Here is a 1,043,691-nt window from a genome sequence, read left to right as displayed (position 1 = left end):
TGCCAGAACTTTCCACGGGTGGGAAGTTTCTTTCAGCAGAGGCACAGGTGCAGTGCTCGGTTCGGTGGGGAAAGTCTGTTGCTCTACCCAAGTAGTCAGGCAGCCCTGGTACTTGTGAATGGTCTTGGAGAAGGGGACTTCTTCCATCCCTTGACCACCACTGCAGAGGTTGCGGGGGCTTCTCCCATAGGAGCTTGGTGTGGGTGCATTAGTAGGCACCCTTTCTGGAACACTCTAGGGTGACTGCATCCCCACAGCATTCCCTTCCAGGTTCAGGCTTGCATGAGACAGAGAGAGAGAGAGAGAGATTCACAAACCCTCTCTACATGGAACATCAGTATTCCTGATGAATAAGAGCTGCCTGTCTGATCTAACAGCTGGAATACCAGGTCAGGAGTGGGCTGGGAGTTGGATTACTTTCCTTCTGGCCTGGAAGGAGAACTGTGGTGGATCCCTCACCTCCCCCTGAAAAGAACTCAGTGCATTTTACTGACAGCTTCCTCAGTCACCTCTGTCAAAGCTGGGACCTCCTGGAAGGAGAACTGTGGTGGATCCCTCACCTCCCCCTGAAAAGAACTCAGTGCATTTTACTGACAGCTTCCTCAGTCACCTCTGTCAAAGCTGGAACCTCCACCCACCACTGGGATATCGCATTTACCCACCTGCTTTAGCTGCAGCCATTTTCTTTTTAACCCATTGGCACGTCCTGCTGGCCCGAAGCCTGAACTGTTCAACCTAGTGAATAAAATACTGGGGAAGTTTTTTTTTAAGTGCACACCACTGGGAAATGAGATATTCATGAGACCACTGCCATTCCAGCCCCACATGAGACAGTGAATCTGCTTACACACACAACACATTTTTAGTACAACCAGCATCTGAGAAATCCATCACACAAAGATTCTCCATAACCAAGGAACTCAGAGTCTTTGCCACTGAAAGTATGCAGAGCTGAAGCTAAGTGACAATAAACTATAAACATTAAAGTCACATCCTCAAGGGGAAATGTTTTAAATCCAGTCAAATAAAAATTAATTTAAAAATCATAAGAAGAAATAGTCTACTCAAATGAGAGTAAATCAGAAAGATAATTCTGGTGTTATGAAAACACAGGCTTCTAAAAACACCCACAAAAGATCACACTAACTCTCCAGCAGTGAGTCTAAGTCAAGATGAAATCTTTGAGATACCAGATAAAGAATTTAAAAGGTAAATTATTAAGTTACTAAAGGAGAGACAAGAGAAAGGTGAAAACCAACATAAAGAAATGTTAAAAACAATTCAGGACATGAATGAAAAACTTCCTAAAGAGAGGCATATTTTAAAGAAAAAACAATCAGAACTTCTGGAAATGAAAGACACATTTGGGGAACTACAAATACTGTGGAAAGTTTTAGCAATAAACTAGACCAAGTAGAAGAAAGAATTTCAGAGCTCAAAGACAAGGCTTTCAAATTAACCTAATCAGACAAAAATAAAGGAAAAAAAGAATTAAAAAAAAACGAAGTTTCCAAGAAATATGGGAAAACAGCTAAACCTAAGAATTATAGGCATCCCTGAGGGAGAAGAAAAAGCAAAAATAGGGAAAACCTATTTGAGTAAGTAATTGAGGAAAACTTCCCTAGCCTTTCTAGAGATTTAGACATGCAAATACAAGAAGCTCAAAGAACTCCTGGGAGACTCATTGCAAAAAGGACATCACCAAGGCATATAATCATCAGGCTATCTAAAGTCAATGTAAAGGAAAAAATTCTAAGAGCAGTCAGACAAAAGCACCAGGTAACCTACAAAGGAAAACCTATCAGACTAACAGCAGACTTCTCAGCAGAAACATTACATGACGGAATGGAATGGAGTCCCATCTTTAGTCTCCTCCAAACAGAATAATTGTCAGTCAAGAATTTTGTATCCAGCAAAACTAAGTTTCATAAATAAAGGAGAAATAAAATCTTTCTCAGACAAGCAAATGCTGAGGGAATTTGTTAATATTAAACCAGTCCTAAAAGAAATGTGAAAAGGAGTTCTAAATCTTGAAACTAAAGGTTGATACACACAGAACAGAAACTCCTGAGAGCATAGAATTTACAGGGCTTATAAAACAATAACACAATGGAGAAAACAAAGTTACTAGGTAACAATCAACACGATGACTGAAACAGTAACCTACATCGCAATATTAATGTTGAATATAAATGGCCTAGATGCTCCACTTAAAAGATACAGATGGGCAGAATGGATAAAAAATTACAAACCAAATATCTGCTGTCTTCAAGAGACACACCTAACATGTGAAGGTTCATATAGACTCAAGGTAAAGGGGTGGGAAAGGATATTTTGTGCAAGTGGAAAACAAAATGAGCAGGAATAGCTATTATTATATCAGATAAAACAGGCTTTAAAGCAACAACAGTAAAAACAGACAAGGAATGACATTATATAATGATAAAAGGACCAATTCAATCAGAAGATATAACAATCCTAAATATATATGCATTTTTATATATAACAAAATCTGAGCTCTCAGATTCATAAAAATATTACCATTAGACCTAAGAAAAGAGATAGACAGTAACACAATAATAGTGGGGGACTTCAACACTCCAGAGATAGCACTAGACAAATCATCCACACTCCTCCAAGTATGGGGTGGTGATGTCCCCAGTGACAAGTTGTGCAGTTTGATGCCAATGCCTTGATACTGTGGTAAGCTCAACCCATCTCACCCACCATTGCTTTTCCACCATCTGCTCAAGTATCCCCAAAGAAAAGAGGAAATAACATCTAAGTATTGTGATGAAAATAGTTTTGATCTTGCAAACCTCACAGTGTAGTCTCAGGAGCCTCCAGGAGTCTGGGACCACTCTTTAAGACCTGAGGCTATAGATGCCTCCCACCCAAACTCTGCCATTCTGGAATAAATCAGGCAAATCTAGTTTATTAACTAAATGTCACACACCTGCTTTTGGTCTTCCCATCAGTTAGGTTTTGATATAGAATTTCCAGGAATCCAAAAAGTTCTGAATCTTGAAGACAATCTTCTATTTCTTTAGTGATTATTTACCTTCCTGTGGGTAGATTCTTAGACTTGGGAAAAGGTCCTTTCTTCAAAAGGTGATCAATGGAGAACAGCCAAAAATTCAGATTAAATTGTTAACTTGGAGTTTGTATCACTATTAAAAAGCATTTGAATAGTTATTCACTGATTTAGAGAAAATAATCTCATCATCTCGTGGGTCCTCAACACTAAAGCTTATAGTGTCAACACTTCCAAATGGCTTGCATCTAATCTTTGGAAGACTCACTCTGCCATCAGCAATTCACCTTTGTGCACAGCCAGTCTCTGTGTTAACCAGTCCAAGGCCCTGCTCCACCTGGTCTGTAAATATACTCCCTGAAGCTGGCCTTCTTAGAGTGAGTGAGGTTGCTGAATATATGTCTGTTGGCCATAACTGTTCTGGACTCTTTTCTTTTCAACAGAGTCTCACTCTGTCACCCAGGCTGGAATGCAGTGGTGCAATCATGGCTCACTGCAGCTTCAACCTCTTGGCCTCAAGCTATCCTTCTTCACTGCCCTTTCAAAGTGCTAAGATTACAGGCATAAGCCACCATGCCCAGCCCTGGACTCTTTCTTTGAATTGGAATTAATTTTTCTTGTCTTTTTTTTTTTTTTTTTTTTTTTTGTGAGATGGAGTCTCGCTCTGTTGCCCAGGGTGGAGTGCAGTGGCATGATTTTGGCTCACTGCAATCTCTGCCTCCTGGGTTCAAGTGATTCTCCTGCCTCAGCCCCCTGAGTGGCTGGGATTACAGGTGCACAACATCATGCCTGGCTAAGTTTTTTTTGTATTTTTTAGTAGAGGTGGTGTTTCTCCATGTTGGCTAGGCTGGTCTTGAACTTCTGACCTCAGGTGATCGTCCTCCTTAGCCTCCCGAAGTGCTGGGATTACAGGCATGAGCCACCATGCCTGGCAAACTTTTCGTTTTGTGAGGGCTCCATTATGTCTTTATAAAAATTCAAAGTTATACAATAGTTTGTAATCACATGTATTTTTTTTTAAATCTTCAAGAGCTTTCCCTGCATCATCTGGAAGTGTGTTCAGTAGTGTTGGAAGCAAGCTGTGCGGCAAATGTAAATCCTCCTGCTTTTAGGTTTTAAATGCACAAGCCAGGTTCTGTTGTAGCAGAAGCTCCCAGTGGGAGGGCCACCCAAAAACCCTGTAGCATGAAATACTTCATTTTATCTTGAAGGAAATCTGCTTGTTGCATGCTCTCCAAAGGATCTGGCTCCTGCCTGTAGGTTTAGTTTTAGACTGATGTATTCCATAATTTTCTTTGTTTCTATCTTTAAATGCTGGAGAACAGGCTAGGAAAGAGGGAGGAATAATTGTATTGACTCCTCAAACTACAGAAGACTTAAAAAAAAACTAGGTTGTGTTTAAATTGCATCTTCATCTTGATCCAAGGTGATCATTTATCTTTGTCACCAGCAACACTCATGTCTACCCTCTGCCAGGACAGTGGCTTCCAGATGACTAGTGTGCCCACTGGACTATTGGACTCTACACACAATGGTCTCAGATCTCTGTCTTTGTTTAGTTTCTGGATTTTTCCTTTCTAGATAAACGCTCTCTTTTCTTGCTGCTTGTTTTTTCTTTCAGTTTGCTTCTCTGCTGTCTAGACACTCATTTGTAGAAGGCCATGACCCACTTCTAATTTGCTGACTCTAGTTTTACGTGAACGTAACAGCACCTAGCTGAGCTTCCTGGCCCCATCCCTTCTTTCAACAATGCATGGGCATCCTTCTTGGGTGAGCTGCTATGCGGACTGCTGGAAATACGGAAATACATGAAGACAGTAGCGGAATAAGGATGGTGTACCACAAGCGCCCAGTGGAGGGAGCAATTATCTGGATGAGTCAGTAGTAAAGTCGTCCTAGAGGAAGAGATCCTTTTACTGAGGCTTGAAGGACGACTAGGCGATTGTCCTGGAAGTGGGAGGCGGAGGATATTCTGGCCCCTGTCCTGGGGAATTCTCTTTGAGAACTGCTGTTTGAACCAGTTTCCAGGCCACACAGGAAAACAGCCCCCTTCCCTGAGAGCCTTGTCCCCAAGTAGCATTCCACAACTCAGTCACAGTCTTGGTTCTGAATCGGCTGATTCCAAAGGCTAAATAAATCTACCTGCAAGAAGGTTTTCTTCCATTCAGGCTGCTACCTTGGGCTTCCGAGGCAATTCCTAAACCTGTTTTGAGAATGGTCACATGATTGAAATAGATAAACAGTCTTCTATAGTAAGTAGGAACTGTTTCTAACCTGCAGTTAGGTTTCTAAATTAGTTTTTGTTATGCTGTAACATAGAACTCAATTGGAACAATATTATCAAAGGAAGGTTAAGATCCCAAGATGGTCTCCATTTTGCAACTAAGAATCTATATATTAATAAAGCCTTTGAAACTAATTTCCATGTTTTACTCTGTTTCTATGGAGAATACAGTTATGGAGGTTGGAGATGTGGAGAACGTGGTTACATCCATGCATGGGATGTGACGAAGCAACTGAAAATCACTCTTGAGGAGATGATACGTACAATATGATGTTGTATGAAAAAGGCAGGAGTGAGATTGTTAACACAGGTGCCTCTGGGTGGTGAGGCGTACTGGGTTTAATTTTTCCTAACACTGTCCTGTTAAAACAAAAGTCCTCCATATTCACACAATGCTTCTAATACCAAATGTGTAGTTATCGACACCAAATTCCCCAATTCTGTGGGGACACCAGCTGGGTGTCCTACAATTTAATCCAATTCTGACACTATCTACCTGGAGTCTGGGCAGACTCCCCAAATTAAAGAGCTTACCCTTCCAAGACTGCCCCACTTCAGACACCAATCACAAGTAGTGGGTCCCCAGGTTACCCACACTTCTCTCCATCTTGGCTGCAAATCAGAGGTTCCCCCATTCCCCCCCTCTAGTTTGATAATTTGCTGTAATGACTCACAGATTAAGGGAAACACATTACTCCCTATTACCAGTTTATTACCAAGATACAACTTAGGAACAAATGGCAGAGACACATAGGACAAGGTACTAGGGGGTAGGGTAAAGAGAAGCTTCCATGCTGTCTCCAGGCACAGCACCCTCCCAGCTCCTCGGTGAGCTCACCAACCTGAAAGCTTTTTGAACTCCATCATGTGATGGTTTTCTGGGGGCCTCATTGATGAAGGCGTGATCACTAAATCGTTGGCCATTGATGATTAAGACAATCTCCAGCCCTTTTCCCCTCTCTGGAGGCTGAGGGTGAGGTTGAAAGTCCTAATTCACTCATCAGGTCTTGGTCTTTCTGGTGACCCACCCCCATCCCGAAGTGACCCTATGGGCTCCCAGCCAGCAGTCATCTCATTAGCAGAGAAAAGACACTTATCACTCTGCAGATTCCAAGGGTCTTAGAAGTTCGTGTGTTAGGAATGAAGGACGGAGACCAAATATTATAACAAAAGATGCACCTATCACCCCTATCACACAGGAAAGTATAAATAACCAACAGAAATTTATTTCTTGCAGTTCAGGAGCTTGTGTCAGGAACCAGGGACAGAGACCAAGTATGCATTTCTTATGATGTCATAATTAGCATGCATTACTTTTATATTTAGAAACAATATTCAACATTTTCCTTTTTTAAAAGGAAGAGAACAGAAAATGGGGAAAATTAATTCACTTTTCATAAGGTCTGGAGGTTTTAGAGCATTAGCCAGAATCATAGGAAAGGGGTAAACTTGGAATTGCAAAGCTTGCTGGGGGTTTGATTTCAACTGCAAAACTGAGAGCATGTGACTAAAATGCTGGTCCAGTTGCTCACCACTTGTAGAATCCAGTTAACAAGAGTGAGGTCTGGTATAAAGAAAGCAGCTTTTTCACTCTAAAGCTGGCTTAATGGAATAAGTATAAGTTTCCTGCCTAAGGGTACCATTTAGCTTTTGGAGAAGAAAGTGAACACTTGTAAGGGGGGCCTAACATGAACGGCATGTGGTAGGTGGGCTATCGGGGAGTCCAAGGAGGCAGGAGTGGGGGAAGTGAGCAGTTTTGGGGCCCATGTGTTAGCTTGGTAGATGCAGTCAAGCTAGTGATGGCTGGTGTCTTCGTGGGCACGCATACGTTGAGTTGTAAATCTACTGTTATCTCTTGAGGCAACTTCTTGGTGGGTGAGTTCCCTTCTGAAGCTCCCAAGCACATAGTTAGATGAACTTGCCCTGTAGGGAGTGTCTAATAAAAGGAGGTAAAAGGCTATATATGCATTTCTAAAGGGCTAAGTAGAAAGTAGGAAGTGTGGAAAAGGAGAAAAGAGAAAAAGAAAGAGGAAAGAATAATTAAACTATCTCTTAGAAAAAATGGGGGTACTTGGTTACAAGAACAATAACACAAACCACCTCTTACCATATTGGTTATCACCAGGATAAAATGAGACCATTGAAATCACTAATTTTGGGGCAAATGTTGGCTGAAACTGTGATCCATACAGCATGGCCTCCCCCTTGTTAATTCACCACAATTTCTAGTGTCAAGTGGTGTCTTCCAAGATGGTCCCGGAAGTTTTCTGCATTTTGGGGGTTAAGGCTCTTTTCACCTAAGGAGAGCATAGGGAACTTGAACAGAAAGAAGACACCAAGGAAACTGTTAGAAACAAGAGCTCGGAGTCACAAGGAAAATGAGCACTCAAACAAAGGATTTCTCAGGAAGGCAAATTTACTTCTGCAGAAGTATGCCGCTCACAATTCTGGCCACTGCAAGAGCACACCAAACAAAGGAGGGAAGGGGTTTTTATCCCTAATGCAGTTAGTTCCTGGTTCTGTGTCTGGTCCCCATTGGCTGGAGTTGGATCACACAATCTAAGCTGACCCCAGCTGGCTAAGACTTAAACTTTTCCAAACAGGGTAAACATGTGATTCGTAAGGGAGGGAGGGGGCAGGAGTGGTCCCTCTGCTGCAGCACAAGGCATGTTCAGACATGTCTGGGCAAGTCAGGGCACAACAAGAGCAGGAGGGCTGCTTAAAGGCTAGAAACAAGAAAGTACAAGGAGATGGGGCCTCCGAACCAAGGACAAGGACATTACACAATTAAACCCTTTGAAGAGGAATTCACCATCTCTGGCAAAACTATGTGGACTACGCAGGAAAGTTTTTAGGGACTCTGAGAATTAGTCAGTGGTTCTTGAGTGGGGTGGGAGGAAGAGGCAGCAGGACTTCCAACTAACTGGCCATGCATCCTTGAGCTTTGACTCTTCCTCTTTGGGCCTCCATTTTCTTCCTCACATGACAGAATGTTATGATCCCTGAGCTCACTTCAGATCTAAACATTGGATCTTTCACAAGGATCTGCAAAGGGCAACGCTAGTGAATTTTCTTGTTCTTAACTATCACTTTGCACTGCAGCCAGTCTTTGGGAGTAAAAAGCATGAGCTTACTGTGGTGGGGCATGAGGAAAATAAACGGACCACACTTGGAAGCATTTATCCTTTAGATGACGACAGATTCTAGCAGTGAATGAAGAGGAGAAGCCCCAGTAGGCAGACAGTCAACAGCATATGCCCTCGGTCTGCAGGCCAGCCCAGACCCACATGGTCCCTCAGAAATCACCCACTGCTGTTTATCATTTTTTGACAATTTAATGCAGGTTCAGGAGGGATGATCTCTGCCCAAGTCAGAAGGAAGATTGATAAAGCTTTTCAAAGGCCACTTGTTTGAGCCATTGGCACTAAGAGCTTGCATAGCACAGGCCTTGCCCCTACCTGAGACCCAATCTCTGCAGAAAGGAAATCTAACAGCCACCTTCAAAGGAGACTCAATAAAATGGAAAAACACAGCCATGAATTTTTAAGGCACCCTAATGCCAAAAGAGTGATGAGAGAGGGAGGAATTTTCTGCATGGAAGAGGCTTGTTAGCCCCATGGATCTGAATGAGAGCATTCACTGTGGCTTCTGCCTCCATTTGAGGAATATACAGACCAGAGACTCAGGAAAAGCCAATTGATAAACGGGCTTCTTATCGCCTCAGACACCTGCTCCCAGGAACAATCCCGCTTTCTCACCCAAGACCTTCTGCTGGGTGGAATGTTGCCAACTGTAGTACAGAGTGCTCGTAATTTGCCTGATTCCAGCCACACAATGATGTTTTGTTGCCCTTCAACCAAAGTAAATAAAAAGCCAGTGTTTGGGGGCAAGATTTAGCATTGCCATCAGTGGCAACAGCCTGGTGTCCAGGCTGCCCCAAAGGAGGTGGCTGTGATGAGCAGCTGCCGTGGGCCCATCCTATGTGGGTGACTTGGGAGAAGGCAGAAAAGCTGGAGAACACTCTCCCCATTGGAGTTGATGAGTGTACAGTCTGCTGCAAAAGTAAAATATCACCTCCTACCTGATTGGAAAAGTGCTGGGTAAAGCTCCTCACTCTGCCTTCTGGAAGTCTGCAGATGGACTCCCAGGCCTTAGGTGTCTTCCCCATGAGGCTAGCTCAGAAGGGAAATGGAGCAGGCATCTTGTGGGCCTCTGGTGTACCTGCCAGCTCTTTTGTACCTTCTCCTTCAGGCATCTTAGGTGAGGACATGGCAGATGTTATATCAAGCTTCGCCTGCTGAGGTTGAGTAGTGGGTTGAAGGGCGTTCTTTATATTCTTTGAAATAAAGATTGTGAAGAGGAACAAGAAACATTTTAAAAAGTTCATTGTCAGGCACTGATATTGCCCTACAGAAAGTAGCAGAGTGGTGTTTAACCACCTGGGACTTGGGGTCACACATCCTCAAGTACAACCCTGGTTCTGCCCCTAGTAGCAACAGCTTCTCTTCTTTGACCCCAGGGCATCCCAGGATGTCCCAGAGGATGCAGAGGGATGCTCTTGGCTTTCCCTAAGCCTGGTTCAATTTCCTCATCTGTAAAATGGAGTGGGAACAGAAGTGTGTTTTTGGGATGTGGTTAGGAGGTTACACAATGTCCTAACCTTGTCACGTGTACTCATGGTACACGTGACATGGAAGACATGCGGGCTGCTATAACAAAGCACCATAGACAGAAATTTTAAAAAACCGAAATTTATTTCTCACACTTCTGGAGGCTTGGAAGTTCAATGTCAATGTGCAGGTGGATTTGGTGTCTGGTAAGGGCTAGATTCCTGGCTCGTGCATGGTGTCTTCTCCCTGTCCTTGCATGGTGGGGTGGGGTCGGGGGGAAGGGTGGGGGAGCACTCTTTTAGAAGGGCACTGATCCCATTCATGAGGGCTCTGACTTTATTGCCTAATCACCGCCCAAAATCTCCACTTCCTCATACCATCACCTTGAGGGTCAGGATTTCACATGAATTTAAGGGACCATGAGCATTCAGTCTATTGCAGAAGGCACCGTAGATGATCATGAATGACCAGAGCAACCCCTTAGCAGACTCACTTCCAGATGAATCTTTGTGGAGAAGGGAAGGGCAAAGAACCAGGTGCAGAGTCGGGCTGGACCAGGCTCTGAGGGACAGGGGTGGCAAGACAGTGCTGGGAGCTCAGGAGGTCTGGTCAGGAGGACAGGACTTGCCGAAGACCATCTTGCTGGCCCCCTCCTGGTGCTGACCTTTTCAAAGGGTACTCTTTCCTCACTTGCCTGTGGCACTGCACAGGTTGTGGGGACCCATGGGTGGCAATGGAGTGCACTCGGAGGGCATTTTAAAATCCTTGCTAATCGTAATTATGCAGGAGAGGGCTCTAGGGGACTTCTGGGGCATTGCTACAAGGACGGCGAGTGAATGACACTCTGTCTTGGGAGGGTGGGTGCTCAGGGGACCATCAGAGCTGGGGGCCCTGAGTTGAGAATTGCCCTGGCTGTCCCGGCAGGGAGTAAGGGGCAGGCCCCGGGGCATGGACAAGGCTGCTCAGACCCAACTCTGCTGTCCCAACTGCATCATGATCATTTGTTGAGGCCTCACTCTGTGATAGACGCTTGGGTAAGCCTCCCTTCATTAAGCCTCCTTACTATTTATTAAGCAAAATAGTAAGCAAAACATTTTTCAGCAAGGTGTAAGCATACAGAAAATAATATGCCAAACACCCATATTTCCATCACTCAGAATTTAAAATATTAAAAGTCTGTGCTCATTGACATTAGTTACCAGGGAGCTGCAAATCAGAACCACAGTGATACTGCGTCACACTCATGAGTCTGGCTAGAATCAAGGCATCAGATAATAGCAAGTGTGGTTGAGGATGTGGAGAAATCAGAACCTTATTCATTGCTGGTGGGAATGTAGAATGGTACGACCTCTTTGGAAAACAGTCTGGCAGCCCCTCAAATCATTAAACAATTACTCTGTCACCCCACAATTCCACCCCCAGGTGTATCCCCAAGAGAACTGAAAACATTTCCACACAAAAGCTTATACACAAATGTTTACAGCATTATTCATAATAATCAAAAGACAGAAACAACCTAAATGTTCGTCAACTGACAAATGGATAAACAAAATGTGATCTATCTATACAATGGAATATTATTCAGCGATGAACAAGGAGTGTAGTGCTGATACATGCCACAACAGGGATGAACCTTGAGAATATCCTGCTGGGTGAAAGAAGCCAGACACTAAAGGCCACAAAGTGCATGGTTCCGTTCATATGCACACATTCCCATGATTCCATCCATATGAAAGTGTGGAACAGGGAAATCAGGAAAAATAGAAGGTAGATTTGTGGTCTCTTGGGGGAGAAGGAAAGATGGGGGAGAGATGGCTAAGGTTACAGAGTTTCTTTTTGAGATGATGAAAGTGTTCTGAAGTTGTAATAACAGCTTCACATATCTATGAATATATTCAGTTGATGCAAAAGTAATTGCATTTTTTGGCATTATTATTATTTGAGACAGAGTCTCGCTCTGTCGCCTAGGCTGGAGTGCAATGTTGCAATCTCGGCTCACTGCAACCACTGCCTCCTGGGTTCAAGCAATTCTCCTGTCTCAGCCTCCCAAGTAGTTGGGATTACAGGTGTCCACCACCACATCCAGCTAATTTTTTGTATTTTTGGTAGAGATGAGATTTCACCATGTTGGCCAGGCTGGTTTCAAACTCCTGACCTCAAGTGATCTGCCCTCCTCAGCCTCCCAAAGTGCTAGGATTACAGGTGTGAGCCACCACACCTGGCCGCCATTACTTTTAATGGCAAAAACTGTAATTGCTTTTGTACCAACCTCTAAAAACCATTGAATTGTACATATTATGTATGTTTGTGAATTATATCTCAATAAAACCATTCCTAAGAGTCTGTTATATTCTTTTCCTGTATGTTTTTAATTGCCAAATAAAAATTGTATATATTTATGGTGTGGAGCATGATGTTTTGATATATATTGTGGAATGGCTAAATTAAGCTAATTAACATATGCATTACCTTACATGCTGGTTATTTTTGTGGTGAGAACATTTAAAATGTACTCTCTCAGCAGTTTTTAAGAATATAATACATTGTTACTAACTAGTCACCATGTAGCACAGTAGAGCTCCTGAACTTAGCTTCCGGTCTAACTGAAATTTGTTTTGTTGTTGTTGTTGTTGTCCAGGCTGAAGTGCAGTGGTGCAATCTTGACTTACTGCAGCCTCAACCTCCTGGGCTAAAGTGATCCTCCTACCTCATCCTCCTGAGTAGCTGAGACTACAGGCGTGTGCCACCATACCCAGAGAATTTTTCTATTTTTTGTAGAGATGGGGTTTCACCATGTTGCCCAGGCCAGTCTTCAGCTCCTGGGCTCAGGTGATCTGCCCACCTCAGCCTCCCAAAGTGCTGGGATTACAGATGTAATTTTGCATTTTTACCATCTCCTCTTATTTATTTGTATTTGTATTTTTAACCATCTCCTCTTATTTATTTTATTTTTTTACATAAAAGAAGTCTGGCCAGGTGCAGTGGCTCATGCCTGTAATCCCAGCACTTTGGGAGGCTGAGGTGGGTCGATCACCCAAGGTCAGGAGTTTGAGACCAGCCTGGCCAACATGGCAAAACCCCGCCTCTACTAAAAATACAAAAATTGGCCGAGCATGGTGGTGCACGCCTGTAGTCCCAGCTCCTTGGGAGGCTGAGGCAGGAGAATCACTTGAACCCAGGAGCAGAGGTTGCAGTGAGCCAAGATCATGCCATTGCACTCCAGCCTGGTCAGTAGAGTGAGACTCCATTTCAAAAAAAAAAAGAGAGAGGGAGAAAAAGGAAATCAAGATCACTGAATACGTGGAAGTTGAGTTCCTACCCCTCCTTGGTTCCATCCCCTTCCACCCTTGCCAAGGCCTTCACTATCCTGGGTTTTGACCTTGAAGTCTGTGGTTAGAATGCTGTTCCATACACCATTAAGTGTCTTTCTTGTGTTTCTCATTTAACCACCATATGAGCCCTGTAAGGCTGTACTGCTGCTATGCCCATTTGACAGATGAGCAAACCAAGGTCCAGAAAAATAAAAAATTGAGCCACCCAAGGTCTAAAAGCCAGACTGACTCCAGCCAACTGTGGCTGGATGCTGTTGTCTCACCTTTGTGTTATGAAGCCCTTTTTTCATCCTCTGTCTAGTTTTCCAACAAGGTTCTGTGGCTAAACCTCACAAATAATCGCATTAATCTGAGAATACTGTGCCAAAAAGAACATGTGAATAACATTAATGGTGAATGTATTACACACAGAAATCTAAAAACACCTCTGGTGTTTTCTCAGAAACATTTTTACCATTCTAAGGTAATTTTATAAATCTTGCTTAAAAGGTAAAGAATTACTATTCTGAAGAGCTTGAGCAGAAATCTAGATTGCTTAAGAACTCAACTAATTCTCACCTCCTTCATCTGCAAATGGCACAAGTTTTCCAACAAGTCTTGAAAATTTTACCTCTTTTGTCGACAAAGGATGAAAACCAGAGGTATGAAGAGGCTTTGCATTTTAGACAGTCCATCATGGTAGAAAAAGAACCTTCGTTGATGGAGAAACATTTGCTTCAGAAACAGGGATGAGTAAACAGATAGATTACTCTAGAAGCCCATCCATGGGGAGTCTCAGACTACTCCCACCCTGGGCACTACTCCTTTAAAAAGCACCTGCAGGGCCTCTGGGGTGAGCCACTGGACCACCAGCATCTGCAAGGCACCATGGGAGACACAAAGGTGAATGAGAGATGGCCTTTGCCTTCAGTGCCATGTTACCTATGAACAGATGTTGACTTGCTTCTTTTTGGAAGCCTGCCCATAACAGTGAGAATTAGCAGGTTTTAGAGAACTCTTGTAGACAGGGCCTTGCTCTGTCACTCAGGCTGAAATGCAATGGCACCATGTCAGCTCACTGCAGCCTCAACCTCTTGGGCTCAAGTCATCCTCCTGCCTCAGCCCCTCAAGTGGCTGGGTCTACAGGCGAGCACCACCATGCCTGGCTAACTTTTGTATTTTTTGTAGAGATGGGGTTTTGCTGTGTTGCCCCGGCTGGTCTCGAACTCCTGAGTTCAGGCAATCTGCCCGCCTCAGCCTCCCAAAGTGCTGGGATTACAGGTATGAGCCACCATGCCCGGCCTACCCTTGTGTATTTGTCCAGGAAGAGACTCTTGAGTTAGGTGGTGTGTCCCAGGGCCTGTGTTCCACAGATGAGCCTGAGGCCGGGGAACGCCTGCCCCACTCAGGGGAACCTGGGGAGTGCTGCGCTGGTGTGGGCTGAATGACATCCCCTAGAAGGGAATGGTGAAGCCCCAATCCCTGGCACCTGTCACTGTGACCCTATTTGGAAACAGGGTCATTGCAGATATAATTAGTCGAGTTAAGATGGGATCATACTGGAGTAGGGTGGACCCCCAATTCAATGTGATGGTGTCTGCATAAGAGGAAGGAGATTTGGACATGAAGACGCATATAGAGGAGAGTGCCGAGTGAAGACAGACATTGGGAGGAGGAGGTGTGTGAAGACGAGGCAGAGTGCAGCAATGCCCCTCCAGCCAAGCAGCACCGGGGCTTGGCCCGAGGGGGAAGGAAGACTTCACCCCCAGAGGCTTCGGAGGGAGCATGGCCCTGCGGATGCCTTGGATTGGGACTTCTGGTCTTCGTGACTGTGACAAAGTAAACTTTTGTTGCTTGGAGCCTCCCAGGTTGTGACCTTTGCTAAGGCAGCCCAAGCAGACAAACACACTGACGCTTCCTGAAATTCTGGAGGCCTCTCCCCTAGGGGGCAGTGTTGCTTCCTTCTGTCAAATGTGGAGCCTGGACCTGGGCTTGCTGGGCCCCCTCCTGTTCTAGGCCACTCCTCCTGCTCCAGAATCCCAGATCCTCCCTGCCTGTCCCGGCTGATTCATGATCCCAGCCTGGCTTCACCACAGGGCCCCTCAAAGAGCCCCGAGACCTGCTCCTGGGTTTCTGGAGCGCGGCCATCACAGATCCCTGCTGTGTCTGTCTGACAGGCTCCATCAGCAATAGGATACAGAAGTGAATCCTCAGCCTCCCCAACTTATCATGGGGCTAAATCCAGGGGGCCAGACAAGTGCCCAGGTCTGTGGGCCCTGGTCTGCTATTTCCAGGTCCCCAAGAGGCTAGTAGAAGGTGCTTGTTCCCTGGCCCCGAGGGAACCCTTGACCTCAGCCAGCTCCAGCCCCTGCAGGAGCCATCTCCATGCCTCTAGACCCCCAGTAGACACGCTCCTTCCAGGATCTGACTCCGGTTGTTAGCCTGGGCCCCCAGGATGAGGACAGTGTAAGGAGCCAGGAGGTTGGGACCAGACTGGCCTCCTAGCCTAGCTGAAGAGATGGGTCCTGGCCTCATGAGCTCCCATATGACTGGAAGCTTCCCCAACCCTGGAACCACAGACAGTTCCTGGGCTCTGGTCCTCTCAGCCCAGTGGTGCAGGGGCAGCCCATCCTGAGAGCTCCTGCAGGGAAGAGGGGCCTGTGGGGACAAGGGGATGCTACAGTGAGTGACTTTGAGGACAAGGACACACACAAGGACAGCCCTTTCGGCCACCCCATGGGGCCTGGGTTGCCAGGAGCCTTACCAAGCCCCAGCTTTCCTGGTCCCCACCTCCATGAGGCCACAAGCCAGCCTGGCTGCCCTGGAGCTAGTGCTGGAGCCCATCACGGGATCTGCTATCCCACCATGCAGCAAGAAGAGGAACTGAGAGCCAAGACACTTTTAGAGCCATTTGACCGAGTGTCTGCCTGTTGAATCTAATGATGTAATTTGCATATCTTTATTTTCGTTTTCTAGGGATTGGGAGCTGTGATCAGCACAGGCTGCTTGGCCAGGAGGAACGACCGCAGGGTGGGCAGACACAGGTTGGTACTCAGTGGAGACCTGAGTGAATGAATGAATCAGAGCTGGGGAGGACGGGGGGGCATGGGAGGGAACTGCTGTTGTCAGAGAAAGCCCAACACAGACCTTCCTTTCCCTGGGATCATCCCTGGGGTCGCCAAACCTCCCCTGTCACCAAACGTCCCCCGTACACCTGAGGAGAGACCACCTGAGTCACAGCCTGCAGAGCTCAGGCCAAAGAGCTGGGATGGATGGGCTGGAGCCAGGGGACTTGGCTCAGGGTCTAATTTCCTAGTCTTGACCATTATCCCCTCCCCTACGCTGAGCCTCAGTTTCCCAATCTGTAAACCGAAGGGGATGCTCTAGACCAGGGATCCACAAACCATTAACCTCTGGGCCAAATCTAGCTAACTGCCTCTTTTCGCAAATCATGTTTTGTTGGAATGTGGCCATGCCCATTCACTTGCTGCTGTCTGCAGCTGCCTTTGCGTCACAATGACAGGGCTGCGTAGGTGTGGCTGGGAGCTTATGGCCCACAAAGCCATGCGTATGCACCACCTGGCTCTTTACAGCAAGGCTGGCCAGCCCGACCTTCCACGAGTGTTTCTCAGCGGAAGCAGTGTCAGCTCTGAGTGGGTATTTAAGAAATTGCTTCTGGTGAGTGTAGGTCAAGCTCATTGCAAGACAAGTTCCATGCTATAAAAGCTACTTTTCTTTAAGTTCTTATACTTCCACTTTATATTAAAGTTAAGACATTATGTTTATCTTTTGAGATTTGGAGTATAGATAGGTGATCATCTGTATGGGTTTCATTACAGGGCATTAGAGAGCGTCTGTTAGAAGAGCAGGGCATTGATTTTGATGCAATGAGGCAGTTTCTTTAGAGGGCCCACGAGGCCCTAGATTCCGCATCAGCCTTAAGTGGCAAAGCCACGCGGCTATTTCAAGAGCACAGCACTAGAGGGCAGCATAAGCCCATGTGTGCAATGCCAGAGCCCTGCGCCCTGGGCACCGCCGCTTCCCGAAGGCTGCAGGACTGGGGAAGGCTTGTGCCACCAGGACCTGAGCACTCAGCAGGAGCGTCAGGCCTCTGGACCTGGGTCAGAGCTGGTGGAGAGACCGTTCCAGCATGTGAGACGCTGGAGGGAACTGAAACCCACTTGCTGCACGTGCATGCTTCCCCGGTGGTTTTGGAAATGCTCTTGTTGTCAAAGATGTCCCTTCACATGGGGCTCTGCCTTCCCCACTGCCCTCCTGCACAGGCACAGCACATGTGTGCACACTAAGACTTCCAGGAATCTGTCCATCTAGCTGAACTGATTTTTCCCCCCAATTTATTCGACATTAGGATATTTTGTGCGAGCCTGCGTGTGTGTCTAAACTTAGCCATGTCAGGAAGCTGACACTGGTAAGTGATGACTTAACATTGTGGGAGATGTCCTTCTACACACCTGTGGGTTCCATGGATTCAGCCAACTTTGGATTAAAAAACAGTTTTATGTTTCTTTGTTTTTTTGTTTTTTGTTTTTTTTGACAGGTTTTGTTCTGTCACCCAGGCTGGAGTGCAGTGGTGCGATCATGGCTTACTGCATCCTAGACCTCTGGGTCATGCAATCCTCCTGACTCAGCCTGCCGTGTAGCTGAGGTCACTGGTGCCCGACCCCACATCCAGCTTTTTTTTTTTTTTTTTGTAGAGATGGGGTCTTACTTTGTTTCCCAGGCTAGTCTCCAACTCCTAGGGTCTAGTGACCCAGCCTCCCGAAATGCTGGGATTATAGGCGTAAGCCACTGCACCCTGCCAGGATAAAAAAATACTTTAAAAAACAATAAAAATCACAATACAACAATGAAAAATAATACCAATTCTAAAAAGACAGTATAACAACCATTTACTTGGCATTTGCATTGTATTAGATATATATAAGTAATCTAGAGATGATCTAAAGTACACAAGAGGATTGTGTAAGTTCTATGCAAATGTGACACTATTTTATATCAGGGACTTGAGCATCTGCAGATTTTGTTACCATGGGGGTCTTGGAACCAATCCCCCTCGGATACCAAGGAATGACTGCATATATATATTTTTTAAGTTGGGATTCTTGTTCATTTTCAAACCATCTTTGCTAATATGGCAGTTGGCTTCCCTGGGCAGGAGGGAGCATGACATGTGCATACAGCATGCCCCTCCCCTACACAGGAAAGAGGGCCTGTGTGCACGGAACTGCCTCCGTCTCTAAGGGGAGAGCGGGGCTCCTGGATCCTGAACACTCTGACACAGCATCCATCACACTTGTGGGCCGGTTTGCTTCTCCTGATCTCTAAGTCTCTCTCAGGCTCCCTCTTGTCCGGGGACACTGTGACAAAAGCAGCTGGAATGTTCATGATTAACAAGACAGTCTTATTTAAGAAATGGATGCAGAGCACCCTGAAACCCCTGGCAGTGCCCGCGTTGCCATGGCTTTTCCACTCAGCGTGGAAGACCATGAGTCGTGCATCTCCCTGCTGGACCATGGCTTCTGGAGATGGAGGATGGCAGGGCCAGGTGTGATGTTGTCCTCCTGTCCAGCTCCTCCTGCATTGTAGGATGTCTGTCATAACCTGGTCTTAGAAGCCAAGAAGAAATGCAAACCTGTCCCAATAGGCCTCGCTTTGGCAACAGCCACTGAACAGGTAGATTAACGTCACCACTCAGGCCATTTGGTCACCTGCTCACCAAGGTGCCACCACCACTGACACCAAGCTGATGAGGGTTTCCATCCCCATTTATGCTGCTACCAGGAAGCTGATTTTAGCCACAACCATTTAAAAAAACAAAACCTGTTGTGTCCTTGTAGATCCAACGTGTTGGAAATCTTCCCTTTTCCCCCCAGCCTCGCCCACCTACCATTTCAATGTAACCTCCCAAAGTCTTCCGCAGAGCATTGTTGAAGGCTCTGAGAATCTTTCAACCTCCTCCACAAAGCCCTCCAGGGCCCCTGTCACAGCATCCCCTTAGCATTTTATTTGTGGCTCTTGGACACCGTTGTCCCCACCCTTCATGACAGGCCAGGGACTCCTGGCACTGGATCCTTTTTGCATAAAGTAAGCTGATTGAATTAAGCATGCATCACTGAAATGCTTTGCTTTCCATGGAACCACACTGCCTCTGAATGAGAATCTGCTGCTCTTTAAACGCTCACAGACCCGCCGTCAACGAGCTGTTGTGAGGTTCTACCAGGAATTGGAGGCGTTATGCACAGACCTCCTTTCCAGCCTCTCCTCCCTGCCCCTTGTGGTCAATGCTGCCTTGGATGCTCCCATTTCCTGGGGGCCCGGAGATCCCGCTCACCTAGAGGGGATGGGCCCTGCTGGCTCTTCTCTGTGTCCTGCCTGGCCCTGCCATCCTCCTTCTAGCTGCAGAAGAGGGGAGTCTGGGGACTAGGGCCTGCCTCCTTCCCGTGGGGCACAGCTTCTGCCAGGCACAGCGCCATCCGCTGGGTCACGCCAGTTCTTGGATGTCCCCATCAAAGCCTCTTGTTCCTCCTCTGGAAAAACTCTAAGTGGAAATTATAAAAAGTTCTCCAGAAGGTCTAGTCAGAAAAGTCTTGAAAAGACGAGCGGCCCCTAGAACTCCAGGCCAACCCCAATCTCTCTGACCTCCCTCCTCTTGTCCTCTTCCCTAAAACCACAGCCTCTCCCCTCTACTGGCACCTCTTGTCCCCATGAAGCATCCTCTGGGCCCCTCCTCAAGGCAAACACATCAAGGAGTTGCCTGGGGCACCTGCCTTCTTCTCTGCTGTTCCACCCACTGGGCGGCACCCGCTGTGCTCCTGCTTTCAGCTGCCCTCCCCGCAGACGCTGCTCCTGCACAAGGCTCCAGGGGCCTCCCAGTCACAGCCTCTCCCCAGGCAGTGCCAGCTCCACCTCACCTGACCTCTCAGGCCCAGACCCATCCCTCTGCCTTGGCCTCCTCTGGCCCGAGCCGCCCAGCACTTTGCCCAGGTGGCCTTCCTGGCACCCTGCCTCTCCCTCCTTCTCCACGGTTGGACCCGAGCTTCACTGCTAGTCGCAGCCCATGGGGTGCTGACTGGGGTGGCCGCTCTGGAGGCTCTGGCTGTCCCTCTTGGTCTTTCACTATGGGCCCCCCACCCTGAGACAAGTGACCTCCCGCCCAGGGGAGGCTGGTCCCTCCTCCTAGCCAAGTCCCACTGTTGTCTTGTGGCCAGAAAAGGAAAGGAAGTGGCCCCCCAGTCAGCAGTGGGGGTTTATGGACCACATTTGTAATTAACTTGAAAAACAACGCATGAGCTGAACGCTTGGTCTGGGGCTTGTCCTGGGTTTTGAATGTTCTCTTCACCTGTCTCAGAGAGTGACATTTATACAAACTTCTTTCTTCTGTGTCCTTATGAACAGCAGCCAAAATGGGACCTTAGGTCTGCCTCATTGGAAGCATTCACAGGCCAACAAAGCCATCTGTGCGCAGGCCCGGGTGTCTCTTGCAAGGCGGCAGCAGCCCTGCCTCTGGCTGTCAGCTTTGCCCTGGTGGGAGGGTTTCATTTCTCTCTCCATCTAGTGAGTTCCCACTCAGTTCATCGCCTTTGAAAAACAAGCTCCCTGGCAGTGGGGCTTTTAGATTGAGATGTAAAAGTTAATTGTTTTATTGAACTTTAAAGAAAAGAACAACCACCACCAGCTAACAGGAAGCGCTTAGGAATTGCTTGCTAATTTATTTTTATAACAAGTTTTGATTAGATATTGATTGTCACGGGCTCCAGGGGGAACCTCCGTTCGGCCCCTCTGGAGGGTGGATGGAGTCAAGGCTACATGCACTTCTCATTTTGTAATTAATTCATTTTTTAAAAGAAAGCAATCAGGAAGAATCTCATGAAGTTGGAAATCTCCCCAAACAAAATATTCCCAAAGGCTTTGCCAGGCTTTCTGGTACTGAGCCGGGCAGCTGCTGGTGCTCAGCGCAGGCATTAGGTTAATAGAGTCATGCTTAATCCTTCTTACACTGGAAACTTGTTTGTATTCTGAGAAAGGACTTCCTTCCCTAACCTCTAAGGGGAAGGATTCGCCTCGTTCCTTCCCACCTTCTTCCCCTTTGATGGGATTACCGCAGCTTGGGAAGGATTCATTTCACCTAGCAGGCTCTGACCGATGGCCTTTTTGCAGGGCCAATTCAGAAACATCCATGGCCGGAGGGAAAAGCTCACATTTCTTCTTGAACAATTAATCCTCACAGGTTCCATTTCAGTCCTTTTTCAATAGAGATTTTCCATACATTTCCAGCTCTCAGATTCTCTCAGTAAGATGATCCAAACAGAACTCTAAGAAAGAAGGCAGATTCTTTTTTTCTTTTTTTTTTTTTGGTGTCCTTCATTTTGTTAAATGTGCATTTTTGATCTATCTGAATTAACACAAGGGGGTTAATCCCATACCAACTACCAGAAAGGAGCCAATATTGTGGCATGGCAGAAGCTTTTACTGTCAAGTTGCCCGTGGGAATGGGAATGGGAATGGGAAGAGTTGATGTATTTTTCACCATCTTCTGCATAGGGTGTAACCTGAAGGTCCCTGTGCTGGCCCTGGGAAGGGGCGCGAGGGCTTGTCCCTTCAGGGACTTTGCTCCCCCCTCGCTCTCCCCCAGGGCCTTCCTCCTTGCCTGCCAGGGACCCTCCTCATGCCCCTTGTCCGCGCCTCCCCAGCTGCTCTCTATCCCATGGCCCCCTTTTCAATGTATGCCAGGCACTTTATGTTTTGGTTTGTCCAGTCTCTGTCCGCACCCTCTTTCTCTAAAATCTAAGTGCCCTGAGGGCAGGCCCAGAGCTGAATATACCCCCAAACAGCCCCCGGCCCATTGGCAGCCACAAATGTCTGTTGAGCAAGGGAGTGGTGGGTGAGAGCAGATTGCCGGTGCGCTGGCTGTGGACCCTGGAGAGTTCTTCAGCATCTATAAGCCCCGGTCCATTCCCCAGGTAACAGGGGACTGCTTTTTTTATTTTTTATTTATTTATTATTATAATTTTTTTTTTTTGAGACGGAGTCTCGCTCTGTCGCCCAGGCTGGAGTGCAGTGGTGCGATCTCGGCTCACTGCAAGCTCCGCCTCCCGGGTTCAGGCCATTCTCCTGCCTCAGCCTCCAGAGTAGCTGGGACTACAGGCGCCCGCCACCACGCCCGGCTGATTTTTTGTATTTTTAGTAGAGACGGGGTTTCACCATGGTCTTGATCTGCTGACCTCGTGATCCGCCAACCTCGGCCTCCCAAAGTCCTGGGATTACAGGCGTGAGCCACTCGCGCCCGGCCCAGGGGACTGCTTTTAAGGTGGCTCCAGAGCCCACCACAAGACCCTGCTGATTGAAGGAAGGATGAGGGATCGCTTGCTCCCCTCCTGGTCTGCGTTATGGTGGCGGAGGAGGCTGGCCAAGGGGAGCAGCCCTGAGGGTGGTGCCAGGGAAGGGGTCCCTGAGTGCAGGAGATGCCAGAGCACAGAGTCCCCTCTGTGAGGATGTCATTCACAGAGGAGGGCCCCAGAGAGCTGGGATCAGCAGGAGCGAGGGTGTTTCTCAAGCACACTGTGAAGGCCCAGCCTCAGGAAGTTCTCTTGAGGAGCCTCGTCATGGAGGCCACGTGCGTCTAGATGCAGCTGAAGTCTCATCTCCAGGGGAAGACTCCTCCGTGGACCCAGGCACCCAGCACACCCTTGCGGGCCCCACCCTGCAGCACTGTCACTCCATGGCCTGGAGTCCTCCATGCCCTACAATTGCAAGCCTAAGTGTGCAGGTGCTGCTCACTTTCTCTCTCTCTCTCTCTCTCTCTCCCCACTTCCTTCCTCTGTCCCTCCCTCCCTCCCTCTCTCTCTGTCAGCCCACTTCCTTCCTCCCTCCCTCCCTCCCCCTCTCTCTCTCCCCACTTCCTTCCTCCGTCCCTCCCTCCCTCCCTTGCTCTCTCTCTTTCTTTTGTCTTTCTTTCTTTCTTTCTTTCTTTCTTTCTTTCTTTCTTTCTTTCTTTCTTTCTTTCTTTCTTTTTCTTTCTCTTTCCTTCCTTCTTTTTTCTTTCTTCTTTCTCTCTGTTTCTATTTCTTTCTTCTTTCTTTCTTCTTTCTCTCTCTCTCTTTCTTTCTCTTTTTTCTTTTTTGACAGAGTCTCACTGTGTCACCCAGGATAGAGTGCAGTGGCGTGATCTCAGCTCACTGCAACCTCTGCCTCCTGGGTTCAAGTGATACTCCTGGTCATTTTCTCTCTGTGTCCCTGGAGTCCAGCAGAGGAGTGGTGCCCAGGAGGGTTCTTTTGATGCTTGTCGACTCAGCACTTGATGGGGCGTTGGGACTCTGCAGCAGCAGCGCAGGGTGCCTGTGTCCCTGTGCACCATGTCTGCGCTCACGGGCAGGAAAGGTGGCCGGAGACAGGGGTTGTGCATCCTTTCAAACACTGCTTTTACTTTTACCCACATCAAAATAGCATGGAGCCATGCAGCAGGCTGTTCATAGGTGGAATGTGTCTGCTCCACAGCACACCAATCACAGACAGTTCTCAGGCCACAGGTAGCCCATCTGGTGTGGCTCGGCTGGGACGGTACACCCCAGTTTCCTGTTTTAGATTTTAAATAAAAATGGTTTTTTTTAAAAGATTTTTTTAAAAAAAGTGGTAGATTTTAAATAAAAATGGTTAGAGAAGAGAAAGGCAGACAAAGTACCTATGTTATGTGAACTCTAATTCAACAATTGCTGGATGCATGCTGTCTCCATACCGGGCACTGTTGGGTTTGAGAAGAGTAACTGGAAACTCAAAAAAGATGCATTTACACAGCAGACACTGCCTTCCGGTCATTAGGAGAAGCTCTGCAAAGGAGCAAACATTCTAGGGTAAGTGAAACAAAGCCACAGGGCTGTGTTTCTCAAAGCGAGAGCCTCTAGTAGCCCACGCTTCTTACATATCCCCTCTCTACTACATCCACACAACACATTTCTGTTTCATATAAATATAAAAGACTGTATGTTATACATAACGTACAAATATATGTAAAAATGGAATATTAAATTACATATGTGTGTCAATATATCATCATATAAATTAGGTAAAACACACAAACACATGCATTCCATACCAGGGTCATACCTATGTGCTTAAATACATGCTTTAAGACGTTTACTTGTAAAAATGCTATTGTGTAGGCTGCAGTAATATTAACCCTGCTGAACTTTACTTTTGAGATATGATGATGGACCCGTATATCCCAAAATTAGGAGCCAACAGATCTGTGGTCCAGTGCATAGACCCCCAGTGTAGACTATTTTAGTGTTGGGTGAGCTTGTCTGTTATCCTCGGGAAGCAAAAAGCAAAAGTGCAGCATCACTGGGAGAAGGGAGGTGGGATGGGATAAAGTTGCATATCAGAGAAGGCTTCCTGGAGGAGGTGATATGAAAGGCCAGGAGGAACTAGTCAGGCAGTGAAGGAAGGAAAAGGCATCCTGGGTAGAGGGAACAGCAGGGGCAAAGAGCCGAGGAGAGGGTGTTTGCTGGGTTCTGGGGACTCCACGTGGAGGAGGGTAGTTGGGACTTGGCAAGAAGGAGGAAAACAGCGAGAAAGGAGGGTGCAGAAGTCGAGAGTCTGGATTCCTCTGTCATCTTCCCTGAAGGCAGTAGATGCTGTGAAGGGGTCTGAGCTGGCAGCAGTGGCCATGAGATGTGGTTTAGATGGGCTATCTGTGGCGGTGTGGCCACTGTCCTGGCAAGGTCACAGCAGCTGTGGCAGCAGAGCTAAGGAAGAAGACCAGGGACTGAGCTTTGGGAGTCTCATGGGAGTGGAGGGAAAATACTTATTTCCCAAAGATTAAGAATATGGAACTGATGGGTTCAGAGAACAGATTGGAGAGAGGAGCAAGACAAGGATGACCTGCAGGTTTCTGACGGGGCAGATAGTGGGGTGGACCCTTCCCTTAGAGTGGGGGCCACTGAGGGAAGACCAGGTCTGGGCCAGTGGGGAAGAGCTCAGTTTGGGACACATGCGTTTGGGTATATTGGGGACATGGCAGGGAGGCTGCCGAGCAGGCTGTGGGCTGTGCCATCTGGAGCTTCAAGAATGGTCTGGCTGAAGCTTCGGGAGTCACTAGCCTGGGGACTGATGGCAGAGGAAGACGTGGGAGGCCCTGGTGCGCCAGGAAGAGCATGGGGCATGGGAAGGGGCCAGGCTGAGGGTTGAGCCCAGAAACCATGCGACCTTCCCCCAGAGAACGTGCTTTCCCCTGCAAAAGCCCCACTTCAGGTTGTGGGGTGAAGCTGCCACAGCAACCAGTTCCCTGCAACACTGCAGCCCTGAGTGGCTCAGCCTCTCCCCCAAGCCCCTGGGTTTCTCTAGCCCACCCTCCAGCCCCCAAGGAGCCTCCCAGTGCTGGGTCTCTTCTCCTGCCCCCAATAAACTACGGTGAGAATATTAAGCCTGAAGATCTCCCCAGATCTGTTTCCATACCTGGTGCACTGAGAGCAGAATCAAGGAGTTACAGGTCACGATAGAGATCTCTCCTTGTTTATCCTGTAAACAGAAACCCACAGGGACCCAAATACCCCACTGATCTCTTCCTCTAACACCCCCTTCATTTAAGCAAATAGATAACAGTGATTCCAAGTCTCCAAGAGAGTGGAGGGGAGTACTGGGGCTTTGCCCTTTTCTAAGATAGCTTTGGGTGCCTGGAACACCCCCACCCACTGGGACTTGATTCCTCTTCTTCCCTGGCATCCTGCTTTGCCAGGCTAGGCTGAGCCCTGCACCCTGGCTGTGAACTAAGGAAACCCACAAACCTGTAATATTTTTCAGAGAACAATAAAGACATTTCTCAGTCCCTGAGCAATTACAGGACTCTATTTGTGCATGAGAAATAATCAAATCCTCCTGCAAACTAATGAATTTGGAGATAAAACTGATGGGGAAAATCGGGAAGGAAATGCTGGTGGCCTAGGAAGTCAGCTGAATGCCCTGGAGGACACTCATAGGGCGGGTAGGGTCTCGGGCTCCAGGCGGTCTCCCCAGGTTGTCCTCTCTCCTCTCCATCCCACAGTGGCCTGGGACTCAAGTTCTCTTTTACCATCAGGAAAGAGAGAGCGGCAAATCCAGCGTTTGCCATATCAGGGGGTCTCTGGGCTGCACTCCCCAGGACATGGCCACACCCTTGGTCTGGCTTCATCATGTCGCCCCAGCCCTAGCCCTGTTGAGATGCACTGGAGACCACCTCACACAGTGCAGTTTGACTTGTGCTTAACTTTCTTTTTTTTTTTTTTTTTTTCCCACAGTTGAGTCCCCTTGGTGAAAGGCCAGTGTGGTTGGCCAAGCCTTCCCGCTGATGGACCAGGTCATCCACGAAGCTGCCTCAGGACTAAGACAGCTCCCAGCGGAACAGCACCTTGCCAGAGAAGCTCTGGTTGGGGGACAGCATTACTGGGCATCAGCACCCGCTGCCATTACCCTTGTGTGTGTGTGTGTGTGTGTGTACCATGCACATGTGTGGCTCACTCGGAGGTGAGAACCCAGCATGGGCATGCTGCTGTGTCTGCACTTGTGAGACAGTATTTTTCCTTCAAAAGTCAGCCAGGGGGAGAAGATTCATCTGCCTATAGACTCACAGTTCTCATTGGTGTCTTGGGCCTGGGAAAATGCTTTACATGTTCAAAGGAGACAGAAATCACCACTCTGCAGAGCTTCAGGCCCTGTGTCCACCAAAGAGACTTGCAGAGCTACCCATCCTGGCCCCAACGGCAGGAGGGGTATCCTCCCTCCAGACCATCAGCATTCTGCATCATCTAACAGTGCTGGCATAGCAGGCCTCCCTACTCTCCTGCAAAAGAAGCTAACACCTGCCCAGGGTGGCTACCAAGGGAGGATCTGACATTCGAGGTGTGGATGAGGCACCTGCCACAGAGGTGGTGCCCATTCAATGCCGGGTTCTTCCCTTGGAGTTCCTTTGTTGTGTTGACAGCCACCCCACCATGGTCTGGCCTGCTCATACCTTCCCATCTCCCTTCTCATGACTTGTCTTGTAAGATGTCCAGTGCTTATTATATGGTGGGTGGATAGGATGAGCTTCATTTATTAATTTTGTATTACACACATTAACAACAAACAGAAATCAACCAGAAATATTTCATAGTCCTTGGTCAACCATTTGGATGGCTACAGAAGTCCAGTGGAAAAGTCAAGGTCAGTATTAGTTCTACCTTACAGAGAAGGTAACTGACCTGCCCATGACCACAGGGATAGGAAGGAGCTGAGCCAGGTACAGGCTTTGGTCTGGGTGCTGATGGGTCCTGGGCTCTTCCCAGCACAGAGATTAGAAGGGAGGGACTGTGAGGCCCTTAGCCATGCACACAGTGGACTCTCCTCTCATCTTTGGCCATCTGGACTGGACAGAGAAGCTGTGATGAACTTCAGAGGGAATGTTGTGATCACATCACTCATTTATTACATGAATCATTCATGTATTCACTCCTTCATGTATTCGCCACCTGTTGAGTGATGTCTTCTGGGCAACCAGTACTGTGGAAGATGCAAAAGATGGAAGATAAGACCCCTATTCCTAGGGACCTTGCTGGCATTGCACAACTTGTCTTAAAACCTCTGTATGCTCACCTGCTTTCCAAGTTCATAGAGGAGAGCACCCCCTTTGAACCTGTAGGATAAACCCTTAAACTGAAAAGCACCCTAAAGAATTAGAACTTTCAAAATTAAATGGACACACACATTCACACACATTTTGTTTTGCAAGTTGCTTCAGGGTCCTGCAGCAAATCTTAATAATAAAGGCCGCACCTGTGTGATAGAAGCTTTCTAAACCCCACATTTATTTTAATCTTGGGACGCCAGTCTGGTTTTCTCCTTCTTCCAAAGCACATTGTATTAGTCTGTTCTCATACTGCTAATAAAGATATACCTGAGACTGGGTAATTTATAAAGGAAAGAGGTTTAATTGACTCACAGTTCCACATGGCTGGGTAGGCCTCAGGAAACTTACAATCATGGCAGAAGACACCTCTTCACAGGGTGGCAGGAGGGAGAATGAGAGCTGAGCAAAGGAGAAAGCCCCCTATAAAACCATCAGATCTCGTGGGAGCTCACTGACCATCACAAGAACTGTATGGCGGAAACTTCCCCTATGATTCAGTTATCTCTGCCTGATCCCACCCTTGACAAATGGAGATTATTACAATTCAAGGTGAGATTTGGGTGAGGACACCAACCAAAACCATATCACACATATTAAAAAAAAACGGAAAGAGATAATCGATATTTCAGAGTGAGAAGCATTATTCAATCTCTAAGTCTTAGCAGACCAGAATTGAAACAAGAGAACACCAGATATGAAATTCATGCTGCTGAATCTCAGTTTAGGAAGCCTCAGTGTTTCCTAAGGCTGTCCAAATCCCACTCAAACACCAAGCCATTACAGGGTGATATGCTTTGTTGTACCAAGTCTTGTTCTCTGCTAAACCACTGAGTGCATACTGAGCTCCTCAATGGCACCTGCAGTTGCCATCCTCGCCATCCTCTCCTGCTTCAAAGCTGGCCTCCCTATGTCAGGTTACTGAGAGGTAAATTACTACCCAAAGGAAGATTACTGACACTCTTGACAGTTCCCCGACTCCTTAAAGTGGGCTCATTTTTATCTCATAGGAGACACCTCTATGTGAGATGATATTGATAATCAGGCTGAAGGGCTAAAGCTTTGATGTTGGCTTCAAGTACAATCAGCAGATGGAAACAGGTCAGTTTGTGGAATGCCAGAAAGTTGTGGGTCATCTCAGCTTAGTCCAAATTTAATGCCTAACTTTGAATTCTACCTAGAAAAAAAAGTAGTTTATGAAGTGAGACTTAATAGGTGGGGAAACACCATTCTAGATTCTCTGTGCTGTTTAGCGCAAAGATGTTACCAGCTCTCCTTGGAGGCTTCCTATCGTCAGCAAGGCCAGGACAGAGTTGCTGAGCATGGATAAGGAAGCCCATGCTGGGAACATCCCCAGACTGTGCATGAGGTTTCAGCCTGCGCGTGGCTCTGTTGCTTAACAGCCCTGGAACCTTGAGCACGTCAGTTCCCAATTCCTCTCTTTCTCCACATATATAATTAAATTCCAACAATGGTATTTTCTTGTTTGAGTAATGCCAACACAAAAATAATGATGATCAATTTTTACTAGGTGCTGGCATTGTTCTAAGCATTTTGCATATAATATCAGTCCTTACAATATAACGGTCTGAAGTTGCATGATTACTTCCATTTCCCTGCTGGGTCAACTGAGGCCTGGAGAGGTTACATAACTTGCACAGGGTCACACAGCTAGTAAGTAGTGGAGTGGGGAAGCATCCAGGTGGTTTGGAGGGGTCTGTAAGAGCAGTGATGTGTGAAGGAGTTGCAGGTGAGGTGAAGGGCATTTTTGAATTTGCATCTTATGTGTCTATCTGCACCCCTCCGCTTCTCCTCACTGCTCACTCAGCTGCCCGGATTCAGTGTGTCCTCACTGCATAGACACCTGCGGGCTCTGCTACCTTCCCAAATCACCTCCCGCTTGGGTAGAAAGCCATTGATCTAAGTCGGCTTCACTGCAGAATCCAGTCCCAACTATGCCTTTGGCAAAAGACACCTGAGCAAATTCTGTCCTTTTTTTCTTCTCTCGTCTGAGGACAGTGGGCTTGAACCCAGCCAACCTACAGGGGTCAGCTTGCCCTCAGATCCAGGTGCACTGCCCTTGTAGGCAGGACTCAAGGCTGTTTGTGACTAGCAGTATGCGTAGGCCACATGAGACCTTTCGAAAGGCAGGAACAGAACATTTTTACTTACAGTGAGCGTTCTGATCAGCTGGAGCTAAGTGTTTTCCTGAAATGTCATTCCAGCGTGGTTAGAAGCTGCCTTGAGAAAGCTCCACTCATTCCCAGATGTGATCGTGGGCTCGGCGAAAGTCAATATTGCTCACTTGGAGACTCAGAAAACCAGCCCAGAAATGAAGAGCCCTTGACGCCAAGGCAGGCCTGCCCTTGACGGCATGGGCCCTGATCCTGGCTATGTAATTGGAAGATACTTCATTTTCTGTGGCTATCAGATGCTTTTGTGAAGCCTCTTCCCCGTCTGCCTCTCAGAACTCTGCTTTTCACTGCACTATATGTGGCGACAAATACTGATGGACAGAGATTGTGGAAGCCTCAGGATTCTTCTTGGCAGAATGTTTAGGAGCCCCCACCTTCCTCCCGCTCATCCTGTGGTTGAGTTGAACATGCCTGACGCTAAAGACCTGGAGCGGGCTGTGCCCTGAGGCTAACTTCCTGATCATTTAAAGGTGCTCACTTGGCAACGCACATGCTATCAGCCCTCGAAAACTGTCAATACCTGATCTGCGGCAATGCCGTTCTCAGCTCTTAAAAGGCTTAGGTAAGGAAATTCCTTCTTCAGCTGAGGCCTCCAGGGAATACAATTTTATTTGTATAATAAGGCTCAGAAAATAAGCTTAACTTGAAGCTGTGCTACCCAGTGGCTCCCACCTTGGCCTTGATGGACAACTGCAGTTACGAGAGAAATAGCTTCAGGATGCAGGACCAAATGGTCCCTCCACCATCCTTACTGACCTAGGCTTTCTGATTTACCTGGCTGCCTGGCGAAAGCCTTCATCATCAGGCCTTAAATCAACCTAACAGGGGCAGCCTGCCGACCCTACCTCATCCATCTTCATTTGTCTTTTGCAAATAGAGGAAGGCAGCAGAGTTGCCACCTTCTTCTTCCATCTTCAGCAAGTGACTTCAGAAACCCCAAAACAAAACTTTGTGACGGAAATTCCTCATGTAGTTTCTGGGCTTGCGTTGCTAACAAGAAATGTGTTTATCTGTGGTGTCTGGATTGTAGACTCAGGGAAACAAAAATAATTCTTGCCTCTATAATTTTTTGTCATTCCTCATTTCTAATCTTTTGGAAGTGAACTGCTATTCCCATTACAAATTGAGAGACTAGGGGCTGGGCGCAGTGGCTCATGGCTGTAATCCCAGTACTTTGGGAGGCTGAGGCAGGCAGATCATTTGAGCCCAGGAGGTGGAGACCAGCTTGGGCAAAATGGCAAAACCCTGTCTCTACAAAAAAAAAAAAAAAAAAAAATAGAAAAATTAGCAAGATGTGGCACACACCTATGGTCCCAGCTACTCGGAGACTGAGGAGGGAGGATCACCTGAGAACAGGAGATAGGGTTGCAGTGAGCCATGATAGTGCCTCTGCACTCCAGCCGCCTGGGTGACAAAGTGAGACCTAAACAAAACAAAACAGAACCTACCGACAACAACAACAAAAAGAAAGATTAAGGGTATTTTTATTTTTTATTTTTATTTATTTTTAATTTAATTTAATTTTATTTTAAGTTCTGGGATACATGTGCAGGATGTGCATGTTTGTTACACAGATAAACGTACGCCACCGTGGTGTGCTGCACCTACCAACCCATCACCAAGGTATTAAGCCCCACAGACATCAGCTATTTATCCTGATGCTCTCCCTCCCCTCACCCCTGCCCCATGACAGGCCCCAGTGTGTGTAGTTCCCCTCCATGTGTCCATGTGTTTTCATTGTTCAGCTCCCACTTATGAGTGAGAACATGTGGTGTTTGGTTTTCTGTTTCTGTATTAGCTTGCTGAGGATAATGGCTTCCAGCTCCATTCATGTCCTTGCAAAGGACATGATCTCATTCCTTTTTATGGCTGTATAGTATTCCATGGTATACATGTACCATATTTTCTTTATCCACCTATTTTTAATGGGCATTTGGGTTGATTCCATGTCTTTGCTATTGTGAATAGCGCTACAATAAACATACATGTGAATGCATATTTATAACAGAATTATTTACATTCCTTTAGGTATATACCCAGTAACGGGATTGCTGGGTTAAATGGTATTTCTCTTTCTACATCCTTGAGGAACTGCCACACTGTCTTCCACAATAGTTGAAGACAGTGTACATTCCCACCAACAGTGTAAAAGCGTTCCTATTTCTCCACAGCCTCACCAGCATCTGTTGTTTCTTGACTTTTTAATTATTGCCATTCTGACTGGCATGAGATGGTATCTCATTTTGGTTTTGATTTGCATTTCTCTAATGATCAGTGATGTTGAGTTTTTTTTTTCATATGTTTGGCAGCCACATGAATGCCTTCTTTTGAGAAGTGTCTGTTTATATCCGTTGCCCACTTTTTGATGGGGTTGTTCGTTTTTTTTCTTGTAAATTTGTTTAAGTTCCTTGTAGATTCTGGATATTAAACCTTTGTCAGATGGATATATTGCAAAAGCTTTCTCCTATTCTGTAGGTTGTTTGTTCACTCTGATGACAATTTCTTTTGCTGTGCAAAAGCTCTTTAGTTTAATGAGGTCCCATTTGTCAATTTTTGCTTTTGTTGCAATTGCTTTTGATGTTTTTGTCATGAAATTTTTTCCTGTGCCCATGCCCTGAATGGTATTGCTTAATCAATATGCAAAAATCACAAGCATTCCTATACACCAACAATCGACAAGCAGAGAGCCAAATCGTGAATGAACTCCCATTCACAATTGCTACAAAGAGAATAAAATACTTAGGAATACAGATAACAAGGCATGTGAAGGACCTTTTCAAGGAGAACTACAAACTACTGCTCAAGGGAATAAGAGAGGAAACAAACAAATGGAAAAACAGTCTATGCTTGTGGATAGGAAGAATCAATATCGTGAAAATGGCCATACTGCCCAAAGTAATTTATAGATTCAATGCTATTCCCAGTAAACTACCATTGACATTCTTCACAGAATTAGAAAAAATTACTTTAAAATTCATATGGAACCAAAAATGAGCCTGTATAGCCAAGACAATCCTAAGCAAAAAGAACAAAGCTGGAGGCATCACACTACCCAATTTCAAACTATACTACAAGGCTACAGTAACCAAAACAGCATGGTACTGGTACCAAAACAGACACATAGACCAACAGAACAGAATAGAGATCTCAGAAATAAGACCACACTTCTACAACCATCTGATCTTTGACAAACCTGACAAAAACAAGCAATGCGGAAAGGATTCCCTATTTAGTGAATGGTGTTGGGAGAACTGGCTATCCATATGCAGAAAATTGAAACTGGACCCCTTCCTTATAATGTATAGGGATATTTTTAAATCCTTCTAATTTGTGGTTAAGGATATCACAGCTAATAAAGCATAATAAAAAGGCATAAAAAGCAAACATTTAGAATCACATGCCTTCCAGAACAAAGATCTTCATTTTACAGAGATGTTTTGTTAATAAAGCCATTTAGTCGATAAAAAGTAGGACACAGAGACATCTGTCTTTTAACAGAACAAGACAAGGTTTTTGTCATTATGAAATTAATATGCATACCTCAGAGCTAAGAACTCGGGACTGACTGATGCTTTAAAATAAAACCAAAAAAATGTCCTGCCTACAAATGCTGTTTTCAAAGAAGGGCTGTTGTGATTGGTGGAGAGGAAGAGGGGTGCACTGGGGTTTAACAGGAGACGCTGAGGGGGTGCAGTCTGCTTGCCGTGTCCCCAGGTTGCCTGCCTCTATTCCTATTAAAAGTCAAGTGTGGGCAACCCCAGTGGATTCCTTGATCCCTGTATTTTCCCAAATTGAGACCTAGATGATTCACTCACAGGAGGCTGTCACCTCTAGGGACTCATGTCCAGTTTTCCCTTGGAAGCGAAGTTCCTTCACCCTGCATCTGGACCCCAACCCTCCTGCTCGCCCGCCGGCTGCTGATGGAGACTTCACCTCTTGCTGTCACAGACACTACACAAAAGACTTCTCTGTGCCCGCTTTGCAGTGCTCCTTCTCCAAAGAAAATGTCTAGTGATGAAGCTGGTTTCTTTTCCTCCAAGTGCAATTTCTGGCAAGTGTCCAAGGATCTATCTGCTGTATAATTTCAGCATGACAACTTAATCAGCATTTCTCCACTGCTGGTTTGTTTTTTATTTATTTATTCTTTTTTTTTTCCAGAATTTGAAAAGCTTGTTAGCAAAGAGAGAGAAGAAAAATAAGAATGTCTGGAGCTTCCTTTCTGTTACATCTCTTTGAACAGAAAAACAACCATCACCAACCCAAGTCAGCTCACTGAGCTTCTGTCACCGCGACTCCGCAGAAATGAGGAAGAATGGAATTTCTCCTCCAAACTTTTCCAAATTAAATAATGAGTTTTTGTAGTTTCAAAAATATGACTCACTTCAATGAAGAAAATTATAAGTCCCTTCCTATTTGCTTTTCTTAGAGCTTTCTGATGTATGTGAGTGAGAAACACCCACCTCCGCCAAACCAATAACAAGGCTGAGTATTTTTCTTTGCACAAAATTTCTTGGTGTCTTTCATTTGTACTAATAATTAGGAGACCACCCTAGTGAGAATCCCCCCATGACAATGGGGAGTAATTGCAGTGAGAAATTAGTCTAAATTAGTGAAAAGACAAATTTTGCCATTTGTCAAATGACACATCAATTGTTCTTACATCATCATCCGTCTTTTAAAGTTCAAGTCTGTCAACCAGAAGAAAAGGCATTAAACACCAAACAAAAGGAAAATAGACTTCTGATTCCCATTTCCATTCTGCATATGAGTTCTGAAGGAATCCTGCCATCACACATGGGCCTCGGGGGCATCCTCTAGCGTCCTTAATTAAGGGGTCCGAATGTGTCTCCACAGTCATTCTTGGCATTGCCCAAAGTGACTGTAGCTCAGGAGAGAAAATGAAGAGAAAAATGAACATGCATTATCAAGAGATGTGTGTGTGTGTGTGTGTGTGTGTCCCTACAACAGCTTCACTTACAAAGTAGTTGAAAAAGAGGGGCTGCTTCATCACAAGCAGACAGCTTTCTGCAGGTGTCTATGTAAACTGATGCCAACGACAGACATCTGGTTTATAGAGCCCCAGGGAAGCCAACTGGAAATTCCAAGATCTCTTTTTGCAAAAGTTTGGAGGCAGCTTCACAATGTTACAGCGGAGTTTCTAACCCTGGGCACTGGTGAGATCTTAAGCTGAATCATTCTGTGTTGCAGGGACTGTCCTGGGCATTTTAGGATATTGAGCGGCATCCCTAGCCCTGCCTGCTAGATTCCGGAAGCACCTTCCCTGCCCCCAGCTGTGACAAGCAGAGATGTCTCCAGACTTTACCAAATGCTCCCCAGGGAGCAAAATCACCCTGAGTGAGATCCACTGGAGTAGAGACCTGTGTGGGGACAGGGTGGTGGCATTTGTGTGTGTGTGTACACACGTGAGCTGTGCATGTTACTGGTAATGGAAAGTTGAGCTTAAGTGGCCAACATATTTAGAGAGTCCTCGGTGGAGCTGACCCCAGCCATGTGGTACTTTTCTAAGGGATGCTGGTTTCATAGTAGAGCAGGTTCTTTGTTTACCTTCTGGAAGAGACGGCAGCCAGTGTCTTTAGGAAAATGAGTCTGATGTGTTGTGGAAAAGCTGTCCTCACCTGGCTTTCAGGGTTTTGCCTTCGGCCTCATCTGCCCAGCTGTTCTCCTGGACCCCCTCTTGGTCCTTAAGGTTCTTTGGGACAATATCCTAAAATGCACAGGACAGTCCCCATAACACAGCATTGTCCAGGTGACAGGGAGTGTGGATTTGAGAAGATGCCTGTGGGCCACTCTCAAGGCCCTGTGTCTGCGCCCGTTGCCATGTCCGCAGCCTGCCTGGCCACTCTCCTGATCACTGAGGGAGAGTTTCCCCGGAACGGAGTCTGTGCCTTGCTCAGGGTCCTTCAGTGGCCTGTTCCCACTCTCCCCGTGGCCTCTTTAAAGCTAGGAAAGGCACCATTTGCAGGGAAAGGAAAGCCACACTGAGCAGCTCCCTGTGCCTCCCCTCACTGTGATGCCTTCTTGTTTTGGGGACCAGTTGCAGGGACTCAAAGGGAATCATCAGTTCTAGCCTTAAAGAGCAAACTTTATGGAGTACAGGTTGGGTGGGAGAGGCTGTGAGTAGGCGGGCACAGGGGTGTCTCTGCCCTTCTCATTGATCCGCCCACCACCCAGCCACAGAGCACAGACAGCCTGCTCTGCCAGGCATCCAGCCAGGTGCTGGGACTCGATGGATGAAAGAGATGGTGCCTTCTCTCCAGCGGCTTGAGGTTGAGTGTGTGGGTGGGGGTAGACCATCAGCAGCACTGTGGTCAGACACAGGCCTATGGTGGAATTGGAGAGGCAGATGGCACTGGCCTCTTTTCTCTCAGGAACCCTCCTGGAGATGGACACACTGGGCAAGCCTGTTCAAGTCTTAAGGCCAGGTTGAAGAACAAGCCAGCAAGGGTTTCAGGGACCACTCAGGCAGCAGGGAATGAATGGCAAAAGGAGGAGGAACTGTGAGCCGGGGGTTCCACCCTATCCCTGGAAGGTGACGTGGAGCCGAGGCCCCAGGTGGGGTCAGCCCACTGTCCTTGACAGGACCAGCTTGGCAGAGCCTGGAGCTTGTGGAATAGAGAAACTGCAGTGGGCTGTATGCTTCCCATGGGGAAGGTCCTGCAGAGCCCCACAGCGCTGCTGTGGAGTCCCCGTGGCGGTTGAAGGAATAGCTCGGCTCATGGCCAGAGGGTGTGGAGAGGATGTGAGCATGGGTGAGGACGGATGTGACCAACTTTACATACTTTTGTAAAGATGACTTCCTTACCCCTGCTCCCCAGAGTGGACGTCTGGGTCTTCCTGGCGTCAGAGGCATTGTTCAGGGGTAGAAGGCAGTGGGAACTGACATCCCAAGCAGCTTCAGCAGGCCCTGTGTCCCTGGGCAGGAGGAAGCCGGAGGGCAGATAGATGCTGGTCCAGGGCTCAGGCACTGGTTGCCAGATTAAGCACATAAAAATGCAGACAGCTCCATTAAATATGAATTTTAGATAAGTAACAAATGGGACATATTAATACTAAAAGTTATTTATTGTTTATCTGAAACTCAAATTTCACTGAGTGTCCTTTATTTCCTCTGGCACTGCTCCCGGACACCCTGGCTCAGCTGAGCCCAGGGGAGGCCTCCCACTGACACCTGCGGGTGGGGACAGGGAGGTGCTGGTGGACGGGAAGGTAGAGCCCATCCCAGCCCCACTCCACCTTCCTGGCACAGTCATCTCACCGCTCAGCTTCTGCCGTTGAACAAGGAAGGCTTTCCCCAGGCCCTTTCCGGAACTATTGATCTATAATTTAATTACCTTTTGCTTTTTACCTGTGCCATCTGTTACAATAAAACCCATACAACATGACTGACGTCGAAACCTTCAGTGAAGCTGCCAAGTTTTAAAATCTCATACCATTTTCCCCGAATTGTGTTTTTAAGGACAACAACAGAGGAACAAAATGAAATATGTTTTTTCCCTGTAAAACTACCCAGGAACAATCTGTATCATGAGTTGCCAAGAAGAAAATGAAAATATTCTACAACCCTTTTTTGCGAAGAAAAAACTATCAGCATTATGTAACATGTGACAATTACTAAGCCCAATACCCAACCTGAAGTAAACAATAAATGTCAGCCATAATAGTTGCTATTATGATTTTGTAAGATGTTAATGTTTTCTAGAATACAGTTTGGTAAACTCTGGCCTATCCTTTTTCCACTAAAACAATATTACTATTATAAAGAAAAAAATTTTTTGAATTAGTCAGTTGTTTGGTCAAGATGGCCTAGTGAAATAAATCAACAAGTTTAGACATGAATGCTTTTAATCCTTAAAATTTCAGTCAAATAAAATGTGGAAGCCATGGCCACCCTTACTTACAGAATGGAACGAGAAGAGAATGTAAATGGACAAGAAGCTGGACTTCCCCTGAGTTGAATAATCCCTCACACCTAGCACTTCCTCAGAGTCCTCAGGCCCATTCACTGAGGTCAGGAGCAGTTGTGCTGAAAGCAGCAGGCATTTGACTACATTTCTCAGGCTATCTCCATTATACCAAGATGAGCACTAACATTAGTTTATAGCTTAGGTGCACAACTTCAGAACCAAAAGAGAACTCCCCTCCCAGTCTAATGGGGTCAAACGATGAAGTAAATCACAAATGGCAATTGTTGAGAGATTGTACTGTGCACAATACTGCCCTCGTTTCACAGGTGGAGACCAACCTGCCCTCCTGCCTGCAGCTGGGACCCTCTATGTGCCTCCGTGCTCCCCCTCACTGGCCTCATTGCCTTTGCCTGACCCCCTTCCACACAGCAGATATGTTACCAGTGGAGGGTGTCCAAGTTCTTGGTGTTTTGAACCAAAAAATTGGACAAAACGCACAAACAAAGCAAGGAAAGCATGAAGCAACGAAAGCAGAGATTTATTGAAAACGAAAGCACATTCCACAGGGTGGGGGCGGCCTGAGCAAGGGGCTCAAGAGCCAGGTTACAGAATTTTCTGGGGTTTAAATATCCTCTAGAGGCTTCCCATTTGTTACTTGGTGTATTCTCTGTGCAAATGAAGAGGCTGAGGGAGGTTACAAAGTGATTTACTTGGTGTACACCCTATGCGAGTGAAGGAGATGTTTCCTGTCATAGCTGAAGCAGAATTACAAAGTTCTGTACTCGGTTGTAGAAAGTTGGGGTTCTACTGTTTCAGTTCTAGGAAGCCCTTAGGCTCCCTGTCCACAGACCCTATTCTCCTGCTTCAGCTATCGGGGTGTTTCTGGAATGCCGAGCTGGTCAGCCAGTCTTCCTCCCTCCCCACACATAATGCCCTTGCATTTCTCTTACGAGAAGATTTGTTAGTAAGCCCCTGAGCTGGGAGTCTGCCTGGGCCCTCTCCCTACCCTCCTGTGTCTCACTTTCCCTCCCTTTCTATGCCCCAGTTGCAGTGCCCTCTGAGCCTCTGCATCCTCCACTCTCTGTTCTACCCCAGGGCCTTAGCATATGCTGTTCCCTTGGCCAGGATGCTTTTCCCTTCTTGTAGCTGATAATCTGATAGGGCTGCCATAGCAAAGTATCACAGGCTGGGGGCTGCAACAAACAGGAATGTGCCTTTTCACTCTTTTGGAGGCTGGAAGTTTGAGATCAAGGTGTGTGCAGGGCTGGTTTCTTGAGTCTTCCCTCCTTGCCTTGCAGATGGCCACCTTTACTCTGTGTCACCACGTGGTCTCTCCTCTGTGTGAAGCCTGTGTCCTAATTTCTTCTTCTTATAAAGACACCAGTCAGATTGGATTAGGGCCACCCTAATGACCTCATTTAGTTCTAATTCCCTTGTTAAAGGCTCTCTCCAAATTCAGCCACTTTCTGAGGTCTCAAAAGTATGAGTTTTGGAGGGAATGCATTTGAGCCTTTAATGCTGCGCTGAAGCCACTCTGTCTCCAGCCCTGTAACCCTGAGCGGGCTCTGGCTTCTGGGAGGCATTCAGAGCACCACGCCTCTCTCCTTCCAAGCATTTGGCAGGTTGGGTTTTTGTGAAGTGAGTGGGATTGCATGTCCCCCTTAGACTGTAGTCTTCGTGGGGACAGGTCCCGGATTAGTCTTCCTGTCTGATCCATTCCTCGTTTGTCACAATTGCCAGCACATAGTAGGCACTTAATAGGAATGTGTTGATCCAATTTGATAGTGCAACAGGGTGACTATAGTCAATGATAACTTAATTGTACATTTTTAAATAACTAAAAGAATGTAATTGGATTGTTTGCAACACAAAGGATAAATGCTTGAGGGGATGGAGACCCTATTCCTCATGATGAGGTCATTTCACATTGCATGCATATATCAAAACATCTCATGAATCCTATAAATATATGCACTTAGTATGTACCCACAAAATTTCTTTTAAAATTTATGAAACAGAATCTGTTGAATGAATGATTTCCTGAAAGTCTCTCCTCCAGCAAAGGGCAGACCAGCATTCCACTCCAGGTTTCCTTTCAGGACATGCAGCCTGCTCCCTGGCATCGCCCCACCACTGGGAATGACTGGGCCCATCTTGCTTTCCAGGGCGTAAACCCTGAGCAGGGTGCCAACTTGCCGGGCAGTGCAGCGTGAGCCATGTCAGTGCAGGGATGCTGTTGCTCACCCTTTCATTCATTCAAGCATTTACTAGAGCCACTTTTCTTCCAGGGATTTTCCCACTAGATCAGCAGTTTTGAGACAGTCAGGGACATAACCATGTCCTTGGGAGGCAGCAACCACGGAGACCTCACCGTCCACACACAATATGCGCTGTAGTCAAGCTCATTCCAGCAAAGCTGCCTCCGGTAAGGACTTTCTCCTGTAGAGGGTACATGCATTTTGATTTTACCTGTCCTCAAACTGACCCTTTTTTATAATAGTAAAAAACACAGCCCTGGGTGGAGATTTAAGATGCTAATGAGACATGCGACATATGAGCAAGCATGTACAGCTACAGTGCATGGGCACCCAGAGGAGCACCCAGAACATGCTAACGAGCAACACCTCTCCCACCCCCTTATGAATAATCACAGAAGACTCCCATAAGGGATCTTCCCATTAATGGTCAATGTTGTCTCATCTTTACAGACATTCACCCTGCGTGCTCTCAGGGTGTTGTCTACTCTGCATTTCACTTATAAAATACTCTTTCTCCTGTGCAGTAAATTGCTCTATGCTGCATCTCCTTTGCTGTGTGTCTTTTGTTTAAATTCTTTTAAACTAAGAAGACAAGAACCGAGGTCTCACAACAGTTGCCAACAGTTTTACAAACTTTAAGGAAGCAGAATCATTGAAGCCTTGCCTGACTTCCCACTACAGAAAATGAAAAAAATGAAAAAGGATGTGTACTGAGTTGAATCGTGTCTCCCACTTCGGGAAAAAAAAAAGAAAAAGAAAAAGAAAAAAGAAAGATATGCTGAAATCCCAGGTCTTAGCACCTTAGAATATGAGCTTACTTAGAAACAAAGTCATTGTGGATGTAACCAATCAAAATGAGGTCTTGCTGGGGTGGAGTGGACCCTACCCCAATATGACTGGTGTCCTCTAAGGAGGCCACATGAAGATACTTCTTGGAGAGAGGAGTAACAAATTTGTGGATGTAGTTTAAAATCACAGCAAGGATAGTACATTTTTAAAGCATAGACTAGTGGAATTTCAGTTTTCTGCCAGAGGGAGGGATACATGTGGAATCAGGATTCTAGAAATTACCAGTGCTCTACCTTTCTGTGAAGATGCCTCTGACTTGGGAGGCTGAGAGACAGGTGCCTCTTGAGGATTCTGCAGGGCATCTCTGGAAACCCTGGGCTGGCAGGAGTCTCCTTTATTTGTGGCTTGGGGGCCTGGAATGTAAACTGAACTCCCAGCCTAAGAGACTCACTGGGTAACCAAATAATGAAGACAAAGATACCGATGGGGAAGAGCCGGTCGTCTGGGCTCCTGGCATCCTGAGCTCATTGAAAGTCACTGAAAAGACATCAGTGGAAGAAGCTGGAGTCAGAGCCAGGCTTGGCTCTCCCAGGCCTGTGGTTCAAGCTCTTACTAATGTGAAAGTTGATCATACAAATTGGGTCGTTCTTGCCATACCCAACTAAAACAGAGTCCAGAGGCCAGGAGGATAAAGCCCTCAGGGCACATGACATTGCTCCGAGGATTGAATTCTCTGCAAGCCTGGCTGCTGAAACTGCTTGCTGCCACCTGAAACCAGTCTTATCTAACAGCTACTGAAACAACCTACTGCAACTTTAAGACTAGTTGTATCCACCACCATCACTCACCAATCGGAGCTTGCCAGCTCCCCAAAACTTTACTAGTGCTAATCTAATGAACTTTCTTGCAGAATAATACATAAAATTTCTCTAAATTCTTTAACCTTCTTTTTGTTCTTTGGACATAACAAAGACCACCTGGTCTGTATGCCCTGAATTGCAATTCTTGCCTCCTGAAGAAAAGTTTTTAAATTTAGAGATTCTGTCTCTATCTTTTATTCAACACTGAGGAATATAGGTAGAGCCCAGTCCCTGAAGCCAGTGTGCTCGGGTCTTGCTGAAGGGGGATGGTGGGTAAATGCATTTTAAAAGGCCTTGACCAAGAGTGGTGTGAGGTCCTGGCCCAGCATTCTTTCCTGGGCCTTTGTAATTCTACTTTCAGAGGATGTCTGCAAAGACCCTTACCATCACCTCCCATGAGAGGCTCCTGAGAGCAGCCCTTGGAGGAGACACAATGGGGATTTCCATTATTCCCATTTTACAGACAAGAAAACAGAGGCATTAGGAGGCCACCTAACTCAGCTCAAAGTTGACCTCCTCAAGGAAGTCCAGCTTGACCATTCTTAATTAGAATAGGTTTCCTCATTGCAGGCTGTTTCGAAAGCTGGGTCACTGTAGAATTCATGGCAGAGGCAGTTCCCTGGATGAGGCTGCTTTCTGTCAGTGCTGTGAGATGAGCCCTCATGTTGCTGTGCACAGCTGTGCCCCCGCACCTAGCTCAGGTGGGCTGATAGAATTAAGTGTGGCAGGGCACAGTAGTTCACACCTGTAATCCCAGCACTTTGAGAGGCCGAGGCAGGCAGATCACCTGAGGTCAGGAGTTCGAGAGCAGCCTAGCCAACATGGTGAAACCCATCTCTACTAAAAATATGAAAATTAGCCAGGTATGGTGGCCGGCACCCGTAATCCCAGCTACTCGGGAGGCTGAGGCAGGAACCCAGGAGACGGAGGTTGCAGTGAGCAGAGATTGAACCATTGCACTCCAGCGTGAGTAACAAGAGTGAAACTCCGTCTCAAAAAAATAAAGAACAAAAGAAAGACTAAAGAAAGAGAAAGAAAGAAAGAAAGAAGAGAAGAGAAGAGAAACGAAGAGAAAAGAAAAGAAATTAAGTGAATGAATGAATGATCCATCCCAAACAGGGTCAGACATCAGACTTCTGTGTGGAAGAGTGGGAACAAAGCAGCTGGGAGGCTGGCCTAGCTTGCTTTGAGTCCTGGCTCTACTACTTTTTAAGCACTGTGGCTTGGACTATGTTACTTCTCTGAGCTTTGGTATCCACCTGTGTAAGGTGAGGGTTCCAACAGCAACCTCTGGGACATTTTGAGGATGAATAAGAGAGAGCAAGGACACAGTGACCGGGCTGCTTCCCACACTCCAGCAGGGGAGCCCCCACACTGGGCCCTATCCCCTCTGGATTCCTGGGTGCTGTTCTTTCAGGACTTTTCTCTCAAACACCTGGGCACACAAGTCAAGTCAATGTATGTGTGGGTGAGTAAAGCAGGCCTTGGGTCTGTCCAGCAGGTGTGAGGATTTTTTCAGCTGCCACCCAGGCATGACAAGCCAAGGAGAGACTGCAGCCAGCCCCGTCTGGCCCCTGCATCCCAGAGCCTGTGCATGCATCCTCACTTTGGACAGGCTCCACGGCTGAGCCTGGCCAAGCTCTTCAAGAAAGGTGGCCACCAATGGGGGGCTCAAGCACTTCCTCTAGACCCACAGAGCCTTGGACCTCTCTGACTGGCACCTAGGATGTCAGTCTGTTGTACTGACAGACGCTGGGCAGAGTTTTCAGTGGCCGGCAACAATTGTGATAAAGGCCTGCCACATGCAGACACCCGTCTCTCAGGATAGGGCCTTGGGTCTGGGAGCACCACTCCTTCCATCCCTCCTGAATCTGCGGAAAACTCCCTCCTTCCTCCATGGGGCCAGCGAGCAACAGTCTCCCCTGGTTCCCTCTACCCTCAGCCTCTCTGAGTCTGTTTCCTCACCTCAGGCTAGTACTCTCTGGGCCAATGAAACATCCTCTTCCAGGTCACTTGAGGACTTTTGTTCCTGGAATGTGCCTTAAAGGGTCCCTGAGAACACTCAAAATAGTAACAAGGCCAAGGTTTCCTGACGCTTACTCTGAACCATGAGCACTAAAGGACACACCCATGCCTGGACACCCACAGCAACCAGAGGGGAGGCAGACCGGGGCTCACCCACCTCCGCTTGGATTGCCAGCCCTGGAAGGGCCTTAGGAATCTTGGGATCAGCACAGTCCCACGGGACTTCCAGCCTTGATGGAAATGTTCTGTTACCTGAACCAGCCAGTATGGGAGTTGCTGGTGACACGTGGCTATTGAGCCCTTGAAAAGTGGCTAGTTGACCAAAGAATGGAAATTTCACTTTTACTTAATTTTAATTAATTCAAACACAATTTAAATAGCTACCTGTGGCTAGTGGCTATCATATTGGACTCTGTAGGCCTTGGGGATCCTAGCTTTTGGTTGTACACCTGCAGAAACTGAGACACGGTGGGGGAAATAAATTCCTTAAGACCTCCCAGGAGTCAATAAGAATTGGGTTTCCTCTGTCTGGCAGCTGTGTGCTTCTCATGACATAGCAAATGGCTGACAAAAGGCAGATATCTGCCTTGCTGAGCCACAAAGACAGGTTCCAAATAAGGGAATGTCTTGGTTGTTTCAGGGGGGGCTTTTAGCTGTGGCTGGAGAACACAGACTCAAGGCCTCTGGTCTTTTTGAGAAGCAGAGGCCAGTGGAAGGCTGAGGTCTGGTAGTGTGGAGCCCCCACTGCAGCCTGCTCATGAGGGCCAGGCCTCCCTCTGGGACCTGCAGCACTGTGACAAATACTTCTTTCCGGCTGACTTTGCTCAGACACACGAATGAATACTCAGCATGGCAATCGCCCTCTCTAACATGAAGTGAGAGCCTTGGAAAGCCCTGTAAGCAACGTGGCTGCAGGCTCTTGTTCCTTCACATATGCACACAAGCAATACTTCGAGACGGCACGGTGCTTCGCGGAGCACGCAGCCAGCAGGAGGCTAGGACAGCAGAGGCAAACCTATTTTCTCCAGGCAGTCTGGAAACCAGAGTTGCATGTTAAGTATTATGTGTAAATGAAATAGGAATCAGGGAGAGGAAAATACCAATTTGGGCTGAATTGGCAAAATGTATATAATTTACAGAATTATGCAAAAATGAAAGGCTTCCATTTCCCTTCCATCAAGGCACTTCCTGTGAGAAAAATCAAATCCCTTCACCCTGCTTTGCATGTGTGGTGTTATGTGCTGGGGAAACTGTGTGGGTTTTTTTGCAGAGCTCTAAGCAGTTTTTCCAAGAAAGTCCATGAACCCTCTAAGGGCCAACCTGAGTGCCACAGAAGTAATGAGCCTCTATTGCCAGGAAGTCGCCTTCCTCCCTGGCTCTTCTCGGGGGCTCGCCCGGCTGGCAGCCCTCTCAGCCTGCCCCCTCCCAGAAGGCCTAAGAGTAAAGCACTCTCTTCTGGGCTGGCTCCCGCTAAGGTGCTAGATCAGGGTGGAGGAAGATTTGTTTTACCTAGCTTTGAATCAAAACTCCTGCTCACACTCTCCAAAATTGAGAAAATACAAACTTGTGAAAGCCAGAGGCCTCCCTAAGGCCAAGAATGAGCACCATGTGATCACTGCTTCGTTTGTCGTGATGGCACAAACACCAAACTCTGCCAAAATAGCTAAAGAGGTTTATTCTGAGCCATGTGAATGACCGTGGCCCAGGAAAACAGAGTCTCAAGAGGCCCTGAGAAGGTGCTCCCGAAGCCGTCAGGTTCTACTTTGGTTTTATACATTTCAGGGAGACAGCAATTGTGGGTAAAATCAATACATGGAATGTATACATTGGTTTGCCCAGAAAAGATGGGACATCTCAAAATGGGGACTTAAAGGTCATAGGTGGGTTTAGGGATTCTTTATTTTATTTTAAAATATTTATTGTTTATTATTTTTTTTTTGAGACAGGGTCTCACTCTGTCACCTGAGCTAGAGTACAGTGGCATGATCATAGCTCACTGCAGCTTCAATCTCCTGGGCTCAAGCAATCCTCCTGTCTCAGCCCCCCAGTACCTGGGACTATAGGTGTACACCACCACACGTGGCTACTTAAAAAAAATTTTTTATAATCGAATAGAAAATATCTCACTATGTTGCCCAGGTTGGTCTCAAACTCTTGAGCTCAAGCAATCCTCCCACCTCAGCCTCCCAAATTGCTGGGATTACAGGTTTGAGCCACCACACCCTGCTGGGTTTAGGAATTCTTTAGTTGGCAATTGGTTGAAAGAGCTAAGCTTTGTCTAAAGACTTCAAGTCAGTAGAAAGGAATGTTTGAGTTAAGATAAGCGGGTCTGGTATCTCTCAGGTGATGCCATACCAGAGTCAAGTTAGAAACAGGCCACATTATGAAGGGTCAATAAAAATCTTGGGCTGTGATATGGTTTGGCTTTGTGTCCCCGCCCAAATCTCATCTTGAATTGTAATCCCATAATCCCCATGGTTTGTGGCAGGGACCTGGTAGGAGGTAATTGAATCATGGGGACAGTTGTCCTCATGCTATTCTCATGATTTCATAGTTTTATAAGAGTTCCCTGCTGGCATTCATTCTCTCTCCTGTTGCCCTGTGAAGAGGTGCCTTCCACCATGGTTGTAAATTTCCTAAGGCTTCCACAGCCATGTGGAACTGGGAGTCAATTAAATCTCTTTCCTTTATAAATTACTCAGTCTTGGGTATTTCTTCATAGCAGCATGAGAACAGACTAATACAGGCCAGGTGCAGTGGCTCATGCCTGTAATCCCAGCACTTTGGGAGGCCAAGGTGGGGAGAATCACTTGAGGTCAGGGGTTCAAGACCAGCCTGAGCAACATGGCTGTCTCTACAAAAAAATACAAAAATTGGCTGGGCATAGTGGCGTGCACCTGTAGTCCCAGCTACTCAGGAGGTTGAGGCTCGAGAATCCTTGAACCCAGGAGGCAGAGCCTGCAGCGATCGGAGATCACGCCACTGCACTCCAGCCTGGGTAACAGAGTGAGACTCTATCTCAAAAAAAAAAAATCTTGCTTAAGGAAATTTTATGGTTTGTAAGGTGAGACTTCCTAAGCCCCTTAGAAAGAAATGTGAGCAAGAAAAGGTCAGAGTACGGTCTTCAATCACCACCCCCCATGCCTTCCAGCCCCTCTGCCCCACTCTGTGCCCCAGAATCCCACCTCCCCATGCTGCTTCTCCCTCTGCTTTCTCAGCCTGGTGGAAGATGGCAGGGTGGGCAATGAGAAGACAAGCATCTCTCTCCTCTTCTTGCCCACACTGTTCTGTAAGTGCTGGCTTCCCTCAGTGACAATCACTTCTGTACCAAACACAAACCCAGGCAGGTGGAAACCCTGCTCTGATCCCCTATGCCTCAGCAGGTTCCTCATGTCACAAACACACACAAATGCATTAAGGAACACATGGTGCCTCTCTTGCTTACACAGGGTATCAGAATATGTCATCCCAAAATCTGTCTCTTTGGCATGCACATTATTTTGAGCTGAAGGCAACTGAGAACCAGCAGACACTGGAAAAGCTCCTTACCTCCCCCTAACTGCCTAAAAGTGTAGTATACATTTTCCCTCTTGTGAAAGAAGTTTACATTTATAAAGTAAAGCTGTTTCCGTAGCAGGGAGGGAGCTGCTCCTGGAGACAACTCCCATGCCCTGACAGACTCTTAGCTGCGTAACAAGATGACCCCAACTTGCCTTCCCAGAACTGGCTTCTCCTGCTCCCAGAAGCCCCAGACCCCTTTTCTCTTGTTTGGCCTATGATGGTGCATAAGCCTCAGTCACCTGGCCACCTCCTGGAGCTACATTTTTCTTTGTGAACTCCCATGCATACCACATACAGAATTAAAACTGCTTTTACTTTTGTTAATCTGTTTTTCACCAGCCTGATTCTTGAGCCCCAGCCACAGATCCCAGAAGGACAGGGAGGAAAGACTTTCCTCACCTACACTGGCACACCCACAAGCATGTGCTCTCAGGACTAAGGTCCTTCAGGTCCCAGAGGATACATCCCCATGTCTCTTTCTTGTGTTCTGACAGCAAAAGGCAACTTCATCCCAAGGCCATCAGGTTTCGGGGGCAGTGCCACTGCCAAGGCAGAGGTGGATGTTGCATTACAGAGCGGGGAGGACTTGAGTGGCTGAAGCTCTCAGGCAAGAGAAAAGACAGGTCAACAACCTTGTCAGATCCCTCCCATCATGCTAAGAGATGTAGGAGATTCATGCATAATGAGGCGTCAATCACCTGTAGGGCCCAGTACCCATTTGCTTACTTCTCCTACGGCTGATTCTGGTTCCAATGGGTCTTGCATGCCAGGCACTGACACGTTTATTACTAGGAGACATGGCCCCAGCTTTTCCAAGCCATGCCATTCTTTTGTACTAAGGTGTAATCCCTTGATGGGTTCTTCCTGCCTGCTGCACAGACAAAACCAATTCACCAAGATCATGCCATTGCAGTAAAGGGTTTAACTGATACAAATCTGGCCACCCCAGGTGGCAGATGGAGTTATTACTCAAATCCATCTCCCTGAAGGCTAAGAGGTAGGGTTTTCAAGTATAGCTTGGTGGGCAGAGGGGACTAGAGAATGGGTGCTGCTGATTGGTTGGGGATGCCATCTAGGGGAGTGGAAAATGGTCCTCATGTGCTGAGTCTGCCTCTGGGTAGGGTCCACAGGACTGAGTCATGAGTCCAGGTGGAGACAGCTGGTCATCAGAAATGCAAAAGTCTGAAAGACATCTCAAAAGTCCAGTCTTAGGTGTTATAACAGTGATGTTATCTGTGGGAGTACTTGGGGAAGTTACAAATCTTGTGACCTCTGGAAAAATGACTGGTTATTGTTTAACTAAGCCTACATCTTAACAGAATTCAGGACCTTCTTGTAATCCTAATCTTGTGGGCTTTCATTAGTTTTACAAAGGCAGCTGAGTTTTGGGAAAGGCTACTATCATTCTTGCTTTAAAGTTAAACTATAAACCAAATTTCTCCCAAGGCCAGCTTGGTCTATACCCAGGAATGATCAAGGACAGCTTGGAGGTTTGAAGCAAAATGGAGTAAACTATGTCAGGTTTCTTTTACTGTCATAATTTTGCAAAAGTGGCTTCAAAGGTCAAAATGGTATTTTCTGCATCTGCCCACCATGGAACGTTGTGATGAAACACATGTCAAATTTGACTTTGCAACTGCTTTAGACACACAATAGAATGCCAAATGGATGACTTCAAAGCACTTAGGTTTAATTTAGTCAAGATAAGAGATGCACTGGACGGTTAAGCAATGACAACAAGAGGTCCTCAAATGAAGAATACGTCTTGGTCTTTTATGAAAAATCAGTGTTGAATTCGTGATAGTGTCAGTTATAATTCTTATAAATTATTGCTTGCTGTTAATAATGTTAGCAAAATCAAACCAAAAAAAAAAAAGTCAAGTAGATCATAGTTTCTCTATTTTTACTTTTTAAAGAATTTTAAATGTTTTTAAATTTTCAAGAGAAAAAATCCACATGGAAAGGATATCAGGAAAAGTAAACTTACATTCCAAAAAGCATATCAGAAAATTAGAATCCAAAAGTAAAAATTTTGCATGACTATGAAGGACAGAATTCTATAAAATAATTCTGAAACCAGTTTCTGTAATTAAAGAGAAAATTGAATAAATTGAATATTCTCGTACTATTATCAGTTTTCTTTATAAAAGTCTAGCATTGAAAAATTTGAAAGAGAAAAGAAAAACTAATACTCTCTATATACACACACACACATTGCTTTAAGAGATAGGTAAATTGCTTAATACGTGAGAATGATTTACGTAATAAACTGAAAATGTTCTGAATCTTTTAAGGAATAATAATTTATCGTGTGAGAACTCATAATTTTTGAACATGATATGTCAAATTTATGATTTATTTCTGAATTTAAGTATTGCTTAGAATTTTTTTGGCAATTCCAATTGCTACTGCCTCAGCAGAACTCACTTTCTCCCAACTGAGTTTAATAAATGAACTTAAGAACCAAAGAACTACAGTAACTCAAGAAATGTCTAATTTGGCATTATCATCAATACAATATAAACTATGTCAAAAGGCTTGATTTAAAACATAATTTGTAAGTTTGAAGAAATTCAGGCATGGAAAATACATTGTATGGATTAAATATATAGAAATTTATGGATCATGTAGGGTTTTTCTACTCATTCAAATATTGTTTGCCTATCAACAGAATACTCCAAGATGTGTAATAATAATGAATTCAGTTGTGTAGGGGCAAGAGAACCTTCTCTGTCCCTTCTGGTGTTTCGATACTTACATCTGAGAAATAAATTTGACAGTAGCCAGATTAGCAGGAGAAACCACATACAAATTGATTAAATGTGTATGCATGGGAGTCCCACAAGCATGAGCCTCAAAAAGGTCCAGGTGGTTGAAGCTTAAATAGCATTTTGAGCTACAGAAATAAACAGGAGCTTAAAGGCTGCTGGAGAGTGGTGGTGACAAGCTATGGGAGGGTGAGGGGAGGAACTGCACTGGGAACTAAGGCTGTCTTCTGCAGAAATAAAAGTCCCTCAGGTAGGAGCCTTCAGAAGAAGAGGTGAAAAGTCTGTCTGGGTGTGGTGACCTGGGCATGGAGACCTTTAATCATCTCCAATTCACGTAGATCCCAGGGAGAACACTCACAACTGTCCCGTCCCATTCCTTTTAAGGGAGGAACTTCCCTTAGATAAGAAACCTTCAGGAAAAGCCCCTCCCTGCGCTTCAGGAGAGGTGAGAGAAGGTCAGAGGGGCTGTGACTATGAGGCTGTGGCTCTAGTTTAAAGGACTTGGCATGTCCAAGCGCCATCCACTGGGGTATTGTAGATAACTATAATTTTACGTGTATTTTTCTGTTTTGTCATTATAGAGATATACTTACCAAGGCAGGAGAATAGAACTAATTTTATTTAATAATTTGTTAGCTTGAAATATCACTTGGAAATGTTTACAGTGGTGGTGGGTGGGCCTTCACTGGTGCTTTGGCCCTTGCCTCAGAGTTTGGTCTCAACCTTCTCTCTTCTACTGAGCAGGCTGTCACGTGGCCTGTTAATTCCTTTCTCTCCCAAGCTTTTTCAGGTCCAGGGAAGTAATGGCTTCTCACTGTAGCTCATTGCTTGATATTTCAGCATTTTTGGGAGTCTCTTAATTCATATAACCGTCTTCAGCTAAATCTGTTTCAAGTGTTCTGCCTGCTCTATCCAGAATCCTGCAGATGCTCCTGATGTATGACAATGTTGAAGAACACACTTCCTCTTCATACCTTCTGTCCTTCCAGTATGCTTCATTTTCTTCATAGCATTAGTCTGCTCCTGACATAATAGGATCAGCCTGTTTGGGGCTTGTTGTCTGTCTTCTGCCCTAGATTGTGAGCTCCCTGAGGGCAGGGCCTTAATCTCTGCTATAGCCTCAGGGCTGAGTATAGTGCCTGTCCCATAGTAGGTGCTCCACAAATATTTATTAAATTAATGAATGAACTTAGGTGGGAGAAGAGAACGTGTAAGTACAGTCTACAGGAACATCTCCACTCCAAGCATTGGCCCAGGATGTATTTCATATGATATTCAGTGAAATATGACTCCAAGTGGGAAAATTTTATTTCTAAAGGACCTTGATGTCCACCTACCATTTTGTGGTGGAGAGAGCTGAGATGGAAGACCTATCATACCAGCCTTGTTCATGGGCATGCAATGTCCATGAGCTCCCTCTACTTCTTACTTAAAAAACAGGTGGAATATCTAAAGGCCAATGGACTGAGTGGAGAATTATAAGCCTAAATTGAGAAAAATAGAATTTGTGGCTCAGGAGTTCTCAGTGTCTCAATTAAGATAAAACTGAGTTGTCTGATGTTAGACTCACTCGGATCCTAAGGTTTTTTCCCCCTCCCATAATGAGCTGCCAAGAACTGTGATATACAATCACACAGCAATTATTTGGAACCTCTGGCCCAAGGAACACAGTGTTCATTAGTTGAAGGGATTCCTACAAAAAACTGGAGTGGGTTGTGCAAGGGTCAGGCTGCCTGAAGTGAGAAACGGCCTGATCTCTGTCACTCAAATGGGAGTGGGGTCAATGGCCTCAACCCAGAGAAACTGCTCCTTGGTAAGTCAGGGTGACAGGTACACACTTTACGGTTGTCAGGACCTGCGTGGGAGATGAATGAATGTCGCCGTAGCGTGTCAGGAGGTAATTAGCAGCCTGTCGACTGTCTGTAAACAAACACTTTTGATGCATGCCATGAAGAGATGAAGCTATTTTGGTGACCAATTTTGCACTCACAGGAAGCAGAATTTAATTGCTTGTCTGATCTACAGAGCCCTACATCATGCCAGCATGAACTGTGGGCAAAACATGGCCCTACCTGCAGAGGTGGCAGCTCTTTGATGTGAGGGTCTTTATTTTGTTGATCACTCATCTACAACAAACCATCCATTTCCACTCATTTTTATGTAAGGGCTATTTTATTTTTGTCTCTAGAGTGAGTCAAGAAAGCCCCAAACATCATTGAAAAGCAGCTACAGATAAACATAACCGAGTTCTATAAACCTTTATTGAGTGCCTACTGTCTACTGTATCCCTGGCCCTATGTTAGAGCCTTCAAAGACAAAGCTAAATGAAGACAGTGTCTACCCCCAAGGAATGGGGAATGTGGATGTATCAAGCACATAACATTAAGACATTATGTTATGCCATTATGCCATTATGCCTTTATGCCATTATGCACGGCATAACATGGGAGCGCAGAGGGCACCTTAAGCAGCTCAGGCACGAAGGTGAAATTAGGGAAGTTTTCATGGGGTGACCCCTGAATTAGTCAGTTCTCACACTGCTAAAAGGAACTTCCTGAAAGTGGGTAATTTATAAAGAAAAGAGGTTTAATTGACTCACAGTTCCACATGGCTGGGGAGGCCTCAGGAAAATTACTGTCATGGTGGAAGGGGAGGCAGGCATGTCTTACATGGTGGCAGGTGAGAGAGAGAGTGTTTATAAATCTATCAGATTTCATGAGAACTCACTCACTATCATGAGAACAGCATGGGGGAAACAGCCTCCATGATCCAATCACCTCCCACCAGGTTCTTCCTTTGACTCATGGGGATTATGGGGATTACAATTTGAGATGAGATTTGGGTGCTGACAAAGAGTCAAAACATATCAACCCCTGAGCTGGGTCTTAAGGGGTGAGTAGAATTAGCTGAGAAGCCCTGCTATAGTCCCTTCACATATGACTGTCATTAGCTACCTTAGATAACTGGAGTGAAGATGTCATTTTAGAATTCAGCTTAATGAGCTTTGTTCTAGGTGTGTATAAAAACAGAACAGGAATAAGAGGTCATAACTTCTAGTTTTAGCTGTAAATAACAGCAAATGCAAGATAATGCGGGCTTCAAAATTTTAAGGTTTTTTTCTCTCATGTAAAGGAAGTTCAGAGTTAGGTAGCCCATGTCTGGAAATGTAGATCTAAGGTACAAGGACCTAAGGTTCCTCTGTTGTTTCACTCCATCATCCTTAGCACATGACAACCATTCTTAAGATCACCTTGAGGTCCAAGATGGCTGTCCAATCTCCAAAAGTCATATCAGTATTCTAGGCAGTAGAAATGAAGAAGTGTAGAAACACTAAGATCCCATTAAGGAGTATGCCAAAAGCTTGACATCTGCTTTCATCTTACGGGTCAGCACTTAGTTGCATGGTTGTATCTAGCAGTCAGAGAAGCTTGGTTATATCATCTTTCAGCTGGGCAAATGGAGAATAGTGGATAACGGGTAGAAAATTACCACCTTCAGCCATATTGGTCAACTCATGGAAGTATAGTTTCCCACTCTGACCCCCCAGCCCATTTTCTACCCTCTCCAAGATTAGGATAGGGACCTTTCTTGACACACCCCAAATGAGAGAGTCAAGTGCTGACTTTACGGTGGCAGAACAATTTTTATTAAATTGATTGACTAATACATAGGTACCACCATCTCTTGAACAGTCAATGACAAAGCAGCAGCACTATCTTAGTCTGATTGCTTGTCACTTTTAGAATTTGTCACTGTGAGGCCTGGTGCCACAAAGATGATATACTGAACCCAACACATGGAGAAATGCTTGTGGACTGGCTGATGAAGGAATCCTACCATGAAATAGGGTCAATATCAGGAACTACCAGCTCTCTGAGTTCCCCATCCTCCTCCTCTTGGGGACATTTGAGTGTAGTTTCTTCTGTGATTAGCCTCATCTCTAACAAGAATGTACAAGGTTCTCAGATTGAGACTAAGATGGTTAAGGACTCAAGACCCCTTGGTCCTCAGAATGGGCGGCCACTCTTCTGTTCATTCTCAGCTTGCTCCTGTGCAGCCCTTGGTCTCAGTGTCAATTTTATCTTATACCTATTCTTATCTCAAAATTCTTAAGGCAGTGAAACAAATAAAAGGCTTAACATTTGTTTTAATGTTAAGAAGATGGTTATATTTGTTTGGGTTTTCTGTTTGGGCTTTTGCAGTTTCATACTGAATTTTATTGTGAGCCTAAATTTACCTATAATTTATTTCCAATCTGGTTTAAGAATAGGGAAGCCATTCACATTTTCCTTGTTTAATTTGTGTCTTTCTAGAAACAAATAGCTTTAAATGTACTGTCAATAATATATTTGCTGTCCCTTATCTGAGATAACCACATTGTATTTTTATAGGCCTACCAGGCTTCTGGTGACTCAGAGATATTTAGGAATTCAGGAACTCTAGGTTGGGATTTTTGTGTTCTTTCTTTCCTTTTTTTACTTATATTTTTTATTTTTTAGAGACAGAGTCTCAGGGTCTCACTCTGTGTCACCCACGCTGGAGTGCAGTAGCACGACCAGAGCTCACTGCATCCCTGAATTCCTGGGCTCAAGTCATCCTCTTACCTCAGCCTCCCAAGTAGCTGCAACTACAGGTGCATGCCACCATGCCCAGCTAATTAAAAAAATGTTTTTTTGTAGAGGTGGGGTCTCCTTATGTTGCCCAGGCTGGTCTCGAAATCCTAGCCTCAAGAGATCCTCCCACCTCAGACTCCTGAATCACTAGGATTTCAGGCATGAGCTACTGCACCTGGCCCTAGGTCCAGTTTTAACAGGAATTTTCCCTAAGGCCTAAAGCAACTCGTTAGACAGTCTGTAAAGCACTTTTGGTTTTTGCATAAAATTAAACAAATATGACCATGTTTGATTCTCCTCTTTTTAGAGGGGCATTGTATATTCAATGGCAAAAAGTGTATTTCCCATCTCCAGTATTTTACCCCCGTCCTAACTTAAATGTTCATTTACTGGTATTCTTAACACTAATTAAACAGTCATGGGGTAGACTCTGCAAAAGACACAAAAGGTTAATAAAAGCAAAATGAAAATGGCTTACATTTTTAGTGCCAGGAACTGGGCTTGACAAGTGACAAGTATTTAATAATAGTAATTGTTGTCTTATTAATACCATAACCCTTTAAAGTAGATATTACAATTGTCCCCATTTCACAGAAGTGGAAATTGAGGCTGGGAGATGCTAGGAAATTTGCCCAGTGTTATTCTTGGACCTCTTGCACCACAGGTTTTGATTCCAAGTAAAGTTTTTGCTGTACCATAGCATATGAGGATGTATTAAAAAGAAAAATGCAAAATATGGTTTTGCTTTTGCTTGTGGTGACATTCCCCTCACAAAATTGTAATTAAGCAAAATGTTATTGACTTCCTGTATGAAAATCTACCAAAGCCAATGTTTTACATAATGCTTTTCTCATGTGAGTTTTGGGTTAGTGTCAATATTTTTTGTCACCGTGTTAACTTTCGGAAATCCTAATCTCAGGACCTCTTCATTTATGACCTCTATTCAAATTGTGATTTTTAATGGTTCACAGCGACAACTTTTCTGTTTCTTCTTTGTCCACTAGGGGATCATCTAGTTACATGGAACAGAAATTCACTCAAATTAGCTTAATCCAGAAGAGATCACTTTGCTCATAGTGTGACAGTATGGATGTTGCTATAGAGATTGGTGATGGTGGCTACGGTGGTGGTAATGATGGTCATGATGGGCATGGTTTATGGTGATCGTGGTCATGGTTCTGGTGTCATGGTGATAGTGCTGATGGCTTTGGTGATGATACTGATTGGTGATGGTGATGACGGTGGAAATGGTGATGGTGATGATAGTGCTGAAAGTAGTGCTGGTGTGAAGGTGGTGAAGATCATGCTGATGATGGTAAAGATGATGTGGCTATGACACTGATGGGGGAGGGGATGGTATCTTTGGGATTCCATGGTGGAAAGGAGAATCAGGTCGTACAAGGGGCTAGACCTGGGACATGGGAAGTCAACCAGTGAGGCTACTTTTTTTGTCTCTCTGGCGGCTCATGGTTTCTCATCTTTGCTTCTTTCTGCTCTGTTGCTGCACTGTCTTGTGTCAAGTGCTGAAAACTAACCACCGTGGCCCTGGGTGCACATCACCATCCAGTTAAGAGCTGGGTATCTTCAAGTTTTCCAGAGTGAACAAATTGGACTGGGGCAGTCCAGCTGATAACTTGCCTGGAGTCTGCTGTGGATATATGGGGAGGAGAAGCCCAGTCCTTGCTATAACCTGAGCACCCGGGACTGAGAGAAGCAGATTTTCCCTAAGTCTGTAGGACAGAGAAGAAGCTGAAGAGGAAATGACCAGCATTTCTCGCACCTGAGTATCTGGAATAGGAGGAGTAAGGGTGAAGATCTGATAAGAAGAGTCACATGAGCAAATTGTTGAAATTTAAGAGGAGACAGGTTTAACAGTAAATACCTTCTCATTTTTAAACCATTCTTTCCAACTCTTGAGAAGTTCCACTAGGGGAGAAATTATGTTTTCAACAGTATAGGTTCAACCTTTTCAGTTTATACCTGTTCTGAAATTTTGGGAAGCATTTAGTCTTTCAGTTGCTGTTCCTTCCTTCATCTTAACGATTAAATATTTGCTAATAGCATCTATCTTCCAATATGGAGAAAATCTTTCACTTGTAAACAGATTTATGATAAAGAAACTTCCACAATTAAATACTAGTCTCCATTCAATTTTTTTTTTTTTGATGGAGTTTCACTCTTTGTTGCCCAGGCTGGAGTGCAGTGGCATGATCTCGGCTCACTGCAACCTCCGCCTCTTGGGTTCAAGCGATTCTCCTGCCTCAGCCTTCCAAGTAGCTGGGATTACAGGCGCCTGTCACCATGCCCAGCCAATTTTTAGTGGAAACGGGGTTTCACCATGCTGGCCAGGCTGGTCTTGAACTCCTGACCACAGATGATCTGCCTGCTTCAGCTTCCCAAAGTGCTGGGATTACAGGTGTGAGCCACCACACCCAGCCCAAATTGTGATTTTTAAATGGTCGTCATGACAATTTTTCCATTTCTTCTGTACCCACTTCCTCTGTCAAAATAAAACAAGCCAAAATTGAATATAAAAATACAGTAATAGAATATTTTTCTCCAAAATCTTGTTTGAAAAAAGTCATTCAAATGATAAGTAGAGGATGGTTAAGATCAGATTATAGTAGCTCTGCTTCCTGGGGGTGATAGAAGGCTGGTTTCACCCTTGTGAGGCATGCCAGGGGGCATCAGGAAAGAAAAATCAAAGGCAATGAAACTAGGCAGTCAAGCAGATAGTTCTATCAGCCTGGCATTTCACAGAGGAGAGGGCTCTGAGTTGCCATCAAGGGCTTTCCTCCTTCCTCCCTCTTTTTCCTTCCTTCCTTTCTGGTAATGGTCAGTCCCATGATTCTTCCAGCAGAGGTCATACTTTTCCTTTGAAATGATGCAAGGTATTTTTTACTTGAGAGAATGACACACCTGATTGTTCTGGGCTACAAATTTCCACAATATTTGGAGAGATTCCACAGTGACATGAGACCACTGGAGAGGTGTGGGAGATAGTCACGGAGATATAAGGATGCCAATCAGCTATGCATCCCACACCATGATGAGGATAACAACACCAACACCGCCAAGATCCAGATGCCCAGTGCTGGCCTGTCGTGCTGCCATTTGTATTTATTACCCCTCTGATGTGTTAGCTTAATTAATGATAAGGGCAACACTGGACACTAGCCTCTCTTTGAGATCCAGGTATTATTAGCTCTTCCTTATCAAAACCTGACTTGCAACAGACTAAAGGGGTTTCATAAATACCCTGGGACTACTGCTGTATGAATTTGGCAGGATTCTGAGAATGGTCTGAAGTTATCAACGGCTGTCCAGGGGCCTCCGGTTTGCTGGGTTGTGAGTCCACCACTCAGGAGGTTAGAGAAAGCTTCATGGAGGAGTGGGGAGAACTAGGCAGGACTTCAGGAGATGTGTATGTAGAAACTGGACTGGCAGAGTCAGGAAGCAGAAAGATGTTATAACCCCGGAAGAGTCTGAGCAGTTTGCCTGGGGCGTCATGTGGCACATTTCTCTGGATGACAGTCCATTTGGTTTCTAGCCCTAAGTACATCACAAAGAGCTTAGATTTACTGAGTACTTCCTAAATCCACTTCTCCAAGCTAAGTACTTCCCATGCATTATCTCCTTTTGATACTATAGTTGGGAAAATCAAGGTTAAGCAGTCTGTGCAAGATGTGCAGCTTCTAAGCCATACAGCTTACAGTCCGACTGTAGTTGCCTATCTAAAGGGCCCAGGTTTTTAACAGCTACTCTAAGCTGCCTCTTGTGATACAACTCAGCTCACAACACACTCACTCAACCTCACTTTGGTGTGTAAGTTTGGCTGAGGAACTTGCATTTAATATGTTTAAAGTATGACACTCAGGACACAGGCAACTCCCCATTGCTACTGAGTTTGTTCCAATCCCTTTACACTCAGTTGAACTACACATGCATGCTAAACCAGTTACCAATGACAACAACTTAAAAGGAGCTGGAGAGAGGCTTCCTGGAGTTTGGTCCTTGGGTAGTTGGCCAAGAAGGATTTGATGTCATGCACCCGAAAACAGAAGATGCCAGGGCCTCTAAGAGAGATACTGGCTATGCTCTGGTGCTCTTCCCTTGATCTTCATTTCTTACAAGCTAGAGTAACTCCTGACAGGATTTATGAGCCCATTGCACTGAAGGCACAGGGGGGTAATGAGGTAGGAATGTTTGTTAGCTGCTGCTCTTGGCAGGTAGGGGGTGAGTTTAATGGTGTTAGGCAGAAAGTGACATGGACTGAGCAACAGCATACAAGAGGGTTCATTTTTCACTACGACTTCATATAGATTTCCAAGGAGATTTCAAAATATCTCTAACATCACCATAGCCCATGGAACCCTGAACATGGCAGAAGATCCAAGATAAAGTTTATGCTAGAGAGTGCATGGAGAAGAAGCAAGGTTTACTACATGAAGCAATAAATAAAGGCATAGTGCCTCAAGACTCATCTGGACAATGTGTAAGCAAAGGCTAAGATGTATGCATGGAGCACAAAGAAGAAAACTCAGCCAGAACTGTGCCCTCAGTCTCTGAGTAGGGTATCACCAGCTCCTCAGTGAGAAGAAACTGGAAATTCAACCTCAGAACTACCACACACACTTCACACAACCTTGCATATAGGAACGCTGAATAAAACACACACAGTTCTCATTAAAAACTGCCTAGAGTCTCATCACTGGCTACAAATCCTTTCGTCATCATTGTGGAATCCTTAAATCCTACAAAGTATTTTTATTTTTATTTATTTATTTTCTATTATTATTATACTTTAAGTTCTAGAGTACATGTGCACAACGTTCACGTTTGTTACATATGTATACATGTGCCATGTTGGTGTGCTGCACTTATTAATTCATCATTTACATTAGGTATATCTCCTAATACTATCCCTCCCCCCTCCCCCCACCTCACAACAGGCCCCGGTATGTGATGTTCCCCACCCTGTGTCCAAGTGTTCTCATTGTTCAATTCCCACCTATGAGTGACAACATGTGGTGTTTGGTTTTCTGTCCTTGCGATAGTTTGCTCAGAATGATGGTTTCCAGCTTCATCCATGTCCCTACAAAGGACATGAACTCATCCTTTTTTATGGCTGCATAGTATTCCATGGTGTATATGTGCCACATTTTCTTAATCCAGTCTATGATTGGTGGACATTTGGGTTGGTTCCAAGTCTTTGCTATTGTGAATAGTGCCGCAATAAACATACGTGTGCATGTGTCTTTATAGCAGCATGATTTATAATCCTTTGGGTATATACCCAGTAATGGGATGGCTGGGTCAAATGGTATTTCTAGTTCTAGATCCTTGAGGAATCGCCACACTGTCTTCCACAATGGTTGAACTAGTTTACAGTCCCACCAACAGTGTAAAAGTGTTCCTGTTTCTCCACATCCTCTCCAGGACCTGTTGTTTCCTGACTTTTTAGTGATCACCATTCTAACTGGTGTGAGCTGGTATCTCATTGTGGTTTTGATTTGCATTTCTCTGATGACCAGTGATGATGAGCATTTTTTCATGTGTCTATTGGCTGCATAAATGTCTTCTTTTGAGAAGTGTCTGTTCATATCCTTTGCCCACTTTTTGATAAGATTGTTTGATTTTTTCTTGTAAATTTGTCTAAGTTCTTTGTAGATTCTGGATATTAGCCCTTTGTCAGATGGGTAGATTGTAACAATTTTCTCCCATTCTGTAGGTTGCCTGTTCACTCTGATGGTGGTTTCTTTTGCTGTGCAGAAGCTCTTTAGTTTAATTAGATCCCATTTGTCAGTTTTGGCTTTTGTTGCCATTGCTTTTGGTGTTTTAGACATGAAGTCCTTGCCCATGCCTATTGCCTGAATGGTATTGCCTAGGTTTTCTTCTAGGGTTTTTATGGTTTTAGGTCTAACATTTAAGTCTTTAATCCATCTTGAATTAATTTTTGTATAAGGTGTAAGGAAGGGATCCAATTTCAGCTTTCTACATATGGCTAGCCAGTTCTCCCAGCAGCATTTATTAAATAGGGAATCCTTTCCCCATTTCTTGTTTTTGTCAGGTTTGTCAAAGATCAGATGGTTGTAGGTGTGTGGTAATATTTGTGAGGGCTCTGTTCTGTTCCATTGGTCTATATCTCTGTTTTGGTACCAGTACCATGCTGTTTTGGTTACTGTAGCCTTGTAGTATAGTTTGAAGTCAGGTAGTGTGATGCCTCCAGCTTTGTTCTTTTTGGTTAGGATTGTCTTGGCAATGTGAGCTCTTTTTTGGTTCCATATGAGCTTTAAAGTAGTTTTTTCCAATTCTGTGAAGAAAGTCATTGGTAGCTTGATGGGGATGGCATTGAATCTGTAGATTACCTTGGGCAGTATGGCCATTTTCATGATATTGATTCTTCCTGTCCATGAGCATGGACTGTTCTTCCATTTGTTTGTGTTCTCTTTTATTTCGTTGAGCAGTGGTTTGTAGTTCTCCTTGAAGAGGTCCTTCACATCCCTTGTAAGTTGGATTCCTAGGTATTTTATTCTCTTTGAAGCAATTGTGAATGGGAGTTCACTCATGATTTGGCTCTCTGTTTGTCTGTTATTGGTGTATAGGAATGCTTGTGATTTTTGCACACTGATTTTGTATTTTTACATAAGGGATTCTCAAAGACTGTTAAAGTCAAAATTCTGGTACCCAGAGTGGGCAAACCAGGAAAAACCTCTTCTAACATGAGTTGGTCCTGATGGGGCTTATGCGTATCTGGGACAGCACATATGCTTTATGAACACAATTGAACAATGACTTAAGTCATTTTTTGTTGCTACTACAGAACACCACAGACCGGGTAGTTTGTAATAAACAGAAAAATTTATATGGCTCACAGTTCTGGAGGCTGGGAAGTCCGAGGGCATGGCACCAGTATCTGGTGAGGGCCTCTGTGCTGTTTCATTCCATGGCAGAAGGCAGAATGGTGAGAGGGCATGTAAGAGACCAAACAGAAGTGGGCTAGACTTATCCTTTTATCAGGACCCACTCCCAAAAATGTACACCCACTATTGCAATCATGGCATTAATCTAGTCATTAGTGCAGAGCCCTCATGACCTAATCACCTCTCAAAGGTCTACCTCTCAATGCTGTTGCATTGGGAATTTAGTTTCCAACTCATGACCTTTGGGGGACACATTCTAACCATAGCCATTTGTATTTCTAATCTATATTTTTAGCCTGGAGGACACCTATAAATCAAAGAAAATGAGCAAGGCAAGTCTTAATCATTTTAGGAGGTTTATTTGGCAAAGTCAAGGATATGTGCCCAGGAGACAGATCTGTGTTTTTCTCCAGAGATAATCTTGAGGGCTTCAATATTTAAAGGGGAAAAGGCAGGATATTGGGGAAACACACAATTTTCATATGAGGGAAGGTAGGGAAATAGTTATTTACGCCTTTGTCTGGCTTAGTGAATCTGTATCTTTACATAAGATAACATAGACAATAGGGCAGAGGAAGCAATAAGATATGCATTTGTCTCAGGTGAGCAGAGGGTTGACTTTGAGTCCTGTCCTTTGTCCCACACCTGTAAAGGTAAGCTATCAATTTACATCATCATGGTGAACTTCAACAGAACTGCTTTAGGGTAAAGATCTTGGGGCCCACAAGGAATTTCCTTGTGGGCAAAATGTGAGGGAGGTATGTAGATTTTCATCTGCATAGCCATCTTGTTTAGGAACCAAAATGGGAGGCAGGTTTGCAAGACCCAGTTCCCAGCTTGACTTTTCCCTTTGTTTTAGTGAGTTTGGGGTCCCAAGATTTATTTATTTTTTTGCATGCTGTATGGCTCAATTCACTGTTTGGCTTAGGGAAAGAAGCATAGATGGTTACCCAGCTGTTGCAGGGAATGAATGAATGAACAAAAACTAAACTTTTATCCCACCCTGGACGATGCTATAGTTTTAGAGTTCATATAGAAACCCAGAGCAAAGTCTGAAATGTGAGTTAGAAGGAATGCCTAGAACGTCAAATAACCTAAATGTGGAGACTCTAAACAACCCCTACACATGGAAACCATCTGGCAAGCCACGCATCAGATTCAAAGTGCCCAGACTCGGGAATTATTTGTTTAAATCCCCGTGAAGTTGACAGTCATTCTTCCAGAGCAATTGAGTATCCCCAGTTTGCTTTGAACAGCTTAAGGAAGCTAAATTCTTTCTGTTGTTTATCTGCTTGGGATGCCAGGCCACTTTTCAGAGGTGTTTACCCTGGAGTCCCTGACCAAACTTGTGAGTTCCCACTAAAAATTCAAAGCCGTCTAAAACCTAGCTATTTTTTTCAAATCATGTGGTCAGCATTCTGACAGGATGATTTTTCATCTCTTCTAGAGTTTTCCACTTTATTGTGATAAACCCACTCTACATTTTTGGGCTAAATAATAGTTTGTTGATTTCCTGTTTTCCCATTATCAGTTTCTCATATTGTGAGCTCTAAGGAATGTTGAGACCCAGGGAGTTTAAGCAGAAACCCTGCTCCGGTTCAATCACCACTGCCTTTAGGGCTCAGATCCCATGCTTCTGGGGCCCTGCTAAGACATTTGAGAGCCAAGTCCTGAGACAGGGGAAGCCTGGGGTTTAAACTTACATTTTATATCATGCTATTAGCAGGAGGTCATGGCTGCATCTTCCAAAGACTTCTGGTTCCCAAAGCGGGGGTACATATCATGTTAGAAAACCTTAAAGTAATTATGCTGTGGCCTTACAGACTCATTGCTTAGGTCTCAGGAAAGTCAAGAATTTAACTTTATCTACTTTCTATCCTTCTCTCATCTGTGCAAACCTGAGATTAAAGGACAGGCAGGTTGACAAAGTCCCAGGAAGAGTGAAAACCCCAGGAAATAGAGATTCGGGTGTGCTGTGAAAGGTTAAAATCAGCTCTATCCGTTGACTCTTCTATGATAGACTAAAGCATAAAATGACACATTTTTCAATTATTTGTAATAGCCCAATTACCTACTACTTATTGCATACTTTTTTTCTCTTTTGTATGTATGTTTCCAGATTTTTCCAGACTGTTTAGTAAATAGCTGCCTTATAGTGTCACTCACTCCATAATTTAACCTCTGAAGCTTTGTTCTCAGTAACAGATATTATTTAGGGTAAAAAAGATATTTTTTTCCTGATCATTTGCTCCTAAGATAACACAGAAGGTTTTCAAAGCAGAGGGCAATTCAATTCGTTACTTCAAGAAATATTTATTAATAACCTACTATGTATCAGGAAACAGTCTAGGTGCAGAGAACAATCTCTGTGGCCATCAGCCCTGCATTATAGCGTAAGCAAACAAATAACATACTTGAGAAAACACAAGGTGCATTGGGTGGCGGTAAGTGCTCTGGAGAAAACTAAGCAGGGAAGGGGGTCAGGAAAACTGGGGTACTGGTTGAAAAGGTCCCATGTGAGCTTCAGTGGTAGTTATTCCCATTGCATGCCAAAGTTTCTCCCAGTGGGACCTAGGCCACTTGTATTTCACACTGGACCAGATGTGGGTATGGGGTACAAAGTCAATAAGTGCTAGGGCTGGTAGTGACCTTGCAGAAGCTACTTTTATATTAATTTTACTGGTGGGGAAACTGAACCCTGAGATGTTAACTGCCCTGCTTTTGTCTCAGCCTAGTCATAGGACCAGGACACTGTGCGTCTCACATGGCACTTGTGTCTAATGACCTCTCCCTGAGAACTCACAAAGTCCACCTGTCTCCACTCCATAGTTACGTAGATTGCTTATGGAGCAACCTCTAATCATTGTCAGGAACCAAAAGACAAGCAAGCTGGCACAACTGTGCCCATTGTCCCAGACTCAGAAGTGGCTGGAATTTGGCATTAGGACACAAATGATCTTCTCTGAGGATGAGAGGGTGATCTTCCCTGTGAATTCCAGAGGCTGCTGGGCAGCCTAATTTACCTTTCAGAGAAGGTATAGTGTGTTCTCCCTCGCACACTTGTAATATAAACTCCTACTGGCATTGATCTTTGGGTGGGAGGGGATTTACAAGTAGAGTATTCTGCACATGTCTGTTATCTCTATATACCAGCAGAAGTGTCAGCAACCAACATGAGTTATGATGTTGAATGGGTTGGCTCTTCTCTTTGTAGTTTTATAATGTGTGCCAAGTATTAAAGCCTTCTTTCCATCTGCTTTGAAAAGAGCAGATGCCAAGTTTGACGTGTATAAGTAATTGGGATTCTTCTGCTGAAAATATTATGTTCTGCAGAGTGGCGAGTCATCAACATTCTATCAGGCAAGCCCATGGAGCCTGGGTGGGCTGCCATGGTATATTTGAATAAACTAAGAGCTATGTGTTTTCTGTTCAACCATCAGAGAAATTACACTGAGCTCATAAGGTGATAGTATTAAACCCTAAATACTATTAAACTTAACACATCATATTGGTCCAAACCTCTATTAATTCAACACACATCTATATGCCAGCACAGATGGTACAAAGAGGAACAAGATAAAACATGATCCTTACCCTCCATGGGGCTTGCAGTACAGTGTAGGGAATCAGACCCATGAATAAATAGCTGTAGTTCTGTTTGATGAGTGTTATAACTGTGATAAGAAACAAACTCCTGTATGGGTACAGGGTAAAGAGATAAGAGCCCAACTTGGGCTTGGGGTCAGGGAACACTTTTTGGAGGGGGTGATACTTAAGCTGGGTCTTGAGGGGTGAGTGAAAACTCATCAGACAGAAGACAAGAAAGCATTCCAGGTGGTGTGGACACTAAGCATAAGGCATGGAGCTCTGCAAGACCAGATGTGGGGTCCAGGAACCCGAAATCAATCCATGTGTCTAAAGTGTGAAGGGCAAATGGGAAAGTTTGGTGCATACGACCATGGGCTGCAGGCCTATCAGGAAGGGCCTTGGATACCCCATGAGTCTTAGGGAAGGTGAAGTCATTACCTGCACAGATCCCCATCCACAAAGGTGAAGATTGTCTCACCTGGCATTGCAGTTAGAAGCATGAACCTAGAGCTCTGCACTGGGCCCATAAAGTCAGCCAGACATGCCTGCAAGTTCCTACAGTCATGATCTCTTCTCATTTTCCCACATCAGAGCAGGTGATTCACAGCTGTTCTGGAATTTGGTGATTTTTAGCTCTCTTTTCCTAAGACTATCTCTGCACATCAGCTTTTCCAAGCACCAGCCAGGCAGCCAGCACACTGTTAATTGCAGTGGTTGTTATGTTATAATAAAGGGATGGGCTCCATCTGAGAATCACATTCAGTTATGCAGCTGGACAAGTCTGCTCGGTGTAACACCCGGGTCTCCATGTCACCATCGGATGCATCAGTGGCAGACAGAGCTAATTGGGAAGCTGGCAGTCATCTCAGCTTTGTTGGTCTGAGACAGCACTGGGTCACGGCAGTAATTTCACATGAGTGCAAAAGGGCAGCTTGAGGTGGTTTTCATTTTTCTTGTGAAACAATGAAGCTGTTTGAATTTGTCTAGGGGCAGGAGCGGAGGGTGGGCGACTCTCCAGTAAACATGAGAGATAGAACTGGATACGGCATCCATCATGTGTTCTGGGCTGGGGATAGGTAGAGATGAAAATGCACCTTCCCCTTCCCTCTCCTTCTGTCTTCTTCCCCCATGATGGCAACATTGTGTGATGGGGAGGTCAACCCAACCACAGTGGAAAAGCTCCTGTGTCCTTTCTTCAGGGAACCACACATACACTTAGAATCCCTTAGAGTACACCTGACTGTAAGAAATAAACCTTGTGCCTTTTAAAATGCTTGTTCACATGGTTCCTAGAGCATAGGTTTCATGGCTGTTAACAATAACAACAAAAAGTACATCTGATTAAAAATCTAGGGTTCCGTGAAAAAGCACATGCAGGAGGAACAGACCCACAAACACTGGCTGAAGAATGGAGGGCTGCTTAGCAGAAAGCATGTGTGGATGACGGAGGTGGCGTTTTAAAAATGCAGATGGAGAAGACCCAGTGGGAGCAGTAGTGGAAATGTCCCAAATCAATCAATCAACTCCAGGACATTGACCAAGGATAGAATACGGCATTATTGCTTAGGATTAAAATGAAAAGAGAAGACAGTGCTCTTGTCCAGAAGGAGAAGAAACTTTTATAGTGTAACGTTTTCAACAAGTTCAAACAATATTACCCAGATAATGCAGTACAGTGTGGGGCACGGAGTGGGTGGTGTTTGGAAGGCAGTTCTGATGGTGCACCAGCCCCTCCAGACAGGACAGTTGGGGAGAAGTAGCTTTCTGTGGTTGCCAGGAGACAAGCCAATGACTGAGCAGAAGGCATGACAGAGGGAGCTGGTCGGGAGTCTGCCTAGAGCCTTTGGAGGGAGCCTCTGAAGGCCCCACCTGGGCCAGGGCTCTGGCGGGTCTATTGGTTTTTGCATATTTTTCTGGTTTGCTGGAATCTAGAATAAATGGATTCCTGGATTCTCTTTTCTCCCAGAAAGGCCTGTGAACATTCAGAGCCACAGGGCATCAACCCCTATGACACCATTTCATGGACTGCATTGCCCTCCCTCCCCACCACCCCAGCCCACCTCTGGCTTTGGTCTCCCACATCTGCAAGAAGGAATGCCGCAGGAGTTTCTAGAATAAAAAAACATCTTTTTGACTTTTTAACAAATGCAGTGATCTGAGTGCCCTTTGGAAGCTGAGGCCCTACAGACACCCACTCAAGGTGACCTTGGGAAGCACCCTCTTGTTGTTTTCACTCTATTGACAGTCAACAGTGAAGGGAGTTGTCTCAGCTGTTGAGAATGTCAGAGAAGGCAGGTGTCGTGGTGCTATTCTTATCTGTGTAAAAATAATATTTACTGTAAATCATTCTGGGTCACTTCATATCTTTCAAACACGTTCAAATCATTCTGGGTCACTTCATATCTTTCAAACACGTTCAAAAAGGAAATCGAGCACTCTGTTCCATTATGAAAGTGTGTTCTGAGTAAGCCACTGTGTGGCTCAAGCTTCTCTTCCTCCCAGGAGCTCTTGGCATTGGGTGAAAGGGGAAATTTACAGAAACTCCAATTCCAGTGTCATTAAAGAAATCTCAGTTGTTGCATAGCTTAATACTTCCCATTCCAGAGAAACACTCTGATGAAGAAATGAAACCCTGCTGACCTGCCTCTTTGTCATATCACAGTTCTGCACCCTGAGGGAGTGGGATGGGTTTAGGAAGCTGTTTTTTTTTTTTTCACTGGAAGTGAGACAACATATTGGCATTTACCAGGGCTGCAGGCTGTGCCGGAAGCTCAGCTGCTGTTACCATGGCAACAAGATGCTCTTGTCCCTCTCTGTGATGCCACTTTTGCTTTGCTGGAACCATTTTCCGCAAGTGTCTGGAGAGTTATTTCGCAGTGGACATTTTGACCCAACGTAACACTTACAGAATATCTGCCAGAAAGCTCATGCAGAGTTTGCACCTCAGATTCAGAAACGCTTCACCTTGGAAATCTTGCCAAAAAGTAAAAATTTTAAAAGCAATGGTTTGTCCAAAGCCTGTGAGAAGGCTAGATTGGCAGACAGGCAGGGTCACAAGGTCAAGACATTCTCCACTGGAGAGGCATGAACTGGGTACAAGCAAACAAGAAGGCATTTGTCATACATCCTAGGTGAAGTCACTTTTAAGAAAAAGCCAGGACCTGACACAAGTCCCAGAGACTCTGCCAGAGGATGCAGAGACTCCAGCGCAAAAGCAGGAGTGAGAGCCAGCTAGTAAGAAGAAACTAGGAGAAAGTTTTCGGTGAGGAGATGAGTAGTCGTGGTCTGGAAAGGTCACTCAATTATCCATAAGAGGCTGTGGTCTTCAGCACGACATGGCCCTGACTGGAATGTAGGTCCTGCCAAGTATTAATTCTGTAGCTCTGAGAAGGTTTTCTGACTTCTCTGAATGTCAGTCTCCTTATTGGAAAAGAGTGTTCATAATTCTAACTCCTGTAGGTTTATGTGAGACTTAACTATTGTGTGTGAGCACTACATCATTGCGTGTGACACACAGTGGATGCTCAGAGACTTCCTTGCTTTCTCATTCTTTGTTTATAGGGTATTTGTAGGGTGATGTGGGCACTCAAATGGGCAAGTTTCAATCCCTACTTTTAAGGATCTGAAAGCCTAATGCGGGGCGAACATGTAATTCATCCAATGATGATGCAGTGCAAGCCATCTGAAAGTGGGGGAATGGACAAGGCGGCTTCCCTACAGGAAGAATTGGGCAAGGCTCATCAGGAGGGGCCCCCAAACCATGCCTTACAAGAAGCGCTAGAGTTTACTAGATGGAGAAGTAGCTGAATGGTCATTCCTGGCCAGAAGGGCACCAGTGCAGAGGGGGAACTTCTTGGTGCATCGAGAAGCTTCCATGATTGGGGTGAGCTACCTCATTGGGTGTGATGTGGACTCTCTGGCTCAGGTGTTACTCACTCAACACCCTTCAGCACTGATACTTCCAGGACAGTTCCCTGACATTCAGTGGGAGAGGACGCATAAAGGGTGTGCCCAGGGACCTCAGACCACTTTAAAACTGGAGTCCAGCTTGTCAAAGTAACAACAACAACAACTACACAAACTACTTGCTTATTTATTTAAAAAATAATAGTTTTGTTGAAATATAATTCACATGACATCATAACATCACTTATTTGGTGTGTAGTTCATTGGTTGTCATGTGTTCACAGTGTGAACCATCACCACAGTCAATTTTGGAACATTTTTTTATCACCCCAAAAGGGGTCCCCCTGTATTCATTAGCAGTCACTCACCATCTTCCCCCATCCTCCCAGCCCCAGGAAACCATTGAGCTACTTTCCACAGATTTGCCCATTTTGGACATTTCACATAAATGAAATCACATAAGATGTGGCCTTTTGTGACTGACTTCTTTCCCTTAGCATAATGTTTTCAAGGTTCATCCATATTGCCAACATGCTTCAGCACTTTATTCCTTTTTATGGCCAAATAATATTCCATTGTATGGTTAGACCACATTTGTTTCTCCATTCCTTGGCTGATGGACATTTGGGTTGTTTCCACCTTTTGGCTACTGTAATTAGTGCTTCTGTAAACATTCAGGCATAAGTTTTTGTGTGGTTATGTTTTCAATTCACTGGAGAATATATATCTAGGAGTAAAATTGTTGGGTCATAGGTTTTTCTAAAATAATCCGAGGAATGCCACACTCATTTCCAAAGAAGCTACCCTATTTTACATCCCACCAGCAGTGTATAAGGGTTCTGATTTCGCTAAATCCTTGCCAACACTTTTTGTTATCTTTCTTTTTGATCATAGCCTTCCTATTGGGTGTTGATTGGTATCTCATTGTAGTTTTGATTTACATGTCCCTGAGAGATAATAACATTGAGTATCTTTTCATGTGTTAATTGATCATTTGTATATCTTTTTTGGAGAAATGTCTATTCAGATCATTTGCCCATTTTTCATTGGATTATTTGCCTTTTTACTAATGAATTATAAATATTCTTTATATATTCTAGATACAAGTCCTTTATCAGTGTATTAGTCAGGGTTTTCTAGAGGGACAGAACTAGTAGGATAGATATATATGTATATATAAAGGGGAGTTTATTAAGTATTAACTCAAAGGTCCCACAATAGGCCATCTGCAAGATGAGGAAAAAGGAGAGCCAGCCCAAGTCCCAAAACTGAAGAACTTGTAATCCGATGTTTGAGGAAAGGAAGTATCCAGCACGAGTGAAAGATGTAGGCTGGAAGGCTAGGCCAGGCTCACCTCTTCATGTTTTTCTGCCTGCTTTATATTTGCTGGCAGCTGATTAGATGGAGCCCAACCAGATTAAGGGTAGGTCTGCCTTTCCCAGCCCACTGACTTAAATGTAAATCTCCTTTGTCAACACCCTCACAGACACACCCAGGATGGATATTTTGCATCCTTCAATCCAATCAAGTTGACATTCAGTATTAATCATCACAATCAGATATATGGTTTTCAAAAATTTTCTCCCATTGTGGGGGTTGTCTTTTTACCCTTTGGAGGTGTTTTTTGAAGCACAAAGGTCTTTAATTTTGATGATATCCAATTTATCTATTTGTTGCTTTTCTGCTCACTTATGTTTTGAAACCTAATTATAAATGATTTTGAAATTTTGGATAGTTCCCTCTGTATACTCCTTCTGGTATGCATAGATAAGAACTGACCATAATGTCTGGGAGAAAAAAAAAGTGCTCCAAGAACATTAGTTATAAAAATAATAATTAATAAACAACAATAATGGTTATTATATAATATCAGACAAAATATTTAACTTTCAGGACTGTTGTTTACTTATCTAGAAATGAATAAGGAAAGAGAAGGAAATTTCCCATTTTGATTTGCATTTTGTGCCAGACACTGTGTTAGGCACTTAAATAGGTAGATGAGAATCTTCAAGCCTAGTAAGGTTAAGTAAGTTGCCCAAGGTCACACAGTAAATGGTGGAACTGAGATGGACTTGAGCCCAGAAAAGACTGGCTCCAATATCTGTTTTTTTTCCTGCTACCAGTGTAATACATCATCATAATGGGAAACAAAAATCTTGAGAACAATTTTATTAAAATCCTTACACTCAGAACACTTACAGAGTGTAAGTGCTTTGGTAGAAACTCAGAATAAAATGATCAAAGATATCCCCTGAAAGTGTGAGGTCATCAGATTTTGTTTTTGCCATTTGTAAGCTGAGGCTTGACTGGATGCCATTTGATTAATGACACAAAATTCACTCATACATTTGAATTATAGAACTGAGCAGTCTAGAGCAAGATGGGAGGTAAGCCAAGGTGGTATATGTTGGTGGGGGAGGGTGCAGAAAGGTTGAGATGAGAATTGCATAATATCGGAGGTGGAAATACCCCTCAAAGCGCACATCTTTTCTGCTACCCCATTTCACAGAAGATCTTGCTGGGGAGGGGTGCCCTTGGAGGAAGCTCCTGCACAGAATCCTTCCTTTCTAGCATTGACCTTGGTAATGTTTCTGCAAGAAATGTATTCTGAGAAACCATTTTAGTAGACCCAGGAATCAGAAATAAATGATTTTGAAGTGCTGGTTTAAATTGTACGTTGGCAGGAATTGAATGCTGGAGGACCGTAAGTGTAATTGATTATAAGAGATTGCCTCTTTTTGAGGTGATGCAATCATCAGGATAATTAATTTGGCTGCTTGAGGGGACTGGCAGGGAGGATTTGAAGGTGTGAAGCATTTGCATTGGGTGTGCAGGAGGAGCATTCATATAAGGTGACTGATTCCTTGTCTAGTCCTGGGGCTGTTTCTGTCTTGAGTGATAAGGAAGTATTTAAGGCCCTGACACCTCTTGAAATGAACTATTTTACCTGAGAAAAACAGGCAGTCCCTCTACAGTGCCTTGCATTCCAGCGACAGTCCCAGTGTCGTGTCACTGAAGTCATTCAATGTGACTGTGTCCTGCAGAAGTGCAGACCCAAGTGCGGGCCTGGGAGTGCTAGGACAGGTCTTCCCCATCGCCCCTGTATCCAAGGTGAAGGTGCACTGGGCTGAGACACTCCATCCCGGGGACCTCGCTGGGCTGGTGACCATGGCAAAAAGCACTTTGCTGGACTATTTCCCTCCCTCTCACTCCATGCCCCTGGCTCACCAGGGCAGGAGGCAGCAGCAGAATTTGTTTTTCAAGTCTGGTTTCCTGTTGTGCTCAGAAACTTTCCTACGTTTCTGGGGAAGCTGCCAACTCCTCTGGTAGAAATAATCTCTCTCAACCATTTCGAGTGTGATATTGGCCTTCAGGCAAAACCCCCAAGATGAAGTTTCCCGAGGCCACCTTTTTCTTCTAAAAAAAAAATATATAGCACCAGTTTCTCTGCAAAAATCAAATTCAGGTAAAGCAAAACAATAACAACAACACAAATCCAAAAATGGTTGTTTGGAACTACAAATGCCTGCCCCAAGCCTCCAGCTTCCCAACAGCCACAGCCAGGGTATTATAGAAGGGCCCTGGGCTCTTCCCTGACCTGGTCAAGCACCCTTGCAAAAGGAGGCAGTAGGATGGATGGAGGGTGTGGGATGGATGGAGGGTAGGGGATGGAGGGAGGCTTCGGAATGAAGTGGGGCTGTGGGATGGACAGAGGCTGCGGGATGGTGGGAGGGTGGGGGATGGATGGAAGATGCGGGATAGATGGAGTGTTTGGGATGGATGGAGGGTGTGGGATGAATGAAAAGTATGAGATGGAGGGAGACTGTGGGATGGATAGAGGGTGAGGGATGGATGGAGGGTGTGGGATGGATGGAGGGTGTGGGATGGATGGAGGGTGAGGGATGGATGGAGGGTGAGGGATGGAGGGAGGATGTGGGATGAATGGAGTGTTTGGGATCAACGGAGGGCGGGGGATGGATGGAGGGTGTGGGATGAATGGAAAGTATGAGATGGAGGGAGGCTGTGGGATGGATGGAGGGTTTGGGGTGGATGGAGGGTGTGGGATGGATGGAGGGTAAGGGATGAATGGAGGGTGAGGGATGGAGGGAGAGTGTGGGATGGAGGGAGAGTGTGGGATGGAGGTAGGCTATGGGATGGATGGAGGGTGTGGGATGGTGGGAGGCTTCTGGGTGGAGGGAGGATGCTGGATGGATGGAGTGTTTGGGATGGATGGAGGATGCGGGATGGATGGAGGGTGTGGGCTCTCGCGGGCTGATAGGAAGGAAGCTAATTTGCCTGAGCCTTTCTACCACAGGACAGAGGGTGCAACAGGGCATGTGGCCTCCCTGGGCACAACTCGCAGTGAGAAACCTCTGTTCCAATCCTGAAAAATATGGTCCCCCTCCTCCCTTAGGGGTATCTTTCCTCCTTATGTTTTTCCTAGCTTGGCTTCTAAAGCAGACTCATCTGGTCCCATAATTCGGAGACATGTTTTAATCATTGGTAATTTATCAACCAGCTGACATACTTCATAGATAAAAGAATTTTACAGACAACCTTGCCTAGATCTCTCTGTTTTCTAAATAAAGATTCAGAGATGTCAACTTTTAGTTCTAGTCACAAAGCTAGTGGATGGTAGAGTCAGAACACAGCCCCATGTCACAAGCCTCTTCCAGGACTTGCTTAACCATGCCATGTGCTCTCCATCTAACACTTTAAACACTGTGTGTGGTGGGACGAGGTTGGAGGGTAGACAGATATATGGTTTTGACCAAGCGGAGTAACTGTCAAAACATGGAAACTTGAGTACCAGATGGGAAAACACACTTTTAGACTAACTGGTCTACTTGTATCTTCTCTCCCAGACCCACACGCTGAGTGTCTACAGCCTCAGTTATAGTTAAAGGGAAATGCACAATGGCCAGGTCTGTATTACTTTTGGGCTGACAAGAGTGTGAGCGATTTTTCTCCAGTTATCACCAGCACAAGGAAGGACTTAGCTTATGTTAAGGAGATGGCTTAGCTGGCCTTGTTCACACGTGTGTTTCACCTTCCTCAGCATATTGATTCAGAAGATCACCAAAAAATGACTAAAGCCTCTTTCCCGGTGGCATTCGTGAATTTTTTAAAATCATAAAATGAGCCTGGGTCTTTAGGGCCTTAGAGGAAATGGACATATTTCCTCTAAGAATTGGCCATTTCTTTGGTCATTTTTATTCTGGTTGGACACAAGAGTTGTTTGGGTCTAATTTTCCTGACGTTCTATTTTCTAGATCAATAATAAAATTATGAGTGTTTTTTACCTTCTGTCATCTTTTCATACTATTGATTTGGTGTGAAATTTTAAGGAAAAGCAAATATCCACCATTACAATGACGTAGGAATTCTCAGGAAGAAGGATGTCTAATATCTTTGACTTATGAAGACACTAGCGAACTTTCTCCACGATAGCAAAGGATTTCTCCTAGTTTCCCAGAACCCCTGAAAATTAAAAGGCTGCGCTAGAAGAGAAAGCCAATAAACAGCCTCGAAAAAAGTAAATCTGGAGTTTTTCAAAGACAAGAGTAACTAAGCTCCACTCTTGGCATAAGTGCCTATGGGCATCAAATTTCAGTTGAAAAGTATCAATAAATAACATGTGCTTTGTAGGTAAATACCAGTTTAGGAGCCTGAGGAGCAACAACTAGTTTGCCCTGGTTGCATGCAAATTGTTAGTCAAAGTCAAGCCCATTGCTCTGAGGGGTCAAACCCTGCCAGCATCACAGAGCTGAACTTCCTCTGAGGCTGTATGCCTGTGTGTATATGTGTTCGTACGCATGCACGCATGTGTAGTTGGTGGGGTGGACAGAGTTTCAAAGTTATTGTTTACCTGGTTGATGAGGAGGATATTCCCCCACCCCCCCAACCCCACCCCACTCTCCTTGAGGTCTCTCCTTTCTTTCTTCTCACATTTCTTCATCAGGGACCCACGGAGTATCTCTCCAGGCCACGCATAAAATAATGACTTCACTCTCTTTGCTGCCAAGCTTGGATCCAAGCCGGAGTGACATGCTAGCAGGACCTGCATGTCACTGCTCATCACCGAGTCTCTAGACACAAAGCACAGTGCTTCATGTGTGAGATACTTAGCAAACACCTGCTGAAAGAAGCCGTGAATTTCATGATGGTAGAATGGAGGTCCAGCCTGGCTCTTTTCATTGGATCCAGGATTGCCAAATGAGTGAGGCAGAGCTTGGGTACCAGCTGATGGTGTACCTTCATCACCCCTTCCCTGCTCCCCACTTTACAGAGTAGGAGAACTTTCTTTCTTTTTTTCTTTTCCTTTTTTTTTTGAGATGGAGTCTCGCTCTGTCGCCCAGGCTGGAGTGCAGTGGTGCAATCTCAGCTCATTGCAAGCTCTGTCTCCCAGGTTCTCGCCATTCTCCTGCTTCAGCCTCCCGAGTAGCTGGGATTACAGGCACCCTCCACCATGCTAATTTTTTGTATTTTTAGTAGAGACGGGGTTTCACCGTGTTAGCCAGGATGGTCTCGATCTCCTGACCTTGTGATCTGCCTGCCTCGGCCTCCCAAAGTGCTGGGATTACAGGCGTGAGCCACCGCGCCCAGCTGAGAACTTTCTATCTCACATAGTTATATTAATTTTGGCTAATTATTTTCTAATGGTCATGTTTAAGATGAGCCAAGAGCTTGAACACTCTAGTAGACTAAATTTTTCTGATGTAAAAACCATCTGGAAGCGGCCAATCAAGCCTGGTACTGAAATGGGAGAGTTCTCTGACCCATTTGTGGGACGTGTGGGACTGAAAACCCACAAGGTGTGTGTGGCTCGTTTGCTCAGCTGCTGCACACTCAAATCCCTTACAGGAAGGGGAGCATGCAGATGGGCAAGTGCAGGATCCAGGTGAGCACTTTTGGGTTTCAGCCCCATGGTAGCATCTAGGGCTGTGTTACAATTAATGCTCTTTTAGCAGTTGCCATCCATGGACAGCTAAGTGTTAAACCAGCTCAGTGGAGAGTCAGGGCGACAGCCTTTTACACCACGCCCTCTTGGTACCCAGGTCCTTGTCCAGTGTCCAGAAAGAATCAGGTCACATGGACTTGAAGGATGATGGATGTGGGGATTTTATTAAGTGATGGAGGTAGCTCTCAGTGGGATGGGTGGGGAGCTGGAAAGGGGATGGAGTGGGAAGATGATCTTCCCTTGGAATTTGGTCATCCTGTGGCCAATCTCTCCTCTGACTGTCCCCAGCCGAATTCCTCTCAAAGTTGTGATTTTCCTTCTCTTCGCTCCTTCTCTGCTGCACCACTCTGCTGCTTTTCTGCTCGTGGAGCCTGGGGTTTGGGGTTTTTATGTGTAAAGGATGGGGGTGTGGCAGGCCAGGATGGTCTTGGAAAAGGCAACATTTGGGTGTGAAAACAAGAATTTCTGTTTCCATTTAGGGCCGTGGGTTTGCAGACTTGAGGGTGGGGCCTTTGCTGGGGAACTGCCCTCTTCTACCCAGTAGTTCCCTGTCTCCTATCTGTATCAGTACAGGGGTTCCATAAACTCATCTGAGTCCCAGGTTCTTTCTACCTTTCTGCTCTGCTGTTCTCAGGGGTCCTCCCCATCCTGAGGCTTTCAGAACAGTTCCTAGAATTCCAGCCGTGTCTGCTTTCAAGCAGGAGGAAGACAAAGAGCAAAGGGCACAAAGCCAGTATGCAACCCAAATATGCACCTCCTTATCATGATTTTAAGATTTGCCAAATCCTCACCAAACAGCTTCTCATTATATTTCATTGGCCAGAACTTAGTCACTGGGCTGCCATATTTGCACAGGATGATGAGAAATGTAGGTTTATTTTTTACAAAAGAAACCAGGTACATTGCCTCCACCCACAGTAATAGTGAGATCTTGTAGATACAGTAAAAAAGAAGGGAGACTAAAGTTTCAAAACTTGTTACCTGTTTCTCTACTTGTTTAGAGACAGAGTCTTGCTCTGTTCCCCAGGCTGTAGTGCAGTGGTGTGATCATAGCTCTCCGCAGACTCGAACTCCTGGGCTCAAAAGATCCTCTCACTTCAATCTCCTGAGTAGCTGGGACTACAGACATGTGACACCACAACTGGATATTTTTTAAATTTTTGTGTAGAGATGGGGGTCTTGCTGTGTTGGCCAGGCTGGTCTCAAGCTCTTGGGTTCAAGTGATTCTCTCGCCTCAGCCTGCCAAAGTGCTTCAATTACAGGTGTAAGCCACCATGCCTGGCCAAGACTAGATATTATCAAAGCAACTAAGTGTCTTTATTTTCAGTTGAAGCTTTTCACTGATGAACATTAAAAATGAAGGTTTAGGCCTGGCATGGTGGCTGATGCCTGTAATCCCAGCACTTTGGGAAGCTGAGGCAGGTGGATCATTTGAGGCCAGGAGTTTGAGACCAGCCTGGGAAACATAGTAAAACCTGATCTCTACTAAAAATACAAAAAAAAAAAAAAAATTAGCCAGGCATGGTGGTGTTTGCCTATAATCCCAGCTACTGGGCGGCTGAGGCATGAAAATTGCTTGAACCCAGGAGGTGGAGGTTGCAGTGAGCCAGGATTGCACCACTACACTCCAGCCTGGGTGACAAAGCGAGACTCTGTCTCAAAAAAAAAATGAATATAAATCAATATACATGAAATATATAACCCACTACATTTTAAAAAAATAATATGAAAATAAGAGAGCTATCTACTCTAGGCACAGTTCCATCTCCTACCACATGGCTCTGGGGTCTTGAACTTGAAAGGAGAAACACTGAGCAGGATGGTGCCTAGCAGTAGCTGATTCTACTGGGGTTCTGATAGTGAAGCAAAGCCTGTTACCATGGTCTAGACCCCCTTCTTTTCTGAGATGGGCCTGCAAAGAAGTAGTTTTGGTTTGGCACCATTATACCTCTTGCTTGATAGGAAAGACCAAAAATATTTCCAGGATAGACCAACAGCTGCCTCCAGTCTCCTATGTTTGCCCCATGTCCAGCTGGCCCATGAGCTTCTGACTACCTCTGACAACCACTGATAGCACTTTCTGGGTGTTCACCATGTCCAGGGAGCTACAGATACTTTATATCTTTTAAGTCTTATAAACAATACTCTAAGATAAAGGTCCTTATTTCGTGGATAAAGCTCTTTGAGCCCTGTGAGAATACCTCCACTGCCCCTGGACAGAATCTTTCTTCACTCTCCGGGCCTGGGGCAGAACGTTGATCTTGCACCTTTGTGGCTGTTGGTTTGAATTCCTCCTATTGGTGTCCCCATCATCTAAGGACCTTGTTTTTTCCTTTTTCCTTTCTTCTACAGGCGGTAGCTGGAGCACTGGACTCAGGGTCAATGAGGAGCAAAGGGGAAACAAAATATAAACATGTACAATTATACAGCTTGACCTAGCTCCCCCTGTTAAGTTCTCAAGGAGAAGAGAGTACTGCACAGCATGGTGACTGTGCTTGATGAAATAAAATATGAGTTTGGGTTTTCTTTATTAGAAAAATCCCTTGTTCCTTCAACCTCGGCATGGAAGCCTCTTGATGCAATCGTCAAGGCTGCAGTGCATGGCTCCAAGCAGATCTTTTTGCCCCAGATGCTATAACAACAGGTGCTGCACATAGATGTGCAGATGTAATTGTATCCCAGTTCATTAAAATGAGCTGTCATAAAGTCAGAATAAAATGAGAAGAAATTAATTGGAAAAGGATGACATGTTTTAAAACCAATCAGGTGATATTGTTGAGTATTTTTAAAAAGAAAATATTGATTTAAAAAACAAAGAAGCTGGTGAGGTCAGGAGTTCAAGACCAGCCTGGCCAACATGGTGAAACCTCATCTCTACTAAAAATACAAAAACTTAGCCTAACGTGGTGGCGGGCACCTGTAATCCCAGCTACTTGGGAGGCTGAGGCAGGAAAAATTGCTTGAACCCAGGAGGCAGAGGTTACAGTGAGCCAAGGTCACGCCATTGCACTCCAGCCTGGGCAACAAGAGTGAAACTCTGTCTTAAAAAAACAAAACAAGGCCGGGCACGGTGGCTCACGCCTGTAATTCCAGCACTTTGGGAGGCCGAGGCGGGCGGATCACGAGGTCAGGAGATCGAGACCTTCCTGGCTAATGTGGTGAAACCCCGTCTCTACTAAAAATACAAAAAATTAGCTGGGCGCAGTGGCGGGCACCTGTAGTCCCAGCTACTCAGGAGCCTGAGGCAGGAGAATGGCATGAACCTGGGAGGTGGAGCTTGCAGTGAGCTGAGATCACACCATTGCACTCCAGCCTGGGCGACAGAGCCAGACTCCATCTCAAAAACAAACAAGCAAACAAAAACAAACAGAAAGAAAAAGAAGTTAGAATTGTAAGTTCTTAAAATACATGATGCCTGCCCTTTGTTTTTAAGGTTTAGTACATTCTATGTGATCTTTCATTAAGAGAGGTATTAGAGAAAGGAAATCTGTAACAGATGCAATTGGCTAAAATAGTCAGTAAAACTTTATCAGTTCAGAACTTCAGCCCAAAGATGAAATGACTTTGGAGATCAGAAAGTATATTTAACTCTTTGAAGAGGAGAGATCTTCATGTATAAGTGTGTCAACAACACCATTTTTATTTTAAAAGTTGTGCTAATTGACCTTTATCTGTATGTATCATTTTAAAAGCCCTGGGAGGCATTCTCCATTTAGCCATTCACTATTGTTTAGATTTATAATTTACAAAACAGCATAGAAGCTATAATACCAAGTTTTTTAAAAATTCACACTTGCTTTTCTTTCAGCTAATCTGAGCAATGATGTTTTCTTGAACAGAGAATGCATTCTCATGACACACAGTGTTTAAAACTCCACAAACATGCACCGAGTGCCTGGCCACACACTGTGCTGAGCTCTGGGAATACAACAGTAACCAAAGAGGGGTCCTTGCTCTGCAGGAGCTGGTTGCAGGGAAGACAGATAAGCAATGGACTGAAGGGCTCTGGAAATGAGTAACCTGTTACAGAAAAGCTCCGTACAACAATGCAGAAGCCTCCAGATGAAGGCCAGTGCCCAGATTCCTTGCAAAGAAAATGGTCCCAAGTGATTCTTTGTGGCCCATGCTCTGTGTGGCGAATGGCTTATTCACCATGCACGAGTGCTTTCATGGCACCTCACTCAAAGCTGATGGAACCAGAGTTGGTGCTTGAGCAGGAAGCAGCCCGACATGGAGGTTTCCTGCCAGAACGCTGCAGCAAGCCAAGTCTCTTTTTGGGAAGTTGTATGAGAGGGAGGAGGGTAGATATGGTAGGTTGGGGAGTATGTTTGAAGTCAAGAGTTTTGTCTGACTCTGGCTCTCACCCTTACTAGTTACAATGCATGGTCTAACTGGCATGTAACATCCATAAAATGCCTTGAAAGAACCTGTGTCCTTGGGCAAATTAATGTTCAAGTCCTCATTTTCTCATCTGTACAACTGCTGATCATAATACTTTCCTCATATAATTGTTGACAGTTTCAATATTATATGATTACAGTGTGTTTTATTGTGCCTAGCTTATAGAAACGGCTAAGCAAAGGATATTTTGCCTTAAATATGAATGTTCATGGAATTAAGAGAAGGGCGCCTGCGTGAACCTAGACGGTGTACAGTAATGCTGAACTCCTTGTGCTCTGGGTCTGGGTTGAGCCTGATTCAGCCTTGGAAGTGAGAAAATTCAGAATGATTAAGTAGCTGATGAGGACATAAGAATATTTTCCATCTTGCCACACATTTCTATAAAATCTTGCAGCAAAACTCTAGTACTTAATGATACTTTTGTATTAGAAAAGAAACACACAGATTAGTTTTAAACAACTAAAATCAAGTCAAATGGCCAAAAAATAATAATAATAAATATATCATTGAAAAGCATGACTGAGACTTATTTTACAATGAAGATACATTGTAAAATAAACCTATAACTGTCATAAGTTTTTATGTACCAAATAATATAAAATATTGTTAGCACCACCACTGTGCGGATACAATAGCATCAATATGCATGAAATGTAAACTGCAAGCAATGTAAGAACAAAGTGGATAGAAACATAATAGTAGCAAGAGGCTTTAAGTAACCTCTAATAGATTATCAAAGACCTAAAAGAGAAAAAATAACATGTGACATGGTCGTTCTTAAAAACATAATTGATAAAATTACCTAATAGATATATCAAACTTTCTCCCATTCTACCTGTGAATACATCTATTTTTTCATGGTTTATGATGCACCATTAACAAATATTGATGTAGGTTAGACTACAAATAGCTCAATAAATTCCTTCCAAATGTAGAACAGATGCAGACCCTCTGGCATAATGCAATATACTTGTAATTTTTAACAAGTATATTGTATTTTTAACAAATACAAAACTGAAAAACTCAAGGAAATTTTAAGTACTTTAAAATATTTCAAATTTCAGAAAAATCTCTCAACTATTTGTACTGGCAGTGCCTTAGTCAGTTCGGGCTTTCATAGCAGAATACCATAGACAGGGTGGCTTAAATAACTGAAATTAATTGCTTGCAGTTCTCGTAGCTGGAATTCTGAGATCAAGATGCCAGCACGGTTGGGTTCTGGTGAAGGCTCTCTTTCTGGTTCACAGATAGTTGTCTTCTTGCTGTGTCCTCTCATCGGGGAGAGTAGAAAGTGGGAAAGCAGAGGCTCTCCTGTCTTTTTATAAGGGCACTGCTTGACCTAGTTACATTCCAAAAGTTCCAGCTCCTAATACCATCACATTGGGGGCTAGGATTTCAACATATAAATTTTGGGCAAACATCCACTTCATAGGAGGCAGAGAAGGGGAGCAGTCACTTGAGCCCCTGAAGATAATAATCTTTAAAAAATGGGTTAAAATAGAAAAACCAACTCTTTAAAGACACTAGGAAGCATCCAAAAACAAATAGAAGCCAAGGGAGTTTAATTTCAAAAGATTGCAAAGGGAAGTGGCAGCAATTTTGAGTTTGTGGCTCATGAGCACGAGAAGGCTGATCAACCCCGATTATGGCTCTTAGGAATGGTGGCTGGACAAAACATGGCCTTCCTGCCAGAAGTCAGAGTTCAGAGCTGAAAAAACAGCTGAAAATTGAAAGTGGAAATTATGGCAATACCAACACCTCAGAAAAGGTAAGACCCAAATTCAGGAATAAGCTCCAAAACTCTGGCTGATGCTAAATATGCCATTGTAGGTGAGACCACAAGGGACCCCATAAAAAGCAACAAGAGGATGGAGAGAACTAGATTCTTGAAAGAAATTCCACACATCTATGTAGAAACAGATAAGTGAGTTTGATACTTTTAAAAAACTGTCTGTATTCTCCAATTTTGAGGAGACTGAGTGACAGCTGAAGTTGAGTGGGCTTGAAATGTTACAATGCACAGCCCAAATCCAGCAGAGTAACTGAAAATGAGAATCTCTACAAGCAAGAAAAACAGAGAGGTGAAGCCTCATCTCTGCTTAAATTGTTGTCTGACCACCAAATTTCACAAGCACAGGGGAGACATAAAGGTGGTAACCTACGAACGGAGCAGAGGAAGCCCTATGAATACATAGCAGCAGCTGCTTATTGGGGGGAGATGGAATTTGCAGTATGAATCCAGAAAAAAACCAATAATCCTCAGAAAAATTATGATAGACTTATTACCACATGTAATTTACATTTTCTAGTTTTAAACCAAAAATCACTAGACATGTAAAGAAACAGGAAAGTATGACACATACTTAGGAAGAAAAGAAGCCAATAGAAATTGACTTCTTTCCTTATTGTTAGAGCTGTTTGTTGAATTTAGCAGACAAATACTTCATAGATGCTACGATATATATATATTCAGAAAATTAAAATAAAATACATTTAAATAATTGGAGAAAATATGCTAGTAATGAATGGATAGACAAACTCAATAGAGGAAAGCAAACAATAAAAAGTCTTGGAGCAAAGAGTTCAATACTGAAATCAAAATTTGCTAGTTGGGTGCAACAGCACTTTTGCAGAAGAATAAATAAACTTGACGATGGATTAATAAAAATTACTAATAAAAAATAAAAATGTGACAAAAAGAGAGAACAAGTATTGAAGATTAATGAACGAAACTTCAGAGACCTATGGACAATATGAGGCGGCCCAACATATGTGTATGGGAATCTCAGGACAGAAAAGAGAGAAAACAGAAAAAAGTATCTATTTGATAAAATAAATTTGGTGGAAATCATTATTTTATAGATTCAAGGATCTCAACAAACCTCTTGCAGTATAAACACCAAAAAATTGTTTCTAAACATACCATAGTCAAATGCTGAAAGCCAAAAAGACAGAGGAACAATATTGAAAGCATTAAGAAACAAAGAAGCATATCACAGATAGAGGGGCAGTGACAAGATTAAGGGCTGACTTCTTTTCAAAACCGTGGGAACTAGAAGACATTGGAAAAAAATATTCAAAGTGCTGAATAAAACCAAACCAAACCAAACAAACAAATAAAACTCTCTCAATTAAAAATTTGATGTCCAGTGGAATCATCTGTCAAAAATAAAGATAAAAACATGTTCAGATAAACAAAAAACTGAGAGAAGTTGGTAGAAGCAGACATGTACAACAACAACAAATTGGTAAGGCAAATTCTTCAGGCTGAAGGAAAGCAGCACAAATAACTCTGATTTACCAGAGGCATGAAGAGTACCAGAAATGTTGAGTATGTGGCTACATGAAAGACATTATTAATATATACATTGTCTCTTAATTTTCTTGAAAGATCTGTGACTTTGTAAAGCAAATATGATGGCACTGTATTGATGGATTTGTAACACCTATAGATGAAATCTAAAAGGCAATAATATCACAAAGAAGGTGTGTGGGGATACACAGAAATATATAGTTTTGAGTTTCCTGTATTTTACTTGCAATAATTCAATATTAACTTTAAGTAGTTTGATGAAAATTTAAGATGTATATTGTAACTCTTAGAGCAACCACTAAAAAGTAATGCAAAGAGGTAGCTACAAAGCCACTAAAGGAATTAAAATGAAATATTGAAATATTTATCTCTATATATTTCTCTCTCTCTCTCACAGACACACACACACACACACACACACACACACACACACACTATCTCTCTCTCTCTCTCAAGGCAGGGCATGAAGAAGAGATGGAAAATAAACAAATAAGACAAACTCTAAAAATAGTAAAATAGCAATCTTAAATACAATAATATTAATAATTAAAAGGAAATGAACTAGATACTTTTCAAAAGACAGTATAGAAATTCAAGAACTAACTATTAATATATACTATTACAAGATATTTACTATGAATATAAAAACAAATCGACTGAAAGTTACAGCCTGGTTAAGGATACCCTATGAAGACTTTGAACGGGAGTTGCTACATTGATATCATACAAAATAGATTTAAAGGCTGGACATATTACTACAAAGAGGAACATTTTGTACATCAAGACAATATAACTCCATTTTGCTATGAAAAGAAATTGTGTGTATGTGAGATCAAATCTATCAATCCTTTTTCTTTTCTTCTTTTTTTTGTTTTTGAGACAGAGTCTCACTCTGTCGCCCAGATTGGAGTGCAATATCCTGGTCTCAGCTCACTGTAACCTCCGCCTCCCAGGTTCAAACGATTCTCCTGCCTCAGCCTCCTGTCTCAGCCTCCTGTCTCAGCTGGGACTATAGACGTGTGCCACCACACCCAGCTAATTTTTTGTATTTTTACTAGAGGCTGAAGTACAGTGGTGCAATCACAGCTCACCTCAGCCTTGCCAGGGCTCAGGTGATCCTCCCACCTCAGCCTCCCAAGTAGCGGGGACTACAGGCACAGACCACCATGCTGAGCTATTTTTTGTAGAGACAGGGTTTCACTATATTGCTCAGGCTGGTCTTGAACTTCTGGGTTCAAGAGATCCAACCACCTTGGCACTCCCAAAGTGCTGGGATTACAGGCGTGAGCCACTGCACCCGGCCTGTCAATCCTTTCTCTTACTGTTTTTGGGTTTTGACTTTTCTCCACTCCCATATTAAAGACAGAATCACTCACAGTTTCTTCTAGTACTTAAAAGGTTTCATTTTTTTTTACATTTACATTTCTGATCCTGTTTCACCAACATAAAAAAATATACAATAATCATTAGAAATTTTTGCCTCGGCCAGGTGCAGTGGCTCACACCTGTAATCGCAGCACTTTGGGAGAGCCGAGCTGGGTGGATCTCTTGAGCCCAGGAGTTGAAGACCAGCCTGAGCAACATAGTGAAACCCTGTCTCTACAAAAAATAGTTCAGCCTGGTGGCCTGCGCCTGTAGTCCCAGCTACTTGGGAGGCTGGGGTGGGAGGATCACCTGAGCCCTGGCAAGGCTGCAGTGAGCTGTGATTGCACCACTGTACTCCAGCCTGGGTGACGGAGTGAAACTCTCTCTCAAAGAAAAAAAATTATGGCTCTACTGTATTTTATTTTCTTTTTACCTTTTATTTTAAGTTCAGGGGTATATGTACAGGTTTGTAACGTAGGTAAGCTTGTATCATGGGGCTTTCTTGTACAAGTTATTTTATTACCCAGGTATTAAGCTTAGTACCCACTATTTATTATTCCTAATTCTCTCCTCCCAACCTCCTCCCACCCTCCACCTTCTGAAGATCCCCAGTGTGTGTTGTTTACCTTTATGTGTCCATGTGTTTTCATCATTCAGCTCCCGCTTGTAAGTGAGAACACATGATACTTGGTTTTCCGTTCCTGTGTTAGTTTGCTAAGGACAATAGCCCCCAGCTACCTCCATGTCCCTGCAAAGAACATGATCTCACCTCTTTTTTATGGCTGCATAGTATTCCATGGTGTATATGTACCACATTTTAAAAATCCAGCCTATCACTGCTGGACTTTAAGGTTGATTCCATGCCTTTGCTAATATGAAAAGAGATGCAATGAACACACGCATGCATGTGTCTTTATAACATAATGATTTATATTCCTCTGAGTATATACCCAGTAGTGGGATTGCTGGGTTGAATGATATTTTTGTCTTTAGATCTTTGAGGAATTGCCACACTGTCTTCCACAATGGCTGAACTAATTTACACTCCCACCAACAGTGTATGAGTGTTCCTTTTTCTCTACAACCTTGCCAGCATCTGTTATTTTTTTGACTTTTTAGTATTAGCCATTCTGACTGGTGTTAGATGGTATCTCATTGTGGTTTTGATTTGCATTTCACTAATGATCAGTGATGTTGAGCTTTTTTTCATGTGAGTGTTGGCCACATGTATGTCTTCTTTTGAAAAGTGTCTGTTCATGTCCTTTGCCCACTTTTAATTGGGTTGTGTTTATTTTCTTATAAATTTGTTTAAGTTTCTTATAGCTACTGGATATTAAACCTAGTTGGATGCATAGTTTGCAAAAATTTTCTCCCAATCAGTAGGCTGTTTACTTTGTTGATAATTTCTTTTCTTTAGCTTCTTTTTACTTTAATTAGATCCCATTTGCCAATTTTTGCTTTTGTTGAAATTGCTTTTGGCATCTTTGTCATGAAATATTTGCCTGTGCCTACGTACTGAATAGTATTGCCTAGGTTGTCTCCCAGGGTTTTTATAGCTTTGGGTTTTACATTTAAGTCTTTAATCCATCTTGAGTTGATTCTTGTATATGGTGTAAGGAGGGGGTCCAGTTTCAATCTTCTGCATATGGCTAGCCATTTATCCCAGCACCATTTATTGAATAGGGAATCCATTTCCCATTGCTTGTTTTTGTCAGGTTTATCTAAGATCAGATAGTTGTAGGTGTGAAGTCTTATTCCTGGGTTCTCTATTCTGTTCCATTGGTCTATGCATCTGTTCTTGTACCAGTACCATACTGTTTTGGCTACTGTAGCTCTGTAGTAGAGTTTGCAGTCGGGTAGCATGATGTCTCCAGCTTTGTTCTTTTTGCTTAGGATTGTCTTGGCTATTTGGGCTTATTTTTGGTTCCATATGAATTTTAAAATAGTTTTCTCAAATTCTGTGAAGAATGTCAATAGTAGTTTAATAGGAATAGCATTGAATCTACAAGTTGCTTTGGGCAGTATGGACATTTTCGCAATATTGATTTTTCCTATCCATGAGCATGGAATGTTTTTCCATTTGTTTGTCTCATCTCTTATTTCTTTGAGCAGTGGTTTGTAGTTCTACTTGTAGAGATCTTTCACCTTGCTGGTGAGCTGTATTCCTAAGGATTTTATTGTTTCTGTGGCAATTGTGAACGGGAGTTCATTCCTGATAATGTTCTCGGCTTGATCGTTGTTGTTGTATAGGAATGCTAGTGACGTTTGCACATTGATTTTGTATTCTGAAACTTGGCTGAAGTTGTTTATCAGCTTAAGAAGCTTTTGGGCTGAGACTACGGGGTTTTGTAGATATAGGATTCTGTCATCTGCAAACAGGGATAGTTTAACTCATTCTATAAGGCCAGCACCATCCTGATACCAAAACATGACAGAGATACAACAAAAAAAGAAAACTTCAGGCCATATCCTTGATGAATATTGATGCAAAAATCCTCAACAAAACACTGGCAAACCAAATCCAGCAGTACATTGAAGAGCTTACCCACCACAATTAAGTAAGCTTCATCCCCAGGATGCAAGCTTGGTTCAACATACACAAATCAATAAATGTCATTCATCACATAAACAGAACAAAAGACTAAAACCACATGATGATCTCAATAGATGCAGAAAGGTTTTCGATAAAATTCAACATCCATTCATGTTAAAAACTCTCAATAAACTATGCATCAAAGGAACATGCCTCAAAATAATAAGAGCCATCTATGACAAACCCACAGCCAACATCATACTGAATGGGCAAAGGCTGGAAGCATTCCCCTTGAAAACTAACATAAGACAAGGATGCCCTCTCTCACCGCTCCTAGTCAACATAATATTGGAAGTTATGGTCAGGGCAATCAAGCAAGAGAAAGAAATAGAGGGCATCCAAATAGGAAAAAAAGAAATTTTTGTCTCAGAATATGTAAAAGGTCCTGACTCCGCATAACTGAATCAAAATGACATTTGGTAGTTAAGAATGATTGTATTTTCAGTTGCATTTACATGGTAAATAATCAGCAAAAAATTTCAAGGTATGAAAACAAAACTTCCCAAATATGTTCTGTTTTCAGCATCAAAGGGGTGGGAAATTTGGCAAGTATGAAATAGCTCAGGCTCCTCACAGTTTTCGTGTGGGTTACTTTAAAATGAGCAGGAAGCTGCAAGGATGAGGTTTGAGAATGAATCATTTCTGGAAAGTGATTTTGGCTTCCCAGCATGGTTAAGGTCATCATATTCCTCTTTGTTATTAGTGACTTTCAGAGGGTCTTTCATACCTGTCCAGCCAGGGTGATGTGTGGCTCCATGCTGTGGAGCCCAGCCCACCAGCATGAAGAAGGGTAAGGTTACATGACAGCAATGAGACAGGCAGACAGCAGTAGGGCCTGAGGAATCTCCACACGCTCCACTCCAAGGGGGTTCCATGTCTGACTTTTCATAACTATAACTTATATAGCACTATTGAGATCCTGGTTAAGTTTCTCACTTTATAGAAGCTATTATAGTACAGTTAATATTTTGCTCTTTGCAGAGAACACACTTTCTAGGTTTAGAAAACACATATACACATATACACACACACATACTTTATCTATCTTCTATCTTTTCTGGCTTTTACACAAGATTTACTGCTATGTTGTTTCTTTTGAAAACAAAATTGATTTGGATAACCATTGTTATTATCAAATAACATGTGTCAAAATTAGGTGTAACCATATATGTATAAATGAGACATGTGGAAGTAATTTGTATAAATCACAACTCCTATGGTTTGCAAGTGTTGGATTATGTGAGGATCTTGCAGTCAGAGGCCCTAATTCAAATTGTCTTAGTATGTTACAAGCACTAAGGTTAGGGGAGAGTGATGCTCTTGGAATATCCTCCAATTACACAATGATTTACGAGGCCTGTGAACAGCTGTGTCCTTTAGTAATTAAACTGGAACTTGCTTTTAGTTCATTTTTGGAGGGTGGGACTCCCATGAGGTATGGTGGGAAGGACCCACCATTTGAAATCTTCAGGCTTAGGTCAGAGCCCTTGTTTCATTTCTTTGTGGCTAATTGATCAGGGACAATCCACTTGGACTCTCAGCCTCAATTTCTGTATGTGGAAAATCATGATGAAAATAATGTATGCACTTCAGCAGTTGTTTGTGGGGCTCTGACGGATAATTTTTGTGTAATAGGCAAAACTGCTTTGTGGTTGTGAGAGAACTTGAGCCAGACTATTTGGGTTCACATCCCATATCTTTACTTAGTTGCTGTGTCATTTTGGGCACTTTAATCAATCCTCTTTGTGCCTCAGTTTCCCCCTCTATAAAGCAAGGATAACAATAAGTCCTAGTTTATAGGGTGTGAGGGTTACATGAAATAATTCATATAGACCAGTGGGAATAAAGTCTGGGATGTAGGATATTAGCTATGATCACCAAAAATGAAAGAATGTTTAGAGAGAGATGCTGCAGAATAAAAAATTAAATAAATAAAAAATGTCCTACCAACTGCAGGACATTTTCCAGGAACTTTCTATGTCGTTTCTCATTCAGTCCTCACAGAAACCCTATGAAGTTGTGTGCCTTTTACCATGGCAGAAAGAGAAACCCAGGAATCTCACAAATTAAATAATTTTCCCAAAGTCATCCTGATGGTAAATACAGAGCCAGTGTATGAAGCCAATGCTCATATCTCTTCACTCCACCATGATTGTTTTCAAAAGCAAGTGGTCACAACCATTTCCAAGTAATCCCCTCCCCACTGGGCCAGCCCCTCTTGGCACCAGAAGCATCTGCTCTGTGGATTTGTCCTGAGAAGCAAGTCCTAACTCCCTACAGGACTTGGACCTGCTTAGCCTCCCAGCCACATCTGGTGCCCCTTTCCATGCTGGACACCAGCCATACTGATCTGCTGTCCTTTCCCTGAAACATGCCAACTTCTCCATTGCCTTTAAGGCTTTGTAGGTCCCCACTACCTGGAATACTCTTACATTCTTGTTCAGTTTTTTTTATTTGAACAAAACTATAGGTCATAAAGACAGGCAAAAGGTTTGGAAAACAATCTCAAGGACCTACATTTATTTTGTTTATTAGTGAGCTTTGCTGAGAATTATCTTTCTGTGTAAGAGAAAGTAGACAAGGAGACAGAATATTTATTGCTCTGTGGGCTGAACTCGAAGTCTGTTTATCTGACTAATCAGGTTGAAGCAATGGGCTTAAGCAAGAATAAATTTGTTCTGTTCTGTGTTCTTTATCATTAGAGATCCTCTTCTGCCTTCCTGGACACTCAATATACAGAAGAAATGACGCCCTGAAATGACAAATTATTTCATTATGGAGACTTTTTTATTTTTAAAGAATATAATCTTTCAAGAAAAGGCTCATATTAACTCTAAAGTTGGCCACACATGTATTAGAAAAACAGCATTGTATTAGTCTGCTTTCATGCTGCTGATAAAGATGTACGCAAGACTGGGTAATTTATACAGGAAAAAGGGTTTAATGGGCTTACAGTTCCACATGGCTGGGGACCTCACAATCATGGCAGAAGGCAAGGAAGAGCAAGTCAAGTCTTACATGGATGACGGCAGGCAAAGAGAGTGCTTGTGCCGAGAAACTCCTGTTTTTAAAACCATCGGATCTCATGAGACTCATTCACTATCATGAGAACAGTGTAGGAAAGATCTGCCCCCATTATTCAATCACCTCCCACTGGGTTCCTCCCATGACATGTGGGAATTGTGGGACTTACAATTCAAGAAAAGATTTGGGTGGGGACACAGCCAAACCATATCAAGCATGAAATCATAAAAATGTTTATTACAGGATAGCAGGATATGTAGTGGTAGTTCATAAAAGATGCCTGTTATTACTGGGTTTAATTATACCCTAGACATTCCCCCCTTTATTCTCTTCATTCCTCTAAAAATATGGCCGTATACTGGGAGCTTGCTGGAGAGGAGAAAATGCAATGCTCCATCACAACTTGTACAGTCATGCACTGCACAATAATGTCTCTGTTCATGACAGATTGCATACATGACAGTGGTCCCATAAGATCGTAATGAACAATTCCTATGGCCTAGTGATATAGCTGTAATAATGTTGTAGCTCAGTGCTACTCACATGTTTGTGGCGATGCTGGTGTAAACAAACCTACTGCACTGCCGGTTCTGTAAAAGCATAGCACGTACAATTACGTACAATTCATAATACTTGATAATGATACATGATTATGTTACTGGTTTGTTATTTACTATACCATACTTTCTATAGTTATTTTAGAGCATACTCCTACTTATTACAAATTAAGTTAAGCCGGGTGTGACGGCTCACACCTGTAATCCCAGCACTTTGGGAGGGTGAGGTAGGTGGATTGCTTGAAGTCAGGAGTTCAAGACCAGCCTGACCAACATGGTGAAACCCCATCTCTACTAAAAACACAAAATTCACCAGGCGTGGTGGTGCACACCTGTAATCCCATGCCTGTAATCCCTCCTGTAATCTCAGCAGGCTGGAGCAGGAGAATTGCTTGAACCTGGGAGGCAGAGGTTGAAGGGAGCTGAGATCACACCATTGCACTCCAGCCTGGGTGACAGAGCAAGACTCTGTTTCAAAAATAATAATAATACTAATAAATAAAAGTTAACTGTAAAACAGGCTTAGGTACGACTTGAAGGAGGGCTTCCAGAAAAAGGCATTGTTATCATAGGAAGTGACAGCTCCAAGCATTGTATTGTCCTTGAGGACTTTCTAGTAGGACAAGGTGGAGTGGAAGACAGTGATACTGATGATGCTGACCCTGTGTAGGCCTTGGCTACCATTTGTGTTTGTGTTTTTGCTTTCTCCAAAACTTCTAAAAAGTTATTATAAAATTTTTTTGATAGATAAAAGCTGATAGAATAAGAATATAATGAAATAAAATATTTTTGTATAGTTATATAATGTGTGTTTAAGCTGTTATTACAAAAGAGTCAAAAAGTTAAAAAATTTGAAAGTGTATAAAGCCAAAGAGTTACAGTAAGTTAAGGTTACTTTATTATTGAAGAAAGAAAAATATTTTTACACAAATTCAGTGTAGCCTAAGAGTACAGTGTTTATAAAGTCTTTGGTAGTGTACAGCAATGTTCTAGGTTTTCACATTCACTTGCCACTCACTGACTTACCCAGAGCAACTTCCAGTTCTGCAAACTCCATTCATTCATTGTAAGTGTCCTATCAGAGGGATTAATCCGTTTTCATACTACTGTAAAGAACTGCCTGAAACTGGATAATTTATAAAGGAAAGAGGTTTAGTTGACTCACAGTTCAGCCTGGCTGGGGAGGCCTCAGGAAACTTACAATCATGGCGGAAGGTGAAGGAGAAGCAAGGCACATTCTTCACAAGGCAGCAGGAAGGAGAAGTGCTGAGTGAAGGGGGAAGATCCCCTTATAAAACCATCAGATCTTGTGAGAACTCATTCACTATCTTGAGAACAGCATGGGGGAAAGCACCCCATGATTCTATTACCTCCACCTGGTCTCTCCCTTGACACATGGGGATTATGGAGATTATGGGGATCACAATTCAAGATGAGATTTGGATGGGGACACAGAGCCTAACCATATCAACAGATGACTTTAAAAAAAATCTTTTCCATGCCTGTAGTCCCAGCACTTTGGGAGGCCAAGGTGGGTGGGTCACCTGAGGTCAGGAGTTTGAGACCAGCCTGGCCAACATGTTGAAACCACATCTCTATTAAAAATACAAAAAATTAGCTAGGCGTGGTGGCAGGTGCTTGTAATCCCAGTTTCTTGGGAGGCAGAGGCAGGACAGTTGCTTGAACCCAGGCAGTGGTGGTTGCAGTGAGCTGAGATCACACCACTCCACTCCAGCCTGGGCAACAAAAGTGAAACTCCATCCCCAAAACAAACAAACAAAACGAAGCAAAAAATCTCTTCTACTGTATTTTTACTGTACATTTTCTATGCCTAGATATGTTTAGATACACGAATACTTACCATTGTGTTACAACTGTCTTCGGTATTCAGTAGAGTAGTGAAACCATCTTTGCAAAATTATGACTGAGACAGTGAAAGAAGTCTAACTTAACTGACTCCTTCTTGCTTCTAACCTCCAAGCTGTCCTTGTTCATTCCTGGGCGTAGACTGAACTAACTTTGGGAAAAAGTTTACAGTTTAAACAAAGACGATAACAGCCCTTTTCCAAAGCAGACCTCCTTCTTGCCTGGGGACTAGATTGCCTTTGTAGGATGAACTTTAGCCACAAGATTAGACATTATGGTTTAGGAGTCATGCAGTTGGAGGCTACAAGATTCTGAACCTCCCTAAACTGCTCCTAAGATCAGTGCTTGAGATGTTTTGCAGACCCTGTACTTGATGGATCAGCTGGCATCACCCAGATGGATAAACTGGCTCATCTGATCTTGTGGTCCCCACCCAGGAACTGACTCAGAACAAGAAGACAGCTTCGACTCCCTATGATTTCACCTCTGACCAATCAGTACCCCTGGCTCACTAGCTTCCCCCAACCTACCAAGATATTCTTAAAAACTCTGCTCCTCACATACTTAGGGAGACTGATTTGAGTAATAATAAAACTCCAGTCTTCTGCACAGCCAGCTCTGCATGAATTACTCTTTCTCTAATGCAATTCCCCTGTCTTGAATCAGCTCTGTCTTGCCAGCAGGCAAGGTGAACCGCTTGGGTGGTTACAATAACATGCCATAAAGGTTTGTAGCCTAGGAGCAATAGGTTACACCATATGGCCTGGCTGTGTAGTAGGCTATGCCCTCTAGGTTAGTGTAAATACACTCTATGATGTTCACCTAATAAGGAAATTGTCTAATGACACGGCTCTCAGAATGTGTTTCAATCATTAAGGTACACATGACTGTACTTAAAAATGTCTCTGGCAGTTTCTGATGCAAATACAGGGAGGTTCAACTTTTCTCTCTGAAGCTTCAAGTCTAAGTCTGGTGAAATGAATTGACAATAGACAGATTGGCAGAAAAAAGGCAAACAATTTGATTACTGTGTTGATAACCCAACAACTCAACCAGGTAGAGGTGTGAATATGCCTTCTCTATAGGGTAGGGAGGAGATAGGGAATGCAGGCAATTCTTTGGAGGGGTAGTAAATAATTATTAGGTGAATGAATGGACCTAGGAGACAGAAATCATCTTGTAAATAATTCTTTTTGGAATTTGAATGAGCTCAGGAGGCAGACATTATCTTGTGAAAAAGTCCATCAAGGTGTGGTTATATTCCTTCCTTCTCACTCTTCTTTTCTTCAATACATGATGGGATTTCAGGGAGGGGATGGAAGGTGATTGTGTTCTATTTTCTGAAGGTAGAAAAGCGCATATCTGAGTAGACCAATTTCAGCATCTGCTGACCTTCAGGGGCCTTTAATTTAAAATAATCAGCATACCAGGATGCCATATGTTGGGGTGAAATTCCCTGGGTTCCTTCACAAATATACCAGAAAGATATCTTTCTTCCACCCCCCCCCCCACATAAATACACTCAACCTGTGTCAAGAACAATTTTCTGATGCTTCCAACTGTCACTCCCAGAATCTAAAGTTTAGTCTGTGCCAGTTTGCTAATGAGGCCCAAAGAGCATGTCCTTACAGACAGCACAGCCTCCAGCATGCCTTCAGCTACAGATAATCACTTGTTTATTAAATACTAGTTGAGCACTTACTATGTGCCAAGGCATCGTTCTAGGTCAGGGGTCAGCGAACTTTCTCTAAAAGGCCAGAGAGTAAATATTTTAGGCTTTTCAAACCACACATTATCTCTCCCACATATTCTTCTTTGTTTTTGTTTTGTGTGTGTGTGAGTGTGTGTGTGTGTGTATTGTTTTGTTACAACTGTCAGCTTAAAAATCACAAGATCTATAAATTTCACAAGGAGCACTTTATTTCTCAGAAGTGTGGTGACCTGCAGGTTGGGAATCAGGGCCTCCAGCTGAGACAGAAAGGCACTTCGAGGGAGGAAGGGTGGAACAGGAGTTTCATGCTACACGGATTGCCTAAACATAGATATTTAACAGGTTATAGGGTAACCAAACCCAGGTTTGGCTGCTCATTGCTCAAAAACCAAACAGGAGAGAGGAGAGTTGGTGGGGGGAAAAGCAGGTTTATTCAGAGAGCCAGCGAAACTGAGAACTGGCATTCTAAAGTATCATCTTAAGTCAGCACAGATTTTAGACTCTTTTATGTTAAGGGAATGGGGGCAGGGGGGAAGATGACAGTTCAACAGTTCTTTTGCTACTCGATTCTTACAATAGGATGAACTAGAACTAGAATATTTTGTGGGGGGATCATGTGCACGTGTGGTAAGCAAACATACATGTTACATATGTCCAGTGTTTACTTTGGGGTGGAGACTTAACATTAAAATGCTGTAAACCTAGGCTGTACACCTCCAAAGGTGAAACTTTAGACGTAGGGGCGCTTAGTGCACACCCTCTGTAAACCGGCAGAAGCTTCCTGTGGTCAGGGTCATTTAACAGGAAGGAAACTGGTCAGCTGTCAATATCAAACCCACAAAAAGTGCAAGGAGTCTGGCTGCAGTGTCAGGCATTGGTCAGTGGAGGAGTCTTCTGTTCTTTGTTTTCCAGGGCGGGTTTCTGTTTAACTCTTAGGGGGGAAAAAAGGTCTGGCAATGGTTAGCTGGGAAAGGGTGTGTAATGAGGCACAACCAATCTCCCTCCTTTGATGGCCCTGAAATTTAGTTTTTAAAGTTTTCTGGAGTCTACTTGGCTAAGACTGGTCTGTTCAGTCAGTCAGGGGGCTTAGGATTTTATTTTAATTTCATAAAACAATTTACAAATATAAAAGCCACTCTTACCTCAGAGCAATACAAAAGCAGGCACCAGGCTGGATTTGCCCCTGGTGCTATTTCAAGGGGACACTATGAGGAAAAATCTCAACATGTTCCCTATCGCGAAGAGTAACTAGGAGTGTGCTGACCATTATCCCAGGATGTAGGGGTTGTGAAAATGAAGATCAGGCCAAACTCAGAGAGGGCTTCCTGGAGGAGCTATGCTGCTGTGTGAGCTGAGTGGGGCTGGGAGGAAGCTTCAATGGGGAGGATGCAGGCAAAATAAGCAGGACGAGGAAGGCTCTGCATGGCTCAAATTTGTGGGCTGAGGGGTGAGTGTGGCCTGAGAGGAGGCAGAGGCCTGAAGTCTCAGAGCCCTGTGGGATGTGCCGGTGATTTGGGGTTAGAAGGCAATAGGGAGCAGCTGAAAGAGTTAAGCAGGGATGAGGATTCTCCAACCTTGGCTGCAGAGGGGCATGAACGGAGGCAGCGACAGGGCAGAAGCTTGTCCAGAGACAGGCTGTGCAGGGACGCAAGAGGGAGAGGACAGGGCTGAGACTTCTCCACTGATCTTGAAGTCTGTCTGGGAGATACCAAGCCTCCTCTTTACAGAGGAATTGCTTGGGGAGGGGAACGGGGACTTTGAGATTATCCTGGGCTGTTCCACCTTTCCCACAGCCCCTGGACCTTCCAAAGATGAACCAAGTCCCCATCTAGTGTGTCAGGGGCCATCAGCCTGGTTATGCTAACTCTTACGCAGGGAGTGCCCTTCTCCCAGCAGAGCTTCCGTTGGCTGCCGCCTGATGGAAAAGAGGCCCGAGTTCTCATGGGCAGAGCTTCTGCAAGCATCTCACCAGGGTCAGTTCCTTTGCTATTTTTATGGCCTCTGCAGGAGTGTCCATGACCATGACCTCAGTCTCCTGTTGGCTTCACTTTCTAGTCAGGTCTTGGGGGTGCCTGGCCACAGCAGGTGTCATCTAATCGCCACAGTCCAACATACACATGCTTCTCATTCTGAGGGGTCAGCAACTTCACTGCGAAATGAGTCACTGGTTATAAGTGACCCCATTTTGGAAGATTTAGGATTACAAAACATTATTATACATCACCATCTACCCTACTGACACGCGAATGGAAAGCCAAGTTCAGCTAACTTGTGCACTTGTCTTACAAGTCCTAAGAGTCCACTGGCGAGCTCCACACCTGTGCCCTGGGATTCTGAAGACTAGTTAGCCTGCTTTGTCCAAAGAGAGCCAACAATCCACTCAGGGAGATAGACAGGCAATGCAGTAAAAATACAAGAAATAATTTTAAAATCTTGGTAATTAGCAATAGGAAGAAAGCATTGTGGAAGGAGGTAGAATGCTGGATAGATGGTAAGGCAGCTTCCCACAAGCTATGGTGCTCTGAGCTGGACAGAACTTGCATTCTAGGACTCAAGTTCCTGTTATTTGGAGACTCTGGATATTTCCAGAGGTGAATGAAGGGATCTTTGTTTTGGGAAACCATCTTGGCCACACTATGGGAAATGGGTTCAAAAATGGAGTGATTTATGGCACAGAGAACCCATCTCTATGATTTCTGCTTTTATTTTACTCATCTTGATGAACTTAACTGCCTGTCCATCAGGCAATGCCTGCAATGTGGGCAACTGTGGAAATGGACCTTCCCTCTCATCCTCGTCTATCCCAACACAGCCCTCATCCCAAATGCTGGAGCGACTCATTAACCAAGCCCAGCTAGAGAGACAAGAGCTACTGGATGATAATGACTCTCACTCATTATTGAGTGATAGTAATGATTCAAGGGAAACTAATGACAATTTTTTCCCTCAAACAGAAACTTTGTGCCAAACTTCTTGTTGATGATGCTTGAAAGATAGTAAGAGGTCATTAAGGAGCTTCTCCCAATTTTGTGTTCCTATTGTATAACACTTTTAAAGAAACAGTTAGGTTTGTAGTCAATAAAACCCCATAAACTTCTAGGTCTTACTTAAGTCAGTTATTTATTTATGCAGAAATGTTCAAAATGATGCATATGGTTCAGCTGAGCCTTCCTTGATTATGCTTTTCACAAATGTGTTCTCTCCAAAGTTACAGGATTGTCAGTCTGATACTAAACTGGGGCCTGGGTGGAGGATAAGCTCAATGCGACTTCCTACTTGACTTTCACATTCAGGGTGGAGGAAGATGAGGACCAATGTTCGTGACTTTCCTGGAAAAATCAAGATCCTAAATGCAGAGGCAAATTCTCTGGCCGACTGGGACAACCAGAGAGGTGGGTCCTGTTGTAATTTTACCCTGTGGCCTCCATGGGTGGTGGGCCTGGGTACTTACAGAAACCTCTGTTTTCAGTTACCCTGCTAGGATGAAATATTTCTATTTACAAACCACAGTGAATTTGAAACAGTGAGACCACGGTCCACAAGCCTCCAGCTGGGGAGAGAAATGAAAAAGATACGCTTCAAAGCAAGCTTTCCAGAGGCTTGCTTGATGGAGGGAAGTTGGGTTGGAAGGAAGAGAGAAGCAAACTTTAACCTGAGCCCCTTCCCCCAGCAACAATTCTGCTTCATCATCAGCACATAGCATCACCATCAGACTGGTCGCCTGGGTACATAGGACCACTGTTTGGACAAACAAATGGTTAGGAATATTGGTTTTCAGCCAGTAGGGCTGAATAGAGCTATCCTAAGTATTTAATATAAATTCAGTTTAAAAGAGGTTTTTGTAGGTGTAGACTTTTTATTTCCACTGTTTATCAACCTATCTGTAAGTAACAGTTAAGGATATTCTGTAGAGAAATGACATCAGGGAAACTAATATTAAAATATATTTTCATTTTTATTACATATTTATTGCTTCCAACTTTAAGAGAACAATAAAACTTGAGCATATATGTAATCTGATCAGATTTTTCACTGTGAACTTGTAGAAGCTTTAAGTTCAATATTATGATTATTTGCGGTAAAATATCTGAAGCCAGTAGGGTGCATTTAGGAAAGGAATTCTGCCTATCAAATATCACCTGCAGAAGCTGTGTTGCACTGCCAGCTCTGAACACTATACTTTGGCTGATATTGAATGCTTATGGTGGCTGAAGCTGGCAATACCACCTATGGCCTGACCAGTGAGATATATCACTAGCAAAAAGAAACAGAGACAAATTTATCTAGTGTCTGACTATTGGATTATTACTCGCATAAAAATTTAAGTGTCTAAGCCTATGGACAGAATAAACACACCTGTGAGAACTGCCCAGACCCAGGTGAAATTGGAGAAAAATGAGAATATGAATGACAGTGATTAAAGACTCTTTTCTCCCGTTGCTGGTCACAGGCTTCTTCCATGGAAGTGCTTAGCAGTGGGCCTGGGATGAAGGTGCTGCCCAATACCATGTGCAGAGAGGACACAGTGAGGACTCAGACACACCTTGATTAAAAGAAAATGGAAGTGTCAGGTAAGATAAGTACAAAGTAAACCCTTATAGAATGTATTTTGGACATCAGGAATGGTGTGACATGCTGGGGTTGCAGAGAAGTGGAAATTCCAGACTCCACAAAAAGTAAACATGCAAACAAATAATGAAATCCCAATATGGGACATACACACCAGAGGCATGTGTGTACAGTGCAAAGGGAGTCATGGAGAAGCGGCTACTGGGTCTGATAGGTGGGGAAAATGTCTATCCCAAGGGGAGGCCCAGAGGAGGTGACCCGACGTGATATGTGATATTTTAGAGATGAGACCAGAACACAAGGACGTTGCCTCAGTGTGGCTATGGGAACAACCACTGTCTTTTGTGCATTTTATATATCACAGGTGTGCTTTTCACTGGGACTCACATCTCTCGAACTTGAGGTTCTCTTTGCAGAGACAATGACATACATACTAAGGCCCTTCCAATCAGTGGCTATTTTAATAGAATATTATTTTGGAAGCCAAAGAAAATGTCTATTTTAAAGTGCAGAAGAACAAAATTGCTGATTGAAAAGTGAACTGTAAGTGACCACTTCACCAACAGAGCTAGGAAGAATAAATAGAATGTTTGTAATCTCAGCTAAAAGTCCAGGCAGTGAATATTCCCAGAGACTGAGGCAGAACTTGGAACATGTATTTTCAGGTTGCAGTGGAGACCCATGAAGCAAGTTTCACGTAGAATACAATTTTAGTTCCACAGGCACATTAGTCAGGGTTCTCCAGAGAAACAGAACCAACAGGATGCCTATAGATGGAAAGGGATTTATCATAAGGAATTGGCTCCCATGATTATGGAGGCTGACAGTCTAAGATCTGCAGTGTGAGTCAGCAAGCTGGATAACCAGGAGAGCCAATGGTGCAGGTCCAGTCCAAGTCCAAGGCCTGAGAACTGGGAAAGCCAATGGCAGAATTCTAGTCTGAATGCTGGCAGGCTTGAGACATCAGAAGAGTCAACCCTTTAGTTTGAGTCTGAAGGCAGGAAATGACTGATGTCCCAGCCTGAAGGTAGTCAAGGAGAAGAAAGTCCCTGTCACTCATGGCAGGGTCAGCCTTTTGTTGTAGCCAGGACTTCAAAGGCTTAGATGAAGCCCACCCACAATGGGGAGGGCAAGCTGCCTTACTCAGTCTACTAATTCAAATGTTAATGTCATCCAGAAACACCCAGAAGAATGTTTGACCAAATATCTGGGCACCCCATGGCCCAGTCAAGTTGACATATAGAATTAACCATCAAAAAACATGTACAAAGCGAGAAGTTTGGGAAAATGGAGTACCAGAACATTTTTTGTTTTGTTTTGCTTTTTTGCAATTTAAAAAAATTTTTTCAGTAGATTTTTGGGGATCAGGGGGTATTTGGTTGCATGAATAAGTTCTTTAGTGGTGATTTCTGAGATTTTCGTGCACCCATCACCTGAGCAGTGTACACTGTACCAAATGTGTAGTCTTTGATCCCTCATCCCCCTCCCACTCTTTCCCTCGAGTCTCCAAAGTCCATTGTATCATTCTTATGCCTTTGCATCCTCATAGCTTAGATTCCACTTCTGAGTGAGAACATATGATGTTTAGTTTTCCATTCCTGAGTTACTTCACTTAGAATAATGGTCTCCAGTTACATCCAGGTTGCTTCAAATGCTATTAATTCATCCTTTTTATGGCTGAGTATTATTCCATGGTGTATATGTGTATACCACAATTTCTTTATCCACTCATAGTTTGATGGACATTTGGGCTGGTTCCATATTTTTGCATTTGCAAATTGTGCTGCTATAAACATGCCTGTGCAAGTATCTTTTTCATATAATGACTTCTTTTCCTCTTGGTAGATACCCAGTAGTGGGATTGCTGGATCAAATGGTAGTTCTACTTTTAGTTCTTTAAGGAATCTCCACACTGTTTTCCATAGTGGTTGTACTAGTTCACATTCCCACCAGGAGTGTAAAAGTGTTCTCTTTTTACCACATCCACGCCAACTTCTATTAGTTTTTGATCTTTTGATTATGGCCATTCTTGCAGGAATAAGGTGGTATTGCATTATGGTTTTGATTTGCATTCCCTGATCATTAGTGATGTTGAGCACTTTTCATATGTTTGTTGGCCATTTGTATATCTTATTTTGAGAATTGTCTATTCATGTCCTTAGCCCACTTTTTGATAGAATTGTTTTTTTTTTCTTGCTGATTTGTTTGAGTTCCTTGTAAATTCCAGGTATTAGTCCTTTGTTGAATGTATAGATTGTGAAGATTTTCTCCCACTCTGTGGGTTGTCTGTTTACTCTGCTGGTTGTTTCTTATGCTGTGCAGAAGCTTTTCAGTTTAATTAAGTCCCATCTATTTATCTTTATTTTTGTTGCATTTGCTTTTGGGTTCTTGATAAAGTCTTTGCCTAAGCCAATGTCTAGAAGGGTTTTTCTCATGTTATCTTCTAGAATCTTTATGGTTTCAGGTCTTATATTTAAGTCTTTGATCCATCTTGAGTTGATTTTTGTATAAAGTGAGAGGTGAAGATCCAGTTTCATTCTTCTACATGCGGCTTGCCAATTATCTCAGCACCATTTGTTGAACAGGGTGTCCTTTCTCCACTGTTTTTGTTTGCATTGTCAAAGATCAGTTGGCTGTAAGTATGTGGCTTTAGTTATGGGTTCTCTATTCTGTTCCATTTGTCTATGTGCCTATTTTTATACAAGTACCATCCTGTTTTGGTGACTATGGTCTTACAGTATATTTTGAAATCAGGTAATGTGATGCATCCAGATTTGTTCTTTTTGCTTAGTCTTGCTTTGGCTATGTGGGTTCATTTTTTGTACTATATGAATTTTTGGATTTTTTTTCTAGTTCTGTAAAGAATAATGGTAGTATTTTGATGGAAATTGCACTGAATTTGTAGGTTGCTTTTGGCAGTATAATTATTTTCACAATATTGATTCTACTCATTTGTGAGTATGGAATGTGTTTCCATTTGTTTGTGTCGTCTATGATTTCTTTCAGCAGTGTTTTGTAGTTTTCCTTGTAGATGTTTTTCACCTCCTTGGTTAGTTATATTCCTAACTATTTTATTTTGTTGCAGCTATTGTAAAAGGGGTTGAATTTTTTATTTGATTCTCAGCTTGGTCACTGTTGGTGTACACCAGAGCTACTGATTTGTATACATTAATTTTGTATCTTGAAACTTTGCTAAAGTCATCTACCAGATCTAGGAGCTTTAGGGTTTTCTAGGTATACAATCATATCATCAGCAAACAGCAACAGTTTGACTTCCTCTTTATGGATTTGGATGCCCTTTATTTATTTCTCTTGTCTGATTGCTCTGGCTAGGACTTCCAGTACTACGTTGAATAGAAGTGATACCAGGAAATCTTAAGAGAATTTTCAGTCATGTTGCAAATGGGTTGATTGCTTATATGTTCAGTTCTGCTTTGTGTTATATGACCATCATTTTCAAATGCCTAACTGCAAATAAAGCTTGGGGGGTATACAACTAAGTTATATTCCAGTTAGAGCTGCCAGATTTAGCAAATAAAAATAGAGGAGGATGCCCCCCAAAATTTGAATTTCAGATACACACTTTTTTTAGTATGTCCCAAATAGTGAATAAATATTCAAATTTAATTGGAGTCCTAAATTTTAACTGGCAATTCCAACTTCAATACAAGGTTAAGTTAAAAAAACTACCCTTAAGTTTCTCTGTCCTAATTTTTGTGTATATTTACAAAATAAATTTACTCTTTAAAATTTGAATTTCTATTCCATTTCAATCTATCAAAATTTGAATTAAAAAAATGAATTTTCTATAAAAAGTGAAACTGGAAAATGACAATATCTTTGATGATCATAATAAAAAGTTGAAAAATCTTAAAAAAAACTAATGACTGCAGTAGGAATTTCCACGGGAAGATTTCCTGAGTGGTCAAGCAAGACTTTTCTGCCAGCATTAATGTTATTTTGACTTGATTTTAAGTTGTTTTTGATATCAATGCTTGTGACTAAAGTCACTTCATATTTCAGTGCCATACTACAAAGCTGACAGAACCTTGGCAACACGAACCCTCGTATTCACTCCCTACACCCCACTACATCTGTTTGTTGTTTCAAGCCACTAAGTTTGTGCTCATCCAGTCCCTGCTACCAGGAGTGCCTTCCACCCAGCCCAGGTGGGGAAGCACAATTTGCCCTTCAGGACTTAGGAGTAGGGGTTGAAACCGCCATTGCTGACATAATCCTTTCCATCTTGCTTCCAACCTCCAAGTTGTCCTTGTTCATTCCTGTCATAGGCCAAACTAACTTTGGGAGGAACTTAGTTTATAGTTTAACTTTAAAACAAAGATAGTAACAGCCTTTTCCCCAAACAAACCCGCTTCCTGCCTGGGGACTAGACTGCCTTTGTAGGACTAACAAATTAGCAACAGGATTCAAAATTATGGTTTAGGAGTTAGGCAGCGAGGGGCTACAAGGTTCTGACCCTCCCCAAATTGCTCCTGGGGATAACATCACTATTACAAAACCTAAGATCAGTGCTTGAGATATTTTTGCAGACCCTGCACTTGATGGATCAGCTAGCACCACCCAGAATGATAAACTGACTCATCTGATCTTGTGGTCTCCACTCAGGAACTGACTCAGTGTAGGAGGACAGCTTCAACTCCCTATAATTTTATCTCTGACCCAGCCAATCAGCACTCCCGATTCACTGGCCCCTACCCACCAAATTATCCTTAAAAACCCCAATCCCCGAGTCTTTGGAGAGACTGAGTTGAGTAATAATAAAACTCTGGTGTCTCGTACAGTCAGCTCTGCATGAATTATTCTCTTTCTCTATTGCAATTCCCCTGTCTTGATAAATGGACTCTGTCTAGGCAGTGGACAAGGTGAACCTGTTGGGCAGTTACATTGTCTCATAATGAAGTCTTCTGTGGGCTACATGCTACTGTGTAGATGGGCATAGCCCCCCTTCTCCAATTTTATTGTCCTCCCTGATTTACTCACTGACATTTCCCAACTCACTTGCAAGCTGTTCAGCTGTTTTCATAGAGCCTCAAGTATATACTAGACAGAGTTTGCTGAAAGAATGAAGACATAGGCCTGTTCATAGTTTGGTAAGCTTTATTCAAGCCCCCCAAATATAACATCAATTCAGTAAAACAGTAATTAATCTGCCTGCTTTTTGCCCCGTCTCAACTCTTTAAAAAATAATGTAACTCCAGCTTAATTAACCAGAAGCTGCTGTCTATTATTTTATGAAGCATACCTGGTTTAGTTTTAAAACACATTAGTGGAGAGTTTGTTTTTCCTTCTGTTCTCCTCCTTGGTGAATAGTGAGGTTTCCTTCATGGTGGGACTTCTACATTTAAATCATATAATTTACTAAACAGAGGAAGGCATGCAAAATGAGACAAATGTTTGAAGATGCATGGGGTTTTGTTTATTTTTCCTGTTATATTATTAGTTAATAAAATATTTGATTGCTTGCTTAGTGTATTTCTAATGAGGGTATGATAAGGGTGTCAGGTGGGCAAGAGTAAACCTAGAAATCAGCCAGGTAATCTCAAGGCCAGGATAAAGATAAAAGTCAGCAAAAAGCCCAGATCCTTCCATTTTATAATAGCAAGCATTGTTTTCTTGAAACAAATATTGACGAAATATTTCAATTTTGTTGCAACAAATATTAATCAAATATTTCAATTTTCATATGGTTTCTTGGTGTGAGAACTAATACTTATTGCTTGCTGTATACCTCTGGCTTGTCAAGCCACAAGAAGTAACTGAGGGTGAGCTGTGTCTCCTAAAAAGCCACATATTTTTTAGCAGAAGAGAAAAAATATATATTTATAATCACCTTAGAGAGTTAAACGTCACAGAAAACATGCATGTGTGTAAACATGGAAAAGGAACGAATTCATTTTGCCTAGGAATTAAGGAAAGATGAACGAGCTGCTTAAGGATTATTAGGGGGTCCATGGGACATGGGGAGAGAGCAAGGACAATGTGGGCAAAGGGACTTGCCCCGGCACAGTTGGCAAGGGGTAGGAGGAGTTATGGAGATGAGAATGGAAAGATGAGTAGGCAGCTGGTGACCAGAAGGTAAAGGATCTTGTATGCATGGTGAGAAACTTGGACTTTGTCTTATATTCATGATATTTTAAGAATAATAAGGGAACATTAAAAATATAAGTAGGGTAGTAATGTAGGCAAAGGACTGGAGGGCATTGAAGTCAGGAGACCACCGGAGCATCCCAGACAGAGGTGACTGCGACCCAAACTAAGGTTATGGCTATGGGGATGAAGAGCACAGGTCTCAGTTAAGAGCTAAGAAGAAGCAAGTGACAGGTTTATTGATAAAATAGAGGAATTTGGGGGAGGAAGTGATCAGTGTCTAAAAGGACCAGAGTGAATGCAGAACTAGCAGCTGGTTTGGTGGAGAAGAAACCGAGCTCCAGATTGGAAATATTGGGTTCGAGGGGCCAATGGGACACCCTTCTAACAGCTAGAGGCATGTATCTTTGATTTAGGAGGAAAGGCAAGGCTGGAAATGAAGCATTAGAAGTTCCCAGATATCTATGTCAGCTCAGCAAAGGCAGGGATTTTGTGTCTTGTGTTCACTGCCATGTGGCGTGATATGGAGTAGGCTTCTAATAAATATCGGGGAAAAATGCATGGGACTTCTAGTTTCAGCTTTGACACACAAAAAGCTTAGAGGTCATCACTCCCCTCCTTGCAACAAGAAAAAAACTGAACAAGCTGAAGACCAATGACTTTTCTCAGACTCATCAGAGAACTGAGGCCTCAGGACAAACTGCTACCCTAAAATCTGGAGAGACAGGCAAATCTAGAGTCACAGCTTGAAGCAGATCTAGAGATCGGCTTGCCAGGAGCAGAAGTTGCTGGGGCCATAAACCGGTAGGAACAATTTAAATGGGAATTTTAACAAATTGCTTAAGGCTGAGTGTGAACTACTGTGAGAGTGAGAAAATACTGGGGATCCCCAGACTTTCCTGGGTTTGACTTCCAGGAATCCCACCAGGCTGTTGTTAAATTAAGCCTAAATCTGCCTCCTTACATATTTTGAGTTTGGCCTAAAGGTTTCTCTGTACATAGTGAACTATAATCTAAATAGATGTGTAAACAGACTGTAACCTACTCTCATGCCAATCATTGAGTTCTGGTTAATCCAAGGGGGCCAACTGTTCAGACCATGTTTAAATAAGGCAAATACCAAGCTGTAACCAATCTGGCTGTTTCTGCACCTCACTTCTGTTTTCTGCATACCACTTTCCTTTTTCTGTCCATAAATCTTCTTCCACCAAGTGGCTGTACTGGAGCCTCTTTGAGCCTACTTTGGCTCGGGAGGTTGCCTGATTTGTGAATTGTTCTTTGCTCAATTAAACTCTATTAAATTTAATTTGGCTAAGAATTTTATTTTAATATTACCATGGTGAGGAGATGAAAATATCCCCTCATGGTTCTGGCAAAGGAAGGGGAAGAGTATTCTTTCTGAAGTACAAGCAGTGTTCTTCATAGGACAAGCTTATTCTCCAGGGCAAAAGACCACCACAGCCTTAGTCAGATGGGAGAAGAGCATTTCTCTGACTCTAGCCCCCTCGGATATTCTTGTCTAAGAAAGGGCATAAAGATTATTAAGAAATACTTGTGAAGATCACAACCCAGGGACACAGGCCAATTAAGATGCTGAGATGTAATCATAAGATTGTAGAATGCTTCCCTTCCTGCATACCTCACCACCACACCAACAGGGAGTCAGTAAAATCACAATGGATTCCAGCTGAAAGAACTGCAAGACACAGGCTCTCTTTCAGGAGGAAGATTTAGGGAAGCCCAAAGTCAGCAGGGGAGCCAAAAACAAGGACACTAGGGGAATTTGAAGCCTCTGGCACCTACAGCTGTAGCAAATATTAAACACAGCCAAATCCCCAGCCAAATAAATATACAACCTCACACTAAGGGTCTATTTATTTGAATTCCCAAGACATTATAGTTGGCTTTTTACAAAAAACTACAATGCATACTAAAAGGCAAAAACAAACAAACAGAAAAACACAGTTTGAGGATACAAAGTAAGCATCAAAACAAGACTCAGATATGACACAGATGTTGGCATTATCAGATAGGTAATTTAAAATACTATGATTAATAGTTTAAAGACTCTAATGGAAAATATAGATGATATGTAAGAACAGACAGGTAAGTTAAGCAGAGAGATGGAAGCTCTAAGAAAGAATCAAAAGGAAATGCTAGAGATAAAAAACATAATATAAATTAAGAATGCCTTTGATTAACTCATCAGTAGACTAGTCATGGAAAGAATAAGTGAACTTAAAAATGGGTCACTAGAAATTTTCCAAACTCAAATGTAAAAATTTTATAAAACCGACAAAGCAGAATAGAACATGCAAGAACTGTGGGACCATTGCAGAAGATATTTTATATACAAATAATGTAATACAATTAATTACACACAAACAACTGAAATACCTGAGAAGAGGGAAATGAGCCAAGTAAATATTTGAAGCAATAATGGTTGAAGAACTTTCAAAATTAATGACAGACACCAAATCAGAGATTTAGAAAGTTCTGTGAACACCATGCCAGATAATTATTTAAAAACTGGCATCTAAGTGTATCATATGCAAAAGGCAAAAAACCAAAGACAAAAAGAAAATATTGAGAGATAGCAGAGGAAAAAAATAACCAAGATAGACCACATTATGGGCCATAAAACACACCTTAACAAATTTAAGAGAATAGAAATCATACAAAGTATGTTTTCAGATCAAAATGTAATTAAGCTAGAAATCGGTAACAGAAGATAGCTAGAAAATAACAAAATGTTTGGAGATTAAATGATGCCATTTTAAGAAATGTTATAGAGTTGCTAGATTCATAGACTACTGTGTTCAACAGATTAGTACACTGAGACAGTGGGCTTGCAGCAGAGAAGGAGTTTAATAATCTCAAGGACACTGAACAAGGAAACAGGAGTAGGAGGAATCCTCAAGCCTAAAATCTTTCTCTATGAGGGGTCCTGGGCAAGGGTTATTAAGGGGATTATGGAGGATGAGGGACTGGAAAATTGGGGTCATTAATTGGTTGAGGTAAGGGGGGAGGAGATAATTAGGATATAGAAACTACATTCTTTCATGAGTTAGGTTTTTGCTGGGCCCTTTGAACCAGCTGGTGTTGGTGGTATGCAGAACCTAAAGGAGAAGCTCAGAATGGAAAGCTTATATAGATCTTATATGTAGAACAGAAAAGGAACAAAGAGTCTCATGACAAGGGCTACGTTATCCTGGGGTAGTAAAGTGGCAACTAACTACAAAGAAGGGGCCGAAGGGTGAGCTGGCTTATTGATTGCTGCCAATTGTTCTTCAAGCCTACTTAATCTTTTTTTCCTTTAATCAATTTATAAAAATTTTTGAGGGATAGTTTCAGTAACACATGGTTAAATAAGAAGTCTCCAAGAGAAATTTTAAAATATTTTGAACTAAATAAAAATTAAACATACAATTTATTAAAATCTATGAGATGCAGCTAAAGCAGTGCTTAGAAGGAAATTTATAACACTAAATGCAAAATGAATACATTAGAAAAGAAAAAAGATCTAAAATCAACAATTTAAGCTTCCACCTTAGGAAGCTAAAGAAAGATTAGTAATTAAATCCTAAAACAAACAGAAAAAAAGAAATAACACAAATTAGAGTGAAAAATCAGTGAAATTAAAAACAGGAAAGCAATAGAGAAAATCAAATGCAAATCTGATTCTTTGAAATGTTCAATAAAATTGATAAGCCTGTAGTCAGGCTACCCAAGCAAACAGAGAAGACTCAAATTACCAATATCAGAAACAAAATAGAGGTCATAACTACTGATCCCATGGACATTAAAATTATAATGCAGGAACACTATGAACAACTTTCTGCCCATAAATTTGATAACTGAGATGAAATGGATCAATTACTTGAAAAACACAGACTATCAAAACTCATCAGGAGCAAGAAATAACTTGATTTTGCCTGTATCCATTAAATAAATTTTAAAAATAATTAATGACCTTCCAAAAAAGAAAGCACTACACACACATGGTTTCACTGTTGAATTCCACCAAATATTTAAGAAAAAATGATGCCAATTATCCACAATCCCCCCTAGAAAATAGAAAATGAGGAAATATTTCATGGCTCATTCTATGCAGCCAACATTACCCTAATACCAAAATCAGACAAAGACGTTACAAAAAAGGAAAACTAGAGACCAATGTCTTTCATGACCATAGATGCAAAAATCCTCAACGTCAGTCAGATCAGCTAATTGAATCCAAGAATGTAAAGAAGTAATTATATATCACAGCCAAAGGGATTTATTCCAGGTATGCAAAATTAGTCAACAGTTGAAAATTAATGCAGTCTTTAAATGTAAAGACTCAACCATTTTAACAGACTAAATAAGAAAAATTATAAATCATAAATTATAAAAATTATAAATCATAAATCATATTAAAAATCATATAAGTTATAAATCACATCACTAGGACTAACAGGCAATTTCCTCAACTTGATAAAGAACGTCTGAAAACACCTACAGCTAACATCATACTTAACAGTGGGAAACTAGACCCTCTCCCTCTATGACAAGGAACAACACAAGAATGTTCTCTCTCATAACTCCTATTTGACATTGTACTAGAAGACATAGCTAGTGTAATAAGATAAGTAAAAAAATGTATATATGCTGATTGGGAAGAAAGGAATAAAACTGCCTTTATTTGCAGATGACATGATTGTGTAGAAAATCCTGAAGAATCAAAAAAATAACTCCTGGAATTACAAAGTGCGTATAGAAAGGTTGCAGGATACAAGTTTAATATACAAAGGCCAATTACTTTCCCATATACCAAAAATGAACAATTGGATTTGAAATAAAAAATATTATTTGTAATAGCATGGAAAAAATAAATATTTGTATATGAATCCTACAAAATATATATAGGATCTATATGTAGAAAATTAAAAATCTCTAATTTTAAAAAATCAAGAAAGATTTAAATAAAATGGAAAGAGATTCCATATACATGAACTGAAAAACACAATATTAAGATATCAATTTTATCTTCTCTACAGGCTCAGTGCAATCCCAAAATTCAGCAAGTAAGGCCAGGTGCAGTGGTTCATGCCAGTAATCCCAGCACTTTGGGAGGCTGAGACAGGCAGATCTTTTGAGCCCAGGAGTTTGAGACCAGCCTGAGCAATATGGCAAAACCCTATTTCTACAAATAATACAAAAAATTAGCCAGGCTTGGTGGTGTGTACCTGTAGTCCCAGCTACTTGGGAGGCCGAGGTAGGAGGATCACCTAAACCCAGGAAGCTGAGGATGCAGTAAGCCAAGATTGCACCACTGCATTCCAGCCTGGGTGACAGAGTGAGACCCTGTCTTAAAAAACAAAAACAAAACAAAACAAAAAAACAAAATCTAGCAAGCTATTTTTGTATATATTGACAAATTTATTCTAAAGTTTATATGTCAACACAAGAATAGCCAACACAATGCTGAGAAAAAGGACAATGTTGAAGGACTCATGCTACCCAATTTCAAGACTTACATAAAATCAAGTAATCAAGGCAGCATAATATTAGAGAAAGAATAGGGACATAGATCAATGAAATATGATAGAGAGCCCAGAAATAGACCTCTACAAGTATAATCAACTGATCTTTTGGCAATTCAAATGGATGAAGTACAGTCTTTTCAATAAATAGTGGTGGAATGATTAGACAGACATATGTAAAAAATAGCTTCCAAAGAGGACAGTGTGGGAGAGAAGAAGGATAACTTTACGATGAAGAAACCTGACAAACATGACCTCAGGCAGGTGATTAAGGTTACAGGTCAACATGATGATAAATCATTGTGATAAATCTTAATATGATGTGATGAAAATGGCACTTTATCTCTGCTGTCTTCCTCTAAATAACTCAATCTGAGCCTAATTGTGAGGAAAATATCCGAAAACCCAAACTGAGGAGTATTCTGCAAAATACCTGACCAGTGCTCCTCAAACTGCCAAGGTCATAAAAAAAAGTCTGAGAAATTGTCACAGCAAGAAAAAGCTAAGAAAACATGATCACTAAGTGTAATGTGGGTTTTTTTTGGATGGGATCCTGGAACTGAAAAAGGACGTTAGGTAAAACTATAAAATAATAAAGTATTAATAATTTTTATTAATAATAAAGTTTATTAATTGTAGCAAATGTACCATACCAGTGTAAGATGTTAGTAACAGGAGAAACTGGTTACAGGCTAGATGGGAACTCTCTGTTCTATCTTCATGCTTTTATGTAAATCTAAAACTGCTCTAAAAGAAAAAGAAGTGGATAGAGGGATGAGCAGATCTCACTCTTTATGGAGACCTCATAGAGGGCAGAAAAGGGAATTTTTTTGGAACGTCAGCAAAATGTAGGAGAAGAAGGGCCAATCAAGAGGTGCAGAAGCTGAGGAATTAGAACACAAGAGAAAGCAAACTCCCCAGAGACATGGAAGGAAGAGGCAAGGGGGGAAGGGGTTGGAGTGTGGAATGCCTCAGAAGGTCGGCACTTAGGAGGGAACCTGGGAGGGGAGAGCTTTTCAAACTTTCAGGAGCTTTCCCAGGAGGTGGATCTTCTAAAGGAGCAAGAAAAATTCTAAAAATAGCTAAATGTGATTGTAAGGGAAGTGTTAACTAGGGAGGGGGACGCTGAGAAGGTAACTTACCATGAAATATTGGAGAGCTCAGAACAGCTTGCTATCTGGACACGCATTGCACAAGCCCATGGGTTCCTCATCATCTCAGCAACCTTGATAGGCTTTGGATGTCCTAATGGGAGCTAGGAGCAGTGTTGAGGAATAAGGTCTAAGAGAGATGAAACCTTCTGCGCAACAGAGGGAGGCGAATTGGGATGGCTGGAGGCAATCTTCAAGGATAGGAACATAATGAGAAAAGACACGGGATTGGGAAATGAGATGCTGAGGCCAGCTAAGCCCGCATCCATGGGGGCAGGCATGGTCTTCCGCAGCCAGGGGCAGAGGGATATTTGAGGAACAGATGCCCAGTCCTAGAGTCTCAGATTTCTGCTCTGAGGTATGAAGCACTGTCCCGTCTGTGGCCTGCAGATGCCCAGAAACAGCTAAGGGGACAGAATTCTGAAGATGCAAGGATGCAAATCACCCGGAAGTCTCTGAGTGGGTACTGGACTTTCCATCCTCCTTAACTTTCATTTTCATCAAGCTTATATATGCTTATATTTTAGAAAGCTAAATATTGCCACGGAGCTTTTATAAAAGTTTTTACCCTAATTTCCTCCCATTTTCAAGTCCAAATCCTTGGTGGTAACTACAGTTGACGCCAGAGGGGATCAGGGTCGCCAAGTTCCTGCACAGTTAAAAACGCATGTATAACTTGTGACTCCCCCAAAACTTAACTACTAATAGCCTGCTGGTGACTGGAAGCCTTACTGATAAACAGTCGATTGACACATATTTTGTATGTTATATGTACTATATACTGTGTTCTTAAAATAAGCTAGAAATGAAAATAATTATTAAGGAAATCATAAGGAATAGAAAATATATGTACTATTCACTAAGTGGCAGTGGAAAATGTATTTATTATTCACTGAGTGTCAGTGGATCATCATGAAGGTCTTCTTCCTCATCATCTCCACATTGAGTAGGCTGAGGAGGAGGAGGAAGAGGAGGGGCTGGTCCTGCTGTCTCAAGGGTGGCAGAGGTAGAAGAAAATCCATGTATAAATGGACCCTGAAGTTCAAACCCAGGTTGTTCAAGGTTCAGCTGTATTTATAGTTCTTCTAGCTGGGATTTTTTTTTTTTGTATTTTGTTTCATATTTCCAAATAATATGTCCTCACTGCCATTTCTTTCTTTCTTTTTTTAAAAAATTTTTAGACATTTTCCTTTGACCTCCTGCAACATAGGCGTATATCTGGTCCCACCCCTACCTCACCTCCACTTCTTGACCCCATTCTTCCATTCAAATTATGATTTTTGGTTAAATTAATGTGCATTGTTCATATTACTTTAACAAGTTAATTATTATTTATAGCTGAACTTTGTAAAATTCTAAGATTATATTTTCTGCCTTGTACAACTTGTATTCTTTTGAATCAATTGCTAATTGCACGGTTCCTCGTTCCTCCTTTATGGAGTTTCTGACGTAACAGGCAATGTCATGTACCCATGTAGCTAGCTAAAATAATGTAATAGCTATTACATTATAATACAGTATAAAATAATGTAATAATAATGTAACTAACTAAAATAATGATCTGGAACATAAAATGCAGAACAAACATATCTGAGCTAAATACAGATTTCCTTAGATTTTGCCTTTTACTTGAAAAGAGCTTATCATTTAGGTGATAGGTATTGAGAAGTAAATATTATTATACTTAATTAGCAATTAAAAATGACAAAGTAGGAAAACCTTGAACTTGGCTAATGAAGCATTGTTCGATTAGTCATATATGATTTAAAATGGATTAAATCAACACTTGGCTCTCCTATGGCCTCATTCTTTATTTTCTACTCTTAGCCCTTTTGCCAATAGGTCCGTGTGTGTTAAAGACAATGACTTTCCATACCTATGTTGGTTATCCCAATTCTGTCTCTACTGAGCACAGGTGACTTCACATCCATGTGCCCTTCTCAAATGATACTCTCTAGAGAGGGGAAGTCAGCTTTGTGTAACTCTTCTTACACTGCATTTGGCAAACTGCCAGGGGTATTAAGTTTCCCAATAGGTATATGTGTTTTCACACACACACACACAAAAACAACAACCAGGATTCTTATGCTCTCTGGAATAGCTAGAGAATCACAAGCAAATGAAGACGATAGAACTTGGTGGACTAATTATGGCTAAGTTCAAAAGTTGAGGCTAAGATGTATGACATTTCTGTTGTGATCCTCAAATACCATCTCAGATGTCATTTGGTGAACTGGTGAATTAAGGAAGTGATTAAAAAGATGCACTTATCAAACAACTTCCATAAAAGATTCATTTTTTCTTCAGCAGCATGCAAGTATGTTTCTGCCTTTAGTTCCAATAAGTCATGATCTTTCGCTACTCCTTGTCCTCAGAGAGAAGTGCCTTTTCTATTCTAGAGGCTTTGCCAAGACCTGGCTGTTAAAAGAGAGCTGGTGAAATGAGGATCCAGGTTTGGGTGAGAGAGCGCTTGAACTCGGTATGTGGGCTTCCTCTTTCTTGCCGTGCTGTGAAGTGCAGAGTCCCTTCTCCTAGCGGCAGTGCTGAACTCCGCTGTTAGAGGGAAACATTGAACTGCCTCCAGGATCACCCAAGCTTGGTTTTTAGCAGAGTTGTGTAAGAGAACAGGGAAGTTTCACACTGGCCCAGGCATGGAGTTCCATTTGTTCAACCTCTCTCTAGACTGAAAATGGCAGGAAAAAGAGAAGTTGGAAGACAATAAAGAACTGTGTGGAATGTGCACAATCAAAGAAAACAGAAGGATTGCTCTTCTCTCCCAGTCTTTGTTGGAATTGGATGAAAATGACCAAGAGTGCAGCATGGCCCCCTTATCCATAAGGGTCCCACACTGGAAAGTCATCAGATGGTATTATCGTACCATCAAGTTTCAGTCAGATTAATGTTCACATCTTTATAACTCAGAGATTTTTGAGGGAACTATTTGTTACGAAGTGTGTAGCTCCTACCAAGCATATTAAAAAATACATGGTTCTTGAAGGCCCGGGTGACTAAAATGCTTACAGACTCACTGTCTTGAAATTTGTCTTTTTTTTAAAAAGGAAGGAACATCAGTAGCTTCTAATCCTGTATTTGATAGTTTCTTTCTTTAAGGTAAAGAAAAAATTTTAACCTACCCAGGATGACCTTTAAAACAGAAGATACTTGCTGAAATATGTTATTGGTCATGGCTTATGAACTCTGCTGAGAGGATGTGTTAAGGATTATTCAGGGTCCAGCTCTGAATCAGGTGGCCTGAACTTGAATTCTGGTTCTGTCACCTTCCAGCTGTGTGACCTCTCTGCAAGTCCCTTGACAAGCCCCTTGTGCCTCAGTTTCCTTATCTTCTCAATAAATAATAGCTACTTGGATATGTTATTATGAGATAATTAAATAATATATCTCTTTATAAGATTATTGGTAGGATGATATAAATTTATATAATAAATTTAAAGTATTCAAAGTAGAGTGTTGCTCATTTGTGACATGTAAATATCAGCTCTTGGGAATTGCACTTAGGAGAGAGCTTTCAGAGACACTCATATGAAGCAGCAACTGAGATTTCCAACACAAAGGGTATGCCTGGGTGGCCATTTAAAACCAAGCCTGACTGGGCCAACAGCACTTCTGTTTTGGAAGTTTTCTTTTTTTTCTTTTTTTGAAACAGGGTGTCACTCCTGCTCCCCAGGCTGGAGTGCAGTGGCATGATCACAGTTCACTGCAGCCTCAACTTCCCAGGCTCAGATGATCTTCCCACCTCAGCCTCCCAAGTAGCTGGGACCACAAGCACACACCACCACACCTGGTTAGTTTTTGTATTGTATTTTTAGAAGAGATAAGATTTCACCATGTTGTCCAGGCTAGTTTTGAACTCCCAGGCTCAAGTGATCCTCCTGCTTCAGCCCCCTGAAGTGCTAGGATTACAGGCCTGAGCCACCATGCTCATCCTTTGGAGGTTTTCTTAATGCTTCTCTGACTTTTTCAAAGTTGTCTGTCCAATTTGCACAAAATGCTGGAACCAGGATATTCAAGGAGATTTGGGTCTATTATACAGTTATTGCTGAAATACAGAGATGTCTGCCACCTTTTCCACAGCACATCAGAATGACAGATGGCAGACTGAATGGAGAGACCTAGAGTCTTTATATGGCTGAGCCACTAAGCAGTAGCGCTACTTTGAACAAATTACTTGACCTCTTTCAGTTTTCATTTATATTATCATGGCTGGAAACAGGTTTAATTACACATATGAACTCTGATGGACAGGCAATGACTTCCTGAACAACAATGATGAGAAAGGCTCTGAAGACAGAGCAGGTAACCATCCAGTGACAGATTACCGATGTCTTCTCTGGGAGAAACGCCTGCAACGGATTTGCCATTTCTGGAATAATGGTGTCAAAGGGTCCTTCTTGCTCTAAAATGCTTGAATTTTAAGATCACTTTAAACCAATACAACTTCATAGTTTGTAGTTGGAAATAATTGTTTGAAGATAACATAGCTTTTAATTTTTAGATACAGCCTTGATAATTCTGCCCCTCTCTGCTTGACACCAGGATTTAGACCCAAATAAGGGACCTATTCTTGCCCTTGCCTGGACCCTTGGTGATAGTCCCCAGAACTTTTAGGGCTATTTAGTCACCTCCTTTGATCATTCACCTCTATATTCCTCTATGCCGTCCCTTCTAAAGACTGCCTTCCTTCTTAACCAATCCTTCCTTCACTCCCTCTCATACTTAACTTCTATTACCTGCAATTACTTTTATGCCAACCTAATACCTCTCAATAAGTAACTTCACCCTATGCTTCTCAGAGAAAGGCAGAGCCTCAGATGGGAGCTCATCCACCATTGCTGGAGGTGGTGACTGCATCCTTCTAGCCCCTTCCCTCCAGTGAAAAAGGAGGAGGTGGCCTTCTCCTCTTCCAGCTCAGCCCCTTCCCTGGGTTCTAAGCTGCCTCCTGCTCTCCCAGGTCTTTCTCTATCTAGGATTCCCCATCTTGTCTCTATTTTTTACTTTTCCTTCCCGTTGGTCCTTTATCCTCTAAATTTAAACATGCTCACTCTACACAGCAAGCAAAATTCAAACCAACTTTGAACTCCTTTTCCTCCATCTTCTTTGGGATCAGCACTTAAAGTACTTGTCCACATCCTCTGACCCCACCCCTCTGCCTCACCTCCTAGTCCCTTAAAACTATCTGGTTCCCACCTTTGTATTGAAACTCTTGCCTCTGAGATGATGAGTTCTGCTTCAGATATGGTGAGGTGGAGGTTCTAGGAGGACGTACATGCGGAGATGTCCACTAGACAGTTGGATATCCATGTGTGATGTTTAGGAGCGATGGAAAGGATGAAGAAACAGGAGATGAGCTGAAGCAGTAGTAGACGCCAGTGTGACCCTTGGAGACAGATGTGGAGCAAGAGAGAAAATGTATGGCACTGGGCTTCTGAGGACAACCAGCCTGTCAGGGACAGCATGGTGGGAGGGACTCATCTTTCCAAGAGTGTTCATTGATTTCCTTCTTTCCTCTCCGTCTTTCTGACCTTTTGCCTGCTTTCTTTATTTTTCAAAGTACCAACACTTGGCTCTGTTGATCATCTCTATTGTTTCCTTTTCTTTTCTTTCCTTTCTTTTTTTTTTTTTTTTTTTTTTTGGTGGAGTTTTGCTCTGTCACCCAGGCTGGAGTACAGTGGTGTGATCTTGGCTCACCACAATCTCTGCCTCCGGGATTCAAGCGATTCTCCTGCCTCAGCCTCCTGAGTAGCTGGGATTACAGGTGCGAGCCACTGCGCCTGGCTAATTTTTGTATTTTTTTTGTTTTGTTTTGTTTTTACTAAAGACGGGGTTTCACCATGTTGGTGAAGCTGGTCTCGAATTCCTGACCTCAGGTGATCTGCCTGCCTCAGCTTCCCAAAGTGCTGGGATTACAGGCGTGAGCCACCGCACCAGGCCTGTTTTCTATTTTATTAGTTTATTCTTACTGTTATGATCTCCACTATTGTTTTTTGAAATAATTTTTCTTTTATTTAAAATGTAACTGAATTATTTTGATATTCTTTTCTCTAAATAACTCATTAAACGTAATGCTAAATATCTACTTCTATCAATCATCTCACAAGTAGTTTTTCTTTTTTGCTTGAGACAGGTTCTCACTGTGTTGCTCAGTCTGGAGTGTGGTGATTTGATCACTGCAGCCTCAATCTTCTGGCCTCAAGCTATTCTCCTGTCTCAGCCTCTTAAGTAGCTGGGACTACGTTTATGCACCACCATGCCAGAGTAATTTCTTTTTTATTTTTAGTAGAGATGAGGTCTCACTATGTTGCCCAAGCTGGTCTCAAACTCTGGAGCTCAAGTGATCCTCCTGCCCTGGCCTCCCAAAGTGCTGGTATTACAGGCGTGAGCCACCATGCCCCACTACCAGCACTTTCACCATTGCTTTTTTCTATTCTGTCTTTAACTCATGCAATTTTTAAAAATTTTAATTTCAAAATGTTAAGAATTTATGTTAGTGTCCAAACATTTTTAATGATCTTTTATTGTTGATTTCTAATTTAATTGCATTGTGATCAGAGAACATTATCTATATGATAAAAGGTTTTTTTTTTAAATCATTATTGAGATGTCCACTTGGGACCTAGACTGTGGTTAACCTATAAAATAAACCACTATATTTTACTTGTAAAGACTGTATGTTATTATCATATTTGGTACATGCCTCTGTAGCTATGATATCACGTTTGGTAATTTTGGTGTTCAAATCTATAACCTTACTAATCTTTCATTTTTTTGTCTGCTTGATCTACTAGGTGAACATGAGTTCAAACTGACTATTTTGTGGATTTCTTAAATGGATCTGTTTCTGTCAGTTTTTCTTTATTCCTTGTTGTTTGCGATATTCCCATATCTTCCTTATGGTCAATTATTTTTATTATCATGTTGGTTTCTTCATTATCCATATTAGCATTTTTGACTTAAATTATATTTTTAAAACTTAACATCAATATAGCTTTGTTTTGGTTAGAATGTGCCTGCCATGTCTTCTTCTATTTCTTTACTTTCAATTTTTTTTGAGGTCTTATTCTACATCTATTTCTTGTCAGCAATGTATAGCTAGATTAAAAAATACATATCCAATCCTCTGTCTTTATTAGAAGAGTTCAACAATTTATATTTGTTATGATTAATTACATGTTTGGACTTAACTGCTGTCATCTTATTTTGTTTGCTGTTAAATATTTTTTCCCAATGTCCTTTTCTATTATCTGATAGGTCAGGAGTAAGCAGTTATTTTGTATAAAGGGCAGATGGCAAACATTTTGGGCTTTGTGTACCAAGGGGCAGAGGCAAAGATGCACTGTGATACTTATACAACAACAGAGAAAACAAGTTTCCACAAAATTTGTATTGATGGTGTTCAAATGGTAATATATAATTATAATAGAACAAAGTTGAGGACAAAAGCTAATACTTCTAAACAAGTTTATTTTTCCTGGACCACTTCTGGGCACATTTCTTCAACTGCTGCAATCAAACATGACTTAATTAACTTCTCATGGGTAAATGTATTCCCTGCTTGGCCAACAAAGGAGACACTTGGAAACTTACTGTGGCCATAGCCTTTTTTCATTTTCTTTCTTTCTTTTTCTTTTCTTTTTTTTTTTTTAGAGATGTTTTTGCCATATTGCCCTGGCTGGTTTCAAACACCTGGACTCAGGCCATCTGTCTGCCTTGGCCTCCCAAAGTGCTGGGATTACAGGTGTGAGCTACTGCACCCAGTCCATTTTCTTAACTCTGTAAAGAAATTTTGCTGTGGTAAGGGAGAGGCTGTTCTAATGTCCTTGTTTCCCTCACCACAGCTTCCATGAGAAGCAGTGTTGTGAAGGGTGCCTTGTCTGGCCATGCTGGCAGATAGTGGGTTCTTGGAGCTGCAGCTTGACATCATTGCCTAAGAAACACAAGGCTTAGCTTAGCCAGCTGATTCAGTAACAAAATAATCCATACTCCACCTTGCCTTAAAATTGCAACATGTGAAGTCCACTTTTTTCTTCTTTTCTTGTTTTGATATGATGGGTAGGCACCAGTAAAAGAAAAGTCATGGCCTGTCAACACATGTGGCTGTTGACATGCTGTGCTATATGCCATAGGCTATAGCCACGGCTATATCATATATAGCTATATGCTACATGTCATATGCTATAGCGTAGCGTCTCAAGAGTCACGTGTGTTGACAGGCCATGACTTTTGGTGACCTGTCCAGTATGGTGACAAGTCCTATTCCATTCAAAACTTTCAGTGTATGGCCAGGAGAAAACCACGAGTCTCCTGATGGGGCTGCCCAATTCTGCGCATGTAGCACTAAAGCCACCATGGATTGTCTATAAATGAATGGGATTGCCATGTTCCAGCAAAACTATATTTATGGGCACTCGGATTTTAATTTCATACAATTTTCACATGTAATGATGAAATATTCTTCTTTTCAGTTTTTTTTTGTTTTTTGTTTCTGTTTTTTTGTTGTTGTTGTTTGTTTTTTGTTTTTGTTTTTGTTTTTGAGGTAGAGTCTCACTCTGTCACCCAGGCTGGAGTGCAGTGGTGTGATATTGGCTCACTGCAACTTCTGCCTCCTAAGTTCAAGCAATTCTCCTGCCTCAGCCTCCCAAGTAGCTGAGATTACAGGCACACACCACCACGCCTGGCTAATTTTTTGTATTTTTAGTAGAGATGGGGTTTCCTCATGTTGGCCAGGCTGGTCTCGAACTCCCAACGTCAAGTTATCCACCTGTCTCAGCCTCCCAAAGTGTTGGGATTACAGGCATGAGCCATAGCGCCTGGACTTGGAGGTTTTTCAACCATAAAGAAATGTAATAACCACTCTTAGCTCATAGGCCATACAAAAATAGGTGGTGGGCCAGATATGATAAATAGTTTAGAATTTCCTGCTGCAAATTTTGTTCCATCTCTCCTGCTTGGAAGCTATAGATTGTATTCCTTTAGTAGTCTCTCTTAATTTTTAAAATCATGCCTACTATTTTTATAATAAAGCACAAAGTCATATTTCTATTTTTAAAACTAAATTATACTTGTTTATAGTAAATCCAAAGTTAATCATGTTTCTATCCTGTATTTGATCTTTCATAAGAGGACACAACAAATTAAGGTCTCCAGATCAAAGCTTTAGGACCAGGAACACAGCATTTCTCAGTCATCTCCATTTATTACATAGAAAGGCCATGCAGACAGCGGTGGGGAAAACATGAACTTTGGGGTCAGACAAGTTGGGCTTTAAATGTTAAATGTTGGTCCTCCCCATCCTCCCTAACTCATTTAATGAAGCCAGCATCATCCTGATACCAAAACCTGGCAGAGACACAATAAAGAAAACATTTTAGATCAATATCCCTGATGAACATCGATGCAAAAATCCTCAGTAAAATACCGGCAAACAGAATCCAGCAGCACATCAAAAAGCTTATCCACCACCATCAAGTTGGCTTCATCCCTGGAATGCAAGGCTGGTTCAACATATGCAAATCAATAAACGTAATCCATTACATAAAGAGAACCAAAGACAAAAATCACATGATTATCTCAATAGATGCAGAAAAGGCCTTCGACAAAATTCAACAGCCCTTCATGTTAAAAACGCTTAATAAACAAGGTATTGATGGAATGTATCTCACAATGATAAGAGCTATTTATGACAAACCCACAGCCAATATCATACTGAATGGGCAAAAACTGGAAGCATTTCCTTTGAAAACCAGCACAAGACAGGGATGCCCTCTCTCACCACTCCTATTCAACATAGTGTTGGAAGTTCTGGTCAGGGCAATCTTCTGGCCAGGGCAATCAGACAAGAGAAAGAAATAAAGGGTATTCAATTAGGAAAAGAGGAAGTCAAATTGTCCGTCTTTGCAGATGACATGATTGTATATTTAGAAAACCCCATCGTCTCAGCCCCAAATCTCCTTAAGCTGATAAGCAACTTCAGCAAAGTCTCAGGATACAAAATCAATGTGCAAAAATCACAAGCATTCCTATACACCAATAACAGACAAACAGAGAGCCAAATCATGAGTGAACTCCCATTCACAATTGCTTCAAAGAGAATAAAATACCTAGGAATCCAACTTACAAGGTATGCGAAGGACCTCTTCAAGGAGAACTACAAACCGCTGCTCAATGAAATAAAAGAGGACACAAAAAAATGGAAGAACATTCCATGATCATGGATAGGAAGAATCAATATCATGAAAATGGCCATACTGCCCAAGGTAATTTATAGATTCAATACCATCCCCATCAAGCTACCAATGACTTTCTTCACAGAATTGGAGAAAACTACTGTAAAGTTCATATGGAACCAAAAAAGAGCCTGCATTGCCAAGACAATCCTAAGCCAAAAGAAAAAAGCTGGAGGCATCACGCTACCTGACTTCAAACTATACTACAAGGCTACAGTAACCAAAACAGCATGATACCAGTACCAAAACAGAGATATAGACCAATGGAACAGAACAGAGATCTCAGAAATAATACCACACATCTACAACCACCTGATCTTTGACAAACCTGACAAAAACAAGAAATGGGGAAAGGATTCCCTATTTAATAAATGGTGCTGGGAAAACTAGCTAGCCATATGTAGAAAGCTGAAACTGGATCCTTTCCTTACACCTTATACAAAAATCAATTCAAGATGGATTAAAGACTTAAATGTTAGACCTAAAACCATAAAAACCCTAGAAGAAATCCTAGGCAATACCATTCAGGACATAGGCATGCGTAAGGACTTCGTGACTAAAACACCAAAAGCAATGGCAACAAAGCCAAAACTGACAAATGGGATCTAATTAAACTAAAGAGCTTCTGCAGAGCAAAAGAAACTACCATCAGAGTGAACAGGCAACCTACAGAATGGGAGAAAATTTTTGCAATCTACCCATATGACAAACTGCTAATATCCAAAATCTACAAAGAACTTAAACAAATTTATAGGAAAAAACAAAAAACCCCATCAAAAACTGGGTGAAGGATATGAACAGACACTTCTCAAAAGAAGACATGTATGCAGCCAACGGACACATGAAAAAATGCTCATCATCACTGGTCATCAGAGAAATGCAAATCAAAACCACAATCAGATGCCATCTTACACCAGTTAGAATGGTGATCATTAAAAAGTCAGGAAATAACAGATGCTGGAGAGGATGTGAAGAGATAGGAACGCTTTTACACTGTTGGTGGGACTGTAAACTAGTTCAACCATTGTGGAAGACAGTGTGGCGATTCCTCAAGGATGTAGAACCAGAAATACCATTTGACCCAGCAATCCCATTACTGGGTATATACCCAAAGGATTATAAATCATGCTACTATAAAGACACATGCACACATATGTTTATTGCAGCACTATTCACAATAGCAAAGACTTGGAACCAACCCAAATGTCCATCAATCATAGACTGGATTAAGAAAATGTGGCACATATACACCATGGAATACTATGCCGCCATAAAAAAGGATGAGTTCATGTCCTTTGCGGGGACATGGATGAAGCTGGAAACCATCATTCTGAGCAAACTATCACAAGGACAGAAAACCAAACACCTCATGTTCTCACTCATAGGTGGGAATTGAACAATGAGAACACTTGGACACAGGGCAGGAACATCACACATCAGGGCCTGTGGGGGGGTGGGGTGCAGGGGGAGGGATAGCGTTAGGAGAAATACCTAATGTAAATGACAAGTTAATGGGTGCAGCAAATCAGCATGGCACATGTATACCTATGTAACAAACCTGCACATTGTGCACACGTACCCTAGAACTTAAAGTATATATTTTAAAAAACTATATATATCCAACAAATTTTTAAAAACATGTTTGTGAGAAAAAATTAAAAGTAGAGTTGTTACAAAAAAAAAAAAAAATGTTGATCCTCCCCAATCCCTCCCCTTCGGGCAATTCACCTTACCATTCTGAGTCATAGTTTTTTATTCATTTGTAAAGCTAAGCTAGTAATACTTACAATGACTATGAGTTTTTATTAGAAATCATATCTATAAATCTCTGTTCTTATTAGGCACTCACTGAAATGTCCTCATCACCCTAACTTTACTCAAGCCAGTGTGCTGTATCTTAGAAACATTAGTTGCAGTTGTAGGTGTCTGCATTCCTCAATACAACAATCCAGCTCTAAACTTTTGCTCTGTCTTGGAGATTTCACTCAGTCTGTTGTGCAAGAACATTTATAAAGCACGCAACACATCACCTCTAAATGGAACATCTCCATTTCTCAAAGGCCACAACACCACGTCTGGTTTCGTGAAAGACTGCTCTGGTGGATGGTAAACTGGACATCTCAGCAAAGACTCATCATTCTACACTCAGCTGTGCTAAAAGTCTGTTTTACTGTGGGCGCCCCATTAGGCCATCAAGGGAGCTTTGATGTGCTGTATGAATGAGCCTGTGTGAAATCTGAGCTCAAGAGTGGGTCTCTCCTGCCAGGTCAGAATGTGCGAGCATCCATCTTACCAGTTACTTGAAAATGCATGGCTTTTTCCTGTTATAAATCTCATTTTAATTTTGTTCCTGCAGTGAATGCGAAGATATGGTTATGTGTACTAACAGCCTTACACATTCTAAACCTGAAAATGAAGAAAATATTCTCACCAATGATAACAAAAATAAACTTGCCGATAAAAGAGTATTATTATTATGGATTCTTAAATTTTTACGTCTCAAATTTTCTTTCGTGTATTATGTATATTAACTAGGGCATTGTAGAGAAATTAAAGCAACAGTGAATGACAGAAAAAAAAAAGACTAGGAGCAAAGTATCTCTTAAGAACTGCATAGCAAAAGATTATTTAAGTTTTCCCTCTTCCTCCCCTTGCAATTCCTTTCTTAGATGTTGCATTATTTAAACAGTAAACCAAACTGTCTTTAATTTCCTCCAATTGTAATATACACCATAGTCTATTCTTTTTAGCAAAAAGGAAAAAATTTTTTAAAAATCAAAGTAGTCAATATAAACAGAGCAAGGAGGCAGTCCTATACCATTCAGGATTACAAAAAGAACATAGAGAATTAAGCTCTACACTTTTCAAGAATGCTGAAACAGAAACCTTCCATTAAAGTATTAATTCTACTCACTCCAGAAGTCCATCTTTTCCCATAACCTAACCTGCCTTTAGGCTTCTCACAGTAAAGTGGTCTCAGCCCAGCAAAGGGAGGTTCAGTCAAAGCAGGTGGAGTTGTTTGGTTCAGGTGTCGAAGGGAACGAGTGCCTTAGGCAGATCGGAACCACCCGTGCATGCAGGTCTGGGGGCCTCTGTGCAGGTGATGGATTGCCAGACCGGATTAGGGGCCTGGGGACAGGCGACTCCTCAACACCTCTAGAAGGCAGTAAAAATGATCCCTCGCAAGCATCTTCAATGCCTCTCTCATCTTTCAGTCTGATTGCACCCTGGCCCTGTGAAAGGAGCACACTAGTCTGACTCCATTCCTGATCTCAAATTCTTCCTGCATCCTTGGGAGCTAAGCCCTGCTCTGGATGAGGAGGTTTAGATCCAGGGAGTGCAGCAGGAAAGGGGAAGGGTGATCTGGAAAATGCTTGGACATCATTGGCAAATAACAAATCATCCCTCAGATAAAAATATACATGTCTGACCACTGATCAACACTTGAAAGTGGGGGTGTCAGCCTAGATTCTCAAGGACATAATTTACATGATCATGATTTCTTTCACGTTCAAAGTGAAACTTATATGGACTAACCAAACCCTACTGGCCTCACTGTCAACACTATCTCTGAATATTCCTATCCCCCAGCTCTGCGCCCACTCCAAATTCCCCCAGCATGGCACACAGCCCTCCAGCATGGGTATTCAACAGCAATGGCCTTCTGGGCTTGGCCCACTCAGTGTTGTACCTACAGGGTCCAGCAGCAGGCCTGGCCCTGGGTAAGGAAGAATCACTCCCATCATAGGAGTCTGGGGGCTGGGTGGTGGGTAGAAAGGTTTATGAAAAGCTGAGGGTGTAACTGTATTCACTCACACATGTACTCATTCAGTCATTCAGTCAGTCAGTCAGTCCGTCGTTCAACTGCTACCACCTGTCCACAGTCTTCCTGGCTCTAGGGATGTTACTCTGGAAGAAAGCAAGCTGGTCCCTTCCCACATAAGCCGTAGGAGAAAAGGCAGGAAGGAACTTGGTCTTCTGTTGGTGTGATGCAATACATCCAAGGCCCCAAGAACACACCAAAGGGCACTTAACTTGGACCTGGATTGTCAGAAGGAGTCTGGAAAAGTGAGGTCTCTCTAGGACCTGAGGGATGAAGGGGGAAGCAGAAAAGTCAGGAACAGAGAGTAGGAAGGCTGCTACTGACGTAGCTCAGTATTATCTGTGGCCTCTGAGAAACAAGTCACTTAACTGGTCTGAGCCTCAGTTTCCCCATAAGTAAAATGGGGATAATAATAGGGGCATCATTGGGTTGTTGTGAAGGCTTAATGAAAAATGCACAGGAAGCCTCTCACAGAGTCCCTGACGCTTTCCTTAACCTTTAATCTGTCTGATGGACGAATGGGTGACTCTTAGGGTTAGAGAAAGACTCAATGACTTATAAGTTTAATTTGCTCTAGATTACAGCAGGGACGCAACTCCAATTTTCTTTTCTTTCTTTCTTTTCTTGGTGAAGGTCCAATTCAATATACTATTTATTGCCCTCCATGAAATGGGTGAAACTAAAGATATTTTTAATTCTTTGTGTTCAGCCACTGATGAAATCTGACCAAAGAAAGTAGTTTATTGCAGGTACCCAGCAGTTAGCCCTGAATAACGTTGATCCGCAAATTTAAATTAGATTAAAAGAAAAGAGCTCTAAAAACTTTAACCTATAGATGGACTGCACACTCAGAAGCCCTGGGGAAGGGCCAACTCTGGTGACATTAATTGCCTCCCCTGTCACTGCCAAATGACAGATCTTCTAATATGAGGACAGGTTTTAAGTTTCCTAAATGACACTGTGGAAAAGTGAGCAGATGGGACCTACACCAGCCCGGGGCAGTGCTTAACTCCCTGCCTAAAATCACAAAGAAGTTATGAAACTGAGAAATCAAACACTTCCTGAGTTAGCAGGGTGTGGAACACACTGGGGTCTATATATAAGACACAATATGTTACTTGTGTTGACAAGTGAGATGGTTGATGACTTGATCATCTATAAGTAATCCTTATAGAGCCAAAAAGCCACGTCCAGCCTGTAATTGCTCACTCATCTTTGTTCTGACCACTGGAAGGAGGCTCTGTGAGGGTAGCAACAGGCTCAGCTTATTCACTGCATGACTTAATACCACATAGTTAACACTCAAAAGAGATAGATTGAACAAGTCACATTTTATTAGGATACAAGTGACTCAACCTCTATTGCATTCTATGGCGGTTCCACATGTTTCTCTCCTACCTGGAGTCAAATCCTGAACTCAATGGGTTATTTGAAAATACTATGCCTTTAGGTATGGAGGGTAGGGGGTGTAATCTGTGGCTTTTCCCTTGAAGATCCTACCCAAGATGGGGCTTGGTGGTGTGTGTGGGGTGTGTGTGTGTGTGTATGTGTGTGCGCATGTGTGCATGTCCATCAGTAGGTGAATTTCTGAATATGAGCCACGTAAAAGTTGCAGGTGCATCTGAAGTCCCTTTTAGCTCTCATCAGTTTAGCTTCTGGAGATCATTTAGCCCCTTGACTCAGCTTTTCTATCTGCAAAATGGGGATGAACTTCAGTGTTCTGTTTCACTGAAGAGAGAGTTCTAATGATTACTATAATGGTATTTCTTTGAATTAAAAATGTCACTTGACCAGCGGATACATTTTAGGAGACTAAAGATTGAAGGTTGATTAATATCCCAAGGCAGCATTGCTAAAATGCAAAACTTTTTCATCAGAAAAAAACATACTCAATGTTTAATCAATATGTGAAATATCTTGAAATCCAATGTTCACTTTTTAAAACACTATATATGACACTTTACAAAACATTTCTAACAAATGTTGAGTCTTCTTCATGAACGGTTCTTCTTTGTATGGGGATAATTGACCCAGTGACCAAAGGTTTCTAGGACAGATTACAGTTTCCTGTATTATTATTCTCTTTCATTTTCAGTCACTAGGAAATTACCACTGCTGCTTGGCAATGCAAAGAATTCCCAATCACCCAATATTTTGGCATGTTTTAATTGTCTTTCACCTCTGAAATTTGAAGCTTGCTTCTATATTTGAAACTATTCAGTGCCACCAAGTTGTTTATTCAGACTAAGAATTGGATATTCCTATGGCACACTGCCACATGCCTATGCCACGATGCAGAGGTTTTCCTTTCATTGAAGTTTCACAGTTACTTTTGGAATTGTCTGCAGGATTCACGATTTCAAACACACACACACACACACACACACACACACACACACACACACAAAAGACAGGGCAGGGGAACAGATGGGATCTGAGTGCCACAGTGGGCTCAGAACCCCGGGGTTAGAGCACCCTCCTAGCCACCTGGCAGCAATGCCCTGGCCTGACCAACAGGACCACGTCCTTCTGCTGCCTGCATTCAGTGAGCTCTAGGGACTGCGGTCAAGTTCACCAAGTCCTGGCCAGAAGAAAGTATTTAACCATAAAGTGACCTCAAGCTGCATTTTTTTGTTTTGATTTCAACAGTTTCTTTGCTATGGGAAAATGTTTCTTTGGGATAATGAGTCTGAAGCTGACTGTGCCATGCCTGGGCCTATGAAATGCATTTTGGCCTGGCTTCCCCTCTCCTAAACACATCCAGGCATGTGGGCTGTTTTGGAGGAGAGAATGGGTTTGCCATCTAACCCCACCCATGTCCAAATACCTTGCACTGCTGGAAGTATTTTTAACCAAGCTTTTCTCATGAAGATTTCACCTATTTCTTTATACTATTACCTACTAATGGTATAAAGCTTTGAATAAATGAGCAACTTTCAAACGGTAAAAAACGATCTTTGGGCAACAAACCAAAAGTTGAAAAATCTTAAATATTTTTTTCTCAATTTTAACATAAATACCATTGTTAGAGAAAAAAAAAAAGCAGCTTCCCAACATCTAGCAGTCATGCAGCCATGACATTCCATGTTTACATCCATACGTGTCAGCCAATTTTCTCAAAGCTCCACTGATTGTCCAATTGTCCATTGCATTTTCCAACTGTTGTCAAATTTAATTAGGAAAAGTTCTTTCCAAGTTTCCTGCAAGTTCAGACTCTAAAATGGGGATGTTGGTCATAGCAGTGGAATTCTTATACGAAATAGCATACACATGCCAGCTATGTATGTTATATTGGACTTTATTTTTAGCATTTCATTCTATTAAAATAGGTTCAAGAGATAATTTTTAAATGTATAAGCTAAGGAATTTATTTTCCTTTCCTGGTCTTCTTTAATTGTATTGCTTATGGGGAGTGTCCCCCCAAGAGAGATTGCGGGTTGGTTGTGAGTTTGGTTAGGCGACATCATCACCTTCAACACAACTGGCACTCTGCTCACCTGCTTGTGGAGGGCAGCAGCAGAGATGGCACGCGGAGTTAGGAGCCACTGCTGATGAAACATATGACGAGGGGCCAGGTTTATCCCAACTCCTGGCTCCTTCTCTCCATGTTCCCCCGCCTCCTTACTTCTCCCTCCCTCTCTGTCTTACACACACACTCACTCACACACACACACCCCTCACTCTTCAGCAGGGCCATGATGAGTCAGCTCTAGGGACAGTCAGGAGCCCTGCTCTCATTTCCAGCACTGGTGGCAGCTGCAGTGAGGGGCCCTGCAGGCAGATTAGGAATACCTGCGTGGCTGGGGCTTAGGATTGCTAAACCAGCCTGTCCCACTCCAAAGTAACAGTAACCTGTCTCCACTCTCTTCCTGGGAAGGCCCCCTCCCACCCTCCCCCAAAATGCAGGGAAGATAGGTACCCCCATCAACAACAAGATGGGTACCCCCCACCAACGTCTCCATCTCCAGGGAGTCCCAGATGCCACAAAGACTCAGGGCATCTGACTGGGGCACTTAGGTCCTCTAAGGAGTACAGAGGCCAAAAAATTCCTCTTCCCAGTTACTGGGGGCTCCTTGTCCTTCACAAAGATACCATCTCTAAGAACGAACTAGGTGGGGCAGGGTTCAATTTACACAAGAGGCTGCTGTTCAGGAGCTCTGAACACACGCACAGCTTTGGCTCAAACTGTGGGTTTGGAGGGGAAAGAGACCAAAACAAGTGTGGCCTTCCATGAGCCTGTGTGAGTGTGGGTGTGAGTGTGGGTGTGAGTGTGGGTGTGAGTGTGGGTGTGAGGGTGAGTGTGAGTGTGGGTGTGGGTGTGAGTGTGAGTGTGGGTGTGAGTGTGAGTATGAGTGTGAGTGTGGATGTGGGTGTGGGTGGCACAAACCTGGACCCGTGGGGAACTCCTGGGTGCTGGGCACCGCTCCTGTGGTCAGTGGTGGCGGGGCCCTGGGGAGTTGCCTTGTCCTAGAGGGGGGTCATCAAGGACCAGAGCTGAGTGACAGGGAAGGGAGCTGGTATCCCAAGGGCGCTTTCTGCCCACGCAGTGCTTCTCCCTCCCACCACAGCAGTTCCAACCATTAGCAAGACCTTCCTTACACAGGACCCAATGCCAACTGTCTCAGATCCCCTCACTGGAGCCCACTGCAGCTGCTCCTGAGCTCTGTCCCCCAGCCCCTGCGGCAGCTTCCCTGAAGCAGAAGGGAAGGCCCTGAGCCAGGTGGGCCAAGCTGGGTGGAGGTGGAAAGGGCCCCCACCACCCGGGCCGCTCTGGCAGCCCACCTTCTTCCCACCTGCTCTAAGGCTCTTTGGAGTCAGCCAGCCTCCTTGGAAAACGCTGGAGCTGAGGGCCGACCCGCCGCCCCTTCAAGGCAAATCCCTCGAGAGCACAGGTTCTAGACGCCCAGGACGGCTGGACTTAGAGGCAGAGCAGGGAGGCTCCGAAGGTCGCCTGGGTGAGGGGTGCACAGCAGAAGGGCCACCCACCCCAAAGCCCAAGAGCCGCTCGGCCCAGCTCCCTGCTGGCCGAGCCGCCCCCGGCTCTGCGCTTCCTCCCAGGGCACCAAGGCCTTCAAAGCCAACACGTGGGGCTGTCACCAGGGGAAACCGGAGGCCTGAGCTCAGCACCTCTGGACCCGCACCCGGCTAGCCTCCAGCCTCCCTTCAAACTTCGGTCCCTTCCCGGCTGTAGAGGAGGTGACTGAGGCGGAAGCCGGTGGCCGCGGTCTGGTGGCCAGGGGCGAAGCCAGGCGAGGGGCTAAGGGTCTGGGGAGCGTGGGTGGCGACCGTCGGTGGCCGCCTCCCGAAAGAAAAGTCGCCCGCCAGGCCTCCGGGGAAGGTGCCAAGGCCGCCAGCCAGAGCGCTCATAGCCGAGGCGAAACCAGAGAAGCAGGTGGCGGCCTCGGGTGCGGATGGAGAGGGCGAGGCCTGCAGGTCCAGGCAAGCCGCGCTCGGGGGCTCCAGCGCTGGCGCCTCGGCCCCTCCCCCGCTCCTGGCTCCCGAGCGCACGGCCGCGCTGGCTTCAGCTCTCCTCTTCCTCTTCCTTCGGAAGTTCCCGTTGTCAAACATCTTCTCGCAGTTGGGGTCCAGGGTCCAGTAATTGCCTTTACCTGCAGAAGAAGAAACAGCCCAGTTCAGAAAGTTCGAGCTTTGACGGGCCGTGGTGTGAGCCAGCGAGGAGGTCAGCTTCAGAAAGACCCCCTGCTGGCCCTTACAGAGGGTCTGAGTCCTCGCCCCCATTCCACCCTTGACAGGCACTCTGTACCCGATGGGCCTCCACAGCAGGACTGGGAAGAAAGTGACAATCCAGAAAGGAGGAGGAAGGGAGCCCTGGGAAAGGCCGAGCCCCGTTAAGGTGAAGGAAAGCCTGCGAGATGCTAATGCTGGGACTCCGCCAGCCGCTCTGCCAAGGACAGCGCAGACCACGCCAGGCCCCAGGTAGGCTCCAGAGCTTTCCAAACGGGCATCCTATTTGTTTTGCCCATCCTTAGGGTAGGCGCTGTCTTCCCCATTTTACCAGATAGGGCACTGAGGCCCAGGGAAGTTGAGTCACTCCCAAGGTCACCCAGCTTGCTGGCTGTCCCGCTTCTTCCTCCGAAGGAGCGCACAGAGATTGAGAGCCCCGGGACGGCCGCACTGTAAACGCGGGCCTGTGGTGGGCTCAGCCGCTGTCTGAGAACCTGTCCATGCCCAAGCACGTCTTCCCCTTCTCCCTCCTCCCCGGGTATCCCCAACCGCGCAGGGAGAAATTAGGTTGTCTAAGGTGCTCCCACCCCCGGAGTGCCCGCGGCCCGGCGGGAAGATGGGGAGTCCTGGACGGAGCGAGCCGGCGCGCCGCTGTTACCTGGGTCGTCCTCGTCGCGGGGCACCTTCTTGAAGCAGTCGTTGAGCGACAGGTTGTGGCGGATGGAGTTCTGCCAGCCCGCCTTGCTGCGCTTGTAGAAAGGGAAGTTGCCAGCCACGTACTGGTAGATCTGGCTGAGCGTCAGCCTCCGCAGCGGCGCGCTCTGGATGGCCATGGCGATGAGAGCCGAGTAGGAGTAGGGCGGCCGCACCAGCCTCAGCAGCTCCTGCTGGCCGGAGAGGCTCAGCCAGGCGAGGTCGGCGCCCGCCAGGCCGCCCGGGGCGCCGAGGAGCGGGCCGGGAGCCCCGTAGCCCGGGGCCGCGTAGGGAGGCGCAGGCCCGGGACCCGAAGCGTAGGACTTGGGGCTGAGCGCTGGCGCGTTCACCCACAGGAGGGGGCCCCCGCCCACTGCGCCCAGATCCCCTGGCTCATAGCCCGGGTGGTGCGCGGTGGCCCGGGCCTGGCCGGGCGGGGCCGAGGAGGGGCCCAGGTCGTCGCAGTAGGTGGCCATGTCCAGCCGCGCCCGGGCCTGGGCCAGCGGTGCCGCACCGAAACTCACTGGCGACCCATCCAGCTTGGCCGCCAGCAGCGCCCGGGTGCGACCAGCCCGGCCCAGCCCTCCGCCCTTTAAACACCGTCGGGGCCAGAGCCCATGGAGAGTGACGGTGGCGAGCCCCTCCCCTGGCAGCCCTGGAGGAGCGAAATCCTTGTCCTCGCCCTGGTGTCAGTTTTCCGCCCCGCCCAGGCCTGACACGTCCTGGACCGGACACCCCTCTGATTCCCCCTTCCTCCTTTGTGCGATCCGTCCCGAGTCCACAGTCGCTCGCGGTCTTGGTTGCAGGGACCCTAAGTCCGTAGCCTCGTCTGGCTTCACGGGCCCCGCAGCCCCGAGTGCCCTGGACCGTACCACGACTCCTCAAGGCCCCCAGGGCTGTGGCTTGGGAGCCCCGTCCAATGCGCGGCCCCTTTGCTCGGCTGGGGACATCTCGCCCCAAAGAAACTCGCCTCGCCGGGGCCCCTGGGTTACCCGGGACTCGGGGCTAGGGATAGAGCGCGACTACACTGCGCAAGAGATCGCAATGAAGTCCGTAGATCTCCAGGCTGGAGCCGCAGAGGGAGGTGGCGAGGTGGAGAACGCGGGGCTGGGCCTGGACAGCGGCCCTGGGGTCGTCTGGAGTCCTCGCGCCCTCAACCTGGAAGGCAGCGGACTGACATCTGCGCCGAAGTTGCGCGTAGCCCATGGAGGGTCGGGACCCTGGAAATTTCGAACGCCCCAGCAGTTCAGGGCAGTCATCGCTTTTCCCAAGCCGGGGACTCCGGGGCCCCGCCAGGTTTCTCCGCGCTGTGACCTCGGGCGCGCAGAGCGGAGGGCGCCAAGCTCTCTGCTGGGTGTCGGAGGACGCGCCGAAAACAGGGACGTCTCTGCAGTGCGTCCGACACCAGCCGTCCAGTCCTGCTGCCTCCCGGGGTTGCTGCAGCCCGGGTTATCCCGGCCCCCCAAGCTGCCCGGCTTTCGGCCTCCCCTGCTCCCCGCGCTGTGGGGTGGCGGAGGATGGACCCAGGCTGACGCGCCGCGCTGGGCTGGGTACCTGGGAAGAGGGCCCGCCTCCCGGACTCCGAGTCGGGCACCTGTGCGAAAGAGGCGAAAATTCAGGCCCGGTGCTCAAGGCTCAGAGATGAGGAGACCTCCCCATCCCCCCAAATTCCTGCCGGCGGTGTTGGCGCTGACCTCCTGGAAGCTGGCCTCGCCCTGGATATTCCCCAGCGTTACGCGGGGCTGTGGATCTAATTTTAATTCATTTGTAAAACAAAAGGACCAACCCTTCCCGACTTTTGGCGGTGGAGGAGGCTTGTAGGTTGAGGCCAGCGGTTCGATCGAGGAAAGAGTTTGGGTTTGGGGATTAAAGGGCCCGGTTTGAGTCAGCGACTTACTGGTGGTGCAGCCCCTAGGCCTCCCAGATCGTAGTTCCAAATTTTATGTAAAACAACTAATTTATGGAACAATTTAACAAATGGCAGAAAAAAGTGAGAAACCCTCTGTTGGGACGTTGGCCTCTGGCCTTAGAAGTGAAGCCCCTTCAGAAGTGGTGGGTGAACCGAAGGCAGTTCCCAAGCAGTCGAGAGAAAAGAAATACCCCAAAATGGTTCTTTGAGGTCGGCTTTTCGGCTGGACTCTGCCCCCTTTTCCTTCCCCCTTTCCCAAAGATTTCTGATTTTTGTCAAAGGAATGCTAGTTGTGGGGGTCCCAGGTGCCTTTTACGAAGCCGCCCTCCCCTTCCATCCCCATCGTTGCAGGGGCGGTTGCGGGGTCAACGGGAAGTACTCGGGGTGGGACACGCCTCTTCTTGCTGAGTCTCAGGTGAACACAGTCTATTGCTTCCACCCAAAAGAGCAGCCAGTGCCACCTGCCACTCAGCTTAGCGATTTCCAGTGCCCCCCTCAGGGGAAACCGTGCTGCTGTCCGTAGGTGTGACCAGCTTTTTGGTGACTACCTCTTGAAGAAAGTGTCTTTCCCTCAGCACATGTGTAGCAAACACGACTTGGATCCTCTCCTTATGGTGCAAACCCATATCACCGCCTATAGACACCCACTTTCCTCCCATAACACCCTTCCGGGGCTTGCCAGAGGGTCTGGGATGACTCCACACCTTCAGGAATTTTGAAACGGCTGCTGATTAGGACGCAGTTTTTGAGTCCGTGCTTGATGAGGATGTACAGAGGCTGCACAGCTCTACCTTGACCCAAATCATCCCAGAGAGAGTGCGAAGGTGGGAGCTGCAACCGGACCCGCAGGGCCACCGGCATGGCAGGTTCTGCAAGAGCCCGCCGGGCCGTCCCTGCTTTCTAGCGGCTGACGTGAAGTACTGGACAAAAGCAGCTGCTCCTTGTCAAGGATTTCCATTGTCCAAGGCTGTGTACGTAGAAGACACCTATTTTGGTGGAATAACACAATGATTTGACAGGAAGAACTAATTTTATCTGCAGTTAACTGCACTACTGTGAGAATAATATCAGAGATGTTGAATTTTAAAGAATAGCTTGGGTCATCTTTTGCAATGTAAAGGAATTTTTTCAAAAAAGACGGCAGCTCCTTCGACATTCTCTTGAATTTTAATAGCCTTTCTTTCTGTAAATACTATAACTCTGTAACACTCGTGAGTTTCAGGACCTCTAAGAAAATCAAATGAAGCTTCCTGTAATTTCCTTTAATTATACTTTACAGAAATCATTAAAATTTGTGCCATGGATATATGTGTCCATATCTTTTTCACCCTTCTTTGCTCTCTGAGCCCAATTTCCATCTTCCATCTCCACTGTGATAGTTTTCTTATCTTTCAACAGACTGGACTCATAAAATGAATTTCAGTAGAGGGACTGCAGTCATTTTGGGGGAAAATGTGTTAACCCTTAAATGGTCTTGCATGGAACTTTGATGAGAATTTTTCTAAGAGAAAAAAAAAAAATCTCGGGAGAGAAATCACAAGGACAAAGACTGTGCCCTGTCTGGGAGTCCTGCTGGGGTTCTCTAAACAGAGCAGCCCTCCACACCCCGCTCAGGCCTCTGATCCATTTTCTTCTCCTTTATTCTCAAAAGTGACCCCCGCTGCCTACATGGAGGATAAGTCTCCCCAGCCTCCCACCTTTCAAATTGCCAAGCCCACCTCCAGCTGCACCTATACCTGTTGCTGGGGGCACCTCTTCTGCTTCTCCATCATCAGGCCAGTCTCTCCTGGGCAGGACTGGGACTCAGGTGCACACCTGGGATGCAGCACTTAGGGGACACTCGCTGGCAGGGCCTGGAAGAGACGTTGTGCCCTTAGTTCTCTTCTCACACTTTTCTCAGGGGCCTCACTCTGTGATCTCCTCCTCTCTCTTCTTCCCATCAGCATTTGCAGATCTCAATTCTCTCCGTGGCAACAAATCCCTTCAGCCCACATCCCTTTTGAGGTGTCTCCAGGTCTTCAGAAGCCTGGTCTCTGGTGGCTATTGCCCCAACCTCCTCTCTCAAGAGCACACTCTTCACTCAGCACAGACAGCCGTCCACCCCCACGACTCAACTGAAACTGCTCAGGCACAGCCTCTGGTGGCCTTGGTCACCCTAAATCCAATGATGGTTTTTACTCCTCATTTTGCTTGACTCGCAGCAGCCCTTGACACCCGCCAGAATCAACACCTCTTTCTCTGCCTGCTTTTCAACACTGTCCATCTGGTTGACCTCCCCTTTGGCTTCTTCTCGGGCTCTGGGCTGGCTTGCCTTGCTCTGAGGCTGGGGTTCTGCAGGGCTCCATTCTGGGTCCTCTTCTTCACTCCTGTGGCTTTAATTTCTGGCCTCTGGTTCAGGGTTTGTCAACCTCAGCACTATTGACATTTGGGGCTAGGTAAACCTTTGTTGTCCTGTGTGTTGTGGGATTTTTAGCAGTACTCCTGCTTTCTACCTGCTCAATGTGGACAACGCCTCCACTATTATGGCAACCAAAAATGTCTTCAGACATGGCCAACTGTCCTCTGTGGAGCCAAATCACTCCCATGGAGAACTCCTGCGTTAACCAATGATTCCCCCATTTTTATCATCCATTTGATTGTCTTCCTTTCAAACTCAACATGAAGAGGAATAATTTGTTATCTTCTGCTCCAAAACCTGTTTATCCATAGTATCTCTGTGGATGGCAACATCACTTACTCAGTTGTTTGAGGCAAAACCTGGGAGTCCTCCTTGACTCTCCCTTCCCTCCCTCCCACAACTAATCAGTCAGCAAGAAGTCGTTATGCTGTGTGTAAATCATTTCTCACTAATCCGAAGCCCATCCCTCTGTCTTTCAGGATGATTGCAACAGCTTTTAGTACATCCCCTTTGCTGTCTGTCTTGTCCCTCCCAATATGTTATCCACACTATGGCCAGACTGACCTTTCTAAAACCATGGTGGGAAGGATTCCAAAGATGATTCCCAAGATTCTCAGATTACTCAACCAAACACTAACCTAGTTACTGCTGTGAGGGGATTTTGCAGATGTAAAGTCCTAAGTCAGTTGACCTTAAGATATAGAAGTTATTCCAGTGGGCCTGACCCAGCCAGGTGAACCCTTTAAAAGCAGAGTTTACTTTGGCTGCCAGTAGCAGCATAAGTCAGAGAAGGAATTTTTTTTTTTTTTTTTTTTTTGAGACAGAGTCTTGCTCCATTGCCCAGACTGGAGTGCAGTGACACAGTCTCAGCTCGCTGCAACCTCTGTCTCCTGGGTTCATATGATTCTCCTGCCTCAGCCTCCCAAATAGCTGGGATTACAGGTGCTTGCCACCATGCCTGCCCAACTTTTGTATTTTTAAGTAGAAATGGGATTTCACCATGTAGACCAGCCTGGTCTTGAACTCCTGACCACAGGTGATCATCCCACCTTGGCCTCCCAAAGTGCTGGGATTACAGGCGTGAGTCACCGCACCTGTCCAGAAGTCAGAGAAGTATTTGATGCACCATTGCTGGCTTAAATATGGAGGCCACAGGAGGCATGTGGGCAGCCTTCAGAAGCTGAGAGTGGTCCCAGCTAACAGCCAGCGAGGAAACAGGGACTTCAATCCCACAACCAAAAGAAAATGAATTCTGCCAATCACAAGAATAACCTTGGAAGAAGACCCCAAGCTCCAGATGAGAACACAGTGGCTGACACTTTGACTTCAGTCTGAGCAGAGAACTCAGACATATCCTGCTAGACTTCTGACCTACAGAACTGTGAACTAATAAGTGAGTATTGCTTTAAGCCACTGAATGTGTAGTAATTTGTCACAAAGCAATCAAAAACTAAAAAAGAAATAGGGTCATGCACCCTCCAGGCCAGACACTCCCCTTGTCTCAGAAGATTCCCACTTCTCAGTGTGACTGAGCCTCCCCAGGACACGGCTCTGTCCCTATAGCCTGTGTTCTCATCATCCCCAGTGTGGGATCCCAAGCAAGGTGTGTTTGCTGAAATTTACAGCTGTTGTGCAGGAATCAACTTGGCTGGAGGAGTCTACTTAGTATTTTCAAACTTTCAAAATCTAGAGAGAGCTCAAGAGGCTTTTGTCTTAGAAGGGATAATTTGCAACATCCTCAGATACTCTCCTTGACTTTTGCAGTTTTTTTCTTTCAAATTATGTTGCAGGTTTTGGAATTTTATGTAGACTTCTGGTTTCTCACATTAGAAAGGATCAGGTCAGGGGCTACTGTGGCCAAGAGCTTAGTCTGGGGATACAACCAGATCTTGGTTTGAAACTGGGCTCCAGCAATGAGATCTTAGGTCAACCATTGCATCCCTGAGCCTCATTTTTTTCCCTGCCTGTGAAGTGCTTTGACATAGTAAGTTTCTCAGTTAGCACAGGCATACTTTGTTTTATTATTTTTCACAGATACTGTGTTTTTTACAAATTGAATAATTGTAGCAATCCTAACTCAGGAAGTCTATCAGCATCATTTTTCCAACAGTGTGTGCTCACTTCATGCCTCTTTGCCACGTTTTCGCAATTTTTGAAATATTTCAAACTTTTTCATTATTATTAATCTGTTGTAGTAATCTGTGTTCAGTGGTCTTTGATGTTACTATTGTAATCATTTTGGGGAGCCATGAACCGTGCCCATATAAGATGATGAACTTAATAAATGTGTGTGTTCTGACTGCTCCACCAACCAGTCATTCCCATCTCTGTCCCTCTCCTTGGGCCTCCCTATTCCCTGAGACAAAATAATATTGAAATTAAGCCAATTAATAACCCTACAATGGCTTCTAAGTTCAAGTGAAAGGAAGAGTTGAAAATCTCTTACTTTAAATCAAAAGCCAGAAATGATTAAGTTTAGTGAGGAAGGCATGTTGAAAGTTGAGACAGACCAAAACATAGGCCTATTGTGCCAAATAGTTAACCAAATTGTGAATGCAAAGGAAAAATTCTTAAAGAAAATGAAAAGCGCTACTTCAGTGAACACATGAATACTAATGTGAAACAGCCTTATTGCTGATATGGAAAAAGTTTTAGTGGTCTAGACAGAAGATTAAACCAGCCCAGAACATTCCCATAAACCAGACCAATTCAGAAGAAGGCCCCAACTCAATTCCATTCTATGAAGGCTGAGAGAGAGGTGAGGAAGCTGCAGAAGAAAAGTTTGGAACTAGCAGAAGGCTCATGAGATTTAAGGAAAGAACCTGTCTTTATAACATCAAAGTACAACGTGAAGCAGCAAGTGCTGATGTAGAAGATGGAGCAATATATCCAGAAGATCTAGCTAAGACCATTTGTGAAGGTGGCTACACTAAACAACAGATTTCCAATGTAGACAAAGAAGATTCCATCTAGGACTTTCATAGCTACAGAGGAGAAGTTGATGCCTGGCTTCAAAACTTTAAAGGACAGGCTGACTGTCTTGTTAGGGGATAATGCAGCCGGGAACTTTAAGTTGAAGCCAATGCTCACTTACCATTCTGAAAATCCTAGGGCCCTTAAGAATTATGCTAAATCTTCTCTGCCTGAGCTCTATAAATAGAACAACAAAGCCTAGATAACAGCACATCTATTTACAGCATTGTTTGCTGAATATTTTAAGCCCACTATTGAGATCTACTGTTTAGAAAAGAAGATTTCTTTCAAAATATTACTGCTCATTGACAAACCATCTGGTCACTGGAGAACGCTGATGGAGATGTACAAGGAGATTAATGTTTTTATACCTGCTAGCACGATGTTAATTCTGTAGTCTGGATCAAGGAACATTTTCAGCTTTCAAGTGTTATTAAAGAAATACATTTCATAAGGCTATAGCTGCCATAGACAGTGATTCCCCTGATGGAGCTGGGAAAAGTAAATTGAAAGCCTTCTGGAAAGGATTCGCCATTCTAGATGCCATTGGGAACATTCATAATCCATGAGAGGAAGTCAAAATAGCACATTAACAGGAGTTTGGAAGAAGTGAATTTCAGTGCTCATAGATGGCTTTGAGGAGTTCAAGACTTCAATGGAGGAAGTCACTGCAGATGTGGTAGAAATGACAAGTGAACTGTAGATAGAAATGAAGCCTGAAGATGTGACTGAATTGCTGCAATCTCATGATAAAACTTAGACAGATGAGCAGTTGCTTCTTACAAATGAGCCAAGAAAGTGGATTATTGACAACCCAAATGCCCATCAATGATAGACTGGATAAATAAAATGTGGTACATATACACCATGGAATACTATGCAGCCATAAAAAGAAATGAGATAGTGTCCTTTGCAGGGACATGGATAGAGCTAGAAGCCATTATCCTCAGCAAACTAACAGAGGAACAGAAAACCAAACACCGCATGTTCTCACTTATAAGTGGGAGCTGAACAATGAGATCAAATGGACACAGGGAAGCAAACAACACACACTGGGGCCTGTTGTGCAGTGGGGTCAATGGAGGGAGAACATTAGGAAAAATAGCCAGTGCATGCTGGGCTTAATACCTAGATGATGGGTTGATCTGTGCAGCAAACCACCATGGCACATGTTTACCTATGTAACAACCTGCACATCCTGCACATGTACCCCAGAACTTAAACTTAAAATTAAAATTAAAAAAAAGCAGATTATTGAGATGGAATCTATTCCTGATAAAGATTCTGTGAACATTGTTGAAATAACAACAAAGGATTTAGAATAATCCATAAATTAATCAATGAAGCAGCAGCAGAGTTTGAGAGGATTGGCTCCAATTTTGAAAGTGGTTCTGCTGTGGGCAAATACTATCAAACAGCATTGCATGCTACAGAGAAACCTCTTGTGAAAGTAACAGTCCATCTATTTGGCAAACTTTATTGTTGTCTCATTTTAAGAAATTTCCACAGCCACCCTAACCTTCAGCAACCACCACCCTGATCAGTCAGCGGCCATCAACATTGAGGCAAGACCCTCCCCTAGCAAAATGATTAATGACTCACTGAAGGATCAGATGATTGTTAGCATTTTTGAAAGTATTTTAAAATTAAGGAATGTATATATTTTTTTAAAGACATAATGATATTGCCCACTTAATAGACTACAGTAAAGTGTAGACACAACTTTTATACATACTGGGAAACCAAAAAATTAATTTGACTCACTTTATTGTAATATTACCTTTATTACAATGGTCTGGAACCAAACCCCCAACGTCTCTGAGGTATGCCTGTCCGTATCCTGTTTCCTTACCACTCCCTGGTAATCATAACTAAAATTTGCTTCAAACTCTCCTCATTGAGAAAAACTATATTAAAGCGACATTAGGCCTATGTAGACTCTCAGGAACTTTTCTCAGCTGGTGAATTTCTCAGTTTTAATTACAGGTAGACCTGTAGTCAAATCTTGGCTCTAGTTTCAAGCAGCTACATGGGTAAACTGCTAGTCCCTACAAGTCTCAGTTTCTTCCTCTGTAAAGTAGAACTAATAGTTCCCACCTCATAGGACATTGTGAGGATGAATATGAGATAATGCATGCAAAACACTTAAGCACAAGAATTAAGTACTTTATGTATAGTATTTATTGGTATTCTCTCTCTCTCTCTCTCTCTGTCATTCATTCATTGACCTAGAGAATGAATCTTATGTTTAAAGTTTGGCTCTCTATATGTTAAATACACTCTTCTATTCAAATATGTTATCTATATTCTTGATACCAAACTGAGAAAAGACTTTATTTACAATATCTTTTCTCCAAATATATGCTAGTGTCCATTTACTAGGAAAAACCTGACTGTACCAAAATACAATGTTTAAGAGTATCCCATGTAATTGATTTCAAAACTATTTTAAATTATATATATTTGAACTTATATTCTAAAAAGTCTAGACATTAAATTTAAATTCGTAAATAATTGCTGTATTTACTTCATCTCTGTTTATGTATGTATTTTGTTGTTGGAACCTTTAAAAATATAAACTTTTAAATTTTTACCCTTAAACACTTTGGCATCCATCTAAAAAAAGGGAAGACATTCTCATACATCATCACAACTAACACATTAGCAGCAGTCCCTAATATTATCTTATACACATTTCATATTTCAATTTTTTCAATTTTCTCTAAATAACTTCTTGCCTTTTTTCCAAATCAGAATCCAGTGTATTTATGAGACTGCTCATGTATTTGTCATGTTCATTATGTTTCTTTTATTCTAGAAAAGCTCTTCCCCCCACCTCAAATTTTTTGTTTAAAAAAATGTTGTGGGTACATAGCAGATGTATGTATTTATGGGGTACATGAGATATTTTGATACAGGCATGCAATGTGAAATCAGCACTTGGGTAATGGGGTATCAAATGGGGTATCCATCCCCTCGAGCATTTATCCTTTGAATTGCAAACAATCCAATTACATTTTTTATTTTTAAATGTACAATTAAGTTATTATTAACTATAGTCACTCTGTTGTGCTATCAAATAGTAGGTCTAATTCATTCTTTTTTTTTTTAATCTGTTTACTATCCCTACCTCCACTCAGCCCTCCATTACCCTTCTCAGCCTCTGGTAACCGTCCTTCTACAATGTCCATGAGTTCAATTGTTTTGATTTTTAGATCCAACAAATAAGAGAGAACATGCAATGTTTGTCTTTCTGTGCCTGGCTTATTTCATGTAACATAATAATCTCCAACTTTATCCATGTTGTTGAAAATGACTGGATCTCATTCTTTGTTATAGCCAAATAGTATTCCATTGGGTATAAGTACCACATTTTCTTCATCCATTCAGCTATTGGACACTTAGGTTGCTTCTAAATCTTAGCTATTGCAAACAGTGCTGCAACAAACATAGAAGCACAGATATCTCTTTGATATACTGATTTCCTTTCTTTTGAGTATGTACCCAGTAGTGGGATTGCTAGATCACATGGGAGCTTAATTTTTAGTTTTTTGTGGAGTCTGCAAACTGTTCTCCATAGTTGTTGTACTAATTTACATTCCTACCAGCAGTGTACACGGGTTCTCTTTTCTCCACATCCTCACCAGCATTTGTTATTGCCTGTCTTTTGGATATAAGTCATTTTAGCTGGGGCAAGATGATATCTCACTGTAGTTTTTATTTGCATTTCCCTGATGATTAATGATACTGAGTTCCTTAGTTTTTATTTGCATTTCCCTGATGATTAATGATATTGAGCTCCTTTTAATAAGCCTGCTTGCCATTTGTGTGTCTTCTTTTGAGAAATGTCTATTCAAATCTTTTGTCCATTTAAAAAATTAGATTATTAGACTTTTTTCCTATAGAGTTGGTTGAGCTCTTTATATATTTTGGTTATTAATTCCTTGTCAGATGAATAGTTGGCAAATATTTTCTCCCATTCTGTGAGTTGTCTCTTCACTTTTTTTATTGTATCCTTTGCTATTCAGAAGCTTTTTAACTTGATGTGATCCCATTTGTTCATATTTGCTTTGGTTGTCTGTGCGTGTGGGGTATTGCTCAAAAGATCCTTGCCCAGACCAATGTCCTGGAGATTTTCTCCAATGTTTTCTTGTAGTTGTTTCACAGTTTGAGGTCTTAGATTTAATCTTTAATCCATTTTGATTTGATTTTTTTATATGGTGATAGATAGGGTTCTAGTTTCATTCTTCTGCAAATGGATATTTAGTTTTCCCAGCACCATTATTGAAGAGACTGTCTTTTCCCCAGTGTATGCTCTTGGCACCTTTGTCAAAAATGAGTACACTGTAGGTTGTGGATTTGTTTCTGGGTTCTCTATTCTGCTCCGTTGATCTATGTGTCTGTTTTTGTGCCAACACCATGCTATTTTGACTACTATAGCTCTGTAGTATAATTTGAAGTCAGGTAATGTGATTCCTCTAGTTTTGTTCTTTTTCGTTAGGATAGCTTTGGTTATTCTGGATCTTTTGTGGTTCCATATAAATTTTGGGGTTTTTTTTTCTATTTCTGTGAAGACTGTCATTGGTATTTCCATAGAGATTGCAGTTAATCTGTAGATTGCTTTGGGTATCATGAACATTTTAACAATATTGATTCTTCCAATTCATTAACATGGAAAGTTTTCCCCATTGTTTGGTGCCCTATTCAGTTTCTTTCATCAGTGTTTTATAGTTTCTATTATAGAGAACTTTCACTCCTTTGGTTAAGTTAATTCCTAGGTATTTAATTTTATGTGTGGCTACTGTAAACGGGATTACTTTTAAATTTCTTTTTCAGACTGTTCACTGTTAGCACATAGAAATGCTACTGATTTTTGTATGTTGATTTTGTATCCTGCAACTTTACTGAATTTGTTTGTCAGTTCTAATAGTTTTCCTGTGGAGTCTTTAGGTTTTTCCAAAAATAAGACCATATCTTCTGCAAACAAGGATAATTTGACTTCTTCATTTCCAGTTTGGATACTTTTTGTATCTTTCTCTTGCCTGGTTGCTCTAGAGAGGACTTCCAGTACTATGTTGAATAACAGTCGTGACAGTGGACATCCTTGTTGTGTTCCAGATCTTAGAGGAAAGGCTTTCAGTCTTTCCCCGTTCAGTAAGATACCGTCTGTGGGTCTGTCATATATTGCTTTTATTATATTGAGCTATGTGCCTTCTATCCCCAGTTTTTGAAGATTTTTATTATGAAGGGATGTTGAATTTTATCGAATGCTTTTTCAGCACCAATTGAAATGATCATATGGCTTTTATCCTTCATTTTGTTGATATAATGTATCACATTGATTGATTTGTGTATGTTGAACCATCCTTGCATCCCAGGGATAAATCCCTCTTGGTCATGATAAATGATCTTTCTAATGTATTGTTGAATTCAGTTTCCTAGTATTTTGTTGAGGATTTTTGCTTCAGTATTCATCAGAGATATTTACTTGTAGATTTTTTTTATGTGTCTTTGTCTGGTTTTGGTATCAGGGTAATACTGGCCTCGTAGAATGAATTTGGAAGTATTCCGTTCTCATCTATTGTTTTGAATAGTTAGAGTAGGATTAGTATTAATTCTTCTTTAAATGTTTGGTAGAATTCAGCAGTGAAGCCATCAGGTCCTGGGCTTCTCTTTAGTAGGAGACTTTTTATTATGTCTTTGATCTTGTTACTTGTTATTGGTCTATTCAGGTTTTGCATTTATTCTTAGTTCAATCTCAGTAGGTATGTGACTAGGAATTTTTCCAGTTCTACTAAATTTTCCAATTCGTTGGCATATAAATGCTCATAGTAGCCAATAATAATCATTTTAATTTCTGCAGTACCAGTTTTAATGTCTCCTTTTTCATTTCTGATTTTATTTATTTGGATCTTCTCTCTTTTTTCTTAGTCTGATTAAAGGTTTGTCAATTTTGTTTAACTTTAAAAAGAAAACAACTTTTTGATTGATCTTTTGTATTGTTTTCTTTCATTACAATTTCATTTCTTTCTGCTCTGATTTTTCTTATTTATTTTCTTCTACTAATTTTGGGTTTGATTTGCTCTTGCTTTTCTAGTTCTTTAAGATGCATCATTTGAAGTTTTTCCTCTTTTTTGATGTAGGCACTTAGAGCTATAAATGTCCCTTTTAGTACTACTTTTGCTGTATCCAATAGATTTTGGTATGTTGAGTTTCCATTATCTTTGTTTCAAGAAATTTTTCAATTTCCTTCTTAATTTCTTCTTTGATCCACTGGTCATTTAGGAGCATATTACTTAATTTCCATGTATTTGTATAGTTTCAAAAGTTCTTTTGTTATTAATTTCTAGTTTTATTCCATTGTGGTCAGAGAAGATGCTTGATATTATTTCAATTTGTTTGAATATTTTAAGACTTGTTTTGTAACCTAACGTATGGTCTGTCCTTGAGAATAATCCATATACTGAGGAAAAGAATGTGTATTCTATAGCTCTTGAATGAAATGTTCTGTAAATACCTATTAGATCCATTTGGTCTATAGTGCAGATTAAGTCTGATGTTTCTTTGTTGATTTTGTGTCTGGAAGATCTGTCCAATACTGAAAGTGGGGTGTTGAAGTCTCCAGCTATTGTTGTACTGGGGCTTCTCTCTCTTTAATATATCCTTTATATAACGTATAATAACATATCCTTTATATATCTGGGTGCTCCAGTGTTAAGTGCATATATATTTAAAATTATTATATCCTCTTGCTGAATTGACCCCTTTATCATTATAGAATGACCTGTTTTGTCTCTTCTTATAGTTTTTGTCTTGAAATCTATTTTCTATAATATAAGTATAGTGACTTCTGCTCTTTTTTGGTTTTCATTGGCATGAAATATCTTTTTCCATCCTTTTATTTTCAGACTATGTGTGTCTTTATAGGTGAAGTATGTTTCTTGTAGGCAACAGGTCAATGGGTCTTGTTTTTTCATCCATTCAGCCAGTCTATGTCTTTTGACTGAAGAGTTTTGTGCATTTACGTTCCATGTTATTATTGATAAATAAGGACTTTTTTCTGCCATTTTGTTATTTGTTTTCTGGTCTTCTCTTCCTTCTCTCTTTTCTTCCTTTTCCTGTCTTCTTCTAGTGAAGGTGATTTTCTCTAGTGATGTGATTTAGTTTTTTGCTTTTTATGTTTTGTGTATCCATTGTATTTTTTGGTTTGAGATTATCATGAGGCTTGCAAATACTATCTTATAACCCATTACCTTAACCTGACAACACCTTAACATTATGTGCATAAACAAACAAGCAAAAAGAAGTCTAATGAAAACTCTACATCTTAACTTCTTTTTAACTTTTTGTTGTTTCTATTTATATCTTATTGTACTGACTATGTCTTGAAAAGTTTTTGTAGTTATTATGTTTGATTGGTTCATAATTTAGTCTTTCTACTTAGGATAAGAGTAGTTTCTACACCACAGTTTCAGTGTGATAATATTCTGTGTTTTTCTGTGTACTTATTATTACCAGTGAGTTTTGTACTTTCAGGTGATTATTTATTGCTCATCAATGTCCTTTTCTTGCAGATTGAAATACTTCCTTTAGCATTTCCTATAGGACAGGCCTGGCACTGATGCAGTCTCTCAGCTTTTGTCTGTCTGGGAAAGTCTTCATTTCTTTTTCATGCTTGAAGGATATTTTTGCTGGATATACTATTCTAGGGTAAAAGTTATTTTCCTTCAGCACTTTGAATGTGTCAAAACACTCTCTTCTGGCCTGTAAGTTTTCCATTGAAAGGTCTGCTGCCCAACATATTGGAACTCCATTTGTATGATATTTGTTTCTTTTCCCTTGCTGCATTTAGGATCCTTGTTTTAATCCTTTACATATGGATGCTTGATTATTAAATGCCTTGAGGTAGTTCTTGGGTTAAATCTGTTTGGTTTTCTTGGTTAAATCTGCTTGGTGCTCTTGTACTTGGATATTGATACCTTTCTCTCAGTTTGGGAAGTTCTATGTTATTATCCCTTTAAATAAATTTTCTACTCCTATCTCTTTCTCTACGTCTTCTTTAAGGACAATAACTCTCAGATTTGCCATTTTGAGGCTACTTTCTAGATCCAGTAAGCATGCTTCATTGTTTTTTTATTCTTTTGTCCCCTCTGACTGTGTATTTTCAAATAGTCTGTCTTTGAGCTTACTAATTCTTTCTTCTGCTTGATCAGTTCTGCTACTAAAAGATGTTGATGCATTCTTCAGTATGTCAATTGCATTTTTCAGCTCCAGAGTTTCTGCTTGATTTTTAAAAATTTTTTCAATCTCCTTGTTGAATTTATCTAATAGAATTCTGAATTTCTTCTTTATGTTATCTTGATTTTCTTTGAGTTTCCTCAACACAGCTATTTTGAATTCTGTGTCTGAAAGGTCACATATCTCTATTTCTCCAGGATTAATTCCTAGTGCTTTATTTCCTTCATTTGGTGAGGTCATGTTTCCCTGGGTGGCATTGATGCTAGCAGATGTTCTTTGGTGTCTGGGGATTGAGGAGTTAGGCATTTATTGCAGTCTTCACTGTCTGGGCTTATTGGTAGTCATCCATCTTGGAAAGGCTTTCAATATATTTGAAAGGACTTAGATGTTGTGAAATAAGCTGCATCTGCTTTAGGGGAATCCCAGGCCAAGTTATGCTGTAGTTCTTGCAGACTCGTAGAGGTACCACCTTGGTGATCTTGGACCAGGCCTGGGAGCTTTCTCCGGATTACCACAGAGACTTGTTCTCTTCCCTTAATTTTTCCCACACTTACAGAGTCTCTCTCTCTCTCTCTCTCTCTTTCCTTTTCTCTCTGTTCTGAGCCACCTAAAGCTGGGGGTGGAGTGACGCAAGAACCCCTGTGGCCACCACCACTACTATGAATGCACTGGGTCTGGTCCAAGACCTGCTGTAACCACTCCCTGGCTACTGCCTATGTTCAGTTGAGGCCATGGGGCTCTACAATCAGCAGGTGGCAAAGCTAGCCAGGCCTGTCTCCTTCCCTTCAGGAAGGTGAGGTCCCCCATGCCCTGGGTGGGATCAAAAGTGCCAATGGGGAGTCAGGTGCCATTGTGGAGTCAGGAACTAGAGTCAAAAACTGTGGATGTCTACCTGGTGTTCTACTGTATTTCAGCTGAGCTCACACTCAAACCACCAGACACAGTCCTTCTGACTCCTTCCTCCCTTTTCCAAAGCAGAGGAGCCTCACCCTGTAGCCTCTGCCACTCCAGTCCACAAGGAGTACTGCCAGACTACTGCCCATGTTCCCTTAAGGCCCAAGGTCTCTTAAGTCAGTTTGTCACAGACGCTCCCTGGCCCAGGACTCCCCCTTCAGGGCAGTGGACTCCCCTCTTGCCTAGGGCAGGTCCAGAAATGCCATCCAAGAGTCAAGCCCTGGCATCTGGCCCGCTTGGTGCTTTAACCCCTTGCTGTGCAGGTACCTAAGGTATAAGACAAAGTCCCCTTTACTTTTCCCTTTGCCTTTTTGAAGCAGAAGAAATTTGCCCCATAGCCGCCACAGCTGGGAATGTGCTGAGTCTCACTCAAAGCCTGCAAGCCTGAGAGGCACAAGACCCTGATGTAGTACCTAAGTATCACTGTTGATTATTCTGGGCCCAAAGGCTCTTCAGTTAGTAGGTGATGAATGCTGGCAGGACTAGGTCCTTCCTTTCAAGGCAGCAGGTTCCCTTCTGGCACAGGGTGTGTCTAGAAATGCCATCTGGGAGGTAGAGCCTGGAATGGAGGCCTCATGACTGCCCAGTGCCCTCCTGCTGTGGCTGAGCTGGTATCCCAGATGCAAGACAAAGTCCTCCTCACTCTTCCCTCTCCTCTCCTCAGATGGAAGGAAGGGGTCTCTTGGAGCCTCCAGCTGTGCAGGCTGGGGTTAGGAGAGGGGTGATGTCAGTACTCCCTTGGCTGCCCCAGCTGGTGTCTCAGTGTGCCACGTGCCCCCTCAGTCCACTGTCTCTGGGCCTAATTCAGCACTAGGACTCGACTAAGAGTTGCAGTTCTTATGGCCTAGACTCCTTTTCAAGTTTACTTGGAGACATAGAGTGCTGTAGCCCTCAATGGAGGGGTTTTCAGGCACTCAAATTTGGTCCCCTGGGGTTGGTGATTCCCCTCTGGCTAGAGCTGGTTTAAATGCTCCCTCTGTGGGTGGGCATCAGCTGAGTTTTGTCCGGGTTTCCTTTCTGCTCTAACAGGACAGCACTGAGTTCAATTCCTCTCAATTGCTGTGCTCTCCACCCCCAGCACCCAGAGAAGCTCTCAGCACCATGCTGCCACTACCAGGGGTGGGAGGGGTGGCATCGACAATTCCAGACTGTTTATTCTATCTCTTCAGTGCCTCTTTCGGTGATATGAAGTTAAATCTACGGACTGATTTTTGGTTCTTATGAAGGTGTTTCTTTCTATGTAGACAGTTAACTTGATATCCTTGCTGGGCCCAGGCTGGTGAGGGTGGGGAAGGCGGAGACAATCAGTGGAGCTTTCTATTCCACCATCTTGCTCCACCTCTCTCTCAAATTTTTTATTTAAATGTGTTATTTTATTCTTTTTTTTTTTTGAGACAGAGTTTCCCTCTTGTTGGTCAGGCAAAACGAGTTAATTTTTTGAAAAGAGCTGTCCACTCAACTCATAGAAGGTCCCACAATCTGGGTTGGGCATGGTTGCTCACACCTGTAATCTCAGCACTTTGGCGAGGCGGGTGGATCACTTGAGGTCTGGAGTTCGAGACCAGCCTGGCCAACATGGTGAAATCCTGTCTCTACTAAACATACAAAAATTAGCCAGGCGTGGTGGTGCACGCCTATAATTTCAGCTACTCAGGATGCTGAGGCAGGAGAATCGCTTGAATCTGGGAGGCAGAGGCTGCAGTCAGCAGAGATCATGCCACTGTACTCTAGCCTGGGCAACAGAGTGAGTGATATTCTGTCTCAAAAATAAGAGTCCCACAATCTGAAATTGTCTGATTGTTTCCTTCTGGGGATGTTTCACTTATTACTCTATCCTTTGGATTTTCTATACACTGAAAGTTTAGTCTATGAAAAATAAAATCAGATCAAGTAGGACAAATTTAAAATTTTATTGTCATTTAAAACTACAGATCACAATCCAGGAGACTTCAAACCAAGTGGTCGGAAGTGCACTGTTTAATTAGCAGTTTCCACAGAGTTTAAGGAGAAAGTATTTTGATATTTTTTGTGATTGGCTATTATATTTTCTTTTTTTGGAAGGCAAATAGAGTTGTTTTAGCCAATCTGTTCATAGCTGTTTGATTTAATTTCACTGAATCATGCTGACAAGACCATAAGACTTACATCTTGTATTTCATTTTTGATGAGAACTAGCATTTAGGGGAAATCAGGATGACTTAAAGTTTTGATTACATGGTTATGGGCAGTTGGCTTTAGGTTATCTCTAACCTGTGGTCTCCATTTTTCTTTTTCTTTTTTTTTTTTTTTAAATGGAGTCTTGCTCTGTAGCCCAGGCTGGAGTGCAGTGGCGCAATCTTGGCTCACTGCAACCTCCGCCTCCCGGGTCCCAGTTCAAGCAATTCTCCTGCTTCAGCCTCCTGAGTAGCTGGGACTACAGGCACGTGCCACCATGACCAGCTAATTTTTGTATTTTTAGTAGAGTCAGGGTTTCACTATGTTGGCCAGGCTGGTCTTGAACCTCTGATCTCGTGATTCAACTACCTTGGCTTCCCAAAGTGCTGGGATTACAGGCATGAGTGAGCCACCTTGCCCGGCCCATTTTTCTTTTTCTTTTCCTTTTCTTTTTCTTTTCTTTCTTTCTTTTTTTTTAGACAGAGTTTCACTCTTGTTGCTCAGGCTGGAGTGCAATGGTGCGATCTCGGCTCACTGCAACCTTGACCTCCTGGGTTCAAGCGATTCTCCTGCCTCAGTCCCTCGAGTAGCTGGGATTACAGGTGCCTGCCACCACGACCGGCTAATTTTTTGTATTTTTAGTAGAGACTGGGTTTCATCATGTTAAACAGGCGGGTTTCATCATGTTGGACAGGCTGCTCTTGAACTCCTGACCTCAGGTGATCCACCTGCCTCGGCCTCCCGAAGTGCTGGGATTACAGTCGTGAGCCACGGCACCTGGCCTCCATTTTTATTTTTCTTTAACAGGTCTAAAGCTGTGTCTAGATTCAGGTTAAATTATTTACCTCATCACAATAGAAGGCACATAATGTCAGGCGCGTCTACTATTCCTGACATGGGGTTTGATCGTTGGGTTAGGGAATGACAGCTGATCTCTTCATTGCAAAGGTCTTCAGCCACTAATCCATGGGGTGATGCCTGGATACATTGTGAAAATCCAGTTCCATAGGTAAAGATATTTCCCGATAAGAATTGCTATTGCTTTTGTTTTCCATTAATGACCTCTACCTGAATCAATTGTTCAGGTAGGAACTGGGAGCTGCAAAATTGAAATTTTCTAGTTCTTTCATTAGTTTAACATTCACTAACTGGCATTTTTCTGTAAAAACGAGCTTTCTATCATCTCAACTGAACTTATTTGGTTTCACTGAAATACAATTCCTATTAAAAAGGCAAAATAATTGCTTAATTCTTTTCTTCTATTGACCGGTTTTTAGAGTAATGTATTTGGTGAAACAGTCATCTTCATTGGTCACAACTTTTTGTTTTGCTGTATGGGATTTCTCTTCTTTTGAGTATCAGCATAGACTTAAACATTTTAATATGTTTAATGTTTCAATAAATTATTATTATTTTTGTGATGCTTATATCATCAAAAATTGGGTCATGTGGAGTCCCCGGGGACTGGCTCTCGTGTCCTTTGGACGTGGCTCTACTAGTCTCTAGATGTTTCCTTCTTTTCTGACACTAGCTGGCCCAGTCTCGCTTTGTACAGTCCCTGACCCTGATATTAAATAGGCTACTTCTCCAGTGGTCCTGGATTCCTTTTCAGAAAGAACAGTAAGAGAAGCCAAATGATGGGACTGGGGGTCTAGGTTTCCTGGGGAAGGGGTAACATTGCTTCTAGACCTTTCAATGGACAGAACTAGGAAACATATTTCTAAAAATCATATGCTTCTTGTTTAAATTAAATACTTACAGGCCTTTAAAAAACCTACATTTACCCTCTACTTGTATCTCATTTCTCTTATACTGAAAATCTTGGTTTCTAATAATATCAACACAATTATCTCTTGTGTTATCTTACAGTATACCTGTATAGTTTCAAATTACCTTATAAGTGTTAGTATTAACAAACTACTAAATGAGATTTAAGAGATTTAAGATTCCTTGGTAGTTTTTTGTTTTTGTTTGTTTTTGTTTTTTGTGATGGAGTCTCACTCTATTGCCCAGGCTGGAGTGCAGTGGTGCCATCTCGCCTCACTGCAACCTCCGCCTCCTGAGTTAAAGCGATTCTCCTGCCTCAGCCTCCTGAGTAGCTGAGCCAGGCATGCGCCACCACACCTGGCTAATTTTTGTATTTTTAGTAGAGATGAGGTTTCACCATGTTGGTCAGACTTGTCTCAAACTCCTGACCTCAAACGCTCTGCCTGCCTTGGCCTCCCAAAGTGCTGGGATTATAGGCATGAGCCACTGCGCCCGACCTGTCTTTAAAAAATAGATCCCAGTAATGACGTACAGTCAAAGGACTATGTTACAGAGTCACTTGAAATATTTTTCTCAGTGGTTTCTTGTTTTGGCATATAGTTAGGGTCATTTCATTTCATGCCACTTAAGTTTAAAGCTTTAAATTTGCTAAGAAATAAGAAGTTGGAAAACACAGTTGGTCATTTACCTACACAATATTTCTATTCTTCCCCGTATGTGTTAAATAATTAGGTGTGATGGAATTTATATAGGTTGATCGAGTGTTAAAATTTATGGCAAGCATTGGGATCATCTAAGGACTTTTAGGTTCGTGGTAACCTTTGTTGTGTTGTGTCTCCACAGACAAGCAGACCCTTTCAGAGACTGAGAGGGAAGATGCTGAGGGTGCTTGACTTTGGCGATGAGAAAAAGTGTTTGAGATGTCAGCCTGCAGGGTCAGATTGACTCAGGCAAGAATCCTAGTCCTGTCAGTTATTACCTGTGTAATCCTGGATGAGTTAACCTGGACCCTCAATTTTCTTATCTGTAACACAGTAATAATAATCATCTCACAGGGCTTCATTTCCCATCCGGGTTAAATGAAACCATGCATATAAAGCACTTTGCACGTTTCCCGGCACCATACATGTAGCTAATGTTATTAGGGTGGTAAATAAGACTGCACTTTTTCTCTAATTATTCTATTGGTTTTTCAAAAAAGTGTTTTTATAATGAGCATGGTTTGTCCTCATAATAGCAAACAAACAGCAAACTCCAATAATCTGGGGGTGAGGGTGAGAAGGAGAATGAATTCCCTATGGTAGTTTTGTGTATTGATCATTCCTCTGTGAATTTTTCTGTCCTTAATTATGTGACTTTAATGCCATCTAGTGGAAGGTGACAGAGTCTATTTCCTCAAGTAGCTTCATTTGATAAGGAAAAAATCCCATGTTTATTTTATGTAATAGATGGCTCAAGTTCCATTCCTTCCTTATTAAAGAAATGTTCAGAATCCATAGTCATCAATAAAGATATTTTTGGTGAAATTTATTTTAAGGGCATAGCCTTTAGTATTTTATGAGTGAAAAATTTCCTACAGAGAGGGTAGGTTTGTTTTATTCTCAAACTTTTCTCTTGTATTTTTTATTTGTATTTAAGATTTTACATGTCAATTTTTATGATAAATCTACTGAATTTGTTGTAACATAATGCTAGCAAATACACAGGAGCTTGCAGTAAGACTATTCTTTTTAAGAGAAAGACCTGTTGTCGTTAAACACTTTTTTTATTTTGCCTTGATTTTTTTTTTAAATAATGAATGTGGAATGAATATAAAGTCTCACTGATCATGAACCTAAGCTCATCCAGTTTCGTGGTGGCAGCAGGGAGCGCCAGGGAGCCAGGGGTCAGGTTGGGCTCCTGCCTTTCCATCCAGTGTGACCTCGAGTAGAGCCCCACACCCACTTCATGTGCACATGATCAGACTGGGTGAGAAGCTCTCTCACATTTCATCTTGTGGCATCCTTTAATTCTTAGCTTCGGATTTGTAAAGGAGAGTGAGACCTGCTCTTTACCACTGTAGCTTACCAGTTATAGGGGAGTCTAAGTCCTGATTTTTACTTTGAAATAGTTATGGTAATCGATCCATCCTGTTAGGATGCTCTTGGCTGCTGGGGCATTTCTACCCCTTCCTTGCTGCTACCCAGATGTAACCCTGGCCACACCTTGTATTGACTAGACTTCAGAAATTGTTTTATTTTTGAATTACTTTAATTTTATTGCTTTAGTTGAATCAGTGTCTCCTGACTCCAGCCACCTTGCTTTGGGTTTGCTGCTGAATTGGGCCAGCATATGCAGGAGGGCCCAAGGGGCCCGGCTCCCAACTTCCTGCCAGAGATGCAGATGGAGATCATGAGACACACCTTAATGAGGGTACCATTGCTCCAGCATTGGCACTTGCTGTGTTTAGGTACCACAAAGAGAAAGTACAGCTGTCATGTCTAAAGGTTACTGACTCTCCAGAAATGAGGAAGGCCTACGTGGTCTTCTTGATCTTGCTGCTGCACAAATTGTTGACACCTGTCCCCTGTCCTAGCTCAGAGATGATCCCTTGTGGCAGGGATCAAAAGGACATGAGAACCCGAATGTTGTCCTAAGTGGCGGTGAAATTCGTGTTTAAGTGTGGGCTCTGGATAGTTGGGGGGATCCTGGCTCTGAATCTATTTCTTTGCTCTGTGCCCTTTCCTTGGTTACAAGTGATGAACCTCATTAGCCTGGTGTGTAACGCACGTGTAATAACAGCACCTGCTTCCTCCAGCCACAGGAGGAAGCTCATATGTGCTAAACGGTTAGCATATTGCTTGACATCTGGTTAGTGCTTAATACATTGTTATTAAGTTAACTGTTATATGTTATGTATATTAAATGAATCATATATTAATATATTAGTTTTCATATTAGTTACGTGTTATATAATATTATTGCATATAACTTACAGAATGTAATTGGATTGTTTATAACTCAAAGGATAAATGCTTGAGGAGTCAGATACCCCATTCTCCATGAAGTGCTTATTTCACATTGCATGTCTGTATCAAAACATATTATGTATTATTTATTATATACTGTATTATTTAATATGTTCCATTAGATTAAAATTTTAATTATGTATTATAGTGTGACACTAATAGATTGAGATTTGTTTATTTATTTGGTTTTCTGGTATTCCTGGCTGAAGGAAATCATGCTTCCATTTCCACATAATGATTGCCTGTAATTCAGTTTTTCAGCTTTCCCCATTTCCCCATGTCAGTTAAATAGGTCTGGTTCTTCTTCCTCTTGTTGCATTTTCCAGACCTGGAGGATTTTTATGGGTTACCTCCCTGGAATTTGATAGCCCATGGCGTTTTTGAAAACTTTGGATTTCTGCAATTTTGCCAATTTTGTATATAAAAGGTGGAGATGCTTTCGGAACAGATCAGCACCCCCAGCGGAACCCCTCCCACCTCCATGGATTTCATCTGAAGAGCCTCCATACCCACGTCAGCTCAAGCTGATCATCATTATCCACGATGACGCAGAACTGAAATAAAATGTACTGGGTCCAAAGGAGTTCCACTCTGAGGCTCTTTTTTATTTGCTTAAGTTTTGTGGGTACATAGAAGATGTATATATTTATGAGGTACATGAGCTATATTGATACAAGCATGCAATGTGAATAAGCTCGTCATAGAGAATAGGGTATCCATCCCCTCAAGCATTTATCCTTTGAGCTACAAATAAGTCAATTACACTTTAAGTTATTTCAAAATGTACAATTAGGTTATTATTGACTATAGTCACCCGGTTGTGCTATCAAACAGTAGGTCTTACTCATTCTTTCTAACTATGTTTTTGGTCCGCATTAACTGTCTCCTCCTCCCCCACCTCCGGTTCCCCACTACCCCTTGCAGCCTCTGGTAACCGTCCTTCTACTCTCTATGTCCATGAGTTTAATGAGGCTCTTTCCCACACCAAGCGCTGCTTTCTTCCCTGCCAATGGCTTGGAATTTTCTCTGTGTTTCCATCAGACTCTTGCAGGGAAGGTGGAAAAGAAGTCATTTTCCATAATGTTTTACATATATCCCTTTCATCTTTAATTACCTTTAGGTAGCTACTAACAGAATGTCAGCTCTGGGGACATAAAGCCAAATGCCCAACATCTGTCTAGGTTTGTTATACATTTCTAGAGAATTGCATTAAGAAAATAAAACTAGGCCGGGCATGGTGGCTCACGCCTGTAATCCCAGCACCTTGGGAGGCTGAGGTGGGTGGATCACCTGAGGTCAGGTGTTCGAGACCAGCCTGGCCAACATGGCGAAACCCCCGTCTCTACTAAAAATACAAAAATTAGCCAGGCGTGGTGATGCATGTCTGTAATCTTAGCTACTCAGGAGCCTGAGGTGGAAGAATCGCTTGAACCCAGGAGGCAGAGGTTGCAGTGAGCCAAGATTGCACCACTGCACTTCAGCCTGGGTGACAGAGCAAGACTCCCTCCCAAAAAAAGAAAAAGAAAAAGAAAAAAAGAAAAGAAAAGAAAACCAATCTAATTACAATATGGCAATGATCTGTGTATCTCCACGGCACATGGAGTGGGTGGGGCATTGGGTACAAGGTTGACCAGTTCACTCCGAGGCACCACACTGGGCTGGTGGGTCTCACTCACCCTTCTTAGTCTATGAGGACCAGGTCTAGTAGCCATGGCCAGAGTCCCTTACACAGTGCAGCTTCTGTGTCCTGAGACCTCTACCACCCTGGAGACCCTAGAGAAGCAATGGGAAGAGCTCTGACCAGGGAGCAGGTGGGCGGCCTTCAGGTTCCCGCTTTACCAATTACCATCCAGGTGCCCTGGGGCACGACCCTTAAACTTGCTTGAGCCTCCGTTTCTCTGAATGGTGAAACATGTCATATCTCAGAACAGCTTTATAAAGAATAAAAAGAGATGCATCAAAGTACTTTGTGATCTGCTACACAAGGATATTGTTTTTTTTTCTTCCACAGGAGACACTGAAGGAATATGTACATCTCTTAAAAAGAAATGATGTTCAATTAGCCTTTTACCAAAACAGAAAAATTTTAAAAATTTACTCTTCTTACACTTATTTTTTTGAAGTCCCCTTAAAATGAACTGCAGCCTACTCAGTCTCACTTTCTCCTTAGATATCGGTGTGGTTACAATGACCAGGGCTGCATACATTTTAGAATAACAAGTATTTAAAACTGTGCCAGATATCATCTGCAGCACACATTTCTCCATCTGCTCTTCCAGGCCTTTGTATCTGCTCTTTTGTTCTGCGGGGATACAAACCTACAGGAGCAGCTGGGGTTCCATTAGCTTCTGCCAATTTGAGACTCTTGCATTAGGCAGGAGAAGGTGGGAGCCATTCTTTTTCTGGCGGCACCTCTGGTGAGGCAGGGCCATAGATCCCTGCTAGGGGCAGTAGCAGGGGACTGTGGAAAGCTGCAGGTCTGGCAGGAGCACCTGTCTCAGTGGCAGGTGCGTGGGGTTCTTCCTGCAAAGGTGGCAGCCGGCAGAAGACAGCTCCTGGAGCCCTGCACAGGATGGCAATGGGCACGGGATCTGGTGAGTTCCAGCTCTAGCGAGAGGTGGCAGCTCTGCAATCCTTGATATCACTGTAAAATGATGACAATCTTTAATATGTACTATTTTGTATCTAGATCTTTCATTCAACAATGTTTGTTAAGTTCTTCCATGTTGTTGCAAGTATTGATAGGGTTTTTGTTTGTTTGTTTGCTTGTTTGCTGTCGTCTATTCCATTGTGTGACTCTGCCATAATTTAACTATCCGTCTCTCCCGTTGGTGGATATTTGCATTGTTTCCAGTGTTTTGACTATTAAATATAGCACTGCCAGGAACATCCTGTACAATGCTTTCGAGGAATATATGTATGGCTTTCAAGGCGTAGAATTACCTCATCATAGAGTAAGTTTATGTTCAGATTTCTTAGATATTGACAGTTTTCTAAAATGGTTGTACTAATTGACATACATATCATGTGTAAGATTTCTATTATAATAGTTGCTCTGATCCTTTCCAACTCTTGATATTGTCTAACTTTTCATCTTACTGGTTCCATCCACTTTGGGTGGGTGGTAAACATAGGATTCTATCTTCAGGATTTATAATTGTCAGGGTCCATAAACTGTATCTTGCCCTGAACCCTATAGTCTGATTGGTAGTGGGCTTCGTTCTGCAGGATTGTATCACTGAATTTTAAAATTGTTGACATTTTCTTCACTCAGAGCTCCTGTTTCTTTTTTTTTTTTTCAGGAACTTTTTTTTAATGCATTCCAATACAAGTTTAATAAGAAAATAGTTGATTTATTTATTTCTATTATTATACTTTAAGTTCTAGGGTACGTGTGCACAACGTGCAGGTTTGTTACATATGTATACCTGTGCCATGTTGATGTGCTGCACCCGTTAGCTCGTCATTTACATTAGGTATTTCTCCTAATGCTATCCCTCCTCCCTCCTCCCACCCCACGACAGGCCCCGATGTGTGATGTTCCCCACCCTGTGTCCAAGTGTTCTCATTGTTCAGTTCCCACGAGAACATGAGGTGCTTGGTTTTCTGTCCTTGTGATACTTTGCTCAGAATGATGGTTTCCAGCTTCATCTATGCCCCTACAAAGGGACATGAGCTCATCCTTTTTTATGGCTGCATAGTATTCCGTGGTGTACATGTGACACATTTTCTTAATCCAGTCTATCATTGATGGACATTTGGGTTGATTCCAAGTCTATGCTATTGTGAATACTGCCACAATAACCATATGTGTGCATGTGTCTTGATAGCAGCATGATTTATAATCCTTTGGGTATATACCCAGTAATGGGATGGCTGGGTCAAATGGTATTTCTAGTGCTAGATCCTTGAGGAATCACCACACTGACTTCCACAATGGTTGAACTAGTTTACAGTCCCACCAACAGTGTAAAAGTGTTCCTATTTCTGCACATCTTCTCCAGCACCTGTTGTTTCCTGCCTTTTTAATGGTCACTATTCTAACTGGTGTGAGCTGGTATCTCATTGTGCTTTTGATTTGCATTTCTCTGATGACCAGTGATGATGAGCATTTTTTCATGTGTCTATTGGCTGCATAAATGTCTTCTTTTGAGAAGTGTCTGTTCATATCCTTTGCCCACTTTTTGATGGGATTGATTTTTTCTTGTAAATTTGTTTGAGTTCTTTGTATATTTTGGATATTAGCCCTTTGTCAGATGAGTAGATTGTAAAAATTTTCTCCCATTCTGTAGGTTGCCTGTTCACTCTGATGGTAGTTTCTTTTGCTGTGCAGAAGCTCATTAGTTTAATTAGATCCCATTTGTCAATTTTGGCTTTTGTTGCCATTGCTTTTGGTGTTTTAGTCATGAAGTCTTTGCCCATGCCTATGTCCTGAATGGTATTGCCTAGGATTTCTTCTAGAGTTTTTACGGTTTTAGGTCTAACATTTAAGTCTTTAATCCATCTTGAATTAATTTTTGTATAAGGTGTAAGGAAGGGATCCAGTTTCAGCTTTCTACATATGGCTAGCCAGTTTTCCCAGCACCATTTATTAAATAGGGAATCCTTTCCCCATTTCTTGTTTTTGTCAGGTTTGTCAAAAATCAGATGGTTGTAGATGTGTGGTATTATTTCTGAGGGCTCTGTTCTGTTCCATTGGTCTGTATCTCTGTTTTGGTACGAGTACCATGCTGTTTTGGTTGCTGTAGCCTTGTAATATAGTTTGAAGTCAGGCGGCATGATGCCTCCAGCTTTCTTCTTTTGGCTTAGGATTGTCTTGGCAATGCAAGCTCTTTTTTGGTTCCATATGAACTTTACAGTAGTTTTCTCCAATTCTGTGAAGAAAGTCATTGGTACTTTGATAGGGATGCAATTGAATCTATAAATTACCTTGGGCAGTATGGCCATTTTTACAATATTGATTCTTCCTATCCATGATCATGGAATGTTCTTCCATTTGTTTGTGTCCTCTTTTATTTCGTTGAGCAGTGGTTTGTAGTTCTCCTTGAAGAGGTCCTTCACATCTCTTGTAAGTTGGATTTCTAGGTATTTTATTCTCTTTGAAGCAATTGTGAATGGGAGTTCACTCATGATTTGGCTGTCTGTTTGTCTGTTATTGGTGTATAGGGATCCTTGTGATTTTTGCACATTGATTTTGTATTCTGAGACTTTGCTGAAGTTGCTTATCAGCTTAAGGATATTTGGGGCTGAGACGACAGGGTTTTCTAAATATACAATCATGTCATCTGCAAAGAGGGACAATTTGACTTCCTCTTTTCCTAATTGAATACACTTTATTTCTTTCTCTTGCCTGATTGCCCTGACCAGAACTTCCAACACTATGTTGAATAGGAGTGGTGAGAGAGGGCCTCCCTGTCTTGTGCCAGTTTTGAAAGGGAATGCTTCCAGTTTTTGTCCATTCAGTATGATATTGGCTGTGGGTCTGTCATAAATAGCTCTTATTATTTTGATATAGGTCCCATCAATACCTAGTTTATTGAGAGTTTTTAGCATGAAGGGTTGTTGAATTTTGTCAAAGGCCTTTCTGCATCTATTGAGATAATCATGTGGTTTTTGTGTTTGGTTCTGTTTATATGAAGGATTACATTTATTCATTTGTGTATGTTGAACCAGCCTTGCATTCCAGGGATGAAGCCAACTTGATGGTGGTGGATAAGCTTTTTGATGTGCTGCTGGATTTGGTTTGCCAGTATTTTATTGAGGATTTTTGCATCGATGTTCATCAGGAATATTGGTCTAAAATTCTCTTTTTTTATTGTGTCTCTGCCAGGCTTTGGTATCAGGATGATGCTGGCCTCATAAGATGAGTTAGGGAGGATTCCCTCTTTTTCTATTGATTGGAATAGTTTCAGAAGGAATGGTACCAACTCCTCTTTGAACCTCTGGTAGAATTCAGCTGTGAATCCGTCTGGTCCTGGACTTTTTCTGGTTGGTAGGCTATTAATTATTGCCTCAATTTCAGAGCCTGTTATTGCTCTATTCTGGGATACAATTTCTTCCTGGTTTGGTCTTGGGAGGGTGTATGTGTCCAGGAATTTATTCATTTCTTCTAGATTTTCTAGTTTATTTGCATAGAGGTATTTATAGTATTCTCTGATGGTAGTTTGTATTTCTGTGGGATTGGTGATGATATCCCCTTTATCATTTTTTATTGCATCTATTTGATTCTTCTCTCCTTTCTTCTTTATTAGTCTTGCTAGCAGTCTATCAAGTTTGTTGAACTTTTCAAAAACCAGCCCCTGGATTCATCAATTTTTTGAAGGGTTTTTTGTATCTCTATCTCCTTCAGTTCTGCTCTGATCTTAGTTATTTCTTGCCTTCTGCTAGCTTTTGAATGTGTTTGCTCTTACTTCTCTAGTTCTTTTCATTGTGATGTTAGGGTGTCAATTTTAGATCTTTCCTGCTTTCTCTTGTGGGCATTTAGTGCTATAACTTTCCCTCTACACATTGCTTTAAATGTGTCCTAGAGATTTTGGTATGTTGTGTCTTTGTTCTCATTGGTTTCAAAGAACATCTTTATTTCTGCCTTCATTTCATTATGTACCCAGTAGTCATTCAGGAGCAGGTTGTTCAGTTTCCATGTAGTTGAGCGGTTTTGAATGAGTTTCTTAATCCTAAGTTCTAGTTTGATTGCACTGTGGTCTGAGAGACAGTTTGTTATAATTTCTGTTCTTTTACATCTGCTGAGGAGTGCTTTACTTCCAACTACGTGGTCAATTTTGGAATAAGTGCAATGTGGTGCTGAGAAGAATGTATATTCTGTTGACTTGGGGTGAAAGGTTCTGTAGATGTCTATTAGGTCCTCTTGGTGCAGAGCTGAGTTTAATTCCTGGATATCCTTGTTAACTTTCTGTCTCGTGGATCTGTCTAATGTTGACAGTGGGGTGTTAAAGTCTCCCATTATTATTGTGTGGGAGTCTAAGTCTCTTTGTAGGTCTCTAAGGACTTGCTTTATGAATCTGGGTGCTCCTGTATTGGGTTCATATATATTTAGGATAGTTAGCTTTTCTTGTTGAATTGATCCCTTTACTATTATGTAATGGCCTTCTTTGTCTCTTTTGATCTTTGTTGGTTTGAAGTCTGTTTTATCAGAGACTAGGATTGCAACCCCTGCCTTTTTTTTTGTTTTCCATTTGCTTGGTAGATCTTCCTCCATCCCTTTATTTTGATCCTATGAGTGTCTCTGCATGTGAGATGGGTCTTTTGAATACAGCACACTGATGGGTCTTGACTCTTTATCCAGTTTGCCACGGTGTGAATTTTAATTGGAGCATTTAGCCCATTTACATTTAAGGTTAATATTGTTATGTGTAAATTTGATCCTGCCATTATGATGTTAGCTGGTTATTTTGCTCGTTAGTTGATGCAGTTTTTTCCTAGCCTCGATGGTCTTTACAATTTGGCATGTTTTTGCAGTGGCTGATACTGGTTGTTACTTTCCATGTTTAGTGCTTCCTTCAGGAGCTTTTGTAAGGCAGGCCTGATGGTGACAAAATCTCTCATCATTTGCTTGTCTGTAAAGGATTTTATTTCTCCTTCACTTGTGAAGCTTAGTTTGGCTGGATATGAAATTCTGGGTTGAAAATTCTTTTTTTTAAGAATGTTGAATATTGGCCCCCACTCTCTTCTGGCTTGTAGAGTTTCTGCTGAGAGATCAGCTGTTAGTCTGATGGGCTTCCTGTTGTGGTAACCCGACTTTTCTCTCTGGCTGCCCTTAACATTTTTTCCTTTATTTCAACTTTGGTGAATCTGACAATTATGTGTCTTGGAGTTGCTCTTCTCGAGGAGTATCTTTGTGGTGTTCTCTGTATGTCCTGAATTTGAATGTTGGCCTGCCTTGCTAGGTTGGGGATGTTCTCCTGGATAATATCCTGAAAAGCATTTCCAACTTGGTTCCTTTCTCCCCCTCACTTTCAGGTACACCAATCAGATGTAGATTTGGTCTTTTCACATAGTACCATATTTCTTCGAGGCTTTGTTTATTTCTTTTTACTCTTTTTTCCCTAAACTTCTCTTCTTGCTTCATTTCATTCATTTGATTTTCAATCACTGATACCCTTTCTTCCATTTGATCAAATCGGCTACTCAAGCTTGTGCATGTGTCATATAGTTCTTGTGCCATGGTTTTCTGCTCCATCAGGTCATTTAAGGTCTTTTCTACGCTGTTTATTCTAGTTAGCCATTTATCTAATCTTTTTTTCAAGGTTTTTAGCTTCTTTGCGATGTATTCGAACATCCTCCTTTAGCTTGGAGAAGTTTGTTATTACCAGTCGTCTGAAGCCTTCTTCTCTCAGCTCGTCAAAGTCATTCTCTGTCCAGCTTTGTTCCATTGCTGGTGAGGAGCTGTGTTCCTTTTGGGGAAGAGAGGCACTCAGAGCTCCTGTTTCTGAAAGGAGAGCTTTATATAGCCTAACACAGCTATATACAGTACTTTAACACAGACCCAAAATCCAGGTTCTAGGGGAACATTTTTTCAGCATAAATCAAAGATGTGAACAAGGACTTGAGCAAAAGTGAAATACAAGACTTGAAAATGTAGCCACAAATGTTCTCCATAACATTACTCACAGCTGCTTCCATTTTGACACAGAGAACAGAAAGTCATTGAGCACAGTTTTGCAGACTGCTGCCTGCAGTGAGGGTAACCTGGCAGAGTGGCTGAAAGTGTAGGGTTTGTGCTTGGGATGATCTAGTCTTCAATTCTGCTCCACCATGACTTGTTACTAATCAAGTTACTTCGCCTTGCTAAGCTTTAACTTCCTTATGCGTTAAATTGGGGATTAGTCGACAGTCACTACCACAGAGCATTATAAACACCAAATGTGATAATTCATGGAAAAGCATTTAGCTCAGTAACTGGCACTCAGGAAGCCCTCAATATTTGTTAGCTATCACATTTTTCTTTGGGCGGTTATTAGATATTGTGACATCTTTTTAAATTGCTATAATAACCTTAAATATGTTAATTTTTAATTCTATATTTTTTTTGTTTTTCTTCGTTGTTAAAGCAATATGTACATGATGCTAAACAGTTTAAAGTGAAACATCAAAATCTCCTTCTTCCCTGTAACCCAACCTATTCCCTAGAGGTAACTCCCTTTAATTCTTTCTGTGATAGAACTTCTGAAGTTTCCTCTCAACTCTAAATGATATACTTATACCATTTTTCTTTTTTTGATTAGTTTCTATTTTTATCAAAGCAGTACCAAGAGCTTAGAACACGAACTTGTTGCCTTTCCTGCGCACCTGCCCTGTTCTGTTGTACAGAGTTGATTACTTTCAAACTCTTTCACCTGATTTTAAAAATATTTATCTCCACATGTTATGACTTGATTCAAAGACTTTAGCTTTGTCTTATTGGCTTCATTTAAGAGAGATGAGATTCTGGCTCATTTATCCTAACTCCCAACCCATTTTTCTGGTATAGCATCTTTATTTTTATTTAAATCTACCTTCAGGGTTTTTAACTATTTTAATAGTGTAAATATTATTCACTGCTGATGATGCAGAGTGGTATGATTACATTTTCTTTTCTGTAAACATTTACTTTTCCAAGTTTCCAAGTGCCTCATCTTTTCAATTTACGTAGTTTTTCTTCTCATTTGCCTAAGACACTCCTTATTCCTGTACTCTCTGAAGATGTATCAATACAATTCTTCACACAATCTACCTGTCAGATAAGAAGTTAACTAGCTGTGCGTGTGTGTGTGTGTGTGTGTGTGTCTGAGAAACTGTCTTTCTGGACTCCTTTTAACTTTCTTTAAGCCAGGCTGGCTGCTCTGAAGGTATCTGGGGATTTTCCTTTCCCATAATCCAGGTAATTTCTTTCTCCTCTTTGCTTATTGAATCTCCTCCTTTGTGGGTCTCTTATCTGTCTTGTTCCTGGGTTATTCGCTTCTTTTAAAGTAGAGCACCTGTTGCTTCCCAAGAAAGGGAGGTATGTGGTTTTGAGAATTTCATAAATTGAAAATTCTACCCTTACTTCGATTAGTAGTCTGTTTGGGTATAGGCTTATAGATTTGAATTATTTTTACTCAGAATTTTGAAGATTTTTTTTTTTCATTGCACTCCTGTTTCAAAACCAGCTGAGAAGTCCAATGCTATTTTTAATTGTTGAATCTTGGGTTAGGATGTATTTTTTTTTCTACTTGAAAGTTTTTGAGGTCTTCTTTGTGTTCTTGGTGTTCTAAAGATTCATGATTATAAAGCTTCTGTTTCATTATTTTGAACATACAGAGGGCCTTTCCTTTCCAGAGACTCAGATCCTTTGAATATGGGAAGCAATCGTATTGTCTTTTTTTAAAAAAAAAAATCTTATGTCATTCTTCTTTGCTTGCTCTTTCTATAATGCCTTCTGGTCACATATTGGACATCCTGGATTGATCCACCATTTCCTTACCTTTTCTGTCCCATTCTCTCTTTTTCTTAATGTTATACCTTATGGAAGAATTCCTTGACTTTGCGTTTCAGTCCTTCTATTGATTTTTTTGTTTGTTTTCCCAGATACTTTTAACACTTAAAAAAAATCAGCGTAAGCCTGAGCTAAATGGTGAAACTCCGTCTCTACAAAACGCAAAAACAGCAAAATTAGTCGGGCATGGTAGCATGTGACTGTGGTCTCAGCTATTGGGGAAGCTGAGTTGGGAGGATCGCTTGAGCTCGGGCTGTTGAGGCTACAGTGAGCTGAGAGCGTGCCACTGCACTCCAGCCTGGGTGACGGAGTGAAACCCTGTCTCTCTCTCTCTCTCTCTCTCTCTATATATATATATATATATATATATATAAATGTACTTTCATATTTTCTGTTTGTTCCTTTAAAATATATATATTTAAAGACAAGATCTCACTATGCTAGCCAGGCTGGCCTCAAGCTCTCCTGGGTGCAAGGAATTCTCCTGCCTCGGCCTCCTAAGTACCTAGGAACCTGGGAATACAGGTATAAGCCCCCATGCCTGGCTTCCTGGTTTTTCCTTTTTGTAGCTTCCTGTTCTTGTTTCATGGTTGTAAAGTTCTCTCTTACCTTTTTAAGGATATTAACTATAATTGTTTTGAAATAATATTTCACACCCTATGTTGCCTCTGTTTCCTTTAAGTTCCTTTCTTATTTTTTACATTTTAATCATTTTGATATTTATCTTTCATGGTGGAGCCTGTCATTAAAGGTGAGCCTTGGCTGATCATATTTAGGAGTGAGACAATAAAGAGTTGGTTGAAAGCTGCATCAGTATGTGTGTGTTTATGTGCTTGTGTGTGTGTACACACATGTGGAAAGCAGGTCATCTTTTGAGGTGACCCTCAAATGTCAATTCAGAAAAAAATATGAAGGCAAGTTCCTTTTCTGTCTTTCTTTTTTTTCTTTCTTTTTTTTTTTTTTTTTGAGACAGAATCTTTCTCTGTTGCCCAGGCTGGAGTGCAGTGGCACAATCTCAGCTGCTCATTGCAACCTCAGCCTCCCAGTTTCAAGTGATTCTCCTGCCTCAGCCTCCCAAGTAGCTGGGGATTACAGCAGCTCACCACCATGCCCAGCTAATTTTTGTATTTTTAGTAGAGATGGGGTTTCACCACGTTAGCCAGGCTGCTCTTGAACTCCTGACCTCAAGTGATCCGCCCACCTTAGCCTCCCACTGTGCTGGGATTACAAGCATGAGCAATTTTCAAAGAGCGATCTCTCGTTTTTCTGCCTGGGTGCAGGGACTGCTAGTAATGCTATGGAGCTGGGGAGAAGAAGAGGACTTGTACCTCACCATTCACTTTGTGACTTTTACTCAATCCCCCTGGCTTGAGTCAGGCATTTGTTCCAACTTCCTCTGTCCCTCACACTCTTGAGTCTGAGACTCTCTGGTAATGTTTTATCTTTTACGGGTATGAGGTACTGATTTGAAAACATTGGTTGGCAATGGAAATATGGGGACCTGACTGCTCTTTTGCATGGATTTTAAAGCCATCCCTTTGTCTTTAGACCCCTACCTCATCCCCACCTAACTTGACAGTTGGTGCTTTCAATTCTTAAAGATGTTATTAGTGTGTTCCCAATGGCATGTTAAGCATAAAATTCTCTAAAGATCAGCAAATTGTATTAATTCTATAAAATGACAAGTCCTTTAAGCATCTGGGGAGCCTATTCTCAGCATTTCCTGTAACCTCTACCCACACCTTAATCATCAGCTCCTCTATCCCTGAGCATCTAAGCTTCAAACCCCAGGAGAAGGTACAGTATTTATAAAGCAATCGCTAAAACCAGATCTCCTGACCTAGTCTTGTGGAATGTGGGTCTAAGCATTAGACCCAGACATCCCTGAGGTAAGACTCAAAGACTCTTTTACCAGATAACAGGAAAAATCATTTTGTGTGGAAACCAAAATGTGTATGGAGTTGAATGCATGTTTGTAACCTTCTGTGAGAAGGCAGGGTAATCCTCAGACACTTGAGTGTCACAGACAAGGAAATGAGTAGAAAAGAATTCCTCTTGTTCTTTGGGGGAAGGATTCTTGATCTGGTTCTACTGCAGGCACAGCAGTGGTGTGGGTAGTGGACACGCTGCCTCCAGAAAGCCCCTGACAGCACCTCCCGAGCACTCAGTAGCCCAGTTGAAGACTTTTGGGGAATCCTTACAGCATTTTTCCCTAATGGGGAGCCCCCTCGGTCGAGCTGGGCCAGCCACAGGTAACTTAATCATCAAGACACCTTAACTGCTGCTCCACAAGCCCTGCAAATGGAAAGCTTGAAGACAGACACAGGCAATTTGCTCACACAGAGAATCACACTTTTCCAATGAACTGCCGTTCCACATGGCAGGACTTTTAAACAATCACTCATTTTGAGCAAAATCAAATCTCACATCAAGTCAAAGCAAGATGAATACAAAAATTCTTTCAAAAAGTTACCTGGGGTCCAGAACCTGCCTTGAAGGAGTTGGGGTTTTACCTTCCAAGTACATTCCTTTAAGACCAGGGGTTATCAAATTACTAATTACAAAGGACATTTGAGCAGATTAGAGCTAACAACGCCAGCCACTTTGAACTATGGCGGTATTAGGTTCCTGTCATGTGCATGACTGTAATGTTGCCCATGGCTACAGCAGTCTGAACCTCTCAAAACCCTGTAGCTCCTGCAGGCTGGACCTCCAGCCTCTGAAATAAACATCAGTGATGCTTGAGTCAGTAACAGCGTTCTTCCTAAAAAAGAAGGTCAGGAGCTCAACCTTTGCTTAAGTAAGGTGGATGTACCCCGTTTTACTCTACAAAACTGCTGCTTTCTGGAAAAAGTCAATAGCCATATCAGGTTTCCTGTATGGTAACTGATTAAATGCTGTCAAAAACCAGATGGATCCTTTTGGTTCTGATGTTATCTGAGGCGTCATTGAAAAACACATACATTGCCAGGTTTAGGGTAGCAGTGCAGAAGTGGGCAGGGCAGCGCACCTCTGGCTCAGGGCAGTGTCCTGAGACAGTTTCCTGTGGACACTGCCCTGAGCCTACAAGACTGGGTGGGGAAAGGGACTGATTCTCTGTGCTCCCTTGGCAATCTTATAGAAGTGTGCCAAAACAAAGGGTTTTATCTTTATTTAGTATCATTATTTTTTTTTTTTGAGATGGAGTCACACTTTGTTGCCCAGGCTGGAGTGCAGTAGGGGGATCTCGGCTCACTGCAGCCTCCGCTTTCTTGGTTCAAGCGATTCTCCTACCTCAGCCACCCAAGTAGCTGGGATTTCAGTTGTGTGCCACCTTGCCTGGCTAATTTTTGTATTTTTAGTAGAGACAGGGTTTCACTATGTTGACCAGGCTTGTCTTGAACTCTTGACATCAAGTGATCTGCCCACCTTGGCCTCTCAAAGTGCTGGGATTACAGGCATAAGTCACCACACCTGGCCCAAACAAAGTGATTTTTAAAGAGCTTTTTATTTATTGAAGCAGTATTATTTCCACACATGGCATTTCAAAGAGGGAGCCATAAATATTGTATAATTCCTCTAAATACCAAATTACCTTTTTTCAAACAGGAAGAAAAAAGATTTAAAAAAGTGTATCTCATAGTAATTTTTCTGGTGGATAAATGTATATGAAATTGCTGTGAAGGATGAGGTAATCAGAAGGCATTTTATAGTTTTAAAGACATAGGTTAAAATATATTTTTTATAGGTTAGTCATATTGAATAAAAGGATTTTTAAAAACCATCTATAACACTTCTTAGGCAAGAGATTGTTGATTTTTTCTTTTGGACTGAAGCCATTGGAGGGCAATTTAAATCAAGTTGGTAGAAATTTGCTTTTCTTTAAAATTGTGTTTTTAAAAATGTCCTATCCACTTTGCTAAAGTGGAGTGGCACTTTATTGCGGATTTATTTACATGTTGTTAATGTCTCCTTTTGAAATTTTTTTTAAGAAATAAAGTGTCCCAATCTGTTGATGCATTTCAGTCTCCTTTCCCTGAAGGTTCAGAGAAAAATAGGAAGTAGACACATCTAATATTAATGTGTACATTCAAAATGAACAGTCAGCTCTAATTTTAGGCCTATCAACCTTGACAGCTCCTTTTTAATCACTTGGATTTGAACAGATATGCAAATACAGGAATAAGAAGTAAATAACTCACAATTTAGAAGTCACATCAGTGCTAAAATTGCTTGAGAAGTGCATAGATTTGTAATTTGTTCATTACGCTCTGATTCCAGAAATCTATGGTTTTATTTAAAACGGAAAGCAGAAACCATCTAGAATGTGCCATTCCATATAAATGGTGTGCTTATTTGTAAATGCCCCATCTGAGAAGACACAGATGTCTCCTACACAGAGATTTCTAAACCTGCCTGTGAATGGAGTGTTCACTCACCCTCTGGCACTGAGACTGTGAAGGCTGGTAAGTAAATGAAGCCTTCTAGCATCTTTCTCCGTAATTCCTTGTTGGCCGAGATAGGCCTTTTGGAAGCTCCATAAAGAGTCTTTAATATGTGAACTTCACCGTTTCTTCACTCCCAGATCAAAGTTAGTCAAGTACTGTGTACTAGTTGAGTAATAATATAGTTTGACCTTGACACAAATGGAGGATGGGATGTAAGAGTCCAAAATGTATACCTCCTGGGAGTCAAATGAAACTCAGTATTCTACAGTCATGTGTGACGTTAACACAGAAATGACAGAACGTTTAGCCCGGTGAGCCCTATATCTTATTTTCTAGAGGAAGCAGGACAGTGGGTGGCTGGGCGCAGTCTCACGGCGCTTCATGAAAAGCCTCTCCTTGAGCTCCTGATGCCAGATTGGGTGCCGCTGCGAGTCATCCATCTTCCAGGCTAGTAAACCCCGTATGATCAATTCCTCTGCAGAGCATGGTCATAAAATTTTTCAGCGGTAACTGCAGAATTCTCATGTCACGAAACATCAGGAACTCATGCATTATGATCAATGTTTAATCAAAGACAAGAATTAAAATATACAGCAAAGGCATTCCATGGAGGGAGAGACACTGCTGAAATGCCTGTGCTCACCAGACACAAAGCAGGTCCAGCTGGGTGGCTAATGGTCCTGGCCATGTTCTTTGTGCGGCTTCTATGCAATGACTTCAGGCTTCGCTGGACACATCCTCCGCCCCGCTCCCACCCCACTCCACCCAGCTGGCCCTCATCCTATGAAAACTCCACATTAGCACTAATTTCTCTCTGCTGGAATTCTCTGACAATCGTGCTTGAACACACCAGGCAGGGAGACCTAAGCCACCTACTCGAGAGCCAGTGCTAGGTGCTAGGTGTCTCAGATGCTAGGTGCTAGGTGTCTCAGATGCTAGGTGTCTCAGAGACAGTGGCCCATGGAGGGTGCTCTGCGTTGGCCCCAAATTCCGGGGCAGAGAAGTGGCAGTATTCCCTCTGCAACCTTTGAAGCTAGAAGTTTAGGATTGGGATGGCAGCCACCCACTCTGGAAGGAGTTCCAGGGCAGTTGACGCCTCATTAGTGCTCAGCTTAGTCATAGAAGAACCCTGGAGAGAACTGGAATGCATCATTATTTATATGGCCCATAGAAGGGAGACACATGTCACTTGTTTGGTGCCAGTTCTTCTTCATATTTTATGAATAATGCTATAATAAGGGGAAAATTAAAACAATAGTGTGTCGCGAAGCACTCTGACTTAGGAGGGAATTCAGGAAGAAGGGAAGTCTTGCTTTAAAGGCCAAAACCTGAAAATATCCAGGGCACTGATGAATGCTGCCTATTTCAGAATTTCTCCCCATCTCCCCTGTGCTATATTTTCTAAGCCCTGGATTCGGGCCCCTCCTGCACATTCCGCGCGGCTGTGATGGGTGTGCTCCTGTGATTTGAATTGGCTGTCTTCACTCCCATTTTCCAACATGAGCCAATGGTAGTTGTAAGTTCTTGATGGAGTTATTTTGGCAGTCGAGAGGCTGACAAGTCATTTTTTTCCACTGTCATCTAACACTTGCTTTCTCTTTTCTTTTTTTCTGCTTTCCCCTTCCCGAGGACTCCTGCACACACACAGGTGTACTCGTGACAGGGTCCTCTGGTGTGGCATGTTCTTTTTAGCACACAATTCGATGGCTTTATCTAGTTCTTACTCAACAGGTAACTCCCTGCATCGTTGGCATTATATTTTATATGGGCGAAAGACTGCCATTGTTCCCTGATACCTTTCAGAGATGTTGTATCCTTTTTGTAAAGAACGAAAACACTTTTACAGAGAATTGCCTGAATCAGTATTTTTGGAAGACTTGTGGGCTATCATTATAAAAAATGGTCAGACGTACTCTCTCTATATATTAGTATTTCAAAGTTAATGAGCCAATCATTTAAATTCCATTCTTGAGGTAAGTGTTTTTTTCTTTTTTTAAGAAAGAAATGTATATTTAAGCATTATCTACCACTACCAAATGTTCTCTGGGCCTTTAAGTTGCATCTCAGGGGCACGGGCATGTTGACAAGATTATGGTAAACAGTATTTTTAAATGCCAGGTAATGTACTTTTGATATTAATGTTTACATTAATATCAAAATTGAAAAAATATATAAAGTACCATTTAAAAATGCCATATTTGGTAAAACTTAAATATATACATACACATCAGTTTATAAGAATATATGTATAAACACATACCTATATACAGGCATACATTTGCACATACACAAATATATATGTACGCATAGTTTTTTTTAAAAGAGTTGTGTCTTTTGCTTGGCATTTCCATTTTTTTGTTTCACAAGATCTCAGTCATCTGTCACTTTGCTGGAGTGGATTGGTTTCTTAGTGGGCTCCTAGGGGGTTATTACATTTTATTTGCTGGTATTGAAACCCTGACTTATTATTTCTTGAGGATGGGTTTGAATGTAAATTAAAAATATTAAATAGCCATAGGAAAAATGACTCACATCCTCTGCAGATTTCAGTATGTGCTTTTAGTTATTTTGTTTGATCTCTAATTCCTTTAACTTACATGTTTTAACTCATCCTACCAAGAATTAGATTTCATCTAAAAATAAAATTTCTGTGAATGTTTATAGCTGATTGAGCTGTGTCTTTCCCTGCCTCCAAGTTATACTCTCCAGTGTGAATGTTTTTGCTTCTGAGTAAATGTCAGCAAACAAACATCTTGTGTTGAAATGAAATAAAGCCTCCTAAAAGCATACACTATTCAGTATTGTGTTTAAGTCTGTAATCTTTCTTAACGTTTTTTACTCTGTGCATCTAATTTCTAGCATATTTTAGTTTGATTTAGGGGTTTGTGGAATCTTTGTGATATTTATTTACTTAGCAAATAAACTTTTTATTATAAACTAAATTAATATTGTATTGATTACAATCTTTTAAAATTAATATTGTTAAATTATTTTCAATTGAACTTTGATCATGATCACTTACTATGATAACCAAAATATAGCCCATAGGTCTTTTTATTTTATAATATTAGAGCTATTTTTGCTTAAAATATGGACTGGGAAAATGTCATTGAGCTTATGTGTTGGGGAGGGCCATTGCCTGGATACTCCACAACAAGGTTCTTCTATCCAAAAATGGCATCACCTCTTACTGGGCAGGTAGCTCTGAGGAATATCTTTAGCTTGTGACGTGAGAAGCATGGGGACAGCTGGGGCTGACAGATGCACATCTTCAGCACCAAGCTGCACGTGCTGCAGCCCAGCCACTTTCATGTCTATGATTAAAATTTAAGAAATGGAGAAAAATACTCATGGAAGTGAACTGTTCAAGTACAATGCATTTAAAGCAATTACTCCTTGAGACTAGTGCGAATAGATATTAATGTGTAGATGAAGCCCCAATAATGAAAATAGGCCGGGTGCAGTGGCTCACGCCTGTAATCCCAGCACTTTGGGAGGCCAAGGTGGGTGGATTGCCTGAGTTCAGGAGTTCGAGACCAGACTGACCAAAATGGTGAAATCCTGTCTCTACTAAAAATACAAAAAGTGGCTGGGTGTGGTGACACATGCCTATAATCCCAGCTACTCGGGAGGCTGAGGCAGGAGAATCACTTGAACCAAGGAGGCGGAGGTTGCAGTCAGCCGAGATCGCGCCACTGTACTCCAGCCGGGGCAACAGAGTGAGACTCTGTCTCAAAAAATAATAATAATAATCAAAATAATTTAGTTCTGAAAAAGCAATGAACAGCCAGTGGAACAGAACAACAAGTTACTAAAAGAATCAACTAAAAAGATAATTTACAATATAATACAGATAAGCTCTTCCAATAAACAGGTGAAAGAAGGATAATTTATGAAAATGCACAACAAAATTATAGACTGGCCTTTCTTTCTTTCTAAAGGCCAGTCTAAGTAAGGGAGCATGAGTGGGGGTGGGAAGAGAGATCTGTTTACTTCTTACATCGTAAGCAATTCCAGGCCAGTTGAGGAGTAAAGCAAAATAAAATGAAATCAAGCCCTAAGAAACCAAAAGGAAAAAATATTACACATGAATTTATTTAAAATCTGGCAATATGGAAAGGCTTTTAAGCAAAACACTAAATGCAAAAGCCATAAAAGAAAATTGAAACATGTTATTACTTATAAAATTAACATTTTCACATGGAAAAAAAAATCTTAACTAAAGTCAAACGACAAGTGACAAACTGAGAAGCAGTATTTGTGACCTATATGGCAAATAAAGAGCTAATTTTCTTAATCTACAAAAAGCTCATAAAATAAAGACAGACAAACAGCCCACTAGGAAATCAAGCAAAGTAATTAAACATGAGTTTCATGGCAAAGAAAGTTTCATTTTCTTTCTTTGCCTAAGAAAATCTTATGCATAGTTAAAGAAATGCAAATAAATATAATGGCATACCTTTTTTTTTTCATCTAACTGGCTGAGAGTTTGACAGCATCCACTGCTAGCCTAAATGTGAAATTTAAAACCGCAGCTACTGTTGGTCAGAATATAACTTAGGACAACAATTTTTATAGGGCTATATTCTAATATTTTAAAATAAAAAAATTACAAACCAAGAGATCTGCTTTCAGCAATGAGAAAGTCCCTTGTTTCAGACTTAAGAGTTACAGTTAGATATAGTCACATAACAGCTACAAGCATAGCAGTTACAGTATACATACATAACTGTTACAAAACATTTCTTAAACAACTATTTGAATACACTAGAAAGTGACCAAAAGAAGGCAGAAAGTGGAAAGGGTTGATCTTTGAAATAAAGGAAATACATTGGGTGAGATTTGCCTTTATACAGCCTTTTCCTTGAAGTTTTGTGCTGTGGGGTAGCTGGCGATGAAGCAGGAATCCACAGACTTAATTGGTGTGAGTATTCAAATGATAGAATTCAGGCTTGCCCCTGCGGCTGGAATGTAAGGGTGGGAGGGAAGAGGATATCCTGAAAAAGAGGGAGCTGCAGAGGGAGGAAACCCAAAATCTGAATATGAACCCCACTCAAATTCTTGGCGAACATCTGAAATACCCATGCATAAGAAGGAGACCTGAGAGAAAGCAACAGATGGGAGATGGAAAAAAGACGAGTGGAGATTTTAGCTTCAGCCCACCCCAGGGAAGTCTACAGTTTAATTCAGCCAAGTTTATTGCATGCTAGGAAAAATATCAAAAATCTTCAAAGCAACAAAACAGAATCCAGAGTCTCTACTATTATCATCCACTTATTTGTTCAGCATATAATGAAAAGTTGCTAGACATGGGAAGAAACAGGCAAACATGACCCATAGTGAAGAGGAAGGAAAGACAATAGAAACTGATGCTCTCAAGTGACCCAGATGTTGGGTAACTCCAACATAATAATCATAATAAACCAGAGTCCCAAACAATCATTTAATCATTTAGAAAAATGTAACCACCAACTTCAAAATTTTAAAAATTTTCTATTCTTTTGTAAAGATGTACATGTGTACAATGCTACATATATTTTCAGATAGATGGAAAATATAAAGTATTACTTTTCCTTATTACCTAGTTGAGATGTCTTTCTCTAGGAGGACATTAAGTATGTAAAAATATATAAAGAACTCTGACAACTCAATATGTAGGCAAATAACCCAGTTTAAAAATTAAGCTCTTGTCTTCCAGCCATACCCACTCTGCTTTCTCTGCTTCGTGATGCTGGGGCTGGGACCCAACAAACCCCATGTTTGTTTCGCCAGCTGCTCCCTGTGGGGAACTGCCAATAGAGGGCGCTAGCGGGAGGCTGCAAGGCTGAGAGATGGAGGCGGGACTCTGCTTTCTGTTCCTATCAGCATCAGTTTGTTCCAGGAGAAGCAGTTGATTCGTTTTCAGTTCTTCCACCAACGTCCCCAGAATCAGCCCCACAGTGTCACCTCTAGGTTTACCTGCCCCACCAGCCAAGCAGCCCCTCCTGCTTAAAAATCTGGGTCCCAGTCTCACAGAGACCTTCCTCCAAGCTTCTAAGCTTTGATAATTCTGCTTCTTTCTGTTCTCCACACTCTATACCTTCATGTTTACTTTTCGTCTTTTCAGTTCTATAATACCTGGTTAATAATTCTTTATGTTAATTTCACTTGTTAAAATAACTGCAGTGCCGTCTGCAGGTCCAGCTCCTGACTGGACCCTGACTGCCAGGCCATCTGGATCACAGGTCAAATTCTTCCATTTTCATTTCCGCCCTCAGTCTACTTGCCATTTTAATAAGCACCAAGGAGCAAGGTGTCTTTTGACTTCTCTTGGTTTAGTCTCCAGTTGGCAAAGGAGTAAAACAACGTGGTTTTGGGGGTGAGGAATTGAACGCTCATCCCCGAGGTGAGCGATTCTGTGGCTGTCTCTGCCTTCACCAGGGTTTCAAATATGAGAATTCTCTCAATCCAGAGGGCAGTTTTAAGGGGCTATTCTGAACCTGGTTAGAATTAAATCTCAGACTCACCAGGGCATTATCATGCTACCTCTTCAATAGTTCCAGTAGTCTGGACTGAAGTTGGACTAAATAACAAAAATGATAACTAATTATTTCCGATTCTGCCTGGCCTCCTCTGTTACTCCCTCACCCCATCCCACCATTTGCTGTCCTGCCTCTTTGAATTAGCTTTCATAAAGCACTGGGGATTTTTTTTTTTTTTTTTTTGAGACAAGTTCTTACTCCCATGCCCAGGCTGGAGTGCAGTGTTGCCAACATGGCTCACTGTAACCTTGACTTCCCGGGTTCAGGTGAACCTCCCACCTCAGCCTCCCAAGGAGCTTGGGCTACAGGTGTGCACCACCATGCCTGGCTAATTTTTTTTTTTTTTTTGAAAGATGGGGTTTCACCACATTGCCCAGGAAGGTCTCAAACTCCTGGGCTCAAGCGACTCAGCCTGACTCGGCCTCCCAAAGTGCTAGGTTTACAAGCATGAGCCACCGTGCCTGGCCCACTGGGTATCTTTTCAAACTGCAATTCTGATCACTTTGTTCTCCTCCTTCAGACTTTAGGTTGTTTCTATTTACACTTAAGACAAAACTACAGATCTATGCCATATACAAAAGGCCCTGCCTGGTTGGCTCCTGGCCCCGCTACTGCCATGTCACCTGCCAGCCACTATTGCTCCCTTCCCCAGCCCCAGACATGCTGCTGACCTTCCAGCTCCTTAAACTACACCAGGTCCTCCACTCATGAAACCCAACAGCCTTGAATGTTCTGCTCCCAGGATTTACCCGCCCACTCCTACTCATTCTTCAGGTCTCAACTTAAAAGTCACTCCTCAGAGCAGCATTCACGACCCCCACCTTCTGGAAACAGTCCCTCTGTGACCCCCATAGCAACTTGTCTTTCCCTTTGATAACCTGTATTGCAATTTGCAATAATGTATTTATTTGTGTGGTTATTATTTGTGGAAGGTATCTGTCTTCTTCAGGTGACTGTAAGCATCCCACCAGGACAGGGACCAGGTAAGTTCTGTTCTTCACTATATTCCCAATACTCAGTGTGGGCCCTGGTGTGTGTTCAGAGGCCTGGTAAGTATTGAGTGAATGAATGAATGAATGAATGAATGAAGGCATGCATGAGGCAGATGTAGCCCCCCTAGAATAATCTACAAATGGCCCCTCTGCCCAGGACTTCCAGGTTTTAAGAACTGACCAAGATTCAATGTCACAACAGGGTATTCCGAGTGGAGACAGAAGTGGGCGTCAGGGCCTCGCTCTCCCCATGGACTCTACTCAGCCCCGTCCTTGAGGCTCTCGTCAGTTCAGTGGTTTCTGGTGTTGATTTCCCTGAGCAAGACGACATCGTGGTTCATGCCATGGCCTTGATGTATCCTTCCCGATGTCGCTAGCAATCAGTTTGTTTCCTGATTACCTTTATCCACCATGAATAATTATTAATGTTATTATTAGACCTAAAATGTGACGAATAAACAGTCCTCTTAAAAGGCCTCTTACGTGGTGTATAAAGATCCTCAAGGTGCTGTTGACATTAGGTTGACAAGGCTTGGAGCTTTCCATGGACTGACTTTCAGGATCGGAGAGGGAGGAGGCTCTTTAAATGTATTTTCTAAGACCTTGTCTCTGCAAGGTGAATAGTGAAAAGTTCTGTCATCTAATTTTATACGAGTGCTCATCATGTGCTGATCAAGGGGTCAAGCACTTTCCACATTAATACCTCATTTAATCTTTGTTATAACCCAGCTGCATGTACGTGATGATGTTCTTGGCATTTCATAGGTGAGGAAGCGAGCTGAATGCAGCGAGATGACTTGCTCCAGGACTCTCAGAAAGTAAGTGGCAGAGCCAGCCAGGGAAAGCATAGTCCAGAACCCCCCTCCCCAAAACAATTTTATGTGTTGAAGTTAAGAAAGAATTTTCTATTCCCTGAAACTATGGAAACCCATTACAACAAGATCCAGGCATGATTAGGAAGCCTCAGCAAGGTCCTGGCTATGACTCTGTTAAGCACATTTCGGAATGGGGGCTGTTGGAAGCATCAAGACCACACCTGCATCTCCGGTAGCAAAGACCTCCCCACTTTCCCACAGCGGGGAATTCCGCAAACAGGACCCTTACTTGGCCCAGTAGGCAAAGCAATCATTTTCATCTATTTTACTCCTCAGAAGTGGTTAAATTACATAACATTAAAAATGCAATTCTTCATTTAGAGCTCAGATTTTATGATCTATCCCTATAGGAGACCGGAAAACCTCAATTAAAAATAGGTCATTGCCTAGAAGGGGGGAAATGCGCAAAGCAAGTAATTATAAATTTCTCCTAAAAGGTAAAATTTATTTACTTAAAAGAGCATGAATATCGATGATGGTACAATTAGTGAAATGCTCCAGGAGCTAATTTTAATATCAGGGAAGGTAGATTAATTATTTTCAAATTGTGAGGATATTAGGGAAAAGGCGAGAGTAAGGAATCACAGGGCTCAACATGACGTTAAAGAAACCCCAGCCCAATGCACTTGTGTTCACTGGGCACACACCTATGCACTCTTTACCTATGCACTCTTTACCTATGCACTCTTTACCACAGAGCTCTGCTGCCAAGAGGTGATTCTAATGTTTATCAAGTAACAATGGGTTAAAAATGGCAGAACTGGGGGACTGCCTGGGATTCAATTTCACTTAGCTCATGGCCTGTGTTCAATTCCACTTTCCCTTAAAGGGGAAGGATCCTGGAATCGTTGTTCTTTTACGATGTGACGAAAGTGTCAAGCTAGGTTTTTGTATTGTTTTGTGAAGCATTTTTCTAGAAGCAACCATGTACTCCTCATCCTGAAAAATCCAGCAATTTGTTGAAGGCAGATATAAAACAGAGAAGTTGAAGCCAGAAGATCCAAAGAGGCCAAAGAAAAATAAATCATTTTTAGCCCAAATGTTACTGACAGCCTTAGTAGATAAAATGTATTCTATGAGCATTTTTATTTGCAAGAAAGCCACAAAGTATTTTATATATTTTAGTTGAAAAACAAAGGTTGATCTAATATATTACATAAATAAAAGCCAATATTTTTAAACTTTCTACTTTCTGTACTTAAAAACAATGGTCTCACCTACCATTATTCAGAGTGATTCTTGGGTACGGATAAACAAATTAAGTGGGTTTTGTTTATTTGTTTGCTTTTAGTGTATATTATAATGATCAGTAGTCTGAGTCCAAAACCAAATACATAAAAACTCCAAACTAGATATCCACTCTTCTCATTAGATTTTTTAGTGTGGAAAATAAATATGTTCTCATTTGAATCACATTTCATGTGATGCATTTTTTCCCTTCATTTTCAATTCTTTGTCAGAACTATGTATTACAGAGTCATTTAAAACAGACTTGAGCTGGGCAATGACCAAATAAATTCATTTTGAAGAGAGAAGATGTATTCTGCTGTGCATTTTGGAATTCTACCTTTTAGTCATATTTTCCCCACATGCTGCATAACTAGTAACAAGCCACAAGATGGATTGTACTCTTGGGCATTTTTGAAGGGAAAAAAGTCAAGGACATTATTTGCTAGAAAAAATGTATTTACATGAGGCAGAATCTATTTGTGTTGTTCCATGGAAACTTCTTTCTCACTAGAGTCTCTCCCCCAAAATCACTTTGCAGGAGCTGTGCCTTCCACCTTCTTCCCACCTTCCCCCATGCCTGGAATGAGCCCCAGGGCCATGGTGGTGCTTAATAGCTCTCAGTGGCAACTCCTTTAGCAAAGGACTGAAACACTGGATACAGGAACTCACACAAGTTCCTGTATCCGGTTCCATCTCTCCTGGATTAAGCTGCCTCAGACCTGAGTGCAGGAAGTGAATTCCAAGAGAGAGAAGGAAGCTTAGTTTTCAGGCCCTCTGAATCTCTGGCCTCTTTATAAGACCCACCAGCCCTCAGTAGAGCTTTCTGACAGGTTAGGAGAATTTTTTTGCACATATGGCGGCCTCCTGTCTAGTGGATCATGATAAGGTTTTGAGGGGGATTCTGGTCGTCTACATGGGCAGTGTTCTGTCACTGACAACTTGGGCTAACTTTCAAGTAATTAAGATTTCAACAAATGCCAAACATAGGAGAAAGGGGAAAAATTCCAATTTTCAGGTATATGAATTTTAACAGGGTTGGTGTACAGGAACAAGGGGAGCAGTGAGGTGGATTAACCCCTAGAAGGTTGAAACTAGAAGGGCTTCAGAGAGTATCTACAGCTTCTGCCCCATTTTATGGGCAAGGAAATCCAGTTGCTGTGGGGAAGTAACTTGATGGTTATGTATCATACCATAACGTGTTGTTCTTTTGGACTGAATAACAGTCTTATTCAACACTGAATATAAAGGCTTGAACCTCCTACAAGTTATAGAGACTAGATGTGGCAAGGGGATCTGGAGGCATGGCAACAGCGATTGCAAGCTTCACTGCCGAACAAAATCTGGTGTATTAAGGAGTAAATTGAGCCAGGCATAAGGTGACTCTTCATCTCAATGTTGGGGAGACAATAGGGAGTGGTGAGGATTTGGTAAGCTGGAGCGCTCATGTCCTATCCAAAGGGGACAGCTGCCACCCAGCACCAGCCATCATTACCCTATAGGAGGGCAGGCCCAGGGTGGCAGTTCTTCCCACTTTTCAAAAGAAGCCAGAAGGCATATATTTGTGTGAAATTATAGTTGACTCATTTTTTTGTATATACCGAGTCTCACTACGTCGCCCAGGCTGGAGTACAGTGGTGCAATCATGGCTCACTGCAACCTCCGCCTCCCAGCTCAAGCAATTCTCCTGCCTCAGCCTCCCAAGTAGCTACCACATCCGGCTAATTTTTGTATTTTTAGTAGAGATGGGGTTGCGTCATGTTGGCCAGGCTGGTCTCAAACTCCTGACCTCAAGTGATCCGCCTGCCTTGGCCTCCCAAATTGTTGGGATTACAGGCGTGAGCCACTGCGCCCAGCCTATAATTGACTCTTAAAGAGCGTGAGTCCACTCACACTTGGATTTCCTTCTGCCGCTGCCACCCCTGAGGCAGCGAGACCAACCCCTCCTCTTCCTCCTCTTCTTCAGCCTATGCAACGTGAAGACCACAAGGATGAAGAGTTTTATGATGATCCACTTCCACTGAATGAATAGTAGATATATTTTCTCTTCCTTATGATTTTCTGAACATTTCTTTTCTCCAGCTTATTTTATTGTAAGAATACAGTATATAATACATATAATAACAAAATATGTGTTAACTGACTATGTTATTGATAAGGCTTCCAGTCAATAGTAAGCTATTAGCAGTTAAGCTTTTGGGGAGTCAAAAGTAGTATGCAAAGTTTTGACTGCGTGAGTAGGGGTAGGATGCAGTGTCCCTAATCCCTCTGTTGTTCAAGGATCAATTGTGTTTTGAATTTAAAATGTGGTCCCTATTGTGAGGGTCAAACAAAACACCTCTGCAGGCTAAGTTAGCTTGTGAACTATAGTTGGAGACTTCTGGTTTAGAGAATGAACTGGACTTGCATTCCAGAAACCCTGTCTCCTCCAGGCCTGCCAGGCTGTGGACTGACCAACTCTTCAAGCACAGAGATCTTCATCTTAGCCCGCTGGCTACCATGAGTCGCATCTTGAGAGAGGAGTCATAGCCTTTTGACACTGAGAAGAAGCTTGCTCTGCTGTTCTTTCTTTAAGCCAAGGCTGTCCAAGCTATGCCACAGGCTCTAAGAAAGCCTCCCTATCATCTTGGCATGGCTTAGCCCAGAGAGGTTTCCATCCATTTGTGCTGTTGGACAGGGCAGAATTAGAGCCCCAGTCCTGGACACAGAGCAGGGGTGCAAGAGCAGCTATTGCTAGGTGACTACATGTTTTCTGTGTCCCTGGTATCCTTATACTTTTGGATAAAAATGTTTGCATATTATGTTAAGAAAAAATGTAGAATGCTGCCCTGCTTCCAGGGAAAGAAGGAACATTTTAGTCCTTTTTTTAATGACTCTCAAATAATGAAATGCCATAGGGTTTCTTAAATTATAAAATATGTTTACACATTGCACAGATTTACAATTATTTTTCTACCCTCCAGATAAAAACACACAAAACGATAAATACTAAAATAGTCACATCCAGTTGTTATCAATGCATGAAACTCAATTTTTTACATTCTTGACTCTTCCCTTGTTTTCTTCTTTTCCCTGTGTGTTTTTTTCCCTCTTCAGCTACTCCATATTCTAGCAATTCCACCCTGAGAACTTGAACTGATGCTCAATGGACCTTGCAATGGGACGTTTTCCTTATCCCTAACCCAAGAGCCTTCTTTAATGGGTTAAGCCTTTGTTTACTTTTTCAAAGAAACTGAAAATATGTTGAGAGCCCTGGGCTTTAATTCCACTTGTGCCATCATCCACCAACTGTGAGACTAGGAGATTCCCTACCCTTTCTGGGATCCATTTTCTCTGTGTAAAATGGATCGGTAGAAATATGCTGCAATGCAAGCTAATATGAAAATGTAGGCCGGGAGCACAACTGTGCAGGCAAAGAATTTGCTGCTGCAGACTCAGTGGGAATAGTGTCTGGAACATGTATTTGCTGATTATATGAATAAATTGGAAAAACAGTTCAACAGGTGCATATTGAACAGATCATCTGGAAGCACATTTATATAGGAAAGGTAAAATATTACATTTAGGATTTTATCACCATAACTTTTAAACTAAATTACAGCCTAGTTCCTCTGGTTTATTCTCCAGGCCATTTTATCCTCTTCATGACTTTCTTATGGAGCCTGCTACAAATTATCTATATTTTCCCAATTTTTTTTCTAAAACAATTTTACTTCATCTTCAACTGAAACTTCAAATAGACAAGAATTGTACTTACATCCTACAATTTACAAGCAATTATTTTTTGTCTCTGTTACCAATATTTATTCATGTATAAAATGACTTATGTAATCATGATAAGTATTTTGTGTTTTTACATATGAAGTCAATGTTTAGCAACAAAATGCCTTTTAAGCTTTCTTTTCTCTTTCAGAAATTTTAATGTCAGCAGAGTATCTCTCGTAGGTGATCTCTTTAGGGTTAATACACCATAACCAAAACAGTCTCCTGTTAGTGGATATTTAGATGTTTCTCATATTTTAACCCCTTGGACCTGACTACAAATGCCAAGAGGGCAAAATAATCTTACTTACCATGTATAACTGTTAAGTTTCAATGCGAACCAAAAGCAAGTCAGGTGCGGTGGCTCACACCTGTAATCCCAGCACTTTGGGAGGCAGAGGTGGGTGGATCACTTGAGGTCAGGAGTTTGAGACCAGCCTGCTCAACATGGTGAAACCTTGTTTCTACTAAAAATATAAAAATTAGCCATGTGTGGTGGCAGGCTCCTGCAATCCCAGCTACTCAGGAGGCTGAGGCAGGAGAATCGCTTGAACCTGAGAGGCGAAGTTCGCAGTGAGCCAAGGTCATGCCACTGCACTCCAGCCTGGGCGATAGAATGAGACTGTGTCTCAAAAAAATAAAAATAAAATAATAATAATAATTTAAAAAGCAAGCCGAAAGCACTGTAGGTATTTTAAACAGAAAGGAGCTTAATACAGGAATTTGGTGCTCACAAAGTTGTCATAAAGGCTAAAGGCTAAAGACAGGGGAATCAGAAGACTATCAGGAACTACCGTTTTCAAGAAGAGAACACTCCAGGAAGCTGGGTTAGAAAGCTGCTGCTACCACTGCTACCCCACCTCTTAAGACCTGCGACCCTATAGCCTGGCCTAACAATGGAATGGCCCAAAAGCGGAACTAAGAATGGCCTCCACCCACCTTCTGCTTTCCAAGTTTCACATGTGTGCATCTAACTTTTGGGACCTAATTTGCACCAAGATTCCTAGCTGCTGGGGACTTTTAAAAATGTTAGTTCTTACTTTTCCAGCCTCTGTAGTAAAGAAAGGCACACTGGAAGGAGGTAGGCATGGATGCTGAAAGTCCACTCACTGCATCCATCAACGATTCCATCTCTGGCACCAAGAACAGTGCTTGGCATATGTAACATGAGTATATTAGCAGCTAGGTCTCTGCTGGGAAGGTGCATAGAGTCTATCTAGGAAATGGGTGCGAAACAGTCTAAATGCCATAAGACCAACAAAACAATTTCTTGAGCAGTACAGCAGACGTGACAATTATTTGATTAGGAAGACAGAAACACATTTTGTTGAGGGCTACTATTAATCATTTATAACACCAAAACATAATTAGAGGTGAATGCAGACACATTTTTGGCTTATCTGTCTGCCTGCCTTATGTGGCATTAAGGCAGAAAGCTATCAAAAGGCCAACCATTTGTTGATGGATTTTTGTTATCCCTGTTGTCCCAACTAATGTTTTTGGAAGATAACCTCACATACCAACTTCCTCTAATAGGACTCAGTCCCAATTATGTGTACAATTTATATAGCTTGGGATCATCAAAACATTGTGTAGAATTTAGTGCTGCTGTTACACACACTGGACTCTCAAAGACCAAGATAAGACCACTAGATAATCTCCTGTCAGAAAAGTTTTTTTCTCTCTCTTTGTTACATGGGCACTGTGTTACATGGGCACAAGGTGAAGGAGAGGAGAGTACTGAATATGGAGGAAGCTGGAGGAAATGTTTTAACAGCCTAGTTTATGGAACCTTTGTGAACAGTTACCTAACGTTGGCCTTGGGCAGGACTTGACTGAGCCGCGTGATTGGTAAATTGTAACATTCTTCATGAAATGGTCCTGTGTGTTACCCTAGCTGTTCGTCAACACAGGAAGGAACATTTGACACATGGTGGGATTTTAGCAGCTGGAAAAAGATGAGCAAGTATCAAGGCAAGAAAGTTCATGGTCTATTCATGAATGGTGCTAAGTTCACTGGGGTTTTAAAATAAAGGTTGTTTGAGAAGGTGCTATAAATTGAATTGCATTTCCCCCTAGAAGTCCTAACCCTCAGTACCTCAGAATGCCACCTTATTTGGAAATAGGATCATTACAGATGTAATTAGAATGATATCACACCTCAGGAGGGAGGACCCCTAATCCAATATGACTGGTGTCCATGTGAAATGGGGGATATTTAGACACAGACACACACACAGGGAGAACATCATGTCAACGTGAAGCTGGCCCCCTACAAGCCAAGGAGAGAGGCCTGGAACAGATCCTTCCCTCTGAAGGATCAACCCTACTGACCCTCTGATCTTGCACTCCTAGTATCCAGAACTGTGAGACAACAAATGACTATGATTTAAGGCATCAAGTTTGTGGCAGCCTTGGCAAAAAAAAATACAGGAGGGGTGTAACAGGATAGGTGGTTGAGAAAGGCAATTTGGGGCCATATCAAGAAATTTGGATATTTTGTATAGAAATGACATGTAGAGAGGAGAAAAGACAAGACTGGTAGCTTCGGGGTAGAAAAGAGAAGGGTACGCCTTGTGTTCCAGGAAGATGGCAGGGGGAGACCCGATTGGCATGGGCAGGATGGAAGGCTGGGAGCCCTGTGGGCTTTCCTGTGGTCCAGGCAGGAGATGCAAGACCCGGGCAGAGGAGGGTCGGTGGGACAGGAGACTTGGTTGCTGATGAACTTGAGTGTGCTGGCGGGGAGGTGGTGAACCAGGCTCAGAGGTCCCAGCCTGGCCAGAGCAAGGAGGAGAGGTTGTTGGGGCTTCATTTGGAATTCAGAATTTTTTGAAAAAGAAAAAAAAAAACTCTCCATATGGGAAGTTCTCAGATGGTTGTAAGTTTGCAACAGACCCTCAAGGCAACGCTGGAGGTGTCTGTTCCAGAGTTGGCAGCTTTGGGGTGAAGCTGAAGCTGCCACTGTGGACAAAAGCACCAAGTGGGAAATGCAGTGAGGGAGGAGAGTGCAGAGTCTGCCTTTAAACAGGTCCCTCAGGAGAGATGCTCAGAGGTGATATGAGTGGGCCAATCCCATGCATATTTTTATGCTCTTACTACGTGTTGCCAAATGGCTTTCCCAAAGGATGGTACCAATTTACAATGCCACAAACTAGCACTGGACAAGTAGATCTTTTCCTATTGGATTTTAAAATCAGTTTGTGTTCACTACTTCAAGCCATCCTGATTTGCTGGGATAAAACTTGCTTCATCGAGATAAATAAGTCTTTGAATACATGACTTAATTTCCTTTATCAGAACGGTGCTGTGGCTCAGTTTTTGTTGTTGTTGTTGTTGTGTACACCGTCAGCATCACCATCACTATCACCAACGACACCACTGTCGTGTTTGCTGGAGAGCTGGGGCTCACCCAGTGTTCTGTGGCAGGTTGCCAGGGAAGCTGTCAGCCCATGGGAGTGGTGAAAGTTTCTGTATCTGTTCCCTATCCTTCCCAGCCTCTGGTTTATTCAGGGACCCTCTGTGATGAGGAATCTGGAGCCAGGCTGGTTGCACAAGAAACTGGAGTGAGGTTGGCTGGGGCTTCAAAAAAAAGGGGGCAGAAGCTGAGGCAGCCAAGGAAAAGAAGTCCAGGCGGTAAGGACCCTGAGGTAGTGATAGTACCCAGAGCATAGCTTCCCTGACACCACACTTCTGTACCACTAGAGTGCCCCTCGCAGACAACCAAGCATGAAAGGATAATTCCATGGTTTCACACTGTCTTAGAATATTACCTGTGATTACCAGCCTAAAGCACTATCCATCAGGTCAGTGGTCCTGGATTGTTTTCCTAAGAATACAGCACACAGCACACAGCCCAAGCATGGTCCAGAGGCCCTGTTACAGGTGCACTTGGAGGAAGAGGCTGAGGCTTGAGTGGGAAGGGACAGCACAGCCCAGCCTCACCGAGGGAGACATTCTGAGAATGATGGGACTGGCATGCTGCTTGTTCTCTGATGCTGTGCCTCCTTCACAGCAGTTATAGGCCTAATTCATTGCCAGGCACAGACAAATGCCCCCACTGTCGTAAACACTGCCTAATGCACTCACCTCTACCACGACAGCAATTATGTCCACAGAGAACAATTTGTAGGGTGAACTTTTTCACTTGCTGTGAGGCTTCTATTAGTCTTCACCAAGTGCAGTTACTATGATGTAAATGCTATGTTTTAATTAGTTTTTGTGTATCTGTTTACCCAATTAGCAGCATTTTTCCAGGAGCATGACTGGTGGAGTTCAGCTAATGATGTGCATATGCGCACACGGAGCGAGGAAGAGGATTGATGGTCCCACACATGTGGCCAATAAAACATTTGACAAGCAACCTTCTGTTTTTAATAACATGAAACATTTTAAGGGAAGAGAAATGGGGAGGAAAATAGATCTATTTTTATAGAGCAGGAGATGCAAAGAAACACCATATGAGAAGGCCAAGTATGTGTTCAATAAAATTATCACTATAGGTGATTTCGATTATTCCAAACTAATTGGCACTCTCTAAGGAATTCTGCACCATAGCCTCCCTAAGAAAGAGACACACAGAGAGCATGACTCTCTTCTGATTCAGAAACTCCTCAGAGCAAAATTCCATATTTCTCTCTGCCAACCAAGATGGTGCCTGCAAATTAGAATTAGCCAAGACACCAAGGTCAAATAGGGCTGCAGATTTATTACAAAGATGACAGGAGATGTAATTTAAAACCAGTATTCCTCTCTGCTGCTGAGGAAGTGGCTTCCATTGAATGGTGCTTGCTGGCTGACTTTAGATTTGATGGAAGCCTTCCAATCGCCTCCAAAGGTACCCAGGCACTTCCTGGAACCTCGCCTCCTTAAGTAAGGCCATCTTTTGAGTAATACATCATTGGTGTGTCCTGTGCAGATTATTACACGAATATATCATTAGAGCAACAACTTGCTCTGGTGATGGATGGCTAATAGAGTCTGAGAGGTGCCATTCTGTCCATGATGGACTGCTCCCTTATTCTGATATATACTCACCGTACTGCCCATGGGTCTTTTGTGAAGGGGAAGGGACAGGCTGCTGAGTGGGTTTTGTTTACAGAAGCACAAATGAAGCTCTTTCCAGTGGAGATTCCTTGTAGATCATCCCAGATGAAATCATATAAATCCTGCACCCAGCAAGAGTCTGAAAAGCCAGGATCTTGGGTAAGCAATACTGAATGTTTGAAAGACAGTCACCTCTGTAGGAGATAGATGCCTCGGCTATTGGAGCAACAATGGATTCCCTTTGATTTTCAATGAATGTGTTACTCTTGGTATCCCATATACCCATATACCCATTTTCAAATAGAGTTCTAGTAGCCCTATTTTCTAACAGATGAGCACTACTCTTAGGTAAGCAGGACATTCTGCAAAGTCCAACGCCATCAGTCATAAGCAGGGCTTGAATTTCTGCCTTGCTTAGCTGTAGATTACAGGCAGATCCTGGGGTTTAGAAAGAGGGGTGCCATATTCATTTGTGGGTGCCATTTATACCCCACCAAGTCTCTCGCTTTCAATAATCATCCAGCATGTCATTTAATAAATCAACCAATGTTTCCCCAAATCCATGCAATTCTTTTAAAAGGGGCTGGTAGTGCAAGATCAAGCTTGGGGCATCTTTCTCCCCACTTTGGATGTTGCTCTATAGCTGTAGTTTAAGAGTATTTCAAGGGGTATTTTAATACACTGGCCTGCACATTTTGAATCACCTCTAAAATGCTTAAGAGCAACAGTAGCCTCCTGGTATAGAGTGTTTTAAATTCTAAAAGGACAGTCACATCATTATGCAATGTGGATGGCTCTCCTGCACATCCACCTATCACATAGATTGGGTCAGTATTACAACCTCCATTACAGGGAAGGAGCTGACACCACGCCCCTTTGGGCAAAGCCAGCACTGGACATATGCCTCCATGGCACCAAGCCCCGCCTCTGCCCATCGTACCACCTGCCTGCCCCTTTCACCAATGAATCATTTCAGTATCCCTGAAACCTTTAACAATCCTTCAAAGCAAAATCCCTGGGAGAATCAGCCACAGCTTTGTGAAATAAAATAATGTGTAGGGCATGTGCTGGAGTTAGTGGAGTTATTTTAGCTGAAGCTAAAATGTCTAAAGTGAAGTAACCAGGGACCTCAAAGCACCTGAAGGAACTCAAAGCTGCTGAAACCACAATTGGAGTGAAATACATGCGGATTTAAAATCCCTATTGTATCCAGCTAAAAATATATTCTTTTTTCACTTAGAAATATTCTTGAAACTTGACAGGCTGACATCATCCTGCTCTGCCCCTTATGGATAAATAATGCCCAAGTCTTGGACACCGCAGGCTCTGTTTCTGTTTAATTAAGGTGTGTTAAGGGTTGACTGATCCTTCCTCCAGCTGGCTTCCCTGGATCAGATCCTGCCTGGGGCCATTCTCCCCTGCTAAGCATCACCGCCCAGGTATAGCTCATGGTACTCCAGGCTTACCACTAAACTGTCCTAGTTACCCACGGGAAGTGAGGGCGCTTCCACCCTCATACATGACTGTTCAGTGTCACTCCGGCTACCATCTGGTCCTCACCTAACTGGAAGAAAGCAGACTCACTGGGCTCAGCATCCATGTTTCTCTCCTTTCTCTCCTGGCCTCAGGCACAGTGGTTGCTTATGTAGAGGAGGCAAAAATAATTGTTCCTTTACCCTTCATAGTTCTTAGCTGGGACCCCCATAACAATACCAGATTAATAAGAGAAAAACAAGCAGACATTTATTAGTGTGTATACCTCATGTATGCATGGCAGATACCCAAGGAATAAACAGTAAATCTCAAAGAGATAGCCTAGATCTCTGGCTTATACAGCATCTTCAACTAAAACAAAAAAAGAAGGGTGTAAGGGAGGCAAGTGATGGGAAACTCAAGGTAGATAAATGCCACTTAGTAAACTTTGTTACTGAGAGTCCTTGGATGCTGCCCTCAGACTGATAAGGGTGTCAGGTTTCTGGTGAGTGATCAGTCTTTGTCCTTCTATGATAAGAGGGGAGAAGGGAAATCTTTAAAGTTATGTCCCACCTTTAAGCAAATAGTGGGGAGGACAAACAGCTTTTTTTGTGTCTGCTTCGCAGGTGCCTGCAGCTCAAAGCAATCCTGCCAAAGTGGCGTATTCTGGGGGGTCATATTCTGCTGCCTTCACTTAATCTAGGAGGACCCAGTATCAGTGCCCACAAAGGTAAGCCCACTGTCCTGGAATGATTGTGGAATCACAGTGGGTTCAGGCAGTCATTTAAATTTATCCAACAATTCAACTTCAATCCTTGGAACAAAGTTAATTTTACGCCTTTTTTTTCTGAGACAGGGTCTCCCTCTGTTGGCCAGAGGTGAAATCACACCTCACTTCAGCCTCAAACTCCTGGGCTCAAGTGATCCTCCTGCCTCAGCCTCCTGAGTAGCTGGAACTACAGATGCGTGCCACTATGCCCAGCTAATTTTTTTAAACTTTTTTTTTTTTTTTTTTTTTTTACAAATGGAGTCTCACTATGTTGCCCAGGCTGGTTTTGAACTCCTGGGCTCAAAAGATCCTCCTGACTAGGCCCACCCAAAGTGCTGGGATTACAGGTGTAAGCCATGCCATCTGGCCTAATTTTACACTTTTTAAAAAGTATTACAAATACATAGTTGAAAGTTACAGTGTAATAATGAACTTTTAAAAACGCAGCAATGTCCCCATCTCCTCCCAGAGGTGAGCTCTTAGAACCGGTTCTGTTTTAGTTATTTCTAAGGTTACCGTCATAGCCCTCGGTAATATGCATATACCTTCATTTCTTGGCATATCAACGTTAAATATCTTCTCCACTGTTAGGGTTTTAGTCTGAAATTCTTTTGTCATTTATAACGATTACAACAGAGATCAAAATATGCACCATTCACTTATTACAATCCACCCTTGATATGGCTTAGTTGTGTCCCTACCCAAACTTCATCTTGAATTGAACTCCCATAATTCCCCGGTGTTGTGGAAGGGACCTGGTGGGAGATAATTTGAATCATGGGGGCGGTTCCCCCATACTGTTCTCGTGATAGTGAGTAAGTCTCACAGGATCTGATAGTTTTATCAAGGGACTCCGCTTTTGCATCTTCCTTATTTTCTCTTGCCACTGCCATGTGAGAAAGCCTTTCACCTCCCACCGTGATTCTGAGGCCTCCCCAGCAATATGGAACTGTTAAGTCCAATTAAGAGGGCTTCTTCCCAGCCCTGGGTATGTCTTCATCAGCAGCGTGAAGGCGGACTAATACAACTTGTATTTGGAACTTTAAACACTTTCTGGATACTGCAGGGACTGTACTGCTCCATCTCTCCCGTCCCATCCCTTGTGCGTTTGTCATCGATTTTTCTTCTCCATATGCTCTAAATGCCAGGAGACATTGTTTTGAATGTTGCCTTAAACAGGCCATATTAATTTATATTTACTCACATGTTCCTTTCTGAAGCTCTCCCTCCTTTCCTGCAGTTCTTCTCTTCCATCCAATGTGACTTTCCTTCAGCCTGGAGAAATTCCTTTGGTATGTTTTTAGTATGGTTCTGTTGGTAATAAAATTCCCTCCATTTTCATTTGTCTGAAAATGTCCATACTTTGCCCTCATTTTTTCTTTAATCCTTAAAGCTTCTCTTTTGATTTTTTTTAAATTGAGTATTTCTTAGGTATAGTTATGTGCACAAATCTTAAGTGTATAGCTCGATACATTTCTAATATGTCACCAAGATCCAGAATAAAACATAGAACGTTTGTAGTGCCCCAAAACGCTCCCTCAAGCCTCTTACAGTTGCTAGTCCTTCAAAGGAAACTACCATTCGATTATCACCCTAGGCTACTTTTGTCTGGTTTTGAAATTCATAGAAAAGGAATCCAGAATATGTAGTCTTTTCTGTCTGGCGTCTCTCCCTCCACGTTATGTCTGTGGCATCCATCCATGCTGTGGCCTGAAGCCATGAGCCATTCCTTTTTATGGCTGTGCAGTATTCCGTAGAGTAGCTTCTATGCCACAATTTATGTATCTATTTTACTCCGGATGGACACTTGGGTTCTTTCCAGTTTTAACTATTATGAATAATGTGGCTATAAACATATTCATACATGTCGTTTGTTGAACATCTGCACTAATTTCTCCAGCAGTGAGATTGCTGGGTTACAGGGTTGACGTATCTTTAGCTTTGATGAATACTGCCAAAGAATTTATTTATTTATTTATTTATTTATTTATTTATTTATGCATTATTTTTTGAGACGGAGTCTTGCTCGGTTGCCCAGGCTGGAGTGCAGTGTTTTATTATAATTCAATAAGACTAGAAATAATAACAGAACTTAAAAAGATCTTACCACCTGGAAAGTAAGAAGCCTTCTCTTAAATGATTCCCGAGTAAAACTGTAAATACAGAAATTACAAAATTTTTGAAAAATAATGTTAATGAAAACACTGCATATCTGTTTGTATGAAACACATTTAAAATAGTTATTAAAGGGAAATGTACAGGCTTAAATACTTACATTTTAAAATAAAAGGATAAAAATAATTTAATTTCTAACCCCAAAAAACTAAAACATGAGAATAAAGCAATCCATAGAAAGAATACGGAAGAAAACAATAGGATAAAAGTAGAAATTGATGAGGTAGAAAAGAAAAAAAATATATCTAATTAATAAATCAAAATACTGTTTTTTATTAACAAAACCTTCTGCCACATGAGGAAGCAGCAACAGGGCACCATCTTGGAAGCTGAGAACAGCCCTCACCAGACACCAATGCCAGCGCCTTAACTGGGACTCCCCAGTCTCCAGAATTGTGAGGAATTTCTATCTTTGTAAATAACCAGTCTCAGGGATTTTGTTACAACAACACACACTAAGACAATGGCTATCCAGTTGACATAACATTGTTTATTGAAAAGACTCCTTTTCTCCTGCTGAATTGCTGGGGGACCTTCGTGGTAATGGATTTAAATGTACATGCATGTGGATCTGTTTCTGGACTCTGTTCCATTTCATTGCACTGTCTGTCTGTCCTTGCACCAATATTACTCTGGTATAGCTTTGTTAGGTTTTAAATCTATACTATGCTGTCCTTTTCTTACATCGTCTACTTCTTAGGTTTTGAATCTATACTATGTTAAAAGAGTTTGTGTAAAATTAATACTTTTTCCTTCATAAGTGTTTGGAAGAATTCAACAGTAAATCCATCTAGACCAAGTGTTTTCTTTGTGGAAAGTTTTAAATTATAAATCCAATTCCTTTATTAAATATAAGGGTGTTTGAATTTTATATTTCTTCTTTTGTCAGTTTTGATAAGTCTTATTTTTCAAGAAATTTGTGTATATGTTCAAAGTTGTCAAATTTGTTGGCATAAATTTATTTATAACATTATCTTATCTTTTAAAGACCTATAGTAACCCTAGTGACTATTTTATTTTTTATTTTTATTTGTTATTCTTAACTCTTTTTTTGAGGCAGGCTCTTACTCTGTCACCCAGGCTGGAGTGCAATAGTGTAATCTTGGCTCACTGCAGCCTCTGCCTCCTGGGCTCAAGCCATCCTCCCATCTCAGCTTACTGAGTAGCTGGAACTACAGGCACGTGCCACCACACCCAGCTAATTTTTGTATTTTTTGTAGAGATAGGGTTTTGGCATGTTGCCCAGGCTAGTCTCGAACTCCTGGGCTCAAGCAATCTGCCTGCCTCAGCCTCCAAAGTGCTGGGATTACAGGCGTGAGCCACTATGCCTGGCCAACACTTTTTTAATTCCTGCTATTGAAAACAGGTCTTTCTTTTTTCACCCTGACCAAACTTTCTAGAGGTTTATAAATTTTATTAATTTTTTTCAAAGAATCAACTTTTAGCTTTGTTGATGCTCTCTTTTATGTATTTGATTTCAATTTTATTGATAAAAAACTTTATTATTTCTTCTCCTCTAATTTATGTGGGCTTAATTTGCTATACATTTTCTAGCTTCTTGAAAGCAAAGTTTATATTCTTGATTTTTAGTCTTTTTTTCTTTTTTATCATGTGCATTTAGAGCTAGAATTTTTTCACGCAACAGTTTGAAGTATATTGTACAAATTTTGGTATGTTGTCATTTCATTATAATTTAGATCAAAATATTTTCTAATTTCCATTGCAACTTCCTCTTCAACAATGGCTAATGTGGAAGTGGGGTTGCTTAATTTCCATCTCTCTAGAGATTTTCATAGGTATATTTCATTATCAGTTTTTATTTTAATAATTCTGCTGTGGTCATAGAACACACTTTGTATGATTTCAATCTATTGAAATTTATGCAGACCTGCCTTCTTTCCCAGCATATGCTTCATTTTGGTAAACATTCTCTGTGCACATGAAAATGATGCCTATTTTGTAGTTGTATTCTATACACATCAATTAGGTCAAGCTGTTTAGTTAAGTTATTCAAATATTCTATATCTTTATTGGTTCGTTTGCTTTTACCTACTGAGGGGGGAGGCATGCTAAAGTCTTTACCTACAATTGTTTATGTGCCTAATGCTCTTCTTTAGTTCTGTTACATTTTGCTTTATCTCTTTTGAAGATGTCTTATTTGGTGCATACAAATGTAAGATTTTTGTAACATCCTGTTAAATTGGTAATTTTATCATAGACGATGTCCCTTTTTATTTCCAGAAATATTTTTTGCCTTAAAATTTTACTTTGCCTGATATTAGTATAGCGACATTAGATCTCCTTAAGATAATATTTTCATGGCATATCATTGTTTATAATTTAACTTTCAAACTTTTTGTGTCTTTACATTTAAAGTGTGTCTCTTATAAAAATATATTATTTGCTTTTTAAATTAAAAATCCAGTCTGATTGTTTTTGTCCTTTAATTTAAAATTTTAGCTGATTCATATGTAATGTAATCATTAATATAGTTGGGCTTAAATGGACCGTGATGCTTGCTTACTCTGTATTTTTTTTTGTTGTTTAGTACTTTGTTCCTCTTTTCTTTGCTTCTTTTAGATTAATTAAATATTTTTTCCTATTCCATTGCCTCCTCTTTTGGTTTATTAGTTATATGTATATATGTATATACATATATATATTAGTTTTACATATATATTAGTTATATATATATTAGTTATATATATATGTGGTTACCCTAGAAAATACAAGAAGCATCTTTGATCTATTTACATCATCTCTTAAATTAGTGCTTTTACTACATCCCTAACAATGAAAAGCCTTATAAAAATTTAACTCTTTTTTTCTTTCTCATTTTTTGTGAAACTTTTATAATACATTTTACTTCTACATAAGTTTTAAACCCTGCAGACATTACTATTGTTGTTGTTTTGAAGAAACACCTTTTAAACTTTGTGATAATTTTATATCTTCTAGCACATCCGTGCTTTCCTGTTGAATCATTTTTCTTCAGCTGAAGGCTTTAGTATATTTCTTAAGGGTAGTTCTGGTAATTGCTCTCAGCTTTTATTTGTGTGAAAACACTTTTACTTGGTCTTTATTTTTAAAAATCAATTTTTATTCAAATGTCATGTATATACCACAAAATAAACAGATTTTTTAGTATAGAGGCTGATAAACATATATACCCATTTAAATATCACACCAAAGAAGATATAAAATATCTTCAATACTCTAGAAAGTTCTCTCCTGCCATTTTGCTCACCTCTAGGCAAGGAATGATCTGAATTCTCTCACAATCTTTTAATTTTGCCTCTTCTAGAACTTTATGTGCCTGTATTTGCCTGGCTTCTTTCACCCACACTATTGCATTTATCAGTAATGTGTTCCTTTTTTGCTGAATCATATTCCATTGTATAAATAAACACAACTTGTTTAATCATTGGATGTTTGGGTTATTTTTAACTTTTGCTCTTATGAATAAAGCTCCTCTGAATATTTTTGTACAGGTCTTTTGTGGACATGCCTTAATTTCCCCTGAGTAGTTTGGAAAGTGTATGTTAACTTTTTAAGAAACAGCTGGACTGTTTTCCAAAGTGTTTGTACAATTTTACATGACCATGATCAGTTTATGAGAGTTCTAGTTGTTCCACATCCTCACTAAAAATGGTATTGTTAGTAATATTCATTTTAATCATTCTAGGGAATGTATAGTAAATCATACTGTAGTTTTCATTTGAATTTCCCTGGTGGGTAAAATAATGTTGAGCATCTTTTTATGTGCTTATTGACCCTTCATATATTTTCTTTTTTTCTTTTTTTTTTTTTTTTTTTTGAGACAGTGTCTCGCTTGTCGCCCAGGCTGGAGTGCAAAGGCACAGTCTCAGTTCACTGCGACTTCCACCTCCTGGTTCAAGCGATTCTCCTGCCTCAGCCTCTCAAGTAGCTGGGATTACAGGCACCCACTACCACGCCTGGCTAATTTTTGTGTTTTTAATAGAGATGGGGTTTCACCACGTGGGCCAGGCTGGTCTCAAATTCCTGATCTCATGATTCACGTGTCTTGACCTCGCAAAGTGCTGGGATTACAGGCGTGAGCCACAGCGCCCGGCTCACATATTTTCTGTGTGATATGTTGTTTTAAATATTTTGCCCATGTTAATGAAGTGGTTTTGTAATTACTGAATTATAAGAGTTCTTTTTATATTCTGGCTACAGAAACATTATCAGATATGTGTTTCACAAATATTTGCTCTAATTCTGTGGCTTTTCTTTTTATTTTCTGAAGTGTGTGTGTGTGTGTGTGTGTGTGTGTGTGTGTGTATAAATATATTTTTAGACAGTCTCACTCTATCACCCAGGCTGGAGTGCAGTGGTGCAATCTCGGCTCACTGCAACCACCACCTCCCAGGTTTGAGTGATTCTCATGCCTCAGCCACCCAAGTAGCTGGGATTACAGGTGTGTGCCACCACACCTGGCTAATTTTTGTATTTTTAGTAGAGATGGGGTTTCACCATGTTGGCCAGGCTGGTCTCAAACTCCTGACCTCAGGTAGTCCGCACCCCTCGGCCTCTCAAAGTGCTGGGATTACAGGCGTAAGCCACCGAACCTGCCTGAATAATATATTTTAAAGAAAAGCATCTCAATTTTTGATGAAGTCCAGTTTATCAGGTTTTTGATAATTTGTGCATTTTCATCTATTTGACCCATGGTCATAATGAGATTCTATTCGGTGGTGTTCTTCTACAGGTTTTACAGCTTCAACCCTTATGTTAGGTCTATGGTAAAATTTGAGGTACTATTTGTGAATGAGGTAAGGGTAGGGGTTCATGTCTTTGCATATGGCTATCCCTTTGTTTCAGCACCATTTTTGAAAAAAATTATCCTTTTCCTATATTGAATTTCCTTGGAATTTTTATCAAAAAATCAACTGAACATGCCTTTGGGTCTGTTTCTGGATTATTTATTTCATTGATCCATATGTCTATATTCATAGCAATTTCACTTTGTCATGATTATTGTAGCTTTACAGTAATTCTTGATATCAAGTTTTTCACTTTTGTTCTTTTTCAAAATTTTTTTAGTTATTCTAGGTTATCTATATGTTGATTTAAAATATAAAATCAGTTTGTCATGTGGAATTTTTTTCTATATACTGTTGGATTCAAATTGTTAATATCTTATCATTTTCCAATCTACATTGATGAGTTACATCGATCAATTGTTTTTCTTGTAAAGTCCTTGTCAGCTTTGAGTGTCAGAGTTATGCTAGCTCTGTAAACTGAATTAGGGTATTTTCCTCCCTCTTGTATTTTCTCATAGAATTTATGTAATATTAGCATTATATATAATTCTATATATAATATATATGCAACTTTTATTATATAAGCACTATAATATATATACATATATTTGTGACAGGATCTCAGTCTGTCACCCAGATTGGAGTACAGTGGCACTGTAATGGTTCACTGTATCCTTGATCTCCTGGGCTTAAGCAGTATTCCCATCTCAGTCTCCCAAATTGTTGGGATTACAGGTGTGAGCCACCACACCTGGCCCCCTTAATACTTTATTAAGTGTTTAACATAATTCACCAATGAAGCCATTTTAGCCTGGAGTTTTCTTTGTAGAAAGATTTTTGGTTATAAATTCAATTTATTCAATGGACGTAGAACTATTTATGTATTAAAATATTTTTCTTGTTTCAATTTTGGTAATTTGTTTTCGAAGAATGTGCCCATTTCATCTAATTGTAAAATTTATTGCTATAAAATTGTTTGTAATATAACCTTAATGTATGTAATTATTTTTGTCTATAGTAATGGCCTCTTTTATATTTCTATATTTCACTTTTTTTTCTCTCTTTAAATGTCTTTAAAGGTTTGGTAATAGTCCCCTATGAAACCATCTGATCTTGGTGTTTCTTTGTGAAATAGTTCCTTGTTAACTTTATATTGCTTCCACAAATATTAATCTGATTAAGTATTTTTCTTTAATAGGATCAATTTTGGCAAACTATGTTTTTCAAGTAAGTTAGGGATTTCATCTGGGTTTCCAGCTCATTAATTTAGAGTCTGATGAATATGTGAATTTAAATGTTTTCCAGTTCCAGTGGTTGTCTCCATTAGTTATTTCTTATTTTATGAAGTCATTTCTCCTTTTTTGATTATATTAGCTAGTGGCTTTGCAGTTTGTTAATAAAAAACAGTATTTTGATTTATTAATTAGATTTTTTTTTCTTTTCTACCTCATCAATTTCTACTTTTATCCTTATTGTTTTCTTCCATATTCCTTCTATGGATTGCTTTATTCTCATTTTTTAGTTTTTTGGGGTTAGAAATTTAATTATTTTTATCCTTTTATTTTAAAATATAAGTATTTAAGGCTGTACATTTCCCTTTAATAACTATTTTAAATGTGTTTCATACAAACAGATATGCACTGTTTTCATTAACATTATTTTTCAAAAATTTTGTAATTTCTGTATTTACAGTTTTACTCAGGAATTATTTAAGAGAAGGCTTCTTACTTTCCAGGTGGTAAGGCCTTTTTAAGTTCCATTCTTATTTCTAGTCTTGTTGAATTATAATAAAACAGTATTGCTTATAATATTACTATTTTTTAGAAAATTTACTGAATCTGTCTTTGTAAGTTAACATATGATTACTCTTTGTGAATTGCATCAGTGTGCTCAGGCTGCCATAACTAAATATCACAAACTGAGGGGCTTAAACACAATTCTGGAGGCTGGAAGTCCAAGATCATTGTGCCAGCATGGTGGGTTTCTGGTAAGGGCTCTCTTCCTGGCTTGTAGATGGCAGCCTTCTGCCTGCGTCCTCACATGGCTTTTCCGCCGTGCATGCACACTGAGTTGGTGTCTCTTCTTATAAGGACACTGATTGTATGCATCAGAGCTCCACCCTTATGGCCTTATTTCATGTAACTTTATTTCCATCATGGTCCTGTCTTCAAATACAGCCACACTGGGGGTTAGGGCTTCAACACATGAGTTGGAGTGTGGGAGAAGAAGGCACACACATTCAATCCATAACACAAGTATCCCCTTGGCACTTGAGAAATACCATACACCACCCCCTGCATCCTCAGGAGTTACGGTCCAAGACCCCCAATGGATGCTTGAAACCACAGATAGTACCGAATCCTGTATATGGTTTGCTGTGTAGTATCAGAGACAATCTGTCCTTCCATATGCCATGCCCTGGTGCCTCTTTTGCACTTTTAAAAATGTTATTTCTATTGGGCATCTTCTTCCAGTAGAGCTCACTTCAATGCTTTAGATGGTATCCTTTCTCCTTAATCAACTTCAGCTCTGCTGGAAGCATGGCAGCAGCTTCTTCATTAGCAGATGCAGCCTTTCCAGTAATTTTTATATTTTTCAGTCCACACCTGAATCTGTGTAATTATTCCTTACTTGCAATAAATGGCTTGGTGTCACTCTTTCCAAGGGATCTCTTGCTGAAATCTTGATATAGGCTCAGTACTTTCTGGCGCAACACATGGTCATCATCAGTTGGAATTTTCATGTTTTCCACCCGCAAATGTAATGCCTTTTCCGTCTTAATTAACCTATCACACACTGCAACTTTTGTGATTTGAGGTGTGACAGCAAAACTGGGATAATTTTTTTCCTTACAATTTAACCAATAGAAGATTCATTCTTACTGGAGATCTTAGCAACTTCAGCATAGGATTTTTTTTTTCTTTTCTTACTAAGTTGAGAACTTTCACCTTTTGGCTTAAAGGAAGCACATTATGGCTTCTCTTTGGCAAGTCTGAATTGCCATCATCACTACTTTTGCATTTGAGGCCGGTATTAAGGACAATAAGAGTTAGTTGAACACAAACACTACCATCCCATCACAGCTGATCTGATAGTCCAGATGGCTATGAAGTGACCAATGGGCAGGTGGCATAGACATCAAGGGTACGCTGGACAAAAGGATGATTCACGTCCCGGGTGGGATGCAGCGGGACAGCGTGAGATTTCATCTCACTACCCAGAACAGCATTCAATTTTAAACTTACATATTGTTAATTTCTGGAATTTTCCATTTCATAAGTTCAGACCTCCATTGACCTTGGATAACTGAAATTGCAATGAATCCAAAGATGAGAGGGGCCTACCGAATTCTCTGTTTTATTGTATAAAATTTGATATAGTGAGAGAGAAAAAGAGAGGATACACCTCACCATATTGTGTTTAAGTATTATACATCCTTACTAAATTTATTTTGTCCCCTTGATCTAACTTGCACTAAGAGTGATATTGTAAAGACTCCACTTATTGGTGTGTTTGTTTCTGTCCCCTAATACCACCTGTAGGATACACTTTACAAAAGTGGAAATTCTGGATATTAGCCCTTTGTCAGATGGGTATATTGCAAAAATTTTCTCTCATTCTGTAGGTTGCCTGTTCACTGTGATGGTGGTTTCTTTTGCTGTGCAGAAGCTCTTTAGTTTAATTAGGTCCCATTTGTCTATTTTGGCTTTTGTTGCCGTTGATTTTGGTGTTTTAGTCATGAAGAATCTACAAAGAACTTAAGTTTACAAGAAGAAAACAAACAACCCCATTAAAAACTAGACAAAGGATATGAACAGACACTTCTTAAAAGAAGATATTTACGCAACCAACGGACACATGAAAAAATGCTCATCATCACTGGTTATCAGAGAAATGCAAATCAAAACCACAATGAGATACCATCTCACACCAGTTAGAATGGCGATCATTAAAAAGTCAGGAAACGACAGATGCTGGAGAGGATGTGGAGAAATAGGAACGCTTTTACACTGTTGGTGGGAGTGTAAATTAGTTCAACCATTGTGGAAGACAGTGTGGCAATTCCTCAAGGATCTAGAACTAGAAATACCATTTGACCCAGCCATCCCATTACTGGGTATATACCCAAAGGATTATAAATCATGCTACTATAAAGACACATGCACACATATGTTTATTGCGGCACTATTCACAATAGCAAAGACTTGGAGCCAACCCAAATGTCCATCAATGATAGACTGGATTAAGAAAATGTGGCACATATACACCATGGAATACTATGCAGCCATAAAAAAGACTGAGTTCGTGTCCTTTGCGGGGACATGGATGAAGCTGGAAACCATCATTCTCAGCAAACTATCACAAGGGCAGAAAACCAAACACCTCATGTTCTCACTCATAGGTGGGAATTGAACAATGAGAACACTTGGACACAGGGCGGGAACATCACACCCTGGGGCCTGTCAGGGGGTGGGGGGCTGGGGGAGGGATAGCATTAGGAGAAATACCTAATGTAAATGACAAGTTGGTGGGTGCAGGAAACCAACATGGGACATGTATACCTATGTAACAAACCTGCATGTTGTGCACATGTACCCTAGAACTTAAAGTATAATAATAAAAAATAAATAAATAAAAATAATAAAAATAGATACACTCTAAAAAAAGTGGAAGTGCTTGCTCTACCTTTTTCATCCACAGGCATTCGTGTTTTTTGTCTTTATTATTAATTACAGTATTTTTTAACACTCAGAAGTATCCTTTGTCATATTTCACTTTCTTTTTAGCTTGAATTCTACTTTTTTCTAAGATCAGAAATACAAGCCCTGATTTCTTATTTCTTCCATTTGACTAGTATTCTTTTGACTGTCCCTTCATTTCAGCCTTCTTAAATAACAGGGTTCTACATGTGCTTTGAGAGGTATCCTTTATATACATTATAATGTTGGGTCTTTCTTTGTGAGAAAAGTATCTTTTGCTTTAACAGGTGGGTTAAATCCATTCACATTTACTAATATTACTGATATGTTTGGTCTCACTTTTGTCATACTCTGTTATAATTGCTATATGTATTATGTAATATTTGCTGTATTTTTGTCTCCACAGGCTGTGTTTTAATTGCTTTTTTCTTTTGGTATATAGAAGAGTCTCTTTTTGTTTGAATGCTTGCTTTAATGTACTTAGTTCCCTGGATTTTTACAATTTAACTGTTTGCTGTCTGGTTATTCTTTTTTAATGGTATCCTTGACTCCCACTTAGTACCTACACAATTAAAAATGAGCTTGTTCTACTTTCTCTTGCCCTGTTCCTTGTGTCCTTATTTTTAACTGCATTATTTCTGTCTCCTCCTATCGTATAACATCTGGATATTACTTTTCCACCTAGTTTTAGTGTTACATCTATAATTAAATGCACACAGTCAATTCTTTACTGCTGTTTTCCCCAGCATTCTCTGAGTTGTTGCATGTTTAAAATTTTTCCTGTGGCTTTGATATTTGAAGGACAGCATGACTGAAAATCACAAATTGAGCTCATAATTTATTTCCTTAAGTTTCTTGACAATGCTATTCAATTTTGCTTCCCTTTGCATATTACTATTTAGAAGCCTGTTGCTAGTTAAATTCTCTTGCCCTTGTAAGCAATTTGATATTTTTTTGAACAGCCTTTGAATATTTTTCTTTATCTTTAAAATCCAACAATTTTATTTAAATAGGTAGGTATCAGAATTCATCATTTTGGGTCAATTATCCCAGGTAGCCTGGGAGCTCTTTCCTATACAAGGTAGGGTCTTTTCTTTCCAGAAAGTTTAACTGGAGTATAGTTTTAAATATTAGTTCTCTTTCAATATTTGGTTTCCAAATTCAGGGACCCCAACAGTATGTATGTTGGACTTCCTTTGCCTGTCTTCCATTTCAGTCACTTTCCCTCTAAACATTTCTCTTCCTCCCCTTTTTTCTCTTTTTTAATCTCAATTTTTTTCCTCTCAGCTTTCAAATTTTCTTTTCCTATATACTCTTTATTAAATTTTCATTCATATACGTTCTCTCTTAGGCACCATGAACCTGAGATATTATTTTTGATGTGATGTTTGTCTTTTTTAATATTTATTTTCTAAGTTTAGCCAACCCTTGTTTTACATCTTCCTGTTTTAAATCTTAGAAAATTTATTTTTCATTATGTTTTTTACATCCCCCAATACTGGTTTAATGATACTTAATTTAGTTTAGAATTTTTTCTTACATTTTTTCCTCTGCTTTATGGCTATTTGGGGCAGAGAGGAAGAAAATTCCTATCAGGTGACATACTTTGATTTTTTGTTGTTGTTTGCTTCTTAGAGGAACTTTAGAGATGAAGATTCCTTATGTTCCCATCATACATGTACATGGTTGGTGGCTTGGGATAATTTACAAGACCGTTCTCTTCTTATGTGTAGTGCAGTTTTTTCAATGAATGGCTTCTTTTTGGGGAGAGGGTGTGCATACTCTGATTTTATTTTTATTTCATTTAGTCTTGCAGAGCCCTAAATTTTCTTTCTTGTTTATTTTTCCTTCCTCATCCAGTCTCCAAAGTCTCTTTATATTCTTTTTCCTTCAGAAACATTATTATTTTTTTCAAACTGCCCATAGAAGTCCCATGCCCACTTTTAGTGTGTTTCCTCTGGTCAGCACTCTTATCTACAAGGATTCTTTTTCAGTATTATCACACTTACAGTGAACTCTTTATTTCTGAGGGATTTATCTCACTTCACCTTGTTCAATCTCATGCAGATTTTCCAGAACCTCTACCAGTTCTCTTAGCAAAGGTTTGTGGTAGAAATTCAAGAAATAATCTGCTGTTTATTTTTTGAATTTTGATGTTTATTTTTCATGTAATTAGAAGTATTCAGTATTCTCTATTTTTTTAATTTTGCAGAAAGCATAAGATTTATGTGATTTTATTTGCTCTTTTTGTAATTTGGTAATGTTTCTGGGGTATGTGTGGAGAGATTCTTATTTAGGTAGTCTCTATTACCTTGGCTACCGGGCAATGTCCTCAGTGAAATTTTAATTCCCATGTATTTCCTCTTTAGCTTGTTTGTTCATGCAAGACTGCTGCAGAAGGGGAAAAGTTTATATATATATATATATATATATATATATATATATATATAAAATAAGTGAAGATATATTTTTCAAAATTTGATTCTGTAACATAGTAAAAACATTTGATTGTAAGACACAAAATTTGTATAAACAAAAGTCACTTAACATATAACATAAATTCAATGTTTAATACAATTAAGATAGCAGACAATATTGTGTATCTTTCTCTTGAAGAAAACTCATAATCAGATGCTTCATTCATATTTCTGTGTTTTGTGACATTTTAAATTCTAGACTGCATGTGAATTCTCTCTAAAGTAGTTAAACTAGGTCTCAATACAAGCTTTGTTAATATAATATTTATCATGCTGTCTAGAGAGAGGTAACAGCAGTGGAAACAAAAAGGAATAAATAGGATTAAACTATACAATCTGTAGGGTTTAACCTTGCTGATATTTTTTTTTCAGTGTTACATGCTCATAAATAATTTTTTAACAGTGACTAGAATTTGGTTTATATAATATAATTACATTGCATAATGAGTCTTTCCCATTATGCAGTAATAAAGGCAACTGGGAATGTACTTTGGAGAAAGTGCTGAAGTTTAATAAATATTTAAATTATGGATTCAACAAATACAAAATAAGTTTGAACCATATTGTTTATGTACTCAAGTAATTATTCTCCTATTTTCTTCTAATATCCCATTGTTACTATAAATTTTATGCCTTATTAATCTTCCTTGACATCTTCCTACAGTGTAACATTACTAATAAACACACACAAGTTTCCATGTACTCATAGACATTCACACACAAACAGGCACCTCATGGGAATCACTACAAGCACTGATAGTGAGTAGTAATAAAATTAATGTACAATAGAGATAACAGACATGTTTCTAACCATATAATGGACTATTTTCTAGCTTTATTCTAAATACATGAATTAGGAAAATTAAACATGGAGGAAATCCTTGTACATGTAAAATATATGAATAAAAGCTGAAGTGGTACGTTTTGCATGAATCTTTGAGTTTGGCAGTAATTCAGATTAAAATGATTTTGAAAAACACCTGGCAGCCTGAAGGTTTCTGTGGCGTTTCTTTCTAGCCACAGAGAAGTCTTGATTAAATGCATCTTCCCTATGGACCCTCATAATTCCTTGTGAGATGTGTGATTAGTATAATGTCACCCGAGGAAGGAGGTTAACCTTACTGACTGAAAGGCACTATCTATATGTGACATTTATTCTCTAACCATGAATAACCAAGTGTTGACTAAAGGATCAATTCACCTGATATTAAATCATACCTTTTCCTGCAATATTCAGAAAATGTATAGGCACAGGGAGGCAGAAAGGAAATGTTTAGCTGCACATCCTTTCTGTGATACTTTGGATTTTTTAAAGTGCTTTTATGTACACTTTCAAATGCTCTGCCTGGACTTATGTAAAATAGGTATTTTCATCCCCTGTTTGATAGATGGGGAATCTGAAACTGAGTGACTTGCTAGGATCACTTGGCAGCCTAAGATAACTGGGCTTGGGGAATTCATCTTCTGTCCCCTCAACCAGCATTCTCTCAACTATCACCCTCAGCTTCATTGCTTGCAAATTGATGCAGCACTCTCTACTTAGCATGTATTTAGGAAGTTAGGACTAAAGTATTACAACCAAGGCATCTTTGTTCACTTAGCTTCTAAATTGTTTATACTTCATAGAGAGGTTGTGAAATGAAGAGCAGAAAACAGTGAGTGAAGGAATGGAAGTAATTATTGATCATCCAACTATGGAAGAGACATTTAATCCTCACGTAAACCCAGAATGTCAGATTGGAGTTACCCTCATTTTGTGATGGAGCTGCAATTTGGATGCTCCATTAAAGAACCAAAAGTCCTTGAAATTCTGGGCTTCTAAAACCATGCCTAACCATTTTTCAGTCAATAGAGGAAGAGCAATTTTCAACGAAGTTTTCAATGTCTAAAATCATTCAGTGCATTTCCTTCCAAACTGCTTTCTGGACCAAATTTCACCTCTGCTCGTAAGTCTTGATCAGATCAATATGAACCCAATGCTCACACTTTCTGACACATTCATCTAAATCATTTTTATTTTTTTCCACTATGGAAAATCTATCTTTAAAACAGGGGAAAAGTATATTTCCCAAGTCAAACTAGTGCACACCGAAAGTCATATTTTTTTGTCATGTGTAATAGACACTTATTATTTTCACCCAAGGAAGAGTCAGACTTGATTTCTGCAAAAGAAGGGTCAGTAATAAGAAGTTGATGAGTTTCAAATCTGTAGTCAGACTTCTTTAAGCAACGTCAGTGCTGAAAGATCTGGTCTGTGGTCTGAAACCCAGTGTACAGGAGAATGCTTGCGTGTGCGTGCACACACACACACACACATGAATACACACACATGCACTCACACAAGTGAATGAGGATAAAGAGACTCATGGCAAAAAAAAAAAGACTCAGTGTTACAGCATTTTTACACTGACTTACACTATAATTTAGGCTTTAATGTCAGTATTTCAGAGAAAATATTCAGGGAAGTAAAGATATTTATTGTTATTTCTTTTACACTATACCAGGAAATGTGCACTGGAAGTTAAGGCCCAATTTCTGGATTCATAGCTTACTCATAGGAATATGTTTTAGACAGATATTTGACACAGAGTATAACCCTTGATTTATCAGAATAGAATTTATGCATTTTTCAGAGACAGCAATTTGGTATTTGAAAATTCAGGGCCAAGTACGTTAGACAAGTCACATTATTGCTGGCTGTGTTATAGTGGCAGCTATAATTAATATTTTTAAGTGGATCTCTCCAGAATGTTTTGGAGTAATATTTTGATCTAAGTTTACAAATATAAAAATCCTGTTTTCTCTACTGGTCTAAAAGCAAAGATAATTCAGGGGCAGAGACATATTTTCTTTGTGTATGCAGCATACTCATCTCACAAAAGATATATATGCTTCTTGATATCCATTAAGTTTACCTTTTTGGAATAGTAGGGCTTTCAATTTATACATAGGCCATAAAATAGCTTTGCCAGCATTCTATGTACTTAGGTTAAAACTGAATCACTAAAGTTTTGGAGTTGTGGCTGAAATTCTTTTAATCAAGAAAATTGTCTGTGGAAAACTCTAATAAATGGTGCTGGGAAAACTGGCTAGCCATATGTACAAAGCTGAAACTGCATCCCTTCCTTACACCTTATACAAAAATCAATTCAAGATGGATTAAAGACTTAAACGTTAGACCTAAAACCATAAAAACCCTAGAAGAAAACCTAGGCATTACCATTCAGGACATAGGCGTGGGCAAGGACTTTGTGTCTAAAACACCAAAAGCAATGGCAACAAAAGCCAAAATTGACAAATGGGATCTAATTAAACTAAAGAGCTTCTGCACAGCAAAAGAAACTACCATCAGAGTGAACAGGCAACCTACAAAATGGGAGAAAATTTTCGCAACCTACTCATCTGACGAAGGGCTGATATCCAGAATCTACAATGAACTCAAACAAATTTACAAGAAAAAAACAAACAACCCCATCAAAAAGTGGGCAAAGGACATGAACAGACACTTCTCAAAAGAAGACATTTATGCAGCCAAAAAACACATGAAAAAATGCTCACCATCACTGGCCATCAGAGAAATGCAAATCAAAACCACAATGAGATACCATCTCACACCAGTTAGAATGGCAATCATTAAAAAGTCAGGAAACAACAGGTGCTGGAGAGGATGTGGAGAAATAGGAACACTTTTACACTGTTGGTGGGACTCTAAACTAGTTCAACCATTGTGGAAGTCAGTGTGGTGATTCCTCAGGGATCTAGAACTAGAAATACCATTTGACCCAGCCATCCCATTACTGGGTATATACCCAAAGGATTATAAATCATGCTGCTATAAAGACACATGCACACATATGTTTATTGTGGCACTATTCACAATAGCAAAGACTTGGAACCAACCCAACAATGATAGAATGGATTAAGAAAATGTGGCACATATACACCATGGAATACTATGCAGCCATAAAAAAGGATGAGTTCGTGTCCTTTGTAGGGACATGGATGAAATTGGAAATCATCATTCTCAGTAAACTATTGCAAGGACAAAAAACCAACCATCACATATTCTCACTCATAGGTGGGAATTGAACAATGAGAACACATGGATACAGGAAGGGGAACATCACACTCTGGGGACTGTTGTGGGGTTGGGGGAGGGGGGAGGGATAGCTTTAGGAGATATATCTAATGCTAAATGACGAGTTAATGGATGCAGCACACCAGCATGGCACATGTATACATATGTAACTAACCTGCACATTGTGCACATGTACCCTAAAACTTAAAGTATAATAATAATAAAATAAAATTAAAAAATGTTAATAGGAAAAAATAAATAAATTAAAAAAAAAAAGAAAAAGAAAAGAATTCATTTCCTGGAGGTTGGACTTCAGCATTCTCATATATGTGATAAGCTGAAAATGATAGGAAAAAAGTAAGTGGGTAGAAATAGGCCCTTGTGTTATAGCAGGTTGGATAATTTAGACAGTTGATCTTGGTTTTTGTCTTCTACAACTTGATGAAAATTGTGTGTGTGTGCGTTTAATTTTGATGAAATATAATACTTCGATATTTTAAATCTTCCTTAAATGTAGGGTATAAATATGTCTTTCTAAAACCTCCTTTGAATACTATTAGAATTCTGTTGGAATATTTCTACCTTTAAAATTTTATGTTTGATATAACTCAATTTATATCACTGGTCTCTCTAAGTTAGAAACTTTCATTTCTCTGGGATCATTTTTCATCTTTCCTGAATTAATCTTCCAACTGCATTTAGAGACCTGGACTCTGGCATAAATATTGTCTTCTCTAGTCTCAAAAACCTGCCTTTGGGTCTGAGTATGTTTTAAATCTCCCTCCCTTATTCCCCAGTCGGCCATCCCTACGGCTTCATTATTATTTTAGCAATGTGAGTTCCACAGGCTGTGAACATTTGAGACTCTAAGCCAGTTGTCTCCAACTGATTTGGCTCATTTACCCACTCCCCCAAAAATTGAAAAACAACCTATCCTCTGAAATAGTTTTAATTCAACACCCAAATGCATTCATCGTATATATAAAAGATGCAAATAGGCATAACTTCCAGAAGATTATAAGTATTCACATTTTAAAATAAAATAATTTTATCATTCTTTTTAATGAACCTAATGGAATCTGATACCATAGTGATTTGATATCCACCATGATACATTTAAGAGGTGTATAAGCTATCTTTTAACATATAGAAATTTTACATTTTTTTTTTGTCTAAACTTGCGTTATCATTCCACTTCTGCTTAGAATATTCTCTAATTTAGTATGACTGAAAATCTGTTATTGATCAATCTATAATTCTTTTTTGCAAAAAAAGCAGGTATATTTAAATTTAAATTTTTAAAAATTTTATTATGACCGTAAGTCTTCATTAAAATATTGTGGCTAAAGCTACTATTAAAAGTATTATTAATATGAAATTGATCAACACAGCATATATACCTTTTTTATTTTTTTGAGACAGGGCCTCACTTTGTCACCCAGGCTGGACTGTAGTGACACAAACATGGCTCCTGGGCTCAAGCGTTCTCTCACCTCAGCCTCCTGTGTAGCTGGGACCACAGGTGTGTGCCACCATGCCCAGGTAGTTTTTTTATTTTTTGTTCAGATGGGGGTCTCATCATGTTGCCCAGGCTGGTCTTGAACTCCTGGTCTCAAGCAATCCTCTGCCTCAGCCTCGCAAAGTGCTGGGATTACAGGTGCGAGCCACTGCGCCTGGCCCATATGTAACTTTTAAGTAATTATTAATTATTTACAAAATTTTATTGGAAATATAACTCTTACTAAAATGGATGGGGATTTTCCCATTTGGTTTATATATGCATGAGCGAATAGGGATGAGAATGACATCGTTAAAGTGTGGCAGAGTTAATCTTACACTTTCAAGTAGATGTAAGTGCTGAGAGCACCTGTTAACATAAATACATAGATAAAAGGAGTTTTGTGATAGCAATTCTTTGAAATGCTCCTGGGTTATATGCCAAAAACTAAGCCAATTTAAAAATTTTTTTTAAATGAATGATCTCTCAGCTGACAGCTCTATTAGTTTCTCCTTCAGTTCTGTTAAAAGCAAAGGTTTGGAGCCAGGCGCGGTGGCTCATGCCTGTAATCTCAGCACTTTGGGAGGCCAAGGCGGGTGGATCACTTGAGGTCAGGAGTTCGAGACCAGCCTGGCCAATATAGTGAAACCCCGTCTCTACTAAAAATACAAAAATTAGCCGGGCATGGTGGCATGCACCTGTAATCCCAGCTACTCAGGAGGCTGAGGCAGGAGAATTGCTTGAAGCCGGGAGGTGGAGGTTGCAGTGAGTGGAGATTTTACCACTGCACTCCAGCCTGGAAGGCAGAGCAAGACTGTCTCAAAAAAAAAAAAAAGCAAAGATTTGGAAAACATCTGAATTGAAAAAGAAATTGGAACCCAATCACCCAATCATTAAAGTCATTCACTTTCTCAACAGCAATATGGACTTTTCCAGTCATTCCTCATGTGGGGCTGGCTTCACACCCCAGAGCAATATACCAAAGTAAGAGATGCATCTTTTTTTTCTGTTAGATAAAGAAGGGGGAAAGAAAGGAGAACCTCCATTTTCAAGACCAATTTTAGGAAAGGGTAAATGTGGGATTGACGTTTTCTTAAGACCGTAATTGGTTGTATATTCCTTGAGAACCCCGGGGGTCTAATAACCCCGTCTGAAGATGGCCACGCCAAGGGAAGGTGGGGATGCTCTGAGGTTCAAAAGCTTCAGTGTGTAAGCAAAAGGACTGGATTTGGGCCAGGAAGAGCTGGTTAGATAAGTCTGTGGCCAAGTCCCCTCTTCCCCTTATCTTGTATTCCTCATTAATATTCAGATTTGGTAAGTCTGGGAGGCAGCCCAGGAATCTGCAGTTGACAGCACCCCCGGGTGATTTAGATGCAGGGAGGTCACGGATAAGTCACCCTTTGAGGAACTCTGGACAGCGGGAAAACAGATGGACTTTGGAATCACCTGGTCCCAGCCCGGAATCTTCACTCTCTGTCTAGTAGCTATGTGGATCTTAGGCCCACAGCTGGACCTCTCTAAGCCTCATTGTCTTCATGATTTATCATTTTGAGAATTTAGTGAAATAATGTAAGTAAGGCTGTTACAGTGTCTGGGCATTTAGCAAATCCTTGATAAGTGTTATTTTACTTCTCCTTTTCTTCCCTAGTCTTCCAATCTCTTTTATTTCTTTACTTGAGGCAGAGAATATGTGACTTATATTTATCCTCTAGTTCTTAGCATTCAGTGACTTAAGAGAAATTTCTGAATAAAAGTTGATAAAAATGAGAATGATAAATAAAATAGAGTTAAAAATCAGCTTAGAAAGTTCCTTCTATATTGATAGAGGTCTTTCCATCAATATTGAGGGGAACAGCATTAAATGCATCCAGTTGTTCACACAATTTACCTAATAAAACTAGTATCCATACTCTATTTCTCCACCTTGTCCCCAAGGATAGAAGGATATAAAGGTTTGATATACCACATCTTTCAGGTTCTCAACTTTTCCAGTCTTAAGGAAGCAGTAAGTGCCTTTCAATAGGCTGTTATGAACTCTCAGTGAATACCCATCATATTACACACCATGGTCCAGGCACATGAGCTACCAAGGAGTACCAGGTGCTCTTCCTGTCTTGGGAACAATATGGCTTACCCTCCTCTAAGTCACTATACTCTGCCCCTCCTGGGTGATTCAAGTTGTCTTTAAGTAGCTGACTGTAGCATCTCATCCAAGAATAACGTCGAGGTCACCTTTCTTCCACCATCTGAAGATCTGAAATTCGCCATGCTTGCTCGGAGATGAAGCAGTGGTGTCACAGTGGGGGACAGCACAGGCTGTACAGTTGAGCTACCTATATTCAAATCCAACTGCTACTTCTTTCCAGTCGAGTTCCTGCCTGAGTCTGAATTCTCCCAAAAGCAGGGCCTGAGACAAAGTCTTGCATCAAGGAGCTTGTTTGGGAAGTGATCCCAGGAAGCAGGAGTAAGAGAACAAGGGAGCGAAGAGTACAGCTGCTTTATGGAGTTGGCCACTGGTGGGATAGCCAATGTTCTGTCTTGCAGGGACTTCCAGAGGCACCCTACAAATGATGTTTCCTAGTCACTCACCTGTGCTCAAAACTCAGGAGCATCTCCGGGAATGCTAATTCCTCACACCTGTGGTGTGTGCAGCTGAGGGCACCAGTAGGTTATGGACTGCAATCCACACCGTGGGGCTGGAGGAGTCCTGCAGGCAGCAAGAGGTAATATGAGCACTCAGAAACCACACCTCCACCAAGATCCTGGTACCTAAATGACCTCAGTCCAAGACTTGATGTCTTTTAGAACCCCTTAGTGTTCTCTTTTAAAAAGTCTGTTTCCATCTTGACTTTCAGTTCCTCTGACCAGTCTTCATTCTACTCATTTCCATCAGAAGATTTTGACAAAGAGAGGAGGAGTGTGGGACCTTCATGGCCGCAGTTGCAAAGTCAGCACTGAGGGGCTGGTCATTTTGCTTCCTGCTTGTCTCTTTGCTTTCTTTGTAACTCTAGAAGCTCTTTGTTGACCTTAACATTGAGTAGGAGCCAGTGTTTCCTTCCATTCTTTATTGTTCCTTTCAGTCTTAGCTCAAGAGTCACCTTCTTATTGAGAATAAGTCTGTCACAATTAAAACTGCAATCCACACCTCTCACCACCCCTTCCTCTCTTCTACTTAAAAAAATAGTACTTAGCATCTTCTAATATACTTCAATTTACTTATTATATTTATAGTTCATTTTAAGCTCCACAACATCAGGGACTTTGACTTTTGGGCTCACTAAGGTATTCCAAACAGCAAAACAGTTTCTGCCACTTAGTAGATGCTCAATAAATATTTGTTGATTGAATGAATACATTGTGAATGGTTCAGGCATATTCCTTGGTAAATAAAAGCAGGGTTTGACGTTCAAGAAGAATGTTGGAATTTTTGACAGACTGCAGCTCAATCAATGTATTCACTCTAATCAATGAAGAAGGCTTTACTTGAATTAATAGCTTATCTTGAGAATAAAACCTTGAAGAGAGTCTTAGCTAATATTATTTTATGACCATTCACCATTAGAAAAACATAAGAGAGTTAGTGTGGATTACTAGCTCCCTTCCCCATCCAGAATTAAAGAGGCTAAGAAAGGAGGACTAATCTCTATGGCTTTGGAGAAGGGAAAAAAAGCTCATGAGGACCCCCAGAGACCAGATGGAGTTGTGGCCTGTTGTGGGGAGAAAACAGCAATGAGGCTGAGGAGGAGCAGGTAGTGGGCTGGGAGGAAGGGGGGAGCTAAATGGGGCAAGAGCTGGTTAGCTGTGCTATTTTCTCTTTGCTGCACTGCCCTAGGTTGGTCATTGTCTTCCCCATCACCAGTGTGAGACAGAAAAACAGCAGTGACAACCTAGCACTACAGGGTCAAGGGTGAGAGACTGATATTGGAATAGCAGAAGCCCTCCTGCCGGAGGCAGGGGCATTCCGGATGGCCCTTCACCCTTTGCACACTGGGTGATTAAAATGAAGAAGGAATGTCTCTCTAAAGAGAGTAGAAATGGGCTGGAGGCAAAGAGAGGCCATGAGTGTTAGAGTCCCCTATAAAGGAACAGCAAATAGGGCATCAAGTTCGGGTTGTGTCTTCATGGGCTCTAGTCCCTGGGTAGACTAGGGACTAGTTTCCTCCCTTCTTTAACTCACCAGCAGCAGGGCAAGCTATAATCTTGGCCTCATACTCCAGGATAAATATTACCTCTTTTAAAAGCTGATATTCCCAAGGGGGAAATGATTCCAAAGGCAAAGTTAACCAAATGCCTGAGGATACCATCAAATTAAAGAGAAAAGAAAAACTGAACAACATGTACTGGACGAACAAGAACAAATGGGGCAGAGCGATCAAGACTTTAAAATAAATGCAACAAGAGTTGAAGAGGATATTGGTAACATGAAGCAGGAGCAAGAAGAACTAAATGGAAATACTCTTTGTAGAAAATGTAATAGTTGAAATGAATAAGAAAACACAAGAATAAATGAAAGAGTGGGTGCAGTCAAATAATATATCAGTGATCCAGAAATTCAAATTGAGAAAATTCCCCAAGGCATCAGGAAATAATAAAAAGATGAAAAAATACAATAGAAAAATTGAGATGCAAAGAATAGTGTAAATATATATGTAAAAAGAGCATATATATGATGAAAAGAGGGCATATATATATATATGATGTCCCAGAAAAAAAAGAGAAAAACAGAAAGAAAATATGTATTTTGAAATGAGTAAAAATTTTGCAGAAGCAAAAACTTAAAGATCTCAGATTGCAAAGGCTGATAGAATCTAGACTTTATGAATAAGAACAAATCCCACACACATGCAATTTAAGACCATCAAAGACAAATTTAAAAACCTAAGAGCTTCTGTGTAGAAAGAGCTCATGGCCCTCAGGCTAACAAGGATCAGATTGACACTCAATTTCCCATCAGCAGCCTTGGAAATAAGAACTTACTTCATAGGCAGCTAAGTTATAAGTTATATAACTGCGAGGACACCGTAAATATATTCTAAGACATAGAAAGCTGAGAAAGCTTATTTCTCAAAGATTTTCTTTAAAAACACTCTTGATGGATGTCATCCAGTAAGAAGATAAATAAATTCAGGAGCATGTCATGAACCTTGTGGGAAATATGGGTGAATAAATAACAAGGTAAAATAAATAACCGGATAAATATTATTGAGATCTAAATGTGAAGAAACAAAAAAAAGAAGGAAAAGAAGAAAGGAAGGAACAGATGAAGGGAGGGAGGAAGAAAAAGAGAAAAGAAATCATATTCAATTCCTTCAGAAATAAAAATCTAGAAGACACTAAATTTCAAAAATTCTTTCGTTGAGTTGAACTTGGATTTAGAAATGATTAAGTTAATTAAATTTTCTGATTTCTTTAAAAGTGTCTACAAAACACTCTTTCTTAGTGCTTTTGATCAAAGTTTAGCTTTTTAACCAGAACATTCAAGAAGAGCTTCTGGGAAGTTGGCCAAGTGTATTGATACTTGCTTTTACCTTTCAGTATGTGAATTATCTTCACGTTTGTCCAGGCTGCAGTGCTGAGGAGAGGAGTGGTAGAGGGAAGCAGGTGAGGTGATAAGTCTATCAGACTTTAGAGGAATCTACATAGTAATATGATTACAAGGCTGGCCCTGCAGAGACTAGACTGATTGTCCATTTTCCCTTGGCTCATTTGATTTCTGGCCACACTGTGTTGACTGGGAAGCTGTGTATGGGCTCAGTCCCAGCACCTCCATGCAGAGTGCGGCTCTTGGAGGTGCTGAGCAGGGGGTGGCTTCTGGGACTAATTAACAGCCTCTCTGTCAGAGTTAATGAAGGCACTCCAGCCACAGAGAATATGACTGGCAGATCAGCCTAACACAAAACGAGGCCTTTGACGTCATCAGTATGCAATGCACAGTGCACTAGGCTACGAGTCAGCCATCCAGGTCTTAGTCTTGCCTGGCCTGGTGTGAATGTTGGGTAAACTGTTGTAACCAGCCCAGGCCTTAATGTAGACATTTGCTAAACGAAGGCATTGGACAGATCGAGCTCCAGAATCCCTTCTAGCTTTAATATTCTTGGGCTCCACTAACTGAAGAAGAGATCTGGGTTTAGACTACATTGGACTACATTAGACTACAAAAGAACTACACTAACTTTGGGATGAGATAAATATGATCTCCCATCTTTGATGTGTCCTATGAACTCAAATAATAAAAGCTACCATTTGCTGAGCTCCTACTATGCACTCTGTACTTGACATTCACCATTCTGTTTAATGTTAACATCAACTTTACAAAATAAATGGCAAGGTGCAGTGGCTCATGCCTGTAATCCCAGCACTTTGGGTGGCCAAGGTGGGAGAATCTCTTAAGGCCAGGAGTTCAAGACAAAAATAGATGGCAATCGGCTCATTTTTCAAAGGGGAATTGTAAAGTTTGAAATGGGAATGAGGATGGCAGGTGTCAGAAAAAGGACTTGAACTCTAGGCCCAGTCAATGACAATGGCCCTGATTTTCCCCTGCAAGCAACTTGCACTTTCCCCTGCCTGATGTAGATTATGTGCTGCTGCGTAAAAAGCCACCTCAAAACTCAATGGCTTATGACTTCTATGAGTAAGGGATCCAGGAGTGAATCTGTGGACTCTTCTGACTTGGGATCTTCCATGTGATTCAGTTAGAGGTTGGTTGGGACCACAGTCATCTGACGGCCTGACCAGGGCTGGAGGAGGTGTGCTCCCATGGGCAGCAAGCTGGTGCTCACTGTTGGTGGGAGGCCTCAGTCCTTTCCCCATGGGCCTCTCCACAGGGCTGCTGAGTGCCTTCACAGCATGGCCTCTGTCTTGCCTCAGAACAAGGGATCTAAGAGCAAGAAAGCCAGGCAGAAGGCATATTCACAATGACCTATCCTTGAAAATTACATAGTATCACTTCCACCACATTCTACTCAGTAAATGTGAGGCATGAAGTTTGGTCCACATTCAAGGAGAGAAAAATTAGACTCCAGCATTTAAATTAGGGGGGGTGTCAAAAGAATAAATATATATTTTTAATTCAATATTTTTCTAGTATTTTTTAAATTGTGGTTAAAAAAACCCCACATAACATAAAACTGACCATCTTAACTATTTTTGAGTGTATAATTCAATAGTGTTAAGTATATTCCCATTGTTGTATAATAGATTTCCAGAGTTTTTTCATCTTACAAAACTGAAACTCTGCAAGTGAGCACAGGTAGACTCAATTAACAAAAGCTAAGAAACAGAGGGTGGCATTGTTGTTTCACTCACTTTTATGACTCCAATGTGACAACAGGGTGTGATCCATGCAAGAGCTCAGAAAACATGTGCTAAGTGAATACTAAGAGTCAGACAGAAAGGAGATGAGAGGCGCTGAATCCAGAAAGCTGAAACTGTGTCTCACATCTCACTCACACTGCATCCCTTCCTCACCCCAGCATGCAGCAAAGGGGCCCACGTGGTCCTTTGTAAATATTGGAAGCAATAAACCAGATGATGTTAGCCATGGCCACTTGAATCCTTTGGTCTTAAAATCTTTGATATGGTTTGACTGTGTCCCCACCCAAATTTCATCTTGAATTGGAGCTCCCATAATTCCCACGTGTTGTGGGAGGAACCCCGCAGGAGATAATTGAATCATGGGGGCGGTTCCCCCATACTGTTCTCCTGGTAGTGAATAAGTCTCACGAGATCTGATGGTTTTATAAGGGGTTTCCCTTCACTTGGCTCTCATTCTCTCTTGCCTCCCACTACGTAAGAATCCCTTGCTCTTCAGCCATGATTGTGAGGCCTCCCCAGCCATGTGGAACTGTGAGTCCATTAAACCTCTTTCCTTTATAAATTACCCAGTTTATAAAAAACCAAAGTATGTGTCTATTAGCAGCCTGAGAACCGACTAATACAATATTTTTTTAAAAACTGTATGTAAACAACAACCAAAAAATGTATGAGAAAAGGGCAGATTTAGCTTCAAATATAAGATGCCAGAGTTTATGACTTGATGTGCAAACTTAGTATCCATTATAATATATTTTGCCATGTTCTATGTACTTGCCCCTAAACAAAATTGAGATTCAAAGCTGCAGTTTTAAACAATAGCCATATTTTCAGGTTACCAAAAGAAGAATCAGAGATCAGTGTTTACAACTGGTGTAAAATGGATATTCCCTCATATGTGCATATTTCATGTAAAGGTTTTGTAAGTATTCTGTCTCTGTGATTCAGAGTTACTTATTTCCAGGGTTTACATTTGAAAGTAACCTTTCTATCTACTGTAAGGTAGATTTATATCTAGAGAAGTATATTTTTCACAGGGTTCATTTATTAGGCTGTAATGTATTATATAATGCACACAGAGACAGAGAAAGAGAGAGACTGATTTTTGGTAAAAGCTTAAAAACAACCAAAAATATCCTTTAAATGTCTCCATTTTTCTCTAATATTCTTGAGTTTATCATCTAGTTTTTAAAAATTCAGATAAACAGTAGACAGTTCATGGTACTTTAAACCTGGCAGTTGACCATAAAATAAATTGTATTTAGTAAATTTCAAATTGCTTATTTTGTATGTTTGTAAATGATGCATTGTTTCAGTGAAAACAATTATTCTTAACAAAACGAGCAGACCAAACATTCCGTATGAGCACATTGGATTAGATTGTTAGAACCAGCTCCACAACAGTCATACCCAGTCATGTAACATGGGACATTCCCATCATGAAGATAAAGCACATCCTCCAGGTCCTAAAGCCTCAATGGGATGTGCATTGGAGAGCATCCCACACCAGTAATTCCCAGTGTGCTAACATCCCAAGGAAGAAAACGACAGGTTCTGAACTTAGGTATCTCAGGAGCCTGCTAAGGGCTACTTTTGCTTCTAGAATAAGAGCTTCTAAGTGTTATTATAATTATTTTTATGCTTAAACTCCCCAATCTCACATTTCAAACACTTTTTTATAAAGGCATTCAGTAAGGAAAGGAAATAAATATGAGGATTATTTAACACTCTTTAAGTGGTACTAAAATATAGTCCCTTAAGCATTTAATACAGCAAGAAATTTAGCATGGAATGAATAGAACAGCCTGAAAAAAAAAAGTGGGACATTTTTTGACAAGGTGAGCATTCCCATGCCCCAAAGAAAGGTTATATAAAACAAAAGCTTCTAAAAATGTGAAGTGCAGTCAATCCACTTGGGTCGTACTTGTCTCACTTGACGCTGTGTCCTATAAATTTCTAAAATATCAGAGAAAATGATGGGTTTTCTATTCTCTCTCTCCCTCTCTCCTTTCCTAAACATACTACATATTTTTCAACATAAAAGTAATATAAGCATATTTAATTAAAAATTGAAAATACTGAAAACCACCCAAAGTCATATGACCCTAACAAAAGACCTAACCCAACTTTGGAATATTTCTCTCACTTCTTTCCCTTGTTGCCTAGATTAAAACAAACAAACAAACAAACACACACACACACTCTTAACTATAAGTTTTCAGGATTGCATAAGAGTTTATTCAGGCCGGCTGCGGTGGCTCACACCTGTAATCCCAGTACTTTGGGAGGCCGAGGTGGGCGGATCACTTAAGACCAGGAGTTCAAGACCAGCCTGGCCAACATGGTGAAACCCTGTCTCTCCTAAAAACACAAAAATTAGCCAGGTGGGGTGGTGCACGCCTGTAGTCCCAGCTACTTAGGAGGCTGAGATGGGAGAATCACTTGAAGCCGGGAGGCAGAGGTTACAGTGAGCCGAGATCGTGCCACCACACTCCTGGGCGACAGAGTGAGCCTAGGCGACAGAGTGAGACCCTGTCTCAAAAAAAAAATTATTCAATTCTCCCCACACTGCTCAGCCTATAAATTATTTTTAGTTTTTCTAAATTATGAATAATGCTGTATTGTATATCTTTATGGACACAGGTTCTCTTCTTCTCTCCCCCTCATCCATATTTAGAATTGTTACTTTGGGCTAAATTTCAAGTAGAATTATAGAGTCAAGGAGTATGAACATTTAAAATTAAAACAATGCATGAGTCTGCTCATGGCACCTCACCCTCACCAGCAGAAGAAAATATAAGTCTCCCCTTATTTTAATGGTGCTAAATGGAGCCCATTCATTTAGTATACTTTTATTAATTATCTGCTAGCAACCATGGTTGCTGTCCTTGAGGGACTTACTATCTAATATGCTGGAGACAGGAAGCTTCCAGAAGGGTATTGGGGTGACCTCCTGGTAATTCAGGTGTGAGCCTCCCTTCTCCCCTCCAAGGGAACCCTTCCCAAACCCGCAGGGCTGAGTAGGGAGCTCTGGCTTGTTTTCTGTCTCAAGGCTGCCCCCTTGAATGGTCAAGCTTGTGGATTTTCTCACTGTTCCCAGATCTATTGAGGAAGAGGAAGGGGAACGGAGCACCAACTCCTGTAGTCAGAAGAGGACATAGATTCTCCCGGCTGTATTCCTTTGCAGTGTTGCAGCAGTCCAGCTGCCTGCACAGCACACAAACTCACCTATGAGCGGGTGCATCCCTCTCCAAACCAGTTCCTCATTTTTTAGAATAATCCAGTGCAGATGCAGTTTGAGAAGGAGTTGGCTTCCTTTCCTTGGCCCCACTGTTCTATAGAGCGGTGTTTGCTTCTTTCCTGACTCTCCCACCTGCTGCCTAAGCAAAGAAGGTAAGGGACAGTGCTGCACAGATGTGGAAGGAGGATGTAGTTGATCCAAATTTATTGATATGAGGTTACTGAACACAGATTCTGCATTTCATGTTGCAGTTCAGGGAAGTAGAAGAGGCTCTAAAAGTTTGTTTGCTTGGTTGGCTGAAGTGTGGACCAGAACTGGCCCACAGTGAGTGAGTTAGAAGTGCAGGAGCTGTCTTGAGTTAGTGTGGAGGAAGGAATTCAAAGGCTTAGAGAGACTGGAATACTAGCATGGACTTGTCACTTAAGTTCTATTCACACACACCGGGAGGGTCCAGAAAACACACCTCTCACCACAAGTATAAGAAATAAATTTGTGAGGGGAGCTCTGGCATCTTTGCAGAGCTCTGTGATCGCTCTTCTCTGCAGGCCAGACCTCACAACAGAAACTGCAGTCACTGAGCTGGGAAACTCACACAAGGGAGTAATTGGATCCTGGGTGGCAGGAGCACTCAACCCCAAAAGGCAGGTGGGTGTAGTGACTGTAGGGGATAGCAGCATTCCAGCAGCAGTCAGAATACAGCAGTCTGACTAGAGCAGACCTTTGGCGTTGGCAAATTGATCCACCATGGTGATCCTAAATGAAATAGATATAGGAAGCCTACTAAATTCCTACTTGATCTGTATAAACAGAAAAGTTCTAGGTCAAGTGAATAAAAGTCTAATTCGAATCATAAAAAACAGAGTCATGGCCCCTCAATTAATCCCCAGACTTGAGCCAGTTTACAGACCCAAAACCCCTTGAATAAAAAGGAGGCTGTGTCCCTTGGAGGAAGGACCCAGGTACACTGCCAAAAACTGATACTGTTCAACTTTGGCCTTTTACCAGGGTAGCTGTGCATTGGGGAAGAGGAAATAGACAGGTTTATCAGAGGCTGCCGGACACGGGTTCTGAACTGACATTAATTCCAGGAGACCCAAAAAGTCACTGTGGCCCACCAGTCAGAGTAGGGGCTCATGGAGGGCAGGTGATTGATGGAGTTTTAGCTCAGATTTGTCTCAAAGGGGACCCATTGGGTCCTCAAACCCATCCTGTGCTCGTGTCTCCAGTTCAAGAATACATAATTGAGACTGAGACACCCAACAGCTGGCAGAATTCCCACAGCATGGGCTTGGAAATCACTGTGGGCTTTGGGTGACCTTGGGCAAGTTCCCTAACTTCTCTTAGCTTGTCATCTGTAAGATGAGTACACCCATCAGGTCCACCTCACCAGTGTGTTGTGAGGAGCAGGTGCATTAAGATATGGATAGCTTTCAGCCAAGACTTGTTTCAACCACCCACGTCCCCCATGGAGCCTTCTGAAACGAATCCTAAACATATCTTTGTATCCATAAAAATGCCAGCATGTGTCACTAAAAACTAAACTCTCCTTAAAATATATGACCACAGTACCATTATCATCTTTTAAAAATTAATAATAATTCCTTAATATCAAATATCCAAAGTTTGAATTTATTCATTGGTTCATAATTATTTTAAAGTTTTTTGTTTGAATCAAGATTTGTGGAGGGACCATAGATAGCAGTTCATTGATAAATCTCTTAATTCATAAGTCTCTCTCTCTCTTCTATGCAACTTATTTGTTGAAGAAACAGAATCATTTGCCCTGCAGACCTTCCCTCAGTCTAGATTGTGATGACTGCATCCCCATTTCATAGTTTAATATTTCCTGTGTCCATTGTATTCCCTGAAAAGGTATGGTTAGGGCTAGAGGCCTAGTCAGATTATGGTTCAGTTTAAAATATGTATATATAGTCCATGTTTTACCACCAACTGAATCATTTTTTATGCTTATATTATCCCAAATTTGGCCAGTGGGAGTTCCTTGAAGCTGATTCTTGTGCCATTATTTTCTGTCAGTTTTATTGAGGTGTAATACATGTATGATAAAATGCATCCATTGTAAGTGCACAATGTGATGAGATTTAGCAGATGTATCTACCTATAAAGCCACTGCCATAATCAAGATATAGAATATTTCCATCAGGAGCAAACTTTTCCTTGTGTTCCTTTGAAATCCATTTCTCCTCCCTCCTCTGCCCCCAGGCAACCACTGATCTAGTTTCTGTAGTATGGATTTGTTTGATTTTTCTTGAACTTTTTATACATTGAGCAATATAGTAATATTCTTTTGTGTCTGGTTTCTTTCGCTGAGTGTAATGCTTTTGAGATTCACCATATTGTTCCATGTAGCAATGGTTTATTCCTTTTTATTGCTCTGTGGTATTACATTGTATAGATATGTCACAGTTGGTTCATCCGTTTATCCATGGATGGGTACTTGGGTGTTTTCCACTTTTTGCCTATTAACGAATAAATCTTCTAGGAACACTTGTGTACAAGTTTTATGTGGATATATGTTTTCACTTCTCTTGGGTAAATACCTACGTTCAAAATGGTTGTGTTATAGAGTTTGTTTAACTTTTTAGGAAACAGCCCAACAGTTTTCCAAAGTGGCTATACAAATATATATTCCCACCAGCAATATATGACATTCCAGTTGCTACACATCCTTTCCAGCACTTGGTTTTCAGTGTTTTGAATTTTAGCGATGCTACAGGTGTGTACTGGCATCTCATTTCCCTGATGACTATTGCTACCAAGCTTCTTTTCAAGTCCTTATCTTCTTCAGTAAAACATGTGCTCAAAGCTTTTGCTCATTTTATTTAGGATTTATTTATGTCTTTATTATTAAATTTTAAGAGTTCTGAATATATTTTAAATACAAGTCCTTTAACAGATATATATATGTATATATGTAATATGTGTAACATTATATATAATGTATATTTTATAATGTGTATATATATGTCTATCTGTCAAAAGAGTTCTATTCTCTTTTTCTTTAGAATTGCGTGCGCTCTCTCTCTCTATATATATATAGTATTCAGTAAGTAATATTTTCTCCCATTATATGATTTGACTTGTTGTTTTCTTAGAAATGTCTTAGATACTAAAAAATTTTAAATTTGATAATGGTCAATTTGTAACATTTTTCTTTACAGTCTAAATTTTTGTGACCTAGCTAAGAAATATTTTCCTAAACCAAGGCCACAAAACTCCCCCTGTGTTTTCTTCTCGAAGTTTTAGATTTTATATTTAAATCTCTGACTCATTTCGAGTTCAGTTTCATAAGCGGTCTGAGTAGAGTTGATGCTCATTTTTTTTCTATACGGATATCCCATAGTTACAGCACCATTTGCTGAAAAGATTTTCCTTTCCCCCCAAAATTGCCTTGGTAACTGTCAGAAATCTACAGCCCACACAGGTAAGGGTTTGCGTCTGGCCCTATTGGTTTCCATTGATCTGTGTGTCTATCCCTTTGCCAATGTCAAACTGTTCTTACAACTGTAACTTTATAGTAAGTACCCTATCATGTACTTTAACTTTCCAACTTTGTTATTCTTTTAAAAATTGCTCTGGTAATTCTAGCTCATTTCCATATAAATTTTATAAACAGCTTTTTCTCAAAAAAATTTTAAAAAAAACAGGTCTGCTGGAATTTCGATAGGGATGACACTGACTCTATAAACTATGTCCTAGAGAAGTAACATCTTAATAATAGTAAATCTCCCTAGCTGAACTAGGTATATCTCTCTGTTTCTTTAGGTCTTCTTTAATTTCTCCCAGCAATGTTTTGTAGTTTTCAATGAAAAGGTTTTGCATGTATTTTCTTAAATTTATTCCTAAGTATATTTTCCTTTTGATTCCTTCATAAATAGAATGATGCTTCAAATTTTCTTTTTAGTCCTTTTCTGCATCCTTTTACCATTCTCCCTTACTTTAAATGTTTGATTGATAGTTTTTCTGACAGAGTGAGATGTACTTTTCCTGTCCCAGGCTGGAATGAAATTATCTTTTTCTGAGAGTAACTCTGGTTTCTCTTTAGTGGAGAATGGCATTTTGTCTGTAGAATATGTCCCACTAATGTGTACAGCACATGTGTTGAGTTCAAAAGTCAATTGAAGTCATATCTGTGTGGTTATTTTACTCTTTTAATACAATGTCGGGTTTATTTGATTCCATTTATTTCCAATTTTAAGGTTTGATTTTGTCTATTGATTTAATTTCAGTTTTTTAATATTGACAGCTCAAAAGCCCAATTATATGCTCTTAAAGAAGTCTTGCTTCCCCATGACTTCCACTATTTCTCATACAGGGATTATTTTTATTAGCCTGTGCATTTTCCTTCTGAAAGTGTTTCTTTTTGCAGTTATGGCTTCCTATTTCCCCACCTTTCTTTTACAACTTTAGCACCATACATACACTGTTCTGCATCTTGCTTTTATCACTTAAAAATATTTCCTGGTGATTATTAGATATAAGTATATAGTCATCCCTCAATATCTATGGAGAATTAGTTCCAGGACCTCACATGGACACCAAAGTCTGTGGGTGCTCAAGTCTGTGATATAAAACAGCTTAGTATTTGCATATAACCTATACACTTTCTTCCGTGATTACTTACAATACCTAATGTAAGTGCTATGTAAATAGTTGTTATGCTGTATTGTTTAGAGAATAATTATAAGAAAAGGTCTGTATGTGTTCAGTATGGATGCAATTTAAAATTATATATATATATAGTTTTTTTTAATCCATGGTTGGTTTTATCTATGGATACAGATCCAGATCTAGAAGGCCAACTGTATAGGTGACTTTCTCATTCATTTCTACAGCTATATAATACTTCTTTGGATGGGTATACTGGGAGGTTTTCAACCAGCATCTTGCTGAGGAACCTCTGTGTTGTCTTACATCTGTAGCTATTACAAAGAATGCCATGATGAATAACTTTAGGTATAGGATGTTTTGCATTTGTGGACATATCTCTTCAAGGTAGATTCCTACAAGAGGGATTGTTGAGACACAGGTAAATGCGTATGTAATTTTGTTAGATATTGCCTAATGTACTTAATAGGTTTTCCACAATTTTGTACCTCCATTAGCAATATGTAAAAATGTCTATTTCCCAATAGCCTCACCAAGAAAAACAATGATTCCTTTAGATATACCTAGAATATTTCCTGGGACCACCACATTTTTCAAGGTACACAGAGTAAAGGCTGAAGACACAAGTTGTGGTTAAAATAAATTGATGTGGATTATTCAATGAGAGAGTGTCGTGTCTGGTCTGTTTGTGCCGCTATAACAAAATACCCAAGGCTGAGTAATTTATAAACAATAGAAATGTATTTCTCACAGTTCTGGAGGATGGGAAGTCCAAGATCAAGGTGCTAATAGGATTGGTGTCTGGTGAGGGCTGCTCCCCATTTCCAAGAAAGCACATTTTGGCTGCAACACTCTGAGAGGAGGAACACTGTGTCTTCACATGGTGGGAGGAGCAGAAGGGCAAGAGGATGCTCCTCTCAACTTCAAGCCCTATTACAAGGGTGCTAATCCCATTCATGAGAGCTTCACGCTCATGACTTAATCACCTCCCAAAAGCCATACCTCTTAATACAGTTGCACTGGGGATTAAGTTTCAATGTAATTTTTGGAGGGGTCACCATCCTTCGAACCATAACTGGTGGTTAAAACCTATCCTATTTAAATCATATAATTAAGTACTTGTTATTTTCACATAAATGATCACTATAACTCAAAAAATATTTCATAATTTCAACCTCCTCATAATAAAAAATAAAATAAGCTAGCTGTTGGGTAGATTAGGTTTGGGTAATATATCATTTTCACTTTAATTAAATGTGTAGAAAAGTTTAATCACGAAGTATATTGAAGTTAGTGGCATTATTGCTACTTTTATATCTGATATTTATTTAATTACGCCCAAAAGCCAAATACCAGACTTTGACACATGAGCATATAAATGCATTTACCAAAGTATGCCATGCCTTTTTCTCTTCCTGCTGTAACTGACTTGTAATTTTAGTTACACGTTAGTTAATTATTATATATAATTTCTTATAATTTTAGTTATATATATTGTATTAATATAAATTAAGTAATGAGATGTGGCATGTTGACTTATCTTTTTTAAAAAATTAATACACAGATTATTCCTTTTAGATGTATTTTAGGTATAGGATGTTTTGCGTTTGTGGACATATCTCTTCAAGGTAGATTCCTACAAGAGGGATTGTTGAGACACAGGTAAATGCATATGTAATTTTGTTAGATAGTGCCTAATATACTTAATAGGCTTTCCACAATTTTGTACTTCCATTAGCAAAATGTAAAAATGTCTATTTCCCAATAGCTTCACCAAGAAAAACAATGATTTCTTTAGATATACCTAGAATATTTCCTGGGACCTGGAATATACCTAGAATATACCTGTAATATACCTAGAATATTTCCTGGCAAGGTTAATGCCATTTTAACCTTAACAGATTTTAATTGTCTACTTTGTACAATGCATTCTGTAATTTATTTCTTGGTGATTTAAAAAATATTCTTAGTATGCTATTATGAGTTGAGTTTTATCAACCCCACCCCCTTCAAAAGGAAGAAATGTTGAAGTCCTAACCCCTAGTACTTCAGAATATCACTTTATTTGAAAATAGGGTCATTGCAGAAATAATTAGTTAAGATGAAGTTGTACTGGAGTAGGATGGACTCCTAATTAAACATAATGGCTGTCCTTGTAAGAAACAGGCCTGCAAAGACAGAGAGGCCCAGGGAAAATACTACGTGATGATGGAGACAGAGTTCGGAGTTATGCAGCTATAAGCCAAAGAAGTTCAAAGATCTCCAGCAAGCTACCAGTAGCTAGGAAAAGGTAGGTATTCTCGACAGGTTTCAGAGGGAGCCTGGCCTACCAACACCTTGACCTTGAGGTGGCGTTCCAGCCTCCAGAACGGTGAGACAATAAACTTTTGTTGCTTTAAGCAACCCAGTTTGTGGTGCTTTATTTCAGCAGCCCAAGGAAGCTCGCACATGTGTGAAATAACGTATTTTTAATTACAAACTGAAATGTAAAATTAGGTATTTGTGATAGAAAGCAAATCTCATTTAGCCAATGTATTTGACAGTGAACATTGACTTCACTATTTAGGATGTAGAAAGGGCTTTGTCCATAAAATTTAATGAGTTCAGTCAGCAGCTCAATTTGATTAAGGATATTTAAAGCACGTAGTAAAAAGTATTTTTATCAGTAATGTTATCTTATCAAAAGCATATTGATATATTTTAATTTTCCCATCCCTTCTAAATGTATCTTGTTAAACAAATTGCCTCTAAATGAAAGAGTAGGAGTATACTTAATAGTGATTTCATAATTTTTATTATACATTTTTGCTGTGTTTCCCAAAATTTGAGAAAGTTGTAAATCCTTTGCAGATCAAATGGTACCAATGATTTTGCTTACAACAAAACCGACAGAAGATTGGAAGTAGTTGATAGCCAATTAATCATTAAAATTCTATTTTATGAGAATTCACTGTGATTTATGACATGTAACTAGTATTATTCGCTTATGAGTATCGGCTCATTATTAGTATCTACTCTTTTATGTGAAGATTTCTCAGTGCCTGTGACCATGAAAATAAGACTCAGGAATAGACTCGGTGTGATTTCTGTCTCATTCTAGCAATAAGTCATATTCATGAACAGCCACGTGAAGTAATTTGATAAAGCTGCATTCATCTCATTAAGACATATATTTCCAATAAAGTTGTCTTTATCTTCAATAATTATATATTCCATTAAAAGTTAATTAGTAACATATTTGCTTGTTTTTATTTTTATTTACAGAGACAGAGTCTTGCTCTGTTACCTAGGCTGGAGGGCAGTGGTACAATCATAGCTCACTGCAGCCTTCAATCCCCGGGTTCAGGCAATTCTCCCGCCTCGGATTCTTGAGTAGCTGGAACTACAGGTGTGCACCACCATGCCCTGACAATTATTTTTAATTTTTTTTGTTGAGATGGGGGTCTCACTATGTTGCCAAGGCTGGTCTTGAACTCCTGGGTTCAAGCTACTCTCCCACATAGGTCTCCCAAATTGTTGGGTTTACAGGCATGAGACATGGTGCCTGGCCAACATGGGCTTTTTTTTTGTAAAATATACACAAACACTTGAAATTATACCTTAAGCTAGCAAAAATGTTAGAGCCCGTGATTTCAGAAAATTTCAAAGATTTAAACAATTCAATTTACATACATCTTTGTTATATGAACTAATGATGAGGTGAACAATAAAGTCTTTAATTCATAAAAGAATATTTGGATAAAAGTAAAAAGACAGTAATTCAAGGAGTAAAAAAAGTTATGACTGTTCTAATTTTAGAGGAAGGCTTACTCTTGGATCTTCTGAGTGAGTGACGGTGGGCAGTTGCTGTGGGATTTTGATTCCTTTGGAGACATTTAAATGCAGACACTTTTAATGTTAATATTTGAAGTATGCTGGAAGTTATTTTCTTTTCAAGTATTTAAATATAATTTAAAATGTTAGAAAGTAGCTTAAAATGTACAAAGAGGGTACCTGGTCTCTGAAAATCATTTTAGGAGATAGGCCCTATCACTTTAAGCCACTTTTGCTGAGCTCTTCAGGCAGCCTAAGTGATACCACAATCCAATGATCATCTCTTTATGATTGATTAATTGATTTTTACCCTTAGCACAGGGTCATTGATTTATGAAATGTATTGATTTTCCCCAAATCTTTCTTAGTTGACTAATTAGAGGGTTTCCATTGTTGTTGTTGTTGTTGTTGTTGTTGTTTAACTTTCTCTTAAATTGTCTCAGTTTCCTCTGGAGTAGATTTTCTATTTATTTTCAAATTCCTCTTTCATGATGCTGATCTTCCTTCTACTCATGGAGCCCCCTCCTTTCTCATTGTTATTTAGGATAATAGACTGGAGATGATGTGGGGGTTGCGGTGGGTTTCTTCCACAGAATTGGCAGAGGGCCAGGGTCACAGAGCTTGGGCACCTAACTAGCCATTCTATGAGCAGCAGGAGAATAACTCTAGGAATAAGAGGGTTAAATGAAGAAACCTGAATGCTTGGATGAGAATTGCAATTAAAGGTAAGCATTATTGAAGAACAGTTCCTTAGCTTAAAAAAACAAAAAGAAAGAAAGAGGCTGGTTATATGACAGTTGAAAATGCCCATGATGTCCCAGACAAAATGAGTGAAAAAATGATCACAGTTTTGAATGAAATAAGTAAAGGAAAAACTCTAAAAGCACCTAGATTGATGTATTAGTCTGTTCTCATGCTGCTAATAAAGATATACTCGAGACTGGGTAATTTATAAAGGGAAGAGGTTTAATGTACTCACAGTTCCACCTGGCTGGGGAGGCCTCACAATCATGGCAGAAGGTGAAAGTCATTTCTCACATGGCAGCAGTCAAGACAGAATAAGAGCCAAGGGAAAGGGGTTTCCCCTTATAAAACCATCAGATCTCGAGACACTTATTCACTACCACGAGAACAGTATGGGGGAAACTGCCCCCATGATTCAATTATCTCTCACTAGGTCCCTCCCACAACACCTGAGAATTACGGCAGCTACAATTCGAGATGAGATTTGGGTGAGGACACAGCCAAACCATATCAATCAATAAGACCGTAAAGACAGAAAACTCAATTGGTCTCAGACTTCTTTGAAAAACTACGATCCAGGAAACAGAAGATTATTGTCCTCAGATTCTCAGGGGAGAAAAATTGTAAGGCCAAATTTTATACCCAGCCAAATTCTGATCACGTGTAGAAATAATGCAATGATGTCCTCAGCTGTGCACAGTCTGAGAAAAGGTCTTTACAAATCCACCTTGCTGTATGCTCTCCTGTTAACAGAGAGACATTGTTTCACTAAATGTTCCAGATTGGGGAAGTGATTAAAGGACATTCTGTAGGAAATAAGCCAATAGAGAGCTAACTGTGAATACTGGTAAGCAAACGGTTCGAGACAGACTGTAAATGTAGGTAAGCATTTTGGAAACCAGAAAGCTACATCATAAAATATGCACACGATAATAATAATTAATGGTCTCAAACCAAGAATATGGTAAATTCTTCCTTTTACCTGGGGCAAGGAGGAAAAAGAAGAAATAAATTCATTCTTGACTTTATAATGAGAGAAATGCAGGTTTTAAAAGTTCTGCAAATGCTTAAAGATACACTCCAGTAGTATTTTTAAAAAATGATGGAAATCACAGAGGAAAACTAACCAAATACAAAGTTAGCCCATGGAAAAGGAAAGAAACTAAACAAGCCAAAAAAAAAAAAAAACTGGAGTGGAAGTTATTAGCTGTGGCAAAAAGTGAAATCTTTAGTTAATGATAACTCACAGTATTCTGTGGGTTGTTGGATGTTTCAGAAAACTGGTTTTCACAATGGAAATGAAAGCCCTGGGCCCCACACTGCTTTGCTGAGGTAGGATCTACAAAAGTGGGAACACAAATTTTTGATTGAACTAATACTCTTAGAAGTTCTGTTTGAGAGTCTGGGCGTGGTGGCTCACGCCTGTAATCCCAGCACTTTGGGAGGCTGAGGCAGGCGGATCACGAGGTCAGGGGATCAAGACCATCCTGACTAACACAGGGAAACCCTGTCTCTACTAAAAGTACAAAAAACTAGCCAGGTGTGGTGGCAGGTGCCTGTAGTCCCAGCTACTTGGGAGGCTGAGGCAGGAGAATGGTGTGAACCCGGGAGGCAGAGCTTGCAGTGAGTCGAGATCATACCACTGCACTCCAGCCTGGGCGACAGAGCGAGACTCCATCTCAAAAAAAAAAAGAAAGAAAGAAAGAAAGAAAAAGTTCTGTTTGAGAACCTTGCCTTATATATTCCTAAGAGTTTGGATTGGATATAAGAAAATCCAGCTGCATGCTGCCTGAAGACACAAACTGAAAATAAAACTACAATGAAATGTTAAAAATCAAAGGATGAGTAAGAAATTTATTGGGCAAATATAATTGTGAAAGGAAGAAATGGTCGTATTGATCTTAAACAGCAGAATTTAAGGCCCAAACTATTAAATATGACACAGAGTAATTTGATATCTAAAAAAGGTGTCATTCACAAGGGGAAAAAATTAATAAACCATGTTAATGCAAATGAAAATATATTAAACAAAATATTGACAAATTATTACAAGGGCCCTTAATTTTTCTTTCTCTTTCTCTCCCTCTTTCCAGCACTTTTAGATCCTAAAACCAGAAAACATTTACAGAAGTTAAAAGCATATAATATATAATAAAAATGAATAAATGAACAAGTCAATGAATTCTAAAAAGCAAAAATTACAGTTCATACTAGCATTTGTCATTAAAAGATAAATTATTAGAATGTTTTTAGCTAATACCTACTGAATTCTTAAAATGTAGCCAAGGATTAGGTTATCTGTGTATATATATTATTTCCCTCCTTGCCCTCAATTTGCCAGGGAAAAGTATTGTATTTAATTAATAGATTAAGAAACTGTGGGAGGGATTTCACGATGGCTGACTAGAGGCATCTGGTGCTTGCCTCCTCCACAAAGAAGAGCCAAAATAGTGAGCAGATAATCACACTTCAAAGAGACCATCTGAGACAGGATGGTCTATTCCTACCTAAAGGACGGAAAGAGAGAAAAGTGAGGCAGACTGCTTAGCTAGGATCTCCTGGGAGCCTACAGAAGACTCCCTAGTGCAGGGAAAGGGTAAGTGAGAAACCCTACAGTTGTCCAAAGTCCCACCACAGACTCCTGCAATCCTAGCCACGGAGAGGCCCTTGAACCTCGTCAACACTGAGACTAACATAGGGAGCTGTGTGTAGACCATGTGACAGCACTGCTCCAGCAAGGGAGCTCAAGCTAAGTCCCACACTTCACCCCAAGTCCTAAGCAGCTGCAGAACAGCACCATTTTGAAAGCCTAGGCCCCACCAGACTGCACCCTGCCCTGGGGCCCAACAGCCCCTGCATCTCTACATCCCTGGAGCCCCATCTCATTGATATCCCCTGCCCATGGCTGCCACCAGATCTGGCTGCTGCCATCAGGGCCGAAGCGTAAGCCACTGGCTGTGACCCAGCCACCCTCAGTAGCAGGGCTGCAGCACATTTTCAGGGACTCCAAGGACAGTCTTCCCTGCTTACAGCTGCCATCACTAGGACCAAATCTCAATCCACCAGCAGTGGAGGCACCATGCATTTACAAGCACCCTAATGATAGGGTACCCCACATGCAGCCACCACCTGGGGCTGAAGTGTGTGCTCCCCAGCCACCTGCCTATGGCTGCTGCCACTGAAAGCAACCTCACCCTCTCCAGTAGCAGGGACGCAGTGCAGCCACTGCTGCCCCCACCTGAGCATTCTGCTGGGGACCTGGGGATCACCCTTCTCCTGCCTACCACGGCCAGCAACTGGATGTGCCAATGCAGGGCCTGAAGTCAGGTCTGTTCAGCCTGGCTCTGTCCTTCCAGTGATGGAGCTTGATGTCTGGGGGCCTGGGGATTGCCCAGCCCTTTTCGTCACCATTGGTACCTGAGCAATCCTCTTGGGGGGCCTGAGATTGAACCCACCCAACCTGTTGCTATCACTACAGTTAGCACCCACGAGAACCTGCCACTTATGGGCCTGGTCACTGGCCTAGCCAGCTTATTGCAGCTACTGCCAACAGCAGTGTGGATCACTTGGGAGCCAGAGCGGTGTTCCATCACAGCTACTACCATTGCCCACACCACACCCACTGCCCAGGGGCCAAAGGACCTGTCCAACTACATGAACCACCACTGCCACTGCTGGCACCTGAACAAGCCATTTGGAGGCCCAAGAATTGGCTTGCCTGGTTCCACTAACACCAGTGCCAGCATACATAACCCTAGGGCCCAAGGACAGGCATACTCAGTCCACCACTGCCACCACAGCTGCCTGAAGCCTGGCTTACCTAGCATTCTCATCCCCAGGAAAACTTTAGCAACCACAGCCTCCAGTAGCTACCACACCCTAAGCCACTGATGAAATTACAAAAGCACTGATGCTGTTTACCACAGAAGAAATCATATGAAGACTACAATACTGCATGTACCCAGAATCAAATCCAAAGTGTCCCATCCAACTAACATCATAGACACATCATCAGGAAGAACTCTGACCCTATGAAAGCAAATTCAAAAAGTTGGAGAAGCAACTATTTATACCAGATGTGCAGATACCCAACATAAGGACACAAGAAACATCAAAAATTAAGGAAATATGACATCTCCAAAGAAACACAACAATTTTCTAGCAACAGATTCCAGTCAAAAAGAAATTTATGAAATCCCAAAGCATTCAAAATAATAATATTAAAGAAGCTCAATGAGATACAAGAGAACACAGATGAAGAATACAAAGAAATCAGAAAAACAATTCAGGATATGACGGAGAAATTTACCGACAAGATAGACATGATCAAAAAAGAACCAAACAGAAATTCTGGAACTGAAGAATTTATTGAATGAAACACAAAATACCATTGAAAGCTTTAACAATAGACTAGATCAAGCATTAAAAAAACAGTTTAGAACTTGAAAATAAGTCTTTTGAAATAACCCAGTCAGACAAAAAAATAAAGAAAAATAATTAAAAAGAATGAACAAAGCCTATGTGACACATGGGACACCATAAAGCAACCAAATATTCAAGTTTTAGGTTTCCCAGACGGCAAAGAGAAAAATGAAAGGGATAGAAAACCTATTTAACATAATAATAGCTAAGAGCTTCCTAAGTCTAGCAAGAGATTTAGATATCCAGATACAGGAAGTTCAGGGATCCCCAAATAGATACAATTTAAAAATGTCATCTCCATGGTACATGATACAGTTTGGCTCTGTGTCCCCAACTGAATCCCACATTGAATTATGATCTTCAGTGTTGGAGGAGGGGCCTGGTAGGAGGTAATTAGATAGTGTGGGCAGATTTCCCCCTTGCTGTTCTCTTGATAGTGATTGAGTTCTCATGAGATCTGGTTGTTTAAAAGTGTGTAGCACTTCCTGCTTTGCTCTCTGTCTCCCCTGCTGCCATGTGAAGATGTGCTGGCTCCCCCTTTCATCCTTCTGCCATGATTGTAAGTTTCCTGAGGCCTCCCAGCCATGCTTCCTGTACAGCCTGTGGAACTGTGAGCCAATGAAACCTCTTTTCTTCATAAATCACCCAGTCTTAGGCAGTTCTTTATAGCAGTGTAAGAACAGATTAATACAGAATATTGGCACCAGAGAAGTGGGACATTGCTAAAAAGATACTGGAAAATATGGAAGTGACACTGGAACTGGGTAATGGGCAGAGGTTGGAACAGTTTGCAGGGCTCAAAAGAAGACAGGAAGATAAGGGAAAGTGTGGAACTTCCTAGAGACTTGTTGAGTGGATCAAAATGTTGATTGTGATATGGACAGTATAGTTCAAGCTGAGGTGGAGATGAGGAACTTATTAGGAACTGGAGCAAAGGTCATTTTTGCTGTGCTTTAGCAAAGAGACTGGAGGCATTGTCCTCCTGCTCTAGAGATCTGTGAAACTGAACTTGAGAGAGATAATTTAGGGTATCTGGCAGAAGAAATTTCTAAGCAGTAAAGCATTCAACATGTGACCTGGCTGCTTCTATTAATAAAAGCCTATGCTCATTTGCATAAATAAATGACTGAAACTAGAACTTATACTTTAAAGGGAAGCAGAGCATTAAAGTTTGGAAAATTTGCAGCCCAACCATGTGGTAGGAAAGTAAAACCCATTTTCTGGGAAGGAATTCAAGGTTGCAGAAATTTGTGAAGAGGAGCTGAATGTTAATAACCAAGACAATGAGGAAAATGCTTCCAGGGCATTTCAGAGACCTTTATAGCAGCCCCTCCCATCACAAGCCCAGAAGCCTAGGAGGGAGAAATGGTTTCGTGGTCTGGGCCTAAGGCCCTGCTGCTCCGTCCAGCCTTGGGACATGGCACCTTGCATTCCAGCTGCTCCAACTCCAGCCGTGGCTGTAAGGGGCCAAGGCACAGCTTGGGCCATTGCTCCAGAGGGTGCAAGCCCCAAGCCTTGGTGGCTTCCATGTGGTGTTGGGCCTAAGACAAGAGTTGAGGTTTGGGAGCTTCCACCTAGGTTTCAAAGGATGTATGGAAATGCCTGGATGTCCAGGCAGAAGTCTGCTGCAGGGGTAGAGTGCTTATGGAGAACTTCTATGAAGGCAGTGCAGAGGAAAAATGTGGGGTTGATCCCCCACACAGAGTTCCCTGTGGGGCACTGCCTAGTGAAGCTGTGAGAGGAGGGTCCCCCAGAGGGTCCCCCAGACCTCAGAATGGTAGATCCACTGATGGCTTGCACTGTGCATCTGGAAAAGCCACAGGCACCCAATGCCAGCCCAGAAAAGCAGCTGCAGGGGCTGTACCCTGCAGAGCCACGAGGGCAGACCTGTCCACCTCTTGCATCAGTGAGCCCTGGATGTGAAACATGAAGTGAAAGGAGATTATTTTGGAATTTTAAGATTTTCATAACTGCCCTTCTGGGTTTTGGACTTGTATGGGGCCTATAGCCTCTTTGTTTTGGCTTATTTCTCCCTTTTGGAACAGGAGCATTTACTCAATGCCTGTACCCCCATTGTATTTTGGAAATAACTAACTTGTTTTTTATTTTATCAGCTCATAGGCAGAGGGACTTGTCTTGTTTCAGATGAGACATTAAACTTGGACTTCTTAGTTAATGCTGGAATGAGTTAAGACTGTGGAACTGTTGGGAAGACATGATTCATTTTGAAATGTGAGAAAGACATGAGATTTGGGAGGGGATAGGGGTGGAATGATATGGTTTGTCTCTGTGTCCCCACCCACATCTCATGTTGAATTGTAATCCCCAGGGGAGGGACCTGGTGGGGAGTGATTGGATCATGGGGGTGGATTTCCCACTTGCTGTTCTTGTGATAGTGAGTTCTCATGATATCTGGTTTTTTAAAAGTGTGTAGCACTTCCCCCCCTCACTCCCTCTCTCTTGCCACCATGTGAAGGTGTGCTTGCTTCCCTTTCATCCTTCCACCATGACTGTAAGTCTCCTGAGGCTTCCCAGCCATGCTTCCTGTACAGCCTGCAGAACTGTGAGTCAATTAAACCTCTTTTATTCATAGATTACCCAGTCTTAGGTAGTCCTTTATAGCAGTGTGAGAATGGACTAATACAGTATATTATAGTCAAACTGTCAAAAGTCAAAGACAGAGATAAAATGCCTAGTTACTTATAGGGGAACTCCCATCAGAATAACAGCAGATTTCTCAGCAGAAATCATACAAGCCAGGAGAGAATGGGATCATATATTCATAGTACTGAAAGAAAAAAATCCTGTAAGCCAAGGATACTATAACTAGAAAATTATCTTTCATCACTGAAGGAGAAATAAAGGCTATCCCAGACAAGCAAAAGCTAAGGGAATTCATCATCACTAAACTGACCCTACGAGAAATTCTTAAGGGATCCCCATGCCTGGAAGTGAAAAAATGATATCCAAAATCACTAAAACACATGAAAGTATGAAATCCACTGATTGAAAAAACACACAAATGAGGACACTAATGTTACCACTACCACCAAACCACAGTGATAAACAATAAGAAAGAAAGGAGCAAGGCATATAGAAAACAATCAGAAATCAATTAATAAAATGACAGGAATAAGCCTTCATGTATCAATGATGACCTTGGATATATACAGATTAAACTTTCCACTTAAAAGATATGGCTGAGGCTGGGCATGGTGGCTCACACCTGTAATCCCAGCACTTTGGGAGGCTGAGGCAGGCAGATCATGAGGTCAGGAGTTTGAGACCAGCCTGGCCAACATAGTGAAACCCCATCTCTACTAAAAATACAAAAAATTAACTGGATGTGGTGACAGGCACCTGTAATTCCAACTACTCAGGAGGCTGAGGCAGGAGAATTGCTTGAACCCAGGAAGAGGTGTCAATAAGCCAAGATCGCTCCATTGGACTCCAGCCTGGGTGACAAGAGTGAAACTCCATCTCAAAAAAAGGATACAGCTAAATTGGTCTTTAAAATCATCCAACAAAATGCTGCCTATAAGAAACTCATCTCACTTGTAAAAACACATATAGACTGAAAGTGAAAGGATAGAAAAATATATCCCCAGCAAACAGAAAGAAAACACAAAAAGTAGCTTTCCTAATATCAGATAAAGCAGACTTTAAGTAAAAACAGTAAAAAGAAAAAAGAAGATCATTCCATAATCATAAAGTTAAATTCAGTCAGATGATATAATAATTTTAAACATATATGCACCCAATACCAGAGCACCTAGATCTATAAAGCAAATATTATTAGATCCAAAGGGAGAAAATGACTCCAATACAATAATAGCTGGGGACTTCAACACCACAATCTCATCATTAGACGGATTATCTAGACAGAAAATTAACAAGGAAACACTGACTTTAAACTGCACTTTAGACGGAATGGATCTAATAGATATTTACAGAACATTTTATGCAATAGCTACAGAATATACATTGTTCTCATCAGTACATGAAACATTTTTCAGAATAGACCATGTGATAGGACACAAAACAAATTGCAACAAATTTTTAAGAATCAAAATCCTATCAAGTATCTTCACAGACCACACTGGAATAAAACTGGTAATCAATAACAAGAGGGACTTTGGAAATGTACAAATACATGAAAATTAAACAACAAGCTCCTGGATGACCACCAGGTCAAGGAAGAAATCAAGAAGGAAATAAAAAAAAATTTCTTAAAACAAATGAAAATTGAAACACAACATACCCAAACTTAAAGGATACAGCAAAAGCAGTGCTAAGAGGGAATTCTATAGCAATAAACACCCGCATTGAAATAGTAGAAAGATTTCAAATAAACAATCTAATGAGATACCTCAGGGAACTAGAAAAGCAAGAACAAACCAAGCCTGAAATTAGTTGAAGGAAAGAAAGAATAAAGATCAGAGCAGACCTAAAGAAAATAAAGACTTTAAAAAAACACAAAGGATCAACAAATCAAAAGAGTTGGTATTTTGAAATGATAAAATAAATCAATAAAATGTTAGTTAGAGTTATCAAGAAAAAAAGAGAAGACCCTAATAACAAAACCAGAAATACAAAGGAGACATTAAAACTGATGACACAAAAATATAAAAGATCATCAGAGACCATTATGAACAACTCTAAACTAACAAAATGGAAAACCTAGAGGAAATAAATAAATTTCTGGATACATACAACCTACCAAGACTGAATCAGGAAGGAATAAAAAACGTGAACAGACCAATAATTGAAAAATGAGATTGAATTAGGAATAAAATGTCTCCCTACAAAGAAAAATCTTCACAGCTGAATCCTATAAAACTTACAAATAAAAACTAACATCAATTATTCTCAAACTATTGCAAAAAAAAATTGAAGAGGAGGGAATTTCCCCTAACTCATTCTATGAGACAACACTATCCTGATACCAAAACCAGACAAGGACACAACAAAAGAACACTACAGGTCAATATTCCTAGTGAATATTAATGCTAAAATCCCTAACAAAATACTAGCAAAGTAAATCTAACAAACAGCACATCAAAAAGATAATATGCCATTATAAAGTGGGATTTACCCCAGGGATGCAAAGATGGCTCAACATACACAAATCGATAAACATGATATATCACATCAACAAAATGAAGGACAAGAACAATTTGATCATCTCAATAGATGCAGAAAAAGTGCTTGGTAAAATTTAGCATGCCTTCTTGATAAAAGCTCTTAACAAACTAAGCATAGAAGAAACATACCTCAACATAATAAAGGCTATATATGAAAAAGCCACAGCTAACATTATACTGAATGTGGAAAAGTCTAAAGCTTTTCCTCTAAGAACTAGAACAAGACAAGGATGCCCAATTTCATCACCCCTTATTAATATAGTACTGAAGGTTCTAGCCAGAACAATCAGGCATGAGAAAGAAATAAAAGGCATCTAATTTGGAAATGAGGAAGCCAAATTGTCCATATTTGCAGATGACATAATCATATATCTAGAAAAAATAAAAGACTCCACCAAAAAACTTTTAGATCACATAAATAAAGTTGCAGAATACAAAATTAACATACAAAAATTAATAGCTTCTCAATATGCCAAGAATAAACTAGCTGGGAAAAAAATCAAGAAGGCAATTCATTTCCAATAGCTACAAAAAATAACGTAAAATACCCAGCAATAAATATAACCAAAGAGGTGAAAGACCTATGAAAAGAAAACTACAAAACACTGATGAAGGAAACTGAAGAGGACACAAACAAATAGAAAGATATCCCATGCTTGTGTATCAGAAGAATTAATACTGTTAAAATGACCATACTGCCCAAAGCAGTCTACAGATTCAATGCAATCCCTATCAAAATACCAATGTCATTTTTCACAAAAATAGAAAAAACAATTCTAAAATTTGTATGGAACCAAAAAGAGCCCAAATAGCCAAAGCAATACTCGGTGAAAAGAATAAAGCTGGGTGTTGCAGGAAGTCAGGGACCCCGAACAGAGGGACCGGCTGGAGCTGTGGCAGAGGAACATAAACTGTGAAGATTTCACCTTAATATGGACATTTATCAGTTCCCAAATAATACTTTTATAATTTCTTATGCCTGTCTTTACTTTAATCTCTTAATCCTGTTATCTTCATAAGCTGAGGATGTATGTCACTTCAGAACCACTGTGATAATTGTGTTAACTGTACAAATCGATTGTAAAACATGTGTGTTTGAACAATATGAAATCAGTGCGCCTTGAAAAAGAACAGAATAACAGAGATTTTTATGGAACAAGGGAAGACAACCATAAGGTCTGACTGCCTGTGGGGTCGGGCAAAAAGAGTCATATTTTTCTTCTTTCAGAGAGCCTATGAACTTTGGAAGTGCAAGTAGGAAAGATATCACTAAATTCTTTTCCTAGCAAGGAATATTAATATTAATGCCCTGGGAAAGGAATGCGTTCCTGTGGGGAGGTCTATAAACAGCCGCTCTGGGAATGTCTGTCTTATGCAGTTGAGATAAGGACTGAGATACGCCCTGGTCTCCTGCAGAACCCTCAGGCTTACTAGGGTTGGGGAAACTCCACCCTCGTAAATTTGTGGTCGCACTGGTTCTCTGCTGTCAAACCCTGTTTTCTGTTGTTTAAGATGTTTATCAAGACAATATGTGCACCACTGAACATAGACCCTTATCAGTGGTTCTGCTTTTGCCCTTTGCCCTGTGATCTTTGTTGGACCCTTATCAGTGGTACTGCTTTTGCCCTTTGTCCTGTTCCCTCAGAAGCATGTGATCTTTGTTAGACCCTTATTAGTGGTTCTGCTTTTTGCCCTTTGAAGCATGTGATCTTTGTACCTACTCCCTGTTCTTACACCCCCTCCCCTTTTGAAACCCTTAATAAAAACTTGCTGGTCTGAGACTCAGGCGGGCATCATGGTCCTACTGATATGTGATGTCACCCCCGGTGGCCCAGCTGTAAAACTCCTCTCTTTGTACTGTCTCTCTTTATTGCTCAGCCAGCCAACACTTATGGAAAATAGAAAGAACCTACGTTGAAATATTGGGGGTGGGTTCTGCCAATAGCTGAGGGCAGAAAACCATGTGAATTCAAATATATTACAAAGCTATAATACTAAAAGCAGCATGGTATTGGTATGAAAACAGACCAAAGGAATCCAGAATAAATCCGTATATTTATAGTCAACAGATCTTCTTCAAAGACACTGAGAGCACCCAGTAGGGAAAGTACACACTCTTCAATAAATGGTGCTGGGAAACTTATTCCATATGCAGAAGAATGAAACTGGACTCCTATCTCTCAACATATGCAAAATGCAACTCAAAATGAACTAAAGACTTAAACATATGACCCAAACATATAAAACTGCTAGGATAAAATATAAAAAACTTTAGGGCATTGGTCTAGGCAAAGATTTTATGGCTAAGATCTTAAAAACACAGGCAACAAAAACGAAAATGAGAAATGGGACTGCATTAAACTAAAAAGCTTTTGCTCAGCAAAGAAAACAATTAACAAAGTGAAGAGACAACTGGTTGGATGGGAGAAAATATTTGCAAATTATTTATCTGACAAGGGTCTAATACTCAGAATACACAAGGAACTCAATTCAATAGTAAACAAAACAAAACAAAGCCAAAAATGAATAATCCCACTAAAAAGTGGGCAAAGAACTTTTTATGTATGTCCCAAAATAGGACATACAAAATATCAACACATATATGAAAAAATGCTCAACATCGCTAATCATCAGGGAAATGCAACTCAAAACCACAGTGAGATACCATCTCACCCCAGTTAGAGTGGCAATTATTAAAAAGACAAGAAATAACAGATTCTGGTGAGGATGCAGTAAATGATATTGATTATACTTTTGGTGGGAATGTAAATTTGTATAGCTACTATGGAAAACAGTATAGAGATTTCTCAAAAAAACTAAATATAGAACTACCATATAATCCAGAAATGCCACTTCTAAGTATTTATCCAAAGGAAAATAAATCAATATATTAAAGGGATAACTGCACTCCCATGTTTATTGCAGCACTATTTACAATAGCAAAGACATGGGATCAACCTGTGTCCATCAATGGATAAATGGATAAAGAAAATGTGGTATATACACACAATGAAATACTATTCAGCATAAAAAGAATGAAATCATGTAATTTACAGCAACGTGGTTGGAACTGGAGGTCATTATGTTAAGTGAAATAAATCAGGCACAGAAAGACAAATATCTCATATCCTCACTTATATGTGGGAGCTAAGAAGTTGTGATCTCATGGAAGTAGAAAGTGGAATAACAGATACCAGAGGCTGGGAAGGTTGTATGGCAGGGAGGATGATGAAAGGTTGGTAAATGGGTAAAAACATACAGTTATATAAAAGGAATAAGTTCGAATGTTCAATAACAGTGTGGGGTGACTATAGTAAACAACAATGTATTGTGTATTTCAGAATAGTTAGAAGAGAGGACTTGAAATGTTCCCAACACATAGAAATGATAAATGCCTGAGTTGACTGATACCCCAAATACTCTGACTTGATCATTACACATTCTATGCATGTAGCAAAATATCACATGTATCCCATAAATATACACAGATATTAAATTTTAATTTTAAAAACAGAAACTGTGAGTCAGAGATGTTACATAATTTACCCAAGGTCACTGAGAATAAGAGCAAGAACTCAGAGCCAGATTGGCCCGAGCTTTTCCTTTCGTCACTACAACTCATCCATCCATTCATTCTGTACATGTTTCTTGAGCACATCAATGTGCCAGCTACAGTTCTAGATTCTGGGGTACTGTGGTAAACAAAAATCACATAGTCTTGCCTTAATAGCTCTTACAAGACCCTGAGAGGGACAAACAAAAAATGTGTATAATTAAAATTTGTAATAGGCATAAAAGCAAAGATAACTAGACGAATGTATCTTCAGATCTGCTGAATGAGGAAGACTCCCCTGCGGTGGTAACTAGAAAATGGAAACTTGAAAGATGAGGAGTTAGCCATACAAACAGCTAGGGAAAGAGTATTCTTACAAGGGGAATTGTATGTGGAAGGACTCTGATGTGAGAAGGAGCTTGCTTTAGGAGCTGAAAGATCAGGACAGCAGGACCTAGTAATCAAGAGGAAAAGATATGGCAGCTGAGCTACAGGTGTGGCTAGGATCTCCATCTTGAGACAGCCCAAAACTACACTGGATTTTCTGAATTTTATTCCAAGCCATTAGAAAGACTTGGGAGAATCTTAGGCAAGGGTATGATGTCAACCAATTTATGTCACTGACTGCTGCTTGAAGCACTAATTAGAGGGAAAGACGAAAGAATGGTTAGAAATCTATTAAGGCAGCATAGCTGAGATATGTTTAATTGGATGGGATGCTGGGAGTACCAATGGAGGAAAATAAATGCATCCAGGATATAAGTTGGGGGTCTCCACAGGAATAAGTGATGAATTGACTGTGAGGAAGGATGAAGAATATGCTGGGATGGCTCTCAGTTTTCTGGCCGGGGCAATTAGATGGATAGAACTGACAGGTTTTTTTTTTTTTTTTTAAAGAAAAGAAGATATTCTTTGTTGTTTTCCAGACAAATATACATTTCTCTGTTCCAGTCACCAGAAAATAATGAATACCTTTTAAAAACACTACAGATGAATAAAAAGAAATGAGTTAACAAGCCACAAAAAGACTTGGATAAATCTTTAAATACATTTTGCTTAGTGAAAGAAGTCAGTCTGGAAAGGCTATGTACTGTATGGTGCCAATTACATGGCATTCTGGAAAAGACAAAACTGCAGCAATAATAGAAAGATCAGTGATTGCCAGGGGCTTAGTGGGTAGTGGGGGAAGGATTAAATGGATGAAGCAAAAGAGATTTTTCTAGGGCAATGAAACAATTCTGTATGATACTGTGAGGCATTTGTCATGACTGTGCTTTTGTCAAAATCCATAGAACTTTACAGCACAACAAGTGAGCAGCGATGCAAAGAATTTTAAAAATATAACTTAGGCAGTCAAGGGATCCCAGGATATAATGCAGAATATGACAAGAGAATCTAACTCTTTTAAAATATGTGACACAAACTCATTGAAGAGATTGGAGAGAAAATGTGCTGACCTAAATAACTTTGGACATGAACGGATTCTGTAAGACAAAAGACAAAAACAATTGTGCATAATCATTGTACTCCAGTTGATAAAGTGTCTACCCATGGAGGCACAGGTAAACAAGAGGTATGGTGATACCACAATACGTGTATACTAAAACCGAACAATTAAATAGATGAAGCACAAGATTATGGATGTGGAAGCTAAGTTTCTCACTTTATCTTCAAGTTTACTTACTAATGTTTTCTTCAGTACCAAATTTGCTGACAATCTTGTTCAGTGTACTTTTTACTTTATAAATTGTTTTTTATCTCTTAAGTTTGATTTGAGTTTTTACATGTTTTCCATTTTTCTCATTATGTGCATGGTTTCCTCTACCTTCTTGAATGAATGGAGGATGTTTATAATAGATGTCTTAACATCTATGTTCAGTAATTCTATCATCTCTGTAATTTCAGTGTCTTTTACTATTCATTGATTATTTTTCTGGTTATGAATTGCATTTTCTTGCTTGTTTGCATGCATAGCAATTTTTGCTTGGATGTCAGACTTTATGAATTTTACATTGTAGGGTGCTGAATTTTATTATATTCCTCTTATTTTTGGATTTGATTTGGGGATGCAGTTAAGTTACATGAAATCAATTTGACCCTTTTCAGGCTTGTTTTAAATAGTGACATCTCATTATGTTAAAGGACTTAATTCATCAAGGAAACATAATAATTCTAAATGTGTATAAGCCTAATAACAAAGATTGAAAATACTAGAAATAAAAATAGTAGAACCAAAAGAAGAAATAGGAAAACACACATTTATAACTGGAGAACACAATGGCTTTCTTTCAATAATTGATAGAATAAGTAGATTAAAAAATAGTAGAAAATGGAAAACTTGAAAAACGCTATCAAGCAACTTGTTCTAAGTGACAATTATAAGGCACACCACCCAAAATATTAGAAAAGAGAAAAGACTTCAGAGCAATTACCTAATATTCCAACTTAAAACACTAGAAAAAAATGAAATTAACTCAAAGTAAATAGCAGGAAAGAAACAATAAAGATAAGAGCAGAAATCAATAATATAGAAAAAGAAAAGAGATACAATAAGCGAGTTGTTGAAAAAGATCAATAAAATTGATAATCCTCTAGTGAGAGTGAGCATGGGGAAAAAAAATCCAGAAGACATAAATTACCAATATCAGGAATGGAAGACAGAACATCACTACAGATCTTACAGACATTAAAAACATAATATGGGAATACTACGAACAACTTTAAGTCAATAAACTTAACAACTTAGATGGAATAGAAAAATTCCTTGAGAAACATAAATCACTAAAACTCCCATAAGAAAAATTAGATTATCTGAATAGCCCTATATTTATTAAAGAGATCAAATTTGTGCTTAAAAGAATGCACACACACACACACACACACACACACATCTCCAGACCAAGATGACATCACTGGTGAATTTTACAAAGCATTTAAGGAAGAAGTAATATAAGTTCTCCACAAACTGTTCCAGAAAATAATATAAGTAAAAAGACTTTCTAACTAACTTTATGAGGCTAGCATTCTTCTCACATCAAAATGAGACTAATATTCCAAGGAAAACAAAACTACAAACCATAGTTCCTCATAAAAATAAATACACACATACACGCACACACACACACACACACCCTTAAAATATTGTCAAACACAACCCACCAACATATTAAAAGAATAATATATCATGGCCAAGTTGAGCTTATCTTAAGATTGCAAAATTAGCCTAACATTTAAATATTATTGAAATTTTCACATTAACAGACTAAAAAGAAAAACCATATGATAATTTCAATAGATGCAGAAAAAATTTGACGAAATTTAACATCAACTTATGATTTTAAAAAATTATTATTAAACCAGAAATAAAAGAAAACTTTCTCAATCTGATAAAGGACATCTATGAAAACCCCATAGCTAACATCGAACTTCAAACTGATTTTTTCCCCTAAGAGCAGCAATAAAGCAAGGATGTCTACTCTCATCATATCTATTTACTCTTGTGTTAGCCAGTTCAATAAGGCAACAAATAAACAACAAATGAGCAAGCAAATAATTGTCTTACAGGCTGAAGAGGAAAAAATAAAACTGTCTTCACAGAAATGTGATTTTCTTTGTAGAACATCCTAAGAAGTCTACAAAAAACTATCAGAATTAATGAGATATCAAATTGCAGGTCAATATACAAAATCAACTATATTTCTTTATGTTAGCATTGAACAGTTAGAAATTTAAAATTAAAATAAAACATCATTTACAACAGTATAACTGTATAAAATGCTCAGGAATATATATAGCTAAATATATAAAGAATCCATGCACTGAAAACTATAACACAGGGCTGACAGAAATTAAAGGAGTTCTAATAAATTGAGAGATATACCATGCTCATGGACCAAGAGACTCAATATTGCTAAGATGTCAATTGTCCTGTAATTGATCTGCAGATACAATGCAATACCAACTAAAATTCAAGCAGGCTTTTTTTTTTTAAGAAATGAACACGTGAATTCTTAAAATATATAAAACAATGTTTATAAAGAAGAACAAAGTTGGAGGGCTTACGATAACTGATATCGAAACTTATTATAAAGCTATAGTAATTTAGACTGTGTGGTATTGTCAGAAGACAGACAGACACATAGATCAGTGAAACAGAATAGAGTTCAGAAAGGGACACATAACATTTGGCAAGGCAATTCAACTGGGGGAAAGATAATCTTTTCAATATATTGTGCTAAAATACTGGATAGCAATATGTAAAAAAAAAGCTCTTATACCAGATAACAAAAGTGAACAAAAAATAGATGTGAATGTACCTTAAATTATAAAACATTTTAAAGAATTCTTAATGACCTTTGGTTAGGCAAAAATTTCTTTAATAGAACACAGAAAGTGTAAACTATTAAAAAATGATATTTATTGAAATTTAAAATCTTTGCTCTTCAAATAATACTTTTAAGAAAATGAAAAGGCAAGATACATATTGGAAAAAAATTCCAAAATATATATCAGAATATATAAATAATTTTTACAATACAATGATAAGAGGATAGACAATCCAAATTTTAAAATGGACAAAAGATCTGAACACTTCACCACAAAAAATAGTTGCATCACAAATTAGTACATAAAAAGATGATCAACATCGTTAGTTATTATGGAACTTCAAATTAAAACTATTATGAAATATGACTACATATCTACAGAAATAACTAAAATTTTAAAAACCTGAAATTACAAAATGTTTGTGAGGACGTGGGGTAAATGGAACTCTTGTGCATTGCTGGTAGGAATGCAAAATGGCACACTTTGGAAAAGAGTTTGATAGCTTTTTACAAGTTAAACCTACATCTACCATATGACCCAATCATTCATTGTTAAGTATTCATTTACCAAGAGAAATGAAATTACATGCCCATGCAAAATTTTTTATTTGAATATTCAGACCTACTTTGTTCATAATAGCCAAAAGCTGTGAATAATCCAAGTGTCTATTAACTGATCAATAAAACTGAACTAAAAACAAAAACAAAAGCACCCTGATACAAAATGGTTCAAAAAATAATAAAAACATTAAAGAGGAAATATCAGGGGGATTTGAAAATTCATCCTAAATACTGAATAATGAGAATAACTTTACCAATTAACACCAGAGTCACTATCTCAAGAAAAATCAAATTTACTTATTTTCAACTAAATTTATTTTATCAGGCAATAAATAAATATGTGCAATAAGTGGCTCTAATGAGAAGATATTTTAATTCGCCTATCCATTTTTTTATGTAAATGAATGCATGAAAACACTTTGTTCTCTTGAGTAGCTTAAACATTCCCTCTCTAATCTTATTTACATTTTTAATTTGCTTTGCAAATTTTTCTTTACCCAGATAAAATTCAAGTGGCTACAAATTAAGAATAGAAATATCTAAATTAATGAGGTTTTCCCATATATCATTTTTAGATTATGTTTTTCATGGGTTTTTAGAGAGAGAGATTTGGTTCCAAAATTCCTCTGGAGCCTGGCAGATTTCGTTGGTCTTAGGTCTGGATGTATCTGCCTTTGTCATATTTATGCCAGTGGCTTCATCCATCAATTTGACTGTTTTCCCTGCAGAGCTAAAATTATATGTTATAAAGAAAGGCATAAAATAATATTTTGGTGAGCTCTTCATCAATGTTTTCCAAATAAGGACCTTTCAGATTATATTGTTTAAATATTTATTAATTTCAATAAAATGTTAATTTCTCTTCAAATATATCCCATTCCATTATTCCAGTAATCTTGGATTCTTTTCCAACCTCTCTGTTTCCCCCTCCACTCCTTGCACACATTACAAGTGCAGTTGTCTCATTGATTGAAGACATTTGAGCCCCTCGGGCTTGAAGTGCCAACCACTAACCCTGCCCTCCACCAAGAGTCCCCTAAAATCCCTTGTCCTCCACTCCTAAGAGATTGCATTCCTCTGCTCTTCCTTAATTCTGTCTTCATTCATTTTGCAATTTATTCACTTACTGGAGGCTACTTGAAAGCAGAGTCTGTGCTTAATAAAAGTTTAATGGTTGCTTCAATGAATGAAAGTTGTACCTTGTGATTAACATGTTCATTCAACAACTTTTTATGGAGCTAATGGAATAAGCCTTGAAAAACAAAGTCCCAGCTTCATGGAATATAGGCTGTAGTTGAAGGGCGCAAATAAAAAATAAACAGCTGGGCATGGTGGCTCGCACCTATAATCCTAGCACTTCGGGAAGCTGAGGCAGGAGGATCACTTAAGCCTAGGAGTTGGGTGAGCTGTGATAAGCTCCAGGGTGGGCAATGGAGCAAGTCCGTGTCTCAAAAAAATAAAAGAATGAAATGTCTGGGAATTGAGAAAAACAAGAAAAATAATGACAAAGTCCCTGATTGCCTGGAGCTCATATCCTAGTAGGGGACACAAAATATGAAGCAAATCTTTAAACAAGGTGAGTTCAGCGGCAGGCACAGAAGCCCACTTCAATCTCACAGAAGCTAAAAGAGAATTTATTGGATCCTGTAATTGGAAAGTTCAAGGGCAAAATCCGCTTTGGGATTCAGGGTATAAAATGCCATGGGACCTTTACCTTTCCCTCTTTGACTTGACTATGCCCTGCTTGGCTCATTTCAAATTCTCCCTTCACACCAGTAGCAAGATGTCTCTGAACAAGCCTACGTGTCCCTTTCAGATTCCCTTTCAGAGCAAGAGAAATGGCCCTTCCAAGTGGTCCCAGCAGACATCTCCAGGAAAGCTCGCATTGACCAGATCTAGTCATTGGGACCTGACTCCCAACTAATCACTGTGGCTCAGGGGACACGGATTTTCCAGTTTGAGTTATATGCCCACTACTGGGACTAAGGGAGTGAGTCCAGCTTTGCCTCAAGCAAAAGCATTGGATGAGATTACAATGAAATGGGGGCGGGGAGGGTGGGAGCTGGGCTCTCCAGGATGGGGAAGCTGGTCAAGCAAAACCGTCTAGCACATGGCTTTATTTCCATAGCACTTGCCTGCACCTTAATACTGATAATAGACTCTCTCATGTCCTCCCATCACCCACTACAAGAGGAAAACAAGGAACAGAGGAAAGAGGACAATTAAGCAGGTGGGATCTAAGTGCTCAATGAGTTTTTAATTGTTGCTTTGGGGAGTGTAATGTGTCTGTATGCTGGGACCTCATCCATTGCTAAGTCTTGTAAATGTCCTATTCAGAGGAAAGATAGGGCTCCAGGGGGTCTCCCCCAGGGTGTTTTTGCCCAGGATCAGTGGATGAATGCCAAGGACATGTTCCAACATTGAGTTGCTAGTTCTTCAGGTTGCATGTATTATTGACTGAAGGTCCTTCCTTACTAAGCCCTGTTAAAGAAGGAGCAGATTGTTTATATCTTTCAAAAGCAAAGCCACGGCTTCCCAGCTGTACAGAATGGGGTCATGTCAGAGGGTTTTGCCAGGGAAAACCAGCAGGCTGGTACAGCCTGACATTAACTTCCCCCACAGTTAGCCACCAAAAAGGCTGTGTTCCCATGCACGCTGACCCAAAATCCACATGATGCAGCTGCTCATCAAACAGCTGCCCCATCACCATGCTGGGAATAACATCCTTGATGCGTCTACTAACAGCCTGTGCCAGGGCTCACAAGAGCAGATTAGATGCTGCAAGGGGGGGCTGGATCCAAAGCTATAATTTGAGCCAGGATCTTGTTACACTTACATGCAGCTGTTGCATTCAGAAATACAATATATTTCTTCCTCTTCTAAATAGGCTCTGTTCATCTCAACTGCTTCATTTGCTGGCTTTTTTCTACAACTTTGGCAGTTGGGTATAATAACGTAACTGTTGAACTATCTGCTGTTAACAACCTTCTTTTTGTGGCAGTCTTTTCATGTTACAGGCACTTGTGAAGAAAGAAATGTTTCCCCTTCCCGTCGTTTTGTCAATCATGATATCCTTTTTAGTGGCATTTCATTTTTCTTCGCATGGCTTAAAATTCCCAACAAAGAGAATGGAACTACCTGCGATGCTAAAAGTCCTCCATGACTTTATAACATGACCCACTCTTTTCATTATGATGGTGTTTAAGGGAAATGAAAGTACTTCAGTCTTTAAGTGCTATGACTGTCTGATGTACTGATACCATTCCCAGTGCTGTAGATATTTTGCCTTTGTAACAGTGAATTAATTCGAATGATTATTTTTTTCTTGTAATAAAAACTATTTTCAGGATCTGAACTCAGGAGTAATTACAATGTGTCACTTATTTTCAGCAGGGAGAGCCATACAATTCAATGAGTGTTTATTAAGCACCTGCTATGTGCAAGCCTCTATGTCTCATGCTGGGGAGGATTCAACGATGACTTGCTCCGCCTCTGACCTTAAGGAGAGTGCTACCCAATAAGAGAGTCAGACAGGAACAGAGCCACTCCTAAAGCAAAGCAGAACATTCTGTGAGTGATTGATCATAGAGATTTAGCTGCACCCATGGAGTTGGACATCTGGGGAGGCTCAACAGAGGAGCAGCATCAAGTAAGCCTTAGAGAATGAGCAGATTTAGGCCAGGAGTGGTGGCTTATGCCTGTAATCCCAGAACTTTGGGAGGCCAAGGAGTGGGGATCACCTGAGGTCAGGAGTTCGAGACCAGCCTGGCCAACATGGCGATACCTCATCTCTGCTAAAAATACAAAAGTCATCCAGGTGTGGTGGCGGGCGCCTGTAAGCCCAGCTACTCAGGAAGCTGAGGTGGGAGATTCGCTTGAACCCAGGAGGCAGAGGTTGCAGTGAGTCAAGATCGTGCCACTGCACTCCAGCCTGGGTGACAGAGCAAGACTCTGTCTCAGAAAAAAAAAGAATGAGCACATTTAGATTGGCTTTATTTTGTTGAAGAACAGAATGGATGAGCAGAGGCTTCACAGCATCGAGTTGCCTGTGTTTTTAAGGACTGCTGAGTTGGGTAGGTGCAGCAAATAGGGATAGGGCCAGCTCGTGGGAGAACCTGAAGTGCCAGGTCAAGAGATTGAAATTTTTTCCAAAAGCAGTGGGATTCCGCATGCTTATCTTAGGTTCCATTTCTCCCTCAAAAAATTGGAATCAGAATACCCTTGATTCAATGTCCTCATTCTTAGGAGGTGCATGTTGAGGAGTTTAGGAGTAAAAATCACACTAAGAATCAAGACATTAACAAATGTCAAGGTTGGGGGAAGAACATATAGATGCTCATTGTGTTTTTTTAACTTTTTGAAAGTTAAGAGTTCTCACAATAAAAATTGTGACTGAAAAAGAATACCTCATTCTACCACAGAGTACAGACAAGTTGGTAAATCTGCCTAGCATTTTAAGGATTCTGGGTCTACGGATTTCGCTCAACCAGCAAACAGTCTGTTCTAACTAAGAGTCCCAGCTCCGTCACCCCAGAGCTATGGGGCCTCAGACAGGATACTCAAGCCACCTGAGCACTGGTTTCCACATCTGTCTGATGGATGCAGTAATAAGACCTGCCAGCCTCCCGGGGCTCTTGGGAAGATGAAATGACAGAATTCACATTTAAAGCCCTTGATGCGTGGCCTGACACACACTAGGGCTTAGGTAGTGGTACTACTATCCTTAAGCTTTAAGCTGAAATATTATATTTCTGATTCCCATTCTCCACCTTTCTGCCCAGCCTCCGTGATCCATGTCACAGACTCAGGGCAGCATCCCGACGGCTTTGCTGGTGCCTCACCCTTCAGTGAGGGCTGAGTTATGAGGTTCAGCAGCAGCCTGCTTTGGCAAATAAACTCTGTCTGTCCAATCTGATAGATCGCAAAGACCACTCAGATGATACCGGTGAGCAGATTTTGAATATTTAGATGAGGTGTCGATGTCTTCAGTGGTGTAATCATTTGATTTAAATTTTAAAAAATGCAAATAAGGTGTGAAAATGACACTGTTCTTTTGATTGCATCAGCAGAACCACTATCCTTTTTATAATTTGTTTCTAAACAAGTGAAACTTATTTCGATGTGACAACAAGTCATCATAAATGTGACATGATTGATTTGAAGATGGCCCGAAAAGCTCAAAAGTCATCTTTTTCCTGGCACATTCTGGTTTTCTCGTGGACCCACTGCGCCTATAAAATGACATTACACCGAATCGGGAGGCATCTGCATGTAAAACAGAACATTTAAGACCACGCGCTCAACTAACAAAAAATAAACTTAAACGTTCTAGGTTGAAGCCACGTGTCTTTGTTTCATGTTTGAGAATGGGAATGCACATACATGTGTACATACAGCTAAAGTACTAAGCAAAGTGAAGTGAGTGATTTAGTACATATATATTTTCTTGCTCACAAAATTATCAATTTACTATTAATATCAAATATTAGCAAGTCGCTGGAAAAATAAGCATTCCAATAATCTTTTGGTTGGGGCATTAATAATCAAATTTTGATAGGCAATTTAAGAATGTGAATCAAAAAACACAAAAGGCTTTCGCACCTGCAACATTGATTCTATGGCTAAAACATTAATAAGCATAAATCTACAGTGACTTTCATCAAATCATTCTTTATAATAAGGAAAAATATGAAACTTTGAGAAAGCCCAAAACATTGAATTACAATACATCACAAGGTGGAATATTACTTAACCATGGACATGAAATTGTAGAAGATTCATGTATACATATATCCTAAGTAAAAATGCACTGAAATTACACACAGCAAAACCATGAATATTCAATGCAAATATATATGTACACAACAGTATAACCAAATATATGTGTAAATATTGCTTCATTTAGTTGAAATATACCACAGGTACACGTATTACAATGATAACAGTGCACATACTAATACTTGTATGAATGAGATTCTCCAAAGAAAACACAATTCAAGCAACAAAGGTAACTAAATAATAAAACTGGCAAACTAAAACTACTTTGATGCAGCTATACATGGCTTCCAGGCTTCCAGTAGTTTTGTAAATCTCTTTTTTAAAATAGATTTTTAAGAAATAACAGTTTCAGATTTACAGAAAAATTGGGAGAATTGGACAGAATTCCCATATAGCTCACACCCAGTTTCCCCTGTTGTTAACATTTCACACTTTATGATACATTCGTTCCAGTTAATAAATCAATATTGATATATTATTATTATCTGGAGTCCATACTTTATTCAGACTGCTTTAGTCGTTACCTAATGTCCTTTTTCTCTTCTGGGACCCCATCAAAGACCCCATATCACATTTAGTCCTCACATCTCCTCAGGCTCCTCTTGGCTGCGGCAATTTCTCAGACTTCCCATGTTTTTGATGACCTTGATAGTTTCGAGGCCTTCACACTTGTTAATGGCCTCATTTGCCAGCCTTCCTATTTCTAACCACTTAATACTGGAAGCTTCCAACACTGTTGAAATGCTTTGAATAGTCTTTGCAAGAGACTTGTATGGTAATGTCAGAGCAATTGTGATTGACTAGTAGTTATACTTTAAAATTGTGTTTGTGTTGAATAATAGATTAGAGCATTTGTATACAAAATTGCTTTCTGGTAATTAGATATTTTGAAATGTGTTGTATAACCCTAAATTTCATTTTACTTAAAATTACAGTTCACTACAATTATAAACATAACCCATTTACATTGGATCAGTCTGATAGCTATTATGCATTATGGGCATAATTATATCTACCCCATATTCATGCCTTTTTCACTCTGTAAAAAAAAAATATTGCCAGAAAACTAGGGTGGAGGGAAATTTTTAGAGGGGAGAGCTGATGGTATGGCGTCACATCCTTTTGTCTCCTTGCTTCCAAGTCACAAAATCCCAAAATCCAAAAGCCTGTGTCATGGGTCTTTTTCCCTAAACCAAGCTCTCAGGGCTTTGAGAGTCCATGGACCTGCTTCTTTCATTATTTAAAAATATGTCCTAAGCCGGGCACAGTCACTCACGCCTGTAATCCCAGCACTTTGGGAGGCCAAGGCGGATGGATCACCTGAGGCCAAGAATTTGAGACCAGCCTGGCCAACATGGTGAAACTCTGTCTCTACTAAAAATACAAAAATTAGCTGGTCATGGTGGCACTCACTTGTGGTCCCAGCTACTCGGGATGCTGAGACAAGAGAATCACTTGAACGCAGGAGGCAGAAGTTGCAGTGAGCCAAGATCACGCCACTGCACGCCAGCCTGGGCAACAGAGTGAGACTCAGTCTCAAAAAAATAAAAAGTAAAAATTAATAAAAATATATCCTGAGCAGCTTCTCTGTACCAAGTACTTGGCATGAACAGAACAAACTTTTGTTCCTGCCCTCGTGGATCAATCTAGACAGGGAGATAGACTTCGAGTGAATAACCTGCTAAAGACTTGGCCAGCACGATACAGGAGTCCCATAGGTTGGGAGAGTCCCAAGCCTCGCTGTGATCTCACTTTTCGTCCCTTCTCCCTAACCTGACTGTCATCTGTGTACCAGTCTATGTGCTTGCTGCACCTCTCGGCACTCTGCATGTGACACATCTCAGCCTGCCAGACCGATCCAATGTAAATGGATCATCTCAGCCTGCCCAGCCACGGCTCAGCCCCTCCACGTTCCTGTTGCTGCGAGCTCTGACTTGTCTGAGACTCCTCATCTCTGACAGTTTCCCATTTTGTTGACGGAGCCATGCTGTCTGGCTTGTGATGAGAACTGCATGGCATTAATGGCAGATCAGACATCACAGAAGAAAAGCAGTTGCAGACACAGCTATCAAAACCATCCAAACTAAAACACTGAGGGAAAGACTGAAAAAAATTAATGGAGGATCAGTGAACTGTAGGGAAATATCAAATGGCCTAATATGTGAATAATGGGAGTCCCTGAGGAAGCACAGAAAGTGGAGGAGATAGAAAAAATATTTGAAGAAACAATGGCCCCAATTTTCCTTAACTTCAGACAAAGTAGATTCCAGAGCAAAGAGTATTACCAGAGATAAAGAGGGTCATTTCATAACAAAAAAGAGGTCAATTCAACAAGAATACATAACAATGCTAAACGCTTGGTGCACCTAATAAGAGAGCTTCAAAATATATGAAGCAAAACCTGATAGAACTGCATGGAGAAATAGACAAATCCATAGTTTTTGTCAGAAATTTCAGCACTCCTGTTCAATAATTGCTGGAACAAGTAGACAGGAAATCCAAAACGTATTTTTGTGTTAATATAGTCAATTCAGCTTTCTTTTGATCAGTGTAAATATATCTTTCACCATCCTATTACTTTCAACCTACTTGTATATTTATATTTAAAATGGATTTCTTGTAGGCAGCATGTGATTGAGTCTACAGTTAATCAAACTGGCACAATTTACAATTTTAGAACATTCCACCCAACATTAGCAAAATATGCATTCTTATCAAGTACACACAGACTACTTACCAAAATTAACCAAATTCTGAGCTATAAAATATGTCTTAATACATTTAAAGGGATTCAATATATATAAAGTATGTTATCTGACAGTAATGGAATTAAATTAGAAATCTATAAAAGAAAGACATCAAGTATATCTTCAAATATTTGAAACTAAATAACATACTTTAAAATAACCCATGGGTTAAAGAAGAAACCAAAAGAGAAATTAGAAAGTATTTTTAACACACTAAAACCATGCTAATATGTCTGAAAATATAGCATAATAAAACTTGTGGGATGCAACTAATGCAATACTTAAAGGGAAATTTATAGTAATAAATTTATATCTTAGAAAATAAAAATAATTACAAATCTATGACTTCAGCTTCCACTCTGAGAAAATTTTAGAAGTAGAGCAGCACAAACTCAAAGTATGCAGAAGAAAAGAAATAATAAAGATCATAATGGAAACCAGTGAAATACAAAACAGAAACTCTAAAGAGAAAATCAATGAACCCAAAAGCTGGTTCTTTGAGAAAATGAATAAAATTGATAAACCTTTAGCCAGGCTGATGAGAAAAAAAGAGAGCAGATACAAATAACCAATATCAGAATTAAAATAGATGACACCACAACAGATTTTAGATTTTACACATGTTAAAAAACATAAAAACCTTATGCCAGTAAATGCAACAGAGCAGGTGAAATCGACAAATTTCTTGAAAGACACAAAAACTACCAAAGCTCATCCCAAAAGAAATCAAATTTGCCATCTTGTTGGTTTCGTGAGTATATATACAATGTCGAGACATATCAAATTGTGTACTTTAAATATGTGCAGTTTATTGCATCTCCATTATGCGTCAATAAAGCCATTAAAAATATATCACCTACATTTATACTCAGTAATCCCTTTCCTGGGAAGCTATGCTTTAAAAATTACACCACCTGTACATAAGGATCATGTAAAGGGATATTACCGCAATGTTTATCCTAATGCTAACAAATGAGTGGTTGAATATGTTCTGGCACATACCTACCTTGGAACATTATTCAGCTCTTTAAAAAGATTGAGCTCTTGTCCAGCAGCTGACAGGAAGGGATCCACTGGATGTACTGTGAAGGGAGGAAGCTAAGACGCAGAGCAATGCGTGTGTGAGATGAAGCTAATGCAATGGCCACAGTGAGTGAGAGGAGGGCGGTCACACCTCCTTTGTTACCAGAGAGGGCAGCTTCAGAGGAACCCTGTTTGAGCCTCTGAGCTAAGATGGTTCCTGTAACCAGAACTGAGACTTGGTGTCCAGAAATGTTCTCCCATCAGCCTCCAAAAAGGGGCATCCAGCAGAGACTACTGGTCTTGCAGTTGAGAACTACCCAATCTGGACTCAGTTGTTTTCAACCATCTGGGACTGAACAAGTTTAAATTCTTCATTTACATGAACAGATTTGGTTGAGGCTGGCGTGGAAACTTTTCCTACTTAAACCAGACCCACACCTTGTTCTCCAGAGTCCTTTCCATTTACACTGGAAGCTGTGTCTCCCAATCTTCAGATTCTTTTTTTTTTTTTAAGAAAATAAAGCTCTCCTTTGTTTTTCCTTTGCAGAACCCACGTCTTTTTTAAATACATGTGTATTTGTCCACTTTCATGTGGCTATCAAGTTACTACCTGAGACTAGGTAATTTATAAAGAAAGGGGGTTTAACTGACTCACAGTTCCACATGGCTTGGGAGGCCTCAGGAAACTTACAATCATGGTGAAAGGCAAAGGGGAAACAGGCACCTTCTTCACAATGCAGCAGGAGAGAGAGCACAAAAGGGGAACTGCCAAACACTTTTAAAACCAATAGCTCTCATGAGAACTCCCCCATGATCCAATCACCTCCCACCAGGTCCCTCCCTCACGCATGTGGATTTCAATTTGAGATGAGATTTGGGTGGTGACACAGAGCAAAACCATATAAACATATAGTCTATTTCCACTTTTGTAAACTGATGACCAAATTTCTGTCACATGAATATACTGTCTATGCATACACATGTATATATACATATATGCTATACAGATATATATATATACACATACGTATATGGTATTGTTAATATTGGTTTAAAGTCAGGGAAATACGGAAAGAAGGAGAATAGAGGTAAGCAAAAATAAAGGTTACAGTTTTAAAAAGAGGCTTAACCTAGTTTGGATACTAATTCAAATAAACCAAAAAATATGTGAGGTAAGAAGGGGAATTTAAATGACTGCCTATTTTGTAATATTAGGGAGCTAGTGGTGTTTTTTAAACTATGAAAAAATGGTATTACAGTTTTGTTTTTCAATGTTATATTTTAGAGAGGGATACTGAAATACACATTTATGAGATGATATAATTCTGGAATACAGCCTTGGGATTTGGAAAGAGTGGGAAGAAGTATAGAGGAAGCGAGCTTGAGAATAAGTCAATAATCACTGGGTAATGGGTTTAGGGGGCATGTCTAATTATATATGTTGAATTGTTTTTCAGTAAAATTATTGAAAACTATGGTTTCTGGTCTCACGTAAGGAGACTGGAAGTTGTCACTCCTGGCTTCACAACAAGAAAAAAGATGAACAAATTCTTGTTAAATCCATCAGAGAACTGATTCCCAGGGCAAACTGCTGTCCCCTAAATTGGAGGGACAGATGAGTGGATACAGAGAATCACAGCTTACGGGAGCAGAAGCCACCATGGGAACCCACCCTGGAGTAAGAAAACCTAAACTGTAACTGAGGAATTGCTGGACAAGCTCAGAAACTCCAGGGAGACCCAGTTGTAGGGGGAACCCCACACTTGCATGAGTTTTACTCCCAGGAGCTCTACTAGATTCTTATAGTGTAGATCAGAGAAAAATCACACTTCTGGCAGAGGTAAGAGGGAACTAACCATTTGGAAATATGCCCAGAGTGTTCTGTTCTCCTTAGCAAAAGACTGCCCCCAAGCAAAACTATTTTACTAACCACTTCGGATTTTGCCACAGTGTAACCTGCCTGGGCAAGAGAAATGCCCAACTCCAGCCCCCTCTACCCTTCCTGCCTAAGGGGGAAAAAAACAAAACAAAACAAAACAAAATGAGAAGCTGTGTGAAGGTCTCAGCCCAGGGATACAGACCCACTAGAGGAAGGAGACCAAATCAGAGGACCAGAGAATGCTTCCCTTCCCCATACCTGACCATCTCCCCAACAGACTCCTGGGTCATAACAGGAATGCAGTGGAAAGAATGGCACCTCTCAACCTGCTTTAAGAAGAAATCCCAAGTCCCAAAGACGACGGGGAACCAGGAGCTGGGACACCCAAAGAGAGTAGCTCCTGACACCTTCCAGTGACAGCAGACACAGCCCAGCTCCTAGCCTGATAAACATATAACCTTTCCTGGAAGGCCCCTGCACCTCTGTCCCTTTTACCCATCACCTCACATCACATATAGCTTCCAATCAAAACATTGAAAACTAACTAAACAAAAGCAGAAAGGAGTGCAAGAAAAAGCCACGCATGCACATACAATCAGACCCTTCCCTTGGCTTATTGTTTCCTCTGCTCCTACTCTGGTCCCAGACATTGTCATCTCAGCTTGGTCATTTGCCAATTCTAATTTCAGCCCTCTTCTATGGGAGTATCCTCTCCTCTTTTCCATCCTGGCCCTGCAGGTTAGGAAATACAAACATGACTCTCCCCTTAACCTTGTACTCATTGGCTCCAAAGGTTTAGCTCATGCTATTCCGTCTTCTGGGGGTACCCTTTGAATCTACTTTACCAAATCTAACCAACCCTTGAGAACTCAGCTGCTTTAGCACAGACCTGCACATCCTCTACTGGTGTGTCCATTGGGAGCCAGTGCTGAGGAAGCCAGGACAGAGATTATCCTTCCCTCCATAAGTGGGATTCAGCATGAAGGCAAGGCTGTCATGGGAAGAGGAGTGGGGATGCATATCCAGGCTCCTGGCTCTTCCACACACTCACCTGACGTGACTTGGGCAAGCCACTTGTTCCTTTTGAGTCTTACTTACTTCAAAATGAAAGGAATATCTCCCCTGCATCACAACTTTAGGTTTCTGGGCAAGATCTTCTGTGAGGAAGTTATAAACTTGCAGGTAGCTTTATTCACATAGAGAGTGGTTATTAAGAAATCTTGTATTATTTCATTTTCCTTGTATTAGTCTTTTCTGTCAACTAGTTTGCAAGTTCTTTTTGGGCAGGATCTCTGCTGTAACCCTCTTTGTATGTGCTGATTGTCCAGTAACATGCATGTAATAAGCACACTGTGAATAATTTTCTGAGCCAATCACTGCTTTTGTGGCTCATAAGGGTATATTTCCACAGGCTAAGACCATTGCATATCATCCCTTCCCCATCTTCAGCAGAGATATCTGTTATTGAGCATTACAGATTAAAATCTCTGCAAACAAAATACAAATCTATAATTGAGTTAATGTTTCATTATTTTACATTGTTTCATTTTAAAAGCAAAGCAATATGAAGTGGCTTTTTAAATTTTATAAAGCAAAATGTGAAGTGAATAGTCTTTTCTCATCGATAATGGCATCACATTCTCTTTATTTATCATTTGATATCAGGCATATTACTGCTAAAATGGTGGTGATCATATAATGAATTCTGACAGCATGAGTTCAGCAGATTTCACAGAGGCCCATAGCTAGCAACTAATCCCAATTTCAAAAGGTACAGATAGCCATAGGAGATGAGAGCCTAATCAGATTTTCCTAAAATGACTGTTTGAAGAAGGTAGACTGTACATTTCATATTAACCTGTCTCAAAGTATTAAAAACAGCCATGATTTTTATTTCCAACCTTTACCTTTATGACCCATGTGTCATTGGCCTTACCAATCCAAATCTCAGCTCCAACTCCTCAGCTTACTGGCATAAAATTCCCCTTTAAGATTCATATCTTGAAGAGGACAAACTAATTGTGGTATATTTACATAATGAAGTGCTACTCAGCAGTAAAAAGTAATGATCTTTTAATACATGGAATAACGTGGGTGAATCTCAAAAATATGTTGCCGAAAAGAAGCAAGGCACAAAACGGTGCTTACTATATGATTCTATTTATACGAATTTCAAAAACAGGCAAACCTAAGCTATGGTGGGAAAAGCCAGAATTGTGGTCTCCTGAAAGGTGGGGAGGAAGGCGATGACTTGATAAGAAAGAGCACAGGGAAATTTTCTAGAGGATGGATCAGAGATGTCTGATATATTGAGCTGGGTGGAGGGCATAATGGGCGCATATATGTAAAACTGTAACCAGTGCACACTTAAAAAGTAGACATGTTTCTATATGTAAATTATACCCCATAAAGTCCTATTTAAAAAGAAGTAGTTCTGCTTCTGAAAAGATGAAGTAGACATACTTTCTCCTATTCTTTTCATAATGTACAACTAAATACCCAGAACATTACACATACATAACAAAAATTTTAAAACTCTAAAATGTGAAGAAAAGAAGGTGGAACAGTGGGAACCCTGAGACCAAGTGAGGCAGGAGATCAGTGGGACTTGTTTTTCAAGCACTGGCCATGACCCGGGTTGTGACCCTGTTAATGGGAGCAGGATCTGGTGGAAACAGGGTACAGGGAGAAAGTTGGCAGAAACCAGCCAATGACTACAAAAGTCACCTCTAGCTGCCCTCACTGCTCGTTAACATAAAGACACTCCCACCAGCACCATGACAGTTTACAAATGCCATGGCAATGCACCTTGGCAATGACCTGAAAGTTACCTTATATGGTTCTAGAAACTCCCTTATCCAGAAAGATTTAAATAACCCTCCACTTAATTAGCATGTAATTAAAAATGGATATAAATATGGCTTCCAACAGCCCATAGACTCTGGGTAATCTGGGTACAGAATGCCTATGGGTTAGCCCTGCTCTGCAAGGAGCAGCACCTCTGCCAGGCACTGCCCCTTCAATAAACTTGCTTTCTCTCACCACTGGCTCACCCTTAAATTCTTTTTAATTCTTTCTTGTGCAAAGCCAAGAACCCTCCCAGGCTAAGCCCCAATTTGTGGGCTAACCTGCCTTGCATCACGAGCAACAACACAGTGGAGGGTTCTTGGGGTTTTCTTTTTGCCTCATATATCCCAAGCTTGGAGCTGAAGAAGCTGGCAACCTGGATGCCACACATTGCTGGTAGGAATACCAAATGGCACAGGCACTCTAGAACACACTTTGGTGGCTTCTTAAAATATAAACATGCAAATCCCACATGACCCAGCAGTGCACTTCTGGGCAATTATCTCAGAGAGATGAAGATTTATGTTCACACAAACACCTGTACACGCATGTTTCATAGCCGCTCCATTTGCAGTAACCAAAATGGGAAACAACTTAGATGTCCTTCCACGGTGAATGGTTAAACACACTGGAGTGCATTTGTATCATGGACTACTACTTGGCGAAATAAGAACTATCTGTGCAGCAACCTGCGTTAATCTCCAGAGAATTAGGCTGAGTGAAAAAAAAAAAAAAAGCCGTCCCAAAAAGTTTACATGCTGCATAAATCCCTTTCTAGAACATTCTTGAAATAACACAATTATAGAAATGGAGAACAGCTTAGTGGTTGCCAGGGGTTAAGGATAAAGCAAGGGCAGGAGGGGGCTGGGTGTGGCTATGAGAGGCAGCAGGAGAGATCCTAGTAGAGACAGAGCCTTCGAATCATCACTGTGTTGATGTCAGTATCCTGGCTGTAATTGTTGTATTAATTAATTGTTAACAGTTTTAAAAGATGCTGCCATTGAAGGGATATAAAAGGCACATAGGTTCCTTCTGAATTATTTCTTATAACTGCATATGAAGCTACAATGATCTCAAAACAAAAAGTTTAGTTAAGATAGCTTTAAAATTATAGCAGAGGAGGATTTGACTGGAAAGGGGCCTGAAGGAGCTTTCTGGGGTGATGGTAACCTTTTATACTTTGATAGGGACTTGGGTTACACAGGTGTCTGCAGTTGTCAAAAATCAGCAAATGGCCACTTAGCCTTTGTGCACATTGTCTGTAAATTTTACACTAAAAACTAAGTAAAGGCCAGGCGCGGTGGCTCACACCTTGTAATCCCAACACTTTGGGAGGCCGAGACAGGCGAATCACCTGAGGTCAGGAGTTCGAGACCAGTCTGGTCAACATGCTGAAACCCTGTCTCTACTAAAAATACAAAAATTAGCTGGGCGTGGTGGCACACATCTGTAATCCCAGCCACTTGGGAGGCTGAGGCAGGAGAATTGCTGGAACCCAGGAGGTGGAGGTTGCAGTGAGCCACGATTGCAGCACTGCACTCCAACCTGGGTAACAGGGCAAAACTCCTCTGTCTCAAAAAAAAAAAAAAATTAAGTAAAAGACCTCTCACCACCAACCTAGGTATAGTGGAAAAAACATCATTCATCTTGATCCTCTAGGGAGCTTGTGGAGGGGCAGCAGCTTTGCTTTCCCAGTTCCTCCAGTTCTAAACTGAACCCTTGCTGAATTTCTCACATGGTGAACCCTGGGTGGTTCCTTTTCTCCACTGCTCAGCTGGACTCTGTCCTTCCACATGGCTGTGTGTGACTGACCTACCACCCACCAACTTAAAACTGGACACTGGGTATCCCTGTCCTTAAACGTCCCTCAGCCATTGTTGACCCCTGGGAACCTCCACTAGTGGCTTCTACTTGGGCTCTGGTCTTGCATTAAATTTCTGAGCCACTTTAATTCCAACCCCTCCCTGCCTCATCTTTTAACATCCTCCCTGGCTCCCTGACCCTCCACCCCAACACAATTCTTTTTTTTTTTTGAGACAGAGTCTCACTCTGTCGCCCAGGCTGGAATGCAGTGGCACAATCTTGGCTCACTGCAAGCTCCACCTCCCAGGTTCACGCCATTCTCCTGCCTCAGCCTCCCACGTAGCTGGGACTACAGGTGCCCGCCACCACGCCTGGCTAATTTTTTTGTATTTTTAGTAGAGACAGGGTTTCACTGTGTTAGCCAGGATGGTCTCGATCTCCTGACCTCATGATCTGCCCTCTTCGGCCTCCCAAAGTGCTGGGATTACAGGCATGAGCCACCGCACCCGGCCCACAATTCTTACAACAATCTTTCTCTGTGTCTCTTCCCCAGCCTAGCCTGACTCTTTATCAGAACAGCAAGAGAATACGGAAGCTTGCTAAGAGGGCTCCTTTCTGAGTGGCCCAGACATCACCCTCCTTGCTCATAGAAGTCATCCAGGAAACACTGGAATGGTCTCTCCTACTCATCCCCAACACCCCCAGCACATCAGGCCAGCCTTGAACTAGGGTGTCTCTGTGCTAAGTGTTGCCCTAAGGACCACCTTGACATTCTCTTCCCAGGATCTCAGGCCTGCTGCTTTTGATAGAAGAAGCCTTCAGCAGGCTGGGGTGGAGTGGAAGTTATCTTTAAAAACAACAAAGGTCACTCTCTGAAAAATTGAGTGTGGTGATAGGTAGAATAATGGCCTGTAAAAATGTTCATGCCCTAACCACCAGATCCGGTGAATGTGTCATGCTACCTGGCAAGAAAGACTTAAGTTTGCAGAAGGAATTAAGCTTACAAATTGGTTGACCCCAAGGTGGAGAGAGTACCTTGAATTATCCAGGTGCACCCAGTGTAATCAGAAGCATTCTTAAAAGTGAAAGAGGGAGCCAGAAAAAGATAGTAAGGTGGAGAGGTGATATGGAATGAGAGAGGGGCAGAGAGAGATGATGTTGCTAGCTTTGAAGGTAGAGGAAGGGGCCATGAGCCAAGCAATGTGGGCAGCCCCCAGAAACAGAAAGGGCAGGTGAAAGAATTCTCCAGCAGAGCCTCCAGAACTGAACCCAGACCTGCTTGCACCTTGATTTTAGCCCAGGAGACCAATGTCAAGCTTCTTTTTTTCAGTTCTATTGAATTATAATTAACAAATAAAATTGTATGTACTTAAAGTGTACAATGTGATGATTTGACATACGTGTACATTGTGAAATGACTACCACCATCAAGTTCATTAACACAGCCATTGCCTCACATAGTTACATTTTGCTGAGAGGAGCGAACCCTTGAGGTTTACTCTCTTAGTAAATTTCAAGTACACAATACAGCGTTGTTAACTACAGTCTCTGGACTGTGTGAGAACTCCAGAACTTGCTGATCTTATACCTGAAACTCTGCACCTTGAACCAACATTTCCCACTTCCTCCATCCCACAACCACCCTTCTAGGCTGTTTTTCTATAAGTTTACCTCATTTATTTTAGATTCCACATATACATGATAACATAAAGTATCTGTCTTTCTGTGTCTGGCTTATTTCACATAGCATAACGCATTCCAGGTCCATCCATGTTGCCACAAATGGCAGGATTTCCCAATGTTGAACTTCTATCTTATGGAACTGTAAAATAATAAATTTGTTTGTTTAAGCCACTAAGTTGTGTTAATTCATTACAGCAGCAAGGGGAAAGGAATACATTTTGAATACAGGTACTGTGATAAGTAAGTGGGAGGACCAAGGAGAATAAATTATGCCCAAAGGCTTTGCAATAGATTGGTTTACCCTAATGCTGTTGTAATAAAACTTACTAGTCATAGCTGTCTCTGATGCAGATCAACCTTGCCAGGGTTTTAATGAATTTTTTTGAAGAAAGTCAGTACATTCCAGTGAAGTCCATTTTACCCTGACCAGCCATTTCTATATTGAAAGAAAAATAATAAGTATGAAGACAGGAAAAAAAGAAAATCATTATTAGGGTGGTTGTTTTGTAGGCAGTTTTGATTTGGACTATTGACTTCTGAAATTTCTAAGCTGAGAGGGATAGTAGCTGGAAGAAACTTTGCAATTAAAATTCTACAAGTTTATGTTTTTTCTTAAACTTTTACAGTGTTCTCCTGTACACTTCTTTTTTAACAGCAAGTTTTTGAATGACTTGTCTTTTCCAACTTGGTTTTAATAAAACCCACAACTAATTCTGCATTTACATTTCAACAGTTTCCAACACGATAATAAAAACTTTAAGGAACTGGCATAAACCAACTTGGGAGCAGACATAACTGATCCTTGGTGAGCTGACAGTTCAGCTGGTGGAGGAAGAATGTTCTGGAACCTGTCATCTGTGGGGAGAAGGATTCAGGAAGCATGGCTGTCTGCATGTTGCTATGAACTTACGTTGCCTGCAAGGGCCCCCTCAGGCCATGGGAAGAGTCTACAAATGTGTTCACCACGTGAAACTTGCCTGAGTCGAATATGTTCCAATCAGCTTAGACCACTGCTGATTTCTACTCCAGTTTCTCCTCACTCTGGGTGATGTGGAGTGGCTGATAGCAATTTTGGGGTTGGCTCAAGGAAGCTGAGCTGGGGATACATTTAGCTTGGGTTTGCTGGGACATGTGATTTGCAATGGCTTTCATGTGTAAAAATATTATTATAGCCACAGTTTTAAGCCAGCAACACACACTGTTAGATCCGTAACCAGGTTTGAAGTTATCGTATGCTAAAGATAACACTACTACACTATAAGGCCTTTCCTATGCTGCTAGTGTGCCGGGAACTGTGAGGGGTCTGAGGCTTTACTTTACTTGTAAGATCACAAATGAGCCTCCCAGTTTCATGGATGTTGGTAGAAGACATGAGACTCCTGGGCCAGAGACAAAGGACTTCAGTATTCATGGCAGAGCAGGCAGCATGAACTCATGTTCCTATCAGTTCCTTTTGTTCCCCAGGGTTCATAGGGGTGACACAGAGTGGCCCTAGTGGATGCCGTGCAAAGAGCGAGTCTGCATCACAGCTGAGGATCACCAAGTTTAGGAGATGCACCCCTTTTAAGAGACTACTAGCAAACTTTCCCAACCTTTACCTAGAAGAAACATTATCTTTACTATCCTGGTCAGGAAACAAATCTGCCCTCTGACCTGAAGGGAGATATGATTGCTGTCTTCCAAGGTCACTTGTTATGCTAACATTCTTGGAAAGATAGTCCAGGGGGTAAAAAAGTCATCAGTTTCTTTGCTGAAAAGGTGTGCAGAAATATTAGAGATCCATGGAGAAATATCTCCAGTACAGTGCTATATCCACAGGCATTGATTCCTTAACCTAAAGGCGGGAAAATCTCTCCTTAGCCTCTCACTAGCAGCTGACAGCCTTTCTCACCTCCCTAGCTGAGTCCAGCACACTTTTCTTTTCTTTTCTTTTTTTTTTTTTTTTGAGACAGAGTCTCGCTCTGTCACCCAGGCTGGAGTGCAGTGGCGCGATCTCGGCTCACTGCAAGCTCTGCCTCCTGGGTTCACGCCATTCTCCTGCCTCAGCCTCCTGAGTAGCTGGGACTACAGGCCAGCACACTTTTCTAATCTTATCCTGTCTCCTTCTACCTCCCTACACATCATTCATGTAAATTCACCTGTCCAAGCACATCTATATAGGTTCTTTTCAAATTTCCTGCAGATTTGTCATGGAATATTGACATCAGAGATAAGACAAAAAAAAAGCCACTACAATGTGAATATTGACAACAAACTGGTTAATGAAGGTCTTCAATTTTAAAAGAATTTAAGATTAATCCCTGCAGAAGATAACCTCAAGTGCCCTGAAATTTTACAACTCATACGTGAAAGACTTCATAGAAGTTTTTCCAAATACGGCTATAATCCTAGACATTTCATGAGTTTGAGGAGCTAAAAGGAACTTTCCTAAGTTACCAGTAATAAAAAATAAATTTTGGTCCACCATGGCAGAAGGAAGACCGGATTATCTGCCTAGTCTAGATAGAGCTGCTCAATCCAATATGGTGGCCACTAGCCACTTGTGACTACTGGGCATTCAAAATGTGGCCAGTGCACATTGAGAAGTGATGTGAGTATAAAACGCACACCAGATTTCAAAGACTTACTAAGAAAAAAAGAATGTAACATTCCATATTAGCATATTTTATACTAATTATATGTTCATATTACAATATTTGGCTATATAGGGTTAATAAAGTATATAACTACAATTACTTTCATGTATTTCTGTTTTACTTTTTTAAATGTGTTCACTAGAAAATTTGAAATAATAAACGTGGCTCACATTACATTAATCCAGGCAGACAGTTCCTGCAAATTGATTATGAGATTATTTAGTGTATTGCTTCCAGCCTGCTTCTCATGAGGTTCCAAATGGCTGTAGGATGAGAGGAGAGTTGGGTGAAGAGAGGGGCAGGGGACAGAGAGGGTGGGGACAATAAGAAAAGAGGAGGCAGAGGACCGAGGAGGTCAGACAACTCTTGAGAGAGATGCCTGCTCTTTATTTTATGATCCCATTCCACACAGTATAAAGGCCTTCGTCTTCAGCAGCACTGATGTTTAAGAAGAGGGAAGAATGAGTTAACAGAATTCGGTCTGTGCAAATGAGGCAAAAACAGATCACCTCTTGAAGGAAAAAAATGATATTATAAAGGAGGCTGAGCAAATTTGTGGGCAGGAGTAGTAATGAGGAAAGTCAGATACAGCCCATCTATGAGTTTAAGTTTATGCCGCAGAAGGACACAATTGGAAATTTTTGAGTAATTGAATTTAAGGGCAACACAGAAAGCAGCAATGAAAAGAAAGCCAGGTGACACTGAATCAGAGACGTCCTCGGATGAGAGGTTGCACACCCTGGCACGGGGGCTGCGCTCTGGTCCGTGGCAGTAGTAAGAAGCAAGCAAATAGCAAAAATAGAGGTAAAGGATGAGGTCAGGCATTCCTACCACGTGAGTTAATCTGGTGCTAGAGTGTACAGTGGTATATGTCTAGTGTAGTGTATAGCACGCTTTTAAAAGACTGAATGCAAGGAAGGAGGAATGATGGATAACTCTGTGACAGGTAAATAAGTTCTCCAATTTGTAGAGGAGAGGGCTCAGATGGTCAAAGCTGATAATCAATTTCGTTATGCCGTTCAGTCACACAGAACACCTCAGCGGCACATCACTCAATTTCCCCGAGTGCAGTCATCATTCCTGACCCTCGTAATAATTCCTGAGGCACCGAGTGCTCTTCTGGCTCCAAATGTGGGTTCTCCCCTGACTCCTTCTTTTCCTTTATCCCCAACACAGTCAGCCGTCGACTTCTAACTGTCCTTCCGTCTAAGTGTCCTCCAATCCACTTCCTCTCCACTGCCTTTTTCAGCACCCTGGACAGGGCCTCGTCCCCGGTTCAAGGGAGGATTGCAGTGAGGATTGTAGATGACCTGTCCCGCCCGCAGGCTGTAAGTGTGAAGTGCGGCCCACACGTGTGCAAGGCAGTCTGCAGATCTCAGATACAGAGCAACCCGGCTGCTCTTCTTGGTGCGACGGTTCTCCCCAAGGTGATGATACCCTGAGCCCTTGCTCAGGCTCCCATGGCCAGGGTAGGGGAGATCTGCTCTTCCTTGCATGCTACCTTCACTTGGTGTGTGCTATGGCAAGGATGCTCAGGGCTTTATATGGTGCAGAGTTTGGGAGCAGCCCCTTTCAGTGTTGACCTACAGTCCCCTTTCTTCCTATATCTGGACCTGCATCAAGGTGCTGGGGCAGAGTAGAGAATAACCACTACCTTGCTGAAGATCCCCTGCACCTGTGACTGTGGCTTTGTAGCTAAGACCTGTTGATCATATCTTTGTCCTTCTTCACCCAGAATGGGGTCTCTCAGAAGAGCCTCTTCAGTCTCTGCAGAGTCTCTCAATTGCCCTTGTTTTTCCACCCACACTGAGACAGCCCTAGACCCTGACAGACGGTGACGTGGACATAACATTGGGATGAGCAATCGTCATCAGGACTGTTTTACTTCCTGGCTCAGAAACAACCAGGTACCTTCGATTCCCACTGTCTGTTTACAGGATAATGCCCAAATTCCTGCCCTCCCCATTCTCTGTGTTCTCTGCAGCCTTAACTTTCAGTTTTTTCCTAGCACTAGAATCCACTTGAGCCATCATTCCTCCCTGGGGGGAGGACATCACTGGTTCATGTTTGAGTCCAGATGCTTTGTTTCCTGCTACTCCCTCCACCTCCATGAGGATGCTTCTCCTTCCAGTCCATCTGTCCATCAGTCCATCAATGATGACTGATAGGCAGAGGCTCAGCTCTTCAGGCACCAGCTCCTGTCGTCTTCCTCCAATCAGCCACCACCAGTCCTTGTGCCCAGGCTGGCTCCTGACTCTGAACACTCCTTTATGTAGCTGTTGCTGTTGGAACCATTCACGTCAGAGCCATGTGACCTTCCTCACTACTTCCCATCAGCATCTCACTTTCCCAGCTTGATGGTGATGACCTTGGCTTACTCTTCCTTTGCCTTTCTGGCTGAGTGAGATGCACCCTTGGCCTCCTTTAAAAACACAAATGAAATAGGTGCTGGTGTGCTTTCTAAATCACAAAAGAGGAATTCCAAAACATATTAAATTGCTTAATATTTTTTAATGTTTGTGTTTTCAGAAGTAGAGATCCCTGAGAGATATTTCATGTCATGAATATATTCAGTTTTAGTGTTGAAAGGCAGTCCTGGAGGAGCCCTCTCTGCAGCCATCGTTCCAATGGCTGCTCTTGCAGGTAAATGAAGGCCTTGGTTATTAATGTGTAGAACAAGTGGCGAGACCTGACAGAATTGAATAATTGAAAGGAGCAGAAATAGGCTGTACATGTAAAAATATAACTATTAAAATGGCAATTTATGATGATGAGGAGTCCCAACTCAAATTAGCTTAAGCAAAAAGCAGGATTTATTGGCCAATATAATTGGGAAGGATGGGCTGGAGAAGGTCTCAGGCACCATTGACCCAGAGGTTCAAATTGAGCCATCAGGTTCTGCTTTCTCTGTTCATCTCTCTTCATCTCCATGGGGCCTCTATCCCTGTGTTGTTCTCACCTCTCAGGCTCCTCCAGGTGGTGGGGACATGGACACCAGCAGCTTTGGTCACATAGCCAGCCAGCTTCTCCCTGCCAATTTCCTATGGCACACCTTAGAGTGGGCTGCCTTGGCCATGTACCCAAACCTGGGCAGTCGCTTTGCTGGCATTTGGAAACTAGGATTTAACAGACCTGCGTCTAACATCCACTCCATGGCAAGGCAGAGAGTAATCAGGCTGAGTGGGTGAGGGGCAGTTAGCGTTGTTACAAGAAGAAGGAGCATGCACAACCCACGCCAAGCAAATAAAAACAACACATGTTACCCCAGCATTTAAACATGCAATTGGCTCAATATCTTTGTCTGTCCAGTCATAAGCAAAGAAATGCCATATGGGGCAACATTAAAAGCTGCGCAATTAAGATGTGTCTGTTACATCCTCTTGCATGTTCTCCAGATGCCACCTATTATCATTTTATGTGACTTTGGTTTCCCCCATTCTGACCTACAGAAAAATCTTCAATTTCTTCCTTGTATACATCAGGTAGCCAAAAGCCCAGCAGTGAAGTTGGGAACCACAGCTGTGGGAATTGCTCCTTCTCCATTGCAGCAAGTTTGCTTCCTGTTTGTCAAAACTACTTTTTGTGTGGAGCACCCTTCCCTGGGGCTGTCTCCCTAAAACATGCAAAGATCTCAGGTCCTACAACTTTCCTTCTTTTCAGCTCAAACACAGAAAAGGATGAAGAAATAGTGTAAGGGGCCCCATCTAAAGAAGGCCATGGAAGGATCCCTGACCCATTCCTTCCAAATGGGTCAGTTACTGGATCAACACCTTCCAAGGTGAGAATCCCACCAGATCTTCCTCTTTACTCAGCATTGGGATGCCCACTTTGCTAAGATCTCTTCCAGATTTATCAGCTAATCTTCTTAAAAGGAAACAGGGTATCTCTCTCTCCCACCCATAACACACCCTCCTGAATTGCTTGAAATGCACTTTGCATCCGGTGGTTGTTTTGAAGCCTGTTCACATAGTAGATTTTTTTCAATCATACAATTGAATAATTGACAAAACCCAATTTCCCAGCTCCCATTCTAACTGAACAACACAGTGTTGTATCCAGACTCTATCTCCCTTCTCTTATGCCTTTTTCTTGTATAAAAATGTATCTGAAACACAGAATTTTGTCCTTTTGTAAAGAGGGAAACTTCTGCCCAGCAGATTAGGGAAATACATGGGCTGGTGTGAATCACTTAAATTCATACCTAAGTCCATCCAAAGTTTATCTGTGGAAAACACATAACTTAGTATCCCCAAAGCCCACTTCTGGTCTTGGGATAGAAGTATGGCTCAGGAATTCTCTTTACAACTTTGCTTCCTGTAACATGGACACGCTTTGATTGCTTGAGCAGTCTTATCAATAGAATTAACTATCATTATCACGGCCAGATGCGGTGGCTCACGCCTGTAATCTCAGCACTTTGGGAGGCCGAGGCAGGAGGATCACTTGAGGCCAGGAGTTCAAGAATTAACTATCATTATTGAGAACTTACTGTGGAACTGACTCTGTGCTAAGCAATTTTGTTTAAACATCATGACAACCCCTAGGTTAGGTATTAGCATCTTCATCTTATATATGAAGGCAGCGTGGGATGCAATCATGGAGAACTGTGCCCTGGATGGGCCAGCTGGAGATGGAGCCCCAGTACCAGAACTCACGTGCCCTGAGTACTGCTCCATCCAGGGAATTGTGACTTGGATACAGACAAAGCCTTGTTTAGTGATGTTTTGTTTTAAATTATCTTCTGTTCATTTAACAGTCTTCAAAATGTCACTCAGTCTTCATTTTATTTTACTGATAATGCAGGCACTTCATCTAGAGGCAAAATAGAATATGGTATCTAATACCATCTCATGCCAGTTAGAATGACAATCATTAAAAAGTTAGGAAACAACAGATGTTGGCGAGGCTGTGGAGAAATAGGAATGCTTTTACACTGTTGGTGGGAATGTAAATTAGTTCAACCATTGTGGAAGACAGTGTGGGGATTCCTCAAGGATCTAGAACCAGAAATACCATTTGACCCAGCAATCCCATTACTGGGTATATACCCAAAGGATTATAAATCATTCTACTATAAAGACCCATGCACATGTATGTTTATTGCAGCACTATTTACAATAGCAAAGACTTGGAACCAACTCAAATAACCATCAATGATAGACTGAATAAATAAAATGTGGCACATATACATCATGGAATACTATGCAGCCATAAAAAAGAATGAGTTCATGTCCTTTGCAGAGACATGGACGAAGCTGGAAACCATCCTTCTCAGCAAACTAACACAGGAAGAGAAAACCAAACACCTCATGTTCTCACTCATAAGTGGGAGTTAAACAATGAGAACGCATGGACACAGGGAGGGGAACATCACACACTGGGGCCTGTTAGGGGGTTGGGGGCAAGAGGAGGGAGAGCATTAGGACAAATACCGAATGCATATCAGGCTTAAAACCTAGATGATGGGTTGATAGGTGCAGCAAACCACCATGGCACATGTATACCTATATAACAAACCTGTATATTCTGCACATGTATCCCAGAACTTAAAATAAAATAAAAAAAGAAACAAAAATGGTGTCTAAAAAGAACACATAAAGATCTAACTCTGAAATAAAAATTGAGATGAAAGCTTAATTTTCTAATTCTCTTGCTCAGCTTGGTCTTCGGGAATGCAAGCCAGCTTTCCTGCTGTTCTAGAAGTTAACACAGATGCAGATTTTCCACAAGGGCGTGGTGGAGAAAGCACCATGTTATGGAGCCTTGCACCAAATAATCTCAGTGTTTCTAGTCTTGTGGCTAAAAACACACACACTTGCACACACACAGACAATAGATATGTTTTAACTGTTTGTTTATACTTATAACCAACAGTGTGATCCATTTTCATTTAGAAAATTCACTTTCCGTATGGCAGTGAGACAAAGGAAAACCTTTGGTGTTTTAAGAATTGTCAATGATGTGCAATAAACAGATGCAGGGATGAAGTGATTCCACATGTCTGGCATGAAAGCAGCTTTACTGACTTTGAGAGAAAGAAAAATACATGAATGGATGTGGAAATCATTCGTCACTCTTAAGGAGGTCTTACATTTTAAGCGATTATTAATTTTAGAAAATTTCCCCTCCTACAATTTGAAGTGCCACACAATTAGTGGTGGGTGCTTTTACTGAAGAGCTGTCCTGAAACAGTAGCTACCATTTTTTCTCTGATATAAAAGAGAAAATTTAGTACAAAAGGGGCTTATGACAAAGAACCTAAAGTGGGTTCACTCCTTAAGTAACTAAAGAGACTGATAACCAATATGTATTTTTTAGCCTACACTGAATAGCAAATATTTTATTTTTCCAAAAGTCATGTTTTTAAACTGCATCTATGTTAGGAATGTCCTTGCTTATAATGTTTACAATTAATTAATAAATAGTGAATCTGCTTTTTGATGAGCCAACCCCAGACTCTGCCCTCTGAAGACCCCAGGGGATGAGGCAGACTGAGACAGGAATGGGGTGTGGTGCAGAGAGAAAGGGGTGATGTGGAATTGAGGCTTGGCCCAGATCAGACACAAGAAATTCCTCTCCTTGCCAATTCTCTCTGGAATAAGATTTCCTGACAATCTTCACTCACTGAAGTTATTCTCAAAAATACATAGTCATAAGAAACCGCTTAAGGATATAATCATTTAATGTTTTTTATAAATATATTACCTTAAACGTATTTTAAATTGTGAATTTTGGCTTTGATTAGTATATTATTATTTGATAATTAAACTATCAAATTAATTTTAATATAATCTTGAATGTTATTTATAATCTGTCTGGCTTCTTTCCATTTAGCAAAAGATGCATACATTTTTGTTTACTTTCAATTGATTTTATAAGAAAAGGCATGATTTGTCAAAGATAAATTTTTTATTTCAATACCTTTAGGGGTTCTGGGGGGTTTGGTTACATGGATGAATTGTATCATGGTGAAGTCTGAGCTCTTAGTGTCTGGGTCATGCAAATAGTGTACACTGTACCCAATCAGTAATTTCTCATCCTTCACCCCCTGCCCACCCTTCCCTTCTGAGTCTCCAGTGTTCATTATACCACTCTGTATGCCTTTGCATACCATAGCTTAGCTCCCACTTATGAGATATGTGACACTTGGTTTTCCATTACTGAGTTACTTCACTTAGGATAATGGCCTCCAATTCCATTTAAGTTGCTGCAAAAGACCTTATTGTGCTCATTTTTGTGGTTCAGTAGTATTCCATGAGACATATATATATATATCACATTTTCTTTATCCACTCATCAATTGATGGGCACTTAGGTGATTCCGTATCTTTGCAATTGTGAACTGTGCTGTGATGAACCTGCACAAGGAGATTTCTCTTTGATATAGTGATTTTTTAAAATTTATTTTGAGTAGATACCCAGTAGGGGATTGATGAATGGAATGGTAGATCTACTTTCAGTTCTTGTCAAAGGTAAATGTTAAAGTTACATGTGGTAGAATGTTTCGACTGGGGACCAAAAACTGTACATTGAAACATAGGGTGATTGTTACATACATGTTATGCTGCACTCCTTTGAGGTGACCAGGTGTTCTGAACTTCCACCTGGAATGGGAGTGGAAGCGCCCACACACACCTCCTCCCATACTCCATAGTCTTTGTCAGCTGAGGCTCTACTTTCTATCCCAAGCTTTCAACTCCAGTGAAAATCTTTGTACCAGGCATTCTCCACTTTCTACCAGGTATTCTCCACTTTGCATGCTTCACACATTAGCCTGAATATTCCCCTAATTTGGAGAAGAGAAAATTTAATTTCCATAACTTTGATAAAAACAAAGATGCTAAAATTTAGTTTTAAAAATGCTTTGTTTAAAAGGGGTCCAAAAAATATTTTTAGGTCTAACAAACATATGCTTACTTAACACCCACCTTTTGCAAAGCATTCACCCTGTCCATTTCCTCTCTCCACGCTCTTTTATCAAACAAACAATTTCCAAGGCCAGAGACAGCCTATGAGAAGAATATCTTATTTTGGCTTTAATACTTCGAGTTTTCCTTTGCAAGACCATTTATTTTGAAAAAGGAGGGAAGAAACCGAAGCTGCCTATTTATTTTCACTTGAGTTTCTTTTTATTTACACTAACATTGTAAAAATTTGATATTGCAAAGTTTGGGTAGACTTTGCTCCACAAATTTCTACTGAAGGTTCAGAGCTGTAAATCTCAGAGAAGTGCAACATGTCTAGGAATTGCTCACATATCCTTCATTTGTGCCCTGCAAGTATCACCACAGGCAGTGAGAAAGGGCATGTGGTTAACGACGCAGGAAGCATTTTCAATCAGCCTTTACATTGAATTTGCCTCACACACGGGACAGTAGATGCATCATCGAACTAATAAGGCCAGGAAAGAAATGTCATTTGCTTCAAGATAACCTCCAAATTTCAGCTTGCTTTCCTCTGTAAAATAATAAGAATTAAAATAGCCGTTGCCAGCATTTTTCTTAAAACAAGTTAGGAGTCTGAGAAGTCAAAATAAAATCTTTTTGTTTTATCTGATTATTTAAAAATAAGAAATGCCTTTATAATGAAATCTGCAGAATACGGGAAATACTGGTTCACAGACACATTTTCAATGCAAAAACACGTTTAAGCTTGAGCTTTTTCAAGTATCAAAATTGATCATTGAAGGGTCCTCTTTTAATTGATTACTTACCTGGGTCTTTTGTTGTTGTTGTTGTTGGGGTTTTTTTGTTGTTTGTTGTTCGTGTGTTTGTTTTTCCTAAGCATAGGTCCTTCAACACTTCTTTGGAACCAGTTTTCTCCTTGGGCTATTTAAAACCAATTTTGCTATGCAGTGAGAGATTCATTCTGTCTTTTGATGGTATCATCTGTCCATCCATCCATCCATCCACCCACCCATCCATTTATTTATTAGAAATTAGTTTAGTGGCTTCTTTATGCCTCTGTGATTTCTACGCCAGACACTGTAATAAGTCTAGAAATCCAGGGATGATACAGAACTTAGAGTCTCACTGGGGGAACTCTGTCTGCACACCCTGGGCTTTATAAGACCGCCAGGGCCACGTGCCCACTAGGAGAATTAGACATCTATCTAATGAAAATGGCTTGTGGAGAACAGGGCAATTTAGACTCTTTCCTGGTGCCGCACGGGGAAGGGCTGTCTCCACTTCACAATGATTAGACACCTACCTCCTCTAGACCTGTCAGCAGCAGGAGCAGCAGCAGCAACAGACAGTGATTGCTTCCAGACTTAACCCCAAACCTCACTTGCTTCTGTGCCCGCTTGCAAAGCCCTCTTGACCAACGGTGGGAGGTTCGAGAATGTGCCATTTCTGGATTGTAATGGACAATATTACAATCCCCTCCAGCCACTGAGTTTCTCTGATGTCCCAATGGCTTGTTCAATAGAATTGAATCTGGCAAAGTAAAGAAAAGATTCACATTTATTTTTAGAATTTAACTTAGTGTTTTATCTGCAGGCAGGCTCTATCTGACTAACAGAGCAACTAATTGAAAGGAAATCTTCCTTCTCACAAAGTTACCTCACAGGAGTTCAAGAAAGCATGAAGATCAAAATTACTGTGAAGACGTTTTATCCCAAGTGATTTAGTAACACAAACTAGCTTCCAAAACATATCCTGGATCTCTATCAATTAATATTTCCTTAAATAATCTGTGAAATTGCCCAGTTACCACATCCTCACCAGCACTTGATATTCTCTCTCCCTCCCCTTTTTAATTTGGTCAATCAAATAGGGACAGAAATGTGTGCCCATTAATGTCTTATATAGAATTTCCTAATTATGAAGATCCAATTTTTCATCGGTTTATTTCCCCTTTACCTTTTCTAAATAAATGAATTGTCTGTTAAATATTTATACGTATTTTTATATTGAGGTATTTGGCTTTCTTTTTTAATGTGGATAATTTTTTGTGATATATTTGCTAAATTTAAAAAAATTGAATTTAGTAAATAATTGACTGCATATTTCTCTTTCCTTTCTTTCTTTCCTTTTTCTTTTTGTAGTAGACTTTATTTTTTTAGAGCAGTTCTAGGTTCGCAAAAAAATTGAACAGAAGGAAGAGTTACCACTAATATGGTTAGGCTTTGTGTCCCCACCCAAATCTCATCTTGAATTGTAATCCCCATAGTCCCCACAATCCCACATGTCAAGGGAGAAACCAGGTGGAGGTAATTGAATTATGGCAGCGGTTCCCCTCATGCTGTTCTCGTGATAGCAAGTGAGTTCTCACGAGATCTGATGGTTTTATAGGGGGATTCCCCCCTTCACTTGGCACTTCTCCCTCCTGCCACCATGTGAAGAAGGTGTCTTGCTTCCCTTTTGTCTTCTGCCATGATTGTAAGTTTCCTGAGGTCTCCCCAGCCATGCTGAACTGTGAGCCAATTAAACCTCTTTCCTTTATAAATCACCCTGTCTCACGCAGTTCTTTACAGCAGTATGAAAATGAACTAATACAACTACATACTTCCATCCCCTGACAAATGCACAGCCCTCCCCATTATCAACATCCTCCACCAGGATTTTATATTTGTTACAATGTATCAAGCTACATGGACACATCATTATGTGTCCACAGTTTACATTAGGGTTCACTCTTGGTGATATACATTCTACTGGTTTTGACAGATATATAATGCCATGGATCCACCATTGTAGAATCATATAGATTGGTTTCACTGTCCTAAAAGTCCCCTGGGCTCCACCTATTCATCCTCCACTCCCCCTGGTCCCTGGCAACCATGAATCATTTTACTGTCTCCATAGTTTTGCCATTTCTAGAATGTAATATAGTTAGAATCATGTGGTATGTAGCTTTTTCAGGTTGCCTTCTTACTAAATTTTTCCACAAGCAAAATTCCTGGTCTCCTCCTCCTCCTTTCTTGCTTTGTCCATGGTCTTCCCCACCTTGAGAATGGCAATTCCATCCTCCCAATTGTTTATTGGAAAACATCCATATTTTAGCCATGAATAATATTTCTCGTAGCTTCTGTAAATTTACTCTGAAGAAAACATTTACTCATTATAAATAAAAACCAAAAACCCACACAAGCTGGGCTCATGTTGCAAGGTCACCACCATTTCTACATCACCAAATCAGATACAGGGGAGTCCTTGTATCTCCCGAGAAAACTCAAGGCAGAAATCAGAATCACAACCAAACACTGCAGTTGGAGATCAGGAGGAAATGTAGCTTCCTCCATGCCCAGGCAAGACACAACCTTTGTGCTGTTGTTTAATTTCCACAGTTGCACACACCTTATCAGGAAGACCATTCACGTCTCCACGGATGAACCACCTGTGCCTCATCTGAAGCCAGCACCACCGCCTGGTGCACTGCAGGCCTCCCTCACCACTCAGGAGGGGGTGCTCCACACCACACTCTCTCCCAGTTACCAGATCTCCTCATCCACTGGGTTGTTCCATAAACACACAATCACCAAACACACTCTACTTTCTCTCACTAAGCAAACAAACAAGACAAGGTAAACAAACAAGAAATCCTTATTTTCTAATACCATCTGACAGCACTCCTTAAGTGACTTGGAGCCCCACTCCAGGAAACTAAGTGCCATAAAGGATCAAAGTGAGACCAGCCTCAGGCCATCTTCAAACCAACCCCAGTGAGGAGGGTTAAGACACAGCACATTTCTTTAGGAATTGAGCCAAGGGGAATATGTGCAACACAGTTTTGTGTTGGTTTCATAGTTTTAACAACAGAAATTTTAAGTCTCTTTCGCATACAAAGATGCTGTGGGAAGGTAGAACTTCTTTTTCCCTCTGGATTTGTCCTGAGGTGCCCAAATTATCTCAGAGGCTGTCTGAAAACCAAGTGGATTGGGAGCTGAGTCTCAGTGAGGAGGGAAACACGTTGCCGGCTTTCCACGGAGCTTTCAGTGAGGACTGAGAGCTCACTGAAGACTGTGGGACAGACCAGAGCGCTGCAGTGTGATAAATTCAAACACAGGAAAATCAAAGTGGATTCTGACAGTGTAATCATAATTACTGATAAGTTCCTGGTTAATCATTATTCATGTCATGGGATGTTTTAAGTTCCCCCAAAACAGATGGGCAGAGCACAAACTTCTTTTATAAGAGTCCTTCAATTTTCTAAAGCGAGTCAAGTTTTCTGAGCTCTTTGCTGATTGGCATGGCCCAGTAACCCTTGACGCATATAAATTTGGAGAGAGAGTTTCTTGGCTGGTTGGCAGTGGTTAAAAAGGTACCCAACAGATGGCTCAATTGGTTCATTAGAAATAGATCGTGTTTGGAGAAGCTCTTGCTGTATTTCAGTGGTTTACTGCTCTGAAATCGAGGGTGGGCGGTGGCTCCTAGTTGCTAAATCCGCTGTGCCTGCTCAGAGCTCTAGAGGGGGCCCACAGAGAGCTGCACAGGATGAAGCCAGTGTGATCAGAATCAGCTTTTCTTTCTTTTTTATTTTTTATTTATTATTTATTATTATTATACTTTAAGTTTTAGGGTACATGTGCACAATGTGCAGGTTAGTTACATATGTATACATGTGCCATGCTGGTGTGCTGCACCCACTAACTCGTCATCTAGCATTAGGTATATCTCCCAATGCTATCCCTCCCCCCTCCCCCCAACCCACAACAGTCTCCAGAGTGTGATGTTCCCCTTCCTGTGTCCATGTGTTCTCATTGTTCAGTTCCCACCTATGAGTGAGAATATGCGGTGTTTGGTTTTTTGTTCTTGTGATAGTTTACTGAGAACGATGATTTCCAGTTTCATCCATGTTCCTACAAAGGACATGAACTCATCATTTTTTATGGCTGCATAGAATTCCATGGTGTATGTGTTAATCAGCTTTTCTTAACCCCTGCTCTTAGCATGTGCCTGACTCTAGTAGGTGCTCAGTTAGAGTTTAAAGCCAAGCTCCTCCCCTGCTGATGATTCTTTTTTGTTAGGGTAGGGAGTCTCAGTTTTGTGATTTGGAAGGTGGGGTGCAGCAGGGCTCATGGAGAAAGTGGGATCAACCCCATGCACAGATGGTCCTGCCCTAAGACCCATGCCTTTGAACCTCTGCCCCTGCCTCCAGCTCCTAACTGAGCTTGGAGCTATCTGCTGTGAAAAGCACATTGCCCCTTGGTTCTAGCTCCCTAAGTGTGATCTGAAGTAGGAGCCCTCTGGCTTAGATCATCCAGAGGTTCATCAAAGTCTTTGGCCCACTGAATTGTCCCCATGAGTGTGTGACCTTTTTCTCTCAGTTAAGTGTGATCACTATTGGAGGGAGGCAAATGCGTGGATCAGTGTCCCATGTTGAACTGAAAGTGGAGGTTTAAGAAGCCATGAGATCGTCATTTATGGGCTGCTGTTGAATCAGAAAATGCTATTGGCTCTTGCCAATCAGTTCACCTTCTAGAAGAAGTTGTGTTCCATCAATGATTTGTTCATCAAGAAACATGACTTAGTTAAGGGTCAGCCACAAGGAGCCCCCTGACAACCTTAAAAAACTAAAAGGTGATGGGTTTAGGAGTTCCTTGTTCTTCACTTGCCGTTTTATACTTGGTCTTAGCCAAAAGGCCAATAAATGATATTATTTGCCATTTTAAGGTGTAAATTTTTAAGAATTTATTCCTTTTTCTGCTTTTAAAAAAAACTGTCATTGGAAGTTTATTTTGAGGAAGTAAAAATATGTTCTCAGTGCAAAATCCTGAACTAGAAGCCATTTTTAAAGTGAATGTGTCACTTCCTGAGCCAGTGTTTGATTATAGAAAATAAAACTGACCCACACAAGTCAGTTTAGCTTCCTGCCATTGTGCGTTGGCTCAAGATTTTGTTTATCAAAATGCAACTTTGCCTGGTTCCAGCTGCAATTAATTCTCATGACAAAAAGGACTGCAAATCAGGCTTTTGCTGAGTTAGTACCGTTCTTCATTTTCCCAATTAAACCATTATAATTTTTAAAATTATGTTTTCAGTTGAGAACTTGAAACAGATTACTTTTAAAAGGGAAGTTAGAAGCCTAAGCTTGAAATGAGTGAAAATACGCCAGGTAATGAAGACATTTGGAGCTTCCTGGAGTTGCTGAGGATTAAGACAGACATGCCTTTGTCTGTGCAGTTCTGACTCTGAAGCTGACGTTGCAGAAGGCACTTCAAACACAGCCAAAAGCAGCAGCAGCCACCGATCCAGAATGCATAGGTGTTCTTAGAATGTTATTTCAGAGATGAATTTTATCACCGTGTCAATGCAAATAAGCTCAAATATTATTGTCATCTGTTCAAAAAAACTGAGCAATAAATTATACAAAACCAAGATCATGATGTAGTGTTTGAAAAACAAACCTGCTGGCTTTAAAGAAAATCTAAGAATTTTTTTTGAGGTCAGAAAAAAATTCTTTATTTTATTTTTAATTTTTGTGGGTACATAGTAGGTCTATGTATTTATGAGTAAGAATGTTTTTTTTGAATCCAGAAAAAGTGGTGTTTTGACTAGAAACAATAAATGAAAAGACAAGTAAATAAAACCTAAAATAAGAAGTTGCTTGACTCTTCCGTCAAGCTCAGTTTCAGAAAGGTCTTATGGTGAAATTCACATTATGAGAGAGAAGTTGATGACAACCTACCATGTCAGTATGATTGATTCTAGTTTGGAACAAATATAAGTAGTCCCACTGGAAAACATAGCCTTCTCAAATGGCATGGTAAAAATGCATTTTATTCAGATTGAGTTGCCTTTTGCTTAAATAAATGGTTAAGATATTGAGTTTAATTCAATGCTTTAACCTTGCAGTTGGTTGATGACAAACATGTTAATGATAAGACCATCATATTGATCTGTGTTTACAATGTTTATAATGATGATGTCTGTAAACACTAATTACAATGCAAAGCACCTGATGGTTAGATAATAACACAGAAATTTTAAATGTGTGAGTGTTTTTAGTTATGGCAGGATTGACTAGGGAAGACACATGCATTCAGAGGCACTGATGTGCTTAAAATTATGACAGTTTTTGTTCCTGAGAAACATCCCCTGAGATGATGTTTGTGGAAGTTGTTTATCAGGAAGTGATCCCAGGAAAAACTGGTAGAGGAATGGGGAAGTGGTACCAGGAAGGAAAGGAAGCCAAGCAAAGGCAATGCCAGGCTGAGGCTTGAGCAGTGAAACTTTGATTTAAACCCACACCCCCACCTCCATCCCAGGACACTGTAGAGATATGTAACTCACATGTCAGAAATATTCCAGTTAGTGTAAAGAGAACAGAGGCATTTACACTATTGGTTAAGGGCTGATCCTGAGGGCATGTAAATTCCCAGACACTTGTCTTCTCTCCTGTATATAAACAAGGTGCTACAGCAGCCTGAGGCAATCTTTCAACAAAGAGACATAGGTGCTTCCTTGGAGTGAAAGCAGGTATGCATGAAAATTGTTAGGAGCAGTGGCTGTGGGTGATGCTGATGCAGCTGCTCCAACCCATTGCACACTCTAAGCATATTAAGCACACCTCACCTGCAAGACCTTTGTCTGTTGATTTCTGTGTGTTTATGGCAGAGTCTGCTATTTGCATAGCCAACATCTCTTCTGCCCATTTTCCTCACTAATAGAATCCTGATGGCACCTTAGGCACAGACAGCCCAGATAAAATATCCACATTGCCAGACTCCCTTGCAGCTAGAAATGGCTGATGTGATGCACCTTCACCTCTCTGCTCTCCCTTTTTTTCCCCTCCTTTTCCCTCCTGCTTGGTATGCAGGTCATGTTGTGACAAGAGATGGCAAGCATGACAATGAGGTCTACCATGAGCACAGTGGAAAGCAAAGACAGAAGAATGGAGAGAGCCTGGTTCCTGGAGTCCCCTGCATCAGCCCTAGAAGGCCAACTCCTTGTGCTGTGGGTTAAATACAACCCAAGCTAAGCTACATTAGTCAGTTTCTTTTATTTCAGGCTGAAAGTACTCCTAACCAATGCTGCATTAAATGGAGGTGCTAAAAAAAAATACACTTAATAAAATAGGTGGTGGGTTTTATTTATTTTTGGTCAATTTTTAATAAAATGGGAAGTGGCCTTGAATGTTTGTCCTGCTCTGTAGATACTAGCTGACTTGGACTGGTCAGTGTTTTCCAATTCATGGTTGGATTATGTTTTTTTTCAAGGAGGAAAAATAATAGGCACCACTTGGATAAGGGAAATGAATTCATTGTTCATCCTAACAATAAAGAATGGCTCACAGATTTGGTTTATTTTAACAGATGTTTAATGTTCTTAATCAACAATTGCAAGGTGAAATGGAATATGTTTATTGCAGATGACAAGATTGCTGAAATGAAGATGAGCTTGGGAACTGGATGAAGACAATTTGTCATGGGGACGACTAATCATTGGGGACTCTCACTCATTTACATGTGATGAGATTTACTGCATTGGCAGCAAAATAAAGTAAATCATCAATCGTCTTTCCTCACCAAGAAATAGTCTTGCTGGCAGTGTGAAGGACTGACCAGGAGTTCTCTCCCATGTCTCTTGAGGTCTGCAGATTCCCCTATTATGTGGCTTGTAGCAGGTGTGGTTGCCAGTCTTCCCCACCCCAGGCCCTGAGCTCCAGGAGAATGAGGTGTGGCTCTCTTATTTCCTGTTTTATCCCTTTCCTTAGCCATATCATGGGCTTGTAAATATTATGGAATGGATGAACACAGAGAGGGTGACAGACCTCTTCAGTCTGCCATACATACAAACATTTGGCCCCCACTCAGAAGGTACAGTCATTGAGAGCTGCACTTGTGGAAGCCCGGACACTTTGCACTGTGCAGCATCTTGGGCAGCATTGCAGTTCCCTCTCATGGGCAATCACACTCACATGGGTGGTAGAAAAGTAAAAAATACTGATGCCAGCCTGGATTTCTGAAATACTGAGCTAAGAAGTCAGGGAAGAGAAGGGGCCAGGTTACAGAATCTCATAGATAGCTTCTTCCACTTCAGCCTAGGCTGGGTGGAGCGGCTCACACCTGTAATCCCAACACTTTGGGAGGCCAAGGTGGGCATAGCTTGAGCCCAGGAGTTCAAGACCAGCCTGGGCAACATGGCAAAACCCCGTCTCTACAAAAAAAAAATCCAATTGATCCTAGGTTTTTGAAATTGGTAGACTCACTGCTACAGCATTTCATCTGCTAAGAAATGAAGCATAAAGGAAACCTTTGGTTCCTATTTTTCTTTATGGTATATTTAAAGTATTATTTTTCATGTTAAAGGAAGCCTAAACACCAAATTAGAATATAGGATTCACTGCTATTGGGTGGCAATAGGAAATTGGTGGGAGAAAACAAAACCAAAACTGGAAAACACATTTTAAAAACTGGAAAAAAATCAAAAGGAGTTAAAAATGTTTCCATCCAATTATCCCTTGTGGTGGAGGGAATGAACTGGTATTTCCTAGGCTGTGTGGTGAAATGCAAAGAGGCCCTGTGGATATAAAATTTTCCTTAAAGTCTAACAGTTCTTCTGGAAAATGAGTACTTTCTATACATTAACTTTCTTTTCATCTATAAAAACCAGAAGAGTAGCATAAATATTTTGGAAGGGTCAAGAAATATATAAAGGCTTATTAATTTTTGTTATATAACATTAAATTCTAGGTACTGAAGGACTGGCAATTAAATGCCCTTTTAATCCAAACTCTCATCAAGCAAATGGACAGCTAAGAATAGTGGATTATCTAGCTTTTAGTCTTGCATCTGTAGTCTTCATGAATTAGAATTCTCCATTTTCAGTGGTTTCACATGTAAGGTACCATGAAATCAAATAATTTGGATTCTACATCACTCCTTCTACAATCTTTGTTTTTGTATTCTTTTGTTTATAAAGCAGAGTAGTTCCATGGAGAGAGAATATTCTTTTCAAAAAACAGTTCTGGAATCATTTGACATATACATGCAAAGCAATAAACATTGACTCATACCTCACACCATATACAAAAAGAAGTCAAAGTGGCTAGTCTTAAATGTAAAAACTAAAATTATAAAACTTCCAGTAGAGAACATAGGAGATTGGTGATTTGGAATTAGGCAAAGATTTCTTGGATACAACCGAAAGTATGACCAATAAAGAAAAAACTGGGAATCAGAATTGGAGTTCATCAAAATGAAAACCTTCTGCTCTTTGAAAGACACCATTAAGGAAATGAAAAGACAAGTCACAGACAGGGAAGACATATTTGCAAAACATATAATGGGTAAAGAACTGATAACCAGAAAATATAAAGTACTCTCAAAGTTCAGTAATAAGAAAACAAACGTCTCCCCTGCCCTGAACAAATGTTTTGACCATGCAAAACATTTTACCAAAGAAATACACGGATGGCAAATTAGAATGTGGAAAGATGGTCAGCATCAACTGCCAATTAGAATTACAACAAGTTCCATGACACCCTCTTAGAATAGCTTTAGAAAACCCAAACAATTTCAAATACTGGCTAGAATTCACAGCAAGTGGATTACTGGAGGAATGCAAAATGATGCAGCCACTTTGAAAAGCAGTTTGATAGTCTTTCATGAAACTAGACATATCTTTAGCATTATACCCAGAAATCCCAATCTTATGTATTTACCTAAAAGAAATGTAGTGCATAAAAACCTGCACACAAATGTTTATAGCAGCTTTATTCATCATCACCAAAAACTGAAAGCAATTCCACTGTCTATCAGCTGGCAAATGGATGGACAAATTTTGTTAGAGCATGAAATGTTACTCAGAAATTAAAAGGAATGAACCGCTGAAACATGCAGCAATGTAGATAACTCTTAAAAGCATTATGCAAATTGAAAGAAGTCAAACTCAACAGTTAGACTCATCATCATACTGTACAATTCCATTTATATGACATTCTGGAAAAAGGGAAACATTACAAATAGAAACCAGACCCATGTTTCCCAGGGGTGAGAAGGGGAAAGCAACATTATTGATTATGAAAGGGCTAGAGTGAACATTTTGGTGTGATGGAAAAATTCTATACCTTGAAACTACCACCAAAGTAGTTGTATCACTATATAACCTTGTCAAAATTCATAGAATTAAACATCTAAAGAGACGGAATTTTATTCAGTGCAAATTCTACCTCAACAAATTTGTGGGGGTGGGGGTAACCAAGTGCAATGTGGAAGCAAAACAATCGGATCCCAAGCCAAACAAATGAATAAACAAAACAACATTTCAAAACCCAACAGCTATAAAGGACATTATTGGAACAGGTAGGAAAAAAATCAAAGTGACCTATATATGGGTTAATATTAGGGAACACATGTTAAATTTCTTCAGGATGATATAGGTAGCATGAACATCTAAGAGAATGTCCTTTCTTTGGAGATGGAGTTGAAAGCTGAAGAGTTTAGGAATGAGTGAAATATTGTGGTGTTTGCAAGTTATTTTCTAAAGGTTCAAGTCATTCAGGGAAGTGTGTGTCTGTGTGTGTGTGTGTGTGGAGAGAGAGAGAGAGAGAGAGACAGAGAGAGAGAGAAGAGAAGGAGTGAGAAAAATGTTCCCATTTGGTGAATCTAAATGAAATTTTCATTATACTCTTCTTTCTACTTTTCTGTAGGTTTGAAACTTTTCAAATAAAAAGTTGGCAGAAAAATGTGTTAATTCTTTTTCATCGAACAGTGAGCTTTGAAGAAGTTTGTCCTAGTAAATAAAATAATTGAAGGTATACACAAAGATGTGGGGAAAATATGCTCAACACTATAAAATTTATAAAGCTAACAGATTAGAAAGTACCAAAATGCCCAACAACATATGGCACCTAACTCAATCAATTTCTATTGAACAAATGAGCATTTGCATTAAAGGATAATGGGTAAATAAATTATAGCATAGTAATATAATGGAGTATTATGCAGACATTAACTATGGTATAGTAATAGAATATTATGCAGATATTAAACATGTTTTGCTAAATATTTAATGACATGGGGAATGCTTATGCTATGTTAAGTGAAAAAAAATCAAAATGAAAAACCTGTACATATGAAGTTACTTTCTAAAAACTTTTATTTTATTTTATTTTATTTTTGAGACGGAGTCTGGCTCTGTCGCCCAGGCTGGAGTGCAGTGGCGCAATCTCAGCTCACTGCAAGCTCCGCCTCCTGGGTTCACGCCATTCTCCTGCCTCAGCCTCCCGAGTAGCTGGGACTACAGGCGCCCACCACCATGCCCGGCTAATTTTTTGTGTTTTTAGTAGAGACGGGGTTTCACCATGTTAGCCAGGATGGTCTCGATCTCCTGACTTCCGGATCCACCCGCCTCGGCCTCCCAAAGTGCTGGGATTACAGGCGTGAGCCACCGTGCCAGCCCTCTAAAAACGTATTTTTTAATACAGGGAGAGAAAATCTAGGAGAAAATCCACTAAAAAGTTAAAAGAGGTTGTCTCTGGTGATGGGATTTATTTTTTGTTTATACTTTGCTCTATTTCCCAATTTTCTATGCTGAGTATATATTTTTTATTTTACTTTTGCCACATCAACATCTGAAAATGCTTTTGAGTTTAGCGATGCAGTGCATTAGAAAGGAAACAGTGTATATAGAAGAATTTCTGAAAACAAGTCTCTGTAAGACGACAACATGGGTGAGACCATAGGGACATTCTATGAGTTCAACAAATCCTTGATGGATTCATTGATTCACAGTTATTTACCTTATTATGTCAAAACCGCTGGCTTACACTGAGTTGTTCTCTTCCTCTTCATTAAGAAGACATTTTCAAATATGCTTTAATAAAATGATAGCATTTTCTAATTGGGTATTACCCTTAGAATTTAAAAACATAGTAAAATTAAATCTTCAAAGCAGATGAAATAGAAAAAAAAAAAATCGTTGCCCCGTTTTCCAGCGTTTTCTTGGCGGCCCCTTGCGTCTCCAGACAGGCTCTGCTGCAGGGTGTGTTGGGGTGGGGAACCCTGGGCGCCTGGTTGTCGGTCTCTGCAGATCAAGGCTGGGTCATCCAGTGGAGCCCCGTGGGTCTCAGATTTCAGAAAAGTCCTTTTGCACGGCTGAGGTCATTTCACCGCCCGGAAGGGAGGGCCGTGCAGGGGCCCCGGCCACAGGACGCACAGTGAGAGGATGCTTCGGCTTTTCTCAGGCTTGGAGCCCGAAAGCCGAGGTCATGGGATGCTGCAGCGAGGCCAGGAGCATCCAATTTGGGGAAACTGCTCTTCAGGGAAGTGTTTGGGTGTGTTTGCTTTGGGAGATTCCTCTTAATGGAGGATTTGATGACTCGAGTAGAGAAGCTGCAGTAGTCAGGCTGATGCTGAGCAGCGTTAAGGAGGTCAATGTCACACGTCTGGGAGAATCCACAGGGAGAGCCAGGGGCCCGTGGCCGGGGAAGACCTGGGATGCCAGCGGGGTAGCTGGGAGGGTCGAGTAACTGAGGGCGTCTCTTGCTAAAACCAGTACCATGAATCCTATGAGGTCTGGATATTATTAAAGTGTCAGGCTGACATGGTGTTAAGAGAAAAGGGTGGCAAAAATCCCAGGAGGCAAGCAAGAATATTTCAAGCAAATTGTCCTTTAAAAAACTTACCAAGCCATATTTTATTTTTTAACGACAATTTTTTTTCTTTATTATGTCTTCTTGAACATTGATTGTTATTGTGTACAGACAGGTCTTTCACATATTTCACAGAGTAATTTCATATTGAATGGTATTGAGTTTTTTCTTTTTTTAATTTTTAATTTTTGTGGGTACCTTGTGGTGCATATATTTATGGGGTACATGAGATGTCTGGATGCAGGCATGCAATGTGAAATAAGCACGTCATGGAGAATGGGGTATCCGTCCCCTCGGGCATTTATCCTTTGAGTTACAAACAACCCAATTACACTCTTTCAGCTATTTTAAAATATACAATTATTATTGACTACACTCACCCCACTGTGCCATCAAAATGCATATTTTTGAATGGACTTTTTTTAATACAAATATTTCTCTATGCTTTATTTCTCAGGATCATCTGAAAGCCTGTGGGAAACTCTTACCAGTCCACACGTTTGCTTTGCAACTTATTTGAACATTAACTGCTGCAGAATTCCAGTGGTGCCAGGCATTTCGAATATCCTAAAATGGACACTTGCCCTTAAATAATGTAATTGTGCTGCATAAATACTTTTATGCCTGTGAACTCAACTGAGTTAAATATTAACTGTAAAGAGTCCTACGAAATCTTGTAGTTAATAAATGATGTTACAGCTTAATGTTGGTGCTTAGGAACCTTTGAGAGCTTTTTATCTTCATATTTTAAATTCTTAATGATCCCTCCCCCTTTCTTATTAATGCCATTTTGAGAAATGAATCTTTTTATTCAGGGAGTCCGTACCATTTTCCTCATTCGTTGGAAGAAAAGGGACTCTAGTGAAAGTGAATGCCGCCTCTCTTTCTCTTTCTCTCCACTCTGCCACTGCCTCTATCTGACTGTGTTCCATTGAAACAACTGGAATCAAATTTTAGCAGGAAAATTCACTTGATATGACCACGCAGCTACATGCTTCCCCGTACCAAGCTCTTACTGTAGTGAGCACCCTGTGTGTGGATGAGTGTGTACCACACAGCCACACACAGTCATGGTTGGGGGAACCTCAGAATGTGAGAACAGCTAAGGTCCTCAAGAGATCATTCTAGCCCAAAGCCCTCATTTTCCATGTGAGATAACTGAGGTTCAGAGAAGACAAGTGAGATGGCCAAGGTCTCCAGCAGGCCTGGGGTCACTGTTCAGACTCCGTGCCCTTCTGTTGCACTGTGTGGTGTGGAAGGAGCAGGAACACGTCAGTTTGAATATCAGCCCGTTTCCCAACCCCACAGTGGGGCTGGGGTCACCTACCCCCAGGCTGGAGGTGAGTGAGGTAGTCTTCCTCACAAGGCTTTCGATGTGCCTCGGTGAAAGCAGATTCCTGGAACTTCGGTGCGGTTACCCGGCCCTGGCCTTCAGGGCCCATCCCGCTGGTACTGGGGTGAGGTGGAGGGGACCCAGTGGGTGGGAGGCAGTAGGCGCTGCCAGTCTTTTGGTGCCTGTTCCTCGGCACAAGTACCACCCCATGCTCTGTTAAAAGGAACTTCATAGTGGAATAAGTGTGCGGGCCACAACACATTGTTCAGCTTTGTGTAATTCGGCAGATCTTGGAATGATTGGACCCCACCCACCAACATCCTGCTGAACGAGCATAGTCAGTAACAGCTCAGGAATTGCTACTCCAGGCATGGGTGACTAAAAATAAAACCAAACTTCAAGGAAACAAAGCCAAGACTATTCCGTGGCTAGATTCTCGAATGTGGGTCACCTCTCCCTATTCCACTGTCTTCATGGCTGAGAGGGGCTGCTGGCCCAGTTCATGCTCCTTTGACCCCAAGCCCATAGTGATCTCCACCCCGAGATCTGTTCTTGGTTCTTCTTTGAACCTGACTTCACCTGGGGCACCACATTCAGTGGGTACTTTCTGGGACGTTTCCCACGCCCAGCCCTGGAGACCTCACCTGCTGACCTTGAAGGTACAGCTCAGACCTCTTGAGGCAGCGCCTGGAACTGAGCCTGGCGTAAACATCATGATTGTGCTCCCCATGAACAAGAGCTCCTCTCACAGCTCCCTCCCTCTTCAGTGAGGGATGCTTCCCAGCAAAGTGACAGGCACACCAGCTTGGCTCCTGGTGCCACACTTGACCTGGATGAATGCATGTCAGTGTCCAGACAATGGTTCAGATTTTACAAAATCTGATCAGATAGAAGCCCTGAGTTCATTTTATGTTCGTCCGATGTAGCTGTTTTGATTCTTCCCTTTTCTTTTTCTGTTTTATTTTTTTTTTCTTCGTGCCTTAACACTTCAAGACAGCTTAGGTCACTTAAAGTTCTAAAGTCAACATAAGTCCTCTGGAGCATATCCAGTACAAAAGCAGAGAGAGAGCTGGACTCCTTTTCAATAAGGACCAAAGGACTTACCCACCCAGTATGCGGGTATCTTCAGGTTGCTAAAAGGTATTTTCTGTGGTCATCGACTCTGTAAGCTGGGCTCTTCCTACTTTTATAAAAACAAGGACAACTGTCCCATTAGCTTAATGAACTGGGCTGTGTGATTCACTAGACTGAAATTGTGAAATTCAACAAATCCCCCTGGAAACCATCGGTGTGTCCTCTAAAGCGCTGCCCACTGTTGCTTAGGGAGTGGCAAGCATATGCTTTTTTCAGGTCATCTTTACTCTGCAAACGACTGAAGAATGACAAACAGTTATGAGGTGCTATTAATTTTTATGAAAAGAGAAAACAATTACCTTTAATAGAAATTGGGATCCCTTTTTAAATGAAGAAAAAAAGACTTTGCTTATTCCAGTCAATAAAAAAGTAGACGAAACCATTTATTAACCAGTTGGTGGCAGTGTTTTCATTAAGAAAAGATACAGTGATATTATGCACACTTTACTTCTGATTCATTTTATCAAATGTTTAAGAGGATGGACTTTAGGTATTTCTCACTAATATGCTTAAAATTCCAGCAATATTTGCAACTTCCAACAGGATTTGGAATTCCAATGGGAAACAGAGTTTTTAAGAGTTCCTGAGTAAGTTTCTACCTCCAGGAAATTACATAAAGTACATGATGCGAAATTTCAATCTTTGTTATACTTTCTATTGCTAGCCTCTTTGCTAAGGTTTATACAAATGGTAAACAGCACTGCTTGGCTGGGAACACGCTTCTGTTGATTGGTTTACAAGTTGACTTGAGCTATACGGATAAGATGCGCTTTTAACAGGTTAACAGTTCCTCTTTCCTGTGTTCTATCAAAGAGGAGAAAGGAAGTCATATTCAGCTCTCTTCTCTAAAATTATCCAACGAGTGCTTTTCTCACTCACTCCCTGCAGACAAGGAAGTCTGCCTGCAGGGAAGGGAGTCGTACGTCACAGACAAGCAGAGCACCCCGAGGTTTATTTCTGTAACATAGTCACGTGACAACATCCTTGCCAACATGTAAATTCCATTACGCCAAAAGAGATTGCCAATCAGGTGTGGGAATAACGTTGTCCTCCTACTGAAAGGCACCAAAAATATCCACAGCCTTGACCTCTCCATCTGGGAATATGATTTTACTCCTTCTCCAAGGGACTGAACCCTCCCACTCATGTGCTGCTGGCACCATCTGGATTGTCTCCATCTGGGAATTGGATCCTAAGCCCACACAGATGTACTCAAAGCCAGTGTCTCTATCCAGTAGATACTCTGACCTCTTGGCCCAGGGGGAGACACAGAGCAGCACAAAGTAATTTGTCAGAGTCTGTATTTTTCCCTCCTCATCCAGAACCTGTGCCTTCTTACTCTCCCTGGGATTTGAATTGTGTTATTTTGTGTTCAGAGTTTTATTTCCAAGGGTATGTTGTTCTAACTGGCATTGCATTTGGGATGATCTTTACCAATTAGTATGGCAAAACTCCCTTGCCCTTCCCTGCTGCCTCCAAGATGCACAGCCCTCCAAGCCCATACAGATGAAGGATTGGGGTCACCTAACTGAGGGCTGCACAGCAAATTTACAGGAAAATGAAACTGGCAGCCTTGGATGTAGTTTTCAGTTCATGAAAACTATTGTATGTGAATGAAATGCACATTGTTGATTTAATCAAGTGGGAATGCATGGCCTGCCCTAAGAACAGGAGCAGTCTGGCCAAGGGAAATGGGCCTTGAACACTTTTTTATCAGGTGATTACTCCAATCGTCACATTGGCCAGCCTCCTAGAAGCTTGCAAAGATGACTAACTAAGCCTAATGTGTATAGAAAAGCTGTCACAAAGGGCTTTGTGGCAAGGCCTTCTGAGGGATCTAAGCATCCAGTATCCTCCACCATCCACACAAGGCCACCCGAAGCTTCCAATGCCCTTGGCTGGGACTTTTGCCAATGACCTGGGACATTCATGTCTTTACGGATGCTGGTGCCTGGAAGACACTTAGCATTTGACCTGCAAGTGGGGTAATTGAGTCTTAGCTTCAAACCATTGAGCAGCAGGTCAGGGGGGCATTGCAGGGCAGAGTAGCTGTTTTTTCAAAAGCTTGAAAGACTGTCAAGCTTCAAAAAAGGGGTTAATGTCAATGAATGGCCAATTCCCACTCAGTATAAGGAACAATTCAAACTGCTCCTGATAGTACACAAGTGAGAACATTCATAAATGTGGTACCAGAATGATTCAGGTTCAAATCTTCACTTTCGTACTTCCCAGCTGGATGACCTTGAGGTTATTTAACCCCTCTGGTCATCTCTTTCACCTGCTCATTCTGTTCCTCAGAATTGTTATGGTGGTCAAGTTCAAATGCATGTGATGGGTCCCAATTTGAACTGTAAATATTGTCACCTGAAGTGGGCATCATTTTTAAGAAGCAGAGCCAGTGGTTACCAAGGTTATTAGCATGGGAATTCATAGGGTAATAATAATTTCATTCATTATTCATTGAACTGTATTGTTCATTTACATGATTTCAGATAACCCTCTCAAGAACCTCTGAAAGAATGTTGGAATTCTCATAGGTAAGGAAAGTGGGGCTTAGAGATGTGAAGTAAATTGCCCAGATGACTGGCATCCCTGAAACTGGAACCCACATCTATGGGGGCTCTTATCTTCTCTGGGTCCCCCATACACCCCGCTTAGTCAAGGGAAAAGGTTATTCCCAGTGATTCCAACAGGGTTCACTGCAATGCAGAATAGAAAGAAAACGGAAGAGAAGTGTGCACATCTTCCTATAAGTCTCCACCCACTGAAATCTGGTCACACCAGGAGATCAGCAGTAGTTTAAAGGTTGTTTGCCTCTTACTCTTTGACAGAGCTGCCCTGCTCCTTTCTGTACATAGCAGCTAAACCTGTAAGTGTATAATGCTTGAGAAGATCAAAGGGTTGTCTTCTAAAATATGCTCCAAATAGCTATTAAATTCTACTTTAATCTGAAGTATAAATTCTACAAACACAGCTGTGATCTCCCAAGTGTATCATGAATGTCTGAACAGCTGGGCAAAAGCTGCACTGGTGTAAATGGACTTGTCTCAGACATGTCTGTCACAGCCCAGCATGAATTGGAAAAATTTTCCTGTGATATTCCTTTGGTTTGTTAATAAATGATTACAGGCAGACTGAGAGTGATCTAAACCCTACAATTAGTGTTGTGAAGACAGGAGAAAATGTGCCTATGTACACATTGCAGATCAAATTGTGCACTCTGAAAACCCTGCTGCCTAAAGTTCAGAGTCCTATACATGATCAAGACCAGGTATCAATCAGCCAAAACATCATCTGCTCAGAAAAAAGAATCTGTGCACCCTCTTTTTCCTTCTCTTGTGTTTCATTCTTTCCATTTCTCCCACTTCTCCCTTCCTGTCTTCCACCCTTCATCCCCTCGTCCTTTTCCTCTGCTTGTCAGTTAGTTTTTAGTTTTATCAAACTTACACATGTATATAAGTTAAAGAGCCAATTAATCATACACATTTCCTTACTCCTCCTTCCCCTTCCCAGAAGCAATCACTTTCAACACCTTCAGCTGATTATTTTATCACCTCCATATCTCCAAAAATATGCCTGTATTCCTTCTTTATTTTTCTGTTTCAGACATTATAGAGTTAAGTCATCATTTTCGTGAGATCAACAGTTGTTTACATATTGTGACTTTGTAACATGAGACACAGGGACACCATATAGTAAGCTAAGAGTACTCGTCTTTTCCTGCACAACTTTTGCTTTCTCTGGAGTTAATACATTTATCTCTTTAATTTGATGAATTGTCTATGTACTCATCCTTAATCCAACAACAAAAGCTTCATTAGTGGAATAATCTCCTCTTAAGACATGCAGACACATCTGGATCTTTGTCTGTTTAGTCTTCCTGAAGAAACCTCTCTCAGAGCTTTCCAAGCCACTCCAGTCTGAATCAGTCAACCTGTAAGCTTGGGGCACAGCTGTCCCCTAGAATCACCCTTCAGAATTATTTGCAGGGTTCCTCCATTTATCTTTTGTCTTCATCACACGCTCTTTTATTCCTATGTCACTTTCTTGGTCTATACTCCATTTTGGTGTGAAGCACATCCATCTACAGACTCCTGAGAAAAGGTGCATGAGAAGTGCATCTTTGAGACAGTGCTTGCCTGAAAATATCTTTATTTCACTCCCACAATTTCCTTCACAATTACAAAGATCTCATGCAATTGGCTCTCAGCTATACATGAGTGTTATTGAGAAGACAGAAGCCTTTCTGATTCTGGATCTGCTTGTGACTTTTTTTTTTAACTTACAGAAGCTTATAGATAGGGTCTTCTTTTTCTTCCTGAATGTTCTGAAATTTTATGATACATGAATAGATTTGGTGAGGCCTATTTTCAACTATTATGTTACATGTTTGGCAAGCTCTTTTAAACTAGAGACTGATGTTCTTCCATTATTGGAAATTTTCTTGCATTATTTCATTGATTATTTCTTTCCATGTGCTCTCTCTTTCTGGAACCACTATTTCCATATTATTTAAATGTTGAACCTCCTAGACTTGTCCACTAATTATTTTCTTCTATTTTATATTTTTTAAATCTTTTGTTCTGCTCTCTGGAAGACTCCCTTGACTTATGTTTCAAACTTTCTAATGACTTGCGATCTCTATTGTGATGTTTTTTATTCCCAATAATGTTTTGTTGTTGTTGCTGTTCTTTGAATATTCCTTTTCTATAGTGTCCAGTTCTTATTTCATGGTTTCATTATATCCTCTTATCCGTGTAAGGATATTACTGATAGTTTTTTGATGTTGCTTTGGTCCAGTTTGGTTTTGATGTTGTCGTATTCCTCTTCCTGTATAGTTCTATTTCCTAAAAGTTGCTTTTTTTAAATGTGTAACTGTTCTATCTTCCATGCTAGAGGCTTTCCTCAGATGTCCCTTAATATTTGGTTGTCTTCTCCTATTAAGTAGAATGCACTGCAGAGTTGGCCATGAGCTCTAAACACATTAGCTGGAGGTTTTCTTCTATGTGCCTCATTGCTAAGTGGGATGGATGACTGATCAGCTGGGGAACCTCCAGTGTTAGCATCTTTGTGTCTTTCCTTCGGGTGGCCAAATAACCAAGGGAAGAATCTCCAAATCTTATGACTGGAGGGTGAAGTGCCAGCCTTGTGGGAACTGAGTGAAGGTAGAGGGTTGAAAGAGATTCTCAGCACCCAGGATGTCCATATTCACCTGACCTCTAAGTTCTCAGTAGAGTATCTCTGCATTCAATTATACCTAGTTCCTCCAGTCCAGAAACCCTCTTTTTTATTATTGACAAAGAATAAACTTCCAGTCTTGTATCATGCAATGGGCACAGGGGAGAGGTAGTCACCTAGAATGAAGGAGGGAATCTGGGGTCTGATTGCTTCTTAAACCAACTTCTGAAAATACTCCTTATTTTAGTCATCCACTTTAACCCTACTTCCAGAGGTATACAATGCCACTAAATATTAAGTCTTTTGAGGTATAAATCATCTTTTTTTTTTTTTTTTGAAATGGAGTCTCTCTCTGTCACCCAAGCTGGAGTGCAGTGGTGCAATCTTGGTTCACTGCAACATCTGCCTCCTGGGTTCAAGAAATTCTTGTGCCTCAGCCTCCCGAGTAACTAGGATTACAGGCAGGTGCCACAACTCCCAGCTAATTTTTGTATTTTTGGAAGAGACGGGTTTTGCCATGTTGGCCAGGCTGGTCTTGAACTCCCGGCCTCAAGTGATCCACCTACCTTGGCCTCCCAAAATACTGGGATTACAGGCATGAACCACCATGTCTGGCCAAATCATCTTAATTCTCAGTTTTTTCCATTGCCAGTTTAGGATTAAGTTTTCCAGGATCTGATAGGTAATTTACCCCCTTTTCTATCTTTTTTGTCCCTTTCAAAATTTTATTGCTGTTGTTTCCTGCCTCATTCTCCTTATCCTTTGGGTTTATGCTTGTTTTAAACATCCTTTTATTATGATTTTAGTGGAGCTTCTGGAGGCTATAAACATAGATGTATATGTTCTATCTTCCACCTTTAGTGGAAAGTCAGCCAAGATTTCCCTTTAACAGTTGAAGTCAAGAGAAATCATTTGTTTATATCTACCTCTAATATGTATTAATGTTTAAACTCATTTTCTCTTGTCCCATTTTCCATGATGATGAAAGACAGCTAATCAATGATTTCCTTATGCACATTTTCAAGTACTCCATTAAGGCACCATTAAACATAAATGGAAGTGACTCCTCTTTTTCATTAAGAATCATCTTAACTTTTAATTTGTGCTTAAGTGCAGTTTACAATCCATTGTGATTCCTTAGATATTTTTTAGTTCTACTTATTCCTAGTTAGTCACTTCTTAAAAATAAAGCAAGGTTTAAGTAAGTAAATAATTTATTCGTTTAATCAGTAAGTATTTATTATTTTCCAGTCACTGTGTTAAGTACAGAAATAGCAACAGGGAATTAGACAAATATGTCTTGTGCACAGGGACCTTATTTCCTGTTCTAGTGGAGCTTAAATTCTAGTAGTCATTCTCTAAACTGATTATTAAAATTTGGCATAGCATATGTTTTTCTGACTGGCTATTTCTTTAGTGTTTGCTGTCACTTTGAACTCTTTTTTGAAGTTCTCTTATGCAGTGTAAGGATCCCATTAACATGTCAAAAAATTCTCACAGAGAAAAGTAATTGTTTTGGATGTCATTATTTGGGGGGAAGATTAGATTTTGGTTTCCATCAGTTTGGTATGAAAACTTCACTGGTCCTCTTGGCACATTAGTTATATTTACATTAATATGGAAATTCCACTTCACAAAGCTTATTTCCCAAGTTCTAATGGTTACGTAATAGAAGAAGCATCTCCTTATATTATTTTATCATCTTTAATTACAGTTTTCAAAAAACATTTTATGTAATGTATTTATATTGGCTTGCCACTAAAAACTATGTTAAGATATTTATGTATTTATAGGAACCATGTTTGGGACATGGTTATTATAAGGACATATAATAAAAATTGAGAATACAGTGTATGAAAAAATCCATTGCAAGTGATATATTTTGCATTTTGCTATATTTTTGCAGGCTAGAAAACTGGCATAAAACTTGCACCTAGCAAGAAATATGTGAACCATATTGAAATTTAGAAATAAATGTGTCCTTATGAGGTTTTGGTGGATATATTTAGCTGTAACATTGCCCCAGGATTTCCTAATCGCCCCATGGAAGTGACTACCCATGCCTAATGTGCCTACTGTTCTGCATGGCCTGGAATCCAGGTACAGCCATATTCCCTGAAGCAAGCAATGCTGGTTGCTGCCTCCTCTCCCTGAAAATATGCTTTCTTTAAGGAAAGATGTCCCACCCAGGGGTCATTGTGAAGGTGATACCCACCATCTCCTGTCACTCAGGCCACCTGTCCTATTCCAAAAAGCTAAGGGAAGGTGGTTAGACATCAAGAATGATCAATCCTGAAGACCCAGTCCAGTCCACATGACATTCTAGCAACAGGCAGACTTATTTATCTTTCCTACCAATTCTTCCTGGTGTTTAAATGTTTTATAGACTCTCTGGAAGACACAGAGAAAGCCTGTCTTTGAAGAGAAGTCCAGTGGACACTTCACCCTCAGTGGACTTCCATGGGATTGTCTTCCATGAATGGCTCCCTCCTGAGGCTGATCCTCCACATCATGGTTCTGTGGTTGTGATTCATAAATGAGATTCATATGTAATGAGACTTAGCATGCCATACACTGTGTTCACACAGAGGGGTCTTTCCTGGCCACAGTTGATTGAGCCAGGAGAGAGTGCCCGCCTGGATCCTGGCCAGTCAGAATCCTTCCACCAGAGTTTCCCAAATACCAGGGACTCAGAGCACAGGTTTCCTTCTCAGGGAGTTTCCTTCTCCCTGAGCCGCTGAAGCTGTTAGATGAGCACAAGGTATCCCCAGGTCCAACTACACGAAGGAAGCTGTTCTGTTGAGTAGGAGAAGAGAGAAGCCAACAGAGAGAGAATGGAGGAGAACTTTCCAGACAGAGTCCGGCTGAAGCTGGGCCTGAGATCAGTGGCTTCTGAGGCCCGACCACACTCCTTCCTCCATGTCTGAGAACATGCTCTGTGTTTCAGAAACTCCATTGAACTTGGCTCTGGCCACCTGCCATCGAAGGAGTCTTGACCGATAGCCCACCCCAGCCCAACACATGCTGTTTGGTCTTCCTTAGAACCAGATGTTGCTTATTTCCTGTGGTTCTTCCTCAAGCACACTGAGCCAAAAGCTTCTCAAAAATTGTTCTGTTTCCAGAGCTCACATCAAGTGATATTTCAAATTAGAATAAAGAAGGGGAGACAAAAGAAAAAGAGTCTACTGGGATCAAAGTTGCTTTGAAATACATAGGAAACATCTCTCTGAGCCAGCAACAATGAGAGTCCAACTGGCATGTGTGGTCAAGCCACCCTCGGAGGGGATGCTTCTCCCTCTGCTTGTAAGAGAGTCCCTTTTTGGAGCATGGAGCCAAATGAGGGTGAGTTGTCACATTTCTTTCTTTATTGGTTCACTTACTCAGCTCACGCACTATTTTAATATGCCTCCTACTCAGCGCCAACTGCTGACGGACAGGGATTCATCTTCTTCTCCTCCCCCATCTCCTCCTTCTTCTTTGAATCCTGTGATATAGAGTAGAGGAGGCGCACAACAGATCCTTGTACATGAGTAGATCAACTGTTTTCCTTCATCAAGGAACTGGTTACCATGCAACAAGCCAAATGTATCTCTTGATGCTCCCTAATGAAAAACCTTTATGCCTATATCTGAGGAACCAGAATTATGATGTCTTGATGTTTCTCCTGCACCAAATCCCCAAACCTACCCCAAACCAGCTTGAGAGGGCTGTGGCTACAATTTCACAAAGGTTGGAATTACGGATTGTGCGCTCACAAAGAAGTGTTATGAGTGTCAACAAGACTTGGGGTTAATAATAGTGCAATATGCTTACTTTTTTATGTGTAAATATTTTCTGCAAACTTGAGCACCATTCTAAAATTAAACGTGGAAAAAGAAACTTGTGCACATAACTTAAGCAAAGAAAATTTAGCTGAAAGTAAACAGACATCCCACACAACCACTCTACTATAAGAAATCTAAAACCTTATGATTTTTAAAAATATGTAGTTTAAATCTTACAATTGCTTTCCTTCTTTCCAGCAACTGAATATCTTACTATAGATGAGAGGAGGAAAGTGGGAATGGAATAGATTTTTCTAATCTATTAAAAAAAAATTTAGCATACCTTGTTCCAACATCTGTCTCAGACCATTTCACCAAGTAGAAAGACTTTCTTTTCTCTCATTAAGCCAAATTATATTTTGAAAATTTAAAGGCTTTTAACAGTGTTTTCTTCATGAAAATACACAGATGGAGGGGTCTCATAATGGCAAGTGATTTTCCAAGCCAGGGCTATTTAAAATATATAATCATCAAATAAAGTCATCAGATTTGCACCTGGGAGTAGCTGCTTCAAGTAAAATATACTCCTTGACTGTCTGGGGTCCTAATGAAAAGTCCTGGATTTTCTCTTGGGCTATGCAGTATTAGAGCCCGGTGCGAAGCAGAATGAGAGAAAAATACAGAGGTGACTACAGTCAGCAAGTAAGGCCAATTTCCAATTTCCATCATTTAGGATTATAACTACAAAATGGTAAATATCCAAATGAGCCCCTAATTTGTTAGTGGAGTGTTTATAGAGCTACTGAGTCATTCAACTGGAATTACATAAGACACCATTTGAGAATTATATTTCTTGTCATATTTTATGTTGACTCCTGTGTGTGATGCTGGGAGTGTGAAACACAGAGCACAAGCCAAGCATGGTGGCTCATGCCTGTAATCCTAGCACTTTGGGAGGCTGAAGTGGGCGGATCACTTGAGGCCAGGAGTTCAAGACCAGCCTGGCCAACATAGGAAAACCCTGTCCCCACTAAAAATACAAAAAAAAAAAAAAAAATTAGCGGGGTGCAGTGGTGTACACCTGTAATTCCAGCTACTCGGGAGGCTGAGGCACGAGAATTGCTTGAACCCAGGAGGCGGGGGTTACAGTGAGCTGAGATTGCACCACTGCACTCCAATCCGGCCAACAGAGCAAGACCCTGTCTCAAGAAAAAGAAAAAGAAAGTAAGAAACACAAAGCATACCTCTATATCACAAGCAGACAGGCAAGGTCATGGCCATGGAGTCAAGACATTAAACTGTTGGATCTCAGGAAGGTCGATAACTAGAGTCCCCAAAAGAGAGACCTAACATGGTTTCCAGGACTGTGATGCTGCTGCTGCTGCTGCTGCTGATGGTGATTCAGGGGATGGGGGGAGTGCTATGCCAAGAATAATGCTAAAAGAAGCAATTTTTTCAGTACTTACTGAGTATCAGGCTCTGTACTGAGTACTGTATGTGTATTACCTCGTTTAATCTTTACAAAACCCTGTAAAACCGTTATTGTTATTCAGGACATTTTACAGAGTAAGGACATAATTCCTAGATAAGTAAGTAACTTGCCTAAGGCAACCAGCTAGTGAATGGTGAGCTGGGAGTACTCCTAGGTCTATAATGCCAGTGCCCATGACCCTGATGGGGATTGGATAGCATCCAATGCATTCCAGTCCCACCTGATTTTGCTCATTGATCTGAGGCCAGGAGCCCAGGGAGATCTGCCTACCCACCCTTGATTTGCAATGTGGCTGTGTCTGTTTCTTAAGTAAAGTGCAGTTGTACTTTAACTGGAATCTTGCAAATATCTGTTCTTCCGACCTGATACAATTTGCTGCTTCTGAAATGGTAAACTTAAGGAGAGCTTGGAAATAGGATAATGAGTTAAACCTTCCAAAAGTTCTTATAAAAAAATTGAATGTAGCGTTTAAAATTAATTATTTTGAAGAGTTACTAGTGAAAGCATAATATCAATGGTAACACTGGTCCTTTGCAAAATTCTTTCATAATTTGGAACTTCTGGGATCGTGGACAAGACAGTTCATATTCTCAGTGGTAAGTTTATGCATGATCTTTTTGAAATATAACATATCATCTGTAAGTCAGAAAACAGAGAAGTTCTTATCCTAAGAACCCACAGAGCATGGATTAATAATTAAGAGTATGTCCCTGGTTTATTTCTATGGAGCTCAGTTTTATCAACTGTAAAAACTGAAATTACAGCATCTTCTTTCCCTATATCACAGAATTATAAGAATCAATTCAGATATAGATGTGAAAGCTTTTTGAGATATAAAAAGAAAAAAGGCTTATCCAAATGGAAGCGATTTTTTTCATGGTTATCACCACAAAATAAAACAAAATAATTTTTAAAACCTCATTCAACTCCTCCTTCTCCTGTCCTCTGGTATATCATCTTTTTTCGTGTTTATTGGCATGATTTTATAACCAAAGGTGCCACTGCCTTTATTCTCCCTCCCTGCTCCCAATTTATGTGAGAGAGCTAGTCAGTACACATTTTGGATGGAGAGTAATTCAGAACCTTCTCATACCCACATGCCCTGGAAGCTAAGGAAAGGAAGTCTCCCACGTAAGAAGAGGACAAATTTATACTAATTGTGCTTGTTGAAAGTTTTATGTAATACTTCCAGTAAAATAACACTCTAAGGCAGGTGCGTTGGGCAACTGAACTGCTGTGGCCAAATTATTAGAGAACATCAAAGTTGTTTAGTAGAAACCAAGACATTGGAGAAAGCACTGACATCTGACTTCAATGGAAAGAAAGAACAATAAGGCTCCTGCTTAAGCATCCAAGCAGCCAAGGTGAACAGTGTACTGTAGAAGCATTCGTTAGCAAACTGCAGAAAACTCCACTCAAAGCTGTTTAAATAAGAAGAGAATTTATTGGATCACATCAAGTGAAGGGCTAGGGTGGATATGGCTTCTGGCATGATGGACTCCAGAGCCCCAGACCTTGTCTCCAGGGACTTGGGTCTCCCCAAATTCCTGTATCCCTCAATACTATTGAACGTTTTCCCTTGCTGTGGAAAAATGGCTACCAACAGCCACAAGACCATGGAAGGAAGGAATTTTCCTTCTAGGTGGATTCAGCAAAAGTCTGGGCTCCACGTGATCATCCCTGCACCCATCCCTGTAGAAGGGAGCTTAGTAGGCTGACCAGCTGCACCTTGGTCACATGGCCACCCCTGGAATTGAGGCCAAGCCCAGAGAAACCACAGGGCCAAGAGTACAGGAATGTGGGTCCTTGACGTGCAATCTTTTATTACCAGAAGGGGGAATGGATACTAGATGGTGACAAAGAGCTAGCATCTACTGTGCAAACCTGGAGAAAGCATAAGGACATCACGACCAGCTCACTTCATGACACCTCCTTAACTTCCACAAATGAAGTCCAAATCCTGGACTTTGTGATTAAATATCAGGCCTGTTCCTGTCCTTAATGGAGAACCCATCTCATCAGCTGTGTCCCCACCCATATCCCCAGCATCGTCCAGTGTCTTCTCTTGAAAACCAGAGGAAACCTGCAATTAAAATAATTTTTAAAACCTTTAAAAAATCCACAGAGATGCACCCTCTCCCTTTGGACAGTATTTTATATTATTAAAAGAGATGCTCCACTCACTATCCTGGCCTGAGGTGCTTGCCTTTGAATTTGTGTTCACTCAATATCTGCAGCAATGCAGAGGACACAGAGTGACTGCTTGGCCTACACTGGTGGTCAGAAGGGCTTGGTTCTTCCGGGAACCAAGAAAGAGTCCACACCAAAGCTTTGTTCCTCTCTTGAGTGCTGAGAAGCAAAATTCTAGCAGTTCTTTTCTGTGTCTGGTAATCAGCAATGCACTGCACCCTGCTACCCAATCGAGATGAATGCTGGGGACAGGGAGGAAAGTCGGGCATTTTTATCTCGTTTTTAAACCTTCCTTTTGGCAGATGAAGAGCTGAGATTGCAGCCCCATTGTTTCAATCCTTGACAACCAGCAGCCCATAGTGAAAGTACAGTTTGTGTCTCCAAAACGATACAATATGGGGTAGGGAGAAAATAGAGCCAAGAAACTCAAAGCTAGAGGAAAATTAATTTAAGCTCGGTGTTTCACAGATGAGGAAATTGAGCATAAATTGTGCAATGACTTGGTCAAAGTTCTGCAGCTAATCAGATGAATAAACAAGGCTAAAAGGTCTATTTGGGAAGGCATAATAAGCGCTTATACATAGAAAGCCCTCAATATGTGAAAACAGGATTTGGAGCAAGTACAGCTGGGTTTAAGTCTCCTCTGTGTTTTAGCTGTGTGGCTTGGGCAATTTAATGGACTTCTCTATGCTTAAATGAGATAACACTACCTGTGTCATACTATTGTCGTAAGGATTCAGAATGCTTACCAAAATACTTGCCGTTAGTAAGCACTCAAAAGTGCATGATTATTCTGGAATTTTACTTTTAGAAAGGAGGAAAAGAAGGAAAGAAGGGAGAAAGGAAGACACAAAGTGGTCACTTTAGAAAATCAAATAAATCAGAGAATTTCTTCACATACTTAGAAAGTAAAAAGAAAAAAAGATAAAAGCCTAAAGAAGATAATAGAATGAGATTAAAATAGACCTGGCAGGCCTAAGTAAAGATAACCAAGAGAAAAACAGCGCCGTTGCAGAAATCCCAAATGTTTTAGAAGCTGCAGTTACCAGAAGCGACACTGCAGAAACCAATTGAATAACATTCAGGACAAGACTGAAAAGTCACAGATAACATAGAGGCAGAAGACAAAGAAACAAAAAAATGACAGAGAAAATTACTGTTCGGGGGCCGGACATTTAAGCCTCCCAAACTGTCTGGGCTGCACACCTCTGGGCCCCCTGGGGAGCCTCAGCAGGGAGGCTGCGCTGCCCCCTAGTGAAGACAGCCTGCATCAGGGGCTGCACTCACACACACGGTACAACCAACACACACACCTGGCACCAGGTCAGGGCCTCAGGCATTTCTCCTAATACCACAAGCTTAGGTTTACATCTGCATCCAACCGCCTTCTCCTCCCATGACCTCCAGACTCACATGAAGAATCATGCGCTGGGGCTAGGACTATGACTGCCCAGCAGCTGCCGGAGGGCCCAGGTAACACATCCCAGTATGAAGGAGTAGGTGGTGAACCCTGTGGCAAACTTGGATGGAAAGGAGCAAGCAGACAAATGTGACCAAAGACTTGGTGACAGATGATTTGTATCTCCACCCGCTGCCTGGTGAACTGTTCCAGGACACAGTGGTTCCTGAAGCCGCGGAACACCAGCTGTCTTCTATGGATGTGAGACCAGCTCAGGAATGCACCTTGCTTTTGCTTTGCCTCTTCCTTTGCTTCTCTCACTGTCGTTGTTCTTTCATCCTTGCTGTCCTGGGATTGGATTCCAAAGGGTCACCATGAAGTTTTGCTCATATTCTGTTTTGGGGTTAATTCAGACTTAGATAATGATCAAAATGTGATGACAATGGAGATGATATTGGGTTCTATGAATTAGAGAATACAATAGAATGGAGAATGGGCCAATGGAACTAATAATAAAAATGCAAGAGAAAAGGACTTTCAAGAAATGTACCATGGCCTAGAATAGTATTAGGGAACAATAAATACTGGGATTAATCCTGGTAAGATTACTAAACTTCAAAACAACTAAAAGAAACATATAAATATTCAATAAGAAGAAACAGGTGGCTCATAAGCAAAAATAAAAAAAAAGATTGGGTAGAATGTCTTCTCAACAACATAGGATTGCAGGATAAAATGGAGCAATAAAATGTCTATAATATTTTGACAGAAAAAATGCAAGTCTGAAGATTGTATACTCAAGAAACTTATTTACATGAGAAGTCTGCAGAAGGACACTCAAAATATGCAAAAGGGATTAATATTTGAAATGCACTTGATATAATCTCACCCAATAAGTGATACTGTCCTGGAACAGAGATTTAAATAAAACCTTAAAACCTTTTATTATCTTGAAATAGGAACATATTTTCTTTCCCATGACCCAATAGCCAGAAACTGTAAAGGAGAAAAAAGAAAGATATTTGCAAGGCAAACACAAACAATGCAAAATATAATTACAAATGTGACAAAAATGCTAATATCCAATTACATAAGGAAGTTTTAACATCAGTAAGAAAAGAAGCCCGACTGAAAAATGGACCAAATACATGAAAAAGCAATTTATAAAATAATTCCAAGTGTGCGTGTGTGTGTGTACAAATATTTGTTCTTACTCATAATGAAAAAGTACATATTCAAACAAGAATGTGATATTGCTTTTTACTTAACATATTGGCAAAATTGAAAAGGATAGACAATGTTCAGTGTTCCTATAGTGATATGACTGTTCTGGGGGTAAGTTATAGTAAGTGTTGAGATTGTAAATGTGTATATTTGTTGACCGGCTTTCCCACTTCTAGCATTCTATCATTATAAAAGAAGAAGATAGATGTGTAGTAGTATACATTGTAGCAATCTTCCCATTAGCATAGTGCTGTGAATGATCTAAATGTCCATTAATAGATGATAGCTTAATTAAGTATGATATATCCATTCAACTGAATATCATACAGATGTTCAGCACAATGCTGTATTTCAGCATTCTTCGACCTGGAAAGATATCCATCAATATTTTGGATTTCAGAATGAGAATTTTATAATCACTTTTATATATAAAAAAAAGTATGTGTGTGTGCACACAAGCATAGTCCCACCCATATCACACAGGTATCTGAACGCATGAGGATCGTTCTCTATGGGAAGAGAGATAGGGGTTACATTTTTACTTCTTTGTCCTTTCTTAGTGTAAATTTTCTAACTGTACAACTTTTAAATTTACAGTAAGAGTCATTAATACAACTGCCTTTATTTAAGAAAAAAACTACGTAATCTTTTTATGAGAAAAGATTGTGACTTTCACTGGGGAGTTCCTGTGACGTTGGTCTCGCTGTGTGCCACTTTTACCATATTAGTGTTCCAGAAATAAAGAGCACCCAAATTAGGACAAACAGAGGCTATACATTTAGAACTTCCATGGCAAGGGTCGGGCATCATCACTTGCATTTGGCAGAGGCCTGAAGGCAAGCGAGGAGCTGGAAAGTTTCATAGTGAAAAAAGGAATGGCTTCCAGTATGATATGCTGGCAGGGTGTTGGTGTGGGGAAACTGGAGGTGGAGTCATGTAAAGTAAGACGTCGTATGTGATTCGTTGGAGAACATATTTGGCTTTTTATGCTGGTTCTGAGTTGGAAGTTGGGGGCTGGGGGTGGGAATTAGGAATGCTGGCAGTCATTGACCATGTCCTGGCTGTTCTGAGCCCATTACTGCAGCGATTGGCTCCCTGAACTGGCTGCTGCAGCCTTGTGGGTGTGCATCGTTGTACATGGTCTGACCATTGCCCGTTTGTATATTCATCTCTCAATGCACTGCAATTAATTTACATTATTGGCCACATCATTTCTAAAAAATATAGAATTCTTCCCTTGGGACTCAGCCACACCAGCATCTATATTAGCTTAGCAATATACTCAGAATAATATCTAATCTATATTTCCATTATCGGCAAGTATTATCTACCTCTATTCTTTACTGATTTAGTTTATAAATATGAGTTATATAGCCAACTTTCGATTCAGCATTAAACTGGAATGTTCATAACACCCCTGCTGTGGCTGGCTGCCATTTGTGGAGCACTCACGTGGGATCAAGCACTGGGTTGAGTGCATAGCGTGTACTATTTATCTTATCTCTCACTACAGCCCCACTGGGATGTCACTGAGTTCCATTTTACAGATGAGGAAACTGAGGCTTGGAGAGGTCCAGGAACATGGCCACAGTCATGGACCTTGTTAAGTGGAATGCCATTTTAGCTCGGCTATGTCTGACTGTAAAGCCGGAGCTTATAAATCCCAGGAAATGTGAGACCGCGTAAAATGATTTGACCACACATCCGACATCCGGCCTGGGTTACCAAATCCCAGAGAAGCCTGGGAGAGAATGCAATGCACCAGCTCTGAGCTGCAGATCTTTCTTCTTAAAGACTGTAAAGGAGTCTTAACCCATAATTCTTTTATATACCTGGAGAGTTTCCATCATGGTTGCAGGAAGCAGGATTCTAGCTAGTGTCATCCTTTGGCAGTGACCGTAATTCATTTTGATAATTACTAACCTGCTTGCCCAAGGATGCACGGAGTCCCATCGTGGACAGGGGAACAAGAGTTACAAACCCCCCGCAGGCTGTCTTCTTCAGTAAAACTTTTAGTGCATTTACTGTTGTAGATGGCAAGACACCACAGATCCATTCTTTACAGAAGAGTTACCTTACCACTTTATATCAGTGTTTACCAAGTGCGTGGGCAGCTTCTTTATAATTTCATAATTTTCTATTTGAACTGGATCCAGTCATTTTCTAATTGCTCCTTTGTTCTTTCCCATGGGAATACATTTCACCATGTGAAATATATCTTGAAAATTTCTAAGACATCTTCGTTTCCCCTCACTGTGTCCTTTTTGCCATTTCTATTTACTTACTCTCCACCCTGTCTCTCCTACAATCAAATGCAGCCAACTTTTCTTCACCAGCCTGTGCCATTCAAAAATGTTGGGACACTCAAGTAAGATAAAGGCTTCAGACACTGGGCTGGGGACATGTTCATATACTGGAGTCAGACTGCCTGGGTTCCCAACTTGGCTTTACTGCTCACAAGCTACATGACCCTGGGCAGAGAACTTAATCTCTTTGCACCTAATGGCTTATCTGTGAAATGGGGCTAACAAGAGTATCTACCTAACAGGTATTTTGTTGTATTTTTAGAGTTGTTATGGAAATTGAATGAAACCTTATGTAAACTCTTCAGCCAGTGACTGGCACATAGTAGGACTCCAATAACTGAATTATTTATATGTGTTTAGGCCCTAAAAGAATCTAAGTCTGAGCCTCAAGGTTGTTCTACAGCACACAGAGACACAGACAAACCCTATGAAGGAGAAGCTTGCTTTCATGTGTGATATGGCTTGGCCGTGTCCCCACCCAAATCTCATCTTGAATTGTAGTTCCCATAATCCCCATGTGTTGTGGGAGGGACCTGGTGGAGAAAATTGAATCATGGGGACGGTTTTTCCCATCCTGTTCTCACGATAGTGAGTTAGTTCTCACGAGATCTGACGGTTTTATAAGGGTCTTCCCCCTTCACTGTGCATTCATTCTCCTTCCTGCTGCCCTGTGAAGAAGGACATGTTTGCTTCCCCTTCTGCCATAATTGTAAGTTTCCTAAGGCCCCCCCAGCCATGCTGAACTGTGAGTCAATTAACACTCTTACCTTTATGAATTACTCAAACTCTGGTATGTCTTTATTAGCAGTGTAATAACAGGCTAATATAATGCATATACTTGTGGTTTAACACTTCACAGGTTCTTTTTTGCAGATGTTGCTCACATACTACTCAAATTTGGTATGGATCTCACTTCTTAGGGCTCTGTTCCAGCATGGGATGGTCCTCTCCCATAGCTGAGGTGGCCACTCATAATGTCAGTGCTGGACAGACTCCACAGTGCCCCCTCCATGGTCCCTATGTCCTTGCGTTCATTCTCTTGTATAAGCCCCTCCTCTTGAGTGTGGGCAGGACTAGTGACTTGATTTTAGCCATTAGAATACAGCAAAGGTGATGAGACGTCACATTCATGATGATGTTACCTAAGATTGCAGCACCCCTTTTGCTAGAAGATTCTCCCCCATGGTGGTATTGATGGAGCTGGCAGCCACGGTGGGTACCTATGTGGCAAAGAACTGATGGCAGCCTCTAGGAACCAAGGTGACCTTCTGCCAACAGCCAGCAAAAAAACTGAGGCACTCAGGCTTTAAGCCACAGAGAAATGAGTGCTGCCAACGATCACATGAGTTTGGAAGCAAAATTTCCCCCCAACTGAGCCTTGAGATTATACTGTGGGTAGTTGGACATCACAGATCACAGGGCACCAGCTTTGAAGCCAGGCAGACCTGCCACTTACCAGATATGTGACCACGAGAAAATCACTGCATCTCTGTAAGCTTTGGTTTCCTTGTCTGCACACAGGACTAAAAACATGCTAGTGCCCCTCACATGGCTGTGGAGGGGCAAATGAGACACTATGTGGAAAGCACTTGGTAGAAACTTCAGACCTGTCAAGTAGAAGCTAGGTGAACATTGAATAGCAGCCTGTTTGTACCCACATGTTGAGTCTCACTTATCTCCTTGGGTTAGATTCCTTGGCAAAGTTTCTCCATAGAGGGCATTAGCTGGATTTAAAACTTGATAGGCAGATGTCAGCCAGGTAGGTGCCAACCAGAGGCTCAGACACACTCTAAACAATGCACAGTGCAAGACGGAACTCACAGGCGCAAGGCCCAGCAGGTGGAACGATCCTGCAGGACTTGGTCTTGGTCTTTGTTATTCTGGAGAGAGATATTTATGCTGCATGGGCTGCATCTGTGGCTCCATCATGGTTTGCGCTCCAGGAGAGGCATCTTGCCTTTCATCTCCCTTTGTGTAAGGCAAGCATGAGAATGACCTTGCAAGCTGGGGACAAACACTGAGCTGGTGGAGTCAACTGCTCAGAAAAGTTGCACACTTGGCTTGGGGGAAGGTGGCACTGGGGGAAGCTGACAGTGTGCACAGCCCACATGAAGAGGAGAAGCACAGGTGAGAGTCCATCCCAGACAGCCCCGAGAGAGCCATCACGGTCAACCAAAAGACCATCTTTACCCCATAAAGGAGAAGTCAAGACAAAATCTTCCACCAACAGAGAAGCCTGCCTATTTCCTCACCATGTGAGTGTGTCTGAATATTAACAACGAGGAGTTCAGGAGGGAAAGAGTGGAGAGGAGGCTCCTGGATGCTCACTGTTATTTTCAGATGGGACAAAAGGAGAGATGAGAATATTGAGTGTAGGAACAGGCCTTTAATATCAAATTGCCATATTCTCAGCCTTACTGCATGTGGTAGATGAAATCTAATTGTTTTCAGATTTTCCTTCCCTAAAATGTTGATCTTTTACTGCAAGTACTCAAAGATGAATGGGAATGAATGTTTGGGGTAGAAATTTTATAGTAGACCTCTTTGTTTGTTTTTTAAGGATTTAGCATTAGAAATAAATAGCCAACAGAAAAAAATGAGAGGAGCACCCTAAAAAGTCAGGTACAAGAGTAGAAATCTTAATTATTTTATTTTTTTGCTTGAGCTTTAACCCACAGACTTTCCATCCATACTCATGTGTATTAGTCAGAGTTCTCTAGAGGAACAGAACTAATATATATATATATATATATACGTGTATATATATACGTATATATATATACGTATATATACGTATATATACACGTATATATACATATATACGTGTATATATACGTATATATACACGTATATATATACATATATATACGTATATATATACATATATATACGTATATATATACATATATATACACGTATATATATACATATATATATATATACACACATGAATTTATTAAGTATTAACTCACAGGATAACAAGGTCCCACAACAGGCTGTCTGCAAGCTAAGGAGCAAACAGAGCCAGTCCAAGTCCCAAAACTGAAAAGTCTGATGTTCAAGGGCAGGAAGCATCCAGCACAGGGGAAAGATGCAGGCTGGGAGGCCAGGCCACTCTGTCCTTCACATTTTTCTTCCTGTTTTATATTCTAGTCACGCTGGCATCTGACTAGATGGTGCCCACCCAGGTTAAGGGTGGGTCTGCCTTTCCCAGCCCACCGACTAAAATGTTAATCTCCTTTGGCAGCACCCTCACAGACACACCCAGGGTCAATACTTTGTATCCTTCAATCCAATCAAGTTGACACTCAGTATTAACCATCACAACATGCATCCCTCCAAAAAATAATGGGGGATATTTCTATGATAATCTCAGTAGATATTTGTGAGAACAAAACGTTCCTCATTCGCACATGAAAAATAATCCAGGGGCATGACATTCTAGCCTCAAAACCATTTTCAGACGATGGGCCAGGAATCTGCTCTACTGTCTCAAATCCCCTCAGCACCTTGGAGAGCAGCCGCGTTCCTGTCCCAGGGTCCTGATCCAATCCAGGGCTTCACTTCACATCGCCGCTTAATTACTTCTCAGGGCAGAATCGCAAAGCAGGCAAGCAAGGAGAGAATTCGTGTTGCTGGATGTCATTCACACCACGAATCACTCCTACTTTTATTGAAACCTGCTAGGTGTGTGTTTTCGTTTTCACTCTTAGGAATTTATGAAAACCAAAAATACATTTGATGATGTCATTTCTTTGCTTAAAAACCCTCCAGTGGTTTCCTCTTTCACTCAGAGGAAAAACAAAAGTCCTGCAAGGCCACACAGAAGCCCTCCTACCTGTAAGGTGCCATCTCTCTCCACCCTCACCCTGCTCACTCCAAGCCAGGAAACTGGGATTCTCGCAGTTCTCAGCGATCCCTTACCTGAGCGCTGAATGAGAAATCGCATCCCCATCTCCACCTCACAATACTGCAGCTCCCCCTTCCTTGCTGTTTCTCCTTATCACCATCTGAAATACTATGTACACCCACACATATATATACACACAGATATAGGATTATATATTAAATATATATTCTTATTTTCTCTAACTCCATCATGCCATCCCACCCCAATAATTGGGCTCTATTTTCTTCACTGCTGTATTCCCAGTACCGAGAACACAGAAGGTGCTCAATATTTGTCAAACAAATAAATTAATTAGTAAATGAACAATCTTCAGATGTAAGTAATACAGGCCCCATTTTAAGGGTGATTAAGCTTGGGGCTCAAAAGGATTCTAGAAGCTAGAGCAAGGTGGCACCACTGAGTGAACAAGGACCCCAGGATTCAAGTACAGTTCATGTGGCCCAGTGCCTTTGGTATCTGGCCTCCTAAGCTTCCCTTTGCACTCCTCTCCTCCACACCAGCATTCTCTCTCTCCAGGTATCCATGGCCCTCATGAGTTCTTTTCTTTCCTTTCCAATAAAATCTCTCCAGACAGAACATGAAGATCAATCACATTCAGATAGAGTTGGCCAAAATTGACTAAAAGATTATTCATCCCTTGGGATGCTTGCAGTCCAAGGGCTTCCAAAGCTTTGCCCGATGCATCCAAATCTCAAGGTGAAATTCAGGCCCCCAGCAGCACCCCTGGAGTTGGATGGTAGAGGGTCACCAGGGCCCTCTCTCATCACTGCCCCCGTCACCCCAAGCCACTTTCCTCCTTGCCAATGCAGCCTTGAGAGCAGGCCTTGCTTTTAAACGCTTTATTCCTAAAACTTTAGCAAGAGGCGCAATTTTTCTTCGGAAAGAAAATACTCCTTCCTACCAGCTTTTCATCTGCTATGATTTTTGGAGTGCAAATAGTTTTTCATAGGCCTTTTTCCCCCTGACGTTAAAATGATATTTTAGCTCTAGAAGAGGGAAGTGAATTTTTCCAATTATGTTTTTGGTGTTTTATTGTTCCAGCCAATCCATATAAATGCAAATAATAGAAAATTAGGAAGATTCTCCTGAAATAGCAATCTTTTCTGTACACAAGATGCCCCATTTACACCACACTTACCATGAGCTTATTAATGAAGTAACTTGTTTTCTACTCCGCAGGAGTAAATAACGCCTATCAGCCTATCTAATTAGCTTCCCTGCCAATAACGTTAGGCAGATAAGAAATGCCAATTTCCCTGACAAGCTTCTGTCAGATTTTGCACATTTTATTGGAAGTACTTTGCATGTTACCCTTGAAACCTCACGGTGCTGCAGAGCCCTTTGCCGCATTTGCAGATGCTCCAAGAGAACTCCAGTTTCAGGGCCAAGGGTAAGGAGAGTGGTGCTGCCACTGGCTGATGGCTTAGATTCTTAAAGTCACCTCATAGGAACAAAGGCAGAGGCCATAGCGGCAGAAAACCGAGAGACACAGGATTGCCTGAGTACTTCACTGCATCTCTGTCCACATACATATAGAGAAGTGGGAAACGGAATGATTGTTTGGGGTTAAAAAAGAATTAAAGGTACATCCACTTCAAAGGGTTTTGCTTGTTTCTGATTTCAAATATTTCTTTAAAATCTCAATGACTTCAGCCACTTGTGTGGCCACCAAGCAGGAAGTAACTGGATATCATTAATGGATAAGGGAAATGTCTTCAGATCCTACTCCAACACCTGGAGCACTGCTGGGCTGATCTCTCATTTCAACACCTGCACAGAAGTCTCCCACCTGCCCCACTCCACACACCCTGGGAACAGAGACAGGGGCCACGGTGCTGCTGAAGGGATGGCAGTGGCCTGGTATGACCTGTTATGCGGCCGCTGGTGGGGGAAGATGCCAGGGCCACTGCTAATGTGACCATGACCGAGAAAGGACCAGGCCCATGAGCAGATGAGGGAGCAGCAAAGGAGCAGGTGGAGGACACCCATCCTGAGCTACCTCTTCCTCTCCCAGTGATGCCCGCGCCCTGCATCCCCACCTGCTTGCCCTCGCAGATGCCCAAAGGCCATGTTTGCATCAAGACTCAAGCCCATGACTTTGAATCTAGAAAATCAGCCCATAGCTGCCCCTTCTGGTGTGTGTTCCTGTGAGTGTGTGTGTCTTTAGGGGAACACTGATGTGAAGGAGGTGATCTGAGAAAGAAAATATGAATTTGTTTAAGCAGACTTTCTAAAAAGTATGGAAGGGTATATCTGGCTTTCCTATACATGGAATATCTGCTGAAAGAAGGACCAGACCGGAAGGCCACATGTGTCCTTTTGGATCCAGGGAACAGTGAGGGTGCAGTGGGTGATGCAGCAGAATGAGCAATGTCCTCCTCTTCTTGCTCTCTCATACCCCTTCTTAGGGGTCTGCCCTGCCACAGCTCATGCTGGAGTCACACACACATGACCCTGTCTGCATCTCTGGCTTCTGCAGAGAGAACCAGGAGTGGATTCCTGACCCCAAAGGGAAATCAAAGATGCTGGCCCAGGGGAGGTGCTGGGCCTGATGTTGTGAGGCCCTACAGAGCAACAAAAAGCCCCAGGTGGATGGAAGTTATTGGAGAGCAGAAACAAAGGTCTTGCAGACTATCCGGTTTGCAGGGAAGAAAACGTAGCTAGAAGGGCGCAAAGGACCCTGGAGGGCAGGGATGCTGCCTGATGGCTTCTACTTCTACCAACTCCTCTGTGCTTCCCAAAATGTGTTTCCCTGAAGTTCCCTGGTCCTTAAAATAAATGCTGCTTCCCATAACTTGTATTTGCATGATCTATGTTACTTCATCCCCCAATACTTAGGATGAATCTGTGTAACAAGAGCAAAATAAGCATACACCACAACCATGAAACCACTTGTTTTCGTAGAAGTCAGCAACAAATCACAGAAGACCTTTAGGGGCCTCTGTTTCTTTTGGTGGGCACTTGGCACATCACCAACAATATGGCATGTGTAAAGACTGCTTTGTGTAGAAACCGATTTGTTTGTGTGAACCTAGCTGATTACTGTGAGATGAGACCAGCTCACCATGAGTACTGTTTTCTGAAGACTGTGTTTCTATCTGAAGCTGATGATTAAGGACAGGTCATCCTAAGGCTTCCACTGCCCCCAGTCTAGGAGCTGTGTGTGGCTTACAGCGAACACCCTTAGTGTGCTGCAGAATCCAATATGTGTGAACAGATTTATTAACATTATGCATTTGAAATAACACATCAACCAATGTCGCATTATCCTTTTAAAAAAGCAGTGTCAGGAGTTTCAATGCAAAGAGTGGGCAGTCTTTCCTGGAAGGACGGGGGAAAGGAGAGGGCATTAATCAGCATAGTTTGGGGAACAGGTTTCCAAATGGCTGCCCTGACAACACAGGGCACTCTCAGTCTCTCTGTTGTTGTTTTTACTGGCAGCATTTCTGTGCTTAAAGATTTTAAAAGGCAACAAATTTCCAAGACAAGACAACAAAACAACACCCTATAGCTAATATATTTGGAATAGGAAAAGGGAGACAAGAATTACATCTAGAGTGCTCCAGGGATGTTTGTTGTTGGTATCAATTAATTAATCAATTGATACAGCTGTACCATTCACCTTAATTTTGGTTAACTTCACAAGCCCCTTAGAAACAGAAATAGCACATCCCCCCACCCCAAGAATTGGGCCTGTTAAGTCATTTGAGAAAACGGTATTAAAAAGAAAAACAAATATCACAGTATTCGTGTTATGATATTATAGGCAGGAAAAAAAAATCATACTATCGTGATGACTGTCAACATGCTCATGCTTTCCGGCCAAGTTAAAACCAAAGCAAAAGTGTCCATCCCATTCAGGAAAAAGTTACTAATGGGCCACATAAATTGTTTTTTCTCTCACAAGTGGAAGTTTGAGACAGGTTTGAGACAGGTTTATATATTTTTTTCTTTTTTTACTCAATTTACTCTGTACCAGTCAGGAGAGGAAAGATATTTGAGAATAGAGAGCATGCCAACACTCAATGATAAAGAGACGATGGACTTTGAGTACGTCAGTCACACTGTACAGTTAGATTAATTCCCCGAGTCCTTTGCACACTTAGTCATGATTTTGCTCTTCGAAAGGAAGTTTTTTTCATCCCTGTGCCAACTCCATTGCGAAAGGACCTTTTCACAAACATCTTCTCCAAAATTGGCTTTAGAAAAGCTAGTTCTTTGCTCCTGTCCAATCTGGTTGGGCAGCTGTTCAGCAGAATGAGAAAGTAATCAGATTTTCCAGACACCTGGCAATTCAGATGGGTGAGGAGAAAGAGAATACAGCCTTAGGGTTAAAAGTGTATTTCAACCGTAACAATTTTCAGAATCTTATGGCGATAAATCCAATATATCAATCATCTTAAAGGCAGAAGTTTTGCTAAAACACAATATCTACTTTATCTAGATACAAAATATTATTTGGGGTGATCTACCCACTTGTCTAATTTTTACACTACTTATATACTTGCTGCTATTCCATATTTACATCATGCACTACACATAAGTTATCTTGTTGCTGTTATTTTAAAAAGAATTAATATTTCAAGCAGCACTAATTAGCCCTGGGAATTGTTTTTGAAATTCACTTAGAAAAACAACCCATGAGGATCAGAGTCTAGGTGTCAATCAGAACCACTTTTCTCCTGGGGCCTGTCCTGGGCCATTTGCCAAGTTTCCCCATAAGGATGTCTTGATACTTGAACAATAGCATCTTCAACTTCTGACTTTAGTTCAGGTCCTCATCACTGGCTCGAGGCCTGGATAGTGTAGGAGAGTGTAGGGCACTTAGTGGTGGAAGAAATAGATCTGCAATCTTAGAGTTCAAACTGGCCTTCAGGAACCTGAAGTTCAACCCCATATTTTGCAGATAAAAAACTAAGTACAAGACCAAAGGTGCATGCCCCGTGTGACAGGGCTGGAGATTCCAAGAGGCAGCTCTGACCCAGGGCTTGGGTACAAATCATCAACACTTGTCGTGTTTTCCCTCTTGCATGGTTTCAGAGGAATTATAACACACTGATAAGATGCTAATACAAATTTCACCAATAATGCAAAGCACAGATTTATCCATGATCTGTGTGCTGCTTGCATTATGGGCATCATCTTGTCCTACTCCTGAACAAAGCTCTGTGAAGTAGATACTATTATTTTCAAGGCATCTGACTCTAAGTTTAGGTTTCTCAACTATACTAGAACTACAAGAGGAAAAGGAAACTGAGTGCTTTTATTATCAATAAAGAGACATACTACAAGGTAAAACTCATACTTTTTTTTCTATCTTGGTGCCGGAAAACAAGTGTGGTCTCAGGTTACTGTTTGAAAGTTGAAACGGGGCCAGAGTGCATAAAGCGTTCCCTGTATTTCTTCACCCACGTGTGGGTGGTTTACTGAAGATTCAGTGCATCCCAGACAAATCATTCCCACTGGCCTCTGGGGAAAAAAAATGGGCTTCCCCCCCCTCCCTTTTTCATCTCAGAGAGTTTGGTCAGAGAATTTCAGAAATATTGGTCATGAGAAAACCAATCAAACACTCTTAGTCGGACATCCACTATGTGTTTTTCCGTGTGCTAACAGAGGAAATCTAAACATGATAGAGAGAATGCCTTCTATTTAAAATCCCCAGCAGGGAAGGGCCTCTGAGTCATTGCAGGAAGGGAAGCAAGCCAGTTCTTTCCAGAAATACTCATGATGCCACCTTTCTACTGCAAAAGGAATGTATCAGTTCTAGTTATGAGATTCCTGAAACATCCCTAAAAAGATACTGATGCACTTTGCTGATCGTCGGAGGCAGCCCTTGCCAGGGCAGACTCATTAACATAATAAGATTGTATATTTGCCTGGTTAATGGACTCAGTGATGTTCGCAACAAATATTATAAAAGCCTATGTGTCGTCTGCCTGCATAATCATTCACCCTCAGCAATCAAATTGGCATGAATAGCATCCACGCTCTTACTACGGAACTAGGTAATAACAAGAACAAAACTGTCACGTGCAAAAATAGAAATAAGGAAAACGCAGTGAAAGGAGAAACATTTCATTTATGGACAAGGAAGTCTCATAAGTATTTTAGAACAAAGTACATTCTTAATTTCTTTTAAAAAAGCTACAGAGAAGAGCCTGTTATTCAACAGAAATGTCATGAGTAAACCTTTGGGGAAAGAACAGAAAGTAATTAGGAAGGCACTTGAGAAAATATACCAGTATATGGATTGTGACTCATCAGCTTGATCAATGTGGTGTCTTATAGAATTGATGACTAAATTAGTGTTGAATGCTCACAGGAGGAAACCAAAAAAAAGAAGCTATATTAAATAAACAAGAAATAGAAAAATGACAGATGCAAAGATTAGTGAAAAGGCCAATAATATAAATAACTAGATCATTATGTTCAGACATATATTTATCATTTAGGATTTATGCGACATCCGTTTATCCTAAAAGTAGTTTCATAAATCACATTGATTTCAGTAATTATAATGAGACAGGTTACGTTTTAGTGAAAAAAGTTCAAGTTCAAAATGCCGTCAATGACAAAAGATATTTTAAAATTATAAACAAAATATTGACATAAAGACAACTGAAATATTATGTAGAAATAGTATTAAATATTCCAAAGAAAGTTATTTATTTTCTGAATGTCTTGAGCAGTTCAATGAACATAGGAGTTCAATCAATATTCTCTAATAAATATATGAATTAATATTTTATGTGATATTTTATTTAGATCTAACGTTTTATCTATATTCTGCATCTGAAAAAATTAAACTGTTTTTGAAAAATGACCACTTTATTTTTAATATAATTTCCATGGTTAAGTGTTCACTTTGATTATGAATGAATGCATGTGGAATAAATAAATTGCCATTGGCAAAAAAATTACTTCAGATTGAGATGAATATTTCCCTTTGCAGGAGCCAACCCTAAATAATTCAAAACAAATTTGAATATAGTCCAGTGTTACTTGTCACACAAATATTTTCTTTTACTAATGTCATCAATCTGCTGACTTTTTCCCATTGAGAACTCTAAAATAAAGGAAATTACTTTTCTGTCACATATTCCTTGAAAGTATTTGGAATTTACATAATTTACCATTCTAGTCATCTATTTAAGTATCTACAATGGAGGCAAATCCTTACCTTAGAAGACGGAACTGGAAAACACCAAAACACATGCATTGTGGACAGCGACAGAACTAGGATGAGATTGAGTTTTAATGAGCTGCAAAGTAGAAAAAAAGCACAATCAAGATTTAGTCTCAAGTAGGCAAGAATAAGTAAAACAGCATATGAAAATGCAACATTTTTCTTTGCAGAAAAACGTAGCCTTTTACCTAATCATTTTGGACTTCCCAAAATCTGTAAAGATAGGTGGTTTTATTGCCAAATTTCTCACAGTTACTGTCAGACCCTCATTGGGTGGCCCTTTTATACCAGAAAAGTTCAGGAGTAAAAATGTCATCTCATCCCTCCTATATGACTAATTGTTCTGGCTGTGGCCTTTTGTTCTTGTTAAGTAAGAAAAGGACATAACATATGGGCATTGTCATTGAGCTGCCAATGATCGACTTCATTTAAAGTTTGCCATTAAGAATGTCCTTCAAAACCACTGTCTTCAAGACTGCATCATTGTGGCATGGGTGGCCAGAGGTCTCAAAAGGAAACAAAAGGTTTTTTTAGCTTAGAATTTAAACCTTTAAGAAGGATGACATTCTTTCCTTGAATGTCCCAGACATTATGTTTCAGAAACTAACACAAAAGAAATACTTACAGGAATAAAGAACATCTACCCAGCTGGGCGCGGTGGCTCACACCTGTAATCCTAGCACTTTGGGAGGCCGAGGCGGGTGGATCACCTGAGGTCAGGAGTTTGAGACCAGCCTGGCCAACATGGTGAAACCCTATCTCCACTCAACATACAAAAATTAGCCAGGCATGGTAGTGCACACCTGTAATCCCAGCTACTTGGGAGGCTGAGGCAGGAGGCAGGAGAATTGCTTGAACCCGGGAGGCAGAGGTGGCAATGAGCCGAGATTGCGCCACTGCACTCCAGCCTGGGTGACAGAGCCAGACTCTGACTCAAAACAAAACAAAACAAACAAAAACAAACAAAAAAACACATTTACCCAAACAACTCATGCAGATTCTTTACATTTTCTACCTTAGATTCCTTTCCTTTAGGACTTCAGCAGTTAAAGCAGGAAAATAAATGTCACACCTTTTCTGCTAGTCATCCAAATAAAGGAAGGACACTGTGTATCCCCTGTCCATGCCATGTGCTCCCAAAAGTCCCACGGGCTCCCAAAGTCCCAGGCCTACAGTTCTGGGAGATCCTGCTTTTCATGGCTTCCTTTTTCTCCCCAGGGTATGGAATTTCTCCAGGAAGCCTTTGCTGTCCTTGCACTTCAATGGGCATCTGCATTAATAAATGGATTCATGAGCTCTAAGTATGAACAGATGTTGCTAAGGCTTACAATGGAGAAAAACACCAAGGGAGGTGCTTTCTGCTTGGATAACTAGTGTTTCTGAGATGATGCCAACAGTTTTTGAATACAAAGCAACCAAGGATAATCCGTGCCTCCTCGAGATCAGCACCTTTTGGAGGACAAAGCTGCCCTGTGTCTGGGACAGTTGCTGCCAATTTGTTGGCACTGCATTTCTTTCTTTGGGGAACTGCCATTTGCATGATTTTTATGTAGCTATCAATCATGGGATTGAATTAGTGATAAATCTATAGAAAACTAAGCAAAAGAAAAGAAAAAAGAGGAACATATATTCACTCCAATGAAACAGTATTGTATACAAAAAAGAAGTATGTATTTCACAGTTAACCACTTGACTCAGCTTGTAGTAGTATTTACATGGTTATAATAATGTCATTACCAAATAATAATCTAACAATAGAATAATTTAACTATAGTGGGAGCTGGGTTTAGGGAAGGGTATATTTCTGTGGTGAGGTGAATTGCCTAACTTCTATAGAAGGAATTCAAGACATGATGAAAAATTAAAAATCAAAATGTACTATACAATTTAGAAAGAATAGTAAGATAATCAGCTTAAAAGTTTGAAAGTGATGACTCCGGGGGAGGAAATTGAACAAGAAGCAGAGACTGCTGTTTTTGTAAAAATGCCCCTTAGAAAGATTTGATTCCTTAAATATGGTGCACCATTAATTTCAATGAAACTAAAGCTTTAAAAAATTACATCATTATGGACTAGGTATGCCTGGAGATGCCAGAAAGCACCTGTACAACTGCACTGAGAAAGCCTGCCTGATAAGGAAGCACACACCAGAAGCCAGAACTGAGAGATGGAGAGGAGAGGGAAAAGGAGGGAGGGGAGCAAGAGGGAGAGAGAGAGAGATAGATGAAGAGGGGGAGAGAGAGAGGGAGAGATGGAGAGGAAGAGAAAGAGAGAGAGGGAGAGGAGGCAAGAGAGATATGGAGGGGGAGAGAGACAAATGGAGAGGTGGGGAGAGAGAAGGAAATGGAGAGGTGGAGAGAAAGAGGTAGAGAGAGAAGTAGAGAGAGTTGGAAAGATGGAGGAGGAAAGGGAAAGATGAAGACTTAGAGAGAGAGAGAGACAGAGAAGGAGAGAGAAAGAGAGACACAGAGAGAGAGAAACAGAGATAGAGACAGAAATTGAGAGGTGATGATATTGTTTAAACTCTTGGCTCCAACCATGCTTGAAACTGATTTCTCTCCTTCGATTCCCCATTTAAATACACCAGCTCCCACACTCCCTTTATACAAACTAGTGATTGTAACTGAAAAAGTTTGACTAACATACCCCAGGCTGAATACAAAATAATAATAATGGGCCTCCCTCCAAGATAACAACTTCTGGTTTAGACATACACCTATAACCAATCCAAATCATCTCACCCCCAGGCAGATGGAAGCTGGACAGATGACAGCTCTTCTCACCTCCGCCATCGTCCTCACAGCATCCACACATTCACTCATTCATAGGACAAGGTTCATAAAGGGAGCAAAGAGTACAAAGTCTTATCGTGAATGAGGCTAATGGGATATTTCTGGCATGTATTTGGACTGATAGATGAGATCCTTGTTCAGACATATTCACTCCTTCCTGTCTCCCCTCTCCATGCAGAGTGTACTTTCCCACCCTTCCACTTTGAGGATGGCCATGTAACTTGTTTTGGTGTATAGATCTCAGCCAGACATAATGCTACAAAAGGTATGAAAGGCACTTGCTCTCTTGCATGCCTGTTACTGCCCTGAGAAGAACATGCCCATGTCAGGCTGCTGATCCCAGGAAGACAAGAAACTCGTGGAGAAGAGCTGCCCAGACAGGCCAACCTAGATCAGCCACCCCAGCCTGCAGATTCAGGAGCCATGATAAATGGCTGTTGTTAAGTCACTGAGTTTTGGGGACTATTGGTAGCAGAAGACTGGTACAGTAGGTGTTCAGTAAACAATCACTGAAAGTCTTGAATGCAGCTCCTTCTCAAATGTAATCCCACTGGCCTTCCTTCCCCAAATACAAACACCTCCTGGCATCATGAGTAGGGTTAGGAACCTCTCTCCTAACACTGACCACTGACCAAAGAATGATCACCCCTCATACATAGTAATAAAGATTACGGAGTAGAAATGACTTAAAATTAAGTTTTCACTGGTGTAATTGGCAACGCACACGTAGAGAAAGGAAACTAGATTCTTATCTCTCACCATACACAAAAATCAACTCAAGATGGATCAAAGACGTAAATCTAAGACCTGAAACCATAAAAATTCTAGAAGATAACATTAGAAAAACCCTTCTAGACATTAGCTTAAGCAAAGACTTCATGACCAAGAACCCAAAAGCAAATGCCACAAAAACAAAGATAAATAGATTGGACTTAATTAAACTAAAACGCTTCTGCACAGCAAAAGAAATTATCAGTAGAGTAAACAGACAACCCACAGCATGGGAGAAAATCTTTGCAATCTGTATTTCTGACAAAGGAATAATATCCAAAATCTACAAGAAACTCAAACAAATAAGCAAGAAAAAAAAAAAACAAACAATCCCATCAAAAAGTGGGCTAAGGGCATGAATAGACAATTCTCAAAAGAAGACACACAAATGGCCAAGAAGCATGTGAAAAAATACTCAACATCACTAATAATCAGGGAAATGCAAATCAAAACTACAATGCGATTCCACTGTACTCCTGCAAGAATGGCCAAAATCAAAACATAATAGATGTTGGCATGGGTGTGGTGAAAAGGGAACACTTTTACATTGTTGGTGGGAATGTAAACTAGTACAACCACAGTGAAAACACTGTGGAGATTCCTTAAAGAACTAAAAGTAGAACTACCGTTTGATCCAGCAATCCCACTCCTGGGTATCTACCCAGAGGAAAGGAAGTCAATATATGAAAAAGATATTTACACACGTATACTTATAGCAGCACAATTTGTAATTGCAAGAATATGAAACCAGCCCAAAAGCCCATCAATAAACACATGGATAAAGAAAATGTGAGATATATATATATATATCCCAACCATAAAAAGGAAAGAAATAATGGCATTTGCAGCCACCTGGATGGAATTGGAGACCATTATTCTAAGTGAAGTAACTCAGGAATGGAAAACCAAACATCGTATTTTCTCACTTATAAATGGGAGCTAAGCTATGAGGACGCAAAGGCATAAGAATGATACAATGGACTTTGAGGACTTGAGGGAAAGTTTGGGACAAAGTGAGGGGTACAAGACTACACACTGAGTGCACAGGAAGCAGCTGTACACTGCTTAAGTGATGGGTGCACCAAAATCTCAGAAATCACCACTGAAGAACTTATTCATGTAACCAAACACCACCTGTTCCCCAAAGACCTACCAAAATACAAATAAATAAATAAATAAATAAATAAATAAATAATAAAATTAAGTTTTCAAGGCCTGGGCCTGCCCACAGGAACACCTCCTGCCTTTGAAAGTAACCTCTGCCCTGTGAATCAATCACAATGTTTAGCTCAAGAGGCGTTCAGTCTACCATTTACTCATTGGATCCATATTGTTTGGTCATCACCCACATACTAGGACCTGTGCCAGATGCAGGGGACTTGGAGTGAACAAGATGCCCTCGACCCCTATCTCTTGTCTTCCTGGAGCACTCAGTGAAGGCTCAAATAGCAGGATTTGCTTTTTAATTCTGAGCTTATTAAAAGCAGCAGCCAGGAAGCAGCTGTGCATACCTTTGGGAGAGAGCAGGGATGGGGCTCAGGTTACGTAAATGGCCCTGACTTCTGAGGCAGGGCCAAGACCTCAGCATCTCAGCTTCCTTCCCAAATCATTAATAGAGGCTTGACTTCCTCAATGAGAAGCAGAGACTTTCACCACTCTAATTAGTGTCTAGGATCAGAACGTCCTAACCAGCAGCAGCGTCACCCTCCGCTGCAAATGACTAATGCAAGATATTTCATTCAACCAGGTTTTAATTGTGGGGAGGAGAGAAAGAAAACTGTGCTCTGGATGTTTAAAATCATAGGTGACTACCTGTCACACATGATGGAGGGCGGAAATGGGAACGGAGTGTCAGGAACCTCAAAAGGATTCTGTCTGGTACAAGATCATGAGGGTTTGCCTGGCACTGGACCATCTCTTGGTGCTGCTTCTGATGTGTGATGTCTACAATGAGTATTTAGGGTGCAATTAGAATGTGCAAAGACCAACTGTCCACACCAAAAGCGAAGGTCAGCACCCAGCTCCATCCTGGAATTTGCCAGAATTCTCATGGAACGTTGACCCTCTTCTTTGTCATGAGGTAACTGTCTTAGAGTCACCCAAGCCCTCTTCACACGTTTCCTCCTAACATCAGTGTGAGAGCAAGAGTGAGCAATTTCTTTCTTTCTTTCTTTCTTTCTTTCTTTTCTTTTGACCTTTGCTTCTCATTTGTCAATGCTAAAGTGTTTGAGACACTTTCTGAATCACCCCTCAGAAGTTCAGTACGTCAAATCAGACATATTTTGGACTGAAAATATCAAAGGAGGCCTTTTCTTATTCCCAGAATTTCCTGTTGTCATACCAAAAAACTTCTTACAAGGGCCAGCTTTATTGCTACTGGGTTTAGCAGCTTGCCAAAAGCAGGACTTAAACAGGTGTTAGACTGATTTTAAGGAAACAGGTGACAAGCTGGAAGAGGTTGGCAGTTCAATATAATTTAGGGTTTTAGTGACTTTGAAACAAATTCTACAATTGATTTCATTGTCCCTAATTATAATGCACATTAAGTCCTGCATCTTTCTGCATGTATGGAAAAATCGATTTAATTTTACTGCTTCTTAATTCATACAACTGTTATATCCTCTGAAAGTAGAATTAAAATGCAGAATGTGTCTAAGTGCATTTTCTGGTTTTATACTAGAGTGGGAGAAATAAAGGCTTGTGCAGAGCTTAGTTTAATTTATTGAAATAAATCATGGCTCCAACTCACGGAGGCTCCTAAAATGCTTTGTTAGAGTTTTCATATATGCATTCTGAATGGGCCCAGTGCTTAAGATCAATGCTCTACAGAAAAAAAAGCAAAGAAAATCCAGAAGATGATAGTACTCATGGTGGCAGAATACAAAAAGTGCAAGCAATTCTTGTTTGTTCTAGAGCACCGTTTCTCAACACTGGTGCTACTGACATTTTGGGCTGATGATTCTCGGTTGTTGAAAGTTGCCCTGTGCATTGGAGGAGAGTTAGCAGCAACCCTGAGCTCTACCCACTAGACACCAGTACCACCAGCACCCCACTTGTGACAAGTGAAAATGTCTCTAGACGTTGCCCACATCCCCTCGGGCAAGGGGGAAGCAAAAGCACCCCCAGTTGAGAACCACTATTCTAGAGATAAACTCTATGTTCAGACTCTCCTGGTGGAGGTGAACAGGCAGGGCAGTCATAACGCTTTCCAATCAGGGGTCACAGTTAATTGGCAGCATATTTTTCTTTATTGATAGTGCATAAAATAAGGAAAGGGGCGCATGGCGATCTGAGGACCTGCAGATGGCTCGGTCTCACTGCCACAAGGGCCGAGTGGGAGGACACAGAGGATTCCCACAGTGCAGGGCATGGGTGCCAGGCCACAGCATCTGGACTTAATTCTGAGGACCCCAGAGGCCACCAAAGGGCCACAAGCAGGGATTGGGCCTAATCAGATCTGTGTTTTGGAAGAATGATCTGGCTGCCGGAAGCAGGCAGAAAAGAATAGGAGGGTGAATGAGCGGGGTAGTGCTGTACATAAAATAACAGCTCATCTTATGATTGATGGAGTCTTAGATTCAATGAAAGATGGCACTTATTTTTAGATACTATGGAAGGCAACAGCATTTGGGACAAAAGGCTTATGTATTACATATTGATTTAAACAATTAGTAATAAAATATGCTATTAGGTTTTCTTTTCACTGACATATGTTCTTAGTTACAAACTTCTACATATGGTCTTATTTTTCTTGTACTTTTTTTTTTAAATGATACTCTGAATTTGTTTTTAAGAAGGCAGATGTTACACTAGGCATGATTTCATCGTATCCTAAATGGCATTCTGTTTAGTAAATTCCCATCAATCATTGATGTGGTATCTATGGTTTACTATGTATATGCCTGGATCTTGCAATAGCCTTTTTTTTTTTTTTTTTTTTTTTTTTTTTTGACCAAGTCTTGCTCTGTCGCCCAGGCTGAAGGCAGTGGCATGATCTTGGCTCATTGCAACCTCTGCCTCCCTGGTTCCAGCGATTCTTCTGCCTCAGCCTCCCGAGTAGCTGGGACTACAGGCCCATGCCACCATGCCTGGCTTTTTTTTTTCTTTTTTTTTTTTTTTGTATTTTTAGTAGAGATGGGGTTTCACCATGTTAGCCAGGATGGTATCTATCTCCTGACCTCGTGATTCACCGGCCTCAGCCTCCCAAAGCGCTGAGATTACAGGCATAGCCATGTAATGGCCTTTCTAAAGAACCACCATAAGAGGGGAAAATCCTGCTACAAAGCACCTTGCCCTGCCGGGGACAGCACAGCCTCCTGAAAGCATTTTCAAGGAAGACTCTTTGCAGGAACCAGCACTGAATTTATGCATTTCTCAAAGAACCAGTGAGGGTCCTCTACATGCCAGGGACTGGATGAGGCTCTGGGGTACAGTGATAAGCAAACACCAAAGAGGGGTCAAAGCAGGAGATATGGGAATGTCAGGGTGAGACTGGGGTGGAGCAGAACACAGGAGGGGGCAGGAGCAGCATGTGCTACAGCCAGGGCAGAGACGGAGCCCACAGTGATCTGAGGACCTGCATGTGGCTCAGTCTCACTGCTGCAAGGGCCCATTTGGGTGGCCCCAGCAGGTCCCCATCTTGCATATGCGCCAGGGCAGAGCATCTGGACTTGATTCTGAGGGCCACAGAGGCCAAAAAAGGGCTGTAAGCAAGGGCGGGGGGCTGAACAGATCTGTGTTTTGGAAGCGTGCTCTGCCAGAAGCAAGTGGGATGGGAGGGTCAGTGACTGAGGCAGAGGGCCCACCCTGCAGGCTGTGGTAGGAACCCAGGTGAGAATATGGGGCCGTGGACTAGGGCGGTGGCAATGAGATGGGCACAGGAGCAAACTGACACTGTTACTAATTGGATGTGTGGGTGTGATGAGGAGATCTTTATCACCAGCTCACTGCAGCCACTCAAAAACGTGCCCCCTCCAAATGTCAACTCAGTCCCTTTCCACCTGAAGTGCTCCCAGTCACCCACCCCTCATGCTCTCCTGCCCCACAACACTTCACCCTCATCATTGATGTCTTCATTTCTTCTGTTTGTTTATTTTTGGTATCCTGCCCTATTCCAACCAGAAACAGGTAGTTTACCATCTTGTTCACTGCTTTATTCTGCAGACCAGAACAGAAATATCTCAATAGTCATTTGTCAAATGAATTCATTAATGAAATAAAGAGACGAGAATGAGTGCATCGTAAACAGCAAAAGGATTATGGCAAAGTTTTGTTTCACAAGGGAGATCATATGTTCAGTTTTACTCTAGAGAAAGTGTGTGTTTATTTATGCAACAAGTACTTTTAGAGCTTCTCTCGGGGCCGTGCCCTGTTCTCACCAGCCACAGGGTGGACGAAGAGGAAGCCTAAACGATGAGAGCAACAGGGATTGTCTTCTTCTTCCTCCCTTCCCTTCCCTGCCTGATGCGCCACCCATCACCCACCCCCACTCTCTTCCAGCCGTGGTGGGGGCCAGGCTCGACATGGGTGAGGAGGCCAAACTGCCGTGAAAGTCTGGGGAGACCAGAGTCACCTTTGTGGGATACATCCCATAAGTGTGTTACACATTTTCTCCAGCAAAGACAGCAGCACTGGAAACAGCCCCTGGGAGTTTGCAATGGGTGTCCAAAAGTCTTCAGAGGTAACCTAGGGTAGCCATGAGGACATGCCCAGGATGCTTGACCAGATGTTCAGGTGAGTGTCATGGCTGAGTAGAGCCGGAGTTAGGGGACAAGGTAGATTGATTAAGGGTGGCAATGGGGTTGAGGGAGAAAAGGGTGCCACAGACGTAAGGGGCAGAAATGAGGAGGAAGAATGGGAGACATGGCCACAGGAGGAAACTGCAGCCCCTCGCCTGGTGGGCATCACAACGCTGGAGAAGCCAAGGGGATGTAATGGTCCCACCGCGGAGAAGGGGAAGCCAGGATAATGAATGGCCTCTCAAGACATCTGTGGGCCAGGCAGAGGGGCAGAACTGAGCCAGGTGCGGCGTCCCGCTGGAAGGTACAGAACCTTCCTCTTCCTTCTGTGACTCTCAGAGATTAGACTAAGATGACTGGGGAAGACAGCCGTGTGTGCCGGGCGCCGTGTGGTTGCTTCACACTCACGTCTGTACTGCATCCTCCCCATGGTGATGGGAAGCAGGGGCTGTTCTCATCCCTGCTCACAGATGTGGACACCCAGGCATCATCTGGAGTCCAGCTTAGACATCCAGGTCACTCTCACGATGCCCCAGCCAGAGCGTGACCCCACACAGCTGTGCCAGAGGAAGAACGGGAGCCTGCGGAGCCACCAGCTCCAGGGGCCCAGCGCTGCCTCCCCTTCCTGCTTCCCTCCTTCCTGCTCCAGAGACAGCTTCCAGAATGATCTCCCTAAGCATGGCAATGCAGATAGCAGGTGACGGGGCAGGGAGCAACGCTGGCCTGGACAGGGAGGCCCAGCCAGCCCCCATCAGCCCTCACCTTCTCGCATCCCAGACAGAATTTTGTCTGGCCTCCAGAGCCAAAAGGCTCAGAAACAACATAACAACAATCTTCAGGCCCCTCAGGGGCTGCTAGCTTCAAAGCCCCTTCCCTGGAGGCAGTGCTCCAGGCCTCAGTGTTGCCAGTGAATCCCATCTCTCAGGACAAACCTGCTGGCTATGTTCTGTTTTCCACCTCTGTCATCATCTCTCGCTCTCTCTTTTTTTGTTTTTGCAAGGTTTCAGACCTCTCATCCATAGATTCTACTACCGAGTTTTTATGAGTAGTTATCTTCCAACTACATACCCCTTTAAATTTTACAGTCTTTTATTAGGGTTGTATTCATGGACACATAAATACCAGGCACTTGAAACTTTATCTACTGGAAGCTTCTGCTTTGGCCTACAGAATGATCCTGATCTCCCAGCTAAAATAATTTTGTGTCATTATCAATCTCCTCTGAAAGACAGAGCTTTCTGAATCTCAGACCCCTAAACAAGATAACGATAAATTTATCTCTTCACTCAAACTCCCTCTTGTTATTTTGTGAATTTTTTTTACCATTTTTGAATTTTTTATTTAGAATTCTGCAGCTATCTGCGACTATTAAGTATAATTAATTTCCCTGTGAAATGAACACTAAAGCCTGATTATAAACATGACGTTTACACTACATGTGGTTTGGGTTTCGAGCGGACTTCCGGTGGTTGCCACCTTGCATTTTTAGACAGATTATGAATACAGTTGCTTGTGAAAATTGCAAGGGCATCCAACTAATATTTTAACCACACAATTAGTAACAGATACCACAATTCACTCCTGCACAAATGAGAGGCTGCTGAGCCCAATAAAAGCAGCTTGTTTCCTCTAAATATCTATGTCCTTTATTCTGACCTTGTCAGATGCTTAAGTGGGAAAAATTTGAAATACACATCTGAAATTGGCCAGAAGGAAAAGTTAAATGCCTAATAAGAGTGGGTGTGGCTGGAGGCAAAGATGAGCAAACAGGAAGGCTCAGGCATGGGGTTGCTTTGGCAGAAAATCTTACCAAGCTGGGAGCAGAGCCAGAGCACAGGAATCCCTCCACCAGGACGGGGGCAGTGTCTGGCTTCCTGGGAGGGAGAAGGTTTGTGATGGCTGGTGTTGGGGCTGCTGTGTTTATTCCCTGGCCCTTCCTTCCTCTAGCCGAGGATGTGTCACTGTGATCTACAGATTCTACCCAGTGGCCCCCTTCCCTGAAAGAAGGAGGGAGAGATCAGCCATGGCTGTCACCTGCTTTCTTCTTTGTGCTGCAAGAAAGGCAAAAAGATATGTGGAGGATTCGCCTGCGGGGATCCAACCTGAAAACCACTAACAATAGAGTGTTTCGAGTCTTGCATTTGGATAACACACTCATTTTTTTTCTCAAGCTCTTTCAGGTATTTGGTCCTTAAAACAACTTGTAAATTTGGTCATATGGTTTGGCTGTGTCCCCATCCAAATCTCATCTTGAATTCCCACATGTTGTGGGAGGGACCCGGTGGGAGGTAATTGAACCATGGGGGCAGGTCTTTCTCATGCTGTCCTACTGATAGTGAATAGGTCTCCCCAGATCCGATGGTTTTGAAAAACAGGAGTCTCCCTGCACAAGCTCTCTGTCTTTGCCTGCTGCCATCCATGTAAGAAGTGACTTGCTCCTCTTTGCCTTCCATCATGATTGTGAGGCTTCCCCAGCCACGTGGAACTGTAAGTCCAATTAAACCTCTTTCCTTCGTAAATTGCCCAGTCGCAGGTATGTCTTTATCAGCAGCATAAAAACAGACAAATATATTTGGGAATGTTTATTTTTATTTTACACATGGGGCGCCTGAGACACAGAGAGGTAAATGAGAAATAACTATTGTCTCTCTATTTTCTCTATCTGTTTCCTCATCATGCTCACACCAGGATTCTTCAAGGGATGAGGCATCTGGAAATGTTTTAAACTTAGCATTGAAAGCTAATTCAGTTGCCAATAAGGGTCTCCTTGTATTTAAACAGTAGCCTGTAGGTCAGCCACGTGTTGGTGGGTTTTTTCCTGCCATCTCCTGCTCCTCTCCCAGAGGCACCTGGGTAAGGTAGGAACAGCTCTGTGGTAGCTGCAGGTAAGGGATTCCTGTTTCTTGGCTGCTCCTTCCTGGAGCAGGGCCGTCCCACAGGCATCTGAGACTGGTGTGTTCTCCTGCCCCCACCCTGTCCTGACAGCTCCATCTGCCCCTAGCTTGTTCACCTGCAGCCTCACCAAGGGGCCTGGCCTATCTTGCTCTGGTCCTCTCAGGCGGGGACAATGGCTTTTTGACTTTTAGTTGCCTTCCACTGAGAGCAATAGAACTTCTCCATTCCTCCCTGTCCACCTGATGGTGCATGGAGCCCTGGGGAGTTATCTTTGGTCCTCTTTCTGGCTTAGAAAACCCTAAGTTGTGGTTTCTGTTCTCCTGTGGTCACCCATTCTGGTTCCGGAATCAACAATGAAGCCCTTCCAGAGACTGAGAAGAGAGGTTAAACCCCTCTGCTTCTGCACCATTTCTATTTATATGAGTCTTTTCTACTGATCCCCTCTGCCACCAAGTTTCCACTGTGGACAGAGCTGTGGATGGGAAGGGGAGACGGGAGAGTGCTGACCTCTCACCACTGGCCTCCTTCCTTCCTTCAGAACTGGAAAGGATTTGTGTGACTTTCACTTTCTGAATTACAAGGAATCCCCTAAGTCATAGCTTCTGCCTTTGTAAGGTGGCATTCATGCTTGCCCTCCCCAGTGAAATTGCAAAAGACAAACATGGCTGATAAGTTATGTAAGCTTCCTTACTTAACTGTCTCTGAAAACATACTCATCACACTAGGTCAGCCAACTAGAAAACGTCTTCTAACTGGTGACATTTCAGAGTTTCCTGTGCCTGTGAAAGCAACGATGACCACTGCAGCGCATTGAAATTAGGCGGAATTGGCAAAGTTCTTTAAAACTTGCTTGCATGTGTGCAATATGTAGCTTAGGTGGGGAAAAAATGTTAGGGTTTCTTGATGACAATGGTAAGTTCTAGATTGTAGCCTTGATCAAGTTGGCCCAAAAGACTGGAATACAAGGGGAAGGCCCCTGAGGGTCAGAGCAGATATGGTTTAGGATTCTGGAGGGTAAACTTGCAGGTCTTTTGCTGATGACATGTTCTGTCCCAAATGTTCCTCACACCCCTTTCCACAGCTCTGGCTGAGTTCTCTTGATTTCCCAGTGGGAGCTAGTGGGGATTTGCCTGCAGGTCAGTCCTCAGGACTACATTTGATTTTCAACTTCCCTGAAAGTTGAGGATGCCCACTCCTCCTGCCAGAACATACCCCCAGGCTTAGTGCTAGACTCTGCACTTACTCAGGAGTGCATGGGGGCAGGGGCCCCTTCCCGCTGGAGTGCACTGCCCATCAGCCTTGCCAACCACCTCATCTCAGCAGCCAGAGCTCTGCCAGCCTATCTGAGTGCTGCTGGCCTGAGAAATAGGCAGCAAAAACAGCCATGGTGGGCACTGCAAAGGAAAGAGGCAAGATTCCAGCCTGGGGAGGAATCGCATTAGGATGGCACTCACTGGCTGCCTGATGCCAGGCCCACCCCCAGGAACCGACCACACTTCCTCTGTGCTATGGCCATTCCTGAAGGGACTTGCCTTCAGTTTTAGGAGGTGTTTACGGCTTCTTAGCACTGCTTCATCCTTCCCTGATAGTCTGTGATTCCTAAGCAGGGCTGTCCAATCTTTTGGCTTCCCCGGGCCACATTGGATGAAGAATTGTCTTGGGCCACATATAAAATACACAAAATATCATTAGGACACTAATGATAGCTGATGAGATTTTTTTTAATTGCAAAAAAATTTCATAATGTTTTAAGAAAGTGTATGAATTTGTGTTGGGCCGCATTCAAAGCCATCCTGGGCCGCATGTGGCCCCCAGGCTGTGGATTGGACAAGCTTGCCTAAGAGATTTATCAGCCTCAAAGTCCGTCTGGTAGTTGCATATTTTTTCTTCTTGTAAATACAGATTTCTGGCGAATCTTCAAGAATGAACAAGGTGGAGGAAGGGTGTACCATATTTTAGAGATTGCTAACTACAAGATTGAGGCAGTTCTAGAGGAAGAGGAGCACAGAGGCACGCAGGCCTCATGCTGGCATGGGAGAAGTGAAACCGCCAGTGTCTGCCCTCCTCTCTTCCCCGGGCTGCTCTGTGCCAAGCCTGCCCTTGCTGGTAGTCAAGAGCTGGCGGGGCCTCCAACAGCCAACTTCAACTTCATGTCTGAATAGCACCAATAACCTGGTTTTGAAAGATTTGTGAGGACTTTTGAATTTCACTCCTTTTGGAATTATTTTATTTATTTTCCATGAAAGCCCATTAAAGACTTGGCCAATTCAGTCTAAAGAATCAACACATCTACATGGCAGATTATTCATTTCCTTTACATTCATATTTGAAGCTCTGGGAGGAAGGCAGGGGGCTACAGGCAGAAAGTGGGACGTTCTTTCTGTTTGGAATATGGCTTAGGAGGCCCAGAATGTGCCTCCTCCACTTGGCAGCAGCTGGAGAACCTGGGAAGCTGGGTCCACCAACCCGGATGACGATTTCGCAGGCAGCTCAGAGAGATTCTACGGGAAGTTGCTGCTTGAGAAAGACGTCAGCGCTATGGAAAAGACACCCGTCAAAGATGAAGCCTCATCACGCTTTAGAGTAAAGAGCTCCTTTGGCTTCTCAGCTGAACATGTGATAAACACGGAATTTCTCTGAGCAGCCACAAGAATAAATTGCCAGTAAAGTTGCAGGAATGTGAAGAGCAGAGTCCTTGACTTTCAGCACAAATGGCCACGGCCATCTTTTTCTGAGCACCTACTGTGTGCGGGGTCTGAGCCAAGCACATGGCGGGCATTGTTCTGTCGCCACAATCCAGCATGGTAATTATTATCACCATGCTCCACAGACAAGCACCCCAGGCCCTGTACAGGGTGGGGTTTTCCACTGTATGACACAGAGATGGGCTCATTCAACCAGACCAGGGAAGTCTGTGGGAGGCTCACAGGAAGAAAGGAGTTGAGCAACGGGGCCTGGCACTGGCAGATCCAGGCAGACCCAGGGATCTTGGTGGCAGAAACGCATGGATGCAGCAAGGTGATAGACCACTTAGCAACTCTGCCCCCGAGGAAAATTCCAGAGAGGAAAAGGTTAGAATGGCCTATCTGGCTCATAAGACTTTGCTAGGGTGGGCTCAGGGCAAGCATGAACTACTCCACTAGAGCATCTGGGAAGGTAGCCAGGCCTTTCCAAAGAGTTCACGCAGAGGGCTGCTACCTCAGAATCCCAGGAATGCCAGATGGGCAAAGGCACAGAGAGAGCTCAGGGAGATCGGATACTTGCCTCAGAAGCAGCAGTGTGTGAGGCTGTGAGTATTAGACTCTGGAGCCTTGAACTCCCACCTTCTAGCTTTGTGACCTTAGACAAGTGGCTTAACCTCTTTGTGCCTCAGTTTCCTCATCTGTAAAGTGGAGCTAATAATAAATACCAATAACTACCTGATAGACTTGCAGTGAGATGCATGCAGACACAAGTGCCTAGAACAGTGCCTGGCACAGCTCAACGGGGTCGCTATTATTGTCACCATCTTGGCTGAGATCTAGGACCTGCGGCATATTCACAGAGCCACCCAGGGAACAATAAAAATATGGGGCTCCTTGTTCAAACATTACTAAGAATTTCCAGACAAGGACAGCAGAGCATTACACAAACGAGGAGCCTATGTGAGCATGGGCCCATCGGACTGCGTGGCTCACACACCCACGGAGCCACCCAAGGTTGGAAATAAAATGCTGGCCCATCTCGGCTCCCCCATATCACCTCTCTATGGGGTTCCTCTTCTCATTCTAAAGAACTACAAACAGGAACTAGCAGGGTTCTCTGATGAGCTCAGGGACACACAAACCCGGAAAGAGAAGCCGAGATGAAGCTGCTGCTTTCTCCGGATGACCGCAGAGTGACTGTGGCGCGGCTTAGTTACCAAAATCAGCCACTCCAGAAGCTCTCCAGCTTGGGGTTCTGGGGAGAAAAGGCTGTGGGTACAGAGCTAGGTTTCAAGTGATAGAAAGAAGGTCATGAGGGAGCAAGAAAGGCCAGAAGCATCTTGGCACCTCACCATCTCAAGGTGACAGGCTTTATTAAGAAGTGACTGGTAGGAGAAAGAGCCACGTGACGGAAAATGTCAGCGGGAGCCCAGGATTTGATGCCTATCGTCTTCTGCAAAAAGGTCCCCTTAAGAGAAAGCAGCCAGCATCACGGCAGCATAATCCCAGCCCAAGTGACACCTTGTCTGGGTCTGAGCTCCTGGCCTGGTTTCCACTCAGGAGCAGACACTTGTCCAAGAATATCATACACCTTGGGCCAGGGAGTGCTTCCCATCTCAGTCCCCTTTTCACCAAATCTCAGACTTCTATTTCTCAGGTGTCTTTCTGGATGGCTGGGTCCCATTTTGTCTGCGTTAGTGATTTGAGACCATCTCTTGGAAGTCAGAGGAGAACCAATGCATGTCCTTCCCTCTGGTGCAGTCTCCCATGTCCCCAGTGTTTTTCAAAAGAGAACAATGAAGCGGCTTTCCTGCTGAGCTTCAGCGCTGCTGCTCATCAGCTTGGGTCCCTGGTGACCATAACAGCCCCATCCTTGCCCTGGTCCCAGCTTCCCCCTGTAACTTCTCAGCACTTCTCTCTCTCTCTCTTTTTTTCTTTTTTTTTTAAGACAGAGACTCCCTCTGTTGCCCAGGCTAGAGTGCAGCAGTGCGATCTCAGCTCACTGCAACCTCCGTCTCCTGGGTTCAAGCGATTCTCATGCCTCAGCCTCCCAAGTAGTTGGGATTACAGGCGTGCACCACCATGCCCTGCTAATTTTCATATTTTTGGTAGAGACGGGGTTTCACCATGTTGCTCAGGCTGGTCTTGAACTCGTGACCTCAGGTGACCCACCCACCTTGGCCTCCCAAAGTGCTGGGATTACAGGTGTGAGCTCGGCCCTCAGCACTTCTCTTGCAATGCAAACAAGGGGGTCCACTGTCGGCCCTGGCAGCCCTCAGACCCCTGTTTGCTGATTCTGTGCCCCAGCTCCTCCTCCGGGCTCCCAGGGCCAGCACCTGCTGCTCTCCTTCAGAGGCTGCCCTTGGGAGATCCTGGAGTAGAGAGCCAAGTGCAAAGAGTTCACACTGCCTGGACAATTGCTAATCAGAGACAGTCCTTGCACGAGGGCAAAAACCCAACTTTCTTGACTCCATTAGGGACAACTCTGAGATGTCTCTTTGATGGTCAGCCTGAAGCAAGGCCACGCTGTGATTTTCATGGGTCAAAGCCATTATTGTCCTCATAGGCCCCTTTCTTCAAAAAAAAAGTTTTAAAGGAATATTAAAATTTATATATTATGACTATGGTGGCATAAAGACAAATATAATCAAGCTGGTTTATAGTCTTCTGATTCTAAAAACAATTAAAGCATCTTCACAGGTTCTAAAATGCCATAGGCCCCAGGCAGAGGTCCCACTGTGCCTCCTGGATGAGCTGATCCTGGGCAGAAGTTGCCTCTGGTGCTGTCACCGGCGCTCCCTCCCTTGCAGGTCCCTGCGCTGCTTCCTCACCTGCTGCTGCTATTTCCCAGGAGAGCTTTCTGCTTGCATCCCCCTTCGCCAGCCTAGATGCCCCGGTGTCTGTAGAACCCACGTTCACCCATGTTTCCCCACAGTCTTATCCATGTGTGAGCCTGTCCCCAGCTGTCTAAGAACCCCGTAAGACCAAGACACGCCTTGTCCAAGTGTGTGTCCCAACGACCAAGCATGTGTTGGACCCATAATAAAGGACACATATAAACACTGAAACAAATGCTTGTTAAATTCATTCATTCATCCATGAATACTTCTTTGTGATAAATTAAAGTCTACAGACAATATTTTAACCAAAAAACAATTATCTGAAAAAAACCTAGAGCTTAATTCCAAGTTTGGGAAAATGAGAAACACGATACCTTTGAATTTTCCTTGTGGCTTTCAACCATCTCGCCTAGGATGGTGCTGACTTTCAGAAAGAGGAAAAGTCATTCTGAATCAGGGCTGTGAATTCAGTGGGGGATCAAACCGACCAATACAGTATGATTAGGCTAAAAATAGAGGCACGGCTGGGAAGAGATGAGAATGATTTTCTGGAGTTTCCAGAGTTTCAAATAATGTAGCTCTGAACACCAGATCAAACGGCTGTTTGAGTGATCATAGAAGCCCTGGAAAACATGAGTAGACTCAAAAAAGGATGATTTTGAAAGGGGATGGCACTTCCAAAAATGCATCACTTGAGGGTTATATTAAAAATCACATTCTCATCCCATTGTAATAAAATCTTGTTAAATCTCTGAGCTCTGTCATGTGATGACAATCTGACAGTTCTTTGAAAATGTGATGTACTTTTCAAAGTCAACTAAATCCGCAAAATTGCAGTTTATCCAAACATTCTGGCAATCTCTAATAAGGACCTAGGACCTCTCTAACTCCCTATTTCCATAGCAAAGTGGAAATTTGATCACACACACACACACACTTCATAATGCTTCACTGTCATAAGCATCAGAAACTAGGAGGAGGAAATTTTTCTGCTGATGTGGGAAGCAGGCCACATTTGGTTCAGCAAGACCAAATCTTTATTCCAATTTGGCAAATGAGTACAACCGAGAATTTCCAGTCTTTTATCTATTGTAGCTATTTGACATTCTCAAGTCCTATTTTCACATCGGAGTGCTAATTCGTGATTTCAGACAACTGCTGTATTATTTTCTTCTTTTAGTAACACTTCACAGCTCACAGTCAGGGCCACATTTTCAGACGAACTTCAGGAGGTTTCAATGCAGTCTGGTTTTCTGAACTGTTTCTAGCGTGGCAGTCCCGCCCACAGCTGGCTCTTCTCTCGATAGAGCTTGGCTGGCTGTGAACATCCTGGCTCCACACCACAGCCCCATGCTGATCACTTCCTCTCATGAAAACAATGACGGCTTGAAACAGGAAGCGGCTTTTCCAAAATATGCCAAAAAGATGCAAAGATACCTTCTCATACATTTTATTTGGCTTTCTATTGTGAATGTGGATTCTCTTACAACCATTTCATCCGACACAGATGAACAAGGAGTAAATCGTAGGGTCGGTTCATCATCTCAATGGGACCCTTAGCCAGATTAGGAAGCCGGTTGTCCCGCTGCCTCTGAAAACTTCCTTCTATCTTGTGTAAGGAAAAGGTGCTCTCTTCTACCCAGAAGAAACTTTGGCATCAGAAGTTCTGTTGCTCATTTGCTGGGACAGCTTTTCTTACTCTTAAAAGATTCTGGTTTTATGAGTTAGGTTTCTTTCCTCTCCTTGAGGAATTGCCAAAAAGCTCTTGTAGGGTTTTGCATTGTGTTGCAGAGCTGGAAAAAGGTGGCATAGGTACATGCAGAAGTCATGGGAGAGTCGTGTAGGGAAGGGATGTTGGGGAACTGGAGCCTGGGAGAAAGGCAGACAGAGGAAGAGGAAGGCTTGGGAGAAATACCGCCCTGCACGACTCATGCCATTCAACAAGAGTGCAAAAGACAAGAAAGGAATTGGGTTAATTTGAAATCACTTTCTGGTGGCTGAGCTGTTATTAGAACTTTGATAGTGGCTTTCATAACGTTCCACTCCAAACTTGATCATCTCAAAAGTGCATCTAAAATGAAAGCTTCCCCTTTGAATTCCAGACTCATATTTCAAACTGTTTGGCATGTCTACAAGAATGTTCCTGGGAGATCTGAATTCATATGTGTGAAACTGAACTTTGGCTTTCTTGCCACTCCCCTGTCTCTCTCTCCTTCCTGGGGAAGGGGAGGAAATGGGGTTTGATGAAGAATGGCATCTCTGCTGAGATATGAATTATGTGGCTCCGTGGGCTAGGAGAAGAATCTGAAGGCACCTCTGGTCAGTCACTGCCCATCTGAAAGACCCAGAGCACTGTGCCTTGAGGGCCTTAGATCATCAGTCACATGCGAGGGCTCAGGGAGGCCATGCTTATGTGAGAAGAAATCACGGTTGATGTTTGTTGCACTACAGAAACATCCAGAAGGGTTTGGGGCACCGCTTCATTAAATTAGGCCTTTCGAATATGTTGTCATAAGAGCCTTGTATCTACATGTCCCATTTTTTAAAATCTGTGATTGAAATGGTTATGCATAGTGTTAATTTTCAAGTTCTTCTTTGCTCCTAAATATTTAATCTCTCACTTGATATTGCCTCCCCTTATTGTGTACCAATATAACCATTCCCAGTTGGAATTTTAAATAGAAGTAATTGAAACTGTATCTTGTAGCTGGGTAATAAGTCGAGAATCTGTCCATCTGTTGGCAAAGAAGGTAAGTACTGTTTACCTCTTCATTGTACCTGCCTCCTGTAATTTGGGTTGCAGACAGCACCATCTGTTTCCAAAATCCACTTATCTGCAGTCAGGCAAGAGGGTAATAACCTTCCTGGCCTGGATTCAATCTGCCCCTCATTCTGACCATCCGCAATACTCCCCCTCCCTTCCGCCCGAAAGTTTGGCCATGGGAGGCTGGGAGCCCAGGTCAGCTAGGCCAGGAGAGCCCCACATTCCTCCTAACAAATAGGATGTGTCCTACGCCCAACAAAACCCACAAGTCTAGGAAACAAAGAGTCTGAGAAAGGACCCTGAACCCAATGAATATGAAGACATTTCTGTTGCCTGGGAGATGACTCCCTTTGTGTCCTGGGATCAGCATAGACATATTCTATAAATTTCCTCTCAATGATACTCTCATCTTGCTGATGTGCAGAATATTGAGAAAAGCCTGACATTTGATAAAACTTGGATAGCAAGCCACTAAATCTGATTAACCCTTTTTAGCGTGAACTGTCAATTCCTGACATTCAAAGCAGTGCTGAAAGCTTTAAGCCTGCATACAACGCATTTCCAACAGTTAATAAAATATCTTGGTTACAGGCCCGTCTCCCCAACTGGTATGGGGGGAAAGATGGGGCTTAAGCCATCTGGTGTATACTTAGCAAGCCAGAAAGAACTCTGTGAGGTAAGACAGCTGGTTAGTAGTCAGGCTAAAGAAAGGTTTTAGGAGAATTAAACTCCATCTATTCATTGAGCTGAGTCATCTATGAATGACAGTTAAATATGGGAGGATGATTTAGGAGGAGAATGTCTCCATTGACATTTGTATGATAGTTGATTCATTCTTAACCACAACATGGTTAACAATTTGGGATCATTATTTCTGCTCAATCCAGCATCACAATTGCTACTTTATCGGCATCCTATTCCGCATGCTCAATTCAAAAATATGTAATAAAGAACCCTATTAGTGTGTACATGGATTTTCAGTGGTTGTTTCTTCAAGTTGCTAACTACCAATGTCGCTACCCAGTTTAGAGACGTTGTCCTAGAGAATTAATCTGTCCACAACCACTTGAATGCCAGAATTAGAGCTCTGCTATTTGTGCATATCTCAAACTCTAATAGGAAAGGCTTCTAACTCATGGAGGGCAGAATAAAAGGAATGTAAGTGGAACTGGGGGAAATCAGCAGGACATTGTCAGCAGTGCTCAAAGCACGCCCATTTGTGCCTGGGCTTCTCGGCAGTGAACAGGGAGGACAGAAACCAGACAAGGCTGCTCTCCAAGGGGTTTAATAACACACAGTAAGAAACTCTGGTTCTAAGTCCATATTTTGATACTCAGAGAGTGATGAAACAGTCATCTATAAAAACCCTACTGTGTGCCAGTCACTGTGTCATGGACTGGGGACTCAAAGAAGCCTACGCCCTGGTTTCTGAACTCAAAAGTTTATAACACAGCTGGAGAGAGGAATGCACAAAGAAAATGGGTGACTCATAGCAGCATAAATGTGCCAACAGGGTGGCACGGAAATGGGAAATTCATTCCCCACCCCTCCTGCCCACAGCAGGAATCACTCATTGTAGCACTCTCTGTGTCTGAACTGAGATGTCGCTTCAGAATTTTCCCCAGCGTGGTCCTCCAGGCAGCCACTATGAATCAGTTACAGCTGTGTACAAAGACACCTGTGTGCCATCCCTGGGGTAGACTGTCAGTGCTGGGAAGAAGAAGGAGACTCCTCCACAGATCTGTGTCTGCTGATATTCTTTTTTCTTTTTTTCTCATTAAACTTTTTTAATGGGTCTCAAAATTCTGTGACAAATTTTTGGTCAAGTTTTTTCCATTAAAAAGTACTGATCCTAAAAACTAATAACTTAAAACTGCCACATGCAAAAAAGAAAACCAAAGTGGTCCACAAAACATTCTCCTTTCCTTCTGAAAGTTTCACGATGCATTGTTATCATTAACCAGTCTTTTACTACTAAACTGAAATGGCCAATTGAAACAAACAGTTCTGAGATAGTTCTTCCACCACTGATTAATACGGGGGTGGCAGGTATCAGGGATAATATTCATTTAGCCTTCTGAGCTTTCTGGGCAGACTTGGTGCATATCTGCTGATATTCTAAAGGCCAGTCAGCACACCTCTTCTGAGCTAAGTCGGAAGAAACAGAAGGGTTTTAACCCTTGTAGCAAAATGCCTGAGCATGGAAGGATTTCCCCTAGTGGACTGTCATGATTGCTGCAGGCAACCTTAGATTCCCTGATGTTATGTGAAGTCTAGGGTATGGTTCCATCCCAGTGAGAGGTAAAGCCACTTGGACCAGGCCACTGAAGAGGGGATAGGATGAGAGGGTCTTAACTGAGTCCTCACAAATAATTCTAAAGATTGGCAGAGAGTGTAGTCTTGCCGGGAAGGGGCATTTTCACTGTCGTGGCAAGCATCCCAGTGCTACCATTTGGCTGAGATAAAGCATGTCGCCTTGGGACAGAAACTGGCCCTGTGGGGAGGCATGAGATGGGGGTGTTTTGACTTTGGAAAACAGATAACAACATAGCGGGGAGTAAGATGCTCACATCTTGCAGAGACTACAGGCCAGACACCACGAGAGTGAAAAGGAAATAGGTCCTTGAGATTGGCAGATGGTTATCATCAGAGCAAAAGTTATCTTTGAGAAAGGGAACAATTCACTCATGCCTTTCGTAAATACCTTCTGTGTGCCTACCCCAGGTAGACTACAAGAGCAGGCAAAATTAACCCGGATTCTACCCTGTGATGCTGACAGTCCACTAGGGGAAAGGCAGCATTCTTCACCCAACCCCACCAATAGTGACGTGTCACCACATAAAATTTTGACGTATTACTACACGTGTTTCCTATTGCTGCTGTAACAAATTCCCATAAACTTCGTGGCTTAAAACAGCTCAAATTTATTATCTTACAATTCTGCAGGGCAGAAGTCCAAAATGAGTCTCATGAGGCTAACATCAGGGTGTCAGCAGGCTGTATTCCTTCCAGAAACTCCAGTAAAAAAATCTGTTTCCTTGCCTTTTCTAGTTTCCAGAGGCTGCCTGAATTCCTGGATTCGTTCCTCCCTCCATCTCCGAAGCTTATCCCTCCAACCATTGCTTCTGCTGTCTCATCTCCTTTTTTCTGATTCGGACCCTCCTGCCTCCCTCTTATAAGGCCCCATTGATTACGTTTGGCCCACCCTGATAATCCAGGATAATCTCCCATCTCAATGTCCTTAATCACATCTGCAAAGTCCCTTTTGCCATGTAGGGTAAATTCACTGGTTCCAGGGAATAGAATGTGGTCGTCTTTTGGGGGCTATTATTTAGCCTACGATAATTACCATCTGTTTTTCCTTTGAGTTCCTTTTATTTCTTCCCTCCCCTCCACCACTCATGCAGCATGAAGGGCTTTTTTACGAACGCCTCCCTCGCCCTGGAGGAGCTCTAAGAAGATGAGAGGAAGCTGGGGCAAAGGATGGTCTTGAAAGCCACAGCACTGAATGGTGAGAGCTACGCCCTTGAGAGAGAAAAGGCTGATTTGAATTCCAAAAACCTTCGTTGGGAAAATCAAAAGCTGAAGTCTGAAGGATGAAGGCATAAAGTTAATCCATATTTAATAGATTAGAAAGAGAATTTGTTTGTTTCTGTCCAAAAGGGGATAAGGCTTTGCCCAGCTGGTTATAGGAGAAAGACCAGAGGGGACTGGCATGAATTTAGAACTTGTAGGACCTTGAGAAGTCTGAAGCCCTGACCCACTGCTTAGGTCAAAACTCCAAAAGAAGGTTGGGCAATGGGAACCACTAGGTCACCATGGGACTGTGAAGCTGCCCTTGCGTTTCTCCAAGGACAGCCAGGTGTGGGTGCCTCCCCGGCCTCTCATCCTGAGGGCTTTGGAATTCCATGCACCCCACAGTGGGGCAGAAATGCACCTGAGATGTTCTCATTTCCCTCAAGATGGGAACAGAAGGGCTGAAAAGGAATGAGAGGGCCCAAAGTCTAAGGAAAAGAGAGAAGTCAGCCTTCAGGAGCCATAACTGATGGACACGCACAGCAGTTGGGTGGATGAGCTACATCCAGAGGAGGCCATCAATCAGGGGGGAAGCAGCCTGGCCCAGGCTGTGCCCCCAGGGCCAGGTGACACAGAGCCCCTCACCACCCCACCCACCCCAGCGTGGTGTCTGGACTGCAACCCAAAGAAGTGGGAGACAAAGAGGGAAGAGGACCCTGAGTTGCTTCAGCTTAAGCCTCGTTTTGACCGCATTTAAAGCAAGAAGCCACAAGGTCATTTTTACAGAGACTGACGTAAAATGGGAGCAGGTGATTTCTGTTTGAGAAAACACCTAAACTATGGACAGTGATGCAGAATTCTTTTCAAAGGATGTTCAGGGAAGATCCTGGTCTAGGCAGGTACAGTGAGGGTCACTCATGGGAGGTAATGTTTGGCCTGAGAGCTGCAGTCTTTTCTGTCATTTGGTAATCACCAGTTCTGTAAGGCCCCTTAATGCTTTTTGAAAGTGTCAGCCCAGCGTTTCGTGTGGGTGTAGGGGAGAGCGAGAATGAGGATGGCGAGCATTGATGGAGGAGCTGCCATGGGATCGTCACTCGGCCAACCACTTCACATGCGTCATCTCAGCGACTCGCCACCTCAGGCCTATGAAGTGGGTTCTGTCATTGAGTCTGCTTTACAGATGAGGAAGCTGAGGCTCAAAGGAGCTGTCACTGCCCCAGGTCACACAGTGAAGAATTCTCCATCTTACCAGTTTGTGTCTGGAGTTATTTTTTTTTAAAGGGTCTGTCTTCACACAGTCCTGAAGAGGGAAGCTGGCCTTGGGCATCTGAGGGGGAGGCCACAGGACGAGGGGAGACCCTGAGCCAGGGATTCAAGGTTAACCTTCCTGAGCCCTGGTAATATAGTGTCCAAGATATCTGAGCCTCAACAGTTTGCCATTCTGTTCCCCACTTCTGACATTACTGTGCCCGCTTTGGGGTAGGGGCAGCTCTTAAAGTTTCCAAAACACACACATTGTACATCTTCCCACGCACCAATTTTCTTTTTAAGATTTGGAAAAAAAACAACTAAGTATTTAATTAGAAAATGATTTCCATGTTTTCTTAAGAATGTAAACAAGTATACCCAAAGTGTTTTTGTGGTTATGAATGCATTTTATTTATTTATTTTTTAACTTTTATTTTAGGTTCAGGGGTACATGTGCAGACTTGTTAAATAGGTAAACTACACGGCATGTAAGTTTGGTGTACAGATTATTTTGTCACTCAGGTAATAAGCATAGAACCTGATAGATGTTTTTTTTCTGATCCTCTCCCTCTTCCTGACCTCCACCCTCAGGTAGGCCCAGGTGTCTGTTGTTCCCCTCTTTACATCTATGCTTTCTCCTTGTTTGTTTGTTTGTTTGTTTGGTTTTTGTGTGGGTTTTTTTGTTTGTTTGTTTATTTTTATTTTTTTGAGATGGAGTCTTGCTCTGCCCAGGCTGGAGTTCAGTGGAGTGATCTTGGCTCACTGTCACCTCACCTCCTGGATTCAAGCCATTCTCCTGCCTCAGCCTCCCAAGTAGCTGGGACTAAAGGCACTTGCCACCACCCCCAGCTAATTTTTTTGTAGTTTTAATAGAGACGGGGTTTCACCATGTTGGCCAGGCTGGTCTTGAACTCCTGACCTCAAGTGATCCACCCGCCTCTACCTCCCAAAGTGCTGGGATTATAGGCGTGAGCCACTGCGCCTGAAGCATCCTCCTTGGTTAGCTCTCACTTATAAGTGAGAACATGCAGTATTTGGTTTTCTGTTCCAGAGTTACTTGCTAAGGATAATGGCCTCCAGCTCCATCCATGTTGCTGCAAAGAACTTGATCTTGCTTTTTATGGCTGCATAGTATTCCATGGTGTATATGCACCACATTTTCTTTATCCAGTCTACCACTGATGGGCATTTAGGTTGATTCCACATCTTTGCTATTGTGCATAGTGCTGCAAGGAACATACTCGTGTATGTGTCTTTATGGTAGAACGATTTATATTCCTTTGGGTATATACCCAATAATGGGATTGCTGCATGAAATAGTAGTTCCATTTTAAGTTATTTGAGGAATCACCACACTGCTTTCCATAATAGCTGAATTAATTTACATTCCCACCAGCAGCGTATAAGTGCTCCCTTTTCTCTGCAACCTAGCCAGCATCTCTTATTTTTGACTTTTTATTAGTAGCCATTTGACTGATGTGAGATGGTATCTCATTGTGGTTTTGATTTGCATTTCTCTAATAATCAGTGATGCTGGGTTTTTTTAATATGCTTGTTGGCATATTAAACTTTTCTTTTGAAAAGTGTTTGTTCATGTCTTTTGCCTACTTTTTAATGGGGTTATTTGTTTTTTGCTTGTAAATTTGTTTAAGTTCCATATAGATTCTGGATATTAGACCTTTTTCAGATGCATAGCTTGCAAATATTTTCTCCCATTCTGTAAGTTGTCTGTTTACTCTGTTGATAGTTTCTTTTGTTGTGCAGAAGCTCTTTAGTTTAATTAGGTCTCATTTGTCAATTTTTGTTTTTGTTGCAATTGCTTTAGGTGTTTTTGTTATGAAATCTTTTCCCGTCCCTATGTCCAGAATGGTATTTCCCAGGTTATCTTCCAGGGCTTTTATAGTTTTAGGTTTTACATTTAAGTCTTTAATCCACCTTGAGTTTATTTTCTTATATAGTGTAAGGAAGGGGTCCAGTTTCAATCTTCTGCATATGGCTAGCCAGTTATCCCATCTCCATTTATTGGATGGGGAGTCCTTTCCCCATTGCATGTTTTTGTCAGCTTTGTCGAAGATCAGATGTTTGTAGGTGTCTGGGTTTATATCTGGACTCTCTATTCTGTTCCATCGGTCTATATGTCTGTTTTGGTACCAGTATCATGCTGTTTTGGTTTCTGTAGCCTTGTAGTATAGTTTGAAGTCAGGTAATGTGATGCCTCCAGCTTTGTTCTTTTTGCTTAGGATTGCCTTGACTATTCGGGCTCTTTTTTGGTTCTATATGAATTTTAAAATAGTTTTTCTAATTCTGTGAAGAATGTCATTGGCAGTTTGTTAGAAATAGCACTGAATCTGTAAATTGTTTGGGGCAGTGTGGCCATTGTAATGATATTGACTCTTCTATCTATGAGCATGAAATATTTTTCCATTTGTTTGTGTCATCTCTGATTTCTTTGAGCAGTGTTTCATAATTCTCACTGAAGATATCTTTCACCTCCCAGGTTAGCTGTATTCCTAAGTATTTTATTATTTTTGTGGCAGTTCTGAATGGAGCTGCACACCTGATTTGGCTGTCAGCTTGGATGTTGTTGGTGTACAGGAATGCTACTGATTTTTGTACATTTTTGTACATTTTGTTTTATCAGATCAAGGAACTTTTGGCACAGACTATGGGGTTTTGTAGATATAGAATCATGTTGTCTGCAAACAGGGATAGTTTGACTTCCACTCTTTTTATTTGGATGCCTTTATTTATTTCTCTTGCCTGATTGCTCTGGCTAAGACTTCCAGTACTACGTTGAATAGGAATGGTGAGAGAAGGCATCCTTGTCTGGTTCTGGTTTTCAAGGGAAATGCTTCCAGCTTTTGGCCATTCAGTATGATGTTGGCTGTGGACCTGTCATACATGGCTCTTGTTATTTTGAAGTAACATACAAAGAGTTTAAGCATAATCAACATACAGAGACCTTGAAGGAAGAATGCCATGTCCAACTGAATACCTACCACCCAAATCAACCTACCAGCTCAGACAGATGTTGTTGTTGTTGTTGTTGTTGAACTATTGAAAAGTAAGTTGCACATATCCTGATGCCTTACTGTTAAATATTTCAACTGGATCTCTTGAAAATATGAACATTGGCTGGGCGTGGTGGCTCATGCCTTTAATCCCAGCACTTTGGGAGGCCAAGGCAAACAAATCATGAGGTCAGGAGATCGAGACCATCCTGGCTAACATGGTGAAACCCCGTCTCTACTAAAAATACAAAAAAATAGCCTGGTGTGGTGGTGGGCGCTTGTAGTCCCAGCTACTCAGGAGGCTGAGGCAGGAGAATGGCGTGAACCTGGGAGGCGGAGCTTGTAGCGAGCCAGGATCGTGCCAATGCCCTCCAGCCTGGACGACAGAGCGAGACTCCATCTCAAAAAAAAAAAAAGAAAGAAAGAAAGAAAGAAAAAAGAAAATATGAACATTGAAAGTATGGATCACTATCACAGCTAACAGTATGATGTAATTTCTTGTCTAATGTCCAGGTCATGTTCATATTTAATCTATGGCAAATGTCTTTTATAGCTCATTTGTTTTCTAACCAGGATCCCAACAAGTTTCACGGACTGCATTTCTTTGTTATATCTTTAAATTGAAATTGCCCCTTTACTTGGTTTTAATGACACTGACTCTTTGAAAAGATAATTCCAGTTGTCTTGAAAAATATTCCATGTTCTAGGTCTGATTATTTCTTTGAGGTTTTGCTTAATTTTTTCTTTATCCACGGACTACCAAGCTTTTATAAGTCATGTTTTCATATGTACATATTTTTATAATCTGTGTAATTTATTTATAATTATAATAAAAAGGATAAAAATTTACTCTGATCCAGGTAATTGTGCAAAGTGTGTTGCATGCATTACCTGATAGAATCTTCACAGAAACTTACAAGGAACACATCCTGACACTTTTAATATATCAATTTTGGAAATGAGGACACTAGTCTTTCAAGTGTTCAGTCATTTTCTTAAAGCCACAGGGTAAATGGTTGGACCAGGATTTTGACCTCTTTATGTCTCTCAAGCCCAAGCACACTGTAAGCCTCACACTTGTGTTGCTCTTAAAGTCATGTCTTAACCTTGCTAGCCTCCTAGCACAGGGCCCAGTGCCTCTGCCTCAGTACAGATTCAGAAACAGGACTGCTGAGTGAATATAGCCTTCTGCTAAATTCTATAAGGTTCTGGATTTCTTTTATTATTTCCTGTGATGTTGTCTATGTTCTGTCATCCACTAAATTTGCTGTAAACTGACAGTTAGGTCAAAGGGCTTCGTTAGATTCTGGTTAAACATTTTTGGCAAGAATGCTTCAAAGGCGATACCGTGTGGGTCACGTTGCATCACATCAAGAGATCTAGGATGTCAGCCTATGTCCCTGTTAGTGATGCTAAATCCGACCGCTGGTTAAAGGGTGGCCCTGGGATCTCCCCCTGTAAAGGCTGGATTCCCCACTGTGAGTAGTCAGCAATCCACATGGGATACTTTGGCACTATGCAAATATTCTGTTCCCCAACATTTCCGAATGGTTTTAGCATCGTTTAAGTCTCCTTGCTTATATCAGTCATTTCCTCGAGGACTGTAAAATGGTGATTTGCAACTTTCATCATAATTTCTACATTTATTAGCCAGCATTCTTCTGAAAGGAGAGCTTGCTAGCATAAACTGGAGATAAAGATCATTTCTCAAAAAATGCACAGTTCATGCTTTTTCCCCTTCAATTACCAATTTTCAGAGCAAAGAGTTAATGTAAAGCCACTAGAAAACTTATCCCCCTCCACCAGCCCCCCTCTCAGGGTGTACCACTTGGGGGACTCATATATTTTTACGTATCCTATGAATTAGTCTTTTTTTTTTGAAGTTCAGCTTGTCTCCCCCATCTCATTTAACCAGTAGAGCCCCAGTCATTTTAGTAAGACCCCTTTAGCCTTTGAGTATTTCCATGTTTTTTGGATCAAAATGATGTCCCAGGCTTACCATCCATCTTTCTTATCTGAAATCATTATTATCTGCCCCAAGAATCCTTATTTCCTTTTAGGGGAAAATGGTATTTAGAAACCAAGGTCTGGGTGTTAGATAGTTTTGTTGCTACTGAAGAGTCAGTCTCTAGGCTCTCTCAGAAGGCGAAGGTAGGATTTTATTTTTAAAAAGCCTGAGTTCATATTGCTATTCCAATTCAAATTAAACATTATAGGGTTTTGTTTTTAACCTTTTAGACTTTATAGTTGTACTTCTTTTCCCATATCATGAATATCTTAGTTTCTAATAACATTAATGTATTTACTATTTACTTTATCCCACAATATAGATTAAACTGTTTCAAAATTACAATACCAATATAATTTCTACTCATGAAATCACTAAGGAACATTCAAACTTTCTTTGCTGTTCTTTTTGTTGAGGTGATAACTCTCACCATGTGCTGGCCATCTGGAGAGAGTCACATCCAAATGTGACCAGTGATAGCTCACTTCTGCAGATTTTTTTTTAACCAACTTGAAGTCTAGTTAGTTTCGTTGATTCTATTTGAATTTTCTTTTTAGATTTTCTTTTTTTTTTTTGCCTTTTAGGATTAAATTTTACTTTTTGTATATATAAATCGTTTTCAGGATTCAAAGACTTGACTGTATAAAAGGTATTATTTGAGAATTCACGTTGCCTTTCTACCAGCCCCACCGTTAGTCCACTTTCCTGCCTCTGTGGGCAGCCACTTCCATTCATTTCTAGAAATTCTTGGGGGGTTTCTTTTAATTTTTCAAAAGTAGGCAAACACACGTATCATTTTTATTTCCTCTTACTTTTTATCCCCAAAGTAGTATTTTAGATATCCTGTTCTGTGCCTTACTTTTTTTCATGGAACGACATATGCTTGACATCATTTCAAATCAATCCAGAGAGGTCTTCCTACTACGTTTTTTCATGGCTGCAGGCTCTGTCGTCATTTATTCAGCTAATCTCTTGTTCGTGGCATTGGGATTGATTCTAATTACCTGCTATTGCAAAAGGCGGCACAATTAATAAGCTTGACCACATGTGCTTTTGTATTTGTGGAAGTTTATTTTCAAGGTAGCTTTTTAGAAAGGAGATAGTCTGGTCAAGGACAGATACAGTAGGTTTGCTGGCTAACGCCACATTCCGCTGCACAGCATTCATATAATTGTGTGTTCCTACTGGAAATATATAAAAGCTTATCTGTCCACAGACTTTCCAACAGACTGTGTTTTACAATGTCTGCATTTTTTAAATGATGGGTAAAAAGTGACATTTCAGGGTAGTTTTAGTTATCTTTTTTTTTTTTTTTTTTTTTTTTTGAGTTGGAATCTCGCTCTGTCGCCCAGGGTGGAGTGCAGTGGCGCAATCCTGGCTCACTGCAAGCTCCGCCTCCCAGGTTCACGCCATTCTCCTGCCTCAGCCTCCCGAGTAGCTGGGACTACAGGCGCCCGCCACCATGCCCAGCTAATTTTTTGTATCTTTAGTAGAGACAGGGTTTCACCATGTTAGCCAGGATGGTCTCGATCTCCTGACCTTGTGATCCACCCACCTCAGCCTCCCAAAGTGCTGGGATTACAGGCATGAGCCACCGCACCCAGCCAGTTATCTTTCTCTTATCAGGACTGAGGCAGAGCCTATTTTTATATATCAAGTGGCCATTTACCTTTCTTTTAATCTAAACTCTGTGTTTGGCATCTATTTTCAAAATCAGGTTTATGAATCTTTTATTCTTGTTATTTTAGATAACTTTTTATATGCTAAGATATTAACCATTTGCCTTGGGTTTAAGATGGAAATGCTTTCTCCCAGAAAAAACAGAAGTAGAATGTAAAAATCACATGAATTTTGAACATAAAATATGAAATGTAAAGAGCTTTCTTTCTTAGGATCCTTGGAGCCGTGGCTTTTGAGAGCATTGGAGAGGTAGGGCAGATTGTGCTTTCTAATTTGGACCTCGTTGTAATAAATGATAATAATAGCTACCATTTATTGAACACTTCTTATGAGCCTTGTGCTAAGCTAAGCACTTTATGTTAAATTCTCCCACCAACTCTATGAAGTAGGCAGTATGATTCCCTTTTTACCAGTGAGGGAACTGAGGCACACAGACAATTTAGGGCACATGTCCAAGGCCGCCCAGCTAGCAGAGGATGGCGATGGGATTTGAACCCCAGTTAATTTAACCCCTAACCTGAAGCCCTTAACCTCTGAGCTATTTGCCTCCTACTTCTAAAGGGAAGCCTTAGATCAGAATGACCATTTTCCAATAAAAGCACTTGCCAGAGTCCATCTGTGTTCACATAGCAGCAGCTTGCCCAAGCGTCATGGTGGAGAAGAGAAAAGGAACCACCCTTTGGGGAGCCAGAAACGTGGCCCTGGAGTTCAGAGGACAGCAAGCTGTCTTGAGAACTCAGACAAGGCCACGGTTCCCAGGTGATCTGGTGCTAAGGAGGATAAGGAGCTGTGGGGTCCGCAGGTCCAGCTGCGGCTGTGATTCCCTGAGCAAGGTCTTCCCCACAGAAGCATGTTCAGAGGTGGGGCACTGGAGGATCTGGAAGAGGATGAGATTTTGGGGGCTTTCCTTTTTCCTCTGTACATCCTTTATTGGGCCTCTTAGGGATGAAAAGCCAGGCCATGGGGCTAACCAGCCTGGTCTGAATCCTGCTTCCCCATTCTCTGTCTCTGGTCTTGTGCCTCTGACTTAATCCTGGGTATCTCAGTCTCCCCATTCATAACCGGTGGAAATAACACTGTCGCTTATGCTTCAATCGGTATAAATTATATCGATATAAATAGCCTCACACTGCTACCTGAATCATAGCAATTGGCCAATAAAGGCTTCTCATTATGTTTTTTTTAAATGTTGTTTTAATAAGTGAACTTTAAAATGTTGCATAGACTAGAGCAGCCACTGAAACACAGCTACCCTTCCCACCTGCCATTAGGCACAGTCCCCCTCCCCTGGAGGGTAAGAACGATGGCTCTTTCTCTTGACCACTGACGGGGTGTCCACACCTGTTCTTGCCCTCAGTTGTCACAGTCACCCAGGGCTGTGTGTGGGTATTGTTATTTTTATTCCTATTTTAAAAGTGATTTTCCCACATCACAAAGGGTATGACTGGCAGACCCAGTTCTCCTGTTTCCAAAGCAAAGCTGACTCTAGATAGTTAAGATCCATATTCATATCCCAAGATCATTTCCCAGGGTCTTATTTAGTGCTAGTCAGCGAGGCTCCGGGAAATGTACTTACGTTATCACATTTTATTCCATGTTGACAAAAATATGGAGGCAGGAAGCATTTTTGCCACTACACTGCAAGTTGGACTCCATTTTTATGAGAAAAACGAAGTCAGCAAAGCTGAGTGACTTGCCCAAGTGAAATAGCTAACAAGGGCAGGAGGTGGGATTTTAATCCTAGGTGGGCTAATCCCAAGTCTACTATTCGTTCTTCCTTTTTGCCATTTATTCATTTGTTGATTGAATAGTTTAGTGAATAATTTTAAGGCAAATAATGTTGCAGCCATCACTGCGATCATGAACTTGGCCAGTCACCCCCTTTCAACCCTAGACCCTTGCTTGCTCTAAAAGTCACCACTCTCTAATGTTTAAAGTAATCACATCCTTGGGAGCCCTTATGTTTTTGTCACCTGCATTATCTTCAGATATTACCGTTTAATCTTGCCCATATTTTGAAACTTGATTTTTTTTAAGTTTTGAGTAATCCATATTCTTTTTTCTTTCCCTACAATTTATATGGAGAAGAACCCAGGCTGTTTGACTTAGAGTTTCCCATAGATTGGGCTTTGCTGATTGCAAGATCCTGGTGTGGTTCATCATGTTCCTGGGCCTCTATATTTCCTGGAACTTGTCAGCTGGATCTCAAAGCTGGGTCAGACTCAGGTTGGAACATTTTGGCAAGTCTACAGGTTGTGTTCTTTTATCAGGAGAAGAGAGGCTCTGATTTATGGTCTTTTTAAATGTTAGCAGCCATGTTGCTTAATGCCTGTATCCATTAATTCCCTGGGCGTTACAGAACACTGATGTTCTCATTCCATCATTTCATTTCATTCTATCATTTCATTTCACTAGAATAATTTTATTTAGTTAGTTAGTTATATATATATATATTTTGAGATGGAGTCTCTCTCTCTCGCCCAGGCTGGAGTGCAGTGGCACATTCTCGGCTCACTGCAACCTCCGCCTCCCAGGTTCAAGCAATTCTCCTGCCTCAGCCTCCCTCATAGCTGGGATTACAGGGGCCACCGTGCCTGGCTAAATTTTTGTATTTTTAGTAGAGACGGAATTTCACTGTGTTGGCCAGGATGGTCTCGATCTACTGACCTCGTGATTCGCCTGCCTCAGCCTCCCAAAGTGCTGGAATTACAGGCATGAGCCACCACACCCAGCCTCACTGGAATAATTTTATAAGAAAATGCTTTCTTCTCCCACTGTTTGGTTATCAGTGGCATAGTTCTTAAAGAAAAGGCAAAATAAATGCTTGATTCTTTTCTCTATTTTTTCCCAGCTTCCAAGATAATGAATTGGTTCCTGTCATTTTCCAAAGGTGACAAGTTAATTGTTTAAAAAGTCATTGCAAATTCATAGATATAAACATATTTGTTGGAGTTCAATGCATTGCAATTCTCATTCATAACAAAGCCCTCTTTACTTGTTCCACGTTTGGCCAGAGGAATTAGTCTTACAAGCTTCCGTACTACATTACTCTGTTTTCACAGTGCTGATAAAGACATACCTGAGACTTGGCAATTTACAAAAGAAAGAGGTTTAATTGAACTTACAGTTCCATGTGGCTGGGGAAGCCTCACAATCATGGCCAAACGCAAAGAGAAGAAAGTCACGTCTTACATGAATAGCAGCAGGCAAAGAGAGAGAACTTGTGCAGGGGAATTCCTCTTTTTAAAACCATCAGATCTTGTGAGACTTATTCACTGTCATGAGAAGAGCACAGGAAAGACCTACCTCCATGATTCAATTACCTCCCAGTAGGTCCCTCCCACAACACATGGGAATTCAAGATGAGATTTGGGTGGGGACACAGCAAACCATATCCCTTACTATCTAGTATTATGTGATGTTCCAGATTCATCTTATACATCTCTTGCTCCAGACCTGGAATCAATTATTTCTCTAAGCTCTTGTTTCTTTTATTGGAAAGTGATATTTCAAGACCACAATCTGGGTTCTTACAATTTTCATTGCTACTGGATGTTCATAGTTACAATGGACAGAGTTGGGCCATATCAATAGATGATAGATAGACAGATAGATAGATAGATAGATTTCTCACTCCCCACTGCAAGTAAAAATAAAATAACTTGTAAGTTCATACTGATATTTTAAAATTACATTCAAAGTTACAGGGTTTTGAACTCTGTTACATTGAAATTCCCCCCGGCCTTTTTTTTACACTAAGAGTGTTGGTTCTAAAGGACAAAGGAGATGGTAAAATTAGAATACCTATAGTTACTCACTTGTTTCATCTTATTTACACATACTAGAGTCAGATGGTAATTATTCTGCAGTCAAATGATCTACCCCTCAGCTATACACCCTTGTTAGATGGTAAGTATTCTAATACTATCATCACCAGTCATCATCATTGAAAACATTTTAATTTTTTTATTTTGCTTATATTCTACCTATAGCCATTACACATTATGATATTTCCCTTTCAGCTTTTATTGAGTCTTCATTTACAAGGAAATATATATGTAACGCACACTGCCAGTCCTTAGGCTGAGACTCTCAGGTCATTTTGACTCTCCGAAGTATGTTCTTTACTAGTTCCTTAGGAAGATCTCACTTAAACAAGATTCCTTGAGTTTTTTACATTGGTAACCATTTACCTGTGCTCTTTGTACTTGAAGATAAACTTTGTCAGATGTAAAATCCTGACTTATATTTTCATTTCTTAAATATCTTAAATGTGCTACTTCATTTTCTTCTGGCACAAAATGTTCTGAAAAAAGAATCATCTGCTAATAATCTATGTTTATTTTCCTTTTAAATTGTATTTTCTTTTTTGGCTGTATATCCAGAGGATTTTTCCTTTTTTAAAAAAAATAAGTGTAGTGATTTCACTGGAATGTATCTTCTTATTGGTTGTTCTGTGTTGATATTCTCAGGCAAATAGTGTGCTGCTTTGGCAAGTGGTTTTATATATCTTTATTTCAAGAAACTTTCCTTGCATTAGAGTTTGTATTATTTATTCTATATCTTTCCTTCAGTTTTCTTCTTTAGGGACTACTCTTATCTGTTGGATCTTCTTTGTCTATCTTTAATCCTTTGTGCATTATCTTCAATTTAAAAAATATATATTTTTTATGCATTTCTTTTTTTTTAATTTTAAGACTGTATTTTTCACCTACTTTTTTTTTTTTTTTTTGAGATGGAATCTCGCTCTGTTGCCCAGGCTGGAGTGCAGTAGCACAATCCTGGCTCACTGCAACCTCTGCCTCCAGGGTTCAAGTGATTCTCCTGCCTCAGCCTCCTGAGTAGCTGGGACTACAGGCATGCACCACCACATCCAGCTAATTTTTTTTGTATTTTTAGTAGAGACGGGGTTTCACCATGTTGGTCAGGCTGGTCTCGAACTCCTGACCTCAAATCATCCACCCACCTTGGCCTCCCAAAGTGCTGGGATTACAGGCATGAGCCACTGTGCCTGGCCTTCACCTACTATTTTTAATAAGACATTATTTGTTTGGTTATTTACTCTTGCATTCCTTCTAGTTTAATGCTAATTTCTAATTACGTTTTAAAGTTTGTATTTCTAATTGTTTTTTGAGTTCTGTTACCTCATTCCGAGTTTTTCTAGTTCTGATTTATATTGTTCTTTTGTGCCATGTGTTGTTTTCTTAATGTCTTAGCACATTTTGAAATGGTTTTCTTTTTTCTTAGTATGGCTTTTTGGAGTGCTTTCATGGTGGGGAGGTTACTCTGCTCCGTAATATATTTTTCCTTACTGTACCTTGGCATGGGATTTGATCTTGATAGTAATCTGTTGTCATTCTTTACATGAAGTTAGTTTTTCTGAACTTCTAGAAGGTGGCTTGTTCCAATACAGCTTTTCTAACTTCTGCTGTTTTCATATGGTGTTCAAATACAACTGCTTACTTTTTGATATTTCCTGGCTCTGTGTCCTCCACGTCTACAATTTTATCTCACTTTCTATTTCTATTATCCCTGGCTCCCTTTCCTGCTCAATTTTGATTGCACTTCTAACAGCATATTCTCTATTTGAAGCTCTGTCCTAGAGGTTCCTAAGAGTCAGTTTCAAGATTCATCAGAGCTAGATAGCCTCAGATTCTTCTTAATCCCTGTCTCTTGCCATTGCTCATTATTGGAACAAGCCAAATCTCTCCACATTTCAACCACTGTTCTCAGATTTTCACACTGTGCTTACCCATGAATACCTGCTGACCATGTTGGGGTCCCCCTGTTCTCAAGTCTTCCTTCCACTTTCTCCCATACTGACTCCAAAAGTCTGGCAACCACTGGAGATTTTTCTCCATTCGCTTGCATTTTTGAAATTGCAGGAATACCTTGTTATCTAGTTTTCCTGTAAATTTTGTCCATGGGTTTTGATTTGCTATGTAGTTGCTCTATGTGTTTTTATGTGGAGATTCTGGAAAATTCAAAAGCTATGTCCCCGACAGCTTCTCTGAATTGCATTCTTTCTTTCGGAAAAAAAAAGAAATTATACATTACTTAAAATGCATAAAAATGTAGAGAATAAGATAAATATTGTACAATCACCATCCTGCTTAAGAAGTAAAGCATCACAAATATAGTAGAAACCTGCCGGGGATCCCTCTTCAATCACTTTCCATAGCTCACCATACCAATCCTCACCACTCCCCAGAGGCAGCCAGTCATTGATAAACAAGTCGTGGTATATTCACGGAATGGAATATACAGCTTTTTTTGAAAAGGAATTGCTTAAACCACAGGTATCCACCTAGATAGATTTCAAGAACTCCCGTGCTCTTTCCACAATCAAATGCACATTTCTATATATATAGATAGATAGATATACATTAAATATATATATATTATATGGGTATATATATATATATATTTTTTTTTTTTTTTGAGACGGAGTCTCGCCCTATCGCCCAGGCTGGAGTGCAGTGGCGCGATCTCGGCTCACCGCAAGCTCCGCCTCCCGGGTTCACGCCATTCTCCTGCCTCAGCCTCCCGAGTAGCCGGGACTACAGGCGCCCACCACCTCGCCCGGATAACTTTTTGTATTTTTAGTAGAGACGGGGTTTCACCGTGTTAGCCAGGATGTTCCCAATCTCCTGACCTCGTGATCCGCCCGCCTCGGCCTCCCAAAGTGCTGAGATTACAGGCGTGAGCCACCACACCTGGCCACACATTTCTATCTTAACTGGGCAGAATGTAGCTGCTTTTATATCTCATTCACTGAAAGTTCTGTCTGTCTGTGTGGGAAGCTGATGACCTTACCAGTGACCAGAAATTTCCACCAGGAAGTCCTTCCAGTGCCAGCTAATTCTTCTGTAGGCATTTTTCCCATTTGAAACACAGACTTCTCTTACACTTCATGGCTTGTAATTTTCACAGGTTAATATGCTTTGCACCAAGAAGAAACATAATTACTTTGCACTAAGCTGTAAGGAGCTGTACCAACTCAAGAACATAATTATTGCTGTGTTGTGAGCACAGTGGAGTTGATTCTTATTTGTAATCCTGAGTTATTATGCTGCAAGTCTGCAAAATTATTTAGACAGAAATAATTATACCCAATGTAGTCAGATTCAGAGAATCACAGATTGCAGTAAATTAGGAAGCCTGATCCTAAATATATATATTATGTTATCTTGTTTTCGCTCTCTCTTTCCCTGAGTCATTTATCCCTTTCCTTGCAAGTTTTTGATTCACTTAACTGCTTGTCTTTGAAGGTTTTTTTCTCTTTTCCTAGCATCTTTTAATAAGATGCAAATGATGAGCATCACAGGAAGCCAGTCCATCCTCGGCTGCCTGTCTTTTATGAGCGTATGTGATTGTGTAGTTCCTCACCCACACCCTGGACATCTACCCCCTACTCAGTCAAGCTTAGAGACTCACATAAAAAGCAATTATCAAACAACTTCTAACGTGGGCAAGCTCAACTCAGCAGTAAACCTTTAAGAGTTTGCAGGCCACGTGGTGCAATAGCAAGACCACTGGGCTTGGGCTGTTCCAAAAACCTGCATGTTTGTTCCATCACTTGCAGCCGGGCTAATTTGTGCAAATGCTTTTACTTTTCTGAACACCACTTTCTTTATCTGTAAAATGTAGTTGGCAAGATCAGCCCTACCTAATTCAGAGTGCACACTGTGTACTTTGTAAGGTATTGAATATGATTAAGGAAATCGACAAGCAAGACTTTTTTCTGGGATGACCTCAAAAGTCAGCAAAAGGCAACCAAATCGACATGCATTTGAACAGGGTTTTATTTAACTCAGTTTTTCTCAATGCTGGCTGTTCTAGAATCTTCTAAGAAAGCTCTAAATGATGAGGAATGCCTTGGCTTCACCACAGGGATTCTGACTTAAGTGGTTTGGAAAGAGGGCAAAGCGCTGTTTTTAAAAAGCTGCTGCAGGTGGTTGTAATGTGCACTCAAGACCGAGATGCTTTGACTGCTTGGCTCAGCTCTAAGGTGATCTAACTTTTACCTTGCCGTGATTTAATCCTCTTTAAAAGTATTGCTGACCCTGCTGCTGGTTTTGAATAATTATAAATTTGTGCTCCCCAAATACAGTTCTGCTAAGAATCATCCCAAAAGGTATTTAAAAGTGGAGATTTCTACACAAGCCTAGGTCTACTGAATCAGAATCTCTAGGAGCAAAGACCAGAAATCTGAGTCTTTTTAATAAGCACCACAGCTATAAATGATTATCTAAATGCCAGCAGGGCCTGTTTCGCTATTTGTGGAGGGATTGTTTATCAAGAAGAAAAATGAGCTCAGATCTAGGTTTCTCCTTTGAAAACCAAACAATGTAGATGAAATTGAGCGGGCTAACTGAGTCCATGCTAAGTCATTTTATATCTCATTTTCTTCCAAGAATCTTTCCTTATTTAATGTGGCTTTATTGAACACCTGAGTACCTACACTGTGCAGACACCTTGCAGGTCCTTGCCAGAAAACATCAGTAAATCAGGTATGACCTTTTCCTCATAGGAGCCTGATGGAGAATTAGTGATCAAAGAACATTGGAAATATTCTTACATTTTTTTTTCGTTTGGGGGATTTTCAGAATAAATAAACACATAAAACATTTTTAATTTCTTGAAAATGCATATTGTTTGATGCTTCCATATATCTCTAGTTCTGAGCAGTGTGGAGTCACTTTTCTAGCCATGATGAGCTTAAAGCATCCACCTCACTGAATCCCAAAGAACGCCGCTTCCTGTCATCTAATCTGCACATCCAAAGGCGGAAGTGCATGATTACTGTGTGGGCGCCGTCTACCTCTGCTCTCCTGAGAGTTATGGAGGAAATGCTCTCGTCAACACTCCTTTTGCAAATGCTCCAGCTGCACGAAGGGTTGACTTACGTCCATCCTTTCAAGTCATCTTCTAAAGAGCCAAGATCGCAAGGAAAAAGAGAAGGAAAATTTTACTTTACAGAAAATGTTTTAGTAAATGAGAATCTGTAACAACGTTTTAAATATCAAATCTGATCTTCCCTTGCAATATAACACTGGAAAAACTTGTGGTATTTGCAAAGGGGTTACAAGATTACAGCAAGGCCATCGCTGTCATTCATGAGATGCCCAAGTCCTTTTTAAGAACAAGCTTATGTGACCAGGTGTTAAAAGCAGTCCAGTTCACTGCTCTCTCCCAAATTTTGGATTTTAATGAATCTCAGCTATCTAAGACTGAGCTAATGGCCCAAAAGATAATCATTCATTCATTCATTCATTCAACAAATATGTGTCCTGTATGCCAGCCCTCATTACAGGGTATAGCAGAGGGTTGCCTTCACTCAGCATTCCTGCTTCTGAATGTGTACTGAGGCAGAAGCATTGGGCCCTGTGCTAGGAGTCTCCGTAAGTCAACCCTTGAGTTCACCCTCCAAGGGAGATACAGGTGTGAGGTTTATAGTGTGCTTGGGTATGGCAGACAGAAAAAGGTTAAAATCCTGGTCTAGCCATTTACTCTGTAGTCTTAAAAAAGTGACTGATCACTTTAAAGGTCAGTGCCCTCATTTGCAAAATGGATATAATAAAAGTGTCAGGATGTCTTCCTCATAAGGTGCTGTGAGGATTCCATAAGGCTGTGCATGTAATGTGTGTAGCACAGCATCAGGCTCAAGGTGAATGTTCCATAAATATAGCTTCGTCGTTCTGATCTTTTTACAGGAGCCTGAAAGCCACAGAGTCTCTGGAGAATGGTCAGTATCCCCAGGTGATCACAGTTCAGGTGACAAATAGGTTTCATCACTCCTGCCAACTCCAGCTGATTGACAGGACATTCCAGGAGAACTATTCAAAGAAGAAATAATTTTTGAATATTGTATTGAGGTTGACATTTGATGTCTCAGAAAAGGAATTGCTTAAAACCTGAGTCTAGTGGACCACAGAAGTTGTTTCCTGTGGTTTCTTCAGACTTTTTTATTTTCTGAGTAGATTTGGGACAGAAGTGTATGGCAAGCTCTAGAAACTTCAGCCATCTAGGAAAGCATCCTACCTCTTTTTCCTCCCAATTATCATTCTCCCTTTGTAGGTGCTTGATTTATTGGAGATAATGATAGGTGAATGAAATCAATTACAAGTTTTTCGTGTTGAGATTCCCGTGTGAACAATGAGTACGGGAACCACAAGGTAGCAACAGACCCTGTCCCCACTGCCATCTTCTCTGGGAGTGTTTCTTGGTACATCTGTCAGGCAGGTGATGGGAGCAGGTAGGGAGAGGAGATCAGCCTTCCAAGGTTTGCCCGTGGTTCTGTCTCTAAAGTTGCCGTTAACTGAAACCCATGAGGGAGGGCTCAGGGGATGTACCTCTGAGTATCAAGCAGCCCCTCCCAAGTATCCTCATATGCCATTAGTACTCAGTCCCCCTGCTCCCTCGACTTCCCCTTCCCATCCCTAAGCAATTGTTAATCTACTTTCTGTATTTCTAGATTTGCCTATCCTAAAAACTTTATATAAATGGAATCAGACAATATATGGCCTTTTGTGACTGGTTTCTTCCTCTTAGGATGTTTTTAAGGGTCATCCATGTTGTAGCATGTACCAGCACTTCATTCCTTTTTATGGTTGGTTAATAGTTTATTGTATGGATAACCCACATTTTGTCTATCCATTCATCAAATGAGAAACCTTTGGTCCAGCCAATTACTAGTCAAACAAAGCTGCAGGGAACATAGCAGTCTGTGCACATGTGCCATTTTATCTTAATAATAATATAGCATTGGAATGTCAAACTCAAAGGTTACATGCATTCTGACTTTTAATAATGTGGCCAGATTACCATCTACTACTTTCCAGAGGAACGTAATATCATGGCAATAATAGTGAGTAAACAGGCTGAACTGTGTCCCTCCAAATTCATTTGTTGAAGTCCTAACCCCCCGTAGCTCAGAATGGGACTGGATTTAGAGCCAATGTCTTTAAAGAGGTAATTAAAGTACAATGAGGTCATATGGACGGGCCCTAATCCAATATGGCGGATGCCTTTATAAGAAGAGGAGATTGAGAGGCAGACAACACAGACTGAGGTATGACTGTGTGAGGACATGGCAAGAAAGCAGCCATCTGTAAATCAAGGGAAGTGGCCTCAGAAGAAAACAAAGCTGCTAGCACCTTGAACTTGGACTTCCAGCCTCCAGAACTGCAAGAAAACAGATTTCTGCTGTTTAAGCTACTCGGTCTGTGGCACTATGTTATGGCAGCCCCAGCAAACTAATACAGAGGGCATCTTTATCATAACTTAACTGGATTGCTTCTTGTATTTTCCTCACTCGCCGGGTGCTAGCTTTTGGTTGTACAATGTAGAAAGATTTCCATGCTGTCTTAGTTTATTAAGAAGTATTTGTATTGTAAAAATTGGATATGAACCTTTTCGTGCATGTACTTTGCCATCCATGGAGAAGGTCATTTGATCATTCTTTGACTAATTAATATCTTGCATTATATGAGTGGATTTGCTATGTCATGTTATTCATAAATTCTTGGGGGAAAAACACACTTGATAGTAGTAGATTTCAGTTTTTGTAACAAGTTACTGGAATCTATTGCTAATATTTAATTTCAAATTACTGTATCAATATTTATAAGTGAAATTGCCCTAGTCTTCTGTCATATCTTTGATACGTCATGTTATCCATACATCCTTGGGAAAAACACATTTTATAGTAGTAGATTTCATTTGTGTAATAAGTTGCTGGAATCTGTTGCTAATATTTAATTTCGAATTACTGTATCAATATTTTTAAGTGAAATTGCCCTAGTCATCTGTATTGTTTTGTTTTGCTGTGTTTGACAAGTTTTGTTTTCCATGTTACTCTGGCTTTAATAAAGAAGTTTGATCATGTGTATTTTGAAGTTTTGACAAAATTTGCCTCTGAGACTTCCTGATAATTCTGTTTCTTTCCTGGAAATTTATCGACTTTGATGTTCTGTATCTTTGTTTTCTATTGCTGCTGTAACAAATTATCACAATTTCACAGCTTAAAACAGAGTCCATTCATGATCACACAGTTCTGTAGACCACATTTCAGGTAGACTCAACTGGGTCGTCTTCTTAGGGTTATGCCAAGCAGAAATCCAGGTGTCAGCCAGCTGGGCACTTACCTGAAGGCTCTGGGAAATAATCTACTTAAAACCTCACTCAAGTTGTTGGCAGAGCTCAGTCCCTTGTGGCTGTAGGACTGACAGCCCCATGTCCTTGCTGCCTGTCAGGGCTCTCTACTCTGTGCTCCTAGAGGCCACCTGCATCCCTTCTTGTGTGGCCCCTTCCATCTCCACACCCATAATGGTGCACTGAGTTCTTGCACTTCAAATCTTTCTGACTTTCTTCTACCACCAGCTGGAGAAGGCGCTCTGCTTTTAAGGGTTAATGTGATTAGATGACCCAAAAGCTCTGTATTTTAAGGTCAACTGTGTCATGCAAGAGGACATCATGATGGGAATAATATTTCATCATATTTACAAATATTTACATCATATTTACAAATATTTAATCATAATTTAAGATCAACTGTGCCATACAAGAGAGCATCATGATGGGAATAATATTTCATATTTACAAATATTTACATCATATTTACAAATATTTACATCATATTTACAAATTCCAGGGATTAGAGTGGAGTATCTTTGGTAGGGGTGGGGGAGTGTTTTAGATATGCGACCACAGTCTTCTAGGGCTAATGTTGGTAATTTTATGCTTTCCAATTGGAAATCCATTCCATCCAGGTATTTAAGATTTATGCATAGTGTTGATGAAGTGTACTTCCATAACAATTATTTTTATCACATTGCATTTGCTTTTAATTTTTCACTCCCATTTCTGATTTTTTATATTTAAGCTTTGTCCTTTTTTCTTAACTATGCTAGCTGGGGTTTCTCTCCCCCGCTGCAAAGAATCATCTCTTAAAGTTAATTGATTAGTTTTCGCCGGGTGCAGTGGCTCACACCTGTAACCCCAGCAGTTTGGGAGGCTGAGGCGGGCAGATCACGAGGTCAGTAGATCGAGACCATCCTGGCCAACATGGTGAAACCCCGTCTCTACTAAAAATACAAAAATTAGCTGGACGTGGTGGCGCCTGCCTGTAATCCCAGCTACTTGGGAGGCTGAGGCCAGAGAATAGCTTGAACCAGGGAGGCCGAGCTTGCAGTGAGCCGAGATCACACCACCACACTCCAGCCTGGCAACAGAGCGAGACTCCATCTCAAAAAAAAAAAAAAAAAAAAGTTAATTGATTAGTTTTCTGATTCTATATTTCCAATACATTCATTCTTCCTTTTGAGTTTTTATAGCTCAGTTATGTGTGCCTGTTTCCATGTGACCACACTGTCTTTTATTTTTTTGCTATCACAGAGAAGTGCCTGTTTACTAGTATGTGCTGTTTCAGGGCATAACTCTTTCATTTGTGTATTTTGGTCCTACATTTGATTTTTATCAATTTGATAAATTTGGTCCTACATCTGATTTTTATCAAATGTTCTTTTTATCCTTTTGTTTTGCAGTTTTACTTCTGAGACCCATACAGATTCCTTTTTGGTGCTTCTCATCTTTGAATGAGTGTTTTCAAGCCAGGCATTTGCCCAGCTACAGCACAGAGGTTGTGCCAGGAGAGTGAGTTTGGATGGGGACTGAAGAATATCGATTGTCCTATTGCTGGGCAATCTGCCCTAGAGAGCCATCTCTGCTTTGAGCAAGCAGGGGGCTTGCCTGGCTCACAGAGGAGCCCAGTATGTAAAGGCCCTCCTGGCACAAACTTAATGTTTCTATCGTTTCGACTGCCTGAGATCAAGAGTTGCAGACCTGATCATCACCAACTGTCTTTCTTCTACTCTGACACTCATACAAGAAGCACCTTGCAAAGACACTGTGTCTGCTTGGGTCCTCATTCAGCACTGCATCAACTGACACTCTGCAGTGTCACCACATGATCAAGGATGTTCCACCAGAACCCATCACTCCAAGCAAGGTATTTCTGGCTTGGTCACTTGATATCACAGAGCTCAGCTTACTGCTTAATATCTGCAGAGTCCACGCCCTTTCTTGGCCTCTACACTGCATTCTCCTGCTGCTGAATTCGGGAGCACACAGGTGTGTATCCCCCCACAAGCAATGTTTGCATCCTGGCAAAGGGAAAGGTCTCTCTCTGGAAAGCTATTCATTTTACAATAAACCAAGACAACATGTCCCAAAATGTTGTTTTGAAGCCCAGAATTAACAGGTGAAGCTCTAAGTGCAGACACATAAAGTGGCACCTGGATGTTCGCCAATGTTTGCCATTGATGAGAAATTGAGTAGAAGAATTAGCATTTTATGTTCTTCCTGAGTTGCTACCTCTTTTACTTTCTGTGAGCCAGGAAAATTGGGCCATACCATCTAATAAAAATTCTGCCATCTGCATGTCTGCCCATGCAGTTTCTTTGAAACAGGAGAGCCCTGATAGGAAAGCTCAGCTGTGATGAGAATATGTCTGATTTCAATCTCCCCAATGTTAATTGGGGAACTTTCCTGACACAGAGCATAATGAAGGTGGAAATGACGAATATGGTAAATGATTACATGTCAGAGGCATTTTCAGGAATGCTTAATGTCTAGATTTGTTTCCAACTAATGACCAAGATGGTATTAGGAAATTAACGAGAGCTAGACACTGGGGTCAGGCTACTCACTGTGATGAAGTTGATGTACTGTGGAAATCACAAAATAGCTATTGGCAAGAATTTAAAAGTGTAACTCCAGTAGGCAGGAAGGATGCAGGCGGAGCACACGTAAGTCAGGGAGTTCAGATTCTGTGAGCCCCTTTCACAGACAGAAATAGAACAAACAGAGAAGCAGTGGCTTCTCCAGGAGGCCGTGATCTGTTTACCCAAATAGCAAAATGAACGCTGTCATATGAAAATTTTTTTTTTTTTTTTTTTTTTTTGAGACGGAGTCTCGCTGTCGCCCAGGCTGGAGTGCAGTGGCGCGATCTCGGCTCACTGCAGGCTCCACCCCCTGGGGTTCATGCCATTCTCTTGCCTCAGCCTGCGGAGTAGCTGGGACTACAGGCGCCCGCCACCCCGCCTGGCTAATTTTTTGTATTTTTAGTAGAGACAGGGTTTCACCGTGTTAGCCAGGATGGTCTCGATCTCCTGACCTCGTGATCCATCCGCCTCGGCCTCCCAAAGTGCTGGGATTACAGGCGTGAGCCACCGCGCCCGGCCTGTCATATGAAAATTAAGGGCTGGTTATGGAAAAGATTGTCCAAGAAATCAAATAAATTGGAGCAATAAAAAATGGCCATCTTCACTGTGAAATAGTATTGGGTTTCTGAAGTCAGAGGAAAATCACTTCCATTTTGGAGTGTGATGGAGATAGATTGGACCACTGATTCTGCTCCTTCGCCGTCTGTGATGGGATTCTATGCCTCTCCACCCCTGCCAGGTTACTCTGCAGCCCCTACCCTGCCAGCAGACTCTTCTTCTCCAGTTAGGTTGGCCTTGGCCATGTGACTTGCCTTGCTCAATGGAATGTTAGTGAATCGGACCTGAGCGGATGCCTTACCAGCACAGTACACTTGGATCGGCCCCTTGTATTCTTGACTCTTGCTATGAGAAAGCTATGCCCCAGGTAGCAGGAGTCAAAGAAGCAACATGTGAAGAGGACAGGTGCCAAACCCTCAGCCTGGAGCCACAGTGCTGATCTGCCACTGACAGAGCTGCCCACCCAACCCTCAGATCAAACCAAACTAAATAAACTAAATAAAACTCAAGTCTCTGACACCAAGTCTAAGGTGCTTTGCCTTTTTCAATGGTTTCATTTTCATAAAAATTCAAAATCCCAATTTTACAAAAATTTAGGAATCATGAGTTCTATCTGTATTCTCAGCACTTTTTAAAAATTTTAGATTCAGGGGCTACATGCGCTGGTGTGTTACCTGGATGTATTTCATAACGGTGAGGTTCGGGCTTCTAGTGTACTTGCCACACGAAGGGTGAATATTGTACTCAACAGGTAATTTTCCTAACCCGCAGGACCCGCCCATCCTCCGGCCTTTTGGAGTCCCAAGTGTCACTTTTTAAAATTGAGATAAAATACATATAACTTAAAATTTACCATCTTAATCCTTTTTAAATGTCCGGTTCAGCGGCATTGAGTACATTTACATTGTGGCGAAGCCGTCACCACCGTCCACCCAGAACTCTTTGATCCTGCCAAACGAAAACTCCGTACCCGTTTAGCAACAAGTCCCCTCTCTTCACCTCCCCCAGCCCCTGCTGACCACCATTCTATTTTCTATGTCTGTGAATTTGACTATGCTAGGTTCCTCTTAGAAGTGGAATAATACACTATCTGTTTTTGTGACCATTTTATTTCACTTAGCATAATGTCCTTAAAGTTCATCCGTGGTGCAGCATGTGTCAGAAATACTTTTTTAAAGGCTTCCTAGTATTCTCCTGCATGAATATTCCATGTTGTGCTTATCCATTCCCTCGTTGATGGACACCTGGGTGACTTCCACCTTTTGGCTGTTGGTTGCCTTTCAGCTACTATGAATCATGCTGCTATGAACACGAATGTACAGATACCTGTTCGAGTCCCTGTTTAATTCTTTTGGGAATATACCCGAATGAAATTGTTGGATCATATAATAATTCTATTTTTAATTTTTTCAGGAACATCCATAATGTTTTGCATATTTCAAGGTTTTTTTTTTTTTTAAACTCTTCACTTCTGGAGGAAAAAACACTCATACAGAACACAGGCCTGGCCCTGCATATTTTTAAATAAGGAAACTCAGTCTTTAGAGAGGATGGGAATGCACACAAGCTTACACAGCAAAGATCTATGTTATGGTAGATAGCTTTGTTTATTCCAGTTTTGCTAGAAAGCTTTCAAAATTCAGCTCAGAAGACGCTCTCTCTGAGAAGCCTCTCTTCATGCTCCAAAAAGGAACGGCCTGCCTTGGGCCCGTGGCCCCATCGACGCTGTGCACTCGTCTATTTTGTTCAGAAGTCTGTCTCCCCTCCTAATTGAAAGCCCTTGGGAGGCATAATCCCTCAGTGCTTAATTGACATTTATGGGAGAACCCATGCAACGTGTCTCCTCTGAATCGCTGCGCCCCCTCAGCCCTCAGTCTATTAGTATTTGGACACATTCCAGCACATCCTGGAGCAGCCCTCTGCAGCCACCCCGAGCTGGTTTTCCAGACCTCCCCGAAGCGCAGGACATGGTTGGTCACTCCCTCCGTGGAAGCCTCCGCTAGCTCTTGTCCTACATCTCTGTCATTGTTTCTCAGGGTGGGCCACCGTCCCCTTCACCAGGGCCTTCAAGATTTTGTGTTCCTAGCCATCAAGTTTTCCTGCAAGCCTGCAGCCATTGAAGAAATCATGTCCCCGCCCCACGATTTCCACCATGAATCCCTCTGCTCCTGCTCTGTCTACCTATCCTGTCCCTCCCTGGCTCTGAGCTCCACGGCCACTTTTTCCAGTGGCCTAACAGCAGCTCCCACTTAGCGAGCCCACCCACGCTTTACCCTCTCTTGCCTGTGTCCTCACCCCACCACCCATCCTGAGCTGCTTAGCTTTGATAATGGCCTTGCTGTCTTCCTCGTCACACCCAGAGGTCACTGACAGTGCTCTTTATAATATCTAACAGTTTGCTAGAAATGTCAGCCTGTCCCTCGGGAGCTCTCCAGGCTGCCTGTTTCTTCCTGTGGATGCTGCCACCACCTTTGTGTAGGCCTTTGCCATCCATCTCACCACCTCCCATGTATCCTGCACATGATTACCCAATGCAGATGACGCCAACCCTGCCCAAACACCCCCAGTGGCTTTTTACTCTTACACGGGGCAGGCAGACACCTGCGCAGCCCAGAGCCTGGCTCCATGACTCTTTGCCTTGTCAACCTTAGCGAGGCAACAGAAGGAATATGAAGAACATGAACCCACATTTCAGCCTTCACTGGGTCGCTGGGGAGAGCATGTCCACACATCCAATCACTTCCTCATCTTTACAATGTGGCAACTGTTTCTGGTTTTTAAAAAGAGATCTCAGAATGTCTCCATCTCTGTCCAGACTTCTGTCCTCATTCCTTCACCTGCAAAGTCCTTCACCTCCCAAATCTTTCAGACAGCCCAAATCTTTCTGACAAGTTTTGGCACAAAATTTCACCCCAGGCATGATGAGATGGCGAAGCCCTTGCCCTCTGTGTTCTTTTCATCGCTGCAGATGTTTCCACTTGTATTCTTGCACTTGGGATGCAAACAGCAGCCAGGTCAGGGGTCTTCATTGTGGGCGCCTGTGCCCTTGACTGCTGCACCAGCTGCCAAATGTCATGCAGCGGCTGCTCCAGCCCCACAGGGTATGAGAGCAGGATCCTAGGAAGAGGCGGCTGCCTGAGGGCCATGTGCGTTCGCGAGCAGACAGATGGTCTCCGCCTCTGGAAACCTTCACAATATGCTCAGGCTCAGCAAGCATGGAGAGGTGAAGTCCTGGGCTTGGGCGGAATGGGGGTCTACCTGGGCCCAGCTGCATGGGGTGCTACTAGCCAGGGCCCGCGGGAGATGCAAGGAGTGCTTGTTAAGCAGTTGTGATTACCGCAGTCCACACGGGGAAACTGAGTGGCCCGCTGGACCTCGCCAATCTGTGGCTGTTGCTGGGGTCTGGAGGCTAACAAGCCTCTTCAATCAGACAAGATTAATTTTTGAGAGGCAAAGGCCACTAGGGAGGAAAAAGGGACTGTGAATCTCAAAAGAGCTGATTTCTCATGGAGCGCAAATCCTAACAAGTGCTGGGACCACTGCCAGGGTCTCAGATCTCGGTTCAGGACTCTCAGGCCCAGAGCCAGAGGCAGGGTGGATTTAAACTCTGACAGTTGAGGATTGTCTGGCTAAGAGGGGAACCACATCTGGGTCCTGGCCTGAATGTGCACTTCAAGTATAAATGCAGGCCCAGCCACTTACTTCCCAGCATCATGAAAAAACAATTAAACCCCCTCTGCAGGAAAGTGCAGGCGAGGGTACCACGGTCAGCATGGGAGCTGAACTAATGTCCTTGAATCTAGGCGGGCTTCAAGCATGGCCAGTGACGGTGCATACAGAATCAGCTATTTTGATTCTTCAGAAGAGATACTGATAGACAGCTCCTTGTGGCAGGTTCCTGCACAGGAAATGAGCCCTGGGGATACAACCAGGGACATGAGAATGGAGAAAGTGCCGGATCATTACATAAAACAGATGTTACTTATCCATGGAGGAGCCGAACTGATGCTTTGCCAGGGCCACTGATGGAAAGACTGGCAAGGTGCAAAATATGAATCAAATTCCATCCAATAGGCTGTAGGATGCGCTGTCTAGAGCATCTAGAGCAAGTCAGTCTCCCACCCAAGACTGACAGGGAGCATGGAAGTGCGGGTGGAGGGCAAAAGTAATCAAGGCAGTGCCAGAGAAGGAAAGCCAGGCTGCGAGGACTTTGGGAGCAGTATAGCCTTGCACGATATGCAAGAGCCAGGAGAGGGACTGGGACTAAAGCACAGACATAAGGCTCTCCCAGGAACAAAGATCCTGAGACGGACGATCGTTAGGAGACTAAGACAAAACAAATATGCATGCTTGCCACAGGGCTCCAACAAAGGGAAGCCCACACAGGGCATTTTTAGGGCAGTGATATGATCCTGTGTTGATACTGTAATCATGCATATGTGACATTATGCATTTGTCAAAACCTATAGAACTAGAAGACACAAGGAATAACCCTGATGTAAACCAACACCTTCAGTTAATAATCAGATAGCAACGCCAGCTCATCAGCTGTAACAAATGCACCAGACCAATGCAAGAGGTGAATACCAGAGGAAACTAGGGAGTGGGAATGCAGGAACTCTGTTCTTTCTGCTCAACTTTTCTCTAAATTGAGAGCTGCTCTAAGAAAAAAAGTCTGTTAATTTTTTTAAAGGCAGCCATATGGGAATGAAGAGGACTCAACTGAGAGCCTGCATCAAGCTCTTAATCCTGACAAGGCCATGTGAAATATAAGTGACACTGTCCTTATTTAGCGACCCCTGAATCACCACATAGCTCATGGTATGGCTTATTTTGCTCTAATCTTATAGTAAAACAATTCCATATTTGAATAAATGTACTTAATTTGGTTTTATCTTTTCCAGATTCCAGAACACTTGCATCAAGATTTGGCATTTATATTTGTTTCCCTGCTTGATGAAGGACTTCATTTACTTAATGTTTTCATCTTGTTGTTGGACACATAATACACAAACAGGAGGAGATTTTGCAAAATAATGCCATCATTTTTCATCTGCCAGAAGAGTATAGAACTTGTCCCCAAACTCAGATGGAATTTCTCCTGCCAAATAGCTTGTTAAAACTATACCTTATCATTGAACTTTTCATTTGGAATCATAAGCCAGACTAAATAGAAATTTAGCAAAATTTCTAAAACTTTCACAATGTCAATTCTGTATTCAACTCACAAATGCACGCACAAAAGACCTAGCACAACCCTAAATTGCAGAAAACAATTAAACAAACATCCTTCTATGACACTGACAATGTTCTTCTAGTGTGTATCTCACAGTGGTTTTATTTCTGCTAAAGTACGGTTATGTTTAAATTCCCAGTTTTATTTTTCTGCTCCTGAACTTAGATTATGCCGAGCAATTTGCCCCTCTCATTCCCTTCTGATCTATTGGGGTTTGCAGTGCCTGTGAGACCACTCTATAGCAGAGGGAGCATCATAGAAGTTTGACAATAAGATCCCCCTCATATCTCAAAGCTGGTGAAGAGATGAAACCCTTCAGTGAGATGCTAAAAATGAGTCTGCAGCTGCCTGGGCTCCCTGGGTAGCCTTACTGAAGCAATCCCACTCAACCGTGACATCTGAACACCGACGTGCCTTTGCACAGGGTCTTTCATCTAATGAACAAAGCTACAGCAAGAGCCTGTCTGCACCCACTTGCCAACTATCAATGGATGGCATTAGTGGTCACACTGTCTTTGAGACCTCCATTGGGCTGCTCCCTGGCTGGATAAACTCATGCTCAAGTTTGGGGGAGGCTATAATAGTTTTAACTTCATTATGTCTGATAAGCACCAAGCCAATCAGAATGTAAACAAATGCTGAGACTATGAATGAGAAGGTGCTGTGGTCTAAATATTTGTGCCCCATTTCCCCCCAAATTCCTATGTTGAAATCCTACCCCTCATTGTGATGGTATTACGAGCTAGGACCTTTGGGAGGTAATCAGGTCATGAGGGTAGAGACCCCATGAATCGGATTAGTGCCCTTATAAAAGAGATCTTTGAGAGCACTTGCCCCTCTTTCAGCCACAAGAGGATACAATGAGAATAAGTCAGTCTGCAACCCGCAAGAGTACCTCAGCAGAATGCAACCATGCTGGCATCCTGACCTTGGACTTTCAGCCTCCAGAACTATGAGAAGTCAATACCTATTGTTTATAAGCCACCCAGCCTATGGTATTTTAATACAGCAGCAGATGAAGACAGAGGGAGGTATGGTCATGCAAATAATAATAAAGATGATCTTTTTAATTGAAAAAGGATGACAAGAGAGTATGTTTATATGTGTATATGTGCATGTGTGCACAGCCTTTGTATATGTGGATGTGTACATGTGGCCTTAGGAACAGTCTTTAGAACCCAACCTGTCAGGAAGGATACAGGTGTCTGTGTCTATGAATTCACTTCTGTTGATGTCTTAGGCAATTTTCTGTTGCTTATAACAGAATACCTGAACCTGGGTAATTTATAAAGAAAAGGAATTTATTTCTTACAGTTATGGAGGCTAAGAAGTCCAAGGTCAAGGGGCCACATCTGGTGAGGGCCTTCGTGTTGGCGAGGACTCTCTGCAGAGCCCGAGGTGGCACAGGGCATCCCATGGTGAAGGGGTTCATCGTGCTAGCTCAGGTCTCCCTCACTCTCTTATAAAGCCAGCAGTCCCACTCCCGTGATAACTCATTCATTCATTAATCCATTAGTGGATTCATCCATTCATGAGGACAGAGCCCCCATGACCCAATCACCTCTCAAAGGCCCTGCCACTCAATATTGCCACATTGGGGATTAAGTTTCAGCATGAGTTTTGGAGGGGGCAGATATTCAAACCATAGCAGTCAGCTTTGGGAACTGCAAGGATTTGGATTCAAATATGGGAGAATCAGGAGACCCTCCTGAGAGGCTCTTTGGGAATAGAGGGTGTTGGAAATAGGGGCAAAGCAAAGTGAAACACCAAGAAGAAACATCTGTGCAGTGAATGCTTGGTGCAGGCACAGCAGGGACATGGGCTCGGAGCTGCCCTCTGACGGCCAGGGTGAGTGTGGCCTTGAGCCCCACACAAGAGGGCAGAGCTGAGGGAGCTTTATTCAGTTAACAACTAACAACTAGTCCTTAAAAAGTACTTAGCAAGTGCTGGGCTCCAGCATCCTGGGAGGGTTTTTCGTGTAGTCTGTATAAGGGAGGAACGGTGATTGTCATTCCACTTTAAACATTGGACAATGGAGGCACAAAGAGAGTAAGTAACTTGCTCAAACTGTACAGTGGGTAAACACAGGAGCTGCCATCGCAACCCAGGCTGTCTGGCCCGAGTCTTCATTCTCAGTTATCACACTGTGAATCCAGCCACTTGTCAAGAGTGAGTGCAATGTAGTTCTTACCATATCTATTGTGCTAATTTTATTATTTTGTTTTAGCAATTATAAAAATAGTTATGAGAAGTGGTAGGAAGAAGAATGCTTACTCTCCTCCCCACCCCCCCGCCAAAAAAAAATGTCCGTGTGCTAATCCCTGGAGCCTATGGTATATTAGGTTATAAGCAAGGGGAACTAAGGTTGCTGATGGAATTACAGTTGCTAATCAGCTGAATTTAAGATAGAGAAATTATCCTGATTATTTGTGTAGACCCAATGTAATCACAAGGGTCCTTAAATGTGGAAGAGGGAGGCTGGAGAGGAGATCAGAGATATTCTTTATGCAAACTTGACCTGCTGTTGCTGGCTTTGAAGGTGGAGGAAGGGGCCATACACAAAGAAATGTGAGAAGCCTGGAGAAGTCGAGAAAGCGAGGAAACGAATTCTCCTCTACAGCCTCCAGAAGGGAAGGCAGCCCTGCCAATGCCCTGATTTTAACCCGGTAAGACCTGTATCAGGCTTCTAACCTACACAAGTATGAGATAACTTTGCATTGTTTCAAGCCACTGTGTTTGTGACAATTTGTTATAGCAGCAATAAAAAACTAATATATAAGGAATATATATTAGTTGAGACAGTGAGTACTCAACAAATACTTTTGAATACTCACTGTCTATCAGGCATTCATGTGTCTCCTCATTCTATCCTTACGACAATCCTAGAAGAGCACCATTATTCACCCCATTTTAGAGGTGAAGAAACTGAGTTATAGAGAGGTTATTGCTGACTGTGGGTTTGTGGAGCACACCTGCTTCCAATGAGGGTTTGCAGTTAGAGAGAGGGGAGGAGAAGGGGGGCTTACAGACCATCTCAGAGGCTCTGACTCTTCTAGGCTGAGTTAGGAGACTCATGAAAGAGAAGAAGCTGGGCCATGCAGAGCATGGCTGGGTGCCTCGAGCCGTCCTGGCTCCTGGTCCCAAGGGATCTCTCCTGGACCGTTTCTTCCTTTGCCTGATTCTCTCACAGGCCCATGAGCTCACAGCTGATCCTCCTCCAAAGCAATGCTGACTCTCTACTGCCTGGCTCAGCAGCTGTTCTCTGCATTGAATCCAGCAGTGTGAAAATGTAAAATCAGGATGCTGGGGTTCCAGTCCCCACTCTGCCACTCGAGCGCAATCTGCATGCATTTTCCTGGGCCTCCATCGTTACTCCTGGTCGAGGGCGTGTCTGTGCAGGCAGCTGAAGTGCACGAAGCCCGATGCCTGCAAACCTCCAGACAGCTTTGCTTTGGCCCTTGCAGTGACTCACGGTAATTAAATCGTATTCTTTTCTCCTAATGACGGTACAACAGTGATTAAACTGCTAAAAAATTATTTTTTTAAAAAAAGAGAGTTGGAAATTGCCTTACTTTGCCCCCATTTTTTTTCCAGTGAAATTTTGAAAACAGTAAAATCATAAGAGAAAAATAAAAACTTTGGAACCAAAATTCCCATTAAAATCTCCCAGAGGCTACTTCTTTGTGAATTTCAGACTACTCCGGAGAATTATTTATTCCCCAAAACCAGTTTTTTTAAAAAGGCAAATTCATCTTCAGGTGAGAAAGAGGGGCCATTATAAATACAAATAATGCACTTTGCCCTTAGCTTTTTTTAATAGACACCTCTCATTGTTGAATAATGAAGAAGAGAAGACATAGCTGTGTTTGCAGAACAGGAAGGTACTCGGTAGAGAAAGGGGACTGGGGAGGGAGAGGGAAGAAGGAAAAACTTGTGGCTGCACAGGTGGGCTGCTCAAGGGATGTCTAGGAATAAGCTGTGCTGAAAACTAGAAAAAAAAGTCACCTCCAGTGGTCCATCTGATTTAAGTTGAAGAAGATGGCCTTGAATTTAAATGATAATTGATATAATGCATTTCAGCAGACATTAATTGTGAGTCTGCTTGTGCCAGCCCCTGCACCAGGCACGGAGGATACAGGGACGGCTACACCCTCAATGAACTCACCTAAGGGGAGAGAAGATAAACTGTACTACGGGCAGAATCAGAACATCAGGGAAGCCATCGCTGCAATTCATTATGTTAAGAGGTTAAATGAGAAAACCATATGGTCATCTATATGGGTGCCAAAAAAACATTTAGTATGGTCACAATCCACTTCTGATACGAATTCTAAGTATTCCAAGAGTAGAATTAAATTTTCTAAAATTGAGTATCTATTAGAAACATCCCACAAGCATCATACTTAATAACAGATCATTAGACTGTTCTATGCCACTATGTTTTAGGGTGATTTGTTAAATGTACTAGTCTGCTAGGGCTGCAGTATTAAAGTACCAGAAACTGGTGGCTTAAACAACAGGTATTATGGGGAGCCACAGTTCTGGATGCCAGAGTCTGAGATCAAGGTGTTGGCAGGACTGGTTTCTCCTGAGGGCTAGAAGAGATCCTTCTAGGGCTCCCTCCCCAGCTCGTGGGTGGCCGTCTTCAGGCTCACACGGCGTTCTCCCTGCGTGTGTGTCTATGTCTCCTTTTCAGAGCTACTAGTCATATTGGATTACAGCCTACCTTAATGACCTCGTCTTAATTTGCTTATCTTTTTGAAGACCTTATTTCCAAATTAGATCACATTCTGAGTTGTTGGGGTTGGGATGTCAACATATGAATTTTAAGAGACACAATTCAACCATAACATCACACAACAATAGATGACTCATACAGTTGGGAACAAGAATAATTGCTACTCTTCAACTTTGCTCTGAAGGCTGTAACTAATATAATAAGGCAAAAACATGAAGCAAAATGTTTATTGCAAAGGAAAAGACAAGATGATCATCATTAGAAGATTACCTCAATGTCTACCCAGAAAAATCTAAGAGCATTTCTAAGAAACATGATTAAAACTCCTTAACAAGAGCATTTCTTAAAATTCCCACATATAACGTTAAAATCATTTTCAAAGCAACTTTCCTTTATATCAGTAACAACCAATTTGAATATATAATCTTTAAAACTGTATTCACAAAAAGACTTGTATATAAATGTTCCTATCAGCTTTATTAACAATATAACAAAACATTATTTCTAATCCAAAACAGAAGCAACTCAATTATGCTTCAATAGTTGAATGTCTAAATAGTGGTATACAGTGATGTTTACATTTGACAGTGTGTACATGCATGGTATATAGATTTTAATATATTAAGTGGAAATATAAAACACATCAAATCTACACTTAGTATGGGTGCATTCATTTTAGCGTATGCTGATTAACTTCAAAAAATAACTTTTTAAAATTCCAATTGTGTTAAAGGGATAAATCTAAAAAAAAGAAGACATTAAAATTCCAAAGAAAATTTAGAAGAACATTTTTATAACCTTATGGTAAAAAAATAATTTAGTCAACATGAAAGAGCAAAGCAAAAGCTATAAATTAAATGATTACTATGCAAAATAATTAACTGGGCATGTTGGTGGGAGGCTGAGGCAGGACAATCACTTGAACCCAGGAGACAGAGGTTGCATCAGTGAGCTAATATTGCACCACTGCACTCCAGCCTGGGTGACAAAGTGAGACTCCGTCTCCAAAAAAAAAATAAAATTTACATTATATAAAACATCGACATGATTTGTATGTCAAAAGACACCAGCAAAAAAGTTTAAAAACAAACAACAAACTTGGAAAAACTGCAACATATTTGGAAAACAATGGGACTCCATGAAAAACAGTAGTCTAGGGTATGAAGTGAGAAGAGAAAAAAACTACTGGGACTCCTGGGACCTCGGAGATCCAAGAACGGGAACGACAAGGATGCCGGACCCATGTGATGTCGAAGCTGCCAGGAAGAGAGGCAAGAGGACAGGCAGGCAGCCAGCACCAGGCGCTCGTGCCCCATCCACACTGGGTAGGAAGCAGTGGGGGCATCCTGTGCTTCTGTGTTTAGTGCAATGCACGCTGATCCCCAGGCTTAGTGGCAGGTGCGATGCAGTCACTGTCCTATCAGCCTACTGTCTTCTCCTCCCTAGGTGAGAGCGGGATTAGGACAAGGATTAACTGGGCCAGTAATTCTTAAACCTTTGGGTCTCAGAAGCACTTTACCCTCTCAAAAATGTTTGAAGACCCCCAAATAACTTTTGTTAATGTGGGTTATATCTATTAATGTTATCATATTAGAAAATAAAACTAAAAATGCTTCTAAATTCTTGATAGAGTTTAAAATAATACTAATAAAGCCATGATGTATTAACATACGCTATTTTATTTTAAAAAATAGCTATTTTTCCCAAAACAAAATATAATGCAAAGAGTGGCGTTGCCACATATCTCTTTAATGTCTGGCTTAGTAGAAGATGGCTGGATCTTCAGAATTAACCTGTTGTGATCTGTGGTTTTGGTTGAAGTATAATAAGAAATTCAGGCCTCATTCAGATATGCTGTTGGAAAAGGAAGTATTTTAATAGCCTTTTCCAATCATTGTGGATATTCCTCTTACAGACTACATAAAAACTCAGCAAGTTATAGGTTCTTAAAGTATATTGCAATGTAGAATCAGAAACCCCACCAGGGAACATTTTTTACTCTGCTACATTAAACTCTTGGTCCATCTTGTGCTTTGAAAGGATCATTTCTCCACATAACACCAGGCATTGGTCATTGGAAAATGGCAGGTCACTGTTATGCAGATCTTCCAAATGTTGGCACGTTTCATTGTACAGGATTAAAAAATCATCTTTGTTAAAATCACCTCCTGTGTCATCAGTAAAGTGTTTAAGTCAAGGGAGACTGTCAAGCTTATGGTGGCTGAAGGAATGTTCCAAAATTCCAATTTTCACTTGAAAGCTTGAATTTTATCACGGGCAAAAAATAATGTCAGTTGCTTTCCTTGAAGTGACAGGCTCGCTTTGTTCATTTTAAAGAAAATGTCTAGCAAATACCCAAGTCTGAATAGCCGTGGTATGTCTGTCAGTCTTTCTTTGAAGCGAAAATGACGGTCCAAGGAAGACGCAGTTCATTCAGCTCAGAACAGAAACAATCGCACAGGTGCCTTTCCTTGAGATAACGTTCACACCGGGTATGCACACTTCGCATTTTAACACGGAGAATATAAAGGACATGTACACAAGGGCCAAGGTTTAATAAAATTAATAGTTCATGCTGCTTCATCAAAAACATTCTTAAGTGAAACTGGTGCTTTTTTTATTTCTTTTGAGATAGATTCTCACTCTGTCACCCAGGCTAAAGTGGAGTGGCACGATCTTGGCTCGCTGCATCCTCTGCCTTCTGGGTTCAAGTAATTCTCAGGCTTCAGCCTCCTGAGTAGCTGGGACTACTGGTGTGTGCCACCATGCCTAGCTAATTTTTTGCATTTTTAGTAGAGATGGGGTTTCACTATGTTGGCCAGCCTGGTCTCGATCTCCTGGCCTCAAGTGATCTGCCCGCTTCGGCCTCCCAAAGTGCTGGGATTACAGGCATGAATCACTGTGTATGGCTGGTGCTTTAAAAAAAATTGTGAGTACACAAAATGACCTGGAGTGTAGTTGGCTACCACTGCTTTGATTCCTGCTAAAGATCACTGTTTTACTCACCACTGCTTTTGTACCATAAGTACAAATGTCTGCACAGTGAAAGAGAAAAGGCATCTTATATTATTGTGGAAAGAATCTTGACCTCACAGACCTCCTGAAAGGGTCTTAGGGACTTTCAGAGTCCACACTTTCAGACGCACCTTGTTATGCTATTCCGAGGAAGTCATCAGAAGTTTGTTCAAAGATGTGTGGTCAAGATGTTACTTTCAACAACGTTTAAAATAGTCAAAGGCTGAAAATAAGCTGAATGCGCCTAAGGAGGGCACCGTTTAATGACATGTGGTGCAGCCATGCGGTGAAATATTACACAGCAGTTCAGGCCTCAGGGGAATCGGATGAGAGACTGAGATTTGCTCGGGAGGTTTACTGGGGAGAACACTCAGGACCAACACCTGGAAGGATGTGGAAGAAGGAGAATTGAGTAGCTGCGGTTGCAAAAGAGGCCTCAGCTCATCATACTGAGAGCTGGCGGGCCTTTCAGAGGTACCTGCAGGGCAAGGAGACAAGACCTTTTTACCCCTGCGTCGGCCAGCCACTGGAGCATGTGTGCCTGGGCCGGGGCTCAGGTGTGAGCTGTCCCAGCAGCAGCTCGGGGAATGAGTGCCTCATTGCTGAAGAGGGTAGTAGAGGTCTGGAGGCAACAAAACAGAGAGAAGTTTCTGGAAAGAAGCAGCTGTGCAGAGGAGGAAGGAACAGTGTGAGAAGGGCTAGAGAGGCAGCCTGGGAGAAACTGAGGTGCCTCAAAGACCTGCCCCAGAGTTTGTGACAAGCATCTAGGCAGTGGGGCTTTAGAAGTTTTTGAGTGAGCGATTTGATAATTCTGGGATGGAAGTTGCACTCCTGAAAAATTAATCTGGCAGCTCAATTGTTCAAGGAGACACCAGAGAAGCAGAAATATCAGTAGAAAAAATAAATGGGAAATATAGTGAATGGATTTCAAGGAAAAAAATGGAGCCCTTAGAAAGAATGTGGAAATTGTTGAAACGACGCTGACGCGCTGCGCTTAGAGCTGCTCAACTCTGTGTCCGGTTATGACTATCGAAGGAAAGGTCACCAGGAGAAAGTATTCATTCGATCATCGACTAATTTACTCACTCACTCAGCCTGCCTCTATTGAGCCCTCCCACATGCCAAGCAGGTGTTTGATTGTGTACAAGTTTGTCAAAGCTTCACATTCCAGGCATAGCTAACCTGCCCATGGAGGCGATTTGGGAAAATTCAAGCCACATGCTGAGAGACTGAAAAGCAGGGAGAACCTTGAGAAGCTTCCGTGATTGTGTTATTTAATGCTGGGAACACAGAGCAGTCACCTCTGCAAAATTATTTTGCTAAGAGCTTCATGCCAGGAGGTTTAAGACCTATGTCTTATGACTCAGCGTGAGCAAGAGCAGCAGGGATGACGAGGTCCTGCAGAGGCCACTACTCAGTGACGTGCACGGGAGACTCAGCACCAAGGTCAGCAGCGCAGCTCCAGAGGGGAGGCTGAGCCAGGCTGGGGCCCAGGGGCAGAGGCAGGAGGGCTGGGACAGCAGGTGTGCTGAGCTGCTCCCAGGGAAGCAGAGCACAGAGGGGGCAGGCTGCTGCCGCTGGTCCCAACCACAAGCTCTCTACCTGTGGCAGCGTCCCATCACTCACCGGAGCCCACGCAAGTCCACAACCATGTGCAAGGCTGCGACCCTGGGCTGGGACAAGTCCCATTCTTGAAGAACTCAGAGTGACCCACAGGTCCAAAAGCCACACATCTAATAAGCTCTAGCCCAAATCAGGTGCTGGCGGGTGTGTGACAGGAGGCTGAAAAGGTATTAGGGGAGACAGGGAATGACAATGGAGTCTCGTGGTGACGGAGGCTTCATGGAAGCTTTGGCATTTTGGCAGAGCCCTTGACTGATGAGGGTGATTTTAAATGGAGCCCCTCTCACGTTGCAATAAGAATTTCTGAAATATGAGATGGTTTTCCATATTTTCAAGCATGAAATCATCTCAACACCACTCTGTAAGAAAGTGTGATCTTGCATTTAGATCTCCCCTCTGCCTCCGTTTCTCCCCTAAACAATCCATCCTGGAATCCAGGGCTGAATGAATTTTCCTAACAGTGTTTTCATCACATTGCCCCAAGAGGAAAATCCTGCCATGATTCTGCATGTAGAATTTTAAAAAAAAATCAATGGAACTAAGAAACATCTCAGAAAAATGGGGTGGTGGGGAAAGCCCTGCTTTCAAAGCAGCAGCTCTGCTAAGAAAGGCCTGGGAATTGCCAAGACACTGCTCCTGGTAGAGCCCACAAGTGACCCCATTAGAGCCCAGGCAGTGACTTCTTAGAGCCTTGGAGTGCCTGGACTGCATAGAAGGTTGGACAGAGTTTAGACCATGGCATCCCAGGAGTCTGGAGAGCTCTGTTGCCCTCTGGGAGAGTGTCCTTTAAAGGGGAAATTGCCAGTAGGGAGCCTGCAGAGGAGGGAGAGAGGATGAGGACAGTCTGGACACCGTGGGGATGGGGACTGATGGGAGAGGCTTAATCTGAGAAGGGCCTGCAGGAGCCAGAACCCCAAAGAAGGAATCCCTGCAGGAGATGAATCATACCTTCTGTCTGCAGCTCCCAAAAGCAGAGGAAGGACCAGGGCTAAGAGCCACATGGAGCAAACTTGGGCTCAGCAAAAGGGAGACTTTCTTAGGGACATGATGGCATATTGAGCAGAGAAGTCAACTTGCTCAGCAATTGCCAACACCTAGATTCTTCCTCATATTCATCCCACCCCAAATCCGTCCTTGGAGGCAGTGGGAGGAGAAATGGTATTGAAGCACCATGGTGTGCCGGTCCCCATACTGGAGACGTAGCGTCCCTAACTTCATGAGTCTTGTAGTCTAGTCTAGAGCAGGGCTCAGCGACAGCCCCCAGCTCAAATTGGGCCTGCCACCTCGTTGAGTAATAACTTTCTTGGCACACAGCCAGGCTCATTTATTTACATATGGTCCCGGGCAGCCTCCAGGCTGCACTGGCAGAGTTGAATCATTGCAAGAGAAACCCTGAGACCCAAAAAGCTGAAAATACATTCAGGAAAAGTTTGCCAATCCATGCTCTAGATGAGAAAATGGGCTGCATCTAGTGTACAGCTGCCACACCAGCTCTTAGAGATGTTGTGATGATTAAAGGGTAATTCATGCCGAGTACTTAGTGCAACTCTTGCCACATAGTGTCTGGGAAGTCACAGCTGTTAATGATGAGGACGGGGAGGGTGTGTGGAACGCCATAGGAGCATGAGAATAGCAGCTATGGGGGCAGGAGGGAAGGCGTCCTGGAAGAAGTGATGTCTGCGATGACTATCTGAAGGATCAGTGTTAGCCAGGTGGATTACAGTTCCACACAATTACAATTACATGGAAATAGCTCATGTAGGAGTCAGAGTGAGGAGGCATGGTGCGTTGGAGGCCATTTCAGCATGGCTGGAGTGAGCACAGGGGAGACAGTGCTGGCAGGGATGTCAGGGCTGTAGAAGGCCCATGAGGGGTTTCTCCAGTGGGAATTCAACACAGGTTTACTGGGCACTGACACAATCAGGCTTGAATTCTAGAAAGACTTGTCCTGACTGCAGTGTGGCGAGTCATTGAAGGGCACAGAGGCAGGGGAGGGAGGGAGACCAGGTGATGTCCTGCTGGAAGATAACAGTGGTCTAGACAAGGATTGTGGCCATGAGGATGGAGAGCCCAAGAACAGAGGTTGGAAGCTTGAATGGGGTGAATCCTGGTGGTGAGGGAGAGAGAAACGTCAAGGAAGGGTCACAGTGCCCTGGCTGGGGCAACTGGGTGGTGAGGGGCCAGTCACTAAACTCAGAAACAGGGATGAACAGGGAGTGGACAAGGGGGAAGGTGGGCAAGAGCAGGCAGAGAGACAGGGGGATCATCACACTGGCCACAGAAGCAGAGGGCACACCTGTCAGGGAACCCAGGGAAGGGTAGCGAAGGCACCAATGGCACTGTCCTGGGCAGGGATGAAGGGGCAACCAGGGACAATGAAGCTGCTGGAAAATGGGGGCAGGAGGCCAGCACATCCTCCAGGCCTGAAGGTGAAGGGAGCATCCGTTACTGAGTCAGAGGGAGCAGCTGTGCAGAAGGGGACACAAAGTCAATCCCCAGCCCCACAGGGAGGGAGAGACCCCAACTCTGCCTGGGCTCTCCAAGTCTCCTGTGGAAGCCCGAGGGTGAGGGGCCTGTGGTGCAGTCCACAAGCGTCACCGCCCGGGCACGGAGCAGGGTGGAGATGGGGGAGAGCCAGGCAGAGAGCAGCCAGCACAGACACGGGGACACTGAGGGCCCAGGGGACATCCTCGTGTCACCTTACCTGGGTGGTTGAATATACGCGCCTGAAACTCAGGAGAAATGTCTGGGTCAGACACGGAGTAAGAGGAGCCATCAGCCGAGATGTGGGACAAGCACAGGCAAATTCCGCGAAGGTACTAGGAGAAGCCATCGGTGAGGTGCAAGGGAAATCAGGAGAGTGTGGCTTCCCGGAGGCAGGGAAGATGAGGTCCCTCAAAGGGAAGGTGAACCGCATGGAGTGCTGGGCAGAGGTGAAACCAAGGACCAAATATTGCCCATGGATATAATTAAAGATGTGTCGTCAGTGAGCTCAGCATAGGGATCCTACTGGATGAGGGAGGGAAAAGCCCATCTGCACTCAGCTGAAACGAAGGCATCAGGTGTGGTTGGTTGTGAAGGGGCAGATGTGGCAGAACTGAGGGACAATGGCGGTTCTCCCTGCGTGCTGGAGGGTGTGGCCCCAGTGGTGAATACAGAGTCAAGAACAAGGCTCCTGCCTCCCTGGAGGGCTGAGCAGAGCAGAGACGTAGCCCCGTAGAAGTTCTTGCTTCCCTGGTCTAATGAGCTCCACACTCTATGGGTTTAGATCTGGATAAACCACCAAAACCTTCAGTAAAGGAGAGTGGAACGTCTCATCTGTCCAATCCCTTGTTTCCATGCTGTGGGTACTGGGGGTAACAAGCAAGGTCCCTTCATGGGGTACAGAGAGTGGAAGGGAAGGAGGATGTAGTGGGCACAGCTTTGCAGAAAATGGGAGAACACTGACTATGTAAACACGCAAGATTTTCCAGGCTACATAGAAAACCCAGAGATGCCTTCCACTTATAGGTGTTATGACCTTGAGAAAATTCCTCAGCCCCTTCAGGTCTTGCTCTAACTCTGTTCATTAACTGAAGGTCGTACCTCCAGCTCCAAGTGTGAGGGTGACAATCAGGTGGGGTGATGATTATCAAGTGCCGGGAAGGAACTGATGTCTAGTAGTGGCACAATACATGTTCATTGCTTCTCCAAACTCCATGTGTGTTTCTGAAAATACTTGTCTTGCCTCTTCCATCAACAAAGAAGCCTTAAAAGCTGTAAACCCAAAAGAAATAACTTGGTCACCAAGATAGAGAAAGAGGTTGAGAATAGTTCACCCTTCTTCTAAGACAATACATAACCAAATGTCTCTTTTGGAGAGACAGTTTAATCTATAATCACACAGCCTTTCAGCTGGCATTTAAAATACAAATGGAATACATCTTTTTGTCAGGCTATTCAATCCTTGTTTCCATGTTTGTTTTAATTAGTTCAAGCTCAAGCTACCTAAATTATCAGAAGAAAGAATTAAAACAAACTTGCTAAAAAAAAAAATACTTAGCTACCAGGAAACAGTTGAAGAGGGCATACTATTTTTTCATTATCTCTTAACTGTTCTGGTCTGACAAGAATTATTTTATTGTCAACAGATTTGTTACAAATTTATGAACCATTTTAACCTCTTTCTGTTGCACTGGGAACATTTTCTGGTGAAGGAGTTTGAAGAAATTGTTCAAAGCAGCCTCTTATGGGGAAGTTCCTCCATTTTCCCTGGAGAGCTTCTGGGAGAATGATGCACTCCACCGAACTTATCAAGAACAGCCGCTCATGTCTGTGGATGGGAGCATAATATTTAGGACATTTAGAAGTCATCTTCGTAATATAATAAATAGGACAGAGCACTGTGAGATTGTTCGTGCCTATTGACCTATGAAAGTGAAAGAAATGATAAAACCACATTTAAAAAAGATAGGAAATAAAGTTCCTTTTAGGGAAACATTTTTAAAACACTTAACTTTCCATCATTGATCAAAACACTCCAAAATTATTGTTAGTTGATCTACTTTTCTTAATCAAAACTCACCTCTGACATTCTGTAGAGGGCATAGCTGCGTCCATTATAAACTGCTAGAAGAAAAAATACGAGTGTCCAGCCAGTTGATTACATTGTATTCTTTGGACAGTAATCTTTGTCAGAGAGACAGGATTATATGTCTCAACATCACTTTAATTGCACAAGGAAGTAAACTGAAACATTCTCTTTCACCTATAAATGTCATTATCTCACACGTGAGCCTGGGATAGGAACGTGAGAATATGATCATTCCGCCAAAGTGTTAGCCACTTCTCTTTTGCAGAAAGAAAGCTCTCAGGTCAGGGTTCAAGCAATAATTAGACACTTTCTGTGTGCATTACCTCCAATTGTGCCTTTCCGTCCATGACAGAGATGACCCAATGAGCATTCAGGGAAGTGGCAGGATGACAACAGCCTTGCTTTGATCCATGGACCATTTGTAAATTAAAACAAACGAAAAGAAACTGCATGTTAAAAGTCCTTGAAAATGCCTGAGTAGCGTCAAGAAGAAAATGTTACAACCTAAGCCCCTGAATATAAATGTATAAAAAGAATTGTCCTCTTACAACATTGAAGAAAATGGTAAATATTCTTTCTTAGAAAATATCTTGCCTATGGGAACTGGGGGTATGTGGAAACCCTCTGTACCTTTTGCCCAATTTTTCTGTGAATCTAAAATTGCTTTAAAAATAAAAGCTATTTTAAAAAATGAAAATAACTTGCATATACCATATGGAACAGCATTAATGCCACTAGGCAAGCATTGGGTAAATAGTTCTGAACATTCTGAGGACTTTAAAGTCACTGTCCACAGGACCTTCAAAGTCAGCAGCAATTCGCCTGGTCTGCTACCTGATAACCAGGTAATTAGGGACAGGCAGGGGATGTCTTTCTAATCTCCAAATATCAGACTGGATTGTCAGACTGGAATAATGAAGCTTGCCGAGACTAAAGTTGAAAAAGGGTTGATAACAATGAATCTGCTACAAGCTCTGAATTTTAACACAAGGGTAATATTATGCTTTAAATGAAAAGTTAGCTAATCTGCATGTTTTTAATATAATATAACATTTCACAAAGAAAATGTGTGCCCAACGGACACTAGAGTCATTGACCTTGGAAATATATTACTCAACAAACATTTACCAAGTTCCTACTTGATGCCCAGTGCAGTGCTAATCCCTGAAAATGCAGAACGGAGGGAGACATAGCCTGCCCTCGAGGAGAAAGACGGACACTGACTAGCATAGGATGGGATCACTCCAATCACAGCAAAATAACTAAGTATTCTGACGACCCAGAGATGATTTGAGAAAATGGTCTCCTGTGGCTCAGAGTCAGAAAAAGCTTTGCAGAAGAGATGATGTTTGATTGTGTTTCTGAAGGAAAACTAGAAGTATGCCAAGTAGAGAGGGGATGTTTGGGGCAGAAGGGACAGGGTGACTATATATATAATATCTATAGCTTTATATATTTATATTTATTCACATGCTTATGTATATCTAAACACATACAAATATATATAAATATATAAAACTTTGCACTCTAGATAATACATATTATCTTGAAATATCCCTGGGCCATGTACAAAAATTTAAAATATTTTTAAAAGTTAAGAGTGTTTAGATCACTTTCTCAGACCACATGAAAATGGATGATGAAAATTCAACCATTGAGAAGTAAAACATTTCAATCTTATAGCTAACACTTGACACAAGAAAAAATCAAAATTGCAGTTACAAAAACACACAGTGGGGAAATGACAGTCTTTTCAAGGAATGCTGTTGGGGCAACTGGATAGCCACATGCAGAAAAATGAAATTGGATCCTTATCTCACACCGTATACAAAAATCAACTGAAAATGGATTAAAGAATTAAACATAAGACCTGAAACTGCAAAACAACTAGAAAACATAACGGGGAAGCTCCATGATGTTAATCTGTGCAGTGACTTTTTTGGATATGACCCCAAAAGCACAGGCAACAAAAGTGAAAATGCAGTCGTCCTCCCTCATCCATGGTTTTGCGTTCTGCAGTTTTAGTTACAGCTTCAGTGCAGTGCAATAAGATATTTTGAGTGAGACATATAGAGAGGGAGAGAGAGAGCGACTACATTCACATAACTTTTATTATAACATATTGTTATGATTGTTCTATTTTATTAGTTACTGTTGTTAAGCTCTTACTGTGCACAATGCATAAATTAAACTTCACCATAGGAATGTATGTGTAGGAAAAAATGTAGTATTTATAGGGTTTGGTATTCTCTGAGATTTCAGGCATCCACCTGGGGTCTTAAAACGTATCCTCATCAATAAGCACGGACTATTGTAGACGAGTGGGATTACATCAAACTAGAAAGTTTCTACACAGGCAAGGAAACAATCAACAGAGTGAAGAGACAACCTATGGAATGGAAGATAATATTTGCAAATCCTATGTCTAATGGGGGGCTAATATCCAAAATACATAAGGAACTCAAACAACTCAATAGCAAGAAAACACACAACTTGATTTCAAAAAAAGGCAGAGGGCCAGGTAGACATTTCTCCAAAGAAGACATACAAATGGCCAGCCAGTATATGAAAACATGCCCAGTATCACTCATCATTACAGAAATGCAAATGAAAAGCACAATCAGATAGCATCTCACATCTGTTTGAATGGCTAATATCAAACAGATGCAAGATAACAGGTGCTAGTGAGGATGTGGAGGAAAGAGAACTCATACACTGTACGTGGGAAAGTAAATTAGTACAGTCATGCAGAAATCAGTGTGCAGATTCCTCAAAAATTAAAAATAGGACACTATATGGTCCATCAATCCTACTACTGGTTATATATCTAAAGAGAATTAAATCAGTATGTCAAAGAGATATCTGCACTCCCATGTGAATTCCAGCATGATTCACAATAGCCAAGAAATGGAATTAAACTAAGTGCCCATCAACAAATGAATATATTGTGTGGCGATTCCTCAAGGATCTAGAACCAGAAATACCATTTGACCCAGCAATCCCCTACTGGGTATATACCCAAAGGATTATAAATCATTCTACTATAAAGACACATGCACATGTATGTTTATTGTAGCACTATTTACAATAGCAAAGACTTGGAACCAACCCAAATGCCCATCAATAATAGGCTGGATAAAGAAAATACGGCACATGTACACCATGGAATACTATGCAACCATAAAAAAGAATGAGTTAATGTCCTTCACAGGGACATGGATGAAGCTGGAAAACATCATCCTTAGCAAACTAACACAAGAACAGAAAACCAAGCACCACACATTCTCACTCATAAGTGGGAGTTAAACAATGAGAACACATGGACACAGGGAGGGAAACCACACAATGGGGCCTGTTGAGGGGTGGGGCGCGATGGGAGGGAGAGCATTACGACAAATACCTAATGCATTTGGGGCTAAAACCTAGATGAAGGGTTGATAGGTGCAGCAAACCACCATGGCACATGTATACCTATGTAACAAACCTGCACATTCAGCACTTGTATCCCAGAACTTAAAGTAAAATTTTTTAAAAAGATGGTAAATTTCATGTTATATGTATTTTAATGCAATAAAAAATGTTGGAAGGAAAAAAAAACCAAAGGAATATATAAAGGAAATGGAGTATATGTACACAATGGAATACTATTCAGCCTCAAAAAGAAGGAAATCCTGTCATTTGTGACAACCTGGATGAACCAGGAGGACATTTTGTTAGATGAAATAGCCAAGCACAGAAAGGCAAATACCACATGATCTCACTTAAAAGTGGAATCTAAAAAAGTGAAGTCATGAGAGTGGCGGGCAGAATGGTGATCAGTAGGGGCTGGAGGTGGGGGCATTGGGAGGTGTTGGTCAAAGGGTACAAAATTTCAGTGAGGGGAAATAAGTTCCACAGATCTATTGTAGAGAATGGTGACTATGCTTAATAATATATTCTTGACAATTGCTAAAAGAGTAGATTTTGTGTTCTCACCCCCAAGAAACAGTATGTGAGGTAATGCATATGTTAATTAGCTCAATTTAGCCATTCCACAATGTATACATATTTCAAAACATCACATTGTACATGATAAATGGATATAGCTTTTATCAATTTAAAAAATAATAAATTGCCATTGCAGAGTATTTATACAATAATGATACTGGAAACTTCAAATGTAAAAACCTTATTTAGATGAGGTCACACTCTTATTTGCTTTTTAATTATTAAATCAAAAAAATTAAAAATAGGCTTATCTTTCAACCAAAGACTTAAGAAAGAGAGAGAGAAACCTGAGGAAGCTGTGATAACACAATTAATCAAAATAAAAGAGAAAATAATGGAACTGGAATATACAAAGAAGATGCAAACATTGATGAGTCCAACCAATATTTCTATTAAAAAGAGAATAAAAAGATAATCTCTGGAAAATCTAATCAAGAACAATTATTTCCAACAAAAGCACATCATTATGAATGACAAAAGGATATAGACACAAATATAATAATTTTAAAGGTAGGGTATAAACAACTCTCTGAAAAGACATTTTAAAGTTTGAATGAAATGCATGCTTTTCCCAGGAAAGCATAAATAAACCAAGATCAATTTAAAATGAGGTTGAAAGTCAAATAAGCCAAAGTCATTTTAAATATATCAAGGAGCTCTTACAGTGAAAACTCAAACCAGCCAAAGAGAAAATTTTATGTCTATCAAGGATCTACTTTCAAAATAAAATTTAAAAAACTTCCTGTTCCAAATGGATTTGTGAGTGAGTCCTATCAAACTCCCAAGAAATTGAGCATTTCTATGTGATTTTAGCCATTCCATGTCATAAAAAATATGGAAACTGTCCCAATTTATTTTTCTGATATAACAGAGCTACATTAGTTATCCATTGCTTTATGATGAATTACCCCAAAACTTAGTGGCTTTGAACAAGAAGCATTTACTGGCTCACAGCTTTTGTGGGTCTGGGATTCAGAAGCAACACAGGTGGGTAGTTCGACCTCCGAGTTTCTTACAAGGCTGCAGTCAAGGTGTTGGCTGGGGAAGCACTGATCTGCAGGCTTCTCTGGGGCTGCAGTTTGCAATTCCAAGATGGTTCATTTTCATGGCTGTTGGCTGAGGACTCATTCTTTTCTGGCTGTCAAAAAGCAGCCTCAGTTCCTCACCATGTAAGGCTCTCCATAGGATTGCTTAGATATTCTCATGACATGGCAGCCAGCTTCTCCAGGAATGAGTGATCTGAGAGAGAGAACAAGAGTGAAGTTGCAATGGTTTTTATGACTTAGGCTTAAAAGTCACACACTGTCATTTCTGCCTTATTCTATTCATTAAAATGAAACCACTAAGTCCAGTCCATATTCAAAGGGAGGGGAATGAAGCTGCACATCTTGAAGGAAGTGTGTCAAAGAATTTGTGGATATATTTTAAATCCAGCATAGCCTGCCTTCTGGCCACAAATGATTTACATTTCTTCCACAGGCAAAATATACTCACCCCTCCCCAAGACCCCCTCAAAGATCCATTCCCTTATATCATTAGCTATGTCCAGAACGTTTTCCCCTAAGTCAAGTCTAGATTGAATGGGGCTCATTGGATGCAATTCCTGAAATACAGCTTCTCAAATGCACTCCCTTCTGATTCTTTTGATTGGAGACCTATGCACCAAAGAGAAAAGTTACTCGACCCTCACACATCCAATGTACAATGGTGGGGTGGGCATAAAATAATTGCTATTGATACTTGCTCAAAAAGGGAAATTGGAAGGCATGGAGGATTTGCCATACTAATTTTAAAATCCAGCCAGGCAAGCTGTAGATTTTTTTAAAATTAGGACTCAGTCCCATTCCTGCCTTGGCTCTTGGCTCTAACCTCTGAACTCTAGTTCTGCCTTCTGAATCATACTTTCATTTTCATAAATGGTAACCATGTTTGCAGCTGCAAAAATTTCTCAGCCTGCTTCCAGTCAGCATTTGTGGGTCCAATGTTTACTTTTTGTTTTCTATTTTCTCTCTCCCTTGCAGTCCAAACTGGTGGTATTTATGCTAATATAGTTCTTTTTAAAAATGTGGGGGTCTCCTGCAAATCTAATTGAACATTCATTCCATTATACAAAAGCCATAGCCACAGATATCTTCAGGATAAATCCTTTTCTACCTTGAGCTTCTGCTAAGGGACAATTCCCCTAAGCTTCTTGGAAGCTCTACTATTGGATTGAACAATTCTCCGAGGCACCACGTTATATCTTTCTGGGGTCTAAACAGAGGACTTTACAGTAATACTCCTAAATTTATCTGGAGGCAATTCTTGCCCATGAGCATCCTGAATGGGATTTTTACCTGGAAGCCATTTCTTTATCTTAGCATTGTTTGCCTTCAGGAGAGGCTAAGTTCCAAAAACACGAGTCCTAGCTCCTTTAATGTTTAATGGCCGTTCCTTTAGATTCTCTCTCTCCTCTCACATTTTACTGTAAACAGCAATAAGAATCCTTATTTATCACTAGCTGCATCTGTATCACTTTGCCTGGAAATATCCTCAGCTAGATTATCTAGTCCTTTATTCTACCTCCCACATTATCACAGGTGACAGTGTTGCTAAACTTTCTGCCAACATATAACCAAAGATGGCCTTTCCTCCAGTTTTTAATAAGATTTTTCCACTTTTGGAAAGCTCCAATTCATTTTATGCATTTTGTTGTTGTTAATGTGACTTCATGAAAGTGCATTACCACGACATTGACTTTGTGTGTAGGCGTTTTGTGTGTGTGTGTGTAAACATGTTGAAGCGGCCTCAATAAATGAAGAGATGTCCCTTTTGAAAAAAAGAAATGTTTTCCTCACTTTCCTTTAACACCTATGTCAAAAGCCATCATGCTTCTAAAACTGGGTTATTCAAGGCCTTTCAACCTTTCTTCACTAACTAACTTCAGAGTCCTTCTAGCTTCTGCCTACTGCCCAATTCCAAAGCTGCTTCCATATTTTAAGCTTTAGTTATGACAGCACCCTACTCTTGGTATCAAATGTTGTATCCATTAGGGTTCAATTAAAGAAGCAGATTAGAGCCACTGGAACATATCTAAAAGGATCTGACTTTATCGGGTGTCTGTGAGAGCTGGCTGAATTGTGTCTGTATTATGGTTGTGTCTGGTGGTGGAGCTTCAAGTCCACAGGGCAGGCAGTTGGGAAGGGAGCACAGATATCAAGTGGAGTAAAGCAAACATGAGCTGGAGTTTCTGGGCACAAGCTGGATCAAACCCATGAGGACAGACGAGAGCCTGTGACAGTCCCACTGCCTTTTCTCTTGGTAAAATGCATCGAGAGACTAAGCACACAACTGGCCCTGGAGTCAGAGAACCCAAGGAAGGTTCAAGGGAGGGTGGAGCAGTTGCTGGTCCAGCTGCTGCCCTGTGCCAATGAGGTGAATCAACAGACAAGTGACAGCATGTGAACTCCAAAAGCACCTGCCCTGACCATCCAGGTGGACAAATAAAAATGGCTGTGGCCTCATTACATCTCATACAAAAATGTCTGTGGTCCAGCCTAGCTCAAAACTACAGAATAGGAAATTTGAGGAATTGGTTCAGCCTAACCTTAGTTCAGCCAGGCCAAATTAACATATTATAAAGTCATACAATGGTCCTAATACCAAAATGTGAAACCAACAGCCCACATTTCACCCAGAATAAAACTACAAACAAATCTCCTTTATGAAGGTGAAATAAAAAATTCTAGTGATAATATTAGCAAGTGGAATCTGTAACTTTATTAAATGAATACGAATACTACTTCATGACCAAGGAAGGCATTTGTAGAAATAAAATTACAGTTCAATGTTAGGAAATTAGTGAATACCTTTTCCTTTCCAATACATTGACCAAATTATCCTCAAAGTCACTTGGAAAAATAAATTGGTGAAAATATATTTGGGAGGCTAAGCTGGTAATATTAGCCAAGAAAAGAGGCTAAAAGAAGAATCACCATGGAGAGAACTGCTGTCTCTAGAAGCTACCTCTGTCTTCCAGAGATCTCTACAAAAAAGAAATTAGATTTTTTACTGCAAACATTCTGCAGCCATCAGGCATGTCTTGAGCAACCCTGAGACTGCACTGTGAGCCATAATTCTAGAACCAACATGGAGGGAGCAGCACATTTGTTGTTTTTTTTTTTTTTTTTTGGAAGCTGAAGAAGTCTTTGAAGCCAACAAGAAGTAATACTATAAAGTAACCTCTTCATCATGTTTAATGTCGTCACCGTCTACCACAAATGGTGGCCCCCACTTACCTGGTCTCACCTGCCCCTACACACCTGAAGGGAAGAGATCATCAGAACTCCTACACCTTGCCCTCCCTTCTCTCTCCCCTACACCATCCTGTCCTCATCTCTCTCCTTTGTCCACCTTCCCTCCCTCTATACTCCCTCATCCTCTGCCATAATCTGCTCCCTCCTGTATACTCTTCACAACTCTCCTGACACAGCCCCACACACTTGTACAAATGGGTGGTGCCGTCATATGTGCATCTTCTTTTCTTATTTTGTAGAAATTTGTCTACATTCCTCTTTTCTAGGTTCTAATTCTTGGTTTACTCTGCAATGAATTATTCATTATATTGAAATAAGCCAGGAAAATACATGCAGGCATGTCCGCGAGTTTGAGGGATGTCCCTATAACGCTCCATTTACCATTATTTCTCATGACAAGATTTGGTTTGATTCACCCAGATTTGCTTTACATGTGGATTTCCAGAAATATATTTGTAGCCAAAAGATGCTTTTATTTAAAGCCAATGGTTCACGCGGACTCACTATCCCCAAATCAAACTTTCTGTGCTCTGATGATCTCATCCCTTCAGGTGGTTGGGCAGGTGAGACTGGAAAAGAACAGCTTTGCCATGCACCTGGGAATGGAGTCCCTGAGGAAGTAGCTCCCTGGGTCATTTACCTGTTGGGGAAAGTTTTAAGTCCTGGTTGGATTAACTCCTAGCACAAAAAAGAGCAGCAGGAAGTGCTTTCAAAGCAGCCCTGCCGTTTAGTTCTTTGAATCAAGCTTGCATTTCTATTCTGTTCATTATTTCTATTTCCCAAGGTAGATTTCCTCCCTTTTCAACATAGCCCACTTTGGAAGATGCTGCTCAGAGCCACTTATCATCCATCCGTCCATCTACTCATCATTTTGATCAAGCACCCCTATGAACAAAGATCTAGGTGCTGAGGGCTGTAGGATAGACTAGCCCCTGGCCTGCCCTGATAGGGAGACCCTTCCCTCCTGAGGCTAAAATCTCACACACTTCATCCTTTAAGTACTCAAGTGATACACACTCTGGAGTAACCAAACAGTTTTCTCACTGACAAATACTATCCAGCCTTAGCACCATGTATAGCTTCCCTGGAAATTAGGTCTATTAAGACCATCTGAGGACACAGCTTGCCATCTTCCTAAGAGCACTGCTTTCATGCTGGGCAGAGAGTGCACTTAATGATCAGGCAGGTCTCAGGAGGCTGCGAGGGAAGGAACGGTGCTTGAGATCAGAGACCAGGGAATGCGAGGGAATCCCGTCTGCCTGCGGTGGGGCTCAGCTGGTGAATCAGTGCCAGCACATCTGAACTGCAGGGTGAGTTCTTTCTCTGTGCTGAGCCTATGTGGGGGCAGCTTTCCCTGCAGGATTCTGAACCACCCCCGAAGAGCCTCCTGAAGGCCTGACCAGGATGATCTCGATCTCTTGACCTCGTGATCCACTGCAGGGACCACTGGGGTCCCTGCAGAAGACCCTCAAAAGAAATCAGGAGTCAGAGGATGACGGTGGTGTGCGTGGACCCTAGCTAGTGCTGACCAGAACAGCTGCCCTCACCATGGCCAGGGATGGATCCGTTCATGGGTCTATCCAGCCTGCTCTTTGGTACCAAGCTGTCATCTTCTCAGGTCTTGAAGAAAGAGTCCTTCACACAAGCAAATTCTAGGATGGGCAGAGGGAAGGAACTGGAGTTTGGACCATGACTTAGTTTGTAAGACAAAAGGCTCTGAACCATGAATTTCAGAGACTTTCCCTGGACACATGGATTCGTGTAAGATCTGAAACAAAAGACGTTGTGTAATGTATATCCCTTGATAAGACTCACTTTATCTGTCAAGGTAGGGCAGGGCTCAACACAGACATATTTTAGATTCTGAAATTCATTACCAAGGAGCCTAAAGTTTTATTATAAGGAGTTCAGCAAGATAGGTATGGGATGTTTCCAAAGTTGATATTCTCAGCAGAGAGCCGAATATTAAAGATGATGTTTTAGAGGGTCTTTTTCTTATTGTTGTTGCTGACGACATTGGCTTCTGCTGACTTTCTTTTTCCTTCATAATTTAGTGTGATGGGTTGGTCACGCAGCAATTATGTGTTGAGTGCTTAACGTGTAAAGAGCCAGGGGCGAGGAGCTAAGGGGAGCCCTGACTAGTTTCCAAAGGCAATCTGACTCCATCCTTAAAAACTGAAGCCTGGCCAGGGGCGGTGGTGCACGCCTGTAATCCCAGCACTTTCGGAGGCCGAGGCAGGTGGATCACGAGGTCGAGAGATCGAGATCATCCTGGTCAACATGGTGAAACCCGTCTCTACTAAAAATACAAAAATTAGCTGGGCGTGGTGGCGCACGCCTGTAATCCCAGCACTTTGGGAGGCCGAGGCAGGTGGATCACGAGGTCGAGAGATCGAGATCATCCTGGTCAACATGGTGAAACCCCGTCTCTACTAAAAAATACAAAAATTAGCTGGGCGTGGTGGCGCACACCTGTAGTCCCAGCACTTTCGGAGGCCGAGGCGGGCGGATCACGAGGTCGAGAGATCGAGATCATCCTGGTCAACATGGTGAAACCCCGTCTCTACTAAAAATACAAAAATTAGCTGGGCGTGGTGGCGCACACCTGTAGTCCCAGCTACTCGGGAGGCTGAGGCAGGAAAATCACTTGAACCCGGAAGGCAGAGTTTGCAGTGAGCCAAGATCGTGCCCCTGCACTCCAGCCTGGGCAATAGAGTGAGAGTCCATCTCAAAAAAAAAAAAAAAAAAAGGAAAAAATGAAGCCTTACTGCTGGCTGCTCCTTGTTCAGGTGGAGGAGCTCTGAAGTGTTTGCTGCAGGTGGCCAAGTGGCACGTGGCTCTGTCCTGGTCACTGGTCCCGCCTGTGTCTAAGCTGGCATGGCTGGCCTTAGCTCCTAATACTGTGCTTATCCTCATGTAGCTGCCCCCACTGGGTAGGTGGGGGACCCCACTCCTGTGGCCTCTGCCCACACTGACCCATAATTCATTGGGGCCACAGCTCTGTTTTAGCACAGGTCCTCTCAATAAAGGGATGCTTAAGACTGGTTGGTTGTTTTTGGAAGGATCTATGTACCTGTGGAAGGAGGTGATGGAACCAGCTCTCGTCTGCCCAGCCTCGTGGGCAAGCATCTATGAGCCCACTGGATCATGCACGGTGCTGAGATGGATCACCAATTCATGCCCTTCCTGGGCACTGTCACTCTGCCTTCTCTCTATTTTGAGCTGCTAAGGGCAAAAGGGCTTCTGCTATGCCCCTGCGTGTGGGATCCAGGCCTTGCAGGATGGAGAGGGAGGCTGAAATTGCCACTGGGTCCCAGCTGGGTTTAGCATGGACTGTATCACCTCCTGGAAACAGCTGGAGGGCAGGGTGGAATGGAGGGCTGAACTTGAAGCCCCTCTAATCTGGGTTGAAGGGCCGGCTCTATGCTCACTTCTTCTCCTGTCAAGGGGATATAATCTTGCCTAATAATGTGGAGAAAATGTCTAGTGCACCGAGGAACATAAAGCAGGAAGTCAAGAAATGGCCTTTCCATTGGAACAGCTATTTGTTAACAGCTATTTCTAAAGCACCCTGCATGCATGAACACACACACAACACACAGAGACACAGACACATGTGTGCACACAACACGTGCCCACACACAGGTACAAAGTACACACTCAGATGCCCAAGGTCACAGTAGATAAGCTGCCCTGTCATTTCCCGGGAACTAAGCAAGGAGGGCCGTGAGTCTCCTGAGTCGTCAGCTGTTGCTCAGAGCACCTGCCTCTCCCCTGTGATCTTCACTTACAAAAGAAGAAGAGGAGAACCACTCTCCTTATTCTGTGCAGGGGTAGGGACATCCCTTGCTGTTCCCCAGGTTGGCTGGAAGCAGGGGCACATCAGAAAGATGGGCAGGGACAAGGGGCATTCTGGAGCTCAGAAACGTTAACTCCTGCTCAGAAAGACTTGTGATCGCTCTGAGGCATCACGGGAGCACGTGTGTCCCGAGGAAAACATTACCCAGCACAAGGGTGTGTTGATGGGGACCTTGCGTCGATGAGGCAGCCTGGGCCACTTTCTAAGTGACAAAGATGACTGAGCACTAGGAAAGCCCCCAGTAGGTCCCCAGTATTTTGTTAGTGTGAAAACACCCATAATATGGAGGTTACTTCTCAGGATAATTGGGGAAACTCAGCAGCAAACTCAGAACTTTCAGGATGAATGGGGCTGGGCTCCATCAGACCCCTGAGGAGGACTTTGTTCACCAGCCTGGGCTAAGCACAGGTGGCAGTGGCCCTATAAGGGTCTTGTCCCATCTCAGCCAATCCCCCAACATCCTCAAAGGCAGGAGAGTTCTTTGTATCCAAGTGTCTTCCTTCATCAAGAAGCACCACCCCCACATGATTCCATGGTGAGAGTCACTTCCAATTACGCTGTCCCATCGCTAATGCTCTTTGTCAGGCAGAAATAAGAGCAGTAGCGGCAAGGCAGTTCTAAGAGGAAAATTGTCTTTGGTGTAACTGTGACCTGAAGAACAAGCAACCGTTCCCAGGGAAGACACATAATGATGGGTTAGCAAGCACTGTCGGGAACTCCACAGCGGTGGGCATTGACCATTAGAGATGCTGCCCTCCCGTCAGCCTCCCATCAGCTTCTATCTGCAGGGGAAGCTGTCCTCCCGCTCAGGGACACGCCTCCCCAGACAAAGGCAAGGGAGGCGGAGGACATGGTGCTATGGCAAGCTGTGGGCCTGGATAGTCTAGCTTAGGGAATCAATCCTGGTTTAAATCTCAGCTTTTCCCCCAGAGAGCTCTTTGAGCTTGGGGAACAGTCTTCTCAGACACAGTGAAATGGCAGTGCCTGCCTCCGTAGGTTGTGGATGATGAGTTGGATGTCAGTCATGACAGCTGCCATTCACCGTGCCCTGCACAGAGCTGAGTGCTCCATGCATGTTGTATCACTTAGGCCTCTTGACTGCCACCACAAGGTAGGTGACCAGTTAGGATGCTCACAGCTGTAAACAACAAATGGCTCAAAGAAGCGCAGACTAAACTCAAAGGAAGCAGAAGGAAGGAAAGTATGAAGATGAGAGCAGAAATAAATGAAATAGAGAGGAGAAAATCAATAGAGAAAATCAACAAAACCAAGAGTTGGTTCTTTGAAGAGATCAACAAAATTGACAAACCTTTTGCTAGACAGACCAAGAACAAAAGAGAGAGGACTCAAAGTATTAAAGTCGGGCAGGAAAGAGGGGGCATGGCTATGCTGACCTCACAGAAAGAAATACCCAGCTCAAAGAATAAGCAAAATCACCATTTCACATACAGTAACTGGAAATCGAGGACGACAGCTCAGCAGTGCCATCAGGGACACGGGCTCTCTTTGCCTTGCGACTCCATGCTCACCCAATATTTCTACACTCTCTGCTAGCATTACACCACCCTCCTGCTTGCCAGTTGAGTTAGCCGGTGAAGTGTGAGCAGAATGGCATGGGTCACTTCTGGGAGGCTGCTTTACGAGTGAGGGTATGTTCACAGGATGTTCTTTTCCCCTCTCTGGGATGATTGTGGAAGCCCCTTGTTGGAGGAAGCTTCTGTCTGCCTGGGCCACTGAGTTTCTGCAGTGAGTAGCTCCCCTTTCTCCTCCAGGAGGGCTGAACACAGCGGATCAGGTAGCAAGAGTGAGTGATGTGTGTTGTTTTCAGCCACTTAGATTTCAGGGTAGTGTATAACTGCATGTGACTGAGAGACTATACACAGGGCCAGCCTGGTGCTAAGGATGGTTCTCCTGATTACAAGAGAGCTATACAACAGGGTCCATGCATAGTCATGACTGGGAACAAAAGCTGTCATTCTCACAACCATCAAGAGCAGGAGAACCTCCTCCCCAAGCATTAAAAAAAAAAATCTCCCTTCAGTCTGACTGGGTCCATGTAGGTTTCATGTCCATCTCTGGACCAATAAAAATTGCCAGGGGATGCTCATGTTGATTGGCTGGGATAATGACCAGCTGACACATCAATCCCATTCTTCAGGACATAGATTCATATTATTATTCAAATGCCTTATATCATGACTTGATAATGACGATGAGACTTAGGTTCATTAACTTGCTTAAGGTGAATAATTTGCACAAGTGGTAAGTGGCAGAACTAGGATTGACACTGAGCTGTCAGGTTCCAGAGACGGAGTCCTCACCACTCCGTAAGCCCTAAGGTGAAGGGCTTTTTGGATGGGCATTTTCCCATCGCCTTATCCTAGCACCTAGAAAAATGGACTTACGTGGAATAAATGAATATGTCAGGCTGCAGCCACCTGATGGGGTGTTGAGAAGATTAAATGAGACATTACCTGTTCTAAGCCTCATGGAGGCCTGGCTGGAAAGTCTGGGGGCTTGGTTTTGCTACAGCCACAGGGACCCGAACTTTTCAAGTTTTAGTACCTCCTCCATGAAATGGGAAGGAAATATGTTACTCTTCTTATCTATTTGCAAGATATTTATAAAAATTCAATTAGACAGCCGGGCATGGTGGCTCATGCCTGTAATCCCAGCACTTTGGGAGGCCAAGGCAGGTGGATCACAAGGTCAGGAGTTTGAGACCAGCCTGGGCAATATGGTGAAACCCTGTCCCTACTAACAATACAAAAATTAGCTGGGTGTGGTGGCGCGTGCCTGTAGTCCCAGCTACTCAGAAGGCTGAGGCAGAAGAATCGCTTGAACCCGGGAGGTAGAAGTTGCACTGAGCCAAGATCGTGCCACTGCACTCCAGCCTAGGTGACAGAGTGAGACTCTGTCTCAAAAAAAAAAAAAAAAATTCAATGAGATAATACAGGTGAAGGTATTTTAAAAAGTAGAACGATTACTGCTATAACAATAATGCAGATTATTATATTTTATGTACAATAATAATTCACCAACATATTATAATTTTCTTGGCTCATGACTAAGGGGCTCTAGGAAGCTGATGGTAGTGATTAAAGTTTTAAGATTTTTCTGTTTTTCATTTCCTCAGACTCAAGATGGCATTTCCTGTCCCCACCAAAGAAATCTATCAGGAAGGGAACAAGTGACAGAGACGGGTGCGAATTAGCCTTGTCAGAAAGAGGCAAGCCTGGGCATTCGGTGGGCACTGGCTGGGATTTCCTTTCTTTTTCTTTCTTTGGCTGTGCATCCTGTGAGTCGGTGAAATCGATGACAGGTCCCCAGAGTGTGTGAATTAGGTAGAGCTGCCGTTGCACAGCTGGGCCAGGTGTTCTTTTTTTCTTGTCCTTTCTCCTCTCCTCTCCTCTTCTGTCTTCTTTCCTCCCTCCTCCTTTTCCTTTCTCCTCTTCTCTCCTTTTTCCTCTACCTCTCTTCTTCCTTCTTTCTCTTCTTCAATTATTGTCAATCCCACTCTCTCCCTCTGTGTGCTGGCCTGTGGTAACAGGAGTTCTCAAAGACACACATCGCCCTGCCGCTGCTGCTCTGGACTTGGAAGCCCAGTGCTCTCTCGGGGTCGGCACCTGCACCCACCTTCTGGAAGCCCCTCCCCACCGCCTCCACAGCTCCCTTAATCTGAACCTGGATTGCTTTGCCGCCTGACTCCTGCAGACCCTGATTCCCTGCAACCGTCTTTAACAAACCCCGTTTCCTCTCACATCCTCTATACCTCAGGGCTAGGGGTGGTGGTGCTGAACAGGTACTCGTCCTCTGCTTCTGGTCAGGGCTAGGGGTGGTGGTGCTGAACAGGTACTCGTCCTGTTTGCTTCTGGTCAGGGCTAGGGGTGCTGAACATGTACTTGTCCTCTTTGCTCCTGGTTGCCACCTCCCGATCACTCCTCCCCCATCCTCCTCCTGCTCCTATGAAGAAATGATGTCCACCACCACCAGTACTTGGCCCTGAGCTATATCTGGGACCAGATGCCTCATCCCAGCCGGTTCCCCCATCTGCAATCCCTTACTTTTTTGTCTTCTGCTGACCTCCTGATCTTCTCCCTCAGTTGCTAGCAACTCCAGACCCTGGGGTCTGGTCTTTCTCACCACCTCAATGCCTGTTCTTCTTTTCAGGTGCTTTACAACCCCTGCTGACCCTCCCCTTCTTCACCTTCCATGCTTACGGCTGATGACGTTGCCTCCTGTGTCTTTGTCAAGTACAGTGGACACTCTCAGGATGCCGTGCCATGCTCTCTGGCTCAGCTATGACCTCAGCACAGTTGAAGAAGTGACAGGACCCATGCCGACTGCCCCTTTGCTCTCAGCTTTGTGCCTCAAGGCTTCTCTGAAGCTGCTCAGGCTTTCTCTCAGCCTGGAGGGTTGGGGCACTTAACAGCCCCACAGGCAACTCTCAATCAATGGGAACCGGAGCCCGTATGCCCTGCAAACTCACTCTCCAACTGAGGGTGTTGCTAGGGCTGGAGGATAAGAATAAGGCAAATTGCTGGTAACAGGAGGGGAGGAGCACTGGTGGCTGCTGGTCTCACCCAGGGCAGGACAAGGACAAGGAGGGTTTCCTGGTCATCCATCTGGTGACGCTCTCCATCCATTGGCGTCATCCATTGGGTGACCCAAGCTCCAGTGTATATGGGTGGAGGCTCCCTGCATCCCATCTTCCCCTTCACCCGCGGAAGGACCACACGGCTTCTGAGGATATGGTACTAGGGGCAAAGGCACACAATGAAATCGGGCTGGGTGGCCACTCAGCTTCCCCAGCTCCAGTAAGAATGTGAGGATTTGCGGAGGGTCCTGTGAGTGCCGCTCCAGTGAAGGAGACGGATGCTCAGGGGGAGAAGGGGGCGCTTAGCTGAAGGGAGGGCACAGAGACAGCAGGGACCCCTGATGCAGGAAGGGAGAAAAGGACATGGAGTCCTTCCTCCAACAGCATCGTCTCTTCTTCCCTGTCGCCACACGTGGCATGATCTATGTGGCAGGAACCACGGTGCTGGAGGCACAGCCCTCTGGGGTCTCCATACTCACCTAGGAAGGGGCTCTGGTCACCTGATCCCTCTATGGGCTTCAGGCAGGCTGGGAGGACCCTGGGAACAAAGAGCTGAGTCCTGGAAGGAGGAGGAGAGCTACCTTCAAAAGCAGGGAGAATGGCAGGTAGAAACAAATGAAACGTCTGGAATAGGAAGGGTGAGTGTTCCCAGAGGGCTTTGGAGGGAACTGGGAGTGGGGCAGAGTGTGAGAGGCCCAGCTGCGACGTGCATTGATGAATAGCGACCACAAAGGAGAAAGCCTGTTTTTAAGCTGACTAGTAGGGCTTTTAAGAACTGTACCTGCTTCTCCTTCCCGGCCCTTAAGTTCAGTGGATTTCTGCAAGACCCTTGGTTTTAATTATTTTTTTCTATTCAAATGTTGTTCATTTGAGTCCGCTTTTCTCAAAGACTGGCTCCTCTGGGGCCCTGGGTTACATTTAGATTACTTGGAAGCAGCCTGTTTGGGTTAAGAACTCTATTTGTCTTCCCCTGGACCCTGGCCAACTGGGCGTTCCCCTTTCCCTCACAAAGGTGAGGAAGGAAAGAACTAGTTCTCTCTCTCTTTCAACATGGTTATCCGTGGAGGATGATGTGAAAGGATGGCTACTCCAATCACTGGCAGGATGATAGCTTTGAGTAATTAATATGTACACAATTTGGTAAGGCACTGTAGCATGAACAATCATCTTCGGTAACTGTGGCTTTGGCTCATAATTACACCATTGTTAGAAAAGGAACTGCAGCCTGGCCAGCTACTTTGTTACACTTGTAGAGAGAAAAACAACGTGGCAGCCTAGTAGTCCAATCTGCTGCTGATTTTTAATTATGAGTGTGCTTCACACCAGTGAAGGAGGCTTGGAGCCTTAAGAAAAATAAAAGACCCACCTTTCAACTGTCCATTTCTTTTTATTATTATTATTATTATTATTATTATTATTATTATACTTTAAGTTTTAGGGTACATGTGCACATTGTGCAGGTTAGTTACATATGTATACATGTGCCATGATGGTGTGCTGCACCCATTAACTCGTCATTTAGCATTAGGTATATCTCCTAATGCTATCCCTCCCCGCTCCCACCACCCCACAACAGTCCCCGGTGTGTGATGTTCCCCTTCCTGTGTCCACGTGTTCTCATTGTTCAATTCCCACCTATGAGTGAGAACATGCGGTGTTTGGTTTTTTGTCCTTGTGATAGTTTGCTGAGAATGATGGTTTCCAGCTTCATCCATGTCCCTACAAAGGACATGAACTCATCATTTTTTATGGCTGCATAGTATTCCATGGTGTATATGTGCCACATTTTCTTAATCCAGTCTATCATTGTTGGACATTTGGCTTGGTTCCAAGTCTTTGCTATTGTGAATAGTGCCACAATAAACATACGTATGCATGTGTCTTTATAGCAGCATGATTTATAATCCTTTGGGTATATACCCAGTAATGGGATGGCTGGGTCAAATGGTATTTCTAGTTCTAGATCCTTGAGGAATCACCACACCGACTTCCACAATGGTTGAACTAGTTTACAGTTCCACCAACAGTGTAAAAGTGTTCCTATTTCTCCACATCCTCTCCAGTACCTGTTGTTTCCTGACTTTTTAATGATTGCCATTCTAACTGGTATGAGATGGTATCTCATTGTGGTTTTGATTTGCATTTCTCTCATGGCCAGTGATGATGAGCATTTTTTCATGTGTTTTTTGGCTGCATAAATGTCTTGTTTTGAGAAGTGTCTGTTCATATCCTTTGCCCACTTTTTGATGGGGTTGTTTGTTTTCTTTCTTGTAAATTTGTTTGAGTTCATTGTAGATTCTGGATATTAGCCCTTTGTCAGATGAGTAGTTTGCAAAAATTTTCTCCCATTCTGTAGGTTGCCTGTTCACTCTGATGGTGGTTTCTTTTGCTGTGCAGAAGCTCTTTAGTTTAATTAGATCCCATTTGTCAATTTTGACTTTTGTTGCCATTGCTTTTGGTGTTTTAGACATGAAGTCCTTGCCCATGCCTATGTCCTGAATGGTATTGCCTAGGTTTTCTTCTAGGGTTTTTATGGTTTTAGGTCTAACATGTAAGTCTTTAATCCATCTTGAATTAATTTTTGTATAAGGTGTAAGGAAGGGATCCAGTTTCAGCTTTCTACATATGGCTAGCCAGTTTTCCCAGCACCATTTATTAAATAGGGAATTCTTTCCCCATTTCTTGTTTTTGTCAGGTTTGTCAAAGATCAGATAGTTGTAGATATGTGGCATTATTTCTGAGGGCTCTGTTCTGTTCCATTGGTCTATATCTCTGTTTTGGTACCAGTACCATGCTGTTTTGGTTACTGTAGCCTTGTAGTATAGTTTGAAGTCTCAACTGTCCATTTCTAATCCAAAGTGAGCTCTAAAAATGTCATCAAATAGCAAACCAGCTATGTGACTTGGCGTACTGTGTGGCCATTCTGTATCTTGTCCCTCCCGGGCTCACATGGAGTGTTATGATGAATAAAGACTCTAAACATTGAGGGCATTGAGCACTGTGAGTTCTCAGGGTCCTTCCTGAGACAAATACTGGAATTCATTTTTGGCTTTTCTAAAATATGAGCCTGTTCCAGCTGTGGATCCCTCCTTTCCTTTTACTTCTGATGACAAATTCAGCTGGAAGGACTAAGGTGGCTAATGCATTTGAGTCTTCACTGCATGACAGATTTTGAAAATTCCAGGTTGCTTTGCCAGGAAGCAGGGCTCTGGAGGTCACATTTGCTCTCTGCTGGGTCATCCCTTGCTAGGATGACTTCACAGTCTCCACAATTCCTTGCAAATCTCTTTTCTCAGCCAGGAGGACTGAGGTACTTGGGAAGTGCACCGTTTTTAGCTGTCAGTTTTTGGTTCTAATCCCTGGCAGTCCCCCCTTTGGGAGGGGGGGCATTTATCCAAGGAGCATTAAAAAAATAGCTGTGACCCACAGGCCCTTTCTGTCCATTTCACCTCCAGGCTGCCAACTGAGCCTCCTCGGGAGGCATAGGACCAAAAGCAGCAGCACCTCCTCGCTCCAGCGCTGAAATAATATGGTCTTCCTGTCAAAGAACACTCATTTCACTAACATTTCTGAAAAATGAAACATTTCTGAGGAATGATTCTGATGTTGCTTTTCCATGATAATTGCTTTGCCTTCCAAAGTTTGCTTTTCATGTGAAAAAGCTTTAGCAAGGCAGTGAAACCCCACGATGTCATCTGTGTTCCCTGCAAAAAACCCAAAAATATGTAGGGGCTTAAAAATAACCCTGCATTTTGCAGGAAGCTCCTTATTTGATATTAAGTGCCCTCCTCTCCAACGCAAGTGTACATAATGCTAAATTAACTGTTAACATTTATTTTAAAATAGTCTAATTTACGCTAATTCAAAAAGATTCCCGTTCCCAAACTGCATGTTTTTACCTCCCAAATTGCCACACTTTTTCATTGAAGGCTGACGAGTCAGGGTGCTGTGATCAAGCCTCTGTGTGGCTTCTGGGCTCCTGGTCACTTCCATGGGAGGTGTGCAGGGGAGGTGTCCACGGGTGCTCATGCACAGCTTGCCTCAGAACCCCGTGGACAACAAATTTGTGTGTTTAGTTTTACACTATGCATATGATCTGTCGTGACTATTGGGAGGATGGGGGACATCACCAGCACCATGGGGCTTCCAACTCCGAGGACACATGGGCCTCCTTGTCTCTCAGGGTAGGGCAGCCATGGGAGAAACCACTGGCTCCCACTGAGGGCGCTCCTTTCTCCCCTCTCACCCGCAGCAAGAACATCAGGAACTCTCAGGGTGGGGACAAAAATCCCAACACCAAATGCTGCTTTGGGGGCTTTTCGTTTCCACTGATGTGTGGACCCCTGCTTTGTCCAGTTGAGAGGTGAAGCCAGCTGGACTTTCTGGGTCAAGTGGGGACTTGGAGAACTTTTCTGTCTAGCTAGAGGATTGTAAATGCACCAATCAGCACTCTGTAAAAACACACCAATCAGCACTCTGTGCCTAGCTAAAGGTTTGTAAATGCACCAATCAGCACTCTGTAAAAACGCACCAATCAGCGCTCTATGTCTAGCTAAAGGATTGTAAACGCACCAATTAGCATTCTGTAAAAACGCAACAATCAGTGCTCTGTAAAATGGACCAATCAGCACTCTGTAAAATAGACCAATCAGCAGGATGTGGGTGGGGCCAAATAAGGGAATAAAAGCTGGCCACCCGAACCAGCAGTGGCAGCTGGGGGTCAGCTTCCACCCTGTAGAAGCCTGTTGTTTAGCTCTTTGCAATAAATTTTGCTGCTGCGCACTCTTTGGGTCTGCACTACCTTTATGAACTGTAACACTCACTGTGAGGGTTTGTGGCTTCACTCCTGAAGTCAGCGAGACCACAAACCCATGGGGAGGAACAAATAACTCTGGATGCACCACATTTAAGAGCTGTAACACTCACTGAGAAGGTCTGCAGCTTCACTCCTGAAGTGAGCAAGACCAAGAAGCCACCAGAAGGAACCAATTCCAGACACACAGTGGGGGGGTAAGGAGATCCTATGGCCGCACCTTCTACTTTCTGCAGCCCACTGAGGAAGGCTGGTCATCTCTTCCTCCTCCTGCCTTTGTCATGAAACTCAAGCTCTTCTAGAGGACAAGGCCATGGCATGCCCTGGCCAAGCTCCCTGCCCTCAGTGCCATCCACTGGCTCTTCCCCCGACCCTCCTTCACCTCCTGCTTCTGTTTTGCAGATATTCCCAGGTCAGTCCAAGCCCAGGCAAGGCCTGTGTGCCTGCTCTTTCTCCACCCTGTACCCTGGATTCTCACTGAGCTCACGGGTCTCTGCTGAAGACTCCCAGCCTCAGGGAGGACCCCTGGAAGGGGAGGTGAGCCCTGCCCTTCAGATGACTACCCTGTCTCACCCCTTCTAGTTCTAATGGTCATGTGGAATGGCCTTACCTGGTTCCTTGAATATTGCCTGTCGTCTCCCGGAGGAACTTTGGAGACGTTTGTCCTGCCCACCTCGGTACCAAGTCTGAACCGGGCTGGGCTTGGCAGGGACTCTGTAAACATTTAGTATAGACAAGAAAACACTGCCCTTACTGTGGCCTGCCCAATGCTCCTGAGATAGGGACTCACTTTTCCCTCCTTTGGGTTCCATGTGGAGCCTTGATTGTTCTAGAAGCACAGAGGTGGCTGCTGGCTAGAGTCTCCGCCTCCTGTTAGGGTGGCACTGTGCCTGTAAACTGTTTTTGCAAAATCCAGCATGTAGGCATGGCCTGAAGGCTTTGTCAGAGAAGCAAGTGAAATGATATCATTATTCCCTGGGGAAAAAAAGCATTTCTAGCGTGGAAAAGGAATGGCATTCTGCACAAGTACAATATGGGTCATTCTCCCCCACCCCGCTCAGAGTAAGTTGGAACTAAGTTGCCTGCCTGGTACCACACTATCCCCGATGGCTCAGTGTTCCTTCTCTTTAAATGATAACATCCTTCTACATAGCCAGAGTACAACCAGCACAGTAAACAAATGAACACTGAGATATCTCCATCGTCCAATCCTCAGACTCCATTCAAGGTTTGCCAGTTGTCCCAATATGTCCAATGTAGAGAACATCCAGCTCCAAATTACAAGTTGTGTTTACTTGTTGTGTCTCTTTAGTCACCTGTAGTGAGGACTAGGTCATTCATGGCCTTGACTCTTTCCAAGATTATAGGCCATTACAAAAAATAACAGCTTTATTAAGATATAATTAATTCAATAATCATAAACTTCACCCCTTTAAAGGGTGCAATTCAATGGTGTTTAGTTTTGTCATATAGTTGGGCACTATCACCATAATCTGATTTTAGACCATTTTGATCATCCGAAGGAAAAAACCTGTACCCGTTAGCAGTTATTCGTCCCAGCACCTGAGCAACACTAATCTACTTCCCAGCTCTGTGGGGTTGCCTCTTCTGGACATTTCATGTAAATGGAATCATATATGAAGGGTCAGTTTCATAGAATGCCTCCCAATTTAAGTCTGGCTGATGTTTTCTTGTGATTTCATTCTGATTATGCATCTTTGGTAGGAATATTGCAGAGCTGATGTGTTCTCAGAGCATCAGTACTGTGGTGGTGGGGGGAGCATGTAATTTTAATTTGTCCCAATACTGATGATGTTCTCTTTTATTTCTTGATTAAGGTGGTATCTGCCAGTCTTTTCCACTATGAAATTGTTTTTCCCTTTGTAATTAGTGTTTTGTGGGAAGACACTTTGAAACTATGTAGATATCCTGTTCTTCATTAAACATTCAATTTATTCATTTATTGATTTATATCAGCATGGACTTACAGAAAAGGCCTACTTCATTCAACTGCTTTAAAATTTGTTACTGTCATCATTGATTTTGATGCTCAAATTGTCCCAGATGTGGGCCATCACATAGAAGCCACTTCATATGGGCCCCAATGTCTTTTTGAAGTGTGGCCCTTATTTCTTGAACACTTCCTTGTATTCTGGTACAAAATGTTCTAGGCTGTCTTGTATTCCCAGACCAGAATCAGCCATATTTCTTTTCTTTCTTTCTTTTTTTTTGAGACGGAGTCTTGCTCTTTCGCCCAGGCTGGAGTGCAGTGGCACGATCTCAGCTCACTGCAAGCTCCACCTCCCGGGTTCACGCCATTCTCCTGCCTCGGCCTCCCAAGTAGCTGGGACTACAGGCGCTCACCAGCACGCCCAGCTAATTTTTTGTATTTTTAATAGAGACGGGGTTTCACCGTGTTAGCCAGGATGATCTTTCTTAAAGAAGCCTTGGTTTGTTTGATTGGAGAATGGTATTTAGAAGCCAAAGAAGAGATGGAATTAAGCACTTCCCCAAAGTGAAAAGAAACATTAGTTAGTAGCAACAGCTTAAACCCGGGTGCCAACAGTTGAACAAAGTGACAGGACAGGAAGGAGATAAGGAGATAGTGCTCTGGGGCTAGACAAAGGCATGGAGCCCTTCCTAGTGGCGGGAGGGCAGCATGGCCACTGGAGTCTGCATGGCAAATTCCGGAGTCTCATGTTGCAGATGAAGCACGTCAAAAAAGGAAAGGCCAGCAGAGCTGCGTGGGCGGCCTGGAGAAGCTGGTTCAGGACCAGCTCCCAAGCCACCCGCCAAGGGCCAGGGGAACGAGGACAGGCTCACCCAAGAGCTCAGCATGAGAGGCTGCAACACGGGGAAGCCACAGAGCCGTGACCAAGGCAAACTGAGATGAAGGGTAGGTCACGGTGGCAACCTCACAATGGTTTACCAGGAAAATGAAATTGTTTGGAATTTAAACAGGGAAACCCTGAGCATGCAAGTAGCTTCCTACAGATGAAACAGCCCTGGAAAATGAAGGACAACCCAAGGGGGATGGAAGGAGGAAGGGGGAGAGGGAGGGAGAGAGAGAGAGAGAGAGGAGAGAATGCCCAGCCAGCTGCAGTGAAGCAGTGTGCCAGGCACGTGAAGGACGCCATCTTGGATGTTCCAGCCTCAAGACACCATGACAAGGTGGCAGCAGATATTATGACGTGACCCATAGAGACACTCATGACTGGAGAGGCTAAGTGGCTTGCTTGGGGGTCTCTAGATTCTTGGATTCTACTCCAGGTATCCCTAAAGTCACCTGTTTCTGCCAAATACCACTTTATGAGAGGAGGTTTGCTATGGTCTGTCCTTTGTCAGAGCGTGTGTGTGTGTGTGTGTACAGAGAGATTTAAGGAATTGGCTCAGCCATTGTAGGGGCTGGCAAGTCCAAAATTTGTAGGGCAAGCCAGCAGGCTAGGAAGTCAGGCAGGAGCTGATGCTGCGGTCTTGAGGCAGAATTCCTTCCTTTCCAGGAAACTCTAGTTTTTGCTCTTAAGGCCTCTTCAACGCATGGGATGAGGCTGACCCACATTATCAAGGGTCACCTCCTTTATGTAAGGTCAACTGATGATAGATGTTAACCACATCTACAAAATACGTTCACAGCAACACTTACAGTTGCTTTGATTAACTGGCTACTGCCGTCCAGCCAGGTGGACACTTAAGACCACATCAGAACTCTTTTGTCCGGGGCTGAAACTAACCCAGGAGGTTTGCCACACATCAGACATCCAGGGAGTCCTCACTCCCCTCTCCAGCTAGTGACACTGCACTCAGGCCACTGTACAACCTGGAGGAGCAGAGGTTTCCTCGTGTGTGGGAGACAAATAGGGCAGGACAACTCTAGCTTGTTTGGGTACAAAGGCTTATTGGCCTACAGGTTCCCTATTTTTTTGAGCCATCATCAATGAAACAGTAGATGTTTAAATAATTCTGAAAAGGCAGATTGCCAAAAAGTGTGGTGGCAGAAGTTCCCAAACAGACTTTAAAAAGTTAAGTAAAATATTAAAAAGTAATTAGAGATGGAACTAAAAAGCAAAAATGAAAATCCATTAAACCAACAAAGAGTTCTGTGGACATGAAACAAAGTCCAATAACATAAAAGAATCCAGAGCAGAAGATAATGAAATCTGTAAGGAATTTAAATGATCAAATCTTTGCATGAAAGAATAATCTTAAAATTGATTAAAAAATAATTTCTTTAAATACTAGGAAGCAATCTTCAAGCACCAAGGGTGGTTTTCAAGTAAGAAAAAGACTTTTCTATTTATAAAATACAGTTTATATACTAACTACTTTGAATAAAGATTTGATGAAAGCACATATGAAACTAGGTAGTTAAAGTAAAGATGGATTTTTAATAGTCCAGAAAGCTTTGGAAGGCAGGAGAATAAAACGAAAATTTAACTGAATGTGTGAGGGCAAAATTTGGCTTTGAGCATCCTGGAAACCAGAGCAAAAGTAGAGCCTAAGAAGCTCACCATTCCTGCTTTGGAGCATGCGTCTGCAAAAAGGCAGTATCACCCCCTGAAAACTGGTACTTGGGAAACAAACAAACAAAAAATCTTATTTTTTAATGTAAAAAAGCATAGGTATACATAAAGTACGTAATAGATATGCAGTATATAGTCTAAGTGATACACAGTATGGCTGTACTATTAAAATTTCATCATGAGAGTGATGGAGGGAAAAAAATGTCTAAAAAGGCTCCTTGAAAGGTAATTGTGAAAAAAAAAAAAAAGGTTAAGAAATAGTGTTTCTGTGTAGAAGGGATATGTCCCCGCATGGACAGAGGCAAAGCTTCCCCTGGATCCACGTTCCAGAAGGAATGCATGTAGCAGGCACTGTGCGCAGAGGCCGGTTTGTCTCTGATTATTGTGTTGCAGCCCATCCACGGATTTACAAGCTGAGGAAATGTTGCATCTGCATGAAACGTTTGAGAAGTTTACTCACTGGTGAATATATTAGCATATTTGTAATTCATATTAATACATAGGAAATGTCTGCAACCTTTTGGCTGTCTTCACTTTTCTTTAACTCTGTTCTGTGTTCTCTGCAAACCTCCCAGCTCTAGTGATCCCTGAGGGATATAAGGTCCTTGGGGGGTTGTGCGGTGGGGATTCCAGCCAGGGTTGTGCGGCGCGAGGATTAACCCGGTAGATGGGGGAAGAGCAGGACACGTCATTCCACAAGAAAACCATCATTTATCATAGGGCCAGGCACTATTCTTTCTGTGTTTTTATTTTTTTATAAATACAATTATATTTTATATCATTTTATAAATTTTATAATTTTTATTTTTTATAAATACAATTATATTTATAAAAATAAATACTTTTATTTTATTTTTATAGATGGAGATAGAGACGGAGACGGATTCTCGCTCTTGTCGCCCAGGCTGGGGTGCAGTGGTGCAATCTCAGCTACTGCAACCTCTGCCTCCCAGGTTCAAACAATTCTCCTGCCTCAGCCTACTGGATTGCAGGCACTTGCCACCATGCCCGGCCAATTTTTGTATTTTTAGTAGAGATGGGGTTTCACCATGTTGGCCAGGCTGGTCTTGAACTCCAGACCTCAGGTGATCCGCCTGCCTCAGCCTCCCAAAGTGCTGGGATTACAGGTGTGAGCCACTGCACCCGGCCTATTCTTTCCGTTTCTGGTGGCCGCTTATACAATGTGGGGCACAGACTGCCCAAAAACAACCTGTCCCCAGGCTGGGCTCTCCGTGGTTGCCTACATGGGTGTGCCCATTCGACGATTTCTAGGGTTGAGGATAATATTCAGTTTCTCACACACTCGACAGAAGATGAATATTTATCTTGGTGCAACAGTTGAAACAGTAAAGATTCTTGAAGAAAAAAATCCCACATTCACACAGGCCTACAGTTTCTCGGGGGTGGTCTGGATATTTAGAAGCATGAATACGCTGGGGACAGCACCTGAGTAGGAGGAAGAGCCTCCCAGCTTCCTGGGCTCCACAGCAGCCTCCTTCTAGGCCGGGTTAGATGGGCAGAGGGCACATCCTTATGGCTTCCACACGTCTGGCAGGAGCAGAGGTGAGAGCCCCGTCCATTGAGAAGAGAACCCACTGCCTTCCTTGTTTCTTGCCACCCCAGATCCAGCCAGATAGGCCCTGGAGAAAGCTCTCTATGTCCAGACCTCTACAGCTAAATCACACACCCATTAACCAAAGCCCTCTCTTAAATTAGCAGCTGAAAAGAGGCCCACATGATCTGCAGCCCCACAGCCCTCTGGCTTTGGTGATGGGGAAGCACTCAGCTGGGCTCTGCTTAGCTCCTGTCTATCAGGACGTGCAGCCATGCACGGGACACGGGCACTTCCCATCTGGGCTCCAGATCAGACACAATTAACAGAGAGGATTAAAAACAATGTTGGAGGAAGAGGTGCATATATAAATGTGTGTCACCAAGCACTTTAACAAAGCAGAATAGAAACAGCAGCGTCTGTATTTTACAATCAAGGATGAAAACATAATTCGTCAGACACTGTGAGTCTTTTAAAATAACATTTTATTTTTCGTTGTCAATGATTAACTTTTGAGTCTATTAGAAGAGTATCATGATTATAGTGAATAAAAAAATATAGATGAGAGAATACAAATATTAGGTTATACAAAGTTAGTTTTTTAAAAATCATTGTCCACCAAAATTTTCAGGACTTTGGAGTTCTGAAAAAAAAAATGTGTGTGTGTGTGTGTGTTTTAACACTTCCAGCAGTTAAAAATTAAGAACACATATGGATAATCATTGGTGGACGCCTATTATAATAAACAGAAGGACCACAAAAATTAAAACAAGTTCTAAGAACCATCATATATACAAATTTCTGTACAGAATGAGGACAAAAACAATTCACCCAATTAAAACCAGCTCTTGTGGTACATATACTCTTTTTCAGAAAAGAACGAACACTTATCTTCCTGTATTCATTTGTTTTTCCATTTGATTCAGTATTCTTAATGCTGTTTCCACCCCATAAATTAGTAACTGTTCAGTAGCTGAGAAATATCCTATTTTCAATTATGCAGGGGAAATCAGGAGCTTCCCTGGAGGGGTTGAACTTCATTGTCTGATGTAGGTTGGAGACACACCTCAACCAACGAAGTCACACCACCAGCTGGAACAAGGAGGGGTTGGATACAACATCCCATGACAGTGAGGAGGATTCTTATACATCATCACTACACAGCTTCCCAAGAGTGATGGCCTAGCCTCTCCTACTTGGCTGAGCTCAGAGCAATTGAGCTCTTTGCAAATACAAGTCATTTGGCACAAAAGAAAGAATGTTTGGGCAAGACTCAGACTCTCTCAGAGCCAGACACACTCAGAGGCCCCCAACTCTGATAACTACGATGGCACATCCCGGACCCATATCTACCTCCCAGACCCACCTTGCTCCATGACGCTAAAGGCCACTCACTCCATGGTGAGAACTGAACTCCTCTGAAGGAAAAGCAATCGCACGAAATGTTAACATCACAGGCCCAATGAGGTAAACAGCAGACTCAGGGGACACAGAAGGAGAGGGCATGGAGATGGGGAGGGGCAGCACACTCTTTCCAGACAGCCTTGCGACGTCACTGCACGATCCCGGAGTCCACCGATGTCTGCTTGCGAGTTGTCTTTGGAGGGGGAGGAGGCGGAGTTTTGCTGGGCAGTGGAGGTGGCAGATGCTAAAAAACATGAGGATGGGGAAGATGTCACATAACTGATGTCCTGACAGAAAAGACACCGTCTCCAGGTGGGGTCTGACCTGGCACAGCCACTCAGCTGGAACCATCCTCTCCACATGAGTTGGGCTCCATCCTGTCCGACTTGGGGCTGGCAGGTCTACTAGGCTCAAGACTGGGCTGCTATGGGCCTGGGCCTTTCTGACGCCTCTGAGCACTCTCCCACCGTCTGCATAGCCCCTGAGAGGTACCATTGCCCTTTGCGTGGCCTTTTTAAATCTAGATGCTATCGACCAAGTTATCCATCTATTGTCTAAGGGATAAATAAGTCCTTAGAGGCACTCTCCAGGGGTGAGATGAGAGACCTTCTTTTGCTTTCTGAGCTTCGGGCAAAGGTTAGCAAGCTTCTCCCGGAAAGGGCTAGACAGTACATATTTCCAGCTTTTTGGCAGGCCACACGGTCTCTGTTGCAGCCACTCAATGCCACTGGTGTGGCCGAAAAGCGGTCATTGACAGTGTGTACAGAAAGGGGTGTGGCTGTGTTCCAAGAAAACTATTCACAGAAACAGGTGGCTGGCTGGCTGGCTTCAGCTCATGGGCATATATTACTTTAGATTCCAACAAAAAACATTAATTTCCAATGTGAAGATAATAGCAAACCCCTTGCTGATGGACCTGGCTGGAGTGTTATGACTGAGGGCAGCTGCACCCTATTGCTTTTGGGACCCTCATGCCCATCACACACACCTGATGTGCAGGAGACTCTCTAGAAATATGGTTCGATCGAATAGAAAACTGGATGAATGAGTGAATAAATGAATGAGTGAATAAACGAGTCAGTGGATAAATGAAGAAATGAACAGGTAAGTAAACAAATGAATGAAGAAGTGAACAGACCAGGGTAAGTGGGAGCATGCCACAGGCAGAAGAACCAGAATGAAATCACAGAACACTATCGTCTAACTTAAGGGTAAGAGTGGATTTTTATCAGCCTCTCAGTGTGGGTTTGCATTTAGCTGAATGTGAGAAAAGAGGTTTTCAAGGATAGACAGTGACGCAGTAGTCTCTCACTCATCGCCCAGATTTCCTCCTGATTCACAGACTAGTAAATACAAAAATGACCTAATGCTTAACACAGAGAGGAGAATAAATGTGGAAAAGTAAAGCTGATATAAAGATGTCCTATGAGTATATGACCTTATATTAAGGAAGGTAAAACAACAATTAAGTCTTTTTAAGGTTGGTTAGAACCGTTAAAAGACACATCTATTTTGAGGTCTGATGAAACTGTTTGTTTACATGTGAAAGCCACACTCACTGATAGGCCAATGAGGAGCAGGTAAGCACCACATTAACACAGCCTGATACCAACACAGCGCTGCAAATGACCTCTATGCCAAATATGAGCATGTCAAAAGTTTATCACCATTAAGCAAAATGATAGCTCAGATTACTGACAGGAAGAGCCATTTGGAAAGAAATGACAGCTTAGTGGCAACAACTGAAGACAGAGTTGCCTACAAGCCTGAGGCTGATCAATGAGAGTGACAGGAGGATATTGATCACACCCCCATCATGGCAGATGGATGATCATTATCCTAGAACAGCTCTCAGGGCCTGTGCAAAGGGAGGCACCCCAGGAAATGCAACCGCTTCTGCCTAATGATGACATACTAACCACCAGCGTGTCACCTGAGCATGCACTCAGGCTGCAAGTAAATTAAACAAGAAACAAAGACCAAAGACACCTGGGTCATTAATCTAATTGAATTCACACCCCCTTTATCAATTGAGAGAGAGCTAATCCATGTTATCCCTTACTTAATCAACTGTATGTGGCATCAGTAACCCACAATGGTGTACCCAAGAAATTGAGACAATAAAATGTTATCCCGGAGTTGATTTGTAACAAGAAGAGGAATTGGCTGTAATTCTAAGTTTAGAATTTTCAGTTTACTAGTGTAGGGAGACTAGGGGGAACATTCCTGCCTTTGCAATAAAATAGAGAGATGAAAATGTGACCAATTAACGAAGCTGTTAGGGAAACAATACTCCAAGCAACCCAATATTCTTGTTAGACCCCCTGAATCTCCTTTTGCTCTCACAAGTAGTTAGAAATGGCTGGGGAAGGTCAGGCTTCCATTTCTGTGGTGGAACAAACCATTCCAGCCTGCCGGAAAGCCCTCTTCACAGGGGAACCTGGTGCCTCCTCCAGGACCGGTTCCCCATCGAGGCATCTCTAGGGAGAGGGAGCCTGTTTAAATGGCACCTGGGTCTCAGAAGAGCAATCTGCCTCTTTGATATTAAAGATGACTGCTTGTTTAGTTTTCTGATACAAAGGGAATGATGAAATACGTATGCTGTACACAAACACCCTCTCTCTTCCACTCCTCTCATAAGGGATGACCTTGTGGAACACTCCGTCAACGAGTCTCCATAAAAAAAAAGAAAAAGAAATGGCACGTGGGATGTATATTGTTTATTAAAGAAAAATAAAAAAAAAACACACCATGTCTCACCATTATGAAAAAAAACAGAGCCACCCAACAATCTCATGTTTTCAATGTTCTACAGGAGTTTTGCGGCCATATAATTACTTCACTGAGGCTGGATAGCAAAAAAAATATGGCCAGCTGTCCACATATGAAGAGGGATATTTTACCCTTCAGACACCACTGATTTAATTGTCAAAGGCTGTGAATAACATGGCGTGGGGAGGGCTGAGCCTAGAAGCAGAAGTTCCCGCCGCGGCTGAGTCAATCACTCGCCCGCCTCCATCCCACTCATGCTGCCCTCCACACATGCCCGGGCCCGACATGAGGATGGGGCTGGGACCCGCAAGGATGAGTGACGCCCAACAGCATCCTTGAGAACCAGGAGAGGAACGGGGTGGATCTCAAAAGAATGTTTCTAGAACTGTCAACTGGTAACTGAGGTGCTTGTTTAAATGGCTTTTCATGACTTTGACTAATATTTGTACGGGCAGGCAGGCCCAGGAGCTGTTCGGCAAAAGGCACTTTAGGTGGGATGAATGACTAAAACAGCTGCTGGGGGGTACCAGCTTCAGGGACTCACACTGAAGAGGGGTTCCAGCAGGTTGCTTAGGCTTACAAAGGCCAGTGCTGCTGGAGGAAGCCAGGTCAGCACCCCTGAACTAGCACTGGGGAAGGTGCCCAGGGGTGGGGGCACATTGAGGATGACTGTGCCCAGGAGCCAAACCTGGCTGTCCTCTGCAGTCTCCGTAAGGTGAGTGCCTGTCACCACCCAGGAGCTCCCAGCACCAGGTGAGGCTGCCTGCAGGGATGTTTGGAGACAAGCTTCTCCAGGGCCAAGCAGGTGTACAACAGGTGCCTGCCATACAGGGCGATATTGGCCAACCTCTTTAAAAAGTCAGACCTCTTGATAGAAAAGCTACTTCTCAAAAATCAAAATTTCATTAGAATTGCATCTCCAGTGGAATGATCTCCATGGTGATGATAACCGATGACAACCTTGGAATGTCTATCCTCTTCCTCGTTCTGAGGCATGGTATCAAAATGTGCTTTTTGATGCAGTTATTGATAATGACGCAGAGCCACAGATCTTACCCACTGGAGTCCTTACTGCTTTGATATCTTTTTGCAAAATCAAACCCGGGCCCATCATACATGGTTTTCCTCATGTGCTCACTAGCCCGAAGTAAACCTGCTAGTATCTGGAATGAGGGACTCGTCCTACTTTGTGGAGGCGAAGCAATGAAAGCCCGTGTTTCAGATTGCCGACTTACCCTCTGGTGTGGAGGGGGAGGTGGAGGTGTTGGCGAGCCCAGCAAGTCCTGGTTTTCCATCAAATTCCCGTAATCTGCCACGCTGCCTTTGAGAGGCAGAGGGGGTGGGACATCGGCCACGTCCGCCCCCGTCATGCCGTTCAGCTCCAAGCCTGGAAAACCGGGATCTATTTAAAATCAGCCCAACTTCCCCACGGAGCCTGACTGCTCAGGGAGCTGCTCCACGTTCCCTCCCAGAGAGGCAGGCACAGCAGAAACATTTCATCTGGCAGAAAACGTTTGTCAACAGAGCAGATGAGGGCAGGGAGGGAGCGAACACAAAGGGTGGGACCCTCTCCTAACGGCAATGTTCTAGAAAGAGAATAGCAAGTATCACATGAACACTAAAACTGGAGTGTGAAGCAAGGCATCGAGCCACTGTAGAAAGGGTGATGTTCACCCCGGCCTCTTCTGTCCCTGCTCGGGCCCCCTGCCTCGGTGGAAGTTAAACAGCTGGGTGCCACAGGACCGTCTCCGCTGTTGCTGCTACTGCTTTCGAAGCCCAGCCAGGCCCCTGCAGTCACCCCTGCAGTTATCACCTGGAGAGATTCACTAAGCAAAGTCTAACACGCCGACCAGCCACCCAGCTTCCCATCTCTTTCCACAGGAAAATCCACAGTCATATGACATGAAGTCATTAGCCATAGCAGTCACTGTGGCTGTTGCTTTAAATAAGCCAAGGGGAAGTACAATTGATTTTTAAAGTAAACTGGATAAAATAGCCGTTTTCAAACGGAGGAATAATCATTAAGGCAGGATATTTTCTCAAACCTTGTTGAGACTCTTAAAAATAATTTGTTTTCTTTTATATTAAAGAGAGAAAAATTGACATTTTTACTGATGAGTCTCTTTTGGAGTTTTCCCCTAGGATTCATCTGATGAAAAATCCTTTATTAGGAAAATGCATGCTAGGAAGGCCACACTGTCAGCTTATAAGGAAGCTCTGCCATGGGGCTGAGGGAAATACGAAGGCTTCGGTGAGTGACTGTCCTCATGATTGCTGCCTACTTCTTTGCTATTATTGTGGTAAGATATACATGACATAAAATTTGCCATTTTAGCCATCCTTTAGGGGACAATTTGGTGGCATTAATCACATCGACCGTGGGGGATAACCATCACCATGATGTATTTCTGAAACATTTCCATCACCCCAAACGGAATTCTGTACCCATTAAACAGTAACTCTCCACTCCTCTCTCCCGCCCCTAGTATCCTCTATTCTACTTTCTTTTTTTTTTCTTTTCTTTTTGTTTGGGATGGAGTCTCGCTGTGTCGCCCAGGCTGGAGTGCAGTGGTGCGATCTCAGCTCACTGCAACCTCCGCCTCCCAGGTTCAAGTGATTCTCCTGCCTCAGCCTTCTGAGTAGCTGAGATTATAGGCACGCACCACCACACCCAGCTAATTATTGTATTTTTAGTAGAGACGGGGTTTTACCATGTTGACTGGCTGGTCTCGAACTCCTGACCTCAGCTGATCCACCCACCTCGGACTCCCAAAGTGCTGGGATGACAGGCGTGAGCCATGCCTTTCTGTCTCTATGAACTTGCCTTAGATATTTGATTTAGGTGGAGTCATATAATATTTGTCCCTTTGTGACTGATCTATTTCACTCAGCATCATGGTTCTGAGGTTCGTCCGTGCTGTAGCATGTGTCAGAACTTCACTCCTTTCTACGGCTGGGTAATGTTCCATTGCACGGACATTTCTTTGGATGTACATTTTGTTAATCTGGCCATCAGTTGATGGACATTTGGCCTGTGTTTGCTTACTGGCTCTTGAAAAATACTGCTATGAATATGAAGTATCTGTTGGAGTCCCTGTCTTCAATTCTTTGGAGTACAGGCCTAGAAGCAGGACTGCCAGTTGATATTATAGGTTTATTCTACGTTGAACTTTGGAGGAACCACTAAATTGTTTTCCGCAGCAGCAGTGATGGTGTCTGTTTTCAATATTAAAATAGATTTCAAACACATTTTTAGAAAGATCATGTAGTAATAGTGCAAGGATGTGAAGATGCACCCTCCAAAGACATATCCAGTGCCCAGAAAGCTCTTTGCCCACTCAATTAGACTCACGCATCCCCTCCTGCAGCCAGCCTCCCCACCGACAGTCTCCAGAATCATGACTGCTCCCCTTTCAGCAAGAGGAAAATCAGGAGCAGAGGACAATCACTCACTGCCTTGCACAGCCCTCGCCACAGGGCACAGAGCTCTCCTGCCTGGGACCCCTCTCTGTGCCACAGGAAGGAGAGTGGGCTCCCCGGTTCTGCTGCCATCCCCATCCTCAGCACCTTCTCCCTGCCAAGATTTCTCCTCTCTGCTGGCTCTGAATCTAGTGGTGAAAAGCTGTCTGCCACTTAGAGTAAGTTGAGTAGAGTCTCTCCAAAATGTAGACCTCTTAGGGCCACCCAGAACCTCAGAATGTACCTTATTTGGATGTAGGGTCTTTGCGGATGTAATTAGTGAAGGATCTCAAGGTGAGATCATCCTGGATTTGCAAGAAGAGAGGACACCGAGAAGGAGGCCACGTGGAGACAGGGGCAGAGAGGGGAGTGATGTGGCCACAAGCCAAGGAGGGCTAGGGACTGCTGGGAGCCACCAGAAGCTGGAGGGAGGCCCGGGACAGGCTCTCCCTTGGAGCCACCAGAGGGAACCAACTTGCCACCTCCTTGATTTCAGAGTTTTGGCCTCCAAAACCTTCAGAGAACAAATTTCTGCTGTTTGGAGCCACCAGTTTTGTGGGAACTTCTAGGGTAATTTAAACATTGGTCAAAACTAGAAAAATAAGCTGTGCCCCTTAGCTGTTGCCAACTGCCTGAAGGTGCTTCTCCAGCGCACAGTCCTAGACACAAGCAGGCCCACGGCCTCCTGCAGCTCTGCGTCCTGGGATAGAAAGTGTGGTGGTTCCACGTGCCTCACAGGTCCCCTCCACATGGACCCTGGGACAGACCCTGCACTTTCTGCCCCTCCAGTGCTGGAGACCTGGGCTCTGGATTTTGGCCTGATTTGCGGAAGTCCAGACTCTACAGCCTGTCCCAGGGGACACTCCCAGGAAGCCAGGTGTTTATCTAAACTCCCACCCTCTGCTGCAAGGGGAGGGAGGAAGCGCTTCTAACCTCAGAGCCTTCAGTGAGGGGAAGTCACGGAGCTATAGCACGATTTGTATGTGGGGAGTGTTCCACTTACTCGACTGCATGCTGAAGCTGAGCTTGGCCCTTGGTGTAACCGGAGGGGGTGTTTGCTGGGAGGATGGTGACGAGGGGGACACCGAGAAGCGCCTTTCGCTTCCAATGACGTTCATCACCTGGCTCTTCGGTCTCTGGGGCCGCAGGGGACTTATCTACATCGAAAGGACAGAAAGAGCACAGTTACGGGCTGTTATGGGCTGAGTTGCATTTTCACCTAAATTCCTATGTTGAAGTCCTGACCCCCATTACCTTAGAATATGACCTTAACTGGAAATAGGGTCTTTGCAAATGATCAAGCTAAGGTGTGGCTCTTAGGGTGGGCCTGTTAGAGTGGGCAGATAGTAAGACATGAAAAGGAAAGGGGGACTGGGGGAGGAAACTCTGGAAACTCTGGAAAACCCCAGAGACCCCCCAAAACACACATGCTAGGTGTGAGCAGAGGGGAGGAGAATACCTAGGCAGGAGGCAGCATCCTGAAACACCCCATAAGACACCCAGTAATTGCTCCCTCTGTAGCTAACCTGTGACAATGTAACTAGCTACATGCTGATCAGGAGGGAAACAGGGCAAGGGATGAATGCCTAAGAGATACACACGCACAGTATGTACAGATTTGACCGCTGTACGACCTTCTTGGGGTGGCGGTAATGAGCAATGCCACCATTAGGTAGGTTCCTATTGATCACTGAGCCCCACGTGTGCACATCAACTAGCAGCAAGGGAGAGCCCCACAAACCTGGGCAGGAACTAGGCAGGGAAAAGGTGGAGACTTAAGACAGAGCAGGGAAAACAGACAAAGACAAAGGGAGAGGCTTAAGACAGAGGTGGGAGCTTAAAACAGTCCAATATAAAAACCACAACACAGAACTCCTGGGGGCTGCTCTCCACAGGGTCAGCCTGCTCCTCTCCCAGAGTCCATGCTACTTTTATTTCCTTAATAAGCCTACTTTACCTACTTTACTAATTTCCCTACTTTACTAATTGGTCTCTTGGCTGAATTCTTTCCTCTAAGAAGACTAAGAACCAAGGACCTGCACACTTCCCAGTAACAGGTCGAATTCCAACAGGACAGGTGACCTTATGAAAAAGGGAAATCTGGACATGGATGTGTCCAAATTTGGGAGGGCACAACGTGAAGATGAAAGCAGAGGTCAGGGTGATGCTTTTATCAGCCAAGAAACGCCAGAGATGGCAGCAAACCCCCAGACAGGAGGAGAGAGGCATGTGCAGACTCTCCCTCACAGCCTCTGAAGGAATCAGCCCTGCCGACGCCTCTAGAACTGGGAGATGATGAATTTCTGGGGTTGGAGCCGCCCAGCATGTGGTTACAGCAGACCTCCCCCACACGAGGGGCTGGCACTGCTGTCCTCACACAGCCTGGGCTGGACAGCACATCGCAGGTGACCTGAATATAGATGCAAAAGTGGCTGAGTATTGTTGCAAGCCACGCAGATACCCAGCAAGGACATACGGGGCAACATCCGTGCGGTCAAGAACAGAATCAATGGCCTGTTCCATGGCAGAATTATTCCCAGGTGTGCTCAGCATGCTTTGGTCTCCTTGGCGTGTACCTGAACGTCTAGGAATTGGCTGAAGGATTTTTGCTATTCCTTTCCTTTGCTTCTTCTCTCATCCTAGGTCATTACTGGGCAGGGATTCTTTTTCTCTCCTTTTCAATGCATTTTTTCCTGCTCATCTCTGGCTTTTGGAGGCACTTGACTTTCCCCCACCTAAGCCCTTTCCCTGTTTGTTCCATCAGTAAGTTGTATTTACATATTTCTTACAGGTTGGTCTCAGATCATCAGGCTTTGGGGAACAGGAGCAGTTACAAAATACTCTGACGCAGGAGTAATTAGAAAACGTATTAACCCAGCCAAAAAGGAGGGGTCAAGGTTCTCCCCCAAGGAAGGGCAGGCAGGTGAGTGGGCCGCTCTGGGCTTGGTGCTGCGGCTGGGTCTGGGGGCCTGGTGGATGCGCTGTGCTGGTTTGGGTGAGCAACAGAGCACACAGGCTTCAATGTCTGCCCCAGGAGGAGTCAGCCGTGCCAGGGCCAGTCTGGAGGTTACTGAGGCTGGAAGGAGGAAATGGGAACTAGGCTTGGGAGGAAGATTCAGGCCCTCTGGTAAATGAGTGACAGAGCCAGGCCAACAGGTCTATTTCCAGAACTATCCTGTGCTGTCGGGGTAGCCAAGCACCCAGGAGCTGCACCTCCTCTGAAGAAATGGCCTTGTTCCAGGCAGCAAAACTGCTGTGGGAAGTCAGGAAAGGCCGGGTGAGGCGCTGGGCTCTCTGAAGGTGAATGTGCTGGCAAGAGAGATTTGGGGTCTGCTAAGGTGCTTCTCCTGGCTTCCCTGCATCCCAGGGCGGGCACATTCTGATTCAGAGAGCTGAGGAGGCTGGACTGCTGAGATGCAAATCACAGCCTGGAGGCTCTGGCTGGAGAGGCTCAGCTAAAGGTCAGGAAATTGTTGATGATGCAAATCGAGTAGGAAACCGAACCCAGCCACAGGGGTGAGGAGGGAAAACCTTTGCAGAAGCTGGGGTGCAGGGGAGGCCAGCAGGGGGGAAGGGCAAGGAGGACACTACAGTGGGGGTGGGGGGGGGTGGCTGGTGTTGTCCCCGGGGAATGGGTTGCTGCTTCGGTTCCTGTGAACCTCCTCCCCCGCACCTCCCCTCCTGCGCATGGCTGGTCACAGGCACGCAGCCGCCTGCTAGGAAACTTCAGGTGTCTGACTGTCCTCACAGACCTTGCCGGCACCCGTCCCCTGGAGGAGGTGGCCTCTGCGTAGACAGACAGGTTGCTGGGCTGGACCAAGAATAGTAAGCCTGTCCCCAGTGGGAGGTTCGGATTCTCCGCCTCCTGGTGCTGGAAGGTTCAAGCTGACACTGGGCCAGATGCTGAGAAGCACCGCCAAGGTTCTGTGCTCTGACCTTGGTGAGTTCCTGTGGATTTGCTGAGGGTGCTAGGGCCAGCCGTGGGGAGGCAGCCCTCGTGGGGCTGCCCCTAGCCCTGCTGCTTGCAAGGACCCTAGAAGGATGCCTGGGCCACCAAGGGCAGGGACAGAAAATGCACTGTGCTGGCTCTGTGCCTGTCACGTGTGTGCTTGTGTCCTTGGACTTCTTTTCACACAAGTCAGCTGTGATCAATTCTGCCACTTGGCACAACTGCTCCGAGGCCCTCCAATTTAGCATCTTAAAACGGAGCTTAAATTAAAATGTATGAAAGACTTGCACAGTGTCTGGCACTAAGTAATATTCAAAAATGCTTCTGTTCATTCCCCTACCCAGCTACAATGTTTTGAGACTTGAGAAATCTACCTGGGGCTTGAGAGATGGAGACTTCAGCCAGCCTCCGGGGTGGTGGGCATCTCAACTTCCCAGAATAGCAGACAGAGCATGCTGTGTGGTCAGGAACCCCTCAATCTGCTGGACGCTGAGCGTCTGGGTACTTCAGGCCAGCCTCCAGCCAGTGCCCCCCGGTCTGACATCCTCGGCCACCCTCATGGGAATTCTCCAGCCCAGCTGCAGCCACAGCACCTACCCACAGGCCGCAGAGCAGTGCTGGCCTGTTGGACATCAAGTCATGGCCGGGGCGTTTGCCTTCCACCTCTAGATAGCCAGGTAGCATGTGACTGCTTTCTGAGTGGCATGAAGTATAGATAAAACCTACCTTCTGGGTTTTAAGTTATAAACAAGCAGTGCAGTATGTCTAACCCTCTAATCACAGCCCGCCGACGCCCAGGGCTGAGACAAGCAGACACCCACCCATTTCCAGGGAGGGCGGCTCCAATCCTGACTTCGCCTTTGATGCTGACAGCCCATGAGAACTCCTTCATTTTTGTTTCCAACTACAGCTAGCACTTTCGGAATCAAGTTCGCCCGGGAAGTGGGCTGTGCCTCATCTTCGCACTCAGACTCTGATACAGCTCGGATATCTGTCCCCTCCAACTCTCATGTTGAAATGTTGGGGGTGCGGCCAGTGGGAGGCATCTGGGTCCTGGGAGGAGATCTCTCGTGAAGGGCTTGGTGCTGTCCTTGCAGTAATGGGGGTAATGAGTGGGTCCTCATTCTATCAGTTCACGTGAGACCTAGTTATTTAAAGGAGCCTGGAACACACCCCTCACCCCCCACCCATACTCTTTCTCACCATGTGACATGCCTGCTCCCCTCCCCTGCCTTCAGCCAAGAATAAAAGCCTCCTGAGGCCTCACCAGAAGCCAAGCAGATGCTACTGCCATGCTTGTACAGCCTGCAGAACCATGAGCCAAATCAACCTCTTCATAAATGACGCAGGCTCAGTTATTCCTTCGCAGTAACACAAAACAGACAAACACAGACTCCCAATGCGGTGCACTTCTGGGAGGATCAGCCCTCAGGCCCAGCCCCAGGATGAGAGCCGGCTCCTCGGTTTCACCGCCCTCACACGCCCACGACTGTGGAATGAACGAGACTCACTGGGACCCGTCTTCAAGGTCAGCTCAGCAGTACGGGTCATGTGAAGTCCCTGTTAAGTCCTTGTGAAAGACGGCCAGGAGATTTAAAGGTGGAGCAGATGAGACACAGCAGGATACCCCAGGACCAGGTCCAGCTGCTGGGGCCCGGTGGGAAGAGGTCTTTGGATTCTAGTTCCGCTGATCTTAACACTTGGGCCGTAACTAGCTTAGAAGAGTTCCAGTCAGCAAGGGGCAAGGGGAAGGCATTAGCGGACACTGAGGACTGTTTCCTGACAACAAAAGGACTCCTGCTCATCTTCTGGGATATTAGGACATGTGTAGGAAACAAGTCCAACAGAGCGGCAGAGCCTAGCAGCAGAGCGGCCTCGCCCCAGGCCCTGCGGAAGGGGGACAAATGCTAAGCCCACCTTCCTCCAGGTCTCTCTGCGGCTCTGGCTGTCCTACTGCCTTGGGACATTTGAGGTTAGGGGAGGAGGACCCCAGGTTTCTGAGTTGCTAATTTATAACAAGTTCAATAAGAGCCCACTGTCAGCCCTGTTGGCTACAGGTAGGGCAAAGGTAGGTCCCTAAAGCTACCGCAGAGCGAGGAAAGATACCCTGTCAGGTTACCGTTTCCGAAAGGATCACAGCCTCAGACTGCTGCAGGGAAATGTCAGTGGGTTTAAATTCTTTCTCAAATATCTCTTGATGTTTGCTGTTCCTTTTTTCCTTCTTCTTGTCCTTCTTCTCCTTCTCCAGGTCATCCTTGTCCAGCTTGTCCTGGGACCTGGAGTGCATTTTCTTTGGCAGGAGAGGCTCCAGGGCAAACCTAAAGGAAAGGTCAATGACGTCTTAATAGGAGAGCAATTGCTTTCCAGCCCACAGACACGTGTAAAGTCACTCACAATCCATCGAAGACATTTACAATGAAAGCAGTGATTTAAAAGGGAGGCCAAGGGTGACTTCAGATACACAGTCACCAGATGCAAGGACTGTGTTTCAATCCCAACATAGATAAACTGGAAAAAGATAGAACACTTAGCACGACAGGGCAAATGTGAAGTCTGACCGGATATTTGATGATGATATTAAGGAATTGTTCATTTACGATGGGAGGATGGTATTTAGGGCATATTTCAAAAGGGGAACCCTCGTCTTTTAGAGATTTATATAGAAATATTTTGTCTACTTTTTAATGGGGAAAAATAGACGTCAATGCAAAGAAATGTCTGCTACCTTAATCCTGACCAAGGCTCTATGATTACAGATAGACGGTTGTTTTCAGGTGAAAGCACTTTGCATGGCTCAGTCAGAAGCAAGCCAGGGCCAGCTCACAGGTGCTTGGAGATGCCCTGAGGTTTCCAGCCGGCAACTAAGCTGGAGACAGAAGACTTGCATTCTAGGTCTGCCACTGTGGGTGACTCTTGATGTCCTCGTAACCTCTGGCAGCTGTCTCACTTATAAAAGGGTATAAAGACACCACCACCCTTCTGCCTACCCCACAGTTGCTGTAAAGACACATTCCTGGTTACACCATGGAGTAAATGAATCTTAGGCTAGTGTCTAAGGCATGTACCAAAAGGTTAGTGTGCAAGCATATCCACACATGATTGTGATTTGTCACTCCAACACAAGATTGGCATGCCCATCCTGTTTCTGGTCCTAGAAGTCCTATCAGCAGGTGGAAGAAATGGATCCATCTCTAAGACTGGAGTCTCATCCCTAGCAGCTCCTGCTGTGAGGAGGAGTCAGGAGAGATGGTTGAATGGATGAAGGCATGGGCCCGCCTGAAAAACCATATAGCATAACTCACGTGGAAGGCAGTGCTGTTACTAGGATCTTACATTTTCAAAATACAGCCTGCTCTTTGGAGCTCTGAGCCTCACAGCAACTTCCAAACCTGACTTCCTTGACCGCCTGGAGAAGCAATTGGCTTCTTCAAGGGGAGCATGATTTCAAGAGAAGATAATTTAGCCAGCCAGTCATATTTTCATCCTAGCTCTAGTTTCTCTTACATGTATTTCTGAATGGGACACTTGGAAGAAAGCCACTGTTCTCATTAAGAAGGCCATTGCAGGGCCGGGCATGGTGGCTCATGCCTATAATCCCAGCACTTGGGGAGGCTGAGGTGGGTGGATCATTTGAGCTCAGGAGTTCGAGACCAGCCTGGCCAACATGGCAAGATCCAGTCTCGATAAAACATACAAAAATTAGCTGGGCATGGTGGTGTGCACCTATAGTCCCAGCTACTCAGGAGGCTGAGGTGGCAGGATGGCTTGAGCCCGGGAGGCAGAAATTGCAGTGAGCCAAGATTGTGCCATTGCACAGCCTGGGTGACAGAGCCAGATCCTGTCTCAAAAAAAAAAAAAAAAAAGACAGTCATTGCAGCAATCTTGCTCCCCATTGATTTGATCACTGTTGATTATTTCCATGTTGCGTGTCCCATAATGGGGAGTAAGATGAACCAGGAAGGGAAGGATCATTTGCAAAACTGCGCTTAAATCTGCTGAAGATGCAGACTACCCAGAGCAAGGACCACTACCTATTCTTTGCTTCTCTCATCTAATATGGCTGTGCAGTAGGATCTGCTGCAGGTCACTATGTAAACAATAGTGGTATTGAATCTAAGCACTGATTATCAATAGCTGTTAACATCTCCATAAGAGAGAGAACAGGTTATGATATGCCTCTGAATGAAAGAACACACAAGTACCTACGAAGTCATCTTGTCCCTAAATCAAATCTGAATCTGATCAAATCGCTAGATTCAACCACCAATATGCAGGGAATATGGAGAATCGAGACGCGAATTAAACAATGCGATAGGGCACGCTATCAGCAGAGTCCTGATGGTGGGGACCATGACAGGATACGCAACCTAGGATTTCCCACAAATAAATTACAAGGGAGAAAAGGGGACTAAAAGAGACTTAAAGAGATAATATCAACCAAGTGCAAGGTACAAGGTGGGAACCTTATTTGGATTTTGCCTCAAACTAAAAAAAAAGACACGACAATGGGAAATTAACACTCATGTATTATTATAATATGGAATTCCTGTCCATATTTTTGGTGTGAAATAAACTATATTACTATAGTTTATATAATATAACCTAGTTATGGTTTTAAAAAAGAGTTTAAATTAGAAATTCATAGTGAAATAGCTATAGATAAAATATGGTATTTGAGCTTTGCTGGAAAATATGATTGATACAGATTGAAAAAAAAAGATTAGTTAAAAGCTGATAATTGTCAAGACTGCATGATGGGGCATGGGGGCCTCATTATACTGTTTGGCCCACTTTGTATATATCTGAAATTTTTCTTTTTTTCTGAAACAGAGTCTCACTCTGTTGTCCAGGCTGGAGTGCAGTGGTTCAATCATGGCTCACTACAGCCGCAACCTCTCCAGGTTCAGGTGATCCTCTCACCTCAGCCTCCCAGGTAGCTGAGACTACAGGCATGCACCACCACACCCAGCTAATTTTTATATTTTTTTGTAGAGATGGGGTTTTGTTATGTTGCCTAGGCTGGTCTTGAACTCCAGAGCTCAAGCAATCCACCTGCCTCAGCCTCCCAAAGTGCTGGGATTTTAGGCATGAGCCACTGTACTCAGCTTTGACATTTTTCTATACTAAAATGTTTAAAAAATTTAAACTGATTGATAAAATATACCAATATTGACTTAGATCATTAAGGCATTTTGGGACATCTGGACTTTTCGCACTGGATATACAATACATCCATATCCATTAGGTGAGAAATATTTTATCTATTATAAGCAACAACCAAACATTTCATGATTTTATTCTAGGTTTAGCAGAACTTGAGATAATGTAGGTAAGAAAAGGATTAGTAGATGCTGTTTAGCTCAGGGAGAAGACCCAGGTTGTGAAATCCTGATGCGTATACAAAGAACCCAGAGAAAGGCAGGTGGAGTTTTAAATTTTCATATTACGAGAAGCAACTGCCTACAGGATGAACTTTATTCTGCATGTAACCTGTGCCATTTGAGACCAAAGCCTCATTTTCTCCACATTAGTTAGCTAGCAAAGGGTGGTAACCCCAAGAATGAACATAAATCTGGACTGTAATAAAGATGCCTTCCAGTTAAAGGTTAAACAAATGCCTTCTGGGGAAGAGCCAGCAGCCCGAGCTCACATGTGCAATTCACCACTCTTCTACCTAAAACCTCTCCATCAATTTCCACCCTAACTCCTATGTTCCTAGAAATATAAAAACCTTTCCATAACCAGCCTGGGGATTTTCTCGGGGGGAAGTTGAATTAAATTTCTTTAGCAATCTTGCTGTGACAAGCACACATGATTTAAATACCTCTAAATTGAGAATTTCCATATGGACTTGGCCTTATAAATATCAGACGCTGATAAAAATTACTGTTAAGAAAAAATGTGGGGATAGTTTGCAATTATCCATTGGGCACATCAGTCGTTGGCAACAAAGGGCAATCCGAGTTGAGCCGTCCCTTGGGGCTCTCTGGAAGTTTGTGTCTGTGTGTTGAAGGGGCCAGATGCCTGTGGGTTTGATAGGGTGATGGATTGTAAACAAAATGGGATTGGACACACAAACAACTGTACAAATCGGCAGTAAAACAATTAGAGGTTCTTCTGTGTTGTTTAAATTGCATGCAACATTTTTTTCTTTTTATAGAAGAACAAACTTTACATGCTTGCCCCTCAAAAATACAAAAAAATACCAATGTTGCAGTTCTCTTTGCAATAACCTGAGCTAATGCCAGAGCCACAGTGTGTGCTCAATAAATGTTAACTATTGGGTACTCAAGAGCAAAAATGCATCTCCAAAGTGGCCTTGTAGAAAGAAGGTGGCCCATGAGTATTTAGAATAGTCAAAATCATAGTGATAGAAAGTGGACGTTGGCCAGGCGCGGTGGCTCACACCTGTAATCCCAGCACTTTGGGAGGCCGAGGCGGGCGGATCATGAGGTCAGGAGATCGAGACCATCCTGACTAATACGGTGAAACCCCGTCTCTACTAAATATACAAAGAATTGGCCAGGCATGGTGGCATGTGCCTGTAGGCCCAGCTACTTGGGAGGCTGAGGCAAAAGAATTGTTTGAACCTGGGAGGCGGAGGTTGCAGTGAGCCGAGATCGTGCCACTGCACTCAGCCTGGGCGACAGAGGGAGACTCTGTCTCAAAAAAAAAAAAAAAGAAAGTAGACATTGTCAGGGTGTCAGGGGTGGGGGGAAAGAATGCAAAGTTAGTGTTTAATCGATATGGGAGGTAAAGAGTGGGGAATTGTTGTTAAATGGGTACAGAGTTTCAGTTTGGCAAGATTAAAGAGTTCTGGAGGTGGATGGTGGTCATGGCTGCAGAGCGATGTGAACGTACTCAATGCCACCGAACTGTTCACTTACAAATGGTTATGATTGCTTGAGCTTGGGAAGTGGAGGCTGCAGTGAGCTGTGATCGCACCACTGCACTCCAGCCCGGGTGGCAGAGTGAGAGTCTGCCTCAAAAACAAAATTTTTTAAAAAGGATAATATGCCTTTTATTTTCCAGAGTTGTCCTAAAAAGTAGGGACAGATGGTCACTCTCAGAAGCATTCCCTTAAACACCATTTCCCTTTAAAAGGCAATAAACCTCAGCAGAAACAAAAATAAACAAAACATTTGCTCTCCAAAAAAATGAGGAAGGGAGGAAAAGAAAAAAAAAAAAAGAAGGCCCGGCCATCCATCATGAAAGCCTGACTCTGTGACAGTTGGCTTGGCAGAATGGTGTCACAGGGGGACAGTGGAGGTTGTGTCATGCTCAGACCACACCAGCTTCTGTCCGGGCACAACACCCTGGAGGTGAACAGGAGATGAAAAGTACAAAGCGCTTGGCCAGCCCGGACTGCACCTTGCTTCTTCCCAGGGGTGTCCAATCTTTTGGCTTCCCTGAGCCACATTAGAAGAAGAAGAAGTGTCTTGGGCCACACATGAAATACACTAACACTAACAATAGCTGATGAGCTATAAAAAAAAAAAAAAAAGAAATCTCAAAAACAATCTCATACTGTTTTAAGGGAGTTTATGGATTGGTGTTGGGCCACATTCAAAGCCATCCTGGGCTGCATGTGGCCCGTGGGCCGTGGGTGGACAAGCTTGTTCTAAGCCATGCTGAAGAGGACTGAACACTCACTGGAGGTTCTAAATTGGATGAAAACCTTACCCAAAGTGGTACCCAAAGAGAGGATGTTTTTCTCAACGACTCACGCGACCTCAAAGTAATATTGGGCACTACGGTCAGAAAGTCTCGGAGGGTCTCAGTTTCAAAGATAATTTTGATGAACACAAAATCCTCAGTTGTAAGAAAATCCAGGGCCCTGGGTGGCTCCTTCCAGATCCCCCAAGCCCTCCCTGCTCAGCTTAGCCCTGCTGTGAGCCTGACTCACCCATCGGAGCCTGGTCTGGAAGGGGTGCTGTCCGATGAGAGGGAAGAGACAGAGGCCACAGACAGAGGGCGGGATGAGGAAGGCATCGTGAAGGACCGCACCATGGACCGGGGGCGGCTGCCTCTTCTATCGTCCAGACTTGAGGGCTGAGAGCGAGAAAGAGAGAGAAGGAGACTTGTTTGATGCCTGTGCCTGCCATGGTCAGACTCCTGAGATAAAGTGGCCTTAGCTGTGTGGAATCGAGACCATCATCGTTCAGACTTCTGTAAACAGTACGTGTTCTTGTTCTGAGTGGAAGACAAAAACAATGATTATTTTCGAGTCTTTTAAAACCTAACCCAATACTGTGAAAGTATCGGAAGGAACCTTCTTAGCCTTTTAATACTCAGTGCAAGTTTTCTTCAAAGACCACAATGTGTCAACACATTCCAAAGCCACAGGAGAATGTGCTGACCAGAAAGTTTAATGTAGAGTAACACCTAGAGAGTGATTAAAGAGTCTTTCGATCTTTAGATGCATTTTGTATACCTCTGCAGGTTGATAGACTACACAGGCCATCAAAATGCATGAATCCATAATGACTGACCTCCTCCAGACAAAAATAAGATGCTCCTGCTGCTTAATGAAAAGTATGTTTCCTTTCTGCAAGTAACTGATGCCACAGAGTAGATGAAACCACTGCTGAAGTTGCTAAAGCTTCTCCCACTTGCTAGGTAGTGAACGAGTGATGCATTGTGCCAAAAAAAAAAAAAAAAAAGATCTCTAGATGGACTTTTCCATCTTCTTCTTGACATATTACTGAAGCAAGTGTCCTTGAAATACTGCATGTGTCAACATCTAATTAGCTAGAAAATTCCAGTGTACCTGCACCCCGAGCCAGATGTTGGCACATCTGGGACTGCAGCTGCTGCACAAGGACCTTCCTTTAACCTGAGGACGTGGAAACTAAATTCCTGTAGGGCACTTCCTCTCTGTGTGGCGTTGACTTCCCCACCCTGCAACCCCACCCCACCCATCTCATTCAGCCAATCAACTACGGAAGACCTGCTGTGGACCATGGTTCCAGCCCTCCGAGGCCAGAAGCGGTAGATTACAGGTAATATTAATATAACGCCACTTCCCCTTCTGAAAAGTGGGCCTTTTTCTTAAATATGTGATCCCAAATAAAACAGCATTTGATGTGTAAACTATCTCTTTAATAATAAAAACCTCAAAATTGTAAAAGGGCAGGAATTGGCCCACATTTTCTGTAAAGCAGTGGTCCCCAACCTTTTTGGCACCAGGAACCGGTTTCACGGAATACAATTTTTCCACAGACCAGCAGGGGATGGTTTCAGGATGAAACTGTTGCACCTCAGATCATCAGGCATTAGATTCTCATAAGGAGTGTGCAACCCAGATCCCTCACATGCACAGTTCACAATCGAGTTCATGCTCCCATGAGAATCTAATGTTGCCACTGATCTGATAGGAGGCAGAGCTCAGACAGTAATGCTCCCTCACCCGCTGCTCACCTCCAGCTGTGGGCCCAGTTCCTAACAGGCCACAGACTGGTACCAGTCCACTGCCTGAGGGCTGGGGCCCCCTGCTGCAAAGGACCAGGTAAGTATTTTAGGCTTGCAGGACATATGGTCTCTGTGGAAACTAGCACATGCTGCCACGACAGCACAAAAGCAGCCACGGATAATACAGAAATGAATGAGCATGGCCCGCCTGCCAACAAAACTTTATTTACACAACCAGGCCAGGGGCCACAGTTTGCTGACCACTGGCTCTGAGTGACGTGCAGCTGGGATTTGCCAGCAGAGAGGGGCTGGTCAGTCTTGGACCTGCACCAATGATGGTGCCAGGGGATAGCTTCATGGAGATGTTCATTGTAATTACTCTGCCTTTAGAAGAAACTAAAAGGGAAATGGTTGCTTGGGGATTATCCCCAACTGTGAAAACCTTACCCCATACATAATCTCAGAAGGTGACCTCAGATCTTGATTGAGATGTGTGAGTATGGATTTCAAGGAATAAAGGAAGGGGGTTGGCAGGAAGATGACTCCCGTCAAGGAGGGACAGAGGGCACTCCCTGGGTGCGACCATGGGTTTATTGGGCAGTCTGCCGCATAATTCCTTCTTGATTGAGCCTCTAGAAATCAAGACATCAGGGCTTTGCTTTTGTTTCATCTGATGCAATTAGGGTCTCACCCAGTCCTGGGAGGTGGGACTCCACGGCCAGACACTGTGACTGAAAGCAGGGCTGGTGGGTAGGAGTTGGGAACATTGGAACTAGGCTGGAATTGTGGCCCTGGCACTGACGGTGTGACCCTCCATAAAACCCCGAGCCACTCGGAGCCCCAGCTTCCTCCTGAGCACACAGGGAGCAGTCCTCCCTGCCCAGAGGGCCAGCATTAGAACTAAATGAAATGATGCCGGGGAAGCCCACAGGGCTCGCTACCCTGATGGCTGCTGCTGTCTTCACCGCCTGAGCAAACACTCATTCCAGTTCTCTGACCAGGAGCGACCCTCTGGCCCTGCCTAATGACCCTGAGTTTTACGTTGCTGTCTCCCGGCTGAGCTGTAACGTCCCACCCTGAGCCAGCCACAGGTGTTTACTGCCCAGAGTCTTGGATGGGAATGGGCTGGGTTGAAGGGGTTGGCTGAACTTAATCACAGGGACCAGTGCTGTACAAGGAAGGGTGAGAAGCAGGCACACTTCATCGTGATCTGGAATGTCCCTTTCCAGAAGCTATACAAATGCCAGCTACAGCCTGGAAATCCACAGAGGGTGACACATTTTCCTTTGGAGAGAGCAGGTGGGGGAGGAGGGGCTGGGGGGTGGGGCAGAAGATGGGCAGACCCAGCAGGGAGGGTGCGAGTGTGGTTAGAACCTTGGCCGGCCCTCACAGGCCACAAGACACAACTGCACCATAAGCTCTGCATCTGAAACAGAACCCTGGTCCCTGGCTGTTCTTGTAGGCCATGCCACACTGCTTCTCCTCCCCATGGAACTCCAGCACAAGGAATAGGTGAAGCTAAATGTTCCTGCTGAGGCAGGGGCTATCAGCTCCACCTCCCAGTCAACACCCCTCCCAGCAGCCTCTGAGGAACCCCAGGGTCTCATGGATCCCAGTTAAGAGAACTACTGGGATGGGTCCCCCCGGCAGCTGTGGAGGGAGGGCGAGAGAGGAGAAATCCTGGAAGCTGGGGGCCAGGTCAGGGGCCAACTGTGATGGCAAAGATGGTGGGGTGAACCCCAGCACCACCAGGGGATACCACGGCTAGAACTAACTTGAGGGAGGAAGGGTGACTCCTGGTTCTCTCCCGGGTCTGGGTGGCCAGCGGGTGTTGTGACAGTAGGTGGGGAGGGGAGAGGGGGACGATGGCATGTTGGGGTTATGGCTCTCCATGGTGTTTGGAGTGATGAGGTGGATGGGAGTCGAGAGAATGCAGAACCAGGATCAATTTCCCTGCTCCTAATCGGACTTGAAGAGGTAGATGAAGATTGGGTGAGAAACCTAAAGCTCTTTTTCACAAGCCTGAAGGCAACACACATGCCTCCTGCACGCTGTGGGCCGGTGAGGGCATGGGGGCCAATGCCGAACGTGGCGCTGTGGGCCGGTGAGGGCACGGGGGCCAATGCCGAACGTGGCGCTGTGGGCCGGTGAGGGCACGGGGGCCAATGCCGAACGTGGCGCTGTGGGCCGGTGAGGGCACGGGGGCCAATGCCGAACGTGGCAGGTGCTCACGGGCTCATCCCTGGGGCCCTGCACACCTCGCTCCCTAAAGGTCAGCAGAAGCTGGGCTGCAGAGCTCCCATCCAGGGAATGGCAGCTCCTTGGAGCCCCAGGACTGGGAAGATGAAAGCCAAGGCAGAGTGGCAGAGGGGCCTGGGTATCGAGAAGTCAGAGGGCATCCACATCTTCTCTTTCTATGGCTTAAGCTGGCTCAGAAACATTGACACAATGGTTTATGTCCTTTCTATGGGTTTATTTTTAAATTTTAAAATCCATCTTTTTTGCAAACAGGGTGATATTAGATTGCTTTTCAAAGTGCTCTGAGATGATTGCAAGTTTCCAAAGTAGGTAAGACAGGAAAGGCACATCCCAGACTGCGTTTTATTGCCACATTTCTCAGGGAAGGACAGGGGGACCTGCCAGTCCCCTTGACTGCTCAAAGGATGCTTGCAGAGCCTGCTGTTGGGGTCGAAGGATGGAGCAGGACTCTGCAAGGTGGGTCCGGGGAACAAAGTATTCCAGGGTGGAAAATGCAACCTTCATTCTGTAAAAGCCTCCCACCCCCTAGACGGGGTGCCCCAGCTGGCGCTACAGAGAAGGGTGGGGAGGTTGATGGAGATGGTGCTGCCTCACGATGTGCTGGAAATAAGCTCCAGCCAAGGACACACGGCACCCCAATCCACACAGCACCCCAATCCACACGGCATCCCAATCCACACGGCACCCCAATCCACATGACACCACAATCCACACGGTACCCCAATCCACACGGCACCCCAATCCACACGGCACCCCAATCCACATGACACCACAATCCACACGGCACAATCCACATGGCACCCCAATCCACACAACACCACAATCCACATGGCACAATCAACATGGCACCCCAATTCACACGGCACCCCAATCCACACGGCACCCCAATCCACATGGTACCCCAATCCACACAGCACCCCAATCCACACAGTACCCCAATCCACATGGCACAATCCACACGGTACCCCAATCCACATGACACCCCAATCCACACGGCACAATCCACATGGTACCCCAATCCACACGGCACCCCAATCCACATGACACAGTCCACACAGCACCACAGTCCACACGGTACCCCAATCCACACAGCACCCCAATCCACAGGACACCACAATCCACATGACACAGTCCACACAGCACCACAATCCACACGGTACCCCAATCCACACGGCACCCCAATCCACACGGCACCCCAATCCACACGACACCACAATCCACACGGCACAATCCACATGGCACCCCAATCCACACACCACCACAATCCACATGGCACCCCAATCCACACAACACCACAATCCACATGGCACAATCGACATGGCACCCCAATCCACACGACACCCCAATCCACATGGCACCCCAATCCACAAGGCACTCCAATTCACACGGCACCCCAATTCACAAGGCACCCCAATCCACACAGCACCCCAATCCACAGGACACCACAATCCACATGACACAGTCCACACAGCACCACAATCCACATGGTACCCCAATCCACACGGCACCCCAATCCACATGACACAGTCCACACAGCACCACAGTCCACATGGTACCCCAATCCACACAGCACCCCAATCCACAGGACACCACAATCCACATGACACAGTCCACACAGCACCACAATCCACACGGTACCCCAATCCACACGGCACCCCAATCCACACGACACCACAATCCACACGGCACAATCCACATGGCATCCCAATCCACACACCACCACAATCCACATGGCACCCCAATCCACACAACACCACAATCCACATGGCACAATCGACATGGCACCCCAATCCACATGACACCCCAATCCACATGACACCCCCAATTCACACGGCACCCCAATCCACAAGGCACTCCAATTCACACGGCACCCCAATTCACACGGCACCCCAATCCACACAGCACACCAATCCACAGCACCCTACCTTCCTGCCCTTGCTTTCTCCACCTGTGCCCAAAGCAAGCATACTCAGAACTCATGAATGTGGCAGAGAAGGGGATACGCAGGATGTCTGGTGAGCCAGACAGCTTTCTGTGATTTTGAAATATACATTAAATGACTGAGAAAAGAGGAAGCTTTTCACTTAGGAAGAAAATGTCAAGATTTCACAAGTGTTTGTTTCTTAGAATGAATTAATACAGGCATCAACTTTGAAAGAGATGTGATGTGACGCACTCCGAAACGCTTCTTGCCACTCAGCTCTGATTGTAATGAGTTGCAGGCTCTGAAGCTATCAAGCGCTACTCTAGCATTCTGACTTGCACAAAGGATCCTCCAGCCCAGCCTTGAAGGACAGCGCCCTGATTTCCAAGCCTGTTCACCTGCAGCAGCTCCCGCTGGGCTGGCAGTTCCAGACTCCCACCTGCTGAGTTTTCAACCTCAGAGCAGCAGTTGTGTTATGTTGGATTTGTTGGGTTCAAGCCCTGCTGGGCCTAGGACCCTCTCATCTGATGGACACCAGGTCCTAGGCTTGGAGGCACCAAGGTTCGGTCGTGCCCGGCAGAGGCGGGGAGACTGGGAGAGCATGCAGTGTGATCATAACCAAATTACCTTCTCTCAGGGGTTGCCCAGGTCTCATATGCATTTCCTACCATGTGGGAAAGAGGCGGAGAAGCTCTGTGGTGCCAAATGTTAGCCCCTGGAGTAGGGGCTAAAAGCACAGACCCTGGAGGTACATGGATAGGGCTTGAACCATGGGTCTGCCACGTGCTAGGGTGTGACCTACTTACCTTCCCATGTCCCCGTTTCCTTGACTGTAAAATGCAGATGACTGCAGTGCCTGCTTCACAGAATGTGAGGCAGATTAAGCAACTGAGTATCTATACAGCAGTTAGGAAGGTCCCTGGCACGTGGGGAGCACTAAATTAGTGTTTGCTTATTGAGATCAATGTGTGAAAGAAAATAGGGCTCAACAGAGAATAGCTGAGAACTTCAGGGACTGGTGGACAGGCGGCCCTGGGCCCAGAAAAAAACCAAAATAGCACACCCCACTCGACACCTGGTCTTCAAGGAGCAGAGGAGAGTGCCGTATGTTACCTGGGAGAAGCAGCGCGACTTCCCACAGCTCGCCTTCCTTTTGCCGGGGAGTTGAAGCCCTGTGCACACCCCCTCAGTGCGGGCAGGCATGGAATTCCAGTAGACAGAAGAGAGCTCCCTGCTTCTCTGTGCCACATTGCCCCTCATCCCTGAACAATGGGGAGTGGGGACCCTTTGCTGTGTCTGGTGTCTCCACAGTTCCCGAGCAGGCAGGGTAGGCTCAGCAAAGCTCCCAGAGACTGAGTAAAGATGGGAGCACCACTCTGAGCTGCAAAGCAGGGCAGCACTGTGACTCACGGCGCCTGGCTTTGCTCCCACATCTGCTAAGGCATGGCTCCTGGGGACAGTCTCAAGTGGGCTGTAAGATTTGAACGGCAAGGTTTTTGCATCATTAAAACTCAAGCTGCTCTCCACCCTGCTCCTGATGCCAGCCTCTGCTCAGAAACCTTCCATAAACTCGTTGCAAAAGCTCAGTTCTACCCTTCATCCCGAGCAGAGCCTCCTGCCCCAGCCTAGCATCCCTTGTTCTTGGAGGTTGGCTGCCTTTCCATCTCCGCTCTGAATTTTCTCTTCTGCCCAAAGCATGCCTGTGTCTGCACTGGCCCCTGGCCTGCCATTCAAACTCCTGCCTCTCAGCCTCTGTTGAGGGAGTCCTTTCCCCAGGCAGTGTCTTCTTGATCTCCTCCCCTGACCACATCTGGCTTATCGTCCTTGGTCTAGATCAATTACCCCTTCCTACAATAGGTAAATCTTCACTAATAATTTCACACTCCAGATGTTGGTCACTTCTCCCTTGATGGCCATGATCCTCTGATGTCAACCTTGGGCTGGGCCACCTCTGCCATGGGCCGTCGTGAGTGCTGTTGCCCTGTGGATGACCGAACCCTTTGTGTGTATTGTATGACTGTAGGTGTGCACTGTCAACCAGCTGAGTTGCCTGGGTGCTGTGAGATTTCTCCATTGCTCTGCAACAATAAGGTTGGACTGTGTTCACAGCAGGTGAGGGGGCATTTGGCAATCAAGGAAATTCATGAATGTTTATTCGCCCTGGCATTTCCAGTTATTGAAAGGAGGTTGCTGAGTTGCCGGTAGACAAGACTGCCCAAGGGGGCTGAGCTCCCTCACATCCCACTTCCTAAGCAGGCACCATGTGTACATGTGAGTTCCTCTGCTCTGGAAGCTTGTCCCAGTTCAACAGTGGGATGCCCAGACACCCACTCTTCTGCAACACTACGCATACTACCCTCTTACCATGATTCGGACGCCGTACTCTTTCTCCACCTTTTCCTTCAGCTGTTTGAAACAGGCCTCCATCCTCTCGTGGAATGGCCTCAGCGCCTCCGTGACTTTGTCTCCATGGATTCTGATCCCTTCGGCCAGAAAAGGAATCTGGAAAACACAGAGGTTGACATTCCTTATTTCTTGGATAATGGTCTAGGAAGAGCAATGCACACTTGGGGAAAGGGGAACTGGCAAAATGATCTGCTTTGGTTTCCAAATCAAACCAGCTGATTCAATTTACCAGAAGGCATATTACCATCAAAGACCAAAATGTTTACATGAAAACCATTTGTGTTCTGAATTGACTATGTCCAGTGTGGTGCGCCCGACACCACGGCTACTCAGTTAATTTCCCAGAATAGACTTATCTGTGCTTTTCACTTGAGTTTGGGAAGAGCTACACCTTGAATTTGTTTAGATGTAACTTGTTCTATTAGCAAAGGGTCATGTCAGAGTGTGAACATTTTTTAGCTAAGAATATTGCCTTTACGAGAACCCTATTCCAAAAGGTAATTACATGTGATCTATAGTCCTGAAAAATCTTCCTTTTTTGGAAGGGAAAACCAAATTTATTCTTCTTTAAAACTAAAAATAATCGCTTCTCTGCCGACACTGCTGTCACAAAATATCCATGCCAACACTTCACTTCCGAGAGTGGAGATGAAGCTGACCTTTAAAAACGTTCTAAGAGAGACATTTTCATTCTCCCAGCTGCAGAGACCCACCAGAGTTGCTGCTGTTGTGGGGTGGGAGAAGGAAAAGTCTCCCTTTCTGTCCCTGGTCTCTGCTTCCCCCCAGGGCTTGGACTCAGTTAGACATTCTTCCATGTAATCAAGCTAAGAGGCTTCCTCTCAATAATTTATAATTAAATCAAAATACTGATTAAAAACAGATTTTCCTAATAGGACAGAACACCAATCTAAATGAGCAGATTTATTAGTATGAACGATAATAAGTACACAATTGAATTTCATGTGAGCAAATTCAAGAAATCTTATCAAGATGAATCAACGCATCAAATGTATTTGGTTACCATTTATAGCACGCAGCTGTTGCCTCTCTTGGTGCTCCAGGAAAGGAGGGAGTAGCAGCGCTCTCCTCGCTCATAGCCCTCCTAGCCTGCTTGGAGGCTGCACCGACACAAAAGTTTGTTTTGCTGACAGTTGGCCCCAAACCCTAGGCACACGTCAGGCCTTTCTGGCCAGTTATCACCGAAAAGGACAGCATACAGAGAGATTTCAAAATACTTGGGATGTTTTAATATTCCCTATGAATTACTCGTGCAGATGGCAGCTTCCCCGGGGCTAGCTGCGGTTTACTCAGGGCCAGCAGTAGAAAATGCTCACTGTCAGCCTTCTGCCTCCTGAGTCCCGCCTTGGGGGATGACGCAGACAGACCGGGACAACTTTTGGCGGGATGTCGAATGTGTTGTGTCTCTCTCTGGATGCAAAGGCAGGGAGGTGTGGAGGTGCTGTTGCAAGGTGAAAGCACAGCCACCCTAGATACTAAAAGCATTTCTGATTTAGGGTGGGCCTTTCTCAAACTACAAAATGTAATCTAGTTCCTGAGTTTTGCTGTTGTTGGTGTTGACGGTGGTGTGATAAAACTCTTAATGGTCAGATTCTTTCTGTCAAAGAAGGTACTTGCCAGATGAGAGTTAAGACCATTTGGTTTAGGACGCTCCTGCTGCTCGAACTGCAATCTGATAGGTGAAATTTACCAGGTGTGAGAATTCACCACTCTCAGCAGTTCCTGACATTGATGGGAAATAACCTTCTGATGGGACAGGAACTGGTTCCCTGTTACATGTCTACTTGGGGCTGAACTGCAGGTGTGATCCTAGATGAAAGAAGATAAGAGGATGCCCTGAGTAAACATATTCCAACGCACAAAGCACTTGACATAGACCGAGGGTCTGAAATGGTCTCTGGAGACCCTGTAGTTCAGTGGGTTCCACTCTGGCTAAGCATCAGAATCTCAGGTGGATTCCTGAACCCCACCTCCAGAGCCCTGATTTGCTGTAGGCAGATCCCAGGAATCTGCATTCCTAAAGAGTTTCTCAGAGCCCAGAGATGGGAGAGGACTTTCCCTAAGTCACACCTCTAATGAATCAAAGCGAGCCTGCAGCCTGCTCTACAAAGACGCCCTCCTGATGGGCCGTATTTGAAGTTTGCTCCTGTCTGTCCCCTGCACAGATTCATGCCCTGAAAGCAGCACAGAACATTTGGAAGCCTTGCTTAATGCTCCAGGAGCACCACCCCTGGACACAACAGTCATGCTCGTCATCAGCTGGGGATGATGGCTGAGTTCAGCCTTTCATCTTTGTACATTTCAAAAGAGAAATATGTATACATCACAGTAGTTTAATATGAGACTGTATGGATTTATCTCTGGATACTCGGCAGGGATGCTCCACAATGACAGCTGTGTATGGAGAAAGATGGAATTGTGCCTTTGAGAAAGTGACTCATGACCTGGTGCCAGCCGCAAACCTACAAGAGGCACCACACGGTGTGCACCCTGACTGCCACCTCCCACCCAGCGAGGAGCAGGTCAGCCCATCCTCTGTTTCTGAGGCAGCAAGCAGGGCTGAGGAGGAGCTGCCTGGGACTTATTAACCAATCTTCACAAACCATTTTATGCATCGGAGCTGAGCTTATTATATATCGGTGATGAAAACTCTGCACATGAGTCCTGGGGCTCCCAGGAGAAAAACCTCACTCTGCCCTGACAGTTTCAGGAAAAAACCAAACCAAATGAACTAATAAACAAAAAGAGAATAAAGCATTCTGATAAATTCAAACTTCTTATTTTTAATGAACATAGGACTCAGTTGCCAATACCAAGATACGGGTTTTCCAAACATTTGCAAATGAAAGCAAAATCACAGGTAATGTTTGGAATATGCATTTTTCATCACTCTTTGATTTAATGAAGTTACTAGAAAACTGATTCTTTCTTTTAACTTTCCTGTGACCTGCTTTAAAATTCATCCTTTAATATAGTTATTAGGAATGATGACATAGTGCTGACATAAAGCCGCTCTCTGGGGAACAAATTATTTTCCTCTGTAGGACTTGAAACTCTTAAAATCCAATTTGCTGTAAAAGCTTATAGGAAAAAAAAAAATCAATAGAACTTTTGCAGACCAAACTAGTTTTTGTATAGCAATAGTTTTATAGCCTGCAGAGGAATTTTGAATTTCATACCCTTTAGTAAAAAATCTACAACATCTAAAATGGAATCATTCACAATTTTAAACTCTCTCCCACTTTTTTAGTTACAGAGGGAGACTGTCTACATGAGGCTTACAATCCATGCAAAGAAGCCACAGTTGGCCAACAATGTCCCTTTCAGTCAAACTCTGAGGACGTTCAAAACCATAACTCCAAAGCAAACAGATTTCAAATGCAGATTTGTGACAAAGTCTGATTTCTTCCCTTTTAATATAATTTTTGTTTATATATACATATAAATAAAACTTCTCACTCATTAAAATGGCTATTACTTAAAAGATAAACAGGCCAGGCGCGGTGGCTCACACCTGTAATCCCAGCACTTTGGGAGGCTGAGGTGGGCGGATCACGAGGTCAAGAAATCGAGACCATCCTGGCCAACATGGTGAAACCCCATCTCTACCAAAAATACAAAAATCAGCCAGGTGTGGTGGCACACACCTGTAGTCCCAGCTACTCGGGAGGCCGAGGCAGGAGAATCGCTTGAACCCGGGAGGTGGAGGTTGCAGTGAGCCAAGATCATGCCACTGCACTCCAGGCTGGTGACAGAGCGAGACTCTACCTCAAAAAAAAAAAAAAAGACAAACAAAATAACAAGTCTTGTTGGGGGTGCAGAGAAGTTGGAATCACGCATTACTGCTGGTGGTAATGTCAAATGGTGCTGCGACCGTAGAAGAGTTTGGCAGTTTCGCAGAAAAGTAAACGCAGAATACCACATGAGCCAGCAATTCTAAATTTGGGTGTATACCCCAAACTATGGGAGTGTTGAAAGCAGGGACTTGAGCACGTATTTGTACACCCACGTTCACAGCAGCATTGTTCACACCAGCCAAAAGGTAGAAACAACCCACATGTTGTTCCTCGACAGATCCGTGGAGAAACACATTGCGGTCTAGCCCTATAATGGAGTATTACTCAGCCTTAAAAAGGAATGAAGTTCTGACACACGCTACAACATGGATGAATCTGGAAGACATTCTGCTAAGAGAAACAAGCCAGACACAGAAGGACAAGTATTACATGATTCCACTCATATAAGGTATCTAGAGTAGGCAAATTCATAGAGACACAAAGTAGAATGGTGGTGACCAGGAGGTGGGTGGAGGGAGGAATGGGGAAGTCGTTCAATGGGTAGAGAGTTGGAGCTTTGCAAGATGACAAGGCTCTGGAGATGGATGGTGGCGGTGCTGGTTGTACAACAATGTGAATGTACTTACTGCCTCTGAACTGGACACTTAAAAATGTTTAAGATGGGAAATTTTATGTTATGTATATTTTATCACAATTATTTATAATATATACATAATGTATATTACGTTTATATAATAATATAAGCACTTAGAATTATAAAAATCCAACCCATCCTATATATCTAAACACAAATTTAAGAGGACTCGTACCTTGGCTCACAACCAAGGCTCAGCCTTGCTCCACTCTAAGACGTCTCATTGGCCAATGTGCTGACGACAGAGAGGCCACTAAGAAGAGGCCCTGCTGGGATGTCAGAATAAAAATGCTCACAGTGGCCTGGTGCAGTGGCTCATGCCTGTAATCCCAGCACTTAGGCCCAGGTGGGCAGATCACCTGAGGTCAGGAGTTCAAGACCAGCCTTGCCAACATGGCAAAACCCCATCTCCACTACAAGTACAAAAAAATTAGCCGGGCATGGTGGTGCACACCTGCAGTCCCAGCTACTCGGAAGGCTAAGGCAGGAGAATCACTTGAACCCCGGAGGAGGAGGCTGCAGTAAGCTGAGGTCACGCTACTGCACTCCAGTCTGGGCAACAGAGCGAGACTTCATCTCCAAAACAAACAAACAAACAAACAAACAAACAAACAAACAAACAAACTGCTCACAGTGATGTCTCATAAGAGGAACAGCCTTGCCCTGTTCTCTTTTTTGTTTTTTAGACAGAGTTTTGCTCTTGTTACCCAGGCTGGAGTGCAGTGGCGTGATCTCAGCTCACTGCAACCTCCGCCTCCCGGGTTCAAGCGATTCTCCTGCCTCAGCCTCCCGAGTACCTGGGATTATAGGTGTGCACCACCACGCCCAGCTAATTTTGTATCTTGCCCTGTTCTGGACTGGGTGCAGATCAACTGCACAGCATCTCTGGGCCTTGACTGGGAGCCTGGGACCCCAGCTTAGCAAAGTGGCCTGGGCTACGACACCCGGTCCAAACCCATGCAGGCCTTTGCCCCCACCTCCCTCAACTCTCTTTACACAGTGTGGCAAGATCTCGGGGACAGCACCCTCCTTGCCTCCCACATGTGAAAAGGAAGCCTAAAGAGGCAGTGGCCTAAAGCAGCAGAGCAGGCAGGTGCTGGCCAAGCTCTTGTGAGGACTGGCTCTTGACCCCTACACTTCCAGGCTCAGGAAGGCTCTGAGAAGCACAGACGCATCCGCCCGGTTCTGACACTTAAACCCAAGGCACCCAGGGTCTGCCCTTTCAAGATGCTGGCCCTCTGGGAAAGGCTCCCGAGGCCCCAGGAGCATGAGTAGAACAGTGAAATAACTTGCACAACTTCAGCTGGGAAAACACAGATGAGGACGCACACCGCCGCCAGAGGTGCACGGAGAACAGGGAGAGGGTGCACTGCAGCTTCTGACCTACATGCGTTTCACAGGGACTGCACTGGCCCGAGCGCCTTTCCTGGCACAGGCTAGAGCTCCAGGCTTCATGGCTCTGAGCTCACCTCAATGTTCTATCAATACAGACAGAGAAAAAGTTTTCCAGCAGCCGGCAGAATTGACCAACGGGAGGAAAGAGACCTTGTTCATTTGCAAGAGATAATTTTCTGGGTGTTCAAATTCCTGACTGCAGCCCAGGAGCTGAGTTGATCACGACAGCAGTGGGTGGGTTCACCCAGGGACAATCACAGCCACGTGCATCAGGACTGCAGCCCAGGGACCTCCATGCTGGCTGGTGTGTGTGCTGAGCCTAGACCCTCCTAGCTTTCCTTCCCTCCAGCCATGCAGGGCTCTCGCTGGACACTTTACCTGCCAAGCGATCAGGTCCTTGAGCTTCTCGATCTTTTCATGGGCCTCAGGGTGCTCCTGCAGGTACCGGTCTGTAAAGAAGGCCTGGTGGAGACAAGGAGAGTCGCTCAGTGCACCTGCTCAGCAAACACAGGTTTTTGCACACTTACTGTGTGCCAGGCCCTGAGAATAGAGCTTGCCAGTTACAGTATCAGGAAAACAGCCTCAGGCGTAAGTAAGTGCACAGGCGTGGCCTTCTTCCAAAAGAACTGCATTTACAAACACAGGCAGGGGTGATCTAGGATACACCCTATGTCCTTCAACTTCTGCCCATTCCTACAGAGCTAGGATCCAGGGAGACCAGCTGGTCAGGCCCCCTCCACCATCAAAGCGCTACCTCCCTAGTCCTGATATTCTGGTGTTTTTGTCTAACTTTATCTTTTGGCCTTTAAGATCCCAGACCTTGTAAAAGCCACTGGAGGCCTGGGTGCAGATAAGCCCAGCCTGGGTGGGTCAGTGGGGGCTTCCTGGCTGTCTGGGGATGCCCAGGGGAGCCTGGCCGGGACTCAGGCCTTGACTTTGCTGCAGGCTTCAGCGGCCGCCACTGGCTGCTGCTGCCTGGCCTTGGCTGGGCCACTGCTGAGATTGCTCAATGAGACCAGGGGCGTTTCTGGGCTTTGGGGACTCTTGGGAATTTTCAGTCTGTCCCAGGGCAGGACTGCTTGCCCAGGGCAAGCTGGTGGGTCCCGTGCCTTTTCGTAGTTTGTGAAGCCCCCCATGACAGCTGGGTCCACAATGCCGTTCAGGAGCATGGAGAGCGGGTTGATGGGCAGGCTGGGGTCATCCAGGTGCTGCTGCACCATGCTGTTGATCTTGTCGTTCGTCAGCTGCATGGTCTCGATGGCATTCTCCAGGGGGCTGATTTCCACCTGCAAAGAGAGAGGAGAGCCCGATGTCAGCCCCACAGCTGCCTCCACTCCTGGGGTCTCACCAGAGGAGCCACGTGCTCTGGGGCAGGCTTCCTGCTCCTCCATGGACCTTTCTTCCAAACAGAATTTTTGGGCGGCTGGGCATTTTATTATTATTGTTTGTTCCCAGAGATGAAAATTCCAAAGGAACAAAGCGAAGCTGCTGCTCAGCTCTGGGGGCGGGGGCTGTGTGTGTGCATGTGGCTATGCACATATGTGGTCATCCCAGGAAAACACGCAGCCTTGAGTGCTTGAATACACCTGCTTCAGAACAGACACTTCCAATCCTGTTCTTGTTCTCTGCTTGTTGTGCTGAGGGAGAAGATGTTCGGGAATTTTGAGGAATCTAGGCCCGGGCAGCCTGCACTACCTGTCCGGTTAGGGAGGGCAAAGGAGGTCAAGGCAGGGCCCCGCCATGGCACCACACACCATCATGTGAAGGAAGAATGATGGGCAGGCGTGGTGGCTCCTGCCTGCAATCCTAGCACTTTGGGAGGGTGAGGTGGGCGGATCACCTGAGGTCAGGAGTTCAAGACCAGCCTGGCCAACATAGCAAAACCTTGTCTCTACTAAAAACACAAAAATTAGCCAGGTGTGGTGGTGCATGCCTGTAATCCCAGCTACTCGGGAGGCTAAGGCAGGAGAATTACTTGAACCCAGGAGGCAGGGGTTGCAGTGAGCCGAGATTGCACCACTGTACTCAGGTTGGGCAACAGAGTGAGACTCCAAAAAACAAACAAACAACAACAAAGAGAGCTCATGGCCCCTGGGGATGGGAGGAAAAGGCTGCTTGAAGCACTCCAGGCCACCCTCACAGGCTTCATTTGCACACTTGCCATAGTTAACGACACCTTCAGTGCAGGAGATAGGGGACTGACCACTGTCCTCCTGGCTCCGGTGCGTGTCTCTCAGGGACCTCCACCCTCTTTCTCTGAGGGCCCCACAGGGCCTGGCCTGGCCGAGTCCCAGCCCAGTGCCCTCCAGCTCAGCCCTAAGGTGCCAGGGCAACGTGACTGGGTCTAAGGCAGGGACCACAGCTGCCCTGAGGTCTTGCTCGAGCAGACCAAACCTCCTCCTCACACTGGGCCACGGGGACCATGTCCCAGGGTGACCTCAGCAATAACTTTGCTCCTTCCAAAGGAGGTGTGATGGGCCCCCACCCGTGCCCAAGAGCCCTTGGTATCTTCATGTCCAGCTTTCTTCCTGCTACAGCCTCTAGGGGACTGCCTGGGAGCTGGGGGTGGGGCAGGGCAGAGATGAACAGAGAATGGGCGATTCTGTCCGTCAGCAACCCTAGACTGGCACTCCTAGGTGGCTGTGGACATAACAGAGGCTGTCTGCCCACCGATGTCACTGTCCTTGCACTGATGGACAGCCTCGGGGAGATTGTGATGCACTGGGTGTGGCCAGCCACGTGCATGCTGCTGAGAGGGCCCCTTGTCCGGTGTCCTGGACAGCAGGCATAGCCATGCTGTCCTGACCCCACAACTTACTTTGCCAGGCCCTACGACATTTCATCCCGGGCACATAGCTTCAACAAATGCACACTCCAGGGCAGTATTCCACCTGGACTGACTGTTACCTCCCTGTTACTAATCTCATTTGCACTAAGAAAGAATCCTTTCCTATTTTTATTGAAGAAGGTTAGCTGCTGCTCCCACAGATATCCCACGGGGGTTGGTCCCAGGTGGCACGAGGAGGGCATCAGGGTTTGGTAGCAGGACGTGAGTCCTGCCATTCTGGGATTATTTGCCTTCCTGCCCTCTTAGTCTGTTCAAAATGGTCAACGCAGCCCGAGGAGAAGCTGCATCCTCACGAAAGGTCAGGGCTCCCCTCTCCACCTCCCTAAGCTCCTGCATCCGGCAGCTGTTGGCTGGCAGGCCCCAATTACAAAGGGCTCATGGGCAGAGGGTGATGAAGAGGATCACGGCCTGTTTAGGTGGAGGGCCTGCTCTTCTGTTGTCTCTCACACGTACAATGCCTCACTAGCTACAAAGGGACCCAGCAAAGGGAGTGCATTTTTACCACCTGACACGTAACTCCCACAGCCTTCTATCTGTCAGGCACTGCCTGGCTGCTAGGGGCACAGAAAGGGAACTCCAGAGCAGAAAGTGACCCCAGGAGGGGTAGGCGAAGAGCCCTGGGTGCTTCGAGTATAAAGAAGTGGCTCTGACTGCGGGCAACGTCTCAGACAGTGGCCCATAGCTGCCCGTAGCTCATGCTGGTGTGGGCAAAGGAGAAGGCTCGGCGCTGGACACGCAGCTGGGCAGAAAGATGCCGGCCCCTAGAGACAAATAATCAGGTGTTTCGGGGGGACTCATTGAAAACTAAATGGCAAGTGCCACCCCCTCAGTGAGTTCTTGCCAGGTGAAAACAAAAGGCACTGAGACACATGAACAAAAACGTACAGATTTCAATCAGATGTTTTTATATTGCCAGTTGCCTTGGCCCTGACATTTCAATACTGTCAATAAATCTGCTGCCCAACTCTGGTTCATGTAAATGAAACTGTCCAATAACTCACTGCAAATGTGAGTTTCATGTAAATGAAACTGTCCCATCGCAAAGCAAAGTTTAGCTTTGCTGAGAGCTGGAAATCGTTATTTCTTAAAAAAAGCGTCAGGGAGGGGTATGTTCTCAGGCTATTTTTACTTGAAATGGGCAAGGACTATTAATTAATAGTTGTTTGTCATGTAAATGGCAATAAAACCATCAGGAAAAAAATCTTTAAAAAAGTTTATGTAGATTGGAATTTGTCTTCAACTTTTCACTTGGTTAACACAAAGCATTGTCAAAACAGCACAGCTATGACTGAATTTAAATACATTGTAAGAAGAAATGAAATCTTCATTCTGGTTTTTTGATAAGCTAGAGTTGGTCGTGATTACACAGCATTTCCACTAAAATATGGCTAGGCGAGGAGATATCGATGCTCTCAAAAACAGGTGGGGTGGTTACAGGAACTGTAGAGTCTGCTGTGTGCACGCTGCCACAGTGACCACAGGGCATGAGCAGGTGAAGAAGCCGTGGCAGACTGTATTGAGGAAAGGAACGGACAATTCCTTCTGGGGTGGGGCCATCCTTACCATGAAAACAGACTTGACCTCAAACCACCTTAAAATTCCAGGTAATTTATATGCAGTTGTGTATATGGTTCTCTCGATCCACATATTCTGCAAAGGAAACACACACACACAACACGGGTTAGAAGGATGTCAGCAGGTGGACACCTCTGCCCTAAGGGGGATTTATAGAATAACTCCACAAGAGTCAGGTCCTTCAGCAGGACAGGGTCTGTGGTGCTCAGCACAGGGCATGTGTGCCTTCAGGTAGCACCTCACAAGCCACGCTCTACCTAACGGTCGCTCAGGATACATCAAAGTATCCTCTGTCCCCTAGCCAACATTGCCCACCACTCTGGTATTTGACAATGAAAGTACACTAGGTGAGTGAGAAAGATGTGTATATTCCAAAATGAGGCATGGGGAGCCCCTCTTGAGCAAACAGATTTTGAGGAAGGCTCCAAAGAAGTCTTACGTTAGCTACAGTGTTCATAAGAAACTAAAGGGGGCAAATACATCTTTGGGAGACTGGATTTAATCAAAGTGACCTCTGATGTTCTGATAAAACCAGTCGGTATTTTAAACTTTAAAATGTTTTGACGTAACTAATATATGTTTATATGAGAACATAAAGATATGGAAAGAGCAGGAGGAAAAACCATCCCCTACCTGAAACTGATAACCTATATGCTTTAGTATCTATTGTTCAAGACTTCTTACTAAGTATTAAAAAGTGTGTCTATGCATATTTTAAATAAAAACATCATTTGACAATGTGTTCTTTGTAAAACAGTGTATTACCTATTGCAGGAAACTGTTCTAACCCAATAAATACAATTCTACTACTCTTTAGGGATTGCACAAAAACTCCAATGCAGGGGTCAACTGGAAATCCTTTATCCTACTGCCTCTTTCGTACTGTCTAGCTTGCAATAATCTTCTGCCATTCCAACCTGCCTGCACTGCAGGGTCCCTGAGCAGTCTGAGTGTCAACAGGAATCTAGACTTAAGCAGATGGGATAATGGAATGCCAGTCATTCCAGAAAACTGGGACAAGCGTTGGGGGCTCACGTCTGTAATCCCAGCACTTTGGGAGGCCAGGGCGGGCAGATTGCCTGAGCTCAGGACTTCGAGACCAGGCTGGGCAACGTGGCAAAATCCCGTCTCTACTAAAAATACAAAAATTAGCCAGATGTGGTGGCATGTGCCTGTAGTCTCAGCTACTCAGGAGGCTGAGGCATGAGAATCACTTGAACTCGGGAGGCGGAGGTTGCAGGGAGCTGACATTACACCACTGCACTTCAGCCTGGGCAACAGAGCAAGACTCTCTCAAAAAAAAAAAAAAAATTCAGAAAACTGACTTGGATCTTGGAAAGCATTTATCCCAAACTTCTTACGTTCCATAGCAGGAAAGGGAAGGAGCTGGCTGAAGCCATAAGGACACAGGCAAGGCCTCTGTGTCCCACGCCAGTCCTCTTTGCCCCATGGGGACGGCTCCCTCAGGTTTTTGTCCTGGCAATGGAAGCAGGTCTGGCCCTCTCACCTCCACCTCTAGACCAGATTCCAGTGCTTTCTCTCATGTCAACATGCCCTGAGACGGACCTCTGGGTTCCATCCTGGGCTTTATGGCTAGCTCCTCCTCACGCAGGCCCTGTCTCATCTTCCTCCTTGTCAGTGCCCTCACTCCCCAGCACATCAGTCACCCCTTGCCAGGTCTGCAGGGGTGAGCCACCTCGCACTGCTCTCGGCCTGGTGGGCAGCTTCCCCAGCCCCCTGCACTTGGAGCTGGGCTCCCCGGTGGAGGGGCTGGAGCCGGGCTCCCCGCTGGAGGGGCCGAGCCTGGCTTCCCAGTAGAGCAAAAGACGTTGCACTTATCTAAGGCTTTGTGGGGCATGTGAAGGACCAAATCCTGCAGCTTCCGAACACTTTGTCCCAGTGCCCGGACCTCAACGGGGCCATTAGGGGATTTCAGGGCCATTTAGAAGAAGCATAGCCTCTGAGGCTCAGCATAGCTCAAAATGTCAAGAGCCTTCGTTATTCTTAGCTCTGCACCCAACTGGCCGCGCACCCTCCAGCGGCTCACTTGACCTCCTTGTGTCTATTTCTTTATAGTCTAAGAATATATCTACTTGCCAGATGGGAGAGGTGTGAGGGAAATTCAAGAACTGCCTATAAATCCCACAGTTGAGGGACTCCATATAAACACTAGCGTTAGTGCTTATGATGACAGTAACAGGTGCAGTCTGCTCTGAAAGCCACAGCCCTTAGCGAGGGTGTCCAGGTTGGACGTGCCTAGGTTCTGTCCGCACTGTTGCAGACAATGGACACTGTAGTGACCAATCCCGGAGGAGGTCGAGGGTGCTGGGTTCACCAACAAATAGGATGAACATAATCTTCAAACAACCAGCCTGCTGGGACTGCACAATACTGCAGATTTCACCAACTCCAAGCTCCTTTGTGCTCCTTGGTGACACACAAGGAATCTGGCCTCAGGGCTGGAAGGAACTTTCCCATGGCTCTTAAGAGCTGAGATAGAAGACTCACAGGTACTGCCCTGAGGATCCCATGACTGGCAGACCCCTGAGGGATTGGGAGGGAGAGTGGGTAGCCGCCACTCTTTACTTGAGGCAACCCTGCTGGAAGGGTTCCGAGCTTTGCTCTGGTCAGGAGTAGGGTGCTAATTCACCTTTGACCTTTGCAGCCTAGATGCCTTCAGACGGCACACAAGAGAAGCCATTCTCAGCAGAGCCAGTCCTCCTTGGGGGTCCCCGGGCTAATGCCTCCTTGCAATACAGGAGTACATAAGGATTTCCGGAGGTTTCCCAGGCAAGATGGATAAACATTAACATTTTTTAAAAATTATGGCTTATTTGATGTCTTTTCAACATGGATCCACTCACTTGAGCCCAGGAGTTCAAGACCAGCCTGGGCAACATAGACCCCACCTCTATATAAAAAAATAAATAAAATAAAAATACAAATGAATCCATGAAAGCATTTTGTATGTAGAATTTTTAAAAGGCTCTAGGACCGGGTGCGGTGGCTCACGCCTGTAATCCCAGCACTTTGGGAGGCTGAGGCGGGGGGATCACGAGGTCAGGAGATCGAGACCATTCTGGCTAACACCGTGAAACCCCGTCTCTACTAAAAATACAAAAAATTAGCCGGGCGTGGTGGCGGGCACCTGTAGTCCTAGCTAATTGGGAGGGTGAGGCAGGAGAATGGCGTGAACCTGGGAGGTGGAGCTTGCAGTGAGCTGAGATCATGGCACTGCATTCCAGCTTGGGCGACAGAGAGAGGCTCTGTCTCAAAAAAATAATAAAAATAAAGAAATAAAGAAAAAAGGCTCTAAAGATGTTTGCTGTTATTTCTACAACTCGAATGCCGTGGTTTGCAACAAGGGGCAGATGTTTTATTTTGCAATGTCTGGAAACTTTATTTTTTTGATGGAGTTTCACTCTTGTTCCCCAGGCTGGAGTGCAATGGAGCGATCTTGGCTCACTGCAACCTCTGCCTCCTGGGTTCAAGCGATTCTCCCGCCTCAGCCTCCCAAGTAGCTGGGATTACAGGCATGTGCCACCACGCCCGGCTAATGTTGTACTTTTAGTAGAGACAGTGTTTTACCATGTTGGTCAGGCTGGTCTCGAACTCCTGAACTAATTTGATCTACCTGCCTCAGCCTCCCAAAGTGTTGGGATTAAAGGTGTGAGCCACCATGCCCGGCCTGGAAATCTTTTTGATTGGTTGTCCCAACTGGGGCGGTGGCACTGGCACCTAGTAGGCAGTGTTCAGGGATGCTGCCAAACATCCCTGGACGCACTGGATGGTCCCCACCACAGAGAATAACCCGGTCCGTATTGCTAGTAGTGCTGGGGTCAACCCTGCAGTTGTGTGTTGTGCTCCACTGAAGTTCAGGTGCTGGATACTGAATGAGGAATGAGTACCCGGGTCCAGATCCAGTTCATGTGCTGACTGCTGTGTCACCTGCAGAAAGCCACGTCAGCACCCAGCACCCAGCACCTCAGCACTCGGTGGGTCCATTTTTAACTAGAGATGACAGGCACCTGCTCTCTCACCTGGGGCTCGCAGGGAAGGCAGTGCGCTACTCATACGGGAGCTCCGTCATTTGGACGGCAGTCTCCTTATTAAATATCTCAGTGACCTTAGTCATATTGTTAGTGAAATGGCAATTAGTTTTTCTAACTTTGGAGGGGATAATAGATTAAGATTTCTGCACATAATACACAAAGACATTTAATATGGCTCCGTGGCTGCCTCTGAGGCCACGCTTCTCCAATGGCAGTTCTACTGGTGGTGGAATGATATTTTTTGTTGTTTTGTTTTGGTGGTTTGTTTGTTTTTTACCGCAAATTCATTGTCTGGGTTTTTCTCTCCCTTCCGGATTGGCCGAGAATATTCAAATCGCTGGACCTCGTTCACCCTGTAAAAACTGTACAGAGACAGACAGATCATTAGATATTTAACCCGGCAAATAGCCAATTTGCTTTTGGACACGGGGTCTGGCCTTAGAATATGTCACTGCCTCCTGTAAAATGTCCCTAACCTTGACCTGAAGCCATCGCCTTGGCGTCCTCTCCCAGCCAGGGAAATGTTGGCAGGTGGAAAAATTAACTTGAGTTTTTGCCTCTTCCCTGTCCCCGCCAACCCTCGAGGGAAAACAGAAGCTGAGTAAGAGTGAAATGAGCAAAAACAGAGGAAAGGTGAAGCGAAGGAGAGAGAAAAAAGCTTTTGTGTTCAACGTATGTGTTTATTATTATTTTAAAAAAGTATTACATACTTTAGTTTCAGATCTACAAAGCACAGATTTTGCAACCACCCCAAGAGTGACACACAGGAAACATAAGTAACCTGCCTCCGTGGTCGGGGTACGAGGCAGGCTTTCCGCATGCACAGGGCAGGGCGTGGAGAGACTGAGACTGATTTCTCCCCTGCACTGAAATGCAGGCAGGCTTCCACAGCAAAAGAAACTACTGCATCTGAGAAGGCTCTAAGCGTCACTATTTGCTTAAGGCCTCTGAAAAAAAATGTTGCAACCCTTAAAATGTATGCCTTGCGAGAGCAATCATTTGTAAATAAACAGGGTCCCAGTTTATTTCCCATTATTGCTGATGAAAAGTCAAAGAAACGATGAAAGGTTAAAGAAAACACCAAATTTCAGGAAGCAAAATGAAGCCGATCCTAAGGAATATGAGGTCATCAAAGAGATTAATATTTTCACCAGAACATGGATCAAACAGAACAGAAAAGTCTTAATATCAAACACATCTGCTAAAGCAGGTCTTTCTACGCCATTGCTAGGTCAGGTGCGATAAAACTGACAGGCAGAAAATCTCACTCAAATATGGACAGTTGACTCAGGAGTTTAAAAGCCCCCTCAAAACCCTACATTATGGAATTGCTGTGCTGTAAGGCTGAAGGGTTCTCCTGTGTGTCACCAGGAGCAAATGTGCAAATCCCATTTCCCGCCTTCTAAAATGCAAACATTCAGGCCACACTCACATGTATGAACTCGGCTTTGCTGGGAACGGGCAGGACTTGTGCACTGCTGTGAAGCTCCCTAGGGGATTGTACCCCACAGGGCAGGTCTATAAAGGAGACCAGACGGCCTCCACTGCCCTCTTAGGTTTTTGCTGTCAGCTGACTTTGGGAAAGGAATAGGCTTTGCACACTCCCAGCACATGGATTAACATCTCCTCTCACTTTTTTTGGATGCTGAAAATAATTAGCTTCCCTTGCTCTTCAAAGAGGACAGAAAGAGCATTTGGAAAGCGAATCCACGGCCAAAGTCCGTCCTTTAAAAGGTGGAATTATTAGCAAGAGATCTGTACACAGCCTCTTACAACCCTCACGTTGGGTAAGAAAAATGGGATTATTACCTCACAATCTGCTCTGACACTGGCCTGTGAAACTTAGGAGGCAGATCGAGTTTGGGCTTCACTGTGAAGCACTGAATATCTGAGGTGAGGGGGTTAAGGATCACTAAGGCAGCATAGACATCAACCATGAGAGAGGCCCCCCACCACACCCAACCACCCAAATGAATGGCATCACCATGGTTTCAGAGTTGATGAGGTTGTCTTAAAGGATACACTGGCCAGGAGAGTTTTTAATATCGTCGCCTGGTGGAGATGTTGTCTTCATTTTCTCGGCGTTTGGAAACTGAGTTAAGAGCCGAGCCTCAAAATCTTCCCGGCGCTCATACTCTTTCCCTCGGTAAATGAAAACTTTTCCCTGAAAAGGGTGACATTCATTTCATAACACCACAGAGAAAGGGCCAAGAAGAGTTCACATGCAATATGCTGGCCTTAAAATATGCCTTAACGGGTTCTTACAAAATGTCATTAAATTTAAGAACAACTTGTAATTTTTATTTTTTTTGTACTTGCGTTGGCTTTGTTAATCAAGAACACATGGTCATCAAGCATGTAAGTTAATACTGTTTAAGAAGCACTCAACACTGCGCTACTAACATCTGTGATATGTTTTCATCTTGACAGTAACAACTGATTTAAAAACTATATGAAAAACCAAATGAGCACTCAGAAGCCCACACTAGAATGGGCATGAAATGGTTAGAAGGGGACAAGGCAGCCAGGACAAGTGGATAATGATGTCCATACTTTTTCTTGTTTTTGTTTTCTTCTCAGGTAAGCCCTAATGAAGTCGTTTTCATTCTGCCATAAGGAATTTAAGAGAGCTTGAGCTAAGGTGGGGCCCCAGCACCTGAACACGGCCGCCGGGCGCTGACTCCTGTGAGACACAGCCAAGGCGAGCAGAACCCGAGGGGAAGGGATGCAGACCAGAGACGAGAGCTACTAAGTTCCTGGCCTCCCCCAAGTGAGTGACTGGAGATGGACGGAGAGCAGGACTTCCCTTCCTGCATTCAGAATGTGTGTGCAGGTCATTATTCATCAACACATGTCAAAATATACAGAGCTCTTCTTGGAAGGGCTGGGTTTGGTCCATCTCAAATGACACTTTTGTCACCTCCATAAATTCCAAGATGGAATGTCAGTCCACTGGGGTTGTTATAGACGGCTAGGCTAGACTAGGCAGCCCGGGGTGGGGAGGGGGTTAAGTAGGTAAGTGTTCTTCCTTCCACAAGGCTGTCTTGTTGAGGTCATTTCTGCCTGAGTGTGACACAGTCTTCTGTAAATATACCTGTAAGGAACATTTTTCTTGCAAGATATAACAGGTCTCCGTTTTTTTCCCGATTTCAACACGTGTGTTCTGAGTGTCAACTCGGTCACAGAAAGGGGCCAATGAGTACCTAGTGTAATGCTGCTGCTGGTTTTGGAAGCCTTCTGCCTCCCCCCACCCACCCTGTCCCATCTGCGGCTGTCTCAACCGAAATGAAAACTGCCACAAGGAGAAGACAGCGAGCAGAAGCCACAGGGGTACAAGAAACAGAAGTCTGGGGTGGGGGGGTAACACTTTCCAGGATGGGACGTGGTTGCTTAGGTGCTTCTGTTCTTTGATCAGGGGACACGGGGGAAGAACCTCCAGGTTGGCTGCTCCCAAGTCAGCTGCAGCCTTGCCCCATCTGCAGTCATTCCTGGACAGGTGCCAGAGAGGGAGACGAACAGAGACAGAGACAGACAGAGAGGACAGCATTTTGCTGCATATTTTTACACTTACCCCCTAAAGACTAAGATTGAAGTCAAATTAAAATTTGTCTAACAAAAGGATTAAGAGAGATTCTATGACACTGAATCAATTGATCCCTGCTGTGGTCAGAACGTTTGTAGTCCCCAAAATTCAGATGTTGAAACCTAATCACCAAGGTGATAGTATTAGAAGGTGGGGCCTTTGGAAGGGAATTAGGTCCTGAGGGCTCCACCCTTAGGAAAGTCATCAGTGCCTTAGAAAAGAGGACCCAGAGAGCTGCCTGCCCTTTCCACCCCATGAGAACAGGTGGAAGTCGCCATCTATGAGGAATGGCCCTCCCCAGACTCCAAATCTGCTGGCACCTTGATCTTGGACTTCCCAGCCTCCGGAACTGTGAACAATACATTCCTGTTGTTTATAAAGTACCCAGTCTAAGGTATTTTGTTATAGCAGCCCCAGTGGACTAAGACAGTCCCTTTGCCTTGCCCCAGCTTATTCTGAGTTCTCCTAAATCGCTAATAAAAGAACCAGTTTAAGAATTGAATTCTTTTTCACTTTGTGCTTAGATATGTCTTAGAAGTACCATTATGGAAGAAAAATGTTCTATTTCTCCCCACCGCCCCCCCGAAAAAAAAAAGTCAAGCAGAAACCAGATAATATGGAGTCTTAAATACAGTTTGAGCATATTCTAAGGCTTCTATATAAAGCCACGCACTTCCAAAATTCAGTAGGATTGAATGGATAACAGACTACTATCAAACTAGCAAGCATTTTTCTTACGCTTTACATGAGAAAACATAATAATAAAAATGTATATAAAGACTTTAATAGAAAAAAGCTAGTGAGTTATAGATAAAAACACGAATAACATTTTCTGAAAATGTCAGTTACTTTGCATTCTGAAGTGATCCTTTTGAACATGAAAACAAGGGGGAAATGTACATATAGTCAAAGATATTTATTCCTTGTAAGGTCTATAAATATCAACATGAGCACAAAAAACAGTGAGGCTAATTTTTGGAGAAAAACAAAGCAAAAGGGACAGCTAGTCAGTTCTTGGAGGCTCCTCTCCAGCAGGGCATGAAGCACCCAAACATTCTGCCCACGTTTTGGTAACTGCCAGTGTCATTGGCAGATTGACCCCTGCCAGGTCATCTGTGAAGTGTGATAAATATATTGCTGCAGCCCCACAGAATGATCCAGGTGTGGCAGGAAAGTCAGTTCAATATTAATCGAGCCTGTTAACCGCCATTTGGACTTTTCATTTTGTCCTTTTGGTGGTGGAGATGACCCAGCACCGCCCCTGGAGCCTGCCGTGTGTGAGCTCCTGGCACAACCTGGCATCTATTGGCTCGGGAGCTGCGACGTGTCCTCCGCACCCGGCACTGCCCTCACATAATATTCCACGCAGGCTGCTCCCTTGCTCTGGATTCTGGGATAACCATCCTGCACGGATCCAGAGTTGATGCCTACATACCAGAGGCAGATCTCCATCCACAGGGGCCACACGCACCATCTAACACCAAGCACTGCAGAAGGCTGCCATGGCTTAGGGTCCACCTGCCTCCCTTTCCTAAAGATGTGTGTTCCGGAGCACACACACACTCGAATTAAAGCCTTTAGCAACACTAAGTGGCTTTAACTCCTAGCTCATTCCACCCTTCAGCTTTGTTTTTTATTGAGAATGAAGCTAATTTCAAATTTGTCTCTAATTTAGAGCTTGTAACTAAGCCTCCTTTATTCATTCTTTGGAAGGGAAGACTTTGTTCAGAATCTGTGCTTCTGATCAACCACTGCCTTTGCTGCACGATGAAGGCAAGAGGAGAAGCTGACCAGCAGTGACCAGGAGTGACCAGGACAGGGCCAGACGCCTCCGTCACCAGGCAGGACACTGAGGAGTGGGCAGCCAGCCTCACCTCCTAGAGCAGGCCAGAACTGTGGGGCTCCCCTGTCAACAGTGACATGCCCTTCCTAAGGGGAGGTCTGTATCCTCTGGGTGCCGTGATGAAGAGATGTCACATTATTAGTGACTCCTGTGGAGTCGGAAACACAGGACCCCAAATGAGCAACGTCTGGAACCAGGGGAATCTCCCAACTGGTTTCAACTGCCCCAGACGGCTGTGCTCAAGACACAGAGCTTCTGCTTCCTAAAGCCAGAGCAATCACACATGGTCTCCTAGGATAAGAGAAAACCAAGTGTCCAAAAAAAAAAAAAAAAAAGTCATAAGAAATATCAGGAAATCATGACCCACTGGTCAATGGCATCCAAAGAATGTGTTCTTGAGAAAATGTATAAACAATTCTATGGTAGGCCAGGGAGCACTATTAATATTTATGTAACTTCTCCTTTGGCCTCATGTGAATACTGGGAAATGGGCACCTGGCAGGTGATCACGGTTACTGCTTCAATTACGTGTCTGAAAGCACATGCCTGTCTCAGGGATGGAGCCTGATGTGGAGTTTCTAGCACCGTGGCCATACAGATCCATTTCCAATTTCCCATGTAATTAAAAACATACATCTTCATAGCAGCACATTGGGCGGGGACAACCCAAACGTTCATCAATGGATCAGTGAATAAATAAAATGTGGCCTCTCCATGCAATGAAATACCATTCAGCCTTAAAAAGGATAAAGTTCTGACACGTGCTACAACCTGGATGAAACTGGAAGACATTCGGCCGAGTGAAACAAGCCAAACACAGAAGGGCGAACACTGTACAATTCCACTAATACAAGGTCCCTACAACAGTCAGATTCATAGAGACACAAAGTAGAACGGTGGCTGCTGGGGCTGGCAGGAGGGAGAATGGGGAGTTAGTGTTTAATGGATGCAGAATCTCAGTTTTGCAAGATGAAAAAGTTCTGAAGGTAGATGGTGGTGCTGGCCGCACAACAATGTGACTGTATTAATGCCACCGAACTACACACCTAAAAATGGTTAAGATGGCAAATAGTATCACTTATCATATATCACAACTCAATTAAAATAATACATGTAAATCTCTGAAGGAGGGTCCTTTTAAGGAAAAATCAGATAGAAAGGTTATATGCAACCAAATAAAATCCTGTCAACCCCTCTCTGCCCCCCGGGCTAACCACCGAGCTATGGCAGTGTAGAGAGTTGCAGGATCCCATGCGGATGCAAACTCCCCACCCTTCCTCAGAACGGGAAGGGGATTTTCTGCTGGGGGAACAATCATGGCTCAGATTAGGCAGAATCAAACTTTACCCGCAGGAATGTGGGGAACCCTTGTCCGTAGTAGCCAACAGCAAAATAGTCAGGCTTGGGCCTGATCACTTTGACGATGTTTTCATAAAACTGAGCCTGTTTTTTCTGGAAGGAAAAAAGAAAATGCATTTCAGGTTTGAGTATTCAAGCATGTGTGCCTCTGGATTCTTCTTGCGGGCTCTTTAAAAGCTCTGGCAACTTCTATAGGGTGGGAAGGGGAGATGGTGGGAGAGGGTACTGAGGCTTGCACCTGAATTTCATCTCACTCCATCGTTTTGACATTATTTTTCACTCATTCTCCATCATTCCGCAAGGGAATCTGAACCAACTAGCCCAAATTCAGCAAAAAGTTGTGACTTATGGGTGTTTTCAATAACCAAAGAAGTGCCATAGAAATGGCTGGCCCTTAGTATTTTTTAAAAGGTATAGGTCAGATAGTGGGATACGTTCAAAGAGAATTTAAAGGAACAGAATCGTTCTGTTCTAAATTCATGACAGACATTCCCACGTCATTAAGGTGATCTGCTGAATACAAAAATGACAAGGTGGAGGAGGTAGCAATTAGAAACTAACAGCATTCCCATGGCAGAAGAAAGGTCTGGTCATTATCTATCCATCCCCCTCTCATAGAAGGGGTCAGGTTTTTTTGTTTTTTGAGACGGACTCTCATTCTGTTGCCCAGGCTGGAGTGCATTGGTGCGATCTCAGCTCACTGCAACTTCCACCTCCTGGGTTCAAGCGATTCTCCAGCCTCAGCCTCCCAAGTAGCCAGGACTACAGGCGTGTGCTACCACGCCCGGCTACTTTGTTGTATTTTTAGTAGAGATGGGGTTTCACCGTGTTAGCCAGGATGGTCTTGATCTCCTGACCTCGTGATCCGCCTGCCTCAGCCTCCCGAAGTGCTGGGATTACAGGCGTGAGCCAGTGCGCCTGGCCCGGGGTCAGTTTTAAACTAGTACAAATGCTCACAGACTCCTGGGCTGTCAAGACCGCTATACACAAGGTCAGCAGTTGTTTACGTACAATTTGTTCATAGAAGCCTTAAGAGTTTGGTTATAAGAGCTGACTTGGGACTAAAAAGTAAATATTTATGGGCCAAATATCAACCAGCAAATTAACTAAAACCATCTTCCTAGGCAAAACGGAGGGACATGGCCAAGGTCCCAGAGTGCCTGGGGTGAACCCTAACATTGACATGGAAAGAGAGATTCCTGAAAAACCAGCTGAGATTGCCTGTGTTCATTTAAATAAAAAGAAATAAAGACTCACCAGCAATTCGCTGAGTTGCTCATAATCAAACATTTCGTTCTCATACTGCTCGGCTAGCTCCTTGCCCAAGGCAATGGCCTCCTCCCACATCTGTGAGTTAAAATAAAGAAAAGAAAGAGAAGCCGAGGCCTGAATTGTGCAAAGAGTCAAACAGGAATGCAATCATTCAAAATAAAGCAGTGTAGAAGTACATTTGAATGAAACATTATGGGAATAACACCGAAAAAATACAAATATTTTCTTGAATCTCATGTCTTTTGGCTCGTGACCTGCGGCATCAGCTGGCCAAAGAGGTCAATCACTGGCATGTCAATCACGCAGGCCTCTGGCCATGGTAACAGCAGTCTGTCGGCCAGTCCTCACTGCTCCTGTCTTTGCTCTCCTGCTGCCAGCTGTGGCCCGAAGCCCGTCTGTCGGAGCAGCCTTGGAGCCAGGGAAAAGGAACCGTAGGGTGAAGAGAGGCTGTGGGGTGCCATTTATGTAGAAACTGGGCGCCTGACTTGGCTCTTTTCCCAAGCTGTCCACCTAAAAAATGCTGTCGAATATCACCAATGATCAGAAATATCAGGGCAGACTTCGACTCTAAACTAAAGCTTGCAGGAAGTTTGATGTATGTGTGTGACTATGCTATGGATATAAAGCCTGTTATCATTTTGAAAAGGGGGAACTTTGTAAGGTAAGTAACTTTCCAAATAAGTGATTAAAATGTTGATAAGCTTTTGACACGTGGTATAATTTTTTGATAGATAGTTGGCCTGAATTTCCCTTATTTTTCTTGGGAAAAACAAAGCGGATTACTGGAGAAAACCATGGAAAAGTAAGAGGAACCACCTCTTCCAGGAAGCCTTCCTAGCTGCCGCCCACTCTCCTCCTCTGTGCTCCCACAAAGACCCAGGATCCTGCTGCCTCAAAACTTTTGGTAAGGTACTGAAACTAGCATGCCCCTTTGTCATTCCTCCTCAGAGAATATAAGCCCTTGAGGACAGGGGCTCAGCTTTATCAACCTGTAAAACCTCTGGACCTTAATCCAGGGCCTGCTTAACAAGGTTTAGTGAACAGAACTGCAGGATGCTGATTTACAATCAGGAAAGCTTCCTATATGCTGCATTCAACTTCCATCATTCCCACAAGACAGTAGCACCAGTCCTGAGGGGAACCACGCAGCTTTGGAACCACCCAACAGGCCAGGCTTTCTAGGCCGTGAATCTAGACTACCCTTGGCACTGAGCCCCCACCCACCTGCTGCACAAAAAAAGATCAAGGCACTGCAGTAAAGAAAGAGTTTAATTGACATAAGGCCAGCCATGCTGTTACAGCAGGTAGCTAGTCAGGCATGAGCGGGGCAGGAGAGGGCTGTCCTGACACCCTACCAGGAAAGTCAGGTGACCGTCAGATGATGGTCAGGCAGGTGTTACACTGTCTCTCTAAAATAATAATTGGTCACAGACAGTGCCAGGGAAAGGCAGTTTCCCAAGAGCTAGAAACACAAGCTGGTGATCAGCAGCTTCCTGATAAGATCTCAGGAGCTGGGTGAGTGGGCTCAAGCATGTGAATTGAGAGGCAAAATGGCGGAGTTTAACTGGTAACCTTCCAGGGGCATTCCACCGGAAAAGGGGTGCACAACGCTGGAAGTAGGCCAGCATATCAAACCCTAAGTCCAAGGTCAAATGGGGCACTTGACCTCCAAGATGTCTGCTTGGCCCTCTTCCAAGTGTACTTTCTTTTCATTCCTGCTCTAAAACTTTTTAATAAACTTTCACTCCTGCTCTGAAACTTGCCTCGGTCTCTTCTTCTGCGTTATGCCCCTCAATCGAATTCCTTCTTCTGACAAGGTGAGAACTGAGGTTGCTGCAGAGCTATACGGATTTGCGGCCAGTAACACCGCCACGTGGGAGACGGTGTCATTACTCAAATCAATCTCCCCAAAGGTTCCTAGGGCAGGGGCTTTTCAAAGGCAGTTTGGGAGAAGGGGTGGTGGCGGCCAGGTAATGGATGCTTGCTGCTGATGAAATCACAGGGGGTCAGAGCTGTCCTCTTGAGCTGAGTTGCTTCTAGGCGGGCCATAGGAGTGGGGCTGGTGGTCTGGGTGGAGCCAGGTGTCAGACATGCAAAAAACCTGAAAAGATCTCAAAAGGCTCATCTACGATAGTGAAGTTGTATATTTTGTGAGCAGTCTACACCTTAGCAGAATTCAGGTTTCTCCCCTCTTCCTAGCCTGATGGCCTTTCATTAGCTTTATCAAGGCGGCTGAGTTTTAGGGAAGGCCTATTATCATTTAAACCATAAACTAGAGGTCTCCCAAAGTTGGCTTAGCCAAAGCCCAGGAATGATTACAGGAGAGGCATGACTGGGGGTGGGAGGCGGGTGAGGATTTAGATCAGATCTCTTTTACTGCCATCATTTCCTCACTGTTAATTTTTTTGCAAAGGTGATTTTGGCTTTTCCCAGCTTACTCTATGTCCAGCCACCTGTGCTCTCCTGTTTAAGGCCTCCAATCACCTTGTCAGGTGGGCATCTGCATTATACCCATTTTGCAGATAAGGAATCTAGGGATCAGACTGGTAAGTAGCTTGCCAAGGACACACAGCAGATAAGCAGTGGGCTTGACCCAGCATGGCCTTTTTGAAAGTCCTTGCTCCTGATGGCCACATAGCAGCACTTCCAAGCTGCTTCCCCACCTCCTGCCAGGATGGATTTGAAAAGAGTCCAGGCTGGCCTTGAACTCCAGGTTCCCACAGAGAAGACAGACTGCCAAGCCCCAAACCTGGGTCACCCATGGCACTGAGCCCCCACCCGCTCACTGGCCTTTGCCTTTTCTTTCTAGGATGACCCCACTGAAGTCCTCACTCACTTCAGAGCCACCCAATAAACTTAAGAACACTGTTTTACTTAAATGCTCCCAAAGTACTCTTGTCATAGCCACGACGTAAAGAAACCATCTGCTATTTTTTTTTTTGATGAGAGTAAAAGTTATTCTACAATCAGAGCTGCATTTTAATACTTTGAATAACAAAATAAAAGTAAGCCCAAAGAAGACAAAGATTTCAGAGCTGGGACCAGTGTCCAGGGAGGGTAGGAGGTGGCCCAAGACATCCTGCCTACGGTCCCTGCTCTGCTACCTGGTCCCTTCCCAGAGTCCCCATCTGTCTGTCTCCCCCATCCTGCTGAAGGTTTAAAGTTGCCTCCCATTCCTGGAATATCTCAGTCTGCTGCTCTAAGTCTTTCGTATGTCCTCTGCCAGAGCCCCGGCTCACATTTTCTAGGAAGGGAGAACTTCCCTAATTTTAATGTTTTTTTAAAGCTCCAGTGACCACTTCCTCTCTGAGCAGATTTCCATTTCAAAGAGAACATTACCTTTCCTTGTAGGTCTCTTACACTGGATTCTTCTTCTTATTTTTTTAAAATTTTCTGCAAGCGGATACAAACTCTGTAGCTGCCTAGAATGCCAGGGCTTCTAATTCATTCCCGAGTAAAAGCCTAATCTGTTTTTATCCTAAATGACAGGGGAGATACTTTAGATACATAACAAAAGTAATTGTTTTTAAAAGAAATACAAGTCTTGAGTAAATATCTTCTCAGACTCACCCTCAGGTTGCATGGTGGTATCTTCTATCAGATTTCCTATAAATATATATCTCTCATCCCTCCCTGCTACCCCTGGCATGTTCTAAAGGACTCTGCATTAAGGAGATTTTCATCTACTTTTAATTGGATGGGGCTTTAAAGAGAGTGTGGGTAATTCATACTTCCCACGTGAATACCTTGGAAAATGTTTCCGTGCCGGAGAGAAGGCAGATTCAATATGATCTAGATTTAGATTATCTCAGTGAAAGAATCACTTTAACCTCTGCGACTGAACACCCTGGTTTGGCTCCATTCTCAGAAGTGCTACAGGCTTCTGAGGTTTGCAACAGCCCTAAATGAAAAAGCCCCATATCAGCAGAAAACTTTATTTTCTGATGCGAAATCCTTAATCCAATTTACGGCATTCTTGAAATTGCCGGTTGACTTGCAGCACGGAGCCCGGTCTCCCCACCCTGCTTTCCCCCAGATGATATGAGACATGTTCTTTTGAGATGATAATCTTCTCTCTATTTTTCTGAACCTCCTGGTTTCAGGAAGTTCCATGAATAGAAACTTGAATAAAAATTTTCTTTTATAATAAAACTCCTTCCTTAATTCCCAGACAGAAGCAGCTGTAGAGAACATAGCAGGAATTGATTTCTTACCCATGAGGTGATGTTGACGATTCTGATAGGATGACAACACGGATGTCACAGGACAAGGGAACAGCAGCAGATGAAAGGAAAGATGCCAGCCGGGACAGCCATCCCTTTCTAATAATTCAGGCTGGCAATGACTCACCAGGATACTGGTGGGCGACTCTGGCTTCACTTGCTGACTAGCTGTAAGTAACTCACCAGTGGAGATACTTCACAGGATGCTTGCATTTCAGACATTCTTCTAAAATTCATCTGTTCTGTTTTTTCACAGCAGTTATTGGGAAAAGAGTCATACTCAATTACCTTCTGAATTTCCAGAGTCCCACACAGGTCTCTGACATCAAAATGGATTAAAATCACTGGTGCGGAAGAATCTGGAACTCTGGGGGAGGTCCCTCAGCAGCACAGGAGCCAGGGAGGCCCAGGACTAGCAGGCGGCTGCGCTCAGTCCGTTCTTTGCTCAATGCGTGCTGAGTGACAGCGTCCCTTCCAGGTGTGGGGCTGGCGGCCCTGGTGAGGTGGGCCTGGATGATTCCAAGGGCCCAGCTAGTCTTGGTGTTGCCTGCAACTACGCTGCAAGGAATGGAGACCCTTTTCAAGCATCTTCACTCTCTCCAGGCCCCTCGCTTTTTCCTCGAGCCAAGCCTCATCCTTGGTCTTCCTGGAGTGCTCAGCTGGCACTGACAGATGTGGGTGCAGGATTGACTTTTTGCAAAGACCTTTCTGACACAGACTCAGGCCTGACTCCCTGCGCCAGCAAAGATGGTCTGCAGCTCAAAGCTGACTGATCTTGCAGTAATGATGCCAAAGTCACCCCAAGTGTGCACAAGATGGATCAGCCACTTCAATGTCATACTGGAGCCACTGCATGTCACACAGGAGTCCCATCACACGGGAACCCCTGCCTTGCCAAATCGGAGTCACTGTTGTGTAATACAGGAGTCGCTTCCTGTGTCATCCAGGAGCCACTATTTGTGTCATCCAGGAGCCATGACCCATGTCATAGAGGAGTCACTGCCCAGGACATGCAGGACCCACTACCGAGGACATGCAGGACCCACTACCCAGGACATGCACAGGTCACACAGGAGTCGCTGCCCGGGTCATACAGGAGTCACTGCCCGTGTCATACAGGAGATACTGCCCGTGTCATACAGGAGACACTGCCCGGGTCACACAGGAGTCAATGCCCGGGTCACACAGGAGTCACTGCCCAGGTCATACAGGAGTCGCTGCCCGGGTCACACAGGAGTCACTGCCCGTGTCATACAGGAGTCGCTGCCCATGTCATACAGGAGACACTGCCCGGGTCACACAGGAGTCACTGCCCGTGTCATACAGGAGTCGCTGCCCGTGTCATACAGGAGTCACTGCCCGTGTCATACAGGAGTCACTCCCCGTGTCATACAGGAGTCACTGCGTGGGTCATACAGGAGTCACTGCCCGTGTCATACAGGAGTCACTGCGTGGGTCATACAGGAGACACTCCCCGGGTCACACAGGAGTCACTGCCCGTGTCATACAGGACACATTGCCCGGGTCATACAGGAGACACTGCCCGGGTCACACAGGAGTCACTGCCCATGTCATACAGGAGTCGCTGCCCGGGTCACACAGGAGTCACTGCCCGTGTCATACAGGAGTCGCTGCCCGTGTCATACAGGAGTCGCTGCCCGTGTCACACAGGAGACACTGCCCGGGTCACACAGGAGTCACTGCCCGTGTCATACAGGAGTCGCTGCCCGTGTCATACAGGAGTCACTGCTCGTGTCATACAGGAGTTGCTGCCCGTGTCATACAGGAGTCGCTGCCCGTGTCATATAGGAGTCCCTGTGTGGGTCATACAGGAGACACTGTCCGTGTCATACAGGAGTCGCTGCCCATGTCATACAGGAGTCGCTGCCCGTGTCATATAGGATACACTGCCCATGTCATACAGGAGTCACTGCGTGGGTCATACAGGAGTCACTGCCCGTGTCATACAGGAGTCCCTGCGTGGGTCATACAGGAGACACTGCCTGTGTCATACAGGAGTCACTGCGTAGGTCATACAGGAGTCACTGCCCGGGTCACAGAGGAGTCACTGCCCGTGTCATACAGGACACACTGTGTGGGTCATACAGGAGATACAGCCCGTGTCATACACGAGTCACTGCCCGTCTCATACAGGACACACTGCCTGTGTCATACAGGAGGCACTGCGTGGGTCATACAGGAGTCACTGCCCGTGTCATACAGGAGTCCCTGCGTGGGTCATACAGGAGTCACTGCCCGTGTCATACAGGAGTCCCTGTGTGGGTCATACAGGAGACACTGCCTGTGTCATACAGGAGTCCCTGCGTGGGTCATACAGGAGTCACTGCGTGGGTCATACAGGAGACACTGCCCGTGTCATACAGGAGTCACTGCGTAGGTCATACAGGAGTCACTTCCAGGGTCACAGAGGAGTCACTGCCCATGTCATACAGGAGTCACTGCGTGGGTCATACAGGAGACACTGCGTGGGTCATACAGGAGACACTGCCCGTGTCATATAGGAGTCACTGTGTGGGTCATACAGGAGTCACTGCATGGGTCATACAGGAGACACTGTCCATGTCATACAGGCGACACTGCCTGTATCATACAGGAGTCACTGCACGTGTCATACAGGACACACTGCGTGGGTCATACAGGAGTCACTGCCCATGTCATACAGGAGACACTGCCTGTATCATACAGGAGTCACTGCGCGTGTCATACAGGACACACTGCATGTGTCATACAAGACACACTGCCCATGTCATACAGGAGTCCCTGTGTGGGTCATACAGGAGGCACTGTGTAGGTCATACAGGAGTCACTGCGTGGGTCACACAGGAGTCACTGCCCGTGTCATACAGGAGTCACTGCGTGGGTCATACAGGAGTCACTGCGTGGGTCATACAGGAGACACTGCCCGTGTCATACAGGAGTCACTTTGTGGGTCATACAGGAGACACTGCGTGGGTCATACAGGACACAATGCCCGTGTCATATAGGACACACTGTCCGTGTCATACAGGAGTCACTGCGCGTGTCATACAGGACACACTGCATGGGTCATACAGGAGACACTGCCCGTGTGATACAGGAGTCGCTGCCCGGGTCATACAGGAGTCACTGCGCGTGTCATACAGGACACACTGCATGTGTCATACAAGACACACTGCCCATGTCATACAGGAGTCCCTGCGTGGGTCATACAGGAGGCACTGTGTAGGTCATACAGGAGTCACTGCGTGGGTCACACAGGAGTCACTGCCCGTGTCATACAGGAGTCACTGCGTGGGTCATACAGGAGTCACTGCGTGGGTCATACAGGAGACACTGCCCGTGTCATACAGGAGTCACTTTGTGGGTCATACAGGAGACACTGCGTGGGTCATACAGGACACAATGCCCGTGTCATATAGGACACACTGTCCGTGTCATACAGGAGTCACTGCGCGTGTCATACAGGACACACTGCATGGGTCATACAGGAGACACTGCCCGTGTGATACAGGAGTCACTGCCTGTGTCATACAGGAGTCCCTGCGTGGGTCATACAGGAGACACTGCCCGTGTCATAGAGGAGTCACTGCCCGTGTCATACAGGAGTCACTGCGTGGGTCATACAGGAGACACTGCCCGTGTCATACAGGAGTCACTGTGTGGGTCATACAGGAGTCACTGCATGGGTCATACAGGAGACACTGCCCATGTCATACAGGACACACTGCGTGGGTCATACAGGAGTCACTGCCCATGTCATACAGGAGACACTGCCTGTATCATACAGGAGTCACTGCGCGTGTCATACAGGACACACTGCATGTGTCATACAGGAGATACTGCCCGTGTCATACAGGAGTCACTGCCCGTGTCATACAAGACACACTGCCTGTGTCATACAGGAGTCCCTGCGTGGGTCATACAGGAGGCACTGTGTAGGTCATACAGGAGTCCCTGCGTGGGTCATACAGAAGACACTGCGTGGGTCATACAGGAGTCACTGCCCGTGTCATACAGGAGTCACTGCATGGGTCATACAGGAGACACTGCCATGTTATACAGGACACACTGCGTGGGTCATACAGGAGTCACTGCCCATGTCATACAGGAGACACTGCCTGTATCATACAGGAGTCACTGCGCGTGTCATACAGGACACACTGCATGTGTCATACAGGAGATACTGCCCGTGTCATACAGGAGTCACTGCCCGTGTCATACAAGACACACTGCCCGTGTCATACAGGAGTCCCTGCGTGGGTCATACAGGAGACACTGCGTGGGTCATACAGGAGTCACTGCCCGTGTCATACAGGAGTCACTGCCCGGGTCACACAGGAGTCACTGCCCGTGTCATATAGGACACACTGTCCGTGTCATACAGGAGTCACTGCATGGGTCATACAGGAGACACTGCATGGGTCATACAGGAGTCACTGCCCGTGTCATACAGGAGTCACTGCCCATGTCATACAGGAGTCCCTGCGTGGGTCATACAGGAGACACTGCGTGGGTCATACAGGAGTCACTGCCTGGGTAATACAGGAGTCACTGCCCGTGTCATACAGGAGTCACTTTGTGGGTCATACAGGAGACACTGCGTGGGTCATACAGGAGATATTACCCATGTCATACAGGAGTCACTGCGTGGATCATACAGGAGTCACTGCCTGGGTCACACAGGAGTCACTGCCCATGTCATACAGGAGTCACTGCGTGGGTCATACAGGAGACACTGCGTGGGTCATACAGGAGTCACTGCCCGTGTCATATAGGAGTCACTTTGTGGGTCATACAGGAGACACTGCATGGGTCATACAGGAGATACTGCCCGTGTCATACAGGAGTCACTGCGTAGGTCATACAGGAGTCACTGCCCGGGTCACAGAGGAGTCACTGCCCATGTCATACAGAAGTCACTGCATGGGTCATACAGGAGACATTGCGTGGGTCATACAAGAGATACTGCCCATGTCATACAGGAGTCACTGCGTAGGTCATACAGGAGTCACTGCCTGGGTCACAGAGGAGTCACTGCCCATGTCATACAGGAGACACTGCGTGGGTCATACAGGAGACACTGCGTGGGTCATACAGGAGTCACTGCCCGTGTCATACAGGAGTCCCTGCGTGGGTCATACAGGAGACACTGCCCGTGTCATACAGGAGTCACCACCTGGGTCATACAGGAGGCACTGCGTAGGTCATACAGGAGTGACTGCCTGGGTCACACAGGAGTCACTGCCCGTGTCATACAGGACACACTGTCCGTGTCATACAGGAGTCACTGTGTGGGTCATACAGGAGACACCGCGTGGGTCATACAGGAGTCACTGCCCGTGTCATACAGGAGACACTGCGTGGGTCATACAGGAGACACTGCCCGTGTCATACAGGAGTCACTGCGTGGGTCATACAGGAGACACTGCCCGGGACATACAGGAGTCACTGCCCAGGTCACACAGGAGACACTGCCCGGGTCATACAGGAGTCACTGCCTGTATCATACAGGAGTCACTGTCCGTGTCATACAGGACACACTGCGTGGGTCATACAGGAGATACTGCCCAGGTCATACAGGAGATACTGCCCGTGTCATACAGGAGTCACTGCCCGTGTCATACAGGACACACTGTCCAGGTCATACAGGAGATACTGCCCGTGTCATATAGGAGACACTGCCCGTGTCATACAGGAGTCACTGCCCGTGTCATACAGGAGTCACTGCCCATGTCATACAAGAGACACTGCCCGGGTCATACAGGAGTCACTGCCCGTGTCATACAGGAGTCACTGCCCGTGTCATACAGGAGATACTGCCCGGGTCACACAGGAGACACTGCCCGGGTCATACAGGAGTTACTGCCTGGTCATGCAGGAGCTACTACCTGTGTCATGCAGGAGATGCTGCTGAGATCACATAGGAGTCGCTGCCCGTGTAACTCATGCTCAGATCACATAGGAGTCGCTGCCCGGGTAACTCATGCTCGGATCACACAGGAGACGCTGCCCGGGTCACTCATGATCAGATCACATAGGAGTCGCCACCCGTGTCACTTACGCTCAGATCACACAGGAGTCACTGCCCGGGTCACTTATGCTCAGATCACACAGGAGTCACTGCCCGGGTCGCTTATGCTCAGATCACACAGGAGTCACTGCCCGGGTCGCTTACGCTCAGATCACACAGGAGTCACTGCCCGGGTCACTTATGCTCAGATCACATAGGAGTCACTGCCCGGGTCACTTATGCTCAGATCACACAGGAGTCACTGCCCGGGTCGCTTATGCTCAGATCACACAGGAGTCACTGCCCGGGTCGCTTATGCTCAGATCACACAGGAGTCACTGCCCGGGTCGCTTATGCTCAGATCACACAGGAGTCACTGCCCGGGTCGCTTATGCTCAGATCACACAGGAGTCACTGCCCGGGTCGCTTACGCTCAGATCACACAGGAGTCACTGCCCGGGTCACTTATGCTCAGATCACATAGGAGTCACTGCCCGGGTCACTTATGCTCAGATCACACAGGAGTCACTGCCCGGGTCGCTTATGCTCAGATCACACAGGAGTCACTGCCCGGGTCGCTTATGCTCAGATCACACAGGAGTCACTGCCCGGGTCGCTTATGCTCAGATCACACAGGAGTCACTGCCCGGGTCGCTTATGCTCAGATCACACAGGAGTCACTGCCCGGGTCGCTTATGCTCAGATCACATAGGAGTCACTGCCCGGGTCGCTTATGCTCAGATCACATAGGAGTCACTGCCCGGGTCGCTTATGCTCAGATCACATAGGAGTCACTGCCCGGGTCACTTATGCTCAGATCACATAGGAGTCACTGCCCGGGTCGCTTATGCTCAGATCACATAGGAGTCACTGCCCGGGTCACTTATGCTCAGATCACACAGGAGTCACTGCCCGGGTCGCTTATGCTCAGATCACACAGGAGTCACTGCCCGGGTCGCTTATGCTCAGATCACACAGGAGTCACTGCCCGGGTCGCTTACGCTCAGATCACACAGGAGTCGCTGCCCGGGTCACTTACGCTCAGATCACACAGGAGTCACTGCCCGGGTCACTTATGCTCAGATCACATAGGAGTCACTGCCCGGGTCGCTTATGCTCAGATCACACAGGAGTCACTGCCCGGGTCGCTTATGCTCAGATCACACAGGAGTCACTGCCCGGGTCGCTTATGCTCAGATCACATAGGAGTCACTGCCCGGGTCACTTATGCTCAGATCACACAGGAGTCACTGCCCGGGTCGCTTATGCTCAGATCACACAGGAGTCACTGCCCGGGTCGCTTATGCTCAGATCACACAGGAGTCACTGCCCGGGTCGCTTATGCTCAGATCACACAGGAGTCACTGCCCGGGTCGCTTATGCTCAGATCACACAGGAGTCACTGCCCGGGTCACTTATGCTCAGATCACACAGGAGTCACTGCCCGGGTCACTTATGCTCAGATCACATAGGAGTCACTGCCCGGGTCACTTATGCTCAGATCACACAGGAGTCACTGCCCGGGTCACTTATGCTCAGATCACATAGGAGTCACTGCCCGGGTCGCTTATGCTCAGATCACATAGGAGTCACTGCCCGGGTCGCTTATGCTCAGATCACACAGGAGTCACTGCCCGGGTCGCTTATGCTCAGATCACACAGGAGTCACTGCCCGGGTCGCTTATGCTCAGATCACACAGGAGTCACTGCCCGGGTCGCTTACGCTCAGATCACACAGGAGTCACTGCCCGGGTCACTTACGCTCAGATCACACAGGAGTCACTGCCCGGGTCACTTATGCTCAGATCACACAGGAGTCACTGCCCGGGTCACTTATGCTCAGATCACACAGGAGTCACTGCCCGGGTCACTTATGCTCAGATCACATAGGAGTCACTGCCCGGGTCGCTTATGCTCAGATCACACAGGAGTCACTGCCCGGGTCGCTTATGCTCAGATCACACAGGAGTCACTGCCCGGGTCGCTTATGCTCAGATCACACAGGAGTCACTGCCCGGGTCGCTTATGCTCAGATCACACAGGAGTCACTGCCCGGGTCGCTTATGCTCAGATCACACAGGAGTCACTGCCCGGGTCACTTATGCTCAGATCACACAGGAGTCACTGCCCGGGTCGCTTATGCTCAGATCACACAGGAGTCACTGCCCGGGTCGCTTATGGTCAGATCACACAGGAGTCACTGCCCGGGTCGCTTATGCTCAGATCACACAGGAGTCACTGCCCGGGTCGCTTATGCTCAGATCACACAGGAGTCACTGCCCGGGTCACTTATGCTCAGATCACACAGGAGTCACTGCCCGGGTCGCTTATGCTCAGATCACACAGGAGTCACTGCCCGGGTCGCTTATGCTCAGATCACACAGGAGTCACTGCCCGGGTCGCTTATGCTCAGATCACACAGGAGTCACTGCCCGGGTCGCTTATGCTCAGATCACACAGGAGTCACTGCCCGGGTCGCTTACGCTCAGATCACACAGGAGTCACTGCCCGGGTCACTTACGCTCAGATCACACAGGAGTCACTGCCCGGGTCACTTATGCTCAGATCACACAGGAGTCACTGCCCGGGTCACTTATGCTCAGATCACACAGGAGTCACTGCCCGGGTCACTTATGCTCAGATCACACAGGAGTCACTGCCCGGGTCACTTACGCTCAGATCACACAGGAGTCACTGCCCGGGTCGCTTACGCTCAGATCACACAGGAGTCACTGCCCGGGTCGCTTATGCTCAGATCACACAGGAGTCACTGCCCGGGTCGCTTATGCTCAGATCACACAGGAGTCACTGCCCGGGTCGCTTATGCTCAGATCACACAGGAGTCACTGCCCGGGTCGCTTATGCTCAGATCACACAGGAGTCACTGCCCGGGTCGCTTATGCTCAGATCACACAGGAGTCACTGCCCGGGTCGCTTACGCTCAGATCACACAGGAGTCACTGCCCGGGTCGCTTACGCTCAGATCACACAGGAGTCACTGCCCGGGTCGCTTACGCTCAGATCACACAGGAGTCACTGCCCGGGTCGCTTATGCTCAGATCACACAGGAGTCACTGCCCGGGTCGCTTATGCTCAGATCACACAGGAGTCACTGCCCGGGTCGCTTATGCTCAGATCACACAGGAGTCACTGCCCGGGTCGCTTATGCTCAGATCACACAGGAGTCACTGCCCGGGTCGCTTATGCTCAGATCACACAGGAGTCACTGCCCGGGTCGCTTATGCTCAGATCACACAGGAGTCACTGCCCGGGTCGCTTATGCTCAGATCACACAGGAGTCACTGCCCGGGTCGCTTATGCTCAGATCACACAGGAGTCACTGCCCGGGTCGCTTATGCTCAGATCACACAGGAGTCACTGCCCGGGTCGCTTATGCTCAGATCACACAGGAGTCACTGCCCGGGTCGCTTATGCTCAGATCACACAGGAGTCACTGCCCGGGTCGCTTATGCTCAGATCACACAGGAGTCACTGCCCGGGTCGCTTATGCTCAGATCACACAGGAGTCACTGCCCGGGTCGCTTATGCTCAGATCACACAGGAGTCACTGCCCGGGTCGCTTATGCTCAGATCACACAGGAGTCACTGCCCGGGTCGCTTATGCTCAGATCACACAGGAGTCACTGCCCGGGTCGCTTATGCTCAGATCACACAGGAGTCACTGCCCGGGTCGCTTATGCTCAGATCACACAGGAGTCACTGCCCGGGTCGCTTATGCTCAGATCACACAGGAGTCACTGCCCGGGTCGCTTATGCTCAGATCACACAGGAGTCACTGCCCGGGTCGCTTATGCTCAGATCACATAGGAGTCACTGCCCGGGTCGCTTATGCTCAGATCACACAGGAGTCACTGCCCGGGTCGCTTATGCTCAGATCACACAGGAGTCGCTGCCCGGGTCACTTACGCTCAGATCACACAGGAGTCACTGCCCGGGTCATACAGGAGTTACTGCCTGGTCATGCAGGAGCTACTACCTGTGTCATGCAGGAGATGCTGCTGAGATCACATAGGAGTCGCTGCCCGGGTCGCTTATGCTCGGATCACACAGGAGTCACTGCCCGGGTCACTTATGCTCAGATCACACAGGAGTCACTGCCCGGGTCGCTTATGCTCAGATCACACAGGAGTCACTGCCCGGGTCGCTTATGCTCAGATCACACAGGAGTCACTGCCCGGGTCGCTTATGCTCAGATCACACAGGAGTCACTGCCCGGGTCGCTTATGCTCAGATCACACAGGAGTCACTGCCCGGGTCGCTTATGCTCAGATCACACAGGAGTCACTGCCCGGGTCGCTTATGCTCAGATCACACAGGAGTCACTGCCCGGGTCGCTTATGCTCAGATCACACAGGAGTCACTGCCCGGGTCACTTACGCTCGTCAACATGTCTCCTTTATTCCACAGCAAGTCCTTATTAGTCAAAACAGAAAACTACTCACTGAGCTTGTAATGCCCTAGATTAAAAAATGAAGATTTTTTTTTTTTTTTGTAACAGAGATATGGCATTTTTTCTTTAGGTCAGGACATTTGTAGTTTTGCAAAGAAAGACCTTGAAAAGACTAAAGCAGGCAGCAAGAGATACAGTTGCTTCTTGCTCGGTGCTTTAACTGGACAGAAAGAGACACCGTGCTGCTCACTCCTGCCTTCCACAGGCAGCTACTGGCCACTGGTGAGGGAGTGGACTCCAGAGACAACAGGAGGAGAGGAACAGCAAGTGCAGACCATCCTTTACGGAGTGTTGTAGAAAGAGAAGGAGAAATGGGCAGTGGCTGGACAGGGGAGTTGGAACAAGAAGGAACTCTTCTTAAAGGTGAGAGCAATAATGGCATGGTTGCAGGTGGGAGGGTGGCAGCTGACAGAGAACACATGGGTGCTGCAAAGGGAGAGTGCGGACTTGCTGGTGAGATGTCCTGGGATGGGGGATCCAGGACACAGGCTGGGGAGTCAACAAACATCACTGCAGCTGTGACCTGGCCCAGGACTCTCTATACACCCAGCATCACTGCAGCTGTGACCTGGCCCAGGATTCTTGAATGCAGCCAGCATCACTGCAGCCGTAACCTGGCCCGGGATTCTTGAATGCAGCCAGCATCACTGCAGCTGTGACCTAGCCCAGGACTCTCTATACACCCAGCATCACTACAGCTGTGAACTGGCCCAGGATTCTTGAATGCAGCCAGCATCACTGCAGCCGTAACCTGGCCCGGGATTCTTGAATGCAGCCAGCATCACTGCAGTTGTGACCTAGCCCAGGACTCTCTATACACCCAGCATCACTGCAGCTGTGACCTGGCCCAGGATTCTTGAATGCAGCCAGCATCACTGCAGCTGTGAACTGGCCCAGGACTCTCTATGCACCTAGCATCACTGCAGCTGTAACCTGGCCCAGAATTCTTGAATGCAGCCAGCATCACTGCAGCTGTAACCTGGCCCAGGGCTCTCTATGCACCCAGCATCACTGCAGCTGTGACCCTGCTCATTTCTCCCTTTCCTTGACACCCTCCATTAAATGCCCTGCACAGGACTGCTCAGTATGCACCCTCGCTGCCTTGCTCAATGCTGAAAGGATGAAAGGACCTCCATCTGCTCTCTGCAGCAAGTGAAGCATTCCCTTCCTATCTTCCTCCCGGCAAGAACTCTTGGCTTCTAGGCCAGTGGGTGCCCCAGTCACCCCTGGCACTTGCTTTTCTGGCTTTAACCCTGTTCAAGGGTCTTTGACACTGTGGAATCTGCTAACTTGAAGTCTCATGACATCACTTCCATCTGCCACTGGCTTTACGGGGCTCAGGCCTGGCCCAATGCCCCACCCCTCGTCTCGTCTCTGGCCCCCACCCTCCCTCCTCTAAGTCTGCTGCCACCATGTTGTCAGAATTACCCCCTTAAAAGAGGAAAATGAAATCATTATTTTCTACTTTCACGAAATTTCCATTGGGTCCTTGTAAGCCAAATCTTCAGGAGACAATACAGGGCCACTGACAAACTAGCTCCAATGTCTTTGCTATGCTCTGAATATTTGTGTCTCCCTCAAATTCACGGGTTGAAATCCTCACCTTCAAGGTGTTGGCATTAGGAGATGAGGCCTTAGAGGGTGATTAGGTCATGACGGTGGAGCCCTCACGAATGGGATGAGTGGCCTCAAAACAGAGGCCCGGGAGAGCGCCGCCACACCTGCCAGGACATGACTACTCAGAGAAGGCGCTACTTATGTGGAGCAGGCAGAGGGCCCTCTCCAGACACCAGATCTGTGAGTGCCTTGATCTAGGAATCCCCAGGTCCAGAATGGTGAGAAATGAATTTGTGGTTTATAAACCACCCAGTCTGTGGCATTTTGTTATGGGAGCATGAAGGGACGAAGACAGTCCCCCGCACTGCTATCTCCCAGAATGGCTCTACTTCCCCGGAAAAGCGAGATGTCATCAGGAGCTCTTCCCCTTCGGGCGCTATTCTCACACTCTGAAATTCCCATTCCTCCCAGCCATCAGCTGGCAAACTTAATTTCACTCTTCAAGAAGCACGAAATGTGACCACCTCTGTGAAGTCTTCGCTAGCTCTCCAAAAGAAGTCATCACTTCTGCACCTGTGGGATAGGGAGACCCAGCGCCCACCTGTGTGATGGGCGGAAGGTGGGTTTTGTTATTTATCTGCTCATATGAGAGCCCTGACGCTAGAATTGCCTCGAGGTGGGCCTGGCTCCATCTCGGTATTTCACGGCGCAGGACGGCACTGGGCACACGGTGGGCTTTGAGTGGAAAAGCTTGTTAGTGATCCCACACAAGCTAAGGGAGCAGTGTTGTTACTGACTCGAAAATGGACTTTCTCATGCTTTGATCATAAATTACTGTATGGGAGCAAATCATAATGAACATATGATCTCTTTGAATATTCAGGCCAAATTCTGGCTGAATAGGTTCTGCTAATATCACATTTTCAAAAATTCTAGAAATGCCAACAAGAAACCCATATGCTGGCTTCATTATGTTGACCTGCAGTCCCTCTTAATAACAACTGTGTTTCCAAAGGGAAACTTAGAAGATGTGAAAATTTCACCCCAAATACTTGGAAAAGAGATGCAAACATTTGACCAAAAATGGAAATTTGCTCCAAACTCCTATTTTTAGTTTACACAATGATGCAAAACGCTTTTTTTTTTACGTTGGTACAAGGCAAAGTGTGAACTTTGTCAAGGGAAGGTTATTTTAAGGGAAAATACATCAGAGCTCCAGCTGAAAATAGTCACGGGGCTTCATATATCACTTGGGCTATAAATTATGTATCGCATTTGTCAACCTGCCAGGCTGTTTCTTGATTTCAGAGGTGGCTGGTGTTGGCTAATACTGACTGTCTCACTCTGACTGCATTTTCCTTATAGAAGGACTTCTATTTTTGACCCTTATCCTCCACAGAGAAGCCTGGTAATTTTCAGTCAAGTACTTGGATTAAGGGCTTTATCGAAAATTACTAGGCCTCAACCAAACACAATAAGACAGACAATTCAGAGCATCTTCAGAAAAGAACACTGGTCTGCCATGATAAAACCAAACAGAAGGCTTTTGGGGCACACTCAGGCGGGCGGCAAGAATGGAACGGAAAAGGAGCAAGGAGTCATTATTAGCTCGGGAAGGAAGAAACGTAAAAGAATGAAAATGGAAACAGATGGAAATGACATTTTGCAGAAAGAAAGAAAAAGATTAAGAAACCAAGGGCTAGGCTGAAAGACATTCAAAACTTTAAAAAACGGTGGAAAAGCAAAAACAGAAGAATGATTCCGTGGGGAAGAAATACAGAAAGATAACAGAACATCATTCAAAAGCCCGTGTCCAATATAAAACAGCAGCAAATCCATTCTGCCTTGCTGGTTTCCAAGCACAAAGGCAGAGAAACTTTAATATCACCCGATTCCCGTCTCTCCCTGCCCCCGCCCACTCTCCCGGGGAGCACAGAGAGACACCATCGCAGGGGGCCTGGGATGGGGACCCCTGCTCCCTTAACAGCCTGCTCAGCCTTGTCCAGAGGCAAGCTTGTCCTGGATTCTGGAAGCCCCTATTTCCCCTAGGAAGCTGTAGACATTTCAAACAGTGAATGAGCTCTAGGGTGTATATCCTTTCCACAGAGTAAGTACGTAATGAAGATTTCCTTAATTGCATATGGAAATGAAGATTTCCTTAATTGCATATGGAAATGGGCCACGAGGAGACAGGCTGGGTCAGTGGAGCTGTAGCCGGGTCATGGTTTTGCCAGACTGACGTCCCACTTGGCTTCCATTTTATCATCTTGTAAGCCCCAGTAATCACTGGTCTCCAAGCTTAACTGAGGTCTTAAGTCTCCTTACCCCAATACATTTGTAAAACTGGAATTGCATTGTTTCCCCTAAAATGAAATACATGTAAGATCGAACCAAGGAAATTCTTGTAAACACTCCAAGGGCTGCAGGCACATGCTCAGGACGTGAGCCTGGTGCACGTGGCGCTCTCAGTCAGGTCGGTAAGTTCTGTGGATGCTGACGGCCCTCCCTGCATGCTTGTCTGCCCGTTCGGTCACTTAATAAACTGCTGTAATCATTTGGACGGAAGATTGTTATTTTTAACATACAAGATTCTAGACAGGAAAATCCAGCTCTGCTCTTGCAAGAATTTGTCTCTGTCTGATCCATAACCTTTGCAGTGAACGTGGTGCTAAAGTCAAGTTAGTGTTAGCCTTGGGAAAGGAGCACACTGACAAAACCCAACTGTGATGTGGCATGTGGCAGAGTGGGGTGGGATCTGCCCCCGGCCCGGCGCTGGGGGTGGGGAGGAGGGAGGCATGGCCTTTCGCTCTCCCAGGGGCTCAGTCTGAGTCAGGATGCAAGATCCGTTAACAAACAAAATATGCCCCAAATAAGGAACTTTGTGGAAAGTCTGAGTGACGGCCACCTTCTTGATCGTGTGCTGTTTGCTCAAGTGCTGGCCAGAATGTGCTCAACTCACTAACAAATGACCACCCTGAAAGCCCCGTGCCTGCGTATGTGTGTGGGCAGGGGGTGTCTGGGACCTGGCTGTACTCACTGTTCAATGTTGCTGTGAGCCTAAAACCACTCTTAAAAAGCTATTTAAAAAAATGGAGTGGAGCCCCGGCCACGGCACAGCTCCCTCAGAGGGAGATCCAGAGGTGGCAGCCACAGCCACTGCCTCTGCTCTCAGGAGCTTAAGTCAGCACGGGCCCTGGGGACTCAGGGATGGTCCCTGGAGCAGCTGGGACATCACCTGGGAGCTTCTCAGAAATGCAGAGCCTCGGGGCCCACCCCAGACCAGCTGAATCAAAATCTGGATTTTAACAAGATTCCCCAGTGAACTCCAAAAGCCACGAAAGTTTGAGAGCAGTGAAATATGCCCAGAAGGCGGGAAGGCAGCCGTCATGGCAGCCGTCACACGAGACAGCAGCAAGAAGCAGCCGGTCCATGCCGGGGCAGACCATGGGAAGGTGCAAGGGCTTGGGGAACAGAGGGCATGTTCAGAAGGCCAGATGCTGTGGGTGATGAGAGGGTACATCTGGAGGCTCGATTCCTACTCTAAGGGGCCTCATGCCAGGTGAGAGGCCTGGATCGCCTGCAGAGGAGATGGGAGAATCCCTGAGGTTTGGGCATCTTTGAAGCAGTTCACGCTGTGATCCAGAGGCCACTTTATTAGAAACCAGACTGCTATCTATCTGCAGGAGCGGAAGGGTGGAGACAGGTATGGGGCCTTGGGGAGGAGAGTGGGTAGGGATCTCAGACAGACCCAGGTGAGAGGGACTGAGAGCTTACAAGGAGACACAAAGTGAACTGGATCTAGCAGCAGGGCTTCTGCCCAGAGGCCTGAGTTGTTCAGAAGTGGCCCAGGTAGAAGTGGGTCAAGATGGTGCAGATCTTAGAGCCAGTCTGTCAGCGGGGAAGGCTCGCATTCCCTAAGGCACGTGCATAGACAGATCCTGAGGAGCAAACGTGACTTATCCTTGCTAAGCCCGGGAAATGAAAAATGAGATTATAATGGGATTTATCCAAAGCACAAGTGAAAACAACATCACCGAGGGGCATAATTCTAAATTTTAATAATAAAATAGGTATCGGAAAACTCTGTCTTGCTCCAACAAGAAGATGCTGCTTTTTCTTGATTTCTTACACTTTATCTTGGCAGCTGCCTGTTTCTACCTCTCTCCTATTTGCCTCATCTGTATTTCCTTCAGGGCCATGTGAGAACTCCCAAGTCACCCTTCCCTCCAGGTTCCCCCTGGTAACTGCCGTAGTCTTGACAGCTGTTTCACCACTACAGAAATGACATTGAGTCACAGGAAAAAAACATCATATCTTGGTGCTTGTGATCATGCTTTTTTCCTTGCCATTTCGACATACATTTTATTCTTTCCAGACTTGAGTCCCCATTTTGTAACTCTTTCAGAAATATTTTTGCTGTTTAAATATTCCTGTAGTCTAAGGAGTAGATACCAACAGGCAGACAGGCAATTCTACTGCCTGTGAGGCCCCACAGGACAGTGGGCAGCTTCCGCTTCCCAGCCGCATGTGGGCGGCAGTGCTGGTCTGACGATGTTCTTGGCGCTCAACAAGAGCAAAGTCTTTGACTCAGAGCAGCACCGTCCAACAGGAACCCAACAGGAGCCACATCTGTGAATGTTGCATTTCCTAGCTGCTACCTTTTAAAGAGTAAAATTAATTTTAGTAATATTGACTCTATCTAAAATATTACTATTTCAACATGAAATCTATACAAACAAATGAATGAGACACCTTGTATTAGTTTGCCAGGGCTGCCATAATGAAGCATTGAGTGGGTACTGGGGGCCTCAAGTCACATTCATTCACTTCCTCACTGTTCTGGAGGCCAGGATTCTGCGATCAAAGTGTCTGCAGGGCTGGTTTCCTCTGAGTCCTCTCTCGTTGGCTTGTAGATGGCTGCTTTCTTGCTGTATCCTCAATATGGTCTTCCCTGTGTGTGTCTGTATCCTAATCCCCCTTCTTATAAGGACACCAGTCAGATTCGATTAGGGCCCACCCTAATGACCTCATTTTACCTTAATTACCTCTTTAAAGACCCTATCTCCAAATATAGTCACATTTTGAAACACTGAAGGTTAGGATTTCAACATAGGAATTTTGGGGTGATGCAACTCAGCCCATAAGAACATTTGTTTTTTTGTACTTGGTCTTAGAAAGATGGTTCACACGGGCCCAATGGCCGCATGTGGCTCAGGACTCAGTACTGGACAACAGTGAGGGTTAGAGTCCTACCAATTAATTGAGAGTTGGTTTCTCTGGTGCTCAGCTGCTCAGAGGGCTTAAAGAAATATCTGAGACTGAGTAATGTATAAAGAAAAGAGGTTTAATCAGCTCACAGTTCCATAGGCTGTACAGGAAGCATGGCAGCAGCCACTTCTGGGGAGGCGTCAGGGAGCTTATACTCACGGCGGAAGGCAAAGCAGGCACAGGACCGAGAGCAGAAGGCAGGGAGGTCTCACACCCCCTCTTTTTTTTTTTTTTTTTTTTTGAGACAGAGTTCCTGTCACCCAGGCTGGAGTGCAGTGTCTCAGTCTCGGCTCACTGCAATCTCTGCCTCCCAGGTTCAAGCGATTCTCATGCCTCAGCCTCCCAAGTAGCTGGGATTACAGGTGCCTGCCACCACGATGGGCTAATTTTTGTATTTTCAGTAGAAACGGGGTTTTGTCATATTGGCCAGGCTGGTCTCAAACTCCTGACCTCAGGTGATCTGCCCTGCCTCAGCCCGAAGTGCTGGGATTACAGGCATGAGCCACCACGCCCGGCCGGTCCCACATACTTTTGAACAACCCAGATCTCACGAGAACTCACTCACTCTCACGACACAGCACCAAGGAGGAAATCCACCCTTATGACCCAATCACCTCCCACCAGGCCCCACCTCCAACACTGGAGATTACAACGACTTGAGATTTGGGCAGGGACCCAGATCGAAACCATATCAGGGCTCCACACCAATCAAGGCCCTCCTTCAAGTTTCCTTGGGCTGTGTCACCTGCCCACTAACGCCTGTGATGACCTGTGGACCATTTAAAAAGTATTTTTCCCCCAAGATAATGACAATCTGGGAATGGAGTGTGGAAAGGTGTGCCCTGGGCCCTCCCAACTTCAAGCTTCTCAACCTTCAGCCGTGGCCTTCGTCATTCCACTGCATTTAGGAAAGGCAGGAGGATGTTATTTCTCAAATGATGGCACATCCCCAAAGCAGCCGGGGATACTCAGGCCTCAGCCTTGTTTCTTAAACAAAAGTGATTCTAAGTCTGGCACAAAACATCACACTTCGAGCTTCTACTGTGTGCCCCCTTCCTCCTGCACTGGCCACCTGGTGGGACTCCCCACATCGCAGTCACGGGGGTCAGGAGCCCACTCTCTCAGGCTGCTTCTCCTGCAGGGTTCTGCCTACCTAAGCCCCCTCTTTAACGGAAGAAGGAAACTCCACGACAGAGAAACGAGGATTGAGGCCCAACAAGTTTTATGAGATGCTATTCTCACATCTCTAGTTGTGGGGAAGCCGAGTTATTTGGGAGACTAGCGTGGACGTCGTCTTTCTCAGAATACATGCATACTTAGGGGATTTCTAGATGAACCATCTAGATTGGATGGTGCTCTTGATTGGAACCCGACTCACCTGTCTAACGAGCTGTGTGGTGCACGTGGGTGCCGCTCACACTCACCTGCCCCTAAGCGCACTTCTCCACCCCTTGAAGTCTGGGGTGATCATGTGATCTGCTTCAGCCAATGACATGAACACTGACATTTTGGGGCAGAAGCCCCAGGGCGGGGGACTCTTTGCTGTCCTCTCCGGCTGTGTTCCTCTGTGGCGGAACCTCTGTTCACCTGGGTTCCGAGCGAAAAGGAGGATATGGAGCATGTGTGAGAAACACACCTGTGCTGTTTGGAGCCATGGAGATTCGGAGAGGTTCAAACTCTAGTGCAGGCCATCCAGATTGTTACGGAAGATGAATTATTTCCTACTGCTCCTTTTCCCAGAAAATGTAATGCTTGTTGATGTTAAAATGAATTTTTTGCCTTGCAGCTGATCACTCAGATACTTCAAATTTCATTTTATCAAATTCTTTCCAGCACCTGTTCTTCATCTCACTTTAGTTTTAGAGGGATAAGGAGGCTTTGTTCCTTTTTAACATTCTCGTGGAAATATTATAGATATTCAGAAGTGGCTTTTCCATCGGTTTTATCAATACAGCTACTACGAAGAAAATCCTCCTAAAACTCATTCTGATTCAAGGCCAGCCAGTGATCACTTTGCCATAGCCTTTGTTCTGTCTCCACCAAAACACAGGGACATCTGAGGACATTCCTTGAGTCTGTTTTGCTTTAGCTGCCCATTCCATTTCATCACTTGAATTCATTTTTTCTAAGGCGGGCTTTCTCAACCTGGACACGACAGGGATTCTGGGCTATTTCTTTCTGGTGTGGGGGCCATGTGTGCACTGCTGGAGGGTTAGCAGCACCTTCTCTTCCCCCAGTCAGGAGAACCCACAATGCCTCCTGCAGATCTCAGTTGAGAACCACTGTTCTGAACCGAACACATTCGTTTTGCCCCTCCATATGATTTTTTTGATGAACTATCACAATGTAGGAAAAGATATTCGGCTACCTTTGCTAAAAAAAAAAAAAGACTCTGTTTTTTGATTTATCATTTATTGAAGGCCACCTGTCCTGCCATACACGAGCATTTCTCATCTGTCAGGAAGCACTGTTAAATGCCGACTTTTCATTCATTTGTTCATTCTTTCCACACACGTCCATAATGTAATGAGCATGTGCTGTGTGCCAGGCACTGTTCTGAGCATTAGATGCATGGTGGGGAATTGACGTGTGAGGTTCTATCTTCACAGAGCTCAGAGCCTACTGGGGAACTCATTAAAGAAACACACAAGCAAATCTATCATTGCAAATAATAGTGGGTGCCATAAAGGAGAAAAGAGGATGTTTCCGTGGCTGGAGAAGAGGTGACATTTAAGCTGAGACAGGAAGGAGTATGCCCAGGGCACTGCAGGGGGACATTCCTTGAGTCCACCATGCACGCATGGTCCTCTACCACAAAGTAACAGGTAGCCCAGAATGCCAATCATGCCCAGATTGAGAAAGCCTGGCTTAGAAAAAGCTAATTCAAGTGACAAAATGGTACAGGCAGCAAAAGGAAAACTGACTCAAGCAACGTCCTCAAGGCAGTGCAGCAGAAGCCCGCTGGGCAGTGGCAGAGAGGGCTGGTGCATTTCAGGACGCAGAAGGGCCAGTGTGGCTGGAATGCAGAGGGCAAGGGAGGGAATGAGGGTGGAGAGGTCGCGGGAGCCAACGCTGGTCAGAGGATGTGCTGCCACAAAGAGAGCCCGGCAACAGCCATCAACAAATGCGCACATTCCTTCAGTCCCGTGACCTCTGGCCCTCGGGCCTCCCGGCCACCCCAGGGTCCCTGCCTCCTGCCCTGCCCTGCCCATTCTGTAGCACTGCTCACCCTGGAGCCAAGAAGCCACTGCCGGGAAGGGATGGCTGCATTTGCTCCATTTCTTTACCAGTTTGCTGAGAAACAGGATTCTCCTGGCTAACCTAGTACAATTTTAGTAATTGGCCCTAATCCTCAAAGCTTCTCATTCCAGAGAACAAAAATATATCCTGTTCCACTACAGCAGCGGTCCCCAACCTTTTTGGCACCAGGGACTGGTTTCAGGGAGGAAAATTTTTCCATGGACTGGGGTAGGGGATGGTTTCAGGATGATTCACGGGCATTACATTGATCGTGTACTTTATTTCTATTATTATTACATTGTAATACATAACGAAATAATTATACAACTCACCATCATGTAGAATCAGTGGGAGCCTGAACTTGTTTTCTTGCAACTAGATGATCCCATCAGGGGAAGATGGGAGACAGTGACAGATCATCAGGCATTAGATTCTCATGAGGAGTATGGCACCTAGATCCCTCACACGCACAGTTCACAATAGGGATCATTCTCCTGTGAGAATCTAATGGTGCTGCTGATCTGGCAGGAGGTGGAGCTCAGGTGGTAATGCGGGCGATGGGGAACGGCTGTAAACACAGATGAAGCTTTGCTTGCTCACCCGTTGCTCACCTGCTGCTGTGCAGCCTGGTTCCTAACAGGCCACGACCTGTACCAGAGGCTGAGGACCTGGGGTTTGGGGACCCCTAAACTACAGGAATGGGTGTAATTCACAGAACATTTCCAATCCTTATTTCCAAGCAGCCGTTGGGAGCCCACATGCCATTCTGAAAACGTCAGACTTTCTCCCTGTGTCAAGAATGGCAGGGACAAATAAAGGATGCTGCAACGCTTACTCCAAATGTGAGCAGAATCCCAAGCTCGTGACCACGGGGACTCTGTCAAGTCATTGTTTTCAATGGGGTTTGGTTTACGTCAACAGCCACAAAAAGGGGCAGCCGTCATCCCTCCCGGGCATCAGTACAATTGTGGGTAGGACTGTGTCCCCAGAAATATTTAAAGTCCTAATCCCTGGTATTTCTGAATCTGACCTTATTTGGAAACAGGGTATTTGGATGTAATCAAGGGAAGATGAGGACCCGCTGGAGGAGAGTGGGCCCTCACCTAACCGCTGGTACCTCCTAAGGAGAAGGAGACTGAGACAGAAACTCGCATGAGGAGAAGGCCTGTGATGACGGAGGAAGGGCTTGGAGCGATGTGGTTACAGATGACCAGTGCCAGAGACCGCCAGCAACACACGCAAAGGAAAAGGCACGGGGCAGATTTTCCCCTGCAGCCTTCAGAGGGGGCGGCCACGCCAACACCGTGACATCAGGCTTGCAGCTCCCAGCACTAAGCTATGAGAATACATTCCCGTTGTTGAAAGCCACCCAGTTTGTGCTACAGCAGCCCTAGGATGTGAACGTCGGTACCTTCATAAAGTGTGCTAGTCGGTTTTCTCAAAGGAAAAAAAGAAAAATAAAACAGGTTCTGAAATGAGTTAGGAATCTCGATGAAACCAAAGAAGGAGTTCCAATGTCACTTCGGTGGCAGGTTTTAAAAACTTCTGAAACTGAAACAGCTTTTTTTTAAAAAATAGTTACTGCATATCTTAATCAGAAGAACTACAGTGATCAAATATACTACTGGCTGATTAAAATGACAGCAGGTTTCCTTTTAGTGGAAGTCAAGTGGAATCTATAATTCTGTTTAAGCCAATTAAACCAGAAGCCACCAGGACGGAGCAATATCCATCCTACCATGGGATTAATTCTTCCGTGACAACAGAAAAATGCAGGATGTCAAAGGAATACATTAGCTCTGTGGGCACGGAAACACCTCCGAATCAGTGTTCCAGACTTAGTTCCCTCTGGTAAGGGTTATAAAAATACTTGGTGCTTTTTTAGAGCATCTATAAAAGGGCTATTGATTTTTTTTAAAAGAAGATTTCTACTTTTAAGTGCAAGCTGAAGGAACATGCATAAAACATTTCAATATACAATTTGTAACAAATTTCTGGTTCTGCAAAAATCACATGCTAAAAAACGTGTTTACAACACTGCAGGTAGGTGCATGGAAAGAGGAAAACAAGGACAATTGCTTTTTGTGTTTTACCTTGCCTTTGTCGAAGTAGTGGATGATTTCCTGGTAGAGCTGCTCCTTCAGCTGTCCCTGCGTGGTGGCCTGGTACCCGTCCCGCTGGGTGAGGTGGGCCACACACACATCCTCCGACCACTAAGGGAGAAGCATAGCATGAGCGGACCCGAGGCGGACACACCCAGGGACGTCAGAATGGTGTGAGCTTCGCATCGGACACGCGTGTGGGCCACGGTTCTGGAGACATGTGTGGCTGCTGTCAACAGGCTGGGGACTGCCAGGGCAGAGCCTCTGTCCGGACATACCGACAGGCATAAAAGACACAGGGGAGGCACAGCTGCAGTGGGGTTCAGACAAAAGAAAAACCCAGCAGGTTCTGCAAAGCACGGAACTGGCAGCTTGCAAATGACACCTCCTGACATCCCGGGACAAATCAGGAGCCAGGTGATCCAGGGCCATCCCAAGAGCGGCACCCCAGGGCTCTGGTCTCAGTGCTGCGTGGGTTGGCATTTTAATCAACAGCAAAGATGGTACATGGAACACACAAGTCACCCAGAAAGGGACTAGAAAGGCTGTCAAGCTCCTTAAAGATGGGGAGGTGTCTTTGCACCATCAGCCATAGGCAAGGTGCTGGGCACAGAGTCAGGGTTTGGCCAGTATTCCTGGAAGCATTGGTGCAGTCGGCGTGTGAGCTGAAGATGCACGAGGAGACATGCCAGAGGGAAGGCAAGGCCACTTAACAGATACAACGTGTCAGCTCCTGAACTTGGGCTCAACACATCAGTGGCATTAAGTATAAGGTTCAAAAGAATTCAGCAGCTATTTGATGAGGACCTGCTGTGTGCCACAAACTAGGTCAAAGAGGAGGCGGAAGATGCCTGACCCCCAGGATGGTGCGATTCTACATTAGAGAATAATGACAGAACAACACTGCGTGAGCTAGGACCGGGCCACTGCACTCTAGCCTGGACAACAGAGCAAGACCCTTCTACAGGAAGAAGAAGGAAAAAAAAACAGAACAAGAAAAAGAACACTGTGAAAAAGACTCCATGGGCACCTACGGGCAGGAGGCATGTGCTCCCACTGGGCAGCCTGGAGGCTCACGGGAGGACACGGTGAGCACGGGCTTGCTTATTGCTGGCCCTAGGAGAGGGAGCTTGACCCTGTTTTCAGCCAGGCCAGGGAGGGTGCTGCAAAGGCACTAAGTGGGAAGCTGGGGTCCAGGCAACGGGGCAAGGCTCCGTCAGCTGCTTACTGTCTTAGCAAAGGTCCCCCCCCACTTTCCTGAAACCACGGGCTGGGGAGCACCTCCCGCTGGACATCAGGGTTCCCAGGCACAGGGCACGGGCCCTGTATGGCTCTGCCTTTCCAGAAAGGTCAGGCAAGAGTGAGAAGCCTTTAAGCGGTCTGCAAGATTTTTCACCTTAAAATTGAACTTGCATATCTCCATCACAATTGGACAAACTCTTTAACTTTGAAGTTTGTACAACATAATTGGTCTACTTTTATTGGAGGATGGAGAATAAAAGCAAAACTAGATTCTGAAATGTAACCACAATAAAATAAATTAAGAACAAGCAAGTTCAGAATCCAAATGACTTCCTTGCATTTTTAAATCACTTTTGCAAATGAAAACATGGACTAGGGAAGCAAAAATCCTCTCTACCTTCCACTTCCACATGGAGATGTAATAATTTGATTGCTAGGCGAAAAACTAAAGTTTTTATTGCTCTTGGTTTTGACGAAAGATATGCCTAACCAAAAAAGAAGATTCTATTTGAGGATTTTCAGTTAACAAACAATAATATATCTGTCATACTGAAGAATTTTCGCAACAACAGAAATCATGTTCTTTGGTGAGGTGATTAACTAGCATGAATTCACATTTACAGTAATATCAAAACATATTTAGAAAAAATTGCAAAATGTAATGGGGCAAAAGATATGGAGAGAGATTAGGTAGCATTCCCCATTAAACTGGAAAATTCAGAAGCCCAGGGGAAACAACAATGCAATTGGGCCTATCGATTTGAGTTGTGAAACAAACCATCATGCAGTTTGTGACAAACCCATCTGTACTCAATAAATCCAATGATTAAACAAATAATGCTTTTATGCACATATATACATTTTACATTCACACATGCATATAAAAGTTTACGTTCTATGAGAGACGGAGTAAGGGTTGAGTGAGCAGTTTGTCAACCCCATTTTAATTTCCCTGGGGTAAAAGAAATATCTTCACATTTGCAAAAAACACCTTGTTACTGAAATTTGAGTTTTGAATAAATGAAGGCCATCAGAATTCATAGTGGGATAGCTGGTATCAGAGGTACCAACTGAAATTTCCATCCTTATAAATTATGCTCCTTGGGAGAGCCCACGTGGCACGGGGCAAAACGGGTCCTCAGACAGCCAGCCTCAGGAGGACAACTGATGAGGCCCCTCCAGACTGAGCTGAGCTTTGTGTGCTTTATTTGTAACAGACACTGCTGTTTCCAGGCAGAGGCAAATTTCCATACTCGCAGGTCTCTAGGGCAGCCTGTGTATATTTGTGTCACAGAAACTATCAGAAATTTCAGGATCGGGCCAAAGATGGAAAGAGTCTTACCAGAGTTTTACTCCATAACACAATGTCTTCCTTAACTCCTATTACCTAATTGACACTACTGAATGCCCATTTAATGTAATTTTCTCTGGTTTTCTTTCATTACATTTTTGGTTTTTGGGAGGCTGGCCTGGATTTGGAAACATGACTCCTTGAATGAGCAGTCTTTGTGGAATGCCACCAAACTAAATTCTAATTCTTGTAACTGTTCTTATTTATCCAGTTCATAATTTTTCAAATTTTTATAAGGATGTCATGAGCAAGATCATCTAATAACTTACTGGAGTTGTGAAATATAAAACTAGAGGCTGTATAGCAATTTGTCCATTCATCCATCCATCCATCCATCCATCCATCCATCCATCCATCCATCCATCCATATGTCACTGTAAACAAAGAAAGTCAATGTCTGAAGCTATCTGAGTAATAAAAGAACCACTAAGAGTAGACAGTTGTCATGCCAGACTTGTGCTAGGAGCAACACTCTTTAGAAGAATCAGGCAGAGAGCACTAGCAGGAGGTCTCGACGTGAACTGATAGAGTGAAAAGTCATGATCTGGTCCCTAACTCTTTACTAAGACAATTAGGGGTATGTCTCATCCTATCTCTTAGCTGTTCTACCAGGAAAATTCCTTCTTGATATTGTTCTCCACCATCCTGGAGTCCTGTAGTCCTGAACAAGGAATTGTAGAATCTCTAACTTGCTGTCAGCTCACAGCCAAGTGATGGGAGTTTATAATGCTCAGTGATCACCTGCTATGACATCTAATTAAATCTGCATTCAGCAGGGACAAATCTCTAATCAAAGTACTTCCTAAATATTTTTGTTCATATCCTTGCATTTATTTAGTCAATTTCATAAAACCTTAAGTTATAGGCCTACTAAAATTTGCCATGGAAAAATACAATTCTGAATACTGTTAGAATTTATAACAATAGAATCATCAAAGTGACTGGTAATTGACATTACCTTAAGAAGCTTTGCATGGAGAAGCAAGGTGTAAGCCGCTTCGGTGTAGTTATCACACTCCTTGTGCAGGTCACAGAGCTTGTACAAATACCTGAGACAATAAAACAGAGGTATGTCCTTAAAATGTCACTAAATAATTTGTGTTGAGGATTGCAAGAGCTAAATTCTATGTTCAACAGTAAATCACGGCTACACTTCCTTTTTACAATGTTCATAATTCAAAATGCCTTAAAAACTTTTGGTACAGAAAGCACTAAGAAAAACTCAGGAAAAAAATAAAGATGATACACAAAGGTAGAATTTTCCTTCAAATTTTTCATTCCTTTTCATTTTCCCTTAAACATTTTTAGTGAGACACACAATACTTGATTGTGATTTTCTGCATTTCTACTGAGTCTAAATGCACAAAAAAATCCGTAAAAATACAAATCCATCAGAATAAAGAGCTCCAATGATTACAGTCAATGTGATCGAAAGAATTTCTTTGCCATAAAGAAATAAAGGTAACTGAGTTATTAAATTCACATAGTATGTTCTTAAAAAGGAGAAGTAAAAACAATCTTAGAAATAGAAAATTAGACAATCACACTCAGTGTAATAAACACATGACTAAAAACTCATGCTGCGTAGGTTACATCCTTCTCCTAGTCTCCAGAGTGGTAATCTTGCTAATTATTTGACACGAGACTTTAGAAGTAACCAAGAGAGAAGGGCTCAATCACAGTCCCTCACTCCAGGGAGCAAGGCGAGTAGGGAAGCAAAATCCAGCAGGCAATGCAAGATGTTTCTCTTCTTCATGGAAGAAAGACATAAAAAACACGGGACTATGGCGTCAGTTAACTAAGAGCAGACTGAAAAATTATAACTCCCCTATGTCTGGTAAAGTTATAACTGGATTTCTCACTGGATCATATAACTTACTGTGAAACATTAAAATTTATGTGCTTATCTTTTTGCAAAAGGGCCACATGAGTTGGTCAACAGGTACAAAATGCTGTGAAACAATTATTTGTAGTTTTGCTTTTCAGTTGGCTAATGGTGACCACCAAGAACTCTGCACTGGTCTGGACAAGCTATGCAAGAGCTGAGAATGTATCTGGGACCTCCACCAAACTCTACCTTATACGTTTCACAATTTTCTACAAAATACACCTTTGCCGCTATAACACATTTCTTAGCATACGTAAACATACAACATATATTATTATTTATAATTAACATGCAGACAAGCGTGATGCATACATACCTTATATACATTTCTTCTCTTTCAATTTCTTTGTAGAAATTCTGAAAAGTTAAACCATAATACTGTTTTAAGAAATCTGTTCCACAAAAGGTATCACACGCACAATAAAAATTCAAGATACTTCATCTTGTGTCAAACGCAGCCAAATGGACCCAGCTCTTTGGATCAGAACCATAAATTCACACAAATTGCAAAACCATCTTACACGGTTCTTCACTTTTTTTTTTGCTAGTCAAACACAATTACATTTCTACACTGAACACTGTGATGACTAAAATCAACTTCTGTCACTTGAAAGTCACTTGTCTTCAATTAAAACAAGGTATTGCCCAAAAAGACATGAAGACATGATATCTTAGCCATAGTAATCTCATCAGAATAAATGAATACATAAATAAATATCCCAAATTTGGGAATAAGCAAATAAGCATCATCAACATGATTTAAAGCTTTCTGGGCCCAGCCTCAGCAAGAGCTACAAAGACAATATGATAATACAGACCTCAGTTATGCAATACACTAGCCAGTAGCCACATATATTAAAAGGTAAAGTAAATTTAACTAACATTGAATAAATAATTCACTTCTCCAGCTGCACTTGCCATACTTGGAGTGCTTAACAGCCACATGGGGCTAGTCTACTGTATCAAACAGTCTACACAAGACACTTCCATTATCCCAGAACTTTCTGGTAGATAGCACTGTTCCAGACAGGCAAACCTTCCAAACCACAGTTAAAAAAAAGGGCTGCCTCTGAAAAAGCCCCCTGTGTATAAACACTGATGGAGAAAGCTTAGTTAGTAGATTAAAACCAATGGATTATTTCTACATATTTACTGGAAAATATCGTCTGGTTGAGCGATAACATTTCTATCAAAATTATATTTCTTAAGGTGAACATCTCCATAAACACTTTAAAATCTTTTTCACCCAGGAGCCACCAGAGAGGCACAGAAGTCACCTCACAAGGCCTAAGGTAAGGAAACATCAGAGTCACTTTCAATGTGAAATTTAGCACCTAAAAATGATGTTAGCCCTCTAGAATCGGAGCCTGAAGTAACTAGTGAATATCACCATTACAGAGACATACAATTATCCAAGAAATGGCATAGGCTCTTTAATTTCATGAGCAAAACCCAGCATTGCTTCTACAGTTGATGTCTCTGAAAAGAAATGATAACTAAGTCTAGAAAATAAGCGGGGGCACATTTAGAAAAATGCACCAAGATTTTCAAGTTCTGTTGCCTCTGACACTTTACTGTCCTCCAGTTCATACGACACGGCTCAGTAATGAGGACATTTTCAGCTGACAACTCACTGTCGCAACAAAGAGAATCTGCATCAAAGGCAGAGGATAAGCCCTTCATTTCCAACTCAAAGTTGCCAGTATTTACAAGCTACGGTTTCACACCATCCCCTTTTGTACTCGTATTTTTAATCCTTTCTAAGGTTTTGATCATTTTTCTTTACAATTTCACAACGGGAATATCATGCGACCTTCATTCCTCTCTCGGAGATACGAAATGTCTTCTATTTTCTGCCTGTGCTGAGTCCTGTTCCCTTCCTAGGACTTCAAAACCTCTCCACAACCGAAGTACACTCATCTCCAATCCCAATTTCTATATAAAACCTTTGTGTTTCTTACGTAAAGGTTCACGTGGTGCTCCCACTCCTCCGGGCTCCGCGGGCAGCCTTGTCTCTCAAGTCCCCCCACACCAGTGCTGACTGACGTCTGTGCCAAGCTTGCAGCTCAGCTCCCAGAGGAACCCCATTGGGACCGGCCCCCCAACTCCAATCCACCGCTAAGCATTGATCTTTTAGAACGCAGACATCTGCATCATATTTCCATTTTGGACTAAAACAGATACCAAGATTTTAAAAATACTGGACCCCACTCTGCATTTAATTAGCCTTGCCAAGGGGCTATGAAGAGAAGTAACTGGCATGTGCAAAGTAATGATGCGCCTACCAGTCACAGAGATGGGACGTGTGGATGACTGCACAGAAGCACTAAGTGACACTCAGCAACATTAGTGACCAATAATTAAAGATGCTCGATTATGAGCTGTCAGTGAAATTCTAGTTAAAGAATTACAAATATACATCCAAGTTCCAACATACATGCAGACATCCTTGCAGGAGACGTCCTGGGGACTTAGGTGGCCAAGCAGAGTGACTGCTGCGTCTCTTACTTTTTCATTTTCTTTCTTCTTTTTTTTTTTTTTTGAGACAGAGTCTACGTCTGTTGCCCAGGCTGGAGTGCAGTGGTGTGATCTAGGCTCACTGCAACCTCCGCCTCCCGGGTTCAAGCTATTCTGTTGCCTCAGCCTCCCGAGTACCTGGGATTACAGGCACCCAACACCATGCCCAGCTAATTTTTGTATTTTTAGTAGAGACGGGGTTTTACCATGTTGGCCAGGCTGGTATCAAACTCCTGACCTCAAGTGATCCTCCCTCCTTGGCCTCCCAAAGTGCAACAGGCGTGAGCCACCACACCCGGACTTATTTTTGTTTTTTTAAGGGCAAGAAAATAGGACATGAAGGAGCCTACACAACTTACAATGTTCCACTAACTGTGTTTTGTAAGAAACCACGAAGCTGGTTCTAAAGGAAACTTGGCAACAGACTTACAGAGCATTGGTAAATTCTATGTTCTTTATTTTATTAATTTAATTTTTTAACTTTAGGCTTCATTTCTTCTTAGTGACTAACAGAGTATATTTTATACATCTCCAATATGTATACATCTATATTCATTTAGAGATGGTTATACATACCCATCTCTATTACACTCTGTTTCTGTAATAAAAGTACCAGGAGAAAAGGGAAACACTGACCAGGAAATTGAGCTGGGCAGTGAGTATCTATGGTTAGGACACCTATCTACCTATCTTTAAAACTCTGGTTTCTTGTTTCCCTTTATTCCACAGATTTATTTTCTAAATGAAAAAACTGTGACAGTTGGGATCCATTTTATCATCCCCAGGAAATGGTTAAGAGCAGAACACTTGATTTTTCATCAAATGATTCAGGACGTTCCCATTTGAAGAAAGTTAATAATGTCAGATAATCTTGAGAACCCTGGGTGTGTTTCTTAGTTAAAACTGAGCAAGTGCTGACCACAGTAAAAGTATGTGGGCACTGAGTCTGGCTCTGAATGAAAGAGGAACACAGGTTCACATTAGAAACCGTGATTGTAGGTTTTATTACAAGAGTTTGTTTCCTGACCCTAGATTCAGGTAGTAAGAGCCCATATTCAGAGCACACCACCATTTCTCCACTGTTTCATGTCCTGGTGAGCATAAGAGATCTTGCTTAAAACAAATAAAAGTCTCAATCATCAAAGTTGGAAGACTAATAAACTTATTGATAATTCTTCCTTCTGGGCACTTATCAGCCTCTTAGATCCCCTTAAGGATTAGAAGGAACACTATAAAGTTATGTCCATAGTAGGGAAGGATTTTGTAAAGTTCTCCATTTCTTTCCCATAGAAAAATAATAGTTCCTATTTCACGTCAATCACATTGGCACCATGACAACAAATTACTTTGAACGTTGGTCAGAATGCAAGAAGACAGTGAAGTAAGCGCCAGGTTCTTTTCTGTCTGTAAGATCAGACCAACTGACCTGGGGCAGAGCTTGCTGCTGTACCACGTGGTCAGTCTCCAGGTGAATATAAAGACAAACACAGCTACAGCCCAGACCTCAGGGCCAGACATCAGAGACCAGTAATTTCTACAGTAGCCTAAGACACCATGATGCGTCTGCAAACATTCAGATTTTTCAAGCCCACAGATTCTGTGTCCAGTTGATTGATGAGACCATCAGAGGCATTCTTCACACTGTTACAGTGTTTTAGATTTCCAGAATTTCTTTTTGATGATTTCTGTGAGTTTCTACATAGTTTACCCACCTTCTTTTATGTTTTATCTACTTTTCCCATTAGAGCCCTTAGGATATTCATCACAGCTGTTTTAAATTGTAGGTCTGATGATTTCAAAACCTCTGCCGTATCAGAGTCTGGTTCTAATGCCTGCTCTGCCCCTTCACTGTGTTTTTGTCTTTAGCGTGCATTGTACTAATGCGTTGAAAGTGAATATGATGGACTGGGTAAAAGGAATCTAGTACTGGCTCCAGTGGTGGTTTCTGTTTGGGCTTCCACTCTGTGGTTCTCTGTATCCTCCTGTTTCTTTGACTTTGGGGTCAGAAGTTTATCTACAGATCTAAGAAGATGGAACTAATAATTGTTGATTGTTTTCAATTTGTTCAGCTTTTTTCTTGCTGTGAGGACGGGAGTGACAATTTGCAAGCTCTTTACATGCTGGACCAAAAACTGGTCCCCTATATTTAGATTTTTAAGGAAAAGAAAACTTGTTACAGAAATGTTTATCATTAGCCTAAACAGGCTGTCCAGCCATGCAATGAAGGGGTGAAGACTGCTCATGAGCTTTCAGCTGTGAAGTTCCTCATGGCAAAGCACAGATCCAGCACTGATACCACAGTCAATGAAAAGTGAAAGCATTCCTTTTCGTTTATCTTTTTAATCCACACAACTCTGGCTTTTTAAAGAGTGAATGATGTGTCATGTTCCTCCTGGCATGAAAGTCCATTTCCATGAGCATAAAGCACCCACAAGTCCACACAAGGGGTGGATGTGGCAGTGAGGACTATGTATCCACATGTTGTTGGCGACTCTGAAATCCTGAGGCCAGTGGCTGGGCAGAGAAGGGAGGTAAGTAGAGCAAAGCAGGAGTAGTGTTTTCTTGCATTCTTGCCATGGGACAGGCAAGGAAACTTGAGGAAAGCCCTACTATGGCCACGAGTCAGCCCTTGTGTTTCTTTATAAGAGAAGCAGCAAAGGGAGAAGCAGAGAGCTCTGGAGCCAGGTTGTGGGAATCACGACGCTGCTGAGAGCCATGAGGCTGGCCGGGATCTGAGCTTGTGGTAAAGCTTCCCAAAAGCTCATTGGTACTAATGGATTTCCTGGATTAGGGACCACAATGACATCAGGAAGGGGGTGTCCACAGAACCCAGCTGTATCAGGGCAACAGCAGGAATGCAAAAGGCAGACAGATGGCAGCAGCCAAGGTCGCCCAGGCGTCTGTTCTCCATGGTGCCCAGATCTGGTTTCCTGTGGCTGCTGTAACAAATTACCATAAACCTAAAACAACAGATATGTTTCTTCTCACAGTTCCAGAGGCCAGAATCTGAAATCAAGGTGTGAGTAGGACAACGTTCCCCTAGAAAGCTCTAGGGGAGGATCCTTCCTGGCCTCCGCAGGCTTCTGGTGGCTCCAGGCATTCCTTGGCTTGAGACTGGGTCCCTCCAATCTCTGCCTCCATCTTCACAAGGTCTAGCCTGTTTCTGTGTCTTCTCTTTTGTCTGAGGACACCTGTCATTGGAGTTAGTACCTCTCCCCTCCCCTTGCAGGTAATCCAGGATAATCCCATCTGAGATTCTTTTTAATTATATTTGCAGGGCCTCTTGTTTCCAAATAAGGTCTCATTCACAGGTTCTAAGGACTGGGGTATTGCTCTACCTTTGAGGCCACCATTCAGCCTATGTACTACATAGCACGCGTTTATGGTCTCCTAATCACAAAGCCTTAAGGCCGTAATCCATGAGGCACTACCCTGGCTGCAAGATACGGTGAGTCATCATTCACAATGACAAGGAGAGCGACGTTAAAACGTCCAGAGATGGGACAATTTTACAGACTTATTCAGAGTGGACGACTTCATGATTCCTTCCCTGCAGCAGATGAGGAAACAAGCGAAGGAGATTGTTCTGCGGTGGAAAGCTTCGTGGCTGACTGTCATAGATAAGGGCTGCGGCAATCCCCGCTTCGGTTTCTGGTGTGCTGTGAAAACTGAAAAAAACGTGATTAACCTTTCACTCACCAGCACGTTGACGGTGCAGCTCATGCGGTTTTCTTTGTTCTCGTCGTGCATGATGGTTCTATAATCCAAAAGCCTTTCCATTAAGCGCACAACGAGTTTTACAAAAGTTTCTCCTGTTTTGGCGAGGTATTTGTGCTTCCTGCAGTGCTCCAGAAGGCTGAAAAATAATTATACACACCTTGTTAATCACACTCAGAAAAAGAAACTCAACAGAGGTGCAATTTGAACTATTTTCCATTATTAACACATTTTAATTATTTCTGGGTTACAAAGTTCATTGCAGTCTAATTACGGTCTCTCTGTCTCTGTATCTCTCAGGCATAAATCCCACTGCTAATCAACACTTACATTTTATCAAATAACACTTTGTACTGTTCGTCTCCTCTGCCTCCTTCGACTTCATGATCCAGCTTGGTGATGATCTCATTTTCAAACTATAATTAAACAGAGGAAGCGTAAATAATCAGTATGGCGAGTATTTCATTTTATGACTTGAGTGTCAATAGAACATAAATCGGCAAGAGAGATCATCATAGACGGCTACCCTCTGCCTTTGAAGCCTCATTTAAGAGTTGCCAACACAGAACCCCTGGAGGTTTCTGATGATCCCCTGCCACAGGGGGACCTCTCATTTCCTTTTCTGGTTAATGGAGCCTGAACATGCACGTCCTGATAGCAGGAGCAAGAACCAGGGGAAGAAAGACAAGGAAACCATAGGGGGAAAAAAAAAATCAAAGCGCAGCATGAAAAAAAGTCTCAAACTTCATCTCTACAAACACGTAACATCTAAAATAGCTTGTTGGTTCCTGAAATGAACAGATGGTGTTTCCCCTGCCAGTGAAGAGTTCTCGGCAATCTGAAAACATCCTAGGGGCCACTTAGCTGCCATTCCTTGATAGATCCTAGTGAAATACCTCACTCTGGCTGAAAAAATGTTCTAAAGAGCAAGAGGAGCAATGTCCCTAAAGACAGACCAGCAGGCACCTCAAGAAGGTCCATCTCCAGCCTATCCTCCATCCCCAAAGCTTCTGATTAAATTTCCTGGGAACCAGGGTGCAGAAGGGTCGCCAGTACCAGCTAATTATGTCTCAGATCCATGCTTTTAGAAAAACTCTAAATTCTGGGGGGTGGAAATCTCTAAAATGTCTTCAAGTGTCTGATCAGGCTGAAAAAAACCTCGATAACAATGGACATGTTTTCCCCATCCTCACTGCCCAGTTCCCCATCTCTGGCAGAGTTCATAGCCATCTGAGTACTGGGACTCCGGCCTGGTGACTAGCCATGCTGCAGGGGGCCCTGAGGTTACCATCAACTTGTGCCAGTAGCAAGGAGGGGCTGTGAGATTGTTCATTCCCATAAAGATGAGACATGCACACTCTAAACTGAAGGAAGTTGGACAAAGGAAGAATTGAAGAAAGCTGAACCCAGGGTTCAGAAAGCAAGTACGCCATGGGCATGTATGCAAGGGTCTCCAGGATCTCTCTAAAGCCATGTTCAATCACCTACTTTCTCAGGCAACAATTCTCAAGCCGCCCGCTGTTATTAGGATCCCAGTGGAATTTAAGCTGAGTGAGAGGAAGAATTTTTCTTTGGTCATTGCTCTAGCCAGCCCCAAAACCTCAAACAGTGCCTTTGATGCTCTAATGGAATGAATGTGCTGTGTGCACATAAACTACTGAATACAGTTGGTCTTAGACCAACTTAGATTGGACTAAAGTGCTTAGACTGGATAAAGCTGGAGAGGGCTTAATATGTCAGCAAAGGAGCGGTCTAGAGGGTTGATAAATCACGACCTGCATTCTTGGCCAGGCCAAGCCCAGTCGTGAAAACTGCTCATCCAGAGTGCCTGTGACAGACACTGTGGGCACCGGAGACTTGGGGATGCCCCTGCAGGAGCAGCTGACTGTGGACCCCTGAGAAGCAATTAGCAAGGAACGGTGAAACCCAAGGAGGGGCCTCCAAATGGACACAGACGCCCTGCCTGTCCTCGATCAGTACACACTGCCCAAAGCCACAGCTGCAGATGAAACAAAGGCTTTCAGGGCTGGAGAGAAGTACTGATTCTTGCCTGACATCAAGGACTCAGCAACATCCCCAGAACCCGGACCTTAGTGAATCTCTCCAATTTTCTTCTTGATCTTCTCCATGGTCTCCTCCCCCAAATAAACACTTCTTTTTGATTCTGTCTGGCCTAAGAAGTTCAAGGATTTTAGCAGCATAGACAGATGGTTCTATTGAACAAGGAGGAATGAATTGCTTTAGATTTTTTTTCTCTTGAAATCTCACATTAACGATTTTTACTGTAAAATAACAACCTTTTGATACTAACCACTGCTATCCTGCCCTTTACAGAAAAGAATTCTGCAAAAGGTAGTTCTTTTTGGAATCACAGACAAGGGAGATCGCTTGGTAGTAGCCCAAAAGTTGGCATTTCAAGGCAGTGCCATCTCCCAGATGGTGCCATGATCCAGACAGACTTCAAAGATTAAATGTTTGATGAGGGCTGATGCTTCAGGACAAATAATAGAGACACAAAATTAAATTAAATTTAATCAAAACATGATTCAATTTCATGTATGTTTAATGAGTACAGACAAAAAGAAAGGTACAGAGAATGCAGAGAAATGTGCCTTCTCCTGACATGGGCAAACATACAGGCATTTAAAATGCCCATCAATGGTCAAGCCGAAGGGATGTGAACACGGAGTGTAGGTTATGAAAACGACATGTTTTCTCTGCTTCCATGTAAATCTAGCTGTCACAAACACAGGCAATGAGGAAGCTACAGCTACCTAGGTATGCTGCTGATCAAATTCTGACTGATGAACTTAATGATTTCCAAAAAAGGTGGATGAGTGGTAAGTAAATCACAACACAGCTGATTCTAATTTTACTAACCCTAGTCCAAACTAAGTAATTTACACAAACACCTGGCCACCCTGATCTGTTTATTAGCAAGGATTCAGTACCAGAGATCCACAGCTAGCCTCTAATTCCAGGATCCTCGTTAATTTTTACAGAATACACTCGAATTGATTCGCTAGTGTGCTATGAACTGTTACCATAATCAGAATTAAATGATCCTGTCCCACTAAATTGGAGATAGTACATTTGCTGATAGAGCAGAGCTGGTTTTATAAAAATCATGCTTATTATCTTCCTCATAAATGCACATTGTCTGGTGATTTGCAACAAGGTTCTCTATGGCTGGGATAAAATTAGCAAGGGTTTACTGTGTTGCTCAAAAGGTGGCAGAGGCTCACTCACGTAATAAGCAAAACCATTATATTTTCTTCTCTTTTCTGAATCACTAATATTGCTCCAAAAATATTCACAGGGTGTCCAACTGAAAATACTGAACAGAGAGTCTCTCAGTGTCTGATACCAGCAGCCCTCTGAGAACATGAAACAAGAGAACACTTATGAATAGAAGGCCTTTCGGAAAGTTGCTGTTAAATTGACGTGACGGAGTCAGGGGGCTGTGCTCGAAGCGATATTGACGTCTTGTTAATTCAATTAACTTAAAAAGGAAACAATGCTTTTACCACTCACTGCCACAGTTAACCATAGGCTATTGGCACCTATTTGAAAGATCATGGAGAGAAGGATCCCAGTAGTAGCTAATCCAAAAGCCAATTATATTTGGTTTGGAATGCATAATTTTTGTTTTGGGTGAGATTTACTATTCTTACTCTAATGCATCTATAATTTTATACATCTGTAATGTATAAAATCAGCCTGCACTTGCCAGACATCCAGGACCATGCTTTATATACCAGAAGAGCTCTAGGGTTCTGTGGGAGCGCAGCAGGAGGCCGGGCCAGGGTGGAAAGGTTTGCACAGATCACTCACCACCTTGACGGAGGGCTCCGAGGTTATCAAGAGCCGGGTGAAATCTGAAATCTATGGACATGGCCTGCTAAGTACATTAGCAGAAGGGCTTATTTGACCCTTTAAAAATAAACCTTAGTACAATGCTGCTCTTTGCCCAGAGTGCTCTAGTTTCTCCTGTATTTAAAGAAAAAATGCTCAGAAGATACTGCAGGCAGAGGGCACCAAGGAATCAGACTCTCTCTGCCTTCTCTCCCTGGGACGGGGCCAATCTGATGAAACTGCGCAACCACACCTTACCCCCTGAGCATGTGCAGGGGGAGGTGAGTGGGAGAAAGGTGCTGGACTGTATCTGGGTGGAAAACATGGTTAAGAAGATGAAACAGGCGAGGTTCAGCAGAGAGAAGTGTGACACCGCACAACCCTTGGGGCTCTAGGCGCCCATGCTGACATCCTACAAGTGACTGGTCCCTCCCGATCCATCACTCAGCCTTGAGTCCCTGTGCTCAGACACATTCATATCTTTATGTATAGAGCATTCCTCTTGCCTAACTGCTCTGGAAACTTAATTACACACTAATTAATCGGTGGCACTTCATCCCACGTTCAAAAACCTCCACATCCTCCTACGTCCGTCAAGCAAGGGGCTTGCTGACCTTGGAGCTCCTGTGAAACACTCATGAGACTGGAGGACCCAGAGCCACTCACTTGGAGCTGCCCGGCTGGGGAACTGTCCATCGCAGGCCATGACACCTTGCTGATGCCTGAGACAGGTGCAGCGGCTCCTTATGTCTACATGACACAGATTAAAGAGTGACTTTAGGGCTGCATGCAATTCCAGAGGACTCTGGGAACATGGCCTCAAAATTAGTCCTGTTTAATCTGGTTAAAGGGGATTATGGAAGAATCTCTTTGCTGGAGGGCTTTTAAGAATGAAATTCAATATAATCACAGCTCCTGGAGTCAAGGATCTTGGTTTCCATGGCCTCTCAGACCATCTTTGGGTCTGGATTCAATGAAACAGAAGCCTCTTGTGCCATATTTCCTCTTTAGGCAAGAATTATTTTGACATTGAAAGCAAAAATAAACAAACCAACAAATAAAATCCTAATGAATTAAAGAATACACAAGATAGAATTGCTACCAAACTCATTCACATTCATATTACAGTGGAAAATACATTGGCCTTTCCACCAAGTGGCAGAAGCCGCTGACATTCACCCGGCTATTCAATTACTGGCTTCCGGTTACTGGCATGGGCAGTGTGAAGAGATTATTCAAACAGGAGCTCGGCAACACTGATGACACAAAGATTACTCATGTTCTAATACTGTTACAACTAAATGGGAATTTCTGGAAGTTGTGCAGCATTTTACTGAGCCTCACAAAGAAGACAGAAAATAGCTCCATGATTGAAAATATTATTTTTGCTGGGCAGCTTTTTCCATTCCATTTTTATTAATGGTCTATGGCCCATATGGTCATTTGCTGCAATTCTCAGCTGTTAGTTCTGTATTTTCCAAAGGCGTAACAAATGGAATTCTTTAAAAAGATGCCAGGAGGGAATTTAAAAGTATGCTTTTTATTATGAAGCAAAATCCAGTATGAGGGTGAGACTTGGAGTGCGGTCCACGGGAGGGCAGGGTTCTCGGTGAGGCAGGGAGAGTCAGCTTAAGGCCAGGAGAGGGCTCATCTCCTGTGACCAAGGGCAGGCTCATCCAGGTGGATGGGATAAGGGGCGCGAAGACCCCAATGCCTCTCCACATCTCCCCTGCCAGCTTATCAGTCCTGAAATCTTCCCAAGTAGGACCTCACCTTTCAAACAAATGGAGATTCCTAGAGTCCTGAGTTTAGGGGTAAGCATGCTACTCTCTGGATTGGGGTGGGCACAGGGCGAGGGGGTGGGATGAACACAGCTGTGGTGGTGTCTTGAGGAGTTGGCCAGCTGTAAGGAAAGGGGGCAGAGAATGTGCCCTTAGGCACCAGGACAGGAAGAAGCAGCAGGGGGGGATGATTTAGGAGAATGGCTGGAGCATCCAGATCATAAAAGATTCATAGAAAGTGCTGGAAGAGCCAGGATGACCACAGGCAGCTGGAGCACCCAGAGACAAAAGAGGCAGAAGAAATAAGAAATGGGTTTTTGTTGAGGAGCTGCAGTGAGTGCCTTAGGTCAGCTTGACAGAGCTGGCTCTGGGGAGATGGTGATGAAGCTCTGCCAAGGCCTCCAGACAGAAGGTCTCTGATGCTAATGGAACTTCCCCTGTGAAGGGCCATGTTCTGGCAGGAGCTTGGCCAGACAGATGCCTATGAGATAGGAGGCCCCAGATGTCCACAGTGGCCTTGAGTATGGACAGGGCAGGGAAGTGGCACAAGAGTGCCCAGTGATGGAAGGGGTGGCTGACAGTGGCCACAGGGCTGGGGGCCACCCCAGGGGCATGGCTGCAGTGGGCATCCACTGGGGCTTCCCACATGTATCCCCACCTCCCCCGGCTTGGAGCATCCACACTGCAAGCACTAGGAGGAAAAGAAACCCCACAGGCAGCAGCCTCCTGGCCGTACACAAACAGGGATGGGATGGCAGAGAGGTGTGAGATTGCAAGAGCGTCATGCAGCGTCCAGTCGCTGGGAACGCCTTCCTGTCAACGGACCGGAGCTCTATGGCTATGGACCCAGCCCACAGTGAAGCATATGACTTTGAAGGTAGGAGGGATTTCTAAAAAGAATTCAAGGCCGCTGTGCACATCTGGGGCCTCCCATCTCACAGGCTTCTGTCTGGCCCAGCTCCTGCAGAGCACGACACTTCACAGCGGGCTTCCACTAGCATCAGGGACCTTCAGCCTGGAGCCTTTTGTGGAGCTTCATCACCACCTCCCCAGAGCGAGTGCCGTCAAGCTGACCTAAGGCACTCACTGCAGCGCTGGACAGAGAGTCCCAGGCCACAAGGAGGACATGGCCCATGAAAGGATAACTCCATGCCACCCCATCCCGCCACCAAGAGAGCCCATTCAACACATGGACCCTGGAGAAGCAGGATAAGGGCAAGGCTAAGCCTATTCCGAAGGAACACTTGTGCTCTTTCTTGCACAAGTGGAGACAGGAAAGCAGTAGGCTCTTGGGGAGGTGTAAGGGAAAGAACGTTCTAATGAAATGCCCGCCGCTGCGGCTGAAGAGCACGAGCACAAGAGCAGAAACTCCGGGCAACATTAGAAAAGCCAATTTGTAACACATGCTTTTAAAATTCCAGTAATGGTTTGGTGCAGTTTAATCCTGAGTAAAATAGCAGGTTTTTCTTCTGAATCCGGCAAGTCTCCTCTCTACTCCAATTGTAAGAGTAAAATACACCTGGACATATATATTATTTCGTATTCCATAAACAGTAGCATATTGACAGCTCTACTCCAAAAGACATAGCAACCTTTAAAACATAAGCTCTATCACGGGTTCAAAACACTGAAGTGTTGTAAAAACAAATCCCCCTAATATCTTCCCCCCACTCCAGTAGGGTTTGCACATCTGCTATAAAAGCTATAAAAAAAACTTAAGCCCCTGCTGACGTGACTAATAAGGTGAGGTAACTGGGCTTATGGCAGAGGAGTTAGGCAGCAGCCGACCATCCCCATCCCAGAAGCTCGTGGATGGAGAAGCAGGTGGGGCCAGCCCTGCACCAATGTGCCACACACATGTCCACTCTACACATTCGCCCACATCACCGACAATAGGGGCCATCCCTTGTGCTTTAGGAAGACCAGCTGAGAGGGACAGGTGGAACTGGGGTCAGAAAGGACTTAGAAAACATAGATAGAGCAAGTCAAGAGACAAATACTGTGGCCCAGGAATAATCCTGGACTAGTGCAACGGTGATTGCGCAGAGGACGGAGGCTGCAGATGAGACAGAGGGAGGACTGATGAAGCTTCACAACCGACTGCCACGGAGGCCAGGGGAGCAAGCAAAGGCCAGTCCAGCGTGACCCGCAGCCGGAAAACCCAGTAACAAGGAGACCATCAGAAAAGGGGATGATGCTGCAGGCTTGGGAGATTCCAGCTGGGAAGCTGAGGTGGGCACATCAAACAGAAGAAAACTGATCTTTTCCCAATTACAGAAGCAGATTAACATACAAGAGGGATTTTTTTAAAACAAGGGTTAGTTTTTCTGCCCTCATTTTAAAGATCTTTAATGTACGCTATCCCTCGTCTGCAGAGGTTCAAGCAGATGACAACACAGAGAAACAGGTGACTCTGAACCAACAGTTCAGGTAGCTGACCACGCTCAGCCTGACGGTGGGTCCTTCTTGTGGGTGAATCTGTGTCTTCAGGCTTATGCTTGGATTTACATACATCCAAGCACGGCATGTTTCATGCTAGTGAAATAGTTTGTTGTTTATGAGATGGAACTAAATGTGCCAATTACTTCATGATATTACTCAAAAACAATTTGGTTTTCTGGAAAGATGTCTCCTGACGCTGGGTCAATGTTGAAGCCCCAATGGGAAGGCGGTGTTTAAAATGGTGGCACAAATTCTGTGGCTCTCGTTAACTTTGGACCATTTCCTAGCAAACCTGGGGCCCCTGCAAACTGGAGAAAATGAAGCACTTCCTCAGAAGATTGCTGTAAGATTTTTTAAACTACCACAAGGCAGCCATGAGACAAAAGAATGTGAGGGAAAAGGGGAACAATTCAGAAACCAAACTCTCATTCTTCTTTATTCTAACTGCCCTTGACCTTATTTTGACCCAAAGACTGATTAAAAAATGACAAATAGAATGATGTTTTAAACACTTTTGACCTTAGTTTTCTGTGCCAGTGACATTTATATATATAAATACACTTTCCCCCTTAACCTGATTCTTTAATAGCAATTTTTCACAAAGTCCTTCTTTGGGCTAGATTTATATAAAATTCAAAAAGTCAGATGAATTTTCTGCCTAGGAAAAAGCATTTAAATTATAATTTGTAGTTCCAATGAGTTGGCAGTGAAACTGGGGCCATGATATAGTGCCAGCAGCAATGGAGATGGGGCAAATCTTATCGTATTAACATCAAACCATTTGGCAATAATTTCAAAAGTTACAAAAATATTTGAAATCCGTAATTACATTTATAAGAATGTATACTGGGAAAATTTTCAAAATAAATTCAAGCTATATGCATGAATGTGTACAGTTATTCACAGCAGTGAAAATCTGCAAACAACTTACATGCCCATTTATAGGCGATGGATAAGAAAGTGATAGTTAATTTTATGCCATCATTAATATCATGGTTGCTATGTTGTAATTAAGGGAAAGCTCCTTGATATATTATCAAACAGAAAGAACATTAATAAAAAAACTAGGTATAATATTTACAATGTTGTATTAGTACAGTCTTTATACAAAGACTTTGTATATACACAGACTGACAGTGAGCCAGAGAAACAAAAACAGCTGTTCTTTCAAAAATGAATTATCTTTAATATTATTAAAAATAAATACAGGGAGACCTTCTGCTATCATGGAAAAAAAGAGAGAGAATGGAAGGAAAGAAGGAAGGGAGGAAAGAAGGAAGAAAGGGAGGAGGTGCTAACGCCACTCATGCCAGTCCAGCTGACATTACACTGGGGAAGTTAAACTAAAGCCCTCTCTACCGTCCACGGTTGGAATAATGTGAAAATAACAGTCACCAGTCACCTTATAAAAAACTGCCTAGGGCTGGGCACGGTGGCTCACGCCTGTAATCACAGCACTTTGGGAGGCTGAGGCGAGTGGATCATGAGGTCAAGAGATCAAGATCATCCTGGCCAACATGGTGAAACACCGTCTCTACTAAAAATACAAAAATTAGCCAGGCGTGATGGCACGCACCTGTAATCCCAGCTACTCAGAGGCTGAGGCAGGAGAATCGCTTGAACCCGGGATGTGGAGGCTGTAGTGAGCTGAGATCGCGTCACTGCATTCCTGCCTGGCAACAGAGCGAGACACCGTCTCAAAAAAATAAAAAAAAATTAAAAAAACTGCCTAGTGGAGCAAAGTGCAAACAACAAATAATGATCTCCTAGCCAGGTGTTAGGCTCCTCTTCAATGGGTTTTGAAGCACAGTCGTGGGCGTGTGGAGGTTAAAGGAAACGGCTCCAGCAGTCAGACTCTGTTCATCTCCTGTGTGCTCCTCCCCGGCTTCGGGAACAACCCTGACGAAATGGCCATGCCCAGGTTTGTATGCAGCGTTGGGCCCCATGGTCCTGCAGACACTGGGGGCTCACCCTGCAGGCTGCCCCCCTGCACTCCACAAACACCCAGACCAAGGGAGGTTCCGGCCTTGAGAGAAGAGAAGCATCCACAGCCACCTTTTATAGTGCCAGGCACCGTGCTAGGGATTGTACAGGTCTGATTTTATTTCATTCTCACAACACGCCTTTCTGGTAGGTTCTATTTCATGCCAATGTTACAAGCTTGAATTGGAGACTTAAAAGATGTTGAGTGATTTGCTGAGGACCCAGATAATACCTGGCTAAGCCTGTGAATCTCAGTCTCCCTGCCCTCAGTATCTAAACTCAACTCACAGTGTGGAGACTGTTTTGGTTTCGTATCTCTCTTTTCTGTTCTAGGAAACAGCAAAATCATTCTTCGTGGATACCGCCTTCATGTGATATGATGAAGACGACCAATGAAAATCTATAAACTACTCAAAGCTCCCTTAAATGATAAACTGTAGAGGTGGGTAAGGATAATATACCCTTTAATATTAGATCTCACCAACATTAAGCTATCTTGATTGATGAAGTTTTGATTTCCTTTCATTATAGGAATTTTTCTCCAAATTCCTCTAAAATCTATGTAAAATGCTTAGTATGTTGACTTATTTGAATTGCTATAATAATTTTTAATATTTATTTATTTATTTAGAGACAGGGTCTGGCTCTGTCACCTAGGCGGGAGAGCAGTGGCGTGATCACAGCTCACTGCAGCCTTGACTTCCCTGACCACAGGTGTGCACCACCATGCCTCACTAATTTTTGTATTTTTTGTAGAGACGGAGTCTCACCATGTTTCCCAGGCTGGCCTCGAACTCCTGAGCTCAAGTGATCTGCCTGCCTTGGCCTCTCAAAGTGCTAGGATTACAGGCGTGGGCAACCACATCCGGTCCAGTATAATGATTTTTAAAAGGTATCTTTCAATTCAGAGGACTCCCTAGTACTTGGGCTTCTCCCAGGTCTCCTGCAAAGCATCATGGCCAAACCATTAGTACACTAAAGAGAAAGTCATAGCATGTGCACGTGTGTGTATGTGTGCACATATGTGTATATGTGGGGATGTACATGTGTATGTGTGTAGGGGGATGTGTATGTGTATGTGTGTGTGTGGGGATGTACATGTGTGTGTGTGTGTGTGTGTGTGGGGAGGTGCATGTGTATGTGTGTGTGGGGGGATGTGCATGTGTACGTGTGTGTGGGGATGTGTGTGTGTGGGGAATGTGTATGTGTGTGTGTGTGTGTGTGTGTGGATGCGCATGTGTGTGTGTGTGGGGGGGGATGTGCATGTGTATGTGTGTGGGGGGATGTGCATGTGTATGTGTGTGTGTGGGGATGTGTATGTGTGTGTGTGGAGATGTACATGTGTATGTGTGTGTGGGGGGATGTGTATGTGTATGTGTGTGTGTGGGGACGTGCAAGTGTATGTGTGGGTGTGGGTGTGGGTGCCAACCCAAGAATACATAAACACTATACTTATTTTCTTGGGATCCAGGAGATTTTGTTACTTCTTGAGCATAAGTTATGCAGCAGAGTTTGTCCCTCATGCTGTTTGTCACAGTATGTTTTGAGCACTTTATATACACTTTCTTAGAGAATTTTCATCAGTTCCATTGCACAGGCAAAAGAATAAGACACACACTTAAGAGAATAAAAGCAAAGACTTTAGCTTTGAAAATACCATAATTCTGCAATAAGCAGCCGGTCTGAGAGAATGTAACACATGACATTTGATTAAACACTCTACAAGAGCACGTACCAAGAAGGGGGAGCAACAGACTTTTATCCAGGGTGCAATGTGTAAGTAAACCCAGATTAAAAGAAGTAAGTAAGAGCTAAAAATTGAGAATAATCCTCCCAAAAATTGAGTGCAAGGGATGATAAGCTTCTTCAATAAGGAAAATCATAGGCTTTTTCTCTCTCAAGCTGTAGGAAAATGTGTTTTCCACGTTGGCACCTTTAACTCTAGAACTGTCTACAAGTTTCTTTGAAGGTTTTCAGGTTTGCCTCCCTCATGTCCCCCGGCCACTCGCTGCACATCTACGTCCTTACCATTTGGAAGCTTCGGGTCGAATGGAATTCACACTGCATCATATCAAAGAAGATGGGGATGGTGGCTTTGCGCAGCTCCGTCTCGGGAATTAATGTCATTTCTAATATTGGGCCCACCATTTCTGGAATGAACTTTATCTTGTGTTGACCTTGGAAAAAAGAGATACAATATTCAGAAATAAAGAAAAATAGAATTCTAAAATGGGCTTAAATGGATAAAACAACACAACACAGATCACTGTGACTTTGAGCAGCAGGATCCTGAAAATGTGCATCAATTTCTCGTCTGCAGATGATGATTTTGAACTTTCCCAGCCATTAGTATAAGAAGTGGCCTGTATTCCACATGTTATAAGTGAAGCTATTCAAAGATCCGCGTGGTATAAGCCTGTAATCATGACTTCTCTGTCAGAGAAGATAAACACTGTTTTACAAGTAGCCAGTTCCATCACAGGGATTCAGAATACATGAAGCTAATTCCCAATTCTGAATAGAGCAGGGGCTGCGAGTGGGGGGTCTCAGCCTCTAACTCTGTGCACAGCGACAGGAACAGGAGCCGACAAATGAGAGAGAGCAGATAGTCTCTTGGGTCCTCTTTATCTCCCACATCTTATGAAGATGAGTTTACCATTTGACACGTCTGTAAATAATGCAGGGTGATTTCTGCAACATTCCAAACGACTCCCATCAAAGTAAATCAAGGCGCCGAAATCTGAGGCTGAAACCCTAAAAACAGCAGTGATTCTACCTTTTCGAGCTATTGTTTGATAGGAAAATGCTTACTTAAATAACTACTTTAGGCCGGGTGTGGTGGCTCACGCCTGTAATCCCAGCACTTTCGGAGGCCAAGGCGGGCGGATCACGAGGTCAGGAGATCGAGACCATCCTGGCTAACACGGTGAGACACCGTCTCTACTAAAAATACAAAAAATCAGCTGGGCGTGGTAGCGGGCGCCTATAGTCCCAGCTACCTGGGAGGCTGAGGCAGGAGAATGGCGTGAACCTGGGAGGAAGAGGTTGCAGTGAGCCAAGATCACGCCAGTGGACTCCAGCCTGGGCGACAGAGCAAGACTCTGTCTCAAAAAAAAAAGAACTACTTTATTAATCTCATCTCACCTATCTTGTTCCAGATATGATTTTTAAAGAACTCAGAAAAACGTTTCTCAAAAGTTTTTCAAATGTGAATAATAATGAATATGATCATATTAGTTAGCATTTACAATTTACATGACAAGCTCAAGATAAAGCATCATCTCACTGAATTTTCACGGTAACCTTGCGAGATGGGTACCTTCTTAACCTGTTAAACAGACGAGGAAAGTGGGCTGTACCCAAAGCTGTTCTGTGAGCTGTTCAGAGAAGTGGAGAAGCAGGATTTGAACCTGGGTCTGAGATTATGAAGGCTTAGCTGTGACCCTCATTTGACAAATTCCTTCCCTGTTTGCTTGTCTCAGGATCTTTGCATGGCACTCGGACCCTACCCGCCTCTCTGAAAGAGAAATCGTTTGAGCTGTCCACTCCCTTATTTGTCCCCCCAATTGCAAAATGAACAGAGAGGTCAGTGATCTGTCATTTTCCATCATTTTATCCCCCACTGTTGAGACATTACAATGCTAAATAAGCCCCCAGAAGGTAGAGACTGGCTTCTCACAAGCACTCAATTTATGTTTTTAATTTCAATGGTTTTTGTTGGAAATCTTGGTATCATACCTTCTTGGGTCTCTGTCGCTGACTTAGAAAGATGCTAGCGCAGGATCACCATCAGGAAATCTGGCGACCGGGCAGAGCAGCTGGCAGCTGGGCCTGATGTGGTGGCCAGCCCCTCCCTCCTGCTAGTTGTGGGTTGGCCGCCATTGTGCCCACCCCAGCCGGGGACCCCATATCCTGTGGGTCCGTGGCTGCGGTACTCCTGAGGATCAGGGTGAGCTCATAAAGAGCTTGAAGTGAACCAGGCAAGTTCAGAGAGATGGGAGAGGGAGGAAACCACAGCAACTGCCAAGCTTCTTTCACTGCCTGGACACTGCCCCTCTGGAATGAAGCTCCTGGAAGACTCCTTTCTAAAAATGGGGCTGGGAACCTTAGTTAAGGTGACATAATGAAACTCAGAGGCAGGTCCTATCAAAAAGGTGGTCTTTCAAAAGCCGACCCTCTTGTCTTTCAGAAATCTTGATTTTGTTTTCATTTCACCCCACTGCAACTAAAACCATTTCATTTCCAACATATAACAGAAGAATGCCCAAGAAATTAAATGTTTGAAGAAAATATGTGCAGTATTTTAACACCTGCAATGTATCCCGAATTAACCAATCTTATTAATATTTCTACACAATCAGGAAACCAAATTCTTTAGTTTTCTTTGCAACTCAGTGAATATACATTTCTGTAAAGAGAATCATTAAAGAAATGTGGCTACTATAACGATACTTAAGAGAATACGTAATCCTCATAATTAGACTGAATTACTTTTTATTGGGTGGATATACACACAAAATGTAATTAACATCTTATTTTTAACTTTTACTAAATAATTAATATTTTGACTAAGGCTATCATTGTGTGATTCTCATCACTTTCCCAAATGCTTAATGTTTCTGAAAGGCCTGTAACTGCTGCAAAGCATTCTCTTGAAAATGCTATTATATTCCATCTCTCAGGTGACACTTTCCTTGTATTATGCCTAAAAAATGTCAGAGCCAATGTTTCAGAAAACAGATGATGGTGACAGCGAGTTGTTCATCAACCACAATTTCAGCGTCATAAAGTTCTGTCTGTCACCAACAGGTTTTATTGTTCCAAGCTGGGAAAAACATAGAAAGCAGTAACAAGTGGTTGTAGAAGCAGGGATTGGAAAAAGAAGCTACCAAAACGACAGTAGCTTAACCTTTTATTATCACCCTCCTTATTAGTACAGAAGACACACTGGCCTGGAGCTGATACTGGGTTCTATGGATAGTGACAGCCCTGGGGACTGACTCTTCGTAAACCAGTGGTCCCCAAGGTGAGCAGGAGTGGGTGGGGAATGTTCTCTGGTAGCCACCTTTTTTTTTTTTTTGACATTTGCATTATAGATTTCCCCTGGAGCATATCTTGCTCAAATTTAATGATGAACTCAGGTTTGGAACCAATGAGGACCAAGGTGACTCCTGCAGTGTAGACTTAAAGAAAAAGAGGACACACTTTTGAGCCAAAGGAAGGTGACGAGGAGAATATTTTACTTCCAGTCCTTGCCGGTCTCATAGCCCATCTAGAGTCTATTTTAGTTACAGAACGTGGAGCTCTTTCCCCTGGGAACAACATCTTGTTTTCTCACGAAGCCAAGGCCTCCCTAGTCAGAAGCCTCCCTGTGGGTGTTTAAATTATCTCTTTGCAATCACTGGTGTTCAAAAATCTGGGACATTAAACATAGACTTATCCCAGAAAAATCTCTGTATACACAAGAGCAGGCAGAGCAAAAGCTTCCACCACCCGGCCAAACCCATTAGGCCACAATGTATACGGGTTTTAATGAAAAGCACACAATTTGCCCAGTCGCCAAAAAACACCCATGAAGGGAATCCCTGCATGAAAAATATCCCAAACCCAACGCGGTGGATAAAGATCTTGCTCCAAGCACATTCGTTCTGGCTGGCTGGGTCTAGTGCTCGCTCCAGTGTGCTAGATGTAATAAACAAAATGTAAATCGAGGCGGCACAGGCAAGGAGATCAGGTGCTCCGGCAGGCTGCTGCACAGAGTGCGCTTTGATAAATAACTCAGGAGCTGGGTAAATAAGCACATTTTCCCCCCTTTTTTCTTTTGAGAGAGAGCCTGCTTTTGATTTCCCCTTTCAGACTCAAAATATGACAGGTTTGGGAGGGAAAGAAACACATCACTCTGTCCCACGGGGCAATGCCGTGTTTGCCCTTGCATTAAATTGAGCAAAACAGACCCCAGATCCTCGCTCTGAGGCTGGGCAAGGAGGAGGCAAGAGCTGAGATGCTCCTCTCTATGGGCCATGCATACTATTGGAAAGACTCAAGGAGGAGACTCATGGAGCATTCAGCTGAAGGTCTGCTCAAGTGACAGTTTATTAATTGTAAGCAGATAAATAGATCTGATTTCCATTTCTATTTTCTTGGCAGAGTCGGTGCTATCATCCTGCCAATATGTTCCCAAACCTGCACCCATTTACAAAAAGTAAAAATAATAAAAAAAAAAAAACTACGTAGAAAGTAGATTGTATACATCCTGGGAAACTGAGATGTGCTGTCATAAATTTGGAGTGTGACAGCCTTGGCAAAGACACTTGGGGCACCTGGCACCATGGCAGGAAGGAGGCCACCCCGTGGCGCTATCCTTAGCCATCCTGAGGGGCTGCTTGGGGAGGATCCTGTGGGCTGCAGGTGCTTTTAAGATCACCTCCCTCACTTTGAAAGATAACTTATTTTACCAGCAAGGAACCCAAGTCTGGTGGCTGACTGTTACTTCTTGTTGTTTCCAAGTCCCTGACCCTAATTGGCTTTGGTTTACTTTTGACCTCCTGGCCGCTTCTCAGGCCACAGTCAGTGTTCTTGGCTAAAAAGCTGCAAAACACACACCTCATGCATTAATCACCATATTCAAATCAGCCACTGATAGGAGGGAAGGGGGGAGCTTGCTCACTTCACTGCAACCTTTTCCAAATCAAAAGTCTCCTGTCGCTTGACTTGGCCTATCTGGAGCATGACAGATAACGTCAAGAGAACCAAGTGCTCTGTGTCAGACCCAAGTGTATCCTCAGAAGGCCAGGCCTGCCCAAGCACTTGGAGAGGGCACGCGGAGAAACTCACCCTTTCTGGGCCCGCCTTTCCTTCCTTCATTGTTATCATGGCACGTAGCACAAATTGAAATGGAGCCACTTTCAGTGGTGATCAATCTCAGGGACTACAGAGGTGACATTAACTATACTTGCAAACAAAAACAAAAACAACCCCAAATCAGAAAACTAGAAAGGCAGGAGCACCCATCAGTCAGGGTGACCTCTGGCCAGCTGTGGCTCGAGCTGAGTTTTAGAGGCTCCCTTGGTGCTAGGCAATGACCTTGGCACATGGAGAGCAGTGGAGGATCCTGGGGGTGCTCAGGGGCCAGGGTGAGTCAAATGGTGGCTGCAGCTGTGTACGGGGAGAAGGAAGCATTTCAGTATGTAATGACCCATCAGATCCTCCACTAGGGTGGTGTCTCTAATTATCATAAATGATGTGAAATGTTACCAAGCCATTCCAGAATGAGAACCTTCATTTGAAAGTATATGTGCAAGTGTCCTCTTGCGGGAAATAGGCAATTCCCTGTCTATACTTTAGAGTTGAAATGGAACAACACAGAAGAAAATGGACTCACTCTTTTAGGAGGGGCCAGGGTAAAAGATGGCCTCAGAGAGAGCCTGTGTCCAGAGAAGAGGTCTGGGGTCTGCCCTGAGAGCCCAACTGTGGCAGGTGGAGCTCATATCACCTCCTTCATGAACGTTGGTGCCTATAAAAGTCCTGGACTCACTGAGTTCCAACAGAGAACAGCCCCCCTCCATGCCATTGCTGTGAAAGCCCTCCCCCGTCTCCTGCCTCTCTCTCTCTCTCATGGGACCCCACTGGGTCCCTGCCTGGCGTGGGGCCTGCCGTCAGATGCATCTGTCAGAGCAGGATTTTAACAAAGAACACAGAGAGATCAATTGGAATGAATCACGGATGGTCCTCCTCCCTGTTCTAAAAGCCTTAGCATGTTATTACTGAGATCATCGTATATATATGTCATAGAATTATTGAGTTTTGGGATTGGAAGGCTCTTGAAAAATTCAGTCCAACCACTTTATCTAACGGCCCAGAAAGACTGAGCCATGTGAATCAGGCCTCACGGGGAGGCAGGAGTGGGAGAGGATGAAAACTTCAAGGTGGGACTTATCATCTCTCTTGACTCTGAGCCCAGAGCCCCTACCTTCCTCCCTGGGATGGCAGGAAGGCCAAGGACAGGACGGTGCCCGGTAGGTATCATGTTGCAGAGATCAGCAGGCCCTTTGACAGCTGAGACCCAGTATTCAGATTCTGGAGATAGGAGCTACTGCAGCAAAATCATGTGCAGAGACCTAGCACAGAGCTTCCTCGAGGGGTCCTCCACTGACTCCAGGACTGACACCCAGAAAGGATGCAATGGTGCAGGTTCTCTTTGTACTGGGAGGGCACAGGCAGACAGGGCCACTCTGACCCGCTCTTCATCCCCACCCAGGAGCATCTGCTGTGGCTTTCCATTCCTGAGAACCTAACTGGGCCTCATGTCAAACCAAAGAATGGCAAGGAAGATGCAAAAGCAAACAGTGAGCTAGAAGTGAAGCGTGGCTTGCTGGGTTCTGCTTCTTTCTTGCCATGCTCTCCAGCCACTGCAGGGAGTCACAGCTGCTTAGTAGGTAAGCAGGCTGGGGTGCAGCTAAGTTGTCCCAACCCTGGTGCAACAAGTGAAACCCTAATGCTACGAGGCTAACAGAGTGATGCGGACAGACCCCTGCCTCCTTCTAGTAGGAAAAGATTCTCTGAGGTAGAGGGGAGAGTGGAGGGTTTCTTGCAACAAGCCAATGCAGCCTTCTTGTGTCCATTTGAAGGAAGGAAGCAGAGGCCTGGAGATCCTGGGACAGAAAAGCAACTGATGCTTTGCTCAGGACTGAGGCAAGGCCACCAGCACCCCATGGCCTAGGACACCTCGGCACAAAGCAAGCCTGAGGGCTGAGGGCAGGAGCCAGAGAGAGCTTCATCTCAACGAGAAGTGAGGCCAGATTCCTAGAGGGTACTGTAAAGATGCTGGGAAGATACCAAGTTATTGTCAGTCATTGATTTCTTGAAGGGGCTTATCTATAAGAATTACATGTCACATTGGTTAAAATTTTAATAGAGAATTTATTCTTACTGTTCGTGATAAAAGTAGTTGGAAAAAATTACTTAATTTACAAATAAACTCCTATTAATTTCATATACACACACAGACCCTTCACTGCTTTGAGTGCAGGAGCATGTTAGGCGGCCACCACCTGGTGGCAGCGTACCTAAATACAAGATCTGGTTTTGAGGAGGGGAATTAACCCTTTAGAAGGCAGAGTCTGTAAAACTGAATATGGTAAGTGATGGCAAATGTCACAGCAGGATGAGCTTCCTATTTGACGCAGAAGGAACTGAGGCAACTGAGGGAGGGAGGAGCTCCAAGCCACGTGTCCACACAACACAAGAGGGTGCTCTGTGGATTTTTCTTTTTGCCCCACCCGTGAGATTTTCTTTCCTTGCCTTTGGTCTTCTATCTCTTAATTCCTGAAAACAGTTACTACAAAGAGTAGCAACTGCTGTCCAAGGAACAGAAGCCATTAAGATCTTAAGACATCCCAACACTGATGAACACGGCCAGTGCCATGACCCACCAGGGATGCAAGATATTCACCATGCCCCCACATCCAGGCTACTCACCAAGGTTGTACCACATGTCTCTGATTTCAAAGCCAATCTGTCTCCTCATATCTCCGTACCTGGAAATCAGGGAAAAGAAAAACGCTGAATCACTCTGGAAAGCATTTGAAAATTGGACTGGGATTATTTTTAAGTGCAATTAAAGCCTTCTAGCACTGAGGCAAATAAAGAGAGTGTCAAAGCTTCAACTTCTCTTGCCACCAAAAGGAATCAAACGAGGAGGAATCTAGCTGGGGGAAATCTCACTTTCTCATCACTGAGGGTTACACAACATCTTCCCCCCGGTGGGAACGTGGAGGAACTTGTGGAGAGTCATGAAAGCATTTCCCTTTCTTCAATCTCTTGGCTCCTGGGCCCAAGGGGGAGCTTGGTTCCACGCATGTTGTTAGCGTCTAGGCACTGCAGACACCACATAACATCCTACTGCACACAACAGGTTGCTTTCCAAAGTTAAAATTAAATCCAGAGTCAGGGCAGACCCCTTCCAAAGTTCTTGCATTCCTCTATGTCATTCTAAATGTAAGGAAGGGCTTAACACCAAAAGATGCCAACAAATCTTCCACTGTTTTTGTTTATCAGGGAAAATAAATGCTAATTTTCCTCTCGATGGGTGCATAGAGGAGGTGTGTGTTTCATGAGTAAACAGAATTTGATGCTCCAGAAGATAAACCTTTATTAGTTTGCGAGCAATTTAACTTTTTCTTTTATTGCCTAAGGAAAAAGCTGATTATATTAAAAATAATAATTTGCAAAATTTTCATACAGGATTACAGTTGAGCAGCTGTGTCATCGAGCCTGCTCTGCTCATCCTCGTGTCAGGAGATGTGAGAAGGAAAGCACTGATTACAGACGAGTGCACTGTGGTTCTTGAGGCGAAGATCCTGGCCGGTAAATCAACAACCGCGGCCAGCTGCCACCTTATTAGAGAAGACTCTGGTGCCCTAAGCACCTGTCTGTCACTCACGGCATGAGTGGGCTACAGCCAAGAGTGATCATCTCAACCACAGAGGATCAATCTCACCTGGCAGCTCTGCTGCGGTGCGTGGGAGGCCATGCGCCTTGGCCCACAGTGCTGGTGAAGAAAAGGAACTGGAGCCTAGGCCACTCCCTACCAGGACACGCTAGCTCTAAGCGCAGCCCTAAACCAGGTGAGCACTGATGCAGGCAGACTCGGTTAAGGAGGGGGCATCTCAGCTGGGGAGACGGCCCAGCATTGAGGCCACGGTAGGAGAGGCCCGTCCATGGTTGGGGAAAGCACGCAGGCAGCAAAGCTACTGGACCCGGGTGGGTGGGAGAGAGGAAAGCGCCCTGCATAACTCACGCCCCCAATTGCCCAGGAAACACAGGACCTGAACACTGCTTGGAGGCTTGTAGTGCTGGCTCCCCCATTCCCATTTTGCTCCTGCACTAATGACAAAGGGATCCCAGCAGCTGCTGCGGCCAGGGCTGGGAAAGGATGCAGTTGGCTGCAGGGTGACCTGGCAGGCTGACGTCCTTGCAGCATTTCCCAGGGGTGGGACACACAGAAAGCAAAACTGTGGCGAAGCCCTGTTCTAATCTTTCCTCTGAGGTTGGTGAGGTTCTCGCTGTGCAGGTGGGTGAGTCCCCTTCCAGCCAAGCAGGTGTTGGACAAGCCCAGGAAAGTGGCATCAGAAAGAGGTGGCCCCCCTGAACACAAACACCCCCTGCGCCCATGTCCCCCAGCAGAGGTGAAATGCTCACAGTGGGATTGGCCTAGCATGTACTGACCCACTCAAGCTCTGCACATGCTTCTCACATCCCAGCTACACAGAGTTCTTCTCATTCTGGGATGATTCCCTCAAAATAGGAAGGCCCAGGCCAGGTGCGGTGGCTCACGTCTGTAATCCCAGCACTTTGGGAGGCCGAGGCAGGTGGATCACCCGAGGTCAGGAGGTCAAGACCAGCCTGGCCAACGTGGTGAAACCCCATCTCCACTAAAAATACAAAAATTAGCTGGGCGTGGTGGCACATGTCTGTAATCCCAGCTACTTGGGAGTCTGAGGCAGAAGAATTGCTTGAACCTGGGTGGCGGAGGTTGTAGCGAGCTGAGATCTCGCCACTGCACTCCAGCCTGGGCGAAAGAGCAAGACTCTGTCTCAAGAAAAAAAAAAACGGCCCAATGCTAGGATGAACTTCATCAGTGTCTGTGCCTTGCTGGCCCCCGACTCAGTTACTTCTCTCAGGTCCCAGAATGATTAGAATGATAATGATCCCAGGGAAATCCTAAAGTTCAGACATCCTAAAGTACAGGAGACTCAGGTGCAGTGGATTTTCCACTTGCGGTTTGGGTAATTCAGGAGTGACTTGCCGTGTTTCCAGAGCTGGCACCACAATCTGGATCTGGGAGGCCAGGTGCATCCGCTCCTCCCCATCCTCTTTGCCCCCCCCCACCCCTCCCCGCTCCTCTTCACCCCTCCCCGATGCTCCCCACCCCTCCCCGCTCCTCCCCGCCCCTCCCCGATGCTCCCCACTTCTCCCCACCCCTCCCCGATGCTCCCCACCCCTCCCCGCTCCTCCCCAACCCTCCCCGATGCTCCCCACCCCTCCCCGATGCTCCTCACCCCTCCCGGAGGCTCCCCCTCCCCGCTCCTCCCCACCCCTCCCGGATGCTCCCCACCCCTCCCCGCCTCCCTGCACAGCGCTTCTCCCTTGGGTGGTGAAGGAGGCTGAGGGGTGAGGGATTTCCATGCTCAGATAGACTTTACTGTCCTGTAGGTGGAAGATGACAGTTGCTGGCAGTATTTGAGAACTGGGGGATTAGCAAGGATACAAGAGCCCACCCCTCAGGAGAGCCGGGCCTGCGGGCATCAAGGTGCTAAAGATGCGGGTTTTAATTGTCAAATAGGACAAGGGAGCAGCGGCCTGGAGCAGCGGCAGTGAGGAAGAGTGGGGAGCTGTGAGGGGAAGGGCCGGCTGGAGGTCCCTGGCAGTGAGAGGGATCTTTTCCTTGGTTTTAATAAGAAGGGAGCTTTGATGAATCTATACATGCCCCAGAGTAATCCCCAAATAAAGTCACAGCTGTCACCAGATCTCAAGGGGGCTTCCCAAGCCATTTCTTCGTTCTTCCCACGGAGGAGGAAAAAAGGATAATTGAGAGCGTAGGGCTAATAAAGCTTATTGCCTGGAAGCAGAACCCCGGGCTGGTGGCAGCCCTGGGGACCATAACTAAGTTCCTCTCTAGCAATAAACAGCCGAGGAGACTGCACTAGTCATAGAGGAGAGAAGCAAAATGACATGGCCATCCTCAGCAGGAAGGAGAGTAGAGAATCCAAGTCCTCAGACTCCCACACCCACAGCACGCACCCCCAGGACAGGGACTTTCCGTGCCTCCACAGCACGACACAGCGTCGCATCTTTCAAAGTGCTTTCCTTTCACTTGATTTTGGAATAAGACTATGAGCTGAGCAAGCTGACATTTCTGTGCCCATTTTCTCAATAAGAGCTGAGATTCACAGTGGGGAACACACATGCCCGACTCCACCGAGCCAGGATGGCCTAGAGCTGGGGTCACTGTGGTCTGCCTGGAGCTTCTTACCTGAGCCCACCCACGGTGTGAGTGAGCAGGAGAACCTATGCTTAGGAGGCACACTTCCTATCGCCCAGGGAGATCTGGGATCCCACATCCAGGCTGTAACCCGGACATAAAATCGTGTGAATTTGGTCCCTGTGGCCTAATCTTAGCACCTGGTTTCTTGCACCTTCACTCCAAGAAACATACCCCCGAGTGATAGCTCAGGCTTAGGGGTAAGGCCAGCCTGAGCCTGAATCTAAGCACACCAGGCAATTTACTTGACCACTCTGACCCTCAGTCTCCTCATCTGTAGTGCTGCGAGAATGGTGCATGGTGCTCAATCCTAGGCTTTTGTGAACAACAAGAGAGTGATGATGTCCCTGTCTATCTGGCAAGCACTGGAGCCACGCTAGGTCCTTCCTTTAAAATCTCAGGCTGGGCACAATATTCCTCTCATGGTTGCAATGGTCATTTAGATCGATTCATTTAGTGAACATTTATTGAGCACTTGGGCCAGACACAAAGCTAATGTGGAAATATGAATATTCATATTGGAATATTAATATTACTATGATATGGAGAACAGACAAGACTCACAAACCACAGTGGGCTATGAGCATGGTAGGAGAGACGAACATTAATAAAATAATCACACAAGATAAACATGTATAGATACACAGAGGAATTGTTTTTGCGAAAGCCAGGATCATGGCTTTATAGGGAAAACATGGGAACTGTGAGAAAATGTAACAGTGGGCTCAGCTTGGCTCTGGCAGGAGTTCTCTAGGACAATAATATTTGCTCTGAGATTTGAAGAAGGAGAGATGAAATCTGGACGAAGACGGTAGGGAAGAGCATTCTGGGCAGGAGGACCAGCAGGCGCCAAGGCCCTGTGGCAGGGAGGGAGTAGGTGAGTGCCTGGTGGCGGGGGGGCTACAGAACACAGAGCTGGCTCCTGTTTGAGAGACCAGGGGGTGAGGGGGATGCACTGTGAGCAGAGGCTGCAGGAGGCAGGTTTTTTTTAAAGCACCCCCGCCGCCGTCACTTTTTTTTTAAGTTTCATAAACTTTTCTGACATAACAAATACATGTATTAACCAGCACATATATTAATATACATGTATGTGTATAAAGTTTTATGAAATGATGCTTAACCTTACTGCCTGCAATGAATGCTGATATTTTTTCCTAGATTCTATTTCACTGAAAAAAGAAAAGTCTATTGGTCATGACTAGTGTGGGTTGGATTGTGTCTCCTTTAAAGCTATGTTGAAGTCCTAAACCCTGGTATCCATGACTGTGACCTTATTTGGAAATAGAGTCTTTGCAGATGTACTACTCAAGGTAAGATGAAGTCATACTGGAGTAGAGTGGCCTCTGGATCCAGTGACCTGTGTCCTTATAAGGAGAGGGAGATTGAGAGACACAGACACATAGGAAGACACAAAGAAGAAGGCCACAGGAAGATGGGGCAGGGATTGGAGTGACACAGCCACAAGCCACGGAATGCCAAAGACCAGGGCAGCCACCGGAAGCCAGGAGAGAGGCAGGGAATAGCTTCTCCCTCAGAACCTCCAGAAGGAACCAACACTGCCCACACCTTGATTTGGGAATTCTGCCCTCCATAACTGTGAGACAGTCAATTCAAGCCACCCGGTTTGTGTTCACTGTTACGGCAGACCAGCCTAGGAAATGGATATGATGGCCCTTTAAGTGAATATTCTGACCCAATCAAAGGTTGAGACCTGCAGTTTGAAAAATGCTTTCCTAAGGAAAGAGAATAGAATGTGAAGGCCTAAGACCAAGGTGTGCGGAACCCCCACCGCCACTTGATGCTGGGGTGCAGGGGTAGGAATCTGACATGAGAGAGCAGACACCAAAAAGCTTGGAGAAAAGCTCAGGAGAGTCCTGAGAGCAAAGAAAAGCATGTTCTGAGATGGAGGGAAAGAAGAAACATGTTGAGGATGTGGGGAGAGCATCTAGGGGGCTGAACACCCTCCATCTGCTTGGGGGCAGCCAGGACCTGGCTGAGGTTCTGGGGGAATGCAGTGCCCGGAGCCAGCATCGGAGTGGGTGGGAGGTGGGGAAAGGAGACAAGGAAAGGGCTGAGATGGACCTAAAGGAAGCTGGAGGGAGCTGATGGCTGGAGTGAGGCATTTTTAACTTCATGGGAAAGACTGGTGGGTTCCTAAAGAGGTGAGAGGGGGTGGGACCTCAAAAACAACACCACCGGTGCATGTGGGACACAGTGAGCTTTTCTGACTTGAAGTTGGCACAGGTCACCACTTGTTAAGTCTAACTCCCTGAGTCTCCTTCTAATAAGTGAATTTAATTTTGAATAATTTCAGTCTCTTGAAAAAAATTAGCACAGACACAAATTAAATTGATCGTATCTCCTGTTATAATCAGGAATATACAATTGCAGCTTCTGATTAGGTCACGGTGCAAAATGGCATGCACGGCATGTTTATTTCCTGTTAGTTTCCTTAAAGGTAGTATCTAGAGTTTGACATAATCTTCTGGAGAAGATTCTGCAGAACCCAGTGTTTGGTCAGATGGGGATATTTTGGTCCAATTGTGAAACCTATCCTCTTAGAACACTGCAGACTTCTATAATTACAAAAAACCAAAAACAAAAACAACCCCCCCACCCCTGCCAAAACTGAAAACAGCCTAGGGACCAGGTGGGGAGGTCTTTGTGGATGGTCTCTCTGCACTGAGCTGGACTTTGCCATCAAACTTAACCTCTTGCGCTGAAATTTTAAGTGAGCATTTTATGCTTAGATATGTGGGAGGCCCAATTCATGAACCCTGTTCCTCTTCCGGTCCTGAACACAGAAGCTCCTTTGCAGTCATTCAACACACTGCCCGACACCAGGATGCACGTGTCTTACATAACAAAATTATCAAGCTGGCTGCTAATCAAAAGTCATCCCTTTTACATTTTAGACATATTTCCTGAGCCTCAATAATGTAAAAAAGGCTAGGGGGCTGGGATGGGAGGAAGAGCTGCCGGTCAGGGTTAGAATTCTGTTGACATCTCTGTCCTTCCTTGGGAGTCACTAGCACCAAGGATGTCTGAAGGTTGAGCCAGTTAAATTTTCATATTATGGACTTGATTCCTAGGGGTTATTTATTTTGTGGTACACTGGCGAATCTCATACTCAATTTGGGTCTGACATAATCAGTTCTCTGCGTGGTATGGCGCATTCTTTTATTTACTCCCATGCACTTTGGGGAATGTCTTTAGAATGGAAATCCTAATTATCTCCCCAACCTCAGTCATTAGGAGGATGGAGCAGGCAGGTTTCCTGATGCTGGAATTTCTATTGTTTTGAGCCACAAAGCTGTGGACCAAGCAGAGGTGAGGAGCTGCAAGGGGGAGGGGAAGGGAAGGGAAGGGAAGGCTGAGAGGTTGGGGATGCTCCCTCAGATGCCTTAGGTTGGATTCACAAGCCCTAGAGTAAGAGACAGGCCCCAGATGGAGGCAGTGCTGAGCCTACTAAGTGGGTGTGTCATGGCTCCACCTTTATACCACATGCCTTTCCCCCTAGAAACAGACAGGTGCATGCATCATGCTCCACGGGGCTCCAAGTCAGCGCCCATCATTTGCCCAGAGTGTGAGGTTGACTCCCAGACCACGAGCCCCCACACCCTGCCCCAAGCTCCAAGCTGCTCCCTTACACTTCGACAACCCAGATCATGTCTCTGCTCATACGTAGATGGTGACATGCCCTTTGGCACTCGATGTCCCGTAGCAAACCTCTCAGCTGCCTTCACCACCCAGCCGGGAAGCCCAAGCTGCCAGGAGGCCTCTGTCTCCCACGGCTGAGCCCCACAGGCTGTCTCCGGGCTGCCAAGGCCCTCCGTCACCACTCCATGCATGCCCCACTCCACTCATTATTTTTGCTTCTCCATTTACCCCACTAGACCATGACCTTCTTCGTCATGAGGTCTGTGTCTTTGTCCCCAGCACCGGGACCATGGCCCGACTGAGCACAGAGTGGGCACTGAATCCCTTTTACGCAGACAATTTTAAACAAATCACATTTCTAGGCACTGTATGTGCCTGAGAAAATTTAAGCATTGGGGTAGGACATCGTCATGTATTTCTTATGCAGGTTTTGCTATTTAGAAATAAAATTTGCAAATGGACTATGAAGGGCTGAAGGCTTATCAAGTGGCATGAAGACTACAAATAGGGCTGACCCTCCACACGTGTGTGCCGCGCGGCCTGAAGGTCAAGGCAGCCTTATCTCAGGCTCCGGGGGCTTTGTCCTGGATCTCCTGTCACCTCCACAAGCAGAGCAGAACTCATGCCCCTGGAGAGGCCCCTCAGACAGCACAAAGCCCTGAGGCTGTCCTGCCAGTGTCTTGCAAAGACAACTTCTGAACTGCCTGGGGACTTTCCTGGGGGAAATCCAGAGTCTCCTGTTGCTATCGTTGTGACAAAGAGAATACGAAAGCCCTAGGTAGACGCCCTGGGTGGCTCCTGAGGGGGCGACACCAGCTGGCTGTGTTTAATTTTCCGTGGCTTTGAAGCTTCTGAATCCACGCCACTACGTGGGAAGCAAACGTTTTCTTTAGTAGCCAAGGCCCTTCGAGGTTAATGTTTTTTTTCTTTTCGTTTTGGTTTTTGAGACAGACGGTCTCACTCTGTCAGCCAGGCTGGAGCGCAGTCGTGTGATCATGGCTCACTGCAGCCCCGACCCCCCAGGCTCAAGAGATCCTCCCGCTTCAGCCTCCTGAGTAGCTGGCACCACAGGTGCGCGCCACCACACCTGGCTAATTTTTGTATTTTTTGTGGAGAAGGCGGTGTTGTCGTGTTGTCCAGGCTGGTCTCAAACTCCTGGACTCAAGCTATCCTCCCATCTTGGCCTTCCAAAGTGCTGGGATTACAGGTATGAGCCACCGCATCGCTGTTAGTGCATGTCTTGATGTTGCCTTAGGCTCTTAACACTCACACCAACAGAAGGAAGGGCCCAGCACACAGCTGCCCTGCTGGGGCTTGCGGGGTGCTCGGCCCCACCACTAAGAAGATGCCAGCTCTTTTGAGGCAGATTTCCAGTTTAAATTCACCTCTCTTCTCCCGCAGGCATCTCCAAGGTCAGGAGCTGGGGCTGGGCTCGGGTCCCAGCTTCACCCCACAGCGGGCGCTGGACATGTGGGCAGGTGGCTTCACCTGCTGTGGCCGAGCTGTCCTTTTGCTGGACGGGACAACAAGGGGTGTGTGCTGAAGGAGGTGTGTCCGCACCTGGTGGATTACAGTGCGTTGAAGTGCGTTGTGCCGCACTGTGCTTTGTGTGTGTTTGTCACTACCGTCTGCACTACAATTCCCAGCACAAAGGCAAAGCAACAAGAACAGCAACAATTACAAAGCACCATCCCTCCCTTCCCCTGGGCCCTGAGGGAGCGTGCATTCCACAAAGCAGGAGCCCACACCCCTGCTGAGACAGTCTCCAGAAGATGCAGTCTGGAGAAGTCTGTCTCTTGATGCTGGAAGCCAGGACGAGCGACAGACACCTGTGCAGGCCCCGAGGTGGTGGGCTGCAGCTGCTGCGTGCCGCTTCGGTAGTCACAGGCGAGCACCCACTCTGCCTACACCATTCTCAGTGCTTGGCTCAGCAAGTGCATTTCTTGTTTCTGAACAATGATCACTGTTTACACAGATGGCTGTCAGGCAGGAATCACCCAGCTGAGGAGGCCTGAAGGAAAGATGGCCAGGTGAAAGGTGATCTTTACTTAGATAGGTGCAGACCAAAAGCTCGAAGGTTCTAAAAGCAGCCCAGGTGAAAATCGTGGGCCCTGAATCGCCTAGATTAGAATGCTGCTTTGCCACATTCTAGGTGTGGGACTGGCCAAGTGGCTCGGTCACTGTGTGTGACCTTCCTCATCTAGAAACTAGGGCAGATACGAGGGCCTAAGGAATGGTTTTGCTTTTTAATGATTATAGAAGAAAAATGCACATGAAATGCTTAGAAAGTCACTGACATAAAGTACAGGCCGAGTAAATGGTTTGCTGAAATATACTCATGCTTTGCTTAATGACAGGGATATGTTCTGAGAAATATGTCACTGGGTGATTTTGTCGTTGTGTGAACACTGCAGAGTGAACTTACACAAACTGAGATACTACAGCCTACTACACACCTCGGCCATACGGTATAGCCTACTGTTAATAGTCTACAAACCTGTACAACATGTTTGTAATGTACCATGTGACTACAATAAATACCACAGGCAAATGTAACACAATGGTGAGTATTTGTGTATCTAAACAAAGAAAAGTTACAGTAAAAATACAGCATGTAGTTTGTGGTTATGCAGTGCGTGACTATAATTCTTTCTTTCTTTTCTTTTTTTTTGAAAGGGGGTCTTGCCATGTTGCCCAGGCTGGAGTGCACGGTAATTCACAGGTATGATCACGGTGCACTGCAGCCTTGACCTCCTGGGCTCAAGTGATCTTCCTGCCTCAGCCTCCCAAGTAGCTGGTATTACCACTACTGGCTGAGCACCAGAGCCCAGCTCATGACTATAATTCTTACTCTCCAGAGATGATGTGCTTTGGATTTGCCTTGAAAGTGAGATACAGACTCACAGGATATAAGAGCAGCTGCCACCTTCTGAAACTCTTTCTGGAATCTCTAACCTCAGCTAGCAGCATGGAGTTGGCCAAGCCTTAGAACAGTCGAGATATTGCAGAGGTATTTATAAAATGACAGAGACTGATGGCAACACCAAAGCAACTTCAGAACTCTTCTCAAAAGGACTTATGAAAGGAACACCGACAGCAGTGAGAAATTAGTGAAACGGAGGCAGAAAGAGACGAAGCAAGACCCTCCGGGTGTCCAAACAGGGGAAGGAAACCCATGCAACAATGGTGCTTCTTGATACTGAGTCATGAGCAGTGCATGATGCAAACTGGGGTTACAGAGCTGGAGGAGCCGGCAAGGATCTCGGCTTTCATGGAGCTTTGGAGAGGTTTATTTACAATGATAGAAGGTGCCACTTCAGTCCATTCAAAGCTCCTGCCCGGAAGAAGACAGGGGTTATCTGCTGCCAAGAAGGAACCCCGATAGCTCTAACTCCCCAGTGAGTCTTGTTCAACAATCCCAATAGAGCCAAGGGCTTTCATCAGAAGCTCCTTTCGAATTGAAGAATTAAGCAATAAAGTCAACCACATGTGAAATGACATCAGAATAGTGCATAGCAAAAGGAATTATCTCCGGAAGCTGAAATTCTGCGTTGCACTAATAGTCTTGGATTACACTGACCTGGAACCTTCCAGGATGAGTCCTGCAATTTTAGATCTTGATTCGTGGGTTAGAAAAGGCAATACCTGATTGGTGATTTAAAACCACCCTTTCATTACACCGTGATTACATCTCAATTTGTATCAAGTTGGCTTAGAAACGACATGAAAATTATGCGATTAGAGTTGGAGGCTCCTGCCTGCAGTTTCAGAGCTAGATGAGAACTTACTTGTTAAGGATTTTGGCTCTCTTGGCACTTGAAAAATTCTCCAGTTGCAGGGACTCTTGAGTAAGGAAAGCAACAGCCAGGTGAAAGTAGTTGTTCCACAGCTGAAAACCAAAAAGGAGGAGATGCTAAGTTGTTGAACAGCTTGATATAGGATCTCAACAATGCTCTCAGACATTTATCATTTGCTCAGCACACACTTCTGAAAAGTTAAAAAAAAAACCCACACTCACTCTATACATGTTGCTAACCAGCCACCCACGGTGTAGTTCAGGCCTTAGTGTGTGGGCTCAGAGGTCACGGTGCACATATTCAAATCCCGGCTCTGCCATTTACTCAGACTCTAACCTCTCTCTGCCTCAGTTTCCTCATGGATAAAATGTGAATTTCAAGAGTATCTATCTTATAGGAGTGCTCAGAAGATCAAAGAAGTAAATATATGCACAGGATTTAAGGCGGTACAGAGCATGTGTAACTTCATCAATGTTAGCTCTTTTTTTTTGAGATGGAGTCTCCCTCTGTTGCCCAGGCTGGAATGCAGTGGCATGATCTCGGCTCACTGCAACCTCTGCCTTCTGGGTTCAAGCAATTCTCCTGCCTCAGCCTCCTGAGTAGCTGGGACTACAGGTGTGCACCACCATGCCTGGATAATTTTTTTTTTTTTTGAGACGGAGTCTTGCTCTGATGCCCAGGCTGGAGTGCAGTGGTGCAATCTTGGCTCACTGCAAGCTCCGCCTCCCAGGTTCACACCATTCTCCTGCCTCAGCCTCCTGAGAAGCTGGGACTACAGGCTCCCGCCACCACGCCCGGCTAATTTTTTGTATTTTTAGAAGAGACGGGGTTTCACCGTGTTAGCCAGGATGATCTCAATCTCCTGACTTCGTGATCCGCCCGCCTCGACCTCCCAAAGTGCTGGGATTACAGGCGTGAGCCACCGTGCCCGGCCGCCTGGATAATTTTTGTATTTTTAGTAGAGATGGGGTTTCACCATGTTGGCCAGGCTGGTCTTGAACTCCTGACCTCAAGTGATCCACCTCCCTCAGCCTCCCAAAGTGCTGGGATTACAAGTGTGAGCCTCCATGCCTGGCCAATGTTAGCTTTTATTAATGTAATTATGAAGCTCCTCACTTAAGAACAGTATAGATTTCCATAATTTAGGACTCTTTACCCCCAAATCATACATACATTAGACAAGGAAAACAAATGTAAAAAGATCAAACATTTCTTGTTTCAATAAACCCATATTTCAAGGGTTTATGGACTACATATATGCGGTTTAAAAGACCATGGCCTTTAGAAGAAGAAAGTTGTAGGTCTCAGTTTTCTCATTTACAAACCAGGGATAATATGTATTATATCAAAGGAGATAGCTGCAAAGAGTTCTATAAAAATAAAGGGTGAACATTATATTGACTCTATTTTTAATTACCTGAGAAGCAAGGGGAAATTTAAGAGCATCTGCAGGATTTGAGAAAAGTCTGTTGGGCTTGCATTTATCTAACACTTCCCATGAACAGCACACTTTCTACAGTGATGCACCAGCTCATGTGATTACCACAGAATAACCAAGTAGGTGCTGTTATCCCCACTGCGCAGCTGAGATTTAGAGACCAGCCCAAAGCTACAGGTAACACATGAAGCAGGATGGGGGTCTGAGCCAGGCACCCCCAACCTCAGAGCCCACAATGGGGCTCTCTTTTTTTAGCCCCCTTTATAAAGAAAGGGGAGTGCCAGTCAATAAAATACAAGTCGTTCCTTTTGTTTTTGGGACTGATTTCAGCCTTGCCACAGCACCGGCAGGAATCACTGGCTGCAGCCACCTGTATTCTGAGACTCATGGTCAGGGGCTCAGCCAGAATAGGACCCATGCCTGCAAGGACCCACAACAGATCTTCATTTCTACCTGCTCCCTTTAACAACAACAGCAGCAGCAGCAGCAGCAACAACAACAGCAACAGCAACAACAACAAAACACGAATGCTTCTTTTTAAATGACAGCTTCACCAACTCCTAATTCTTTCTTTTCCTACATAGGACCAGGGCTGCCTTTGAGCCAGAGCACTCATGGTGGTGACGGTGGTGTTTAAATTAAGATCTGTGCTGGGTACATGCAGACATGGGTCGTAGGCTAGATGGGCCCCTGACTGTGACTCTCAGAATGCAGCCGACAGCAGGCAGCGATTCCTGCTAAACCCTCCTCAAACAACAATAAATATGTGTGTCACACCTGCCAAGGGGCGACGCTCGATGTGGGCCCTGAAGCACGTGGCTTGTAAGGTGTGCGGGCTCACGGTGAGAGTCCAAGGGGCCATCCTCATGAAACAGGACGAAAGCCAGGGAGAACCAACATGTTGAGAAACAGGCTCCCCCACCAGAGCAGCCACAACTAAAACACACGGGAATCTACCCAGCAAGTCATGTGTGAGACCTGACCTAGAAAAAAAACCAGAAAAATGGCAAAACAAATACTTAAATAGTCTAGTATGAGATGGGGAAAAAAATACTGCAAAGTATTCCCTCAAATACCATAAACTTACTCCAAATTTATTTATCAGTTCAATGGGATTCCAGCTAAAATCCAAGCAGTATGTTTTTAAAAGAGAAACTCAGCTATCTGCTTTTAAACTCCAAATGGAACAGGAAATGCACAAAAACAGCCAAGATAATTCTGCAGTAGAAAACGAGTGGAAAAGGAGCGACTCTGCTAGCTGGGTACAAAGGTATAAGGATTAAGCCTCTAGGATAATAACACAGAAAATGGAATTTATACACACATACATATATAATTATGTTAATTGTAGCATTTCCAATCATTGGGGAAAGAGTCATCTATTCATGAAATGACGTGGGAAAAAGTGAAGTTAGATCCTTACCCCTATACTAACTACAGAAATCCCAAATGGATTAAACACCTGAAAGATAAAACAAAAACAAAAACACAAAACCACACAGGTATTAGCAGATCCTAACTAACACAAAACAGTAAAATTTAGAAGTATATAATATTAAGGCAAGGAGAGATTTGCCAAGTAAAACATGAAACCAGATAGCTGTAAAAGAAATAACAGATTTCACTACAGAAAAATGAAATATTTCTATATGATAAGCCTAAACCCATGCCTAGCCTATATCAAGAATTCCAACTTATAAAAAAGACAGCCAAATACGAATGTGAGAAGAAATGATCAGAGAATTCACAGCAGAAACCCACATGGCCACTAAGTATTCTTAGCCTAAATAATCATCAGAAAAATGACAATAAAAACAAAAATCAATCATTTTAAAGAAATCAGTGTTGAAGAAGATTCTAGATAGAAAGTGGCTGCTCTCAAACAAGGTTGGTGGGGTGGCAAATTGCTAAAATCATGTTAGGAAGGAAATTGATCATTTTCCATCAAACTTAAAATGTCATATCATTTGGCCTAGAGATCAACCTTTTCCATAGCAATGCATGTACTAAGACACACATGTATCACAGCCCTCACGGTAGCACAGCCTGTGATTGTAAACACCTGGAAACAGCCTCTAGGTTATCAGTGCAGAAATGGCTAAATAAATGTTGGTACATTCATATCGTGGAATATGACAGAGCTGAAAAACACAGGGTATGATCCAGTTCATGTTAAAGGCCAAAAGAAAACACACACAGGCCCATATAAATGCTGAAAGTGTGACAAAGAATTCAGAACAATGAGTTAAAAGTTATCCCTGCAGAGGGGCAGTGAGAGGCAGCAAAGGGTTAGGAAGGAATGTTTCCTATTTTACCTGCTAAACTGATATTCAGCACATATATATTGTATAAAGAGAAAGTATGTTATTATGACATATGAAAACAGGCATTCAGCAGAGAAAATGATAAAAAATTTTATAAACAAGTAACATGTTTAGATATATGGCACCTGATATATTATCTAATTATATCCTGTAATGCCAATACAATAAACATTTAAAATTAAAAAATTATAAAAATAAGGGCAATGCAAATGAAAGAGCATTGGGTAAACTTATTATCTGCTATTGGGTAACTTATTTTGGGGTTGGATCACCCAATGGGTGAACAAAAATCCTTCGGGTTCCTTTTGAGAGAGTGAATCATCTTGCCCAGGAAATAAACATGCCATTTGTATCTGCATGCTTTTCAAAAATTTGTATACTTTACTAAAATAAACTAAGTAATAATAATGACAGATAAAATCATTATTAGCAGAAACACATCCAGAGTACAATGGAAGTGAGAGCCACACATTTTGGATGCACAGTAAGAAATCAGGCCAGGCAAAATCAATCCTTACAGCATGCATGCACACACACACACACACACACACACACACACACACACACACACACACAAATCAGGCCAGGCAAAATCAATCCTTACAGCATGCATGCGTGCACACACACACACACACACACACAAACACACACACTCTCTCTCTCTCTCACACTGCATTCACCAAAGGAGCATTTCTGATGGACCATGGGGTCTGGGGGGCAGGGTCTCTGGCCTGGTAAAAGCCACTGCTAGTAGCACAAGGCCCAGAGAGGATATGGGGGGAACACAGAGTTACAAAAGCAAGCTGAGCTCGAGGTGCAGACCTGGGTCTCCTCCTCTGCTGATCCTCCCTCCACAGTAAGATGGGCTGAGACAATCTTGGCAGATACACACACTGGGACTTGGTGGCCTCCCTGCTTGGAGAGTCCCTTCTTGTCACTCTGATTCAATAGCTTCTCTCTGAAACAACTCTATCTCTTTCCTTGCTAAATTAAGCGAATACTCCAAAGGCATAATTTTCACTCCTCAGGTTCCAATAGTACATACTACAAATTCCGTTTCCGCATCTTGGATGGGAGACCAATTAAGTTCAAGGATTAGAAATACTGTAAGATATTGGCTCGGACCAGCAATTTGTTTTAACATGATTTCTCCACAAAGGTCGTGTCTACCTCTTCTCTTACCTGTAGCTCAAAGTTGGCTTGATCCAGAAATTTTTTGTTCAGCATATCTGCATACTGATTAATTGCTCGCAGGAAGACTCTGAAAGATCAAGAGAAAATTACATAATTACACACTTACGCTCTGGCACTTCGGTAGGTTTGGCATTTCAATTAGATACAATCCCAGACTGTCTGGAATGTGAACTCTCCAAGTCTTGCGCAAAGCTGTGAGGTTTTGCCAATGAAAAGATCACGGAATTATATGCAGATGTTCTCCAAATTAATCAAGGAAATTAGCACATGCAGGATGAAAGAAACAGACCAAAATAACAGCTTCTGAAAGTAACATTTGAAAAGTATGACTTAAAAAAAAAATCTAATTAAATAAAAGAAAAAAAAAGGTGCAAATTAAATCTTTTTCTCAAGTTGCCATGTCTTAATGTTCTATGATTCCATTGATCTTTGCTTAGCTGGCTTTTTCAAGTTACCCATTTGAAAGCACTCTTCGCAAGGAGCTGTCAGGCTTGGAAGAGGTTGCTGCAATATCTCTAGGCTTGGAAGCATGGCTTACGACTTCGGTATCATTGGCCTACTTTCCACATGCTAATTTTGACCACTATTTTACTAGAGAAGAAGTTAAAAGCTTTAGTAGACATGAAAGTGATTTGACAAGAATTTTCTCAGAAATTTTAATTTCTTGATTCATTGATAAAGTATAACTTTAACACTCTATAATACCATGACTTTATATACTTTTTGTAATGAAATATACAATTTGGGCGATCACACGTGACTCTAGAATACCAACTCTCACATGCTTGTTCATTCAACAGATTTGTTTTATAACGCTTGAAAGTGTTTACAATACTAAAGCTTCGTCCACTACTTTTTAAATGGCCCTTTTCCCTTTGCACAAAGGCAGGATGTAAGAGGAATTAGTATGAGGTCACAGATGATAAACTTAATTCCACTTTCTCTATTTAGACAGCAGGGAGCAGTCAGAGTAGAAGGGAAATGTAGGTTACTTACTAGTAACTGCTGTCCTCTGACAGCGTTATCTCTTCAGCTAAGCGTGCCTGGCGAAGCTCCCCACGCCCTGGCCATGTCACAGCCGCTAAAAGGCAGTGAGCCAGGGAGGAGGGAAGAAGAAATTCACCACCTGGGGTTTTAAGGAGGTCTCCATCGCCACCTGCCACCACTACTTCCCGCCCATCACCCGCTGTCACTGCAGATTCTCTCACGCTCACACTGCGTGCCGCTCTGAGAAAGGGATTCGCAGACATTATTTCATCAAGAAACCTATCGGCTAGCTCTGGGACCAAAACAGCTGTGACAAAGGGCCTGTGACAGAGTTTGCAATTTTGGTCACTAAAGAAAACTGCAGGCGGAGTTATTTGACTTCTTCCCTGGGGACATTAAAATATAACCAGAAAGGAGGAATTAGTGTTTCTAAGTGACTATTAATGGAGGGACGCGGGCATTGCTGCCTTGTCCATTAACCAAGAACACAGGCTGAGCAGCAACATTCCTCAGCCGCAGGGTTGCCAGATTTTGCAAATATAGGATGCCCGGTTAAATTTGAATAATAGCTCTTATTGCTGAATTCTGTAATTGATTAGAAAAAAAAAAAAGCTGAATACAGGACATTTAGAGCATCCTGACAAATTAATAAAGGATCCAGGACAAAAGTTGCAAAATTCAGGACATGCTTTGTATATACGGGATGCCTGGCAACTCTAATCAGCCCCCCAGTCTTGGGATGGGGTCTGTCCTGTCACCTTCAGCCCCCAGAAGTACAAAGTATGAGCTAGAGAGATGGTCTAAGTAACCCACCTGACCCTTGGTAACTGTGCTGAGAGAGCCTCTGAGGATGTACACGCAGCAACCCCCGGGATCACAGAAAAGCCCCCAAGTGTCAGTGGAATACAACACCTTCTTGTCATTACAGGGTGGGCTGTGCCGTGATGCGTAAGGACACGGGGCTTCTGACCACTAACACAATTTTTTTCCCCTTAATTTTTTCCTTCAGGTTTAGAACTCTGCTATTTGCAGAGTACCCTAGGGTCCTTATGAGCTTTAAGAAGACACTCTTTCCAGCCCTCTATGACAATAATGACCAGTTTACTAAAACACACATTATTATTATAGGGTAATTATTGTGCCTCAAGATAGCACCCAAACAGTTGCAATATGCTGCTTCGAATTAAGCTATGGGACAACGGCAGCTAGTTAAATAAAGACAGTTCTCAAAATGACTTAAAGAAATATGTCAACTGGGCGCAGTGGCTCACGCCTGTAATCCCAGCACTTTGGGAGGCCAAGGTGGGTGGATCACGAGGTCAGGAGATTGAGACCATCCTGGCTAACACAGTGAAACCCCGTTTCTACTAAAAATACAAAAAATTAGCTGGGTGTGGTGGCGGGTGCCTGCAGTCCCAGCTACTTGGGAGGCTGAGGCAGGAGAATGGTGTGAACCTGGGAGGCGGAGCTTGCAGTGAGCCAGGATTGCGCCACTGCACTCCAGCCTGGGTGACAGAGTGAGACTTGTCTCAAATAAAAAAACAAACAAACAAACAAAAAAACCTATGTCATGCTAAAATAATGTGAAGGCTGAACAAAAACCTTTGAAGAAACTGACGACTGAGAAAGTGCAGGGCGGAGAGGTAGATTCTGTAATTCAGATTCCCTATAAATTTTTTAAAATGCCGGGACAAAAACAATGTGGAAATTCAAGTAGCATGAGGAAAACTGAAGGAAAAATCAAATAAAACCATAATCAGTGCAGTAAACAAAGATCAGATGATGCTTGGGCTCAATGCATCAAGGGCTGCGTCACTTGCACAGAAACCTCCAGGACATGCATAAATGATATCCTACAGCCCACACCTGACGGGACGGAAACACAGCTATGCCCTGGGCCAATCACCCAACGAGGCAAGAAGAAACATAACCAGAGACTAACTTTTAGGTAAGAAAATCTATTAGTCGGCCGAGTGTGGTGTGGGAGGCTGAGCCGGGCAGATCACCTGAGGTCAGGAGTTCAAGACCAGCCTGGCCAACATGGTGAAACCCCATCTGTACTAAAAAAAAAAAAAATTACAGGCTGGGCATGGTGGCTCACACCTGTAATCCCAGCACTTTCGGAGGCCAAGTCAGGTGGATCACAAGGTCAGGAGATCGAGACCATCCTGGCTAACATGGTGAAACCCCGTCTCTACTAAAAAATACAAAAAAATTAGCCGGGCATGGTGGTGGGCACCTGTAGTCCCAGCTACTCGGGAGGCTGAGGCAGGAGAATGGCATGAACCTGGGAGGTGGAGCTTGCAATGAGCCGAGATTGCACCACTGCACTCCAGCCTGGGCGACAGAGTGAGACTCCATCTCAAAAAAAAAAAAAAAAAAAAAAAAAAATTAGCTGGGCGTGGTGGTGTGCACCTGTAATCCCAGCTACTCAGGAGGTTGAGGCAGGAGAATCACTGGAACCCCGGAGGCAGAGGTTGCAGTGAGCCGAGACTGCACCACTGCACTCCAGCCTGGGTGACAGAGCAAGACTCCATCTCAAAAAAAAAAAAATCTATTAGTTACTGTAATTCATAAGTTATTTCTAATAAATGTGAAAGTAGGGAAAATAAATAAGAAAATCATATTAGAAGCTTTTGCATACCAATCCGCTTTCTGTTACAGAGGAATGTGAGAAGGATCGCAAGCTAAGCCAAGTGTTTGGATGGGAGGATGCCTTGCCAAACGAAATGAGGGGCTCCACACAGTGCAGGATCATAGTCCTTTGCCCAGCAGGCAATTCGAGGGTGTGTGGGGTATGAATGCGCCTGACTCTGCATCCTGACAACTCTATCTGTGCTGGACACTGCTGGAGTTGGGTTTAGGTAAGAGAAGCCCTCCAGATTGTGAGTAAAGCATAGGTATCTCGAAGGCAGTGGCAACACCTGCTTGTTCACCTAAGTGTCCTCAGTGCCAAGTCAGCATTTGGTACACAGTATATGCTCACTAGGTAAATGACACAGGAATGAATGAATAAGTGGATGGAAGAGTAAGTGAATGAATGAATGGATGAAAGAGCTGGCTCAGAAGGTCAGGCTCTGGCCCAAATGAGAGGCCTCAGGGAGGCTAGAGTATTTGGTTGCCTCTGGCTCTCCCTGAGTCCTTGCAGAAAACCGTGTAGGTTTTCTGCGGTGGGATTCAGCTCTCTTCAGGTTCTTCTTATGCAAACTTCTCATTAGGGATTCCACCAGAAATGCCAGAAACTCAGGGGGAAGGGATCAACCACCTTGTAAACCACATAAATTATGTCGTATTCTGAGCCAGGAGAATTAATTAATTAATTTCTAAAAAACAATAACAAATGCTGTGAGAATTAAATGCTTTCAGGAATGCTGTCCTAAAAATGGTCAAAATCTATGGAAGGATTATTTGTAATCTAAAATTCAGGAGATAAAACCAAACATACAAATAACTAATCCAGAAAGAATCACAGGCAAATTATGTCAACCTAAAAAGATTCAAAAAGCCATAAGGTCTAGAAGCCTGTGAATTTTATTTTTAATGGCTCAATGGAGAGAAATGTTATCTCTTCTTGGTAATTGATTCCTGTCTACAGGAAGTCAGAAGCATCATTTTTACCAAACTTGTCATAACATTATCCACTTAAAAAAATGTGAGGCCAATAAGAAAGGGAGATGGGTTCACTCCCAAGCCAATGCAATTAAAGCAACAAGAAACCAGTAAGCTTTCCTATCCTGGACATTTAACCCCATTAGAAACAAAAACTACTAATTCTTGACAGTGTCAAATATGAGTTTAATTGTAGCCTACACATACACACATTTGTACAATTGAAGTCTTAATTCAAGTATGTCTATCTATCTATCGATGGCTTCATGTCCATTTAAACGTGGAGCTACCTGACCTTCGGAACGTTGTTCAACACCACCAAGAGATGAGAAGTATGTGAGGGAACAGACATGTTAATTCGTTTGATTTAATCATTCCACAATGAATGCATGTATCACAACATCGACTGCATACCATACACATACACAATTATTATTTGTCAATTTAAAATAGAATTTTAAAAATGTTAAAACAAAAAAAATGTTGCTCAAGTTTTCGAGATCCTCATCTTCTCCACTGACAAATGAAAGCACTCCACCCCAGTGCCTCTAAGCTCCCTGGAACTTTGAACCTACAGGTTTTGTTTTTTTATTTTTGAGATTAAAGGTAAGGAAGAGGCATCACCACATGATACAAAGTTATCTGAACACTGATATGATCTCCACTGACACCTTACAAAATGTAAAGTCGCATTTGGTAAAAGAGAAAGACAAGCCCTGTGAATTCTGCAGTTCTGCGCGTCTTTGGGAGACAGGCTGGTGTGGCCGGCGAAGCTCTGCCTGCAGGAGGCACCTGCCAAGGTCCAAGCCTCTCCGCAGCATGAAGGTTCTGCAGGAGGTCTCGCCAGCCTTGCTTTTGTTCTTGAACAAAAAGGGCGGGTGGATGGATGCAGTGCGTGGGCTCCAGAGGGAGATCATCCCCCAAAGCTGCCTATTTGGAAAGCCATGTGCCAGTAATAAAAGTAGCATAGTCCTAAATAATTATATGTTAATCGAGCTGAGGGGAACTTAGCAAGTGAAAAGTAATCAGGAACCAGTTTAACTATTCCAGGCTCCTGGCACAATTATAGGCCCTTGATTATGACAGAGCCTCAGGCCCTTCTAGCACCCCTGTTACCCAGTGTTTGCTGCCAATAAAACAGAAAGATGAGGAGCCTCATTACTACAGAGGGAGAATGTGGAGAAAGGCAGGGAACTTCCAGCGGCTTGCACAGCCCCATTTCTCACATTGTGAAGCTGTGGGGGTAAATTCCTTCCCTAAACTTACTTTAAGTTACGTAATTAGCTTGTACACTTCAATATGAGGGCATTTAAATCCCTTGGGCATGAAGACAGGCTGCTTTGGGGGTGGAGACGATGTATCTTTTAACACAATGTTTTACCCAAAATGGGTGGGAAAAAAGGAAACAAATTAAAAGTGACACATTCCTCCATCCCTGCAGAAAAATGAGTCTAGCAACACATTCCTCCATCCCTGCAGAAAAATGAGTCTAGCAACAGTAGCTGGGAATTTGCCTTCAAATGATTTCTGCATAATTCAGGGATGCTGGGAAGAGGCAAGTTGAGGTGAAGTGATAATAGAGATGCAGAGAATGTCGCTTCAGTTCCATGGGAAGGAGAGATAATGAATGCTTCATCTCAGCCACTCCGTCTCCTGGCACCTCCCCACACTTGGCAGGGTGGCTCCTTCATCCAGGTGGTGACTCACATGGCCAGAAACTTCCTACCTTGGGGCCTTGACTGGGAAACAAAAACCATATATGTGGAAAGAAATGACTTCTAAGAACGTCCCCCAGTATCACAAGGGCAAAGTAATGCAAAGCTGGGGGCCTGGGTGGGATCTGCTTCGTGTCTTTGGGATTTGGGAAATGGTGGGAAGACCAATGTCACTAGAAAGTTTTGGGAATGAGGTGAGAGGGATCAACTGGGCCAGACTGTGACAGATGGGGATGGATTTGGGAAATGGTGGGAAGACCAATGTCACTAGAAAGTTTTGGGAATGAGGTGAGAGGGATCAACTGGGCCAGACTGTGAGAGACGGGGATGTGGGGCTCTGGAGTCTGCATATTTGCTTGTGGGCAACAGGGGTGGAGGGGGTGCCTGAGGATTTTAAAGCGAGGAAGGGACCTCTGAGGTCAGGAGCAGGAAAGCCAAAAGATTTCATTGCTATTATTTCCTGTCTGCACTACAGAGAGTTTCTTTTTTCCAAGATTCCCTTTCTTTTCTTTTTCAAATCAATAAAAGCTTAAGCCTCCATCAAACTCTTAACTAAAACCTAAAATGCCCCAGACCTTTCTTCTGGTCAGCCCTGCTGGGCGCAGGCTTGGGCTGTGATGCCAACAAGAATATAGAGGATTCCCAGGGTGCGTCTGCTCTAGCCTGAGGCCGTGTCATCCCCACTTGGGTGTCCATGAGCCGAGATTACTGGGCCCTTGTCTACTAGTCTGATGCCTGCTAAACAGAGTGACGTGCTGGATGCATACCATCCCAGTTTCCACCAAAACAGCATTCCTGGCCAAGGAATTGTCGTGGGCCAAAGGTAAGAAATCCTGAAAGTAGGCAGTTCCCAGCCACGGGTTCCTCCATCCTCTCCCACACGACCACCTCTAGTTTCTGCTGCTTTGCTGCTAAGCATTTGGTGAGCACCCCCTAAGTTCCAGACACTGTCATTGCTTTCACACAGATCATGTTATTTCATGCTCACAAGTCTTGCGGGGTATGAATCACACAATATTTTACAAATGAGGAAATGGAGGCTTTGGGATGCATATGCCACATCGTGTATACCACCCATTTATCTGTTGATGGACACTTGAGTACTTCTACCTTTTGGCAACTGTGAAAAATGTTGCTATGAACATCAGTGTACAGATATCTCTTCAAGTCCTTATGTTCAATTATTTTGGATAAATATTGAGAAATAAAAATAAAATCCTAAGTTTCCCAACGGACTGAACAGACTCCTTCTTGGCCAAAGGGACCCCAGAGAAGACTTAAAAACTGAATCCGGGCCGGGCGCCGTGGCTCACGCCTGTAATCCCAGCACTTTGGGAGGCCAAGGTGGGTGGATCACCAGAGGCCAGGAGTTCAAGACCAATCTGGCCAACATGGTGAAACCCCATCTCTACTAAAAATACAAAAATCAGCCGGGCATGGTGGCAGGCGTCTGTAATCCCAACTACTCGGGAGGCTGAAGCAGGAGAATCGCTTGAACCTGGGAGGCGGAAGTTGCAGTGAGCCGGATCGCGCCACTGCACTCCAGCCTGGGTAACAAGAGCGAGACTCTGTCTAAAAACGACAACAACAAAAAACAAAAACAACAACAACAACAAAAACTGAGTCAGCCCATGACCATGACGAGATGGGAGGTTGGACCCGCTTCAGTATACCCTTTCCTTAATAGCCTTTAACCAGAATTCTCTCCTAAGGAGGAAGCAGAAACTGGCTCTAGAAAACAAGAAGCAGACAACTCATTCCTATATCACCTTTAGCCACTTGTCTGAGCCATAAGTGGACTCCCCCTCCCTCTTGGCAGTTTCCACGTGACAGCTTGCCAGTTTGACACTGCATGCCCTCCTGCTGAGAGGCTACCAACTGCAGGGTGGCTCTGGCCAGTCGAAGGAGGATGTGCAGTGAGGGTTTTCGTGGCCTCTGTTTGACCTTTTGACATCAGAGGGCCAAAACCTCCACCCTTGGGTCATCCTAATGCTGGTATTTTTTTGAACATGGCACCCACGAAGAGGCATGGCTCAATCACACATGTGTGTGTTTCTCCTTCATTAATATTCATGACTTCTTCTATAGCTTATTGATTATGTATACTTAGCCAACCCACTCAGCATAAATTCCTGTCTCATTCCTCCTCCCTGGAAGTGCTTGCTCTTGGCAGAAGCTGGAGGCTACGCTTCCTGGTCTGCGGAATGGCTGGCCTGCAGGCTGCAACCCTTTATGAGAAATGAAGCTCTGCTTTCCAAATTTATGTACCTTATGATTCTTCAGTTGATGATACCCAGAAGTGGAATTGCCAGATCATCTGGTAATTCTATTTTAAAGTTTTAGAGGAACCATCCTGCTATTTTCCATAGTGGCTGTACATTCCCAGCCACAGTACACAAGGGTTCCAATTTCTCCACACCCTCATCAACACTTGTTATTTCCCTCTTTTTTTTTTTTCTGATGTAGCCATCCTAATCGGTGTGAGGGGGTTTAAATAAAGTTTTATTAGAACACAGCAAAACTCTTTTACTAGGGATTAGCCAGCCATTTCCCCACTACACTAGCAGTGCTGAGTAGGTGTGCCTGTGTTGGTTCTTTAAAGAAAATTTTGCCAAGGCCTGAAAAGTTGTGATTCAATTCTGATATGTCCTCTCTACAATTTTGAAGAGTTCTTCATCTACTTTCTTTTGGTGGGGAGTTGGAGAGTTCACACCTGTTTCTAGGTCATCAGAAAATAAAATGTGTTGATTGAAAAGACCTTAAAATGCTCCTTCCAAAGCTTAGAGTCAATTAGCCACTAAGAGCCCTAACGCGGAGTTAGCAAGTGTTGGGATAAACCAGTCTGGAAATCAAGGTAGGCAGGTACCCTCAGCTTCACCTCCAGAGCACCAAGCCTGTCCTCACTAACAGTCTAATTTCAGGATTGTGTTTTAAATATCATAAGGCCACCCACTCTCCCTCTACTCTCCACTACTTGGTCCTTCTTATTCGCCTCTACCTCCTCCCAATCCTGCCTGGTCCACCTATTTCAACTTCACAAAATAAATGTTGACGGATTTAGCAGCAGCTTGGGTAATGAAAAAACCATCTCCAAGACAAACACATCAGAAATGCCCAGCAGCGAACATCAGGAAGTGAGAAGTCTCTACTGCTGGGGGAGACCGCGAGAGAGGGCAAAGCCTGACTGTAAGACTCCATCCTGGCAAATGAAGAAGGGTCTTGGGTCGCCCCAGAGTCCCCGCCCCAGCACCCCAGTGTCTGCTCACCCCAGAATCCTCGCCCCAGCACCCCAGTGTCTGCTCACCCCACAGACATCTGCCCCAGCACCCCAGTGTCCGCTCACCCCAGGGACCCCCACCACAGCACCCCAGAGACCCTGCCCTAGCACCCCAGTGTCTGCTCACCCCAGAGACCTCCGCCTCAGCACCTCAGTGTCCATCCCTCAGGCCTCCTCCTTCCTCTCCCAGGCTCCTCCTGTTGTCCTACGATCACTAATTGGGTGAGTGAAGGACAGCCATGGATGGGCAGGGGAAGCAGGGGAGGTCGGGGTGACCGTGCCCCATCCCTCGGGCACAGGACAGGTTGCCCTGGATGCTCTGCTTGCCGGGGTGTAGGAACGTGCGTCATCAGCTGCCACTGGAGTCTTTTCCTAGTTCCATATACATGGGGGATGGGAACAGGGAGTTGAGAGTTTCTGCTTAGGGTGAACAAACATTCTGGAAATCAACAGTAGTGATAACTGAACAACACTGTGGATGTAATTATGCCATTGAATGATACACTTATAAACGGTTAAATGGCAAACTTTGTAATGTATGTATTTTTTCTTTTTTATTGTGGTTACAGATATATAATATTTATTTATATATATAAAATCACAATAAAAAAGAAAAAACACAAGAAGGAAAGAGGGCATTTTTCAGAAACTGCAGGCATGGCAGTCATAATTTTTCTGTTCATATCTGTACCATTGGTGTGACTCAGTTTCATGATTAAAAAATAAATCAAAACAACCCGGGAATAAGAACCTCTAACCTTCACTTCCCAGAGAACCAGATCTCTCTGGAAGTAGGTGGGGCATTAATAAACAAGCATAAACAAACACACACCCAGAAGCCCAATCATGACAACCAGAGACCTCGCGTCCCTGCCGTCCCTGGCGTCCCTGCCGTCCTTGCTGTCCCTGGCGTCCCTGCCGTCCCTGGCAAGCCTCTGATCACCAAACACCACCCAGGACAGCGGTCCCTGCAGGGAATGGCCCCTGGTCTACAACAATACAGTGAGGGTCCATCTGTGCAGAATCTTTATTCCCCACAGCATCCAGCGACGCATCCTTACAAAAACAGTGTAAATGAATCCTAGTCAGCCCAGAAAAAAAGGAAGTAGTCGGAGGCCTTGAGCAAACTGTATGGTTCAAGGCAGAAATGCTTAAGAGAAAATAGGATCCTTACAAAAGAGAATGCTGCTTTCAAGGTATTTCATGCTCAGCATACACCAGTGATGCTTAAAATTTATCCGGGTTCATTTTCAAGACCTGCTATGGACACTGTAATCATTTAGCATGCTCATGTCATTTGCTCAAGGCTCATTTGCCACAGGCTGAAAACTGAGACAGATTTTTTTTTTTTTTTTTTGCCCATTTGTAGAAGTCTAGGTGCTTGCTACCTGGCAGGTGGTGACGTTGTCCACATTTTCCCATTCTCACTGGTGCCTGGCAACTTCTACTCACTACTCATTTAGTTTCACTCAAGCCAGGCCTGGTGGGTCTCTCTATGTGGGGTGTGCCCTTGGAGAAGAGCTACAGGAAACACACAAAGAAATGAAGAACTAGAAAGAGCAGGAGCTTCAAGGTCATAAGTGATCTATAAGTGACAGGTCATATTGATTCATGTCCTGTCACTTATAGGCCGTGCAACCTTCCTCAAGTTAATAACAGCTCTGAACTCATTTTCCTTATTGAGGTCTTGAGAAGAAGATTAGAAGCCTCAGTGTCTATAGAGAGGCTGAGTCCTACCAGCTGTTCAATAATTGGTAGCTACTGTTGAAAGCATGGTAAAGATACAAGAGATGGCGGCTTCTGTCATCTTCTTTGCTATGTGTTTCCAAAGAGGTCTCCGAAGGATCTTCTCAGCTTGCAGTGGGCAAAGTTTAGTGGTGAAACTTTTTTACGGAGAAAGTTTCAGTGGTGTGAATAGAAGATCCAACCAGCCACAACATTCCCTCAAGCCAAAGCCTAATTGAGAGCAAGGCCCTAAAACTCTGTTCAATTCTGGGAAGGCTGAGAGAGGTGAGGAAGCTGCAGGGGAAAAGTTTGAAGCTACCAGAGGTTGATTCTTAAGGAAAGAAGCCATCTCCATAACATAAAGTGCAAGGTGAACAGCAAGTGCTGATGGAGAAGCTGCAGCAAGTTCTCCAGAAGACCTAGGATAGACCATTGATGAGGGTGGCTACACTAAAAAGCAGATTTTCAATGTAAATGAAACCACCTTATATTGGAATATGTCATCCAGGACTTTCATATTTAGGGAGAAGAAGTCAATTCCTGGCTTCAAAACTTCAAAGGACAGGCTGACTCTATAGCCGGGGGCTAAGGCAGCTGGCGACTTTAAGTTGAAGCCAATGCTTATTTGTTATTCTGAACATCCTAGCGCCCTTAAGAATTATGCCAAATCTACTCTGCAAATGCTCTATAAATGCAAGAACAGAGCCTGGATGACAGCACATCTGTTTGGAGCATGGTTTACTGAATGTTTTAAGCCCACTGTTAAGACCTGATACTCAGAAACAAGATCCTTTCAAAAATATTACTGCTCATTGACGATGCACCTGGTCAACCCAGAGCTCTGATGGAGATGTACAAGGAGGTGAATGTTGTTTTCACGCCTGCTAACACAACATCCATTCCACAGTCCATTAATCACGAAGCAATTTTGACTTTCAAGTCTTATTATTTAAGAAATATATTTTATAAGGCTATAGCTACCAGAGATAGTGATTCCTCCAATGGATCTGACCAAAGTAAATTGAAAACTTTCTGGAAAAAATTCAGCATTCTAAAAGCCATTTAGAAGAGTCACGATTCACGGGAGGAGGTCAAAATATCAACATTAACTGGAGTTTGGAAGAAGTTGATTCTGATCTTCATGGATGACTTTGACCGGTTCAAGACTTCAGAGGAAGAAGTAAATTCAGATGTAGTGGAAATAGCAGAGAACTAGAATTAGAAGTGGACTCTGAAGATGTGACTGAATTGCTGCAATCTCATGATACAACTTGAATGGATAAGGAGTTCCCACTCATGCTTGTGAGCAAAGAAAGTGGTTTCTTGAGATGAATCTGCTCCTGGTGAAGATTCTGATAACATTGTTGAAATGACAACAAAGGATTTAGAATATTACATAAAGTTAGTTGCCAAAGCAGTTGGCCGAGTTTGAGAAGATTGACTCCAATGTGAAAAGAAGTTTTAGTGTGTGTAAAATGCTACCAAACAGCATCACATGCTACAGAGAAATCTCCAGTGAAAGGAAGCATCAAATGATGTGGCAAATTTCACTGCTGCCTTATTTTAAAAAATTGTCATAGCCACCTCAGCCCTCAGCAACCACCATCCTGATCAGTCAGCAGCCATCAACATTGACGCAAGACTCTCTATCAGCAGAAAGATTTAGATTTGCTGAAGCCTCAGATAATTGTTAGCATTTTTTAACAATAAAGTATTTCTATTATTTTTTAAGACATACTTTTCACACTTAAGAAAATACTTTATAGTGTAAACATAACATATATGCACTGGGAAACCAAAAAATCTGTGTGACTTGCTTTATTGCAAACTTCACTTTTTCGTGGTGGTCTGGTAGGGAACCCACAATATCTTGAATATATAGCTTTGACTGAACATTCAAAGAGTTAAGATATCATCACCTACCCTAAGCCTAAGAACAGTTTTCACTACTTTGTCCTCGTAAACGAATTACTCCTTTCCCATTTTGTAGTTAAAATCTGCTGCCTTTTCATATCAAGACCATCTGGTCTTTATTCTTTCCTGGACATACAGGAGTTCGGCTATCAAGAAACCCTGAGCGTCCTCCTTAACAAAAGCCCAGGCTTGAGATTTGGAAGGCTGGATTCAAGCTTTGGTTGGTGTTCAGAAGCAGGTTAATATGGTGGTTAAAGCAGGGACTCCAGGAATAAACACCCAGAGATGAAATCCAGGCTGTACCACTGACCAGTTGGCTGTGTAAACACTGAGCAGATTTCCTTAGATTCTGCATCTGTGAAATGGGTGTCAAGAGCACATCAGCCTCCTAGGTGGTAACCATTAAATAAGCTCACATTGCATAGAGTGCCCGGAACAGTTCCTGACACACAGTTAGCAAAAGGGAAGACTTAGGAAGTCTGCAAATAACTCTCAAGTACTCAAACAGCGAGTGCCAGCTTAAAGGATGTGCTACAAGCTTGTCAGTTGCTTGCCAATCTTTAATCAGAAAACCCCATTCCATGAGAGTGACCTGGGTGGGTGCTTTGGCTATTCTTATCTTGATCAAAAGCAGAAACTGCAGAATAATAATAGTTAGAAATTATTTTCTGTTGTGAGCTTTGTGTTTTCTTAATGAGTGTAATGATTAAGAGAAATGGGTTCTCCTTGTTGAATTCCACACCATGCAAGGTATGTGGATGAGCTAAAATGTTTCAGGGACGCTCCTGGGCTGTGCGTGGATTGGATGTGTGTGTGTAAGAAGCCCAGTGTTGAAGGACAGTGCCCAACGCTGGACCATGTGTTCTAGTGGCAAGAAGCTGTGGGTCTGGAGGATGCTGGTTCCCTAAGATGACTATCCATGCAAATTGAATCTTGCCTCCAGAATACTTTCTCATTTGCTTCTAATGAATCATTTATCAAGGCTCAGGCAGAGCACCTCAAATGACAGGGAAGGGGGTTTTATGAAGCCTAAGAACAGACAGTATGCACTGATTGTGCAAAACTATTTTTCATAAATGTCTGTGTGTGTGGCTGACATTGATCTAAGACTTTCTTTGATTATAACCTGGTAGCAAAGTGGTGAGATAACAGTTAACTTACACCCAAGTCTAGTGATGACCAACTCACAGTATCTTTAAAAAAAAAACCGAAATATTGCCTTTGCTCAGCTCCCAATGGTGGGGCTCTCCCCCAAGAGAGGCGTGACTGGGTGCTGGATGAGACCTCAGCCGCCACATCTGCAAAATGGGTTTAGAAAGAAAGCTGCCCTGAGATGACATGTACATGGGTCCCCAGTCCTGCCCAGAAGCCCCAGTGAGAGCCAAAGGGGTTTGGAGACCCAGAGCCTGTCTTCTCCATCTGCCCTGCAAGAAATCTACTTTCCAGGCATTTCTGATTTCTATTATTGACAGAATTCTTTAACAAATGCCTGACTAATGGCAAGCCTGAGATGACAGGCAAGTGACGGTTAAGGCCACTTCATGTTTCCCAGGAGACGTGGCTGGTGCTGATTGTCAACTGAATTTGAGACGGGTGATCTTTGCTCAGCCCATCTCTGGCTGTTTGACACTTGAGGTCCAGGGTGGAAGACATCAGAAGCGGATTCTCCCCCACCGTGGGCTCCTGCGCTAGCATCTACCTCACACTTCTTCTCCATGGCCTTGAGAGTATCTTTGTTTCCTGCTGTTCCTTCATCCTGGGACCACTCACAGCTAAGCTGGCAGAGCCACCGCTCCCCCTCCTCAAGAACCAAGAACCAGCTCTGTATGCAGCATCCTGCTCCACTGCCTGCTCTCCCAGGAGGATGAAGCAGTGCAGGGCCTTATTCCACAGGAAGCTTTGGCACCACACAGCAGTGAGGGAAGCACTGAACACCAGCTCAGATGCCAAATGCAGCACAGGGGAGGAGCAGGCTTCCTGTTCTTCCCATGAAGGAGAAGGGGGCTCGCATTGATCAAGAAGCTCTAACATGCTACCTGCTGAGCCAGGAGCTCAGAAATGCCCTCTCAATTACTCTCCCCAATTTGCTGGTGGCAACAAAGAATCCATGAGGTTCACCACTTGCCCAGGTTACTCAGCTCATAGGTGGCAGAACTCAAAGAAGCAGGCACGTGACTGCCTGTCCTTCTGTGCACCCCACGGATCAGTGGCCATGTGGTCTGGAGAAGCGGGATGCTGAAACCCAGACTCATCACCCACAGAGGGAAGACCCCACAGATCTACTCGAGTGCCTGGTGTTACACAAAAGTACCCTTTGTGGATAACGATGTTTGGCTTTTAGAAGATACATCAGAGAAACTGCAATTTAAGTGGCCCGCCTTTGCTTCAGCACAATTGGCTGAAAGGAACCACAAGCACTTTGCTCAGCCACCAAAAATATCCACAGGAGAGACGTCCCCACCGGACAGGACATCTCTGAGAGGCTGGAGGGAGGCATGGTGCAAGACACACAACAGCACCATCCTTAGGCAAATCAGTAAACTCACCAGGCAGGGCGGCCACGGGGAAGATAATGTCTCCTGTGACTCTAGTCTGATGTTTGCGCCTTTCCCCTCATTTTTATGTGGAAGTCCTCACCCACGGGGTCCTCACCCAGCAGAGAGGGAAGCGGTGAACACCAGCTCGGATGCCAGATGCACCACAGGGGAGGGGCAGGCTTCCCATTCTTCCCATGATGGAGAAGGGAGCTCGCATTGATCAAGCATTGATCAATCATCCAGAACTTGTGAAACAGACTGGGGAGCACAAGGGGAAGCACACGCTATCCTCTACAGCATGCTTTCTACACAGTATGTTCTCAGGTTACATCAGAGTGATTGATTATTGATTATTGATTGCAGTCTGTGAGTAAGACGTGCCCATTCTTAACAGTGCACTTTCCATTCTTGACAGTCTAGTCAGGGGATCAGTACACTTTTTCTGTAAATGATCAGACAGTAAAGAAGTCAGGCCTTGCAGGCCATATGGTCTCTTGCATTCACTAATAGACTCTGCTATTATAACAGCGCAAAAGCAGCCACTGACAATACAAAAAGTGAATGGGTATGACTATGTTCCAATAAAACTTTATGTATAGACAGCAAAATTTAAATTCATATAATTTTCATCTGTTATAAAATATTATTCTTGCCTTTTTTCAATCCTTTAAAAACATAAAATCTATTCCTAGCTTGTGGGACACACACACACACACACATACACACACACTACAGATGGAGGGCTGGATTGGGGTCATCAGTTACAGCTTGTCAACCCCTGGTTTAGAAAATTATGTGTGTGCCAGCTGGGTGCAGTGGCTCATTCCTGTAATCCAGCACTTTGGGAGGCTGAGATGGGTGGATCACTTGAGGTCAGGAGTTTGAGACCAGCCTGGCTAACATGGGCAAACCCCATCACTACTAAAAATACAAAAATTATCCAGGCATGGTGGCACATGCTTGTAATCCCAGCTACTTAGGAGGCTAAGGCGGGAGGATCACTTGAACCCTGGAAACAGAGGTTGCAGTGAGCTGAGATCACACCACTGCACTCTAGCCTGGGCAGCAGAGTAAGACTCTGTCTCCAGGAAAAAAAAAAAAAAAAGGAAATTATAAAATTATGTGTGTGCCAATCTGCCATGGCCTATCATTCTTGCTCATTATTCATTCTCTTTTTTTTTCTTTTTCTGAGACAGAGTCTCGCTCTGTCTCCCATACTAGAGGGCAGTGGCACGATCTCGGCTCACTGCAACTTCCAACTCCTGAGTTCAAGTGATCCTCGTGCCTCAGCCTCCCAAGTAACTGGGATTACAAGTGTGTGCCACCACATCTGGCTGATTTTTGTATTTTTTGTAGGGACAGGGTTTCACCATGTTGACCAGGATGGTCTTGTACTCCTGACCTCAAGTGATTGGCCCGCCTTGGCCTCCCAAAGTGCTGGGATTACAGGTGTGAGCCACTGCGCCCAGCCTCTTGCTCATTCACTCTTTAAGGAGAAGGAGCATCCCGGTCATGTCTGGAACTGACCTGGTCTAGAAAGGGTGACAAAGTAAATTTAGCAGGGGTGGGGGGGGAGGGGTTTGGCTGAGGGGAAGGACGCTGCAGAGGTGACTGGGTGTCTACCTCATGCAGAAGGTGGGGGAGCCATCCACAGCCATGGGGAGTGGGTTCAGAGCACCTCCTTGGGAATAGGAGGGACCTGTGCTCAGCCTTGGGGACCCAGGTGAAAGTGGGGTCTGGGATCAGGTGAAGGTCAAGAGTGGAAGGTACATTTTGTACTCAATCTCAGTCCACTTATAAAGAAATCCTTGGAAATCAATGAGAGAGCACTGAAGAGAGATTTTAGAATAAGAACCTAAAAAAGAAGGCTGAGAAAAGAGCCTTGGAGAATGCCAGTATTTCTTCTGGGCAGAAAAAAAAAATGAGCTAGAGAGAGAGCGAGAGAAGGGAGGATAGAGAAAGGAAAGAAGGGAGGGAGGGAGGGAGGAGAGGAGAGGGGAGGGGAGGATAGAGAAAGGAAAGAAGGGAGGGAGGGAAGGAGGAGAGGAGAGGGGAGGGGAAGATAGGGCCGAGGGGAGGAGAGGGGAGGAGAGAGAGGGGGAGGACAGGGGAGGGGAGGGGAGGGGAGTAGAGGGGAGGAGAGGGGAGGAGAGAGAGGGGGAGGACAGGGGAGGGGAGGGGAGTAGAGGGGAGGAGAGGGGAGGAGAGGAGAAGAGAGGGGAGGACAGAGAGGGGGAGGACAGGGGAGGGGAGGGGAGGAGAGGAGAGGGAGGGAGATAAAGCGAGAGGGAGAGAAGAATGAGACATGCCAGAGGGAAACGGCGCAAGACGCGGGGTCATGGAAGCTATACTGGACAACAGCACTTAAAAGCAAGGGCGCCATCAACAGTGTCTGAGACTGGAGAGGGCGGTAATGTGGGCTTATTGATGAGGGCACCATTGATAACTGCAGTAGAACAGATTTCATTAGCCTCATGGGGAGATGAAGAGTGAGTGAAGGCTGGGGACCTAGGGACCACTCTGTGTGGTCTGGCTGTGAAGGACAAAACAGAGGTGTCCACAGTGAGGGTGAGGGTGAGGTCAAGGGAGCTTCCCTGCAGTAGAAGAATCTGGAGGTGAAGGGACAATCGACAAGGAAGGCTCCAGAGGACGTAGACAGATGACTCGGAGCCCCAGATCCAGGGTTTCCTGGGGGCAAATCCATTCTACACCTGCCACACCTAGTGCTTAATAAATATTTCTAGAACAAGCAAGTGCCTAAGTGAATGGCATCGTGGCCAGATTTTAAACTGAGGATCTGCCACCTTACTACCATTGTTATTCTTGTCTCTGTCTCTTCTCTCCCCATGTCTAGTTTCGGGCTCGCCACTGCCCCTGGGACACCTCTGCTCACTCCATCCGCCTTGAGCCCATTCCTCACACTGCTGTTGGGTTTACAGCCCCCACCTGCCTTCCCCAGCTCTGACCCCTTTCCGGGCTCTCCATCCTGGTGCACGGTGTCTGATTTGATGCTATAAAACCTGACAGGTTCCCAGCCACGTGGCCGCGCTCAAGGGAGCCCTGGGCATCTCATTCTACTTACGCAAGGACTTACGCAACTGCTCCTTGGCTGCACTGGCCCCTGCGTGTTGGCGGCCCCTGCCTACCCAGCCAGCCGCTGGAAAGACTTGAAATAGATTTTTAAACCAGCTCCACATCTGCCTCTGCTTTTCCTGCCAGATTCCTTTTCTTTTTTTTTAATGACCCCTTTATTTCTTCCATGCTCTTGTCTTAATCATAAAGAGGTGAGTCAAAGGTCAGTGTCTGCAAGGCCAGGCCCCAGAAGCTTCTGCTCTTAGACGGCTACTGGGACTGAGAGGAAGAAAAGGAAAAAACCTAATGAGTTATTGCGGGCACCGATGAGTGCACAAGGGCTCTGGCTTCTAACTTGTTGACTGCTCTGCTACAGCAGCCCACGAGGCAGATTCCATGGCCTATATAATACGATGATCACGGTTCCTCCACCTCATGGGTTGCTTTAAGATGAAATGCGATCCCAGGCAAGTGGACCACTGGACAAAGGCTAGCTAGCTTCTTGCCCTCGCCCTCTGCCCATCACTGGCAAGCAACTCCTAGGTCATGTCAGAAGCACGCATGGAGCAAAGGCCAAAGTCTGTCTGCAGCAGAGCTCAGGTTAAACACAATTAGTAAGGCAGAGCCGAGAAGACACGTGGCCACATGATGCTCTGCTTCCAGGCAGGGCACGGGTGGCCCAAAAGCCACTTTCACACTTGACTGTGAATATGGGCTTTCCATGGCCCACAGGGGATGGAATTCAGGTTTTCCTTGTTCCGTCTAGTAAATCGTATTCACCAATATAACAGTTCCACTTTCCATGTAACTCCACATTTTACCACCCGAATATGGCCACAGTGATGGTGTGCATTGACTTTGCTATTAACAGGAGGCAACTGGGTGATCACGGGCTAATGATCGTCTACCTTCTTAATGCTAAGTGACTCATTACCCATAAACACATGCGGGAAGTGCTCTGGGAAGCTCCCGCCCGCCGAACACATGCAAGTTAAGCTTCTTAATTGAAAATATAATCTGTATTGCAGAGATTAAAATATATTGGATTCATTTTGGCTCAATTCTTCCCCATTGTCCCACATACATTTTCTTTATGCTACACAATCCAATTAGTTCCCCTGCTATGGAAATTATTTCAACACAATAAATCAATTTTATAGTGAAGCTATGACTGCATGTCCTATTTAAAGGAAAAGCAAATCAGGGATGGAAACAGTTTTCTTACTGATGTGATCAGTATTTGCACCGCGCGCCTTTGGTGATCTCTCTTGGTTTTATCTTTTCTGATTTCTTCGTTTTCTTTTCTTCTCCTTTGTTGTCCTTGGGGAAGGCAATCAGTTTTGTGTGGTAGAGACGAGGCAAGGAGGCAGATCCCTGCCATTAGGGTGTCAGAGCAAGTCACAGAGGGGACCCTTTGGCAAGGCTGGCTTCATCATTCCAGTCTCTGGTCAAGGGACAGCCCCAGCACCCACACTCCAAAGCCTTTCCCAGACCTCCCTGCCCACAGCAATGCAGCCTTCCAGGCCCCTCTGGCCCCTTGTTACACTGTATCTATTTCTATTCATAACACTCATAGTCTCTGACATTGCAGGGCCCAGTTATAGGTTTGCTGGATTACTATCTGAGCCCCTGCCTAAGTAAAAGGTAAACTCCACAAAGGCAGAGGCTTGGTCAGGCTTATTCAGCACGACATCCCCAGCATTTAAAATAGTCCTGGCGCAAAAGTCCACACATCATCAAAACACCTTATACAATGAGACCAGACTGCCATGCCACGCCCAAAGCATTCGTGAGCTTCACTCTCACTGCAGGAGGCTCAGGGAGGGAAAGCAGTCATCAGAGTGGCCTTGAGGCCCGGACACATGCTTGTAGGACGAACCCAGTGCTGGGCCCCCATCCTTGCACGTGCTGCTGCCTCTCCCCAGGAGGCTACTGCCTCCTGCACACGTGGTTAAGTCCTTCCAATGTCACAGATCCCAGCCATCCCAGCCCTACTCATCTCCTCACACGCTCTTAGAGAACCGTGTGCCTCTCCTTCAGTGTGCTGGGATCACACCTGTCATCTCATTTGGCTGCTCAAGCAATGTCCAGTGTGCCTCCTCTCCACCCCCAACTTCTCAGCTCCCAGAAAACAGGCTCCACACCTGTGCTGGCTCACACGGTTCCCGTCTTCTAGCACTCTGCCCAGCCCTTAGCGGGCACTCAATGCACACCGAATAGGGAAAGAATGAACAAATTTTGCAACGAAAATAATCCAGAAGTATATGTATCATTTTCACTTAGAATATCACTGAACTTAGCAAATCAATATCTAGTTGTGTCCTTATGTACATTTCTACTTAAAGGTGAGAAAAAAGATGGGAAATAAGTCCTGAGCAAGGACCATGCCCCAGACAGGCTGCCAGCTGCATTAAAGATGCCACCCACCTTCAGTAGAATGGCCTGATGACTCCCCTAAGGCCACTATCTTCTTTAACCTTCAACAGAGCGAAGTCAGAGCCTCTGGGTACAAACTGCACTGTGGTCAATGAATGCGAACCAAACACCTTGAGGAGTCAAAGTAAGAGCTCAGGTATCTTCCAAGAACACCAAGAACAGGCAAGGCACTGCTAGCAGCATGAGAGTGGCACACACAGAACACACAGGTACACCGGCAAGTTTCAAAAACTTCCTGTTTCAAAGCTGGCCAAGTTCATTATCTCAACTAACCCAACTATATGAGGCGGCTCCCGGACATGTATTAAGTTGCTATTCAAGAGGGTGCAGCACAAGGTGGTTTTGGTGAATTGCCTGCTCAGTATTATCAATGGGGGAATGTGCACTCAAATCCAGGGCTCCTGACTCCGGACACTGTGTCTTCTCTCCACCTCGCTGTGAGTTCTGTAATGTAAATTGTGCTGGGTGAGCAGAGAACAAACAGTGCCCAGCATGAAGAGCAAGACAGCTGGACTTCAGGTTGCACACCTGCAAATCACCTGCATGAATACGGCAAACAAACGAACATAGAAAAATCGGTATGATTTCAGCAAATCCAAGAATTCTGTGTTATGCCATATTTTGGAAAAAAACATTGCTTCAATGTCTTTTGGTAAAAGGTTGTAGTGAACTAAGTCACTCTCCTAGTCCAAACTCAGATGTACGGACATGACTCGAAAAGGCCAGGGCTGTTTTTAACTTGGGATTTTTAAATAAGAATACAAGGTGTGTCCTCACACCAATACCCACAGGATCATACAAAAATACGCATATAATGAGGTCACAGAGTTATTACTGAAATGTCTGAAATACATACTGTGGGTCCAGAAAAACTGTCAGCAAAGTCTCAAAATAGCTTTCCTAAGGTCTGTCAGGTTTTGGGAAATAATCCAGGAAAATGATATGGCGTGTATACAGAAAAGTCAGCTCGCTTTAGCCAGTGACGGCACAGTGGACAGTTTGGGGTGAATTATTTGATTATCTGAGGGGAACGTTTATGTTCCATGCTGATATTTTTCTTAGTGTTGGGGAGGGGGTGTTTGTTCTTGGTGGGGGAGTGGCAATGTTCAAGCCCACCCACACACATGGCCACGAGTGTACCTGGGATCCAGTGGGGCAGAGCAGGTGTTTGCAACAAGGGGAGGCTGACAGGTTGCTGCTTCAGGCCCCACTCTGTGGTCCGCCTTGTCTGTACAGTTCTGTGTTCCTGCAGAATAATGCTGCTCATAAACCCACCCTCAGTTAGCCTGTAAACCGCGCCCTTTTGAGTTAAGGGTCATACATCTTTGCCAAAATCACCCACAGTCCCAGAAAATAAAATAAAGGCATCACAAAAATGACAACCCAAACAGTGCTTTCAAATATAAAAAGGAAAGAAGAAATGAAGCAAAGCCTTTTGTTTTTAGTAGTCCATTCAGAATGAATCCAATACAAGGCCAAACAAAACACAGATGGCTTTTTCTAACTTTGTCTCAATATGATTTCTGATTTCCAGAAATAAAAAAGCAACGTTACCCTCCTCCCTTCTAACTAATATGATGGAGTTTTATCGTCACATAGATACAGTGCATCAGTCTCTGTTTCCCCCACATTCTAAATAAAGGTGGGGTGAGTGGGGAAAATGGGCAGATATAAGTTAAACGGTAGAAAGTTGCAGTCTGTCCATGAACAAGTCAAGAGCTCTTAGGTACAGCATGGGACCAGAGTTAATAATATTGTATCATATGCTGGAAATTTGCTACGTGAGTAGATTTTAGGTGCTCTGACCACAAAAAATAAAAACTGAAAGGTAACTATGTGAGATGATGGATACGTGAATTTACTTGAAGGTAGCCATCACTTCACTACGTGTATCAACACATCCCATTGCAGGCCTTAAATATACACCTTTTCTTTTTTTTTCTTTTTAAAGAGTAAGGATTCAAAAGCCTGTCCCCAGCGGGGTGCAGTGGCTCATACCTGTAATCCCAGTACTTTGGGAGGCTGAGGTGGGTGGATCACTTGAGGTCAGGAGTTTGAGACCAGCCTGGGCAACATGGTGAAACCCCGTCTCTACTAAAAATATAAAAATTGGCCAGGCATGGTGGCAGGCGCCTGTAATCCCAGCTACTCGGTAGGCTGAGGCAGGAGAATCACTTGAACCCAGGAGGGCGGAGGTTGCAATAAGCCGAGATTGCGCCACTGCAGCCTGGGCGACAGAGAGAGACCCCAACCCAGCTATGTGGAAAAGGTATTTGGAATCCGGAAATGCAACTGATGTTACTTCAGGGGCAGCTCTCATAACAAAGATTGGTAATAGGATTCCGTATTAGTTCGTTGGGGCTGCCCTAACAAAAGGCCACAGGTAGCGGGGCTTAAACAACAGAAACTTCTTTTCACACAGTTCTGGAGGCTGAAGTTCAAGATCAAGGTGTGAGATGTGTTGGTTTCATTCTGAAGCCTCTCTCCTTGGCTGGTAGAGGGTCATCTTCCCCCCGTGTCCTCAAATGGCCTCTCCTCCGTGTGTGTCTGTGTCCTAGTCTCTTCTTGTTATAAAGACACCAGTCAGATGGGATGAGGCCCTATCTTAATGATCTTCTTTAACCTTAATTACCTTTTTAAGGGTCCTATCTGCAAATACAGTCACATTCTAAGGTACTGAGAGGTAGGACCTCAACATGAATTTTGGATTTTTAATAGTCCACAGAACAGTTTCCCGTGGATGTAGCTCTGTGTACATTTGGTGTTATTTTTCCTTGTTAACACCCCCACCACCATCTTCTAATCCACTCTCACGGAGGAGGGGGCAGCTCTCCACCATGCCAAGTGCATAACCTCACTGACATTAGGAAGAAAGAGCTGGCTTAGCCCACCCTACAATGAGGAGCCTCCCAGGGCTCAGGCCCTGGGCCAGGAGGAGAGGATTTGCTTTTCCCAGGTGCTGCTCCTTCCCCTGCGGGCACTCCCCTGCTCCGTGGTGACCAGCTGCTGTTATTACAGTCATGGTTGTTTCCAGATATCTGTCTGCCCATGTGAGTGGCAGAAACCTTGATCTTGGAGTCCAAGTGCTTTCTGAACACACCACCGCTACTGTGTGTTACAATGCTGGTGGCTTCAGATGGTCTCAGCCCCCTGCCTGCCCTAGGAGGGTGCGAGGTCAGCACACACATGGCAATGAGCTTCCAGACACTGACAGACAGGGTTCTTTCCAACAGCTACTTTCTGAAGAAGTCTGGGAAGACTTTGAAAACTGGCTTCCCATGAATGTGCTTCTGGGATTGGGTGGCTCTTCTTACTTTAAGAACAGAGGGATTTTGTCACATTGTGACCTCTAATTTTCAACAAAAACCTAGGGCTGGAGACAGGATCTATGAGGTTTTGCCTCTATGTACATGCATACACTACCGTCTGCAACTCCCTAGAGGGCCAGGAGGGCATTCAAAATAACTCACAATGAATGAAGCCCATTTACACTGGAAGTTGCTCAAGCTGTCCCGGCTTTTCCCCAGCATGAATGGGATGCTCATCTGGAGGCCGGCAGGCACTGCGCAGCCACAGCTTGCCCAGAACCCACTGCTGGAGCCACTACTGGTCTCCAGGTAGTCCTTTATGATTCATTTTCCCCTTCTTCAGTGTGTAGTTGAGAAAAATGATCTATCAAATCATACTTATATACAAACACACACTCCCGCCCAGTGCTAAACTTGAAGCTAAATACTCCCACAAAGGAAACATTTCCATGGTCTGCCCTTTCCTGTTTTCAGGAGGCACTAAAAATAGGCATTATTCTGATCCCCAGGTCTTTGGAGGAAAGTCATGCCATGAGCAGGCTCATCAACTCAAGTGTGAAAACAAGTGCGTGCAGATGCTTCTGAGTTAAGAGAAATATTTCCAGCCTCATTATTCATGGGCATGAAAGGTCATTTTCTCTAGAGGGTGCAAAACTCCAAAAACCACCACATAAAATACATTCCACACAAAGCATTTGAACAGAACAAATCGATGTGCACATCGGAGGGAGATCCTATAAAAATGTAACACACACAGGCCCGGATCAAACACAAATACGAGCAAGCTGAGAGCCAGATGGGAGCCAAAGAGCCAAGAGTTCCTGGAGTCCCCTCGAGGGGCTGCAGTTCTAGATGAAATCCCTCAGCCCTCAGGCGAACCTGTCTAACAGGAACCAGCATTTGGCAGCATGCCCTGAAAGTACCTCCAAAGGGAAACCAGGGAGGCGGGGGGAAAAGAGGAAACCTGGGGGTGTCTGCTGCGGGTCGAGAGGGGTGGAGGATGGGTGAGGACCAGGAATGAGGGCCTTCTCTCAGGACTCCATCCTTCTGAAAATGTGCACCTGCAATAAGCCCCCTGAAGGGTACGGTTAGGTCTAAAGCAAGCCCACAACAATATCAGAGAATAAGAAATCAGCTCATTGATTGACCCAAGGAGGAAACATTTTACTTGACATTTCATTGTGGATTTCAGAAATCCCATTAGCTATTTTCTCGCTATGGCTTAAATGCTGTTCCCTAAAAGTCCAGTGCTTGTAGTGGAAGGTACCAAGCAGTGATATCTATTGTCCATTTACCCACTCTTCCATTCTGTCATTGCATGCCTACTCATGAGCTTGTCCTGGGATGTAAAGATGCTTAGGACATTGTCCCTGCTTGTGTGTGTCAGGGCTATTGAGAGTGATTGCATCGCATATGGGTGGCACTCTGAGGGGAGGTGAGGGGTGCCCATGGTGCCTTATGGAAATAGAGGAAGACGAGGGTCTGGTGCTTGCATCCAGGTGGGAAGACTTCATAGAGTAGCTGGTGTTTGGAGTGGGTCACACAGCTGAGGTCTGGCTGAGTCATGATGTCTAGCAGAGAGGATGGCATGGGCAATGGCTGAGGGTCAAGGGAGCCCAGAGCTTCAGTTTGTTTGCAGCCCAGGACTGGGGGGGGGGGGGGCCAGGGAGCCAACGCCTCAATGGCCAGGCTAGGGGAGTGGACTTACATCTCTCCTAAATGGCAATCCTTGAAAGGTTTCCAGCAGGAGAGAGGTGGTCTCAGTGCGGAAAATGGTTTATGTGGCAGGAGGTCCAGAGACCAGGAGGTGAGTTGTTCGGTGGAAGGGAGGGAGAGAAGGAGGGAGGGAGTGATGGCTGTGAGGGGGAAGACCATCTGGCTGCCAGGAGGATGGGGGTGGAGGCACAGGGACAATGGGAAACCCTAGCAAGTGAAGAGAGAAAACATTGCTTTTGGTAAATAGAGGAGGGACAGGCATTGCAAACTCAGCAGCCCACTGAACAAGCCCACTGGGATGAGCCCGTAAGACATTTGGCAGGGGCTAGTCCTCAAGCCTGGGGGTAAGGACAGAGACAGAGTGGACCCTTGGCCCAGTCACACCAGTCACCAACCTAAAATGCTGCATGAGTAAAGGAAGTGTGAAGCCCTCACTGGAGACCATCCCAATTCATTGGGCTTTCCTATCCATGGGGACTTAAGAATGCAAGAAGCAGCCTGTGCCCTGCAGAAGTGCATAGGGCCTGGGAGCCCAGATCTCTTGTGTTTGCAGCCCCCAGAGGGGCAGTGACGGCCCCCACTACCAGCCAGTGCACTGGGGAGTGCATGGCTCTGTTGCCCTGTCCTAGGAATCCGTACTGGAGAGCTTGGTGATCATCACTGCTATTTCTATGGACACTGCCTCTCAAGAGTGCCAGCTGGGATACCTGCAAACCTGCAAGTTTAATAGCCCCAATTCTCTTCTTCTTAGGCAGTAATGGGTCCATCAAGAGCTCTGGGTTCATGACAGAATGCCATGAAAACAAAAGCCACCATTTGAACCACGAGAATATATGTTGTCAGCCTGGCCAACATGGTGAAACCCCATCTCCACTAAAAATACAAAAATTGGCCAGGTGTGGTAGCGTGGGCCTGTAATCCCAGCTACTCAGGAGGCTGAGGCAGGAGAATCACTTGAGCTTGGGAGACGGAGGTTGCAATGAGATGAGATCGCCCCACTGCACTCCAGCCTCGGTGACGGAGTGAGACTCCATCTCAAAAAAAATAAAAATAAAAAAAATAAATAACAGGTACATGCAGGATATATATTGAGCATGTAGGAGTCAATTTAAGCAGCCCAGAGCAACCTTCTTTGTCCTCACTGAGGATGAGGCAAGAGGGGAATGGGTTAGATAGAGGGTGTAGGGAGTTCAAATCTGATCACTCACAATCAGCTGTGCAGAGACAGGGACAACAGTTATGTAAAGGACGAAAGGACGACTGTGAAATAAAGAACAGGCTGAGTATCCCTGATCTGAAATGCTTAAAACCAGAAGTGTTTCAGATTTCATTCTTTTGGGGGGATTTTGGAATGCTTATAGGCTGAACATCCCTAATCTGAACATCCAAAATTCCAAAATACTCCAGAACCTGAAACTTTTTGAGCACTGACATAACATTCACAGGAAATGATCACTGGAACAGTTTGGATTTCGGATGTTTGGATTAGGGATGCCCTAAGTGTACTGCATAAAGGAAGACAATGGGCTGTTTTTGGTTCTGCCTGGAGGATGTTCCTTCTGCAGGATGAGTAAGAATTTCTGCAGGTCCCTTCTACAGGATGAATGAGAATTTCTGCAGGTTCCTTCTACAGGATGAATGAGAATTTCTGCAGGTTCCTTCTGCAGGATGAATGAGAACTTTACTCCTTCAAAGCATGGCCCCAGGAACAGCTGCCTTGGAAGCATGGAGGAGCTTGGTAGAAATGCAGTTGCAGGCTCCTTCCCAGACCTTCTGGATTGGAATCTACATTTTAAAAGAGCCCCAGGCGATTCGTGTGCTCAATGAAGTCTGGGAAGCACTGGGGCAGACAGCCTTTTGGCCTATTCTTATGCCCAATCTGTCATATTCAAATATCTCTGTACTAACAAATAAAACACACTGAAAAATTGTTGAGTTCAAGCTTGGGTTCTTGAACTTAAGAACGATACAAGCCTGCCTGCATCACACTCATTTCAGGGTAATTTTCAGCCATCAGCTTTGGTTGTCCTTTTTTTTTCTTTTCTTTTCTTCTTCTGAATGTCACTTAATAAGACGTAACAGGAGATAAATCAGTCTCCTAGTTTGGGGCATTAAGAGATTGTAGTAATGTGTTCTAGCAGCCCACTGGAGTTTATTTCCTTCTATTTCACGACAACTGGGGCATTAAACAATCTTAAATCACTGGGCTGTCCGTTGCCTGCTCTGTGGCCACTCCTGTGGCTTTGAAAATCCAATATGAGAAATCATTCTTTATGGCAACCTCCGCAGCTGCAAGCAAAGCAATTTAGAGAACGCTTTTACGAGAACAGTTTCTACATACTCTGCTTCTGTTACAAATTACTCCCTCCCTTTGACAACACTTACAAAATGCACAGTTTAAGTAATACAAATGGGTTATCACATTTCCATAATGTAAACAGTCAAAAAAGTTGTTTCTTATCAAATCCATAATAAGGCAGCGACAAAGCCTGGCCATGCCCTTGGCCTCCCGTGATTCTCCCTAATTTAGCACTCAGCCGCCGGGGCAGAGCTTTCATCCAATTTCCTTCATTTTCAGAGGTGATCTGCTTAATGATGGCTCGGCTGCCTCATTTCTTCCTTATATTAGGAAGGCTGCAGGGGTGGGGGTAAGGGGGTGGGGTGGGGGTATGGCACACAACAGGCTCTCATTCATAGAAAAATCCCAGGTCCAATTCTCACCAGGATCTATGTAAAAAGTGTAAAGCAGGCCGGGCGCAGTGGCTCACGCTTATAATCCCAACACTTTGGGAGGCTGAGGCAGGCGGATCACTTGAGGTTGGGAGTTCGAGACCAGCCTGGCTAACATGGTGAAACCCTGTCGCTACTAAAAGTACAAAAATTAGCTGGGTGTGGTGGCATGTGCTTGTAGTCCCAGCTACTTGGGAGGCTGAGGCACAAGAATTGCTTGAACCTGGGAGGTGGAGGCTGCAGTGAGCTGAGGTTGTGCCACTGCACTCCAGCCTGGGTAGTAGAGTGAGACTATGTCTCAAAAAAAAAAACAAAAGAACATGGTATTCCCTTAACCTAACACACAAGATATATGGGGAATTGTTTAGTGTTGTGAGTCATCTCACTGATTAAAAACATTGCCACTGAAAATTAAGGAAGTCCTCCACAGGGCTGGTCTCAACCAGCCTTAAAAATGATCAGAGGGATCTTCAACAAGCCAAGCAATGGGGAAGGCATTCCCTATTTAATAAATGGTGCTCAGAGAACTGGCTAGCCATATGCAGAAAACTGAAACTGGATCCCTTCCTTACACCTTATACAAAAATTAACTCAAGATGGATTAAAGACTTACATGTAAAACCTAAAATGATAAAAACCCTAGAAGAAAACCTAGGCTATACCACTCAGGACACAGGCATGGGCAAAGTCTTCATGATCAAAATCCCAAAAGCAACTGCAACAAAAGCAAAAATTGACAACTGGGATCTAATTAAACTAAAGAGCTTCTGCACAGCAAAAGAAACTACCATCAGAGTGAACAGGCAACCTACAGAATGGGAGAAAAATTTTGCAATCTACCCATCTGACAAAGGTCTGACATCCAGAATCTACAAGGAAGTTAAACAAATTTACAAGAAAAAAATGAACAACCCCATCAAAAAGTGGGCAAAGGATATGAACAGACAGTTCTCAAAAGAAGGCATTCATGGTGCCAACAAATGTGGAAAAAAAAGCTCAACGTCACTGATCATTAGAGAAATGCAAATCAAAACCACAACAAGACAGCATCTCACGCCAGTCAGAAGGGCGATTATTAAAAAGTCAAGAAACAACAGATACTGGCGAGGCTGTGGAGAAATAGGAAGACTTTTACACTGTTGGTGGGAATATAAATTAGTTCAACCATCATGGAAGACACTGTGGTGATTCCTCAAGGATCTAGAACCAGAAATACCATTTGACCCAGCCATCCCATTACTGGGTATATACCTAAAGGAATATAAATGATTCTAACTGCAAAGACACATGCACATGTATGTTTATTGCGACGCTATTTACAATAGCAAAGACATGGAACCAACCCAAAAGCCCATCAATGATAGACTGAATAAAGAAAATGTGGCACATATACACCATGGAATACTATATAGCCATAAAAAAAGAATGAATTCATGTCCTTTGCAGGGACATGGATGAAGCTGGAAGCCATCGTCCTCAGCAAACTCATACAGGAACAAAAAACCAAACACTCCATGTTCTCACTCATAAGTGGGAGTTGAACAATGAGAACACATGGACACAGGGAGAACAACGCGTACCAGGGCCTGTCAGGGGGTTGGCGGCAAGGGGAGGGAGAGCATTAGGACAAATAGCTAATGCATGTGGGGCTTAAAACCTAGATGATGGGTTGATAGGTACAGCAAACCTCCATGGCAAATGTATACCTATGTAACAAACCTGCACCTTCTGAACTTGTATCCAGGAACTTAAAGTAAAAACAAACAAACAAAAAAGATCAGAGGAATAAAGAAGCTTGGTCAAGGCTGTGTAACTGGGAGAAAGAGGTAGACAATCCTGCACTGAGTCCAAACAGAGAGTGGGTCCAGCATCCCAGGTCACCTCCACCAACGAGGTGGCAAGGAGGAGGCCAGGCCCCACACTGAAGGGACTGGTTAGCTGCCCAACACATGCCATGACGGCACCACCTGGCATGAAGACACTCGTAAGGACCGACAGGAGGATGGAGGCCAACAATGCTGTCATTCATAGAGAGAAAGGCATGTGGTTTCCGAATTTCCACAAACTGAGACATCAACAGAATTGAAGGAAGGGACACAGTCTGAGATGCAGCCAATGGTGCTGCCAGAAACAGCAACGTCATCCAGCAGAAAGAAGCCTGACAGCTCCAGCCCCTCCCCCAGGAGACCCCATGGTTCAAGGCAGTCTCAAATGGAGCCAGCCACCAGCCCACAGGGGCCACTTGCTGGGACAGCCACCAGCCCACAGGCGCCACTTGCGCGGACAGCCACAGGGCTACATTCCCCACCCTCCCCACAGAACTCATTCTCTGCATTGTGACAATTCCAGGAAAACTCACGGACAAGAGAGACGGGGAGCCTTCTGAGGGGTGGGGCTCCCATGAGAAAGACTGTAGGTGGCAAGAGACCAAGGAGACAGAGAGGAGCTTTGCAGCAGGATGTCCCTGAGATGGTGGCATTCACACCAGGATGTGCGCTGAACTCAGAGTGGGGTTGGGGCAGGCACTCAGCTATGGCAGGGAGTCAAACAGTACTCGGGGTTTCATGAGGCGAAGCCAGGCCCACCCAGGGCAGGACTGGAAACCCAGAGGGTGCAGAGGTGTTTGCCATCCTGTTCTGCCCCAGGCCAGGCCCGGGAAGGATCAGGACCATGCAACACCCCCTCGGATCGGGGAGAAACGAGGCAGCCTGCAGCCAGCAGAGCACGTTTGTTTCTTGATTGGACACTGTTTGCCAAGACAGCGGACTGAACGACAGAACTCCACTGAGGACTTGTGTGTCCAGTGTTAGAGGCTGGGTTAAAATCTAAAACACCTCAGAGAGAAGAGGGCACGCGGGAAAGAGGGGATGGTCCCACAGAAAAAGTGCAGAACCTGAAAAGGTAAAATGTCGAAACGTGGCAGCATGATGTTTCGCTTGATGAGGCCAGCCCAGGCTGGGGACAATGCTGCCCAACTGTGGGCTGTCTCACATCAAATGATAGCTGTCAACACAGAAGACTTAAATACAAAAACAAAATGAAGAAAGGCCAGGAAAATAAGAGGTACCATAAATCTGATTAGCATAGTTTCAGTAGGCTCTGGAAAACTCTTTCTACCTGCTCTCAAAGTAATATATTGAGAAGTAATATAATGAAGTTATCAAATTAACATTACTAAAATGAAAACATTTTCTTACAAATGGATCTCACTTTTAATCCTAAAACAATTCCCAAACTATTGACAGAGTATTGCATCTTTCAATTATGGTGAATTTAACGGGTACGCTTTGCACATAATACATGTAAGTATTTTTCTTAATTCTTATCGAGAGAGAGATTATGGTAAAATTCCTTTTAAGAAATCAACACTTTCAGATTCTCAAACTTCCTTTATAATGGCCCCCACTGCCTTCGTTTGGTTTAGTTTCATAATAGCTGAAAAACTATCACAGAGAGATAAATTTTAAAGTCCCCCATACAGTTATCCAAGCTTCCCATAATGTAGTCAGTATAAACAGAACGTATTTCCCTGATAAACTCCTAACACCATGCCAAAGTCAGAGAAAGCTGATGTAATGCTGAAAAGGGGATAAACCCCTGTGTGAAAGAAGGAAGTTCTCATAATCCTCAATCTCCCAGCGACCCGAGAGCTCCTGTACCAAAAGCTGGGCTTGTAACGTATGATGCTGAGCCACGTCTTCAGATGGACGCCACATTCACTGCTCCTAAATGCAGGAGCCAAGGGCATGGCCACAGCACCAAGCATCAACAGTCCATTCAGATGAAATCGGTGAACGTGGAAACCTATCCCTAAAAAGCCCGGTGTTCTCACAGCCCCCTTTTGAGGTTTTCGAGTTGATTCACCAACTCCAAATCAAATATGCATAAAATGGGCTGGTCGCAGTGGCTCACGCCTGTAATCCCAGCACTCTGGAAGGCCAAGGCAGGCGGATCACCTGAAGTCAGGAGTTTGAGACCAGCCTGACAAACACGGTGAAACCCCATCTCTACTAAAAATACAAAAAACAGCTGGGCATGGTGTTGGGCACCCGTAATCCCAGCTACTTGAGAGGCTGAGGCAAAAGAATTGCTTGAACCTGGGAGGCGGAGGTTGCAGTAAGCCAAGATCGCACCACTGCACTGCAGCTTGGGTGACAGAGCGAGACTCCGTCTCAAAAAAAAAAAAAAAAAAACCAGGAAAAAAATGCATAAAACGTACTTGAGCTAACCATATAAAACCCTCAGCCTCTAATAATCATATTTAAATGCATAGATGCCACGGTGCTGGGTGCCAGCCATCTGATCAACCCAGCAGAGTAAGGGGCATGGAGGAGCAGGGGTCACTGGTCTATGACATGAACAGAAACTGAAAAAACAAAACGAAAAACTACTTCTGAAATCAGAGGAAACAAATCAATAAACTTCTACCTCTGTGCGGAGACACCACAGCAAATTGCTGTCTCAATTCTCTTAGCTGTGCTTCCTCTGGGTTCTTTTCTGACTGTACACAGAGTCCAATGAACCCAACATGATGTTCCTGAGGATCTGTGTTGAGGCTTGAGCACAGTCACTGCTCCTCCCTGCTGGTCTCCAGCAGCTCCTTGTCTGAGCTCCCTGAGGGCACATCTCATTTCTTTACTGTTCCCAGAATGGCCCCTTGTCTCCCACACTGTGTGCCCTTATGGCTGGACCAGATCATGTATATCCATGTGCCCCCTTAAGGTCCAGCAATGTGTATTGGGCACTCGAGGAACACAGAAATCCTCAGACAAGATTTCCAGGGAAGCAAGTCCTTCAGATAAGCGAGGATTTGCAATGCCTCAGGACAGTACACTGACCAGTGTCCATGGCACGCTGACCACTCGCGGCCACAGGCTCCCCTAGAACACCTGGACTCTTCTACCCGACTCATCAGAGTGCACAATCCCAAAGTCGATGGGTTTCACCCAAAACTTACTTAATACCAATTCTCCTTGCTACTATAATCACGTAATTCAATTAAATGTGACATGAGAAAATGAATTATTAGTGCCATGAAAAAGAACCAGTTTTGGAAAACTAAATGGAATGTTTTAGAAAGGCTATAATAAAGGTAAACAGCTAAAAAAATATGCAAAATTAGGCTGGGGTGAGACAACTGGAAAACCTGAAAATGTGACTAACTCCACTTTAAAAAATTGTAGGTAGAACTGTTGATGAGGCATTACAGAAGCTCATCAGTGGAACCACGTTCAAAAAGACGCATTGGACTTACATAAGAGGTAAGCAAAACAAACGAACAAAAAACAAAAAAAGCCTAAGGTACACTTATGTGAGTTTTTTTGTTGTTGTTGTCTTGTTTTTTTTTAGACAAAGTCTCACTCTGTCACCCAGGTTGGAGTGCAGTGGTATGATCATGGCTCTCTGCAATCTTGAACTCTTGGGCTCAAGTGACTCTCCCACTTCAGCCTCCTGAGTAGCTGGGACCACAGGCATGCACCACCACACCAAGCTAATTTTATTTTTTGTAGAGACGAGGTCTCCCTATGTTGCCCAGGCTGGTCTCAAACACCTGGGCTCAAGCAATCCTCTCACCTCACCTCCCAAAATGCTAATTACAGGCATGAGCCAACACACCTGACCTCACTTATGTGTTTTTCAGTAAAAATAAAATACAAGGTATGTGGTAATCATAAAAATAGCTTCCACGTTTTCAATTAATCAGCTAACTTCTGGTCTCTGTGGGGCATTCCTCCTACTCTGGAGGTTTTAAAATTTAATTGAAAGTCACAAGTGGACAAAAGAAACTTCAGGAAAAGGGCTGACGTTTTTCTCTTTGGTAAGGTTAGTGAAAAATACAAATATATATTAGAATTTCGCTCACCATAAAAAAGGAATTTATTTTCTGAAGTGCATGGAAGGCCACTCAGATCATCCCAAGTAACAGAGGGCTTCATAACAAGTGGCTGGGGTGACACTCCTGGAACGGCATGGTTTGGGCTCACTTGTCAATGATGGAGGAGGTTCCCCTGACTGCTCAGCAGCCTCAGGTCCTGTCCCCACCCCCATCCCGTGTGCCTTATAGGCCTGGCTGGAGCTCTGCCCCCTGAGCAGCCACAGAACCTGGCTCTTGTGTTCCCCATCGCTTGGCACGTGCTGTTCCCTCAGCCCAGTGCCCTTTCCACTCTCAAATACTCTCATCCCAGCAAATTGTTAAAATCTAAGAACAATCCCCAAGGTAGCTTCTTTGCTGAATGTTCCCTGGGGCCCAGAGGGAATTCTTCGGGTTGATAAGCCCGCACTGGGTTTTCTGCACAATTCCATTCTTGCACGTTTTTACACATCGCGATTACATGATGCTCTCTCACCTGTCACTAAACTATTTCTTTCTGAGACAGGATCTCACTCTGTTGCCCAGGCTGGAGTGCAGTGGTGGGATCACAGCTCACTGCAGCCTCAACCTCTCAAGCTCAAGCTATCCTCCCACCTCAGCCTTCCAAGTAGCTGGGACTACGGGCACACACCATGATCTGGCTAATTTTTAAAAATTTTTTGTAGAGACAGGGTCTCACTATGCTGCCCAAGCTGGTCTTGCACTCCAGAGCTCAAATGATGCTCTTACTGTGGCCTCCCAAAGTGTTGGGATCACAGGTGTGAGCCACCCATGCCTGGCCAACCTTTTTTTTTCTTTTTTTTGTGTTTAACCCAGTGCCTAGCTCAGAAAGTATCAGTGTTGAGTAATAAAACTAAATCGAGCACTGACAGAGACTCTTTTTGACTAAATGTTAGCCAGGCTCCTCTGAGCTCTCTTCTCAACTAGGCATTGACTTTGGCTCTATCCTGCTAAGAGAGTTTGGAGTGAATCCACACCCTTGACATGAGATCAAATTACTCATCCTCCACCTTTGCTGTCTAAGTCATTGGCCTGCTTTAAGCAAGAATCCTATTAGGTTCATTTAGCAAGACACCTCCTATCCTTGAGGTGTCCTCTTAGTAATTTTCCATCCACTGTCTGTCACCTGCCACACCCAGGTTGTTGGCTATAAATCCCAAGTTTTGTACTGTATTTAGAGTTGAGACTGATCTCTCTCCTCTTCTGTGGAATCTTGACACCTATTGCAATACTCCTGAGTAAAATCTTCTTTATCCTGCTAACCGTTGTCAGAATAACTCTTTCCTTAACAGGACATGGTTTTTGTTTCCGATTATAAACTTAAACGCAAGACTTAATAATACCACATTTCAGTAAAAAATTTAATGTCACACAGGTGTTTCAAAGAGCCAAAAATTCAAAGAATGAGGCATCTTTTCTAGTGACCATGCACCTGCATTTTCATTGCACACAGGGCTGTCTGCTGTCCATATTTCATGCTGTTCTCTGTTCTCACCCATTTTGAAGTGTTTCTCTTCCATTGGTTTTTGACAATACACACACACACACACACACACACACACACCCACACACACACACCCTCTTTTCCAGAGTTAGGAAAAGCTGTCCCTATGCATAGAATAGTGATTGTGCCTACAAACTCTCAACATTAACCACAAAGACTTCAACTGAAGAATACATTTAGGAAACAAAATTGTTTGAATTGTTCCTCTCAGCACTCTACTTCCTGAGCCACGATTTCTAGGCTACGGTTTGGACTGACAGCCCATCACCAGACAATGATGGATTGTGTGGGGGAAAATATGTTTGCTGTCCTCAAATTGCCTTTACCTATGGAAGGCAACCATAGCTTTCACTGGGATGCAGGTGGCTGTGACATAGAATCACAAACCAGCTTCAGAATTCCCTCAGGGAGCAGCTCCTGGCCCCAGGAGTGGCCCCCCAGGGCTCTCCTGTAGTCTAGTCCCACCTGGTCTCTCCTGTAGTCCAGTCCCACCTGGTCTGCACACGACTCTGCTCTCCTCAGCATCTCCCTCCCAGACCTTCCTACCTCCCCAACAGGTGGCTAGAGTTAGGGGACAGACACCCTTGGGACTCAGGTACATGGCAAGCTCAGGTTGGCCAAGCCAGGCCAAACCTGATTTGAATTTCTCTAGAGCAGACCAGAAGCAGGAAACACAGGCTGTGGAAAAGCTCCGGGCCACAGCATTCAAAGCTTGTACTGCAAGCAGAGAGGACCCTAGATCCTGAGGCTGGCCACAGAGGGCCATGCAAACCCACGGGGCCACTGCAAGAAAAAGGGAAGGCACACACAAAGCAGGCAGGCAGGCTTTGTCAAAAGCTTGCATTTTCTTTTCTTTTCTTTTTTTTTTTTTTTGAGATGGAGTCTCGTTCTCTCACCCAGGCTGGAGTGCAGTGGTGCGATCTCAGCTCACTGCAACCGCCACCTCCTGGGTTCAAGTGATTCTCCTGCCTCAGCCTCCCGAGTAGCTGGGACTACAGGCGCCCGCCACCATGCCCAGCTAATTTTTCTATTTTTAGTAGAGGTGGGGTTTTGCCATATTGGCTAGGCTGGTCTCGAACTCCTGACCTCAAATGATCTGCCCTCCTTGGCCTCTCAAAGTGCTGGGATTACAGGCATGAGCCACAGCGCGCAGCCAAAAGCTTGCATTTTATGTCCAAGGATCTTTAAATGGCTGGTTCATTACATACCCTTGCCCATAATACATTTGATTTCCAAATAAATACTAAAACCTAGATGCATATATTCACCGGTGACCACACAGCCTTGAGAAATTCCTGTTCTACTCATGACAATAGCGAAGTGAAGCCGTTTTGCAAACACCCTTCTTTCCTCCCCCCACCAAAAGAAGCGGTTAGCACAGTACTCACTGAAGTGTGTTTTACACATTCATTTGTATATTATCCTAATATTGGAGTTATTTAGCTAGGCTCAATACACAGGGTTAGCAGCTCAAACAAAGGAAGCAGCCTGACTTGTAAAAGTGCTTATTGCACAGCACTGATGTGAAAAGCAGCCCCGGAGAAACCTAATCATTAACCCTCCGATCCAGGCCTAACCTGCACTTCCGCCTAGCACTCAAGTGACACTGACGCCCTGCATTCAAGCGGCACTGAAACTGAGACCCGATGCCTGCCCAGTTCTCACTGTAACTGGAAAAAGCTTCACAAATCCTCCCCTTGGTGGATCCTGGCTTTTACAGAGCTCTGATTGCACTGATGCGTGCTGCTAGGACAGAAACATTGACTCCTCTTCCCCAGAGAGTTATGATTTTGACATCTCTCAAGCAGTTCAAGGGTTAGAACAGGCTAAGGGGTTAGGAAAAGCTGGTATCTATTCTGGAGATTACAGTGAGCGGATGCGCCCAGGCCTCCCGGCCGCCGGCCTCGTGGTGGGGTTGCAAGCACTGATAGGGTTCTCCAGTGCTGGCACTGCCTTCAAAATGGCAAGGAGAAACGGATGAAACAAGCTCAGCCACAGAGGCAAAGCAAAGCAAAGAAAGTCAGGTGGGGCTCTCGGGAGGACAGGCAGGCCAGGCTCCAGAATTAGGGAGAGAAAACGGCTGGGGAGGCCATTCTGTGGTGGCCCCTAAGAGGGAAAAAGGCCCAAGAAAAACTAGCTCCCTGAAAGTATTCGAAGATGGATCAACCAGGCATCTCAGGCCTGAAAGGGAAGCAGAAAGTAAACTGGAATATAATTTTTGATACTAGCATGACTGGTTACATTTGTGCTATAAAAGGGAGGGCGATATCTCTTTTCTATTTTTGTGGCCTGATGCCATCTTCCTGAAGGGTGATCGCCACGGACCTTAGACTTTGTCCTTCGACAGGTCCTGGAAAGGGGCAGCTGTCTCCTCTGCAGTCCCCAATGCTAGAATATAGAATCTTTTCTACTTGGCCATCGTTGTCTAAGCCCAGTCTCTTGGTGGCTCATTTCCTGTTTGGCTTTTCCCAGGAAGCTTTAGAAGAGATCCAGAAAGCACAAGAGAGGAGACAGACAACGGAGAGAAGCCGCAGAGGAGAGGCAGCGTGAAAGAAGCCTTCCAATCTGTCTTCAACATCCTGCTTTGCATGGTGGTCTCTAGGCGGCAATTCCCAAGAGTTCAGGTGAGGACTCCAGGAAATGCCATCGGGGAGGATGCCAGCTGGCCTGTGGAACTTCCCAGAAAGGAAAAGCCAGGTCAGTGTTTGCTGAGCAGGTGGAGTCCACTGGTCACCTTCCCTTTGCTGGGTCTGCTTGGCTTCCACTCCCCAATCACATCTCAGGACAGAACTCACATGGGAAGGCTGAATTTGGAGAAACGGAGTCAGTTCTCAATGGCCGGATGCTCTGAGAAATGCCATGGAGCCTGAGATAAGGAACTTTGCAGGAATACTTTTCTTTTTTTCAAATCCACATCTTCAGAAAGGCAAGAGAAAAGGATGCAAGGTTTGATTTTACTAGGTTGAGGCAAGAATGGGCTCCAACAGCTTGGTTGAACTAACCAAGTCCTAAGCCTCTCGCTGATCATACCCTGGCTAGCTCCAAAGTACGTAGGTCTAGGAGATCACATCAAGACTTAACCAGTCACACGGAGAGATGACATGTCAGTTTCCTGGGGCTGGCATGACAAGTGACCACAAGCTGGGGGGCTTAAAGCAATATAAAGTTATTCTTGCAGTTCAAGAGGCCAGAAGTCCCAAATCCAGGTGCTGGCAGGGTGATGCTCCCTCTGAAGCCCGTCTGGAAGACTCTGTCCCATGCCTTCCTCTTAGTTTCTAGTGTTGCTGGCAATCTCCTTGACTTGCAGATGTTTCACTCTGATCCACCTCCACGGTCACACAGCATTTTTCCTGTGTGTATGTGTCTTCTCTTCTTTATAAGAGACCAGCCATTGGATTAAGAGCCCACCCTTCTTGGCCGGGCGTGGCGGCTCACGCCTATAATCCCAGCACTTTGGAGGGCCGAGGCAGGTGGATCATCTGAGGTCAGGAGTTCAATACCAGCCTGGCCAACATGGTGAAACCCTGTATCTACCAAAATACACGCAAAAAAAAAAAATTAGCCAGGTGTGGTGGCGCATGCCTGTAATCCCAGCTACTCGGGAGGCTGAGGCACGAGAATAGCTTGAACCTGGGAGGTGGAGGTTGCAGCGAGCTGAGATCATGCTATTGTACTCCAGCCTGAGTGACAGAGCAAGACATGGTCTCAAACAAAAAATAAAGAGCCCATCCTTCTCCAACATGCACCCACCTCAACCTGATTATATCTGCAAAGACCCTATTTCCAAATAAGGTTACAATCACAGGTGACAGGAATAAGGACTTCAGCCTATCTTTGAGGGGTTCACAATCTATCTTACAATAGACACCTTGGCTGACTCTATCCCATCTCCCTGGACCACCTCGAGATCATCCGAATTACTTTATGAATAAAACAATCCCCAGGACACCTGGGTGGGTTCTCTCCTTTCTCACAACCACGGCCCTCAGGTATCCTCCTACGTCAAAATGCAGAAAAGCTCTGACAAAGGTACCCGAATGCTTTTCAAAAAAGATGATCTGCTAACTGCAGGCCCTGGGCTTTGTAATATAAACCCCGACAAGTTTGCTAGGTGTTTCCTGCGAAATCAACCGCTAACAATTTTTATGCGTCTTCCTAGGATTTAATAAAGCCCGGCTCTGAGCTCATCATTGCTTCCAGCTTGCTCAGGAGCAGACAGCAACCTCAGTCACGAGACAATTTATGGCCCAGCTGGGAAAGAGAGAAATGCTGTGGGGAAATTCTTTCTGGTTGACAATGGTCAAAGCGATTGCTTCTCACTCAAGGAGAACTGAAGGATACTCCAGTACATTTAAAAATGAAGGGAAAACTCCCTCTTAACTGAACCAGGAGCAGTAATTTAACAAAAAGATTTCATTTCAGTTAATGGATGATTTACTGAAAATGCAAATAAATTCAGCCCTCTGCTACAATTATCACTAGAATTTCAAAATAGGGGACTCACTTTTTAATTAATCACAGATTCGAGCTAACCCCCAAAAAAGGGGCTCATCTGTGAAACACCTGATTGGCTGACCTGTGATTTTTGACACTAATTAGCATATAGATATTATTTGTTTGGACATTAAGGATTTAAGGTTACGGAACATGGTATAACACAGTATGCATGAACAAATACTAAAATTATGGTGCTCATAACGAGGAACCAATCTGATCTTAATAATAGTTTTAAAATTCACACTGATTCACACTTAATGGATTATTTTCCCTACAGATGGCTTATTACACGTGGTGGTAATAATTGCTTTTCCAATATTATGTTTGGTGGGATTAATTAGGTACTGTTTGTTTCCCCTCAAGATAATATAAACAAAACCTTGAAATGAGTAATATTCAGATTAGCAAGCAGAGAAGAAGGCATCCCAATAGGTAATGGGTGGTGAAATTGGGCACTCTCGCTCCGACACGTCTGAATAATGCATAGCTTTGGGATGCTCCAAGCTGTCATCACTTTCTGCTAAAAATGCTTCCCTCATTTCCCCTCTCATTGAGCTGATTTTCATCACAAGGGCTTCCCATGCTAGTGCCATGAGGGTTTGGTTTATGTTTTCAATATTCTAAGGTGCTAAAACATAACTAGAAAGTTAAGAAATGTATTACTGTAAAGTTGGGAAGAAGGTATAGCATGATTGAGAGGTGCTTTGTATTTCTGAGGAATATTAGTCTGTTGGTTAATTATGAAAACGTGATGAAAACACATCACAGCAAACGCACCCTTCCTTGGTGTCACTGGCATAGCTCCTGCCTGGTCAAATGCTCCCTTCCTTGGTGTCAGTGGCATTACTCCTGCCTGGTTCTCCTCTCCTCCTTCTGTGCTCACTGCCTATCTCTCCTCTCTTTTCTCCCTCCCTCCATCAAGATGGTCCCCATGACGATGTGTCCCCACTTCTCTCATCACACATCCTACTCTCTATAATTAGGGCTCATTCTTATGACTCACTGACCCCCTATGATCCAGCCAGTATAATCCATTCCTGCAGATGCCACTTGCTTCTGAGCTATGGATTCGTCCCTCCACATTCCCACAGGTTAGCTTATCCTACTGCCCTGGAGGCATCTCAGACTAAGCATGTCCAAAAAGTCAATGACCGTGTTCCTCCATTCCAACACCTCCTTCCATCTCCATTAATAGTGTCCACCCACATTTCTTGGCCTGTGCTTGTCTTCCACAACTAGCTTGCGGGCAAATCAACAGGTTCTCCCTTCTCGACCATCCCTCACTCCCACCCCTCCTCTGCACACCGTGGCTGATGCTGATGAACTGGGAATAGCTGCCCCACGCTCTGTGCTGGCCTCCCTGATTCCACAGCCAAGCTCACATGAGGCCACAGCAAGTTGTTCAGAACACTTGACACAGGCTCTATCTCAGTGAAAAGCTCAAATGGTCCCACCTCCAGCCACTGATGGGCCACAGCTCACAGCTGCCGTGGCTGAGCGGCTCTTTAGGACGCATTTCCAGGCTGCTCTCCTTCTTCAGCTGTGCCCTGAGATTCAGGCTAAGCCTCCCCCGCAACTGTGGAGAGCACCCCCTACTGCTTTCCCATGCATGCCACAAAAAGCCACCTCTGCCAGCCTCTCTCTTCCCCTTCCCTCATCCCATTGTCCTGGAATCAGCTGTGCAACCCACTAGACCAGGTATGTTTAGAAGCTCAGCCCTGAGGCAGACAGAGAAGCAAACACACTCTGCAGCAACTACTTTCATCTGAGTTAGAGAGCAGGAATCTGGAAGATTCTTTGCCTGGTGTAGACAGAGCCTCGATGGCATCTTGCAAGGTTCCTGACCTTCACTCCACACGGCAAGTTTCTTGTTGGCTTGCTATGGCAGCCATGTAAAAAGAGAAAAGCAAACCCCACTGCTGGATAATCTTCTTTTATGCAGAACAGACCACAGCCAGGCTTGCAAAGAACAGGCCTGCAGGTGGAGGCGCTGAAAGGGGCTTGAAGGACTTTCTGGGAGATGGGCAGGTGCAGCTCCACTATGTGAGGATGGGTCTGGCTTCCGACACCACATTCCCCCTCCTCCCCTGCCTTCCCTTGTGAGTAACTGTGATGCTTTGTTGCATTGTAAGAATCTATGTGAAAAACAACGGGCTGACCTGCTTCGATAACAAAATCGAATGGCATGCGGCACAGTCAGGTATAGAGAGGTAATGCTCCATCTTTTAAGAACAGTCAGAAGTTCTGAGTAAGAAGAGGCCTCAGAAATTATACGGCAAGTACAACAACTGCTCATTTCAGACAAGAGGAAAGGAAATCCCAGAGAGGTTAAGAAACGTGACCCAAACCACACAGCAACAGCATGCTGTAAGAAAGCCAGAGCCTGTCTCCCCTAATAGGCCCCTGCTATATTTATTTTTACTTAAGAGCATCATTATCAGTATCCAATAGAGGAGATTTAAATATTTATCTCCAACCTGATTTTAGGTTTTTTATGTTGTCAACACTCTAGTTACACCCATCACCTTCTCTTAAGAACAAAAGGAACTTAATGTATCATAGCTACTTTATTGGTTATCTAGGGGTGAGGCAGGAATTCCAAACCTCAATTGGCACAGAGCTGTGGGCTGTGTTTGTTTAAGCAACCTTGGCCCCAAACCCTCCCAATCACAGTTTTTTGTTTGTTTGTTTGTTTGTTTGTTTTTTATCGGGGTGGGGTGGGCAGTGTCTCACTGGACTGCAGAGGTATAATCACAGCTCACTGTAACCTCAAATTCCTGGGCTCAAACAATCTTCTCGCCTCAGCCCCTCAAGTAGCTAAGAGTACAGGTGCACACAACCACACCTAGGTATTTCTAAACTTTTTTTGTAGGGAGGGGGCGATATGGTTTGGACGTTTTGTCCCCTCCAAATCTCATGTTGAAATGTGACCCCCAATGCTGGAGATGGGGCATAGTGGGAGATGTTTGAGTCATGGGAGTGGATACCTTATGAATAACTTGGTGCCTTCCCTGTGGTAATGAGTGAGGTCTGGTTTGATAGTTCACACGAAAGCTGGTTGTTCAAAGGAACCTGGCACCTCCTCCTCTCCCTCTCTTGCTCCTGCTCGTGCCATGTGACATACCTGCTCTCCTTCTGCCTTCTGCCAGGAGTAAAAGTTTCCTAAGGCCTTTGAGAGCTGAGCAGATGCTGGTACCATGCTTGTACAGCCTGCAGAACTATGGGCCAAATAAACCTCTTGTTTATAAATTACCCAGCCTCAGGTATTCCTCTAGAGCACCACGAAATGGACTCACATAAGGGGTTTCACTTTGTTGCCCAGGCTGAAAACTTAAATTCCTGGCATCAAGTGATCCTCCCACCTAGGCCTCCCAAAGCCCTGGGGTTACACCTGAATCCCCATAATAATTCTATATGTGCTATCCTTATTTAAGAATAGGACAACTTGGCCAGGTGTGGTGGCTCACGCCTGTAATCCTGAAACTTTGGGAGACTGAGGTGGGCGGATCAACTGAGGTCAGGAGTTCGAAACCAGCCTGGCCAACGTGGCGAAAACCCGTCTCTACTAAAAAATACAAAAATTAGCTGGGCATGCATCTTTAGTCCCAGCTACTTGGGAGGCTGAGGCAGGACAATCACTTGAACCAGGGAGGCAGAGGTTGCAGTGATACGAGATCGTGCCATTGCACTCCAGCCTGGGTGATAGAGCCAGACTCCATCTTAAAAAAAAAAAAATAGGACAACTCATATGAAACACTACATTTGACTGGGTGTGGTGGCTCACGCCTGTAGTCTCAGCACTTTGGGAGGCCAGGGTGGGTGGATCACCTGAGGTCAGGAGTTCAAGACCAGCCTGGTCATCATGGTGAAACCCCATCTCTACTAAAAGTACAAAAATCAGCCTGGCATGGTGACGAGTGCCTGTAATCCCAGCTACTGGGGAGGCTGAGGCAGAAGAATTGCTTGAACCTGGGAGGCGGAGGTTGCAGTGAGCCAAGATGGTACCATTGCACTCCAGGCTGGGCAACAAGAGTGAGAATTCATCTAAAACAAAAAACAAAAAACAAAACAAAACAAAACAAAAAACAACAACAAAAAGCAAAACAAAACCACATTTAGTGCAAATAATGGTCTCTGGGAGAAAAGGAAGTTCAACTGGTAAATAAAATCTGTTCTATTGCATTATAAGTATATCTGAGACAGGCCTTAAACTGGACACCCCAAGTACCATGAGGATGGAAGAGAGAGGGTCAGTAACACAAAATGAGTTGAGGGGCCAGGTGGGCTGAGAGAAGTGGCCACCCGCACCTGCCCTGGAGGGTAACGTGGGCGAGCACACACTGGCTTTCTCAAGCTGCATATCCGCGGTGTGCTCCGGGTGGCTTCACCTGAGGAGTGAAGGAGCTCAGTACGCCTGCATGATGGAGGCAGATCAGATGACTAGGCGGGTTCTCAGGGCATAATGGAGGCAGAGAGTTGGGTGGGGAAGTGGATGGTGGTTTTGGCAGAGGCCACATCCTGTCTGTTCTCATCAGGCTTTTTACAATGAAGAGTCTTTTCTTTTGTGTTGGTTTCTTTTTGATTTCCTCAAGCATCCCACAAATACGCAGTGGGTGCCACCAACACGTTAGGCCCTGTGCTGTATCTAAGGGTGATCTAGCCGCAGAATCTGCTGCCTGGCTTCAGAGGGGTTGATCTTCTGGTTCATAGGGCAGGCAAGTCGCCCTCATCCCAGGTCCCAAGACCCAGCCCTTTCACAGCAGGTGGAAGAGGATGAGCTGCCAACCTGCGGGTGGGATGGGGTCAGGGGGAAGCACGCCTTGGTCAAGGACCTCCATCCACCTCAGTGGCAAAGCCATCACAGTGCCCGCTGGGAAGGGACCAGGAAACCAGTCCGGGCTCTGTGTACCAAGGGAGAATGCAAGTGACACACAAAACCCGGTGCTGGCCCCACAGTGTCCGATGACAGCAGCACTCCTTCAAGGCACCAGCCACAGATAAGGAGAGGCAGCTACACTCAGCCCACTTGTGTTCTCTCCATGGTCGGGCAGTTTTTCCTTTCCCACTTGTGCTAAGGTCTCCTTTGAGATAACAGATTGCACATCAGTTACAGCATCCCATGCCCTATGAAAAGGCCATTCCCGCCACTTCTGTGCTTCTTCAGATACAAGGCTACAGGAGCATGCACAGGAGCTCAACGTCCTTGAAGAGCAGCGCTCTTCCCAGGATCATGTATGAGTCCTCCAGGGCACCCTACAACAGCCCCCTCCTCTCCCACACTCATGCTACTAGCAGATAGATCCCCTTTCTCTTTGCCTTGCTGAGTGTGGGGCCAGCAGCCTTGGCAGGAAGCTGCCTGGGTCCTTGCTTTGTTTCTCAGCACCTTTCACATTACAAATTGAACCTGTCAAGTGGGGACTTCCCACCCCTGTTTTTAATATCCCTAACAACTTGGAGGCAGCAAACTGGTGACCAGGAGACAGGACATGAAATTTCTCTGCCAGTATCAGCTCTCGGAGGGTTGAATGTCACTTCACATCATCGGCAGGTTTTCCTCGGGAAGCACAAAACATAAAGCCCATCACTGCAGGTGGAGCTGCGGGAACGACTTTATTTCTTCTTAAATAATGTGATCAACAGCATACCTGACAAGCAGGCACGTTGCACCTTGAATCAATCAGCAGGAATGCAAAAGCATACAAAGATGTAAGCAACCGTGCATCTGAGAAACAGGGAGTCACAGAGAGTAATGATCACACCTGCAATTTGTCAGTTACCAACTGTCTTTTCTTCATCTTCCCAGCATGACTCCACAGCCCCAAGGCCCCTGTTTGTTCCTCTCCTAGGCATGCTACCCTGAAGCTCCGGTGACAAACACTGGTGGCCCATCTCCCTGGTAAACAGCCAGAAAGGCCTCCGTGTACTGTTTCACACTCTTCCACTTCTCATGAAGCAAGAGAAAAGAGCTTTGCAGCAGAGGTGGCCAGTGGAGAGCGCTCCCAACCAGTAGCAGGGCTGCCTGAGTCACTAAGGTCCTAGGGCCCAGGGCAGAACCCTGAGCTTCCTTCCCTGGCATTGGCACAGAACCCACAGTGTCTGGATGGGCATTTCCAGATAGACGTGGGCCCCCCCAGAAAACATTAAAACAGAGGATTTAAAAAGAAAAATTAATGCAGAGACCTGGAGTGGTCATACTGGAAGTGCAAATGGTAAAAACTGTCCAACAACAGAGTGGTCTATTAGAAATATTGTCAGAGGCTAACTGTGACTCAGCTCAGGCAGGTCCTTGAAATATATCCAGAGGCATCTTGGACACACAGACTTTCCAAGGATCGGCTGCCCTGTGCATCCTTGTCAAGCCACAGATACCTGCTCTGGAGTGGTGCCTGGCACAGAACCTGGCTTGCGACTCTGGGTCAGGAGGCACTCTGTGAAGGACAGAGCGAGCCCAGAGAGGGCCTATTTCCTCACACAGGCCTTCCTACCGCAAACACACCCTTGTTTAAAAGATGATTTATGTCTGCATTTCACTGGATATGCCCTGTCACCAGAAATGCTGTCTCTCCCTCTATTGTCTCTATGTAGGCTATAATAAACAGTACACAGCCAGTGCAACAGGAGAGCAGAGAGGCCGAGCTCTGTCTCCCCACAGGGAAGCGAAATCAGCAAAACCAAAGGAAGGAGGCAAACGCCTGGGGATGCAGGCTCAGCTGCTGATGAGAGCTCCTGTCTGACCGTGGGCAACTCTCCTTCCCTCTCAGGTTCTCACACGGAACTGACCCGACAGGGCGCTACTGTCTATGACAATTACCCCAACGCTGGCACTCCCAACACATGAGGCTGTGCTGTAAGACTCTGGCACTGGCCACCAGGGACAGAACTAGACACAGGACCCAAAGGGACCTTCAGAGTTCTGCCTTAGGACATCTGGAACTCAAATGAAGGGGCGAGTGTACATCTCTGTCTGGGGGTGGGGTTGTGGGGGCTGAGACTGAGAATGCCAAGTGGCCATATTCTCTGCCTGCTTTGAGGATAAAGGGGACAGGGCATGCAGGAAGGAAGCTGGCATCTGCTACCAGGTAAAATTCGATACCACTTGCCTCACATGTGTGCAAATGGTCCGTCCAGTAAATCCACGTGACGCTTAAGCACAGTGAGCCTCTGTGCTGCCCTTTGTAAGCAAAAGTCTTGACTGAAGTGAGAGGGCTGGAAGTGAGAACAAGGGATGTCTTCCCAATCTCAACCTAAGCCAGGGTACAGACTCTAGACTGTGTCTTCAGCTGAAGCAGTCGAGGATGCAAAGCCCCAGCTGTCCTATGCATCCCTGAGGCCCCAGCAACCTTAAAGTCCTGCCTCCCAGACGTTTACAAAACTAAACATGCAATTACCATGGGATCTAGCAACCGCACTCCTGGGCATTTAACTCAGAGAAATAAAAACTTTTGTGCACACACAAAAAACTGCACACAAATGTTCAAAGCAGCTTTATTCAAAATAACCCAAAACTAGAAACAACCCAAATGCCCTTGTATGGTTGAAAATAATTATGCTATATCCATATTATGGGATACTACTCAGTAATAAAAGGAACAAACTATTGCTATATACAACAACCTGGATGGACCTCAAGGGAATTATGCTGAGTGGAAAAGAAGTCAGTCTCAAAAGGTTACCTACTGTATGAGCCCATTTATGTAACATTCATACGGTGAAAAAGTTACGGAGATGAAGAAGGCATTAGTGGTTGTCAGAAACTGGGTAGGGCGAGGAGGAGAAAAGTGGCTTGACCTATAAAAGAGTGACACAATTTCTTGGTTGTGATATATTACAGTTATGCCAGATATTACCACTAGAGGAAACTGAGAGAAGGTGCTACAGGATCTCTTTGTATTATTTCTCATAACTGTGGACATCTTTAATTGCTGGAAAATAAAGTTTTAAAAACACAATACAAAACTGCCTTCCACTCAAAACTACCACGACCTTCATTTTGAATATCACAGAAAAGGAGTTTCATGGTATTAAACAAATATACACAACATAAAAACACAGGAAATTATGGAAAAAAATAAATGCTATCTGGAGTAAGATAACATCATGGTACCTTCAATTAAGTCTGTGTATCTTTTACATATGATCTACAGCATTCATTTCAGGAAAATCCAGGCATACCAGAAACCAGGACGTGATCATAAAACAAGACTGACTTCTTCCCAAAAAACTCAACAGAAACACATCCACGGAAACAGAACCACCAAGAGTCTTTAAGGGACCAAAAGACTGAATAGGAAATTTTAGTTTCCAATTAGCAAAAATAACCAAATGAAAACTCCATAACAGAAACAGAGAACAAAAATGCATGAATTTACCAGCAGATTATAGGACAGAAGAAAGAAATACAAAAGTAAAAAATATATCAGAAATATATAGCTAGAATAAAATACAGAGAGAAAATGAATGAAAAATAAAGTAAAAAAAAAAAAAAGCATAAGACATGTAGTGATGTGGCAATAAGGTCTAACAAATCTGTAATTGAGTTCCAAAAGAAGAAGAGAAAGGGAATGAGGTAGAAGTAATGATAACGGAGATACTGTCTGAGAATTTTCCAAAATATTATAAACTCTAAGCAGTATAGAAACAAACCAAAAAACACACATTGAGATCTATAAAACTGCACTCAGATGCCATTTCTCATGTGATAAATTTTCAAAGGTACAAAAGTCTGGCAACATAATAGGTTGGAAAGGTTGTGGAGAAATAAGCAGGCTTGTTTATTTCTGGTGAGATGTTACAATTCAATAACCTTATGGCATCCAATTGAGTATTATTTACCAAAATTGTCATATGCATTTGCCTTCCAATTACATCAATCCACTGCAAAGAATCTATCATGAAGACACACTGGCAAAACCATGTAAAGTTGTGTGCATGAGGCTATAGATGAAGCATCATCTGTAACAGTAAAAGACGAAAAACCATCACATGCCCATTATTAGAGGACAGGTGCAAGAAAGTATGAATACGCATGCAATGGAATCTGCACAGTGGTAAAAAGTGATGAGAAGTATCTCCATATACTACAACACGCCAATCTCCAGAATACAAAGTTAGATTTAAAAAGCAGTATCGATGTTCCCATTTAATAAGAAAGGGATGGGAATACAAGTGTGTGTGTGCACGCATCTGTGTTTGCGTGTGTGTGTGGTGTGTATTTACTGATATTAAAAGTTAAGTTACAATATATAAACAACAAATGAATAAAAGTGGTTTCCTGTAGGGAAAGGTAGGGGCAGAAGTGAAAATACTATGAAAACACTTGCTTAGTATATCTGAGACACATTATTCTAAATAAAAAAGTGCAATCACTAAAAATCAAAAACAAAATAAAATTATCCTAAATATCAAATTGATGAGTTTAGCTACATGCAAGGACTCATCTCAAGTGCCTGAGAAACATGACTTGATTGTGTATGTCTGCAGGATATATCCTAAGGAGAAAACAAACTTTTTAAGTAACAATTGGTATTGTTATTCTGAAACTATTTTACGTGTGTGTGTGTGTGTGTGTGTGTGTGTGAAATATATATATTGTATAGTATATACTATGTATTCTATATTATGCTGTATATTACAAATTATTGTATATTTTATATATACATACAAAGCAACAAGACATCATGTTTGTGTCATTAGGGACCCAAATTTTCAGTGTAAGAGACAAATTACACATATAAAATCAAGGAAGGTAACTAAAATCTCCATAATCCTAAATTGGAAATGCAAATATAGTATGAATTCATGTTGATTTTTTTTCCTATGGAAAATGTATTTCCTTACTTTACATGATGGTGCAGGGAAAAGAGAATTAAAAAAAAAGAGAATGTATTTCCTAGTTCTGCCCACTAAAAGGCTTGGAAAGAATGAGTAACTCAGTTGCAGTGAGCACCCTCGTTGTCCAGATTATGATTTCTAAATACACTTCCCACTAAAAGCAACTATATATTCTTGGCTTATTCCAGGTTTGGGATGGAAAATGTAAAAGATCAACCTGAGATATTTTGTCACATCAAAAAGAAAGCCATTATCAAAGACTACTTGAGCAGGGTGGTAAGGACCCAGGAATCCACCTGAAAAGACTCCTAGTGGGCCAAGATGGAAGAATTTGTTCAGCAAAAAGAATCATAACTACAACGGACTTAGACACATGAAAATTCATGAAGGTATTAAAGAAAAAAATTTACTGGTCATCCTTGGAGGACGCCAGGGAACCAATTCACTATTTAGCAAATAGATAATTAAAATGAAAGCGACAAGCATTTATCCTTCCTTTCCTTTAATAAACACTCTCACGGTACCATCTATTTTATGAAAAAAGTTTCCATCTTATGAAAGAATTCTGGCTAATGAAAGCAGACAGAATAACATAATTAGAGTAAGGATTTTTTTAACTCCCAAAGGAAATAATGGGTCTAGTCAATGATCATCATTGGCTGCCATAACAATTAGGTGAAAAACTACTGTATATTGAAGGAATCTGGATAAATGCTGGCAGCACCTGATGCCACTAATCAATCTTCATGTTATAAGAGAGACAGAAAAACATGATGTGCTTGCTGGTGTGATGCAATGGGAAGAACACCACACCACTTATCAGGTATTCTTGCTAAAAAACAACAACAAACATACAAACAAACAAAACCTGAATCTCACTGAGTCTGTAGATCTATCAGTTTACATAAATATAGCAGACAGAGGAACATGTTAAATAACACCATGTGGATTCAATCTGCAAAATCCAGAATGTGGAATTTCCCACAGAACTTGAACAAACATTGCAATATAAATTATAAGGAAAAAAAAATGGGGAGCCTGGTGCAGTGGCTCATTCCTGTAATCCTAGCATTTTGGGAAGCTGAGGTGGGAGGATCGCTTGAAGCCAGGAGTTCAAGAGCAGCCTGACCAACATGGTGAGATTGCAGCTATACAAAAAAACTAAAAATTAGCTGGGCATGGTGGTGCACACCTATAGTTCTAGCCATTCAGGAGGATTGCTTCAGCCCAAGAGTTCGAGGCTGCAGTGAGCTATGATCACATCACTGCACTCCAGCTTGGACAACAGAGTGAGATCATGTACTTTAAAAAAAAAAAGGCCAGGCGCAGTGGCTCATGCCTGTAATCCCAGCACTTTGGGAGGCTGAGGCAGGCGGATCACGAGGTCAGGAGATCAAGACCATCCTGGCTAACACAGTGAAAACCAGACTCTACTAAAAATACAAAAAATTAGCTGGGCTTGGTGGCAGGTGCTTGTAGTCCCAGCCACTCAGGAGGCTGAGGCAGGAGAATGGCATGAACCCAGGAGGCGGAGCTTGCAGTGAGCCAAGATTGTGCCACTGCACTCCAGCCTGGGTGACAGAGCAAGACTCTGTCTCAAAAAAAAAAAAAAAAAAGAAAAAAGAAAAGAAAAAAAGTAGGGGTGTCAACCTAAAGATTATCGGAAACTTACTAGATATAACAACCAAAGGCAATATTTTTACCTTGTTTAGATACTAAATTGGGCAAACTATAGGACCTATATATAAAACAACATTTTCTAAGGAGTAATAATATAGAGGTGTTAAAAAATTCTTATTTTAAAGAGATATTTTTGAATGACAACTGAAATATTTATGAATGACATGATATAATGCCTAAGATTTGCTTCAACATAATGGTGAGAAAGACAAAGCTGGGATGATAAATCTAAGAAACTTAGCTATGGTTGACAGTGGTAAAGGTGAACGATCGTTATAACAGAGCTGTAGCATATACTATATAATATAACAGTAATAGTATAACTACTATTCTACTTCTGTACATTTTTGAAAATTTTGATAATAAAAAGTTTAAAAACAAAGACGAAAAAGCACTGAGATTATATCTCCACTAAAGAAAAAGATATGTTATCTTCAACAGAAACAATGAAAGCTAAAAGATGGTGCAATAATTATCTTTGAAGTGCTGAAAGAAATCAACTGCTAGCCTCAAATTCTAAATCTGAATTATCCTTCAATATTGAATTTTTGGAATAAAATAGATTTCTTTTTCAGACAAACAAAAAGAGAATTCAAAAACAAGCAGACCCAGGTGTTTCTCAAGCAGAAAAAAAATGACCACAGATGGAAAGTAAGATATGCATCATTTACTTTTCCTGGAAATGAACACGATTCAGGCCTACACATGGAGTTATCCGAGGGCAACACAGGAAAGGGGGATTGCAGTAGGCGCATCGGGCTGAGCCCAGTGGGAAGCCAGCTGGAAAAAGGGCATGCTAGGACACCATCACCAACCAGAGGAAAACACTTGCCCTGCCTTTTGAGGATGATTTGAAAGTGGGGAGCCAGCCTCAGGCTCGTGAGAGCCCAATGATATCAGATCAGTTCACTGAAAGACTGACCTGCTTAGGTAGTTTCACGGAGCCCAGATAGAGGTCTTTCAGGTGATTCCTGTGACAAAGCCACCATCTCACACATAACAGGTCGTCAAGCAGGAGGGCTGGACTGTGGAAGCACACTCTGAAGAGTATCCTCAAATCCTCCAAATCTTCCCACTGGCCAGCAGCAGCTCCATAGGGACTACCAGTGCCCAGAAGATGGCATGACCTTGGCAGTCTGACTGCACCTTCCACATGACCACTCCCTGCATGCCTCACTCTCTGGACGTGGCTCCCTGCTAACAGAACAGATGTGCATCTAGGGTCCTCAGCACGGAGTCCCATTCCCACCTCCAGAGTGAAGGTGCGGTGGTACTGGAACAGGCTGTGAAGTATCAGCCCCACTGCCAAAGCCTGGAGAGAGAAGATATGGGCACAGACTAGAAAGTTCTACCTGAAACAGTCAGCGATGGCCATTTATGGAAGATGAGCCATTTACTTCTCATCTTTCACTGTTTTCCATAATAAACATAATTTCCTTTGCACAAAAGGAACGAAGTATGTTGAGTATGAAATCTGGCACCAAAAGGTGTGCATGTTTTAATACTGAGCTCTAATGCAAATCTAATCAAAATTAAAATAAAAAGCTATTTTTGCTGGATTTCACGGAATGATTTTAAATTACATTTGGTAGAACAATAGGTTAAACTGCAGAAGAAAAATCAGAAAATGAACAGTATAAGAGAGATGGGCTGCCAGATATTGATTTATTATTTATGTTGACAGGTTCTCACTCTGTCGCCCAGGCTGGAGTGCAGTGGCGCCATCACGACTCACTGCAGCCTCGACCTCCTGGGCTCAAGCAATCCTCCTGCCTCATCCTCCAGAGTAGCTGGGATTACAGGGGGCACACCACCTCACCCAGCTAATTTTTAAATTTTTTTTTGTAGAGACAAGGTCTGACTATATTGCCCAGACTAGTTTTGAACTTTTGGGCTCAAGCAATCCACCTGTCTCAGCTTCCCAAAGTGCTGGGATTACAAGCGTGAGCCACCGCACCTGGCCGATGCCAAATATCTAAAACACACCATAAAGAAATGGTAATTAAAACAATGTGGTACTAACCCAAGAATAAAAGGTGATGATGATGATTACTGTTATTTACAGACAGGGTCTCACTTTTTCACCCTGGCTGGAGTGCAGTGACATGATAATAGCTCACCGTAACTTCGAAATCCTGCCCTCAAGTGATCTTCCCACTCTGGCTTTCCAAAGTGTTGGGATTACAGGCATGAGCCACTGTGCTTGGCCAAACATGTTATTATTGAAGCAACAAATTGCCCAGAAATTACCACTAACATTATGTTAAAACCTTAACTGGAAGAACCACTTTTAAACTATAAAGAATTATTTAATAAATGGTGCTGTAATAACTACTTGCAATTTAAAAAATCAACTTACATGCATTTAATACAAAGCATCAAATTCTAGATAAACAAAAAGTTTAATATAAAATAATAAAACCTAAAATGGTCTATCAAATTTATACAGGGAGGGTGCTATTACGAAGAAATCATTAAAAAAGATGGAAAGATATAAATTAAATATTTGTATGTAAAATAATAAAAACAAATTTTTAAAAACCTAACCGAATGAGATGGGCAAACACCACCACAGAAAAAATAACTGGAAATATGAAATAGGTTACTATGAGCATAGTATAACAATGTTAAGAAAGTTCTTAAGGAAAAACACTAAAACCAAATAGATTAATGAGCAAAGGATGTAAATAGTTTACAAAAACAGAAACTACATTTGGAAAGAAAATGGCTGGGAACTGTTTTATCTTGCAAATCACTGAAGACATGAAAATTCAGTAAAAATAAAAAAACATTTTGCCATTACATTAACAATTTTTTTAAAAGACAATATTGAATTCTGGCGAGAGTGCAATAAAATCAGTAAAATCCTTTTGGAAAGCAATTTGACAATGTGTATCGAGCCCCAGTAATCCGACTTCTGGGAATGTGTCCTAGGAAATAATGCAAAATATAGAAACCATATGCATGAAGACACTCACTACAATGTTATCTGTAACAGATACAACTTGAGAGCAACCTAAATTTATGAAAATGATACAATGTGCTGACAAGTTATGGTATACCCACTGGATAGACTCTCGTGCAGCCAATAAGAAAGTTGGCAATGAAAATGCTGGGGTAACATGGAAAAATGCTTATGATAGAATGGTAAGTAAAATAATGCAGTACACAGATGATATTACACCATGATTATGAAACAGTAAAGTATGCATGTAAATAGATCTGCAGAAAACCAAACTGGGAAGAGTTGCAACCATAATAGGATTACATTGTGCTCTTTTCACTCCTTCATTTTTCAGAGAAGATATAGGATGGCTTTATTCCTTCTATAACTAATGAATGTAATGCAACGGAAGGAAACTATTCAGTGTTCCTCTGGCATGTGAGTTGGATCAGACAGTGTGCCTTCTGGAGGCTTCAGTAACCTCCATGGTGACAAGACTAGCCCAGCCCCTGTTCAAGGGTTTGCTCCAACCTCACTGGCTTGCCTGGCTATGCAGTCCAGGCCTCCTTTCCCAATTCTGACCTGCTACTTCCAACAATTGCTGCCTGTGGCAGACAAGGAACCCAGCAGTCCCATCCAAGAGTGAGGGTGTGGAAGCACAGCTGGGAAACAGAATTGATGGTTCATTATTCAAGGCAGCCGAGCAGAACTTCCAACTGGCCTTCAAGGCCTCCTTCCAGAGCAAAGCAGGAGGTGCAGCCGCTGGTCACAGACCACGTAACGCTCCTTGTCGGCGCCAAACAGGCCCCAAAGAATGCTCTGCTCTCCCAGCACATTCTAAACTCTCAGGACAGACAGCCCTGGTGTGGAGACCTTTCCCTGTCAGCTCTACGTTTACTTGTTCTTCTGTGGTGGGAGAAAAGAGGATGGAAACACAGTTGGTAGGATACACGCATGACCCTGCTGCCCCTCTGGCAGCTCCCCACTATCACTCTGCAGAGACTGCCTATCTGTCTTCATTTTTTGAAAAATAAAGGCTGCCACTAAGAAATGACAACTGGATGTCGCCAAGGCAGAGCTTGCTCTCAGGTCTCACGAAGATGTCAGAAGAAACTGAGGGAGGAGAATATGCAGTCAACTGAATGCTTGTTACCAAACCAAGAGGAAAAGCAGGTAAGAGCAGGCAGAGCACCTGGACTAGTGTGAGTTTAACGGAGAGGCGGGTGTGTGCTGTGGCTTTGCCCTGGTGACCCCCTTGTGGGTGTTCACTGGCCTTTTAAAATTAACCTTTGCAACAGAATTCTAACCACTTTTCATTCCTGCAGATCACCCTGATGGGAGGAAGTGTCAATGAATCTGAGAACAAGCCTGCTCCAAGCAGGCTGCCCGATTTCTAAAGTGAGAGGAAATCCTGCCTGTGTCTCTCAGGTGAGCTGCAGGCCGCCTGGCCACATCACAGGACCTCGGAGATGCAAGTCAACAAGTCTATGCCTTTGTCCTCTTTTCCATTCAGCACACGTTTCTCCCCCAGGCCAATGTTTTAGCTTTTGGGACTTCCCCAACAGGACTTCTTTCAGAGTGAGAGATGAGAGACAGAGAGAGAGAGAGAGAGAGAAAAAAAAGAGACAGAGAGAGAGAGAGAGAAAGAGAGAGAGAGAGAGAGAACACAAGAGTGCACCCTTACCCAAGCAACCAACCAAGCTGAAAGCTGCAAGTTCTTCTGTCCTCTAATCCAAGCTTGTCCAACCCGCAACCCACAGGTCACATGTGGCCCAGGATGGCTTTGAATGCAGCCCAACACAAATTCGTAAACTCTTAAAACATGAGATTTATGCACAGATCTTTTTATTAGTTTACCAGCTATTGTTAGTATTAGTGTATTTATTTATTGTGTGGCCCAAGACAATACTTCCAACGTGAAGCCAAAAGATTGGACACCCCAGCCTAACCCCAGTACTGATCCAACATCACTGACCTACAGGGAGGCCAGCATTCTCCTAATCCCTGCCTCCCTGTACCATGGGTGGTGCCAGGGAGCTGTACGGAGCTAAGTCAGCATCTACTCATCTGAATTGATAACTGCCCTGCTCCCACCATTTCTCAAATCATCCCGGTCAACAGGAACCCAGCTCTTGATGTGAGATCAGAGTCCGTGAGCACAGATCAACCCTGCGTGTCTTCTGCTGACCTCTGACTGCCACAAGCCCCTGGGGTCTCCCTGCAGCAATGCCAACGAGGCATGGGGTCCTGAGGCAAGGAGGAACCTCATCTCTAATATGTGGTGAGGCTCCTTCAGAGACACTAAGTGTGTGTGCAGCACTTGTGACCCACTCCCAGGGACAACAGATTCCTTGAAAACAATGAAAGACTTCCCTCCTGACACCTCCTGGAGTGAAACGTCCTTCTGAGTTCTTCCAGGAAGGTCAAGAACGGTCCCGTTCCCAATTCTCCTGGCAAAGGCAGTGTTTGTTGTTTGTGAGGCTCTCCCGTGTCACTGCTGTGTCCTTCTGCTTCCTAAACTCTGTATCATTTTCTCAACAAGCCACAAAACTACTTGAGCCCATTACAATTTGCTAGGCCACGGCTCGAACTAATCCTTCTTTCTTGCTAACTTTCTACCAATTATGATTTTGGCAATGCATTTTAGGAAAGCCAGAGCTTTATGAGTTTGCTTCTTGGAGGATGTTAAACAAATCCACTTCTCAATTTAAAAATAAAACTGTATGAGTGAGGCAAAGCCCTGGAGCTTCCACTTCCAGCCACGTTGGAAACACAGAAGCAAAGTCTCCCTCACAAACCAAACAAGGAAGCCAAGGCTGTTATTTAAAACAAATACTTGCTAAATGGAAATATATTAAATATGGCTTTACTGTAAATTCCAAAGGAGTAACTCGCTAAACTAAATAGTGTTGGTGATTTGCTAACTCAAGGAATAAAATATGGACCATGGGCTGACGTGATCTTCACTTCCTTTGCACTATTTTACCAATGGTAAAGTTGAAAATATTCCGATGTTCTTAGCTTGGAGTAAAAAATGAAAAGGAGAAAAACAACAACAAAAAAAGACAGAAAGAGATCTGCAATTCTACACCAGCACAGGTGTCGACAGCAGTATGAAATCTTTCAGAACACAGTGAAGAATGATGGCGTTTTGCATTTCTATTGTAAGCCCTTAACTTACCTGAACATAGCTTGCCTCTGCAGCCACTGATTTCTGATCTATGCCCAGAATTCTCTGATGTTAAAGTGCTCGGCAAGAGGCTAAGTGCTTGCAAGAACAATGAACAAATTGCCAACTTTGTCCCCAGCAGTTGTCAAGGATGACCGAGCTCCCTTCATTCTGGCCTTCAATTTTGCAAGTGCCTGAGAGCTCTCTGAATGCAAGATGATGTGAATGGGTAAGCATGAGGCTGTGTGAAATGTGGGTATGTCTGTCAAAATAAAAAAAACCTTAAAAAATGTTCACTACCAGGGCATTTTACTCAAAGAACAAAGGTTTCCCCTTTTTACAACATAAAAATATATGAAATAAAATTTTAAAACCACTAAAATGTCTTTAAAAAAATTAATGCATTCTCAAAGTGTGACACTTGCCTCAATTTTAAGGTCACTTTTCTCGAACTCTATTACATGGCGATACTAAGAAAACGCCACTGCTTTGAATGAATGAGAGATGATGGAATAAAACAAACATTGCCTTTGCATGTGATAATCCTTTATAAATTACCAGGCTCTCCCATTCTTGCCGAGGGCACCAGCCTCGGGAACTGAACTGCCACCTTTTCCCAACAGAGCTGCAGCCCAGGCAAAGCACTGAGGTCTGAATACACGAGGCTGGGAGGGGCCTTTGTTCTGTGCTGGTTTTCCAAAGTGCGTTGTGAAAAGGTGAGGACCAGCCCTGTAGAGAACAGTAACATGTTTCTTTATTTGAATTTCAGCTTTATATTTAACCCCAAATATTTACTCAACCGGCAGAGGGTTACAATTGGTACAGAAGTTCTACATCAAAACAAGTAGGGAAAAATGTTTCTCCAAGCGATTACCTTATTAGATGACCTCATGCCTTTGTCTTTTCTCCTCATCACCCAAAAAAGGTTACAGAAAATACAATGGAGGTTAATAATAATAATAATAATAATAATAATAATAACTGGAGATTTGACATACAGAACACGGACTCTGGAGTCAAGCAAAGCTGGTTCTTCTCTGACTTATTAGCCATGTGACCTTGTGTGAGATACTAAATCAGTATTGCCTTCAGCTTCCTCAACTGAAAAATAAAGATCATATGACCTGCCCTCTTATCGCTATTGAGAGGATTTCTTAAAATGGTACTTGTAAAGTATGGCCTGCCCTAAAGACACAATAAATATGAAATGCTTTGATTTTGATTTTCATTACCTTTAATAATAATTTGTGAGAAATCCACCTACAAGTCTAGTAATTTGGGGCATTTCAAGCTGTTTTAAGGCACCATGAATGCTATTTTATAGTGAAAAAGCCACGTGTGTGGATTCACACCCCCTGATAGGAAACGCTACACTGGAAAATTATTAATTAACTATAAAGGAGGAACAACAGAATTTGTCAATTAACCAAATCAAGTATTTCTGGAAAACCCAGACTGTTCATGGCGCTGTGTGTCTCTCATGGGGACATGGTAGGCACCTTAGGGCCTGGACATCACACTGGCATTTCTGGTGATGAAGACTTCAGGAGTCAGCCTGTGTAGGTATTAATTTTTGCCCCTATCACCTTGTAAGTAACAGATCTAAACACTGTCACTCTGATCCCCTGCTTGTCACACAGAAGGAAGCTCTTTCTATTTGATAAACATTGCTGAGAGCATCTCATGGGTTTGCTAACAATGGTGATTACATTTTGCCAAGAAACAACACATCTTTTTGAAGAAAAACAAAGTTAAGTTCCTCTCTCCTCCTCTCTTTGCCTCCCTGTGCGTGGCCAGCCTCACAGCCTGAGTGGTGCTTTGCCGGGTGATCAGGTACTCTGGCTCAATAGCCTGGGCTTTGGGAAGAATATATGTCTTTTCAGTTAAATCAGCCTTCTTTGGTAACTTCCTGAATTCAGCTACCTGCAACTCCCTCACCCTTGCTTAATTCTCTCAGATTGGATGAGACAGATTAGCTGGAAAAGGGAGAACAAAACCTTCTGATCCAGTGAATTCTAGTTTTGCTTGGTTTATTTTTTTCCCCTCAGATCTTAATAAAACTTAGTCTCATTTTCTGAGGACCTGGGAGCTCACCAACCTGCCCTCTTTGCCAGGTAAACAAACAGTTAATGAGTGGCTGCCTTACTGTACCGCATGCTAATGGTCTCTTGGCTGGGGAAAGATCTACACAATGGAGTGTCCCTCTCTTTCCTTTTAAAAGGTAACTACAGTGACTCAAGGGACAGCCATGTGCAAATTTGCTTACACTGGACACTGGCCAGTGAGAATATACTTTTTTAGTTTAACAGAGTGTTTAAAAATCCACCTAACAAGGACAGCATGGGGTTCCACTGAATAGCTCCCCTACTGATGTGATCATGTGTCTACAGCTAAGAGGGAAGCGTGTGCGCATGGATTAGTGAGTGGACACAGCTGTGTGCGTGCTCCATACCTGCTTTATACCAAATAAATCTGTTATTATAACTGTTTTAATGAAATATTATATAAAATAGGGCTATGAAAAGAAAGTTGACTTTTACATGAAAACGAATTCTAAAGATTTGAAAAGATTAAAAAGATGACTCACTTGAAAAACTGCTGTCAAGTCAGATGGGTGAGAGACAACTTAAAGACTCACTAAATCTAAAAAGCGTTCAAATTGTTTCATCGATTGTCTTCAGTTCTTTTTTTGAGATGGAGTCTCACTCTGTCACCCAGGCTGGAGTACCGTGGTACAGTTCTGGCTTACTGCAACCTCTGCGTCCCGGGTTCAAGCGATTCTCCTGCCTCAGCCTCCCCAGTAGCAGTGATTACAGGTGCCCGCCACCACACCCAGCTAATAATTTTTTGCATTTTTTAGTAGAGATGAGGTTTCACCATATTGGTCAGGCTGGTCTCGAACTCCTGACCTCAGGTGATCCACCTACCTCGGCCTCCCAAAGTGCTGGGATTACAAGTGTGAGCCACCATGCCCAGCCCTTATTCAACTTTAAAGGTATGAAAACTGGCTCACAGAAAACGAAGGCAAACACTCATCTATAGACCTATCTTAAGTCAAATAAAAAAAAAAAAACAAGAAAAAGCAACTTGACAAATGCACATGCTTTGTGAAATGGATCTATTTATCTATTGGAAGTCAAAATGAAGTGTGCAAGGTCTATATGTATTTTTTTAATGATCTGCTGCCTTATCAAAATTTTTCATTAGCTACCAATAATGTTTATAATTGTATAGGAGAAAATGCTTCTACATTTTTAAATGGAGAATTTTTTAAAGTCAAAAGGCCATTTGAATCACTGCTGCTCTTGAGAGTAACATTCTTTTCTGAAAGGGAAACTGAGCGTTTACCAGTTGAGCTCAGTTCTCCATATAGAGGCAGCTGAGACAGGAATCCCTTAGTCATGGCCACCCCAGGCAGCAATCACATTTCCAGCTGGACCAGAGAGATGAGGCCCCTCCACATCAACGTGATCAGTAAGATGCATCTAGTCTATTAGTTTTTCCAGCTCTGTGCACACTGACCGGCTGCTCACTGGCACCAGGGACATTCATCTTACATCTCTGAGGAACTAGGAAGGTAAAGTCAGCAATAGGAAATGGCCCATAACGTTTACCATGTGATTTCTAAATTCCCTGCATGCATTCTGCAATAGAGGAATTGGAAAAACAATGGCTTCATGGAGACCAAAGAGTAATTGGGATAATATAGGAAAAATTTCATTTTCAAAATTTTTGCTGCATCCATGATTTCTGGGGCCTGATAAAGGAGCTCGGAGCAGAGGTGTACAATCTATACCTCTAAACAAAATGGAAAAAAGATCAGGCTGCCTGCCTGAAGCATCCCACAGCTAGAGCCTGAAATGTCCATGTCATCAGTGTCCTGAGTCCCTGCTTTGTGGTCTTAAAGGAACAGAGGGTGAGAAAGACAAAAAGCATGGGTGGCGAGAGAAGGAACAGGAGCCCTGGTCTTCCAGGAATTTCCACAATCAAACAGCAAATAGTTCTGGAAGACACCTGAGTATCACAGAACTGCACTCAAAGATAGAGGACCAGCAAAAGGATGCTTAATGCTGCCTGTCCCCGCTGTCCCCTCCCAAATATCCCTAAGCCAAGTCAAACAGAGAAGATGCATACAGCCACTGACAGCCCATGTATTGGAAGGCTTTAAGAATGGTGCTCGGACACAAGTCATCTCTCTAGGGGCTCTGGTTCCTATGTACACAGCCAGCATCTCCACCCAACCTCTCCAGTGGCCACCCAGCCATGACGCAAGCATGTGGGAGCAAGTCTGATGAGGGCTATTTTGAGAGACTGGAGGATTTTGATGGCTAATAGGGTTTGTTGAAGCTTAAAAGACAAGATCCATCGAGAAATGTTCACAGGAGGATGATTTAGCATGAGTTATTTAAAGCAATCTATCGTTTTAGACTCTTCTACTTGTGAGGCCTCTCCAGGGCATTACGTAATAAGGCAGCATGAGCCGCAGGGATCTCCAACGCGGCCTGTACGCCATGCGTGGGCATTAGCGGGGAAATTGGTGAAAGGTGAAATATTAATATGGCCATCACAGAGATATAGAGATCATAATATTTGACTATTCTCTGCACCCCTTCTCACTAATTACCTGACTTCATTCTGCAGTAGGAAAGCAGAAGTCACATGGGTTTTTTTCCATCATCCAACCACCACCTACATCTACACACAGGTTGACACCTGTACCTCCCTCTGTCCTCTCCTGTTGCAACAAATCACCTGACCTTGCTCCTCTCCAGGCCAGCCCCTCCTGTACCATCCCTTTCATCTAGAACTCATTGCCCTCATGAACCTCCTCCATCCCAGCGTTTCCACCTTCACCCACCATCCGCTCATCTCCACCAGTGTTCCCAACATGCCCTAAATCAACAGCAAATTCCTACAAACTCTCCTGGTATCACAGCTCCCGACACACCATCTGTCTGACCCTGAGCGCCATGAACACCCAATGAACGCCCACAGCCAGGGTGCCTACCTCCTTCCATGCCTTCCTCCATGCCGCACAGCAGGCTGGCCTCCTCCTCTGCCACTCCACTCCACTGAGGCAGCTCTGGTCCATGGGAGCAGTGACCACTATGTGGCCAAATCCTTTGGTTACTTCTCTGTTAATTTCTATGCTCTCTCTCAGAAATTCAGCACTGTCTTCTCTCTCCTGTGTTTTTTTTTTCTTCCTATTACTGACTCCTGCTCTTGGTCTCCTTTGCTGACTTATCTTCCACTGCTAAACCCCTAGATATCAAAGAGCTCTGAGGCATTAGCCTGGGTCGGCTTCTCTTCCCTAGAGACACTGCCCCCCAGGTGGCCTGAATATCATCATCTAAATCCCAAATTGTACCTTCTAGCCTTACCTTTCTTCTGAACGTCAGTGTAGAATTTCCAGTTGCTAGCTAAACTTCTCTATTGGGCCACCTCCTGGGCACCTGAGAATTAACCAGGCCACACATCCACACTGGGGGAAACATCTCCACTAAGGGGGTGAAATTGATTCTTGGGAGGAGGGTAAAGAACATTTTAGATATTATTCTGCTTGTGGTCCTCCAAGGCACACCCTACCCCACAAATTCTTATTCCTTAGCATTAAATTTCTCTTCTTAATTAAAGTGAATTTACTTCTCTCCTTAGGAGGGTCATAATGGGAAAAAAAATAAACAAGGTTGAGAAACACTGCACTAGGCCAAAACAGAGCTCGGGAACACTCCCACCTCGCAAGCCCGCTTCTTTATCTTTAAACTTTCCACCGATCACTTTTGGCTCAGGCCAAAAATATTAAGACTTTTCCTTGATTGTTCATTTTTCTTCACTTCTTACATCTAGTTTGTACGGGTTCATGTGGCCTCCAAAACATGCCCCAAATCTCTCATTGTTTTCCTCTTCCCAATGACTACCTTAGCCAAAGACATGGCCATCGCTGGTGTAGCTTATCCCCAGGGCTCTCGCTGGCCCTCTAGTTTGCACACGAATCTCCTACTCCCTGTGCTCTGCACAGTGGCCCAAACAGTCCCTGAAAAACATCAGGCAGTGACAGCAGTGCTCTGTTTTAAAGTTTCCAGCAACTTTCCATCTCTAAATGAATGCGGGCTATCACTGTAAGCCCAGCCTTTGTTCTGTTCCATGGGTTCCCTCCAGTCCCTCTTCACTCAAAAGTCTCTCTCTCACTGGAGGTATATATGGTTTCTTTAAGCTAAAACGCAACCCCAAATCCAAGCTCCAAGCAGAATATCAATGGTAGCCAGGACCAGGACATGCCCTTTCTCTACCGTTTCTGTCAGTATTCGAAACTCACTTCATCATACACTTTTTTTGGGAGCTCACAGTCCATGGCAGACATGCATTTGAATACTGCTCTGAAATGCCAGGCCCTGTGAATTACATGCAGATCATGTTTACCCCCAAGCGTATCTCATAAGAAAGAAACACTTTATTCTAAATCCAGCTTAATTCTCAGGCTGAATATCATAAATAAATACATCTATCAATTAATCAGCTTGCTTTTTAGGTCCCATATCCAAATCATCTGCAGGCTAATAGCTATTTTTTTTTTTTTTGAGACAGTCTCCTCTGTAACCCAGGCTGGAGTGCAGCGGCGCAATCTCGGCTCACTGCAACCTCTGCGACCCAGGTTGAAGCAATTCTCCTGTCTCAGCCTCCCAAGTAGCTGGACTACAGGTGCCTGCCATTGCACCCGGCTAACTTTTTTTACTTTTAGTAGAGATGGGGTTGCGTTGTGTTGCCCAGGCTTGTCTCAAGCTTCTGAGCTCAGGCAATCTGGCCACCTCAGCCTCCCAAAATGCTGGGATTACAGGTGTGAGCCACTGCACCCAGCTGCTAACAGCTAATTAAAAATACCTTTCGCACAGTATGCTACAGCATCAGATGGCAATGAGATGGCCATTTACTTAAATAAAGTAGAAGCAGTAACATTCAGTTTGAAGAATCAAATCAGATTCCTGGCCCCATAGTCCAAGGGACACTGGGGACAGGTGCAAGGAGCCAGCTTGGAGTTAGCAGGGAGCGGGGAACTTCCAGAGTCTGAGCTGAAGCTGCCACCTATCAAATCCTGCACAGCTGCCTAGACTTCCTTAGCTAAGGTAAAGGAAGGCACACAGCAAAAGGGTGAAGGGTGAATGCTGGGAAGCTCCTCAAAGCAATACCAAAGTGGGAGGTATTTATGGTTCAGCCTCGGTCCAAGGAGCCCAGCCCTACATCCACCCACTGCATCTCAGCTGCAGAATTCAATTTGTTAACTTAGGATTTTCTGGCTCTTGCAGGAAACTTCACTTTAGTGTTTTCCCCTGAATAAGAATAAGAAAAGAAGGTGAGGCCATCTAGCATAACCACAGAACAGAAGAGGAAAGGTGGTTGATATGGTTTGGCTGCATGCCCACCCAAATCTCATCTTGAATTCCCACGTGTTGTGGGAGGGACCTGTGTCCCCACCCAAATCTCATCCTGAATTCCCACATGTTGTGGGAGGGACCTGGTGGGAAGTAATTGAATCATGGGGGCAGGTCTTTCGTACTGTTCCTCTTGATAGTGAATAAGTCTCACAAGATCTGAGGGTTTTAAAAAGAAGAGTTTCCATGCACAAGCTCTCTTCTCTTCTCGTCTGCCACCATGTGAGACATGCCCTTCACCTTCTGCCATGATGGTGAGGCCTCCCAAGCCACACAGAACTGTAAGTCCAATAACCTCTTTCTTTTGTAAATTGCCCAGTCTCAAGTATGTCTTTATCAGCAGCGTGAACACGGACTAATGCAGGGGTGCTCCTCCAACCTTCTTTGCCAAACCTCTGCATCCCAAGCAATATCACTGAGGCAACAGCAGCAAACCAGAAAAACTAGAAAAGGAGATTTTTTCTGTCTATAAAAAATAGATTGCATGCTGAGAAAAGTGGCAGGTGCTAAAAGCTACCCATCCAGTCAGCCAGCAAAAGAACTCCTTCCCTTTCGGGGTATGATTAATATTTATATTTACAAACATTAGCATTTAGCAGAATCTATCTCTTCCTAGGACTCTGTGTGTCCATGACATGGAGCCGGTAGCTGCCGAGGTTTGAGCAAGAAGAAGAGCTCACAGTGGTGTCTCTGCCAAAGCATGGAGGAAAGAGGCTTCAGTGCAGGTCTTTTGTTTTGAAACATTAGAATCCACTGAACTGAAAAGATCAAGCTGTCAGAGTTCATTTTCTTCCTAAATCAACCAAACTGCAGAATAACGCGAATAACACAAAATATTTCACTTTACAACATAATTTGTATCTTCAATTTACTTGCAGCTCTGGGAATTTGACAGGTACAGTATTAAGTAAAAACCTTCTCTGAAGTCTTATGGGAAAGGTTGACCACAAAACAGCAAGTAATCGTGCACAGCAGCCTTCCTGCATCCTCCTGCAGTTGTGATGGAACTGATGTAATGCAGTTGGCTGAAACATACAAACACAGATCGCCCTCATGCATTTTGGTGGTAAATTTAGAACAACATTCAATTAAGGAATTAGCTCTGGCTAATAGATCTTAAAGAGAATAAGAGGTATTTGTTCACTGCATATTTATAGCTGCAATTGTTTCTTTGTGGACTCAAATATAAAAAGAGTAACTGCCTTTTATTCTCCAAAATGAACTGCTACAAAAGTATTTCATGTATTTTATTGGTTCACTTTGTTCCTAGAACATTTCCTAGGGATACACCTTCTTTCAGCCCAGCAGTTACACAGTCACTGCCTGTTGAGCACCTACTGTGTGTTGGGTAATGGGACAGTGTACAGTGCAGCCACTGAAATGTTCAGAAGAGATATCCCCCCCAGTGCCAAAGACCCATGCACAAATGCACAAAATCGCACATGACAAATATTAAGTGCCACACAGAAGGGTCTTGCATGAAAAACAATGTACAGAAAATGTCACAATGCTGTTAACATTTCGGTTCCATGGAAAAATTATAATTAAACATTATCATTTTTTTATAGACCTGAAGATGTATTACATAAGGGAATTTTTAAAAATTTAAGTATATCACAGTCAGGCTTTCTTGAAGATGGAGAAAGTATATTATTCAACTTTATTTCCAATTTCGTGTTGAAAAAATAGCAGGAGCTTGACAAAGAATGGTGGAATTGCATGTTTGGTTTTGAAGATAATTTTATCTTTTAAACGGCATTTCGTGAAGCTTCCACATAGCAAGCATGCTGAGCCTTGCTACCCAGACAGTCACCAGCAGGTGAGTCCATTCAGGTTCTTTCTGCAAGTGTCTTCAAAAGACATTTTAAATGTCATCCAACAAAGAACACTATTAAGTGACAAAAAAAAAATCCTGCAGTCACTGAGTGGAGAAAGATATCTACAGCACACATACCTGACCCAAGGATCTTATCTAGAACATAGATACATTTATATATGTGTGTGTGTATATATATACATACACACATATATAACTTTTGTTAAGCATAGAAAAAAGGGACAAGAGTCTTGAATACAAGAGAAAATAATGATAATTTCTCAAAAATAAAAATGTGCTCAACCTAATCAGATATTAAGGAAAGGCGAGTTTAACACAATCTCACTACACACCACCAGACTGGATAAAGAAAAATCAGTCTGATGGTACAAAGTATGACTGAGGCTGCATAGCAACATGAACACTGCTTGGGGGACAGGGACGTGTAAAAAGGTAGAATGAACAACTCTGGACAGCAGTGAAGCCTTCTCTGAAGTCTTGTTGGAAAGGAAGTTGGCAGCTCCTACAGAAGCTGAAGACACACAGCTCCCCTGCCTACACACCACTGCACATCCATGAGAATGGCTAAAATGAAAAATAATGACCACGCCACACACAGGCAAGGACACTGGGAAAGAGGAAGGAAGGAAGGAAGAGAGGGAGGGAGGGAGGGAGGAAAGTCAGCCATGTGGCATTTTCTGCGCTGGGTGGCACAGGCTGGCATCAGCTGTGATTCATTCAGTGGAGCACGAAATCAATAGAATGGGAAGAATGTGAAATTGTATTTATTTACTTATTAAGTGAAAAGGGATAGAATGGATCGGATGGAATAGAACAGAACAGAACAGAATAAAAACATCGGAGGGCTCTGCACAGTAAGGAATTCTCGCTCAGTTACACCTTGATGGGGGTGGGAAGTGCATCGAGCAGTGATTGGAAATGTTTTTCTTCATTGGAGTTTTGTTCAAACACGTTTGGAAGTCCCTGCTTAGCTTTTCTTGCCAGACATCGGGAGCCTGTGGAGGTGCGGCCAGGACTGAGATGGACACTGATTTCAGAGGAAGACACCCCTGCCACAGGAGAGAAGGACGGCAGCTCGGAGGAGGCGCTGGGGAGCTGGCTTCCGGAACTCCAGTCCTATCCACTGGGTCCTGTGTATGATTGGCTCTGAGGGTGGGAGAAGGAGAGGAGGCAGGTGGAGTCCCCGGTTCCTGAGAGGCTCTGTAGACAGTGCCACTTACTGTTACCAAAACTGAGCGTGGTCAGGAGCTGGCATTCATTCACTGAGGACGTCCTCGTCAAGCTCTCTATTCTCGTTATGCCAACGGGGCTTCCCAAGGACTGCATGGGTGGTGGGCATCACTGTCCACATTTTATGTGCCTGGCCTTGGATGTGGCTTAAGAGCAACCAGTTCTGCAGTCTCTCCTGCTACTCACACAGGGGGCCCGGAGCCACTCATTCAACACCCCTGGATCTCAGAACCTCATCTGCACATGAGGGACAACACAGGATCCTCTCTGGGGACTGCAGCTCTGTCCTTCCAAGATGCCAGGGCAGACAGGACCACCATTTTGGTGACTGGCTTCTGAACAGAGACAACTGCACAAGACCTATGCTTGACAGCGTGTCAGCCATGTCACATAAAGCAATTCACAAATGCTGCTTCTAGGAAAACAGCAAGCAAAATGGGTTGACTTAATTACCTATAAATCAAGGGAAACCGCAATTTGAATATATACAAATATCCTCACAAGAAGAGAGTGAATCTATGAAAGCAAAGAATTGTATTTTTTTATAATGTAATTTCTCAATACATGTACAAAGTGCTCTGAATCTCCAGGGCAATGTCTATGCTTCACACCCTTACCTGTGGGCTCAATTCTCAGATTCAGAGGGACAATGACACACTATCATGTCATCTTCATAAAAATGGAGGTGGCCACAGACACGGCTTGTTGCAAGGTCACTGGAGGTCAGGCTCTGAACAAAGCACCCCACATGCACTTTCTCATTTATTCCCCCAAAACACTCCGGCGAGGCTTGACTTCTGTCTCTAATTTACAGGTGAAGAAACTACAGCATGGGGTAAATCTGCCCAACACTAAATTTACAAAGCTTATAAGTGGTGGAGCACGGATTTGACCTGACAAACGGACTCCAGGGCTCAGCTTCCAACCCTTGTACTGAAGGTGGCCTCTGGCTGGGAGAGGTAGAGAGGAAAGGCATGTGGCTACTCTTTCACCCCAGGCTCGGCAGAATTGGGGTGTAGAGGCTGGCAGCCCAAGCACCCTGAGAACAGGCTCTTGCTAATATTTTCAATGCGTGTCCCACATGCCAGGCAGGACTGGAGGCAGCCCTGGCATGTACATTCATGTCACTGTGATTCCAATGCCATCTTGCTCCCAAACACCACCCCAAATCAAAGCCCACAAAAATCTCCTGCAAAGACACTGGAGCCCCTGGCAGAGCGACTTGGGGAAACCACCTCCAATTCTCGGACACCCCCCTAATAAGTGAAGACCAGTCCTATCTTCAGCAGCTAGCTGCTATTATTTGTTCTAGAGGGCGCTGGTTTGGCTGAGGTCACATGGCAGAGAAGGGTGGCTGAGAAATGGGGAAACAAGGAGAAGAGAGTCACTGCACTAAATCACATATATTTCTTTCTTTCTTTCTTTTCTCTTCTTTTTTTTTTTTTTTTTTTTTTTGAGGTGGAGTCTCGGTCTGTCACCCAGGCTGGATGGAGTGCAGTGGCACGATCTCGGCTCACTGCAACCTCCGCCTCCTGGGTTCAAGCAATTCTCCTGTCTCAGCCTCCTGAGTAGCTGGGGCTACATGCACACGCCACCATGCCTGGCTGATTTTTTTCTCTATTTTTAGTATAGACAGGGTTTCACCATATTGGTCAGGCTGGTCTCGAACTCCCTCGGCCTCCCAAAGTGCTGGGATTACAGGCATGAGCCACTGCACATATATTTCTATGTATTTCTAACAGTTACTGAGCATCACTGAGACTCTGGACTCTGTTTTTTCATCTATCACATGGAGACACTAGTGACATTTTGGATGAAATGACTCTTTGCGGCAGGGGGCTGTCTCGTGCATGAAAAGATGTTTAGTGGCATCCCTGGTTTCTACCCACTAAATGCCAGCAGCCCTCTCTTCCCAAGTTGTGACAACAACGTGTCTGGACATTGTCGATTTTCCTCTAGGGGAAACAACTGTCCTTCATTGAGAACTATCAAAAAGACACGGAAGACACAGCCTGGCAAGCCTGCAAGGACTCAGTTCACTTGGCTGCCTCTTCCTCCTATTCTAGACGTAAAAGCACCACACCAGAGGGTCCTATACGACACAGACCTTCTTCCAAGTCCCAGTAGCACAGGAGGTTAAAACTTAGCATGAGAGGACTGGGAGGAGGATCATAATAAAGTGTATCTCCTCCATTTTGCTTTGTGCGGAGAGATGTTTCATGCATAAAATAGAGAGGGCACTTGGCTTCGGTCCTCGTAACGTGAAGTGCCTCCTCCGGCATTAAGTGCCAGCGGGATGCGGCATCAGTACCAGCCAGGCACTCCCGACGAGATGCGCGTGATCTCTGAGAATTCTTAAACAGACTTTGCCCTTTTCAAACTTTCCTTTAAAGCAAGCTTCCCTAAATAAGAGTCCTGCTGAGAGCTCTTCATCACTGCCACTCCTTTGAGAGTAGGTTGATTTTTCATCTCTGAATTAAAATTTAAAACAGGCAATCTGAATAAGACGACACAGTTTAAAATATCTAGGCTATGTGCAATACATTGGTTATAAACAACCAGGTAAAACTCTGGAAATTATTTGTTTTAGTTATTAAGCAAAGAGCAAAAGCAGACATGAAATAGAATAACTGTTACGGAAAGTATCTGAAATAATTTATGACTAGGCCTTAAGAATGAACAGAACTCGAACAGGTAGCATTTGGTCGTAGGTCAGTTTCCATCCCAAGGTGCAGTGGGCTCTGATACACCATCTGCAACCATATCTAGGCCCAAAAGCTGCTGAGAGAGAACTGCCAATGGCCCTGTGTCCCCTCTAAAAGCAACCTCTGGAGATAAAACTAAAATGATAGACATAGCAATGTAGCCCCAGTGGGGTCCTTTTCCTGCTGGAGGGTCCAGAGCATCATTACTGGATCCAAGTCAGTATCTGTCTTGAAATCCTGATGCATCACAATGGCCAACACAGCCCCCAGAAAAGTCTCATGTGTTTCTCTGGGTGACTTGCCAGAAATGCACTCAGGTACGGCCCAAGTTAACCAGCCTAGGAAGGAGAACTGTGGCCCTGGTGCCTGCAAACTGGGGACTCTGGGCTGTGAAATGTCTCAGGTTAAGCCAGTTTTCTTGGAGAGGAAGAAGGCTCAAAGAGCAATATTATTAAGTGCATGAGCTGTAGTAAAATGCAGGTATGGAGAACTCTAGGGAAATCTTCATTCCAGAATGTTTTCACTATACTGAGTTTCAATTGCTATTTTTTTCACCCCAAATTCTCAGAGACGGTGCACATCTCATCGTGAGCACCTGGCTGGCGTTAATGCCACATTCCACTGGCACTTAATGCCAGAGGAGGCACTTCATGTTATGAGGACCAAAGCCAAGTGCCCTCTCTATTTTATGCATGAAACATCTCTCAGTGCAAAGCAAAATGTATAGTCAGTATAGTCTATATGTATGTGTGTGTGTGTGTGTGTGTTTTGGTACTTAGCTAGTTGTGTTTTGACAGTGTTTCTGTCAACAACTGCTGTATACTGTTTCAAAGGAAAAAAATAATTCTAAAGTGTGCCTAAAATCATCAAGCCATTGGCTGTGCAAAACCTCAATAGTAAGCGAATAAATATTAAAAATAAATTAAATGAGAAGTCACAACATCAACTAAAATCCAGGCTTCAAAGAAAGGAAAAAAGATGTCAAGAAGTAATAATCCAAGAGTTTCTCAAGCCCCAAATGCTTTATAACCATGATTTCAACCTGCACAAAGAATATTCAACTATGCACACTTAATTGGGATGCAGAGGTGCTTCTCTGGACGGAGGTAGAACAGGAAAGAAAACACGCAGTCCTCCTGACTTGGCCATCCACAGGTTGCCACTGGTGCCATGGTCCTGGGGGCAGGCCCCTTGCACGTGGGCACTAATTTTTCCCTCTCTCCCATCCTAAGGCAAGCGGTGCCTTTCCTCTGATCCAAGCCCTCAGCTCAGCGTGGCCAACGACTCAAATTCCTTCACGGCAACGAAAGCAAATGGCAAAGTACCTGCAAACAGCCTACCCTGCAAATTTGCCTTCTGAGCACCAACACGACTTATCCTTAAGGAACTGGCATCTCCAAGGTGGAATCCCTTTCTAGGGCTTAAGGCCCTTTCCTGTCCTGACTATAAGCCAAATTAATTTTGGCAGAAATAGCAGAGAGCTTGCCATCCTGGACTCTGATACATCTGGTAGATAATACTTATAAGTGAGGAAATGCATTCTATTTAAAAAGGGAGAAATTGTTAAGTTACAGAAATAAGCATGGACGATTTTCCTCATGAAAGGAGCTGCATGTGATTATGAGGTGTCCATAGACATCATATATGGCAGGCTGGTGAAAATGTAATATGCTACGTCAATGGATTGAGGAAAACACTTCCTGGCTGAAAGAAGGATGAATCATGGGGAGAGGAGGAGAGGCCACAGAGAAATGAGCCAAGGTGGTTGTCAAAATGAGGTCAAGAGATCAAAATCCTCCATCCTTTGCAGACTGCAAGCATCATCCTGATCTGTTTGGGATGGTCTCCATATGGCCATGATTTTTTTTTTTTAATGTGTAACACACAGACACTGGAAATAAATAGCAACATGATCTCACAAACTCCAAATCGGGATGAAATTTCAAAGTTTGAAAGGACAAGTATAAGATTAATTGATTGCAGATAGAACAAAACCAAACAATAGTTTTTGACTGACAATCTCTGATGTTGAAATGGTCAACGACTAGACAAGACTGAATGGATCAGGTCAGCTAAATCCCCTTCATTTGATGAGCTAGTCTTTCAGACAAGTCCAATTATAACCAACTACTGTTATAACCAACATGCTGACTGGTAACATCTTATGCATTTCCTAACTGAGAGAATAATCTCTTCTGTTTTCTATGGGCAGAATTTTGAATTCTCAACTGATTCCTTCCCTATGATCTTCTCCTGTTCAGTGTCTCCTATATAAAGATCTACATCATGGCCGGGTGTGGTGGCTCATGCCTGTAATCCCAGCACTTTGGGAGGACAAGGCGGGTGGATCACTTGAGCCCAGGAGTTCGAGACCAGCCTGCGCCATATGGCGAAACCCCATCTCTCCAAGAAAATAAACCCACAAAAAATTAGCTGGGCACGGTGGTATGTGTCGGTAGTCCCAGCTACCTGGGAAGCTCAGCTGGGAGGATTGCTTGAACCCAGTAGTTAAAGGCTGCAGTGAGCCATGATCCTGCCACTGCACTCCAGCCTGGACAACAGAGTGAGACCCTGTCTTGGAAAAAAAAAAAAAATCTACATTGTAAACTGCCAGCTTCCCCTGATAAATGGCAAGGATCATTTTCACCAACCAATGAGAACCCGGCAACCGTCTTATTTGCCTTTATGTTTCATCTTGCAGTCAGCTTTGAGTATTTCAACTTCTAGAAAGCATCGTTTTCTCTACAATTTTACATATTCTATTTTATATTCATGTTCTATGAACCTTTACTTGCAAGACATACCAAGTCCTCTATGAAAGTGTGTGGGCTTCAAAACACTAATCATTATTTCTGGTAGGTCCCAGCCTAGCCTGAAAAAGAACAGGAAGTCTCAAACACAAAACCTATGCCAACAGAGAGGAATGCCTGGAAGAGACTGATAATCACAGTTGCAAACTACACTAGCTCTGAGGAAATGCAAATGCTGGTTTCATGTCTTTATTATCCTGAGAGCAGAGGGTACAGTAGGCAGGGAGGACTAGGGAAGCTGTGAGCTGGAGTAGTTGAATTTTTAAAAATTCCGTTACAAGTCTGAGTAGCTGACAACTGTGGATAAGGTTTTGTTACACGCTATGTAGTCAATATGAACAAGAAAGTCTAATTCCAAAATAGGGAAAATTACATTCAGTACTGGACTCTCTCTCACCCACCACATGTTGTAGACATGCCTTTCTCAAGCAAAAGTAAAGCAGTTAATAAGAAACGGTTTCTTCGAGGTGACAAAGGGATTCGGTCTACCTGGCAGACTCACTTCCTACCAGGTCATTCCTATCACTTAAAATTCTAGTAGGGGTTATTAGTACATAAACTCAAGCACCCTACTGGAGCACGAAGGCAAACCCTAAGACTAGAAGAGACACAAAAATTCAAGCAAGTGGTCACATTCTCATTAACAACCAAGGAGAACTCTATGATAGCCATGGTATGATTGCTGGCCATTAGACTATGCTGCACACACAAAGCGTGAATCCGAGCAAGTCAGCTAATAGGAGTTCCAGGATGGATACCAGCATGTAGGTGCCAACAGGGAAAGGTCTGTGCTTCCAACAGAACCTGAGAGCTTCAGTGAAACCTTAGCAGCTGCTCCCCTCTGGGAAGATTATAAAGCACTTCTGGGTGCTAGCACACAAGCACACTTCTACTCTTTCTGTGCTGTGCTCATCTTAAATGTCATCTTGCCATCTGGTACTCTCATATCCTAGAGCACAGCTATAATGTCAGGCCATCGCCAATCAGTTCCCATCTTGGACATAACCAAGTGAACACCGTACTTTGGGATAGTCATTAAATCCTGTAATTTTGATTCTTGATTTACAAGTTATATCACCAAAACTAATAGACATTGTCTTTAATTACATTTTACAAGCCCTGTATATCGAGGAAAGATATGTTCACAGAGACAAAGACAAATAAGCACACAAATATATAAGAGACCACAGAGGCTGATTTTGTCCATTTCTAAGCCGTAGGTGGTAAAACTACATGTCCAACTGTGCCATTAAAACTGAAACACAGACTCCAGAAGCTTCTGGAACCACTGCTCCTCCAGCCGAGGCAAGGAAGTCTCTGGTACTTGTTAAGGGGTGGAGGGAGCAGGGAAGTCTGGCAACACATAAAATATTAATCTAGTAAGAGGCAATCTATATATACACATATATGGCAGGTAGATAAAGACATAGAATATGGTATCTGCAATTTCCAAAGGAGGATTACTTTATGACAATGCTAGGGAGACGTGATTTTTCTAGACTGCACAGTAAGATTCGCTCTTATAAAACACATCGATAAATGGTGCATACACTTCTAAAGGTGAAGAAAGTAAGTAGCAATGTAATGAATTCCACACTCAAAATTCACTCACGTAAGCAGTAAACCTTGTGGAAAAGTTGTTATGTTTTATGGACACTCGAATAAAGACAAAACAAAAACTCCTAACACTCTCTTGGGAAATAGGAGACCTACTTAAGACCAAAAGGCAGGGTAGCTAGGTGGCTCAGGCACAGCTCTGGGGTGGATGCTCTGGAGTTAAATTTTGGCACTAACACCGCCCAGCTCTGTGTCTTTTGGCAAGTGACCCAACCTCCATGCCTCAATTTTCCCATGTGTAAAGTGGGCCTAAACACAGCAGCTGTCCCAGAGGGCTGCTGAGGGTATAAAGGACGTGATGGCACGTGACATCCCCACAGCAGTGCCTGGTGCTGGGAGGCATGCCCAATGTTAGCTCACTCTCAGCTCCAGAACGCAAACGTGCAATGCCTCACAAAGAATGGGAATGTACAGGGAAAGTGATGCAAACCCTTCATTTTGAAGCTGGTATTGAAGCAAAGGTGTCAAAGAATACTTAAGGGTCTCCCAACCAGCTGTCTCCAGACAGTTTCAAGTATCTTACCACATGGAGGCAATAACCTTCTTCAAAAACCCACCTGATCCAGCTTCTAAACTTTCATGTTGTTTATTCAACACAAAGGGCAGCATATGGGGGCAGAAGGATGTGGGAATAAAAGTTACAGTTATCAGTCACCAACTCCAATCAGGACCTAAAATGCCTCCTCGGTGGCTGACTCTTGTGCTGTGTTGGCTTGGGAGCTTGTTTCTGCTGAATGTGTCAACTGGGATAGGAATATGGGTTTGTTTGAGCTTCTGAGAGTAAGAATCTCTGCAAATAAGTGTCTTTACTTGAAACCAACACCTCAGCACACAGGTACACACACACACAGCCACATGCACACTCATGCAGGTACACACACAGATGAGCACGGGTACACACACACACACACATGCACACACACAGATGAGCACGGGTACACACATACACCCACATGCACACACGCAGGTACACACACAGATGAGCACAGGTACACACACACATCCACATGCACACACACAGATGAGCACGGGTACACACACACACATGCACACACATACAGGTACACACACAGATGAGCACGGGTACACACACACACACATGCATACACATGCAGGTACACAAACATGAGCATGGGTACACACACACCCACATGCACACAGAGGAGCACGGGTACACACACACACCCACATGCACACACACAGAAGAGCACAGGTACACACACACACACACCCCCACATGCACACACACAGATGAGCACAGGTACACACACATGCACACACATACAGGTACACACACAGATGAGCACGGGTACACACATGCACACCCACATGCACACACGTGCAGGTACACACACGCACACCCACATGCACACACATGCAGGTACATACACACGCCCGCATGCACACACATGCAGGGACACACACACATGAGCACGGGTACACACATACAGACACCCACATGCACACACATGCAGGTACACACATGAGCACGGGTACACACACACCCACATGCACACACGAGCACGGGTACACACACACACCCACATGCACACACATGCAGGTACACAGATGAGCACGGGTACACACACGCACACCCACATGCACACACACAGATGAGCACGGGTACACACATGGGTACACACATGCACACACACATGCCCACACACAGATGAGCACGGGTACACACACACCCACATGCACACACACAGATGAGCACGGGTACACACATGCACACCCACACGCACACACATGCAAGGACACACAGATGAGCATGGGTACACACACGCACACCCACATGCACACACATGCAGGTACACACACAGATGAGCATGGGTACACACACAGGCACACATCACTTCTCTGCAGGAAGCTCCCATGGAGGAAACACTGTTTGCTCAACGACCTGGCCTCACAGTACTAGAATCCTTGATTAGAAGGTTCAGGATAACATTTTATGTAAAACAGAAAATAAACTGTAGGGATTTTACATTCAGGCTGCTTCCCTTGTCAAGACGTCTTTCCAGCTGCAGTCCGTGTACACGATGAACAAGAGAACAAGGTGGACTTTATTATCACCAAGGTAGACTTTATCCTCAGAAGTCTCATCCAATCAACTGCTGAGAGGACACTGAGCACTGTGGCTTCTCCCCAGAGTTTCCCTGTCCTCAAAACAAAAGACTCTCTTCCCGGTTTCTAAGACGCAAAGGCTTTGGTCCAAAATGCCACTGTACCAACCTGCTGCTGCAGCGCGGGTACCTCTGTCAGGCGCCATACCCTGTGAAGGGGCTCTAGTGAGTAGGGGTGCTGGCCAGGGAAGGTTGCCACCGGTTTGCAGCAAATTCATGATTCCAAGGAATGTGGATCAAGCCACCTGCTCACCCCAGAAACAACAGAATATCCCAGGAGAAGCTGGACAGGGTCTCTGGAGAAGGAAACCAGAACCATAGCACTCCCAGGGTTGAGCCCCAGACCACTTACTGTATGGCTTTGCATCACGGCCAGTGCTGCAGCAACCCTTATGTAGCGCAGGGTTGGCGGCAGGAGGAAGACAGTGAAGTAGGAAGAGAGAATGATGCGGCTATGATGTTCCAACTGAAAACAGGCTCTCAATTATAAAAAAAAAAAAAAAAATCATGAACTAAGTAGATTTTGACTATGCCCTCCTAAACGGGAGACCCTCGGAGTAGGAGCGACATGAATGCAACTTCAGGGAGCCCATCCCGCCTGACCTTTGTCGGAGCAGTGCTCACCCAGGGCCATGGAATCCACAGCCTGAGAGCCAGGACGTGCTGCTCTGCTGGGAGACCCAGAAGGTCAGGTCTACACGTAGAGGAGTCAAGAGGCGGAGAACAGCATCCACACGGGCCGCCTCCACACCCTGTGCTCAGGCGCCTGCTCAGCCACACCTCTGCTCCTGGCCAATGATGTCATGAGATCTATGGCTCCAGGACAGCGGGGTTTTTGATTACTGTTGCTGATGTGTTTGCTTGTTTTTGCTATGTGCAAAATACAGCCATTAAAGACACAACGCTCTAGAGCTCTTCAGAGGAAATCTAGACTGTCAATCACAAAAGTTCATCCTAACAGAGAAAAAGGGAAAAGACCAGTGCTTTCTATTAAGTCCACCATTTTCTAGATGACGACTCAGAAGCTGAGAGAAGGCCACAGGAATAATTTAAAGTCACCCAGCAGGTGGAAGAGTGAGGAGGAGCAGAGGTCAGGACCCCCACTCTGCTCCCCGGGCCAGAGCTAAGGCTACAGCAATGCCAGGGTCTCCGGGGCTTCCTCACCATCTACTCTCAAATGCCGTCTTTGATGTGTGGAAGGAGACTTCCAGCTCAGTAACATCTGACGCGGGGTGAACATCACTCCCTCCCTCATGCTTACCCCTCGGGGAGGTTTGTAGGACTCCCGCAGCCACGGTACACAAGGCCAATCTGTCTCTGCTGCCCCAGAAAGCAGAAAAACCCAGAGGAGGCCAAAGGAAAGGTCGTGCTGCTTTGGATTTGTTGAAGGGAAGGACAACAGGCATTAAAGAGAGGCAAAGCCATCACAGGAAATACAATTTAATATCCCAGGGAGATACACTACACACCTATCAGCATGGCTAAAAGCAAAAACAGTGTCAACAGCAAAGGCTGGATGCAGAGCAACCGAATCACTTACATGACTGGTGGGAATGTAAAATGGTACAGCCATAGATTGGCAGTTTCCTACGTCACGAAATGTGCAATTACCCGACAAGCCAGCATTTGTCCAGGAAGGCATTTATGCCACAGAAACGAACTCATGTTCACCCAAAAACTGATGCACGAAGGCTGGTGGCAGCTTTATTCGTAAGAGCCACAAACTGGGGATAGCCCAGACGTCCTTCAGCAGGAAAATGGTTCATCACACTTGGTCCAGGCGTACCATGGGACACTACCCAGCAATAAAAAGGAATAAGCTATTGATACAGGCAACAACCTAAATGGATCTCCAGTGAATTAAGCAAAGTGAAAACAGCCATGCTGAAAGCTTATATACTGTATGATTACACTTATGTAACATTTTGAAATGAAGCAATTATACAAATGAAGAATGAATGAGTGGTCGAGAGAGCTTATGGATGGTGGAGTGGGGAGGGGAGAGGTATATGTGGCTATAATTGGGCAACAAGAGGAACATTTGTGGTGATGGAAACACTCAGTGGCTTCACGGTGGTGGTGGAGTCCACAGTATATGCATGTGGTGAAACTTTACACAACTCAACACAAACACTAATGAATACAAATTAAACTGAGGAAATCTGAGTAAGATCAGTGAATCGCATCATCGACTCCCTTATACACAAGATCTCTATGACTTCCTACAACTGCACATGAACCCACAATTATCTCCATAAAAATTGCAATGAGAAAGAAAAACAGAGAGGAACAGAAAGTTCTTTTTAAAAATCCCACGTGATTGAGAATTCTATGGTCATTGTTAGTGCTTACAGAAATGATAAAACCCAATGTGCTAGAAAATTAACCAACAGCCCTCACTGGAGATTATAAACAAGGCACAAGTTCAATATTTAATGAGTATGAAGAAAATGCTCATGATTAAAAAAACTGAAATATGTGAAATGTCAACACTTTGCAAAAGCCTCTTGCATGGAGCTGACAGTGCCTAGGGCTGATACAAATATGTGGGTAACATGAGAGCGCAGAGCGACGCCGAGCAGAACCCCTGTGCCCATGATGACGGCTAGGGGAGATCCAGCTTCAGGCTGTTTTTCTCCAGGGGACGGAGCTCAAGTTCTTAGAGCCAGAGCCCTGTGTTGTCATAAGGAAGTCACCACAAACTCAGTGTCCCTGTCTCCCTAGAACTGTCTGCAGCACAGAATTAGGAACAGCGTTTGCAGAGCATTTTATTGAAGCCAGCTTGGTCTCCAGGCAACACCACTGTTCCCAGCAGACATGAATTGGGAGCCATAGAAAAGGTGAGAGCCGTTCTCCCCACACTTACTTATTTTGCACCATGTTCATGATCACCCAGTCGAAGGGGTAAACGTTCTTTCCAATGAGGTTCTTAAACATGATGAATGTTTCCATTAGGAAATCCTGAAAAAAACAAAACAAAACACTGAAATGGCCCACAAAGAAAAAGGTAAACATGATACCCTCCTGTCAATTAGATTATAAAAGACCCCATTTTAAAGGCTGAATGAAAACATCCTGAAAAGTAATGAAGATATATTTCATAGGAGCTGTGAATTAGACCTGTCTTTCTGTTTACCTGAGCACCTCCTGTCTGAGATGGCTTCTTCAAGAATATATTCTGAAACACCCTGAGCATGTCTCTCTAATAGTTAAAGAGTAAATCCCCAAAGGTTAGGAATAGGCATTCAAACCCTTTCTGCTTCTAGGAAAACATGATTTTTACAAACAAGGCTTGCAGGTTACAGCTTTTTCTTATGTTTGCTCTAAATCAATTTTTCATGATGAACAGGACACATCAGGTTGAATATGGGATACTACTGTCTGTTCCTTTCTCTTACAGAATTTCAAAACGAAAGGCTCCAACAGGTACTCCTGACCATCTGCACAGATTTGGCATGCAGTAAACCATTTGAGTGTGCGGCCGTGTTGCCAAACTCTCCTAGATGGCAGCTACATCCCCAGAAGCTACCGAGTTATGCTTCTGATGTCTTAGATGATGCTGTGTACTTCGCAGGGCAACTGAAAAGAAGCAGGGTTCGGTACACACCCAGCTGCTCCACCCTGCTTCCATGGAATGTGCCTGACATCAGGAAGGGGTAGCCGGTTCCTAGGGACTCCAGTATGTGTCTATCAGAATTAGAAGATTTCCTACTTTCGAGAGCTTGACAGGTGCTCTGAGCTAACCTGAACAAAACAAGTGGCTATCCCAAAAAGCACACATCCCTGGTAACCCCAAGCTCACTCAACACTCAAGGTAGGAAATGAAAAGACAACCGAGAACTGTCTTAGAAAAATGAGGCCATGGTCAGGGATTGCCAAATGAGTGGATATTTCTCATTTATTTAATCTCCTGAATCATAATTAGGTGCAATGGCTGTGAAGGCCAAGGTGGTGAACAGAATTTAAGCAGCCAAGAAAGCAATTCCCAGTACGAAGTTCTAAATAAGCAGCTCCTGCAAAGAGGCACAAATTAAAATTGATGACAATAACAAGCTAATGTTCAAAGTTAAGATACCTTCTCTCCAACTCTAATGGCAAAGTCAGGTCCTAGCAGATGAAGTCTGCAGTGTGAGGAGTTTGGTGTGCCCCCACCATAAATAAAATGAGTGATCCTGATCACTCTATTAGAGCAGATGCCTCCAGTCTAGGAGACATTAGTGACCCGGACAAAATCAAGTTGGAAAAGTCAGTCCAGATGTCCTCCAAACTCTGTACGTGGGCACTGTGTCCACCTGCTCTCAGGAGCGGGAACATCCCAGTCCTCCCTTCCGACACAACAAATGGCTTCTTTTCCAGTTTAATTATTGAAATTCATATTTCACTACTGAGTTTCCTCACTTTGTCAAGAGTTTCCCATTTTAACGACCAGGCTGCATATTTTGTAGGCTGAGTACCGTAATTCAGTCACATCTCTATTTGCATGAAATTGCTGGCTTTCTTGATGATTACTTCTCAAAGCCTAATAATTGAGCTACAGCCTCTCATTTTTATTATTCTGGAAGAGAAGCATATTTTCCCAATTCTCTTTCTTTTCTAAGAGACACAGTCCCATACTTCATTAGTATGGCTCAGCTGTTAAATTTTGGTACTTTGCTGATCAAACAAAATGCTGCATCTAGTGGGAGATGAGGTTCTGCAAGGCGTCCTTGTTTTCTGCATAATTCACTAGCCATGGCGGTGGCCCCTAACAACTGTGTTTGCCTTGAGCAGCTGATGAGGCTTACCGGACTGTTCCACTAGGGTCTCCAAGTCAACAAGGGATATTTTGTGAAAATTTCATCATTCAATGTGGATTTATTCCTGTTGCATTTTTTGTTTTAGTTTCTATTTATTTTATTTATTTATTTCATTCCCTCACCCAGGCTGGAGTACAGTGGCATGATCTTAGTTCACTGTAGCTTCAACCCTGGGACCCAAGTGATCCTCCCGTTTCAGTATCCTGAGTATCCTGGGACCACAGGTGTGCATCACCATGCCTGGCTAGTTTTTTTATTTTTAGTAGAAATGGCATCTTGCTATATTACCCAGGCTGGTCTTGAACTCCTGGGCTCAAGGAATCCTCCTGCCTCGGCCTCCCAAAGTGTTGGGATTACAGGTGTAAGCCACTGTGCCCGGCTGCATGTTTTAGTTTGACTATTCACAGGATGTCTTATACAATAAGCAGGCTGCTCTAACAGCAGCCATCCATCTACTTCAGAGGCAAAATCATGTCATACCTCTGTCTGCACCTTTCCATCCCTGTGCCCACCCACTAGAATAAAACAGCCATCCTCTCGCACCTGGACTGCCACAGGGGACTCCAAACCCATCAACTTAGGTCCATCCTTGTCCTTTCTTGTCCCCATGCTTCACTTTTCAAATGATAAATCTCATCAAGGCAACAAAGTTCCACACATCACACTGAACCCATTTCCCCAATGGCTTCCCAATGCTCTTAGACTAAAGACAAAGCATCTTCACTCTTAGACTTAGGAAATTTCCATTCTGCTCAGCCAAAGGAGTAACCATTATGGACAAGGACCAGCCACAGATTTTCAACCCATCCGATGAAGGATTGTTAGGGAAATAGGACATGGCCACATTTTTGTGGATTCAAAGTTTCATCCAAAGATTATCTGACAATTGCAAAGGTAGGAAGAGGTACATATTTTCACAATGGAGGGATCTGGAAGTTACCAGCTTTGAACCCAGCGGTGAAATTCAGCATTGCCAGCAGTGGGTCAGCATGACAAGCCCACTTCCTGTGTTACTTCCTGAAGTAACACAGCAGGAAGCTTTCAACAGCAATGCTGAAACACTGTTGCCAAGGAGTTGAGCTTGAATCTCAGAACAAGCTTCTGGTTTGCAGAACATACAGGGGGATAAAGAAACCAGTCGAAAGGCATATTACAAGGCAGCACAAAAAAAGTCCAGAAAGAGAGATAGTCTACAAAAGCTAGTGGATTGGTCTCTTCAAAAAAACTGAAAAGCAATGCTATGAAAAGAAAATAAAACAGTGTGATGGTGATGGATTTATTTTAGAAAAAGAAAGATTAAAGAGACACAATCATCAAATGCAATGCGTGAAAAGGACAAAAAAGTTTGGAAAGAATGGAGGAAATCTGAATACAAATGGCATGAGGGGTTGTTGCTGAATTCTCATGGAGCAATAAGACCAATAGAGAATGTCTTTAGTCCCCAGAGACGTTTGCTGAACAGCTTAGGGCAGGTGCATCCCTGTCTCTCACTGACTGAAAGGGGTTGGCTGTATAGATAGAGACACATGGAGACACATGACGGAAGCAAATATGCCAACGTGCTTTCAATGGATGAACTGAGGTGGCAGGAATCATGGTTTCCTTTTTTTTTTTTTTTTTTTTTTGAGACAGGGTCTCATGCTATCACCCAGGCTGGAGTGCAATGGCATAATCTTAGCTCACCGCAGCCTCAAACTCCTAGGCTCAAGTGATCCTCCTGCCTCAGCCTCCCAAGTAGCTGAGACTACAGGCATGAGCTATCATACCTGGCTATTTTTTTATATTTTTTGTAGAAATGGGGTCTCACTATGTGGCACAGGCTGGTCTTGAATTTCTGGGCTCAATAGATCTTTCTGCTTCGACCTCCCAAAGTGCTGGGATTACAGGCATGAGCCACTGAGCCTGGCTCCATTGTATTATTCTTTCAGCTTTTCTGTATTTGTAAAATTTTTTGTGATCCACAGGGGAAAGAGAATAAGTAAAACGCTGGTGAAATCTGAGTAAGGTCAGATAAGCCCTTTTCCTTGCAGAATCTGATGCTAACTCCAGGTAGATGGTGTCAGAATTGAATTGAATTGTAGGACATCCAGCTGGTGTCAGGGAATGGGTTGCGATGGGGGAGACCCACACACTTCTGGTCACAGAAGTGTGAGAGTGTAGAAAAATGTAGTGTGTTTTCCAAAGCCACACAGTGGGAATTTGTGACAAGTGGCAAGACAACACTCTCCGCTAGAAGTCCCAAAGCCCTCATCGTTCCCTTCTAGTTGACTACAGAGAATCGGGGCACATTCTCTGCTTCTGTTACTGAGACGTGGACACGTGGCAGCCAGCAGCCCCTTGGGCAGGTCAGCATCTCCAGTGTAGAAGATTCTACAGATTCTTTGTGGTTCAAATCCTAAAGGGTTGGGATGGCCTCTGTCCTGAGAGTTCTGAGCTGAACATGTCTATTGTTTTTCTCTTCTGGATCAGTCATTCCGCTTGTGCTCTATATGCTCACTGTCACTGGTGTTGATAGTAAGTGTGATTTTGTATGAAAATGACTCACTCAACCAAAAAGGGCTAAATTTGAGAACCTGAATTAGTACTTGTTAAAAGGAAATAGTCTCAAGAAAATGGAACCAAAAAAGAGCCCGCATCGACAAATCAATCCTAAGCCAAAAGAACAAAGCTGGAGGCATCACCCTACCTGACTTCAAACTATACTACAAGGCTACAGTAACCAAAACAGCATGGTACTGGTTCCAAAACAGACATATAGATCAATGGAACAGAACAGAGCCCTCAGAAATAACACCACATATCTACAACTACCTGATCTTTGACAAACCTGAGAAAAACAAGCAATGGGGAAAGGATTCCCTATTTAATAAATGGTGCTGGGAAAACTGGCTAGCCATATGTAGAAAGCTGAAACTGGATCCCTTCCTTACACCTTATACAAAAATCAATTCACGATGGATTAAAGACTTACACGTTAGACCTAAAACCATAAAAACCCTAGAAGAAAACCTAGACATTACCATTCAGGACATAGGCATGGGCAAGGACTTCATGTCTAAAACACCAAAAGCAATGGCAACAAAAGACAAAATTGACAAATGGGATCTAATTAAACTAAAGAGCTTCTGCACAGCAAAAGAAACTACCATCAGAGTGAAAAGGCAACCTAAAAAATGGGAGAAAACTTTTGCAACCTACTCATCTGACAAAGGGCTAATATCCAGAATCTACAATGAACTCAAACAAATTTAAAAGAAAAAAACAAACAACCCCATCAAAAAGTGGGCGAAGGACATTAACAGACACTTCTCAAAAGAAGACATTTATGCAGCCAAAAAACACATGAAAAAATGCTCACCATCACTGGCCATCAGAGAAATGCAAATCAAAACCACAATGAGATACCAGCTCACACCAGTTAGAATGGCAATCATTAAAAAGTCAGGAAATAACAGGTGTTGGAGAGGATGTGGAGAAATAGGAACACTTTTACACTGTTGGTGGGACTGTAAACGAGTTCAACCAATGTGGAAGTCAGTGTGGCTTCTAGATCCTCAGGGATCTAGAACTAGAAATACTATTTGACCCAGCCATCCCATTACTGGGTATATACCCAAAGGACTATAAATCATGCTGCTATAAAGACACATGCACACGTATGTTTATTGCGGCACTATTCAAAATAGCAAAGACTTGGAACCAACCCAAATGCCCAACAATGATAGACTGGATTAAGAAAATGTGGCACATATACACCATGGAATACTATGCAGCCATAAAAAAGGATGAGTTCATGTCCTTTGTAGGGACATGGATGAAATTGGAAATCATCATTCTCAGTAAACTATTGCAAGGACAAAAAACCAAACACCGCATGTTCTCACTCATAGGTGGGAATTGAACAATGAGAACACATGGACACAGGAAGGGGAACATCACACTCTGGGGTCTCTTGTGGGGTGGGGGGAGCGGGGAGGGATAGCATTAGGAGATATACCTAATTCTAAATGACGAGTTATTGGGTGCAGCACACCAGCATGGCACATGTATACATATGTAACTAACCTGCACATTGTGCACATGTACCCTAAAACTTAAAGTATAATAATAATAAAATTTTTTAAAAAATGGAAAATGGTTTGGCCACTTTCATATTGAAATACTAAATAACATCAAATAATTCTGTACAAAATAATCTTTTATTTAATAGTTGTCAGAGTAAGCCGGGTGTGGTGGCTCACGCCTGTAATCCCAGCACTTTGGGAGGCCATTTGGGAGGCCGAGGCGGGAGGATCACCTGAGGTTGGGAGTTGGAGACCAGCCTGACCAACATAGAGAAACCCCATCTCTACTAAAAAATACAAAAAAAATTAGCCGGGTGTGGTGGTGCATGCCTGTAATCCCAGCTACTCGGGAGGCTGAAGCAGGAGAATCGCTTGAACCCAGGAGGAGGAGGTTGTGGTGAGCCGAGATTGCACCATTGCACTCCAGCCTGGGCAACAAGAGTGAAACTCGGTCTCAAAAAAAAAAATCGTTGTCAGAGTTGAAAAACAGTCATATACTCGGTATAGTTAACAAACAGAAACACATTTTACAAAAGTTCTGTCAGATTAACAACAGATTAACAGTAAAAAAGTTCACATACTTTCCAGTCTAAATTTGTGGTATAAAAAACCACAAACGTCATTTTCTTTTTTTTTTTTTTTTTTTTTTTTTTGAGACGGAGTCTCACTGTGTCGCCCAAGCTAGAATGCAGTGGCCCGATCTCGGCTCACTGCAACCTCTGCCTCCCGGGTTCCAGCCATTCTCCTGCTTCAGCCTCCCCAGTAGCTGGGATTACAGGCGCCCCCCAACCATGCCTGGCTAATTTTTATATTTTTAGTGGAGACGGGGTTTTGCCATGTTGGCCAGGTTGTTCTCGAACTCCTGACCTCAGGTGACCCACCTGCCTCCACCTCCCAAAGTGCTGGGATTACAGGCGTGAGCCACCACGCCCGGCCAACATCATTTCTTAATGGAAGTCAAATTGTCTACAAATCATTGATTTTCTAAACTGTTGTGTCTATGGAAAAACATCCCCTGGGAAATTGGGACCACAACACACAGTAAACATCTGATCCTGGGATCTGAGCAAAGACAGAGGGCACACACTTGGAATTCAGCAAGCTACATTATTTTTTAAATACCATTCGGCATCATCGCTTTTCACTTACCTTGAAGGATCCTTATCAATTACAGCACTTAATAGTTCAGATTACATGTTTGCACATGGGGACTTTTATGAAGTGATTGTTCTGAAAAAGGGCAAAGTACTAATTGGAGTCCTGACTTTTCCAGATGAGTAATTCTTCTATTTCTGAAGACTTTATTATTCAACCTGGAACGTTATCTGCAAAACTGTTTCTCTAGCTTTAAGCTACAACTATTCTTTACACTGACCAAAGCAGGGGGTCGGGTGTAGTTTAGATTCAATTATGGAATAAAATGTTACAAATGTAAAATCTGATTTCGCTATGCCATGATTTCCAAAGAGTCATGGGATATAAACAGGATACAGGTTACACATTTGAATATACTCCTACTATCAACTACTCATTAATATTCAGGGAAAACCAGACACAGAAATACAAACATATACATATTCTTGTTCCCTTACTTTTATTTAGAGGAAACTGCTAGGGCTTTAAGGTCTAGATCCATTTTTGTTCTCCTTAGAAATCTTGAAGTACAGTCACGTGCTGCATAATAACATTTTGGTCGATGACAGACTGTGTATATGTCAGTGGTCCAAAAGTTGTAATGGAACTGAAACTTCTTATCACCTAGTGACATCACAGCCATTGTATTACAACTGCCTATAGTATTCAGTGCAGTCACATGCTGTACAGGTGTGTAGCCTCGGAGCAACAGGCTAGACCATCTAGCCTAGGTGTGTAGTAGGCTCCACCATCCAGGGTTAAGTAAGGGTACACACTATGAGGCTTGCACAATGATGAAATTGCCTAACGATGCATTTGGCAGAATTGTTAAGCAACACACGACTGCGTGTGTGTGTATATATATATGTACATGTATATATGTGTGTATATACGTATATATGTGTGTATATATGTACATATGTGTATATATATGCATATATAAATATAAAAATATTATTTTTTCAAAGGATCATTTCTAATACATAATTTTCTTATTGCTGCCACTATAGATATATAAGAAAACTATGCATTATATATATAGTGGCAACAATAAGAAAATTATGTATTAGAAATAATCCTTTGAAAAAAATCATACAGATCATTCTCTTCTTCCCATTTCTTAATAAGGTACATGTCAAGTGCAACAACCCCTGTTCTAGAAACAGTAGTACACTGCCATGTTCTGCAGGTATCTATGAGTATTCTTTTACAGCGGTCCCCATCCTTTTTGGCACCAGGGATCAGTTTCGTGGAAGATAATTTTTCCATGGACCAGGGGGTGGTGGGGCAGGTTTCGGGATGAAACTGTTCCACCTCAGATCATCAGGCATTAGATTCTCATAAGGAGCGTGCAACCTAGATCCTTCGCATGCACAGTTCACAATAGGGTTCGTGCTCTTATTAGAATCTAATGCAGCCACTGATCTGACAGGAGGCAGAGCTCAGGCAGTAATGCTCCCTTGCCCACCACTCACCTCCTGCTGTGTGGCCCAGGGAGTGGGGACCCTGTTCTACAGGACCTTACAGATCCTTAGAAATGGAATCTTAGAGTTCAAGTCAACATGTAATCACAAAGTCTGCCAACAAGTTTGGTTGCAGCTTTGCAGAGGATATTTGCCATATGGCAATGTAATTTCAGGTCATTAGGGAGGTAGTTCGTAAGCAATAAATTCCCCTCTGTTATACTTTTCCTAATTAAGTTGTATCATAGTTTTACTGAGGATGACTAAAGAATTATTTGGAGAAATGCTGATGAGCTTCCATGATTACAGCTAATTAATAATGGAGTACAACTTAAAGCTGAAAAGTCACTCTGGCTTCTGCTATTAAAAAGTCAACCAATAAATGAATAGGAATTAATGGGAGACTATCCATGGATAACATCTCCAAATTTCCAATTATCCCAAAGCACAGGAGAAGAAACTGTCACCAAGAAAGACAAGAGATTTCCCTGGGCTCAGCCCCCGAGTCAATCTCCATTCAGCCCTAGAAGCAAGTCTGCGAGTCCGGACCCTTGTGTTGTTAGAAACAAGGCTTCAGTCAGACCTTCCCAGGAGGCATCTGAAATCAATCAGAGACAAGTTCTCATGCAAAATCCTATTTTAAATGAATATATTGATATCAGGCTTTTGTCTAAAGTGCTGGCCCTAAAACATGGTTATGTCAACAGGGTGAAAGGGACACTTACTACCACATCAGTCCTCATTTTCCCAAAAGTCTTGATCAAGTGGGCATAATGGTAATCTTCCATTTGTCGTAAAATAGCTGTCATGCAAGCCACGAAGTTTCCCTGTAAATGAATCAAAAGATAGAATTAGATGAGACAGAGCAACACTCATGGGAAAAGCCGAAATCATCCCAGATTCTGGGACTTGAAACTGTCAGGGAGAAGCAACGGGGCATGGGCAGGGAGCCCTGGGTTCTGCTGCCCCTCTCTCAGGGAAGATCAGCATAAGGCATGGGTCACTTCCAACCTCAGGAATGCTTTTTGGTAGGGGGTCCTTAGAATATCAAGTTGAAAGTAGAAAGAAAAGCAAAACCCTTGAGGGGGTCTCACAATGCTGAGGACATGAGTACACAGTAACATGAATGAGAAACACTGGTACACTCACACTCAGGGCTGTATTTTATTCTCTCTAACTATTAATACCTCAAGTGTTTCCTGATACAGGGTTGTCCAGACTGGAAAAATAAGCTTGAAATATTTTTGCATTAAATACAAGAAAACTAAAGACAGGATGGAAATCACGAGAACTTCTGTTTTGTGCTCTCTTGGAAACTTGCTGCCCTTATTATCCGGCAAAATGTGTGTGCAGCCTCTCCTCTTGGGCCATGGCAAAGAAAGGCCTCTAATTTCTCAAAATCAGCCTGTATCCCCCCGTGCCTGATGTGGAAGCAATCACCACAACTCCACAATGAGTTATGGCCCAATTCTCCTCCCCGAGAATGTGGGCTCATCAGAATGTCAAGTGGGAGAGCTGGGAGTTTCTCAGACCAGACGGAGCTGGGTGGAAAGGAAAAGAAGGAGGAAAAAAGAAAGCAACACAGAAAATCAAGAATGGGGAAGGTAAAGGGCCAAAGCTGAAACGTCTCTCTGGCTGTTGCAAATGGAGGCAGCCAGTATGTGTGTGGACGTGGGTGTGCACACGTTTGTTTGCGTGCCCTGAAGGGTGTTTGCTTTGGTGGTGGGTTGTGAGCTAGGCAGTTCTGTTGCCATTAACTGCAATTGCTCACTGCTAGGCTTTGTAGCTAACAACATTGTAAAGCCTTCCTTGCTTTTAAATATTGCCCCCTAAGTTAATGACATTTTAAGAAACACAGGATATATATTTTTTCCCATTAAGCCAGTACAAGTTTGGTAAAATTATAGCATGAAACACACTTTGAGACATGTCCCTATTTTTTCTCTATTAAATGAGCTCTCAAATTGCATTCTTTTACTAACTCTCCTTTTACCAGCAATATATCAGAATGCCTAAATGTCTTTTATATTAATTTGGAACACAGGTTTTACCGTGAAATGTTAAAATCCAATATTTTCTCCAATCCATTTTATACCTATAGTACACATATCTACTTCCAAATGAGTCCTCGAAGGACGCATTACTCAAATTGAACAAACACAATAATGATGATATGATATCTTCCATTTGCCCAGAAATATAAATTATTTGTGAATGATGATAATTGCTGAGATTTAGATTCCAAGTTGGTGTTCAGGGAAACAGCTAAATAATGCTTGTTTTCCATTGAGGCAATGATTAGTTAAATGGCAAAATTTGTGAACTTTTGAAACATATAAATATTTGGCATACCATTCAGCTCAAGAGAGGCTGCCTTTGTATCTTGTCTACTCCTTATGACAATGAGATGTGTCCCGTGGATAATCGTTTTAATAACAACACTGTCACTGTAACAGAATACGACCTCTTTCAATCACACACAAATTTCTCTTCCTGTGCCACTTTACAGGCAGTGAAACTGAGGCTTAGAGGTTTCACCCTCTGAAGGAGTGAATGGCAAAGCTGGGTGTGGAGGCTGTGCTCTAGGACTATAAGACAGGTACTTACTGGCTGACCTCATTTCTTTACCCCTCATCCAGATGCACATTTTAACTCTTCCTCTAAGGAATCTGAAGCCACTTCTGATGACCAACACGAGGTAGAGATTCACTTTCCCCTACTCTTGCAGTCATCAGAGAAAGCTGGAAGAGGGTGAGGAAGAAGAGGCTTCCAAGTACTCTGCCCACAATTGACCCTGATGCAGTCGCCGACCCGGACTCTTCCCCTTGAGAGGAGAGCTTTGCCCGCTGAAGAAGAGGCCTGTATCAGCCTAGGTGAACCTAGTAGGTGCTGAAATCAATTTTCTGCAGGTCAAACCAGTTCCACAATGGAGACTTACACATTAGAATAAATGAAATCACAAAGTCAGCTATTTATCACCAGAAGCAATGTATCAATGTGCTTAGCTTAAATGATCAGGCTGAAAGTAGAAAGAAAAGCATAATCCTTGAGGGGGTCTCAAAATGCTGAGGGTATGAGCACAGAGTAACATTAATGAGAAACATCAGTGCAGCCAGACTCAGGCCAGATGACGTGAACAGGTGACGTGGACATACTGAATTCAGGCAGCAGACTGTCACGTCATGCGGAGAAATTCATGCAAGGCAACAACTGCCAAAACCGTTGTAACACAGAAAACGAAAAACTGAAGCGAACACAGCAATTTCCATAAAACAAGTCCTGGGAGGATGTAAATGCCCCGTGGGGGAGTCTCTCTGGAAGAGCATATCAGGAAGGCAACCACGCGGCCCCTTGTTTAACCGCGATGGGGATTAATTACAGGAGGCCCAGAAGGGCCAGAAGGATGGGCCATCTCCACAAGTTAGAGGCGGCGCTGCCGGGCACTGTGCGTGCCCTCTTTACCAAACTTAAGGAAATGTTCCAGAAGTCATTTGCATCGTTCAGTCTTTCCTTTCTTAGCGAAAGTAAGTCTTGCTTTTTCAGCTCTAAGGTGAAGCATGAACTCCATTAGGAAACGGATGATCTGCATATTAAAATTCACTGAAATGCCCCTCCCTTTCCTCCCTGCCCTTTGGGAATGGAGTCCCATCCTTGGGGTATCAGTATTTTTTTGGGCAAATACTGCAGATACCATGAAGCCTTATGGTTTCCATGAACACAGCAGAACTCTGCAGCATATTTGTGGGCTTATAAGGGTGGATAAAACGGGTATTTATGGAAGCCTTTTGAAACCATTCATTTATTAGGAACAAAAGTGAGTGAGCTCTGTGAAAATAAAACTTTAATTCTGTGTGCTCAGAAGAAAATTACTATTCTGTGCTTTAATTGATTTATTTTAAATGCATTTGGGAGATGACTCCTAAATGAAGCTTTTATATTCTAGACAATGGGTAGGCTAGCAGGTAGGCTGGGAGCAAAAGCCACTGTGCAGAATCATCCCTGAGCCTGAACATAGGGACTAGGCTCCAGCACCAGCAGCTGAGTAAAAATAAGTCAATATGTAAAAATAAGACATATTCCTTATAACTTCAAAGCAATGCAAAATGGGGCCACAGAAGTCAGGATATACTTGCAGAAAATTTAAAAACCAGGACACTAAATGCCTAATAAACAACAAAAAAAAGTGAACCTCATTAGTAATCAAAGATGAAAATGATACATCATTATTTGCCTGCCAAAATAGCAAAGAAGTATTTCAATGATGATAATGTGAGCAAGGGTGCAGAGAACGAGGACTCTTGTGTGCTGTTGGTGGGAACATAAATTGCTATAACCTTTTTAAAAAGTGATTTGGAGATAGGTTTGAAAAGTCTTGAAAATAAATACTCATCTCCTAAGTAATTCTACTTCTGATAATCTACCAAAGGAAGTAATTCAAAATAGAAAATTTCATACCCAAAGATGTCCATAGCATTGCTGAAAATTCTAAACATCCACCACAAGAAACTGTGTAAATAATATGATATTTTGTAGGGTTGCAAGATAAAGTACAGGATGCCCAGTTCCATTTGAATCTCAGATAAACAAAGAAAAATAAATATGTCCCAAATGTTGCAATGAAATATTACATGAGAGATACATATACTAGAAAAAAAAAAATTGTTGTTTACCTGAAGTTCAAGCTGAACTGGGGGTCCTATATTTTTATTTGGCAAGTCAAGCAATCATAACTTGTGTTATGATGAAATATTGTGCAACCATTAAATCATTAAACATTATGCAAATATGGAATATTTTAATAGCATGAGAAAATAATTGAAGAGGAAAACTGCAGTAATTATGTATACGCATTTGACCAATATAAAGAATATATAGTACAAGAAAAACAAAAAATGACTAGAAAAGATACCAGATAGTCATAAGTGGAGGGAGACTAAGCCCAGATTGTTTTTATAAAGAGAAAGTATGTTAATATTTTTAAAGGTGGCCCAGAAAGAAAAGGATCCATCTGGCAGGAGGGACAAACTCTCCCTGCCTGCCCCTGATCTAGTTCCATTTCTTAAGCTCCTGTCTTAAAAAATCTCTCTCGCAGGGCTCCCCCTGTTGGTGTGGCCTTGGCTACTGCCTGGCACTGCTCCTGGAGGGAGCCCTGGACAGAAGTCGTCCTCGCACACCCCCAGCCCTCCTGGAAGTACCTCAGTGCCCCAGTTTTAAATGTGTTTGGGCCCCCATTTCACTAGGTAGGTTGATAGGCAAAATGGAGAACAGGTAGAACTGAGCACAGGTAGAAGGAAGGGCAGGTGGAATTGAGCACAAGTAGAACTGAGGCTGGGTAGAAGGAAAGGCAGGTGGAACTGGGCACAGGTGGAAGTGAGTCTCAGTAGAAGGAAAACAGCACAGGTAGAATGGGGTGCTGGTGGTGGAGCAGGGGGACATTCGGTGACAGGCAAGTTGAATGCAGGATATAAAAACAAAAGGCTAACAAAATCACAGACTGGTGAATGGAAACTCAGGATGAGACATATCTTTTAAACACTGCCTTTGTCAACTATGCCTAGTGGAAGGTCTAAGTATGAATTAGAAGAAAAAAATCCAAAGGGTTTTAATTCATATTCTTGAGGAGCTGTGAAGGTGTAATAAAAATGGACTTAGCCATGTGACTTGGATAGCAGGGTATAAAATTGCTCCTGGTAATTTCATCAGCCAGACAAGAGCTGTCTCAATCGACCCTGGAGCTCACACTTTGTACAAAGCACAGATTTGCTCTCTGGGACACACAACACAGGCAGAAATTTTAACGTTCTTCTAAGTTCTCTAAATTCCAAAGGATCTCTGGGCAGTTCCCAGCCTCAGAAGCTGTTGGAGCTGTAAACAGAGACACAGGAGTGCCGAGTGTGTACAGTAGGTGCCCGGTTTCAATAAAAGGAGATCCCTAAAGACTGAATCCGGGATTATGCTTCATGATTTCAACTGAGGTCTTGTTACAAAGTTTAGCCGTGTCTTCACTAAGGCAAGGACTTTGAAGAGGAAATCTCACTCAAATGCTTAAATTTCAAATATATTAAAGAAAATAAACCCATCTTATAATCATCCTAAAAAGCAATGAAAATGAATTATCCAGTAACATTTTTAAATATATTACTAAACAACAACAACAAAAAACCCATAAAGGTGATGACTTCTGGATGATTTTTCTTTTGGGGTGCATTCAAGCCAAAGAATCAATACTGTAAAGCAATATTATGAAAAAGAGAATATAGGAAAAGGGAATGTAACTGAGAGTCAAGTCCTTCTTTAAAATGATTTGAAATAAATCCAAGTATGAGTGAGTTCTTAGAGCTGATAAGATAGAAGGCCAACAGAGCACAATGGCTTTCTCTTTTGTAGAGGGAAAGCCAATGGCAAAATGTTCATAGGTGGTATTTTCTGTGAGAAAATATGAAAGAGAAAAACAGGGAGTCCAAAAAACAAACAAAACCTCAAAATGTTATAAATTAGCCCCAAACTCCTGCAAAGTCTGCACAGAGCTGAAGTTTTTGAAAATATACTTAGGGGGTGACTACCTCACAAATTAGAAACTATTTAAAATGTGCATTCCCAGTTCCTCACATTAAATGACAGTAAGGCACATATTAAAACTGCACAAGCCCACAAGGACCAGGGGACTCTGAGGAGATGCAACTAAAGATAAGAGAATTCTGGAAGCAGGAAAGAGGGTGATGAGTGGGTACCAACTGCCCTCAAGGCAAGAACGTGGTGACATTTAACAGGAAGTCTGTGAATCCCTGGTGCAAAACCCTAGGAAGGCCCAGAAACTGGAGGGTGCCAGGTACTCAGGAGGCTACATGTGAGATGAAAAACAACAGTGCTGATGGCTTTGAAATGTGACCCTATATCCAGTCTGCCTATGCCCAGCATGTCCAGTGAGGGGCTCTCCAACTCACTCCTGGGGAGAGGACCACATGTTTACTCTCTGGACAAGGGAGGTGCCTGAAAAGCAGAAGACAATGACAAGAACCACCTGGAAGAAACACCTGCTTAGTTTGATGTCAAACCAAACAGTATACTCCCCTCTCTCTTTTCTGCTCAGCTCCCAGCATATCAGCAAGGAGGCTTAAACTAACCCCTGCTAACCTTAGTCCCAAACCAAACCTTGAAAGAAGACCAGAAGAATCCTCTTTAGTGAAAATGACCAGCCAAAGAGAACATAAGCACTAACACTAAGCACGGAGGTTCCAAAAGTATGACAGCTCAGCCCATCCAGGCTTGCCATGCAGGAAAGCCCATGCGCCTCCATGCTCTGTGCACAAACTTGGAGACAGAGGGTCTGAGCAAGAGTACTGGGCCTTGTGAAAAAAATTCATCCAGCATTAATAAAGGAGGCCCAAACAAACAAAAACAGAACCCAGAGGAAAGGAAGAACATTTAGAAAATGTAAGAGAAGTAAAAAAACTACAAGAATAATTATTATTATTGTTATTATTTTTGAGATGGAGTGTTGCTCTGTCTCCCAGGCTGGAGTGCAGTGGTGCGATCTCAGCTCACTGCAACCTCCGCTTCCTGGGTTCAAGTGATTCTCCTGCCCCAGCCTCCGGAGTAGCTGGGACTAGAGGTATGCCACGCCTGGCTAATTTTTTGTATTTTTAGTAGAGACAGGGTTTTGCCATGTTGGCCAGGCTGGTCTCGAACTCCTGATCTCAGGTGATCCACCCGCCTTGGCCTCCAGAGCATTGGGATTACAGGCGTGAGCCACGGCACCCAGCCAAAGAACTATAATTATTATCCTTAGGTAGATATGAGATTATATTCATGATCATCATATCTTCCTTATATTCCTCCCCCAGCTTAGTGATTTTCAGGACAAGTCAAACGATTTGCCCTTATAACTATCATATTTCTCAGATTTAAAATAATAACATACTTGGAAAAATCTTTCAAAATTCTATAATCCTTGTAACGTTGTTCTTTCACTTATATTTGTTGAAATAAAAATGAGATAGCTTCTCCTTGTTGCTTTGATTTTCTCACACATGTGTTTTCATATTATATAGAATTTCTTTAAAGCTACCTCAAAATCCTTTTAAGATTAAGGGGGTGGGGAGTATAAGAAAGAAAGAATAATTAAAAATATAGAAAGAACGATGTTGTAAAATGAGGACAGAGGATAGTGTGCAGTGCCACATACATTGAATGTCAGGAGTCATCGCTGTGCCCTCAAAAAGTATGTCACGTTTTATTAATTAAATATTTGATTAAGCATAAGACATAATAAAAAGGCTGATTCAGGTATTATTGTTAAAACTGAAGCTCACCGGAAAATGGGTGTCCATTCTCATCAGTGAACTCATAAAACCTTTCTCATATAAACAACCCATGGTGAAATTGTTCCTTTTTTCATTTAAAGATGAATTCATTCCCATGATGCCTTTATTCAATATATAATTAATTTTTACTCATTTAATCTCCCAAATATTACAATTTCTTTATTTTATAAAGAACTTTAGAGTGAGGAATGTTTGCTAAAAAAAAAAAAAAAAAGCTAAAACTATATAAAACAGAAAATAACTTACACTAATGTCATCTTTTAGCTATTTGGAACTACTAACAACAAAATTAAACCTGTATCTTAAATTTAAACTGAGTGCTTAGTTGAATTCATAGAGTACTAGTATCTCATACCATTCCAGGCACTATAAGGAAAGAAATATAATTTAAAAACAAAATCGATTTCATTTTTATAGTGGCAGTAATTGCAGAAGATGTTTATTGGACAAATATACTAAAAGGGAATATCTGGATCTTAAATTACCCATAACAGTTATTTGCTACTTATAAAGTATAATAATTTAAACACATATTCACATTTGTTATGAAGAATAAAAATAAATTATAATCAAATGTTACATATAAAATTATAGTTTATGGTGTAATGAGGACTATATACTTTGTTTGCAGCTTCTTAATATAATTCATTTGATCCTAAAGCAAGACAGCAAAGCAGAAAATTTTATGTTATTTTTATATACTCAATATATCAGGTAATAATAGAGCCTTAGAGAGTTTAGAATTTTCGAAGTCTTATCGCATGATACAGAGGATCTGGAAACACACTATAATAGAAACAAGCGTAACTTGGTCTTAAAAAAACTCTTATTATTGAAGAGAAGATCAATATGTCTATACGTGTTTTTAAATTGACTTTCATAGATAAAGGACACTACAATTATCATTGTTATAAATGAAAGTTGAAACTCTTTCTTAGCTAAAATGGAATGCCTTACATAAATCATAAAAGGATACTGTCCTCAACATTGTTAACATTGGTTGGATGATGTATTAAGGAGAAATGTCACACACATCATTAAATATTAAGTATTAAATATTTATGATGATACTTAAGTATTATAAAGTATTAAAACATTAAATAAATGAATCGTAAGGAGAATAAAAGATACTTTGAAATATGAGATTATAGTAAATAAAAACATAGATAATCTTTTATGGTATTTCTTATAAATATGTATGTACTCATAATACATACATATGTTGTATGCGATTGTATGCTCAAACGCTGCACATGACAAGTGATCATCCAATAGCTTATCTACTTACAACTACATAAGCTACCAAAGTGATATTAGCCATAAATGCCTAATGGTTATTTTCAAAATCGCCTACTGTGGTGGACTGAGACTCAATTTGTGGGAACCCACGAGGAATTCTGCAGTAGCCCTGTACCTGTCCAGCAGGGTGTGCAGGAAAGCATCAACACAGGAAGCACAACCCACTGAGGTTCTACTTCCACCCCTTGTCTCACTTTCCCCACACCCCAGGGGAAATTGAAGCTTCCCTAAATGGGTCCTTCTAGAATGGGTCATGAGAAATGGAGGGGATAAGGCTAAAATGACAAGAAGATTCAAAACCATGAAGAGCACTGCCAAGTGCAACACTCAACCAACATTCAATGAGTGTGCAGTGTGTTGACATCATTGAGTTCCCAAGAGTAGGTCAGCAGGAGATAAAAACAGCCCCTGACCAGAATGACCTCAGTGGGAGGCTGGGTCACGTCTTTCTTCTAGGCTAGTGGGACCATGTCAAAAGGACACAGGAGGTGGTGTGGGGAGGCTCCCCTGGCCACGTGTGGGATGCTTGAGACAATCTGAATATCAAAATGAACAATGACAACAAACAAATGTAGCAAATTGAATGAGAAAAAAATCCATGTGTCTACACAGACATATAGGCGACATGGCAGGGTTGAGGGCAAAAGTAAAGCTGTGACCTGCAGAAGACTATGAGCCAAAAAAACACGGAATGAAGAAGAGAACTTGATAACTGAAGGTTTCAACTCCTAAAGGAATGGTTGGTCCAGAGGAGGCTCCTCAATGGGCACTGAAACCTTGAGGTAAAAGGTCTTTGGGGACGAAGACACTCACTCAATCTGAAAGCAACACCCTATAGATTCTTCCTAATTATAGTCTGGGCCTTTAGGTAGAATGCTAAGCACACAGGATCACTTAAGTAGTTACTTTTTTTGCCAAAAATGTTCCATCATGAGGAAATGAATAGACAGATTCAGAATATACAGCATTTGACAAGACAAATGGTGGGGACCCTTAAGGTCAAAGGGAAAACCTCACAGGGAAGAGATCTTACATTCTATTCGGGAATCATTGTTCATTTCCGTAGGCATCATAATATTCCTGTGCCTACAGAGCAGTTATTCATAGGAGTTGCATGAAGTGAGGAATGATGTGTCCCTGTGTCTGTGACCAACTTTTTGGTATGTCAGAAAAGAAAGTTTACACATGCAGGGATAATGCAGACATGACAAAATGTTAATATGTAGTGAACTTAGGTGGGTACGCGTGTTTAACACTAATACTGATTCAACATTTTTGTACATATGAAACATCTCAAAAAGCCAAAGGAAAACAGCTTCTACTCACAATCTAGTGAGAAGACTTATATGACAACAATTAATTAAGACACAATGTTACAAATATTATAAAAGGGAGTTATTACAGACTGCCAGGGAATTCTAAAAAGGAGGTATTTCTTTTCCAATCAAAGGAACTATTACTGAATATAATAATAGAACTACAACCAATGATTTAGGTATTTTAACTTGGGCAAAAGGGAGTAGAGTACAGAGATTTAAGCAGCAGGAATAATCACTCAGAAAAGTATCTGAGGAGCTAAAATATAACTAGAGGGCTTTGTTGCTTTTGCACATAAAGCTCCACCATATGCATGCTTCTTAAGTACGGGAATGGCTTCTTTATTTGGACTGTCCACTGTAGAGGTGTATTCTGGTCTTAACAAAATACAGTGGAAGTGGTAAGAAAGAGTACAAATATCTTGCTTCCCTGCCAAATATGGATCCCAATATCACTCTCGCTCTTTTCATTAGTTTATAATATTTTTGTCTTTTTTTTTTTTTTTTCTGAGATGGAGTTTTGCTCTTGTTACCCAGGGTGGAGTGCAATGGTGTGGTCTCAGCCCACTGCAACCTCTGCCTCCCGAGTTCAAGTGCTTCTCCTGCCTCAGCCTCCCAAGTAGCTGGGATTACAGGCACCCGTCACCATGCCTGGCTAATTTTTTATATTTTTAGTAGAGACAGGGTTTCCCCATGTTGGCCAGGCTGGTCTCAAACTCCAGACCTCAGGTGATCTGCCCGCCTCGGCCTCCCAAAATGCTGGGATTACAGGCGAGAGTCACCGTGCCCGGCCAATATTTTTTGGTCTTAAGGCAAAAGTTATATAGATAAATGATACAAAATTAGTTTAGGAGTCAAGAGTAAAGGTTTCAAAGGCAGACAATTTGGAATAATCACTTGACCAAGGGTACGTTTGCTGTATAAATTTTAACAGGCTATTTAACCTTTCTGAGCCTCATTTTCCTCATCTGTAAAACTGGGATCATGATTCTAAAATCTGGAATTCTTGAAAAGTTTAATTAGATATGTATTTAAGGATATTTGCACAGTGGCTGGCTACATAAATGAATGGTGGTGATGATGATGGTGATGAAGAATAAAACACAAAACCATATACAGAAGAATATTTTGAAGTCACAAAACTGTATACTGAAACACACAAAACATTGACACGGGAGTCAAATAAGACCTAAAAATTGGAGGAATATACCATATTCATGGAATGGAAGGCTCGATATGGTTAAGACTTATTATAAAACTACAGATATCAAGACAGTGTGGTACTGGAAAGGACAGACAGACAAATAAAACAAACTGGCTACACACATAGGGTTAACTGATTTCAAAAAAAAAAAAAAAAAAAAAAACCCGTGTCAAGAAAGATCAATGTGCAAACTGTACTTTCAACAAATGGTGCCGAAACAGTTGGATACCCAAATACCAAGGAAGGAAGGGAAGGAAGGAGGATGGGAGGGAGGGAAGTAGGGAGGGAGCAAAGGAGGGAGGGAAGGAGAGAGGGAAGGAGGGGAGGGGAGAGGGGGAGGGAGGGAGAAAGAAAGGAGCCATACCTTAAACCGTATACAAAAATTGACTCAAAATGTATCATAGATTTAAATGCAAAACTTAAAACAACAAAACTTTTTAAAGAAAACATAGAAAACTTTTGTGACCTAGGCATAGGAATATATTTCTTAGGATACAAAAAGCATGAAACATAAAATTTTAAAATTGATAAATTGAACTTAAATCAAAATTAAAAATTTTTGGTCTTTGAATGACACTATACAGAAAGTAAAAAGACAGACTGCAGAATTGGAGAAAATATTTTTAAAAACACCTATCTGACAAAGGGTTTCCATCCGCAGTATATAACAAACTCTCAAAAACCAATAAGAAGAAAATAACCCACCAAAAATTGGCAAAAAATGTGAGCAGATATTTAATCAAAAAAGGAACACAAATGGCCAAGATGCACATGAAAGCATGTTCTATCTTACTAGTCAATAGGAACATGCAAGTTAAAACCACATTGAAATATAACTATATACCTATTAGAATGGCTAAAATTAAAAAAAAAAAAACAACCACCACAAAGATGCAGAACAACGGAAACTCATGTTGCTGGTCTGAAGGCAAAATGGTAAAACCATTTTAGGAAATAGTTTGGCAGCTTCATATACAGCTGATAATATACTCACCTCATGACCCAACCACGCTGCTTCTAAGAATTCACCCAAGAGAAATGTAAAGATATGCCCACACAGAGACTTCTATACAAGTATTTATAGAGCTTTCTTCATAATTGCCACACATAGGGGACACTCCAAACACCTACTACCTACTAAATAAACAAATAAATTATGGCATATCTGCATGATGAATAGTACTCAGCAAGAATGAGGAACAAACTACTGGTAAATAAACATGAGTGAATCTCCAACACATCATGCTAAGCAAAATAAGCCAGATACAGAAGGCTAGACACTGTATGAATCCATTTTTATGTCGTTCTAGAAAAGGCAGTACTAGAGTGACAAAGAAGAGAGAACTGACTATGGAGGGGCATGAGAAATATTTTTAAGGAAATGGAAATATTCTAAGTCTTGTATTTGGTAGTGGCTACACAACTGTATTGTCTGTCAAAATTTAGAAAGAAGAAGAATGGATGTTACTATATAAAATATAAAGTATATCATTTATAATGTATAAAATATACGTATTTTATACTTTATAAAGTATACAAAGTATATAATGTTTAAAGTATACATATATAAAGTATTCTATACATACAAAGTATATAAAGTATACTTTATATAGATTTATGTATAAGTATATATGCTTTATACAGTACATATACTTATATGTATTTATTATATATGTATAAAATATACATATATTTACTTTTTATGTATAAAATCCATATACTTTATGTATAAAATATAAAGTATATAAAGTATATATTTTATATATTTTAAAATAAAGAAGAAAATCTGAAAATCACCATGTCCTATAAGCCATATGTAATTAATGTTGTATTTGAAAGGATTCCTTCTTGCTCTTACACTTATATAGAAACAGAGTACTTTCAATTTAATTAATACTTTATTGTAGCTTTCAAATGGTTTTGCTATTCAGTATTGCAAGGCCTACTTCACATTACCCTTGTTTTTTACATTTTTCTTGAGTATTCCTGCCAATTTATTCTTTTGCATGTACTTTAGAAACACATTATTGAGTCTGAAACAAGGTCCTATTGGGATTCAAATTGGAATTCCATTGAATTTTTAAATTAATTGAAGAGGCTTATAATATCAGCCTTGCCATTTAGACATGCAAACTGTCTCTCCATTTGTTCAAGTCTATTTTTATGCCATTTCAGGAATGTTTTGTGGTTTTCATCATACGGATCTTTAACAGCTCCTTTTATTTTTGTTTCTTTTGGAGGGGGTGCTTTTTTAAATAACCCTTTGAACATTTTGTGTATTTTTATTTGTATATTAGGGTAAACTATTGAATTTGATGTGTACATTTTGCAATTGAACCTACAGAATTCTCCTATTACTTCCAAAGTATTTTTCCCCCACTTTGGAGAGGGTTTCTAAATACATCAAACCAACATCTGTCAATATTTTTGTGTTGTCTTTTCTAATCACTGTAGGTCTTAATTCTGCTTCTAGACTTACTCTTCAGGCCGCACTATCACGGTAATGTCAAATTATAATAATGACAGCAAGCGCCTGTTTTCTTCAGTGATTTTAATGGCCACGCTTTTAGTGTCTAATTTTTAACTATTATTTTGAATGTTGGTTTAATATACTGTATGTATCATGTCAAGGAAGTACTCCTAGCCTCAGGATCAGCTATAACAAAGTGCCTCAAGTTATGGTTATGGATATTATTGGTTAACAAACATGGTATGGAGATGATTATAAAACAAGAGTTCTATTATTGAAGAACAAGTAGATCAACAATAACATGGAGCAGCCGAAATCACATCGTATGGATGCTGTTACATTTTTACTAAGAAGGGAAGAATGGTACCCTCAAAACACAACTTATATGTAAGGTCAAACTATAATAAAATTAAACTTAGAAGATCAACATTTTTTATAATTCTTATTTCCTAGAAAGGGAATGTAGCCACAGTATTTATCCGTTCGCTGAAACCTTTGCGAAGGCACACTGTGTTTTGGACATTGTTCTAGAAGCCCGCATATAACTCACATTCTATTGGGAGTGCTCTGACAGAGAACTTACTGGCAGCTGAATTTAAACATTAGCTTCACTTGTCAGAGTTGACATTAATTAGTATCTTAATAAGACCATCTGGTACCTGGAGTAAGTTAATAGTTATGCACTTGGCAAGTATACATTGTAGATGTTTCACATCACATTTTGTGGGGGAAAAAATCTCTTGAATGTCTGCTCATTGAGAAAAATAATCAAGGGGATATCAATGTAAATATATGGCTTTGTTTGTAGCTATATATTTGTTTGTTGTAGCATGTCCACTGTTACGTAGACAAAATTCATATTTCCAACTTCTAAGTTATTTTTATACGGACATAATGAAAATATGAGAAGAGGCCATTTCATCAATCTTATCAAAATTTAGAGCTTGCACTTCCTAATTACCAAATAAACACTTAGCATTGATCATACTGGTGACTATCATAATTCAAATTAGGGAATACAAAACATGGTTTATAGAGATTAATCTCCTTGAACAAAATTCAAATATTTTAATGATATTTTTTCACTTATGACAATCATGGACATTTCAGTTATTTGCCTCATACATAAAATTAAAAAGGGACCATGCCAAATCAAATCAAATTCCCTTAACCTAAACCAAAAACTCTAATCACCAGTCACATAGTGAAGAGCCAAACTGAAAGTCACTTTGCAACAGATGTTCAGTCAAGATTTTTTATTTTTTATTAATCTTGCTTAGATGAGATCTTAACAGCATGCAGCGGAAGGTAAATCCGCAAAGTAGTACTATCATGACTAATTTTAATTACTTTCCAGAATCACAACTTGTTTGTAAAACTGAGTATGTTTTTCACAAGCTAATTATCTGGCTACACAGTTAAAAGTTGTCAAATGCAATGCTCCTATTTCCTGTTTAAATAAGAAGCACATGAGATCATGAAATGAAGTCCACTTGTTTTGAATTTCAACCCACTGTGTTGGTGTCATGAAGGGGCAAAAAGCAGAAATCTAGGTTGATTGGTTAAATGGAAACAGGGTCAACAGGAGGCATTTGTTTGAAAGAATCAGAAACCTCAGACACTACTATGTGGTAAATATGGTAGGAATATCACCATTATTTAGTATAAAATCATTATCACAAATAAAAACAATAACTGCAGTACGAATGTGGACCAAGGCGCAGACCTATAAAGCCATGATGAGTGCCCCAGCCCCACATCACCTCCCGGACTCGGCCTCTGTTGCTCACATTGCTCCAGCCACAGTATCCAGCAAGGAATCCTGGAATTTGCTGTATGGAAAACAAGAGACTTTGTACAGCACCCTCTCTAAATATACAAGACATTCAAAAGAGAAACCTGCATACATTTTGATATTAGGAAATCATTCCGGGGATTCTTCCACTCCTGAAATGAGTTGACTTGCAGATAACTCACAACTTCTTAAGCTAAATGGTATTTTCATTTTTCTCAAGCTCTTCCAATACGTATGACCACCAAGATGCAGAACTAAAAGGTCTGCACCCTTCAGGATTGTACTCTACCTGCACCCTCTACGGAACGCTTCTCTGCCAGCTGACCACCTGGCTCACTTCCTTCCCTCCTTTTCTGCCTTCTCCATGCACCAATCAGGTTGACACAAATTGCATAAATTGTTTATGTCTCTCCTCACTAGAATATGAACTCCATGTGTGCAGGGACCTTGGTTTTGCTTGCTGAAGGACCCCTAGCAGACAGCCTTTACCTAGGTGACACACGAATTGTCTCTCCATTTGTTCAAGTCTGTCTGAAAAAATGGAGAAGTTTATTTGAACAAATGAAGATGTCTGAGCGAATGCACTCAGTCTTCTATTTGTTTGAAAGAACATTAAAAGGCAAAGAAAAGAAGAAAGCCTGACACAAACAAGAAGGAAGGGAAAACATTTATTCCAACAAAAGCCTTGAGTCTAAATAAGGGGACAATGATTCTATCAATTAATGAGTGAATGTGCTTCTGACAAAGTTATAGATGTCATTTCTAGTATTTTTAAAGATCCCCAAGCCTCTAGCTAAATGGCACTGTTCTAAAGAAATGTGTTTAGCCAGGCATGGTGGTGTGTGCCTGAAGTCCCAGCTGCTGGGGAGGCTGAGGAAGAAGAATTGCTTGAGCCTAGGAAGTGGAGGCTGCAGTGATCCATGATTGTGCCACTGCACCCCAACCTGGGCAACAGAGAGAGACCTCACCTCAAAATTAAAAAAAAAAAAGACTAAGAAAAAGAAATTCATGTACTGAATATTCTTTTTTACAATACACTTAAAATATACATTGTAAGACACTGACTATACCAACATTTTCTTGTATCGAATAGTACTGAATTCGTATTTTCAAAATAACTTTGTGGTGGGGCTTGTGGAGAGGGCATTTAAATGTTAAAAAAAAAAAAAAAAAAAGCCTTGGATTCAGTCTACCCATTCGCTAAAGAGAGTTTGATCTCCATGTGATCATTTTCAAAGCAAACTTTAACCCTGCTCTGATAGAAAAGAATTACCAGATGAGTCTTAAAACAAAAATTTCTGGTTGTTTAATGAAAGTTGCATTAATAAAAGTAATCAAACGTGTGATAAAATATGCTTCAAAAAAAAAAGACTTCGGAATAATTAAACCAAGAAAGAGAGAGATCTGTATACTGAAAACTATAAAACATTGATGAAACTGAAGATGATAAAAATAAATGGAAAGATACCTTATGTTCATGGATTAGAAGAATTAACATTGCTATAATATCCATATTAGCCAAAGTTATCTACAGATCCAATGCAAGTCCTATTCAAAATTCCAATGACATTTTTCACTAAAATTAAAAGAACAATCCTAAGATGGGTTTGGAACCACCAAAAACAAACAAACAAAAAAACAAAAAACAAAAAACCCAGAATAGCTAAAGCAATCTTGGGCAAAAATAACAAAGATGGAGGCATCAGACTACCAGATTTTTCAAGATCTAATATAAAGCTATAGTAATCAAAACAATATAGTGCTGGCCATAAAAACAGACTCATCGACCAATGAAACAGGACAGAGAGCCTGGAAATAAATCCACGCACTTACAGTCAATTGATTTTCAACAAAGATGCCAAAAACACACAATGAGGAAAGGATAATCTTCAATAATGATGCTGTTAGAACTGGATCTCCACATGTAAAAGAATGAAATTATAACCTCATCTCATACCATATACAATAATTAACTCAAAATGTATTAAAAACCTAAGGCCTGAAACTGTAAAACTGCTAGAAGAAAACATAAAGAAAAAAAAACCTCTTGAAATTGGTCTGAGCAATGAGTTTTTGGATATAACCTTAAAAAGCACAGTAAAAAATAAGGCTAAAAATAGACAAATGATGTTAAATCAAACTAGAAAGCTCTTGTACAGTAAAAGGAACAATCACCCGAGTGAAGAGACTCCCTACAAAATGGGAGAAAATATTTGCAATTCATATATCTGAAAGGGGATTAATATCTCAAATATATAAAAAACTCAGATAACTTAATAGCCAGAAAATAAATGACCTGTTTCAGAAAGGGGCAAAGGAAATGGACAGACATATTTAGTACATGTGTGGCTAAGGTGATCACTGGATAGATATTTTTCAAAATAAAAAGTGGCCAACATATGTATGAAAAAATGCTCAACATCGCTAATAATCAGGGAAATGCAAATCAAAACCAGAATAAAATTATCACCTTACACCTGTTAGAATGGCTACTATCAACAAAAGGAATGAGAACAAGTGTTAGGATGTGGAGAAACGGGAGCCCCTGTGTGCTGTGAATGGAAGTGTAAATTTGTAAACAGCCATTACGGAAAGCACAATGGAGGGTCCTCGAAAAATTAAAACTAAAATTATCAAATGATGCTGCAATCCCACCTCTGAGAATATACCCAAAGGAAATGAAATCAATATGCTGAAGACATATTTGCACTCCCAGGTACACTGTAGCGTTATTCACAATAGTCAAAATAGGGAAACAGCCTAAGCGTGCATCAATGGATGGATACGGAAAATGGGATCTAAAAACACAGCGGAGTACTGTTCAGCCTTTAAAAAGGTGGAAATACCATCATTTGGAACAACATAGATGGACCTGGAGGGCATTATTTTAAGGGAAATAAGTAAGGCACAGAAAGACAAACACAGCATGATCTCACTTCTAAGTGGACTCTACAAGTCGAACTCATAGAAGCAGAAAGTAGAATTGTGGTTACCAAGGACTGGAGAGTGGGGGGACTGGGGAGACGATGGTCAAAGAAAACAAAATTTCATTTAGACAGGCAGAATAAGTTCAAGAAGTCTACATCACGGTGACTTTAGTTAACAGCAATATACTGCACACTTGAAAACTGCAGACAGTAGTTTTGTGGGTTTTTTTTGTTTGGTTGGTTGGTTTTGTTTTGTTTTGAGATGGAGTCTTGCTCTGTCACCCAGGCTGGAGTGCAGTGGTGCGATCTCGGCTCACTGCAACCTCTGCCTGGTGGGTTCAAGCGATTCTCCTGCCTCAGCCTGGGATTACAGGTGCGCACCACCACGCCCGGCTAATTTTTTGTATTTTTTAGTAAAGACAGGGTTTCACCACGTTGGCCAGGCTGCTCACGAACTCCTGACCTCAGGTGATCCACCCGCCTAAGCCTCCCAGAGTGCTGGGATTACAGGTGTGAGCCACTGCACCCGGCCAAAGACAGTAGTTTTTAAGTGTTCTCACCACACGTGAAAAATAAGTATGTGAGAGAAGGCATGTTAGTTAGCTCAATTTAGCTGTTCCACAATGTAAGCATACATCAAAACATCATGTCGTACATCATAAATATACATAATTTTTATTCGTCAATTTAAACAATAAAATTTAAAAATGTTGACATAACGGCAATCTAATATGCTAGAGAATGTGTGTGATTTTCCACATGGAACAAAAACACATGGCTTTGTGTCTGACAGAAAAGGGGTCTGCGAGGCTATTCAATCAGCAGTAACAAGGTTCTGCTCCAGCATGCAAGCACAGCCTCGTGGCTGCTCACCACCTGCAGAGCTCCACCATGTGTCTCAGGAATGTCACATCATCCAAAGACATGGCAAAGGCTACGACCAAGCCACAGACTGTGCCTGGTACCCACCCAGCAAGCATAATGCAGACGTGGAATTCAGCCCCTGGAAGCAGAAATCCTCATTTTGCAAACAGGCTTTTTATAGCATTGGAAAGAACAGTCCGCTCAGTGCTCTCTGCTGGTCACCACCCAGCAGATGAAAAACAAAGTGAGACTTCCAGCCACCTCCGGGCCGGGCAGCGCGGGGGTGACGCACATACACGTTCTGGAGAATTTAGCAAGAGCACATTCATCTAAATTCCATGAGGAACGAGGGAAGGTGGGTCCCCAGTGATTTAACCCTTCTCACTCTACCACCCCACAGCATAATTCCCTCATAAGGAAAACAGGCAGGAGGCAAATATGGCTTGTTTTTGAAATACTAAAGACAGATATTTACTGTCTGCAAACTACTGATATTTTTACCATTTTACCAGGATGGAAAATCGTTTTGATTTTTAACAAATAGCAATTATAAGGCAGCCAGTAAAATTCAAGCTAGGGTTTAGAGGCAATGGGGAAGAAAGAGTCAAAGCTTGAGAAACTGCCAACATATCAGGTTTCTGGAAGGTTCAAAGTCCTACTTTAGTACACTGGGAGGCAGATGAATGGGATCACTGAGAATTTATTCTCAGCTTAGTCCTAATGCCACTCTAAGATTGGGCTTCTAAGGTTTGGCTTCCAGATTTGACTGTCTGAGCCAGTGTCAAACCCCAATGTCAATGCCCCAGCAGAAGGGGCAAAAGTCAAAGAAGGTTTCATTTTGATTTCAGCCAGCATGGAAAGACGTGCCAAGTTGTTAGTGCCTGGACCCTCAGGGCTGTAGGGAAAAGTTGCACTTCCCTGTGGCTTCCCCACTAACTACGCACAAGCCTTCCTTTATAACCGAACTTGAAGCAAACCTTTTCTAATCAGAGGGAACCCTTTCAGGTGCAGAAGGGGTAGGGTTGTTTGTGCATGGACCAGCATCTGTGTAGAGTGCTCAGCCCATCTTGTGTAGCTAGATGTTTCAGTTAAAGTGCTACTGGAACGTGGCTTGGAATGCAGGTGGCAGGAGGCTAGAGGCTACGGCCCATATGCCTTTCGTGCCTGCTTCTTGCCAGGCCAGATGGGTGCTCAGGACACACTGGGATGCAGCTCAGAGGCACTGGGAATACCTCGTTCCAAGGCACTGAGGCAGGCCCGCACTGGCAGGGTCTTACCAGCCTATCCTCCATCTCCCTACTCCCCACAGGCATCCTTAACGGTGGTAGGTGTCCTCATGGCCTCACCTACTAAGTGTATTTGTGCTGCCATGGCCCTAAAGGGGCCAGGATGAAAAGTTCTGGAGCAGAAAGGCCGAAGACTACAGGCAGGCATCAGGTGAGGAACAGGGCTGGCCACGGTGTCAATCCCAGGTCAGCTGTGGGAGTCAAGGGTGGCCACGTGGAGAACTGGACTTCAACGAGATTCCTGGGATCATGTACTCATTCGTTAATAAAAACAAGCATTGTCACTTGCTATAGGCCAAGTCCGGTGCTGGGGCTTGGGGCATGGAAGAAAATACGCAACATGGTCTCTGCCCCTGTGTCTAGTGAGAAATGACCCTTTAAAGGTGCAGTGGTGTATGCAGCGTGACAGAGCCATGACGGGGTGACTTGGGTGCTGTGGGGAACGCAATAGCATGCCTCCCAGGTGAAGGTGGGGATGGGAGCGGGAGAAAGGCAGTCCAGGTAGAAGTATTGTGTAATCACAATGGCGAAGGCATCAGGAGCCCCACCCACTCTTTTGTTTGTTTGTTTGTTTTCATTCTGAGACCCAGTCTTCCCCTGTTACTGAGGCTGGAATGCAGTAGCACCATCTTGGCTCGCTGCAACCTCTGCCTCCGGGGTTCAAGCAATTCTCCTGCCTCAGCCTCCTGAGTACTTGGGATTACAGGCACGCACCACTATGCCCAGCTAATTGTTGTATTTTTTAGTAGAGATGGGGTTTCACCATTTTGGCCAGGCTGGTCTCGAACTCCTGACCTCAAGCGATCCATCCACCTCGGCTCCCAAAGTGCTGAGATGACAGGTGTGAGCCACTGTGCCCAGCTTCCCACATACTATTTATGGGGGCTGGGCAGAGAGGTGGAAAGTGAGGCAGGAGCAGAGACAGGATGCCATGAGCGCCTGGCATGGGATGTAGTGGGCCTGGCTGACAGCATTACCCAACCCTGTTCTTGTTTGATCCTTCACTGACCGCCAAGAAATACCTGTAGATAGGGTAGGGTAGAGCTAAGGAGTATAAATCAATTTTATCTGCCTTCAAGTTTTTCCTGAGCCTTACGCATAATCATTCAACTTGCAAATTCAGTCCTATTCCAGGAAGCTCAAAGTGACAGAGAAAAAAACTGATGATTAGGAAACTCCAACAACTTGGGTGATCACTTAAGGAGAAGCATATGTTATTAACTACATCTTTTTTTTTTTTTTTTTTTTTTTTGAGACAGAGTCTCTCGCACTATCGCCCCGGCTGGAGTGCAGTGGCATGATCTTGGCTGACTGCAACCTCTGCCTCCCGGGTTCAATCGATTCTCCTGCCTCAGCCTCCCAAGTAGCTGGGATTACAGGCACCCGCCACCATGCCCTGCTAACTTTTTGTATTTTTAGTAGAGACAGGTTTTCACCATGTTAGTCAGGCTGGTCTCCAACTCCTGATCTCGTGATTCACCTGCCTCAGCCTCCCAAAGTGCAAGGGTTACAGGCATGAGCCACCATGCCCATCCAACTACTTCTTATGGGTACATCAGGTTTGATATGGTTTTCTACTTTTCCACTGTTGTACATAATTTCTATTCCTGCCCATTACAGAGTAAAAAATTAAAAAGGGTACTGGTAACTTTCTAAGCTAGGGATCCAACAGTTAAAACTCAAAAGACTAGCTTCTTGCTATTATTCCAAAGCAACCCCAAACTCCTTGGCTAGAAATCCTTCAGTCTGGTGTGTAGTTAATTAGCTATAACTAATGAAGCCCTTCATTTGGTTGCTGGCAGTCAGGAGCAATATGAGACGTTCAAGAGTCTAAACAAGGAAAAGGAGGGGTTCCATTACAACCTATGTTGTGTCATTTGCCTGGGATCTCAAAGGAAAGAATGAAACCCACAGAAAACATCAAGACTCGCAAGCCAGGTCATGTCATGGGTTACCTGCTCTCCTCCCTGCTTTGCTTCAGGAAGTTACTGCAGACCCCCTCCTGTGCCCTTGGCATTGATGGGGTAAGTCGGGGAACACTGTTTGACTAAGATGTATTTGTTTTCTGTCTTTACCAATAAAACATAAAAAATATATAAAACACCTGTCAGTTTAGTACTTAGAAAATTACATGCGCCTTAGTAATGTATCACAATTCTTGTCCTTCTCATAAATTACTTTCTATATTTTTGGCACGTAACAACATAAGACCTCCAAACCTCTCTAGTTCAGGTTTCCTGGCAGGAAGAGAATAGATTTAATGGTGGAAAATATGAACTTCAGGATATATTTTGTAAAAGAATGTATGTATATTTGGGTAGCAACTTACCCAACAGTAGATTCTTCTATGGTTTCCTTAAACAATTAAGTACGGCTTTTTCATTCTTTTCTAGCAGCCCAGATAACATTCACATTCATTAAAATGTACTCAATGGCTCCATCGTCTTGACCCTAAAGGAATGTTTAATGCATGCACTCCTTTTTCCCTCTCCCTAAAACTCCTACTTCAAACTTCTACTGAAATAATTTAAATTATAATATAAAAATATACAGATATAGATAATATATAGATACATATGAACATTAATATTTCTTTTCTTTTTTTTGAGACAGGGTCTTGCTGTCTCTCCCAGGCTAAAGTATAGGGGTGTGATCAGAGCTCACCACGGCCTTAACCTACTGGGTTCAAGTGATCCTCCTACCTCAGGCTCCCAAGCAGCTGGGACTACAGGCATGCACTACCACACCAATTTTTTTTTTTTTTTTTCCTGAAGCAGAGTCTTGTTTTGTCACCTAGGCTGGAGTACAGTGGCGTGATCTTGGCTCACTGCAACCTCCTCCCAGGTTCAAGTGATTTTCCTCCCTCAGCCTCCCAAGTAGCTGGGATTACAGGTGTGTGCCACCATGCCTGGCTGTTTTTTGTATTTTTATTAGAGACAGGGTTTCAACATGTTTGGCCAAGCTGGTCTTGAACTCCTGACCTCAAGTGACCTGCCTGCCTCAGCCTCCCAAAGTGCTAGGATTACAGGTGTGTGCCACTGCACCCGGCCAAACATTAATATTTCTAAATAGTCATTCTCCATCTTAAATAACATGATCCAAAGCCATCTCTGGATATAATTAAATCAGAATCTCTTCTTATTAAATACTTTATAACTCATTGGAAAAAAACTGGTTTTCCATGGATGAAAAGCAAATAAATGAATTTTAAGAAAGAGCATGTCTATGTAAGCTCAAAACATGATTATAAACAAAACCCAAGAAAATATCAGTATCTTCTTTTTGCTGGGAGTCACTAACTAACTTTGATAGCCTAAATAGCAGAAAACAAACACCAGAGTTATCATGGCAGAAAGGGGTTAACTCATTTCTCACCCACAAGCACAGCTCAGCATCCTTTCCCCTGATCCTGTCCCTTGATGCTGAGACAAGTAACCAAGCTCCACCCTGAGCCTCACTGTCACCTAAGATTTCCTGGGTCCCCTCTATAGACAAGGAGACAGTGATCAGCTTAAAAAGGTGCTAAGGCCTAAAAAGGCCACTTCTTAAAAAGCCTCACTTCTTTATATGAACAAACAGCACTCCCAAAAAAGTAAAGTGCTCATCTGTAGCTTTCATTTGATGCTCGATGTATTCTCTGGTGGTTTCTTGGTGAATAAGAATAAAAGTGGAGTATCCCTTATTCAAAATTCTTGGGACAAGAAATGTTTCAGATTGCAGATTATTTCAGATTTTGGAATATTTGCATTATACTTACCGGTTCAATATCTCTCATCTGAAATCCAAAATGCTCCAATAAGCATTTCCTTTGAGCATCATGTTAGCACACAAAAATTTGGGGGTTTTGGAGCATTTCCGATTTCGAATTTTCCAATTAGGGATGCTCGATCTGTAATATTAACATTCTACTAAGTAAGTAGAAATTGAAGGTGCATTAGCAAGACAGAATTACTAAACTCAAGAAAATCCTGAGTTAACTAACACCATGTTGTTAAATTAAAAAGCATTAAGAGATAATTTTGATAGGAAAAATAGATTTTTACCTTTCTAAATGATAAACACACACTTTGAGTTGATTTGCTTTTGTATACATTTCTAAGCTACTTTCTTTCAGAAAAAAACCTTGAAAGTTGCTGATTTATGTTGTTTCAAATTTTGAGATTAGTAAAACTAAATAATCAGACATTGTTAGGAATTCAAAGAGATTTTCAGTATTGATTTATTAGTTGTGACCACTGTGACATGGTAACACAAAATGTCAATAATGAGGGCAGAGACTGAACGAAGGATACATGGGAACAGGTTCTACAATTTTTTAAAACTTATTTGCAGATCCAAACTATAAAGTCAATCTTTTAAAACCTAGGAGAAACTGGCTCGGCACAGTGGCTCACACCTATAATCTCAGAATTTGGGGAAGCTAAGGCAGAAGGATCGCTTGAGCCCAGGTGTTTGAGACCAGTCTGGGCAACACAGTGAGACCTAATCTCCACAAAAAATTTTTAAGAAAGAAAAAAATTAGCCAGGCCTAGTGGCAAGTGCTTGTAGTCCCAGCTACTTGGGAGGCTAAAGTGAGAGAATCACTTTAGCCTAGGAGGTCAAGGCCGCAGTGAGCCACGATCATACCACTGCACTCCAGCCTGGGTGGCAGAGCAAGATCCTGTCTCAACACAACACAACACAACACAACACAACACAACACAACACAACACAACACAAAAACACAGGAGGAATGAAATGTTGACCAAAAAGAAAGGTGGTCTCTATGTACAGAAACCACAAAATTTATCTCCCAAGGAAACTTGTTTATGATGTTACCACGTTAACATGACAATTTGATATACTCTGATTCAACCGTTTTTTAAAAACTTGACTACAATTTCAAAAACTAATGTTTGAAAAGAGGTATTCAACCCAGTATTTGTGGGTATGCTGAAACTTCTGTAGTTCCTACAACATATTGAGAGAGAGAGAGTAAGCCACAGTGATATGGGGGCTGTTTTTCAGAGATGTGAAGAGACTGAGGAAGAAAAGGTGATTTAGTAGGCTAATTACACAATTCCTTTTTAACAGGCCATCGGTAAGCGCAGATCCTGATTAAAAATAAATGCTGGAAATGCTGGCATGAGTGAAATTTCACATCTGAACTCCTGCACTGCTGCTGGCAGCTCAGATGCAGCCACTGTCCTCCCCACATGTGAGCCTTTAAAGACTACAGGGACAAAAAGCAATGAACGACGCTATTAAAACTGCATCTCCCTGATAGAATTTCATTAAGCTAAAGAGTCTCTGTCAAACACCCTGCCATAATATTACTTTGTTACGCAGCAAGCAAGTTTACACATTGAACATAATTTTACTCTCCTTTGAGTGAGGCTAATGTCTCTATTGCTTTGGAGAACAGAAAATCTTGAGCATCAAAGGATGCAGAATGTCCTCCCAAACGTTTACCATCAATATTTTTTAATTGAAATAGCACTAAGGCATTCCATTAAATTAAGGAAATAAATGAAGAAAACCTACTAAAGGAAAGATAAGCCATAATTTGCCAGCTTCATACAAGAGCTCATTTCAAGTCACATTCTGACTTGGTTCTCACCAGGACACCACTTCCCCTGAGTTGCACCAGACAGCTCTGCCCAGAGTGACACCTCAAAACAAAGGACACGTGACCTTGAGCGTTGATGCACTTTTTGGACATCCATGTTTCCAACCAATTACATCATGTATTATGAGCCCTGGAGCAGTGGATCAAAGGATAAAAGTAGCTGACACTGAAGGGATGTCACAAGGATGACACATGGGCACATGGATGCCCAGAGCTCCCTGAGCAGACTGGAGCTGACCATGAGTGAAAGCACGGCCACCTCTCACCTGGAGAGGCCCTCCACACAAGACACACATGCCTCTCACGTTAACATACATGAGGATCAATATCTTGAGATCAAGATCTTGATGTTAGTTTCCTAGGGTTGCCATAACAACACACCATGCACTGTGTACTCTTCTTTACCTCATAAATCACACCCATAATGCATTTTCTGCAATTTCCAGTTTCAGTTCCTTTAAAGAACTTGAAGACATAGGAAAAACAACGTGAATATAAAATGCTCCTCCATTTTTACGATTTCTTCCAACCTTTGATAATGGTTCCACCCACATCCAATTCAACAGAAATTGCTTAGCAACTTGATTTTCTTGTACTTTCCATAGCTAATTGAAAAATAAAATACCATAGCTTCCAGTTACACTTTTTTGTTTATGTATATTAAACAAAGCTAAACATGGACCAATGGTACCAACAGGTTTGCAAACAAATACCGTGACTCTTAGCAACCACACATCTAAACTGGTGAGTGCACAGTTATCCCCATAAAACCTACTGCCTTCCAGCTGCTATTCTGAGGATGCTGAAAGCATCAGCATAGAGAGAGGAGAGCTCTGCTCCTCCATGGAGCCTGTGAAGTGGAGGCCATTTAACAGCACTTGCTTAGGAAATAAATCTATAAGCAGAGTATTCAAAAGAGAACAACTTAAAAACAGAGGGAAAAATCAATTAAAGTGAAAAAAAAGGGCAAATTCTTTACAGGTAGAAGATGGAATTCTACGGCCCCCATCTTTGCTTTTAATTCTTGTAATCTCCACCCTCCTCCCTCCATATTACTGAACTGGACTGGGGACACCGATCGCTCCTCCATCCATGCCTTTGTCCAATGCTTGGCTCTACCCTACAAAGCTCCTTCTTCCCTTTACAGCTAGGGTTGCCAGACAAAATCCAGGACACTCAGTAAAATTGGAATTTCAGATAAGCAACATTTTTTCTAGTGTAAGTATATCCTAAATATTGCATGGATAGACTTAAGGTTTTTTTTTACCTGAAATTAAAATTTGACTGCATATCTTATATTTTTATTTGTTAAATGTGGCAGCCCCACATGCAGTTCATTCTCGCCCATTCACACTCAAAGCTGCTGCAACACACACGTCCCTGGGCCTCCTGGTTCTCTGTTCCTTCCTCCCCACTCCTGCCTCCTCTTCATTCTCCTGTATCCTCAGTCTAGGGACTCATCAAGTTTCCCTACTTAGCTTCTCCACACTCTTTCTCTGCAAACTCCAAACTCTGGTATATTTAAATATCACATCAACTGAGACAGACCACTTCCCATTTATCTAGGAAGACACAACAGGGGTCAATCTAGGATGCAAAAGTGGAAGGAATGAATGTTTAACCACATGAAATCTTTGAACATTTTTTTCTCTGTAATTTTCTCCTAATGCTCCCAGCATTGATTTTGAACTCATGCTCTGTGCTGAAGACTCTGTGAAGGATGGAGGATACAGAAATGTAAAGATAACGATCTCAAAACTGTAGATTCTCAATCTGTAAGTAAGACTATCCTGTGAACGGTGCACAGGACTGCCAGGGTGTAAGTCAACACTAAGAGACATTCTGCACCTGCTGAAGATGTGGGCTGGGGCCATGGTGGGTGTCGCCAAACAGGATGGGCTGAAGACGGGGATGGGATAGAGTGTAGGATAGAGCTCCATGGGCAGGGTCATGGTTGGCAATGGAAATAAGTATGTTGGGAAGAGGATTCCACCTCAAGAAAGGCTGTCAAAATTGGCCCAATAACCTAGAGTAACCAAACTCATAGAGACAGGAAGTAGAATGGTGGTTCTACAGGTGCTGAGAGGAGGGAGAAATGGGGTGTTGTTATTTAACGGGTAGAGAGTTTTAGTCTTATAACATAAAAAGAGTTCTGGAAGTTAGTCATGCACAAATGTGAATGTTCTTCACAATACTGGACTGTACACTTAAAATGGCAAAGGTGATAAATTCTATGTGATATATATTTTACCACAATTAAAAATTTTTGAAAAGAAAAAATCAGCCCTGACATGACCTAGCATGCCCACATAGACAAAATGGCCAAGGACTAATTGGCCTAAGCAAGTAGGCCAACTGGTGATGAGAAAGTTAATATAAAGCTAAGTAACTCAGAAATAGCCATATGCTCAACCAAAGCCTTTCCTTCTATAATATAATACTGCTTTGATAAGATGGCAAAGAACATTCACAATTGTTGGGATGTGTAGAATATATTCAGAAAGTCCACTTCCACCCAAGATGAATTTATGGTTTCTTCTTTACCCTTTTATTCTACTTTCTCCTGAAAGGAAAACTTCAGAACTAATCTGCAGTCCCCACTACTTAATTTGGGGAATTAAATAAACAATATGCTAGAAGTTAGTGCTTGCTATAGTTTGAATGTGCCCCCTCCAAAATTGCCAGTGCCAGTGTGAGAGTATTAAGAAGTGCATCCTTTAAGAGGTGGGATTAAGGCCCTTAAAAAAGAGGTTTCACTTAGCCCTAGGTTGGCTTCCCTTTCCATCCCACCAGGAGGGGACGCAGCTTTCTCCCCTCCAGAGGATGCAGCAACAAGGCGCCATCTTGGAAGTAGAGAACAGCCCTCACCAGACAACCAAACTTGCTGGTGCCTTGATTTTGGACTTCCCAGCCACCAGAACCATGAGAAACAAATTTTTGTTCTTTATAAATTACCAGTCTCAGGTAATTTTGTTATAACATCACAAAGTGAACTAAGACAGACCTTAATATTGATTGGGAAATAACAACAGAAAGTGGAGGGAAAAAAAGGTAAGAGACATTGTATTTTAATATGGCACCAACTGTGCAGAGTCCATACGGTCATGTGTGAGCTTTGAAAAACCACTGCTTCATTTTAGCACAAACAGTCAGAAGTCATTCCAAGGGAACATTTTTGGTTGGCAGAGTGAGAAAAGGCTGATAATCACAGGTATGATGGAGAAAATACTGAACAGATTGGGAGTCAGAAAACTTCTGTTCTAGTCTTAACTTTGGCCAAGAAGTAATGCAAGTCATTAACTTATTGTCATTGAAGAAGATTTCCCTATCACCACCTCCAACCAAAAAAAAATAGAAAAATCCCTTGAAGTTCAAGTTTTATGACTTGATGATTCCATTGTGAACCAAAGTTCTCTGGCTCTACCATTACTGGTGTAAAAAGGAAATGAGCAGATTCTGTTTAGATAAAAAAACAGTTTCAATTGTTAAGTCTCATGTATACTACTGCATATTAGGTCAAATTATAGTTGTATTTCTATAAATATCTGTATTCAAATACATTAACAAGGATTCTCTTAGATTAAGGAGATTAATTACTTTCCACAATTTTTAGATTTCATAAAGATACTTTTTTAAAAATTTCAACTTTTATTTTATCAGATATTTAGAACAGCAGAATAGAATAGAAAACTCAGAAATAAAGCTGCACTCCTACAACCATCTGATCCTCAACAAGGCTGAGAAAAAATAAAGAAAAAAGCAATGGGGAAAGGACTCCTTTTCAATAAATGGTTCTGGGATAACTGGCTTAACATATGCATACAAATAAAACTGGCCCTTTAACTTCCATGATATGAGAAAAATTAACTTGAGTTGGATTAAAGATTTAAATGTTAACACCTCAAACTATTAAAATCCTAGAAGAAAACCTAGTTAATACCCTTCTTGACATTGGCTTTGGCAAAGAATTTATGGCCAAGTCCCCATAAAGGTATTTCTATGTGGCATGTTATTCAGATAAATGTTACTAGCATATAGACAACCTTACTCTTCAAGATGCAGAAGCATATTTGAGTATGCTCAGATTTTTAGTATGTTGGCATTATATATCTGAAACAAGACTTTATCATTACTTCCATGTGGTTCTGCAAACAGACAAGAAACTGTTAAGTGAACTCAAAATTTAATAACTGAAAATAAAGATATGTTTTTGCTATTTTTTAAGAGAAGGATGAAAAAATCTCAGGAGCTCAAGGTCTCCTGGCCAAGTCCAGCAAGCTGAACAGACTGCCAATACACATGATAGGCTTCTTGTCAATTTGGTTTCCAGTAAATCAACATATTATCAGTTTATGAGAATTACAATCCATACAGCATATCACTAATGAAATAAAGCCCCGTGTGAAACTACTTAAACCGCTTATGTTCTGCAGTTTCACAGGGGTAATATGCAGAATCCAATTTAAAAACCTGTTTTCATCTGTGAAAGCAGGAAATCAAAAACTAACTCCAGGTAAAGTGAAATAAGAGGGTGTTTGCAAGTGTCCCATTCGCACGGACACTGGTTCTAGCTCTAATGTCCTGAGACATGGCTTTGGAATGTTCCTGTTCTTTTCCTGCCTGTGCCCCTTCCCTTCTTTTCTCTTTCTTTCTCCTCCTTTCCTTCCCTCTCCCTCTCTTCCTCTCTGTTATAATGTAGCCTCCATGAAACTAAAAAGCAAGGGTTCTGCCCTGATCTCAAGGCAGGATGCAGAGGCTCGGATTTCAACCAAATGGAAATGATGCCAGTTGTGACAGGCCCCATGCACTGCCCGGGACATGTACTCACCACAAAAAGAAAAAGTCACATCTGTGGTAAAACGACTTTCTACTTGGTCTGACTCTTTTATTCAACTAGCAAGTTTATTAAATCAGCAATTTTTTTTTAAGTACTTCAGAACTTCACCAACCTTGAAAAGTCATGAGACAAGGCACTGATTTTGAAAATTAAGGTAAAGGGTACTTTGAGATATGCCTATGTTTCCTGAACAGCAAAGCTCTGGGGCGGTTGGGATGGGTGCATTACTATTATTATTGAGATGGAGAAATCACGACTTTATCAAAAGGAACCTTTTGCCTGCATATGAGAGTGGGGTTTATCTTCTTCATTTTCCAGCCAATGGAAAGGTGAGGTTGCCCATCCCAACAGCTGCAAGGCACACTCATCAAGAACACTCTTGGGGCAGAGACTTCCAGGACAAGCTAGCTCAGAAAGAATTCCACCCCTCTAAGCAGGAGTGGTCTTCCCAGCAATAGCTGGCAATGCTTCCAAAGACAGGCAATAGTCTCTCTCTGCCCATAAGTATCTGTATCCTGCACTTTCAGGTTGGTTTCGAGGGCTTGTTTGTTCTTTTTCTTTTTTTTTTACTAAATTATCACTTTGGCATGAAGACTGGTAGAAAAGCTCACAGATAGCTACTTCCTAACTTGGGTACTTAAAAGCATATATAATGAAAGATACAAACAGGTCTCCAGTAGCTCACAAGTGATGCCAAAAGGGACTTTTTGGTTTTTGCTCTCCCTAAAGCAGCTCCAGGACGTGGCAGACTACATCCTCTCTAGAAAACATTCTCATTCATGCATGTCATTGTCAGCCCCTTCCCTACCTCCTGGGGATCAGGGATTCTATTACACTCAGTGAAGGCCCCGTCCTGGCAAAGCTAAGATAGTTTACTGGGGAGCAACATCTCTGAAGGCTTACGTTTCAGATGGAAAGCAGCAGTTAGATAATCCAGCAATGCAAACACAAACGAATATTCAGCACCACATTTAAATGAAGTGGTGCAGTTCCTTTTGGCTGAAGGTACTTAGTAATAAAGGGGAAATCTTGTTTCACTGCAGGGATTATTTTGATGTTTTTGCTTTTGTTGTTTTCTGGGGGGTAGAGGGGGGGTGTTGTTTGCTTGTTTTTGCTATGGTAAAGTTGGGTTGTGACTATTTTGAAAATGTCCATACATCATCCCATATGTAGGTAGGACTTTTTTTCCTACTTATTTTTCTTTAGGTCAATTTAATATATCTTGAAATCAACCTTGGGCGGCATATTTTAAGCCTTTGAATGGGATTTAGTTACAAAAAGTGCCCATCAGTCAAAAAGCATTATCAAAGCCAACCTGTCTATTTCAGGGTCTAAAAAAACAAGGCAGAGCTGTTTGTTCACAATCCATCATTATTGGTACCTGCTAGCAGGAACTCAAGATAAACAGGTACAGAATGTAGCTACAGCTTCTGCTCTAAATTATCTTGGTTAGATGCCCTGGCTATCTGTGGGAACTGGACCTGCCATGCTTAGCGCCAAGTAACAGAGACCCTCCTTTCAGTAGTAGCACCAGGCGGACCACAGAGGGATCACATGGAGCTGTGTGGCTGGGTCTTCCCCAGTGCTCCATGGATGCTGCAGGAAACCCGAGGCCAGTGGACCAGGGGACAGGGCAGGGCAGGAAGACAGGGAAAGCTTCCTGAGATTTACAAACAGCCACTCACGGATCCCAGGACTCCTAGGGATGTGGGAGAACATGATTACACAAGCTGTCCATTGGGTGTGGAACGTGGATGGGCATGTATTCTAAAGAAGGCTGATAGCGAGGCAGGAAGGCAGGCAGGAGTCCTGGAAGAGGCAAAGAACAAAACGAGAACCAAAGGGAGGCCCTGGGTGAAACAGATGCAGGGCTCAGGTTGCCCGAGGGAGACTGTACACGATGATTAAATGAGGGCAACCATCCTGCACGTGAGGCGGAAAGGAGCGGGTGACCAGGCTGGATACTTAGATTCTCACTACCATATTCCATCACATAGAAACTACACGCATATGTTTAAAATGACAATATCATAAATATGATTCTGGGTTAGGAAAAGAGGAGGAGTGGCTGAGAAGGAATCACGGTAGCTGAGTCTTCATATTACTATTGCTGTGTAAACCACACTTCTGAAGCCTAAGAAACACTGGGGGCCTCTGTTTCCCTAAGGTAATCATCTGCCTTAAGCACCTGCTGGCCTGGCAATCCTACCCTGGGGTGTGTTTCCTGGAGGCGCTCTCCCACAGGTGTGCCTGGAGATCGCTAAATGCAGGATCTAACACGCTGTCCTACTAGCAAACACTGGCATCACCCAGGTACCCATCCATGAAGAGGGGTTACGCCTGCTGCCATCTATTCCTACAACAGGAGTATTATTCAGCTAAGAAAACGAATGGACCACAGCTGCACCCATCAACCTGGAGAGACTGCAAAACCACAGTGCTGAAAGCTAAAAGCATGTCATGGAAAAATATATATTGTTTGACTCTGCTTCTATAAACGGCAAAAGGAAGCAAGGCTTAAGAACATATTGTTTAAGGATACATTAATATGTGGTAAAACTAAAAAGAGAAGCGAGGGAAAATGAATCCCAAATCTGTGTAGAGACCACATCACAAAGAAGAAGAAGTGCACAGCTGGGCGGGGGCAGCTACTCAGGGACTGGAGCGGGAAGCATTACAGAGAGGCCCACTGAATGATTTGTCATCTCTACATACGTATTTCTTCTCTTGTATGAATGATCTGTTTTGATTTAAAAGTGAAAAAAAGGCCGGGCGCGGTGGCTCACACCTGTAACCCCAGCACTTTGGGAGGCCGAGGCGAGTGGATCACGAGGTCAGGTGATTGAGACCATCCTGGCTAACATAGTGAAACCTTGTCTCTGCTAAAGAAAAAAAATACAAAAAAATTAGCCAGGCATGGTGGCGGGCGCCTGTAGTCCCAGCTACTTGGGAGGCTGAGGCAGGAGAATGGCGTGAACCCGGGAGGCGGAGCTTGCAGTGAGCTGAGATGGCGCCACTGCACTCCAGCCTGGGCGACAGAGCAAGACTCCGTCTTAAAAAAAAGAATGAAATGATGCTGGTGAATATTACTGATCAGCTGGAATAAGGCAGAAACGTCTACGGGGGAAGCTCACAGCCCCTTGTGCACTACACAGCCAAAGGGGCATCATTTCCCAAAGTGTGTTTCCTGGAATGCTGGCCACGGCAGCCTAACAAAAAATAAATAAATAAGGAGCCTGTGAGTAAGGAAAGTTAGGAAAACACTGTAATGCTGAGCCCTAATCCCACTTCTACAAATGCTTGGTGTACATTAATGTATTCACGTTTCTGAAAGCACTGCTATAGGGAAACATTTTTCATTCTGTTCATCTAGGTGTTACCCAATCTCACGTGATCAATCTCTTTAAAGAGAACTTATCACTATTCCAATCAAACATTTGAAAAACACCCCCAAAAATGATTCCAAATCATGTAAATTCCACCCTAGCTCAGAAGTACACAAAAGTACTTTATGAAGAATAAATCAGACCTTTCTTGGGAACATTCTAGGCATAGAACCTTTCCAAAGCATTAGAACATATCACTGATTGCTTTGAATAAAAAGAAAAACTACCCATCTTGTTCTTTCTGTCTCTAGCATCCTACTTCTTACTTACACTGATGCCCACACTTAACTTCCAGGTACTGTCTTAAAAATCAAAGAAAACATCTTTCTCTCTCTTCCCTTCCCAACAATATTCTGAGCTTTTTGAAATACATGTAAAAGAAATATCTATGCATATAAAAGCTTTCATGGGTACACACAAACAAGAAGTAAGGTGTCTAAAGACATACAGCAAGCTGTCGACATTACTGAGTAATCTAAAGGGGATGGATAGAAAGGGGGTGGGGGAGAAGAATGATTAGCTTTGACTTCATACATCCTTATTGTATTATCTTCACTCATTACAAAAAGCAGGTATTACTGTTAAATTTTTTAAATAGGGAGGTTGTTTAAATGAAAACATTTTTCCAAACGTCAATTGAAGAAGCAAGAAATCATCACAGAAGAGACGCTGAAGCAAAAATGAGATTCTCCATCCTTTTTTTTTTTTTTTGGCAAGGGGTGGGGAGAGTGGGAATGAAAAAATGTTGACAAAATAAGTCAAGTAATTAACAAGGTACTTTCCAAGCCCTTAACAGAGAAGCTGCCATCATGGACAGGTGTAATTATGGATTTAGAAAATTCATCCTTCATTGAGAAAAAAAAAAACAACACTCCTAAAGGAAATGAGAGCTTCGGCCTTGCTGGGCATCGTGAAATCACTACAAGGAGAGGCTTAACTCACGCAGGCTCCCTGAAAGCACAGAGGGAGCTAAAGAAAAATAAATCAAGGTGTCTGCAAGCGAGAAGCACAGTCCTCCACCGTTCGCACCTGCCCGCTGAATCAAAGGCTTTGAATACTAGAGGCTCTTTACCTTCTAATGGAAACACATTCTCAACTTCTGTATGGATTAGATCTCACGACGCTTGCATATTCCTTCAAGCATACATGAGTATAAAATCATGTGCAAAAAATAAAGTCTCACTTTTCTTGATATGCAGCCAGTGTTGTCACACGATGGCCAGGTAGAAGTTTCCTTCTAAAACCACTTTTACTTGAGAGCAAAGACCAAAATGATTCTTGAAATAATTTAATGCCTTACCCAAGCAGACACATCACGGAAAGCTGCCTTGTAAACAACTCTGAGAAATCAGTGAACTGGGGTTAAATAACTCTGCTTCCGTGAGGATATCATCCTCGGAGTCATTGAAAGGATGCACAGAGCAGGAATGACACACCCACTTGTGATGGGTGATTGAATAATTTTGTAATATATGCTTATTCTCCAAAGCATTGAGTCCTTCAAGAAGGAAAACACATTGTATTCTCAAATGCAAATTTAATTTTATTTGCAGGTTTAAATCTTTTCAAAGGGCACTACTTTGAAACTCTGGAATATTGGCGCACTCTGCAGAGCTTTCAGAACATGCAGTGGGCTGGCTGACACTCACAGGAAATGATTTGCAAGAGTCCAGCAGCGGGGAAAGGCAGGTGTGTGCAGAGACCTCCTTGTATCTCAGCGCACATCCCATGAGGATTCAGGGCTCCCATCCCGGGGGTGGCCTGGACAGCAGGGCTGGACCCTCTGCCATGACATCTTCACTTTTCACCAGGTACATGCGTTATTTTCAGTATGTTTAGAAAAACAATGCTGTCTGAATTTTTCTTATTTGGCCAATTATCTGATCCATAATTTCTGCTATGAAGAAAAAAATCAATGTCTTCAAAATTCAATAAATGAAAGCTGTGAAATGTCAGCAGCAAACATGACAATAATAAAAAGCACACAGACAGCTATACTTCCTCTGTGAAACAGCAGGTCCTCATCAGATGACGTCTCAAGACCCCAAATTCACTAACAGGGGATGGCGATGTCTATAAAGACACCAAATCGGAGACACAAACGGCAGCTTTGCTAAGGGCAGTAGATGAATTAGGAGCATGCTTATCAGGGGTATTAGGAGCATGGCTGAGAGGAGTGTCTCTCCTTTTATGATGTCTGACAGCATCAGCCCAGAACCCGAGTCTAGGAGTCTGCTGAGTACACTGAGACAATGTCCTGCCTGATAGATGAGACATGAAAATCCCATCTGTCTGGCAAGTTGCACTTGGCTTTCCTTAGCTGCTCTTCCTGCAGTTAGAGTGTGCGGGACTCAGCAGCCCAGCTAAGGCTTTACGAAGGATCACTGACACAGTTGTACAGTTTCACTTCCGCAAGATGAGTAAGTTCTAGACATCTGCTGCACAACATCGTACCCAGAGTTAACAGTACCGTAACGTACACTGAAAACTCTGTGCAAAGGGTGGATGTAAAGTGTTCTAAATAAAACAAAGACAATAAAATAATAAAGTACAACAAAATGCTAAACAAAATATAATAAAATATCATGGGTCCTATACCAAGAGCTGCTGGCTGTAATACGTTTAAGTCATTACGCCACGTGTCACATTCAGAAATCAGTCGCAAGAATATTCTGAGTTTTTATTTTTCTCTTTGGAGAAATTCAGTAACACCTAGAACAATGCAGCGGAGGGAGAGGATCTGCATTAGGCTTTAAACTTCATGAGGCTGAGGAACCCTCAGAGAAGGAAAACAAAAAGAGGCAGGGGGAGAGAGCAGAGGCCATGCTGCACTCACCAGAGGGGCAGAGTCACCAGCTATGTGCCTGGCACCCATGCAGTCCATGGCTGGAGCCACCCAGGGAACAGGCAGTGGCTCAGAGGCAGGACGCAGGGACAGATAGAAGAACCAAGGTTCAACGAGACAGAGCAAGAGGGAAAAAGAAACCCCTCTGCTTCGGCTCCTGGTAGACGTGCATTTCCTGGTTTCCCGGGCTCAGCCTGAGAGTTATTCCACCGTAATCACAGGAAGCCCTCCTCTGACTGCATTATCATCCAAATGCACACGGTTCTACATCCTGCAGAAGAAATTCTCAGGCATCGGTCCCTTTACAGCCCCTCTAATGCCGCCTGCCACCTTCGTGGCTCTCCACAGCTTCCGTGGGAGTCATTTGCCGAGACAAGCAGGGGCCATTCTTCCTGGGATGAGCACTGGGGCCACCTTATGTGGCACCGCCGAAGGCCACAGCGCCTGCTGATGGCAGCACTGTGAGGTCTTCACAGCGGTTTCCATAGGTAATGGGCCAATAACCACCAAATGTAAGACTTCATAAAAAATCTCATTCTCACTGTGAGGGAACCAGGAAATGGAGAAAAATCTTTTCTTATTTCTTGATTGGGGTTTTGGGGAAGTCTGGCATCGCATCGTAATGTATCCAGGTGACTAGAAAGAGAGAAAGATGATTTGTACCAGCAGCCTAGCAGTCAAGTTTGGAATTCCCTTAACCTAAGTCTCCAAGTCCACGGGACTTACCAACTCCTGCAGCCTTACTAAGGTGAATAAAATTAAAATGAGGTTTATTAAGTAGGCTCTCAACGGAATGTCTCTGCTGAGAGATTCTGCGTATTTAGGTGTGTGTGCTAACAGGAAGAGGTGAGCACATGCATTTATAACCACCTTTGCAATCCCTGGGACACTCCAAAGTTCTTTCCATAAATTCTATGTGTAACCTTTAATTGCCCATTTGTGGGACATGTTGATTTTTACTCCACATCTGCTAGAGCACCTACTGATGTGAATCATTTTCCTGCATTTTCACTACTTGTCCATTTTTCAAATCCATCATTTACAAATGAAAGGCAGCTCCACTCAAGGAAAGAAAAATGGATTTGATGATGCCCTTTAAGCACCCAGCTCTAGTGGTATAATGTGAAATATACCCCAGGGCTGTACTGTTGCCTCTGACAGTAAGGATGAGATGGGCCCTCACCCTTGCGTCTATGATGTCCTGAAAGTCACCAGGTGCCCAAAGGACACACAGGCACCACCCAGTCCTTAGCTCTGCTCTCCAGGCGGCTACTTCTGGCCCTTGCTCCTATTTTCAATCTCCAATCTCGGATGAGGTTTTCCCACACAGGGTGACCTCAGATTTTGCTTTATTTTATGAAAATCCAACTTAGGCCCTAAAATTGGCACATGCACTTGCATTTTCATTCTTAAACTCCAAAAGCAAGCTCAATCTTCTCCTAACTTCTGGGAGTTAAACATTCAGACTCATCCACTGGAATCTCAGTGTAAAGAACATGAAACCTTCTCAAAGCTGCCACTTGTTGTGGATGGAAATAAAGTTAAAAACCAAGGAACTGATTCTGGATCATCAAATAAATTTCAGTGTTTCCAGTTATGCAGTGAGAAGATACATTCAAAGATGTTTCCTTCGGTTAAACACACATGAAAAAAATGCAGTGTAGGTTAAGCTTTTCATCGCTAGGTAAACAAAAAGCCATCACCTAAGAGAGGCTGTATTAACGACCACTTGGTAAGTGGTAGCAATATACACAGTGAACTAAATTTAATTAATAAGGAAGCTCCACAGTCTTAATGACAGGCAACACAAAAATACTGCAATAGGAAATTAAATTAGAACTTTATCCTAGGTCTTTAGAGAATATCTCAACGTTATTATCTTAGAGAACACCTCAACGTTAGATATCATCTAACAGATGATATCGTGTTGACAAATTTGAAAGTGGGGTGCTAATCCACAATGAAGCTCAGTGATCTCAATGTTCACTATGTCACATTTGGTCATGTTTTTAAAAAAATGAAACGGGGTCTTGAAATCTTGGCTTCCTGATAATATTCAAATCTGAGGCATTAAATATAATATTCAAAAGGATAACCAACTGATTATTGATTTTTATTTTAGTGAAAAAACTCATGTTAAGCTAATACATAATCATTTTTCATATGGTTACAGAGAACAATTATAGAAACTTAACTATTCATCTCAATTATTTGGAAACCATCAATACAGGAAACTAAATTACATCAGTCATCATAATAGCTCCAGTATTAAAACCCTACAGCAAAGATACTCCATTGGGTTGCATGAAATACTAAATCAATCAGCTGGAGATGAAAATCCAATGCTGACTGTCCAGGATTGTCTTGTCAAGTCTTCTCTCAGGGGAACGTGGTGAATAAAATTATTGGACTAAGGAGCCAAACACATATGACCATCCATTTAAAGCAATTACTGCACTTTAGTTCCCATAACTGGAGCATTCCCATAACTAAGACAGCAAAATTCTTCCGTTTCACAATGACAAAGACATTACTATTCCCAGTTGTTTGTATGGAACGGTTTCTTACTCAAATACTAACAGATGAATGGCCCCTTCACCATATCCCCTGCCAGAAGTAATTCTTGATAGGATATACTGCTCTAATTCTGCCCAAATCGCAGAGGAGGCCAGGTGAGCCTACAATCTAGCATATGTAAGAAGCAAAGGGGAAAAACACTGAATTCTCCTGTGATCAATCAAACGCATCAATTCATTCTTAAAATTTGGGTCTACATATGGTATCAAAATTCTGTCCAACAACTTATGCTATAAGCCAGGGGTCATAAAACTATAGCCTGTGGACCAAATCTGGCCCACCTCCTGGTTTTGTAAATAAAGTTTTGTTGGAACTCAGTAGTTGCCCATTTGTCTACATATTCTCTACAGCTGCTTTCCTGCTTCACCAGCAGAGCTGGGTTTTCATGACCTTTGAAATGTTACGATGTTATGGCCTTCAAAGTCCAAAATATTGATAATGTAGCTCTTTAGGAAAAACTTTTAACACCTGCTATGAGCTATTCTTTCAATCAACACGTAGATAATAAAGTCGGTTGCCTATTAAGACAATCCTAAAATGTGAGAATTGTCCGTGTTCTCAACATGTAGAGGAATGAATACTCTCCCATTTTCCTGGGAAAAGAGGAAGAGTACGTCTAAGTCTTCCAAAAGTGTTATTGGTACATTCAGGTACAAGTTAAACAAGGCCAAAATATGCCTATCTTTTGCTTCACTAAAATTTGAACTGTTTATCTGGTATTTCTGGAGACAATTCCTAATCACCCCCCAACTTCCTTGTAAGCTTTCTACATAAGATTCCTGACTTAGTCACATTTAGGGACCGCCCTGTACTTGCTGCCTCATTTCACAATGGTGCTGATAACAGTGCCCAGTTTCACGGAGATTTTAGGAGGATTAAGGTGAGATCAGGATTTAATTCTCATAAAGCTCTAGAACTATGACCAGCAAGAACTGGTTGGCATAAATTGAGTTAGCTCAATTAAGACTGGAGAATGAGGGAAGGCTGTATTTTTCTTTTTCCCCCACAAAGGTTCAGTTTCTTCTGGCAATTGCGGTCCTATTCTCTGTGAAGTGCAGGCAGGTTTTGGGAGAGATTACACCTCCACCGCCAAGAAGAAACTCAAAAGCATTAGAAGTAAAATACTTAATAGGCCACTAAGTCTGTTTATATTAGGAGTAGCAGGGTGCTGGATATGGTAAAAACAGGAATAAACTGATTTAAATTGAAAAAGACCTTCAGACGTACTGAAAGACAGCACATTGTTAAGTTCCAATGGAGCAAAGCTTTGAAAAATGGAGCAGGGAAGGAATCCTGCACTATTCCGTAAGACCAGCTCTTGATTTTTCATATCCTATCAACATTTCATAGTTCATAATGTTGTCAAAAAATGAAAATTAAGAGATGTATGTATAAAGCAGCTAACACAGTGTCTGGCTCTTTGGGAAGTACACAAGGTTCTTTATTTATTGAGCTCGGATTCTACTGAATAAATGCCATCCAGGAGGTGGAGGGGGACTTTGGAGAACATAGAGCACCTAAGTTCTGCTCTCACAGCGCAAATCACATCAAGACTCTCTTACCCAAGGAACATGTGCAGAAATCCACAACAAACAATTCTGTACATTGGTAGCGTATTAAGTAAATGCATATTCTTATACACACGTATATATAAGAATATACAGTAGGCCGGCCGTGGTGGCTCACGCCTTTAATCCCAGCACTTTGGGAGGCCGAGGTGGGCAGATCACTTGAGGTCACGAGTTTGAGACCAGCCTGGCCAACATGGCAAAACCCTGTCTCTACTAAAAATAAAAAAATTAGCTGGGCATGGTGGCGGGTGCCTGTAATCCCAGCTACTCGGGAGGCTGAGGCACCAGAATTGCTTGAGTTTGGGAGGTGGAGGTTGCAGTGAGCTGAGCTTGCACCACTGCACTATAGCCTGGGCAACAGTGAGACTCTGTCGCAAAAAAAAAAAAAAAAAGAGAAGAAGAATATATGGTAGATGACAATGTAATAGAGGATGTTCTAAAAAGTCACCTTTTAAATTATTTTGGAAAACTGAATCCCTCTAAGTGCATGATAAACAGTGGTTATCTGAAGGTAGCCTTAATCAAAATGAGCATTTATTTGGTAAGGTTTACTTGTTGATAAGTCATATTTGCATGTAAAGAGTTTGCTTAAAGTGCATTATACCCATAGATGATAACTCTTTTACAATAACTGACTCTACTCTGTATTCAAACAGACTATTCATGCTTGTCAAGAAATAAAGAACAGGGGAAGGCTATGGGAGACCATTGTGTCTTACATGGTATATAGACATTTCTGCTTTAACGGAGCTTATTTAAATTTCATGGCAAACATCACCCTGTTTCAACACTTGTCATATGAATCGCAATTTAAGCTGATTGCACTTCAGCAATGTTTAAAAATGTCCTTTAAATACTAACAAAATATGTATTGTCATCGAAGAAGCAAAAGTCCAACAAGGAACTTTACACAGGCCTAATGTATGGAAGAGGAATATTTCTTCGTAAAGCCACATGGTGTTTGCTGTGGCCACCTGCCTCCATCCACTTACGCCATCAAGAGTGGGTGGTTGCCAAACACGTGTCTGAGTTCAGCTTTAATCTGCTTACCCTATTTTCTCAGTAGAGGTTCTGTAAAATATCAAATTGAGTGCATCATGCAACTCGCCCACCACAACAGAGATGGAACGTGGAAATCCCAGGGCTGAGAGACCCAGAGGATGAACCAGGCAGGCCAGAAGCTGCACTCCTTCATCCACGCTGTAGTCGGAAGCAGAGAAAGCTCCAGAGTGAAAATGTTCATTAACACCCACGGACCAAAAAGGAAAGAGCCAATAACGTATGAATCTGAAGGTGAAGATGTTGGTTCTCTACCATTTTCATGGTGTGAATGAATCACAAGTCTTATTTTAAGGGACTCAGAAGTATCATCAGCAGTTCCATGTGACAATATTTACTCTGTGGGGAAGGAAAAAATCAGTACCTTTAAAATAAATTTCCTCATTGTCATATTTGGGTTCAGAGAAGAAAAAAAAACCATCAATAAATGTTATTTTCTATTAGAACTTAGGGGCATCCAGCTCAGATAGCCCAAGGCATGGTAATGAAAGGGTAACTTTATTGCTCATGGTCATCGAACAGAGCCAGGCCACCCACAGTCAAATGGGGAGGGTGACTGATCTGGAGGCGGGTCATAGGATAGCAAGTCATGTGCAAGGATGGCTTGTCCAACAGGCCAAGAGCAGCCATTGAGGGTATCGGCTATCACGGCCTCTCAAACCCACATTTACTTCTTACCTACTCAACCCTAGGTGATCTTCTTCAATGTTTAACAAATTCTGAAACAAATGTCTGGGATGCACACTGGAAACACAAATAAAATGAATTTAGGTTTCCTTTCAACTTTATACTGAGTAACAGATCTGTGGGACAAAGCTACTTCACCTTTTGAGTGACTCAGTTTCCAAAAGCCCATCTCTATTTTTTTTTAAAAAAATGGTCAGGCACGGTGGCTCACGCCAGTGATCCCAGCACTTTGGGAGACTGAGGCAGGTGGATTGCTTGAGGTCAGGAGTTTGAGACCAGCCTGGCCAACATGGTGAAACCCCAAGTCCACTAAAAATACAAAGATTAGCTGGGTGTGGTGGCGCATGCCTGTAATCCCAGCTACTCAGGAGGCTGAGGCAGGAGAATTGCTTGAACCTGGCAGGCAGAGGTTGCAGTGAACCAACATCACATCACTGCACTCCAGCCTGGGTGACAGAGTGAGACTCCATCTCAAAACCAAACCAAACAAAACCAAACAAAACAAAACAGATTTTCAAGTTTCTTTCTCGAATCCACGGAAACAGCCAATAAATGAACACAAATGGGAAAAAGCTCTGTAGGATTTTCCTCCCTCGCTTAAATCAAATGAATATTCTGGAATCTTAATATCTTCCCTTTCCCCTCTCAATCTAGGAAGGCCTAGGAGATCACTCAGAGGCCTCCGTCCAGGCAAGGGGGAGAAGGTGCCAGGGAGCTGTGACTGCCGAGATACAGGGATGTGGATGAAGCCAGGAGCGTTTGTACAACATTCTAGCCATATTCACTTTAAACTATGGACACTGGAGTTTCTAAAAAGAGAAAAAAACATTAAGCAACATTTACAAGCCAAATTCCCTGCCTTTCTTTGAATCTCAAAAAAAAAAAAAAATCAAAATTGTGTAAGAAATGTCTTAAAATAAGTTTTTGATTTTTTACTTTAACTTTAGTTAGTGGACTAATATATGAGAACCCCGAAGTGAGGGGTGCACACACATTTAGATTATGGCACAGCTGCAGAATGTGCCAAAACACAAATTAGGTGAATTGGACATGGGGAGATCCGCAGCCCTACTGTGCAGTGCAATTAAAGCGAAGACTGTTTAATTCTCCAAAGACTCAATAATATGAAAAAAAAAAAAACGTTTACGGAAAACATGGAACTGACAGTCTGTGTGCCCTCAGAGGTCATCAAACATAACTAGAGATTTTTTTATTTTTAATTCTGTACTTTTCCCATTTGGAACTTGGTGTTTAAGAATAAAATGCTTGCTTTCCAATGTTTCATAGCTTGCTATCACATCACACATGAGCCACGCTGCGAAATAAATACATCTAAAGTCAGGTCGTCAATTCTTAGACCAAACTAGCAAAATAATTTATTGCACTAAGCGCATAAAATGTCAAGGGTAGGTAATTAGAATTATATGCACCGTGTGTTAGTCATCTTTAAAAAAAATAAAAACACATATCCTGTCCACTATGACTGAATCTCAGCAAATGACAGCACCAAAGAGGTGTTCAAGATAATCAAAAGGCAATGGTAATACAATGCCATTATACATGGCACCAGAAGGGTGTGAAGTGGCCTCTTGTGGTATAGATGGGATAGGTATATTGTGATGAATCATTTTAATAGCTGTTATTCAACGAAGAAAACGTGAGAATATCATTGAAATTATATTGGGGAAGCTTAGAGTGCTATCGAAATGCAAAATGATTTGAGTATATTGCTGTTTCAGTGCCTGTTTTTATTTCAAAGTGTAACTAATACAGTGAGATAATGAGGGACGGCTAATGACGACAAAAGAATGCTGGTCAAAGCTACTCTCCAGCCAGCCTGGATGCAGCATCAGTTTCCTGAGAGCCTGGCATGAGCAGTTGGCATTTTTGGTCAGACTCTGTCCTCTGGTTGCATCAGACAGAACTGGATTTGAATCCAGGCTCCACCCCTTCCTAGCTGTGTGACCTTGGAGAGATCATTTACGTTCTCTGATCCACATCCGTGGAGACAGTTTAACAGTATCGAGTGCCCAGTTATCTGGTAAGAACCAAAGTATATAATCCACAATGGACCGAGTACCTGCCACCCTGGAGGCGCACAACCGAAGCGGAGCATCATTCTCATCGAAGTCTCATATTCAGTCAGGGCTTGGGGAAGGAAAAAAGTACAACAAGGAGGCTTCCATGTTCCTTGCCTTCCCCTTTACCCCATCCCTCTTCCATGCCTGTGGAACCTAAGGTGGGGATGGAGGGCAAACAAGGAAGTTCCTACACCCCCCAGCTGGGAGAAGACTGCAGGCCTCCCTGCAGTGGCTCCCTAAAGAAAAGCCTCCTGTGCACCGGGGCAGAAGGCCTGGGAAGGGCAGCCAGTAGCTCCAGCACCAGCACACAGCACTGGTGGGTGGAAACTCAAGTGTGAAATCCATTCTTACCCCTTCCTGTCCTAGTTCTTTTTTTTTTTTTTGGAGACAGAGTCTCGCTCTGTCACCCAGGCTGGAATGCCATGGCGCGGTCTTGGCTCACTGCAACCTTCACCTCCCAGGTTCAAGTGATTCTACTGCCTCAGCTTACCGACTAGCTGGGCTTACAGTCATGAGCCACTATGCCTGGCTAATTTTCCTATTTTTAGTAGAGACAAGCTTTCACCATAGTGGCCAGGCTGGTCTCGAACTCCTGAGCTCAAGCAATCTGCCCGCCTTGGCCTCCCAAAATGCTCGGATTACAGGCATAAGCCACCGTGCCTGGCCCCTTCCTGCCCTAGTTCTGATCAGAAGTGTCACTCTCTGTGGGCATGTCAGCCGCTTTATGAGAAGGTGGCTTCAGCAGGCTCAATGAGACTGGTGGCCTTACCAGCAAGGATTAAGACAAGCCCATTGAGCCATCTACCTGTGCTGAAGAGGTTGGTTCCCCAGTGACGAGAATGGGATAGTAAGAAACCCTATAGAAACCAGCACCCAAGACTGACCAAATAAAGGTCAACAAAATAAAGGGTTTCTGTTTCATTCCCCAGGAGTCCGCCTAAAAGAAAGGAGAGGCTGCAGTTGGGAAGGGAAAGCCTTGGGGTCTGCTCAGAGCCCTGAAAATGAGGGATTGTGAGGGGAGAGGGGAGAGCCAGAGTGCACACCTGCTCTTCCTTATTCCCATACATCACTGCCTCAGTTGTAGGGAGCATTAGAAAAAAACAAAAACCTAGAGCTACTTCCCTCTCTTTCAAAAGGAAAACCTTCCATTTCTGTGGATAAATCAGATTCACAATGATGCATCATAGAAAGCCAGGGATCTCAACGAGTCCTCACGATGCTCAGGTTTTCCAAAACAAATTTGTATTTCAGGCCAATAAACCATCTCTAGTTTCTTACCATGAAAGGAAAAGAAAGCCAGAGGAGTGGCATGGCCCTGGAACATGGACCAGCACCTCAGAAACAGCTCTGGTTCCCACCAGAAGGAAACACGGCTCGGCTGCCAGGACCGTGGAAGAGCCACAGGCAAGGGGCTTTACACAAAGCGAGAGTCTTAAACCAGAAATAAGCCCAGAAAGAGGAGAGTGAAGGCTCGAGCAGAATATGACAAGGGGAATGATGCAGAAAGCCTTCCTGCAGGGCTTCTTGGCAGAAAAGGAGGCCCCACTGGGGCACCTTGAGCATTGTGTCTGTCTTGTTCTTGAAAGACAAGGCTAAAGTGTCCCCAAGGGAATGATCTCGACCCTACAGGTCGAAGGCGATATGAGTTACTTTTCCCTCGTAGGCGTTGAGCACTGGCTGATCTGCTACCACAGCTTCTGAACTGGCGGGTGTAACCTGCCCATCACAGACTTAGGTTGGGCTCATTTAAGAGTCTCTTTGGAATATGAAGATGTCAGAGGCATCCGAACCACAGCGACTCCATTTTGAGTGAGGATTAGAGAAATGAGGCTGAGACTTACTGGACTGCATTCTTAGAAAGTTAGGCATTCCTCACCTCTAGATGTTTAAGGTTAAGGGAACACACTGGTGATGTTTACTAAACAGACCCAGACTTGGGAGTGTCCTAATATCCAGACATCCTGAGAACAAATGCGTTCCTAATTTTACTTTAAAGATAATAATATCGGGTGCAGTGGCTCACGCCTGTAATCTTAGCACTTTGGGAGGCTGAGATGGGTGGATTGCCTGAGCTGAGGAGTTGGAGACCAGCCTGGGCAACATGGTGAAACCTCATTTCTACTAAAATACAAAAAATCAGCCAGGCGTGGTTACAGGTTACTCAGGAGGCTGAGGCACGAGAATTGCTTGAACATGGGAGATGGAGGTTGCAGTAAACTGACATCACGCCACTCTAGCCTGGGCAACAAAATGAAACTCTGTCTCCAAAACAAAAACAAAAACAAAAACAGATAATATCGATTCTTGCAAAATATAATAATTAAGAAATTTAATCCTTTATCACAAACCCTCGTAGCAGAGCAGAGCTCCCCATATATATGAGGATTGTACCTAGGCTGGACGCATTCCTCCTCTTACTTTTGGGAATGTCCCACTCTGTCTATGGAGTAGCTGTTCTTTCACTACTTTATTCTCTTAATAAACTTGTTTTCACTTTGCACTGTGGACTCGCCTTGTGTTCTTTCTTGTGTGAGATCCAAGAACCCTCTCTTGGGATCTGGATCGGGACCCCTTTCGTGTAACAAAGACATGGGAAAGAAAAATTCACGTCCATAGCGAGCTCTGTCACAGCGACATCGGACAGTTGGGAGGGCAGGCGTTTCATCGGCAGTCTCCTAAAGAAGGAAGTTCTGCTGTGTAGCTAAACCGGAAGGCTCCTCTTCCGCAGTTGCTAGTTTGGAGACACTTTTCTCTTCTCCTGCCTTGCACACTGGAGAGGATACAGGTTAATCACACTGACAGATACGCTGGTTCACTGAGGGGTAAGGGTTATTGGGGAGCATGCATGTGGACATTGCAATGACAGTGATGATGCTCAGACAAATGAGGTCACACTGAGACAGGAAACATCTCCATGAATTTCTATATAGGTGGAAAACTGCATAAGCAACTAGTGCAAGAGACAGAATGATCCAGCACCAGTGAAGTTGCTGTGGTCCCGGGCAACGAGTATGCCTCAAAGGTAATCCCCATTCTGATATTTTCCACCATTGATAACTTTGTCGCATTCTTGGACTTCATCTAAATGGAATCATGTCATAAACACTGGGCGTCTGGCTTCCTTTGTTCTGCACCTTTGTAGAAGCCCTCCATGCCAAAGCATGTCAGCAGTTAGTGCTTTTGGGTTGCTGTCTAGTATTCCACTATACGAAGAACCAAGAAATCTTTATCTACTGTTGACTGGTATTTGGATTATTTCCCGTTTGGAACAGATATAGATAAACCTGTTACGAACATTCTTGAACGTGTTTGACTTCTATATTCTTGACTTTTTAATGTGGAAATTGAGACCTCAAACTTACTATACCATAGGGGTGGAATTCCAGCAATTCTCTGTACAACCCCTGCACAATTCCAAGAAGAAGGCAAAAGAAGAGAGACGTGGATATTTTGCTTAGTTAGCTGTCTTGAACTTTCCCTTATTTTTATTCCTCTGCTTTTAGGAAATCCCACTTGAAAAGTAGCTATTTTCTCCTTTGCAAGTCTATCTTTTTCAACAAAAATCTTAAGCAAAATATAAAAAGCCAATACCAATTGATTCCTAAAATGAATCTATCAAGTTTCACTTTTTTTTTTCCTGAGGAAGCCGAGCATATTGACTCATTCTAGACCCTAAAAATATGCCTACATCCCATCTATTGAAAAAAATGCAAGAGGGATCTGTGGGCAGGAAGATGGCTGAAAGTCCCTTCTCTCCAGCCAGCCCCCAGCATGATGCTTGCTTTAAAGCCTGGAGCATGATGACACACACCTCACCCATGTGGAATATCTCTCCAGAGCCAAAGGTATGGTGAGGCAAGTTTTCACCAATATTTTGATTTGTGATGCTGAAGACATGCACTTAAGTACTACAATACGTAAATGGTTTCTTACTTCAAAAAAAAAAAAGAAGGGATGCCAATGATTTTAATAGACTTAGCAAAACAACTGTAAGTCTACTACACAATTGAACAACTCTAAGCAGTCCTGATGATGCTACAGAATTCCGTTATACTCTCCTCTTCATGTAAGTGGATTTTCTAACCTGCCAATTACGGCTTTCCATTTTCTTCCTGGAGTTATACATCATGCGAATCTGAGATAGCACTGTCCTTGGAGCTGTTTTCTTGCCAGTTCACAGTGCCACCTGTGGCTGAGCACTGCCTTGCTGGGCATGCATTTATGTTGACCTGTTTTCACTCTTGGTCCCGGAAAACTTCAGCCTTCTGATACTACCAGCCCAATGCCCAAATTTCCTGGCAGCTTTATTTACAATCACTTTAAAAGACGGAAGGCAGATTTCAATTTTATGGATTGCCAATAAAGTAAGATTTACAGAAGTTCCCCAGACCACTGGGAAAATTACTGGAGCCCACAGCTGCAACAGCACATCCCCAAGGGAACATGCTGGAGAGTGGCAACTTCTCCTATCTGGTTTTAAACGTCCCCAACTCCTATACATTCCCTTCCCAGGCCCCTTCCAGGCAGAAGAGGGGACTGCAGTTTCCATACTGCTCACACATAATTAAGCATCTCTTTCCAGCCAGCTCCCAACAGCCTCCCTGGTAAGCTGGAAAATCGGCTTGGGGGATCTGAGTTAAGAAGAACAACAAGAAGAGTGAGGTGGGCAGAGTTTGGATACACAGGCTCAGGACTCCCGTCCTGGGCATATCTGGATCCCCAAGGCTGGCAAAATTGTATACCAAAGGATGCTGCGGGGTAAGAGGGAAATAGATGACATTTTAGATTTTTTTTTCTTCTGAAATGTCTGGACACACTGCCCAAAGCATCCACATACAAAGAAGGTATTTCGTATAAAGTCATTTATAAAAAACAGACACTCTATAAGGCAGTCATAGGCTCAGTTCAGCTCAGCGAACAAGGATGGAGCTATGGCTTGGTCACAGGCACAGAGCTGGTGCTAGGTGCAGAGACTCAGGGATGTATAGGCAAAGAGGTCTCACTGCCCACTGATGTGTCTGGAGGGGTGGGTGAAGGGACTTTCCATTTGTCCTCCCAATTTCCTCTCCGAAGCCTGTCCCTTCCCTGGGGTCCACTACTTCTCTGTCCTTTCCTGAGAAACAGACTAATAAATGTGGCTACTTACATTTTACAGTACGTTCTAGGAGCAAATCCAGGGGGCCAGGAGCCCTGCACTCGGCTGGCTGCTTAGTCCCTGGCCCAGGCCCCAGGGCCTGACAGGCATCAGAGGGGCCCCTGGGTCTGCTGCTCTGAGCTCAAAACACCCAATACTCTTTGGTGGGTGGGAAATTAAGGGCGGGGATAGCTCCGTGTGCATCCTAGGTCTTTTCCTCTCCCAAGAGAATTCTACTCTGCCACAAAGGAACTCAGCCTCTGCGCCCTGTGGCTTCTGCTGACGGGTGGTGTGTGCTCTGGAGGGGGGGTAGGGTTCCTGGCTAGGAGTGGCAGTGGCGCCTGCTCTGGAGTGTCCCTAAATGTCAGCACGCAACATTACCAGGCAGGCCCTCCCACTTCAGTCCTCAGGCCACTCATAGGACCTCCTGTCCCCATGTAGAGAGGCTGCCACCAGGTTGGAGCCAGCACTGAAAGGATCCCCGAACTCCAGCTTCTACAAGGCAGCATCCGCAGGTGAGCGGCCAGGCACCTACAAGACACGCACCCTTCGCGCCTGGCTTCCCAAAGCCCCGCCGGGCCAGGCTGGCTGGCACAGCAGACAGTCATGCAGCAGGGTCCCCAGCGACCCCCCATCCCTGAGAGAACACACGGAGTCCCCCGCCCGCCAGCTGCTCCGGAGGCGGCTCCAGGGTAGACTCAACAAGTTCCCGGGCCATGCAGCGCCGCCTGCAGCCCAGAAACCCGGAGGACGCGCTGTGGCGGAGCCCCGCGCGCAGGCGGCAGCTCCTTCCACCTCCTCCTCCTCCTCTTCCTCCTCCTCCTCCTCCAGCTCTGGCGGCGGCGGGAGGGGGCTCCTCCACTCCCTCCCTATCCCCCACCCCACGCACGCGGCCCGGCCCGGCCCCGCGCCGCCCCCGCCCCACCTCCGCCCCGCGGGGCCCGGGGCTCCGCCCGCCTCGGTGCCAGCCGGGCGCACAGGCGGCAGGCGCGCGGCTTGGGGCGCCCTCGCCTCTGGCCGCCCGGCTCCGCGGAGTAGCTGGGACCTGGAGCAGCGGAAAGGACTTCCCTCCTGCTCCCTCCTCCGCCCCGCCCCCGCCTCCTGGCCCTGGCTCTGAGATCTCGCCGAAGACAATTGCAGTAAATGAGGACATCGGAGGAGCGCGAAGCCGGGTGGCTGTGGCTGGCTCCGCCGCGTCGCGAGCAAGCGAGCGCGCGGGCGTCCCCGGCGCTGGCCCAGCCGCTGCCTCCCCGCGCGCGTCGCTAAGCGGGGCCGGAGGGACGCGAGCGACGCGAGCTGCGGCGCGGGGGCCGGCCGGGCCAGCAGGGCCGGGCCGGCAGCGGTGGAGGGGGCGGGCAGCAGGCGCGCAGCGGGCCAAGTCCCCGGAGCCGAGGCTTCCTCCGCGTGAGCGCGGCGAGTCTGGCCGCGGATGCCCTGTCCGGAGTGCTCCGTGCCGCCCCAGGCTTGCCAGGGTCCGCAGCGAGACATGCCCGAGCCAGGCGCTGCATCGACCTCGACTTATCTGTAAGCAGCGGAAGGTAAGCGGAGCCCCGCGTGCCCTCCTCCCGCGCCCCCGCGCCCGTCGTACTTGGCCGCGGGCAGAGCACCGCTCGGACGGGCGCCGACCCCGACTCGGGCGCACACACTCGGCCCCAAACCGGCTTGGCCGGAAACTCGGCGGCTCCCGGGGCCGGGACACCCCGGTGCAGCCGGGAGCGGACCCGGTGCGGTCGCAGGTGGGGGGCAAGGTTATGCAACTGCATCTGGCGCGACCGGGTCGCTGAGGGGCGTCTGGCAACTTTGGCGACGTCAGGGAGGAGCGGGGCTGCGCCTCTGCGATGTGGGTTCCAGACAGACGCCACAGCTTCGTGAGCGCCCGAAGCCCTAGCCAGGCAAAACTGGGAGATCTGGGGGCGGCCGTCTCCCCGGAAGGTTTCAAAGCTTTTAAGTATTTTCCAAACTAAAGCGCCCTGGAAAGTACAAGTACGGCTGATTAACTTCGGGGGGGGATGAGTTGGAACAGAGGGGCCCTGACGCCAGCCGTTGAGGAGAGGCGCGAGCAGCAGTGAAGGCAGATGCCCACGTGAAATGCTCGTCTCCTCCACTCGCTGGGGTTGGCACCTTCCCGGGGCTGCGGGTTGGGGTCGGCGCCGCAGGGCTTCCCGGTGCCTGGCAGCCCGAGTCAGACCGGGACAGGCGTGGGAAACCAACCAACGCTGCAGACCTAAGAGACTGCGAGCTGGCGGGCGAGGGCAGGAGGGAGGAGGGAGCCCGCGGGCAGCCCGGGGTCGGGGCAGCTCCTGGAGCCCAAAGTCAAGAGCGAGAGTCTGCATCTTGCTGGTTCATGCTCAGGGCTCCAGGCTGATGTCCCCACTGCTTGGATAAAGAGCCGCTCCCTGTGACCTCAGCATTCTACTACCCAAAAATATGCCACAGGGAGAGGGAGCCAGTGATAAAGAGATGCCAGGAGTGGGGGAGGAGAGGTGCCTCTGGAGTAAATAGGAGAGAAAATGGGTGCGTTTTGCTTATCTACAGCCCAGGGCTCCCGCCCGGACCCCTCTCCTGCTGTTGGTCTGTGCTGGGGAGCTGCACGCGCTCTGGGCCCCTGCGCCAGAAGCAGCGGTGAAGCGGTTTACTTTGACCTTGTCTGCTTAGGCGCTGAAATTCTGCGGAAGCATCCCGAGGTGAAACTGCAAGAGTGGGAATGAACTTTGGGGGAGCCCTGCCTTGGCTGGGAAGCCAAGCGATCATTTCAGAAGACTACAGCTCAGGATAGCACAGGGTAGACGTCTGTGCACTTGAACGCTTCCCCCTCAACGAGGACTTGCTAGAGGGTTACCTTTCCATGCCTTATCTCAGTGGGGGGACTGTCAGGGTGACTGCGCTGGCTGGGTACTTGATGAAAAAATACCACTCACAAGACCCGGGCCATTCCCAGAGTAGTACATACATGAAAATGATATAACCCTTATTAAGCTTACGCTACAGCAAGTTACCGTCATTTCACTCTGCAGAGGCGGAAAGTGCTGGTTTTTACTATTCCCCCACACTGTGCTATTTCTTACATTCATATCCTGTTGAATGTTACTTTTGAAAGTTCATATTTATCTTTGCAATTTTTTTGCAAGAATGATTAGCAAACATGCACAAGGAGCTCAAAGAAAAAATGGGAAGTCCTGCCATCTGCATGCCTCACCAGATATTAATCATTTACTATCCATGTTTACTACTTACATTAGATGGCACTGCTCCTCACGATGGTTTTATTAGAGGCGCATTTGGTTAAGGAAAAAAAAAAAGTCTAGCACAGCTATCACTAATTGCATGATTTTGCATAAATTACATTAGCCATGGAGAGTTTTGTTTTCTTCACTAAATTCATCATTTTGTTTAAAAGACTAAACAATTCAGTTTAATTTCTTTAGCTAAATGAAAGACTTTTCCTTAAAGACAAGATGTCCTTGAAAAGCTACATATGTCTTTAAACTTATTACAGTTGCCACGACTTTGTATTTTATCATTGTGATTAAGACTTTGAGCTTTCATGTAAGTCAGGCCCTTTATCCTATTAAGAAACAGAATTACTGGTTAAGAAATAGGCTAACAAGGCAAAAGCTGGGAAGCTCCATGTCTGCACAATGAGATTTCTGCAAGCTCTATGGGAGGCTGGGTACTCTATTACTCTGTTTACTTCGGGGGCTTCTCTGTTTTGCCACAGTTGTTTTCCCCTGTGGCAGGAAAGGGAATTTTTGTGTTTTGTTTCTCCCTCTGTAGGGAAGAATTTTAAAATAAATCAATAAATAAGAGAAAGACTTGTACGTGAAAGGCATTCATCTACAAGAAGACTCCTACACACTGAAATAAGCAGTCCAAAAATCAAAATGATTCTCAGAAATAACAACGGATCGTAGCGGAATAGCAGGACAGACCCGTTCACGTAGACATTTGTATTCTCGTTTGCGCCCAGCCATGGCTATCTCACTTAGAGACGCAACTACTGAACTCTGGAATATGAGAAGCAGGTGACTTATGCTTCTCAGAGACTCATGATACAGAAATGATCACAGCTACCTCCCAAAGCAGCAGCTCTGTGGTCAGATATTTACGTAGGAGGGCAGTGACAGGTTCACCACGGATTTTAACACTTGTGAAGGATGCTGTTCAACGCGTCCATAGCATCCAAGAAGCTCAGTTGGGAAGGCAGGCAAATTCTACATACTTGAGGCAAACCACCGTCATTCTGGGAGTGTGAGGTCATAAAAACTCCCCAGATAAAACCAGTGTCACCGTCATTTTCAACAGTCCTTCATAAATGTGAAGCACCACAACCCCTCCCCACCATGATTACACTGGTTGGAGACCTACATTCCCCAACCAGAAATTAGCTGGCATGATTTATGAAGCAGATCCTTTTTTGTCTCCTCACATATTTGATTTTAATATTTCATAACATTATGGGGTGACTTCAATATTTTAAAGCAAAATTTAATATGATTGATACTACATGACGACACTTTCATTACCATGAAATTCTCATACAAACATTGAGAGAAGTCTTTATTCCAATACTGGAGCTAACCTATGATATGTATGTAGTGAAACTTCATGACTTTTAATCAGTTTATTTAAAATGTACATTGTTCTTATACATTAAGGACAGAATACAGACTTGCAGGAACCAAACTATAGGGACCCTGACAGGATTGCTGTAAACAAGTTGTTTGGACAATGTCTTGTGTTAAGCACTAAGCCATGAAAGGATAGGTTTCAACCTTTGGACCATGTGTGATAATGTGTCTGTTTCAGATCCTGAAGGCACTAACTAAGGTATCTCCAGGCAACCAAGGATCTTACCTCTCACATTGAGAAAAACCATAACTTCAGAGACATTTCCTGGCTCCAAATTCAAGTCCTTTCAGAGACCCCTCTACTGTAAGTCACAGGATATTCAGTGTGCATTTGAGTCGTACGTGCTTTAGACATTATTCAAACCATAATGAATGGGTTGAGGGACTTTGAGGTGTACAAAGATGTTATCAGATGGCAAATCACTACCTGAATAAAAACAAAACATTCTAACCTGACAAATGTGTTTCTTTCTGCTGAGTATGTATTCCCAGCTCTAATTGGGACTGAGAGAAAATTAACTTGAATGTAGAACAGCAGATATTAGGGACAAGCAGGAATTATGATTCTAAATTACTCTATAAACCTTTTGGCTAACAACATATTTCAAAGGGATTTGGAAATAACTCTCCCCAAAGTCATTATTTGTGAATATTTATTTTATAGAGCACTGAACTGTTTATTCAAAGTATTGCACATCCATAGACATGTTCTCTTTACCACACTATCCTGCTGTTAGGAAGTTTGAGCAAAAAAAGAAAAGAAGAGAGTCTTACATCTCTGCACAGCATACATTCATATGAATTATACTATTCTATCCAATAGAATGGTAAAGAAACAAAAAAAAAACCCTACCATATCAAAATGCTTGTTGAAGTTTATATTCTACTTAATATGGAAAATTCCAGTTCAGCCCTTAATAATCTAGCTTTGGCCATGAAATGAAATGCAGTAAACTACAACATATGAGAGACATGGGAAGGAGGCTACGGAATGCTGAAAATACTACAGGCAGCCTTGCAAATAAAAGTTGCTCTCACTCCATCTCAGTAGAGATGATCACAGCTATATCCCAAAGCAGGGGTTCCATGGACAGGCACATCCCAGAGAGAAAGAGGAAAAAGCACAGGCTGATGGCATGAGGGCCTTTTTACAGCTGTTCAGTTGAGGAAGCAGCAAGGGGCTATATCATATTCACTGCCAACCTTAATGAAATTGAGCAGTCTTTGTGTTTCTAGGTCATTCCACTGGTGATGTGAGATCCCCCACCCTTGTTCTTCTCTAGGAAGGATCTTCTAGATCCTTCTATGGTCAATGGTCCTTCTTCATGTTTTTAAAAATCTTTTCTATGTGTACTTAGTGGTTACATTTTAGATACCTCTTACTACCTGCATTTTGTACAGTGAAATCTGCTTATTTTTGTTGTAAGTGATTTTAGCATCCTTAAAAATGCAGCAAAGATATAAAACCTGGGATTTTTAAATGGGGCAAGCATAGGGAAGGTAGATGGATATGCAGATGGCTTCGTTCAGAGAGGACTTCTGATTTGTGGATATGTACTGAGCTGTTGCAGCAGTGGCCAAGGCAATGTGGAAGGTGTTACAAGACCAAGTGAGAGGACTCCAAGAAGCTCAAGTCCGGGAGGAGGGGAGGAGGTGGCAAGGAAGTGGCAGGAGCCTAAAGACTCCCAGGTAGAATCAGGATGGGAGATTACAGGCAGAGAGTGATGCCCCGGCTGACTTCGTGGGTGATGCTTGAGACTGCACTCCTGAGCCCAGCAGACATTAGTCCAGGAGCTTAAGCCAAGTGGTAGGGTGCTCAGGGCTACAGACTTATATGGGAAGAGTCAGAAGTGACATTCAGCAAAGGTTGAGGTGCTGGAATCAGAGAGTGGAGGCATAGTCTGGAGTCAGTTTGAGGAGGAACCAGCAGGGCAAGAGGGTCCTCTGTTGATGTTTGAAACAAGAACATATATTCTCAGAAGATTAAGGCGGTATAACTAGAGGCAAACCAGAGGAGAGGAGTTGGAGACCAATTGAGAAGGTGTCACAGGTGAGAATGTGCCAGTCTCAGTAGCACTGGGAAGTAAGTTAGGGGGCAACTATGAGAAAAACCTTCTGGCAGACAAGTCTTTGTAATGTGGCAAGATAGAAAGAAGGGATTAAAGATGCTACCCAAGGCCAGCAAGGCGGTGGGGGATTTTAATGGAAACAGAAGTCTGGGAGCCAGCAGGAACGGGGGAAAAGATAGGATTTCTATTAAATATTTGAGTGTGAATTTTCAACTGGAAATATTATTTAAAAAATAAGTTTTTCATTATCTCTTACCTCCTAGAATGTCCACAAGAAATACTTTGAAATAGGAGGAAATTGGATGAAGCGATTCACAACGCAAATCCTTAAATGACCAAGCATAGTACTATCTATAACAGGTGCTTAATAAATATTTAATGAGGCTACTAATACAAACCTAGCCAGTGATTTTGCTACCAACTCAGGGAATCCTGATTGGGAAAGAATTGTTTTCTTCCATTTCCACTTGTAACTTTTTGTGTAGCAGGAATTAAAGGAAACACCGTGAGAAGGCAGTAAAGAAGAAGACGGCTTCCAGGGCTGAACAGTACTGACGTCTGGCCATGCAGTGTTTAGAAAAGAAAAAAGCACCAAAGGGTTGGGTTCTTTACCACCAAACTCAACCTCAGCAATTCCTTTGGTGAAAATTCAGTTGGGTAGAAGTTGAGTTTTTAGAGAAAGAACGTCTTTGAATTTGGTGACCTAGTATTAGGGTAAAAGAAGCAAATAAGGAGAATTGAGAAAATGTATCTCACTGCAGTCAGATAAATTAATGTTCTTATAACCCAAATGCTGACATTTTGGGTTAAAAAGAGTTTTCACCAGAGCTCACCAAAAAAACTGGAGAGTTCATCGGGCCAGCATGAGAGAAGGAGATGTCTGTCTCTCAGCCTTAACCTCACATCTCAATTTGACGTCGTGACTTCAACTCCATTGATCTCTGTGCCAGACCCACCAATTTATCATTTTAAAAATCAATGACAGTGCTGCATAAAGATTATTTTTGTCTTTTTTCCTTGCGTAAATCACACTGCACAGTGTCCACTTAACCGTGCACTTGAGACTCCCATAGCTTAGATAATGTGCCATGTGCAAACGTACTGTGTGAAATTAAAGGAATGCTGAAAATATGCTGTTCATTTTCAATCCGTATTTTTCATTTGACTTCTTGCCCAATGATAACTGCATTTCTCAATTACTTACTGTTTTAGTTTTAAAGGTAGTTGTTAGCTCAGTGGCTTCACTGAAGTCATTCACATCCTCATTTAATTTGTTTTGCACTTGCTATTTATATTTTAGTCTTGCTATATAATATTTATTCTGAATATATATCTACTTTATTTATTGTGTCTATCTACTTTATTTATTGTGTCTATCACATTTGTCCATGTGGCAAAAACACCCAGGGTGAGGTTGAATGACAGAAGTTAGCAGGTGGCTGGACACTGGAGCCTCAGACAGAGTGCCCAGGCTCATTGGCAGGGTTGGCCCCACACTGCACTGGGCAGGTCAACTACTGAGTGAGTGGCACAGACTGGACCCCAACTCACTCCTAGTAATTATTTAAAATAATTCCACATGGAAGCATCAGTTCTAACTGTATCTGAAGAGTCAGTGAGAGTGACCACTGGCAAATGCAGCTTTAAAGTATAAGTCTAAGACAACCGTACAGTTTTTAATCAGCCACTCAAGGTTGGAACCTTCTGGCGGTGATTCTCAAGCTTGTGTCTCGTAGGTCCTGCATGCAGTGTCATCCACATGCACAACACATCCCAAGGTGTGCTGTCTTTGTGTACATCCACTTCATCACCAGGGCTGTGTACTGAGCGCTTCCTAGGAGCCGACCACCTGAGCCCTGACCCAGCTCACAGTGGAGTGCAGCGTGGTGGTGCGATAACAGGCTCCAGGCCAGGCTGTCCTCCTTTGCCCTCCTAGCTCTGCCAGTAACTGTGTGACCTTTGGCATGTGACTCCACTACCTGTGCCTCTGTTTCCCCATCTTTATTAGAAATAGTAATTTCTCCTTCAGAGGGTGTTTGGAGAATGAAAGGTTCAGACATACACAAAGCACAGAATGGTACCTAGCTTGTGGTGAGTGTTATACACAAGTGTTACCTTTTCTGATCTTTGCTCTCCCAGGTTAGATCACTTGCCCACAGTTCTGGGCTATTAAGTGGAGGGGAAGGGCCAGAACTCAAAACCAAGCAGGTGGTCTCAAAGCCCCAGTTCGTAAGGACTACGGCCAGAAATTAACCACGTTAGCAAACCATGGTAGCATGGGAAGACCTTGAGCACCCCCTCTCTAATGTAGAAATTCCAGAGTTATTCACTGTGCAAAGACTGTCAATGTATGAATGACTGGTCTCAAACCCCAGATCCATGGTTGAAAAGAGCTGCCCCAAGCCATGGAATTTCTAGAAGGGAACAGAATTCTAAATGTTTTGCGTCTCCAACCAGAAATATATATACATAAAAAAAAAAGTGTGAATATGCCCTATTCCTACTATGGGTCTGCTCAGTGACAATTTACTTGGAATTTGCCATCCCATAATTAATGGATGTTGTGAAAGACCTGGATTTTCATCCATGACAATAACTGGCCACTAGCTCTCTATTCTGTGGAACATGAATCCACCCCATCTGTTGGTGCACAGCACAGCCCAGCCAGGCCAGGGCACAGACACTCTGTGGGCCTGTGTGGGATCTGCTGGTGATCATCCCAACACCTGGCTGATGTCTAGGTTCATTCTAGAAAAAAATGGAAGGGGCTCAACCTCCCTGCTCCCTCGTGACATTCACTCATTCATTAAGCCCTTCGTTCAGTCAATATTTCTGGGTACTTTTTGTATGCCACAAACTTCTCTAAGCTTTGGAGATACAGCAGGAAATAGAAGACAACAAAGGGTGAAAAAGATAAAGGAAGAAGGCCAGTGGTTCTTTATCGTATGTGCATTATTAAAATTATATTAGGTATTTAAAACAAAAAGTGGTACCCAGTCTCCATCCTCCAGAAGTTCTGATTTACCTGGACTGGGGTAGAGACCAATATGCTTTTGCTTTTGCTTGCTTGCTTGCTTGCTTGCTTGCTTTTCTCTCTCTTTTCTTTCTCTCTTTCTCTCTCTCTTTTCTTTCTTTCTCTCTTTCTTCTCCTTGTTTTTTAATGGATTAACTTCCTGGCCTCCAAGTGTGGCCTTCGAGGGAGCGAGGCTGAGGGAATAGAGCCCTTAAGGAAAAATGCTTGTTTACCTCCTTCCTGTAGGAGGACAGCCACCCCCTGGATTTTCTTCTACGTGGCAGGATATGCTCTCTTTAAAAACCCACACACAAAAACAAAAACCAAAACAACTTTTAAAAGACTCCATTTCATCCACACCTATGCTCTCCTCCAAAGCTTCAAGAAGGCGAAAGCATACAGGGGTCATGTGAGGTTTTGGAAAGATTTATGTGTTCCTTTTTCAAGATCTTTTTAGCATGCTCAAGTCCACAGAGAATCATTTCACAGATCATCAGTACTGCTTACTCACTACGATGCTAACTTCTATTCATGAACTACACAGGCTTTTGCTACTGTTCTCTTTCTCTTTTCCACAAGCCTTGTAAAGTAGCAGGGCATCTGTTCCAAGGAGGTGCTGGAGAGATAAAAAGATAGAGGCAAACGCAGGAATATTTGCTGAAAATGGGACTCTTCATTGAGTTTAACACTTAATGTGTTATGTGTTGGGTGCTTCATAGAACAGGAAACTGTATGATGTCCTGCTTCGGGTGCCTGCCCGAGCCTGGGCTCTTGTTTTGCCCCGGGGTGAATTGTCACGTTCCCTTCTGGACAGGAGATGGGGTTGCTGCAACTGGCCCTTTAAGAGCAACCAAAACGCTGGGAGTCATGGCTGAAGGCTATCAAAACTCTATGTGCCTGATTCAAGGAACAGCCCACAGATGTCCCACAGCTGACCTGGACTTATGTTCCAGCACACATCCCCTTCCCCTCCTGTATCTGTGTGTGCATGTGTCTGTCTGTGCATTTCTCTCGACTCACCGTTCCCCTAACAACCTCTCTCTCTTTATACATCCCCATTGCCCTTCTCCTTCCTCTCCACGTTCATCTCAATGGACAACAGCAGTGTGGCATGAGATTCCCAAGTACTGCGCTTCCTTATTTAGTATAATTTTATATTCATTGTTCTCAGTCCAAAGAACAGGAAAATGAAAGCTATTTCATTCATATGTTTATGCCCCTCTGATACGGTTTGGCTCTCTGTCCCCACCCAAATCTCACCTCCAATTGTAATCTCCATAATCCCCATGTGTCAAGGGTGGAACTGGGTGGAGGTAACTGGATCAGGGGGGCGGTTTCTCCCATGCTGTTATCATGATTGTGAGTGAAATCACAGGAGATCTGATGGTTGTCTATCAGATGTGTTAAGGAGAGCCTCCCAAGTAGCTGGGATTACAGGCACGCACCACCATGTCTAGTGTCTGGCATTTCCCCTGCTTGCGCTCATTCAGTCCTGCCACCTTGTGAAGAAGGTGCCTGCTTCTCCTTTGCCTTCTGCCATGATTTTAAGTTTCTTGAGGCCTCCCCAGCAATGCAGAATGGAGAGTCCGTTAAACACCTGTCCTTTATAAATAACCCAGTCTCAGGCATTTCTTCATAGCAGTGTGAGAACGGACTAATATACCCTTGGAAGTGACTAGACCCCTGGGTATGCCCCAGACCCTCTATTGTTTTTTTCCCTCTGAAAGCCAGTGATTCATCCTCTAGAGCAGATTAGACAACTGAGTTTAGGAAAGGTGCCATGCTCTAAAATGTTGTTATTCCAAGCTATTGAGATTTTTTAATTAAACTCAATTTATCTTGCCACTACCATATCTTGGGAGTACCCAAGAAGAAAGTTGAGTAATATAAGAACGAACCTTTTGATAATTCCTAGCAAGTCACATTTTCTACAACAGTAGGGGGCCCCAATATACTGCATGGTTAAATATAGAACCTGTACCATTTCTGTGCCATCTACTCATTTTTGTGAGTGTGTGTGCCATCTCCTTCTCTCCCGTCAGCACCGGAAACATTTGTACAACAACCACTCAAGGTAGTTATGCCAAAGTTCAGAAGATAAAAATCTCTGGATATGGTTTTACCTCAACGAACAAAACTATCCCTTCTCCTTTCCACTTCTCTAATTCCTACTCATGTTTCATTATACAGCCAGGTTCTACCTAATCTGAGGATCCAGATAATGTAAAAAGACTCCTTGGAAGCCACTAATATTGTACACTCATCCTAAGTCTTCTTGCCATATCTCAGCTAAGGTCCCAGCTCTAAGGATACTGTGATGTATACTGTTAAGATTCTCTTGCTGTAGTGCAGTGGTGCGATCTCGGCTCACTGCAACCTCTCACTCCCTGGTTCAAGCGATTCTCCTGCCTCAGCCTCCCAAGTAGCTGGGATTACAGGCACGCATCACCACGCCCAGCTAATTTTTGTATTTTTAGTAGAGACGGGATTCACCATGTTGGCCAGGATGGTCTTGATCTCCTGACCTTGTGATCCACCCACCTCAGCCTCCCAAAGTGCTGGGATTACAAGCATGAGCCACCGCGCCTGGCCAGTGTTAAGATTCTTAAACCAGTAAGTAAAGAAGGATGACTGATCATAGGAGGAAGACTTAGAGGGACCTACTCCACAGAACACTTATATTTGTGTTAAGGAGAGAAAACCGACACAAAGCAAAGCAAAGTGAGCATCCTTCAGGCCTGCTCTTGCACATCTCCCAGGTAGAGCCTACCCTGACTTCCCAGGGAGCACTCGCAGTACTTCCCTCCTCTTACATGGTCCTGTGCACAGTGGACTGGTGTCAGGCATCAACGTGTCTCTCTCCTGCTGGACTAGACACTGCCAAAGAGTATGCCTTGTTTTTTCCTGTGTGCCCAGCATCCAGTATGGTGCCTAGGTCACCCCAGGCATGCACTGTTCAGTGAGTAAATGAAGGTGACAGGTAAGGACTGGAGAAGGCATAGAAGATAAGACTAGATCTAGACCACCAAACACAGACTATCCATGAGGAAGAAGGACCAGGGCATGGTCCTGGAAAATGAACCAGTGGAAGTGAAGACACAAAGTAGAGACTGACCATGGTGTGTTCAGGAGACAGTGCAGGAAATGGCTTAATGGAAGTCAGCAGATGGAGCATTTCTGAGTAGCCAGGAGAAATCTAGAAAGATGAGCAGGTAGGAAAAAGTATAGATGATCTTATAATAAGAGACTCTTTGGAAGTGCTACCAACTGGGATGTATCCAGGTATATGCACAGAGAAGCGACGTGTGCACTTGAAGCCAAGACTAGCAGGACCTGCAGGATGGGGGACGGGGGTGGGGCATGGGGGAATGGAGAGCTGAGGGCAGGAGAGTTATGAAGGCCAAGATCAGGGTGGGAACAGTGTGGAACTAAAGGGAAGAAATCAGTAGGAGAAGCAACAGGAAGAAAAAACAAAAATGAATAGGGCATGGTGACGACTGATTTGGGGGATTAGACTGGGGAATGAATTGAGCAAGCCGTTGGCAGCACTTGTTGGAAGCCTTCAGCATAAAAATACTGAAAGAATCTACTAAGTTGGAGATGGGTCTCGTGACCCCAATGCAAACCAAGTCCAGTCCTGCCTTTAACATGGGGTGTCTTTTGCTCCAAGCTCAGCTGGGGTAAGCACAGTAGCTGTGTTGCTGGGTTGAGTCCAGGCCACCCTTGGGTCTCAGGCATTACATCATGTCAGACTGCTTCCCAAGAAAGACCACTGAGTCCTCCTCCTCCAGATTACCAGAGACACTGCCAAGTTTTTCATGCACAAAGAGATAAACCTTTGAAGACATTAGATGAAACTTTGTGAGGGAAGGATATGGTTTCATGTTTTTAAAAAGTAGCTACTTATTATCATGCACAGAGAAGACAGAGGTTCACAACAGCTGCTGGTCAAGGAAAAAATTAAACAACCAACTAACCTGGCAGAGTAACACCACGATTGATAAGAGGTAGATTTTTAAGGAATAAAATATACAGTTTAAAGTATACAATATATAGACCTTTTGTTTATTTTCTCTTCACCACCCCCCCAACAAAAATGACATTTTGTGTTATGAATGCTAAAATTTCGCTCTGTGCACACTTGCAATGAATAGCTCATTCAAACCAAGACAGTCTTTTCAGACTAGGCCATGAACTGCAAACTGTATGAGGGCCAAGAAGATTACAAGCACTAACTCTTTCTGCAGACTTCGGTTAGGATTGTGTACATGGACCCCAAGTGCAGGTTATTTTCTCTACATTTGGCTATCAGCTTAGGAATAGAAGCTCATTACAAGAAATGCTCAAGTCTCCTTTTCTTCCTGGCACAGCTACCTCTGCAGTGAACCGAAGACCATGCAAAGTTTAGGATTTGGCCAAACCAAAGAAACATCGTGGCATTTTCATACTACGATGAAAATACAAGAGGGATCCATTCTGATGGTCGAGTTGATGAGCATTCCCATGGCCTTGCCAGAAAGACAGACTGCATCTTCAACTCTAAATGACTTCCGCTGTAGTGACCATTACCTCCAAGCAGATATCCTGCCCTGATTGTTCCAATAGCGTATCCTCAAATAAGACTGGGAAGTGTCAGGGAAAACAGACTCCTTTGATATAAGTCATTTTTAGGGGGGAAAAAATCAATGTCCTAGTTTTAGTTTCAGATAAATCATGAGTCAAAACATGCTGTTTAGTTAAAAAAAAAAAAAAAAAAAAAAAGATTCAGCATAATCAGGAAGGCAAAGCACTCCCCAAGTACATTCTAGTATGTATCTTTGTGTTTTCATGTGAGTGAGATTCCCACTAAGTCTAAAAAAGGGAGACCACCTCTTCTGTGTCCTGCCAACTCCCGCCTCTGATGGGCCCCAAACTACCAGCTGATTGTTGCTTCATCACCAGGAAGCCTCCAGGGTCAGTGGGACACTTGCTATCGTAACTAAAGGTACTCATGAGCTGTGTTCGAAGCACAGCCCTCCTGTCTCACACTCTGTCACTGTCATGATGATGGGAAACAGGGAGGCAGGGAAATTAGTTCCTTTTACGAATCTCACAGGTGATTTTGGTGAGTTGTTGGAACCAACTGTACTGAACTCCTTTTGGCCATTATTAGCTGGCATAGCTAACTCCTGCAAATAAAATTTTTTTTACATTGACATAATGTCTTATTTCAAGGAGGCATATTTTCCAGTTGATTTTCACCAACATCATAAAATTTTGGTAATTCATCTCTATGAATGTAGATTCCATTTAGACAGGATGAGCAAAGGTTAACATCGACATAAGCTGAAAATCAAAGAACTGGGTAGTGAAACATAAATTAAAAGTCTGGACCATTTAAGAGGGCCATTCCCTGGTTCTTTTAAAACATGAGCACCAAACCCCAAGCATGCATGCTTGCCCTCCTTTGTTCTCACTCCCCGAAGTAGGCCAGTGTGAGCCTTTGTGGTATACATTATGTGGCTAAAGCAACTGACCATAGGTTTTTTTGTTCGTTAAGAGTGTTTTCTAAAATTGCAGATATGCATGAGTGGGGGCTGCACCTAAGATAGGTTTTCTTCTGCCTCGATGCCTACATTTAACCTCTGTGAGTGCCCCTTTTCCCTGCTTCGGACTAGGTGGTCATCAGTTCTTAATGACAGAGGTTTCACTGCAATATTCTACACATCGAGGGAACGGGGCGTGCCATCTCCGTGTTTCCTCCAAGGAGCCATAGTTCTGCAAGAAAACAGTTCCTCACGCATTGCTCAGTCACACAAGGGTGTCTGAATTCATCCAGTCACCCCTTTTTGGTCCTCATCAGTGACCTCTGCTGAAAACAACAAATATAGGGAAAAAATAACATTTCACTATATAAAGAAAATTAAACCGGATAATGAATCTAAGACACAGTCCACCATCTATGGCAGCTGGCTTTGCCCCAAGGAAAAGAGGACTTCCAGTTCTGAAGACTCAATTGGCACCTATGAAACAGGCCTCTAAGTTAACTATTTCACAACGTGAGTGACTTCATTTAGTGAGTGAGGTTCTATTTTACCTCCCCTTCCGGTGGAAGCCGGTGGTGAAGAATGGGATGTTCATTTTCACCATTCTCCCATTCTGAGTAGCCTCATGTTCAGGCACCCCCTTGGCATATGGAAGAAAATGCTGACCCAGTTCATCTTGAATCCCCGCCAGCATCTTTGACTCCAAGGTGTCTGAACAGTGAGAAAGCCACTAGGAAAACCCATAATTTCATACAATCCCTTGTGGCACTCCTCTGACTGCTTGCCTAGCTATCTTACTATATGCGGAGACTGCTGGGCCCTGGGAGGTGTCTCGGTCAGACTGGCAGCTGCCTGCATCTTCCCCCACAAATCCCATCACAGGGTCAAACTGCAAACCTGCAAATCAGCACGGACATTTTAAGAATGGACAGAATCCAATGGAGAGTTTCTCTTGGCAGCTAATGGAACCCCACAAAATTGCCTTCAGACTATTGAATCTGTTTTATTTCTAATTAAAACAGATGCTAACTTCCTTCCTTACAGTACGTTTGCTCAAATATTGACATATCTTCTGCTAAACATTTAACTATACATAGCCAAATACATACGCAGGCACGTATATACCTATGCATATATACATACATATACACACTTGAAATTCATTTTCATTCTTTATCAGGGCTCCCTCAAAACAATAAAAGATGACCTTTGACAAACTACTTATAGCCCCATCTCATTATTTCTGGGTTTTTCTTATTCTGATACTAGTGGTTATGCCTTCCAGAGGCCTGCTTCAGGTGTGGATTAGATTTTACCTTGTGCTATTTTCATTGGCAAAACCAGAACGACGCTGTACCTCCCTCCATTCTCCCCAAATTGGAAAACAGAAGGAAAAATAAATCTCTCCAAATGTGCTATCTTAATACCACAACGATGACCGTTTCTGTTCATTTTTTTCCAGTATAATTTGTAGACTGCTTTGTTTCACTTAACATTATTTCGTAAGTGTTTTTCTATGATACTAAATAATCTCTATAATTATCCTTTTAATGGCCGCCCAGAGTGAATGTAAACCATAATTTACTTAACTGTTTACCTATTGTTAGCCATTAAGTTGCTTCCATTTTTCACTTATTTAAGTTGGAATGCACATTTTCATATCAGCCATTAATTTAAAGCAGCATGCAGAGATGGTTCTCCGTCACTAATCTAAAAATGCAGGGTTTATGTATTTACAACTCACTTTGATTATGAAATTTAATTTGAGGGTAATTAAGACATTTATATTCCAAACAGCTCCTCGACATCTAGCTCTCTCGAGCCAAACAGGCACAACCATGGCTAGCCATTTTCACCTCAAGACAGCACAGTCCAATGAATTCTAAAACACAATTTTCTTACGAAAAATAAACTTTATGAACTCCTGCTGCTTTAGAGCCAAGAGATCAGCTCCCCAAACCAGAGTCCATGGTTCTCTAGGGTGACCCAGCCAAGGCAAGCCATCATGAAGAATCCTATTGCAGCTTCATGCTCAGTCCAGAATTCAAGGCAACATTCACTCAGTGCTCCAACACCCACTGTGTTACCGGAACTACCTGGATGTCCTTGCCTAACCGGCACCCAGATACACTGTGGGAACAAGACAAGGGCATTGCTCAGATGAGTTTCAGTTGTTAGATGTTTTCAAGTTTATCATGGATCACTTCAAGTTACAGAGTTCCTTGAGCAGGGGTAGTGGGTTAGGGCATGTGATTCAAACGGATTCAGCTGTTTCAATAGGTGTGGCCCATTAGCCTTGTCACTCTGAGCAAGTTGCAAAAAAATCCCAAAATCGTGTGCCTCAGTTTCTCAATCTGCAGTACGAGGATATCAATAGTGGCTGCCTTGTAAGGATATGATGAGGATCAAATCTAGAAAACACAACTGCTATGCATAGGGGAATGGTGACATTTGATTAGCACATAGGAGCACTTAACTGCATGCTTACTGAATGTTAATGCTACACTGTAACGTATGTACATTCACTTGCTGAATAAATGCATGAAGGAATGATGAATGAAGTAGTGTGGGAGAAGGTTCCACTTATCTTAGGGACAGTCCTCTGTAGAATGCCCCATTTCCTTTCATAACAAAATCATTTTCTTAATGGTAATCACTGTAAGCCTTACCCTCCACCCCCAATAAAGAGCAAATGAATACCCCGAAAAGATGTGTCCACCTTAGTAATTCTTAATGTCCAGAAATTCAATTTTAAAGCTTTAGAAAATGTCATCCAGCCGTCAGAAAGAACTCATAACCTCATTTGAAGCCAAAATAAACCAGCCACAAAAATTCCTTGGTGTTTTCCCTATCAGAGAATAAGAACAACTCAATTACTATTACTGTTTTTTTTAAGTCAGCAATAACAAACTAAAGTGATTAAAAATCCTAAGTATTACCATCATTTTTTTACTAACAACGAAATGATTTTTATGTACCAGCAACTCTCTATAAAACAGAGAAGAGCTTAGAATTTTTTATTATTATTTGGCCACCAGCAATTAATTCTTCTGATTTGTTGTATTAGTTTGATGGTTGCGTCCAAGACCTAGAATATTTCTTACCCCAGCCAACTGATGCAAGAAAATTATTTCAGTGCAGTCCCTGGCAAATGGTGATGATGAATAGCATGGCAGGACAAACTTATTCAGACACACATTTTTCAGAAGTAGCAGGGAAAAGGCTGAAAAATTACTAGTAAATTGCTTTTTGTAAAAATGCTCTCTCTTTCAAATTTTCCCTAGTATGAAGGTCTTCTGCAGAATGATGGCACAATACATTCTGACATACCTGGACAACAAAGGCAGTTGAAGAATGAATAGGAGATCAGAGTGAAGGTTAAGATTTAATTTTCTTATTCCACCCCCACTGCCACCCATACTGTCCCCCACACCAAGCTGTCTTGTGTGCATCTGTTTAATCTGCTGGGATAAGAATCTCTAAAAGCCATCGATGCTTTCTCCTGAGCAGGCACGCCTTGTCCCTCCTTCTACCTATCATCTAGCCATCCCAAACGGAGCCAAGATATTGGTGCATCTCCAGTCTGTTTCTTGCCTTTTCTCTCCTCTCTAAAACTGCCCAGTTTTTCAAGTTTCAAATTGCAGCAATCTCCAAATACCCCCAGCACCTAGTAAAGCACCAAGGACTTCCTTTGCTGTCTACGCAAGCCTCACCTTTCAGGACACACTATAGGATAATCGAACAAGAGCCCGAGGCATCCAGAGGTGCAAGGGCTAATGCAGTGGTTCTCTGCCAGGCAAGACTCTGCTCCCAGGCTCATCTGGTAATGGCTGGAGACATTTCTAGTTATCACACTGGGAGGGAGCGGTGCTACTTCTTCAGTGGGAAGAAGCCAGGGACTGCTGACCACCCTGCACCGCACAGCACAGCCCCTCCAACAGCAAATGATCCATCCTGAAATACCAGTAGTGCCAGGATTTAGAAACTCTGGTCCCATCTAAATCAAATGCTGCAGAGGTTGTTTTTTGTTGTTCTCACACATGATTACCTGTTAGTTGTTCACGGCATAATGTATGAAGAATTTGATTCCTTCACTCTTTCATCCAGTGAACAGCAGTGGAGGCCAGCAAGGTGACAGGACCAGCCTGGCCTGAGACATAGAGGTCATTTTAATAGAGGGCCAGTCATGTCACTTACTTTTAGATGGTGGCTGTGAAGTTGTCTCTTCTTCCCCCTTACGGAATCACCGTGCACCTCGGCCTGTCATGCTAACTCAGTAAGGGCTAAGGATGTGGGGAGGGGTCATGCCTCTGTCTGTTGGACAGCTGGGTCTATGAGAACAGCATGGATTCAGCGGTCCACTAAAGTAGGGTCCTGCTCCTGCCTGCGCTGCTTATTTCCTGTGTGACACTGAAAAATGACGCAACATCTCTGAACCCTAGTATCCTCCTCGAAATGGGAAGTGTAGCCTTGACCTTCAGGAACATTTGTAAGCAAGGCATTCTGTATGTGAACGAGCAGAGCATCTGGCACTCGAACCACCTCACTCCAGAAGCAGTGGCCATGCTGCGCATGTCATAGTTCTTGTGGCATTTTCCAATGAGTGCTGCCACAGGTCTCTGGGCTGGTTTTTCAGACACCCCCAGGACAGGGCACAAGGTCGGCAGCCGGGCTGGGGGCAATGTGGACGAAGTCTGTTTTTGTGCAGCTCTCACGGGCCCATGTCCATGACCTTGCCTCTCTGGGCACTCAGCTCCAGCCACTCCGGCCCTGTACACCCTCGGTGCCTTCCGCTTGACTGTTTTCTTCTCAAACACAAGGGGGGAAAAAGGCGAAGCCTCACTCACAAACAACATACTTAACTCTATTTTCTTGCTTTAAGTGCAACCATCAAATAAGTTCTTCCATGTGCAATAAACAGCTGTGAATCTGCCTAATAAAGTGAAGGCATTTTACCCCACTGGTATTCCCCGAGAGGAGTCATTGGCCACCTGCATCTTTTTAGCTGCATTTAATAATTCAGCCCAGGATGAATTTGCATGATTAACATAAAGCCTCATAGTTTTATTTGCTTTCAGAACTTAAGTACTGAAACCACCACCATTGTTTTCATTTTCGGAGGTTGTGATCACAACACAAAACTTGATTCTAGAATGAGTAATTTCTTTTATTTTTTTTTTTAAGAATTATTTTCCAGTACCACTCTCCATGGAATAAAAAGAGTTGCAAACATGGCCTTTGTAGATGCAGGGAAACCCACGTTCCTTTTAGGGCTGATGTTAACCCATGAGAAGCGACCACCCCTCGACGACTTCTCCTTTACGGTTCCCACCCAGGAGCACGGCCAACTCTCCCACGGAATCCATAACAGCTCACGCAAATAGATTTCTTTCCGTTCCTCCTCGGAGGGCTCTCCACATTTATCTGCTCGAGACGTAGCAGCTCCAGTAAGTCTTTAAAACAGCAGCTCTCCCAGATTCCAGCAATAGATTAATGACGTCATCCTCAAAAAATAGTCAAAACGCAAACCAAATAAGTAGCACTTGGTAAACCATCTGCCTAAGAAGGGGAGTCACGCGTGTGAAAAGATAATTTGCAAAGCAGAAGAGGCAGCATCATTGGGTTGCTTGATGAATGTAGTAAAACAGGTTTGTCTAATGGGGAAACATGCATTACTATCAAAAGAAAAAGCGAGTGTATCCCACCTGGAAAAGCAAGCAGGCTTTAATATCTGAGAAGCATTTCAAGCTGTGCTGCCAGCGACTCTCAGCCCGTGTGATTTTCCTTAACATAAAGACCGACCTCACCTGCTTAAATATAATTAGGAAACAGGCAGTCGTCGTGGTGGCTAAAAGTTTGTGCGGCCGGTGCTTGCGTGTGTATTTTTGTCCCACTGACACCTCTGTTGCTGTTTCTGAATGCAGGAACCATGGTCAGTAAGGACACCGGCAAATGCATACTCACAACATCGGAGAGTGAAGTGGAACCCGCCGCCTGCCTGGCCCTGGAGATGAAATACGCCCTGGACCCCAACCGGCAGATTAAAAAACGGAACAAAGCCCTGCAGGTGCGGTTTAAGGACATCTGCGAGGCACAGAATGAGCAGAGGGACACACAGCTGTCCTCGGGCCAGCTGGGGGAGAAGCGGGAGGCCAAGCCCGTGTCCTGCAGAGCAGCCTACCGCAAATACATGACAGTGCCCGCACGCAGGTCCATCCCCAACGTCACCAAGAGCACAGGCGTGCAGACCTCGCCCGACCTTAAGAAGTGTTACCAGACGTTCCCTCTGGACCGCAAAAAGGGGAACCTCAAAAGCCTCCCAGCTGCAGATCCCTTTAAAAGCCAAAACAATGGGTTTCTAACAGATGCGAAAGAGAAGAACGAGGCTGGACCCATGGAGGAGGCCCGGCCGTGTGGCGCAGGGCGGGTGCACAAGACCACAGCCTTGGTTTTCCATTCCAACCAACACATGAACACAGTGGACCAGCCTTTGGGGGTCAACTGCACAGAGCCCTGTAAAAGCCCGGAGCCGCTCAGCTATGGAGAAGCTGCGCTCCAAAACTCCACTCGGCCTCCATCCGAAGAGCCCGATTACCAGCTGCTCGGGAGGGCCAAGCAGGACCGGGGGAGGCCAAACTCCGAGGAGCCCGCTCCACCTGCCCTCAGGAGGCTGTTTAAAACGGAGGTTGCCACCGTTTACGCACCTGCCCTCAGTGCCAGGGCCCCCGAGCCTGGTTTGTCAGACTCTGCAGCCGCCAGCCAGTGGTCACTCTGCCCGGCAGATGACGAGCGGAGGAGAGCCACACATCTCAACGGGCTCCAGGCGCCCTCGGAAACTGCCCTGGCCTGCTCACCCCCGATGCAGTGCCTGTCCCCTGAATGTAGTGAGCAGCCCTCGCAGACTCACACCCCGCCGGGGCTGGGGAACCAGCCTAGTCCCACAGCGGTTGCTGCAGGTGAAGAATGCCAACAAATCGTGCCTCATACGGAAGTGGTCGACCTCAAAGCACAACTTCAGATGATGGAGAACTTGATCAGTTCAAGCCAAGAAACCATCAAAGTGCTCTTGGGGGTCATTCAGGAGTTGGAAAAAGGAGAGGCCCATCGGGAAGGGTATGTATGTTCACCCATGTCTTAGGAAGCTATGCAGGCTCATCACCGCAGAGTCCATCTGTAGCCCCAAACCCAAGTCTGTAATGAGACTAAAGCCAGCATTTCCGTAAACAGGTCATAGTCTAAGGGCATGGCGAGCTCCAAGGGGTCGCAGATTATTTTATGATACTAGACGTCACTGCATCCTGCACAATACGCTTTCTGGTTAATGTTCATCTTTCTGGCCTTGAATTCAAACCATACCTATGCTTAGAATGAATTGATAGACCTTTCCTTTTATTCTGCGAGGGCTAAAGGTTTATGATATTGATAATGTATAACAACATATGCCAGTCCAAAATATCTATTCTAAATAAGAATAGAATCATATTAGGAAGAGAAGAGGCCACAGGCCTCTTAGGAATCGTATTAGGAAGAGAAAGGAAATTTCATGTGACATTTGGAAAAGTAAATGCTGACCTGCTTATAATAAATAATTGAAATAATATTGGTATTCAGGACTGTACAAGGCTTTACATCATAGACAGTGTGTTTTCCATTCTGTACCTGGAACCCAAAGAAGCAATGGGCATTGTGAGACCAGTCCTGACTGTATATGATTAGGAGACAGATGCCCTTCCCCACGGGCTGCCCTATGTGTCCAGTGGGGCTGCAGAAAGAATGATACTAACTTCACGGCCAATACTTTATTGCGTTGATAAGACCATCTTGCACTTCATGTTTTGAAGTTTAAACTGTGCAGCAGCATCTTTAAAAACAAATGACCTAAAGGTGGGGTTTTAGTTCTTCAACTCCCCAGTGCGGAAGCCTCCTACAGGCCAGCATGTGCTCAGCTGATACAAAGCAGCCTATTCTACTCTGGGTCCGGGGGTTATCGGACTTCGCCTGGATTGCCGAGACCTCTCTTGCCCATTGCCCCCTGAAAGTGTCTGTGTTCCTGCCAGCCTGTGTACTGGAGGTGACATCGGAGGCAGCGCCCTGTTGCCTCATTTGATGTGCACCCTTCACTCTGCGAGCCCTGAGCCCTGGGTTTAACAAGCTAGAAGCCAATCTGAAATAAGCCAAGTAATGTATTTCCAGGACAGAAAACCACCTGGGCACAAAGTTTCCTTAAGAGGATTGCTGTGGCTGAGTTAGACAGTTTGCTGACTGCAAAGAATGGGGAGGAAACACCTCCTGCCTTAAGGTGGAGGCTGAGGTGAAAGGCCCAGCTCCAGCAGTGGAGAGGCTGGGGCAGGTCCTGCCCTGGGCTCTGGCTGCTCCAGCTTGGTGCAGGAGGCCTGTCTACAGCTTGATGCTCTTAAGCAAAAAGAACTGCCAGCCAAATGTACAAAAATCTTAACAGTAGATTCATAGGTAATCTAACACCATATAACATTTCCAAAAGGCCTTGTTCAATCTTGGGTTTACATCTCCATTTTCATCCCATTTCCATCAGTACAGATCCAAAAGCAACACTCATCGGGGGTGGGGTGGGGCAGACCAGTGATTTACTGATCAGTAGTCCACATTCCTGCAAAAAAATTAGAAGGTCAAACAGTGACCCAGTCACTGACGTTGATATAGTTGGTAGTGAATTAAACCAGACAGCAAAAGAGAAAGATGCCAACATCTTTGGTGAAATAAAGTTCACCAAATGGTGTAAAATGAAATATGTACACTAATGTGCATACTCACAGGGGTGTGTGTCCAAAGAAGAACCTGAGAGGGCTGAACACCCACGAACACAAGAAAGGAAAACTGTACGATATACGGGAGCGCCTTCTTACACTCCTCTTAGAACAAGTATGGAAGATTGCTTTAAATCAGATCCTCAGGGTTCTCTGAGACGCCATCCATCTAGCAGTGCGGTTCTCAGTTTACTAAGACATGTCTGGGTAGGAATCTGGCACTGAGGCCTTGGGCAAGGACTGTATGTCTCTGTGCCTTCTTTCTTCACCTGTAAGTTGAGATCACTGTCTGTCCTGCAGACAGGGGATGGAATGACATGGGGTGACCTTCTAATGTGTTCAGCCTAGTGGCAGGTGTGTCTGAATGGGTAGATGTCCGCTAGTGGCATGAGTGTTGATCTTGCTGGCCAGCAATGCTGGAGCAGGGGTCTGGGGAGGACTTAGTGGTCTTGTGGGCGTCCAATGTGATGAATGCATCCCCTATATGCCCGGCACACAGGCTGCCACACAAGACTGTCCCTGAAACTCTGGAGCTGCTCTATCCAACACAGTGGCCGCTAGCTGCACGTGGCTATTGAAATTCAAACTCAATGACAATTGAAACTTCACAGTCACAGCAGCCACATACATAAGACAGTGCAGCTACGGCACATTTCCATCATCACGAAACATCCTTCACTCCGGTATCCCAGAACATGGCACAGTGCCTGGTTCTTAAGCATCTGAGGACTTGGGCACCTTAAATCAAGACAAAGGATGGTTTTACTTTAAAATCAATCCTAGTTCAGTTGCTGCCAGCGCAAGCTCACGGTGGAAGGTAGAAAGGCAGGTCTCTGTTGTGTTCCTGGGAACATTCACTTCCTCCTCTCTCTCAGAGCCCTCTGGACTCAGAGAGCAAAGAATCAAGTGCCACCTTATGGGCTCCAAAATTCAAGGCCACCTTATGGGGCCCCCTCTTGCTCAATGCCCCAGGGTCGTTAACTTGGCTGAAATTCAAATTTCCCACCCGTCTTCTCCATGTCAGAACATAGCAGAGGACTGCAGCCTCAGAGACAGGCAGATAAGATGCAAGCTCATTCTCCATCCCTTCCCAGACCCTGGGTACAGCACAGAGTCCCAGGAGTGACAGCTGTGAGCAGTGACAGCCAGCACTGGGCTGGGACATCTGGAACAACAGGCTCTGGAGGGAAGGGAAGTAGCATCTGCTGATTTCCATGGTGTAAATACTGCTACCGTGGCCAATTTCAATCTCATGAAATCCTAAAAATGTAACACTCTGCTCCACTGAGCACCCAACCAATCCCTTTAAGGGCAAGTTCTAGGACTTTAGAACGAGGGATTCACAGGGCTTACTTTATGTACCAGATCTGAACTGGGAAGTAGGTATTTTAGTTGCATCTCATGGTTAAAAAAAAAAAAAAAGAAAACAGGAAAATGCACTCTGCTTTGTGTACACTGATACATAGTTATTATATGATAGGACAATGAACTCAATGACCAAGTTAAAATATGAATGGAGGCCGGGCATGGTGGATCATGCCTGTAATCCCAGCACTTTGGGAGGCCAAGGCGAGTGGATCACTTGAGGTCAGGAGTTTGAGACCAGTCTGGCCAACATGGTGAAATCCCGTCTCTACTAAAAAATACAAACATTAGTCGGGCGTGGTGGCAGGCACCTGTAATCCTAGCTCCTCCAGAGGCTGAGGCAGGAGAACTGCTTGAACCCGGGAGGTGGAGGTTGCAGTGGGCCAAGATCACGCCACTGCACTCCAGCCTGGGCAACAGAGCGAGACTCCATCTCAAAAAAATAAAAATCAATGGAACTTTTCTTGGAAAATATTCTAAAGCCTACAAATCAGGAGCTGGAGAACACTCTTGAAGCTGGGGAAAGTCAGTTCCTCTCCCCACTTGCCACCCCAATAAAGCATACAGGGGCTTCCAACAGAATTTCATCTGCATTCAGAAGAGTCCTAGTGAGGGCAGGCACCTCGGAGCCCATGAGTTTGACCTGCAAGTGACAAATCTTGCCCCCACATTTCCACACTATACTTAAGGTCTGACCTGGCCCAATGGGGCCATGGGCCTGCTCCTTGGGAAGCCAGTACTCTTTGAATCCCGCTGATGGCCCTGGGCAATGTATGTTTCTTAGAACATGTTTATTGTAAAATCTCTTTAATAGGACTTCTTTTCACTATTGAGTTTGTCAGGCAAGTGCTTCCCTGTAGTTCTTAACCTGTGCAGGAATTTCTGTGTCACTGGCTACAACCGCTCTCGGTAGCTTCCAAATTATTTTTCGTAAGAGACTCTCCTTCATTATTTTCATTTGCTTATGTAGATTTCCAAATGGCTTCGGCAGAGAATGTTTGTGGCTGAGACAGGTTAACCTCTGTGAGCTTCAATTTTGTCTGAAATCAACTAGGGGTGGTAGACACTGAAATACGGTATCTACAAAGCTCCCACTTATAACCAGCACACAGTTGGCACTGAATAAAGGACATATCCTGTTACGAGCATTTCAGTGGGATGAATTCTGCAAGTAGGTTAGATGTGCAAAAAGTATGCAAAATCACGCCTTTTAGTCCCTTGTAAAACACTGGAGCAATTCACTAAAATCACTCTGCTTTATGCAGTGCGGGCTTGCATGAATGCCAAGAATTATCCTGCTTATTTCAGAGCTCTTAGTATTATGCTTGTGTCTTCTGGGGAAGTTCAGGGTCACACAGGCTACCTAAATAAGTCACTAATGGGAGTCATTGAAGGCTAAGAACAAGGCAAATGGGACAGTGGATGTAAAAACCCAATCAATTATTAGAACAGTGCTAATTCCCTGTAGCAGCTATGGGATTCCTGGGCAGGAGATCCTCAGACCAATGGGGTGTAGGTCTTGGTGGCTCGTTGGGTAAACTCACCAGCAACTACAGTGTGGCAACCCCGACAGCGCTCTTTGCCTCTTAGATTTCCTACGCCAAACATTTAGTCTCTTGAAGTGTCCATTGGCTGGTGACAGCCTAATGATACTCTGCTATTTGGAGAAGACCAGAAATGATCGCGAGAAGCTTTACTTGAGGATATCAAGCACATGATCAGAATCTGTCACTGCACAGAGTGAAGCAGATTCTTCTACGGGCCAGGCCTCCCTCAGCATTTGCTGGGTGTTACCTGCAGGCTTGGGGTAGGGGGAGACAGCAAGAGGACCCCAGGCCCTTAAACATGACCAGCAGGTAGTGATAAGACCCTGAGGCTTCGGGGCTTTGTGACTTTGCTAATTCAGAGCAAAGGCAAGAGTATGATTAAAAACAGAAAATCCTAAGTAACACACCAACCCAAAGAGTCTAGTACCTTGCAGGAAGGGTGGCAAACCCAGTCATTTATCACCTCCCGTCATCCCTGCCACCCCATCATGGGGGCAGTTCCCTGTCAGCAGGGGTTCTGTTCATCCTCATTGAGAAAGGGTGGTTTCTTGGTGGTGTGAGGCCAGCTCTCCCAAGTCTCGGGCACACAGTGGTAAAAAAAGAAGCTAAAGGAACCCCCTGAGTTCAGGGGCTCTGTGAGGGTGCCGCTTACAGTGGTGTTCAAGACAAGGGAGAGAGGAAGAAAGAGCTGAGGGATGGAACGAGTTAATACAGACGAAGTGTGGTATCCTGTACCAAGGTTTGCTCAACTTTACCAAAAACAATGAATAGCCAACAAGTAATGGAAGGTCATGTGCACATACACATACTTAAGAGGTAAGGACTTAGTCTCATGGACATCTGTGTTTACTGCAGGGGCTCAGGGTCAGCTCCTACATGGCAGAGGTCAGCAAACTTTTCTGCAAAGGGCCAAATAGTAAATACATATTGACAGCCAGTCTTTGTCACAATGATTCAACTCTGCCATTGTATCCTGAAAGCACCCACAGAGAATCTGTATGAATGGGCATACTTGTGTTCCAATAAAACTTTATTTACAAAAACAGGTGGTAGCCAGATTTGGGCCACAGGCCATAGGTTATGGACTCCTGATATATGGTTTGTAAATACAGTGACCATATTCATACAGCTAAAAATGTTCAGGCCAGAATATGGGTGCAGGCAGTCCAAGGTGTGTGACTGCCAAGCACACCGGCCTATCATTCATTCACACATTTAGAAGGTTTCTGCCAAACATCACTGAAGTGATGGACACTGTGCCAGGCAATGAGGGGATGTGAGAGTCAAAGGAATTCGGGCCCAGCCTTTGAGGGGTTCACAGTTCATCGGCATTCAGGCTGTTCAAATATACGCTTAATTGTTCATCAGCCCATACAACCTGGGGTCCTGCTTTGGAACTCTGTGTGTGTATGATACACATATACCTAATATGTATGTATAATGTATATGACAGCATCTCTTGGAAACATGAAAAAGGTCTCATTCTCCCAGCAGCAGGAATAAAAAGCCATCACAGAACATGTTTGTGTGATGTGACTTGCGTTAACCTAGATATTGATGCTAGATGGGTAGAAATGATATACTTGCTGTATCTTATGTCCTCATATTGACAAATCACTCAGAATCAGAGAGACCTGTCAGGGGATAAGAAATCTCTGAATTTGCTCTAATTACCAATGCCCAAACAGAATAAATACTGCATCACAATTACAGAGGAAGCATAAGGGGACTATTTAAGTTACAGAGCAGAAAGAACCCACATGGAAAATTGTGCACCGCTGCAGCAGCTGTGCATAAACGCTGAGGAATCACGAAGGTGTGGGCTTAGAGTCTGATTTCCTGGCTTCCCAGGCTCACCCCTCCAAGAGCCAAGGGGAAAGCTGGGCACAGTGAGGTGATCCCATCCCAATTTGGCTGTGCACTCTCTAGCAGGATGATTAGGTTGTTCTTGCCAAAACCTACCCACTTAATAGAGATCAAAGTCTTCCACCTGGTTAGCTGAGAATGGCCCAATTTTGAGGAGAGGAGGTGGGTGACATTAGACAGTCTCTCAACAGCCTCTGCAGTCCTGAAAACGATCTTGTGGCTCTTCTCTGGAATACTGAGTGCCGTGTTCCCTGGCTCTGGCCAGATGCATCACAGAAAAGCAGGGCATTGTGAGCAGCAGAGAGAAAGCAGCGCTGAGCCGAGATCAGAAGCAAAAAGGTTGTTGCTGCCAAATGCTCTCCTGTGCCTTAGCACTCCCTATTTGAATGGCATGGAAATGTCAGCACTTCATTTTCTAATATTCTTGATAAATCAGTTTCGATGTCTCTCTCCACATTTATCATAACCCAAAACATTTTAAATCATTCCAGCCAGCTGGCTGAGGTCAGCCTCCCATGCACTTGGTTCTTCCATTTTTCCAGAGTGAGATTCAGGAGAGGGATAGGGTGGGGTGACCAGGCTCTCCACTCTGCAGGTCCTGAGATGCTGACCTTCCCTCTCCTGACCTGCGTGCACAGGCTTATTAACCCCTCTGGACCTCAGCTTTTCTCTGTAACAGACAGCTGAGAATACCTGCCTCTTGGGCTTCTCTTGGAGATGAAATGAATTATGGACAAAGAGGGTCTCAGTCCTCAGGCTATGTTTGCACTCAGTAAGTTACTCCCTTCGAGGTTACTTTGCTACTGGGAAGCAACCCTCCAAGTGCTAAGATTCAGGGAGGTGAAGCCAGGGGAGGAGCTTGAACACAGGGAAGAGATTTTCTTGCTTTATTTTACAGGGTGGTGTATTTTGGGGATGGGGGGTGGTGGTGAGGATCACTAAATGGAGACATGAAGCTTTGTCTTGATGGTTTCCAGAGAAAAGGACAGGACCAGTTCATTTGGTGTCACAGGCAGGGGAGCTGATGTAGCGTCAGGAGACCTGGATTTTGTTCTAGTTCATCCTGGCCTAGCCTCTGAGCTACATTTTTTGATATGAAAGGAACATGGTCCAAATGAGAGGAGAGGCCCTAGAGGCTCCTTTCTGCTCCAAGAACATATTCTATAGAGATGTCTGAGAACATCACAATTTCAGCCACTGCCTTATAATACTCATAAAAGTTTCGGGTGGGGGGAACCTCGCTGCAGATCTCCATCAATAAAAGTGTGCAATGATCCCACTGTTCTGTTTTCTTTTTCCTCTTGACACTTCATCAATTCCTTATCTCTCCCAGTACTACAAATGCTAGAGTTGGTCTCTGTCCTGCAAGGTTGCAATCCTTTGAATTGTTTTCAGGGAAGCCATTTTCTTTTCTTTTTCTGTTGAAACTAATGGCTTTTATTTATTTGCAATAGAATATTCAAGTTCGAAACCCCAAATATAAGTTATCATTTCTTTGAGATTTTGAAATGGGAAGCACATTTCATATTCTTTCTATCATTTTCTTCATTTAATTCACAGGGTCACAGCAAGCCTTTTTTATAGCTTATATTTATATAACTTTGTAAACACTACTTTTAAGTTCTTAAAAAATAATAAGGCTTTCCATCTCTAATATGAAAAATAAAGCAAAATATATTTGTAAGAATATAAAACACATTTCAAATTCTTGCTTTGGGCATCATGTAGGTATCACACATACATGAAAATGTAATTTAAATAATCTTCCTGTGCAGAATGCCAAAATAGATTTCAAATACCTCCTCAGCCTTTTAAGTTGGTAGGTGAATAAAAGCCTCACCACTGAGCCACTAGGCAATCCAGACAGCCCATTTGCAGATAAAATGAGCAATTCAAGGCATGGCATGAACATTTATGGAATTTATGGATTTGTGTCCGAGAATTTGGATTTAAAAAAAAATGAAGTGCAAGTTCTAATTTTCAAATAATTTTTTAAACTCCATGCAATTCCTGCTAAGCTATGCAAAAATGGTTTGAGCTCTATTTCCCACTGGAGCTGAGGGAGCGTTCTAGTGAAATGAGAATCCCCACACAGACGACCTACAGAGGTCACCTATTTTGGGCACCTACAATGTGCCAGCCATTTGGTATTATCTTCTTTAATCTTTAGAGTAACAATCCAAGGTGGGAATGCCCTCCATGAGGAAGCTAGAGCTTGGATATGCTCAGTACCTTCTCCAAGGTCAAAAAGCTGGTAAGACATGTTAATGCCAGAATTCACATCTGGGCTGTCGGACCGGCCCACTCATCTTCTCTCTCCCCTGAAAATGGGGAACCAACATGAACTAATGAAAATGCAGGCATTTTTTTGGGCCGGGCGCGGTGGCTCACGCCTGTAATCCCAGCACTTTGGGAGGCCGAGGTGGGTGGATCACAAGGTCAGGAGATCGAAACCATCCTGCCTAACACGGTGAAACCCTGTGTCTACTAAAAATAAAAAAAATTAGCTGGGCGTGGTGGCAGGCACCTGTAGTCCCAGCTACTTGGGAGGCTGAGGCAGGAGAATGGAGTGAGCCCAGGAGGCAGAGCTTGCAGTGAGCCGAGATTGTGCCCCTGCACTCCAGCCTGCTCTACAGAGTGAGACTCCATCTCAGAAAATAAATAAATAAATAAGAAAATGCAGGCATTTTTAAAATTTTTTAATGTTTTTGCTAATGCAAGTCTGGATTTTCCTTTTTACTTGAAAAGGCTACAGAAGCTCCTACCCTCCCAGGCCTGGTAGGGTTCATGCCAATTCATCTTCTGGAGAAAGCATCTTTCCGGTGCTAGAGACAGCAGAGATCCCCCCATTGAGAGGGTCCCATAAATAAAGTGTATTGGGAAGGATCTGTAATCATTAACAGGAATCCTCTCTGTGAAGTAATTTCAGACAAATCAAGGCCATTGATCTTTAAGTCCAGGGATCTGGGTGCCAGGATGCAACGTCTCTCCTTGAGGAACCTGCCTGAGAACCCAGCTCACAGGCCATTTGTAATATCAGTGGTCCTTCAGAGGACCATCACATGCCTGTCTGGCTCTTCCTTCCTCATATTGATGTCCAGATCCATGTGAACAACAAACATTTGATACTGCATTGTTTGCAATGCAATATAAAAATAAACCTTAAAGATAGGCTGGAAAGAACATTCATGAAAATTGAGATCCTGGGGGAAAAAATGATCTAACAATGAGCATCCTTCAACCAAAAAGGCAGTGAAGTTTTTTCTATCAGTATGTCATTGGTTACAGCACTAGGCTATCCCCCTAGAAAAGTCTCATAACTGGACATCAAGAAATTTACAAATGATCACACCAAAATTTCAAGATTTTAGTCTTTGGCAACAAGAGCTCTGAGACATTTGTTTAAAAAGCAAATGCAAGGTCAGGCTTTTGAAACAAAGCACTAAAGCTCCAAGATGTATAAGTTCTCATTAAAAATTGCTAACCAAGCTTGATCTAAAAACACACATCAAAAGAAATTAAAGATAAAAGACTCTGTGGATATTTACCATCAGAACCACTGGCAAAAACTGACAACATTAATGCTTTCAAATTCAAACCTCTGTGACAGTACAAGAGCTGAAGAAATATGGGAGTCCTGAAGGAAAATTTGGTTTAATACAGTATACTCACATTCTTATTTTCATTCTAGTTTGATAGCCAGTGCCACCAAAATTCATTTTCATTAATTTTCAATAAATTATAGCTTAAGCTTTATCTCTCCTCCAGGAAAATAAGTTAATCAACTCGGCCTCAGCTGGAAAAAGTTGTTTTCCTTATTAATAGCTGCTTCTGGTGCCTTCTGGGCCAAATGACTTGTTTGTATCATTGTCATCATTTTGCAACTTAGTATTTCCCTGACTGCATGAATGAAGGAAGGAAAATGGAAGCTTTGCCCTGTTTATAATATAGCCTGGCAGTCCACACACAAAATAATAATTACTAGCTTTCCTGATATTTATGTTATGATTTTATATTATGAAAATATGATTAAAAGGCACTAAAGCTAAAAAATAAAAAGTCCTGCCTTAATAATAGTGTTCATCTCTGTATCTGTCCCTGTCCAAATCTGCATGTATTTCTGACAATAATAGTGTCTATAAAATACTGATGCATTCCATTTTCTTCCTCATGCATGATGGCTCTGTGAAAAAGGAAGCATACAAGTTGCTGGGACAGGGCTACAGAGAGGAGCAACAAAAACAAGGAGGCAGGGCCGGGCGCAGCGGCTCACGCCTGTAATCCCAACACTCTGGGAGGCCGAGGCGGGTGGATCACCTGAGGTCAGGAGTTTGAGACCAGCCTGGCCAACATGGTGAAATCCCGTGTCTACTAAAAATACAAAAATTAGTGGGGTGTGGTGGCGGGCACCTGTAATCTCAGCTGCTCAAGAGGCTGAGGGAGGAGAATCACTTGAACCTGGGAGGTGGAGTTTGCAGTGAGCCCAGATCGCACCTCTGCACTCCAGCCTGGGTGACAGAGCAGGACTCTGTCTCAAAAAAAAAAAAAAAAAAAAAAAAAGGAGGCAAATGACAGGGGAGACAAAGGGCCAAGGGAGAAAGAGAGGAGAGGGAGCCCGGCTGACCCCTGCGTCCCCTGGGATGCCACGCAGGTTGGAATCTCCCTGCTAACTGTGATGCTTTGCCACGATCCACCAGCATTGTTACCCTTTAATTCTTGATAATGAAAACAAGCATTAAAAGCTTCCCTAACAGCCAGAGCCTCCCCAGAATTATAGTGTCACCACATCTGGGGAGCTGCGAGGCCAATAAAAGTTAATTTGTCCACACCATCGAAAGAAAGCCACTGCGCTCATTAAGGGTGTTTCTTCCTGGGACACATCCACCGGGATTGCTTCAGGGCAAAAAAAAAAAAAAAAAAAAAGAAGAAGCCTTTATCCAGACACGGAAGTGGGCCTGGTTTAGGTGCAAGACCAAGCTATTTATTTTCAAAACTGGGTGTCGGAAGCAGAAGACGACTGATCTTTTTTCTACTTGTTTGAGGAAATTTAAAATGGGCTGATATGAATACTATTTAGACAGACGCATCACAAAATTGTGAGAGTCCTATTTTCCTTTTCAGAAGCAAAAGGGCATGTTATCAGTTTACCCAAAAGGGCACTCACACAGACTCCTCATTCATTCACTCATTCATTCATTCACTCAAGCATTATTCAAAAAATATTTCTCGGTCATCTACTCTACTTCTGGCCCTGAGGTGGGCACTGAAAGTTCGCCCGCCCGGGAACAGACAAAAACCTCTGCCCACATTGTGTTGACCTTCTCGTGGAGGGAGACAGGGAAAGCAAAACAGCTACAGCTCCTGTTATACTCCATGGCGATAAATGTGGTGGAGAAGTCTCAAGCAGGGAGGGAGGGAGAGGTGGGAAGGAAACTGACTTTCACTGGGCATGAAAGGACCAGGCATTGCTGATGCACCTCAAGCCCCGATCTGCAGAAGTCACCAAGCTATCAGCTAGGATTGTGAAGAGGAACAAAGACATGTTCCCAGCCAGCAAAATGCCCAGTCCCATAGGACAGAGAAAGTGCATCTGATCATCAGATTCCACAGTGGCATGGTCTGCAAGAGAGCCACAAACAAGGTGCTGGGAGTGCTGCACTAAGGATGTGCTGTGCTGCCCGGGAGGGAAGAGAGAAGCCGGGCCCGGACCAAGGATGCAGGTTTGCATGCGGGTTAGAACAGTCCCATGGAAGGAGTGCTACTGTTCAGGGTTATGTGACTCTGCTTCCTTAACCCATCAAGAATTCCTTCATTTTGGAAACAAAGGTCTTCTGGATTTGAAGTGTCTGGGGGCGAGACCTGTGTTTTATTCTTCCAAGCAACTGTTCCCCAGCACAGGCCATGAACAGTGCTGACGCACAGCAAGCCCCAGATGAACTGGGACTGGCAGGCCTGGGGAGGCCGGCTCGTTATGTCGGCTCCTTTGTAGCAAAGTCCGTTAAGGTCTATGATTAGAACACTAAGTAGAAATAACTAGGCTTGTTGAAAATTATCCTGACATGTTAAATGAGACCACATGGAGTTTACATGTACAGGTGATCCTTCCAGGGTTTAAATCTCGATTCCTGGCTTTAGGGGAATGGGCTGTGTGTGATTCTGAGAACTTTGCCCTACCATGGAAAAAAAGTAAGGTAAAGAGAAATGGGATGAAGACAGACCCGCCTCAACTTCTGAATGAGCTGTGCTCCAAACATCATTGCTAAGTAATTTGTGTTGAGGTTGTCAGGGTAGCCCTCAAAATCCTTTATTCTATATGGAGATTCAGCATTAGAATGCTATCAGATCTAACTATCATGTTCTTAGAGATATATTACTTCCAAGTTCTCACATGGGATGACAAAAATAGATCTCCCTTAAAGTAATCAATTGGGACACAACTGTATACAAGAAACACTATAGAAAATGCATGTTCATATTCAGGGAGATTACACGGGTGTCTGAAAAAGAAGTATTTGCCCTTCCCCAGAAAGACATTCTAGACAAATGGAGAATACTGAGAGCTAATGGGATCAGCTTTACCACCTGACATATATCTGCAGGCGAAAGAGCTGGAGAAAAGAGAAACCAATCAGACAATATCAAATCGCATTAACGTTCTCGAAACCCATGAGTGGTGGTTATATTAAAGTAACTCTACCACAGACAGTGCTTGTCCCATCATCAACGTCCTGAGCAGAAAACATGGGAGACAGTTTTCCAGAGTTTTACTTAACTGTCAGGAAAAAGCTGCTAAGTTTCTCTGGAACAGGGGTCAATCCAACCCCCATAGATCTGAGACAAAGACACCTTCTCAATTATATTTTTCATTTGTTCCTTCATTCATCCTTCCATGTACCCACAGATCTTTCTTGCCATCTCCTCTGTGACTGGCGAACAAAGAAAGATTAGGCTGCCATGACAACATGGCAAGACAGGTGTTCTGGCAGAGGAAATGGAGCAGAGGCGAGGAAAGTGGGGGAGAGCCAGCCAAAGGGTCCGTAAAGAACAGCTGCTCCAGCAGAACTCTCAAAAGGTGGCAGCCGGGCAGCTGGAGAGGTGTCAACACTCACCCCTGTTCGACATCCCAAAAGCAGGGGAGAACAGAGGCAGTACTCCAAACAGCCTTGCCAGTATGGAGGGTCACAATTTGTGCTCTTCAAATTGCAACTTCAGTTTTTACCACTAACAACTTACTTTGTGTACTTGGAGATCCAAGGCCAGCAAGGATCTCATAACTGCTCAGCCTAACTTTAGCAAGTTGGATGCTGGCTGACAGATGGGTCCTACCAGCTACTGGGAAAAAGGGAACAGACAAACCATCACCAAAAGCCAGTACCGCCTTTGACTGATGAAGGGGTGATCTTGGGAGTTGGTTACGAAAATCAACTTCATATTCTTTTAGCAACCATAAATTGGCTGTTCCCTCGAATTCTAGCATTTAACAGCTCAAATGCTAAGATAATGTACTTGCGTTTCCATGAGTATATGGTGAAGTCTAAATCCACTTTAGCTGTAAACAGCTGACATCTAAAATAAGTACATGTCCAGGGCATAATCTGGCAAACTCCTGGTGAGACCTTAGATTCAGAAACAAGCCAAATCTACTGCTCAGAGTGTCTCTCAAACATAGGAGGGAATCACTGAAAACAGTGCCTTTACTACTTTTTGAAACTTAATTTCTCCCAGCAATAGTGGTGGTATCATTTTATGCCTCTAATTAATGTCACTTTGAGACTATTAAGTGAAAAAGCCCTTCAAGATGCTGACATAAATGATGGCTTAGTTATCGAGAAGAGACAGCTAGTGCACAAACCTGGGTAAGAATGCAGAAGAAAAAAACAGTTGTTGCATCCAGTAAGAAAACTGAAAGAACAAGAGAGATCAAACTTAAGAGAATAAATTAACGGCAAAAACATTTTCTTTGAGAGCAGAGACCATGCCTTTTTTATATCTGCAACAACCACCATCTCTAGCTAAGGTCCATACAGGTAAACCTAGGATACAGCCTCTGAATTGATTCAGTGTGACAATTGCCATACCCTATGTAATGAACATTTTGAAGACCACACTTAGAAGGTCATGCTTTGATTTCAGCATTATCCAACGTGCTGCTCCCTGACATGCTAGAAGCTCTGAACTTGCTGAAAATTAACAAGTCATTTAAAAGAGCAGCAAATCAACAACTGGGTCACTTGCCCTCCCCTGCACTGTGTACTGAACACATCTTCCAGGGAGGGGCCCACAGCATGCTGCTGAACTCTGCAACCAGACCAGGCACACACAAATGCCCCATCCAGTCACCCAGGAATGTGAGAAGAGAATTTTCCATTGAGAATTTAAGATCTTATGAAGGAAACAGTGTTGTGGGACTATGGCAGTAAAAACAGCAAATTTGCATCAATCCAATAACCCAATACTAGTACTGTAATTACTATTAGGTACTGTAAAATTAGTTTCCACTTGCTAACCATTCCTCTAGGAGATGCTTGTCACTTTCTCAGTCTTTGCTTCTAATGACAGCACAGTGAGAGACTTTTTTTTTTTTTCTTTCCTGACCTTTTAACCAAACAATTCATGTTTTGTTATGATTGCCTCAGAGTTGTTAGTCCTGCCTCTCAGGCCCCATCTTCAAGGTCTCGGAGACACTAAGCAGAGCTTGGATATGTGGCCGGGAAGAAAGCTTGCAGTGACCTTTCTCTGACATTTCTCAACACCCTCTCCTAACACCCAGGGCCCTGCTGACTTAGATCTCCCTGTGGTGTCAGCATGAAAGAGCAGATGCCGTCCAGCCCTCCTGTGCCCTGCTCCTCGGAGTCCCTGCCGCCCAGGACGTGGCCATGGTGCGGCTCTCAGGCTGAGGCCGGCAGCCACCCTCCTCCTTTATCATTCCTGCAGTGGTGTCACGAAAACTGCAGCACCAGCTCTGCCATGGGCCTGCCCTTCTTTGTTTCTTTTCAAATGTCTACCCGTGATGCCCTCTTTTGCCAATGGTCCGTAAAAGGAATAACTGAAAACAAGTATACACCAAATTGTCACCAGTTTTTAAAATAAATATACAAAGGTGCATATATTCCCTCTTTTGCTATTGGTCCAAAAAGGATTAACTGAAGACCTGCATGCCCCGAATTGTCACTACTTTTTAAAATAAATTTACAAAGGTATGTATGTGTGTGTATTTACACACAAAAAAATTCAGGTATGTTATATACTTGTAAGTATACAAGTATATATATGTATTTATACATTCAGGAATTCCTGATAGTAACAACTGAAGAATTAGAGCCGATTATTATAAAGGTATAAGGTAGCTAGAGAAACTGGGGAACTGCATGCTGAGCTAAACCTGAGAGGTCCAGGCCATTACAGAGAGGTAGCCCTGACTAGAGCTCCACGCTGTGTTCTGTAAGCCAAGTTTATTTTCCTTTCTTTAAAGTAGAGCAAAGTCCTGTGAAGAAAGGTGGTTCACTACAAAACAGAAATGTAAATGACTCAAAAACTGGACTCCACAAAAACCACCTTGTAAAATTGGCTCGTCCAGATCCCTTCTGTTTCTAACAGAGCATCACCTTCTCTTTCATGCACTGTCGCAGAGTCTATGTTCTTATAGCTTCCCTATTAACAGTTCATGTCCAGGCTCCTCTAACAGGCAAGCCTACCTTGACCAAGGAGTGTTCAAAAGGCATCAAGCAAGGAGAGGTCCAGGGTCCCCAAATTGGTCCCTGGGATAAAACCCAGTTCTAGAAGGATGGGAGGCTAGAGGGTCAACAGAACAGAAAACAAAAGCACCAAAAAAAGAGAGCTCCTTGGACTTTTAACACTGTCCCTGGTGCTGAATGAGATGTTTTCCAAGCTATATGCATTGGTGAGAGAATACTTACAACTAACTGCCATGGGACGATACATAGTGAATGCCACAAAATCCATATTTACAATGAACATGCTTATCATTAGCACCCAAAGGAGTTCATATGGGGAGAAAAATGAAGACTAGAACTTTTCACAATTTATACTTGTCAGGGTTTTTGTCCACACTCAGTTAGAATTCTTTAAATAGATAAATGTGTTATTCTGGACTTATGAAAATACAAATATGGACTCTATGACTTGGCTACATCAACATTAACTGAACGCCCAGAAGGTACCAGGTATTGTATCACGCATGGAGTTACAAGCCTAAGTATATATAATACAGGCTCCTCAAAGCAAAAGGGAAGAGTGCTTTACAAAGGTAGCAATTAATCTGCAAGACAGAAAATTTAGAATTTGTGATCCAAATGTTCTTCCACGGCAGGTTTTACATCAATAACCTAAGCTTTCTCCTCTCTAAACTTCTAATCTACAAAAGATCTCCAGCCCTACTGTCACTGGAGAAGAATCTGCTCTAGCAGTTTAAAGTTTTTAGGCTGTTCTTCCTTATGGCAATGGCAATATAGAGAATCATTCAAAGTACTGTTTTCTGATGTGTTTCCAAGTTGAGAAGGAAAAAATAGGGAAATTCCATAACAGCACTCTGTGTTCCCTGTCCTGTAGAAATAACTTATCTGTTTCATCTCTATTTGGAGAACATATTCAGATGCTGCAGCCCAATTATTAATGTGACCATAAAATTATCAGTGAAGCCAAACTCTACAGCTTGGAAGCTTCAAGGACAATTAGATGGATTATCAAAGCAATAAGCACAATGGATTACATAGTTTTAAGCCCTCTATTGAGAACACTCTCGTGCTTAATAAAATTTTAGCAGGCATACCCTGATTGACATCAGCTGCTGGCAGCCGCCTGTGAATTAACCACATGACAGGGTCAACACTTTAAATTTTATTCACAAATTAATCTCCTGCTGACATTCATGGACTCCAAACAATTGATTCCTTTAAACAAAAGGAAGATCCTAAACAAAACTTAAACAAAACCTCACCTTCATGGTAATGAAGTCCTAAAAATAATTCTCACACATGGGAGAAACATACATATATTTAGAAATTGACAGACCACCCACTGTTTTCAACTAGCTAAAAAAAGAATGACCACAGATATGTCTCCAAAGAAAACATAATGACTCCTTTGGTTCTTACCAACAAACGTCAGCAAACCATGCCATTTTCTCAGGAATTGGTGAACTGGGCTGGGTTGTAAATAAAAGAAGCAAGAGAAAGAAAATTGAGTGAAAATGATGTTATAGAAGGAGAGGATTGAGAGTAAAAGTCAAGAAGTGTTTCCATGTCATGCAACCACCTATAAGAAAAACTATAGTGGCTTCCCATTCAATTTAAAATAATGCCCAAAGGGCCTCTCATTTTATACACATGTCCTCATCTCTCCCCACTCTCACCTGCTGCATCTATTCCAGCAGCACTGGCCTTTTTTTCTGACTTGCAAACAGAGGAACATCATTCCCACTGCAGGATGTTAACTCGTGATGGTCTTTGTGTTTGCAACATCCAACCCTGGACCAACAGATGACTGACTGCTTTTTCATTACCATCCAGGTCTCACTAAAAATGTCACCTCCTTAGAGTTCATTCTAGACCAAAATACTGCTTCACAACACTTCCTTAACACTCAGCAGTATCAAAAATTAACCGTTCGCTCATTTATGCATTTATGTTGCCCTTCTGCCACTCCCACGCCACCGTGAGCTTTGTGAGGACAAGGACTGCATCTTATTCGCAAATGTCTCCTGTAGAGCCAGAAAAATGTTTCACACTTAGTATGTACTTAATAACTATTGGAATATGTGCTTTCTACAAAGTGACTGCAGTAAAGTCTTTTCAGGAAGGGCTTTAGAAGAGCAATCTCTCGGGCCAGGCATGGTGATGCACGCCTGTAATCCCAACACTTTGGGAGGCCGAGGCGGGAAGATCACTTGAGGTTGGGAGTTCAAGACCAGCCTGACCAACATAGAGAAACCCCGTCTCTACTAAAAATACAAAATTAGCCGGGCGTGGTGGCGTATGCCTGTAATCCCAGCTACTCGGTAGGCTGAGGCAGGAGAATCGCTTGAACCCAGGAGGCGGAGGTTGTGGTGAGCCCAGATTGTGCCCATTGCACTCCAGCCTGGGCAACAAGAGCAAAACTCGGTCTCAAAAAAAAAAAAAAAAAAAAAAGAAGAAGAAAAAGAGAAAAGAAAAGAGAAGAAAAGATTCAGAAAAGCAATTTCTTACTGAAGTACTCCAAGGTCCTGGAAGATTCCTCTTGTACATTTCAGGTGCCTGAAGCCTTTGTCCTCTCATTGTCAGGTTCATTGCCTATCCCAAGCTGCCAATTACATGTGGTGCAGAACACCAGCCCCAGCGTACAAGCAAGGTGACAGGGAGCATCAGAAGCCTGGGGCCTAAGAATAATGAGATCCTGGACTTGAAGTGTGACTGTATGCTCCTCTGTAAGTGGGGCTAGCATAATTAGAAGGCTTAGGGCTCTAATGCAAGTGAGGCACTGGGAAACTTGGACACTGGGCAAGGAAGGGGTGTTGATGTTGATGAGGCTTGATAGACATTTCCCCTGAGGTTTAGGGCAGGAAGGTTCTATAAGCTTAGAATTCACACTTTCCTATGAGCACAAAAAGAGTGCCTTCAGAAAACTGTAAATATCCCTGGTTTTGCCCACTGTAAGAACCTAAAATTTGGATATGACTAGCACATATAGACAAGTACTAGGTACTTTCTCCTGACTGCTGGCTTATACCCACTAGCACAACACAATAGTAGAGCAGTACCTCATCTGCCACCCAAGCCAACAGTTTAACAAGACATTCAGCGTGGACCGTGCCATTGCCAGCACCTGAGCTCAAGGATGGCACTGACTTCACTGTGCAAAATGACCTTGGTCAGCACTGAGCTTAGAGCCGAGCTCCAGTAGAATTAGCTGATGGAGAAAGGCTGTAAGTCTATATAGGGCAAGAGAGAAGGGAAAAGGGTGATGTCATGATGTGGAAGAGCCTTGCCATAGGGTGGACAAATCTGGAGCCAGGTGGGAAGGTGCAGGAGGAATGCATTCTTGGGGCTTGCCATGAGGAGGAAAGGGGTAAGGACTAAAAAATCACCGTGTCTGGTGAGGAACAAGGGGAGGGGATAAGGCACAGGCTGTTCATCCCCCTCTCTCCTGACAAAGCCAACGGGAGAATGGAATGGCCTGCTGTGGGGTTCCAAAGGCACCTAATGTGGGAGGTGATGATGGAAAGACGATAGAGACAGCCATACTGTAATTCCAATTCCGGCTGAAATATGATGAATCACAGAAAGTGCCTGGCAACACTTTGGAGCAGAATATGGTCACTTGATCAACAAACTGCACAGAACCATGAGGTCACGTCTGAGTTTTGCAAACCCACTGAGACAATCACGGCATGTAGCAGACAATCCTTTTGTCAAATGTTGATGTAACAAAAAATATAATGAGGAAAACGAAAGTTATTTTCAATTTAAAACCCATGATGCAGAGAAGTTTACATAGCAAAGGGGATAAAAAGTACTGACTAGCAATGTTGACAGAAGACCTTCTGTGCACACTGTTACTCTGGTGAGTAGCTCTGTACATGGAAATTTGCCCCCAGAGTGTTTATAAGCTAATTCAGATGGGAGCTTTTCTCCTGCCACAAATTTAACATTCCGGTTATCATGTCTGTGCCTGGACACAAAATAATATCCAGAAAATACACATCTGCATGTTAAAAATGTCAGAGAGGAAAGGCTGGATAAAATAGGAGAAACTGTGAAGGCACAAAACACTCCCCAGCTGTTCCTAGGTGGCTGGACCAAGAAACAGCCAAGGCAACTCCAGCCTGGTCCAGAAAATTCTCATCATCAACCCTTTATGTTGACACAACCTTCAACAATATACTACAGAAAGACCCCAAGGTCATTATTGTTAATTTTTTAATTAGGGGGGAGAATTAGCAACCTCCCCTACAAAGGCCAAAATCTGCCCGGCCTCAGGGGTCTGACAGAACTGACCAGAGAATAAAGCCAGGGAAAGTAACTCAGAAGTTATGGCAATGGGAGTAAGACATTCTAACATAAGGCTTGGCATTTTCTTCTCTAAAGAGCCAGAGAGTAAATGTTCAGGGATTTGCAGACCAAGAGGCAAAATTGAGGATACTAGAAATAGGTATTTTCATAAAAATTTTCACCATTTTATTGTCGAAAGTAAAAACTTTATTCATGGACACTGAAATTTGAATTTCGGATCATTTCCATGTGTCACAAATATTATATGCTTTCAATTTTTTTTTCAAGCGCTTAAAAATGTAAAATCCATTCTTAGTTTGCTGGACAAAACCAGGCCCCGGCGGGATTTGGCCTGCAGGCCGCACTTTGCCAGTCCCAGTTGTAGCAGGACAGGCGGGGTAGAGCAAACATAAGCCATGGAGTCAGCATATGTGTATGTGGTTGGTTTTTCCTCAAAGTTTCTTTAAAACACCATAAATCTGCATTGAAACATCCCACATTCCCTGTGCTTATAACAAAATCATATTATTTACTTCATCCAGGAGCTTACGTTCACTTCTAAATTTAATTTAAATATCATCTTAGCTGTAGGTGTTGCATTGGTTTTGTACAACGAAAGCAGAGACAGGAGCAAACTGGGAAACATGCATTAATCAATTTCCATGACCATGATGAGCTTGGCATTGGGAAGGCATCTGATTTGAGGCATCTGCTCTATAAAGCCAGTGACCCCCAGCCACCGCTTGTAATGCTCTCCTGTTCTTATCTTGTAGGCTTTCATATCGGACGGGGCAAGACACAGCTAATTGTGACACATGCAGGAACAGTGCATGTATTATCTATAGGTATGTTAACATTCTCCTCTTCCCACTTTCTTATTATGAGTGACAAATGATGTTTACCCACAAATGCAAGAACGATCTGGGGCCATGCTGGGATGATTCTATCAGACAAAAAGTGAAGGACCTTACTTGACTGTAATTGTAAGCTACCTCTAAATACCCTACCCCAAGTATAGAACCGTGGGATGTAGGAGAGCTTGAACCCATTTATCTTGCAAATGTATCTTAGTGGTTTCAAGAATTGGTATAAGTTTGATGGCTTGCTCCCTTGGAATCGATAGGTGTGAGCCCTGGGCTGTGTGTTCTGGAAAGGCTGTAAAACATAGGCCCTTCAGAGGGTATAGATCAAAGGCTTGAAAGCACACCGTATGTGCTAGGAATACCATGGAAAGACCTGGGCTGCTCACACCAAATGTGGAATTTCATTTCCTGGGAACTCTCGAGGATTGTGCTGCCTGCCTGTCTCCGGGCAGAATCCCCGCTCCAGAGCCCCTACAGCTGTTCCTTGTGGTTTTTAATTTGAAGTTTGTTTATATGACTGACATCAACAAGAATACAGCAGAAACTCCCAACAGGAAGAAGCTGTGTTTGGCTTGCATCAGTAATTTAGGATTTTAAGATACAGTCAAAACCTTCAGAAGGATGGCTATCCTTTTTTCTTTTCTTTTTGCAAATGTAATTTTTCACAAACAAAATATAAAAGCGGTGAGAAATGTTATGAGTAAGTTCTTTTTCTCAAGTTTAGACTGGAGAATAATTTTAGTGATCCACCAAATTATCAAAAAACAATTATCAAACCAAAAAACCCTCTAAAAAGTCATTCAAAGTTACTGTCCTCTGCATTAAGAACAGAGACATGGGGAGAGCAAAGAGGCTTGAGGCTACACAATCTTGGACCCATCAGGGTTCTCTCCCAAGGGAAAGCCTAGATCTGGCCGTCCATGCCTCCAATCCAGACAGAGCATCCCAGACAGGGCCCAGGTTCCTTAAAAGCAAAAGCAAAGCTGGGTCACCTGGAGACCTTGTCTGGGAGGAGGCAGAAGAAACCACAGGTAGAGATAGGCACCGAAGGCCACATCAGCACATTCCTTAACCTCAGAGGTTCTGAACCAATGGGCCATTTGCAAAGTCTGGAAGGAGACGTTTTCAGTTGCCACAACTGAGGAGCTGCTGCCGGTTATGCAGCAGGTAGAGGCCAGGAATGCTGCTGACATCCTATGCTGCCTGCACAGGGCAACCCCCACAACCAAGAGCTATCCAGTCCCAAATGTCAATAGTGCTGAGGTTGAGAAAGCCTACCTTACTGAAACCACCCCCACCTCAGAGTGTTGTAAGAGGCACACACAAGCTGGTAAGGCCTCCTGGCAGCAGGAAGGGAGGAGGGGCCCCTGCAGCAGCCTGGCATGGCACGCCAAGCTGCTGACTGTTCTTGGCAATTGCCAATGAGGAGGTTAAAATGAGGCATCCATGCAGGTCTTTTCTTCAACAATTCCTCCAAATTAGAAACTCAATGATAGCAACAGATCAGAGAAGTTTGCTTAATGGGAAACTTTTCACTCCACTCATCTTGCAAAAGAGAATTTTGAATCAACAACAAAGGGTTATAACACTGACATAAAATTACCCTCCATTAACATCAGTACGTTAGGAAGTGCAGAGTGTAGATGACCCGGCATATACTCAGAGTTCAGCTTCTGTTAGTTTGGAAGCTAAAGCTCATACCGTCTTTAACGCAACCAAGCAACAGTGAGTCAAGACATCCAGGGTAGGTTCAGAGAATGAGCTGTTCAGCCTAAACCTACGTAATATTCTGTGGGTGATCCAAAAAAAAAAATACATATATATATATATATACACTGTTTAACGTAACTGAAATAATTTAAATGAACTTAGCTCTAAATCCAGAATTCACTCCTATAAAAAGTGATATTAAAAGTGACTGAATAAGTCTCTGAAGGACAGAAATCTGTCCTTTCAGGAATTACTCGAGTGGTCACTGTTTTGAACTGGCTCAAACATCACTCTACATGAATCCCAATACATCAGCCACCGGTCCACTTGCTACAAGAACTGCGAGTGACCAAGCACCACAGGAATTTGCCAAGACTTAGGAAGACTCACTAGGTAGAGGGGGAGGCACTGCGATCGCTCTGGTTATCTCATACGAACAGGGAAAATGCATGACTACTCATCGAGAACTTTTACTGCAGATGTGATTTTACAGACGGGTGATTTTGGTGGCATCTTCAGAAACTGAATAGAGATGTGGCCCTCGGTAGCCTGCAGACCCGACTGTCACCCCCTTATAAATGGGAGAAGCATTCTAGAAGAGGTAGTGTTTGAGGAAGAGTGGAGTTTTAGATCTTTCTTTCCTGATTTTTAAAATCACTCCCTTTGGAGTGGTCACAATGACAAAACATCCCTACAACAGCCAGACTTCTGCTACAAACAGAAGTTACACTGGAAGGCTTTTGGTCCCAGGACAGTCTGCAGAGTAATATTTCGGCTGGACTCCTGCTGCCTCCCAAAGTCTTTATTTCATTGAGTCCTGTCAATGAAATGAACTAGTATGAAACTCAAGAAATGAACTAGTATTCAAATAAAGACTGCACTGTGACTACCAAGTGGAACATAGCTCATCAAATGCTGCTTCCTAAACTCCCTATCATGTTATAATGGAAATAATTAAAGTTTAACGATTACTCTTAAGGTGGTTATTATGTTGGATGAGAGTTTTCTGAGGTCTGCAGGAAGAGATGATAAAGGGAGTGGAAGTTCACTTCTGGTCCATTAATTGAAAAATCAATCAATGGGGAAATCATAAAAAATTGACATGTACCTAACTTAAACATGTTATTTTAATTTGAATCGCATGAATTGAAATCTCCCATTTGAATGATTACAAGTTAGGGCAGCCTTTAGAGGTGAGGCCCAGACGTTTTCTTTGAATGTGGCACCCCCACTACAGTTCCAAATGATCTGCCATGAGCCACACCAATTTTCCTGTCTTTCGAGTGGAGCAAAGTCCTGTGGCAGAATCTGAGATCAGAATCCTTCTGAATCCATACTTGGCCTGTCTCTACCTTTTTCATTGAATATTTTGTGGTACCCCACTCTTTCCAAAGCACTGAATCCACAGCAATGACTATCTTCTCATGCCTCAGTGGTTTGCATGACATTCAATAATCACATCATTTCAGTAGTGAGTACTAATTGTATAAACAGGTCCAGAACAAATCTAGCATCCTCTCGGTAAGCATGAACCTTGAGAAGTAAGGACAGAGAGTCACAGGACAAAGACAGAGAAGCCAGTTAGTTAAGGGTCCCAGCATCATGGGTGCACCACTTATGTCGTGAAAGGACAGGGCCATGTGGTTAATCTAGCACATCAGCTAAGAGGGCTTATGTAATCCTATCTGACTACCAAGCACTGGTCTGTGTGATTCTGCCCTGGTGGCTGAGAGTTGCTGATACACAGGGACAGGTCACTTCCCTCAGGGTCCCACTGAGCAAAGAGAAAGGGGAGGGTGAGCAATGGGGATTGAGCTGGATGACCTCGCAGCTTGCGGTCAGTCCTGTGAGTCACCCCCAAATGTCAGAAGCTTAAGAATAGAAGTTTCTTCGGTAGAAAAGTGTTCAGAACCCAGTGAGTCCCTTGGGCAGGAGGAGTCACCTATACAGGTGACTCAGTAGCAGTGTACATGGGTGGCCACAGCATCTCGGAAGTACAGACTCCAAGTGAGCCAGAGGGTGTCTCCAAATTTCAAAGGCTTTACAAATCTACACCCATGTCTTGTTCTCCCATGCAAACTTACCGCCAAGTCCTCCTTGAACTCCTGCATATGAATCTGTAGAAACACAATTCCAGCAGCAGGGGAAAGTATAGCTCAGGTTACAGTCCTTGCTGTCAGATCAAAGCCTGGCTCTTAGTTGCAAGGACCTGAATCCGGGAGTTCAGGAACTTTCCTGCGAGTCCCTACACCACCATTACAACCCACTTCTCCATATGCACCATGGGATGCCTGGAACACCCCGGGACTGGGTAGCTTAAAGGAATTTCAAAATAAATCTTAAAATGTCACATGACTGTGGTTGTCCCAGAGGCTTGAGAACACGTGGGGCCATCACAGCTGCCAGTGTTCACACATTGTAATTTGTCATACCTTGCTTTCTGGAAGGCCAAAAGCCCTGGAGGGCAATGAATTTGACCCTGCCTGTCTTGCATTTAAACACCGCTTTTCACTCGAAACCCAATTACCCTCTCCGAGCAGCATAGCTATCCACCGTGTTTCCAGTAATGCCTGGCCCAGGGAGATGAAAAGGATACTGTGTTCAAGACCTGGCTGCCTGGGGCTTTAGCACCACAGGCCTGTAATAAATGGGTACCTTTACCATGGGAGGCGGTACATATTTCTCTATAAAAAATAATTCTGTCATGGAAATATAGAGGACTAGGGAAAAGCATCAAAAGGACAAACGGTCTTGATGCAATTTCAAGGGGGGGGAAAACCACCAGTACGACAAGCGAAAGGTGAGAAACATCAGCCCGTGAGAGCCTGCTGCATACCTGCAAGGTTAGGGCTGAGCTTCTGCCCTCTCTCTTGGGTGGGGTGTCTGTTCAGTCTCCAGGTCCTCTGGGGTTGCACTAAGGGATCATCAAGGTCCCTCCCAGATCTGAAATCCCAGGAGCTGCTTTTTACAATTATGCAAGGGATGTAACTATGGGTTTCAAGAGACTGCACAGAAGGGTAAAAGTGTGGAGAGTCACAAGGCATTCCTCAGCTGAAAAACACCTCTCCCTTATTGGCAAATCTATTGACTCAGAGCTGAGTAACGCTTCTTCGGCAGAGGATTGATGGGCTTCCTCCCAGACCATTGAAACCCCAAGTACCAAACGTGATCTTTCTGACAAATTTTGAGATGGTTGACACAGCTACATCTTTTTCTAAGATGACAGACATCCCTTCGGTTGTGATGTAGACCGACTGTGCTACTCTAATTAAAACCATCTCAGCATGAAAGAAGATTAAAAGAGATTCCAGTTTCCATTTTCCTTAGTAAAACTTTTCTGGCTTATCTTCCATATTTCTTGTCAAAATATGCTGTAATTATTTCAGAAAATGTTTTGTGGATAAATTACTAATATAATCTTTGCTCATAAGCAGTTGAAATTTCTTCTCTCCAGCCCTATTTTGGTAATTCTTTTGTGAGACTAATCTGATGAGTCACACCAGGGATGATTCACCTTTTGTTCGGATGTGGTATCAGAAAGGAACAATGAAACATCATCGGCAAACCAGCCATTCTCTCCTTTGCTGAAATGGTTAATTTGTAACATAGTACTGCGAGAAAATGGCCTGAATTCTATTGTGTACATTTTCATGAAAATAACTTGGACCAACTGCAATCCAAGGGCTTTCGGAGATGCAAGCAAGATTTAAAACATAACAGGAATTCTGACTCAGATTCATTAAACAGCATCTTTCCCAGAATTTAGAATCTTCTCGTAAAGTGGTACAATTCCTACCATTAGTTGCAAGCCCTGAGTGACCACATCCTCCCGGAGCACGCTGTGTCTGCTTCATTTCTGGATCATCACAGCCACCACACAAAGTGGCCTCAAGTGACACTAATAATTCTGCAGTGGATCAATGAGTGGACTTGGAACCTGACTGGATGGGAATGCCACAAGGCTCCATGCCACTTGTCTGACATCACAGAGAGGGGGAGTTTGTGAAACGCCTTGCTGTGTACTCCATGCTTTCACTGTTTGATATGATCCATGATGGTCAAGGACAGGTGGAATTTTTTTTTTTTTTTTTGAGACAGAGTCTCACTCTGTTGTCCAGGCTGGAGTGCAGTGGTGCAATCTCGGCTCACTGCAACCTCCTCCTCCTGGGTTGAAGCAATTCTTCTGCCTCAGCCTCCCGAGTAGCTGGGACTACGTGCGCGCACCGCCAATCCTGGCTAATTTTTGTATTTTTAGTAGAGATGGAGTTTCACCATATTGGCCAGGCTGTTCTCAAACTCCTGACCTCATGATCCACCCGCCTCGACTTCCCAAAGTGCTAGGATTACAGGCATGAGCCACCGTGCCCAGACAAGGACAGGTGGAATTTTAAACAACCACTTTGATAAAAATGCCTTAGCCCTTTCCATTTGGGGTCCTAAAGGGTATTAATTGAACAGGTGTTTTTCAAGGGACCTCCTAAGGACAGGTTCTGCACCAGGCCCTGGGAGACTGGGAGGAGTGTGAAGCTGCTGAAGTCAACTCCATGCATGCCCCTTACCCTGGGACCCTGGGATGAGGGTAAGGACAGAGCTCCGGCGAGAGAGAGCCCTCTGTACTGACGGCGAGAGCCACAGGTGCAAGGACGTAAAAGGCAGGCGAGGAGGAGGTGAAGGAAGCCAGGGTGCCCGACCTGGCAAAGCAGACTCCAAAGAAAACAAGATAATCGTGGAGGGAGGCCAGGTTAGGGAGGATTTGGATGGCCTCTCTAGAGCCCTCCAGGCTACGGCGTTAGGAACAACTGGCAGGAACTAGGAGGACAAACAGCCAGAGCACCCCCAAGGATGGATGGGAAACCTCGCGACCCGTGAACACTCCCCCTTAGACAGGCTGGAGAACATCCCAGTCCACCACAATCCTTGACGGCTTCTCAAGTAGGAAGCTCCAAAAGAAGGCAAGTTCCTTCCCCAAATGACTGGAGGATTTCAGGAAAGATGAGGAAAATATCTAACATTATGAGATTGAATGAAGAATTCACAAAAGCGATGGGTTGTATTTTCTCACATCATTCTTGGTAATGTATTACAACACCAATAAGACCACAAAACAGAGGGTGCAAAGAGTTCTAGATAAAATCACGCACACTGGCACTTCACCGATTCCGAGTGTATTGCAAAAAGAAAGCTGGTCAGGGTAGTGCACGATCAAGACAGCCGGCAGAACCGGGCGCCTCCTGACTAATGGAGACCTATTGTTAAGAGTGGTAATTGCATTTGTATGCAGAATCCGTGCCAATTCCAGCCTGTCCGGAGCCCACTTGGAGTGGAGTCTCTGCAGCCTTTGTCATTCAGCGATTATCTCTTCATGGAAGTGCCCTTTCCAGCCCTGCTTCAATGACCACCACTTGTGCATATTAAGTTCTTTAGCAGCATGAACTGAGGTGGGGGAAATTCGCCTTTTGCCTAATGTTTAGCGCTCTGTTCTTAGTATTTACGGTGAGTGACAGGGTAGGAAGATGAGAGAAAGGAATCCCTGGATAACACCTTACACAATGTTATTCTGGGGTAAGGAAATACTTTTGTTTAATGAAGTCAGGAAAAAAGAATGATTCTGACAGACCTCTAAATTCTTCTTGAAAATTCCCAAAGCTAATAATCCAAGTTTTTTCTTTTCTATTTGAAATCCAAAAATATATTATTTATGTCCCTCGAATATGTACGGATTTAGGTTTAGTCATTTTTACTAATGTTTAGCAATGCCTTAATTCTCTTATTTAGATGCTATGAAACTTGTTACAGCCATAAAACTAAAAACTGATTCCCCATCTCAACATATTATTTGTGAAACAATTAGTTAAAATTTATTAGCAGAGAAAGGCTAATTATACTGATAGTCCCAGCCTTTGGTTATACCCCAAGGTCAAAGTTAAGGAGGCATTTACCAATGTCCAAAACAGCATGAGGGGACTACGCTGTCAGTTTCATGGGAAGATAGAGATAATTCATTTTTAGATGAGTACGGAGATTTTTCTGGGGGTAAATACGGGATGCAGTCCTGGCCACGATGTCTAGGGCTGGGTCGTATGAAATTCCATGGGGAATAGAGTGACTAGGGAATTCAGGGTGCGGGGTCCCCAGGGCAGGTTCTTCCTCACAGATAGGCGTCTTGAAAGAACCTGTTTGAGAAGGGACCTCCTGCAGGAATGCACAGGCTGACGTTTAGACGGGTCACTGGTGACACCAGATGACACACACAAGCAGCTAATGGTTTCCGTGTGTGATGAGAACTATCACTGCTACGTTTAGTGGAGATGATGCTCTCAATGGTTATCAGGATGGAGCGGGAGCTCCTGACCACATCTAGAAACCAGGGTTCCAGGCTGGTGGCCCAGGGAGGCAGGGTGGCTTTGTAGCCTTCACACCAACACTGGGAGCCCGGGACGTCACCCATGTCTCTAGACAGACGCACTCCCATCTTCAAAAGGAGACAGGCAGGCAAGGTGATGGCCCTGGTCATGGGAGCCCACTCAGGGTTGGGTTGGCCACGAGGGACTCACAGCAACCAGCTTAGAACACGAGGACAACAGCCCTGTGTCATCTCCTTTTCAAGGCAGTTATAACGCAGTTTCTGTCAAAAGTTGGAAAACTGGCTGTTCTTCACTGAGGTCAGGAACAGCAGTGTTCTGCAGGCTACGTCTCAGAAAGGACTGACTCCTCTGATTATCATGACTCGTCTTCCTGGCTTCCTAGGGGGGTGGCATAACATATGCTTCACAGACATGTGGCGGTGCTGTTAGTCATGGGCTGTCTTTCCTCATGGAGAACTTACGATGGGCAGAGGCGATCCAAATGACTTGGGTCTGCCTCTGCTCCTCGGTGGCACTATTTTATGGGATGCCAGGTTCTCCAACCCCTGTGCGTCTGACCTGCCCTCAGACCCAGGCACCTAGATAAGGCTCAGGACCCAGAGCCGCAGGTGCACTCCAGAGAGTGCCACAGGTAAGATGGGCACCTAGGATGAGCTCCAGTCAAGCAAGTTCTCCAGTATGGTCACGGAAAACATCCAAGATGCATTCGGAAAGCTCAGCTCATCGTCTAACTCTAACTTTGGATCCTTCATAGTAAAATATATAGCTAGAATATCTGGCTAATGCTTTTTAAAAAAAACTATAATCATAATTTCTTGTTCATAGTATACCAGGAAAAGGGGACAGATCTTATAGTTTGAGTGTTAGTATCATGGATTCGCCATTTATTCTGGTATTTGAAGCCCTACAGTGATACCATAAACATTGATTAATGCACCTACCATGTAAAATAGTGGTAAAGGAAGGATACAAAGTTACGGTGAATCATTTCTATGTTTAAAGTGTTGAAAAGCTAGTTAACTACAAACCACTGATATTTTAAACTATTAGGATGAGATCCATATATATTTAATATAGGTATATAATATAGAAATAGTATATAACAAATTCTGTAGACAGAATAAATAGAATTATACAAATGTATAAACTGTAAATGAAAACAGAAAATAGGGCGGCAGCACTTTGCTGAGATTAGAAGTGAGGGGATTTGGTTCAGTTCATCAGTTTATTGTAATTCAACAAACAAATAGAGCAGGTTCGGAGCCAGCACTGTGCTAAATGCACTGCAGACGAAAGATGAATCAAACATGGTCCATCCTTCAATGAGTTCACAGACCTGGGGGAAGACAGCTACGATCCCACAGGAGACAGGCTCTCGTGGAAACCTAGAGACAATGCTGCCAGAGCAGTAACTCATCCCAGAGGTGTGTGGATGAGGCAGGGGGGAGGGTGGACTTCGTTATTCTAGAAAATCCACAGAAAGAAGGAGTGACGTGTGACCTAGGTTTTGAAGGATAAGCAGGGATTTGAGAAGGAGTTTGCCAGTTTTCCTAAGGTGACTCTGGTAACTGGAGAGGGAGAGAATACAAAGAGTGAGGGAGACTAAGCTGTTTCAATGGCCAAGGAGGAAACTGGTGGAGTTCTGGACTAGAGCAGTGGAAGGTGGGCGGAGAGGAAGGACACCAGGTGTTCTGAGGGTAAATCCACTCGACCCAGGGATGCTGAGGCAGGAGGAGCAAGTTGAGCTTGATTCCAGGGTCTGCAGTCATCCAGGGAGATGAATGGGGGCTGCAGGCTGAGTCTGGAAGGACAGAGATGCAGGCTGGGGGAAAGATCTGGTTCTGGACATGCTGGATTTCCAGCGCCCCTCAGATATGCACACGGAGATGTGTTCAGAAGAGAACAACAAATATTTGGGGTCCTGGTTCTTCTATTGCCTGGAGAGGTGGCCAGGGTCACATCCATAAACCAAGGCCCAGAAAAGACTTGCCTGAATTCACCTCCCATGCAAGGGGGAGAGCCAGGCCTGGGATCTGGATCCCAACTTTTAGCTTCCTCTGGACAATGCGGGTGTTGCCCATGGCACTCACATAAAACCGGCCAAGTTGGCGCCAATGTCAGTTGACATAAATTGTTGCGCTTTGGGGACATGGCTGGTCCTACCCCAAGCTACACAATAAAAGCCAGCCCACATCCTGGTGCACCTGCCCTCCTGGGCCCAGGCCTTGTTCCAGGAGACTGCTGTGAGAAGTGGGAGCACATCTCAGCCATCACTTCACAGCCAAGCAAGCTCAGGTCCCCAAGGTGAGGTGATTTATCCACAGTGGTAGAGCCTGAGTCAGCGCAGAGCCACGGTTAGCACTGGGGAAGACTCTGAGATCTAATTCAAAGAGAATTAAAGGCAGAGGCCTCTGACCTGCTGGCCACCGAGCCACATGGCCCTGTCGAGGCTAGAGACCCCAAAGACTAAGGGTTTTCTTCCCTTCCAGAAAGCAAGCTCCGGGGCACCAGATTGTCCTGCTTTTAACTCTTAACTGTTACACATGGACGACTGGAGAAGGCAACTTTAAAAATGTGTTCCTCTTAAATTATCTTGAGGATTCAGTGACAGCTTGCTAAAGAAACTGTGGCAGGGCCTGAGTATTTATAGGAGCATGAGACAGAGAATAAGCTGGAGAAGCAAGAAGGATGCCGCTCTGCAAAATCACATGCGGCAGCGGTGAGAAGTGTTACTACAAAGCCTAGCACAGTCTCTGGGAAGAAAATAAAGCTTAGGTGCAGGCTGGAGAGCAGCCTGAGATGTAGGGCAGATTCTTCTTTCTTTGGAAATGTACAGAATAATCATGTTGTAAGAAAGTCCCCACACTTAAAACTTCCATTTTGAAAAGGGAAAGACCAACCAAGAAATTAAATCTACTCTCAGTTGCTTTAATCATGCATCACAGGGACTTGCCAAGAGCACAGCGAGGGCAACACAGCCCCAGGGCACGGAGTGTTTGGGTGGATGGTTCCCTTATCTGGAGGGAGAATGGAGGTGCAGGCAGGGAGAGGGCTACAAAGGTAAATCCCTACAGTCCCCAGGAATTCGTGTCTTGTCAATATCCCCAGCCATCCAGGGATCTTCCCTTCTCACCCAGCAAAATCTACAGCCTGTGTTTGACTCAGGTGTTTATAGGACAGAACACCCCGCACAGGTAAGGCTGGCCTGGCTCCAGCTGTTTCAGACTCATGCTTTGAATCTCAAGAATCAGGACTTTTTCCAGGCTGCTGCTCCTCCCCAGGAGTAAGAATTCCTCATGACATGGACACTCCCCTGCCCATGCTTTACAAACACCAGATCCCTCCAGCAGGAGGGCAGCAGCACCACCTGCAGCCTCCTGCCTCCTGAGCTGCTGGAGAGTGAGGCCTGGGAGGTTGCAAGGGGACTGTGCAAAGCCACAGCCAGAGTCCTCAGAAACCACAACAAGGTTTGGAGCCCCGGCTTCCCACGTGCCCGTGTGGCTGTAGAATGAGCCCCTGCACTGGAGCCGCCCTGGGAAAGCAGGTGCACACAGCACGTCTGGAGGCCTGGGACCGTGATGGTGCTCAGAACAAACATCACCCAGAAAACATCCAGCTAGACCTCCACCTTCTGTCCACAGGAAAGTGGAAAGGGGACAAAGTAACTCTCACGCTCCCCTTAGCACAGCGACTGTGGTAGCTGGTCACTCACAAGCAGACCCTGCTGGCCCCACCCATTCTATCCAAGATCTTACTGTAGAATCCTAGAAGACGGAAAGGAGGGGACCGTGGCATGGGAGCCAGGCTCCAAAAAGATCCTGGAGTATGTCTTGCAGAAAATGTTTCAGGATCTTCGATAAGTTCTGATAGAATAGAACCAGGCCACAAACTCCATCTGGAGTGGTTCTGACAATGCCTCCAGGCAGAGCCCTATTTGTCTGTGGCAAGGAAGGGGTCTCATTGTGGGAGGACACAGGGGAGGACACAACATAATTTTTGGCCAAAACAAAGCAGTCCAGGGCAACTGGGACTAAAAGTGAGGTAGAATTTGCTTTTTTTTTTTTTTTTTTTTAAAGACAAAGTCTCACTCTGTCACCCAGGGTGGAGTGCAGTGGCACGATCTCAACTCACTGCAACCTCCACCTCCCGAGTAGCTGGGATTACAGACATGCACCATCACACCCAGCTAAACTTTGTATTTTTAGTAGAGATGGAGTTTCACCATGTTGGCCAGGCTGGTCTTGAACTCCTGATCTCAAGTGATCCTCCCACCTCGGCCTCCCAAAGTGCTAGGATTACAGGCATGAGCCACCGTGCCTGGCCAGAATTTGCCTTTTAAGACTCTGTTCTCATTCATTAATTCTAGCAATATTACGTAGGCAACTGCTAGGACCCAGCCCCTGCTATAGTTGCTGGAAACAGAAAGAGGATGACCGCATGGCATCTCTGATTATGGTGCCTGCATTCGAGAAGATGCATTTAGGAAGATGAAGGCAAGTAATATGGGAACGAATAATTATCTGTGGTTAGTGCAAAAACAAATAAGACAGGATGGATTGGGCAATATTTGGGAAGGTGGTCAGACAACAAGGAGGTTATGTGGACCTGAGAAACAGTGGGCCAAGGAATGCCAGCCATGCCATGAGCCCAGAAGGGCATTTCAGGTGGGGAGAAAGTGATAACCATGAAGCTGGCAGCACCGGACAAAGATGTGGCCCCAGGTAGGGCAACCAACACTCCCGCCACAGGTCTGCCGGGCAGCAGGAAGGGGAAGCTGAAGCAAGAGCCATGGGCCCTCCACCAGGCAGGCCCCCAGGCACTATCTGGACAAGCCGCTGTCTCAAATACAGAGGGAAGTCTATGTGCAGGGCAGTCCCAGTGCCCTGGAACATCTACCGGCAGCTTTTCTCCAAGTCCACTACTCTAACCAGAAGAGCAGGTGTTGCTGCCTTTTGATCCATTTAGCTATTAAGACTAAAAGGACCTTTGTTCGATGTCAGCCAGAGTTGGCCAGACCGTTAACCTTCTGATGCTGCCCCCTCCAGTCAGGTTTCTGCTTCAGACTCAACCCAGAGACTTGGTGTGTCAAACTCAACCCAGAGACTTGGTGTGTCAAACTCAACCGAGAGACTTGGTGTGCTTCCCCAAGAAAAGTCCTTGAGCAGGAAGCAGTGTCCAGAACAATGCACATTATTCCTTCACAGCTCTGCACACGTTGCCTGGCTGGTGCACGGGCGTCATCCCACACGCAGATCCACTGCAACTCACATGTGACAGATGGGGAGATGGGCTGGGGGGCGGACCTCAGGGTCAACTTGCTGGCAGGCATTTCCAAGTGGGCACTCACAGACTCACAAGTGCCCTCTACCAAGGAACCTGCCTCTGGTTGCGTATTCCCAGGGTAGCGTAATGGGGAGCGCAAACAGGAATCAACTCGACAGATAAAGTCGAGTCATTTTGTTAACAAGAACTCAGATTAGATTACTCTGTGATTACATGGTTCCTTGGTGTGATAAATTGGTTAATAACAGGATTCCCAGTGTAGTTGCTTAATGGGAATTCAATAATTACAGGTAGCCAGAATTGTACTGTTAGCCTAGGAGATGCTAGTGCCTTCTCTCTGTTCTAATAACCCAAAACCAATCTGGGGCTGTTGAAACGGTTACGATCTGGAGAACACACCTTCAATATTACCAAAGCACCTTGGTAGAATTACGCTTCTATACCTAACATACCATATATTCACAGACTCGATTGACAGGCTCTTATTTGCCTGGTTAAATGTCCAAGTTGAAGAGATCCCTAATAGATATCTTTATTACTTAGCTCTTGTTTCCATTATAAGATTAGTGATCAATAGATAATAATGGTACAATAATATTTAAATTGCATCTTACAGTTTAGGAGGCTCGTTCATGGGCATTTTTCAGTGGGGAGAGATTGTCACCACAATTCAGTAATTACGACAGCCCGGGAAGGAACTATTTTCTCCCCCTTGAAGTGAAAGAATTGAAGTTTAATGAGCCCCCGACTCCCAAACCAGCATCAGGTGGAAGAGGCAGGGTGGAAACCCCATGTCCTTCTAGTGCACCACATCACAGAACTGAGGCCTGAATTTCATTAATGCAGCACAGCCTTAGACTGCACTTTTCACAGTTGTCCTTAGGAGAGACTATGCCTCCATCATCACGTAGTCTGGATTAGCAAGACTTAAATTCATGAGATTTTATTCTACTTCCTATAAATTAGAGCATAACTCAAAGAGGCTCTTTGAAAAAAGGGAAAAGGATAACTTGTTTTGGGAGCATGAGGTCACTAGCCATGAACTTCTCTGGCAATTTTTTTTTAATTTTTTGAGTAATATTAGAGTCACTGACAATGAGAAAAATGGAACAGTGGATTTAAAACATGAAATGGCCCATTAGATGGGTCCTGAACTTGTTTTAAAACTCCAGATAATATAGCTTGGCTGTTTTTGTCTTTCCAAAATGTCAAAATTTGTCTAGGATTAATGGTTCTCTAAATCAATAGGATTTCATGTTTATAAATGGTTTACGGTTCCACTGGTTATAAAATGTTATGAGCTCATGCATTATCATCAACGCTGAGCCTTTACTGAAATCTACTGACATTTAGTCTGGCATCCAGACCAGACATGGAAGGAGGACAGAGCGGAATCTTCCCAAGGCCTGGCCCAGACCACAGAGGTCCCAAGGAGGGACAGGGTGAGTGGGAAGGGAAGCAGAACTCCTCAATGCAGAGATCATCACAGAAAAACGATGCATGGACCAGGGGTCCTATCCCAATTGCCAAGGAGACCTGTTAGGACTCAAAGTTAGAAGATCAAATGTGGTCCTTTTCAAAGACATGGAGACAAGAGAGGGCTCTAGACAAGTTGACAGCAATTTTCGGAGAAATGTTGTAAGAAATAACATAGTTCAAAAATCATCTTTAACACCATCTTCTAATGCAAACATTATCACTGCTTGGCAAATGTGCTTCCACATCGGCTCTGTGCTTGCACACCGTGGCTTGAGTGATGGAATTTTACTTCTGTGTTGTCTTTACTGAACGCTCCCCATGCTTCTCCCAAAGAAACTGTGGTTAGTAATGGCGGAGTACCGTTCAATGGTGTTGACTCCATGAACACACTATTTTCCCCAGCGTTGGGCACTATGGCCCTTATCAGATTTTCAGACAGATAAGCTTTTACAAGGAGAATGTCAGCCAAGGTCATTTCCTTCCAGAATTGTTTTAGGTGGGAGATCAGAGAAATAGATTTCTCTGATCTTGTGACACATTGCACAGGAATGGACCTTGCGTGCACTTGGTATAGATGTAGTAAGGTGACCCCTGCCCACTCATACTTTTGGTTTTCTGTTTTACTCCATGAGGCCCATGTGAACAGACTGTGGACAAACAATGGGGTCATTTATATTTCACATTTTTCATTTCCACAAATACATACACCAACTGTGCACATTAACACAATATTAAAGATTCACCTACAGAAGCAAGTAAGTTATTTTCCAAAGGAAGTGAGCCTCCTTGAACTATTTCACGGGAGCACAGAGCTGAAACATAGTATATCGAATTGCTATTATTAAACCATAAAATTACAACATTACAAACAAACACTGATCATGCCCAAATCTTGCTGTCACTAAAAGGGATCTTCATATGGAAAAGATCAAATGCTAAAGTCTTCACTCTCTCTCTTTTCTAGTGTGGAGCTGGATTTTAAGCAGCAAGAAGACAAACTCCAGCCAGTTCTGAGAAAACTCCACCCTATTGAGGAAACTCAGGTCATACCTTCGCCTTACTCTCAGGAGACTTACTCCTCAACTCCCAAGCAAAAATCCAAAACTGAATCTAAAAAGCACGGAAGATGGAAACTCTGGTTCCTTTAACACTCACGGTGTCTGGAGTCTCGAGGCCGTCTTTAGAACCCACTGGAGTTTAAGTCAATACTTTTCCAAAATGAATAGGATCGAGGGAACTGTGGTGCCCATTCAGGCACCTCCCACTTCTCGCCCTGCGTACCAAAAAGGCCTTTGTACCAACAGATAATTAACAGAAGCAAGGTATTCTGTGTCACTCCTTGCCAGCTGTTCCTTGCAGTTCACTGATGTGGGATGTAAAATCTGAAATGAAACTTACGTAGTCAAAGATGATAAGTAAAAATTTCCCCCCACCCCCGATCTGCAAGTAATACATTATCAACCTGCGAGATGGCAGGCTGTCACCCTGTACACAGCTATAACTCATAATTATTTTCAAGCCTTGATTTTTTTTTTAAATAATGAGAAGAAAAAGCAAGCCTTATGTTTGCGAAAGACTTCATTTTTATGTTTCATTTTGCAAATAAGCAGGGGGCGAGTGCAATTTTCAGCACATCAAATTCCGGAGAAAGCACAATTTTTTCAAGTGGTCGGAGACCATGAATAATCTCTAAAATGTGACTATATGTATATTTGCCTTCATGTGCTATAGCTCTAAGCCAAGTGACCACATCTCAGTGTCACAATGACACCTCAAATTTAGCATCCTCTTCATCTCCAGACTTACGACATGTTTACTGCTCATTTTCCAAATGGCCAGCAGCCAGGAGTCCCCCAAAGTCAGGATATGCCTTTAATCACTGCAAGTAGACAGGGTCAGAGCTATTGGACACTAAGTTTTCTTAGATCTCATTTTTAATCTTTTGGTACCCAAAGGCCAAATAATACATTCTGGCAAGAATCTGAGAACATACATAGAGATACACGATGGATAATCCACCCACCAATAAATCACAGGCATTCTGTGCCATGGCAGACAGTGTTTTTGTGGATCGATCCTCCGAGACACTGTTAGCCATGGTAAGTGCAGCCAGACGTTATGTACAATTCATTATGCTTTGTATTAATGGTGGAAGACCTGACCATCTCAAAGAGAAACAGCGCGTTTAGTTTAGCTGCTACCAAGAGACAATGTCACCTACATTTAACCTATTAGTAAGTTGTACTAAACAACATACTTAGGGGAAAGCTGTGAATCAAATGTTTTTAGGTATTTTTTAAATCAACAGTAACAGAGTTCTCTCTTGATTACACATTGCAATGTAAATCTTAGTTCCTTTATTTTTTCACTCATTTCTTTGCATCTTTGCAAGTATCTTTTTATAGAAATCAAATCCCCTAGTCTATTAATGACTTTGTCTATCAATTTTTTGATTTTCACAATAGGAAGTAGGGATCTTACTTTGCCTTTTTTTTTTTTGTACAACTTAAATTTTGAATAGTTTGTGAGCATACAGGAAAACCTAGTCTTGAAGTTTCTGTCCAGCAGTTTCACATCTAGCGGAGTGCTGACATGCACACCTCATTGACTAGATGCCAAACACACAGTGGCTAACCTTGGTAAAAGGATCTCACCTGCTTTTATCAGATTGGAGCTGCTTCTTGCCATGTATTTTCCTCCTGACTCAACAGCAAATCTGTTTCAGTTCTAAGTGTTTTGATTCTACAAGGACCTAGTGATCAGTAACCGGATCGGGCCTTGAAAAAAAAATGAAGAGTATATCGTGTAAACATTCTTCGGGGGCCAAACAACACTGCAGTTATATGCTTTAATTTAAAACACACACGTGCACACACACATCCTTTGCGGAAACACTATATGAGGCTCGAATCCCTGAATATCAATAAAAGGAACTGAGAAATATTTTGGTGCAAGAACAATGAGGAAGTTGATCCTGTCACATGAAGGAAGTGTAACTGTTTCACGTAGACTAAACATTTAAAAATGGGTTTCATGTTTTTTATACTGTTTTTAACTAAAGTTGTAAAAATGTTTCCAACAAGTTCTCTCTCCTTATGTTTTAAGAATCCCAACTATCTCAGTAAATTGAAATAAGGGTATTAGCAGTTTTCTAATTAGTAACACAAATCTGTCTAAACAAGAGGACATGCTAGTACACAAAATAATGTCACTGTTTCACACCAGTCTAGACCAAAAAAAAATAAAATTAAAATGTTCAGAGTCAAAAAGGAGCTTCTGAAGATAAATTAATTCCTCCCTAAAAATTAAAGTGTGTTCAAAATAGAAAAACTATTGTCAAAATCATTTTATAGTTTAATTGCAACACGCCACTAACAGATGGTGATTCTTCTCTTGGAAAGATTCAAGTAAAAAGTCTGATACAAAAGCAAGGTAAAATGCACAGGGTTCCCTTATGTAGATGTACACATGGCATTGCATATAGAGATTAAATTATTATACTTGTCATTAAGTTCTTTATTAATTTTTAAATAAAAAAATCAAAGATGTTTTATGTGGCTATTAAACTTATTTCATGGCCTCAAAAATTGGGGAACATAAAAGTAATCTAAGAAAATAATAATAAAGGAAGAATGTTTGGGCCGATAGGCATTTCATCCAGTCTGCAGAAGATAAGAGCATCGTAAGGCCTGGGCCTGACCCACCAGCCAGAGCTGGCCTGGCTTGGGGAGGGGAGGGACTGACGCTTGCCCACCTATGCACCCTGGCATGGAGTTTCACCACTGGAACACATGGTGGCATTTTAGGATGCACACAGGCTCACAGCAGGAGGTGTATGAGGTTTAATTCTTAAATAACCTCAGAAGAAATGGCTAAATACATTGAGTGGTGCCACAGTACACTGTGGCATGTAAATCTTGCCTCCATGGCCCAGGGGAGGTAGCTTCTCTCTAGATCTTCCATCGAGCACATCCTCAGCCTCAAGGGATCAGCCGCCTCCTTCCTTTCTTCTTCCCCTTCCTAGCGGGAGATAGGCTGAGCGCCTACCTCTCCTACTGCCACTAGCCTAATACTAACCCATCTGCACAGGTGGGCTGGTGCTTGCCTCACCTGGACGGCCTAGGAGAGGAGAGACCACAATGCTTTTTCCCAGTATCTGCAACCACAGAGTCCATGTGCAAGGGAGAGGGCACTGCAGACCAACACTCAAGGCTCCTGCTACCATCGCATGTTCTTCAGGGAGAAGAAGGGGATTCCTTTTCTGACACATGCAGAAAGGGAAGGAAAGCCCGATGCACAGCCCAGAGCAGACAGAGGGAGGGTTCTGTCTCATTCTATAATCATTTCTGAGCCAACTATTGGTGCTGCCTCAAAGGTCCTGTTCTACAGACACCCAAATACAATGAAGGGTGCCCACCAGTCACTCTACAAGTGTGCAACTCACTTCCAAGAAGCAGAAGTCCTGTAGTCCTGCATCTGCTCCTTCAATCTCCAACCCTCCAGCAGAAGATAAATGGGGAGGGGCTCAAAGTACGGGAAAACCTTGCTACCTTGGAAACAACTTAGGCAGTTGGCAGCATTTCCCATGTACCCTGAGAGGCAGTTAGTTATCTACAGCCACAGAGATCTGAGATGTGGCTGGACTATTGGGTGTAAATGGTGTCACAGTCATGGCCCAGCCTCAGGCAGACCAACTCCAACCTATAAACAGTCACAAGGAGGATGGCCTGCAACACTGTTTTCCTTGGAAACCACATGGGCATATCAGAACCAAGATACACAACTCTTAATTAAAACTGTGAAGACAGACCATCAAATAATGGCCTTTCCTAGAAGACAGCAAGAAAAGGAAACAAGAAAGAGGCATGAACTTTTCTATGTCATGGTGTTAGTAACACCATGGCCTGTTTAGAAAACCTGTCACTGGTGGACCTATTCCTTAGCATTTTTATCAGCAAGTGAAAGTTGATTTCATTATGAATCAGGGCAGTTTGGCTGGAGCAGTGTCACCTAAAGATCAGAGCAGCTGCTTCCCACACCAGCGCGTCTTCTTTGATCTACAGAAACTCTATCACTAGCATATTTGCAGGCACTGCATGTGCAGCCACTTTATTTACTGAAAGTAAACAACTCTGTGGTACAAAGATCAGAAAGAACATCCATTTCATGAACCGGCATAAAGTCATCATGCTACAGTGGATCCTATACATTTTGGTCAATGACAAGGTCATTTTAAGTTGCGCAAAAGTTAACTTAAGGCAGTCTGGTTTTGCAAATACCTTTGCAGTTTGGTATGAATATGTAAGGATTGCAGAGCATATTTTGCCCATTCAACAATGTGGTTTTTACTTCTTCTGCAGTAAACCCATAGCTAGTAACCAACCTTGAAAAAATACCAGGGTCACAGGAATATGAAAACAAACCTAAAATTGCTGTAGCTGCCCCAAAGAAAAATGAACTTATAAAAGCATTGGTGCACACACACACGTTAGGATGATTTTCTGAAAGCAGGTAGGTTTATTAGCAAACAGTACAATTATAGACATTTTTATGATGACTATACAAAACCCAGACACTGTCCATTTGAAACACAACATTTTTTTGCAGATGATTTTAAAATCATTTTTAAAACACATTCATACTTAAACTCTATTACAATGAACATCTCAAAATGAATGCTCATGCATGGGGATATAACATCTTTGTGAAAATATTTGGTTATGAGTCTTGGGAAAAAGGCACTATTCACTGGGAAACCAATTCTATTAATACCATTTTCCAAATGAAGGAGCATGTCAGGCCCTTATCAATCACCCAGGCTCAGAGAAAGCACTGGGTTTTCACCAACAGCAAATTCCCCACCTAAGATGCTGTTGTCACAATGAAACACACCCTCCACCATCCCATCAATGTCCCCCTGAGACAGTGTTTAGAGTGGAAACAAAATAACTTCCATCACTTGTGTCTAGGGAGTCAGGATGCTCCAGTGGCGACAAGAGTTAAGTGGAGAATCCAGGCAAAATCTTCCCCTTCCCTACGCCCACTTCTGTCAATGTTCAAAGGGAATTTTTCCTTAAAAGAAGCCCACATTTTCATTTTCGTGAATTAGTAATTTCCAATCTCCTCGTGTGTATCCAGGCCACAGAAAAATCTTTAGAAGTCCTTCTCACTCGATTACATTTTTAAAGGACCTATTAACAGAATGTAAATCTGATCATTTGAAAGAAGCAACAGCAGCGCGTATCACAGGAGATGGAAATGTTACTCATTTCAACAGCTCTCATCTCAGCCTGGAGTGCTTCTTACTCTAGGAAAAACACACACCCAATGGCTGGCCAGCCCACCTGCACACAACACAACAGCACCTATCCCAGCCGCGGTCACCTGCTCAGACCCGTGTGTGATGAGGAAAAATGCTGCTTAATGCTGAGGGCTTAGAAAGCTTCTCAAAAAGGAAGGCTAAAACAAATCCTGATGTCTGACTTAATATAAAAATAAGTATTTCACTCCATGTTTCTACAGCATCAGACTACATCAGAGTAAAGATAAAATGACCTTTTTGTTCTGTGGCAAGGTTATTGCAACGCTTCTGTCTCTGGGCATGTGCTAGGTATTCACATGGTCTACAATTCTGCAACTGCCAAATGGAGTTGTTTTGGTTTTTTCTTAAGGATGTAATACTTAGGATCATAGCACATTATTATCCTAGGCACGAGATGCATTCCAATCACCCATTTCAAATATAATCAACTAAAGCAAACAATATACAACTGACTGCAAAGTTGAGTTTTTGTAAAATCCCACAGATAAAGAAAAGCCTTATATTGCATATCCCAATTTATCTAATTAAGTGTGAAGTTCCCCAGTTTTCTATTCCTTACATAAATAGGGGGAAGCTGTCAGGGCATAATCACATTCCCAATTAATACCTTATTCCAATGGAAAGAGGCCACATTTCTAGTACTGTTGTTGACAACATCATGGAATAAATCATTAAGTAAAGTATATCAATTGCAGAGTTCTTTTTAATCACTTTAATTTTTAAAAACTCATTTTCAGTGATTACTTAGAATTTTTAAGCTGATTCATAGTTACATAATTTCCACTATATTTATGCAAAAATGAGTAACACATAAAGGCTGAAATCTCTAAGATATAATGGAATGGTACAGCCTACCCAAAACAGACCTATGAACTATTTTCTACTCTTTTTCCACTCTAGAAGGTCTACTGATTAAGGTTTTTGTCCACCTTGTCAGGGATACTTTTTGCCTTGATCTTCCTCTAATCTAAATTCACAGAACAACAACAATGACTTTAAAAAGTTAATGCATAAATCTACATTTGATGCAAATTGGAAGAGCAAGGGCAGGCATCCTAAACAGGGTAGCATTTCACTCACACTGCTCTGTTGACTCCAGAGAGGGGGCTCGTGGCTGGTTGGGGATTACAAGGTCCCACTAAACAACTCGAATTTTCAGTGGCGAACACCCTTCTTGAAAACATCTTGATGTTGTCATCACTCATTAAATGATTATAGCTTATTCAGAATTTTTTTGAGAGTCCTTTCAAGACAGCTGCATTTTATAAAAGAAACTCCAAGGATTTTTTTTACTTCTTTACAGATCTTAGAGATGGTGGAATTGGGAGGAGTCCGTTTAAGACCTCTCTCCTCTTCCCACTTTGAGGCTTCTGTTTGGGAAGATCAGGGCTGTGGAGGATGGTTCTGGAGGTGGGTAGTTTGTTCTACCTCTTCCATTCCCAGACAGTGCTTAGACCCCTATGCCAACTGCTTGATATCAATGTGGCTCCGGATAAGACCAAGCATGGGTCCTCGCTGTCACACCCCCTTCTTAGAACATGCAAGGCTTCTTCCTGAGGAACTCCTCAGGGTTCCTTAGAACACAGGGGTTCTTCCAAGCTGGAGCATCCCAAGCCCTTCAGGAAATGGGCACCTAGCTTGTGGTCTGGCCCTTCTAGCAAGGAGATCCTAGAGTTGGACCATGGATACAACATGATAGAAAATAGAAAGGTGCTTATTTCCCTGAACAGCTGTCTCCCTAAGCAGGACAGGGATCTAGGAGCAGCTCAGTCCTTTCAATGACTTCTGAAGTGGACCAGGGCCATCAGCATCGTGTGCCTGTGTCTTATAGAAGGGACTGACAGCATACATGGGAACCAAATCCAGGCTGGAAACAAGTGCTGCCATGCTAGCTGTGGGATCTTGAACTGTTTCTTGTCTGTCTGCAGGGCACTGTGAGAATTAAATAAGAATCTTCCTGTTCATTATATAGTGCATAGCACGTAAATGCATGCTCAGTGAAGAGGTGCCATTACTACTACCACACTTATTATCATGCCTGAGATAGGAGAAATTTCTCAAAGACATCCTGGACCACATGGTCTGAGAGGAGATATAATTCCCTGCAGGGTCTATTCTACCCTTTGATGAAGCTGCAAGCACATTTTATAATCTCTCCACATTCCCAGCTTCCCATCCAAACTTTATGAGCTTTTTCTGTGCCCTCTTCCCTCCAGTTTAACTGTTGACCAGTGGGCTACAAGTCAAGTGAACACACACCTAGCATAAAGACCCTAAATAAGGCTGGGCATGGTGGCTCATGCCTGTAATCCCAGCACTTTGGGAGGCCGAGGCGGATGGATCACCTGAGGTCAAGAGTTTGAGACCAGCCTTGCCAACATGGTGAAACCCCATCTGTACTAAAAAATACAAAAATTATCTTGAGTGTGGTGACATGCACCTGTAATCCCAGCTTCTCGGGAGTCCGAGGCACAAGAATCACTTGAACCCAGGAGACAGAGGTTGCAGTGAGTCAAGATTGCACAACTGCACTCCAGCCTGGGTGACAGAGCAAGACTCTATCTCAGGGGAAAAAAAAAAAAAAGAAGACCCTAACTGGAGGCAGGATTGTGCCCCAACTAGAGACAGGACCATATCCCCTAACCAGAGACTGGACTGTGCCCCACTGACCAGAGACAGGACGTCCTGACCAGAGACAGGACGTCCTAACCGGAGAGAGAGGACCAAGACCCACTAACCAGAGACAGAACCATGTTTCCCTAAGCACAGGCAGAACCATGCTCCCCTGAACAGAGACAAAACAGTCTCATAAGACCACCTGCCTCCACTTATACCCTATCCCTCATCTGCCACCACCCCTGCATGCCATCATGTCATCCCCAGCCTCTCTAAGTCCACCCATCCCAAGAGGGTCTTGGCAGAACCACACTTGGTTCAAGTTCAAGCCACATGCTCTTTGCTCTACATAAGGCCCTTTCTAGTTCCACTCCTGAGACTGTGAAGAGTGCACCTGCGGCACGACTCCAAGAAGACAGGAAGGCCAGACGTCAGGGGTCAACGCCGGACATCAGGGGTCAACGCCAGACCTCAGGGGTCAACAGGTGGCTTGTGGAGTCACCGCAAATCCTTCTCTATGGGCTCAGTGCCCATTCCACATTAATGTGATCCAAATGTGTTTCAAGACTATGAATAATTATGATGGAGAATAAGAAAAAGCAGGCAAATTTACGTTTATGTAATAATGGAAAAGTCTACTGTAAATAAAGCCAATTTACATGGAAACATTTTATTTCCTGATTCATACATGTTGTAATCCAAACTTAAAAGTGTTTAAGTTTAAACTTTAAGTTTAAACACTTTAAAAAGGAAAACTGAGTTTAAGTTTAAACTTTAAACACTTGAAAAAGGAAAATCTGAACCTCACATGTGCTGATGCTCTAAGACATGAACTGTTTCACTGGATGGAAATACACTTAGGCAGCATTTGTCCATCTGTGCAACCTGTCTGTGACGCACACGACACGGAGTCCTCTGTGGTGACACCAGACATAAAAACGCAAAGGACCCCAGGGCTCCGTTCTGACTATGCTGTCCAAGAAGACACACATCACCTCCCTGTTCACACCCCAGATATGCAACAAGAACAACGATCACGCACCAGGAAGGACCAGGTGCCTCCTCTGATGTCAAGGGAAAACTCCAAAAGGACGTTTTCTCCTTTCAAGTTATTTTTTGGAAAGGATCCACCAAGATGACTTAGATGATAACGTGTGCTAAGTATTTTAAACATTATCCAGTCTATCTTTGATGGGCACTCAGGTTGGTTCCAAGTCTTTGCTATTGTAAACAGTGCTGCAATAAACATACGTGTACATGTGTCTGAATAAAGAAAATGTGGCACCTATACACCATGGAATAGTATGCAGCCATAAAAAAGAATGAGTTCATGTCCTTTGCAGGGACATGGATGAAGCTGGAAGCCATCATTCTCAGCAAACTAACACAGGACCAGAACACCAAACACCACGTGTTCTCACTCATGAGTAGGAGCTGAACAATGAGAATACATGCACACAGGGAGGAGAACAACACACACCGGGGCCTGCTGGGGAGTGGGGGGCAAATGGAGGGAGAGCATTAGGACAAATACCTAATGCATGCAGGGCTTAAAACCTAGATGATGGGTTGATAGGTGCAGCAAACCACCATGGCATACGCATACCTATGTAACAAACCTGTATGTTCTGCACATGTATCCCAGAAATTAAAGAAAAAAAAAAGAAAAGAAATTATAACCCCTTGAACCTCAAAAAAAAAAAAAAAAATTAAATGAGACCTACTCATGCATTTTTTGCTGAAGGAAACAGACTTAAGGTAAGAGGGTGGGGAGGACAGCAGTGAACCCTGGGAAAAGGCACCATGATCAGAAACTTGATGGACTGTCTAAATTAGTAAAATATTCTTGAAAAAAATGAATAGGCTCCTGCCTAATTACTGTTTAAGAGAAACACCTACAATACATTAGAATAGACAATAAAATAACTAAGGTGAAGAATCTCAATTACTTTTTAGGGTCCTTCATAAAATTTTATTAATGGCACCTTAAGTGTAAACACTAAGGAGAAACTGCCAGAAGAATGACGACTCAGCAGAAAATACATGTCTTTTGCTATAAGTAAGTAATGAGAAAACAAGAGCCAAATGTTTCCATCTTTAAAGTTGGTTTGCTTACCCTTCAACTTTGACATTCATTTGGAAAATGAGGACATTTTATATACCAAGCTGTATCTCAACTGCTCACTACATTGCAGTATAATAAGCTATGTTCAAACAGCAGTTGGAGAAGGATGCTGTCAGCCCCAGTTAAATATCCAAACATATGTCACCAAGCACTTACGATGAGTTCGGAATCTCGTCCCATGGAAATGACGGTTCGGTTCACGGTCCGGAGAAGTTTCTCCATGATAATCTGGACGTGCCTCTGGGTTGGCCCCTGGGGAAGGACACACCAATGAACATCAACACCAGAGAAACATTAACATGCCAGCCCCAGTGGCTGTCATTGAATCCATTTACCCTGTAAAGAGTAAATCAATTATAACCCTTAATGAGATGAAAAATGGCCGTTGTCAAAGGCAAAAGCTCTCACAAAGAAAACTCAGGGGATTTTATTAATTATAGTCCATTAATGATAATTTGTTACATATATAATCATAGTAATTTAATTTAAGCAAACCTTAAAAATAAAAGAAAATCTGTTTAAACAATATAATGTTTATGATCCCTGATTAGCCCACCAATTAGTTTTCTAAAGATATTTGGCCATCTGTAAATGGAAGGCAGGCAGATAACAGTCCTAGATGGTTCTGCATGTCAAATGCAAATAACTTAAACAGTCACATAGGATAGAATGTTTAAACAGCATTTAGCAAACTATCTAAAATTCACACTGCTGTGGCATTCAGTAAAAATTGACTCTTTTATTAGTGTGGGATGCGATTGTTGATTCTTCTTCGTGAACTTTGAATCTGCTTAAACACATGCTCTAGGCCCTTCCCAGCGTCACCACCTCCTCTGTGAGCTTTGGCCATACAAGCTCTTACCCCAAGCTTTTCTCCAATAAAAACAGGGAAGAGCCTGAAGTGGGACCACTGGAGGCTGGCCTTTGGGTGAAGGCCTCCAAGACCTCTCCAAAGGCAATGCCCCTGTAAGAGGTGAGGTTTCCAGCATCACCAAGAACAGATTTAATCCGATCTTTTTCTTCCAGATCACTAACCAGGCTCTGAGAGAATGAGCCAGGACTACAGGGGAGTGGGTGGCCAGGTATATGGGTGTGGTGACTGGGAGGGATTTTCAAGGTCATGCAGGAAACGGCCAGGGACAAGCCTCATCTACTTAGAAATCCTGGCCACTCTGTCCAGGGCTAGGGGCAAGGACAGACAAAGCCCTGCTTTCACCTTTCCAGGCACACCTGGAAGATCAATAGCATCACGTGTGTGCTCCAACAGGAATGGTATGTTGGGAGTGAAAGGCACAGGGTCAGACTTTTCCATATGCGCTGGCACAAACTTGCTTTTTATTTTTTCTTTCATTTTCTAGAGACAGGCTCTCACTATGTTGCCCAGGCTGGTCTTAAACTCCTGGGCTCAAGCGATCCTCCTGCCTTGGCTTCCCAAACCGCTGGGATTACAGGTGTGAGCTACTGCGCTGGGCTGGCACCAACTTCTGATTTTTAAAAAAGTCCCTGAAAGAAGCATACAATTTAGAAATGCAAAAGGAATAGGGTAGGCCAGGTGCAGTGGCTCACTGGGAGGCCGAGGCGGGTGGATCACGAGGTCAGGAGTTTGAGACCAGCCTGGCCAACATAGTGAAACCCCGTCTGTACTAAAAATACAAAAAAAATTAGCTGGGCATGGTGGCAGGCACCTATAATCCCAGCTACTTGGGAGGCTGAGGCAGGAGAATCGCTTGAACCCGGGAGGCAGAGGTTGCCATGAGCTGAGATTGTGCCACTGCACTCTAGCCTGGGCGACAGTGTAAGACTCTGTCTCAAAAGAAAAAAAAAAAAAAAAAAAAAAAGGAATAGGGTAGAGCTACAAAAGCAAAGCACTGACCTAGGGGAAGAGAGCCTGGGGGGAGGAAAAGAGCTGCTCTTCTCCTTACGACTCCCTCAGCATGCCTGGCTTTATTTATTTATTTATTTTTAACTTTGTGCATGTATTACTTTAATAAAAATAAGAAGAAAGAATGCAGATAATTAGCCAACTTTAAGCATCAAAGCCTTTTTGTCTGAACTTAAGGATGAAAATTTAGGTCCTGAGAGACATTTCGTCGAGAAGACACAGGAAATAAAAAAACAATTTTCAATGCAGAAGGATAAATGTTGTAATGTAATAATCACCATATATACATAAATAAAAATAATTTAAGGGTGCAACTCTACTGAGACAAAAAGAGAGGCTAGACCTTAAAATCAAGACCGTTCATTTTTAAATGAATAAAGTTGTACTGCAAGGCAAATGGCAGGTCCAGGCAAATGGCAGGACATCACGCACAGAGCCATCACTCACCACGTCCTTCCTGTACAGCACCTCCAGGATGTGGCTGAGCAGCTGACAGCAGGCCTCCAGGTCCTCCTGTCTCTCCAGATGGTACTTGAGCTGATCGGTCATCATGGGAAGCAGGATCTCTCTGCAGTCTACACAGGACACAGCATTGCCAGTCAGTGTGAAACCAAGATGCAACTCGTGTTTGCTATAAGCTTGTCTGCCCTTTCAAGCAGTTTGCATTCACGTTGTGCAACACGTGGAACTGACATCTGGAGGGGGGTCAATTACTTGACTGTGAGAACACCGTGTCTGCTGTTATTGTAAATAATTCACATACAAACACACTTCCATGCATCTATGTGTGTATCCCAGGTAAACAGATAATAATTTGCAAACATACATGATATATGTAAACACACACACACACTTATATCCCACTGTGTGCACATAAATGCAGACACAAACACACATGGGTTTTTTGTTTTTTGTTGTTGTTTTGTTTTTGAGACGGAGTCTTGCTCCGTCGCCCAGGCTGGAGTGCCGTGGTGTGATCTCGGCTCACTGCAAGCTCCGCCTCCCAGGTTCACGCCATTCTCCCACCTCAGCCTCCTGAGTAGCTGGGACTACAGGTGCCTGCCACCACGCCCAGCTAATTTTTTTATTTTTATTTTTAGTAGACATGGGGTTTCACCATGTTAGCCACACACGGGTTTTTTAATGAATTTTCTCTAACTACAAATTCACTAATTTGCAACATTAAAAGAAATACTTCCTACAACACAAATTATTTGAATTGCAGCTTTTCTCATCTATGCCAAGGTGAGCCAAAGTATGATTTCCTTCTCCTAGGTAGAAGATGCCAATCTTGGAATGTGGCAATTTAAGGCACACAGAATCCTTCTCAAGACAGCTTCCTGGAGTGGGCTGAGGAGGAACAGGAAATGAAAAGCAGGAGCAAAGGCCCCACTCTGGGACGCGTGGCTATAAAATGAAGGGATGCCACGGTGTAAGGATCAGAGGCAAAGCAGGTTTGGGTTTCCATTTGTGCTTTCAATAAGAGCATAGGAAGGATGTTCAGAAAATAACAGAGCAATAGGGAAACAAATTACAAATACAATGAAAGGTGAAATGCAATTCCTAATTGTCTCTTCCAGTTGGGAAATCCAGCTTAACTGGAGCATCATCCACTCTCCAGCATGGACTATCTATTTACAACACCAGTTCTGTGTTTTGACACTAGCCCAGCCATTCTTGTTTCCTTTAAATGCAGAGCACAAGAGGAGACAGCAGTGCTCTAAAACCTTAAACAGACTTAGCCGGTTTTCAGGATTTTATATTATAAGACTTACAACATTAAAGATACATTAAAACATGTTTTGCATTAATGTTTCTTTTATATAAGAAAACTATAAGCATGCAACATTGGAATGGTTCCTCTAAGTACACAGAGCACACTTAGAACTTTCCCAAGAACTACACTGTAATGAAGGACTGGGGAGCAGGCAGAGAGAAACAAAGACTGAGAAGAAACACAAACCCCTCTACTCCCCTGTCTCCAGCGGATCACATGTGGGCGGCTCATGGCCAAGGCCTTCCCCAATTCCATTTTTTGTTGATTCGCCAAGAAAGGAGTGATAGCAACTCCATTTTTACAAGAAGTTTTGTCCAATTAATATAGGAAAATAAGAATGCACCTGTTAATTTCACAATGCCAGTAGTCAATACTTAGGCGGAAGAAATGTATGACGTGCTAAGAGCTGCACATCTTCTGGAAAGAGGCCAGGTCAGCCTCGAAGGCTGTGGTGTCTGGAATCCCACAGGAGGTCAGTAAGGGAGAGCACAGTGCCAAGATGGGCTGCCCATGTAGGAGACTGCCCTAGTGTTAGAGCCACCCGAGAACAAAGCCAGTCTAAGAGAAATGAACAAGAAAATGACCTCATGGGAGTGAATCCAGCCTGGAAACACTAACACATGGGACACACTATTTCCACAAATACCCCCAAATCTCAATGCCTTTCCTATAGAACCTCGATGTTTACAAACTACATCCAACTTTAGTGACTCTTGAGCTGCTGACCTTAACCACAACACAGCATCCGACGTAGGGTTTAACTCCAAATGCTCTAGCCCAGCTGGCTGGAATGCTTCCTCAGCACACCCTTATCTGAGCCCAGCCCTGCCAGCACTCTTCCTCGTGGTGCCCACCATAATATCTCCCAAATGAGTCCTCTTGCCCTTTGGCTGGAAACACATCACACACTGTGCCAACCTCAACATGGGGAGAGCCCTGGCCCAACCCTGTCACTTGGTCATCCCTAGCACTGCCACCATTCTGGAAAACAAGCTGAATTTCCAAGAAACCTCAGAGGCAGCAGTTAGAACCACTAAGACCTGAGCAGGTAATGACAGCCCCTGACAATGTGACTAAGGAAAAAAATGACTACATAAGCTTAGAAGCCGTCTTCTGAAGCAAGCTTAGGACAGACCCAAGAGAGGGAAATGGTCTAACGGACCAGCCAGTACAGGCTGGAAGGAGGGTGTGTCCATAAGTGATTCCAGAAAATCAGAGGAACATAGCACTGGGCTCAGAAACAGCAGAGCTGGCCCTGTAGGCTCTGGTACCCAGATGTCCTGGCCTAAATTCATCCCTCACCGCACCATTTATCTGTCATGCTGGGTAGGCAGTTGTGGTCTGTGCTATTCTCAGAGCTAATTGAGTGTGCTGGTCTCATTTGTTAGAATTACTCTGGCGAGAAGAAAGAGGTGTCTGTCTGTTCATCTTTGGCTGGGGGATGCTATCAACCATCTTTGGTTACCTGGTGGTAACGTTCACCATCCACCCCACCTGGAGGACTGCGCTACCTTCACCTGTTTGCTATCCAGCCTCTCCTGATGAGAAACAACAAAACTTTTAGAAACGTCACTGTCATTTTGTCCCAATACAGACATTTCATTCACTAAGCCCCCAAGAAGATGTAAAAAAAAAAAAATTGTTATAACCATCCTGATAGACCAGAACCCAACTGCACCTCAGCCTTCATGACCCAGCCATCCATGGCCAGTCAAGATCAAGTGGGGAGGTGGGGCGATGTCTACTTTAACTGTCGAGACAAAATGAGATGATGCTTGAGGAAGGACTTTGTAAAAAGCCATCCAACGTGCCTCAGTGAGAGGTCTCCCCCGGCACCATCAGCATCAGGAAACTCCACCCCGACCGCAAAACAGAACCAGGTCACTGAGGAGGACCAGGCTGGCAACAAGGCTTTCCCTAAAGGCCAAAGGTCACTCTGCCCATGCCAGGGATTTCAACCATGCCTCCAGGCAGAGGGTCACACAGGCTGTGGCACCTTACAGTACCGTCCGTCACCTGGTCCACAGCAACCCATCCCAGGCCCCCAAAGAAAGGCAATTCCCCAGAGCCACTAGGAGAGGCTGGGAGGACCGAAGCTGAAGGCAGCAAAGCCAAGGAGTGCACCTCCCTGGTGACCTGTGATCTGCTGGCCTCAGCAAAGCCCCCACTGGACCCAGGTACAGGAAGCCCTCCAATGCCCCGTTATCGGAACACTGAAATACTGATTGCTTTAATTATCTGTTCCTCCTTGCTGATATGCAATCTCCATAAGAGCAGAAGCCTTCTTATTTTTCTTAAATGGCTTGTCCAAGCACATAAACCAAGGCCTGATGATAGTGGTGGTATGAGTGTGTGTGTCTTGGATTAACTTGCAATTACGCACATGTGGTATCAAATTAAAGTCTGCAGTTAAAAGCAGGTCTGCCGCTCTCAACCCTCAAGAAATGGTAGCTGTTAATAACAATAATACAAATATCAGTATACAAAGTCAGCCTTTTCAACTAAAAATATACAAAGAAAACTAAAGCCTTACAGCTGCACTATCCAGTACAGTAGCCACTCAGCTGCCTTCCCCAAAAGCAAAAACATAAATTTCTTAAAACCTCATTTTTTAAGGGACTTCTCTTACTCTATATTTCTGTCTACAGATAGGTTTTTTCAAGAAGTGGTGGGAGTACACGTTTTAAGTAACAGTAAGACTCTTGAATTTTGTCTTAAGATAGCAAATCAAGAGCACTGAGGAACGTATACTACAAAAACAGATGGACAGACAGACGGACAGATAGACACACACACACACACACACACATATACATATACCCTACAATGACCTATTTTAAAGCATGAACAGCTGTCTCTGGCAGCCAAGGAAGAGGAATCTCCTATCTTCCTATGGACAACACACCCAAATGTCACCTAAATGTCCTGAATACTTTTCCCATGGACAAAATGTCATTTCTACAGGTTTGGCACTGATAGTCCCATTAGTTCCAAAACAGATGGCCTGGGAAGCCAACAAATAATCCACCAGGAGAAAAAAAAAAAAAAAAAAAAAAAAGGAGGAGGGGTCTTATATTTTAAAGAAAAACAAACCATCTTTTGAATACTCTGGAACAAACACTTGACCAGAAGTCCAGGAACCTGAGTCACTTGATGGGATCTGGGGAAAGCCTTTTAATCAGTTTACCCACACGTATAAAGAAATAATGCAATCCCCCCTGCTGGCTCTTTGCTTTGTATCTAGAGAGTTTAAGAGTTACTTAAACTCTCTAGGTCTTAATTTTTCTAATGTGCAAAATGGGGATGCTGTTGGTCGTCTCCCAGGTTGACTGAGAACTAAATGATACGATGTGTGTATTTAGCAAATATGAGCCTACAACAAATGGTGGTAACAGAAGGAATAGTATTATACAAAGTCAGCTGTTCAACTAAAAGGACACAAAAGAAAACTAATACCTCAGAGCTGTGACATCCAACATGGAAACCTCTGAGCATGTGAAATCTAATTAGTGCCACGGAGGAATGGAATTTTTAATGTTATTTAATTGTAATTAATATAAACTCGAATGTAAAAAGTGCTACTTGATTTACTTATTAGAAACCAATGTTTGTAACAATTGGGGTGTGTGAATCTCATTTTTCAAAGGTAAATTATATTCAATGATGAAAATAAAGATCACGTGTCTGGTGAAAATTTCACATCCAAACAGAGATGTGCTGTAAGTGTAAAATACTGGATTTCAGAGACTTCATATGATAAAAAGAATGTAAAATATGTATCATTAGTAATATTTAGAGAGAGTTCATGTTGCAGTGATGTTTTAGACAAAATACATTGTTAAAATTCATTTCAGCAATTGCCTCATTTTTTAAAATGTGGCAACTAGAATATTTTTAATTACATACATGGCTCACATTCTATTTCTGCTGGACAGCACAGTCTCAGAGAATGCTAGAAAGCCGATGTTGAAGACCTTGTATGTGACTTCTCATTTTTATGAACTGGCATTTATTGTAAGCAGAGTCATGGCCACAGCTCTCTCTTATCAGACACTCCGTCACACATACGTGACTCCAGGACCACCAGTGCTTGTCAGTGCTGACTTAGGCTACGGTGACCTACGAGGAAGCTAGAATCAGCTGGCACAGCTATCCTGGTTTCCTCTGCCACGCACAGAGCTATAAAGGTAGCCAGGCTCCATGCAAATCAGCTGTGAGGATCACACCAGCCACCCTTTCACGGCCCTTCCCCAGTGTGATCCACAATGATTACAGACAGCAATAATTCAACATCTGTTCATCCTCAGCTGCAAGGGCCGAAGCCGGGATGATTAATGCTCTGGTAATGAGGACAGAGTAAAAAATATTAATCTTTATAAAAGGTATTCAATAAGCATTATCAGCTTATAAATGCCCAAGCAGAATACCCGACCATAACCCCATTACAGCTCTACATTAAAGCAAGATGCAAATAAAAGAATGAATTTGTCCATTGAAAACATTCATTTTTATGAACAGAGTAATGTACTTCTTAATTTTTAGTTTGGTCACATTAAATAAATGATCCATAAAGTGCATTTAATAACTCTGTGTTACATAGAACTGAGATCCAGTATAACACTTTTCATAAGAATTAAACAGTAAGAATCATATACATGGGGGGTGTTTGCTATTCATCTTGTATAGTCAATTGTCTTATTTTCCAGCCATCTAAGAATCCTGGACCCACAGGTTTCAACACGTTCACGTGCTTTCCTCCCTCCATTCAAGTCTTCAAACAACAGAAATACAGAAGACGGTGCCGACACTGGAAGGAATCGCGGAGCCATCTCCTTAGCTCCACACTTCACAGATGTGGGAGCTGGGAGCTGAGTGAAGGGACCTTCAGGACTGCACCTCTACGCACCATCGGAGTCAGAATTATTAGATGTCTATTCCAGCCGGGCGCGGTGGCTCACGCCTGTAATCCCAGCACTTTGGGAGGCTGAGTCAGGAGGACCATGAGGTCAGGAGATAGAGACCATCCTGGCTGACACAGTGAAACCCCATCTCTACTAAAAATACAAAAACAAAATTAGTCGGCCGCGGTGGCAGGCGCCTGTAGTCCCAGCTACTCAGGAGGCTGAGGCAGAAGAATGGCGTGAACCCAGGAGACGGAGCTTGCAGTAAGCCGAGACTGTGCCACTGCACTCCAGCCTGGGTGACAGAGTGAGACTCCGTCTCAAAGGAAAAAAAAAAAAAAAAAGCCTGATTCCTCAGCTGGAGCCCCCAGAGTAAAGGACCCATGCAGGTACACGTGTGTGTAAACCTGTATGGTTCAGGCATTTTTACATAACAGACACAAAGCAAATTTTTCAAGAATCATTCTAACCTAACAAGTCATGAAAGTTAGCAGTACCAGAGAATAAATCAACATCAAGTTACCCTTGGTAGGTCACTTTTCCTTTCTGCACCTTAGTTTCCTAGTCTGTAAAATGGAGTAAACACAAATGGCCTGTGCAGTGTTTCTGTTCCAAGCTGCCCGGCAGTACCTTTTACGTGTTCTGATTGGAACAGGGCCACTGGGCAGAGGGCTGAAATTGTTAGAAATGCGGTAATCTGCACTTCACTCTTGAGGTATTCAGTATCATGGAATTTGAAATGAAAAGGTGACAGAGCAAGTAAAAGGGTGTTGGAAATTGGAAGGAGGGGGCACAGTAGCACGTGGACTATTGAACAACAGGAAAAAGAAGTTTGTCAAATACATGTTTTCTGGACATTGGCACAAGGCTTTGTAAAAAAGCGAGCCATCCTTTAAAGGAAGGCAGTGGGGGAGCAGATATTTTGTATCTTTTACTCTGGAAAAGTAAGGATTAAACTTCCATTACTCTGTTAGTAACAAGTTGTCAGAGGAAAGAAATGAAAGAAGAGCCAATGGAGAAAAATTGCAAATGAGTCCCATTTATCAGTAGATGAAAAAATTGGCAAGATGCAAGAAAAATGCAGAAAACACTGTGTGAGAAGAATTGGTCAGGCAGGAAGTCTGTTTTCTAGGTGGAAGGGGGTACATCAAGGATGTGGCTTGTGTTAAGTTCAGAAAGAATTTAAAGGGCTATCAGTCTGCAGGCAGGATCTCACCACATGGAGGATGAGAAAACTGAGAGAGAATATACAGGGCTGTGGAATGGTGGGTATTTTTTAAACCAGGAGAATAAAGGTAGCAAAAAAACATAGGTCTTGGCCCGTGTGGTCCTGCACAAACTCCCCTCCTGGTTGCTCTGACAATAAAATACATATGTCAAAACCCTATATTGTGTTGCAGTTCATCTTAGCGGAAGGACTGTGCACCCAGGGAGGAGTTTATGCCCAAGAAAAGACAGAGGTCCTAAAGCAGAACCTAGGAGACTGCATGCTGACCTGGGGCTCTTTCCACTGTCCCAGGCTAGTTACTGTAGACAACACATCATGCAGTTACAGAAATCAGCTACCAGGAGCTAGAAGAAATCATGTACTAAAGAGACTCAGGGACTTGCTTTCCTGGTGCCCAGTGTGCACATGACTAAATACAGCACAACCAACACAGTCTCTTCTCAGATTGTTCTTCTTGCATTCAACATCCAGCAACAGGAACAGAAGCCCACCCAGAAGTGACAGCAGAACTCAACAGACGATGATAAAGTTTACACCAACTATACCATAAACTGTTGGCACCACCAATTTGATCACAGATAAAAGTCCCACACAGAAAGAAGAGAAAAACTATTAAAACTCCATGAACATACAAGCACAACACTGTATACTTTATACATTTCATTTATTTGTGTGTTTATTCATTCACTTATTTGTATTTTGTCTTGTTCCATATGGCATTTGAAGTAAATTCAGTTTTCAGAATGCATTACTCATATGGTGGGTGTGAAACAGTTTAAGAAAAGAGTGGGCTGATAGATTTGTAAGAAGCCACCTCCTCAATCAGCACCACGGCGGTGGACAGCTCCCTGCCAGGCTTCTTGCTGAACTCTGGTGTCCTTATCTGAGCATTGAGATAATCACTCTTTTCCAATTCTACATTTTTAAGTAGAAGACTCTGAAGACTCTCAAAGGAAGCAAACTCGCTAATCAATGGTCCTGAGCACACGGAAGATATTCAATGAATTATGATGGAATTGAAATGGAAACAATTAAAAACCTGAAATTGAGTTCACCCTCCTACATTCAATAAGTCATTTCTAAAATCCTGCAGTGTTATAACAAATGGTCTTTTCAAAAACATATATAATGAAAGACAGAGAATGATATACAGAATGAGGGATGAAAAAGGTGCAGTATTACAGATAAAAAGTTTTCTCAAGGCATGAAAGAAACAGAAGAGAAAATGATGTTTACATTCCACCATTATTTAAAAGAATCAGTCTTCAGGGTTCACAGCTGGTACCGTTCATCAGAAGTCATCAGCATAACTATCTAATTAAAGTACTGCAGAATGCTATATGAGTGGTACATTAAGTGACTGTGGCAAAACTGACCCCAACCCCAATTTTTCCTTCTGCACAACATCTATCAAGTTAACAAAACTACTGCAGAGTAGCTCCAGGTTTAGGATCCCTTTCGATATATTTCTATTTTCCACAACAGTAAAGCTCAAGAGATTTTATTTTGGTTTTTTTAATCAAAAATGCTTTTATCAAAACATTAAGAAGGTATATTATGGGTCTGTTTCAAACATGCAACTTTTCTATAATTTAAGGCATAATAAGTTTATTAATAGGGTAATTTTTTGAGATATAAATTTCTATCATGGATCAAATCACAATGATAATAGTGTAGAAATCTGACTTCAATATTTCCTAATAGCTAGTCCCAATAAGTGTCTGGGACTTTGCCCTCAGATTTCAAAGGGCTGCTGTAACTAATGTTTCCACCATTAAAAAGGAGAGTTTTACTCTGCTTGATAACTAGAAGAATCATTCACCTTGAAAATAAGAATAAGGAAAATAATTTAAACTTACCAGGCTTACACTTTCAAGAAGCTCAAAAATGGAAGCAAATGAAGTTTGAAAAGACTCATGAACACTGTCTACAAGGAGCCTGTTTGCTATAGTGAAGGGAGGAGCCCCAGGACGGCCAGGGTATGAGGCAATGGCCTCTTTCCCATTCCTACTCACTGCCAGAGTCCAACCACCAGAAAAACAACAAACGGACAAACAGAAAACTACACAGAGCAGGCTTACAGAAAAGCAACCTATCTAGAGTATCCAACTATTTGCAAGACCAAAAAGGGGTAGCCTTACCACTAAAATTTACTCTCAAAGTCTCATACTCCCATCCAAAACAAACTAAGTGAGGACAAAATGATAAGTACACAGTAAGCTCCAAAGAAAACCTGTCCATTGCTTTGGCCACTATAGAAATGGGAATATGGAAAAATTACATCTTGCAAAGCAAATAAGTGACCCAGTGTTCATTGAAACAAGCTTCCCAAAGCTGTCAGATTCAGAAAGGGGCCAGTGGGTGAGAGAACATGTTCCAGGAGGACTCTCACCTCCACTCAAAGGCTTCTTACAAGTATAGCCAATGCTCTTTACTAACTTAAAAGTCAGTGTCAGCTCAGCTTGATTCATTTTATTCCAATTTCTATAACATTAATGTTACACAATTTTGTGAGCTTAAATCCTAAACGCCAGTGTTCTAGTGTTTAATTACACTAAAACTTTTCGTTTCTATAAGATTTAAGCTTTAATTTTCACAGCTTTTGTCAGCTATGTGGGCAACAATATAATCACATGGAAACAAAGCTGCAAATGCACAAATGATGAAGCTTTGACTTTTCCTTCTCTTTGTATCTATCTTGCTTTGAAAATCTGCTCACTCCACACCACAGATTATATGCAAGAGTCATCTTTTGGTGAAGCATGTAATCTATCAACCAGCTTTCAAGTAGTCAAGTCACATGGCGAGACAAAGCTTAAAGCCATCACAGCCTATTGACTCTCACGCACACTGCCCATTCACTGACTCACACACGGTATGCTAACGCATCACAGGCCCACCACCTCAGCACAGGGCCAGGGGTGGGAACATCCAAGGTGGATGCCTCATCAGCATGGGGATCAGCTCCTCTGCACAACCTCTTCTTAGGAACACTGTTTGCCCTCTGTATTACCACCATACATTTAAAATGACAAAAAATGGAATGCTGTGATGGCAGAGATTTGCCTCAAAATATCTGGGGGACGGGCATATAGATAAAAAAAAGATGGACTGGCCGGGCGCGGTGGCTCATGCCTGTAACCCCAGCACTATGGGAGGCTGAGGAGGGTGGATCACGAGGTCAAGAGATCAAGACCATCCCGGCCAACATGGTGAAACCGCGTCTCTACTGAAAATACAAAAATTAGCTGAGTGTAGTGGCATGCGCCTGTAGTACCAGCTACTCAGGAGGCTGAGGCAGGAGAATCGCTTGAACCCGGGAGGCACAGGTTGCAGTGAGCCAAGTTCGCGCCACTGCACTCCAGCCTGACAACAAAGCAAGACTCCATCTCAAAAAAAAGAAAAAAAAAAGGATCATGATAATTTGTGGAGCTGAGTGATGAGTACACTGGCGTGCATTACTCTCTTCTCTCTGACCTACTGTAATTTGAAATTTTCCATAGTTTTAGCCAAAAGGTATAGCCAAAAGGTATCTTGAATGCACAGATCTGAACTGCACCCCCCTTCTATTTCCAGAAAACAGAGGACTGATTAGATCAGATGCAAATAGAAGAGCATCTTGATTTTATAAAACTGCTCAGAGAAGACTCTTCACACCTCAAGTCTCTCACTCTTCTCCCTCTCCCTTTTCTCCTGACGTTACTCCTCCTCTAAGACCCCTCCTTTCTCCCCTATGATCAATTCACTCAAAGCTAAGACAAGGAAAGATTGCCAATTTCCCCATGTGAATCCAAACCTCCACCTCCCTTCAATCAAGTCAACTACACATGTGTGTAGCTGGTCCTGCTTCTTTCTCTGTACTGCCTCCTGGTTAGGAATACCCATAAGCATTTCATTCATTCAATAAATATCCATTACCGGCATGCTGAAGCCAGGCATGCGCTAGGTACCAGCAGAAGAGCAAAATCTAGATGAACAAGGCCCAGCTTGGAAAGCTCTCATCCTATGGAAGGCCTACAAATAAGCAAGTAAGAAATACAATGATTCCACATGGGGAGCATGGCATGAGGAGCCATGAGGTGGCATGTAGGGGGGTATTTTAAGCAGGGCAATCACAGGCCTCTTGGAAGAAATACTCTGTGATGGTTAATTTTAAATGCCAAATGACGGCACCATGGATGCCCAGAGAGCTGGCTGAACATTATTTCTGAGTGTGTCTGTAAGGATGTTTCCAGCAGACATTAGCATTGGGATTGGGGGACTGAGTCAAGCACGTCCACCCTGCAGAGTGTGGGTGGCCATCATCTAATCCTTGAGGGCCTGGATAGAACAGAAGGGCAGAGGAAGGCTGAATGCTCTGTGAGCAAATGGCCGCAGTGACGCAGGCCTGGTGTCCTCATTCAGGCCAGTCCCACATGGACTGGACCACACAGAGCTGTCTTGCTTTGACAAGCCCACAGACGTGCCTCCTATGAAGCCCAACAAACTCAGGATGCACCTACGGTTTCCATGTTCTCCAAGAGAGAGAAATGGGGAAAACAAGGCCAGAAACAACCAAGGCACTGTAAGGCCTGGCCTACTGGGACCCAGACCTGGCAACGAAAGGCTTTTCTGCAGAGGAACAACACCAGTTTCAGAATTCACTGCCAGCCTCTTGCAAACAGATCTACTTGTCATTATATCAGGAGGAGATAAAAAGAAATGTTTTAGTGCAAAGCAACCAGTGGGTCTCTTTCAGTGAGTAAGGCAACACACAAGCTGAGAAGCAAAGACTTGGGAATCTCACTTCACCCAGGGAGCCCCCACGAAGGAGCCTGGAGGACACATACAGTGACACATTCTGAACACATCCTCCAGAGGATGTTTACTAAGGGCAAGTGCATCCAGTGGCACATGCAGCTAAATCCAGTTATACCAAGTTCTAGAAATCTGAACACAAAGAGAGTTCATTTGACTAATTCCACTGGGATCAGGAAACAGGACAAAAACAACCACATTTGTACAAATTAACAAGAAACAGGAAAAAAGCATGAAAATCAGATTCAACATGTCTCATCAGAAAACAGTTTGGCTTCAAATTGTTATACCAAAGGTGGCACAGAATATTTTGCAAAAGTAATGACATCTTTTGTAAGAATGGACCAACTGGAAGATTTCTGGTGATAAATCTCTCCTGACCAGGAGGTAAGATGTCTGTTGGCTGCTTTGAACAAGCAGAGAGCTTGCAGATGAGAAAAACTGAGGTTGTTTTAAGAAAAATGCTTAAAACTCAAAGACAGTAAATGGGACCATTTTCACATTGGCCAAAGCATTCCGAAATGCTTCTAGGCAACCACTAAGCATTTAGAAGTACATTTGAGCTGCCAATTACGGCTTAGACAACTTCTACTGATGGGGCAATTCTGGAGCTGCTTGTAAGACACGAAGCTTCGGGCTAATTTTGGTTCATTTAGCCCACAATAATTTGGGATTCATATATTTCATACAATCTCATTTACTACATTGGGTACAACTTGCTTATACTAAGATCAAAATCCTAATTCCGTACTTAAAAAGACGATAGCAGGTTAATTATTTCAAAATATTACATTACCTGGTAATTCCATATTAAACAAAGCTAAGCATTTATTCACATCCTGCATACTTCCAAAACAGGACTTCAGGCTGTCTAAGATAAAAGGCTTAGAGAACAAGAATGAAACAGAAATGGGGCATAGGAAAGAGGAACAGAACACAATTACAAACACCTAAGCTAACAAAATCATCGAATATAAACAGTAAGTTTCCTTCAAGCTTTCTACGACCTGAAAAAATGAGCAAGTTTTAATAGAGGAAAAAATATCTGGGGTCAGGCTCGGTGGCTCACGCCTGTAATCCCAGCACTTTGGGAGGCCAAGGCGGGTGGATCATTTGAGGTCAGTAGTTTGAGACCAGCCTGACCAACATGGTGAAACCCCATCTCTACTAAAAATACAGAAATTAGCTAGGCATGGTGGTGGGTGCCTATAATCCCAGCTACTCAGGAGGCTGAGGCAGGAGAATCATTTGAACCCGGGAGGCAGAGGTTGCAGTGAGCTGAGATTGTGCCATTGCACTCCAGCCTCGGCAACAGCTCAGGACTACGTCTCAAAAAAAAAAAAAAAAAAAAAAAATCTAATTGAATCTTTCATGGCTTACATCCTTATTCAAAGAAACTAAATGACATACAGAACAAAGTTTTGCAACAGAAATTTAAAAATATATGTAAATATATCCTGAAGAAGATCTTCGTTAAATCAACACTTAAGAAAAATCAAGCACAATTCATCGACAATTTACAACAATTGTTATTCATGGACGGTTGACACTCATTGACAGCTGTTAATTTGATGAAGATACTGATGACGGTAGTGCTGGTGATGCAGTATGTCGCTGTGTGTGTCTTGGCATTGAATGGTTAGGAGCATCAGTAACCCACCTAATAAGACCCAGATATAAAATTTTCGGAGGATTTTACTTGCTGTGGTACAAAGCTTATTCACTATAGGAGGAAACCCTGAAACAGGGTGCCTGGCCATCACCTCTATCATCAGCCTTTCCTTAAGCCCGCTAGAGTACCCAAGTCTTGGAAAACACCTGGTGAGTGGGCAATTCAGTTTCCAGTGAGAAACTGAAATATGGACAGTCAGGAATAATAGCTCAATGGAGAGCCATGTGCTTTGAGTCCCAGACCATGGTGAGAACTGACTTTCTTTTATGAAAGTAAGAAATGGTTTCTGACTAAAGAGAGAGGTCTACATGGAGGGGCTGCAGAAAGCCACCCACTTCTTGGTTTGATGTGTTTTTTTCTAGAGAAGAACACTCTCACCTAAATGAAGTCAACATTTTCTTTCAATATTAGCCTTAGCAATAAGTGTACACTCTGGTGCATTTTATAAGGTTAAGCCAAGAAAGAAGATTAAAATTCGCATCCCAGAAGGCACAAAGGACCAAGCCACACACAGAGTGTGTTCCAAACCCAGCCAGTAACTTAACAGGGACATCCCAAGTCTGGGATCCGTGAAAGCACAGGGGAACTGAGAACAACACCAAGAATGCGGACAACAGAAAATGAATGGAGCAGCCAAATGTCCAGGCACAAATGGAATCGAATAAATCCATGCTTCTCAGTCAGAATGTCACTCAACAGACTTCACATTTGCCTCCAATAAATGAGGAAGTTTGTGGAATTATGCAGAGGTTTTAAGCTTTCAATGAAACTGCTTGACAAGGGTAAAATATTAATTCAATCTGTCCAAATAGAAAGAAAATGATTACTAAAAAGGGCAGGGAGATAACATAGGGAAATATAAAGTGTTCTGCAGGATAAATGAGTTGAAGAATCATTGAAATTCTTATTACTTTGAGTAGGATTTGAAGAAATGCTGTCAAAGAATGCTGTCAAAGTTCAGAATAAGATAAAACCATTACTTTCAGATTTAAAGAAAACTCGAATTCTTTTCCTTGCAATCATCACAATGGAGCGAAGTGATTGCCTCCCCAGGACAGACAATCACATATCTTAAAGGCTACAATGTATGCTGATTACCCTAGGACTTTGGTGTATACCTAAATTACAAACTACGAGCTTTTGCCTTCATTTCTCAATGATCTATTACCTGCACTACATGTCAATTACCCTTCTCTTGTAAGGGCTAAATCTTCCTGTCTTGTAATACAGCAGTTTTAATTGGTTGCAGCCTCTACTCCTTTTGTCAAGAGGAGGCAATTCAGAGGGTCAATGTCTTCAGAAAATAAATAACAGGACAAGTGAATAATTCTTGGGGTTCCACTCACCATGCTGTGTAAAGAGGTCACTGTGGACGATTTCGATCAAGCAGTAGAGTTTCTGGATGGTCAGCAAGCCCATGGGAACATTGAGGATGAATTCAGTAAACATTTTGCTGTGCAGAAAAACACAAGGGAAATAATTTTGAGACACACAGCAAAAGGATCCAATGTTGTTACAATACTGAGATATAAGGTCATCACATGGTCATTAATGTCACCAGTATGTTCAACACAGCCTCTCATGCACTATGGGGTCAATAACTCATTCCAAGAAATGATGTTTTGACAGTGTTCATTTTCACTTCACAATCACTAACATGCCTCTAATCCAAAAGACAGACAATAACAAGTGTTGGTAAAGATATAATGAAATGAGAACAGTCACACCAAGCTGGTGGGAAGGTAATACAGCACAGCCACTTTGGAAAACAATTAGGCATTTCCTCAAAATGTTAAACATAGTCACCATCCACTTCCAGGCATATACCACCTCCCCGAGAAAAAATGAAAACATATATCCACACAACAATTTGTCCATGAATCCAAGTGGCATTGTTCATTATACTGAAAAAGTAAAAACAACATGAAGTCCATCGGTTAATGAATGGATGAACAAAATGCAGTATATCCACACAATTCATTTCCAAAAAGAAGGAGGCACTGATGCTAAAACATGGAGAAACCTTGAAAACTTTATGCTAAGTAGAAGAAGCCAGTACAGAGGCCACACGTTGTATGATTCCAGCTCTGTAAAATGCCCAGAAAACACAAATGTGTAGAGAGAGAAAAGAGATTCGGGGTTACCTGGGCTAGGAAGAAAAATGACTAGAAATGGACACCGGGATCTTGCTGGGGTTATAAAAATGTTCTAAAATTGGACTCTGGTGATCACTGCACATCTTCGTAAATATACTAAAAACCACTGAATTGAACCATCTACAATAGGTGACTTTATCGTTTGTAAATAATACAATAAAGCAATTTTTTAAAAATACACTTTTACAAAAGGCTAACAGACCTATGAAGAAATTTTAGAAGAGCTCTTGTTAGTAACTATATAAACACAAATTAAAATGGGCAGATACGGTTTCACCATACTGGCAAGGTTCTATAAAATGGTAATTCCCAGTACCAGCAATATTTTGGGAAAACAGACACCAACATATACTGGTAGAATGTTGGTTTTACCTTCTGGAGTGGGGCGACTAGATAAAATCTACTGAAAATCCTTTAAGAAAATGCAAAACCAAGTAATGCCATTTCTCTTTTTATCCTAATGATATAAAATAGGAGCAGAAACTACAATTAAGCTACAGGAAATTTTATCCTAGCATTTTATATATTTTTTTTTAAAAACTTGAATACAACTCAACAGCCATCAGGTAGCACAGTACTAGAGGCCTGTTCTTTGTATTCAAAAAGCCCGGGTTGGCCTTGAACCACTGCCATTTACCAGCTGAATTATCATGGACAAGTTATTGAGGATAAAATTAGACTAACAATAGAACCTATGTCATACCATTGTTGTAAAGATTAATGGACTAATACAAGTGCTTTGTGCAAAACCTATTTTACATGGTGAAAGCACATAATAGATGCTGCGTCTATTGTTGCTGCTTAAAGATAGGCCAGCATGGGATGGAATTGGCATGAAAGTTACTAACAATGATGATGCAGAAGATGCCCTCGTGGCATGGGAGAGGAAGATGTCTTAAGTGCAGGAGCTGATCACAAAGAATGGTGACTTTTCTTTTTTTCATTTTTGAGACAGAGTCTTGCCCTGTCACCCAGGCTGGAGTACAATGCCGCGATCCAGGCTCACTGCAATTTCTGCCTCTGGGTTCAAACAATTCTCCTGCCTCAGCCTCCTGAGTAGCTGGGATTACAGGCACCGCCATCATGCCCAGCTAATTTTTTGTATCTTTAGTGGAGATGGAGTTTCACCATGCTGGTGGCCAGGTTGGTCTCGAATTCCTGACCTCATGATCTGTCCCTCTCGGCCTCCCAAAGTGCTGGGATTACAGGCGTGAGTCACCATGCCTAACCAAAAAATGGTGACTTTTTTAAGTGTGTGTGTACATATGTATGTAAGGGATCCAGCACTTTCTGATTCTCTTGGGTAGCGGACTTAAGTTTGAGTTACCCTCTTCTGTCATCTCTTCTGTTTATTAAAACATGAACCAGTTTTCTAAATAGAAACAAATATGTATGTGATTTTCAATGTCATTTTTAAAAATCAGTGTAACAGGCATTGAGGAGGAACACAGGGATGCACAAATCTCAGAGAGGCCAGCAGCAGCCTGCATCGGCCCTGGCAAGGCAGGTCTTCCTAGGACCTCCAAGCACACGGCTCAACCACAAACTGTGAGCGTCAATGATACCCTCCATCGGTGAGGGGCTAATTTGTGCGTACAGTGAGGACAGGCCCAGCTCAAGCGCAAACTGAGAGTATCGACGATACCCCTCCGTGGGTGCGGAGCTGATCTGTGTGCACCATGAGACAGGCCTAGAGTATGGCCACAGCCCACACCAGTTGCAGCTTTCTCTGCTTCCTCTCAGTTTTTCAAGACCTGAGCTACTAAAATATGAGAGAGCCCTGGAAGCACCTGCACGGGGAGGGGGGTTGTTAAAACCAAATGACCAGGCCCCACTGTGCAGTTTCTAATTCAGAAGGTCTGGGGAGGAAGCCAAAGTTTGGCTTTCTCTAACAAGTTCCCAAGGGCTACTGGAGCTGCCATTTTGGGGCCCGCTCTTGGAGAAGCATGTGCCAAGGAGAGGACTCTACAGCATGCCAGGTGGGCAGACACCGCCCGTGAGCCTGTGTGTTTCTCCTTTTCTCATGTAGGGCCTGCTAAGCTTATGACCAGCACTGTTGGTGCCCTGGGAGCAGAAAACAAATGTTTCCCTGCAGGACACTAAATCCTAGGGAACATCAGATTCACAGTGATTCGTGGGGGACAGCGCCTCCCAGAGAGCCTCTCGCCCTTCAATTCCAGGGCACGAGTGACCTATGGTAGACATAAAGTACAGGAGGGATAATCATTTTTGATTCAGTTTCACCGCTCAGTGGACAGATGGCCCTTTACTAATATTTAGGAGGGCTTCACTGGCCGGTAAAAAATGGTGTCTTCACCCACAGGTAGTTTATTGTGTCAAATCAAAACCAAAACAAAAAGTAGTTGAGGATTGTGCTATTGAATGTCTGGGGTTTAAACGACTGTGCATCCCTGGGGTGGGAGCGGTGGCACACGTCGGTAATTCCAGTGCTTTGAAGGCAGAAGCGGGAGGGGCGCTTGAGGCCAGGAGTTTCAAGCTGCAGTGAGCTATGATCGCACCACTGCACTACAGCCTGGGCAACAGAGTGAGACCCCTATCTCTTAAAAAATAAATTAAAAAGGCTGTGTATCCCATTTGCTCACAATGGCACTTTCAGAATGCAGTGATACCAACAGATTAGGAAACAAACAGCGCACCTGGCCACTGAGAGGAGGCAAGTTAGGGAGAGAAAAGGAAGGATTTGGTGTCCAATCTCACTCCTTGGTCTGAAAGCCCAGTGACCAGCTTTCTCAAAGTTTGTTTGTGGGGTTTTCTAAAAATTATTTTCTTAGTAACTTCTGAGTCTTCTGCTTGAGGCTCAGGGCCCCTCCCAAAGAGGAGTTGCCTCTATTACAGAAGCAGGAGCCGGCGCAGGAATATTAAAGCTCCTATGTCAGGATTTTTAGGTGCTGAAAACAAGAGCAAAACCAACAACCACATACTGAAATTCAAACCTCAAAGTATGCAAAATGCCAAATGGACATTATATACCAATTAGACTGTAAACAATCTTCTTTAAAAATATTGTCATAGTTGACTGGTGATCCCTTTTCCACATAATGTCATGATTATCAAAGAGTCACAGACACCACCAGCAACACATGTTCCAGAATGATCCAGGGCACTGACATATGGAGACATGAGGCAGAACCCTGAGCATCCCATAAACTAAGCACACTGAGAAGGAGGTCACACACGGCACGTGACAAGCATTCGCCTGGGCTGCATACTTACCTGAGCTCTTTGGGATCAAACACCAATTTCACATCGTTGACGATCGTTGGTAAGTATTTCAGTGCTGCCCCCTGCAAATCAAGAAACAAGAAGGCTGAGCAGCATGCAGGTTAGGGAGTGTTCATACCAATTTGTAATCCTTATGAGAAGAACCGCAGAAATACTGAGAAGAGAAAGATCACTTCCAGATGAGGGGCTGACGGCTAACACAATGAAAATAGAGCAAAGAACAAAAGTCATCAGGCGCAGTGGCTCACACCTGTAATCCCAGCACTTTGGGAGGCTCAGGCAGGCAGATCGCTTCAGCTCAGGAGTTCGAGACCAGCCTGGGTAACATGGCGAAATTCCACCTTTACAAAAATATACAAAAAAAATTAGCCAGGCATTGGTGGCTTGCACCTGTAGTCCCAGCTATTCAGGAGGCTGAGGCAGGATAATCACTTGAGCCCAGGAAGTAGAGGTTGCAGTGAGCCGTGTTCACAGCCTGGCAATCCAGCCCCGGCAACAGAGCAAGATCCTGTCTCAAAAAAGAAAATGAATCTCTAACCTACAAAGAATGCTCAAAGAATGCTAACTTCTTACAGGTTGTCTTGACACATAATAAAATTATTATTAACAGAAGCCAACACTTATCACCTGTGGCCTAAGTGCCTATACTGTGTGCTAAGCATGCATGTGATTTTCTCCTTTTACCCCTGCAGAGCTCTGTGAGGTTAAAGCAAAATGAAGACCTGTCCCTCTCAGAATAATCCTCTTCCATTAAATTCACTTCAACTCTTCTACATTCAATGATTAAAGTCAACTGTCTTTGTTCCATTCCAAAAATGTTTTCCTGTATATCTGCATATATTTTAATTATGAATCATTTTGTTCTTTAGTAATGTATCTTCTAGAAAACAAACACCCTCAAAAAACAGAGTAATGATATCAATGATGGATCCTGTCATGCTACACACTGTGCTAGGACCCTGGTATATTTGATCTTTAATTCTTACAGACCTCCTGTATTAGTCCATTTTCATCCTACTATGAAGAAATACCTGAGACTGGGTAATTTATAAAGGAAAGAGGTTTAATGGGCTCACAGTTCCACATGGCTGGGAAGGCCTCATAATCATGGTGGAAGGTGAAGGAGGAGCAAAAGCACATCTTACATGGCAGCAGGCAACAAAGTTTGTGCAAGGGAATTGCACCTTATAAAACCATCAGATCTCAGGAGGCTTATTCACCATCATGAGAACGGCACAGGAAAAACCTGCTGCTCATGATTCAATCACCTCCCACAGGTACCCTCCCACAACACATGGGTATTATCAGAACTACAATTCAAGATGAGATTTGGGTGGGGACACAGCCAAACCATATCACCTCCTATTAGAAGGTAGCTGAGTTTAGGAAGGAGGAAAAAACCGACAATGGAGACATTAATTACTTTGTCCCTGTTCACAAAGCTAGTACTGAACTAAACTAGAATTAAATTCAGTCAGGGGAAAGTCAGACCCTGAGTCCCTTTGCTCTCTTCTGTTGGGAAAAGTTGCTAGATTTTAAGTGATCTGACTCTGGCTCTGCCACCTTCTACCTGTGTCTTTAAGTAAGAGGGAAAATAACATTCACGCCAGATACTTCAAGGAATTGCAATAAAGCTCGAAATCAAATTGGAAAATGAATAGGGTAACACTTTGAACACTGGAAAATACTACGCAATTACAGAAACAATTTTTACAATTGTTCTCCAAAAGCAAGTAGGCAGAAACTCACTTCAGAAGTATTCCCCTGAACATATACAGACGGTTGATGGATTTGTAACAAAGGTACACAGTACCATGAGCAAATAAATAAACTTCATGCCCCCCTCTCTCACACTGTACAAAACTCAACTTTAAATAGATCGCCGATCTTAAATGTAGAACTTCAAAAACTGTAAAACTTTTGGAAGAAAATACGTGAGAGTTTGGGCTAAGCAAAGATTTCTTAGATATGATACAAATAGCACATTGTGTAAAAGAAAAAATTGATAAATTGGACTTCATCAAAATAAAGAATTTCTGCTCTTTGAAAGGTACTACTGAGATAACAGAAGATGAACTACACAGGGAGAAAAATGACTGGAGATCATATATCTGCTAAAGATTAGTACACAGAATACATAAAGAACCCTTAAAACTCAATAATGAGAAAACAATCTTCCCCTCCCTGCAAAATGGGCAAAAGAGATGAAGAGGCAATTCTCCAAAGAAGATAGATGGATGGCAAATAAGTACTTGAAAAGACACTCAGCACCATTACTCATCAGGGAAATGCAAATTAAAATGACAATAAGATACAAGCAACATCTATAAGAATCATGAAAACAAAACAGAATTCCTACAACGTGCTCTTTGTATAACACTGCTAGTCTGAATGCAAAAATAGTTCAGCAACTTTAGAAGAGAGTTCAGCCGTTTCTCATAGGTAAACATTCATAATCCGTAGCACCCAGCCATTGTACTCCTGGCCACCTCCTCGAATGAAGTGAAAACCTACATTCACAAAAACTGAAGGCATCCTCATAAGGTTAACAAGAACTCTGGACAGCAATACAGTGATAATTAAGCACGGCACAGGCTGCAATTCAGCCCACTTACTCATGATCCAAAGTCACGCAGCACTAGATACTGGTCATCTGCATCCCCAACGTTCCTGCAGATAGGATTTCTGACATTAGAATCATAAGTCTTTTGTTTAAGAATTGCTTAAGGTGTTTCTCAGATCCTGAATTCCAGGGAAACTGCTGCTGCCAACTGGTTTGAAAACCCCCGACAGAGGAAAGGAATCAGCAATGCAATGCAGTTTCTTCATCTCCCTGTCCCTTCACCCCACGCTCTTCAACCCACTTAGGCCTGCTCCAAAAACCTTAACAATACCTAGCCCCAAACTCCTGCAGCAGACAATATGAGGTTTCCTCCTTCTCCTGTTTTGGTGATCCTACGATTAAAAACTCTTTCTCTGCTGCAACCCAGAGTCGCAGCACATTGACTTGGCACGTACATGGGACAGCAAACCTATGACGGTTACGAAACCCTTATGTGGACGTCTCTAGCAGCTTTATTTCTAATCTCCAAACACTAGAAACAACCCAAATGTCCCTTCAAGAGGGGAATTCATACAACGGAACTCGACGCAGTAACAAGAAGCACCAACCACTGTTACCTAGAACACAGATGCACGTGAACGACACAGTGATAAATAAAACAAGACATATGCAAGAGGCTGCATCCCATGTGACTCAATTTTCATAACATTCTGGAAAAGGCAAAACTACAGAAATGGAGAGCATGTCAGTGGCTGGTGGGGAGGCGGGCAGGGGAATACAGGGGGCTCAGGAGCCCTCCCGTGGGATGAATGCATTATGCCTTTGTCAAAACGGGCAGAGCTGTACATTAAAAGAGAGTAAATTTTACTGTATGTAAATTGTACCTTTTTTTTGAGACTGAGTTTCACTCTTCCACCTGGGCTGGAGTGCAGTGGCACAATCTTGGCTCACTACAACTTCCACCCCCCGGGTTCACGTGATTCTTCTGCCTCAGTCTCCTGAATAGCTGGGAGTACAGGTGCCCGCCACCACACCCGGCTAATTTTTGTATTTTTAGTAGAGACGAGGTTTCACCATGTTGGCCAGGCTGGTCAACACCCAAACCAAACTCCTGACCTCAAGTGATCCACCCACCTCGGCCTCCCAAAGTGCTGGGATTACAGGTGTGAGCCACTGTGTCCAGCCTATACCTTAATTTTTTAAGTGACTAAGAATATATTACCTGGGAATATTTCCATAGCTATCTGGGATGGGAAATGACTGAAAGAATGGCGGGCTGGTGTCTCAACTCTGGTGCACAGGTCAAGTCATTTCAAGTGAGTTCATGTTGCCTCATCTATGACATAAGTATTCTGCACCTGTCAGACAAGTTTCTAGGTGCTGGGCTCTATGGACACATTACATCCCCATGGCAACCTGATGAAGGAGGCCTATTACTATCCCCTTTCACGGAGGAGACAGTGGAGACATGCGAAAGTGAAGTCTTTGGCCCAGATCAGCACTGCTGGGATTTGGGGTTGGTCTGTGCAGCCCCAAAGCTAATTTTGCAAAACCGCCACACTTCAACTTCACCAAAAATAGAGTAGAGGATAAAGCAACTTTAGCCCCATAAATCTCCACTCCAGAACGATCCACGCTGTTGTTCACCTCAGCGTTTGCCCTGTCCTTCAAGGCCCACCAGATCCCAACCGTCTGCTTTGGGATGCAACTTTTCAAAAGAGCACTAAATAGTAATAAGTTCATTCTGATTTCAAATGTTCTGCTTCCACAACCTCAGTGTTGCTTTGAAAAAAAACAGAAAACATTTATTGTGACATTTAATAGCCAGCGTTCACACAGGCTGATTGCTCAGTCTCCCGGTCTCTCGTTTCGCTTGCGAACGCCCAGAGGGTGAGGCACGAACTGGCTTCATGCATTTTATACTGTGCCCAGCAAAGCATCAACCGCCTGTAGCAAGTTCATAAGTACCATTTCACCAGGGTGAATCGGCCACAAACAAGACAGGCCTTTATGGCCCACCTGCCGCTGGCTCCCCTTGGGCTGCCGGACGCTGTGTGAATCGGGACCGACAGACCGCCAAGCGGGGCGAAGGCTCCCAAAGTCTTCCCTGCCGTGGTCTTCCCGAGCTCCTAGCATCAAAAATGTCATGATGACACCCTCAGAGAAGGGGTTGTGCCCCCTGAGGCGGGGACATGGAATGCCAGTGATCCCAAAATGCTGATTAAACCAGAATTCTGCTTAACTGACCAAGATGATTTTGTGTCTTTCGGTAAAAGAGGTTTAGCAAGAACTGGGAGGAACCCGCATCTGCTATCAGTCCTGGGTGACAGAACAAAAGACAGGACAGAGAGAACGGAATTCAGAAGAAACATGAGGAGAGGCGCATCTTACACTGTGGGTCCACCTGTTCTCCTGAAGGGCCGGGTTTCCTCTCCTTCTCCACTCTCCCCCGTGGCTGACTCAGTCTTTCTTTGCTCTTCTCAAGCCTGACCCCCACCCCTCCCATCTCATGTCACCACCTCCTTCAGAGAAAAACAAAAGCCACCACAAGAAAGGAACTCGCTAAGCTTCTAACCACCCAAACCAAACACAAGACTCCAGCTCCCAGCCTCTGCCCCTGCCTTGGGTTTTCGGGGCACCCGCCTGCCCTGTGGGGCTCCAACCTCTTCCCCTGCTGTCTGCTCAAGGCCCTCCTGCCCTTTGTCCTCTCTCTCTCCTCAGAGCCTTCAGTTCTCACCCCTCTGCCTCCTGCTTTCTATAATGAAGCCCACACCAGCCTCTCACCCGGAAAAGCAGCCCCAGGCCCTGCGAGCCTCTGCTCCATCAGACAATACCCCACAGTGTGGGCAAGGCCCGCGTCCACTTCCCACACGACCCCTCCTCACTCCCACTGCAGCCTGACTCCGGCCCGCACCACAGCTCTGTTCCTGCCAAGGCCACAATGACTTCAGGCTGTTCTCAAGTGGCCTTTCTGATGACACTTTGGCCACCTCACCTCTGGGGCACGCGTGGCCCTCACTCCCAGGGTGGCCGCCTGCCTCTCCACCCTCCTTGCAGCTCCCTGCGCGGGGCCCTGCTCCCCCAGCCCCTTGCCTGTGGGTTCCTCGGGGTCCCTCCACATATCCCCCAAGGGACCTCACCTCCTGCCATGCCAATGAGTCCCAATTCTGATCCATCTCCAGGGCTCCCCTTCCTCCTGAGCCCAACACCCACACCCCACACCCACTGGGGTCCACCCTGGCTGACCCTAGACATTGCAAACTCCCCCTGCCTTGGTGGAAGCCACCGCTGCCTCGCCTTCGCTAGGGATTCCAGTGCCAGGCGCTGCACCGCCAAGCCCCAGCTGCACGCCACAGGCCTGGGCATCACACCGGGTGTTCTCTCTTCCTCACAGCCCCCTTCTAGGCAGTGACACAGCCCTCGGTTCAGGCTGTTAACTCTCCCCGGGATAAACAGCACCTGGGCTGCACGGCTACTGCCTCCCATTGGCTTTGCTGCCACAGCCTCCTACCCGCCCTCCCTGCCTCCACGCTGACCCCTCAAGGACACTCCTCACTGGGCAGCCAAAGCAGCCTTCTGAAAATGCAAATGGAATTTAGATACTGTGGCAACGTCCCCTGCTCATGGGACACAGGGAACCTACCCCACACCCATGGAGGGCCATGGGCTCTGGCCCCACCACCCCAGACTCACCCTTGGTACCTGCAGGACTCTCTCCCACCAAACCAAGCCTCTTCCAGTTTACCAGGTGGGCCAGGCCCCTCTGCCAGCTCAGAGGCTTGAGCGCATGCTATTCCCTCTTCTGGAGTCACTGCTCTGCCGCCCCACCCAAGTCCACCCCAAACACACAGTTAGACTCTGGTACCCCTCAGTCCTTAGCTTAGACATCATTTCGTCCAGGACACACAGGTGCCAGGTTAGGAATCAGATATGGTTTGGATGTGTGTCCTCTCCATCTCTCATGCTGAAACGTGATCCCCAGTGTTGGAGGTGGGGACAGTGGGAGGTGTCTGGGTCATAGGGGAGGGTTTCAGACGAATGGCTTGATACCTTCCTCGCAGTAACCAGTGAGTTCCCGCTCTATTCGTTCCCATGAGAGCTGGCGGTTTAAGACAATGGCACCTCCCTGCGCTCTCTCTTGTTCCCTCTCTTGCCATGTGACACGCCTGCTCCCCCTTCACCTTCTGTCATGAGCAGAAGCTTCCGGAAGCCCTCACCAGAAGCAGATGACTGCACCATGCTTCCTGTGCACCCTGCAGAACCGGGGCCAAAATAAACCTCTTTTCTCTATAAGTTACCCAGGCTTGGGTATCCTTTATAGCAACGCAAAATAGATGAATACAGCATCTAGAGACATTCCTATTTGGACTGCAATGGAAGGTCAATTTGTCCATATTCCCCATAGACAATAAGCTCCTCACAGGTAAGGACAGAGCCTATTTCAGTCTGCTTTGTCTCCTTCTGTCCTCACAGAGGACATTGGGCAGTCGACCCTCCATGACTCCCAAACTGACTGCAAACTTCATATACAGTCGTGACCTCTTTATTTTCAAGAAGCATTCCTCTCTCTGCATTCAGCCACAGAAATCACCTCCTTAACTAAGGGAAAAAGTTGTCTTCCCCATCCAGTTTGATTAGCCAGACAAGGACAGGATGCAAAGGGAACTCAGATTCCTTCCTACCACAGGCTCTGGCTTTCCTTGGCAGGAGGGTTCCATTACCCACTATTGTTAAGAGCCACACCTAGCTTGATTCATTTCTAATATTGGTTATTTGTCCAGAGTTTCAAGTGTTTTGGATTCTGCTTGTGCTTGCAGGAAAAACCTTCAGTTTCCTCTGTGGAGTCTGGCTACTTCACTAAATTCAGGTCTCTTTCGAGTGGAAACAGCTCCTGCCTCAATAGCTTGTCAAGACACAGAGCACCCGACAGACGAAGCAGGGGACACCTGCCCTGTGGATAGATGGTGCTGCGTGGAATCTTATCTGCCAAAAGACACCTCCAAAAATAAAAATCTATGAATGCATGTGGGGGACCCCAACAAGCACCATCAAAGGAAGGCAGCGCCATGGTGGACGAGGTCAGGGCTCTGGGGCACTGTCCGGGCTCCTCCACCACTCGCTGTGTGAATTTGGGAAGGTAGCATTTCCTATCGGGCTTCTCATGGGCAAAACAGTGGTGATCAACAGCGCCTGCCTCAAGGGGCTGTGGGAGAATGGAACGATGTGTTGTGCATGTGATAAGCTCGACTCATTGCTCCTGCTCAACAGACGTTGGCCACGGCTACCACCAGCAGTGGCGGCAGGACAGCGTGTGGACCCATGCACGTGTTGACACGGAAAACCTCCTCAGCGTGCACATCTCTCAAACCTGAATCTTCATTCGGTGCAAACTTCCATTTGTAAAGTGCCATCTTCATTGTGGCAAATATTGAGTAGAATCAGTTCCCAAATAACAAAAAAGATCAGGGTGATAGAAATTGAGGACATTACCCAAGAATGATCAATAAATACTTAAAAAAAAAAAAAAAGAAAAAAAGAAATTGAGGACATTGAAGACTTTTCCTGTTTTTGTTTGCCTTTTGTTATTTTTGTAAATCAGTGAAGATCTTTATTTAAATAAAACTGTGCTCAGAATGTGCAAAGCTATTTTGAATTGTGGGTGAGAGGCCAGGATGCCAGTCCCTCAGCAGGTATCTGCTCCACGGTGCCTCCCAGGCACCGGCAAGGTTCCCTGCAGCAGAGCGGGATAATCACTAATCAGTTCACTGGGGGTGAGGGACGAAAGTGGGAAGCAGGACAAAGTCCGTGGGATGTCCCCAAAAGACAGAGCTGAGTTTGGAGTGAGGCCCACTTATGCTCCCCGACCCCAGAGGTATGAACCATGGACCATGAAACTGTACGAATACACCATTATGGCCTGGCCCAGCCAAGAACAGAGAAGAGTACTCTATACACAATTTAGAGGAAGTCACTGATTTTAGCTTTCTTTACTCTTCGCCTGTTCATTAAGTTATAAGTGAACTTACCAAATAAATGTTTGCTATTTAAGCAAGTAATTTCTTCAGATTTTATTTTAAACTTAGGTAAAATAACTTAATGGCAGTTTAAGTCCTGGCTTATGTTATTCTATCAACTTGGTAAAGCTTTCGTCTGTCCACCAGTGGGGGGACGGTCTGATTCTACCAGCATTTAGTCCTTGGACCAATCAACACGTGTGCAGGACCCACTGACACACCAAGAACACATACCTGGGTCCCATGCACACTCAGGCATGAGAGAGGCTTAAGGAGAAACTGAAATTACCACCAAATGCATAAGGGCTCCCAACCATTCATTGAGCACTGATGGAAAGCCAGCAAGCCACAGAAAGATAACACAAACAAAATCAGAGAGAATCACAGCCAGTGGTAAAACTATTTCTATTTATATTAAGACAGGCAGGCTGCTGAGTGTCCCTCTTAAGATTTGGTTCACCTCTTAACATCCAGGCAATCAGGAACTCATCGTATTCAGCAATCACAACTCTTGGGAGGGAAACTGAGATCAAAACTGAACCAAAAGGACAAGAACACACTGAAACCAAAGCTTTAGAGGGAAAAGAAGAAACAGGAAAGGACAGAAGATGCTAAAAGTTTTCTAATTGCTGAAATACTTCAGGTTAAAGAAATAAAATAATTTTTTTTTCTCCTTTCTGAGACAGAGTCTCACTCTGTTGCCCAGGCTGGAGTGTAATGGTGTAATCTTGGCTCACTGCAACCTCCACCTCCCAGGTTCAAGCAATTCTCCTGTCTCAGCCTCCTGAGTAGCTAGAATTACAGGTGTGTGCCACCACGCCCGGCTAATTTTTGTATTTTTAGTAGAGACGGGGTTTCACCATGTTGGCCAGGCTGGTCTTGAACTCCTGACCTCGTGATCCACCTGTCTTGGCCTCCCAAAGTGCTGGGATTACAGGGGTGAGCCACCATGCCCGGCCCAGAAATAAATTTTATACTTGTCTCTAAGCAAATGTAATTGTCCCAGATCTCATGAGAATGCAAACTTAATCCAAACTGAAAAATAAAACAATAAATGCACTTTCCATCTAGCATCAGCTTAAGGTTGTAAGTGTCTCTCTGGCTAAAAATATTACTGATGATGATGATTAATAGACGCTATTTTAGAATAAAGTTCAGGCTACATTATTCAGTATGATTATTTTAATTAAATCCATTAGCATATCTTTATATAAGATTAGAAGAGCTATGGGTGATACAAAATAAGTTTTTCTTGAATAATGTATGAAGCAATTATTAATTTACATATTTCTCAAGAAAACGCATATTAAAATGATTCCACTTGGAGGTTTTGAGCTAAAATATATATGGTCCACAAATCCTCCTTTTAGACAAGTGTTCTGTCTTTGGAAGATTTGGGGAAGAGCCAAACAGCCTCCGGAAAAACAGATAAACTTGATAGGGGAAAATGCACCAAGACCAGTTCTGCCAATTGGTGCCCCTGGACCCACTCTGCGGACTTGATAAAACAGGACGGATGGCTGGACGTGAGGGTCAGAGGCGGCTGAAGAAAGGAAATCCACAGCACTTTGAAGACACTCAAGGAGGCATCTCTATGGTGTGTGTGACAGCAGCCCAGAACAAAAAGAAAGACGATGGCAACAATTGCTTCAATCCCTTATATCTTATTAAATTAGGACTGCCTACATCTTATGTATTTTAAATCCAAAAATACTTTTTGTAATCAATTCTCTTTGTAATCAGCTTCCTTAAAGCTGATTCTGGTTTTTCAGATAGCATTCCCCATCTCTACCACCAATGCTTCGGTTCACTCAATCCCAAATGTCAATTTAGCGCCTGAGGGACATTGTTCCCCCAAGTATCTGCGTGCTTCTGTATCACAAAGCCCAAACTGAAAAAAGTACAAACTTCCTGAGATTCTTCAGTGAATCCAGTTCAACTTCCTACACAAATCAATTTGTTATGCCTTCCTTGAAGCATATCGATGATGAGGAACGGGTCTCCTGGGTTTCTCAGGGAGAGGGATATTGATACTGTCTTCACTGTGCAGGACTGCTCTCAGCATCTCTGGATCCTGTCCATTAATTGCTCACACACACACACACACACACACACACACACACGCACACAGAGCTTCCTGGCCCACGTGGTTGTGTCACAGATGGGTGCCTGGCAGACAAAATCCCTCGGCCTTTGGGTCAGCCCAGCAAGAGCTGGGCCATGGCTCCTCTCTGGCCACAGGTAGCTGTGCCGTGCAGCAATGACCGTTTTCTCTGCCTTCAGCCTTGGCTAAGTAAATCCCCTGCACTTCTCTCCCATATCCCTTCTCTAACAGTAGTCAGAATCACTGTTCAAATGAGCAACCGAAGCCTGCACCTGACTCATCCTTATTTCCCCAAAGCTAGGCACATAGGAGAACAGAAGAAAATGTGGTCAAGGATGGAATAATCTATAAAAGAACAGGAAGGGTCAGAGTAGAAGCCACCAGGACTCAGGGTGTCAGGATAGGGCTACAGTGATGCCTTGCAGATGACTAGCTAGGAAGCAGAAACCACGTAGCAAAAAGCACGAGGCAAGAAAAAGAGAAAGACTTAGCCAACCTCAGCACAGACGCAAGAACACCCTCTTCTGCTCTCTGCTCTGGAGCCGGGGTGCTCTCCCTAACCTCCCACAATCCACTTGCCAGGAATTAAGTCATTCTAAATAGGAGCATTACCGTAATCTAGGCAAGAACAAATTTGAATTAAATTACTGAAGTATTCTTTTTGTTTTTTCACTTGATACCAGCACAGTCATCTAGCTAAAGTGGCTCATGGAGAGGGCAGAGATCCTTGGAAGAGGCCTCCATAGACCCCAAATTGGTGAAAATTGGTCACCTGTCTAGACAGCTTCCAGGAGGCAAAGCGTGACTTCCAAATGATGGAGACTTTCTGAAAAACACTTAAAATTCAAAAGTCGACAGACAGGAAAATGGTCCAGTTCCACAGTATCTTAAGGGTCTGAACTGCAGCAAAATAGTTTTGCAAACAGTGAGTGGGGAATGAAGCACATCACACTTGTGTTTTATTCATGGTCTGAATAATCTGACAAAATGGAGCCTTTCGGGAACAGAAGTGGGTAGAAGATAAGTGTGTGCAGGACAGCAGAGGAAGAAAGATGCAGGAACGAGGCAAAATCGCGCAGAATATTCTGCCTGTCCAGTGTGCACCCGTCCACCCTCAACCACCCTCCAGCTGCCTCGCTGTCCCAGGCTCTAGCCCACCCTACCAATACTCAGACTCACTGCCATCGAGGATGGCCAGGGTACACAGACACTCACAGGTAGAGGGAGCGGGACAGGGGAAGGGAAGGCTTTGGGGTAGAGCAAAAAGTGAATGCAGAGTGGAGCTCAAGCCCCTGGCTCCCCATCCGCAGGCATACCCTTTCCACTCCCATATGCAGTGCATGGAATTGTGACCCTGCCAAAAAAAAGTTCAAGACCTAACCCCTGTAACATCATTTAAATATCTGTCCCCTCCAAAATTCAAGTTGAAATGTAATTGACATTGACATTGTAACAGTTATTAAGATGTGGGATTTTTTGTTTGTTTTTCTGTTTTTGAGACAGGTTCTCACTCCGAGCCCAGGCTGGAGTGCTGCGGAATGATCACAACTCACTGCAGCCTCTACCTCCTGGGGACAAGTGATCCGCCCACCTCAGCCTCCCACGTAGCTGGGACTACAGGCAGGCAAAGAGGAAGGAACTTTACGAATAATGTGATTAGGCCATGAGGACTCAGCCACATAGGGAGGATTGGGTCATTGTAAAAGGGAGAGTTTGGCACCCTCTCATCCTCTCTCACCCTCTCATCCTCTCTCACGCTCTCACCTTCTGCCATGGGATGACCAGGCAAGAAGGCCCTTAATGCTAGCACCTTGACCTTGGACTTGCCAGCCTCCAGAACTGCAAGCCAGTAAACTGCTGTTCATTATAAATTACTCAGGCATTTTACCGAGTCTCAGGTATTTTGTTACAGCAGCACAAAATGGACTAGGACATTCTGGTGCCTGTGAATACAAATGAACTTAGAAACAGAATCTTTGCATATAAACTCCAATTAGAATTACAGTGGGCCCTAAATCCAATGATGACTATCTTTATAAGAAAAAAAAAAAAGGCCATGGGTGCGATGGCTCACACCTGTAATCCCAGCACTTTGGAAGGCTGAGGCAGGAGGATCGCTTGAGCTCAGCAGTTCAAGACCAGCCAAGGCAACATAGCAAAACCCAGTCTCTACCAAAAATACAAAATATTAGGTGGGCGCAATGGCACGCATCTGTGATCCCAGCTACTTGGGAGGCTGAGGTAGGACGATTACTTGACCCTGGAAGGTGGAGGTTTGCAGTAAGCTGAGATCATGCCACTGCACTCCAGCCTGGATGCCTGTGGTCCCAGCTACTCGGGAGGCTGAGGTAGGAGGATTACTTGAGCCTGGAAGGTGGAAGTTGCAGTGAGCCGAGATCACGCCACTACACTTTAGCCGGGATGACAGAGCGAGACCCTGTCTCCAAAGAAAAAAAAAAAAAAAGAAAAGAAAAGAAAGAAAAAGGAGAGGGAGATTCAGATGCAAAGCTGCACACACCACAGGAAGGCAGAGGCAGACACGAGCATGATGTAGCCACAAACCACAGCACATCGAGGGCTGCCAGCAGCCCTGGACGCTGGAAGAGACCAGGAAGGATTCTGCCCTACAGCCTTCTAGAGCCTTCAGAGAGGGCACGGCCCTGGTGATGCCTTGCTCTTGGACTTCTGGCCTCCAGAACAATGAGAGAACACACTGATGTTGTTTGAAGCCCCTCGTTTGTATTGTTTGTGACAGCAGCCCTGAGGGACGAATACATCACCCCACCCCATGAGACACTTAAAGCAAGGATTCTCCCATGACCTGGGGAAAGACTAGGATTTGCTTCCATTTTCATTCTGTTTCTGACCAATACCTTTGTAAACTGTAATAAAAATGAATGTCTGCCGGGCGTGGTGGCTCACACCTGTAATCCCAGCACCTTGGGAGACTGAGGCAGGCGGATCACTTGAAGTCAGGAGTTCGAGATTAGCCTGGCAACATGATGAAACCCTGTCTCTCTTAAAAATACAAGAAAATTATCCAGGCGTGGTGGTGGGTACCTGTAGTCCCAGCTACTTGGGAGGCTGAGGTAGGAGAACTGCTCGATCCTCAGTCTCAAAAAAAAAAAGAAGCCTAGAAAACCAAAAAGCCACTTGGATGACAGAGCAGCATGGGATGTCAAGGTTCCTCAACTTTTCCTCCCAGTGTCTGTCCTCTTCTCGCCATGGAGAAGCAATCGGACCCACGTGTGGCACAACCCTCACTCTCCTGCCCTGAGTGGCACAGAGGGCAGCCAGTGCCAGGCCCGTGCTGGGCACACAGGGAGGCTGGGGCCCTGTGGCGGGAGCGATGCCTTGCTGAGTGATGACAGAGCCAGGACTACAACTACACCTTTCCAGGATCAAATCCTGACCTCTCCTCCCCGATCCAGCTCATCCTCCTCCGTGCACTGGGCACCTTCTCAGCTCCCAGCACTACTGCTGTGGCCACTCCTGTGTCTACGGTCCAGCCAGACCTGACCAGCAGAACTTTCCGCAGTGACGGGACTATTCTACAGCAGCTCTGGCCAGTACAGTCGCCACAGGGCACAGGTGTCCATCAGGCACTTGAAATACAGGTAGGGTGACTGAGAAATGGAACATGTAGCTGTATTTTATTTGAATTTCAATAGGGCAGTACAAATCTAGACGATGTACTATGGCAGCATCCCTAAGTCTGCTCTTTTTATCCTGAAACTCATCCCGGCCCTCAGGTTTCCCGGTACCAACTTGTCATGCTTTCTCCCAGAGGATGTATTTCTCCCTGCAAGCATGAATGGACCCCCGCAGGGCAGGGGCCTACAGAGCATGCAGTCAGTGCACAGGCGCTTCCCTGAGAACAGGGTCTGTGTGTTTTTGCATGAATGGACCCCCGCAGGGCAGGGGTCTACAGAGCATGCAGTCAGTGCACAGGTGCTTCCCTGAGAACAGGGTCTGTGTGTTTTTGCATGAATGGACCCCCGCAGGGCAGGGGTCTACAGAGCATGCAGTCAGTGCACAGGCGCTTCCCTGAGAACAGGGTCTGTGTGTTTTTGCATGAATGGACCCCCGCAGGGCAGGGGTCTACAGAGCATGCAGTCAGTGCACAGGCGCTTCCCTGAGAACAGGGTCTGTGTGTTTTTGGTCACTCTGAGACTCTTCACCATCCTAGGTCTTACGACTTAGTCAGCTGATTTTGCTTTCTTCAATTACGAATGCTGCATTTTGACACGCTCTTCTCTGGGAAGGGACACAGATTTATGGTGATTTCTGAAATCTCAAGACGGATTTGCTGTCCTGTGATTCTGACCTCAAGCATTCCCCTTCTCCCTCCCTCTAAACAACGCTCTCTCCTGCTCAGGAGCAAACACAGCATGAGCTTTGATTCCTTGGACCTTGATCCCCAGTGAAGATCTCAGAGATCTGAAAACGTGAAAGATAGCACCTGTGTTCAACCTACAGCTAAAGGCACAATTCAAAAAGGAAAGAGGGAAAGCGATCCAGACCAACCTTCACAACTCACTGAAGTAATGCAGGAGAGGTCCATGTAGATAGAGCAATAAAACGAATATCCTTTCTTCAGTCAACTCAACAGAAACAGACCCAGCAGTTTCACTCCTCGATGTATACCCAAAAGAATTAAAAATAGACGTTCAGGCCGGGCGCAGTGGCTCACGCCTGTAATCCCAGCACTTTGGGAGGCCAAGTTGGGCGGATCGCGAGGTCAGGAGATCGAGACCATCCTGGCTAACATGGTGAAACCCCGTCTCTACTAAAAATGCAAAAAAAATTAGCCAGGTGCGGTGGCGGGCACCTGTAGTCCCAGCTACTCGGGAGGCTGAGGCAGGAGAATGGTGTGAACCCAGAAGGCAGAGCTTGCAGTGAGCCGAGATCACACTACTGCACTCCAGCCTGGGCAACAGAATGAGACTCCGTCTCAAAAAAAAAAAAAAAAAAAATAGACGTTCAAACAGAAGCCTGTACAGGAATGCTCATAGCAGCTCTACACACTACAGCCAAAAGGTGAAGTAAGCCAGGTGTGCATCCAGAGATAAATGGATAAACACCTGTGGTCTGTCCATACAATGGAATACTACCAAGCCATGAACAGGAATGGGGTGCCAACACATGGATGAACCCTGAGAATATACTAAGTAAAAGAAGCCATATACCAAAAAAAGCCACATATTCTATAGTGCCATTCATATGAAATACGCAGAAGAAGCTAATCGCAGAGACAGAAAACAAATTCGTGGTTGCCAGGGAGTGTGAAGGGGGAAACAGAGTGACTGTAACGGCTGTGGGGTTTCCTTCTGGGGTGATGGAAATGATCTAGAACTACCTAGTGGTGATGTACTGTCAATGCACCCCATGCCACTGAATTGTTCGTGTTAAGATGGTTAAAAGGATTAACTTTATGTTATACGTATTTTACCGCAATTAAGAAATAAATTATTAACAGGAAAAAAAAAAAGTCCCATTCTCCACTGGAAAATGACACTTCTTGGAATAGTCACCGGGTGACCTTTGTATACTGATAGCAAGTCACCGTCTGTCACTCACACTGCAGCAGACCACGTGACTGATCCACACAATGGTCTCCAGCGGCGACCGACAAACACCTGGGAACCATGATGGAGCCTCAGTCTATGTTAACACGGCCCTGAAATTAGTCACCTTCTTAATGAGTTCCGGTGCCACTGCCTGGTACCCAGGAACAGCCATGTCTTGCCAAATGCAAGCCACTATCAGTGCCAGTGCCTTCATTAAGCAAGGTTTAATAGAACCTGCCCAGGAAAAAAAATCCCAGGAAGCCAGAAAGGAGAAGCATCCCAGTGTCCCAAACAGCAACCATTGTCCAGAACTGCCACCCACACCTCCCACCCCTTAAACAAGCTCCTGCTGCTTCTCTACAGTTGCTTTTCAACAATCCTTCAGCTGCGTCTCAACAAACATTTTACATCATGGGATTTAAACATGAACATCCAAACTAATAAATGTTTTAAAAATGTGGTCAGATATGTAGGACAGGGAATTTTTATAAATGCCACCAAAAAAGAGAAAGAAAAGTTTACAGTTATAGAACTAAAAGTATTGCCACAAGTCAGACAATCTTTTCTCCTCCAAAGGAAAAGCTAGTTGGGGAAGACTAAATGGCACGGTGTCCACACGCCAGCACTGGGCAGCATCTCTCCTGGAGACAAGAGCATCCACCACCCAGGACTCGAGGGCTCACTCCATCTCCACGCCCTGCCCAGGGCCTCATTCAAACATCATCCATGGCCTGGAAAGGCAGAGCCAGCCTGAAGCCCGGACTTGGCCAGGGGCAGTGGGCAGGGACAGCCCCCTCTCCTGGGGGAGGGAGGCTCTTTCCTATTATCTTAGGTGTGGGGGTCAGAATCCTCCATTTTCCTGAGGTCCCCAGGAGAAGGAAGCAGTAAGTCACTGAGGGTGGAGACTGAGGCTGGAGTGAACAGCAGAATGGAAGGAAACAAAGTGGGTGCACAGGAGAAGCCAAGGAAAAAAAGGAGGAAGGGGCCAGGTGGAGGAGGCGCGAGAGGCCCGAGGGGTAGGGGGCCTGACTCCAGATGTGGGGGCCTCCAGGGAGTGGCCATGGGAAAGAGCATCAAGAAACACACAGAGAACAGGGGCAAGAAGCAAAGTCCACAGGAGAGACCAAAAGAGGCTGACCAGAGACAGAAGACAAGAAGGCCAACAGGAGCAGAGCTGAGTCACGGGAGGGGTCCAGGGACAAGGCACTCCATCAAGGGCAGTGCGGGCCACCGCGTCCAGGGCTCCATGTGTATGGGCAGGGAAAAGGATGGCAGAGCCGAGGTGACACAGGGGAGCCGCCTAGCTTCCTCAGGAGTCTGGAGGTTAGGTGCTGGTGGCTGCGGCATGGCTGGGGGTGAAGTATGTGGGGAGTGACCGAGCTATGGATGGTCTTGGGTGTTAGGGAGAGAGGGTTCCAGACCCCTGGTGCACTAAGTGGGGAGGCTGGGGGCATTTCTCTGCAGCGGTGGGGCCGTATCACCAGGAAGCCCCTTAGACTCTGAGGGGTGCTGAACTCCTCTGGATATAACCTTCCAAATACAGGGCTTTCCCTTTCTCTTTTTAATCTCAGTTTTGACCACTGAGGGAGGCGCAGTCATACACCAATTGGCAACCGTGGGATTCTAAGTCCCTTTCAGGCTGGGTGACTCTGAAGTGCAACACAATTAAATGTGAGAATCATGAAAAGGTCAGCATAAATGCATTTAAATGGAATCCTCCCAAAACCCGGCTTCCAGTTCATTTTGAGGGGTAACATTAAAATAAATATAACACACCTTTCACATTCTCTTTCCCACATACAGTGTAAACACATTGTGAGTTACTTAAAAAGCACCATAATCATTGTTATTTTCAGAGACAGTAACAGAAACAAGAGATTAATTTCAATAAAAGCAAGAGTTCAGAGACATATATCCAGGACAAACGAAACAAACACAGTTGAGGTATCTACCATGCACATAACCACTAGGCAGCTGGACAGCTTTTAATAATGTCTAAGGGTATATCTAACACAAGCACGGGAATGACATCTCTGTTTACAATCAAGAAAAAAATGGTGTTTTGTTGCAGAAGAATGTGCCTGCTTCCAAAATTGACTGAAGGCAAGAGAAAATGTCACAGAAGACGACGGTAAACAGTACAATAATAAGTGAAAAGGACAAAAGCATGCACATCCAATTTATAAAAGGTTTGGTGTTTGATGATTTCACAGTGTGCCCAAACATATGATAAAGAAAAATATGAGGCCCTTGGTGGCAGCGAACTGGTTATCAAGTTAAATAAAATTACATTTATAATTGCCACCATCAGAAGAGAAAACCTGCTGCCTTTCACTACACATTTGTAGAAGATGATTTAGAGCAAATCGGAGAAAACTTAGCAATTAAATATGAACGCTGGCAAGAAAATAATTACATTTATTGGAAAATGAATTGAGACGATCATCAGAGAGAATTAAATAATTCAGCTGTGGAGCTTGTAAGGTCTAGAATTTGATCAATACAATTGTGTATAAAAATAAAGCTATGACAAAGGAAGTCCAGGGTGAGAGTCCCCATGTAATTCCAAGATGTGTATTTGTAGCCAAAGTTTCATTATCTATTTAATGACCAATTAATACCAAATTATTTTGGTTCTACTTTGGGTAAATGGTCCTAAATGATGCTAATTCCTAGTTCTACAATGCTACTTACATTTCATCAGAGTAACCTCATCAAGGCTTGGCTACTACCCTAAACTGCACAGGGACACTTGAGCAAGAGTGGGGGATGTTTCTTGAGAATGGGGACTGTGGACTAACTTTAAGGAGTCTCCCTCGCCCACCCCAGGTTAGCCGCTGACTGTTTTCTGGAAGTGCCCGCAGGACCACAATCTACCCTAAAGGCTCCAGGGACCAACACTCTACCCAATATTCTCCCCAAGATAGGTCCACAAAGCAGCACCCCTCCACTCCACTCCCCTGCCCCTGTTAGCATCAGCGTCTGAGCCCGGCATGAATTTCTGTGACTCAGTCAAAACTAGGTTCAATGTCATAAAACAGTGAGCCATCTAACTGGATTCTCTAAACATCACAGAACTTCTCAGCATCCACTTGAGAAGCTGATGCTCCCTCTGCTGCGTGAAAAATTATAAGCCCATCTCCTGAAAACTCACATTACTTTGCCAAGTATAGTTTGAATTTAGCACACACATATCATGAAGAAAGTCACTCGTTTAGAAAAATGCCCACTTAGATATTTAATAAACCTGGTGCTCTAAGAACAAGCTGCAGAGTGCTTTTCCTTCCACCAGCCTGACCACATCCCCTGGCCTTCTGGAGGCTTATGTAGTCCAATCCCGCTCTATAGAAATGCTTTCTGTCCCTACGAGTGAGGTGACTCTGGATTAAATAAGAATTGCATTACAATGAGAAAATGTCAAGTTTTGGCCACCTCAAGTATTTACACTTTTATAGATACAGATAAAAGCCAAGTGCCTACTAAAACACGTTATTAATTTAACTATGCATGCCTATCTAATATTCATGTATAGGAATATTAAAGTAGTTTCGTCCACTCTCCATTTCATAAAACTATTTTACACTAACTTTTTACATGTCCCTTTGATGTGAGTGTCTCCATCATCACCAAGACCCATTTTGGTCATCATTTTACGTCAATCTGAAGTGCTTAAGACACGGCACTTTTTAAGAACCACAGAAAATTTTTTCCCAAGCCACAAGCACCCATTTAAATAATATTAGCAGTTTTTTTTAATTATCTGTTATATACATATTCATGATCTTTCATGATCTCTGCAATGTAGCCAATTATTCTATTTTTAAAGTGACTTTTAAAAGGTTTATTTATAATGACATCCAATAATTATGTTCATGCCAACAAGAAAATGCCAAGTTCATGTTAAATTTCTTTGCTTCTTTTGTATTCATTCTGCCAGGTAACTTCTAAAATCATGCCAAACTAGCATGGAGGTTTCAAGCAAATGTGTTTTTGCATTTCAGATAAAAATGTTATAAGGACTCAAAGAGAAGGTTACTCAACTCCTGGGGACTAATTTGGGGGGAAATGTGGGAAGTCTACATAAGTGGGTGGTCACATAGTGAAGACTAAGTTCCCTTCCTGCACCGGGGGTGGGGGGATGGGAGGTGGGGTTTCCAGGGCTGGTTCCTAAGACCTGCAGAGCAGTTTCATCCAACAGCAGCACAGAACAGGACTGTAAGGGGCGGGGGGTGTGTCTCCCTCACTGAATCCCTCTTGCATCCCCGCACCGAGTCACGAACTCCTGAAGAGCTGAGGCTCTAATACCTTTCCAGCACCTCCCATAGCATCTGGCCTTCAGTTGGTGCTGGAAAACATTTGTTGAATGAAAGCAAGTATGAATAAAATCACCAAAGGCTTTAAAAAGGCACAGTACCCAGAAAGAAGTCATGCCTCCCAAATGCCTGTGTGCAGCCTGCAGTGATCCACAATGTCCCACAACTGGACTGTGATACAATAAGAAAAATGGTGAAAAATAATAATAATGGCTTCTATAATTTAGATCTGTTCTCTATGAAGAACTCAGTTCCATCCTGCTCTAAGAAGGCAAAGAGTTCCTTTCTTTTTCTTTTTTTTCAGATGGGGTCTCACTCTGTTGCCAGGCTGGAGTGCAGTGGCGCAATCTCGGCTCACTGCAACCTCCGCCTCCTGGGTTCCAGCAATTCTCCTGCCTCAGCCTCCCCAGTAGCTGAGACTACAGGCACCCACCACCATGCCCTGGTAATTTCTGTATTTTCAGCAGAGATGGGGTTTCACTATGTTAGCCAGGATGGTCTCAATCTCCTGACCTCGTGATCCGCCTGCCTCGGCCTCCCAAAGTGCTGGGATTACAGGCATGAGCCACCGCGCCCGGCCAAGAGTTCCTTTCTTAAACAAGAGGACAGAGATAATAAACAGCAGTGGGTATTTGTTGTTTTATCCCTAACTGATGGATAATGCAATTCTCTACTGTCTCTTTGCCATGATGAGAACATAAGGTCAGCTGTATATTACTGCCACCTGTACCCCCTGCCCACTGATAGAGCTCCATGCCTAGAATATTGCCTGGCACATACCAGAGGGCTCAAAAGTATCTGGTGGATATAATTTGTTTAGTTGGCACTGATGTGGTTTTTAATATCTACTAGTTCATAAAAGCCTGCTTACTGTTGTACAAAAAGATCGAGGAAGCCACATAATGAAGAAAGCAAAAAGATAAGGATTCTTAACCTCCCTTTCTTCCCCTCCAAATTCCAGGCCCAAGGCTTCTCCATTATTACAGAGGCCAGGAGTTGAGAGGAAGAGGTGAGAATCAAGCTTTGGGAAGACAATGGGCTAAAACGCAGAGATTCAATCAGAGGACAACGAACAAGACAGGAATAAAGGCAAGATTTCCAGTCTTCCATGCCAACCCAGGCTAAGGTGGTCTCAATGCCACAGTAGCTGCCCCGGGCTCCAGAAACATCTCCCTCCCATCACCCAAGTCTTCAGGAGGTAAGATGCCTCAGATTAACCCCCTTTCACAGAGCCAGCTCTGCCCATCAACCAATCCCCACCCTCTTCCTCACATTTGCTGGAGTCTCTGTGCCTTGGTGGGTGGAGGACAGGTGGAGTGAGAGCAGCAGGAGCATCCCTAGGGTAAGACCTACTCTGCATAGAATATCCTGTGAAGTCTGAGCTCCATCCCCTCATGTAAACCTGTTAGAAAGGTATAGCAAAGTACATTTTGTGCAGACATTCACTTGTGTTGTGTTCCACTTGACAAGTGACATAGGAAACAATCAATGGTATCTCAGCCTCCTATTCCCAGGCAGGCAATTGTGCCTTGTTGGACAGAATACTGCACCTGAATGGGGCATTACCAGTGTTGGCATTTTCCCCTGCAGACTACCAAAGAAGCGCTCAGACACCCTGAGGACAGCCACAACCCCAGGATTGCTCCCAAGCCCATTTAGGGAAAGGGCCTTTTTCAACATGCTTAGATTGAATGAGAACCGCTTGCTGGTGAGAGAGGGTCTTTGAACCAGATGTCTTTGCTTAACAAAAATAAGGTCAGAGATTACTATAACGTGGTAACTACAGAACTCTTGAACACAAGCCTGGTAAAGAACATACACACATTTAACTAGAAATGGCTTTATGCATGATCTTCCTAATTGCAATATGAAACAATCACTCACCAACCAAGAATTAACTAATTATGAATCATTAGACACCTGCAATTATAAACAGGAGATTATGGGTGAAGGATTTAAGGATAAAGGAGGTAAAAAAATAACAATTCTTTAATCATCAAATTGCAGAACAATATTAAATAATGGGATTTAGAAGGATTTAGACCCATTACAAATATTAATTTTTTAGGGATAACAAGAGATGGAAAATTATAAATATTTTTACATCCAGAATCTCATCACTACATTTATGACAAGTATCAGCAGCACAATAATGTGATCAGAAGATGTCAAGCAATCCTAACCCTACGTAAAAGCAAGGTAGAGTGGTTGTCTGTAATTTGTTTTCTCTCCTGTGCCATAATATACTAAGGGGGCAGAAAGATTACTCAGTTCTGAAGCTTTAAATGGCTTCTTAAAGATTTTCAGCAAATTTTAATGGGTTTTTCTTTTTCTTCCCTGTATCGCAGGAATTTGTTGGGAAGATTAAAAGATCACCTTAGGAAAAACAGAAAACAGAACTCACTAATCATCTTCCATTTAGCCTTTTATATGAGTAAATGGGGAAATCATTTATAATCACATCCATTATAAAGAATTCAAATTATTCCATTCTGTTTTATTATCTATCAACAGGAAGCATACTTCCTCACTATGAAGTTCAGTTAGTGAGTTTCTTAGATGATTAACTCATATTTTAATAGCCGAAGGGTTTCTCAAATCAAAGCAGTAAGTCAGGAGCAAAAACTAACAAAGCAAAGGGTGGGGAGATTGCTGGCACCCAAGCACGCCCTCAAGGCTCACCAGACAATGCCCCACCAAGGAGCCAGGACTGCTCGTCCAGCTTGGAGGGGTCCTGGGAAGGGAGGGCACCAGGTATTTTACATCTCCTCAAATGCCACAGCAGGTGCGTTTTTAAAATAACTTTCTGATCTCCAGTTCACTTATTCATTTGTCCAGAAAGTGTTGGAACCTGTGGCATGCCAGGCAAAATGTTCAATGGCCAAGAGCATTGCCCTGCTAGAGAAGACAGATCTGCAAATGACATTTGCCAACATGCCTCCTCTGTGTGTTTAAGGAAAACATGGTGTCCTTTGCAGAGGACTCTGGGAGTCCAATGGCACAGAGGACAGGCCACCAGGACAAATCTGCAGAAACAAATGGCCTCTGCAGTGGATATAGAAGGCTGACTGCTGACAGGCAGATGTCCTGGAAGACAGGAAGAGAACAGGCCTTCCAAGGAGAAAGATCCCTGCTCACAAAGACACGGAGACAGCAAAGCACAGCATGGCCAGGAAAATGAGCAGTCGTTTTGTGCTTGGGGCTGTGTACAGAGACAAGAAGGGAGCCAAGGGAGTGTGAGGAGGGAATCGGGCTCCCCAGGGCTAGGTGTGGGGCACAGGGAAAGGAGACAAAGGCCCAGGGACAGGTTCTGTCTCATTCCCCTCCAGCCAGACAGTTGCTGTCACTCTTGATCCTCCCACATAAGCCTCTGCAACCCTGATATGGTTTGGGCTGTCTCCCCACCCAAATTGCATCTTGAATTGTAGCTCCCATCATCCCCATGTATTGTGGGAGGGACTCGGTGGGAGGTAACTGAATCATGGGGATGGGTTTTTCCCATGCTGTTCTCATGACAGTATGATAGTGAATAAGTCTCATGAGATCTGACGGTTTTATAAAGGGCAGTTCTCCTGCACACGCTCTCTTGCCTGCTGCCATGTAAGACATGCCTTGGCTACTCCTTCACCTTCCACCATGATTGTGAGGCCTCCCCAGCCATGTGGAACTGTGAGTCCCTTAAATTAAGCCTCTTTTTCTTTATACATGACCCAGTCTAAGGTGTGTCTTTATTGGCAGCGTGAGAATAGACTAATACAAACCCAGACCCGGGCAGACACCAATTCTCAGGACCTGGACAGACTGAGTATGGCTTAATATTTCTACTTACACAAGAAGGAGAAGATGACTGTGAGAAAGGAAAGCATTTGTTTGTTTCCTGGGTAAGGAAATGGTTCCTGCCAGGAAAACCTCTTCTTTGCTACTACAATTAACCTTCCCCAGCCTGAGGCGCCAACAGTCATTCATGGTAATAGAAAATAGGAACTAACACGACAAAATCCTGTAGTTTAGGGATGGATCGCAGATGAAGTCAAAGAGGAAAGGAAAGCAGGGCTCATGTTCACCCTCTTTGAGGTCAGCTGCTTTCCCGTGAAGAACCACCACATGTATGAGCATCGCCAGGGGCCAGCAAAGGGAGATCACTGGGGTGGCGAAATGTTCCAGCTCTTGATTACGGTGGTGACGAGAGGACATTTGGGACATTTTCAAAATGATCCAAAATCAGATACTTCAAATGGTTCTATTTTTTTGTTCATATAAATTTTAACTCAATAAAGGTGATTTTTCTAGAAAGAACTCGTAAGGGCCACGATTCTGTTTGTCCACGGCAAGACAGAAGAAATAAAGAGACTGCCTGTTCTGAACCAGGACACAGGCATTTTCCCCTAGCCTTGAAATCAGGCCAGGAAATCCACAGCAATTGAAGCCACCATTACTGGGGAGGAAACAACTAAGGTTATTTGCTTACGACAGGGCAGAGACTCACCAGGAAAGAGATGAAAGCGGACAGAGGAGTGAAGACAGAAACACACAAGAAACACACTGACCCTTTGGGTTGGATTTCATGTAAGGAGGGGACCCAGGGGACACACCACATTCTCAAACTTGAGAACAACAGAAGCATTAAACGTATGAAAGGTCATTGTCTACTCCTAAAGGCAGGAAGTCTCAAACAGGCAAAAAAAAAAAAAAAAGCCCCACATACAGGGTCCACAAATTAATAGGCAAGAATTATTACATGTCCTCTGCAGAGGACTCTGGGAGTTCAATGGCACAGAGGACAGACCACCAGGACAAACCTGTAGAAACAAGTGGCCTCTGCACCAGGTATGGAATGTTCCAAATCAGATACTTCAAATGGCTGCATTTGAAGTAAAACCGCCAGCAGTCCCTTCCTCCAAGAAGGTGAACATCAGCTGATAACTGCTCATCTAAGAAAATCGTTCTATCTTCTAATAAAAGGAAATAAAATGGATGGGTCTTACAGTCTCTGAAAATAGTATTTATTTTGCCAAAATACAGCACCATGGGTTCAGGAACATTTCAAATAGAGATGACATAATTAATTCATAGAGAAAGCAAAACCTCATTTAACTACCTTGGAAGGTCAAGAAGGTTGAGAGCAAGATCACACCAGGCTCTGAGGAGGTTAAGAAAACAATTATGAGCTAACGACTACACACTGGGGGGTGGAGAGTACAGAGGCAAATTGCAGGGTGGCTAACTCGGCCCTCGCTTATGACAAATAAAAGACCAAAGGGGTCATTTTAAAATATTAAATTATTGAACAGGAAAGTCAAAATTCAAACACAAAATAAATAAAGCTGATTTATAATAGCCTGGCATTCAAGACAGGCTGAGAGGCAGACTCAGGGTCCACTGTGATAGATAATTTTAAGTACCCAGGCAAGGTTTCCTTCCTCCTCCTAGAGCCTGTTCAGCTCTGCACGATGTCATGAGCCAGGTGTGCCAGGAAATACCCAAAGGACCACAACCACACTACCCCAACAGCTCCAGGCAATGTGACATTTTCTGCTTGCAATACAATGTGACTGCAGTGAAGCAAACCTCAGGAGGGCTGGATATTAAATAGTAATTACAATACAAAAGCAAATATCAATCAAACCCTGGGGTACAGGAGGGGGTCAGCTATGGGAGGGGACAGGTTAGTGAAGTCTGAAGAATGATAAATTTCCAAAAGATGAAATGCTACTCATTTTCAAAGGAAATTTTTCAAAGGAAATTACCAACCCAGCTTAGCATGATATTGGCAAGAACTCAGAATGTCTCATCCAGAGGGAGACTTGGAGTCCATCAGTTCTAAACTCCTTGGTGGAGATCTGGTGGAAATGAGAGTTAAGAAGGACTCATACATACTGTGGTACCTGAAAAGACTTAATTCTCCTAGGAAGTATGAGCATGCCATCAATGACTTAATCCTGTTTATATATGCCTTCGTCTCGCAAAGCCTCATTTTCCTAGCTGTAAGAGGTGAATGGCAGCCCAACCACTATGCTAATTACCCCAAATTATGAATAAGGAGGATATTAATGAGACCTTGCTCCACTGAATTTAACACAGTCAAAAAAAATGAGCTAGGGAAAAATTTATTTATTTTTTATTGGGACAGAGTTTCATTCTTGTCGCCCAGGCTGGAGTGCAGTGGCGCAATGTCGGCTCACTGCAACCTCCGCTTCCCAGCTTCAAGCAATTCTCCTGCCTCAGCCTCCCGAGTAGCTGGGATTACAGGCATGCACCTACACGCCCAGCTAATTTTTGTATTTTTAGAAGAGAAAGGGTTTCACCACATTGGTCAGGCTGATCTCGAACTCCTGATCTCAGGTGATCCGCCCTCCTCGGCCTCCCAAAGTGCTGGGATTATAGGCGTGAGCCACCTCACCCTGCCAGGAATAGACTTTTACATATCACACAACTGGCGTGCTAATTCTGAGAATGATTAAAAGACAAAGGAACAGCACTTCTAAAGACTGACTGCCACATGACACACTCAACACATTTTTTTATTAGTCTGTCTCTATGCACACTTAAAAGAAATTACTTCCCAATGCAAGCAAAGGCGAGCACTTTGCCCTTTTCAGCCTATGCAAGGTTTTCCTTGATGTTCACTGCCTGTTTTAAAGAGGTAGCCACTTTGTTTGGGGAGAGAGAAGGATTCCAGAGAGGAAATGCAGACAGAATTGCAGAACAGAGTTTAAATCTCTTCCTTTCTTGATGGAAACAAGAAAATACTGTGGGATAGAAAGTTTCAGTCTGAAGGAGTCAGAGTTGCTGAGGCAAATGGGATCTAGAGGTTCAGATTCCAGACAGGAGTATGGAAGAAATATACCCAACACCACCGGTAAATGCATCCAGTGTTCAGAGACTGGTGACGGAGATGTTCTTTAATCTGGTGCAAATATGCCAGTGTGGGTTACATGAGTGTCAGCATTTGTCAAAACTGATTAAGCTGCATACTTCAGATTTGTGCCTTTCAACATCTATAAATTTATACATCAATTTATAATTCAGCTGTTTTATAAAGGGATTATTAAACAAACAAAAAGCAAGGGATTAAATACTCCAAATAAAAGACATAGGTGGTCAGATTGGAGAAGACAAAAACAACAGCAATATACCGCTCCCAACACGCTGTCTTTAAGTATGAGAACAAGGAAAGGCAGAAAGAAAAAGGATGAAGAGGAGATTCCATGTTTGGTTTTCCATTCCTGAGTTACTTCGCTTAGAATAATGGTCTCCAACTCCATCCAGGTTGCTGTAAATGCCATTAATTCATTCATTTTTATGGCTGAGTAGTATTCCATCATGTTCTTTATCTACTTGTTGACTGATGGGCATTTGGGCTGGTTCCACAATTTTTGTAATTGTGAATTGTGCTGCTGTAAACATGCATGTACAAGTATCTTTTTCATATGATGACTTCTTTTCCTCTGGGTAGATACCCAGGAATGGGATTGCCGGATCCAAAGATCAGTATCTTCTACAAATACATTGCGCATACACAGAATGTCATGTTATGACACTCTCGCCTCTTCAGCTGATGGAGGCAGCCTGAATGCAGAGGAGGTACCAACCCCAGAATCTCCCAGGAGGCTGAGTGGAAAGGAGGTACCAGCCCTAGAATCTCCCAGGCGGCTTCCTGGGATGCAAGGTTGCCCCACACCCCCAAAGGGGCTCCTTGTAAGAGCCACAAAACTCTGAAAGCAGACATGCAAGTTTCCAGGAAAGCTTCTGAATTTTTCCCATAACAAAAATAAAAGAACTGATAAAAAAATTCTATAAGATAAAACTTTTAAGAACTCAGGTTATTTACATACTAAGAGACCCCTGGAAAAATAATGCCCATTTCTCCTCCTATGTCTTCTCTGGAAGATCTTAACCTTTATTTAAAACATAAATAAAATAAATAAATAAATAAGCCCATATGTCAATTTCCAGTGTGTCAGCTCAGAATCTCTAATACTGTCTCTGATTAGGACAGCACCTCCTCGTCCAAATTCCTTTTCTCGGCTCTGAATACCAGGGGTGGAACGAGGCTGCCTGCCTCCACTCCTGCCCCTGGGCTCCCAAGAGAACAACCCATCCCCACCACCTCCTTCCACTGTCCTTCTCCCTCCCATCCATACCCTCCTGCCCCTCCATGGAATGCTCCCCCATCTCAACTCACACCCACCCCTCAAAGCTCAGGGCAGTCCAACCTGCTCTGAGGAGGCCTTAACTGGTGGTTTCAGTGCACTTGCCACTTTCTTTAGGTCCTTGTCTTGCCTGCAATCTAATGATGCAGTGATGTACCACACAATCGGTCATCTATTTGGGGGGTCAAATACCTGGTTTCCTCTCCTGCAGTCAGAATCCAACATCTTCCACTGTACATTCCTCATGGCAACTGCCCAGTACGAGTCCATAACTGGCACCAAATAAGCACTTAATATGCTATAAAGTCGAGTAATCCCACCCACCCATGCCATCCTTGAATCCATGTGAAAAGTGCACGTATATTAAAACACTACCCTTTCCAATAACATCCACAAAGAGGCCCATGTCTGGAGAAGCCGACCGACATGAAGCAGTGCTGGAGAAGTACTTAGCATTGCTTTCTTGGTAAGAACTTTTTTTATTTTTATTTTGAGACACAGTCTCGCTCTGTCACCTAGGCTGGAGTGCAGTGGTGCAATCTCAGCTCACTGCAACCTCCGCCTCCTGGGTTCAAGTGATTCTCCCACCTCGGTCTCCTGAGTAGCCAGGATTACAGGAGCCCACCACCACGCCCAGCTAATTTTTGTATATTTAGTAGATATGGAGCTTCACCATGTTGGCCAGGCTGGTCTCAAACTCCTGACCTCAATTGATCCACCCACCTCAGCCTCCCAAAGTGCTGGGATTACAGGCGTAAGCCACCGCGCTCGGCCCTCATAGTAAGAACTTAATTAACAACAAGCAAGCTGACCTCAGAGAAATTTAAGTTACCCTGACATTTTCTTTCAAGAATCATCCTCCTTGCCATTCGCACAGGGCATCCAACCCCTAATCACCACACTCTCAAGGGCTTCTGGCACCTCCCTGCCTCTGTTCTCAAAGGCCTGCAGACAGCAGTGAAACTCCAGGCAAGAAGGCAGGAGCAAAATGCCAGAGGTGCTGAAGAATTCCTGCACCCCAGGGACAAGCAGGGGCCCCCAACATGGAAATGCCACCAGGAGGAAGGAGGAAGGCACAGGCCCTGGGGTAGATGAGGGAGCCCCCCTGTCAGCCCTGGGCAGAGATGGGGCTGAGGCCAGGCCTGGAATGGAGTCTTGGGTTTCAATGGAGCAGCTCCACCAATGAGGTGGGAAGGCAAGGATTCCAGAGGAGCTGAGCAGTGAGGAGAAACCAGGGTGCCGGGGTGGGGGATGCAGCTGCACATGCTGCAGGAACCCTCACCACTCCCTGGGGCACGCTCTGCCTTTCACCTTGAATTCCAAGGTCCTCACCAAGGTTTACGCCACGACCCGTTTTCTGGTTCTTGGTATTTTCTTTTCTTCTTTGAGACAGAGTCTTGCTCTGTCATCCAGGCTGGAGTGCAGTGGCGTGATCTTGGCTCACTGCAACCTCTACCTCCGGGGTTCAAGCGATTCTCCTGCCTCAGCCTCCTGATTAGCAGGGACTACAGGCGCCCGCCACCACGCCCAGCTAATTTTTTGTATTTTTAGTAGAGACGGGGTTTCACCGTGTTAGCCAGGATGGTCTTGATCTACTGACCTTGTGATCCGCCCGCCTCGGCCTCCCAAAGTGCCGGGATTACAGGCACGAGCCACCGTGCCCAGCCGATATTTTCTTAATGGATCTTTGCTGATCATTTTAGTTGAGGTTTTGGTGTCACTTGCTGTCAGGAAGTTCTCAATTTATCAGCAACTCCTTGGATGCTGATTTGACTCAACCTTTGCACCCCTCTGTGTAAGAAGGACATATTACCTGTGCACACAGCAAGATGTCCACACACTGGGTGGAGAAACACAGCACAGAACAGTGCTGGCCACGAGTGTATCATCAGCTCACTCAAAAACACACGTAAGACCCACGTAGGAAAAGAAAGTTTTGTGAACCATCATAAACTTCTCAAACATTGGTAAATAATAAAAGTATACAGTGCCCTAAAATAACACACAGGAATCTAGCACTCAGCCTGGGCAACACGGAGTGATATGGTTTGGCTCTGTGTCCCCACCCAAATCTCATCCCAAATTGTAATCCCCACGTGTCGGGTGAGCGGCGTGGTGGGAAGTGACTGAATCACGGGGGCAGACCTCCCCCTTGCCGTTCTCATGACGGTGAGTTCTCATGAGATCTGATGGTTTAAAGTGTGTGTCACTTCCCCCTCCGCTCTCTCTCCTGCCGCCATGTGAAGAAGGTCCATGAAAGTCTTCCTCCATGACTGTAAGTTTCCTGAGGTCTCCTAATCATGCTTCCCGTTAAACCTGTGGAACTGTGAGTCAAGTAAACCTCTTTTCTTTATAAATTACCCAGTCTCGGGTAGTTCTTTATAGCAGTGTGAAAATAGACTAATATATGACGAAACCGTATCTCTACAAAAATTACAAAAATTAGCCATCTGTGGTGGTGCTGGCCTATAGTCCCAGCTACTTTGGAAGCTGAGGTGGAAGGGTCACTTGAGCCCGGGAGGTCAAGGCTACAGTGAGCCAAGATTGTGCCACTGCACTCCAGCCTAAGTGACAGTGAGACTCGGTCTCAGTACGTCAATCAAATCAATCAATGAAAGAAAAACCATGAAAAAACTTGATGGCCACCTAATTTCTCAGACATAACAACTCTCCTTTTTTTTTTTTTTTTTTTGAGACAGAGTTTCGCTCTTGTTGCCCAGGCTGGAGTGCAATGGCGCGACCTCAGCTCACCGCAACCTCCACCTCCTGTGTTCAGGCGATTCTCCTGCCTCAGCCTCCCAAGTAGCTGGGACTACAGGCATGCACCACCAAGCCCAGCTAATTCCGTATTTTTAGTAGAGACAGGATTTCTTCATGTTGGTCAGTTGGTCAGGCTGGTCTCGAACTCCCAACCTCAGGTGATCCACCTGCCTCAGCATCCCAGAGTGCTGGGACTATAGGTGTGAGCCACTGCACCCGGCCAAACACCTCTCCTTTTAATCTTCAATAGGGATCATATAAAATGTTTAATGTCAGAATGTGTATTTCTTGGAATTATATGAAAATGTCCTTTTCAAAAATCAACGAGACTTGTGTCAAGTTTCACCTAATCAAATGAGGACTACTGTTCTTTCTTAATCATTTCACTAGATAGAAGACAATTTGTGATTTAAAAAATAGTGATGCTAAGAATTACAATCTAAAGGTGACACAGGCAAGAAGAAAACCTACTGTTTTAATAAGATACACTTTTTATAGCCCCTTTTTTCTTCTACCTCTTTCCTAATTCAATGTACCATATTGAATGTATAGGATTTCCCAAGGGAAAAATAATTCTACTTGAATTATAAAAGTGTCACATTCACAGTTCATGGAGAATAATACTGTTCAGCTTCTAATCAAAACTATATTGCCTGGCACAGGATTCTAAATAAAGCCAGTGTAATGCACAAATTTAAAATCTGACTTGAGTGATGTCATGAAAAAAGCACTGGGCTGAAGAACAGAGAACTGGGGTCTGGTCATCCCACCTAGGACCCCTCTGTTCCTGGGCAAGTTCCTGAAAAAAACTAAAGATGTGACTTTCTAACCTCCTAATTCCCTGATTCTTGATGTTGACTATTTGGGTGCTTGAGAAATCCAAACTCATATAACTCCATGATTTCATCAATACATACACAAAAGTAATTTATTCTATCATAAAATTCTGCAAAAACAATTTTAATGAAATTTTGCAAGTATTCAATATAACAGAGCTAATGATTTTTTAAGCTCACATATGAAATATTCCTTTTTCCCTCTTGATAATGCTATAGTGGTAGTTGACATGTTTCTCAATAAAACGTTTCCTGGGACATATTTAAAGTCTGCTCTCCTCCCAGGCCTCGGTTTGGGCTACTTGGCATGCTGGCGGAACACCAATCCTAAATGAAGCTTTTAACTACCCTTTCCATCAGCTCAGCAGACAGCTCCAAAGAATAGCTGCAAAACCCATTTCACAAAGTCACCAATTTGCACTGGTTTCAGCTGCATTTACAAATGTCCCTTCAGCCTTCCTGTGAGTCCTCTCATCCCTCTTTCTCCATTTTCTGCAATATGAAGCTCTACTTCTGTTTCAACTTCACAGTCTTTTCCTTTCAGGGATAGCCTCCTGCTTAAAAGAAGGTTAACGACGGTTCTGTCTGAAGATTAACATTGCCTTAAAGAGGGATACGGTCACTCTGTGTCCTCGAAGACTATTAGACAAAAAAGAAAATTGCAAGCCTCTGGCTACTGGCAGCCACTTTTCCCTCAAATGGAGAGAAATAAATACTAAGCCAAGAGGAGGATGCCTTCTAAACCCTAAACTCACTCATGCTTAACACCTGGACTCCCAAACTACATGAGTCAGTTAATTTCCTTCTTTCTAATGTGAATTGGAGTTGGGTTTCTGTAATTAGACTACTGGGGCTTTCCAGCAGACTTGAAGTCGAGTAGTGCCAGTCCTCTGACTTTGTTCTCCATAAATATTGTGTTGACTCTTCTGGGTCTTTTGCCTTTCCACATGAACTTCGGAATCAGTCGGTCAATAGCCACAAAAAAACTTGCTGGGATTTTGATTGGGACTGCAGTGAATCTGTAGATCAAGTTGGGAAGAACTGAATTCTTAATGTTGAGTCACCTATAAGCATGCAATACCTTTCCTTTGATTTAAATCTTATTTGAGGTTTATGCAATTTGCAATCAAAATAGGCCTCAATGCTGCAAACTTAAAACTTAAAACATAAAAAGAATCTACAAACACCTACGGTGAATGCATTTATAAATGCCACATCGTAAGTGAGGTGCAGATGAGCCTTTGCAGGCCTAGTATCTTCAGTTCACTTGAGAAGACCTTGTTTAGACTGGTCTGTTCTAAATGCTGGTATCTCTAGGAAGGGCTCCTAGGGACAGGTGCATTTGAAGAAGCCAGACAAGAGCCAGTGGATGTGGGATATAAATGTTTCCATCAATGAGTCAGCTACTAAGACGCACAGACTTTGCATGATTATGTTCTCTGCCCATCCCTTTAGAAAGCTTTCTCATTATTTTTAACAACCACCATGGCAGTGCTGGGAGGATCCTAAGAGATAACACGCATCAAAGGCTTTGGTGCCTGAGAGTACTGCACGAACAGAAGGGATTAGGATTACTTCATGCTCCACAACCCCTCTGGACAAAAGTGGCAGCACAGTTTTCTCCAAACCATACGAGAGTCTGGGTTTGGCATTTTCCTCTGCTGTATTACATATTCAAGCACCTCATGGTGACTACCTTTGTATCAGCACCTTCTTTGAACCCCTAAACTACTTCCAATGCCCCGATATACCTTGTCACCCTGACCTTTACTTTTTCTTAAAATGAGTGACTACAATCCACAATGATAATTTTATGTCTGTGATTTGCTTAAAATCACATATTGCAACTGTGCAACTATACACATAGGGGATGGTTACTGAGTTCACGCCTGCCTTGCTCACTCCAATGGAACCACCATGAGAATACAGAGCGTATCTGTGTGATTGGTGCTGTAACTCCTCAGTGCCTAGCACAATGCCTGGCACACAGGAGAATGAACATATGATTGAAGGAATTTTTTAAACAGGTGAATACATAACTCAACGATGAGGTACTAAGCATAACTCTGAGACCTGCTCACTTTCAGAGAAATGCTGAATAAATCCTGACCATGATGGAGGAAGAAGAAAGGGGCTCACTGGCACCTTGCATGTTGGCAGCAGGCAGAATCCAAGACCGAGGGCACAGATGTGGGAGGAGCACCTAACAAGAGAGATCTTTGAACAAGGTCAGGGGTGGGAGAAGAAAATAAGTTCAGGTTCCTGAGCACTGAAGCCACCATGGCCAAAGGAGAGATTTTCCACCAGTGAGCGTCATTACTGGGGGCAAGGCAGGAGGGATGGCAAGCAAATGCCTAGAATTCTGCAATCTCAAATTAAAGCCTTGTCCTCTAACAAATGGCAATGTGAAGGAATCAACATGGAAAAATGGATCATAAAATTAAAGAAAACATAAACACACACTACTTATCAATGAAATAATTTGTTGCAGGCTTAAAATGCTAAAAGCAACATGGTAGTATTCAACAATAGAAAAATTAATTTGAGGAAAAATCATTTGATTAAGCAAATGACTGCACATCAATTCAGGCACATGTTCTGAACTGGCATACAGCCATTACAATTACAACTACACGTTAATAATGGAAAGGTGTTGTGATAAAATGATAAAAAATCAGTAAACCAAAAACTACGCAGGTTGCAAGTATAAACATTTTGATGGGCATGCACTAGCATTGGAAGAAAACCAACAGAAATACTTGGTTTGCTGAAGAAACGGTGGAAGAGAGATGATTTTCATTTCAGCTACTGTTGCATTTCTGCAAGGCAGTGCTACTGCTGCATTTCTGCTCCTGTTGCAAAGTACTGTGCACAGTATAAACGTGGGTGGAGAGGTGCTCAAGGAAACAAGCGTATTTATCCAGACCTCTCCTGATTAATTCTTGCCTATGTGAGTGGTATTGCTCCCTCCAGAGAGGGCAGGAAGAATCCTAGGAAGCAACCAAGAAGACCGGAATGCTGCAGCACCTGGTGAGTTCAGATCTCCGCCAGACTACCCAACCCTCTGCAGGGCCACAGACCAGCAAGCCGTATAATGAAGTGGGGAGCACTTGGACCCACAGGTCTTCTAAGAGCAAGCCATAAAATATTTTCTTCACTTCCCTCGTTCCTTCTTCCGCTGAGTCTTTCTTAACGTGACACACTTGCAAGTGTGTCATCATCTGTGTGTAGGGCAAACTTATCAAATCAAAATAGTCCAGAACGTCAGACAGCTGAGGGCAGGCAGCCTGAATGAAGCCAGCCTTGAAGGCTGCAAGAACTGAGACCAGGTGCCCTACCCACAAACACTACTGCTCACACAGCAGCTGTCTGTGCAAGGCGAGGCGTGGCCACTTCTGACCCAATATATGGCCAGGGACCCATAACCTTAGCATCAGCTGGGAGTTGATTAAAATGAAACATCTTGAGGCCCCCTCCCTACAGAGTCGGAATCACATTTTAACAAGACCTCCAGGTGACTCATGTGCACACTAGATTCTAAGAAGTTTCCAGTCCTGCAGCTCCCATGTCAAACTGACTGTGGGTGCCTGGCTAAGGACCCACTTCCTCTCCAGTCCTTTGTTCACCACTGACCTGCCAGTGAACTCTGCACTGACGTCCACGATGACGTCTACCGTGGGTGAAACTGTGTCCTTCAAAAGGTTACGTTCAGGCCAGGTGCAGTGGATCACACCTACAATCCCAGCACTTTGGGAGGCTGAGGCGGGCAGATCACAAGGTCAGGAGTTCGAGACCGGCCTGGCAAATGTGGTGAAACCCTGTCTCTACTAAAAATACAAAAATTAGCTTGGTGTGGTAGTGGGTGCCTATAATCCCAGCTACTCGGGAGGCTGAGGCAGGAGAATCGTTTGAACCCGGGAGGTGGAGGTTGCAGTGAGCCGAGATCACACCATTGCACTCCAGCCTGGGTGACAGGGCGAGACTCCATCTCAAAAAAAAAAAAAAAGAGGGCTAAATTCAAGTTCCAACCCTTGGGACCTGTGAATGTTTTGGAAACAGTCTTTCTTCAGATATAATCAAGTTGACCTGAGGCCATGCCACAGTAGAGTTGGCCCTGAATTTAACAACCTCATAAGAAGAGAAGAGACACAAACACAGACACACAGGGAGAGTGCTACGTGAAGACGGGGGCAGAGACTGGAGCAAGGCGTCTGCAAGTCAGGAAATACCAAGGATCACCAGAAACCTAGAGAAAGGCACAGAACACATCATCTCTTGGAGCAGCCAAAAGGAACCTGCCCTGCCGCCACCCTGATTTCAAGTTTCTAATCTCCAAGGCTCTAAGAGAAGAAAAAAAACCACTGTTTTAAGCTACCAAGTTTGTAGTATTTTGTTAGAGCAACTTCCAAACTTGGCCCACTCACCTCCTCGACTCTGGGACCTCCCTCTCTTGTCTTTGTTGCAGGAGAACTCTCCAGAAGGCCTGGCCTGTTGCTGATTCTCAGCAAGTGTAGTCATTCCTGTCATGGTTGGCTTCACCTGAGTTGCCAGCCTCAGCTGCCCAATATTCTAATTCAACAAGTCTGTCTCCACACAGACAATGTGACCTAGACGGTCCTCATCCAAACCACCGCATCTGTGTCCCCACGAATGATGAGAGACTCTCAAATAGACTCCTGACTCATGCCCACGACATCCTCAGATCAATTAACACCATCAGTGCACCCCCTCCTCCACTCAAAATCAAGAAGGTGAAAATATTTCATTACTTGCTCTTGGGAAACCCTTCTGACTCAAAATACCCCCAAATTTCTTTAAGCTGCTTGCTGGTCTATGACGGTGCCAACATCTCATTGGTTGGTTTGCTCCAGGCCCTGATTCGTCAGGTCAGAGGGAGTGGAACGCACCGGAGTTCTCGTCTCCTTACCTAACTTGGCCAACAATCCTGTACCAAGAAACACAAAGGTCACAGAAGCAGGTGGCTTCTGAGAGAGGGAAGTGGCTCCCGACTCATCCACCATGGCAGCTGCATAGCCCAATGACAAGAAGCATAGAAGGAAGTGGAAAAGAAACAGACGGGAGCTCTAGTGGAAACCAAGGCAGGGCAGACACACGGCACCAATGAAAGAAGCACAGAGTCATCACCCAGGAACCAAGTCCTAATTGCCTTGATCATGACTTTCATCGGACTTTAGAGCATTTGAAAATCTGGATGCCTCAGAGCAAACCAGATGGAGCAAGGCCTTTGCCATAGACAGAGAGGTCAGCCAAGCACTGTTCATGAAAACTGAAAACTAGAAACCAGCTAAGTGCCCTCAAATGGAAAATTGGTTAAGTAAGTTATCATACAGCCATGAGGCAATGTGTAACCTTTCAAAATGTGTGCTTGAAAAATACTGAAGGACACAGGCAGATATATACAGAAAAATGCAACACTGTAAAAGTGTGTGTGTGTGTATACTATACATATGTTACATTTATATGTGTGTATATATAGGTGTGGGTGTATACATATGTGTGTGTATATATATAGGATAATGCTAAATGAGCAAAAAGAGCTCATCACTATAAAAACAAAAATGCTAACAGTGTAATCTCTGGAAGGTAGGGTGATAAATGGTTCTTATTTTTCTTAATTAACTTTTTGGCATTTTCTAACCAGATCACATATTACTTTTAAACTGAGGGCAAGGACACAATAAATGGCTGCTTTGTTTAATGCAACTAACAGGACTTGATATCTTTATGAAAATCTGGAAGACACATATAAAGACAAAGCGGCGAAGGCAGGAGCTGCTGTAGGAGAGGTGCCAGACAGGCCCAAAGTTACTCAGTGAAACGTGACGTCCTCACCTGCAAGCAAATCCTATTCCGTCTGATCTTAAATTATCATCATCCCTAACACATTCAGATCATTTGTTCTGAGGACAATAAAGTTCTATATGTACAAATTTGTGAGTAGCCGTGTGGATCCCAGATGCTAGCCCGGAAATAAATACACAAAAAGCAGCAAAAACTCCTCATAAGGAAGAATTCTGGGTAAGATTTAAGGCAAGAAAATACAGTTCATTTCAAATCAGGAAATTATTTTTAAGGGAATCAAAAAATGTGCCTCTGGGAGGGCAGAGCTCACCCATCAGCTGTATTTACTGAGATTACAGAATAGCTTAGTTCAACACAGCTCCTCTCTAAGAAAGCCAGATGGAAATGGCGCCATGTGATGGTTAGAATGGAAAGAGACTGGGAAGCCTGCTCGCTGGGGACAGTGCCCCAGAAGGAAGACAAACCCTCTGCATCTGTGTGTCAACCTCAGCTTGGGGGGCCTCAAATTCAATTAATCTTCACCCCAGTTCAATCCGCATGCTGGTCAGAAAAGTTGCCTGAGCGTCAGGGGCCTGGGGCTCTACACGACAACAGAAGAAATGCAGAAAGCTAACAATATTTTCATAATAAACTAAGCAGGAGACAGAGGGGCAGAGTCCTGAGGTGAATAAAGAAGAGTGTTTTTCCAATGCAGGTTGAGATCCATTAGTGCTCATGAAATAAATTTAGTGCCTGTCAACCAGCAATTTTTTTTTAACTGAAATACATTAGTCTAGAATAGACTAAAGGAGACTAGACTAGAAAATGCCAGAATGCATCACAGGGAATCAGTGTAGAACTTCTTCGTGAGCATTTTCCAGCTTCATATGCACAACACACATGCACACATGCACACACACACATACAATGCACACAGACACACTCGCACACATATACCAAGTAAGCATCAATTTCCTACTGTGGATCATGGTCAAAGTTTCCTTCTATAGAAAATTCTGGCATTCTCAGCCCCAGATGGAACAGACTATGCCGAGGTCCTGCATGGAGTAGTCTTTTCCCAGGGTCATCCTAAGGGAAGGTAGTAATATTTGTGGACTTGAAATGATGTCAATGCCTGTAAGAACTGACTGAAAAGCCCCAAACGCCTCAATCCAGCACTGCAATCCACGAGTGGCCAAGATACAGCCACCTGCTGCCAACACAGTGGGGCCATCGCCAAGGTCTCCTCCCACAAGCCTTCGTGACCAGCCCCTTCTAACTCTCCTCCCTCCCCTTCACACTCACCCAATTCTTGTGGCATTTCACCAGAGTTTTTAAGTTGCTTTATGCATGTCCACTTCGATGGAAAGCTCCACCAGGGATAATGTCGGCATCTTTCCAGCCCAAAGCATCCAGCCTGTTCTCCATTGATGTGGATGGCAGGCATGGGCCCTGTTTCCAAACACCAAGGGATAGCCAGGACTTAGCAACACTCTCTAGGAGCCAAATGGGAAAGAGAGTGGTTCTGGAACTGGCCAACCAGGGTTTAAACCAGCGCGTTACCCCATCCCAGCTCTTGTGGCCTTGGGTAGGTTAATTAAGGTCTCTAGGCCTCAGTGTCTTCATCAGAAAGCAATCAAAGTATCTACTTAATAGGGCTATTGTAAAGACTAAATCAGTTGAAAATACAAAGCATGTTGAACAGCAGGCGATCAATAAGTATCAGCTCCAGTTACTCTGGCACTAGGCGCTCATGCTATTTCTATCAACCACTGATTGGGGGAGCTAACCCTCAGGAGGCTCCTCACACCCAAATGTTTGGTGTTTCCTGGGGAACGCACTGGCTCTACTTGGGTCTCCAAGAGGGAAAAAGGCTTGGAGAGCCAGGGGGGCTGCCTATGAAGCTGTCTGGATGTCACACACTGGAATCTGACCCATTTCTCCTGGCAGCTGAAGAACAGCACAGTTTTCTGAGAAACAGCAAGTCATCACCAGATGGGAGTTTCAGGAAAACACCAAAAGAGATGCCGAGGAAAAAAGGGGCAGGTCCAGCATCAGCACGCAGGAAACGGTTCCAAGACTTTTCTGCCCTAATTTCAGGAAGAAGAACTGGGGACCTAGCAAGCCCAGTGGTTCATGAAACCACCGCCACAGTAGCACAGAGAAGAGAAGACAGCAGAAGGGAATTCCGAGGCTGACTGGAGACACCGCAGCTGGGGGCGGCGGGGGCACCTGGGAGGAACAGCAGCCACAATCTCTTGGGGCAGAACACAGAACAGGACTCGAGGGCAGAGGCAATGGGGCCAAGGACCCTCTTGTCAGGTAGGAGAGAGAAACGCCGAAGGCAAAGAAGAATCCAGAAGGCACAGGCTGAATTTCCAGAACATCTGGGCCGGGTGAAGGGGCAGCTCAAGGTGAAGACAGAAGATCTGAGATGGTGAGGAAACAGCTAGGGGTGAAGCGGGTCTCAGGGAGGGGAAAGGTCAGCACTGCGCAGCAGGTGGGCTTCTCCTCCTCCGAGGAAAACAGACAGAAAGAGGTGATACCGAGAGACCCCAGGTCTTTTCTTTTATCATTTTTTTTTCTTTTTTTTTTTTTTTGAGATGGAGTTTTGCTCTTGTTGCCCAGGCTGGAGTGCAATGGCGCGATCTCGGCTCACTGCAACCTCCGCCTCTGACCCCAGGCCTTTTCAGTGCAGCAGTCGGAGCCGCATCATTCACTCAAGGTAGGTGATGTGCGGCAGAGGATACGCCTGGAGCTCGAGGAGCTGCGGAAAGGGCTGCTAAGGGAAAGTCAACATGGAATTTCAAGTGAGGTTTCAGTAGCATGGTGGGGTGCTGGGAAAAACAGGATGATTCTTCGAAAAATTCAAGCATAATTACCACGAGAAACAGCGTTCCCAGCAGCATGAACCACAACCACGAGAAACAGCAATTCCACTTCTGGAGCACTGGCAGCAGGGTCTTCTAGAGGCACCTGTACACCCCAGTTCCCAGCAGCATGAACCACAACCACGAGGTGGGAACAGGCCGAGCCTCTATCCAGCGACAGGTGCGGAGGCAAAATGTGCACGAGACACACAGCAACATGACAACCTTAAAAAGGAAGAAGATTCTGACACATGCTACCACCTGGTAGAACCTTGCAGACATTATGCCATATAAAAGAAGCCAAACACGGCCGGGCACAGTGGCTCACGCCTGTAATCCCAGCACTTTGGGAGGCCGAGGCGGGTGAATTATTTGAGGTCAGGTGTTCGAGGCCAGCCTGGCTAACATGGTGAAACCCCGTCTCTACTAAAAATTCAAAAAAATTAGCCGGGCATGGTGGCGGGTGCCTGTAATCCCAGCTGCTGGGAGGATGAGGCAGGAGAATCACTTGAACCGGGAAGGCAGAGGTTGCTGTGAGCCGAGACTGTGCCACTGCACTCCAGCATGGGTGACTGAGCGAGTCTCCGTCTCAAAAAAAAAAAAAAAAAAAAAAAAAAAGCCAGAAACAAAAGGACAAATGTGGTATGAGTCCACTTCCATGAGGTTCCCAGAGCCATTAAATTCTTAGACCCAGAAAGTAGACCGGTGGCTGCCAGGGGCTGCAGGGAGTTGGTGTTTGATGGGGCTGGAGTTCCATTCAGTTTGGAAAGACGTAAAAGTTCTAAAGAGGGATGGTGATGATGGTTGCACAACAGTGTGACTGTACTTAATGCCACTGAACGGGACACTTAGAAATGGGGAATTTCATGTTATTTGGCCATGGCAGTATGTTTTCAAAAAGTATTTGGCTGCAGCCCCAGGGCTGAGGGCCATTCACTGAGGGACGGTGAGGCGGCACTGAAACATCTGGGCACGGCGGGCGCCTGGGGAGCGGGGGTGACGGGAGACGGCCACTGGGAAGGGGAGTGAAGGCAGGCAGCATCCACACACTCAGTGGAGTTTCCTGGACATTTGACTTAACATAAAAACTGGCCCACGCGTCCTCCATTTGTGTTTTCTCACTTAAATGACCTTGGAAAAATTTTGTCACTAAATCAATGAAAACAGTCCTGTTGAAAATTCTAGCTGGAGACCATGCTTATCCTGCAATAAATGACTTCTGAAGTTCCTCCTGCCCTCCCTCTTCAATGAGGCATAAAACCCCGTGGCTGACTCTAATCCGCAAAGTTGATGCCAGTGGCAGGTTTGGTACCAAGAAGGGGATGGGGCCTTTCTCTGCTAAAAATTCAAAAAAATTAGCCAGGCATGCTGGCGGGTGCCTGTAATCCCAGCTACTGGGAGGATGAGGCAGGAGAATCACTTGAACCGGGAGGGTACCAACCGTTTGGTACCAAAGAGGGCCACACTTGGGGAAACAATGTTTAACCTTTAAATGTCACAGTCTGAAAATATACTTTGTCTACGGAAGATGGTTCACAAGTTATTTCCTTCCATTTAGACACAGCAAAACTGAAAGAGTTAAAACAACACAAAAGTCAGGCTCCCATGATGGGAATCTTTAAATTTCCAACGTCGTCGAGAAAGCACCTATTGTGAAATAATACGATACCAATTAGCAGAAGGGAGGTGACATGCCTAATAAAACGCCGTGCGTATGTCTTGCAGATGTAAGGTTTGCATCAATGCACACACGTCACTCAATTCACTTGTGTCTTATAATAAAACACCCACTGAAGCAAGGTCTTCCCGGTCCCTAGTCACTAAGTAATCTGACTTCAAGGGAGGGAGGCAGACACAAATCAAGCCCAATCAAATTTAATAATGTAAGAATATATTTAGCAATCTAAAATTACTGCTGGGCTCAAAACTTCCTGTAATTTTTATCTATTCTTACACTACACACGTCTGTTTTTCTAAAATGCCACTGAATTCAGTAGTAAATGTACCAAACACATTGCTAATTTTAACCTTGGGACAATAAGACAGCTTTGGGCAATATCAAGTTGCCCAAATAACCTAAAATTTTAATGTATGCACCACCTACACTTCTTTCCGTATAAATCACCAATTTTTATAGTAAATCATGTAAAAAAAAAAATCAAGAAATCGTAGTAAAGAGTCCAAATGGCTCCACCGCACAGCTGCACCACCTCTGAGATGAAAGGTAGGCTCCGACTTGATTCATGTCTACTTACGCTGGTTTCCTTGGCCACAGCAACCATCAGCCACGTCTCAGCACACATACATCTTTGTTCCCGGGCATATGGCAAAGCTTTAAGGCTGGGAAGCGACTTGACCAAAATATTTTTAAGACGCTAGCCGTAAGAATGCCTTCTAAAATTATACGTTAAACAAACATTAAAAGAGGAAGAACAGAGGCGTCTACCATGATCAGTCGAGTGAAAGATGTAAGTTAATCATTTGGAAGATTCTTGTTCTTTGAAGGAATTAGTGCAGGCAGCAAACTGCAAGTTGTACAGTTCCTTCTGCAATAAGTCAGCCCAGTGAAAAAAGCCATAACTGGGATAACCAAGAGTGTGGGGGTCCTGCGGCTGCTCCATGGGCCTCCCAGGCACTTCCACACCAGTGAGCATCCTAAAGAACACTCAGGCCTCATGTGAGTGGAAGGGATCTTTCTTCCAAAGGACAACAGGGTGAGACCAGGTCATCAAAAGAGGGAAGAAGGACAGAAGGACAGGGGCACTGGAAGGCTCGCTCTTCTGCACAGGCAAAGATCCACTGAAGCACCACCCTTTCCAGGGCATGGACACCCTGAGAAATTAGGTGTAAAACATGATTCTCATCAATTCCCCCAAATTTAAATAAAGTGAATTCAGAATCTGTCTTGCCAAAGAGCAAAGAGAGAAGCAATGAAAATATTTAAGAGCACCTAGGGAGGAGGAAGAAGGGATTTCACTACACATGGAGCATGATTATGTTCACTACAGAAGAGGCTCTGGGGCCTTTCCCTCGAGTTCAGGCTTGGCAGGGCCCACAACCCCTTCGCCCAGCCACAGGAAGCCCTTCATCTACAAGTCCACTTTGATACAAAGCTACAGCTAGATAAGAAGAATAAAGTCCAGTGTTCTGTAGCAATGCAGAGTGAAGACGGTCAACAATAATTTAGTGTATATGTTCAAAAAGCAAGTAGAAAGGATTCTGAATGTTCACAGCAAAAAGAAATGAAAAATGTTCAAGGTGATGCTATGCTAATTACCCTGATTTGATCACATCGTATAGCTGTACTGAAATATCAGCGTGTGTCCCATAAATATGTACAGTTTTTATGTGTCATTTAAAAATTAAATTAAAATTTAAAAAAGGCCGGGCACAGTGGCTCACGCCTATAATCCCAGCACTTTGGGAGGCTGAGGTGGGTGGATCACCTGAGGTCAGGAATTGGAGACCAGCCTGACCAATATGGTGAAACCCCATCTCTACTAAAAATACAAAAAAATTTGCCAGGCATGGTGGCATGCGCCTGTAGTCCCAGCAATTCGGGAGGCTGAGACAGGAGAATTGCTTCAAGCCGGGAGGCAGAGGTTGCAGTGAGCTGAGATCACACCACTGCACTCCAGCATGGGCAACAGAGCAGGATTCCGTCTCAAAAAAAAAAAAAAAAAAAAAAAAAAAAAAAAAAAAAAAGCACAGCTCTTGAAATCAAATTGAGATCTCTGACATTAACAACTATGGTATTTGGGGCAAGTTAATTAACTGTAATCAAAATACCTACCTCCAAAAGAGATAATGAAAGAAAAAAACAAGGAGAAGTCTGCCTTGGCAGTGGCCGGCACTCACCTTCACCCGGACGGTCTGGTCTGACATGCTGCTCATCATGTCATTGATGGACCTGAAGAGCTGCAGCAAAGATTCCACGAAGTCAGCCTCTCCCTTGTTTTCATACAGTCTGCAAAGAAACACACAAACTGTGGGGGCCTGGCAGAAACACCTCAACATTTTTTGAATCCATGTCTATAGCCATGAAGGGAATCACTTGGGTGACAAGTTAGAATGAGAGACCACATCCTCAACATCTATGAAGCGAGGAAGGTAACTTGGCAGTGAGACTCATGCAGACCACTCAGCCAAGGCAGCGTGCCTCCACATACAGAGGCTGACCCTTAATGCTACCACTCACTGCATTTTTCATTGTTAACATACTACATCTTATAAATCTGAAAAACACAGAAAATATACAGAAAGGGAGGGAGGAAAGGGCCGAGGAAGAGAAGGAGGGAAAGAGGATGGGGAAATTCAGCTTTATTTCTACCCCACAAAAATTACACTATTAAGATGCGGTTGTGTTTTCTACCAGTGTTTTTATTTTTATTTTTTTATTTTTGTAATGGAGTCTTGCTCTTGTCACCCAGGCTGGAGTGCAATGGCATGATCTTGGCTCACTGCAACCACCACTTCCTGGGTTCAAGCAATTATCCTGCCTCAACCTCCCAAGTAGGTGGGATTACAGGTGGCCACCACCATGCCCAGCTAATTTTTATATTTTAGTAGGGAAGAAGTTACACCATGTTGGCCAGGCTGGTCTTGAACTCCTGACCTAAGGTGATCCACTCGCCTCGGCCTCCCAAAGTGCTGGGATTACAGGTGTGAGCTGCCAGGCGGCCACTACCAATGTTTTTAAACCAATTATGTCACAAATTGAAAATCAACAACACACTCCATTGCCTAAATTTACCATGATCTTCTAATCCTTTAAAATGATATCACAAGAGTTGCTTTTTTATTCCAGAGTAATGGTGCTATACAAATGCATTCATTTCAACATCAGTGGTAACTGAAAAGTATTCCAGAGGTGGGACATATTCAATAAATAGGTAATAAGGAAGTTGTGCATTGGTTACATGTATGCTAATATATGTTACTAATTGAAAATAAGTCTCGTTTGTAAATTATTTATTAGCAGTTACTTCAAGTTGCTGTGTTACTAAAAAGCAACACATTTGCATTTTAAAATATTGTGACTCAGATGTTTTATTAATACAGTGTTTACTAATACTAGTTTGCTGCCTAATTAAAAATATACGATACCTGAAAACTTGTATACAATGGAACATTTTGTAAATTAAGTGATAATTAATTACCCTAGAGGTAGTCTGATATTTAAATGAATTCCACTGTAAAGCAACAAATTCTGTGTAAAATGGGAAATTGCAACCTAGTGGATCTGTTTTGTAAATAAGGGTTTTCAAATGCGGTTTGCTTAAATGATGTACCAAACAATTAAAATGATGGAGTCATGAACTTCTGCTTGCAAGTGACATGAAGAACACCTGGTAGACTGGTGCAACCCTTGGGGAGGCATCAAGCTGCAATCATTTTTCCCCTCAGGACATCTGTAATTCCTAGAGCTGTATGGCGTAGAAGACTAAAAACCAAAACAAAAACCTCTATAAAGCAAAGTGGAATTTGCATCAATCATCAGAGAAAATGACTTGAGTTTGGAAAATGCCAGGGAGAGAGTCCCCAGGTAACAGAGCCGACTCTCAGATGAAAATCCTAGAAAGCCAGAGGCATAGTAAATGGAGACTGAGGCATACTAAAGGTCCAGTGTAGCCTCAAAACTGAGCACAGTCTCTGATTAAAATAAGATGGTCAGCCCCACTTTGTCTAGAAGAAGGCAGGATGAATTATCTCTGGAAGAAGATCACATCATCTGAAGCTTCTACAGTTTTACATACAAACAGTCTTGACTTCAAACAAAAATTATTAAACTCAGCAGAAAACCAGACCACAGTCCAAGTGAAAGAGGAAAAAGACAGCAGAAACAGCCCCGCAGATAATCTAGATGTTACAGTTTCCTAGAACATCAAAACAACTATAATCATATTTGAGAACAGGGAAAATAAGATAAAAATATGACAAATAGAAGGTAAGAGAAAAATTTCAGTAGAGAAATGAATCTATGAAAAAATCAAATGGAAATTCTAAAACTACAAAATATACTCTCTAAAATTAAAAATTTATTAGACAGATTAACAAAATAGAGAGTAGACACAGCAAGAGGCAGAATTAGTAAAATGGAAGACAATCCACAGAAAATAACTAAACAGAAGTACTGAGGAAGAGAATACAGAAAAGAGGGCTAGGAATGTGCAGGCATACTGAGGAGATCTAACATACATGTAATTGAAGTGCCAGGAGAAAAGGAGGAAGATAATGAGACAAAAGTAACATTAGAACAGACAATGGCCACAAGTCTTCCAAAACTGATCAAAGATATCAATCAAAAAATTCAGAAATTCAATGCAGGATAAATAAAAAGCAAAAACAATCCTATGCAACCCATAGTAAGATTGTCAATAACCACAGAAAAGGAGACAAACTAAAAGCAGCAAGAAAGAAAATAATACCATTTAAATTCAAAGATGTAACAATAAGTCTGAAAGCTAATGACTTACTATAAATGAAGGAAATCAAAATAGAATAGAATAATACATGGAAGAAGAAAATAACTTCCAACCTAGAATGCTATAGTGAGTGAAAATATCTTTCAAACACAAAGATGAAATAAATCATTTTCATACAAACAGAGTCCCATAACTGGCCAACACTAAAAGAAATAATACAAGTGAGTTCTTTGGACAGAAAGAAAATGATCCCAAAGGAAAAGTGAAATTGAAGGATGACAAACAATTACAAACATAAAACACATCAAATGAATACTAACTGTATAAAATAACAGTAATGTCTTATGGAATATAAAACATGTAGAACTGAAATGCAATAATAATATAAAACAGAGGAGAAGAAAATGGCAATTCTAGCGTGCTATTTTTCTGGCCATATCTAGCATTATCAGTGGATTGGTAAGAGTAATCATTTGAAATACTCTAAAATAAGTCCAACATGGATGTTACCATCTCTAGAATAATTGTTAAAAATAATAGTAAAAGAATATTCAAATAATATGTTTAAAAATCAGAAAATGAGATGCTTAAAAAAAGTGTAACTGGTATAAAAGAAGGCAAAAAAGGAGGAAAAGGGGAAAATAATACAGATGGGGAAGGGAAAACTAATGCAAAAATAATATATAAATCTAACATTACTTAATTACACTATATATAAATGGATGAAATGCTCAATTAAGAAGCTTGTCAGACTGGATGAAAGAAAAATACAACTATATGTTGTATTATAAGAGGCACACCTTAAGTATAAAGACACAGAAAGCATGAAAATAAAAGGATGGAAATAGGTATTCCATGCAAATACTAGCCAAAAGATTAAGAGAAACTTTTCATATTGATTAAGGAATAGACCAATAAGGAAGACATCATGATTATAAATCTGTATGCCCCCAATAACACAGCTTCAAAATCTATAAGGCATGATTAATGAATCTTTAATATTTTTAAAATTCTACCAGAACCTCTCATGAATAAAAATGTAAAACAGTTTCTCTTGTGCCAACCAACATGTTTAGAACATAGCATTTTGCAGTGATCCTTTTGAAGCATCTTTCTGTAACAGAAGATCACTGTTAAAGTCTCTAGAATCTTCCCTTTTCATTTTCCCAGATAAACCAGGGAGAACCACTTTTTTGATCCACCCTGAAGTGGATAAAAAACTGAGAAAAAACAACTCAGAAACTTATCGATAAATAAACAGATGAATAAGACCTGCTCATTCCTCGCTCTACTTAAATAAGTGTTCATTAACAAGGAATGACAGGATCTTTGTCTATTAACTACATTCTATTTTGTGACCCAGGGAATGATAGCAAAAAGGTCTGTACAACTTATTCATGATCAATAACTAATTATTTACAAAGCTAACACCAGATGACAGGCAAAAACTCTACAAAGCACAAGAAACCCAGAAGAGGAGGCAGGCAATAACTAGATTTAGTAATTTGATTCTGAAGATCTGATGCAGGATATCCGTTTTCTGGCTTTCTAGTTAATGTGATCCACCCACACAGAAAACACAAACAAAAACCAGTAGAGAAGTGCCCCCGGCTGTCAGGAATCTTTCAGTGGGTTCCCCAGGAACCAAATGTCTTTGGGCCATAGCTTTTAAACTGTTGTTCTCATTTCAAAACAAAATGAGCTTTCTAAACAAAACAAAAAATATGAGACTGCATAGCAAGAAAGATAGTAAGTTAACAACATAAGCTTCAATATCTTCATCTCCAAAGTTTCACCTCTTTGTTCTTTGGAAGAATAATTACTGTCAATTATACTGGAATTTAACAAAGCTACTGCATTATAGGAAAACACAACAGACCATTTTGAAAGCCAGAGAAAAATAAGATCTCAAAAGTTTATCCCAACTGCAAAAAGGAAAACACACTCATGAATTCCAGCTGTGAGCACAATTGTTTTTCTCTCAAGGTAATAAACATGCTGCAGGTAAGAAGATGAGAGTCCTAGTTTGTTTTCTTCCCCACCTCTGACAGCACCACACAGGAGACACATTTGGAGCTTGTCACGGATCAAACATCCTAGATATCTGTGTGGGACCTGGGGCTCTTTTTCCTTTAAGTAGCCTATACAAGCTAGGAAAACGATTTCAGCTACATTTCAGACCTGTGATAGCACAGATGAAGTAACAACTGACATGCTGTGGTGGGATGATGGGGAGCAGGGGTGGGATGGGGAGGACAGAAGGGGAGGGATTACTAGAAGACTTCTGCCCTACCGTCCAATATTCTAAGGGCATGGGTTTTTTCCTCTCACAAAATCTATGAAATATCTTCTCAGCCATTTTAGAATACAGATTTAAATTGAAGTATTTGTTGTCTCTGCACAATGCGGCTAGGTGCTCTACATCTCAAAGAACGTTATGTCCTTCTCTCCCCTCAGGAATGAGGGTAGGCAGCCAGGATCCACATTCAGGAAACGTTCAGAGAAAAAATAATAAAGTCAAACTGTGAAAGTCTGGGATACACCTGGGGCTCATATACTCATTAAGTATTCATGGAAGGAAGGAAGGAAGGGACAAAAGAGAGAAAAAAGGAGGGAAGGGAGAGGAAAGAACGAAGCGAGGAGAGAAGGAAGAAGCTAGGGAAGAAGGGAGGAAAAGAGGGAGGGAGAGAAGGAACATGAGTATCAACATCCCCAGAATCAGTGGGGTAGAGGGGCTCATGCCTGGAATCCCGGCACTTTGGGAGGCCACAGCAGGAGGATGGCTTCAGGCCAGGAGTTTGAGACCAGCCTGGGCAACATAGCGAGACCATGTCCTACAAAAAACTAGCCAGGCATGCTGGCACCTGCCTGTAGTCCTAGTTACTTGGGAGACTAAGGCAGGAGGATGGCTTGAGCCCAGGGGTTTGGGGCTGCAGTGACCTATGACTGCATCGCAGCACTCCATCCTGAGTGACAGAGGGAGGTCCTGTCTCCAGTCATCATCATCATCATGATCAGGAGCAGCAGCAGCAGCAGCAGCAGGATCTCCAGAATCACTGCAGTACTCGGTTAGCTAAAGTCAGGAATGCCCAGACAATGGCCTCAGAGGCTTAGGGAGCCTCACTAAGTTGTAACAATTGCTACAACTTGTCTTGTGACCACTTTGTGTCCTCAACAGTCTCAACTCTTCTAACAAACAAGTTATACCAGCAAAGAAACTCAGTTTGTGGACCATGCCTGGCTCCTGCTGGGTCCATACCAGGACAAAGGCAGGTAGAGCGATCATGTTCTGTGCCATGCTGTTGAGCACCAGAATGCAGGCATTCAGAGGACTTTAGCACTAAACACTTCCTGTCCCAAACAGGAGGAGCAGCTGAGTACTTCAGTCCATTTCTATGTAGCCTGGTAGGACTAAACCATGCCAGTGGATCACTTAGGGCCTAAAGATATACTTAAAGCCAAAGAGATACTGGTGACAGAAGTCTCAGAGATTGACTCCCAAACTAATGGAGAAGAAAGGCTCTGCAAAACCTAGTTAAGTAGGATTTAGTAACCCAGAATGAGTTAGGGAAGCTCGCAGGGAACAGACCATCTGGGTTGAAGGTATGAGGAAGAGAATGTTAACTGCCCATCCATTATCTATTTCTCCCTAACTCCTTTACTAAAATCACTCTGGTATTGTAGAAAGCATCAACCAGCCCATCTAAAAATCCTTTCCAGCTTCCTTGCAGGTAGGGTGGTCATGTGACATGGTTCTGGCCAATAAGATGAAAGCACATGACACTTTCTAGGGATGGGGAAAGCTCTTTCAAAGAAGAATAGCTGGCACAGCTGTTTCTCCTTTGCCTTCCCCTCTCTCCACCTGGAATGCAGAGCTGATGCTGGGAGGGGCAGAAGCCATCTTAGGATTAGGAGATAAAGAGACCCCACTAAGGATGGTGGGGCAGAGAGATCAGAGGAGCCAAGGACATCAGGACGCTGAGTCCTCACGCAGGTGCATGAACTCAGAACTCTTCCTCCGGGCTGCACATTATGTGACTAAAAAAAAAAAGTGAGCCCCATATGGTTAAGTCACATAAACGGTGTTTTTCTATTACATGCAGCCAATCATATTCCTAAGCACTATTAGACTGATCAAACGAAAAAAAAAATTATGGACCATGAATCTAAGATTTTGTGCCATTTGTATTTTGAAACTGAAAGAGATTGAAGAACGAGGCAGAGAAATAATTTGCTACTGGTCAACCTGGGTAACTCAATCTTTTCTAAAGCAGCATTATTGTATAAAAGACTATAGCATTTACTACTATAGCAGAAACACCATTATCAATGCACGATCGTTTTAAGTACAAACCTCTGAATGAAAGGGAAAGTCCAGTGTTATCAGGTGAGAATATGCAGATCATCAAATGCCTGAGTCAATGTCATATTGATCACAAACTGCACAAAATTAACATTTTTCACATAAAACACGACAAAAATCTGTAACATCTTTCAAGTTCATCCTCCCACCCTAGTACTGACTTGGGTTTAGCATAATCAGAGATTTAAAATCAGTGAGGAAAATATAAGAGCAAGGCAGGGGGGGCGAGGAAGTTCATTTTCATAGAATTAACTTTACTGAAATAGAAAATACAAGAAACCATAATCTAGCTTACCATGCTGTGTTTCACCCTAAGAAAGAGAAAATAAATCACAACTTAGACCCTTGAGGGAAAGCTTCAATCCACACCAAAGGTCATGCATATCCATAATAAGCAAAATAAAAGAGTGTAATATCTAAGTCAAGGACAAAACCATGATGCCCTCAAACACGCCATCTTTGTATGCAAAGACGGCAGCATGAGGACTGTGGTTTTAACCATGGGCACGCCAGAGTGAATACAAGCACACTCCAGTCCCTGACCAGTAACACATCACTAGTGGTTACCACCCTGTTTATGACTTTGATAGGTCAACACACAGTCAATAACTTGTTGCTTTGTCCTTATTACTATCATGGTAGACACATGGTTAGATTTTGAATTCTTCCCCCTTCTCCTGAGTCCTTCTGGACACAACTGCTTCAGACAAACGAAAACACAGTGAGGAGGAAACGGGAAGGCACTGATGTGGGCCCACACTTTCAATTCCTTATTCTCGCTAATAGGTTACAAGGGCACCATGCTTTTCAAAGGCAAATGTATGTGCTAATTCAGAGGGACACAGGTTCATGAATCCCATCTGTGTGTGGAACTCACAACAAGAACAATAACAACGTAGAACCACCAACATCCATTGACATCACTCATGGCAGGTCACCCACAAAATAGCCATCCCCCAAAAAACCAAGCAGAGGGAGTGAAATTCCACACCCCACCCTCAACACTCTTGCTTTTCACATCCTTTGAATCATACAGTGAAGAGGCGTGGGCCAACTTAGAAAGTCCTCATTTTAGCGCAGCTCTTAACCTGCATCTGTATCTATACAATATTAAGGCTCTCTATAAAATAAGCCATAAATATCCCAATTTATGTATTTTATTGAGGTAAAATATACATATATATAATTCACCATCTTTACCATTTTAAGTATACAGTTCAATGGTAATAAATACATTTTTTGTTCCCCTTTAACCCTTCGATTTACTTTAAAGCTCAAAAATCATTCATAAGTTCATCCACACAGCGTGGGAAAACTGTCACTAGGCTAAAGCACCTGAGTATCCTTCCTCATGGAAATACCCTATGTAGGAAGACTTCTCCCGAAATGAAACATCACTCTACTGAGGAGAAGAGGAGGAGGAAATCCCAGAGTCTGCCCAAGTGAGGCAATTTCACTTGGTTTTGCCTTTTCATTGTTGTTTTATTTATTTATTTTGTTTTTGAGACGGAGTCTCGCTCTGTCGCCCAGGCTGGAGTGCGGTGGCGCGATCCCGGCTCACTGCAAGCTCCGCCTCCCGGGTTCACGCCATTCTCCTGCCTCAGCCTCCGGAGTAGCTGGGACTACAGGCGCCCGCCACCACGCCTGTGTGATTTTTTGTATTTTTAGTAGAGACAAGATTTCACCGTGTTAGCCAGGATGGTCTCGATCTCCTGACCTTGTGATCCAGCCACCTCGGCCTCCCAAAGTGCTGAGATTACAGGCGTGAGCCACCGCGCCCGGCCTATTTTTGTTGTTGTTGTTCTTTTGGGACTTTTTGCCATATAAAGATATCCTGAAAAGGGCTTCTGAGCCCTCGGTAGACGCCCAGGATTGCACCTGCGTCATCGCCAATGCTTTCAGGAGCCAAGGCTCGACTCACAGGCACACGTCTCAGACCAGGAACAGGGCTCCCGCCTCAGCACCCGCAGGGACCCAGGCGGGTAAGGAAAGAGTGGGCAGCTCACCCCAGGATCAACAGTGCTCTCTCAGCCTAGAAAGCAAGGGGGAAAAAGGGGGAAGAAGAAAGGAAAGAATAAGGGGACGAGAGAAGGGGAAGCAAAGAAGTGAAGGATCTCCTGCCAGTCCTCTGAGAGCCCGTGCATGGAGGTGATAGGTACGCACTGATTGAACAGGATCCTGGAGCGCACGATGAACTTGAAGATGGATTCTAGCGCTTTCATGGCTTTGTACAGCTGCTCATTTACTCCCGGCTTCTCAGCACCGTCCACGTAGTTCTTCAACACTTTTGTCAACTTCCTATTCACAACGCAAACACGCACAAATAAGCTCAGGAAAGGACAATATCTCAAATCTTAACTGCTAAGGAAATATACAAGTAGGTTACTTTTATTTGGTTTCCATCTATCAGTATATGAATATCTGTAAAACGTTTTCTCTTTTTTTTTTGTTTGAGACAGTTTCACCCTGTCACCCAGGATGGAGTGCAATGGTGCAATCTCGGCTCACTGCAACCTCTGCCTTCCGGGCTCAAGTGATTCTCCTGCCTCCGCCTCCCAAGTAGTTGGAATTATAGGCACACGCCGCCTCGCCCAGCTAATTTTTTGTATTTTAGTAGAGACAGGAGCTCACCATTTGCCCAGGCTGGTCTCAAACTCCTGAGCTCAGGCAATCCACCCCCCTTGGCCTCCCAAAGTGTTAGGATTATAGGCGTAAGCCACCGCACCGGCCTGTAAAACGTTTTCTAATCAGTAAATGTGCCTGATAAAAGATCTCTGAGAGCAAAGGCTGAGCATTTAATAAGCCCTTTCTAAGTGTAGACGTTGTTCTAAGCAGGTGAAATGCATTATCTAACTTAGCCTTCACAGCAACACTATGAGGCGGTATTATCCTATTTAATGGATGAGGAAAACAGGACTTCCACAGGTAGAACACTAGCTTCCCCAAGGTTAAACAATAAAATCGAAGAGATTTTCATTACAGCCAAACAGAGACACAAAAATTTTTTTCATAAAGGCATGGCACCAAAAATACTCTCTGATGGATAGTGGTGATGATTTTCTCAACATTGCACTTTAAAACTATTAGGTAGGGGCCAGGTGCTCTTGCTCACACCTGGAATCCCAGCACTTTGGGAGGCCAAGGCAGGTGAATCACTTCAACTCAGGAGTTTGAGACCAGCCTGGACAACACAGTGAAACCCTGCCTCCAGAAAAAATACAAAAATTAGCCGGGTAGGATGGCATATGGCTGTAGTCCTAGCTACTCGAGAGGCTGAGGCAAGAGAATCACTTGAGTCCAGGAAGCAGAGGTTGCAGTGAGCCAAGATCGCGCTACTGCACTCCAGCATGGACGACAAGAGTGAAACCTTGTCTCAAAAAATCATAAAATAAAATAAAATGATTCGGTGAATTTTATGTTATGTGTATTTTACAACAATTTTTTTAAAGGCGTGAAACAGTATTTGTTATTGGAAAGCATCTCAGACACTTTTATTCATTTCAGTTGATTTTCTAAAACTAGAGTTCTTACACCGAAAATTAAAATTTACAAATGGTCTTTCAAATAGGAAGCAGTCTTAAATTTTTAATAATATTGTAAAAATCCTTATAGAGAAGACTATAAACAATATATAAGAATAGTAAGAATACTATCAATGGACACATGAAGATTTTAAAATATTGACATTTCCTAATAAGATTCCCCAAAAACATTTAGTTTTAAAAACATAATGACTACTATACTCTTAGTCTGTTTATTTATAAATTGGGATCTAAAATCAAGTAACATCCTAATATGAAAACATTTAAAATCTTTTCCATGATAAAAAAGTTTACACACTTTGGAATACACAAAAATTGAGTAAAATTATTTGTAAATTTTTCATCCTACTATAGAAGTAATTATAGACAGTTGGTATAAATAAACTATATATTAGGAGCTTAATATTAATTCATGGCTTCATAAATATTTTCAGTGTTTAATTCATAGATAGGTTTTTTTAATTCCTTGCTAAAGATGAAGGGAAATGTATTAAATTATTTTTACTTTACTGTAATTCAAATAACAAGAAAGTTCAAATGATAATAGATCTACTCAAAGTTTTAGGGAATGTGAGAAGCTTAATTTTTTAAAATCTAGAAATATATTAAATTAATCAACTTCATTAATAAACACATGAAAATTAAATAAAATTTCTGCCTAGTACAGACAAACTTTGGGGTATCATAACACTGCTGTTGGATAAATGGGCATAAAACTTTTTTTTTTTTTTTTTCCAGACAGAGTCTTGCTCTGTTGCCCAGGCTGGAGTGCAGGGGCACGATCTCAGCTCAATGAAACCTCCACCTCCCGGGTTCCAGCGATTCTCCTGCCTCAGCCTCCCACACAGCTACAGATGCACACCACCACGCCCAGCTAAGTTTTGTATTTTTAGTAGAGACAGGGTTTCACCATATTGGCCAGGCTGGTCTCGAACTCCTGACCTCGTGATCCACCCGCCTCAGCCTCCCCAAGTGCTGGGATTACCGGCGTGAGCCACTGCACCCGGCAGGGCATAAAATTTTTTAGAGGGTAAAGTGGCAATATGTATTATAATATCTATTGGAAATATCTATTATATATAATAGTTGGAAAATCTATTATAATTAAGAAATATCTATTATAATTAAGGAAATATCTGTTATATTTGGAAATATCTATTATAATTAAGGATATTGGAAATATCTATTATAATTAAGGATATTCAAATCCTTTGACACCAGGAATTCCAACTCTAGTAACTGTCCTACAGAAACAATTACAAATGAATCAAATGATGTTCACTGCCGCATGATCTGACTAGTAAAAATACATAAACAATGCAAATGCCCAACCTTTGAGAGCTGGTTCAATAAATGGTAATACATCCCTACAATGAAATACTGCACAGCAGTTCAATACACTAGGTGGGCACTCCCTCATCACTATAGTAAAAAAAAAAAAAAAAAAAGAGGCCAGTTTTGTCATTATGCTGTTAAAAGAAAACAGCAGTTACAAAATCGAAGGTCTATTGTGAATCTATTCTGTATTTTATATTCTCTCCTTCTGAACTTTTTGTCTGTCCTTATGCCAATACCATGCTATCTTGGTTACTGATGTTTAATAATAAATCTTGAAATTTTGATCTTCTAAAATATTATTTCGGTATTTTAGACTTTTTGAAAGTATAAATATTCAAATTAGTCCATTTTTTTTTCACAAAAGCATACAGAATTTTCATTGAGACTGTTCAAACTATAATTTGAAATAAACATTCAAGCAATATTTTATTTTTCAATACATGAACATGGTATATATTATCAAATTATTTACTTTTTATATTTCTCTTAGCAAATTTTGCAATTTTCAGTCATCTACCAGTAAATTTATCCCTCATTATTTTATTTATTTATTTTTGAGACAGAGTCTCACTCTGTCGCTCAGGCTGGCATGCAGTAGCGTGATCGTGGCTCACTGCAACCTCTCCCTCCCAAGTTCACGAGATTCTACTGCCTCAGCCTCCCAAGTAGCTGGGATTACAGGTGCCCACCACCACGCTTGGCTAATTTTTGTATTTTCAGTAGAGATGGGGTTTCACCATGTTGGTCAGGCTGGTCTCAAACTCCTGAACTCAACTGATCCACCCACCTAGGCCTCCCTCCCAAAGTGTTGGGATTACAGGCATGAGCCACCATGCCCGGCCTATGACTTTTTGATAATACCCTAAAGTGTACTGTACTGTACCATACTGTAATTCTACTGTACTTTTAATTCCCTCTCAATTATGTGTATATATACAATTGAAGTTTCCTTTTATGTTTGTTTTAAAATAAATTATAAAATAGATTCAGGAGGGTTTTTTATATACAAAATCAACATGAAAATACAGTTTTTCTTTCCAATTGTTATACCCGCATTTATTTCTTCTTGCTTTACTACTTCCAGCGCAATAATAAACAGATATAGTAAGAAGAGACAGCCGCGTTTGTTCCTGAACTTACAGGAAAAGCTTTCCATGTTCCAGCATTATGTATAAGGTTAGCTATGACTTTTCGTAGATGAGCTTTATCAGATCAAGGAACTTCCCATCTATTCCTAGTTTGCCAAGAGGTTTTACCATAAACAGATGCTGAATTCTGTCAAAAGCATAAAGCATAAAGCTTCTGAAACAGTGGTGCCCAACAGAACTTTCTACAGTGATGGAAACCTGTTTCTGAGCTGTCCAACCTGGCTCAGCACTTGAAACACACCTGGCACAACTGCGGAAGTAATTGTTTAGTTTAATTTTATTTAAATAGCCACACGAGGCTAGTGCTGTGACATTAGACAATGCAGGCATTGTTAAGACCTTTGGCTAGGCAAAGATTGTTTAGCCACAAAATGAAAATCCCTATCTGTTTTTTTAAATGATGATTTAGGCTTCAACAAAATAAAAGATTTCTGCTCATCGAAAGACACCATTAAGAAAAGGGATAAACAGAGGCAGGAAGAAAATGTTCAAAAATCATGTTTGACAAAAAAAAATACATATATTTATGTGTATAAACACACAAACACATACACACACATACCATAAACATCAATAAGAAACAGACAACAAAATATAAAATGAAAAAGAGATTTGAACAGACATTTCACAAATGGCAAATCAAAAAAAAATAAACAGGTACTCAGTATCATCAGTTATCCAGTAACTGCAAATTAAAATCACCAAGAGATATAATTTTGCCCCCAGTACAATAGCTACAAAGTCAGACACTACTAAATGTTGATGAGGATACAGAGCAAAAGAACATTCACAGATTGCTGGTGGGAATGCAATATGGTACAACCCTTTTGGAGAACTGTCTGGCAATATCTTACAAAGAAAACTATACACGTATCCTTTAGCCCGGCAATTCTACCGCTAGGTGCTTATCCAAGGGAAACAAAAACAAACTTCACCAAAGACTTGGACAAGAATATTCATTGCAGCCTTATTCGGAATAGCCAAAAACTAGAAACACTTCATGTATCCATCAACAAGAAAATGGCTAAACAAATCATGAAATATTCATACAATAAAATACTGCTCAGAAATAGAGAGGAGCAAAATCAAATATTTAATGATGCACAAAGCAACATGCATGAATCTCAAGAGAATTATGTGGAAGGGAAGAAGCCAGATACAAAAAGAGTGCATGACCCCACTGGTGTAAAGTTTAAGAACAGGCAAAACACATTCCTAACAGAAACCAGAGAGTGGCTGCTTGTCTGGGAGTGGGATGGGCTCAGATACGCCAAGAGGGATGTTTGTGGGGAATGGCAATGTTTTATGTCTTGTTTTGGGCAGTAGTTCCAAGGGTATACAAAAACCGTCCAAACAAAATTAAAATGAGCATTTTGTTGTATGCAAATTATAACAATTTTTAAGTTTTTAAATTTTAAGCAAGCAAAAATAACAATGCTGTTTTGTAAAATATGCAGACATACTAGTCATAATCTTAATAACAATGTTAATATAAACATAGAAAATAAATGCTGGCACAGTAGATATCTCCAATATGTAGCATTACATACAAGGGAACTTTTATCGTCTGCACTATAACATTTGAGTAATGTGAGATTTCTTTACTATTTTTTATCCATTGAGCCTGTGTTATTTTTAAATGATAGAGGCAGTAGTTAGGATCTGCCATTTTTAATTCTATCCACACTTCTACACTTTCAACCATTACTGACTCATCAAATAATAATCCTTGTTCATAAGGATGACCCTCAAGCAATAGCTTACACATAATAAAAGAACAACCGAATTAACAACAACACACGGTCATTTTTTAATATACTGAGCTGCACTACAACTCTCCAAAAACTAGCACCATGCGTGCAGCCAGTAAGACACCAGGAAGAATATCCGCCACCCAAACTTCTCCAGTCACCAACATCTTACGCATTCAACAAGATTCACTGAGGCTTTTTAAAAGCCACATGAAACATTTTTATGTTCATAAAAGCAATCTGCTGGGGTACTGACAGCATGTCTGGTTCAGTCGTGAGCCAGTAAAGGCCAGACTGCTCACTCAGGTTATGGAATAAGACAATCAGAAGAGCAACCTTCACTGCAATTATGGATGAGCTAAGAGTACCTATTTTACCAATACATCACACTGAAAATCTTTTTTTTTTTTTTTTGAGATGTAGTGTCGCTCTGCCCAGGCTGGAGTGCAGTGCTGCGATCTCTGCTCACTGCAACCTCTGCCTCCCAGGTTCAAGCGATTCTCCTACCTCAGCCTTCTGATTAGCTGGGATTACAGGCACCTGCCACCACACAAGGCTAACTTTTTGGGTTTTATTTTTTAGTAGGGATGGGGTTTCACCATGTTGGCCAGGCTGGTATTGAACTCCTGACCTCAAATGATCCGCCCACCTCAGCCTCCCAAAGTGCAAGGATTACAGGTGTGAGCCACCATGCATGGCCTGAAAAGCTTTTTGGGAGACTGAGTGGATGTGAAGCCATTTCTAACACTGATCAGGCGCCAGACCTCTAGTAGGGAGCCCTGATGCTCTCAGAGTCACACTCCTGCTCGCTGTTCTGAAGAGGCGAAGTCTGCAGATCCTCCTGCTACGGTGTCCATCTCCATTGGCTGGAAAACACACCTTGCCATATAGGCCTCTGCGGGTGGTGCTCACTGCACAGGAGAGCATGCAACACCCTGGCATGAAGCCTGCTTCACTCAGTTTTACTTATTTTCCCAAACTTACTGGACCACACACCTCTTATTACATCTATTAATATCCCAGGGAATAAACATTCCACAGAACACATTTTGGGAATTCTTCAAACCAATTAAAAAAAGAAATAAAAGGCGGGCGGATCACGAGGTCAGGAGATCGAGACCATCCTGGCTAACACGGTGAAACCCCGTCTCTACTAAAAATACAAAAAATTAGCCGGGCGTGGTAGCGGGCGCCTGTAGTCCCAGCTACTCAGGAGGCTGAGGCAGGAGAATGGCGTGAACCCGGGAGGCGGAGCTTGCAGTGAGCCGAGATTGCGCCACTGCACTCCAGCCTGGGCGACAGAGCGAGACTCCGTCTCAAAAAAAACAAACAAACAAAAAAGAAATAAAAATAATAATGATTTGCAAAGAGAAGGACTTAGAACCAACAAATGTATCTTAACCTGGAATTAGACAGCAAAAAGAAAGAAAATAAATAAAAGAAGGACCTAGAACCAGCAAATGAATCTTAACCTGTATTTAGACAGCAAAAAGAAAATAAATAAAAATAAATCTGCCAGGCCATCTTATACCTGCACAAAAAGCAACCCCTTGGCACTGGCTAGAGGGGGCGGAGCAGATGGAGCATCAGTTGCCAGTGAGGAGCCTGCAGCAGCTCCATAGGGTGGACAAAAAGGAGCCCAGTCATGCTGGTTTTATGGAAGAGCAGCCCCCAAAGCCGATGCCTCCCTTCGTTCTCACTTGTACCAGTGCTGGTCAGTCCAGTGGGGCTCCAGCATCCATGAACTACGCAGGCAGGGGAGCCGCAGACACAGCTCAAGGTGCGGAAGAGGACTGCCCATTGCCAAAATCTTTCATTCCTTCTCTTGGTGTTGTTGGGAAGAAGGGCTAAAGATCTCAACATTTACCAAAGGACAGAGGCTACACGGACAAGAGTCTAAAGTAAGCCTGTACCTACCAAAGCCTTCTAGAGGAGAAGAGGACAAGGACACTCTGGGATAATATTACTGGAATTCCGCCTGGCCCAGAGAATACTGTAAGCATATCACCAATGCGGAGGCGACCTTCCATGATGTGGTCAGAGCTATCTCAATCGCCATTGACTCCTTTGGAATTTCAAGGTGGAGACATGCAAATTCAGGCTGCTGAGGAACCACGTGAGGTTGCCAGTTTACCAAAACATGCTAACAATACTTATTTTCCACAATAAAAATTTCTTTTTCAGCAGATTCCATAGATTGAATGACAGGATCCTTTTTTTTTTTTTTTTTTTTCATTGAGACGGAGTCTTGATCTGTAGCCCAGGCTGGAGTGCGATGGCACGATCTCGGCTCACTGCAACCTCCGCCTCCCGGGTTCAAGTGATTCTCCTGCCTCAGCCTCCCAAGTAGCTGGGACTACAGGCACGTGCCACCACGTGCAGCTAATTTTTGCGTTTTTAGTAGAGATGGGGGTTTCTCCATGTTGGCCAGACTGGTCTCCAACTCCTGGCCTCATGGGATCCACCCGCCTCGGCCTTCCAAAGTGCTGGGATTACAGGTGTGAGCCACTTCACCCGGCCATGAGGATACTATTCTTATCTCAGTCCCATCACAGCATAAAGAAAAAATGGTGCTTTTTGTTTGTCTCATTAGGAAACTCGTCAAAATCTCCCATTTTTCTTTCTCCACCTATGAGAATGGCTGCATCACTCCTTCCCCAACAGCACAGCATGGAAAGGCTGACGCCAATGAAGAAATGTGGCTGCGGTGTGGTAAGCTGATTCATGCCTCTCATCTTCTGAAATTCAAGCACGGAGCCTAATCTGAGAAGAGCTCTTTGGCCACATTTCAATCAAAAGGCAGAATTTTGAAAATGAGCACACGTGGAGGCCGTGCTACATTTGCTGCAGTCCGCAGGCCACTTCTGCAAAGCCCACAAGCTCCTGTTTTGGTCACAAGAGCCAGGAAAAGTGCCCTGCAATGCACCCTCCCCACGGTCTGTAAGGAACTACTCGACATGCCCACACACCAGGCATCTCCACTCAGTGAACAAAATGTTTTAAACAAACGTTTATTAGCAAGCAAGTGCAAAGAACTAGTCACAGCTTGTTCCGCAGGCTTGAGGACCTCACAGCTCTTAGCCTTCCTGGAGCTCCACCCACCACCTTACAGTAAACAGGCACACGAGGCAGACAGGGAAGAATCCAGGCGCAGGGCCAGTGTATACTAACAGCTGGCTTCAGGAGGCCAGAGTCCTCTGACCTGAGTTCATGACTGCACACAGGGAGGAAAAACAGGTATTTTGCAAAGTATGTTGAAGACACAGAAGGGAGTTTTAACTAAATTTACTCACACTAAAAAGAATCCTTTCTACTGATTCTAAGCGGGATGTTCTTAAAGAAATTATGTAAATCTTTAAGTTTTGCTGTAACTCACACAATAAAAAGTCTGAATAAATGCCAATAAATTCCACCATGAAAGAGCTGGTAAGTCATCATAATAAATCTAATGATAATGAAACCCAATAATTGCTTAGTGCTTTCTAAGTGCCAGGGATTAGTCCAAGCACTCTACACGTAATAACTTATTAAAATTTCCACACCAGCCTACAATCATGCTCTGATTACAGACAAGAAGGCTGAGGTACAGAGAGGTTAAGCAACTTGCTCAAGATCACAGAGCTTGTGAGGGACAGAGCTGCACATCAAGCCCAGGCAGCCTGACTCCAGACTCCAGGGCTCTGCTCTTCAATACCAGGCACACTGCTAAGCTGGCCCAGGCACAATGCATAGCCTCTGGTGTCTTCCTACACCTCTGGGGCACAGACGGGCAGAGGGGTGGATAGAAGGAATCCAAGACAGTGACAGCTGAAACTTGTCAAAGAAAAGGGAAGGTGCTCTTTAAAGAGCAAGGAGATACACTGCAAAGTACAAAACTGCATCTAATTCACACTAAACAACCAATCTCCTTAACACGGGAACACATGCATTTATCCATTCATCAAAGGCTCGCGAGGAAGCCGCGGTGTCAGACACTCCATATCCATAGCTCAGTTTCATCGAACATAAAGTGAGGATTTCAAAGAGAAATGGAAGGTGTGAGGGAGAACAAGAATTTATTCCAAAATATTATGATGATTTATCACATATCTCTTTCAACAAGGTTTTTAGGTATGTTAAGAGGGAAACAATACTAAAAATTATCCCAGTAAACTCAGAGTTTTGAGCAGGGGTAAATACACAGTCATAGACAAAAGTACATGAAAAAGACTCTAAATAACACAAATACCAAAAAAAGAAGTATTGGTTTTAAAACAAAGTAGGAACTTACGTGTAGGCTAACGTTGCACTAAAGTGTTTCTTAATGTAAGTTTCCAAAACAGGATTAAAATGCTGAAATTTTCTATCAGCAATCAGTCCAATGATAAATACCTGTCAAATTAATCAATAATATTTTCATTAGCAACATAATGTAAGCCATTTTATAATCTTCATCAGAACCATCTGCACCCCTGTGTTAGGATATGAACCATAACATTTTCAGATAGAAGTTGGTGGCTAGTTTACCTCTTCTTACCCTAGAAATGACATTTGCCTAACTACAGTTTTACATTTAAAAAAGAGAGAAGAAAAATCTGCCACCCCAATTCATCTCTGATTGGATTTACAACTGAAAATGCGTTCAAGGTCACTGTGACGAAGCCCCCGACTCCAGCCTCAGACGCTGCAGCATGGAAGAACGCTGTGTTATCCAAGCATATGAGAAGGAAAGCTCTCTTACCAGAGCATCAAAGACTAACGTGTCAAAAGTCTCACTCTCTGAGTTCTCCATCATGATGTTGAAGAGGGCATCCAACGTGTCCTGAAGAAACTGCATAGACACAGAAGGTCAGGTGACAATGTGAACCCACCGGACTCCCCCCACACACTGGAATAACTATCACCTCTGCAGTACTCCAAATACCCACCTTGCCCCCAGCACTACCTATAAAGCCATTCGGGATCCTTTTCAGCCACTAGATACACAAGACAAAAATTTTGGATGAGTGAATTCAGAACAAAGAAATGCCACCAGTGTTAAATGGAGAGGGTCAAAGCAAGGAGAGGGCCTACTGCTTCCCCCAGGGGGCCTTTCCAACCCTCTTTCCGGTTTTCATAAGGCTGGTGACAAAGCGCTGAATGGCAACTCTGGGAAGATGCATCTCACTCATTCTAAACACTGGGTACAGGACTTCAGCTAGTGAATGGGCAGAAGCCACACAGGGACAGGACCCAGCTGAGTAGAGGGAAGGACCTTCTACCAACCAGGGTGCCCAGGCATGGAAGAGGATCGTGATTCTGCAACTGGAATACACAGCAGTATCCCAGTTTTGAGACCAGAAGGTGCTTACTTTATTCAACAACAATGTCAAAATTACAGTTACAGTTGACTAAAATTTACCAAATAAATACTACTGCAAAGAAGGACAAAGCATCATACATGTAATTAGGAAGAGACTTCAAAGGCATGTCACACTACAAGTCAGCTTCAAGTCCCACCCCATCCTCCCCTGCAGGAAATGTAAGACGGACTGAAGATCACGGTGTTGGAAGTGATGATTCGCATTAGAAGAGAAGGTCAAGGAGAGGCAGAACGCCACACAACGAAATACTGGCCATAAACATGACGAAGTACTGATCTATCACGATTACTCATTAGGGACATACAAAGGGAAACCATCATGAGCTATCACTTCACACCCACTATCCGGGCTACAACTTAAGATGAATAATAAGAAGTGGGCAAGAACGCAGAGAAATTGGAGACCTTGCACACTGCTGGTAGAAATGTACAATTGTGCGATTGCTATGAAAAACAGTTTGACAATTCCTCAAAAACTTAAACACAGATTTACCAGATGAGTCAACAGTTTCATTCCTGGCCATATCTCCAAAAGAAAGGAAACATATGTTCACAAAATAACTTATACACAAATATTATTCATCATCTCCAAAAAAGCAGAATCAATACAAATGTGTGTCAACTAATGAATGGAAAGACAATCTGTGGTCTATCCATGTGATGGAATGTTATCGGCCATAAAAAGGCATAAAAGCAGGCCAGGCGCAGTGGCTCACATCTGTAGTCTCAGCACTTTGGGAGGCTGAGGAGGCCAGATCACCTGAGGTCGGGAGTTCGAGACCAGCCTGACCAACATGGAGAAACCCTCATCTCTACTAAAAATACAAAATTAGCCGGGCATGGTGGTGCACACTTGTAATCCCAGCTACTCGGGAGGCTGAGGCAGGAGAATCAGTTGAACCTGGGAGGTGGAGGTTGTGGTGAGCCAAGATCCTGAGATTGCGCCATTGCACTCCAGCCTGGCCAACAAGAGCACAACTTCATCTCAAAACAAAAAAAGGCGTGAAGCACTGATAGTCACTACAGCACGAATAAACCTTGAAGACACAAGGCTAAGTGAGAGAAGCCAGACACAAAAGGCCACAGGGCGTATGATTCAATTTACATAAAATATCTAGAACAGGTAAATCCATCGAGACAGGAAGCAGATTAGTGGTTACAGGGAGAGGAGAAAGTGCCTACTAATAGCTATGTGGTTTCTTTTGGGATGATGAAAGTGTTCTGAAATTAGACAGTGGTAATAGTTGTACAACTCCGTGAAGACACTAAAATCTTCAGAGTAAAAGGATGAATTTTTTGGTATGTGAATTATATCTCAATGAAACTGTAATTTAAAGAAAAATAAAAATAAATGGGTGAGGTGATCACATAGCAAGGACATCAGAGGAAAGGCTGGATCAGGCGTTTGGTTCAGATTCCTCCTGGACTGTGCAGCCTCTTCCCGACACCCAGGGGGCCTTCGGGATGGCACAGAGGATCTCAAACTGCTATAGTCCCAAGACTAAAGAAGCAAACCACAAACTCCCGCTCGCAAAGGAGTGCTGTGGAACCACAGCAGCAGCAAGAGCCTCGCCCACCTCCTTCGGGAGACAGGATGTCCAGCATGCCCGGCATGAGCCTCACCCGTTTCCTTTGGGAGAGAGGATGCCCAGCATGCCCGGCATGAGATCAGAGACCCTTTAAGGAGTAAAATCCTCTCCATGCTTGGCTGTGCCAGCCACCACCTACTTTAAACCAGAAAATGTCACAGGCAAACAGTGGGAAACAAAACCAACCTGACCAAAAGGCATGCTGGTCTGGATGTCAGGGGATTAATCAACTCCTAACTATGTGGACCTGTACCACTTTGTTACTTTGGCACCATTTCCCATCATTTTCAGAATGTAGATTCCTTGCGAAGGTCAAAACTTGATGCCATCTGCTAACAGCCAAATATTTCCCTGCCAACAGGCTCCCAGGTGGCAGGACCTGGCCTGTCACGGTTCATGCAAAGTCCCTGAAGTAGACCACCTGGTCCCACCCAGACACATGACATGGTCAGTGGCACAGAAACAGAACCACAGGGAGATAGAGCTGCACGTATTGGGCTGCGGAGCTGCAGTGGGGCAGGGTCGAGCACCTGAAGGAGGGCCTTCACACGGAGCCATGAAAGGGCTTCATCTGGCACCCCACCCTCTCTCTAAGACCATGTTCAAGGGGACCAAAGTCACCATTTCCATTTTCCATCTAATGGGACAGCGTATCTTTTGCTAAATACACAAATACCTTCCTCAATCTACCAAGCAATGCCATCTCTCTGCTATCAGTCATCAATACTCAGAAGGGAGGTCCTGAATAAATGGAACCAAACCCACAATCTATCAGCATCCCTATCAGCAAAAGGAGCCCCGTGCAGGCAGGAATTCCTCAAGTCCTGGCTGGCCATTAACAGCCCCGTGGCCTCAAGTCAGTTCCACTCTCTAGGCTCACGGCGCATGTCAGACACGCCAGCAGAGAAAAAGCACAAAGTTAGGCAAGGTAGGTAAGGGCTGGACAGGTCACCCAGGCTTGCGTGGTACCAGCACGCACAGGAAGAAGGGAAAGGTGTAAAGGCCACGTCTAGGGATGAATAATCAAATGTGAGAATCTATGAGATGAGGGGAATGGGGGAGAATGACGGGACAAGATCATTCTACATTCTTCCAGGTAACTGTGGCAACTGGTCGACAGAAATACAACTCATTCCTAATATGATACAGGGACTTCAAAATGAAAGAGGGCAAAATTTCATTAACTGGATTCTTCTCAACTACGTTCATGTATTCACCTAGTTTCCATCTGAATTAGGGAATTTACAGAACACAGGGAAGTTTAAAATGCAATTAACATTGTCCAAGCCATTGGGAGAAGACCAGGACTGAGAAGATGATTAAAATTTTAAGATTAGTGAGTATATGTCTGAAGGGTTATACGATTCAGGAAACTGGTGCGACCGAATTAATTGATACTGAAGTGAAGCACACTGCTGGTTAATTAAGGCCATTTTAAGTAATTAATTTTTACAGAGATAAGGTCGTCTCTTTCTGCAATCACCTCTCCTAGAGAGTGAGGAACTGAGGCAGCAACACACAGACCTTGCTGGAGAGTCTATGCTTATAGAACGCCACATGCCAGTGACCCCCTTATTGTCCCATAGCCAAAAACAGAATCGACTAAAAATGGAAATTCGCTTCCTCACGTACAAGGAAAAGCTGCCCCAGCAAATTGTGGGGTATCTGAGAGCAGAGAAGAGCCTAATACTGCAGAAAATATCAGAGCCACAAACAATTACAGAATAAAGAATTCCAGAAGCTGAGTGCTCCCAGGGACCTCAGGCCATGTAATCTGACTGCCCTATCTCATAGATAAAGATGCTGAGACCACAAGAGTCTGAATAAATAATTATACCCGACACTGCTGCAGAGCGTCCCGTGGGAAGAAAACGGCCCAGACAAGCCTCTCAGTGTCGTGATCTTTCTACCACACCACAGACCTCTCCTGGTCACTTAAAGAGGATCTCAGGGAGTCTAGTACGAATGCTGATGGCAGTAACAAGGATCATGACAACAGTAAAAAGACCTGAGGCTCCACAACGACCCTGCAGAAGGCACTACTGTTACCCCACTTCTCATGGCAGGGGAAAGAGAGGCTTAAAGAGGTCACTGAACTGTTGTGAGTCCTGTAGTGAGGACCTATGGGGAGAGGACACAGAACCCACGATGAGGTTGATTGCAAAGCCAGTCCCCTTCACGGCTAACCCAGAGAGTCCCCCCAAACCAGAAGCCAAGAAGCACTCTGTGCACCTAGAGGTGTATGTCACTATTTTTTTGTTTTGTTTTTTTGAGATGGAGTTTTGCTCTTGTTGCCCAGGCTGGAGTGCAATGGTGCAATCTCAACTCACTGCAACCTCCGCCTCCTGGGTTCAAGCAATTCTCCTGCCTCAGCCTCCCGAGTAGCTGGGATTACAGGCATGCGCCACCACACCCGGCTAATTTTGTATCTTTAGTAGAGACGGGGTTTCTCCATGTTGGTCAGGGTGGTCTTGAACTCCTGACCTCAGGTGATCCACCCACCTCGGCCTCCCAAAGTGCTGAGATTACAGGCGTGAGCCACCGCATCCGATCCGTATGTCACTATTTTTTAAAGGGAGTATAACCACAATCCTATACTACCTTTGGAGTCACTGCCTACTTCTGTTAACATACATTAAAAAAATAAAAAAAGACCCAAAAAGTCCCTTTGGGCTCCATGTTACCTTCACTACTTCACCACCATCGACTTTCATCAGCTGCCTCAAGTTCTGCTGCAGCAGGCTGGTGTTGGAGCGCCACTTCAAGAGCCCCAGAAGGTCCACTGGAAACAGAAAATGACAATCAGATCTTCACAAGCAAGAAACTCTGTTCTGTCTCTGTTAATCATGCATTATGTGAGGTTCTCTATAAAATTTTGTGAACAGAGAAATCAACCCTATTTTAAAAGATTCACCTGCTAAATATTCCATTCCTTTGCAGCAACATACTTAACACCTAGTACGCTTGAATTCATTATTCCCAACGACATTTACCATGAAATGATTTCCATGTAGAAGCTTTAAAAGTGCATTTGGGAAACTAAAAAAAACCTTGTCTTTCTATTCTACGGGAAGGCAGTTTCAGAGCACCACAAGGCCTGAAGAGGCCTGCTCACCCAGAAAGCGCTGCCCAGGCACTGGATACCAAATGGTTTGTTTCTCCTGCTCAAGAACAAGCTGCTATTTTTTTTATAGATAATATAAATAAAATAACTAACACAAATTAAAGTACTGAGACTACAAGGTTAAGAGTCCCCGCAGCTACAGTAGCTCTGGACAACTGAGACCACACCTGCACTGAGGGAGCTTCCGGCCCTCACCATGTCAGGGCTTCCACAGAAGTTTGTGGTTGTTATGGTTGTGTTTTTGTTTGTTGCATTTTATATAGAAAGAGCAAGGAATGAATATACTGGTTTTTAAAGAGTCAATGTGGAAGAAGACAGTGTCCAGGAATGTTTTTGTTTAAGGCATCAAGATATTCTTTTTCTTTTTCTTTTTTTTTTTTCCTAGAGATGGAGTTTCGCTCTTGCTGCCCAGGCTGGAGTGCAATGGCACAATCTCAGCTCACTGCAACCTCTGCCTCCTGGGTTCAAGAGATTCTCCTGCCTCAGCCTCCGAAGTAGCTAAGATTACAGGTGCCCGCCACCACACCCAGCTAATTTTTTTTGTAGCTTTAGTGGAGACAGGATTTCACCATGTTGGCCAGGCTGATCTCGAACTCCTGATCTCAGGTGATCCACCTGCCTCAGCCTCCCAAAGTGCTGGGATTACAAGTGTGAGCCATCATGCCTGGCCCAAGATATTCTTTAAGGTAAGAAGTCAGGATCCAAAAGCTCTCTAGGAAAGTACATATGCCTACCCAAGTTTCACCTGAAGTTATATTAACATCCCATTACTTGAAAAAATACCATTAACAAAGTACATCTAATTTACCGTTATGCTCACAAACCAACTTCAGCTACAGAAACTGTCTCCATAAAAGAAAGAATCAAAAAACAAAACCCTAGTTAATACTGAAGAAGAAAAAAAACAAACTCTAATTGTGACTATAGGTAGAAAATCAGGAAATACAGACATCCATTATAACTTCAGCATCAAATTGTACAAAAGGCATGCAGGCAATAAGCTCCAAAACAAGTACAGCTGACAAAGGGAAGAGTTAAAAATAGGGAGACAAAAAAGGAGCACCCAAAGGTCCCGTGGAAGATGCCCAAGTGTGGGCTTAACCACCAGCATGCAGCAACCACTTGGCCTGGGGAAGTAACTTCACCTCAGTGTTCTCATCTGAACCATGGGTACAGTGTTGCCTGATTCACAAGGTGGTTGTAAGAATTAACTGACATGACGTGTAGAAAGCACTTAGCAGAATGCCTAGTCCAAAGCACAAATGGCAGCAGTCATCCCAGGAGAGGATGACGAATTGAGCACTCTACTCTTTTTTATTTATTTATATATTTATTTATTTATTTTTGAGACAGGGTCTCACTCTGTCATCCAGGCTGGGGTGCAGAAGCACAACCACAGCTCAATGCAGCCTCTACATCCCAGGCTCAAGCAATCCTCCCACCACAGCCTCCCAAGTTGCTGGGGCTACAGGTGCACACCACCATGCACAGCTAATTTTTAGTAGAGATAGGGACTCGTCATGTTGCCCAGGCTGGTCTTAACCTCCTGGGCTCATGTGAACCTCACGCCTCAGCCTCCCAAAGTGCTGGGATTACAGATGTGAGCCACTGCACCTGGGCAACATGTCTTCATTTCTAAGTGAAAGTGAAGTAATGGAAAAGGCTCCATCCTGCCCAGACACACTCTTGGTCCTAGGGTTAAGGGAGATTTCCATCTCACAAGAATTACCAGTATTTCCTTAATAGATAGTAATAATCTGGATCCCCTTCATTCAAAGTTGGTGGCACGCTGTATTGTAAGTTTGAGACAAAGTCCAATTGGGCTAATGAGGAGTAAAACACCTTGGAGCAAAGGGAGTGTTGGAAGAAAACAGGGCTTGTCCAGCCCCCATGAGGCTGCCCAAGGCAGATGAGTCCCACCCCAGGCCCTTATTACCGGGACTCACAGCCCATATTCATGACTCCTTTCTAATTATATAGTCAGTTAATTGAGAAGAGGAATCACATCTTACACTTCTTTCATATCCCCCACAGCATCTAGCATAATGCTGAGGACAGAGAAGTTTAATACCAACCTCAATGAATAATTCAGCCACTGCGTTTCCCTAAGTAATGGAACTTCGCAGGAACAAATCACGGTTTCAGAAAAATGATTCCCTCAAATGAGAATGTGGGAGTCGATGCTTAGATGCCATTTGGGGCAGCTCCATCTTGTACACACCTGACATGCCACAATCCCAAGAAGGGGAACCGTGGCTGGTGAGAAATGAAAGGCAGACTTCCCATCAGTCCTGGTGAGTGGCAGCACATCGGAATTTCCTTGTTGCCCGGCAACAGCTGCTGCTGAGAGCAGGGTGCCCTCTCCCTCAGTCTGGGGAGGGGATTACTTTGCAGCTGGTGAGACTTAAGGAGCTTGAAGGTGAAAGGAGGGATTGCCACTGACCCCACCCCCCAGGGGGATGTCCTGGTCCACAGTCCCCTTCTCCAGGGTCATAAGGGTTAAGAAGGATTCTGTGGATGGGCCTCATCACCTAACCGCAGCTCAGAGCATTGCTTTGAATGGGGAAAGATGAGCAAGTTAAGTAATGACTTCCGAGCGTGCTTTCGGAACATGACCCAATTATGAGATGATGGCTTCCTGCACCATGAGCACTGCAACACATGGCACCTACTGAAATGCTAAAGTGTGGCCCACCTGGAGATGTCACCTTTGGGTTAAATTAGGCTCTGGATGCTGTCATCTGTCAGGCGAGTGGAGCTATCGAGGCCACATCCAGAGACCAACATGTCACAGGGGAGCATCCTTTCCATAACCAAGTCCCAAGCTGAGCCCCGCACTGCTGACCACATGATATGGTTTGGCTGTGTCCACACCCAGATCTTATCTTGAATTCCCACGTGTTGTGGGAGGGACCTGGTGGGAGGTAATTGAATCATGGGGGCAGGTCTTTCCTGTGCTGTTCTCATGACAGTGATAAGACTCATGAGATCTGATGGTTTTAAAAAGAGAAGTTCCCCTGCACAAGCTCTCTCTCTCTCTCTGCCTGCGGCCATCCATGTAAGATGTGACTTGCTCCTCCTTGCCTTCCACCACAATTGTGAGGCATCCCCAGTCACATGGAACTGTACATTAAACCTCTCTCTTTTGTAAAGTGCCCAGTCTCAGGTATGTCTTTATCAGCAGCATGAACACGGACTAATACACTGCACATGCCTTGGGCACGCCACTAGCAGGCTCCCTGTGCATTCTCTCCCTTCCCCACTGCACGGCCGCATAGATCCCACCCCCAGGTAAGGTTTTTCATATGCTCATGGAGACCACTACACAACCACAAGCTAGGACCCTTCATAAATGGTTCGAGAAATGCATGCAAATGGAATATAAAAGTATCCCAGTAGGCTTAAGGCACTTAAGAGACTTACTGCTCCCACACCAAGCAGTTTATTCAGCAGACCAGCAGTGGGAAAGTGTAGCCCAGAACAACAGAGTGCAAAGTGCAGAAACGGAAAGATCCAAAAGCATTTGACCCAGGGCTCGTATGCCCAAACATGCAGCACACTCAGTGCACGCTCCACTACAATGTCCTGACTTCCAGACAATGGCTTTACTTTTGTCCTGTGTTTATCCTATTAAAGTCCAAACGATGACTGTCCCTTGGGCAAATCCAAAACTACTGCCATGATTTACGGACAATCCCCCAGAGACACAACTCATGATAGCAACAGACAGTAATAATCAAAATCCGTATCGGGAAGTTAAGAGGAAAAAATTGGATTTTCAAGCTCTGTTTCAAGAGAGCATAAAGTCACTCTGCACAGCTGTGATACGGCTGCATTTGGAAGATGCAATTTTTAAATGTAGGATTTCTGCCTCTTCCAGACGGAGTGACAGCAACAACATCAGTGTGCTCTGAATAAGAAGTACCCCTGGCTGGACAGCAATGTCACTGGAGAGGCTGCAAGCAGTGGTGGTGCAGGCACTCAAAGCATCGGCCGAACCCCACACAAGGGCACGGCACCAGCTGATGGATGAGTGATCTGCCACATTAGGGCTGAGCTTTGGGGTGTGGGAGTCAGCAGGGGTTGCCTTATCCCACAACACGAGTAGGGCTAGAAAGTATCATCCAAACCAGCTTTTAAAAATAAAGATAACTGGTAATTATCTCAGAGAGTAGCTGAGAATGGGGAAGACATAAAGAGGGAGGTGAGCTCCCAGCCCGCTGTTCATGTAACCCTCACTAAGCCCTCTGAGGCAGGCCCTATTCCCGTATCGACAGACAAGGAAGATAAGACCCAGAAATGTGCAGAAGACTTGTTCAACAGCATCCCCAGGGTTAACACAGGGCTATGGTCCGATTCCAGGTTTTTGATCTGACTCCAAATCTTGTGCACTTTCCTTTATGTCACGCTACCTTCCTTTGGCCAAAAATCATTTTAAGAAGTAAATCCATTGCTTTATCTCCCTTTAAGAGTAATACAGCTGGGCACAGTGGCTCGTGCCTGTAATCCCAGCACTCTGGGAGACCGAGGCGGGAGGTTTGCCTGAGCCCAGGAGTTTGGGAATAGCCTGGGCAATAAAGTGAGACCTCATCTCTATAAAAAATAAAAATAAAATTAGCCAAGCGTGATGCCGCACACCTGTGGTCCCAGCTACATGGGAAGCTGAGGTGGGAGGATCGCCTGAGCCTAGGCAGACAAGGCTGGAGTGAGTTGAGATCACACCACTGCACTCCAGCCTGGGCAACAGAGCGAGAATGAGACCTTGTCTTAAAAAATAAAAATAAAAATAAAAGAATAACCCTTAGACCAGAGTAGAAGTGTGAATTTTAAATTACAATAAATGAACAAATGCCACCTTCTATGCATTGATAAATCATCACAGCCCGATGCAATGAATGCCTTATGGGTGACGTTCATGCACCTACGGAGCACACCTCCACATAGGAAGGAGCATGGAAAAGACAGGACTGGGGCAGAGCTCCTAGGGTGAGTGTGTTTCTCCTCTCGAACGCACCATTCTGAGTCAGTTTGGTGGAGCACACGAGCGTGGAGATCTGGAAGGAGTCCTTGCTAATGGTGCAGCTCCCAAGGCTCTGCATGCTCTTGCCGGTGGCCGAATGGCCCTTTTCTTCCAACTCTGCCTTCGTGGAGGGCAGACTCAAGTATGTGGCTGCGTCTTCCAGCTTCTTCGCTTCGGCCTGTGGATTTAGTCATGCCGTATGTCAAAGGCAATTCACAAACAGCAACACACCATTTTTGCCATCCTTTGTTATCCCTAATCCTTGTAACCATCATAATTGCTTTGTATCATATTAAATACACATTTTAATAATTTCCCTTATTCCTGCAGCATAATTCATGTTCACGGCATTTTTAGATGGCACCTATTGTTATACTGTATATCATCTTTTCCCGTTAGGAACAACAAAAGGGCTGGTCATCGGAAATGTTCATTTGCATAATTAAATGTAGCTAGATAGCAGCTTCCTCACAATGATGGGAAAGGTCGGTCCAGGTCAGGGAGCCCAGAAAAGACTGAAACTGTCTATAGCAGCAATATTGTACCAATGCAACCAGATACCTTATAGACGATAAGATCGTGCTCTCCGTCTCGCAGGGTGGTACCATCATATCTCATCAGCTTGACAAATGCTAGTGCAAATATTTTCTCAGATTTATCCTTAGCTGTAAAACAAAAAACAAAAAAAAATTGATGATTGCCTTCAATTATCATGACGAAATAACATTATAAGAAGCTACAAAGGCTACCTTTATGAAAACAATTACAAAATTATACGAACAGGTATTAAAGCCAATCTAATAAATATATGGAAAAATGGACCACGTTTACAAGTAAGAAGATTCCTAGCATAAAGGGATCAGTTGTTCTCAAATTAATCTATAAATTCAAAGCCATTCTAATCAAAATCTCATAGAAGAGATTTTTCCTGGAACGTGAAAACGGATTCCAGGATAAAGGGCCAAGAAGAGTAGAATGGTCTTGAAGAAGGCAGAGGAAAGCCCGCAACACTAGAAAGCGAGACTAACTGTAAAATGACAATGAGAAAGACCGTGTGCTTTCAACCTAAGACGCCCAGACCAGCGGAAATCAACAGGGCCTGGAAACAAGAGGCCACAGTAAACGACAGAGGCTGGGAAGGGGCAGACCATTCCACCAAGGAAACTGCGGGTCAATACAGAAAACTAAAATCAATTCCTGCCTTGCAATATCCATCACGTGAATTACCAATGGACTAACGACCTCAATGTGAAATTGTGCTGCCTTTGGAGAGATAGTTCATCCCCCAGGTATCTGCATGTGGGGCTCACTCACTTCATTCAAGTTTCTGCCAAAATGTCACCTCCTCCAAAGTGACCATATCTTGTCTAAAATAGCCCATTAGTCACCCAATCACCCTCTTTCCTCTCACCTGATTTAGTTTTCGTGATAATTCTTATCACTACCAGACGTTGTGTGTTTATGTGTGTGTGTGACAGAGAGACAGAGATAGAGATAGAGAGAGAGACAGAGACAGAGATAGAGATAGAGATAGACTGATAGAGAATCTTGTTGATCTTGTTGCTATTTATTGTTGGTTTCATCCACTAGACCCTGGAATGTAAGTGACCTTTTGTTTTACTGCCATTTCCTAGTACATGAAATAGAGCCTGGTGCCCAACAGGTACTCAATCCATATTTGTGCCACTTTGGGAGACAGTCAACAAACAAATGAGCTTTCAGATGATATAGAAAACAAAACATTGTGGTTTCTTAAGGGGTCACAGTGACAACGGGGACAATCCAATTTATTAGAAGACATCTCTCTGAGAAGCTGGACAGCACATAAGCCAAGATGTCAATGCTGCAGGAAGAGGGGGACCTAGCGCAGAGGCCCTCACGAGGACCAGTGTGGCACATCTGGGGACAGAAGACCAGTGTGGCTGGTGACAGACAGCGAGAGCCAAAGGCGGGGAAGGACTGATGAGCCAGGACAGATGAGGAACACGGACTGAAGAAATGGATCTGCCAGAAATTCCTCAATTTGCAATCCCAGCAGAGCACAGAAACAGAGGACCAGAGCTGGAAACTATCGCTACAATTACAGATTCCAAGCTTTCTCTTTATAGATGAAAGGACAGAGATCAGAGAGGGAGAATGACACATCCACCCGCCTTGAGTCCACGGCTCAAAATATTTACTCTCAGATCCCATTACCCAAGACAACATGGCTTATCCCCTTTGCCTTCCTGGTTGTGCTCAATACATCCTGGCAAATTAAACGGTTCCATGAATAATCAACCAGCCAAAAAACACAGGAAGAAACAGAAGTAAAATATATGTACCCTAGGATTCTAAAAAAATAACTCTGTAAAAGGGCACCAGAGCACATAAAATATTTCAGTGTTCAAATAGCAAAGAACAGAACAGTTCCTCCTAAGTTTGGGTGGACTTGGAAACAATGACAACAAACAAGACATGCCTCCAGGAAAACAGCCAGGGTTCAGAAGGACGTGTGACAATAATGGTCAGCAGAAGGCTTCTACTGACCCTACCAGTAAGTAGTACAGTAAGTGCAACTTTTATTAACATTCTGCATCTTCACATCCGAGAAATGGACCGCTTTTTACTGCATGCTCACTAGCAGCCATCATGAGATGGATGGTTTATATGACAAGTTTACAGAACCTTAGGAATAGCAGTAGGGGTCGTGTGTTCTGGAGTGTGCGTAGAGCTGCCCATTCCCTAGGCCACCCCACCCAACAAGCCCACTACAATCAAGAAAACTCAGCTCCTGGCCAGCTGGGCCTGACAGCTGCAAGTCTGCCCGGCTCCGTGGACCACACGGTCTGGTGCAGCTGGAGTTGCCGACAGGTTGCTGGAAAGGTATTATGTTAACCCATCGACACCAAACTTTCCAATCCCAAGGACAGATCCCAGGTGAGAAATCCCATCACTTATTCCCTTTGCTAGCCTCCTCTTCAGGGTAGCAAGTGGGGACCAATGTGGCCTCAGCTCTTTCTACCTGTTTCTGCCCCAGGTATCTGCATGCAGGGCTGCTGGGGAGGCCCCGAAGGCCATGGTCAGCGGCCGACATCCAGGCTTTCATCGGCATCGCACTTGCGATGCTCAACATGTTTCCAAAACCTTATTTCCACAAGCTGTGGCCACGGAGACTTCATTTATTATGCAGATGTGTCCTGGTATGTTGGGTGATAGCATCTTGTCTATAATGAGTACTTAAAACTGACAAGAAAAACAAGGATTTTGAAAATTGAAATGCTACAGGAGCTATCGCTCTGCCCTAGTGTAATTTATTAATTAGAGAGAATGAGCTTGTTAAAAGACGGGAGCGTGATTTTGAGACGAGTCCTCTGTGGATTCCAGAACCCCGTTCTTACCCTGCTTCCTCCGTGGGCCTCAGGGTGATGTATGCGTGGAGCCCTAGAGGGTCTGGGGCACACTGCAGCCCACTAGGCTGGCCCCCACCATGCCTTCCATGCCTTGGTCGAGGACACACCTGTGCCCACAGCCACCCCCATTCCACCAGCACCCTCCGCTCACATCATACCTCTGCCTAATTCATGTGATACTCACAGGCTGCCACGCCCTAGCTGGTTCTTGCAAACTAATCTCAAACCTCAACTCAAACCTAAGCTCTGCAAGAGGAGAAACCCCAGCAGCTTGTTGTGTATACAGCAGGAACTCAATAAAAGCCAAAGGAAAGAAGTGGCCTCGCCACTCCCCCAAGGCATTGGAGCATAAGGCTCGGGCACAAGGACCTGGCTTAGAACCAAAGCTCTTCCACTGACTACTTGGGTGCCTTTCAGCCCCTGACCTGGGGTTTCCAAGCCCCAGTTTCCTCATCTGTAATGTGGGAAGTAATAATACTGATACCACATGGGAATCTTGCGAGGACAAATCCAAATAACACAATAAACTTCTTGTGTCGGGCACATGGTAAGAGCATAGTGAACGATGGCCAACATCTGTTGATAGTTGTTATTATCCTACAGCTTCGGCCACCAAGGATGTTGTGCACCATTAGCAGATCCGACTTGGTCTAGGGTCTGGTAGCCTGGATCTGATCCTGGGGCAAGGATGAGACGGCAGGGAACTGCCTTCCAAGCCGGCGGCCTTTCTGCCCCTGCTTCTCCCATTAGACATAAACCTGGATGCCCTTGTAACTGAACCCCTGGCCTGCATGCACTGTTGGGACAGGACAGGAGTGCAATGATGCTTTCGGCAGCTGCCAGCCGCCACCCACCCCCCGCACTCCCCTGCCATGCACCACCCACCACCAGGCACCCCATGCTGCTTGAAACCCCTCCAGTCAGCCACATCCCAGGCCAGGCCCCACCACACACACATCTGCCATTGACAGTCGTGGGCCGGCACCCCAGCTCTGCAGACCTCACACACCAGGCCTCTCCAACTCCCCTGAACAACAGCAGGCCCAAGCTTTTCGATGGTCTACACACCATAACATCATGACTGTGCTCGTGCATTTGCTCTCCAGGCTGCTCTCCTGCAGCCCCCCTGTCCAGGCGCACCCACCCCACATGGAGGGCCCAGGGCAGGCCAGGCCCCAGAAATAGTCGGGTGAATGAACACATTATTCCAGCAGCAGCAACTACAATGGAGCCCCTATCCATACCAGGCAGCGTGCCAGAAGGTGGCCAGCCTCCACCTTGCCTGACCTTCAAGAATACCCTAGGAGGAAGGTTTACGTTTTTTTTGTTTTGTTTTTTGTTTTTGAGACAGGGTCTCACTCTGTTCCCCAGGCTGAATTGCAGTGGTGCAATCACAGCTCACTGCAACCTCTGCCTCCTGGGTTCAAGCAATCCTCCTGCCTCAGCCTCCTGAGCAGCTGAGACTACAGGTACACACCATCACACCAGGATAATTGTTTTGATTTTTAGTAAAGATGGGGTCTCACTGTGTTGCCCAAGCTGGTCTCAAACTCCGGGGCTCAAGCAGTCTTCCACCTTGGCTTCCCAAAGTTCTGGGATTACAGGTGTGAGCCACGGCACCAGCCAGAAAGGTATTCTTATCCTCAAATGAAGATACAGAAGAGGCTCATACTTAAGCTCCATCCAGAGCACACAGAACCTGAAACTGCCCACTGCACGGCGTGACCCCCACAGGGTCATCAGTGACAAAGGGTGGTCTGCCCTCCACACCACTCTTTTCCTTTAACTGCCTGCAGCACACAAGCCTGTAGCCAACTCTCTTTGTCACTTATTGTCCCATATATTAATATGTCTCAGTTCCCAATGCCAAAGAAACACACACCCTGAAAGACAGGAATCATGTTTTCCTTCTGTGATATCTTACTGTCTAGCACAGGGCTACAGCTTTAGTTGACAATTAATTTAACAAAATGTGATGGAACAAACTTCAGTCAACAATAATAAATTCTTTTTGAAGGACAGTGATTCAAATAGCAGTTCTTTCCTCCTAAAGTCTTGGCACCATGGTCAGTATTCACAAAAATGTCTATGAGAAAAGCCACCCCTGAGCTCCAGACAGCAAGGGCCACCAAGGAAGACAAAAAGGGTTCAAGATTTCCAATTCTAAGACAGGCGCCTTAAGAGCCCATGTTTGAGAGGTATTTGTTACAGCTCAGTAACTTTTCTGATGGATGGCATGGATGGATGGCAAGTCAACACGGAAGACTGGAAAGCAAAAGAAAGAAGGGGACCAGCAACACTGGGTAGGAGGAACTGGAGAAGGAAATTAAGATCTCCTCTTGAGATCTGCTCAAGGAAAAAGAGAGAAGAATGTTTCCAAGGAATAGGTTCCGGTGGGAAATGAGCCTTATTGTGTTATGATAGCGAGTTCCAGAACAACTGAGAGTGGCCTCTCGCGCTTTCCCCCAGTTCTCCCTTAAAAATACTTGGGGGAAGAAAGTGCTTGACTACTCACAGTCCTGTGATGACCTGTGGCGGAAGGTAAACCGAAGGTGACTGCGGTTAACGTCCTCGATGGGAATGGCCACCTTCAAGAATTGAAAAAGAAGTTTAAGCACTGTTATCAATATCATCCAGCGTAACAGCTTTATTCAACTGGAGCTATCAGGTACAACTGTAAACATTTCTAACTGCAGTGGTGAAAATACTGTACACCTAGTCCCCTATATGATTTTTCCAAAGACAAAATGCCTCTGCAAAATTTTGTATCATATTGTAACAGCTGCCAAGCCAACTGACTCCATGACACAGCTGAATTTTTTTTTCTGAATGCTCTGACCATTACTGTTAAGATTCTTTTTTCTTTCTTTTTTTTTTTTTTTTTTTTTGATACAGAGTTTCGCTCTTGTTGCCCAGGCTAGAGTGCAATGGCTCGATCTTGGCTCACCACAACCTCCGCCTCCCGCGTTCAAGCGATTCTGCTGCCTCAGCCTCTCAAGTAGCTGGGATTACAGGCATGTGCCACCACACCCAACTAATATATTTAGTAGAGAAGGTTTTTCCATGTTAGGCTGGCCTCGAACTCCTGACCTCAGATGATCTGCCCACCTCGGCCTCCCAAAGAGCTGGGATTACAGGTGTGAGCCACCACATCCGGCCAAGATTCTACTTTTAAACGTTGCTGTTTTTGGGCCAGGCATGGTGGCTCACGCCTGTAATCCCAGCAGTCTGGGAGGCCGAGGAGGGTGGATCACTTGAGGTGAGAAGTTCGAGACCAGCCTGGCCAACATGATAAAACCCCATCTCTACTAAAAATACCAAAAACATTAGCCAGGCATCATGGTACATGCCTGTAATCCCAGCTACTCAGGAAGCTGAGGCAAGAGAATCACTTGAACCCAGGAAGTGGAGGTTGCAGTGAGCCGAGATTGCACCACTGAACTCCAGTCTGGGTGACAGAGTGAGACTCCATCTCAAAAAAAAAAAGTTGCCGTTTTTCTTCTTAGCCCCAACCTGGAAGGGTCTACACTCCTTCCACAGCCGTGGTGACCTGCCCACAGCTGCGCCAAGAAAGCTTTCCTCAAAGAAAAAAGAAAAAAGAAAAAACACCTAATACATGCTGCCTCTAAGCAAAAATTGTCCCTAATTCTCACATCAAACATCTGTATTCCAGAGCCAACCCCTGGCCTGGTTTTCAAATATTCAAGCTCTTGGCGGTGGGACGGTGTTTACTCCATCGTGGAGATGTGAGCACGCTGCATTATGAAAAGGCACCATGTCAGAGCTACAGAACAGGATCCCACTCCCCAGCAATGACCTCCACAGGCTGGCAGCTCGGTTTTTTTGTTTGGTGTAAAGACAGCATGCCACACATAAAACAGTACTGGGAAGAGAAAGACAATAGCTATCTTAAAAAGACTCTGTCATTTGTCTCCATGAAAGTCCTATTTTTACGTCCAAAAGGAGATGAGAGTAAATGTATTCTAAGAAACACCAGTGTGGTTCCTTAGCAACACTGAATGACTTTGTTGGGAGACACTCTGCCTGCCTGGAGCAGCTCCCAGGCTGAGGAGGATGTTAGGATGTTTCCTTGGGTTACAAATGAGCATTTCATAATCAGCGCCATGTGATAAAATGACCATGTAAATAATACCTTAACAGTCTCAAACCAGCGTGGCTGCTTTACTTGGTAGTAAATCACAGATTTGTACTCTGAAATCGCTTCATCACCAGCACCCGGGAAAATCACATGCTTTAAAAGAAGACATAAAGAGCTCACGTAAGACCTCATAGAGCTTGACACCATATACATCTCCCACTATATATGCGGGGGGACAGGTACGCTCCAAGAACACCAACACACCCCACCACAAATGAACGTGTTCCCAGCAAGGGAAGCACAGATCCACCTGAAGCCAGCGGCCAGCTCCAACCCCTGTTCTCACACATTGAAGATCTTGATGGTTATGACACGTGGGGATGACACTGACCTCCAGTTCCCCAGACCCTCAACCCTAATAACTTTAACATTAGGATCTGCAGGAAGTTGCCTGATCCATCCCATAGGTCTAGGGTGAGGGACTGTAGACTAAAAGGTGGGAACCCTCCCCTCCCCTTCCTCCAGCCATGAACACTGTTTGCTTCACTCCAACCAGAAAGACCAGTGGCAAGGGCAGCACCTATGTTTCCAGGCAGACGAGGCAGGCAGTGATGCTGGACGGGGTTCACCCAGAGAGAAAGACATCATGCTTCTCTTGGCGACACTGAGCCTTAGGCACAACCCCATGGGCCCAGAAAAGCCCAGTCCTCCAGCCCTGGTGCAAAGAGGCATCTCACAGGGACAGCAGCTCTGGTTTGACCTCTGGTCATCAGAGGAGGCAATAGCTTCTAAGTACCTCCCAGGTGGACCCTGCAGGCTGCTGTGGCCATGGAAGCAGATCTTCATGATCACCGGTAGGTAGAACACGAGGTCAGAGCTCTGGCTGTCATGAGCAGGTGCTCATTTCCACCCCTAGAGCTCTCTAACCCTGAGCAATTTAATTGATTTCTTAGGGCCTTCATTTTTCTTCATCTCTCAAATCGTAACAATGGTATCTGTACTTCTAGTGTGACTGCTAGACCTTTAGGCCTTGGGCTTGTGACAGCAAATGAGACTCCATGATAAGGTTGGGCAAAGGTGGTCAAGACCACAGGGACCTGCTCAGGCACTGTGGCTCACGCCTGTAATCCCAGCACCTTGGTAGGCCAAGGCGGGCGGATTATTTGAGGTCAACATGGTGAAACCCCATCTCTACTAAAAAATACAAAAATTAGCCAGGCACGGTGGCACACACCTACAGCACTCCAGCCTGGGCAACAGAGCTAGACTCCATCTCAAAAAAAAAAAAAAAAGACCACAGGGACCTCCTGAGATAGGCCAGCTGCCAGGACCAGAGGACCCCAGACCCTGCATGGCAAGCTGGAGAAAGGGAAACAAGAACCAACGCCAATCCCAAGAAACGGGACTCCAAAGCCCCACCCTGACGATATCTATGCTGTAGCAGAGCCAAGGTGAGCACTTGGCAAGTAAAACTGAAACACTACAGATGAGCCCTCGCCACAATAAATACCTCTAATCGTTTCCCATCCTCATCGTACACAGACACCGTGACCTCCACGTTCTTCGCTGTTGTTTTGCTTCCTTTATCAAAATCTCCTTGAACTAATGTTACATAGATATCATTTCGAACATCACCTGAGGGGGAAGAAATCATACATTTAAAAAACAATCCATTATTAATAGCGTAATTGTGAATTTTGCAAGACTGTCTACCTATCCTCATAGATTATTACAAATACATATTAGATGATTATGAAATATTTTCTACAAAACCGTCTCACCATTTAAATACATGACAAGAGCAATTTTCATCATGATAAAGTTTTCTAGAAAGAGGAAAAATCTCAAAGTTTCCAATGATCTGCTTGGTTATCATCTGGGCAGAGGACACTCTACCCCTCTCAGGGTAGCCGACACCAGAGGGGCTCCAATACTGTTGATGGCATCCACGGCCCATGGCAGCCCACACCATTGTCCCTTGTTAGACGGCTGGCTACGGCTGTCTGAGTCCTCAGTAGCCAAGGACTATCGCAGTATCCACTGGCACTCCCAGGTAACTGGCAAGGTTGCCTCCTATGCATTCTTCTTAAAAGCATGACTCCAAGAGTTGAACTAAAAGCTGATTAAGAATGAGGACCGGCCAGGCGAGGTGGCTCACCCCTGTGATCCCAGCACTTTGGGATGCCGAGGTGGGTAGATCACTTGAGGTCAGGAGTTCAAGACCAGCCAGGCCAACATGGTGAACCCTCATCTCTACTAAAAATACAAAAATTAGCTACTTGGCGTGGTGGTGCAGGCCTGTAATCCCAGCTACTCGGGAGGCAGAAGTTGCTGCGAACCGAGAGATCCTGCCACTGCACTCCAGCCTCAACAACAGAGCAAAACTCTGTCTCAAAAGCGAGTTAATGGGTGCAGCACGCCAACATGGCACATGCATACATATGTAACAAACCTGCATGTTGTGCACATGTACCCTAAAACTTAAAATAATAAAATAAAATAAAAATAAAGAAAAAAAGAATGAGGATCACCAGCCTAGGATCAGGGAGGAAAAATGGGTCTAGGGAGAAACTGTCTGCACGGCTCTTCCCTTCTGGCAGGCAGCTATCGGGATCTCGAATGGGGACCACAGAGAGAAGAACAAAACAGACCTGTCTGTTTTAAAGTGAGATGGGCTTTTAATTGTAGGGGGGAAGAAAAAATGCAAGAAATGAGCTCAAGACTCTTCTTCCTACTGAGAACATAGGAAGCCCCTGGTAATGGCCCAACTGGGAGAACTTCACAAGCTTCATTAGTAACATGATTTAGAGGAAGCCTCGTTCCCAGCCGCTGCGCCTCTGCTGCCTGCCTGGCCACCTCCCACGCCCTGACCACCCGCTCTCCCAAGGAGCCAAAGAGCGGTTCCGTCAAGAGCAGCAAATGCCCATTCTGGCTGAAGACCAAAGATCCCTTAAGGAAAATAACTCTCTTTGCTCCTTGCTTTCTTGTTTTGGCTTTTTTTTTTCTTTTAAACTGCTCTATTTTGGCTTTTAATGTATCCAACTATTAAATTAAGCTTTCATTTAAAAGTCATTATCATCATAATCCCAGTGGGTTGCCACCACAGCCACAGTAGCTGTGTGGAAGGAGGCGCGGCTGCCGCCCGCTGATACTGACCACGAGAAGAACCGTGGAGCACAGGACGAGGGGCAGGTGCAAGGCCACCCAACCAAGACTTGTTGCTCATTTGCTGTGTGACCTTGGACAAGTCACTTAGCCTACAAGGCCAGCACCACTAAACAGCCTCATTGATAAGGAAGGCATAAACTCCATGATCTCTCAGCCTAAAAACTCTATCAAGGCACAAACACCACCATCAAAAAAGAACTTCAAGGCCAGGTGCAGTGGCTCACGCCTGTAATCCCAGCGCTTTGCGAGGCTCAGGCGGGTGAATTGCCTGAGCTCAGGAGTTTGAGACCAGCCTGGGCAACACAGTGAACCCCCGTCTCTACTAAAATAAAAAGATTAGCCAGGCATGGTAGTGCGTGCCTGTAATCCCAGCTATTCCGGAGGCTCAGGCAGGAGAACTGCTTGAAACTGGGAGGCAGAGGTTGCGGTGAGCTGAGATCGTGCTACTGCACTCCAGCCCGGGTGACAGGGCGAAACTCCCACAGCCTCACTCCCAAGTACACCTCGAGTGTGTTACTCCAGGGCCAGCACATAAGTAAGACCTCATTTACAGTAGGCAAACCCCACAAATGGGCATTCACCATAGACCCTCATCAAATGCCTCCCCAGGTTACAGAACATTCTGGGGAAGAAGGAACTAGAAGCAGACATAGTGGACTCCCACTACCTTCCCAGCTTAAAGGAAAACTTGGCATCGCCTGCCTGGATCCTTCCTAAGGATTCCAGGAGTCCAGCGAGCCATGAGAAAGTAGCAGAGCAGGCCGCTGGGTGATGGGACAGGCTCTGCGCTGTCCAAAGAAGATGCGCATCCCTGCAAACAGTGACAAAACCGGGTGATACACAGGTTCTGCAGGCTAAAGACAGGGAGACAGACTGATAACCGCCCATACTCTTCTCTCTCTCTGGTGCCCACAGCCCAGCCAGTGATTACTCGGCCAACAGAGAACACAGATGACCCACCCAAGCAATCCCTTCCTGTGAGATATATACCCGAGGACTCAGCACATGGAACCTGCCAGAACAACAATGGTCAACTGTATCATTTCCCTATGAATCTATCATGAGATGATCTACAAGTTTAGACTTAGTTTTTTTTTTTTTGAGACAGGGTCTCTATCTGTCACTCAAGCTGGAGTGCAGTGGTTGTGATCATGGCTCACTGCGGCTTTGACCTCCTGTGCTCCAGGGATCCTCCCACCTCAGCCTCCCTAGTACCTGCTACTACCAGGCGCTCACCACCACGCCGGGCCTAGACTTAGTTTTTAAGTCTATCCATCATAAGGGAAACACTATTGGCATGAACTGGAAGCTTCTGAGTTTCCCTTTGAACATGAGGACATCCTAAGGATGCCAAGATAAATGCATATTGCCAATTGCTTCATCCTAATTCATAAATCTGTATCTCAAATGCAAATACAAATAATAAGTATACAAATTAGTCCACTCCCATTAATAAACCTAAATTAATTTCCTGCATATAGACTGGACACACACAAGCAATAGCTTCAGAATTGACTAAACGTCATGCTTTTCTTTCTGTACAGGTAGGCCTAGCTATTATTTAGCCTAACCAATTTAGATGTCTTTCATATGGATTTACCAGACCGACTATTCAACGACCCACAACAGCCCTGAAAGACAAAAGGAGTAGAAAGAATGTGTCTTGAAGTTGCACTAAGGGTAAGCAGAGCGGTAACTCCTACAGCATGCACCCTGAATAGCCACCACTCTCCTGGCTATACAGCACAGGCCTATAAAAGGAGGTCGCGTTGAATATGGGGGAGTTTGTCCCCGTTTCCACGGCTCATTAGCTGAGCGACTTTAGGCTACAGTTTAATCTGGATAGGAATTCACTCAACACCAGTTTGTGGGCTTCCAAGAGCCTCACGTGGTTCAAGTTAGTTTTGTTTTGAGACAGGGTCTCAATCTGTCGCTCGGGCTAGAGTGCAGTGGCGTGATCTGTGCTCACAGCAACCTCTGCCTCCCAGGTTCAAGTGATTCTCCCACCTCAGCCCCACAAAGTAACTGGAATGACAGGCATATGCCACCATGCCCAGCTAATTTTTTTATTTTTTTGTCAAGACGGGGTTTCGCCATGTTCCCCAGGCTGGTCTCGAACCCCTGAGTTCAAGTGATCCCCCCGCCTCGAACTCCCAAAGTGCTAGGATTACAGGCATGAGCCACTACGCCCTGCCAAGCCACGTAAAGCATTACTTGCAAACCAAAAAGTATCATACGGATATAAAGGATACAAATTAACATGCTTCCAAAGATCTCTTGATGATCAAATCAGATTATTAGGAACGTTATTTGGAAAATGAAAAGTATTATGTAAATATGAGATTAATGTTAACACGCAAATCCTGTTATTGCTCAGTTCAGAATTCATGACTTAGAATTCATGACTTAGAATTCATGGAGCAATGCCAGTATAACGTACACTAGCTGAGCGGGCGCAGGCACAGGCATTTCCATTCAGCAACCATCCAACCCTGCCATTTGCCCTAAGTGGGCTTCACAATGGGCAGCTCCCTTTCTGACCTCTTTCTTCTTTTGACCTGATGTCTACCCAGACATTTGCTGGGTGCCCACGCCCCCCTCACACAATCCTTGCAGCTGGGGAGAGCTGATCCATCCAGGGGTACAGGGGGCCAGGGAGCATATTCTACCACTCCGGTCACAGCCCCATGATCCATAACCATGCTGGGGCTTACAGGGTCACCTACCAGGAGCTGAGCCCTTTCCTTGCCAGAGCTCATACATGATGCTGCCCACACATCATCCTCCGTGGCCGGCTACCCCCATGCCATGCTGAGAAGCCCTGAACAAGCCAGTTCTTACCAGGCATGATTATCTCCGGAAACCCTGTTTTTCGAGCCACAGCTGTGGTCCTGTCCACTAAATGCGGAAACTCTTTTCGGATCTGATGGATATCTCCAGGAAGTAATTTCAATGTTACCCACAAACCTGGAAAAACAATGGATGCTGTTAAGTCGCATTTTATCCTATGCATTTTTAGAAGTTTTCACGAAACCAATTTCAATGAATGAGAGACTTTTAATTCACAATTCAACATCTCGAGAGAAAAGGTGGGTATATGAGAAAGAGAGGGGCAAGACAAAAGGTGCCTGTCGTGGGGACTCCATGCATCCAACGAGCTGGGATGCCAGCCCTGCCCTAGGGTGACTCACAGACAGCTGAACGCACATCAGCAGCTGCTGTGCACCCACTGTGCTGCTGAGGAATGCCAAGGACCAATGTCTCTTTTGAGTGGGTAGACATTTAAGATAAATCAGCAGGCCACCTTTTTCTGGGAGGTGGCTGAGAAGTCTGTCATTTTCTAGTCTCCCAGGAAAGGCAAAGGCAGGGGAGGATTCTGGAGGTGAATTCGTAGCTTCGAGAACCCATCAAAGTTTCAAGTAGCTAAGCAGCATCACACAACCTGGGCGAGCAGTGGAGCACCAGTCTGCAGGGCCACCAGCAGGACAGCCCTCCCCAGCCACGACAGGTGCAGCCTGTGGAGCCCAGGCCCTCTGTACCACGGTGCCACAGCAAAAGAAAACAAAGCCGCAGCCGCTCTCGGCTCTTTTCTCCAAGAGAGAAATGAAGACTTTCAAAGCCTCTAAACCTAGATGCCAGGGGTATCCTGGGGAGAGGGCAGTAAACCCGGTGGGGGTCTATGTGTAAGGGCGTGTGTGCGGGATGTGTGCGGGATCTTCCTCCCTGCAAGGCTGACAAAGAACTGTGGTTTGTATAAATACTGAGTAGCAACCAAATAGGAGGTGACAGTACAAGGAAACAAGCCACACATTCCAACAAGTCAAAGGCGAGGCAGGCAGGGGCTCGGCCTGAGCTGTCTTCTGCGACGGCATCCTTTCCCCCCATGGGAAGGGGCTGGCACTATAAGCCAGCACATGGGGGTGCTCTGTCCCTGAGGCCTCAGGGGGGGCTGCCTGCTTGCTTCCCCCTACTCAGCTCGGTAGGGCCTCATCTGCCCCTCAGAACATGAAAGCCTCTGTCCTCACTTCTACTAGCATGGGTATGCGCACATGCCTGTGGCTGTGCGTGTGTCTGTGTGAGTCACTGTGCGTCTGTGTATCTGTATCTGCACATGTGTGTCTGTGTGTGTGTCCATGTGTGTCTGTACACGTGTGTGTCTGTGTGTGTGTGTCTCTATCTGTGTCTGTGTATCTGTATGTGTGTGGCTAAATCTGTGTCTGTCTGTGTTTCTGTATCTGTGTCTTTCTGTATCTGTATGTATGTCTGTGCCTGTATGTGTGCTTATGTGTATATCTGTATCTGTGTGTGAGTGTATATATATATGTCTGTGTGCGTGTCTGTGTCCATATCCATGTGTGTATCTGTGTCTGTGTGTGTGTGTCTATATGTATATCTGAGTGGAGGGGGCTGTCTGTATCTGTGTGTGTCTGTGTTTAATGGTGTCTGTATCTGTGTGTGCGTGTGTGTGTATGTGTGGTGTATCTGTGTGTCTGTGTTTGTGGTATCTGTATCTGTGTGTGTGTGTGTCTGTTTTTATGGTGTATCATGTGTTTATGTGTATGTGTTTGTGGTGTATCTGTGTGTGTTTATGGTGTCTGCATCTGTGTGTGTGTGTTTGTGGTGTCTGCATCTCTGTGTGTGTGTTTGTGGTGTCTGTATCTGTGTGTGTATCTGTTTTTGTGGTGTCTGTATCTGTGTGTGTCTGTGTTTAATGGTGTCTGTATCTGTGTGTGCGTGTGTGTGTATGTGTGGTGTATCTGTGTGTGTGTGTTTGTGGTGTCTGTATCTGTGTGTGTATGTGCGTATGTCTGTGTTTGTGGTATCTGTGTGTGTGTGTGTCTGTTTTTATGGTGTATCATGTGTTTATGTGTATGTGTTTGTGGTGTATCTGTGTGTGTTTATGGTGTCCGCATCTGTGTGTGTGTGTGTGTTTGTGGTGTCTGCATCTGTGTGTGTGTGTGTGTGTGTCTGTGGTGTCTGTATGTGTGTGTGTATCTGTTTTTGTGGTGTCTGTATCGTGTGTATGTGTTTGTGGTGTATCTGTGTGTGTTTGTGGTGTCTGTATCTGTGTGTATGTGTTTGTGGTGTATCTATGTATCTGTGTATTTGTGGTGTCTGCATCTGTGTGTGTGTGTGTGTTTTTGGTGTCTGTATCTGTGTGTGTGTATGTATTTGTGGTATATCTGTGTGTGTTTGTGGTGTCTGTATCTGTGTGTGTGTTTATGGTATCTCTGTGTGTGTGTATGTGTAGTGTATCTGTGTGTGTGTTTGTGGTGTCTGTATCTGTGTGTGCGTGTGTCTGTGTTTGTGGTGTTTGTATCTTTTAGTGTGTGTGTGTGCATGTGTTTTGTGTGTGTGTGGTGTCTATCTGTGTGTGTATGTGCGTATGTCTGTGTTTGTGGTATTTGTATCTGTGTGTGTGTATGTGTGCATGTGTGTGTGTGTGTGCAGCTGTCCCCTCTTCAGATGCCTCCAGAGCAGAACCTGCCCTCCATCACCCTCAGCTCAGCACCCTGCCCTGCATGGAAGGAACTGAGACAGTCACAGGCCTGTTCTCCAGCAGCCTGCCTTCTCAGCAGCACTGGGAGGTAACTAACAGCGGTGCCGGCACCTCTGGCTGTCCCTGACGGGAGCAGCTCTGCTTGATTCAATCCCGCACCTCACGCCCTGTCCTCTGGCTGCCCATTCCTATATCCGCTATCCTGGAAACGGCATTCTCCTTTGCTCAGATTTCCATTAGTTGGAGCTGAGAAGTCAAAAGTCACGATGATGTTTTGTTCTTTGCCAGCTGGTGAAACCCCCTTTCCTCTTGCTATCTAGTGAGTCCCTCTAATTTATTCAAAAGTAGCTACTGAGCACCTACTATGTGCCAGGCAAATACTGGGCACTGCACCTACTGGAGACATAGGGCAGACCCTCACGACCTCCCCTGACAGGTGTTTAGCTTCCATTGCCAACGGTCAAACACTAACTCCATGGTCTCTTAAGAGAAATATGCAACTGCGAAGTTCTCATGGGAGAAGTCCTGAGCACACTGCAAGGCATCCTGGGACCACAGTCTCAAGGGTCACAGAGGAAGGGACTTCGGGGCTGAGACCTGCAGGAAGTGAGGGAACTGCAGGCCTGTCCTCACCCAGGGGAGGTGGAGCCCCCAGACGCTGTGGTAAGACAGTGCGGAGGCTGGGGTGGCAGGGACTGTGGTCTATCTGAAGGATGGGGGGCACCCAGAGGGGGGCTCAGGAACAAGAGTCAGGCTCTGACCTGACACCCTATGGCTACAGGGAATGGGTAGGCAGGAGAACAGAGCACAGTGGGGATGGAATCGCAGCAGGGAGGCCACCGCATGATCCTAGCTGGCTGGCAGGACGTGAATGCCACTATGGAGGGTGGGAGAGGGACCAGCGTGAAGGTCAAGTCAGCAGAACCACGGGGACTTGGGGTAGGAGGAGGCGCAGCTTACAGAGACGGTGCCCCTTGCAGGCACAACCACTAGCAAGTCCCGGGGGTACCGTTCCTTGGAATAGGAAGACCCGCTCGCTCCAGGCAGAGCTGCCTGAAGGGCAAGCACCCAGAGTGGGGAAGGAAAGAAGAGCCCCGAAGAGGCAGGAGAAAGGCCCACTTTGAGAGCTCACAAGGGGACAGAGACCTCAGAGATAACAGGGGAAATGGGAAACTGGGACGGGATGGTGCCCATGCAGCCACAGGGCTCCTGGTGGGAGATGGAGGCAGAGGGGGCGGGGGCGCTCAGGGAGAGGGCCGATGCTGGGAGGCAGAAGGGTGAAGATGAATGGGAGACGAAGACCAGAGGGAGAGGCCACATAGACAGAGACAGATGTATTACTCAGGGTAGGACTGCTTCTTGGTGTTTCTTTTCTTTCCTTTTTTTTTTTTAAATATTTTTTTTCTTTTTCCTTTCTTTTAAGATATGAAATTCCAGATTATGGGAGGGAGAGTTTGAAGAAGGAAGAACCACCAATAGAAAGCGGTCCCCAAAGAGGTATCGGGGATGGCACCCAGACAGGAGCACATGTACCACTGCCCAGAATGTGCGTTTCACTAGACAAGTGACCACAAAACGCAAGTGGGAGCTAAACCCTGCCTCTACTCGCTCACAGAGCCACAGGCCCTGGCGCTGGCTGCATCTCCCTACTCACCTGGTTGATGAGGCCCCTTTTTCTAATTCACACAAAAGCACCCTGAGCTAACAGCAGCTCCAGACCTGCAGAACAGGTAAGCAGACAGATGGGCAAAGGGCCAGGCACTTCCTCACCCTAACCCCCAGCCCTGGCCTCCGGGAGAGCAAACCAAAGCCCAGACCCTGACGGAAGAGCCTGAGGAACTGGCACCGTGGCTGACAGGGAGCTGGTCTTCCCTGGGACACCAGGATGCAGCTAAGAGTTTCTCAAATCTCAGGAGTTTGAGTCCAAAAGCCTCCCTGGAGAATGAATGTCCACAAAATAAATCTTACAGAAAGATGCTCTTTGAAGGATTGCAGGATGTGGTGAGGTCATTATCTACAGAGGTCAAAGGTTGAGACATGAGGATGGAACACTTAACACTTAATATTAGAAATCCTGTGTTTCAAACACCTTTCTCAGAAACGCCGGCCTGCGCAAATATCTTAATACATAAACTAATGCACTAGTGACACAATTAAATTTATTACCACACGCTTTAAAAATGGAAATTAAATGTTCCTGATTACGCTGTGTTTTAAATGCTTTTCTCACAGGAGAAAAAAGTGCATTTGGGGTTGACATTTGCTTAAGCAGAATAACTAAAAACAAAGAGGATTAGCATACATTCTATCTCAAACAACAGAACCAGATGTCTGGAGTCTTCATGAATTCACTGTCCACGTAAAATGTCCACACCTCGGGGTTCAGGGATCAGAATAATTTGGATTAAATATTCAGGATTTTGTCTCTTGTGAAGAGGAAACATGTTGGCATAAACCAAAAACTGGCCAAGGCCAAGTGGTGAGCTCAAGAGACAGGAGGCGCATGTGGACAGAGGTGTGAAGAAACCCAGTGGTTCTCTCTGAAGATGAGTATCTCCTCTATGTCCCTTCCACTCCTGGGGCCGCTAACAGTCACGTGACAGACAAGCAAGGATCAGGTTAAGCCTGGGCTGCTGGTGATAAAATGAGCGCCGGTGGGCAGCGCCCTGCAGTCCCGGCGGCCGATCTGTGCGGCTGCCCTCACTGGCCACATCGCTCACCTCTGACCTGAATTCCACCCACCATTGTGCCCTGGAGAAAATTCAGGTTCAAGGAAAACAAGCACTAGTCATGTTGCCTAAGGCCATTCTGATTCAGGAAGTCACCTGTGATCCCCTTGACAAAACTATCACTGTTCTTCTCCCTCGGTTTTCACTGTGACTTGAAAATGCCCACTCCTCCCAGAAGTTCAAGGAACTGGACCCCTGGACATGAGCCCAAGGTTCGCCGGCTTCAAAGATCTTGGCCACACACCAGTGAGCCTGGCAGAGGCAGGCTTCTGGTCCTCTTTCCCAGTGATTTCCTGCTGGCCTGACACCAAACTCCACTTTCCCTGAATGACTCTAATAAAAGTTTATCAAAACTCCGATGACTGCAAAAGAAACTGGAGATCCGAGGGCAGTCCCAGCTCGAAGCACTGAAGGATCGGCTGGCAACCTTTGCACTGGCACTCCCAGCCTGAGAGTGACTCCAATCTAAACAGCCCTAATTGGACCTCCCAGTGGCTTTCAATTAAAGTGTAAATTGGGAGGGCTGTTAATTTAGGAGAAGATGGGTCCTGGGTCAGCTGAAAATCGCTCTGTCTGCAGAGGCCACATCTCATTAACGTTCCGGGTTGGGGTTTTTGTCCTGCTACTGTTTGCCAGAAAGAGGGGTAGTTCACACCAGAAGAAAGCTGGAGGTCCCTGCAGATCCCTAGGAAGGCTCATTCTCTAAAACATTCTTCAGGCTCAATTCACATTCTCCTTTAGAACAGTGGAAATGAATCAAGATAATTGTTTTTTAAAAGTCTAGTGACATAAGGTAGCTGGACGATGAAGCAGGTCTGTTCACCTAAGCTCTACCGCGTTTACGGGCAGTCTGCATGGATCAGGGAGTGAGACAGTCAAGTTCTGAAGGTGACTTCCCCTTGGGCTGGAGGCGGGGCCTCAGTCACAGTTGTTTCCTGGCAGCCCTCCTGGCCAGCCAAGTGCCAACTGTCACCAGCCCGAGGTGACTGATTCATTCCTTCTGCCAGCAGCAGGTCAGCTGCTCGGAAACGTGTCAGTGCAGGATTGAAAACAGTGAGTGTGAGGCGGAGTGTAGGGGCGGAGAAATCACTTAAATGACAGAACTCAGGGGAGCAAGTCTGCACAAATGAAATCACCTTCTTAGGGAGACCAGCAGGGGAGACCCAGAACAGGCAGAGATTAGCACACAACATGGGCAGAGGGAGTTAGGCCTACCGCCTGCATGTTCCTCTAAACTTCTAATCTGACCCCACTCTCCATCCAGGAGTGGGCTCTCAGCAATGTTCACAAAGGTGACGGGCAAGAAAACCGTCATGCACTGTACACAGGGGCAACTGTCACACACATTCTCCACCACGATCACTGTCATCCCCATCATTATCACCACCATCACGATCAACATCAAACTAAAACCAACCCAGACAGCACTGCCCCAACGCATGCAAATACACACTGATAGAAACAAAATAGGAAAATACGTACCCTGCCCCTTGTGGTTGACTTCTTTGGCAGCGATGACTTTGTTTATAACAGTCTGAAGGAAGTCATTCTCCCCTGCCACCCTGGGTGAAAAACGGGATGACATGTTCAGCGGCTTGTGTCGAATGGCGTCGTCCAACGCGAGCCTGGAGGGCACGGGACGACCAAGACCACAGGAGACAAAGGGGCACAGAGACCCATGGGTCACGGTAACAAGGGAACATAAGAGATCATCGTCACCGAGTGTGAGAGGGAGGCATCATGAGTCAACGCACGACAAAGGATGGGAGAGGTGACAAGAGAAACAGGGAAAAGCATTGATCAGGAAAATGCTGAACCACGAGAGGGAACAGAGCAAATGAGGGCAACCCTCTCCCCAGGAATAAACGTGCACCAGGCCTCCACTGCATCTCCATCAGACACTTGTGTTTAAAAAAAGGAGCTTGTCTGAAAGCCACATGGTTGAAAGGCATTTAATCCCAAAGAATGTTTATGGCCATTCCTCCAATTTCAATTAATTCTGAACATAGCATAGGTCAAGGGGCAGGTTGATCTAAAGGGAAAAGCAAAATCAAGATTAAAAAAAAAAAAAAAATCCCTGGAACCTAACTGCTTGCAAAGGCTTTCTACTCTACCCTCTTGGACTATGTACACAATAGTCCCTAAAGTGACTACATGTGAGAAGAATGGTACCGTGTGTGGAGAACACCACTGCCTATTCCCACGTGTGGCGCTGTTATGAACGCAGACCACCCACGTTTTCAGGGCCCAGGAACCAGGAGCCTGTGACAGATGCTGTGCTGTACGAGAGACTGGCTACAAACGGGGGGCATATGCCCAAATAGAAATACCATGTAGCACAGCGAAGTGCACTATGAAATGAGCAAGAAAATAGACAGCATGGCCATAATGTTTAAAATCAATCCTGGGAACAAGGACAGTGCTATCCATCACTTGAGCCACATGACTCGAGGGAACTGAAGACTGTTGTCATTTACTTCACCAAGTTAAAAAAGACAGGGAGGGAGGGAGATGTGCAATGTGCTTCCTTCTCTAAAACCAACCCTATGAGATAATAAATCAGTTTTAATGGAGCAAAAAACGGTTTCATTAGCACGACATTTCCCAAAGAACTGGTTTCACTGCTTATTTTGCTATTAAAAATCATGCTGTTCTTTTGTTTCCAACACTTCAAATATTCATCTGTCTATTAGTCTTCCTTTAATGGAGCATGGAGTCACAAATTACGTAAGAGTTACACATGGAATAATGTATTTTTCAAGTGGACATTCCACTACAAGATAGAAAAAGATGGCGTCAAAGCACAGGCAATCTCAAACAACTCATAACATGTTGTGTGAAAATCAGTGAATCTAAAACTAATAACCTCCCTAACTTTTCCAACAATCCCTCAGGTTGGGTTTGTTTGTGTTTGTGTTTGTTTTTGTTTTTGACTTTTCACAGAGGACACTAGCAGGCAACAGGTAATTTCAACTTAGTGTTACATCTGGGCATCAAGAACCTCTGAGGTTTAATATATAATACAGCATTCAAAACAGCAGGGGGCTGCATTATTTCTCATGAGAGAATGAGGCAATTTAATATTATAATTTTACAAAGGTGTATTTTATTTATGACCTCAATATCTGCCCATGTTCCATGATACTGTTCCCCTTGTTTGCTAAGGAAACTTCCAGATTCTGCAGCACTGTGTTCCCTTTATAAACTTTCCTCACTGGGTGGGACTACAAAACAACATTATCCAGCAGAGCTTTCTGCAGTGCTGGAGATGTGCTATGTATGTGCTGCCCAGGATGGTGCCACTGACCTCCCCTGCTGCTGAACACTTGAAACAGGACCAATGTGACTGAAGAACTAAATGTTTAATGCTACTTCATTCTAATTACTATTATTATTGAGACAGAATCTCCCTCTGTCGCCCAGGCTGGAGTGCAGTGGCGTGATCTTGGCTCATTGCAACCTCTGCCTCCCGGGTTCAAGCGATTCTCCTGCCTCAGCCTCCCAAGTAGCTGGGATTACAGGCGCCTGCCGCCACACCCGGCTAATTTTTGTATTTTTAGTAGTTATGGGGTTTCACCATGTTGGCCAGGCTGGTCTCGAACTCCTGACCTCAGGTGATCCTCCTGCCTCAGTCTCCCAAAGTGCTGGGATTACAGGCATGAGCCACTGCGCCCAGCTCCTTTTAAGTATTTTAAGTAGCCACATGGAGCTAATGGTTACCATCTTGGACAGGAGAGTAAACCTAAAGCATTTAAGCCACAAAGAGACCTTGCCTCTAGTTGTGCATGGAGAGATACATATAACTTAACCCTGACTCCCAGCTCAATAACGCAGGGTTTGCTGTTATTCTTATGTCAAGAAGATAGCAAAATCTCCTAATGAGCTGTACAAAAAGTCTTAGGGTGCTATGTAACCAGATCGCCCCCCTGCAAAGAAAGCCATACTCTTCCTGTCTTAGCCAGTGGCACTCAAGACCCAGAGGAGTCGGGTGGGGTTGAGTGCGGTGGTCCGTCACCAAGGATGCGTGGGGCAGAGGGAAGCCAACCTCACATCTCCGGGCCCCCAAGGACAGGGCTCCTTCAGCCACCCAATTACTACCCGCCTCCTAAACCCTTCAGCCAACAGCTGAAAACCGTAAAATTTCTAAAATCTGAAATGTGTTTCAAGTCTGAAGTTTATTAAGAATAAAAATGAGGGAAAAGTGAAACTGCAGAGCACTATGGCAGGTGGCTTCCACTGCCCTTACCATGCCTTCTCCCCTAACATCACCACCCAACCCCATGCCCAGGAGGAAGCTGTCTCTTACAATTAACCTCAACCATCTGGATTCCTTTTTCTCTCCTCCTCTGTGAGGAATAGGAGTGCCCTTAAGTGGCCAAAGACCATCATCTGGGTACACTCTTGCTTCCACACGAGGGAAATAAACGCCAATTCTTCCCACCAGTTCCCTGGGTTCTACCCACAAATCAGATAATCAATTTAATGAATCTCCTCCAAGAGCTTTTTCTCAGCTTCCGTGCCTCTTTAAAGACTTCAGGTCAGAACTAGAGAAAGCCTAAAAACGAACACAGGCTCCACGCTAAGCAAAAACCGAGACACAAAAATCAGCAGTGTGATTATATGCTTTAAAGCATTATTTCTCGCTTTAAAATAATTCATAATTTTGTTTGTTTTTTTATTTTAAAAACAGCAACCTCCTATGATGAATTTGGAAGTATTGTGCTTTGAAAATACAAATAGCTACTAGAATAAATCAATTATGTAAAGAAACATTCAGGCTCAGAGCAGAGTTGTAACTCTGTGCCTTCTATATAAGGCAATTCAGTGATTACAAGTAAAATCTCCTACTTCCAGGACCATAAACAAACGTTGACCCAGGATTCTTATGGCTACAAAAAATTCCATGTACTACAGCAGTGACTAAAGACGTTTTTCATAATTATAAAATAATCAATCCTTAGTTATGTTTATCCATTTAATTATAAAGATAATTATTACAAGCCTATGTTTTCCACATTATATCTGGCTAAGTACTTGAATTGCTCCATACTTACGGCTGAAAGGGAATGAAATGCTGCTTATCTTCATCGTCTACTTTTCCATTTATTATATCTGTTACATCCATCACTGGAGACAAAAAGAGAACAGAGATTGTTTTGGCTTAAATGCTATAATCACAGAACACAAACAAACAAACAAAGGAACATCAGAATATCTTCTGGCAAACAACAGCAAAAGCTGTTTTCTCATAGTCAAGTCTAAATTATTTCCATGCTTGAAAGACAAATTAAGTTATCAGAAAATGCTGGCCCAAATGGAATTGGGGCTCAAATGGCAGAGTTCCATTTAATAATTTCCTTTGCCTATTATCCAACTGTCACCCTAGAGCTGCCCTGTCCAATAGAACTTTCTGTAATCATGGAAAATGTTCCATTAACAACAAGCAATGAAAATGTGAAAGCATAGGCCGGGCACGGTGGCTCACACTTGTAATCCCAGCACTTTGGGAGACCAAGGCAGGCAGAGTGCTTGAGCCCAGGAGTTCGAGACCAGCCTGGGCAACATGACAAAACCCCATCTCTACAAAAAATACAAAAATTATCCAGGCGTGGTGGTGTGCGCCTGTAGTCCCAGCTACTCAGGAAGCTGAGATGGGAGACTTGCTTGGGCCCAGGAGGTGGAGGTTGCAGTGAACAGAATTCACACCACTGCCCTCCAGCCTGAGTGACAGAGTGAGACCCTGCCACAAAACAAAAGAAAAAAAGAAAATGTAGAAACCGTGATGGAGGAACTGAAAATTTACTTTTATTTCATTCATTTAATTTAACTAGTCACATGTGACAAGTGGTTACCACGCTGGCCCGCACTGTTCTGAAGCCTCACATTTTTGCTTTCCCGCAAACAAGCCAACAAGTAGCTACCATTTACCAAGCACCCACCACATGCTGGTATCTGTCGACGCTCTTTCAACAGGACACTTCAAGGCAAATCCTCAGTCACCTACCATACTGATAAGAAACTGAGGCTCAAAGACAGGCATGAACAAGCATGCTCAAAATCTACAGCGAGAAAGTCTCCAAGACCCAAGCTCTTTCAATCCTATTAAACTGCCTTCACAAACACACCCCCCGGGAGGTCCAGGCTTGCTAACATCACAAGACAGGCTAATATCCTTTGCCATCTTCTTGTGTTAAAAGACATTCCCTGATGACATTCAGGGGTAAACCCAGACACACTGTCTACCTTTCAAACAATTCCTTTTGCCCTTGGTCATGACAGAACAAGAAAGTCCAAGAATAACCCCAGATGGCCCGGGTCACTTTCCCTGTGTCTGCTACTGCTCCACCGCCACACTGGACTTAAGAGAGGAAGATGCCTTGTTTATTTTCTCTGCACAAGACCCTTCCCCAGAAGGGTCTCTCTGTAGCCCAGCTCTACGTTCAGGTAAGAGGATCAGTCTAAATATATTTTGTCCAACATGTAAGTAATCATATATTGAAAATTTTCCTTTCTACCATCACCATCACCACCCTTCAAAAAGGAGGAGGGATACATAGAACCAAAAAAGCAGCATCCTCATCCCCTGCTTGGTCTGGTGGAGCCCCAGGGGCCTCAGCAGTGTGTCCTAAGAGACGACACCCACACTCACTCCATTCAACCAAGGGGACTCAAAGAGCCAGGAGCCCACGGCTGTGTTTGCAGATACAGGTCAAAGAATCCCAAATAACTTGCAACATCAAATGACAGCTGCTCAGAAGATGCATGGTCTGGACACGGGCCCTCACCTGGCCTGGGGGAAGCGTTTCCCAGCTTCCAGCACTCTTGGCGGTGACTGACCCACACGCGACTGACTGCAGCACCCACCTTTTTACCTTTTTCCAAGATGCCCGAGACCACCAGTTCAGCATCCTTCAATAAACTCATTTAGGCAGCAGCCCACGATGAGCCAGAACCAAGGGAGTCTGACCCGAGCAGGCCCACCCTCACATGCCAGCTGGTCCTGGGTGGCCTTGCTGGGTGCCTGCAGAGCTCCTCTCTGCCATGGGACCCATCTCACCAGCTGACCATGGGACTCCCTTGCCACATCCCCAGTGCCCAGCCCTGGAACACAGGACCATGTGCAGGAAGGCAGCAAACAAGCAGGAAACGCAATCAGAGCCTGAGAACCCACAGGTGGAAGACACCCCGAGTCCCGCACCCATCCTGAGCCTCGAGGAGAAGGCCTTGACGTCACCAGTCATCACCGCTCATCGCGCTTCCCAGGGACTCCCCTGACTGCTCTTTCGCACACAGCCCCACGCAGAGGGAGTGCTCCCTGCAGTTTGGACAAGATGTCCCTGACACCAAAGGAGGAAATAAAGGACTTGGGGGAAAAATTCCCCCAGCCAGCCAGCCAGCCCAGGGTCTCTACATTCAGGGAAGAGGATGGTGAAAAGACAGAGTCCAGGTGAAGTCAGTACAGCTGTGTGAGGGAGAGGCCGGGTAGACAGACGGCACCGCATGATGCTGGAAGACAGAGGGCAGGAGAAAGAAGGAGGCAGTGGCGTCGGGACAAGAGTGACAGAGGCCCAGGGCCAGCACAGGCAGGAGAGCAGAAGGCAGGAGGTGAGAAACGTCTCGCAGGGAGAGGGGCTGATAGCTCAGTCCCACTGGTGGGGATGCGTCAGGATGACTTGCTCACGGCAGATGGACCCCCACACCCTGCGAGTCAGCAACTCCGCTGCAGGGGCTGGCCTGCAAACAGGCACAGGTGGGATGCTTCAAGCCCCAGGATGCTCACTGCGTAGCTACTACACCGCAAGGCTGAGATAACCTCAGAGCCCAAAGCAAAGGACTGCTGGAATCACAGGACTACAGGCTGCAGCCATTGAGAAGCCGAATTTTTGAATAATGCTTAATAAAAGGACATGTTCATAAGATAATGCTAGGTTTGTTAGAAAGATAAAAGTATATGCAATGCAAACATACTTACTACTGAACTGCATGCCTAAAAATGGTTAAGATGGCAAAAAAGGGACTAAAAAGACATTAAAAAAATCAATCAGTTAAATAAACAAATACATGGTAGGACGGGATATTGTATTTAAAAATCATATGCCACACACAGAAAAAAAAAATTGGAAACAAACATATCAGAATAAACATGAGGTACTACCCTGGCTATGTAAAACTATGGATAATTTATTTAACTACACTTTTCCATAAAATTTCCATTATTTTTACAATTTTCTATCTTTTAGAAAAAGATAGAAAAGGTTACATTATAAAAAGGTTAAAAGACAGAAATGTGACACATTCTTTTCAACCGAAGACTAAGAACTGTAGACTTAAAGGTCCATGGACACTTTCTCATTTTAAGGAACTGAACTCTGTTAACACAGACACGCAGAAGTCATTCTGAAGAAAGCCTCAAAATTAAATTTGCATGTGGAAATTGAAGTAGCCTACGAACAGATAGAATACGATTACCAAAATGTTGATCAACCTTCTCAGCTGTGGGAAGCATCCCTTCTATCCGTTTTTTTTTTTTTTTTTGAGTGTCTCACTCTGTTGCCTAGGCTGAAGTGCAGTGGTACAATTACGGTTCACAGCAACCTCAACCTCCCAAGCTCAGGCAATCCCTCCTGCTGTGGCCTCCCCAAGCATGCGCCACCACGACCGGCTAATTTTTGTTTTTTTGGGTAGAGATGGGGTTTCACCATATTGCCCAGGCTGGTCTCGAACTGCTGGACTCAAGCAATCCACCCACTTTGGCCTCCCAAAGTGCTGGGATTACAGGTGTGAGCCACTGCACCCGACCAAGTATCCTTTCTTAGTAACAAAGATCTGGTTGGACAACACACTGAATAAGTTACAAGCAAGTCCCATTAAAAAAAATTCCCCAGATGTGCTGAATGCCACCATGTGATAAGCGGGGCAGAGCAGGGAGGGCAAGGTAGTCTGGTGGCAGCAAACTGCCAGTCACTGAGTGGCCCATAGTGACAAACAAGCGATTTTGGTTAAAGTAGAGATTCTGGTTTACCTGGACAGGAGTGGGGCTTGTGCAAGACTTTTTTCTTTTTTGGGGGGGATGGGGGAGCAGGGGGCCGTTGGGGGGGACAGGATCTGACTCTGTAGCCCAGGCTGGAGTACAATGGCATGATCATGGCTCATTTGCAGTCTCAACCTCCCTAGGCTCAGGTGATCCCCCCACCTCAGCCTCTTGAGTAGCTGGGACCACAGGTGCAAGCCACCAAGCGCCCAGCTAACTTTTGTATTTTTTAGTAGAGACGAGGTTTCGCCATGTTGTCAGGCTGGTCTTGAATGCCTGGGCTCAAGTGATCTGCCTTCCTCAGCCTCCCAAAGTGCTAGGATTACAGGCATGAACCACAGCACCTGACCAAGAATTTTTATTGATAGCTTGCAAGATTTTTCTCATATTCAGTTAGGATTGAGAACCACTGCACTAAGATATTTACTTTTTGTGCCAAAAATTTACATAGCCAGATCACATAACGAAATGTCTCAGAGAAGAGTTTCTAGTAGGAAACTGGAAACTCCACAAGCAGAACAATCAGGTCCTTACTTTTGTTTTGTTTTGTTTTCTTTTCTTTTCTTTTCTTTTTTTTTGAGATGGAGTCTCGCCCCATCACCCTGGCATGATCTTGGCTCACTGCAACCTCCACCTCCCCAGTTCAAGCAATTCTCCTGCCTCAGACTCCTGAGTAGCTGGGATTACAGGCACACAGCACCACGCCCAACTAATTTTTTGTATCTTTAGTAGAGACAGGGTTTCACCACACTGGCCACGCTGGTCTCGAACTCCTGACCTCATTATCTGCCTGCCTCGGCCTCCCAAAGTTCTGGGATTAGAGGTGTGAGCCACTGTACCTGGCCTTTTTTTTTGGGGGGGGGAGGCCAGAGTCTCTCCCTGTTCTCCAGGCTAGAGCACAGTGACACAATCTTAGCTCACTACAACCTCCGCCTCCCAGGTTCAAGCGACTCTTCTCCCTCAGCCTCCTAAATAGCTGGGACTACAGGCATGCACCACCATGCCTGGCTAATTTTTTTATTTTTCGTAGATAGGGGGTTTTACCATGTTGGCCAGGCTGGTCTCGAACACCCAAACTCATGTGATCTGCCCACCTCGACTTCCCACAGTGCTGGGATTACAGGCGGCACCCAGCCAGGTTCTTACTTATAATGTACAGACACACACCAGCTGAGCAGGTCTAGGAAGGCTGGCCCCTCTGGAGTGAGCACAGAGGCCACAAAGGCTCAGTGCTCAGTGCTTGGCACCAAGGGATGAACAGGACATCCCCACCCAGGGCATGCAGTGGAGCCAGGCAAACCAGCAACTGCTAGGCAACTGTGACACCAGAAGGGACAGAGAACTCAAAGGACCCGGAAACCCAACATTAACAGCTGCAGGCCTGAAATCTTCCCACAGAGGAAAACAAATGCCCCTGGGTATCTCTGAAGCACTTCACACAGGTTCACACAGGTTCACGCAGGTTTATGCAGGTTCACGCAGGTTCACACAGGTTCATAAAAGTTACACAGGTTCACGCAGGTTCACACAGGTTCATGCAGGTTCATACAGGTTCATAAAGGTTCACGTGGGTTCACACAGGTTCACAGAGGTTCACACAGGTTCACGCAGGTTCACACAGGTTCATGTAGGTTCATAAAGGTTCACGTGGGTTCACACAGGCTCACACAGGTTCACACAGGTTCACGCAGGTTCACACATGTTCTTAGAGGTTCACACAGGTTCACGCAGGTTCACACAGGTTCACACAGTTTCACACAGGTTCATGCAGGTTCACAGAGGTTCATAAAGGTTCATGCGGGTTCACACAGGTTCACACAGGTTCATAAAGGTTCACAGAGGTTCACGCAGGTTCACACAGGTTTATAGAGGTTCACACAGGTTCATGCAGGTTCATGCAGGTTCACACAGGTTCTTTGCAACCCCTAAGTGAGGGGGGACACCCCATGTGCCAGTCAGAGCAGAGCAGTGAGGAGAAGCCACACTCTGGAAAATTCACGAGCAAGACGACAAGGCTAGAACTTGGCCCCAGGTGGGTTTTCAGAAGCCCCAATATCAGTGGGTACCAGGGACACAAGACAGGAAGGGAAGGAACCAGAGACCAGTCCAGACAGGAGGAACCAGGGACCAAAGGGGGTGTCCATGTGATCAGCAGATATCAGGGGACAGAAGTCCCTGGAGGCCACACAGCCAGGGATCCAAACTCCAGGGACCAGATGTAGTGTCTCAGCCAACACTACACAGGTGGGGGCTCCAGAAACAAAGAACTATGTCCAGGCTGCCAGCCCTGCCCCAGTGAATAACCCAGGCTTCTGTAATTCATGGAGAACTCCAGGAGCTGGGGGGCCCAACCTAACTCTGGAACCCACCAAGCAAGCATAAGTGAGCATGTAAGAAACAGTGAAAGGCCACAGTGGTGTCAGCTGAGCCCATGCCCATCACCCTCTCCATCCATTAGTACCTAGACTTTCCTGGAATATCAACCCAATGAAAACTGAAAAATATTCCAAATTTTTAAATTCCAAAAATTTTAATCAAAAGAAGGTAAAAACTGTCAGCCTGTGGTCTACATTTCATCTTTAAGAAATATAACTACGCATTCGTAGGAACTTATGACACAATCCATCTTGTAATCTAATAACCAGAGAATGTGTAGCTCTGCTGTTGAAAAGAGGAGCGACTTCCGTGTGTTGTCAAAGATGTCTCTGATTGCTAAAATGAAGCCAATTATGCCTGAGACAAAAATTAAATATTTTCTTAAAACTACCATCAAGGTGGTAAAGAAAAAAAAACAATCCTGGAAAATGAAAGGCATTTTAAATATAACACTAGATTACGTGTAAAAGATGCTACAGGCTCTGACAAATAGAGGGGCAATTTTCAAGTATGTATTCAAGTCATGACATGAAAATGTTAGCATGGCATGCGCCTGTGGTCCCAGTTACTCAGGAGGCTGAGGCAGGAGAATCACTTGAGCCCAGGAGGTCGGGGCAGCAGTGAGCTGTGACCACACAGCCTGGGTGACAGAGTTAGACTCAGTCTCTTAAAAACAAAAAGACAGAGAGATGAAAATGCAAAAGGATTTCCCCAGCCCAAGGCTGTGGGGACTTCAGAAAGAACACCTCACCCTCACCATTTTCACTCACAAATGGTAAAATCATTGGAACACTCCGTTAGTTAGCTCTATGGGTAAATTGAATTCAAGTAAATTGAATTAATATGCTGCTCTCATAATGTCTATATCGCTGCTATTGCTTACTCCTTATGATGTAGTAAGTCATTTATTTAAATGATTTGAAATATTTTTCCAAAAATTCCAGGCGGAGCACAGAGGACTTTTAGGATGGTGAAGCTACCCAGTGAGAGACTACAATGGTGAATATACGGTATTATTCATTTGTCGAAACCCACAGAAGGCACAACATCAAGAATGAACACTAATGTAAGCTACAGACTTCACAGGGCGACGATGTGTCAATGTGGTTCACCAACTGTAATCAATGTACCAATCTATGGGGGATACTGATAATGGGGAGGCAGGGGGAAGGAAGGAGAAATATATAGGAACTGTCTGTATTTTCTGTTCAATTTTGCTTGACCCTAAAACTCTTCTAAAAATAATGTTTATTTAAAAGGCAGGGGGGATGGACTAAGTTCAGAGTTTCCTGGTAGCCAAGGGAAAGAATGTCTTCCATAGCTGTTCATACAAAAAAATCCAGCTGTGTGTCAAGAATCAGGAACTTTTCCCTCATAAATATCCATATGAATCCCAAAAATCACAAAAATTAAAATAAATATCACAGTGCTAGGTAATGAAATTGTACTGCAACCATAAAAGAGAGAAAACCACTTCCCAAAACTATGAAAAATGAGAGTCACAGTGAACTAGGGCAAATAATCAGAACTTCCTGGGTATGCCTTTATCTTTCCTTAACAGAGATAATTGGTCTTTCACATTCCTCGTGCTGTCACCAAAAATAACAGAGCAACAGCAGGGTGGAGGAAGAGCACCAGCACGGGGGAGGAAGAGCACCAACGTGGAGATAAAGAGCACCAACGTGGAGATAAAGAGCACCAACATGGCGGAGGAAGAGCACCAACATGGCGGAGGAAGAGCACCAACATGGCGGAGGAAGAGCACCAACATGACGGAGAAAGAGCACCAACATGGCAGAGGAAAAGCACCAACATGGCGGAGGAAGAACACCAACATGGCGGAGAAACAGCACCAACATGGCGGATGAAGAGCACCAACATGAAGCTAACCGCGTTCTCTTCACGGTTTGCCTTTCTTCCTCTTCTTTGTTGCTTTGACCGTCCTGCACATATCCATTCTTATGTCCATCACCAAGACCTGAAAACCTCCACTGACTGGCTTCCCTACAGACTGAGAATATGGGTCAGGATCTCTCCCAGGGAAAGATGGGATCCACTTTAAAACCAAATATATGATTTATATCTGAAACTTGAGGACTAGAGCATCCTGAGCCTAGCAGGTCAACTTGAAGCCACAATGAAAATAACTAATAAATATATTTTTTCTCTCCAGCAGAAAAGCTTATAAATCACAGCTGCGCATTGTCCAATCAACATTCAACAGTGATTCTTTTGAAAGTGACTGTGAAGATCTGAAACTCTCAAGGAAACACAGAGAAATAGATTACCAGCCACTCCAAAAGGTCGCCGCAACCCCGAGGTCAGTTTCCTGGTGTTGTTGTCCCTCAGCTCCATGCGACCCACGCGAACAATCTGACAGACAAAACTGATTTTCTCCCTTTTCAGGTCTTTGCTTCCGAGGTCCTAGAAATATTAGTTTCCATAAATTATTTTGGAGACCCATTATTCAATGCAAGCTCCAATGAAAAGGACAGTAAAAAAATGGATTGAGACTCTTCTCAGACCAGTTTTTATCATTTTAATCAGTTATTCATATGACAAAAAGGAATTTAATAACAATAGTCAATTACTGTTAAGTGAGCTTAAGATACACATTTAAGGGCTGGGTGCAGTGCCTCACACCTGTAATGCCAGCACTTTGGAAGGCCGAGGAGGGTGAATCACGAGGTCAGGAGTTCGAGAGCAGCCTGGCCAACATGGGGAAACCCCATCTCTACTAAAAATACAAAAAATTAGCAAGGTGTGGTGGTGCATGCCTGTAATCCCAGCTACTCGGGAGCTGAGGCAGAATTGCTTGAACCCAGGAGGCAGAGGTTGCAGTGAGCCGAGATCACGCCATTGCATTCCAGCCTGGGTGACAGAGCAAGACTCCGTCTCAAAGAAAAAAATAAAAACGATACACATTTAAGAGGCACATTCCATGTTAATGGGGTAAATCTTTGTCACGGTGATTCTAAGGGTGGCTAGAGACTCAGAAGATTTCTGGAAATGCACTCTACTTAGTAATACTAAATTAACCTGTATACAGGCATCCCAGGGACCCATGTTCTAGTGTCGCAGGAAGGCAGACAGAAATCACTAAAAGTAGTCCTTAGAATGGTGGCCAATTCAACTAAGCATCTTTGGGTGCACTTACAGTAAACACGGCTCGCAAATTATGTAATCTGTCTATGTCTTTAGGTAATCCTGAACTGGACCAGCGAACCAGGTAGTTTTCACTTGAAAAATGGAGAAATAAAAGCAAGTTAATTTTCCAAATAACAGGGTACCAAATGTACATCCACATTGCTTCATAATTAATACCATGTACGTGCACTATACAGACAACTATTGAGTTTATAAATATCAAAAGTATCACATACAGCTACTCATCAATTAACATCCACAGCACAAAAACCTTGCCAAGTTTTAATGTGCAATGTCTTGGATTGTCACTGTAATGGAACTACTTGCAAATGGTATTTCTAAGTTGGTTTTTTTTTTTAAGAGCCTATTTGTTCATTTAGAATGACAATACTATAAAATTCAGCACAATGCATGTTTATTTCAAAACCTATGACAAACCAAATACATTGTAAAATAAAAACTGCATCCTATGTCAAGAGGAAACAAAGTCTTTATCAGAAGTGAGAATAAAATCCACTCATATTTTTCTGTATCATTCATACACTAAGTTTTCAAATTTTGAATAATACAAGTGAAGATACTAGAGTTTTAACATATACACAGACACACACATAATTCATACATAGTTGAACCACATTGTTTCCATCTGGGCAAAGAGAAAGTTATCCTGAAGGCTAAGCAGGAAAAAATAGACTTACAGTGTTTTCATTTAACAAATATTAACTGACAGTCTGTATGTGGCAGGCACCATTCTAAATGATGCATTCCAGCCAATCATCTTGCAGAAAAAACAACAAGACAAAACTCACAGAAATGGCATTCATAGAAACCAAATTTTGAAAAATGGAAATAGTGATATTTGAGGGACCAGTATATATAAAATCTTACGAAGACAACTTAGGAAACAAAGTATTACTTCAATCTTCAGCTACACTCTTAAGATACGACCAGAGTGTACCTGCAACTGCTATAACTCTACGAGCAAATAGCAATCTACACGCAAGAAGGTTCACCCTGACCCAGAGCCCAACCTGGCTGCCATCACACTGTCTAAGACAGCTCTTGACTCGGCTGCTTGCTCGTGTCCAGCAGCCATTCATCCAAGGCCTCTCAGCATGAATGGGACGCTTCAGTGGTTCTGATCCCAAGTTCCTAACACTAGCCAAAGAGGAAAGACGGCAGCCAAGAAATGTCACCCACCTGATGAATTTGGACTCCACAGGGTCATATAGAGACATGAGGACTTCAGCATCTTCTCCTATTTTACAAACCACATTTTTGAGGTTCACAAACAAGGCCAGAGAAGGGGTTGCAGCAAACTTGGCTTGTCTGTTAATATCTATGTTCTGCTTTTGAGACTGTGTATGGAAGGAAACAGAAAGTCAACCCCAGCAACACTCATCACTAACACTTGCTTTCTTTATTCCCTACAGAATAGAAAATTGTAATAACTCATTGGCATAACCCAGCAAAGGCCTTGGTGCAGTCACTTTCTTATCTCCCCTGCACATTCTTAAATCATGCATTCACGCAACAGACAAAAAATTGTATCCTGTGCAGTTGCTGTGCTGAGTATTTTCAGAGATACAAAACTTTCAGGTGTCCATCCAATAAATCAAAATAATGATTATATATGTGTAGTTATTTAATTTTTTGTTCCCTCATTAGACTAAACCCTCCAAGGACATCTGCCTCATTTATCATTATGTCTTCAACATTTGGTACACAGTAGATGCTCAGTAAATACTTGTTGAATTAACAGATGATTCAATTAGTCAATTTCTGAATATCTACTGTGTGTGTATATATATATATATATATATACTGGTGGGAGGTGACTGGATCATGGGGTGGATTGTTCATGAATGGTTTAGCACCATCCCCTCAGTGCTGTCCTCATGATGGTGAGCTCTCACAAGATCTGGTTGTTTAAAAGTGTAGCGTGTAGCACCCCCCGCACACCCTCTCTCTTCCTCCTGCTCTAGCCATGTGAAGTGTTGGCTCCCACTTCGCCTTCCACCATAATTATAAGACTCCTGAGGCCTCCCCAGAAGCAGAAGCCACTATCCTTCCTATACAGTCTGCAGAACCATGAACCAATTAAACCTCTTTTCTTTATAAATTACCCAGTCTCAGGCACTTCTTTATAGTAAGGCGAGAACAGGCTAATGCATACATGATACCATTAAAGATCATAGAAGATGAAAAGACAATAAGACATGTGCTCTCTGCCCTCAATGAGCTTGGAATACATGACCTGCCTACCATTATCGGAGAGGAAATGCAGAATCAAGTCTTGTGTCTCATTTGACAGATGAGAACACAAAATCAACATCATTAGGATCCTGTCTCCTAAGATGAAACACAATGCTGTCCGACCCCCTTTCATGTCATGGGTGACATCCTGTGCCACCAGGCTCCATTCCACTCATGACTGTAGGACACAAACTCTGCAGCTACTCCTTTTCAGGTTCTTTCTTAGTGACAATTTTGGGCTTGACTGATACTTTACTAATGTTGAAAACTTATTACTGAGAAAACGTGAATGGCATATGACAAAGTCAAACTTACTTTTTCCTCTTGTAACCTTTCCTCCACTTGTTTAGAAGCTATTTCATGAGCTCTGAAGAGACTAATCGTGCTAGTTAATTCTGGATCCAAAATATTCCCGTCTTCATCTCTAACCACCAGGTCCAAATCTAGAATTCTAGAACAACAAGAATTTAGAAGTTCACAGACATAGACCAAGGAAGCTGAATTTTCTAGCACAACTTCCATCACAGCAACTGGGCAGGTAAAAACAACCTAGAAACTCGGGCTTGCCCAAAATATTAGGAATATCAAATTCTTGGAGGCTGCTTTCTTTAGCTTAAAATGTGTCATCTTGGGAGAAGTAAAAAAAAAAAAAAAAAAAAAAAATTCCTCAATTTTTATTTCCATTGCAATCAACAGTGGCTTTGTCTTGCAAGGAGAAGTTTTACAGATCTACAAGGCCCAAGTGAAGTATGTATTACTATATTATGTAAAATATGAAAAGTTTTAAGGCATCCTTTTTTTTTTTTTTTTTTTTTTTTTTTTTGAGACAGTCTCGTTCTTGTTGCCCTGACTGGAGTGCAGTGGTGCGATCTCGGCTCACTGCAACCTCCATCTCCCGGGTTCAAGCGATTCTCCTGCCTCAGCCTCCCGAGTAGCTGGGATTACAGGTGTGTGCCACCACACCCGGCTAATTTTTGTATTCTTGTATTTTTGTATTTGTATTTTTGTATTCTAATTTTAGTAGAGATGAGGTTTTGCCATGTTAGCCAGGCTGGTCTCAACTCCTGACCTCAGGTGATCCGCCCACCTCGGCCTCCCAAAGTGCTGGGATGACAGGCGTGAGCCACTGCACCCCACCTAAGGCACACTACATATGTACACACACACACACATTCACATATATATGCAATCACATATACATCCATCAACCCAAACACATAGCTGGCAGTTGTGACATCATTCAGAGAGTTGAGGAAGGACAGAGGGAAGAAAACTTGGAGGAGAGATCTACCCACCACCTTTTTACTCCCCACTGACCCCAATAGGGTCCCCTGCATGTCTCCCCTTCTACTTTGAGTCCTTACATGAGGCCACAGGAAGATTTTCAATACAGATGTCCTATTGTATGTGAACACCAAACATATGGACGTTATCTACAATAAGGTTAAGCAACTTCCTGGCCAGATGGCTAAATGTAGTCACCAACTAAAAACACAAGCAACATCTGGCTAATAAATCTGTCCAGTCTATAACAGTACATTCTCCCTCTCCCTCTCCCTCTCCACGGTCTCCCTCTCCCTCTCCCTCTCTCTCCACGGTCTGCCTCTCCCTCTCCACGGTCTCCCTCTCCCTCTCCACGGTCTCCCTCTCCCTCTCCCTCTCCACGGTCTCCCTCTCCCTCTCCACGGTCTCCCTCTCCCTCTCCCTCTCCCTCTCCCTCTCTCTCCACGGTCTGCCTCTGATGCCGAGCCGAGGCTGGACTGTACTGCCGCCATCTCGGCTCACTGCAGCCTCCCTGCCTGATTCTCCTGCCTCAGCCTGCCGAGTGCCTGGGATTGCAGGCGCACGCCGCCATGCCTGACTGGTTTTCGTATTTTTTGGTGGAGACGGGGTTTTGCCGTGTTGGCTGGGCTGGTCTCCAGCTCCTGACCGCGAGTGATCTGCCAGCCTCGGCCTCCCGAGGTGCAGGGATTGCAGACGGAGTCTCGCTCACTCAGTGCTCAATGTTGCCCAGGCTGGAGTGCAGTGGCCTGATCTCGGCTCGGTACAACCTCCACCTCCCAGCCGCCTGCCTTGGCCTCCCAAAGTGCCGAGATTGCAGCCTCTGCCTGGCCGCCACCCCGTCTGGGAAGTGAGGAGCGTCTCTGCCCGGCCGCCCATCGTCTGGGATGTGGGGAGCGCCTCTGCCCTGCCGCCCCATCTGAGATGTGAAGAGCGCCTCGGCCCGGCCACAACACCGTCTGGGAACTGAGGAGTGTCTCTGCCCCGCTGCCACCCCGTCTGGGAGGTGAGGAGCGTCTCTGACTGGCCACCCCATCTGAGAAGTGAGGAGCCCCTCTGCCCGGCAGCCGCCCCGTCTGGGAAGTGGGGAGCCCCTCCGCCTGGCAGCCGCCCCATCTGGGAGGTGAGGAGCGTCTCCGCCCGGCAGCCACCCCGTCCGGGAGGGAGGTGGGGGGCAGCCTCCGCCCTGCCAGCCGCCCCGTCCAGGAGGGAGGTGGGGGGCAGCCCCCACCCGGCCAGCCGCCCCGTTCAGGAGGTGGGGGGCGCCTCTGCCCAGCCGCCCCTTCTGGGAAGTGAGGAGCCCCTCTGCCTGGCGGCCACCCCATCTGGAAGGTGTACCCAACAGCTCATTGAGAACGGGCCATGATGATGGTGGCGGTTTTGTCCAATAGAAAAGGGGGAAATGTGGGGAAAAGAAAGAGAGATCAGATTGTTACTGTGTCTGTGTAGAAAGAAGTAGACATGGGAGACTCCATTTTGTTCTGTATTAAGAAAAATTCTTCTGCCTTGGGATGCTGTTAATCTATAACCTTACCCCCAACCCCGTGCTCTCTGAAACATGTGCTGTGTCCACTCAGGGTTAAATGGATTAAGGGCGGTGCAAGATGTGCTTTGTTAAACAGATGCTTGAAGGCAGCATGCTCGTTAAGAGTCATCACCACTCCCTAATCTCAAGTACCCAGGGACACAAACACTGTGGAAGGCGGCAGGGCCCTCTGCCTAGGAAAACCAGAGACCTTTGTTCACATGTTTATCTGCTGACCTTCCCTCCACTATTGTCCTATGACCCTGCCAAATCCCCCTCTCTGAGAAACACCCAAGAATGATCAATAAATTCTAAATAAATAAATAAATAAATAAATAAACAGTACATATTTTGGGGAATATTCTCTCTGATTCCTCAAATCCAACAAAATTGTAAGATGATTTTCACCACAGTTTTTATTTAAAGAACACAGACAACTGTGTAACAAAAGAGATCAAGAGTTGTGATCTGGCAGTAGGTTCTGGCTTTCTTGTTAACAAAACATGCAGGTCTAAGGGCAGAAAATTAACCATAGGTGCCTCTTACCCTGCCATTAGGATTATATTCCTGTAATTAACAAGCCGATGGAAACAGGCTTTTTTAACAATATGAAAAAGGAAACAGAGTCATTTGAAAGAACGATAAATTTCAATTAGAGAACATCTTTATAGTTACAAATTAAAGAGGAAAGTTGAATTGCCAATAAATGTTCCATCTAAAAAACTACCCTGAGACTTCGAGTCTTGAGGTCACACACCTTAAAGCCAGATATGAGTCTGCCAGCAGCTCAAACATATTTAGTCTTTGGAGTTTTGCTCAAGCACTGTACCACTGGGAAGGCAAATACAGAAAACTGATTTTTTCCTTTTAATATCTATTGAGCAAATTCCACTGACAGTGAAGCAGGAGGACCAACTGGGCCTGTCAACAGCATCAGGGTAAACAGACTTTAAACAAATAGAGGCTTTTTGCACTGCATGAAAACAGCCGCAGTGGCTGCAATGTAAGCAGGGTGCCTCAAGACCAACAGAAAGACATCTGGAGAAAATGTAAAAAGCATTTTAAGGTCTCATTAGTTATTTTTGTAACATGTCTCACTAACAAGGCAAGCTCCTCCCTCCCAAATACTACTCCTTATCCTATCCCTGAACCGGCCCCTAGGAACGTGCTGGAACAGGCAGGGTCAGTGACGGTGTGGGCATGGTTTGTGCTGGTGTGGGCGGGGTCAATACTGGTATGCGCAGGGGTCAGTAATGCGTGGATAGAGTCAGTACTACTGTGGGTAGGGCATGGTCACTTCTAGTGTAGACATGATCAGTTCTGGTATGGGCACGTCAGTGCTGGTGCCAGGGCAGCTACAAAGAACCAGCTTAGGAGGCCCAGCCAGTAGGTCCTACAGGCCACACAGAATTGGGTTCCCTCAGGGAACACACGAGAGGACGGCCCTGTGCCAGCCTGCTGTGCACGTCCTGCCACGTCATCACCTCACACCTGCCAGGGCAGACGGTCAGACCCATTGCACAAAGGAGGAAACCTAAGCTTGGAGAAGTTATTTATTCCAAAACCAGAGCCTGGGTTCTGTATCAGAACTCTCCAGTGGCAGAGCCATGCTCCTTCCAGAATGCCACATGCAAACCATCAAACGAAGTGGCCTGTGCGGTCAACCCTTCTACGCATTGTTCTCAGCAACCAGTGTTCAGCTGGTTCTGAATCAGAGTGAGTTTCCATTATGAAGGTGCAACTTATCACAGCAAGGCAATGGAGAGATGAAGTCCATGGAAGCCCAATGCATCTATGAGGACAGGGTGGGAGCCCTCCCCAACCTGAAATCATGTGTAGAACTGTGTGTGTGTGTGTGTCTGTGTGTGTGTGTGTGTGAGTGTGTGTGTGTGTGTGTGTGTGTGTGTGTGTGTGTCTGTGTCTGTGTTGGGGGGTCTGTGTGCCTGTGTTTGTGTATTGTATATGTGCATTTTTCTAGAGATATGGTCCAAGACCTTCATCACATTCTCAAACAGCTCCTCAAACCCCTCCACCCAGGTTAAAAATCAATCAAAAAGGCAAGAATGCCTAAGCGATCAATGAAAAAGACGCAAAACATCTTTTCCTTATTAAATCCACCCACCTTAAAATCAAACATTCAACACTGTGGTATCATTTTGCATCATTTAGGTTTTCTGAAGGAAGAACTAGGAAGATACATGCAGAGCGCTGGGCTTTGGAGAAATTGTGGAAGAGCCTGGAGATCCTTGGGCAAAAAACCTGTCTTATTAAGGACTGTATTTCCTATCAAAGTAGTAAACTGAATTTGGAAACACTTCCTTCCTTAACTAGATTTTTCCATGATACAATGTACTTTGCTAGCTTCCTGCAGCCAAATTAAGCAGGTGGTCTCTGAACATAAGTTTAAATTATGATACTCCAATAGAAAATCAAATCAAAGCTCCAAAAGTCTGCTTTTTTAAGCAGGTGGTCTTGAAATGGGTTTTGCTGCAACGATAGCTAATATCTCAGGCTTTCTGGAAAAAAAAATAAAAACCTTCTCCTACAACATTTCTAATCCAAACCCTACATCTTGCTCATAACGCTGCTTTAAGAAATTTTTCACATTTCAAAATATAAATTACCAGAAAATTACGTGATAATTCTGATTTTACAGAAAGGTTCTTCGATTTACCCGGACTCCTTTCTGCTGAATGGCTGGAAGCAAACCCCTTCCCTTTTCTGACTTCCACATTCCAATGTGTAAAATGAGGGGGTTGAATTAAACCAGAAGTTTTCCAAATCTGCTGTCCAGCACAACCCAACTCTATTTTTAAAACTTGAGATTTCCGGCTGGGAGCAGTGGCTCTCGTATGTAATCCTGGCACTTTGGGATGCCAAGGCGGGTGGATCACCTGAGGTAGGGAGTTTGAGATCAGCCTGACCAACATGGAGAAACCCCATCTCTACTAAAAATACAAAATTAGCCAGGCATGGTGGTGCATGCCTATAATCCCAGCTATTCGGGAGGCTGAAGCAGGAGAATCACTTGAACCCAGGAGGCAGAGATTGCAATGGGCCAAGATCATGCCATTGCACTCCAGTCTGGGCAACAAGGCCGAAACTCCATCTCAAAAAAAAAAAAAAAAAACACTGGAGATTTCCAGCCAGCATCCCAGATATCACAAATCAGAGCCTTAAGGGGTAGGTCTCGGGATTCTATAATTCAACAGCTATCCCAGTGATTCTGAAATAGAAGAGCATTTAGGAACCATGTGACCAGATACTTTTTAAGGCTTCTTGCAGCTCTGCTATTCTATGAAAAACTAAATATTACCAGGTGGAAAAGGGCATGGCCTCATTCTAGTTACAGGACCCAGCAGAATTAGGATCAGAGCAGCTTGTTTGCTTTCAGCATCAAAAAACACGTGCTAACATAGAAGGTACAGCTGTAGGCAGGGGTGAGCACTAAAGGCACTCATGCAGAGCTGGGGGGATGCCTGCTGTGGATGGGAAGAACTCTTGCTCTGGCAAGAGACATAACTGCACAAAGCAACTATTTGTTGTTTATCTGCAGTGAAATTTAACTGGGCTGTATTTCTGTTTGTGAAAACTGGCAAGCCTACACAGGTGACAAACTTTCCAGTGATCTAATGTCCACTCCAATGCTCAGAACCTGGGATTCCACAGAAAGAAACCTGTTGCTTGTCACTACGCAAGGCCCCCCAGATCTGGACTCAAAGTCAAAAACTATGGTCAGAAAGTAAAAGTTCCTTGCTAGGGGAGTAATGATGGGGTTCCCTCCAGAACGGTGAAAACGACAGGCTCCCTGGCTTCTTGACTCTACCCCTTGAAGAATGACAAGGTTTCAAGAATGGCTCACAAAATTCCCCAGTTCAGAATCCAATGGAAAATACCTCATCCTTTTCAAAATGAAAAACATGCCATTACTTTGATGGTAGAAATTTTGTTTTATGATAAAATATGATCTTGGTCTCCTGAAGGCTTATAGTGATGTTATTACATTGGATAATTTAAGCGTAAAATCATCTTTCAAATAAACAAACCTGTTTCCATAATCAATTTTGGCTGTGACCTTCTTCTTCAGTTCTTTGAGTTCATCCTGAGGCAGAGTTCCAGAAAGAATTTGTGATCGCCATTCAATAAGGTCATAGATCATGTGCCGCACACTTCGAAACATCTCCCTGTTATCTTGCTATACGGGGGAAAACCCAATCAGAAAGATTTTGTTATAAAACAGCATTGTGGAGATGGTAGAGAATGGATATCTCTTCAAATACGCATGAGGTATAAGCACTAGATCATGATATTTAGTTAATGTTGAATTAAAAGGTGCTTTCAGCATAAACTAAAACATATTATATGGAATTTGGTTTCCATGAGACATTAAAAGATTAAAGGAATAAAAAGTAATGCATAATCCCCAAGATTTCATCCAACATCCTATGTCCCACTGAAGCAAAAAGGTGATCCCAACAGGGGCTAGACCTTGAGCGTCAACACCTGCTCGTGAGCTTCCTGCATCCGGATCAGAGATGGGCAAGTCTAAAGCTCCTCCAGAATTAGTCTGAGCCTAAAGATCTGAATCCTACAACCTACATATGGTCTTCAGAACACCCTGCACCCTGGACCCTTCTCAGCACACTGAGAACCTGAACTCCTCGGCCTTGCTCTCAGCTGAGCTATAGGGAAGAAGAAGCATTCCACCCTGGGCGGGCTGCTGCACACTGTGGTGTGTACAACCCACAAGAGACACTTCTGCAAGAGGCCAAATCTCAAGCTACAAGCTCTTGGTGCTTTGTGACAAGAGGAAAATGCAAATAAGATGCAAAACTCACACTTCTTACCACTTCCTAAGAATTTTGATGGGATTGACGGTTCAAAGAAAAGCAACAGTTTGCAGCTTGCAATTACAAGCGTACAATAATCAAGGAGATTAGGGATTATCTGAAGGAAAATAACTCAGTGGTTCTTTCCATGAAAAGAAATTTAGGTGGACCCTAATGTGATAAAACTCTAAGCACTGCTGGCCTTGGTAGCTCCGGCCTATAATCCTAGCACTTTGGGAAGCAGAGGCGGGAGGATTGCTTGAGTCCAGGAGTTGGAGACCAGCCTGGGCAACATGAGGAGACCTCATCTCTTCAAAAATTAAAAAAATTAGCTGAGCATGGTGGCTCACAGGTGTAGTCCCAGCTACTCAGGAGGCTGAGGTGGGAGCATTGCTTGAGCCCGGGAGGTTAAGGCTGCAGGGAGCTGTGATCATGCCACTGCAATCTAGCCTGGGCAACAGAGCAAGACCCTGTCTCAAAAAATAAATAAATAAAAAGGTATCTAAATGTCATGGTCCCTTTAAAACATTAAATTTGTTCACTGCCACTTTTTTAAAAAACTCTCCCTCTACATATCTAAACCACGTACTGAGCTCACTCTGGTATTTAACCTTCTTTCTAGGAGTTTCTAATATCCATGCTGCCTTCTCTTGTCCACTGCTCTAAGGCTGTATCAACTATCTAAAATCCTTACTATTTTGCTAATATCTACAATGTGCAGCAAAAAATGCATTTTTTTTTTTTTTTTTTTTTTGAGAAGGGGTCTCGCTCTGTTACTCAGGCTGGAGTGCAGTGGCGCAGTCTTGGCTCATTGCAACCTCCGCCTTCCAGGATCAAGCAATTCTCCTGCCTAAGCTTCCCAAGTAGCTGGGACTACAGGCATGCTCCACCATGCTCAGCTAATTTTTGTATTTTTAGTAGGGACGGGGTTTCACCATGTTGGCCGGGCTGGTCTCAAACTCCTCACCTCAGGTGATCCATCCGCCTCGGCCTCCCTAAGTGCTGGGATTACAGGCATAAGCCACTGCGCCCAGCCCATATGAAAATATTATAGCCATTTTTGGGGTTAGCTTTCTTTGCACAAATCCAACCATGTAAGTCTATCAGAGGCAAATTTAAGTTTTGTAAAAGGAAACCAAGGTGCTCATTAAGAATACCTACTCTAGGGTTACAGACTTAAGTAGGTCCACTGACTATTAGCATCAACTCCTGTTTGTTTTGTTGCCATATTTTTGTTTAAAAATTGCTAAGTTGAAGATGAAACCCTGACTACAGAATTGCTCAGATTTACACAAAACATTCATGGCTAACTTTACGCTTTTAGGTTTTTCAGTACGTTTGATGACAATTACTGCAACTGCTTATTACTGTGCATTTATAGGAAACCACTGTATAATCAAAAACAACAAGCCTGCCCAACAAGCAGCTGCAGGACTTTAGGAAGTTTTCTATGTTCTCAAGAAATGAACGTACCGACTTCCTTCCAGAGCCCTGGCTTGGTGGTAATAACATTAGCATATGAGAAATCAACACTCTGAATAGAAATACAAGCTTAACAAAAGGTAATCTTCTGCAAATATGAATTTATGTGCAAAGAAATGCCCTGAGGGAATACGAAATGGAAGATGTCAGAGCTTCAACCTCTCTGCATTAATAAGACTTCTTCTGTGATCAGGAGAACTGGACAATTGCACACGAAGCTAGAATGTAAAATATTTCCCTATCCCTGTCACAAACACAGGTAAATCTAGAAGACTCTGTTGTTTTTCTTAAATGATAAGAGGTATTACCTACTGTCAGACAACGGCAAAAAAAAAAAAAAAAAAAAATAGTAATTGCCCTCTACCGGATCCTTAAATAAGCACCTATTACTGTTTAAAAGGTGACATCAACACCCACTGCCCGATCCCGCGTTCCAGGGGCCTGAAACAACCACATTTCTCCTTCCAATGCAAGGAAAGACACATCCTACAGTCCCTTCTGCTACAGCTCACTGTAATACACCCAAATACATGGCAGGTCGAAGGGCACACAGCCCCCAGCAGGGGCTAAACTCTCAGCCATGTCGCTTCCTTTGCCATTTCCGAGTAAAACTCTGTCTCAGAAGCTCTGCTTTTAAGGTTCGCTGAGAAAAAAAAACATCCCATTGGCATATCAGGGTCAAAAAAGCCCACTCTCTATTTCTAAGCTTTGAATGAATATCTCATTTTCTCACCACGTAGAGCTGCCTCCAGATGGTGGACCACTCTCGGAGTGTCGTGGTGACTTCCTGGATGAGGGGGAGGTCACCCGGGATGACTGTTTCATGCTGCCTGGGAGGAAAGAAGGAAAGAGCAGCTGAGTCCACGGTTTCACTGCCTGCTATGAGTAGTACCTGGTAAATTTCACATCTAGGCCATAGCGTTCAGTATGAAGCAAATGGGAAGAAAATCTACAAATAAGACTGCATGCACACATATAAATACATACGTCTCTACGAATGACAAGTTATATTTGTACAGAGCTTGGGAAGGTTCATACATTACCCTGCACGTAAGCCATCCACCTCATACGTCAAGGTAAGATGAAAGAGGCAAATAATATTCCATTAAAAGTCTACAGAACGTCAAGGTCTGGCAAAAGGAAAGTATATTCATAATATGTGTACCCATCTATCTTAAAGATGCCATAAATTACAGCCGGTCCATGTGGCATTAAAATGCAGGTTTGGGTTAAGATGACTTTTACATTTTCCATCACGCATAAAACTCATTACATGATAATACAGGAAGCAGTTATCCTTGGCGAAATATGAGAGAGGTTACAGCTTCCAAATGTCCATGGTTACTCTATCTGATGCCAACTCTGATTAAACTCTGTATCCTCTTTCTTATCCTTTTTCCTCCGCCCCAAAAGTTTAACCTTTGACTTACTCTTCTTTTTTGAAACGGTGTCTCGCTCTGTCACACCGGCTGGAGTGCAGTGGTGCAATCTCGGCTCACTGCAATCTCTGCCTCCCAGGTTCAAGCAATTCTCCTGCTTCAGCCTCCCAAGCAGCTGGGACTACAGGTGCCCACCACCACGCCCGGCTAATTTTTGTATTTTTAGTAGAGATGAGGTTTCACCATATTGGCCAGGCTGGTCTTGCTGGTCTTGAACGCCTGACTTCAGGTGATACTCCCACCTCAGCCTCCCAAACTGCTGGGATTACAGGCATAAGCCACCGCGCCCAGCCCCTTGACTTATTCTTAACTCATTACCGATTTATGCGCTGGTTTTCATCAAATCAACCACTGCTTCCTGGGCATGTGCTCTGGGTCAGGCACTAAGCTAAGTAAGACTCAGACTACTGAGGGTTAGGGGGAGAGAGTGAATTTGTGGCTGGTGTAGTTAGGCTAGCTGGCCCCACAGGTTGTCTGTGTGTCCTGAACAGGCAAGAATGTGGCCAGCATGGAATGCCAAGGGATGGTACAATAGGTCCCACCTACATCCCTTGATGTGCACAGAGCCCAGACCTGTGGAAGGAACCCTGACTTTGGCTCACGATTGGGGATCAGGCCTGCAATGACTTATTGACAGTTGAAGGGAGGATCCCAAAGCAAGAGACAATGGGCACCCTGGAAGAACGGTGGTCTCATGGATAGTTCCAGAACCAGACATCAGAGGGAAGGGTGCAGGCAAAACCATCCCCTAGAAAACTGCTATGAAGAATGACCCTTTGGGCTGGGTGTGGTGGCTCACGCCTGTAATCCCAGCACTTTGGGAGGCCGAGGTGGGTGGATCAGGAGTTCGAGACCAGCCTGGCCAACATGGTGAAACCCCGTCTCTACTAAAAATAAATAAATACAAAAAATCAGCCGGGCGTGGTGGTGCGGGCCTGTAATCCCAGCTACTCAGGAGGCTGAAGCAGGAGAATCACTTGAACCCGGGAGACGGAAGTTGCAGTGAGCCAAGATTGTACCATTGCACTCCAGCCTGGGCAACAAAGCGAGACACCATCTCAAAAACAACAACAACAACAACAACAACAAAATGACCCTTTCATGGGCCACCATCAGTGTCTACTGAAGAACATGACTATTAAAACAGCCCTGCCAAGGATGTCCCCAAGTTTCCCAGTAAGGATGCTGATGGAAATGCGGTTCATTACATGCTAAGGTGTCATCCCTATAAACTCTGCAGGCAGAAATTTCCTTCCACTCACAGTATGAGGATCTGCAACAACGACTGGGCTGTTTTCATCTTACGGATCCTGGGTTGAGTCCACTGGTGCTCCTCACACTGGCTATGAGAAGCTTGGAGCTCAATGACCTCCCTTCCACCATGTGAATAGGGCCTCAGTGCATGCACCATGTCCTGCTGTTGGTTCTGGTTCCGCCTTAGGTTCCTCCCTTCTGGTAGGCCCAGTGGATCCCTGGGATTAACGTGCCAGCTGGCATTAACGCATTTGATCTGGCTTTATTGTCTTACCTTTGTTACCACCTTGTTACCTGCCAGTGTTCAAGAATATGTAACCCCAATAATGCCTGCCTCATAGGGCTGCTGGCAAGACTGAGGGAAAGAGCATCAAGGCAGAGCATCTTTAAGAATGAATGGGGCTCCACGCGGTGGCTCACGCCTGTAATCACAACACTTCGGGAGGCTAAAGCGGGTAGAGCACGTGAGGTCAGGAGTTCAAGGCCAGCCTGGCCAACGTGGTGAAACCCTGTCTCTACTAAAAATACAAAAATTAGCCAGGCATGGTGGCGTGCGCCTGTAATCCCAGCTACTCGGGAGGCTGAGACAGGAGAATCGCTTGAACGCAGGAGGCGGAGGTTGCAGTGAGCGGAGATCATGCTACTGCACTCCAGCCTGGGCAACAGAGCAAGACTTCATCTCAAAAAAAAAAAAAAAAAGAATGAATGGGACATAGCGGAGTGAGGAAATGATGGGTCAAAGGGACACCGAGTTTCTGTTAGATAGGAGGAATAAGTTCAACAGGCCTACTATCCTACACCAAGGTGACTACAGTCAATAGCATTGTATTGTATACTCGAAATTGCTGAGAGTAGATTTTAAGTGTTCTCACTACAAATAAATGATAAGTATGTAAGGTAATGCACACATAGTTAGTTTGATTTAGCCATCCCACAATGTATACATACTTCAAAACATCATGTTGTACACCATAAATACATATAATTTTTTTTTTGTCAAATCTAAAAATAATTTTTTGGCCGGGTGCAGTGGCTCACATCTGTAATCCCAGCACTTTGGGAGGCCAAGGCGGGCAGATCACTTAAGGTCACGAGTTCAAGACCGGCCTGGCCACCATGGTGAAACCCCCATCTCTACTGAAAAAAAAAAAAAACACAAAAATTAGCTGGGCATGGTGGTGAATGCCTGTAGTCCCAGCCACTGGGGAGGCTAAGGCAGGAGAATCACTTGAACCTGGAGGCAGAGGCTGCAGTGAGCCAAGATCTCGCCACTGCACTTCAACCTGGGTGACAGAGCAAGACTCCCTCTCAAAAAATAAAAATACACAATACAAAATAAAAATAATAATAATTTTTTTGGAAAAGAGAATGAATGGGACATAGCAGATGCTCACCCAATAGTGGGGATGATTCTCATTAGTTACTTGGCTGCCTAACTGAATGAGGGGTGAAGAGACAAAAGTCAGGGCTGGTGGTCCCGATGTGAGCATCACCCATAGAGACAGATCATCTGAAGAGGGGAACGCAACAGAGGCCATGTCAATCAGGGAGGGGCAACAAAGAAATAGGAGACGGCTAGGACAGCACCCTCAGAGTAGCAGACACAGGACAGAGGAGAAGGTGACATGCCTGAGCAGTAGGTCAGCATAACAAGAAGAGGATGAGGGTATCGGCGTTAAGAGGGGCTTTCAGTGAAGCAGGGACCAACGTGTCCAAGGCTGCAGTGGAGCTCCAGAGGCGGAGGATGAGAAGACACTGTGAGGTCTGGACATAAGGAGGCATTGCTAACCATGTCAGTACTGGGAAAAGCATGGAGGACAAAATGGGAATTGCTTTGGTTATGGGGGAATAGGTACAGAATCAGTGGTAACAGGCATAGAGTAATCATTTGGGATGTCTGAGAATGAGTGAAGTCAGCATCCAGAAAGAAGAGAGACAAAGCAAAAGAGATCCTTCACGAGAGTCAATGCAAGCAAGATACTGTGAGAGAGATCACATGAGAGAGAGCTTTGCAAGAGAAAGACAGAGCCTGCAAGAGAAAGACAGAGCCTGTAAAAGAAAGACAGAGCCTGCAAGAGACAGATCATGCAAGAGAGAGCTCATGCAAGAAAGAGAGGCTTACAAGGCAGCCTGCAAGACAGAGGCCATATGAGAACGATCATGCAAGAGACCAGCAAGAGACAGATCCTGAAAGAGACAGACTCTGCAAGAGAGACAGGACAATAAACTTGGAGAGCAAGAAGGCAGGCAGAGATGGGATGAAAGCATGTCCCACATTGGCACTAGAAAGGGGAAAGGACCAGGAGAAGAAGGGAAGGTGGAAGTCTACAACAACCTGGAGGAAAAGAAGAGGGATGAGATCACCTGTCAAGCCTGAAGGCCGGGGTTCTTCAGGGAAGGAGCTGTTGGGCAGCTAGGCTTGAGTGGCCATGGCAAGAGAGACAGATAGAGCCAGGAAAAGAGTGTGGGGAACAATCACAGGGAACCCAAAGCAACAGCAGGGAAATTGTTTCTAAACTGTTCATTTCACTATAGCTCTATGCATTTGCCCACAGTGGGGCACCTTGGACCAGAAGGCCCAGGAACAGGAACCAAATGTGTCTCTGTCTGCCTGTCTGGTTAGGTGTGACTCTACTTATTGAGACTCAGAATAACCTGTTGTTCACTTTATTATCATGCTTCATAATTACATTTTACATATATTCTTTTGTATATATCAAAGTGCTTTTTAAATAATCATACACAGTCTGCCCTGTATAAGGATTCTAATGCAGATATAAAGTACACTAAATGCACGCTTGATCCAGTTACTTCCACAGAGTAAAAGTCTCAACTTTCTTTTTCTTCCCTTTAAAACTTTGCATACAAAACACTTTATCTGTCTAAAAAGTACCATATTGCAGGTCATCATCATTCACGCCTCTAAATTATTTTCTTCATTTTAAGTATGCATCATGGAACTATGGAACCTGAACGGTTCTTTTCGTATGTTAAAAGTACAGTGCTTGGAAAGGCAATTTTGTAATCAGCCAAAGAGATGTCATTATGCAGTAATCATATGATTAGTAATTTTGTAATTTACATATTTAACTGAGTGTGAAGATGTAGCAGAGACAAAAAAAGAAAACATTTTAATGTTCCTTCTTCCAAGTTCACACCTGGTTATTCATTTGCCATTCCTGCCTAATGGGTTCCTGTTCTAGAAATGTCCTTTTAATGATCTTATACATCAGTTTTATGACCTCTAGGAAACATACATCACAATTAGACAAAATGTAAACTCATGCATGTCCCAATTTAACAACTGTTGCTTCACCCTAAACTCCATTTATATCACAGCCTGCAATGTCTTCCCCAAAAAAAAGGGGACTCAGAGCTGGGGGGCTTTGGAGTCTCTGCCAAATGAATTCAGTAGCTCACAGAGGAAGCACAGAGCACCAGGGCGAATGTTTTCCAATAGGGACCCCAGGTTCAAGGACAGTGACTGCCAAGTATGGTGCTGACTTCAGACTCTGTAAAGGATCAAAGCCATGTTAAACACAACTCTGAATCACAAGTCCCCTTTCTCTCCCCAAAACTCCTGTCCCCCAGGAGTCAATCACACCCATTGTCTTGACCCTCTCATATTACGCCATCGTACAAAAGAGCAGCAAGGCCAAATATAGTACTTGCAATTCTTCATTTAAACATCAAGACCAGACTCACCCTTTTCCTTCAACTATCGCTTCTTTAAGATGAATATATGAAGCAGGAAATATACCCTTTGGGAGAAAAAAAAAAAACAACAGTAGCTTTTATTATCAATAGGATTGCTGAATGTAAATCAAACAATAGTTCCCAAAAAGGTGGGGTGAGGGGTGGCTAGATCGCTCTTAATTTTTTAAGTCTTAACATATCAAAGAAAATACAAAGAAGTGGAAAAGACGGCAACTCATTCGGCTTGTATTGCAGAGTCTGCCGATGTCTTAGAAGCAAACAGGCAACACACTTGCAAAGGAAAAAGTCCACAAAGATACAGGCAATTTGCAGGCTGCTCCATAGATCACACCTTTTTGGCCTCAATGCAGGCAGAACAAAGGCCAACTGATGTCTCAAAAGCAATTTTTGATGATGGTCTCCTCTTTCAAAATGATGAAAGTTGGTTTACATCACCAATTGTCCCTTGTGCACTGACCATGTACCCAGACCCACAGAGACTTTCTCAGAGACCTCCCCAACAGGGGGGCCCTCTGGCAAAATACAGGAAGACATGTGGAATTTCGCCCAATCTGCACAACACCTGGGGGTACACCCTAGCTTCTGCTGATAAGCTGGCCAACCTCCCTCAAGTGCAATGCACATGTGAGCCCAAGAGAATGAAGCCTGGGGAGAGTTTCTCAACAGGACATTCAGCCTCAGGCACATTCTGTGAAGTGCCAGAAAGAGCTTTATCAAGAGTTTGGGTCCGAGGCCAGGCACGATGTAATCCCAACACTTTGGGAGGCTCAGGTGTGTGGATCACTTGAGGTCAGGAGTTCAAGACCAGCCTGGCCAACATGGTGAAACCCCATCTCTACTAAAAATACAAAAATTAGCCGGGTGTGGTGGCAGGCACCTGTAATCCCCGCTACTCAGGAGGCTGAGGCAGGAGAATCGCTTGAACTCAGGAAGTGGAGGTTGCAGTAAGCAGAGATCCTGCCACTGCACTCCAGCCTGGGTGACAGAGCAAGACTCTGCCTCAGGAAAAAAAAAAAAAAAACTTAGGGTCCTGCTTTCTGAGCAAGCAAAATAACTCCCTTACTGGAATAAAGCAAAGGTAAGAAAAGAGGCAACAGGGCTGGGGTCTTGGGCAGTGCAACGCAACCCAGCTACCGCTTCCTGCATGAGATTTAGTGCATGCAGCAGAAATGGATAAAGTGGCACCCCTGTGGCTTCAAGGCACCTGTTGTGGGAATGGAAGCTTCTGCATGGGTTTCCCCGGCATTCAGCCCTGAATGATGCAGAAAACAAGCTACTAATCAAGTTTGGGAAGGCCAGGGGGTGGGCAGGGGGCAGGCAGGGGGCTGAACTGGTCTAGCAGGCACCAATGATTCATGTTGCTTCTGCCAACAAGGAAAGTGGCCAAATTCCATATAAAGAAGAATTATCACAGAGAGGGAAGGCGTCAGGCAGAGAGTCAGAGGCTGAGCAACAAACAAGGCTGGGCCAGGCTCAGAGGTGCACACCTGCAACCAGCACTTCGGGAAGCCAAGGTGAGAGGATCACTTCAGCCTAGGAGCCTAGGAGCTCACCAACAGCCAGGGCAAGATGGTGAGACCCTTTCTCTGCCGAAATTTTTTTTACAAATTAGTTAGGCATGGTGGTGTGCACCTGTAGTCCCAGCTACTTGGGAGGCTGAGGGAGGAGAATACCTTGAGCCCAGGAAGTTGAGGTGGCAGTGATCTATGATCATGCCACCGCACTCAGTCTGAGCCACAAAGTGAGACCCTGTCTCCAAAAAAATAAAACATTAACTTAAAAAAAAACAAAAGTCTGAAGGGACCCAACGCTGGGTTGCTGTGTTCAGGTCCTGGTTATCCGGGACACCTCCAAATCCCAGGTACACCCTCCTGGGTTTCTTTCCATGATAGCAATAGGTGTCCACCCAGATGGGGGAGAAAAACAAAAAACCAGTCCCAGTCTTGTCCATGTCCACAGGCGGAGACAACCCTCAATCTCAGCAAACCCACTGGAGAATCATGAAGCCACAGGAAGGATAATGACTGAGTGAGGCTGGACACACCTGCAGGTTTGAAATGCGCAACTTCCGCTGGGCCTGCTCAGCACCACCCCTGATCAACTGCACACTTATAACTACAGGAAAGTTGTTTACAGACACGTGGTGCCAGGATTCCTAGGGCCCACATCCCTTTTCTGCTACTGCCTAGGAGGCCCCTTACAAATTTATAATCTCTGTAAAGCTTGGATTTATTCATCTACCAGTGGAGATCTTAGATGGAAAAATAGCTACGGCCTACCCAGCTCTACTGTGTTGATGAGTTATGAATGAGTTATGATGTCTAGGTGCCCAGGTGTAGTGCAGAAATACTGTGGTTTCGGGAGGCATTGTGGGAATGGAAGAGATCTCAAATTGGGGAAGGTGATAACAAATACCAAGTAAGATTCAAAGAAAAAGGAACAGCTTGCCTGGGGCACATCCAGCCCAGGATGTGGCAGTTGTGTCCTATGTAGGAATGCGATGGGGGAGGGGCATATTAGTCCATGATCTTAATCTCTTATTACTAAAGGTTTCAACTGCAGCTTTCCCAAATTCAGAGTTTCATCTGCAGATACACACTATTTTTTTAGGGATAGATCTCACTCATTATGACCAGCAGAGGCTGGTCTCAATCTCCTGAGCTCAAGCAATCCTCCCACTTCAGTCTCTCAAGTAGCTGGGCCTACAGGTGCATATCTTTGGGCCTGGCTGGAATTCACTCTTGATTGGGGAAGGGAAAACCAATGTGAAAATAGAACTTTCCTTGGAGAAATCTATTCCACCATCCACTGGATTGAAATCGATCTTGTGCAAACTTCAAGGCTATAGGTCACTGGATGTGTAGAGACCTGTAGCCCAGTCTGAGTTTGGCAAGGTGGAGGTAAGAGGTCCTGGTCCCAATTTGCAGATCTGGCTCACTGATTTCCTAACACTGTCTCTCACATTAGACATGACTGTGCCAAAGGATGGCTGCCATAGGGACCACCCTGGACCCTTCCCAAGTGCTGGTGTTGCGAGAGGATGACCCATTCTGACCTGCTCAGCAAAGCCTGGGTTAGGGGCTCTGGGGAAGGCAGAGTGGAAGGACCCTGGCACTTGGGCCACTAGACTTTGGAGGACTTATTACAGGCTCAGGACCACAATCCAGAGTCCAGCCCAATAAGGAGATAATGAGAGGCAAATTTAGGACACAAAAGTAAAATGAACCATCCGTCAAACATAATTAGATATTAAAACATATCGGGTCAAACATAATTAGATATTAAAACATATCGGGTAACGTGGACAGCCCAACCACAGCTTAGAATAGAGGTTACTTCAAAATCTTAACATCGTAGAATGAAACAGAAGAGCCATAATTAGGTTCTGTGAAGCTAAGAATGTTAAAGCCACAACAGAATTGTGTACGGGAGTGCCCACCACAATGATCCGAGGTGTAATTACATGTCTTAGTTTCAGAAATTCAAACAACCACTCATGCAAACTGCTCTAGGAGAGCAGAACTCCTTTTTTCACAGCTTGACTTAGGCAGAGTAAAAACAGTTATATGCAAGAGGGAAACAGCACGCATGAGCTTTGCAAATTTGCTAATCTGTTATTAAGGACAACATAAGATTGACAACTATGAGAAATAATTTTTTTCCTGAAGTCGCTTTACTCGGATCATTCTCTGACACACACAGGCCTAAAAAGGACACAAAATTCACGAACAGAAGACAACAGGCCAACACTATATCACAAACCAGCAATTCACTCACGGAGATGAAGCTACAATTTCTATGTACACATATTGTTCAGAAGAAAACAATCCAAGCTCGTTCACATTCCTACCCATATATTTTTTTAAATTCAGAGAAAGAGATATAGAAGTAAAACCCTCAGACACAAATGAGATGGAACTGATTTCCTCTCAAGGTGTGATTTATGAAGAGATATGCACTGTGTTTAAGAAGAAGGACTTACCTTCTTAGACTTTTTTCGTAACGTGTAACCTCGGTACCACCCTAAACAAACACAAAGTTGAAACAGTTAGTACAAAGAGACGTGTTAGGGTCCTCACAATACATTCATGATGTGTAGAACTCACTGTTTGGCAGAACCAGTGAGGTCAGTTTGTCACCAGCATTTTTCAGTGAGCCTAAGGCTTTGGAGATATACTACGTGGTTTCCCAGAGAGCATTTCAACAGCGCACCCGGAGCCCAGCTGGCAACCTTCACACACGGGCCTCCACACCTTCACCTCCGTCATCTCATGTGGTTCGGAAGCAGCAGTTTGAAGTTCAGATGCACAGTTCCAAGAGCAGGACTTGTCCTTTCAACCACTGGCCCTGAGTAGGCTCCTTGTGTGTGCATTTTCTTCACTCTCCCTCTGCCTGATTTACACCAAGACCTCTCCAAGGGCACATGTCAGCATCTCGCTGCCCCGAAACAGAAAACCCATTGAGAGAGAACTTCCTCCCACTTCAAGACAGGGCACCTTTTCCTGGAGCAGCCACGACCTCACAAAGTACTTCTGTAGCAACAATACAGCCCTCAACCCACAGGAAGCTCCAGGGCCAAGCACAGGACACACCTGCCCTTTGGGTTTGGCCCAGGCTCCACTTCTCGCTCCTTCCAAGTGGCGAGAGAAAGAAAATAGTGAGAGCAGAAAGAAAGACACACTCGAACCATCCGCATGCCATGGATGCCACACAGAAGAGTCCCTTCAACAAGGGACCAGACCCAGCCACACCCCTGGCACCCCTCTCAGGCTGAGGACAGGAACTGCCCCTGCAAAGGCCTAGGGGTCTACCATCAGTATCCAGCCTCCAAGCACCCCACCATTTGTGAGTTCAGATGGATGATTTTTTACTCCCAAACATTCTGAAGTCACTCCAGGCCATCTAGTTTCTGGAAAGCTAATCAAAAGCTCAAAGAGGCCAGGCACAGTGGCTCACGCCTATAATCCCGTCATTTTGGGAGGCCAAGGCAGGTGGATCACTTGAGGTCAGGAGTTCAAGACCAGCCTGGCCAACATGGTGAAAGCCCATCTCTAATAAAAAATATAAAAATTAGCCAAGCATGGTGGTAAGCCCCTATGATCACAGCTACTCAGGAGGCTGAGGCAGGAGAATTGCTTAAACCCGAGAGGCAGAGGTTGCAGTGAGCTAAGATCATGCCACTGCACTCCAGCCTGGATGAGAGAGCAAGACTCTATCTCAAAAAAAAAAAAAAGCTTAAAGACAAATCCCAACTCTGCCCCATAGGAACAAAGGACCCTGTCAGAGAGTGACAGAGGGCACTTGGAAAACGTGAGCTGGGTAAATTCCCAGAGAATAACCAAATACTGGGTTTCTTTACACTATTAAAAAGGCAAACCTCAGAACCAAAGATCAGACAGATGTGAAAACGGGCCATTGTCACAGCAACTGGCCTCCACCTCTCTCAAAAGGTGAAAATTTTCACAACCAGGGATGAAAAGGATGATTGTGAACCAGAAAGTGATGGTGTTAAGATGAGCAGAATCCCCAAGGGATTACTAAACAGCTGTTGTCTGCATATCCAGAAAAGAGGACAGAAACTGCCAGGACTCTGGCAAAGGTTTTGCTAAGACCCAGTTATGACGAACTGAACTCATTTCACTCTCTTGACTGGAGACTCAACAGACTGATTGGGGGAACCTCAGATACAAAATGCCTAGACTTCAGCCACACATTTGAAGGATTATCTCCTGATAGCCATATTGTCAAGTTCAGTGGTTTTGATAAGCTGGCCCAGTATCAGCGCCCATCTATGACACAGTGCTCATATATCAAAGCCCATCTATGACACAATGCTCGTATATCAAAAAGGAAAAAGAAAGGTCAGTTGAGTGAGTTATGCAAAGCTGTGTACTCAGTTTCAACAACTGTCCTTTATCCTATTACAGTCTTCCTGCAGTTTCAACATCAACATGTCCTTTCTTTTCTGAAACTGACAAAGATTAACGTCTTAGAATATATAAGGAAATAATACAGAGACAAAGACAGCAACTAAGTATAGTAAGAAAATGAGGCCAGGAGTGGTGGCTTACTCCTGTCATCCTGGTATTTTGGGCAGCCGAAGTGGGCAGATCACTTGAGGTCTGGAGTTCCAAGACTAGCCTGGTCAACGTGGCGAAACCCCGTCTCTACTAAAAAAAAAAAAATTGGCTGGGCGTGGTGGCGTGCACCTGTAATACCAGGTACTCGGGAAGCTGAGAATCACCTGAACCAGGGAGGCAGAGGTTGCAGTGAGCTGAGATCATGCCACTGCACTCCAGCCTGGGCAATAGAGCAAGACTCCATCTCAAAAAAAAAAAAAAAGAAAAGAAAGAAAATGAGCAAAGTTTATAAACTATGTATAGAAGAAACCCATAAGACCTCAACATGTATGAAGAGATGCTTCAGTTTAATAATAATCAGAGAAATGAAAAGTACACAGTTAAGAGTGGTAGAAGGCAGAACACTGCAGGATGCAGGAAGCCCCTGGTCACCGTGGGTGGCAGTGTCCACTGCGGCAACCAGCCTGGGAGAAGCAGGCCCTGCTTATCCAAAGTCTACATGTCCACACCCGAGACCCAGCAAACCCGTCCTGGGAATGCAGCCCAAAGACATCTGTGTGCCCTGCAGAGTGAGATGGACATGGGATGCTCAGGGCAGCTTGATCTTGGGTGGTGGGAAGCGGGGACAACCTAAGTGCTCATACCTGGGGAGGCAGGCAGTTAGTAAAACATGAAATGTGCACACAATGCAGTTAGAGCCATGGACTAAAGGGACACAGAGAACACAGTGCATTTTAAATGGAGCACCAGGGAAAATAAAAAACAGAACAAGACTATAATGACACACTTATATCTGTTAAAAACAGATGCACACCAAACAGCACAAGAACACAGGCAAACAAGAGGCCACTTCACACACAGTAGAAAGGTTTTCTATGGGAGGCAGGAGGAGGAAGGGCCAAGCAGTAGGCATGAAAGGCAAGGAGTTTTGTGTCTTTATATAATGTTCATAGGCAGTTGATTCCTCTTCTAATGGCCTTCCTAAGCAAAATGAAAATCATGGTTTTCCTCCCCACGATTTTTGGCATGCACTACTTCTTCAACAAAGTGAGCCCACACACCATGTACCAGAGACCACACTGGGTGCCACAAATACAGAAAGAGATTAGACCCAATCTCTGTCCTCCATGAGCTCAGAAACTGGAAGTGCCCTAAGACAAGTAGGGGTCACACCACAAACCCTGCTGCATGACAGAGTTCAGCATGAAGGAGAGAGGATGTCCCGGCAGAGGTTTTGCACCGGAGAGTGAGAGAACAGAACGGAGCGATTACCTGGCTGCTCTGGGGCACAGCAAAGAGGGGATGAGGCTGGAAGGAGAAAGATTCACAGCTGTTACAGAATTAACTTCTCCCTGGCACGGCTTGCAAGTGGCCTCCACATAGTCAACCAACTTGCTCCAAAAAGAGACATCCACCCAGGGAACAGGCAAATACAGGCAAGACACAGGTCCCAAACTCGGGGAGGACACAGTCCAGCACAGGAAAATGGCGGTCTAGTCATTTTAGAAGAAAATGCATCACTATCCCTTTTAAAGAGTTGAATAAATTAAGTTTGAATGTGGCTGAATCAAAAGGACAATTTCCTCAACTTTGGGCAATGCCTGCAGCTTGCCTCTGGTGCAGCATCTCACCCTGGGGACGCTATGGAAGCCCTGGGGACCCTATGGAAGCCCTGGGGACCCTATGGAAACGAGTCGACAGCAGGATTGGCACGCCCTTGACCAGACAAGAGTCACTCAATCAACACTGGGGCCTGGCCTCACCTCTCCTATCTGGAGATAGGACATTGTTTAAAGGCAGGGGTCTGCACGAATGAGCTCTCAAAGCTCTTTCCACTTCCACCATGAGCTAGAAAGCTCATTTTCTTTGTTCTATGCTGTAAGCCTTCGTGAGCTCAAGAAAGAGAAATTAACCACAACTTGAAGGTAAATTTAGTCTTTGAACCCTAAAATAAAGATTTATCATCTAGAAATTATAGCCTCCGGAGCAAGCTCTGTAATATCCTGGAAAGGATCATAGAAAAAAAGAAAATCAAACTTGCTAAACCAAAAAGTCATCTTAGAGGAAAAGGAGAGCCAAGGAAAGAAAAAGAAAATGCCAGACTCTAATACAAGCCATGAAATTTAGACAAAACAAGAAGAAGATATTGGAAAACAAATGGAAGTACATTATTCTCTTGTTATTTAATGACAAAAAGTCACCACACTCCCCAAAGTCAAAACTATTAATACTTCTCCAAATGCATTTCTCTGATTAGATTCAGATTAAAACCAAAAAGTTAGTTGTCAAGGAACGGAAATTCATTTTATGCTAAAGAGCCTTTACAAAGACTGAAATATTTTCATCAGAATCTAGAAAGAATGACTAGCCCAGAAAATTAATGTTCACTGTAGATCTCTTATCATGATGTCAGCCAAAAAGTCAAATGCCTGCAATCAGATATTTTTGAAGTTACACGTATTACAAGGACCACTGACATGCCCGAGGAGTCCACTGTTTAAAAAACACATTCCTCAGCTGGGCATGGTGGTGGCCACCTGCAATCCCAGCTACTCAGGATGCTGAGGCAGGAGAATCCCTTGAACCCAGGAGGCAGAGGTTGCAGTGAGCTGAAATTGCACCACCATACTCCAGCCCGGGCGACAGAGCGAGCCTCCATCTCAAAAAAAAAAAAAAAAACCACCACCACACACGCATTCCTCTTATGAAGCAAAGAACAAAAATGCAGTCTCCACAGGCCCAGGGGCCACAGGAAATCATTAACTATTCAGGAAAGACATCATTGCCCAGTGTTTATTAACCAGGATTTCAACTTCAACTGACCGGCAGCAAAAGTAAAAAAAGATACAAGAGCATTTCCCTTCAGATCAGAAAAGTGTCTGAGATGAGCGGTTTGATCCTTAACCTCTACTTAATTTCTCTCTGTCTCCTCTCAGACACATGCAGTATATACTGAGAGGAGATAAGGGAACACAGCTGTCAGCTGTAAACACGGAAAACAAGCAGAAGACCCCATCACAACTACTCATCCGCTTAAGGGCTGGGGCTGGTTTTTGCAGAGCTGCACTGGCTTCCATGCAGAGGCCACTAAAGTCGATTTTTTTTTTCAGACAGGACTTTTTTAGGGAAGGTACAGCATGCATCAGATGGGGAAATAAGGGCCATGAACATGGATCTGTTAGTAGGTCTGTGTTTCTCAGAGGAGTCTACCAGGAGCTGGTCACAGTTTGCCTCAAGCAGGAAGCTGGGCATACTTCATTCCTTGTAAAGTGGATTTCAAGTTGGAAGTTCAATTTGCTGATTACTACGGGATGTCTTCAATTTCCCCTCTCACCCCCAACCTCCCATGTGGAAGGGTTTTGCTAAAAAACCTCTGTGAAAAAGCAGTTTTTCTACTGAAATTATCCTTTTTCTTCATATGCTATATGGGAACCACCCTTTCAAGCAGGAAATTAAGCCGACAACAATAAGAAAACACAATCTCACCAAAACCTCCAGATCTGAACAGTCTTTAAAAAATCAAGCCCATCATTTCTTCCCTTCTGTGCAACAATAACCACAGCATAAAATGAAATATGGCCTGCTCAAATTATTTGCAAAACACAAAATATAAAAACAAATTGTCTGAAAAGCCAAGGACATTGGAAAACCACTGTCACCAATAGTTTATTTATTGGATAATTATAACAATTGCTTCAGGACGGGCGCAGTGGCTCACGCCTGTAATCCTAGCACTTTGGGAGGCCGAGGCGGGCAAATCATCTGAGGTTGGGAGTTCGAGACCAGCCTGACCAATGTGGAGAAACCCCGTCACTACTAAAAATACAAAATTAGGTGGGTGCAGTAGCACATGCCTGTAATCCAAGCTACTTGGGAGGGTGAGGCAGGAGAATCGCTTGAACCTGGGAGGCAGGGGCTGTGGTGGGCCAAAATCGCGCCATTGCACTCCAGCCTGGGCAACAAGAGCAAAACTCCGTCTCAAAAAAAACAAAAAAAAAATATTGCTTCATTGGACGGCATCCCATATAACTATGATAAATCTCTGTTCATCCCAAGAAAATGGGGATTACAGGTTTAAAAAAAAAGGAAAGGATGAAAATTGGGGTTCCTCTGAGACATACTGCTAACAAATCTAAGTGAGGACATTAAAAGAAAAAATCTTAGTTCACATCAAACACATCAAAACAATGAAGCAGGCTAGGCACAGTGGCTCACGCCTGTAATTCCAGCATTCTGAGAGGCTGAGGCAGGCAAATCACTTGAGCTCAGGAGTTCAGGACCAGCCTGGGCAACATGGTGAAATCCTGTCTCTACAAAAAATATAAAAATTAGCTGAGTGTGGCAGCATGCACCTGTAGTCCCAGCTACTTGGGAGCCTGAGGTGGGAAGACTGCTTGAGCCCAAGAGGGGGAGGCTGCCTGCGGTGAGCTCTGATTGTGCCACTGCACTCCAACCTGCATGATGGAGCAAGACCCTGTCTCAAAACAACGAAGTAAACTATCTTAAACCTATTTTTTATCAAGTGGTCAACTGTTAACAATCAAGATTTATACACACTTGGCCAGGCAGAGTGGACCACACCTGTAATCCCAGTACTTTGGGAGGCTGAGGTGGGCAGATCATTTGAGGTCAGGAGTTCGAGACCAGCCTGACCAACAGGGTGAAATGCAGTCTCTACTAAAAATACAAAAAAATTTGCCAGGCATGGTGGTGGGCACCTGTAATCCCAGCTACTCGGGAGGCTAAAGCATGAGAGTCACTTGTACCTGGGAGGCAGAGGTTGCAGTGAGCTGAGATTACACCACCTCACTCCAACCTGTGCGACAGAGCAAGACTCTGTCTCAAAAGGAAAAAAAAAAAAAAGATTTACACATGCTTGAAAATAAGGAGCCAATGAGTTTAAAAATGGGAATTTCAGTTTTAAGTTCACCTTCATAAAGTATTAAACAACAGCCTCACTACTACCCTTACCTGAAACAGTATCCATCTGCAAGAAAAGGGAGCCTGAGAAGGAAGCATGACTGTCTTATGTGTCTGTAACAGAGGAATGCTTTGCCCAGCAGGCACTGAGAAGGTGTGCCATCTGCCCAAACATGTAAGAGAAAAGATACCAAGATGCATACGCACCTTCATATGTTTCTAAGATGTGCACAGTGTCTCCGATCTGTAAAGAAAGTTCATCCGCTCCTCTGGCATCATAGTTATAAAAAGCTGTGATGAAAAAAGGGGAAATATATTAGTAATAGTAAAGATAGAAGTGACCATGCTGAGTCGTGTTGGCTTGTTTTAATGTTGTTGTTTTTAATATTGAAATGCATTCAGTCGCTGCCTGCATCATCCTCTCTGATACCCACAGAAGTGACCTTTTCTTTCAGACAAATATAAAGGGTCAGTAGTTTAAGGAGGAGAAATTCATAACTACCCACGACACCAGATGACCATAAGTGACATAAGAAGACACTGTTAACAGCATTTTGATTGACACTTCAATACTATCTTTTATTTCCACTAATAGATTTTTATTTGCCTATGAATCAATTGCACATGGAGTGAATATTCTTTGGAAACCAAATTAATAAAAAAATTATCATATAGCAATGTTGATATTAAGCCAATAGATTTTACAATCACAGTAGACAAAAATATGTCCTGTGTTAGAAGAAATCCTTAAAACTGACAATGATAAGCAAGAAATGTCTGAAATCCCATGTTTATCCTGACATAAAGCTGTTCCTATTTTGCAAAAGGATCATATTGCTCCTACATAAGCCCCTAAAAAGTCACACCATTAAATTCCAACCACACTTTTGCTCATGCATTATGGAATAAAGGCAGCAGTCACAGGTGTAAAAAGGATGCTACAAAGTGTTTAAGGCCCAAAAAGTATTCAACTAGCCCACTCTCAATTTAAAAAAATATATATTAATATTCCTCCTACCCAACAGCCTCTACCTAAAAGGATATAGCATTCAATATAAAACTCATCTTCAAAATCCCGGATCAAAGCTCTCATCCATCCACCCTGCACAGCCCAGCCAGGCGAGGCTATGCACAAAAGGCACCTGCATTGTGGCACACCTCTAAAATTCTCTAAAATTAAACCATGTCATGTGCAAACTCCTCTGGCAAGCACGGGCCACTATACCTTCCCACCACACACTCCCTTCCCTGGGCCCTTGAAGGAAAGAAGCCAGTCCAGCCCACATCTTTGGGTACCAACTTCTCCCTCGCCAGCTGGGCCTTCCCACTGGGTGCACCTCATCACGAAAGCCAGACCCAAGTCTGTGTGTGATCTTTTAACTCCGCTCCTCCAAACAGCCCTGGCACCACGCAAAGCTTCCCATCTCTTGTTCTGCATGAGCCAGTCTTATTTCAGATGTGTGTGTTAAGACATCCCCAACTAAAGAAAAGCCACCGGAGGGCAGAGCCACCCACCTTTCAACATTTCCTGCCCACACCTCCAAGGACAGGAAGGTGCTTAGCTGTACAAGGAATGGCCTCCATAAACCTGAGCTGCCTGAGCTGCACCTCAGGCTGTAAAGTCCAGAATTTCAGGCGCACGCAGCCTCCTGGTGTTCACGTTCATGGTCTCTACAGACAGCTAAAGTGGGTAGGGCAGCACCTCTCCCCGAGCCCCTGGGTGCCTGCCCTCTGGCAAACGACCTGCTCTATCTTCAGGTTTTCAATGGCCAAAATAAGGACCGGATACTGACCTCGTAGAATTGTGTGTGTGTTTTGTGTCTTAGAGAAAATGATGCCCCTGTTGGATCTGGCACAATGGGGTCCATGGTGAACACTCAGGTAACGGTGAAGGCCTTCCTTTTGGTTGTATTTTTTTACTGCTATCAAGATGTCTACCGCTACCTGAATTCTTTTTAGAAAGCCAAAGCAAGCACATTGCCACATGTGCACAAAAATTCTGTAATATCAAAAGCTAGACCTATGATATTGAAAATTCTATTTCCTCAGGTATCTTCCTATATTTTCCCCAAAATTCATAAAATTTAAGTGTCCTCAACTGACAAAGATGGTTATTAGTAGTTATTAAGTTTATCTGGCATTTTACAGTGAATCTTTAACACGAAATAACTGCATCACGTGAAGGAAGCCCAGGGCAGAAGCTGGACTTCCCCAGCTCAGCATGACCGTATTCGTAAACCTTCAGGAACCATAAATGCATTTATCACAGTTCTTAACAGCATCCCTGCCAGCACACCTATTCTGTTCTAGATGTGGGAAAAAATAAACACGTCAAAAATCATAAAAATGAAATAAAATGAGCACATCAAGGGTAAATACATTCAAGCACATGTGAATTTGTAAAGCACATACACATAATTCCTTTCTTCCTGCTTCACCTCTAAATACCCTACTCCCCAATCCCTAAAGCAGACAGTGGAAAGCAGTGATTAAAATCTCATACATGGATATGGAAACTTCAAATTTAACTGTGAAATGAGCCAGACAACCCATGATTTTGTAGGTAAGAAAAAAAAGAGCCTCAGGGGTTATGCACATGGCCCCAAATCATGCAACCCAGTCAAGATCACAACCCCAGATGCCCAGCCCCTAGCCCTTTGTTTATTTTAGGACTAATGATTAAATAATCCCATATATGAAGACAAATTAAAAGACAGCCTTGCAAGGGTATTTGACAAGGGAGTAGGAGAGAGGAGCGGAAGGATGCAGATAGAGTAACAGCCCTCCAAAGACGACTCCAAAGGCTTTCACGGCCACAGGGGCACTGCGAGGGTGATGAAATTCAGGATCTTGGCCGGGTGTGGCAGCTCATGCCTGTAATCTCAACACTTTGGGGGGATTACTTTTGGGAGGCTGAGGCAGGCAGATCACTTGAGGCCAGGAGTTCGAGACCAGCCTAGCTATCAAGGCAAAACCCCGTCTCTACTAAAATTACAAGAAAAATAGCCGGGCGTGGTGGTGCGCACCTGTAATCCCAGCTACTCGGGAGGCTGAGGCAAGAGAATCGCTTGAACCCAGGAGGCAGAGGTTGCAGTGAGCCGTGATCGCACCATTGCACTCCAGCCTGGGCAACAGAGCGAGACTCCATCTCAAAAACAAAAAGAAAAAATTAGGATCTTGAGATGAGCGTTAATCCTGGATCAATCCAGGTGGGCCCAATGTAATCACAAAGGTCCTTATAAGAGGAAGACGGGAGGGTCAGAGTCAGAAGGAGAGGAGGTCAAAGAGATGCAACAAAGAGGCAAAACAAGCCGAGGAACACAGTGGCCTCTGGAAGCTGGAAGCGGTGAGGAAGCGCAGACTCCCCCACAGCCCCGTGGGAGCATGGGCCACTGACACCTACACTTTAGGACACTGAATCTCGTGTTTTAGCCCCTGAGTTTGTGGCAATTCGTCACAGCAGCAATAGGAAATTAGTACAAGGAGGTGTGTGAAAAGCAATTTGAAAGTGGTACTTTGTGGTTCACTGATTGACTCTGGAACTGGGGTCTCCACTGCAGGCACCTAAACCCAGACAAGTCCAGGGCTGTGGTTCCCAATTCTTGAGTGACATGAGAAAAACAAGAACCATGTAGGGAATTTTTTTAAATGAATCCAGAAGTATGTAATGTAAGAGGCTATCCTTTATTCTGATTATTTGGCCTTTCACAGTTGCCCCTTCTTAGGGGGTGAGGGCAACGACTTCTTGTCTCCTTTAAGAAGGATGAAGATGACAAATGGCATCTGATTTAAGATGATGTCACCTGACGTATGACGTAGTACAAAGATGGTGGCCTTTTTGCTGATCGCTCAGTTTTGCTTCTTCAATTTTCTGATCTGTTAGGGTCTGGGAACAACTCCATAGAGAACAGGCTCATGGCGTCCCATTCACATCCTGGCAAGGGTGGCACCAGCCTCCCTCTGGGTGGTGGGCTGAATGCCTACTACATTCTCCCTGGTCAAGTCCATCTTCCTTTTATAATGGCCTGGCTGCCAATAAGCATCTTCAGGTCCACACGAATTTCTCAACCCTGGACAGCAGACTCCAGTGTAGAAGCTGGACACATTGTGTGAGATGTTAAGTGGGAAAAGAGACAGAGATAAACCAAGCGCCAAGTTCTTTGCTTGGATGATGTTTTGGTTTTTTGTTTTTTTCTTTTTCTAGGAGAGAGTGCAGCAGCCCACAGTGAGTGGATCTTTTCCCTAAAATAAAAAATTAACAGCCTGCACTCATGCCTCATGCAGCTGTGCCTTATCAGAGACCTAAAAAGGTACTGCGATCACCTCTGTTCAGTCTCCTGATTGTCTATAAAAAAGCTGCCCAGGAAAATGCAAACCAAACCACCATGAGGTATTATCTCACCCCAGTTAGGATAGTTAGTATCAAGAAGACAAAAAAATAACAAATGCCAGTGAGGTGCAGAGATAAGGGAACTGTTAGACACTCAGTGGGAATATGCCATTATAGACAACAATATGAAGGTTCCTTAAAAAAACTACAAATAAAACCACCACACGACCCAGCAATCCCGCCACTGGGCATGTATCCAAAGGAAAGGAAATCAGTGTATCAGAGACACATCTGCAACCCCAAGGTTCTTGCAGCACTATTCATAATACCCAAGATACGCAATCAACCTAGGTGTCCCACACAGATGAATAAAGAAAATCAACATAGGCGTCCAACAACAAATGAAGGGATGCCAAAAAATGTGGTATATATACATAATGAAATACAATTCAGCCATTAAAAAAAATAGAATCTTGTCATTCCCAACAACATGGATGGAATTGGAGGACATTAAGTGAAATATGATAGGAACAGAAAGTTAAACACCACATGTTCTCACTCATAGATGGAAGCTAAAAAAAACTGAGCTTATAGAAGTAAAAAGGAGAACAGAGGATACTAGAGCCTAAGAAGAGTAGGGGGAAGTGGGGACAGGAGAAATTTGCTAAAGGATACGAAATTACAGCTAGATAGGAGAATTAAGTTCTAGTGATCTATAGCTCCTTAGGATGACCATAGTTAACCATAATATACCGTACAGTTTCAAATGGCTGGAAGGAAGACACTGAAATGATAAATGTTTAAGATGAGAGACATGCTAATTACCCTAATCTGATCACCATACTTCATATGTACCACATGAAGGTGTACCCCATAAATACATACAATTATTATATCATCTCAACTGATGCAGAGAAAACATTTAATGAACTGTACCACCCATTCAGGGAAAAGCAAAAAAACCAACTTGACTACTCTCACTTGAGAAAAAACATACTAAGCCCATCAGCCCACTTCAAAGATGAAAACAGAGGTCTACAGGGGTGTGCCCATCAGCCCACTTCACAGATGAAAACAGAGGTCTACAGGGGCGTTGTGACTGGCTCAAGGTACACAGTGAGCTGATGGCAGCCCTGGGATCCTGGGACTTCCCTCCCAGGCTATCTCACCACTCCACACTGCCTGGCCCAAGACTTCATCACCCCTCGGTGAGATGTACAAACTGTCTTCCCTTCTCTCCACCATCAGTTACCTTCCTGAACTCTCACTCCAAAGTCTGGGACCATTTCGCCGAGCATTCTGAATGATGGCTCATTTCTCCAGCACACAACCCATCTTTCCATCTCATCTCAGCCCCCTCACCCTCCTTGGCTCCACCTGCCCTGCCAGGCCTGCCACACGCTCCTCTGCAGCTGAAAATCCTTCCTCCCTCCGCCTCCGACTGCCCCACTTGTCTACAAGGCCTGCCTTTAATTCCACAGCCTTTTCCAGGCCCTAACAGAATTATTTCTCCCCCTACCAAGAAGAAGTTACACGCAGACCTAAATGAATGGCTTCCTTCTGAACTCCCTGTACACTCTGTGCCACCCCACAACCTTGTAGAGTTGCTCATCTGTATGTCTGTCTCTCCCATCAGACACAAACTCCTTGAGGGAGGTAAATATTTATTAATCATTGGATTTCCCACAGTAGCTAAAACCATACCTTGCAGGCACTCAATAAAAATGAACTGAATTTAACCAGATCCCAAAGTACTCTTCCTCGTGCAGTCTGAAAGAGGAAAAGCAAAAGCTGTAGCATTTGTTCGTCTTCAAAATGCTCTTGCCCTCTGCAAAAAGATCCAGAGGCTGAGACTTAATCAATAAGAAAGAGAAACACAATATTAGCTTTGCCAGCTCTGCTGTGGGTCTTTTTGATCTAAGGAGATAGCCCACCTGCCATCAGTGCTCAGGTCCATAGCCTCCCCAAAGCATCAAAGGCCGGGGGTGGCCATACGTTACTCCTTGAAATCAACTCGGCTCAGTCACTCTCTGTCTCACACACCACTGGAACATGATTTCAAGACTTCAAGTAGCAACTTAAACGTTAATTAATTCTTTTAAAGTCAATTTGTGAAAATTAATTGCTCTGTGTTCTCATTTCCTTTCTCTTGCCTTCAGTTGGAAACGCTTTTCAATGGTATGCATCTTCTCAGGGCTGGGGAAAACACAGGCCACGTCCTCACACGGCCCGATGCCAGGGCCCTCCCTGTCTGTGCTCCTACAGGGTTTCACCCTAGGGTCATCCGCCTGGTCTCGAACTTCACACACCCTACACGTTTGCCTGGTCCATGCAGGTACCTTGCATTTCCTAAGCCTCCATAGGCCCCTGTGCTGGTCCACACTGAGCTGGGCTTGGAGAGAGGAGATAAGCCAGATGTAACCCCAGAGAGGAAATCAGCCTAAGCTAGGTCTCCAAGGAACAACCTTTCACTGAGCCATTCAGGAAACACCATGTAGAGAGAAACAGAACATTATACACACCCTTTCAACTTGACCCTGGGGCAGAGACCAGCTATTTATAGCAACTTGGTGAAGATGGAGAACAAGTCAACTGTATTGTTGCAAACGGCTCAGTACCCAACATTACCCACTGTACTACTAGCGAGAATGTGATCCCAGTAGCCACAAATAAAAGGATAAATTCATCAGGCAGCTTTAGATGGCACCCACTTGGAGCTGGAGGCTGGGTTTCCTAAACTCTATCTTCAAAATCAAACTGGCAGCCACGCCATCACCAAGCTTCTACGACCTGTAGTAAATCTTTCCACTGCTTTTGTCTGGGGGCAAATGCCTTAGGCTGGATTAGAGCCTCCTAGAGAGATGAGCCTGAATGGTAGCACTTACTGTATCACACTGCCACCATTTAATCACCTGTGCCTCTTCCACTTGACTGTGAGCCTCTCAAGGACAAAATCTGCATCTTATTTTTCGCAATCATCTAAAAACACCTGGCACACAGCAGGCCTTGGAAGGAAGGGAGGAAGGGAGGAAGGGAGGAAGGGAGGAAGGGAGGAAGGAAGGAAGGAAGGAAGGAAGGAAGGAAGGAAGGAAGGAAGGAAGGAAGGAAGGAAAGGAAGGGAAGGGAAGGGAAGGGAAGGGAAAGGGAAGGGAAAGGGAAGGGAAGGGGAGGGGAGGGGAGGGGAGGGGAGGGAGGGGAGGGAGGGGAGGGAGGGGAGGGAGGGGAGGGGAGGGGAGGGAGGGGAGGGGAGGGGAGGGGAGGGGAGGGGAAGGGAAGGGAGGGAAGGAGAGGGAGAGGAGGGAAGCGAAAGGACGGAAGTGAAGGGAGGGAAGAGAGGGAAGGAAGTTTCTTAGAGCCTGGTTATAATGGTGTTATTAAAAGTATTGTCTCTAATATTTTTTTAAAGATGAACTGAATAAAAGCAATAACATACTTGTGAATAATCTTAAGGAGGTACAGACTTGTAAACTAAAACTAACGAAATGCTGCTGAGAGAAATAAAAGACATGAACAAATTGAAAAATATTTGTGTTCATGGAGTGGGAGACTTAATATTGTTAAGATGTCAATGCTGATCCGAAACGATCTACAGATTCAGTGCAACTCCTATCAAAATCCCAATGACACTTTCCACAGAAATAGAAAAACCCATCTGAAAGGTCCCAGATTAGCCAAAACAATCTTGAAAAACAAAAACAAAATTGGAGGCCCAATTTCAATACCTACTACAAAGCTACAGTAATCAAAACAGTGTAGTACTGTCATAAAGACAAATATACAGACAAATGGGATAGAACAGAGAACTCAAAAGTAAACCCTCACATAGAAAGTCAAATGATTTCAACAAGGATGCCAAGACTATTCAATGGGGAGAGGACAGTCTTTTCCACAAATGGTGCTGGGAAAACTGGATATCCACTTGCAAAAAAAAATGAAGTTGGATTATTATATCATTCACAAAAATTAACTCAAAATGGATGAAAGACCTAAACATAAGAGCTAAAACTATAAAATTCTTAGAAGAAAACACAGAGGAACAACTTCATGACACTGGATTTGGCAATGATTTACTGGATATTATATCAAAAGTACAGGCAACAAAAGAAAAGATAGCTAAGTTGGACTTCGTCAAAATTAAAAACTCTTGTGCATTAAAGAATATTATTAACAGAGAGAAAAGGCAACCTACAGAAGGGGAGAAAGTATTTACAAATCCCCTATCTGTTAAGGGAATGGTATCCAGAATATATAAAGAATTCCTGGGGGCTGGGCGCCATGGCTCATGCCTGTAATCCCAGCACTTTGGGAGGCTGAGGCAGGTGGATCACTTGAGGTCAGGAGTTAGAGACCAGCCTGGCCAACATGGTGAAATCCCAACTCTACTAAAAAAAATGCCAAAACTGGCCGGGTGCAGTGGTTCATACCTGTAATCCCAGCACTTTGGGAGGCCAAGGTGGGTGGATCACCTGAGGTCAGGAGTTAGAGATCAGCCTGACCAACATGGAGAAACCCCATCTCTACTAAAAATGCAAAATTAGTCGGGCATGGCGGCACGCGCCTGGAGTTCCAGCTACTTGGGAGGCTGAAGCAGGAGCATTGTTCGAACCGGGGAGGCGGAGGTTGCAGTGAGCCAAGATTGTGCCACTACACTCCAGACTGGGAAACAAGAGCGAAACTCCATCTCAAAAAAAAAAAAAGAGTCGGGCATGGTGGTACATGCCTGTAGTCCCAGCTACTTGGGAGACTGAGGCAGGGGAATCGATTGAATCCGGGAGGCGGAGGTTGCAGTGAGCCGAGAGCGCACCACTGCACCCCAGCCTGGGTGACAGAGTGAGACCCTGTCTCAAAAAAATAAAAAAAGCAAAAACCAAAACAGAAAATAACAACCTTGGTAAGGACACGAAGAAACTGGAACTCTGCAAGTTACTGGTGGGCTCCAAAATGGTGCAGCTGCTGTGGAAAGCAGCAAATTACCATGAGATCCAGCAATTCCACTTCTGGATACCTACCCAAGAGAACCAGAAGCAAGGTCTGGAATAGATATTTGCACATCCATGTTCACAGCAGCATTATTCACAACAGCCAAAAAGTGGAACTAACCCAAGTTTCCATCAACAGGTAAATTACTCAACAACATGTTACACATACATACAGTGGAATATCCATCGGCCTTAAAAGAAAGGACATGTTGACACATTACAATACGGGTGAACCCTGACGACACTGAAGACATTATGCTGCAAGAAATAAGCCAGTCACAGACAAATACGGTATGATTCCACTTACATGAGGTTCATCTTCCTCGAGTCGTCAAACTCAGAGACAAGTAAGAAACGAAAGTAAGAAAGGGGGTTGCCAGGGGCTGGGAAGACGAAGGAGGAGTGAGTTAGTGTTTAATGGGTGCTGAGTTTCACTGGGGAAGACAGAGTTGTATTTTTAGTAGAGACAGCATTTCTCTATGTTGGCCAGGCTGGTCTCCAACTCCTGACCTCAAGTGATCTGCCCGCCTCAGCCTCCCAAAGTGCTGGGATTACAGGTGTGAGCCACCGCGCCTGGCCCCACCCCACATTTCTAAAAAGGACACCACTTTCAAAGTCACCAAGTCACTCCTTTTGGGTTCATATCTTTCTTAGGAACAGAAAGATTGTGGCTCTGCCAGTAGAATCCCCTGAGGCAGTATTTCATGCAATGTTTGGGTAATAGAATCAAGGAGTCATCTACATAATTAAGGAAACAGAGCTAGCTGGGCCTGGTGAGACAGAGGAACCATCATTTGTTATTCAATATTTCCTTTTGGCTTTTGGTTGGAAACAGGTGGGAGGGATGGTGAAGATAAGAATGTGAAAAGAAATATACAAAAGAGCCTTTCCTCACATTCTAACTGAACTGACAGACACAGTAAAAGACATTTTAATATCTTTCTTCGGAATAAAATATCTCTGTATGCCTTATCCACAACTAGCAGCAACTATCTTATTTCTTTTTTTTTTTTCTATTGGGTTCATATCTACACGTATATATCTATGTGTGTGTGTGTGTATATACACATATATACGTATATATGTGTCTGTGTGTGTGTGTGTGTGTGTGTGTATATATATATATATATATATATATATATATTTGAGGGTAGGTCTGTTTATAATTCACAAATAAAGCCAGCAATCATCCAGCCATCCCAGAGGAGGCTTTGTCATTATGCAAATATAAACAGATGAGTTCTTGCCAAACCAAACCAGAGTCCCCATGCGCCCTCCAACTTCAGGCCTTGGTCCACAGCCCTACCTCTCCCCAGCTTGGCTCTCCAGGTCCCCATCACCTCTGGATGAAACCCTTCCCTGCCACTCCCCCACGACAGTCAGAGGCCTCATGTGAGCACTCAACAGCAGCCTTGCACATCCCGACAATATACTGCCAGGCGACTGCTCACTGCTGTCCGTGCCTGTCACATAGCAGGTGCCCAATAAAGGCTTCTCAAGTGCAGCCACCACTGAGGACCCCTCCTCTAGCCTCCTGTGCCATGCCCCCACTACAATACCACATGGCTGGTGACCCCTTGACCTCTCTGTACCTCACACCTGCATCTTCTCCATCTCAGCAGCCATGCCTAACAGTGCCTGGCACCTGGAGTGCCACAAATGCTCACTGAGTGAATCACTTAATAAATAAATAGAGGAAGTCAAGGCAGTAAAACTATTACCTGAATGTTAAACCCACTGGAAACCACTGCGGCTTTGCTTGCACTTACTTCAAGCAAATAAATGCGGTGGCTCGTGCCTGTAAGCCCCAAGCGGGCGGATCACCTGAGGTCAGGAGTTCGAGACCAGCCTGACCAACATGGTGAAACCCCATCTCTACTACAAATACAAAATTAGCCAGGCATGGTGGCGCATGCCTGTAATCCCAGCTATTCTGGAAGCTGAGGTAGGAGAAACCCGGGAGGCGGGGGTTGCAGTGAGCCGAGATTGCACCATTGCACTCCAGTCTGGGCAACAAGAGCAAAACTCAGACTCAAAAAAAAAAAGAAAGAAACTAAAGAGCAGACCAGGATCTTGACTAGCAAAGACAACTTCCAACAATCTAACCAGGTAGGCATGTCCTGGAGATCCAACCCCTATGTCCAGAAACAAAGCACATTCTATTTCACTTGAACAAATGGTGCTAACGATCCTCCCCAGGGCAGCTATACACACCCTCAAGGAGCTGTAAGCAGCAGCAAAGACTGAGGAGGTCACGCTGGCTCTGATCCAGGGCCCACCTGGGGAAGATGCAGCCTGGCACGTCAGAGGGTCTCCCCTTCCATGTGTGGGCTAAACTCTGATTTTTTTTATCTAGTCCAAATTCGGGTCTAAGGGGTCTGGGAAGTCATGCCCTACAAATCATAAATTCTCATCAGATGGGTTTTATATAACCCTATATATCGTGATTTACTTTCCAACCTGACTCTGGCATAACATTATGAGACAAAGAAGAAAATCAAAATATTTTACCCCAAAACATGTTTCTTTGCCATATTTTAAAATGGCCCTGCAAAGCTGTTTTGTGGGGGAAAACTTGTATCTGTAAAGAATCTCTATTAACATAGCTAGATCTTTTTCTTCCAGACCCTAAAAAGATTAAGATCTGAATAGGAAACATTTGTGCACCTATTGTCTCTAAGGGCACCCACTGTAAGACTTCAAAAGAACTTTGGTCTCCACAATCTTTATCTTAACTTGAACTTTCCCTTTCTATCTATCCCAGTTCTTTAGACAAATTCAACCAATTGTCAACCGGAAAATGTTTAAATTCACCTACAGCCTGGAAGCCCCTGCTTTGAGATGTCCCGCCTTTCTGGACCAAACCAATGTATTTCTTCACATATTTGATTGATGTCTCATGCGTCTCTAAAACGTATAAAATCAAGCTGCACCCCGACCACCCGGGGCACATGTTCTCAGGACCTCCTGAGGGCTGTGTCACGGGCCATGGTCACTCATATTTGGCTCAGAATAAATCTCTTCAAATATTTCACAGAGTTCGACTCTTTCTGACACAGGAACACGCAGCAGTGACCCTCCCCTGAACACATCTGAGCGGAGTGAAACAGCAAGAACTAAGCAGCGCCTCCCTCAGAATGAAGAAGATTCCTCATAGGTCCCCAACCCACTAGAATCAGGAAGGTGTCATAGAGCCCTGTGGCACATATTCTAGTATACTAATACCCAGGTGCCCAAAGGACTCAGCCTTCTAGAGAAAACCTACCTGCTTTACCTAACAGAGCCCTGACCCCACCAACGGCTCCAGAATACCCAGCCTCCGGTCCTGTAAATCAAGACATCATCACCTCTCGATCACCTTCTGCACAGATGTGGGAATACCCATTGTGCCAAAATGCCAAAACAGAGTCCCTGCTCTGGTCTCCATGAGCTGTGACTTCCCTGTCAACCTACCCTCTGTATGGCTGGCTTCTGAAGCCCCAACAAACACTGTGAGTTTAAAATTACGGAGCCAAAGCAGCAACATTCCTGCGTATTACACAAAGACCGTGGACCATGACATCCAACATCTCTAACTACAGAAAAAAGTTCAACACCATGAGCCATGTAACAAATGGGCATATATACAGACATAAATATGCTCACATCCATCTACATGTATACACTCACATGTATGTTAGTGGTATAATAAAACACACAGTCTTAGGTGATCAGCTCTGTGACTTTTGAATAATTCTATACACCATGTACACCCAAGATAGGAAGAGATCCAGAAAGTACCCTCAGGCCCCTCTCTAGGAGATTTTTCTCCCAAAACACCATTTTGTAATTTTTATTACCATAGATAAGTCATAAATAACGGTCAATGCTTACACTTCAAATACATGGAATCCTATGTGCTCCTTTATGTCTGACTTCTTTTGCTCAACATTTTGAGCCACATGAATGGTGTCGTACCAGTAGTTTGTTATTTTCTATTGTTGAATAGTATTCCATCATATCAACACATCACAATGTGTCTATCCATTCTCCTGTTGATGGACATTTGAGTTATTTGTTTCCAGGTTTGAGTTATTATAAATAAGGCTGCAGTCAGGCACAGTGGCTCACACCTGTAAAACCAGCACTTTGGAAAGCTGAAGTGGGAGAATCACTTGAGCCCATGAGATCGAAACCAGCCTGAGCAACATGGGAAGACTCCATATCTACAAAGAAATATATTAGCTAGGCATGATGGTGGGCACCTGCAGTCCCAGCTACTTGGGAGGCTGAGGCAGGATCACTTGAGCCCAGGAGTTGAAGGCTGCAGTGAGCTATGACGGTGCCACTGCAGTCAAGCCTGGGTGACAGAGTGATACTCTGGCTCTAAAAAAAATAAAAACGAAGATAAATAAATAAATAAGGCTGGATTGAACATTCCAGCGTGAACTGTTTTGTGAATGTGTTTTTGGCCCATGGAATTTCCGCTTTGATGGGAGGCGTCTGCACTTTTGGAGAAGTTGCACATGCCAAAGGCATCTTCAGGTGAGCCAGCAGCCCAGTGCCGTCCCCAAGCCTGAAGGGTGACACCTCTGTCCATATTGCAACCAGGAGGGAGAAGACAGGGAAAGGCAGCCATGCCAGGGACTCGCCAAAAAATATTTGGTTTCTTTGTAGTTGCTTGAAATTCCTCCTCTGTCGTTGTTACATTATTTAGCTTTGATAAAAAAGTAAAATTGAAGATTAAAAACCAATCAAGCCCTCTGTGAGGAAAACAATAAAGCCTAGTGCCTGTCGGCACAGGCTGCTGGAGAGGACCCCCTTGCAGAGACCCCTTCCCCGCTTTCCCCCGTCGGGTGCAGCCTGTGCCCAGGGAGAGCCCATGTTCCCTCCAATGTGGGGGCTTCTCAGGTGACAAAGCACTTTGCCTCCTCCCTGTGGGCTCTGGCCTGAGCCTCCTCTAGGACCCTAGAGAGAATGCCCAGTCTGGACTCTTACCCACCATGCAGATGAGAGAAGAGCAAGACAGGTGCCCCCGAGGGTCATGCCTTAAGAGGTGCCCCTCAACACCCCCGACCCCTCCCCGAAGGGGACTCACTTCCACTGCCTCACCATAGAGTCCCATTTTCAAGGCTGGTGGCCCCCCACTGCTCAGGCAAAATCCCTGGAACTCTGCAGACCAGCCTGGCCACTCCCTCTGAGCCAGGCACTCAGCCTCTGGAATCAAGACATGGACTCCGCCCCAAAACCCTGCTCTGTGCCCTGACAGGCAACACGAACTCTGTGAAGCTCAGTTTCTCCCTCCATGAAATGGGAAGATGACAGTAAAGGGGTCCCTGGTGAGTGTGTATAAGCTCCTGCGTATGAAGGTCCATCCAGCCGGGGCCACCCCACATGTGCACAATAAACATTTGCTTAGATTTTAAGACGGCCCCAGTGCGAGCTGAGGAGCTGCTTTTCTCTCCCAGCAAGGCACGTGGGCGGGGAGCAAGGATCTGCAGTGTCTTGCCATCTTCCCACTGAGCAGCTCAGCCGGGCCCAGCTCCTGTTCCTGTGCTCCCCTCCTGAGCCCCTCTCCTCCCACTCACTCAGCTGCACCAGGACCTGGTACAGTCACTTCTAACTAGACAGAGGGTAAATGCTCGTAGGCTGTAGGCCTTACTTAGCACAAGAAGGTACGAAGTCACTCTCAGATCCTAAAGGTCAGGACACGCAGGACCTTCTGCTGGTGAAATCTCAGGCTTCCAGAAGTCCCAAAGGGGCAGAGCTCTGGAGGGAGAAGTCTGCTCATATGTGTTTGCACACCTCAGATGCTGACTGCTGATGAGCTCTTCCGAGGCACAGGCGGCCCAGACATAGCCCTCTTGTTCCCAGGCAGATCAACAACTGCACAGTGGCAGCCTGGGCCTGGCCCAGATACGCCGGCTGCAGAGACGCAGGCATTTCCATACTTGCAGACCGAAACTGAACAGTGGCAGAGAGTCCATCCCAGCACAGCCTTGGAGGAGGCAGCCAAGGCTCCCGACTTGACCAGACCTGGGCTGCCTGCCTTTGTCATCTGTTTTAACAGGCATGTGGACAGGTCTCACCCAAAGGCTACCCTCAACACCACTATTTGAGCCAGCTAGTGTGCAGTGTCAGTTCCCAGAGGACACAAACGAATCTTTCCTTAGTTAACTGCTTGATAAATTTTCCTTCCCTAGAGAGCACCCAAAACGTGTGTGGTAAGCCGCCCTTCATAGAGTGAGCCACTGAACTGCTCACAGCCCCTGTGCAACGTGACCACTCGGCAGGAATACAGATTCTAGGTAAGGCACTAAATAAAACAGCGGAAGCCAAGACAGCCATCCCTCCTGCCTGCCAGCTCACTGCACACAGAGCTACTCTGCCCCAGATCTGGGCCTTCTGGGAACCACCTTTAACCCCAGACAGCGCCAGCCTGTCTTCCCCAGCAGCTTAAACTGACACCTGGCCAAACCCTTGTGCCCGTGAACATGGGCGGGGCTCCACAGAACACCCAGGCTGCATCGGTTCCCAGCAGGACTGGCTACAAAATGTTCAGGGCCCAAGGCAAAATGAAAATGTAAAGGCCTTTGTTCAAAAATTATGATAAATTACTGGCTCACGCCTGTAATCCCAGCCCTTTGGGAGGCCAAGGTGAGCGGATCACTGGAGGCCAGAAGTTTGAGACCAGCCTGGCCAACATAGTGAAACCCCTTCTCTACAAAAAGGACAAAAATTAGCCGAGCATGATGGCGCATGCCCGTAATCCCAGCTACTTGGGAGGCTGAGGCACGAGAATCACTTGAACCTGGGAGGCAGAGGTTGCAGTGAGCTGAGAATGCACCACTGACTCCAGCCTGGGCAACAGAGCAAGACTCCATCTCAAGAAAAAAGAAACAAAAAACAAAAACTGTGATACATTTGGAGATGATTAGGATGGCTATTATTTAAATAAATAACAAATGTTGGTAAGGATCTGAAGCAGCAGAAACCCTTGTGCACTGGTCACAGGAATGTAAAATGGTGCAGCCGCGGAAAAACCATTTGGCATTTCCTCAAAAGTTAAATATACAACTACTATATGATCAGGCAATACCAACATAACTGAAAGCGGGGACTTGAACAGAAACTTGTACACCAAGGTTCACAGCAGCATTATTCACAATAGCTAAAAGGCAGAAACAACCCAAATGTCTATCAACAGATGAATGGATAAAACGTGGTATGTACATATAATGAAATACTACCCACACCTAAAAAAGGAAATTCTGACACATGCTACAATGTGGCTGAACCTTGAGGACATTGTGCTGAGTGAAATAAGCCAGTCACAAAAGGACAGAAGCGTGTGATCCTACTTACATGAAGTTCTTAGAGTAGTCACGTGCATAGAGACAGAAAATAGCGCAGCGGCTGCCAGGGGCTGGGAGGAGGAGGGAATAGGAGTTAGTGTTTAATAGGAACAGAGTCTGTCTTCAGGAAGAAGAAAAGAGTTCTGGCAATGGATGGTGGTGATGGTTGCCCAACAACGTCAGTGTGTTTAACGCCACTGAACTGTACACCTAAAAATGGTTCAAATGGGAAATTTTAGGTTATATATATCTTGCCACAATAAAGAAAATAGAAAAAACATTTCAAGATGTGACAGCAGAGCCCAGGGCTGTTCTGAGGTTGTGGAGGGTCCTACATAGCAGCCCAGGCCTCAGGCCCCTGCATCGGCTGTGATTCCCAAGAAGGCCTCTCTTTCCAGGACTCAGCTGCCTCATCTGCAAGGGCAGGCCTCTCCAGCAGCGCTGCTCTGAGCCTGATGAGCAATGTTATATTTTAATAGTCATTTCAATTGACTATAAAAATACAGCAACACATAATAAGATTGCTTTTGCACCACAGTAGAAATACTTAGCAAGAGATGAGAAATACTCAGCAAGAGGCTATAAAACCCTGTTTGCTTGCTTACAGAGGTGCTGCTGAGCAGGACAAAAGCACACAAGGATAAAGGGCAGGCAGGGGAGACTCTGCCCAGAAAGCGCCCACGACAGTGTGTCCACCATGACACCCAACACACAGGACCACTCGGAAGTTTTAAAAATGTACCGAGCAAACTACTGAACATCTCTCCGCATTTTCTGTTTGTTTCATTTTTAGCTTTTAAAGTTCCATCGGATCTGACATCAGAAAACACTCCTCTCCCTGCAGTTCCCCGATGCTCCACCTGACTCACCTGTAACATGTTTCAGGTGACATCAAAACTGACCACTGAGCAGCCACACACCCTCCAACCCCAACACACGTGGAACAAGGCTTCCCCCACCAACACAGCTCCAGGGAAAAATCTCAACCACAAATGAGGGATGTTCTACCCACACTCATTCCCAGGAGGCCTATGCCATGAAGGTATTCAGCTGAAAAATGGGAGCTCCACTGATGACAGTGTACTAACACCAGCACCTCCCCTGCCATCACCACTGATTAACAATACTACCACCACCACCACCATCAGCAATACTACCACCACCAACATTACCAAAACTGCTATCAATAATATTGCTACCACTACCACCTCCACTGCCATCACCACCTCCACCACCATCACCACCGATAACAATACTACCACCACCACCATCACCAATACCACCACTACCAACACTATGAAAAATACTACCAACAATACTACCACAACCACCATCACTGACAATACTACCACCACTACCACCTCCACTGCCATCACCACCTCCACCGCCATCACCACTGATAACAATACTACCACCACCACCATCACTGACAATACCACCACTACCACCTCCACTGCCATCGCCGCCAATAACAATACCACCACCACCAACACTACGAAAATTACTACCAACAGTACTACCACCACCACCATCACCAATACTTCACTACAACCATCACCAAAATACTACCACCACTACCAAAAATACTACCACCACCACCAGCACCAACAATACTACCACCACCAACACTACATCACTAACAATACTACCAACAATACCACCAACAAAAAAATACTATCACTACCATCACCAACAATACTACCAACAATAACAATACTATCACCACTACCACCATCACCTACAATACTACCAACAATAACAATACTACCACATCACCAACAATACTACCAACACTACCACCACCACCATCACCAACAATACTACCAAGAATAACATCACCAACACTACCAACAATACTACCACATCACCAACAATACTACCACCACCAATACTACCAATAACCACATCACCAACAATACTACCAAGAATAACATCACCAACAGTACCAACAATACTACATCACCAACAACATTACCACCAATACTACCACCACCATCACCAACCGTACTACCAAGAATAACAACACCAACACTACCAATAATACATCACCAACAATACTACCACCAATACTACCACCACCACCATCACCAACAATACTACCAAGAATAACATCACCAACACTACCAACAATACTACCACATCACCAACAATACTACCACCACCAATACTACCAATAACAACATCACCAACACTACCAACAATACTACCACATCACCAACAATACTACCAAGAATAACATCACCAACAGTACCAACAATACTACATCACCAACAACACTACCACCAATACTACCACCACCATCACCAACCGTACTACCAAGAATAACAACACCAACACTACCAATAATACATCACCAACAATACTACCACCAATACTACCACCACCACCATCACCAACAATACTACCAAGAATAACATCACCAACACTACCAACAATACTACCGCCACATCACCAACAACACTACCAACAATACTACCAACAGTAACAATATTACCACCACCATCACCAACAATACAACCAACAATAACAATACTACCGCCACCACCACCATCACCTACAATACTATGAACAATAACAATGCTATTACCATCACCATCACCTACAACACTACCAACAATAACAATACTACCGTATCACCAAGAATACTACCACCACCATTGGTTACTTGGTGTACACCCTATATAAACGAAGAGGCTGGCCAGGCATGGTAGCTCATGCCTGTAATCCCACCCCTCTGGGAGGCCGAGGTGGGCGGATCACAAGGTCAAGAAATTGATACCATCCTGGCCAACATGGTGAAATCCCATCTCTACTAAGAATACAAAAATTAGCTGGGCCTGGTGGTACACATCTGTAGTCCCAGCTACTCAGAAGTCCGAGGCAGGAAAATCGCTTGAACCCAGGAGGCGGAGGTTGCAGTGAGCCGAGATCGCGCCACTGCACTGCAGCCTGGGTGACCATAGTGAAACTCCATCTCAAAAAAAAAAAAAAAATGAAGAGGCTGAAGTAAAGTTACATAGTCATTTACTCAGTGTACACCCAATGTAAATGAAGAGATTATTTCCTGTCACAGCGTGTTTCCATTTGATTTAGTTCTAGGAAGTCCTTAGGTCTTCTGCCTCCAGGCTCTATTCTCCTGCCTCAATACTAGTAATACCAACAACAATACTTACTACTACTACCACTGTCACCAATACTACAAACAACAATACTACCACCAACAACAATACCACCACCAACACTACCAAAAACACTACCAACAATACTACCACCACCACAATCACCACCAACACATCACCAACAATACTACCAACAGCAATAATACCAACAAAAACAACACTACCACCATCACCACTATCACCAACAATACTACGAACAATACTACCACTACTACCAATACTACCAACACTACCAACAATACTACCACCACCACTATCACTAACATTAGCAATACTACTACCATCACCAATACTACCACCACCACTACCAATACTATCAACAATACTACCACCATCACCACTATCACCAACAATACTACCAACAATACTACCACTACTAACACGACCAATACTACCAACACTACCACCACCACTATCACTAATATTACCAACAATACTACCACCATCACCAATACTACCACCATCACCACTATCACCAACAATACTACTACAAGTAATACTACCACCAACAACCATGCTAACACTACCAACAATACTACCAACAATACTACCACCACTATCATCAATACTAAAAACACTACCAAAAACAATACTACCACCACCATCACCAATACTACTACTACCAACAATACTACCACCTTCACCACCCCCACCAACATCAATACTACCAACACAATCACCGCCAGCAATGTTACCACCACCACCATCACCGCCAACAGCAATACTACCAACCACCATCATCAACAATAACATCACCAACATCACCAGCACCACCGCTATCACCAGTACCACCATCATCATGGTAGAGTTAAACTTCATTCTGCCCTGGGAAAGACTAGAAACTCCAACGAACACTTGACGCATTTCCTCACATCATCCCATATTAACCCTATGAAGTGGGGCTAACAAAAAACCCATTTCTGCACACAAAGACTCCGAGGCAAAGAGCAGGAGGAAGGAGGGCATGCTGCCGCCCCGCCTCCAGGCATCATGTGGCCTTGCTCTGAGAACAGCACTCCCAGCACATCCCAAACAAAGAGTAACTGTACTGCTGCGTCCACAACAAAGACTGTAGAGTCCCTCTCTCTGCAACCGATTTCCCTTTGCTTCAAAGGGACAGTGACAATTCTGGGCACTGTCAAAGGCCCCATTGCCCTTATTCCAGAAAGCCCTTGAGACAGGATGAAATAACAATTCCATTAATCCCATGAACGGAACCCCAGTCTAAAGGAGAGAGAGCCTTTCCATGTCACAGCTAGGCTAAGCTGACCCTGCAGGCAAGCACAGACCAGACCTCCAATCATCCAGTCAATCCAGACCAACAAACCAATATTTACCACCCAAGATCCCAGGTAAGAACTGCCACCCAAAGAGGAGACAAGACATGATACAGATAAGCTGTGGCGAACTCGAATTAGGAACCTGCTCTCCAAATAACACAACTAGGAAAAGCTGTAATGAGAGCTATTAGCCCCTTACCATGGAACAGCGACTGACTGCTTCTCGCGGACTACCTAATTTACCTAATTTCATTATCACAAAAACTTTACAAGGGAGGGATTACTACTCATTCCCATTTCACAAATGGAAAAAAAAAAATGAGGCTTAGAGAGGATGTTAGATGGCTCCTCAAAGACACAGGTCTGGAAGGAGGGAGAAACCCGCTTTGGGGGACTAATGTTTCTGACCCAGCTTCTGTCCCTAGCCACAACACTGCATGCTGCATAACACGCGGCTCCACACTCTAAAAAAGCACAGCCCTCCCATCGAGAGCCAGACAGAGCTTTGCCTCTCTGGCCACTCTCCCTTTGGTGCTCCCCGAATAGCCCTCATAAAATCAGCCAGAGACATGTCAAAACAAAAGTCACAAGAAATATCACCCAATATCATTCAAGGACTGTCACAAGCAAACCTTGTCACAAAGTCCTTTTTAGGTGAAATATTCTTGAGTAATACTTTTCCCCTCCAGATCCTTCCTGCATCAGTCAAACGCCTACATTTTGCTGTCTAACATGAATTTATAGTTATAGCACACAAAGGACATTCAACACCCGATGCTCTCATCACAGAGAGATCCAACCATGTCCCAGCTCTGCCCTTGCTGCTCTGAAATTAAGCAGGGGATGTACTGATGCCCTGGGAAAAAGGAATTCACAAGAATGGGTCTCATCATAGGACCAACCCTCCCTCACACACCTACCCACTTTGGACTGCCACATACAGTTGGTAGGTGTGTTCACTGCCAAAGGCTCAGGGCTGAAGGGACACGTGGGAGCCGAAATCCTGCCCGGGTTGCACCTGTCAAGCAACATGTCCACCCAAGGAGTGCCTTCCTGGAATCCCCAGAGGCACTAGACAGCTTAGGGGCTGTCCTGTGGCTCCCCATTCCCCACAGGGAGAGGGCTGCAGGAGAGTAGGAGCTGGGTGTGTTAACCCAATGTCCCCTGACCCAGGTCACCTTCAATAAACACCTTCGGGACTCAATGGAGATGGATCAGCAAACAAGTGCAGAGGGGAACCCAGAGTGCCAGGCAGGCAGCAAGGGCAGGATGCACCTCCCCCAAGCAGAATGTGCACCACTGCCAGAAAGGGGAGGCCAGGATCCCGAAGGGTGGCCAGGGAACCAAAGCAAAGATGAAAGCTCAGTTACAAAGGGAACAGGGTCCAGGGGGTGGGCCCGGGCCACGGAAAGGGATTCTGAACGCCCAGCTTGCTGGGCCCAGGCATACAACCAGCTCCAGACCTGCCTTCTCACGCAACCCCAGTACTGCCCTGGGCCAGGCCCGGCACACATATCCCCAACCTCAGGAAAGGCATAGGGGGGAAGGTTCCCTTTGAGGGAGAGGATGGAAAATCCAGCCCAAAGGACCAGAGCAGCTCAGAATGATTCCAGGGAGGGGAAGCTTGGGATCCAGGCTGGATGGCAGCTGCACAGCTGGGCGCCCGCATCACAGGCTCCGAGAGGTGAGAATTCCTGGGAAGCAGTGCCTCTGGCTCAGCATACCTGACCCTGCAACCCCACATCGGGAAACTTTCCTTCTCCATCTGTGGCCTGGAGCATTTTGAGGGCCCTGTTTCGGGGTGCCTATCCCGACCCCACCCCACGTAAGAAAGAGGTTCATCCAGATGCCCTCAAAAGGCCCAGCTGGACAGTATTACCACCTTCATCACCCTCACCAGCAACATCAATACTACCAACACAATCATCACCAGCAATATTACCACCACCATCACCACCAACAGTAATACTACCAACCACCACCATCACCACCAACAGTAATACTACCAACCACCACCATCACCAACAGTAATACTACCAACCACCACCATCACCACCAACAGTAATACTACCAACCACCATCACCACCAACAGTAATACTACCAACCACCACCATCACCACCAACAGTAATACTACCAACCACCACCATCACCACCAACAGTAATACTACCAACCACTACCATCACCACCAACAGTAATACTACCAACTACCACCATCACCACCAACAGTAATACTACCAACCACCATCACCACCAACAGTAATACTACCAACCACCATCACCACCAACAGTAATACTACCAACCACCACCATCACCACCAACAGTAATACTACCAACCACCACCATCATCACCAAGAGTAATACTACCAACTACCACCATCACCACCAACAGTAATACTACCAACCACCACCATCACCACCAAGAGTAATACTACCAACTACCACCATCACCACCAACAGTAATACTACCAACCACGACCATCACCACCAACAGTAATACTACCAACCAGCACCATCGTCAACCACATTAGCAGCACCACCATCATCATGGTAGAGGTAAACTTTATTCTGCCCTGGGAAAGACCAGAAACACCACGGAATACCACATCATCCCATATCAACCCTATGAAATAGGGCTAACAGCAACCCCATTTCTGCACGCAAAGACTGAGGCAAAGAGCAGGAGGAAGGAGGGCATGCTGCTGCCAAGCTTCCAGGTACCAGTCCTTTGTCTCAGCTCTGGCCAGGCCGAGGGGGCCACATCTCTCCCCAGTCATGGGCCAGGGATAGGGGACAGGATCAGACCTGCATTCTCACTGCATTGATCTGCTTCACAATGAGCGTCTGATCCAAGAAGTGAGCCTGTCCGCTGTGACCGTGAGATGGGCGCTAACACACTTCCTCCAGCAAAGAGTGGACAAGTTATTCACAACAGTCAAATGCTGGGAGGAAACCATGTCACAAGTGTCCATCAAGACATGAACAAATTAAACAAAATGTGGCTATGCATACAGTGAAATATTCTTCAGAGCAAGGAAGTGTTGATGTGTGCTGTGACATGGATGAACCTGGAAGATACTGTGCTCTGCGAAATTAGTCAGTCACAAAAGGACAAATACTGTGCAATTCCGTTCCTATGTGGCTCCTAGAGTAGTCAAATTCAGAGACAGAAAATATAATAGATTAGAAGTTAACGGAGGCTGAGGGGACAGGGAATGGAAAGTTAGCTTTTTCTTTTTTTAGATTAAGTCTCGCTCTGTTGCCCAGACTGGAGTGTAGTGGTGCGATCTCGGCTCACTGCAACCTCCGCCTTCCGGGTCAAGCTATTCTCCTGCCTCAGCCTCCCAAGTAGCTGGGATTACAGGTGCCCACCACCACATCCAGCTAATTTTTTTATTTTTAGTAGAAATGGGGTTTCATCATGTTGGCCAGGCTGGTCTTGAACTCCTGACCTCAAGTGATCCACCCACCTCAGCCTCCCAAAGTGCTAGGAATACAGGCATGAGCTACCGTGTCTGGCCAAGAATTAGCTTTTAATGGATACAAAGTTTCTGTCTGGGATGGTGAAAGTCTTGGAAACAGAGAATGAGTAGCACAACACTGTAGACGTATTTAATGCCAATGAAATGTGCATTTTTAAAGGGTTAAAGGGGAAAATTCTATGTTACATATATTTTTCCCATAAATTTAAAAAATCAATGTAATATGCCAAAAACCACTGAATGGCAGACTTTTACAGTGGATACCCTGCATGGTATGTGAGTAATTGCTCAAGAAAGCTGTTTAAAAAGAGTCCAGAGCGTCTCTGCCTATGAACGTTCATCAGCAAGTGAATGCCGCAAACCACACCTGAGCATTCCAAGTTGTTACGCTCAATAAAGCACTGTGGCAATCATGAGATGCACGGCAGAGGTGTGCTCAAAACCCCCTGCTCTTGGCCACTCCGACACTGAACTGCCTGCATTAGCAAAGTGCCAGAAACTTCGAAGAAACTGCTCACGACCGCCAGCCATACAGTATGTGTGCATCTGCACCCAAGTGGATTCATGAACACGTGTTTCTTGGGAATGGAAAAAGAGGCCGGTGGCAGCAAAACCAGATGCACAGCTGAGCATGTCCATATGTAAAGAGTATTTGACTCACTCCATTCATTTCCTAAAAGAAAATCCATAAAAATGATCCCGTTGAGTATGGGCTGGACCTAGTGACTCACTTCTAGCCAATAAAATACTGCCAGTGATGGGCTGTCACTTCCATGATTCAGTTACAAAAGGGCTCTGACTTCTGCCTTGTGTGCACTCTCTCTCTCTCTGCCTCTCTCTCTTTCCCCTTCTCCCCTCTTTCCCTCTCCCCCTCTCCGCTGCACCCTCTGCCTCCCACTCACCTGCTGTGACAAAACCAGCCCTACATGAGCTGCCCCTATGGAGAGGCCCACGTGGGAAGGAAATGCAAGTACCCTCTGCCAACAGCCACCAAGAAAGTGAATCCTGCCAACACCACCATGTGAGCTCAGAAGCTGATTCTTCTCCAGTGAGACCCTGAAATGACTCTGCCCCCGTGGACACCTTAAATGCAGCCCTTCAGAGGGCCTGAACTGGGGGCCCAGCTAAGCCACACAGAAACTAGGATAAAAAACGTTTTCTGGCCAGGCACGGTGGCTCACACCTGTAATCCCAGCACTTTGGGAGGCCGAGGCAGGCGGATCACAAAGTCAGGAGTTGGAGACCAGCTTGACTGACATAGTGAAACCCCGTCTCTACTAAAAATACAAAAATTAGCCAGGTATGGTGGTGCACGCCTGTAATCCCAGCTACTCAGGAGGCTGAGGCAGGAGAATCGTTTGAACCCGGGAGGCAGAGGCTGCAGTGAGCCGAGACTGTGCCACTGCACTCCAGCCTGGGTGACAGAGCGAGAATCAGTCTCAAAAAAAAAAAAATTGTTTTCAGCTCCTAGGTTTTGGTGTGATCTGTTACACAGCTGTTGATAACACCCTCTCCAGCTTCTTACTGAGAGCTTCTTGTCTTTTTGCAGCCAAGTCTCTGTGGCGACATTGCCCACACAAGCCCCAATCCACCTCGCCACTGATACGTGCCCTGCAGAGCCAAGGGCACCCTGGCAACGACACTCTTCCTTCTTTTCCTTCCCAGTCACTTCCTCCTCGGGCTTGGTGTCCTCCCTGGGCCTCCGCTCCCCGGTTTCCTCCATCTCAGTCCTTTGCGCAGTTGTTCTTTGGGACTCCAGCTCCTCAGCTTCTCCTCACTTTCCAAACCCTCCCACACAGGTCATCTCTGGAGGCTTCCATACGCATCTTCGTGCTGACTCCCAACTGCGTAAACTGCTCCAGCCACCCGACAGCTGCCTCGGCAGGTCCGCTTGCAAGGTTCAGAGACCACACATGGCTCTGCCTGCTGAGGGCTTCCTGCAGCAAGCATTTCCTACTGTCTACCACGGGCACAGCCCTGCACCCTGTGCCCAGTGCTGGGGAAGAACTGTACCCTGAGTTCATCCTTCTCCAGGACCACCGGAGACCAGCAGCCCCTGCATCCAGGCCTGGACACTTCCCTCCCCTCCTCTACAACCAATCAGTCAGGACATGGCACTCCTTATCCTCCTAATATTCTCAAACCCACCGGCTCCTCCCCACCCCCACCACCATCAACCCCATTCAGGCCCCATCACCTCCCCTGCATGGCTGCCATGCCTCCCCATCACCTGTCTCCTCTCCTTCTCGTTCTTCAAACCACTGCCCATGAACTCTTCCTGCAACAAAATCTGATATAGCTCTGAACCCTTCAAGAACCATCCACTCCGAACCTTTCAATCACCAGCCACTGCTCTGAGCATTAAGTCCAAATTCCTCCAGACAGCTTGGGACGACCCTGCTTAGCACCCAGCCTCACCTCGACTCACCCAGACTGAACTTCAGTGGTCTGTGCACTCTTGTACCTCAGGGCCCTCAGCTAAACTGATGCTACTCCTTCCTACCCCTCTTCATCTCATTAACTCATATCTATTCTCTTCAAAGCACCTATTTAAAAAACCGCTTCTTCCAGGAAGCCTCCCTTGGTAGTCCTTTCTCCCTCCTAACATTCACAGCTGTCTTGCGGCTGCCTACTTACTTGCCAATCCCCCATATCTACTTCAGTCCCTATTGTATCCCAGGGCCAAGCACACAGCAGTCATTTTGCAGGCACAGGGTAAATATTTGCTGAATGCATGAATTTAGCCGAAATCCACTGAATGATTGCATTAACTTAAATAGCATTCAGTAAGTGCTTACATACACTTACTCGTTTAACCTCAATCTTATGCCACAACCACTATTACTACCCCCATTTAACAGAAAGGCTGCACACAGAGATTAACTTGCCTCAGGTCAACCAGTGCTAGGTCTAGGATCTGATCCCAAGCAGTTTGGTTCCAGCGCCTATTCTCTTGACCTCAGAAAAATTAGCTTGCCAAAGAAAGTAAGGCAGTCAGGTTCAAAGAAGGTCTTAAACCTTTCATTTGTTTGTTTTTATTTTTTGAGATGGAGTCTCTCTCTGTCACCCAGGCTGGAGTGCAGTGGCACAATCTCCGCTCACTGCAATCTCTGCCTCCCAGGTTCAAATGATTCTCCTGCCTCAGCCTCCCGAGTAGCTGGGATTACAGGCACACACCAACATATCCAGCTTTTTTTTTTTTTCTTTTTTTTTTTTTTGGTAGAGATAGGATTTCACCACGTTGGCCAGGCTGGTCTCGAACTCCTGACCTCAAGTGATCCACCAGCCTCAGCCTCCCAAAGTGCTGAGATTACAGGCGTGAGCCACCACGCCCGGCCTATTTGTTTGTTTTTAATGATCATTTCTAGATGAACAAGAAAAAGAAATCAATATATTTTAGGATAGTAACTAAAATCACAAAAGGTCAGGAAAACTAAAAGAATTTATATCGAGGTCATGAAACATGTAATCTAGTTAAGCATTTTCTGGAAAGAAACATCTTGCAAATAAACGCCCATCCAGAGGAATCATCAGCTATCCCCTACTTACCATTAGAAGCTTCCCAACAGGACAGATCATGCTTATCTTTTAATGAATTTGTGTAACATTGAGTGTATTTACAGTAAAAATAAACAGGATAATGGAACTCTGCTGCATCGCAGATCCCAGGGTCCCAAATGACGGCTCCCTCGGGGCTGGCTCGTTCCATTAAGGAAACTTCCTGCAAATCAGAAGGAAGGAGCAGCTCCATACATTCCTCTCCCATTCTAACGCTTGTAGGTCTTCAAGATTTATTCTACTGTTCTACCTGCCAACCTGCTCCCAAATGAATCCAGTGCACAGCTTCCACCTGAAACTAAAAGTGAGCTTCACCCCACTCGAAAAGAAACCTAGAAGAAGGAATGAACCCATCTCCTCCTTGAGCTCATTCCTCAGGACTCACAAAGCACTCAGAAAATGAGCAAATATCGGCTGGGTGCGGTGGCTCACACCTATAATCCCAGCACTTTGGGAGGCCGAGGCAGGCGGATCACGAGGTCAGGAGATTGAGACCATCCTGGCTAACATGGTGAAACCCTGTCTCTACTAAAAGTACAAAAAATTAGCCGGGCGTGGTGGCGGGCGCCTGTAGTCCCAGCTACTCGGGAGGCTGAGGCAGGAGAATGGTGTGAACCCGGGAGGCAGAGCTTGCAGTGAGCCGAGATCGTGCCACTGCACTCCAGCCTGGACGACAGAGCGAGACTCCGTCTCAAAAAAAAAGAAAAAGAGCAAATATCAGAGTGACAACACACATCCGACAACCTCTTGGCTCTCCCCTCCTCATGATGTGACTTTAGAATCCTTTAAACAAAGCAGCTTAAAAGAGAATAATTGGCAAAATTATCTTCCCATGGGACTTTTAAGTCTGAGCACCTCACCTGCAAAGGCGGGCTGAGAAAGGCAAAGTTGTCTAGGAAAGGTGATTATACACTACTCAGACAGGTACAATCCACAAATGCTGTTTTTTTTGTTTTGTTTTGTTTTGTCTGTTTTGAGATGGAGTCTCGCACTGTCGCTCAGGCTGGAGTGCAGTGGCACGATCTCGGCTCACTGCAAGCTCCGCCTCCTGGGTTCACGCCATTCTCCTGCCTCAGCCTCCCGAGTAGCGGGACTACAGGCACCCGCCACCACGCCTGGCTAATTTTTTGTACTTTTAGTAGAGACAGGGTTTCACCGTGTTAGCCAGGATGGTCTCGATCTCCTGACCTCGTGATCCGCCCGCCTTGGCCTCCCACAGTGCTGGGATTACAGGCATGAGCCACTGTGCCCGGCCCACAGATGCTGTTTAACTGTGGTTTTGAAGATGTTTTTGTTGTTGGATTGGTTTTACTTTTGTGTTTTAAAAGACTAGAGTTAAAACTAGCACCATGAAATGAAATATTTCATCAGAATTTAGGTAATGCAATCTATCCACAAAACAATCTTTTTAAACTGGTTTTTAGAGGTTTCTTTACACAGTATAGCATCTCCTCTCATAACCACAGGATACATCCCATCAAACTTACTCTTGTCCCCTCTGTCCACTAGACACCAATAAAAACGAGGAAGCTACCAACACTTTCTGGGAGTTTAAACAGCTGAAACGCCCTCTGGTAACAGTGCACGGCAGATAAACCAACCGAGCACATTTTATGAAGAATGTCATCCTCCCAGACAATGACCAAACAGATGACTCTGGACCAGCAGGTCCCTGAAATATTGTGATGGAAAAATGTGAATGTACAGATGATAATTACTTTGGTTGTTTATCCATCTGTTTGCTTTCTCATATATATGGATTCATGACTACATTTAATCATCCTCCGAAGAATCATCTTGGTGAGGTTACAGGGCAATATAATAGAGTCACTGTAATTCAATAGACGCTTTTGATTTCCCTGATAAGATAGAGTTAGCAATTACTGTTTGCTATCACAACTCCAGTTCTTGTCAATACAAGTCAAATTTTACTTGATAAACTAATTACACAAACCCTGGCCAACTACAAAAAAAGGCACTCTGACTTATTTGAACTGAGAGTTTGTTTACTAAAATAGGTACTTTGGGCCAGGCGCAGTGGCTCACGCCTATAATCCCAGCACTTTGGGAGGCTGAGGTGGGTGGATCACTTGAGGTCAGGAGTTCGAGACTAGCCTGGCCAACATGGTGAAACTCCGTCTCTACTAAAAATACAAAAATTAGCCGGGCATGGTGGCAGGCGCCTGTAATCCCAGGTACTTGGGAGGCTGAGGCAGGAGAATCATTTGAACCCGGGACGCAGAGGTTGCAGTGAGCCGAGATTATACCACTACACTCCAGCCTGGGTGACAGAGACCCTGTCTCCACAAAATAAATAAAACACGTACTCTGAATATTGAGTACGAAGTGCTGCAGGCTCCTGTCATCTAATATGGAAAACCACCTGGTTTGAAAGAATAAACAGAATGGTTTGCATGGATGTCTTCCTTCTAGAACAGTTTTATTCCAAATTATTCTCAATCAACTCCCAACTGCAAATTAAACCAAAATTACAAAGCAAGGCAAATCACTGAATCCCCAAATACTTTGATTCTGCCATCATCCCTGTAAACCATGATTAATTCACAGGGCAAATTTCTTATCCATTACTGAGACTACAAAGAAATAACCAGATTAGAGGCAAAAACATCATTTGTGAAAAACAATTCTCAAAGGTTGGAAAGGCACTAGGGAGGAGTTGCACCCTTCTCATTCTTGCTTCTCCTCCAAATCTGTCTTACCCTAGACTCTCCCAATGCCAGCCCCAACTCAGGGCTAAATGCAGCCACCAGCTCATGGAGGCTCCTATTCAGGCAACAAGGTAGGCGTGGCCTTCAAAGGACAAAGGAAGCAGTCTCCTTCACTGGGGACATGCGTCACACTTACAGCTGCCGAGAGAGGGACCCAAATACAGAAAGGCCTAATAATCTGACTTCTGGGATTAACAAACACCAAATCAAAGCATCCAAAGGAATGAAAGCAGCAGCACTAATCCACTTCCCTGAACTACAGCCCATCACAGAACACTGGTCTCAAGACGACTCGGACTCATCTGGACTGAAGAGTTTGTTTTCTAAAATAGGTATTTTGGGTCAGGCGCGGTGGCTCACGCCTGTAATCCCAGCACTCTGGGAGGCCGAGGCAGGAGGATCACCTGAGGTGAGTGATTACTAAATCAAGCTGCTACAAACGAGAGAAAAATTAAAAGATAAATTTAAATTAAAGTAAAAACACTGATGTCCCTTAACCTACCAGCCTAAGAAATACAGCAAAAATAAACAGGTACATGCAGAAATAGAAAAATTCATCCTAGAATTTAGATGAAATCTCAAAGGACCCTGAGTAGCCAAAACAATCTTGAAAAAGAACAAAGCTAGCGGACTTGCACTTCCTGATTTCAAAATTTAGTACAAAGCTACTGCTATGGTCTGATGTCCCCCAGAATTCATGTGTTGAAACTCAATAGCCAATGTCATCGTTTTAAATGGTGGGACTTTGAGGGGTGATTAAATCAGGAGGATGAAACCTTCACGGATGGAATCAGGCCCCTTATAGAAGAGCTTAAGGAAGGGGGTTCCTTCCCTTGCATCCCTTCTGCCATGTGAGGGCACAGTGTTCGTCCCCTCCGGCGTTCGTCCCCCCCGGCGTTCGTCCCCTCCGGCGTTCGTCCCCCCCGGTGTTCGTCTCCTCCGGTGCTCATCCCCCCCAGTGTTTGTCCCCCCAGGTGTTCGTCCCCGCCCCCCATGTTCATCCCTTCAGGTGTTCATCCCCTCCTGTGTTCATCCCCTCCGGTGTTCGTCCCCCCCGGTGCTCGTCCCCCCCGGTGTTCGTCCCCCCACCGTGTTCATCCCTTCAGGTGCTCATCCCCCCCGGTGTTTGTCCCCCCAGGTGTTCGCCCCCCAGTGTTCGTCCCCCCCGTGTTCATCCTTTCAGGTGTTCATCCCCTCCAGTGTTCATCCCTTCCGGTGTTCGTCCCCTCCTGTGTTCGTCCCCTCCTGTGTTCATCCCCTCCAGTGCTCATCCCCGCCGGTGTTCATCCCCTCCTGTCTTCATCCCCTCCGGTGTTCATCCCCTCCTGTCTTCATCCCCTCCGGTGTTCATCCCCTCTGGAGAATGTAGCAGCAAGGTGCCATTTTGGAAGCAGGGAGCAGCCGTCATTAGACACAGAATTTGCTAGTGCCTTGATCTTGGACTTCCCAGCCTCCAGAACTATGAGAATAAATTGCTGTTATTTATAAACTATCCAGTCTCATGTATGTTGTCCTAGCAGCACAAATGGACTAAGAAAGAACTCATAATCAAAAGTGTCAGTCAAAACAGCTGCCGTAAAGATAGATATACAGAGACCAATAGAAGAGAATAGAGAGCCCGGAAATAAATCCTCACGTATAAGGTCAAACGGTTTCAACAGAGAGCCAAGACCATTCAATGGGAAAGAACAATAAATGGTTTCAACAAATGACTGAAGACTGGATATTCACAAGCAAAAAAATGAAGCCAGGCCGGGCGCAGTGGCTCTTGCCTGTAATCCCAGCACTTTGGGATGCTGAGGCGGGCGGATCACCTGAGGTCGGGAGTTTGAGACAGGCCTGACCAACATGCAGAAACCCTGTCTCTACTAAAAATACAAAAAATTAGCCAGGCGTGGTGGTGCATGCCTGTAATCTCAGCTACTCAGGAGGCTGAGGCAGGAGAATCACTTGAACCCAGGAGGCAGAGGTTGTGGTGAGCTGAGATCGTGCCATTGCACTCCAGCCTGGGCGAAAAGAGTGAAACTCCATCTCAAAAAAAAAAAAAAAAAAAAAAAAAAAAAAAAGATGAAGCTGGACTCTTCTACTATTCACAAAAGTTAACTCAAAATGGACAGAAGGCCTAAGCATAAGAGCTAAAACTGTAAAACTCTTAGCAGGAAACAGGGGAAAAACTTCGAGGCACTGGATTTGGCAATTATTTATTGGATATGACCTCAAGTGCACAGAAAACAACAATAACAAGATAGAGAAGTTGGACTTCATCAAAATTAAAAACTTTTGTGTATCAAAGGAGACTATCAACAGAGTAGAAAGGCAACACCACAGAATGGGATAAAATATTTCCAAATCCTATATCCACTAAGGGCTTAATATCCAGAATAAAGAATTCCTACAACTCAATAAAAACGAAGAAACAGATTAAAAATGGGCAAAGAGCTTGAATAAACATTTCTCCAAAAAGATACACAAATGATCAATAAGCTCATGAAAAAAAAGCTCAACATCACTAACCCTTAAGAAAATGCAAATCAAAAGGACAGTAAGATACCACTTCACACCCATAAGAATGGCTATGATTAAAAAGAAGACAAAAAAAAAAAAACAGAAAATAACAAGTGTTGGAGAAAAACAAGTGTGGAGAAACTCAAACCCCTGTGTACTAGTGGTGGGAATGTAAAACAGATAGAGCCACTATAGAAAACAGGACAGCAGTCCCTCAAAAAACTAAAAATAGAATTACTATATGACCTACCAATTCCACTTCTGGGTACACACTCAAAATAAGTGAAATCAGGGTCTTGAAGAGATATGTGTACACCCATGTTCATAGCAGCATTATTCACAAGAGCTAAAACATGGAGACAACCCAAGTATCCGTTGGCAATGGATGGATAAGCAAAACTGGCATATACAAACAATGGAATATTATTCAGCCTTACAAAGAAAGGAAATTACGACATATGCTAAAATACAGTGAATCATTAGGGCTTTAAACAAAGTGAAATAAGCCACTCACAAAATGACAAATGCCATTTGATTATGAAGTTCCTAGAGTCGTCTAAACTAAGTGAAATAAGCCACTCACAAAATGACAAATGCCATTTGATTATGAAGTTCCTAGAGTCGTCTAAACTAAGTGAAATAAGCCACTCACAAAATGACAAATGCCATTTGATTATGAGGTTCCTAGAGTCGTCTAATTTGTAGACAGAAAGCAGAATGGTGGCTGCCAGGGGCTAGGAAGAGGGGGAAGGGAGGGTTAGTGTCTAATGGGCACAGAGTTGCTTTGGGGAAGATGAAAAGAGTTCTGGTGACGAATGGTGCTGCTGTTTGCACAACATGAATGTCCTTAATACCACTGAACTGTACACTTAAAAATGGTTAAGACAGTAAATTTCATGGTATGTATGTTTTGCCACAATTTTATAAAATAAAGGAAAAAGAAGTAAGCACACATGTTCACCAGGGAACAGTTTGGGAATCTACTTCTCCCAATAAGTTTGATCATTTTTCTCTGATTTTACACTAATGTTTTGTATTCTTTATAAATGGGAGTCTTTGTCATGAAATACTTTGAACCAATACCAGAGGTGGGCAAACTACAGGTTAGAAGCCAAATCTCACTGTCACCAGTTTTTGTACTCCTGTGAGCTAAGAATGGTTTTTATGTTTTTAAATACTTTGGAAAAAATCAAAATAAGAATGTTTCATGACATGCAAAAACTATAGAGTATATACAAATTTCACTGTCTATAAATAAAGTTTTATTGGAACACAGCCATGCTTATGAGCCTATGCACTGTCTGTGGCTGCTTTTGTGTTACAATGGCAGAGCTGAGTAGCTGCAGCAGAAACCATGACGGCCCACAAAACCTAAAATATTTACTTTCTGGCCTTTTAACACAAAAAGTCTACAGCCAAGCACAGTGGCTCACGCTTGCAATCCCAACCCTTTGGGAGGCTGAGACACAAGGATCACCTGAGCTGAGGCCAAGAATTTGAGACCAGCCTGGGCAACATAGCAAAACCCTGTCTGTACAAAATGTTTAAAAATTAGCAAAGTATGGTGGTGTGCACCTGTAGTCCCAATTACTGGGGAGGCTGAGGTGGGAAGATCACTTGAGCCTAGGAGTTCAAGGCTGCAGTGAGCTATGACTGTGCCACTGCACTCCAGCCTGGATGACAAAGTGAGGCCTTGTCTAAAAAAAAAAAAAATTCAACTGTTTTCCAGAACAGCCCTAATTTCAAACATTTTGCTACAGTGCTCACACAAATCTTTAAAAAGTTCATGCAGTTTACACATTTCAGCCTCGTCCATTCAACAAATATTTACTAAGCACCAGCCCTGTGCCAAGGATGGCAGTAGATGCCAGCAGGGCAGATGCTGCCCTTGTCCTCATGGAGTTAGATGGTGGAGATGGCCCAGGAACCAGGCGATCCCAAGGCAGTATTCAGCACTGCCCTCTGATTCACAGGATGCTGGGACAGCTCAGAGTAGGGGCACCTTAACCACAGGAAGGCAAGTATCCAAGGGATAGAGAGAAGTTAGGCAAACAGCAGGAACACACAGGAAGGAAAGGAGAGAGGCGGAAGGAAGGAAGAGCTGCTGGTGAGGAAGGTGCATTCCAGGTTGAGAGAAGAGGACATCATCACTCTCTGACAGCTCAAGGATGTGGCTCAGCCTGGCTGGACGTCCCAGCAGCAGCACAGAGGGCAGGGCAGGCCAGACCCCCACTGGGCCTTTAAAGAACAAGCCTCCAATCTGCATCTCCCAGGCCCTCCTACATGGATGCAAGCCAGAACTCCTCTGGGGGCTGCCAGCCAAGATTTGGCATACAGCAATTATGATCTCCAACTTCCGGCCCTGCTGCAGGGGGCTGCACAAACCCAGCACACATGAACACAGTGTAGATTAAAGCCACACAATCACTAAGCAAAGTATATTAATATTTACAGCTGTTCTTCCAACTTCACGGAGTTCTTCATAGACAATCTCTAGATAAAAATCAGCAACATCCTAATTGAGGCTTTTTATGTGGTTATGATATAATAGTCTACATTCCAAAAAAAGTTTTATATTTCTTTTTTTGAGACGGAGTCTCGCTCTGTCACCCAGGCTGGAGTGCAGTGGCGTGATCCACTCACTGCAAGCTCCGCCTCCTGGGTTCACACCATTCTCCTGCCTCAGCCTCCTGAGTAGCTGGGACTACAGGCGCCCGCCACCATGCCTGGCTAATTTTTTGTATTTTTAGTAGAGACAGGGTTTCACCGTGTTAGCCAGGATGGTCTCGATCTCCTGACCTCATGACCCGCCCACCTTGGCCTCCCAAAGTGCTGGGATTACAGGCGTGAGCCACCGCACCCGGCCTAGTTTTATACTTTCCATAATCCTTATTGTTACCCTATGTGCACAGGGCTTTATCAAGAAGACAAAAAAAAAAAAAAAAAACTCGTAAATTCCAAATAGGCTGTGACTAGCTGTGCTAGCAAGCCATGCACAAAGTTAGACTCACAGCAGGTACGAAAGTAGATTAAGTTGACACGCATCTTTTCAATAGGAAAAAAACAAAACAAAAAACCTGCAATGTGGATTTAAAGAGATTGCCCAGTCTTGCTCCAAATGTATGGCTCCATGTCAGGTATCAGTGATTTTTAAAGATAATGTTAAAACTCGTCTTTGGGTATTTGCAGAATTAATCAGCTTTGGATTCTAAACGACCTAGTGTTACGATTATGAAAAAGTGAGTCGAATGGTGCACGGCTTCTCTCCGAAGGTGGGAGCCTGCAACAGAGCCCCAGCGGTGTCGGGGCGAGCCCCACAGCACGTGGGTCACACTCAAGGCTACCCCTGAGCGTAGCATTTGTCACACAGGTTCTGACTCAACATCAACGGTGCCCCTTTCTCAGAAGCACAAATGACAAGGCAGGTGCCAGGCTGTTTTGTTTTGGTAATAAAAATCTAGATCCTGTTTAGACTAAAGACAATGGAAATACTATATATAAAATTTGAGTTTTCAGCCTGGGCAACAAGAGTGAAACTTCGTCTCAAAAAAAAAAAATCTCAGTTTTAAGAGTAAAATAGGTTGGGTGCAGTGGATAACACATGTAATCCCAGCACTTTGGGAGGCCAAGAGGAGGGCAGATTACAAGGTCAGGAGTTCGAAACTAGCCTGTCCAACATGGCAAAACCTCATCTCTACTGAGAAATTACAAAAATTAGTTGGGCATGGTGGTGGGTGCCTGTGATCCCAGTTACTTGGGAGGCTGAGGCAGGAGAATCACTTGAACGTGGGAGGCGGAGGTTGCAGTGAGTGGGGATCACACCATTGAACTCCAGCCTAGGCAACAAGACCGAAACTCTGTCTCAAAAAAAAGATTAAAATAGCTTCAAATTCACTATTATAAGATCAATGGAGAATTCATGTTGGAGAGGTTCAAATGGCCCCTCAGCAAATGTCTCCCGCCTCCCACAAAACATCAGTGCCTCAAAGAGAAGCAGAAGGAATACACACCTCATCATTTCCAGGGGCGGAACCTCCCGTTTGCCCTGCATGTATGTCCTCCTGCTCACCCGGGGGGCTGACTCAGGGCACCCCAAGATCAATGTCCTGCTTCCTCCATCTTTTTACCCCCTCCCTAGGCCAGCAGGCAGGACAGGGAACCCTCAGCAAATGCCACATGCAAAACCCAGGAAGTACAGGGAGCTCTACAGAATCCTTATGCATTCTTACATTGTTTAACTTTTACAGGCAGGAGGCAACCCAGCTCTAGAGGACACCAAAGGGCCCAGGCTGGCTTCTTCCTTACCCCTCTGACAGTGGCAAAAGTTAAATCCTTAAGGACAGACAGTATCATTTCTCATCTTGGCACTTACAGTAACAGCTTCACCCAACAAAAGGTGTCCACTGGGAGAGGCTGCCGCTGTAGGCATCTACTACACAGCACAAACATTAACCATTTTGATCAGAAACATTTGTTTCCCCTAAAATAAAGTTGTACTTTCACCTCAACGCACCCACAAGAGCTGCAAATCTCAACACCTCCACAGAATCCGTCCTGATTGTGGGAAGCCCTGCCACATTGGCAGCCTCCCAGAGGAAGGTCCCCACATCAAGGCCCTGGCCCTGGGCCTTCTGCTTGTCCAGATATCCAAAGCCAAGGTCCTCCCAGTCCTCCTCCACAAGCTCAAAAATGCCTCAGACTCCTCCACATATATCCAGGCCAACCTATGGAAAAAGGACTGAAGGACACATATACGAGAGACCCCAGAGCAGGAGGGGAGGAGTTGGCCAGGAGCTGACGGTGACACTGGGCCCAGTTCTTGGCCTGATCTGAACTCTGGGCACCTGCGGTGAGGGAAAGTTCCCCCAAGTCTGGCAGTAATTGAACCAAATGTCAAGCGGAGAGGGACTTGGAGATATTCTGCAGTCGCCTGTGCCCTGTGCATCAGCCAGTGCCCCAGTGCGCCCACCTCTACCAGTGAGGGCCGTGGTACTTCAGGGACGGTCCACCCCTTACCTACCACAAAGGGCCTCCTAAGCTCAGCTCAACAGGGGCTCTGGAACCTGCACTGCTGGGCCTTGTTTCCCCTGGTGCCACCAGACCAGGTCCCACCCGCTGCTCCAAGACAGAGTCCCACACGGCCACGTATCCTGGTGTCTTCGCCTCTCCAAACCTCACAGCTGCAGTGTTCCAATGCTCCTCCAGGACAGCCTGGAATGGTGCTAATTTTACTTTTTGAGAAATCCTATCAGCCTGTTGATTGGGTTTAGTCAAAAGCAATCTCTAGGTCTTCCCGGGAGGACAAGATTTTTGTTTGTTCTGTTTTTTGGAGACACGGGTCTTGCTATTTTGCTCAGGCTGGGCTTGAACTCATAATCGTCCTGCCTCAGCCTTCGGCATAGCTGAGACTAGGCGCATGCCAACACACCCCGCCCCAGCATGGCTTTGAAGGCCCTTCTCTGCTATTTTGCAGTCATCAGCTGATCCAAGTCCCTAATTTTAAACTTCACATTTAGCCTGCAGGAGGTTTCTTCAATGCTAGGCCTGTGGGCTCAGACAATCAAGCACTCTGAATACTGATTCTGGAGTTCAGCTTTGACTATCCTCAACCTTCCAGAATCCACACATCCAACACGTAGCATCTCAGGAGTCATCAGCGTCTCCATCAATATTCTATGAACTGTCTCAGTGGCCCACTTTTATTCCATCTTGTTAACAAAAGACTTAACGCCTTTCTACTACCTGACAATTCTTTGTTACCTTTCTAAGTAACCTCTGGAAGGGGAGATTGCGTTTGAGCTGGCTGGGCTAATAACAATGCCAGGTACTCTGTACCAGGCACAAGATTAAGCACTTTCCAGTGACTCTGCATCCTCCCAAAGCCCAGGGAGAGCAGGGGCCACGCATATCCTCAGTCTATAGATGAAGACACATTGGTTCCTGGAAGTGACAGGAAGGCTGTCCGCCAGAGCCTGACTGCATAAACTCTGTGCTGCACCACCTCCCGCTTCAGAATGGCTTCCCTGAAATACATGGGAAAGTGGAGCTGGAAAACTCCTGGAAAGTCGACCGCCCCATTCAACAGATGAGGCCCCGACCCCAACCCCAGTGGGGGCTTCTGTCTTTGGCTTCTATCCATGCCTCTCCAAGTCTGAGCCCATGAGAGGCTTCCAGCAAAAACACACTGTTGTGTTCCCTGTGCTCAGCTCAGCTCGGGCTCCTGAACCTGCACTTCTGGGCCTCGCTTCCCCTGGCGCCACCAGACCAGGTCCCACCCACGGCTCCAAGACAGACTTCCACACAGAGAAGGATCAGCCATGCATCCTGGTGTCTTCGCCCCTCCAAACCTCACAGCTGCACAGCGTGCAAATGCTCCTCCAGGACAGCCTGGAATGGTATTCATTTTAATTTTATAGAAAGTGAAAGTATCCCATCTGGACTTCTCCCCCTGGCTTCTATCCATGTCTCTCCAAGTCTGAGCTCATGAGAGGCTTGCAGTGAAAACACACTGTTGTCTCTCCTACCCACCATCCTCTGGGATTATACTGCCCAGATCTTATTTCCGAGATGCTCCATCCCTCCTGGGTCAGAGACCTGGCTCAGTGGGCGTGCAGCAACTAGCCCAAGAGAATTCCCAACTCCAAAATAAACTGGCCTCCTGGGGCCCCCATCCTCGACGCAGGGAATCTGATGCTGGCACTGCCCACGGACAGGGGAGATGGGCCCTTGCAGGATCTGATGAAGAGACAGGGAGTCCGTCCTCTATCAGCTCCCCTTTCATGTCCTCAGGTCAAGCATCTCAAAACTGTCAGAAACCACCTGATGTCCAAATAGCCAAAAACCCAGTAGGGGGTCTTCACCTAGAGAAAACCAGGGACTGGGCCCCGAGTCCTTGTGCTGATGTCCACACTTCTCTGCCATGGCTAATGCAATCGGGGCAGCACAGGCAGCTTTGTCTCTACATGTCTTAGATGCCAACCTTGGCAAAACCTTGCCTTGGCCTGGACTCCTGTGCACGAGGCCAGTGACCCCGGGCCAGGCCTTGCCCATGCAAGGCCTTCAACCACAGAATCAGAATCTCCAGTCTCCCAAGGCTGGAGAGGGCCAGCCCTGGAAATGCAGGAGGAGGCGCTGCACCCCCTCTAAGGAGACAGAACAGCAAAGCGGCCAAGAGGACCACCAGCGCCCATGCCAACCCACCCAGGGAAGGGCACCTGTTCCCCACCCTGATGGTCACGGGGAAGGCTCAGGGAGGTAAGAAGTGAAGCACGTAGTGCAGGCCTGGGCCAGAGGAAGTTCAGCAAGCCTTTGCTGCTGTGTCCAAGAATCGTGCAACTAAATGAAACACAGAAGTGCCACATGACCCCGCAATTCCACTCCGAGGTCCATACCCAAGAGAACTGAGCACCTGCTCAAACACACACGTGGACATGAATGTTCCCAGCAGCACCAGTCACAAGAGCCAAAAGGTGGAAAGAACCCACAAGTCCATCACAAGGGGAATGGACAAACAAATCGTGGTCTACTCATACAGCAGAATGCTATTCCACCACAGAAAGGAATGAAGCAGCAATCCATGCCACAGTGTGGATAAGCACGCTAAATGGACGAAGGCAGACACAAGGACCACACACTGCGGGATCTGCATTTTTATGAACTAACCAGGACAGATAAATCCAGAGACACAGAACACAGTTTGGTGGCGGCCAGGAGCTGGGGGAAGAGGAAAAAAAAAGAAGAAACTGCTAAATGGGTACATGGCTTTCCTTTGGAGTGATAGAAATGTCTTGGACTACGCAGTGGCGGTGGCTGCACAACACTGTGACCTTCTAAATGCCACTCAATTGTTCTTGTTAACGGTTAGCTATATGTTATATGACTCTCACCTTCATTATTTTGTTTTTACATCGTGCAACTGATTCATGAACTTAAACAACTGTGCCCTGAAGTGCCCTCCCACCTGCTTCCCCTGCCCCTCCCCGCAATGGTCCCTCCATCCTGAGGTTCTCAGGACAAAAGTCCTACCTGTTAAACGGGCCTGAGCACTCCTGGCCCTCACCCAACCTCTCTCCCATGCATCTGAAGCTGGAGCCCAGGTAGCGCCTCCCTCAGGCTCCTCCCAGTCTGCCGCTCTCCCTCTGCTTCCCTCCACATCCTCGGCGTCCTCCAAGGCTCGCCAGGAGCCTCCTTGGTGAAGCTTCCCAGAGACTCCGCCATGAGTATTGAGCCCCAGGCCCTTCTCTGGCCAACAGCAAACACTCTGAAGCTCCTAACTGTCACCCTGTGGTCCATTTCTCTACTAGATTAGGGAGCAAAGTCCAATAAATGATAATATCTTCTGGGTGTCAACACTGAATCTCATGTAAACACTAAGGGGTAGCAATTGCTTTTCTCCCCAGTTTACAGGTGAGCACACCAAAGCATAGAGGGTGAGGTAAATTCCAAAAATTACAACTAGCAAACAGTTCATCCCCAGATCAGTCCAACTGCAAACCATCTCTTAACCCTCTGGGATTCCAGGTCAATGGAATGTAGCCCATAAGAGGCTCTGATCCTGGATTGCAGAATCAATTCCAATGCAAATAAGCTTCCATGGAATTCCACCTGTACCTGATGGATCTAAACACGGCCGGAAGCTCTGCCTCCAGCCTACAGTCTTTCTAGACAGAGAGACCCTCGTCAAATGAGACATGTGAAAACGCTCAAGAGATTAAAGGCCTCCCGCCAAGCCTCTGAAAGTGACCTGATTAAATACTTAACTGTAATACCAGTCTAGACTCAATAGCAAGCCTCCTGGCTCACGGCAACAGTGGCTATGGGGTGATTGTGCAAAACAATGCTTAGAAATAGAGGAGAGGAAGAAAGGAAGCCCATTTCTCTTTAGTTTCTGGTAAACTGGGTGGTAAATTGCCCTAGAGCCTCCACTCCTTGGCTTGTGGTCGTGTAACACCCACTTCTGCCTCCATCCTCACATGGCTGAGTTCTCATGTGTCCCTCCTCTTCTTAACAAGGACATCACGCATATTGGCTTAAAGGCCCACCCTAACCCAGTATGACCACACCTTAAACTGGAGGCTTAAGAATACTGGGCAAGTTTACAAGTCAGACTGCAGGCTCCACTGAGGCCCTTGGGGGCAGGGCCTGAGACACATGGACACCAGCCGAGGACACAGCTCTCAGGACACAGCTGAGTTCTCATGTGTCCCTCCTCTTCTTAACAAGGACACCAGGCATCCTGGATTAAAGGCCCACCCTAATCTAGCATGACCACATCTTAAGCTGGAGGCTTAAGAATACCGGGCAAGTTTACGAGTCAGGCTGCGGGCTCCACTGAAGTCCCTGGGGGCAGGGCCTGGGACGCATGGACACCAGCCGCGGACACGGCTCTCAGCAGCTCATCAGGCTGAACCCTGGCCCACGGCAAGAGCCCAGGGAGATGGGTCCCATGAGCTCATGCTGTTCCTCCAGGCCCTTATTCGACCTGGGAGGCTCCGAGTCCTTTCTCCCATTCACGGCTTATTCTCACTCTGCTGAACGCCTTCACTCTGTGCATGTTTCATTTTTTCAGCTTCTCCAACAAGCGACACGAGGCTAGGATGTGCCGTTCCCACTGCTGAGAACACTTAGCCCCTCTTCCCCTGAGTATCTTCAGTATGTCTGTCAGAGTCCAGAAACAATACACCCCTCACTGGCGTTCGCAGACCAGGTGGCACCTGGGTAGGTGCCCCTCACCTGCACGGCAGGTGTCTTCCCTGAGACCACTCACCTCTCCGCCGAGCATGGTAACTGCCTGGCCCCAAGTCCTTCCCGCTAGGCAGTCACAGCAACCCAAGGGTGGACACCAAGCTGGTGTTGTTCTTCACTGAGTCCTTAACGCCTAGGGAGGGTGTCGCCACGTGGGCAGCTCTGACTACGCGTCTACTGAATGAACACGTGAAAGAATGAAGACAGGCCGGGCGCGGTGGCTCACACCTGTAATCCCAGCACTTTGGGAGGCCGAGGTGGGCGGATCACCTGAGGTCAGGAGTTCGAGGCCAGCACGACCAACAAGATGAAAACCCGTCTCTACTAAAAATACAAAAATTGGCTGGGCATGGTGACGGGCACCTGTTATTCTAGCTACTCGGGAGGCTGAGGCAGGAGAATCGCTTGAACCCGGGAGGCGGAGGTTGCAGTGAGCCGAGATGGCGCCACTGCACTCCAGCCTGAGCGACAGAGTGAGACCCTGTCTCAAAAAAAAAAGAATGAAGACAGCAACTCACGGACATCCTCTTTGGAAAGAAAGGAAGAGATCATCAGCTCGTCCTCTAACTCCAAAGTTCACTGCTCCAGGGGAATCTGGAATGCACATTTCAATGCCTAGTCCCTCTGGACGGAAGGCAGTTAATTCTCTCCTGTTCACCTCCAGTTCTGGTCAACAACATTCACATCAAATCCAAACTGAAAGAAAAAGCAGATCAGAGACGGAAATCTGCTATCATGGTCACACACCTGGCATGGTAGTCACCACCGCACTCTCTAGGCAGTTTTCTTCTAAAAAGACGACGCAAAATACACCGGAGCACAATTGTTCTGAGCCTTATTTCCTCAATGACTGGAGATAAGACAAGATGCAGGGCGCCAATGGTCTGAAGTGAGCACTAAAAGCCTACAAGTCTCTCCTTCTCAATTGCCCACTAACAGAAATACTTTTTCCCCTGTGTCTCAACTGCATTTCTACCTCTGTATCAGTATCCCGGGGCTGCCACACAAAGTACCAAAGCTTGGTGGCTTCTAATAACAGATATTGATTTTCTCACAGTTTCAGAGGCCAGATGTCAGAAATTAAGGTGCCTACAGGGCCATGCTCCCTCCAAACCCTCTGGGGGAGACTTCTTCCTTGCCTCTTCCAGCTCCAGGGAGCCCTACGGGCTGCTGGACACTCCTTGGCTTGCAGCCGTGTAACGCCCACTTCTGCCTCCATCCTCACTTGGCTGAGTTCTCACGTGTCCCTCCTCTTCTTAACAAGGACACCAGGCATATTGGATTAAACGCCCACCCTAATCCAGTATGGCCACATCTTAACGAATTACATCTGTGATGACCCCATTTCCAAGTAAAGTCACACTCTGAGGCACTAAGGGTTAGGACTTCAACCTGTCTTTTCAGGGGACTCAACCCATAACCTCCTCTGGCATAGAATGTTTATTAAGTGATACAGTCATAAAACTGCAAGATAAGTAGTTGTGTTTTCCCTTAAGTTGACATGTAAATATATGAAAATACTTACGGGAAAATGTTGTTCAAAGTTCTTTTTTTTCTTTTGTCTACTTTTCCTGGAAATCTCAATTCACACTGACGTTTGTACCTATTTTCGAGCTGAGAGCAAACATCAAGTGTTTTATGTGGAAATCTGATGATTCTTAACAGCTCTCTAGTATTTAAAAAAAAGAAAGAAAGAAAGAAAAGAAAACAGAAGACAAAACACTTCGGTGGCTCTGTCACCGGATCAATTTTCAGGCTTACATGGTGCCCCGATGGTACTCCCATGTAGCAGGTGGCTACCAGGTGTCTGGCACGATGCTGAACATTTTACCCCTATCACATCACTCTTTTCTCCAGTCACAGGAAGCAAGTACTATTTATCCCCACCCTACAGATGTGCAAACTGAGGCTCAGAGCGGTTAACTAACTGGGCCAAAGTCAAACGGGAATTAAGGAGTTTGCACCCAGCTAGGCACCTCCCTCACGGGTTCAGTTTATGGAGCTCAGGGCCAAAGATTCTCAGTGTTACCAGCTCAACCCATCCCACTCCAACCCCACCCAACACACATAGCAGGCATACCCCACATCACACCCTACTGTGACATAAGCCCATCCTGGAGATTCTCCAGCTATAGCCTGGAGTTGTAGACCTATTTCTGCAGATGCACCTAGGCACACACACACACACACACAGACTCTGCAATGTGTGTGTATGTGTTTAGACATGTTCACATAAGGCCGGCCAGGGTGGCTCACGCCTGTAATCCCAGCACTTTGGGAGGCCGAGGCGGGCGGATCACGAGATCAAGAGATCGAGACCATCCTGGCCAACATGGTGAAATCCCGTCTCTATTAAAAACACAAAAATTAGCTGGGCGTGGTGGTGGGCGCCTGTAATCCCAGCTACTTGGCAGGCTGAGGCAAGAGAATTGCTTGAACCCGAGAGGCAGAGTTTGCAGTGAGCTGAGATCGTGCCACTGCCCTGCAGCCTGGCAACAGAGCGAGACTCCGTCTCAAAAAACAAAACAAAAATGTTCACATGAGTACCCTGAGTAGTAAGAGAAGACACCAAGAGATCTGATGGATAAAATGAAAAAGCAGGTCTGGTTACTGGCAGGACTTCACCCAGCTCTAACTACGTGTATACGTGTGTGTGCATAAATAAAAGTGTTTTAGAAAATCAGCCTATGGTATGTTAGGCTTATTGCCCAGAAAGGTGGGCTGTATGAAACAGGAAATACTAATAAAAACTGAAAACAAGACTCAACACCACCGTTCAGTTTCTCCAGGCTACTGATGCTTTCCCAGCCATAAGATGAATCATGACTAGATCAGTGATAGAGGCGGGAAGCCCAGTGAGAATTTTCTAAACCAGTTTTTAAAAACGTGGGCTGACACATTTAAAAAGAATCTGCAAAGCTGATGCACCTATGTGCAGGTAAGCAGTAGACTTTGGCAGGTAAGTCAAATACTGAGTTTGTACAATGGAAGTACTAATGCTACAGTATGTATGCCACGATTATTAAAACTTTGTCCTTAAGAAACACTTTCCTCCAATCCTTCATTTCCAGGGACTTAGATCCTTCACTCTGAAGGCTCTTTACACATTAATCCCACCTTTAAGTGCCTGTCTATAAATCACAGAGATCAAAGAGGGAAACTGTGTAGACAAATGTTCTAGAGCCCTTGACCACACCTGGCCCTCCATGGTAACTGCTGGTCAGATGAAAACTGCAAAATGAGATTTTATTTTCTGTTCTTCTGGAGGCAACACGGTGGAAGAAGCAAGAATCCTGAAGAGTTGGATTTCTGTTCAATTGCTTTTTAACCTTTTGGTCAACTCTCCCCACCCTGCCGTTTCAAGGGCCGTTTGCCTTTTTTAAGGCTCCAGACAGGGCTCCCCAGAGACAGTTCCAGCACTCACAGCCTCCCCCTACTGAGTTCCAGCATGCACAGCCTCCCGCTACTGAGTTCCAGCACTCACAGCCTCCCCCTACTGAGTTCCAGCACTCACAGCCTCCCCCTACTGAGTTCCAGCACTCACAGCCTCCCCCTACTGAGTTCCAGCACTCAGATCCCCCTGCTCAGTTCCAGCACTCAGTTCCCCCTGCTCAGTTCCAGCACTCAGTTCCCCCTGCTCAGTTCCAGCACTCAAGTCCCCCCGCTCAGTTCCAGCACTCACAGCCTCCATTTCCTCAACTAGAAATCAAGGAGGGTGGGGTACCCTTCAACTCTCCTATTTCTCTGCCTGCTTCTCTCTACACATGGTATCTACCTCTGTTCGGGCTGCCATATCAAAATATCATAAACCAGGCAGCTTACAAACAATGGAAATTCATTTCCCACAGTTGTGGAGGCTGGGAAAGTCCAAGACTGAGGGGCAGGTGGATTTGGTGTCTGGCGAGGGCCTGTTTCCTGGCTCATAGAAGGCACCTTCTCACTGTGTCCTCACAGGGTAGAAGGAACAAGCTCTCCGGGGCCTCTTTTAGAAGGACACTCAGCCCTCATGACCTAATCACCTCCCAAAGGCTCCATATCCTAATCCCAACACCTCAGTGATTAGGTTTCTGTGTATGAAGTGGGGAGGGGGAGCGTACGGACCATCGTACATGGAGAGAGATGCTGAGAATGGCGCTCCTTTCTCCATGGCAGATTGCTTGGAGAATGCCTAGGATTTTTATTGTTTTTGTTGTTATTTTGAAACAGTCTTGCTCTGTCACCCAGGCTGGAGTGCAGTGGTGCCATCTCAGCTCACTGCAACCTCCACCTCCCGGGTTCAAGAGATTCTCCTGCCTCAGCCTCCCGAGTACCTGGGATTACAGGCACCTGCCACCACACCCGGCTAATTTTTGTATTTTTAGTAGTTATGGGGTTTCACCATGTTGGCCAGGCTGGTCTCGAACTCCTGACCTCAGGTGATCCACCCACCTCGGCCTCCCAAAGTGCTGGGATTACAGGCATGAGCCACCACGCCCAGCCATGCCTAAGTTTTTTACATCCTTTTAACTTTAATATAGTTTGCAATCTTTTAATAACCAGCATACAATATTATTACAAAAATAATGGTCATTATTCTAAAACTAAAAGGTTCTAAGACTCTTGACCAGAGGTCAGCAAACTACAGCCTATGGGCCAAATGCGGCCCACAGCTTAGCTTTGTACTGCGCATAAGCTAAGAATGGTTCCCATCTTTTATTCTATTTTATTTTTTTAGATGGAGTTTCGTTCTTGTTGCCCAGACTGGAGTGCAATGGCACAATCTCGGCTCAACGCAACCTCCGCCTCCCGGGCTGAAGCAATTCTCCTGCCTCAGCCTCCCGAGTAGCTGGGATTACAAGCATGCGCTGCCACATCCGGCTAATTTGTATTTTTAGTAGAGATGGGGTTTCTCCATGTTGGTCAGGCTGGTCTCAAACTCCCAACCTCAGGTGCTCCGCCCGCCTCAGCCTTCCAAAGTGCTGGAATTATAGGCGTGAGCCACCGTACCCGGTCCTCATCTTTTTTTTTAAAGGAGGTAAAACTAACATAACAGAAAATTAACCATTTTAAAGTATACAATTTAGTAGTGTTTAATATTTAGTACATTCCTAATGTTGTGCAACCACCACCTCTGCCTAGTTCTTAAGTATTTTCATCACTGCATAAGGAAACCCCAAAGTCACTGATACCATTTGGATGTCTGTCCCCTCCAAATCTCTTGTGGAAATGTGATCCCCAATGTTGAAGATGGGCCTTGTGGGAGGGATTTGGATCATGGCGCCTCCCTCCGGAATGGCTTCGCACCATCCTCTTGGTGAGGACCAAGTTCTTACTCAGTGAGTTCCCGAGACACTGGTTGTTTAAGAGTGTGGCAGCTCCTCCCCTCTCTTCCTCCTGCTCTTGTCCTGTGATGCACTGGCTCTCCCTTCCCCTTCTGCCATGATTGGAAGTTTCCGGATGCCTCTCCAGAAGCAGATGCCAGCACCATGACTCCTGTACAGCTTACAGAAACATGAGCCAATTATAACTCTTTCCTTTTTTTTTTTTTTTTTTTTTTTTGATACAGGGTCTTACTCTGTCACCCAGGCTGAAATGCAGTGATGCAATCTCTGCAACCTCCACTTCCTGGGCTCCAGGGACCTAATCCTCCCACCTCAGCCTTTTGAATAGCTGGGACTACAGGTGTGTGCCACCACGCCTGTCTAATTTTTAAATTTTCTGTAGAGATGGGGTTTTGTCATGTTGTCTAGGCTGGCCTCCAACTTCTGGGCTCAAAGGATCAGCCTGCCTAGGCCTCCCAAGGTTTTGGGGCCACAGGCATGAACCACTGTGTCCAGCCTTATACCTCTTTTCTTATAAATTACCTAGCCTTGTGGATCACCTGAGGTCAGGAGTTCGAGACCAGCCTGGCCGACATGGCAAAACCCCATCTCTACTAAAAATACAAAAATTAACCAGGCGGGTGGTGCATGCCTATAGTCCCAGCTGCTCGGGAGGCTGAGGTAGGAGAATTGCTTGAACCCAGGAGGTGGAGGCTGCAGTGAGTTGAGATCGCGCCACTGCACTCCAGCCTGGGGAACAGAGCGAGACTCCATCTCAAATAAACAAACAAATCTCTCTCTCTCTCTCTCTTACCCATCCTCAAGTATTCCTTTATAGTAATGCAAACAGACTGACACTCCCACTAAGAGGCCACTCCCCATGATGCCCTCCCCTAGTCCCGGGCAACCACTAATCTGCTTTCTGTGTCTACAGATTTGCCTATTCTGGACATTTCATATAAACAGAATCACATTTCCTATTAATAGAATCATGTATGTCCCTCTGTGACCGGCTTCTTGCCCTTAGCATGTTTTCAAGGTTCACCCATGCTGTAGCATGATCGGTGTTTCATTCCTTTTCATGGCTGAATAATATTCCATTATAGGGACATACCATGTTTTCTTTATCCATTCATCCAATGATGGACATTTGAATTGTTTCTACCTTTTAAGTATTGTGACTAATGCTGCTACGAACAATTGTAAATAACTACTTGTTTGAACTTTTCTTTTTTTTTTTTTTTTTGAGATACAGTCTTACTCTTCTGCTCAGACTGGAGTGCAATGGTGCGACCTCGGCTCACTGCAACCTCTGCCTCCCAGATTCAAGTGATTCTCCTGCCTCAGCCTCCCCAGTAGCTGGTATTACAGGTGCGAACCACCATGCCTGACTAATTGTTTTTGTATTTTTAGTAGAGACGGGGTTTCACCATGTTGCCCAGGCTAGTCTCAAACTCCTGACCTCAGGTGATCTGCCCGCCTCGGCGTCCCAACGTGCTGGGATTACAGGTGTGAGCCACCGTGCTCGGCCTGAACTTTTTGTAAAGGCAAGTGAAGCAGTGGGAGTGGAGAAGGAACAAGGACATCAGTAAGTGGTTGTGATCAGCTAGTTGTAAACACCACTGCACTCGGACCAGCCTATGTGAACTGTTTCTACTTCTTCTGGGTGCACACCTAAGAGAAGAATCACTGGGTCAGATGGTAGTTCTAGGTTTAATGTCTTAACATAGTATCCTCCATTTTGCCTCTTGGCCTGCAAAACCTAAAGTATTTATTTTCTAGACCTCTGCAGAAAAAGCTTGCCAATCTGTGCTCTGAACAGAATTTATTATTCCTTTTAGCTGTTTAATGCTTTATAATTACAAAGTACTTTAGCATATATATTATATACTTTGATTTCATTGGCTTTTCATTACTGCATTTGGGAGCAGAAAAGACTGGTGGCAGGACCCTCATTTTACAGATGATCAAGACCCGAAAGCTCTGGGGAGCCCTACTGGGGTCCCACAATGACTAGGAGCTGGAAGCGGGACTCAAGCACAATCTCCCTTCAAAATCCACTTTTCTTCTATTCTCCCGCCAGCTAATCCAGTCACTGCAGACAAACATATCAACAAGGGGACTAGGAAAGCGTTTTACTGGAACATTTTATTAAGAAGGAACTTTAATTTAATTTAATTGCCTTATAGCAATGTCAATGGGGGAAATTCTAGAACTTATTAAAATAACAGTGATATCCCCAAATCATCTGAAGAACACACAGAGTCGTGTAACTGACTTGCCCAACCCACCAACATCGCCACATATTTATCCAGCATGGACAAAGCACCCATCTTAGCTCAGGAAGCCCATCGGGATGGAGCCCCCAGTGGGTACTTCCCACAGCGGGGGTGGAGGGAGCTTTAGGGCTGCTGACCCCGTCACCCACTGCATTCCTGAGCTGAGCCAACACTGCCTTAGTCCTGGAAGTGGTGCCCCCTCCAAGACGTAACTCCCCACCAACAGAAAACTCATGGTTCTCCAGGCAGTTCATGACATTTTGCTAAGATGAAATCTCTCCCTTTGCCTTCATTCAATGTACGACAAGGTGTGCCAGGGACCACAGCAAGTGCTGGGAAGAGAGAAAGCAACAGGATTAAGCCCTCACCCTCGAGAGCCCTCCGTCTAGCAGGGGACACGGAGCCACCACCTGCCCCCAGGGAGACTGGAGGGGAAGCATGTCGCAGAACTGCAGAGAGCGACACGGGATCGGGGGGTCATCCAGCCTGGGTTGGGATAAGAAAGCTTTTGTCCCTCAGAGCAACAGGCTGATGGCCACAGAGCTTGAGTATGGAAATAGCACAGACCGTCATCGGGGTCACCTAAGTCTCAGGCCTCCTGCACACACCCCCACCTCCCATTCCCCTTGGCCTCACCGGGCTGATTCTCAAAGCAACAACCCCCAAGAATAATGTGAAGAAATTTGGCCACTTGGCCATGGTGCCTGGAGGAACAGGACCATTCCTGCCTTTGAAAAATGGTCAGGAAAACACTTATGATGTTAGGAGGACTTGAAAACAAATCTTGTGAAGTTAATAGAAGCACAGCAATTTGAAAGAAAAATAATCACATTTCCTTCCTGCTAAATCGGTATTTGCCTCTGGTGAAGTCAATTATGTTAAAGAAAATAAGTTATTATTTTCGAAAAATAAAAAAGAGGTTGATAAGTGCCTTTATTCCAGCAAATAAAACTCCAAGAAGCAAATGCTTGAGTTCCTGCGTTTAGGAAGGTCTCTAAGCAGCCTGCATGGGGTTTCTTAAAGGACATGTTGGGATGAGCCACACAATTCGTGTTCATCTGCACATCACTCCTGGCCTCAAGAGAAACTCATGTTTGTCTCTCAGAAGGAGAATGAAACACAGCCAGCTCCTAATGATCTTTAGACAGCCAAGAAGCTTGGCCGAAGGGCCCCCACTCCCTCTTGGCTTTCTCCTCCTCCAAATCCTCTGTGCCCATCTGCACCTTGACTTTCTCCTCCTCCAAATCCTCTGTGCCCACCTGTCCAAATCCTCCGTGCCCACCTGTCCGAATCCTCCGTGCCCACTTGCACACCCTGCCAGACCAAGTCGTTGGGGTTTCTAGCTTTTCTTCCCAAATATACAGAAGTGACTTCACTGACTTTGCTGCTAATAACACAGTATCATTAGTAGCAGTAAGCAGCTGTTGAGTGTTTACCATGAGTTAGGCCATCCCGCCCCACTTACCCCCGGGACAGTTGGCAATGGCTGAGACATCCTGGCTTGACATCCTGGCAATGTCAATGGGGGAAATTCTAGAACTTATTAAAATACCAGTGATATCCCCAAATCATCTGAAGAACATACAGAGCTGGAGGGGGATCCTGCTACCGGGATCTACTGGGCAGGCCCTGCTAAGTATCCAGCAAGGTACAGGACAGCTCCCCAGGGTGAAAAATTATCCTGCCCAGAATGTCAACAGTGCAGGGACTGAGAAACTGTGCTGACATGACCCAGGTCATTCAACTCTCCAGCAACTCTGTGCAATAAAAAGTACCGTCATCACCTTGGACAAGCACACCAGCTGGGCACAGGCGGCTACGGCCACGCACCAGTAGGCAGCGGCAGCGGCATGCAAGCCCAGGCATCAGCAGAGCCCCCGCTGCACGCTGGTGGATCCTGGGCATCAGCGGAGCCCCCGCTGCATGCTGGCAATCAATCCCAGGCATCAGTGGAGTCCCCGCTGCATGCTGGCAATCAATCCCAGGCATCAGTGGAGTCCCCGCTGCACGCTGGCAATCAATCCCAGGCATCAGTGGAGTCCCCGCTGCACGCTGGTGATCCTGAGCATCAGCGGAGCCCCACTGCACTGGCAATCCCAGGCAGCCTCCCCTGGAAGTCCCTTCTTTGTGTTGAAGCCACTTAATATTCACAGGGACCAGGCAATGAGTCTCAGGCAGGTCACTTTGCAGGCAGCACAAGCTCTCAATGGGCACAGCTGAGTCTCTCTCGTCCAGATGAGGAGCTACCTACTGCAGGCCCAAGCTCCTAACTATGCCTGGCTGACAAGAACTCATACCCAGAGTTCCATCACCCCAGAATCTGCTTTAGGGGTTCTGGCTAAGGAACTGAAGAAGGAAAACTCACAGCTCTATGCGCCTGGGGGAGACAGGCCTCTAATGTCCTCGACCCTGACCTCTTAAACTGGCCCTGGGTGCGCTTAGTCCTCGCATCTCCTCCCCACTCTCCTCCTCCTCCTTCCCACTTCCACCTAGGGCTCCCAGGCCCTAAGGACTCAAGACCATTCTCACTGGGCCCTCAGCTCTCGCAAAATCTTGTCCCCACAGCCCGGGGTGGAACAAAGGGATAGGTCTCTTCCAGAAGGGGTCCGGAGGCCAATGTGATGAGGCCAGCAGTGCCCGGGGCCTGACTCGGATCAGCCACAGACCCTGTCAAGCTGAGGCAGGGGAGTAGGAATTGCAGACTGTGACCGGGGACCAGCCAGGCACCCAGCTAGACAGGAGTGGATCTGGGAATGAGGCCAGGATGGCCACGAAGGGCATTTTAAAGAGCTTCCGGGCTGGCTGCAGGCACCCACAGTCTGAGGAAACCTGATCAGAGAACCAGAATGAATGACAGGCCCTGAGAAGACAAAACCTGAATATGTTGGTTGAGCTGTGAAAAAATACAACATCGACAGTTCATTACCCACAAGCCCAAAATACCCACAAAGTTCCCAAACCCAAAGAGATTTCTGTAATTCATTTAACTGCAAAAGTCTAACCTGAGCGGAGAGGAGCTAATTACGGATGGCTTCCCTCGTGCTGTGAATGTTCACACGCTCATGGCAGCAGAATCAATATGCTCGACTCCAGGGTGTTGCCCAGAGCTGCTCGGGGTGTCTGGCACAGGAGCCACAAGCACAGCTCCCACCTGTCTCTCTGCACTGTGACAAACTGGAATTCTGAAACACCACTGGCCTCGAGAGTTTCAGATATGGAAGAGTTGGCTGTATCAGACTATAAACCCCATGAGGGCAGCTCCAGATACCAATGTCTAAGAACAGGGCTGGCAAGCAAACAGGAAGAAAGGAAGAAAGAAGGGAAGGAAGGAAAGGAGGGGGAGAAGGAAGGAGGGGAGGAAAGGAAGGAAGGGAGGAAGAAAGGACAGAAGGAATGAGGGAAGAAGGGGAGAAGGGAGGGAAGAAATGAGTTATTTCGAGGCAGAGTCTTCTTTAACTTATCTGTGGCTTAGGACAGAAGGTTTCCTAACCGAGGCTGAAACACACAGGCTTCATCACCATTCGTCTCTATGCATAGGTTACACAGCAGCCCAGGCTAGCTGCTTATGCAAGATGTTCATCTACTCACAACATAATCAATTACTAGAAAACTTGTCTACTAGTAAGTAAAATAAAAATCATAAAACTTTGAGGAAAGTGAAACTCACAATGCCACACTGTCCTTTTCCAGTTTAAAACAATCACCAGAAATCATATATTTTCTCTATAAGAAGTTAATATTGACTGTATAATAGTTTAACATGAATAACCCAACACTAAGTAGTACTTTCTCTTCTCAAAGCTCTTCCACACACACTGTCCTGCTCTCTCCCCTGGGCAGAGCTGAGATGCACAGATGTGCTAGGATATGCCCTAACTCCAGGTAAGGGGCCTGGGGCTCAGGGAGGGCAGAGGTGGCAGCAGTTAAGTGCTGTACCCAGGAATACCAGGCCCTATTATTCAGGCTCTCAATCCAGTGCTCTAAACTCCACACCATAGTGTCCCAACGCCTAACTTTTAAGTCACTGTTGCTCTCCTTGATTTAACTTTATAGCCTTTCTCATTGCATACATACTCATAGACAAGAGTTATTTCAGAATATAAAGATTCCATTCTGTAAAGACAAAAAACACTTAAAAACAAAGACACGGTTCTCATTAGCAAGCTTTAGTACACAGCCTTCTGAGGTCAAAAGAATTAAACAGCACAGGAAAGGGGCCTGGGGTGTGCATGTGTTTTTGGATGGTGGGAACAGGAACAGCCAGACAGATATGAAAAGGACAGGACACACTGAGGCCAGGCACGGTGGCTCACGCCTGTAATCCCAGCACTTTGGGAGGCTAAGGTGGGCAGATCACGAGATCAGGAGATCGAGACCATCCTGGCTAACACAGTGAAACCCCGTGTTACTAACCCGTGTTAGTAACTAAACCCCGTGTTACTACTAAAAATACAAAAAATTATCAGATGCGGTGGTGCACACCTGTAATCCCAGCTACTTGGGAGGCTGAGGCAGGAAAACTGCTTGAACCCGGGAGACGGAGGTTGCAGTGGGCCAAGATTGTGCCACTGCACTCCAGCCTGGGCAACAGAGCAAGACTCCATCCCCCCCCCAAAAAAAGAAAAAGACACATTGAGAAAGCAGCACTGTTCTTGGGCTTGGTATACCCTGAAGAATATCCTGAAATCTATAGGACATAAGTAGCAAAATACACCCCAAGGAAAAAGGTGGCATCTGTCCTTGGCATCACTTCCGTCTTTATAGGGACATGAACATCTGTTCTGCCAAGTGACTTTCAGGGTGAAAGTCCTGAGGATGTACAACCTCTATGCTCAATGCCAATGAAGCTGAAGAGTCCAGACTAACATTCTTCCTGGTAATGGAAAATAAGCATCAATAGGAACACGTGGAGGAGACCACCAAATCCACATTCTCCTCTTCCTGCGAGGCACACAGTCAGATTACATTTCCCACCCCACTTGCTGCAGGTCTGACCAGAGACTCAGGTCACGGTGAGAAAATGTGAGCAGAAGGGATGGGCACCACCCCCAGACCAGGCCAGAAAGAAAATCTATGCACCATCCTCATCTCTTTCTTTCCCCATCTACAGGTTGAATGGCGAAGGGCAGTGGAGGGCAGACTGGCAGGGTCGAAGGAGCCAGAGACTCTGAATGGCTGGGCAGAGCAGAGCCCCTGCTCACCCTCCCCACCGCCCACTTTGACACAAATGAAAAACAAACTTGTATTGTATGAAGCCAGCAAAATGTTGGGGCTGTTTGTTACAGCAGCTAGCTAACAGTCAGAAAGGAAATCATGACTGTTACATAAATACACCTAAGTTTACCTAGTGTAACCAATTAAGTTAAATCACTCCCCTGGGTGTGGTGGCTCACATCTCTAATCCCTGCACTTTGGTCAAGAGTTTGTGACCAGGGCAACATAACAAGACCCTCTCCCAATCTCCTTAAAAAAAGTTTTTTAAAATTAGCTAGACCTGTAGTCCCAGCTACTCAGAAGGCCAGGGTTGGAGGATCACTTGAGCCTGGGAGTTCAAGGTTGCAGTGAGCTATGATCGCATCACTGCACTCTGGTCTGGCCAGTAGACCAAGAGCCTGTCTATAAAAATAAATACATAAAATAAAATTTAAAACTGAAACAAATCACTCAAGATGGCATAAAAATCTTGCATCACACTCCTCAGGAGATGCAGCAACAAATCATAGGTCTAAACAGCAACTGCAACTAGATAAAGACTCAAGGTAACATTTCTGATGAGAGATGTAGAGATCTGCCTTCATCCTGTCCCTTCAGGACCCCCCAGCAATCAATAAGAACTACAGTCCCTGATCTAACCTCAGAGCTAACATTAAAATTCTGACCAGCACTTTGCAACAGGCAGGGGCTACAGAAGCAATTGGGCCCATGCAGCAGGGCTGGGGAGAGCCTGAATTAAGCTAGAGATTCAGTCCCAAGCAACACAGCCTTCTACTTACAAAGCAATCAATAAAGGATGAAAGAAACTAACATTATCAAGCACAGACCATGGGCCCGGTTTGGGCTAGGTTATCTCTTTCTCCTCAGAAGGGCTCAAAGAGGTTGGTGTTATCACCAGTTTTACAAAGGAGAAACTCAGGCTTAAGGTAAATAACCCCCAAGGTGACATGCCTAATAAGACACCAGGCTGATATTCAAAGACGGATCTCTATGACCCCTAACCTGAGCTGTTTTGACAGCACACACTATATGCCAAGAGAAAGCATCTTTTTCTCCTCAAGGCACCCAAATGAAAATTTAACGAACTGACAGACATCTGTCTGGGGTGAAACCATCTGCCTTTTGAAGACAGGGAGTGCCTGCATGGATACTCAGTTTCCCACGTGCATGTGGGCATGTGGATAACTGCAGAGTGGCAGGCCAAAACTGAGCTTGCAAGTCATCATCAAGAAGCCCGGTGTCATTTATTTGTCACAAGCCAAGCCCCCTCCCTTGCCCCATTAGCTCCTGATATTAAAGCGCTTTTCTGACGGCCCAAGGCCACGGAGGGCCATGCAAGGTGCGAGTGGAGGACAGAAGCCAGCCTCGTGGGCTGTGGAGAAGAACAGTGCCCCCTGGAGTTGTGTGGGACAGCCCTGGGTCACCAAGTGTGTGACACCAGCACCAAAGCCCGGGTTTTGCCATCACTGTCCAAATGGGATTCCAGAGCCAGTATGAGGCCAGCTGCCCTACTCATGCTACAAAAACATAAATGGTAAGAAACTGGAATTAAGTCCAAGCAGGATATGTGAATATCCTAATGCTAAATGCAGCTTAAGCCCAGGTAGGTTGAGCTCAAAGAGACTGAGCCACACTCACAGGAGAATGATCACACTTAAAGAACTGCTCTGAAGTTCCTGTTTGGATCTCAAACTACCTGATTGCATTGTTCTGTCACTAATTTGATTACAAGGAATTTCCAGATCTGAACAGAAACAAATCGGAGTCCATTAGAAATCTCCTTACCTCCCTGGAGTCCAGTAGCACCAGGGACCCATGCGCTTGCAGGAAAAAAAAAAAAAAAAAAATTCAAAGGCCACTAAAGACAGAGGGAAACTGTAGATGAAAAGTCTTATGTTATCAAAATCATACTGTTATGGCCTACACTGTGTCCCTCATGGCCTACACTGTGTCCCTCCAAATCCATATGTCAGTGTTCTAACCTCAGAAATTCAGCATCCTGGATGTGTGACTGTATTTGGAGGCAGGGAATTCAAAGAGGTGACTAAGTTAAAGTGTGGTCTTTACGGTAGGGTAGGCCCTTATCCAGCATGACTAGTGTCCTTTCTTTTTTTTTTTTTTTTTTTCCGAGATGGAGTCTCGCTCTGTCACCCAGGCTGGAGTACGGTGGCGCGATCTCGGCTCACTGCAAGCTCCGCCTCCCGGGTTCACGCCATTCTCCTGCCTCAGCCTCCCAAGTAGCTGGGACCACAGGCGCCCGCCACCACGCCCGGCTAATTTTTTGTATTTTTAATAGAGACAGGGTTTCACCGTGTTAGCCGGGAGGGTCTCGATCTCCTGACCTCGTGATCTGCCCGCCTTGGCCTCCCAAAGTGCTAGGATTACAGGCGTGAGCCACCGCGCCCGGTCTCTTTTTTTTTTTTTTTTTTGAGATGGAGTTTTGCTCTTGTTGCCCAAGCTGAAGTACAATGGCGCAATCTTGGCTCACTGCAACCTCCGCCTCCGAGGTTCCAGTGATTCTCCTGCCTCAGCCTCCCCAGTAGCTGGGATTACAGGCGCCCGCCACCATACCAGGTTAATTTTTTGTATTTTTACTAGAGATAGAGTTTCACCATATTGGCCAGGCTGGTCTCTAACCCCTGACCTCAGGTGACCCGCCCACCTCAGCCTCCCAAAGTGCTGGGATTACAGGTGTGAGCCACCAAGGCTGGCCATAGTGGCCTTATAAGAAGAGGAAATGAGGACACTGACACACACAGAAGGAAGACCCTATGAAGACAGGGTGAAGACAGCTGTCTGTAACCCAAGGAGAGAGGTCTCAGAAGAAACCAACCACCAAAACACCTTGACTCCAGCATTACAGAATTGTGAAGAAACACAGTCCTGTTGGTTAAGCCACCCTGTCTTGTGGTCCTTTGTTATGGTAGCTCCAGTCAACTAACACACAAATTCCACACTGTGATTTCAACGTCAGCTCCAAAGCACTTCCCATCATATCAATAAAAGCAAATTGAGGAACAGTGGCTGATGGCAAATGCAATCCATTTGCATAACAATGTTTCCAAACTGCCTTAAGATACATTAATTAGTTCCTGTCAACTCCCATCAGCCCAACCTCAGTGAAGCAAAGCCCACAGTACCATCCTGAACATCGCTGCTTAAAAACGCAGAAACCAGGCTGGAAGAGGTTCAAACACTCACCCTGGGTCATATGCATGAACAGTGGCCTTGTCAGGGCTAAAACTCAAACTCTGACCCCTCCTCGGGTGCCTCCTCATTTCCTCCCTGAAGGCCTTCCAGATGCACTGAAGGGTTTGAAAAGTGAACATCTTGACAACCGCATCTTGACAAGCGACCACCTGGTGTTAACCGTGGTCTCCACACTGGTGCATGGGCCCGGTCAGCCTTCCACTCCATGATGTCTCTTCAAACTGGATCAAAGTCCTTCCCTGAATACACTCGAGAATTTCACAGCTCAGTGGACCCGCTCATACAGCGCCCCCACCAGCACCCCCTGGGTCGGCTGCCTTCTCCTGTACCGCAGCAGCACAGGCAGCTGCACGCTGGCTCCCAAATGAAACCAAGGCAAATGCAAACTCCAACCACAATGACAGACAACTACACACCTACACAAGCAATAAGGACGGTGACAAATGATGGCAAGGATTCCGAGAAATCTACAATCACATATACGCTGCTGGTGAGAATGTGAACTGGCACAGTTACTCCAGGAAAGTTTGGCAGTTTCTTAAAAAGCTAAACATCCAACTACCAGACAACTCAGCCTCTGCACTCCTGGGCATTTATCCCAGAAAATGAAGACTTAGGTTCACACTAAAATCTGTATGTGCTTGTTGACAGCAGCTGTATTTGTCACAGCCAAACTCAGATGTCCTTCGACAGGTGAACAGTTAATCTGGGGCATATCCAGACCAAGAAATGATACTCAGCAAAGAAAAGAAGCAACACCCGGATGAATATCCAGAGAGAGATACTGAGTGAAAAAAGCCAATCCCGAAAGCTTACCTCCTATGCAATTTCATTAATGGAACACTCTTTAAAGGACAATATTATAAAAACACAGAACAGGCAAAGGGTGGCCAGGATTTGAGGGGAGAAAGGCGTGGAGGGAGGGAGGCGTGGTGCTTGTGGTGCTGGAAATGTTCTGTACCTTGACTATTGATGTCAATATCCCAGTCGTGATGCTGTACTACAGCTTTACAAGATGTAACCTTAGGTGAAACTAGTAATGGCTGGCTACTCACGATCTCCCTGAATTATATTTTACACCCGCATTTGGCTATAATTATCTGAAAATACAAAGTTTAATGCAATCATCTGAAAATACAAAGTACAGAGAGGAAGAAAAGAAAGAAGGGAAAAGGGAGGGAGGGAAGGAGGGTGGTGACAGTGTACAAGCGTGCACTTGCTACAGCGATGGCCCTGGGGTGTCAGCGCCACACCCAGCAAAGGACACCACGTGGCCTATTTCTTCCTCCCCATTTCACTACCTGCATCCACAGAGGTGATAAAGAGACAGAACTACTGACACGCACTAAGACAATCCTGATCAGATGTCTGGTATCCTAGGCAAACAATGGCATAGAAATAAATTTAAATTTTTTATGTTTCCAAAGTAAAATCAGGTTTGTAGAAATATAATATGCCCTGATTTGGTTTTGCTGCAATTCCAGTGAATGAAAATGCCTGCATTTCTATTTACTTATGATCAAATCTAATTTTTCTTCCCCAAAGTAGCAGCTTGCTTGCTACTCTAGGTAACAAAAGAGATCTCTCATCAACTCCCACGCTCCCAAATTTATTTGGATATCACACAATTCCTAGCAATTATCATTGCTTAGAGCTAATGTGAAGGCATGCAAGTCAGGCTCCTCACACTGAGCAAATGTGACTTCTACCCCAATTAGAAAGCAAAACACACTATCAAGAAACCAACTTTTGAAGAAAGGCATTTTTCCGGCAACCTGTTAAACGCACACAGAAGTCACTTGTCACTACGTTTCTAAACTTTATGCTTTATTAAATAAAAAGTTAACAAAAGCAACGCTTCATTGAGTACTTGGCATATCTTAAACGCAGGGCTAAATTCTCTGCCAACATCATCTCAGCGAGTCCTCACAACTCGGCAGCAAGCAGGCTTGGTTCCACTTCACAGATGAGAAAACCAAGGCTAAGAAAGTATGAGTAATTTGCTCAAGGGTCCCATTATGAATAAGAGCAGTGCCAATGCCCCATCCCATTTGAGAGCTGCACTTGGAAGTGGCCAAAGTGAAGAGCACACTTGGGTTCACTACCTTCAATGAACTTAGTAACAGATCTCAAGCGTGCAAGAGAGCCTCACCCTGCAAGCTTCTCTCCCATCATCTGTATTAGTTTTCCACTGCTGCCATAACAAATTCCCACAACCCAGCCAGCTTAAAACCACACAAATTTATTATCTCAGTTCCACAGGCCACACGCCCAGCAGCTCAGGGTCTCAAAATCAAGGTGTTGGCTGGCTGGGCTCTTAGCAGGAGGCCCTGGGGAGGAAATCTGTTTCCAAGCTCATTCAGGGTGTTGGCAGGATCCAATTCTTTGTGACTGCCGGTCATTAGCTAGGGACCTCCCGTAGCTCCCTGAGGCCTCTCTCTGGTCCTTGCAAGTGAGCCCCTACATCTCAGGGCCAGCAACTGTGCTTCCAAACATAGGATCTTCTGACTGCCTGTTTCACAACTTTGACAGCCAAAGTTCTCTGTGCCCATGTGGATGGTCCTGAATAATCTCCCATCTACGAATTCCAAGTAACCTGAATCACATCTGCCAAGTCCCTTTTGCCATGTAACATATCGAATTCACAGAGTCTGGGGATTAGGGCGTGGACCTTTTTGGGGACCATTATTCTGCCTTCAACACCATTGTTGAGATGTGAGTGAGTGAGCACATGGTCCTCACGTGTGATTCTAGAACATACTGCATCTTTTCACCTAATCTTAGGAACAGGATCCATGGCAACATAATTTTATTGACGTCGGGACATAAAACTGCCTACTGGGCTGTGAGAGAAAAGATCATCTGGCCAGTGTGACAGCTGAGTCAAGGTTTATGCCTGTTAATATGCCAGGCCCGTAAACATGACCCACCAACTCAAAACCAAGGGGGAAACGCGGGCTGGTAAATTTCACAGGCAGCCCCCAGTGGAATGAATTGGGAGGAACCAGCATTTCCTGCCTTTGCAGAAGGAACCCCAGATCAGCTGTTTACTCCTTTCCCAATTTTACAAAATAAATATACAACTGAAGTATCTCATTTACAAACAATGCTTCTAACAGATTCCAAGTACTTGCAAACAATAAGCTGTGATTCATGTTTCCAAATGAGATGGAGTTTTATCATTTTCTTTCCCCTCGTGATTCATTCATGGGCCAAGTGGCCAGAGTGGAAGTGTGGTCCACCCACAGAGCCACCAGAGCGCCTCCAGGGAAACACAGCCCTGTTGTTAAGCTCCGAAAAATGCTGGAGTTGGTAAGGATGGTGGAGGGGTCCTCCAGTAATTTTCCCTTAGGTGGAAACAGCCAATCACCTACTGGAAATAAATCCCTACATCCCAGCACCTACATCCTTCCCAGTCAGCACCCTTCGTGAGAACCACTAAAATCCTCCCACTGCACACTTGCAGACAAGTGGGGAGCCTGGGATGGCCCCATTGCGCTCATGCTCAGCTCCCCTCCCACCCTCCCTGATGGGGGACTCTGGATGCCGACGGAGTGGTGCTGTCTCATTACTGTCTACCCAGCAAGCTGCCGTCTGCACCCAGTGAGAGGAAGCACAGCAGCCACTCTCTTCTCTACCTTCAGCCCTTCACATCTTTCCTAGCATTTCCTGGCAAAACCATCCCAGATACTTTTCGCCTTTTAAAATTTTCCAACGGTTTTCTATTTTTTCTTTTTTTAACTTTTTTAAATTTATTTTTTCTTAATAATCAAACATGGAGTTTTCTTAAAACCTAAGTATTAGCAAGAGGTGTGATGTTAGAAGTCACCACCATGAGCGCTGGTGAAGCTTCTGGAAGGTGTGAGACTCAAGCGCACCGCCCTGTCCTGGCCCTCAGCCTCCTCCCCAGCAAGGAGACCCCGTTCTCCCATCTACGAACATTCTTTTCGGTCTTCTCCAGACCATCCAGCTACACTATAGGATCCTAACTGACACCATCCAGGTCTCTCTGGGGGCAGACGAAGGGTAACAAGGTCTCTTAAAATGTGGCGTCCCAAAGAGAAGCCCTCCCCATCTGCAGGCAAGCACAGGACACTGTGGCAGCTGAACCCAGGGCGGCCACACTTCACACCCAGGAGGCACCACTTACTGGTGATGTGAGCTCAGGCAAGCAATCCACCTCTTCCTTGCCTCTGTCGAATGGGAGCAGTGATGGCCCCACTGCACCCCGATGGCCCCCACTACACCCCCAATGGCCACTACTGCACCCTGGCCATGGGCACCTAAGTTGCTTCCTCAGCAGGGCCAGGGCTATGGGATGCCTGCTCCTCTGCCAGCCTCCTGCCTCTCCTGCCTATCCACCTCTTCCTCTCTCTCTGCGTGTGCTGGTGCTAGGTTCCCTGGGAGTCAGTCCTCAGCTCTCTCCTCTACATACTACCCCCGCAGGGACCCCCACTGTCGCCACACCCCAAGCATTCTCAGGTGGAATATCCACCCCGAACCTCTCGCCTCCGATGCAGACTGAAGGCCCGTGCCAAGTGCCCCAGACTGAATCCATTAGGTGGTGCACAGGGTGCAGGTTACACACTGAGTCTGCATTCAGATGAGCTCTCCTGCACTTTTGTGAATGTGTCTGGGCCTCGGTTTCCTCATCTGCAAAATGGGGAGATGGGGAGGAAGCTCAGCCATAATGGTCCTGAAGCAAAGAGGCCCCCTATGCCTCCCAGCATGTGGAACAAGCTAAGTGCAGGCCCGGTAGGACCCAGGGCTGTCCCAGGACTGTCCCCGTGACCACTGTCCAGCTGGCTCCGTGGTCAGGGCCCACTGTAAGTCATTGACAGCAGAGAGAAGCAACTGTTCACAGAAAGGAGAGCGCTCCGGGGACAAGGGCTGCCAGGGCGCTTCCCAAAAGTCAGAGAGCCAGGATTCGAACCACACCAGCAGAGGGTCGGGCAGGTCCAGCACGGGCCAGGCACAGAATGGGCGCGGGGCTGCTGCTGAGACGGTGCCCTTGGAGGACACAGCCTGGGCTGTGGGAGGCGAGACCACCAAAGGTCTTCCCAGTCGGGTCGAGTGGCCTGGATGAGGCAGGCGGTCAAGGATGTCTGTGGATGGTGGGACGGGGAATAGCAAGCCCGAAAACCAACTGGGAAGATCCCGGACCCGGGAGAGCAGGAGAGTAGCCACGGCCCAGTCCCGACACCAGGCGCGCAGATCAGGAAGAGGTGGGCGTCCGCAGGCCTCGGCGACCGGCTGCGGGTCCCCGGGGCGCAAGGATGCGGGTCCCACGCGGACGGGCCCGTCTATTCAGCCGCAAGGGAAAGCCTCCCTCTCAGGAATGCGCACTCGGGTCCGAAATGTAAACTTGCAACCCGACTCCTTCCATCCCCCCTCGGAAGCGACAAAGAGCCGCGGAGCAAAAACAGGCCCCCGCTCTCCCGGACGGGTCTCCAGGCCCGGGGCCACTGGGGCGCTCGGCCGCTCGCCTTCTCTCCAAGGTCCCACACGGTCCCCAGCGAGACCGCCGAGGGGCAAGGGGCGCTGGCCACCCAGGTCGCGCCCGCTCCTCCCCGCCGGGAAAGGGCGGAATTCTCCGCTGGGACCGCGCCGACCTGAGCCCGCCCACCCAGAGCCCGGACGCGGGACGCAAGTTCATCCAAGAAGCAGAAGCCGCCGCGAGACAGTGACCCCTGGGCTTCCCTGACGGGCCCAGCCGCGCAGATAGCAGCGGCCGGGGCCGGGGAGTTGGGGGTAGCCCGGGGGGCTCCACGGCAGAGGTCCAGAGGAGCGGGCGTCGGAGGGGACACCCTAGGGAGGGACGCGCCCGCCCCCATTCCCACCCCACCCCCTCGTGTTCCCGACCCAGATCCCCGGGGCTGGAGCTGACGCCGCCGGGGGCGCGGGGCGGCCGGGGTCGCTGGGCATTGCGAGCGGGGCGGCGGCGCGGGCGCGGGCGGAAGCGCCTCTCCCCGGCCCGGCGGCCGCTCGGGGCGGCGGCAACAGGCGCCCGGCACACCCGCCCCGCCGGAGCCTGGGCTTGGGGCGAGAGGCGCGGCGGCGGCGGCGCTGCTCACCCACGCCGTACTTCTCCTCGCGCTTGGTGGGCACCCAGCGCGTCATGGCGCCGCCGGAGCCGCCGCGGGTCGGGCAGGAAACTCCGCGTCTAGGCCGCCATTTTCCATTCCTTTCGAGCCGCGACAGGATGGGGAGGAAAAAGTTTGCGGCGGAGGCGGCGTCATGTGGGACGGGGCGGGCGGAGCGTCGCGGGCCGGATGGGAAAGGCCGGGAGCGCCGGCGGGAGGCGGGACGGCCGCGGGCTCTGCGCCCGCCCTCGGCGCGGACCCTGGGCCCCGACCCCGCGGTCGCCGGGGCTCCCCTTCCTCTGTCCCAGTGCGCCCAGCCCCGCGCCCCGCACCCGGGCACCCCCGCGGGGTTCTCCTGAGTTCCTGGAGCTCCCGGGGCTGGCGCTCACGCCGTGAGAGGGGTGCGCCCTTAGTGGGGCGGGACGGACGGGGGGTTTCTACGGGAGGTAGGAAACGGGCGGCTTGCAAGGCGCGGGCTTAGGCCGGAGCCTGGTGGTGCGAGGTCCCCAGCTCGGATTTCTCCCTGGTGGAGAGTCCCGGAGCAGAACAAACCAGCAGAGGCCCTGGAAAGGGTCCTCCTGAGCACGTGGCTCATTCATTCATTCGACAAACGTTACCTGAGCGCCTGCCCACTCATTGCCCGAGTGTGCTGGGAGCGCCGCACCAACTGGCTGGTAGGTGGGAGAAGGGACACGTCAGGTAACAAACAGCACAGGTAAGTGCCGGCCACTCAAATGGGGTGGAAAGAGGTGGCACAGCGCTGCCGAGGGAGTGCGTTCCAGACAGGTGACCTCTTGCTTGGGTGCTGAATGAGTGGAGTTTTCCAGAGAGACCAAGAGGAAGCAGCCGCAGAAACCTCAGCCCAGCTGGGCTTGCAGAAGCTAATGCTAGAATAGTTGTGGGACTCAGGATCTGCTGAAGTCGGGAGAAGAGAGAAGTAGGGAAAGGAAAGCCCAGGCCACGCGTGGGACTCAGGAACGGCATCCTCGCCCGAGGTGGGAGTTCTTCTCAGGCCCTGGTGTTTCCCATGACAGTAAAAGGTGGGGGCTTCTGATTTCTCCAAGGGAAAAGTTAAAGCAACACACACCTATTTATTTTTACTGCAATTTCAGAAAAGAGAGGTTAAAACCAAGACATGGACAAAGCCTCCGAATGAAGGCAGCCCTTTAAATGGAGTAAATTTGGTTTCATGGCACATTAATGGGGTGTCTTCTCTCCGAAGACACAGAGACAACTACAGTAGGTCTGGGGGCCATCAGGGATTGGAGGAACGAAGGTAAGAAAAGGAAGAAGGTAAGAAAAAGAGTTCCCTACCTCTGTGAGGTAGGGACAGTGCTGAACAGCAGGGCTGGGAGAGCCCACAGGGAGGTGGCCAGGATGGCCACAGGGCCTGGGGAGGACCAGGTGGGGCACCATCCTGCGGTAGAGAATGCCCGTCACCTGCCCTAGGGGCCACCCAGAATGCAGATTAAATAAGTATTCGGGAATGGCACAGGAGCTTTTCCATTTTCGTGGGTTAGAGGAAAGCTGCTGCGTTCAAGAGGATAACGTGGGACCTGAGCATTCTGATAAGTCAACCCCACATTCATGGAAAGCCACGGGCTCTGTTTTACTGATAAGGAACTGAAATCCCACAGAGGAAGTGGCCAGGCTCACTCACACACAGCATGCACTTGAAGCTTTCTGTGGAAATCAGAAACCTCCGGGGCCCAGGCGCTGTAGTCGTGGCCTGGTGACTCTGACCCCTTGAAGGAGAAGCATCTGTGAAGGTGCTGTCCAGGAGAAGTAGGGTGCTCTACGGTAAAGGACATGGTGGCCTGACCTGCTCCAGAGCAGGGAGGCCTCCCTTGAGGAAATAAGATAAACCCAGACTTTAAGGATAAGCAGAAATCAGCTAGGTGAACTGGAGTGGGAACAGCACGTGCAAAGGCCCTGGTTTAGGAAGGAGCACCACTCCTTCAGAGCACGGAAAGGCCAGGATGGCCGAAGCATAGGGAACAACAGGAAAGTGACATAAATTGAGGCTACAGAGGTAGAAGAAGGGCCTTATTGGTCGTGCTAGGAATTTGGAATTCTGCAAAGAAGCCTGGGAAACAGATTTTGGTGACACTCGCCTTCTCTTTAATGTGCAGTTTCAGTTCTGTTGGTGTGATTCTGCATTGGAGATGGCGTGCTGTAATGAATGGCCAGGAGCTTAAGAGTCATGCAGACTTGGGAGGCCTGGCCTTGCCACGCCCAGCTGCGTGGCCATCCTCCTCCTGTTTCTGGCCGTTCTGTTTCTAAACCTTGGGGTTCTGATATTCCTACATGTAAACTAGGGGTTGTAATAGGAACCTCACAGGTCAGTCTTAGGATTATAAGAGGAGACATGACTGCATGTGTAAGACATCATAATGATGTGCTTCCTCATCTGACCCTACCTCCGGGTTCTTTGATAACCTCATGGTTCCCATTTTCTAGAACAGTTGCCACTTGCACTCAGATAAAGGTGACTCACTGAATGCATAAATAAGTGTAGTGCAGGATTTGCATACTTTTGGTAGACTGTCATATAATAAATTTATAAATCAGAATTTTAAAACTCCAGGTGGGGCTGGGCACAGTGGCCCATGCTTGTAATCCCAGCATTTTGGGAGGCTGAGGCAGGCAGATCACTTGAGGTCAGGAGCTCGAGGTCAGCCTGGCCAACCAGGGTTTTAGTAGAAACCCTGTCTGTACTAAAAATACAAAAATTAGCTTGGTGTGGTGGTGCATACCTGTAGTCCCAGCTACTCAGGAGGCTGAGGCAGGAGAATTGTTTGAACCCAGGAGGCGGAGATTGCAGTGAACCAAGATCACACCGCTGCACTCAGAGCGAGACTCCATCTCAAAAACAAACAAAGAAAACAAAACAACTCCAGGTGGACCACGGACCAGGTGGTTGTAGCTTCAGTCCCTTGATTGCAACATGTGCCCGAGTTTGGCTGAGATGTACCTGTAGCCACAGTCCTTGAAGCTCTGAGAAGATTTGTCAGCATCCCCACGGTGCTCCAGCAGTGCTCTCATCTTGTGGCTCTAAATCGAGTCCATGGCCCGCTCTCACTGTCCTATGGTTGCATAAGCTCAGAACTGGCTTCGTCTCCAATTCCAGGAGCCCTGGAGGTTGTGGCCTGTTGACATTTTTACCTCCTGAGTCAATGTGGCTGGGCCACAGGTCTCAGTTGCCCTCCCAGGCATCTTGCAGGACTTGGATCTGTGCCATGCTTGTGGGTGTGAACAAGCCCAAGAATGCTGAGGCTCTCAGTTGCTCAGTGCTGCCCATCACTGGGATTTCAGAGTAGTGACCCCCCCTCCTCCAAGATACAACAGAATCTTGCTTTGGAGCCATGAAGAACACAATCAATATTACAGTTTTAAATCTTGAAAATTAGTTTTAATTTTTTTAATTCAAAAAAATTTCACACATGTGCACTGCAAATTCAGGAGGTAAATTCAGCAAAATCTTGCCTGGTGGAGGTACCAGAAGGCACAGTGAGTCAATGGGGCATGTTTCTCGGTGGGGAGAGATGAGAATGGAACAGGGATGTGGAGATTTTATGCAGGAAAAGGGGCCTGACCACAGATTGCTTGCCCTTTGAAAGAAGAGGAACACGGTCTTGCAGCAAGGCCTATGCCCACTGCCTCTTGGATTCAGTGGCAGATCTGGGCATCATACTGGATGACCAGGCATGTAGTCACAATGCACAATGCCACCCAGCCCAAAAGTGTATATTCAAGACTTTAGACCCAACTTCGTGCTTACAGGAAATAGAGGAGGTTGAGGAAAAATTGACACCATAAGAAATACAGTGAAACAGGCCAGGCACGGTGGCTCATGCCTGTAACTCTGAGCACTTTGGGAGGCCGAGATGGGCAGATCACCTGAGGTCAGGAGTTCAAGACTAGTCTGGCCAACGTGGTGAAACCCCATCTCTCCTAAAAAAAAAATATCTGGGCATGGTGGCAGGCACCTGTAATCCCAGCTACTCAAGAGGCTGAGGCATGAGAAGCACTGGAACCCGGGAGGCCAAGGTTGCAGTGAACAGAGATCGTGCCATTGCACTCCAGCCTGGGGCAACAAGAGTGAAACTCCATCTCAAAAAAAAAAAAAGACACTGAAACAAAGCCAGAAGGTAGAATATTCTTTCAGGTAGTAGTCTGGTCTCTTCAATAGTCAATATTATAGAGCAAGAAGGGGCCAGTGGAGAAGAGCTGTTCTAGATTTTAAAAGATGTAAGAAATACAACATTTGGCTGGGCACGGTGGCTCACGCCTGTCATCCCAGCACTTAGGTAGGCCGAGGTGGGCGGATCATGAGGTCAGGAGATCGAGACCATCCTGGCTAACATGGTGAAACCCCGTCTCTACTAAAAATAGAAAAAATTAGCCGGGCATGGTGGCGTGCGCCTGTAGTCCCAGCTACTCAGGAGGTTGAGGCAGGAGAATGGCGTGAACCCGGGAGGCGGAGCTTGCAGTGAGCCGAGATCGCGCCACTGCACTCCAGCCTGGGTGACAGAGCAAGACTCCATCTCAAAAAAAGAAAAGAAAAGAAATACAACATTTAAATGCACTGTGTTATCCTTAATTGGAAACTGCTTTAATTATCCAACACTAAAAAAATGTCAAGGGCAAGAGGTGGTTTGAACTATGGACTGGTGTTAGATGATGTATTTTTTTTATTTTGTTAGGTATAATAATAGTTGTTATGGTTAGGTGGGAAAAGATCCTTAAATTTTAGAGCTGCATGCTGCAGTATTTAGAAGTGAACTGTCATTGTATTTGTTATTTAAAATACTACAGGAATAAACAAGATGAAGCAAAATTGCTCAGTCTAGATATGGGTCTATGAGTGTTTCATCTTTCTACTTTTTTCTCCATGTTTGAAATCCTTGGTAAAATAAAGTCAAAGTGGAGGAAGGAGGAGCCTGAGATTGAAAAATCAGTTTGAGAAGCAGCCACCTTGACTGGCTTCACTCTAACAGCCTGGACGCTGCCTCCACACTCCAGGTGCACTGCTCAGCATTCTCCAAGAAGATCATTAAGGCAGACCCTACGTGTTAAATTTCAATCAGTTTCATTGAGCAAATATGCTGTTAAATAGAGACTGCTGTGTGCTGCGTCAGTGTGCCTTATGGGCAAATGTGACGGTGACTATAAATGCAGACCAAGCAGTCCTTCCCACACTGTGTACACAAAGAAAGGAGCTCTGGAACTGGGAGCCAGGACATCTGCAGGAGGAGAATTCTGAAGTGAAAGGAGCCCTGGATATTGGTTGCAAGGCCTTGTCCCTGGAGCCTGGATGCTCTCAGACCTTCTACATCTGGGCCTCTGGGTCCAGGACAGTGCCAGGGAGAGTTCATAGAAACAAATGTGTTCAAGACCTTAGCAGTTGTCTGACTCTGAGACAGTTACCTGGCCACTCTTAAGTTTCCTTATTTTTTTTTTAATTTTACTTTAAGTTGTGGGATACATGTGCAGAACATGCAGGTTTGTTACATAGGTATGCATGTGCCATGGTGGTTTCTGCACCTGTCAACCTTTCATCTAGGTTTTAAGCCCCTCGTGCATTAGGTATTTGTCCTAATGCTCTCCTTCCACTTGGCCCCCTGACAGGTCCTGGTGTGTGTGTTGCCTGGCCCCCACCGTGTCCATGTGTTCCTATTGTTCATCTCCCATTTATGAGTGAGAATATGTGGTGTTTGGCTTTCTCTTCCTGTGTGAGTTTGCTGAGGATGATGGTTTCCAGCTTCATCCATGTCCCTGCAGAGGACATGATCTCATCCTTTTCATGGCTGCATAGTATTCCGTGTTGTGTATATACCACATTTTCTTTATCCAGTCTTTCATTGGTGGACATTTGGGTTGGTTTCATGTCTTTGCTATTGTAAATAGTGCTGCAATAAACATATGTGTGCATGTGTCTTTATAGTAAAATGATTTCTATTCCTTTGGGTATATACCCAGCAATGGGATTACTGGGTCACATGATATTTTTTGGTTCTAGGTCCTTGAGGAATCGCCACTCTGTCTTCCACAATGGTTAAACTAATTTACGTTCCCACCATCAGTGTAAAAGTGTTCCTATTTCTCCACAGCCTCACCAGCATCTACTGTTTCTTGACTTTTTAATCATTGCCATTCTGACTGGCAAGATTTCCTCATTTTTAAGATAGTGTGACTTCTAGGGTGTTGTGAAGATTTAATGAAATAATGGTAGCAGAGCTTAGCCCAGGTAAGGACTCTAGATGAAACAATGGTTTTCCTATGCTGGACATCAGGTGGTGCAGGACTGTGATCCCTGAAAGGAGTAAAACAACTGAGGTGCACCCTGCAGTTGCCCAGCTTCCTTCCTGGAGGCAGCTTTGGGCTGCGCACAGGAGGGAGAACTCAACTGAACCCTGAGTCTCACTGGGTGGAAAAAGATAATGGAGTTCAGAGAAGCCAAGTCACTAGGATTTGCAGGTCAGAGTACCCAGGATGAGGGAGCTGCTCACCCAAAGAGAGAACACCAGAGTTCTGCAGAAGGGCCACCCTAAGTCTCTGTCTGAATGCTGATCTCTGCATCTGTGGAGTGAAGCTCCATGAGGCTGGCAGCAGAAAGGACACCAGAGAGTACCAGGCCTGGAATAATTCATAAAGCTCACACAGTACTCAATGTTCCCTCCAGCCAGTGTGGAAACACCTCACAATATAGAGGGTATCAGGCAAAGTCCTCCAAAAGATCACAGCTTTAAACCAAAGGCTACTCTGGTAAGTAATAAAACTTAAAAGCCAACTCGAGAATGAAACTGAGCTCAAGTTACTTGCTGCATGCTGGAACGAAGTCCAGCAGTGTTTAATCACAACAATGTAAAATCACAATGTCTAGCATCCAGTCAAAAATTACTAGCCATGCAAAGATGCCAGAAAATATGGCCCCCAACCAGGGGAAAAAGTCAGTAGAAACAAATGCAGAAATGACAAGGATGTTGGAATTAGCAGACAGAGGCCTGAAAACAGTGTTATAAATACACTCTATGTGACCAGAGAGCTAGAGGAAACTATGAACATAATGAGAAAAAAGAACCAGAGGCCAGGGAAGCCAGAGCCAGTGCTTTCATGGGAGCTGTGATTGTCATGTGGGACTGGTGTAGATGATCTCTGAGGTCCCTAATTCTAGCCAGCAAATTCTGGTATTGTCAGTTTCTTCCTTTTAAACTTAGGCAGAAGTGATCCTTCCTATCTCTGGTTGGGAGCACTCACTGTTGCTACTGTTCTGAGCTCTGTGAATTATAGTGGCTGCCTACTGGAACTGTGTCCCCACTCACTCCTCTTTTGGTAACACCATCCTGATTGTTCTCTGGGGATCCACTATTATGGGCTGAATGATGTCCCCCCAAAATGCATATGTTAAAGTCCTAATCCCCAGTACCTGAGAGCGTGACTGTATTTTGGAGATAGAGCCTTGAAAGAGGTCATTAAGGTACAATGGGTGAGCACTAATCCAATTTGATTGATGTCATCACAAGCAGAGGAAATTTAGGGCTGGGCCAGGTGGTTCATACCTGTAATCCCAGCACGTCGGGAGGCCAAGGTGGGAGGATCACTTGAGGCCAGGAGTTTGAGACCAGCCTGAGCAACATAGTGAGAGCCTGTCTCTACAAATGAAAAAGAGGAAATTTGTACTCACATAGAGACACCAGGGCTGCACACACATACAGACCATGTGAGGAGAAGGTGGCCATCTACAAGCCAAGGAGAAGAGGCCTCAGAGGAAACTTGATCTGCCCTCAACTTGATCTCAGACCTCCAGCCTCCAGAACTGTGAGAAAATAATTTCTGTCGTTTAAGCCTCCCAGTCTGTGATATTCTATTCTAGAAGCTCCAGGAAACTAGTACATCCACCCTCCCCTACTGCCAGTCCAAGAAGTTCAGGAGGGACAGACCCTCCCCTCCCCACTGCCTGCTAGGGGTTGTCTCATGACCCAGGTCCTGGCAATCAGTGAATGCCATTGTTCTTGGCCCAGCACTTAATTCAGGGACCCATCTATTGACTCAGTTTAGAGTTTCTGATGGACCTGAAGGAACGAGACACTCTCTTCCGTGGACTTTTCAGTTACATGAAACACGCATGACTTTTTTTTTTTTTTTTTTTTTTGAGACAGAATCTCTGTCGCCCAGGCTGGAGTGCAGTGGCACGATCTCGGCTCATTTCAACCTGCACCTCCTGGGTTCAAGCGATTCTCCTGCCTCAGCCTCCCGAGTAGCTGGGACTACAGGCACCCGCCACTATGCCTGGCTAATTTTTGTATTTTTAGTAGAGACAGGGTTTCACCATATTGGCCAGGCTGGTCTCGAATTCCTGACCTCATGATTCGCCCACCTCAACCTCCCAAAGTGCTGGGATGACAGGCGTGAGTCACCACACCCGGCCTTTTTTCTTAAAACTATTTGAACTGAGTTTATGCACTAACGATAGAAAAAAGCCATGACTATGTAAAATTGCAGGGCTTGGGTCAAACAGATGTCAGCAGGCTCCAAGTTCAGCCACCTCCTAATCATAACACCTTAAATGAGTGAGTCTCAGCCTCAGTCTCCAATTCTGAACTAATCCTTGCCTTGTAGGATGGTTGGGAAGATTCAACAAAAAAGAATGCACTGGCACATCGTAGGTGCTCAGTACACATGGCTGGCGTTTCTCCTTGCTGACTTTTTGCAGTCTCCTGCACAGGAGCTGCGAGGCTGCCCTCTGTCGTACATCCTCACCCAGAGCCATCCCAAAGGCTAAGGACAGGATGGGGGCTGCAGAGCTGGAGGCTGGCCATACTCTAGGGTCTGGCTGTCACCATCTGAAGGTTCAAACCACAGCTGCTGCAGCTTCCTCTTCAGAGCCTCGGAGCCTGATTCCTTTACCCAGGAGGGTCCTTGTGAACATGCCAAGCTTCCCAGTTACTGCCAAAGAGTCTGGATGAGTTCCTACTGTGTGCCAGACCTCCCATCTTCCCACGGTTGGATGAGTGCCTACCGCATGCCAGATCTTACATTCATCCCACGGTTCTGCTGATACGTCAGAAGGCACACTGGGGGCAGGCTCCAGAGGTGTGATTCAATGGACTCCAACACACAAACCCACACCTTTCCCCTCCTCGGACGTGACTGCAGGCTTAAGGTGTCCGGAAGAAAGAGAAACTCCTACTAGCTGGAGGAACTGGGGAAAGTGGACCAAGAGGTGACCTCTGGGGGCAAGGGTGGGCGTGATGGAAACACGTCATTCCAGGCAGAAGGAACGGTCCTTGTTGGCAGAGTGCTCAGTGCCTGGGACTGGAGGATGGGGGTAGGTGGACAGTGAGTGGCAGGATATGGGGCCAGAGGGTTGGGGTCTGAGATCACTGAGCCCAGGGAGTAGCACAATCTGAAACTATGCCTTAGGGAGCTCACCCTGGTGGCAGTAGGGAAGATAGACTGCGGAGGGAAAAAACTGGAATCTGGGAAATGGGTTAAGGTGTTTGTGGAATGAATGTCGAAAGAAAGGAAGGAAGGACTGAATAAATGGGGGATCTTGAGCAACTCGGCCTCCCTTCTGGGTGCTGCAGGGGCTGTGTATGGCACGGAGAGATACAAGCCCAAGTGCCCTGCCCTGGGCACCAGCTGACCTGGCCCATGTAAGGGAGCAGCTGATTGACAGTGGAGAATACATAGCAATCCCAATTAACCTTTTTTTGAACCTGGACAAGCCACCTGAAAGTAAGCATCACAGCGCACCCACTCCCAGGCCTTTTCCCAGAAGAGAACACGCCAAGGACCTTCAAATATATTCGCAAACCCGTTATTGGGCTCTGTCTTTCCGGTTCCATGGCTGGGCTCTGAATCAGGCGCTGCAGAGCCACCCAGGGGACCCAAGGTCAGCAGTGGAGTCATGAGAACTTCTGAGGCAGGACCACAGCCAGATGCAGGCAGGTAAACACACTGTTCCCTGCTTGGCTGTCATCCAGGGACCAGGACCGGACCACAGGAAATGAGGAAGTCACTTTTGGGCCAAGCCAGATGCACAACCAGGCCTAGCAGGAGGCTGTGGAGCACACAGCGCCCAGCTCAGGCAGGAACTGAGTGTGCAGTGCACTGAGTGCTGGGCATCGCAGGCCTTGGGGACACAATGATGGCCAAGAGATGTTTCTGCCTCCCCCCGGGAGCTCCTGGTCCAGAGGGAACAACAGACTAGGAAAAGCTACAGTGGAAAGGTGTGCATGCAAGGTAGAGTAGATACAGCTGGGGCCATGAGTCTGAAAATGAGCCACTCTTCCACCACCTGAAGGACTTTGGGCACATCCAATATCGCTTGCTTAATCTTTTTCTTAAAATGAAAAAGAAATAAGTTGTTTTTAGGAAGGAGAACCAGTATTACTTGCCACAAATTTAAGATAACAAAAAATAAAGGCCTGACTACCCGAAGAAAGAAGTGCTCATTAATGTGCACACTTCAAATCCTCTCCCATCCCACACCGCCAACACTAAGCCCTCTGCAGGGCTTTTGCCCCAAAGAGGGCGAGGCAGGGCTGAGAAGCAGGGAGGGGACATGGGAGGAGTTTGCAGGGGAGGGGTTTGTGGGGGCCCAGCCCTGCAGCGGTAATGGGGCTACAGAAATAATGAATGAATGAATGAGCAAAGAAGAAAAAGCACCTGGGCAGGGCGCGGTGGCTCACACCTGTAATCCCAGCACTTCGGGAGGCCAAGGCAGGCGGATCACGAGGTCAGGAGATGGAGACCATCCTGGCTAATACGGTGAAACCCGGTCTCTACTAAAAATACAAAAAATTAGCCGGGCGTGGTGGCGGGCGCCTGTAGTCCCAGCTACTCGGGAGGCTGAGGCAGGAGAATGGCGTGAGCCCAGGAGGCAGAGCTTGCAGTGAGCCAAGATCATGCCACTGCACTCCAGCCTGGGGGACAGAGCGAGACTCCGTCTAAAAAAGAAAAAGCACCTGTGGGGAGGAAGAAATGAGCTCCACCAGCAACGAACAGCACAGACGCAGACTGGCAGTGGGAAGCTGTGCGTGTGTGCATGCATGGGTGTGTGTACACATGTGTGCATGCACATGGGTGTGTGTACACATGTGTGCATGCACATGTGTATGTTCACAACAGGTATCTGCAGTCTCTAGTGGGGACCATTCACGGGATCAGTGTGGAAGCATCCACCCTGAAAGGTCTGAGGACCAGGCTAAGACATCTGGATTCTGTCTTAGAAGCAGGCAGGGCCAGGAGAGTTTTAAGCAGAAAGTGGCACGCTTGACAAAGCCATGCGTTAGAAAGTGCATTCTGCTGGATTGGAGGGGCAAGACCATACATAGAGGGGTTCTAATCAGATAAGGAGGACGTGGCCAAGGCAGCAGGGCTGGGGGCTGCCTGCCTCCAGCCGTTCGGCCATGACGACCAGGAGAGGGCCAGGAACATGCTGGGCCCCAGCGTGGTCTCGGAACTGTGGATACAGGGAGATAAACCTTGAACAAAACGGTGCCTGTGCCCTCCTGGCTCCTGGCTGCCCCTCTGACCTGGCTGCAGGTAACAGGCAAGGCCCTCCGGGTGAGTTAGACTCCCTCTGGGGCAGGCTTTGGAAGGAATTCTTTCAGCCTCTGCCACACTCCACTTGAACTCACTGAGTTATGAGGACCCCGCACCCCACCCCCAGGTGGACCCATGAATGTCTTCCAAGGTTGACCTGTGACACATACCAGGTTGTGATAATGTTATAAAAATTAAAATTTCAAACTATTTAAATTATCTAATAATTGCACTATGTGTAGAATTCCTATTCTGGATGAATCCAGATTTAAAAAGGGATCTTCATTTTCTGAAGTTCATTCTTTTTTTTTTTAAGCAGTGGAATAAAACAGGTTTATGAAACAGGTGCTCTTGGTGTATTTTAGGCATGCTTGATTTTCTTTCCACAAGTAAAAATAGTAATGAAGAAATTCTGCGAGAACAGCACCACCTGAATGGAACTTCCTAAGGCTATCAAATCTATAGCTCCTGGCTCTCCTGCTGCTTGGAAAAGAGCCCGTTGCAGAGCAGACACGCTGCAGGGAAAAGGGGTCTCCTCCATCTTGTTCTCTGAGCTGAGCACCCCATGGGAAGGTGAGCGGACAAGGCTGCCAAGCCTGCAGGGTTGGCTTTGGGTTGGGAGAGCAGGTGGGGAGCCCAGGCCTCTTTATTCCCTGCTGCAGCGGGCACACCGACAGCTAGGAACTAACATTTATTGAACACTTGCTTCTAATGCATGAGATGTGAGATAGCGATTTGGGCTGCATATTTCTCTTGGGCTCCACTGGGGCAGGGCTCCCCCCTCAGTATTTCCTTTCCCGAGGGGCTTCCCCAGCAGGAAGCAGAGGGATGCTTCATGTCTACGGCCCTTTGGGCGTTTGTATGAACCTAAACACTACAGGTGGAAGCCCGTGGAGCCTGCCCAGGTAACTTTCCCTGCCAGGGCGGCATCCCCAGCTGCAGCGAGCTCTGGCTGCCCCCCATTGGCAGATCTTGCCCTGGCTGGATGGGAGCTCGTCTCCACCCACCCCAGGCTGAGGCCATTGACTGATGGGCACGGAGGCACTAAACGCCAACTTCTTGCCTGCAAGTGGGAGAGGTCTGTGGGGGTTTTCCTGCTCCAGGGGTCTCCAGGATCAGAGGAGGCTGCTGCTGTGTCTCCAGGGACACCACTTCTTGCCCTAGTGTCCTCACCTCCTGCTTCCTCCCTGCCCTTTTCTTGAGCACACGCCCTGAATGCACCTGTCAACAAGGTTCGCCACCTCATGTGGAGACACTAAGCTATGACGTTTGGAAAGACAGAGTCCAGTGTCTGGTAGCAGGTACAAAGGGAGGGTGTGTGCTGAATCAGGGAGGGGAAGAGAGGTCCCCTAGACTGACAGGAGAACTGGGCAAAGGGAATCCCATCCCTGAGTTTTGCTGCTCAGCACAAGCCCTGGCCGTGGGATTTGTAAGGGGGGTGAGTACTTGAGGATGGGAGTGGGGATGGTGACGGCAAAGGTCAGGGGCCTCCCTGCAACTTCTGGTTCCCCGAACAGCTCTTGGAGCCTGGTCGTGTTCCAGAAGTTCAGGATATGACAGTGGAGGGATGCCTGCTCTGAGGGCGTTTGTCCTCCAGTGGGGGACAGGAAATAAACCAGTGAAGAAATAGATCAGCCAGATCCCGGCAGCTGGTAAGTGCCAGAGAGAAAATGAAACTGCATAAAGGGGAAAATCCGGGTGTGTGTGTGTGTTAAGTGTGCTGTGTGCATGTTGTGTATGTATGTGTGTGGTGTGTGTATATATGGTGTGTGTGTGTTATGGTGTCTTGTGTGCTGAGTGGTATGTTGGGTGTGTGTGCTGTGTGTTGCAGCATATCTGTGGTGTGTGCATGTGGGTGAGTGGTATGTGGTATATGATGTGTGTGTATGGTGTATGTGTTGTGTGTGTTGTATATGGTATGTGGGTTGTGTATGTAGTGTGTATGTGTATGTTTATGTGTGTGGTGTGTATGTGTGTATGGTGTGTGTGTGTGTTGTATATGGTGTGTGGGTTGTGAATGTGTGTAGTGTGTATGTTTATGTGTGATGTGTATGTGTGTGTGGGGTGTGTGATGGTGTGGTGCATATGTGTGTATGTGCATGTGGCATGTGTGATGTTGGTGTGTGGTGTGTGTGTTATGGTGAGTGGTATGGGGTGTGCATTATATGTATGTGTGTATGGTGTGTGTGTGTGAGAAAATGTGTATATGTGTGGTGTGTGTGTGTTATGGTATATGGGAGGGTATGGTGTGTATGTTTTTGTGTGTGGTGTGGTGAGTGGTATGTGGTAGTGTGTATGGTATGTATGTGTGTGGTGGGTGTGTTGTGTGTGTTGTGGAATATGGTATGGTTTGTGGTGCAAGATGAGTGTAGTGTGGTGAAGGGTATGTGGTGTGTGGTATGTGTGTGTGTATGGTGTGTAGTGTGTATGTTTTTGTGTGGTGGTTGGTATGTGGTTGTGTGTGTGTGGTGTGTGTTGTGTATGGTGTATGTGTATGTGTGCAGTGTGGTATGTTCATGTGTATGTATGTGGTGCATGTGTGTGTGGTGTGTGATGTGTGTGTGCATGTGTGTGTGGTGTGTGTGAATGTATGTTGTAGTGTGGTGTGTATGGCATGTGTGGTGTGCATGTGTGTGTGAATGTTGTGTGTGGTGTGTGTATGGTGTGTGTGGTTGTGTGTGGTTTTGGTGTGGTGTATGTGTGTGCATGCTTTAGCTGGGGGCTTTCAGGAAAGCCTCTGGGAGGTGATGACATACTGAGCTGAGCCCTGAATCATGACAAAGAGGAGGATTGCAAAACCTGGGTGGCGTGTGTAATGTGTGCGGTGCGTGTAGTGTGTGTGGTGTGTGTCATGTGCATAGAGTGTTGTGAGACCATTTAGAACTGAGGGAACAGCAAGTGCAAAGGCAGGAATGAGTCTGGCAGATCCTAGGATCAGAAAGGCCTCAAGAGCACTGAGCGTGGCGGGGCCGGCAGCAGGCATGTGGAACAGTATCGGGGAACCTGCCCCGATAGTCACGTAGGTTCTTTTCTGTTTTCCCTAAGTATCGGCCGGTTTGAGAAATAAAGGGACAGAGTACAAAAGAGAGAAATTTTAAAGCTGGGCATCCGGGGGAGACATCACATGTCAGTAGGTTCCGTGATGCTCCACAAGCCACAAAACCAGCAAGTTTTTATTAGGGACTTTCAAAAGGGGACGGAGTGTACGAATAGGTGTGGGTCACGGAGGTCTCATACTTCACAAGGTAATAGAATATCACAAGGCAAATGGAGGCAGGGCGAGATCGCAGGACCACAGGACTGGGGTGAAATTAAAATTGCTAAGGAAGTTTCGGGCACCATTGTCATTGATAACATCTTATCAGGAGACAGGGTTTTGAGAGCAGCCGGTCTGACCAAAATTTATTAGGCGGGAATTTCTTCTTCCTAATAAGCCTGGGAGTGCTATGGGAGACAGGTCTATTTCACCCCTACAGTCTACAGACCGTAAAAGACGGCCACACCCGGGGGGCCATCTATAGACCTATACCCCCAGGCATGTATTCTCTTTCCCAGGGATGTTCCTTGCTGAGAAAAAGAATTCAGCAATATTTCTCCCATTTGCTTTTGAAAGAAGAGAAATATGGCTGTGTTCTGCCTGGCTCACCGGTGGTCAGAGTTCAAGGTTATCTCTCTTATTCCCTGAACAACTGCTGTTATCCTGTTCTTTTTTCAAGGTGCCCAGATTTCATATTTGTTCAAACATACATGCTCTACAATTTGTGCAGTTAACGCAATTATCACATGGTCCTGAGGTGACATACATCCTCCTTGGCTTACGAGATGACAGGATTAAGACATTAAAGTAAAGACAGGCACACGAAATCACAAGGGTATTGATTGGGGAAGTGATAAGTGTCCATGAAATCTTTACAATTTATGTTTAGAGATTGCAGTAAAGACAGGCATAAGAAATTATAAAAGTATTAATTTGGGGAACTAATAAATGTCCATGAAATCTTCACAATCCATGTTCTTCTGCCATGGCTTCAGCCAGTCCCTCCGTTTGGGGTCCCTGACTTCCCGCAACAGAACGGCAGGCAAGGGGCGGGTGAGGTAGCTCAGTGTTCAATTGTTTCTTGGTTACTGCCTGTGTGGGAGGATCATCAGCCCAACTAGACACCCTTACTCTCCAAGGCAGAACCCACACCTTAACATTACATATTATCATTGATATATGTACATAAATATACATTTATAATACATGCCATAGAGTATCTATTTATTATTGCACATTAGCATGTATTGAGGGCCTCTGCTGTGTAGGCTTGTACTGCAGGCTGGGGCTCTGGAAAGGCAGGAGGCCTGGGTTCCACCCACAGTCAGGAAGCTCCCAGAGCCCAGCATCCTGACCTTTTGCAGGTATGCCTTAAAGGTATAGTTCCATTTTCCAGTGACAAGATTAGAGATTCTTGTTATTTTTCAAGTTCACTGTCAGACTCACTGCAGCTGGGGAAGGGCCGCACTGGCAGGGAAATGTACATAGGCAGACACCACCAGTACTACCCATTTGGATGAGGTTAGGTTAGCACAAATGCAGAAAGTGCTGTTGACTTCAAAAAAGCAGACCTACATCTTACATTTCTGCTTGTTTCCTTGTCCTTGAGAAATGCAAGGGGCTGTTTTTGACCTCCCTGGTGGGTCTGGGGAGTCAAAGTTCAAGTCTAACATCTTTGGAGGGCCCTGACGTCTGTTTACTAAATGACTGGCACTAGCAGCTCTTAAACAAGGTGCCAATGGAAGTATCCAGCTCAAGGGCATGGCAGGAGAGCTCAGGCAGAGCCAAGACGTCTCAGAGTGCAAAGCTATGCTCAAACCTGCTTAGACTCATTCATCAATTTGAGCCAGGGAGCCCTTGGCTAGCTCAAGTCCAACCCAGCATGGATGACCTTAAGTTATCAAGCTGAGCTATACTTTTCTAAGGAAACTGAAGAATCTCAGACTGTCTCTCTGTTAGTCTCAAGTAGAAAATGGAGAAGTACATTTTTGTTCTATTGAAGAAACGTGACTTAATCCTGTTCTGAGAGAAGGAGGTGTGTGGGTGAATTTCTCTGTTCTGCAGACTGGAACAGCCACACAGAGCCCTGTGAAACTGAGCAAGGAGATCATTGTGTGTTCATTCTGATACGGGATACAAGTTTCTAAGAGGTTTTGTTTCCTCCTTTGTTTTATAGAAATAGTTATGTTATAAACTCTAGAAAAGAACATAAGACAAATTAGGTTTTGGCTTTCAAAAACAAAGTTGTCCTCATGGAGTAAATCTTTGCTTTTGTTTTTCTTTTAAATCTTTTTTATTGTAAAATAAATGCCAGCAAACTTCACAAATCAAATGTATGGCTTAGTGAATTATTATAAGGCAAACACCTTCAAGCTAAGAAATAAGGAATAGAACTCTGATAGCCAGTCCAGAAGCCCCTTCATCCATGAACCTGTCCTCCTCACAGCCCTGTCTCCAGCCCCATAATCAACCACTATGCTGATTTTTATAGGAATGACTTTCTTGTGCTTTTTAAAAATATTTTTTATCACCCAAATAGACTCTACATACATGTTTTATCACCCAGAAAGACTCTGTACATACTATAGTCTTACATTTAAAATATTTTTGATTTGTCTTTTAAGTATCTTTTAATCTCTAGGTTCTTCCTTCATCTCTTTAATTTCCTTAGAGAGCCCTCACTTTGTTATAGTTCTATAGGGAACAATAAATGTAACGTATACCACCAGTCCTTGTGCTAGTGACTCTGACCATTTAGGGGTCTGAGGCTCAATCTCTATTAGACTCCTCAGGAAGAGCTTGTGAGAACACTCTTTTCTTGTTTTGTTTTAATTTTTTTTTTTTTTTTTTTTTTTTTTTTTTTGAGACATTGTCTCATTCTGTTGCCCAGGCTGGAGTGCAGTGGCAAGCTCATAGCTCACTGCAGGCTTGGACTCCTGGGCTCAGGCAAACCTCCCATCTTAGCTTCCTGAGTAGCTGGGACTACAGGCATGCACCACCATGCTTGGCTAATTAAATTTTTTTTAGGCTGGGTGCCAATGACTCACACCTGTAATACCGGCACTTTGGGAGGCTGAGACAGGCGGATCACTTGAAGCCAACATGGTGAAACCCCATCTCTACTAAAAATACAAAAAAAAAAAATTAGCCAGGCATGGTGGCACATGCCTGTAGTCCCAGCTACTGAGGAGGCTGAGGCAGGAGAATCACTTGAATCTGGGAGGTGGAGGCTGCAGTGAGCCGAGATCGCATCACTGCACTCCAGCCTGGGCAACAGTGGGAGACTCCATCTCAATAAAAAAGAAAATTCTTTTTTTTTTTTTTTTTTTTTAAAGTTTTGACTCTGTGGACCACATTTTATTTGTAGCAAATTAATCAACCATTCTTTGGCTTGAATTATTTGGTTATAGTTCATCTTTTTTCTTTTTTTTTTAAATTTATTTATTTATTTATTTATTTATTTTTTATTGATCATTCTTGGGTGTTTCTCACAGAGGGGGATTTGGCAGGGTCATAGGACAATAGTGGAGGGAAGGTCAGCAGATAAACAAGTGAACAAAGGTCTCTGGTTTTCCTAGGCAGAGGACCCTGCGGCCTTCCGCAGCTTTTGTGTCCCTGGGTACTTGAAATTAGGGAGTGGTGATGACTCTTAATGAGCATGCTGCCTTCAAGCATCTGTTTAACAAAGCACATCTTGCACCGCCCTTAATCCATTTAACCCTGAGTGGACACAGCACATGTTTCAGAGAGCACAGGGTTGGGGGTAAGGTCACAGATCAACAGGATCCCAAGGCAGAAGAATTTTTCTTAGTACAGAACAAGATGAAAAGTCTCCCATGTCTACTCCTTTCTACACAGACACGGCAACCATCCGATTTCTCAATGTTTTCCCCACCTTTCCCCCCTTTCTATTCGACAAAGCCGCCATTGTCATCCTGGCCTGTTCTCAATGAGCTGTTGGGCACAACTCCCAGACGGGGTGGTGGCCGGGCAGAGGGGCTCCTCACTTCCCAGTAGGGGCGGCCGGGCAGAGGCGCCCCTCACCTCCCGGACCGGGCGGCTGGCCAGGCGGGGGGCTGACCCCCCCACCTCCCTCCCGGATGGGGCGGCTGGCCGGGCCGGGGGCTGACCCCCCCACCTCCCTCCCGGACGGGGCGGCTGGCCGGGCGGTGGGTGACCCCCCCCACCTCCCTCCCAGATGGGGCGGCTGGCTGACCCCCCCACCTCCCTCCCAGACGGGGTGGCTGGCCGGGTGGGGGGCTGACCCCCCCACCTCCCTCCCGGACGGGGCGGCTGGCTGGGCAGGGGGTGACCCCCCCACCTCCCTCCCGGACGGGGCGGCTGGCTGACCCCCCCACCTCCCTCCCGGATGGGGCGGCTGGCTGGGCAGAGGGGCTCCTCACTTCCCAGTAGGGGCGGCCGGGCAGAGGCGCCCCTCACCTCCCGGACGGGGCGGCTGGCCGGGCGGGGGGCTGACCCCCCCACCTCCCTCCCGGACGGGGCGGCTGGCCGGGCGGGGGGCTGACCCCCCCACCTCCCTCCCGGATGGGGCGGCTGGCTGGGCGGGGGTGACCCCCCCACCTCCCTCCCGGATGGGGCGGCTGGCCGGGCGGGTGGCTGACCCCCCCACCTCCCTACCGGACGGGGTAGCTGGCCAGGCAGAGGGGCTCCTCACTTCCCAGTAGGGGTGGCCGGGCAGAGGCGCCCCTCACCTCCTGGACGGGGCGGCTGGCCGGGCGGGGGGCTGACGCCCCCGCCTCCCTCCCGGACAGGGCGGCTGGCCTGGCGGGGGGCTGACCCCCTCACCTCCCTCCCGGACGGGGTGGCTGCCGGGCGGAGACGCTCCTCACTTCCCAGACGGGGTGGCTGCCGGGCGGAGAGTCTCCTCACTTCTCAGACAGGGCGGCTGCCGGGCGGAGGGTCTCCTCACTTCTCAGACGGGGCGGCCGGGCAGAGACGCTCCTCACCTCCCAGACAGGGTGGCGGCCGGGCAGAGGCGCTCCTCACATCCCAGACGGGGCGGCGGGGCAGAGGCGCTCCCCACATCCCAGATGATGGGCGGCCGGGCAGAGACGCTCCTCACTTCCTAGATCTGATGGCGGCCGGGAAGAGGCACTCCTCACTTCCCAGATGGGATGGCGGCTGGGCAGAGACGCTCCTCACTTTCCAGACTGGGCAGCCAGGCAGAGGGGCTCCTCACATCCCAGACGATGGGCGGCCAGGCAGAGAGGCTCCTCACTTCCCAGACGGGGTGGCGGCCGGGCAGAGGCTGCAATCTCAGCACTTTGGGAGGCCAAGGCAGGCTGCTGGGAGGTGGAGGTTGTAGCGAGCCGAGATCACGCCACTGCACTCCAGCCTGGGCGCCATTGAGCACTGAGTGAACCAGATTCCGTCTGCAATCCCGGCACCTCGGGAGGCCGAGGCTGGCAGATCACTCGCGGTTAGGAGCTGGAGACCAGCCCGGCCAACACAGCGAAACCCCGTCTCCACCAAAAAAATACGAAAACCAGTCAGGCATGGCGGCGCGCGCCTGCAATTGCAGGCACTCCGCAGGCTGAGGCAGGAGAATCAGGCAGGGAGGCTGCAGCGAGCCGAGATGGCAGCAGCACAGTCCAGCCTTGGCTCGGCATGAGAGGGAGACCGTGGAAAGAGAGGGAGAGGGAGACCATGGGGAGAGGGAGAGGGAGAGGGAGAGGGAGAGGGAGCAGAAAATTCTTTTAAACAGAGTCTCACTATGTTGCCCAGGCTGGTCTCAAACTCCTGGCCTCGGGTGATCCTTTTGCCTTGGTCTCCCAAAGTGTTGGGGTTGCAGGCATGAGCCACCGCGCCCAGCAAGAACACTATTGAGTTCTTGCATGTTCAGAGTAATTTATGTTCATATTTGAGAGCCAGTGTTTCTGGATATAAGATCCTAAGATCCTTGCCTTACTATTCCTCCCCTTCAATTTCTTAAATATGTGCTCCATTTTCTTCTGCCATGAAAGGCTGCAGTTAAAAATTGTGAAGATTATCTAATTTTTTTGTTGTTGTTGTTACTGTTGTTTTTGAGACACAGTCTCGCTCTATCGGGCAGGCTAGAGTACAATGGCATGATCTTGGCTCACTGCAACCTCCGCCTCCCAGGTTCAAGGGATACTCCTGTCTCAACCTCTTTGTATTTTTTTTTTTTTGGTTTTTCTTTTTTTTTTATTATTATACTTTAAGTTTTACGGTACATGTGCACAATGTGCAGGTTAGTTACATATGTATACATGTGCCATGCTGGTGTGCTGCACCCAATAACTCGTCATTTAGAATTAGGTATATCTCCTAATGCTATCCCTCCCCCCTCCCCCAACACCACAACAGGCCCCAGAGTGTGATGTTCCCCTTCCTGTGTCCATGTGTTCTCATTGTTCAATTCCCACCTATGAGTGAGAATATGTGGTGTTTGGTTTTTTGTTCTTGCGATAGTTTACTGAGAATGATGATTTCCAGTTTCATCCATGTCCCTACAAAGGACATGAACTCATCATTTTTTATGGCTGCATAGTATTCCATGGTGTATATGTGCCACATTTTCTTAATCCAGTCTATCATTATTGGACATTTGGGTTGGTTCCAAGTCTCTGCTATTGTGAATAATGCCGCAATAAACATAAGTGTGCATGTGTCTTTATAGCAGCATGATTTATAGTCCTTTGGGTATATACCCAGTAATGGGATGGCTGGGTCAAATGGTATTTCTAGTTCTAGATCCCTGAGGAATCGCCACACTGACTTCCACAATGGTTGAACTAGTTTACAGTCCCACCAACAGTGTGAAAGTGTTCCTATTTCTCCACATCCTCTCCAGCACCTGTTGTTTCCTGACTTTTTAATGATTGCCATTCTAACTGGTGTGAGATGGTATCTCATTGTGGTTTTGATTTGCATTTCTCTGATGGCCAGTGATGGTGAGCATTTTTTCATGTGTTTTTTGGCTGCATAAATGTCTTCTTTTGAGAAGTGTCTGTTCACATCCTTCGCCCACTTTTTGATGGGGTTGTTTGTTTTTTTCTTGTAAATTTGTTTGAGTTCATTGTAGATTCTGGATATTAGCCCTTTGTCAGATGAGTAGGTTGCGAAAATTTTCTCCCATTTTGTAGGTTGCCCGTTCACTCTGATGGTAGTTTCTTTTGCTGTGCAGAAGCTCTTTAGTTTAATTAGATCCCATTTGTCAATTTGGGCTTTTGTTGCCATTGCTTTTGGTGTTTTAGACATGAAGTCCTTGCCCATGCCTATGTCCTGAATGGTAAAGCCTAGGTTTTCTTCTAGGGTTTTTATGGTTTTAGGTCTAACGTTTAAGTCTTTAATCCATCGTGAATTGATTTTTGTATAAGGTGTAAGGAAGGGATCCAGTTTCAGCTTTCTACATATGGCTAGCCAGTTTTCCCAGCACCATTTATTAAATAGGGAATCCTTTCCCCATTGCTTGTTTTTCTCAGGTTTGTCAAAGATCAGATAGTTGTAGATATGCGACGTTATTCCTGAGGGCTCTGTTCTGTTCCATTGATCTATATCTCTGTTTTGGTACCAGTACCATGCTGTTTTTGTTACTGTAGCCTTGTAGTATAGTTTGAAGTCAGGTAGTGTGATGCCTCCAGCTTTGTTCTTTTGGCTTAGGATTGACTTGGCGATGCGGGCTCTTTTTTGGTTCCATATGAACTTTAAAGTAGTTTTTTCCAATTCTGTGAAGAAAGTCATTGGTAGCTTGATGGGGATGGCATTGAATCTGTAAATTACCTTGGGCAGTATGGCCATTTTCACGATATTGATTCTTCCTACCCATGAGCATGGAATGTTCTTCCATTTGTTTGTATCCTCTTTTATTTCCTTGAGCAGTGGTTTGTAGTTCTCCTTGAAGAGGTCCTTCACATCCCTTGTAAGTTGGATTCCTAGGTATTTTATTCTCTTTGAAGCAATTGTGAATGGGAGTTCACTCATGATTTGACTCTCTGTTTGTCTGTTATTGGTGTATAAGAATGCTTGTGATTTTTGTACATTGATTTTGTATCCTGAGACTTTGCTGAAGTTGCTTATCAGCTTAAGGAGATTTTGGGCTGAGACAATGGGGTTTTCTAGATATACAATCATGTCGTCTGCAAACAGGGACAATTTGACTTCCTCTTTTCCTAATTGAATACCCTTTATTTCCTTCTCCTGCCTAATTGCCCTGGCCAGAACTTCCAACACTATGTTGAATAGGAGTGGTGAGAGAGGGCATCCCTGTCTTGTGCCAGTTTTCAAAGGGAATGCTTCAAGTTTTTGCCCATTCAGTATGATATTGGCTGTGGGTTTGTCATAGATAGCTCTTATTATTTTGAAATACGTCCCATCAATACCTAATTTATTGAGAGTTTTTAGCATGGAGGGTTGTTGAATTTTGTCAAAGGCCTTTTCTGCATCTATTGAGATAATTATGTGTTTTTTGTCTTCGGTTCTGTTTATATGCTGGATTACATTTATTGATTTGTGTATATTGAACCAGCCTTGCATCCCAGGGATGAAGCCCACATGATCATGGTGGATAAGCTTTTTGATGTGCTGCTGGATTCGGTTTGCCAGTATTTTATTGAGGATTTTTGCATCAATGTTCATCAAGGATATTGGTCTAAAATTCTCTTTTTTGATTGTGTCTCTGCCCGGCTTTGGTATCAGAATGATGCTGGCCTCATAAAATGAGTTAGGGAGGATTCCCTCTTTTTCTATTGATTGGAATAGTTTCAGAAGGAATGGTACCAGTTCCTCCTTGTGCCTCTGGTAGAATTCGGCTGTGAATCCATCTGGTCCTGGACTCTTTTTGGTTGGTAAGCTATTGATTTTTGCCACAATTTCAGATCCTGTTATTGGTCTATTCAGAGATTCAACTTCTTCCTGGTTTAGTCTTGGGAGAGTGTATGTGCCGAGGAATTTATCCATTTCTTCTAGATTTTGTAGTTTACTTGCATAGAGGTGATTGTAGTATTCTCTGATGGTAGTTTGTATTTCTGTGGGATTGGTGGTGATATCCCCTTTATCATTTTTTATTGCGTCTATTTGATTCTTCTCTCTTTTTTTCTTTATTAGTCTTGCTAGCGATTTATCAATTTTGTTGATCCTTTCAAAAAACCAGCTCCTGGATTCATTAATTTTTTGAAGGGTTTTTTGTGTCTCTATTTCCTTCAGTTCTGCTCTGATTTTAGTTATTTCTTGCCTTCTGCTAGCTTTTGAATGTGTTTGCTCTTGCTTTTCTGGTTCTTTTAATTGTGATGTTAGGGTGTCAATTTTGGATCTTTCCTGCTTTCTCTTGTGGGCATTTAGTGCTATAAATTTCCCTCTGCACACTGCTTTGAATGTATCCCAGAGATTCTGGTATGTTGTGTCTTTGTTCTCGTTGGTTTCAAAGAACATCTTTATTTCTGCCTTCATTTCGTTATGTACCCAGTAGTCATTCAGGAGCAGGTTGTTCAGTTTCCATGTAGTTGAGCGGTTTTGAGTGAGATTCTTAATCCTGAGTTCTAGTTTGATTGCACTGTGGTCTGAGAGATAGTTTAATTTCTGTTCTTTTACATTTGCTGAGGAGAGCTTTACTTCCAAGTATGTGGTCAATTTTGGAATAGGTGTGGTGTGATGCTGAAAAAAATGTATCTTCTGTTGATTTGGGGTAGAGAGTTCTGTAGATGTCTATTAGGTCTGCTTGGTGCAGATCTGAGTTCAATTCCTGGGTATCCTTGTTGACTTTCTGTCTCGTTGATCTGTCTAATATTGACAGTGGGGTGTTAAAGTCTCCCATTATTAATGTGTGGGAGTCTAAGTCTCTTTGTAGGTCACTCAGGACTTGCTTTATGAATCTGGGTGCTCCTGTATTGGGTGCATATATATTTAGGATAGTTAGCTCTTCTTGTTGAATTGATCCCTTGACCATTATGTAATGGCCTTCTTTGTCTCTTTTGATCTTTGTTGGTTTAAAGTCTGTTTTATCAGAGACTGGGATTGCAACCCCTGCCTTTTTTTGTTTTCCATTTGCTTGGTAGATCTTCCTCCATCCTTTTATTTTGAGCCTATGTGTGTCTCTGCACATGAGATGGGTTTCCTGAATACAGCACACTGATGGGTCTTGACTCTTTATCCAATTTGCCAGTCTGTCTCTTTTAATTGGAGCATTTAGTCCATTTACATTTGAAGTTAATAGTGTTATGTGTGAATTTGATCCTGTCATTATGATGTTAGCTGGTTATTTTGCTTGTTAGTTGATGCAGTTTCTTCCTAGTCTCGATGGTCTTTACATTTTGGCATGATTTTGCAGTGGCTGGTACCGGTTGTTCCCTTCCATGTTTAGCGCTTCCTTCAGGAGCTCTTTCAGGGCAGGCCTGGTGGTGACAAAATCTCTCAGCATTTGCTTGTCTGTAAAGTATTTTATTTCTCCTTCACTTATGAAGCTTAGTTTGGCTGGATATGAAATTCTGGGTTGAAAATTCTTTTCTTTAAGAATGTTGAATATCGGCCCCCACTCTCTTCTGGCTTGTAGGGTTTCTGCCGAGAGATCCGCTGTTAGTCTGATGGGCTTCCCTTTGAGGGTAACCTGACCTTTCTCTCTGGCTGCCCTTAACATTTTTTCCTTCATTTCAACTTTGGTGAATCTGACAATTATGTGTCTTGGAGTTGCTCTTCTCGAGGAGTATCTTTGTGGCGTTCTCTGTATTTCCTGTATCTGAATGTTGGCCTGCCTTGCTAGACTGGGGAAGTTCTCCTGGATAATATCCTGCAGAGTGTTTTCCAACTTGGTTCCATTCTCCCCATCACTTTCAGGTACACCAATCAGATGTAGATTTGGTCTTTTCACATAGTCCCATATTTCTTGGAGGCTTTGCTCGTTTCTTTTTATTCTTTTTTCTCTAAACTTCCCTTCTCACTTCATTTCATTCATTTCATCTTCCATCACTGATACCCTTTCTTCCAGTTGATTGCACTGGCTCCTGAGGCTTCTGCATTCTTCATGTAGTTCTCGAGCTTTGGTTTTCAGCTCCATCAGCTCCTTTAAGCACTTCTCTGTATTGGTTATTCTAGTTATACATTCTTCTAAATTTTTTTCAAAGTTTTCAACTTCTTTGCCTTTGGTTTGAATGTCCTCCCGTAGCTCGGAGTAATTTGATCGTCTGAAGCCTTCTTCTCTCAGCTAGTCAAAGTCATTCTCCGTCCAGCTTTGTTCCGTTGCTGGTGAGGAACTGTGTTCCTTTGGAGGAGGAGAGGCACTCTGCTTTTTAGAGTTTCCAGTTTTTCTGTTCTGTTTTTTCCCCATCTTTGTGGTTTTATCTACTTTTGGTCTTTGACGATGGTGATGTACAGATGGGTTTTTGGTGTGGATATCCTTTCTGTTTGTTAGTTTTCCTTCTAACAGACAGGACCCTCAGCTGCAGGTCTGTTGGAGTACGTGGCCATGTGAGGTGTCAGTCTGCCCCTGCTGGGGGGTGCCTCCCAGTTCGGCTGCTTCAGGGTCAGGGGTCAGGGACCCACTTGAGGAGGCAGTCTGCCCGTTCTCAGATCTCCAGCTGCGTGCTGGGAGAACCACTGCTCTCTTCAAAGCTGTCAGACAGGGACATTTAAGTCTGCAGAGGTTACTGCTGTCTTTTTGTTTGTCTGTGCCCTGCCCCCAGAGGTGGAGCCTACAGAGGCAGGCAGGCCTCCTTGAGCTGTGGTGGGCTCCACCCAGTTCGAGCTTCCCGGCTGCTTTGTTTACCTAAGCAAGCCTGGGCAATGGCGGGTGCCCCTCCCCCAGCCTCGCTGCCGCCTTGCAGTTTGATCTCAGACTGCTGTGCTAGCAGTCAGCGAGACTCTGTGGGCGTAGGACCCTCCGAGCCATGTGAGGGATATAATCTCCTGGTGTGCCGTTTTTTAAGCCCGTCGGAATAGCGCAGTATTCGGGTGGGAGTGACCCGATCTTCCAGGTGCCATCTGTCACCCCTTTCTTTGCCTAGGAAAGGGAACTCCCTGACCCCTTGTGCTTCCCGAGTGAGGCAATGCCTCGCCCTGCTTCGGCTCGCGCAGGGTGCGCGCACCCACTGACCTACGCCCACTGTCTGGCACTCCCTAGTGAGATGAACCGGTACCTCAGATGGAAATGCAGAAATCAGCCGTCTTCTGCCTCACTCTCGCTGGGAGCTGTAGACCTAAGCTGTTCCTATTTGGCCATCTTAGCTACTCCCTCCAACCTCTTTGTATTTTTAGTAGAGATGGGGTTTCACCATGTTGGCCAGGCTGGTCTTGAACTCCTGACCTCAGGTCATCTGCCCACCTTGGCTTCCCAAAGTGCTGGGATTATAGGCAAGAGCCACTGCACCCAGCCCTGATTTTCTTTCCCTTACATATCCCATGTTCTTTTTTTTCTAGACACACAAAATCTTATGTTTTTATTTTTTTAACTCAGCAATTCTACTAGACTTTGCCTTTGCGTTGGTCATTTTGACTTGGTAGTCTCAGATGTGCAGTATGCTTTTTCAATATGTAGTTTCCCATCTTTATTTTTAATTTCAGGGAATTTTTCTTGAATTATATTTTTAATATTTGTTTTCTTCCTTTGCTTTGATTATTAAGGGACTCCTGCTATCTACATGTTTAATCTTCTTTGCCTATCTTTAATACTTGTTTCTTTTTCTCAAATCTTTTTATATTTGTTCATTTGTTTTAAATGTAAAATTATCTTTTTTTAATGTACTCTTTATTTTCAGGCATTATCTTTTGTTCATTCACTCTTGTGTTCCTTCTAATTTAGTCTTCAATTTTGCTATAAACTTCTCTTTGACTTCGAATTCTTTCAGGAGTTCTGTTCTCTCATTTTCAACTTTTCCCAAATGTTGTTTGACTCATATGTTGTGTCATTGTAACTCATTTTGAATGAGTAGGTTGATTTTGTTAATTTGGTTCTGTTTTGTGATCACATCTTCCTGGCATGCTTTGATGGTCTGTAGGAGTGTTTACTGTGGCCCTCATTCTCCTTTTCTTATAGTCATTTTGTACGGGATTTGATCTCGATACTCATCTGTGGCTATTTTTAAGTGAAATTAGTTCTCCCAAACCTCCCATTTAGGAAAACCATTTTAACTCCACAGAAGTTCTGCCTCTCTTGCTTTCGTGCATTGTTTTGTGTTTTGTTTTGTTTTGAACTTTTATTTTAGGTTTGGTGGTACATGTGCAGGTTTGTTACATAGGTAAACTCATGTCACGGGTGTTTGTTGTACAGGTTATTTCAGCATGCAGTTTTTGTGTATTAAACAGCTTGCTTACGGAGTTTTCCTGGATCCATTCCCCTTCCCTGTGGTCTGGATCGTCTCTTTGTCTCGATTATCTCTGCCTTTGTCAATTTTTATTTCATCGTCTGAAGTGTCTCCTCTGTGCTAAAAGAGAGCTCGGAAGGACAGTTTGGGGGTTCTCAGGACTTGGGTTGCTCCAGCCCCTTCTGACCCTCCTTCCATAGGCCTCCTGTAGTGACCAGTTGCTGGAGCTGACTAAAGCACTGCTGATTTCAACAGCTGCTCTCACAATTCCCCTTAACCTTTGCTTTTTGATAATTAGATAATCTAAAAAAAATAGATAATCTTCACAATTTTTAACTGCAGTGTTTCATGCCAGAAGAAAATGGAGCACATGTTTAAGAAATCGATGGGGGGGAATAGTAAGGCAAGGATCTTATATCCAGCGACACTGGCTCTCAAATATGGCTTTTACTTATGGTACAGTCCATCCATAATTGCATTCCAGTTAGAGGTAGCAGATGCCCGAAATTTTGTCACCATCATTTGCTGCTACAGTGGGTAGAGGGGCAAATAATATATTCTATTAGCCGGGCCTGGTAATGTGCGCCTGTAATCCCAGCTACTTGGGAGTCTGAGATAGGAGAATTGCTTGAACCTGGGAGGCGGAGGTTGCAGGAGGGAGCTGAGATTGTGTCACTCCACTCCAGCCTGGGCAACAGAGCAAGACATCGTCTAAAAAAAAAAAAAAAATTCTAGATGCTCAAGCATAAGCCAAGAACTTGGCAACTAAGCTTTCCCTAAAAATTAATGGTTTATGGTATGGTTGAATGAACACTTTACATAAATAGCAGTTTGACTGTCTCTGTAATTATATTATCAGCTGAAAAGAGTGGTAAGTGTTTGTTTTAGTATCACATCCTAATTTGGGAAATTTTGGCTTGATTGTAATTTAGGGATAATTAATAATTTTTTGGTTTTCATTAATAATAAATATTTAATGCTAAGATATTGCATAAAAAGATAAAATCTTAAATCTTTGATATCTCTGTTAATTTCTAAATTAAAATAGAAAAGAATTGAAAAATTATTTTAAATAATATTCTGCTTTTTTAGAGACTGATTTAAGTTTAAAATTTAATCTTTAAAATGAACTGAAAATTCATATTTTGTGACAGGTGGGAAAATCAAGTTATGAATCATTTATATGCCACAGTGAATGCACAAATTATGAAAAGAGAACAATCTTTTCATAGAATATGATTTTAATTCTTGGGGTTGAATTCTTTGGTGGAGTGCCAAGTGATCGTGAGCTGGGGGCCTCAGCAGAGGTCATTAGGAGATGACTGAGAATAAAAAAAGAATCAATTATCAGACAGCTCTCCATTTTTAGAGCAATTTAGCTCATTGTAAATGTGTGGCCCAAGAGATCTGAGAATTCCCAGTTGTAGCATGGGCTGTGGGCCCACATGAACTCACTTGCCTCTGCAGACACCCCGCTTGTGACCTGACAGCTCGAGCCTTGAGCTCTGGTTTCTCTCTTCCCCTCTGCTTGAAAGCCTTCTTTGGCATCTTGAAGCTTGCCTAGGCGCACGTGGCACAATTTGGAAGTGGAGTGGAGAGTAAATTCCCCAAGGACTAAACGTCACCCAGTGGGGAAGAGAATCTATGGATAAAAGCTCTACTGGGCATGCTCCGTGTGGTGTCTCAGATGGGTCCGCGTGGGGACCACAGGCACACCCTGCTCATTAATGAACCTTTATAGACTTCTTTTTTTCTTTTTTCCTTGGCTCTACTCTCCTCACTTTCTTCTTGTGCTTCCTGAGATCACCTTCCCCCAAAGCTGCCTTCACTCAAGTCTTTGTTGCAATATCGCTTTTGGCAGGAGTCCCCAACCCCCAGGCCGTGGACTGGTTATGGGTCTGTAGCCTGTTAGGAACTGGGCCGCACAGCAGGAGGAGAGTGACGGGTGAGGCAGCACTCCCGCCCGAGCTCCCCAGTCTCATCAGCCGCAGCATGAGATTCTCATCAGAGCAGGAACCCTGTTGTGAATTGCACATGCGCGGGATCTGGGTTGTGTGCTCCTTATGAGAATCTAATGATAAATGTAACGCGCTTGAATCATCTCGAAGCCATCTGCCCTCCATTCCGTGGGAAAATTGTCTTCCACAGAAGTGGTCCCTGGTGCCCAAAAGGCTGGGGACCGCTGGCTTTTGGAAATGTAACACCAACAAATTTGAGTATTATCGCCAAAAGTCCTAAACCTAATCCAGCATGTCCAGTCTGAGGAAGGGAGATGGGCTAGAGAAGGTGCAGACAGAGAGCCAGGATGGGTCCACTCCAATCTACGCTTCTGAGGAGTGGGTTCGACCCCGCCTTACTGTAGACATGGGAGCGTTGGCTGGTAGAGTGCCCAGGCCTTCTCTTTATGGCAGCTGGAACAGCAACGTCCACTTCACTCTGCGCTACCCAGTGCCCTCCAATTGACCACGTGACCTCCCTTGCAGCTTCCCCTCCAGGGAAAGTATGCACAGATCCATAGTCATGGATATTCATGGAGGCTACTTCCTATTTTATTTTATTTATTTATTTGTTTTTTTCAGACAGTCTCACTCTGTCGCTCAGGCTGGAGTGTAGTGGCACGATCTTGGCTCACTGCAACCTCCGCCTCCCAGATTCAAGGGATTCTCCTGCCTCAGCCTCCCAAGTAGCTGGGATTGCAGGCATGTTCTACCATACCTGGCTACTTTTTAAATTTTTAGTAGAGTTGGGGTTTCACCATGTTGGCCAGGCTGGTCTTGAACTCCTGACCTCAGGTGATCTGCCCGCCTCGACCTCCCAAAGTGCTGGGATTACAGGCATGAGTCACTGTGCCCAGCCCCTATTTTATTTCTTGACTTAAATGAACATGTATATTGTTTTGATGCATTCATCCACCTCTTGGAAATTTGGTTAACGTTAATTTATTCCTCATGTCAACCCTAGATTCAGTTTCTGTATCTGCGAAGTTGATGTCTAATACCCAGCACATGAGAAGCTCAGTTAGGAAATATCTAGCTCGTACCCCTGTGAGGACCTGTTGACATATATATTGGCCCCCTAGGTGGTAGATAAGTCTCACCTTTTTCTTATAGCTTCAGGAACTTGAAGATGTCCATTGGCTTTTGAGCCTCAGTACAGCCCTAAAGCTAACGAGGTGAATGGAGAGTCCTCTTGTTACTCCCCCTAGAGGGAAGCTCCCGCCACCAGTAGGTCCCTGCTCAGGTGCAACCGCACTGAGGGGTCTATGGATGGCTCCTCATCAGTCTCATGCTATTCATATATCTTGGCAGCTCTTCTTTAATTCAGTTATTATTTTTAAATATCTGAGTTCTTTAGCCTTTTGCTTTCAAATTCCTTTACCAGTCCTTTCCTTCTTTTGTCTCTACTTGTGGCACCTTTGAACAAATGTAGGTATGTCGGAAAATTTGTTTTCCTCACTGAAACTCAAATGAGAGCCTTCCATGTTTGGCATCTGTCTTAGCCCGTACTTACGCTGGTAATAAAGACATAGTCAAGACGGGGTAATTTACAAAGGAAAAGAGGTTGAACGGACTCACAGTTCCACGTGGTTGGGGAGGCCTTACAACCATGGCAGAAGGCAAAAGGCACATCTTACATGGCAGCAGACAAGAGAGAATGAGAGCCAAGTGAAAGGGGAAACTGCTTATAAAACCATCAGGTCTCATGAGACTTATTCACAACCATAAGAACAATATGGGGCAAACCACCCCCATAATTCAATGATCTCTTACAGGGTCCCTCCCACAACACGTGGGAGTTATGGGAGCTACAATTCAAGATGAGATTTGGGTGGGGACACAGCCAAACCATATCAGCATCATAAGGGCAGTTTCTCCTTTTGATTCCTGTGCCCACCTCCACAATGGCCTCTGAGAGCTAATCTACCTCCCTTCTAATGCTACACCCAGGCTTGGACACCGACTTCTTGTTTATGGTTCCTGTGGCCCACATCATGGGAGCAGGCATTTTGCTTAAAAAAAGAAAAGAAAAGAAAAGAAAAGCCTTGTGGCAATAACTGTAAAACAGGCCCTGTCCCATTCATTCATTCAGGATTCATTCAATTGGCATTTGTTGAATGACTGCTATGTACCAGAAACCACCCTGCCCCTGCCCTCAAGGATGTCACAACCAGCTGGGGAAGGTGGACCAGTCAATAGTCTATTGGGAACCCAGAGCATGCACTGGGTGTGGTGACTGCAGACAGGGGGCCTGGAGCAAAGTCCCGGGTTGTGGAAGACTTGCCAGAGGTGGTGAAGTCATGCTTTGGGGGGTAAGTGGAAGGGCACTGATGGGGAAGGTGAGGCAGGAGAGGAAACACCTTACAAGAAGAGAGAACATGATGTGAGGAAAGCTAAGAAGACACAAATCAGTCTGTGTCTAGTACAGCTTCAGTGTGAGGTGGGAAGGAAAGGTGGAGAGTGATGGGATGGATCTGGAAAGGTGGGAAGGGTGCAGACAGGTCTCACTTGGCAAGAAGCAACGAGGGCTTCACAGGGGCAGCAAAGAAGGATGGGAGATGCCAGATCAGATGGGAGATAAGATAAAGCACAACACAAAAGAGCTAAGAGCCTTCTCTTTTCTTTCTTTTTTTTTTTTTTTAAGACAGCATCCCACCCTGTCACCCAGGCTGGAGTACAGTGGCGTGTTCTCGGCTCACTGCAACCTCCACCTCCTGATTTCAAGCAATTCTCATGCCTCAGCCTCCTGAGTAGCGCACACCACCATGCCTGGCTAATTTTTGTATTTTTGGTAGAGATGGGGTTTCGCCACGTTGGCCAGGCTGATCCCGATCTCCTGACATTAAGTGATCCACCCACCTTGGGCTCCCAAAGTGCTGGGATTACAGGTGTGAGCCACCGCGCCCAGCCTAAGAGCCTTCTAAACAAGATTCTTGTTGTTGGCACAGTAAATCACCTGAACGTTAAGCCATTCAAGGGTGGCCCTACCCTCAGGAGAGATTTCCCACGTAAAGCAATGAGCTTGTGGCTGCATTGAAATGCTCATCTTTGAGTCACAAAATCCTCATGTAAAGTACAATGATGGGGAGAAGGTGGTTATTAATATTTAGCATAACATGAATCATGCTATCTTCATCAGGCTTTAAGCCAACACATATGATAAAATGCATTAGTTTTAAAGTCAGAATTTTAGGGAGAAGGTCTGTAGGCTATAGCTATAGGTTACGTGGGGTCTGAGAGCGTCAGCTGACACCAAAGGGCAAAACCTACCTCTAGCAGAGAAAGCCCTGCATATTCCCCTTTCGTTAGCCCAGTCCTTTCCTTATTAGACTGTGCTTTTTACAAACACATAGAGTTACCCATTTGAACAACAATAGCACCAAGTTTTGACTTTGCACAGCTCTGGGCCACCCTGACTTCTGATTATTATCTGATAGAGGTTCACAAACCCTTATGGTGTTGGTACATTTTTTAGAACTGTCTGCATTAGGACCTATACTTTTGACTTCAAATTGGTTGTCTTATGAAAATATAATCCTGACACATAATGATAGCAAAGTGACTGATCAAAATTCAAATTCTGGGTGAAGGAACACCTAGGTAGCTGACCAGTGTGGCACGACTGCCAAGCGATTGCTCATTGCATGGCGTTTAGTGGCCAGCGGTGAGAGTCAAGGGTCAAGGTGGAAATAAACATTTCTTTGAAGATTGAGTCTGAGGATTGTAAATTGGGACCATTTTTCTCTGTCATTGCTGGTGTCACTGGTGTAAAATGTTCTCATGGAAATGATGAGGTTGATGTAGAGGAGGAACTAGAAGGATTAAAGTAGCAGGAACCGCCCCTTAACTGGACTTCTGGACATGACTTTCATTTTCTCATTTGTCTTTGAGGATAGAAGAATCGTCATCTCATTGTCCTTGTGGGTGGTTTACTTCTCAGAAGACTCTTGGGGAAACCCATTTCTGAAAGATACTTCAAGGCCCATTGTTTGGGTCAATTCAACCATTCGTTCATTCTTTTTTTTATTTTTTATTTTTTTTTATTATTATACTTTAAGTGTTAGGGTACCTGTGCACATTGTGCAGGTTAGTTACATACGTATACATGTGCCATGCTGGTGTGCTGCACCCACTAACTCATCATCTAGCATTAGGTATATCTCCTAATGCTATCCCTCCCCACTCCCCCCACCCCACAACAGTCCTCAGAGTGTGATGTTCCCCTTCCTGTGTCCATGTGATCTCATTGTTCAATTCCCACCTATGAGTGAGAATATGTGGTGTTTGTTTTTTTGTTCTTGCGATAGTTTAATAGGAACACTTTTACACTGTTGGTGGGACTGTAAACTAGTTCAACCATTGTGGAAGACAGTGTGGTGATTCCTCAGGGATCTAGAACTAGAAATACCATTTGACCCAGCCATCCCATTACTGGGTATATACCCAAAGGACTATAAATCATGATGCTATAAAGACACATGCACACGTACGTTTATTGAGGCATTATTCACAATAGCAAAGACTTGGAACCAACCCAAATGTCCAACAATGATAGACTGGATTAAGAAAATGTGGCACATATACACCATGGAATACTATGCAGCCATAAAAAATGATGAGTTCATGTCCTTTGTAGGGACATGGATGAAATTGGAAACCATCATTCTCGTTCATTCTTAATTCACTCAAATGCTTCTCGGTGACTACTGCAGTCACTGCTCCGAGCCATGGGCAAGAAAGCAAAGGAAACAGCATTAAGGTTCTGCAGAGAATTCAAATAAGGGGAGATAAGAGAGAGTGTAGGTTGGGAAGAGGACATTTAAAATAAGATGGCAGGGGTAAATTTTGAGGAGAGGTCCTGGGGAGAGCCAAGACCCACCGAGAGGAATAAAGTCGGTGTATTTAAGGGATAAAAACAGCTGATCGCCAGAGAGATGTGAACAAGGGCAGAGGGGGAGCAGATCAAAGCTGAGAGGTAGACAGGCATAGGGGATCTAGAGGGTTGGGTTGTATTCTAAATGTAGTGGCAAGTCTTGGGTTTTAGGCTGAGGGTAACATATTTGATGTTTTTTTAAAAAAAGACTCCAATTTCTTTATCGAGAGTACACTGAAGAGGACCAGGAATCAAGGTAGGAATCTGTTAGGCTAGAGATTTCTGGAGAGTAGGATGGCTTGGCTCACAGTGGTAACCAGGGACATAACAGGACTCAGTAATGAGCTACAAGTGGTGAGGGAGGCAAAGAGGGGATTCCACGAGGCCTCTGAGATGCTTGGTTTAAGAAGCTGGTGGTTGGTAGTGGAGGTCACCAGGACGAAGGAAGGCACAGGCTGTGGGTAAGGGAGGGAAATAAAAAATTCTGTTTGACCCTGTTCAGCCTGAGATCATTGTTAGGCCATGTCAATGGGCAGTTGGATCAAGGAGTCTGGAGTTCCAGGAGGAGGTGGGGGCAGGAGAGAGGGACGACAGAGTACAATCAATGGCATTTGGAGCCTGGAGACAGGATGAGATTATCTGGGAGAACTGTGTGGAGAGGAAAGGAAGGAGGTCCCAAGCGGAGTCCATGTGTGCCATCAATTAGAGCCAGAAAAAGGGGCCAGGGGAGCCAGCTCAGGGAGCTGAGAGGCACACTCAAAAGACCAGGAGGGAGCCCAGGAAAGGGTGGGCTCCTAGAAGCCAGGGGAGAAGTGTTTCAGCAGGGAGGAGTGGTCCACCGTGGGGAAGGGGGCTGAGAAGGTAAGACAAGCACACAGCAGGGACCACTGACTTGGCCACATGGAGCTCCAGTGTGGCCTTGATAAGAATGACTTCGCTGGGGTTGTGGGGCTCAGAGCTTGTTTGGAGCAGGCCAGAGATGGAGACAGAGCGTAGGAATGAATTGCAAGTGCAGGGCCTGCATGCTGATGCAGAAGAACTTGATGAAGTAGGAAAGAGAAGGGGAGTCTAGACCTTGAGATAAGCAGAGGGGTGGGGTGCAGAGTCTCAGGGGCCCTCACTGAATTGGGAGGAAACCCCAGAGTGGGGGCCCTAGAAGCCAAGAGCAGGGGTCTTCACCAGGGGAGCAGGAGGGGGTGTTGGTTTGGGCTCAGACAAGCACTGTTCTTGGCAACAGTGTTCCTGTTTGGCCACAGCACTGGGCACCCGCCCTGCGGCAGACAGCCTCAGATCCTCCATCGGAATTGGGCTAGATTCTGCTTCAGCTTCTCGCCAGAGAGACATTAATGTGGAATTGTGGCCAGGTCCCCAGGATCACCCTGCACACCTCTGACCAGGCCCTCCACCCCAGCGATGGCCTCAAGGGAGGTGTATTTACAGGTAGCCAGAGTCAAAAAGAAATCCCTTACATTCATGGGGCCCTGAGTTCCTTGCGATGCTGTGGGGTTTGTTTTTCTAAGCCTCCCTCATTCTCTCTGTATCCATTTGCCTTCCAATGGCTTCGGCTTTTTTGTTGTCTTCTAAAGAGCTCTGCATTTTTCTCGGGCCCACTTCCCCATCTCTGATTCTTGCTTGTTTCTTTCCCTCTGCCTGGCATGACTCATGCCTCCCCCTGGCTGGGTCTGGTTTCTTCTTGGTTTTGTGAGCAGATCCTTTAAGCCATGAAGCTAAACGACTCAGTGGCGTCCCCAGGGACTGAGACTGAAAGAGTTAAAAGAGTTAAGATGTTTTTTTTTTTTTTTGGAGCATTGTGCTGTCTTTAAGCATTTATGAAGTGCTTTCCCCAGGCTGTGGTTGCAAAGAGGCTGAGGACTAGGAGTCAGGCTTTGGAGCAGACAGGTGAGGATTCCACTCTGCCCTTCTTTGTAGTGGGACGTTTGGCAAGTGGCATAACCTTTCTCACGTGGGTCCCCTGTGTATGGTTGCACAGGCTGCACACTGCACAACCCTAGGAGGCTCTATCCATGTAGAAATCCACATGAATAGAATGCCCTTTGGATGTGTTGTGCATAACACCGACAGCTCACATGCAGCAGGCTCGATTCTCTGAGTCTGTTTCCTTCTCTGTAAAACTGAGTTGATCTCACACCATGAGAATTGTTGGCGAAATTGTTATCCATATAAACTTCCTGATCTTGGCATAGGGTATCGGTCAAGCGTGTGGCAATGCTGTGTGGCTGGATGCTGAGAGGCGTATAAGTGGCCTTTGTCCTTGGTCAGGTTTATTGTCTTCTTTGAGAGGCAAGATGAACCCCCTAAAAATAAACCCTGGGAGGTGTGTGGCCCTTGGCCAGACCCCATGAGGGCCCCACGTACCCACTCAACTTTAGCACTCCAGTGCTCACCAGCCAGCCCCCCAGGGCCTGCATGAGCTTTTGATGGCCTGAGGGATTCTGCTTGCCACATGCACAGCAGGTCAGAAGTGCCAGGGAATTAAAGGTCTTTGGGGGCAGGTTCATCTGGCAACTGGTGAGAGCTGGCACATAAACACCCCAGCTCCCTGGTCCTCCAGTGGATAACTCAGAGGTGGGTATTCTACACTGGCTCCTGGAGTTTCCAGCAGGACTACGCTCCATCTCATGGGGGAGCTGGCTGATAATGTGCTCTTCCTCGTCTCATTTCTTCACTCTCCTACAGCATACCTGGAGCCTCCTGGGTAGCTTCTTGCATTTCAATTCCAGTCTTTTTGTTTTTTTGAGGCAGAGTCTCACTCTGTTGCCCAGGCGAGTGCAGTGGTGCGATCTCAGCTCACTGTGACCTCTGCCTTGATCTCAGCTCACTGCAACCTCTGCCTCTTCAAGCGATTCTTGTGCCTTAGCCTTCTGAGTAGCTGAGATTACAGGCATGTGCTACCACACCCAGCTAATTTTTGTATTTTTGGTAGAGAAGGGGCTTCATCACGTTGGCCAGGCTGGTCTCAAACTCCTGACCTCAGGTGATCTGCCCCCCCTTGGCCTCCCAATGTGCTGGGATTACATTCATGAGCCACCACGCCCGACCTAATTCCAGTCTTAGGATTGGCTTCTGGGTACACCCAAGCCAGACAGCAAAGCTGGGCTGTGCTCCTGCAGAGCCCCGGGTGCATTCCCACCACGGGGCTTCCTGCAGTCTTACTGCAGACTGATTGACCTGTTTGCCTACCTCCTGAAACTGAGCACCAAGCCCATGTCTTCTTTGACATGAAAGCCGCCCCAGTGCCAAGCACAGTGCCTGGCCTGAAGTGGGACCCACAGAAAATCTGCTGAGTGCTAAATGCAGTGTGGGCTTCACCCACATGGCCTATCCCCAGGGTTAAAATAATCAAAGTGAGTATATTTTCCCCAGTATCTACTTTACAATGCACTTGATCTTTTTCATTGCAAGTTTAATGAGTGGTCATTAAAAATTAAGTCTATGAATTTCAGGTGGATTTCATCACAGATCCTGGAGAAGAGGCAGGTGGAGGATTCCTTCCAGGGCACTGTCTTCTCCCTTTCTAAAAGGGCACAGATGAATGAGCTACCAGATCAGGACACTCTCTCTGTGTGGCCCAAATTTTTCTGGAGTGTGCGGGAATGGACCTGGGGTAGGAGTCAATCTTCCCTGGCGGCAGCAGCTGTTCAGTGTCCCTTAGGCATCCTGCGTGCAGTGTGCTCAGCCTCACTGCCAGAAGCTGTCGTCTTGGGACAGGGACCAGAGCAGCCAACCTACTTTGATCCCACTTCCTCCCCTGCCCCCTTTACCAAGGTATCATGAGTGCTTGATACCTAGATGATATTTTAGTTCTGGCTTCTGACCATGTGCCTCCTGGTGATGACTACAATCGCCGGCCCATGTCTGGTGACCATTAGCATGTTTTCACGGTGACTTGGCTCAGGGTTGAGGCTCTTTATCTTGGTTTATGATGGCGGCCATGCAGCCTTTCCGCATTTGTCCTTATCTTGACATCACACAGGTCCTTGAGCAGGTCACCTGACCTCTCCATGTGTTAATGTCCTTAATAGGAAAGTGGAGATCATGGAATATACTGTGTAGAGTCATTGGAGGATTAAATGAGATAGCCCATTTAAAAGTGCTTAGTACAGCGCTTGGCATTGAACAAGTGTTCAATCAACATGAGTTACTATTGTTACTCTGTCATCCAGGCTGGGGTGCAGTGGTGCCAATATGCCAATATGGCTCACTGCAGCCTCAACCTCATGGACTCAAATGATACTCCTGCCTCAGCCTCCTGAGTAGTTGGGACTACAGGTGCGCACCACCATGCCCAACTATGTTTTTCATTTTTTGTAGAGATGAGCTCTTGCTATGTTGCTCAGGCTGGTCTCAAACTCCTGGCCTCAAGTGATCCTGCCGTCTTGTCCTCCCACAGTGCTGGGATTACAGGTGTGAGCCACTGTGCCCAGCCCTGGACCTTTTGTAAAGTCTCATTCCCCCAAGAGGTTCCCTATGAATCCTGCCAGACCTTTTGTGAAACCTTGGTTCTCAGATTCTCATTTACATTGAACTCCAAACCCTTCGCCCACTTTCCACTGATTAGCCCCCTCCACACCCTCTTTAGAGCACTTGCCCCACTTCATATCCCAATCTGAGGCCAGATAGTTGACCATGGGGGTGGGAGGGATGTGGCATAGGGTTAGGGAACTATGAACATGTGCTAGGACTCAGGTTAAGAGTCAACGACATCCTTGATACCAGGTCCAAAGCACAAGCACTGAGAACAGCAAACAGCTGCCAGATATTCTGGAGGAGGAGGAAGGCCCAGGGACGACGCCTGGCCTCAGCAGCTCTTCAGGCTCTTCCTTCCTCCTGCCCTCCAAGGCTGCCTCTGCTTCTGCATCCCAAACCCCAGCCTTGTAATTACCACTCGCCATCCTGTCTCCAGTCCATCCTTCACTGTGACACATCCTCAAGCCTCTTAGACAGACACTTTTATCCCCACAGCTGACATCTCTGACACCCCTGGTCATATGCTACCACAATATTTATAGGCTCCTGGGTTGCAGATCCCAATCAGGGGAGGAAGGCTATGGAGGGGAATTAGATGCCGACAATGCAAAGTTGAGCTGGACAGGACGCAGCTCTCGTTGATGTCCCTGTAAATCATGCGATTGCTTCAGGATGCACAACGTTTTCATATTTATCTCCATTTTTCAAGGGGAAAGTGTTGCATCTATAAAGCCAATTCTTTATAAATGACCTGTCAGTTGTCAAGGCATCAGGTGATGTCTTCATGGATCTGTGATTCTATCAAAGAGCCGGGGAAGGCTGGATGCCTCATGGTAACATCCTACTTAGAGTCCTCATTGGTAAGCAAAGATGTGTGGAGCCCTAGCCATAACCCAGGAGCCATGCTGGAGTGTGCGGCTATACAGACCAGTCAGTGTCAGGCCATGCTCCCTCAAGAGGCCTGCCATTTGCAGAAGAAGGAAACACCTCAGTAAGTAGTTACCTGGTGTCCATGGTCAGTGTGCCCAGAGGGCTGTGGTCAGATACCAAAGTGGGATGTAGCTCACTCCTTATGGGGACTCAAGAAAGCCTTTATAAAGGACAGGGTGTTTGTTTGTTTGTTTGACAGAGTCTCTCTCTGTCACCCAGGCTGGAGTGCAGTGGCACGATCTCAGCTCACTGCAAGCTCTGCCTCCCGGGTTCACGCCATTCTCCTGCCTCAGCCTCCCGAGTAGCTGGGACTACAGGTGCCCGCCACCACGCCCAGCTAATTTTTTGTATTTTTAGTAGAGACGGGGTTTCAGCATATTAGCCAGGATGGTCTCGATCTCCTGACCTCGTGATCCACCTGCCTTGGCCTCCCAAAGTGCTGGGATTACAGGTGTGAGCCACCACGCCCAGCAAGGATAGGGTTTTTAAAAATAGTTTTTAAAAAGTGGCGATAAAATACACATAACAAAATGTACCATTTTAAGTGCACATTCCAGTACCATTAAGTATATTCACATCTCCAGAACTTTTTCATCTTGCAAAACTGCAATTCTATACCCACTAAACCACATTCTCCCTCCCCCCAGCCCCTGGCAGCCATCATTCTGCATTCTGCCTTTATGAATTTGACTCCTCTAGGGATTTCCTGTCAGTGGACTCACACAGGGTTTGTCCTGTTGGGACTGGCTTATTTCACTTAGCATCATGTCTTCAGGTTTCACCTGTGTTGTAGCAACCCTCAGCATTTCCATCCTTTCTATTATTCTACAGCTGAATAATATTCCGTCGCGTGGATAGACCACATCGTACATACTCATTTATCAGTTGATGGACACTTGAGTTGTTTCCACCTCTTATAAATATGCTGCTATGAACATGGGTGTGGAAGATGGGTTTTTAAATGATGAATCTTGAAGAGGTAGGATTTCGCTGGCAGGGCAGGGGAAAGCAGGGACCAGGGAACACACACAGCATGCGCAAAGGCCCTGGGTCATCCCGACTTGGTGGGCGTGGGCATGGCATGGGATTCTATGTCGCTGGGGCTCAGGCGCGTGGTTCAGAGTGAAGGGAGATGAGGCTGGACCACAGATTGAGCTGGGACCACAACAGGCCTGTGTGCCATAGAGAGGGCCCCAAGCCACAAGACGTCATTATGTGAAGGTGGTAATTAGATGCCTTATTTCCCAAGAGTGGACCACATTAAAATTTTCCTGATCTCAATAGAGTACACAAAAGGAAATTGTTTGCTCACCAGTCAGAGGGACCCAGTCAAGCATAGTATATGTTGGGCTTCTTATAAAGCTGCTCTGAACCCAAAGCAGGATTCAGCGCCAAATTCTACTATGTCATTGGCAAACTTTGCCAAAACTGCTTAGGGTAACATGCCCTTCGCAATGCTAAGAATTCCTGAGAATTGGGACTGAGTCTGGTTCTAATAGCTTTGTGGTCTTAGATGAGTTACTTACCCCTCCTGAATCTCAGTGTTTTTATTTGTCATGTGAACGATATGAATCACTTTTAAGAATGCTTAAAGCTTCCCCAAAGTCCATGCACTTATAAATTCTATCAATGCTGGTCATAGATATGCTGCTATTCTCCCCCATTACTCTGTGGGAATATAATTCTACAAATCGCTGGCCTTAGACAAATTGCTTAACCTCTCTCTGTGCCTTTGTCTGAATCATTATCTGTAAAAAAGGATTGTTAGAAATAATGCCTTCCCGTTTTTTTCCCTGCAGGTCACTGTATGTATCCATATGGAACTCATGAAAGAAAGCATTCTGGGCAAGGTGTTCCTGTTCCTTTAGCATTTCATCACACCAGATCATTTTCTCCCCCTCTCCAATATCAACACTCAGTGCTTCTCTTCCTGAGCTCCTTCCTCCAAAGTTCCTGATCTTCCTCAGGGCCTAGCATCTCTCTTGACTTTTTTGCAGAATAATGTCTTCTTGGTCATCCAGGTGTTGGGCTGGACCAAGGTCAGATCAGAAACAGGTGCACGAGACACCCTTTACCTCTGCAGCCTGCCTTCAGGTACCCTGGCCCAGTCACGGCAGGTGGAACGTACATACCCTTCCTGCCTTGGCTCATCCCTTTCTCTTCTTGGGGAGCTCCTTCCCACCTGTGGCCACCAGAGTCCTTCCATCCTTCAATGTTCCTGTCAGATGTCCCACCCCCACGGCAGCTGATTGAAATCGCCTCTTCTCACCCAGATAGAACATTTCTCCGCACTCTGATGGAGATCTGCTTACGATTTAACATCCTGCTCCACCCACAAATATTAGTGGACAGATTATACATGTATGTATCTGTGTTCTATAGGTGGGGCCTCTGTGGTTTTCATCAGATTCCCAAAGTATCTGCAACAAGAAGGGAATGTTAAGGGCTACTGAATTATAAAATTAAATGTAAAAACTGAAATCAGGGCCTAGGCAGGTGGATCACGAGGTCAGGAGGTAGAGACCATCCTGGCTGACACGGTGAAACGCTGTCTCTACTAAAAATACAAAAAATTAGCCAAGAGTGGTGGCACACACTTTTAGTCCCAGCTACTTGGGAGGCTGAGGCAGGAGAATGGCGTGAACCTGGGAGGCGGAGGTTGCAGTGAGCTGAGATCGCATCATTGCACTCCAGCCTGGTGACAGAGACTCCGTCTCAAAAAAAAAAAAAAAAAAGAAAAAGAAAAGAAATCAGGAAAAACAAAGAAAACACAGCATTTATCTCATCTCCATGGTGAGGAGCTCTAAGCATAATAGGAAAGGATAGAAACACGAAAGAAAATATAAGAGAGTTGGCTTTCTAAAAAAAATGTATATTAAAAAAATAGCCAAGTTAAACCAAAAATTGATAGAATAAGGTAAATTTTCTTTTTGATATTGAGTTAGTTTTCCACTACTGTTATTACAAACTACTACACAATTAGTGGCTTAAACAACACAAATGTATCATCTGACAGTTGTAAGACAGAAGTCCAAAATGTGTCTCAGTAGGCCAAAATCAAGGTGTTGGCAAGATTGCAAATCTTCCGTGAGTTCCAGAGAGAATCTGCCTTCTTCCCTTTTCCAGTTTTCTGTTTCTAGACGTTCCTTGCATTTCTTGACTCTTGGGCCCTCCCTCCATTTCCAAAGCTGGCAGCACTCAGCGGGGTCTTTGTCACACCACATCATTCTGCCCGTGACTCTTCTGCCTCCCTCTTCCACACATAGGGACCCTTTAGTTTCCAAGGGCAGCCATACTAATAAAGTACCACAAAATGGCCAGGTGCGGTGGCTCATGCCTGTAATCCCAGCACTTTGGGAGGCCGAGGCAGGTGGATCACTTGAGGTCAGGAGTTCGAGACCAGCCTGGCCAACATGGTGAAACCCCATCTCTACCTAAAATACAAAAATTAGCCAGGTGTGGTGGTGTGCGCCTGTAATCCCAGCTACTCAGGAGGCTGAGGCAGGAGAATCACTTGAACCCAGGAGGCAGAGGTTGCAGTGAGCCGAGATCACACCACTGCACTCCAGACTGGGTGACAAGAGCAAGACTCTGTCTCAAAAAAAAAAAAAAAAAAGTACCACAAACTAAGTGGCTTAAAACAAGTTTATTCTCTCATAGCTCTAGAGACTGGAATCCTGAAATCTAGGTGTCAGCAGAGGTGGTCCTACCAGAGGCTTGAGTGGCCTTCTCCTAGCTTCTGGTGGCCTCCAGCAATCCTTGGCAGCCCTTGGCTTGTAGCAGCATAAATGCAATCTCTGCCTCTGTTGTTGCATGACGTTCTCCTTATATGTGTCTGTGTTTCCTGCTTCCTCTTCTGATAAAGACAGCAGTCGTTGGATTAGGGGCCACCCTAATGCACATTACCCCATCTTAATTTAACTAATTAGATTTGCAGCGACCCTATTTCCACATAGGGTCACATTCTGAGGCTCCAGTGGGCATGCATTTTGGGGGGACACTATTTAACCCAGTGCATTTGTGATTACCTTGGCCCCCCCTAGAGAATTCAGGATAATCTCCCTATTTTTTAAGTCAGCTGATTAGCAACTGTATTAGTCCATTTTGTTTTGCTATAAATACATACCTGAGGCTGGGCCATTTATAAAGAAAAGAGGTTTATCTGGCTCACAGTTCTGTAGCCTCTACAAGAAGCATGGTGCTTGCATCTGCTTCTGATGAGGGCCTCAGGAAGCTTCCAGTCATGGTGGAAGGTGAAGGAGCAGGCATGTCACATGCTGAGGAAAGGAGCAAGAGTGGGAGGGAGGGGTGCCATGATGCTCTTTTAAACAACCAGCTCTTGTGTGAACTAATAGAGCAAGAACTCACTCATTACTGCAAGGATAGCACCAAGCCATTCATGAGGGATCTGTCCCCATGATCCAAACACCTTCCACTACGCCCATCTTCAACATTGGGGATCACATTTTTTAAAAAATTTTCTACTGTCCGCATTTTTGTTTTTTATACTTTAAGTTCTAGGGTACATGTGCACAACATGCAGGTTTGTTACATAGGTATACATGTGCCATGTTGGTGTGCTGCACCCATTAACTTGTCATTTACATTAGGTATATCTCCTAATGCTATCCCTCCCCCCTCCCCCCACCCCTTGACAGGCCCAAGTGTGTGATGTTCCCCACCCTGTGTCTGAGTGTTCTCATTGTTCAATTGCCATCTATGAGTGAGAACATGCGACGTTTGATTTTCTGTCCTTGCGATAGTTTGCTGAGAATGATGGTTTCCAGCTTCATCCATGTCCCTACAAAGGACATGAACTCATCATTTTTTATGGCTGCATAGTATTCCATGGTGTATATGTGCCACATTTTCTTAATCCAGTCTATCATGGATGGACATTTGGGTTGGTTCCAAGTCTTTTCTATTGTGAATAGTGCCACAATAAACATACGTGTGCATGTGTCTTTATAGCAGCATGATTTATAATCCTTTGGGTATATACCCAGTAATGGGATGGCTGGGTCAAATAGTATTTCTAGTTCTAGATCCTTGAGGAATCACCACACTGTCTTCCACAATGGTCGAACTAGTTTACAGTCCCACCAACAGTGTAAAAGTGTTCCTATTTCTCCACATCCTCTCCAGCACCTGTTGTTTCCTGACTTTTTAATGATTGCCATTCTAACTGGTGTGAGATGGTATCTGATTGTGGTTTTGATTTGCATTTCTCTGATGGCCAGTGATGCTGAGCATTTTTTCATGTGTCTGTTGGCTGCATAAATGTCTTCTTTTGAGAAGTGTCTGTTCATATACTTCACCCACTTTTTGATGGGGTTGTTTGATTTTTTTCTTGTAAATTTGTTTAAGTTCTTTGTAGAGTCTGGATATTAGCCCTTTGCCAGATGGGTAGATTGCAACATTTTTCTCCCATTCTGTAGGTTGCCTGTTCACTCTGATGGTAGTTTCTTTTGCTGTGCAGAAGCGCTTTAGTTTAATTAGATCCCATTTGTCCATTTTGGCTTTTGTTGCTGTTGCTTTTGGTGTTTTAGACATGAAGTCCTTGCCCATGCCTATGTCCTGAATGGTATTGCCTAGGTTTTCTTCTAGGGTTTTTATGGTTTTAGGTCTGACATGTAAGTCTTTAATCCATCTTGAATTAATTTTTGTATAAGGTGTAAGGAAGGGATCCAGTTTCAGCTTCCTACATATGGCTAGCCAGTTTTCCCAGCACCATTTATTAAATAGGGATTCCTTTCCCCATTTCTTGTTTTTGTCAGATTTGTCAAAGATCTGATGGTTGTAGATGTGTGGTATTATTTCTTTTTTTCTTTTTTTTTTTTTTTTGAGACAGAGTCTCGCTCTGTCACCCAGGCTGGAGTGCAGTGGCATGATCTCAGTTTACTGCAAGCTCCGCCTCCCACGTTCACGCCATTCTCCTGCCTTACCCTCCTGAGTAGCTGGGACTACAGGCACCTGCCACCAGCCTGGCTAATTTTTTGTATTTTTAGTAGAGACGGGGTTTCACCATGCTAGCCAGGACAGTCTCAATCTCCTGACATCGTGATCCACCCACCTCAGCCTCCCAAAGTGCTGGGATTACAGGCATGAGCCACCGCGCCTGGCCATGGCATTATTTCTGAGGGCTCTGTTCTGTTCTATATCTCTGTTTTGATACCAGTACCATGCTGTTTTGGTTACCGTAGCCTTGTGCTATAGTTTGAAGTCAGGTAGCGTGATGCCTCCAGCTTTGTTCTTTTGGCTTAAGATTGTCTTGGCAATGTGGGCTCTTTTTTGGTTCCATATGAACCTTAAAGTAGTTTTTTCCAATTCTGTGAAGAAGGTCATTGGCAGCTTGATGGGGATGGCATTGAATCTCTAAATTACCTTGGGCAATATGGACATTTTCATGATATTGATTCTTCCTATCCATGAGCATGGAATGTTCTTCCATTTGTTTGTGTCATCCTTTATTTCGTTGAGCAGTGGTTTGTAATTCTGCTTGAAGAGGTCCTTCACATACCTTTTAAGTTGGATTCCTAGGTATTTTATTCTCTTTGAAGCATTTGTGAATGGGAGTTCACTCGTGATTTGGCTCTCTGTCTGTTACTGGTGTATAGGAATGCTTGTGATTTTTGCACATTGATTTTGTATCCTGAGACTTTGCTGAAGTTGCTTATCAGTTTAAGGAGATTTTGGGCTGAGACGATGGGGTTTTCTAAATATACAATCATGTCATCTGCAAAAAGGACAATTTGACTTCCTCTTTTCCTAATTGAATACCCTTTATTTCTTTCTCCTGCCTGATTGCCCTGGCCAGAACTTCCAACACTATGTTGAATAGGAGTGAGGGCATCCCTGTCTTGTGCCAGTTTTCAAAGGGAATGCTTCTAGTTTTTGCCCATTCAGTATGATATTGGCTGTGGGTTTGTCATAAATAGCTCTTATTATTTTGAGATATGTCCCATCAATACCTAATTTATTGAGAGTTTTTAGCATGAAGGGCTACTGAATTTTGTCGAAGGCCTTTTCTGCATCTATTGAGATAATCATGTGGTTTTTGTCTTTGGTTCTATTTATATGATGGATTATGTTTATTGATTTGCATATGTTGAACCAGCCTTGCAGGGGATCACATTTTAACGCAATTTGCAAGGGACACACATCCAAACTATCTGAGCAACCATCATGTAATTTACAACTTCAATTCCCCCTTGCCACATAATATATTCACCATATGTGGGATTTAGATGTGGACATCATTGGGTGGAGAGGGGACATTATTCCGTCTAACACAGACATAAAAAAGGCTCCAGAGCTCAGAGTGATCCAATTTAGGTCACCCCACTGCTGCGCTGCGCACTGCCCACGGAAGAATTTGAGGGAGACCCTAGGAGGACCATGTGCCCCTGGTAAGACGACACTCCCAGCTATCACCAAAACCTGCCCACCTTATCTCTACAAAATGCCTAGGAGATCAGTTCAAGAAGGAGTCTGTAATTAGAACTGGATTTCTGTGCCCTGCAGCATCATGAAGACCTCAGTGTCCACATAAATGACTTCTGACACTGAGGCCTCTCAGCTGCTTCATCTTTTCATGTCCAGTCATCTCCATCTTTTCCTTCTACTCACCCCATCCACATCTTCCCATATTCTCAGTTTTCATTATAGAATCATGTGAAGAGTTGATTTTAGTTCTGTTTTTTGAGACAGGGTCTCACTGTGTGGTCCATGCTGGAGTGCAGTGGCTATTCACAGGCATGGTCATAGCACATAGCAGCCTTGAACTGTGGGGCTCAAGTGATTCTCCTGCCTCAGCCTCGTGAGTAGCTGGGACTACAGGTGTGCACCATCATGCTTAGCTTTGAGAGATTCAAAATGTACTGATACCCAGAGATAGATTCTGACTTAAAGAATCTGGGGCGGTCCCAGGCCTTCAGTACTGTCAAAACCATCTTGGGCTGTTTCTAATGCCCGGCCAAGGCTCTGAGTCACTGTCTGGCCCCATTTCTGGGATTCTCCTAAGTCTTTATTTTAGTCTCAGACTGGCATCATCTAGTTTCCAGCTTACTTCCTGCAACACTTCCAGTGCCCCCCCCAGAACTAACACTGCACTGAATCTCCTATGCATTCATTGTTCATCCAGAAAGTCCTTTAATCCCTGCCTGAAATCCATGAGCCGCTGTCCCTATCTTGCACATGCTCCTGTTGCAGGGTTTTGAGCACAGAAATGACATGATCTGATTTTAAAAGTTAAAGATTATTCTGGCTTCTGCATGGAAAACAGACTGTGAAGCAGGACTGAAGCAGGGAGACCAGTAATCCAGGTAAACTGGAGGTACCTGCAGTAGCCCAGGAAAAAGGGGACAGTGGGAGGAGAACCGCAAAGTGGAAGAGGTCGGTGTAGGGATGCACTTTCAGGACTTGCTAATACAGCTTAGTTTAGAGAGAAAGAGCAAAGTCAAGATGAATTCATGCTTTTTGCCTGAGCATCCGGGTGTGCTGCGCCCTTTACTGAGGTGTGAATAGCATGCTGAGCAGGTGGAGGTAGAGAAACCTTGGGTTCAATATTGGATATCTCAAATCAGAGAGGACTAGTAGAATCCAAAGGAAGATGTCAAAGGTGCACTTGTGCCAATGAGTCTGGAAGCCCAGAGGAGAGGTTGAGACTGGAAATATGGATTTGGGTGTGCTCAGTAAATATATGATGTCTTAGAACCAGATGAGGTCATCCAGGGAGACACGCAGATGAAGAAGTATGTCCTGGGGTATTTGTTTAATGGTCAAGAGGAAGGGGAGGGTTGAGTAAGAGAGACTGAGAAGGAGTAGCAAGTGAGTAAAGGGGAAACCAGGGAATTCTGGCATCCCCAGTGCTAAAGAGTTTCATGAAGAAGACAGTGAGCAGCTGATCCAGTGTAGCAGATGTTGGGTCACAGCCGTTCCAAGATTTGCCTGTTGAGTGTGGCACCATGGAGATCACTGGTGACCTCAGAAAGTGCAGGACTCTGGTGGGATAAAAGTCTACCACCAGAGAGGGCACAGAGAGAAAAGAAGCGGGATTGATCGGCAGGATAATGGCCCCCCAAAAATGTTCACGTCCAAATCCCCAGGGCTGGTCTGTTAGCTTACATGGCAAAAAGGGTCATCGCACGTGTGATGAAGTTCAGGATCTTGTGATGGGGATGTTTCCTGGGTTATCCAGGTGAGCCCAAGGTAATTACAAGAACCTTTACAAGAAAGGCAGGAAAGTCAGAGTTGGAGAGAGACTAGAAGGTGATCCACTGTTGGCTTTGAGATGTGGCCACGAACCAGGGGCTATGTAGAGGTGATGGCAATGTGGGCAGCCTGCGGAGGTGCAAGCAACTGGAAGACAGCTTCTTCCTGGAGCCTCCAGGAGGTGTGCAGCTCTGCCCCTGCCTTGATTTTACCCCAGTCAAACCCATTTTGGACCTCTGACCTCCGGAACTGTAAGGTAATGAATGTTGTTTATGCTGTTTGAAGTGACTATGTGTGTGGCGATTTGCTGTGGCAGCACTAGGGAAGGAATCTGGGAGATAAATCGGCATGTTTGCGTGGTGCGGGGGACCATCTAGATCTAGCAGAGAGAAAAACACTGAAGATGCAGGAGAGAAAGGGGAGAATTGGAGGAGCTGCCTCCTGGAGTAGGCAAGAGAGATGGGGACTTGAGACCCAGGTGGAGGGGTTGCCCTGGCACAAGGGGGTAGGCCGAACAATGTTTGGGTCCAGAGGAAGGTAGGTTGTGGGGTTAATTGGTCAAAAGTGATAAGGAAGTCCCCTTCTGACTGCTTTGGTGCCCTCCGTGAAATAAATGGGGAAGGTTATTAGTGGAGATGAAGAGGAGGAGGGAAGGAGAGAAGGCCAAGTTATAAAAGGCTCAGTTCAAAAGTGGAGTTAAGGCCAGGCGTGGCGGCTTATGCCTGTAATCCCAGCACTTTGGGAGACTGAGGCAGGCATATCACCCGAGGTCAGGAGTTTGAGACCAGCCTGGCCAACATGGTGAAACCCCATCTCTACTAAAAATACAAAAATTAGCTGGGTGTGGTGGCGGGTGTCTGTAAGCCCAGATGTTCGGGGAAGGTTGAGGCATGAGAACCGCTTGAACCCAGGAGGTGGAGGTTGCAGTGAGCCAAGATTGTGCCACTGTACTCCAGCCTGGGCGACAGAGTGAGACTCTGTCTCAAACAAACAAACAAACAAACAAACATAAAAAACCAAAAATGGAGTTAAGTAATTCTACTTCCTGTAACTTTTCCAAAAGGAATAATCAGAGAGATCCCCAAAGTTGTATCTGTGAGAATGTGTCTCACCATATTGTTTAAAATCGTGAAAAATTGGGAACAGGCAAAACGGCAGACAAGAGGGTTGTCATTGAAGAAATTATGTTCTATCCATGATGAATTACCCCGCAGCCAATATAAACCATGCTTTAGAAGACCATTTAATTAAATATGAAAATGTATGATCTTGTTAAGGGAACGCGGCTACAAAACAAATATGTACAGAATGAAACCAATTTTGCAGAAATAGTGTGTGTAAATATATGCATTTAAAAAGACTAAGGAAACATGCCCACATTTAAATAATAATTATCTTTGGGTGAGGAAATTACAGATACTTTAATTTACTCTTCTTACTTGTCTGCATTTTTATATTAAATAGAAATTCTTTTTATATTATAAGGCTTCTATGTGTGTGGAAAAACGAAAATAGTCAGAAAAGAATGGATTTGGAAAGTAACATTGATCAATTAGCTACTCAGTGCTCCATATGTAGATTATTTAATGAGCAAAACAACCCTGTGAAGGAGGCATGACATTTACACGTGACTAGTGTGGAAATTAAGACTCAAAAAGCTAAGTTACTCCTTTAATGTAACCTGTAATAAGAATCAAATCCAGTTTCTCTTCCTCCATCGTGTCACGTTTCGATGTGCCAGTGTTCTGCCAACAAACTCAAGGGCCACAGACATGAGGGACACCACACCCCGTCCCTCCTTAATGTTAAGGGCTCAGGTGAACACTGGCCACATCCCACTCCTGTTGCCATGAACAGGACACTCACACTGGTAAAAATGCTGCAAAGGAAAACACACACACACACACACACTCACACTCACACACATACACAAATGAAATTAAAGATGGTTAGAGATGAAGCCACACCTGGTCTTGTTTGCTCCACTGTAGGGGAAAGGATTCTGCCCCAATGATGATTGGAGTCTCTTGTGGATTGAATTGCGGCCCCCAAAAAGATATGTTCAAGTACCCATCAATATGACCCATTGATATGACCTTGTTTTAGAAACAGGGCCTTTGCAGATGTCATCAAGATGAGGTCACACTGTGTTAGGATGGGCCCTACCTAACTCAGTGGTCTCCAACTTTTTGGCACCAGGGACCAGTTTCTTGGAAGATAATTTTTCCATGGAATGGGGTCGGGGGATGGTTTGGGGATGATTCAAGCACATTGCATTTATTATGCACTTTATTTCTATTATTATTACATTGTTATATATAATGAAATAATTAAACAACTCATCATAATGTAGAATCAGTGGGAGCCCTGAGCTTGTTTTCCTGCAACTAGATGGCCCCATCTGGGGGTGATGGGAGGCAGTGACAGGTCATCAGGCATTAGATCCTCACAAGGAGCTGGCAGCCTAGATCCCTGGCATGTGCAGTTCACAATAAGGTTTGCGCACCTGTGAGAATCCATTCCTGCTACTGATGTAACAGAAGGTGGAGCTCAGGCGGTAATTCGAGTGGTAGAGAGCAGCTGTAAATACAGATGAAGCTTTGCTTTCTTGCCTGCCACTCACTTCCTGCTGCAGGGCCCGGTTTCTAGCAGGCCATGGACCGATCCATGGCCCGGGGGTTGGGGACCCCTGCCCTAACCCAATGACTCAATGACTGGTGTCCTAATAAGAAGAAGGAAACTTGGAGACAGAGACTCAGAGAGACACAGAGAGGAGAAGGCCACGTGAAGACAAAGGCAGAGTAGAAGGGATGCAGCCACAAGCCAAGGAATGCCAAGGACTGCCAGCAACCACCAGAAGCTAGAAGGACGGTATAGAATAGATTCTCCCTCTGAGTCCCCAAGAAGGAACTAACCTGCTGGCCTCTTGCTTTCAGACTTCTGGCCTCCAGAACCATGAGAGAATCAATTTTTTGTTGTTTGAAGCTACCCAGTTTGCAGCACTTTGTCAGGGAAGCCCTAGGAAACTAATAAAGGGTCATAAGGGAAAGGCGTGGACTTGTGTTTGAAAGGGTTAACATGAGCCTATGAGCTCGGGATTGCTTCTGAGTAGGGACCCTTCATGCACACTCAGGTCACCTTGCCTGTCCCGCTGCCTGGAGGAGTCTCTGGACAGTGTGAAGGCAGCGGCTTGGTCCCAAGATTGGAATTTGGAACTTGGGATGCTGGCATTAGGCTTCTCATGAGATTGCTGTGCCTGACTTCATAGTAACCAAGGAGCGCTGCACTTAGTAGGGATGCAGGGAATGGGCAGAGAGTCAACATCCTGTATTTAGTGTGTTGCACTTATTAGTGAGTTAGGAACGCATTTGATTAAGGTGATGGTTTAGGGAACAGTTTGTAAGCTAATGAATCTGATAGGAAAGTCCAGCTAAATGGCTGCTGGTACATATACATGTAAGTTTTTTAAAGTGATGGTCTTGAGCTGCACATCCAATACAGAAGCCACTAACCACATGTAGCCAACTAAATCTTTTAAAATTTAGCTTTCAGCCAGGTGTGGTGACACATGCCTGTAATCCTAGCTACTTGGGAGGCTGAGGTGGGAGGATTACTTGAGTCCAGAAATTCAAGACAGCCTGGCCAGCATAGTGAGACCCTGTCTGAAAAAAAAATTTTGATTTTCCATTTGCAGATTAGAATATTCACTCTTCTTGGTGTACATTTCCATTGACTTTGCCACATGCATGAAGTCAAGTACCCAGCACTATACTAGAGATGCAGAAAAGTTCCATCTCACCAAAATATCCTCTCATTCCTTTGTAGTCAGCCTTCTTCCAACTCCCAACCCCTGGCAACCACTCATCTACTCTTTATCCTTATAGTTTTGCCTTTTAAAATGCAAATTAATTAAAATGAATAAAATAAAAAATTTGATTCATCAGTTGCACTAGTCATAAGCTCAAGAAGCTCAACTTTCTTTCTTTCTTTCTTTTTTTTTTTTTTTTTTTGAGGTGGAGTCTTGCTCTGTCGCCCAGGCTGGAGTGCAGTGGCGCGATCTCGGCTCACTGCAAGCTCCGCCTCCCGGGTTCACGCCATTCCCCTGCCTCAGCCTCCCGAGTAGCGGGGACTACAGGCGCCCGCCACCACGCCCGGCTAACTTTTTGTATTTTTAGTAGAGACGGGGTTTCACCGTGTTACCCAGGATGGTCTGGGTACCCTGACCTCGTGATCCGCCCGCCTCAGCCTCCCAAAGTGCTGGGATGACAGGCGTAAGCCACTGCGCCCGGCCAATAAGTTCAACTTTCATAAGCTCAATAGCCACATTTAGCTAATGGCTACCATTTTAAACAATGCAGATATAAAGTATTTTCATCATTCCAGAAAGTTCTGTCACCCAGTGCTAGTGAAAGAACATTTATTTAGCGGTTGTTAAATGTTAAGGGGGTCATATTCCCCCTACACATCCTCTTCCTAGAAAAAAGACAGAAGAGACATGCAAAAACGTCTGATGCAAAGTTTCAGGGTGTCCATTGATCCATTTAAGCCCCAGGGTTAAGGCTCCCAAGTTTCATGTAAACTTAAAAGTCTAAAAGCATTTTTCTCAAGCCCAGTTTTCTGCTTTCTATGTTCAGGTTAAACAACAAGCCCAAGCATCATCTGGTAAGCTTGCTGTTTCTCTTTAAGAAGCCGTGCAGACAGGCAATTGTTCACGGAGATTGCTCCGTGCACAGCATCTCGCCTGCTGTGCTGCCTGCTCTTGATTGCAGAAATGAGCTTTTGGAAATCATCATTATTAGTAAATATGAATCGGGAGTGTTTGGAAGACTTAATGGAAGTTTAGCTTCTCCCGCATTAAATCTTTTTTGTTAAAATGTAACAGTAAAGGAGTTTCAGAATAAGTTTAGCATGTTAAAAAGGTAGCTTCTGCCTTAAAACAATGCTCTGGGTAAGTCTAGTCCAGATCAATTCCATTCTGGAAGCTACTTCCTTCCATCCCACAACTTAAGTGCAATTACTGTGTCTGCTTTACTGACGCTGTCCTGTTCACCATCCCTGTTCGATCCCTGACTCCTGATCAGCTCCCGGAGAGACTTGGGGAAAGCCTTTCCTTGTTGCTGCATATTCACTGTTTATAAAACACCCCATGCAAAATGGGAAAGGCCTAGCTTAACCATTGTTAATGGATCCTCATGTCTAGATCCTGGATCACTCTGCAGCAGTATTTCATCAAGGAAAACATGTTGTCTACTTGCCTACACAGACGTTTCTGAGGGTAGGCTCAATAATAACACCCGAAGAGGTAATCTGGTCCACATTTTGACGTCTCGTCTGATCATAAGACTTATTCCTTTGTAATCCAGATGTCTTCTGAGGTCTCCAGGTCCCATGGTATCTAACGAACAGCAACTCAGATACCCATTCCACGCCCTGTGGAAATCAAAACCCCTCCCTTTGAGTCTGACTTCCCCATGAGTAGGTAAGCCATGCCATTTGCAGGACTCAAAGGAAGGGGTTTGGAATTCTGTAGTGCCTGGAGTGGGTCCTGCCTCAAAGGTCTACACGCTGTGCCTCTTGTCATTGTTCCTTATCTCTACCATGTGGAGAGGCCAACTGTGACCCTGGGCCCTTTTCCTTGATTCATCATCTACCTTCCAACTACCGTGATTACAAGCTGGTTCCATGGAGCAGAGCTTTTCTGCAAGATTACAGGTCATGGGGAATAGTCACATGCATGGTGTGCAGCAAGCATTCTAAAATCATATATTCTGTGTTGTTGATCTTCAGAGCCCTCTTGGCCCCTCTGCTGGTTCGCGAGGGGCAGTACCCTGCCTTCTGTCATCTTCTAAGCTCCTCTTCTCCCTCCTTTTCCTGCCCCCTTTCTCTCTTCTCTTCCTCTGAGGGATAAATAGATATTGCCATCATTTTCTAATGCAGAACAGCTTAGCTCTGTATTCCTGTGCCTTTGTTCTTGCTAGCACCTGCATCCTTGGGACCTCATTCCTATCCCATATTAATCAGGACCTTTGATTGCAAATGACAGAAACCAACTCATATTAGCTTAAGGAAAAAAAAAAGGAATACAGTATTCTACCTACTCATAAAACTGAAGGATATATAGGGTTGGCAAGGGAGGGCTGGCTGGAGGGTTGACTCGAAGGCCTGAGAGTTCTTTTTGCGCATTTATTCTTCCAGCCTATCACAGGTTCTTGGGTTCATAGGCTCACAACTGTCTCCAGATAATGGGGCTGTGGCTTCAGGAAGCCATGGACTCCCATCCTGGCTGACCTGCCTCCAGAAAGAGAGCAACACTTTCAGGTACAGCACTCTGGGGAAAGAGCTCTTCTTGGCACCTTGAGTTACATGCCCCCTTCTGGACCAGTCATGATAGACAGAGGAACAGGGTGTTATGACTTGTCCAACCTGAGCCATGCACCCTTGCCTGTAATTAGTGAAGCAGTTTTCATATCCCGATAAAAGGGAAAAGAAGGCTAGAGGAGGCCGGGCACAGTGGCTCATGCCTGTAATCCCAGCACTTTGGGAGGCTGAGGCAGGTGGATCACGAGGTCAGGAGATCAAGACCATCCTGGCTAACACGGTGAAACTCCGTCTCTACTAAAAATACAAAAAAAATTAGCGGGGCGTGGTGGCGGGCGCCTGTAGTCCCAGCTACTCAGGAGGCTGAGGCAGGAGAATGGTGTGAACCCAGGAGGCAGAGCTTGCAGTGAGCCGAGATCGTGCCACTGCACTCCAGCCTGGACAACAAAGCGAGACTCCATCTCAAAATAAAAATAAAAATAAAAATAAAAATAAAAATAAAATAAAATAGAAGGCTGGAGGAATAAAAATCACCACTGGTGCATATGGTGAGTTCTGGATAGGAGCCTGGGGCTTAGACAGCCCGTGACATGTTGCAGGCCCCATTATTCACCTTCAACAGAGGCAAGGCCAGAACCAGATCTTTGCTTGGGAAATTTACACCTTTTAATCTCCCCCTTTCTGGCCCTAGGAAGCGTGCATAGAAGATAGACAGTAAGAATGTTTCGAAGTCTAAAAATTATGTAAACTCTTGCAAGAGGCACTTTTAGCACAACAAATAGAGCTGGAAGGCACTTCAAAGAGATAATTTCACTTATCTTACTTCCTGCTTAGACTATTCCTAAAACAGCCTGGATGCACGAGTAGTTGTCCCTTGAATTATTTCCAAAAAGGTGAATCTATAGCCTGTCTCTGCAATCAGCATTTAATAACCTTAATCATCTGGAAATTCTTCCTTATTTTCCAATGTAAATCCTTCTCAATGCAATTGAAAATCATTTTCTCTCTGTGCTCAGGAAAGGGAGACCAGATGGTCAGTATCCTGTGTAAAATAACTTCTAATAAACTTGCCACAATTAGTGAATCATCACACAGTCTTTTTCTTCTCTGGGTGAAATAGTCTTAATTCCATCAAACTTTTCTCTTAGGTCTTATTTTCTAATGTCTAAATTGTCTGAGCTTCTTTTCTCTGGAAAAGACTCAAGTTCTTGCAATTATTTGCTGTATGTGATGGTATTAAATACTAGTTAGGCAGGAAAGAATCAGCAAAGAAATCCCCAATGCTAAATTAACCCAGCTCCAGACTGGGGGACTCCCAAAGAGATAGTCTTTGTTCTATGAAGGTTGGGATCCCCAGAGCCTAGCCCTACCCAATTGGACATTTTTTAAAGCGAAAAGTGTCAATTCATTGCTTATTCATTTCTGTTTTATTTTCAAGATTTTTTTTTTGTCAGTTCTAAATCATTTGTTGGAAGTGAATTGTTTTTACTGGGCCTAAAACAGGAGCACATTTCATTGAGTTGTTCTAGGTTATTAGCAGGGGCAACTCTCAAGAAACCATTTAATGTTCTGCTAGTTAGAGTTAGGAACCCATCACTTATGACAGGGGAGGCGGTGGGGGAGCCTTTTCTCAAATGTAAATCCAAACCTGGCCAGAAAAATAACCCTCCTGATTGTTCATCAGGAGGCGCAAGTGTTCCAACCCACAAACATTAGAGTCAAAGGAAGATGTGCCCAGGAGCAATGAGGCACAAGAAACACTTCCTGGCTTCCTGGCAACATCCCAGACCCCAGAGTGGCAGCAGACGGAGGAGCCGTGTTCGCTCATTGGATGCAGGAATCTCCTGGCAGCCCCTGTGAAAGTTCTGTGGGGGAAATTCACAACTTGAAATAAGTGAAAGAAAGAAAGAATGAACTGAAGGTTGTTCTGATGGGTAGGCAATTCTTTCTAAGATTTGAAATTTGTTTTCATTCTTGGCTATGTTCTTTGGGGGTGCACAGGCAGACTCTACTTCTCCCTCAAGGTGACGGCTCACTCCTGACAGTTGTGTGGGTTGTTCACTACGCAGCTCCAGCAGGTGCCTTCCACATCATTCTCAATGAAAAAGAGGCCTCCTGCAGTTGTTCAGTGCACAACCTGCATGGCTGTACATGGTGACCCCACCCATCTCAAACCCTATAGACCTTCCTGTCCACCAATTTTATCCATCTGCAAATGGGCTCAGTACCATCTAGCACATGAAAAACAGACATATGCAGCAGAGCTGCTTTCTGAGCATAATATACAAAGTACAAATTTTGACACAGTTCTTTTAAATTTCTGTTGATATTTGTAGACATCTACTGCGTCATAAACTTTGTTTTCAATTATGTACACTCAGAAATGATTCCATTTTTGATATATTTAGGGAAAGGTCAGTCACACTTTCAGAAGTGTAATGATTCCCCATAACACATCTGATTCTGAAATTTTGTATTTATACAGTACAAATAATGTAATGGCAGGCAAATCATGCTACATATTACCATCCTTTACGCTGCAAAGTTATTACAGCTCTCCAAATAGTGTGCTTTTCAGTATCATAAATAAAGAGCCTTGGGTACAGGCTATTTGTAAAAATAGACTTAACTTGGAGACCCATTACCTGCTTATCTTTCTAATACACATCATATTTCTTCTCAGTCCAGTTTCTTCAATAATATTTGTATGGAGGTGGAATTTCTAAAAATGCTCTTTCACCCAAAGGGTCCAGTTTACCTGGAATAAGTACTGTGAGCAGAAAAAACACTGCCTCGGTATTGGAGGTGGGATAGACTGGTGTTCAAAAGAGCAGCAAAAACACTATGTTGGTATTGGATGTGGGATAGACTGGTGTTTGAAGGAGCAGAAAAAACACTGCCTCGGAATTGGGTGTGGGATAGACTGGTGTTCAAAGGCTTAGCTGGAAAAGAATCCACTCAGTGGACCTCCGTGGACTTTGGCTGAGTCTAAGCAAAAACTGCTCCTATTTTTCTAAGGGAGTGTGGTCCTGGGAGGCGTGATCCAGGGAGGTGACCTGACTGGGGTGCCACCCTTCTGCTGTAATGTTCTTTGCATAAGCTGCTCTTAAGGGAAGAGGTGGGGAGGATGACCAAGGTGTCAAGGGACGCAGTGAGAATACAGGCCACCAGGGTGGGTGGGACAGATTCACTTGGTGCCCAGTGACAAGTGGGCACATTCTGTTTTATTTATTTATTTTTTCTTTTTTTTTGTTTTTTGAGATTGAGTCCAGCTCTTATTCCCCAGACTGGAGTGCAGTGGCATGGTCTCAGCTCACTGCAACCTTCGCCTCCCGGGTTCAAGTGATTCTCCTGCCTCAGCCTCCCGAGTAGCTGGGATTACAGGCGCCCGCCACCTTGCCTAGCTAATTTTTTGTATTTTTAATAGAGAGGAGGGTTTCACCATGTTGGCCAGGCTGGTCTCGAACTCCTGGCCTCAGATGATCCACCCGCCTTGGCCTCCCAAAGTGCTGGGATTACAGGCATGAGCCACCGTGCCCGGCCGTCACATTCTGTTCTAAAAGGGGCCCCTCAGTCCCAGCAGTCCAGGAATCTCCTCCTCTTTAGGCCTGCAATCCCCTATCTCTCTCACCCAGAGGTTCCAGGGCATGTCCACCTGTGGCCCCTGTGGGCTGCCGGAGAGGCAGAGGCCTCCAGGACAGTTAGTGCTGCCATTCCCTCAAGACTTCATTTGTTCCTTTATTTGTTCATTTGTCCATGCATTCATCTAATTTCTTGACTATGAACAGTGTACCCTGAATCCTTTATGAAATAAGTTAGACAGGCAACACCAGTGGCCCCAACTGCTGCCCTAGGTGCTTGTCGGGGGAAGTATGTTTGGCACAAACCCTGCCCGCAAGGAGCTGGCAGGCCAGCAGAATGGTGAGACCCATTAGGACAGAGAAGCCATGCCGCAGGCGAGAAAGAAGTCTCCATAAGCAGAAAAAGTAGAAGAAGCCAGGAGGATCTAAAATAAGGTGACTCGATTTCCAGTTGGAGGGAAGGGGTGGTTTCTTCCAGCTCTAAACTTTATTGCAAGATCTTCTGAGACTAAAGCTCTGATCGCCTCACTGTTCTGGTGGGACACCATCAGTGGCTCCCTGTTACCTGCAGAATAAAGTGCAGATGCCTTGATGTTGCATTCAAGGACTCTCAAAAGTGGCCCCATGCTGCCTTTCCAGGAAGACCTCACAGCCTCTCCCTCCTTCAATTTATACTTCAACTTGATGGTCTCACCATCTCTTTTCTGAACATTGATTTTTCCCTTCCTGTCCTCTTCCCAGAAACCAGCCTGAAGATGAGACCCCTTGCCCCACTGTGTAATGTTAGCAGAAGGGGTGATGTGGTGGAGGGTCCACCCCTCAGGAGAGTCAGAGGGTTAAAGATGAAGATGGAGAACAAAGAAATTCAGAGAACAAAGCCCCCAGTTCCATTTGGAGCATGGGAGGAGGTCACAGTGGATCTGAGTTTACTGGCCGGGTGGGACCTAGTGAGAGAGATGCTGGGACCAGGTTGAGAACATTACCTGGCCCCTTGTCCAAGCAAGTTAGTTGCTGGGTTTCAGAAATATCAACAAATCAAAGAAAATGTGCACTGGGAGTTTTGGGGTAGATGCATTCCAGTGCTTTTCTAACTAGATGGTATTTTAATAAATTTTTTATCCTATCTTTGTGAACTCAAATGATTGATGTTTCAATAAGCAATTTAAAGAGAGATCTTGTACCCATGATGCCAATGTTTTACATGCTGTTAAATAAAACCTATTAAAACCTTAAAGATTTTTCTTTAAAAATGAAACATTGCAGGAAGTCTATGAATATATGCTGGTTTCCTTGGGCATCCAATCCAGCAGGTGCATTAGGGGGCACATGAACAGTGAGAACCACATAGCATTGGATGTTTCTGGCTATCAGACGACCTCCAGTAGGATCTTGAAAAATTCCTTTCTACACACACACAATTATCACTGGTTACTCTAGTTCCTGAAATGAATTCACACCGAGGCACACTGAAAAATTCCTAAGCGAGAGCCACCATGCTGGACTCAGAATGGTCCCTCAGCTGTGACCACAGGGGCTTTGCTATTGGGCTGAGCATGTAGGACTTTCTGCCCAATTGCCTTTCATTTCCCACCTGTGAGTGGGGCCTGGTGACCCTCTTCATCCTCTCCCATTGGACACTCTATCCCATGGGTGAGACAGGCCAACCAGAGTCGAATCCCAGTGGCAGGCATGGCTTCATTTCAAGTTGCATTTTAATGAGATGGAAAATAGTACCTATTTCTAAGAGAACTCTATATAAATTAGTTATTGATTTCCAAACACTTTGGAAGTGAAATGTGGGCTGCAGTGCCACACCAGGGCCTGAATAATTAACAGGCAAAACGTAGGTACGAGCTGTTGCTGGTGCCGCCCCTGACTCAGATGATGGGGAAACTCAGTCCCCACACTCAAGCACATGGGCATGTTGGAAAAGGGGTTAGCCGGGCGTGATGGCTCACACCTGTAATCCCAGCAATTTGGGAGGCCAAGGCGGGCGGATTGCTTGAGCTCAGGAGTTCAAAACCAGCATGGGCAACATGGCGAAACCTCATCTCTAGAAAAAATAGAAAAATTAGCTGGGCGTGGTGGTGCACACCTGTGGTCCCAGCTACTCGGGAGGCTGAGGCGGGAGGACCGATTAAGCCCAGGAGGTCGAGGCTGCAGTGAGCCATGATCACTTCACTGCACTCCAGCCTGGGCAACATAGTGAGACCTGTCTCAAAAAAAAAGAAAGGGAGTGGCTGTAGTGAGGCGTGGGGCCTCCAGCCAGTCTATGTGAGCTGGTTGGACTCCTCTGTGGTGCAAATCCACCCCTGCCGCACCCCCCAGGAATGAGAAGGCCTCCAGGACACAGATGTCACCAGGAGGCCATCCTTGGAAAAATAAAAAATGGCAATTCTAAGCTGGCTGTGGGAGTAGAGGCAACTATAGATCCTCTTCTCTTTGGGAAGAAAAAGCATTATGATTTCTTTCTACATAATATGAAAGTAATAAATGCTCACTGTAGAAAATCTGGTAAATACAGAGAAGCAGAAAGAAGAAACAAGCATCCTAAACTCATCACCCAGAAACAATCAGCCTCCTTGCTATTTTCTTCTTGCATTATATTAGAATCCTGTGAGTTTTAAAATATGCATTTGCCATCAAAGTCTTCATATAATGTTGCACAGCATAGACTATTTGTTTTTTTGTTAATATTATATCATAAGCAATTTCTCATGTTATTATAAGCTCTGTATAAACATAATTTTAAATAGCAACTTAGCACATTGCAATTCTACTATTTCCTCAACCACTTCTCGATTGTCGGACATTTAAGCTACAGACCATTTGATTTTGGCAATAATAAGAAGCAGTGAATGAATGAAATCTTCAGATGATGTGCTTAGAAATTAACATGTACTCCTACAGCTGGAGAGATCCCCTCTCTTCTCAGCCTCCAGGGGGTGCATTCACTGGGTCCACAGTGGTTTCCATGTGGCTCGGCTTCTGAAATCAAATATGGGCCCAGTAATGTCACAGGGGAGAGCTCACAAGCGTTCACAAATTTGCTATTTTCTGTTCATTCATTCATTCATTCTTTCACTCAGTAGACAATTATTGAACACAGCTATGCTCCAAGCAACACACAAGCACTAAGGATACGCCATGAATTCGAGAGAGAATGAAGAAAAGGCCTCTGCCTTCATGGAGTACAGCATCAAGTTGTCATTGAATGTGTAATTAGGAGACAGGCGAGGCTGTGGAAGTGAATGATGAGGAGTGGGGAGTCAGGACGGGGATGGGGTGGACTAGAGGGGTCTTAACTAGTCCATGAGATTAGCAGAAGCCTATAGGGGAGCAGGAGTGGGATCTACCCAGGCAGAGCAGGGGCAGGTGCAGGGTCTGACTTGGGAGCGATGCCTGTGCCTCCTTAGGCCACCAGAAAGTCAGAGAGGCCGAGCACACCGGGGGGACTGGTCACACAAGGTCATGGGGGCTTTGAGTCAGCGATGGGGTGGGGATGTCCCTCCAGCAACAGGGCAGTGTGTGCGTGGGGAGGGTTGGTAAGGGGCAGGTGGGCAGGACACTCCCTCCCGTCCCTGTCCCAGGATCAGGTGGATGAGAACTGCGGAAAATGGGCCTGAGTGAGTGGCTGATGCATGATGCTGTCACTTCAAGGTATAATTAAAGAGATGTATGCTAATTTTTAACTTGGTTAAGGGATATTAACTCAGACAAATGAACCTCTCCTTTCCCAATAATTAGATATCCAAACAAACACACACTTTTCTCCCCAATTAAATGAATGGAAAATTTAAAACACACAGCCCAGTTCCAATATGCCCTATTTGTTACAAGTTTCCACTTCACTGCGTTCTTTAACTTCACAAAAGCAAACTACCCTATAAAGGAGCATAATAAAATCATAACAGTAAAAATATCGTTTTGATTTTTGAAGGGCATAAAATGCTCATTTACAGTTGGAAAAAAAAGACACTTATGTTCAGCTAAAATGTCATGTTGTTTCTAAGAGAAGGTAGTTTAAAGGACTTAAGGGATGGTGGCATCCAGGTGGCATGTTTCAAAATTATATTTAATTTAAAGCAGTAATGCCTATTCCTTAGGTATATAAAGGATGGATCATATCAAGGAAAGTTAATTTTGTAAAAATTAAATTGCAAAATTAGTAAAAGAAGGGAGTGCAACTGACGAATTATACACTCTTTAGTGTGGGCCAATGATTCCCAGTGTGGCACATGTACTATGAGCAATGATTTGAGGTGGTGTGAAGACAAATACCTTTTATTTTAATGTTAGCGGCTGCAGCATGTGTGTGCAGGTAGCTGGTTGGCCTTGACAAGGCAGACAGACTGTGAACAAGGTGGGCAATGCCCAGGCACCCCACACATTCCTGCAACCGTACCCCTGTAGTCCCTCTCCTCATATAGTTTTGGGGCTTGATAGAAATTCCCGACACTGGAGTCACAGTGCTTGGCACCTGCCATCCCTCTGCTGTCCAGAACATGGTTCAGGGTGGGTAGGATCATAAGATGTCATAAAATACAGGACCAGTAGATGTACTTACATTTAAAAAGTGGGAAATTTAGGCCAGGCATGCTGGCGCACGGCTGTAATCCCAGTACTTTGGGAGGCCGAGGTGGGTGGATCATTTGAGGTCAGGAGTTCAAGACCAGCCTGGCCAACATGGTGAAACCTCGTCTGTACTAAAAATACAAAAATTAGCTAGGCATGGTGGCAGGCACCTGTAATCCCAGTTACTTGGGAGGCTGAGGCAGGAGAATTGCTTGAGCCCGGGAAGCAGAGGTTAAAGTGAGCCGATATCGCACCATCACACTCCACCCTGGGCAACAGAGCAAGACTCTGTCTCAAAAATAAATAATAAATAAATATATAAATTTAAAAAGTGAGAAATTTAAACATTAGATATGTTTGCCATCAGTGCATGTGACATTGTTGCTGAGAGCCATAAGGATGATGGCATGTGTGTGTGTAAGTGGTGTCTTCTTGGAGAGGCATGTGGGATTTCCACTCAAAGTTGACACCATGGTAATGGGCAGAACCTTACCCATAAGCACAGCAAAGACCAAGTCCTGTTTTCCTCATTCTTTGCTCTCAAACTCCAGTGTTGGGTACTGTTTGAATTAAGAAGCCAGAGGCACTGCCCAGGTGAATGTCCCATGTCTTCTTGTAGGCAAGTTCTAGCCAATGCAGAATTCCACATAGTCATGTGTGTGCTCCAGTAGGTCGTGGGGAATTGGAACACTGGGCAGGTGCAGGTCAGTGGGGCAGCAGAGAGCAGGGGCCCACCCTGGAGTCCACGTGGAATGAAACGGAGAGTTCAGCAGAAGCAGGAGTGTAGTGCCCCGAATGTCAGAGAAGGCTGCTCAGTCCTTCAAGTGGCTCCAGTTCTCTGAGATCCCAACAGCCACTACTCCATGGTGGGGTCACCTGAAAGGCCAGTGATTAGGTCATCCAGGGGGAGGGCAGGTGACTCGATGTGATGACTCAGAGTCAGACCACACGAGGAGGTCCCAACAGTGGAAGAGAGTCAGGGCTTCCTTCCCTGATGCCCAAGTCCATGGGGAACTGCACATGTTATCACCAGTAGCCATGGCGACAAAACCCAACAGAAGCACAAAGCATCCTTGATGTAGAACTTTCTTTTTCTTTTGGTTTTTTATTTTTTCTAGAGATGGGGTCTCGCTCTGCCAGCCAGGCTGGAGTGCAATGGCGGGATCATGACTCATTGCAGCCTCTGACTCCTGGGCTCAAGCTATCCTCCTGCTTCAGCCTCCCAAGTAGCTGGAACTATAGGCACATGCCACCATGCCCAGCTCCTGATGTAGACTTTCATATTCTCTTTCATATAACCTTTCACAAAAATAACCTTTCAAGATAGAAGGTGGTATTATTCCCATTTCACAGATGAGGTAACTGAGGCTCAGAGAGGTTAAACAATATGTCTGAGGTCACCCAGAAGATAAAAGTGGAACATGGGGCTTCACCCTCACAAAGTTGGACGCCAGGCTTGTTCTCTGCTCCCCAGAAAGATTTGTCCAGTGAACAGAGTGATGGGAAGGGCCGGGAGACCTTGGTGCGTGAGCCATCAGGCAGCAGCTCCTGCACTTTCTTCACTTTTAGGTACACTTTGTTGGTGACCAGACACTGTCTCTCTTCTCTAGATAGGGCTGGATTGAGACAATGACAGCACAACAACAACAACAGCAACAACCACTCCTCCTATCAAATCACACTTTGCAGGAGGCTAAGTAGCAAGGTGGACTTGGACCTCCGACACCCGGCTAGGATTCCTGTGTCTGCTTTTTACAAGGCTCCTTATCCAAGCGTCGGCTCCTGGCTTGCTTTATGGAAGCACTAGAGTAACACTCTCCACCCCACAGTGCTGTGAGGGTCAAAGTTCTGACGTGCAAATACCTGGCACATAGGAGCTGCTCAGTAAAATGCTTCCTTATGTGATCTTTTTTTTTTTAGATATGAGGATCTTGCTTTTTCCCAGGCTGGCCTTGAACTCCTGGACTAGGAGTGATCCTCTTGTCTCAGGCCTCCGGAGTAGCTGGGACCGCAGGCAGGCGTGATGGCGCCTGGCTACTTATCTGATGTTGAGGTCCACAAAGCCTCATCTGTCTCCCTTAAAATATTCCTTGAGGACTGGGTTGAACTTTGCTGTCCTCTGTTTTACTGGCCATAGGCTGGAGTGACCCTGTCCTTTGAGATTAAATGGACATGAGCCCCCTATTTCCTGCCTAGGCTGTTTTTGCCACTCCCAAGGGGCTTCAGGGGTCTGAGTGAGCCACCGCATGGCCATCCTCTCCCCTCAGCTCCCAGCCCTCCCTGCCTCAGGGGTTGTACTCGGCCCCTTTTCTGGGTCTCTGTCCAGACCACTCACACAAGGCCAATCTACTCTAAGTCTGGCTGGGGATAAGGGGGTTGATGTCACGGGAAACAGGAGCCATCTTTGTCCTTCAGAGCCCGCGGCCAAGGCGCCCTGGACACGCCCCATTAGCCTCCTTGTCTCTCCTGTCTCTCCCTCCCCTGCCACTCGCCCTCAGGCTGTTCTCCCTTCCACTTTTCCTGTGCAGCAGGGGTTCAGCGATTTCTTTGTTTTGCTGCCTGTTTCTAATCGGAGATCACGAACTGGTGGGCTCCGGGAAAGAGACGTTTGGCTCACAGGTGTGCCTTCTTTGGCCCATAGCATTTGAACATTTTTGAAATAGAGGCCAATATTTAACATTTGGTTCACTGCACATGAAAATCTGGAATTCTAGTTTCTTTTAAAAACTTGGACAATCTGGTGACCCCTTCCTGCAGGGGTCCGTGCAGAATTGTTCTGCCCCTTTGAAGTGGCCCACTCTGTCCACTTGTGACCTCTCTTCCACACTTGTGACCTCCTTATATGGTCTGACTCTGTGGTCCAGTTGGCAAGAGTGGGCCCCTTCAAAGCTGCAGAATGATTCCTGCAGGAAGGGGTCCGTGTCTGCCTGCCACCTCACAGCAGCCAGCTGGAGATCCCCTCTTCTGGCTGGCCCCCTGGCATTTGGGCCTCACCTTGCCCAACTCAAGAGGCTAATGAAAGTATTCTCCTAAGCAAAGTTGCTGATGACAGCTGTTAGTATCGATCAGTGGCCGATCAATCAATTGACTGATCTCTCTACCCACCTATTCTGTCTTTCTAGCTCATCTGTATTTGTAAAAGATACATTTGTGTTTATAGTGCTTGACACATTACCTGGCACACAGTAGGTATTCAGTTAAGTATCTGTTAGACCAATTAACAAATATGTTACAGATGACGAAACCGAGGCCCCATTCCCAGCTTGTCATAAGGCTTCTAAGTGGGAGAGTCAGGCCCACATCCCAACCTCCTAGGGACTCTGTGGCTCTTTTTCACCTCCAGGTCAAGGTTGGGAGTGGGGCTTGCCCTGCCCACAGTAGCGCCCTCCGTACGTCCTCATGCTCTCCAACACATTGCAGTGCTGGTTTTGCCCATGTAACTCCTGGGAAGTTGGCAGCTTCCTGGTGCCCACTGAGCAGACATCTCACTGTCCTCAAAGACCCTTCAAGTGGGGCACTTTGGGGAGACCTCAGTCTCCTCGGAAGGGTCCACATCCCCCTTGGTGTTTATCAGAAGGGTTCTGTTTCCTGACTGGTGCATCCTGGTCTTTTCCTGATCCTTGTTTCCATTGATTTATTCTAGAGTTTGGCCACAACAACAACTACCCCAACGTTGATGGGACATTCACTACAGGCCACAGGCTTCATAAGCACCCTCCCAGTTGACCTTGACTGCAGCCCTCTGAGGTGGGTGCTAGGGAGAGGTTAGGCAGGTGGTTTAATTCCACGGTGAGTCAGAGACAGAGCCAGGATATCATTTAACCTCGCCCTTAGCCTCTAGAAGAGGGCAAAGTATGGTCTAGATGCTAAATTGGGTCTGTTTTTTGTGCAGCCAGTAAGATAAGAATGGCTTTTACCTTTTTATATAGTGGGGAAAAGGCAGAAGAAGAATATTGCAAAATACATGACAATTATATGACTTTCACATTTCAGTGTCCGTAAGGAAAGTTTTCTTAGAATACAGCCATGACTACTTGTTTATGTATTGTCTTTGGATAATTTTGAGCAAAATCAGCTGGGTGGAGTAGGTGCACAAAACTGAGACTGTATGGCCCACCAAGACTGAACTATTAACCATTTAACTCTTTGTAGGAAAAGCTTGCCCACCCCTGCTCTAGACAGGCTGGGGCCCCAGCATCCAGGCTGTGGGGCTTATAGAACCAGAGGCTCTCCAGAGACTTTCTGGAAAGGAGCTGTTGGCCTGAAATCCAGGAGCAGGCTAAGCCTGGGGAGGCTGGGCTGGGATCTGCATGGTTCCTGGGAAAGAGGGGGGTTGGGTGTGGAGATGAGAATGTGGAAAGTATTATAGCACAAGCAGGGGCTGTGTGTTTCACCACTTGTCCTTGGCCAGCAGTCTCTCAATCGACCCAAAAACACTTATTGAGCACCAACTGTGTACAAGGCCTTGACCTAGACCACACTGCGGCAAAAAGATCAATGAGTCAAGACAGTTGCCACCTTGCTTTGAGGCACAGGGTCAGGGCGTATCTCAGATGGGCAGGTTGTTCTGATGGTACAGCCAGCTCAGCACTAATTTGCATGCTTTGTGCTGGCACAGAATGCAAACCCTTATTTTAGTACATTATTAGTGGGAGAAGGAGTGAGAAAGAGAAGTAAATCAGAGGTTAAAGAGAAACCACACCCTATTTTCCTCACCTGCAAACACGTGAACACACAAACACACACACATCAGGAGTCATGTGGACGTGGAATTATAGTCATGTGATGCTTAACAGTGGGGATATATCCTGAGAAATGCATCATTAGGCAAAATGTTGACATTGTGTGAACATCGTCAAGTGTGCTTATACAGACAGGTATAGCCTACTCTGCACCTCGGCCATACGGTACAGCCTAGTGCTCCTAGGCTATGTGAGACCCGAAAATGTGAGACAGGTCTCAGTGAGTTTAGAAAGTTTATTTTGCCAAGGTTGAGGATGTGCCTGTGACACAGCCTCAGGACATCCTGACGACATGTGCCCACGGTGGTCAGGGCACGGCTTGGTTTTATACATTTCGGGAGACATGAGACATCAATCAATATATGTGAGAAGTACACGGGTGTGTCTGGAAAGGTGGGACAACTTGAGGCAAAGGCAGGAAGACTCCAAGCGGGGAGGGAGCTTCCAGGTCACAGACAGGTGATGCACAAATGGTTACCTCCTTTTGAGTTTCTGATTAGCCTTTCCAAAGGAGACAAATCAGATATACATCTACCTCAGTGAGCAGAGCAGTGACTTGGAGTAGAATGGTAGGCAGGTTTGCCCTGAGCAGTTCCTGGCTGGGGTTTTCCTGAGTGATTTTGGGGGCCCGAGATATTTTCCTTTCACAGCTACAAACCTGGACGGCAAGTTACTGTACTGAATACTGTGGGCAACTGTAACACAATGGCAAGTATTTGCAATAGGAATTTTTCAGCCGTGTGAGAATCTCATGGGAGCACTGTCATGTATAAAGCCTGTTGTTGACTGAAACATCATTATGCAGTGCAATACTGTCATTGAATCCAGGAGTGGGAAGGACGTTAAATTATGTAGTATGGCGCTTAACAAACTTTAATGTGTGCACGAACCACCTGGAGAATCTTGTTATGCTGTGGCTTCTGAATGATAGGTGTGGGGTGGGCCTGAGATTGTGCATTTCCAGCAGGTCTCCAGGTGATCCTGACGCCACTGGTCCAAGGACCACAGTTGGAGTAAGCAGGCCCTAGCACTGTGCTTCCCTAAGTGTGGTTTTGAAGCCAGCAGCAGCTGCAGCTTGTGGGGACTTATTAGAAATGCAAATACTCAGGCCCGATCGCAGACACATGGAGCAGACTGTGGGGGTGTAGCCCTGCAATTTGGTATCAACAAACCCTGCAGGTGATTCGGAGGCATCTAGAGTTTCGGAACTGCTGCCCTAGTCTCTTCTATGTCCTTCCCTTGCCCCCGTCTCTTCCCCTCTGTTCAGAAGCCAGCTGGGCTTCCTGCCATTACTTGAGAGAATCATTAACCATTCTTTGATACCTAAATCCCTGAGGCCTCTCACCTGGAACAGGTGAGAGGGGGTTGTCTTCAGGAGAAGCAGCTCAATTA

General features: G+C 44.1%; 5 protein-coding genes across 13 annotated transcripts; 2 read left to right on the top strand and 3 right to left on the bottom strand.

The window, feature by feature from the left end:
- Positions 1-131,674: 131,674 nt before the first annotated feature.
- Positions 131,675-133,365, bottom strand: FOXI2 (forkhead box I2). Its single transcript, XM_003816276.4, has 2 exons — positions 132,855-133,365; positions 131,675-132,120 (listed from the first exon to the last, which is right to left on the bottom strand). The coding sequence occupies exons 1-2, from the start codon at positions 133,363-133,365 to the stop codon at positions 131,675-131,677; spliced, it is 957 nt and encodes a 318-aa protein (XP_003816324.1).
- Positions 133,366-133,933: 568 nt separating this feature from the next.
- LOC134731072 (uncharacterized) lies at positions 133,934-137,401 on the top strand. The gene is made up of 4 exons (XM_063607205.1): positions 133,934-134,706; positions 135,060-135,213; positions 135,534-135,769; positions 137,272-137,401. Exons 1-4 carry the CDS (start codon positions 133,934-133,936, stop codon positions 137,399-137,401), a joined length of 1,293 nt encoding a protein of 430 aa, XP_063463275.1.
- A 181,661-nt stretch (positions 137,402-319,062) lies between these two features.
- On the bottom strand, positions 319,063-322,616 carry NPS (neuropeptide S). Its single transcript, XM_057298793.2, has 3 exons — positions 322,549-322,616; positions 322,355-322,436; positions 319,063-319,460 (listed from the first exon to the last, which is right to left on the bottom strand). The coding sequence occupies exons 1-3, from the start codon at positions 322,554-322,556 to the stop codon at positions 319,281-319,283; spliced, it is 270 nt and encodes an 89-aa protein (XP_057154776.1). The 5' UTR covers positions 322,557-322,616; the 3' UTR covers positions 319,063-319,280.
- A 94,250-nt stretch (positions 322,617-416,866) lies between these two features.
- DOCK1 (dedicator of cytokinesis 1) lies at positions 416,867-978,351 on the bottom strand. 6 transcript variants are annotated; one of them, XM_063607571.1, is made up of 53 exons: positions 973,713-978,351; positions 908,722-908,805; positions 901,497-901,537; positions 897,503-897,558; positions 891,838-891,934; positions 888,840-888,988; positions 882,303-882,438; positions 880,932-881,089; positions 879,742-879,823; positions 878,873-879,008; positions 870,232-870,304; positions 866,660-866,739; positions 859,790-859,915; positions 855,291-855,415; positions 853,835-853,933; positions 852,197-852,269; positions 846,851-846,954; positions 846,284-846,467; positions 840,830-840,927; positions 835,936-836,025; positions 835,486-835,586; positions 825,600-825,734; positions 816,507-816,615; positions 771,655-771,725; positions 767,611-767,717; positions 752,337-752,464; positions 750,164-750,259; positions 629,919-630,020; positions 620,603-620,697; positions 539,450-539,528; positions 534,497-534,597; positions 523,484-523,542; positions 516,035-516,183; positions 504,276-504,361; positions 503,928-504,084; positions 498,028-498,068; positions 496,782-496,872; positions 493,222-493,341; positions 466,345-466,434; positions 465,076-465,180; positions 460,325-460,466; positions 460,112-460,190; positions 459,088-459,249; positions 458,580-458,664; positions 454,239-454,325; positions 450,937-451,113; positions 450,206-450,289; positions 443,942-444,079; positions 435,890-436,035; positions 430,103-430,301; positions 425,038-425,191; positions 421,811-421,962; positions 416,867-418,047 (listed from the first exon to the last, which is right to left on the bottom strand). In XM_063607571.1, the coding sequence occupies exons 1-53, from the start codon at positions 973,756-973,758 to the stop codon at positions 417,952-417,954; spliced, it is 5,760 nt and encodes a 1,919-aa protein (XP_063463641.1). In that variant the 5' UTR covers positions 973,759-978,351; the 3' UTR covers positions 416,867-417,951. The 6 variants fall into 6 exon arrangements, with proteins under 6 accessions (XP_063463641.1, XP_034787589.1, XP_034787590.1 ...); XM_034931698.3 differs by lacking the exon at positions 459,088-459,249 and having other exon boundaries at positions 866,660-866,802; positions 973,713-978,349; XM_034931699.3 differs by lacking the exon at positions 459,088-459,249 and having other exon boundaries at positions 973,713-978,348.
- On the top strand, positions 681,868-742,497 carry INSYN2A (inhibitory synaptic factor 2A). 4 transcript variants are annotated; one of them, XM_034931702.3, is made up of 4 exons: positions 681,868-682,001; positions 701,623-702,811; positions 724,018-724,089; positions 739,909-742,497. In XM_034931702.3, the coding sequence occupies exons 2-4, from the start codon at positions 701,628-701,630 to the stop codon at positions 740,090-740,092; spliced, it is 1,440 nt and encodes a 479-aa protein (XP_034787593.1). In that variant the 5' UTR covers positions 681,868-682,001; positions 701,623-701,627; the 3' UTR covers positions 740,093-742,497. The 4 variants fall into 4 exon arrangements, with proteins under 4 accessions (XP_034787593.1, XP_063463645.1, XP_063463644.1 ...); XM_063607575.1 differs by lacking the exon at positions 681,868-682,001 and adding an exon at positions 698,987-699,075; XM_063607574.1 differs by lacking the exon at positions 681,868-682,001 and having other exon boundaries at positions 700,212-702,811.
- Positions 978,352-1,043,691: the final 65,340 nt, after the last annotated feature.

The sequence above is a fragment of the Pan paniscus genome, chromosome 8, assembly GCF_029289425.2.
Source record: "Pan paniscus chromosome 8, NHGRI_mPanPan1-v2.0_pri, whole genome shotgun sequence".
Classification (NCBI taxonomy): Eukaryota; Metazoa; Chordata; class Mammalia; order Primates; family Hominidae; genus Pan; species Pan paniscus.
The sequence above is the reverse complement of the archived record's forward strand: the minus strand, read 5'-3'. Positions and strand labels throughout refer to the sequence as shown.

What these genes read in the sequence shown, in the direction of transcription:
- LOC134731072 (XM_063607205.1), top strand. Translation starts at nt 133,934, where the DNA reads ATGAAGTCCGTAGATCTCCAGGCTGGAGCCGCAGAGGGAGGTGGCGAG. An exon ending in TTTGGCGGTGGAGGAGGCTT is followed by an intron (nt 134,707 to 135,059) that starts GTAGGTTGAGGC and finishes CCTTTCCCAAAG; the next exon opens with ATTTCTGATTTTTGTCAAAG. An exon ending in CTCTTCTTGCTGAGTCTCAG is followed by an intron (nt 135,214 to 135,533) that starts GTGAACACAGTC and finishes GCTGCTGATTAG; the next exon opens with GACGCAGTTTTTGAGTCCGT.
- FOXI2 (XM_003816276.4), bottom strand. Translation starts at nt 133,365, where the DNA reads ATGGCCACCTACTGCGACGACCTGGGCCCCTCCTCGGCCCCGCCCGGC. An exon ending in CCGCGACGAGGACGACCCAG is followed by an intron (nt 132,121 to 132,854) that starts GTAACAGCGGCG and finishes CTTCTTCTGCAG; the next exon opens with GTAAAGGCAATTACTGGACC.
- NPS (XM_057298793.2), bottom strand. An exon ending in TTCCAGTTCCGTCTTCTAAG is followed by an intron (nt 319,461 to 322,354) that starts GTAAGGATTTGC and finishes CTGAATTGCCAG; the next exon opens with GTGTCTGGAAAATCTGATTA.
- DOCK1 (XM_063607571.1), bottom strand. Translation starts at nt 973,758, where the DNA reads ATGACGCGCTGGGTGCCCACCAAGCGCGAGGAGAAGTACGGCGTGG. An exon ending in TGCTGTACAGGAAGGACGTG is followed by an intron (nt 750,260 to 752,336) that starts GTGAGTGATGGC and finishes GTCCTTCCCCAG; the next exon opens with GGGCCAACCCAGAGGCACGT. An exon ending in AGCAACTCAGCGAATTGCTG is followed by an intron (nt 465,181 to 466,344) that starts GTGAGTCTTTAT and finishes TTTTCCTTCCAG; the next exon opens with AAAAAACAGGCTCAGTTTTA.
- INSYN2A (XM_034931702.3), top strand. Translation starts at nt 701,628, where the DNA reads ATGGTCAGTAAGGACACCGGCAAATGCATACTCACAACATCGGAGAGT. An exon ending in GGAGAGGCCCATCGGGAAGG is followed by an intron (nt 702,812 to 724,017) that starts GTATGTATGTTC and finishes CTTATCTTGTAG; the next exon opens with GCTTTCATATCGGACGGGGC. An exon ending in AGTGCATGTATTATCTATAG is followed by an intron (nt 724,090 to 739,908) that starts GTATGTTAACAT and finishes TCTCTTTTCTAG; the next exon opens with TGTGGAGCTGGATTTTAAGC.